Raw genomic sequence first — 1,042,956 nt, forward strand, 5'->3', positions numbered from 1 at the left:
TTAGGGATCGGGCGTTGCCGTGGGCTGCAGTATGGGTTGCAGATGCAGCTCAGATCTGGCGATGCAGTGGCTGTGGTATAGGGCAGCAGCTACAGCTCTGATTCAGCCCCTGGCCTGGGAACATCCATATGCTTCCGGTGCGCCCTTAAAAAAGCAATCCATCCATCAATCAACAAAATTATCCAAATCAGGAAATGATATGATTATAATATTGTTTAACATACAGTCCATATTCAGATTATGCCAATTGTCACAGTAATGTTCTTAATCCATAATCCAATCCAGGATCTCCCAAGGGTTTAGTTGTCTTGTCACTTTAGTCTCTTTTAATGCAGCACAAATCCTGAGTCTTTGTCTTTCATGACGTTAATACTTTTTAAGATTCTAGGGTAGATATTTAGATTTGTCCACCTTGAATACAAGTGAACGCTTTTTTTTTTTTCCTTTTTTCTAATCCCCTCCCCCTACTCCCACACTCGCATCACGTGCAAGCTCCCCGGTCAGGGATCAAACCCAAGTCACAGCTGTAATTAGAGCCACAGCAGTGACTCTGCCGGATTCTTAATCTGCTGAGCCAGAGGCAACTCCAGGTTATGCATTGTTTGGTAGGAAAACCACATTATGTTACGTCCTTTTCAAGATACCATGTCAGTAGGTATATTATGTCCTTTTCTCCCATAATCTGTGATGTTAATTTTGATCATTTGATCATGGTGGTGTCTACCAAATTTCTCTATTGTAAACACCTTTTTTTATTTTGTAATTGATAGGAAATTCATGGGGATTATTCTGAGACTATGTAAATATTATATTCCACACCACACCATTACTTTCCATTGTTAGCGTCTTTTGATGATTCTTGCCTAAATCAATTTCTAAAATGAGATATAATTCACATATTATAAAATTCACTTTTTAAAAAAAATTTTGTCTTTTTAGGGCCGCACCTGTGGCATATGTAGGTCCCCAGGCTAGGGGTCGAACTGGAGCTGTTACTGCCAGCCTAGATCACAGCAATGCCAGATCTGAGCCTTGGCTGCGACCTACACCACAGCTCATGGCAACACTGGATCCTTAACCCACTAAGCGAGGCCAGGGATCAAACCTGTGTCCTCATGGATACTAGTCGTCTCCACTGAGCATGATGGAAACTTCTAAAATTCACTATTTTAAAGTGTATAATTCAGTGGTTTTTAGTATCCACAGCGTTGTACACCCATCACTAGGATCTAATTCCAGAACATTTTCATCACCCCAGCACAAAACCCTGGACCCTTTCCTCTGCTCTTTCCAGCCGCTGGAAAACACTAATCCACTTTCTGTCTTTATTGACTGGACTACAGAAACATTTCATATCAATAGATTCCTACAATATGTGGTTCTTCGTGTCTGGCTTGTTCTCTCTTTTTTTTAAATGGCCGCACATGAAGTTCCCAGGCTAGGGGTCAAATTGGAGTTGTAGCTGCCAGTCTACACGACAGCTACAACAACGTGGGATCCCAGCCTTCTCTGCAACCTACACCACAGCTCACAACGATGCTGCATCCTTAACCCACTGAGCGAGGCCAGGGATCGGCGCTGCATCCTCACGAATGCTAGTTGGGTTCATTACTGCTGAGACACCAGGCACTCCTGCGTCTGGCTTCTTTAACATGTTTTCAAGTTTCATTCATGCGGTAGTTTTAATCAATCCCTCATTCTCTTTTGCCTAAATCAATTACTATTATGCTTCTTGAGAAATGATGACTCTCTACCTTGTCCAGTCTACACTTACTAGTTAACATTTGTCTCTCCTTTGTCAGAAAAGCACTTTAAGAAAATTGCACGGTTCCCTAGCCCTCAAGCCGTTCCCAATCTTAGATCTCTCCTTTCCACTTGAACAAGCAGCACCTTCCGTCTCCGCCTGTCACCCGTAGGCTCCGCCCCCTCCTCCAGGTGCCCCGCCCCTGCCGCTCCAGAGGAGGAAGTGACGCACCGGAAGTGTCCCTGTTCCCCCTTGCAGTGGGGGAAGGACTCAAACCCCAAAGATGGCGGCGGCGTCGGAGGAGCGGATGGCTGAGGAAGGAGGCGGCGGCCACGGCGACGGCGGCTCCTCTTCGGCTATCGGCTGCACCCAGCGACTGCCCCCACCGCCCCCGCCCCAGCTCCCGCAACCGGGATCCCAGGTGCCCCCAGCCCCGGCGCTGGCTCCGGACCAGCTGCCTCAAAACAACACGCTGGTGGCGCTGCCCATCGTAGCCATCGAGAACATCCTCAGCTTCATGTCCTACGACGAAATTAGCCAGCTCCGCCTGGTGAGGCCCCCGCGGGACCCCAGCCGCCCTCTCCGCCGGGCCGAGGTCTGGGGAGGGCTCCAGAGGAAAGAGCGTTCCCGGGGAGGGAGCCCCCAGCGAGCTGCGGCGGGCGCCAGGGTCCCGAGCGTGCCCCTCCTGCCTGCCCCCCAGTCTCTCGGGCCAGTTCGCGAGGCCCGCCCGGATTGCGCCCTGGCTTCGGGCCGGGGGCGACTGCCGGCGTGATCTTGGCCGTGGAGGGCTCGGTGCCCCCCACCCGGAAGCGGGGCCGCGGGCGGGGAGGTAGCGAGAGCTGGGCTTCCCACCTCCGCCAGGCCTGAGCGGGGACACCGGAGGGGGTCTCGCCACCTGCCTTTTGTGTGTCACCTTCCAGCCTCGGGCAGGCGCTGGGAGCCAGAACTCCGAAGTAGGCCAGGTTATCCCAGCCAGGTTTGGCTTGTCTGCGAGAATAACGCATTGTTCCCCCAACCACCCAAGTTGCCTTGTTGCAGAAAATAAAGTCGGTCAGTCCTCCCAAAAGCCGGGAGCGGTTTGGAGGAATTAGAACGCGTCTCCGCAGCCTCAGACCCAGCGCCCTAGTTGACCAATAAAGTAGAGCCTTGAGCAGTTACTATTCCGGCTTTGCCTCGCCCCTGACACTTCGCAGCCAGGGTGAAGCAACTTGCTCCCTGAGACGGCTGTCTTTTTTTCTTGCAGTTCTTTTTCTAACGAGTGCTTCACTCCCACTCGCCAGCTTTAGGAGAGGTTTTAGACCTTAAAATCACAGAGTTCGGTCTATGATTTATGAAAATAATGAATTTGCCTTTGGGATTTTGCTTCACTCCAGAGGTTTGACTGAAGGTTTGATGAATATCTCAGTTCAGTCAGATGTTTTGCTTCCTTTCAGTGAATTTATCTTTAAGTGATAAGGAAATTGAAGGAGGTGGACATTTTGAAATGATTTGCAAACCGATGCCGTGTGGAAGCTAAATCTGTGGTTGAGGTTGTTTTTAGGAGGACAAAGACATATTTCTGAATGTGCTGTGTATAGCATTTTCTTAATAATCAATATGCCATATTTTAGGATTACTCCTTCAGTTTAAAATTGATTATAATTGTATTTTTGAGATAAAAGTGTACTTATTTTTTAAAGAAAGCTTAGACATATTGATTCAAGCCGGCGGGCAATTTTTTTTTCTTGTCAACACAGCCAGTTTGCAGGATGGAAAAATGATTGTAATTTCCAAACCATGTCATCCTAGGATTTCTTGTAGAATCTTAATATTCCTTCAAATTCATGTAAAGGATGATAGGTTTGATCAAAATTTGTGGTGTATATTCATGGTGTCTGGAAATTGGGCATAATTTGATTGAATCGAGGCTTTCAGCCAAACAATGGCTTTGTAAAGCTTGGAATGTTCACAGTGTTGAAAACTGTGGGGTTTTCGTTCATATGTTAGTCATTTTACTTTTTTAAAAAGTAAATACATTTTTAAAGGGGGTAAACCAGCCTATCCTAGGGGACAGAGTTAAAACACATCCTGCAATTTGTTAGTAAACAGCATCTCCTTCAAGTGAAATAATCAGTTGCATTCTTAATTTTAAACACTTACCTATTTTAGCATTTTAAAAATACACATTTGTTGTTTCAAACAAAGATTTTTTTCACAAGTCCCTTATCACCCCTCCATTCCCACCCCCCCCACAGAGATTCAGCTGCCATTTTTACATCTTAAAGATGTTTTTTCCCCCCTGCTTTAGTAATGGGGAGCTATTTATTCCTTTTTTTAACTTAAAATTAATAGATGAATCTTAAATGGATACTCGGGAGAAGGGGGGAATTTGGAACTGTCTTTTGTTTTTAAATTCATTGGTTTGAGATACAGTTCAAGTACCATGAAAGATTCTTGCCACTAGATGTCAGCATTAATTTAATTATGATCTTTTAATGAATTTGGCAGTCTAGAGATGGTGCCTGGTAGGTATTTTACATGCCTTTTCTAATTTAAGTGGCCATCTAATTTATACCTAAAGAATGTATTTGTTTCGTTTGCCAAAAAAATCAGTAGCAGTGTGTATGCTGCTATCCAGCATATACATCATGTAGTTTCTTTTTATTGTTAATAAGTCTTTTTGAGGGGAGTTAAGGTTGGATGTACTTGGAAGAGAGTGATATTAATAAGGAACAGACTTGGTTTCCATAAAGCCACATGTCAGCAATTTGGTGGTTGATGAGCTAGGTTTTGTATTTTCAGGTGTTTCTTTTTTCTTCCTTCCCAGTTTACTTGCCTCATTAGGACTTCAATCTGTTGTTAGCACCTAAATTAGAGGGTAGCTGCACAATCTGTTGTACTTCTCTATATTTTCTTTAAAAGATTTGCTCTAAGTTGAAATTGCTAAAATAATGTTTTCTCATTATTTGTGCACTGTAGTTGATGATAGTCTTTGCTTCCTCTTGCCATGAATAATTGAAATTTGACTCTCTGGGCTAGCCGTTTCCAAGGGACTGTCCAAATGCCTTATTAAATTGGATTTTGTATTATTTTTTCTGCCATTGCTCCAAAAATGTACCCAGAATCTGGAAATCTTGGTTATCCAAAAATAGTTCTTTAAATATTTAACTTTTCCAATGTATTTTAAATTATTTGAACACAACTTTTGGAATGACAAAACATGTACTTTGAGTTGTTTTTCCCGTAAATCACACACGTTTGTGCTGATGCAGCACTAGGCTGTCACCTAGGCCCCCTTGACAGGTATGAGAGTTTTTTAGACAAGTGGCAAAGGTCAAGAATCGAGGTTCTGGGAGTTCCTTTCGTGGCACAGTGGTTAACAAATCTGACTAGGATCCATGAGGATGCGGGTTTGATCCCTGGCCTTGCTCAGTGGGTTGAGGATCCGGTGTTGCCATGAGCCGTGGCATAGGTCACAGATGTGGCTCGGATCCTGCACTGCTGTGGCTGTGGTGTAGGCCAGCGGCTACAGCTTCGATTCCACCCCTAGGCCTGGGAACTTCCATATGCTGCAGGTGTGGCCCTTAAAACAAACAAACAAACAAAAAAAAGTGAGGTCCTTCCCTCATTAGGGAGCAGTTCAAATCAAAGTTAACTTTGAACATATAACTGACTTATGAACACAGTATTCTCACTTGCTGAAAAAATAAGTACGGAAGGCTTTTTAAGAGATGTTTTAGATCTTATCAAACTTTTTTTTTTTTGGCTTTTTGTCTTTTCTCTTTTTAGGGCCTCACCGGAGGCATGTGTAGGTTCCTAGGCTAGGGGTCGAATCAGAGCTATAGCCACCTGCCTATGCCAAAGCCACAGCAATGCAGAATCTGAGTCACATCTGTGACCTATACCACAGTGGGTTCCTCAACCCACTGAGCGAGGCCAGGGATCGAACCCACAACCTCATGGTTCCTAGTGGGATTAGTTTCCGATGTGCCACAACGGGAACTCCATAATCAAATCTTTTTCTTTTTGGTTCTAGTGATGCTCCTATAAATTTAATGGAATCCTATTCATGGTTCAGGACATAAGTTTAACTAAAAGTTAAATCCAGAAGTCGTTATTATCTGGAATGAAATTCTCTAATTGGTAACAAAGTACATAAATATGTGCTTTTTGTTGCAAGATATTTCCCTAGTGCCCTCTAGCTAGTTAAATCTATAGTTAAATCAATTTATAGTTCCTTTCACAACTTTTCTTCAGATGTGTTTGAAAACTTGAGTTAAAGAGAGCATTGAGGAGTTCCTGTTGAGGCACAGCAGAAATGAATCCCACTAGGAACCACGAGGTTGCAGGTTCAGTCCCTGGCCTCGCTCAGTGGGTTACGGATCCGGTGTTGCCCTCAGCTGTGGAGTAGGTTGCAGACATGGCTCGGGTCTGATGTTGCTGTGGCTGTGGCGTTGGCTGGCAGCTGCAGCTCCGATTAGACCCCTAGCCTGGGAGCCTCCATAAAGAGGGTTGATTGGCAGAAAATGTAGGGAAAATGGAAAAGAATTGCTTTTAAGTAGGCAAGCTGTCTTCTTCATATCTCCTTCTCTCTACTAATAGTTCTCAAATATGTTGTCTCAAGACACCTTTACACTCATAAAAGTTGTTGAGGATCCTAAGAGTTTACCTTTGAAAATTCTAGAAAACACAAGCATACACAATGCCTAATTCCATTTGCCGCTATCACGTCATATTGTCTCTAGAAAACTCTGCTGTATCTTATGAGAGAATAGGCAAGAAAATGGCATATAACATCTTGGTTTTATAAAAAGTTTGGCTTCTCAAACTCTTGAAAGGGTCTTGGGAATCCCAGGTGTTCCTAGACCCACACTTTGAGAACCTCTGCTCTATATTAGAGAAAAATACATTCTCTACATTGCTGGGTTTCCTTTTCCCCTGTTTTGTCATCATCAGATTATTGGTTTTATTAAGAGGTACGTAAATATAGGTAAGAAAGTATAGCGTTTTGGGAACACTTCGCTCTTCCTGTAGATTCTCAAAGTAAAGGTGTTCAATCAGTAATCTGTCCACAGTGTCATCATTGAGACAGCATACACGCCTTCCTGAGCACATTTACAAAGCACCAGGATAACACGTGCATAGTAGGAAATACAGGGATGTTGAGGTTTGTCAAGAGAGGCTTCCTCAAGGTAATGAATTTTCATTTAGTAGTAAAGGTGGAAGAACATTCCCAGCAGGAAAAAAAAAATGGCATAAATTTTAATTATCCTAATTGTTTTGCTTGGGCTAATATTAAAATAAATTTATTTTTTCTTTCCAAGTTAATATTTAGGGGGATACTCAGAATTTTAAATTTGTTGTAATGTTACCAACAATTGAGATTAACTTTCTGTCTCTCTCTGTATATGGTGTTATATCTTAAATAATCCATACCAGGTAGATAGATTTTTTTTTTTTTTTAAAGAAAAGTCAAGTATTATAAACGAGGTTTCAAGGTGTGTGTGTGTGTGTTTATGGCCACCTACAGCATCTGGAAGTTCCTGGGCCAGGGATTGAATCTAAGCTGCAGCTGTGGCAATGCCAGATTGTTTTAACCCACTGAACAGGGCTGGGGATCAAACCTGAGTCTCCACAGTGGAGGCTCTGAGTCACTGGAGTCCGATTCTTAACCCAGTGCACCACAGCAGGAATTCCTGAATCCATATTTTCAATAGATAAAGGAAATTAAGAGGAATTCACTGAAAAAGCAAATAGGACTGACTCATTCATTGTTTTTTTGGGCTTTTTTTTTTTTGCTTTTTAGGGCCGCCCTTGTGGCATATGGAGGTTCCCAGGCTAGGGGTTGAATCGGAGCTACAGCTGGTGGCCTACACCACAGCCACAGCAACATCAGATCTGAGCTGTGTCTGACCTACACCACAGCTCAGGGCAACCCCGGATCCTCTTAACCCACTGAGTGAGGCCAGGGATCGAACCTGCATGCTCATAGATGCGAATCAGATTTGTTTCCACTGAGCCATGATTGGAATTCCAATTGTTCATTTTTTAAATGATTGTATCCCTTGTCATTAACTTTTTGCCACATTTGTTGTATCTCTTTTACTTGTATGCTCCTTCACCATTTGAAGGTTAGGTGCAAATGTGATGACGTTTACTCCTAAATATTCTCCTGTGTAATCACAACAGCATCAATTCCAAGGGATTTAATATTATATTTCTCAGTTATCCCCCAAATATTTTTTATAGCTTGGACGGAATATGGAGGCAGTTAACGGTCTTACATCTAATAAAGCATTAGTCTCTTTAATCTAGTACATTCCTCCCACTTTTTCACTGTTTTCATTCTTTCATGACTTTTTGAAGAATCCAGCCCAGATGGCTTGTCAGATGTTCTACAATGCAGATTTGTCTGATTGAAAGCATTATAGAAAGATCTTGGTCTAGCTCCATCTTTCTAAACTTTAGCAGTATGGCAAGAACCCCAACTAATGTTCTTAAAATCCTATGTTGCTTTAGGAAGCCCTACTTTCTGGACTAGAGCCAATAGTTTCTATATCAGTGAAGTATTATTTGAGACTAATCAATTGAGAATAATTAGGATAATCATCTCCATCTGTATAGCTGCAAATCACTAATTAAAAAGAGATTTTTTAATTGAAGTATAGTTGATTTACAATGTGTTAATTTCTGCTGCTCAGCAAAGTGATTCAGATATATATATCTATATAGATATATATAAAAATATGTACACACACACACACCCTCCCTACCTTCTTGGGGGTTGGGCAGAAAAGATGGATTGGGAAGACTGGATTCTTTTTTTTTTTTTTTTTTTTGCCGTTTATTGGGCCGCTCTCGAGGCATATGGAGGTTCCCAGGCTAGGGGTTGAATCAGAGCTGTAGCCACCGGCCTACGCCAGAGCCACAGCAACGAGGGATCCGAGCCTCGTCTGCAACCTACACCACAGCTCACGGCAACGCCGGATCGTCAACCCACTGAGCAAGGCCAGGGATCGAACTCGCCACCTCATGGTTCCTAGTCGGATTCGTTAACCACCGAGCCACGAAGGGAACTCCAAGACTGGATTCTTAATTTTACTTTGGCCCCTGAATAGCTGGATGACCTTGGACAAGTCGTATATGTTCTTAAGGCCTCTGATTTCTCACTGGAAAACAAAAGGATGGCTTCTGATGTCTGAATCCCTTTCAGCTCAAGGATCTAACAAGCAGCCTAGTCTTTGACAGTAGCTTCCTAATTGTAGAAAAACTGCAATTCATTTGAGAACTAGTGAGCACATAAAAAATAGCCATTACAATATTCCCCGGATTCTAAGGTATAAACAGTTTCGTATTTTAGCTTTATTTTCCCCAGGGACATACCTGCAGTATATGAAAGTTCCTGGCCTAGGGGTCAAATCGGAGCTGCAGATGCCAGCCTACACCACAGCCACAGCAAGGCAGGATCTGAGCTGCATCTGCAACCTACTCCACAGCTCATGGCCATGCCAGATCCTTAACGCACTGAGTGAGACCAGGAATCAAACCTGTATCCTCATGGATACTACTTGGGTTCCTAACCTGCTGAGCCACGCTAGGAGCTCCTATTTTGCAGTTTTGAAATGAGAATATGCATCTTTTTCAAATTGCATACATATTTTTGTGGCAGTACTTTTTTTTCCTCAGGAGAGCTTTTAAATTGGTAACATATCTTAAAGTCTCTATAGCGTCATAAAATCGAAGAAGCCCGACATACGGTATTCCAAGGCATCTAAGGCAGATAACTGATAAAGAAATGCTACCAATTATATTGTAGTATATCATATTGTAAGACCATTCTATGTGAAATGTTCAAAGATGAAAAATGTGTCTCACAATCAACTAAGATTTGACATTAAAGATTAAACAAGAAAATTGTGGATTTCACAGATTTATGCCATATGTGTCTTGCATTGTTAAGAAGAGCCATAGTGGCAAAACGAATCAAAAAAGATTTCTAAACATGAAGAAAAATTTTTTATTACCGACCACTTAAGTTAGAAAATGATAAAAGGAATGAACATGGCATTTTAAAGCTTTAAATAATTAAGAAAGGAAAAACCCAAATCTATTTGACTTACTAGAATAGTAAATAACAGGGGCCAAGCTAAATGTCTACATTGTAGATTGATTTATTCCATTAGTTCCCTTGTGTGTGCACTCCGTGTTTCTTGGCTAGATCCTCAGCATGTGGAAATTCCCTAGCCAGGGATTGAACCTGAACCACCAAAGTGACAGTGCTGCATCCTTAACCTGCGGTGCCACAGGAGAACCCCCCCCCCTTTTGTTTTCATAGTGTATATTTTTCCTAATCTCGAAATACACTGACCGGGGAGGGGAGTTCCCTTCGTGGCTCAGTGGTTACCGAACCGGATTAGAATCCATGAGGATGTGGGTTTGATCCCTGGCCTCTAGCTCAATGGGTTAAGGATCCGGCATTGCCATGAGCTGTGGTATAGGTCGCAGACGAGGCTTGGATCCCGCCTTGCTATGGTTGCGGTGTAGGCTGGACCTCTAGCCTGGGAACTTCCATATGTCTCAGGTGCAGCCCTAAAAAGCAAAAAAAAATAAAAATAAAAAAAGTAAAGAAATACACTGATCATTTTTAACATAGTCATCATCTTTGTATGTTAGATTCAGAATTTATTGTACTGCCTTGGGTAAATTGCCAAATTGCTAGGATTTTTGTTTTGTTTTAGCGGCCGGGGGAATGCACTGTCTTCCCTTTGGCCTGGGGAAATAATTAAAATATCCCCAAATTTAGAGCTATACTTTAAATGAGAGAATTTTATTTTGCAATTTAACATGTTATCAGCAGTTTAATTAAACTGTTCACCTTGGGGAAAATTAGTGTATTTCTGTTTTTCAGAGGTCACTTTGCTTCTTTCTGAATCCTAAACAAGAGGTATATGCTCTCTTGTGTCTTTGTTTTTATGCTATGAGTCAGTCAGTGCTTATTGAACATTTATGAAAGGAAGAATACCACATTAAAAACTTTCTTTTCTTACAATATCGACTGATGCTTAAAATCTTTTTGGCTACTGTGGTGCTATTCTAGTTTGTGACCTCCTATTTTCTGATTTGTTTTTAAATTTAAATGTAGTTGATTTATAATACTGTATATGTACAGTGTTGTATTGTAGTTTCAGATGTCCTTTTCTGATTTTTTTACCAGCTTTTAATAATTAAAGTCAGTTGAGGCTCTTATTTACAAGGCTTTATTTTCTTGCCTTTTACTTCTTCATTTGAGGTTCATCTGTAGTGAATTCAACTGTCTGCACTGAAATTTCCAGAACCATATCTTTAGTCCTACATTTCGGTTGCTTACAGAAGATGACCAGTCAACTGTCCCAGTACTCAGTCTTTCTCCAAATGGGTGATCTTTTTCTTTTTAAACTTATTTCTCGTTACTATCTGATTTCCCTCAAAACATGGAAGATTTTATACTTCTCAGCTTTACCTACACATCTGATCTGTCTTCAGAAGTGGTTTGCTTGCTAATGGTTTATTCATTCCAAACTTTGTCCTTTGTGCCATCAGCTCTAACTTAGCAGTCCTTATCCTCTCTCCCTTTAAAGCCTAGTTCAAATCTTGTATCATATGACATCTTCCTTGTTTGACCTTATCTGGTTATTTATTCATATCCTCATCACCTAGTCAGTTGTGTACTCATACTGGTCAGTACTCATATTCAGTTGTGTTTCTAGATTATTAAAAGATACCTAGGGAGTTCCTGCTGTGGCTCAGTGGGTTAAGAACTGAGCTGTAGTATCCATGAAGAGGCGGGTTCGATCCCTGGTCTCTCTCAGTGGGTTAAGGATCTGGCATTGCTGCAAGCTGTAGTGTAGGTCACAGATGTGGCTCAGATCTGATGTTACTGTGGCTGTGGTGTAGGCCTGCAGCTGCAACTCCGATTGGACCTCTAGTCTGGGAACTTCTGTATGCCGCAGATTTGGCCCTAAAAAGAAAAAGAAAAAAAGATACCTAATTTCTAGTATTTTGCTAGATTCAGTGCAGCAAAATTCTAAAATAATAAAACAATTTTCGATGGTATCTAGGAAATTTTATTTTGTAAATAAACATTTTTTCAGTTTTAATTTTTTTAATAATTGATTTATAGCACAGTTTAAGGTGTTCAGAATCATGATTTGACCTCCTCAAGTTTAGGACATGATTACCACAGTGAGTTTAGTTGTATAATTCAACTCAGAAGTTACCAAAGAGATTGTAGAGTCCACAAAGACAAGAAATATTTTTCTACACAATTGTGTTAGAGGGTGTCTCACATCAAGTAGTAACAACAATAAAACTCCCGATTTTTTATTCCCCAGAGGCACCACTTTCAACTCGTTGGGTCGTTTTTTTTTGTTTTGTCTTGTCTGTCTTTTCTAGGACCATACCCATGGCACATGGAGGTTCCCAGGCTAAGGGTGGAATCTGAGCTGTAGCTGCTGGCCTACACCACAGCCACAGCAACCCGGGATCCAAGCCGCATCTGTGACCTACACCACAGCCCATGGCAACGCTGGATCCTTAACCCATTGAGCAAGGCCAGGGATTGAACCGCAACCTCATGGTTCCCAGTTGGATTCGTTAATCATCGAGCCATGACAGGAACTCCGGCTTGTTCTTTTTCTACTCGATAATGTCTGTTCACTTTCCACTGTGAAAAATGAAAGTGTAGCCTGCTTTATTCCTCCTCCTTGTCACACACACAGTCACGAGCTTTTTTCCTTCCTCCATAACATGATAAAAGAATCTTTTTTCCTCACATAAAATTCAGTATCAGTGTTGTTGATGGCAGTGTGATTATGCAGAATTAGGACATGGGTGCTCAAAGTGTGATCCAGAGATCCCAGAGGGGATCCCAAGCTCCTTTCAGGGAGTCTGTAAGATCTAAAGTATGTTCATTACCGTACCAAGATGTTATTTGCATTTTTCACTCTCATTCTTTCACAAGTATACAATGAGTTTTCCAGTAGTTCTGTGACATGTAGTGATGTCATCATACTGATTGCTAATGAAATAGATGTTTGTATATCGTGTCTTCTGGAATTTCCTAAGGTAAAAATACCTCAGTAGATTAATGCAGAAGAAGCAGATATGAAAATTTACCTGTGTTCTATTAAACCATACACCCAAAGAGATTCGTAAAAATGTAATTCATTAAATACTTTTAGAAACAGTCATGTTAATACATATTGGGTTTATTATTGTTATTTTTTCAGTAGACACTGAGCAAATGTTGATAACTTATTTAGTTAAAAATAGATTCTACCATATTTTAAGATATAATTTGTTAGAATTACTCTTCGAGTCAGTTTTCATTTACTTTGAAATTGAAATGTTTTCCCTTCTTTTCGTTTGGCATACTATGATTTAGGAAGTAGCTAGTGTTTAATATTAGAGCATCAAAACCTTCATTAGTATCAACCCAGTTTCCCGGAATTTTTGTTTCTGTAATTTTAGGAGAAAGCAAACTTGTATCAAGAGTTTCGTCAGGAGTTCCCATCGCGGCGCAGTGGTTAACGAATCCGACTAGGAACCATGAGGTTGCGGGTTCGGTCCCTGCCCTTGCTCAGTGGGTTAACGATCTGGCGTTGCCGTGAGCTGTGGTGTAGGTTGCAGACGCGGCTCGGATCCCATGTTGCTGTGGCTCTGGCGTAGGCCGGTGGCTACAGCTCCGATTCGATCCCTAGCCTGGGAACCTCCATATGCCGCAGGAGCGGCCCAAGAAATAGCAAAAAAAAAAAAAAAAAAAAAAGAGTTTCATCAGTATTTCATTTCAGCAAGTATTTGTGAAGTGTTTGTGTTTGCATATATGAGAGAGAGAAAGAAGCATAAGACCACAGCCCCTGCCTAGTTGACTTAGCCTTGATAGAGATTTATCTCAGTAATATCCCCATGTTGTATTTTCAGTATCCACACTTACACAGTAAGAATTAACGTTCAGGTTGGTGATATTGAGTCACTGCAAAATTCTCAGAGAACAAAGAACAAACATTTTGTGTAGGAGATTTCATTACAATAAGAAAGATGGGGCCATCTCAGAATTATAGGAGTATATAAAGCAAAGTTTTCCAATTACTACTAAGTTAAACAAAATTTACTTAACATAGTTTTTATATAGCACTTTATAGTTTAGCAAGTGATTTAGCCTGTGTTATTTCATTTCCCCCTAATGATATCCCTTTATATAAGATCCTGTGCATGTTTTACAGATGTCTGATTCAGGCTTTCAAATGGAAGCTGACTTGCTCAAGGATGTGTAAAGGTTGGACTCAAATTGAGGTGTTCTGACTTCTGATCCTGTGCTTTCACTGTTTAAAGACACCTTGTTTTTGGAGTTCCCGTCGTGGCACAGCAGAAACAAATCAGACTAGGAACCATGAGGTTGCAGATTCGATCCCTGGCCTCGCTCAGTGGGTTAAGGATCTGGTGTTGAGTGTGAGCTGTGGTGTAGGTCACAGATGTGGCTCAGATCTGGCGTTGCTGTGGCTGTGGTGTAGGCTGGCAGCTGTAGCTCCGATTAGACCCCTAGCCTGGGAACCTCCATATGCCACGGGTACACCCCAAAAAAGACCAAAAAAAAAAAAAAAAGACACCTTATTTTTAAAGCATTCAAAGTAGGGATTCTCCTATACATTTTGGAGGTCATGACTGTATCTAGTATAGGCCTTGGCCATCATAAACTGTCATAGTTAACTCAAATTACTAGAAAGTAATTTAAAATTCTCACTCTGGCCATAGATCTTATAAACTTTGCGAGGGGTTAGACTCAAGTTTGAATATGTATTTTTGGCTAAAGAAGAATTTTCTTGTTTCAAACCATTAAAAACTCAAATATGTTGTTTTACTGATCTTCAGGACTAGTCTCTGACCATAATAGTGGGGATGCACTAAGAACATTCAACAAATAGCTACAGTAAAAGAGTAAGGTATTTCTTGCCTACACATAGTTCTAATTTGTAAATACAGTATTGCAAATTACAGTGAGGGCTTCACCCACATATACTGACTCAAAGATTCAGATAGCAAACTGGGGAACAATTCTAGCACAGAGAACTTTCAGCCATCAGTTATGAGTCTTAAGTTAATTTTTATCCGTTTGGTTTTTACTTTTTAAAAATTCTTTCTCCTCTCTTCCCATAGGTTTGTAAAAGAATGGACTTGGTCTGCCAGAGAATGTTGAATCAGGGATTTCTAAAAGTGGAGAGGTACCATAATCTATGTCAGAAACAAGTTAAAGCACAACTCCCTAGGTATGTTACCATTAGCAGTGATGGTCATTTACAGGTGGAATTGTGATTACAGTTGGGGATTTGGATCTTGAGATTTTGGGTTTTTTTAATCTCAGTAAGGATTTACATGTTAAATAGTTTCTAAGTTTTTGTAGCAAAGGGTACACAGATCACAATAAATGATTTTACTCTTAGTCTGTTCACTGTCACCATATCTGTTCAACATTGTAGTTCAAGCCAGGGGATTTAGGCAAGAAAATTAAGGAAAAGGCATTCAGATTGAAAAGGAAGAAGTAAAAACTCTCTTCACAGATGACGTGATCTTGTGTGTGCATGATATTATGTATGATAAGCTGATTAATTACTAATGCTAATTAAATGAGTTTGGCAGGGATATCAGATTCAAGATCACTATACAAAAATCAATTGTTTAATTCTATGTGCTAGCAATAAACAGTTCAAAAATGAAGTTTGGGCAATTCCATTTACAATAGCATTGAAAAGAATAAAATACTTAGTGAAATATATAACAAAAGTATGATACTTAGTACATTAAAAACATTGTTGAAAGAAACTAAAGATGACTTAAATAAATGGAATGGCATTCTATGTTATGGATTAGAAGGTTTCATATTAAAATGGCAACACTCCCCAAATTGATAGATACATTCAGTGCAACCCCATCAAAATCCTCTGTCTTTTTGCAAAAATTGACAAGCCAGTCCTGTAATTCTTATGGAAATGCAGAAGACTCACAATAATCAAAATAGTCTTGAGAAGTTCCTATTGCGGCTCATTGGAAATGAATCCGAGTAGTAACCACGAGGTTGCAGGTTTGATCCTTGGCCTTGCTCAGTGGGTTAAGGATCTGGAGTTGCTGCGAGCTGTGATGTAGGCTGCAGACACAGTTCTGATCTTGTGTTGCTGTGGCTGTGGTGCAGCCCGGCAGCTGTAGCTCCAATTTGACCCCTAGCCTGGGAACCTCCATATGCCAGGGGTGCAGCACTGAAAAAAGCAAAAAAAAAAAAAAAGTCTTGAAAAAATTGGAAGACTACCACTTCCCAATTTCAAAACTTACTGCAAAGCTACAGTAAGAAAACTGTGGTAGTGGCATAAAACTAGACATATAGCTCAATGGAATAGAATTGAAAGTCTAGAAAATGAACCCTTACATTTTTAGTACATTGATTTTCAAGAAGAATGCCAAGACAATTCAATGGGAAAGAAAACTGTTTTCAACAAGTGATGCTGGGACAAAAGAATGACGTTGGACACCTTTCTTAAACCATATACAAAAATTAACTCACAATGAATCATACACTTAAGTGTAAATGTCAGTGCTGTACTGTAAAACCCTGAGAAGAAAACTTAGTTATAAACTTTCATGAATTTGGGAGTTCCTGCTGTGATGCAGTAGATTAAGAATCCAGCTGAAGTAGCTCAGGTTGCTATGAAGGTGAGAGTTCAATCCCCAGCCTGGTGCAGGGGGTTAAAGGATCTGGTGTTGCCACAGCTGTGGCATAGGTTGCAGCTGCAGCTTGGATTCATTTCCTGGCCCAGGAACTTCCATATGCCACAGTGCAGCCATAAACATAAAAACCAAAAAAAAAATCTTCATGAGGAGTTCTTGTCATGGCTCAGTGGAAACAAATCTGACTAGTATCCATGAGGACAGAGGTTCGACCCTGGCCTCGCTCAGTGGGTTAAGGATCTGGTGTTGCCGTGAGCTGTGGTGTAGGTTGCAGACATGACTCGGATCTGGTGTTGCTGTGGCATAGGCCAGCGGCTACAGCTCCAGTTTGACCCCTAGCCTCGAACCTCTCTATGCCATGGGTGTAGCCCTAAAAAGACCAAAAAAAAAAACTTCATGAACTTGGATCAGGCAGTGTTTTTTTTTTATTAGATAAACCACCAGAATCACAAATAGCAAAAGAAAAAAGTAGACAAGCCAGAATTCAAAGTTTAAAATTTCTGGGCCTCAAAGGACACTATCCAGAAAAATGAAGATAACCTGCAGAATGGGAGAAAACATTTGCAGCTCATATATCTGTTAAGGGACTTATGTCCAGATTGTATTAGGAACTCTTACAACTCAACAGTAAAAAGATGAGTAACTCCAATTTGAAGGTGGGCAAAAGATTTGGTAGAAATTTCTCCTAAGAAGATATACTAAGGAGTTCCTGTTGGGGATCAGCAGGTTAGGAGCCATGAGGATGTGGGTTTGATCCCTGGCCTCACTCCTTGGGTTAAGGATCCTGTGTTGCCATGGCTGTGTTGTAGGCCAGCAGCTGCAGCTCTTGTTCCGCCCCCTAGCCTGGGAACTTGCATATGCTGCAGGTGCAGCACTAAAAAATAAAAATAAAAAAAACAAGAAGATATACTAAAAAGACAACAAGCACATTTAGTCATCAGGATATTGCAAAGGAAAATAGTATAAATACTATGGGATACCACTTCACATTCGCTAGGATGGAGGACTAGCATGTTTTGAAAGGCAAGTATAGGGAAGCCTGTGGACAAATTGGAACTTTCGTATACGACTAGTGGGATTATAAAATGGTATAGCCACTTTAGAAAACAGTTTCTCTAAAAGGTAAACACAGAGTGAGCAAATGACCCAGCAGTTTCACTCCTAGGTATATACCCAGGAGAAATGGAAGTATGTCTTCACAAAAACTTGTTTACAAATACTCACAGTGGCATTAATCATCATAGCCCAGAAGTAAAAACAACCCAAAAGTCTCTATCAGCAGATGAATGGATAATCAAAATCCTGGTATGTCCATGTGATAGAATATTATTTACTAATGAAAAGGAATGGAGAACTCCTAAGACGTTGCAACATGGATGAACCTTGAGGACTATGCCAAGGGAAAGAAGATAGGCACAAAATACCACATGCTGTTTTGATTCCAGTTATCTAAAGTGTCCAGAATAGGTAAATCCACAGAAACAGAGTAAATTAGGTGTTGCCAGGGACTGGGTAATGGGAGTGATTTATGATGGTTACAGGCTTTCTTTTGGTGGTAATGAAAATGTTCTGAAATTTCATAGTGAGGGTGGGTACACAACTGTGAATATACTAAAACCTACTAAGTTGTATACTTTAAAAGTGAATTTTATTATACATCAGTTACATCTCAATAAAACTTTCTAAAAGTTGAACTGATTTTATAGGCCAAATTTGTGGTCTCTTGTTTTTACGTCCATGTGTAATTCTTTCATTTATGTAACTTCTCTGATTCTAATACATTAGGTTTGAGACAGCCAAAGAATAAAGCAAAAATTTTTTTTGGATATTTTATCAATGAGTACTAGTCCTTGGCAAGGATTTCTAAACATAGTGATTCACTTATAATTACAGTTAAATTATGACCCAATTGTAGATTTCTAAATTAACATGTGAATGTGAGACTTGCATTAAGGAATTTTGATTGCTTAATGGTTGCTTCCTTTTTTTTTTTTTTTTTTTTGGTAGGAGAGAGTCCGAAAGGAGAAACCATTCATTAGCCCGTCATGCAGATATCCTTGCTGCTGTTGAAACAAGGCTCTCACTGTTAAATATGACTTTCATGAAGTATGTGGATTCCAATCTCTGTTGCTTCATCCCAGGAAAGGTAAAGTGGGATTGCTTACCTAGAACAGCGGCATGGCACTGTGTACACTTCAAATTATTATATAGTTACAAGGTGATTTTTTTAGATGACAGAACTGTTCCTATTTTTTTTTGAATGAATTTCTGTGGATGGATTTGTTTAGCTTCTGTGCAGTCACTTATATAAATACATATCATTTATTAGACCTGGATAAGATTTGGCATAAGACTCAGAATCTAAAGTTTCTAACTGGTCACCTTTTATTTATTTTTTTTTGTCTGTCTTGTCTTTTTTTAGGGCCGCACCCACGGCATATGGAGGTTCCTCAGCTAGGGCTCCAATCACAGCTGTAGCCACCGGCCTACGCCAGAGCCACAGCAACTCAGGATCTGAGCCACCTTTGCGACCTACACCATAGCTTGCGGCAACGCCAGATCCTTAACCCACTGAGCAAGGCCAGGGATCGAACCTGCAACCTCATGGTTCCTAGTCAGATTGGTTTCTGCTGCACCAAGACGGGAACTCGTAACTGGTCACCTTTTAGAGTACACTGCAAACGTGTCAGTAGCTAATATGAGGAAAGTGAGGTACACCAATGAATATATTTGATCTTATATTCAAAATTCTAACTAATGAAATGTACAGTAGCAGCCCTACTGTTCTTTAGGAAAGCTCTTTAAGGGTTCATACTAAAGAAATTTTGAGCTTTTATTCTTTGTTAAGGTGCCAGAGATACAGCAATGAACAAGATAGGTATTGTCCCTGCCTTTAAGATTGTTTTAATTTTGGGGAGGTGGACTAGGAGAGGTAGGCTGGTTTTGTTTTGTTTGAGAAATGTTTGGTGAAGACAACTTACATCCAGATTTGACAAGAATAAATCATTACCATATAGCACTGTACTCGAAGCTAAGCAGTAGTGTTGTTTAACACAGAAGTATACTGTGGTGTTTTTGTCATTATAAGTTAGTAACAACCCCAGCATTCAATATGCTTCTCATATCTTCACTGGCATCTTCTTGAACTGAGTATAAATTCAGAATGAAATAATGTTTATATCTTTTTATGTGGGAGGATTGGAAGTAGATGGAATTGAAGGTCATTTTGCTACTTAGTTGATAATGGAAGAAGGTTCCCTTATCATGGCTGAAATTAATTAGTGCCTAGTAAAATTTGTTCTCTTTTTGTTATTTTCATAGATAATTAATATTGGCAATATTTTACATGTACTTTCTCCATTTTTAATTTTCTGTGATGTTTATTGGGAGCGAGGGGTGTCCTGTTTCTTATTTTAAGATATTCGTTGGTGTGCCTCACTTTCCTCATATTAGCTATTGACGCTTTTGCAGTGTACTCTGAAAGGTGACCAGTTAGAAACTTTAGGTTCTGAGTCTTATGCCAGATCCCATCCAGGTCTGATTCATAGGTAATTACTCTTCCGTGTTCCTTGTTTACGGAACTAGATAGAATAGGTTGTCTCCTATAGCCTCGTAGTTTTCATTGCATATCTCATAATGCTAAGATTATGAATACTGAAGGAACATGTCAGTGTGTCCTGACCTCAAAGACAGTTCAGTCAGTTGTTACAAGAGTTGTTTAGTTTGTAGCAAAGTCTGTGTGACCTGCAAAGCCAAAGATATTTTACTGTCCGCCCTTTGCAGAAGTTGCCCATCTTTTATTCCAGTTTGTTCAGAATCACGTAATTGGCATGATGGTATTTACTGTCCAAAGAGAGATGAGGTTAAATCCAGTTAAGTCCTGCTTTTTGGGGGGAACCACTATTGATGTTTCTCTTTAAATTCTGTTACCAAGTGAGGTGGTAGCAGTGCAGCCTGTCTTCATTTTCCAGCTGAAGGGCACCCCGGGGCATCTGCATTGCTCTGCTCCTTAACCGAGGCCTTTCCCTCGTTTGCACTGGGAGTCTGCCATCCTTCACAACAGCCTAGCCTCATTTCTCTCCCATAAATGTGAACTTTGCTGGAAAAACAACCCCTAAAAAACAAATACTTTTTGTTTTTATTATCACGCTGGCTTATTTGGTTTCTTAAAAGTGCCATCTTTTTAGTTTATATTTTGCCTAAAACAACACTGTATATGCAGATTATTACATTTTATCTTTGTGTAACTGGTCCTTTTTCGCTTACTTAGACTAAATCTAAACTGCTAGCTTAACACTGTTTGCGGTATTTGAGTCATTTTATGACATCCATTTTCACCTTCTCATGCTTAAAAGTGAGGACATTCTATAAGATTATTTTCTTTCTTTCTTAACTTGGAGGGTATTGTTGTTTTCCCCAGGATCATGCTTCTGGGTTATACTTTTATAGTTTGTAAGAAAACTCATTTTTGTGGTTTTATATGTAATAAATCCACATATCCATTTTGAGGGTTCCCTGGTGGCTCAGCGGGTTAAGGATCTAGTGTCACTGCTGTGGCACACGTTCAATCTCTGGCCCAGGAACTTCCGCATTCAGTTCCAAAAAAAAAAATGAATGTATCCTTTTTGTTAAAATTCAGATCTCCAGTAGGCATTTCATTTTATAAATTACTTTTCATAAGTTACTTAAGTGAATATGGGTAATACCAACATTAGTTTACATTAGATCGCCTGTTATGTACCAGAAGTTTGGATGTGCAGACTAACATTTGGGGAAATTTTTTCTTTTACTTATTCTCTGAAACAGCAGTCAGGTTTATTCAGAAAATTGAGTGGTAGGTTAAATATAGATGGCTATCTGCTTCACTCTTTCTCCTGTCATATTGTAAGTCAGCTAATTCTTAAAAGAAAAAAAAAAAGATACAGACCTGAGAATGACATCAGGAGAGGAGATAGTAGCAACAAAATTTTGGAAGCTGGAAAGTAGATGAACAAGTGGTAACCAACTTAGCAGAACTGAGAAAGTTAATTTCTAAGCTCGCAGCAGCGAGGGAAGCTGGGAGGCGGTCCAATGTGCACAGCTGACCCTGGAAAACTCTAGGCACCTCTGACAGTGGGTCGGAAACAGGAAGGTTGCTTGAGAATCTTAAGAATGATTTAAACCCACAGATACCTCTCTCAACTCCAAACAAGCTAGATCATTGTCCTGCTCAGTGAAAACCTAAGGCTTAGTTTTTGGAGGGGTTTAAAATGGGTCTCTTGATGGGGAGACCATAGTAATAACAAGGGCATTAAAAGACAGTCTGTATAGGGAGTTCCATTGTGGCTCAGTGGGTTATGAAGCCGACTGGTATCCATGAGGATACGGGTTCAATCCCTGGCCTTGCTCAGGTGGGTTAAGAATCCGGCGTTCCCGTGAACTGTGGTATAGGTCGTTGCTGTGAACTGTGGTGTAGATCGCAGACACAGCTCGGATCTGGCGTTGCTGTGGCTGTGGGGTAGGTCAGCAGCTGCAACTCCGATTTGACCCCTAGCCTGGGAACCTCCATATGCCGCGGGTGCGGCCCTAAAAAGCAAATAAAAAAAACAAATCAGTCTAAAGGATTTAGACTGGTTGGTATTTTGCCATTATGATCTGTGGCAGAGATAAGCAAACTTTTTCTGTGAAGAGCCAGTAGTCACTGTAAACCAGCTATAATGGAAAAAAATTAAAATCATTAAAAAAAAAACCTAGTAAATATTTTTGGCTTTGTGGGCCGCATGGTCTCTGTCATAAATACTCACCTCTGAGAAGCAGCCATGGGTCTACAGCACATGGTAAATGAATGGGCGTACTTGTGTTCTAATAAAAATCTTCTTTACAGAAATAGGCACAGGTCAGTTAGGGCCATGGTTGCAGATTCTCACCGCTAATATTGATAGTCCATTCATCTTCTCTCAGAACTAACTATAGATTCTTGGCTTAGTCCCATATATATTTCTCAAATCTTCTGACACAGAGGTCAAAACTTTTTATGGTAAGCTCTTGGTCAGGATCTATAGCTCACACATACTGAAAGACACATGTAAACAGAGGCCAACTAACTATTCTGGGAGATAGAATAATGAAAAGAGACATGAATAATTTCTTCTCTTCATTGTACTGACAGCCCCAGTAACCTTTTGTGCTTGTTGAAACATAGTGGTGGGAGTTCCCCTTGTGGCTCAGCGAGTTAAGAACCTGACTAGTATCCACGAGGATGCGGGTTCGATCCCTGGCCTCGCTTAAATAGGTTAAGGAGCGGGTGTTGCCACAAGCTGCAGGGAAGGTCACAGTTGCGGCTTGAGACCCACGTCACTGTGGCTGTGGTGCAGGCTGGTAACTGCAGCTCCAGTTCAACCCCTATCCCCCAGGAACTTCTATAAGCTGCAGGTGTGGCCCTAAAAAGTAAAAGGATAAATAAAAATAAAAATCAGATAAATGCTATGCTTTCTTAATGTGTGCCTCTAAAGCCATTTCAGCCACTGATGACTGAGTGCCAGAAGTGTGGATTTTATTAATGCTGTATGTCCTTTATTCTTCACCTTGTTCTTTGAAGCATAGTTGACTTACAATGTTGGGAAATATATATTTTTAAATATTTTTAATTTTTTTGAAAACGTGGGTGATTCCACCTGGCTAAAAGAATCTCTATATAATAAGATTTGAAAACATTGTTTTATAAATGGAAGATTTGAAGGAATGGAAGAGATGGCTTGCTTTCAAACTATGTTTAGAAGGCTAGATATAGTAAAGATGAAAATATTTCACAAATTGGTTTATAGATGTAATTGGATATTAGTAATCCTTGTGGGACATTTCGATATAAAATTAATTCCAAAGAATAAGGGTTATAGAAGGGGGTTCACTGCATAATAATTTTTTTTTTTTGGTCTTTTTGCCTTTTTCTAGGGCCGCTCCCGAGGCATATGGAAGTTCCCAGGCTAGGGGTCCAATCGGAGCTGTAGCCATCAGCCTATCCCACAGCCACAGCAAAGCGGGATCCTTAACCCACTGAGCGAGGCCAGGGATCGAACCCACAACTCATGGTTCCTAGTCGGATTCGTTAAACCACTGCGCCACGACGGGAACTCCATGGAGAAATTAAAATGAGAAAAAGCAAGTAGGAGTTCCCGTCGTGGCGCAGTGGTTAACGAATCCGACTAGGAACCATGGGGTTGCGGGTTCGATCCCTGGCCTTGCTCAGTGGGTTGATAATCCGGCATTGCCGTGAGCTGTGGTGTAGGTTGCAGACTCGGCTCGGATTGCAGACGTGGCTACATCTCTGATTCAACCCCTAGCCTGGGAACCTCCATGTGCCTCGGGTGCGGCCCAAAGAAATAGCAAAAAGACCAAAAAAAAAAAAAAGGATTTCCTACTATGCTGTAATGAGATCCACGGAATCTTGGGAGTGTTAGGACGTAGGTTCAATCCCTGGCCCAGGAACTCCATATGCCAAGGGGCAGCCAAAAATAAAAATAAATAAAGGTAAATTAAAAAAAAAATAGACTAAATGCATGGTACATAATAGGACCACATCCGTGTTGGTTTCCTGTGCTGTCACCTGTCTGTGCACGTCACCTAGCCACTCACCTCCCTCCTCCTCCCTCTCCTGCTGAAGCTTCTCTTCCCCGCTGAGATCCCACTTAACTCTCGTTGCCAAGTCCTTCATTAGGCCTGCTCAGTCCTCAAACAGAGCTTGTCGATCTTTCTCATGAAGCATTGTGTTTGTATGTTGATTTGACTCAGTTTGAGCTATCCTTTGCTCCCTATGGGTCTTTCATTGAGTCATGTTGCCTTGGATAAGATGTATGTCTTCTTCATGTTTGAATCATTGTAGCAGTCATTTCTAGTCCAGCTCAAACATAATGTAAATATTCTTCTATTGACCAGATTGATGTACATAAACATTATAGGTCCATTAATAAAGCTGTGAATAAATAAACTCTTTCAAGTATTACATATTTTTAAAAATCTCTCCCAATAAAAATTTTAACTGTGACATTTATGTTCAAAACAAAATTTGGCCTCTAAAAATCACGTTTTGTCTTTTGTCTTTTTAGGGCCACACCCGCGGCATATGGAGGTTCCCAGGCTAGGGGTCTAATCAGACCTGTTGCTGCCAGGCTACACCACAGCCACAGTAATGCCAGATCCGAGCCGAGTCTGTGACCCACACCACAGCTCACGGCAACGCTGGATCCTCAACCCACTGAGCGAGACAAGGCCAGGGATCAAACCCACAACCTCATGATTCCTAGTTGGTTTCCGCTGTGCCACGATGGGAACTCCTAAGTCATGTTTTTGTATTTCATTTAACCCCGTGGCTTGCCCCTAAACCGTTTTATTTAGATATGCCAGGGTTAAGCAATTTATAATATTTGACTATATCACTCATTTAACAAACATTTATTGGAGTTCCCAGTGTAGCTCAGTGGAAATGAACCTGACTAGTATCCATGAGGATGCGGGTTTGATCCCTGGGCTCGCTCAGTGGGTTAAGGATCAGGCACTGCCATGAGCTATGGTGTAGGTTACAGACCCCGCATTGCTGTGGCTGTGGCTTAGGCTGGCAGCTGCAGCTCCGATTCGACCCCTAGCCTGGGAACTTGCTTATGCTGCTTGTGTAGCCCTTAAAAAAAACAAACAAAAAGCCCCACATTTATTGAGTATCTGCCGTGTGCCAGGCACTGCTAGGCTGTGAAACTACACATGTTCTCTTCTTTCTTCGCGCTTACTAGATTATGGGAAGATAGAAATGAACAGAAAGATGTACTTAAAACTTGTGTGTTCTGAAGGGAAAATTGTGTTCATCTCCTTTGACAATGCTGTTAATAACGATGTAAACTGAAAATGGTTCAGGAGTTCCCATCGTGGCGCAGTGGTTAACGAATCCGACTAGGAACCATGAGGTTTCGGGTTCGATCCCTGGCCTTGCTCAGTGGGTTAACGATCCGGTGTTGCCGTGAGCTGTGGTGTAGGTTGCAGACGCGGCTCGGATCCCGCGTTGCTGTGGCTCCGGCGTAGGCTGGCAGCTACAGCTCCGATTAGACCCCTAGCCTGGGAAACTCCATCTGCCTTGGGAGCGGCCCAAGAAATGGCAAAAAGCCAAAAAAAAAAAAAAAAAGAAAATGGTTCAGAAAAGACTGCTTACTCTGAGGAGGGGTTCCTGAGACCTCAGGGATGAGCTAGAAATTTGGGGTTGGGGAGATAATGCAGGGAGAACATCCCAGAAAAAGGATCATAATATGTAAAAAAGGAGGGGGCTTGATTTAAAAATTCAAAGAGCTGATGGTTACTTTGTAACTATGATGCCATCTACCAGCCTCGAGGCCGATGCAAAGTAATACTAGAGTATTACGGTGCTTTTCTTATGTATGACACATGGGAAAACGTCAGTACTACTGTGGATCAGTTAATATCCTAACCTTGGCACTGAGAATCTAGTCACGACGAAGAATCTTTTAAAAAGATGCTGTATTACCACTTTAGCTTATATTTTTAATTTTTATTAACCATTTTATAATTAGGTAACTTTTTTCACAGCTTCAAGCATCTAATAGCTTCCATAAACTTTGACTGTTTGGTGATGCGGATTGCGTATTTCGAACCCTTGAACTCCTGACCAAGCCAGGCTGCCTCTGACCTTGAAGCCATTGCTGTTGTTATTCCTGCTTAACTGCGTTTCTCCCCAGATCCTCCGGTCACTGACTCCTCCTCACCCTTCCATTTTGCCTTAAATATGTCAAAGAAGCCTTTCCTGATTACCTCTTCCCCCATAGGAGTTATCAATTTACCTCTTTTTTTCCACTTGGCACTATTTTGAATTATTATTTGTTTGCTTCAGCTTCGTGAGAATAAGAATCTTGTCACCTGTGTTCACTGTTTTTATCCCGGTGCTTTGAAAAGTGACACATCTGTAGTATGAATTCAGTAAATGCTTATGGGTGAGGCTGTGGTCACAGAATTAAATTATAAGCCCAAGAGAAAGTTGTTTCACTTTTTTTTTGAATGTGTATATTTCCTTACATGTTCAGTAAGTTATTATTGAACAAAATACCATTTTCTTCTGGAAGGAGTTTATAATCTAGTAGTGATGCCAAAAATACACATGTCACTTAGCCCCTGGTGCCTCAGGATTCGGCCTTTGACTCTTGCTCTCTGTCTTCTCCCTTAGCAGGGCCAGTCCCTCATGCCACTGGCTCCTGAGGCCTCTCCATCATCTGCAGTTTCTCTCCTGCTCTCCTAACCTGTATCTCCAGATAGGCCTGCCTGGCTCGTGTCACCTGCATGTCCCATGTTACTCAAAACTAAAAAATGTCTTCTTTTAGTGCATGTGCCTGTAATACACCACCTCAGCCCAAGGCAATTAGTAGTCATCTCTCCAGGCCACTAACGTGGCCTCTGTGAAGTCCTCTTTGATTCACAATAGACATATTCTGACGGTTTCATTTTGCTGATATGTGTTAGGCACACATGGAGCTAGACTGACGTGGATGAGCTCATTGACCCAAGAGTCTAGAAAGTGTCAAGGACTGTAATTTGCCCTGGTGCTCCTCTGCAAGATTACATGTTTCTCTCCATGTATGTATGCCTTGGGTTTCCCCATTGCAATTATTATTAAAATGAAAAAGGATCATTTGCTGCCCTTTGGTGATAGCAGGAAAGCAGGATCTGAGGAGACCGGGAGAAACGGCTTCAAGGATAAGCAGATAATGGCAGCGTGGAAGAGAAGGGAGTCAGGCCGAGTCCGTGGGGCTTTGGGAAACAGATTCAGGCTAGGGTGAAGTAGGCTTGGAGGGTTAGTGGAACATGGGTTTGGGCAGTGCCCCACCTCAGCTCCTGCTTGCCTGCAACCAAGATTGAACCTCTCAGTTTAGTCTTCTAGTTTCTTCAGCAATTTGTATGTCCCTCTTGTATCACTTCTTTACAGGTATCTTTCCCTGATTACACTGTGATTTCCTTCAGAGCAGGAGCTATATATTATTTATTTATTTTTTGGTCTTTTTGCTATTTCTTGGTCTTGGGCCGCTCCCGCGGCATATGGAGATTCCCAGGCTAGGGGTCCAATCGGAGCTGTAGCCACCGGCCTACACCAGAGCCACAGCAACGCAGGATCCGAGCCGCGTCTGCAACCTACACCACAGCTCACGGCAACGCTGGATCGTTAACCCACTGAGCAAGGGCAGGGATCCAACCCGCAACCTCATGGTTCCTAGTCGGATTCGTTAACCACTGCGCCACGACGGGAACTCCTATATATTATTTATTTATTTATTTTTTCTATTTTTGTCTTTTTGCCATTTCTTGGGCCGCTCCAGCGGCATATGGAGGTTCCCAGGCTAGGGGTCGAATTGGAGCTGTAGCCACTGGCCTACGCCAGAGCCACAGCAATGCGGGATCCGAGCCGCGTCTGCAACCTACACCACAGCTCACGGCAACACCGGATCGTTAACCCACTGAGCAAGGACAGGGATCGAACCCGCAACCTCATGGTTCCTAGTCAGATTCGTTAACCACTGCGCCACGACAGGAACTCCAGGAGCTATATTTTAATCATCCTGATTCCTTAGCCCCAGTATAGTACAGAAAAGATGCTTAATAAATGTACATATGAAACGTGTAAAGTATTATAACAGTCCCAGCGCCATGGGTTCCAGGTGGAAACGTGACCCGTGCTCAGTATATCAGGGACATCACCTTGTAGGCTTTCGCAGTCACCTCCCTCCCTGCTTAGCTGTTTTCTTTAAAAAAAAAAAAAAAAAAAAATTGAAAGTGTTAACGAGAGCTCATTATTTTAGGTGATTGATGAGATTTATCGTGTGTTGAGATATGTCAATTCTACCAGAGCCCCTCAGCGAGCTCATGAAGTGCTTCAAGAGTTAAGGGATATTTCCTCCATGGCAATGGAGTACTTTGATGAAAAGATTGTTCCAATTCTGAAGAGGAAATTACCAGGATCAGATGTGTCTGGAAGACTCATGGGCTCTCCTCCAGGTACCTCTTGTGTGTGATATGTTCAGTTTGTAATTATGTTCATACACAGATTTGTAACTTGCCCCCCCCTTAACTGTATACCTTGAACTTTGCTGGGTCTGTAACTATCTATCTGCAGCCTCATTTTTAATGACAGATTGGATTACAGACCATAGCTTAAGTCACTGATCCGCTGCTGTTAAGCTCATTTGTCTCCAGGTTTTCTGTATTTGAACTACACTCTGCAGAACAGTCTTGTGGCTGCGTGTTTGTACACATCCCCAACTGTTAGCTTAGAAAAAAACTATTAAAGCAGAGTTGCTGGATGAAAGCCTATATATATGTCTATGTTTTTGGTGTTTCTGACTAGTGTTCATTATCCTAAAACAGCATTGAAAAAATTCTCATTGAAATAACCAATGAATTATTTCAGCCCCTGCAGCATCTGGCTGCTACAGATGCATAAGGCTGTTTTGAACACTGTTGAATCCTAGATTTGTGCCCTTATCTACTGAAAGAATTGTTCAACATCTTCAACCCCTGTAAACATTTTAAATCAGGAAGCACATTTGTAATGAAACATTTTGTTTTGTTCAGATTAGTTAGCTCCTGGAGTACTTAGTGGGGCTACTGAATGGCTCTCCATAATTTAATAAGAAAGCCTACAGCATGTCTTTTATTGAGTACCTGTTATGCACACAGCATAATACAGAGACTAAAACGAAGTGCAGCTCATGGTGTCTGCTCGCAAGAATCTTATTTCGTAAAGTAGGACATATCCAGCCTCAGATGGTTGGAGGCAAGAGGAGTAGTTTAAAGCAATGTCCACTTAAGTGCCGCATGAGTGGCAGAGACAGAATCTTGAGGATTGTTGTTAGCTGGTCTGATTGAGACCTCACAAGAGGTAAAAACTGATCTGAGCCTTGTTGGATAAAGATAGGCAGAGAGGGAAACAAGAATGCATCAGTCAAGGACAATATTCTGATTATTTAAATGTGCGAGGGGAAAATTAGGTGCCTTTTAGGGTATGGATGGATTCATCTGGTCCTAAAAAGCTTCAGGAGATGAGGCTTTTTTAAAAGTAGGTTATTAGTTTCAAATAGTGATTTTTATGCCCATGTTACATTCTGCTATTCCTAAAACAGAGTATCTCCAAAGCCTTTCTACACAATGTCAGAAATTCTTCATGATCATTGTGTATGATGTAACTCACTTTTTGATGGTGTCTCTGTTGTCGGGCTAATGTCGAAGCCTTGCATATAATTAACCACAGGGAGGACTTAAGAACGTGCTAGGCCTGTGCTTCTATCTCAGATGTTCATGTTTGTGTGCAATAAGGAAGAAAATAATTCTACTCTGATTTTACCACTGCACTTTACTAGGTACTCAGAATGGTTTGTAATATTTTAAACACAAGTTTTATGCCACTAAATGCCTTTCCCCATGTGCTGGCAATCCACATATTGCCACATGGACATGAGACTCAGAATGCAAATTCATTTATAGTTACAGTGTCTGTTAGTCCATTAGACCAAGTAGATGGCAAAGAAGAAATCGTCAGAAGTAATATTAATAGGGATATTCCATTTTTGAATAAGATTAATTAATGAAGTGTTCCTGGTGATGAGACAGTTGAAGTGACTGACTGTGTTGTAAACTCTGTTCCCGCAGTTCCAGGACCTTCTGCAGCCCTGACAACAATGCAGCTCTTCTCCAAGCAAAACCCTTCAAGACAGGAGGTTACCAAGCTCCAGCAGCAGGTTAAGACAAACGGTGCTGGGGTGACTGTTCTCAGGCGTGAAATTTCTGAGCTTCGCACCAAAGTGCAAGAACAACAGAAACAGCTTCAAGACCAGGACCAGAAACTGCTAGAGCAGACCCAGATCATAGGTGAGCAGAACGCACGGTTGGCAGAGCTGGAACGCAAACTACGAGAAGTAATGGAAAGTGCGGTGGGAAGCTCCTCAGGGTCTGGGCAGAATGAAGAGTCTCCTCGGAAACGAAAAAAGGCCGCTGAAGCCATAGACTCTCTTAGGAAATCGAAACGCCTCCGGAATAGGAAGTAAACCTCGCTCCAGAGGAAGCCCCGGCTTTGTGGCTTGAGCAGTTCCGCATATCAGGATGCCGTGAGCAGCACGGTGTCCCTTCGGCTTCTAGGCTTTCAGAACACACCTTAAACTTGAACTCTCGCGGTTGGGACAGTCTTCTCCCGCTTCTCCTGGTTGGACTGATGCACAGAACCTTTTTACTTTGCAATAGATTTGTACTAACCACACCTGTTCTATCATGTTTCAAGACGTTAACTTTTTTCTGTGCAGATGTTTAAAGTAAGTTTATTTGTCTCTGCATATATGCACATTACATAAGGATCTTAAACCAGTCTTGACAGACTAGAAGTTAAGTTTAATACAGAAAATGTCCTGTTCACTTGAAAGAAAAGACCTACTTTTTAAATGGACAGTATCTTGGTTTTTTTGTTTTTTTTTTTTTAAAGTTGACTTTTTGTTATAAGTGACCTTTGTCTGGAATGTCTGAAAAGTAGTAAATGCTTTTTGGTATTGAAGTAATGGGTAACTAAAATGGACTCCATAGTATTGACTGTAGAAGGGGCCTCTACAGTATTGACTATATTTTTATAAACTACTGGCAAGGGACTTATCCAGTTGTTAGATCCATGTTTTCAGTTCTCTTGGGGGGCCATGTCCTACGTTTGCATGGACGGCTGCATGCACTGCCTAGTCAGCTCGCTTGAAAAGCTCTTGCACTGGTATCGTCTTGAACCTCCCTCCTGCTCCACTCTCTAGAGCAGCGTCTTAGTTTAAGGCTTAACATCTTGCACCACGACAGCTTTGCCTCGGGGGCGGGGGGGCGGTATGTGTTAGTCCATTTGTCCTCCACTTTTACGGGAATGTGAGAGTCCTCAAGCCCATCGCGTTATCTGCCCTCTGTAGGGTTCAGGGGCACTGGCTGAGGCAGAACCCCAAATTCTTTCCATTGGCGTCAGACCTCTTGGTACCAAGTTCTGTTCCTTGCTCACCACTGTGCGTGCTCATTGATCTAACAGTCATGCCCTGTGGTGCGAGGAAGGAACCCAACTTGTGGGATGCAGTTTTGCCATTGAAAGAAAGTCTGCTGAAGAAAATCGTACTATGAAAAAGCATTTTGATCATTTCATTTCTGGGTGGGGGGAGGTGACCTGAGGGAAGCTTTTTAATATGACGTTCAAGCTTTCCTCATCCCGCAACTCTAAACAAAAGCTTTAATTTCGTTTGCACTCCTGTTGTGAGCTTGTAACTGGAAAAGCATGTCTTGCACTGTTCAACCTTCTACGTGGTCACTTTAACAACCTCCAAATTGTGTCCAGTGATTCTTTTCCCCAGTTGTGTATTTTTGAAACATTCAGCTATTACTGTCCTAGTTTTATTTTAATGTACTAAATTAGGTAGTCACGATTTGACCGTTAAGTTCTTTGAAGCAACTGTTGCCTTGGGCTTCAGTAATTTAAGATCAACTTAGGTGTCATCTAGAGTACTGTCGCTTTCCAGGTGGCAGTGTGCCGCCTGTATAAAACCTAAGGCTTTGGTAAGTACCTGAGTTGAATAAAAGCACAAGGTCACTGCCCTTTTTTTATCCGTCCACCATGACATGGTTATGCATCCTTTAGGTTAAGCTCTCCAAATGAAACATTTTCTTACCCATTTTTAATATTGTCCTGACTTTATATTGTCCTTAGAGTTCGATCAGTTCTTTGTCTTAACTCTGAAATCTGAAGCACCATTTACAATGTAGTATGTTTTCAATGAAAAGCCGTAAAATAACATCCAAGTGTTTCGTGGTTTGTTGGGAAGGTAACTCTAAAATAAACAGTTTCCAAAACATTTGTCAGCCAAGGTCATCCATAAAAGTCCCTGTCTGGAACTCATTGTCTCCGCAGGTCTCGCTCGTGTAATCCTAGGATTTAGCCATATTGTCACAACTCTGGAGGAGGCCTCCTGGATTGCTCTTGGTGTTGAATAGTCTGCTTTCCTGGTAATAGGAAATCTTTTTTAAGGAACAGAATACTTGTCTACAGGTTTACAAAATATGAACCTTATGCATCAAGGGGATTTTTTTTTTTAACAGTTATTAATGAATTATTTTACGTTTCCTGGGTTTCTTTTTAAACTACACCTTGATACCCCAAGTGTCTCTATTGTCTTCCATTAGTTAACAGGAGTATTTGGCTTCCCTAAGAAGCATCCACACTGTATTAGAAGCTGGGTTTTCCGTTTGAAAATCCAAATTTCTGCCGTATACACTTGTAACCACCTGCCCATAAGGTTGATGAGGTGCACTTGTAAATGCATGAATGTGGCGTAGCAGTAGGAGATTACAGCACTACAGTTGCATTTTAAGTCTCAGATCTTACCTGGACTAGCTCAAACATGTTAAGCTATGATTGCCTTGGCCAATTTGATGGCTATTATACTTGCATTTGTATAGTATAATAGTATGTAAGTTTCAACAAATCACGAAATGTTTCCATCAGCCGAAAGTGACATATGTTTCAGGAACATTGTAAATTCGCTTTCCCAAGAGAGAATTTAAACGCTCCGCTCCGTGTCAATATTATGTTGTCTAGAGCAACATTTCATCAAGTATTCCTGTCGTCTTCCTTGGCTGTCTTTCAGAGGAGACGTCTCTAATGTAGTGAGTCATTCCCGCTCACACAGTGACGCTGGTCCAACACTGCAGACAGATCCCGTGTGGCAGGAACGATGTACAGAACGCAGGGGACGGCCTCCCCTCGCCCCCGCCACCCGGACCGGACTTGGTGGGCACATGCTCGGAGAGAATGGATTAGTTTAGAAGGCGAGGATGCAGACCCCTGTTGTCCTCCGAGCTCCTCTCTGAGGTAAAGAGCTTGGAGACAATGGGGCAGACCCAGATGTAATGCGAGTAATCATTCTGTTTAAAAAACTTGGGGTGCCATCCGGTCTAAAGCCACTGGTTTTGGAAGCAACATTTTTTTTTTTTTTTTGTAAATCGTGTTTTTGGAGTACTGAACTTCATAGGGGCTTGCCTTAATCTCTATTTAGTAGTTTCAAGACGTATGCGCTATTATTCTACTTGTTAAAATGTTAAAATAGTCTATGTAGCCCCTAAAGTGGGTAAAACAGAGTATAATTAATGCCTAATAAATAAGCTAAAAGGTGTCACTGCAGCTGGATTTTTGAGAGAAAATGGACATATGAACATAGGCTATGTGTAATAAAAATAATGGCACCTTAAGATTGCACTATTTTATGCATTATTTTATATGCCATTTCATAGCCTGCACTTTAATCTCCAAAGAAACGATGTGTGATGTCCCAGTTGTTCCTTATTATTAATAAACTTTTTCCTGAGACAGGGCACTTAATTCTATTTTACTATGCCGAATTAGTTTCTTGGAGGTGGATTCCTTTTTTGAGTTCTCTATTTCCTTAGCCATAATATTTTCTAGGATCTAGGAACTCCCTATCTTGTCTGTTTCCAACAGTATGTAATTTTAATTTAATGTAATATAAAATCTCATATGTGGTGATCAGCACATTCTTCTCTCCTGCTCAAGCAATGAGTACGCATTTGTTAATACTTAGCAAAACCCTCTAAAAATGATCGTATGCTGTAAGATCGAAGGCCAGGAAGAAAGGCATTCTGAAAGGAAGTGCCGTGTATGATACCGCCTCTTAGAAATGGCTATTTCTAAGGTAAAATCCAACCGGAGATGCCATTCAGTTACTTGATTTGGGATCTGAATTCCTTTAAAGTGAATTTTCAAGAAATGCTCAATCTGCAAAATGAAACTAGCAATTAATTGACTACTGCCATGATTTTTAATAGCAATACATTGATCTTTGCGATACATACGATATAGACTTAAGTAACGTTGGCCTTTTCCAGTTTCCTAAGACTCTTGTTAAATTTCTGAAATTCAAACATTAAATTGAATTTTTTTCCTGTTGTGTCTGAAGAGAACCATGGAATTCTAGAAGCATTTCGGTCATCTGTTAGGTCCATTGCCAAAGTATACCAGTTCATATCAAAGCTATACCAAAAGTTTAGATGTGTTTTAAATTCCTTTCTGTGGTACCATGTCTGTTTACTTATGGTCATGAGCAACAATCAATTACTAGCTTACGTTCTGGAATTTTAATTGTTAAAACCGAATTCAATTACTGGAAAGTGAAAAACACCTCCCGGTCACACAACAGGGTACGTAAATAAATGTGTTGTTACCAGTGTTACTTGTTTTCTTTGTATTTCATGCGCAAAAGATTATAGAGTTTCTAACAAATGCCATATTAATAGCTACCGCCTCTTCAAGCGCTGTATTGTGTGTTTTACATGTTAGTTTAGTCCTCACCATTGCTTACTAAAACAGGTTTTACTCTGTCTAGGGAAGTTAACCTCCGACAAAGCAACATGCAATGTTACACAAGTAAGCGCCTAAGTGGGACTTCAGCCCAGACCTACCTGCCTCCAAAGCTTATGTAATTTTTTTTTTTTTTAATCTTTTTTAAAAGGCTTCACCCACAACATATGGAAGTTCCTGGGCTAGGGGTCGAATTGGAGCTGCAGCTGCCAGCCTACACCACGGCCACAAGCAACACAGGATCTGAGCCACATCTTTGGCCTACGCTACAGCTTGAAGCAGCGCCAGATCCTTAATCCACTGAGCGGGGCCAGGGCTCAAACCCACATCCTCATGAATGCTGGTCAGGTTCTTAACCCACTGAGCTACAACCGACTCTCAAAGCTTACGTGACTCTGCTGTGCTCTGCTACATGTAAAAACACCTAGGAGCTCAGAGTCTACGTTAGTTCTTTAAACTCAATAAACACAGGTAAACATTCCACACATTGATGAGAAGCAGTCAATGCCCAAACCACTGATGTTAAGGCTATAAACACATAGAACTTAAAACCCTGACAAGCCTTGCCTTGAAGGAGACAACTTGTGTCCCAAGTTTTTTGGCAATGGATTTACACTAGGCTTAGGGGTAAAAGGAAACATTTTTAGGGCTTCTAGAACCTGCCATCTTAAATAGGCCGTTCAGGAGTTCCTGCTGTGGCACAGTTCGAGGCCAGGGATCGAACCTGCATCCCCATGGATACTAGTCGGGTTTGTTAACCGCTGAGCCATGACAGGAACTTCAGAGAATTTTGTTTTCAGTAATTCTCTATCACAGTTATATCTTTATGAAAGAGATGAAATTCTGAATATCTAGTTTTGGAGCCGGAAGACGTATTGAAAAGAGAAATAGTATTCTTACCCAGCAGGGTGAAAGAATTGGTGGTCACAGAGTTCCTGTTGTGGCTCAGTGGTGAATGAGGTGAATGAACGCAGCTAGTACCCATGAGGAGGCAGGTTCGATCCCTGGCCTCGCTCAGTGGGTTAAGGATCCAGTGCTGCTGTGAGCTGTGACGTAGGTCCCAGACATGGCTCGGATCTGGCATTGCTGTGGCTCTGGTGTAAGGCCAGTGGCTACAGCTCTGATTCGACCCCTAGCCTGGGAACCTCCATATGCTGAGGGTGCAGCCCTAAAAAGACAACAACAACAACAACAAAAATTAGGAAGAATACTCTTCTTTGATGCATGCTTAACCCGCTTTGGTTACGACCTTAGATATGTGAGAGAGATCACAGATGAGTTTGTGCCTAAGGACGAAGGTGACAGTAGCGGTATCAGTTGCCCCAGCACCGTCACCGCATTCTAGTCATGGAGCTATCAGAAACCCCGAAAAATACAGGCAGCTGCTGTACCTACCGCCCAGTCTGCAGAGGGTGGAACAGGGTGGAGAGCTTAATTTCTATGTCCACCAGGTGGCTCTGTTGCCACATCAAAAACTCCTATTGTTGGGCAACCAAGAATATTTAGCAATACTGCTGCTTTAAAAACAAAATGATTATTTATGACCTTCTCCACATTAATTCCTGAAACAGTTCTTACGGGCTCATTACCAATGATTCTGTCATCCAGAAAACGTGTTTCAACTTGTTTGTATACATTCCTCTGGTTTTGGTGAGACCTGAAAGCAAAATTATAGGAAATTATGAGAAAAAGACAAGTGGTGGACATTCGAGCAAGAAGTACAAATGATGTCTGGAAAGGAAATCTAAATCGGGGATGAACTTCCCCAAATGCTATACATTTTGTTCAAAGAGATACAGTCAACCAAAGAGCTTTGAGCTTTCATGTTTTCGTTCTTTTTTTCTTTGCATGGAACAGAAGTCGGTTTCTACTTGAGAATCTGAGGCAATGGTGCGAATACAAATCCTGGGTCCGGGAAGGCAAAACTGAAGGTGTGTCTTTCTGTCTCAAGACCAAGAGAAAACCTGTTTTCTCAAGGTGAAGCCGAAGCCGGGAAGGGGGACCTACACTGCTGCTGCTTCCTTTGAAAGCTTGAAGCAAGCTTACAAGAAAGCGCCTTAGCTCCAGATAACCCGTGTTTCTACAAGTCACGGTGCTGCCCTAGCTGCAGCCCTTGTCTTCCTCGAAAGAGGATGAAAGAGGAACGCATGTTGAGGGGTTAGCAGTGCTCAGCACGCAGTAAGCAAGCGATAAATAACAGTGGTGAGATGCAGGGAGCCAGATCGCGACTAAGAAAAGAGATTCGGGGTACAGAATAGATGCGGCTTTGGCTGCATGTATTTCCTTTAGTCTTGGTTTAGCCATTTCCCCCCCCCCCCACCTGCAGCATGCGGAAGCCCCCAGGCCAGGGATGGAACTCACGCCACAGCAGTGACAATGCTGGATCCTTAACACTAGGCCAACAGGGCCCTCCAACTTTAAGCATATTTAAGTGCCTTTTTTTTTTTTTTTTTTTTTTTTTTAGCACAGGAGACAATTTGCTATTACAGGTGTGCCTCCTGGAGGAATTTCTTTTCAATATTTTTTCAAAATTATTTTCATTATTTTCTCAAAATTACTTTTAGTATTTCATAGGAATTTTTGTACCATCCCACGCTGCTTTGTTGAGAAACAGGTGTTGAAGCCTTGGGCAGAGATGTGATGAGGAAGGACCTTGGGCTGCATGTGGTAGGAAAGAGACAGGAGCCTCTTCAGAACTCCCTGCAACCTTGAGACCCACCTGAGAGTAAGAGTCAAGCATATCCGGTGTGGAGCCAGAAGCAACGGGCTCCTACTCTCAGCTCCAGCAGTAATGAGCTTGGGTACTTCATACCTCCGAGGCTCCGTTTCAGCATCTGTAAAATATTCCTACCTCCCAGAGTTGGTGCAAACATCCAAAGGGCCCTGGGAGATGCTGGAGAAGAAGAACCAGGGATCTGTCTCCCACCCGGACAGCAGTTGCTCCGGCAGCATCTCTCTGACGTCAGTGCTTTGGAACTTTGTGGTCTCGATGATTTACGCTTTTCAAGGAAAGACCTGTGGTTAATTTGGGTCAGCTTCAAGTCTGAGGCGTTCCCTTTGTGGCTCAGCGGTTAACGAACCCAACTAGGATCCATGAGGATGTGGGTTCGATCCCTGGCCTCCCTCATGGGTTAAGGATCTGGCGTTGCTGTGGGCTCTGGTGTAAGCCGGCGGCTACAGCTCCTATTCGATCCCTAGCCTTGGAACCTCCAGGTGCTGCAGGTGTGGCCCTAAAAAGCAAAAAGGAAAAAAAAAAAAGATTATTATTCATTGACTAAAACTCTGCTAAGACTTGTTTTTGAAATTGGCTTCTGGAAAATTTTCTGACACAAACGGTCCATAATTTACACAAGCACTGCTTTAGGTAGCCACCCATGAATCCATAAGCATTTCTTGAAATAAGCAGGTTTGGGGACTATTTTTTTCTTCCTTTAAACCGGTTGGCAATTTTTACACACAGCTACAAATATGCATGTGTTCAAATTTAGGTTATAAATAAATACTGGTCTGCATTACTTTTACTCCAAATTTATTTTGTCTTTTTAGTGCCACACCTGTGCCATATGGAGGTTCCCAGCCTACACCACAGCCACAACAATGCAGGATCTGAGCCGAGTCTGCAACCTACTCCACAGCTCACGGCAACGCCAGACCTTTAACCCACTGAGTGAGGCCAGGGATCGAACCCGAGTCCTCATGGTTCCTAGTCAGATTCGTTTCCCCTGCGCCAAGACGGGAACTCCCAAATTTACTTTTGATCAAGAAATTATAAGCATTTTCATTGGAATTTCCCTCTTTATTGAAAGCAGAACTGCAGTAGTTTATCACTCTTTCTTTACATGAAGAATCAGTTGGAAAATATAAAAATGAAAAGCAAGCCTGTTAGCAAGCTTTACTAGCAAGAAGCAATCCAAAAGAGAATATTTTTCTCAATCAGTAAAGGTTTTAAACTTTAATAAGCTTTCATTGCTACAATGAAAAATTAGAAGTTAAAAGATAATAAACCCCCCAAAAAATCACCTATTGAGAAAAATTCAACAATTTTGAATACACAATGCACAATGTGAATTTCTTCAAGTGTGAAAGCCAAAATAAGGTATAGCTTAACAAGCTGTATTAGGAATATATAGATGAGAACGTCCAAGGATGGATACGCACTTGCAAACATCATAGCTATATAACATTATCTATTATACATTTAAAACTAAATTAAAAATAACACTCTACAGTCATAACAACATCTACTGGAAATTTGGGTTAATTACACTTTGAGAGGGTGAATTTAAAATTCACCGAACTTCACCAGTAGTAAACTCACCCACATAGAATGGTTTAGGAGTTAATACCTTATATTTCTTCTTTAATTTCTCTGTAGAAAACAACTACTTCTAAAAAAAAAAGGCTTAATTACCTCTAGACCATTCATCCCATGCACCAACACTCTCTCTCTCACAAACATAAACAAGACTTCCAGCTTTTAGAAAACTTTAGGATCCTGAAATGGATCATCACATACATTTAGGAGGAAAGTTCTTCATGCAAAAAGAAAATAACATGTAAAATTTTAAAAATTTTAGTTTTTAAACAATAGAAAAACTTTTTGTCTTTTTAGGGCCGAACCCATGGCATATGGAAGTTTCCAGCTAGGGGTCTAATTGGAGCTGCAGCTGTCGGCTTACACCACAGCCACAGCCACACGGGATCCGGGCCCTGTCTGCAACCTACGCCACAGTTCATGGCAACACCGGATCCTTAACCCACTGAGCAAAGCCAGAGATTGAATCTGCATCCTCATGGATGCTGGTCAGATTCGTTTCCGCTGAGCAACGACAAGGAACTCCAACAATAGAAAAACATCTGGAATCATCTTTCATGTCTAACTTCATAGAACTAATTCTTGTGCAAATACTAATTGGTTATAAACATCTTAGTGGAAATAAATAACATCTTATGCTGGTTGAGTATAATAGCAGTATAATTTTCCAAGTAAATAAACTGCTTGTACTAAAATTCTGCTAAATAAAATAGAGAAGTTGTATTGCTATGGCTGTGGTGTAGGCCGGTAGCTGTAGCTCTGATTCAACCCCTAGCCTGGGAACCTCCATATGCCTCGGGTGTGCCCCTGAAAAACAACAACAAAAAAATTCCAATTAATTTCACTACATTCTTTAATATGTCAGTTTGTTTTTTAGATCTATTCTAACCGGAACTCAGACAATTTCTGACTAATTAGGTCTACTCTTTATTCCAACAAACTCTTGAAGTAGTTAAACAGTCTTTAAGTAGCAGTTTCAAGCTACTGCTGATTTACCTCAGGCGTTAAGGCCTCTCCAGGCCCCCGTACCTGGACAGGCTTTGGGACCCAGTCAGATTTCCAGCAGGCCCCGGAATCCCACCGGTTCAGTATTGGGAACAGGGGCCCAAAGCTCCAGAAAATAACTAGTCATATTTCCACACTGAATCATGCTCAGGTCTGTGCTAAGTGACTAGACAACAAATTTCTATTACGAGTAACACTTTGCTCTTCCCAGGTCAAATTATAACCCCACTTGTGTTATAAGGTTAAGGGGTGAAGGGGTTGTTGGATTCCTCTAACTTTCGCAGAGCGGCTCACTCACCTACCTGGATAGTCTGATATTTCTATGGCATTTAGGGGGTTATTTTACCCTCTTCTCACTTCCAAGTGAGTTGGCAGAAGCTTTTACTTTATTTTTTTTTAAGGCCGCACCTGGGGCATATGGAAATTCCTGGGCCAGGGGTTGAATCGGAGCTGCAGCTGCAGCCTACGCCACAGCCACACGGGGTCCTTAACACACTGCGTGGGGCTGGGGCTAGAACTTGCATCCTCAGAGACAACCTCGGGGCCTTAAAACTGAGCCCCAGTGGGAACTCCACTTGGCAGAACCTTAAAATTTCCAACAGTTATTTTAGATAAATGCCTCCATTTACCTATATGACAGGAATAACAAGCTAACCTTTTCCCTTTAGGAATAGGATTATATTCAAACGAATACAATAACTTAAGGTAACAGACATGGATAACGGTGTTGGAATCATTTTATGACATGAAATTGTCCTCTGCATGGAGCTATTACATAAAAGAATAGAAAAAGTTTATTACATGTATCTTTTGGACTTTAATACAAAGGCATTTGAAAAGTTGCACAAGGAAAGCCAACAGCTCTCTATGTAAGGGGCACCACCAGTTTTTGTATTTTTTCACTGTCCGCACTGCGGCGTTTGCTGCTCCTAGTAAGGAAGGCCTAGCGTGTCCATCACCATCTGCAGAGCTCTCAGAGGAGTCAGGATTTCTTCCACATTATCGTTTCTCAAAACCCAGTCTGGCTTGAGTCTGTGAGAAGAATAAACCCTTGTATTAGTCAGGTCCTTCTCCTAAAAGGCTCACCTCCGCCACACTGGCTTAACGAGATGCGGCCCCGCACGCGGTCGCCGTTTAGGGCTTTCAGACCATCTCGCGCCATCCTCCCGAAGGGTGGTCCCGGCTCCTTGGACGCTTAGGCTGTTCGGCTAGCAAACCCCAGGGGGTTTTGTCTGTAACCTTGGTTCTTGGTCTTCTCTCAACTCCTGTCCCATCTCAGGAGCGAGTCCTACCCCCCACCATCCGCCAGTTCTTGCCCCCTTCCTTTGGGTTCACCCATCCTCCCCTTGTCACTGGATCACATCACAGACTCTGTCACCCTCACAAAGTGCAGCAGTGCTGCTGGCGGCTCAGCCCGAGACCCCAGCTCCAGCCGCCATGTGGAATGTGGCCGCGTCCTGTGCCTTAAACATCCACTGCTCACAGCCTCCGTCCCCCGAGCCGCCCGTGTCACTGGATCCCAGAACACGCCTGCCCCCAGCAGGAGGCCTCCCTTCCTTCCTGTCGGACTTGGGTCCACCAGTAGAACCTCCTTTGCAAATGCCGTTAACGCTATTGAATTCAACAGAAAGTTCTATGTGGAGTCCACATAGAATCCAAACGTCTGCCTTCTCCATGGCTGGACAGCTGCACGTTGCCAACGGAAAATGACAGAACCAGGCTGGCTGATTATATGCCAGTGATTGAAATTGCTTCCTCTCTCTTTCCCCAAGAATGACCATTTTAATTCCTTCCTTCTCTCTCTCTCTCTCTTTTTTTTTTTTTGCTTTTTAGGGCCACACCCACAGCATATGGAGGTTCCCGGCTAGGGGTTGAACTGGAGCTACAGCTGCCAGCCTACACCACAGCCATAGCAACGCTGGATCCTTAATCCACTGAGCGGGGCCAGGGATCGAACCCACATCTTCATGGATATTATTGGGTTGGTTACCACTGAGCCACAACAGGAACTTCTCTTCTTTTCTGATGCCCCCCACCCACCTCCCAGGTCTGCGTCTGAGTTGGGGTTTACAATCTCCTACTTCACCAATTCAGTAACATCCCTGGGGGGCGCGCAGACATCCTTCTCAGGTGAAGCCCTACCACTGGAGGCATTTCCATCCTCCGGTCCTTCCCTGTGAAAATGCCAAGTAGCTATTCACGAGGGTGGCCGCACAGATTGGGCATATCTGTACCAGGAACAGCGTTCTGAGGAGAAAGAACACAGTTCTCAGGAGGGCTCGGCCACGGAAGAACCTCAGAGGCATGACGAGGTCCCAGAGAGCTGTGCACTGTATGACTCCATGTACGGGACAACACAGAGAGGGCACAACTGATGGTGTGGAAACCTCAACAGTAGTTCCCAGAATCTAGGGGTGAACGGGAGAGAATCAACTGCAGGGGTACGAGGGAACTCAGCTGTGACAGAAATATTTTATCTCAGTGGCCGAGGTTTCACAGCTGTATACACTTGTCAAAACTCACTGAACTGCAAATCCACATAAACGGTGCATTCATGCTGTTGGGAATTTCACCTTCTACAAATCTGACCACATCAAAAGGAAAAAAAAAAAATCTACTCATTCATTTCTTAATAGTTTAGACAGCATAATTAATGTTAAAATATACTGTCCTTAAATAAAAATGTAGAAATCATTCCCACTAATAAATTTCAAGCAAATAGACTATGATTTTACATTATACTGTGAAAACACGCATGCATGAATCCAATTTACAACTCTTACACAGTTTACAGTTACGAGGAATTAGAAAGCTAACTGCCCTATAACCCAGACCAAGAGAGAGAGCTGTCCACGCGTGGGATTTACACCCAGGGGGAATCGCCGGAGGAGGGAGGGAGGGACTCGAAGGATGCCCTAGTTTAACCTCTCGATCGGTTCTTCTGCCCAGAACCACAGACCTGATTTTCTAAGGCTGGTCGGGGTCTTCCTCCGATTCCCACCATAGGCACCTCGTTTTTCTCCATGACCAGCACCCCCCACCCCCTGTCCTGTCCTCTCAATTCTCCCTGCTCCCAGCTTCATCCCAGAGAGGACCTCCAGCTCCCCGGTATTGGCGGGCCCCTGGCTATGCCCTAGGCCAGCGGCAGCACAGTCTCTGTTACTTTGGCTGCTCATCGACACTCATCCTCCTGTGCGACACGTGAACAGCTCCAGGCTGCACAGTCACCTAGTCCACGCCTGCAGCAGGGCCCCAGCTCCGTGCCACCTCCACTCTCTGCCAAGGACAGCGGTATCTGTTCACTTACCCAGCTGAGCTAACAACCCCCACCCCTTAAAAAAAACCAAAAACAACTTCTAAAGTGACATGTTTTCAGCCAGTTAAGCCATCGCTACCCTCACAGGTCTGCTGTAAGCTGATGGCCCCCAAAGATATAGCCACACCCTGATCCCCAAAACCTTGACTCTCATCTTATTTGGAAAAGGATCTTTGCAGATGAACTTAAGAATCCCAAGCTAAGATCCTCCTGTATTACCTGGACTGAGCTTCAATCCAACAGGTGTCCTTAGGTGAGACCTAGTTAGGTGTGGGTGTGGGTGTGTGTGTTTGTGTGTGTGTGTGTGTGTGTGTAGAGAAGCCCTGAAAAGATGGAGGCAGAGGATGGAGACACAGCAGTGAGCCAAGCACACTTAGCTGCCAGACCCTGGACGACCCTGGAAGGGTCTGCCCGGAGCCTCGGACCGAGGGAGGCTCTGCTGTCACCTTGATCTCCAGCTCCCCATTTCAGGAGCTGTGAGAGAGTCTGTGCTCCTTGTTCCAGCAGCTCTGGGAAACTGAGACAAGGCCTCAAAGACCTCCTCTAGAAGGAGAGACTTCAGGCTTCAGGAGACCATGGGGGGAGCTGGAAGCTGCTGTTTGGGCAGCGTGACCTCCACGCGGGGAAAAGGTGATGTGGCAGAGCCTATAAACAGCTGCCACCAACCTTAGCGTGTCACTGCTTCATGCCAGGGACTTCCCGAATAACCACGAATACTCGGAGCGGCGGGTTCATCACCTCCTTCACTCCCAAGTTCATCTCCTCGGGATGTGCTCATGAGTCTCTTCTTGCTCCTGTGCTGTTTCTCCAACTGTCAAGCACAGGTTCCTGCTTATAGCAGGTTCTTAATAAACATTTGCTCAGTGGAGGAAGGAAGGAAGGAAGGAACGGTGATGGAAAACCATAGGGCACATTGTCTGCTCACCTTGAGACCATTCTGGTTCTTACAGGTGTTTCTGGAATACAGGCCAAGCTCAGAGAAGAATTCTTTCTTTGTTTACAAAGTATTCTTTCAGTATTCACTTTATGTTTATGAGCCGTAAGTTTGTAGAGATTATATATACGGTCAACAGCTTTCGACCGACTTCGAACATCCTAAAAAAGAAAGTATGCATTATTAAATTAATAAGCATTAAATTTTGTAGCTTTTTCTTTCTTTTCTTTTTTCTTTCTTTTTTTTTTTTGTCTTTTTAGGGCTGCACCCGAGGCATATATGGAGGTTCCCAAGCTAGGGGTCAAACCAGAGCTGTAGCTGCCGGCCTACACCACAGCCACAGCAATGTCCGATCTGAGCTGTGTCTGTGACCTACACCATAGCTCATGGCAACACCAGATCCTGAACCCACTGAGTGAGGTCAGGGATCAAACCTGCGTCCTGATGGATACTAGTCGGGTTTGTTAACTGCTGAGCTATGACAGGCACTCCAAATTTTGTAGCCCTTCTATGCTAGCAAAATCAATTGCAAAAATTATGAGCTGTCTTTTTTTTTTTTTTTTTTTTTTTTTGGCTTTTTAGGGCTGCACCTGCATATGGTGGAAATTCCCAGGCTTGGGGTGGAATTGGAGCTGCAGCTGCTGACCTGTGTCACAGCTACAGCAACATGAGATCCGAGCCATGTCTGTGACCTACATACACCGCAGCTCACAGCAATGCCAGATCCTTAATCCACAAAGTGAGGCCAGGGATTGAACCTGCATCCTTGTGGACATTAGTCGGGTTCGTAACCCACTGAGCCACAAAGGGAACTCCGAATTATGAACTTTTAACAATAAAAAGCCAAGCTCTTCGAGTTCAGCTTCATTTTGAATGAATTCTGAAGAATGATAAAGAAGGCAGATATTCAAAAATTGTACTTGTATCTCCTGATTAAAATGGCAAATATCGGAGTTCCCGTCGTGGCGCAGTGGTTAACGAATCCGACTAGGAACCATGAGGTTGTGGGTTCGGTCCCTGGCCTTGCTCAGTGGGTTAACGATCCGGCGTTGCCGTGAGCTGTGGTGTAGGTTGCAGACACGGCTCGGATCCTGCGTTTCTGTGGCTCTGGCGTAGGCCGGCGGCTACAGCTCCGATTCAACCCCTAGCCTGGGAACCTCCATATGCCGCGGAAGCGGCCCAAGAAATAGCAACAACAACAACAACAACAACAATAACAACAACAACAACAAAAGACAAAAAAAAAAAAAAATAAATAAAATAAAATAAAATAAAATGGCAAATATCAAAGTCACTATATTCCACATAGTTCCCAAGTCCTGTGACTTTATGTCCTCAGTCTCCAGTCACCCCCGTAGCCCTCACTGACGCAATCCTCTGTCAGGCATGGACCTCGCCCAGACAGCTCCGGTCTACCCTCGCTGCCTTCCTTAGCGGTCCCCATAACCACACGCTCCCAAATCCACCCCTCCATCACTGGCCGAAGGGAGGGTCGTACCACAACCAGACACCACCCTTGCTTCCGTCCTTCAGCGCCTTCCCTCTGTCCTCAGGATCAAGGCCCCTCCCGGCCTGTGGTCACCCCCACGATGACTGTAACACCTGGAGAGGGTAACTCAGAGGCCTCAGCAGAGAAACGCGCGAAACGTCTTCACGTTCCAGCGGGAGGGGGAGGAGTTGTGAGCTTCTGGATCTCGACCTTGCTGGGCAGCTTCCCTCAAGTGCACGGGAAATGGGACTGACGGGGCTGCCATAAAGTCTACTTCTGCAGCCCAGCTCCTCTGATATATAAGAAACATCTCATGGAGTTCCCATCTTGGCTCAGTGGTTTATGAACTTGACTAGCATCCATGAGGACGTGGGTTCAATCCCTGGCCTCACTCAGTGGGTTAAGGATCCAGTATTGCTGTGAGCTGTGGTGTAGGTCGCAGATGTGGCTCAGGTCCTTTGTTGCTGTGGCTGTGGTGTAGGCGGCAGTTACAGTCCGATTCAACTCCTAGCCTGGAAACTTCCACATGTGGCAGGTGCAGCCCTAAAACACACACACACACACACATACACACAAAGAAACAACTCATATCAGCACACAAAGCAGCTGTGACTGCACATAAAACCCTACTGAAGTTGTGATCATCACTGAAGGAAAAGTAGAAACATCTTAGACTTAAGAACGTGTAAAAATCACCTCAAAGAGAGGAAATGGATGAATACTCACAGAAGCTCGGTTTGTCGCCTTCAGTAGAACAGCTAACAAACAACACGTTTTTGTGAAAATGCTTCTGGTCTTGTCTGCAACTTTATCACCGGGCTTTTCCTGGTACATGTGCAGAAGCTCCAGCAGCGTGTCTACGGAATTTTCTACATCATAAACTGCCGGAGTCGTTTTCTCATACTGGATGAGAAGAGAGCAGAATTATTAGTTATAACAAACACACATACTCTTAGACACAGCCTAGCCATGAAGAAAGCTTAGAGCCAAACTTTGGACCACCAGCAGTGTGTGCAAAGGGCTTTAGAAGTTGGTGACTTTCTGAGGCCACTGCCATTTCTGGATCCATCTTATATGCACACGTGCATTGACTGCTTTTCCTCCCAAACTAAAGTTGCAGAAAAAATGAACCAAATCTAAAAACCTCTGCAAATGCACCCCTTGATGTACATAAAAACAAGCTTGCAGATAAGGCCGTTTTTGTGAGAACCTCTCAGAAAAAAAGATAACATATCTGTGATAGTGAATCACAGGGTAAGACAGAGATAAAGACAAGGTTTATGCTTGTAACCCTATTCCATGCTTCTTGAGAGGAAGGTGAGCTTGCTTTGACATAAAATAAATTTGATGACTATTAGTCTAGAGTATAGTTTTCATGTCTCAGTTATCTGACTGCATCATTAGATTCATACTGAAATGTGTGCGGTAACAGGTAAGCTGATGGCACTAAGATAAAAACGACAAGGCAATGTGAACACAGCACTTATTCAGCATGTCTGTGCATCATGACTCATTTAATCCTCACACAATTATAAGGAAGGTACAATGACCACCTCCTGTTTTACGTTACAGAAAAGGAAGCACAGAGAGGCTTAGTAACTGACAGCGAGCTGCAGAGCTGGGACTCGAACCCAGCGTTTTGCCAGATGGGATTAGAAGGGGTTCCGCTTTTCTGATATAATGCCACCGTGCACCGACCCTCGGCTCTGGACCGAGATGGACGTGGACCCACATCTGGCTCCACCACCTGCCACCCTCTGGCCCTCAGGCAAGGATCTCACCTTCTGCAAGGACAACTACTCTCTCTACAAAGTGGGAACAGTAACAGGAATCCCCTTTGAGAATTAGTGTGAGGACGGAATTGAATGATGCAGGAAAAGCACCAGCATGGTAGTTAACAAGTCCTCAATAAAGGTTAGCCACCACTGTTGTTAGTACCATAAAACCAAAGAAATGATGGAAAATCAGTGTTTCTATGTACTCTTATGTTAGCAGAGTTAGCCCCTGCCCCACAGAGCCTCTTGCACATAGTAAATGAATTTCAACTCAGAGATCTGAGTTCTAGGGCTGAGCAGCACAGACCTAACTTGCCGGGTGAGATTTCTAGGCCCGGGAAGACTGCATTATTCAGATGGAAACTACCTTGGCGACATTCAGCAAGACCTGCACAGCATATCCGATGACCTCCATGCAGGGGACACTCCGGTTACAGCTTCGGATCAAGACAAATATTTTAGCAATGGCTCCACTCTGGGCCATGTTCTCACAGCAAAGTGAGGAGAGTCTAGTGACTACCTCTGAAAGGGGGGAAGAAAAGAGATGCAGTCACAGAGACAAAATGACTGGCCATTACAACAACAGTCTTTTCTACTCAAAGGTAAAAATGCATTTCGAGCCTTGTGTTGTTACTGTTAAAACAACGCACCCAGGTGCTTCAGAGCCTCCAGGATAGCGGAGAGGTACTTGTACGTCAGGAGACCTCGGAGAGCAAGTGTGGTTCTTTGGTAGAGTTTGTTTTCTTCCCGAATCTCCCTATTTGCGCAGTGGAGTCTCTGCCGAATAGCTTTAATTTTGGCACAATCATTTCTCTTCCTCCAAGAATAGCCTCTCCATAATGCCTTAAAGAGACAAAATAGTAATTTTATTGATTGATTGACTGATTGATTGTCTTTTTAGGGCCACACATGTGGCATGTGGAGGTTCCCAGGCGAGAGGTCTAATCAGAGCCACAGCAACGCAGGATTCGAACCGTGTCTACGACCTCCACCACAGCTCACAGCAATGCTGGATCCTTAACCCACTGAGCAAGGCCAGGGATCGAACCCACAACCTCACGGTTCCTAGTCAGATTCGTTTCCACTGCACCATGATAGGAACTCCCAAAATAGTAATTTTAAGATTTCAATCCCTGACGTGAATTTTACAGTTCCACAAAGGAGATATTTTCGGTAAATTTATGTGATCAGAGACTTCGCAAATAAAACTTCAATTGAGGTTCTGATAAATCGCAAAATCAATTGTTCTAGAAATACATACAGTATTTCTATGTATAAGCTGAAGCATCATTCATTGGCCAAAGATGCCTAAATATTCAAAATGCTAAAATGCCTTTGCAACTCTCAATCGTCAACTTCCTCCAAGGAGTTTTGAAAATCAAGGTCTTAATGAAATGATGATAGCCTAGTGTTTGTGAATTACTCTATTGGCCAATTCCAGCTTTTAAAAATGCACATAACTGTTTTTAAAATGTTAGCTATCATACAGATGAATAGCCAACCAAAACCTTGAATTAAAACATTTTCAGTTACCTGGATTTTAGTGATTCTGTTATTAAGCTTTTCCTGCTTTTTACGGAGAAGAAAATGGCGTACAGCTCTCTGTATCACTGAGGCTGCCCTGTTCTGCTGGCTTATCCGTTCTTGAGCTTCATGCTGAATTGTTATCACACGGTGATATTTCTGAAGAAGCCGCTTTTGCTGTAACCTTGCCCGAAACCATCTCTATGTAAACATATGAAGATTTTTTTTTTTTTACTTCAGGGTTTTTCAAATAAATACACAAATATATGCACAAGTGAAATCAATAGAACATTGAACTGTCTTTCAACAGGCCCCTCCTCCCCTAGCATTCTTGTCACACTGCTTGGTGCAGCTCCTTCCAGGCCACAGGGGGCCTGAGGAGTGAGTGTTATATACGAAACTCAACCCCACACAACGTGGTCATATATGAACTTAACCCCACATCACGTATTTGTTCCCTCTTACGGCCATGTGCTGGCTTCTCCTCTCAGTATCCTTAACTTTGGATGAACTTCAGGCCCCCAGTCCTAGGCCCTCTCCTTTTTTTTTTTTTTTTGTCTTTTTGCCTTTTCCAGGGCCACTCCCGCGGCATATGGAGGTTCCCAGGCCAGGGGTTGAATGGGAGCTGTAGCCACCGGCCTATGCCAGAGCCACAGCAACACGAATCCGAGCTGCGTCTGCAACCTACACCACAGCCACGTCAACGCCGGATCCTTAACCCACTGAACGAGGCCAGGGATTGAACCTGCAACCTCATGGTTCCTAGTCAGGTTTGTTAACCACTGCACCGTGACGAGAAGTCCAGGCCAGGTCCTCTTCCTTTTATCCATCTTATCTTCTGAAGCAATGCCCTAATGCCTGCACATGGAGGCCATCAACGTTGAGTCCGTACCACTCTCCACGCTCCTGCAAATGGCTGAGAGTGGGCGCTTCAGCCTCGTGCCCAGGCTGTGCGCCTCTGGCTCAGGACCCGATCCTCCCGCTGTCCCCCAGTCAGCGGGCAGTGCGTCTGCTGAGTTACCGAGGCCAGAGTGTGGCTGGCTTCCTTGTTTGCTCCTTGTAAGGCCGATGCCGTCCTCCGCTCTCACGGACCCTGACCATCCCGCTGTCCCCACCCCTTTAACCTGGGCTTGGCTGTCCCCCGACTGACAACCTGCAGCCTCCTGGCCGGCCTCCCGTTCAACTTCCACATTCCTGCCCGAGTAATTTTTTTAAAAATAAAATATGATTCTGATTCCAGCCTTCTACTTCAATTCCTCCAGAACGTCTTTCAGGCCAGAGCGTAAGGACTAAACTTTTTTCTGCCTTAGAATGCTGTTTACATCTCCCGCCACCGAACGCCAGCCTGCTGGCATCTCACACTCTTTACGGCAGACCTGTGCTCCCTCGGTTTTGAAGGCTATGTCACCCCCTACAACTGGACTGTTCCTTCGATATGTTTTATTTGACTAGTCATCCCTCGGCTTAAGCTTAATGTCTCAACTTAAATGCCCCTTGGCCAGGGAGGCCTTCTCCGATCAAGGTGACTGGCTTCGCTTTCCCGTCTCTGTGTTCCCAGCAAACATACCTTTCTCATTCGGTATCATGACGAGGACATGGGCATCTACTGATGTACAGGGAAGTCACTCTGGCTAATACATGACTGCACGTGAACTTGAGGTTACCTAGAACAGCCTGTCGTGCAGCCTATTAAACATACGTTGTGTGTCTGCTTTTACCATTAGAGAAAAGAATGCATTTAAAAATCAAAATGGATTAACTGTGGTTCGGACATCCAAAACAGAGCTGGTGGCCCCTGTGGATGTGATTTCAGACACATCGTTGCATCACCGAGGACCTGAATTTTCTGAATTGTATCAGAATCAAGGATGCCACCAGCTTTCTCAAAACAGCATCTGCTAACAGCTGCCAGCTGCAACTTATGGTCTCAAGGTCCCCCCTTGTAACTATGCACCATTTCCGACGCCAGCCAATCCTTGCTTAGCAAGTACCCTTACTTCTTGCCTGCTCCCATCCTAATTCTTAATGAACACTTGTGGGTTTCACCTTTCTTTCTTTCTTTTTTTTTTTTTGTCTTTTTGCCATTTCTTGGGCCACTCCCGCGGCATATGGAGGTTCCCAGGCTAGGGGTCTAATCGGAGCTGTAGCTGCCAGCCCATGCCAGAGCCACAGCAACGCAGAATCCGAGCTGCATCTGTGACCTACACCACAGCTCACGGCAACGCCGGATCGTTAACCCACTGAGCAAGGGCAGGGACCGAACCGGAAACCTCATGGTTCCTAGTCGGATTCGTTAACCACTGCACCACGACGGGAACTCCCCCATTTCTACTTCTATTCTCAGCTGCTTACTGGTTATTTCCATCAACAACTGTAATTGCCCTTCTCTGTTAAGTTCTTTGAGGACAGCGCTCCTGCTATCTTACTGTCTGTTCTGATCACCCCTGATCAGATCTGACCATGGTCAGCACTTGACGTTTGTTGAGTGAAAACACTATTTCTAAGCTTAACAGCAACCCCACAAGACACCACCAGGTCCTAGGTAGTGGGTTCAAAGCCCAGGCTGTTACAGGTAGAGCAGAAACAGTTGAGATACCCAGATTCAATTCCTGATCTGCCTCTCTCTTAACCTTTCTCAGACTTCAAAGGTGATGTCTCTGCCTGCCTTACACACTGAGAGGGTACAATGTACAAAATTATATAACGGGGCTGAACACCCCGAGGCAAGTTTCTATGTCTCTCTAGCCTAACAAGCTCTTATGAACAGAGGAGCAGAAGGACGTGATCCCATCTGGCCTCAGTTATGCCAAATAATCACTTTACCTTAGGTTTTTAAAGTCATCGTTTTAACCAAAAGAGAACTTCCGTTACTCAGCCCACATTTTCAAAATTCGCCTGTGAGTGCTATAAAACACCTACGAAAATGCATCAGGCTTAGGGCGACTGCAGCCCAACAATCCCCATTCTGTGCCGTCTTGGGTGAATTATCATGGGCACCCTAAGCCCAATCTCAAAAATATTCCATTTTGGAAGATAAATGACATGGTCACGTGAACAAAGTATTGTCCTTTACGACCCGCTTAAGCTCATTTTATAAACTCTTAAGAAATACTGGTCAAAGAAAGAACGAAAACTTTATATTTAAATGTATAATAAATACCTGGATTTTTATGGTGCTAGCTTTCATTTTCTGAAACTTCCGTTTCTGGATCAATCCTTTCATTCTTGCTTGAATGAAGATAACACTGCTCCTTATTTGTAAATAAACTTCTCTTTGATGTTTTGCAGACAGAAAGGCTCTTTGGTGATTTTGTGAGACCACTGCTGCTTCTCTACACAGTAAAAACTGTTTCCTGGTTTGCCGCGTCCTGAAATACCGCTGTAAAGTGATAGCTGCCCTTTTCTGCTGAGCAAATCTTCTTCGACACACAGCCATCCGAAGGAAGGCCTGAATTCTCACGGCAGCACACTTCTGTTTTTCCAATTTTCTTGTGACCATTTTACGAAAAGCTTTTTGGATGGTGACGGCAGCCTTTCTTTGAGAATGAAACTCTGCTTCCTGCAATGGACCAGCTTCATAGGGAGTTTCAGTTCTGTAACAGCAGGATGCAGGTTGGGTACCAGAGGCGACCATCGTTGCTTCAGGCATGCTTTTAAATTTCTGTCTAACATTCATGCCTATAAAAGTAGCCTGAATAGTTTGTATAGATTTCTGGGTGGCTAGAATTTTCTTTCTTTCCATTTTCACTCTGATGTATGACCTGTAGTAGTTCTGTATAACAACAACAGCGGCTTTCTTTGCTTGGTAATCGACCCTGGCCCTGTGCATTCGGTAGAATGACTGAATCAGCGTGGCAGCCGCGTGCAGGCGGTGGATATCCTTTCTCACCCTAAACCCTCTATAATAGGACTGTATACAAATGACTGCCTGGGTGCGCACCGCGGCGAGCGCTCGGTACCTTCTTTGAACAAAAACTACCTTTGCTCTAAAGTGGAGATAGTGCTTCCTTATTTTAAAGGCTTTAAAATGCTTCTGAACAGTAGTGGCAGCCAGATGCTGCTGTTCCTGAATCTGTCTCCTTTCCGCCAGATCCTGAAAATCCGCTTGGACACAGGTTGCTGCTTTCTTGAGTGCCTTGTGTGCAAGAGCTTTCTTTTTCCTTGCCCTATATCTTTCTTGTATTACTTTTGTAGCCCACTGAAGCTTTCGGTAGAAACGATACTGCCTGTACATTCTGTATGTGCTTTGTATTATTATGGCAGCTCTGAGCTTCGCCCTGAAAAGCTGCCTTGCTTTCATTCCCTTGTGTGCAGCCTGAATGACCACTGCTGAGTGCCTTAGTCTGACATAATGTTCTCTTTGCAGTTTTGCAGCTCTGCGTGCCCGGTAACGTTGCTGAATGAGAACTGAGGCGTGCTTCCAGGTCTGAAAGGTCACCTGTGTTCTGTGCATCCTGTAAGTGGCCTGGATGAGGGTGGCAGCCCTCTGCATCTCCTGCATCTTCTTCCTCACCATCCACCCCCTGTACCAGGACTGGATCTTGATGGCTGCCTTCTGTAACCGTCGGAATTGCTGTAAGTGATGCTTTGCACAAACATTTGCACGGTATTTTCTTTGAATCCACACAGCAGTTCTCCTGAGAGACAGGAATCTTCTTCTCATCATCAGTGTCCTGAATCTCCTCTGAATGAGGGCTGCGGCTGCGTGCCTGACTTTTAATTGTCTTCTTGCTCTCATCCCCCTAAAAGCAGCCTGAAGGCGGATGACGGAATGTCTCAGCCTGGTGTACCTCTGCAATTGTACGTTCCTTTCCCTCACTGCCCGGTACTTTTGCTGCACCATCTTTGTCGCCTTCTTCAATGTGTTAAAATGAGTTTGCTGTCTGTATCTCCGGTAGTGGGCCTGGATGAGCGTTGCTGCGGTCTGCATCTTCCTGAGGCTCTGTCTAACGCACGCGCCTCTAAAACTGGCCTGGAGGATGCTAACAGCTTTCAAGGTTGTCAGGTACCTGGCGCGCTGAGTCTTACCCTGATGATATGCTCTGTACCTTCTCTGAATCACGATGGCTGCTGTTCTCATTTGATGATATCTCCGCCTCGCCTGCTGCATTTTGAAGATGGCTTTAATAAGACTGGCCGCCCTGTGCATGAGCCGAACCTGTCTTCTTACCTTAACACCTCTGTAAACAGCTTGGACTGTCACTGCCGCCTTTTTCAGAGTAAGATATTCCTTACGCTGGCAGTTTGCAATCTTAGTATCTCGGTACCACCTCTGAATTAGGACCGCAGACGCTCTATAGGTTGCGTACTGCTTTTGGGTTTGGTGAGCTCTATACCTGGACTGGATAGTGGTGGCTGCCTTGTGCTGCTCCTTGATGTCCCTCCTCACTCTCAGACCTCGGTAGGCTGACTGGAGGGTTACTACAGCCGCTCTGATTTTCAAGTACAAACGGTGCTGTTTTCTTGCAGTGCTATAGGCCCTGTAATACATCTGAATCAGACAGGCCGCTCTTTTCATGCTTTCCCACCTTCTGCGTTGCACGTACGCTCGGTAGCAAGACTGGATGATGACAGCACACGCGTGCTGCTTCTGCATTTGCCGCCTGGCCACTCGCCCCCTCCACGTGGACTGGAGCGTCGCCGCTGCCCGGCGAAGCGCAGTGTACTCGGCACGCTGCCTCCGGCCGGCAGCCCAAGCTCTCAGATGTTGCTGGATGGTGCATGCTGCTTTTTTGAACAGCCTGAATTCTTTCTGGGCCTTGGCCATTCTAAAAGTAGACTGGATCTTCACCGCAGCTTGCTGTTCCCTGCGGACCTGCTTCCGAACTTTCCAGCCACGATAGGCAGACTGGAGAGAAATTGCAGCAGCCCTAGTCTTTAAAAACTGTGCTCTTGTGTCAGAAACAGTCTTGTGTGTCCTGTACCATCTCTGAATCTTGAGAGTAGACTGCAGCACACAGTGATATTTCATCCTCCTACTATAGCCTCTAAAAGCGGCCTGGATTGTGAGAGCGGCTGCAGACTGTTGTTTGATTAGCTGGCGGACCTTATAACCTCTGTAAGCTGCCTGTAAGCAGGTTGCTGCTCTTTTGACTTGCAAGAAGTTCTTCCTCTGATTGACCCGTGCCTTGTAGGCACGATAGTAGTTCTGAATGACGACAGCGGCTTTATACATTCGCAGGTAGTCCAGCCGCACCTTCCTCATCCTAAAATAAGACTGGAGCGAAACGGCAGCTCTTCTCTCCAACCGTATCTGCTTTCGAACCAGGTACCCTCTGACCGAAGCTTGCAGTGTGATGCAGGATGCCCGCCTGCGCTCTTCTCTCTGCAGTGCAGCTGCTCTTAAATGTAAATATCGTTTACGTGTTTGTTTCATCCGAACTAATGACTGTAACTTTATTGCAGCATGTTTTAGCCTCCGAAATTTTTTTCTGAAGATATAAGCCCGGTAATAGGCTTGGATCTTTATAACAGCTGTGAGGATGTGAAGAAATGTTCTCCTAGCCTGCATCCCTCTATATGCGGACTGCAGAACGATGACAGCAGAACGTGTTTTCTGGTAAGACGCAAGCACTTTCCTGGCTGAAATGTAGGCTCGAAGATGACTCTGAATTATGAGTGTGGCTTTCTTCATCTTCTTATATTTCTGTAATTGTTGATGTTTTCTGACGTGTGCCTGCAACGTGATAATGTTTTTCTTGAGGTTTAGAAACCGCAGTCTGTCCTGTCTCATTCTCCAGTACGATTGGAAGACACAGGCGGCTCGGATCTGTCTGTGCAAATTACGAGCCTTCATTCTCCGGAAGGCGGCCTGTAGTCTGATGGCTGCAGCCCGTTTCTGCAAATAGCTGGTCCGCTCTGCCTTCCCCTTCAGGCGTGCTTTGTGGTATCTCTGGAGCGTCAGGATGGCCTTCTTTCTCCTTTCACGTAACTTCTGGGCTTGAAAGCAGCGGAATCTTGTCTGAATGATGACAATGCAGGATCTAATATGACGGTACTTCCGTGATTCTCTGTGCCTCCTGTACCAGGACTGGATGACAACAGCAGCTTTCTCTTCTTTAGCACGTTTCCTGCCGTGCCATTCTCGAAACGCTCTCTGCAGCGTGACTGCAGCTTTTATTTGCAATTGCATTTTACGCTGCTTCCATCTTCTGAACAGAGACTGGATGGCAAGGGCTGAGGATCTCAGCATTTGATATCTCTGTTGATCCTGTTTTCTTCTTAGGCAAGCACGCCAGTGCCTCTGAATGGTTACTGTTGCCCGTAGGTACCGTGTGTAAGAAGCAACAGCAAGGACCATTCTTATCCTAGATTGCAGGATGACTGAATAATATTTCAACCTCAGAAAGTGTTTTCTCGTGGAGTATCTTCTCCAATATCTCTGGAAAAGAAAGGACACAAAGTAAAATAGATATGATTTTCCATACTTAATACATTTTTAAAGTATTACTTTTTCTAACATTTTGCTTAAAAATAAACACATTAAATATAAAAGCAGTATGTTTCTTTTCTTTATAGTCTCTACGCTGATACAGCTGTGTAGCCAAATGGGAAATCTTGCTCTCAATCCTGATGATATTCATATGGCATCTGTATTCCAGAGACATAAGAAATACAGGTTTATGTTAAAGTAACACAATCTATGAGAAGAGTCAAAATAGAGTGATAGTCTGCTATCTACTGATTCTAAGTAATTTCCAAGTAAGATTTCTGGATCTTATATTTTCCCCTTTCTATCAAGGGTGCCGAGCTATCTTATAATGATTGGAAAATTGTTTATATGAGGGTCCTTGTACTATCACATTACAGGCCTGATAATATAAACACAGAATTTTGAGAAATATGTGAGCCAGATCATTTTCTTTGCCTTTTTTTTGCGGGGGGGCAATACTTGTGACATATGGAAATTCCCAGGCTAGGGGTCCAATATGAGCTGCAGCTGCCAGTCTATGCCAGAGCCACAGCAATTCGGGATCCTAGCTGTGTCTGCGACATACGCCACAGCTCATAGCAACGCTAGATCCTTAACCCACTGAGTGAGGCCAGGGATTGAACCCACCTCATCATGGATCCTAGTCAGGTTCGATAACTGCTGAGCCACGAAGGCAACTCCCCAGATCATTTTCTTTTTTTTTATTTGGCTGCACTGGCAGCATATGGAAGTTCCTAGGCCTGGGATTGAATCTGAGACACAGCTGCGACCCATACCACAGTTGTGGCAAAGCTGGGTCCTTATTAACCCTCTGTGCTGGGCAGGGGGATTGAACTTGAGCATCAGCAGCAGCTTGAGCTGCGACAGAGAGAGCACCAGATCCTTAACTGCTGTGCCACAGCGGGGACTCCCAGATCACTTTCTGAATCATTATTTTCATTAAGAAATTTTCCAAAATTTAGGCTTTGAAAAAGGAATTGGCATTGAAGCTCTAGCCATCGAAGGCTAATCAGAACTAGTGGCCTAAATCCAACCAGGTTTTACTTGCCAAAACTAAAATATCAACATGCATATAGGATTTCAACAAACAACAACAAAGAATGTCACAACGATGTTAAAAATATACAGGACATGATGAAAAATTACTGGGTACAAGAAATATGAGGAAAATTTCGACCTGCATAGGAAAAGACAATCAACAGATGCCAGTGGCAAAATGACACAGACACGGATGTTACCCCGCAGAGACTTTAGAGCAGCTCATGTAAAATGCTCCAACGAGTTGGAACCAATGGGAGGGTTAAAAGTCTTGGGGGAAAAAAAATCAATGCTACAGCTAAGAACCAAATGGGAATATTAGAACCGAAAAACGTAATAACCAAAATAAAACCTCACTGGAATGGCTCAGGAGCAGAATGGAGATGAGAGAGAGAAGAATCAATGAACTTGAAGCTCAATATAAATTATCTAGATTGAACAAGGAAGAGAAAATGACCGGGGGGAAAAAACAATCAGTGTCTCAACAAACTAGGAATAGAGGGGAATTCCCTCAGGAGGAAGAACAGGAAACCAACCTACAGCTAACATCAAACCTGACGGTGGGAAACTAGGTGGATTCCCTCTAAGATCAGGAATAAAGCAAGGATACACCCTCTCACTAATCCTCTTCAACATCTACTGGAAGTCCTGGCTAATCCAATAAGAAAAGGATAGAAAACCTACGCTGATGGAGAAGAAAGACAGAAGACTTTTTTGGGGAGGTTCACAGATGACATGATCATTTATATGGAAAATTCAAAGAAATGATCAAAAACTCCTCAAATAAGCAACTGGAGCAAATTTGTAGAATATGACGCCCTTGAAATTAGTAGCAATTAAAAAAAAAAAAGAAATACTTAAAAATATATCTAAAAAAATCGGCACAAGGTCTGTAGGATCTACCAAACTCTGATGAGAGCCATCAGAGAAGATCTCAACAAGAGATACAGTCATGGATAAGGTGGCTCGATTTGGGTAAGATGTGAGTTCTTCCCACCTGGACCCACAGGTTCAATATGATCTCAATCAAAATCTCCTCTAGTTACTTTGTGGACACCAGCAAACTGATTCTGAAGTATACGTGGTGAGGTGAAAGACCCAGAACAGCAAGGATGACACTGAGGAAAAATAAAGTTGGACTAATATTATGCAACTTTAAAACTTATTAGAAAGCCACAGTAATTGGGACAGTGTGGTACCGGAAAAAAAACAGAAAAAACATTCAAAGAATAGAATAGGGAGCCCATGCAACACAGCCAATTGACCTTTGGTAAAGAAACAATACAACTTCAGGGATAAAAGATGGTTGTTTCAACAACTGGTACTGGAAGAAGTGGGCATTCATATGAAAGAAAAAAATGAATTTAAACACTGACAAACTTTCACAAAAAGTTACCTCGAATGGATCACAGATCTAAATGAGAAATGTAAAACCATCAAACTTCTAGGAGATAATATTAGAATGTCTAAGTAACTTAGGGTTTGGCAATGGCTTTTTAGATATAATGCCAAAAGCATAATCCATGGAAGAAAAAAACTGATGTCAAACTTTATTAAAATTTTAAAGATTCTGCCTTGTGAAAGATAATGTTAACAGAAAAAAAAAATATGCCACAAACTTATAGAGGAAATATTTGCAAAATATAGATCTGATAAAGCATTTGTATCCAGTTATACAAAGAACCCTTAAAACTCAACAATAAGAAATTTTGAAAAACAGGCAATAAAATTTTTTAAATGGGCAAAATAACTGAACACTTCACCAGATTAAACGAGTGTATGAAAAGATGCTTATCATATGGCACCAAGGAATTGCAAAATTGAAACACCAATACACATCTATTAGAATCTGAAGCACTGATGCCAAATACTGGTTAGGAAGGGGAGCAACGGGAACTCAGTCACTTCTGGTGGCAGTGCAAATGTACAGCCACTTTGGAAGACAGTCTGGCAGTTTCTCACAAACCCAACATAGGTTTATCATATGATCAAGCAATCCTATTCCTAGGTACCTCCCCAGAGAAGGTGAAGTTCCCGGGCTAGGGGTCAAATTGGAGCTGCAGCTGCCGGTCTACACCACAGTCACAGCAACACCAGGTCCAAGCTGCGTCTGCAACCTACACCACAGTGCATGGCAATGCCAGATCCTTAACCCACTGAGCGAGGCCAGGGATCAAACCTGAATCATCCTCATGGATACTAGGTGGGTTTATTGCCACCGAGCCACGATGGGAATTCCCACAAAAGAAGATATTCAATGTGGAAAGGGGGTTCAATGTCATTCATTATCAAGAAAATGCAGATCAAATCTATTCTAAGATATCACTACACCAGGACCAGGATGGCTAAAATTAAAGAGATAATTTCCAAACAGCTGGGGGTGCTGTAACTGCCTTGCAGAACTCCTTGGCACTATCTACTAAAACTGAAACACATATATCCTAAGATGAACAACTCATAGGCATATACTGAGCACTGTGAAGGTATTTCACAGCAAAAGGCAATTCATAAGAGCTTTAGTCCCAACAGCTCAAAAGCAGAAAGCCAGATGTCCATCAACAGCAGGACAGTAACTAAGTTAAGTTGCAGGATATGATAAAATGAAAGTTAACTCACAGTAACACTCAACACCACTGATAAAAACCCACAAATTCTATGTTGAAGAAAATAATTTACACTGTCTGCCAAGGAAGATATACAGATGGCCAACAAGCATATGAAAAAATGCTCAACATCCCTGATTATTAGAGAAATGCAAATCAAAACTACCATGGGATACCACCTCACACCAGTCAGAATGGCCATCATTCGTAAGTCCACAAATAACAAGAGCTGGAGGGGGTGTGGAGAAAAGGGAACCCTCCTGCACTGTTGGTGGGAATGTAAGCTGGTACAGCCACTATGCAGACAGTATGGAGGTGCCTTAGAAAACTATACACAGAACTACCATATGACCCAGCAATCCCACTCTTGGGCATATATCAGGACAAAACTTTCCTTAAAAAAAAGACAAATGCACCCACCTGTTCATTGCAGCACTATTTACACTAGCCAAGACATGGGATCAACCCCAATGTCCACTGGCAGATGACTGGATTAGGACGATGTGGTATATATACACAATGGAATACCACTCAGCCAGAAAAAAGAACAAAAATAATGCCATTTGCAGCAATATGGATGGAACTAGAAACTCTCATACTGAGTGAAGAAAGTCAAAAAGAGAAAGACAAATACCATATGATATCACTTCTATATATCTGGAATCTAATATACAGTGCAGATGAACCTTTCCACAGAAAAGAAACTCATGGACTTGGACAATAGACTTGGGGTTGCCAAGGGGGAGGGGGAGGGAGTGGGATGGACTGGGAGCTTGGGGTTAATAGATGCAAACTACTGCCTTTGGAACGAATAAGCAATGAGATCCTACTGTGTAGTACTGGGAACTATGTCTAGTCACTTATGAGGGAGCTTGATAATGGGAGAAGAAAAGAATGTATACATGCTGGATAGTAGGAAAAAAAGTATTGAAAAAAAGGAATAAACATAAGAATATGCAATATCCAAAAATAAGTTGAAAAAATTAAAAAAATAAATTAAAAAATAACTTACGCTATCTGGACCCATCTATGTAAAATTCAAATAACAGGCAAAATGATATTGTATTGGTTTAAGGAAGATGTATAGAAAAAAGGCATGCTTAGTATTTATTAGGATAGTGGTTACCTTGGGTTGGGCTCGGGGAATTGATTGATTGAGAAATGGCTTCTGAGAGGCTGGCAATATTCTATTTCTTAACCTAGGTTGTGGTTACATAGGTATTTAATTTAGGGAAAAACCATTAGGCTCTATGTTTGTGTTTTGTGCAAATTCCTCTTTTTTCCATGTTTCAACACACTTCTCTTATTCTCTTCTCAGTTATTAATAAAAGAACATTTTCTCAAAGAATATATATACTTGGAAAGTGAACAAAAGCTCCCATACTGTCTATGGGAATGCAAAAAGATCATTCATTTTAGACTATGAAACTATATGTTCATATAAAGAATTTTCTGAACATTTTCACAGTAAGTGTACCTGTGTATTCATGCACAAATGAATGCGTACACAGTCAAATGCAGGTACGTCCAAAGAGTTATTATTTTCTGGAGAAAGAAGTCTAGAAAACACAAACTAATTCAGTGTGAAAGAAAGTGGCCATTGCCTGGGGGCCTAGGGAGATGCCAGAATGTCTACACGCAAGGGTGAATGTTATGATAGTGATCCTGTGGGCTCATGCAGATTAAAGCTTGCTGAGGAGTTCCCGTCGTGGCATAGTGGTTAACGAATCCGACTAGGAACCATGAGGTTGCGGGTTCGGTCCCTGCCCTTGCTCAGTGGGTTAATGATCCGGCGTTGCCGTGAGCTGTGGTGTAGGTTGCAGACGCGGCTCGGATCCCGCGTTGCTGTGGCTCTGGCGTAGGCCGGTGGCTACAGCTCTGATTCAACCCCTAGCCTGGGAACCTCCATATGCCGCGGGAGCGGCCCAAAGAAATAGCAAAAAAAAAAAAAAAAAAGCTTGCTGAGCCATACATCTTAGATAGGTTTACTTCCGGGCATACCAACTATACAGCTCAATTAGGTTTTAATAGAGGTTGGCATCACATAAAAATCTGAATCCCCTTTTCAGCAGAACTCTGGCAACCCAACACTAACTCCATAACCTCTCTCTGTCTCATGGGAGGGATTCTATCGCAGTAGCAATGAAGACTGGTGAGCAGTGAAAGGTGTTTCGACTCGTGTGATCCAAGAACTCGGCCTAGGTCATAAAAATCACGTGCTGGGGAGTTCCCGTTGTGGCGCAGTGGTTAACGAATCCGACTAGGAACCATGAGGTTGTGGGTTCGGTCCCTGCCCTTGCTCAGTGGGTTAAGGATCCGGCGTTGCCGTGAGCTGTGGTGTAGGTCACAGACGCGGCTTGGATACCATGTTGCTGTGGCTCTGGTGTAGGCCGGTGGCCACAGCGCCGATTAGACCCCTAGCCTGGGAACCTCCATATGCCGCGGGAGTGGCCCTAGAAAAGGCAAAAAAAAAAAAAAAAAAAAAAAATCACGTGCTGGGACTGTATTATTTCACTCTCTGAGGTGACAGATGTGCAAATTTCTATGGGTATAATATTTCACATTAAGGCAAAGTGCAAAAAAAATAATTTATTAAATTAAGAATCTCTCATTTTCAGTGGTAGGAGCCAGAAACAAAAGCTCCAAATTTATAAAATAGATGAAAGTGTCAATGGTATGAACACAGGGTAAATTTAAATGGCATACTTCTCTGATGTTATTAAAATAGAATCTAACACCAAAAACTAACATACAGATGTAAGGAGTAGGTCCATTATGTAAAGCAGCTAGGTTAAATTGTTTTTTTACTAAATAGAAAAATAACATAGGCATTCTGTAAACTGACGATAAGAAATATTCCCTGTGTGTGCCAACTGGGTGGGCTGGAGAGGAAGATGTGCACACTTACCCCCCACGAGAAGCTTCTGGGACTGACGGCAGAGATGACAACGAGAGCATGGCTGGGTTGAAGGGCACACAGGCTAGAGGGGAACGGTAACCCTGCGTGACTCATGGGGTGGAAGACTGAGAACCTCTAAGTGAGCAAAGACAGCAAGGCAGACAGAATCAGACTCCTCGCTCCTTTGGAGCAGAGGAGGCATTCAATTTGTTTGACCCTCATGCTGAACACAGAGCTTTACATGTAGTTGGGAGGCACCGAATATTTGTTAAAGTTATGTACCAGATAAACTACAGACGCTTAAAATAATATGATAATTTAAAACTTTGTATATTACATTCTTAAAATGACATTAAAACCTTTTTAAATTCAAAAATTCAGACCACCATACCTGAATAACAGATGCTGATTGATTTTGAACTTTTTCTAGTTTTTCTTTTTTTAACATTAATAATTTTCTCTGTGCTAGGATTCTTCGCCAGTTTTTCTGAATGACCACTGCTGCGTTAACCTCCTTTTTTAATCGTCGTTTAGTTAGAAAAGTGATTACAGCTGACTGAATGATTCTTGCAGCTTTGTCTCTCTTCTGGAAAAAAAAAAATGATTTAAACACTTAATCACTTGAGACCCTAAACTATTATATGTAAGAAAATCATCTGTTAAATATAAATCAAGTTGACCCTGGAAGTAAAACACCCCCCAGACTTATTGTAAGCTATGCTCATCTTTGGATTGTAGCTACTTCCGGGCATGCTGAAATAGCAGATAGGTAGACCTGCAGATATATTTATATAATGAAACAAAGATTCCTAGGAAATACTGTCCTAGGATAATGATCATAGACATGTTTGATTTCTCACAGGTGCTCTGTAATCAATATACAGGCAAATTAAATGTGGTGTGTGTCTCATCATGGTCCTGGGAATTCAGGCTTCATTTGTGAGAAAGGGATGGATTCATAGGACGAAAAAAGAGACCATAAAATAAAAAAATCCTTTCGAGTATAATGTAGCATTGCCTTGCTACAACTTGAAAAAAAGGAATTTGCAAAGAGGGAGAGGCAAATACCCTCCTTTACCACAGAATAGATGGTGGCTTTAAGCCACAGAGGCTCAAGGGCACAGAACACCCTGTGTGATGTGGTGCCAGGGCTGCTTCTAATAATGAACTACTCTGAATAATAACATATTAAACACTAGGTGTGAGGCACCATGCTAAACACCTCATGAATGACTCATTTAACTCAGATGAACAGGTACTGCTCCCACGGCCACGAGGGGACCAAGGCAGAGAGGTCAAGCGGACAGTCAGTCCACCGGGAGGACGGCTGGGGTTGGACAGGTGGTCTGGCTTCGGAGTGCGTGCTCTTCGTCACTCTGCTATACTCCTCAGGGCTACACTCAACCTTCAGCTCATCTGAACTGGAGATGACGACGCAAATGATCCCTCTAGTGGGAAGGAATGACTGACAGCAGGTCTGACAGTCCTTTGTGTTGCTCCAAGGGTGGGCTCTACAGGGCTTAGCTGTATATCCTAATTATTACTTGATATCACCAGTGTTGGTACCTGTGGATGGAAACTGCACAGTATGAGAACACATCTATGGAGGGGATCAAACTGCTATTCCAACAGGAAGAAGGGACTGATGGGTTGAAACAGATACTAAGGAAGGGGGGGGGGCATATATTGGATCACTCCTCTGAGTGAGAAAGACTAAAATTAGGCTGAGGAGTTATGTCTAGCAAGTTGATTATGCCATCAAACATCATTGTCAGTGCCCCTGTGAAGCCTATGGCCTTTAAGGCTGTGAATATCCAAGTTAAACACACTCTCTGACACATATCACAAAGCTACAATAATCAAACAGTGTGGTACCAGCATAAAGACAGATATATGGATCAATGGAACAGGATAGACAGCCTAGAAATAACCCCCCCTGCATTACTGGGTAAATGCCCTTTTGCAAGGGTGCCAAGACCACTCAATGGGTAAAGGATGGTCTCTTCAACAAATGGTGTTGTGGAAACTGGTGTTTGTATACCCACTTACCAAAGAGTCATGTTGGACCCTTATCTTACAGAATGTACATGTATTAACTCAGAATAGATTAAAGTCCTAAACATTCAATTCAAAAGTAAAAAATTCTTAGTAAAAACATAGGGTAAAATTTCATTAACACTGGATTTAGCAATGACTTATTAGCTATGACACCAAAAGCGCAAGCACAAAAGCAAAAAAGACAAATGGGATTACACCAAACTTAGAAAATCTCGTTCATCAAAGGATATGATCAACTGAATGAAAAGGAAGCCTGTATATTTGAAAAAAAAATGCAAATAATATATCTAATAAGGAAATTATATCTAGAATATATAAAAACTCCTACAACTCAACAACAAAAAATCAAATTACCCTATTAAAATATGGGCAAATGAATAGACATTTCTCCAAAGATGACAGATGGCCAACCAGCATATGAAAAGATGCTCAACAACACATCATCAGAGAGATGTAAACCTGAATCACAGCGAGATATTGCTAAACTATTAGAAACGAACAAAAAGAAAATAAGCGTCGGGAGTTTCTGTAGTGGCTCAGTGGTTAACAAACCCAACTAGCATCTGTGAGGACGCGGGTTTGATCCTTGGCCTCACTCCGTGGGTTAAGGATCCAGCATTGCTGGGAACTGTGGTACAGGTCACAGACACGGCTTGGATCTGGTGTTGCTGTGGCTCTGGCATAGGTTGGTGGCTACAGCTCTGATTTGAGCCCTAGCCTGGGAACTTCCATATGCTGCAGGTGTGGCCCTAAGAAGACCAAAAAAAAAGAAAGAAAGAAACAAAGGAGTCCCATCGTGGCGCAGTGGTTAACAAATCCGACTAAGAACCGTGAGGTTGCAGGTTCGGTCCCTGCCCTTGCTCAGTGGGTTAACGATCTGGCGTTGCCAGGAGCTGTGGTGTAGGTTGCAGACTCGGCTCAGATCCTGTGTTGCTGTGGCTCTGGCGTAGGCCAGTGGCTACAGCTCCGACTGGACCCCTAGCCTGGGAACCTCCATATGCCACGGGAATGGCCCAAGAAATAGCAAAAAGACATTAAAAAAAAAGAAAAGTAAAGAAAGAAACAAACTGTTGGCAGGTAAGGTATAGTGGAGAAGCTGAAATCTTTGTGCTCTGTTGGTGGGATTATAAAACACAACCCACAGTTACTGCTATGGAAGACAGTATGATGATTCCTAAAAAAATTAAAAATAGCATTTACCATATGATCCAGCAACATCACTTCTAGGTAGATACCCAAAAGAACTGAAAACTGGGTTTGTACACCCCAGTTCACAGCAGTATTATCACAAAAGCCGAGAGATGGAGCCAAAAAGCCCAATGAAGGATAAACGGATAAACAAAATGTGGTATAAACACACTGTGGAATAGCTAACTCTGCAGCCTTAAAAAATGAAGGAAATCCTGCTACAGGCTACCACCTGGGTGAACCTCGAAGGCACATGCTAAGTGAAAGAAGCCAAGCACACAAGGGCAAATACTGTCTGATTCCACTTATATTAGGTATCTAAAGGGGTCAGAGTCATAGAGCGTAGAAAGGTGGTCACCAGGCCCATGGGGAGGAGGAAATGAAAAGTTCCTGTTTAACAAGTACAGATGTTCAGTTCTCCAAGCTGAAAATTTCTGGAGGTCTGTTTCCTAGCAACGTAAATACACTTAACACTACCAAGTGGGACTGTCTGGTAACTTAAGAACTTCAAATAACCTAAACCAAACACTGTGAATAACTTAAAAAACAGTTAAGATGGCACATTGTATGATATGTAATTCTTTACCACAATTTAAAAAAAATTTCAAGGGGAAAAAAAAAAAGACTACACTTAAGAGCTTAAAAAAAAAAAATAAATAACATGATGCAGTTCCAAAGTAGTATTTGAATAGAAAGCTCTAAGGACCAGGGTGGTTTTGGATACAATCGGTTGACGTAAAATGAAATGTAAGTTTGTAGATCTCCTCAATCTCGAGCAAATCAGCATGGAACAACTGTTTGTGATGTTAGAGAAGCTACAGGAGCAAAGTAAATACATCCAAAGAGCAAAATATATTACAAAAACTAGCAACTATTTGAAAACTTAGATAAACCAATGGCAAAAGTTCCCAGGTCCACGGTCACAACGTCTTAAGTCAGATTGTGTGTTGTCGTTTATAATCCTACACTGTAGCTGAGCCAACCTGTTACCAGCTCATTTTTATTTTGCTTTGGATATGGGCCACACTCGAGGATTTACTTTGCTCTGGAGCTGGGGCCGAATCATTCAGGAAGAACTAAGGGTACAATGTGTCAAGGACCCTTGGAGAAGCCTGCTTCATTCATCAGGGAATTTGAGCCATTAGTCAATGCTTTTCCATCACCTTAACTTTTTTTTTTTTTTTTCCAGTTTCTTTTCTTTCTTTTTTTTTTTCAGGCCACACCTGCAACATATGGAAGTTCCTAGGCTAGGGGCTGAATTGGAGCTGCAGCCTATGCCACAGCCATGGCAACACAGGATCCTAGCTGCATCCGTGACCTACACCACATCTAGCAGCAATGCTGGATCCTTAAGTCACTGAGCAAGGCAGGGCCGAACCCAAATCTTCATGGACAATATGTTGGATTCCTAACCTGCTAAGCCGCAATGGGGACTCCTGCTTCTCTATCACTTTAAGAGGTTGAACCATTTTATTCTCAATGGATAGTTTATATTAATTACAACAATAGCAAAGAAAATATAAAACCTGGAAAACAGCTACCTCACGGTAATGCTTACATGCTTCCTAGCTTATAATATTCCTATAAGAATATGAAGTGAGAGTTCCGATCATGGCTCAGCAGTTAACGAACCCAACTAGTATCCATGAGGACATGAGTTCGATCCCTGGCCTTGCTAAGTGGGTTAAGGATCTGGCATTTCCATGAGCTGTGGTATAGGTTGCAGATGTGACTTGGATCTGACGTTGCTGTGGCTGTGGTGTAGGCCAGCGGCTACAGATCCGATTGGATCCCAGCCTGGGAACCTCCGTAGGCTGCATGTGTGGCCCTAAAAAAAAAAAAAAGAATATGATGTGAACCTGTGTAATGTTCCAAATGGAAAGGAAATGGTACATATGGATCTTAGTATAATTGCCTAAGAAAAGGAGCGTGGACACCTGGAGAAAGGAGGGAAGCAGTGGTCTTCAAAAAAAGGAAATCTCCAATACTTGGACCAAAGAAATACATCAAGAAAAGGGATCTTGTGAGGAAAAAGCTAAGAATTTTCTATAATTGATAAGTAATTAATACAAGACTACACTGAGGAGAAAAGCAGATTTCATTACCAAAAAAATATAATTCATACTTAAAAAAAAATCTTAAATCTCTCATTTAATGCCACATAAAAAGAATTAATGAAATAATTTTTTTTTCTTTTTTCGGGCCACACCCACAGCACATGGAAGTTTGAAGACTAGGGGTGGAATTGGAGCCACGGCTCCGGCAACATCAGATCCAAGGCGCATCTGTGACCTACGCCGCAGCTTGTGGCAAGGCTGGGGATCCTTAACCTACCACGTAAGGCCAGGGATTGAACCCACATCCTCGCAGAGACAACATTGGGTCCTTAATCCACTGAGGCACAATGGGAACCCTCAAGTTAATATAATAATTTAAGGACCAGCCATGAAGGTGTTTTTCCTGAAAAAGTTCTTAAAACAATTCTAGAAGCTTCCAGAAGTACCAAGTTATCCTCCAAGGAAATGTGGGCAAGGAGGCAAATCTTGGGAAGATGATGGGAAAAGAAGGCACAGAGAATGCACGGTAGCAGAGGGGACGGCTCGTGAGTGTAAGCCACTGCCTAGTTCCAAAAGTCACTATCAAGACTGAGTGGGGCCAGAGCAAATTATTTGTTAGTATCATCGCCAGGTCAGCCTCGGTGTGAGAGAACACAGGGTGCTTTTAAGAGCTGCCAATGTTTAGCTCCTGTACAGCTACTGAGAACTTTATCACAAATGTGCCATGATTCAAACTGAGGAGCCATCTTGGGTGAAAAGCATTTCTGAACTATTTGATCAGGCTGCTGCTTTTATTTTGATTATTCTAAATAAATACACCATTATTAGTGGGAAGAGTAGGGAGGTAAGAGGGTTCAAATAGTTTGTTCAATTTGATCCAGGAGACCACTTCTCAGATTTTCTTATTTTCTTTCTTATTTTCTTTCCTTCCTTCCTTCTCTTCCTTTCTTTCTTCCTTCCTTCCTTTCCTTTCCTTTTCCTCTCTCTCTCTTTCTTTCTTGCCACAACCATGGCATATGGAAGTTCCCAGGCTAGGGGTCCAATCGGAGTTATAGCTGTTGGCCTACATCACAGCCACAGCAACGCCAGATCTGAGACATGTCTGCGACCTCCACCACAGTTCATGGCAACGCCAGATCCTTGACCCACTGAGCGAGGCCAGGGACCGAACCTGCATCCTCATGGATCCTAGCTGAGATTGTAACTGCTGAGCCATGGCAGGAACTCCCTCAGACTATTAAAAATGACATTTTTCTCAGAACTCAAGAAAATACCTATTCTATGTTAAGGCAAATATGCACACTATTGAGGTCACAAAGGGAAACAGTAAATCACCTCTTTCTCCCTGTGCCCAGGCCCTAAGTATTTTGAGAAATGAAATGATGGAAACCAAAGTACCATTTTAGACTAACAAAGGAGAACCTGGAAGGCAGTTTCAGGGCAGACAAAATGAGCTGGCTAATTGGACTGCAGAATCAGACAGGTGACACCAGGCCCAAGCAGTGCCGCTAGAGGTCAAGCCTCCCAGAGTCCAGCATGAAGGGAAGAGCTAAGGCAGACACCCCCAGTTTACTTTTCACAAATTAAAAACGTGGATAAGTTATTCCACTTCCCCTGGACCAGACAAAGTGAAAGGGTGGACAGAGGCTGGAACAAACATCGAAAGAAGGAAACATCAGGAGTGAGGGAGAGATATTCATCCCCAACTCAAAACACACACGATTCTGAAAACCCTCTCCTTAATTTCCTACATTGGTGAGAGGTAAAAACGAGATCCAGAATCAATCAGTCGACATAAATTACAATTTATGTTATGGTGTTTTCATTTTGGAGGAATACCTGGTGGTGTTTGAGATCTTTTTTTAGCTTATATTTTCTCCAAGTTGTTTGTATGAGTCGAGCAGCTCTGGTTTCTTTACGAAGATCCAAAAGCCTTGCACAAAGAAACGACAAGTAGGTAATAACCACCTAAGAGACACCATAAAAGGTGAAAACAGAAGTTCTCATGAGTCAGAGAATATACAAATTCCCACCATCTGAGCCTGATTATTAATAGCTGCTACTGGTCAAGGACCTTTCACTTGCCTTTTCGTCAGGAATGGTATTTGACATATCTGAGTGATGAATCATAGCAGGGATTCCACCAAGGTCTCTAACTGCCGATCTAACCAGCTGAAAATTTTTCTTTTCATTTTCTAGGAGTTCTTTGTATAGTTCTGAAGTATTTTCTGAAATGCAAGTAAAAGAGAGGGATCAGGTGAGAAATCTTTGGCCAGAAATCAGACGGGCTGATGAGAAAATTGGAAAAGTTAATCCACCAAAAGGGACTCACCAGAATCAAATGCTTTAAGAGACAAATCCAGAGAGCTCTCCTCAGATTCAGAGGAGGAGTTTAACACCACGGAGCCGGTCTGCGTACACTCCACGGTCTGTGTAGTACGCTGACATATCGCGTCCAGGGGCACGTAGCAAGGGTGATAGTGGTGGATCAGGTAACATAATACACGGCCGTCTGAGAAAGACACTGTAAAATTCTCCACCTGGTTGGAAATAGCAGAAAAAGAATGAACTGGAATTCCTGTCCTGGCTCAGTGCAGACGAATCTGACTAGCTTCCATGAGGACAAAGTTTGGATCCCTGGCCTCGCTCAGTGGATTAAGGATCCGGTGTTGCCGTGAACTGTGGTGTAGGTCACAGATGTGGCTCGGATCAAGCATTGCTTGGGCTATGGTGTAGGATGGCAGCTGCAGCTCTGATTTGACCCCTAGCCTGGGGACCGCCATGTGTCGTGGGCACGGCCCTAAAAATACGAAAAAAAAAAAAAAAAAAAAAAAGAAAAAGGAAAATGAATGAACTGTATTGAGATGGGAATATAGATGCCCATGGTTTTGTTGTCCGTGTTTCGTTTGAATAGCTAAGACTATCACAGTGGTTTCCAGTAGCACCTCATAAAATTTCATATTCATAGCCAACTTCTCACCTATTAAAACATTAGCTACTCCAAAAACAGAACATGATTATCTCATTGTTCTGGGCTGGAAAGTGTTCTTCGAAAATTCATGTCCTTCCCAGTGTCTCAGAATATGATCTCATCTGTTTATGGGGTCACTGCAAATTTAAGTAGTTAAGATAACCCTGGAGCTCTTAATCCTTATGAGAAAAGGAGACAGAGAGACAGGCACCTGGGGAGAAAGCCGTGTGAAGACAGAGGCAGTGACTGCAGTAATGGGTCTGCAGAGCCAGGAAAGCTGGGGGGCGGCAGCAGCGCCAGCCGTCAGGAAAAAGGCACAGAGGCGGTCTTCTCTAGAGCCTGCACAGCTCTCCAGTATCGAATTATACCACAGAATTTGTCCATATATTTGACAGTTTTTCTACTAATGATGCTCAACACACGGCAGGGGAGGACATTTAGTAACATGTGCATCGTATCAGTGTGTCACATCATTTTTCCTGTTTCATATTCCTTAGTGGGTATTTTATTCTTTATTCGTGCCTGTCAGGACAATTTATTTTCATGCATCTGCACTTAAGTGTACATTTCATACAGAAATACACTATCAATCCAACAAATGATTATAAAAGACACAGCTTAGACACCACTTAAAGAACCCAGTGGGACGAGGTTCTCCAAAGTCCCCTTCTGCACGGTGGGTTTACTTGTATTCACCCTTAAATTAAGGGCATGAGCCTTTGGCACCCCAGTTCAATGCAAACATCTCCCATTAAGACTTCCAACTCGGGCTTTTTTTTTTTTTTTTTCCTTTAGTGATACATAAAATAATCAAGCATTTACCATTGGTGACAGATTAGATGAAACTAAGTATGTGACAGTACCCTCACTCATTAGAGGAAAAGTTTGCTTACATAAATCAACTAAATTATTTAAGAAATTAAAGAAAATATTTTATGCATTAAGTTTCATTGACTTTAACGGGAATTAATTTAAAGAAACTGGGCTTGTGTAATAACCCACCTGGGAAAAGAATGTGAAAAAGAAAGGATCTATGTACCTGTGAGACTGATGTACTCTCTGTACACCTGAAACTAACACAACTTTCTCAGTCAACTATACGCCAATAAATAAAAAGAGAAGAAGAAACTGGGCTAAAACAAAGAGCTTACTTTTTTATTGTAGAAGCCGCAGACAGCATTTACCCAATCCATCAGTAGCTTTATGCTTTCACTATACTGTTCGAAGTGACCACTATGCCGCTTATCCTTTTTCTTACTGATAACAGCATCAGAACGGCACGACAGTGCAAACATTGTTTTCTTCAAACTCTGCGTGCGCTTTAAAAAGTCAATTTCTTCCTTTAACTGATCTAAATTAAGGGAAATCTCCACCTGAAATACAAAAAGAGGGTAGGTATGTTTAATTTTTCATATACTATTTTTGACCCACAGAAGCTGAAGTCTTCTACCAACATTATTATTTTTTTTATTATTTATTTGTTTATTTTTGTCTTTTTGCTATTTCTTGGGCTGCTCCTGCGGCATATGGAGGTTCCCAGGCTAGGGGTCCAATCGGAGCTGTAGCCACCGGCCTACGCCAGAGCCACAGCAACGCATGATCCGGGGCGCGTCTGCAACCTACACCACAGCTCACGGCAATGCCGGATCGTCAACCCACTGAGCAAGGGCAGGGATCGAACCCGCAACCTCATGGTTCCTAGTCGGATTTGTTAACCGCTGCGCCACGACGGGAACTCCCCAACATTATTTTTTTAAAGGCAAACACAATCTACACGTTAAGTGATGGGATGTGTACTGATTAAGTGCATGGATCTGCGGCTCTTTGCCTCCATGCCAAGCCTAGGTTCTAATCTCACCCCTGCTTCCGATCAGCGATGTGACCTTAATTCCAGTCTCCTCTCCTTTTAGTGGTGTTGTGAAGATTGATTGGAATATATATAAAGCAAAGATCATAGTTCTTGGGACAGAATAAAGCCTGGTTAGTAACAGTTACTATTGTTAGTCTTTATTGATGCAAAGTGCTTTTTACAATCAATATTGAGGGAGTTCCCACGGTGGCACAGCAGTAACAAACCCGTATCCATGAGGATGTGGGTTCAATGCCTGGACTTGCTCAGTGGGTTAAGGATCTGGCACTGCTGTGAGCTGTGGCATAGGTCGCAGAGGAGGCTCGAATCCAGCACTGCTGTGGCTGTGGCATAGGTTGGCAGCTACAGCTCTGATTTGCCCCCTAGCCTGGGAACTTTTATATGCCACAGGTGTGACCTTAAAAAGACAAAATAAAAAAAATATTAAAATTGATAAAAAGTACAAAATGTACAGAATGCACAATACCTGAAAAGTCAATGCTATCTTCCAAAGCAGTGCCAGGGTTTTTTCTCTGTGCCTATCTACGATATCCTTAGATAGGATTGTATTTCCTGCAAATGGAAAGACAGTCCATTAGCACAGTATACATACATGTCAATTTTCAGTGAGAAGAAAAGTTTTATTGTTACTCAATTTTTACCAAGTTCATCATTCAGCTGAACACCTCGTGATTTAAGAATTTCAAAAACAATATCAACATTGTGCATCTTTTGAAGACGACTTATTGCAGGAATCCTGAGTTTCTTTGAGAGATTCCAGTTTCGTGTGAGAAGTTCCATGGTTCGCCTAACAATAAAGGAATTTTCAGATGAAAAAAAAAACACGCACAATAAAAACATACATGAAAAATTAACTTCGTAAATAAAAACTCACGGAAAATGAACTTTATTTAAAAGCAGTTATCACCCACATCAATCCTTCCAATTTAAAAGGTTTTATTTAGGTTAGAAAACCCCAAAACATGATCTCAAAACTTTGTTGTTCTGTAGTTAGTGAATGGAGTTATTTCTCATTTTAAGCCTGGGGAGTAAGGTCTCTGAACAGAATGTAAGAACAAAAAATAAGGTGTACATACTCAAACACACACATGAACAACAGAGTTCTATAGGGAAAGGAAAACAGACATTTATTGAGGGACTACTGTAGTCTACACATCAAGCATGTGCTTTCTTTTCTCATTTTAGATCTGATGGCAAATCCCACAATCGGGGTATTATCCCATTTCTGGCAGATGAAAAAACCAAAGCTCAGGAAGTTCCCTTGTGGTGTGAGAGGTTAAAGATCTGGCATTGTGTGACTGTGGTGTGGGTTTGATCCCTGGCCATGCCGCAGGCACTACCAAAACAAAACAGCAGGAGTTCTCATTGTGGCTCAGCGGAAACGAATCCGACTAGGAACCGTGAGGTTGCGGGTTCAATCCTTGGCCTCGCTCAGTGGGTTAAGGATCTGGCATTGCTGTGAGCTGTGGTGTAGGTTGCAGACTTGGCTTGGATCTGGTGTTGCTGTGGCTGTGGTGTAGGCCGGTGGCTACAGCTCTGATCAGACCCCTAGCCCAGAAACTTCCATATGCCAAGAGTGTGGCCCTAAAAGGACAAAAAGACAAAAAAAAAAAAAAAAAAAAAAAAAAAAAAAGACATTTTTACCAGTTTAAATTCAAACCCTTAGTATTGCCTAAGTCACCAGTGTTTTGTCTACTAGACAATAATTGCTGCTTCCACAGAAAAAGCAAGTCCCAACTAATTACTGTATATAGCTAAAATTTGACAGAACTGTTTACAGGCCATAATTTCTCAAGGTTAGAAAGTAACCAATGATCCTCCTAGGCCAACCATGTAATCAATACCTGGAGCATTCCTAAACACTGGTCTGACCCTCACCTAGAGGGTCACTGGATTCGCCGTCCCCAAGTATTCTCAAATGACCTCAGGCATTCTCAAATGACCTCAAAGACTTATGATCATTGTGCTGACACTGAAGAAAACAGAAACTTGATAGGCAAGATCATGTCTCTTAACTGGTTCCTGACCCAGGACAAAGCATCAACACCCAACACCCAACGGGAAGGCCTTATTATAACTCCTACAAAAGCACAAAAATGTCTTTCAGAGAAAGACAAATATCATATGATATCACTTATATGTGGAACCTAAAATATGGCACAGATGAACCTATCTATAAAACAGAAGCAGACTCACAGACATGGAGAAGAGACTTGTGGTTGCCAGTGGGGAGGGATGGAGTGGGAGGTTGGGGTTAGCGGATGTAAGCTGTTAGACACAGAGGAGGTAAACAGCAAGGTCCAACCGTACAGCACAGGGAACTGTATTTAACGACCTATGATATACCAAAATGGAAAAGAAAACGAAAAAAAGAATGTATATGTACGTATAACTGAATCCCTTTGCTGTATAGCAGAAATTAACACAACCTTGTATATCAACAATTTTTCAATTTATTTCATTTTTATTTATTTTTTTGGTCTTTCTTGCCATTTGTTGGGCCGCTCCTGCGGCATATGGAGGTTCCCAGGCTAGGGGTCCAATCGGAGCTGTAGCTGCCAGCCTACACCGGAGCCACAGCAACACGGGATCCAAGCTGCATCTGCAACCTACACCACAGCTCACGGCAATGCCAGATCATGAACCCACTGAGCAAGGGCAGGGATCGAACCTGCAACCTCATGGTTCCGAGTCGGATTCATTAACCACTGCGCCACGACGGGAACTCCCAATTTTTCCATTAAAAAAAAAGTGGAAACAAACAAAAAATCAAACAAAGATGTCTTTCATCATGAAAAATTCCATTGAACATAAAGCCAATAACTGCTCCTCTTGGACTGTGAAAAAGGTCTAAAAATGTGAATTTCTATTGGCCAGAAAACAGATGTGATGGCTTGGATTTATGAAGTGAACAAATTAAATACAAAAATAGTATGAAAAACATTTTCAGCAAAGGCTCTAGCCTATGTGGGAATTACTCAAGTGAGAGGGAGCTCTAAGGACTGTTACACCTTGATGTGAGAATATAGGGTCAGAAAAGAAAAAAGGGTCCATGGAAATTTAATTTAGAAGGGAACCAGGGCATGTATGCTGCCTTTGAAGAGCTGGGAATTCACAGAGATCTGGGGATCCCTTCCTCTCAAAGCTCGAACGTAATATAAACTAGAGAGTGCCCTAGAAACAAGACAAAGGCCTCCCAGACCCGTGTCTTCAAGAAGCCCTACGCAGTCCAGAGCAAAGGCCGTGCCTTCCAAAGCCGGCTCCGCTAACTGACGGGAGTCAAGCCAAAGCCAAGGCTGAGGACTCCCATTGGTTAGCGAGTTAACACCACGTGATCAGATGCCGCCCCCTATCCACCCGTCCAACTCAGGCAAGCCACTCTATGTCTCCGTCTTGCTCTTCCTCACAGAGAAAGCAGGGTTAACATGGGCTCAGTGATGGACGCAGCACTCTGACATGAAATGTTGCTTAAACGTTTGACAATTTAATGAGTTCCATGCTTTCCCCAACTCCTACTCTGGGGCATCAGTGGTTTCTACTCTCAGAGCCTGACACCTGCCAATAGGGAGGAAAAATGTGCATAGGAGACACATTTAGGCACATTTCAGGGCTTAAAATTAACACCATTTCCCCATACTTATCCCGACATTTTAAAAGATTTATTCCATTACATAAAGGAGCAAGAATGATTGTGCATGTACTGAAAAAAGTGTTTTCCAGAAAATTTTATTTATTGTTTGCTTTTTAGGGCCTCACCTGCAGCATATGGAAGTTCCCAGGCCAGGGGCCAAATAGGAGCTGCAGCTATAGGCCTACACCACAGCCACAGCAGCATGGGATCCGAGCCCCATCTGTGACCTACACCTCCGCTGCGGCAGTGCCAGATTCTTAACCTACTGAGTGAGGTTGGGGATTGAACCTGCATCCTCATGGATACCATTCGGATTCTTAACCTGCTAAGCCACAACAGGAACCCCTAGAAAATTTTAGTCTGTGCCATTGAGCAAAAATGACTCCATTTCTTATACTCACACAAGACGTACTCCGCACTGCAAGTCTATAGCAAGATTTGTAACAGCAAAGTCAAATTCATCAAAAGGTGTCTGAACGTGGTTCACAGGTAACCCCAGGAAGCTCAGGTGGCGAGAAAGGTCACCTTCACCACCTAGGAAGTCTCGTGAAAAAGCCAGAAGAATTTCCTTACTAGCCTAGGAGAAACAAGTGGCAGGTAATATATTGCATATTGTCATTTTTATTTACAATAAAAACAAATTCTTCAAATCATTCTGTGCATATAGAAATGAAGTAAAATTAAGAGCAGTACAAAAAGATGGTCAGTTTCCTTTCATACAGTAACAATGCAAACCTCATGAATTTCCAACTTAAGATTTTATAAGAAGATGCTCATACTTAATAATATACTCTAAAGATTAACATTAATTTGATAACATACTAACTCAGGAAAGACGTTTTCCCCAAAATTAATTCCTCAGATACACAGTTTCATTCATTTTCAAGTCAGAGTGAGCACAGGATGATGTGCTGGTGAAAAGTCAACCAGGGAGGCAGGGTTAGAGTTAACAGGACACAGTAGGTAGGGATTCCTATTCTATTCCAAAGTGCTGCCCTTTGGAAACCTCACTTTTTCTAAGGAGAAAAGAATTCAATAAAAGCAAGCAAAAGTCTTATGTGCAAACTATAAAGCTTAAAATATAAAATGGAAACAGTACCTTGAATTTAGCATCTTTACAGAAGAGACAAGGATCATGGTCAATAAGTCTGGAGATTTTAGCATAATCAAGGAAACAAACCAACAGTAATAGCTTTTTCAATGTAAACTTTGACAAAGATTCTTCGTGTCCTGAAATAAAGTACCAAAAAAAGCAAAGCAAGTTAATCTGTGCAAGACAAAAATTTAATTTGGTTTTGAAATATTTTTCTCTCTCTCTTTTTTTTTTTTCTTTTTGGGGCCATATTCGTGGCATATGGAAGTTTCCAGGCTAGGGGTTGAAGTGGAGCTACAGATGCCAGGCTACAACCACAGCAACACGGGATCCCAGTCACTTGTCTGTGACCTACACTGCAGCTCAGGGCAACACCTGTCCCCCGACCCACTGAGCAAGGCCAGGGATGGAACCCACACCAAATATTTTTTCATTCTGCTGTGGTTTTAGTCTACACATTCCTACTAAGGGACCTTGAGATATATCTTATATTTTAAAGTCAAATTATTTTGTAATTCTTTATTCCAGAATATAAAACTCCTTATATTTATCTCCCTCTCTTTTTAATCGGAACCGTAGCCGCTGGCCTACACCACAGCCATAGCAACGCGGGATCCCAGCCGGGTCTGCGACCTACACCATAGCTCACAGCAACGCCGGATCCTTAACCCACTGAGCAAGACCAGGGATTGAACCCGCAACCTCATGGTTCCTAGTCGGATTCGTTAACCACTGAGCCACAACGGGAACTCCCAAGTACAAGGATATATTATACAACACAGGGAACAGAGCCAATATTTTGTAATAAGTACAAATGGAATTAACCTTTAAAAATTGTGAATCATTAAGTTGTATGCCTGAAACTTATATAATATTGTAAATCAACTATAATTTAATTAAAAAAACAAAAGTGACAAGTTTTCTTAAACCTTAAAGTTTTCTAGTAACACGGTACTAGAAAAAAAAAAAACCATTAATAAGCATAAGGAACCCACTGCCCGCCTGTTTTAGTGCTTTGTATGTACGAATTCATTTAATACTCAGGATGGCTCTGGGGGCAGGTATTTCCATTTCATGGAGGAAACAGAGGCACAGAAACATCAAGTGATTTAGTCTGTTTCACACAACAAATATTTAATGAGCTCCAACTATAAGCAGGCACCACCCTAGGTGCTATGTTTACAGTAGCAAACTAAAACATGCTCTCCATAGGGCTTGCAGCCTCCTGGGGAGGGCTGGGCGGGCAGCGGTGACAGGTGTACGTAACTGTAGTGCTACAGCGAGGGGGGACCTGCTGGGGGTACAGGCAGGGAGGTAGTGGAGAAGCCTATTTACACGGCTGTCTCTGGAAGGTAAAGCTTCAGCAGAGACAGGGACAATGACGAGAAGCCATTCACGCAGGGTGGGGAGAATGCAGGGTGGAGAGGCAGGACCACGTACCGTCTCTGTACAGATGTGGCACAGTTGGGTGCCTGTACTCGGCTGCGATATCAGGATTCCACAGTAAGCGATTCAGAATAAACACTGCCAGCCCTGTGACATCACTGTTGTCTTCCAAAGGAATGAGTTCTCCATATACTGTCTAAATAGAAATGCAGGTGCAAGTCAGGACCCTGTCGTCTCTGAGGAGCACAGGGACGCGCCACGACGTTCTAAGGAACTGGCCGTGCTCCACTTCCTAGACAACATGGGAGGGACAGGGATGCTTGCCAAACGACTTCTTTGGAATGAACACGTATGTTTGGTGCAATTTTTAGTGCGTGTAGTATACTTCACAACAGAAGAAGACAAAAGCTCAGGAGGAAGATAAGTTCTTAAAAATCATATGACAAGCAATAGAGTCACATCTTAACTTTTTTTCCTTTAAGTTAAAGAATGATCAAATGGAGATCTGTTGTTCAAATTTAATTATAACTGTCCCACTAAGTATATTATGAAGGTACAAAAGACATCTAAATAATTCTAAACTCACAAGTGGAAAACCACTTGTAAATTGTCTAGGATAATAACTTGGGATGTTCAGATCTGCATATAATCAAAGATTAAAATTTGTCATTAACATCAATACGATTTTAATGATTTTTCAAGCAATGAGAAAAAACTAAAAACATATCAAATTATATTTTGTAACCTTACACTGACAAAACTAGACAAAAGCATGGGATGGCACTACTATCTGCCAAAAGAGAGAAATTTTGTCTTTATTTGCTTATTTTTTTTGGCCTTTGATGCTTTTTTAAGATCCTCAAACGTGATGCCTACCAGCAGAACCCTAAGGGGTGGTCGAAGGTAGAATATTTGCTCACAATTATTCACCACTCCCTTCCCTTTAAAAGGTCCCTTTCCCATCAAATAGCATCTTTACTGTGTTTCTTGTGAGAGAATAAGTATTTCTGTCTCATTTGTGTTTAGACAAAGAATGCACTGAGGCCAGAAACATGCTTGGTAGAGGCTCACATCTCAAGCAGAAGTTTTAAAAGGCATTGCGTGTTTCTACCTAACTCTCCAGTTTTTACCTCTACCACAAAAAATCTAGGCCCCAAAAGCGAGGTTCTGCTTGAGTGGAGGTCGTGCCATTATTTGACATGTTGCACAGTCAGCTGACATGTAATTTTCTGACTCATCTCTCACTGAAAGAAATAAGAAATTGAATTGAATTTCAATTCAGTAGAAATAAGAATTAAAATAAGAAGTCTTAGCGAGGACATCATCAAGCTGGGTGACCACAGTAGGCTTATCATTTGTTCTCTCAAAGGCCTCAATTTCTTGATAAACACCAAGATTATTGTAAGATTCCTTTCAGCCCCAAAGAGTTTTCTATTCCAAAACCTAAATTCAAGTAAGAATAAGATATCTCATGTGACAAAGTTTAAAAAGTCTAGGAAGTTCCCATAGTTCAGGCGCATCTGAAATGAACCTGACCAGGAACCATGAGGTTGCAGGTTTGATCCCTGGCCTAGCTCAGTGGGTTAAGGATCCAGCATTGCTATGAGCTATGGTGTAGACTGCAGACTTGGATCTGACGTTGCTGTGGCTGTGGCAGCTGTAGCTCTGATTCAACGCCTAGCCTGGGAACCCTCCATGTGCTGCCAGTGTGGCTCTAAAAAGCAAAAAACAAATAAATAAAAAATAAAAAGTCTAAAGGAAATATAAGAGTACACCAGTAATAGACTACAAATGGAAACACTGAGGATTTTTAATAAGAGCATATTTTTTTAACAGTCAATTAGTGACTGTCTAATTCAGTTGGTTTTAGCATTTCAAATAGTATTGGAATGAGCCATATGAGAAACTCAAATTCTGATGATTTGTTTTGCTTTTTAGGGCTGCACCTGTGGCATATGGCAGTTCCCATGCCAGGGGTCAAATTAGAGTTGCAGCTGCTGGCATACACCACAGTCACAGCAACTCAGATCCAAGCTGCATCTGCGACCTACATCGCAGCTCACAGCAATACCAGATCCCTGACCCACTGAGCAAGGCCAGGGATCAAACCCACATCCTCATGGACACTAGTTCAATAGGTTTCCTCTGTGCCTAACTCCCCTGATGATGTTTTTAAGAATATGTTCCATCAAATGGTCCCGGTGGCACCAGACTGGTAGAGCATTCAAATCCTGTCAAGTCACTGGCATTCAGGTAACATCGCATCTAAGCTTTGTTTTCATCAGTGAAGTAGAAATACTGATACATATAGCTCACTGGGTTTTAAAGACATATAAATTTGGAGTTCCCATCATGGCTCAGTGGTTAGCAAATCCAACTAGCATCCATGAGGATGTGGGTTTGATCCCTGGCCTTGTTCAGTGGGTTAAGGATCTGGCGTTGCCATAAGCTGAGGTGTAGGTTGCAGACACGGCTCGGATCCTGCGTTGCTGTGGCTGTGGTGTAGGCCAGCGGCTACAGCTCCAATTCGACCCCTAGCCTGGGAACCTCCCCATGCCGCAGGTATGGCCCTAAAAAGACAAAAATAAATAAATAAAAATAAAGACATATAAATTAGAAAATGTGGTCATTAGCAAATGCTCAGAAAAGAGCTTATTATACTTGTTATTATATCTAGTACCATATTATAAGTATTTAAGAAACTAATAGGAAAAATGCAATACAACAAAATGGCAATAAAATATAATGACATGGTCTAGAAACCTGATGAGCATTTGTTACAGGACCTTAAATTTCATACTTGAAGATCAGTGAAGCTACCTAAATGCCTTTATAAGTGAAACCATATTTTATTAAAGAGTCTATTAAACATATAAAATAAAAAATTATCTTTTTTCAAAAACGGAAAGGTATACTGACCTCTAGGCCGATTCGTAGCCACAAAGGATTATATGACAAGAGCCAGTTCAGGATTTTCTGCCGTTCTCCTGAAATGTATGTGAAAAGCAAGCAAGGTCAGACTGCTAATCAAATACAGACAGTAAAGAAAATTCCACAGACAGAAATCAGTGGCCAAACAGGAAAATCACTTCCATGAACTATATAAACATACGTCCACTCTTTAGTATATATATGCAATACATTTAAGTCTCCGAGCATTTAGGTCACAGAGCCAAGCCATGTATATACCTGATTCTGAAATACAAAATTTCTAGAGTGGTTTTAAAGAGTTAATCTCAAGATTTCTATAATCTGCTTACCCACATCTTTCCAGAGGTGTCTGTCTTTCCGAACAATTAACCGCCTGGCCTCGATTTCGATTTCAAGCTTTTTCATGGCTTTAACCATTTTCTCAGAAGTAAACAGACGACACGCAGCACGACGTAATCTGTTCAGCCTGCACTGGGCCGTGTAAGCCCTGAGGGACACCTCATCCTTGGTAGGAGCTCTCGGCACACTTATTTTATGTTGATTCTCTACTCCCAAAAGAAGAGTGGTAGCATTTACTGGGTAAATACAAAAGAAAGAATGTTTCTGGTTAAACAATACTTGTATAAATTTTAAAATCCAGCAATAAGGGCAGCTGAAGGCAGCCCAAACGGAATCCATCCCCCATTTCTTCAAAGCCTGCTTTTCTCTTTCCTATCTCTGAACCTCTGGCCATTCTGTCATAGCAACCTTACCTGCAAAATGTGTCCCAAGACTCACCACTTCTCACACGCTTGCTGTTGGGGGATTGGAACACGATCTAGCCCAGAACAATGAGAGAGCTTCCTAAATGCTTTCTCTGCTTCTGCCCTCTTTATAAAATAAAAAGACAACCCCTAAAGAATGTTACTTGTAGAGCTCCCGTCATGGCTCAGTGGTTAATGAACCTGACTAGGATCCACGAGGATGTCGGCCTTGATCATGGGTTAAGGATCCAGCGTTGCCGTGAGCTGTGGTGTAGGTCGCAGATGCAGCTCGGATCCTATGTTGCCGTGGCTGTGGTGTAGGCTGGCAGCTGAAGCTCTGATTCATCCCCTAGGCTGGGAACTTCTATATGCTGCAAGTGCAGCCCTAAAAAGACAAAATACAAAAGAATGTGACTTATTAAAATCGAATTTTGAAATACAATTTGAATTTTTATAAAACACTTTTTCTTTAAAGAGAACTAAAAAATTAGGGGAGTTCCTGGCGTGGTTCAGTGGTTAATAAATCCAACTAGTATCCTTGAGGACGTGGGTTTGATCCCTGGCCTTTGCTCAGTGGGTTAAGGAGCTGGAGTTGCCGTGAACTGTGGTGTAGGTCACAAACATGTCTCAGATCTTGCTGTCACTCTGATTCGACCCCTAGCCTGGAAACCTCCATATGTTGCGGGTGCGGCCCTAAAAAGACCAAAAAAAAAAAAAAAAAAAAAAAAGAAAAGGAAAAAAATTACACTTTGGGGGGAAAAAAAAGAAAATTGACCACAGAGATCATCTAATCAAAGGGCCTTTTAATGTAAAATTCCTATACCTGCTTCTCTAACAGGTGCAACCCAGTGTCTGCTGGAACACTGCAATGACCCAGAGAGCCTCCTCTTAGGGTTAGAGTGTGAGGTGCTTTGGCAGGTTAAACACTTAGATGAGTTTTTTCTTGAGTTGAACTGATTCCTGTAACTTCTATGAGCAGGCAGCCCTGGTGAAGCTTCCTTCTCTCAGGAGAAAACCCTTCAAACATTTGAAGGAATCATGTTTCCATTTTGTTTTGGTTTGTTTTTGTCTTTTTAGGGCCACACCTGCGGCATATGGAGGTTCCCAGGCTGGGGGTCGAATTAGAGCTGTAGCCGCTGGCCTACACCACAGCCACGGCAATCCAGGATCTGAGCCGTGTTTGCAACTTCATGACCTCATGGCAATGCCCGATCCTTAACCCTCTGATCGAGGCCAGGGATGGAACCCGCGTCCTTGTGGGTGCTCGCCAGGTTCATTTCCGCTGCACTACCATGGGAACTCCTCCATCTTCTACACTTGAGTTTTCTCTTTTCCAGAACAAACACTGCGATGTTTCAAAAATTACCCACTATCAGCTGGTTTTCAGACTCCTCATAATTAAATATTTGGCTATGAACATCTTAAACTAAGGTACAGTGGAGATAATAGGACTCAAATGACCAGGCCACACAAACTGTTAAACAGATTCACCAGGACATTTGCAGACAAGACTGCACTGGGTTTTTTCTTTCTTTTTTTTTTTTGGCTGCACCTATAGCATGTGGAAGTTCCTGGGCCAGGTATCGAACCTGCGCCACAGCAGCAACCCAAACTGCGGCAGTGACGATGCCAGATCCTTAAGCTGCTGTGCCACAAGAGAACTCCTGAACTGGATTTCTTATCAGCCGTGTTTCACAGTTAACTCAGATTGAATCTGTATTAAAATAAAACCATATCACCCAAAAGGCTAGAATCGCCTTAGCTAATGAGTGAGAAAGGAAACCAAAAAGAAAAAAATAAAGCTTGGTAGTTTCAGCACAAAATTCCCTAAAAATTCTCACCCACACAATCTTGAGCATTCATGTCAATGAATTCATGGACCATGGCATTAACTACAATACAATAAATAGATATGGATAACTACAGAATGCTAAAACGAGAGTATTACTTAATTTAAACATTAACTTAATGTTTACCTTCAGAAATATTTGTTTTTACAGTGAAGTCATCAGGAGTTAATATAAAATTTAGCCACCAAGTGAAGCCCTGTTCCTGCTTTTCCTTCCAGCGTTCATCATAAAACATATTTTTTGCAGCGAATGGCATCGGGTGTCTAGGAATACCTAAGAATACAATTGGGTTATGCATGAGAAATTTTCCTTTAAATTGTAAGCTATAGCAAAAGATCATTTTTACCAGCAAAACCAATTTTATTTTATTATTTTTTTTAAATCTTGGCAGTGCCCGCAGCATGTAGAAGTTCCCCAGCCAGGACTGAACTGTGACAACGCCAGACCCTTAACTGCTAGGCCACCAGGGAACTCCAAAATCACTTTAAATCGGGGAACAGTATTTGCTTTCCCACCACTTGCTGGAAATGGTTGAGAGCATTTTGGGTATAAAATGTACTCAAAGTGAAAAGAGAAAAAGGAAAGCAGTACCTCCTTGTTATTTAAAAATATCAATTAACGAGTCAATTTTATTAAAGTCTGAGAAAATATCCTGATTGTTATTTAACACACTTAACTCTTCAAGGCTTTTATTCAAATAACTTACTTCCATTTAAAATGTAATTAATGCTCGTTCCATGTTAGTTTCACATAAAGATATTAAACACTTGCCTGTTTTTAGGGGTTTTATGAAAGTCAAAGTAGACTGTGCCACAGGAACAATGGCTTTGGTCCTTCTGTTTGTTTTAGAACTAGGAGTCCTGTAGCCGAATGCATCTAAAACATGAGAGAGCAGAGTAATAGCATTAAAAGATGAAATAAATTCCGTGAATGAACTGTCACCACGTTAAAATTTGGGTTCTCCGCAATCACATCTGGTTAGCAAATGCTGAATAACCACTACGTACCAGGCACTATGCTATGAACCCTGGCAATAAACCTTATGTATGAAAGTTACTGACCAGAAACTACAATTCACTTGGTGCCTGCAGAAGCTATGCTTCACACCCAACCAGTTCACTGTGTGTGTGTGTGGAAGCTATGCTCACATGCAGCCAGCTCGCTGTGTGTGTGTGTGTGTGTGTGTGTGTGTGTGTAGAAGCTATGCTCACATGCAGCCAGCTCGCTGTGTGTGTGTGTGTGTGTGTGTGTAGAAGCTATGCTCACATGCAGCCAGTTCATTGTGTGTGTGCAGAAGCTATGCTCACATGCCGCCAGTTCACTGTGTGTGTAGAAGCTACGCTCACACCCAGCCAGTTCACCGTGTATGTGTATACACCAGACTCCATGCTCTGTGCTGAGAAGACAGAATGAAAAGACGTGGTCCCAGCCCTGGGAAGTTCTTGGTTTAGGAGCAAGTTTGGGAATAATCCAAATAGCTACATAAGGAGAGGGACACATAAGGAGCTTTGGGACAAGGGGAGGGAGGGCTAGGTCACCTAAAGGGCAGGACAGCCCCCTGGCGGGAGAGCACCAGCGCTGACCCTGCAGTGGAAGTTCCACACCAGGGACATGGCCTGTGACTGACCTGCAAACTGCCTGGACCCAAGAACATAGATAAGCAAAACAAGACAAAAAAAGAGGTTGGGCGAGGAAGAAAAGCTTTCAATTCCACTAAAATATAACAATGACAGTTCATAGTTGGGTACTTCGGTGACACCTCATGCAATCATCACCAGACATCTATGAGACGTGCCCTATTCCCACCCATGTTTTATGGAATCAGGATACTGGAGCTTAGAGCAAGGTCACCCACGCTGGGAAGCGGTGGAGCTGGACGGCACAGCGTCCGAGCCTGCACCATGAATCAGTGTGAAGTACCTGGCGGGCAGGTGAAGGACTTATGTCTAGAGAGTGACATCATATCTATTCCAGAAGATAATAATACGGAGAGTGGAATGAAAAGTCAGACTAGAGACAGAAAATGAGAAGGCAGCTATCCCAGGGGCCAAAGTGAGCTCTCTCGTGAGAGTTAAATGAACACAGCAGCAGTGGAGACAAACTGGGGAAGAATTATATTCAGAGCTGAGCTCACAAGCCTTTATAATAAATGTCTAGACAAGTGACGGAGAGTCAGAACCCAGAAGGGTCTCCATGCCTCACCCAGGTGACCAGGCAGAAGGAGGGTGGCCCCTGGAGAGGAAAGCACATAAAGTCACAGCAGCGATAACCTGTCAGGATGCAGTTCACTCCCTCCCAGGCAGGCTTCACACCAGCTTGTGCTGCTACAAGATACGAGCTAATAAAGGCAGCGGCCAGCGACTGAAGGCCTAGGGCAAAATCCAGCCCACAGATCTCTGTGTACAGCCTGCAAGCTAAGAAGAGTTTTCACATTTATAAATACTAGTTGAGAAAAAGTCAAAACAATTCTATTTCATGACCCATGAAAATGATATGAAATTCAGATTTCACTGTCCATAAAGTTTTATTGGCACACAGCCACCCTTGTTCATTTGCACATCGTCTGTGACTGTTTTCCCTTCCACAAAGGCACAGGTCAGTGGTTGTAACAGAGACCGTTTGTCCTGTAAAACATAATTAGTATCTGGACCTTAGAGAAAAGGTTAGCTTAACTTTGATTTAGAAGAATTGTAATTTAGAAGAATTGCAAATCTATGCAAATTATCAAAATAAGGAACATGTTCAAATTGTTACATAATATTAGGTTATAAAGTTCCTTGCATTTTAACCTATTTCCTCATTCTGAAGCCTTGGTAAGCTAGCCTCTCTCCCTGGAAGCGTTTTATGCTGTGGGAACCTTCCTTGGAATCCTCCCACTGCTTCGTGCCATTCACAGAAAGCCATGTAAAGTGCCTCCGCTTTTGCGCTTTCGCGATTTCCTTGCACAGCTCAGAGGACTGGGAGCAACTTGAAGACAAGAATTCTGTCTTTCCTCCTTGGAGCCACAAGGCCTAGAACAATGCATGACACAAAGAGGCACCTTATCAATGCTGAATAATGCATCCTAGAAAACTGATTTTTTTCTCTGCTGTCCTAGGTTTCTCAGAACAGAAAGAGGGCCAGGGGTACTCTGAGTTACCATGCTCATTAGTCAGATACCCCATGTGTGCAATTTTTTTTTGTTTGTTTTTGTTTTTTAGGGCTGCACCCATGTTATATGGAGGTTCTCAGGCTAGGGGTCGAATCGGAGCTACAGCTGCCGGCCTACAACACAGCCACAGCAACCTGGGATCTGAGCCACATCTGTGACCTACACCACAGCTCATGGCAATGCTGGATCCTTTACCCATTGAGTGAGGCTAGGGATTGAACCTGCAACCTCGTTTCCTAGTCGGATTTGTTTCCACTGTGCCATGATAGGAACTCCTGCAATTCTCTTTAAACCTTGCAGAGAGGTTCAGCTAGGTGGCCACCTCAAACCAACCACAGGTTCAAGTACCAACACATCAGTGGTTTACTTGCTCAGTCATTCATTCACTATGTGACTCGTTCATCATTTATGGTACACTTTGAAGGAGATCAAAATAGCTATGTTCCTTAGCTATTCAGAAAGATCTGAATTAGTGAGCAAACAACAGATATGAAAGTCAATAAAAGAATACATGGTCACTGAGGTTGTGGGTTCGATCCCTGGCCTCGCTCCGTGGGTTAAGGATCAGCATTGCTGTGAGCTGTGTGTAGGTCGCAGATGCAGCTTGGATCGGTGTTGCTGTGGCTGTGGTGTAGGTCAGCAGCAACAGCTCTGATTAGACCCCTAGCCTGGGAGCCTCCATATAACATGAGTGCAGCTCTAAAAAGACCCAAAAAAAAATACATGGTCAGGAACAAGGAAGATATCCACTCTCACCACTTATTCAACATGTATTGGAAATCTTAGAGCAATGAGGCAAGAAGAAAGCAAGACAAGCCCTTTAATGCAGTGTTTTTTAAAAATCAAAATTAATGCAGAAAAACCACAATGAGCAAACACCAAGTTTCAATGAGAACAAGATCAGTGATTTCCGAATTCAACCCCACACTGCATTTGCCCTGTCTTCCACTGAGCAACTCGGTAGATGAAAAGGACAAGTTAATTCAAGCTTATCAGCAGCCGTTTACTAAACCAGACGAAATAGCAAACAGGCCTTTTATAGGTACACTTTCATTAAAGATTTTATTAACAGGGCTCACCGGTTTTCCTTTTCAGGTTTACTCTCTCTCTGCTGCTAATGCGTTTGGAGGTGGATGTCATCACTGTTCTTGTGATTTTAACAGCTGATGCTTTAGGCTCCACAGGAGAAAAATGGATCCTTTTGAGTTCTTGTATTTCTGTATCTTCTGTAACTGTGACACGCACCTTTTCATCCTCTGTGTTTCCCTCACTCTTTCTTTTACGAGAAACTAAAGTCGTCTTTGAGGGAGGAGTTATTACATTTGTATAATTCTTAGTTTTACTTAATGTTGGGTCTCCAGATAGAATGTAAGAATGAAAATCCTCTTTCTGATTATCTTCTTCTTTTTCGCACTCACCAACTTCACTGTTGAGACATCTTTTTGCCTTTGGTTTGTTAGTCTCTGTTTGGTTTTCTCTGGCACAAGTCGGCTTTCTTTTAATAACAGTGGCGGAAAGTATTGGGCGTCTCTTAATTGGTTTATGGTGGCTGTGGCCAGAAATATCCTGAGCTGCAGAAAATTTAGGCTGGTTCTGTTTTTTAAAAGTGTAGCAATTTGACTTCATTTCTACAGCTCTGGATTCTTCAAAAATAGCTTCTGGAGATTTTGAAAGCTGACATTCAGGAATACAAGGAAAAACTTCATTTTTTCTCCCATCTTGAGGTGACTGTGAGGCCTGAGAATTTACATTTGCTAATGGTGACAATTTACATGTTTGCTGAGATATACATATATATGCCACACTACCTCTTACAAACTGACCTGGGGATAGAACTGGATTAAATGACTCTGATTCTAGATCCTGATTTAGTCCATAACTGTCCTTTATGAAAGAATCTGGACTTAAAATTGTCTGGTAAATTTCATGCACACTTTTGGATTCTAATTGCATAGGCCTTGAATTACCTTCCACAAATATATCTGGTGAAGGACACGCCGCTAATTCTGGCTCATCGTTAGCTGAGCGGCTGTTATTCACAAAGGAATCTGGACTTAGAAAATGTCCTTGGCTTTGTGTAATGTTCAGAGTTGAAGAATAGTTTGGGGTAAGAATAAGTTTACTATTTTCTTCAATTTGGCCGTTAACATTATTTGTGGAGTCAAAGGAAGTTTCAGTTAGGATCTTCTCGTTAAAATTAAAATCCTTTGAAAGGAGGGCACCTTCCACTTTCAGCAGCTCCCCATTTTCAGATACAGGAAGGGATGTGTAGGCCGTGGACCGACGGGCAGAGAGTGGCAGGCAGGTGTCCCCGTGGCACTCTGGGAAAGTGGGACTGATAGGTGATATGGGTATTGTATTTTCTTCAAGGATTAAAGAATGGTTGTCTTTTGGGGAACAGCTTTCATTCACAGCCAAATTTTCACAGGCTTGTAGCGGGCTCCTGACTCTCTCGGCCTTTGGGGAAACACTAAATGTTTTATTAATATTTGGAATATTCGAAACCTTCTTGTTATTACTTGAAGAGGCTGATGCTTTCTTCTTATTAATGGTATCCCAAAGACTCCGCTGCCAAAATAAGAAAACGTACAGATCACTTCGATACCTATAGGATATGACCTTTAAGTAAGCAATACCGTGTAGGTGACTCACTGACAGACTGTTACCGAAATATTTGTACACATTATTATTTCCTTAGAGTAAATTACAGAATGATTAAAATGTATTACCTTTTTCTTTTTCTGCTCTTCTGCGTTTCCTAGTAATATAGCTTGATGCTTCAGAACATCATTTACGAGAAATGTCACAGTCTCTCTTACTCGGCCTCCTTTTAACGGTGTCCAGGTGATCGAAATCACAACTTTTTCTTTAGGCTATAATCAAAAGAACATATTTTAAATGACTATAACAGCAGTAATGTATAATAACCAAAACAAATCAAACGCAATGTAACATAGTAGAGGATTAACCATTGTTAATCATGCCAACACTCTAACAACATTCGACAAGCCAAATACATGTTTCTACCTATCTCATTTCATTACAAAGAAAAAAGCGACGAGAAATAAGAAGGTTCACGACAAAATAAAATTGTAATAAACTCCCAATTGTACATGAGCAATGGAAGAGAGAGTCTCCAAATTATTTTATTTTAGTTCAGTGGTTTTTATGAATTTAATCACACATTTCTATTTCTTTAGAATATGTACAGAACTTCTATTTCAAATATAATGACCATGCATTAGAAAGACTTTTTCAAAAAGAGATGAAAGATGATCAATTAAAGTCCTTCTTCCCCACAAACTCCTCAAAAGTCCACATCGTCACTGTTGGTATTTGTTAAACACCCGCTATGTTCCAGGCAGAGTTAGAGGTGTCTGATGTGATCCATTGAATCCTAACATCCTAGGAAGTAGAGTCATTTTACAGATGAAATAATCAGGGTCCAGAAAGCTTTTGGTATTTTGCCAAAGTCACACCATTGGTAATTAGAACACAGGCGGTCTGAGTCCAGGAGTTTAACATCTAATCGCACAGGCTGGCAGGAATTTGCCAAATGCAAAAACCTAACATGACCAAATGAACTCTGTGTCTGTTGTTTTCAGGGGGAAAAAAGGACAAGTTTTGCTTTATTTACTTATTTATATAAACTAAACCACAAGTTTTATTGCAGGAGTTGTATTAAGTAATGCTAGAAGGGAGGCGGGATGGTAGACCAACTAGCAACATCAGGACCAAGGGTCACACAGAACTGGTGTCGGCCTCAGAGAGGTTAGACCTTTAGAGCTTTCTGCCTGGACAGGAAAAGCAAGTCTCCTGTCATCTTCACAGAACCTGGGCTTCTTAGAACTCATACGTCTAGAGATTAGTTTTGTTACATGGGCACCTGTTTTTTATTTTATTTTTATTTTTTTATTTATTTTTTATTTTTTTGTCTTTTTTTTTGCTATTTCTTGGGCCGCTCCCGCGGCACATGGAGGTTCCCAGGCTAGGGGTCTAATCGGAGCTGTAGTCTCCGGCCTACACCAGAGCCACAGCAACGCGGGATCCGAGCCGCGTCTGCAGCCTACACCACAGCTCACGGCAACGCCGGATCGTTAACCCACTGAGCAAGCGCAGGGACCGAACCCGCAACCTCATGGTTCCTAGTCGGATTCGTTAACCACTGCGCCACGACGGGAACTCCGGGCACCTGTTTTTAGTACTAAGCTTGCCTGCTACATAAAAGAAGGTCTTCCTCTGAGATCTCTCTCTCTTTTTTTTTGGCTGTGCCTGTAGCATGTGGAAGCTTCCAGACCAGGGATTGAACCCCTGCCACAGCAGAGACCCAAGTGGCCACAGTGACAATGCTGGATCCTCAACCCGCTACGCCACAAGAGAACTTTCAGACTGTCTTTTATTCCCAAACTTTTGCATGGCCACTGGGCCAGGATAAGCCTACTCTAGTTTCACGATACTAAATAAATATTTTTGGATCTATCTTGTTAAATTATGCTAAATCAGTTAAGTGACCCAGTACACAAAACACAACAAGAATAAGATCACAGGAAACACTTTGGTGAAGGCTAGCTGCCCCTTCTCCCTACTTGAGTCAGGCTTTGCAGAATTCCTGAGCATCTTGAACAACTCAGTGATAGAAGAGTCCAACACTCATTTGTGAAGCTTTGAAGGCCTGAGTGGGTGGATGAACTGGAAAAATCTCAGACTCAGAGACCACAAACACCACCTCCAACCCACCTTTGTTGTTATCCTTTGTCAGATCAGATTCTCACAACTCTAATAAAAGGAAGGGTGACCACAATCGCATATTAAGGTTGGGAAATAGTCCCAATTTAAACTTTAAATGGGCTGCTTTGTCTCATTTCACCAAATTTCAGCTCATCGCTTTGCTGAAATAATGTTTAACAGCACATCTATTGTGTGCTAGATTATTCTGGTTCCAGGCTAGGATGTTTCTGGTTCTTTGATGTGTGTTCCATACATATAAAATCATTAGGTCAGTGAGTGTTCTTTCTTTCTTTTCATATACAGGCATACCCCCTTTTATTGTTCCTTGCTTCATTTTACTTTGTAGATACTGCATTTTTTTTTTCTTTACAAATTGAAGGCTTGTGACAACCCCAGGTTGAGTAAGTTTATGGGTGCCATTTTCCCAACAGCATTGGCTCATTTGTGGATCTCTGTGTCACATTTTGGTAATTCTTTCAGTACTGCAAAATTTTCATTATAATAGGTGTCTGGTGCTCTGTGATCTCTGATGTTAGTATTAGAACCATTCTGGAGCTCCAGAAACTGAGCCCATATAAGATGGCAAACTTCACTGAGAAATGCTGTGTGTTCTGCCTGCCTCACTGTCTTCTGGCTGGTCCCCTGTCTCTCTCCCTCTCCTCTGGCCTCCCTGTTCCCTGAGACACAACAGCACTGAAGTAGGTCAGTCAATCACCCTTCAAGGGCCTCAAAGTGAAAGGAAGCATTGCACATTTCTCACTTCAAATCAAAAGCTAGAAATGATGGGGGTCCTGTTTTGGCTCAACAGGTTAAGAACCTGACTAGGGAGGGGGGATCGAGATGGCGGAGGAGTAAGACGTGGCGCTCAACGTCTCCCACAAACACATCAAAAAAAACCCCTCTACATGTAGAACGATTCACACAGAACTTCTACAGAATGCTGGCAGAAGACCTTAAACCTCCAAAGGGGGCAAGAAACCGCCACATAACTGGGTAGAACAAAAGAGAGGGAAAAAGGAAGCAGGATGGGACCAGTACTCCTGAGAGGGTGCTGTGAAAGGGGAAAGAACACCCACCCTGGGAAGCTACCTAACTGACGGGGAGATCAGCCGAGACGAGGGACCTCAAAGCCCCAGAGAAAAGTGCAGCAGCTCGACTGAGGAGGGCAAAGCAGGGTGAGAGCCCCACACACTATCGGTACCACCTCCCAGGACACCACAGCCTGAGATGCGCAGAAGGGGGCTGGGCACTGAGACTCAGGCTTCAGAGAATAAGAAAAATAGAAGCAAAAAGAAGCAGCTCAGGAACGATTCCCAGTTAAAAGAACAGGAGAATTCCCCTGAAGGAGCAAACAATGAAATAGACCTCTGGAGTCTAACAGACACTGAGTTCCAAAAGGAGATAGTGAAAATACTGAAAGAATTGAGAACGAATATGAAGGAATTAAGAGTAGATATAAACAGTAATGCAGATTACTTTAGAAAGGAACTAGGAAATATAAGGAGGAGCCAAGAAAAATCAGAAAATTCCTAATTCCAAAACCAGACAAAGATACCACCAAAAAGGAAAACTAGAGGCCAATATCTTTGATGAATATAGACGCAAAAATTCTCAACAAAATTCTAGCCACCCGAATCCAACAACATATCAAAAAGATCATACACCACGACCAGGTGGGATTCATCCCAGGTTCACAAAGATGGGTCAACGTATGCAAATCAATCGTCATACACCACATTAACAAAAGTCAAAAACCACACGATCATATCAACAGATGCAGAAAAAGCATTTGACAAAGTCCAACATCCCCTCATGATAAAAACTCTTACCAAAGTGGATACAGAGGGAACATAACTTAACATAATAAGAGCCATTTACGACAGACCTACAGCAAATATAATACTCAACGGAGAAAAGCTGAAAGCCTTCCCACTAAAACCCTAAACAAGACAAAGAAACCAACTCTCACCACAACCTAGTACTGGAAGTCCTAGCCACAGCTATCAGACAAACAAAAGAAATAAAAAGGCATCCAAATAGGAAGAGAAGAGGTAAAACTGTCACTGTATGCAGATGACATGATACTGTATGCAGATGATATGATACTATATGTAGAAAACCCTAAGGACTCAACCCAAAAAATACTTGAATTGATCAACAAATTCAGCAAAGTAGCAAGATATAAGATTAACATTCAGAAATCAGTCGCATTTCTGTATACTAACAATGAAATATTAGAAAAGGAATACAAAAATACCTTTTAAAATTGCACTCCCAAAAAAATCAAATATCAGGGAATACACCTGATAAGGAGATAAAAGACTTGTATGCCGAGAACTATAAAACATTAATCAAGAAAATTAAAGAGGATTCAAATAAATGGAAAGATATTCCATGCTCCTGGGTTGGAAAAATTAATATTGTAAAAATGGCCATACTACCCAAAGCAACCTACAGATTCAATGCAATCCCTCTCCAGTTACCCAGGACACTTTTCTCAGAACTAGAACAAACAATCCAAAAATTTATAAGGAACCATAAAAGACCCAGAATTGCCAAAGCAATTCTGAGGAACAAAAACCAAGCAGGAGGCATAACTCTCCCAGACTTCAGGCACTACTACAAAGCCACAGTAATCAGGACAGTGTGATACTACTACCAAAACAGACATAGAGACCAGTGGAAGAGAAGAGAGAATGCAGAAATAAACCCAGACACCTACAGTCAATTAATCTTTGACAAAGGAGGCAAGAATATAAAATGGGAAAAAGACAGTCTTTTCAGCAAGTATTGCTAGGAAACCTAGACAGCTGCATGCAAATCAATGAAACTAGAACACACCCTCACACCAAGCATGAAAATAAACTCAAAATGGCTGAAAGACTTAAACGTATGACAAGACACCATCAAACTCCTGGAAGAGAACATAGGCAAAACATTCTCTGACATCACCCTTACAAATGTTTTCTTAGGTCAGTCTCCCAAAGCAACAGAAATACAAGCAAAAATAAACCAATGGGACCTAATCAAACTAACAAGCTTTTGCACAGCAAAGAAAACCAAAAAGAAAACAAAAAGACAACTTATAGAATGGGAGAAAATCATTTCAAATGATGCAACAGACAAGGGCTTAATCTCTAAAATATGCAAACAACTTATACAACTCAACGCCAAAAGAACCAACAACCCAATTGAAAAATGGGCAAAAGACCTGAATAGACATTTCTCCAGGGAAGACATACAGATGGCCAGCAAACACATGAAAAAATGCTCAACATCGCTGATTATTAGAGAAATGCAAATCAAAACTACCATGGGATACCACCTCACACCAGTCGGAATGGCCATCATTCATAAGTCCACAGATAACAAATGCTGGAGGGGGTGTGGAGAAAAGGGAACCCTCCTGCACTGTTGGTGGGAATGTAAACTGGTACAGCCACTATGGAGAACAGTGTGGAGATACCTTAGAAAATTATACATAGAACTACCATATGATCCAGCAATCCCACTCCCGTGCATACATCCAGACAAAACTTTCCTTAAAAAAGACACATGCACCCACCTGTTCATTGCAGCACTATTCACAATAGCCAAGACATGGAAAAAACCCAAATGTCCATTGACAGATGAATGGATTAAGAAGATGTGGTATATATACACAATAGAATACTACTCAGCCATAAAAAAGAACAAAAATAATGCCATTTGCAGCAACATGAATGGAACTAGAGACTCTCATACTGAGTGAAGTAAGTCAGAAAGAGAAAGACAAATACCATATGATATCACCTATATCTGGAATCTAATATAAGGCACAAATGAATCTTTCCACAGAAAAGAAAATCATGGACTTCGAGAATAGACTTGTGGTTGCCTGGGAGAGGGGGAAAGAGTGGGGTGGACTGGAAATCTGGGGTTAATAGATGCAAACTATTGCCTTTGGAATAGATAAGCAATGAGATCCTGCTGTATAGCTGGGAACTATATCTAATGACTTGTGATGGAGCATGATGGAGGATAATGTGAGAAAAAGAATGTGTGTGTGTGTGTGTGCGCGCGCGTGCGTGCGCAAGAGAGAAACTGGGTCACTTTGCTCTATGGTAGAAAATTGACAGAACACTGTAAACCAACTATAATAGAAAAAACAAAAATCATTATTAGAATAAAATATTCATAGGGAAAAAATAGAATTTATAATGGGACTATTTTATTTTCCCTTTACAACAAAATCACAACCTGTTTAAGGGCCAAAAAAATAAAATAAAATAAAAATAAAGAGAGAGCACGTTCATGATTCACGAGAAGAGGCCAAAATATCAACATTAAAGGGTTTGGAAGATGTTGATTCCAATCCTTAGGGATAACTTTGAGCAGTTTAAGATTTGTGATGAAAGTAACTGCAGATGTGGTATAAATAACAAGAGAAGTAGAATGTAATAGGGAAGAACAAGTCTGACTCTATATTGGATCTGTTTCTTTTACTTTAACCTTTGTATTCTATTGCTTTTGCTACAAGTTAAGAATGCTGCCTATAGCCTGAAACATACAGGATAGCCCATTCTCAAGGCTCTCATATAAAAAGTTGCAAAACAGGGAGTTCCCATCGTGGCGCAGTGGTTAACGAATCCAACTAGGAACCATGAGGTTGCGGGTTCGATCCCTGCCCTTGCTCAGTGGGTTGACGATCTGGCATTGCCGTGAGCTGTGGTGTAGGTTGCAGATGCGGCTCGAATCCTGCGTTGCTGTGGCTGTGGTGTAGGCTGGTGGCTACAGCTCCCATTAGACCCCTAGTCTGGAAACCTCTATATGCCGTGGGAGCGGCCCAAGAAATAGCAAAAAGACAAAAATAAAATAAAAAGTTGCAAAACAGAGAATAACATTCCTCTTGCTGGAAGTTTAGAGGAACACTGTGACTTGACCTACCTGGACAGCTGCAAAAACAAAGGATTCTGACACCAAGAAGTCTGCAACAACCAACCACATCCCAACCTCACCCCCTTCCCTTTAAATATAAATTCTAAATATGAATTCTAACTCGAGCAAGATGGTTCTTTGGGACCCTAGTCCACTTCTTGGTCACTAGCTTTCTGAATAAAGTCACTATTCCTTGCCCCAACAATTCTCTCTCCATTTATTGGCTTATTGGGAGACAAGCAGCATGACTTGGACTTGTAACAGATTTAGAATTGGAGCCTAAAGATGTGAATGAATTGCTGCGATTTCACGATAAACTCCAGTGAATAAGGAATTGCTTCCTGTGCATAAACAAAGAGAGTGGTTTTCTGAGATGGAATTTATTCCTAGTGTAGATGCTATGAAGATTATTGATTATTATAAACCTTTATTTATAAAGCAGGGCAGGTTTGAGAGGATTGACTCTAATTCTGAAAGAAGATCTGTGGGTGGGTAAAATGCCATCAAAGGGCATTGCATGCCACAGAGAAACTGCTCATGAAAGGAAGAGTCAATAAATGCAGCCAACTTCACCATTGTCTTATTTTAAGAAATTGCCACAGCCACCCCAGTCTTCAGCAACCACCACCCAGAACAGTCAGTAACCATCAACATCCAGGCAAGAGCACCCCCCCCCCAAAAAAAAAGATTACGGCTTGCTGAAAGCACAGATGATGGTTAGAATTTTTCGGCAATAAAGTCTTTTTAACTTAAGGTATGTGTGTTTTTTTTAGACATGATGCTACTATACACATAATAGATTACAGTGTCGTGTAAACATGACTTTTATTTATTTATTTATTTATTTATTTTGTCATTTCTTGGGCCGCTCCTGTGGCATATGGAGGTTCCCAGGCTAGGGGTCTAATTGGAGCTGTAGCTGCCAGCCTACTCCAGAGCCAGAGCAACGCAGGATCCGAGCGACCTACAGCACAGCTCACGGCAACGCCGGATGGTTAACCCACTGAGCAAGGGCAGGGATCGAACCCGCAACCTCATGGTTCCTAGTCGGATTCATTAACCACTGTGCCAAGGCAGGAACTCTCTAAACATGACTTTTAAATGCACTGGGAGGCGTTCCCTTCGTGGCTCAGTGATTAAAAATCTGAGTAACCTCCAGGAGGTCAAAGGTTTGATCCCTGCCCTTGCTCAGTGGGTTAACCATCCGGCGTTGCCGTGAGCTGTGCTGTAGGTCGTAGATGTGGCTCAGATTTTGCGTTGCTGTGGCTGTGGTGTAGGCTACCAGCTACAGCTCCGATTCGACCCCTAGCCTGGGAACCTCCATATACTGCAGGAGTTGCCCTAAAAAGCAGTAACTAAATAAGTAAATGCACTGGGAAATCAAAAAATTCATTTACTTTACTGTGATTTTCACTCTATTGCAGTGGTCTGGAAACAAAGCTACTGTATCTCTGAGGTCTGCCTGTATAGCTTACTTAATGGGCATATCTATCTTCTTGCTCGTTGAGATTCAAATGAATTACCTGTCTAGGATAAATTTAAGAGTGTGAAGTCTTACTACTTACTTCTCAATTTACATATAGAAAATTTTAAGGTGGGGGGGTGTTCCTTCTACAGAGTTACCGTTGTATCACCAATAGTCACTGAATGCCTAATCGCATATGCAGCACTTAACACAGAGTGGGCGCACATTAAACATCCAAGTGACAAATGAGTCAGTGAATGAAAAACTAGGCGTGGTCTCTGGCCTCATGGGCACGATATTCTTCCCAATAAAAGAAATGAGAACGTTTAAGTAAAAAGATAAATATAAAAACACAAGTTCCAAGATTTGATATCAATGAAAAAAAAAAAAAAGAGTTTGAGATTCAATGGTCTCTTAACTGAGTGATGAGAGATTGTAGTACTTAAGGGAAGAGAAAGTTTAAGAATGAGCTGAACAGACAGAGCTAAGGGAGGAGTGTCTGGGCAGAAGATGCCCGCCTGCACACAGCCCTGAAACGGAAGTTGCCTAGTGCTATCCCAGAAACAGATGCCGGACCACCGCTGTTTAGAATTAGCGAGAGCGCAAATGACCTGCGATGGAGGAGGGAGAGAGAAGTAGAGACTATTGTATATACATCATCTCTTTAGCAGATTTAAACCTAGAAACGACTTAACTGTGGCTGCACATGTTTATGTTGTTGTTTGTTTGCCTGTTTTAAGGCATAGCAAAATGCAGTTCTGGTCTTTTCATCCTTAATTGAAAGCGTCATCCCCTAACCCAGGAGGAGAGCACATTGGGAAAAGATGCTCAGAGTGTTCACCCTCTCTTCCTTCTCGATGCTGCCTCCTCCTCCAACCACCTTCCCACCAGGAAGCCCTTCCTTCCTCTGTAACAACCACAGGCTGAGGCAGTGAGGGCATCAGTTCTGAGAGATGCCCAAAGGGGTTTATAACACACCTGCTTAGATGGCAGGGCTAACTTCAACTTCCATGAAGACAAATACTCTCAGGTGTAAAAACTCAGATAAAACACAAAGCATTTTGCTTCTTACCCTTTGGAAATTGGTTTCCCTACGCATTCCCTCCCTTGCTCTTAACCTCTATCAACTCAAACAGAAATGAGAGGAAAGATGTTATATGCTGTCATTTTTTAGTCATGACATTCTTGGAGATGCACCACTGTTAACTGTTTGAACAGAAGCATGGCCATGTGTCTGAGATAAGAGTGATACTATTTTATCTAGATTCTAAGAGACACTAGGAAGTCAAGGTAACAGGTAAAAATGTGTATTGCACATCTCCTTTTGGAGAAAAATTTTAAAAGCTGAATAAGATAAACTCTCATACTTCCATTTAGTTCTAAGATTCTGTGGTCTCTGTTTATAGAAAGGTGACTCACTCTTTCATTAGTGACAAATCAGAAAATGATCATTGTAGCCAGGGCGACGGAAGCTGTATTATTATTAGATCTGGGGCGCCACCTTGTGGTCATAAGTGCAATGAACGCACCGTTCCAGAAACATGGCAGTGAAGAAGTAGGAGGTGAGTGAGGTTTGGGGCTGCCTCGCAAGTCAGTTCTCAAAGTCTTTCACTCAGATCAAAATAGCATCCAAATCGGGGAGTTCCTGTCATGGCTCAGCATAAACGAATCAGACTAGTATCCCTGAGGTTGTGGATTTGATCCCTTGGCTTGCTCAGTGGGTTAAGGATCCAGCATTGCCCTGAGCTGCAGCATAGGTTGTAGCTGCAGCTGGCATCCTGTGTTGCTGTGGTGTAGACCAGCAGCTGCAGCTCTGATTCAGCCCCTAGCCTGGGAACCTCCATATGTGGCAGGTGCAGCCCTAAAGACGAAAAAAAAAAAAAAAATCAAAATCACTTATTTTCTTAAAGTGAAAGCACCCTCATGTTATGCCTGGCTACAGAGATCATTTGAGGTGTTTGTAAAAAGTAAAAACGCCCAGGAGTTCCCTTGGTGGTGCAGCAGGTTAACGATCCTGTGTTGTTACTGCAGCAGCTCAGGTTGCTTGGTGTCATGTGTTCCAGCCCTGGCCTGGAACTTCCGCATGCCATGGGTGTGGCCAAAAAAAAAAAAAAGAAACCTAAAAGATCATTTTAAAAATTTTCCTTGAGGGAGTTCCCATTGTGGCTTGGCAGAAATAAACCAAACTAAGTATCCATGAGGATGTGGGTTTGATCCCTGGCCTTGCTCAGTGGGTTAAGGATCCTGAGTTACCATGAGCTGTGGTGTAGGTCACAGACATGGCTCGGATCTGATGTGGCTGTGGTGCAGGCTGGCAGCTGCAGCTCTGATTTTACCCCTAGCCTGGAACTTCCATATGCAGCACCTGCAGCCCTAAGGAAATTTTTTTCCCTTGGATAGACCCCAATAAGTGTGTGTGTGTGTGTGTGTGTGTGTGTGTCCTCAAAGACAGTCTCCTGGCCTTCATTCCTTTTAAGGTCTAGATATTTGTATTGCAGACTTTTTTTTTGGGGGGGTAGGCTTATTTTTATACTAATTGTGAGTCTCTCTCATTCTTTGACAAGTGTAACGCTTTAGCTCATGGTTCTTGAGATGTCCTCTGCATGCATAAAACCTTGTTTAAAGTTCAGTTTCTGTATTTCCCCCCAGAAATTAGTACCTCTGGAGTGGTGAGAAGACATCTTCCTTATTTAACGAGAAGTCCAGACAAATTTGATGCAAGTGGTTTCAAGCATCTCAGACAAATTCTGCTTATTGCAACCTGCTAATTCACCTGAGGGTGTGGGTTGTGTTTCAGATAAGGGCTATTCTAATATTTATTTATTTATTTATTTATTTACTACAGTGGGCTTCAAAATGTGGTTCCTGTGAGATTGAGGTAGATGGGCCCCTGGGCTGAGAAGAGCTGGGACTTGTCAGGCTGAGTAAACTGGGCCTTGCTTCTCTTTGACACGTCAAGGAGAAAGTTAATTGCAGGAGCTAAGCTCTGCTCGAGTAGAAAGATGCCCACGTCAATCACTCCTGGGGTCAAGGAGCCCTTCCCAATTACACATGTGCAGAAAGACTCCCAGGGGTCAAAAGGAGAGGGCCCTAATAAGTCCTGATACCATCCCAGCATCCTTTGCTCTAGAACCATCTTTGCCAAAAGATGCTCACGCCTATTGGGGAGGGCCCTGGGTCCGGTCAGGTACGAGAAATAAAACAAGGTAAATGGCCAAAGGAAAACAAAGACCTGGAAGAACTATATAAGTGAGTTAAATCCCCTCTCTGGTACTCTCCTCACTTGGGGACGCCCGTACTTGCACTCCTCTTTAGGGTGTGTATTACTTCTTTGCTTCTGACTTAAATAAACTACTTTTCTGCGTGCGCTCCCACACATTGAACTGTGACTCTGACAATAAACTTTATACCTGGTTTTAAAGTCTTGGCCTCCTTTGCCTCCTTGAATGTTGAAAACATTCTTGCTTTCAACAGGAGGCAACAATCAGGGCAATTCTACTTTTAGCCTCTAGCTAATCGAGCGGCTAGGATTCCTGGTTTTCATGCAGGCTGCCAACGTTTAATTCCTGAGCAGAAAATTGAGCTCTCTCTCGGAGCCATCACTCACTGCTGTTTCCCTGAGATCACCTGGACTAGTAGCATGAGCATCACCTGGGAACTTCTTAGAAATGCAAATTATAGCCCCAGCCTAGATCCCTGGAATCATAAGTACTGGGGGTGGGGTGTTTTAATGAGTCCTCCAGGTGATTTTGATGCACTCTTAAGTTTGAGAACTGCTGGTCTCCTCAAAACATTGCATCCTCCTTGATGGCGCTCCTCCTTGTTCTTAGAATTTTCCCCTCATCCTCCTAACAAATGTCTTTAGGGAAGAATCATGCCTCATGCCTATAAATCAATATGAGGGACAGGCCCTGGGGTTTAAAATGATAAAAACTGGGTGGGAACCCCAGCTCTGTCAACTGCAGGAATAAAACCATCCGTAAATGTTTTATGCCCTCATTAAAAATTAGGAAGAGGACATTTATCCACGATACAGAGTAAGATCCTTGCTTGAAGATTCCTCTCAGTTGCGCACCATGCACAGGTGTAGCTGACACTACTTCCAACTTAGAGATGAGAAAACAGAGACACAGAAGACTCAGAAGAGTGAACTTAGCAGCCTAGGCCTGATCCATTCGACACAAACCCTTTGACCAAAACCCTTTGACCATGTCACCTTATCAGCAAATGTGGATGATGACTCCAGGAGTTCTTGTAAGGATTAAATAAGGAAACAGAGTTTAAAAGAACTTGTAAAAAGGTAAACATTATGTGTGTATGTATTATCTTAGTGGTTTGGTGGTTGAGTGGCGTCTGCACATTCAAACCTGAAGCCGAGGGAAATCAATAGTTAACAAAAGAAGTTTTTAAAAACTAAGATCAGTAAACTTTTACTTTATAAACATGGAAGTAGTTCTAAAAAAGCCAAAACCCAAAGAATTTCAGTCCCACAAACAAAAAATAACAAGCAAATGTATTATGTAGATAGAACAAAGTTTATATCTTTCCATGAAAAGAAAAGGGAACATTTACAAACAAGTGAGGCTGAACCAGTGCTTATGGACCAAGTCAATGGACCTCTCACTGCCTTGGGAAGCAGTTGTTTAGATAAAGAGTGAGATCCCCTCAGCTGATTTGTTGTTTCTTTTCACACTTTCAGAGGTTCTAATCAATGGAAAGACCACAGCAGTCAAAAGAAGAATATAAATTCTCTGGATTTGGGTGACAGGAATGGGAGCATTACTCTGGCCGATGCAATGTAGAAAAGCTACCCAGGAAGGTCTCAACAAAACATTTGTAAAATTAAATTTGAAACATCATTAGAACCATACTACAGCAAATGGGGGAAAAATATTAAAACGCTCAAGTGTGCACTCTTGTTGAAAACAACCCTGAGGAAGTGTTTTGGTTTTGTTGCTATAGACATTTAGCCAAAACAAATCTCACTCCCTCACCAGAATAAGTAGTTACCCTGACTCTATATGCAGTCGGTTTCCCTGTGGAAACTAAAATGCGTTTTTTAAGATGACCGAAGAGTTCCCCTCGGGGCTCAGCGGTAAGGAACCCACTAGTATCCATGAGGATGCGGGTTGGATCCCTGGCCCGCTAAGTGTGTTAAGGATCCAGCATTGCGGTGAGCTGTGGTCTAGGTCGCAGACACAGCTGGGATCCTGAGTTGCTAAGTCTGTGGCTAGGCCGGCAGCTGCAGCTCCAATTCCACCCCAGCCTGGGAACCTCCATGTGCTGCACCTGCGGCCCTAAAAAAAAAATGCGAGTGACTGACGGAAAGCAATTACAAAAAAACCCTGCTCTAACCAACGTACTCTTGGCAATCTTAAATATAGAGGGATAGATGCGTGGATGGATAGCCCTTAAGTTTTCTCAAGGCCCGAGTCTATGAAAAGCCCTTCTACGAAACACAGGACCACCCAAGTGCTTCTCAGGACGCGCGGTCACCGCCAGGGTGACAGCCCACCGCAGCCGCCTCCGCCCTGGAGAAAAGGTGTTCGTTCGCCCAACGTCAGAGGAAAGGAACTGGCTTTATTTTCCAGGTCTCAGGTCCCCTCCGTGAGTTCCGATCCCGTCTCCCCCCACCCCCGTAGCCCACCCTACCTGCAACACGAAGGCGCTGGGCCAGATGCTGAAGCCTTGCTCGGCGGCCGGGACGCGGGACAGCCTCACGTCGGCGGTCTCCTCGTTGGGGTTGTCCAGGGCCAGGGGCAGTGTGCGCGATGCTCCCAGGCGCACGTCCCCGAAGCAGAGGAAGGGCGACCTGCAGAAGTGGCTGAGGGACAGGACCGGCGGGGATGCTGCCTCCTCCTCGGCCCGGGGACCCGGAGGCCCGGCAGGCGGCCTCCTCTCTGGAGGACTCCGCTCCCAGCAGCCGCGCCCCCGACGCCGGGTCGCCATGGCGGCCTCGGGGCTTCTCCGGGCGGCCCTGCAGGAACTCTCACTCCGTCTCCTGGAGCGGATACACCCCTTTCTCGTTCTGTGTCCTCGACTGGTGAAGAAAACAGCCCCACACACTCACAACTCTAGAGAAAAAACAACTCGGTCTTCTCTTCGTTTAAACTTCCCTCCTCCACCAATGGGCGCGCCAGGAACCGCCCACCTCCGCGAGGGACCAATCAGCGAGCAGAAACTCCGGCCAATGAGAAGACGGCGCCTTATTTAAACGTGTTGGGTTGTTGGCAGCGCGTCGCTCTCCTGCGTAGGCGACCGGGGTGATGGGGTCTCGGCTGCCCACTGAGAACCGGGGCTTTGACTAGAAATTTGCCCTTTGGTTTCGTGAGCGGCATTGTTGAAGGGAAGAGATCCCAGAGCCTCTACAGTAAATGCCGCAGTCGTTGCGGTTGCCGGGACAACCTTGGGTAAAACCGTTAAGCAGGCAAATTGGGTTGAAGTCATTCCTTTTCTACAATGTTCCCGCCCAGGTCACATTCCTGAGCTTTTCTTCCGCGGCTTTTGGGCTCAAATGGGAGAAAATAAGGAAAACGAAATGGTTATTCGTGTGAAGGGGCTGATTTCAGTGACACAGCAGCGGCTCAGTAAGTTTACCTGCTGGTTGTGACGTCGGGGTCCTGGGAGCTCAAATAGGTCAACAAATGAAGCCTGAGATTCTCAACAGTCCAGACGTGATGGTTTTGACCGGCTTCGCCCTTGACACTTCTTGGTTTTAATTCTGATTATAGTATCTGATATAACGATGATAGCTTAGTGCAGCTATTACTCTTTGATGTGGATTGTTTCAGGCTCCGTGCTTCTCTATCTCGGCCTTTCCTTCAGCCCTGGAAGGAAGGCACCTTAGCTGTGTCTCACCGATGAGCAAGCCGACTGGGAGGTGGCAGAGCAGGGAGAGGCACCCAGGCGGTTTGGCCAGACCTTCACCCTACTACCTCTCAGGACAGCAGGAAACTTCAGGAAAAAATGTGTGCATGTGGTACGGATACATGAAGTATCTCAAGGGAAATCTCCCCAAGTGGAAAAACAAAATGAGGGAGGTGGAATATGAAATTATATTCACTGACACCCAATTTGACCTGAGGTTAAACCCTGTGAGCTTAACAACATTGACACAGAAGTCTTAAATATATAGAGGTGTTTTTGAATTCTGTAGGGCTAATACAGGATTAATGTACTAGAACACTACTACCCTACATGTTTTTTGCACAAATGTTAATATGAATTACAGTAGTTGTCAAATAATGTGTATTTATTGTTTTCATACTGTAAATATTCATCAAATTAACTTTGCAAACATAAGCCTTCTTAAGTTCAAGTCATTGAAGTGTTTCAATTCTTTTTAACATGTTAATAATCCATTTTTTTTATGTACACCCTCCCCTCATAATTTGTCTTCATAAAACAATGTTTTTGACTCAAAAATTTAAAAAAAATCCAGAATGAGACTGTACTGGATTTTTTTTTTTTTTTTGCTTTATAGGGCTGTACCCGCGGCATATGGAGGTTCCCAGGCTAGGGGTCCAGTCGGAGCTGTAGCTGCTTGCCTATGCCAGAGCCACAGCAACATAGGATCCGAGCAGCGTCTGAGACCTACACCACAGCTCACAGCAACGCCGGATCCTCAACCCCCTGAGTGAGGCCAGGGATCAAACCTGAAACCTCATGGTTCCTAGTTGGATTTGTTTCCACTGAGCCACAATGGGATCTCCAGTACTGGATATTTTTTATTTGCCCTCCACTTCCAATCCCCACTTTTTTCAGCCTGCTTTTTGCTGTGGGATGCTGGTCTGTGTTCTGTATTTGCTATGTTTATAGGTTTCTTCAATTACTTCCTTAGTGACCCTGACTGATGCAATAGTGGCCCTAGGAAATTGCTTCTTAGGATAGAATGCTGAGTTGAATTGTTTGTGTTCAAGGAGCACAGGGATAAACTCTTGCTAGCAAGAAACATATTATGATAATCAAAGGCATGTGGGCGCATCATGAGTCCTGAAATCACCAGCAGTGGCAGCACCAGATGAAATGTACATGAAGGATAGTTTATTCAGAGGTGGCTGTGGCATATAGTTGCTATGCAAACAGTTTATGAATGATTATAGAGTTTACAGAGTACCGGGTTTCACCTGATGGCTATAGAGAGCATATATAAGAAAGAAAATGAACCACACCCAAGGCATATGGAATTTCCCAGGCTAGGGGTCCAATTGGAGCTGCAGCTGCTGGCCTACGCAGCCACAGCCACAGCAATGCCAGGTCTGAGCCCCATCATCAACCTACGCCACAGCTTGTGGCAATGCCAGATCCTTAGCCCACTGAGGGAGGCCAGGAATCAAACCTGCATCCTCCTGGACACTATTTCAGGTTCTTAACCCGCTAAGCCACAGTGGGAGCCCCTTGGCATCTGTTCTTACCTTTGATGACCTTATGTTGCCTCCTTCACTAGATTGGGTGCTTCTTGAGGGTGGGAAGCAAGCTCTCTGCAGTTCCTGGTAATGAATGGCCTGATCTCAATAAATGCTTGTCATACCAATTTTGATTTTAAGTGAATTAAGTTAGAGGTCTTCTGTTTTTTTTTTTTTCCTCATCCCCTTTGACAATTTCTGCCTTTTATTTATTTTTAAAAATTTTGAAGTATGATTGATTTACAATGTTGTGATGATTTCTGCTGTATAGCAAAATGGTTCAGTTATACATATACACATATCCATTCTTTTTCAGATTCTTTTCCCATATAGATTAGCACAGAATATTGAGTAGAGTTCCCTGTGCCATACAGCAAGTCCCTGTGGTTGGTACATGAAAGTCATGTGGAGAAATTTTTTAAAAACTCTGATGTCTGGGTCTTACCCTCAGTGGCTCTAACTTAATTGACCCAATGTGCATATAGAACATCAGGGTTTTAAAGCCTCCTGCTTGGTTCTAATGTGCCAGCAAGACCTAGAACCACTGCCTGAGGCCAAAATCAAGAATGCTCTAAAGGAAACACTGTGAGACTGTTTTTTATTTCACCACAATACACTGTGACAAAAAGAAGCATTTTCTTGCATTTTGATGTTTATGATGCCTCCTATATGTTAACAGAAGAGATTTGTATAGGAGTCAGAATGTGCTGCTGTGAATTTTTCCTGTCACGTTGATTCTATGGAATCTATTCTGCAAACAGAAAAGTATGTTCTCTACTCTCCATAAAATTTAAATCAATTCAGAACACATTTCTGAGGCTTCTAAAGAAGCCATTAACCAGCACTGCTCAGCCTTCCTTGGCTGCACATTGGAAGCAGCTGGGGAGTTTTACAAATCTCAGTGCCTGAGCTGCACCCTATTCCCATTAAATGAGAGTCTCTGGGGATGAGACCCAGAAATTGGTACTTTGTGAAGCTCTCTGGGTGATTCCAATGTGCAGCCAAGGTTGAAGAACCATTGCTGTGAATTAATACAGTCGCTTTTGGAACTGTATCTAATCTTTGTAAACGTGTATGTTAATTCTTTTTGTTTGCATGAATTGACCTTTACATGAATTGGATGAAAAAATACCACTAATTTTACCCTCATGCTTAAAAAAAAAAAAACCCTTAGCTGTCACAAATGTGGGCATAGCATTTTACTGTTGACAAAGTGCTTTCACGTCCACCAGCTCATTTGTTTTTTATAAAACAAAGCAAAACAAAACAAAACAACAACAACAACAAAAAAGAAAATGAAAACGGCACAGCTAAGAACATACTTTGAGAACGCTTGTGAGGAGGAAGTTCTGAAGAACCTCTCACTTCCAGTGGTCTCAGGACACGTAAGGCCAAAGCCAAGGGTCTGCTGGTGAATGTGACAGCACTGATTAAATGTTCAGTCCTGTTGGCCCTCTTAACTAATAGGGGGAGTGGGATCCTGGGAAGGAGTATGACATTTGTGCAAAATTTAAAAGGCTGAGAACCTGTAATCTCCCTTTTCCCACAAACCTCTCTTCCTTACAGAGGCAGCCTCCTCCACCCCTCTCACTTTATTGATGCCATTTGCTAACTAAATCTGATGAGCAAGAAATAGCTGTCAAGAACTGTGATGGTCTGAGATTTTACCCCACTAAAATTTTATTGGAACACAGCAACACCATTCATTTACAAATTATTGATGACGGCTTTCACATTGCAGTGGCAGAGCTGAATAGTTCCAACAGAAATCATGGCCTGCAAAGCCTGAAACATTTAGTATCTGCCCCTTTCCAAAGAAGTTTGCTGACCAGGGTTCTAATCCACAGAACTAAAAAACCTGGATGTGACAAGCAGCATTCCATTGTCAAGTTGGAGTGGTGTCCACCAGCCCAGGGCTGAGCAGCCCCAAGTTCACAAGCTGCATAGAAGACTTGGGTCCTATATCATCTCCTCCTCTGCTGCCTCTCTCCCCATCTGTACCTGGGGAACTTTGGGCCATTTCATATGGAGGAAAAGACCTGGTTTCTGGATGTGGACGGGACACTACACCATGGCCTCCTCTCGAGTAGGAGGGAATCCTGTTAGGGAGCAAACTGGATGGTGCATCAAGTCTACTGCTAAAGGAAGATATGTCTAACTCTGGTGGCTCAAGGGCAATAGCTAACAGGTTGGCCAGCTGGTCAAAGTTTTGGAAAAAACAGAAACTTGGTGACGTGTAGTTCTGGCAGGGAGAGGTATGTAAAAGGGCCCCTCTAGACAGGAACAGAAGAAATTGGTGTCCCAAATAAATGCCATCAGAGAGCATCCAAGACAAAGAAAGAGCTCAGGAATCAGGCAAACAAGACCACCTGTCCAGTGGGACATGAGCCTCTTTCCTCAGGGACCCCGTTCTTTCTTGGTGAACCCTTGTGCACAGTGGCCACGGCGGCAGGGAAGGGGGTGATGGACGAGCTTGAACACAGCCTCCCCCTTGCCAAGGCTGATCTGACAGCACTACTGAGGGCCTGATCCATTAACAGAGGCCAAGGCAGGACCCCCAGTGTGACTCTACTCTCCAGGAGGACCAACCAGCTACCTGTGACATGTGGGTTACATTCAACCCTTTCTATCTTGGAAGAGGTGCTACCTTTCTTTCTAGAACAGACATATTTTATGAGTATAGATTGCTATACCTGCCCCCCATCCATGACTTCCAGAGTGTTTTCTCAAGAGCAGTGAATCTGATGGTTTTCAAAATATGTCTTAAAAAGTCTACATGCCTCCCTCCAAAAGGAGAAGCCTCATTTGTGTCCCTTGATTGGTGTGGACTTATGGCCTCATAATGGCAGAGGGGATGCACTATCACTTCCTAGTTTAGGTGATAAAAAGACTGCAACTTAAATCCTAAGTGTGCTCTTTCTCTTTTTTTCTTCTTAAGGCTGTACCTGTGGCATATGGAAGTTCCCAGGCTAGGGAATGAATCAGAGCTGTACTTTCAGGCCTAGGCCCCAGCCACGGCGACATTGGATCCAAGCTGCATCTGCAACCTACATCACAGCCTGCAGCAAGGTCGGATCCTTCACCCACTTGATCAAGGCCAGGGACTGAACCCTTTTGGACACCATGTTGGGTACTTAACCCGCTGAGCCACACTGGGAACTCCCTGGGTGTGTTCTTACTATCTCTTTCTCCCCCACCCCACTTGGGGGCTCTCACCGGAAAGCCCTGTTACAGACCAAGTGGAGAGGAACTAGAGCCCAGAAGTGAACTCGGCGATGAAGGCTGTTCCAGTACGGCCTCAAGAGACTGCAGCAATCCCTGAAGTTTGTTCCAGGAGAGGTCCTGAGCCAGAGCCACTCAGCTCAGCCACTTGTCTCCTGATCCCCAGAACCTGTGAGGTAATAAATGTCTCTAGTCTTAAGCCACTACATTTGGTTTAATTTGTTACACAGCAGCAGAATTAAGTATCCTACACAACGCTGCCTCCAACGGGACTTCTTTTGCAGAAATGGGCTCCTGTCCATGGAATCCTGGTCTTAACAGCTGCCTATGGAGGCTCAGTTGTGCTGTTAGATGCAGACAGCTGGCGAGGTCAGGCCCTGTCCTGTAACACAGCCTGTCCTTAGACCAGCAGTGGTCACTCCCATGCCCAGGGCACACAGTTCTGGGAAGGAGGGTGGAGGTCAGAGCGACCCCTTCTCACACTGAATAGTCCGTGCACCGAACCTTGCTATACTTCACACTTCTTGCCAAAAAAGAGCATGTGGACTCTGTTTCAAGCATCACAGTCACCATTAATATCTGAGTTCCTGTCATGGCTCCGCAGAAACGAATCTCACTAGCATCCATGAGGACACAGGTTCGATCCCTGGCCTCGCTCAGTGAGTTAAGGATCCGGTGTTGCCATGAGCTATGGTGTAGGTTGCAGACAGGGCTCAGATCCTGAGTTGTTGTGGCTGTGGTGTAGGCTGTGGCTACAGCACAGATTAGGCCCCTAGCCTGGGAACCTCCATAGGAGATGAGGGTGGCCCTAAAAAGGCAAAAAAAAAATTTGAATTTACATTAATTAGTCACTTAAAAACCATTCAATAGCTTAATGATTTATATATTTAATATATAAAGTATTTCAAAATGATATCTTGCTTAGGAAAAACATATAAAATTTTAATTAAATGTGCCCAAGACACTGGTTTTCTGTGTCCATGATCTTTTCATCATTCAGTTTTTCAGGGGGCAGGGGAGGACTGCATGTCATGCTGTGAAAACAGGTTCATTAACAACTAGATATGCTTTATTAGGACCAAAGAACTTTATATTTATTTTAAATATCAAAACAACACAAGGAACTAATTCAATATACAACACATTTCCTAGTCTTCACAGAGAACTGAATTTTTCCATAAAGACGTTGGTACTGAGAAAACACGAGACAGTCAAAAGATCTATAAAACTCACAAGATACTTTACACACAGTTGACAAAATAATGAGTCTTGATAGTTTAGATTTTTCTTTGTAATTGTTTTTGAAAGAGTCCTTAATGATTAAAAACAAAAACTTAAGATTGGAGACTGAAAACTAAGTTCAAAGGCATTTCCATTTTAATGTACAGCATAAATCCCGTAACCAGAACGTTTCCTACAGAACACGGAGCAGCCAAACGCCCACCTCTGCTCACTTTCTGGCAGCTGCACTCATCAACTGTGATACAGCTGTAATTTCTTATCCACAGATAAGAAAAGTCTTGATTGTTGAGGAATAAAAATTTTGTCTTTACACCACAGTTCACTGTCCAACTGTGTGTAACGCAAGCAGGAATACCAAGCAAAGAGGTGAAATACCGAGACGCCTACATGCTCTCCATTCAAGAAATGTTTAGAATCTCCCAAAGCAATACAAGCACCAAAATTACTTCTTGAACCTAAGAATTTGGAAAAAAGCAGAACAAAGGAAGTATACTCATCTTTGATGACCTCTATTTTCTGGATGTAATTCTTATTTTCTCTTTATATAAACGGCTGCAGAGGCTAAATTTAAATTGTTTGGGATTTTGCAATAGTCCTAGACTCAGGATCAGGGCACAGCAAGTTGGAAGATGAAGAGTAAATGCAGCGCAGGTGCTCTCCCTACCAGACCTTCCGCTCATCCTCCAAGAGACCCAGTGCTGTTCCTTCTACCTCATTAAAGCCACTTCCAGAAAGGAAGAGCAGAAAGCATGCAACGATTCCAGGACAAAAGTACCTTGAAGCAGAAAGAAGCTGAGAAGAAATGAGGGAACAATACTCTCCCAAACCCACTAGAGACGTTACCAGGAGAGGAACGTGCAAAAGCAAGGGGAGGATCTAAAGGGAACTGTCTGTGGTTCCTAGAAATTATAAGAAAACTATTCTCACATTATCCATCACTTGATCTAATAGTAAGTAACATTTACTATAACACTTTTCAACGTTTTAGAAATGCTACTTGTTCTTCATTAAAAAATACATTTGAGTCATTTCAGATTTGGCACTGAATCTCAGAATAATCCAAATACGACTATAAAAGCCCTAATTCTTCCTGGGTTCCATCAACTCAAGTTGTCTCAAGTTGCTTGGGTTGTTTGCTGCTCCTAACGAGAGACTCATCTCACACCATCACCTCTGGTTCACTTTTAGGCAAACTGCAAAAAGAAGCTGTTCAGTGTAGAGCTGGGTGGTTGGGTAACTGATTATTAACAAGAAAAGGTGGAGAGGACAGGAGAAGGAGACAGAGAGGCAGACACACTCTTTTTATTTTACTTGTCAGATGCCTCTGAAGAGCATCTGGAGACAGGCCCAGGAGTGGCTTCACAGTAACCAGAAAGGCCACAATAGTAGAGATTAAAAAAAAAAAAAAAAAAAAAATTCACACTAGTAGTTGGTGCCAGTTTTCCTACAAAAACATAAAGCAACCTAAAAGAAGTGTTGCCTGACCAGCAGGCAACACAAACATAAGACAAATACATACCAACAACAAAGCAACCACAATTATTTATTAACCAGCACAATCTAGCCAGCAGAGTCAACTCCAAGCAACTACTGTGCATTGAAAAGACACGAAGCCTTCAACCCAGAGAAGATGGGCACATACAAAAGGACACTGTCACTGTCAAGGCTGATGCTCCACGTCTGACCTTCCACCAATGAGACAGCAGAGTGATCTGCTTGGAAGAGAATGCAAACTTACATACAGACGAGTTAATGGTGTTCTCAATTTGTTTGTAATTATAGAGTGAAAAAGCGAGGAATGACACTGAAATACGTATTAGCCCTTAACTTACAGCTTACAGTTACTCTGCAAAGATGTTTTGACACTTTTAAGTTGATGGAAAATTATTAGTGTACCTACTTCATGACCTACCATCACTTTAAAGGAGTCACTTAATAAAGCACCAGTTTAAAACCCTATTTTTGCTACTCTTCTCCCAGCAATGAATGACTAAATTACCTAAAGGTATTCAAAGATCACTGCCTTTACAGTTGTTGGTGAAATCCTGCTGGCATGAAGAACAAACTCTAATCCTAAGTGGTATTTTAGGCTGCAAAAAATAGGTGGGGTTTCTCATAAAAAAATCTTCAACTTGTCTTAAAAAAAATTCTAAGGCAAAATTATTTTAATAGTGTAGTGTAAAAAATAAGCTTATTATTTAGCATTTAATAGTGTCCACTTAAAAGATAACATTCAATTAATTAAACTGAGGAAAACTGAGTAACTGGTTTGTCAGTATGACTATTCCCAGAGTATTTTCTTCTGTTCTTATTTTTATACATATAAACACAAACACTTAATACTTAACCTTAGTATCCAAACTAACAATTTTTTTTTTAAAAAACCCATAATCCTAGGACTTCAAATGTGCTTCTTTGGACAAATATTTATTCAAACAACAAAGAATTTAAATTCTTTTAAACTATTTTAATACCTACTAAAAATCTTTGGTGCATTTAAGTAAAAACTGATTAGGTTAACAAATTTCTACATTTGATAAATTATTCAATGTACATATTAAGTGCTAACTGCTATCAGCTACAAAATTAATTTAAAACAATAAATTATGCTCACAAAATAAACTTAGTTGCAAGATTCAAAAATTTAAGTATAGTTATAGAATTAATGGATTTTAGAGTTAATGGAACATTTGTCCAAAATACTCCAAATCAAATATGACAAAAAGTTAACTGAAAAAAGCAGGCCTCATTTCATACATTTTTGTGCCAACTTCAAAAACATATACATTCAGTTTGCCCAAATCCATGAGGTTTTCGCAATTGTAAAATTTCTTATATTCTAATTTGGAGATTAGAGGCAGTGGATTTGTCTGTTTGTTCACTCACTGAGACTATTTCTTCATAAAAATTATACTACCTACCTCCCAGACTATTTAAGATTACGTGAGAAAATGCAGTGCCCAGCACATGGTAAGCATTCATTAATGCTTAATCCATTTTTCCCCCCTATTAGTAGCTCTGCCACTTACTAATGATGTGGGCTTAACCTTGGATTCTTTTATCTCTAACATGGGAATACGGCATGTCCTTTCAGAGCTGGTTATGAGGTTTAAATGAGATAACTGGGAAAGCATTTTATAAAACAGTAAACTACTATTCAAGTTTAAGTTCTCTACGGTAAAAACTAAATATAATCATGTTTCACTTTATAAAAGAGATGTATATCAGAAAAGTTCTATACTGTAAACCAACTCCTACAATCAAATCATCTATTTAAAGCATTAGGAGATTATTATTAAAAGAACCCTAAAGTCAATACCTTCAAAAAGCAAAGTATTCTTCTGAATGTGAAAATGCAACACTTTCTTTTTCTGCTACCAAATATATAATATACCACACACATACACATATATACCATTTGCCTTTTTATAAGTCCAAACTTCTACATTGGTTTATATGCAAGGCAGGGTACATTTTTAGATATGATTTCTTTTCATCATACTAAGTTTTTTAGTTACAAGTCTTGTAGGTCTTTATGATAAAAATCATAAAGATATACATTTTTAAAGTCAATTTGAAAGACTAATAGTACCTCATATAGTCAAGTTCTATCATGTAAGTACCCCAGACATAACATTTCCACACACAAGTAAGAATGCTTTAAAAAGAATTAATACATTAATTATATCCACTAGTCCTAGGATAATTACAACCAAACTTAGATAAATGAGGCAAAATTCAGGTTGGTTTTATTATTTATATGAGCTCCTTTGGTTAACTGCCCTAATTCTCAACAATTTTTTTCTTTTGTTTCACTTCCACCAGAGTGGTGAATATTCCTGTAAAGTACCTTCATTTCTTAAGTGCTTCAGCAAACAAGTTTCCACATTATTAAGTGGTTAAATTTTATCCACTAAAACTTCATTATTTTATTTGTGATTTTTTTTTTTTTTTTTCACAAGGGCTGGGCCAGACTTTACACACAAAAAAGTGCTTAAAGCAATTAGGAGTGTAAACAAAACTGAAATAGAAAACTCTTAAAACTGCTATTTTCCAGTAGTTTACATACAAATGACATGCTAGTAATAAATCAACCCTGCCTATTCTCTAATCCTTCAAGCAGCTCTACTAGGAAACATTCTCCTAGTTTTAAGTTTCAATTGACTTGAAGATATGGAAAGTGCACATCTTTAAAGGTATTTTACAATTGTGACTGACTTTTTTCTCATTTAATTTTAATCAGTGAGGTTTTGCTCTAACTGCTATTTCCCTTCACCAAGTCCTCAACTTTTGTCTCATACAAAAATAAAGATCAAGGATAATTACAGACTTGAGGCTTATGAATAAAGCAAAAATAAAGGACTAGATTACATATTAATGTAAATCTGTATACAAGTAGTGGTTCCCTTTAATTAAAGTAAACATTAAGTTTAATTAGACATGAATTTTCTAATTTGGCACTTTTTCTAACAATGATATATGAAATCTCCCTCCAGGTTCTGATTCCCAGAGTTTCAGTTAGCCAAGGGAAATGAGACCAAAAGTAGCGTGTTAATTTTCATTTAGTTATAACTGCCCCTTCCATAGTAAAATGAAGATATATGCTGGGACATATTGTTGATGTTTCTGAAATAAATGGCAGAATACAAAAGGTGAACTTACCTTGAAAGATTATCTAGTTAAAACCATCATATCTTGCTTTGAACACGTTTTCAACATGTACAATTAATGCCTAGACCTATATTTGCATTTCCTATTCATCATAATTGAAGCCTAGGCAAAAACCAGACATCTGGATCATTATCTCAATTCTACATTTCACTTCTAATCTTTCGTTGGTTAGCTTTCTTGGCTTTGAGTTTGTCAAAAAAACCAAAGGAGTGTAAGCCGAAATTATAAGCAAATTAAAACAGAACACAGAACTATTCAAATCTTTCTCATAAATGCCATTTCCTAAATTTATGGAAATTTAAAATTTTTAAAAATCTGGAAAAAAAAATAACAATGCATCGTAGAATAAAGAACAGTTGCGATTATCAGTATACTCTTATATTCTTTCTTAAAGGCTACATGGTCCTTAACATTTGTTTGGAAAACAGGGAAGGGAAAAAAGAGGAATGAGACCAAAGATGAATAAAAATTTCCACTGACGATTTAAAAACAAATACCCTCATAAGGTCAACAGCTAATAGTTTTGGGAAGTTAGCGAACTCATTAAAAATTAGCACTAAATAATCTTTAAAAATCACAAAAATGTCCATTTCAAATAGTATACCTCAAAATGCATCCAAATATTCATGTTCGGTAAACAGAGATACGTATTTTTCTTGATTTGACATGGTTCTGAGGACTTGAGAAACCAGAGAAAATGAAAAAATAGCAGCCCCACTGATTCGAAAGCCGCCAGCTCTAGGCTACACTTGCTGCGTAGCCCTCGACACGGTCTGTGGAATGTTTCGATTTACTCATGAGTGATGCTCGCTGTTAGAAATATTTTGTACAGCAGGGGCGTTATCCAGGCCCAATAACGTTCCGAGATAAGACTGTTCTCTAGGATCCAGCATTTGTTCGGGGCGCACTGGATGAACTATGTTTGCGGGCTGCGGAGTAAGAGTGTATTTCTCCAGAAACGCCAAGTCGGCTGCTCGCGGGTAATCGGCGGAGGGTGGCTGCGGCGACAAGATCTCGTGGGCAGGGGGCGGGAGGGTGGTGGTGTGGCGCACCAGGTCGCTCTGCGAGTCGGGCCTCTGCACGGGCACCAGGGTCACGGGGACACAAACCTCCGCCGACACGTTCTGGAACATGGTCTTGGCTTCCGACTGGTAAGCTTTGGGCGGGTCCATGTACTGCTTTGTTTCGGTTTGAAAAATTTTATCATCGGATGAGTACTCCACCGGCAAGGATACGAGTTTTTCCTCGGAAGCGCTGAGAGGATCGTCAGGAGACTTTATGCCATGCACGTGGTCGATGTGGTACTTCAGCTTGTCTTTCCGCTTAAACGTGGCATTGCAGTGTGGACAGTTGAAAGGCCGCGCGTCGGAATGAATCACCAGGTGTTTTGTTAAAGTTTTCTTGATTCGGAAAGATTGGTTGCAAATCTGACACTTGTATGGTTTTTCACCTGTATGACCACAAATGAAAGTTAGTGTAAAACGTACCCACTTGGTAAGACAGTGATTTTAATTAGGTAGAAAGTTTGCTATGTGCGTACTTACAAGAACTTAATAAAAGCAGCAATATTATATGCATCATAAAGGGGAGACAGTACAGTAACTGGTAAAGAGAACAGGCTTAAACATCAAAAAGATCTGGGTTTGAAATCTAATTATACCACTGAGTAGCCCAAACCTCCAGCAAGCTCCCCAATGTCATCTTTTTTTTTTTTTTTTTTTTGGTCTTTTTAGGGCACACCTGTGGCATATGGGGTAGGGGTCAAATTGGAGCTGCAGCTGATGGCCTACGCCACAGCAAAGCCAGATCCTTAACCCACTCAGCAGCGCCAGGGATCAAACCCACATCCTCATGGATACTAGTCAGGTTCGTTACTGCTGAGCCACAACGGGAACTCCTAAGCACAGTTTCCTGGCCTGTAACATGGAAAAACAACAGTACCTACACCTCATGGAGTTGGTGAAAGGACTGAATGAGAAAATGAAGTAATAGTTCACTGTATGTGTCAAGTCCTTGATAAACCTAGGCTATTATTAATTATTATTGCTTGCTGTTATTCCCATCACCCCTAAAAGTGTTGTAAAACCAGAGCATTTGATTTCCTCCCAACCAAGAAGAATAAAAACTAAAATAGCAACTCTGATTAGCCTGGTTCCTTGGATCAGAATAAGAAGTAGTAATACCGATGGTCAGTAAGGCTGAGGTCGAAACAAGGAGAGTTGAGCAGGATCACGAATCAGGAGGCAGGGCACCACGTCAAGCTTCTTGGGTCTAGATCCCCTTTCCAGTAAGATCATTCCTACCTGGGCACCTCCTGTAGCAACATTCTGGAGCCACCACTGCCCCAACAAAATCACACAGGAGACCACAGTAGCTATCACAATGCCAGTGTATTAATTTACCAAACCAAACCAAACCGAACACCCAAAAAAGAAGAATAAGGAAGCCGGACCAGTGTTCAATTCTTCCTGAGTCAGGTTCTCCCACTGTAGTTTTTTTGCTTTTTTCATATGAAACATTATGAATTCTTAGAGTAGCCAGGGTGGTTGACAGGATAAGTACACCTTCCAATCCCTGGAAGCTGTGAATTTGCTGCCTCACACGGGAATAGGACCTTGCAGATGTGATTAAGGTCAAGGATCCCCAAGTGGGGAGATTAACGAGGCCCAATCTAATCACATGAGTCCCTGAAAGTGGCGACGGCTGGAGATGAAAGGGCTGGAGAGCTGTGACAAGGGAACTCAACTCCGCTTTGCTGGTTTTGAAAACTGAAGGAGGGGGGCCGGGACCCAAGGGTTGTGGCAGCTGCTATAAGCTGGGAAAACTGGAACCTGGGTCCTGGTCCTGCAACTCGAAAGAATCTATTCTATCAATGACCCAAGTGAGCAGGAGACAGATCCTGCCTAGAGCCTCCAGAAAGAAATGCAGCTCCTCTAGGTTTCAGCCTGGGTCACACTTATCACCTACAGAGCGGACACATGACAAACTTGTACTGTTTAAGCCCCCAGGTTTGTGGTCATTTGTTACAGCAGCAATAGAAAGTAATTAACCCAGACATACTGTTTCAGTAGATACAAAGGCATATTTTAACAAATGAAAATATTTTATATTAGTTGTCACATGAGTTTCTTGATATCAGTATCTTCTTCACCTTTCCATGTAAAATACCACCAATTCTCCTAAAAACTTAAGAGATAAGTTGGAACACTAATATCAAATAATTAGTTATTTCTTAAATATTCTTGTTTAATTATTATTTTGTGGCCTACTGGAACTTTCAAATCCCTAGGGACAGAAAATGAATACAGATGGGGATGTTGGGTTCCTGGTACTATTAAATTTCTACTTTCTTCTGGATTAATATCATTACTGATGTTGCTGGAGAAGAAGCAGGACATGAAGTCACAGATTAGGTACAGGGCTAATGTTCCTGAAGGATAGTATTTTGCAACTCTGTCTAAAACGCACTGCATGCAACATCCGATTTTACGTACAATACTTACAATCAGGGATAGTATGAAACAAAAATCATAAAGGAATGTTTTGAAAAAAATTACACTTTCAAAATGCAAGAACTACAAAGTGCTTTCTATTGGCATCAAAACTTGTCACGCAAGGAGCATTTCACAATTTTTTTCAAAAATGAAAACACTACAGCATTACTTACACCACCAAGAAGCACAGGATTTATTTTCAGAGAGGAAAGTATTGGTTTTAAGTGTTCTTTGGTATAGTTCTAGACAAGATGGTTTCTTAAGTATCTTAGTTAAAAAGCTTTTAGAAATGCAGAGATAACATTTGAACTTCAAGTCAGTCAATCAGCTCCAGTGTCTCATAAACACTTTTTAGGAAACTGGGACCCAGAGAGAAATATTTCTTTGAGAAGTTTCTATTATCATTTTAAACAACTGTCAATTTCAATTAAAAAAAAATCAAACTAGGTGTGTCAAAAGACAAAATCCACAAAGAAATGTTGACATTATTAAATTAAAAGGCAAGTGCAAAGTGCTGAAATATACACAAGTAGAAAGAGTCAATACATGCTGTGCACCTCAAAGGAGGAGTACAGGGTAAGAAATACACTTTCTACCGTGAGCCTTTCAATAGTAAAGTTACCTAGTTGACAGCTGGGTACATCTCAAGATCACAAATCAGAGACATACAGAAACAAATGGCAAGATCTATTTGTTGAGAGTAGAAGGAGAATAAACAACATGCAAAGAGACAAACTATTTCTCAGCTGAAATCATAGTAACCTATGAGCCTTTAGAATTAAAAACTGTCTTTTCTACTGGATCGGTTATGCTTACTTAGATATTTATTGAAAATGTAACTGGTGGACTTTCATTTCAGACTTGATAGTTTATTTTTTGGGTGTTTTTGTTTGTTTGTTTGTTTTCTTTGTCCACAGCCATGGTATGTGGGGGTTCCTGGGCCAGGGACTGAACTCAAGCCACATCAGTGACAATGCCAAATCCTTAACCAGTACGCCACCAGGGAACTTCCAGATTTGAAAGTTTAGACCAGATGAAGCTTCTTGCTGGTGAAGAGGGGGAAGATAAAAGGTTAAAAACAAACAAAAAACAAACCCAAACCCTATTCTTTGGAGGCTCTCAGGTACACTGAGGCAGCGGGAACTCGGGAAGGCCTCTCTGCTGCACTCTCAGATTTAGTGTCTGGGGAGCAGTAAGGCCCAGGGACAGCCTAAGGCTTGAGAACTGACATCTCACTGAAAAGGAAAGATACAAGTTGGTGTTTGGGACTACCAAGGATCGGAGGGTCAAGAGGCCGGAAAGGAAGGAACAACAACAGAGACAAGAACCACAGTATCTGTATTTGCCAACTCCTAAGAGGAACATCTGAGACAGCTAGAAACCAGGTGCAGGGAGGCCAGAGGTTGAACAGATATTTCAGCAACCCCAAAGGCATCAGAAAGACCGCTGAGAGGTCAAGTCTCACCAAAGTGGAGGGACTCTAGCACAAGCGTGAGAGTTTAGCTGAGACCCTATAATGATGAACTAGGAGAAAGGTAGATGAGAAAAAGACCAGAAACAGATCAGTAGCATCTCATAGTCTATCTGCTTGTCAGTAGAAAATATATCTGTGAAAGAACACATTTCAAGAGCCTCTACAATTTTTCATTCACAAAATATGAAGTTCAATGCACACTACCAAGCGTGTCAAGAAACAGGACCAAATGACCAAATGCCAAGGGGTGGGGGGGAAGATGCACTCAAACGTAAAGAGATATTATATAAGACTGGAACATTAAATGAATATGATTAATATGTTCAAGAAAATTTTAAAAAAGAATCTCACCAGTAAATAGGAATACAGAGGGAAAAAGTAAATTCTAGATAGCAGAAAAAAAAAAAGATTAATAAAATAGGAAAACAGATCAATAGAAACATCAGATGGAAGCACTAAGAAATAGGATTGAAAATATAGAAAAAAGGGAGCTCCCATCGTGGCTCAATGGTTAACGAATCTGACTAGGAACCATGAGGTTGCAGGTTCGATCCTTGGCCTCGCTCAGTGGGTTAAGGATCTGGTGTCGGTGTGAGCTGTGGTTGCAGATGCGGCTCAGATCCCATGCTGCTGTGGCTATGGTGCAGGCCGGTGGCTACAGCTCCGTTTGGACCCCTAGTTTGGGAACCTCCATGTGCCACCGGTAGGGCCCTAGAAAACACAAAAAATACTATCCAAAAGAGAGCCGATACATCCTTAGCCCAGTAAAAAGAGGAGCATTTTACAAGGATAAAAAAGACCCTTCAGGGAGTTCCCATTGTGGTTCAGTGGGGTAAGGACCCAGAACTGCTGTGACCTTGTGATGCGGCTCGGATCTGGCATGGCTATGGCTGTGGTGTAGGCCGGCGAAGACAGGGTAAGACAGAAAATTTAACCCAAAGAAAATGGAAAGAATGAGAAAAGTAGGAAAAAAAAAATACAATAAATATAAAAGGAAATCAATAAAACCTAGTTGTTCTTCAAAAAGATTAATAAAATTGATCAATTCTCAGAAAGAAAAGGCAAATTACCAATAACAGGAATGAAAAAAAGGTATCACTAAAGATCCTATAGTCACTAAAAAGATAATACTCTGAATTTTGCCAATAGATTTAATATTTTAGATTAAGTAAAATTCTTTAAAAATGAAACGAGGACTTCCCATCGTGACTCAGTGGAAACAAATCTGATTAGTATTCATGAGGATGCAGGTTCAATCCCTGGCTTCACTCAGTGGGTTAAGGATCCAGTGTTGCCGTGAGCTGCGGTGTAGGCTGCAGACACAGCTCGGATCTGGTGCTGCTGTGGCTGTGACAGAGGCATGCGGTTACAGCTCCAATTTGCCCCCTAGCCTGGGAACCTCCATATGCCCTGGGTGTGGCCCTAAAAAGACCAAAAAAAAAAAAAAAAAAAAAAAAAAAGAATCAAAGATCTGACAGCTGTTACTATTAAAGAATCTTTAATTGAAACCATTCTCCAAAGAAAGCAATAAATTCAGCAGAATTTTGTAGTGAATTCTTCCAAACAGTAATGAGGAAACAGTGCCAATATTATATAAATTTCTCCAGCTAACTGTAGAAGATGTATTATTTCCCAAATTACTTTTTTGATGCCAGCATAGTCATGATAGCAAAACTTGCCAGGGACATAACAAGGAAAAAAAGGCCATATGTCTCATGAACATAGAGCAAAAAACTCCCCCAAACAAAAATAAAATAAAACAAATTAATGTATTTTATCACGATAATAAAGAAAAAATTTTATGATGACTTCAATAAAAGAAGGGGAGAAAATCTGATAAAATTCAATGCCTATTCATAACAAATGCTCTAAATAAACTAGGAACCAATGGTAATTTCCTTCTCAAAATGAAAGAAAAAATAGCTTATAATTTTGTACAAAAATATCAAATGTCTAGGTATAAATTTAATAAAAGATGTGTGAGATATCTGCACTCAATACTACAAATCAATCTTTGAGAAAAAAATTAAGAAGACTTAAAGGAAGGATATACTGTGTTCACAGATTAGATGATTCACTATTATAACGATAATCAATAAAGGAAAATTTGACTAAAGATTCAATGACATTCTAGTAAAATTCCCGAAAGGTATTTGTATTTGGAAATTTAATAAGCTGCTTATAAATTCATATAAAAACATAGAAGAAAAAGAATAAGACAGACACTGAAAAAAACAAAGTCGGAAGATTTATACTGTAAGATCTCAAAAGCCACAGTGTCTTAAATAGCAATAGCAACGGTGCAAGAATATACAAATAGTCCAATGTGGAGTTCCCACTGGGGCTCAGTGGAAACGAATCCAAATAGTATCCATGAGGATGCAGGTGCCATCTCTGGCCTTGCTCAGTGGGTCAGGGATCTGGTGTTGCCATGAGCTGTGGTGTAGGTTGCAGACGTGGCGTGGATCCTGTATTGCTGTGGCTGTGGCGTAGGCCAGTAGTTGTAGCTCTGATTTGACTCCTAGCCTGGGAACTTCCATATGCCGTAGGTACAGCAAAAAAAGCTCCCCCAAACCCCCAGATAGTCTGATGCAACAGAAGAGAGTTCAGAACAAACCATACATATACGATCACTTAAAATGAATATGCCTGTGAAATGCAGTGAGGGAAGGACTGTCCTTCTAATAAACAGTGCTAGGATCACATGTTAAAAAAAAAAAACACAAAAACTCAGAACTTTACTATTATTACCTAATAGTAAAAATAAATTAGAGAAGGTTCATAATTTAAATATGTAAGTTAAAATAAATTTCCACATGGTACAAGAAAAACATACTAATGACCTTGGGATAGGCAAAAGCATCAGTACAGACAATGCACTAAGGGTATCGGCCCTAGAGAAAAAGAATCTTGGCGAGCACAGTTCTTGCAGCCCAGGGAGGTGCACTTAGAGCAGGGAAGCTGGTGCAGCACCCGGCCATCTCCTCAGCAAACGGTCCCAGGTCCCAGACGATTTCGACCTCATTTTATTCCATACCTACATTTAGCAATCCTCCTTTTAATGAGTAAATTTAGCAGTTCTCCTTCCTTGATAAGAGAAAAGGACACCTTGGCCAGTACACATCAGTATCTTCTTTTCTAGAAGGTGAAGAGTAAGCTACTGAGTTGAGTTTCTGGACCTGTAAATCTCAGGAACTGACTTGGGAACATGGTGCCCAGTTCTTGAAACAGCCGCTCTGTGAAGTCCGACCCGGGTAGCCTCCTGATTATTTTAGATCAGAAGGTGACAAACTACAGCCTGGAAGCCAAATACAGCCTCTTAGAGGCAGCTTTGGTAAATACTGTTTTCTTGGAATGCGGTCATGTTTATTCACTTACACCCCGTCTATGGCTGCTTTCATGTTACAACAGCACAGGTGAGTGCCTGGCAGGGAGGTTGCCTGGCCCACAAAGCCTTCAATGTTTACTCTCCAGTCCTTCACTGAAAAAGTGGGCTGAGCCCTGCTTTAAGGATTTCTTCCTCTCATTTCATAAGTGCCAGAAACTCTGTCTTTATTCTGGAACAGAGCTCATTTCCTCACTTCTCCGAGGACAGAAGGACTTGCCCCCCTGGCCCAACTACCTGAGAGACATGCAGAAGAGGGAATGGCACACAGTCACTAGCTATCAACTAACTGCTATAAATCATGTTTTCAAAAAACCGAATGCAGTCAGAAAGCCAGACTTTATTAGCTTTCTCCTCTATATGGTTCCTGAAGTTTTACAATTCTTAAATCTTCAGTGGTCTCGAACTAACTTTTGGCAAGTTCACCATCTCTTTTCAATCCTAAGTTAATAACAGTTATTACTTACAACTGTAGGCCTGCAGCTGTAGCTCCGATTGGATTGTGCGGAATAGCATTAATACAGGTTCCACATTTTACACTCCGATATATGCTCCCCCCCCCAAATTATGACTTTTTCACTTGGAGGGGGTGTCATTTTATGTTTAACAGCAATAATGTATCAATCATAAATCCTTTACTGCAATTCTTTGCTACTGAAATTGCCCCAATCCAGTTACTTCCCATCTGATAGGTATGAAATCAATTACTTTTCTCTTTCAGAACAGCAGCTTGACAAAATCCAAACTAAATATAAACAAAACAGCCATAAATACATAACTGGTTTTCTTTCTTTCTTTCTTAAAAAGAAGGAATGAAAGCTTTATATGAGAAGTCAAAGAACTATGATAATGTACAGGAAAAAAACCCCAACAATTTATGTTTTAAAATATGGTAGTATTGTCAAGGGGAGGAAAAAAAAGTACTGAAAGAGAAGAAAATAAATGTCTTCCAGAGACTCACACAGCTATAGAGGAAGCATGAGCAAGGAGAAAAGGGGAAAAAGAGAACTAAAAGTTAAATCAATTCCCTATGAAAAATTGTTTTCCCAAATTCTACGAAATGATATTCAAAAGTATCGAAGCTATAGGAGTCCTGTCATGGCTCAATGGTTAGTGAACCTGACTGGCATCCACGGGGACTCGGGTTCGATCCTCAGTGAGCTGAGGATCCAGCATTGCCATGAGCTGCGGCATAGGTTGCAGACATGGCTCGGATCCCGTGTTGCTGTGGCTGTGGTGTAGGCCTGCAGCTGTAGCTCCGACTGGATCACTAGCCTGGGAACCTCCATATGCTGCAGGTGTGGCCCTAAAAAGACAAAGACAAAAAAAAAAAAAAAAAGTATTAAAGCTTTTATGGTAGAGGACCAGAATATTGGCCGTTCATGACATCAACTTTAAATAACTAAAAATCTTACTGAGGAAAAAAAGAACAACAAAGTATAAAGGTCCATATATCACACAATAATTACACAAAAATGTATATAAGCCACCTATTAGGTTTTACCTGAATGCGTCCGAAAATGCATTTCCAGACTTGATTTGCCTTTAAAAATTTTCTTACAAACATCACATTGATGAAAGGTTGCTTTATATCTAAGAAAATAAAAAGGTTTGAGTTTTTAAATATAACTGTAATAAATAACAATGAAAATGTTACAACTTCATATATAATTCTCACATGATTAAAGCACAGAATTCCAAAGGAACACGGAACTACTTTTTTAAGTATCAACCTTATCTCTGGCTCTTCCTCCCCCAGTTATATTCAACAAATAAATCTATAAAAGGATGTCCTTTGATGTTCAAAATTAAACCACTTAATTTTAAATGGCTAATTTTAAATTTTAAACCACTTTAAATTCTTGAACTTTTGAATTGTTATTTCTTGCTGTAAAAGATACCAAAGGCAAAATTACAGAGACGGAACAAAATCAATGATGTGGGTAAAAGGAAGCAGACTGCAAAGGTGCCTGGTGGAAGTTTGAGGGGTGATAGATTTATTCTATGTCTCAGCTTGTGGTAATGACTTGCATGCATTCGTCAAAATCTGCAGAACCATACACTAAAAACAGTGAATTTCTCTGTATGTAAATTGAACCTTAATTAAATTAAAAAAAAAAAAAACAACAGATGCAAAGGTGCAGTGAAAAGAAACTGCAGTAGTCACAGTAGTTACATTCATCAAAAGGTGACACTGTTTTCCTGGGTACACATTATAAAATAAATACTATAAACTTAGAATTTACACCTAAATAAAAAAGAATTAGACACCGGTCCTGTATTTTTATTGCAGATTAACAGATATAAAAAGCTATAAGTCAGAAAACTGACAGAACACTGTAAACCAGCTATAATGGAAGAAAAAAAAAATCATTATATAATATTAAAAAAAAAACCTATAAATTACTCAAAAGTTAAGTAGCGCCTAAGACAACATGTTTGTGAGTTAATCCTAAACTCAAAATTTAGGTGTAAGGATTAAGATATTTGCAAAATAATTAGCATTTCAGTGGTAGTTACGAGAAAAGCTGTAGCATCTCACCTTGGAAGAAGCACATACATTGAGAAACAAATCAAACACAGGCTCCCGGGAAGTTCTCTAAGACAGCTGGGCCCTTAACATATCTGAGGTCTGGAATGTTTAGCATGTTGTTATTAAATAGCAACGGGATGCCTAAGATTTCAAACGCCATCCTCACTTTCTGATTCAACCAGCTCAACATTTACAAAGTAGCTACAGAGACACCCTGTCTCCCAGAAACTTCTAACTGATGAAAGGGACATTTAAAAAGATAACATGGATTCAGTGAATTGGGAGTGGCAATGAACTCAGCAAGTGTCTCATCCCATTCATATCCACGGTAAATATAAACAGAGATACAAACAGGGTCTCCACAGGCTCACGGAGAAAGAAGCAGTGGTTCTCATCCAGGGGCATTCTGACCCCACGGGACATTTGGCAATGCCTGGAGATGGTTTCGGTGTTCACGACTCAGGGTAGGTGGGTGCTACTGGCCCCGGTCACCTAGCGGGTACAGAGAGGCCAGGGAGACTGATAAACATCCCACATGCACAGAACACTGTACCCCGAGACAAGGAATGATCAGTACTGCAGCCAAGAAATCTCAGTCTGTACTATGAACAGTTCTGTTCTGAACACGGATGCACTCGAAACATTTAACCTGACTCAGGGGATGTAGGAGGAAGATAAACTGCAAGGACCTGCGCTGGGTCAGGTTCAAGGTGTTCAGCTCCCTGTTCTCACACAGACATCCAAGAGCAGAGGGTTCAGCACAGGAGGGGTACCCGTCCAAATGAAGCAGAGATGCCCAGGATGAAAGGATTTGAGATATGTCTACTGGGTGCAGCAATAAGAACGCATTCTGACGCAGGTGGAGAGGGAGGGTGAGGTCAGAGGTCACAGCCCAACAGCTGCAGCAGTGACGGAAAGTGAAGCAGAGGCTACGGAAGTAGAGCCATCGCTGAAAATGTTGGGAAGAAGAGACACTGGAAGGAACTGGGGGGAGGAAGGGTGCTCGTCCTCGTCACTTCCCACATTCTCTCGTTGAACAAGCCGCTTTTATACATACACTCATCTCCAGATCTTTATACACAGCCAAACGCCACTCCCGAGACGCAGACTCCCATCTACTGGATTTTAGTTTCAATGTGCATTGACCGCCTCAAAGGCAGCACACACCCAACAATTCCTCGACACCTCTGTTAGTCTCTAACTCGGGGAAGACTAACTCAGTCTCTAACTGCATAAATGAGTGAAGCCACATTTCCAAATGACAGATGCATGCTGTTGCGATATACGCACAGGCTAAAAATCCACTTCAGAGCATAAGATACTGACCATAAAAGAGGATGAAAATTTCATCAACTGTGTTTGCGACTCCACCTTGCACCCACCCTTAAGAAGGACCACTTGTGGTAGCCAAGAGTAACATCCACGATTTCCTAAGGTTACTGTGTGGCTCTTCTCCTTTGACCAACGATGCCCCTGAGTGAGCCAAGTGCTCCTCATTTACTTCTGGGTGACACGTGACGGCACATATGACAATCCAGTCATCTTCTATTAAGCCATTCATGAGATTTACAAAGATATAAAATGAAACCACTCTTTGAACATTTGTTTTGCTTTGTAAAGTTGTTATTTTTCACAAAACTGCTATTTACATAGCATACGGCTATGTTATTATTTTAGGTGAATTAATAAGTACTTGCTTTTTCTCATTTTAATTTCTAATATGATTCCATCACTTATTTAAACAATATCGTTATTTTTATATCATAATTTATACAAATAAAAGCCCCTGACGTACTGAATAATTTTGAAGAGTATAAAGCAGCTAAGAAAAAGGTTATAGAATCTCTGGGGCAGGAGAGTCTGCAGTTCTAGTTTCCACCCACTCATACAATATGTTGACGTTCTTATTTCCTTTTTCGAGAGTGTCACGTATATCTTTATATCCCAGCACTTAGCAGTATTCCTAGCATCTATGGAATACAAGAGTTCAATGACTACAATGAATACATTGATTTAATGAGTGCAACACTGAACAAAAATCAATGAAGGCAACAACAAACCAATACACGACAATGGAAAAAGGACTACAACTCAATACTCCCTACTCTTCTTCAAACTGGTCTGCCATTCACTACATTACATATACTATGTACATTTGGTTGATCAAGCTCAGCATTACACTAAGTTTTCTGGCGCCTTAGACCACATTTACTACTTACCATTTGCTCCAAATAACTAGTCCATGAACATGAATTCCTTGAACATTTTACACGCAACAACTAATCTCAGTTAAACCTGGATATCTAAATTGTAAGAAAAATTTGATTTCCAGGAGTTCCCGTTATGGTGCAGTGGAAACGAGTCTGACTAGGAACCATGAGGTTGCGGGTTCGACCCCTGGCCTCGCTCAGTGGGTTAAGGATCTGGCATTGCCATGAGCTGTGGTGTAGGTCACAGACTCAACTTGGATCCTATGTTGCTGTGGCTGTGGTGTAGGCCAGCAGCTACAGCTCCGATTAGACCCTTAGCCTGGGGACCTCCATATGCCATGGATGTGGCCCTAAGAAAAGCAAAAAAAAAAGATTTTCAAAGTCAGCATAGGCTTCTTTCAAATAAAATACCATTTTAAAAGCTTACTGTGATTAAAAAAGAGATTTAGATTTTGACTACAAATATTTCCCCCAAATTGCTGTCATACTAAGTACAATGTATAGGCAGTATATTTACTTATATTTAGCTCTGCAAGAACCATGCAACCAAACATACATGAAATCCCCAAAGGATGCTAAGATTTTACATTAATCAGACACTTTGACGTCTACCACCTAGCCTCTGAATCAACTGAAAATGAGTATGACAAGTATGTTTTGTTCAATTCCTTGAGGTCTGCAGAGAAGCTATAGAAGCTATAGGGAAAGAGCTGGGTAACCCACCCCAATTAAACGAAATAAAGGATGAGATGAGTAATAACTTCGCTCCGACCCAAACTGAGTGGAGGCAACGTGGACGAGACGCTCTGCTCTCTCACTTACTTTTGCCACACCTTCTCCCCAAGGTGCACGCTCTTGTAATGAACAGTGAGGTGGTCCCTACGGCCAAAGCACTTGCCACATTCTTCACACTGATGGGCCTTCTCACCTGAAAGACCCAAATACCTGGATTACAATGTGCATTTCAGGGTTTGGGTTTTTTTGTTTTTAAATTTTAAATTTTTTTATTTTTTGTCTTTTTGCCGTTTCTTGGGCCGCTCCCGAGGCATATGGAGGTTCCCAGGCTAGGGGTTGAATCGGAGCTGTAGCCACCGGCCTACGCCAAAGCCACAGCAACGTGGGATCTGAGCCGTGTCTGCAATCTACACCACAGCTCATGGCAACGCCGGATCCTTAACCCACTGAGCAAGGGCAGGGACCGAACCCGCAACCTCATGGTTCCTAGTCGGATTCGTTAACCACTGAGCCACGACGGGAACTCCTTTTTGGTTTTTTTTAACCCCTAAAAACAAATTATCCAACAGTAAAATACGATGGTAGAAAGTAAAGCCACCCTTTACCTGGCCCTTATATTCCTACTCAAATACGTGTCTTCAATGAATCTGTACTTATTTCCATGGATGTGAATCCTCTTCCCCACTTGGAGAAGCAGTCAGCAGCCTTCTGCTGTAGACTTTAAATCCTGACTTTGAGTGTAACAGAGTAAGAGAAGTGAAAGGACTTCAAATCTTGGGATTGTTTTTAGGAATATGTAAGTCTGGATACCAAACACTTCGAATGAACACTCAATCAGGATGAGGCTGTCGTACTGTTTACAAAAAGGACCTGAACATTTTCAGATCTTTGTACTTTACTTTTAAAAGATTTTTCAACGGTGGGGATTTCTTATATTTGCAATGAGCCAAAATACAAAGGAAAATTCTAGACGAGTGCGGTTTGTCATCTCTCTTCTTCTATTTCCATTACAAAGGCCTGGCCTTTAAAAACCACTGTCTCAACTTAAGACTTGTGTGTGATTAGACCATGTGACCTCTAGAATTAGGAATTTAGAACTCTCCTCCTGAAAATGGAAATGCATAATTCCAGCAAAAAAAGTCATCAGACATCTCTTTAGCATCTCTTAAAAGTGGTAATAACATCCGCAACCTGCCTCATCGGGATCATTTTAAGTAAATGTTATATCTGTTGCATACTTTAAATTACATTTATAATAATAATAATAATCACCTGTTCTACTGTGCTCACAGAGATGGCTCTTTCCCATTATTGTGCTCATTAGCTGGCTCTCTTAGCACTTCCTGAACATCAATCTGAGAGGAAAATATGAAAGAAATCCCCCAAGTACAAAAATTATAAATACAGTAGAAAGATCTGAAATTGATCAGGATTATTAAGGTACTCGTCCAAAGACAGGATTTCAAAAATTTACTACTACATAAATTTTAACGCTCCAATGATAATAATTCTCTCCAAACATCTAAGTTTTGCTGAGTTCTTTCAAATCCAATCAAAATGAGAAATATTATCTTGGCTTCTCCCTTCAGAAAAGTGCCCACAGCAATTACTGCACACATCCACATAACATGCAAAATGCAGATTTTGAGAATTTGATGAAAACAAACTTCAAAAAACATTCTGTAGTCATGAAGGGTAACCATTTTGGTTAAAATTACAGTGACCAAAAAAACACGTCATAAAATTATGTCCCTTTCAGACATAATCTTTTTAAAAAAGGTTTTCAGAATGGGCATTACGAAGGGGTGATCAAATATACCAAATTGTTTAAATTATAGCCAGCACAAATATGATGTGGTATATCCTTTTCAGGTGCTTCTGAAAAGGATTTTGGAAACATCATTACAAAACATGCCTCACCTGAATGTATTTTCTTGTGCTTTGTAAGGTGATCGTGGCGAATGAACGTTTTCCCGCATTCGTCACACTCATATCTTTTATCGTCATGATGTACTCGTAAGTGAAGTCTATAAAGAAAAAATGTGAAGACCATTGACACTAAGGACACAGAAGGACAAACCTGATGAACTCTAAATGACGAAAGCTGGGCTGTTTAACTCAACCATGCTCATTATTATTAATTAATTCTTTGCTCCATTTCTGACTTTCAGGGTCTGTCTCACTTTCATCACATGACTCCAGGGTTCCCACTCACCTCTTTGAAAAGCACTTCGACGTCCACTGCTTCTAAATGACATTCCTTCTTGACATTTAAGATCCTAAATCTCTTTCCTGGAACCTACCAAATGTCCAGAGTCATCGTCTGATGTCGCAGGGGGGGAGCAAAAGGAGGAGTGGACTGGATGGAATTAGAACTGGACCAACGGGGTGGGTGCACAAGTGACTTAAACATGGGGTGACAGCTAAGTACTGAGGAGTCGTCCTACTCTGGACAACTGACACCACTCATCCACTGACAGTCGAGAATTTCAATTTTATACATCATCGACAGACAACCACATTTCACTATTTTTTTTTTCACACTAACCAAACAAAATGTGGCTCATTTTATTTTATTTTATTTTTATTTATTTATTTATTTTTTGTCTTTTTTGTCTTTTGGTCTTTTGTTGTTGTTATTGTTGTTGTTGTTGCTATTTCTTGGGCCGCTCCCGCGGCATATGGAGGTTCCCAGGCTAGGGGTTGAATCGGAGCTGTAGCCACCGGCCTACGCCAGAGGCACAGCAACGCAGGATCCGAGCCGCGTCTGCAACCTACACCACAGCTCACGGCAACGCCGGATCGTTAACCCACTGAGCAAGGGCAGGGACCGAACCCGCAACCTCATGGTTCCTAGTCGGATTCGTTAACCACTGCGCCACGACGGGAACTCCGTGGCTCATTTTAGAGTCACCCAAAGACAGATTTTAAAAGGTTACTGTAAAAGACGGAGATTAAAATTCATTTCACTTGAACTGTTTTTATCCCCACAATCCTCCATTTACATGGCTCCTAGTGAAACAAACAGCCTTCCCAGTCAAGCGATCAAAACAGATATTATTAACTCTGCTATGACTACAACCAGTAAAGGGACTGGACTATATCTGAAGGGGAAACATTCTGTTTAAACTTAAAAAGAGGTAAATAATAAGTGAAACTATGAAAGTTAAATTCCTAAGAATGTTAATAAAAATTAAAATTGTACACAAATCTCAAAGTAGTCACCTTTTATTTAAAAAAATCGTTTCATAAATTGCAACTGTGGTCAGCAGTCAGTTACAAAAATAGTTGCATAAGTTATAATTAACACACAGAAGACATTCTAAGATTGAAAACAGCAGAGTTTTCAATTTTGTCATATTCCCAATTACTAAAATATTCTCTGATATTAGGAGTAAAAAAAGACAATGACTTTAGAACATAAGAGTTTTAATGAATTTTGATTCAAAGAAAAGTAATAAATACCTAAATGACAATGACTTAATACAGGAAAGTAGTCAGCAAACTTGATGACGAGGAAATATTTTAAAAACATTTTAAACCACAGAGTGAAGACAAATATGAAAAGGTATAATACAGGAGCAAAAGTCGATACAGTGATGTTTCTGCACAACTGTGCTTATCGTAAGTGCTAAGACATGTTTTAATTCATCAAACAACTGATGCAATGACAAGAAAATAGAGTTAAAATGGAGTATAACTTTATCTCAATATGGGGGAAAAAATGACTTGACCTACCTGTATGAGCTTCCATGACGAAAACTTTGCCCACAAATACTACAAAGATGAGGCTTTTCTCCACTGTGGATTCTCAAATGTTCTTTCAAAGTAGTTCTGTATTTAAAAAATATATATTCAGCTACAGATTTTTTATTTTTCTGATTTCCAGAAAGCTTACTAGAAGAAGGGTGTTCCAGTTAACAGATACTTCTGACCATATTTTTGCTACAATAATTTTGCTCTTTATTAGATTAGCTGCACCAGCATACAAACATGTTTAATATGTCTCTTTCCCTAAAAAAGCAAACAATTTCACTTTGGCTTCTTTGCCACTGGTTTGTTCAAAGATTGAACATACAGCTTAAGTGAACTTCCAAGAAAATCAAATGATAGATGCTCAAATGTCACTATTAAATGAGGTAAAAGTGATGTAAATTTTAGTGAAGGGTATTTAAAAATATGTAAGAGATCCAGTTTATCAGCACCATTCCTTTCAAATATGTGCTCAAAACTCATTCAAAGAATGATTTAAGGCAAAAACAAAAACAAAAACCAAAAACACTTTACAGGTGCTTGAGATTTCCAGATATCAATGTGAAAAAAGGAAACCATATGAAAGCTCTAACAGTTACTAGTCCTAAATTCTCCAGCCCTACTGACCTGGAGGGGCTCCTGCTGCATTTCCTACAGTCTAACATTCAGAGATTTCCCATGTATGTAACTGCTGAGTAAGGATGGACAAAGTTATTTTGGGGGGCTTCTAACCATCACTACCACCTGTTTTGGGTTGGGGTTTTTTTTGGCTGAACTCCCGGCACGTGGAAGTCCTCAGGCCAGGGACTGAACCTGCACCACACATACCAGTGACAACACTGGATCCTTAACCTGCGGAGCCACCAGGAAGCTCTAGTACCACCTGGTTTTTGTTTCACTCTCACCTTCTGTGGTGCATAAAGCCTGAATCTGAAATGAAGGTAGATCTCTGCCAGTAGGGGGTGCTCTTCCACAGGCCCACCGATGAGATCAGTGGGTCTGCAGGTACACCCAGCTTTGTGAAAATACCCCTGAAACTACCCCTTGACCCCGCCCTACCTAGTAAGTAATTAAAAGTAAAAGGATAAAAAGTTTGTTTTGTTTTTGAGTTTGTTTGCTGTTTGTTTTTACAGAAAGATAGTAAGAGGGGGAAAAGGAATTTATAATACATAAAATAAACTTTATAATCTACCAATCTAAGTTTTTATATAAATGGAGCCTAATGATTTTCCTGCCACTGTACCCATTTGTTTTTTCAGGAAAGTGGCATTTTTTATTTTTTTTTTAAATTATGGAACTTCCACATACTGAAGAGCACAAATATACACATACTGTTTAAAGAATAGTGTTATTTAAAAAGATAAGCAGGGTAAGACCACAGCCACTGTCGTCCCTTAGAACACCTCCACATGCTCCTCCCTGGTCTCATCCTCTCCACGTCCCTCTCTCAGAAATACCTGTTTATGGAGTTCCCATCGTGGCTCAGTGGTGAATGAACCTGACTAGGATCCACGAGGATACGGGTTCCATCCCTGGCCTTGCTCAGTGGGTTAAGGATCCCGCATTGCTGTGGCTGTGGTGTAGGCTGGCAGCTGCAGCTCCGATTCAACCCCCAGCCTGGGAACCTCCATATGCCGCGGGTATGGCCCTAAAATGGAAAAAAAAAAAAAAAAAAAAAAAAAAAGAAATACCCGTTTAGGAAAGTATTCCCTTCCTCTGCTTTATACATACATAGTACACATGACTAAACAATATACCATTATGTTTTTGAAACACTGAGTAGCAAGCACAACCCTGACAACACCACTGCCACTGGATAAAGTGCCCACAAAGTAATACAAACAGGGTCTTGGCATCAGGCTGGCTGCAGCTTCCCTGAGCGTTAGCACCAGCCTTCCCAGCATGTCAGCGGGCAAGGTCATGACCAAATACTGCAAAGCACAGGGTTCATCACAACCAGAGCATTTGACTGGCTGGAGGGACCTGGTCCTGGAAATCTGGCGGAGACACAGTCAAAGTGAGTACGCTGCTGCACACGTTCGGCTTTTAGGCGTACCGCAACCTAACTTCTAATTCTCACGGATGGGTCAAAAATGAACCGTTCTATGAAGTGAAGTGAATGCTGTCAGTTAAATCAAGCGGCCGGGCATAAAAATGACAGCAGGAAGCTCTTTAGTGCGCAGCAGCAGAGATGAGAATCTGGGTCAGGAGCGGGTCACGGGAGTTGCTAGTCCATGGGCATGAAGTCTTGTTATGCAAGATGAGCAAGCTGGGGAGATCCGCTGTAGCGCACGGTGCCTGCAGGTACCAACCCCGAGCTGCGCACACAGACTTCTGCTAGGAGGGCAGCGATCCCCATTCACTCTCCTCGCCTGAGTTCCCTCCGGCTCCTTCCCGTATCGGAATTCCTACTCCCTGCAGCCCTGGTCTTCCTCATGCTGGGGAAGCACACCTTTTAGCTGCTTCATCAGAAAGATGACAGTGAAGGCTAATTTTACGACATCATGAAAAATATCTTTGTTGTCCTCAGAACTAACAATGTGACTAAGAACAGAATTCAAGCTAGGAATTTATCTTCTTTCAGCTTTGGAAGGTACAATCGCAACATTGAACTTCTAGTGTTGCTGTTCAGAGAGAAGTCCAAATAACTAATTCATAATTCAGTGTATTTGACTTTTTCTCTAAGAAAAAAACAGAAGAACAGAGAAGCTCCCCTTTGCCTGCAGTTCTGAAACAGAAGAGTGGTGTACTTCCGGGCAGGTTTATTTTCATCCAGTGTTCTAGGCATCTGATGGGGCATTTCTGTCTGGCAACTCTCGTCTTTCAGTTCTGGGATACCATCTTGAATTCAATTTTTTTTTTAATTTAAATTTTTTAAAATTTAAGTATAGTTGATCAACAATGTTGTGTCCATCTTGAATTATTTCAGTAATTTTTTTTTCCTTCCATTTTCTGTTCTTTCCTTCAGCCCTCTTGCCTGGTTCTCTAGTTTCTAACCTTTATTTCACAATTCTGTATCTTTTTGCTCTACTTTCTGGGAGAACCCCTCAACTCTGTCCTGCAGTCTGTAAGGTCTCTACTTTGTGTATCATGCTTTGAACTTCTGGGGGCTCCAATTTGCTAAGTCAGTGACTCTTTTGTCTAACATGTTTTTCCTGTTTAATGGATTTTATATCTTCAACTGAGGATATTAATAATAATTGCTTAAATCTTTTTTTTTTTTCAAGTTTTCTTCTTCCTGTATAATCCATTTCCTTCCAGCTTTTGTTTGTTTTGTTCGTGTGTGTGTGTGTGTGTGTCGGAACCAAACTTCCATGTTAAAGGTTCTCCCTCTGGGTCTTGTGAGTCTTCCCTACAGGCTCATGATTAAGGATTATGTGAGATGCGAAAAAGAGATGGGTCAAAGAGCAGGGTGGGCCTTGAGGCCTCGGAGTTTCACGGTAGGTGATCTGGGTGTATTATTCACCAGGGAATGTATGTGTCCTTTGGTTGCTTCTGATTTCAGGGAATTCTTTTCTAAGGCGCTGCCTGGAGGGTAAAATCTAAAAGCTGAGATGTCAGCAGGGACAAGGCCTGAGCTCACTGCTCTCTGCACTCAAGCGTACAAGGACCGGAATACTCCATCCACACACCTGCCTGTGGAGAGGGCTAGTGTCCAGCAGCAGTGGCCTGTGTGGTGATGCAAGAGAACCCGACGATCTAACTTAACTCCTACAGCAGTCTTGACTCTAGCACTCCTCACTGCGCCTGGCCTTCACCCACGCACACTCCAGAGGTATGTGAGCCTGCCAGATCCTGGTGGACGCTGGGATGCAAACTCAGTTTGCAGTTTCTCCACGGCCACTGTGGGACTTGTCTTCCTTAGACCTGCCAAGTCAGGTACTGCTGATACACCTGCTTTCCAGCTTCTAAACTGGTGCTGCTCTTGTCATTTTTCTCTTCTCCTGCCTTTGCAGCTTATGTCTTTTAAATAAATAACCTTTAATGTACATTTAGGGGGGTTTCACAAAGAGATGAAATGATACCTATGTTAAATTCACCATCTAAATCTGCAAATCCTGACTTCATATCACCTTCTATAACATTTTATTTTTTATCCTTAGATGTCAAATTAAAGCATAATTCAAGTATCTTGTGTCTTGTGTTACCCTAATCCTTATAAAATACATTGATTAATTATTTCTACGTAACAGTACCAGGATTTTTCTGGGTGTTTAGATAATTCCTCACCTTTCTCGTACTGATTTTCCACAGATAAAGCAAGTCCATTTTCTCTTTCCACCATGGGTACACTCTATATGGCGTTTCAAATTTCCAGTGTCATTAAACTGGCGACCACATATATCACATGGAAAAGGACCTAGAAAGGAAAAAAATAACGTGCATCTAAAGTTTAAGAAGAGATACTAAATTAACATTTGTGTGTTATAAATTCATACATACCACCACTAGTGAATATATCATAACATGATCAACTATAGTTTTCGCTTCCCTTCTAGATTGGCTATTCCCAGCAGACAAGTTATAATCATCTCTAGATACCTAGAGCTGAACATGGCATCTAATATAATTTATTATATTAGATAATATATGCTACATACCACATTTCTGGGGAAAGGAGGTAATGAGAAACTTTCAAAGAATGAACAGAGAACTGAAGGGACTTCATGGTTTGGAAATGTACTGTTCCTCCTTATAACCAAAAAATTTTTTTTTTTTTTGTCTTTTGTTGTTGTTGTTATTGTTGTTGTTGTTGTTGCTATTTCTTGGGCCGCTCCTGTGGCATTACTGTTGTTGTTGTTGTTGTTGCTATTTCTTGGGCCGCTCCCGCGGCATATGGAGGTTCCCAGGCTAGGGGTCGAATGGGAGCTGTAGCCACCGGCCTACACCACAGCCACAGCAACGCGGGATCCGAGCCGCGTCTGCAACCTACACCACAGCTCACGGCAACGCCGGATCGTCAACCCACTGAGCAAGGGCAGGGACCAAACCTGCAACCTCATGGTTCCTAGTCGGATTCGTTAACCACTGCGCCACGACGGGAACTCCCCCCAAAAATTTTAATGATATTGTTTAGATCAAAAACACTGTGGCACAATTCTGTTCAGTCTTACGAAATTAAACACACCTTTTTCACAGTAATACTGACATTAGCTGGATTCAAAATTTTACCAAATAACAACCGAAGAGAAGACAAGAGTTTTACTGAAGGGCAGACTGAAACGATGACAAAAGATGTATGAAAAAGAAGTACAGTTGGCTCACTGTGCAGCCCCCATCTGTGGATTCAACCAACTGCAGATAGAAAATATTTGAAAGAAATTCTGGAAAGTTCCAAAAAGCAAAGCTTGAATTTGCCATGTATTAACAACCATTTACATAGCATTTACAATTATTTAAATAGCATTTACACTGTGTCAGGTATCATAAGTAATCTAGAGATGATTTACGGTCTCCGGGAGGATGTGCATAGACTCTATGCAAATCCGACACCGTTTTGTACCAGGAACTTAAGCACCTTGGACTAAGGTAGCTGGGAGGTCCTGGAACCAACCTGCACGGATAGGAAGGGACACCTGTATTCCTTATTGCACAATACAGCCTTGACTATAGCTGAAGGCAGCTGTTCTGTCACCCCTTCCCGAACAAAACACTTCAAGGTCCTTCAAAAGTTTTTCAGATGACACGACTGGAAGGCCCCATGCTGGAATAATTACCCACCTCTAGAAGGAGGTTAACATCCATCTTGAATGTGGTATCCATAAATGAATGCACTATTCCAGATCAATTAAAAATCAGCGAGGTGATTACCTTCCTAATTCTGAACAACACATTTTTATGAATATACTTTAAAACGAGAGCTGTGTTTGTCAGTCATATGACACTGCTGGTTCAGACCATGTCTGAAAAGCCTCTGCTATCTATTAAAGCCACCCTGAGAGTGAGAAGTTTGGATTCTGTACCATTTTACGGCGCCACAATCCCAACGACGAAAAGACTGTTTCCAGGAGCACAGCTTTGCATTTACTTATATTTTAACTTAACTTTTTTTTTTTTTTTTTATAGCATAGAGGGTTTTTTTTTTTTTTGCATTTTTATTTTCTGCTAATCAACTACCCTAGCTTAATGTTGTCTAGCATACTCATAAAGAAGGTATTTTTCTCTAAGTTGTCAATTAAAACACTGAATAGGACGGAGAAAAGGCTACTTGGGATGACAATAATTCATCCTTGAGATGATCAAAGATGAATAATTCATCCTTGAGATTAGGTCATGAATGTGCCTAACTGTGCTACCATCTAGAACACAGGTCTCCACCTTGGCCAGAAGCATGAGGAGAAAATTCATCAAATGCACTACTGAATTCCAAATACACAAGGTTTCTTGCGCGCTCTGAAAAAAAAGAGTTTTTTTCCCACAACAAAAACACCTATCCCAGGCACTCACAAACCTATCCCACAATCGACGGCAAATGAATGCAGTTTGACCATGAACACATCTGCCCCCCGGCCCAAACCTCACAAAAACCCTGGATGTACTCATTTCTAAGAACAGCAGCAAATCCACGCCTTCCTAAGTTATGTGGCTTCCTCCCAGTGAGTCCACAGCAGCCGCCTCCTCCGGCCCGATGTGAAGCATCGATGGTTGCTAGGATGCTCCTGGAAAGAGAAATCTGCTTACCCAGATGGAACTTTTCCTGATGCTTTAATCGTGCAAATCGTGATTTGAAATGCTCTTCACAATAGGTACACTTAAAAGGTTTATCTTGAGAATGCAGAATCATGTGTTCCTCCAAGTGCGGTCTTCGAGTGAAAGATTTCTTACAAATCTTAAGAGAAAAATGCACATAAAATGTAAGGGGACTTGAATTTAAAATAAAAAGCCAAAGGTCATGATGAGAAGCAAACACAGAAATTCAAGTAGTCAAATGTCTTCCAAAAGAAAAAAACTTACTAAAAGTATAATCGACTAATGGTGCAGAAAAAAATGCCTTGCGGTAATTATAGTAAGACATGATTTTATTAAATTGGTTACTAAAGGCAGCTGAATTTCAATGCCTTGCATTTATAACAGGCTAAATCCTAAGATTACATAGTACTCTTACTATCTTAATCCTAGTCAACATTTCTAAATACATTTAATTTATATTTTAAATCAATTATATGTCATGAATAAAAGCTTTTACCATGCTTGCCACATATCTGATTAGGAAAAGGAGTAAGAAACCTCAGAAAAAATACTTAAAAGTGTATCTCTTGAAGCTGTCAGGAAGACTATAGACACGACTTTAAAAAGAAATTTGGCAGGTGTCAGATTCAGAAAGAGACAGGAAGGGGTGCTCTAACAACGACACAGGAAGTACCACACACCACATATAACAACGCGGCAGAGTGTGTGTCATACACCAGGCATAATAACAACACAGAAAGTACCATACACCAAATATAACAATACAGCAGAGCGTGTATTATACACCAGGCATAAGGCTAAGTAATTTGTGCATTATTTTACTCAATTCCCACAATAATCCTCGGCAGATATCATTATTATCATTTTATAGCTGGATAATAAAACTTAATAAGGAGAAGAAACCATCTTACACAGATCCAAATAATTAATAACTAACTTTGATTCCTAGAAGCTGAAATCAGAGAAAGGGTAAGAACGTTTCTGTGTATATAAATTGAAGCCCAGGTGTAAGGAAGACCAGAAGATAGCTGGTGACTCCTTTAAACAATGTTTACCTAAATAATGAAACAGTTCTTTGGGTTGTTGCAGAATAAAAGTACCTACAAATTCTTTGCATCTCCTACCACTGGAAATGGAGACTTGTTCCACTCGCCTTCAGTCTTCCCTGTTGCAACAGCTTGTTTGACCAACAGAATTTGTTGGAAGTGATGCACTGAAACTTCCCAGGTTAGGCCGTAAAAAGCCAGAAAGCATTCCCTTGGCTTCTGGGAACACACACTCACTCTGGGAGCCTAGCTGCCATGCTAGAAGTTCAAGGAGCCCCAAGAAGAGGCCACCAGCCAACTGTCCTTGCCAAGCTCCTAGCTGTCCACCAACACCAAGTGTCCAGCCATGTGAGGGAGCCACTTCAGAAGCAGCCCCAACCCGGACCAGATCAGAGAGTCCATCATCCATCAGCTGAAAACAACTGAGTGACTTCAGGGGACACTGAAGAATTACCTAGTAAAACCCTGCCACACATTCATGTTACTGACCCACAAAGTGATGAGTTACAATGAAATGGTTATTTAAGGCCACTAAGCTTTGAAGCGGTTTTATAGGTGGCAACAGAGAGCCGGAGATGGAGGGAAAATTCTAACATTTTATATTCAGTGCAAGAGTAATGTCACTATTTATATAGAGAACTATAAAAAGGTGGTATAGTGATTACCATAAAAATAAAAACTAGGATTTCTATTTTTGAGGTCCATCATCTAAAAACAGCAGGCTTAATTTACAGAAATATTAGGATAACTTTGTATGAAAGAGAGATTCTAAAAATGATATAAACTAGGTTTTACTTTAAAATCTAATTACTTTCCCAAAAGGTCACACTACATTTCATTTGATTTTCAACTACAAATTAAAATCTCTTACATCACATTTCCAACTTTCACTCTTAGTCTTCTTAATGGAAATAAATTCTTGTGCATTTTCTGGATGAAATCTATAAGAAAAAAAATAAGATTATTGGGAATAGATTATATCAGTTAAGTCGATACTCTGGCTGATAATGTTAAGAGTAAATACAAGAATCAGGCACTGATTCCTTTCTTAAAGAGACAGACATTCCTTTCTTAAAGAGACAGGCACTATCATTTTAATATATGAATGGGTGTGCCTAAACTTATACAGAAATAGTCAAAGTGTAGTCATATTTTAAATACATTCAAGAACCTATCTATTCACAGATAATCTTCAAGGCAAACTCATTTGATTTACGTTGGTCTATATTTCAGTAAATTTAATTTCTCAAAGTTAAATATGGATTACCATACTAAATATCCATTCTCTCACAAGGTTTTATACACCACAGACAAAGCTGAGCATAAGGAATACGTTTCCTAGAGTTCTAAAACCGTTTGTGTTGAAAACATACTTGTAAAATCCAAGACAGAAAACCCAGGATAACAAAAATGCTCTATCTGAAACTTCTACAGTATAGACTACAGTCTTTGTTTCAACATCAAAACACTTAATTTCAATACCATGAGTAAAAAAACGTCAGCTAACACTGGCTGTTCTTTTCGTAAGAAATCTGTAGTCTAGGAAATGTTAAGCAGTGAAAGAACTGGAGACAAGCCCTCCAGAGGTGTTTCCGGCTTGCTGCGTATTTAAACGAGAAGGCACAATAAAGTATATTACGGAAGCAAGATAATACTTGCCTCTTAACATGCTTGGCTAAAGTCTTCTTGCTTGCATGAAGTTTATTACAATAAGGGCACTTGTGCTCCTTCTTATGAAATTCTGTTTCATTACTGTGCTTCTTTCTGTGAACAGTTAGGTTAGACTTTGTCGAATAGCGCTGGTGACAAATATCACACTCAAAGGGCTTCTCACCTGTGTGGACACGCGTGTGGCTCTCATATTTCCCTACAAAAAGAAATTTAAAGTTAAATTCAGTACATTTACTACACAGTGTCTGAAAGTTGACAGAGGAGTAAAATTTCACGATTAACAGTATATTTAAGAGACACACCCACACCCAAACCCAACCTAGAAAGACTCAATTTATATCTTGGACAACCCTCAAAGCCTTATTGCTTTGAGGTTAGTGCTCAAAGGATGCCTTTTCTCAAAATCTTGGGTCATTCCAAAAAACCAATTATTCATGTTTACACATTTTAAAAACCGAAAGTCTGGGGAAATTTTCTTAAAATTCTGTTAGCGAATTCTCCGAACTTAAAACTTTAAAATGTATTTTTTTTTCTTTTATGTAAAAAGGACCTTCAGCAAAAGATCTACTCATCATTTGAAATTTAGAATTTTCATATTTTACTTTTACTACGTATGGCTATGAATTGAACAGTATTTTCATATTTGACAGACCTTTTTTTTTTTTTTTTTTTTTTTTTCTTTTTAGGGCCACACCTGTGACATATGGAAGTTTCCAGGCTAGGGGCTGAATTGGAGCTACAGCTGCCAGCCTACCCCACAGCCACAGCAACGCCAGATCTGAGCTGCATCTGGGACCTATGTCGCGGCTTGTGGCAACGCCAGATCCTTAAACCCACTGAGCAAGGCCAGGGATAGAACCCGACATCCTCACAGAGGCTATGTCGGGTTCTTAACCTGCTAAGCCACAACAGGAACCCCGACAGACCTTTTAAAAATACTGCAAAAGGTAAATATAATATGTTATGTATCCTACATATTTTCTTCTCTCTTCCCACAGAAGGTAATCTGGAAAGGGTACTACAAATCTAGAATACTCAACAAAATTTAGACTTCACTGCTGCCTTCACTGTAGAAGACCTCTCCAACCTAGAAGACATTAGGACACGAGGACTGTCCTCGTGTATGCTTGATACTAAGCTACTAAAGCCAGCATACATGGGCAACATCAAGGAAAGGAAGAAAAGGACAAAATGAACAGGCATCATGTATAGACACCCAGAGGCACACAAACGCCAGATCTGTATGTTCTGAATGCATCTCTAAATTCTGTTATAGGTTTCCCCAATAGAAAGAATCAAGAAATTTTTTTTAGGGCCACACCCACGGCATATATATGTATGTATATATATATATACATATATTCATGTACATATATGAGTACACAAAGGAATACCACTCATTCATAAAAAAGAATAAAACAATGCCATTTGCAGCAACATGGATGGCCCTAGAGATTATCATACTAGGTCAATTATGTCAGACAGAGAAAGACAAATATGACACCACTTATATGTGGAATCTGAAAAAGACAAACTTATTTACAAAACAAAAACAGGCTTACAGAGAGAAAACAAACTTATAGTTACCAAAGGGGAGGGGAGGATAAATCAGGATTATGGATTAGTAGATACACACTACCAGATATAAAACAGATAAACAACAGAGATTTAATGTGTAGACCACGGAACTATATTCAACATCTTCTAATAACTTATAATAGAAAAGAATCTGAAAAAATATAACTGAATAACTTTGCAGTACACCTGAAACTAATAAAAAGTCATAGATCAACTGCAGTTCAATAAAAAAGTAAAAATTAAAAACAAAAGAAATTTTAACACACCCTGTCCAAAGAGCAAAGTTACAGTAAAACATGAAATAAGAGGATACATTTTGGCTTAATTTTGATTTATATTCCTTCTTAGATGAAAATTTCTACATTACAGAGGCAGAAAGCATCACAGATAGAGGCAGGCCAGGTGGATTCAGGCACCTGGATAAGAATTCTGACTCCGTAAATTGCAGGCTATGTGACCTTAGGCAAGTAACCTTTCTAAGTCTCAAATCTTTCTCATATAAAAAAATAACAATGGAATAACAAAATATATTAAAGTAAAAATGGAATACTAGTATTTACCTCAGAGGAATGTTGTAATAAATGAATACACATAAAACACAACTGTGTCTAACCTATTATAAGGTATCAATCGATGTTGGCTGATTATTGTTACTTTGTCATCAATGTGATCAAAGTTGTGAATGTGCACATCTGGTAGCTTAAAATAGAAATTTCAATTAAGGGTACTTTGAGGGGGAGTTTCCATCATGGCTCAGCAGTTAACAAACTCGACTAGTATCCATGAGGATTCAGGTTTGATCCATGGCCTCACTCAGTGGGTTAAGGATCTGGTGTTGCCATGAGCTATGGTGTAAGTAGCAGACATGGCTTGGAGCCGGCGCTGCTATGGCTGTGGTGTAGGCTGACAGCTGCAGCTCTGACTGGACCCCTAGCCTGGGAACCTCCAGATGCCGCAGGCGTGGCCCTAAAAAGGAAAAAAAATAAAATAAAATACTTTCAAGGAAAGGCAAATAAAATTAAGAAAAAATTCTATTAATATGAACAGCAATTTTCAATGAAAGGCTTGGCTTTGTCCTGAAAAAAACAAATGTATACATTTTTCTTCTGGCCAAAGCTAACATGAAGGTACAGCATTTCAGCCATACACTAAAAAAGAAAAAAAAAAAAAAAAAAAAGATAAAATCCTATATATATCATGGAGGTTAGAAAAAGCCCCCAACCCAAAATATTCACAGGCCACTGAGGGAAAAAGATAATCATATGGAGTTCCCATTATGGCTCAGTGGTTAACAAATCCGACTAGGAACCATGAGGTTGCGGGTTCGATTCCTGGCCTTGCTCAGTGGGTTAAGGATCCGGTGTTGTCATGAGCTGTGGTGTAGGTTGCAGATGCCGCTCGGATCCCGCGTTGCTGTGGCTACAGCTCTGCTTCGACCCCTCGCCTGGGAACCTCCATATGCCGAGGGAGCGGCCCAAGAAATGGCAAAAAGACCAAAAAAAAAAAAAAAAAGTAATTATCTACTTAAAATAAATTTATTACATTTATCTATATATGATTAAATTTAATAAACACATAGTACATCATCTAAAAATTAACTGCAATGCACTTACATAAGAATAATGAGGAAAGGGAACCCAAGGTATTTTTTTCTTTTTTGCTATTTTAGGGCTACACCACAGCCACACCAATGCCAGATCCGAGCTTCATCTGTGACCTACACCACAGCTCATGGCAACACAGGATCCTTAACCCACTGAGCAAGGCCAGGGATCGAAGCCACATCCTCGTGGATCCCAGTCGGGGGGAACCCAAGGTATATTTTTTTAAGGTGGGGGAGGATGACAAACATACGCAAAGAAAAACCCAAAGTATGATAAAAACCCACTAGGTATCTAGGTCAGCCTACATGATGATCTAGGCATCTTTTACATGCATTGATGTCAACAAGTTCAGTTAGCGTTTGGGTACCTAGCAAATTCGCTGTGTGATCTTCATCAAGTTGTACTTTAAACTCTGTCTCCCTGAATTATTAACACTTCATGGGGCTGAGAAGTAAATGAGTTCATATACACACAACACTTACAACACCCCAGCACACAGTAAGCAGTAGGAAGTAGCAGTCATTATTATCGCCACTGTTAGGAGTGCTCTCGCCGGAAGGACACACAGACACATCTCAAATACGAGTCCCCGCTGTGGTGCAATGGGATCGGTGGCGTCTCGGGAGTGTTGGGACACAGCTTTGATCCCCGGCTCCAGCACAGTGGGTTAAGGATCCCGCATGGCCCCAACGGCAGCTTGGATCTGATCCTTGGCTGGGGAACACCACAGGCCGCAGGGCAGCCAAAAAAAGAAAAAGGGAAAAACAAAAAAACCAAACCTCATAGATGTATCTCAAATATAAATATGCACACACTTGGTTTATTAATATGTTAGATCAAACTAGGGTCTCAGCTCTCTGAAAACACTGCAAAACTTGGCTTTGTCCCCTGGCTAAAAAGGCCGAGTACCCCCTCAGTTCTCTGTCTGCCACTGCAGGGGCGTGACTGCAATTTATCCATGTGCAGACACGCCCTGGCACAACCACTTCCTGCTGTGGTCAAGCGACCAGAGCTGGCTAACACGGGACTTTCCTGGGGGAGAGGTGTTCTTGCAGGTCCCACGGTGAAAGCTGTGATGACTTTTCACAGACATCACAGATGAGCAGGATCTCCAAAAACAAGGGCTGAGCGACGTCATGGCTTAGATCAATGTTTTACAAACTACAAGTCATTCGTGTTCATAAAATCAATTCTTTGCGTTGTGATTATTAGGAAGACAGAGCAGGAAATATCAGAGTCCATTCACACCAGATGCGTGCAATTATTTTGCTTCAATGTATGTATGAACACACATTTATAAGTATGTATGTTTCATAATAATACATGTATTTTTGACCTTAAACTATCCTAAAAAAAAGTTGGAAAAGCACTGATTGGTGTTACTTTTTACAGAGTATAACCAGACCATCACTGTTTTAATTTCTTTGCGGAAATGTTTTCTGAGTTGATTTTAATCTTTCTTTGTTATTATAACATGGCATGCTTGTACTGGATTCCTTAACATGTGTTACACATCCACCGGATGTGAGAAAAGATACAGAATCCAAACATTACCAATTTGTACACACAGCCCACAACTGTAATTTGGCAAAGATAGGGGTCATTGCATGGAATTAAAAAAAATTTTTTTTCCTTGCTTGTGAAAGTTTTCATATTTCACAATTTTTCATAAACTTCCTTTTTAAATTATGTAAATGATTCATACTTGTGGTTTTACGAAAAAATAAATCAAGAGTATACGGTCATAGTCCTAAATGACTTGCCAGTCATTTCTGGAACAGGACCACTCTTACCTGGGGATTAACCTTCCATGATTAACACAGAGACTCAGGGCTGAAAGCTAACTTACCAACCCCTTAATGCTCAGGTCTCCTGATTTTTATACTCAAGTGAACAAGAAGAGCAACTCAATAAAAATCTTAAATTATAAAAAAAATTTTCACCAAACCTTTTATTTTCTATCAAGATGCCTTTGCTGGAAAATTGCTAAATTAACAATTAGTAGAATTTTCCCTTTATTTAGAGTCCAGAAGTTTTTGCTTGTTTGGAAATAAGTATTAACATGTAGCTGACTATTAAAGCCATCAAATGGCAGCTAAATTAAAAATCAAAACCACTTTTAACTATTAAACTTCCATTTTTCTACAGACCACTGAACTTAGCAAGATTTAACCCCAAGCGTCTGGAAACCCAAATCGAACTAGCCAAAATTCAAAAAAATCATCTGAAATACAGTGCACAAAGTCCAAAGAGACAAGTGAAAATACATAAATTTAAATAATTCATTGACACTTAGAATCTCTAAAGTAAAAAAAAAAAAAAAATTCTTATTTTATTAATTCAAATTTTATGCACAGAGGCACTGTTGAGCCAGTTATCTGCATAGATTTGAATTTCTGAACACCACGGCAGAGACACAACTTCTCAGGGAAAGTCAGGTAAACCTCTAAAGAAATCCCATGCTTAAATCAACTGGTAGGGAAGGGAGGAGTGTTCTCAGCATTAACATAGTCAACACATATTTCTTTCTTTTTTTTTTATGGGGCAGTGTTAATTCAATAATCATGTATATTGTGCAATTCAAATATTCACTTGAAAGACAGCAAAGCATTAATCAGAAAAACACAGTATTCCCTCTGAGAATACTAATCTATGCTCAACCATTCTTGGTCACCAACAGGAAACACAAAATTTCATCCACAACATTTTTCTGACTGAATCCTGGTATAAGTTGTGTTCCAAATCAGGAGACCCAAAATTTTCCCAGGATAAAACTTGACCACGTGGCTCATTCCATATGGGTCATGGGAAATGATTATCAGATTTCATATGGACGTTTTACAAAGAGAAACATCGCCACATTAGCTCATTACTTATCTCATATGCTAAATCTTAAAACTATATCTTGTATTGAAGCATTTGGCACACGCTAAGATATACTTAACTAAAACATCTCACTGGAAAGTAGAGAATTATGCCACTGTTGTAACTCTTCCCTATTCAGAACCGAGTGGAATCTGTCAGGATGGTCTAGGGAGTCAGATCTTTGAAAAAAGCTACAAAACATTTTCTAGCTCTAGAAGAGATGAATCCGAGGAAAGATTTTAGTTCCCAGCAGAAATGACAAAAAAGATAAAATTATCCAAATTTTGTCTCTCACCCCATCTGTCATCTTCTCCCTATTTTTGCCTTTTCACCCACTAGGTTTCTGGTATTAAGGGTTGGAAAGGTCAGAGGACTCTGGTTTGCATGCAAATAGGCTGCGAGGAGGAAAGCTGGCAGCCTAAGGAAAAATGTAACTGGATCAAGAGTCTCACTCTGAGCAACCATTAAATACACCAAAAAAGATAAAAGATCCAAAGCAATGGAATCAAATGAATAAACTACATATTGTGGAGCTAATGGTTCCTGCAGAAGGTCTCAGGCTTATGATTTATCTCTCATATATCCACTCTAGGACAGCACGTGCAAAGCTTCTTACACGTCCAAAGTCAGAGGTCAACCCTTCATCTTAGTTCAACTAAACAAGAGCTTACTGAAAATGTATTATCTGAAATGATCTGGACTATTACAAAGGATACTAACCAAAAGTAAGACAGGGAGTTCCTGTTGTGGCACAGCAGAAACGAACCCAACTAGGAACTATGAGGTTGTGCGTTTGATCCCTGGCCTCACTCAGTGGGTTAAGGATCTGGTGTTGCCATGAGCTGTGGTGTAGGTCGCAGACACGGCTTGGATCTGGCATTGCTGTGGCTGTGGTGTAGGCTGGCGGCTACAGGTCCAATTAGACCCCTAGCCTGGGAACCTCCATGTGCTGCAGGTGCGGCCCTAAAAAGACAAAAAAAAAAAAAAAAAAAGTAAGATAGACACAAAACCTTCAAGCACACAATCTAATAAGATAAATGAGTTAACAATCAAAAGTCTGGGTGGACATTTAAAAAGCCGTAAAAAGGAGTGTGGGTGATATGAGGGTTATCAGAAAGCAGCCGTTGAATGGTTTTACTTGAAGAAGAAACAGGACTTCGGAGAGGCGATGAAGGAGGACGTTCAAGAAACACAGGTCTTCCTCCATCTGCACAGTCCTTTGCTTCCACCCATGGCTGGTCCACTGCAGTCTACGTTCAGTGCAACTCTGAGCTACCCTCGGCCCACACCCCGTTCCCAAGGCTGCTCATCTGCCCAGCCCAAGCCTGCAACAGCCCTCTGGTCCTTTCCAACTTCCTTCTCTGCACTGAAGCCAGCATCTAAACCCCTACAGCTGGCTGTCATTTCCTTTGTCAAAGTTTTTCTCGTGTTTCTATTGGTGACTGGATCAAGTCTAAAGTCCTCTGTGCTGCACAGAAACCACTCAGAACTTGACCTCTGCTTATCTGCCAGTCCTCATCTCTTGTCACGTCTATTAGGCCTCCCTGCTCACCTTGAAATCACCCTGCCCTTAGCAGTTTCCAGAACACAACTACCTCAGTGTCTCTGCACGCGTAGGTCCTTTTGCCTTGTAAATTCCGCCCTATTTAGGTCTGAGCTCGGATGCTACCTGCCTCAGGAACTCCTTCCTGGTTGCTCTAATCCTCTGTCCTTATCCTGATAAGACTATCTTTATTGTAACATAATTGTGTTTTAGCAGATACTCATTAATTTCTAAGAGTCCTGAGGACAGAGAATATATCACATTTGTTGACTGTTTGGCATAGCAGGGAGAGTCAAAAACTGTATTATTAATGACTTAGAAGAGCAGCTAGCATTCCCTGCACACCGTCTAAATTTCATCGATATTTTAAGTGATTCACAAGGATTGCCATTTAATCCTCATAATAACCTCGGTGAGAAGGTTCTATTAGACTCATCTTACTCTATCTGTGAGGAAACAAAAGTACACACAGGTTAAGGAATTCATGAAAGACCTGATGCAAAAAGGCAGGCAGTCAAGACTTCATTACAGCTCAGACTTTTAAACTAGTTTGTTAAGATCACAATCTCAGTCCCTTACTGGCTCGCCCTCTCCCTCTCCGCTGGGGAAAAATCAGTAGCCTCAACAAAGTTAAGCTGGATAAGGGGGTATAACAGCAAAATACATTCAGAAAGGAGGCTGGAAATAAGCCTACAGTGTGATCTATTGATGCCCACAGTTATCTGAGCTGATTTTGCTTATAAAAGCTGCAAAACACCTTCCTTTTAATACATTAGGATCTTAATCTTGAGCAGTAGTTCCCCAAATCATGTGCAAAGAACTCTACTTTCCTGGGACATGAAAGGGAGAACCCCAAAAATGTCTTGTGGTAAAATTATCTGAGGAAACGCCAGATTAAGTAACATTAGCGGGTTTCTTTACTAGAGAATTTGACAGTGTTAATACAGATTTTGGGCAGTTTTCTCCATCTTACCTGAACACAGGACCCCTTGCTCACAATGCATCTCACAGGCCTAGTGCTGAATAGGACACTGTGACATCGACATGCTGGGCCTACAATGCCATCTGCGAACTGACCTCTGCTCACACATCTCCAGTCAAATTAGGTCAAATTTAGGCATAATACAGGAAGCATGTGCTAAGAATACAAAGTCTGAAAAGCGGAATCAATTGGAAAGATGAAGTGTTCCCATGCATCTCAACCCTAAAATGTTGTTCTTTTCCCTATAACCCTCACAGGGCATGTGCTGAGCTCTACAGGAGCATTTACCCAGCCTGACTTTAACGAGCTGCCTGCATAAGCACGTCCTTCCAATTGACTGATTAACTCAAAAAGGTATTTTATTTGTTGGTACAGAATCTCAAACACAGTTAAGACAGTAAGAAATAATTAACTTGGATTGTTCAAAGTATTCTGACTTAGAGAAAAATATTTGAAGGCATAATGAAACACAAAAAGAGGTTACACTGCTATGCCACAGTCTGTACGGTCCATTTCTTTTTTTTTTTTCTTTTTAGGGCTGCATCCGTGGCATTTGGAGGTTCCCAGGCTAGGGGTTGAACCGGAGCTGTAGCCGAAGGCCTATGCAACAGCCACAGAAATGTGGGATTCAAGCAGCGTCTGGGACCTACACCACAGCTCACAGCAATGCCGGATCCTTAACCCATTGAGAGAGGGCAGGGATCGAACCTGCATCCTCATGGATACTAGTCAGATTAGTTTCCGCTGAGCCATGACGGGAACTCCTAGTTTTACCCCTAACTATGTATTATACTAATCTGAACTGTCCCAAATCTAAACAGTACTGGACACTGGAAAAGTATCTCTATCTATGGCTCACATATTACAATGCTCAAGCGGAAGCAGTATACCAATTATCAAATTATATCTAATATAACCTAATTCAGTTTTCCATAATGACTCAAAAATGGCATTTACCTATGAAATTAAATTAACATATAAATCAAAGCTCTACGTAAGTCATTACTGATACTCTGGAATTTTTCATACTAAGTACATGAACTAATGATCTGTCACCCACTACCAGGCCAGGAGGAAGACAAAATAAAGGGGAATAAAAACACTTAGTTCCTGAGTCACAAATATAAAATAGCAGGATAAAATACATATCAAAAATCAAATACCCTGCCCGTTTAAGTTTTCTTTTTAAAAGTTACTTTTGAAGTTTCGTTTTTTATTATCACCTTTAAAATATCCACGAAAAGTCAGTTATTAGAGAGAGGAAACAAGCTTTTTCTTACCTATGCGGTCAAATGTCTTATCACATTTGGGGCACTGCAAAATTTTTTTGTTACTGTTCTGAATGACTACAGGGGTTAACCCCTCATGAATGCTCCCTACAGAATCACCAGCTTCAGGCTCCTCTTCGGCATCATTCTGATCTTTTTCACTCTGTTCTTCAATGTCAGAGTATTCATCTGACATCTCCTCTTCTAGCTCATCTTCTTCAGCATTATATTCACTTCCAGGATCCTCAGAATCATTTCTATCTGACTTTTCCTTATCAAAATGGTCTTGATTCAAATTGTCGGACCCATCACCACTTTCCTGTTCATCATCACTGGTGTCGTCAAACTTAACAGGGCACTTCCGATTCCGTTTTGGTCTTCTTGCAGAAAAACCTCTTTCCAGCATTTTTAACCCATGTTTTTTCCCTAATAAAAGGGACCTATGGGTTTTCGCCAAATGATTCTCTAAAGACTTCTTGTAACAAAAATGTCTACTACAGAATTTACACTGATGATTATTTGATAGTCTTCCAGTTAATTCACTGAGTGTTTCTTCCGGTGATGACTTTTCAGTTAGCTCAGACTGAAAAGTGGCAACATTTTCATTATTCAGCAGCTTAACTGCATCTATAATATCCAGAAATTTTGCAGCCTCTAAAACAAGAGGGATTTCATATTTGTACACAAAAAATTCTGATGTGTAAAGAAATTCAAGCAAATGCTGAAAAACTGAGTGTGTTACATGATCCAGGGTGACAACATCAGCGCTTGGATTTTTGCTCAAACACGCATGAAAATAACTACTGCCAACAGCAACAACAACTTTATGGGCACTAAATTCTTTTCCTTCTACTATGATAAGCAAGTCGCAGAAAGACGGCTGCTTCTGCCTATCGTCATTTAAATACTTCAGCAAATTCTTATTGTACTGCAAAGAACTCAAAAGTGTTCTCTGATCCGGAGAGGGAGGAAGTTCCTGATAACAGCGAAGAGTGTCAGGAGCTGGTCTTTCTGTGGAATGAGTACAGGTTATTTGCTCACACTCCGCTGCCACATTTCCATCTGAAGAATCTTTATGATAGCCTAGATGGATCTTCTCAAGATGTGAAGTAACCTTTCTCCTTTTCTTCATTGCAGTACAGCAATTTCAGAACAAGAAACTTCATAAGTGTCTTGAGGGATTTACAAAGGAAAACTAGATTGTCTTAGATAACGGCTTCTGGAGGGGCGTGCCCGAGGGGTGCATGGTCTGCGAAAAGAGTAAGAACCACGTAAAATAACTCCATGGCCAAGCGATCCTACATCATTTGCGGCACTGTCAACAAATCCGTCCTGATAACTCGACGATGATAAAGTCACCGTTGCCACTTCATTCGTGGCTAAGATTTTAGGGCGGAGAACAAGGAGGGCCGAATAGAAAAGACAGCCAACAAAAGAATAATTTTAAAGGCAGCAGAACACACCTTGAAGGCCCGATTCGCGAACACGGCTAGGGGGAAAGAGAGCAAAGGGGGAGGCTCCCCGAGACCGCCGAGGGCGCAGGTGGAGCGGGCAACCTTCGCGATGCAGAGGCGCCGGGACGGTGACAATAAGGCCGTCGCGGCGGCGGAATCCACATCCCCCAGAAACACGCTTCCCCCGGGCAGCAAGGCGTACCTCCTCCCGGACGGCGTGCGTCCAAAGGCCGGAGGCGCCTGGTGGGACGGCCCCGGGAGGGACGCGGAGAGAGCCGGGTCACCCAGGGGGACGGCCGCCGGAGCAGAGCCTCCGCAGGCCCCTCTGGGCGGAGACCGCGCCGGCCGCGGGTGACCTGCCGCCCTGCCCACCCGCTCCCCGAGCGGACACGCCGCTCATCCATTACCGGGAACCGAGGGCTCCCCGCTGGATCCCGGCCGCCGAGCTCCACTCCGGGCGCGCTCGCCCCGGCGCCGACCCACTTCCGGGTTCAGCCCCCCGCCCCGCCCGCCCTTCCCCTCCCAGCCCCGCCGCCGCCGCAGCAGCCACCGAACACGTCAACCGCGCGCGCAGCCTCGCGGCCGCCAGGACAACACCGAACGGCCCTGCGCCGGCCAATGCGCATGTGCGCGCGCCCCTCCTCGCGCATGCTCTGTGGGTCCCCGGCCCCCCCGTGCCCCGGGGCGACCCCGGCAGCGCTGGGAGGCTATTAGTCCGGGTTTTCGCGGTGGTCGGGGTGGTGCGGGAAGTGGTGTGGGGGCTGGGGTCGGGGGGACTGGGGCGGGGTTTGGTAAGAAGCGGCAGAAGCACCCCCAACCCTTAGCGGAGCGCGTCCTCACCGCGTTGGCCTTTGGCGAGCGGGCAGCCCTCCGCAGCAGATGGAGCCCGGCCCCGCAGACTCTGCTTGGCGTCCGAAGAACCCAGCTCGACGTCCCTTTTCCGCTTTAAACAGCCAACGCAATTGCTCCAGAAATGATTTAACGTCTTACTGTCCACAGAAAACATTGAAAAATGTACACATAAGTATGAAGGTGTCAGGAGAGAAAGTCAAAACAAACAAAAAACCCCACCCGGATAAGTTTTGGAGCCAGTTCCCAAGATTGTGCGTTTCTGACACAGCCCCAGGTGATGGTGATCTTGCTTTTCTGCGCACTACATATTCAGCAGCGAGGTGCCAGTCGTGTGGTTTTACAGACACGAGGAAAATAAGACAGAGGCTGAAACCTAATAGGGTGGGTGACCAGACTGGTGGACCCATTCCCGGTTCCCCTGTGGATAGACCTGTTAGAAAAAAGTGTTTCTGGAGTTCCCTACATGGCTCAGCGGAAAGGAATCTGACTAGCATCCATGAGAACGCGGGTTCCATCCTCGTGGCCTTGCTCAGTGGGTTCAGGATCTGACGTTGCTGTGGGCTGTGGTGTAGGTCGCAGCTGCAGCTCGCCTGGGAACCTCTATGTGCAGCAGGTGTGGCCCTAAAAAGACAAAACTGACACTTGTTGAAGAAGGTAAGACAAGCTTTATTCAGGGGTTTCTCCTACAGTGGGGTTTTGTATTAGGGGAGAGAGATTGGGTTTAATTCCAGACAAAGGAAAGTGGGGATTTATCACCCAGGGGCAGGGACTCAGGGGGTGGCTGGTGATGTTCGGTGGATGGAAAATGGCTAACAGAAAACAAAGAGTTGTAAGAGGGGGATTCTGGCTAAATTTACCTAACAGGGTTCCTGCTGAAGGCAGGTGGGAGTGATCAGACATCACCTGGGGCGGGGCGGGGTGGGGGTGGGAGGGGATGAGGAGCCAGATGTCAGCTATGGTGGAGGGGAAGTCTGGCTAAACTGACTTATCAGGATTCTTGCTAAAGTTGAGGAATGCAGAGACAAACACAGAAGCGCAAAAGTCAGAGCCTAATTGAGAAGGAAATTTGGAGGCATCTGATTCAAGTTTGGTCGAGGAGGAGTTCCCCTGTGGTCAACTGGGGTTAAGGATCCTGTGTTGTCAGGGAAGTGGCTTGGGTCGCTGCTGTGGTGCTTATTCAGTCCCTGGTCCTGGAACTTCCATATTCCATGGATGGCAATAAATAAGTAAGTAAATAAATAAATAAGTTTGGTGGAGCAAAGAATCCTTTAGACTTCATCCAATCCGTTGAACATCTTAAGAGCAAAGACGGAGCTTTCCCAAGGAAGCAATTCTCCCCAAGAATTCAGCATGAAAACTCTGCCTGAGATTCCAGCCTGCTGCCCTGCAGTATTTGGACTCAGGATTGGGACATAACTCTTATCAGAGTTTCCAGCCTGCTGGCCTACTCTATGGATTTCAGACTTAGCAAACCCCAGAATCAATCATGTGAGCCCGTACCTTAAAATATCTATCCTCTGTCTGTCTTACTGGTTCTGTCTCTCTGGGGAACCCAGAGTGATGCATCAGCAATGAACAAAAGGAAAATAAAATTCAAAAAGTAATGCCTTTATGTTTTCCTCAAATCATGTGGCAACAATATCCATGTCCCTAAGATATCAAAAGTTTTTGTCAGAGGAAGCAGCAGTGGGGTGGAGGCCCACGAGGAAAGAGGAGAGGCTGAAAGCCAGGGCAGAAAGGAAATCTGCATGCTTCGAAATCTCTTTCCTGTGTCTTCCTTTTGCCTATCTGTCATGGTCTTAATTCAGCATTCTTTAAGAGGCTCTTTCACAAGTTGATTTCTGAAAATGAAAATGTTTTTCTTCATTTGGTCATTGACTATCCATTGAGCAAGTACTCTGTACGAGGCATGTAATGGTTTAAATAAACTTAATCATAAAACACATTATTTGACAGCATCGGAAATATCCAATACCCAGGAATGAATCTAATGAATTCTATTCAAGATGTCCATAAACGATACTCTACAACATGGCTAACAAACTTTTTTTATCTTAAGGGGCAGATATGAAATATTTTAGGTTTGTGAGCTACAGGTAGTATTTGTCCCATTTTATTCTTCATTTTCTTGACAACCCTTTAAAACATAAAAATTATTCTTATCTCATGGACCATACAAAAACAAATCATGTGCTGAATTTGGTCTGTGATCCGTTGTTTTCTGAGCCCTTCCCCTAAAACACAGCTCAAATTAAAGAAGACCTGAATAATTGAAGAAATATGTTGTATTCGTAGATTTGGATGAATCAATGTGGTGAAGCTGTCACTTGTCCTCATATTTACCTATAACAAAGATGTCAATACAGTTGACTTAATCAATATTAAAAATTTTTGTTTTTTGAAAGCAAATTTAGAAAATCAAAGACACACCACAGATTAGAAGATATTTGAAAAACTTTCACCCCCCCAAAATAAAAAGAACTCTTAAAACTGAGAAGGAAAAAATATATAAAATGAGCAAAATATTTGAACAAATGCTTTGTGAAAGAAGTATATGAAAGATTTTCTTATTTTTAAATTGCACCTTAAAGGAAATGCTAATTAAAACCACAGTGACAGGAGTTCCCATCCTAACTCAGTGGTAACCAACCCAACTAGGATACACCAGGATGTGGATTTGATCCCTGACCTTGCTCAGTGGATTAGGGATCCAGCATTGCTGTGAGCTGTGGTGTAGGTCACAGAGGCGGCTCAGATCCCACGTTGCTGTGGCTGTGGTGTAGGCTGGCACCTGTAGCTCAGTTCAGCCCCTAGCCTGGGACCTTCCATATGCGGCAGGTGAGGCCCTCAAAAGCCAAAAAAAACAAAAAAAAAAAAACAAAAAAACACACAAAAAACAAAAAACCCAAAAAAACTTCAAAAAACACAAAGTTGTAAATCAACTATAATAAAAAATTAAAAAAACTATAGTTTTTTAGAATAACTAAACTTATAGATACAACATCAAGTGTTGATGAAGATGTTGATCAACTGGAAGTCACATACACTTATTGAAACGTGAAATGGAATAAGCACTTTAAGAAGATAGTTGAGCAATTTCAGAAAATTACACATATCATACAAGCTACCCATTCCATCTCCATCCAAGAGAAACCAAAGCGTTATATCCATAGGAAGTCTTTTATACAAAAACCTGTAGTGGCTTTACTTGTAAGAGCCCCAAATTGGGATCAGTCCAAATGTCAAACAACAGATCAATAAATAAATGAATATATAGACTACTATTACTTGACAATAAGAAGACAAACTAAAGCCAAAGGCAGCAACATAGATGAGCCTCAACTATGCTGAATAAAAACCAAAATGAATATATTCTACATGATTCCATTTACCAAAAACCTAGAAACTGCAAATTAAATGACACTTTGTTGCTTAGTGACAGTGGGTGGCATCAGAATTTGTGATAGTTTAAAAAAGGGCACCATAAAATTTTAATTCTTTTGACTGTAGAGTATACATATAATCACAACTTATTTAAGTTATGTACTTTAAATGCCTGCAGAGTATTGCATAACCAGAAATTTTAAAGTCATTTAAAAAATGTCGCACAGACACATGAACAAACAGGAGCATACAGTGAAACAAGAGAAAAAATAGGAAGGCCAGAGATTCCAAATTTACAAGTTAACTTATTATATAAAAAGGTAAAATTGCAAGTGTGTGTTAAAAAAAAAAACCCACAAAAAACTGTCCAATAAGAATAAAGATGTGGGCAACCGAAATACCAGTAAGTTGTATATAAACTCAGTAACAAGATAAAATTCGAATGCATCAAAAATTTCAGTGTAAAAATTGAAACCATAAAAGAACTGCAACAAAACACAAACTTCTAAACAGTAAATGGTGAAGAGCTCTCTCACCACAAATCAGAATTCAGAAGCAATTAAGGGGAAAAAATTGTTAAATCAACCTATAAACTTTAAAAGTTTTGGCGTGGAGGAATTCCAGTATCATCAATGGTGTGTTAAGTAGCTGAAACCAATTCTCCTCCTATGAACAGCTAGGACAGAATGTTTTTTAACAAAAGCTTCTGTTTTGAATGCATGGCATAGCTACCAAGGTTGTGTGTGAGGAATTGTGAGGCCCTGATCTGCAAGAAAAAGAGGCTTGAAGAGCAGATCTTGGCGTTGGAGGGGAGCCTCTCCCTAGATGCAGTTACTGATGAGAAAGAAGCAATTGAGAGGGTGAAAAGATGAGCAGATCCTTAACAGACTCATGAGGCTGGGAGATAAACATTGAATATAAAGGACCCCAAAAAAGGAAGGGCCCTAATAAACACCCCATGTTTTTAGCTGGGACTCTGAAAGGCCTAACCAATGAGTAAGAATGTACCAGAAATAGACCACCCATCACAGCACTGAAGCCCTTAACATTTTTATTCCTTATTTGAGAAAGACAATCAGGAATTATTTTTTTCCCTTAACCTCCCTGCCTGCCAGAAGTAAAGCCAAATCCCGTCATGATTAAAATGACATCATCTAGACCCTTTTTTTTTTTAATCATCTAGACTCTTCCTAATTTTTAATATACAGTATCCAGCATTGAATCAAACACACACACACAAAGGATATTTCAAAAAATGTAAGAGACAAAACAAACAGACAAAATAGATCCACAGATCCAGAAAATGAAGTAATTGGATTAATATAGCAATAACAAACTATGAGTAGTATGTTCAAGGAATTGATAGAGAATATTGAAAATTTCTACAAAGAAATGGAAATCAAATAGAAATTCTAGAACAGGAAGACACACTAGATGAAATTAAGAATGGATGTGCTTAACCTAAGATTAGAAGGAGCTGAGGAGGAGTTCCTGTCATGGTACGGTGGAAACAAATCCAACTAGGAACCATGAGGTTGAAGGTTTGATCCCTGGCCCCGCTCAGTGGGTTAAGGATCTGGCATTGCCGTGAGCTGTGGTGTAGGTTGCAGATGCAGCTCAGATCTGGTGTTGCTGTGGCTCTGGTGTAGGCTGGCAGCTGTAGCTCCAATTAGACCCCTAGCCTGGGAACCTCCATGTGCTGTGGATGGGGCCCTAAAAAGACCAAAAAAAAAAAAAAAAAAAAAAAACTGAAGAGAAACTATTGAACTAAAAGATAAATCAGAAGAAATATCCAAAATAAAACAAACCAAGAATGGGCAGTACAGAAAAGAGGAAAATAAATATGTAGAACACATGGCAAGACCAAAAAAATACTTTTTTTTGTTTTGTTTTTTGTTTTTGTCTTTTTTAGGGCCACACCCATGGCATATGGAAGTTCCCAGGCTAGGGGCCAAATCAGAGCTGTAGCTGCTGGCCTACGCCACAGCCACAGCAACTTGGGATCTGAGTCATGTCTGTGACCTACACCACAGCTCACAGCAACACCAGATCCTTAACCCACTGAGTGAGACCAGGGATTGAACCCATGTCTTCGTGGATACTAGCCAGGTTTGTTACACAGAGCTATGATGGGAACTCTCAAACATAAATCTTAATAGAACCATTGCAAAGGAAAGGAAAATGAGAATGAGGAAGAGGCAATATTTTAAAAGATAATAGCTGAGAATTCCCCATTGATGAAAGACATCAAGCTGGAGATTCAAGAAACATTAGGCACCCCAAGCAGGTAAGTTCAAAGAAAAGTAAAATTGGGCATATTATAGTAAAACTGCTGAAAATCAGAGATAAGGAAAAAAATTTTATATCATCCATAGGAAAAAAGAGTATTAGAATTAGAGGAGCAAAATTAGACCACGAGCTGGCTCTCCAAGGAAAGGCTTGGAAGCCAAAAGATGTCCTCATGATAAGTTAATGATGCTCAAAGATGATAACTTCTGAGCTAGAATTATGTATCCAGTGAACAAATCCCTCAAATAAGCAAAATAAAAACTAGTTGAAATAAGCCAATCTTGAGAGCATTCATTAGCTGTAGACTCAGAGTTCCAGAAATACCAAATGGAGTTTTTTAGGCAAAGAAAAACATGATTACAAGATGGAAATAATGTAATGAAGGGAGGAATAAAGCATAACATGAGGGAGTTCCCATCGTGGTGCAGCGGAAACAAATCCAACTAGTATCCATGGGGATGCATGTTCAATCCCTGGCCTCGATCAGTGGGTTAAGGATCCTGGGTTGCTGTGAGCTGTGGTGCAGATCGCAGACGCGGCTCGGATCCCCTGTTTCTGTGGCTGTGGCATAGCCCGGCAGCTATAGCTCTGATTCAACCCATAGCCTGGAAACTTCCATACGCTGCAGGTGTGACCCTGAAAAGCAAAAAAAAAAAAAAAAAAAGAATAGTAAATGTAAATAGATGTCAACTGTGGAAGTAATAATAAGAAATAACTGTAGAGTTGACAAAAACAGTAACATTAAAAGGCAAGAATGAATTAAGAGTTTTTAGGTTGCAGATGCGGCTCAGATCTGGCGTTGCTGTGGCTCTGGCATAGGCCGGCAGCTACAGCTCCGATTGGACCCCTAGCCTGGGAACCTCCATATGTTGCAGGTGCAGCCCTAAAAAGACAAAAAAAGACCAAAAAAAATTAATTTCTTAACTTTAAATTGTCCAAATTATTCAATTATAGAGACAGTGATTGAGAGACTGGATGAAAAAAAGACAAAAACCTACTACAGACTTGTTTAACATGAAAATTTGATTATTAAAAGACAAAACATAAAGGAAAGTTAAAAGTTACTATTTGGAAAATGATACACTATGCAAATATTAACCAAAAGTAGATTTATATACCTACATTAACATCAAAGTAGACTTTAACATAAAGTGAGTTATTTGAGATAGGACATTTCATAATAATACAGTTTGCAATTCATGAGGAAGATGTAACAATTCTAAATATGTATACCTGTACTAAATTATATATTTTATACATTTATTTCTATTCATATGTATGTATATATTACGTAGTATTTTATTTACTTATATAAAAAGATAAGCTTACAACTGTATAATACTTTATATGCTAATTATATACATAACATTATATATACATATTTATGCAAAGTAGATAACTTGAAAACCCCAAATGTTTGGAAGTTCATTAATACATGGGTGGCCTGGGTAGCCCATCGGTAAATAGCCCAAAGAGAAAAGAAAATAATCACAACAAAATTTAGAAAATATTTTGAACTAAGCAATAATAAAAATGTATTGAAACAAAAAAAATACAGCTAAAACCATGTTTAGAGGGCAATTTTAACTTTAAATGCTCACACTAAAACTTAATTCAAACTGAAAATCCTTGATCTATGCATCATTTTAAAAAATTACAACCCCCCAGAAAATTCCAAAGAGATTAGAAGGCTGGAAACAGCAAAGAACAGTTATCAATGAAATGGTAATAACCACTTAATAAAGAGGTTCAACAGTCTTGAAAGGTTTTTTTGTTAAAAAAATATATATATTTACACACACATAGACAAGATTGATGAATCCTGTAGAAACTTTTATCTTCTTATGCACCACTTATTAAGTTATTATCTATTGACTTCATGTTCACCACCCTTCAAAATTCGGCATTGTGACACTGGGGCTGGAACTCAGCTTTGCAGGCTGGCTCCCTGTTAGTTTCTACAGAGAACAATAGAGAGTTTTAAGAAAAGCAGAGTTCCGGTCATGGCTCAAGGGAAACAAATCTGACCAGTATTTGTGAGGCTGCAGTTTCGATCCCTGGTCTGGCATAGTGGGTTAATGATCCAGCGTTTCCATGAGTTATGATGTAGGTAGCAGATGCCGCTTGGATCTGGCATTCCTGTGGCTTATGGTGTAGGCTGGCGGCTGCAGCTCTTATTCACCCTCTAGCCTGGGAACTTCTATATGTCTTGGGTATGGCCCTAAAAAGACAAAAAAAAAAAAGTGAGACAAGCCTGGTTGGAAGGTGACATTCAAACTCTCCAAAGGTACCGGAAAGAAAGGACACTATCACGAGAGTGAAGACAACCCCAGAATGGGACAACATATTTGTATATGATACATTCGATACGGATCTGTATCCAGAATATGTTTAAAAATCTTACAAATTAAAAGTAACACACAATAACTCAGTTTTTGAAATGGACATTGGATTTGAATAGACCTTTCTCCCAAGAAGATATATAAAGGCCAATAAACATGCAAAGATGCTCATCATCATAGTCTATATGGAAATGCAAATCAAAACCACAATTACATACCTACCACCTCACGCCAACTAGGATAGTCATAATTTTAAAAACGGGTAACAACAAACATTGGCAAGGCTGCGGAGAAGTTGGAACCTTCTTGCACTGCTGGTAGGAACATAAAATAGGGCACCTGCTTTGGAAAACACTTTGTCAGTTTCTCAAGAAGTTAAACGTAGCGTTACCATATGACTCAGCCGTTCCACTCCTAGGTGTACACCAAAGAGAACTGAAAACATATGTTCAGAGAAAAACTTGTACACGAATAATTATGGCAGCATTATTCCTAAGAGACAGCCAAAGATTCTTTAGCTGATGAATCAAGAAAATCTGGTATATGCACGCAATGTAATGTTATTCTGCCATACAAGGGAATAACGTACTGATGCGTGCTACAACATAAACCTTGAAAAATTACGCTGAGTGAAAGATGTGAAACATAAATGACCACATATTGTATGATTCCATTCATAGGAAATGACTAGGGAAATGTACAAAATCAGACAGTAGTTTAGTAGTTGCAAGGAGCTAGGGAAAAGGGGAATGGGGAATGACTGCTGGTGGGGACAGATATCCTTTTGGGGAAAGGAAACTGTTTGAAAATTAGATTGTGGTCATAGTCGTACAACTTTGTGAACATACTAAAAACTGTATGCTTTAAAAGGGTAAACTCTGATATATTAATTATATCTCACTTAAAATGATATATTCATTTTTGTAATTGTAAAAGCATAGGAAAATGCTCATCTAGTAATTTTTAAGTGTGAGAGAGTACTTTTTGTTCATATGGTATGGTCACATGTATAAAAAAATTTATACTGAGTAAAGGTTGGAACACATCACACCGAAATAGTAACATCAATTCTCTGTAGGTTGTGGGGTGATGTAAGATTTTCTTTCTTTCTTTATTTTTTTTGGTCTTTTTAGGGCTGCACCCACAGCATATCGAAGTTCCCAGGCTAGGGGTTGAATAAGAGTTGTAGCTGCCGGCCTATACTACAGCCACAGCCACAGCATCGCCATATCTGAGCCACATCTGCAAACTACACCACAGATAATGGCAGCACTGGATGCTTAACCCACTGAGCGAGGTCAGGATCAAACTTGTGTCCTCAGATTCATTTCCTCTGAGCCGTGACAGGAACTCCAGATTTTCTTTAAGTTTTAAAAAACATTTCAACTCTTGTATTATAAACATGTATTTTTATAATGAGGGAAAGTAATTTTTAAAAAATGTACCATAAAGCAAACATGTCAGGAGTTACTGTTGTGGCTCAGTGGAAATGAATCTGACTAGGATCCATGAGGACATGTGTTTGATTACTGGCCTCGCTCAATGGGTTAAGGATCTGGTGTTTCCATGAGCTGTGGTGTAGGTCATTAACGCGGCTTGGATCCTCCGTTGCTGTGGCTGTGGCATAGGCCGGCAGCTATAGCTCCAGTTTGACCCCTAGCCCAGATGGTATAATAGTACTTACAGGCCCTTACATACTTTAGACTTAGACTCCAGAGTCAGAGAGTCAGAGTGCATTACATATGCTGGGCAAGGAATAAGAAACCTTGTCACCTGATGAAAACACAATGACTAGGAAAATAAAAACTTAATGTAGTCTTAGGGACTTCTCTGCTACCTAGGGAAAAATTATTCAACTTTGTTGAAGTATAATTGATAATTAAATTGTAAGATATTTAGGGAGTTCCCATCGTGGTGCAGTGGAAATGAATCCGACTAGGAACCATGAGGTTGCAGGATCGATCCCTGGCCTTGCTCAGTGGGTTAAGGATCCACTGTTGCTGTGAGCTGTGGTGTAGGTCACAGATGCACCTTGGATCTAGTATTGCTGTGGCTGTGGTGTAGGCCGGCAGCTGCAGCTCCAGTTGGACCCCCAGCCTGGAAACCCCATATGCTGCAGGGGTTTAAGACAAAAAAAAGACAAAAAGAAAAATTGTAAGATATTTAAAGTGTACAGTGTGATGATTTCATGTACAAATACACTGTAAGTTAACACATCATCAAGTCAACACATCCATCACCACACACACACACACACACACACACATACACACACACACACACACACACATTTTTAGTGAGAACGTTTAGGTTCTACCCTTTTAGTAAATTTCAATTATACAATACATTATTATCAACTATAATCATCATGTTATAAATTAGATCCTCAGACCTTATTGGTCTGATTTCTGAAAGTTTGTGCCCTTTTATCAATCCCTTCCTATTTTCCCTACCTCCTGGTCCCTGGCAACCACTTATCTACTCTCTGTTCTCTATGTTTCTATGAATTGGACTTTTTTTTTTTTTTTTTGATTCTACATATAAGTGGTAAAATGTAGTATTCATATTTGTCTTTGTATTTCTGTGGCTTATTTCAGTTAACTCATGCCCTCCAGGTTGCAAAGGGCATAATTTCCTTTTATTTTTTTTAAGGCTGAGTAATATGTATATATATGTCGTCGTCTTTATCCATTCATGCATCTACAGACACAGGTTGTTTCCTAAGTGCAGTAATACTGTGGTAAACACAGGAGTTTTTATATATCTTCTTGAGATAATGGTTTCATTTCCTTTGGACATATTTCTAGAAGTGAGATTGTTGGATCATATGATTGTTCTATTTTTAATTTTTTGGAGAATCTCTGTATTGTTTTTGACAGTGGCTGTACAAGTTTGCATTTCTGCTAACAGTGCATAAGGACTTCCTTTCCCCCGTATCCTCGGCAACATTTGTTATCTTACCTTTTTGGTAATAAACATCCTAATAAGTGATTTTCATTTGCATTTCCCTGAGGATTAGTGCTGTTGAGCCCTTTTTGATGTACTTGTCCATTTGTATGTGTTCTTTGAAAAAAAAATGTCTATATAGGTCCTTTGCCCACTTTTTAATTGGGTTAGTTGTTCTTGAGTTGTATGAGTTCCTTGGATATTTTGGGGTATGTAGTTTGCAGATATTTTCTCCTCTTCTGAAAGTTGTCTTTTCAGTTTGCAAATGGCTTCCTTTGTTGTGGATAAGCTTTTTATTTGATGTAGTTCCACTTGTTCATTTTTGCTTTTGTTGTCAAATCCAAAAAAATCATTGCTTATACTAGTGTCAGGGAGCTTACCACCTATTTTCTTCTGGAAGTTTTATGGTTTCAAGTCTTACATTTAAGTCTTTAATCTATTTTGAGTTGATTTTTGTGTATGGTGTAAGAGAGGGGTCCAGTTTCATTCTTTGGAATGTCCCACACGTTTATTGAAGTGATTATTCTCCCCCCATTGTATATCTTATTCATTTGTCAAAATTAGTTGACCATATATGCAGAGAATTATTTCTGGGCTCTTGATTCTGTTCCATTAATCAGTGTGTCTGTTTTCATGCCAATACCATACTGTTTGGATTACTGTAGCTTTGTAGTATATCTTGAAATCACAAAGTGTGATGCCTCCAGCTTTATTCTCTCTAAAAATTGCTTTGGCTATTTGAGGTCTCCTCTAAGTGGAAAAGAAGCAAAAATCCTTAGAGAAGGGAAAATACTAACAGGAAAGGCAAATATATAGTAAGCATTGAAGATCACTTAAATAAGTAGATTAAAAAAATTATGAAAGCAACTATAACTATGATAAATAGTAAAGGGCTAAGCATGAAGGTATAAAATATGACATCAAAAACACAAAATGTGGAGGAGAAGAATGAAAAATAGAGATCTTTTAGAACATTCCCTCATGCCATGTACAAATAAAACTCAAAATTAAAACCTAAATATAAAACATGAAACCAGAGTTCCCATCATGGAGCAGTGGTTAACGAATCCAACTAGGAACCATGAGGTTGCGGGTTTGGTCCCTGCCCTTGCTCAGTGGGTTAACGATCCAGCGTTGCCGTGAGCTGCGGCTCGGATCTGGTGTTGCTGTGGCTCCCTAGCCTGGCAACCTCCATATGCTGCAGGAGCGGCCCAAGAAATAGCAAAAAATAAATAAATAAATTAAAAAAAAGTGAAACCTTAAAACTCCTAGAGGAAAACATAGGGGAAACATCCCTTGATATAAATCACAGCAATATTTTCTTGTATCAGTTTCCTAAGGCAAAAGAAATAAAAGCAAAAATAAACAAATGGAACCTAATTAAACTTAAAGGCTTTTGTACAACACAGGAAACCATAAACAAGGCAAAAAAAGACAGCCTATGGAACAGGAGAAAATATTTGTAAATGATACAACTGACAGAAGTTAATTTCCAAAATGTACAAACAGCTCAAAGAATTCAATATTAGGAAACAAACAATGCAATCAAGAAATGGGCAGAAGACTTGAGTAGACGTGTTTCCAAAGAAGACGTACACATGGTTCCCAGGCACATGAAAAAATGTTCAACATCACTAATTATTAGAGAAACTCAAATCAAAACCAGAATAAGGTGTCACTTCACACCTGTAAGAATGGCTGTCATCAAAAAGTATACAAATAACAAATGTTGGAGAGGATGTGGAGGAAATGCAATCCTCTTAAACCGTTGGTGTGACTGTAAATTGATGGAGCTAATATACAAAACAGATGGAGATACCTTAAAAAACTAAAAATAAAATTACCATATAATCCAGCAGTACCACTCTTGTGTAAATATCCAGAAAAGATGAAAATACTAATTGGAAACATATTTGAAAAAAAAAAAAAAAAAAGGAGTTTCCTTCGTGGCGCAGTGGAAATGAATCTGACTAGAAACCATGAGATTGTGGGTTGAATCCTTGGCCTTGCTCAGTGGATTAAGGATCCAGTGTTGTCATGAGTGTGGTGTACATCACAGATGCGGCTGGGATCCTGTGTTGCCATGGCTGTGGTGTAGGCCGGCAGCCATATCTCTGATTTGACCCCTTGCCTGGGAACCTCCATATGCCACGGAGTCGGCCCTAAAAAACAACAAAAAAAGATATATGCACCCCAGTGTTTATATTAGCACAATTTACAATTGCTGAGACAAGGAAGCAACAACTCCAATTCCATCAACAGATGATTGGATTAGGAAGAGGTGGTATACTCAGCAAAATGGAATATTATTCAGCCATAAAGAGGATGAAATACTGCCATATGCAGCAATGTAGATGGAATTAGAGAATATTATACTTAGTGAAATAGATACAAATACTATATGATACCACTTATATGGGGAACCTAAAAACGAGTACAATGAATGTATACACAAAACAGAAGTTGACTCACAGATACAGAAAACAAACCTGTGTTGACCAAAGAGGGGAGGGACAGATCAGAGGTATGGGATTAAGAGATGTACATACTACAGGTAAAATACATAAGCAACAAGAATGTACTGTATAACATAGATTTCTACCCATTATTTTCTAATAACCTATAATGGAATATAATCTGCAACAATAGTGAATCACTATGCTGTATACCTGAAACTAACACAATGTTGTAAATCAACTATACATTCAATTAGAAAAAATGAAAAGTTGAGGGAGTGGGAGTTACATTTTTATGTTTTTTTTTTAGGACCGCTCCTGCAGCATAGGGAGGTTCCCAGGCTAGGGGTCCAATCGGAGCTGCAGCTGCCGGCCTACACCACAGCCAAAGCAATGCCAAATCTGAGTCACATCTGTGACCTGCACCCCAGCTCAGGGCAACGCCAGATCCTTAACCCACTGAGCAAGGCCAGGGATGGAACCTGCATCCTCATGGATACTAGTAAGTTTCTTTTCTTTTCTTTTTTTTTTTTTTTTTTAATTTTCCCACTGTACAGCAAGGGGGTCAGGTTATCCTTACATGTATACATTGCAATTACAGTTTTTCCCCCACCCTTTCTTCTGTTGCAACATGAGTATCTAGACATAGTTCTCAAGTAAGTTTCGTTTCTGTTGCACCACGACAGGAACTCCTACATTTTTAAGGAGATGAAAAATAGTAAGAACTAAGTAACATAGAAATATTTATAAATGAGTAACAAGTGGAGTACATAAAGAACTTTGAAGAAGTAGAAATGATCAAAACACTGAATTAGGATGAGGAAGGTATTCAAGGGAGGTGAGATCAAATCTGCCTTGACAACTCAATGCCTAGGCTGGTTCCAGAAGGATTTCTGAGATGAGACAAGATCAAAGGAGCCAAGGGGAGATGGAGGGTGTCAGACTTAGGCTGTGGGTTGTATGAGCTTTAGGTAACAAAGATAAGCTTGTGTTTGCTTTCTTTCTTTCCTTTTTTTTTTTTTTTTTTTCCGAGAAAGATTTAAGCTGATTTGTCAAGGACAGCAGATGTTTGTTTAGCAAAGTGGTAACATGGAGGGAAAATTTTATTTCTTAGCAGAACTCTCTGCGAGGAAGAGATTTATAAATTCTCTAAAGAGTATGTGGGGATAGAAGGCAGTCACAGTTGCATTATCGGGCTTTTGTTTTGCCTGGTGTGTCAGGTGAGGCTTGAGGAGAATTGGGAAATTAGAAAGGATTTTATTTTATTTTGTCTTTTTGTCTTTTTCCAGGGCCACACCTGCGGCATATGGAGGTTCCCAGGCTAGGGGTCCAATCGGAGCTGTAGCTGCCAGCCTACACCAGAGCCACAGCAACACCAAATCCAAGCCACATCTGCAACCTACACCACAGCTCACGGCAATGCTGGATCCTTAACCTCGTGAGTGAGGCCAGGGATCAAACCGGCAACCTCATTGGTCCTAGTCAGATTCGTTAACCACTGAGCCATGACGGGAACTCCTGGAAGGGATTTTTTAGAAGCCACATTGCAGCAAAGAGGGGAAAGCAAAGGAGAGAGGAATTTCCAGGAGAGATGACAATAAAGAAAAGGACCTCAGTTTTAGGTGATCCCTGTGCCTGATTTTGAGAGTATGCTCTTAATACATGAGAAACTGGAGATAGAGCAATGGGTCAGTAACCACAGGACTGACATAGAATACTATAGGATGCGTTCAGTTTCGGAGTCAAACTCATCTTTGTTCAAAACATCCCTTGGACATCCTGCTGGTGTCTACTTTTATGTTTTTCAGACTAGAGTGAAAAACGTAAAGGTGTACTCAGCCTTTCAGTTCTTTCTGAGAAATAGTCATTTTACCTGTAGTAATTCACATATTTCACAATGAAAAAAATCACATATATTTGGAGGAAGAATGAAATATTTGCCTGATTATATGGGATAATACATCTAAAGTATTTCTACATTAAATACTGAGTAGAGGATATACTTTTAGAAAATATTCAATATATGCAGGTGCATGTCCAATTTTATCTTTTACTTTTCTGGTTTTTTTTTAATGCTTTAAAGCTTTTTCACTTTCCCAGCATTTCATATCCAACTCACACAATAGACTCTGAAACACAGAGTAAATAGATAGTGGTAGATACATTAGTGCAAGTCACACAACATAATTCCATTAAAAGTTTTAGGTAAAAGCACATTTGAATATATTAAACCTGCAGTGCAGAAACAGACTAAATTTTTATGGATAAACATTTTTTATCCCACTGGAGGGTGCAATTCATCAGTGTATCAAGATTTCCACAATTCCTTTAATGATTATACTTTATAAATAATATCAGGGAGTTTATTATTTCTAGATACTAATGTAGAATGATGAGCAGATTTTATGAAACTGAAAAATGAAATTTAACTAATAGGAATCTGGATTTTATTCTACAATATACTTGGGATTTCATTAGGATCAAGTGATTTTTAAGCTAAGTGTATTTTCTCTTTTGGATACTGTGTATGACTTTCTTGGTTATTAATGCTGCAAAAAAATGTATGCTAACAATTCATAATAAAGAGAAATACAGTCCTGCTTATATTATTATGTTTCTACAGTTGTTTTCTTTAGCAGTCTGTATTTACTTGAAAGTTCTTTATGAAATGTAGATCACTAGACTACACACAATAATAATGTATGATCTAAAATAAAATGTAAATTTAATAAGCATAAAACTAATACATTTCATCACATTTTTTGTATATACCTTTATATAGTATGAAGGCTATTAGCTAATGTGTGCCTTGGATATAACACTAGTAAAATATAAGTTATAAAAACAGCTAATATTTATTGAACACCAGCTGGGTCTCAGCAGAGTTCTGAACTGATTAACTTTCCATTTTTAACTCACTTAATCCTTAAAACAACCCTCACCAAATAGGTACCATTTTCTTCATTTCACAGATGAGGAATCTGAGCTGTCATGCAACCTGCCCAAGTTCATACAGTCAGGACTACAGCACAGCCCAGATTTAATCACTGTTGAATAGCTGCGTTAAGCTTGTTGGTGCCAGACACTGCTACTCAAATAGTAATGTCTTGATTTTTATTTTAGACACTCAAAGACTGGCACTTTCTGTCGTGGTTCATGTCTTAAAAGATCTCCATCAAATATTGGGTCTGGGCATGGCCAGAACTGATACGGCTCCTGTTAATTGTGACTTAGATAAACGGTGGCACAGAATCTGAGTTCAGCCCTTCTCTCCTTCCTCCCCATACCAGAACACCAAGATTGCCACTCAGAGGGAGAGACTGCATTGTCCCATCTCCTGGGGTCTCAGAAATGCACAGCTCCATAACGAAATGGGCAGTGAAAGGTTATATTTAAGTGTTGGGTAGGGCTTTCAGGGAGTCTGTGACCTGTGACACTTACTCCTACCTACTCTTTCCTACTGCCTGGAGTGCTAGCATGAAGAGCAGCTGGAGTTTAAGCAGCCGTTTTGGACCTTGAGGCAAGAGGCCACGATGGCAGAGCAAGAGTGGGAAGGAACGTCTATCTCCTGTAAGCCTTTATTTTTTTTCCATTATAGGCAGCTGTCTTTAATCATATTAACAGTTATAGTGAGTTCTCTGGTGTTCTAGTGGTGAGGATTTGGTGCTTTCACCACTGCAGCCCCAGTCCAATCCTTGGTCTGGGAACTGAGATCCCACATCAAGAAGCTGCACATTGTGGCAAAAAAAAAAAAAAAAAAAAAAAAATTGAGAGAACAAACTTGTGGTTGCCAAGAGGGAAAGGGTTGGGAAAGGGATGGAGTGGGAGGCTGGCATTAGCAGATGTAAGCTATTATACATGAGTGGATAATCAACATGATGCTACTCAGGAGTTCCTGTTGTGGCTCAGTGGGAATGAACCCAACTAGTATCCATGAGAACGCAGGTTCGATCCCTGGCCTTGCTCAGTGGGTTAAGGATCTGGCATTGCTGTGAGCTGTGGTGTAGGTCGCAGATGTACCTCAGATCTGGCATTGCTGTGGCTGTGGCATAGGCTGGTGGCTATAGCTCTGATTTTACCCCTAGCCTGGGAACCTCCATATTCTGCGGGTGCAGCCCTGAAAAGCAAAAAAAATAAAGTAAAAGATTTTGCCACATGTAATAGTGACAATAGCAATATGACATGGTTATTAATAAAACTATCTTACAGAGCATTCATGGTGTATCTGGCAAGTACTTATATGGTCACTTATATGTGATTTATACGGTTAAGTCATTTAAGTCATTTGGTTCCCTCACATTCTAAGATTAAACGACTTGCTTAAGGTCAGTCCGCTAATATGGAGACATCAGATCTTGAGCCCATGCTTTTTGACCTTGCAGTAGTAGTATTATACTGTATTCATATATTCAGAGAATTGTTATAATTATTTTATTAAATTAGCTGAATGAAAGATATAGAGAACTATTTAGAAAGCTTTGCTAAATATAGCTTTTTGATCTATGCTTCTCAGACCTGCTTTCTTGGGATTGAGATGTAAATTTATACAAATGACTGTTTTGAATATTTAATGAACAAAGATTTAGTAATTTCTGTGCTCCCTACCTCTATACTCGCCTTCTCCCTCCCCTCTCCCCACTGGTAGCCACTAGTTTGTTCTCTGTATCTGTGAGTCTGCTGCATTTTGGTTATACTTACCATTTTGTTGTATTTTTTAGATTCCACGTATAAGGGATATCATACATTATTTGTCTTTCCCTGGCTTAGCATAATACCTTCCAAGCCCATCTACGTTGCTGGAAATGGCAAAATTTCATTCTTTTTTATGGCTGAGGAGGATTGTATTGTATATAACTACTGAGCCATCTTTATCCATTCTTCTGTTGATGGACACCTAGGTTGCTTCTATATCTTGGCAATTATGAATAATACTGCTATGAATATTGGGGTGTATGTATCTTTTCAAATTAGTGTTAGAGTAATTTAATCTTGAATAATTTAAGACTTTTAATTTTTTTCACAAGCTAGATAACTTCCAAAGAAAACACTCATAGTAATTATCCAAACTCTTTATGCTTTTTTTTCTATGTTTCTATGACCTCATCATATATATACGTATTAAGATAGATGTGACATCTCAGGTTTAGATTCAGTCATAGGAAAGAATCATTGTGTGGCAAATGAACTCAATCTGATAAGGTGTTGGTTATATCTAGTTCTCTTCACTTATGATTGGTCTTATAGGTAAAAAAAATTATTCATGTCTTCCAAGAGTCTGAAAAAGAAAATGATATATAGAGCTGGAAATATCTTTAAAATCAATGAAATGTTCCTTGTGTTTTGCAGAGAAAAAGTCCAGATTGATTAAAAAAAAAAACTTGACCAAAATAATTTACCCCAGCAAAAGTTGCAGTGAAATATAGAGAGTGTGTACCCTAGTGTCAGGAGATGTGGGTCAGATCTTTGTTCTGTAACTGATTGATCGAGAAAACTTGGAGTGTTACTTAACCTTTGGGAGGAAGAAGTTTTTAACTAGTAAAATCAGCGAATGGTAATATAAAATTGTCATGAGGATCAAATGATAAGATATATGACAGTGTTTTGCAGACTATTAAGTGTTACATAAATGATAAATGCTGGCTGCCATTAATTAGATTTTGTTTTCCGTTGGAGAGAGGTGATACTGTAAAATGTATACATCATCAACAATTTAGAACTGGTTCCCATACCAAGACAAAGGCAGGAGATTTTTTTTTTTCTATCAGAAACAAGTTTATTGTTTTGCTAAGACTACATTTCCCTTTAATGCTTAAAATTTTAACATCTTCTTGAGATGTGTCAAATATACATACACCTGATTTCAGAGATGATTGGAAAAAAATATAAACTGTCAGTAACTTTTTAATATTGAGTATGTGTTGAAATGATAATATCTTAGATATGTTGGATTAACTGTTACTAAAATTAATCTAACTTTTTTTTTTTTTTTTGGGTCTTTTTGCCGTTTCCTTGGGCCGCTCGCGCAGCATGTGGAGGTTCCCAGGCTAGGGGTTGAATCGGAGCTGTAGCCGCCAGCCTACGCCAGAGCCACAGCAACGCGGGATCCGAGCCACGTCTGCAACCTACACCACAGCTCATGGCAACGCTGGATCCTTAACCCACTCAGCAAGGCCAGGGATTGAACCCACAACCTCATGGTTCCTAGTCGGATTCGTTAACCACTGCGCCAGGACGAGAAGTCCTATCTTTGACTTATTTCAGTTAGTTTGATCATCTCTAGGTCCATCCATGTTGCTGCAAATGGCATTATTTCATTCTTTTTCTGGTTGAGTAATATTCCATTGTATATATGTACAATGTCTTCTTTATCCATTCGTCTGTTGATGGATATTTAGGTTGCTTTCATGTCTTAGATATTGTAAATAGTGCTACGATGAACATTGGGGTGCACGTATCTTTTCGAATTATAGTTTTCTCCTGGTATATGCCCAGGAGTGGATCATATGGTAGTTCCATGTTTAGTTTTTAAGAAACCTCCATACTGTTTTACACAGTGGTTGTACCAACAGTGTTTGTCCCACCAACAGTGTAGGAGGGTTTCCTCTTCTCCACACTCTCTCCAGCATTTATTTGTAGACTTTTTGATGATGGCCATTCTGACTAGTGTGATGTGATATCGCATTGTAGTTTCAACTTGCATTTCTCTAATGATTAGTGATGTTGAGCATCTTTTCATGTGTTTTTTTGCCATCTATATTTGGAGAAATGCTGATTTATATCTTTCGACCCTTTTTTTGACTGGGTTTTTTGTTTTTTTGACATAAAGCTATATAAAATGTTTGTATATTTTGGAGGTTAATCCTTTGCTTCATTTGCAAAATTTTTCTCCCACTCTGAGGGTTGTCTTTCTTTCTTTTTTTTTTATAGTTTCTTTGCTGTACCAAAGTTTTAAGTTTAATTGGGTCCCAATTATTTATTTTTGTTTTTATTTTCATAATTCTGCAGGTGGATCCAAAAAGATACTGCTATTATTTATGTCAGAGTGTTCTGCCTGTATTTTCTTCTAAAAATTTTATAGTGTGCAGCCTTACATTTAGGTTGTTAATCCATTTTGAGTTTATTTTTGTACATGGTGTAAGAGAATGTTCTAATTTCATTCTTTTACATGTAGCTGTCCAGTTTTCCCAGCACCACTTATTTAAGAGGCTATCTTTTCTCCATTGTATATTCTTACTTCCTTTTTTTATAGATTAATTGACCATAGGTGTGTGAGTTTGTTTCTGGGCTTTTCATCCTGTTTCACTGATCTGTATTTCTGTTTTTGTGTTAGTACCATACTGTTTTGATGACTGTAGCTTAGTAGTATGGTCTGAAGTCTGGGAGCATGATTCCTCCAGCTTTGTTTTTCTTTCTCAAGATTGCTTTGGCTATTTGGGGTCTTTTGCATTTCCATGCAACTTTAAATTTTTTCGTTCTACTTCTGTGAAAAATGCGTTTGTAGTTTTACAGGGATTACACTGAATCTCTAGATTGCCTTTTGTGGTGTAGTCATTTTGACAATGTTGGTTCTTCCAATTCAAGACCATGCTATATCTTTGCATCTGTTTGTATCATAGTCTATTTCCTTCATTAGTGTCTGATAGTTCTCAGAATATGGGTCTTTTGCCTCTTTAGGTAGGTTTAGTCCTAGGTATTTTATTCTCTTTGGTGAAATGGTAAATGGAATTGCTTCCTTAATTTCTGTTTCTAATCTTTTGCTCTTAATAAATAGAAATGTGAGATATTTCTGTGTATTAATTTTGTATCCTGCAGCTCTACTGAATTCATTGATGAGCTCTAGTAGTTTTCTGGTAGTATCTTTAGGATTTTCCATATATAGAATCATGTCTGCAAACATTGACAGTTTCACTTCCTCTTTTCCAATTTGGATTCCTTTTATTTATTTTTCTTCTCTGATTGCCATGGCTAGGACTTCCAAAATTATGTTGAATAAAAGTGGTGAGAATAGACATCCTTGTATTGTTTCTGATCTTAGAGGAAAGTTCTTCACCATTGAGAATAATGTTAGCTGTGGGTTTCCCATATGTGGCCTTTATTATATTGAGGTAGGCTCCCTCTATGCCTACTCTCTGGAGAGTTTTTTTTTTTTTATTATCAAAAATGGTATTGAATTTTGTTAAAAGCTTTTTATGCATCTATTGAGATGATCATATGGTTTTTATTCTTCAGCTTGTTAACATGGTGCATCATATTGATTGATTTGTGGCTGCTAAAAAATCCTACATCCCTGGGAAAAATCCCACTTGGTCATGATATATGATCCTTTTAATATACTGTTGCATTTAGTTTGCTTGTATTTTCTTGAGGATTTTTGAGTCTGTGTTCATTGATGATATTGGTCTGTAATTTTCTTTTTTCATGGTGTCTTTGTCTGGTTTTGGCATCAGTGATGGTGGCCTCATAGAATGAGCTTGGGAATGTTCCTTCCTCTGCAGCTTTTTGGAATAGTTTTAGAATAGGTGTTAACTCTTCTCTAAATGTTTGATATGGAGTTCCCATTTTGGTGCAGTAGAAATGAATCCAACTAGGAACCATGAGGTTGCGGCTTTGATCCCTGGCCTCATTCAGTGGGTTAAGGATCTGGTGTTGCTGTGAGCTGTGGTGTAGGTCACAGATGCAGCTCAGATCTGGCGTTGCTGTGACTGTAGAGTAGGCTGGCAGCTGTTGCTCCGGGAACCTCCATATGCCACTGATGCGGCCCTAAAAAGACAAAAAGACAAAAAAATAAAATAAAAATAAATGTTTGATAGAATTTGCCTGTGAAGCCATCTGGTCCTGGACTTTTGTTTGTTGGAAGTTTTTATTTTTTTATTTTATTTATTTATTTTTTAATTTATTATTTATTTATTTATTTTTATTTTTTGTCTTTGTGCTATTTCTTGGGCCGCTCCCGCGGCATATGGAAGTTCCCAGGCTAGGGGTTGAATCGGAGCTGTAGCCACCGGCCTACGCCAGAACCACAGCAACGTGGGATCTGAGCCGCGTCTGCAACCTACACCACAGCTCACTGCAATGCCGGATCGTTAACCCACTGAGTAAGGACAGGGACCGAACCCGCAACCTCATGGTTCCTAGTCGGATTCGTTAACCACTGCGCCACGACGGGAACTCCTGTTGGAAGTTTTTAAACCACAGTTTCATTTTCAGAACTTGTGATTGGTCATATCTTCTATCTCTTCCTGGTTCAGTCTGAGAAGATTGTTCCTTTCTAAGAATTTGTCCATTTCTTCTAGGTTGTCCATTTTATTGGCATATAGTTGTTTGTAATAGTCTCTAGTTATTCTTTCTACTTCTGTAGTGTCAGTTATAATTTCTCCAAGGTAGGAGATATAGCTTCTTAATAAGATAGTTTTATAAAAAGTTCCGGATGTTATCTCAAGTACTGAGTATTAGATTACAATTCCTAGTTTATCACTTTAAAACCATACATTTATAATCTCATAAAATGACCTTTAGTTTTTAGTCTGTTAAAAAAATGGAAAAGGATTTTGCTATAAATATTCTTCCCAGATATTTTAAAATAAAATTAAAGTTTTTAGTTCAGAGATTTTAATCTATACATCCAGTCTTATTATTCACATTGTTTAGTGGCTTCCAGGACATGAAAGGCGACAATAACACTTCTACACTAGCAGATGAATGACTAAAATGTCAGTCCATTTAAGGAGATATATCAACATTCCTTCAGCTATTTGTCCCTGAAATGTATTTCTTGGATATAAAATGATACAAATATGATATTGAATATTTTTGTGAGTGGACTACAAAATGTGGATTTGCTAGGCCATCCTGTGACAACAGGATCCTAAGGTCTAGAGCAAATAGACTAAATTGTCTGTATTACCTATAAATATGTGTTCATGGGAAGGGGCAGACACAGCCCACATCTGAGGAGTGGACATCCTTCACTGCAATGCTGAGAAGCTCTGAGGTCCTGTCAGTGCAGTTCTCCCAGCCAGCCTCATGGCAAAGGGAAGATGGACTCTTCCCTTTGCCAAAGACAAAAAAAATAAATAAATAAAATAAAAAAAAAATATCTATCTATCTATCTATCTATATATATATATATATACACACGGAACAAAGGTCTTTGATCCGTGTTTGCTTGTGCGGCTTTTCTAGGTCTGCAGAGTCTCCTCCCGGCTTTGGGCCATGTTTAAGGGAGCTGCTCAGAGAAGGTCAGGGAGAGAGGAGAAGAGCTGCCTGGAGGCTCTCTGTTACTTCCTTTCAGGGGCAAGACTGGGAACGGGCTGGATCTGTAGTAAGAGGTGAAGTCGGAGATGATGGCAGACACGGAAACTGAGACCTAGCCTGGGAACCTCCATATGCCGTGAGTATGGCCCTGGAAAAGACAAAAAAAAAAAAGAAAAAAAAAAGACAACAACAAAAAAAATGTACACATGGAACAAAGGTAGGAAAGAGGAGTTGTCTCTGACTCCACTCTTGCTCTTTTCTTATTCCTCAGCAGCTAACTTGTCTCTGATGGTGAGCCTGTGTCACCTAAAATCTAGGATTTAAGTAAATTAGAAAGAGCAATAAGAAACCAATTTCAGGAGTTCCCATCATGGCCCAGTGGAAATGAACCTGACTGGCATCCATGAGGACAAAGGTTCGATCCCTGGCCTTGCTCAGTGGGTTAAGGATCCGGCATTGCCCTGAGCTGTGGTGTAGGTCACAGACACAGCTTGGATCCTGCGTTGCTGTGGCTGTGGTGTAGGCCGGCAGCTGTAGCTCTGATTCCACCCTTAGACTGCGAACCTGCATATGTGGGTGCGGCCCTAAAAAGACACACACACAAAAGACCCCATGAATCTCCTTGCCTTCTAGATTAAAAAAAAGCAAACAAAAGAAACTAACCTCAGGTACAGCAACACCTAAAACTAGATGAATTTGATAAGAAAATAATTTTCAGTAAAAATTGAAAGATTAGGATGAGGAGGAGACCGGATGGGGTATTTCACGTGGGAATGAGAACATCGTACACTTAGTAAGAAGGTGTGTTAAAACACCGACAGTGTCCTCAAGGACTGCTTCAGGGGAACTTGCATATTTCTTTGGCGTATTTAACAAGATTTACACATAGAAACATAAAATAGAAAATGCAAATTTTGCTTTGTGTACTCAATTTGAGGACTCACTTGAATGATGGCACAGATGGGTAGGCTTTAACAGAAATCAAAGCCTTAAAAATTAAAATGAAGATAAATGCCCTTGAGGGCTTTATGTGGAGGAAAACAAAACACATTGCCTAATGCAGGTAGGACAGGACTGTCTTCTCTCCATCTCGTTTCTGATGCTTTTCACAATTGACATTTAAAATCTGCAGTCTTGGAGTTCTCTTCATGGCTCAGCGGTTAATGAACCCGACTAAGATTCATGATGATGCAGGTTCGATCCCTGGCCTTGTTCAGTGGATCAAAGATCTGGCATTGCTGTGAGTTCTGGTGTAGGTTGCAGACATGGCTCAGATCTGGCATGGCTGTGGCTGTGGTATAGGCTGGCAGCTGTAGCTCTGATTCAGTCCTTCGCCTGGGAACTTCCTATGCCACAGGTGCGGCCCTAAAAAGCCAAAAAAAAAAAAAAAAAAAAAAAAAAAAGAATCTGTAGGGTATCTGCCTGCAGCAAACTTGTTTTATGCAGTTTTCTACTTGCCTGTTGCCAGGGGAGTAGGCATGGTGCTGGAAGCAAAGTCGATAAATACAATATGGAAACACTCTTTGAAGACACAGGATTTGACACCCAGGCAAGGGCCCCGGGAAACAATGCAGATCTGCTGAAAAATTGGCATTGGTACCATGGAGAAAATGAGGAGCTATGGCAGGCAAGGGAGAAGTGCCAGAATCGACACCCCAGGTGGTGAAAGATGGGCATGCTGGGGTGGACACGCCATGTGCGAGTGGGAAGCTCACCAGATGTCTGGGCCCCATGGGGAACCTAGGGAGTTCATGGTTTACAGTGAGGAATGAGTTGGTGAGAGACGCACCAACATGGAAAGACTCCCAGTAGTAGGTGACCTCCACAGGCCAGCTCCTAAGAGATGCTATTTGAGGTAGGCACAGTAATGCCCCCACCAAAGAGGTTTAGGACCTGGTTCCCAGAACCTGTGCCTGTGTAGCCTTCATGGCAAAAGGGACTTTACAGATTTAATTAGGGATTTTTTTTTTCCTCTTTCTTTTTTTTTTGCTTTTTAGGGCTGCAGGTGGGGCATATAGAAGTTCTCAGGCTAGGGGTCAAATCAGAGTTGCAGCTGCCAGTCTACACCACAGCCATAGCAATGTGGGGTCCGAGCTGCGTCTGTGACCTATACCACAGCGCACGGCAATGCCAGATCCTTAACCCACTGAGCGAGGCCAGGGGTCAAACCTGCGGCCTCATGGATATTAGTCTGGTTTGTTTATTGCTGAGCCACAATGGGAACTCCCTGATTAAGGATTTTGATAGGAGATTATCATGTATTATCCGAATGGGCCTACTGTAATCACAGGGGTCCCTTATAGGAGAGAGGCCCCTGGTGAGAGTCAGAGAAAGGGACGTGACTTCGGAATCAGAGGCTGGAATGAAGTGGTCATGAGCCAAGGTGTAGGCAGCAGGTACAATCTGGAAAAAGCAAGTATATGGATTATCTCCCAGAGCCTCCAGAAGGAATGCAGCTAAGTGAACACTTTAATTTTAGCCCAGTGAGATTCATGTTGGATTTGGACCTCCAGATCTGCAAGAGAATAGATTAGTATAGTTTTAGGCCACTGTTTTTGGTAATATACTGTAACAGCAATAGGAAAATACTTCTTCATTTTTATAGAACTGGACTAACTAATGGTAATGGCACCCTAAAACAATGAAGATCAAATGGCCGTGCTTAACAGTTAGAAGTCAGGTGGGTGCCATTGTGGTAAAGAGGAGTAGGGTTTGAGTGGCAGACAGGAGAGCTGACCCGTAAAGAGGCTGTGGCTCGAGAACATGGTGCCCCAAAGAAGCAAGACATATGGGCAGCCCACAGGGGTACTACTCAGTCTGTATGACGAGAAGAAATCAAGGATGGGTGACCAGGAGGCTGAAGCCAGTTGCCTCAGCAAACCTCATGATTCCTTTTCTATTTTTTGGATTTGGACCATTTTTCAAATCCACTGACCAACGGCAAGGACTCTTGAACAGTGTGTACGGTAAAAATTTATTTAACACTACCACAGTAGAATCTATGGCCAATTCTTTGGGTAACCATACTCTGGGGAAAGATGAATCCCCAGACATTTTAAGGACTGCTTAAATCAGAATCTGAGCGGACTTTGTTACTCAGAGACCCGAAATCTTATCACAGCCCTCCTCTATTAGACTGAAGGCATCTGAGGCCAAGTCATAGAATCTCGACCCAGATCCGGCTCATAAGAGGTACACTGGTTCCACAGATATACCATTGTTTATTTCCCTCCCTTGAAAGTGTAATTGAAGTGGACACACTGGAGAGTTGAGGCAACCTTTCTTTGGCCTAAGGATGGGTGTGTGAGGAAGGCTAAGTGGAAGTTTTTGAAACTGCTTGCCCTCGTGGCCAAGGCAGTAGTAGATCAGAGCCATGATTCTGTGTCAGGAGAAGTGGCAGAAGGATGCAGAGATGGTGGTTCTCCCTGTATTTCTATTTGATTCATCACTTTGGTTTCTGCAAAAGGAGATGGTCCCTGGAAAATTACAGTAGATATACAAATTCTGTCAAGCAGTAGCCCTAATTACAGCTGTTATGCCATTAAAAATACTTGCTCTAGAGCCAATTAAAAAAAAAAAAAAACAGATGTATCAGGCAAATGTAGGTTTTCCATCCTAAATAGAAAAGTGGGGATCAGAAACGCTTCATATTCATTTAGAATGGATGGAAGTAGGCATTTACAATCTTGACCTAGGCCTTCATTAGCTCTTTCATCATCTGTCATAATGTAATCCCAAGAGACCTGAACTGTTCGAACACCCTGGTTCATTATACTGAGGACACCATGCTAATCATATGGGATGAGCAAGAAATGCCAAGTGACAAGGAAGCATTGCTAAGATACATTTCCTAGAGAGGGAAGGAGGTTAATGCTATGAGATTTCAGGCACCTGCTACATCAGTAATATTTTTAGCGGTCCAGTCATCTGAGGAATGTTGGGCTTTCCTCTCCACAGTAAAGGACAAATTCTTGCATTTTTTGACTTCCCGCATGAAGAATGAAGCCCAGTGCTTGGGAGGCCTCCTTGGGTTCTGTAGGCAGACTCTTCTACACTTGGAAATCCTATTCCAATGCCAATATTCAGTGACATAAAAGCTGATTGTTTTGAGGGGGGCCCAGGACTGAAAGGGGTTCTGAAGCAAGCCCAGCAGTTGATACAACCACAGCTTGGGCCATAGAACTCACCAGGCCATATACTTTTAGATGTATCTGTGAAATACACAATGAGAACGGATGCAATGTGGAGTCTATGGTCAAAGTCCAGATTTAGAATCTCAATGTAAACCTTTTGCAGTTGTAAAGTAAGACGATCCACAGCAGAGAATTATACAGCTTTTGGAAAGAAAATCTGGCTGGGCTGCTAGGCCCAGGTAGAGATGGAATACCTGGCCATGAATCGTGAGATAGATAGCCTTGTGGCTAGGGCTGCTGACCACGCCAAAGATTTCATCAAACACACCAGGTCATAAGGTCAGGGGCCCCCAGCAACAACCCATTGTGAAAAGGAGATGTTACATGGTGGATTAGGCATAAGCTGGACCAGAGGGCACGGAGACTCAACAGCCCCGTAGCATCTATGTTCCACTCTTGTGGGACTTGGATCCACTTCTTTGTACGCATTCCAGGAACAGTTCCTCCAGGATTCTAGAAGCTTCTTTTCCTGGGAGAATCTTTAAGAACGTATTGCACTAACCACAGCACCCTCCGCTGCAGTAATCACAGGGATATACCTGGCCTCCTGATCTTTCTTCTCTACTGTGAATTCTAGATGACCCTCGCCCTCAGCTGTTCTAGGTGGATTAATGGTGGTATGACCTAGACTCCAGTCTGTGAGGGGTCTGAGCCCCTGGCTCACCAGGCCGTTCTTAGGGCCGAGCTGTTACACTTGCTCATTTGCCATCAGGATGGGTCAAGGATGTATCAAGGGCTGCCTAGTTGGGAGCCAAACATATTCCTCCTATTGGTGACTGTTTGTAGCTGTTTACTCACTCAATACCTGCCTCAACGTTTGAGCCAAGTTCATGGTCTTCTCTGGGAAGCTACTGAATGCATAAAATAGGGGTGCATGGGCCTGGCCGTTTCTGCCCAATGTGAGATTCCTTTGGAGACTAGTTTACAAAAGGCGCTGTAGCCTCCTGCTCCTTCTCTCTTGTATCACGTCCTCTGGAGGAAGCCAGCTGCCATGTGATGAGGAACACAGGGGTCCCTGGAGAGCCCCATGTGACAAGGAACAGAGGCCTTCTGCCAGCAGCCAGGTGAGTGAGTGGCCTTGGAAAGGGATCCTTTAGCCCCCAGATTGCAACATGATTGCAGCTTCTTGAGGGACCCTGACCTAGAACAAGCTGCTTCAGGATCCCTGAGCATAAGTCAATACGGATAAATATTGTTTTTAAGCTGCCAAGTGTTGGAGGACTTTGTCATGCAGCAGTGGACAACCAGTCTACTCATAAATGACTGTCTGAAAGTATCCACTCTTGAAGAACCACGACACAGACAAAATGACTCATGCAGTTGTCATCAGTCAGCCGCTGTCATCAGCTACTCGAGAGCTAGTAAAATAGTTGTAAGAATGGAGAAGCCAGAGTTCCTGTTGTGGCTCAGCTCAGTAACTAGTCAGTAATGAACCCGACTAGTATCCATGAGGACGTGGGTTCGATCCCTGGCCTAGCTCAGTGGGTTAGGGATCTGGTGTTGCTGTGAGCTGCCATGTGGGTCCCAGACATAGCTTGGACCTGGCGTTCCTACTGCTGTGGCGTAGCCCAGCAGCTGCAGCTCTGATTTGACCCCCTAGCCTGGGAACTTCCATATGCCACAGATGCGGCCCTAAAAATAAAAAAATAAAATAAAAAAAATTTAAAAAAAGGAGAAGCCATTGGGACAGGGATGGAAGCTAGTCATGGTCCCAACAACTTGGGCATCCATTCACCAAGGCTTATCTGACTGGTTCCGGAGCTCCTGGAAATCTGAACTGACAGCAGTGGAGAATAACACTGAAAAATTCTATGAGGAATCTAACTAGCCATTGGTGGCTACACAGCTGCACTGGATCCTTTCTTCTGTGGGAGAGGAGTGGGCATGTGCCCTTGGAACCCACAGATCATATCCATTATACCATGTCCCATCCCACAGAGCTGCCACTACCCTGGCAGAGTGATGGGACAGTCTTTCAAAAGCACAGCTAGGAAGTCAGCTCATAAACCATTCAGGAGTGAAGCATCCTCCTCCAGCATGCGGTGTGTATTCCAAAGCCATGAGAATATGAGGTGCTGGTCCCCACTGGGGACCAAGGGCTGGAAGCAGGGGTGCCTAGCCTGCCCTCCCTTCAGGGACCCAGTTGGGGAACTTGTGCTTTCTGTCCCTGCAACTCAGACACACTGAGGTGTGTTTTGAGGACCTCGTTTCAGAGGGGGATTAATTTCATTTGGGTCCCATCAACTCTGAGCTACAGTCACCAGCCAGGTACTTGGGATTCCTCATCCTATGGTGCAGGCCTGCAGGGAGAGACGTCAGCATCCTGACGGGGATAATCAGACCTGATCACCAAGCAAAGGTAGGACATCAGGGGCTTGAGCTACGTGGGTGCTTTGTGGCTTCTCGCCTGCTGCTCTTGGAATCCTGTGATCACCGTGTGATGACTCTAGTGTGGACCTGTGTTGACAGACATGTGGCCCAGTTACCATGTTGCCCCAGCAGGTAAGTTGCCAAACACCGGTCAGGTGAGGGAGACTCTTAGATCACCACCCACCAGCCAAACCACCAGCCAAGTACCAGGGGAGCATGAGCAAGCCAGGAGAGACAGCCCAGTGGTTGAGACACAGACTCACAATCTAAGTAAATGCCCATTATTCTACATTCCTAAGTTTTAGAGCAGTTTGTTGTAGAGCAAGAGTATAGATACAAGAAGTAACTTGTAAGGAGGAGGGTTTTGGAAGCCAGGATATTGTGCCGTTCCATCCTCTCAAATGCTGTATGATCTGAAGATCATTCCAAGAAAAACAGACATTTATTAATGACTAGAATTTCTGAATAAAACCCTTTTCACATCCACCCTACTGGTGACTTGACTGGGGCCACAAATGAACCTTGGGGATGTTCTTTTCTATTTTACGTTAGTCTTAGCCTGAAGCCATCCCTCTGTGGGCACCCCCCCCCCCCCGCCCCGGTTCTAGCTCTGGCTCAGCTTAGAATTCTCAACCTTATCACATAATTGTGTTTTTATGAGCTCTAGTACAAGCACATTACAGACATAAATAAGGCTGTGTGATTATAACCTTCTCTATTATGGAGTGAACTAGAGAAGTAGCCGTGTACCCACTGTGTAGGTATGATCTGTATGGCTTTTATTTTGTTATATTGCCTTGTGGCACTGGTTAGAACTTTCAGCACTGTGTTAAGTAAGGGAAGTGAGAGCGAGCATCCTTGACTTGTTCCTGATCTTGGGGTGCAAGCATTCCACCTTTCATAATTAAGGGCAGTGTTAGCTGTGGGGGTTTTGTAGAGGCTCTTTATCAAGTCAGAGAAGATTCCCTACATCCCTATTTTTCTAAGCATTTCTGTCACGCATGAGAGTTAAATTTTGTCAGAGGCTTTTTCTGCATCTAATGATATGCTCATATGATTTTTTTTCTTTAAGCTATTTAATATGGTGGCTTACACCGATTTTCAAATATCGAACCAGCATTGCGTATGTGGAATCCCATTTGGTTGTGGTGTGTAATTCCTTATATATATATATATATATATATATATATATATATATATATATATATTTATTTTTTTTTTTTTTATTCAGTTTGCCAGTATTTCATGAGGCTTTTTGCATCTGTGTTTGTGAGATGTATTGGCCTGTAGTTTTTCTTTCTTCGAATGTCTCTACCTGTTTGAGGTATTAGTGTAATGTTGGCCTCACAGAAGGAGTTAGGAAGGAGTCTCTTATTTTCGGGCAGAGATTGTAGAGAGTTGGTATCATTTTTTCTTTGAATGTTTGGTAGGATTGACCAGTAAAACAATCTCAGCATATGCTTTTATTTTTCGGAGGTTATTATTTGAAGTTTTTTTTTTTTTCTTTTTATGGCCGCACCTGTGGCATATGGAAGTTCCTAAGCTAGGGGTCGAGTTGGAGCTGCAGCTGCCGGCCTGTGCCATAGCCACAGCAACACCAGACCCGAGCTGCATCTGGGACCTATGCCACAGCTGCGGCAATGCTGGATCTGTAACCCACTGACCAGGGCCAGGGATGGAACCTGCATCCTCACGGACAGTATGTTGGGTTCTTAACCCACTGAGCCACAACAGGAACTCCATTATTTGAAGATTATTGACTCAATTTCTTTAATAGACATACGCCTATTCAGGTTATTATTCCTTGTGTGGATTTTGTAATTTCTTTCTCTAAATGAAATGGTCGATTTTATCTGTTATCAAATTGGTTGGCACAGAGTTGTTCATAGTACTTCTTTTTATTGTCCATCTGATCAGTAGTGACATGTATTTGCTAGGTTGCCTCTATTCTGGTCCTTTGGCTGAAGACAGCAGACTTTTGCTGGACCTTTGTCTGTCTGCATCCTTTAGCGTTCCTCATTTCTTTCTCTGAGTTTCTAGCTTCTTCAGATCCAATTCTGGGATATACACCCCCCCACACACACCAAAATAAAACACCGAAATACCAAACATCTTATCATATCATATCTTGAGCCCTGAGTCCTTCTACCTTTCAGAGTCTCCTTATGTTTGCTTTGTATGTATGAGGTACTGGGGTTTTAGCTGTAATTGTTAGGGGGTAACTGCAAAAGAACTAAAATGTGGCAAAAGCCACTGGGCCTTGAAACAAAAATAACCTCATGAAACACAAAGCTTCAAGACAAAAATAGCTGGAGACCCTGTTAAATTGTAACAATATAAATTGTATTTTCCCTGTTTCTTGCTCCATCAGGAACCTGTGCTAAAAATAGAATGTGCTAAAAATAGAAACTAACCTTTTTCCTACATGACTAGCTGTTTCTCTAAACTGTGGGGACCTGGAGTTCTTTCTGCTCAGTTCCCCCCCCCCCCCACACACACCACTCAGTTGGTGGATAAACCTGCTTGAGATCTCATTGCTTCAGTCTCTACCTCCTTCTTCCCAACAGTACTGTTCTAACAGTAATTAGCAGAAGGAAACAGGATAAAACATGACTCTTCCCCCTTCCTTGAAAGGGTCCCACGAATATTTTTAGATTGCTAAGTGATTGAAAAAAGAGCAAAAGAAGAATAAAATTCATGACACCTGAGAACCATATTAAATTCAAAATTCATCCTTTATAAATAAATGCTGATTATCCATGGCTGCTTTCATGCTACAGGGGCTGAAAGTGAGTAGTTGCATCTGAGTCTCTATGGTTCAAAACCCCAAAATAGTTACTGTCTGATCCTTTATAAAAATTTACTGACCCCTGGATCACGTGACAGAATGAATTACTAGAATTTTATTAACAGAGCTGAGTAGAGTCCTTCCTCAATTAAAACTAAAAGAAGGAAGGATGTGTAAATTCACATAGACCCTACTCATGTTTAAGCCCTGGTGAGTCACAGGTTGGGTCAAAATGCTGGTTAGGAAAGATGATGCTGCAGTAAATTTTCCTGTACTCCTAGCCCTAGTATCTGTATTTTTTACATCCTTATTGTTTTACAATACTTGATTCTGTCAATTCTGAGAAGTATTTTTCCCTACATTTTAACATCCCTGATATGACTTAATCAATACAATACCTTGCCATAATTTTAACTGGCAGCATTTTTTTCTTCTTAGAGATACATAAAATAGGAGTTCCCGTCGTGGCGCAGTGGTTAACGAATCCGACCAGGAACCATGAGGTTGCGGGTTCGGTCCCTGCCCTTGCTCAGTGGGTTAAGGATCCGGCGTTGCCGTGAGCTGTGGTGTAGGTTGCAGACGCGGCTCGGATCCCACGGTGCTGTGGCTCTGGCGTAGGCCGGTGGCTACAGCTCCGATTCAACCCCTAGCCTGGGAACCTCCATATGCCTTGGGAGCGGCCCAAGAAATAGCAACAACAACAACAACAACAACAACAAAGACAAAAAAAAAGACAAAAAAAAAATAAATAAAATAATGATACACCTTACACTTGATGGTGTCTTAGATTTAATGAAATATGTAATTGCTCTGGGGCAGTCACAAATACATCCAAATACATCAGGAATGTATACATTTCTTAGTTTAAGCCATAAGTTACTCAGGTTATATTGAGTAACTCTTCCCTAAGAGCTGACCTCAAAGTCCCTCTGTTTATTTTTTGTTATTTTATTATTTTTTTTGAAGTCACTCTTTTTAAAAAATTCTTCTTAGTGCAAAACCTTTTCCACTTACTATTTTTCTAATTAAATGTTTTTCTAGCAAAGTCTAGTACAAATACTTTTAAATATTTTTTTTCTGCTGTCAAAATGGTCCCCTCAAAACTTAAATGTTTCCCCAAAATTTTCTCATTATGATTATACATAATTGTTGTGTATTTGTAACTTCTTGCATGCTGGAATTGTATAACCAAGGTTGTCAGTGTCATAATGTTGACCAATTCCAACCTTAAGAGTCATGAGCAGCAGGCACTAAACTAACTTTGAAAGGCATGTTGCAAGAAAAAAAAAACAAAAAACCTAAAAACCAATGGTATACTTCCCACTTATTTAACCTTTCAAGGGCACTTAGCAGTTAGAAAAAGAAGATAAGTACAGACAGATTTCATGATTAGAAGGTTCATTAGTAAGAAGGTACAGAATACTAATCACAAGACTTTCATTTGCACTGACAAGGTCTGACCTAGCTAGCATTCATCAGTGACAGTGGAATTGCTCCCTGGTGGTAGCAACCACAGGCAAGGCAGAGAAAACACGTTCTCCATGGAGGAATTCATCAAATGTAAGCAGAGCTGTAGCACACACCATTGCTTTCAGGAGCTCCCCAGAGGGTAGCCAGCATCCTCTCCGAATCAGTTTGTTTGGTCTATAAAATGCAAATGCTCAGGGGAAGTTTGCATGTTAAAGAAAAACAGCTTAAACTTTGGAACTCTTGGAAAAACAATCATCACACGAATCTGCACCTTAAATAATCTAATTGATGATGAGTAGGTGATTTGGTCAATATTAATCCTCTAAGTACAGGAGAATATGCTGCTGTTAACGATGTAGTAGTTAGAGATGTCATAAACTCTTATAAATACCACTGTTTTTAAATGTTATGGATAGACATACCAGCAAAGCACATAGCAGAGGATGTTATGTGAGCTTACACGGCAGATTGCCTGGTTCAATTGCATGCTAAGTAAGGAGTCATGTCCAGAGATAGGAGGTTCCAAGCTTGTCCATTCAGAACACTAGCTCAGCTAGTGGTCATGCCATGAGGCACTGGGCTAGACCCCAGTGGAGAGAATTCTGACATGATATACTTAAAGTGCAGGGCTCCAGGCCGCAGACTGTGTGTTCAAAAAAGGGACTCAGGCCCGGAGAGTGAAAGGGAGACAGATCTGTAAGCTCAGGCAGAAGCTCAAATGTGCTGGGAAAGTGTGGTAGAAATTCAGGTGAAAGAACAAGCTTGATAACCATGTGAGAAAACATTCTAAGGGCAACAAAACTAATTCTGGTTCCCAATTTGTACTGCTTTGGCAAGAATGTCTGCAGCTCTAGGTGGCTGAGTCAGACTTTGAAGTTCCTTAGTGACTGTTGCTGAGCCAGCCAGATCAAAGCAACGGACCAACAGGTAAAAGAGTCTTTGTTTCTCCCAAATGGGCATACATGCCAGTAATCTAGATGCATTCGACATGGGTGCCATCTTATAATTACTAATGCTCATTTCCAACCAGGATCTGAACCATGACGGGTATTGACTCTTGGTAAATATTTTCCTTGGCCAGATCCACATCTAAGCGCTTAGAGTACTTAGATAGTAACAGGTAACCTTAACAAAGAATTTACTAGCATAATACTTAATGCCTCATAGCATAGAAGAGAATTTAGGAGAATGGATTTGAGTAGAGTGGAACCATGGTGCTACAGAGGCACACAGTGAGAATCACATATATATACCTTTTTTTTTGCCTTTTCTAGGGCCGCTACTGCGGCACATGGAGGTTCCCAGTCTAGGGGTCCAGTTGGAGCTACAGCTGCTGGCCTACACCACAGCCACAGCAACGCAGGGATCTGAGCTGTGTCTGCGACCTACACCACAGCTCACGGCAATGCCGGATCCTTAACTCACTGGGCGAGGCCAGGGATCGAACCCTCAACCTCATGGTTCCTAGTCGGATTCATTCACCACTGAGCCACGATGGGAACTCCCAGAATCATAATTTTATTAGGATAATACCACTTGAATGAATTCGAATCATTTCCCCATTCTGTCACAGAGGGAGAGAGAACCAGAGTGGTTATGACACCAGAAAACTAATAGTTCTCAGTTGTCGTCTTATTTAACATGTCTGTAGTAGATAACCTAGTTAATCACTTTGTTCTTGGAAATAATTATCAGCTTTCCTAGAAACCGTCTTCTCCAGATGTTCTTCTCACTGTGTGCTTCTTCTTGGCCTTAGTCTTTCAGATCCCCCAGTATAGGTGAGTCTGGGGGGTTAGCCCATGTGACTCCTTTAGAAAGAAAATATGCCCCGAAGTTCTCATTGTGGCTTGGTGGTAACAAGCCAGACAAGTATCCATGAGGATGCAGTTTTGATCCCTGGTCCTTGCTCAGTGAGTTAAGGATCTGGCATTGCCGTGAGCTGTGGTGTAGGTCGCAGACACAGCACGGATTTGATGTTGCTGTGTCTGTGGTGTAGGCTGGCAGCTGCAGCTCTGATTTGATGCCTAGCCTGAGAACTTCCATATGCTGCAGGTTTGGTCCTAAAAAGCAAACAAACAAAAGAATCTACCCTTTGCCCTGTGTTGTCATCTCACCCACTAGCTTCAGATACCACTGTTATGTGGATTATATATCTAACCCAGACTTCTCTCATGAGCTCCCAGACTCATATATACACTAATTTATTTGATATAGCCACTTGTAGACTATGTCAAAATAGTTGACATAGCTAATAGAGTCTCAAAATTTAATATGTCTAAATCTATGTTCTTGTTTCTTCCTCCTAGTCAAATTCTTATTTTTTTGTATTTTTCCCACCTCATTTTTAACCTTCTGTTGCACAAGTCCACCAACAATGAGTTACGGTTATTCATTCTTTTCTCTCATACCACAAACATTTTATTCAACCAAAAATCATATCCCATTGCTTTCAAAATACACTCAGAATCTGAACGGATTTTGCCGCCGTCAGTATCACCCTGGTGACCGCTGCTATTCTTACCTGGAACCAACTTTCTAATTGGTCTCTTGACTTCCATCTCGCCTTGCCACAGCCTGTTGTCCACAGGCTGCCATGGTAAACCTTTAAAAATACAGTCCGATCCTATTGCTCCTTTTTTCAAAACCCTGAAATGACTCTACATTTCCCTCAGCATCAAAAGCAAAGAGTCGCAATGACTTTAGGGACCTTCCACAAGCCAGCCCCCCGCCTTGCTGATGTCTTGAGGCTTCTCTGTGCTGAGTCTCTCAGGCAGCCTCCCTGCTTCTCCTCAAACCCGTCAAGGATGCTCTCACCCCAGATTCCCTTGAAGATATCCCTACCTGGACATCTCTTCCCAGAGGGTGAGGGTTAGGGATGGGGCAACTTTGCAAAATAGCCCACGTGGCTAACTCCTCCACCTCCTCTGGGTTTCTGCTCAGACCTAACCTTATCAGGAGGCCCCCCCCTGACTACCCTGTAAAAAATAGCAGTCCTCCATCTCCCTAGCACATCCTGGTTAATTTTTTTCCATAGGACTTACTACCTGAAATAGATTTATTACCTATTGATTAACTCAAAGACAGGTAACAACACTTGAACTTCACGTCCGCTGAAAAAATTTTTTTTTCTTTTTAAAATTGCCCTCATTTCTACCCTTTCTCACTTCTTTTTTGTTTTGTTTTGTTTTTGTTTTTTAGGGCCACACCTGAAGCATATGGAAGTTCCCAGGCTAGGTGTCGAACTGGAGCTGTAGCTGCCAGCCTACACTACAGCCACAGCAATGCTGGATCTAAGCCCATCTGTGACCTATACCACAGCTCATGGCAATGCGGGATCCTTAACCCACTGAGCAAGGCCAGGGACTGAACCTGAATCCTCATGGATACTAGTTGGATTGTTTCCACTGTGCCACAGCGAGAACTCCAGCCCATTTCATTAATTAATGTTTCAGTATCTTATTTTTTTGGGGAATGATGATCTAGGTATTTAAGCAAAACTCTAAAGTTTCAGGTTACCAAAAATGTGGAGAAACTTTTTTAAGTTGATATTTCTAAAACATAATTATTCCTAAAGCATTCACCTAAAAACTCTGATCTCATTTATACTTAATGCACTTATAAAAATTTTCTCCTATCAAGTCACTTTTCTTTTCTTTTCTTTTTTTTTTTGGTCTTTTTGCTATTTCTTGGGCCGCTCCCGCGGCATATGGAGATTCCCAGGCTAGGGGTCCAATCGGAGCTGTAGCCACCAGCCTATGCCAGAGCCACAGCAACGCGGGATCTGAGCCGCATCATCAACCTACACCACAGCTCACGGCAACGCCGGATCGTTAACCCACTGAGCAAGGGCAGGGACCGAACCGGAAACCTCATGGTTCCTAGTCAGATTCATTAACCACTGCGCCACGACGGGAACTCCTCAAGTCACTTTTCTTAATGACAAATTTTGTAACAGAAATAGTAGAATCTTATTTGGGACTTTCCTTTGTGGTGCAGCGGAAACAAACCCGACTAGGAACCATAACGTTGTGAGTTCGATCCCTGGCCTCACTCAGTGGGTTAAGGATCTGGTGTTGCTGTGGCTGTGGTGTAGGCTGGCAGTTGTAGCTCTGATTAGACCCCTAGCCTGGGAACCTCCATATGCTCTGCGTGCAGCCCTAAGAAGACAAAAAACAAAAAAACGAAAAAACACTTATTTTACTTTTAGTATATGTAGGTGCAATAAAAGTATTATACTTAATGTTGATGACTCTAAAGATATTAATTAAACCAAAAAACTTAAACTAACTTTAATACCAAATATTAATTTAATACTGAATGTTTCCCAGATCACATGGACCTGAAGTTTATTTGGGTTAGTTTCTTTTATATTTCTGAGAATTTTATATAAGCACTTAATTTTACTTTATACCAATTAAATGGAGCTCATTTACAAATTAATTTCGGCAATACTATCCAAGGTTAGACACATATTTATAATGTGCACACCGAAAGATAGACAGACATAGAGATCTCATAGCTTTATTTTATTTTATTTTATTTTTGTCTTTTTAGGGCTGAACCCAAGGCATATGAAGGTTCCCAGGCTAGGGGTCGAATTGGAGCTGTAGCTGCTGGCCTACACCACAGCCACAGCGAAGCAGGATCCAAGTGGTGTCTGCAACCTATAGCACAGCTCACAGCAATGCCAGATCCTTAACCCACCAAGGGAAGCCAGGGATTGAACCCGTGTCCTCATGGATCCTAGTCAGGGTCGTTAACCATTGCGCCACGATGTGAATTCCTCATAGCTTGATTTTAAGGCGTAGTCATGATCAGATATTATAAAGTTGACTAATTTATAAATACCAGTTGGGATAAGTTTACTCACTTGAATTTCAAAAGGCTTCTTTTCTCCTCCCCTACCCCACCCCCACTCCTCAGTCTCAGGAACTGCAGGTGATCTAGATAAGATAAGGGTTCCTGAAAGCCCTGTTAGAACACTTACATCTCAAGGCACAGGGAAAGAAAAGCAAGTTATCCTAGAAGGACTTTTGTTTCCTTCAGTTCAGAATTTTGAAAAGATGTTCTATCAAGCTGGCTTTCTCTATGTACACAGAGGTCAGTTTTGGAATGTCGTAAGAGCCTCATCTTGGCCACATTAGTGCAGCATTTTCTTAGTTCCCAGTTAGGTAGTTACTTGCAAGTAGAAGGTTCATACATAAACCTGGCTGGGGTACCAGTTGGAGGCTGGCTCTCTGATATCCCTTGTTTCTCTGTTTGGGAAACTTTATTTCCCATTTTAAAGTTGGTTTATTAGGATAAAATTACGAAGAAATTCTCTTCGTTAACTCCTCTAGGTGTCACCCTAGAGTCACTGCCACTCTTAGGTGTCTTGGTTTTTCCCTTCTGCAGTCAATAAAACTGTTATGGGTGCTATGACGGGTCTACATGGGAAAAGAATCTGAAAAAGAAAATGGATGTGTGTATATGTGTAGCCGAATCACTTTGTCGTGCAGCAGAAATTATCACAACATTGTAAATCAACTGTACTTCAATAAACCTTTAAAAAATGGGGGAAAAAACGGCTATGGGTGTTTGGAGCACTGAGTGGACAACTCTTATATTGTTCATCCCCAGATGAGCAAGATTTTAATTAATGACTGGGTTTCCCTGTGGGACTGCTGCATGGTATGAGGAGTAGCATTCACTACTCCTATAAATTTCTCAATTGCCTGAGAAAGCTGCAGCTGGTTGGGAAAATCTGTGTCTCTTTTCTTTGGAGCTGAGAACTCTCATAAGGTATCTTCAATTTTATCCCAACAGTTAGATTAAGGTCGCCGAATTGAGGAAAAATGTCAGGTCAGCCTTCTACCTAATCTCCTTTGTGACTTTCAGCTGAGCAAAATCCTCCCAGTCTCTCTAAACTGGGGAATATGGGTGCCTCTTCTTAAATCTATGTTCAAGGATAACCAACTCCTCATAGCCAGGAGCTTAACGACCTCTGAATAAACTCAGACTCCTTAACCAACATGGGAGATCCAAGACCAGGGGAGACAGCCAGATCCATCTGGATTCCCTGACGAGGTGGACAGGCATAGAGCCCCTTACTGGTGCCGGATCCTCATAGGATTCAGGTGAAGGAGAGAAGTCTGCTTTGGGTCCCTTCATGGTTGCCAAAACTTGTGTGTATCGGGGGTGGAGGGTGGGGAACCAATGCACATTTTATGAGCTGTGAGTCACGTTTATCCAGTATCTTATGAGGACTCTAGCTGGTGAAACAGCCTCTCAGACAACACTGAAGAACTGCTCCAAAGAGGTAGCGGGAGAGGCCAGTATATATATGATTTTGGCAGAGGGGTTATGTGCAATTAAGCATACATCTTGATAGAAGTTTCCTGCTAGTCCTGAGGAACAACTATCTTAGTTAACGATTTTAGTGCTTTTCTTAATATAGGAAGAAGCAAGAATCTAGGTTCATAAATTTTTTTTTCCTCCTGAAATATTTCTAACCATCTAAAAGGCCTGTTCTGCCTGTTTTCCCAGAGGACAGAGTGCCTTATCCCTGATCTTCACCATGAATTCTTTCTAGGCTGTTCTGTAGGTCCGCAAATATAGTGGCTAATGACTCAGTCCTTGTTGATGGTGAGAGACATTCCTTAATTTGCGTTATCTATCATCTGTTTATCATGTTCCTACTTATCATCTAACTATAAACTCATATAACTATATAGTTATATATTCTTCACATTCTACCCAAAATTTTGAGATTTCATCTTCATCCACTGTTTTGCTTGTTACTGAGTGTCTGAATTAATCACACTTTTTATTGTCCGTATTTCTAATGTTTTGACTTCTTTTTCTAACCTTGGAGAGACTGAGAAACTGCCCCTCTCAGGACTAGCTAATTCCTAGAGACGGTTAAAATCCCCTTTAGGAATGTCTTTCATATACGCAAACTAACCAATCTAGAGCCTTTAAAAAGAAAAAATGAAAGAAAGCCAGATAATTTTTCTACCAATTATCTATCTGTCATTTATATATCTTAGTGTATAATGGTGTGAAACAATCTTCACAAAAGATAATGATGGCTATTTCTGGGGAGGAATGTGAGATTGATAGTCATTAAAGATTCCTTAGAGTTTTTACAAGGATACATTTATAACTTACTTATTAAAAATAAGTACCATCATAACATGAATTAAGAACAATAGACTAAGAACTGAGTTTGAATCTAAGCTCTGTCACTTACTATGTTTGACCTGGATCTCTCAATGTCTCTTCTGCCACTTGTCAAATGGGGATAACTTTGTATACTTTGTGGAGATTCTGTGAGAAATACATGAGATGGTGTGCAGGCAAGAGTCTGCAGTCCAGAGTGGGTAATCAGCTGAAGAGAACCATCACTCTCTGCAGTCCATTGGATCAATTTAAAACATCAAGTAAGTGAGCCATAGACTATTATTTCTCACTAGACTCTATCTGATCACTAGTTCCACAAGGGCGATGACTCTGCCTTATACATATATGATTTACTGATATTAACTCTGGTATCTGGTATATAATAAGTACTCAGTGAATGTTCTTATATTGATGTGATATCTATTGTTTCCACCAAGAAGTACTGCTATCCTGAGTTCTGGAGGTGTATTTCCCACACATCCTCATCTGGGTTTTGAATAGTCACCCCCAATTTACTATATTTTAAAATTGTACCTATTATTCATATCAACACACTGTCGTCTCCCCCTGTATTTTTTGTTTTACGACGTCTAATTCGTTGATGAGAAGTCTTCAGTGATTTTTTTTTTCCGCCACACTTGTGGAAGTACCCAGGCCAGGGATTGAACCCGAACTACAGCAGGGACCCAAGATGCTACAGTGACAACACCAGGTCCTTAACCTGCTATGCCACAGGAGAACTCCTTCAGTACTTTTGATTGTAATTCCACTGTGGACGTTTTAACTTTAAAGACAAATATTTTTAAGATTTTATTTTGCTTACTTTGTCTTATTTCACTTATATCCGATGCATTTTAAATATGATTTTTTTAGGGACTAAGTGGGCTTTTTTAAATATAAGAAGTCATATTTTTGCTCATATTTGAAAAAGATATACCGTTAGTTCTTAAGAATTACATCTTCCCCATTTTCTTCTTTCTTCTGGAATAGAGCTTTCTGTGCCTTTTCATCGTTCATTCTTTTGAACTATCTCCTTATCTCACTCTGTTCTATTCTGGATGATTCTTTAGAACCACCATCTCCTATTTAGCTGAGTATAGTAATGTCTACCATTTAAGCTATCAATTGAATTAAACAAAATCTCAGTGACTTTTTAATTTTTAGAATTTATATTTGGTTCATTTTCTAATAAGCCTAATTGTTTTTTATGTCTTCTTGTTTTATGAAATACATGCATTCTTTTATTTCTTAAAAAAATTTAAACAGACATTTTATCATCTCTTCTGATAGCTCCATTTTCTCTGAGTCTTTTGAATGTGAATGTTCCCAATTGTCATGTCTGCTGGCTCTCAGGGCAGCAGGTTTCTAGTTTAACCTATAGTTTTCGACTGTGAGCTCATCTTCAGAAGAGGCTGTCTTCCACAGACAGGAACCCTGTGCGAACCATGAGTTATAGCATTTCCACACAATGGTTCCTCTTAGCCTCAGGGTGCCATTGATTTTCCTATCTCCAAACCAGGACTTCTTTCTTTCTTTTTTATTTTTAATAATATTTTTGGCTTAGAATTTTGCACCCCATGTTCAACGCAAGTTGACACCTACAGCTGGTATAGGGTCACCCTCGGGGCAGGCTGGGTTCCTGTTTCTCATGGAGAGCTCTCCATGCACAGTTCAAGAGCGAGTGTCCTGCTCCCAATCTGTATTCCAAAGCCAAGGGGAGGAATTGGAACGGGGGCTCCTACAGGAAGCCAAAACACAAGATATTTCTGTCCCAATGGGGTATCCCCTTTCTTTTCGAACTTACCTGTGTATTTTGACAAAAGTTATATTGCATCCAAATGCATATATTTCAATGTGTTTGACCTGGAGGAGAGTACTTGCTGCTTCTTGTTTGGAGCCCTCGTCTGTATTCTTCATTTCTGTGAGTGCATTTCTATTCGCCCCAGTGCCCAAGCTGGAAAAATTAGAGCTCTCCTGTGACCTCTATGTCAGTCCTTTAGCTCTAACTAGTTTACTTTTATTCTATTTTTATTTGCTGTTCCCACTATCTGATTGAGTTTGGCCCCATCAGCTCTCCTGTGAACTATCCTTTCCACTGATTTCCATGCTTCTCATCTGCCCCCTTCCAACCATTGCTACATGACCACTGAAGTTATCTTCCTAAATGTGAATCTAATTATGCTAATCCACTGTTTAAAACCTATTGAGTTCCTGCTGTGGCTCTGTGGGTTAAGAATCCAACTAGTATCCACGAGGATGCAGGTTTGATCCCTGGCCTCGCCCAGTGGGTTAAGGATCTGGCGTTGCCGCAAGCTGTGGCATAGGTTGCAGACGAGGCTCGGATTTGGCGTTGCTGTGGCTGCAGCGTAGGCCAGCAGGTGCAGCTCCAATTTGACCCCTAGCCTGGGAACTTCTGTATGCTGCAGGTGTGGCTATAAAAAGAAAAAAATAAGATCAAGTAAGACCTGTTGCTTCCTTTCTTCATGTTAGAAGTTAGACTTCCTTGATTTTGTGGTTTACTGCGTTTCACATGCTGGCATTGCCCTGTTCATACTCATCTTTCTGCAATTTCTGAATATTTTTAACTCCTTGATCTGCCTGATCACTGTATGCTTTTATTCCTATACACATACCCTTTCCTGAAAAGCCCTTAAGCACTGCTTCCCCTCTGTTTATTTGCTGTATTCACACTTGAAAATTCAGCTTAACTGGTACTTCTTTTTCTTCCTTTCTTTCTTTCTTTTTTTTTTTTTTGCCTTTTTAGGGCCACACCTGCAGCATATGGAGGTTCCCAGACTAGGGGTCCAATCGGAGCTGTAGCTGCTGGTCTACACCACAGCCACAGCAACACTGGATCCGAGCCGCATCTGCTACCTACACCACAGCTCACAGCAATGGTGGATCCTTAACCCACTGAGCAGGGCCAGGGATTCAACCTGCGTCCTCACGGATGCCCAGTCAGATTCATTTTCTGCTGAGCCACGACGGGAACTCCAACTAATACTACTTTTGTAAAGATTTCTTGGCAAGCCCCCAGTCTGACACATAGTAGACATTCAATCTTTTGTTTAATAGCTATATCCAGTTATTTCCCTGTATTCCAGCTCAACATATACAATTTCTTCAACCATTCTTGGTGTAATATGTTTTCACAACCACTTATTATCTTTGATACTTTCATCTTTTGAGAAACCCTGATCTTCGTCGTCTCTCTGATTGTGACGCTCATGACAGAACTTTACAGAAGGTTTTCTAACACCATCGGATTCTCGGCCTGGAGCTCTTCATTTCCTCTCCAGTCTCAAGTGGTCTTGTGCCTTGTCGCTTGCTTAGCCTTGAGGCCCATGAGGTCCATGGTGGAGCCTTTTTAAAAGACTGTTTTTTAAGAGCAGTTTTAGGTTTATAACAAGATCAAGACTAAGTTGCTGTGGCTGTGGTGTAGGCTGGCAGCTACAGCTCCCGAATTGGACTCCTAGCCTGGGAACATCCCTATGCTGTAGGTGCAGACCTAAGAAGACAAAAAAGCTGAAAAAAAATTTTTTTCTTAATTAAAAAAAGGCTACTCTTTACACTAAGAATGCAATTTACCTTTCAGATTTTGTGTAAAACTTGAGAGTTCTCTCAGATGTTTATGTATTTTGAAGTCCATATTTCTTGCTTGTGTATCTACATCAACAATTTAATATTTTCTACTAATGTTATACTCTGATCCACTCCCAGAGGATTTGACTTACTATTGTGGGCCTTATCCATTTTTAACTATTTCTTACAGAGTTCATGATAGTTAACTATTTTTGAAGGTTTTTTCCCCCTATAATGCAAATAATTTCATTGGGGCACTTTAACAAATAGCTCACAATAACTTCAGATTATAGAGGTTATGAATACTCTCTTTGAATCCTTATATTCTATCAGCTGGAGAATGGGAATGCAGAGCCATTATACTGTCTGCCCAGCGTCATCTAGCAAGTTAGTGGCAGAATGAGGACTAGAATCTCCCCACGGATGTCCAGAACATTATTCCTTCTGTAAACTCTGTGGTTCCATTTCCATCTTTATTCTACGAGTCCCTTTAACATTGGTAGAAAATATTAATTATTATTATTATTTTTTTTACTTTTCTGTCTTCTTAGGTCCACATCTGCAGCACAGGGAGGTTCCCAGGCTAGGAGTCAAATGGGAACTGTAGCTGCCAGCCTACACCACAGCCACAGCAACTTGGGATCCGAGCCGTGTCTGTGACCTACACCACAGTTCATGGCAATGCCGGATCCTTAACCCACTGAGTGAGGCCAGGGATTGAACCTGTGTCCTCATAGATGCTAGTCAGATTCGTTTTCTCCTGAGCCACGATGGGAACTCCACTAGTAGCATCTTAACAATTGGATCAAGGCCATGTACTAGCACTAACCTCAGAGTATAAGGCATCTGATTTTCACTCACAGACATTTCCCTAAAGTGTTCAAGGATAGTACAGTCATAAGAACTTAAGCTATTTAATCTGAAGAGAGATATTGCAGTATTTAGCCCATGAAAACAAGCAAACATATTTGCATTCCACAATTACAGTAAAGCAAAAATTCAAGAACTCCCAGAGGATATAAATATCATGAACCAGGATTAAAAATGGGCTCTAGGAGTTCCCGTTGTGGCGCAGTGGTTAACGAATCCGACTAGGAACCATGAGGTGGCGGGTTCCATCCCTGCCCTTGTTCAGTGGGTTAACGATCCGGTGTTGCCATGAGCTGTGGTGTAGGTTGCAGACGCGGCTCGGATCCCGTGTTGCTGTGGCTCTGGCGTAGGCTGGCAGCTACAGCTCCGATTCGACCCCTAGCCTGGGAACCTCCATATGCCGTGGGAGCGGCCCAAGAAATAGCAAAAAGACAAAAAAAAAAAAGGGCTCTAGGTTTATGGGAGAAAAACTGCTCCTAGGTAATCTCCAGAACTCTGTCCATTTTATCAACAACCATAATCTGACTGGGTTGTGAAGGTATGTTTATGAAGCGTTGACCTGTCTGTGAAGTGTGCTCTGAAGTGAAATATACAGAAATATAGGGCATTCCTTTAATAGTTGCCAGATCATAATAATCACGTGCCAAGATGATCATCAGAAATCACTCTTTTTTCAATTTATTATTTTTTAATTGCTATTTCCTCAGTACAGTTTTTTTCTACTGTACAGCATGGTGACCCAGTTACACATACATGTATACATTTTTTTCTCACATTATCATGCTCATCATTAGTGACTAGACATAGTTCCTAGGACACAGCAGGACCTCATTGCTAATCCACTCCCAAGGCAATAGTTTGCATCTATTAACCCCAAGCTCCCAATCCACTCCACTCCCCCTCTCCCCCTCGGCAACCACAAGTCTGTTCTCCAAGCTCATGATTTTCTTTTCTGTGTGGAGAGGTTCATTTGTGCCATGTTAGACTCCAGATATAAGTGATATCATATGGTATTTGTCTTTTAAGGGTGATTCAGGACGCACCTGAAGCAGGTCCCTTTAGGAGGCATTGTTAAGGGAAGGAAGGTGGTTTGCAAGGTCTGGGGGTGGGTGAATCCAGTCCAGTATGAAAAAAATCTGCACCAGGTTTGAAAAGCCACCCCACCGTCCTGTGTAAGTAAGATGCTAAGAGACACAACTGCTTTGGGCATCGTCGGAGTCCCTGTTGTTCTCCATGAGGAGCTACCGGAGAAGAAAGGGCAGAGATGGCCCCGGGGGTCTCGGAGGCACACGCCGCTTTCTGAGCAGGCAGGCTGGGGAGCCCGACGGGACCAGACCACCAGCAGCAGGTCGGAGCATGTACGCTGTGAGACCATGGCTCTGAGGACAGCTCTTCACCTTCTCACCGTCTGCCTCAGTCTCTCACTGCTCATCTCCATAAAAAGTAAGCCTTTCCCCTTTATTGAACTTTGGGCAATTTTTCCTGACTTTTAAATACTTCATGGGAATAGTTTGTAGTGTTGTTACATGTTCTGCAAAATACAAGGCTTTTTAAAAAGGTGAAACGAATTTGGCATGAGCAGGTGTCCTGGTAAACAAATCAGTGGGACCAGTCAGTGTGAACACTTGGCTGATCCTGGAAGCACTTAGATATATAAGTGTTTTTTTCCAACCTTTTGAGAGGTGAGCAGGAGATTGAAATGGTCGTAGAGAAGAAAGTATTTTGTTCTGTTTATACTTTTATGGAATAAATAGATTTGGCACTTTACCCTTCATATCCTTTAAAAGGAAGTTAATCATCAGCTATATTGTACTTTATTCCCGACACGATGTATTTATCTTCACCTTTAAAGAACTTTGTGTTCCAACATTTGCTCTCATCATCAAGGGGATAGAGTCTCACTCTCCCCCAAATGAGAATGGCAAAGCACCTCTTTGGCCAGAGAGAAATGGGTTTCCTTTCTATCACATGTCCTTCTGTTTTAAAAGTGGAGCTATTTTGTGATTCCACAGACTTCCCCGAATAAAAACAAGTATAATACTTCTGGGGTAACCTTGTCGGTCTGGAAAATCAGGGGCCAAATGGCCTCAGCTGTGTGTTTATGAAGGTCAGTAGCTATAGAATACGTTTAAAATGAGGACAGGCAGAGTGTGTGCTTTTCAAAGGGACCCTGTGATTTGTGTCTGTCGAATCTGAATATCAATAAGGCAAAGCACGGAGCAGCTGCTGTTGGACAGGACGCCTTGGCATCAGCACACGGTGCTGGGTAATCTGGGTCGCCTTCTGTGGCTGCACCAGCAAGATTGTGACTTGTATGGTTACAGCTGAGCGTCAATCAGAGGTTGGCTGAAAACAAGAGTAGACGCTATCGCTAAGGCAGCTGAAGGCAAGCTGAGAAAAACCAAGCCAAACTTTAAACAAATGAGCAGTGAAATCACAGCCCATGCACACACACTCAGGATTTTTTTTTTTTTTTCCTCAGGGGCATATTTATTGAAAAGAGTTGTTATTTAAATAGTTGCTCATCCTCCTTGGAACTTAAGTGGGCCCCTTGCAATAGAAAGAGAGACACAGAAGCGTTAGGTTTAGATGTTGGGGGCGGTGGGGTGGGTGGCAGGGGAGGGGGGGAGGCAAGAGAAATGACAAGACAAAAAGCAAGATGAGTGGTTTACAGTGCATTTTATGGTAAAGAACTTTGTGATTCCAGCTCAGGGTATATTATAATTCTTCCTAGCGTTTGCTGCAGTTAGGTTTTTAAGGTGATGAGTATGTAACCTCTAAAATATCACCTCTTTTTTTTAAAGGTCATTAAACTGTGAAACTGTAATTCCATACAAATCCTTTGTTTTCTTTCTTTGAGGGGGTGATTTTATTGATAGACTCTAAATAGATACTTTGTAATTATTTAATATATTCTCTAGCACAATATTTTTATCAGTTAAAAAATAAATTTGCAAGTTCCCGTCGTGGCTCAGTGGTTAATGAACCCAACTAGTGTCCATGAGGACGCGGGTTCGATCCCAGGCCTCACTCAGTGGGTTAAGGATCTGGCGTTGCCGTGAGCTGTGGTGTATGTCGCAGACATGGCTGGGATCCAGCACTGCTGTGGCTGGGTATAGACCAGGGGCTACAGCTCTGATTCGACCCCTGCCTGGGAACCTCCATGAGTTCAGCCCAAAAAAAAGACGAATAAATAAATAAATTCGAAGCCTCATTTTGTTTACTTTTTAAGCAGGCCATCTTTTATCTGTGTTCATATATTTGCAAGGTATGATGATACTGCCTTCTTTGTCAAAACACTTAGACTTTTTTTTTTTTTTTTTTTTTTGTCTTTTTAGGGCCAAACCCAAGGCATATGGAGGTTCCCAGGTTAGGGGTCGAATCAGAGTTGTAGCCGCTGGCCTACACCACAGCCACAGAAACGCCAGATCCGAGCCGCATCTGCAATCTGCACCACAGCTCACGGCAGTGCCGGATCCTTAACCTACTGAGCAAGGCCAGGGATTGAACCCGTGTCCTCATGGATACTAGTCAGGTTCATTAACCACTGAGCCATGATGGGAATTCTGACTTTTTTTTAACCTGACTTGAAAACTTTCACAACCTCGGTCTTCTTTCCACCTTTTCCTCTTAGTACTCACAACATAAATCCTATATTCCAGCCAAATGGATAAAATAATAGCTAATAGTAAAATTGGCTAACAATGTTAAGCATTTTGTATATGCTGCATTTCATTTAATCCTTATAACTCCCCCATAAGATAGATAGGATTATAATCACCCATATTTTCTAGAATCGGTCGCTATGCTGGGTATCTCAGCCTTTGGTACATTACAAAGAGCCAGAATGTTGGTTTAAGATGCAGCCTCTCAGACCCAGGCCCAGATATGTGGTATGTCTGGGTGGATCCTGTGGGGATGTAGTTTAACAAGCTCTTTATTTCACATTCAGGTGATCCCAAGTTCTGCATCACCCAATAAATCTTTCTTACCTTTTTTTTTTTTTTTTTTTTGGTCTTTTTGCATTTTCTGGAGCCACTCCCTCAGCATATGGAGGCTCCCAGTCTAGGGGTCGAATCAGAGCTGTAGCCACCGGCCTACGCCAGAGGCACAGCAACGCAGGATCCGAGCTGCATCTGCCACCTACACCACAGCTCACAGCATTGCCGGATCCTTAACTCATTGGGCAAGGCCAGGGATCGAACCGGCAACCTCATGGTTCTTAGTCGGATTTGTTAACCACTGCACCACGACGGGAACTCCCACAATAAATCTTTCTTAAGAACTTTCTTGAGGATGTACTGAGGCTAGGAATCATCAGAGTTGTAATATATAAATACCTTTCTCTCTTCGAAGGGATCATTTAGGAGAAAAAGTAAGCAGTATGAGCTTTTACACATGATATTTCCATTTAACATACATGACCACCCTATCAGGTAGAATTTATTCTATCTTCTGGCACGGAGAGGTTATTTACTTGCCTGAGGCCACACTGCAGAGAATGGAGGGCCTGGCTCTGGATTCTCTGCCCTTAGCCCACGTGTACTGATTTTTGAAGGGATAAAGGGGAGGAGCTTAGCCTACTGCTCAAAACTTAATAAAAGTACACAGAAAAGTTTGTTGTTGTTGTTTTTGTCTTTTTAGGGCTGCACTGAGGCATATGGAGGTTCCCAGACTAGGGGTCGAATCAGAGATGTAGCCTCTGACCTACACCAGAGCCACAGTAACGCCAGATCCGAGCCGCATCTGTGACCTACACCACAGCTCACATCAATGCCAGATCCTTAATCCACTGAGGAAAGGCCAGGGATCAAACCCGTGTCCTCATAGATGCTAGTCAGATTCGTTTCTGCTAAGCCGCAACAGGAACTCCCAGAAAATTTTAGTTATTTGGATCAGAGGCATTTAATGAATCAGTGATCTTTCCTCTTGAACTTTGGAATACATTCTTTTAAAATTAAGAGGAAGGAGTCACCTCTGGCACCAAACTATATTTTTTCATGAAAGTGGTGCCTTGCCCCCCAGGGGCACACTGTTTATGTGAACTGTCCAGTGTCCTACAATTCTGTTTCCTTCTGGATGAGAACCTGGGACGTGAGGAATCTTGGAGAAGAGCTCAGGAAGGGACAGTCACTTCTTCCTGAGCAGAGAGACATTCCCCTTGACATGGAGTCCCAGTGAATTTGCAATTACTCTCTCCCAGTTGTTTTCACATCTGTTCCATGGTTTTACAAAACTGGTTCTAATACGTGGAATAAGTTGAATTTTAATAATTAAAGAACTGTTACTTTCTACTTGTAATGTATTGAGAGAATTTTATTGAAGTGAGTTCTTCCCATGGTCCATAGGGTCTGTGGGGCTGTTTTAAATACTGAGAGCACCGTGTAGTAACCGTGATGCATGAGTCTATGGTGAAAGGCTTTAGAGATACGACCACATTAGAGCTCCATGCATTTGAAAAGTCATTTAGGAGTTCCCATCATCGCTCAGTGGAAATGAACCTGACTAGTATCCATGAGGATGCAGGTTCGATCCCTGGCTTCACTCAGTGGGTTAAGGATCCGGCATTGCCTTGAGCTGCGGTGTGGGTTGAAGACTTGGCTTGGATCTCACGTTGCTGTGGCTGTGGTGTAGGCTGGTGGCTACAGCTCTGATTCAACCCCTAGCCTGGGAACCTACATGTGCCGAGGGTACGGCCCTCAAAAGACCGAAAAAAAAGAAAAGTCATTTATAGATACATTGCACAAATCTTTTATGCATCTGGAGGTAAACTAAATATTGTCGATGTAAATTCCATTTCTAGTTTAACTTCAAATTAATTGTTTTAGGAGTTTTTCTGTGGCACAGTGGGTTAAAGATCAAACACTGTCACAGCAGCAACTCTGGCCACTTCTGTGGCACAGGTTTGACCCCTGAACCCAGAACCTCCACATGCTGCGGGCATGGCCAAAAAAAAAAAAAAAAAAAAATTTATTTTAACCCATGATCCAAGCGTGGTCATAGTATGTAAGTGGAATGTAGTTTGACAAAGCTATTATTAAAGTTCCTTGAATAACTTCAGGAAGACTTTGGAATACCGTCCCATCTTCTAGAACCCACTAGCCGTTATTAAGCAGCTGGACTTGAATAGAGTTATTTGAAAGAATGTTTTCTTTCAATCTATAAAGAACAAATAGAATCCAAAAAGATAAAAAATGGTTGGATGTATTCCGTCTTAATGCCATTACAAGATATAATTGAGTTTGCTCAATAATAGGTCAGAGAAGATTAATGTCATTCATTAGGGAGTAATCATCTACTCGTTTTTAAAATTCTACGGTGTAGAAACATACAAAACTTTGAGGGAGTTCCCATCATGGTGCACTGGAAACGAATCCGGCTAGGAACTATGAGGTTGCCGGTTCGATCCCAGGCCTCACTCGGTGGGTTAGGGATCCGGAGCTGCCATGAGCTGTGCTGTAAGTCGCAGACACCGATGGGATCCCGAGTTGCTGTGGCTATGGTGTAGGCTGGCAGCAACAGCTCCTATTCGACCCCTAGCCTGGGAATCTCCTCAAGTGTGGCCCTAAAAAGACAAAAAGAAAAAAAAACATGTAAAATTTTGATATTCACTGAGCCAGTTAACATCTTTGCACCAGTGTGTTGTGAAGTGCCTCTCTAATTATCAGATGAGAAAGACATCTCTGCTTTTTCATAAATAATTATCTCATCAGCTTACAGTAACAGTGGCTGTTTCATGATTAGTCACTGTTCCCTGAATCTTACAGCAGAATTATTTTTAGCTTGTATTTTTTGATGCTTGTATTTTTTTGATGAATCAAACATTTCAGGAGAAGTTATTCTTTTTTTAATCTTCGGTAATTTTCTAAAATTACCATTAATGGTATTAGAGTATCAAAATTTGAAATTCGAGTGGACATGAACAGTTAGAGCTTTTAATTCTTTTAAATTTTACTGCTGATTTATTGGAAATCTCTGAAACTTTCTCCTTTTAGAAAATAAAAATGAGAGTATCACTCTTCCCATTTACACCACCTCCGTTCACATTAGATTAAGCTTTGCTGTATGTACTTGCATTACAGTTCACATTGCTTTTCTATAATACGTGCCAACACTTGAAAATACTATTTTTATGTTTATTTATGTGCATTTTACCTATGCAGTTGTTAAGACATGGTTGTAGGAACCATGGGTATTTTGTTAACTGATGTATCCTACGTGAGTGGGTAGCTGCTGCCTAGCTCAGGATAGTCACTCAACGAATAGCTGCTAAATAAGTGATGAGATTTTTTTTCATCTTTTTGTCTTTTCAGGGCTTCACCTGTGGCATATGGAGGTTCACCTAGGGGTCAAATTGGAGCTGTAGCTGCCGACCTGTGCCACAGCCACAGCAATGCCAGATTCGAGCTTCATCTGTGACCTACACCACAGCTCAGGGCAGTGCCGGCTCCTTAACCCACTGAGTGAAGCCAGGGATGGAACCCCCGTGCTCATGGATGCTAGTCGGGTTCATTAACCACTGAGCCACAGCGGGAATTCCCAGTGATGGGATTTTTATAGCATGTGCTATAAGAATTGAATATCTTCCTGCTTCATGCTATTTTGGCATTATTTTTAACTCTTACATTATTATAATAGACTTTATTATTTTAGAATAATTTTAGGTTTGCAGAAAAACTGAGAGGAGAGTACAGGAGGGTCTCATATCACACCCTCAATTTCCTTTATTCTTTTTTAAAAATTTTATTGGCGTATAGTTGATTTACAACGTTGTGTTAATTTCTAATGTTCAGCAAAGAGATTCACTTATACATACACACAAATCCAGTCCCATATAGATCATCACAGATAATGAGTAGATTTCCCTGTGCAGGTCCCCATTGGCCATCCAGTCCATGTGTAATAGTGTGCGGATGCCAGTACCACACTCCCAATCCATCCCAATCCATCCCTTCTTCCCACCCTTTATCTTTGGCAACCATAAGTTTTTTTTTCAAAGTCTGTGAATCTGTTTCTGTTTTGTAAGTAGGTTCTTTTTTTAAAATAATTTTTTTAGACTCCACGTATAAGTGATATATGATTTTTGTCTTTCTCTGACTTATTTCACTTAGTATGATAATCTCTAGGCCCCTCCATATTGCTGAGCATATTATTTCTTTTTTATGGCTGAGTAATATTCCATTGTATGTATGTACCACATCTTCTTTATCCATTCCTCAGTCAGTGGGCATTTAGGTTGCTTTCATGTCTTGTCTACCGTAAACAGCACTCCAGTGATCATCGGGGTGCATGTATTTTTTTGGATTATGGTTTTCTCTGGATAGATGCCCAGGAATGGGATAGCTGGATCATATGGTAGTTTTATTTTTAGTTTTTTGAGGAGCCTCCGTACTGTTTTCCGTAGTGGTTATACCAGTTTACATTCCCACCAACAGTGTCATAGGATTCCCTTTTCTCTACACCCTCTCCAGCATTTATTGATTGTGGATTTTTGGTGATGGCCATTCTGACTGATGTGGGGTGACACCTCATTGTAACTTCAGTTTGCATTTCTCTAATAATTAGTGATAATGGGCATCTCTGCATGGCCCCTATTTGTAACATCTTCTATCATTATGGTAGATTTGTCATGATTAGTGAACCGATACTGATACATTATTAGCTGAAGTCAATAGTTTATTCAGATTTCCTGATGTTCAAATTTTTACCTGATATTCTTTTCCTATTCTGGGATCCCATGGGATACCATATCACATGTGGTTGTTAAATATACTTAGGTTCCATTTGGCTGTGGCAGTTCCTCCGGTCTTGTTTTTGATGACCTTGACAATTTTGAGGAGTACTGTTTAGATAATTTATGGACTCTCCCAACACTGGACTTCATTGAATGTTTTTCTCCTGGTAAAACTGGAGTTATGGGCTATTGGGAGGAAGACCACAAAGGTAAACTGTACAGTCAGCATGATTCGTGACTTCTGGTGTTGACCTTAATCACCGGGGACATGGTGTTTGTCAGGCTTCTCCGCTGAAGACTTACTTCTTTTTCCCCTTTCTGGACTCTCCTCTTAGAAAGGAAGTCACTATGTGCAGCCCCCAACCAAGGAGGGCAGAATTGTGCTCCCCTCCAGCAGAGCAGAGCATCTTCATAAATTACTTGAGATTCAGAGTTCCTGTCATGGCTCAGGAGTAAGAAACCCAGCTCGTATCTGTGAGGATGTGGGTTCAATCCCTGACCTCACTCAGTGGGTTAAGGATAAAAAAAAAAATATATATGTATAGTATTAAGGATAAATATATATAGATGTATATGTATTTATATATGTATTTATAACTTGAGATTCTTCTCATGGGGCGTTTGGCTTTTCTCCTCCATTTATTAATTTATTCAAGGATTTATGTCACTGCAGAGTCATGGATATTTATTTTGTACTTTGAGTTATGATCTAATACTACTTTGCTATTTCGTTACTCAAGTTGTTCCAGCTTTGGCCACTGGGACTCCTTTCACCTGGTTCCTGTCCTCTTTTAACATCCTCTCTGTTGATGTGAGGTGCTTTACTTCCTGATTTTCTGGCTCCACAAGGTGTTCCAGACGTGTCTTTTGTATTTCCTGCCCCAGTCCTACCATGGGCCATTGCTCCCAGGGAGCCTTGTCCTTTTTGCTCGAGGATGACAATAGAAACCAATATCTGAATGTAAGGTGTTCTTGGTGCCACTCGATGTCATTTCCTTTAGGCCACCTCGTTGACAGAGTCCAGAAATGTGTGTGTTTGTACACATTTCCATGCATATATCTGTATGTACATTGGTACACACATTAAGCTGAACGTGAGCTTATGTCGATGCCTCTAACTTCATTACCACGTGGATGATTCTAGCTCCCTCCCCTTGCTTGTCTCTAAATTCCCAATCTAACAGTGGGAAACCTGTGATCTGCCATCCATTTACTTAATTCACTTATATCTGGTATCTAATATGCAGCCCAAATGAACCTTTCCACAGAAAAGAAAATCACGGACTTGGAGAATAGACTTGTGGTTGCCCAGGGGGAGGGGGAGGGAGTGGGAGGGATTGGGAGCTTGGGGTCAGCAGATGCAAACTATTGCTCATGGAATGGATTTACAGTGAGAACCTGCTGTGTAACACTGAGAACCATGTCTAGATACTTACAACGTAGCATGGCAATGGGAGAAAAAATTATGTATACATGTATGTGTAACTGGGTCCCCATGCTGTATTGTACAGTGGGAAAAAATTCAGTACATTAAAGAGTATATGAAGTATATACCAGTGTCAGATTCTTAACCCATAATCCTATAGAAATAGCTTTATCAATTTGTGCATTTCCTTTCATCTTTTACCACTCTGCATGTTTCCAGTGCTTACTTAGGTTGGCACCTTTTCCCACCCCTACTGTGTGATTGTTTTATACATTTGTGTGTTACAATCAACATTCTTTCCTGGGATCCTTTGACCTCCTAAGTGATCGTGAAAAATCTGCATACATTAAAGTTCACTCTTTGTGCTCTCAAGTTCTATAGGTTTTGACAAATGCTCTATTACAGTATTATACAGAAGAGTATTACCATCCTAACTTTATCCTATGATTTACCTTTTTCATCTTCCTTTCCTGTTCTCAACCCCTGGGTAATATTTTGCTGTCTCTATGTTTTGTCTTTTGCAAGATGTCATGTAATTGGAGTCATAGAATATGTAGCCTTTTCAGACTCGCATCTTTCAAGTAGCAGTATTCATTTAAGTGTTCTTCATGATGTTTTGTGACTTGATAACTCATTTCTTTTTTTTTAGTCACTGAATAATATTCTGTTGTATAGCTGTATCATAGTTTGTTTATTCATTCACCTGTTGACAGTCATCTCAGATGCTTCCAGTTTGGGGCTACGGTATTAGTTTCCTCAGGCAGCTGAAACCAAGTACCATAAACTGGGTGGCTTAAGCAACAGAAATTTATTCTTTCATAGTCCTGGAGGCTGGAAGTCTGAAATAAAGATGTCAGCAGGGCCATGCTCCTTGGGAGGCTCTTGATAGAATCCTTAGTTGCCTCTGTCTAGCATCGAGTGATGGTCTTGAAGCCCTAGGATTCCTGGGCTTGCAGCTACGTCTCTTCAAGCTCTGCCAGTCTAATTACATGGAGTTCTCCCTTGTCTGTCTGTATGTCTTCTCTTCTTTTTATAAGGATATCCGTTGTATTGGATTCGGGCTCATCCTAATGACCACGTCTCAACTTGATTACATCTACAAAGACTCTTGTTTATTTTATAAATAAAGTAAATAGGGACCAGGTACCAGGGTTTAGGACTTCCACATATCCTTGGGAGACGCAATTCAACCCATAATATCTATTATGGATAAAACTTATTTATAATGAAACTACCTGATGAATGCCATTTTATTGGGCAAAAAATTAACTTTTATGCACACTGAATTATAAAATGATTTTTTTTAACTCAGTAAGTGCTCTGTACAATAAGCCTATGTTTTTCTCTTCTCTTTCCTCCTTCTTTACATGTTAAACCTTCCTCTTTGAATCGAGTGCTCAGAAACCTCCTCCTACGTGGATTTGCCTTATGACATTAAATTAGTCTGATGACTATAGAGGGTGACACCGGAATCGGATATAAATGTGTTCTCATATTTTCTTGGGACAAGTAGCTTAGGTCTCTTTTCCAAATGAATGTTCAGTACTTGACTTTTCTTTCAAAAATTATGTTCATTAGTTGGGACACCAAAAGATTACTATGTCTTTCACTATCAATTCAAAACAGGATTAGAGGGCATTTTCTGGTGGTCTAAGGGTTAGGATTCTTCCCACTGCAGCCCAGGTTCAATCCCTGGTCTGGGAACTGAGATCCCATATCAAGCCGCTGCATGCTGAGGCAAAAAATAAATACGTAAAGATTGTGACTTTGTTGTACACATATTATTTATTAATATAATGCCATTATTTATTTTCCCCTTGTGTTTTTGCCCTAACAGTGAAATTTGGGGAAGGAAGGTACTCAGTTATCTAGTAATAGAGCCTACTTGTTGATATGGTTAATATCCTTTATCAACTTTCTAGAGTTTCCTTTCCAATTTAGTAAAAAGCAGTGATTCCTCCAAAGTTTTACAGCACTGTGCTTAAGTAGGTTTTCACACATCCCCTAGCTTTCTCTTTGCTCTCAGAAAAGTTGTATTACAAGGAAAACTCAAGCCAGGGTGTTTATAATAGTGTGGGACCAAAAAATAAGTAGACATGGCGGTAGGAATGAGCCGAAAATGTTTTGGCTGGAGTAGGAAGATAACTAGTTCTGGAGGGAAATCAAGGTATGATTAGTTGTCCATAGCCTCAAGATAGGATAATTAGTAAATACTTAAAAGTGTACTGTTTATTCAGTCATTTCTTCATTGACTTCTTTATTCAACCAGTATTTACTGAGTCTATGTTTTTTCGAATAACAAGGAGATCACAGTTCTTACTCTTGTGAAGTTTATATTTTAATAGAGTGAGACAAAAACCATGTAAATAAGCACCACATGTTATTGTAAACTGGCAATAAATGCTCAGAGGAACGCAAAGGATGAGAGACAGCAGGTGAGTCGTGAGGCGATCTGGGTGGATGCCATTTCGGCAATGAAAGTAGCAGAGTAGCAGCAGCTGGTCCTGAGGCAGGCGTGTTGAGCTCTTGCAGGGGATCTCACATTGCTGGAGTGGATTAACCAAAAAAAAAAAAAAAAAACAAACAAACAAAAACAAACAAACAAACAAAAAAAAACAAAAGAAAAAACAAAGTAGGAAAGGCTTCAGGAGTTTTGTCATCCATATCTCCAGTCAGACAAAATAGCAATTATTAAGCCAATTAAGACACCAAAGATCAAGATAGCTTGTGGGATATACTTACAACACAGCTACAAGCTGATACAACTGAGACTCAATCCCAGGCCGGTCAGGTGCCAACCTCATACCAGCTCACAAAAACCAAAAGGTAAGCATTCAGGAATTTTGCAAGCCGGTTATTAAACTGCTGGTGGTTTCAGCGAGCAATGGTGGAAGTAATTGCATCACAGAGACTGGCAAACACTACAAATCAGGGTTTTGTTTTGTTTTGTGTTGCTTTTTAAAATTAGTCGTAGATAACTGAGTATCCCTTTCACCTTCAAAACTTTTCCAAATTAAAGATGTTTACAGTTTTGGGAGCTCCTGTCATGGCTCAGTGGAAATGAATCTGACTAGGAACCATGATGTTTTGGGTTCGATTTCTGGCCTAACTCAGGGGATTAAGGATCCAGCGTTACTGTGAGCTGTGGTGTAGGTCACAGATTCGGCTTGGGTCCCGTGATTTCTGTGGCTGTGGTTAGACTGGCGGCTACAGCTCCAGTTTGATCCCTAGCCTGGGAACCTCCATATGCTGCGGGTACAGCCCTAGAAATACAAAAAAAAAAAAAAAAAAAAAAAAAGTTTATGGTTTCAACTTTTATCCCACTTCTGTGACTAATATCTGCAGAAGCAAGACTTGCTCCTGTGTGACCTAGATTAACCTTTCTGTGGTCTTTTTGGTTCTTTTCATAATTGTCCTGATGATTCCCAAATGAATGATTCTTTTCTCTGAATCCAAAATTCTTTGATCCTTAAACTAAGTCCACTTTAGGCAAGTGAGTGAGAGGAGAGTTGCTAATGAGGCTGGGTTTATAGTTCAATCTCAGCACGGTTCCAGGAGAGACCACGGGTATGCAAGTACTGCTTAGTCTGATGGGTTTGTCACATATTTGCAGTTTTGAACACAAGGAGAGAGAATGAAAATAGCTCTTAGCAAATCAAGCATCACTAGGGGAAAAATCAGCTGTGAGTTCGCAGCAATAACCTTTTCCCACAGGGAATTCATCACTCTGCGTTCATATCTATCTATAATGTTAGTGATCCTTCCTTTTAATGTAGTTGAAGAAGATATGCTTATACTCAGCACCAGTTTTTGAATAATAGAGTCAGGACATTCAGATGTGGACTGTGACTAGTCATTAAGTTAATTGCACATCCATAAATGCATCATTTAAGCGCTAACGTCTCACTTGTAATGGGGGGCTAGATTATGTAACTACTAAACTCCTCTGAGCACTACATGTTATGATCCCATGATTATTCTGAGTAATGGAATCAGAGGTTGGATAAGCAGAGTGTTTTTAGTATTCTCACCCTCTATGAGGCAGCTTTCATTAGGTTATATTGCAACAAATAAACTCAACATCTTAGCACTTTACAACAACAAAAGGTTTATATTTTGCTCCCAGCACCTACTGGGTGCAGGTTGACAGCAGCTCTACTTCATGTATCTTCATCTGGAGACACAGCTGAAGAGGTGATCCCTTTTTTATTTTACTTTATTTTTTTTTGAGGTGATCTCTTTTTAGAAACGGTGATTTGGGGGCAGGGAGAGGAGCAGTGGTAGAACCATGTCAGGGCTTCGATGCGTATGTGATCTGCGTCACTCTGGCTTGTATTTAATGGCTCAAAGCAGGTCCTGTGGCTGATCCTGATGTCATCGGACCAGAGATATGTTAAGGCAGAAAGTATTGGAAACAAAGAACATGGTCTGTGTCGCTTCACTTCCCCCTTGTTTCCAGCGTCCCCCTAGGGCACTTTCTAAACGAACTTATTTAAATAACCATCAAGGATGACTGTTAAAAATTTCCTGACATTAACAAATGTTCAGCAAATACTTATTAAGCAGTTAATACGAGCAAGCCATTGCCTATAGAAAAGACTCTTGCTCTCCAAGCACATCGACACTCTGGTGGGTGGACAGCTTTAAAACATTGTCAGAGGTCTGTGCGTGTATCTGGGCCTTCTCTTCCGATGCAGACGGAGACACTTTAGTCCAAAAAAATCAAACTAGTTTTGTGATGTGAAGAAATGTTTTCTGAAAAGAAATATAATCACGTTTTCTTTAAAATCATGAACCCATAATAAAATTATGCATCAAAGTTCAGTTCAACTCAAAATTTAGGGACTAGCATATCCAGTTTGTATTTTAAATCCCTCTTTCTCTCCATTCTTATTTTATTTACCCTTAAAAACTTGCAAGGAAAAATTCGGTTTCTCCCTCTACTCACACCCTGGTCACCAAATGTGTGGGAATGTGGCCCTCACCAAGCAATTCTCTGGGTCTCTCTGCATGCCAGCTGGATGGCCTACATTTCCATTCAGCTCTGACACTGCCTGTCCGGGGTCAGTGCAGACCGCCCAGAGTAAGGGCTCAGTTCCCCCGCATCTCTCCCACTTCAGACACTAACTGCAAGCCCTGTGCCTCTGACAAGCTGGCTGTAACTTGGAAGTTCCCATAACCACTTCCTTGGATTGGATCATTGGCTGGAGTGGCGCACAGAACTTAGAAAAAACACTTTACATACAGGATTACCTGTTTATTGTAAAAAGATACAACTCAGGAATAGCCAGATGGAATGATGCACAGGGCCAGGTATGGAGGGGAGGGACTCAGGAGCTTTCGTGCCCTCTCCAGGCATACTTCCTCCCAGCACCTCCATGGGTTCAATGCCCAGAAGCTCTCCAACCTCTATAGTTAGAGAGCTTTTTTTTTTTTTTAATTAATATTTTTTTTTTTATTTTCCCACTGTACAGCAAGGGGGTCAGGTTATCCTTACATGTATACATTACGATTACATTTTTTCCCCCCAGAGTTTTTTTTAAATGGACATTTCCTTTTGTAGGCATGATTGAGCAAACCATTTACCACTGATGACTACCTCAACTTTCAGTTCCCCCCTTCCTCCCCAGTCATGTCGTTGGTTACCCTGGCAACCAGGCCCCATCCTGTGTTTATCTGGGGCTTTCCAAAAATCTTCTAATGAACCTAAACACAAGTGTGCTTGAAGGGGCTGTTATGAATAGCAAGATACTCCTTTCACATTTATTACTCTGGAACCATTTCGAGAGGAAAGGACAGAAAACCACATGTATAAAAAATGATGCTCTGAAGTCCTGAAGAACTTACAAGAGTTTGAGGAGCTATGTGCCAGGAACCATGGATGAAAACTCAAAAAATATTTCTTAGGATATCACAATGTCACACACCTCTACCAGAGGTTGGGTAAGGAAAGAGGAGAAATAAAATGGAAGGCTTTACATTTTAGGTATCAATGCCGCCAAACTGTATGAAACACACTATTATAAGAAGCTGTTATTAAAACAGCCATATGAAAATTTTTAAGTTAATTTGAGCAAAAGTAGATTGGAATCAGGCAACACCAAAGGGGAAGTGGACAGGGGCTGGGGAAAGACTTTCATAGAGAAGAAGCAAAAGCAAAGCAAGGTGATTATTCCACTGGCTATAGCTTAAAGTCTTGCCTTCATTTGGGAGAGCCCCTAGTTGGCTATTGGTGATTGATTGTCATCAGGTTTTGCTTTCTTCCCCTTGAGGTGTGATAGGCTCAGGTTTCTGGTAGGCTGATGTAGGCTGCTAAGGCTTTGAAGTCACCCTCAGGCTCATGGCTTAAATGTTTAGTTAATTTAACACTATTTAATACTTTATGGCCTGAAAGCTTTAAGAAAAACTGCTCCAATCTGCCCCATTATATTACTGACTATATTTCCACATTTTCTCCTAAGCCAATCATAAAAAATTAGAATAAATTTCTCTATTTTTAAACTTGAATAATTATAGGAGTAAGTAGAAATTTTCATCACCTACCTAACCTCATTATGTCTGGTTTCTTTGGCCTGCTCGCTTCCTTTATGCAGTCCTCCATGGAGCTCTGAAACCAGGCAACATATGTGCCATTCAATTTTCTCTGCTCAGCTGCTATAGCTACCTGACTAGCTGTTGCAACTGCTTGCAGTTCTGAGTAGTCCTGGAGCTAAGGCAAGTTGGCACGAAATGGTGTTTCTCCAGGCTTAGAGGAGAAAGAAGAGAAGCAAATGTGTCTATACTGAGGGACTCAATGTCAAAAGCAGGAGCAACCCACTAGGCCTCTACCCATTTATGCTCATCTTCCTCATTTTGGATGTAATAAATCTCCAAAACTATTATTTTTCAATTAGAGAAGTCTATGATTTGAGCTCTCCCTGGCTGTCAGATATCACGACAATCCATTATGCCTTTTCTCTATCAGGCATTATGCTGAGTGGTTTACATTGTTTCTCTCATTTTTTTTTTTTTTTTTTTTGTCTTTTTTTGCTAATTCTTGGGCCGCTCCCGCGGCATATGGAGGTTCCCAGGCTAGGGGTCTAAGCGGAGCTGTAGCCACCAGCCTATGCCAGAGCCACAGCAACGCAGGATCCGAGCCGCGTCTGCAACCTACACCACAGCTCACGGCAATGCCGGATCGTTAACCCACTGAGCAAGGGCAGGGACCGAACCTACAACCTCATGGTTCCTAGTCGGATTCGTTAACCACTGCACCACGACGGGAACTCCCTGTTTCTCTCATTTAATGCAAAGCCCGGGATGAAGATACTATTACCTATTCTCATTTTGCATAGAAACGTAAGGCTTAGAGACAAAAAGTAAAGCCATTTCCTCAGTGGTTGATTCAGAGACCTAAACTTATTTTGCCTTGTGTACTTTCCACACAGCCGAATTGCACAGTCAGGATTTTGGAATACCGACTGTGCTCTTCATGAGACTTCTAAACTTTGGCACATAGGACAATTTAAAACTTTTGGTCCCCTGAATTAGATAGCCTTCTACAGATGCAGCATGAGATCCTGCCTCCAGATTTTGGGCTTCATGAAGGAAAACATTAATGCAAATATCATGGGCAATCATAGATCAGAAAACATAATCCAGGGAGAGAGACACGGTGGGAAGACCATCGCTCCAGCCTGTGAAGAGGTTCCTGCTGTGAGTAATGGTCTATTGCTCAAACTGTAAGAAATAAGGGTATTAAGTAAAGATTATGCATCATGAGTCCTTCCCAAGCATGTGTAGTACAAGTATAATTTCAAATATCAACACACTGTGTATTCTCAACAGGAATGTGTTGTTGCAAGAAGATGATGACTTTCAAAGATCTGTGAACTGTGGGAATAAACTGGCTTTTTAGAAAAAGTCTAAATGGCATGCTGACCATGTATGCTACGAGGCACGTTTCTCTAAGGCTTTTTTTTCTCCAGTAGGTAATCACGAACACTGAAACTGCTTAGAGTGAAGATTGTCATAAAGGTATATCTCATTATTCCTTAGGGTCTGTTGTTGTCCCTACTGTCAACATAACTGCTTCTTTTTATGTATTATTATTATTATTATTTTGCTTTTTAGGGTCACACGCATAGCATATGGAGGTTCCCAGGCTAGGGGTCGAATCGGAGCTACAGCTGCCGTCCTACACCACAGCCATAGCAACACAGGATCCGGGCCATGTCTGTGACCTACACCACAGCTCAGGGCAATGCCGGATCCTTAACCCACTGAGCGAGGCCAGGGATGGAACCCTCAACCTCATCGTTACTAGTCTGATTCATTTCCGCTGAGCCATGATGGGGATTCCAATAACTGCTTCTTTTTAGATGAAGGGTTATTTATTTTTTTTAATGTCCTTCTCCTAGGATATATTTCACTGTTAATTGGTCAAATCTAGTGAAATCATATTGATGAAGGCAACATTTTCTTGTGGATCAGGTGGGAGTCTCAAATGTTGGGTGCTAGATATAGGGTCCAAACCCTTTGCTCCTCAGGAAGAAACCAGGAGTTGAAAGTTTCCTCCTGATTGTGGGGTGCTGTGCTGGGGGCGCGAGTAAGGTTTATGGTGAAAGCGTGTCTCAGCCTTTTCTGTCTTTTTTAATGTGGGTATTTTCTCACTCAGCTACTTTTTGGATTTCTTTCAGAGGGCATTCCTCCTTGTGTAGCTAGCTGTACACTTGTTGTGTCTGTAGGAGGAGGAAGTTCAGGAGCCTCCTATGTCATCATCGTGGACCAGAACTTTTATTTGTCAAATTGAGCATAGAGACACAAAATTTTTGTGCACTATATTTATATATTCTATGTATGTATTTTTCACATATCAAATTTTTTTTTTTTTTTAATTTTATTTTCCCACTGTACAGCAAGGGGGTCAGGTTATCCTTACATGTATACATTACAATTACAGTTTTTCCCCCACCATTTCTTCTGTTGCAACATGAGTATCTAGACATAGTTCTCAATGCTATTCAGCGGGATCTCCTTGTAAATCTATTCTACGTTGTGACTGATAAGCCCAAGCTCCCGATCCCTCCCACTCCCTCCCCCTCCCATCAGGCAACCACAAGTCTCTTCTCCAAGTCCATGATTGATTTTCTTTTCTGAGGAGATGTTCATTTGTGCTGGATATTAGATTCCAGTTATAAGTGATGTCATATGGTATTTGTCTTTGTCTTTCTGGCTCATTTCACTCAGGATGAGATTCTCTAGTTCCATCCATGTTGCTGCAAATGGCATGATGTCATCCTTTTTTATGGCTGAGTAGTATTCCATCGTGTATATATACCACATCTTCCGAATCCAATCCTCTGTCGATGGACATTTGGATTGTTTCCATGTCCTGGCTATTGTGAATAGTGCTGCAATGAACATGCGGGTGCATGTGTCTCTTTTAAGTAGAGCTTTGTCCGGATAGATGCCCAAGAGTGGGATTGCAGGGTCATATGGAAGTTCTATGTATAGATTTCTACGGTATCTCCAAACTGTTCTCCATAGTGGCTGTACCAGTTTACATTCCCACCAACAGTGCAGGAGGGTTCCCTCTTCTCCACAGCCCCTCCAGCACTTGTTATTTGTGGATTTATTAATGATGGCCATTCTGACTGGTGTGAGGTGGTATCTCATGGTAGTTTTGATTTGCATTTCTCTTATAATCAGCGATGTTGAGCATTTTTTCATGTGTTTGTTGGCCATCTGTATATCTTCCTTGGAGAAATGTCTATTCAGGTCTTTTGCCCATTTTTCCATTGATTGATTGGTTTTTTTGCTGTTGAGTTGTATAAGTTGCTTGTATATTCTAGAGATTAAGCCCTTGTCAGTTGCATCATTTGAAACTATTTTCTCCCATTCTGTAAGTTGTCTTTTTGTTTTCTTTTGGGTTTCCTTTGCTGTGCAAAAGCTTTTCAGTTTGATGAGGTCCCATGGGTTTATTTTTGCTCTAATTTCTATTGCTTTGGGAGACTGACCTGAGAAAATATTCATGATGTTGATGTCAGAGAGTGTTTTGCCTATGTTTTCTTCTAGGAGTTTGATGGTGTCCTGTCGTATATTTAAGTCTTTCAGCCATTTGGAGTTTATTTTTGTGCATGGTGTGAGGGTGTGTTCTAGTTTCATTGCTTTGCATACATATCAAATTTATATAATAAATACTAAATGTTGCATTTGGTTTTATCTTAAATACTGTAAAATATTCGTTTAAAAAGTAAAAGAATCAATATTGTATGAAAAAGACCTTGTCTGTAGCTCTGATTCAACCCCTAGCCTGGGAACCTCCATATGCCGTGGGTGTGGCCCTAAAAAGACAAAAAAAAAAAAAAAAAAAAGAAAAAAAGGCCTTGAAACAGAGTTCTAATTTGACTCTGAAGCATGCAGCCGTTTTAAGAAATTGCTCATTAATATCGATACCTCTTCTTTTATAAACTATAGGGGCTATTTGTCAACTGTGTCTAAACAGAAAATTATTTAGAGAAGAAAATATTGTTTTTCAGCTTAATATTGAATATCAAACAGAAGGATAGTAAATTAACAGCATTTCTTTAAATGAGCCATGTCTTCCTTGGTCTATATTTAGACTACTAAATTTTTCATATTTTTAAATGTGTTAAATTCACTTTCAATGAAATACACAGATATTAAATATATCATTAGATAATTTTTTTTACAAATATATACCTTCAGGAGTTCCTGTTGTGGCTCAGTGAGTTAAGAATCTGACATAGTGTCCAGGAGGATGTGGGTTTGATCCAGGGCCTCGCTTAATGTAGGATCTGGCGTTGCCATGAGCTGTGGTGTAGGTTGCAGATAAGGCTCTGATCCAGCATTGCTGTGGCTATGGTGTAGGCCTGCAGCTGCAGCTCTGATTTGGCCCCTCACCTGGGAACTTTCATTTGCTGCAGATGCTGCCATAAAAAGAGAAAAAACAAAACAAAGCAAAAAGAACCCAAATATATACCTTCATATAAGCATTACCACAGTAAAGATCATAAATCTTCCATCATTCCCACATGCCTCCCAGTCAGTTCCTACATCCCATGAGATAATCATTGTTTAATTAGTTTGGTCTGCTTGTAAATTTTTAGGACAAATAACATTGCAGGGCAAACGTTAAATCATGTGTTCAATATATTATGAAAAAAACCTTTCATTTCACAAATTCTCTAAGAAAAGGTCTCCAGACCCCGGGTGTCCATGAAAATTGAAAACTGCTACTTTTTAATAAGAGTGTGTATCCCTGTTTATCACTGTCAACTTAGAGTCAATATTGTTCCACTTCACATAAAATGTGATAACCTTACAACAGCAAAATTCTCTTTACCTTCCCTGTCTTTCGTGCTGACTTTGACATACATTTTACATTTATGTATGAATAAACCCCACAATGCAATGATTCATTTTGGTTTAACCCATAGTTTTTCCTTCAAGAAATTAAAAAAAAGTATACGAAGCCTTTTGTATTTATTGAAATGCGATTCATTCCTTTCTGGAGATACGAGTTTCTTCTGATATCATGTCCCTTCATCCTGAAAAAGCAGGTGTGCTTGTGACTTTCAGCTTTTGTTTATCTGAATGTGGTTTTATTTCACTTCAAAGTGTTAAAGGATGTTTTCACTATTATGAAAGTCTAGCTTGACAGTTCTTTATCTTTAAGCATTTCCAAGATGCTATTTCCATTGTGTACTGACCTCCATATTTTTCTAGAGAAATTAGTCATCCATCCCTTTATCAGTATCCACTATGTTTCTGGTTCTTCTCCTATCCTCAGTCCTTAGACATCTTGTATATTTTCATGTTACTTTTGTTCTAAGTACTTTTATTATAATGTGCGTAGGTATGACTTTTGTTGTATTAATCTTGATGAGGGTTTGCTAAGATTCTTGGATTTCTAAGTTGCTGTTTTCTACCAAATTTTGGTTATTCTTAATTCAAATAAAATTTTCCCTGTTCTTTTTTTCCTCTACCTCTGGGATTCCAATTACACTCTGAGAGCCTGTTTGGAATCATTCTGCTGCTCACTGCGATTCTGTTCTTTTTTTTTTTTTTTTTTTTTTTTTTGTCTTTTTGCCATTTCTTGGGCCGCTCCCACGGCACATGGAGGTTCCCAGGCTAGGGGTCGAATCGGAGCCGTAGCCACCGGCCTACGCCAGAGCCACAGCAACTCGGGATTTGAGCTGCGTCTGCAACCTACACCACAGCTCATGGCAATACTGGATCCTTAACCCACTGAGTGAGGCCAGAGCTCGAACCTGCAACCTCATGGTTCCTAGTCGGATTCATTAACCACTGAGCCACGATGGGAACTCCTGTCTACTACTTTCTACATCATCTCAGTATCTATTTCTGGTGACTGTTTTCTTTCTTGATTATAGGTCACACTTTTCTACCTCTCACATGTCTACTGTTGTTGTTATATGCTGGGTACTCAAATGATAATTCTAGAGGTTCCTGATTACGTGAACTTCTTTCAAAGGAGTTGGAATTTCGTTCTGGTTGACCATTAAAGTTTTTTCCTTATAAATCTTGGTTTTATTTTTTGTTCAAGTGGTTCTATTTTGGTTTTGAACTTGGCATTGTCCTTCAATGATGTGGTACTTACCCGGAAACAAGGCCTTTCCAGTTTCTCTGTGCTGAGATGTTCGACAAAGTCTCTCCAACTGTCTCTTTTTTGATATTTTAGTTTATTTCGGTCTCTGAGCAGATGATCTTTGGTAAGCTTCCCAACAACCCATGATGAATAATGAGTCTTTTAGGCCATCATGTGAATATATGTCTCTTTGTCCTCTGGTGCTCTGACCTGCAAACTGTAATTGCTCCTGCAGCCTGTGACTTTGATCTTATTCTCCTGAGCTTGGACATATTGCTGCTTCTCTGATTGTACTCCTCTCAGCATTAAAGTCATTCCAAGTATAAAGCCCATATCATAGGTGTCTTTATTTCATCTCTAACACAAATCATAGTTCTGTACTGTGGTCAGTACCTGAAAATAGTGACCTCAAATTTCCTACTTTTTTTTAGTTGTTTACACTAGGAGGACAAGTGTACCCAGACTATACCAGCTACTGTGTCTTAGGCAGACATGGATATAGGGAAAAGGCAGCTGTCCTTTAAAATTATTAGACTCTTGGAGTTCCCATCATGGCTCAGCAGTTAACAAACCTGACTGGCATCCATGAGGATGCAAGTTCAATCCCTGGCCTCGCTCATTGGGTTAAGGATCCAGCATTGCTGTGGCTGTGGCGTAGGCTGGTGGCTACAGCTCCGATTGGACCCCTTGCCTGGGAACCTTCATATGCCGTGAGTGAAGCCCTAAAAAAATAGAGAGAGAGAAAGACAAAAATAAAATAAAATTATTAGATGCTTGGTTGGAGCTTAATAATGAGGAAAAAAGCCATTGATTTAAAGATGTGTTCAGGTGTAAGAAGAATGCAGTTCAAAACTGGATAAGAAAGATACATGTACTGTTTATCTCCACAGCAAGTATGATCTTTCCAGTTGGTTGGAGTAATCACATAAAAGCATCCGGTACCTAATTGACTCAATCAAAACAACCAAACTAGTCACACACACACAAGGTGGTATTATGTATTCGCTGTGTGTCTATGTCATGCACTATTTGACACATGCACACTGTTGATTATTATATTGTAACCACTTTGGAAAAATCCTGGAGTTGACTGTAAATGCCATGTCAACACAGTTCTGCGAAGACATAGTTTCAGAGAATTTCCTTCTTCGGCTCTGTGCCTGATCAAGGCTGAAATAAACAGATGGGAAGCAAAAAGTGCTGAGGGTAACAAAACTCCACATGTGTAGAGAAAAATATCATAAACAACATTTATTTTTTCTATTCATATAGACTCTCTAAAGGAGTTATACTTCATGAGTATAAATACCCAAACAAAGACAATCAGCTGAAGCAGAGAAATGTCCTTATGTTTGCATGGACTTTTCATTTTTTTTTCTTTTTTTTTTTTTTTGCTTTTCGAGGGCTGCACCCATGGCATATGGAGGTTCCCAGGCTAGGGGTCAAAACGGAGCTACAGCTGCTGGCCTACACCACAGCTGCAGCAACACAGGGTCTGAGCTGCGTCTGCGACTCACACCACAGCTCACAGCAACGCTGGATCCTTAACCCACTGAGTGAGGCCAGGGATTGAATCTGTGTCCTCATGGATACCAGTTGGGTTTGCTACTCTTGCATGGACTTTTCTAAAGAACGTATTTAATTAGGATTGGGGTTCGATCCCTGGCCTTGTTCAGTGGGTTTGGGATCCAGCATTGCAGTGAGCTGTGGTGTAGGTCACAGACGTGGCTCCGATCCTGTGTTGCTGTGGCTGTGGGGTAGGCTGGCAGCTGTAGGTCCTATTGGACCCCTAGCCTGGGAACTTCCATATACCCACGGTGTGGCCCTAAAAAGCAAAATAAAAAAAATGTTTAGAAAATAACAGCTGTTCTTTTTACCATACATTCTAAAAGGATGATCCTAGAGGTGGGGTTAACAGCCATGACCTGAGTTGAAGAGCAGTGTTATGTGTATCCTGACCTCATGTATTTGGGCAAAAATCTTTTCTACATGGACATCAGTGCTACAGGTTTTGGTCTAAGAAACAACCGTCAGAGTTCCTGTCATGGCTCAGTGGTTAACAAACCCAACTAGCATCTATGAAGTTGCAGGTTCCATCCCCACCTTGCTCAGTGGGTTAAGGATCTGGCGTTGCCGTGAGCTGTGGTGTAGGTTGCAGACGTGGTGTAGGTGCAGGCGTTCCTGTGGCTGTGGTGTAAGGTGGCAACTGTAGCTCCGATTCGACCTCTAGCCTGCGAACCTCCATATGCCTTGAGTGAGGCCCTAAAAAGACAAAAGACACAAAAGAAGAACCAAGAAAGTAGCAACCGTCAGTATTGCCTGAATGTCACAAGGGCGACAGAGGTTCTAAACATTATTGCCATTATGGCCCTTCCGTCATCTTCTTGACACAGGAGTTTTGTTCCCAAATGTATGATTTCAAGTTATTTAAAGTCCCCTTTGTGCATGTGCCTGTTAGAATTTTAAAACTAAAACCCATAAAATCCAACTAACAAATCTACTATTTATTAACAGACAACGCAGTTCAATATGAAAAAATAAAATAAGAGGTATGATAAAGAAAGCAAAGAAATAATTCTGGTTGGCTGAACTTACGAAGGCCATTTTTACACAAAAGAATGACAAAATTTAATATCACATGGGAATTTAAAAAATGATGGCGTTTCTGTTGTGGCGCAGTGGTTAACGAGTCCGACTAGGAACCATGAGCTTGCGGGTTCAATCCCTGGCCTTGCTCAGTGGGTTAGGGATCTGGCGTTGCTGTGAGCTATGGTGTAGGCTGAAGATGCGGCTCGGATCCTGTGTTGCTGTGGCTGTGGTGTAGGCTGGCAGCTACAGCTCCGACTGGATGATTGGACCGCTATCCTGGGAACCTCCATGTGCCTCGGGAGTGGCTCAAGAAAAGGCAAAAAGACAAACAAATAAATAAAAATAAAAATGATGGCAATATTGTGGGAAAGGAGACGAATTAGATTATGGTTATCAAACCTTGACTTTGTAAACTTGACACCAAATAAGAATTTAGTAATATCCTGTAAGAAACTATTACAAGAAAATTATCTTTTATATTCAATTTGATTTTAACTAGGTGAGACAATACCAGGCAAAGGAATATATTCTATTGGAAAATTCTCTAAAATGTCTAATGGTGGCTTTAAAATTTTGAGAATAGCCATATTTTATATCTTACTTTGTATTACTCACTTTGAGTCTGAATAGAGGGGAATGAAGAGATTTAAATTTAAAAGCTAGTTTGGTTGTCTCCTTGTATTTCTTTTCTCTACAAAGTAGAACTGAAACACCTTGGATCTCTGAATTGCTTGTAATGTGCTCTTTATTTCTCTCTCTCTCCTTTTCTTTCCCACTAAGTTTATTTATTCTTTTTTTCTCCTTTGTTTCCAGCAACATAGGACCATTTAAAAGGAAAACTATCTTGGAGAGGGGTGGGGGTGATGGCAAACGGATGAAAAACTAGCTTCTGGTTGTTGGGTGGTTACTATAGCAATAATCATGATGGGAGATTTTCTGCTGCGAGTAGTTTCTATAACAACATGATAGGGTGCTTTAGAAATAGACCTGAGGTAAATAGATTCTTTAAGGGTCTCTTAACCCCTTTTATACCACGGGATTAGCATCCTCTTGGAGGATAAATATTAGCTTACTTGATGGAAACCTTTAAAATATTGCTTTTATTTTGTAAAGATTAAACATTTAATTGTTCTGTGGAGACCTGGCTTTAGCTGAGAGATCTTAGGAGCCTTCATTTCAGAAAATAATTGATAGCATCCTTATTCTGCTTTTGCATCATGAAATCAAAGTAGTCTCTAAAGCTGCTTCTTTTAGTGTGTTGCCCCCACATGTGGGAAGCAGTAAATACTCTCCACTGTAGCATCTGTCAGTTCTCTTGTAAGTCATGGGAAGGCTGGGCTTTAGTGCAACCTCGTACACACTGTGATACACCTGTTGGCCTCACTGACAGGTCGTGAGCTGTTTGCTCTGACTAGTGGAGCTGAATTCCCATCCTTTGTTCTGTCCTTCAGTGTGCTTCAAATTAGGCATGGTTTCTACTGGACTTAAAATTTTCTAGGTGTTGTAAAAGGAAGTTGATTGACATAGTTGTGAATTTATTGTTTTAGCCTGGTCAAAAATGACCTGGAAGAAAATGAAGTCTCCCATTTCATGCCTATGGGCCATTCAGACACTCTTCTAAGGGAGAGATCTGTGGGCATGCGTACTGGGTAGACGATAGGGAATAGGTGGTGGTGGGCTACAGATAGTTTTTGAAGAGAAAAAAATTACAGAAAGCTTAAATTTAGTCACACAGTCAGTTACATTTCGAAAGACCGGGATTAGGCTTTTTTGGTTCAGTTCAATTGTGAATTACCAATTGTCCATGCTAGATACAGGAGGTATATACAATGACAAATAATACATGGGATTTATTTTAAAAATTTATTATCATATCAAGTAAAAATACTTTCTATTATTAAGCAAAAGATTAATTTACTTAAGTCTGTTGATTCAAATTTAATGAATAATTTCCTTGAATTCCTCTTTCTTCCTTCCCCACTTACCACTCCCTCCACAATATTTAAGTGCAAATACAAAGCCAGGCTTTCCTAAAAGGGATGCTCACCAGCATATCTGAGCCAGGGTGATTCCCCCAAGGTACCATGTCTTTGGTCTGCACATGAAGCTCACTTCTGTGCATTCTCTACAATGACCAATCCTTACACTTTTGTTGTTTTTTACTCAGTTAATCTGCCAATTCCAAATCTGACATCTTCTCTTTCAGCTCTCAGAAGCTCTCAGCAACCACACGTCTCCCTCCCAGTTTGGGAGTGGTGCTGCCGCGTCCCCATCTCCCTGGGGTTTTGTGCTCAGTAAGGAAGGCTCAGAATTCATCGCGTGTGCGCTGACCATAGGCTTCGGGGGTAGAATGTGCCAAACGGGTGCCTAGGGCGATGGAGACTGTTCTCCATGTGTGTCCCGGGGCTGTGCAGAGGGGCTGCAGCGTGTCTGTGTGCACCAGGGCCTGCTCAGGGCAGCGGGGGCCGGAGCATACGGGCAGGGGGCCATTCAGACTCCCCAGACTCTTCCCCAGACCAAAGGCACAGCAGCATTGTACTTGTTACACTCAGGGCCATGGGGCTTTCAGCTGAATAAAAAGAGAATGAAATGTATTCACGATGGTTTCCAAGTTCTCTAGTAACCACAGTAACGGGGTTTTTCCCCCGAATCTGGCTCACAGCTTAGATGGGTCAGAGGGAAGCAAAGCATCCTCTCTCTGTTCAAGGGTAGTGAGCAGAAGAAATCTCCCTGGTGGAAAAGCAGTTAATCAGCAAAGCCAACAATCAGCACATATGTTTTGCACAACTCAGGAGGTCGAGTTCCAAGTGTGATTGGCACTGGATGCACAGAGCCCATACGCAGACGTACTGAAGACGCGGATGTCATAGTTCCTGAACTAAAAGAGTTGGTTTGCTAATTGTTAAAGACAAGCCTCCATACGTGAAACAGAGAACAATTTAGGAGATATATAGATAAGTGTGATGCTGTCTTAACAATGGTAAGTTCTGTGCCTGCGCAGGCCAGGAGATCAATAAGAAAGCAAAGATCTGGGGAGTTCCCCTCATGGTACAGCAGAAACGACTCTGACCATGGAACCATAGGAACCATGATGTTTCGGGTTTGATCCCTGGCATCGCGCAGTGGGTTAAGGATCCAGCGTTGCCGTGAGCTGTGGTGTAGGTTGCAGACAGACGCGGCTCGGATCCCCCATTGCTGTGGCTCTGGCGTAGGCTGGTGGCTACAGCTCTGATTCAACCCCTAGCCTGGGAACCTCCATATGCTGTGGGTGTGGCCCTAAAAAGAAAAGACAGAAGACAAAAAAAAAAAAAAAAAAAGAAAAAAAAAGAAAACAAAGATCTGGAAAATGTAGGCTTCTAAGGAAGTGCTCCATTTAAATATACATCATGATTAATGAACTCTTAGAAAGTACTTTGAACATCTTTATTCATGCCCACTACTAAAATCGTGTTATAGAAGATAATTTAAATGTTAGAGGATTAATATCTTACTCATAGTTATAACCACATGTTGTTTTTCTAGACCTTGTTCCCTGTATAAAACTATGAGAAAATTGTCTGAGGTTTGCACTGTTCAAAATAGTAGCCGCTGGTGACATGTGGCTTTGAGCACCTCAGTGTGGCTTTGCTAGGGCTGAGATGTGTTCGAAGTGTAAAATGCACGTAGGATTTCAAGGTCTTAGTTTGAAAAAGGATGTAAAGATCTCATTAATTTTCCCCTTTGGTAACCATAAGTTTGTTTTCTGTCTGTGAGACTATTTCTATTTTGTAAATCAGTTCATTTGTATTATTTTTTTTTAAGATTCCACTTATAAGTAATATCATATGATATTTTTCTTTGGCTTACTTCACTTAGTATGATAACCTCTAGTTTCATCCATGTTGCTCCAAATGTGATTATTCCATTCTTTTTTAGTGGTTGAGTAATATTCCATTGTGTGTATATGCTACATCTTTATCCATTCATCTGTTGATGGATATATAGGTTGCTTCCATGTCTTGGCTATTGTGAATGTGCTGCAGTGAACATTGGAGTTCCTGTATCTTCTCAAATTATGGTTTTCTCCAGACATATGCCCAGGAATGGAATTGCTGGATCATACGGTAGCCCTATTTTTGTTTTTAAAGGAACCTCCATGCTGTTTTCCATAGTAGTTTTACCAACTTACATTCTCACTAACATTGTAGGAGGGTTCCCTTTTCCCCACACCCTCTCCAGCATCTACTATCTGTAAACTTTTTGGTGGTAGCCATTCTGACTTGTATGAAGTGATACCTCATAGTAGTTTTGATTTGAATTTGTCTAATAATTAGTGATGTTGAACATCTTTTCATGTGCCTGTTGGCCAGCTCTATGTCTTCTTTGGTGAAATGTCTATTTAGATCTTCTGCCCATTTTTCAATTGGATTGCCTGGTTTTTTTATGTTGAGTTGTATGAGTTTTTTGTATGTTTTGGAGATTAATTACTGGTCCATCGTATCATTTACAAATATTTTCTCCCACTCAGTCGGTTGTCTTCTTGTTTTGTTTATGGCTTTCTTTGCTGTGCAAGAGCTTTTAAGATTAATTAGATCTCAATTTTCTTTATTTTTTCTTCAGCCTTAATTGTGTATATTATAATTACTTAAAAACCTGGTAAATATCTAATGGAAAATATTAACGCTTTCAGGTGCCTTTTTAGAACAAATTATTCTGCATAATGGTTTTGTTATTAATATTGAAATTATGTCTTTTGATCATTGATCAGTTTAAAAAATGGTGGCTTTATGTAGAGGGGAAAAAACTTTTATTTTTCTCTTCGCTTCGAACATTTTTAGCTTTACGGTGGAAATTTCAATTTGCTAGAGGCAAAGGACCTAGTAAAATGTAAGTATTCCATTAAATAAAAGGGGTCATTTAAAAGCCTGTCCTTATTAAAGTGTACATGGATTATAATAAGGTCAGAGTGTCCAGGCCTGATTAGCTTTAAATGAATTTAATGTCAAAGGAACATAATTAGACCTTCATTAAAATTTTCAGTGATTGACAGTTCATAAAAATGACCTTCACAATTTGCATTATTTAGTCATGTTCTAAGGATGACAAAGGACAGGGCCCCTTCTCTGCAGTGAGTGTACCATTGCAGCCAGAGGCCGGATGTACTTGGGCCATCACCCTAACCCCTTCTAGACCTGCGTGCAGGTGTGTCGTCTGTGCAGATGAAGACCCAGAGGCTTCTATACACACAGAGAAGCTTTGAGAGCAAAGAAGAAAGCTTTGGAGAAGCAGGCCCTTGATTTCACCTGTGATGATGCTAATGATGGGAAATTGTACATAAAAGCACCTAACCCGATGGCAGCCACATGCAGGGGGGCTGAAATATCTTCGTGGAAGAGTTTCTCGGTGAGTCCGTGGACTCTGTATAGAAGAGATGAGATGCAGGTGACACCAGTAAGCATTGGCACAATCTTCTCAATTGGAACGGGAAGGTCTTGTTTCAGAATTTGCATGTGAGGGAGTTTCTGTCGTGGCTCAGTGGAAACAAATCTGACCAGCATCCATGAGGATGCAGGTTCAATCCCTGGCCTCGCTCAGTGGATTAAGGATCTGGCGTGGCCATGAGCTGTGGTGTAGGTCACAGATTTGGCTCAGAACCCGAGTGGCTGTGGCTGTGGTGTAGACTGGCAGCTGTAGTTCTGATTGGACCCCTAGTCTGGGAACCTACATGTGCCTCGGATGTGGCTGTAAAAAGAGAAAAGACAAAAAAAAAAAAAAAATTTGCATGTGAGTTAACTGTGCTTGACACACAGTAGGCAGTGCTAGTCTGCCTGTATCACCAAAGAGTCTCAAGAAAGTGATGACAGTAAACCTGTACTTCCCAGAACTCAAAATCTAATAACTCTTTCCAGTATCATGCAGTCTTATCTTCCTTGGATTGATTCATTTATTAAATGTGCATTTACCAATCACGGTTACTTATGTCAAGGTACTTTGCATTGTCAGTAGAAGGGGACCGAGACATGTATGCTTTGAACTCTACATTGAAGGACAGACAGATCACACTGACCACATAATTACTCCATTCCAGATTTCCGTAAGGAACTTTAGGCATGTTGTTCTTTTTATCCCTCACAATGATTTTGATAACAACAATAATACGAATTGGCTGACAAGGCTCTCTCTGCGACAAACACCGCCAGACCTTGTATTTACATTAGCCAGTTTCATCTCCACAGTAAACCTATGGCGTAGGCATCATTTTTACATAAATGAGAGCTAAGGCACAGAGGTGTTAAGTCCCTAAATAAAACCTGTGGGGTCAGTAAGTGGCAGAACCAGGATTTAAACACAGGCCCCAGGAGTTCCTGTCGTGGCTCAATGGTTAACAAACCTGATTAGTATCCATGAGGATGCCGGTTCAGTCCCTGCCCTTGCTCAGTGGGTTAAGGATTGGGTGTTGTCATGAGCTGTGGTGTAGGTCCCTCGTTGCTGTGGCTGTGGTGTAGGCCCGCAGCTGTAGCTCTGATTCGACCCCCAGCCTGGGAACCTCCATATGGCATGGGCGCGGCCCTAAAAAGCAAAAAAACAAAACAAAACAACCCAACAACAACCCCCCCCCAAACAAACAAACAAAAAAACAATCAGGTTCCAAAGTCTGAGCTCTGAAGCATTGTGCATATGGCTATATATTAACTCTTAGAAACGAGGAAGCGGGAGTTCCCGTTGTGGTGCAGCAAAAACGAATCCAACTAGGAACCATGAGGTTTCGGGTTCGATCTTGGCCTCGCTCAGTGGGTTAAGGATCTGGCATTGCAGTGAGCTGTGGTGTAGGTCACAGACGTGGCTCAAATCTGGCGTGGCTGTGGCTGTAGCTGTGGTGTAGGCTGGCAGCAACAGCTCCTATTGGATCCCTAGTCTGGGAACCTCCGTATGCTGCAGGTTCGGCCCTAAAAAACAAAAACAAAAACAAAAGCAAAAACAAAAAAACAAAAAAACAAAAAAAAAAAAAAGGGGGAAATGAGGAAACAGGCTCTGTGACCCTGATTTTGCTAAAACCACAGATATGGGAAATAGCAGAACTAAAATTTAAACCTCTGTCTTACCACAAAATAGTTGTTGCTGTTACACTGAATTGGCCTCAGTCTAGAATTTAAACCACGACCTAACGAGAGTGGAAGCCTGGTTTCGAGGCCTCAGAAATGCAGAGGAAAGGAATGTTCTTAAAGAGCCCCTCACCTTTTTTAACTGCTCCGTGTGGACCCATCAGACTGTGCATCAAAGGAAGTGAATCACCCAGGGTTTTGCTCTGCTTGATTTTATCAAAAGAGGTGCGAGTAAGAACTTCACAGCAAGGCCTAAATGAGCATTCAGGTTTTCTTGCTCACTCATCCATTATTCAACAAATGTCTATTGATTACCTTCCTTGTGCAAATCATTTTGGCCGCTTCCCAGATAAAGATGTGCCCCTCCTGCTACCTCCCTCCTCCGCCACAGGTCCCAGCCCTGGAATTAAATTTCACTCTGCAGGAGTTCCATCATGGCTCAGGGGAAGCGAATCTGACTAGTCTGCGTGAGGACACAGGTTCGATCCCTGGCCTTACTCAGTGGGTTAAGGATCTGGTGTTGCTGTGAGCTGTGGTGTAGGTCACAGACGTGGCTTGGATCTGGCAGATCTGGCCTTGTTGTGGCTGTGGTGTAGGCCAATGGCTACAGCTCTGATTCGACCCCTAGCCTGGGAACTTCCATATGCCTCAGGTGCGGCCCTAGAAACACACAAAAAAATTCACTGTAGAAAGCCAGGCTCAAGAAGATTAAACCAGTCATGTTCCTCTTAGAAACCGAAAGTCTTCAATCTGAAAATGTCTACTCTATCTCCAGTAGCATTGTTTATAACTTTTGGTTCATTCTAAAAGCAAGCTGTCATGGACAACTTGAAAACTGAACCTCCCAAATATTTGCAATTTGTAATTCAAACTATGATTGAACTTGTTCAGTGGTTCACCAAAATGTCAAGGGCATCTGATTTACCAAGTTTCTGAATGGAAGAGAGAATAAATTCTTGAATAAAAATTTTTTTTCTTTGATAGTAAAGTCATCTTAAATCGACAGCTTTTCCAATTTACAGTGGCTTTTAAGATATGGTTTAATGAAATATAGAAACGTATATTCTGGAGTTCCCATTGTGATGCAGCAGAAATGAATCTGACTAGTAACCATGAGGTTGTGGGTTCGATCCCTGGACCCACTCAGTGGGTTAAGGATCTGGTGTTGCCATGAGCTGTGGTGTAGGTTGCAGATGCAGCTCAGATCTGGTGTGGCTGTGGCTGTGGTATAGGCCAGTAGCTACAGCTCTGACTTGACCCCTAGCCTGGGAACCTCCATATGCTGAGGGCACAGCCCTAAAGAGCAAAAAAATAAAAATAAAAAAATAAAACTATATCTAAAAATGTCAAGGATATAAATAAGATGTCTAAAGACAGTATGCTTGGTCGTTGCCTTTTTTTTTTTTTTTTTTTGCTTTATACTGCACTCTCGGTTTATGGAGGTTCAAAGGCTAGGGATCGAATCGGGGCTCCAGCTGCCGGCCTACATCACAGCCACAGCAACTCGGGATCCTTAACCCACTGAGCGAGGCCAGGGATCAAACCTGCATCCTCATGGATCCTAGTCAGATTCATTTCCGCTGAGCCGTGACGTCAACTCTGGTTGTTGCTTTAATAAAAGTAAAAGTACAAATAAAAGCAACTCATTATCAATTATTTGCTTAGTGTTCTATAGTCAAAGATCTTTTTTTTATGAGGGAATATCAGAAACCATTCAGCAGATGTTGCAGGGAGTGTGAAATTTGATGTTCACAGTTCCTCTGTTCATTTCCCATTTTTATTCAGGTGAGATTAGATTATATGTATATTAAAAATACAATTAAAAATGTTAAACCTGTGCCTTAGATGTTAAAAAAAATTACTTTATCCCTCAGCCAGCATATCCTCTCTCGCATCCCAGGCAACAGCTTTTCCAAGTCCCTGGCCATGTCTGAGTGGTTTGAAGAAAAAACACAGTAAAATATTCCAAAGAGCTCCACTTGCTTTATTTGTAGTAGTGATAGCATAGGTGAGTGTTAGAGCTGCTTAAATGGGAGGTGTGTTTAAAACTGCTAAATTAACCCAGCTATGAGCAATAGTCCCGCCCACCTCCTTGCCTTTCCTTCTGCTAACAGATCTGATTCTTAGAGTTAATATCAATAAAAATGAGGACTAGAAAGTGACATAGGGGAGGGGGAGTTCCCGTCGTGGCGCAGTGGTTAGCAAATCCGACTAGGAACCATGAGGTTGCGGGTTCGGTCCCTGCCCTTGCTCAGTGGGTTAACGATCCGGCGTTGCCGTGAGGTGTGGTGTAGGTTGCAGATGCGGCTCGGATCACGCGTTGCTGTGGCTCTGGCGTAGGCCGGTGGCTACAGCTCCGATTCGACCCCTAGCCTGGGAACCTCTATATGCCTCGGGAGCGGCCCAAGAAATAGCAAAAAAAGACAAAAAAAGAGAGAAAGTGACATAGGGGAGAATTAGGTTAGTAAATCCTAAGAGAAGATAAGAGCCGGGATAAGAGGGCATTTAAACAAACAAACAAACAAACAAGGGGTAGTAGTTACCCCTGCAAAAATACATACATGTGTACCTATATTTATAGCAAAGTCTATGCAGCAAGGGACATCTTTCTTTAAGGTAAGGCTGGTGGTTTTGACTCTACTAACATCCACAGAATATTCACTGCGTATTTGCTGGGCATAAATAGGCGCCGGGGACAAAGATGCCACAGGTCCTCTGAACAGTGAAACCCTTCTTACAGGTCTCACGGCAGAGAATATTTCTCTGAGCCCAGAATTTAAATGGTGCTCAAAATATATAGTGAGATGGTAAAGGTGTTCTCGTGGGAAACAAACCTCAGAGAGCAGATTTTTTTCTAAGTCTAAACCCCATTTACCTCGGTTTAATCCTGAGCAAGTTCAGGTACTGTATGGCAAAAGTGTCTTTGGCATGTTGAGTTAGTCCACTGATAGGCTCTCTATGTAAATAAATACTTGAGTTTGTGTTTTGTTTCCTAAAATAAAATTCCTGCAGTAAAAATGTGTTATTAGATAATATTTTTGTTATTATTGTTATTATTATTTTGGTCTGTACCTGAAACATATGGAGATTCCTGGGCTAGGAGTAGCATCTGAGCCACAGTTGTGACCTAACCCCAGCTGGGCCACTCTGGATCCTTAACCCACTGCACTACATAGGGAACTCTTGTTTTTATTGCTATTGCTATATTTTTATATTAATCCAGTAACTTTTCTGCTGGGAACCTCAGACTCTCTTGAAGCATTTTATAACAGTAAGAAGTAACATTTATTGAGCATTTACCATATGTCTGCCAAGCATTTAAATCTAGTGACTTAATTGTCACAAAACCCCTAAGAAGTGGATTCTACTTTCTCTCCCTTGCAGCTGAGGAAGCCAGGGCTGTGCGTGGCAGAGCCAGGCTTGATAGGGAGTGTGTTCACTTCACAGACTTTTCTCCTCATCAAACACACACTTGCTCTGGCAAATCTTCCATGGTTGGCCAGTCCAAACATTGCCAAAACTAATGGTAATAAAGAAAGGTTGATAAAATCCTCAGATTCTCCACTGTTGATTTTTAAGTCAGAGAATTACCTGTCTGTTTCATATATAAATGCATTAAAACCATCAGGGACAAAGGAATAAATACTATTTATACTCATCTCGGAGATATTAAAATGCTTTTCCCCAAAATCATCTTGTAGTGTTTAATTTCTTTGATTAAATATATTCTATCTTATTCTACCTTGTAACTAAGTTAATTACCAATATGGCTGTTTTTCAAGTAAATCAAATTATTAGAAAATACACACACGTATACACATACATAAATGATACTCATGACTGGGTGCTCATCTTATTTAAAACTGGTCAAGTTAGGAGTTCCCGTCGTGGCGCAGTGGTTAAGGAATCCGACTAGGAACCATGAGGTTGTGGGTTGGGTCCCTGCCCTTGCTCAGAGGGTTAATGATCCGGCGTTGCGTGAGCTGTGGTGTAGGTTGCAGACACGGCTCGGATCCTGCGTTGCTGTGGCTCTGGTGTAGGCCGGTGGCTACAGCTCCGATTCGACCCCTAGCCTGGGAACCTCCATATGCCGCGGGAGCGGCCCAAGAAATAGCAAAAAGACAAAAAAAAAAAAAACCCCCAAAAAACTGGTCAAGTTTACTTCTCAGCAAATACGTATATTTATATATAGTGTATATAATTTCAATATAAATATTGGTTACATAATGCATATTTGTATATGCGTGTGCTATATAATATATATTGCGTGTATAATGTATATAATTTTCTTATATAATGTATATAATACTGTATATAATGTATACAATACATATAAGGTATCTATAGTGTATAGTTATATTAAAATATTTGCATGTATTTTTAGCACTAGCAATGCCAAAATAGCAAATACAAAAAGAATTCCTTACAGCAACTCCATAAAATAGTTTTATTTTCTCCTGAACATAGATTTTTCAAATTGCTCCCTGCGGATGTCTCCAGAAAGGGTGGGGAGCTGAAGGACTGGGCTACAAGCTGTCCTCCCCTTCTTCAGCCTGAGCTGGTCCACATTTCAATTCTGCTGTTTTGGGATTACTCATGACATTTACCTTGGAGGAGTTTTGCTGCCCTTAAGGAAAAAAAAGAAAAAGAAAAAAAAATCCAAAACCCACCATTCTAGAACTTCTTATAATATCCAGTAGATGGCAGACTTTACTGCAAGAAAACAGCTTGGCAGCCTCTGTAAATTGGCCCGAATATATCGATTATATTTCCCACCCAGTAGAATTTTTACCCTGTATCTAAGGCGCCTGTGAAAGCTGGAAACAAAATTCTCTTTTGTCATTTCCCTGAGAACCCTATTCCAATTATAGTTTTAAATAGTCCTGTAAGGTTTATGTGTGTGTCCATTTAAGTCTTGTTCTAAAGGTATTATTGTTATGAGAATAAATTTATTGTTCACCGAGTGTACACAGTGGACGTGATATAATGTCATAATACATATACGACAGATTGTTTTCAATTTAGATGCACAAAACTGGAATAATCATAACCCTTCCTGACACTCCTGTCATTGATTCTATGTTTTTATTTCCTTAGTTGGCTGTTTAATTAGTTGTTTTTCAATAGGAATTTCTTTATATGTTTTTAAAGTATGATTTTCTTTCCGACAGACAACTGTCTTTGCTTGTTTAGTACAGTGGGCAGAAACAGTGGTTAATATAATAATGGTTTATTAAAATTGTTGCAAATTTATTGAAAAATTCTCATTCAACATTGTAGATGCTATTATTGTATTACAAAAGATATAGAATATTTTCTTTTAAAACTTCAGTTCTTTCTTAGCACTTTGTTTCTCAAAAATATCCAGGGAACCAAGTTCATTCTTTGTTTCGAGTATTTGGAACAGGCACCATTACATAAATATCACTGCTAACTATACCTTTAGCACCCGAGGAAAGAAAACAATGTGATAAAATATGATCCAACAGAGTGCTGAAATAAACACAATTATTTAAAAAAAAAAATAATGCCTAGGTCACAGGCTGCCTTTCCAGGAGCGCCTGTTAGCGTCTCACCTACGGCCACGCCCACAAATCCCGGCAGCCAATGGTGCCCATGACAACACCACGCCCAGAGAAAACCCAGGAAAAGGATGAACTTGCTAGATCATCTAGTCCATAATTCAGAGTGCACATGTCAGCCAAGGGGTGGGTGTGTGTGTCTTGTGATTATATTATCAATCTACCTGTTTTGCATTGAAAAATATTTTTATCCCATTTATTCAATAATACTTTAAAAGGCATGGAAGGTTATAAGGGAAACACTGATATAGCTCTTAGCACCCCCATTCCAGATTCCGGTTCCCTGCAAGCACTCCCCAGAAGCAACTGCTAGAAACTCTTCTAGCTATTTCTTATAGTTTTTATTTTTAAATGTCTTAATAATAGGCTAGGCTTTTTCTTTTTTTCTTGCAGTTTTAGCTATTGGTGTAATCTCTTGGAATGCTACTATGATGAAAGTGGATTGAAATTTCCTGCAGTTTTTTTTTTTTTTTTTTTTTTTTTTTTTTTTTTTTTTTTTTTTTTTTAGGGCTGCACCTGCGGCATGTAGCATATGGATTCGACCCTGGGCTAGGGATCAAACTGAATCTGCAGCTGCTGGCCTACATCACAGCCATAGTAATGCCAGGTCTGAGCCTCATCTGCAACCTACACTGCAGCTCATGGCAGCACCGGATCCTTTACCCCACTGAGCAAGGCCAGGGATTGAACCTGCATCCTCATGGATACCAGTTGGGTTTATAACCCACTGAATCACAACAGGAACACCCCCCTTTTTTTCAGTCCTGCAGTTCTTAATCACACACACACACACATCCCTCCAGCTATACTTGATATCATTGTTATTACCATTATTATTATTATGAAGAATTATCTTTGGTTCCATACGATATTGTGATTTCATTTCCTTCCTTGTATAGTGTTCAATTTCTCTAGAATTAATACTGGTAAGAAGTTTTCTTCAATGGTTCTATTTAATTTCCTATCACCTTTCTTATGTGGTTTTCTGTGTATTTTTTTCCTGAACATCTTGGAACCTCACCTTTTCTGCTCCCAGGACTAGTTAATCTCTACACTGGCAACACATCTGCTGTCCAGGGAGTGATTTTCAGCACCTTTTTTGCTTTCCTTTGTTAAATCCATTGTACCCTAGATTCCTTGCCGTTCTCTTTCTTGGTTTACACCCTTCCATGGTCCGTATATCTTCAAAAAAATCCTCCTAAACAGTGAAAATCTGAAGCCCCGAAAACATTTTTCTTCTGCCCTCGAATGTGATGGATAGCTTAGCTGGGCATAGAATTTCATTTTGGAAGTTATTTCAGGATTTTCAAGGCTTCATTCTAGTGTCCTCTAGTTTCCAGCATTTCTGTTGATGAATCAGACACTATTCTTTGGGAATGAGCTGTTTCCTGTCCCACCTCAGGCAAATGATGTGCTTTGATGAGGATTTTTTTAATTCATTTTCTAGGGCAGTTTGTAGAAACTTTAAATCTATGAACTATTTGTTTTTTTCGTTATAAGAACGTTCCTTATGTTCTGTCATTACTTTTGGTTCCTTCTCTCTCGTGTCCTTGCCCCCCACCTCCTCCCCATTTTCTTTGGTGTCTCATGGTTTTGAAATTCCTCCTTGACTGATCCTCTAGTCTCTCTTTTTTCTACCTCTTATTTCCAATCCCTCAGTAAGTCTTGTATATGTGAGGTAGGGGCAGGGGATTTTTCTCAGTATTAACTTTCAATCACTCAAGTAAATTTTAAAATTTCTGCTACTTGCAGTTTTAATTTCACAGAGCTCTTGTTTTCTACAAGTTTATTGTCATAACCCTTACACTTGTTTCATTGCAGCTCTATCCTTCCCTGACTCTTTAAAAATAATAATAATTCTCAAAACGTTACAAGTTTTGGTCCTCTCCTTACACTCTTTGCCTCTTCCAAGTTTCTTTCTTTTTTCTTTTTTTCTTTTTTTTTTTTTTTGCTTTTTAGGGCTGCACCCACTGTGGAGGTTCCCAGGCTAGGGGTCTTATCAGAGCTACAGTTGCCGGCCTACACCACAGCAACGCCAGATCTGAGCCTCATCTGGGACCTACACTGCAGCTCATGGCAACGCTGGATCCTTAACCCACTGATCGAGGCCACATATCGAACCCACAACCTCATGGTTCCTACTGTGGCATGGGAATCCGACGAGTATCCATGAGGATGCAGATTTGATCCCTGGCCTCACTCAGCAGGTCAGGGATCCACATTGCCATGAGGTGTAGTGTAGGTTACAGATGAGGGTCGGATTTTGTGTGGTTGTGGCTGTGGCTGTGGTGTAGGCTGGCAGCTATACCTCCAATTCAACTCCTAGCCTGGGACCTTCCATATGCTGTGGGTGTGTGGCCCTAAAAAACAAACAAACAAACAAAAGAATCCACATGCAAAAGACAGTGTTGTGTGAATTGATACGACTGAGTTGCCAAATCATAAACCTTGCAAATATACATGATAAAGAAAATAACAGTGCTATGGAATTCCCTGGTGGCACAGTGGGTTAAGGATCTGGCATTGTCACTACAGGTTTGATCCCTGGCCCAGGAACTTCCTCATGCTGTGGGGTGTGGCCAAAAAGGGAAAAAAAGAGAAAATAACAGTGCTATGATCCCAATGTATATATATATTCAGGGAAATTTCACGCACATGCCTATATCCAATGAATTTGGAAAAGAGGCATAGAATTCTTGCTTTCCTGCAGGGTATTATTCCAATTAGAATTTCAAAAATGTATCCTTAGAAAAGAGAAGCTTTCGGATAATTAAAAGTCCATAACTTTACAACATCTGCTTCCCTGTGGTGAAGCTTAATCTGCTGTCTGTAAAATGCACATAATCTTGTGTAGCTGTGAGGGTGAGAAATAATATATGTGAAACACCTGACATGCTTGGTACAGAGGGCAGACCTTCAACAAAGAGTTGGTGTTTTATTGTATTGTTATATTTTCATTTTTCTGTGCTTTTCTTTGTGGAGCATAAATGGGGATTGTGGTAAAGCAGTCATAAACCAAGGTGTAGCATTCATTTAAATATTAGTTTCAGTTAGACCGTATATTGAGACAATTTTGTATCTCATCTCAGTATACCGTGAACTTCTCCATGAGAAAAATGGGAATTTTACAATCTTGTATACGTGTACAACTTAACAATTCACCCCATTGCTCCAAGGCATTTATACCTGAGAAAGTAAAATGCAAGAGAAGCAAAGAATCTCAAACCAGCCATTTTTGTTTCTTCTTAGAAACTATTTTAAAAAGGTGACAGGAGTTCCTGTCGTGGCTCAGCAGAAACAAATCTGACTAGGACCTATGAGGACGCAGGTTTGTTCCCTGGCCTCGTTCAGTGGGTTAAGAATCCAGTGTTGCCATGAGCTGTGGGGTAGCTTGCAGACATGGCTCAGATCTGGTGTTGCTGTGGCTGTGGTGTAGGTTGGTCGCTACAGCTGCTATTTGACCCCTAGCCTGGGGACCTCCACATGCCATGGGTGTGGCCCTAAAAAGACAAAAATAAAAAATAAAAGAGGTGACAAATCATCATTAATCACAAAACATTATTAGACATCATTTGCAAATTCACCATTAGAATGCAGCCGACTTTGTGTTTCATTAAGGAGTTTGAGATGCATGAAGAGTAGAAAGACATTGTTTAATTTTATTGTCCATTTATTTGTAAGCTTCATCCTGATTTTTTTTATTGCCTTGTAGATTCCTTTTGCAATAGAAATGACACCAAGTGCCGATCAAATTCTTGCCCAAACAATTCTACGTGCAAGAATTTTTCAAAAGACAACAGTTGCCATTGTTCAGACACAGCCATTAATTTGGACAAAGACTGTGACGATGAGAAAGACCCTTGCTTCTCCAGTCCCTGTCCAGGAAATGCCACTTGTGTGAGCACCCCAGGAGAGAGGAGATTTCTGTGCACATGTCCTCCTGGCTATAGTGGGGCCACCTGTGACACAGTCGTCAGTTTCTGTGGCACGAACTCCTGCCAGCATGGAGGCATTTGTGGTCAGGACCCTGTGCACCCTGTGTGCATCTGCCCTGCCGGGTATGCTGGAAGATTCTGTGAGCTGGACCACGATGAGTGTGGGTCCAGCCCCTGCCGCAATGGCGCCATGTGCCAGGATGGCATCAACGGCTACTCATGCTTCTGTGTCCCGGGCTATCAAGGCAGGCACTGCGACTTGGAAGTGGATGAGTGTGTGTCAGATCCCTGCAAGAACGAGGCCACATGCCTCAACGAGATAGGAAGATACACCTGCCTTTGTCCCCACAATTACTCCGGTAAGTGTGATTCCATTTGAGTCCCAGATGATGTAATTAGCATCCTCTTTAATGTGACAGAAGCAGAAGTGACCTGTTCTCTCCTATCCAATTGCTTATGAAAATAGTCTTGACAAGAACTCATCAATAGATGGAAACCTTCCTAAACTACCAAAAACCTACTGAGCTTAAGCATTTGTTTACTGTCACTGTGGTTGCATCTATTCTATTCTATTCTGTTCTGTTCTATTCTATTCTATTCTATTCTATTCTATTCTATTCTATTCTATTCTATTCTATTCTATTCTATCCTATTTCTATTCTATTCTATTCTATTCTATTCTATTCTATTCTATTCTATTCTATTCTAATTCTAATTCTATACTTTGCTATTTAGGGCTGCACCTGCAACATATGGAAGTTCCCAGGCTAGGGGTCAAATTGGAGCTACAGCTGCCGGCCTACACCACAGCTCACAGCAATGCTGGATCCTTAGCCCTCTGAGCAAGGCCAGGGATTGAACCTCATGAATACTAGTTGGGTTTGTAACTAGTCGAGTGACAACAGGAATCCCTCACTGTTGTCATTTTCAATGGAGTCCTACATCATGTAAAGCATAGATTCAGTCTAGAATTGGACTCTTTGGGACCTAGCCTTCGGTCAGGGCAGTCTAAGTTCCCCCATCAGAGCAGCATCCCTTCATCCCTGCTAACGTGGACCCTCTCCTGCCACCGCAGCCCCACGGGAGGCAGGTCATAAGAAGGACACACGTAGGTGGGTTTCTAGTGCTGATGGGTGATGAACAGACTAAGGATAGCAAGGCTGCTGGAGCAGGGTGGATGTGAGTGATAAAGAAGCCACTGGAAATCCTGTGAAATCAGATTGTTATGATCATTATACAACTACATATGTGATAAATTCATTTGAGTAATAAAAAAAAATGGAAAAAAAAAAGAAGCCACTGGTTGAATCTCTTGGAAGTGGCCAATAATAGTCCCTCATGTCTAGTCACAAATATTCTGTTGATGTTGACTTAATTACACAGGAACGAGTAGCTCGTTTGTTACAAGGCTACATGCTGTTCATTATCCTCAGTCTCCAGCCCCCCCCCACCCCCCACTCTCCTGAGTCAGCTGCCCCCTTAGCTTAGCTCTTCAGGAAGACCACCTTTCCATTACTGTGGACCTTCCACCTTGTGGGTGGGGACTTTGTTTTCTCATATTCCTCCTTCCAGCTTCTGTTCACCACAGTCCCTGGCTTCCTAACCCCTAGCTCTGTGCCATGACTCTCACGTCAATGCCTCTTTCCCTTAGCCTTGCCATTTTGCAGCCTCTGAGGGTATTTGGCTTTCACCTTGCCTTCTCTCACCCTTTCTCATTTCTTCCTTTTTTTTTTTTTCCTCATCTTTTGTCTTTTTAGGGCTGCATCCAATGGCATATGGAGGTTCCCAGGGTAGGGGTCTAATTGAAGCTACAGCTGCCAGCCTATGCCACAGCCACAGTGACACCAGATCCGAGCCACGTCTGTGACCTACACCACAGCTCATGGCAATGCCGGATCCTTAACCCACTGAGCGAGGCCAGGGATCGAACCTGCAACCTCATGGTTGCTGGTCGGATTTGCTTCTGCTGCGCCACGACCGGGAACTCCCCTTTCTCACTTCGTAGTCTGGTCATTCCTTTTCCAAGTATGCTAGCAATATAATTCTTTAAAAATACTCCCCTTCGCAATTTGTACCAGAGCCCTCCAGGATCCTTTTGCTAATGTTATACGTTCTGGAAATAACTCTTTTGCCAAGGAGGCATGATCCTAGTGGCTCTGACATAAAAATTGCTCCCTCTCTCTTGACGTTCATCTACAACTAATCTTCAGAATCTGCTGTTTTGGCATCCGGGAGGTCTCCCAACTTGAGCTCATCCACTCTGTCACCAGTGCCTTGTCTCTGGCCATCATAGCTCTGGTGGGAAGCACTGTATGGCCTCCCAACTCTTTCCAGCCTCTGCCTTCTCCAAGTGGTTCTGATCTTTCCAAACACACCTGGCGGTGCCATTCCCTTCTGAAGGGCCTCGAGAGCTCCCCACTACATGGAGAACAGTTTTAACCTCTCACTAGAAGCCCTCCCTGATCTGTCCCTTAAGGGTTGGTCTTATCTCCGCCACCACTCCATCGAAGCCTCTCCTGCAGTCATCGTCACCCTTCCCTCCAGCAGCTTCCCTCCCTCCGGAAGGCCCTTCCTTGATTCGCAATGTCCACTCTGTGAAGTTCTCTGCTTTCAGTCCTTAGTTCAGATGCCACCCAGCTGAAGAAGTAGTTCTGACTTACTAGTAGCTGAAATAATCCTTTTAAACAATTGTGGTCATTATGATTATTTATTACTTCCGTAGTAGTTTGCACCTCTGTTAAAGAACTTTCTGGGAGTTCCCACTGTGGCTCAGTGGGTTAAGAACCTGGCATAGTGTCCGTAAGGATGACATCACGTCCTGGCCTCACTCAGTGCGTTCAGGATCCAGCATTACCATGAGCTGTGGTGTAGGTTGCGGAATCGGCTTGGATCAGATCCAGTGTTGCCAATGGCTGTGGCGTCAGCCAGCAGCTACAGCTCAGATTCGACTTCTAGCCTGGAAACTTCTATATGCTGCAGGTGTGGTCCTCCAAAGAAGAAAAGAAGAAGAGGAGGAAGAGTACCAGCACAGTGTGGCTTAATAAACTCTTACTGAATTGTTCTAATTTTTCTAAATTCTTCCCTATGTGTGTGGGCACCTTTCCTAGGAATGAAACGGGTATAAATCGATAGTAAAATAGATTTCACTTTCTCTATTACTTTATGCATAATTTATGATTGTGGAATGCCTGTGTCAAGCGGAAAATTATTTTACTGAATGCCTTTTAATGACCAATACCATGCTAAAAGTTATGGGGCATAATAAAGGAGCTTGTAACGCAGTACTGCTATGCGGAAAAACCCCTTGTTGCTCTGCCAGACGATTGTGTATTCTATTAATGCAGTTACAGCAGTTGCATTTCAGTTTGAAATGTTTTTTTTTTTTTTTTTTTTTTTTTGTCTTTTGTCTCTTTTGTTGTTGTTGTTGTTGTTGTTGCTATTTCTTGGGCCGCTCCCGCGGCATATGGAGGTTCCCAGGCTAGGGGTCCAATCGGAGCTGTAGCCACCGGCCTACGCCAGAGCCACAGCAACGCGGGATCCGAGCCGCGTCTGCAACCTACGCCACAGCTCACGGCAACGCCGGATCGTTAACCCACTGAGCAAGGGCAGGGACCGAACCCGCAACCTCATGGTTCCTAGTCGGATTCGTTAACCACTGCGCCACGACGGGAACTCCCAGTCTTATTAATTTTGGAATAAAAGTTAGAAGTAAATTTTTGTGGTGCTAGCTGGGGGATGCTCTTGTTTAAAATGGTCCCACTTAAAAGCCATTATGTTTGTTTGTTTATTTGTTTATTTATTTATTTTTGTCTTTTTAGGGCCGAGCCCATAGCACATGGAAGCTCCCAGGCGAGGGGTCGGATCAGAGCTGTAGTCGCCGGCCTACCCCACAGCCACAGCAACACCAGATCTGAGCTGTGTCTGTGACCTACACCACAGCTCACGGCAGTGCCAGATCCTTAACCCACTGAGCGAGGCCAGGGATGGAACCCACATCCTCATGGATCCCAGTTGGGTTTGTTAACCACTGAGCCACAAAGGGAACTCAAAAAACAAACAAACAAAAAAACCCCGCTATTGTTTATTAAGATAATATCTTCTATTTTCTGCTACTAGTACAATATTGTGAGTGGTGACTAAAAGGGAAAGATGTGAGGCCAAATGCTTCAGTCATTTCAACTACAGTGTTCAGACATAGTCTTAGAATTGCGAAAACACAGCCTGAAAACTTAGGTTTTACAGTGTCTGCTTTTGCTTTTACATCTTAGTTTCATTGCCTTGTAATGAATCCTCTAAGTGGCAAAATATAGGCATAAAAATGTCAAGGCTATACCCTAAGTGTGAAGTGTAATAAAACCCCATCACAAGGCCTTTCTCCGTACAATCAGTTAAATTATGCTGAGGCTCCATCATAACCCTGCTGGGCCTGATAAGAGTCACTATCTTTTCTCACTGTAACCTGTGAGGTCCAGAGGGAAGGCACTTCCCCTGCCCAGACTCTGATGTAAGAGTGTCGTTCCCTGTTTGAATAGGTTGTTATTTCGTTTTCCAAGAAATCAACTACATTTTGCTCTCAGCTTTTCGGGTGACATCTGGGCTGCTTGCCGGCAAACAGAATTTAAATGAAAGAAGGCGGGAAGAACCAGAATGAGCTGGTTAGGCTTGTTCAGATGGAGCGGTGTGGTTTGGGTGTGATCCCCAGTCCGGTCCCCTCCACGAGCGAAAGAGCCCACGTCTGGGATCTCATCAGTGGTTCTCAGCCCGGAGACACATTAGCAGTTCCCTAGGGCTCTCGTCTGCCCTCAGACAGCCACAGCCAACCAAGGATTCCCAGGCACAGCCAGGCGAGGGGCCAGAAATTAAGTTTATGTGAACTTAGTTTGCTTTCTTGTGTTGTGCCATCCTTTAGATCCACAGGAGGCTCGTTTTTTTAATTTTGTTTTGTTTTGTTTTTCTGGGCTGTTCCATGGTTACCAGTGTTCATGGCAGCTCAGGCCAATTAATGAGAAACTGAAAGACGGTCTAGAGAATTGGGGCAAAAGCCAGAGTTGAGAAGCAAAGGAAAAGACACAGTCAGCACGGATGCACGGAGGCCCAGGCTCGCCTGGCCCTGCTGATGCGTCCTGGAAACTGTATCACAGCCACCCAGCGGATGTCAGTGATCACAAAGCACCTGGCTTAGAGGAGAAGCCTGCCTTCCTCTGAGCAGCAAGCCAGAAAACAAAATAAATTTTAAAAGGGAGATAGGAGAGGAAGGAGGGGTGGCACTCAGAGAGGGTTCCCCCGTGGAATCCTCCCTGCTGTGTCTCCCTTCTACCATCTGGTTCATGGGCTACAGCAACAGGCCCAGAGCATCTCAAGATGCTGGTGGAGGAGTTCCCGTCATGGCTCGGCGGTTATTGAACCGGACTAGTCTCCATGAGGATGTGGGTTCGATCCCTGGCCTTGCTCAGTAGGTTGAAGGTCCGGTGTTGCCATGAGCTGTGGTGTAGGCCGCAGACACAGTTCAGATCCCGCATTGTTGTGGCTATGGTGTAGGCCAGCAGCTGTAGCTCTGATATGACCCCTAGCCTGGGAACTTCCATGTGCCAAGGGTGTGGCCCTAAAAAGAAAAAAAAAAAAAAAAAAAGAATGCTGGTGGAATCTGCCCTGGCTAAGCCCTAACTCCCATTTCAGCTGAAAACAACCGCAGCAAACTTATTTTTATTGAAAAGACTATTAGCTCTGAGCATGGGACTGCTTTTAGGTCAAGCATTTGCAATGGATCTTTCTGTAATTGAGGTCTTCCTTAAAATTAGCCTGATTGACTAATGAACATTTTTCATGTTTAAATGCCTGCAATGTGAGAAAAATAGAGTGATAGGAGGCAGGAGAAAGGCCAGCAGGATGTATAATGAAGCAAAACAGTATAGGAAAGTATCTTATTTCTTCTGTCAAATAGATCTTTGATAAAAAATGATCTTTTGGGAAATAAGAAAAAAACACTATTAAATTTACCTAGCAATTGTAAGATGCATCTCTATTTCAGAAACAAAAACAAAGACAAAATTCACTTTGTATTTAAGAACATGTCTATGGAGACAAGTTAGAAAGGCATTGCCGGAGCAGGTGTTAGACCTTAGGGCCCTGGCTGGAAGGGGGCCTCTAGGCATATATTGTAGGTAAGGGAAGAGTAGGTGTAGGGACACTAAGACCAAGACTCTCTGACATTTGGCAAAGCCAGAGTCATTCCACGCTTATTTTACCCACGAAAAACGTGAAATCTCTAATATGAAATTGAGAAAGCATTCAAAGCTCAACTGCCATTTCCGGCTTAATAAACTCAAAACCTCTGTGGTGGTTCTCAAACTTTTAGCATGTGGCAGACTCACCTGGAGAGCTTATTAAAGTATAGTTTCTGATTTAGTAGATCTGAGATGGGGTCAAAAACATGCGTTTATAATAGGTTTCCATGGGGTACTGATGCTGCTGGTTTGGGACCGTTTTCCATATATATATGGTACTTTTTACTAGAAGTGGTTCCAGATAAATGATATGGGGGAAAAGATAAATATTTGTTGAATTCATTTAGTCATTAATTTAGTGAACAAGAACACACATACCACATGTGTATATATATTGATTCCCTGGAGTGTGTTAGGCATTATTTTATTTCTGTAAATATAAGAAAAAAAGTAACGAAAAATTCCCCTGGAGTTCCTGTCATGGCTCAGTGGTAACATAACCCGACTAGTATCCATGAGGATGCAGGTTCGATCCCTGACCTCACTCAGTGGGTTACGGATCCAGCGTTGCCATGAGCTGTGTGGTGTAGTCGCAGATGCGGCTCGGATCCCTTGTTGCTGTGGATGTGGCTGTGGCGCAGGCTGGCAGCTATAGCTCTGACTGGACCCCTAGCCTGGGAACTTCCATACGCCATGAGTACGGCCCCAGAAAGAAAACAAAATTCTCCTTACATTCAAGAGGGATGAGATAGACATGTATAAAATAAGTAATAGGTAGGTAAGATATCTAGGATAGATAGTGATGAATTCAGTGGGAAAAAAATAAAAGAATTAGAGGAGTTCCCTTGTGGCGCAGTGGGCTACCAGGGCATAGGTTCAGTCCCTGGCACGGGAACTTCCACATGCCACAGGCATGGCCAAAGAGACAGGGAAAGAGAGAGAGAGAGGGAATTAGGGATGGACCTTTAGGTAGAATTGTTACCAAACACAAGTCTGTATGCCCTGGCAAGGCCAAACAATACTGAAATGTGAGAGTTTGGAGCAGAGAAAGATTTATTGCAGGTCTATGCAAGGAGATGGGTGGCCCGAGCCCTGAAAAGCCTGAACTCCCTGAAGGCTTTCAGCAAAGCCCTTTTAAAGGCAAGGTGAGGGAGGGGCATGGTTAGTTGTTGCAAATTTCTGGGTGTGGGATCCTTTGTTCTCGCAGCTGTCCACATAGGTCAGGTCACAGTCAAGTCATGAAATCATTCTCTGTTCAGGTCAGCTCATGGCCCAGCCCTCCTATGTATGTCAAGGTGTAGGCAGCATCCTATTACAAAAGATGCAGAGCATGACTAAGCCCAGAGTAAAGTTAAAATAAAAGGAACGGATCCACTACGGAGTCAGATTTGTTCTATTACAAATTACAGAATGACCACTGAAGGGGACACGAGACTGAAGTTCTCGGTAGGTGAGAAATGTCTTATGGAATAGCACCCCTGGCAGAGGAATAGCAGATGCAAAGGCCCTGAGGCAAAGAGTCCCTGGGATATTCCAGAGGCTGAATTGAGGTCGTTATGACCACAGGGGAGTGAACAAGGAGGAGACATATAGGATCAGACCCCTGGGGCTTGTAGGCCATCATAAGGACTTTGGCTTTTCCTCCAAGTCAGATGGGAAGTTCTTGAAAAGTTGGGGCTTTTGTTGTTGTTAAAGTGTAGTTGATTTACAGTGTTTCATTAGGTCCATGTGTACTCTTTTTCAGATTCTGTCCCCTTACAGGTAATTATAAGATATTGAATACAGTTCCCTGTGCCCTGCAGTAGGTCCTTGTTGTTTATGCATTTTATATATAGTCGGTGTATATGTTAATCCAAACTGATGGGATGGTGTGGAGCAGAAGACTGAAATGATTTGACCTGCGTTTTAACAGAATCACTCTGCTCGTGAAGGCTGAGGATAGGGTAGAAAAGGAGAGGTTAGGATAGAAGGAGGGTGCTTAAAGGAGATTCATTCAATAATTCAAGTAAAAGGATGGTTATTTGAGAGGAGCGCATGAAGGAGAAGCATCACATTGTCACATCAACACCTTTTTCTCCCTTCAAATTCAGGATAGAAATGAACACTGAAGGATCCTGGCTCATGCGAAAGAAAGGAGAGGGAGCAGCCCTGGCCTGCTCTCTCCTGCCCTCTGCTGGGAAGCCCAGGTTATTCCGCACAGGTCTCTCCAGAATATTCCTGGCAACAGTGTGGCCTCCCTGAGTCTTGTAGACGGACCATGCTCTCATGCAGGGCCTTTCACGTCCGTACCTGAAACTTACCAGCTCCTCTGCATCACAGGATGGTTTCTCATTTAAAATGTTCCTCTTGGACCGGCCTTTTGGATAGTTTTTCCTTTTCTCTGAGCTGGATCTCCAGTAGTCCTCACCCATTTTATTTCCCCATCTATTTTTTTTTTTTTTTTTATGTCTTTTTAGGTCCTCACCTGCGGCCTATGGAGGTTCCCAGGCTAGGGGTCGAATCAGAGCTGTAGTCGTCTGCCCACGCCAGAACCACAGCAACGCCGGATCCGAGCCACATCTGCGACCTACACCACAGCTCACGGCAACGCGGGATCCTTAACCCACTGAGCAAGGCCAGGGATTGAACCTGAAACCTCACGGTTCCTAGTCGGATTCGTTTCCGACGCGCCAGGACGGGAACTCCTCCCCATCCAGTTTTAGTTTGGTTTTAGATGAGAGGGTTCAGTGTCTATGCCATCTTTGTCTCGGGGGAGGCCTGCAGCTCTCTGGGTTCATGGATTCTCTCGTCCCCACGCCCACGTAGGGTGAGCAGTGCTCGGCCTCCGAGAAGAGTCAGGAAGTGTGTCAGCTCATTCTAACTCAGAGAAACTCCTTAAAGTCCCAGCAGGTTTTTTGTTTTACTTTGTTTTTCTTTTTAGGGCCACAGGGCAGCATAGGGAAGTTCCCAGGCTAGGGGTCAAATCTGAGCTATAGCCACAGCCACAACAACACGGGATCTTAACCGTGTCAGCGACCTACACCACAGCTCTTGCCAACACTGGATCCTTAATCTACTGAGCGAGGTCAGGATCAAACCCGCATCCTCATGGATCCTGGTCGGGTTGTTACTGCTGAGCCACAACGGGACCTCCTCGCAGCAGGTGTTACATTTCTATTTCTACAGGCCCGCAGCCTGCGTGCCCGGTGCCCACTGCCCGTTGCCCCATTCCAGATGGAGTTCCGCACAGGGGAGAAGCGGACTCAACCTTCCACGTTTATCTTAACTCTGTAGTTTCCAAGGAAACGGTACAGCAAGAAGACAGACACTGAGTTCCCAATTCTGCATCAGCCCAGGTGGTCTGCTGAACCTCCACACAGCTAAGCATATCAGCATCATGCTGGGCATAGTGCTGCCGTCTCATAACCATCCAGGGAACACGGTGAAGAGTGAACGACTCATGAAGAATGAGTCCTCACATGTCCTGCTTCTGAGAGGGAGCTGACACTGCCCTTCTGCAGGCATTTATCAAAGGCATAATTTGAATTTTAGTCAATGTAGAGGTTCAACCTGGCTTGCTTGATGGTCTGTCTTTTCTAAATGTATTATTATTATTATTACTATTTTGCTTTTTAGGGCCTCACCCATAGCATATGGAGGTTCCCAGGCCAGGGGTCCAATAGGAGCTACAGCTGCAGGTCTACACCACAGACATAGCAACACAAGATCCAAGCTGCATCTGTGACCTATACCATAGCTCATGGCAAAGCCGGATCCTTAACCCACTGAGCAAGGCCAGGGATGGAACGGGTGACTTCATGGTTACTAGTCGGATTTGTTTCCGCTGCCCCACAATAGGAACACCTCTGAGTGTATTTTTGATCAACTAAATCAGTTTGAATCAAATAGCTAATTTAATGTGAATCAAATGAAAATAATGTGGAAAAAACGGAAGTACCATATATTATAAAATATAAGCTTATTTCATGAGAAATAATATCATTATTATTACTGTTATTATTGAGAGCTTTTTAGTGAAAGTATATTCCTGATTACAAAATTGACATAAAACTTTTGATGAATTTTTGGGTGTTGTCATATAAAGGCAATTAAATACTTGTTCAGGCCTTTGCTCAAGGCTAGAGCCATCTGAAATAGTTTCGTGAAGAAATTCGGCTTCTGCCTTTTGACAAATGTTTGCTGAGTGAGCGCACAAAATAACAAATGCTATTTGCTCAGCTGATATTTGATATTTATCACATCCTTGCAAGGCACTGGACACTGTGCCTGCGCTTGGGGACCCAGAGATGATGAAGACAGCATTTATCCCTGACAAAAAAACTCACAGCTTATTCAGGGAGGAGGCATGTAAACAAAAATTACAGTCTCTCTCTGAACAGAGGGATGAAGAAGCAGCAAGAAAGATGCTGCTCAGAGTCAGGAAGCGCTCCAGAGAAAAAGCAGTCCAGGAAGCAGAGTGAAAATGCACCACTTCCAGGGTGTAGAGCTGCAACTGCATTCATTATTCTTTTTGAAAGAATAGCAATGAGCGGAACTGCAAGGGGGAAAGGCTGCTGATATGTTTAAGAAAGGGATGAAGTCTCTCCCCTCTCGTGGTGTTTGCTCTGAGGATCGGCTGGTGGTTAACTCGTTGTGTTCTATCCTAAACCCCCTTCTCTCCGACTCCTCCCCCTTCTCTCCCTCCTCCCAGCCGTCAGCTGGGTGTGCAGGTCTGAGTGAGCAGGGGATTTGATCACACATATCAGCAACATGTAATATTGTGAGTGTAATGGAAAGAAACAGGAGACAGGGGTTCCAGAGCCAGCTTTGATGTTCTCTGGCGGTTGGGTACCGATAAGGGACAATAGTTCTGAGTCTCTGTTTCCTCAATCGAATGTATAAACATAATAATATCCCCTAACCTCAGGGTCATGGTGAGAATGAAATGATTTAATGTAAGTTTTTTCACAAGCTATTGGTCTATGCGTATGTTGGTTGTCACTATTTTTTTTTTTTTTTTTGTCTTTTTGCTATTTCTTGGGCCGCTCCCGCGGCATATGGAGATTCCCAGGCTAGGGGTCTAATCGGTGCTGTAGCCACTGGCCTACACCACAGCCACAGCAACGCGGGATCCGAGCCGCATCTGCAACCTACACCACAGCTCACGGCAACGCCGGATCCTTAACCCACTGAGCAAGGGCAGGGATCGAACCCGCAACCTCATGGTTCCTAGTCGGATTCGTTAACCACTGCGCCACGATGGGAACTCCGGTTGTCACTATTTTAATATCTTCAATATTGCTGCTAATAATACCAATGCTGTTTACATGTTTACCAATATTTTATACTGGTATCATTTTCTAATACTTGAATGGCTTTCTTTTTGAATATATTAGAACCATACTCAGGAATGGATTTACTGAGGTCATGCTCTGTACCCTGTTTATGAGCTTAAACTGGAATATTATGATATCTAGGCAAGAATTTAATTTCTGAAACTGCCATGTCATAAAATAAGTGATTTAAGAATTTATTAATGTTGTAACATTTCAAATACTCAGGAATAACAATTATCCTAATGAAGAGAGATGAAAGAAAGGTATTTGTTATGATTAAAAGATTATAATTACAGAAGTATGAAATGTATAATATTGATATATTTAAAATATAAACTGTGATCATTGCAATTTTCCTATAGTTTTACCAAGAAACATACAAAATTAAGTGATATAAACCATTCACAAAAGTGGTGTGTTTTTCAAACACAGCATCCTGGAGACCCTGAAATAGGTTATTCCAAGTTAAACTTGGTATATATTTTCTTTTTTTCTTTTTCGAGCCACTCCCGCGGCATATGGAAGTTCCCAGGGGTCAAATTGGAACTGCATCTGCCCGTCTACACCATAGCCACAGCAACACAGGATCCAAGTCACATCTGCGACCTACGCCACAGCTCACAGCAACACCGGATTCCCTAACCCACTGAGCGAGGCCAGGGGTGAAACCCACATCCTCATGGATCCCAGCTGGATTTGTTTCCGCTGCGCCACAACAGGAATTCCCATAAACTTGGTATATATTTTCTTATTTTCACACATTAAAAAATATATGTACACACATTAAAATATAGGCAGTAGATTGAGGAAGTCTTGTCTGTTGACTTAGAGAAATAATATTTTAAAATCAAATAATATCTTTGGACCTGTCATGGCATTTAAGATGGGAAGAAAGTGGGAGAAAATATGGCCCTAGAAGAGGAACTAAGGATGAGTTGGTTAGAGTCGGGGGAGGCAGCAGGCAGGAGAAGGAAGCTGTTTCCCCAGCAGGCAGGCACTCCAGGAAAGATCCTGCAGCACAGGGAAGAAGAAGGCACGCCCCAGCCCCACTGCCCATCCCGAATATAACTTTGACTCTCCCTGAAAGCAACTCAGAGACACCAGAAAGAATTAGACAGCTATAACAGCAAAGTAATGAAATTAGTTAAATAAGTAAAATAGTGTGTATTGTATAAGAATATCTCTTGTGGTTAAGGGTAGCCAGTGGCCTGGAAGAGTTCAAGGTCATGAAGACACAGGCATCTGCCTAATTCCAAGCCCTGACCTACTCAGAGGAGTACCTTGAAGGCTCATGCAAGAAGCTGGGTGGTCCATGCCCCCCAAACCCCTTGAAGGGTTTCAGCAAAGCAAAGCATTTAATTAATTAATTAATTAATTAATTTTTATTTTTTGCTTTTTAGGGCTGCACCCGCAGCATAAGGGGGGTTCCCAGGCTTGGGGTCTAATGGGAGCTACAGCTGCTGGTCTACACCACAGCCACAGCAACACCAGATCTGAGCTGCGTCTGTGACCTACACCACAGCTCAGGGCAGGCCAGGGAATCGAACCTGCAACCTCATGGTTCCTAGTCGGATTGGTTTCCGTTGTGCCACAACAGGATCTCCTACAGCATTTTTAAAGGCGAGGTAATAGAGGGTGTGGCTGGTTGTTGCAAACTTCTTGGTGCCAGAATCCAGGTAGGTCAGGTCACAATGTTCCTGTAACCCTCCAACAAGACAAATGTTATTCTCTGTTCTGCAAGTGTTTATCTCTATATGAATGGAAAAGTGTTACACCCTTAAAGGTCAGAGCCTTCAGAATGGACTCTCTTGTATGTTTCAAGCCATAGGCAACATTCTTAACTCAAAGCAAAAGCAACAGAACACAAAGGTTAGGGTAAAAGAAACAGATCCAGTATGGAGGCAGACTTGTTCTTTCCTCTCACAAGGATAGGTATGTCCCTGCTTACTTGGAGGGCTCAGGCAGGGGCAGCATGGTTCTGGGTAGCCAAGGATCTGGACAGGACACGTTAGGGAGAGGCCGGGCCACCAGATCAGACCCTTGGGGGACTGAGGCATCTGCGATTCCAAACCATTACCCACCCCAAAAGCCTCATTCCCCCTGAAGACACATCTAGCCAGAGCTCTCCCTTGCTAAGGTGGGCGGGTCTGGCTAGGCTAGTGCCTTCTGTATTTGGAGACGTCTGGGGGCCATAGTGTCTGGAGGAGCCCCAGGTCCCTATGAGGCAGCAAGTCCACCTGGGGACTGACCATCACCCATTTGTAGCTGTTGTCCCCAGTTTGCAGTTGTCCCTCAAAGCGATTTCAGGGGGAAGGTGGGGAGTGTTCCCTCTACCCTGTGGGGATCCGCAGGCCTGGGGGGGCCCCCCTGCCTGCCTCAGGTCGGCTGCAGTGTGCATTGCACATGGTGAGCAGTGTGGTCCAGGGAGTCTGGGGTCTGGAACCAGTCCTGAATCTTCAGAGGGATGGTCACTAGAACAGGCTCTTGTGGGGAACGACAGGCCCTATTCCCAGCAGTGCCCAGTCCCCCTGGAGCCACACCTGGAGGGGACTCTCCACCTTGCCTTGGCCAGCGGGGTGGGCTGCCTGGGGAGGGTCCCTCCCATGGGGACACTGGGAGCCCTGGCCCCTGGGTGGGGAGAGGGTGGGACCATGGAGCAGAGTCTGGTAGGAATAACAAAGTGTTACTAATACATAACAATAATAATAAATAATGTGTTATAAATAGCATTTAGAATAATAAATGAAAGTACTTAATTTCATATTTCACAGGATTAAATTCATCATTGATGATTACATTGATTTCATATACACTAAGAAAAATTCTGCAACTAAAATATACCAGGTTCAAGACACAGTTGATTATAAAGTCCATGATAGTTTCTAACAACAACAAAAAAAAATGTGGAGTTCCCGTGGTGGCGCAGTGGTTAACGAATCCGACTAGGAACCATGAGGTTGCGGGTTCGATCCCTGGCCTTGCTCAGTGGGTTGATGATCCGGCATTGCCGTGAGCTGTGGTGCAGGTTGCAGACTCGGCTTGGATCCCGCGTTGCTGTGGCTGTGGTGTAGGCTGGTGGCTACGCTCCGATTAGACCCCTAGCCTGGGAATCTCCATATACCACGGGAGCGGCCCAAGAAATAGCAAAAAGACAAAAGAAAAAAAAAAAAAGTGAGGGGGGAATGGAACAGTCTTGGAATTGAGGAAACTTAGTTGTCCTTCAGAGGTGAGTCCTAGGCTTGTAAATTCTGGCTTCAATGAATGCTTTTAAAAAGGTGTTCTCTTACTTCTTGGTATCCTTAGAAAAAGTGTGTCTAAATGCACAAACCAGAACTCTTATTGGGTAAAAATCCAAAGATGTTTCCACCAAAAATAAAAATCCCAAGCTTTAATCTGTTATAGCATCTTGCTAATCATTATTATACTTGCTGGTTACTATTAATCGGAGCAGCAAGTCTCACAGCCTCTTTGCATTGCTCTAGGATGTTCAGAGATGACAGCTATCATGTGCAGAAGGCACCGTGAATCTCTAGCTGTAAGGGCGACCTGTGCTACTGTCCCTCTCTGCACTGATCCTGGGTCCAGATTTGCTCTGATAACTGCTGGAACTGTTACATCATACGTCATTCCTTAGAGAACTCAGAAATAGCACATAGCATTCTTATTCAAAGGGAAATGGTTGTGCAGAGGCCTGTGAAATGTCTTGGGTGGACTCTGAAATGTAGGATGATAACCCAAAGCTAGAGTAGAATTATTTCCCACGCGTGGGCTCTGCAGATAATGAGAGAGGTGTTCAGAGTGGTGGCCCATCGGTGCCACACGGCATGTGTCCTGCACTCTCTTGCCACTGTGCTAAGTGATAACAGCATCAGTGAGAGACCTGATCCTGGCTGATTACCTGCCATGTACTTTATCTGGTGGCACAGGACGTTAACCTTTTTTTTTGGTCTTTTTTTTTTGCCTTTTCTAGTGCCACTTCCCGAGGCATATGGAGGTTCCCAGGCTAGGGGTCGAATCGGAGCTGTAGCCAGCGGCCTACACCAGAGCCACAGCAACGCAGGATCTGAGCCTTGTCTGCAGCCTATACCACAGCTCACAGCGACGCTGGATCCTTAACCCACTGAGCAAGGCCAGGGGTTGAACCCGAAACCTCTTGGTTCCTAGTCAGATTCGTTAACCACTGCGCCACAACGGGGACTCCCAGGACGTTAACCTTGACCACTCATTGCTGACAGATGCATGTTGAAGTGCAAAATCTCTAACTGCTGATCAGAACAGTGTGGGGTGCAATCGTTCGTAAACAATGTTTTGTTTCAGACATTGGCCAAAGCCATGACACTGACTTTATGGCTTTTGACTTGGAGGGGGCCCAGGCTTGTGGAAGGCTTGAGAAGCTCCATCCTGGCAGGCCAGATGGCTTCCAGGAGAGACGGTGGGTTAGTCCACAGCGGGGACTTGACGCTTCATTCTCAGTTTATTGACTGTAGCCTGTGTCCCAGAATATGTGCTAAATGCTTCCGATCTCGGCATTAAAGGGCAAAGACTTTGATCTCAACAAGCTAGCGATTTCGTAAATAAAGTTGACAAATCACGAATTGCTGTAAAATATAATATATACTTTTATACCACAGTGGCATGGCACTTAAGGCAGGTATAAGTGGTTCCGTACCGTTTCCAGGATCATGCGATACTGGAGCTCAGCCTTGGAGAACTACCTGGAATCAGCTAGGGGGAGTCAGGAGTGAGGAGTGGGCTTTGCAATCAGGGAGAGCAGCTATGTGCAGCTTGGGTGGGGGGGGGGGCAGCATGGTCCTGGGGAGAGAGGATCTGGTCAGGACACGTTAGGGAGAGGCCAAACCACCAGATCAGGCCCCTGAGAGACGAAGCTGAAAGACCATCCTTGTAGGTGGCACTGACATTGTCCACATTTTCTAGAAGTTTCTATAGCGTACCGATTAACTGCTCTTTCCTGAAGACAAGGGGAAACTGTTGTAAAGATGCACAGAGACAGTGGTAAAATCAGATTTGTATTTTATCCACACCACTCGCAGAAAAGTAGAGAGTGATTTGAGGAGAGAAGCCAGTGGCCATCAGACCAGATGAGAGACGGTGAGGGTCTGAATAAGTTTGCAGCGATAGCCATGGTACCTTAGATCCATTTCTAAGGGAGAGGTGACAGGATTTGATGACTAATTAGGATGTGGGAAATAAATCTGGCTTGGTGACCTGGATGATAACCCCATTCACTGGCAGGGGTGGGCGTGGGGATCAGAGAGGGTGGATGGAGGAGAGAGTTTTCCTTTGGGATCGTAGATTAATGCCTGAGAGATGGGTGGAGGAGACATCCTGTAGCTCTCTGGACTCAGAGGGGCTTGCCTAGGTGTTCCTGTGCCGCTCAGTGGGTTACAAACCCAGCTAGTGTCCATGAGGACCCCAGTTCAGTCCCTGGCCTCGATCTGTGGGTTAGGGATCCGACGTGGCCATGAGCTGTGGTGTAGGTTGCACACATGGCTTGGATCCCGCATTGCTGGGGATGTGGCATAGATCGTGGGCTGTAGCTCCGATTCGACCCCTAGTCTGGGAACTTCCATATGCTGCAGGTGCAGCCCTAAAAAGCAAAAAGAAGAAGGGCTCGCCTGGCATTACAGATGCTCCTGTGAGCTTCTGTGAAAGTGTCCGGGGTAAAAACTGCTTCCTGGTTTCCATGAGGCTATGGTCACCTGCTTCTCCATCTATGATCTCTTCTCCAACACAAACAAAAAAGCTTAATTTTTCTCCAGTGTACCTTGAATTCCTTGCTCTTTGCTAGAACTTGGCATTTTTTGGATGGAACCACTTTGCACACAGCCCTTCTGCAAGGGGTCCTCTGCCCTTGACGGATGAGGTCCAGGAGGGAGCTGGGCTTTCTCACTAAGCCCACTGCTCCTGAAAGACCACCGTTTGGTTCATGACTCACTTCCCACGCACACCACTCTCTTCCCTGCCGTGTAAGTCGTTAATTGACATAATCCTGGCTCAACCACTTTCTAACGTTTTTGATCTGGTTCAAATTTCTTAATTTCTCTGGGCTTTAATCCCACCCTTAAGAAAATGGGCATCATGGAGTTCCCGTCGTGGCGCAGCAGAAATGAATCTGGCCAGCATCCATGAGGTTGCAGGTTCGATCCCTGGCCTCCCTCAGTGGGTTAACTGTGAGCTGTGGTGTAGGTCTCAGACTCATCTTGGATCCTGCGTTGCTTTGGCTGTGGCATAGGCCGGCAGCTGTAGCTCCTATTCGACCCCTAGCCTGGGGAACCTCCATATGCTGTGGGTGCGGCCCTAAAAAGCAAAAAAAAAAAAAAAAAAGAAAAAAGAAAAGGGAGGGGGGCCATCGTAATAGTGCCTCGTGAATAATTTTTGACAGTTAAAGTCAAATCATGTACTTAAAATGTGTAGCATAGTACTTGCTGTGAAATAAGCTCTCAATGAATATCAGTTATTATCATTAATAACAGGCAATGATCTTTGCCTTCAAAGCAGTTGTGGGAGGTAAGCAAGTAACAAATAAATAAAATAAAATGATGTAAAGGCTGTGAAAACACAAGAGGTTGGAATCAGTAAGGAAATCAGGGAAGACTTCACTGAGGATGGTTTGTTTTCACCGAAGTCTTAAAGGATGATTCGCCAGGTGGAAGGTGGGAAAGAATTCTGTAGAGAGAAAGAGAGAGAGAAGGAGAGAGAGGGAGAGACAGAGAAGGAGAGAGACAGAGTGAGAGAGGGAGAGACAGAGAGAGGGAGAGAAGGAGAGAGAGACAGAGAAAGAGACAGAGACAGAGAGACAGAGACAGAGGGAGAGCTCAGTGTGTCCCAACTTACGGGAAGGGGGAGGCATGTGGTGGGTTTGAGAAAAAGCAGATGGTTTGATAGAATTGTCACATGGAGGGATGATAGAATTGCCTGGGAAATGAACTTAGAAATATTTCAAAGGTTTTTAGATGCCAAATAAGAAATATCTGATTTATCCAAAACCCACTAGGAGCTGTTGCAGAATTTTAGAATTTCCAAACTTTTAGGATTTCTTGTGATGTCTTCTTATTTTCAGTGCCTTCCATCTCTCCTCCGTTCTAGCCCTATGGTGACACAGGTTCGAGTTAGATCTGACATCTTTCCAAACTGCTTTACCATCAAACTTGTCACCACCACCCGAGCTTCTCATTTCCTTGCTTCTGTTGATATCTTACTTGGTCTTTAGCAGAATCTCCGTCTCCTGGCCTCTCCACACTCAGACTGTGTATCCCTCCTGCCCTGTCTTGAAGTCGCCCTAATACTCCTGGGTTGACGGGGAACTGTTTTGCTGACGTGCCTCTGTTATCTCCACACTTCCTTCTCCTTGACCTGCAATTAATATTTTGCAGCTTTCCAGTCCTGAAAAGCCCCATTCCCCACTTTCTTTTCTCCTGATTTAAAGGCCATGGATCCACCTCAGATATTGATTATCTAATTGTAGTTACACATTTACAGTTGTTGAGCAGGCATTTGTATGTCAGTTGTAGATTTTTAAGTCATATTTTACTATAGCGGCTGCTCCAAAACTTTCTGGTTTCTAACTCCTATACTCTCAGCACCACATCTGTATTTAACTGAGATCGAAGCTGTTCCCAATTCCCTTGCCGAGGTGTCTTTGCTTCCAATTACTTTTCAAAAAACTTTAAATTCTACCTACTCTGAGACACTGAGGAAGGAAAACAGGAAAGAAGAAATGACTGTAGATGATACCTACCATTCACTGACCATTAACTATACCAGCCAGCAGTGGACAGCAGAGCCTGGTCCTGGGTGGCCTGTCTATACAAAACAGGTTCTTTCTGCACTTCTGCGTGAATGGCAGAGGCCGGGGGGGAAAGAAGGAACGTAAAAGTAGCAGGTGCAATTTTTTACAACTCTGTAACAACATTTATTTACTTTTTTTTTGGTCTTTTTACTATTTCTTTGGGAGGTTCCCAGGCTAGGGGTCGAATCGGAGCTGTAACCACCGGCCTACACCAGAGCCACAGCAACGCGGGATCCGAGCCGTGTCTGCAACCTACACCACAGCTCATGGCAACGCCGGATCGTTAACCCACTGAGCAAGGCCAGGGACCGAACCCGCAACCTCATGGTTCCTAGTCGGATTCGTTAACCACTAAGCCACGACGGGAACTCCTGTAACAACATTTTAGAAGAGTAATGGTGTCACTTGTAGGAGAGAGCAGCTGGCTCTCTGACTGTCAGGAATGAATGCTTTGACATTTAGTCACCTATGTTTATGTAGAGATGCCCCTGTGGACATTAGCACAGAATTACTGAGTCTTAATGAGTCACCAAAGCTAATTAAGTCAGAGATTTGTTTGTTTGTTTTTTGGTTTTGTTTTTTCCCTGCCCTGTACATTTTTTGGGTGCAGAGTTCCCCTTATTTATGTGTGTGTGTTTTTTTCCCTGACACTTTCTATTTACTTTTGCTTCACACAGAATTATAAACCAGTTCCAACAGATTCCTGGATTGATTTTTGTGAAGGAATTTTGCAGTTATGAATTTCCCATCTCTTAGACAGTCGGCTGCTTCTCAGTCACTGCATTCAATTTCGGTTGCTACGTAGCGTTGTAATGACATGGCACCAGACTTAGTGACCCTAGTCATGAAATGTTTCCAGATAGACTGGACCACACTGTTTAAGCATATTGTCAAAGGTCAGTTAATTGTCTCTATTTAATGGCTGTATGCCTGTAACAGGAAACATGCAAATGAAAACTGAAAATCATAGTTAGTTTTCCAGATGTTTTATCTATGAAACCAGGCATCTGGAAATAGGAAAACATCTGGATGACTGACTCCTCTTATCACTGTTCACGCAGCTATTTTGGCATCACGCAGACACAGACCAAATCGCTTTTCTCCCTTATCAGTAATAATGAAAAACCGCAGTAAGAATCACATTGTCGGAGTTCCCGCTGAGGTGCAGGGGGTTGATGATCCAACGTTGTCTCTGTGGCAGCACAGGTTCCATCCTTGGCCCAGTGCAGCAGCTGTGGCAAAGGTTGGAGTTTCGGCTCGGATTCCATCCCTGGCCCAGGAACTTCCATTTGCTGCCAGTGTGGCTGGAAAAAAAAAAAAAGAATCATGTTATTAATATTAAGAGTAACACAAACAAATCAGATTAACTCCAAAGTAAATAGTTGTTTGAACTGAAATTGTATTTAAGCTATGAAACACGCTCTCATACATGTATCAGGATCTCTAAAGTGTTTGAATGACGTTGTTATAAATGGAGCTGCGGTATCTAAAATAATGGCTTTTCTTGTATTTCTTAAGCATGAGGAAGTAATCTGGGTATGAAACAGATGAATCGATGAATTTTGCAGAGTGATGAAATAAAATTTAGAGATGCATTAGTAAGTTTTAAACCACTGATTTGATTTTATATGTCATTAGTGTTCAGCAAATAGAGATGACTAAAATGCCAAAGGATATAACACCAAGGCATCGTGGAAAGGTGGATTGGGAGTTCCCGTCATAGGTCAGCGGTTAATGAACTCAATTAATATCCATGAGGACGCAGGTTCGATCCCTGGCCTTGCTCAGTGGATTAAGGATCTGGCGTTGCTGTGAGCTGTGGTGTAGGTTGCCGATGAAGCTCGGATCTGCGTTGCTGTGGTGTAGGCCAGAGGCTACAGCTCCGATTCGACCCCTAGCCTGGGAACCTCCACATGCCACAGGTATGGCCCTAAAAAGACAAAAAAACAAAAAACAAAAAACTAAAAGGTGGATTGACTAGAGCAGACAGGAATGGCAGAACTGTCATGTACTAGCTGGGGGACATGGGCGCGTAGGGGTACCTTAAATAGGTTGGAATGGAATAAAAGAACGTGTGTGAAATCACCCCCCCACACACATATGGTGGGCATTTATGGAGTGCCAGGTGCCCTCTGCTCAGGGAGCATCACGGAAATGCCCACAGATGGATCACTTCACCCATGAGCAGAGCGCTCTGCTTAGTCCTGACGGATCAAGGTCATTTTAATATGGAATACAAACACGTACATAGTTTTAGTTGCTCCATATGTTTTTAAAATAATTACATAAAACATTTAAAAAAGAAGGTGTCATTTTTGTCTTTCATACATTCTTGAAAAGTAAAAAGAGGTCTCTGTTATTGGCTTGTCTTATGTGGCTTACATAAAGATACCAAAGCCCTGCTGAAAAGCTGCTTCAGAGACGGAACAAGAACACCAGTCTCCCCCAGACAGTGCAATGTTCTGTGCCTTGACCTTCCTGATACCAAGTATAACGGATATGGAAAATCTCATTCGCAGACTGTGTGAGAAGTAGCCAGGCCTCAAAGGGCAAAGACCTTTTCCTACCACCGACACTATTCCACGACTTTCCATCTTTACTCATATATGATGGATGTTCTTTTTCTTCTCAAAAACCAGTCAAATTTGACAGCTGGCAGCCCTTTTCACTTCAGTGTTTGTAGCATCTAGTCACAGTTGTAAATGCAGGCGGATTAGACTATCTTAGTGGGTTTTCCATCAGGAGAAGGGGCGCAAAAGCATTCAAACTACTAAAAACCTCTGAGTTATTTGAGAAGTCCTCAATATTATTTTAATGCATAACTTATTATCCTGGGTTATAGGCATAGGAATAAAGATGGACAAACATAGATAGTTCCCCTTTGGTGTCTTAAAACCTGTATGCAAATTTATTGTGTCTCAAATAGTATTTTGACAGATTCATTAGGGTAGTTCGCTAACTTAATATGACCACTTTTTTAACTCCTAAACTTAATTTGCTTAGTGAATAATCTTCATCTACTATTTTGAGGAGGTGTGGAATAGAGATTTTTTTTTAAAATGTAATGTTTCCTTAAAATGAAGTAGCTTCTGGAGTTCCCGTTGTGGCGCAGCAGAAACTTGTATCAGTGAGGATGCACGTTCGATGCCTGGCCCTGCTCAGTGGGTTAAGGCTCCAGTGCTATGATCTGTGGTGTAGGTTGCAGATGTGGCTCGGATCCCACATTACTATGGCTGTGGTGTAGGCCAGCAGCTGCGGCTCCAATTCAACCCTTAGCCTGGGAACTTCCATATACCTCAGGTTCAGTCCTTCAAACAAACAAACAAACAAACAAACAAACAGAAGTATCTTCTAATAAAACCACTAATTGCACTGAGTTTAAGCCACAAACTGATTTTCTATTAAGAGTATTTTACAACACTATAGAAAATTAAAATTCTGACGCGTCTTTGCCAAAGAAACAGTTAAGGAAACAATTGTATGTCATATATGTACAATAAACGTTGTGTAGAAAGAACAAGTTTTTTTTTTGTTTTTTGTTTTTTTTTCCTCTAGGAAACACTTCGTATATACCCAATGCTATCATAAGGGCTTTAGACATTGTAATTGTAATAATTACCCATAGGTTCATTTCAGCCATGGCCCCCATTTTTCTGGTGAGGCAACAGAACAGAGACAGGTTAAGGATGGTTAAGGCACTTCTTCAAGGTCACACAGCTATGGAGGCTGGGCCAAGATCGCAACCTGGGCCGTGTGGCTTTGGAGTCACTTACTTACCTACTGCTCTATATGGTGCCTAATGAAACTAGGTATTTAAAAATAATTTAAAGACATCGGCCTGCCCCTTTCAGGCTTCCAACAAAAGTACAGTAAACAATACCTTGGTTCTAAAAATGATTTGTTTGCAGGGACTGAAAAGCCACAAGCTGTTGTAGGCAATAGTTCTTTGTAGGTAACAGCTGTTCTGCTTTGTGCAGCTTCCCACACACGGGCCAGAAAGTTAGTGCCAATTACAATTAAGGAGGCAAATTATTTTGGGCAGCATCACATTTGACAAGAGCTTTGGTACATAAAGCATTGGCAGAGAGCGCACATATTAACACTTTGCTAAAACTTTTCTTTTTTCCTGTGCTGACTTTCTTTCAAAAAGGCGTGAACTGTGAATTGGAAGTTGAGGAATGCTGGTCCCAGCCCTGCCTAAATGGTGCGACTTGTCGGGATGCCGCGGGGTCTTATGCCTGTGACTGTGCCCCCGGATTCCTAGGCGACCGCTGTGAACTTGACACTGATGAGTGTGCCAGTGGGCCGTGTCTCCATGGAGGGCTGTGCATGGATGGAGCCAACAGGTGTGTTTTCTCCTACAAGAGACCTCACCGTGCTGAATCTGGAGATCTTGCATCCCTGGCTTAACACTGTCGTGTTGCTTTATACTCTAAATGAGGAAAAGTTACACCATTCAGGTTTTACCAGAAAATACATCCTTCAGGAGTTCCGGTCGTGGCTCAGCAGAAATGAACCCAACTAGCATCCATGAGGACGCAGGTTCGATCCCTGGCCTCACTCAGTGGGTTAAGGATTTGGCATTGCCATGAACTGTGGTGTAGGTCGCAGATGTGGCTTGGATCCCGCATTGCTGTGGCTGTGGTGTAGGCCAGCAGCTATAGCTCCGATTCGACTCATAGCCTGGGAACCTCCATATGCCACGAGTACAGCTATAAAAAGACAAAAAAAAAAAAAAAAAAATCCTTCAGAGGTCATCTGTCTCAAGAGGGAACATTTTCCAAGTCACTCATAAAAAATATAGAGCTCCTTCTGTTTTGCTAAGTGCCAGCTTTCCAAATCCATGAAACAGAGGGAATCTCTTTTCCCTATGTCTGATACAAAAACAGAGAAATTATTCTAAATGTGAATATAAGATTGTATATATAATAACAAGCATATAAGTCAAGTGATGAAAAATAAATCCTTTAGGAATTTTATCTAAACAATGTTGGACAGGGCAGTGATATTAAACTAATTGCATCTTGAATTTCTAGGTGTTTGGGGAATTGGGTGTATACTTTTGAGATAGCAGAATGGTGAGAAGTAGCCATGTAATTCTGCTTTTCAGTAAAAACAAAACAAAAAAGGAGTTCCCATCGTGGCACAGCGGAAACGAATCTGACTATCATCCATGAGGTTGCGGGTTCAATCTCTGGCTTCGTTCAGTGGGTTAAGGATCTGGCGTTGCTGTGAGCTGTGGTGTAGGTTGCAGACTCCAGCTTGGATCCTGCGTGGCTGTGGCTGTGGCATAGGCTGGCGGCTACAGCTCCGATTGGACCCCTAGCCTGGGAACCTCCATATGCTGTGGATGCAGCCCTCAAAAAGACAAAAAACAAGCAGACAAAAACAAACCAAAAAAAACCCCATAATAAATTACACTTTAATATGATGCATATAATAAATTGGAGTGATAGTAGTTGAATTCATATAAATATTTTTAAAAGAACTCTCTAATGCTTACCTAAACCACGAGTATTGCGTTATCAAACACATAACAACTTTTAGCAGCATTAGTACTTAGCAGTGTCCTGATGGATGCTTTAGCAGCGCAATGGAAAGCAAGGTGGGAGTTAAAGCTCCCCCTTCACGACAAGGAGTTTAAAGTTCAGGTAAGAAAGGTGACCTCCACAAGTTCACCCAGTTAATTCTTTACAAAAGGAGGACTGCAGTCCAGTTTTCCTCTATTTAATAAATACCGTATAATTTATCCCCAATCTAAATGTCACAGTGAATCAGACTCAAAAGGGAAGCAGCAAAAGGCACATGTGCTTCAAATATACCCAGGAAAATAATGTAATTTTTAAATAGAGCAATGCAGGGGAATGTTCCCTTTTTTTTTTTTTGAACATTTCTTTTGTAAATGATAATGCATCACATTTAATCATATTTCAGACCTTGCCTCTGACTGTCACTTACACCCAGATTGTTCTCCCGAGGCATGAATTTTCATTCCTGGAGACAGGTCACGGGGCCACATGTAGGCAGACAGACCCGAATGGCGGTTTCCACATAGGTGCTACAGAGGAGAAGCGGAGGCTCTCCTGGCCATGCCTTACTATTTCCAGATAGCATCTGGACAGAAATTACAAGGTTTTATTTTATTTTATTTTATTTTTATTTTTATTTTTTTTTTGTGTGTGTGTGTGTATTTTTAGGACCGCAGGTGCAGCATATGGAAGTTCCCAGTCTAGGGGTCAGATCGGAGTTACAGCTGCCAGCCTATGCCAGAGCCACAGCAATGCAGGATCTGAGCTGCATCTGCGACCTGTAGCGCAGCTCGTGGCAATGCCGGATCCTGAACCCACTGAGTGAGGCCAGGGATCAAACCGTAGTCCTCATGGATCCTAGTCACATTTGTTTCCACTGAGCCACAACAGGAACTCCTTACAAGGCAGTTTTGATGCCTCTGGAAACACAAACAGAACAAGGCTGAAACCTCTCCAGCTTTCCTCTCTCCACCTGACACATGCCACGAATGATTTTTCTGTTGTATCCATCTCCCTCTTATTACCTACATTTATTTTGAGAAGATCATCACAAGGTCAGCAGGTGCAACTGGACCTTATTTTCCCACCACCAAAAAGTCACACATCTGCTTCAGGGTATGTGGGTAAATCCGAAACTATACCTCATGAAGGGTTCTCGCAGACAAAGACAGACGCACATGGAGACTCTGATTCCGTGAATTCAGGTCCCCTCACCAGCCTTGAGTACAGGGCTCTTGTCTCTCATGTCTTGCACATCATAGACTTTTTTGGTAGGTATTTTTACTTAAAGAAATGGAACAGTGAACCGAAGATTTCTAGCTAGAGAAGGTACGTATACAAATTTTAGTCCCATATATTTGCTAATATTTCCGTTTCCTTAGTGAAATGTTAAATGTCTGTGTTGGTGGTAAACAGACACACAGCCGTGGTGAATAGGACTGTTACTCTTTATGAAATTGTTAGGTATCCTTCCCTCCAGACACTCACGTCATCTAAGCTGAGTGTGTCCGCCCATGTTTTTGCAATACGAGATCTTTAAGATTTATTTATTTATTTATTTGTCTTTTTGCCTTTTCTAGGGCCGCTTCCTGCGGCATATGGAGGTTCCCAGGCCAGGGGTCTCATCGGAGCTGTAGCCACCAGCCTACGCCAGAGCCACAGCAACGCGGGATCCGAGCCGCATCTGCAACTTACACCACAGCTCACGGCACTGCCAGATCCTTAACTCACTGAGCGAGGCCAGGGACCGAACCCGCAACCTCATGGTTCCTAGTCGGATTCGTTAACCACTGAGCCACGACGGGAACTCCGAGGGGAGGCCATTTATTTTATTTATTTATTTTTTTTGTCTTTTGTCTTTTTTTTTGTTGTTGTTGTTATTGTTGCTATTTCTTGGGCCGCTCCCGCGGCATATGGAGGTTCCCAGGCTAGGGGTTGAATCGGAGCTGTAGCCACCGGCCTACGCCAGAGCCACAGCAACTCGGGATCCGAGCCGCGTCTGCAACCTACACCACAGCTCACGGCAACGCCGGATCGTTAACCCACTGAGCAAGGGCAGGGACCGAACCCGCAACCTCATGGTTCCTAGTCGGATTCATTAACCACTGCGCCACGACGGGAACTCCCGCCATAAAATTTAAAATATGATAATGTGGACACACACGATGCTTTCAGACTTACTTGCAGAGAGAATTCCTCAAGGTTTCTGCTAAGTATTAAAACCATGACATGGGTGTGGGGTTGATGGACAGGTGAAGAGGCAGGAAGAGGATGTCTGATCTCCCTGTGACTGAGAGCTGATGTGAAAATTTCATTTTACTCTCCAGCTACAGCTGTAACTGCACTGGGAGTGGGTTCACAGGGACACGTTGTGAGACCCTGATGCTTCCGTGTTGGTCAAAACCCTGTCACAATAATGCCACATGTGAGGATGGTACTGACAATTACACCTGTCACTGCTGGCCTGGTAAGTGACAAAATATCTTCCGTCATTTCTTTTTCGCTTAGAAATAGGAACAGATCGCTCCTAGCGAATAGAAACTGAACATTCTTGTGGCTCAAGCGTTCAAACCAACTCTTTCTTCTGGTTTTCATTGCTTAACGATATTCTTCAGTGCTCAAACATATCTACTGCTACACTCTGCCTGGTCTCAGGTCGTTTACCAAACTGCCCAATGATCAGAATCTTCTAGAAGAAACAGGGGGCGGGGGGGGGCGGAAATCAAGGGAAGGTTCCATTTTGGCATGGTCTTGGTGGAGAAAAATTCCTTAGAACATCCTCTGAGATGTTTTCTTTGCCACCTAGAATATATTAAACCCCACGAAGCACCATTATTATCCTAAGTGCTCGTGTTGTAATTCATGGGGCCAGTCAACACGATCCTGAGGCTTCCCATAGGGGGTGTAGAATGATATTCCAGAAATGGGAGTATGCTCCTAGCCCTTTATAATGTAAAAGGAAATACGAGTTAAACGGATAGAAACCATAACTAAAATTTACACTTAAAAGGGGATTAGGCTCGAGTGTAGCGATGATCCCAGAATCAGTAGGAAACTGTATGTAACACTTGAATCAACAGGCCACCCAAAAATATTGGTGTTAATTCTGGCACGCAACCTGCTTATTGCCACCTAGTTCTCACTGGGATTTTATTTCTAGAAACAAAAGAGCATTTCATCTCTCTTCTTTCTTGATTCACTGGAAAAAAAACTGATTGAACTGGTGATTGTTTAAAATCTAGTTGTTGGAGTTCCCGTTGTGGCTCAGCGGTAATGAACCCGACGAGCATCCATGAGGATGCAAGTTTGATCCCTGGCCTCGCTCAGTGGGTTAAGGATCCGGCATGGTGGTGAGCTGTGGTGTAGGTCGCAGACGCAGCTCAGATCCTGTGCTTCTGTGGCTGTGGTGTAGGGCGGCAGCTGTAGCTCTGATTCGACCCCTAGTCTGGGAACTTCCATATGCTGCAGGTGCGGCCCTAAAAAAAAAGAAGAAGAAAAGGAGGAGGAAGAATATCCACCTTCATAGTTTTGTGGAGATAAACCAGCAATAGAAGAAACTCCCAGCTCAGCCTAGACCATAGTGAGCACTCAATAAATTCAACTAGATACCCAAATTAGGAGACTGACCATTCTAGACCCTGTGGCGAGCATGTAGTAGAAGCTCATTAGTTATTTAAGGATAGAGGAGAGGAAGGAAAGGAAGAAAAGGCAGCAGGCACACGTGGAAGAGAGCTTGTCTGTGGAACTTCGAGTGATTCTTCAGGTGCCGGACCACACAGGGCTGTCGGCAGAGGGAAGCGGCTCAGGGGAAGATGAGCCCAAAGCTGGATCACAGCACCGTTTTTCTGCCCTGCAGACCGTGGGGCGAAGCAGTGACATAACCTGACCTGTTCATTTAAAACTCGTGTGGAAGATGATTGGGAGAAATAAGGCTAAAGGCAGAGGATCCAGTGAAAGAGTTCTGCAGTCATGTAACAGGAGGTAAACCAGTTGGCCAGAACAAGCACAACAGTGGTTAGGGTGGAGACGAGGGGATGGGAGGCCATGAGAGCCCCCAAGGAGGTGAAAGTGCTGTGCAGATTGAGAGAGGGCCCTGGATTTAGGACAGCTCTGCTTCGGAGTTGCTTTCGTCCCTGGATCGATGGCGATGTTGCCTAGAGAGAAAACTCAGAAAGTCTCTGTGCCCAATTCTCAAGATGTCTGTAAAGAGAAGGTTTAACACTATAAGCTACTTGGTGTCTAAGAAAAGGAGACTGTCCCTTTGGAGCATGAGACCACTGCCACTGGGCCACACAACGGCAAGACCCTGCGGCTGTCGTTGCCCAGAGTCCTCCTTTCAAGAGCAATTAATTATAGGCAGTGCCAGTTATCTTAAATGCTTCTCTTAGAAATTTCCTTGTTACCCAGAAAAGATTGATTTTTTTTTTTTAAAAAACTACCCACAATTTAAGCACCCTGGGGTCTTGATTCAGCATCATATTGTTTCTTTGCACAGAGTTTTATAGAAAAACTTGTTAAAACTATTGAATGTAGCCTTGACTGAAGAAATCTATTTATATACGTGGGTAAAGAGAAGAGCAAACAAAATCCCCACAGGGCCCCAGTGGCGGGGACGGGACTGGTAACACCATAAATCAGAGACATCCTAATGTTCAGGGTAGGAATGAGATAATGCATGGGCCAGAAAGCAGAAAGGATTGATGAAGGTTGTAATTTGTTTCCTGACCTGGCCTCTGTATGAGTCTGGAAACTTAGAATGAGAAGAAAACTGAAAAGAGTCAGAACTTTCCAAAGTTGACTGTAGCACAACTAATACCTATTTATAAAAATCTGTTGTGAAAACCATTATTTAGGGAATATTTGTAGATCCTTAAGTATGAAATAAAAGGTCTTTGAAAGCAGACACTCAGTTGGAGGGTTCTTGCGGGGAGAGGGAGGACCCCTGCAAGGATTGTGGACCCTTGATCTGACATGTGCTTCTAGTTTCCTTTTTCAGCTCTAAGTCTCTTCTTCAGATGGTTGAGAGAGACTCCTGGGGTCAAATGTGACAAAAGTATTATTACTGCCCAGTCATAAGAATGTATGTTGTGGTTATTTTGACATAGGACCTCATTCGGCTTTTGATTAAAATTACAAAATGAGTGATGACATCATATTCACATTATATACCTATTAAGAGTTAGTCATTTCTCCAGTTTATTTCCCAAGTGGGATTATAAGCTAAGTTATTGATTCGGGAATTCCCGTCATGGCACAGCAGAAACGAATCCGACTATGAACCGTGAGGTTGCAGGTTCGATCCCTGGCCTCGCTCAGCGGGTCAAGGATCTGGTGTTGCCGTGAGCTGTGGTGTAGGTCGCAGACGCGGCTTGGATCCCACATTGTTGTGGCTCTGGTGTAGGCTGGCAGCTACAGTTCCGATTCGACCCCTAGCCTGGGAACCTCCCTATGCCTTGGGTGCGGCCCTAAAAAGACAAGAGACAAAAAAATAATAATAATAAAAAAATAAATTATTGATTAGAACTATTTGAATCTCATTCAGGCCTTGATTGAAGGTCTGCCACTCAGGCGTTGCTCCGTCCTGGATTGGAGAATGAAAAATCACAGGCTTGCTTGTGGGGAGCTTACCATCTGCTGCTGGAGACACTATATAAATAAAGGAAAGCTATAGAAATAAATTGTAAAAGACAACTCTCAGAATAAGCACATTATAAAGATCATTACAAGACAAGGAAAGAAAAGAACTGGGTGTATGAGAGAAAACCAAAGGATCTTATTTAGATCTGTCCACGAGGAAAAGATATTCTGAGAAAGTAATAAAAGATCAAGTCTGAAAACAGCTTTATTCAGGCACAGTCTTGGAAGAGGGTTTTCTAGAAGAGGGAACAGCATGATAAAGGCCCTGGGGCAGAAAACACTCTAGGGCTAGGAATGCAGAGATGGGACTGGGGCCCGATAATAAAGGGCAGTTAGGTTAAGGATTTTAAATTCCATTGTGTGAAAAGTGAAGCCATCAAACAGTTTTCAAGGAAAGAAATATCACGATTGGATTCATGACTGTTACAATTTGGGATTGTAAATGTTATTTTACAAATGTACCTCTCAGCCGTTAAGGGACATTACAGAGATCCCTAGTTGAAGGTGAAGTCGCTTGTGTTATAAGTCAAATTGTGTTCCTTTAAGAACTTGGGACACCTCTCTCACCATCTCACCAAACAGTTGGTATTATCCTGGTCACACCCATCGGTATTATATTAGCATCTTACTAAATTGACATTTTTGGACTAGCACTCTACAGAGAATATGAATACTTGAAATCAATAAGAAAAATAATCTAATGTTAAAAGATATGATTAAGGAGAGCCCGTTGTGGTACAGCGGAAACGAATCGGACTGGGAACTATGAGGTTGCAGGTTTGATCCCTGGCCTCGCTCAGTAGGTTAAAGATCCAGCATTGCCGTGAGCTGTACTGTAGGTCGCAGATGTGGCTTGGATCCTGCATTGCTGTGCTTGTGGTGGAGGCCTGCAGCTGGAGCTCCGATTCAACCCCTAGCCTGGGAACCTCCATATGCTGCAGATGTGGCCCTAAAAAAAAAAAGAAAGAAAGAAAAAGATATGATTAAAAAATCCCCCAAAACTGTTAAATTCAATAGTACCGGGGGGGGGGGGGAATGTAAACCAAAACAAGATGATATGATTTTCTATCTACTCCACTGCTAAAACACATTGGTGGGAGCAAATGTTGGCAAGGGTGTGGAGCCACACACACTCTCATCCAGTGCCCGCAAGTATATAAATGGCACAGCTTCTCTAGAGGGGCTTACCAGCATCTATTAATTAAAAAATGTCCATAACCTGGAGTTCCCATCGTGGTTCAGTGGAAACGAATCTGACTAGTATCCATGAGGACAAAGGTTCGATCCCTGGCCTTGCTCAGTGGGTTAGGGATCAGGCATTGCCATGAGCTGTGGTGTAGGTCAGCAGCTACAGCTCCAATTTGATCCCTAGCCTGGGACCCTCTATATGCCTCGGGTGTGGCCCTAAAAAAGGCAAAAAAAATATTCATAATATAACCCAGAAATTACACTCCTCGGCAGAGATCCTAGTGTTAGACATTTGCACAAGCACACGTATAGAATGATATTCACTATGATAATGTTTGTAATAGCAAAAACGTGTGTAAACCCACTAAGGGGATGGAATGGTTAATTCATGGACATCCGTGTTATGGAATACATGGCAACAGTTGAAAATAATGAGTTAGATCTATGTTACTAACATGGATAGGTTGTGCCAGGGAGTGAAAAAGGGAGGTTGCAGAAGGACACACGCAGTTCAATTCCAGTTGTGTTATCGCACACACAATTAATATAGACATGTATAGTTTTAACAGGTGCTCATGGACCTAAAACCAAAGAAATAGTTCTGATAGAGACTTGCTTTTATATTTGACATTTAAATGTTTTCTAAAGTAATAAATCATTCATGTTATCTTGTTTTTATTCTTGTCCTTAATAAAATGACCCAGCTAAAGCCATTCAAATACAAAACAGTTTTTATTGTCTCACTGAGTGTTAGGAAGTAATCATTTATCTTTACTTTGAGTTTTAAGAGAAGAATTTAGGATTGGCTCTAAGTGGGTACTGCTGACTCTACAGCTACTTTTTGGAAAAATATATCATTTTTTTTTTTTTTCGTGCTTAGCATTCAAACAATTGGAATATTTGAGGAATTGGAGGCTTATGTCCAGGGTAAGTCCAGGTTATCCTGAAGTTCCTTTTTATTTCAAGCCTTATTCGTCCAAGGTATTGGTCGATATTAAAGGAGGGACCTCATTGCTACTGTTGCTCCTATTCATGGAACCCTCTCTTGCCAGATCCCCCGTTGCAGCCCCTGGAGCGAGACCCAGCATCTGGTTAATTGGTGCCAGCCTTGGGGGCCAGGCTCCCTCAGGCACAGACTCTGTAGTTGAGGAGCTTGGACTCAGCAGCTTCTCTGAACGTTTATGCTGCAGGATACACGGGCGCCCAGTGTGAGAGCCACGTGGACACATGCAGCAGTAACCCCTGCCCGCCTGACGGGGAGTGCGTGGAGCTGTCCTCGGAACAAGGACACCTGGTCCAGCCGCTCTCTCCATCCAGCCGCCCCGAAGCCTCAGGTTACATCTGTATCTGTCCTCCGGGACGCACAGGTGAGACCCAGGGCAGGGGAGGTGCCTTGACTTGGATCGTTTCATGCTGGACTTTAGATGGCAGATCATGCATTCAACCACATGGGGTATTAAGCGGGAAGACCTGTGCCCTCCTAATTCTTGCTGAGGGGCAGACAGTCCCCCTTGTGGGCCTGAAAAATAGCTCCTTTCACGTATCGACATTCCTCAAATCATGAGAAAAATGTTAAAAATAGGGATAGAAGAAATGGATGCAATGGGACTTATTTGTAGACATTATACTGGGAATTAGAAGCTGACTCAAATTCCTCACCTTATAAACAGAAAATGTTGGGATTTTTATGTTATTAAATTTTAGAATAATGTTCGATTTTATGCTATTCAAATTTGCTAAAAGAGTTAATGTACTTATATATATTTACCCTGAGAACTGTTAGCTAGTTTCAAGTAATCATCCTCGGCTATTCTAGAGCTAACGTTGTTCCACATATCAAATTTATTTTTTAAAATTTTTATTTATTTTATTTATTTTTTTAATTTTTAAAATGATTTTTATTTTTTCCATTACAGTTGGTTTACAGTGTTCTGTCAATTTTCTACTGTACAGCAAACTGACCCAGTCATTCATATATATAAATATATATATATGCATATCATACATATTCTTTTTCTTACATTATCCTCCATCATGTTCCATCACAAGTGATGAGATGTAGTTCCCTGCTCTCTACAGCAGGATCTCATTGCTTATCAGCTCCAAATGCAATGGTTTGCCTCTACTAACCCCAAGTCAAATTTACATGACTATCTTTTTCTATAACATTCTTACTCTAAAACCCAGAGGAAATTTGCAGTATGTTTCCCAATGAACCATTGTGTCTGTGTCTGCTCGCATTTCTGAAAAAATTTCAGAAGGTTGAAGACAGTCCTGTGTTTGGTAATGAGTAGCAACTTACCTACACTTGCCTGAATGCCACTGAGAAAACTAATTGCAATCTAGATTTCTGTCTTATTTCTTTCTCAATAGATTCCGTGATACCTAAGGAAAAGATTTCAGTTGTTATTGGGGATTTCTGAGAAAAGTAAATAAGGAGAAAGAAGAAAAAAGGGGGGGTTCTCTTTATGCCTCGTATTCCCTTTTGTTTAATGTCCCAGTTTTCAGGTGTAATGACCTTTGATTCATGACAGTATTTGCTGTAAGGCCGCTGTAGAAATTTCCTTATTCATTGTTCCCTCTGCCAAAACACAGGAGAACAGCCTCTCCACTGTTGATGGGAGGATAAGTATTATTTTTCTTGACTCGCTTCTAAATTGCATGCTTTTTCCCTTAACAAAAGGCATGCAAATAAATTTTTAAAAAGCATGAAATAAATCTTGTAATGCATCACATTTCCCAACAATATAAGAGGTTAGAAATCCTATTGGTAAAAGTAGATTCTAGAAGCATATGGATTTTTCTGGAATATATTTATGAATTGACCCCCCCTCTGGGATTATTTAAATTTTCTGTTTCTTTTTCTTACATTTCCTTGTTTTCCTTATTTCTTTCTGAATTGTTTGATCTTGGTAAAGCGAATGTATTTTTGTCAGCTACTTTAAATCCTTCTTGAAACAAGGTAAGGGAGTTATAAAATTTTTTTTCTTGGGTTTAGGGTTATCAAGAGGAGATTCTATCAAAGTCAGAGGCCATTGCTAATGTTGCCTCATCAGATAAAAGAACATGGTTGACCAGTGAATCTGTAGATCCAAATAGAAGAGGCAGTGTCATGTTCCAGGGAAGTGTGTTGGCCTTGATTTTTGAAGAGGTGCCAAGAATGACTATAGGAACTAAGAAGTCCTGGCTGCCCCAAGGCTCTATGGCTTAAAAAAATTGCTTATTTTCCACTTGTGTGAATCCCAAAAATGGGTTCTCATAATCCGTTGTCCTTCAAATGGTGATTCAGGGTCACCATTTTTTTTTTTCCATCTTCAAAATGTTGGAAGTTTCCAAGTTTACCATGTTCTTTTGCAGCAAGCCACTGGAGGAAGAAAGAAAACGGAGTGCACTACATCTAGAAAGTTTTTATGGCCCTGAAAGTGTTGACTAGGTCTTCTACTCACATACCATTGGTCAAATTTAGTTTTACAACCACATTTAACTGCGACAGAGACTGAGAAATCCAGTTTGGGGGTGTACCTAAAATAAAAAGGTAACAGATTTCATGAACAGGTACCCCCTTTGTCTTCTCTTTCTTTTGACATTTTCTTTGGCAAAGCAGAAGTTTTTAATTTTAGTGACATTTATCAATTATTATTTCCATGTTTCATGCCTTCAGTGTTCTATCTGAAAAGTCAACTTAAGGTTATCTAGGTTTTTCTCCCTTATTATCCTCTAGGTGTTTTGTAGTTTTGCATTTTATGCTTATGTCTGTGATCCCTTTTGAGTTAATTTTTGGGAAGGGGGTAAGGTCTGTGTCTAGATTCATTTTCTGTTTCTGACTGTTCAGTTGTTCCACCATGATTTATTGAAAAGATTGTCTTTGTTCCATTGAATTGCCTCTGCTCCTTTGTCAGTGACCAGTTGACTATATTTACATGGGTCTATTTCTGGGCCCTCTATTCGTTTGATTTATTTATTCATCTGTTCTTTTGCCTATAGCACAGTGTCTTGATTACTGTCTTGAAATCTTTAAGTGGCATAGTGTAAATTCTCCAACCATGTTCTTCTCTTTCAATATTGTGTTGGCAATTCTGGGCCTTTTGCCTCTCCATAGAAACTTTAGAATCAGTTTGTTGACATCTATGTAATAACTTTCTAGGGTTTTGGTTGGGATTTCATTGAATTTACACACAACGTTGAGAAAAATTGACATCTTAACACTATTATCTACCTATCCATGAACACGGGATATCTCTATTTAGTTCTTTAATATCTTTTATCAGACTTTTGTATTTTTCCTCATATGGGTCTTACACTGACTTTGTTAGATTTATACCTAAATGTTTCATTTTTGGGTGCTAATGTAAATGGTATTGTGGTGTTAATTTCAAATTCTGCTCATTCATTGTTGTTATGTAGGAAAGCAATTGACTTTTGCACACTAACTTTGTACCCTGCAATCTGATATAATTGTTTTTTAGTTCCAGGAGACTCTTTGTCAGTTTTTTCAGGTTTTCTACATAGATGATTGGGCTGCTGCCTCTTTAAAAATTAATATTTGCACAGTGTGCCTTTTTCCATCCTTATATTTTCAACCTATTTGTCATTAAATTCAAAGGGAGTTTCTTGTAAATGGTGTATTAAAAAGCATGTTATTGAGTCATAATTTTTTTAAATTTCTCTGCCAGTCTCTGCATTTTAATTGATGTATGTAGACCTTTGAAATGTTAGGGTTGAACTCTGTCATTTTATTGTTTACTGTTTGATTTCTTTGTTTCTCTCTTCTTGCCTTCCTGTGGGTTGCTTGACCATTTATTTAGGATTTCAACTTGATTTATTTATAGTATTTCTAGATGGACTGTGTAGTTTTCAGAGCAGTTGTTCTGAGTATTATAATATATACACATGACTCATCACAGCCTATTGGGATTCACATTTTGCCATTTTTGCCCACTTCCATTTACCCTTTTATGTTTCCCCCCTTTCGAACATCACTGTCTTGAGAATCAGGTGGTAATATCATTCTTATTTCAATCATCCTATGTGATTTAGAAAACTCATGATGTGAAGGATGTTCTCTTGTAGTTCCTGCCCTCTCCATTGTTCTTTCGTTCTTTCTTTTGCCTCAAGAATCTCATGCTACCATTCTCTTTCTGTTTAAAGAACTCCCTTTAGCCTTTCCTTACAAGTGGGTGTGCTAGTGACAATCCTTTTAGTTTTTACTTATCTGAGAAAGTCTTTACTGCCCATCTATTCCTGAAGGATCATCTGTTGAATATAGAATTCATGGTTTACAATGCTTTTCTTTCAGCATTTGAAAAATTCTACCCCACTTCCTTCTGCACTCTGATTTCAAATGAGAAATCTGCTGCCATTGAAATGGATGATCGCCTGTGGGCAGTGCATCCTTTCTCTGGCTGCTTGCAGAGAAAAAAATGTGGTAGTGATAACACCTTCAACTTTGTCTTTAGTTGGCAGAATTTTATTTATGACATATCTTGGTGTCAATTTATTTTGGATTTTTCCTATTTGGAATTCACTCAGCTTTTTGAATCTGTGGATTTATGTCTTTTGCCAAATTCAGGATGTCTTTAGCAAATTTTTCTTCAAATGCTCTTTCAGCCTTACTCTCTTTTCTGCTTCTGCAACTCCAGTAGCATAAGTTTGGGGTCTTTTGCTGTTTTTCCACCTGAGGTTCTGTTCATTTTTTTCCTCTCCTTTGTTTAGAATGGGTAAATTCTATTGATCTGTCCTCAAATTAACTAATGTTATCCTCTTTCATCTCCTCTCTACTATTGAGCCCATCCAGGGAATTGATTATTTCTCTTATTTTATTTTCTAGTTTTGTACTTTCCATTAAAAAATTTCTTTTCCATTATAGCTGCTTTACAGTGTTCTGTCAAATTTCTACCATACGGCAAACTGACCCAGTCACACATTCATAAATACATTCTTTTTTCTCACATTATCATGCTCCATCATAAGTGACTAGATATAGTTCCCAGTGCTATGCAGTGGGGTCTCATTGCTTATCCATTCCAAAGGCAATAGTTTGCATCTGTTAACCCCAAATTCCCTATCCATTCCACTCCTTCTCCCTTATAATTTCCATTTTCGTAGCATGTAATTCTTCGTTGATATTTTCTAATTTTCCTTTTATCTCAAGAGAATTTGTAATTGCTTATGAAGTCATTTTATGAGGGTTACTTTAAATCCGTGTTGGATAATTCCAATATCTGATTCAGCTCAGATTGAGTTGATGACCAACTCAAGTTGTGGTTTTCCTTATTCTTGGTACGATGGGTGATTTTCAGCTGGGACATTTTGGATGTTACATTAGGATGCTTTTAGTCTTATTGGAATTTTTGAAATTTTAGCAGGCAATCACCTTTTTAGTTTTGGCTAACAGGTCTTGGCTTACCTTTGTGAGCTCTGCAGGCCCGTGATCAGTTAGATTTCAGAGCTGTGGCTGTGTTAATTTGGTCTCCTTGGTTTATCTGGCACCCCTGTGGCTCCCACTGGTCTCTGCTCACGATATAAATAACACAGTTTACTTTTCGCAAGCAATGCATATTTGTGGTTTTATTACTTACTGGATTAAAATAAGATTTCCATCATGCTGAAAAATGTAATTGAGTATAATGCGTGTAATGACAGTGCTCCATTCAAAGAAACCATTAGAGTTGCTAAACTTTTCCGTTTTTAAAATTATAATTAAGGATATGTTTATTACTCTTCACTACCTATATTTAGTGTAGAGTAAATTTGCATAGGTAATGTAACCATTTAGCTTCTTTTAATGTAAAAAGTGAAACATACCAGAATAGGGATGAACTGAGAGTCCCAGAAGACAATACTCAGGGACAGAGAAATAAAGAGAGCTTAAAGCCATGGAAAATGAGAAATGGTGGAAACATGGGTTCAGGGAGGCAGAGAATCCCAAGGAGAGAGGCCAGGTCCCTCTGAAGGGGGGTTTGCTTTTAGCCGGGGTTTCTTCTGGAACTTTCAGTAAGTAAAGCAAGTTGAGCCCAGAGAAACCAAAAGTCTCATTCAGTGAGATAATTGAGAAAAATCCAAAGATCCATCTAGGAATTTTAATGATTAGGCTTGAAACTTGGAAACTCATGGGTCTAGATGTAATAATGGTTAGTCTTCTCTAATTATCTCCAAGTCATTAAAAAATATTCTTTGGCAAAATCTTCTCACACACTGCCATGGCCATTTCGTGCCTGTAGCTGCAAAGCTCAACTTGAAATGAGAATGGGGTGCATTATTAACACTCAGTTTAACATCTCTGCATTTATTTAAACCCATGTATTCTCAAAATTTTAATGGTAAACTGAATAAATCTATAGTTGAAGAAGGCCTGTAGTTAAATAACACTGTTTAGTCCAGTCTAGAACTGTAAATTATCCTTTTTTGTATGACCGTCCTTGACCTCTACTTGAAGGCATGTTGGCTCCTTCTTTCTGTCATGTTGGCTCCTTCTTTCTGTCATGTTTTAACGTTTCACTTTAGGGCACTGGACTCAGTTCCAGGGGTATAATGTCGAAAATATATGGTCTCTTCCCAAAGGAAAGTGAAAGAGTGGGAGAAAAAAAGATACACAGAAACACAGGACAGTGTGATAACCTCCTCGGTGAAGCCATCAAAAGGTACAGCCAGAGAAGTTGGGAGAGAAGACCTCTTTATGCTGTAGAATTTAGTGGAAATTTTAAGAATCCAAATGACTTGGTAAGTTAGCATTTTTTAAAATACACATGAGCATGTTACTTCCAGAAATTAAGAAAGGATCTCTTGACCTGTGTGCTTACCCTTGAAGCAGCCTGTTCTGACCCACCCAGCTAAGTTGGAAACAATCCAGTCGTGTTTTTAATGTGAACACTTTGTTTCTGTTTATCAAAAGGCGATAATACCTTTAACAAGTTTGCCAACTGCTCAGAAGCCAAGTCCAATTTTCAGCTCTAAGTTCCACTCACCAGCTCCAATTAGCATTTGCGCCAACGGAGAGCAGCACCGTTGCTGGTCTCTGGAACGCATCGTTGCTGCCTCTGAGGCTGGGATTTTATTCGGCTTCACCCATCTGCTCCATGCCGGGGAAGAACTGAGCAGTGCAGCAGGGGATCCTGTGAAGTCCTGGCTTCAAACCTCAGGCAGAAATCGTGGGGTTCTCAACAATAAACACCCCGATGAGAGCCACCTGGCAACGGGACTGCACATGGGGTCCCTTGTTCTCAGGCTCATCTGCCTCAAGCACAGTGTTGCTAAAAATGAAGTGCTCACTTTTTCTTAAAAGTTAAATCCTGTCATTCTACCTAAATGCAACGAAAATAGCCACACAGGGCCGAACATGTAATGTTGGAAGCTTCGTGCCTTTGTGAAGCAGCGAAGCAAGCATATGGGACAGTCAGCCCCTCCCACCTGCAGGGAAATTGTCCTTAGAATGTGTTCCTTTGCCGACTGTGTTTGAGGCTCACTGTTCTCAAAGAAGCGCTTTTACCCTGACTTACAATTTCTAAGTAACCTGAACAGATATTAAATACACATCTAAAGCTGTAACGCTAAAAGAGCAGACTTCACTTATTTACTTAATAAAATGTTTATTCATGTTTGCAATAGGTTCATCCAGTTCCCTTCCCTTTGCCTTTCCTGTTGCCTGTAGATATCAATGTCAACAAAGCTCTTCCACGTGCTTTGAGCACATTTCTGCTTTTCCCGCTTTCGGTTTTGCTCTCTTAGCTACAGCAACTAGGAAAGGTGTGCCAGCTCCTTAGATGCAGGCTGATGTTGAAAATCATGTTCATTAAGTGCCTGCTCCCTACTAGCCGCAAAGATGTTAATGGCCGTGTTTGGATCTAAGATGAAATGCAGACTAGATCAGTGACGGATGTGTCTGTGAGACCCTCGGGACAGAGACAGGTAACAGCGGCTTCACTGGCTGTGGCTGCTTTATTAGGTTAGCGCTATTGTGTTGACGTCACATCAACTAAACCAGGGAAAAGCTGTCACATGAAGAATCAGCAGACAGCTGTCAATCTGCCAACGCAAGTATTCTGGCCAGTGTGTACTAGGAAAAGGAAACAGTTTTCTAAGACCAAAGAGTAACACCATTGTAAATTCTTCCCCAGGAAATTCACAATTAAATTCGCAACAATCCACAAGGTCACACCACTGTCTTGGTGACTTGGAGGACCTGAATGGTACATGTTCCTACCAGGATGCTATTTTTTTTGTGTAAGACATGTGGGCTGCCACCATCTGAAAGACCTGTAAGGGAAGTAACATTGTCTAATAATAGCCAGGTGTGTGTTAGAGCAAGAATTTGAAGCAACGTTCAGAGAAGAGGTTGAAGATGCTGGGAACTGTGCTCATGGGAGACCACGCTGCAAGCCTTTGGGTGGCCTGGTCAGCTGCAGGTTTTTTTGCTTGTAATGATGGCCATCTGGACCATCATTTCTTGCTGCTCAAAATCCCCCAAAGTTTCTTGAAGCATGTTAATCATTAGAAAGAACAGCATTAGGAGTTCCCGTTATGGCTCAGTGGTAACAAACCTGACTTGTGTCCATGAGGACATGGGTTCGATCCCTGGCCTCGCTCAGTGGGTTAGGGATCCGGTGTTGCTGTGAGCATCGGTGTAGATTACAGATGCAGCTCGGATCCCGCATTGCTGTGGCTGTGATGGAGGCCTGCAGCTGCAGCTCTGATTTGTCCCATCGCCTGGGAACTTCCATGTGCAGCAGGTGCAGCCCTAAAAAGATAAAAATAAGAAGAAAGGAAGAACAACATGAGTGACCTCCACCTCGCTGAATCAAAGACCATAGCTCTTTTACCAAAATCCACTGCTGTAGCTATTTATTCAGTCTTTCTCCTGCACCCCACCCCTCCATAACCACCTCCACCTATACATTTGTCTGAAGTTCACCTCAGCCTTGAGTAGCTCAGGTGCCAAGCCTTGGGAAAGCAGCCAAAATCTTAGATCAACCAAATCTCTTTCTAGGGAATTGGGTTTCTTTTTCCCTTGAAAGCTTTTGTTATTTCTGCTCTTGTTATAAACCAGCTCCCTTCCACCCCCTCTTCCCCTTCCTCGTCAGCACTTAAGCAATGATTCTTGCAAAGACTAAAATCTTAGTTGAGTATAACTTCTTCTAAAGTCCATCAGGGATACTCTCACCATGACTTACGAGTTGGTTACCTCGTTACCCACAGACTCCCAGCATCCAAAGTCTCTTCATCCAGTCTCTGATGCCAAAATGCTCTGTATGTTGCCTAATTTGACTGATTTCCCATCCTTTTGTGCTGAAGATCTCAAAATTTATTATGAACTCAATTACCACAATCTTTAACCTCTTTTTCAAACCTTTCTTCCCCTGCATGCTTTACCTACACTCTAGCTATTTCCCAGGGTACTATTTCTTCTGCAACCCTCTCAGATGGTGGCCCAGTCTTAGAGGATCCTAATTTCTGTGGATGGAGCACCCCATTGAGTAAGTGGTTATAGTCAAAACTAGTTGAGTGGAGAAGAAAGTTTTTTTTTCTTCTGAAGGAATAACTGCCACATTTTCATGTACAACCAAAATGCTGCTGAGACCAAGTCAGCTGTGATCTCAAATATGTCATTCCCATTTGACCAACAAGGCCTGATGGTTGGTGTTGAAGTCCAGGTTGGCCCCTCCAAAACTGGTCTGTCGTGTCCTAGAGTCACAGCTGATCCGATATTCAGCTGCCTTTGTGTGTCTGTTTTTCGAAGGGTGTGATTGGCTTAGGCAGGTGTATTACAAGGAGGAACAGCCTCTGTGACATTGCCAGCATCCAAAGTTCTGGTACTCCTTTCTCATCCTCAGATCCTCTGTTATTTCTGCTGCAGTAGCCAGGAGAACAGGATATACATGGCAAATCCTGAATGGGAGAAACCCCCCGAACACTTCTGGACTGGGGAAGGGCAGGCACAGGACCCATTATTTCCACTCTACAGGCAGATGTGGAAGCCACAACTGGGCATTGATTCAGCCGAGAGGCCCCACTGATAAGGTCTCGTTATCCTTTTCCACCGCCAGCCCCATCCAAGCTCCTGCATTGGATTTGGATCCCATTTTTATTTCAGGAACAGAGACTAAGGACTGTAACCCATGGTAAGTTAGGAGTTGAAACAACAGCCACTGAAAAAAAAAAACACACACTCCCCCCACCTCCCACAGGGAGTGCAAGAATGCTGGGTCAGGGGAGGTTGCCTTGAGGAAGAGAGCAGAGGGTTGTAGGAAAGCTGCTCACCGGCCTTGATCCTCACTCCCCGGTTGGACCAAGTGCCAGAGCTGCTTCCTTCCCATGGGTCTCCTGATGTCTGGTGAGGACCTGGGTCCGGAGACCCCTTCATGTCTGCCCTTTGCCTGCCCTGTGCTCTGCCCTGTCAGAGGGTGCTCAGCAGGCAGGAGCAGCTCCATCTCTGGGTAAGGTAGTGACCTGAGGGCCTGTGTCAGTGGGAATGTCTGTCCTGTAAGCAGCTGAGGTCATGGCACAGGAAGAGGGAGGTTCCGAGGGTCACGGAGGGAGACAGCAAGTCCACACCAGTCAGCGTGGTTTTGCTTCTTTTGTTTTCAGTTTCATGTGACTGCCTGTGACTCAAGGAAACAAACCTATAACATTTCCGTCTGTGAGAAGTTCTGCTCTGCCTATGGAGGCAGGCCCTCGTTGTTGACGGAATCTATCTCAGCTTCCGGGTCTCCTTGACTCAGCAGCACACCTGCATGGCCTCTCTCTGGAGCTGTGGGGCTGCTGCCCTGTTGACAGGGCAACATCCCTTTCTCCTCCGCCCAGAGGAGAGCCAGCCACCACCAGGGCACTGTTTGGGGCTGCTGTTTCAATGCTGCCTCCTGTTGCTCAATCTCAGGTAGGATGGAGCAGGTCCTCTGCTTCCTTGTCCCACCCATCACCTGTGGGAGAGTCTAGAGAGTCTTCCTCTGTCCCTGAACCCATCCTGAAGAACCTGTGACTTTTTTCTTCCAGAAATCTGTGTCTCTGTCAGTATCTCATCTTTGCTGCCGTAACTGTTGGGTCTGAGATTTAATTTTGTTCTACTTAGCGCTAATGCGTTGGCCCATTGTTTCATCAATTCTGGCAGAGAATTCTTGGGTCAGAGACAAAGACAAAGGACTTTTATTGAAGTAGCATTGATTTACAATGTTGTGTTAATTTCTGCTGCCAAGCAAAGTGATTCATTTATATATATGTAATTAATTTATATATATGTGATTCAATTATACATATGTGATTCACACTATATTTAAAATACTCGTTTTAAAATATTTTCCTTTATGGTTTACCATGGGGTATTGAATATAGTTCTCTTTGCTTTACCATAGGACCTTGTTGTTTATCCATTCTATATATACTGACTTACATCTGCTAACCCCAGCCTGTCACTCACAGCAGAGCAGGCAGCTTGAGCATAGTATTTACATGGATCTCCCCTGCAGGCAAGTCTTACAGGGATGGTGTGAGATGAGCTGAAATGAGTGTGGTGCACGCCTTGGATTTGCATCACCCACGGAGCAATCACCTGGGGACACCACTGCTTTTATAGCAAGCAGCAAGCCTGTCTGATTTTTGTCCTAAAGGGAGATATAACCTCATCCCTCAGAGTTGCTTGCTGCTAAATCATCCCTAAATATTGGCCCAGGTAAAGAATGGTTAAGATCTTGCTTCTTAGAACAGCTATGAAGAATTTGCAGGGATGCTGTGCGCCCAGGGCAGACTGACTCTCTAACACTTACCTACTTACCTGTTACTCATTGCTTCCCAACTCCAACACCTGTTCAGGGTTGGCAACCACCCCTCCATTACAACCTTCCCACTCCTGGCCCACTAGCTCCTTGTGCATTGGATCCTGCTCCTTCTCAATGACTCAGGGACTTGCCTTTGGGTATTATTTCTTCTAAGTCTCTCATCATTGACTTGCACTCTATTCTACAGCATTCTCCTCAACTAGGCTACTCTCCATCTGGAAAAAAAATAGTCTGTAGGTGTCACCCTACTTCTGTATGCCATCCTACTCCAAAGAGATGTCTGGAATGAATCTAGTTCCTCACTTCCTGCTGACCCTCTCCAAGCAGGCTGTTCCTGCTGCTTGAGAGAGAGCTTCCTTGTCTACCGTCTTCATGTTGAACTTCCTCATCCACCATCTTCATGTTGAACTTCCTTGCCCACTGTCTTCATGTTGAACTTCCTTGTCCACTGTCTTCATGTTGCCAGTTCAGAGCTTCATTTTCAGTCCTCATCTGATTTGACCTCTTGGTGCCATGTTATAGCTGCTCACTCCCATATTTCGGGTACAATTTCTCTTCCTAACATCTGCCTCCTTTTCTTCCTACTCACTGCCATTCTGCTGCTGGCTTGTCCACTGTTTTCTAAGCTCTGAGATTCAACCCCTGGGCATCTCTTGCCCATTCATAGTCATGCTCTAGGAAATTTCCTAGCGACTTTAAGTTTTACATAGATGTCATCAGCATTGTGTCTCTAGCTCCAGCCTCTCTCCAGAACTTCCCTTAACTTTTCCACCCTGAGAACTAAAATGATTTTCAGCAGTAACATCCCCAATGAAACCCTTTATTTTCTCTCTCCGTGAATGCTGGAAGTAAAAAGGCAAACTAAAGCAAACCAATAAGCAGCAACACAACCAGCAACCACAAGAATGGTTCATAACAAAAATACTCTTCCTTCCCCATCTCAATACTATTCACAACATAGTCCTCCAGTTTAGCCAAAAGTTGAAAAGTCATATTTGATCTCTCTCTTTCTTTAACCTCAGGTCCAGTTCATCTGCAAGCTTTATAGGTTTCTCCTTCGAGATGTGTCCCACACATGGCCGAGTCTTATCATCTCTACCATTTCTCCTCCTGACCCCACCACTGTCATGTCTCACCTTGACCACTGGGACTGCCATCTAGCTTTTTGGGGTGCTTTATTCTTGACTCCCTACATCAATTCTCCCTAAAGCTGTTGGAGTAACTTTTAGTGTGTATCTGATCATAGAAGTCTTCTACTCAAGCATTCCAATGGCTCTCATCACATCCACGATCCTTGACACGTTCTACCAGTCCTTAGACCACCTGGCCATGGTCTTCCTCTCCAGACTTCACTCTCTTCAGGCTAGGCTGGGTTCTAGATGTTGTTTGATTCGCCAAACTCATTCCTGCCTTGAAGACTCTGTATTTTCTTTTCCTTTTACTTGAAAGATTCCATATTTTTGCATAGCGCCCTCTTTTTCACTGCCATTTTTTCAAATGCCCCCTTTCCAAAGAGGTCTTTCTGGACCTCCCTAAATAAGATGCCCCCTCTCTCTACCCCAGCATATACATACACATACTCTATTTCCTTACCTTAACTAATTTCTTCATATTGTTTGTTACTACCTTATCTTACATGTGTACACACAATATATACATGCACACGCGCGCACACACACACAGGGTCATTTTTTGGTCCCCACCTCCCAGCCCTGCCTAAAATTGTCTACTCTGAAAGAGACTTTGATTACTTGTTGATTACTGTAGTCCTGGGAGTTAGCACAGGGCTTATCCATAATAGGAGGCCAATAAATATTTGTTGGATATAAAAATGCTGGAATTACTCAACTGCAGCTTCAGTCAAATCTCAGGACTCAGTGGCAAGTATTGATCATCAATCCCCATGTCAGGTAAAGTTTTGCCCTTAACAGCTAAAAACATTAGTGAATCTTGGGAGGATTCTTTCATTCTCCTATGCCAAATATATTAGTCAAAGTTCAGTATTCTTATCCCAATTATAGTCTAGGCCAATTTTGATTAATTACACTTTCCATAGCAGTTGACATATCATAATTTGAAAAATGTGTTCTCTTTATTTCCAATTGATCTGAAATTTTCAGGAGACTCTAACATCTTTAAGTTTCTCAGTTCCAACTTTCTTGGCAATAATTTAAAAATTTACAAAGAAAACTCAAATGCATGGTAAGACCTTGTGTTTTTGTGAGAAAACCTTCCTTTAAAAATAAAATTCTTTTGGAGTTTCCATCATGGCTCAGTGGTTAATGAACCCAACTAGTACTCACGAGGATGTGGGTTCAATCCCTGGCCTTGCTTGGTGAGCTAAGGATCTGGCATTGCCATGAGCTGTGGTACAGGTCAAAGACACAGCTTGGATCCTGAGTTGCTGTGGCTGTGGTGTAGGACAGCAGCTGTAGCTCTGGCTGACCCCTAAGCTGGGGACCTCCATATGCCAAAGGTGTGGCCCTAAAAAAATAAATAAAATAAAATTCTTTAAAATTTGGTCAAATCTTTTTTTATGATTTTATGATTTTTTTTTAATGAATGGTGCAAAATCTGTAGGCATTATTATTTGGGCCATTATTACAATTATTTGTGCAATAAAGCACTTTACCCTTAAGGCAAGCTCTGTTCCTGCTGTTACCCTTTGGCGTTATTTCTGGGTATTTTTAGTTCATTGGTTTGTGACAAAGGTGGCTCTACCAGCGTGATGTTTTAGTAGTGATGTCCCTCGCTGAGTGGCTCTTCAGGCAGGGCCACATTTTGTTGACCTATAACAATGTTTTGTGGTTGCTTTTTTCCAGTTCGACTTCCCTGGTTTATCCCCCAAAGTGTGTGTGTTGGGAGGGTGGGGGGAGGAGGTAAGATAAGGTTGTGTGAGGAAGGGCCCTTTTTGACACGTGAAACTTTCAGTAGTTTCCAGGTATCATAGACTCATGCAGATGTTAGCCATTGTTTAAAATTTTTTTTTTTTTTTGGTCTTTTGTCTTTGTTGTTGTTGTTGTTGCTATTTCTTGGGCCGCTCCCGCGCATATGGAGGTTCCCAGGCTAGGGGTCTAACGGAGCTGTAGCTGCCAGCCTACGCCAGAGCCACAGCAACGCGGGATCCGAGCCGCATCTGCAACCTACACCACAGCTCACGGCAACGCCGGATCGTTAACCCACTGAGCAAGGGCAGGGACCGAACCCGCAACCTCATGGTTCCTAGTCGGATTCGTTAACCACTGCGCCACGACGGGAACTCCTGTTTAAAAATTTTTAAACCCATCCAAGCAAAATTTCCGGTGTGCCACAAAAGAGTCAATTTTTGTTTAAATTGGATTCATACTTTATATCAAGATCTTTTTATAATTTGAATTTTTCTAGGTAGTTTCATAGCCTTTTTAAGTATGCCATATTTTTATTGAAATGTAGTTGATGTACAAAATTTTTTTTCCAGTGTTCCTTGCCCACTCTGCTTTTTATTTATTTATTTATTTTTTATTTTCCCACTGTACAGCAAGGGGATCAAGTTATCCTTACATGTATACATTACATTTTTTTCCCCCACCCTTTCTTCTGTTGCAACATGAGTATCTAGACAAAGTTCTCAATGCTATTCAGCAGGATCTCCTTGTAAATCTAGTCTAAGTTGTGTCTGATAAGCCCAAGCTCCCGATCCCTCCCACTCCCTCCCCCTCCCATCAGGCAGGCACAAGTCTCTTCTCCAAGTCCATGATTTTCTTTTCTGAGGAGATGTTCATTTGTGCTGGATATTAGATTCCAGTTATAAGCGATATCATATGGTATTTGTCTTTGTCTTTCTGGCTGATTTCACTCAGTATGAGATTCTCTAGTTCCATCCATGTTGCTGCAAATGGCATTATGTCATTCTTTTTTATGGCTGAGTAGTATTCCATTGTGTATATTATACCACATCTTCCGAATCCAATCATCTGCTGATGGACATTTGGGTTGTTTCCATGTCCTGGCTATTGTGAATAGTGCTGCAATGAACATGCAGGTGCATGTGTCTCTTTTAAGTAGAGTTTTGTCCGGATATATGCCCAAGAGTGGGATTGCGGGGTCATATGGAAGTTCTATGTATAGATTTCTAAGGTCTCTCCAAACTGTTCTCCATAGTGGCTGTACCAGTTTACATTCCCACCAACAGTGCAGGAGGGTTCCCTTTTCTCCACAGCCCCTCCAGCACTTGTTATTTGTGGATTTATTGATGATGGCCATTCTGACTGGTGTGAGGTGGTATCTCATGGTAGTTTTGATTTGCATTTCTCTTATAATCAGCGATGCCAAGCATTTTTTCATGTGTTTGTTGGCCATCTGTATATCTTCTTTGGAGAAATGTCTATTCAGGTCTTTTGCCCATTTTTCCATTGATTGATTGGCTTTTTTGCTGTTGGGTTGTATAAGTTGTTTATATATTTTAGAGATTAAGCCCTTGTCGGTTGCATTGTTTGGCACTATTTTCTCCCATTCTGAAAGTTGTCTTTTTGTTTTCTTTTAGGTTTCCTTTGCTGTGCAAAAGCTTTTCAGTTTGATGAGGTCCCATGGGTTTATTTTTGCTCTAATTTCTATTGCTTTGGGAGACTGACCTGAGGAAAATATTCATGATGTTGATGTCAGAGAGTGTTTTGCCTATGTTTTCTTCTAGGAGTTTGATGGTGTCCTGTCGTATATTTAAGTCTTTCAGCCATTTGGAGTTTATTTTTGTGCATGGTGTGAGGGTGTGTTCTAATTTCATTGCTTTGCATGCAGCTGTCCAGGTTTCCCAACAATGCTTGCTGAATAGACTTTCTTTTTCCCATTTTATGTTCTTGCCTCCCTTGTCAAAGCTTAATTGACCATAGGTGTCAGAGTTTATTTCCTGGTTCTCTATTCTGTTCCATTGGTCTGTCTGTCTGCTTTGATACCAGTACCACGCTGTTTTGATAACTGTGGCTTTGTAGTATTTCTTGAAGTCTGGGAGAGTGATGCCTCCTGCTTGGTTTTTGTTTCTCAGGATTGCTTTGGTGATTCTGGGTCTTTTGTGGTTCCATATAAATGTTTGGATTGTTTGTTCTAGTTCTGCGAAAAATGTCATGGGTACTTTGATAGGGATTGCATTGAATCTGTAGATTGCTTTGGGTAGTATGGCCATTTTTACAATATTGATTTTTCCAATCCAGGAATGTGGAATATTTTTCCATTTCTTTACATCTTCGTTGATTTCTTTGATTAAAGTTTTATAGTTCTCGGCATATAGGTCCTTTACCTCCTTGGTCAGGTGTATTCCGAGGTATTTGATTTTGTGAGGTGCAATTTTAAAAGGTATCGTATTTTTGTATTCCTTTTCTAATATTTCATTGCTGGTATACAGAAATGCGACTGACTTCTGAATGTTAATCTTATATCCTGCTACTTTGCTGAATTTATTAATCAGTTCAAGTAGTTTTTGGGTTGAGTCCTTAGGGTTTTCTATGTATAGTATCATGTTGTCTGCATACAGTGACCGTTTTATCTCTTCTCTTCCTATATGGATGCCTTTTATTTCTTTTGTTTGTCTAATTGCTGTGGCTAGGACTTCCAAAACTATGTTGAAGAGCAGTGGTGAGAGTGGGCATCCCTGTCTTGTTCCAGATTTGAGTGAGAAGGCTTTCAGTTTTTCCCCATTGAGTATTATATTTTCTGTGGGTTTATCATAAATGGCTTTGATTATATTCAGGAATGTTCCCTCTTGGCGAGGGTCTTGATCATGAATGGATGTTGGACTTTGTCAAATGCTTTTTCTGTGTCTATTGAGATGATCATATGATATTTGACTTTTCTTTTGTTAATGTGGTGTATGATGTTGATTGATTTGTGTATGTTGAACCATCCTTGTGAACCTGGGATGAACCCTACCTGGTCATGGTGTATAATTTTTTTGATATGTTGTTGGATTCGGTTGGGTAAGATTTTGTTGAGAATTTTTGCATCTATATGCATCAATGATATTGGGCGATAGTTTTCTTTTATGGTGGTATCTCTGTCTGGTTTTGGAATGAGGGTGATGGTGGCATCATAGAATGTCTTTGGGAGTATTCCTTCTTCTTCAACCTTTTGAAAGAGTTTAAGGAGGATGGGCACCAATTCCTCTTTATATGTTTGATAGAATTCGCCTGTGAAGCCATCTGGTCCTGGACTTTTATTTGTAGGGAGTGTTTTTATGATGATGTACAAAATTACATTTGTTTCAGGTGTACCAATGATTTAACATTTGCATACATTATGAAATGGTCCCCACCATAAGTCTAGTAACCTCTGTCCCCATACAAAGCTATTATAATATTATTGACCATATTCCTTGTGACATATATTGTAGCCTGATGGCTTATTTATTTTATTACATAACTGGTGGTTTGTACCTCTTAATCTCCTTCACTTATTTTGTCCAGCCCTCTTACCCCCTCCCTTGTTCTCTGTATCTGTGAATTTGTTTTCCTGCTTTTTTTTTGGCCATGCCCACGTTACGTGGAAGTTCCTGGGCCAGGGGTCGAACCTGCACCACAGGAGCGAACCAAGCCATAGCAGTGACAAGACTGGATCCTTAACCTCTAGGCCACCAGGAAGCTCCTGTTTTCCTTTTGTTTTATTTGATTTTTTTAGATTCCACTTATAAGTGGATCATGCAGTATTTGTCTTTCTCTGGTGACTTATTTCACTTAGCATAATACCCTCTAGATCCACTCATGTTGTTACAAATGACAGGACTTCACTTTTATGGCTAACATATGTATATTACAAATATTCTTTGTCCATTCATCTGTCAGTGGACACAGAGGTCGCTTCCCTATCTTGGCTATTGTAAATAATACACAATGAACTTTGGAATCTGTATATCTTTTTGAACTAGTGTTTTGGGTGTTGGTTTTTGCTTTTTGGTTTTGTTTGTTTGTTTTTGCTAAATACCCAGGAGTGGAGTTGCTGGGTCATATGGTTGTTCTGTTTTTAATTTTTTCAGCAACCTCCATACTATTTTCCATAGCAGTTGCACCAACTTAACATTCCCACCACAGCATACAAGGGTACCCTTTTCTCCACATCCTCACCAGCACTGTTACTTGTTATCATTTTGATAACAGCCATTCTGATAGGTGTGATAGCTCATTTTGATTTGGATTTGCATTTCCCTGATGATTAATGATGTTGAGCATCTTTTCATGTGCCTGTTGCCCATCTCTATCTCTTTAGAAAAATGTCTATTTGGGTCACCTGCTCATTTTTAAATTGGGATCTTTGTTTTTTTGTTGTAGAGTTGTATGAGTTTTTTTTGTATATTTTGGATGTTAACTGCTCATTGTATATATTATTTGCATATATTTTCTCTCATTCAGTAGATTGCTTTTTTGTTCTGTTGGTGGTTTTCTTTGCTGTGAAAAAGCGTTGTAGTTTGATGTAGTCTCATTTACTTATTTTTGCTTTTGTTGCCTTTGCCTGAGGAGACACATCCAAAAAAAAAATTGCTAAGACTGATGTCAAAGAGCTTACTTGCCTATGTTTTCCTCTTGGAGTTTTATAGTATCTGGTCTTACATTTAGATCTTTAATCCATTTTGAGTTCATTTTTTAAAATGGTGTTAGAGAATGTTCTTATTTCATTCTTTTATGCATAACAGTCCAGTTTTCCCAGCACCACTTATTGAAGACAGTCTTTTCTCCATTGTATATTCTTGCCACCATATACAAGGTTAATTGACCATAAGTGTGTGTTTCTATTTCTAGGCATTCTGTTGTTCCACTGATTTGTGTGTCTTTTTTGGTGCCAGTACCATCTGTTTTAATGACTGTAGCTTTGTAGTATAGTTTAAAATCAGGGGGTTTGAAGCCTCCAGCTCTGTCCTTCTCTTTCAAGAGTGTTTATAGCTATTATATATCTATATAGATTAGCCTGGTTTACTCCATATTTCTTCATTCTCAGTCTCTCTCTCTACCTCTCTCTTTATTATAATGGTTCTAATAAAGTCATTAAAATTTATAGATTCCCTAATACAAAATTCTGTCAACTCTTCCTGATGGAAGAGGAACTAGACTTACATTTAATGTCTCTGAGATGAAGCTATGTAAGTTTCAAGCTCATTTTCAACTCTCATGGTAGTCTGATCACGATAAGGAAGATATGAATGAAACATTGTGTAAGTGTCACAGATACTCCACTGATAAAGCCATGTAGCATATATATATATATACACACATATAAAATTGCTTTCTTAATAGGTTTTCTTTAAAAGCCTCCCTCCTAAAATTGTACTTTAACTTCTTCTTAAAAACCATATTGATCCAGATAGGGTGGTTCCTCTCCTTTTTTTTTTTTTTTTTTTTTTTTTGATTTTGTTTCTTGTAAAGATTTTGTCAAAGTCTGACATATATGCAGAAAAGTACACACATTTATAGCAACATAGATGTGTTATAAAAGGAAGATGCTCATGTATCAAAAATCCAGATCAAGAAAATAATTAGGGGTTCCCGTCATGGCTCAGGGTTAACAAACCTGACCAGCATTCATGAGGACGTGGGTTCGATCCCTGGCCTTGCTCAGTGGGTTAAGGATCTGGCGCTGCTGTGAACTGTGGTCTAGGTTGCAGACGTGGCTTGGATCTGGTGTTGCTATGGCTATGGTGTAGGCTGATGACTATAGCTCGGATTAGACCCCTAGCCTGGGAACCTCAATATGTTTTGGGTGTGGCTCTGAAAAGACCTAAAGGAAAAGAAAAGAATTAAACAGATGCTACTTTTTTTTTAGGGCCACACCTGTGGCATATGGAGGTTCCCAGGCTAGCAGTTGAATGGGAGCTATAGCTGCCAGCCTACATCACAGCCATGGCAATGCCAGATCTCAGCTCACAACAACGCCAGATCCTTAACCTACTGAGCAAGGCCAGGGATCAAACCTGCATGCTCATGGACCCTAGTCAGATTCATTAAGCATTGAGCCATGAAGTGAACTCAGATGCTACTTTCTTTTGAAGGAGGCAACTAGAACTAGCAAAGGTAGTAGCAAAGGCAAAATTCAGCTAAATCAAAGGAATGACTTTCAAGCAATTAAAGTTGTCTTACAGTGGTGCCGGAATCCTCATGAAGAGATTTCTACGGAGTTGGAACTGTTCATAGATAGGAGAGATGAGATCCTATGTTGAGTGGTTGGTTGAACTAGATGACTTCTTTGATTCTTTCCAACCCTAAAACTGCGTGTAAAAACAAACCGAAGATCAGTGTCCTAGAGGTAGCACAAGGCAATTATAAATGTGCACAATGAAACTTTATTTTCTCATCATCAATGAAGATGATATTTAGAAGATCCTTTAAAATGATTTTTCAATTTCAGGAAGCACATTAAGAATAGTAAGATGGCTTTTTGTTTTCCATATTTATAGAATATTTTATTATGAGTTAAGAATACTATCAGTGACATTTTGGCAAAAGGTTAGAATAAGTTTCAAAAGATGGAAAATTTATAATCCCGTTCTTTGGGTCGATTTTGGCAAACAGTGAGATTTTCACATCATTTCCTATTAAAACTAACATAATTTTATTTTAACCTAAAGATGTTGCCTAGATATTGACTATAAAACTTTTTAGTACCTATGCACCCAATATTCACCAATAGAATTAAGATTTCATTTTTGTGCACCTTTTCACATTCTGTGGAACTTTGAATAGTCTTCCATATGTGACCATTTCATTTTGTGATTTAAATGTTCTCATATATTACTTCATTTCAATGATTTAATAAATAGAAAAAGAAAAGCCCAATAAAGATAAAAACTCTAATTTTCCACTTACCACCTGGGTTCTGCATAGCCTAAGGTGATTAAATTGAAGGCAGCATTCCTTTTGAGCCACCTAGTAAGCAAATATTCTGTAATATCATCAAAAGTTTTGGCAAAGGAGAATCCTTTTTTTTTTTTTTTTTTTTTCCTGGACGGAAGGTTAAACAAAGGCCAGGGCCTCACATTTATCTATTTCTTTGAGTGAGTTTTAACACCACTGACCTGGCCAAACTCCAGTACCATTCATTATATCTTGCCTGTCTCAATCGCCCTTGAAATTTTAATAAGGCCCTATATTTCTTCTCTTAACCCACTCTCATACTGTTGCTTGGAGCTGCCATCCAGCTGTGGTCTCTCACTCAAGAAGCTAGATTTATCTAGCTGTTAAGGGTATCCCTGTATCTCTTATCCCCCCAAACCCCCCCACAGGAGCAGGAAGAAGCTTGGAGAATTTGTTCCAGTGAAAAGATTTGAACAGCTTAGAGAAATAGGTAAGAAGATCCAAGTAAGCTAATCCAATTTCTCATAGTACATTCATTAGGAAAAATGACAGAAGCAAGCATCCAGCTGAGCACTTAACTTCAACCACAGTTAGATTCTGCCAAGTCCCATAAGTAAAATGCTACAAGAAATTAGGACACCGGGAAACTTTGTGCCAAGATACCTTCCAGATCATCTGAAGCCTTTTTTTGCCTTTGAATTCTCGCAGTTGGCTCTTGGGTGCTTTGATCCAGCCAGGCTGAACCCATCGCCATGCCAAGTGACACAAAGCAGCCCAGCAGGACTGAGGGCCCAGGAGCCAGTGCAGCATGTCTGGCGCATCTCTCTCTCCTTGTTGAGCTGTCCTCGTTGGCGAGAATTTTCAGCAGGCAAATCATTGCCTCTCAAAGCGAGAGAAACAGGCAGAGATTCCTCAGCACCTCCCTGTTTCCAGTGAAGGATAAGATTTCTTTTCAGGACCCCGGTAGCTCATCTGACCGCCATTCCCATTTGAATTCTTACACTTAGCTCCTGAGAGATCATTAATTCCTATCAGCTTTCTGACACCTCATTTAAGCAAAACCTCACCAGTCGTCATTCAGCTTCTAGTAAATGGGTCCCTCATCTGGTTTTACTCTCATCCCTCCTCCGACTTTAATATTTTAGCCTGTTCAGGCAGTGGACATTGGAGTAATGAGAATTTTCAGTGATTTTAGGAAATATATTATAATAGAGACAAAAAAAGAGGAGACTAGATTATGACTATACTGGGGTCACTCGGATGGCATAATCCCCATTTACTACATATTTCATAGCAAATTTAGATCACAACAAGCTGAGAAAACAAGCAGACATTGCATTCTTTCAGACGCACAGGATAAGTCACTGTTTTCTCCAGGGCCTTACAGTGATGTCTTACAAAGGTTTCCTACGCTGAGAATTAGGACATCAATTTAATTCGTATTATGTGTAACTAAAAGGGCTTCCTTGATAAACACGCTTGTCTGTCCTTCGTGATAAATTTTCTAGCGGTAATGTATAAAGTTGATTTGGTCAAGCTATGAATCTGTGGAAAATGTTTGAAAACACAGAGGTTATGCTTGCAGCCTTCAATGTGTCGGATGACAGCATACCTCTTTGCAGTAGCAATAATGAGCATTGTTCCTGTCTCAGATTAATGTATAAACCTTCCACAGCCAGTTAGCTTGCATGAAAAAGTTGGGAAATTTACATGCTGATTGGCAAAGTCAAGTACGTACCAGCCGGTGAGATAGCTGAACTCCTTAAAGTGTTTTGCGCCCTTTAATGTGAGGGAGCCAAATAATTTATGGGCTTTAGGGAGTAAACGCTTCCCCATGGATGGGTTTGAGGCTTTCCAAATGGCCTCTCTTCCTCGAGGCTGTAAGAGCGTTGGCTCAGTAGGTGATTTTTAAATACATATGGTGTGCCTGGTACTGTGCTAGGCTGTCCTTTATTGAGCCAAGTGAAGTGAAACCATGGTGGTGGTTGGAGGTGTGTGTGGGACTTCAAGCCTTCTCCAAGGAAATAAAACCCAAAAACCCTCCAGCAGAGATAAGAATTGCCAGACCCTTATCATCCCACTGGTCTCACTGTAATTGTTACAATGTTCCTAAGGATCTCTCCACCCCAGCAACTTTGTCTACTCCTTCCTGCCCTCCACTAGGAAAGGTATGTAACCCACTCCTTAGCCCTCCCCAGAGGGGGCAGCATATGCCCCCAACCAACCAGCAAGTGTATCCAAAGACCCCATTCTTCCCCAGCCAACCAGCAGGTGTTATCTGAAGACCCCATCCTTCCCCAACCAACCAGCAGGTCAACATGTGTATGGCAAGACCACCCCTTTGTCTTTGGGCTATAAAAACAGACACGACCTTGACCCAGAGTTAGCTCTCCCTGATTATCAGGATGTCAGCCAACTGTGTTAACAGTGTCTCTTGCCTTGATAAACTTGTCTTTTCTGCATCTTGGTTAAAATCCGGAAATCCTTTTTCCACCCATGTGCAGAAACCACAACACTGGACCATGAGATCAGACTTCCTTGGTGGAAAGGCAAATTATTCTGTGTCTGTCTAGTTCTTCATTTATGAAATGCAGATAATAATAGTGCTCTCATTTACATAGTGCTTGTAAGGAATAAATGAGTTAATATGTGCAAAATGCCTGGAACAGTTCCTGGTGCAGAAAAAGCCCAATTTAAGTATTTTCTGTCACCATGTGTCCCCTGGAGATGAAGGGTAGTGCGGCTTAGTACCTGCTTCCAAATACCTTGCACGGTGGTGGATGCAGACTTGACCACCAGTCAAGTATGCGCTAAGTGAGTGATGAATTAAATGAATGAATGCAGTGGAAGTGTCTCACTTCTTTTAATGACATTTAAATGTATTAATTAATTTAATAATTTACTTATTGGCATAAGAAAGCAAATCTCAGAAATGATGCCACAGTGATCATTCTAAGATGGTAAGGCAATTTCCAGAGGACCCTCCGTGTATAAAGCAGCCTGTTTGAAGTGTCACATGAACCTGTTTACCCATTATATCCAGCAGAGGCTGCAAAATGAAAAATATGCCCAAACCAAAAGTATCATCAAATAAAAGAATCACACATACATGTCTGGATGTACAATAACAAACCATTATGACCATGCCCTGAACAAACAGATACTAAGCCACTGCTGCATGTTCTGAAAACAGGAAACAGACAGTGATCTCTGCCTTTGCTCAGCTTATATTCTAGGGCAGGAGGAAGAAAACAAAGGTACATACATAAGAACTCATCTTCAGAGCACATATGTGACTTTTATTAAAATTCCCTGTCTTATATTTAGGTCTTTAATCCATTTTCAATTTATTTTTGTGTAGGGTGTTAGGAAGTGTTCTTATTTCAGTCTTTTACGTGTATCTGCCCAGTTTTCCCAACACCACTTATTGAAGAGACTAATTTTCTCCATTTTCTTGCCTCCTTTGTCATAGATTAGTTGACCGTAGGTGTGTGGGTTTAATTCTGGGCTTTCTACCCTGTTTCACTGATCTATATTTCTGTCTTTGTGCCCGTACCATGTGGCATGGTGTAGCTTTGCAGTATAGTCTGAAGTCAGGCAACCTGATTCCTCCAGCTCCATTTTTCTTTCTCAGGATGGCTTTGGCTATTCTGGGTCTTTTGTGCTTTCAAACAAACTTTAAGATATTTTGTTCTAGTTCTGTGAAAAATGTCCTTGGTAATTTAATAGGGATTGCACTGACCCTGTAGATTGCCTTGGGTAGTGTAGTCATTTTGATAATATTAATTCTTCCAATCCAAGAGCATGGTATGTCTTTCCATCTGTTTGTGTCAAATGAGACAGGCTGGGGGGTGGGGGGATGTGCTGGGGGTTTGGGTTGGAAATGCTATAAAATTGGGTTGTGATGGCTGGTTGTACAACTATAAATGTAATAAAATTCATTGAGTAATTTAAAAAAATTCTCTGACTTCTCAGGATGCTGTCTTACTCCAAATCAGCCTTTCTACAGGGCTTAGATTTAAGTTCTTCTATATTTGAGGTAGAACATTGGTGTCTGCCCTGAAAAACCTCCTAGGCTAAGCTTATGTGTCCACTATTTTTGGTGCAGAATTCTAGAGCTCCATTCCAGAATTATTTAAAGACTTGAATAAGCCCAAAGTTTTATTTTAAGAACTGCCCCCACTACTACCATGTTCTTCTTCCACTCTTGGTTGCTTCTTCTCCCAACCCCCCACCTCAACCTACATACACCCTTGGTTTGTGCAATAAATGAATCTTTTCGTCAACACATAAGTTGTCTGCATTACTATGGAATTTCCATGTAAACCCAAACTAAAATTGTTGATACTTGGGAAAGCTAAAGTAAGGATAATACTAACAGGTTTTAGTATTATTTCCTTGAGGTTTTCTAGGTGTCATTTCTATATTGGCAGATAACCACAAAGAGATGCATCGGAACCTGATACCCTCTCTATTTACCTGCCTCTTGCAAACACCTTTACATGACTATGATGCCCAGAGTTGGTCCTGAGGGTCAAATTAAGGATCTGATACATAGAGAAATTCTTTCCTTTTTCAATAGAACTTAAGTTCCTTTAACATTTGTTAAATGTTGAATGTCTTTGTCAAAAATCCCTCATACAAGATCCCATTTTTAAAATTTATTTTTTATTTTTTTTGCTTTTTACAGTGGCATATGGAAGTTCCCAGGCTAGGGGTCAAATCGAAGCTGCAGCTGCTGGCCTGTGCCACAGCTACAGCAACGAGGGATCCTTAACCCACTGAGCAAAGCCAGGGATCGAACCCGTGTCTTCATGGATACTAGTCAGGTTCGTTAACTGCTGAGCCATGAAGGGGACTCCTACAAGAGCCCTTTTCAGAAATTTTAGAGTTCAAAGTTGAAAGGAATCTCTTTGGACTGTGATATGCTGCCTCTTTCTGTTGACAACGTGACCTCAGCAAAGTCAAGATATTTCTCTTTTTGTCTCAGCTGCTATGCAGCTTAGAGTTCATTTTTTTTCTTGTATCAGAACTCCTCTGTGTCACTATCATTATCATCGCTCAAATTTCACAAGTGAGGAAATTAAGGCATAGACAGATGCAGTAACCAATTTTCCAGGGTCACCCAGATAGAAGATGGCATAGTTGGGACCTGGACCCAGACCGCTAGGCTCCAAACTCTACCAGGTGGCCCATGTTGTTGCCTGAAAAGAAAAATCCAGGGCCCTGGGCACCCCCTCCCCGCTTGACAACCTGGCATCAACAGCTGGAACTGAAAACAGCCCTGGCTCGTCAGATGGTCACCTGGTGTTTGTGGGCACCTCACGTTATAACCCCTGCCTTAATCCCAAGTTTAGAACCTATCATCTTGAGATGGGAGTTGCATCGTAAATGTGTTTTCCACATCCTGTAGGTGTAGTCTATGCTTGAAGTTAATTAGCATTCATGAGTCCTCCGGGCCTGATAGCTTCCTGTGAGGTCCTCAGCCCTGACAATAAAATGAGCAAAGGAGCACAGCAATACCTTTCACTGTGGAGCTCTCGGCAGCACAGAAACGCAGTTATACCTAAATGATTCCCCAAAGCATTTCACACTTAATTGTTTAGCATTTACTGCTAATAAGGACAGGAATGACCCCATTTGCATATTCATATTTGCCCCATGTGCAGTAGTCATGCCTTCCAGAGATTTGGGTACCACCTGTTCTCTGTCAGTTATCTTTCTTCCCAGTAAAGATTCTTGGATAGAAAAAAAGTAAAAGTAAAACTAATCTCCTTCATTAAAGGTGGAGAAATTCTTAATAAAATGGGACTTGCTCTGTGCTTCAGAGGATCCGCAGAAACCTTTGAAGGATTTTCTGTCTGAGAAGTTTCCAGGGAGGGAGTGATGAGATTTCGTCTGTCAGCTAAGCTTATTAATTCAGGTAACTTGTTTCTGAAAAAGGGAATTTTCTCCTGAACTCGTTGCTATTGCAGGCCCTTTTTGCACCTCCATATCGCAAATTCTAGCCTCTGAGACAAACCCCTGTTGGTAATTAGTTGTGCAGTTGTGCTTTATCAGTTATTGCAGTTGTGTTAACGCATTTCCAACTTGTAATTTAAATAAAAAAGCAGTGGAGGATTGCTTTTCCCAAAACAATATCTTTCTAAAAAATGTAAATAGATAAATGAGGCATTTTTGCCAACTGCTCTTTGATCATCTACCAGAAAAGTATATGTCCGTCATGAAAGACGTAAAGTTATGAAGTAGGAAATGAGTTTTCAGATTTCTCTTCTTTCTTTCTTGAGTCTTTTTTCTTAAATCACCCTGACTCTTTAGGGTACCCCTTTCAATATTTATAATAGTAATAATAATATATCATGGTATATGTTCTCTACATAACATTAGTGTTCAAAGACTATAACAATATATTGACATTAATGTAAATATATTCATTATTTATTATTTATAATAGTCTGTACTGTTATAAACACACCATTGTTATTAGTATTATAAATATACCATTGTTATTATTAACATTACTATTACTCTTGTAGGTTTTTTTTTTTTGCTTTTTTTAGGGCCTCACCCAGGGTTCCCAGGCTAGGGGTCGAATCAGAGCTACAGCCACCAGCCTACACCACAGCCACAGCAAAACAGGATCCAAGCCACGTCTGCGACCTACACCACAGCTCACGGCAACGCTGGATCCTTAATTCACCGAGCAAGGCCAGGGATCGAACTCATATCCTTACGGTTCCTAGTCTGATTCGTTTCTGCAGCGTCCCCATGGGACCTCCTTACTCTTGTTGTTTTTAGGCGACCTTGAATTCTCCCGGAGTGGGAGAAGGTGGTCAAAGAGTACAAACTTTCTGACCTACATATGTTCTGGGGATCTCATGTACAGCGTGGTGACTAGTTAACAATTCTATTTTAAAAAATTTTAAAGTTGCTCAGAGAAAGTAGGTCTCCTTAAAAGTTCTTGCCACACACAAACAAACGCAAACGTATGAGGCGCTGAAGCTGTGAACTAGCCCTCCTGCGGTGATCATTCCCTAACACATCCCTATATCGGATCATCACAGTGTTATTTGCCTTCAACGTACACCAGCTTATGTACCGTTTCCATCTCAACAAAGCTGGGAAAAGGAAGAAGCGAGGCTAATTAAAATATTTAAATCCCCTTTCGTTCTCATAACAAAGGACAACCTAAGAGTCTCTCCTTGATGCCTTGGTGATCCAATGTCCTTAAATAAAGACTCTTCCTATTAAAATCATCATTTTCTAGCCGGAGGCCTTTGAGAATATTCTGTAATGAGACTTAACAACAAGGTGTTACAAACAGAGTTACTTATTCATCGTAGATTCCTATATTTTGAAACAAAAAGCTGAAGTCCTCGGAATTGTCAAAATACTCTTCCCAAGAAACTATTTCCCCAGGCAAAGGCGGAAGGCGAAAGCAGTTTCCTAGCAGACAGCAGAAGGAATTACTTGCCAATTATAATTAGAAGAAGCAAGAGCATTCACCTAGAGACCAGAAACACAATTCCTTTTACGGTGTATTAGAAACATCTCCCTCTCTCTCAATAGGGGTATTCATCAAACAGCTAACGTTCTGAAACTCCCTGAAGAGGTTGTTGGCGTGAAAACAAATTTGTTTTTAGTGCAGTATCCACAGGAAAGGAAACCTTATAAAATCATTTGCCTTGTTGGCCTGTCCACCTGCTATAATAACTATTGATCCCACAGGCTAGTTTCCCCCAACTTTGATAGAGGGGCAACAGGTCTACAGCCGGACAGGGCCTCATAAATTTCTTGTGATTTCTTCTGATCCCTTCAGAGGAGTTGTTTAAAGCTATCATTTCCAGGGGTATAGAAAAGCAAACTCAGTTTCTGCTGTGAAGTTGTCACCGTAACGGAAGATGATGACATGGGAAGAAGTTCAAATGGAAAAGAATGTTTGTAGTTGCCTTGTTGTTTCCTGTTAACAAGCAAAGTGAGCACCATATATAACTCCGCAGACCAGCAGGCGTCTTTGCTTCTGATACTTGTGTCCCGAAACTTGATAATTAATTCCACTCTTGGGTTTTGCACCTCCAAGCTGCCGACTTCTTTGTTTATTGCAGTTGAACTTGACCACTTCCCAAAGGCGTATTGCAGGACAGAGAGGTTTTCCAAGAGGTGCTGGCGAGTCAGATCGTGGGTGCAACGAACAAGAACAAACAGGAATTAAGACACATGCCAGGGTGAGTTCCCATAGTGGTGCAGCGGAAGCGAATCCGACTAGGAACCATGAGGTACCACATTGTGGCATCCGGAGGGTGGCCTGTTCCGGGGGGTGGGAGGGGGGAACCAGCCGCCACCACCCTCTTGCCAGATGCATCTGTTCCATTTTGCTGATCCTGAGTTGTGTCCTTTATAATAAATGAAAACACAGCATGCCAAAATTTATGGGATCAACAAAAAGAGTCCTAAGAAGGTAATTTATAGCGATAAATGCCTAATTAAAAAAGGAGAAAGATCTCAAGTGAACAACCTAACGTTACCTGCAAGAAACTAGGAAAAGAAGAACAAACCAAGCCCAAAGTTAGCAGAAGAGGAGTTCCCCTTGTGGCGCAGCAGAAACGAAACCAACTAGGAACCATGAGTTTGTGGGTTCAACCCCTGGCCTCACTCAGTGGGTTAAGGATCCGACATGGCTGTAAGCTGTGGTGTAGGTTGCAGATGCGGCTGGGATCCTGCATTGCTGTGGCTCTGGCGTAGGCCAGCCCATGTAGCTCTGATTAGACCCCTAGCATGGGAACCACTGTATGCCGCGGGTGCGGCCCTAAAAAGACAAAGGACGAAAGAAAAAAAAAAAAAAAAAAGGCACAGGCCAGGAAGGTAGGGGTAGACCTTCCAGTCACAGGGACCAAGGTCACAAGCCAGGTTCAAGTCTTGGATAGAGTCAGTCTCCGAGAGGGTCCCGGTCTGAGTGTGATGGGGAATCTGCTTATAAAGTTTGAAGCTGAAACTTGGGGGTCCCCCTGCAGAGGCACATTTTATTCCAAGGAACATATTCAATAATCTATGAGAGGTTGGCGATGAAGCCAGGGAGGGCTTTCAAGCCTGGTACAGGCTATAGCATCCTGTGGTGCTAAATCCCAGGGAGAAAGGAACTCAGGAGTCCTGGTAGTAACTGAACCCGAGGGCCACCTTCTACTCTTATGCCACACCTGCAGTTCTAATTATTTTCCTCTCTGATGACAGGATACAAAAGCCAAAATTAGTTACATACAGTTATACACACACACACATTTTATGTGTATGTAATTGTAATTATATATACATATATACATATGTATACTTTATGTATATATAATTATAATTATATATGTACATAGATCATTAATATATACATACATGATCTATGTACATATATAATTATAATTATAAATACATAAGTTGTATTTTTAGTGTATACACGCAAACACATCATTTTCCACCTGCAAGTGAGGAAAACAACTAACTACTCTACAACTTACTCTAACTAAGACCGCAGAGATTGTGTAGCTGGTTAAATGGATCATAATCACAGATGGTTAGGGACTGGTGCTATGATGAAAGGACACATACTTTGCTTTCACCGCCCCACATTGCACCGCTTTCTACTTCAACACACTCTGAGCAGTAAAGAAACAGGTGGCATTAAAAATATACAGAATTATGTGTTTAAGCACAATGTAAAAATGAGACCAACTTGGGAGCTGGCCAGATTGGAAAAAGTATATATTAATTTTTGGGGGGACAATCATCCATCCAAAGGGAAAGAAATCCATTTCACACTGATACCCGGCATGTTAGCGTCCCTTCGTCAGGTCTCATAATTATTTCTCCTGGTGCAATTACTGGATACCCACCTCCCAAACTGTGCTGCCATGTTGCTGAAGGCCAAGAACGGACCCGAAGAACGAAAAGGACAAAGAGTAAGGGGATGAACTCTTTTCATCAAACTACTGTTTCATAAAGCGTGGAACGTGAGCAGCGGAGCCCTAAAGGCTGACTTAAATGAATCAATATGACTACAGAGAGATGGTAATAAAATATAACTTGAGAAAATAACTTGGATCAAATATCAGATGTGCAACTGGACAAAATTTCGACAGATTTGCAGTGGACCAGGGAGGTTGCCCTCGCGAGGAAATGAAGTCCTGTTGGAAAGGAGAAAGCTCAACTGCAGAGCTGCGAATTTCATTTTCTGGGGCTGCCACCTAGGTAGCCAAGTAGGGAGTCAGGTTACAAATGCAGGTCGCCTTTCAGTGTGGTGCCAGGTGAAATACCCAGGGAGAGCGTCCTTACTGCGTGCCCGTGCTCGGGGAATGTAAGAATGCATAGACTCTGCAGTAGTGTCCAAACATATACTGATAATTAGGCTGAGTATCTCTATTACAATGTTAAGTGTAGTCAGGACTGTAAATCAAATCAAATCAAATCAGCTTTTTTTTTTCCCCCACTGAGTTAAAGCTACAGATTTAAAAATAGATTAAAGTTAAAGAGCACGTGCAAAAGAGGCACAGGAATGAACCCAAGACAAAAAAGAGAACTTCCCAGTGTGTTCTCTTCCTACTGTTTCTTAAAGCTAGGTGTGCTGCTGCTAAATTAATAGCTTCAGGATCCCAACCTCTATGATGTGCTAGTGAGAGAATCCACAGGTAAAGGCCCAGCAACCGCTTAGTAGCGGAAGGGGCGCTGCCTTGGCTCAGTGGCTAATATTTGCAATTAAATAGCTGGGCTGTTTTCAGTTTTCCTTTGCAAATTTAGATGACTACACCAGGTACCCTGAGCACTATTAATTGCTTAAAAAGTGGTCATTTTTCCAAAGGATAAAAATTCATTATTTAAGAGGTGAAACCAGTGGGGAAAAATACTAGTATTTTACTAAATAAAAGGTCTAAGGACTTAAAGGATGTAAGTAATCAAACTTTTGCCAAAAAAAAAAAAAAAAAAAAATTACCCAAACGGTTGAAACTGTTACTGCAGATCACATTGCAGCCAATGGAATTTAAGATGTTTGGGTTATGACATATTATTACATTCATAGCCCTTTATAAACTCTACTTCCATTAGTAAGAATGGAATTTTTATGAAGACTAAGTCACTTTGGTCTGTTCTTTTACTTTATTTTTTTCCAAAATGCTTACGTCTATAAAAGGCATTGAAATGAGCATTAGGAAAACAGAATAAAGAGAGGTGAATATATAGTAATAAAAAGTGCTTCTGTTAAATTTTTTTTTCATCCAAAACTACAATGACGGTCTCAAGACCAATTTTTAAGTCTCGCTGTATATAATTAGTGTATCGGCATCCTTTTTTAAAAATTCCCACAAAATTTATGAAGTTTTGGGTGGTATTGTATATATCTAGAATCTCTATGTATTATAGACATTATAAAAGTACTTATTTTTGTGCCAATTAATTGTCATAAGTATATGTTAATTTATATAATTATAAATTGTAATTTAGTTCAAAAGTCCTCATGACCTTTTTCCTTTTTTTTTTTTTTTTTGTCTTTTTAGGGCCACACCCAGGGCATACGGAGGTTCCCAGGCTAGGGGTCCAGTCAGAGCTATAGCCACCAGCCTACACCACAGCCTTAGCAATGCCGGATCCTTAAGTGAGGCCAGGGAATGAACCTGCGTTCTCATGAATCTTGGTCGGATTCGTTTCTGCTGAGCCACTACAGGAACTCCCAAAAGTCCTGATGATCTTAATCTTCAGCTTGCTTTTTGCTATTTCCTTTCAAGGAATCTTCTTTTTATTTTTCATTTTTTATTTTTTAATTTTTTTAAAAAAATCTTTTTGCCTTTTCTAGGGCCGCTCCTGCGGCATATGGAGGTTCCCAGGCTAGGGGTCCAATCGGAGCTGTAGCCACCGGCCTACACCACAGCCACAGCAACGTGGGATCCGAGCCACGTCTGCAATCTACACCACAGTTCATGGCAACGCCAGATCCTCAACCCACTGAGCAAGGCCAGGGATCAAACCTGCACCCTCATGGTTCCTAGTCGGATTCGTTAACCACTGCGCCACGATGGGAACTCCTCAAGGAATTGTCTTGATTTCAGTTTCATTAAAGTCACTTTTGCCGCAGGGATACCACTTCTGGTCAATGACAGGATAGCTGGTTAGTCTCTATTTCTCCAAATGGGTGACAGCATTTTAATTCAGTCGGTTGTCCAAACCATTTGCGCACATCCCATTTTATGCCAGAAGGGCGCATCTGTTAGGTTGTGCTCAAAAGAGCAGGGGTGTCTCCACGTCACATCCTTGGTTCGCTCCAAAGGCCACTAGAGAAGTAAGGAACTCCGACTTGCGAGGCAGTCAAGGAGCACGGTTTCCAGCATTCGGTTTCCATGCCAACCCCGGGGTGTAGTTATTATGATCAGCCTTGTAGAGAGAAGGATGGTGGGGCCTCCGAGCTCAAATAACTTGCTTGAAGTTACGGTTTCCACATAAAGCTGGAATCTGAACAGACCTGCTAACGGGTGTCTCCAGAGAAGGCACAGTAGAGACACTATTTAAAAGAAATTACCATCCCAACTCCAGCAATGAAAATGCTCCCATACACGTGGTACGCTCCAATGTTGTTCAAAGTGATAATTGAATGAAATTAACTTTCTCGAAGGGTTTCTTCTGACCCTCAAGTAATGAATGTTATATGGAAACGATTTGAAACTCTGAAATGGAGTTTTCTGTCAACGGAGACAGGAAACAAATGATCCATAAGCCAGAAATATTTTCCCATTTTAGGTGCACACCTTCGAGTTGTTTTCAAGGTTGCATAATATTCACTAAAGGACTGTAAAAATTAATGCAGATGGTTACCTTGAAAAAAAGCCCCAAGCTGGCCCCTCAGAGAGAGATACTGTATAAAAACATTAAGGCTTTGGTTCAACATCCCCCCTTTTCTCATCGTTGGAGAATCTCCAGACCTTCTCTCCACCCCCCATGCAGCATCTTCTTTCTGCTGGCATCAGTCTTCCAGGCTCTACCCACCTTCACTCTCACACACACACACACACACACACACACACACACACGCAGTTTGTGTGCACTTTCTGTTCTTTGCCAAATAATGAGCTTGAGTAACGCAGGCTGTTGCCAATGATCCTCAGACAAGGTTACAGGACCCTGGGTACCTGACTCTTCCCAGCTGGGAGGAGGGAAACAGCATGGATGTTCACTGCCTTCAGGTTCTAGTGCAAGGACCTTAAGGTTTCGACATGTAGTCAACAACCCAAGGAAGCTAGGCATATAAGGAAAATCCAGGAAAAAATCGAAAGAGCAACGTGGAGCTCCCATCATGGCTCAGCAGTAATGAACCCGACTAGTATCCGTGAGGATGTGGGTTCAATCCCTGGCTCGCCCAGTGGGTTAAGGATCTGGTATTGCCGTGAGCTGTGGTGTAGGTCACAGATGCGACTCAGGTCTGGCGTTGCTGTGGCTGTGGTATGGATTGGCAGCTACAAACTCTGATTCCACCCCTAGCCTGGCAATTTCCATGGGCTGTGGGTGTGGCTCTAAAAAGACAAAAAAAAAAAAAAAAAAAAAAAAAGCCATCATTTCAAACAAGTAGAGAGGAGTAGGGTCTGAAGCTCAGAGTGAGAGGCTGAGGGACTGTGTGCAGGTGATGGGTGTATAAATACATGCACTGGAGATCTGGGTCCTGACCAGCTGCCTCCCCACCCCGTGAGCCTCTAGGCAGAATTTCTCAGTGTCCAGTCAGTTCAGCACCATCGGGGGAGTGCGCACGTCTTGATACATCCACAGAGCTCTGTATATTGAGGGCATAAAGGTGAAGAATTTAACCAGATCACAGAGGTTCTGTGGCTAAAGAGGCTGGTGGATCCTGAGATACCCGTGTGTGTTCTTGGCTCCTCCTTCGTGTCTGTCCCAGCCCTTGCTAGAATTTGCTTAGAGACTATTAAGAGATTAGTATCATCCTATACCTGGAATAATTAAATAAATGGTTACTATCCCTGGAGAGACAATGGACTGCCCTTTGTCAGTCTCTTAATTTGTTAAAAATGGACGGTGTAATTAAACAGCGCTACGTATGAAGGAGCACATGAATAAGAGCGGGACTTGTCTGCTCTGCTCATAAAGCCTGTGTTCTAATGAAAAGGATAAACTCCCGTACGCACAACACGGAGCATCAGTGAAGGTAAACGTGTTGAGCTCCAGGAGCAGAGCTCGGGGCTCAGAGGAGGGAAGGTTCCTTCTCCTGGGGTTTCCGGGTGGGAGCTTGGAAGAAGGAAAATAGTAACAACCTGCGTCGGGCACTAGATCGCTGACCGGCGTTGGACAACCTGCTGTCCCCTCTCACTGCCACAAGGGCTACAGGTGCCTCTGGAGTTTCCTCTCCTGAAGTCTCATGTGCGTGGTTTCTCTCTCCCTCCTGTCTCCCATGCTGCAGAGGGGCCACCACAAATCCCCATCGAGCTTCCAGCCCTTCCAGCTGCTTCCCCTTCTCCTCCCCCACCACCCCACCTTTTGCTACAGTTCTGGTCTCTGATGACATCCCAGCAGAGACCCGGCCCCACACTCAGGAAAGCTTTACATTTAGACGTTTAAAGTTGCCACCAAGTTAGACACGTCTCCGCTGTTGACTCGAATGTTAGAAAGAACGTCAGTTCTACCCTAACGCTAAGACCAACACAAATAAAATACAAGATCATAACTCTTCCTGGATTCATTGAAATGACTTAGAGGACAACCAAGAAGATTGAATTTGAAGAAGATTGAATTCCAGGGGGTCACAAGGATTGGCTGGGTAAGGCAGAGCGAGGCAGCACGAGCCACCAGGCATCAAGCAAAAGGAGGAAGAAGGAGTCCCGTTTGTTACCCTGCAAAGGCCAGGGGAGGGCTCCTGCGACAACATAGAAGGAAGGACTCTGGGACCTGGTGGCAACTGGCCCTCCCTCGCACTCCCTCTTCCACAGACCTTTGATGGGAACTCCCCAGAAAGACTGGGTTCAGGCTGCAGGAAGTCGTCAGTGTCCCCAGCAGGAAAGGAGCAGAGCCCCAGCCCCTGCTCAGACCCCTCTCTCTCAAGGGGCAACAGTCTTAAGCTGCTGGGGAAGGGACAGCACACCTGTCCTTGCAGGGCACGGGGAAGACCCCCTGCTGGGCGGGGGCAGTAGAGGAAAACCTCCTTATCTCGTGGGAGGTGCAGGAAGTCACCTGTGTCGAGTGCCCTATACCGATATCGTCGGTCTCCCACCACTGGAAGAGACATCTGACACGCTCTCCTGCACAAGATCAGCGCCGGACGCGAGGCAGAACTGGGCTGCCTCAGGAGGGGCAGGAGTCCTAAAAAGCCCCAACCCCAAGAGCTAAGCCTCAACCCCCACCTAAGACTGAAACGCCCTCCGTTTTGTTGTGTTTTGTTGTTTCCTTTTTATGGCCACACCTGCAGCATATGGAAGTTCCTGGGCTAGGGGTTGAATTGGAGCTGCAGCTGCCAGCCTATGCCACAAACACAGCAACACCCGATCCGAGCTGGGCAAGGCCAGGGATCCAACCCACATCCTCACAGAGACTATATCAGGTCCTTAGCCTGCTGAGCCACAACAGGAACTCCTAAAGCTACCTCTGGACAAGAGAAAACACTCCTTTCCACCAAGATGTGTGCCCAAGATGGAAGCCAATTTTTTTTTTATAACCTAACCTCAGAAATATATGGCGGGGTTGGCAAACTATGGCCCACTGGCCAAATTCATACCACTGCCTGTTTCTGTAAATAAATATTTCTGGGAAAAATTTCACTTATTTATTGTCTGCAGCTGCTTTTACATGACAATGCAGAGTTGAGTGGTTGTAACAGAGGCCGTACAGATAACAGAGACTAAATATTTACTGTCAGGTCCTTTACAGAAAAAGTTTGTCCATCCCTACTTTATACTTTTAATTGCTTATATTAGGAGAGTTTAAAAGATCTCAAATAATTGACCTAAACTTGTACTATAACATGCCAGAAAAAGAAGCAAATTAAACCCAAAGCAAGCAGAAAGATGTAATCAAGATAATAAATGCTACAGCACAAATCACTTGGGAGGCAATTCACTTCCAAACCCATTCCTTTTGTGGTCAGCAGGACTCAATTCCTTGAGGGTGGCTGGACTAAGAACCTACTAACAATGGCCTTTTGATCAAAGTTGTCCATGGAGAGAGTCGTCTGGAAAGACGGAAGTCACAGTCTCTTTAGCATAATCATAGAAGTGACATCCCATCACTCTTGCCATATTGTTTAGCAAGTTACCAGCTCGGACTCAAGTGGAGGGGATTACAGAGAGATTGGATACTGGGAGATGGGGATCATGGGAGCCATGTCAGAAATCTGCCTGCCGCGTGTGAGGATCAAATCAATAACAACAAAAGGTTTAGCAAAACATCCAGTACATACTAACTACTCAGATTTCTATCCCATGGGTGAGTGAACGAATGAATGAATCAGTGGTTCTGCAGTTAGCTGGAGTTACCACTAGATGGTGCTGAATCCTTCATAGCGTCTGTTATTAAAGTGGGTCAGAGATTTTGAACACAAGAGCCACCAGCAGAAACCAGAAGTGCAAGAACCTGTAAAAATGAAATAAACAAAGATATATCTTAAAAACAGAACCATTAAGCACCTTACAAAACTCTTGAATCTCTAGTTCTCTTACAAAACCTATCCTGCATTTTTCTTCCAGAGTAAACCATTTGCCATGCAAACAAAATAAAACTCCATTCAGCCTCACTTTGATGTACAAGATTTCTCACTCAGATACTCATCCAGCCCTGATATAAGTCTTCTTCTTCTTCTTCTTCTTCTTCTTTTTTTTTAAATTTGGCTCCGAGACTCTTGGACACTTTGTATTTGATTTTTGAAATAGACTATTATATTTTCTAAATCAAAGCAAAATAAGATATGCTCATTGTAGAAAATTTGGAAAATACAGAAATAAGTGAAGAAAACTGAAAATAATCCAAATCCCACACCCAGAAATATTTTGGTGTATTTCTTCTGCGTTTCCCTGTTTTCTCTCTCCTCTCGAGTATTTTTTAAAAACATAATTTGAGTAGACTCTGTAGCTTTGCTGATGAATCTCTGAGATGGTAAATCAGAGATGCTGCAGTTTATATGAAACAGCATTGATGAAGGAAACAAAGTAACTTTTAGGATTCAATGAGCAGAGATTCAAGTGAGAACACTATCATTTACCAGCTATGTGAACTTAACCTTTCTGAGGCTCAGTTTCCTAATATGTAAATATGTCTATCTTTTGGAGATATTAAAAGGATAAAACGAGCTAATATTCAGGGTCTGGTATAGTGACTCAATTTTAAATTAAATTTTGCATAAAATTATTACATTTTGCTTGCAAATAACTCTTCTTTCCTATAGCTACAATTTTTATCTAATCTCTTCTTAAAATGACCAAATCTCCTGACAAATTTCCAAGAGTGTATTAAGGTGTAGTTATGTGTTAAGATGAACTCATATGTAATTCTTTAGAATTCTTTAGAATTAAGTCAAATTGAGTGTTAACTCACCTTGGGTTCCTGGTTTTACCTGTCTGTCACCATTATGTAACATTTGGTAAAAGACAGAGGTACTTATCATGTTGACCGTGCATGCTTCCATCTCACTATTCTAGCAGAGTGTAATTTTCTTAGGGTTAGAGTTTTTTGGATTGATTTTATCACCTGCTAAAAGAATCATGTTTTTGTTATTATACGTATCGATGAAAGCCATTGACAAATTTTCTAGTATTAAATCACATCTATCTCTATTTCTGGAATGATCGTAATTTTGAGTTGCTTCCTTTAAGCATTTTTTAAAAGATTTCCTCATTCTTACTTTTTGTTATTTTTATTTTTCACTGTGATAACATACACACAACAAAAATGTATCTTAGTCATTTTTAAGTGTACACCTCTGTGGTGTTATGTGCATTCGCATTATCGTGTAGCCAATCTCCAGAACTCTTTTTATCTTGCAAACTGAAACTCTCCACCCATTAAACAAAACCTAGCACCTCACTCCCCAGGCCCTGGCAACCTGCATTGTACTCTCTACGCATTGGACTAATCTGGGCACCTCATATAATTGGAATCATTCGGTGTTGTCTTGTGACTGGCGTATTTCATTAGCATAATGCTCTCGAGCTTCAAACATCATGAGTATTTGTCAGAATTTCTTCCCATGTAAAGACTAAATAGTATTCTGTTGTGTGGATCGATTACATTTTGTCTGTCCAGTTGTCCTTCTGTCTATCCATTTTGGCTGCCGCATCTTAGCTACTGTAAATAATGTTCCTGTGAGTGTGGATGTACAGCTGTTTCTTTGAAAGTCTGCTGACAATTCTTTTGGGTATTTACCCAAAATGCTGTTGTTGGATTATAATATATACATATATTTGTTTATTTTTTGAGGAACCACCATGCTGTTTTCCATAGTGGCTGCACCATAGCTCTTGAATGTTTCACTTCGACTGTATATTATGCTTTTTCCTTCCTTAATCTCTGCCTTTATATTATTTATCATTTCTGAATTTCTATTATTTTCTACTTCCAAAATTTAAAATTTCAACCACATATTACTACATTTTTGTGGCCTTGCTTATGAAAACAGCTGTAACCATTTTAAGTGTTTTCACATCTTTTACAATTTACTACTTACATTTTTTATTGTGGTAAGACTATCTGACATAAGATTTACTTTCTTCTTTTGATGTTTAGGGCCGAACCTGCAGCATATGGAAGTTCCTGAGCTCGGGGATGAATTGGAGCTATAGCTGCCAGCCTACACCACAGCCACAGCAATGAGGGATCCCAGCAGAGTCTGGGACCTACACCACAGCTCGCAGCAACACCAGATCCCTAACCCACTGAGCGAGGCCAGGGATCAAACCCGCATCCTCATGGCTCCTAGTCGGGTTTGTTAACTGCTGAGCCACTAAGGGAACTCCAAGATCTGCTTTCTTAATTTTTTAAAAAATTTGCTACAGCATTGAGGATAAGATTCACCCTGTTAGTAAATTTAGGTATAAAACATACTGTTATTGACAGTAGGCACTATACTGTACAGGAGAATTCTAGAACTTACTCATTTTGCATACCTGAAACTCTGCACTAATAATTCTCCATGTCCCCTCGCTCCTGCCCCTGGCAACCGCCGTTCTCCATTCTCTGCTTCTTTGAGCCCAGCTATTTTAGCTTCGGCATGTGAGCTCATGAAGTATTGGTCTCTCTGCTTCTGGCTTAGTTCCCTTGAATAATGGCCTCCACATTCATCCACGCTGTCATAAGTACAGGACTTCCTTCTTTTTTAAGGCTGTGTATCACTTGTAACGCCTTCTCTTTCATTCTGATTTTATCTGAGGCTTCTTTTCCCCTTGGTTAGTCTGGCTAGGAGTTTGTCGATTTTGTTGTCTTTTCAAAAAACTGACCCACGTTTCATCAATTTTTCCACTGCTTTTATTCTCTATTTCACTTATTTCTGCTGTAATCTTTCTTCTGCTAACTTTTGTTCTTTTGTTCTTTTTTTTTTTTTTTTTTTTTTTTTTTGTCTTTTTAGAGCCACACTCACGGCATATGGAGGTTCCCAGGCTAGGAATTAGAGCTGTAGCTGCTTTCTTACACCACAGCCACAGCAACGGGGGATCTGAGCCTCATCTTCGACCTACACCACAGTTACTGGCAACGCTGGATCTTTAACCCACTGTGTGAGGGCAGGAATCGAACCCACAACCTCATGGTTCCTAGTCTGATTTGTTTCTGCTGCACCACAACGGGAATGCCTCTTCTGCTAACTTTGGGCTTGGTTTGTTCTTCTTTTCCTAGTTTCTTGCAGGTAATGTTAGGTTGTTTATTTGAGATCCTTCTTCTTTTTTAATTAGGCATTTATCACTATAAATTACCTTCTTAGGACTCTTTTTGCTCATCCCATAAATTTTGGGATGTTGTGTTTTCATTTATTATAAAGGACACAACTCAGGATCAGCAAAACGGAGGAGATGCATCTGGCAAGAGGGTGGTGGTGGCTCGGGCCCCACCCCTCACCCCCGATCAGGCCACCTGCCACCCTTCCAATGCCAAGATGTGGTCACCAGCCTGGAAGTTCTCTGACTTCTAGAGTTCGGGAATCCTTATGGAGGCTTATCACACAGGTATCATCCCAGAGGATCATACCTGAAAGTTCCAGGCTTCTGATCTCTTCTTGGCCTGTCCAGTGCCCATCCCTCAACCTGAAGCGACCCACAAGCCCACCAGAAGTTGCCTCGTTAGAACAAAAGCCCTGTTATCACCCAGGAAACATCAGGGGATTCAGGAGCCCACATGTAGGCTGCTCCTAGCACCTCCATCACTCAGGAAGTTATGGGACTCTTAGGAGCTCCATGTGGGAACCAGTGGTCAAAACCAAATATATATATTTCTTCTTACGTTGCACAGAGACGGCGGGTTTTCCTGCATATTATGACAAACACAGTACAGTCTCCTAACATCTCCTGCATGTTCCCCTATAAACCAAGATTTGGGCCTCTGTCCTAGGTGTTCCCATTTTTTTAATCTTTTAAATGATTTTTATTATTTCCATTATAGTTGGTTTACGGTCAGTTTTCTACTGTACAGCCAAGGGACCCAGTCTCACATACATATATACATTCTTTTTCTCACATTATCCTCCGTCATGCTCCATCACAAGTGACTAGATAGAGTTTCCAGTGTCCATTTTTATTTTTTATATTACTCAATAACTTTATCACATCTATACTTGTATAATAATCATCACAATCCAGTTTCATAGGATTTCCATCCTGCAACCCAAGCACATCCCCCCACCCCCCAAACTGTCTCCTCCGGAGACCATAAGTTTTTCAAAGTCTGTGAGTCAGCATCTGTTCTGCAAAAACATTCAGTCTAAACACAAACTCCCATAACTGTCACGATACTTATGATATGAAATTTAAAGAGTCCTTGCTATGAATGCTCTCTCCAGAAAAAAATGCAATGACAAGTCCCTGAATATTTCATATATCTTCAAAAGGTTGGTAGACCCAGATGTCCACCCATGGATGCTTTAGACATCTGTGAATGCCAGGTCCAGAGCCCTGAAGCTGAGAGTTAGCCTCCAATGCCTTAGACTCTTGTTTTGCACATGAGAAAGACTGAATGCGTGTTTGCATTAATACTGGAAACATGCCAGCCCTGCATAGACTTCATCAGACCTACACACGTTATGCTGTGCCATCGTGCAGTTGTGTTTGCAGGATACTGTTGTGCTGTATTGTGGGCTAGAAAATAAAGAGCGAGGCAGTCCCGCTGACAAACCTGACTTACCAAAAGGAGCGGGAGGAAAGCAATCACAAAGATTCAACAACACAGAGTGATACAATGTCATGTATTCTGGATTCAGTGTAGCCTATTCGGGATTCCCTAAAGACAAGCCTCAGGATGGTGGAGGGTAGACCTGACTGTGACCAAGAGGTTCCTGGGAAGGCGCCCCTTAGAGCTGAGCACCAGCTAGGCTGAGTCCTGGAAGAAAGTTAGGATTTTGTATAAGTGGAGACAGGGAGGATGCTTTGAATGTGCTTCAATCCTTGCCCTTCTAAAAATGTTTCAATACAGACCTTTTATGTAGTAGGCAGTGGAAAGAAATGCTAGGGGGTGGGAGGGGGTGTCCAAAAAAGCCAGATTGTAGAGGGTCTTGAATGTCAGGGCATCCCAGGTCGGTCATGTCCTCAGCCGTGGATATTACTTCCTGTCTATGCAGAAAAAATATTAATAAATGTGTGAGAGAACGATCTTTGCTCCCCAAGAAAGGAAAGGCACTTAGCAGAGGGAGAGCCGGCCTTCCGAGGACACGTCCAACCCAGGACAAAGCAGGTTTTCCTAATGCTCCATAACCCGAGTATTTAATCATTCGATTCTGACAAGAGGGGGGAAAAGGACGAGGCTAGAGCAGAGCCGTGTCTGATGATTTACTGATCAAAGCCAATTAAGATAGTTCTGGTTGAACTGGATTGAGTTCCTCTGAAATGACTTTTCAAAGTAAAGACAACAGGCGTGAGTGTGTGCCATGCTATATTTTCTGCTTGTTAGTCCATGAAATAACGAAAAATCAGTTCCCCATCGCCACCGAGCTTCAAAGTGTGACTTTTGAAGTGCAAAATCAAGTGAATCATAGACCCGAAATGCAAAGCTTTTTTGCAGCTATTTTGTCGGTCGTTTGAAGATCTCAGAATCCTTTTCACACAATAGACTGAGTCAAATCTTCCTCTGGGCTCAGTATTTTTATCTGAGCCACTGTTTGGTTCTGAACAAATGTCAGGACTAGAGAGTGTGTGTCTGTGTCTCTTGAATCAAAATGTTAAAATAGTGTAATAATAAAATAGATCAAAGGAGCAAGTGCTGAAAAAAAAAAAAAAAAAACCAAAAACAACAACAATGCCCACCAGTCCCATGCGCCATGCTGTACACATACACAACTTCATAAACGCCTGTAATCAAACCACCAGCGGTAGGAACACACTTTTTTGGTGTCATTAAGGTTGGGAGTGGCCCACATATAAAGCTTTAGACAAAACACATTCCTATAATTCTTGTGGGAAAATATGTTTTCTTTTACCCATTTTGCATTAAAACATTCTGAAGCATATGACCCATTTTCTTGCATTTCTGGGTAGAAAGGCTTGGCCTGCCCTTAACGTATTTTAGTGATGACTTATGTTATTGATTTATCTTATGTCCTCCTATGCAATGAGCCTTAAGGTAGGTATTGATTTTGCTCCTATTTTCAAGCCCTCCCAGGTGCTCTACTCTCCTATATTATCTTATGCCAGCTCATTGTCATATTTTCCTTGGAGGCAGCTGGTTTGGAAGAAAGGGGAAAGGCTTGCCCTGCGAGTTGGGCAGTTGGCGCCCCTGTCACACCTTGGCTCAGTTCCGTTATCCGTGAAATGAAGATGGCGACACCCTGTATCGTTATTGAAATAATTCAGTGGCCACAGAGCTGAGACCTTTGACCCAGTGCCTGGTATAGATCTTGGACTCAACACGAGTCAGTTCCATCTACTCACGTTCGCTGTCTGGCTCTCAACTGTCATTTCTTATTGCTGAAAATATGCATGGTAGAGCCCCCTTTTCTTTCCCTTGATCCTTGGTAATCTAACTTATGTTAATTCTGTCTAAAATAGTAGGGCCTGAGGCAATAGTTAATGAATTTTGCAGTCTCTGTTTTTAAATATGGAAGCTTTTTTTTTTTTTTGCCTTTTCACCTTTTCTAAGGGTGCTCCCACGGGATATGGAGGTTCCCAGGCTTGGGGTCTAATCAGAGCTATAGCCGCCAGCCTACACCACAGCCACAGCAATGCCAGATCTGAGCACATCTTCGACTCACACCACAGCTCATGGCAACGCCAGATCCTCAACCCACTGAGCAAGGCCAGGGATCGAACCCGCAACCTCATGGTTCCTAGTCAGATTCGCCAACCACTGTGCCAGGACAGGAACTCCAAACATGGAAGCTTTTATATTAAGTGATCACTTACAGGGACCTCTAGAAAAGTGAAATTTAGGGAGTTCCTGTTGTGACACAGCGGAAACACGTCTGACTCGTCTCCATGAGGATGCGGGTTTGATCTCTGACCTCAGTCAGCGGGTTAAAGATCCTGCATTGCTGTGGCTGTCGTGTAGGCTGGCAGCTGTAGCTCCAATTCAACCCCTAGCCTAGGAACCTCCATGTACCACAGGTGTGGCTCCCCAACCCCCCCCCCAAAAAAAGAAAGAAAGAAAAGTGAAATTTAGCTGTAATTGTTACTGAAAGTGCAGTCTGGTTGCTCACTGCCTGAAAGCCAAGCCTTGAGAGGCAAGGTTGGTGGAAAGGAAAGTTTGTTTTTTTCTGGATGCTGGCAACCAGGGGAAAAGGAGACCCGTGTCCAAAGGCCGGGTCCCCCTCCCCAGCAATAATCAGGCAAGAGATTTTAAAGGGGCATTTTGGGGGGTGTACAGGCAGGGGTGGGGTACATGTTAAAGGGGCGTTTCGGGGGGTGTACAGGCGGAGGAGGGTACATGCAGAAACAGCCATCGGCTCTGACAGTCATCTTGAACCTGGTCATGCCTTGGTCCGACCAGTGTCATCTTGATGATGTCTGCTTAGTCTTCAGATCCAGGGTCGGTTTGTTTGCATTTTCTGTTTTTTGTGTTTTTTTTCCATTTTTAGGGCCGCTCCTGCGGCATGTGGAGGTTCCCAGGCTAGGGATCCAGTCGGAGCTGTAGCCGCCAGCCTATGCCAGAGCCACAGCAACACAGGATCCGAGCCACATCTGCAACCCACACCACAGCACATGGTAACGCCGGATCCTTAACCCACTGAGCAAAGCCAGGGATCGAACCCGCAACCTCATGGTTCCTAGTCAGATTCGTTACCCACTGAGCCACGACGGGAACTCCTGTTTGCATTTTCTTGAGGCCAGTTCTCGGAATTGTGGCAGCTCATGTCATGGCTACAGCCTGCTCATCATGGAGTTCGTTCAAAGGGAAATTGGGAAAAATATGCCTGAAAGTAAACCGTAAACTGTCATGCAGTCTATAATGATAATCATAATTATCATTAATAACCAACAGGTTATTAAGTTTCTTATCAGTTGAAACTCCTGTTTTCAACTGATAAACTATGTCTCCTCCCGTTTTGTGGCTGATTAATCTCAAATGAAGAGAGTTAACTCTTCTCAGCTCATGGGAAACTCTTGCCTGGTTCACATGGAATCTTGGTTTCCCTGTTTTATTTCTAGTCTAGTCTAGGCTAGTTTATTCTGTTCCTTCTCCTAGCCTCTCCGTTCATTTTTTTCTTCCCTCCTCATGGAAATCTTAGGAATATATTGGAGATATAGACTTTAGTTTGCATGTATTCATGTAAATTAATGTTCTGTAAACATGCACGTATTTTGCTAAAGCTCTCATTTTCTCCCTTGTTTTCATGGGGTGCCATGTCATTTAGCTCCATCTGAGACTCTGGGTTTACTTCTGTTTCTAACTGCAGTGCACGTTTCCAGGATATACAGCCCACAGTTGTTTTTTTTTTTAACCCATATCCTCATGCTCTATCCAGTTTTTATGCACTCTCCCCAGGCTTGCTTAGTTTTTAATAAAATTTAAGGACAAGATGTACAATTTTTTTTTTCTCTGATAAAGTTCCTTTTACAGTGCATTACTCATGCCTCTAAATATCTTTCTTTCTTTCTTTTTGTCTTATTAGGGCCGCACCCACGGCATATGGAAGTTCCAGGCTAAGGGTCTAATCGGAGCTAAAGCTGCCGGCCTGCACCACAGCCACTTGGGATCCAAGCCACTCTGCGACCTACACCACAGCTCAGGGCAATGCCGGATCCTTAACCCACTGAGCGAGGCCAGGGATCGAACCCGCAACCTCGTGGTTCCTAGTCGGATTCATTTCCGCTGTGCCACGACGGGAACTCCCTAAAGATCTCTCTTGATCCTGATAACTGTAGCATCTTCACTTAGGCTGTTTTGGACACCGAGAAAACACACACCTGATAATGAGTTATACATTTAGGAAAATCTGTTATTTTAAGGAAAATTTAGGATTCACATTCTCAGTATCTTGCCATGCATTTTGAACCTATCCCCCGTGGCTGTAGCATGTTGAATGCAGTTCAGCTATGCAGCTGTACAAGACAGCATCAGAGTAAAGGCGCATGTCTTTTCATACAAGTAAGGAAAGCCTCTCCTACAGTCCTCCCGGTGGAGGGTCCCCTGGTCCTGTTGCCCAGGTCTGGGTCACACGCCCATGACCCAGCTGTAAAGGAGGGTGTGAACGAATATATGTGTCATTTTCGTCTTTTGGTGGAGGCGTGCTCCATCCATCATTTCTGCTTTGGAGACGCTTTACCTGTAACAAGTTCATGTGGCCTGCAGATTTGGTAAGCGTGCCCTCTGTATTTTATCCGAGTCATTTATACTCAAGTTCACTCATTCATCTCTCCCTCTCTCTCTCTCACACACACACATACACAGAAATTATGCAAACTATTTGGAAAGCCTACTGTGTCCAAGCATATATAGTTCTCGTTTGTGCAAAAATAGGCTTTATTATGTCCACTTTATAAACTTCACCTTTTAAAAAAAGCTCCTTGCCCAGGTTCTTGTAGCCTAGTTAAATGTCAAAGCTGGCATGTGAAAACCAATTTTCAAGGCTCCTGTTCCTCATTTATTCGACTTCATTATTCTGGCTCCCTGACGATTGCTAGACACTCCTCTCTGAGCTGATCCATTGATCAGAATGCATGCTGTTTCTCCTCTGCACCCCAACCCTCACCTCTGGCCCCCATGCACGGACGTGGCCTGCAGTCTCCAAGGCCCCTGTCTGCCCAGCTTTCCCTGCCACCGTGAACTTGGCTAACCACATGCCCCATGAAGCAGGACCAAGGCTTGTTTTACTCACTGTCATGTCCTAGCACCTGTGAAAAGGATGAATGCATAATGAGTGAACGATACACATTCATCCAGCACAGTTAAAAGGATGAGCAAATAATAAATGAGGGAAGAGGGAGTTCCCGTTGTGGCTGAGTGGGTTAAGAACCTGACTAGTATCCATGAAGATGTGGGTTTGATCCCTGGCCTTGCCCATGGGTTAAGGATCCAGCGTTGCCATGAGCTGTGGTGTAGGTCTCAATCCCGAGGCTCGGATCCTGCATGGCTGTGGCTGTGGTGTAGGCCAGCAGCTGGAGCTCTGATTGGACCCCTGGCCTGGGAACTTCCATATGTAGCAGGTGTGGCTGGCCCTAAAAAGCAACACATAAAGAAACAAACGAAGACGTGCACTACTGCAGGGTCTCCTGCTTTGCATTTTTTCTGCCTGCCTGTCACCTGGTTTCCATCACAACTGCCACAACAGTTCCATGGCAGATTTTTAAGCTCACGTGCTGGTCCCTGAAAAGGTACCGACTGCCTTGTGACACAGTGCCCCCCCCAGGTGACATTTTCATCTTTTCCAGGGCTTCCAAGAGACATGGCCTCAACCTACAAAAATCCGTCTCCTGGTAAGAATTCCAGGCAGTTCTGTGGGACTCTCAGCCTGTATTACACGGGTGAGACCTTTGTAGATCTTCAGGCCTACCCCTCAGAAAATGTCTTTAAAAATGTCAAGCACCAGAGTTCTCCTCGTGGCTCAGCGGAAACGAACCTGACTAGTATCCATGAGAACGCAGGTTCGATCCCTGGCCTCGCTCAGTGGGTCAGGGATCCAGCGTTGCCGTGAGCTGTGGTGTAGGTCACAGACATGGCTTGGATCTGGCATTGCTGTGGCCATGGTGTAGTCTGGGGGTTGTAGCTCTGATTCGACCCCTAGCCTGGGAACCTCCATATGCCACATGCTCAGCCCTTAAAAAAAAAAAAAAAAAAAAAGTCAAGCACCAATTATTCTAAGTATGTCCCAAACACATCACCTATTCAAATTGTCCTGTTGTACAAAACCAAATATGCCAGTTAATTGAAGATGACTGGAACACAGTCATTTTTTTCATAAAGAGTGGAAGTTAAGCCTGAGAGCCTCACACACATGACCCCTGCCATAGTCTGTTAAGTCTAAGGAAAACCCCGGCTATTTTCTTAATTTCTCTTCTCCAATTCCAGGTGTAGATATGCAATAGACTTGAGGTGCCCTCAATTTCTTCCCTGCTATTCAAAAGCAAAACAGAAAAAAAAAAAAAGTTAAAACAAAACCAAAAACAGCATTTCCATTGTTGTGAAGGAAACATAACATTGAGCTCTAATTTCCCATACTAGAAATAACCAAAAATGCCCATCTGTCTGTAGAGTGCCCTTAATTCATTTTTCTGTGATAAAGGTGTCAGCATTCATATTAGCATTTACTGTTGTGACTTAAAAACAGAGGCACCGTGTGCTAAGTAGGGACGGAGAGGGTGACAGGTCTGTCCTGTAAGCAGCCCAAGTAGATCTTACACTAAGCCCCGCTGATCCAGCGTCTGGAGGATGCACGCAGACCAAGCCCTCGCGCTCTCTGCCTGAAGGAAGAAGGGGACCCACTTTTGGAAATGGTAGCAAATCATCAGAAACTGGTCCTGCCAACCTAGCAGGTGTTTGGATGGATATCTCTTTTTCTACACAAAAATGTTCGGAGCCAGGACACAAGGCTTTCCCATTTTGATGGCCATGCTCATAGGTAACTCACTCTTTTCTTATTATTTATATAAGCTAATAGGTACTGTTGTTGGAGTTTTTAAGATGTTCATTTAGCAACTGTTGTTAATGCTGTATTAAATATTACTAGCCACTGAAAATTACAACTTTAGAGTAAGAGACAGTTACTCAGAGGAATGAGTAAAGAAAATACTTATGCACTGAGCCCTCGGTCTTTATATTTTATTTTTTCTCGGATTTCCATTTATTTTTTTTTAACCTTTTATTTTTTTTTCTACTGTACAGCATGGTGACCCAGTTACACATACATGTATCCATGCTTTTTTCTCACATTATCATGCTCCATCATCAGTGACTAAACATAGTTTCCAGTGCTACACAGCAGGATCTCATTGCTAATCCAAGGATTGCTATCTATTAAGATAAAAGAGTATATCTACATCAATTAAAACAAAAATGAAACTTACTTGTGCATAAGTTTTTGTAGAAATAATTTTCTATTAGGTAATTCATTAGCTATGACTTTCAATAAAGTGGGAATATAGCAAAGGTCATTTTAAAAGCCCGTGATATTTATATTAAACATAAGTCTATGTCCTTTGTATCCATTAATATGGCTTATTCTGATGTAAATACGGTATATACCAGGTAATAGGAATTTTCCCTATCATGATTCTTTTTGGGTCATAATCTTATCATAGAATCAGATACTCAAATAGAAGAATTTTAGAAAAATAAAAGGAAGTGACCGTTTTAAAGTAAGTGAAAATGACTTCACAGAAACAAAATAACTACCTCGGACTATAAATACAGGGACATAAATAACCAATTCATTGTGAACGAAAATACCCAATTAAGAAGACTGAATGACACAGGTAATCCCACAAATATTGCCTAATCCTTTGATCTTGATTGACAGCCGATCTTGCTCTTTGCCGAGCCAGTCAAATAGCCAATAAAAGAAGTTTCCCTCTTTCTTCTCACTTTAGTTTCCTGGGTTCATCAAATACATATGTCTGGCCTTATTGTACATGGGAGATGTCAATAGAATGGATTTTAAACAAGGTAAAAGCATAGGTTTTCTGGGCATCGTCCAACTTTTAATATCTAATTCTAGTATCTGGGCGTTGTTCGACTTTTACTATCTAATTCTGCTTATTTTCTTCAGACCAGTGCCCTAAACACAGGCTTTTTCTCCTTTTTTCCCCATGATGGTAAAATTTAAAACTAGTGTATCTGCTTGTATTTAAAAGAAATAGACACTCAAGGGATTGGTAGTTATTTTGTGAAAGAGGAAGTGTATCCTTAATTTCAGGAATTACAAGGAAAAATACAGTTTGCAACAGTAAAAAAGCCTCGCTCTCTGTGCTTGTTTGCTGACCAAGGATAGATGGAAGGGTACTGTAAATTATAAAGACATCAATGTCCAGTTGCAGGCCCTCGTGATCTCAGATGTGGACAATTTGAACCACTGTCTGGCATCTTTCTGTCTCTGGTTTCTTCCCACTTCTCCCTGTTGCAGGAACTGGTCTTTGTGAGAAATGATACTGGTCTTCCATATGACAGCTGCCAGTTTCAAAAAATAAATAAGCAAACAAACACATAAATAAAAATGAAACAAATCAATTAAAACTCCCTAAATCCCAGACCTTCTCCAATCTGGCTCAACTTCAACTTTCCAGCTTGATTTTCCTACATAAACCCTCCATTCCAACTAAATCACCAAATTCTTTTTCCACTGTAACTGTCCTATGGTTTTCCACTGAAGAGTTTTTGTTTCTTCACTTATTTCAGCAGATCTCTTTGTCAGTCTGATCCATACTTGAAAACCGATGTTAAATCCCATCTCCAGGAGTTCCCATTGTAGCTCAGCAGGTTAAGAACCTGGCTAGTATCCATGAGGATGCAAGTTCGATCCCTGGCCTTGCTCAGTGGGTTAAGGATCTGGTGTTGCCACAAGCTGCAGTGTAGTTCGGATTCTGCATTGCCATGGCTGTGGCATGGGCCTCAACTGCTGCTCTGACTTGACCCCTAGCCTGGGAACTTCCATATGCTGCAGTTGTGGCCAAGAGAGAAAGAAAGAAGGAAGGAAGGAAGGAAGGAAGGAAGGAAAGAAAGAAAGAAAGAAAGAAAGAAAGAAAGAAAGAAAGAAAGAAAGAAAGAAAGAAAGAAAGAAAGAAAGAAAGAAAGAAAGAAATCCTGTCTCTACAAAATCTTCCCAGCCTGAGAGCTCTGTCTCTCCAGCCATTGCACATTTAGTTCACTTGGAATCCATTATATACTGGTTAGTGAGAGTGCTTCAGTGCTGTCTTGATTTACACTAGCATTTAATGTTTCACAAACTTGTCTTACTTTACCTTAAACTCACTGAGGGCAAGGACTAGTTTTTACTCCATGTTGCAGTATTTTATACATGGTAGATAATGTAATCAGTATTGTCACCAAACCCAGGTTTGGCTCCTCGCTGCTCAGAAGTCAGTGATCCAGAGCCAAGTGTCAATAGAAAGGAATGGGGCCGGAGTTCCCGTCATGGCTCAGTGGTTAACGAATCCGACTAGGAACCATGAGGTTGCGGGTTTGGTCCCTAGTCTTGCTCAGTGGGTTAAGGATCCGGCGTTGGCCGTGAGCTGTGGTGTCGGTTGCAGACGTGGCTTGGATCCTGTGTTGCTGTGGCTGTGGTGTACGCCAGCAGCTGGAGCTCCGATTTGACCCCTAGCCTGGGAACCTCCATATGCCGAGGGAGCAGCCCCAGAAAAAAAGGCAAAAAGACAAAAGAAAAAAAAAAAAAAAAAAAAGAAAGGAACAGGGCTTTAATCAGAAAAGCAGATGATTCGTGGAGAAGGTGGACTTATGTCCCAAGACCAGCTCCAAAGATTCTGCTCATCTGAGGCAGTTTTTAAGGGGAAAAGGGGGAAGAATCCCAGTGACTTGTGGAGGCAGGAGATTGGATTCTGGGTCTTTCTCCATGGCCTGCAGACTGGACTCTCTCTTCTGATCTTATCTCGCCTGTGTGATCTGCCTGCAGGACCGCTGAGGGGGCCCTTGGGGGTAGGGGGCTGGTCCTTCTTTAATGACTTAATTCTTCATCTTTTTGTCTAGGAAAACAACCACAGGTTAGTCAAGCCATGGTATGCCCTCCTGGTGTGTGTAAGGCAGGGGTTAGTTTCAATTGCCTCGTGATCTCATTCCTATAATTTGGTTCTTGTAAGGTTAGAGGAGAACAGAAATGGGCAAACAAGAAAGGGGCAAAGAGCCGATTTCAATATTTGTTTATAGATTTAATTTAAAATTGTGAGTTTTCATAGCTAAAGATTTATGACCATCTGTCGTTCAATGCTTTATCTTAAAACTTAGTTAAATCGGAGTTCCCGTCGTGGCGCAGTGGTTAACGAATCCGACTAAGAACCATGAGGTTGTGGGTTCGGTCCCTGGCCTTGCTCAGTGGGTTAAGGATCCGGCGTTGCCGTGAGCTGTGGTGTAGGTTGCAGACGTGGCTCGGATCCTGTGTTGCTGTGGCTCTGGTGTAGGCCGGAGGCTACAGCTCTGATTCCACCCCTAGCCTGGGAACCTCCATATGCCGTGGGAGCGGCCCAAGAAATAGCAAAAAGACAAAAAAAAAAAAAACAAAAAACAAAAAAAAAACTTAGCTAAATCTTCACAAACGTCCCACAGTTTTGATCCTCGCATATTATCCGTACATTCATTGAGAACCTGCCATATACAATGCATTTTCTGTACTTCCATAAATCTGCATTTTGTTACTCCATTAAGTTGCAAGCATATTGAGGCCCGGCGTGTCTCCTGCTCTGCCTCTCTCATAGTCCTCTGTGAGGGTAGGCACAGAGGAGGTATTTTGTACATTTAAAAAGACAGTAGGGAGTTCCCATCATGGCTCAGCAGAAACAAATCTGACTACCATCCATGAGTTCGCATGTTTGATCCCTGGCCTTGCTCAGTGGGTTAAGGATCTAGCGTTGCCGTGAGCTGTGACGTAGGTCACAGACTTGGCTCGGATCCTGCATTGCTGTGGCTGTGAGGTAGGCTGGCGGCTACAGCTCCAATTCAGCCTCTAGCCTGGGAACCTCCATGTGCCCTGGGTGCGGCCCTTACAAAAATAATAAAAAAATAAAAGGTAGATTGATGTTTCACCTAAGAGGTCAAAATATGGTTGCTGTCTGTAATCAAAGTGAATTGGGAGTTCCCGTCGTGGCGCAGTGGTTAACGAATCCGACTAGGAACCATGAGGTTGCGGGTTCGGTCCCTGCGCTTGCTTGGTGGGTTGACGATCTGGCGTTGCCGTGAGCTGTGGTGTAGGTTGCAGACGCGGCTCGGATCCCGCGTTGCTGTGGCTCTGGCGTAGGCCGGTGGCTACAGCTCCGATTCAACCCCTAGCCTGGGAACCTCCATATGCCGCGGGAGCGGCCCAAGAAATAGCAACAACAACAACAACACAACAACAAAAAAGACAAAAGACAAAAAAAAAAAAAAAAGTGAATTGTAACAATCAACACAGATGACAGACTTTACACTTTTGAAATGTTGACTCATTTCAAGGGAACCTGAACATCCTTGAGAGGCAACTGGAAGGAGTGAGTCTGAACAGATTTCTTTGGAGACACTCGCTGCTGTGCCGGGTTATAGGGCTGGAAGCTGCATCCCACTCCCAGGAGGCAGAGGGCCTTTGAGGAGAACTCTGGTCTCACCTAAACGTGGGGGCTGGGGGGACTCAGCGAGATTCTGCCCTACCCGAGGCATCTAAAGATGCAGGGGAGTGACTCCCCACCTGTGGCAGGAAAGGGAGAGAGAAGGAGATTCCTGCTGGTTTGGGCTGGGGGGTAACTGCTGGCCCCCAGCTGCAGGGCAGAGACACTTGGACCCCGGGGTTCTCGGGGAACTCACTGGAGAACTATCAGTCAGGGGTCTATGCAAAACGGGTCCTGGCCCCTCTCAGAAGGTGCGGGAACTCCAACAGACAGAGTTGGGGGAAGTCAAGGAAACCTCAGTAAACCAACCTCGAAGGGGCTGGGAGAGGGGCAACGGGAGAGCAGGCCGGCCTCCGCCTCGCAGGAGCAGCGGCCCAGAGGCTCCAGGACCCCCAGAGTCACTATAGAGCATGAAACCATCTTACTCCAGTACCATCGGGGAGACTTGCTGGACCTTTCTGACACTCAGGTGGAAGCAGGGAGTGGAGGGAAAAAGAAGGAGGAAAACAGGTGCTTTTCCAGGAGAGCCTAAAGTCGACCCAGCAGACAGGAAAGAAGATTCGATTCTCAGTTGCTCCGAAACAGAATGCTTACGACTGATGGTTCTACTTAGCTTTTTTTGTTTGTTGTTTTTTTTTGTCTTTTTAGGGCTGCACCTGCTGCATATGAAGGTTCCCAGGCTAGGAGTTGAATCAGAGCTGCAGCTGCTGGCCTACACCACAGCCCAGCAACACAGGATCTGAGCCACGTCTGCGACCTACACCACAGCTCATGGCAACACTGGATCCTTAACTCACTGAACAAGGTCAGGGATCAAACCTGCATCCTCAAGGATACTATTTGGGTTCGTTTCCCTGAGCCACAACGGGAACTCCTATTGCAGATTTTTTAAAAAACAATCTGTTTCTCGAGGCTGAAGAAAAGCCTCCAGGTCTGCTGGAGATTTTATCCAGAGATCTGATCCCCCATTAAATATGTTTGAAGGCACAATGGATGGGAAAAAGTGTTTTGCTTTAATTATAACTCATGGACTGTTCAATATTCCTCCTAATTAAATGCTTATGGATTAATTTTTTTGTGTTCTCAAAATCCCGTGAAAATCAAATTTAAGTAAAATATCCTCTAGTACAAAAGTTTCAACTTCTCATAAGTTAAATTAAACTTGCATTAGAACCCTCCTTTCGAATATGGCCTGTAATTTCTGCGTCAGTGCTCTGTTCCCTAGAAGGATGATTATATAACAAGGAAATCAGTTTGATTTAGTTGTATTTTTTCTACTCATTAAGCTTTTTGTAACTCATATCTGCTCAGCAAACTGTGCAGGTACAATAGGAGATGCTAAGATTATAATATGTTCCCTCTTTTCACAGTGCTTGAAATATTTTTGGATTCACAAAGATTGGATGGAAGTAGAACTAAAATACCGTAGGATTCCATCAAGGGTCTACTTGTATGGCAGACAAATGGCAGTGGGCAAAGAGCAACAGGGGGTAAATTTATCCGGAAAAACACACAAAAAAGAGAACTTTGGGCTTTGTATTCAATCAGGTTAAATGCAATACAAAAATTTTAATCACCTTTCACATCATCATTAATCAATTCATTCAGAAATTAATTACCAAGTGCCCAAGAGGATCCAGGCATTGTGCTGTGGTTTACACATACCTTGGTGAGTAAACCAGTTTCTCTTCTCTCATAAGGACCACGATCTAATGTGATTCCAGCTGATATGCTGTCCAAGTAAATCTCTCATTATGTAAAGTTACCCAATTTGTGGATCACTCCATGTGCCCACACTCTGTAAATAGTCTCTCTCAACAATGGCCGTGCCACTTGATTTTGTCATTAGAGGGTAATTCCTCTGGTTATTAATTTTTAATTACAGCCAGCACTTACTGAGAAGTTATTTGTGTATCAGGCAATGTTACGAGCATCTTATGTCTTAACTCCCTTAATCTTTAAAAAGCCCTGTGACGCAAGCACTATTATTAACCTCATTTTGTAGATCAGGAAACCCGGACATAAAGAGTAAACCTAACCTGCTCATCGCCGAGCTGGGATTTGGCTCCAACACTATCCACAGGAGCCTTTGCTTAAAAAGCACACATTTAGGCAGAGGAATAAATGGGGAAATATGACAGACATGTTACTAATCTTGAGCAAGAATGCACCAAATTTTCAATTAAAAAACAAAGGGTCGATTGAATTTTAAAAACATAGGAAGCCAGATTGTAGAAGTGCTTTGGAGTCTAGACGTCCGTCTTTCTAAGCCTCAGTTATTGATGGTGAAGGAGAGCTGAGACTGTCTGCCTTGTAAACCTCCAAAGACCGGCAGTACTCATCCAGGAACGTGGATGACCATGTCGGCAAAACTAGAAGCGCTCTACGTATGTCCGTTTTTGTTAATACACTTTGTTCATTGGAACTTCATTAAAAAGCAGTAACCATCACTTAAAAAGTGCCATATTTCTTTTTGTTACTTCGATTAAATGAATTCTAACAGTTCTTTAATTACCTATCTTTTTTTTGACTTAAGATAAGGAAAAAGAGTAAAAGAAAGTGAAGAAACTAGAAGCCAGAATTTGTTGGATAGATTTTCCCGTTTATATTGGAATTGGGGTGATAAGGTGATGGGACCTTCCATTCTCCTCTGAAGCCTTCAGAGTTGTCTGGACTATCTGTGTGTCTAGGGATTACGGGCACGTGCAAAACATGAGGAAGGCAGGTCGCTGCTTCCGAGTAGAATTGAGTGAAATTAACAGTCCAGGACAGAATAAGCCGTATCTTCAAATTAAATCCCTAAGTACATAATTGGTATCTAGCATTGCCACCAAGAGCGACCTTTTTCTCTCTTTCTTTGTTAATTTTTCTGATATTCAGTGTCCCACATACGTCTGACAATGACAGTTTGAGTCAACCAGTCTGTCTGGTCAGTAAGGGATTTCTGGGGGAAGAGTTCCAGGTGTGCCTGAGCGCGGAGTTACAGAATCCACATTCGCTTCCCCAGTTACTGTCTGCGTTTCACTCCATTCCAGCCCTAAACCGGAGCTAGCTCTGCACGTGCACAGATTCTCCGCGTAAGAGGTGGACGAGACCTCCCTTTTCGACCTGAGTGTATGTAATTTCCGCCTGTTCTTTGTCATTGGGCAGGAATCCACTGTGAAGAAGACCTGGACGAGTGCTCTTCGAGTCCCTGCAAAAACGGCGGTACTTGTGAGAACCTGACTGGGAACTACACCTGCCGTTGCCTGTTTGATAGCCATTCTGGGGCATTTTTTGGGGGAAGGGACTGTTCTGATGCTCTCCTGGGCTGCACCGATCACCCGTGCCTAAGTAGCGGGCTGTGCATCCCTCACCTCCGAAATGGCCAGCATGGATTCAGCTGCCTGTGTCCACCTGGCTACACGGGGTCCCTGTGTGAAACTGTCACCACACTTTCTTTTGAGGGCAATGGCTTCGTGTGTGTCCCAAGTGGCTCAGTGGCAGCCAAGGACTCAGGTTGTGACGTAGCCCTCAGGTTTCAGACAGTCCAGCCAACGGCGCTTCTGCTTTTCCGAGGGGACGGGGACACATTTCTAGCACTGGAGTTGCTCAGTGGCTACGTCCACGTATCGGTTCAAGTCGGTCATCAGCCTAAGGTGGTCCTGTTCATTGCCCAGAACGCCAGCGACGGGGAGTGGCATTCGGTGGAGGTGACCTTTGCAGAGGCTGTCACCGTTGCCCTACGTGACGACTCTTGCACGGGGTCTTGCATCAGTAAAGCCCCTTCTCCATTTGGAAGTGACAGGTCAGCGTGTGCATTACAGAACTCCTTTTTGGGGGGTTTACCGGAGGGAACAATTCGCAGCCTTCCAGTCGATACCCTTCCATCCACACCCTCGCTCGTAGGCTGCCTGCAAGACATTGAGATCGGCTCGAATCCCATCACCCCAGAGAGCATCTCATCCGGCTGGTCATTAAATGTCAAGGCAGGCTGCGTGAGAAAGGACTGGTGTGAAAGCCACCCTTGTCACCACAGAGGACGCTGCCTCAACTTGTGGCTTGGTTACCAGTGTGCTTGCTACAGGCCCTACCAAGGTCGGAACTGCCGCAGAGGTGAGAGGGGCTGGGTGCCCGGGAGGGCTGGGCCTTGGAGCAGAGCCGGCAGGAAACAGCCACCTGCTCCTGCTGGTAATGAACCATGGTAACCCTCAGGACCCGGCTGCTGGCTGCCTGCTGACAGGGAAAGTGAGGAGACTGCGATAAGCATTAATTAAATTTGAGCGGGTTCCTAGGACACCAGGGTTTTGCTCATACAGAGAAGTGAAAAATAAGCCCCTAACTCCCATCCAAATGGGTTTTCACCTTGGTGTTTATTGAATTCCAATTTTACCATGTGTTGTGTTGTAGAAATTCACTGTAAATCTTATTTGAAAGGGAAGTCATCTTTTGTAAAAAGAGGGCTGTTAAACATGAAATGAGTCAAAGCCAAGTCTGGGCCCAATGACTTAGGTCCAGGATATATATATATATTTTGCTTTTTAGGGCTGCTCCTGTGGCATATGGAGGTTCCTAGCCTCTAGTTGCCGGCCTACACCTCAGCCACAGAAATAGGAGATCCAAGCCACGTCTGCAACCTACACCACAGCTCATGACAACCCAGATCCTTAACGCACTGAGCAAGGCCAGGGATCGAACCCACAACCTCATGGTTCCTAGTCGGATTCATTTCTGCTGCACCACCACGATGGGAACTCCAAGATTCTTAGTATATGTTTGCTACCTTGCCCTCCTTCCCACGCAATTCACACTTGCTCCAAAATCATGCTTAAGTTTAGCACTTTTATAAACCACTAATTTTATTCAGAGCTGAATTTTCCAGAGCTGCATTGGAGAAACAGGTATCCGACATATGTGTCAGAAGACAAAAAAAGAAAGAAAAAAATAAAAGAAAATGTGGAAATGAACAACATTGAAACCTGGTAGATGCCGTGAACGCAATGATTTAATTTCTCTAGCCAATCAGCTGGAAATGTATTTCAAATTCCTTCCTCCCGCCATCATTTCAAAGATTGCTGTTGATAGTGATCAGCACATACCTGTTTCTTTTTATTATCATTCTCTTGCTTGAAAATGTCGGGAAGGCAACTGCCACAGAATGCTTTGAAGTACAGCTGTAATTTACCCCAAGATTTGAGAGTAACTTGAAGTAGGACGACATCTGGTAAATCGTCTCCTCTGCTTTATAGGAAGTCAAATTGAAACCAGTCTCAGTCTATACCCTGCTCCCTGGATGAAGGGGTAAGAATTATTAGAAACCATTCACGGGTCTCCCCCTGACCACAATATTCATTACCAATCATGGGCCTGCCTGACAATGAGGTATGGCATCTCCCAGCTCTATGTAATATTTTAAATGGGATGACAAGTCGTTTTGTGATTTTTTTTTTTTTAAAGGGAGAACAGGGGAAATTATGCAGAGGCAATGCGCACTTTTTGAAGAAAAATTTAATTGACCCAAGGCAATATTTTTCCTACATAGACAAAATAACAAACAGATGCTGACTCATTTTGACTGGCTTCCAAATGCAGTGACCCATGAGGTTAGTACTGACCGCCGTGATGCTCGCTGTCCCAGTACATAGATTCAGGAGAGACCAATCCAGAGGGTTCTGGTTTCCTTTAGTTTATTTTTTCCAACCTGGGAAATCACAAAGTCTTGAAACCCCACTCCTCAATGGGTGACCTGGCCCCACTCTTCGTTTAGTTTCTTTGTCCCCCCCCAGCTGTCCCCCCTCACCGCCCCCCCCCATTTGAAATAGTTTAATCCTCATGAAAATGCTTGGCTTCAAAAGATATCTTTTTAGGGAGTAAGTCCTATAAAATCTCTTTCTGAACATTCTTGGTATACATTTAAGGAAAATTATATTCCTCAAATCACATCTTAGTCATGAAATTATTCTGTATTCGCTGTTACCTTTGAGGAGTGCTTGCCAGGGAGGTTATTCCCATTGCAAAAGATGCTACCAGGCTGTAAGGCCAACCTGGAGTCTGCCTGTCCTTGTACTTGGACACTCAGGAGGGAGGAGATGAGCTGGAAAGTACACACAAACTTCACCCCATTCGTGATCGGTGGTTCCCAGACATGGTCCCGCTGGACTGGATGGAGGGTTTAGCGGGCTGATAAGCATGGAAGACAGAGGGGGTTCCTGTATTTTAAAGTTGACCTTTTTAAAATAATCAATTGTCTTGGAGTTCCCATTTGGCTCAGCAGGTTAAAAATCCATCTAGCATCCACGAGGATGCAAGTTCGATCCCTGGCCTTGCTCAGTGAGTTAAAGGATCTGACGTTGCTGCCAGCTGCAGTGTAGGTTGCAGATGCAGTTTGGATCTCGCGTTGCTTTGGCTGTGGTGTAGGCCGGCAGCTACAGCTCCCATTCAACCCCTGGTCTGGGAACTTCCATGTGCTGCACATGTGGCCCTAAAAAGGAAAAAAATAAAAAATCAAGGGTCTCAATAAGATGAGTTGGGGAAAGAGTTTCTCAAAGCTTCGTTCCCAGAACTGTCTGAAAAGTTATCGCAGCTTATCCCGTTGCCTTGGCTGTGTGCAAGAACATGGCGTTTCCCCGATGTTGTCAGGATAAATCTATCAGCCACTTTGTCCCTTCTAGAGAATATTTGCTTAACAGAAGCAGTTGGTAGGTTTTTTCTTCAGCCATGCCTCTAAACTTTGAGACTCTTATCCTTAGAATTAGTTTCTTCCATGTAGAAAGGGCTTTACTCCATGACTGATTTTTTTATACTGTTGTGCATGCTGAATGTAGTGGCCCAGACCTCTGCTTACATACCTTCGGGAGTGGGGAACTCACTCCCACCCTGTCTAACGGCTGTTTCTTTGTACCGAAGTAACATAGGGTGACCTATAGCTTGCATCATTGGCAGCAGGGTATCTTTTGGCGTCATTTTCACTCTTACATGTCCTCTCCTTGAGAACACAGAGAGTTGAAGAAACGTGTCTTGTATTATCCAAGCCATCACTGCCATCATGCTAAATACTCCCAGTTGCTTGTCATGATTTCATATGACTTCGTTTTCAGACACTCCATCAGCCGCTTGCTGGCTTTGGAATACATTTGTTTATCTGCACTCCCAGTGCAGACTGACATAGCACCGTAACCTTCTCCTTCTGGAGCATGTTCTTCTCTTTTGCAGCCTAATATTGCCTTGACCTTCAGGCAGCCACATTCTATAGCTCAGTTTGGGTTGTTCTCACTCATGGTGTCACAGATTTCTGCTTCTTCCATCCTCAACCAATGAGGTCCATTTAGACCCAAGTGGCTTTTATCTGCTCTCAATAAATTTCTCTGTGTTGTGTTCCACCCATCCCTACAACCCGAGGTTATTTTCATCCGCATCTGCCAGCCCTCTTCATGACACATCGCAACACACCTGAGAATCGGTCTTTCTGTGTCCATCAGCAAGTCGTCCAACGGTGTCAGGTGTTTCTAAAATCGTGGAGTTAAGTCACGTGCTCTGACCTCTTGCTTGTGATTTCTGAAGAGGAACAGGACTGCTGGAGAGTCAGGCATCCGAGCAAAAGGAACAGCTCTGTGTTCTGTCTGTCTTTTAATCTGGAGCCACAAAGCGATGCTGTAGACATGGCAGGATGGCTGGCAGAGACCCACCCCTGAGGCCGGGTGATTCTGTGTGTATTCCCAAACCTCAGAGCCACGTCTTCTTATTAAGCGTTTTATCTCGTGAAAGTGCTGCTGTGCATTCAGAGATGTTAGCCTCTTCAAACGGATTGTTATATCTAACAGGACGCTTTGAAAGCTACCTGTAGTTGCCTGGAGCAGGTGGTCTCCAAATGCAGATTCTAAATGTAACGTTCCTGTAGGAAATCAAGGCAAATTCTGAAAAGGTAGCCTTTTCTGCGGGAGGCCTTCACGCACAGATGGCTGCTTAAGCAATTTCACTGTAGTTCAGCTAAACTGCGTCGTGTCTTACCTCTCCTCCAACCTCAGTGCAACCATATAACAACATTTAAATGTGCCGAAATAGGCTTTTGTCTCTGGTTAGCCTTGGGATGTAAGGACTTGAAGAAAGCAGTATCTTTGAGACGATGCTCTCCTCAAGTTCATCTGTGATTCCTGGATGGAGAAATTTGGGGGTCGCATTTCAGGCGCCAGCTTCCCTGACCTCTCGGCAGCGGTAGCCACAGTCGACCATCCCTTCTTCCTGAAAACAGTCCTTCGCTCGGCTGATGAGGCATCCTTCTCTCTCGGTTCTCTTTCTTTCTTCTTCTCTTCTCGTCTTTTTTTCCCCCTCCAGATCTCTGGTTGCCTAAGGGCTGAGTTCTTGGACCTCTCCTCTCCTCTTTTTAGAGTCACTTTCGTGGTGATCTCCTCCGTGTCTGTGACCTTAAATGCCACATTTACACCAAGTCCGAAATTACGATGGCCAGCCCAGAGTGTCTCCCCCTGAACCTCTGCATCTAACTGTTGACTAGACCCTTCCACTTGGATTTCTAATAGCGCATCTCAGATTTAATACGGAATCCCACTCCCCCCACCCCAAATCAGTTCCTCCTGTTTCCCTCCCCATCTCTGCAAATGGAAACTCAGGGCTTCGAGGTGCTCGCACCAAAAGCCTTGGAGATGAACTTACCCCAGGAAATCCTGTTGGTTCTATTAGAACATTTCCAAAATCTGACGGCTTCTTCTCATCTTCACCATGACCAAGGATCCAAGCCACCGTCATTTCTCTCTTGAATTTCCGCTGTTAAATCTCTACTTTCTTTGGGGATTTTGCTCACAGATTACCTTCTCCCAGAGTTCTTTCCTGACAACTCTACTTAAAATGACTAGAGCTCCGCTGCCACCGCCTGCTCTCCCTAGTCCCTTTCGCTGCCTGACTTATTTTACACCGAAGGACCTACCACCACCTGGCATACTGTGTAATCTGCATCTTTGCCCCTGTCCGGTCTGTGCTCCACCAACTGAAGTATAAGCTTTAGACGTACAGGCACGTTTGTTCCTCTTATGTCATCTGTGCTTTGGAAGGTCAGCGTTCATGTTTATACATCTCAAGAGTTTTCCTGTCCATAGTATTGACATGTCAATGCATTAGAAACTTGTTTGACCACAGGAAATGTTGGGTGAGTTCAAAACAGCTTAGTGCTAGTTCTCTGCCCCCCAGGCCTCCCCTCCTCCCACCCAGGACCACAGGAAGACGAGTCATCGTCTTCCTTGGTTCGGCTGCCTTGCCTTTAAGATTATTAGGGGTGTTGGAGTTCCCGTTGTGGCGCAGCAGAAACGAATCCGACCAGGAATCATGAGGTTGCAGGTTCGATCCCTGGCCTCGTTCAGTGGGTTAAGGATCCGGTGGTGCTGTGAGCTGTGGTGTAGGTCGCAGACTCGGCTTGGATCTGGCATTGCTGTGGCTGTGGTGTAGGTCGGCAACTGCAGTTCCGATTAGACCCCTAGCCTGGGAACCTCCATGTACTGAGGGTACAGCCCTAAAAAAAGACAAAAAGACAAAAAAAAAATTATTAGGGGTCCTTCCAAAAGAGGATCTGAGTTCTTGATTTCTAAATCTAATTCTTGATTTCTGTCCTTTACAAGGAAAAGGCAGGTTTAATGCCGTTTGCTTGAGCATGCCCCCAAACAGCACCGCTGATGACTGTGTAGTCTGTATATACATGTAGCAGGAGGAGCTTTTGCCCCCAAATTTCTCCAAACCAAGCTGGAGTACAGCATTGTTTGCTACTTCACCTTTAGGCCTCACCTTTTTAAGGCAGTAAAGAAGAGGTTCAAAAGTTTATCTGCGCACAGATCTTTTTTCTCTTTTGTGATCAGTGGATCTCAGCTATAAAGTATAAAGCAAAATCTAGTCATTTTCAGAATGAACTCAGACGTTCAGAACACCAGCCCAAATTGTCATTCTATTGAATAAGCCTGTCTTGAGCCTTTATAAATACGAATGTAGGGAGTTCCCCCTGTGGCTCAGTGGGATACAAACCTGACTAGCATCCATGAGGTTGCGGGTTCGATCCCTGGCCTCGCTCATCGGGTTGAGGATCTGGCATTGCCCTGAGCTGTGGTGTAGGTTGCAGACATGGCCCGGATCTGGCACTGCTGTGGCTGTGGTATAGGCTGGCAGCTGTAGCTCCGATTTGACCCCTAGCCTGAGAACTTCTGTATGCTGAAAGCACAGCCCTAAAAAGCAAATAAATACATAAAAATTAAAATATGAATGTATTTGTGTGCACATATATATGCATTACCGTATATGTCTGCTTCATCTTTTGCTGCTGCTTGTGTGTGAGTCTTAAGATGTTCCCTCTTTGTTTTTTCTCCTCTATTTTGATATTAAAGAGTACGTGGCGGGCAGATTTGGCCAAGATGACGCCCCGGGATATGCCGCTTTTCATCTTGACAAGAGTTACGGAGAGGCCTTCTCCCTGTCCCTGTTTGTGCGAACGCGTCGTCCAACAGGCTTGCTTGTAGCTTTGGAAAACAGCACTTTCCAGTACGTCCGTGTTTGGCTAGAGCGTGGCCGGCTGGCAATGCTGACTCCAGGTTCTCCCAAATTGGTCGTGAACTTTGTTCTCAGTGATGGCAATGCCCACTTGATAACTTTGAAAATCAAGCCAAAGAAAATTGAACTGCAGCAGTCGTCACAAAACCTGGGATTTATTTCTGCTCCCACGTGGAAACTCCAAAGAGGGGATGGCATCTACGTGGGTGGACTGCCCGACCGACAAGAGACTGAGGCCAGTGGCGGGTTCTTCAAAGGCTGTATTCAGGATATAAGGTTAAACGACGAACACCTGGAATTCTTCCCCAATTCGACGAGCAGGGCAGCCCACAGTGCAGTTCTCGTCAACGTGAGCCAGGGCTGCCCCGGAGATAACATGTGCGAGGTGGGGTTTCTTCACATCAACTACATCCATACCGCGGGCTGAGGTTTATGATTGGTTATAGCTACCCTCCTATGTGAAGATGTTACGGACCCACCAGCCATAGAGCTGCACCTCACCAATATTCTCCCAGCGAGGCTGGGGGATGTATGTTGAGCCATGAAAACATGGCCTTGACCTTGTTGCCATCATGATCTGTTTGACCAACCCAAGATAACCATATGCTTCTGTCCCCACAAGGACCAAAGTATTTAAGAATTATCCTATTTTAATTCCCAGATTCGTCATGGCATGTCAGAGGTTCAATCGAATTAACTCATTTTGAAAGATACTGTAGCAAAAAAAAAAAAAAAAAAAAAAAAAAAAAAGATAGGGAGTTCCTTTCATGGTGCAGCGAAAACAAATCTGACTAGGAACCATGAGGTTGCAGGTTTGATCCCTGGCCTCACTCAGTGGGTTAAAGATCCCACGTTGCTGTGGCTGTGGTGTAGGCCGATGGCTACAGCTCCGATTAGACCCCTAGCCTGGGAACCTCCATATGCCATGTGTGTGGCCCTAAAAAGCAAAGAAAAAAAAAAAAGATACCATTAATTTTATCTTAAACACCCAACTACCATTGTTTTGAACATCTATTTAGTCAATAAGATAAAAAAGAAATCTGAGTGGTATCTTCCTTCTGGGATTTGGATTTGAAATTTTCTGAAATATCATTACTCAGAGCCCGTGCTTTATATATTTTATGTGCTCTTTTAAAAGCCACTTCATTATGGGAATGTGTCGGCTCTGCATGACCTTTTCTTTAAAGGAAATAGAAGGAAGCACATTTATACCTTTTGAACATTTTTTTGTGTGTGTCTTTTTAGGGCCGAACCTGCGGCATATGGAGGTCCCCAGGCTAGGGGTCAAATCAGAGCTACAGCTGCTGGCCTACGCCACAGCCACAGCGATACTAGATCCGAGCCTGTCTTCGACCTACACCGCTGCTCACGGCAACGCCAGATCCTTAACCCACTGATCGAGGCCAGGAATCGAACCCACAACCTCATGGTTCCTAGTCAGATTCGTTTCCACTGTGCCACAATGGGAACTCCCCTTTTGAACATTTATTGAGCTCTGACTTTTGCCACGCAAGGGGCTTGCTTCTAAATACACAAAAATGAGCTGTGGCTGTGGCTCCAATTTCTACCTTCAGCTGGGAACTTCCATATGCCACAGGTGCAGCCCTGAAAGGAAAAAAAAAGTCAAAAAAATAAATATACAAAAATGAATCATTGTGGCATTACTGGAGGGGCACCTCCCACGTGCCAGGCACTATTTACGTGGATCAGTCCATTTCATTCTGTGGACGGACACTGAATAAAGAGGCGTTGTGCTTCTCTCCATTTATGTGATGAATAGATGGGAAAACTGACATTTCGAAAGGTTAGGCCATTAGCTTAGAGCACGTTTTCATAGTGGAATGGGCATAGATGTGGACTGAGCTCTCAGAAATTCCTCTATGACTGCCTGCGTTTGGAATACTTTGTGAGACATGGTGTGAAAACTCAAATTATAATGGTATACTTTGGATTCAGAGGCAGAGCAACTTGGGGGCAGCGGTGTCACTCTGTGGGGACACCCAGAGCATCCAAGCAGCTGCTCCTCCTTGACTTTTGATGGCATCTTGAACAATGAGAGGGACCTCAGTTTCCTCATTGGTGAAAACAGGGTAATAGTCTCTAACTTTCCAAACGATTGTTAGTGTCACGAGGGTGCCTGGTAGTTTGTAAGTTACGAGGGATATTATTACGCCTTTTAAAATCTTCCTTGTGTTTCAAGAGAGCCATTTTATATTTTTTTCTTTATTTCCCATTTCCTATCTCGAAGGTAGCAGTACGTTTATTCTGTTTATTAACTTATGGATATTGAGAGTCCAGTGTGTCAATACATAGGAAATGAGCATCAACAGATCTGGGTCTTTCCTTCTCTCTTGTCCGTAGTTGGTTGCCAGTGCTCCTGATGCCTCTGACTTGTTTTCTGCTCAGGCCACCCCCTGTCACAACGGAGGTGTCTGCTACTCGCTCTGGGACGACTTCTTCTGCTCCTGCCCTGCGCACACAGCTGGGAAAGCCTGTGACGAGGTTCGCTGGTGTGAGCTCAGCCCGTGCCCTCCCTCCGCCCAGTGCCAGGAGGTGCCTCGAGGATTTGAATGTAGGTGGCCGTCACCTTTTCATCCATGCATTGCAAATGCCCCATGAGTCAACCCATAAAAGGAGTAGAGAGACAAATCCAGCTTTCCAGAGAAAGCTGTGGTGGCTTCCCCCAGCGTGAGTGATCATATAACCAAGCGAACACGAGGATAGTAAACCTGAGCGGCCTCATGCCTCCTCCAGCCCCGGGGATCCTGGGTGGGAAGTGGGGGTTCATAACAACACCAACCCTGGACCCTTGATCACTGAAGGCCCGTTTCTAGGGTAAGAATTATCCGGGTGGTATTTGGCTTTTCTTTCCTGGTTGTTGGCCATGCAGAGTAAGAGTGCCTGTGCAAACACATTGCCGCTGCTTAACGAGGAGCCCTCCAGCAATAATCCGTGTCTCACATCTGTGGCTTCCTCTGTAAATAAGGATAAAACATCCACTTGGTAGGGAGATAAATCCCTGTGTGTGTGGATGATCACATGGCCTCGTGTGTAGAGAGCCACCCGCACTGGGCACTTGATTGAGGTTTGCAGCGAGTATTTCCATCCATCTGAATGGTTTTCCTGCTCATCTTCAGCCGTCCTGGACACACCTTCCCAAGAGTTAGAAATCTGAATACTGCCGGCAGAATTCTAACATATCTACAAACCAGACGCATTGCCAGTTAGTCTGTCTTTCTCCTGCTTCAGATGATGCACAGTTCACTCTATAGCCGGCCATCTATATTTGCACTCAATTCTTTTTTTTTTTTTTTTTTGTATTTTTGCCTTTTCTAGGGCTGCTCCCTTGGCATATGGAGGTTCCAGGCTAGGGATCTAGTCAGAGCTGTAGCCGCCAGCCTACACCACAGCCACAGCAACGCGGGATCCGAGCGGTGTCTGCGACCTACACCACAGCTCACGGCAATGCTGGATCCTTAACCCACTGAGCAAGGCCAGGGATTGAACCCGCAACCTCATGGTTCCTAGTGGGATTCGTTAACCACTGCGCCACAACAGGAACTCCTGCACTCAATTCTAATCTCTATCTCAATTCTAATTTAGAAGCTGTTGCTTCTAAAATTTTTCTTCATTCACCATCATCATCGATTTTTCCATCAGCGCATAAACATACTGTCAAATTTCTCATTACCAGCTCTTTGCCGTGGCACCTCTAACCCCACCAGCTACCACCATCCACGTACCTGCTTCCTTCCTTCCTTCTTCTTTTTTTTTTTTTTTTTTGTCTTTTTAGGGCCACACCCACGGCATGTGGAGATTCCCAGGCTAGGGGTCAACTCAGAGCTGTAGCCGCTGGCCTACACCACAACCACAGCAATGCCAGACCCGAGCCACGTCTGTGACCTACACCACAGCTCACGGCAACACCGGATCCTTAGCCCACTGAGTGAGGCCAGGGATCGAACCTGCATTCTCATGGGCGCTAGTTGGATTCATTTCCACTGAGCCATGACAGGAACTCCTGTGCTCCCTTTCTCGGTGAAAGAAACCCTCTATGAGTTGCCCTCGATATGCATTGGTGTCTCACTCTCTTCTTTCCTTCACCCCATCAGTCAGGCCCCCACAGCCCATGACAACCTCTACCCAGACTCTCTCAACCCAGTGGCGTTCATACTTCATTCCATTTTCTACCCAGATGCCCTCTTTCTCAGCTTTACTCTTCTTCATGGCTCTTATCATCCTTAGATGTTTTGTTTACTTGTTCATCATCTTTCGCTCAGTTGAATGTAAGTTTCAAAAGGGAAGAAAATTTTCTATTTGGTTTCTCATGCAACGCTTAGTGCTTAGAACAGTACCAAACATATAGAAGGTTGTCAATAAATATTTGTAACATGAATTCATTTTTTTCTTCAATTTAACTCAATATTTTACTTAACTGCTTTAGACGTTAAGTACAGTATCTGCATACAATTAAAAAATACATGTGGGAAAACAGCACACAAAAATAATGATCTGGAGTTCCCGTTGTGGCTCAGTGGTTAACGAATCCGACTAGGAACCATGAGGTTGTGGGTTTGATCCCTGGCCTTGCTCAGTGGGTTAAGGATCCGGCGTTGCCATGAGCTGTGGTGTAGGTTGCAGACACCGCTCGGATCCCGCGTTGCTGTGGCTGTGGTGTAGGCTGGCAGCTACAGCTCCGATTGGACCCCTAGCCTGGGAACCTCCATATGCCGTGGGAGTGGCCCAAGAAATGGCAAAAAGACAAAAAAAAAAAAAAAAAAAGATCTGGATCTAAATGGTAGACTGACCTCAGACCATTATCAACAGCATCGTATTTAGACTGAGACCCAAAGTGAGAATATGTTTACTTTTATGTTTCTGTATTTTAAAATCATATATCAAAATGGTATGTGAAATGCATTGCCTTGTGTGTATATTTGGGGAAGTTTTCTAAAAGAATACATATACTCTTATGTTTCATAAGAAATAATATATCACACACATGTACAAATCATGAAGAACAAGATCAGGTTTCTCATACGGCATAGGATTTTTATTGTTTTCTCCCATTATGGTTGGTTTACAGTGTTCTGTCAGTTTCTACTGCACAGCAAAGTGACCCAGTCACATGCATATATATATACATTCTTTCTCTCACATTATTCTCCATCATGTTCCATCCCAAGTGACTAGATAGAGTTGCCTGTGCTACACAGCAGGGTCTCATTGCTTATCTGTTCCAAAGGCAATAGTTGGCATCTATTAACCCCAGATTCCCAGTCCATCCCACTCCCCCCCCCCCCGCCTTGGCAACCACAGGTCTGTTCTCCAAGTCCATGAGTTTCTTTTCTGTGGAAAGGTTCATTTGTGCCATATATTAGATTCTAGACTTAAGTGATATCACATGGTATTTGTCTTTCTCTTTCTGACTTATACTGTTCTCCATAGTGGTTGTGCCAATTTTTATTCCCACCAACCGTGTAGGAGGGTTCCCTTTTCTCCACACCCTCTCCAGAACTTGTTATTTGTTGACTTGTTAATGATGGCCATTCTGACCAGTGTGCGGTGGTACCTCATAGTAGTTTTGATTTGCATTTCTCTAATAATTAGTGATGTTGAGCATTTTTTCATGTGCTTGTTGGCCATCTGTATATATTTGGAGAAATGTCTACTCAGGTATTTTGCCCATTTTTCAATTGGGTGGTTGGTTCTCTTGTCACTGAGTTGTATAAGTTGTTTTTATATTTTAGAGATTAAGCCCTTGTCAGTTGCATTGTTTGAAACTATTTTCTCCCATTTCATAGGTTGTCTTTTTGTTTTTCTGGCACAGAATTTTAAATGCCACCTTTTCCCATTGTTCTGCCTCTGAATTGTGTAAAGTCGTTTACTAGTTTTTAACTTTATTGTGAGTCTTCTGATAGAAATACTAAAGTTGTTAGTCCTAGTTATATTTTACAAGGGGTTTAAATCATTTTGAGCATTTCCACAAGGAAAAAGAGTAGGGTTTCTGGAAACAGCGGCAGACCAGAACCACACCCCAGGCGCACAGCTCTCAGTCTCCTGGAAAAGGGTTTGGATGCCCCAGTGTCAGAAAGGCTGCTGTGTTGCCGCTATAGAAAGAGGAGAAGGTTTGCCTCTGACCTTTCACAACGTTTCAGTAACATTCCTTTAAGTACGACTTCTCTTAATGAAGGAGGAACATGTAAATCAAAGGAGGGTGAACTTGTCCTGACAGCTACGAGCCCTAGAATTCACTCCTGCTACTTTGTGTAATTTCAACTTCATGTGATCTCATGACCCTATTGTATTTTTTTTTTTTAAAGAAAGATATATTGAGAAGGTAGTTCTGATAGAATAACATACTGGAGCCTACAGCTCATGCCTTTAGAACTTCATTCACTTCTATCCCTGCATCCTATCTGAAAACAGAGACTTATGCATCACAGGCCAGCTTAGATACAGGTGTGTTTATTATGATAAAGTTCCCTGAGGAAAAGGCAAAGCATAAGTGTTGATATGTATACTGTGATTTTACTTAGATCACGAGAAGTGATTTCCATGAGCTCAAGCCATGTCAGTAAAATGAATTTAAACAGATGATGGACCGTGTTCTTCCTTCAGGAGTTGGAGGCTAACGAGATCTGTCATGCTAACATTTACATTAAAAATGTGGAATGAGGCACTTCTTACCCTTTTCTTCCCTATTCCCAATCCCAAACTTGCTGGGAAAAAACAAAAACACCGCAGTCAAAAGCAATAAAATCAAAGGAAATTTTAATCCAGTCAAACGATCCACTGGAATGACACACTTGATTTTATTCCTGCTATGGTTTCTGGTCATTATCTCACTTTTCAGAATTAAAGACTGAATTATTTTTATAGATTATTCATTCAGTAATATTTCCTGAGCACCTCATGTACCCCCCACAGAGTTCCAGGCCTAGGGACTTAGTGATAACCTACACAGAGAAGGCCCGCGATTGCATAGAAGCTAATGCAATCACGTTCTAGGAGGAAAGACAGACAAGGAACAAGCAGGAAAATTCACATTTTAATCTCAAGTAGTTACAAGAATGGCATCAGGAAAATAGAGCCAAGTAATTGAAAAGAGAGTGGATTTGAGGGGAGGCACTTTCATTTGGATAGTCCGGAGAAGCTGCTCAGAGGAGGTGACATTTGAGCTTTTTTTTTTTTTTTTTTGTCTTTTTGCCATTTCTTGGGCCGCTCCCACGGCATATGGAGGTTCCCAGGCTAAGGGCCAAATCGGAGCTGTAGCCACCGGCCTACGCCAGAGTCACAGCAACGCAGGATCCAAGCCGCGTCTGCAACCTACACCACAGCTCACGGCAATACCGGATCCTTAACCCACTGAGCAAGGGCAGGGACCGAACCCACAACCTCATGGTTCTTAGTCGGATTCGTTAACCACTCCTCCACAGCGGGAACTCCTTGAGCACGTATTATGTCGAGAAAGAGCCCAATATCTTCCTAATTCAACTAATAGCGAGAGTAAAAGACCTGGGTTGGGAACAAGCTTGGTGTCTTCCCAAAGCAGCCCAAGGTTTTTGTGGCTGTAGCCCGCGAAGGAGGAAGAGTGGCCGGAAATGACGTTGGCGCTGGTCAGGGGTCAGGTCACATTAACGGTGTCTGCCAAGTTTAGGATTTAGGAGCCCTTCCTGGGTGTGATGGTGGCCAGGGAGGTCTTTAGCTCAGTTGTGGTTGGTACCTCGCTCTGCGGAGCAACAGAAGCTGGGACGTAGAGAAGTAATTGGAATAGTCTACACATGAAGCATTAGTGGTTGGGTGTGATGCCCCACATGGGAGTAAAGACAGTGTTTTAAGGTCAATTTCTACTGAAGGCTGGAAGAAAATGAAAACAGAGAATCGACCCCTGGCCTGGGTAACACAGAGGTCATGTGACCTTGACAGCAGTGGCTTCTGCGATGCGAGGGGAACAAAAGGCTGAGCGGAATGTATGAAAAAGAAAATGAGAGATGAGAAAGGGGAGGCAAGGTAAATAAATATAAACTCTTTGGAGAAGTTTTGCTGGAAAAGGAAACAGAAATAAGAAAGCTCCCGGATGGCAGGAGGTCAGGGTAGCACTCTGGGATCTTGGGTGTGTTTTTATTTTTCAAGATTGGAGCAATTACAGCATGCTTGTGTGCTGATGGGATTCCACAAAAAGGCGGGGAGATGATGGTGCAGAACAGAAAGAGGTTGTGTGTAGAAACATTACCTAAAAAGGGTGAAAGTGAATGGGATCTGAAGCGTGACGGGGAGCGCTGTTTTCCACTTGCAGGGAAAACCCAGTTCCCCACCGCCTGTGTGTTTCCCCGCCACTGTGACACTAGGACCACACTCATGACACTTCCAACACCTGATGTTTGGGGGTCCCCCCCCGCAAGCAGTTCTGCAAGACCAGCTGGCTGTCCTATAGTGTATTTCAATTTAACTCAGTTCTGACACTGTCTACCAGGAGAGAGTGTCACATCTCACAGGTTAAGGGCTCAGTCCCTCTAGATGACCCCTGCCCACTTCAGATGCTAATGCAAGTTCAGGTTCTCACCTGTGCTTCTCACCCATTGGCTATATACCTCAGGTTCCCACACCCCCCCAATCTGGGTTCAGTTAATTTGCTAGAGCAGCTCACAGGACTTGGGGAGATACGTACCTCATTTACCAGTGTGTTACAGGACACGATAAAGGATCCAGATGAACAGCCAATGAAAAGCTACACAGAGTGAGGTCTCAGAGGATCCGAGGAGTTGGGGTGCATGCCCTTCCAGTGCACATGTGTTGAACAGCTTGGAAGCTCTCTGAACCCCACACTTTGGGGGATTCTGTGCAGGCTTCCTTCTGGAGGCATGACCGATTATCAACTCCATTTTCCAACCTCTTCCCTCCCTGGATGATGGGGCTGGGGCTTTGAATTCCAAGTTTGGATCCTGGCTTGGTCTTCCCGATGACCAGCCCCAAACCAGGACCCATCCAGGAGCCCACCTGGGGTGGTGTGGTTAGAACAGAAGATTCTCCCAGGGCTCTTATCCCTCAGGGACTGACTGGGGTTTTAGGGGCCCTAGGTGAGGAACCAGGGACAGAGAACAATAGATATTTTTTCTCTTACTGTACAGATGGGAATAAAGACAATGCATCCATTATAGCAGAATGGGAAGCAGAACGGATCCAGATTTGTTAGGTTTACGTACGAAGTGGAAGCCTGAAGCAGTTCGTCTCTTGGTTTCTCATGAAAGCATCAAAGGAGATCATAAGCTGAGATAGGGTTAGATTTTTTAAGAGATAAAGGAAGCTGTGAATTCACGATCTCAGAGAATTGGAAAAACACTGTAATAGAAAAATGCAGTAAGTTTGCCCCAAAGTGCTGGGGTCACATTGCAACACGTGGACATAGAGTAGAGCAGTTGACATGGTTGTGTAATTTTTCCCAGCCGCAGGATGCCACTTGGAGTTAGGCACAGATTGGCACCTTGGCGCATAACTGGAGTTTGCCAGGTAGAAAATCAGTCATTCGCTACTTTAAAAAATGTTTTCATTTAAAAATTTTTATTTTTTATGTAAAATAAAGACTTGGCATTCTGGCTTAATGAACTATTAGCCACATGACCATGAGAAAATTGCTTAACGTACATAAGCCGCAATCTATGCTTCTATAAAATAGAGATGATACTCCTTACACACCTGTATTCAAGAATTTTGTTAGAAATAACATAAAAGCAGCTAACAGAGTACCTAGCCTGTATCAGACACTCGCTCTATGATGGTAGTAACGTAATGATCACTTACGTTAACAAAGGCGATTTAAGCAAACTTTGTGGATTTAATAAAGCTGCTGATTGGTGTTCCCGTCTCTCTTTAGGTATTGCAAACGCTGTTTTTACTGGGCAAAGCAGTGAAATAGTATTCAGGAGTAACGGGAATATTACCAGAGACCTCACCAACATCACATTCGCTTTCCGAACCAGGGATGCAAACATGACCATACTGCAAGCAGAGAAGGAGCCCGAGTTCCTTCATGTTAGCATTCGAGAGTCCAGGTTATTATTTCAACTGCAAAGTGGCAACGGTGTTCACATGCTGAGTCTGGCAAGTTTGCAGCCAGTGAATGACGGCTTGTGGCACCACGTGACCCTCTCCATGACAGACCCACGGGCCCAGGCTTCCAGGTGGCAAATGGAAGTGGACCACCCAGCACCTCTTGTGACCAGTGCAGTGGCCGCCGGGAGTCTCGACTTCCTGAAGGATGATATAGACATTCACGTGGGTGGCCAAGCTACTGACAACACACAGGGCCTGCGAGGGTGTCTAAGTACAATAGACATCAGTGGCATTCATCTCTCTTACTTTGAAAATGTTCCTGGTTTCATGAATAAACCTCAGGAGGAGCAGTTTCTCAAAATCTCTAAAAATCCAGTGGTTACTGGCTGTTTGCCGTTCAACGCCTGCAACTCCAACCCCTGCTCGCATGGAGGACGCTGTGAAGACATGTATCGTTCTTATCACTGCACCTGTCCTGGGGGATGGTCAGGGACACACTGTGAACTTGACGTTGACGAATGCCTTTCAAACCCCTGTTTCCACGGCAACTGCTCCGACAGTGTTGCAGCCTATCACTGCACATGTGAGCCTGGATACACCGGTGTGCACTGTGAAGCGGTTACAGACAATTGCCAGAATCACCAGTGTGCAAATGGGGCCACCTGCATCAGTGACGACAAGGGCTATTCTTGCCACTGTCCTGGGAATGTCACGGGAACATTGTGCAGGTGAGCATGAAGTCTACCCAAAGTTTGTTGTTTGGAGCTGTGTTCTAAGTCTTCAGACTGGAACTATCTCTCGGCAGGTATACACACACACACAGGCTGCGCTGAGCGGGGGTGGGGCGGGGGGGTGACGTTGGTTGTGCCCATCACGGTTTGGTCCTGTGAGGACAGGATTTCACCTGCTGGCATGTTCTATAAAGAGGATGGGTAGGGCTTGGACCAGACTTGAAGCAAAATGTTTTCTTCGTCATCTCTGTTGGAATATGTCTCATGAACTCCAGCCCCAGAGTCTGACAGCCTGAAGGCCTCAGGAAGCAAATGCATTTACAGTAAATGCCAGAGCAGAATTTTAGTACTATTGGAGCAAGCATGACTCCTACTTCTAAACTTATATCCTGGGTCATTTCAGGCAGGTAAACTTACACAATTCTGAAAAGACGACATTAAAGTGTAATTTCAGAAAGGTGAAATCTTCACTCTCAGAATGAACATGTTTTGAGAATTTTGTCACTAAAATCAGGGAACCAGCAGGATAAAAATCAAGATGTCAAAGGGTAATCTAATTATATACATAGTGTGTGTATATATATGTGTGTATATATATATATATATATATATACACACATCTGTAAATAGAAATAAGGAAATGAATTTACTAACACATGCAAAACTATTTCATGGCCTATAAGCTAACAAAATTAGTATTTGCAACCGTCTTTTCTACAGTGTGCCAAGTATTGATTGTACCACTGCAAATTCATTTGCATTTCAGTGAACAAGATCCATTTGTATTGCGATACTTTCCTACAACTTACAGAGTTATAAAATAGTGTGGTAAGGAAAATCTAAGCATACACCTTAGAAGGTCAGAGAATCCTGAAGGTCTTTTATGTAACACCCAGCATTCCATCGAGAGACTACCCAGTGATTTCTGCTGCCCATTTCAAAGTATTTCACAGTCTTTTCTGAAACCATAAAGCTTAGTTCTGATAATCACCCCCATTTCATGTTAGAAAACAGAAATAGCAATGACTATTTTCCTGCTAAGTCTCATTGCTTTAATATTTCCACGTAAGCGGAATTCATTATTGTTCTTATAACTTAGACTTGTTTTAAGTTCACTGACCAATCGAGTTGTTGTGGGGACATGAGAAGATTATTTCTTTTCTTTTCTTTTTTTTTGCCTTTTTGTCATTTCTTGGGCTGCTCCCGCGGCATATGGAGGTTCCCAGGCTAGGGATTGAATCGGAGCTATAGCCGCCGGTCTACACCAGAGCCACAGCAATGCGAGATCCGAGCCACGTCTTCGACCTACACCACAGCTCATGGCAGCACCAGATCCTTAACCCACTGAGCAAGGCCAGGGATCGAACCCGCAACCTCATGGTTCTTAGTTGGATTCGTTAACCACTGCGCCATGATGGGAACTCTGAGAAGGTTATTTCTAACAAGTAATACATACCTCGACTTTAACACGAATGCCTGAACTGGGCTGGCAGCCTGCAGACATTATACTAATTCAGAGGTGGTACCTTCAGTGGGTGAATCTCCTCGCAGAAACAGCATGTAGCTTTACCTATAAGAAGATGTGTTTGTCTCCATAACATTTATTGTTGTTCAGAGCCTAAGAAGGCCAGACTCAGGGCTAGAATGTTGAGTGTTGACATTCCAATAAAATGTCAATTCTCATAAGTTAATCAACTCATTTGGCAACAGATAAATTGAATATCGAAAAGCAAAAGTCATCCAGGATCAAAACGAACAGTACTGGGAGTTCCTTTCGTGGCTCAGAGGTTAATGAACCCGACTAGCATCCATGAGGATGTAGGTTCGATCTCTGGCCTCGCTCAGTGTGTTAAGGATCCAGTGTAGTGTGGGTCACAGATGCAGCTCGGATCCTGCACTGTTGTGGCTGTGATGTAGGCTGGCAGCTGTAGCTCTGATTTGACCCCTAGCTTGGGAACCTCCATATACTGAGGGTGGGGCCCTAAAAAGCAAACAAACAAACAAACAAACAAACAAACCGAAAAACAAAACAAAAACAAAAACAAAAAAAACACAGTACTACCATGATGACTTAGGACAACTAAAATAAACAAATCTGCCCCAGTAATCAATGCTCCATATTTTTTTTTCTGCCTAATTCATCAAAGTCAAGTTCTCCAAGATTAAAAGTTCTCAAAAGTACTTTCAAAAGTGCTTTCTAATGTGATTCAAAAATTGTTTATTAAACGCAAGATGTAGACACAGCTTCGGATTTGCATTGCTAATTGACCTCTTTCAAAGCCGGTTGACATTTTTGGCTCTTTTGAAAAGTCCTTATGATATTTTCTCTTTAAAGTCGAATTGATTAGTCCTTATGAGCAGAGACACACTTCACAACATATAGACCAGTTGCTCCATACTAGTTGCAGTGCACACAGCAGGACAAAATTAAATTCATCTTCTATTTCTTGAATATTAACAATGTATCTGGTTCTGCACACAACATGCAGAGTGTGCTGGAGGACCTGAACAACATCTTAAAATCTTTTTTTATGTGCATGTCTTTTGTTTTTTTAGGGACGCACACGCGGCATATGGAGGTTCCCAGGCTAGGGGTTGAATCAGAGCTGCAGCTGCCGGCCTACGTCACAGCCCCAGCCACACAGGATCGGAGCTGCATCTGTGACCTACACCACAGCTCACGACAACACTGGATCCTTCACCCACTGAGCGAGGCCAGGGACCGAACCTGCGTCTTCATGAATACGAGTCAGGTCTGTTAACCACTGAACCACGACGGGATCTCCACCTCTTTAATAAATCTTTTTAACCAGTGTCTTCACACCACTGGTGTGGATCTTGCAGTAACATTCTGCTTAGCTTCTAACAGCGTGTTCTGCCTTTCATAAGGATTCCTTAATATAGACACCTCTGTTGATATACCCAAGAGCCTCACCTGGAAGTCACGTGTGGTCACAGCCACGTGTTGTCTATGAACCCCTCCCTTCCCCCCCTGCCCGGACAGCATTTGGCTCTCATTCTGCTCAGCTCTGAATGATTACATGGGGGCAGCAGGTGTTGGCAGGGCAACCGGAGTTGAGCAGTGAGAAGCCACAGAGAAATCACACGAGCGCTTGGGTAGCCTAGTGCTGTCCTTTCTTTCCTGGCCTGCGTAGAGAGGCAGCTTTTCTACAGCCTGTGGCAGTTTAGTGGCCAAGCAGAGGCAAATCTAGCTGCAGCCCATCTCCCTCCGGCGCCCCATGTAGTGTCACCCCGTGGCCTCGCTCCCATCTCACAAACGAAACCCGGGTCGAGGTGGAGGATGGATAGTCAGGAGGGATTCCTGGGTCCACAGCACAGTCCAGGCTCGGTGGCCCCGCCCACCTGAGCATCTCATCCGCTTGACGCTGTTTGGACTCTTATCCCTGAACTTTTCGAAAGCGTTTTCTCGAATGCGGTGAGCAAGGTGATCCGCCCGTGACTTCCTTTCTCTCCCTAGACGCGCCAGCTCACCCTCAGCCGTCTGCGGGAAAGAGAAAAATTTCACGTGTTACAACGGTGGCAACTGTACGGAGTCCCAGGGTGAATTGCAGTGTACGTGCCGGCCAGGTTTTACTGGCGAATGGTGAGTCACCTCAGAACTGTATGGAAGTGAACTCGGGGCTGAAACACCGGGAGGTTACACAAACTTCATTTCTCTTCTACTTTTTCACGTCGGTTCCCATAGGAAAATCTATGCTGAGATATAGGGCCGGCCAGAGTCAAACAATAAAGAGGAAGAAAAATTACTTTAGGTCAAAGGAAGGAACACTTTATTTGCCAAGACTTTAACTGGGGAAATTTGTCTTTGAAAAATGTAACATGTGCGGTTTCCCTTTCTTAGAAGTCCTTCTGGGTTCCTGTTTCTTTCCCACTAGCTCTCATACATGATGCAAATACGGTTGCTGTCAAAGTAAGATAAAATACACCTTAAAGATCGACCCATTCACCCCATCCTGCAGGCTCTGTTGGGGCCCTCAGAGCCCTTGCTTCATCTCCAGACTGGAAGGAGGGCAGCTTGTTCTGCCCCCCCTGCAGGCCCGCCCCCACGTGGAAACCTGGCAAGTCCTGTTGACCTTGGCCTTAGCAGCTAATAAGAACTTGCTAACCTCAAAAACAACATGGAGTTCCCGTCGCGGCTCAGTGGTTAACGAATCCGACTAGGAACCATGAGGTTGTGGGTTCGATCCCTGGCCTTGCTCAGTGGGTTAAGGACAGGGCGTTGCCGTGAGCTGTGGTGTAGGTTGCAGATGTGGCTCGGATCTCCCGTTGCTGTGGCTCTGGTGTAGGCCAGCGGCTACAGGTCCGATTTGACCCCTAGCCTGGGAACCTCCATATGTCGCGGGTGCGGCCCTAGAAAAGGCAAAAAGACAAAACAACAACAACAGCAACAAAACAGATTTCCCCGTAGAATTACCTAGAACCCGGAAAGTATACACACCTTACCCAGACAAGTCTGCCATTCTCAGAGCAACCCTTCAATTCGTCTGCACCCAAGTGCCGGGACTGTTGATACGGGGTTGATCATGGTTTCAGTCTGTGACTTGCTGCAAATGCAGGCAAATTTGGATACACATTTGACTGCCCGAGGTGAGGTCAAGGGCGCAAAGGTGCATCTTCTACGGTTTTTATCAGATTTGCAAAGGGATCAATGTCCCCAGAATGGGGACAGACCAGGGCTCTGCAGGACAGAGGTACCACAGAAGCAGACGACAAAGAGTTAACTGTGGAGCACTCTGCCAGGCAACCTACAAATATGATCTCTAATCGTTATTATTTCCATTTTGCATTGGTGTCAACTGAAGCCAAGAGCATAAGTGACAGGCCAGGCAAGCTGCCTTCAAAGCCCTTGCTCGCCTGTTGGGCGTGCGGGCGTTAAGTGTATGACTCCGCCCTTACCCGCAGCAGCGAAAGGAAAAGGGAGAGCTCCTTCTCCACCTCCTCTCCTGTCCTCGGTGAGATACAGAAATCTCTGATCACACGTCCTCCATGGACCAAAGTAGATCAGCTCCAACCCATCAGACAAGGAGACATGCAGAGAACCAATCTTTCCCAAAAGAGTAGTTAATAAAAGCATGGGTATATTTTTGCTCCGCAACAATTACAGTCTGAATCTATCTGGGTTTCCTCTTTTTCATCTGGTTCTTGGGGCACTGCACAGATATAGCGCTTTTGCCATTTTTACCCATCAGCAGGCAATCTTAGGCTCCACTTGCCTCTCCCCTTCCAGCACTCGATGACAAGTCCAGTCCTCGCCTTCGCAGCCCACTTGCAGGCAGTCGGAGTGTGTGTGTGAACTGTCACGTCCCACTTTCATTGCATCCGATTTTTTTTTTTTTTCCATGCACCGTGTTTTACCTAGAGGCCATTCAGTGGGCCTGCAATTCTGTATATATCTCCAAAATATTCCAAAGATTTTCCTGTTCTAAAATTTGAACAGCCCTGTCACTGTATATTTAAGCGCTGCCTACCTGCCGCCTCCATGTCACGGGTTAATGCTTCATGTCACCTTCATGTTTCATGGCCAGAGCGTAGAGCTCACCCCAAGCCTTGGATCGTTTTTGTCCTCTCTTCACACATGGTTCCTATTTATGACAAACGCGTCTCTTTCCCCCCGACGTTTATTTGTTTATAAATAGACATGTCTGGCCTTTACATTCACATCATTGATTGGCAGTGGGGTGAGAAAAGGAGGCTTCAGGTTTCCTTCCTCTCCCAGGAGTCTTTTCCTCTGGAGAAACACGTGTTCCATGGAGTCTGAAATAGCGAACACGTGTTCCATGGAGTCTGTGCTTTCAAAGACCTTCTCTGTCATGGATGCCCTCACTGGAGACTAATGGATGGATGGATTTCTTTCTTTCTTTCTTTCTTTCTTTCTTTCTTTCTTTCTTTCTTTCTTTCTTTCTTTCTTTCTTTCTTTCTTTCTTATTGTCTTTTTGTCTTTTCTAGGGCCACTTCCCACGGCATATGGAGGTTCCCAGGCTAGGGGTCCAATCGGAGCTGTAGCCGCCGGCCTACACCACAGCCACAGCCACAGCAACACCAGATCCGAGCTGAGTCTGCGACCTACACCATAGCTCACGGCAACGCCCTGTCCTTAACCCACTGAGCAAGGCCAGGGATCGAACCCGCAACCTCATGGTGCCTAGTCAGATTCGTTTCTGCTGTGCCACGACGGGAACTCCAGAGGTGAATGGATTTATTTTGCTGTATTTTTCTACCTATTCAGTAACTTCTCCCGAGAGCTCCAGTGATGTTTATCGTGATTGTGTGCGTGCTGTGCAATGTTGAGTTCAGAAGAGAAATAGCTAAGAATTAGAGGGAGGATTGTGAGAGGAAAACTACAAGTACTCGGCAGTGTCCCAAGGCCAAGGGCAGGGGATGTGACGTCTCTAAGGTCCAAAGCTATCGAAAAGCTGTCCCCTAGCCAACCGCCCTCTCTGCTGTCTGGTGAGACCTCCAGCTACACTGTCCTCCCGGCAGGTTGTGCGTGATGGATGGTGGGAACACTGTGGCCCACCCAGGACAGGGATGCTGGGCAGCTTCCCCGGGATTGTCAGTTCTGCTCTGATCTAATCAGGGAGTCTCCTTCCAGCCCAGCAGCCTGAGCCAAAAAAGGAAACCAGAAGGTCTCAGCTATGCGTGGCATCCAGCGGGATAAGGAGCTGTTTTCTGGGAAGGACTCATTTTTTTTTCCTGTGGGCCTTGGGCTGGCCCCGCCCCACCCACCACTTCATCCCTAGGGCTGAGTCCATGACCCCGGCATGCAAGTTACCTCTTAGGATGTGGATGGCAATCAACTGTTTCCATTAAGCTTCAACCTTGCAGGCTGCTCTGGAGAGTCTTGAAGAGTCTGGAGTGTCTTGAAGCGAAGATTTTATATGAGTTTCCCCAAGTGAGAGAGAAGCCTTGTTACTGCCCTATCCCAGGGCCCAGCAGAGGGGTGGCCAATGGAAAATACTAAATAATAGCCACAAAACTCCCGAATGAAGAGTTAAATAGTGACTATACAGAAAATAGACACGTTGTTGATGGAAATTTAGGTGAAAAATGATAGCATCCTGGGGAGAGGAAATTTTTGGTTTGCCTTAGAATTGATATCAACTACTTTGGAAAACTTGGCTTTGGAAAATCGTTCTACCTGAATATGTAAAAATTACACTTAGCCGTGAAACAGATTTATGAGCAAGTGCCATCTTCTCATTATCTAGTTTTGCTTTTTGTTAAAAATGGGATTCTCAAAGAAAATAATCCAAGATCTCTCAGAATAAACCAAATATCTCTATTTCTGATGGGCTTTTCCCCTTCGCCCAAAAGCGCTGATGCATCAGAACCAGCTGGTGTAGAGGTCCGCTCTGCAGACGCTAGGTTGCAAAAACACAGCGCAGTCTCCTGCTTCCTGTGAACCCCAATAAACTGACCTTTTATAAGGTGGCAGCAACACCAAGGCTCTTGAGGGAGAGGCTGACTTATGCACGGTCCCATTTTCTCTTGGTTTCTTCAATGCTTGCACGGGTTTTCTTATTCTAATGAACTGCACGTGTGCGTGTGTGTATAAATACTTTCATTAATAGCGGAATTTGCAAAAGGAGCCTCGAGGGCTGTCTCCTGTGTCATTGTGCACACAGAGGGCCTGGGGGGCAGTCACCTAAACCATGCTGTGCTCGGTGGAGAAGGCAAATCTTCCTTTCCCCATTCATTTCACAGCCAACTTACTTATTTTTTATTTTTTTATGTTTCAATGTTTTATAGATCTTTAATTTTTTATTTTTTTATTTATTTTTTGTCTTTTTGCCATTTCTTGGGCCACTCCCATGGCATATGGAGGTTCCCAGGCTAGGGGTCAAATCAGAGCTGTAGTCGTTGACCTATGCCAGAGCCACAGCAACGTCTGCGACCTACACCACAGCTCACAGCAACGCCGGATCGTTAACCCACTGAGCAAGGGCAGGGACTGAACCCTCAACCGCATGGTTCCTAGTCGGATTCGTTAACCACTGCGCCACGACAGGAACTCCCAGATCTTTAATTTTTTAAATCGCAGCCCATTCATTGAACCAGGTCCAGGTTTCTGCTGTTTCTGTCTCTTTTCAAGGTGCGAGAGGGACGTGGACGAGTGCGCCTCCAACCCGTGCCTGCACGGTGGTCAGTGCCACGACCTGCCCAACAAGTTCCAGTGCGTCTGCGATGTGGCCTTCGCGGGCGCGCGCTGTGAGCTGGATGTAAGCGGCCTCTCCTTTTACGTGTCTCTCTTGCTCTGGCAGAATCTCTTCCAGCTTCTCTCTTACCTCATCCTGCGCATGAATGATGAGCCCGTGGTGGAGTGGGGGGAACAGGACGATGACTGATGTGCATTCAGACATCCCCAAACTCGAAAGCCATTGACTTTTGGGAAAGGCCTTGAAATAAAAAACCATCTGGAAAGTTAAAATAAATTCCAGGACTGCTTTAAGCACATCGCAAGCCATTTATGAGCAGAGCCAGTATTGACCTACTCTGGCTGTAAATGTGAAAATTATCGTCCTTCATATAAGCAGAAGCATCTCATGGCTGAGTGTATTTAGTACAAAGGTGCTGTCATTCTTAGCGCTAATGTGTTTGAATGTCCCCTGCAGTAGGACATAAGCTCCTCCTTCACTCCAATCTTCTGTGTATGTTATCATGTAAGTTGCTGTCATGCACCCTCGTCCTAAGTCGTTTAGGCTCTTTCATTCCCATCTGTTAGTCACGACATAGGAATTTGAAAATCACAGATTAATCTTTTTCTATCCAGTGATGCTTTTATGCAAATGAAGTGTCACTAGTTCTCTGGAAAGTTAAAAAATCTCTCTAAGAGAAAGTAAGGAATTCCATAAGTCCCTCAAAATGTAGAAAGAAAATGTTCTGATATAATTGGTGTCAATACTCAAGTTATATCTCAGCAGTGTAATTTACAGTCCCAGAAAACCTTCTCTCTGAAAAAACAACAGATAAAAAAACCTTTCTCCATTTCTTTTTCCTGCAACACTTCCTGTACAAATAGAATCAATTTTTGTTAATTGCTTATAAATTTATGAGCTTATTGACATTTCTATCAAGTGGACATTTCTGTTGACATTTCTATCAATTGCTTTTCAAGGATATTAATTAAATTAATTAATTAATCTATTTATTTGCTTTTTAGGGCCATACCCATGGCATATGGAGGTTCCCAGGCTAGGGGTCTAATCAGAGCTGCAGCTATCAGCCTATGCCACAGCCAAAGCAATGCAAGGATCCGAGTGCATCTGCAACCTACCCCACAGCTCAGGGCAAGGCCGGATCCTTAACCCACTGAGCGAGAGTAGGGATCCAACCTGCATCCTCATGGTTCCCAGTCGGATTCATTTCCACTGCGCCAAGTTGGGAACTCCTTCAATGAATATTTAAAAAAAAAAATACTATTGTATATAATGCACAAAAAACATAAATTATAAAACCTGAATTTCTTGGAGGCATATTTTACTAAAATTTGCTAGTAAGTTTATCCTCTTCAACTATCTTTCTGAAAAAAAGCATACTGCCAGTTATAATCAAAATATACCTGGCATTATGATTTTTTAAAATAAATAAATACCTGAAATGATGGATCTACAAATAATTAATAAGACATGCAAAGATTAATATGTTCTTGCCTAACTTCAGTAGAGTATATATAACATAATAATTAGAAAATAACTTTGCTAATATTTGTATTGCTTCAACTGGCACGTTATCATTTACGCTAAATATCTTCATGTGGAGATATTTTCTAAAGGAGACATTATTTGTGTTCACTTAAAGGGAAAATAATCTGATCCTAGGAATTCGTTTAGAAAGCAACTAGTAACAAAAGCCTGCCAGCTATCATTTTGTAAACGTGTTTATGTCTTTGGGAGCTGCCCTGGTTTGAAAATGTGAGGGTCATTTATCTGTTGGGTGGTATCTAATATTCATTTATACTCATTTAGTTCCAGCTGTTTTAAGAGAGTTGTTTTTCTTTGGAAATGCCCAAGGTATTTAAATATTCCACACAAATCAAAGGGACCAAGCAGTATACTATAAAAGCAACAGAAATCTAGTCCATTTTCTTTTTCAAAGGCAATAGAGGATTTTTGTGTGGCAAATGTATATCCTGGCAATCATTCCAAACTGGGAGAAACTGATGTTAAAGTTTTTTTTTTTTTTGTCTCTTGAGGGCTGCACCTGTGGCATATGGAGGTTCCCAGGCTAGGCGTCTTATTGGAGCTATAGCCGCTGGCCTGCACCAGAGCCACAGCAACTCGGGATCCGAGCCGCATCTGCGACCTACACCACAGCTCATGGCAACGCCAGATTCTTAACCCACTGAGCGAGGCCAGGGATCAAACCTGCATCCCTATGGATGCTAGTCGGGCTTGTTAGCCACTGAGCTGCGACGGGAGCCCCCAAAGTTTATATGCTTTAGATTCACCACTTCCCATGCATCCAGACCGCGATTGCCACACGGCTGTCTCAGATGATCTGTTCCTAAATTAGATCTTGTGACAAGAGCCTTGGGGAAAATTTTTCTCATCCGCATTTGCACTCTCAAATTATCTGAAGTAAGTATAGTATCTATTATAGCCAAAGACCCCAGGTACAGTTTTCACACTTACTCCCTTAGGGATTGATCCGTAATTATATACTTACGCGTCATTCCAAATGTAATATCTTTCCTTCCACATGTAAGAATCACTCAGGTCTCTTTCTGTACCATTTCGATGCCTCTGTTGTCACTATAATTGTCGGTTGCTTTTCTGTTTTCCAAATGTCTCATTCTAAGATATCTGACTCAAAAACGCTGTCCCTTTTCTTTGTCTTCTTTCTGTATTTTCCATTGCATTGTGTGTGACTGAGGTTTCATTTGCACAGGAAAATAAAACCTTTGTCTTTGTACCTCTGCTTCTCATCCTCTGGTAAATGTCTCCTTGACTGTGTCTTACAAAGTGAGATGTCCACAAGCCAGGCAATTGCTTCTGTGCTTGCGGGCACACACGCACATGCACGCGCGCACACACGCACACACACACACACACACACACACTCACAACCACTTAGTGAACACAGAGGCACCTGTGCTGTTCGCCCTGCACCACGGTCTTTTCCTCCATGTGTGTTTCTGCAAGTAATCACCTGTGGGCGTCAGGTTCAAAGTTCCATGTACTTTCCCCATGTGGCGAGTTTTCCTCTAGCTGGAATTCTAGAAGGGATGGCATCCGGAGTTGTTGTTACTATTCATTTACCATCCTCACCACACCAGCCATAGTTTATCTAGTTCTAAGGAGGGGCCATCTCACCTGGGGGGCAGAAATTCACACAGACCCCTGTAGCCCAAATGTCTGAAACAACCTGTGTCCGTTGAATTTAAAAAATTTTACCTCCCTTATTTTTAAGGTTTAACATTTGAACTAAACAAGGCTGTCTCTATTTTTGGCCATGCCTCCTCTTCGTGTGTGTATGCGCGCGCGCGCGCGCGTGCGTGTGTGTTTACATGGACAGTGTTTTTTATCATTCTCCTTTTTGAAGAATATGGAGGTCGAGAAAACAGGTAGGTTTGGAGAAATTAGTGTTTGACAGCGTGAAAAGACAAATTCAGTTAATACTATCAAGAACCTTCTCTGCGCCAGGGACTGTGATAAGTTGTTTTTAATAAGCCTTTTAAAAATACATATTTTTTTCCATATAAAGGCCACTCATATCTCTCACCTTCCAAATTCTTCACTAAATTGTGTTTAAAGATCTCTTTGCCATATCTGAGTTTTAGGATAGAAGTTATTCAGCTTTAATTTTGCAAGATGTGAATGGAACCTCTCCTTGAAATGTTGATACATAAAATTTGAGTTTAGTGATTTCGGAAGAAAAATCACTGAAGAAACTACCAGCATTATTCTCAGCTACCAAAATTATTAGCAGGCATGTCCTGTCATTTCTCTACTTTACTTTCTTGACTTAGTCAACAACACCTGATGAATACCTACTGTGTGCCAGGCCCTGGACTAGGTACTGAGTCTACAGCTATAGGTTAGACACAACACTTGCCAACAAGTTGAGGGTCTCAAAGAGGATACAGGTAAACACACAGAGAAGGAGGGCTCCCGGATCACTGTTAGAATGGGTCGAGGTGCCAGCTGTACAAGTGCACGGAGGAGGGGCATTCTGTCCAGTCTTAAAGGGAGAAGGTCAAAGAAAGTCCCAAGGCATAAGCTGAGATTTGAAGGTGACCAGGCGTTAGGCTGTGACAAGAGGGCTGGGGCAGAAGGGGTTGCAGCAGAAGGGGCTGCAGGGCTGTGCAGTGTGGCCTGTGTGAAGTGGATGGGAGCAGAGTTAAGCCTGAGGCTAAAGACTTGGCAGAAGTGAGTCCTGGTGAGCTATTCCAGAGACCTTGGCTTTTTTCCTAAGAGCAATGGGGTGTCTTTGATGGGGTTCCAACAGAGGAGTGACACAATCACACTCATACTTCAGAATGTCACTTGGGCTTTTGTGGACAGAATGGACCCAGAAAGACACATTTAGGAAGCTGCAATACAGGCACCCCCTTCTGTAGAAAAAGGGAATGTAGAGAAAGGGCTTCATCGAACAAAGTTTGAGGCAGTAAGATCTCGTGATTGTTTGGGAGAAACGCCAGATCTGAGGACATGAAAGGTTAAATATGGTGACTGTTGATTTTTAAATGTTTCTTGATGGAATGAATGGATACATGTAAGGTCAGTGGAATATCCAAGTACAGTTATTAATTAGTGTAAATATTTCAGTCTGAAGGTCAAGAGACAGAGCAAGTTGGGAGGATAAATTTTGGAGTGTTAATAGGTGTATCAAACCTTTGCATTTCATTCTCTGTGTCTGTATTATATTTCATAGTTTTGTATTTGTCCATTTGTTTTTTTAAGTAATTTTCCAGATTTATTGAGATATAGTTGACATACATAACATCCTATAAGTTGAAGCTGTACACTATGTTGATATGATGCACTTGTATTTTGCAAAATGATTATCACCAGAGCATTAGCTAACACCTCCATCACGTTACATATCGCCGTTTCTTTTTTGTGGTGAGAACATTTAAGATCCCCTCTCTTAGTAACTTCCAATGACACAGTATTGTTAACTGTGTCACCACGCTGTACATTAGCTCCCTGGAACTTACTCATCCTATGACCGAAAGTTGTACCCTTGGGCCAACATCCTTCCACTCTCCCCACCCCCACCCCTCAGCTCCTGGCAGCCACCATTCTCCTGTTTCTTTAAGTTCAGTATTTTTAGGTACCGTATGTAAGTATCTTCTTTCTCTGACTTGTTTCAATTAGCACATTACCCTCCATGTCCATCCGTGTTGTTGCAAATAGTGGGATTTCCTTCATTCGCGTGACTGAATAATAGTCCGTTGTATATAGTTGACCCTTGAATGCAGGTTTGAACTGCTAGGCTGCATGTCTACTGGGATTTTTTTCAATAGTAAAGACAGAGCACTACACAGTCCAAGGTTGGTGAATCCGGGATGCAGAGCCATGGATGTGGAGAAGCCACAAATGTGGAGAAACTGCACATATGGGGGGCCAACAATAAGTTATACTCAGAGTTTTTGACTTTGAGGAGGGTCGGCACCCCTGCCCATCCCCCCGCATTGTTCAAGGGTCAATTGTATGTGTGTGTATATATATATATATATATATGTACTTACCTCTGCAAAATCCTGTTTTAATCTCCTTCGAAAAAATGCCCAGGAGTGGAATTGCTGGATAATACCATAGTTCTGTTTTTCATTTTTGGAGGGAACACTATACCGTTGTCCACAGTGACTGTGCTAGTTTCCATTCTCACCAACAGTGCATGAGGGTCCCCTTTTGCCCACATCCTCGCCAGCACTTGTTATTTTTTTTGTCTTTTTGGTGACAGTCATTCTGTGAGGCGATATCTCATTGAGGTTTTGATTTACATTTCTTGAATGATGAGTGATGTCGAGCATCTTGTCATATGTCTTTTAACCATTTGTATGTCTTCTTTGGAAAAATATCTATTCAGATCTTCAGCCCATTTTTTAAATGGATTGTTTGGTTTTTCTTCTATTGAATTGTATGAGTTCTTTGTATATTTTAGATATTAACCCCTTATTGGGTACATGATTTGTAATATTTTCTCCTCTTCTGTAGATTCCCTTTTCATTTTGTTGATGGTTTTCTTTGTTGTGCAGAATCTTTTTAGTTTGATCAAGTCCCATTTACTTATTTTTGTTGAATTTGCTTGGTGTCAAATAATAAAAAAATTGCCAACACCAATTTCTGGGAGCCTACCCCCTATATTTCCTTCTAGAAGTTTTAGTTTTAGGAGTTTTATGATTTCAAGTTACACATTCAATTCAAATTCAATCCATTTTGAGTTTTATTTTTGTAGATGGTAGTCCAGTTTCATTCTTTTGCATGTAGCTATCCTGTTTTCCCACCACCATTTATTGAAGAGGTAATTTTTTCTCCATTGTATATTCTTGCCTCCATTGTCATAAATTAATTGATGATACATGTGCAGGTTTTTTCTGATCTATTTTGTTCTGTTGGTCTATGTGTCCATTTTTATGGCAATACCATGCTGTTTGGACTACTATATCTCTGTAATATAGTTTGAAATTGAGAAATGTGATACCTCTAGCTTTGCTCCTCATTCTCAAGACTGCTTTGGCTAGTAGAGTCTTTCATGGTTAGCTACAAATTTTAGTATTGTTTTTTCTATTTCTGTGAAATGCCGAAATGTTGGTCTAATAGAAGCTAAGTTGTCATTACCAGAAGTGGTAACTATATTTTTAAGTAGGTAATCTTAGACTATATTAACATTAGCATTTGGTACAAGAACAAGGGATGTTGTTTTCCTTTTGACTTCTGCACTGATTGAGTCACTTCAGAAGAGCAAGGTTTACTTGTGAGCACCACATTCAAAGGAAAAGACTGATGATTTCCAGACCCAGAGAAAGGCATTTTAGAAACAGTATAAAGATAGGGGATGTTTTCTTTAGAAAGAGAAGACTTAAGGAAAGTATGAAACCGGCTTAAGATGTTTGAATGGTTATTATGAAATGAAAAAGTAGATTGTTCTATATTAATAGAGTGGAAATAAGACAGGAAAAGAATTTATAGGATAAATATTTCAAATCAGCATAAGGGAGAACAGTTTAATATTAGAACTATTCAACAATGGAATGCATTGACTTACACCAAAGTGAACTCCTATCCCTGGAAGCATTTAAATGGATCTAAGTGACACTGTGTCATAAATGTTGCAGAAAATATTTGTCACTAATTCAGAGAGATGCATGGATCTGATCACTCTTTAGCATCTGTGATTAGCTGATTAAGCACAATTAATGCACTTTGTACATATGACATTTCTCAAGATCCTCAGCTATATTACTCATGGTAGCAGGGTTGTAGGCAGGGTTTAGAAATGACATTTGAATTTTACAGTTGAAGAAAATGTGGTATAGAGGGCTGAATAACTGACCAGAATCACCTGATACTTTGAAAAAGGTGAGGATTGCAAAGGATATCTTAGGGCTTTTTTAGATCATTAACACTTTAGACCTTGTTATAGTGAAGAACTTTTTGAGAAGAGAAATTTCCCTAAGACTGTATTTTTATATACAATAATCTATTATGTTGCTTCCTTTGAAACTGAAAGCCTAATACCATCAATTCTGCCCCATTTAACATCTGAAAGGCATCTTTATCATCCAGAGCAATAATGGACTGGGCCTGGATGCTTGTCCTGTTCTTTCACATGCTTTTCAGTGCAAACCTTGAGGTCTCCATGGCTCTACAATCAATCAGTTCCAGGTAAGATCTGCAAAAGAATCAAGGCAATAACCAGTAGGAAAAAAATAGAGCATTTAGGAAAGCTTATTTCTTTTTTTAAAATCCTATGGTAGGAGTTCCTGTCGTGGTTCAGTGGTTAATAAATCCGACTAGGAACCATGAGGTTGCGGGTTTGATCCCTGGCCCTGCTCAGTGGGTTAAGGATCTGGCGTTGCCGTGAGCTGTGGTGTAGGTCACAGATGTGGCTTGGATCCCGATTGCTGTGGCTATGGTGTAGGCCAGGGGCTACAGCTCTGATTAGACCCCTAGGCTGGGAATCTCCATGTGCCATGGTAGCAGCCCTAGAAAAGGCAAAAAGACAAAAAAAATAATAATAAATAAAATAAAATCTTATGGTAAAATAATGATGTTAGGAAAATATTTTATTATATATTTGTAGGTTGTCCTCTGTAAGAGTATTAAGTAAATTCTCTTTCAATGATTACACTGAAGTACATGACACCAAAATATTGGGACTTAACCATGTGAAATTGTGTATATTTGACATTTTGGGTCTACAGAAATGGCAATTTCATATGGTTTAACTCATCACATAAGAATGTCTTATATGTGCCAGGATGCTTCTCATAAATTTTGAATTATTAGTGTGGAACAGAGAACCAAAGCATTAAAAAGTTCCTATAAGTCACCTAGTCTAACTTTGAATAAAAGATGAAGAATCTAAGGCTCAGGGAGGGTATGCCTTAATTTAATGTCTACTCGTGTTCTTTCCTCATTTTTAACCAGCCTTTTAGTTTTTTTACTACCTAGTTGTAGAAGTTCCTTGTGTATTCTGAATATTGATCCCTTATTAGATACAGGGATTGCTTTTGGTATTGTGAAATCATTGCCAAATCCAATGTCAAGGATTTTCTCCCTTATGTTTTATTCTAGGAGTTTTCCAGTTTCAGGTGTTATGTTTAGGTTTTTAATCTACTTTAAGTTCAGTTTTTATGTATGGTGTTAGATAGAGTCCAGTATCACTTTTTTGCTTGTGGATTTCTGGATTTCCAAGCACTGTTTGTTGAAGAGACCATCCTTTCCACATTGTGCATCCTTGGTACCTTTGTCTAAGATCAGTTGGCTGTATATGAAAGGTGGAATTCCCATTGTGGCTTAGCAGTAACAAACCTGACTAGTATCCATGAGGACATGGGTTTGATCCTTGGTCCCACCTAGTGGATTAAGTATCTGGCATTGCCATGAGCTGTGGTGTAGGTCACAGATGTGGCTCATATCCAGAGTTGCTGTGGCTGTGGCATAGTCTGGCAGCTGCAGTTCCGATTCAACCCCTAGCATGGGAACTTCCATGTGTGTGCTGCAGGAGCAGCCCAAAAAGAAAGAAAGAAAGAAAAAAAAAAACCGAAAATGAAAGGGTATATTTCTGGGTTGCCCAAAAGAAGGAAAAAAAAACAAAACCGAAAATGAAATGGTATATTTCTGGGTTGTCCATTGGTCTATAGGGTATATTTCTGGGTTATTCCATTGGTCTATAGGTCCATCCTTATTCTAGCATCATACTGTTTTGATTACTGTAGCTTTGTAATATATTTTGAAATCAGAAATTGTGAGGCCTCCAGGTTTATTCTCCCCCACCAACCAGGTTTGTTCTTTTTTCTCAGAATTTTTCTAGCTATTTAAGGTGCCTTGAAATTCTGTTTGAATTTTAGCATTTTAAAGATTTTCTGAAAAATGCCATTGGGAATTTAATAGGAATTATATTGAATCTGTAGATAGCATTAAATAACATGAACATTTTAACAATATTCCTACAATTAATTAACACAGGACATCTTCTCATTAATTTGTATTCTCTTTATTTTATCAACATTTTATAGTTTTCAGTATCCAAGTCTTTCACCTCCCTAGTTAAGTTTATTCCTAAGTGTATTATTCTTTTTGAGGCTATCATATGTAGGATTGTTTTCATAATTTCCTTTTCTGATTGTTCACTGTTGGTATATAGAAATTCAACTAATTTTTGTGTGTTGATTTGTATCCTCTGACTTTGCTGCATTCATTTATTAATTTTGCAAGTTTTTTTGTGGAATTTTTACAGCTTTGTGCATATAAGATGTCATTTACAAATGGACAGATTTTACTTATTTCTAATTTGGATGTTTTTACCTTTTCTTGCCTCTTTTCTCTGGCTAAGACTTCCATTACTATGCTGAATAGAAGTGGCAGGATTTTAGAGGAAAAGCTTTCAGATTTTCACCATTGAGTAAGATGTTGCCTATGGGCTTTTCATTTGTGACCTTTATTGTGTTGAAGTATTTTTGTTCTATTCCTAGTTTTTTGAGTGTTTTTATCATACAATGGTACTAAGTTTTGTCAAATGATTTTTCTGCTTCAATTGAGATGACCATGTGATTTTTTTCCCCTTTATTCTGTTAATGTGATGTATCACATTGATTAATTTCCATATGTCAAACCATCCTTGCATCCCTGGGATAACTCTAACTGGTCATGTTAGAGTTTATAGGCCTTTGACTTTGATTTACTAGTATTTTGTTGAGGTTTTACATCTGTGTTTATCAAGGATACTGGCTATAGTTTTCTTTCCTTGTAGTTTCTCTGCCTGACTTTGGTATTAGGGTGATATTGATATTAGAAAATGACTTTGAATATGTTCCCTCTTCTCAATTTTTTGAAAAAGTTTGAGGAGTAATGGAGGTAATTCTTTTTTTCTTTAATGTTTGGTAGACTTTACCAGTGACATCATCTGGTCTTGGGCTTTTTCTTGTTGGGAGGTTAAAAGTTACTACATTTTCTACCACCAAAATGATTATTGTGAAAAGATGGAAAAGAGAAGGAATGCATGACCCCATGGAAATTGAGAATAAATGGTATGTGCACAGCACTGCTTTCAGTTTAAGAGAGGCTCTTATGTTAGTAACTGTCCCCACCCCCACATAATCACTCTGAGAGGTATCATTACCTTTATTTAAAGATAAATAAATAGGGATTTTAAAAGGTTACCTTAATTGCTCAAGGCCAACTCTATAGGAAGCATCATAGATTTGAGAAGTGAGGTTCACCCAAGTCTTCCAGTTCCAAATCTCATGCTAAAGAAAGGTTTGAGATTACCAGTTAGAAAAGGGATGTTGGGTTAATTAGCAGGAGTTCCTCTATTATTGTCCTAACTGGTAAAAAGAAGAAGAAGAAGGAGAAGAAGGAGAAGGAGAAGAAGTTAGTTATCAAAAAGAATGGTTTGGAAAACCCAACAGGAACTTCTTTCCAATTTAGTCTTAAAACTTTGGTGCCTGTGGTGGTTTACGACATCTCTTGAAGGTACAGGTAGAGATGAGATAGAGAAAGAGAATTAGAGTAATATAGAAGACAGAGGATTAGAGGAGTCAGCAGGTGTGTCTAATAACAAAATTACTCTTTATTCTGGCCAAAGGAAGAGTTTGAACATACATGTAAATGAACAGAGGGCCTGACTGAGGGATCCTATTCAGAAGGTCTCCGAATTTCAGGATGGGAACCATTCATTGAGACATACTGAGTCTAGCAGGTGATAGGGAATTCTCCTTCACACTAATAAACAAAATTCATTAAAGTGAGAGAGCAAAGCAGAGAAGAAAACTAAGCTCGGCAGAGACTTGGAATGACAGGTGTGAATGACGGAGTCATGCATGCCTTCTGGGAGAGTTAGGGTTGTGCTTGATCCTGGAGGCTGATGTCAAGGATGACACCAGCTGGTCCCCATCCTTGGGCTCCTGCTGACCGGCCAACTCATGGCCATCTTCCTCTGAACGGCAGTCTCTCTCATTCTCAATTTGACTTTCAGGAAGGAGGTACTAGAATGACATCCTCTTCAAATCACAATCTAAAAAGCCCTGTCGCTTTTCACTGAGTTTCCACTAATTAGCACTCAGGAAGGAGGAAATACAGCGCTGACATAGGAAAAGGTTCTTAAATGTTATTTCGATGTGTTTCAATCACTGAAATCAGGTCTGATTCAGTTCACTAGTCTGTTTTCCTTTCATCTTTTCACACATTAGTAAGATTCCTGCTTCACCAAGTATAATTAATGCTTTTCATTTCTTAACGTGAGGTCATCGCCACTGGCTATGCAAAAATCATGGAACGTAGAGTTTCAACTTCAGGACGCATTTCTTTATGAGTCCAAAATAGAAAGGAAACAGGCGAGAGAGAGAGAGAGAGAGAGAGAGAGAGAGAGAGAGTGTGTGTGTGTGTGTGTGTGTGTGTGTGTATTCAGAGAGTGGGGGCACCTAGACTGCAGGTAAGAGTGAGTTAATTGGTTGGTGTTAAACCATAGACAGTTTCGGGAAATAAACAGGTTGAAGTTTGCTACTGAGTTGACTAGCTAACCAAACCAAAAGCTTTTTCATTACCTGTCACATTGACCTCATCATTAAAAAAACAAAACAAAACAACCCAGAAATCTCCCTAAAGTGATCACTGTCTTGCTACCATATTGGACTTGGTGGAAACTGATTTTTAAAATGATTTATTTATCCAGTCATCCACCATTGTTGAGGGTCTGCTGTAAACAAGGATTTGAACCAGCCGTAGTGAGAAACTAAAATACACCCAAAGGTTAGATTAAAGGAACTGGGTGTCTTCCATGTATAACTCCACCCGCATGGTTCTCCAGTTTTGTAAAGCGTGGAGATCCTGGAAGTGAATCTGTAATGGCATATGTTGGTTATGACAAGGACGACCAGACTATTGATTGTCTAAGTGGAATACTTTGAAAGGAAGTAGCGTTAATAGTTATGCTGGGACAGCAGCCTAAACTGACAGTGTTCTAGGCAAACCAAGATGTATCGTAGTTTCTCCCCTCTGGAGAATGCATTATCTTCTACCTCACGCACTCCATTCCTGTCATATTGTAGCTGAAGTCTGTCGCAGATAATTTCACTGTAGCTAAAGTCTGTCACAGATCATGTGATGATCTATCATATGTTACAAACCAGGTAACTCACCAAATGACTCAAAGTGAATAATGAAGTTGATTGCTTCTTGTTAGTTATCATTTTCTTGCGTTATTTCTTTTGCTTTTTACTCAAGAAGAACTTTTGGTATTGGTTCCATCTATTAAAAGCAGAGTTGCTATCAATGCACCTGAAGACTGCCTAGCATGAAACTGAATATCAGGCTGTTATCTAGTTGAACATAACGTGAGTTTAATTTCTCCTAATTTTTCTTTTTAAAAATGGAGGGTGTACATTCTTATATAATATGGATTTTCTTCTTGATTGACTTATATTGTCTTCAGGAAAGGAGGCTGCCGCTCATTGAATCCATTACTGATCTTTGTGTGTGCACACGCACATGTTTGTGTGTGTCTGTGTGTGTGAGAGAGAGAGCAAATGTAGAAAACTGGGCACACTCTAGGGAATTTAATATTTCAACAAATTTAAATATCAAGATGGCTAACTTGAAGTTGGCAGTTATGTTAGGTATTATTTCTACTTGAAATTTTATTAACTCATATATTTATGGGTAGTATGCATATTATTTTCCTAAACTCCATAAAAGGGAAAAAATTCTTTCTTTCTAAAAGGTCATAAAGACCATAGCTATCATTTTCTTCCCACATTGAAACTATTGAATCAGAGATTAACTCCATGCATACTATAGAAACCTATTAGAGACTAATTTTATAGAGAAAGAAGGCAACATGAAATATAACTCGTCCAAAACCAAACAGATTATTTGCAGTGAAATATATTTGACTATTTGGAAAACATATTCATGATTTTTTTCATTGTCTATCTGACTTTTAAGTCTGCATAAAACTCTGAATGATACTGCTTCCACCTTCTTCCTCTAACATTTTTTGATAACCCTATGCCTATAGCAAGACTATATCATAAAAGAAAATTGAGGCATCAGTATGTTTGTTATTCAAAGAGGCAAATTACCTATTAATGCATGAAAAAATGATCAGAATCACTCTAGTCAATACCTAAAACTCAGGAAAGCATCTATTTTAAATCTAATGTATTCCTTTGCATTTTTCAAAAGCCAGCATCATGTTGTATATAGTAGAAAATAACATTCGCTAACTTTCTTTTATAATGAATGAAATGGTTTTGAGATGGGCTCAGGCGGTGTCTAACTTGGAGAACTCTGTGTGTGTGTGTGTGTGTGTGTGTGTGTGTGTGTGTGTATTCAGCCTGTCCTATAGTTATTGAGATTAAGTTGAAAACAATAGCACATTAAGTTGGCCCATTTTCCCTACCCAATTGCAGAATGAAAAAGGCAAGACTTGGTCATTAGGAACCCCTTTGGTGATCATGAAGATAAGTGACCCGCCCTCTCCATCAGGGAAACATTATTTCCATCCAAGCACCAAAAACACAGAAACCCTATTATTTATGTTGAAGTGAAATTTGATATAAATTGGCCCTGTCATGAACCATTTCCCAAAGGAAGGTTAGATTCATAGAGACGTGGGCTCTCACCTAAAACATAATCACGGGGACACCCAAGGATACTCTCAAAGCAGCCCCCTGGATCTATTTAATTTGACTTCCTCTTTGCTTTTAGGAAAGCATTAGATTATATCAGAATGGACAGGGCCCCTCAAAATCTTAGCGATTAGGGAGAGGAGGGTACATTCTCTTCTCTTCAAAGATAAGTATGTTGAATTGCTAAAATCTGTGTCCATTTAATTCACCTCCCCTAGAGCCAGGCTGAGCTGACCACTCTTGCAATTTTGAAAAAAGACAGCTTAAAGAATGTATTGCTCTTTGTTCTTTGAGCTTCAAATTCTCATTTCGTCTGTCTTTGCCTGGTCGAGTATATGAGTTCTCAAAACCTGGCAGTGAAGACTTCCCTTCCCCACCCCACACCCACCCCCACCCCATCAGCACCAGGAGTGACTACAGGCTCCTACACCATCCCAAACCCACCTCCGTTGCAACACTTAATGATAATACTTGTGGAGTGCTTACTCTGAGCCAGCCTCTATGCTAAGCTCATCACACATTATCTTAATGATTTTTCACAAATTTCCAAGACTTAGGTAATACTCTTTTCCCATTTTACCAATGACAACACGAAGTCAGAGTGAGTTAAGCATCTTTCCCAAGCAGATCCAAGTCAGAAGTTGCAGCACCGAGCATTCAGACTCTGGGCTGTGTACACACCTCTTACCCAGTAGCAGTACCGCTGACGCCTCTGTTTGTCTGCCATGTCCTCCGTGTGTCCTCTGTCCTGTGAACTACAGGAAGGTTGTGTACCTTTGTAACCTCAGTGCCTGGAGTGATGCTGACAGAGCAGGTGCTTCGGTACCTACTGCAGGGATAAAGGGAGAGATGAATGAAGGATGTGTAGTATGTGGTTTGCACAGAGGAGGACTTGATGATGTTTCCACGTATGGGGAAGGCAGGAAAAGTCTTGCACAGAAGGTAATTGACCTGAGTTTTAAAGAACGAGCAGGAATATTCTTAGCAAAACTAAAAGCACATGTTTTTTTTTTTTTTTTAATTTTGATTGTTTGTTTATGACCAAAGGCCTAATTAAATTAGTTTTCACAGAAGCAGTTAAGTCACTGCCTGAAGTTATAAAGTTGTGTGCCTGTTAGGAAAGAGAAATCAGAATCCCAAGTTCTCCCGTGTGTATAAGGGCCACACGGTGTTTATCATTGCCCATTGCCTACATGATTATGGGTTCTTTGTGTAAGTGTGTCTTGATATTTGCAAAGGTTTGAGAAAGAAAAGCCCGGGTAACAACCTTCAGAGCTACGGACTTCCTTCAGGGTCACAGAATGAGGCTTAAAATCTGAGAGCAGGAAGGGGACTTATGGCAGGGACCCCCAAAGATGATAAACATAAGACAGATTGTTGACGAGCCCTAAGCAATGAGAGAGGAAAAGATGCCAGAGAAATTTAGGGGGTGCCGAAAGACAAGGAGGATCCAGGAAAGAGCTAGAAGAGTTCCCAAGGAGAAAGAACCTACCGTAGCCGTGTGCACTTGGGGACACGGATGCAATGCCAGGATTTGTCCCAAGGGCTCCATTAGCAAGACCAAAGCTTGTCATTTTTCACAACACTGGTTGTCAGAAAAGCCTTACAAAAAAATTTCCAGGAGTTCCCATTGTGGTGCAGTAGGTTAAGAATCTGACCGCAGCAGCTCAGGTCACTGTGGAGGCACAGGTTCAATCACTGGCCCAGAGGTGCAGTGGGTTTAAGGATCCAGTGCTGCCGCAGCTGCAGCTCAGACTCAAGCCCTGGTCTGGGAACTTCAATATGCTGCAGGTTTGGCCATTAAAATATATATGTATTTCCAGAGTTCCTGTCATGGCTCAGTGGTTAAAAGACCTGACTAGTATCTGTGAGGACTCGGGTTTGATTCCTGGCCTCACTCAGTGGGTTAAGGATCCAGTGTTGCCATGAGCTGTCATGCAGGTCACAAATCTGGCTCAGATCGGGCAGTGCTGTGCCTGTGGTGTAGGCCAGTGGCTGCAGCTCTGATTCAGCCCCTAGCCTGGGAAGCTCCATGAGGCCCCAGGACAGCCCTGGAAAAAAAAAAAAAAAAAAAAAAAAAAAGGAGAGAGAGAGAAAAAAAAATTCCAAACTCGTTCTCCCGTTTCCAAAGTGCAGCTGAGCCTGAGAGGCTTGCTGTGCACTCCCTCCTCCGTGGCCAATCCACCCTCCCTCTGAGCCACCTTCTCTGCGAGAACTGCCCCCATGCGGTGAGCTGACACCTGGGGCTTTAGCAGAAAATCCAAAAATCTGTCCTTTCACCGGCCCCAGGATGACCCAGGGGACCGCTGACTCGGTGCTGTCACCTGCCTCCTGCGAGGCAGAGTGGGGACACTTTCCCACGGTGACCGTCACATCTGCACCTGCATTTCTACAGCGTGTCTGACGACGGGAAGGATGGGTGGATGGGGAGGCAGGGCATGGAATCAGGGAAATATAAAATAGGATCCCTACTCTAAGAATGTCAAGAAAATGACCATCTAGTTTTAGAGGAGAAAAAGAAAACAAACAAACTACAAGACATACTGACAGCAGCCTCTAATTTCTGTTATGTGTAAAAGCACAGTTACGAATTCACAGATGTTTGGTGACTCTGAGCTATTCCAAGAGGGGGAGTTTTCATGGAGATTTTGGGAATTACACTAGGCCATAAAATACAAGACAGATTATGTGGAGGACAGAAAACGGGAGCGCGTTCAAGAGAGAAGAAAGGTCACCGGCAAAGATGTGACAGTGGGAACAAGGTCTGGAGGACGCCAAGTGCGGAGAGAGGCCAGGCCCGACGAGGACAGACCAAGGATGCTGGGAAGCTGTGGGATCTCAAAACAGGGTAACTTCAGGATAGGGCAGGATTGTGGGTTAAATTTCCCAGCTTCTGTTGGAATCCAGCCAGGGAAGGAAGAGTCATTTCACAAGAACATGATTTAGGCCTGTGCCATGCCGTCCCCTAAATTATTCCCAATAAGTTCTGATTATATGGGGGCTGCCACTTGCGTTGACAAGAAGGGTTACATTACACCCAAATGGCAGCATCTTTCTTTAATGATCGTTTTATTTTATTTTATTTTATTTTATTTTGTCTTTTTAGGATCACACTCATGGCATATGGAGGTTCCCAGGGTAGAAGTCCAGTTGGAGCTGTAGCCACTGGTCTGCACCACAGCCACAGCTATGAGGGATCCGAGCCACATCTGTGACCTACACCACGACACACAGCAATGCCAGCTCCTTAACCCACTGAGCGAGGCCAGGGATCGAACCTGTGTCCTCATGGATACTAGTTGGATTCGTTTCCACTGTGCCATGGTGGGAACTCCTTTATGATGGTTTTATTGCTGAATGAAAACACTTCAATGATATTCTCCGACTTTTTCTTTTCTATTGGAATCCAAACCAATACAAACTGTTTCTTGTTCCCAAAATTCTCTCTCTCTCTCTTTTTTTAAATAATACTATTCAGGCAGGAAGTGTTGTTGAATAGATTTGATGGGGTAGGAGGTTGGTTTTTCACCAGCTTATTAAAGGCAGATATTCTTTAACCCAATTTTTTATTTCTGCTAATTAAGTTTTCTCTAGGCAGAGTTGTGATACTAAGGTTTGCTTTAAGCCATCTTTTTTAAAAAAAAAAAAAAACTTCATTTGAGTCTTTCTAAAGTTCATATTCATTAATTGAGGATTTTCAGGCCTGTGATGCTCTCCTCTTTTTTCTCAAAGGACCAAAGACATGTTTTGGTCTGAGGAGGTTCAAGGATAATCAGATTAAGTCTCCATTCCCTAAAAATTGAGCAAATTCTCTGGATTGGCACCGTGAAAAAAGATTCTTTGAGGCAATAGACTAATGCTGTTATCATTCATCCTCTTAAAGTGCATAAAATCAAGAAATACACTTACTTTTAAAAATGCCCCCACAGGAGTTCCCATCTTGGTGCATCAGAAATGAATCTGGCTAGGAACCATAAGGTTGCAGGTTTGATCAGTGGAAATGAATCTGACTAGTATCCATGAGGACGCAGGTTCGATTCCTGGCCTCACTCAGTGGGTTAAGGATCCAGCATTGCCCTGAGCTGTGGTGTAGGTCAAAGAGCGGCTTCGATCCAGAGTTGCTCTGGCTGTGGTGTAGGCTGGCAGCTGTAGCTCCGATTTGACCCCTAGCAGGGAACCTCCATATGCCACGGGTGCGGCCCTAAAAAAAAAAAAAAAAAAAAGCTCCAATTGTGCAAATCATTATTAAATGTACCCTATATCAAGCAGGAGGTGGTCTGAGTATTGCTGTGGTTAGTGCAGTCTCTCTCTGAAGCTAAAGAAGCCAGAAGTTTCTGAAAGTAGACCATCAGCTGCCCTAGGAGAGTCACCAGCTCAGGACACGGGAAACCCCACTGGCTCAGGCACCAGGTGATCGGAGCTCTCGTGGTGTCTCTTCCACCAAGAGCTGGGCCTTCTCTGATGTTGAGCTATGCTGATGACCAGAAGCATCCAGTGGACAGTAACTCATTTAATCCTAACAGCAGTAGCAACGTTATTGCCACTTTACAGATGGCAAAAACTAAGCCATAAGCAAGTGATACTGATTTTTCTCCAAAAGGTCACCTTGGGTTTCCATTTCCTCATTTTTTAAAATGCAAGACTTTGAGATTGCGTTTAAGCAGATTGCCCTACCCTACAATTTGAGAATTGTTACCATTTTTTAATTGTAAACTGGGTGTTTGAAATACATACCATTATATGTAGTTTACAGGAATGCAAGCCTTTCGTGAGACAAACTATACCCAGGGAAATCGTGGATTTTTTGGAAGAACATTTCCAGGGAGAAAATGAAAAATATAGATGGGCAAGAGATTGTAAAAATCTGCTCTGTGGCCCTAATGAATCTGGTAGCTATTTATTTCTACCATTAAGTCCTGTGAATGCTAAAGACATTCACAGCTGGCAGTATGTAAATTATCCTAATTTGCAGCTTCTCGAGGTTAAAGGGCATGTGTGTTTGTGCTGGGATAACTCCACTGCCACTTAGTTACCGATATAAATGCTCTCAAATTAGAGAAACCAATATAAGCATCTCAATGTAATATTTATTTGCAGAAGCCTAAGTAATGACTTTGTGTTTCCCACTCACCTTGTGGGGTGAGCTGAAGAGGTACAGGCTCTGGGTAATTGGGTATAATTTGTCTTCAGCCTGCACACAGAATTGGTGGACTCCCTCCAGGGTGGGGGGACAGGCCGTTGCTCTGCTGGGGACAGGCAGGGAACATGCGCCTTTGTAAAGGGGTGTTCTAGGATGGAAAGAGCCTGGCGGGCAGGGGTGGCATTGTGAGAGTCACAAAGGTGACGTGCATTTACAGAAGGGCAAAGCATTCAGGTGACTACTTGTTGAAGGAAAATATTCCAGAGGGACGTGGAGGCTGTGTCCTGCATATCAACTCGCTCCACGCCGTTAGCTAATGCGGACTGTGACAAGGACACTGTCTTTGGTCCAAGTCCCTTTTAAGGATTTGGCTGCTGATCTGGTCATTCCAGTGCTCGCAGACTGCAATTGCGATGATGGGGTCCTGCTGAGTCCTCTGAGTTCAATGTGAGGTCCAGGTGGGCCCCGATGTACACGTCTGCTGGGCTTTCCCCTCTACCTGGTACTTGGTGTCACCCGGATGGGTCAGGCGCTGTCTCCCCCCTGTCACGCTGGCTTCTGCATTGGTTTCACAATGCTACCGAGTTTGCCAACTCAGCCAAAAAGAATTCGAGCACCAACACTACGTTGCCAACGCTGAAGCTGAACAAAGAGAAAAAGATGGCATATTTTGTGTGAATACAGCTTTCCAGACTTAGAAAATTATGGATCTTGCAGTCAGACGTTAAGACAGAAGTAGAGTGTGGAATGAACTGTAGGACTCCACGGCTGAAAATATGCCCATGAGAATATTCGCTACACAAATTCAAAGTATGTCCTTATAAATAAAAGTACAGGAGTTCCCATTGTGGTGCAGTGGAAATGAATCTGATTAGGAACCATGAGGTTGGGAGTTTGATCCCTGGCCTCAATCCGTGGGTTAAGGATCTGGCATTGCCATGAGCTGTGGCATAGGTTGGGGACACGGCTCAGATCCTACATTGCTGTGGCTGTGGTGTAGGCTGGCAGCTGTATCTCTGATTGGACCCGTAGCCTAGGAATCTCCATGTGCCGAGGGTGCAGCCCCAAAAAGCAAAAAAACAAAACAAAACAAAAAAACCCAAACCAAAAAAACTATGTAGATTGTACAGCATTTTGTACACAGGTAATGCTGTCTTCCTTGATTTTCTACATGGTAGCATAGGAAAACCTTTTTTGGTTTTTTTTGCTTTTTAGGGCTGTACCCACGGCATGTAGAGGTTCCCAGTCTAGGGGTCCAATTGGAGCTACAGCTGCCGGCCTACACCACAGCCACAGCAATGTAGGATCTGAGCCGTGTCTGTGACCTACACCACAGCTCACGGCAATGCCAGATCCTTAACCCACGGATCGAGGCCAGGGATCGAACCCGCAACCTCATGGCTCCGAGTCAGATTCATTTGCGCTGTGCCACGATGGGAATTCCAGGACAACCTTTGTGTATCAGACTTTTCGTAGATAGAAATGGGCTATTGCAATGAGACAGCTTTTAATGCCTTCTAGGGACTTCTGTATCACTGTCCTCATCAACTGGCCATCACTGAATGTGAGAACTGTAAATGACACTTGGGTACTTTATATAGTGTGAAAGATGCACGCATGTTTTCCCATAAATAATGTTGAGGCCATTTAAAAAAAAAAAATCTCCAAGAAAATAGGAGCTCCTCTATAATGGTTTTGAAACTTAGTGTCTCAAAAGGAGTATTGAAAACAACTCCGTTGTTCTCCCGAGTTCTTGGAACCTTAAATCCTCTGGCGATGGATGAGGTGTGAAAGGCCTCCTTGGTTTACCCCTGGGGGGTCCCCAGCATCCGAAAAACATGATGAACTTCTTCGTTCAGGCAGAGGCAAAGGAACCCACGTGTTTGGGGAGCCAGGGATAAATGCTGTGGCTTCCAAAAGGATTAGCTCTTTTGACTCAGAAATTAGCAAACGGATGTACAATTTTTAATTATACATTTCAAACTTTCCATCAAAGTCAAATTGTGCTGATGTTAGTCAAACCTAATCTGGGCATGGATTCAAGAACCTGCTGATGGGGTAAAAAATACATGGAAACTTGTTAACAAGAAGTACAATTATCTACATCTCAGCAAATCATGCCAGCGTGTCATGTAATCTGCTGAGCTCAGGCAGCCCAGAGCCAATGAAGATCTTTCTTCTCTTCAGCGTTCGTATTTACAGTTGGAAGGAATACATGGCTGCAATCTAAGTGCTGCACCTAAAAAAGGGAGTTGTTGGCTTGATACTTTGTTTCCTGACACTGTGAAGCGCAGAGACAGTTACCTTCTTAATCATCGCCTGATCACATCCTGTTAAAACCGGAGGGTAGCACAGGGCTGTTGCATTCAAGCAACAACCCCGGGGGGTTTTTTTCTGCATTGTTTCCTTGTTGTGTGTCTTGATGGGCATGTTGGGGTGCGAAAAGCATAGGACCAAAAGTTGCAAATTATGTGTCCCTGTCTTTGTTCTCCTGCTGAATTTTTCGGCATCGAGGCAGGCACCGCTTCTAGAGAGGGCTTATCCCCGAGACAGCAACTGTGTGCCAGGCACCTTCCCAGAACTCACAAACAAAACCCTTCCACCCGTCAGCCTACTTTGTTGGAGCTTATTCTGACAGGCAAAGTCCTAAAAAAATTAAACAAACACCGATAAGCAGGGAAGCCTGACTGATTATATAAGTACAGTCCATAGCGAGAGACCTGAACAATAAAATAAGCATTATTACTCATCTCGCAGTGTGCAAATATGTCAAATAAGAGTAACTTAGCTGAAATTCAGGGCAGATTTGGGGTTACATCTGTATAACACTCTCCCTAGGTTGCATCTGTGCATAACTGAACAAACACTGACAACTTAGATACCAGATCTGCTGTTTAGCAGTGGTGTGTTACTTGGGACAAATTGCTTAAAAACATCTTTTAAATAAGGGCGGTGATCTCTGCATCATTAGACTGTTGTGACGATTAAAACGAGGTGGTGTGTCAGATGCTGTGGTGTATTAACGCCTTGGGTTGTAATTATGTTTCCTTTTTCCCTGTATACCACCTTTTAGTTCCCGAGTATTTTAATGAGTAATCTCATTGTAGAAAAAGGACCAGATTTCAAAAAGATGAATTGCCTGGGCCGCATGCACAAGTAACCAAAGACCTAGCTGCCCTCTCGGTAGTAGAAATAACAGATTTATTCCAGATTCCTGAGAAGGAGAAAAGAGCCCTAGAAATGGTAGCAAAGACATGTTAATAAAAGAGAACCGTGAAACTGTTGGCTGGAGGGCCAACCTCTAAGAACCTCTAAGAAGAAAGATGCTGCGTCATGTGGAGGTGCCTTCGCTCTGGGTCTGCCAGACAAAGAGGAGTGGTGGACGGAGGTGGGCCCTGTTGTGCTCTTGTTCTCTTCTGGGCGTTGGAGCCACGCCTTGTGTAGTGAAATCCTAGCAGATGGCTTCCTTTTACACCCAGCGCTGCCTGTGGAATATAAATGCTTCGCCTCACATCACTGGCCGTGCTGAGGCCCTGTGTTTAATCTGTGCTCTGTGAGCAGAGTGACCCTGAAAAGAACACGAGTGCTGAGCACGTTTGGAAAATTGGCAGCCATCCGCGTAAACAGAATTGGGGAGGATTTGGCAAGGCTGGTGACTCATCGTGGCTTTCTTCCTGAGGCTCTTAACACAGCCGTACCCCTGAGGACAAGTAATCTAAATGATGATGGGACAGAAAAGTTATAGACCCAAGGGAAATATTTTTTAAAGGGGGAAGAGGAGTGTTATCCTGGCGTCTGGGAAAAAGAAGCAACAAAACCAAAGAGGCTGGGTTTACGGTTGGAATTCTCAGTTCTCAGTCTCTTTGGGAGTTTCGAAAACAAAATTTCCATGTGTTTCCGATTATTTAAGTTAGGAAGGGGACTATTCTTTGGGCAATGACTCCAAAATTCAGGGAGGAAAAGAATGTAAGTCATTAAAGTTTCAATATGACCCAGAATATGAGAAAATGTAGCAATCAGCAGAGATTATCCAGAGGAAAACCTTACATTTTGGAATATTAATAGCAAGTTACAGAACTAAAATATAGGCGTTCCTGTCATAGCAGAGCGGAAACGAATCTGACTAGTATCTATGAGGACAAGGGTTCGATCCCTCACAGGCAAAGTCCTAAAAAAATTAAACACCGATACGCCTCACTTAGTGGGTTAAGGATCCAGCATTGCCATGAGCTGTGGTGTAGGCTTGAATCCCGAGTCGCTGTGGCTGTGGTGGAGGCCGGAGGCTGTAGCTCTGATTCGATGCCTAGCCTGGGAACTTACATATGCCATAGGTGTGGCCCTAAAAAAAAAAAAAAAAGAATTAAAATATAATTAAACGTATTTCCTGGGTTATCTCATTTCTTCTTGGAAAGGTCTCTGCGCTGGGTAGGAAACAGAGTATCTGATCTTCATTTTATTAAAATATGCGCTAAAAATTAGTCGGTGGCAAAAAGAGAAGCCATGTCTTCATGTGGTTTGTCCTTTGAGCCTTTGTAGAGAATCAGCAGGAACTTCTCAGGCAAGGATCTCCTGAACTATTATCTTAAAAGGTGAACATGAGCCGTGTGTTGGGGCACTTAGAGATCCGAAAGTACAACCGTGACCGCTGTATTGTCTGATCTAATGGATAATAGGCTGTTCAATTCTATGCTACCTTAATACATAGAGATAAGGCAATTGTAGCTGAACTGTTTTTTTTTTTTCTTTTGTCTTTCTGCCATTTCTTGGGCTGCTCCCACAGCATATGGAGGTTCCCAGGCTAGGGGTCCAATCAGAGCTGTAGCCACCAGCCTACGCCATAGCCACAGCCACAGCCACACAGGATCCAAGCCGTGTCTGCAACCTACACCACAGCTCACGGCAACATTGGATCCTTAACCCATGGAGTGAGGCCAGGGATCGAACCCACAACCTCATGGTTCCTAGTAGGATTCGTTAACCACTGAGCCATGACAGGAACTCCTGAACTATGTTTTTAAACTGCTAGTTAAATGCTGGTAGACTTTATTTCTGTCCCTCCAAGAAGGAATGATGTCTATTTCTCAACTGCCATGTAAACATAGCCTTTCTTCACTTGCATTTGGGGACACTGAGGTGGACTATGAGCAAAGCCAATAGTCATATTGACATTAAGGGGTTTGTTTTCATTCTATAGATGTTTTACCAAATGGCTTGTTTGGGATTCGAAAGCCTGACTTCTGAACGAACTCTGGAGTTTTCAAACTAAATATTATTTTGATAAATCGTCCCAATATAAAGGTTTCTGCCTTTGCGGGTTGTAAGATAACCTGGTGTTTTAAGTGGCGACAAGCTCATGGACATTAGTAATTTTGGGATCTGACCAACCTCTTCAAGGAGGGTTCCTTGTTGTTCAGAGGAACCGAGTCTCAAATGATTTTGAAGAGGGGAGGCTGTGCCATGAAAAGATTCTCACTGCATCTTCATCTTCCATGAGGCCAACTTGGAACATCTGATTATGTGACGTCAACCAACAGTGACAATGGACCCAGCTACTTCCGAGATTATTTAAGCGAAGGTTCAGGGTAGAGACATTCATCCGTGAAACGCTGGAAGCAAGAGTGTTTTTCTTTCTCTGTTTGCTTTTTAAAATCAGAATAGAGTAAATGGCACAATAGATTATATAAATAAGGACCTCAATGACAAGCTGTCAAAGTTAAGGAAGTACATTTCACCTGGGTGACTTGACGCCACACTTTATCACCTGCGCGAGGGGAAGCCACTTTGAGTCTGGTCGATAAAATACAACCCCTGGAGCCGGGCCTGGGGTGAAACTGACATGGTGTGGTGGAGCCCGATGAGCTGGCATTCAGCTCTACTGGGGGCACAGCAGGAGCTGGCACTGCTGCCGTTGGGGAGGTGGATGTTTAAGCTCGCTTCGATTAATAAACACAGAGGCAGGTAGGTCACAAGGGACGATGCTGTTGGCCTTTGTGCTCTCCTAACCTAAGGCAGGTCTGAGGTAGAAGTGAAGCTCATTATTCAAAAGCTGGATTTACTGCCGTCTCACAACTGTTGAAAATTAAACTACATGTGCTGCAAGTTAGGGGTTACTGGGGTATCTCATTATACAGGCCTTTTTTTTTTTCTTTCATTTTTTCCTCCTTCTTCTGAGGCTGGAATCTTTGCTGAATTACTGAGGGATATATTTGAATGTAGACTTGGACCAAATAATTTTCTGATAAGTTGGCCATAAATCCTCAGTAAAATAAGCTTGGTGTTCTCAGCATATCTGTTAGCTTTTTGATCATTTTTATGGCTTTCCTTTTGCTGGTCAAATTATCCTTATATGCCCCCAAAGCCCCCCAGACATGGATTAAGTCGACACAAACCAATAGACCTTCATTACTCTGGCAACTGGTTCTGATTTGGGGCCTATAAATACAATGACACAGACTAGATTACCTTTGCCAAAAGGCCATGCGATAAGCCACAAGGATGTCAAGGATTTGGCATTCTTTTTCGTGCCTAATGTGAGAATGAATTAATAGCAGCTTTTCACTAGCTGAGCAAAGGTGGTGAGAAGGAAGAAGTCCTTTTAGGTCAAGAAGGATGATGCCAGGAGATGGTGAGCACGCCCCTGAATACCCACTGGGCCCCTGGCATGCCACGCGGCTCCGGCAGGAGGGTTAGGGCCAGATATATGAGGAAACTGCCCAAGACGTGATCCATGAATGTCCTAGTGTCCAGTGGGGGAGACAAAACCATCAATGAGAATGAGATTTACTGGGCAATAAAAGTAGAGAAGAGAGAGAAGTCGGACCTGGGTAGCAGAGGAACAAACAGAGAGAGAAAGAGAAAGCGAGGCCTGCGGATAGGGGGTCCAGAGGAATTCTCTTCACCGTAACCCTCATGTTTAAAAATATTACTTTTCCAACATTTGGGGGGAGGGGAGCGATGAAAACTAAAGAAAATCAGAAAAAAAAAATAGTGCAATGAACACATATGTACTCTTCCTCTAGTTCATGGGTTTTTTTTGATATTTTCTCCCTTTCTCACCTCTGGATACACACATTTTTCTGCTTTATCTTTAGAAAGTAGGTTACAGAGATGACACTTGACCCCTAAATATTTCAGCAAGTATGTCCTAAGAAAAAGGACTTCCTTCTACAACCATGATACTAGCGTGGCATTCAAGAGGTTGTTCATTTCATATACGATCTGTATTGTCCCAATAGGATTTTTTTTTTTTTTTTGATCCAGGTTACAGTCAATTGCCTTTAGGTGTAAACTGTCATGTCCTTTTAGTATCATTTAATCTCAGAAGTCCCTCTGCCTTTTTAACTCATTTGCTGAAGAGTCTCTTGCTTTTGAAATGACATATAAAATCAATTGACATACTCTTAAAATCTACAGACTATGGTGATGACGGGGTAGAAATTCTCAGGAGGTTTTGGCTCTGCTTCACGGAGGTGAGGAGAGAGAGCTTCCTGGCATGGAATCTAGTTGGGTGGATATTCGCCCGGCAGTGGGGCTGCTGCTCCTCCTCCACGTGTGACTCTGCAGAAGCAAATCCCCTCACAACCCCCGAGGCCTCGTTGTGCTTCTCACCCTCTTGACTTGGGTCATGCCGTTTCCTCGCCTTCAACACCTTTCCTTGGCTCATGCTCCTAGCATCTTCTTTGAGAAAACTGGAGGCTGTCAGGAAGTCCACCTTCTCTCCTCCTGCCTCCTCTCACCTCCACCGGAACACCCCTCTCAGAAACTGTGGTCATCTGAGTAGCAGCCCCAACCCAGGCATCTTCACTCCAAGGTCAAGTCTTTAGAGATGATTGTTGGGTTGGCCCAGGAAGGAAGTTAGCAAAGCAAAAGAGATTTATGAAGGCATCTGAGGGGCAGGGGCTGAATTCGAGATGGTGCCAGCCCTGGCTCTGAGGAGGTGCTGGGCTTGTAAAGCACCCGTGGCGGGAATCTGCAGCTGGATGGAGTTCATGGCAGGAACTTGTGGCAGGAACAACGAAGAAGGAGGGGAAGGTCAAGAAAGGGTAGGGGGTCAAGTCCCAGGACAGGGCAATGAATCCTTGTAGGAGGTTAATCTATGCAGGCAGTTTTTTCCACAGGCCATTGTTTCTTGCTGCCCAAGTTGAGCCTCTGCCTTCTGGGAGAGGGTGTCCACAGCAGGTCTCCAGGATGAAGAGCCACATTTGGGCGGTGGGGGTGGGGGTCTGTCTCCATCCTCCTGGGAACCTATCAACGATGACCGTGCCTTTGGGTTCTGGAGGGGCAGGACCTGGCGAGCCACCCGAGACATTGAAGGCCTTCAGTAAAAATGAATTGCATGAGAGGATGAATGCACGAGCAAGTGAGTGAATGTCACTGCCAATAAACTGCTCGGGCTGTGGAGCGCTCTTCCCACTGGAAAGAACTGAAGTGACCTGCTAAACAGAGCACTAAGCATCACGGGCCGCTGAGTCCGTAACGATAGATGGACCCCTCTGTGCAAAGCACTTTGTCCTGTTGGAAAGTTCCCATGCTCATCTGTACAGCCCTGAGGAGAGGGCTGGAGGTGGCCCAACCTGAGATGAACAGAGCAGATGGGTCAGGGCTCTTCTACAGGCTGCTGAGCCCTGGGTATCAGGTATCGTATCGCTGAATGCGACGCTGCGGTAGAGCCACACAGGCCCCTGGAGGTCTGCAGAGGGCAGCTGCAGCCTGCTCCTGCTCTGAAAAAAGGGCAAGTCCAAAGAAAGATGTGTTTCAACCTGGAAAAGTGGCATGGGTGGGAGCGGATGGTTCCTGTTCCAGATGGGCCTTAATGACACCTGCTTTGCTGGAGGGCTGGGCATAGCTGATAATGACCTTGGCACAGAAATGGGGACAAATTCAAAAAGAGCTTTGACTTCAAACTTAGCAGCGTAGGCATTCCTGATGTGGCTCAGCGGTAACAAAACCAACCAGTATCCATGAGGATGTGGGTTCAATCCCTGGCCTCCACCAGTGGCTTAAGGATCCGGCATTGCTGTGAGCTGTGGTGTAGGTCGCAGATGCAACTTGGATCCTGAGTTGCAGAGGCTGTGGTATAGACCGGCAGCTGCAGCTCTGATTCAACCCCTAATCTGGGAACTTCCACATGTCACAGGTGCGGCCCTAAAAAGCAAAACATAAGTAAATAAAAAATAGCAGCTTAGACTTGCTATGGTTAGGGGCTGATATGGTTAGCATCCCTGGGCTTCCCAGCCAGGCAAGCCACCTCCTTTTCTTCTGTAGGGCTGGATGGACAGAGTCAATTCTGGGGCAAGAAAACAGCCAGAGGACAGTTTAACGACCCATGCGATAGAGTGTCCTAACCAGGGTTGCGACGGGATGAAGCTGCACCCTGATGGAGTTTCCGCTGTGGCGGGGGAGGCCAGGGACTGCATGGGTGTCACAGGCTCTACATGCTGGAGAGATGAAGCTGATTGCAGTGGCAGCAGGCGATGGGGGAGGCTCCCCTGAGAAGGTGTCAGGAAGGATCATCTTGGGCCGTTGGAGAAATGGAATGTTCACGTCTACAGCACCTGGCAACCCCCGAGCCAGGGTCGGCAGGAATGGCAGCATTGTCTCTAAACAATCAATTTACAAAAATGTAATGAAATCCGAGTTTGGGCTGCTGGGATTTGGTTCTCATAGGAGGCAAAGAGAGAGAGAATTTTTATTCATAAGGCTTCGGAAAACAGTTACATCCCTTCCACCACCTGCTCGAGGAGAGTGAAATATGGAAGCAGCGTCTCGACTTCTAGCTGCATCTGTGCTTCTGCTTAAGATCTGGGGACCTCAGTAGGAAAGAGCTTGGGAGCCATCAGAGCAAGAGTTCCAGACCCAACATTGGAGGCGTGGGCGGAGCCTCACTGCCAAGTCGTAGCATGCACTGTGTTCACACACGGAGGACATGCTCAAGGATTACCTGCTGAATGCAGAAATAACTGTGTCTCTGTAGGACCAATGTCCCAGCGCCCCTCAAATCCCAGAGTAATTACGCTCTTTCCCTAAAAGCCCATACGTGTCACACTGGGGTTGGTGGTTGGCCGTGGTCGTGGCCCCTGAAAGAGGCTGATGGCTTCAAGCAGGGCGGGAGCTCCAAACATGCAGCCTTATGCTGGACCCGGTTCCTTTTCTCATGCTTCCTCTGTGTGGCCACACCGGATTTCCACAGTAGCTGCCACAGCTGCTTGGACAAGGCCTCACATTAGAAGATGCCCAGAGCCCTTCTGGTGCCTTGAACCACCTTGTGTAGCCTGGCTGTTCCATCTCCAGGCTGTCAAGACAGCCCCTAATCAGTAGAGTCGTAAGGAGTCGTAATTATGTGGGGAGAACTGATCAAAAGACTTTCTACAGATTCCTCCAGGGTCTGCGTGTTTTCTGGGAGAAGCAGAGCAGTGGATGGAAAGACGGGGCTCTGAGGAGAAAATGCTGCTGGGCTTGCGGTTCAGACACACTTGGGTCCCCTGGTCCCTGCTGCTGTCACCTGCCCTGAGGGGACCTGCCCAAACCTGAGCCCTTTACTCGGTGACAGGAGCATCCCTGGCCAGGGTGCTGCCCAAGGGCCCTCTTTCAGCTTCCCAGCTTCTCCCCTTTTAACTGCAAAGTGGACAGTGAATTTATGGTTGAAAACTGGCTGTTGCAGCAATATTCACTTTAAAAACAGAGTTTTGGCCCGTATTCAGTATTACTATGGAAACGGCTGTTTCTAGCAATTCACTGATAAGATACAGTTCAAGGACCCAGGTCTGTGTGGGAGGTTTTTTTTACCATCTACCAAACTGAAGACTTACTTGTTAGCATCGTAATTCACAAGCACTGTCCTCACTCGCTCTCTCCTTTTTTTTTTTTTTTTTTAATTTGAAGGGTGGGAGTTGAAGAGATGTCCTCATTTTGCTTTTGCTATACAGGCGGAAGGTAAATATTCTAACTGGCTTTGTAAGAACACCTCTTTAGAGTATTTTTTCCATTAATCACTAATGCCCCTAAGAGTAGAGGACACGACGATCCTACTTAGCTATTCCTGTAACACTGCGGTGCACGCGCACACACACATGCACACACACACACACACACACACACACATGTTTCAGAAAATCACTTATTGAAACTGGGATTTAGCCTATAATCAACTGGAACATCCAAACACGTTAACTTTCCATCGTAAGGTGTCTCCACACATCCAGACATTTTCACACAATTGACCTGTAAACTAAACGCGAAGCACAATTTAAAGGAAATCACTCCGCCCTAGTGTTTTTCAAGAGCCAATTTCTACCTCCCAACTTTGCTGCTGTTTTCAACCCCAAACATACTTCCACTGATTTTACAAAATCCAAGGGAAAAATTTTTTTTAAAAACATGCACCAAAAATGGTAACTACGGGCTTGGTCCTAGAACTTCCTCATCTGAAGTCAAAGCTTTACGGCTTCACTGCTTTTCACCTGGAAATAGGAAGTCACGTTTCCTGAGAAGTCCTATTGTTTGTGGGCTCCTTCTGATGTGTTGGTCATTTTCACATTCTTCCGACTCAACCCTAAATATTATGACAGGCAGGACCTGGTGCTGAGAACAGACATGGTCTCACTTCTTCTTCCCAGACAAGCCAGCACGTTTTGTGTTTTCAAAATCAGATGAACAAAATCAGCAGTCAGCTAGTGAGACAGCGGTGGGCCCAGTGGCCAGATGGCTCGGGCCCCTGTTGGCTCTGGCCGGGTGTCAGGTGGCAGGAGGCTCCGGCCTGCCCCTTGGCCCCCAGGCTGGGCTCTGAGTGCCAACACATCCCGGGAGCGGGAGGCATCCGGTGGGAGTTCTGACGCCCCAGCGGGACTTGGAAAGTCAGTGGTGGGAGGAGGATCAATAAACGTGGCCACGGGGACTGGGTCCCTTTCTGATCCTGCCCCTGCCCCTCCCCTCAGAGAAGGATGCTCCGAGGATGCTTTCAGAGCAAATGCATCCTGCCTGCTCTACAGGGGGGCAAACAAGCAGAGACACCAGTGGCAGAACTGGATTCAAACCCATTTCTGGCTGTTTAGCAGGCGCATTCTGTTTCCCTCGGAAGAAGCACTGTGGAATTCCTCTTCCGGAGTTTAACTAATCCGTGTTCCAGTCTCAGGTGACAGTTTCCTCTCAGAAAGTCCCCCTGTCTCGGGTCATATATAGGTCATGGCCAGTCGATGTTTCAGAATGAATCTTCTATGGAAAAAAAAAAAAATGAAGCACCTATTATTTTCTGCTGCAGCTAAAGCAATGCTTACTTCACCATCATCACCGTTTAATCAAGTAGAGGATGTTCATTTAAACAAGATGCAAACATAGAAATACAGAGATTGCAGCATGAGCCTTGAGAAAATAACTTTGCATAGAATTTTTAATTAATATGGGGTATACCTTTTCAGAAAAAGGTTGTTCAAAAAAAAAAAAAAAAAAAAAAAAGGTTGTGCAAGGTTAGAGGCCCCACCCATCCACACAGGCCTGGCCTTAAACTCACGCTGGTTTTTGGGAAGGTCCACACTTGGCAGTCAGTTCATGCGTCGTGGCAGATTCAATATCAAAAGACCCGTTCCAGGGCTGTGTATTTTAAGCACGGTTGAAGAAGAGCAGAGCGAGAAAGGCCTTTCAACCACAGTTATTCAAAAGCAGAGGGCCCCTCCAGGGGCGATTTCAAAACCCCGACTCCCTCTGCTCCCCTCCAGGGCTCAGGGACGTGCTCTATTTGATAAAAGCTGTATCTGAAGCTCGGAATGGCAATATTAGGTTTGTAGGTTGGCTCCTCGGTGATAGCGCCAGGCGTCGAGGGAGTTCTAGTTCATTCTTCAGAAGTAAATAGAATCAGGGCGGTGATAAATTGCATCTTCCTGGCTGCTCGTCTTCTCCTGGGTGGAGACTTAGCTAGGCTCTTCTCTGTGTCCTTTGCATCCTCTGTGTGTCTTACGTCCACCGTTGCAGGTCGAAGCTGGGATCCAGTGTTGCGGGTAATGAGCCTGAGTGTCTGGAGGGGCAGGGCGGTGGATCAAGCCCAGAGCCTGCAGGGACAGGCTGAGCCTCCCTGGCTTAGCACACTTCCGGCGGTGGGGGCTGCTCTCAGGCCTCAAGCTGGCCCTTCTGTTCTCACCACATTCCGAGAGCAAAGGAGCCTGCACAGACAAGAGCCTTGGTTCCTCGCAGGTCCCAAGATATGTGAAGCAGATCAGCTCTCTGGTTCCGCCAGAACTGGGGTTCCAGTGAGAACTCGGCACCTACACCCATGACGCACACCCCACCTCCAGCTGCCCATAGCAGACGAGACGGTCTAGGATGTACTGGCTTCCCCATGCGATTGTTCTCAGGCTGAATGAGAAGAGCCTAGGAACGTTCATAAAACAGAGGCAAACCGAGTGTTTCTTCTCTTCTCTGTGTGGGTGTGGACCCTGCCCCCTCGCCCACCCAGCAGAACAGCCGTTCACTCCCGAAGACAGTGTACTGGGCAGATGAAGAAGCATTTAGCATCTAGGCAAAGAGTGTCACACTCTCTAAAGCCCTTGTGAGTCCCAGACTTGAGCTTTCAAGGCCAAGGTCTACGACTGTCTTCATCTTTCCCAGGCCACAGGTGTCCTTACAGATAAAGGATGTCATTGCCACACAGTATGGCTGGAGAACCTGACCTCTAGGTGTGCGAAACCATTTTTTCCCAAATGACTGAATTCTATGAAACTCCATAGGCTTTTCTCCAATCACTGTACAACTTATAATCCAGAATCTTTTGCAGTAATGTGTAAGCGGAGAATGGAGTGTTGTTTTTTTCTTCCTTCCTTCCTTCCTTTCTTCCTTCTTTCCCTCCCTCCCTTTCCTTCCTTCCTTCCTTTCCTTCCTTCCTTCTTTTTTTGGCCACACCCATGGCATGCAGAAGTTTCCAGGCCAGAGATGGAACCCATGGTACAGCAGCAACCCGAGCCACTACAATGATAGCACTGCATCCTTAACCTGCTGTGCCAAAAGATAACTCATTTCTTCCTTTTGAAAACATTTTAAAATGATTTTTATATTTTCCATTATAGTTGGTTTACAGTGTTCTGTCAATGTTCTACTGTACAGCAAAGTGACCCAGTCACTCACACACACACACACACACACACACACACGCACACGCACGCACACGCACGCATTCTACTTATTTCTCTCTAATAGCCCCACAGCCCTGCATGTTGCCCAGGTACCGGACACTAGCTTCTCCCAACCCGAACTCATCCTCTTCCTGTGCAGACCCGGGTCTGCTCCTGAGCGTCTCACCCCAGTCGGTGGGACCCCCGTCACACAGCCACCTCCCGTGGTGCCTATCCTCATGCCCTCTGCTCCTGCCCAGCCACACACAATCCGACATGGAGGGACTCCGGCTCTGCAGTCTCTCTCAGCCTTTTCCCTTCAAGTCTCACTCCGCTGGTAAATTTAGACCCAGGTCATTTCCTCAGGACTGATACAACCAAATCCTGTTTCCTCGGCCTCCAGCCCCACTTCACTCTCACTCACCCTCCACCCTCCACCACGTTCATAAAACACAGACAAAAAGACAAATAAATAAATAAATAAAAAATAGAAAGGAGTTCCCCTCGTGGCTCAGGGGATAACGAATCTGACTGGGAACCATGAGGTGGCGGGTTCGATCCCTGGCTTTGCTCGGTGGGTTAAGGATTCGGTATTGCCGTGAGTTGTGGTGTAGGTCGCAGATGCAGCTCAGATCCTGCGTTGCTGTGGCTGTGGTGTAGGCTGGCGACTACAGCTCTAATTAGATCCCTAGCCTGGGAACCTCCATATGCTGCGAGTGCAGCCCTAGACAAGACAAAAAGACAATAATAATAATAATAATAATAATAAAACACAGACCTGCTCATATCATGCTTTTGTACAAACACCTTCACTGGCTCCTGCTGACCACAGGACCAAGTCTGAATTTTAATGTGGCTTTCAAATTTCTCTTTCTTTCTCTCTTTCTTTTGTCTTTTTAGTGCTTCACCCATGGCATATGGACGTGCCCAGGCTAGGGGTCAAATCGGAGCTGTACCCACCAGCCTACGCCATGGCCACAGCAAGGCCAGATCCAAGCAGCATGTGCGACCTTTACCACAGCCCACAGCAACGCCGGATCCTTATCCCACTGAGCAAGGCCAGGGATCGAACCTGCATCCTCATGGTTCCTAGTCAGATTCGTTTCCGCTGAGCCACAATGGGAACTCCCGCTTTCAAATTTCTTATCAAGATTCATCTGCTTGATCACTATCTCACTGACTTTTAAAGTCCTTTCCCTATTTAAATACACACATCTGTGGACTATATACCTTTGGTCACTCTGAATGTCTTACTGTTTCCCCAAACTCTAATGACTCTTCTACAGTCTTGTCCTTTTTATTTCACGTTGTTTCATCCAAATAGAATTTCCTGCTTCATATATTTCAATGTCCATTTATCCTTCAAAGAATAATCTCATGCCTCATTCTTTTTTATTTTATTTTTATATTTTGGTCTTTGGGGGGCTGCACCTGTAGCACATGGAGGTTCCCAGGCTAGGGGTCTAATCGAAGCTGTAGCTGCCGTCCTACACCACAGCCACAGCAATGCGGGATCCGAACCCTGTGTGTGACCTACACCACAGCTCACAGCAACACCAGATCCTTAACCCTCTGAGCAAGGCCAGGGAGGGAACCCGAGTCCTCCTGGATCCTAGTCGGGTTCGTTAACGGCTGAGCCACAGCAGGAACTCCTCATGCCTCATACTAAAATTACTCTATCTGCCCCTATGTGGTTCATTTACGACACAATCATAACATGAGTCTATCATAGATTGTGATTATTTGTGTATGCATGTGTGTCTTCCATTTTCCCACCCCCACCATCTAAACTCCAAATTTCAAACCTTGGTTTATCTTTGTGTTTTAATTTCCCAGCTCAGTTAAATGTTTATAGTGGATGGCCAATTAGTATGGTTGAATGAATGAAGAAACTGAGGAGCCAGAACAAGGCTTGTGGGGAGTACACCTAAGACAATCTTCTGGAGAGATGTGGAATTACAGGATTGTGTTAATTACATGGTTTAAACCAAAGCATGGTGAACAACAACAGCAGCAAAACACTAGGGAGAATGAAGTTATTTCAAATTCCCTAGGATGTTAAATCCAGATTCCATTTATAGGAGTACCTTAGTTATGTAACAAGGACTGGGTCCTGGAGAACGAAAGCTAAACGAGAAGGGAAAGTAATTTACTCCTGCTTTTACTCACCCTGACAGAAATATTTCTTTGAAAACCTGTTAAAAATTCAAATAGCGGAGTTCCCATGGTGGCACAGTGGAAACGAATCTGACTAGGAACCATGAGGTTGTGGGTTCGATCCCTGGTCTCCCTCAGTGGGTTAAGGATCTGGCGTTGATGTGAGCTGTGGTGTAGGTACAGATGTGGCTCAGATCTGGTGTTGCTGTGGCTGTGGTGTAGGACAGCAGCTGTAGCTCTGATCAGACCCCTAGCCTGGGAACCTCCATATGCCACAGGTGTGGCCCTAAAAACCAAAAAAAAAAAAAAAAAAAAAAGAGAGAGAGAGAGAGAATTCAAATAGCAACTCCTTCCTCGTCTTCAATATTTTTGTGCAACCAAATCAGCCTCAGGCTACCTATTGTGAAAAAGTGCTTGGTAAGCCCATGGGACTTGACCTTAAACCAACTGCCGTGTTCAAGGCTCCTTCCACCTGGCTTTCTCCACCTGCGGTTTTCCGTTGCTAGAGGTTTGGTTCACCGGGGAGCTCATGTGCCTTTACAGCCATTCAACTGTCACATCGACTCCAAATCAAGGTGATCATGGGAAAACCAGCACATGGCCGCCCATCCTGTGTCTTGCAATCTTTCCCATGAGACCCAACTAATTTGATTTCCTTCTGTTCCCAAGGAAAGCTGTAAAACAACCATTCTTTCAGGGCAGAATCAGAACCTAAAGCCAGGGAGCTAAGAGATGATGAATGACACGTTTCAATAGGTGCAGAACTCCTTTACGCTGTACATGTGGGTTCGACTTTTGACCCTGACATCACGCGAAAGCTCTCAGTCACTGGGGATTAGACTCAGAGCAAACACAGTAGATGTTTCCTGCCTCACTGTCTGCCCCCAGTTACATAGTCTTGGTCACACAATCTGGGACCAGGAACACTTGGCTTTCCTTGCACACCTGGATCTTTCTGCAGCACTAGGTGGTGCCCGCGCTTTGCTTGGTCCCTGTGCTGCCTGTTCTCCGTGGCTCTGTGACTTACATGGCATTTATTTCCATCCTTGCAGCTGGCAGAAGACTTGCTCTCGGAGGTGTTCGCCGCCATCGGTGCAGTGACCTTAGCCCTGTTGTTGATCCTCTTTCTGGCAGTGGTTGCTTCCGTTGTCACCGCCAACAAAAGGGCAACTCAGGGATCCTACAGCCCGAGCCGCCAGGAAAAGGATGGTTCTCGGGTGGAGATGTGGAGCGCGATGGCTCCCCCGGCAATGGAGAGGCTCATTTAGAACCATCCAGTCTCTCGAGGAACCGTGAACAGGATGGCTGTACGTGCATGTTTCTCTGACATACCTGGAGACATCAGTTTACAGGTGGAAAGGATGCTGAACCGAGGGAAGGATCCCTTTGACCACCATGGAGACAGAGACGTTGGCAGTGGTTCAACTTGATGCCACTGTTTTATCTTATTTTATTTTATTTTTGTCTTTTTGCCTTTTCTTGGGCCGATCCCGTGGCACATGGAGGTTCCCAGGCTAGGGGTCGAATCGGAGCTGTAGCTGCCAGCCTACACCAGAGCCACAGCAACTCGGGATCTGAGCCGTGTCTGCGACCTACACCACAGCTCATGGCAATGCCGGATTGTTAGCCCACTGAGCAAGGGCAGGGATTGAACCTCCAACCTCATGGTTCCTAGTTGGATTCGTTAACTACTGCGCCATGACGGGAACTGCTGATGCTATTGTTTTATTGTAGTCTGTTATCCAACCACAGAACAATGTTTTCTTGTGCCAGTAATTTCAGCCTCATAAATAGCACAAATACCTTCCAGAGGACACTGTCTTCTGGGAGACGCTCCAGTGCCTGTCTTTACAGTCTTTATTCTTTGCAACTTGGGGACATGTTTTTAGTTTGTCCATTAACTGCCAATTGCATTTTTTTTTTTTTAACAACAGAAACTATGGAGAAAAAGAAGTACCTGTCTTACTCTTGCCATCATGGGGCAAGAGGCTTTCATTTGTACCTCTGAGGGGTTGTGCCCCTTTGTCTTTGAGTCACAGATTTGAGAATGTCACAGGAATGACCTGTGTTTAAAAAGCGACTCAATGTCCACAAATAAAAATTGAAATGTGGTTTATTCTTCATCCTGGGGTTTTGTGGTTTGTTTTGCATTTTACAATCCTGCTTTTGTGTGTAGCATTACATGTGGCAAAAGTAACTTCTAGGAGCATTGGAAGATCCTTTTAACTAAATCTTCTCAAACATTCCATTTAAGGTCATTGCTCTTCATAAGGTTTGCTTACAGTCAACACACTTCCCTAGACAGAAAAGAAGATAAAAGGAAACCTCAGATTCTCAAATCTAAAAGGCCCGCTGCTTTCCTTCCAACTGCTTTTTGGTGAGTGGGTGTCAAACAGTGACTTTGTCTAAAGTTAAGAACCCCAGCGTAGGGCAAATGCACTTTAAGGAATATGTGTGTAAGACTCTCTCTGTGGCCAGGAGGGGAACTATTGAGTCTTCTATTTGTTTTTGTTGTTGTTGTTGCTTTTTAGGGCCGCACTCACGGCATATGGATGTTCCTGGGCTAGGGGTTGAATCCAAGCTACAGCTGCAAGCCCACACCACAGCCACAGCAATGCTGGGCCCAAGCCTAATCTGTGACCGATACCACAGTTCATGGCAACATCGGATCCTTAACCCACTGAGCGAGGCCAGGGATCGAACCTGCGTCCTCGTGGATACTAGTTGGGTTCATTACCACGGAGCCACAATGGGAACTCCTTATGTATGTGTGTGTGTATATATATATTTTATCCAAAGATGTGGTTAGAATTTTATATGTTTTTGAAATGCATGTAACATGCTACTAAAGTAGCTTATAAGCAAAAATTTTAAATATATGCACATACATTTTTGATACATGCTCCAAAAGTTAATGATGTGAACTTTTTTTTTTTTTTTTTTTTTTGCCTTTTCTAGAGCCACACTTGCAGCATATGGAGACTCCCAGGCTAGGGGTCTAATCGGAGCTGTAGCCGCTGGCCTACACCACAGCCACAGCAATGCGGGATCCAAGCTGCGTCTGCAACCTGCACCACAGCTCATGGCAATGCCAGATCCTTAACCCACTGAGCGAGGCCAGGGATCAAACCTGCAACCTCATGGCTCCTAGTCGGATTTGTTAACCACTGCGTCATGATGGGAACTCCTGACGTGAACTTTTATATCGGTTCTAGAGCAATCCGTCCTCCTCAAGTACCCGAGGACATCATCCTGGAAATCACCTCTCTCCCCTCCACACCACCAGCCTCCCCACTGTACTGGGTCATTTGCCACAGCACCAAATGTCCTGCCTCTTTCCTATGGTATAAAATGACCCTCCAAATTACCCCTTCTCTCCCTCCCTCCATTTACCATCGTGCTCCTCTGGAACCTTTTCAGCAAAATCTCCATAAGGGGGTTTTCTATATTCTCTGTCTCCCTTTCCTCTCCTGCTGTTCTCTCTTGAAATCCAACTGATGCGGCTTTTCTCGCACCACTCCATGAAATAGTTCGTGTCAGGGTCACCAGTGGCCACATGGCCAAACACAATGGCTTGTCCTGGGGCTTCGGCAGCCTTTGAAACAACTGTATCCTTCTCCCGAAACACTGGCCACCCAATGGGATGCCCTTCCATCCTGATGTCCCTCTTACCCCCACCATCCAGCCCTTCTCAGTCTCTTTGCTGGTTTCCCCTCATCTTCCCTGATGGCCACTTTATTTTTCTCCATACCGCTCATCACTACCTGACAAGTCCCATATATTTTTTGCTCTCTGATTCTCTGAACTAGAATTGAAGTTACATGAGAGCAAGAACTTTTTTTTTTTTTCCTTTCCCTGCAAAAGCCCTCCCCTAGAGCAGACCTCACATAGGTTAAAAACACAATCAGTATTTTCTGCATAAGCGAACAAATAATGAACGAATGTTGCTTGTTGTGTGCACCTGCCACCAGGAGCAAAATCCACACGTGCCCAAGATTTGTGTGAGTTGTCATAGATGTTCTCCTAAGCTGTCACAGCTCAGTAGCCTAGGAGTGTCCTCATCTTCGGCTTTCCCTCAGCTTCTGATATTGCTTTAAGCATTTGCCCAGGAAGACGGCTGTCTCCAGGTGTCTGCAGGCGGAGGCTGTCATAAGACATTTTCTTCACTTTTATGTCCTTCTAGAGTTACGACTTCTAAATAGGGGCTTATATGAAAAGGGCAAAAAAAGCTCCTGCATAAAGGACAAAACTAAGTAGCTGACTTAAAAAAACTACAAACTAGGAGTTCCTGTTGTGGTTTGCCGGAAAGGAAACTGACTAGTATCCATGAGGATGTAGGTTCGATCCCTGACCTTGCTCTGTGGGTTAAGGATCTGGCATTGCCATGAGCTGGGGTGTTGGTTGCAGACACAGTTCAGATCTGGCATAGCTATGAGCTGTGGTGTAGGCTGGCAGCTGCAACTCTGATTGGACCCCTAGCCTGGGAACCTCCATATGCTGTGGGTGCAGCCCCAAAAGACAAAAAAAAAAAATCACAGAGAAGTTGGTTCCATTGAAATCAACAATGGTAAGAAGAAAAAGGTAACTGTCAATGGTAATATTTTAAAGTTAGAAAAGCTGTCTAGTCAATCTAGCTATTCGCCCTCTTCCAGTACCTAGTTTATAACAGAATCCACATTCAGGTATATATATGAATGAATGTATGCAGGTATGAATAAATGAATGATTCCACAGGGACATGCCCCACATAGGGGGTTACTTACAGACTGACCAGCAAGTCGATTCTGCATCTTTGAATGAGCTACCTAAACCATGTCTTATGTGGAATGCTTCCAAATTAGCCCGATGGCATGTTTGTACTGAATTATCTTTAAGACAAAGCTCAGCTTAAGTAGAAACGTCTCTAGCATCTGCATCACCATTGGGGTGCTTGCACATCGTGTATCCTGGCACTTTGTGTTTGCTTGGTGTCCAAGGTGGAGGAAACAGTTCAAGCCTGTTTGCATCGTGATGCTGCCACCCCTCCCTCCTGAAGTGGGTCTCTGCCTTCCCCTGAGTCAGGGCTGGCCTTGTGACGTTCTTTGACCAACAGCATGTCGTGGAAACGATGCTAGGTGCGAGAGGCTTGCGGTGGTTTCCTTCCTTCCCCTGGATGACAGCCCTGAGCCTTCCATGCCGTGAGGTCTGGCATGAAGGTACCACGTGGGGAGCAGCCCAGCTCTGCCAGGCTCCCAGCCACCTTGCCTGCTGGAGGCAGCCAAGTGGTGACCCCTGAAAGACTAGCAGAGGCTCGACCCAATTTAGCCACAGAATCACAGAGAAATAGTCAATCATAGTTTGAAGCCACCAAGGTTTTTTTTTTGTTGTTTGTTTTGTTTTGTTTTGTTTTGTTTTTCCCCAGCAAGCAAGCAAAGTCTTTATTACAGGAAAACAAACAGCTCCCAGGACAGCTGGGAGGGGGAAGAAGAGGCCCCCCCATTGTCCTATACGGGTTTTTTTAATCCCTTAAAGATAGGGAAGGGGTACCAGAAAGATGTGGCTTTCTCCCACTGGCCTTGCCCAGTTACCTGTATCATTCCTTGTCCAACAGGGATCTTAGGGGTGGAAATGCCCCATAAACCTCATGGTTTCTTTGCCCTTTTCTTCCCGTAAACTGAGTCACAGGGGATTAGAGATTAATGTCCATTTGGCTGTAGGTACACTCCCTATAGTAAACAAGGCCTGTGGGGATGTTACCCTCTGGAGCCCTTAAGCCACAAATGTTCTTCAATGGCCACATCAAAGAACACATCGAAGCCCATGCTCCTACACTGACTCCCGGAGTTATTATTCTGCCTCAGTCCCCCTGTCTAGAGTTGGAGACTCTAAATGCGGGAAAAGGGACAACGACCACTCTGACTCCTTCCTGCTGACAAGGGGTGTCATCAGGGGAAAGCAGTTAGGTCTCCACTCGTGGGACAGAAGAGTGGAAGCCACTAAGGTTCAGGTGGATTTGTGCACAGCTGTGGATGCCTGGGACACACCTGTCCATACCGTCAGGGCAAACCAAAGCCCGAGGGGAGATGCTGGACTCCTCTGACTCTGACTCCTCTGCTTCCAAAATTCCGGCTGGGCAGCCTTCGTCCGCAGAGTAACAATAACTGGCCTGATAGTAATGACAGCAGACAGGTGTATGCAGACTTCTCTCCCTGGGAAATAAGTGAAGATCAATTCAATCCAACCACGATCCCGCAGGCTGGGGGCCCTCCTCCAGGCACCACTGTCTGCAGGCTCAGGGCTGGGGAGCCAAGGGGACACAGCCGCCCAGCCTCCCCCTTCTCCCCCCGCCCCGGGCACACCCCTGCCGGCAGCCAATGGAAGAGGCACGTCTGGTGCGTCTGGTGCGTGTGTACAAGAAAGGACAGGAAGGCTCCCGTAGGCGCGGTGAGCACAGAGAGAAGCAGGCGATGACAAAGAACTGTTATTGAAATCAGCTTTCAAAGCTGCCCCATTTCCCGCCGTTCCGTTACCCCCATTCAAGAGGCCTCCATCTGAGATAGAGGGAGGTGTGGTCCCAGAGTCGGGCCCTGGGTAGCACGATTATTATCATCACAACCCGTCTTAGCTGCAGCCTGTGAAGAGCAATTGTCCTAGTACCTAGAAGTAAGACTGGAAGTCCTCCTTGCAATGAGCGTTTCCATTATTACGATGCAAGTGGACCCTTTGGAGAGCTCTTGCTAAGGGCCAGGACTCCTTAGAGCTGCACACTGTGTATCGTGGCTCATTTAAACTTTAGGACAGCTCTTTGAAAGAGGGACTCTTGTCCTCACTTTAAGAGCCTTCAGAGACAAAGAAACATAGACTTAAGCTTTTTCTCTGTCCCATCCAGGTGACGTGAACCTAGCCTGAAAAATGGGACTCGTACCTTGAACTCACAGGCATAGTATAATAATCATTCGTGTAAAACACGTCCTGCAGATAGCCCACTGTGCATAGCATCTCCTGCAGTTATTCACATAAGGTGGAGCGTCAGGGGGACAAGCAGAGGTGACAGTTCCTCCTACGTCCTACTTCATCTGCCAAACCAACACCTTCCCATCCATCTTATAATGTAGTTGTAAAATAAACAGATTTTTGCAAAGAAGGATGACTTTTTATGTCATTCCCGTGTCTCACAATTGGCCCCTGTGATGGCAGTCACTTCATCTGTAAGATGGGCACCACGTGTAAGAGCACCTGTGTGTTCTCAAAATTGCCAGAAAATAACTCAAAGGTCCCAGGTCTCTCAGTCCCCCAAACAACTAATGATAAGAATGAGGGAAAAAATTTTTTTGCTTTACAGAGACAACTTAAAAAATAAAAATAAAAAAATAAAAACCCAGCTCAGCCTTTTAGGATTACTCCTTAAACCTCTTTTGTTACAGGATCACCATCATCTACCATCACCAGCAGCAAGAAAGACTGACCCATGTGTCTTGGCTTAAATCATCCTTTTGATGATGATTAGCCAATTTCACCTGGTTTTGTGCTCAGCACGGGTAGGATTCAAATCATGAAACGTTCCTTAATTCTGGAGTGAATATGACCTCTCACATTTCAACTGGCTTCCAGCAAAAGTGCAGCTTTTACTGCTGTGCATTATTGCATTGACTAGTGATGACAAAAAATGCATGTTTCCAATTTAAGCCCATTCTTCCATGATTTGGTACCCAGGCTTTGTTTTATGTGGTTCCAGAAACCTGGGGACAACATCCATCAAATATATATGGCAGTACCTGCCTGAGGACAGCTGCTTTAAGAACGAGCCATGGGGTCTTTTAATATGTTGGGTGACAACCTCTCCATGAAGGCAGCTCCCCAATCTACCTCTTCCAGCTCTAAAGAGCACCTGTTGAAGGTGTTCGTGGTTTGCAGCTTGAGGCTCCAGCATTGAAGTTTTTTCAGGCTAAAATAAAGCAAACACCAAATGGAAACGAGTATAAATGTTGTAAAAAGTCCCCAAAGCATAAGTACTCCCTAGGGCTGTTGCAGTAGCTCCTTATATCTGGATTTGGAGATGTCGTAGGTTAACTTATTCAGTGACATGTTCAACATCCAAAAGCCTTTTACCACCTGGGGCAGTTATCCACAGATACCTTCTAGGTGAGCTTCCCCATAACCGAGATCATTCAGAAACCTGATTTTGCCAGGCTAGTCCTGTTTCCAGAAAGAAAAAAGAAGAAAGAAAGAAAGAAAGAAAGAAAGAAAGAAAGAAAGAAAGAAAGAAAGAAAGAAAGGAAGGAAGGAAGGAAGGAAGAAAATTGCTCTCTATTTGAAGGATTTGGGGATGTTTAATTTTGCAAAAAGGTAAATAACTAAAGAATAATAACCAAAGGGAGGTTTAATTTGAAAATACTTTATTGTCTGGAAAAATTCCATTAAGCATAACTCTTAAGGTTTCTTTTATGAGGTTCCCATAATTATTAGGTCCCTGAGGTCCAGAATATGGATATCCCACATGAATCCAAGATCAAGTTTCCCTAAAAGTCTTTGTTACTCTTCAAAGGTGTTGGTATTTAATTCTCCGATAGAAGAAAAGCCAAAGGTTCTCTTGACTGGGTGATCTGAATAGTAGTACATAGATTTCAGTTCAACATCCCCGCCCTGCCACATACTAATTTAGCTCGGATATTGAATCTGCGGTAATAGTACTTAAGTGTCCCACTTTAAACAGGAGCAAGTAATCAATTTCATAATTATGAAGCATCTGAAGCATCCAGTGACCAAAATCACTGACTGGGAGAGGTACCAATGATGTCAGCTTATTTAGCCTTTGGTAGAATGTTATGTCTTTGGTAGACTGGGAGGCCTTGCCATGGGGGGAAAAAAAGAATAAAGAAAACATTGTTTTCAATTAGAAAGTAAAATATGATATTCAGATATTGTCATCTGTTTTAGTAGAAGCCACTTTAAATCACTTGAAATGAGAAACAAATTAACTCCAGTACCTCCCTCTTGAAGAAACCAGCCAAACACATCCATGAGATAAAATGACATTTAGTTAGGTTTAATGGAGTTTCAGTAACTCACACGGATATTGTTTTGACCTACGGAATGCATTTCAGTAGATCTAACATCTGCCCACAAGGGTTACCAGTTCAGAGATGAGGCAGTTTTAAAACACTCAGAAGGGCTATAAAAATAAACACACTGTTGCCATGCACAGTTAGTCATCAAACCTGAATAATAAATATTCTCAATTTGTTTTCAAGAGGATGATCGGGTCTCTTTTCAGAGGCTATGTCTTTCTGTGTTCTTTGATCCAGAAATTAAAAGTAGGAATGATGAAACGAGGTGAAAAATATTTCAAGGTGGTAGATCAAGTCTTAGTTCAGAATTCAAAGTGGAGCCCAATAGTGTTTAAGATGAAATTTCATCAAAAATAATCACCTTGCCTGAAAGCCGGTGCTGACAAGAGACCAAAAAGCCTTCACATTATTTAATCCATTACATAGACAAAGTAAAAAACAGATTATTGAGATGCTGTGGTATTTTTTCATCACTGTTACAAGCTAGAGTCACAAAATTCAGCCCTAAAATTCAGTTTATTTTCTCCTAAAACTAGAGCAATTTCTCTTTGCTGCTATTAGATGCCAGTCAGGGGTGCGGAGGAATTAGTGAATCTCTGTCCTCAGCTGTGGGGTAAAATTTATAATCTAGCCAGTATCACTTTGCTCCAGAAACAGTTCTCTTTGTTTTTTAAAAAAATGAGTATTTGTGATCATTGACTATTTGAAGCAATAATTGAAGAAATGGAGCATGAATATGATATGAATATGAACTTTCTGACCAATGGTATTTAATCCAACCAGAATGTAACTTCTGTTTCCCATAAGATTTCTGAGTGTAACCCTCTTTTCCAGGGGTCCTAATCCGATCTCACTGATGTCTTTAGGAGAGGAGGTCAGGATATACAAAGAGGTACCAGGGATGCCAGCACACTGAGAAAAGACGCTGGAAAGAGGCTGCAGGAGGGCCCACCTCTGCAAGCCAAGGTCAGCTTCAGAGGAAACTACCCCTGCAGGCACCTTGATCATGAACTTCCAGCCCCCAGAACTGAGTTTAAGCCCCTGGTCTATAATAAATTTGTTTTGGAAGCCCTTAGAACAGTGATGTGGGGGAGTTCCCTCTGTGGCTCAGCTGTTAATGAACCCGACTAGGATCCATGAGGATTTGGGTTGATCCCTGGGCTCACTCAGTGGGTTAAGTATCTGGCATTGCCATGAGCTATGGTGTAGGTCACAGATGTGGCTCCAAGGTGGTGTTGCCGTAGCTGTGGTGTAGGCTGGTGGCTACAGCTCCAGTTCAACCCCTAGCCTTGGAACCTCCCTATGCTGCAGGTATGGCCCTGAAAAGCAAAAACAAACAAACAAACAAAACAATGAGCGATATGGTCATCAAGCTAGAGAGGAGAAAATTAGCCTTGAAAAGGAAAAATGAGGCAAAGAAAAGTAAGTGGAAGGAAAAATTAAAGAGGATTATTTTATCTTGGAAATTGTTTGGTGATATGCCTATTCAACTCCTTCATACTATTGGTCTCTATTGGTCTTTCCAAAATGATGAGAGAGCAGAAATGGACAACAAAGGCTCCTCTCAACTGGTAAGTTCTTCTAACAGGTGTCTCTTACTTTCACAGTACAGGGAGTCAAGAGAGAGTGAGTGAAAGTGTAGTGTTTCTTGGGCTACTTTTTATCACCTTGCGTCTGGGCTGTAGGTGGACATCGAGCATGCACCTGCTGCCTTCTTGCCCAGTGATCATGATCAGACATCACTGAATTCCTGGAGAGAGACAAAAAATTTTCAGTCTACAGTAGAGAAACTACATTAAATATGCCAGTATCCTTTAAAATGATCATTGCATCAAAAGTTAACTACTCCCTACACTTTAAAACTGCACTGTCCAGTGTAGTACTCACTTGCCAGATGCCACTAAATTTAAAACTTAAAAAAAAAGTTTTTTTTAAGCCCACACATGTGGCATATGGAAGTTCCAAGGCTGAGGGCTGAATCGGAGCTACAGCTGCTGGCCTATTCCACAGCCACAGCAACACCAGAGCCTTAACCCACTGAGGGAGGCCAGGGATTGAATCCGCATCCTCACAGACACTAGGTTGGGGTCCTTAACCTGTTGAGCCAGGATGGGAACTCTTAAATTTAAATTTAATTTAATTGCAATTTCAGTGCCTCAGTCACACTAGCTGTATTTCAAGTGCTCAATAGCCACAGGTGGCCAGTGAGTGGCTACTGTACCCAACAGCAGTGATTTAGAATATTCCCATCATGGCGAGAAGCCCTACTAGCATTGTTTTAGGATGTAAAATGTGGCCAACTGGATAGCTATAGCAGCCCTCTCTATTTATTTATTTATTTGTCTTTTTTGTCTTTTCAAGGCCACACCTGCAGCATATGGAGGTTCCCAGGTCCAATCAGAGCTGTAGCCCCTGGCCTACACCACAGCCACAGCAACGCAGGATCCGAGCCTCATCTGCGACCTACACCATAGCTCATGGCAACACCAGATCCTTAACCCACTGAGCAAGGCCAGGGATCGAAACTGCAACCTTGTGGTTCCTAGTCAGTTTCGTTTCCGTTGTGCCATGATGGGAACTCCTATCTCCATTTAAGTTACTCAGATCCCTATGTGACATGCACCTTTCTTGCAGTGTTTCCTCTGTTTCAGGAAACACATGATTTCCCTGTGCTTGGGTGTAAAACAGAACACAAGCTTTAATCTGTACAAAAAAATGATGTGTCAGCAACTTCTGAATAAAAGCAAATGTGGTTGGGCAGTGGGGTGCTCCTGTACCTGCCCCCCAGGAAGGTGGGCTCTAGACATGGAATCAACCCAAATGTCCACTAATACATGATTGGATTAGGAAGATGGGGTATATATACACAATGGAATACTACTCAGCCATAAAAAAGAACAAAATAATGCCATTTTCAGCAACATGGATGGAACTAGAGACTCTCATCCTGAATGAAGTCAGAAAAAGACAAATACCATATGATATCACATATATCTAGAATCTAATATATGGCCCAAAGGAATCTTTTCACAGAAAAGAAAATCATGGACTTGGAGAATAGACATGTGACTGCCAAGGGGGAAGGGGAGGGAATGGGAGGGACTGGGAGCTTGGGGTAAATAGATGCAGAATGTTGCCTTCGGGATGGATTAGCAATGGAATCCTGCTGTGTAGTACTGGGAACTCGGTCTAGTCACTTATGATGGATCACGTAATGTGAGAAAAAAGAATGTATGCGTGTATGTGTAACTGGGTCACCATGCTGTACAGTAGAAAAAAATATATGTATAAATAAATGATAAAAAACGAACAAACACCTTTCTGTTGGTTGCCTGCAGACTGATCACTTGCAGACACCTGCTGTCCACATGGGGGCATCAGAGGGGCTCTGGAGGGGGTGATTCAGATGGTTTCAGCTAGAGGTCCAGTGCTTCTGGAGAAACAGAGGATGCCGTGCACCATCCTGCAGCACCTGCCTCCTGGCCGGCCCAGCATCCTGCCCCCACCAGAGCATCCAAGCAAAGCCCACATTCCTCACCACATTTCTCATGTCCATCCCGCACCGGAAGTGTTTTCCCTGACCCAGACTGGTGATCCGCTTCTGCCCTAAAGCATGAGAAAGAGGCCATTAATTCTGCAGTGAACTGGGTTTTGAAAGGATCACTTCTGCATGAAAAACAGAAACCAAACTGCCTGTAACTCATGTGTTTCTATGTCCCTCCCATTAAGGGGAACAGGGGAGGGTTTATGCTACTTTTATTTTAAAAAGAAAGACATAATGACCCCTAATTAGGAATACTGCTGGAGGCTGTGTAGAGAGGATGGGATTTGATTGGAAATTAAGATGTTGAAGTGGAAAGTATCTCAGTGTCTTGCTCAGGGCGCACTGATCTCTTTCTCTTTTAACTACAAAATGTATAAAAGGTGTAAGGGGTTCCCAGAACCTTTTCATTGTTCTGTGTTACAGCTCAGAGAATGGCCCTATGGAGCGTTAACCCCCTTCACCCCAAGAAAAGTGTGACCCTTCACGTCTGAAGGAGGGGGAAGGGGAAGAGGCAGGAAGACAGGGCTTGGTTTCCAGTACTTGGCATGAACCACCCCAAAGCCGGCGAGGGGGGCTGCCACCCCAATGTCTGTTTCCCTGTGCAGCCGGCCCTGGAGATCAGACACCTACGGCTGTTGCAAGAAGGGAGAGCTCCCATCCTACAGGTGCAGGTCACAGGGCGCTGATGTCAACACGCTCTCAGAATCTATAGAGAGGCTGGGGCTGGCCTGGCATTTGGGGGGAGGGGGAGGTAGATGGGGGCCTGTGGTCTTTGGCGAAGCTCTATGTAAGGAGCCACCGCAGGCTCCACCATCACCCCTGTGGAAATAGTGTGACCGAAGGGGAGAACTTTGGCCTGAATGCTGCAGGCATTGGGCTGCCACGCTGCCTGCTTTAATCAGCTGGAAATTATTTAGTCTCCCTGACTTTCCTCCAGTTCTTTCTGTAAAGCAGGGGTAGGAAAATCTATCCCATCACATCTCCCCGAGGAAAAATAAAATAGGTAAAACCCTCCAGCACATGGTAGGTTTCCAATCAGTGGGGGCTCTGATGGTAGTTACGACTCTATGGGTGCCATAGATTCTCAGTGTCACCTGCACCGAAAAAATACATTTCTGTCATACCTCCTTTACTTAGGGCCCTATGCTCAGCTTTCAGAAGTGACAACTGTCCTAGGAGAAAATTTGATACTTTTTTGTCCAAAGTATCAAATGTTTAGATTTTCCTGAAACAGATGAGCCTGTTTACAAAACAGAAATAGACTCACAGACATAGAAAACAAATTTATGGTTAAGGGAGGGGAAGGGGGAGGGGGAGGGATAAATTAGACGTTTTGAGTTAACAGATACACACCTACTGTATATAAAATAAATAACCAACAAGGACTGTATAGCACAGGGAACTACACTCAATATCTTGTAATGACCTATAATGGAAAAGAATCTGAAAAAGAATGTGTGGGAGTTCCCGTCGTGGCTCAGTGGTTAACGGAGCCTACTAGCATCCAGGAGGCTGCCAGCTCCATCCTGGACTTGCTCAGTGGGTTAAGGATCCTGCGTCGCTGGAGCTGTGGTGCAGGCCCGCAGCAACAGCACTGATTCAACCCCTGGCCTGGGAACTTACATGTGCCATGAGTGTGGCCCTAAAAAAAAAAAAAAAAGAATGTGTGTGTGTGTGTGTGTGTGATTGCCTGAAATTAAGGCAACATTGTAAAACAACCATCCTTCAATTTTTTTAAAATTAAAAAAATAAAAACATGAAAAATGTAACAAAATATTTCGATTTTTCTCCCTCAGGGCCCTCCCCTTCTGCACACTCCTAGAAAATGTTTGCCGTCTCCATAGCAGCGCTTCCACTTGGGCTTTTGTGCTAGGATGTTGTCACTAAGGGCCTCCACGTGCTGAAGAAGCAGGAGAAAGGGCTTTCTGGAGAAAGACAAGCGTCATGGCCCGAGTTGGGAGAATTTTGCCCCCGGAAGGCAAGGAGCGCTGCAGACGCACAAGAAAGAGATGCAAAAGGAAAGCCGGGGTTTTAAGAAATGTTGCAGTGAATTTAGAAATGTGAGGGGAAAACCTTCCTACTCTGAACTTCCTGCTCTGTTTGCCGGTGTGTGTCTTTGATCGCATCACTCCATCAGTATTAAATCTTACATCATTTCTACAACGGGGTTTACACCTGGGAGCAGCCTGCCTGACTGCTCTGCGCAGGCGCAACTGAGGAGGGTGGAGCCTCTGGATTCACCCGCTTCCGCCGCTTCAGGTGGATGGAGGCTTCGTGGTCTGTTGCGCCCTGTCTCTCCTGACCTCATCGGCAGCAACTTCCCACCAGGAGAAAGGTACGAAGGGGTCTTTCCATGCTCTGGGTACCTCCTGGCGACTCTCAAAGCAAGCCGTGGGCCAGCTGTGCGTGGCGTGGGGGAGACTGGAAGCCGGGCCCCTTTTAAATGGGGACATTTTATTAGAGACAGGAACAGACGAGGGAGCTGAAAGCTCCCAGCTGCTGGTCCCTCGCTGTAGGCTGCACCCAGGAGCCTCCTTAGGTTTGCAAATATCCTTCCTCTCCGTCCAGCATGTGTTTCCATCAGTGCACAGGACAGAGATGCTCAGAGAGTGTGACGTACACTCGTCCCTCGGTTTAGAGAGTCCCGCCGCCTCTCCTGTCACTCAGAACTCCAGGAAACCGTGAACTCGCTTTGAAATGCTCAGGTGGGGACCTTGAAGACCTTAGGGGAGACTTAAATGCCGAAACATTGGTGGTACCTCTCCCACATGTCTTAAAAATAAAAACAATTTTTTTTTTTGTCTTTGTCCTTTTAGGGCTGCACCTGTGGCATATGGAGGCTCCCAAGTTAGGGGTACGTACAATCAGAGCTGTAGCTGCCGGCGTACACCGCAGCCACAGCCACGCCAGATCCGAGCCGCTTCTGCGACCTACACCACAGCTCACGGCAACATCGACCCTTAACCCACTAAGCGAAGCTAGGGATTGAACCCACAACCTCATGGTTCCTAGTTGGATTCATTTCTGCTGCGCCACGACGGGAACTCCTAAAACCACTTCTTAATTCATAAATGAAGACGAAGATAATCCAGTATTTTTTTAAGGTTTAACTTCTTTGAGGCTTCTAATTGAAATATCAAATATTATCCTTCAAAAATAGTTTTTGAGTCTACTTTGTTGGCACCCTAAGTCTGGGTTTTTCTGGCTGCTGGCTAATTTTTTGTGTTGACATGAGGATGGAGAAAATAGATTAAGGACAAAGCCACCTTGTTGAAACAAGGGAGCTTGGCTAGGCCTCCAAAATGCCAGCATGTGACGACCAGGTGAAGGTCATTGTAATTTCTAAACTAAAGCAGATAATCTAGCCTATTTGTTACTTTTGTAGCACAAAAAAACTTTTTTTTTTTTTTTGACTTTTCTAGGGCTGCTCCCAGGGCATATGGAGGTTCCCAGGCTAGGGGTCCAATTGGAGCCAAAGCCACTGGCCCACGCCACAGCCACAGCAACTCCAGATCCTTAACCCACTGAGCAAGGCCAGGGATTGAACCCGCAACCTCGTGGTTCCTAGTTGGATTCGTTAACCACTGTGCCATGACGGGAACTCCAAAAGAACTTTTCTTGATGACAAAGTTTTCCCTGATGAGCTTGTTTGAGGTATCCACTATGAGGTACCATAAAACTATTTCAAAGCTATTTGTATTTTTCAATTTTCTTGTATTGCCAGCGTCTAGAAAACTAGTAAATAATCCTTAGTATAGTAAGAATGGTGTTACTGGGACAATAGTGACAATATCACACATACCTAACACTTGGATCCACTTTGCAATTGACAAGGAATATCATTTCCCAAATAGCTTCTCATTTGAACCGCATTTCGGTTGTGTGATGTAACAGGAGAGTTATTAAAAGTCCTATAAGTAAGTTAATGAGCCAACCTCCTTCGCATTTTAACAGGGACTTTCTGAAGATGGAATTTGTTGACACCCAAGATCAAAGCATTGTTCTAGTTTATAATCATGATTTTATTTTTCTGCAGGGAGTAAGGGAGAAGCCCCATCAGCACGATAAAGAACACGCTATAAAAGGTACCAATACCTCTTTTCATAGAATCCTCATTCTTTAAAGCCTAGGGTAAACGCTACCTCCTCTGGGAAGCCCGCCTGGCTGCCCAGAAAGAGCATTCTTTGTTTTTCCCTCGCTGCCAGAGGTACTTGATCAAAGCTTCCATGTGGGTTTCCTCCACGGATCGTGAGTTCTTCTGGGTTTCCTCTGTCATCTTGTACATGAGCAGCACGTAATCCAGTACTTCGAGCACAAAATAGATGCTCAGGAAACAGTACTGACTGATCCATGAGGCATATGAGTGAATGAATGGATACATGCTTCATAATTGGGACCACTTCTGTGGGTTGAAGATGGCTCACCAGGTTGAAATTTTTTAATTTAGCAAGGGTTTATAAGCTGCAGGATCAGGAGGGGCTCTAGAGTTTTAACTCGGAACTCCTCTTGGCTCAAGTGTAGATTGATGATAGCCCCCTTCAAGGGGCATCTTTTGAAACGCTTCAAAACGTGAGTAGAAGTCTTAAGAGATATCAGAATGTTAGATGTGTGTACCCGTCTCCAGGAGGGCCCCTTGCAAGTCTGTCCTTCTTATAAACTAAGAAATTTTAAGAAATGGAATCACTCTGGTTACCCTTTGCAAGAATTTGCAAAAATTCTCAAAGGCAGCAGCTTGTAGGCAAGGCTCCTGGCAACAGTCTACTGATTTCTTAAGTATTCACTTCTGAAAAAGAGCAGGCGAACGTGGAAAGCGCAGCGGTTATCATTAGTGCTGATAAGCTGCTTGTCAGCACTCTGGCTCCACGTTATGCAGAGAAGCTGCAGGCTCTTCTCACTGATGAGCAGGAGAGCTGGTAAAAGGCTTCAATGGGGATATTTGAGACAGGTCTGCTGTGGCTTCAAGCACGTAATCAGCAGAGTTCTTTATGGAAACCCAGTTGAAGCTCATCCTTCACACCTCGGTACATTAATAACATTAATTTCACTCAGCCTTTATAATCAGAGAGTCCCACCTACAGACACTCATTTGAAGATGTCTGAGGGCCCACACAAGTAGGGAGGTAATAATACTTCTCCTAAAGAAAACGGCTCCATGGAAAAGGTGGAGATTAGGAAGAGTAATAATTACACCTGAAATGTTAATAACCGGGTATCTTTTTCTGAACTCTTACAGGTATCTACATTTAAAAAGATAAAATTATTTAAAAATTAGAATAAGAGCAGTTTCAGCAGAAAATGAGCAATTTTCTTTGTTGATGTTACCGACTAGTTTCCTTAGTGATTCTTCTATGTGAGCCTGGAAAACTGAAGGAGACTATTATTATACAAAGCCTTCTGGCACAAATGGCATCACATATCTCATGTGATAGGGGATTTCTTGAAAACAAAGAAGAAAAATGAAGGATTCAGTGTTTGGGGTTTTCAGTGCAAATTCATTGCTGTGCTTGCCAATAATATCCTGCAGCTGGATGCTTTCTATACCGGGAGGGGAGAAGCTAGAAATTCAAACAGCTTCATGTTAAGTTCTTAAGTTCAAGTTAGGGGATAATAGAATATAACTTTTAAAGAATTATAACATGTCTCTCCTCACAAAGATCACGTAAGAAATATTCACAAGAGATTGGAGAGTGTAAGTAGAAAAAGTCCTATGTCTTTAAAATTATTATGAGATATATTGGTGAAAATGAGAAAATCAAGCATTGTAGGTTTTTAAAATTCAATGCAAAGCAAACAAAAGATGTCGTCCCATTAACAAAGCAATGACTCAGCTACTCAGAACCCCAATCTGTAATATTCGCACCATCTATCTGTAGCTTCCTCTTGGCCCAGATGAAGGTTGGGTTTACTTAATGTCTATTTCTAATGTGGATTCAAGGCTCTCCCATCTTCAAAGAAATTCCTGGAGGGCTGTCGGGTTATGACAACTCTTCCCTTGGACTCTCTGCCAAGGCCAAGCTAATCTTGACTCAATCCTTCGTTTCCATCTTCTTCATCCATAAGATGAATCTTCAGTCTGGAAGGGGTGGAGGAAACAGAGAGGGAATTTACATGCATTCCCATCTCCAATTCCATGCACATTATATTCCAAGCTACTTAAGTATCTTTAAGTGCTTCATGGTGTTTATTTCTGTAAATAACTTATTTTCTTAATTTCTGTAAATATTCTATAAATATTTCTATAAATATTATTGTTTATTTCTGTAAATAACTTAGTGTAATCTTGAACAAAATAGTCATCAGAAGGCTAGAGAAATACAAACACTATTTGGATTTTTTAATAATCTTTTTATTAAAATTTTTTTTTCCTTTTACATCCACACCTGCAGCATATGGAAGTTCCCAGGCTGGAAGTCGAATTGGAGCTGCAGCTGCATCACAGCCATGGCAGTATCGGATCCTTAACCCACCGAGCGAGGCCAGGGATGGAACCCACCTCCTGACACACACTGTGTCGGCTCCTCACCCCACTGAGCCATACTGGGAACTCCTCAAAATCTTTTTATTATTGAGAATTTCAAACATTTGAAAATAGAATAATGTAGTAAAATCTCTTAAACTTATTATGCAGTTTCGGCCATTACCGACTCTTGTACTGTACCCCATTGCCTATAACATATCTACTTTCTCCCAGCCTGCAAGCTTGTGAAGTAAATCCCAAACATTTAATTTTCTCTCTCCATTTCAGTCTATGTCTCTAAAAGAACTCACTTATTAATATAATGAAAATATCAGTAGTCCAGCTAAAAATTGAGTAATACTTTTTAAAATATTATCAAATATCCAGTAAGCATGTGAACTTCCCATTGTCCCAAAAATGGTATAAATCGATTTATTTTATAGTTTACTTTCAGCAGAACCCAAATAAATCCATATGTGATAGCTTTTCTTTTTTTTACATGAGTGTGTGTGTGTATATATATATATATATAATGTATGTATTTTTCAGATTATTCTCCCTTATAGGTTATTACAAAATATTTAGTATATAGTTCGCTGTGCTATAGTGAGTCCTTGTCATTTATCTACTTTATGTATAGCAGTGTGTATGTTAATCCCAAACTCCTAATTTTCCCTCCCCTGCCCCCTTGCTTTTCCCCATCGGTTTGTTTTCTGTGTCTGTGGGTTGATTTCTGTTTTGTAAATAAGTTCATTTGTATCTTTTTAAAAAAATTCTACATATAAGTGATATATTTCTTTGTCTCTCTTACTTAGTATGATAATCTCTAGGTCCATCCATGTTGCTGCAAATGGGGTTTCTTTTTCATGGCTGAGTAATATTCTAATATGTATATATACACGCACTGCTTCTTCCTTATCCATTACTCTGTTGATGGACATTTAGTCCATCATTAGCACCATTGCGTCCATGTCTTGACTATTATAAGTAGTGCTGCAATGAATATAGGGGTGCATGTATCTTTTTCAAATTATGGTTTTCTTTGGATACATGCCCAGGAGTGGGACTGCAGGATCATGTAGGAATTCTATTTTTAGTTTTTGGAGGAACCCCCATACTGTTCTCTGTAGTGACTGTACCAATTTACATTCCCACCAGCAGTTAAATATCTTTTGATTGTTTTCTGTCTCTACTTCTCTCTCCCTCTTTTGGTTTGTGCTTTTGCTGTGTCATTAGAGAAATACAGGTTGATTTTATGTACTTGGACAGCTTCCCCTCTTCCACCTTTCCTGAGCACTGGTAGTTGGATCTAGATTTTTCTAAAATCAGAATTGGATTAGATATTTTTCCAAGACACTGTCATGGGTGGTGGGGTGTTCTCTTGGAAAGCAAAAAAAAAGTGTCTTATTTTCTTTCTTGTGATGTTAGCAGACATTGATGCTCAATGCTTAGGTCGAGTAGTTCATTAGGAAGAATGTCCTAGCTCTATTCTGCCCTCTTCCCTAGTGGCCGGGATACTATAATAATAAAGTGAAACTTCCTCTGATCTACTCTTAGGTTATCCAGTGGTAGGTTAGCATGGGAAAAGCAGGATAAATGTTTGATTCTTTCTCTTTATGAAACCATTTCCAAAATAATGAGTTCAGTTCCTAGCATATGCTGATAACGATCAGTTAGGTCATTTTTGATATCTTAAATTTGTGGAAGTAAACTTTAATGTAGTTCAGTCCATTGCACCTGTGGTTTTCATTCAAATTAAATCATTTTAGGAGTTTCCGTCGTGGTGCAGTGGAAACGAATCCGACTAGGAACCATGAGGTTGCGGGTTCAACCTGGCCTCGCTCAGTGGGTTAAGGATCCGGCGTTACTGTGAGCTGTGGTGTAGGTCGCAGACGCAGCTCGGATCCTGAATTGCTGTGGCTGTGGTGTAGGCGGTTGGCTTCAGCTCCAATTGGACTCCTAGCCTGGGAACCTCCATATACCGTGGGTGTGGCCCGGAAAGAAGAAAAGAAAGAGAAAGAAAGAAATGTAAATCATTTTAGCCCATGGGAGCCTCTTTAATTTGGCTCTTGAGATCTTTTGAAACTACTTGAATAGTTTTTGATAAATTCATGGCTGTCTTGTCTTATAGGGCATATCAGGCATCTTGTATGTTGCCTGCCCCAGGCCTGGACACTGTTTTGCTAAGGATCCTCAGGTTCCTTTCAGGAGGAAAGGGTCCATTCCATGAAGAATGCAGTTTGAATTGGGGGTACTAGTTGCACAGCTCACATCTAGGTTGGTCGTTGTTGCCTCTTCAGAGCTAGATATTAGTGTTTGTGTTTTAGAGAGAAATAGTTCATGCCCTATGTCAAATTTTCTGTTAATATTCAGGTTTTATATTTGTATTTTCCTTCTATGCTATCCGTCTCAGTTTTGAGGACATAGTAGTCTGTCAATGTCTGTCTAGCCATTTTTGTTCTCTGAAGCTCATTTCCTGCAAGATTCTTCAGGGAAGGTTTAAGAGTATCCATCGTGAACTTGTATGTTGTTAACCATTTGCGGGTAACTGGATATAAAATCCTGTCTCACATTTTGTTCTTTGGGCATTGTAAAAATGTTACTCCACTATCTTGTGTCATTGCTGCCCTTCAAGAATATTGATTGCTGTTGTGAAGTCTAATTGCAACATGAATTTCTTTTTTGCTTGGGCTTCTTATATTTAAGGTCTAGTGATTTTGTTAAATATTTTTGGTGTATTACTTTATATTACTGCGAAAGTAAAATGCCACAGACTTAACAGGTTAAAACAACACAAATTTATCATCTTACAGTTCTCTAGGTCAGATATCCAAAATGGGTCTCTCATTGGGCTAAAACCAAGGTGTCAGCGCAGATGCATTCCCCTCTGGAGCCTCTAAGGGGCAGTTCCTTGTTCCTTCCAGCTTCTAGAGGCCACCCACATTCCTTGGGTGATGGACCCCTTCTTTCTTCTTCAAAGCCAGCACCATCGTATCTCCCTCGACCCTTCTTCAGAAGTCACATCTCCTTCCCACCACAGCCAGGAAAAGTACTCCTCCTTTAAGGATTTTGTGTGATTAGATTGGGCTCATTCAGATAACACAGAATAATCTCAGCTCAAGGTCCTTAATCTTAATCACACCTGTGTGCAAAGTCCCTTTATCACCCAAGGTAACACACTCACAGTTCTGGAGATTAGGGTGCAGACGTCTTTGGGGGGCCGTTTACCACACATGATATTGTCTCTTCTGGGTCAGTTTCCCAGGAACATGATAGATCATTTCAACATGGAGTTTCAAATATTAACCTTATGTTTGAAACATTTTCCTGAATTGCAGTTTTTTTGTTGTCATTATCGTTCTATTCCATTGCATTGCTTTGCTTTTCCAGGGACTTCTGTTACATATGTTGGAGCTTCTTTATCAATTTCATTCCAGGGACTTCTGTAACATATGTTGGAGCTTCTAATTTATCAATTTCATTCTAATCCTTTTTATTTCCTTTCATTTGTCTTTTATTTCATTTTGTCCTTTTCACCTGTTTCTCTTAAGTTATTATCTATCGTGTTTATTTATTTTTGTCTTTTGTCTTTTTAGGGCTGCATCTGCGGCATATGGAGGTTCCCAGGCTAGGGGTCCAATCGGAGCTGAAGCCAGTGGCCTACACCACAGCCACAGCAACACGGGATCCGAGCCACGTCTGTGACCTACACCATAGCTCACAGCAACGCTGGATCCTTAACCCACTGAGCAAGGCCAGGGATTGCACCCGAAACCTCATGGTTCCTAGTTGGATTCATTTCCACTGCGCCACGACAGGAACTCCTGTATTATGTTTATTTACTCTTGTGTTTCTTTTGGTTTAATCTTTCTAATTTTTTTTCTTTTAATTGTCTTCTGGGTTCTATCACTTTATAATAGACCTTTTTTCCCCCCTCTTTTCTTTCTTTCTTTCTTTTTATTTATTTTTTATTACTCAAATGAATTTATCACATCTGTAGTTGTATAATGATCATAACAATCTGATTTCACAGGATCATGGACCTTTTAAGAGCAGATTTATTTTTTATCGGAGTATAGTTGGCTTATAATGCTGTATTAGTTTCAGGTGTACAGCAAGGTGAATCAGTTAAGCATATACATCCATTCTTTTTTCCCATCTAGGTTATTACAGACTATTGAATAGATTTCCCTGTACCATATGGTAGGTCTTTGTTAATTATCTCTTTTATATATAGTAGTGTTTATATGTTATTCCCATCCTCTAATTCATCCCTCTGCCCTTCATGGTTTCCTCTATGATAACCATGTTTGATTTTTGAAATCTGTGAGTTTGTTTCTGTTTTATAAACAAGTTATTTTGCATCATTTTATTAGATTCCACATATAAGTGATATCATATATTTGTCTTTCTCTTAGTATGATAATCTCTAGGCCCATCCATATTGCTGCAAATGACATTATTTTGTTCTTTGCATGGCTGAATAATATGCGGTCATATATATGTATCACCTTTTCTTTATCCATTCCTCTATTGATGGGCATTTCGGTTGCTTCAATGTCTTGGCTGTTGTAAATAGTGCTGCAGTGAACGTTGGGGTGCATGTATCTTTTCAAAGTATGGTTGTCTCTGGATACATGGCCAGGAATGAGTTAGTGGATCATAGGGTAGCTCTATTTTTTAGTTTTTTAAGGAATATCCATCCTGTTCTCTATAGTGGTTGCACCAATTTGCATTCCCACCAACAGTGTAGGAGGGTTCCCTTTTCTCCACCCCCTCTCTAGCTTTTATTGTGTGTAGACTTTTTGATGAAGGCCATTCTGAGTGGTGTGAGATGATACCTTATTGGAGTTTTGATTTTCATTTCTTTATTAATCAGTGATGTTGAGCATCTTTGCATGTGCTCTTTGGCCATCTGTCATCATTGGAAAAATGCCTATTTAGATCTTCTGCCCATTTTTAATTGGGTTGTCTTTTTTATATAAAGATGCAGGAGATGTTTTATAGACTTAAGAACAGTTTTAGATTAATAGAAAAACAGAGCAGATAGCACAGAGTTCCCATATGCACCCCTCCTCCAAGCAGCTCTTACAATTAATTAGTGTTGATATATTATGCCTAAGTCATGTCCATAATTTACATTAAGGGTCAGTCTTTGTGTCATACAAGCCTTTGGGTTTTAATGCATGCACAATGTCATGTATCCTCCATTACAAAACCCTACAGAATAGTTTCTCTGCCCTAAAAATTCCCGATCAGTGGGCGTCTCACCTATTTATCCCTCGTTTCCTCCCCTAACCCCCTGGAAACCATTCATCTTTTACTTTGTCTATAGTATTGCTTTTTCCCGAATGGTCATATATTTGGAATTAAAGACTGTTTAGTCTTCTCAGGTGACTTTGTTCATGTTGTAATATGCATTTAAAGTTCCTCAATGTGTTTTCATGACTTCATAGCTCATTTCTTCTTCTTGAGTAATATTCCATTGTACTACAGTTTGTATGTCCAGTCACTCACTAAAGGATGACTTGATTGCTTCCAGTTTCTGACAGTTGTCAATAAAGCTGCTATAAACATGCACGTATAGCTTTTTGTGTGGACATAAGATTTCAGCTCCACGAGGTAAATGTCTAGGAGTACAACTGCTAGATAGTAAACCTGTGTCTGGCTTCCTAAGCAGCTGTCAAATGGTCTTCCAAAGTGACAGTGGTGCATTGTGCATTTGCATCAGCAAAGATGACAATGTCTGTTGCTCTGCATCAGGGCCAATGTCAGGTTTTGGAACTTAGCCATCCCAACAGGTGTGTAGTAATACTTCATTGTTGTTTAGTTTGAAATCAGTACATGTTGCTGAGCATCTTTTCTTGCACATATTTGCCATCTACACATCTTTGTTGAGATGTCTGCTGAGTCTTTTTCCCATTTTTCAATTGGATTGTTCCTTTGTTTTTTATTATTGAATTTTAAGAGTTTGTTGTATATTCTGGGTGTAAATTCTTTATATGTATGCTTTGCCGTTATTTCTACCCATTATGTGGCTTGTCTTTTCACTCTCTTAAGAGTGTCTTTAAATAGAACAAAAGTTTTTAGTTTTAATAAAGTATAAATTTCTAATCTTTTCAAGGAGAATGCTTTTGATGTTTTATGTAAAAACTGCCAAATCCAAGGTCATCTAAATTTTCTTCTGTGTTATTTTCTAGAAGTTTTATAGTTTTGTGCTTTGCATTTAGGTCTGTGATATATTTACTTAATTCTTGTGAAAAGTAAAATTTCTGTGTCTAGATTCAACTTTTTTTTTTTTTTTTTTTTTTGACATGGACGTAGAGTTGTTGTAGCATCATTAGTTGAAAAGACTATCCTTTCTCAACTGAATGACCTTTGCTTCTTGGTTAAAGATCAGTTAACTCTACTTGGTGTGAGTTTATTTCTGGGCTCTCTGTTCTGTTCTGTTGATTTTATTGTCTAGTCTTTAGTGAATACTATGCTGTCTTGGTTAATTGAACTTTTTATAGAAAGTCTTAAAGTTAATTCTCCAATTTTTTTCAGCATTATTTTGGCTCTTCACAAAATTTTGCCTTTTCTTTAAAAATCAGCTTGTCCTGTCCATGAAATTGAGATTATGATTGGTATTGCATTAGATCTAGTTGGGAAGATTTGACATCTTAAACAATATTGAGTTTTTGTGCCAATGAATATGGAATATCTGTCCATATGTTTCCATTCAATTTCTTTATTTTATTAGAGTTTTGTAGTTTTCCTCACATAACTCCTGTATAGTCTTACTAAATTTATACCCAAGAAGTTATTTTATTTTGATGCTAATGTAACTAATTTTAATTTCTTTTTGTTGTTTCTTTTGTGAAAATTTATTTCTTTTTATTTTTAAATGATTTTTATTTTTTCCATTATACTTGGTTTACAGTGTTCTGTGTGTTTTCTACTATAGAGCAAAGTGACCTAGTCACACATACAAATATACATTCTTTTTCGTGTATTATCCTCCATCATGCTCCATCACAAGTGACTAGATAGAGTTCCCAGTGCTATACAGCAGGATCTCATTGCTTATCCATTCCAAAGGCAATAGTTTGCATCTATTAACCCCAAATTCCCAATTCATCCCACTCCCTTCTCCTCCCCCTTCGCAACCACAAGTCAGTTCTCCAAGTAAATGATTTTCTTTTCTGTGGAAGGGTTCATTTGTGCTGTATATTGGATTCCAGATATGTGATATCATACGGTGTTTGTCTTTCTCTTTCTGACTTACTTCACTTAGCATGAGAGTCTCTGGTTCCATTCATGTGGCTGCAAATAACATTATTTTGTTCTTTTTTCTGGTTTAGTATTCCATTGTGTATATACACACCATGTCTTCTTAATCCAATCATTTATCATATCAATGGACATTTAGGTTGTTTTCATGTCTTGGCTATTGTGAATAGTGCTGCAATGAACATACTTTTTCAAGGAAATTTTGTTCAGATGTATGCCCAAGAGTGGGATTGTTGGTTCATATGGTAGTTCTGTATCAAGTCTTCTGAGGTATCTCTATACAGTTTTCCATAGTGGTTGTACCAATTTACATTCCCACCAACAGTGTAGGAGGGTTCCCTTTTTTCCACACCCTCTCCAGAATTTGTTATTTGTTGATTTGTTAATGATGGCCATTTTGACTGGTGTGAGGTGGTACTTCATAATAGTTCTGATTTGCATTTCTCTTATAATTAGTGATGTTGAACATTTTTTTTCATGTGCTTGTTGGCCATCTGTATATCTTCTTTGGAGAAATGTATATCAGGTCTTTTTCCCATATTTCAATTAGGTTGTTGGGTTTTTTGCTGTTGCGTTGTATAAGTTGTTTGTATATTTTAGAGATTAAGCCCTTGTAAGTTGCATCGTTTGAAACTATTTTCTCCCATTCTGTAGGTTGTTTTTTTTTTTTTTTTAATGGTTTCCTTTGCTATGCAAAACTTGTCAGTTTGATTAGGTCCCATTGGTTTATTTTTGCTTTTATTTCTGTTGCTTTGGGAGACTTATCTAAGACAGCATTTGTAAGGTTGATGTTAGAGAATGTTTTGTCTATATTCTCTTCTAGGAGTTTGGTGTCCTGTTTTATGTTTAAGTCTTTAAGCCATTTTGAGTTTATTTTTGTGCATGGTGTGAGGGTGTGTTCCAGTTTCATCAGTTTACATGTGGCTGTCCAGTTTGCCCAGCAATACTTGCAGAAAAGACTGTCTTTTCCCCATTTTGTATTCTTGCCTCTTTTGTTGAAGATTAATTGACCATAGGTGTCTGGGTTTACTTCTGGGTTCTCTATTCTGTTCCACTGGTCTGTATGTCTGTTTTGGTACCAGTACCACACTGTCTCGATGACTGTGGCTTTGTAACATTGCCTGAAGTCTGGGAGAGTTATGCCTCCTGCTTGGTTTTTGTTCCTCAGGATTGCTTTGGCAATTCTGGGTCTTTTGTGGTTCCATATAAATTTTTGGATTGTTTGTTCTAGTTCTGTGAAAAATGTCGTGGGTAATTTGATAGGGATTGCATTGAATCTGTAGATTGCTTTGGGTAGTATGGCCATTTTTATGACATTAATTTTTCCAATGCAGGAGCATGGAATATCTTTCCATTTCCTTGAATCCTCTTTAATTTCCTTGATTAATGTTTTATAGTTCTCAGCATATAAGTCTTTCACCTCCTTGATCAGATTTATTCCTAGGTATTTAATTTTTTGGGGTGTGATTTTAAAAGGTATTATAGTTTTATATTCCTTTTCTAATATTTTGTTGTTAGTATACAGATATACAATGGATTCCTGAATGCTAATCTTGTATCCTGCTGCTTTGATCAGTTCAAGTAGTTTTTGTATGGATTCCTTAGTGTTTTCTGAATATAGTATCATATCATGCGCATACAGTGACAATTTTACCTCTTCTCTTCCAATGTGGATACTTTTTATTTCTTTCGTTTGACTGATTGCTGAGCTAGGACTTCCAGTACTGTGTTGAATAACAATGGTGAAAGTGGGCATCCTTGTCTTGTTCCAGATTTTAGTGGGAGTGCTTTCAGCTTTTCTCCATTGAGTATTATATTTGCTGTGGGTTTGTCATAAGTGGCTTTTATTATATTAAGGTACGTTCCCTTTATACCCACTTTGGTAAGAGTTTTTATTATGTAAGAAAGTTGGACTTTGTCAAATGCTTTTTATGCATCTATTGAGATGATCATGTGGTTTTTGACTTTTATTAATGTGTATGACATTTGATTGATTTGCATATGTTGAACCATCTTTGTGACCCTGGGATGAATCCCACCTGTCGTGGTGTATGATCTTTTTTTATATGTTGTTGGATTCTGTTGGCTAAAATTTTGTTGAGAATTTTTGTGTCTGTATTCATCAAAGATATTGGCCTAGAGTTTTCTGGTGATATCTTTGTGTGGTTTTGGTATTAGGGTGATGGTGGCTTCATAGAATGTCTTTGGGAGTATTCCTTCTTCAACCTTTTTGAAAAGTTTAAGAAGGATGGGCATAAGTTCCTCTTTGTATGTTTGGTAGAATTCGCCTGTGAAGCCATCTGGTCCTGGACTTTTGTTCATAGGGAGTATTTTTTATTACATATTCAATTTCATTTCTAGTGATGGGTTTCTTCAGTTGATCTATTTCTTTTTGATTCAGTTTTGGCAGGCTGTATCTCTAGAAAGTTGTCCTTTTCTAGGTTGTCAAATTCATTGGCACATAACTGTTGATTTCAATTTCATATTCCAGTTGCTCATTGCTAGTATGCAAGAAAGAAATTGAAATTCCTGGTGGCCTAGTGGTGGAGGACTCCGTGTTGTCAATCCTGTGGCTCTGGTTACTGCTGTGGCTTGGGTTCGATCCCCGGCCCAGGAACTTGTGCATGCCATGGGCATGGCCAAAACAAGAAAGAAATGGACTTTTGCGTATTAACCATATGTCCTGCAACTTTTACATAGTTGCTTATTCTAGCAGATTTGGTTGTTTTCCTACTCTGGATTTTTCTTCGTGGGACACTCGTGTCATCTGAAGAGCAGCTTTATGTCTTCCTTTCTAATGTGTATACCGTGTGTTTTTTCAAAGTGGTGTTGTATTAGCTAGGACTTCTCATACAATGTTGAGTAGGAATAGTGAGACGAGGCATCCTTGTCTTGTTCTCATGTTTAGGGGAAAGCCATCTAATTTCTCATCACTAAGTATGCTGTTACCTACAGGTTGTTTGCAGATATTCTTGATCAAATTGAGGAAGTTCTCCTCTGTTCCTATCTGATTGAAAGTTTTTGTGATGAATGGGTATCTAATTTTATCAAAGGGTTTTTTTCTGTATCAACCTGTTTATGATTTTTCTTCTTTAGCCTGTGGATTGGCCATGCTGTATAAATTCTTTTATGGATTATTTGACTTGATGCATTAATATTTTGTTAAGGATTTTCACATCTACATTCATGAGACGTTGGCCTTTTGCCCCCTTTCTTGTGATGTCTCTCTCTCTCTTTTTTTTTTTTTTTTAGGGCTTTACCTACGGCATATGTATGCTCAGGCTAGGGTTCAAATCGGAGCTGTAGCTTCCGGCCTACACCACAGCCAAAGCAACATCGGATCCGACCTACACCACAGCTCGTGGCAACGCCAGATCCTTAACCCACAGAGCGAGGCCAGGAATCAAACCTGCATCCTCATGGATCCTAGTCAGATCATTTCCACTGAGCCATGATGAAAACTTCCCTTTCCTGTGATGTCTTAATCTGGTTTGGGGGTTTTGGTAATGCTGGCCTCAAAAAATGAGTTAGAAAGTAATCCCTCTGTTACTATCTTCTAGAAGAGATTGTAGAGAATTGATTTAATTTCTTCTTTCAACGTTGAGTAGAATCACCAGTAAAATCACTGGGCCTGGCTCCTTCTTTGTGAAAGGTTATTAATTGCAGATTTTCTTTCATAGCTGTAGGCATATTCAGATCATCTCTCCTGCACGAATTTGAGAACATTGTGTCTACCAAGGATAGGTCCATTTCATCCAAGTTGTTCAATTTGCGATCACACAATTGTTCCTAATAGTCATTTAATATTATATGTCCATGGGACCAATAGTGATCTTTTCTCTTTCATTTACGATTTTATTAAAGTCTTTTTTCTTAGTGCATAAATGTTATTGCTCTTTTCAAAGTATCAGCATTTGGTTTAGCTGATTTTCTCCATAGATTTTCTGTCTTCAATTTTACTGATTTTTTGCTCTAAATGTATTCTTTTCTGATGCTTGCTTAGCTTTGTATTACTCTTCTTGCTTTATTTACTGAAGATGGAAATTTATGTTATTAATCTTAGATTTATCTTATGTGATATATGCATTCAATGCCATAAATTTGTCTATAAGCACTGATTCCACTACATATCACAATTTTAGATAAGTTTTATTTTCATTTAGTTAATTTTTTTTTAATTTTTGAAACTTCTTTTCCCATCCATGTGTTAGATAGAAGTGTATTGTTTAATCTCTAAATATCTGGGGATTTTACAACTCTGTTTCTGTTATTTTCTAGTTTAATTCCATTGTGGTCTGAAGGCATCCCTTGCATTATTTCTATTCTTTTTAACGTCTTAAGATGTGTTTTATGTCCCAGAATGTGGCCTCTCTTGGTGAAGGTTTTATGTCCTCTTGAGAATAATGTATATTCCATCGTTGTTGGATCCAATCGATTGATAACATGGTTAAGATCAGCTATATCCTTAATGATTTTTTGCTTACTGGATTTAGTGCAATTGAAAGAAGGCTATTGAAGGCTCCAGCTACGTTTAGTAAGTTTATCGATTTCTCTTTGCATTTCTGTCAGTTTTCATCTCATGTATTTTCGTGCTGTGTTGTTAGGTAGATGCACATTGAGTATTATATTTTTACTCTTGGAGGACTGACTCCTTAAACATTATGTAATGCCTTTATTTATCCCTGCTGCTTTTTCTTGTTGTGAAGTCTGCTTTATCTGAAGTTAATATAGCTATTCCAGCTTTGATTAGTGTTAGTATGAGAAATCTTTCACCATCCCTTTACTTTTAAGCTATCCTTGGCTTTCTATTTGAATTACGTTTCTTTTAGACAATATACACTCTTTAAAAAAATCCACTCTGAAAGTCTCTGTATTTTCATTGTTATATTTGGGCCATGCACATTTAAGTTTATTGGTATAGTTGGGTTGATACCTACCATAATTATAATGATTTTATATTTATTGCTGTTGTCCTTTTTTATTTATCTTTCTCTTCTTATCTGCTTCTCTGGTGTTATTTGAACAGTTACTATAATTCCATTTTCTCTATTCTCTTATCATGGCAATTATACTTCTTTTTAAAATTGTGTCAGTGCTGCCCTAGAGGTTGCAATATACATTCACAAATAGTCTAAGTTCACATTCAGAAAACACTAGTGTTTCACAAAATATAAAGTAGGTACACTATAACTGGATATTCACACCTATCCTCTCTCAGTCCCTGGAATATTGCTGTCATTACTTATCCACACAATGTAATCACTCAAGACATTGTTCCTCTATCGTGAATAAATTGTTATCTGTTAGATCAATTAAGAATGAAAAAATAAAAAGATTTTCCCTTTATTTATTCCCTCTCTAAGGTTCTTCCTTTCTTTTTGGAGGTAGGAAAGTTCTTACCTATATCCATTTCTTTCTCTCTGAAGAAACTTTTTTTTTTTATCATTTCTTGCAAGGAAAGCCTACTGATGACAAATAGTCTCAATTTTTATTTCTCTGAGAATTCTATATTTCTGCTTCACTTTCTAAGAATGCTTTTGCTGGACACAGAATTTCAACTTAGTATTATTTCTCTTTCAGTGATTTAAATATTTCACTCTACTCTCTTGTTTGCCTAGTTTCTGATGAGAAGTCTGATGTATTTATTCTCTTTTTTTCCCTTCTATTATATATACATTAAATATATATATACACATATGTGCGGGTATACATATATATATATAAAATATAATCCTAGTCCACTTAATGCTCCCATAACAGAATATCACAGGCTAGGTGGCTTTTACAACAGGAAACAATTTTCTCACAGTTCTGGAAGCTAGAAGTCCAAGATCAAGGTACTGGCAGGTTTGCTTTCTCCTGACCCCTCTCTCTTTGGCTTGCAGATGGCATCTTCTCACTGTGTCCTCTTGTTGCCTTTTCTCTTTGCATGGGCATCCTGGTGTTTCTCTTCTTATAAGGGCACTAGTCATATTGAATTAAATCCTACCCATATAGCTTCATTTACCTTTAATTACCTACCTAAAGGCCCTCACTCCAAATACAGCCACATTGGGTGTTAGAACCTCGCACGTAAATGTTGGAGGGGACACGATTCCATCCATAACAACAGGTAAGATGTTTAATCCTCTGACTGCTTTCAGGATTTTCTCTTTGTCTTTGGATTTCTGCTTTTGGAATATCATCAACCTAGGTTGAGACATTTTGCTTTTTCATCCTATTTGGTGTTGTCAGAGTTTCCCAGATCTGTGGTTTTGGGTCTGTCATTCATTTTCGGAAAGTGTTGGTCACTATGACCTTAAATATTTCTGTTTTTTCTTTCCTTCCTCCTCCCATCCATCCATCCTTCCTTCCTGTTTCTTCTCTCTCTCCTCTCCATGTAATATTACGATTACTTGCATGTTATAGCTTCTGTAATTAAGAATTCTTGGATATTATATTCCATTTTCTAAAAATTCAGTTTTTCCTTTTGCATTTTACATTAGTTAATTTCAGCAGCCATATCTTCAAATTCAGTGATCCTGTCCACAAATAAGTCCAGTCTCTGAGGAGTCCAGCAAAGACATTCTTCATTTGTTACGGTGTTTTTGATTTGTGGCACTTCCTTTTGTTTCTTGTAACGTTTCCATCTCTCTGCTCACATGACCCATCTGTTCTTGCATGTTGTCTGGTTTTTTCTGTCAGAGCCCTTAGTATATTAATCACGGTTCTTTTTTTTTTTTTTTTTTGTCTTTTTGCCATTTCCTGGGCTGCTCCCGCGACATAGGGAGGTTCCCAGGCTAGGGGTCTAATCGGAGATGCAGCTGCCAGCCTACACCAGAGATGGTTCTTTTATTTGGGGCCACACCCATGGCATATGGAAGTTCCCAGGCTAGGGGTCGAATTGGAGCTACAGCTGCCGGCCTATGCCATGGCCACTTGGGATCTGAGCTGTATTTGTGAACTACACTAGAGTTCATGGCAGCTCCCGATCCCCGACCTACTGAGTGAGGCCAGGGATCAAACCCGCATCCTCATGGATATGAGTCGGGTTCATTACTGCTGAGCCACAACGGGAACTCCATCATGGTTATTTTAAATTCCATGTCTGATAATACCGAAATCTATATCAAAATCTAAGTCTGGTTCTGATGCTTGCTTTGTTTCAGACTGAGTGTTATGTGCCTTTTAGTGTGCCTTGTATTTTTTGTTGTTCTTGAAAGCTGGAAACAATATGTCGTGTAATAGAAACTGAGGAAATTAGGCTTGTAGTGAGGTTTTATGTTAATCTGGCCAGGAGCTGAGCCGTTTACTCTTTGCTGTAACTGTAGAGGCCAGAGGAGTCAGTATTTTCTGGTTTTCTCATTTCGTTGTCTCCTCTGATGTCTGGATTTTCCTGACAATTTCTTGAAGAGTCTGTGTCCTGCAGCTCTTTCTGTTACTGAACACAAGTTTGTGTGCCCGACACATAGTGAGGCCAAAAATTCTAAAACATCAAAGTTTGGAGCAGGGAAAGGTTTATTGCAAGGTGTGCAAGGAGGCAGGTGGCTCATGCCTTAAAACCCGAACTCCTTGGGAGTTCCCTTTGTGGCTCAGCAGTTAACAACCCTGACTAAGATCCAGGAGGATGCAGGTTTGATCCCTGGGCTCGCTCAGTGGGTTAAGGATCCAGTGTTGCTGTGAGCTGTGGTGTAGGTTGCAGACGCAGCTCAGAGCCCACATTGTTGTGTCTGTGGTGTAGGCTGGTGGCTACAGCTCCAATCCAATTCGACCCCCAGCCTGGGAACTTTCATATGCCACAGGTGCGGCCCTAAAAAGCAAAAAAAAAAAAAAAAAAAAAAAAAACCTCTTGGAAAGCTTTCAGCAAAGCCATTTTATAGGAGAGGTGACAGAGGGGTGTGGTTAGTTGTTGCAAACTTGATGGTGTCATTCTTTGGTCTTACGGCCTCTTCAGGTAGGCCAGGTCACAATGTGCTTATAACTCTCCATCAAAACAAATGTTATTTTCTGTTGTGCACTTTTTTTTTCCCCCCGAAGGTGTAATATATAAGAAAAGGGAGGTGAGTTGTTAAATTCTGTCTCCATACCTCTTTGTGGCTTTTAACTCTTAGCAAATCCCTTAAGCAAAGCGACGTCATTACCCCTCATCTTACTTGTTCAGTGTTGGTCCCAAGCAATGACTTTTGCCCTCTGAGGAGAGTCAGAGGGAGGCTGGGGGGCAGGCTGGTCACCCTGCCCAGGAGCATGTGGCCAGCACCCGGTCTGAGTCCTCCTGCCAGTGTCCAGGCCCAGCTGAGAAGGCAGATCCCAGCTCGCAGTGCCTGCTGGACTGGTCACAGAACCTGCCAGCTATCACTGAGGGAGTAAACTGCCAGGGATCCAGCGCCCTCAAGCTCTGAGGCCAAGCAGTGGCCACCGGGTACGGAGGACTGTGACCGAGGGAGACTGCCACTGTCATTAGATGGTGGAGATGGGTCGTGGCCCAGCCTGCTGGCCTTGGCAAGGGCTCTGGAGGACGCAGCCCTTGATAGACCAGGGGGATGGTGACAGAACCCCGTCCCCAGCCCTACCCCCTGAATGTGGCTGTCCACCTTGGAGGCCTGCTGGAGACATGGGTACAGCCTGGCCCTAGATTTACGTCGCCTCCTGGAATGTGGAGGCTCAGGCTGGGGACTGAGAAGCCCTGGCCTGCAGAAAGCAACTGCCTCGTAGAGTAGAGGCACCACCTACAGAGATTAACTGCCCTCTGTCATGGGACTCGGCCTCTTTCTCTCCCCTGAATTGTGGAACCTTCCCCCTCCTTCTTTATTGTTCCTGCCACACGTTCCCGCCATAAACTCCCACCACAGGTTCCCGCCAGGGATCCTTTATAAGCCTGTCATCTGCTCACAGTTGGGGCTGATGCCATCTTGAGCTCAGCCCATCCATTTCAGGTGCCTTAATAAATCTCTCTTGCTTGACAGGCTTGGCCTCCTGTGTTCCTCCCTTGCAAACCTAACAGCCCTCAGCCTCTCTCTGGGCCACCCCGGCCCTTGAGCTCCCCTCCTGATCCAAGGCCACAGGGCCTGGAGGGCACCTGGGGAGAGGGCGAGATCCACTCACCCATCATGATAGGGATGGAGTAGGCACAGGTGGTTGTAGAAGTCCCAACAGGGGATGATAGAGAAAGAGGGAAACCTGGGGGATGCTGGGGGACCACTGTGAGTTCAGGAAAGCCATCAGAACAAGGCAGGCCTGCCTTACTAGTGGAGGTGCGAGAATTGCCTCAGGGCGTCGGGTGGGGGAATGGGAGGAGGCCTGCATTCAGATTCAGACCCAGGGCAGGAGTTTGAGGACTGCCCTTCTGCTGATTTGAATACACACTTTACTGGATACCAAAGAGGAGCTGCTACTCCCAGAAAGGAAGAAGCGGGCCTTTCCAACCCCCATGCCCCTTGGATGATAAAACTGTGGCCCACTGGCTCCTCAGGCAGAGCCTCCTTCCCTGCTGGCTTTCATCTCTCCCAAGCATCTTATCCTAACAAATCTATTTCTTGCCTATCACTTTGTCTCTCACTGAATTCCTTCTGTGCAGAGACATGAAGAACCTGAACCTCCGTGAGTCCAGACACAGGGGGAAGGATTCTAATCTCAAACTGTGGGTTCAAGTCCCAATCTTTGTTCTGGCTGCGTTCGGGCCGTTAGTGCTGTCACTCCCAATCACAGTCTGCTGCAAGGAGCCCTGCTGGCCCAGCAGGACCTCTAAAGGTCTTGCACCCAAAGTCACGTGTACTAACCTCCTGTGTTAATCCTGTGCTGACGGCCACGCCCCAGGCCATGCGTCGACCTGCCTGTCCCACCAGCCCCCGTTGCATTTCCTTTGTAACTCACTGCCATGATCCAGGAGCCCTATCAAAGTGGTGGGAAGGAGAATTGTGACATTAAATCTTAAGACTGTTTTTATTATAGTTGGTTTACAATGTTCTGTCAATTTCTGCTGTACAGCAAAGTGACCCGGTCATACATTCTTTTTCTCACCTTATCCTCCATCATGTTCCATCACAAATGACTGGATATAGTTCCCAGTGCTATGCAGCTCATCCATTCCAAATGCAATAGTTTGCATCTACTAACCCCAAATCATCCCACTCCCTCCATCCCTACCCCCTTGCAAACACAAGTCTATCCTCCACGTCCATATCGGTTTCTGTTTTGTGGATAGATCATTGGTGCCCTATGTTATATTCCAGCTATAAGTGATATCATATGGTGTCATTCTCTTTCTGACCTACTTCACTTAGTACGAGAGTCTCTAGTTCCATCCATGTTGTTGCAAATGGCATTATTTTGTTCTTTTTTATGGCTGAGTAGTATTCCATTGTGTGTATGCACCACATCTCCTTAATCTATTCATCTATTGATGGTCATTTAGGTTGTTTCCACGTCTTGGCTATTGTGAATAGTGCTGCAATGAACATATGGGTGCATGTGTCTTTTTCAATGAAACTGTTGTCCAGATAAATGCCCAAGAGTGGGATTGCTGGGTCATATGGGAGTTCTATATTTAGTTTTCTGAGATACCTCCATAGTGTTTTCCACAGTGGTTGTACCAATCTACATTCCCACCAACAGTGAAGGAGGGTTCCCCTTTTCTCCACACCCTCTCCAGCCTTTGTTACATGTTGACTTGTTAATGATGGCCATGCTGACTGGTGTCAGGTGGTACCTCGTTGTTTTGATTTGCATTTCTCTAATAATCAGGGATGTTGAGCATTTTTTTCATGTGCCTGCTGGCCGTCTGTCCACCTTCTTTGGAGAAATCTCTATTCAGGTCTTTTGCCCATTTTTCAATGGGGTTGTTGGGTTTTTTTGTTGTTAAGTTGTGTGAGTTGTTTGTATATTTTGGAGATTAAAAACTTTGTCAGTTGAATCATTGCAAAGATTTTCTCCCATTCTGTGGGTTGTCTTTTTGTTTTTTTAATGGTTTCCTTTGCTGGGCAGAAGCTTTTGAGTTTAATTAGGTCCCAACCTTATGATCAAATCTCAGTTATTTAGTGGGTCTGACCTTCAGAAGTGCTTCTTAGCCTTCTTCTTTTTTTTTTTTTTTCTGGTCTCCCCTGATTTGAGATAGGAAGGCTGGAGGAGACTGCCACTGGCCATTTGCCCCTCCACCATGGAGATAAGCCTTTGGTGATCAAGTTTTCCTTGGAGGCAGGACTTTGTTATGGAGGAAGTTCAGGGTATGCTTAAAAATGGCTACTTCTCCCTTCTCCTGCCAGAAACAAGAGAGGCTTTTTAGGGTCACATCCACGGCATATGGAAGTTCCCAGGCAAGGGGTCAAATTGGAGCTGTAGCTGCTAGTCTACACCACAGCCACAGCAATGCAGGATCATCCAAGCCATGTCTTTAACCTACATGCCGGATCCTTAACCCACTGAGTGAGGCTGGGGATTGAACCTGAGTCCTCATGGATGCCAGTCAGATTTGCTTCTGCTGCACCATGACAAGAACTCCCTGGAGAGGCTTTTTCTCTAATTGTGACCATGAGAACCTCTTCGGGTTTTTGGGCTTAACACTCATTCTAGTGTGGGAGTCCCCTAACACTGGCCCCAGAAGATTTCATCTCTCATGCTAGCCTGCATTTGCCCTCTACCAAGTCATCAAAATTACCCCTGAACTCTTCCTGCCAGTTGCTGGCTCCAGAGGTCTCTGCTTGAGGGATGCTGATCTTTACCTGTTCCCCTGTCTCTTCACATTTTGACTAGTCAGCCAGCCCTGTGATCTCAGTTTTCTGATGAACCTGAGAAAAGTCACTGATTTTTAATTTGCTCAGTAACTTTGTTTTTGCGAGGGAGTGATGACTTCTGAGGTCTTTGTGTGTTGGAGCTGAAACCGGAAGTCCTCTCTTAAATTCTGACTCATGTTTTTATTTTCATGTTTTCTGTAATCTTCTTAATTTCCTTGAGCTGCTTTTGAAATGTGAGGTTACAGTGTTGAATCTATTCTGCTAATATGCCTTTTTGGTATTTTTCTTTTCTTGTTTCTTACTCTTTCAGCTCTAGTGAAATCACGATTCAACCACAGTTATTTTCTGTTGTCGATTCTTGCTTTCTCAACTTTTCAAAGGGAGAGAGTGGGTCAGGATAGGCATCTTCACGTTATGACCTTCAAGTTCTGTGTTCTGTTATTTTCATGAAGTTTCTTCTAGGATTTTATTTTCCTTTGACCTGTGGACTAAATTGTGCCCCCCCCCACCCAAATTTATCTGTTGAAGCCCTGACACCCCATATAACTGGATTTAAAGGTAAGAGTCTATAAGAAGGTAATAATGGTTAAGTGAGGTCATAATTGGGGCCTTAGGCCATTAGGACTGGGGTTTTCACACCAAGTGAGTGAGACACCAGGGACCCCTCTCTCTTCATGTGCACATGATGGAAAGGCCATATGAGGACCCAGAAAACAGGCAGCTGTCTATAAGCCAGAAAGAGAATTCTCATCAGGGTCAGATTTGCCAGCATCTTGACCATGGATTTCTAGCCTCTGGAAAATTATTCCTCTTGTTAAGCTACCAATCTCTGGTGTTTTGTTATGGCAGCCCCAGTTGTCTTATACACCCCTTTAGCCACGTCCTATTCAATTTACGTTCTGTTCCTCTGTAGTGTAGGACTTTGTCTTGGAGGGGAGATTTGGAGAGTTAGTTTGGGGGACATAATAGGGTCTGTGACGTCTTCATTTCTGGACACCTTAATCACAAAACCCCTCACATTTTTGGCTGCTACGAAAATTGGCCTATCCGTCATTTCCAGGGAGCAGCTTTGGCTATTTGGGGTTCTCTGATTTTCAGATTTTTCAGATACGCCATTGCTTCCCTCTTCTTTTTTTATGTGCAGATACTATAAGAATCCTGCCTTACTCCTACCTCTAGTCTAGTGCATTTGTTTTGGTGGTTAACTTGGAAACATTAGAAAGTGATACTGCTGCTCCTACTTTCCCAGAATTCTCTGTTTTTGAAAAGGACACTAGAAATCAGCTATTACTGGACTTGATATTAATATACATTAATATTTTAGAATTGAACATTAAATGCATTATTTCCCAGCACTCAGCAAAAGAAATAGATGAATAGTGCCAAGAGTTTTCATACTAAATTTAAAGCTGTTTATCAAATTGTTATAATACCTTGTTCAAATTGTTCTTGTTTTTTTCAGTAATGTTTCAAAAGAAAATATTACTTCACAATGATAGTAAGGTGTTCTAGTCCAATTTTTTTTTTTTTTTGTCTTTTGTCTTTTTAGGGCCTCACCCATGGCATATGGAGGTTCCCAGGCTAGGGGTCGAATTGGAGCTATAGCCTCTGGCCTACACCACAGCCACAGCAACTCCAGATCCGAGCTGCTTCTGTGACCTACACCACAGCTCACAGCAACACCAGATCCTTAACCCACTGAGCAAGGCTAGGGATTGAACCTGCGTCCTCATGGATGCTAGTCCGATTCGTTTCCACTGAGCTACGACAGGAACTCCCTAGTCCAGATTCTTTAAATTGTAAGGGACAGAAATTTAACTTAATAGACCTCTTGGCTCAGGAAACCAAGTTGGTTTTCCTTATAGTCAACTAGGTCCCTGTAAGGATCTTCCGGAAGGGAACGTGAGTCTCCTGCAGAATCTCCCTCTTTCCTACATCTGCCTTTGCTTAACTTTGTCCTCACTTCATATAAATTTTCCTGATATAATAGTAACAACAACCAAAAAACTGCTAGCCGTCCTCAATTTACATCTTTCTAGGTAAATACTCAAAAAAGAAAAAGTCCTTTTTTTCCAACTCCAAATAAAACAATCCTGGAGAGGCATTCTCTTGGCCTAGATTGTGTCACCTGCTGATGCTGAAACAACCGCTGGACTGAGAAATTCAATGCATTGATTAGACCTGAAACAGTAATGGTCCAGCTTTGTGTTTGTGGAGGGGAAGGTACTGCAGCTCTATTTAGCACCACAGTCATAGAGCAAGAGGAGCAGCAGATCTTGGACAGAAACAATTTCCTGATGGAACTGGGCATGACTGAGGTTTTAGCCAAGAACTAAACATGATGAGTTGAGATTAACATAGTAATTGTACACAAAAAATGCTGGTTAGGATTCTTGACCTGCTGGAGGTGAAGCTCTAGTGGTAAAGGAAATGATGTAGCACTTAACAAGCCTGATTCCAAAACTTCACCAAGTGCAATGGAATTAATAAGGGTATTTGAATCATTTGCAGAAGGCACAGGCCTTGAGGGGCAAAGCTAGTGTGCCTGTAGGTAGTTGTCTTTATTTTTACGTTCATCAGTAGGAATTGATATTTATTGTGTTTTGGTTTTGACCACACCCATGGATTGGGAAAGCTCCTAGGCCAGGGATCAAACCCGAGCCACAGCAGTGGCAATGCTGAGTCCTTAACCACAAGACCACAAGGGAACTCCAGAATTGATATTTATTTATTGAAGTATGAATACAGTGATAACAGACACATCTTAAAAATAGAAGTTGCTAAGTTTTGACAAACATAATTCAAATTTCAATCTAAATATACAGTGTTTTCATGGCCCTTCTGCTTCTATATATTCAATTCCAATATGGAGAGGCAGCTAGTCTTAGAATTTCCATTGCTCTAGATTATTTTTGCTTGTTTCTGAACTGCACACGGATGGAACTATACGGAAGCACTCTTGTGTGTTGGATTCTTTCTCTCAACATGTTTCTGAGATCTATGCATATTATTTCCGTGTATTGGTCATTCCCTCATTTTTATTGCCGAGAAGGATATTCTTAAGACTTGTGTTTCTCTGTTTTCCTGTGGTTGGATACAGAAGTTGTTTCCCTTTGTTGGCTTGGAAGAATAATACTTCTTGGACAAGTCTTACTGGGGACATATGTTTTTATTTCTCCAGGAGTAAGATTACTAGGGCACATGCATATTTATAAGAATCTATCCAACAGTTTTCCAAAGCAATTGCACTCCCATCAGCAATGTATGAAAAAATCCAGTGGCTTCATATCCTCACCAACATTTTGTAGTGTCAGTTTCCTTCAATTTAGCCATTCTAGTGGGTGTGAAGTATCTCATTTGGTTTTAATTTGTATTTACTTGATAACTACCACTATACAATACCTTAATGAGTACTTACTAGCCATTTTCTGTCTTTTAAAATAAACGTCTAAGTGCTTTATTTGCTCATGAGTTGTTTATTTTAGATGGAGGTTCTATATTAGATATTTGTAATATCCACATGCTTTTGGCTGGCAGTGAATTCTTTGTTTTCTCGATCTCAGAATGTCCTCGTTTTCAAAGGGTATTAATGCTGGATGTAGGTTGATATACTTTCATTGACATTATAAAGGTGATGGTTCATGGTCCTTTAGCTTGCCTTTTTTTTTTTTTTTTTTTTTTTTTTTTTTTTTTTTTTTTTTTTTGTCTTTCTGCCATTTTTTGGGCTGCTCCTGAGGCATGCGGAGGTTCCCAGTCTAGGGGTCAAATCGGAGCTGTAGCCGCAGGCCTACACCACAGCCACAGCAACACAGGGTCCGAGTCACATCTGCAGCCTGCACCACAGCTTATGGCAACACTGGATCCTTAACCCACTGAGCAGGGCCAGGGATCGAACCCGCAACCCCATGGTTCCTAGTCGGATTCATTAACCCCTGAGCCATGACGGGAACTCCTAGCTTGCATTTTTATGATGAGAAGTTAGCTATCATTTTTATCATTGCTCACTTGGAAGAGAAGTGTTTTTTCCTCTACATCCTTTTTTCAGAAACTTGATCACGAGGGGCCTGAATGAGGCTTTCTTTACATTATGCATTACTGAGGTTTATTACACTTCTAGAATTTCTCAGTGTCAACTGAATGTGGAAGATGCATGGCTGACCTATCTTCAAGTCCTCTTTTCCTTCCCGACTCAGCCTCTCCTCTCCTTCTGGAACTACAATTACAAAAGCATTAGGTGGCATGATATCTCACATGTCACTGAACCTCCGTCAGTTTTCTTCAATCTCTTTTTTTTCTTCTCTGCTTCTGTTTGGACAATTTCTGTCGTTCAGGGGGTCCTCTTCTAATACCTATGTTTTCTCTTGATGACGAGTCACCATTTCCTGCTCTATGTCTCGTATTTTTGAAATTATACAGTGTATAAAATGATAGTGGATATGGATGTATAGTTTTCTCATTCCACCTGTTTCCTAAGGAAATGCAAACCTCTGTCTCTGTCTAGTGATCAGGTCAGGTTCTACAAGAGCAAGCATTCTGGGGACTGGGTCTGAGCTTCCTGGGGACTGAGCTCCGTGATCGGCCATGCTAAATTCCTATAGGCTATCTCTGCCTTGTCATTATCTGGGCTGAGATGCAAGGGGGTATCAATTTTTTTCTTCCTTTTGCTCATCCCTGGATTCAAGTCCCCACAACCCAAGAAGTGTAAGAATGTGGGGCTCTGTTGCTATTTCCCTCTACTTCTGACCTGCCTCCCCCCCCCCCGTTGCTTTTTTCATGGAACAATTCAGGGGGCTCAGGTAGCACAAGAGCCTCATTGGGCCACATGATTTGTGATAACACTTTGCCCGCTTCCAGATCCCCGCAAGCCCCACCAGCCCACGCTGTTGTCTGAGGCTCAGCCTGTTTCTTCTCATTCCTACAAAGTCTCTTTGTTTATGGGAGACTTACCCCACGCCATCCACATGTTCTCAGACCCGAGATCCCAGCTTTAGAAGGAGCTGGGGCTCCCTCCTTGCTGTGAAGGGCTCGTTTCTGTCTGGATTCTGTTTAACAAGGATTCTTTGTATCCTCTCCCTTGCAGTCCTCATAAAAGAGCATTTGCTCTGTTGCCCAGGTTTTTCTCATGACAGTTATGGAGTCCTAAGTATTTCATATGCTACATCCTACCTGGAAGCAGACGTTTGAGAAACAGTATAGAGATTTTTAAAGGTCAGATTCAGCTTGAAATATAGCCCAAATCACCAAAATACAATTTTCTATGTAAAATCCACCCATTTTCCTTATTAAAAGACTTAATAGAAAATTTACAAACAGAAAAATTATAGTAACTTGAAACAATCTATAATCTCATCTTGATGGGTAAATTATCCTTAATACTGTAGTAGGTTTATCTATAACAAAAACACACTCAGATACCTAGAACTACATGTTTATAAAAATTGGGATAATATTACGCTTGCAATTTTGTTAACATTATCTGTTAAAATTTAGTTTAATTTGTTTTATTTTTTAATTTTAAAGTTTTATTGAAGTATAGTTGATTTACAATGTTGTGATAATTTCTGCTGTGCAACAAAGTAATTCAGTTATGCATGTACACACATCCGTTCTCTTTCAGATTTTTTTCTCACATGTGTTACCAGAGAATATTGGGTAGAGTCCTCTGTGCTATACAGCAGGTCCGTGTTGGCCAATCATTCCATATATTTCAGCTCATATGCTGATCCCAAATACCCGGTCCATCCTTCTGTCACCCGTCCCCTTTGGTAACCATAAGTTTGTTTTCAAAGTCTGTAAGTCTTTCTTTTCTGTAAATAGGTTCATTTGTATCCTTTTTTAAGATTCCACATATAAGTAATATCATATGATGGTTATCTTTCACTGACTAACCTCACTTACTATGATAATATCTAGGTACATCCATATTGCTGCAAATGGCATAATTTAATCTTTTTTATGACTGAGTAATATTCCATCATATATCTGTACTGCATTGTCTTTATCCACTCCTCTGTTCATGGACATTTAGGTTGTTTCCATGTCTTGGCTATTGTAAATAAAGCTGCAGTGAACATAGGGGTCATGTATCTTTTTGAATTACGGTTTTCTCTGGAGATGCCCAGGAGTGGGATTACTGGATCATGTGATAGATCTATATTTAGTTTTCTGCAGAGCCTCCATGGTGGTTGTACCCATTTACATACCCACCAACAGTGTAAGAGGGATCTCTTTTCTCCATGCCCTCTCCAGCATTTATTGTTTGTAGACTTTTTGATGATGACCATTCTGGCTGGTATAAGGTGGTACCTCATAGTAGTTTTGATTTGCTTTTCTGTAATAATTAGTGATGTTGAGCATCTTTTCATGTGTTTTTTGGACATCTGTATGTCTTCTTTGGGGAATTGTCTATTTAGATCTTCTGACAATTTTTTGATTGGGTTGCTTGGCTTTTGTGATACTGAGCTGTAAGAGTTATTTGTATATTTTGGAGATTAATCCCTTGTCAGTCACATCCTTTGCAAATAGATTCTCCTATTCTGTGGGTTGTCTTTTAATTTTGTTTATTGTTTCCTCTGCTGTGCAAAAACTTGAGTTTAATTAGGTCCCATTTGTTTATTTTTATTTTTATTGTCATTACTGTAGGAGGTAGGTCTGAGAATATTGCTGTGGTTTATGTCAGAGAGTGTTTGGCCTATGTTTTTCTATAAGAGTTTTATGCTATCTGGTATATATTTAGGTCTTTAGCCCATTTTGAGTTTATTTTTGAGTATGGTGTTAGAGTGTTCTAATTTCATTTTTTGCACATAGCTGTCCAGTTTTCCCAGCACTGTTTATTGAAGAGACTTGTCTTTCTCCATTGTATATTCTTGCCTCCTTTGTCAGAGATTAGTTGACCATAGGTGCAAGGGTATTGTTTGTTTGTTTGTTTGTCTTTTTGCCTTTTCTAGGGCTGCTCCCATGGCATTTGGAGGTTCCCAGGCTAGGGGTCTCATCAGAGCTATGCCAGAGTCACAGCAACGTGGGGTCCAAGCCGCCTCTGCAACCTACACCAAAGCTCACAGCAATGCCAGATCCTTAACCCACTGAGCAAGGGCAGGGACCGAACCCGCAACCTCATGGTTCCTAATTGGATTCGTTAACCACTGTGCCATGATGGGAACTCTGGTGCAAGGGTTTATTTTGGGCTTTCTTTCCTGTTCCATTGATGTATCTCTGTGTTTTTGTGCTGCTACCATATTATTTGATGATTGTAGCTTTGTAGTATAATCTGAAGCCAGGGGGCCTGATTCCTCTGGCTCTATTTTTCTTTCTCAGGATGGCTTTGGCTATTCAGGGTCTTATGTTTTTCCATACAAACTTTTAATTTTTTTTGTTCTAGTTCTGTGAAAAATGCCATTGGTAATTTGATAGGGATTGCATGGAATCTGTAGATTGCCTTGGGGTAGTATAATCATTTTGACAACATTGAGTATTCCAGTTTAAGAGGATGGTATATCTTTCCATCTGTTTGTGTCATCTTTGATTTTCTTCCTCAGAATCTTAGTTTTCAGAGTACAGGTGTTTTGTTTCTTTAGGTAGGTTTAGTTTATTCTTTTTGATGCAATGGTAAATGGGACTCTTTCCCTAATTTCTCTTTCTGATCTATCATTGTTAGTATATAGAAGTGCAATAGATTTCTGGGTATTAATTTTGTATCCTGCAGCTTTACCAAATTCATTAATGAGCTCTAACAGTTTCCTGGTAGCATCTTTAGAACTTTATACATATAGTATCGTGTCATCTTCAAAGAGTCATAAATTTTACTTCTTTTCCAATTTGGATTCCTTTTATTTCTTTTTCTTCTCTGATTACCATGGCTAGGACTTCTAAAATTAAGTTGAATAAAAGTGGCAAGACTGGACATCCTTGTCTTGTTCTTGATCTTAGCAGGAATTCTTTAAGCTTTTGGCCATTGAGAATGATATAAGCTGTGGTTTCGTCATATATAGCCTTTATTGTGTTGAGGTAGGTTCCCTCTGTGTCCACTTTCTGGTGGGTTTTAATCAGAGATGGGTGTTGGATTTTGTTGAAAGCTTTTTTTGCATCTATTGAGGTGATTATATGGTTTTTATTGTTCACTTTGTTAATGTGGTGTATCACACCGATGGATTTGGAGATACTGAAAAATCCTTGAATCCCTGGGATAAATCCCTCTTGATCATCACGTATGATCCTTTTAATGTATTGCTGGATTCAATTTGCTAGTATTTGTTGAGAATTTTTGCATCTACCTTCATCAGTGATATTGGCCTGTAATTTTCTTTGTGTGTGTGTGTGTGTGTGTGTGTGGTATCTGTCTGGTTTTGGTATTAGGTTGATGGTGGCTTTATAGAATGAGTTTGAGAGTGTTCCTTCCTCTGCAATTTTTTGTAGGAGTTTCAGAAGAGTAGGTGTTAACTCTTCTCTAAATGTTTGCTAGAATTTGCATGTGAATCCATCTGGTCCTGGACTTTTGTTTGTTGGAAGTTTTAAAATCACAGTTTCAATTTCAGTACTTGTGGTTGGTTCATTTATCTTTTCTTCCTGGTTTAGTCTTGGAAGATTGTATCTTTCTAAGAATTTGGGGTTTTTTTTGTTTTGTTTGTTTGTTTGTTTTTAGTTTTTAAGGCCACACCCATGGCACATGGAGGTTCCCAGGCTAGGGGTCCAATCGGAGCTACAGCTGCCAGCCTACGCCACAGCCACAGCAACGCAGGATCAGAGCCACGTCTGCGACCTACACCACAGCTCACGGCAATGCAAGATCCTCAACCCACTGAGCAAGACTGGGAATCAAACCCACAACCTCATGGTTCCTAGTCGGATTCGTTTCCACTGCGCCACGACGGGAACTCCCTTTCTAAGAATTTGTTCGTTTCTTCTAGGTTGTCCATTTTATTGGCATATGGTTGCAGGCGGTGGTCTCTTATCATCCTTTGTGTTTCTTTGATTTCCATTGTAACTTTTCCTTTTTCATTTCTAATTTTATTGATTTGAGCTCTTTTTATTTGAGTCTGGCTAAGGCTTTATCAATTTTCTTGATCTTTTCAATGAACCAGTTTAGTGCATTGATATTTTCTATTGTTTTCTTTGTTTCTATTTCATTTATTTCAGTTCTGATCATTATGATTTCTACTACTAACTTTGGGTTTTGTTTATTCTTCTTTCATTGTTTAGTTGTAAGTTTGGGTTGTTTATTTTCTTTTCCCCCTTTGTCATTGACTTCTAGTCTTACAGTGTTGTGGTTGGAAAAGGTGTTTTATATGATATAAATTTTCTTAAATTTATTGAGGCTTGATTCGTGGTCCAGAATGTGATCTATCCTAGAGAACAGATCCATGTGTGCTTGTGAAGAATGCATATTCTCCTGCTTTTGGATGGAATATTCTATAAGTTATCTATTAAGTCCGTCTGGTCTAATGCATCATTTAAGGCCTTTGCTTCCTTGTTAATTTTCTGTCTGGATGATCTGTCCATTGCTGTAAGTGAGGTGTTAAAGTTCCCCATTATCATTGTGTCATTGTCAATTTGTCCTTTTATGGCTGTTAGCAATTGCTTTATACACTGAGGTGCTCTTCAATATAACATTTTACAGTTGTTATATCCTCTTCTTGAATTGATCTTTTGGTCATTATGTAATGTCCTTTTTTGTCTCTTGTAACCATCTTTATATTAAAGTCTATCTTGTCTGATATGAGTATTGCTAATTCTGGATTTCTTTCACTTTCCATTTACATGGAATATCTTTTTCCATCCTCTCACTTTCAGTTTGTATGTATCCTGAGAACTGAAATGGTTCTCTCTCTTGTAGACAGCATATATATGGGTCTAGTTTTTGTACCCATTCAGCCATCCATTCAGTCTATGTCTTCTGGTTGGAGCATTTAGCCCACGTGCACTTAAGATAATTATTGATATGTATGTTATTACTACCATTTTGTTAATTGCTTTGGATTCATTTTTGTTGGTCTTTTTTCTTTTGTTCTCTTATAGTTTGATGACTATCTTTAGTGTTGTATTTGGATTGCGTTTTTCTTATTTGCATGTGTGTCTATTGTAGCATTTTGGTTTGCAGTTACCAAGAACTTTTGATATAGGAGTCAATATATATATATATATATACAAGATTTGTTTTAAGTTGTTGGTCTCTTAATTGCAAGTGCATCTCCAGTGTCCTGCGTTTGTACCCTCCTCTTTTCACAATTGCTGGTATTGGTATCATGTTTGTGTATGGATGATTTCCTATTTTACTATGTATTTGCCTTTTCCAGGAATCCTTCTCATTTGTAATTTTCTAGTTTCTAGTTGTGGCTTTTATTTTTCCATCTAGATGAGTTCCTTTAGTATTTGTTTTAAAGCTGGTTTAATGATGCTGAATTTTCTCAGCTTTTGCTTGTCTGTAAAGCTTCTGATTTATCCTTCAGATTTGAATGAGAGCCTTGATGGGTGGAGTATCCTTGGTTGGAGGGTTTTTCCTTTCATCACTTTAAGTGTATCATGTCACTCCCTTCTGGCTGCAGAATTTGTGCTGAAAAAATCAGCTGATAACCTTACTGCAGTTCCCTTGTATGTTATTTCTTGTTTTTCCCCAGTTGCTTTCAATATTTTCTCTTCATTTTTAATTTCGGTCAGTTTGATTAACATGTATATTGGGGTGTTCCTCCTTGGGCTGATTCTATATGGTATTCGTTGTACTTCTGGATTTGAGAGAGTGATTCCTTTCCCATGTCAGGGAAAATTTTGGCTATTAGCTCTTCAAATATTTTCTCTGCCCCCTTTCTCTCTCTCTCCTCCTTTTGGCACTCCTTTAATACAAATGTTGGTGCATTTAATGCTGTCCCAGAGTTCTCTTAAACTGTCCTCATAAACATTTCTTTATTTCTTTTCTGTGTTGGTGATTTCCACCAGTCTGTTTTCCACCTCACTTATTCATTCTTCTGCTCCTTGTAGTCTGCTATCGGTTCCTTCTAGTGAATGTTTTATTTTGGTTATTATATTTTTTGCATCTGTGTTTGTTTAATCTTTAAATATTCTGTGTTTGCTTAATCTTTAAATATGCTATTTCTTTGTTCAGTGTTTCTTGTAATTTACTGATTTTTGCCTCCAGGTTTTTTTCCCAAGATCTTGGATAATCTTTACTATCATTAGTCTAAAGTCTGTTTCATGGAGGTTGCTAATCTCCAGTTCACTTAGCTGTTTTTCTGGGATTTTTGTCTTGTTCCTTCATCTGGCTCATATTTCTCTGGCTTTTCATTTTTGTATAGCTTTTGGTGCAGTCTCCTTTTTGCAGGCTACAGGGTTATAGCCTCTCTTGCTACTGGTATATACCACCCCCCATGTGGGTGAAGTTGATATAGGGGCTTATTGAAGACTTCCTGTTGGGAGGAGCTGGTGCTTTCCCGTGGGTAGGTGGAGCTGAGTTTTGTCCCTCTGGTGGGTGGGGCTTTGTCTCTAGGTGTGATTGGAGGCAGCTATGTGCCTACGAGGACTTTAGGCAGCACATTTTCTAGTGGGTGGGGCCATGTTCCCATCCTGTTTGTTGTTCAGCCTGTGGCTTCTCAGCCTTCATGGGTGGGGCTAGATTTTTCCAAAATGGAAGGCTCCATGGGAGCTCACACCAGTGATTATTCCTGGGATATCCACCTCTAAGGTCCTACCCTGACAGTGAGCCACAGTGAACACCTGCTTTTCCAGGAGACCCCCTGCCCCATGACCTGCAGGTAGGTCTGACCCAGATTCCCAGGGAGTCCCTGCTTTGCCAAAGGACCTGGTGCACATGAAACCCTGAATGTGCCCTCCAAGACTAGTCTCTCTTTCCCACAGTCCTATGGAGCTCCTATGCATAAGCCCCACTGGCTTTCAAAGCCAAATACTCCAGGGGCTCCTCCTCCTAATGCCAGACCCCTGTCTGGGGAACCTGATGTGGGACTGGAACTCTGACTCTTGTGGGAGAGCCTCTGAGATACAGTATTTTCTTGTCTTCAGGTTGCCCACCTGGCAGGTATGGGATTACTTATATTGTGAAAGTACTCCTCCAGCCATCTTGATGTTACTCCTTGTCTTTGGGTGTAGGTATCTTTTGTGGTAGTTTCCAGTTTATTTTATTGATGGTAATTCAGTGGTTAGTTGTAATTTTTGTGTTTATTCCACTATGTCTTGTCTCTAGATTCTGATTAATTCTGCAGGATGATTTCAGTGCAGTTTTGGGAGAAACCTCTACAAACCATGAGGCACAAACTGCCAGGACCACCAGGTCCAATGTAATTTGTTTTAATTTAATGTTTTGGAGTATAATTATGTTAAGTACTAAGAATGGAAACAAGTGTAAGACCCAGCTCCTAATCTCCAGGATTTTTCTCTCTGCAGGGAGAGATAGATAGGGATACAACAAAGTATGTGACAGTATTTGATATGCCATTTTGCAGAAGAAATCGGCCCTAAATGGAGTCTGGTATTTATACTCTGGAAGGTGACTGGAGGAAAGTGACAGTGAGAGGTGATTTATAGTTGTGTGTGTTGCAGTTAAGGTCCTGGGAGTATTTGGTCTCTGTGTCCCCATAGCACTTTGCTTCTACTGCTTATACAACATAACACACATTGTGGTGTAGTTAATTACACTTTCATCAGCCACTTCCAGTGTATTATAATCTTGTTTTTCATTGCTGAGCACCTACTATATGCTGAACATAGTAGTAAGTACTTCACAAAAATGATTGTATTTAATTCCTACAGCAAACTTAGGTGGTAAATATCATAAATAAAATCAGTCATGGAATGGATTTTTCTCTATTATACAAATATAAGATAAACGTATTAAACTACTACTACTGAGATAGGCAAAAGTCATCTGAAAGATGTAGGGGGTTATGTGGGCCTCATAATTAACACACTTGAAGAGGTAGAATTTCAGGCAGAAGAAGGCTTGATCCTTTGTAGAGGTATAGGAAAAGAGATAGTACAGAAATGAGGAAGTCTTAAATTTTCTGTTCCCAATGGATCAGGCTGTCATCAAGGTAGACGTAATATAAATTGGCATTAGCCTTCACTTATTTCTGCTCCCATGTACAAAATCACCTTTATGGTATGATGAATGCATCTGGATTCTTTTAATGATTTGATGCCTATAAATATCCAATTCTTTTTACCTCTCTTATTTTGATTCCATACCCAATACATAGTTTTCCTCCCCATACAAGGAAAAAGCACTAGTCATATAGGTATTTTTGTCCTGCTTCACAGTAATTTTTCCTGAGAAATCAAGAAAGTGGTTTCTGATTAGGTTCTGGCTCTCTTTGCAGCCTGACTGCAGGAGCGCTTGTGCCGAGCAGATGGCCAGCACATATTTCTGGCCTTTGTGACAGTGGTGTTTCACTGTAAATCTGTAAGTTAGTATTCTGGATGTCTGAGCCCATCGTGTATGTGCCTCTTTCCTCAAGAATCAGGCTTTCAGGGTTTGATCACCCCTTGATATGATAGGAATTAGTCCCTGGGTCTTCCAGGCAGAGAGTTAGAACACTGCTGGTTACCTTTAGATCATATTTGCTAAAGAAAAACTAGAGAATGTGAATAATCAAAGAGAAGACAAAACAAAACACCAGAGAGAGCATTCAAATAGGTGGATATAAGGCCAGAGGAGTACTAGGCCAGGGGGCAGCAAAATTTTTCTGTAAAGGATTAGATAGTCAATATTCTAGTATTGCCAGACTACAGTAAGATCTCTAAACCACTAAATTCTTTGGTAATGATATGAAAACTGCTGTAGATAATATGTCAGTGAAAGAGCATGGCTATGTTCTCTTAACACTTTAAATAGGTTACCGGCCATATTTAGCTCATGGGCTATAGTTTGCTGAACCATTATCTAGACTATTACATCCTGGAGCAAGGATCATGAAAAATTGAATCTTGAACCTTATGTCCGTAAATTCTAAATACACAGTGTACCAGAAGGAATCCAGGGTTTAAGAATGTGGGAGATCCCACTGTGGCTCCCTGGTAATGAACCCAACTAGTATCCATGAGGATGTGGGTTTGATCCTTGGCCTAGCTCAGTGGGTTAATCATCTGGCATTGCTGTGAGCTGAAGTGTAGGTCAGCAGCTGTAGCTCTGTTTCAACCCCCAGCCTGGGGACCTCCGTATACTGCAGGTGCACATGTGCAACTGCACATCTACTCACTCTACTCATCCTCTTACCTAACACCTGCCCTGAGTACATTCTCTGAAAGTGTCCTGAAGATACTTCACAAAGTCATTGAGAGAGGTACCAGTGAAGGGCACTGGCATTTTTTAAAGGCTCCACAATGGCTTCCTTTGTAAAGGGAGAAACTTCTTTTGGGATGGACTCTTTTACTTCCATGGGGGTCATGAGGTCATGGTAGCACTTGATAGCCAGCAACATGATGGCACATTGACCATAAAGGAAAGCAGGGATGAAATGGTAATCAAGTTTTTGACCTTAAGTGGTCTTTCACATTGGTTAATTATGGTTTCCCCATGGACTTGTGACCCATCCTATGGATGTCACTAAACCGTTCCCCAGAGTCCCTAGTGTTGTTCAATGGGCTCAAGTAAAAATTGTTCTTTGTAGGTGGGGTGAAGTTTATGTATGTAATTATTAACAAATATATTCCTCAAAAAAGCTTGGTATAAAAACTGTCATTTGCCACATGTCTAGCTAGCCTATAGAATAGACCAATGGTCAATCCTTGAGTTGGACTATTCTCTAAGGAAACAAAGCAGCCAACTGGTGACTTGTGAGGTTTACAAAGTAGTCTGGAAAATGTAATTTATAGAATTCCAACCCCAGCATTACAAAGTCAAGTATGTAAGGTAAGCTTGATGCTAAGACCCAATAGGTAGATAACCAGCAAAACCTACTTTTTGGCCATTCAGCAACCCTATGCATTCTCTAACCTTTATGTAAACCTCTGTGTAGCTCAATTTTCAAACACAGGAGTTAGAGAATATAAGGAAGAACCATCCAAGCTGAAGAATACAATAACTGAAATAAAAATATATGAGAAGGAATTAATAGTAGATTAGATGACACAGATGAATAAATCAGTGAACTGGAAGATAGTAGTGGAAATCATTCAAGCTAAAGAGAAAAAAGAATTTTAAAAAATCAAACAGTTTGAGAGACCTCTGCAACAGCATCAAGTATACTAATATTTGCATCAGGGGTCTCAGAAGAAGAATGGGGAGAGTTAGGGGCAAAGAACATATTTGAAGACATAATAGCTGGAAACTTTCCTAACCTGGGCAAGGAAACAGATATCTGTTTAAGGAGCACAGAAATTTCCAAACAAAGATGCATTTGGTCCACACCAAGACACATTGTATTTAAAATTGCAAAAAATTGACATAGAGAATATTAAATGCAGCAAGGAAAAATTAACTCCCAAAAGACTTATCAGCTGACTTTATAGCGGAAACTCCGTAGGCCAGAAAGACGTGGCACAATATATTTAAAATGATGAAAACATCTACAACTAATAATACTCTACCCAGCAGGCTATAATTCAGACTTGAAGGACAGATCAAATACTTTACAGGCAAGCAAAAGCTAAGAGTTCAACACAAAATAGCTTTACTAGAAATGTAAAAGGGATTTCTGTGAGCAGCAAAGAAAATGTCACAACTAGAAATATAAAATTAGGAAAGGGCAAATATACAGTAGAGGTAGTAGTTGAACCACTTATAAAGCTAGTAGGAAAGTTAAAAGACAAAAGTAGTAACCATCTATATCCACAATAAGTATCTAATGGATTCAAACAAAATAGATGAAAAATATATCAAAATATTAAACATGATTGGGGGATTAAGAATGCAGGGTTGTAAACTTAAGGGATCAGCAAGTTAAAATAATCACATATATATGTAGATTGCTATATATAAACCTCATGGTAACCATAAATCAAAAATTTTAATAGCTATCCACACACAAAGAGAGTGAAATCCAATAATTACAGTAAAAAAAAATAGCCATCAAATCTCAAGGGACGAGTGCAAAAGTAGAAAAAAGGAATAAAAATTTTACAAAAACAACCCCAAATCAATTTTTAAAATGTCAGTACATAGACACCTATCAATAATTACTTTAAATGTCAGTGGACCAAATGCTCCACTCAAAAGACTCAGAGTGGCCAAATGGATACAAAAGCAAAACCAATATTACGCTACCTATGAAAGACTCCCTTCAGATCTAAAGACATACACAGACTAAAGGTGAGGGAAGGGGGAAAATATACCTTGCAAATGGAAATGAAAAGAAAGCCAAGGTAGCAATATTTATATCAGACAAAATAGACTTTAAATCAAATATTTTCACAAGACAAAGAATGTTACATAGTGATAAAAGAATACAACAAGAAGATATAAAAATTGTAAGTACATATGAATCCAGCATAGGAGCACCTCAGCTTATAAAGCAAATATGAAGGGAGTAATTGAACATAGCACAATATTAATAGGAGACTTTAATGCCAGACTTACATCAATGGACTGAACATCTAGACAGAAAATCAGTCAGGAAATACTGGTGTGAAAAGATACATCAAATCAGATGTCCTTAAGATATACATACAGGACATTCCAACAAAAAGAGCAGGACATAATACACATTCCTTTCTAGTACATATGGTATATTTTCCAGGATAGATCATACACTAGGCCACAAAACAAGTCTCAGTATATTTAAGAAAATTGAAATCATATGAAGCTTTTTTCCCAACCACATTGCTCTGAAACTAGGAATCAACTACATGAAAAACACTGCAAAAATCAAAATCACATGGAAGCTAAACAGTGTCGTACAAAAACCCCAATGGTTCACTGAAGAATTCAAAGAGGAACTTTAAAAAGTTTTTAAATACCTGTAGGCAAATGAAAAATTAAAACACAATCCAAAATCTATGGGATAGAAACAAAAGCAGTTCTAAGAAGAAAGTTTATAGCTATATAAGCTTACTTAGGAAACTAGAAAAATCTCAAAATAATCTAGCCTTATATCTAAGGCAACTAGGAAAAAAATCCCAAAATTAGTAGAATGAAATAGTAAATGTTAGCTGGAAATAAGTGAACTAGAGACTTGAAAACAATAGAAAAGACCAATGAAACTAAGAGCTGGTTCTTTGAAAAGACAAACAAAATTGATAAATCTTTAGCTAAATTCTTCAAGAAATAGAGAGGACCTCACCCCCTTAATAATTTCAGAAATGAAAAGAGTGAAGTTACAATGGACAGTATAGAAATAAAAGGGATCATAAGAGATTGTACAATTATTGGCCAATAAAATGGACAATCTAGGAGAAATGGACAAATTTCTAGAAATGTACAACCTTCCAAGAATGAAGCAGGAAGGAACAGAAGTGTGAATAAACCAAGTACCAGTGATAAAATTGAGCAATTAAAAAAAACTAACAAAAGTCTGGGAACAGAAGGCTGCTTCTCAAACTATTCCAAAAAAGTTGCAGAGGAAGGAAAGTTTCTAAACTTATTCTAAAGGCTAGCATCACCATTATACTAAAAACAAAGACATACAAAATAGAAAATTATAGGCCAGTATCACTGGTGAACATAGATGCAAAAGTCCTCAACAAAATATTAGCAAGCCAAATCCAACAATACATTAAAAAGATCATATACCATGATCATGTGGGATTTCTTCCAGAGATGCAAGGATGGTTCAATATCTGAAAAATAAATGTAACACACTACATTGACAAATAGAAGAATAAAAGTCATATGCTCATCTCAATAGATGCAGAAAATGCTCTTGACAAAATTCAACATCTATGTATGATTTTAAAAATCCACAAAATTGGTATAGGGGAACATAACATACTAAAGAGTATATTAAATGACCATAATACAGCCCATAACTAACATCCTGCTCAGTATGAAAAGCTGAAAGCTTTTCTTCTAGAATCAGGAATAAGACAAGGATGCTCACTCTCATCACATTTATTCAACATAAACTCAGAAGTCCTAGCCACAGCAATAACACAAGATAAATGAAAGCCATCCAAATTGGAAGAAGTAAAACTGTGACTCTTTGCAGATGACATGATACTATATACATAAAACCCTAAAGAGTCCCCCCAAAACTATTAAGAACTAATAAATAGTAAAGTAGCAAGATACAAAATTACTATTTCAGAAATCTATCTAATAAGGAGCTAACATGCAAATAAACAACTCATACAACTCAGCAACAACAACAAAATGCCATTACACGATTATCACATGAAAAGAATGTGGCCAAATAATGTAGATAAGGTATAATAAAGATGTTTCAGGAAGTTAATTCATGAAAACATTAGGGTTAGGATTTCGTGATGTGTATGGCATGTTGCATCTTTTAAATTTGTTTTTCATCCTAAAGGAGTGTTCGCTTTTTAAATGAACAATACAAGTTGTATGCTTTCAAAGGAGTGAGTCAGAGGAGGGTAGCCTGAAATTTCAGTGTGGAAATCAAAGTAATTCATGTACATGAAAAGTTGTTCATTGTTTCCATTTGATTCCTAGCAGAGCAACTAGAAGGAATAGACACAAATTCAGTGTGTGTTTGAAAGACTAGGTTGAGGGAAGAGAGTAAACAAGTGAAGAGTCATAAAACAATGTTGGAACTGTGGCAATAGAAATTGTGTCAGGATACCTAGAATTGTTGCCTTATTTAACTCAGCGTATCCAGCAAAACTCCTTGCTTAGCCACTCTGTCTTCTTGAATTTTATCTTGTGAAAATAATGACAATTGATTCTTAGATCTTTAAATATGTTTATCATATAGTCAATTTCAAGTTGCTTTCATTTTGTCCTTCTCAAGGAGCAAAACGTCTTCATGTGATTTACTTTTTTTTTTTTTTGTCTTTTTTAGGGCTGAACCTGCAGTATATGGAAGTTCCCAGGCTAGGGGTCGAATCAGAGCTACAGCTGCCAGCCTACACCACAGCCATAGCAATGTGGGATCCAAGCCGAGTCTGCAACCTACACCACAGCTCACGGCAACGCCAGATCCTTAACCCACTAAGTGAGGCCAGGGATCGAACCCGCAACCTCATGGTTCCCAGTCGGATTTGTTAACCACTGCGCCACAATGGGAACTCCTGATTTACTTTTCTAAATCATCGTCAGTGCTTTCAACGACGGTCCTGTGTGCTTTGGCTTTCAAAGTGCATCTGCGAAATGGCTTTGCTTTACCGTGTAGGGCTCTCAGAGCTGCCCCTGTGTGGACTATGTTTTATGACAATTTCTTAGTTTGAGGGTTCTGTGCTGTGTGCAGCGTATACAGAATTTAGGTCCGTGGTAACATACCACAAAACCATATGAAGCAAATACTGAGATTTGATTTCTCATACAAACTTTTTTGGTTGTTTCTGACTTTATTTTCCTATTCAGATCCCACACAGACAGAAGAGTCCATTGGCAGTTCTCTGGGTCAGAGGGTAAAATTTTTCTGTTCCCAACTTATTAGATCCGGTATTTCTTTTAGAGTCCTGATACAGAAGTCTTAATTTCTCATGCACACCTCTTGTGAACCACAAGCTTCATCTATTGAATCCATAAGCGTATTAACCAGCTAGATTTTAGCTCATATGAACTATGCCCATATCTACTACCTACTACTTCATTAGCTTTAATGCACTGATTTGGCTTCATGATTCTTTTTCTTAACCTCAAGGCATTCCTTTCTGAGGTCCCAGTAAACATTTTCAATATTCTTAGTATGTTTTATTTAACACTCCTGTGAGCTGCTGAAGATGGCTAACACCTGGCCATCTGCCCCAGTGCAAGTCACGAGACTCATTCATTCTCACAAACAGAAACCATGATTTATTGGTGATTTTAGGAGTATGGTTGCAATGGAGTGGAAGAAAAAAAATTCAGTAAGCAGAACTGTTAACAGTTGTTATCAGCCTTCCTAAAAGTTTGCTGTAAATGGATTTTTTTTCTTTTTATGTCTGCATCTGAGGCATATCATGTGTATGGTCACCATGTCTTAAATACAATTATTATCGATGGGAAAGAATTGCTTACATTTATGTAGCAGAAAGTTTTTTAAAAGGACAAATTGCCAGCATCTACCAGTTGTCATTTGCCTAGAAATTCAAATGGTTTTCTAATGGTTTGTCAGTGAGCATGTACCCCGGGCAGGAAGCCTATAATATAAAACAACAGTTCTTCTTAGCATCTATTTCACAAATTGGGATTTTTGCCTAATGGGTTGTATCCAATTTGGACATTTATCAAATCTCAGAAAACTCAGCTCTTAATTAAAATTATTCTTTTAGTTTGTAATTTGGGGGAAATGGGGTGAAATATTAAATGGATACCATCAGTGTAATTTTTTTTTTGGCTGCACTTGTAGAATGCAGAAGTTCCCAGGCCAGGGACTGAACCTGTGCCATAGCTGCAGCCATGCTGGATCCTTAACCCTCTGAGCCATGAGGGAACTTCCACCATCAGTGTACTTTGATACTCCAAATCGAGTCCTCATATTAGAAATTGGAGTTATAAAAAGTAATTTGTAAAATTGAAATACATTGCTTTAATGGTTAAATGGTATTACTACAAAACACCATCAATATAAAACAATTTCCATTTTAAAAGTAGGCCTGATTTTAAAGTAACAAAACTGGAGTTCCCATCATGGCGCCGTGGAAACGAATCAGACTTAGCATCCAAAAGGACCTGGGTTCGATCCCTGGCCTCGCTCAGTGGGTTAAGGATCCGGCGTTGCCGTGAGCTGTGGTGTAGGTTGCAGATGCAGCTCGGATCCCCCACTTGCTGTGGCTGTGGTGTAGGCCAGTGGCTACAGCTCCACTTCACCCCCTAGCCTGAGAACCTCCATATGCCACAGGTGCGGCCCTAAAAAGACAGAAAGAAAAATAAGTAAATAGAAAAATAACTGAAAAGTAAGGATTCTGACTTGAATGTTGGCTCCTGGACATGAGCAAAATTTTCAGAGCGATAGATAAACATCTATGGGGATTCTGAAAAGGATGTCAAGTGCCCTTGAAAGCTTTATATGTCAATACCCTTGGGTCCACAATAAAAAAACTGCATCATGCCTTTCCTTTCCCTCCACATCGCTAAGGCCCTGGGTCTTCCCTTAGTTACCATGCGCGATGGGTGCGGCCCCCCATCTGCCCCCATCTGCTCACCAACACATGTAAAAAAACTAAGAGGAAGGAAGGGGTGAAAAGAGAGAAACGATACCGCAGAGAACACCTGTATACATGACCAAGATTAGTGGAGAGTGAATTAACTGAGTTGGGGGGCATGGGGGCGCCGGGGGCGGGGGGGGGGGGCAAAACAGAAGAGAATCCAAGCGTTAATACCGTCTCCCAAGAAGAACTGCAGAGCAGGCAGTTCTGCACTCAAAATTAAAACCTTGCCTAGTGCCTTTTGTTTGATACTTAATGGAGAGAATGTGGCTTAGGCGTGCTATTTAATGGTTACCCTGCGGTTCTGCCTGAAGGCAGGGAGCTGAAGCCACTGTCAGGTTCCTGTCCCACCCTGGCCACTTGTTGCTGAGTTGCTAAGGGTGTCACTGATGTCTTTTGTCCCTCAATTGCTCAGGTCTACACAGGACTAATTACAGCACCGTCTGCGGAACCTCTAGGAGCACGGTCCAGGCTTGTTTATTCCTTGTTTTTGAAGCGGTAGAGCTGAGTCTAATGGAAAGCTAGGTTTGGGAGCTGCTGGATCAGATAAAATCTAAGATTTTAATAGGTTTATACTCCACAAACACCCCTCAGTTCAAATGAAGTGGGATACTTAGGCATGTTTTCTGTGCCTCAAATTGGTCCTCTTTTGGGGCCCTCAGGGGGTTGGTTCCAGGACAAACCCCCACCCTGATACCTAAATCCAAGGATGCTCAAGTCCCTCATATAAAATGACGGATGTAGTACTGGAGTTCCTGATGCGGTGCAGTCGGTTAAGGACCCGGTGTTGTCTCTTCAGGGACTCAAGTTGCTGCTGAGGTCCAAGTTTGATATCTGGCCCGACACCGTGGGTTAAAGCATCTGGCATTGCTGTAGCAGGGGTGTAGGTCCCAGCTGCAGCTCGGATTTGATCCCTGGCCCAGGAACTTTCATGAGCCATGGGTGTGGCAAAAAAAAAATAAATATGTGGTTGTATTTCCACATGACCTGCATATATTCTCCCATGTATTTTAAACAACCTCTAGATTTCTTGTAATACCTAATGCAATGTAAGTGCTATATAAATCATTGTAAAATATAGTGTAAATGTTATATAAGTAATTGCTAGCAGGGAGTAAATTCAAGTTTTGTTTTTTTGGAAGTGTCTGGAATTAAGGTTTTTTTTTTTTTTCCATCTGGGTTGGTTGGATCTGCGGTTATAGCCACATGGATACAGAGGGCTGACTGCATATGGCAGCTGCAATGCACCCAAAAAGTTTCTCAATATTACTAATTCATCCTAAGGGTAGACACGTCTACTTTAAATAGAAGCGAAGCTTCAGGGAAATGAGGTAAGAGGACTAAGCCAATGGCAGAACTTGGGGAAGGCTTTAATTGACCTGGAAACTTCCCCAGACACTAACTTTTATGCTGTTAATACTACATTTACCATAAATGTGTAAATTTTTGTGTGTCCTATAATTGATTGTTACTTCCAGGAGAGAAGATGTCAGACTCACTACAAAATAAGACTCTAAAAAGGGTGTATTGTCTTTCAATTTCATTTTTTTACACAGGGAAAGTCCACCTGGGCTTCTGTGTCTGCACGTGGAAAATGAAGCCGCGACGTCTTTCTCAGACACAGACACCGAGAGGCACCGAGCAGCCCCCCTGGGAAGGCGGCAGGCAGCGTCCAGAAGGGGTAGACGTGAGTTACCCTTAGGCTTCCAAGGACAGTACCTCTTCTCTTATGGTCAGACCTTGGCTTCCTCTATGGAAACAAGTTCAGCACAAGAGTCTCAGAAATTCTGCACCCACAGGCAACTGTGTGCTTATTTGGAAGTGATGCCTGCTCTGGGTGCAGCCTTTGGAGGCCTGGCAGGAACTTGGCCTCCCGAGGCGTATGGGAGCCGCTTCCGCACTTGACTTGGGGTCTGGCCGGCCCGGCTCCTGCAGGAAGGTCAGTGAACAGCTGTGTGGCTTGGCTGGTCCTGCTCTGCGGGCCTGTCCTTAGCAACACTCTGCCTGCCTCTTCTGTGGTTTCAAATTCTAATGAGCTTAGCTGACCAGACACCAAAGAATGGATGCTCCTCCAGCCTCAGTGCACACCACGCAGTTACCCGGCTCCGAGATGGAGACGCAGGGTCCCTGGGACGGTTCCCTTGGGGCACTGACAGGGAGAACGGACCGCAAAAGAAGAGTCACCACCAGGCCGTTTCGATTATGACCAATTTTATTTTAAACCTGCATTTCGGGCACTTTATGGTAATGCGTCGTCCATCCAATAGTTACTTTTGCATATATTTTTTTAAATTCCCCAAACAGTACTTTTCTACACAGTGTCCTCCCGATAGTAGTCAACGTGTGAGATGATTTTTCCTGTAGCCTCAAGGATGCACGACAGCAAAGCACATCTCAGTGCTGGGCAGGTGCGTACGGATGTCTGTCACCCCGTCTAGCAAAAAGCTCAAGGTTTTCAGTCCTTTCAAACAGTTATGCATTTAAAGCCAGAGAAATAAGCTTTGGAAAAGTTCAATTTTTAACCCCTATGTACCTTTTGCGTAAAAAAAAAAAAACTTTATGTGTTTTAAGCTACAGGCTTCATGCAGTTCATGCCTGTTGGCTGTTGTAGGCATTGCTGTATGTACTGAATCATGACAGATTCAAGAGATATCATTTTTGGTGTATGATGATTAAATAGTCCCCATGGAAACTGGACTGTTGGAGGGACACACCCGGAGCATTTAGGAGGCACAGAGCCCTGACCTCGTCCCATGCTGCACGTCGCGTCATCAGCCAGAGTGGGTCTGTCATGTCCTCGACAAGGCTCTTCTGAGACACGAAGTGACACAGAGACGAAGAGACTCAGAGGCTGAGCGTGTGGAAGAGGTAATCATTTGTGACTTGGCAATCTTTTAGGATAAAAGATTGTGTATTTTAAATCACTAAGTACGGTTTGAAAGAACAGAGCTTTCTGGACGGCAGGCATCGGGGAGAGCAGCCGTCCAGGAGTACCGTGCTTTGTTTTTTTTTTTTTTTGGTATGTTTGTGTCTTGCACCTAGAGCTACAGATTTTCCACAGTGCTTTTCTGCCTCATTCAAGTACAATAAAAAGTAGAAATCTATAGAAGCTCTAAGGTTAAACAAACTGTACACTATACAAAAATTAACTTAATTTACAGACAGAGTATTGGCAATGCCCTTTATAAATCTGAAGATTCATCACAGAGGATATTACAATCGACGTATGTGTTGTCATCACCATACAAATGCCATCTAGATTTACGTGGTACAGAACCAAGGAGCTGTTAAACGTACGCATGAAGAGTCAGCATTTTGCACTATCTACATTTCTTCTAAAGTAACAGTATTATCAATACTAGAGCTAAGGTTCAGGATTTTCTTATTGCATATTTATTGTTGCTGAGGCAGTTAGTTATGATACAATAATGCAATAGTCATAATTATTTTAAATAAACAAAAACATTTCTCTTGCCAACAGTATAAAGAATTTTTTCTAAAATCACATAGAACATTGCTACATATTGTTTTACACAAATACTGAAAAATATGACCTTAAGGCACCTGCTAGAGCAGCAGATGTGCAGATTTATATGAACTAAATTATGCAAGAAAAATATTGCACAAATCCTATCATTTTCAAAATAAAATGTTTCTTCCTAAATGCACCTAATTTCCTATCTTGACCAAATCAAACTGTGAACTGATTTGCTCAGAACAACTCTGCCTCTTAAACTTTAAGAAACAGAATACAGATTCTCCGGGCTTGACACAGGAAAGACGTCAATACTGAGAGTTGGTAAAAACCAGTTCCTACGTGAAGAAGTGCTTTGGAGGCATTGGGTTTGGTATTCATTTTACATTCTTAAATTTATATTCTGATCGACCAATACCTACCCAGAATCAGGATCGTTTATGCTAAAAACAAAATGGAATTCACATTAGAAAATTTATTTGTGAAAAGAAATCTTTTCCTGAAAATCCAGATTTTCTAGAAAAGACGGAAGATCTACTCATGATGAGACTCGTCACAGCTTTGTCCTTTTGCTCCGCAGTCTACTTCTTCACCTTATTTCAGAAAACTTCTTTCCTAGCATTCCTGGGTCCTTTTTATTAGGATATGAACACAGAATCCTAAGCACAGCACGGGCACTTACAGTTTTAGTTTAAGTGTGTGTGGGGGTGTTTCTAGAGAATGCTGTTTCCAAGACGAAGATGGTGCAACGAGACCGCCTCAGCAGGCATCCGCGTGCTGGGTTACCGCGGAAGGGAGAGAGGTGGCCCTAGCAGTTCCCGGGAGCATCGTTCCCGCTCGGAGCCTTGCTGCCTGCAAGAGGGGACCTGGGTGATGACAAAAGCCAGAGGAACAAGAACACGCAGCTCTAAGAGTCTCTGCATCTGTCCTGTAGAGGCAGGTCATCTCGGCTAGCAGCATTCCCGTACTTCGTACCATCGAGAGAAGAGGCGGTTAGTGAAATTAGAGGCGGTACAATGGTTCTGCACTTAGAGCATGTTTTAGATCAAGCAGCTTTTAAAAGATCTTTTCTGGTGATCAAATTGGGACTGAATAACTTCAAAGCAGAATACGTTATTATTAGCAGAGATGGGCGGTTCCTTTGCCTTGTAATTAGTTCTTCGGAACGGGAACTAGGTCAATTCGTTTATTCTCCCACATCCGCAGTTACTGGATCTTGCATGTAACTGGCACAAAGAGTCAATAAATGTTTCCTAAGTGAATGACTGATTTTTTAATCAGGAAAATAATCATGTTATATTTTGGTGCTTTTCTAAAATATGCTCAAGTAGGTAACCATGCAAATATATCACTTAACAATAAATACTCTCACTTAGCAAAACAGTAGCTCCTAATTCACATTTCTGTCCCCTGAAATGCCATGGATGCAGTAATGAGGGCAAGAGGCTAAAAGCTGGGGTGGGATAAAGCCTGGATACCAGAGCCGGAGGTCTGATGTGTTTATACAATTCTGTTTGTAGAACAGGGGTTGCTGCTTTAGGGGGAGGAGAAGAATTCAAACCACAGAGGCATTTACAAATACCTGGTTCGGTTAAAATAGCAAATATGAACATAGTAGGGAAATAAGGTAATACTTTTATTTCAGAACTCATCTTAATTTCACTTCATTTCCCTGTAGCCAACCTAACACTGGGAGTCTAGTTTAAGAGCAGACTTTGAATACTCAAAATACAAATGGTCTGAAATGGGAATACTTGCTACTAGTCTTTTGGATTCTCTTCAAGAATAACATGGAGAGTTTTTGCTTTTGTTTGGAGCGTGGGATGTAAGAGCTGATTTTGTAAGTTAAGGCACAAATCCGATTTAAGATCCGATTTAAGTGACACAAATGTCACTTGTCAGGGGATACATCCCTCACCACACACAGTAGTGCAGTCAGACATCTGGTGAAGTGACTGAAAGACAGAAAAAGAACTCCTGTTTCTGAGACCATGAAGCTTAGTGAGCAAATGGACTAAAACCCCCATTTTGCCTCTGTTACACTCACAACGGGCCCATTTTCCAGACTCTGGATTCTCAAGGGCAAAGTACCAACAATCACGTTAAAGGGTGGCTTTACATTCTTTTCAAAAATTAGGAATATTTGTCCAGCAGGTTAACAACCAGAATGACAGTTTTTCCTTCTCACGTGGGATGCCTTTCTAACATACTTCAACAAAATTACATGGAATTTCCTAATGAGTATATCAAGGCAAAATTTCAAAGACCCTTGAGTCTCAGCTTTGGCGTTAAAAAAAAATTTTTTTCCTTAATATGTACGGAGTCCATCCTTATAAAGAAAACAAGATTTGTCTTCATAAACAAAAAATGGGTTAATTGCCCAAATAAAACACATCCATTTAGATTTTGGAATGTACTTTTAAAAACTTGGTCATTTTCTTTAACTTACAAGACTGATCTAAGTAGCTATTTTTAAGCAATGATTTTAACATATCCCCTTCCAGGATTTTCTTTAACTGAAAATTAAATTCTGATTTCAGCAAATATTTGAGAGCAGAGTCTTGATGGGGGTTCTGGAATGCTTTCTCACCTAGCTTTCCTAAAACAAGAACTTAAAAATTGTGATTGGGGATTACAGAGTCTATGTATTGAACATACTAACAACAAATTAACCCAAACATCACTGTTTTTTTTTTTTTTTCCCTGATCATCCCTGACAATCTAGCCAATCGTGAGGCCACCAAATGCCCAATTGCTCCTCAGGTGACACTCAAAGTGGGACAGTGAATGGGAGAGAGAAGAGACAATCTCTGGGTGGCTGTGCGCAGGGACTTCCTTCCAAAGGCCACAGGGGACCGGGAGCGACCCCCACATGCTGCATCAGCCAGTGACCAAGGTCACACTAACATTCGCAGAGCGTGGGGACAGGAGACGGCACTTTTCCTCGGGCTCCCCTCCCCCTGCCATGATCCCATGCAGTCAGGAGAACATCAGGCAGACACCTCCACGGCCTCTGAGCAGCTGTCGGGGCAGCAGAGACGAAAGTCTGAGAACCGGTCACGGCAGAGGCTACCGTCACCCCCGGCGGGATCCCAGGACGGGGACAGGGCCTCAGGGAAAAACGGAGGAAAATGCACGCGGCTCGGTCCTGAGCAGAAGGAGCAACAGCGGGGCCGAGGGCAGGCGGGGAGGGCTCTGGGCTTTGTCCACACAGCCTGCAAAGCGGAAACGCCCCAAAGAGAAAGCCAGCGACTGCGACAAGTAAAGATGAGGCGCTGCCACGCGTTCTGATGGTGGAGAATTAATTACTGCTGTGGAAAGAGCGAGAGGGGAACGCTTTTAATCGGGAGAGTTCACGTTGCATTTGGTTTTCTGGGGGTGACTCCTGTTAGGAAAGGCATTCGGAGAGACGGAGAAATTTAAAGTGTCATCTGTAAACAGCAGTCGTCGAGTTCACATTGTAATTTCAGCACTGCACTCCTCTCACTGAGCACAGGTCAGTGTGTACCTATGTATACTTTCTGCAAAACAAGGCTGCAGTGTCCACCAGAGCGCTTTTCAACTTGGAAAAAATGAATTTTGTCCTTGATTCAATGACTAGAAAAAGGCATTATTGCTCCGTAGAACACTTGTAACTCATCTTTCAAAACTGACATGTAATTCCATAAATTACCTAAGAATACTTATTAGAGGCTTAAGATTAAGGCAGTTAGTGGGTCAGCAGTTTCGGGGGAGTTCTGATGGGTTCTGCCATCCTGGCCGGTTCGGTTCGTGCTCAACCAGATGACTGGCAGCTACCGGTGATGTGCAAGGGTGTATACGCAGCCTTAGGTGAAATAAAATCAGTGGCATTAAGCACCAGTTACTGGGAAAATCAGATGTTCAACATACACTTTCAACACACATACAAACTAGTGCCTGATTTAAGAGCACAGTAGGAGAATTAGCTTTACTTTTAAAAATCAATGATCTAGGTACCACGAGTTGGGGGCGGGGGGGACAAATAACAGGTGGCCGGAAGAGTCGTCCTTCCTGCGAATGGCCGTTTAGGTTACGTGCGACCCCAGAGGGTCTCCACAGACGGCTGGATGCAAGCCACTGACTCCCGGTTGTTGATTTAAGCTTGGTTTCCCCGTGCTTTTCCTTCTGTCACGTCTGAGTCCTGGTGGAAGGCGGATGTTATGTGACACAAGGACACTACTTCCTGCAGCAGCCCAGAACCTTCTGAAGGCTCCTGGGCTTCTCTGCCCTCTTTCTCCCAAGGAACAAAAGTGGAGGGACGCCGCCCGAGGCTGGGCACCGGCAGGTCGTCCGAGGTCTGGCTTAGTATTTCCTTCCGCGCCGTCTGGGCCGCCTCGGGCGGGGCCAGCTGCACGTCCAGGCCTGCGGGAGGGACTGGCCGGTCCGGATCCGCGGGCCCGCTCCCATCACCGAGAGGCTTCTCGTTGTTCTCCTCCGTCAGGCTGAACAGAGACTCCCTCAAGGCGCCGGAGGACGCCCGCTTCCTGGGAGAGGGGGGCAGGTGCCGGCCGTGGACGGCGCTGTCATCCTGCCCCAGGTGCCACTCGGCCTGGTCGCCAGAAGCACCGCAGAGCAGGGCCAGGTTGTTCTCACTGGGCGCGCTGGGTTTATTCTGCAAAAGAAACGACGCGTTTAGAAAAAACTCAATCAAGTTAGAGCAACTTCAGCAGGACTTTCTCCATGTTGAAATGGAGAGGCTGGGGCTGGACGGCCCTCCCGAGGAGATGTGGCAGCAGCAGCCTGAACCCTCTGCCCCAACGGTACTGCAAGGCGGATGCCGGGTCCCACGTCCCTGCACGTGTGACCCGGAAAAGTCAAGCTAGACTGCAAGTACCGGTGAGGGTGTGGAGAAAGAGCGCTCACGCCCTGCTGGTGGGGTGTGACCTGGGGCAGCCGCTGCAGAGACGGGTGCAGAGGTGCTCCCATTGCCACCCGCTCCGGGTACGGAGCACAGAGAGAAAACAGCCTCCTGATGGGGTCGCTCGCCCCGCTCACCACGGGGACGCTGCGCGGAGGGCTCAGTGCCACTGATGACGGAGGGTAAGGAAATGAGGACACACAAACGTGCGTTGTGCGGCTTCTGAAGAGGAGGAAGCCTTGCCATGTGCCACAAGGCGGAGGGGTTGTACGCGCCACGGAGGGCGTTACGCTGGGTGAAATGAGCCAGATGCAGACGCACAGCTGCAGCGTGATCTCCCTTCCGGGCGGGGTCTGAAGCCGACTCGCGCCTAACAGGTGGGGGACCGACCACCGGAAGGGTGCCGAATTTGCTCTGCAAGCAGAGAAAGTTCTGGAACTCTGATGCACAGCACGGTGAGCAGACGCAGCAACACTGAGTCATGTGCATGAGGTCTGCCAAGAGGGGAGCTCTTGGGGGCTCTCACTTCCAAGAAAGAAGAAAAGGTAACCGTGGGAGGGGGTCACAAGCTGCGTTGTGACCTCTGACAACGTGTGTGAAAACATCCAGTTGTACACCTTAAATACATACAACTGTTGTCATTATACTGCAAAAAAGCTGGGAAAAGATTTGCAGAAAACCCACTGAAAAACACAGAAACTATGATATAGTCAATGCCAAGTTCTGGAATTATTATAATCAAAATAGAGTTGAAAATATTTCACTCTCATGTTTTTAAAGCATCTGGTTCAATTTGTTTAAAGTTTTGTTCATTTGTGAAGCAATACAATGAAACAGTATTTGAATTAATACATTAATTTTTTTTTTGAAGATCCGGAAAATACAAAAAAGAAAAGTGGGAACAATTCACATTTAGAAGTTCTCTAGAAAAGACAACTGTAAAATGAGGTTGTGGGAAGATATTACCGCTTGACGAGAGATTTCAGTTCCTGACAATAACCATCAGAACCGGCTCAGTACAAGGCAAGATGCTGGAATTCTGCTACCAGAAATAACTAATGATGAAGGTTTAGCCTCGTTTAGTAGCTGAGACACGTACGGATTAGAGGTCAAACGCTCCTACCACGAGGCCATGCCGCTGGGCAGCCACCGCGAGGGTAAGAAAGGTGAAGTCGGCTCACCGTGGGCTTGTAGTCGATGTCGTCCATCGATCTGAAGAAATCCAGGCTCTTGGCCGCGGCCAGCTTCCCCGGGTCCGAGCTGTGCGTGCTCAGCGTGTCTAGGATCTCTCCTAGCAAGTCCATCTCACCTGAGGAGGCAGTCTTCCCTCTCGTGTCCAGAGAGTCGTCGCTTCCATAAAAATAAGCAGAAGCTTCTTCCCCGTCTTCGGAAGACAACCTGAGGAGGAAGAGGGCCCACCAGTGGCTACCTGACCGCGTGTGCCACCACCTACCAGCAACCGCCCTCCAGCGGCTGTCAGCCCACGAGAGCCTTTAAACCCAGAGAGGCATTTCTGTACAAGGGCTGGTTCGTGGCCAAAGTCCTTAGAGTGATGCACCTACCATTCGGGTGCTGGAAATCCTGAGGATGTGAGTTAAGAAGGACACGCGGAGGTTTATGGTACCTTATCAGTCTGGCAGCACAGGCAGGGCTTGTCACACAGTCTGATTCTGTGCAATATGGCACATTAGCCTTAGAAATATCAGACTGGGAGAGTTCCCATCATGGCTCAGCGAAACAGATGAATCTGACTAGCATCCATGAGGACACAGGTTCAACTCCTAGCCCTGCTCAGTGGGTTAAGGATCTGGTGTTGCTGTGAGCTATGGTCTAGGTTGCAGACACGGCTTGGATCTGGTATTGATGTGGCTGTGGTGTAGGCCGGCAGCTGCAGCTCCTATTCAACCCCTAGCCTGGGAACCTCCGTATGCCACGGGTGCAGCCCTAAAAAGACCCCCCCCCCCCAAAAAAAAAAAAAAAGAATCATACTGAACACCTGGGAAGTTTGCTATGGTCCAAGGTCCCTTTCAGTATTTCCTTTTATCTGTTCAATTATTTTACAGAATGCATATTCCTTTACATATACAAAGATATACTTAATGCAGAAAAAAGAATGTCAATTTTGTCATCCCCAAGTATCTTAAATGTGTTTAAAAAGTTCAACGTATACCGTTATTTCCCTTATGTTAAAATTAATGCTTAACACTTTGCATTAATTTTTCCTCTTCTGATAGCGCCGTCGACTTAGGTCCCACCCCACACGTCTGATCTGTTTCAATGGACTGTCACCGCCGTTCCCCACATTTAACCCGCCCCTTTCAGTAGCAGGGGAGGAGTCTAACTTAGGGGGCTTCCGGTTTCCCTTTAACACTATCCCTTCTGCAGGCATCACTGCTTTTCAAGAACAAGATAAGTCAGGGGTGTCTTGCTTTCCTATCAGGACTTCACGGCCCTGTGAGACTCTCGGCAGGCACCGGATGTTGTGCTGGAGGACGCTGCCACGGAGCAGGTCTCATCTCCGAGATGCCTCCTGCGACCTAAAGACTCTGGCATTGAGCCACACCGCTTGACACAACACCCAGACTGCGACTCACTTGCTTGCTCTTTCCATGTCATCGTCGTCGTCATCACCCAGACCTCCATCCAGGCTCTTAAGAGGCCTTCTGACGTGTGGCTGGAGAGGAATCGACACCGTAGCATTAGTAGTTAATACATGTCTCTTTCATACATTAAAAAACAAAAAAACTTTGATTTGGTAAGGAATACTTTTAAAAGAAATATGCATCCGGGGCTTTTGAATATGACCCAACATGACAGGCGAGGCAGGAAGAAGGGGAGGATGTGATCAGGCGACATGTGTCACAATGCTTATTCCCACTTGAACCAATGAACAAAAACCAAGTCACGGGGATGAAAATGTACAGTTATCCACAATCTCCCAGGTTCTTGGTCCCTGATTTAGGAATATTTGACCTAAAATCAATCACTTCACTGTGCACCTCTCCCCCAGGTTTAATAATGATCAATATTTGCAACCTTTTCTTTTTTAAAAAAATGTTATGGTCGCACCTGAGGCATATGGAAGTTCTCAGATCAGGTACCGAATCTGAACCACAGCTGTAACCTATGCCTCAGTAATGCCAGATCCTTTAACCCACTGCGCTAGACCAGGGATTGAACCTGCGTCTCCACAGCTACCTGGGCTGCTGCAGTTGGGCTCTTAACCCACTGTGCCACAGCGGGAACTCTGCAGCCTTGTTTCTTTTATCCCCCACCCACACACTCCCTCACACCAAGTATTTTAAGACAGTGCTTCTCAATTAATACCCATCTAAGCTGCGTGGAGGTTAGTAAAAATGCAGGTCCTGCTCTCACGGAAGTTCAGAGTTTCTGCCTCTCTCACAAGCTCTCAGGTGAGGTTAGGGCTGCTGAATCTGGACGTCACAGACTGAATATTAAGGTTCTGAATCAAATCCTAGACAGCCCATCATGTCCCTTGTAACTACTTCATTGCGTGTCTTTAACAGCTAAAGATACGTTGTAGCGCAACCAAGACAGCGTGACCACACACAACACATTAATAACTACTCTTTAGTGTCTCATATTCCCTATTTCCCAGAATGTTTTACTCGGCTTGGACCAGAACTGTAACGAGGTTGGCACGTAAGTGGCCGGGAGGTCGCGTCTCAGAGGATGATGACCGCTGGCACCGTCCCCTGCTTTCACGCCGGTTGTGTCCTTTCAACAGGTGGTTCACCCTCGTTTCCTGAAGACTGGCAGTTACATCCAGAAGCTTGGTGAGCTTCAGCGTCTGGGTTTCTCCTCTGTTTTTGGCAAGAATGTCCCTGAGGTGTTGATCCGTGTTTCTTATCACATGAAGACACACACACGCGGTGTTTGGACGGCTCTGTGGTTCTCAGGTGGATTAATGGCCTCAGGCATGGGTGGCTGGTCCACCCATCATAAATTTTATCAGCTTTTCACTTGATGGTTTTAGCATCCTGTAATAACCACTGGCTACATCCATTATTCCAACAGGAGCTTCAAAATTATGCTCTTCAGAAGCATCTCCTTTGTATTTATTGGTTGGCATTCTATAAAGAACTGTCTTATTAACTATTTAGCTATCCCAGAGTTCCTGTCGTGGTGGCTCAGGGGTTAAGGAATCTGACTAGGAACCATGAGGTTGCGGGTTCGATCCCTGGCCTTGCTCAGTGCATTAAGCATCCGCCGTGGCCGTGAGCGTGGTGTAGGTTGCAGACGTGGCTTGGATCCTGCGTTGCTGTGGCTCTGGCCTAGGCTTGGCAACTACAGCTCTGGCTCTGATTAGACCCCTAGCCTGGGAACCTCCATATGCCGTGGGTGTGGCCATAGAAAAGGCAAAAAGACAAATAAAAAAACAAAAACTATTTAGCTATCCTGAAATGCAGTGTGTATGGGAAAAACAGGATAGCTCCTTGATTCTTTCCTTTTATTTAACCATTTTTAGAGCAATGAGCTCATGTCCTAACAGTCTCTAGAGGTAAGCCATGCGGGTTCCTAAAAAGTTATCATCGTTTGCATAGATTTGATGTGGCTCAACCCATGACAGTTACTACTCTTCCCAAGCTTCACTCTATCCCATCTTTGAAGTATACCATGATCGTGTCTTTGAAATAGTTCTTATTATCTTTTCAGGTGTATCCTGAAATACCTGCAGGCGAAATGACATGCTCTTGGATATTTACTTCAAATTAATCCAGTGGTGGGGAGTGACCATGGTAAGGCTGGCACGGAAATAAGACTGACCACAAGCTGACAATTGTTGAAGCTGTCCTCAAAGGTGCCTGGGAATTCTGAGAAGCGTCTCTTTACTTCTGCATGTTTGAATCACATCAACTGTTTATCCCACAAGAAAATAAAATAATTTTTAGTTTTTGTTACCTGTTCCCAAAAAAGCAGACCGAGATGCAGAGTAGAAAGACCTTGCATTTGCCTCGGCCACAAATGCATCTCATCTCACAAACACATAAAACTACAATGACACATGTGATGAGCCATCTGAGGACGACCTGAGGACCAGCAGAACGGCTCTTCTTCATCTAAGGAGACAGAGAACACACCCGTGGAGACAGGTGGGAGGGGCAGGGACAGGCTCACAAGGACCCATAAGCAAGAGGTCCTCCCCCAGGAGTGGGGGGATGGAGCCCCCACATGGGGGTGGTGGGGACCAGCACGGGGAGATAAGCCCCCTATCTGGTGCGGCTCACATCCAGGAGAGCTGGGGAGCTGTGGGGAACCAAGATTCCGCTTGTAAAGGGCTCACACACACACACACACACACACACACACTGAGTCCCAGGGCAGGTGCCGTGGTTGGAAAAGCACCTGGGTGGTACGTGAAGATTTACTAACTTCAGGGTGAGGGTCGAGGCGGCAGGGTCTGTTAGAACCTTCTTCAGGGGCCAGAGTGCCGGTGGGCACTGTTTTTTTATTATTATTCTCTTCCCAGCTGGCCCAGTGCTAGTGGTGCCCTTTCTGACACTCTCTCCATCTATCTCCCTGGCACCCGGAGGCCTGCCCATCCCAGTCCAGAAAGAAACAGAATATCAAACAAGATGAGCCCAAAGAGACCCAAACAAGACAAAGCAAAATTAAAATGTCAAAAGGTAAAGAGAGTATTTTAAAATCAGGAAAAAATACTATTTATATACAAGGAAACCTTCATACAGACCATCGGCACAGCAGAAAATGTGCAGGACGGAAGGAACAAGTATGATATCGTCAAAGTAACTGAAAGGAAAAAAACTTTAAAACCACGAATACTTTACCTGCTAAGGTTATCATTTAGAGTTAAAGTAGAAATAAAGTTTCCCAGACAAAAAGAAGCTAAAGAAGTTCATCACCATTGAACAGCCACACAAGAAATGTTAAAGGAACTTCCTTAAGTGGAAAAGGCCACAACTCGAAATAAGGAAATATATGACAAAAATCTCACTAGTAAAAGCAAACATAGTTAAACACAGTGAGTGGATCAGGCACTGACAAAACAGGAATGATGTTAAAAGAGGTAGTAAAATCAGCTGTTTCCTACAATAAGTAGGTAAGAGATACCCAAACATAGATATAAAATGTGCCAAAAATGTGTGTGCACGTGTGTGTGTGGGAGGGGGTAAAAATACAGCGTTTTAAGAATGTCTTTGAAGTTAAGTAACCAACAACTTAGACTGCTGTATACACAGGTTGTTACACCTGAAACTCAGAGGAACCACAAACCAAAAACCTATAATAGATAACACAAAAAATAAGAAGGGAAAAAAACCCAAACTTAACACTAAAGAAAACCATCAAGCCACAAGAGGAGAGACTAAGAGGAAGAAGGAACAATGAAGAACTACAAAAGCAACCACAAACCAATGAACAAAATGGCAAGTGCATACCTATCAATAATCACTTTAAACAGCCTAAATACTCCAATCAAAAGATACAGAATGGCTGAACTGATGCAAAAGCAAAACCCATACAATACGCAGCCTACTAGGGATTCACTCAAATGTGAAAACACACACAGACTCAAAGTGAGGGAATGCAAAGAGTTTCCACACAAATGGAAACAAAATCTGGGGTAACAACACTCATATCAGACAAAATAGACTCTGAAAGACTGCAGCAAAAGAAAGCACCCTGCATAATGATAAAGGGGTCAATCCAGGAAGGTGATCCAACGTTTGTAAATATATATGCACCCTACAAAGGAGCACCTAAACATATAGAACAATTATTAACAGATATAAAGGGAGAAACTGACAGTAATACAATAATGGTAGGAGACTTTAATACCTCACTTACAGCAATGGGTGTATCATCCAGACAGAAAATAAGGAAACACTGGCCTTAAACAACACATTACACCAGGTGGATACACATTTAAGAGCACATGGAACATAGAACATTCTCGGGAACAGATCACATATTAGGCCACAAAAAAAATTTCAATAAATTTAAGAGGACTGAAATCATATCAAGCATCTTTTTGACCACAACAGTATGAAACTAGAAATCAAGTATGACAAAAACTGGAAAAAACAAAATTCATCAAGACTAAACAATATGCTATTGAATAACCAATGGGTTAATGAGAAAAGAGAAAAAAGTTCCTTGAAACAAATGAAAGTGAAAAAACAACATTCCGAAATCAATGGGATGCAGAAAAAGCAGTTGTAAGAGGGAAGTTTGTAGCAACATAAACTTACCTCAAGGGAAAAAAAATCTCCTATGAACAATCTACACCTAAAGAAACTAGAAAAAGAATACATAAAGCCCTAAGTTAGTAGAAGGAAGGAAAGAGTAAAGATCAGAGCAGGAAAAACAAAACAAAAAACAAACAGAGGCTATACAAACAACAGAAAAGATCAATGAAAAAAGAGCTGGTTCTTTGAAAAGGTAAACGAAATCGATAAGCCTTTGGCCAAACTCATCAAGAAAGAGAGAGGGCCCAAATAAAATTAGAAATGAAAGCGAAACTACAACCAATATAAAGAATCATAAGAGACTCTTATGAACTCTTATATGCCAACAAAGTGGACAACCTAGAAGAAATAAACTCCTAGATACATACAATCTTCCAAGACTAAATGAAGAGGAGCAGAAAATCTACACAGTGAGGAGACTGTCAGGAAAACTGGAAGGTACTGAAATGGGCCCAACGTCACTGGTGTCCTGTCAAGGAATGTGGGCTGTCTGCTGCTGTGGGCTTGTGAGGTGCTCTGAGGTCTGCACATCACAGACACTTTGTAGCCCTGCAGAGACAGAAGGAAGACTGCTAGTGACGCAAGTGCTTCTTGTCCACAGAGATGCAGCTTGTACCACGCGGACTAGTGATGGTTTTGGTGTCTGTAAGCACACACGTTTCAGTTGTCTCAGATGTCGAGGTGTCTGTTCTTTGGATGATCCTTTGCATCAGTCTCTTACATCTTCTTGGTTTACTCTTTAGCTAATGAGCCAAATAAGACAGAGTTCTACCCTTTTATGAAAGATTATTCTTTAAAATAGGCAGTTGGTGTTTTCCTAAATAAATGAATACTTCCATACATAGTAGGGCTATTGGGTACTTGGGTAAATTTAAAGACTGATAAAATAGATAATGTAGAGAAGACAGCATGCTGCTAACGGGCTGTCGGAGGCATGATCAGCATCCACAGGCACAGCGGAGCGTTAGATTCATTCATTCGACAAAGATTAAGCAACTGTCTTTATGTACCAGGCGCTGGGCTACATGCTGGTCTGATGACGACCAAGAACAAGGCTCCCTGACCTCATGGAGATTATAGTCTAGTAAATGAAACATGAGTTAAACTGAATAATCATAAAACTCCAACTGCCGTAACTCTGACTGCCACCAGGAATGTGACCTAGCCCGGGGCGGGGTGGGGGGGTGGTGGGGGTTAAGGGAAGGCTTTCCCTGAAAGATGTTTGAGGAAAAGCTCTGAAAGTTAGCAGGTATTAAGCAGATGACACAAAGAGGAAACGAATGTGCAAAGGTCCTGTGGTGGGACGATCAGGGCAAACACATGGACTCAAAGATGCCAAGGGCACCCTGTGGGTTAGAGCCTGTGTTACAGGGTTATAGAAGGCCCATTAATCCTGCAGTTACCCTTTGGATCACTAGATGGCAGATATACACTAAGAAGGCGCAGGCTGGGTACAGTCACATTTCTGAAGGGTTATGGAAAGTGGGGGCCATCGGAGGTCCAGCAGGAAAAAGTGAGCAGTGAGAAGTAGACGGGGAGACGGAGGCAGGGACAGACCCCGACTGGCGGGTCCCGATGATGGAGAATAACACAAAGCCATCCACTGGTTTTATTTTGTTCCTTCAACAAATATTTGAAGACCTACTGAAAGCTGCGCTGTGTGGTCCTTGAAAATAAGGTAGCAGCCACATCTCATTTTAAAAAAATTCTTTGTATCTCTTCGTGCCACAAACACCCATTAAGCACCTACTATACGTGTGCTACTGTCTTCCGTGCTGTGGGGCATAAAAAAGAAAAGAAAAAGATGTTCTCTCAGGAGTTTCAAAAGACACGGTGAAAATGCCAAAATACTGAATATAGTGAAGCAGTTACACATAAACATAGTCTTTGTATGGATATAACTGCACTCAGGTTTTTGATCACAGATGAAAACTTATATGTGACCATTAATACTGATCATGATTCATGTCAAGGGGTAACATTCCTAAGAAGTAGGTTGCAGACTGATAATATTAACAGCATGGAATTGTAACTGCATCCTATAAATAATGGTAAACTCTGGGACCAGTAAGGAGGTTTGGAAGTTTCTGAATGGTACAGGCTTGGTGCAGCTCTAACTTTAGCCATGGTCATTCATTCACGGTGACCCAGAGGCTGTGCAAACCAGCAAATAACTACTAGCATTTGCACCTCTCTTGGGAGCCAGTGTTACACAAAAAAGGGTACATTTTGTGGATACAATAAGATATCATAAGAAAACAAAATAAGCAGCATTTTCTATCCCTCTAATGCAAAGAATTAAAAATGAGATGGGTAATTACCTGGACGTCACACACCTTGAGCTGGACTCCCACCAGGTTCGACACACACGTAAATGTGAAATAAAAATTTTCCTTCATGGAAATGTAAAATGTCGAATGCACATCTAGTATGTGTGAAAAAGAGATTATTCTGGAAGTAACAAGTACTTGCATAGCAAGGAATGCTTACTGAGAATGTGAAAAATACTATACTAAGGCAGAAAAAGGCTATTGATGTAGGATGAAATCTGTTAGAGACATTTCCTACAAGAGCAGCTCAATCTACGGCGAGACGCTGAGTGAGGCAGACAGAAGGGTCGGAGAAGACCAGCGGAAAGAGCGGACCCACAAGGAGAGCGACAGAGGCAGGCGGCCCAGGCCACAGCACCGTCAAACGTCGTGTGTGACGAGGCGTCAAGAAATGAGTTTGTATGACCTACAACAAGCGAGGTGAGCGTCTTCTTCCTTTTCACCAGCTCGGTTTCCCAAAAGCACATCAGAGCAGAGAACCGTGAGGCTGGTCCCTGGTGCTCCAGGAACCTGTGAACCTTGCAGTTACCACTTCTGTCACTAGAGGGCAGACAAATACTGAGGCAAAATGCTGGGTAAGGTGACATTCATGGGGGTGAAGGGGCCAGGCAGGGAAAAAGAAAGGATATAGAAAGACGAATGGGGAAATACACTTTTTTCGACTTCATAAAATTGAGGTGCTTGTACTGGATCAAGTTTTTGAAAGCAGGTACGCTGTGCTGCTGTCCCCATTTCAGAGCTGAAGTAACTGAGGTCCAGAGTGTAACCTTGCTTATCCAAAGTATAGAGCAACCCCCTGAGCGTATGCATTTTGCAGCCTAAGCCAAAAAATACCTGCATGAAATAACATGAGGACACATTGTAAAGAAAGCTACCACACAGAATTATAATGTCAATACCTTAAAAATACCTGGTGGTTTACAATTTGAAAAGAGGTTCAGAAACGTGGGTTGTAATTTGTATAGATGTTAACGGAAGCACAGAGTGAAAGTGACTTCCCCATGACTGCCTTGCTTCAATGTGTTAGAACGTTTGATACAGCACACTTTAAAGAACGGCTTTACCACAAATGTGGGTGAGCCTTTTCTCGGTTTTATATATTAGGGAACCGAAAGCTTGATGAAGTCAGGTCTCTCGGGCAAGGTTAGATCATGTCAGAGCTCAGCCTCCAACCCGGGTGCTCTGGCTCCCTGATCCCAACTCTTCTCCCCACAATCACACCAGACAGTCAGCCCTCAGAGACGCAGAGGAAATACAGGTCTGAGAATTCACCCGAGACTTGCTCAAAAGGGCAAATTTGAACCTCGTGTTAAAAACAGGTGGTAGTTACAGAATGATCACGGGTGTTGACGTCCAGGTGGGTGAAATGGCAGGCAGGTTAACACACTTTTCTGGAGCTATTTCTGTCAGGGCAAGAGCTTAACATGATGCAAGTTTGGTGAGGTCTGACGAATTCAGGCGATGGAGGCTAAGGAAACAAGACTGAACAGAAGCATCAGAATTCTGTTTCTGAGCAGGTGAGTGCTGTGTGAGATGAGTTCAGGCAGGAAGACTCTGAAGTGGTCCAGACACATCCAAGACCCTTAACCAGCGCTCCCGGTCCACAGCCCCCTCGCCTTCTCTGCCAGCTTTGTTCACTATTCGCTGTCACTCAGCTATCACCTGACACGTACTCTTATGAAAGTGTTTTTTGAACACATTCCTGTCTTAGCAAGTCCTTGACAACAAGAATCCTATCTTTTTAATTACTTTGCTTCTAATTCCGCTCCCATTTTGAATGCAAGACGCAGCAAAAGAATGTCGACTCCCATTCTAACAAAGAGAAAAAAAAGCGGGATGGTCTTAAAAAAAATCCATAAATTTTCTTGAACCTATCAGAATGCTGAGTTGTAACGCAACCAAGTAAAAGGAACTCCACAGAGTTATAAGCCCTTCCAAGGGGAGATAAGAAGCATGAGCTATTTTCATCCTTTCATCTATTTTTTATCCGCGTGCGCACACGCACGTGGCAGGTGGCACATCAACCGGGAAGAAGACGTGCTAGAATGCCATAGTCTTAAAGACCAAGTGTGGACTCGTGCATTGGTTTGGGGGAGCTGGGAGTCTCAAGGACAAGTGGTGTTTGCACTCACAAGCTCTTTACCACACGTAAAATCCTATAATTTCATTTGCCAAGTAAGGCAACTCTAGCAGCCGGCGCGGCAGAGGAGGACTGGGGACCAGAGACGGGAAGCACCCCCTCGGGTGCACGCCTGCAGGAGGGAGAGCCTGCTGCCCACACAAGCACCAAGCCCCAGGGATTGTCACAGCCAGAGCCCTGTGCTGCTGGCAGATCACGGGGGAGGTGCAGAAGCACAACCTCTGTACCCCAGGGACAGGAGGGCACATGGAAACCAGGCAGGAGTCTTCCATCACCAGGGAGGGGCGGGCAGCCTGCAAACAGCCCAAGACCAAGCCCAGATGAGAGGAAGTTTACCTGCAACGGGAAGGAGAGGAGGGGTGCTGGGAAAGCCCCATGCCTGAGCACGGGGGTGCACACGGCCTAAGACAGGAGCTGGACCAGGGCACAGGGAACCCCGGAGGCTTAGGACCAGGTAAGGAGATACAGAAGTTAACTGCTAAGGGAGGGGGTGTAAGCTCTGAGCGACCTACCACGTGGCTGGTGCTGGGGGCGGGGGGACAGGGACTGCTGACAGATGAGGGTGAGGGAGGAACACTCGACAAACCTTCCAGCACTTCCTCAGGAAGCGTGCCACACACAAGGGGACAGCAGCCCTGCAGGCAGCCATGTCCACAGCCAAATCCCCACCCCTTCAACTTGTGATGGATTCAGCCCCTTGTACTAACAGCATCCTGCTATCTCTATTTAACTTATTCTCTGCTGCTCTTTCACATGGGGTTCATCCCTCAAGAACTACCAGATGTGAAAAGTAAGAACAAAGTAAAAAGAAGGACAATATGCGTCAACAGATGGGATGTGTGTCGAGTAGAATGACAGAAAAATTTTAAAAAATGATATAAAAATATTCTTTTGATGGGCTCATGAGCAGATCAATTATCTAAACTGGCATTTCTGTGCTCTAACAATGATTAACTGAAGAAGAAATAAAGACAGTCTCATTTACAGTTGCATCAAAACAACAAAATACGTAGCAATGAATTTGAGGAAGTGAATGATTTATAAGCAAACATTTCAAGACACTGATGAGAGAAACTGAAGAAGATACAAATAAATGGAAAGATATTCTGTGTTCATGGACACAAAGTGTTAACACTGTTAAAATGTCCATATGACCCAAAGCCATCTATACATTCAATGCAATTACTATTGAAATTCTACTGCTATTTTTCATAGAAATAGGAAAAGTAATCCTAATACATGCACAGATCTACAAAAAATCCCAAATAACCAAATCAATCTTGAGAAAGAACAAAGCTGAACCAATGAAGTGGAATGGGCTGCTTTCAAACTATATTACAAAGTTATAGTAATCAAAACAGTATATAGCATTGTATGAAAACAGATACAAGGATCAATGGAACAGAATCACAAGCCCAGAAATAAACCCAAATAAATAAACTTATTGTTAAGTAATATTTGACAAGGGAGTCAATAATATTCAATGCCAGGAGGACAGTCTATTCAATAACTGGTGTTGGGAAAACTGGATAGTCACATGAAAAATAATTAAATTGCATGAATCTAATCTTACATCACTCAGAAAAAGCTAACTTAAAATGGGTTAAGGACTTAAATGTAAGACCTGAAACCATAAAACTCCTAGAATAGAAAACACGGGGAGAGACTCCCTGTCATTAGGCTTGATACCGATTTTGTGGTTATGACAAGCACAAGCTACAAAAGTAAAAAAATCAACAAGTGTGACTACATCAAACTACAGCTCCGATTCAACCCCTAGCCTGGGAACCTCCACATGCCATGGGTGCAGCCCTAAAAAAAAAGAAAGTGGGAGTTCCCATCATAGCTCAGTGGTTAATGAACCCAACTAGCATCCATGAGGACGTGGGTTCCATCCCTGGCCTCATTCAGTGGGTTAAGGATCTGGCGTTGCTGTGGCTGTGGTGTAGGCCAGAGGCTGCAGCTCTGATTTGACCCCTAGCCTGGAAACTTCCATATGCCACCGGTGTGGCCCTAAAAGACATAAAAAGAGGAAGGAAAAAGGAGAAGTGAAAAGGAAGAGTATACAGAGAGGTCAATGAAAGAGAAGTCATTCGGAATTTGTAAATGATAGTCATTTACAAATGCTAAAAGGAAGTAAGTGACCTTGAAAGCAGGCCTAGCACACAGCCATGTTCAGAGGAGGTCCATGGCCTTGACAGCTGCAGAAAGACAGGTAGTTTTTATTGGACTGAATCTGGTATACTCTCCACTATGGTGCTGCCATTTGGTCCACACTGCACTACTAATTGTATTCTTGGAAGCTTATTTTAATGAATATTAAATTGAGAACTATTCTAGAATTAGACTAAAGAAATCTTTGTATTGGATTTTAGAGATGTAATATTTGAAATCAGAACTGACCCTTTTATGAACGTCCTTGTACGGAGGTTAGGAAGTTTCCTTTAGTGGTTCTGACTTCCTTTAGGAAGTTTAGTTTGGCAAAATGAGGTATCAAAATCATTCGGAAATGCAGTACTTCAAAATGCGTTTCTCCACGGTGGATCAGAGACCGTGTAAACACCCCTCCAAGGGCAACACGGTACCAGCCATTCTCAAGGACTCTCCCTCATTGCCGTGGTCAAGGAGAGGAGGTCCCGTCGTTCCCCGTTTCACGTGCGACATGGCTGTGAACTGTTAATGCTTTCCTGAAGCCGCCGTTTAAGGACTGTTCAAATGCCAAGTCATCGTGTTAACCAGAAATATTTAAAATACCAGAAATATTTAATATTTATTGTTTCATTTTCTCTTCTTCGATATTTGAAAATGCAACTTTTTTAACAGAGCGCTTGCAGTAACTTTTCAACTCTGAAAGATTATGAAGTATAAATACAAGAAATTGCATAAGACTATTAAGACATTATTCTCAAAGCTAAATAAATAAATAATTCCCTTGATAAATGGCAAACTGTTTGCAATTTTACCTTTGCTGACAGGATTTCAATATTTCAACATTTTAAAAGGTTTCTTAATACACAAGTCTACTGTATTTTCAATAAAACCTAGAGTTTGATTCCTTTCATCAGCTGATGTGAAGATAACTATTCTAACTGGAGTCAGTGATGAAAAAGTCAACATTGATTAACAGAACCATATCATTGCCTATCATTTTAATAAACTGTGTTTCTAAAAACTACACAGCTATGGATTAAAATGCGTAATTTATAAAATAACTAGAGCTGGATTTTATTTTTCAGATTACCACATCAATGTATCATTAGCATAAATGTGTACGAGTGGACAGAGTCTCCAGATGGTTTCAGGACTGAACGTAGCAAGAATCGTCACAGAAACTGCAACTGTATTTTGGTCTCAAAAGCGTTGTTTTACTAATGTCACAGACACTGATGAAGGCAAAGAGGCAAGAGCATCCTGCAAATAACCAGGATGAGACTCGAATGTTAGAAAAACTATAAGAACTTCCAGAGAAGGCTGCATATACAAAACAGTCCTATTTTGTAACTTCAGATATTTATGCTATTATGCTAACACTTTATGTTCCATATCAGGAACCATAACCATGCGTAAGAGACTTAAACCCAGGTCAAATTATAATAAGATTCTTGTAGTTACACATCTATTGACATTCCTGGCAATTTCTCTCTCGGGAGAACCAGCAGCGGCAGTAACCCCTACAAAGACAAGACTGGCTTTTCCTTTCATCAACGCTACCACTGATCTCTGACCAACCTTAAAGGCAGGTCTTATACACAGAACAGGAAGAAAACCATCCTTTCCGTATCCCAGGACACCTGGGAGGAAATAAGAATCTGTCTATAAAACTTGGGTCCTTCTGGAATACCTGCTGTTAATGTCCCCAAAAGCTCCTAAAATAATTAAAGATGTAACAAGAAAAACTCTCACAAAGTTCAACAGAAAGATAGTAGTGCTGCGACTGATTACTGATGTAAAGTCTAGAATGGTAGTAGTATATTTACTAAGTGAAAATTTAAGTATCTGTTTTTGTTTCAAGACTTGGTGATAAATGACAGAGCCCTTTGTGGCAATAAATATGAAGGGAAAAATGATAACATTCAAGAGGTACATTTCAGCCTAAAAACCTCTCAGAAAATAGAGGGAGCATGTTTACACATGTCTGTTGAATACACTAGGTTTTGTGTGGCAGAGCTGAACATTTTAAAATTGAAGTCCTGGGAGTTCCCGTCGTGGCTCAGTGGTTAACGAATCTGTCTAGGAACCATGGGATTGCGGGTTCAATTCCTGGCCTTGCTCAGTGGGTTAACGATCCGGCGTTGCCGTGAACTGTGGTGTAGGTTGTAGACACGGCTCGGATCCCGCGTTGCTGTGGCTGTGGCGTAGCCTGCGGCTACAGCTCCGATTCGACCCCTAGCCTGGAAACCTCCATATGCCGAGGGAGCGGCCCAAGAAATGGCAAAAAGACAAAAATGAATAAATAAATAAAAATAAAATTGAAGTCCTGGCCAGCTGCTCAAAGAAGGAGTTGGTTTTGAATTATGTCTTTGAAGGAATAATGTTCCTGGGAAATTCCATGACGATGTAAATGTCTCATATGTGCATTGTGTTTCTAAAAGAGAAAGGCACATTTTCTAATGATAGATTTTGTCTGGTGCAAACATCTTTCAAGGAAAGGAAATATTCCATCCTGCTCACTAGAGGGCACCCTTGCAATCCATAACTGGGGTTTGGGGGAGGCGGGTGGTGGGCCACAGATTTATGATCAAATTTGACATGTTGGAAATACTATTTCAACAGAAAACAACAGGGGAAAATAACTTTAAGACAGCAAGATGGTACCCCTATTTTCAAACTGGACTTAAATGATCAATTTTATAAATTAGTGACATGAGTATAAAGTAGACTAAATACACGTTATGTGACAAAGTGACCTTTTGGACAAAGGTTGCTAAACCCTGTTTTCGTTAGGCAGTATTTTTGTCTGCAACTTTTATGAGAAACACATTTACCTAAATTACTTTAAAAAACATTTCATCATTTGAAATTCATATTTTAATACTTCACTAATACTTTCTGATCTCTTTATTTCAACGTTTTAGCTTAACTGTAATAACAGGATTCTCAATAGTAAGCCAAAGTAAACAGGGATAAAATAAAGTACGTGGGGTTTTTTGTTTTGTTTTGTTTTTTGGCTTACCACAATTTGGTTAAACTCTGATTATTTTGTAAGATTTATGTTAAGTGTTTTTTCCAATTTTCTGGACCTCCTCCTTCACATGCACATTCCTCCCCCTTCTCTGAGGTCACAGTTATTTTTCTCATTGTGATTTACGGTCATTTTTTTCTCGGTCAGAAGTGTAAAGCAATGACTGTGCATTTCTTTCCTGACGACCACTACAGCAATATTCAACGGACTGTATTTTCAAAAGATCCCAACATGTGTGTCACTTTCTGAAATCTGTTGTGTCACCTGAACAAGAAACACTATCCTTAATTACATGCATTTTATTCCCAGGTTCTACTTAATTTGAATGAAAAAACAGTATGTCACAAACATAATACTCTAAACCACCTTACTGGGTGTGAATATCCCTTTACTATACTTAGGAACTAAATAATTTAGAGAATCTAGGTTTTTATAAATTTCACAGGAACAATTTCATTGTAAGTATTTTATTTTTGTTATTGATCACACCTGCAGCATGTGGAAGTTCCCCGGCCAGGGATCGAACCCATGTCGCAGTTTCAGCCGTGCCACAGCAGCAACAACACTAGATCCTTAACCCTCTGCACCATAAAGGAACTTCCGGAAGTATTTAAAATATGTGATTTGCTATCAGAAAAAACATAAACTACCTGATTGCTCACATTTAAAAGATGCTTAATACTGGTATTCCATTCAAATGTGGCTTTGAAATGTCTTACTTGCAAGTCTCTACCTGTCAGAAAGGCATGTAGAATTTCTAAGCACACACTTTAAAGATGAAATTACATTGCTCATCAGTTATAAAATGAGCTCACTGCTGTTGTGCTGTATTCCAAATCAGTATGATTTATAAACCAATAAATACATAAGGACTCAAAAAGAATAGTTTCATTTGAAGTGCACATATCACCTCACATAATGGGTAAAAAACGGAAAAATCACATAGACCATTTTTTATGATACAAACATCTTCATTTCTGAACTCAAAAGGACAATTGGTCTACATGTGAATGCATATGAAAAATAGGATAAATGGCCACTAGTTTCATACTACTTGGTCTTATTAGGAGAAACTGAGGACTGCACATATTTCTATTTGTAAACATCGTATTTGGTTTGTTAAAGTCTTGACCACATTCCAAGTGTGAGTATTTATCAACAGTTGCACACTTTATTTTATGGTACAAATGCAAAAATAACTCCATTCATATTTTCTCATGCAGCTTTTACATAATTAATTGGATAGTTTGAAAATAAAGCTGAGTGGATTGCTCCTTGTCTCAGACATGAAATAGTTAAGAGTGATACGTGTGCCAGGGTTTTAATGGGGCTTAACAACAAAAAGCTTCAATCCTCCACTTTCACTAGGTTTGGCTGCAGTGGTTTTGCTTGCTTAGGGCCATCCATCTGTTAATGCTGACTTGTATGTAACACAGCTCTGCTCCCGCTCAGCGTTCACTAGTGTGTGTGTGTGTGTGTGTGTGTGTGTGTGAGAGACAGAGAGAGAGATGGAGACATGCAGACAACACATACATATTACAATTCCTTAGAGTACATTAAGAATGGCTAATATTACCAAACATGGAGCAGTATCTTAGGTTCATATTAATTTTGCTCGTTAACTTCTCATTCTTAGAAAATTCCAATACATTTTTACATGTAAATATTGTAAAACAATGTTAGATGACACACAGTCTAGAGATTGTTCACTAAGTCTATGGTGTTTTGTTCTCGATTGATGAAAGAAAGTAAGTATGCAGTCAAGATTAAACCAGTTCTGCACACCGTGACCAGTGGCGGTGTTCTCCCTGGACCCCAGCGGCCCTGTTTTCAGGGAAATGAGAGGACAAGCCTTTCCCTGGAGTCCTGTTAGGCCGGGGCCGCTGCTGCAACTGTCATCTTTACACAAAAGGGAAAGGGTTGGGTTTTACAAATGTGAAGCCTAATTGGGAGCTCTTCATGGCTGTACCCTTGACATTTATTTAAGCCTCATCAACAAAACGGGAAATAACCATACTAATTAGCCGACCAACACACACAAGTACGGTTTGTTGGGAGCAGATAGAGATTCACAATCTATTTCAAAAATAAGCTAAGTAATGGAACATAAGTGTAAAACAGTATTTTCATGTCTGTTCTTTTCTATAGTACATCAGATTACAAAAGTTTATTTTTTTACTTTAAAATACATTCTTGGAATTTAAATGACCAAAGTATATTTTTCTCTTTTGAAAAATGGATGAAAATAAAGTGTTTCATTTACACAAGTCTAGCTGGAAAAACTGGAAATGTCAAGTTCTTTATACAGCGAGACTGACTTCTCAAATGGACAAGCTAACAGGCCAGGAATGGGATGAGTCGAGTCCATGATCTTTATTTAGATAAATATTTGTATGACAATAAAATGGCATATTTAAGTCTTATAAAATTATAAGTGGTTTCTTGGTTTAAAAAAAATCTGTATTATTTCTTTCCAAATCATAAACTGGGATTAAAGGTATCTCTGCTTAGAATGAAGACAATTTTAGGGTCCCCAGTGCTTCACCAACTGCAGGATTATTAGTGACCAGAAATAACTGAGGCAAAGTAGAAGAGAGTCAGATGCTGCCGCTGCTATAAAAGACCTAAAGCTCAAGGTAAGTGTGTTTCAGCAGAGCTGGCAATTACTGCCTACTGTGTGGCAGACGTGCTACATACATTGTCTATAATGCCTACTGTGTGGCAGACGTACTACATAGTCTATAATGCCTCCTGTGTGGCAGATGCATTATATACATTGTCTATAACGCCTACAGCCTCCTAGGAAATGACATCTATTGTTACTACCACTTCACAGATGTGGAAATTCAGGAATATAAAAATGTAGTTGTGTTTGCTCCATACTCTGTGCTTGTACCTTCTCCAATGTCAAGTCTTTCTGGCTGTAAACTCCATACCTTTGCCTCCAACAGCCCTCTTGTGGGTTTTTTTTTTTTTTTAATTAATTTTGTCTTTTTGCCTTTTTGAGGGCCATTCCCGAGGCAAAGGGAGGCTCCCAGGCTAGGGGTCGAATCGGAGCTGTAGCTGCCGGCCTACACCACAGCTCACGGCAACGCCAGATCCTTAACCCATTGAGCAAGGCCAGGGATCGAACCCACAACCTCATGGTTCCTAGTCAGATTCGTTAACCACTGAGCCACAAAGGGAACTCCTTGTGGTTTTTTTGTTCATTTGCTTTTTAGGGCTGTACTCACGGCATATGGAGGCTCCCAGGCTAGGGGTCGAATCAGAGCTGCAGCTACCAGCCTACACCACAGCTACAGCAACACCAGATCTGAGCTGCATCTGCCACCTACACCACAGCTTGCTGCAATGCTGAATCCTTAACCTACTGAGTGAGGCCAAGGATCAAACCCGCATCCTCATGGACACTATGCTGGGTTCTTAGCCTGCTGAGCCACAAGGGGAACTCATCTAACGGCCCTCTTCTACGAGCACTCTGCTTGATGCAGAGGCAGGAAGTGGTGGCGAATACGGGCCGACATTCCAGAAATCAGTCTGTTTTCTCTGCAGTCCTTACTCTGCTATTTATTATCTGCAGAACTTTGGGGACTTTTTAAAAAAATTTCATTGAAGTAGAGTTCGCTTAAATGTCATGTTTCTGCTATACAGCAATGTGATTTAGTTATACGCACTCATATTCTTTTACACTATGGTTTATTATAAGATACTGAATATATTCTCTGTACTATACCATAGGCCCTGTTGTTTATTCATTTTATTTATTTATTTTTATTTATTTGTTGTTGTTGTTGTTGTTGTTGTTGTTGCTATTTCTTGGGCCGCTCCCACGGCATATGGAGGTTCCCAGGCTAGGGGTCGAATCGGAGCTGTAGCCACCGGCCTACGCCAGAGACACAGCAACGTGGGATCCGAGCCGCGTCTGCAACCTACACCACAGCTCACGGCAACGCCGGATCGTTAACCCACTGAGCAAGGGCAGGGACCGAACCCGCAACCTCATGGTTCCTAGTCGGATTCGTTAACCACTGCGCCACGACGGGAACTCCCTATTCATTTTATTTAAAACAGTTTGCATCTGTTAATCCCAAACTCTCAATCACTCTCCCATACCCCCTCCTTCTTGGCAACCACAGGTCTGGTCTCAGTCTGTGAGTCCGTTTCTGTTTTATAAATTAAGTTCATCTGTGCCATATTTTAGATTCCACACGTAAGTGATATCTTAGGGTGTTTGTCTTTCTGACTTACTTCACTTAGTGTGATGATCTCTAGGTCCATCCATGTTGTGCAAATGGCATTCTTTCTTTTTTATGGCCAAGTAGTATTCCACTGTATATATGTACCATATCTCTCTTATCCATTCATCTGTAGATGGCCATTTAGGTTGCTTCCATGTATTGGCTATTGTATATAAGGCTGTATGAACAGAGGGGTGCATGTATCTTTTGAATTATAGTTTTGTCTGGATATATGTCCAGGAGTATGGTTACTGGATCATGTGGCAGTTCTATTTTTAATTTCTTAAGAACCTCCATTCTATTTTCCATAGTGGTTGTACCAATTTATATTCCTACCAATGGTGCAGGAAGGTTCTTTTTTCCACACTCTCTTCAGCATTTATTGTTTGTGGACTTTTAAATGATGGCCATTCTGACAGGTGAGAGGTGGTACCTCATTGCAGTTTTGACCTGCATTTCTCTAATAGTGACATCTCCTCATGTTGGGCACATTTCTTAATCCCTTTGCTCCTCTGTTTCTACATCTGAAAAATGGGGGTAATAGGTCCCACTCTGCTTGGGTTGTTGGGAGTTTTCAGTTAATCACGTAGGACACACAAACATACACAGCTTGTTAATCAAGGAACTGTCTCTTTTCCTCATGTTCTCCCAGGTTTCTCTAGGGCACTTTAATATTATTTCAACTCCATAACAATTGAGAAGTAAGAACATACAAATTATTTGGATCACCAGATCCCATAGGTCCCTAGAGAATCTTGCTTTCAGGTAACTGAATTTACCAATAGCAAGTCTACTAAGAGAATCTGGTTATGCAAACCATCAGTTATAAGACAGGACCCAGGACATGTTCCTTCTGAGAGGCCAGACTGACGTGAGTGAGAGAAGGAAGGAAAGAGCGTATTCCGAGTTTATTTCTGCTTGTAGCCTTTTTCAATTTTTTAAGCAGCTCTCAACTCTCACGTGAAAGCTAAGCCAACGGCGAGAAAGCTGAGGGGTCTCCCAGAGGTTCTGACCTGCCTGAGTGTTTTATATTACAGAGACCTCAGGGGAGAGACCAAACAAAGAAAACCGACTCCCGTTTCCTAAAACAGGGTCCGCGTCTCACCAGGTACATCCTCCCTTCTCCCCCCTGCTGTGAGCTCTGGCCCTGACGTCATCTGTGCACCCAGCCCTGCTTCCTGGGTGGTGTGCACCTCCAAACAGCTTTTTAATCTTTGAGCATCGTGAATCCAAGGGAGCTGTGTTTGTTCTCTTCACTGTGGCTGCTAAGCAAGGGCAGGGCCTTAGCATCTTACTGCACTTCCTTCCTCTCTGCTTTGAAGCTCATCTAAGTAAATGAATTTTAATTCTTTGATTCTTTGTAAGATATAAATTTATTTTTGGAAATAGTCAGAATATAAATAAATAGATAAAAATTAGTGTCTCTGACATATTTCTTGACATCTGCATTCTTTCTTTAACCACATCTAACTAGTCCCAGGATTGCATCTATATTTAATTGAAAATCTTAATGTGCTCAGACCCCAATATGATCACACTTGGAGAGAGAGGAGTAGAACTTATGGATTTTGGAATCATCATAAAACAATATGCACATGGATGGCTCTAGCATCAGCTGTCTCCTCCACCATGTACTGGATGAGATTTTGATTACATCAATGTAACTGGATTATCTCCAAAAAGTGAACCAAGGAACTTCTGCAATGTGAGACCACAAAAAAGGCAGTAGACGATCTATGCCTGATCCTTCTTGATTTCTTTGCCCAAATGCAAATACTGTATTCTAAGCTGACTTTGCTGAGCTCCTTTTTTGGGTAAGTGGTTCATCTCTCCTGGGAGAACAGAAGACCTCTGCGGTCAGCTGACTTTCAACTTGCCATGCTTCGGATTTGCGGAACAAAGATCTAGCCTTTGACTACACAAAAACGTAGATTTTTCTTTTTTCTCTTCTTTTGCAAAGATGATTTTTTAAAGGCAAAGAGCATTATACAATGAGAAACAGTAGAAGTCTCTGAGATGTTGTCACAGTCCTTAAAGCCCCTTCTCTGAGATGTGCTGTCCCTGTTCCCACTTAGTAGCCTCCCAGCATCGTGGGCACACGGTCCGCTTCCTGCTTCCTTGGCCAGGGACAGAACCTAGGATTAACGCCCAACTCGGGGGCCGATGACGTTCTTCCATGAGCAACTGGCTTTGGGAGTCGTGGTCCACTTCCAGGAGCTGTTTGAACTGAGGGGCTGCAAGCCCAGTGACGGGGCGCAGAGAAGTGGAGAAAGCCAGTCTGCAGGATGTATGGAGAGAACAGAGCAGGTGGGAGCGACAGAGAGAAGATCGAGGGCGGTGGTGTGGGGTGGGGGATGCTCTCCGTTTTTTAGCTCCAGTCCTACCAGAGGCCTCATACACCCCTGCACTTGCAGGTCCCAAGGAACATCTGTATCCTTGTAATAAACACCCTGCTGTTGCCTTATCTCACTTGAGTGTGTTTGCTAACATTATGAAACTAAATAATTCAAATCAGGGATTAGAGGACAGCTTCAGTTTGAATGCACCATGATCTGCTTTCACAAAGAAGCTGCTGACCACAAGTAAGCTCTCATTTCAGAGCCCTGTAACTGTCGGCTCAAAGAAGTAAAATTAGTGTTGTAAGAAAGCATGTATTCTGGCAGCTTTGGGGGAAAAAAGTTAAGGGTGAAAAGCAGCAAGGGAAAAAACTGGCAAAGGGCCCCAAGTGTACTTCTTTGGACTAGTGTGTATGTGAGTCTAAAACTAAGCAATCAAATGTCAGTTATAGAAAAACTATTCACAAAAGCAAAAGATTAAATTATAACAAATACTGGGTTACACATGGTTGGAAATATAAACTAAAAAAAACCCCCAAAACAACGAGCTCTTAAAATACATATACCCAGATGTATACACCTATTTATGTAATGGGGCACCTGCACACACAGAAACATATATACTTGGTCTGCATATTGCCCGAACCTCAGGTATTTATCACTGGAAAAGTAAAGACTGTTATTCAGACACTGTCAATATCTGACAATAAATCTAAATATGCTGGTTTAACAAATTCCTATATACCAAGTAGGAAAATCATACTGTAACTCTTAAAGGAGTAAGCCCAGCTCCTATTAATTCTCAGCAAAGGCATCATGTCATGTCTACCTGAAAACTATAAAATGCTAACGAATGAATGCAGATAACTGAACTCATGATACTGTAGTAAACAGCCAGGATACGTATGCAGTAAATGTAACCTATTCTTCTGTAAGGTTTTCTATCTCTAATATAATTCTCTCTCCCTCAGAAACTGGGTCTCTGGGAATTCAAAGAAAACAAACAGAAATCAGTAATATATTTTATAATTAAGTTATCATAAAAATATTATGCCACTTAAAGAAAGATTTAAAAATTTAAAAATGAGAGACTAAACATAATTTTAACTTAAAATGGACATTTAGGACAGGGATTTCTCAAATTTAAGGGTTTTCTTTTGATCTTAAAGCATCCTACAGGTAAGAAAGATCCCAGTTCTTTTTTACATAAAAATCTACTTAACATAATAAATATAACCTAAGTGCTCCAATATTAAGTCAGTAAACATTTTGGAAAAAAATTTAAGATGTCAAAGCTTGAGAACAGACAAACAGGAAATGCGCATCCTAGCGATGATGAGAGAAAAATTAAGACACTGATGGCAAATCCATCATTAAATTGACAAGTTAATAAGTGTTTTCTGGGTCACGGCAGTAGCCAGAAAAGGTGCCAACACCTGTGGAGTAATTATTTCATTGAACATACAACCAGCATGCACTACCAATGTGAAAATGTAAGCCTAACAAATGGATAAATCACAGAGAAGGCACTGTGTATGTTATAAAAGTAGCCCCCTGCAGCAGAGATTTTTTAATGTTTTTCCAAAATACCTAGAATAGTAACCTGGTACGTAACAGCTATTGAATGACTGAACAAATGGGTTTTCTTTTCAAAGGCCAAGGTTTTAGCACAGCTCTCCCGCCCTCTCCTCATTCCTAAAGACACATGAAGTACCACAGGGCCAACTGCTCCTGAGTGTTCACCTCCAGGAAAGCTGAGCACAGGAGGCAGGGTGGCATCCTGCTCTGCCGCTAACCAGCTAGGAGACCTGAGGCTGGTCACGTGACCATGCTGCCTGCCAACTTCCTCATCTGTAACTTGGTGACTGCAATAAAGGGAGCTTTGCAGCTGCTCCCGGTGCTATGATTTTGCAACTGTAATCTACTCAAGAATTCCTTTTAAAAGCTAGTGTTCTTTTTTTTTAAGATTGCTTAAAATATGGTTTAATGTATACAAATTATGCTGCCTTAAGACCTACAGAAACATACTTATGATGCAAAATCAGACACACAATATAGCTATGATTATGGACATTTTCCTACTTTAGGACAATCGTTTAAGTCGCATTAGATATAAGCAGAAGCTTTAAATGTTTATAGCAAATAAAATATCTAATTTTAGAAATTTTAGAAATTTTACAGAAAGACAGACAAGCATTACTTTCTATTCTAATGTCTATCGATCGCTTTATGGTCAAACCCCCATGTATGAGTTCCACCTTATTTTTGCAGTAAAGGAAATCATTGTGAAGCTGTCCGCACTCCAGGACAATCACGTCTCCCTCACTGGGCCATGAGCCCTACAAGAACGTCACCTGGTACCTGGAACACTGGGCCCCCAGTCCCCCTGCACCTGCCCAGACACCACCCATGTATCTCCTGGACCCTCATCACAGAGTTTCTTATCATATGATCAAAAGTTAATGAGTCCAACATTGTTCCCAAAGAATCCACTGGAATTACGTAACTTCCGAATCTGGGAGAGCGGAGGGGAAGTAAGCTTACCTGCGTGAGCTTACGCCTTGTTAGGTTTCCTCCCTTCTCACTGTGTAACGTGTACACTGGCATATATTGGACAGAACCAGAACAAGCCCCATAATCGTCCTCATTTTCCTGCACACGAGGAGACAGACAAGCAGTCACTTTAAAATACTCATTGTATGAGCAAGGATTTTTCACTGATAGAGTATCTCATACAGATGCAAATAACAAAGTAACACTTGAGGTATACATTAAAAAAAAAAAAAAAAAAAAAAACCTCCTTAGGAAGAAAATGCATTTTTCTACATTATGAATGAATAATTTCCAAAACAATCTCGGAGTCTTCTGAATAGTCTGAATAAAATGTACACGAAGATCATTTACTCTCCACTACTATAAGAAAAGTTTTAAATAGTATCTTTTCTCTCTGGAGGTAGAAATTCAAAACAACTAACAAAAATCTGCAAAAACCTAACATGTGATCAAGTCAAACAGACATGTACATACACATAGTCACATAGATGCAATATCCACAGATTCAAATACGCATCCTCAAATACGATCTTTTGCAAATTAAGAACATGCTTCAATTTAAAGTAGCTCCTATCGGAAAGATTCTATAAAACCAAACGATGGCATTCCTGCCTTATTTTTGCATCAATAATCATCTTTAAAAAAAAATTCTCAGCTCGAAGCAAGAATTTCAATTGTGATATCAAGCCAATCAACTTTATGAAAACATACATCCTGTTAAAGCATCTTTGAAGATCTCCGTAGCGCTGTGATAAAATATGCAGACAAGAAAGGGACTGTTCAGTGGGTGCATAGAGGATGGCAGAGAGTTGCCAGAGGGCTTGTTATGAAAAATACATCCTTGAACAAAGGGCTAAGCATATTTCAAAAGTCATTAAAAACACAAATCTCGTGTGATTTGTAAAGGAGAAGCTTCAAACTAACGCGAGAATGAAAAGCGGCTCCGGGACGTACCTTGTGTCTCAGCTTACTCTTCACCTCCTTTATGCCCTGCTTGGCGTGATTCTTCGCCTACAAAACGAGAACACCAGCGTCTGGATCAGTGTGGTTCTACTCCACTGGAAAAGCACACGCGATCTCATGTCATGAAAACTGCTAGCTGCTCGTATTAGCGAAGGAACAAACTGCAAACTAAAACTCCCGTCTTAGGGCTACATACCCCCAGCAGGACGCTACTCAGCGAGGTGCGGAAAGCGAGCTGCTTAGTTTCTGTTTGCACGGGAATTGCACAAAGGCCAGGGGTGTTCAGCCTAGTCTGCCTCCTAAACTAAAACGCAAGCGTCACCCAGGTTACTCTGCCCGGTCATGATGCGGATCTGTGACTAAATGCGGGGTAGGGAGGGGAGAGAGCACATCACAGCAGCAGGGTATCTGGGCAAAGGTTTGGACTTGAAGAACGTCAGGTCACGTTACAAAGAGCTCTTATGCCAATGTTGCCGTGAGCTGTGGTGTAGGCTGCAGCCGCACCTCAGATCCCAAGTTGCTGTGGCTGTGGTGTAGGCCAGCAGCTACAGCTCCGATTCGACCCCTAGCCTGGGAACCTCCACATGCTACAGCAGGTGCGGCCCTAAAAAGAAAAAAAATAAATAAAGGGCTTTTACAGGCAGATGCAAGCCTTCATTAGCAGAGCTATCTTAATGGTGTGCCTATTTCATATACAGGTTTCCTGGAAAAAAAATGAGAAGTCATTTGACAATTTAAAGGCTACACTCATGTTCCACAGGGAGTCCGGGTCCAGCGCTGGGGTCTGTGAGGTCCCGCTGTGGCTCCTGGGGGCTATGACTTAAATGAAGACCGGTGGGGACTTTCAGAAACGTGCAGTCTTTGCTCCACCAGAAATTCCCACTCACAGGAGAAGAGAAAAGAAATTCATACCTGCTTTGTGATTCCTCAGCTTTGACTGCGTGCTGGGCACAAAGCACGCTTTATCTCACAGAATCACCCCAACTCTATGAGGTCAGTACTATTATTATTACATTTTCCAAGTAAGGACGGATTCTCGGAGGCTATCAAGTCCACCTGGATCATCCATCCAGACCTAAGGCCAACTTCTGCCCGTCTCACGGGAGAAGGAGAAACGACAGTTTTGAACCTAAGGCTCAGGAAAGAAAAGGCACGTGGGTCCCTTTCTACACAGGGAGACGCAGGCCGTGCAGACTAAGCCAAGCTGCTTCTGGGACATCTTCCAAGGGTCACTGTGGGAAGGGCCGTACTTCCTTCCTGCTAATCTCTGTCACACGCAGCAGGGTATTTGAAATACAGGTCGTGCTCAAGAAATGTTTGGAACTGGACAATCATTTCATAAATGAGGCCAAACCAAGACATGAGACACAGTAAAAGATAACCTAAAAAGCCAAGTAACACTCAATTACCTTTCCGTGGTTCTTTAGAATCAATACATTCTACACGGGCATTAGTTTAGTGGTAAAGCCACTGAACCGATCTGAAGGTCCTAGGTTAGTCTCCATATCCACGTTAGGTAAAAAGGCATAGCTACAGACACACGAGAAAAGTTCCTGTTCCCATCGCTTCACATCTGTACCTATCGCTACTCACATGTAGACTGTATTCTAGTTTCCCTGAATATCCCCTTTTCTTTCCAAGCCGCACAGGGTTCACACCACTCATCTTTGTGGATGCTCCTCAATGCAGAGCCGGGTGGTGTCAGTCACCGCCCGGGATCCCTGGGTTGATTCACTTTCAGGCCTGCCACCTGCTCCTCTGCTGACCTCTCTGAGACCATCCAGAAGGCGGGCTACGGGCGCTCCACCCTTTTCAGTTCACCAAGTGGTAACACCAACAAACAAGCATTCTCGGCAGAAAAGCACCCAGCAAATGGCCTTGGCTAATCACTGAAAATGCAAAGACCTAACAAGAAAGTTGACTCAGAAAAACCTTTTGGTCCAATCAAATACGTATCCACTTTGCTGTTGGTTTTAGATTTCTAAGAAAGTGTGTATGTCAGCTCGAGTTTCCTTTACGGCCCCTTGTAAGCGTGGAAAAACATGAGCACAGAAAAAATGTTCTAAGCCTAGAACAAAATCATGAGTCCCCTCGACAAATACGAATCCAGGGCTTCCGTGGGACACCGAAAGCACGCAGCAGAGTGAGCAGCACGACTACAGAAGCGGGGCCAGTGCGGCTCCACCACCAGAACCCGCACTGAGCCTAGTTCACCACCATCATCTGCTGAACGAACAGACTGTTAAAAACGTGGTTCCCAGGTTTTTTAAATGTACTGTCTATAGAAAGTCAAGGTCAGTACATTCTGTTACATTCATACAAGAGAAACAGCAAGTTTTGTTCGCAGCCATTGGCGGTCAAAGGAGGAAATGCAGAGTTCATACTTCAGAGGGCGAGCAGGCTCGAGAGATGAAGGGGGCACAACTCTGAAGGTCACACATCGACTAACTGACATGTCCCAAACCTCCCGATTCATGGACGACGTGATCACCAGGCACATGATGAAAGTGATGAGTATATTCTAAATAGTCTGCCTGGAATTAATTTAGGGAACAACCCTCCAAAGAGCAGACTTTTACATCTGGAAGTATTTTATTGTTCTGCAGAGCAGGGTTCAAGATAAAATACTCTACTGATGATAAGGACAAAAATTTCAATAACAAATGAGGTTTTGGACATGTCTGCTTGATCTCTGTGATCTTATGGAAGAAATGTGTGAAATGAAGGAGAACACATATTTGGCAAAACAATACAACTTCTCAGAGCTTGAAGGAAAACTTTGTTTGTTCAGGAATCAAAATGAAGGGTACATGGAGCACCTACTGTGGTGCGACAGGGTCTGCAGTGTCTTGGGAGCACTGGGAGTGGGTTTGATCCCTAGCCCTGCACAGTGGGTTAAGGAGCTGGTGTTGCAGCAGCTGTGGCTTAGTTCACGGCTGTGGCTCGGATCTGATCCCTGGCCTGGGAGCTCCATATGCTACAAGGCGGCCAAAAAAAAAGGGGGGGGGTGCTTGAGCATGATACCTTTTTCAGAATCTTATCTCTGGGAAACAAGACTCTCCATTAGTCTGACTTGTCACACGGCAGCTGTGTGCTGTTTGACTGTGAAAAATTAAAATCTCTTCAGAAACGGTGTCCAGAGCAAACCACCAGCATTTAGAAGGTGATCTACCCGAGAGGCATCCTAGCGAGGCAGCAAACAGAGGGCGGAGGCTGGTGTCCCCAAGTCAAAACCGTCACCTCTTCTCACTTTCACTTTACAATAAGGCTTCAAACAATTCAGAGATTTGGTTCTGAACTTTTCTGAATCCACTCGGTAGATTAGCCTCGCTACTACAGAACAGAATCCTTGAAACAGATTTTTTTAAACAGAAATGGTGACTACATATATATATATCGAAATTGTAAGAAGTCCTAAAGTTATCAAAACATACTATTCTATTAATCACATCAATTCACTTACTGAGAAAGCATTTGAAGAGAAATTTTTATAAAATTAAAACTAATGCCTAGAATACTTTTAGAAATATAGACTACATATGACCTACTGGGTTTTTTAAAGCTTTACTGAACACGAACCCAGCAGCTCCTCCGAGGCTCCTCTTGGAGACAAAGATGCAGAGACACACAAGCTGGACCAGGGCTCCGTCCTCAGGCCCCGTGGAAGCACAGGAGAGGGATTTAAACTTTGTGTGGGGCTGGGAAATTTTTGATGGGAACTAACATCTAAACTCAGTCTGTAGCATGAATTCAGTGGGGGACAGAAGCCAAGGAAAGGATGTCCCAGGCAGCAGGAACGGTGAAGAACAGGGTAAAAGAAGACACCGTCCCACATTCACCAAGGAGCAGGAGCTCAATGTTGGGGGAATTTGGGGAAGTTAGGGGATGCAGGAAGGGCTGGATTCTCAAGGCTCTTATCAGAGTAAAGGGATTTTATCTTTTAATTATTTATTTATTGTGGTTGCTATTAGGGATGTTATTATTTCACTCTAGGCCATGGAGTATTACTGAAGAAGTAATTTTGGAGAGTCAAGGAATCTTCGAGGGAAGACAACTTGCCATATACATTGGTTTTTTTTTTTTTTTGGTCTTTTTGGTCTTTTTGTTTTTTTAGGGCCCCACCTGTGGCCTACACCACAGCCACAGCAATGCAGGACTGGAGCTGCGTCTGTCACCTACACCACAGCTCACGGCAACGCAGCATCCGTAACCCACTGAGCGAAGCCATGGATCAAACCCACATCCTCATGGATGCTAGTCGGGTTTGCAAACCGCTGAGCCATGTCGGGAACTCTCACAACTTGCCATATTTAAATTTTTTTTTTTTCTACTTAAGCTTCAAGTACACAAAGAGACTTTAAAATACGTTGTTAAATGAAAGAAATCTTTAAAAAGGGCACTTTGTCATGGACGGTTTCAGTCTGAGTGCACAATTTTGCTGATAGCTTTGAAATAAAGAACCGTTTTCAGACGATGTAGAGGAAATATTTTGTCTATATAATGACGTAATTTTAATAATTGAATTTGCTTTTCTACATGGCTTTAGAAGCCCATTAAAGGAAAATAGAAAATATTCTAGACTTTCGTGTCTATCATCTTGGAAAATGTGGCAAAGTTTTTCTCAGCAGAATTTTTAAACAGCAAAAGAGAACTTACAAATTTGTATGCCGTTCGTACAGCCGGAGTTGCTTTGGTCATTGCAGTGTTGAACAGCGCGCCTCCTTTCTGCAAAGGAGAAACAGAAACGTATTTCTAAAAGTTTTTGTCTGACTGTCCTGAAAACGAAGCATTATTTTGCCGTACAGGAGAAACTGACAGAACACGGTAAATAAACTACAATGGAAAAAAATAAAATCATAAAAAATAGTATAGAAAATGTTTTACTTGCAGCTTAAAGACATACAAAAATTATTTCATGTTTAGTGTTTTCAAGCTTTTCTATAAGCTATAGTCATTTCACCCAAAATGTAAATAGTCTACTCTGTCCTTTTAACTGATGTGATACACCATTTGAAAATCTTTTCATCTTTGTAGGTTAGGCTGACTTGGGAAATATGACCAAAATGTAGTTAAATCTTAAAAAAGAAATACAGGAGTTCCCGTCGTGGCGCAGTGGTTAACGAATCCGACTAGGAACCATGAGGTTGCGGGTTCGATCCCTGCACTTGCTCAGTGGGTTAACGATCCGGCGTTGCCGTGAGCTGTGGTGTAGGTTGCAGACGCGGCTTGGATCCCACGTTGCTGTGGCTCTGGCGTAGGCCGGTGGCTACAGCTCCGATTCAGCCCCTAGCCTGGGAACCTCCATATGCCGCGGGAGCGGCCCAAGAAATAGCAACAACAACAACAAAAAAGACAAAAAGACAAAAAAAAAAAAAAAAAGAAAAGAAATACAGTCAACTGTTTATCAGCTATTTTAGTGTTGGGCAGCAAAGCCTCAATCTGTGAAAGTTTTACATTTTAAAAAAAACAGCATATTACCAGCAATGATAAAACTTTCATCAAATCCTGTCACTCTACCTAACTCCTTCTTCAGAAGTATATTATGAGGTGACAGTAAAATCTTGCTTTTCAAATCAAGCCATTTATCTTGAAAATAGAAAGACAAAAGTTTTCCATTAAAAAATTTCACTTCTCCTTATGAACAGCAACAAACTATAAGCGTAACATAAAAATACTTAAAATGTGAGACTATATAGAAATATTTCAAATATTGCCAAGAGATAGCATAAATATAAATAGTATACTTGAGCTGAATATTTTTCCATATACATTAGAGTGAAAGAAAAAAACACTGTGAAGGCTTATTATTACCTTGACTGTATGCACCCATTGCTGATATGACCTTGAGTTCCCTGGAATACATAAAAATATGATGTCAGGAATATTTGATCAGAAATAAATCATAGGCGTTCCCATCATGCAGCAGAAATGAATCTGACTAGGAACCATGAGGTTTTGGTAAGATCCCTGGCCTTGTTCAGTGGGTTAAGGATCTGGCGTTGCTGTGAGCTGTGGTGTAGGCCCACAGCTACAGTTCTGATTAGACCCCTAGCCTGGGAACTTCTGTATGTCACAGGTACGGCCCTAAAAAGACAAAAGAAAAAAAAAGAAAGAAATCCATAGGCCAGAATTTATCAAGAATTAGTATTTCTGGGATTTTAGAAGCCAAATTTTGTCTGCAGTGTTGTAAAGGGAGCAATTCATTGTAAGAAGTAATAAACGCTCTAACTCTTAGAAAGATAGTAACTAGCTTTTTTTTTTTTTTCTTTTTATGGCCATACCTGGAAGTTCCCAGCTAGAGGGTGAATCAGAGCTGAAGCTGAGACCTAAACCACAGCAACGCTGGATCTTAGCCACACTGTGACCTACACTGCAGCTTGTGGCTACACGGATCTTTACCCCACTGAACTAGGCCAGGGATCGAACCTGCATCCTCATGGATACTAGTCAGGTTCTTAACCCACTGAGCCACAACAGGAACTCTGTAACTAACATTTTTAAGGACAGATTCTTGGGAGTTCCCACTTTGGCTTAGTGAGTTAAGAATCCGACATAGTCTCCATGAGGATTCGGGTTTCATCCCTGGCTTTGCTCAGTGGGTTAAGTGTTGCTGCAAGATGCAACACAGGTTGCAGATGCAGCTTGGCTCCTGCATTGCTGTGGCTGTGGCACAGGCCTCCACTGAAGCTCTGATTCAACCTTTAGCCCCAGAATTTCCATATGCCGCAGGTGCGGCCATAAAAAGAAGAAAACCCATACATGCAGGTAATATGGTAAAATATTCTTTCATTTTAATACTATTTTCAGGGGGAAAATATGACCTCTCTTTTGAAATCCAAAATTCCTATGGCTTTTAAACTGAGTTTTCAATATTTATGTCTATGTTGTTTTATAAAAGTTTGGCTCTTTTATACAACTAGGCTCATTTAAAAACAATATTTCAAGTGCATAAAGGAAAGGAAAAAACTGGAAGGAAATTCAGAAATGCAAAGAATCTCAAGGACAAAAAAGATTCCCCCATGGTAGTTAAATGTTAGTATTAACTGATAGCCAATTTTATTTTAATTCAATTAACCTGTAGGAATGTTCTGAAAATGTTCTCTAGTTGTAAATTCAAATTTAAAAGATACTACCCAAGGGAGTTCCCATTGTGGCTCAGTGGTTAACGAACCCAACTAGCATCCATGGGGACACAGGTTTGATCCCTGGCCTTGCTCAGTGGGTTAACGATCCGGCATTGCCATGAGCTGTGGTGTAGGTTGCAGATGTGGCTCGGATCCCCAGTTGCTGTGGCTGTGGTGTAGGCCGGCAGCTACAGCTCTGATTGGACCCCTAGCCTGGTAACTTCCATGTTCCTTGGGTGTGGCCCTAAAAAGACAAAAAAAAAAAAAAAAAAAGAAAGAAAAAGAAAAAAAGGATACTACCCAAGGAAACGTGGTTTATCTCATCATGATTGTTAGAAAGCGCAAATGCTGGCAGGAGTTCTAGTAAAACCAGTCACCATACATTTGGCTCCAAATACGGTAATTAATGTATTTAGTCAATAAGGTATAAGAAGGCAAGAAAAAAGCCACATAACTAATCTAATGTCTTATATCAACTGACTGTAGTTAGATTTCATCTACCTGCTTGGTTGTTTAAATGCTTTAATATTCCCACAAGAAGAAATAGAGTTCCAACAGCTACTCAGAGACGATCCAGGACAACAAGTCCCTAAAACGGATCTCGTGTGTGCTTGTGGCCTTTTAACAAAGTCTTCACCCTGCTGTCATGACACAGAACCAGACTGATCCTCAGCCCGAGAATTTCTTTCCAGCTATTTCCTCTGCATCCCTAACCAACATCAGGAAGAAAATGTCCAGCTCTGGATTCACTCCTGGACTTAAAATCTTTGGCTAATTGTGAAGAAATATCAAGAAACAACCCGTATTCTGAAAACATCTCTTACTACTCAGCACTGCACTGTACCTTTTCCCAAAGAAGAAATACGGGGAAAATAATACTTCTTCTAATCTTGTGAAGTGACCTAAAATAGCCTGTGTAAAAATAATTTACATTATTTAAAGGGCATGAGTTTCAGATGGTATTTGGCCGACCAAAATTTTATTTCTCTTGTAAAATGATGAAAAAATTCAAGTTATTCTACCAAATCCCGTCTCAAGGAGAGTTTATGAATAAAACAATAAACAGCATGTCTTTATCCAGATTGTTCACATACTTTTAAATTTTCTATTAGAAGGGACTAAGTGGAAATCACATATTTAAAACTTGGGTTATTAATCATCATATTCTGGAAAGTGTTTATTTCCCAAAATGAATTTAAGAAAGTGAAAGGAGTAATACCTGAAACACTTGTCACTCCAGAAAACATATTTTTTTAAACTTCTGAACCACAAAGAAAGTAACTACGGTAAAATAAACTTCAGAGCAGCTATAGAAAGATCGGTGTCTTAGCAAAAGCTCCTTACAGGCTGCAAAATGTCCTTACCTACGTTGCATTACTTCTTTTTAAGTTTTATTGCAGTAGAGTTAATTTACAAGGCTGTGATAATTTCTGCTATACAACAAAGGGACCTAGCCATACATATATTTATCCAGAGAAAACCAAAATTTGAAAAGATACACGCACCCCAATGTTCACTGTAGCACTACTGACAACAGCCAAGACACGGAAGCAACTAAATGTCCATCCATAGAGGAATGGATAGAGAAGATGTGGTACATATATACAATGGAATATTAAACGCCCGTAAAAAAGAATGAAATAACACCATTTGCAGCAACATGGATGGAACTGGGAACGATTATGACTAGTGAAGTTAGACAGTGGAAAGTAAACATCATATGATATCACCTATATGTGGAATCTAAAAAAAAGGATACAAATGAACTTATTTTCAGAACAGACTCCAAGACTTTGAAAAACTTATGGCTACCAAAGGGGACAGGTGAGGGGGAGCGTAGGAGGGACGGCCAGGGGGTATGGTCTACGGAACAACTGGCTAGCGGGGACCTGGCCCATAGCACAGGGACTCTACCCAGTATTCTGCAATAATCTACGTTACGTGACTTGCGCTGTGTCTTTCTGCTCTGAAACAGGGAAAGCAGGTCGTGTGGGCAGGAGAGCTGATGAGAGGGAAGTGGGCGCTGGAGTCCGGCGATTCTGTGGCTCAGGCCCACCCTGTCCTCAGGAACCAGGTCATTTGGGACCAGGTCCTTCACCTGGCTGCTGCAGCGTTTAGTAGGATGCCTAGCACATGACAGCAGCCCATCAGGGTTACTTGTTCTCGTGGCTGGCCTCCCAAATGAGGAAACTGAGGTTCGGAGGTGACTCTCTGCCCAAATTCACAACTACAGCAATTGAGAAAGAATAAGAATCCCAGCATTTTAATTCTTGGTTCATTAGTCCTTCAACTCCAAAGATTTCTAAATACAACACGTTAAAGCTGAAGTTACATAGAGATGGAGATTCCCTCTGAACCACTTCAAAGCGGTTGCTTAGAAAGGAAAGGGGGCCGCTCAGAGCTGACACCCCTAGGAGACACTGCTGATATAAGAATCACCAATAATAATGTGGAATTAGAGCGGGAGAGTGGCAAACAGAAGCCCCTGAACAAAGAGTTTCAGATAATAGGAAAACAATGGTACAATGTAGGTAAATTCCTGTTAAAAACATTTTTTTAAAGGCTGTCTCTTTAAACTCTAGTGCTTTTAAGACGGAAGGCTCTTACTTCCACAAAATTTATGAGATGAGCACATTATTCTCTGATAGTACGTTTTCTTAAAAGGCTGTTTTTCTTCTCAAAAATAAATGTAACGCCAAACAAAACAAAACAACAAAACAAAAAAACCCTCAGTCTTTCTTTTAAAGTAAGTGGATTATGGAAATAATAAGCATCATTGAGGAAATCTTTAACTTTGTTCTTGTTAACCAAACAAGTGGTTTTCTCACGTTCAAGGACAAAATATCTGTTTCTCACTTATGCAAAAACTTTCTCTTCAAATGTATTGTTTACATTCCAGTAATCTGCAGTTACTTATCAAAAAATGTAAATTGGTCCAAACTGCTCAGTGAGGCCAGAAAAATGCCACTAAAACAAATGACTACCTACCACCCCTTCCAATTTCTTGGGTAAAAAAATGAAATGGAATTAATAAATACAAAACTGATCAGGTTATGCTGGCAAACTAATGAAGGAACCAATGCTATTCATGGAGAGTAACCACATACTTTTATATAAAATCAATCTGAAAAACGTTTCTCCTTTTTTAAAGTTAACAAGGATTTTTAATAACTAGTTTTATTTTTTTTTTTTTGTCTTTTAATTTTTTTTATTTCCAGGCTAGGGGTCTAATAGGAGCTGTATCTGCCAGCCTATGCCAGAGCCACAGCAACTCGGGATCTGAGCCGAGTCTGCAACCGACACCACAGCTCACGGCAACACTGGATCCTTAACCTACTGAGCGAGGCCAGGGATTGCACCTGCATCCTCATGGATAACTAGTTGGGTTCGTTAATCACTGAGCCACAATGGGAACTGCTGGTTTTATTTTAAATGAAAATAATAATACAGGTATAAACCACTAGGTATAAAATAAATGAAACACAAGGATGTAACATACAGCCTAGGGAATACAGCCAATAACTTTAAATGGAGTAGAATCTATAAAAATATCAAACCACTATGCTATATCCCTGAAACTAATATAATACTGTAAATCAATTTTTCAAAAATTACAGGGAAAAAAATCTTAACTACTTAATATTCCTTAGCGGCTTTTCCATAGACCAATATTTATTTGCATTTTCTAACTGTATCCTTGGTCCTACTGACATCCTTTTGGGGCCTTTGGCCACTATGACACTCTCCCCTTTGCACCCTTCCCGATATTCCTACCTTCCCTTTAGGTTAAGGCTGAATGTTGGACAAGGGCCCCATGAAGGGAGTCGGAAGCAAGGTGGATCTCTACGATGGTTCTGACCACGGGGGCTCAGGGGAAAATCTGGGTGCACTCCCAGCTGTTAACCACGGTTCCAGACTCAGCGCGAGTCCAGATGTTCTATGGCTGTCCGGCACTGTCGTTTGGTCAGAGCCACAAGAATTATAAAGCCCCGTCACACTCATATTCACTTTATCCTCACCAGGCATGTCAGCAACAAACAGTGCATAAACCGCCACTGCGGTGACACAGAAAGGAGAGAAATTAAATGCGTGTCTAAGATTTCCTAGTTACTGTTGCTTAAAGGGATGTAATTTTCCTTCGGCTTCAGAGAATGCTGATTTCTCCTCCAGTGGTCTTTCCGAGGGTTTCAGGCAGAAAACGTCTTCAAAGGATATTAAAAAGAGACAGGAATTTTGCTTCCATCCAATCCGTGCAGAGAAGGCTTGAGGATGGCGCTTGTTTGCTGACGGTCTTGTAATTAAGAAGACCTCCTACCCTAGGGAGGCGCTGTGTCTGAGTTCCTATGGCAGGAGCTCTGAAGCCAGGCGGTCACATGTTCACTGCCACTACCGCTGGGTGACCTTGAGCAAATCACTGAGGGGAGCACCCTCGTAAAAACAAGGCCACTCGGAGCTCCCATTGTGGCTCAGTGGTTAGTGAACCGAATTAGGAACCATGAGGATGCAGGTCTGATCCCTGGCCTCACTCAGTGGGTTAAGGATCCGGTGTTGCCGTGAGGTTGCAGAGGCGGCTTGGAACCTGTGTTGGTTGCTGTGGTTGTGGTGTAGGCTGGTGGCTACAGCTCCGATTCCACCCCTAGCCTGGGAACGTCCACATGCCTCGGGTGCGGCCCTAAGAAGACAAAAAAAAAAAAAAATTTAAGGCCACTCAAAGCCCCTCACGGGCACTGGGAGGGTTGAGTGAGATAATAGTAGCTCTTACAAAATCTACCACATATTAACGTTCAGTAAGTAGGAGCACTTATCAAATGTTTACTGTAACTACGACAGAAGTTATAGCAGTTTCTTCTCCGAAGAGCAGGTTGGTTTCACGGACCTATCCTTTCTCACAAACGTCGTCTGGATGACAATGTCTGGACCTGGCTTCTGGGAACCATTTTTGGAACTGTACATGCAGATATCTCATTAGCAAGAACACACACTGCTACTTTTTATTAGACTATTCATTTTTTTCATTTCAAATCCTGATGATTCTGTTTTTTTTTCTTAGAAGAATCTGTAGGTATCGCTAAGAGAGTAACCTAAAATATACTAATTTAAAAAAATGACACGTGACAGCCAGGCACAACTTTCTGATGTACTTTCTTGCTGGAGCTACGGAAGGGAACACCTGTTGGATGATGATGCTTTCCTTATGGATCAGTACTGGCCCCCCCACATTACAGAAAGAGTTGGAAACCTTTTTCATTTTAAGAAAGAAAACGAAGTGGTTGGATAAAGGTGCACTGAGAAGGCAGTGGTCTCTAAGCCAGAGGCTAATTGCTGCTAAGTATTCGTCTATTCTTTTTTAAACAGTAAGATCTTCCCCTGAAAAATCCGGTCACCCAACAGAAAAGCCACCTACACTCTACTCTATTTCAGAGGTTTGTGGACCAGTGGTTACGACTACAGAATGTGACAGTACAAACGGATCCTAGTGCCACCCCATTACTGTCACACCATGTCATCCTCAATTCCATCTAAGACACCAACCCCACGGGTCATGAAGATAATGAGACAGCAGTTATGTAAATACGGAATAGGTGCCTCAAGCACTTTGTCCAGGAGTTGACAACATTTTGCACATCTGAGTTGAAAAAAGGCTTACTGTAACACCAAAGTTCCATTGAAGCCAAAGTTTTCCCCATGAGCTGAGAACAGCAGGAGCTGAATGGTTTCACATTCAGCTTATGTGCTGAATCAAGGAAACCGAGTTTTTCCCAAAACTGAACGCTTTCAATGAAATGCTACACTTACATCAGAGGAAGGCCCTCAGCTGCTCAGTTCATCTGTCTCCCTTTTAATGAACAAATTATCTCAATGGTTTTCACATTTTTGTGATACAAAAATAAATCTTATTTAAGAATAAAATTAAATTCGGGGAAATGTGTAGGGGAATGCTTAGTATTCTCTTTTGGCCTTTCTCAATTCTAGCAACTATTTATTTACACACAGAGCAAAGACTTTTTCCCCCCCCAAATTAAACCTGCAGGTAAGTGGAAAGGATTACTCTTACATGAGGTGAAATGAACATACCAGGGATTTTTATTTGTTTAGTTCACCTCAAATCTAGAATAGCACCTAGTACGAGGGAAACAATCAGCAAATACTGGCTGAAAGAATGAAGAAGAGTATTTCAAGGTCTCAAGCAAAATTCTCTGCAGGAGCCAGGGCTATATATCATGCACAAAGTATCAGTCTGTAAGTCATTAGCTGCTAAGATACTGTAGCATTGTTTGAATTATTTACATTGCAAACAACGCAGCTGCTTAATTATGCTATAGCAATTCTATGAAATAAAAATGGGATATCACTTGATTGTCACACAAAAATAATATGCCTCTTTCCACTGTTTTTAGTGTGTGCTTATCATAGTGACCAGTGTATGCTCGGGGGAACGGTAAAGTGAAGTCTTTTCCTAATGCTGCAGTGGTCTGCAAAGCAAAAAAATAAGGTATACTTCTATAATGATACTCTTACTTAAAAATGTAGAAGCAGCTGTGGTGTTCAAATCTTTCTTTTTGGATTACGTTACAATCTACTAACATCGACCATAATCTCAGTTTATTCATTCTTAACGGTAGCCATCACTGGAGTTTTCTAGCTGAGAAAACCAGTCAGGAGGAAAGGCTTTAAGATACAGACTGATTTTGTATTACTGATCTGGTAATATTCAGAGATTATCCAAGCAAACCACTACCAACTCATGAGATCATCTTAACGCCTAGAATAACATCAGTCCAAGTATATCAACATCACAGTTCCTACAAGATGAAAAGAAGGTGATCAAGACATTAGAGGTTTGGGAGAAAATAGGTCTTTATAGATTATATCAGACATAAATACAAAAATCAAGGTAACTGCTGTTCAAAAAATGGATAATCATACTGGAACTGGTTCTTACCTCCACAAAAGCCACCTGAAGTGATCTCTTCTTCAAAGATGTCCGAGAAGCCCCTTCCTGCATTTAGTTTTGCCAGTCGACCATCAATGAACTGAAATTAAAAAGTGTCAAATATGTTAATTTTCATTGACCTCTTACATTTTTACTTATGCCAAAAATATTAACAGAAATATAATATTAATGTTAAATATTAACAAAATATAATATTAACAAAAATATAGTATTAATATTAACCCATACCAATTACATACATATATGTGTATATACATGACCCGGAAATTCTCAAACCATGGAAACAGCAGGTGCTCCATAAACAGCAGCTAATTAGTTAAATGACAAATGTACAGCCCGGACTGACTTCCTTATTAGCAGGAAATAAAACAGCGTGGTGGTGAGGGTCACGGGCTCTTGACAGGCTGCTGGAAGCACCACCTCCGCTGAGGGTCTGCAGGAGGCGTGTGTCAGGCGCCCCTGGGCCCCTGAAGCTGTGTCCCCCCCTACACACACACCCCAGGCCTCAGTTTTCTCAGTATCTGCCTCCTGGCATTGCTACAAACTTAAATGAAAAGAACACAGGCTTATCAGCACAGTGTCTGACACACTGTCCAAGAGATGTTAGTAACATTTTTGAGATTAATATTAACTTCATCCAGTAAAACACTCGTCCTCGAAGCTAGTACGTCCTAATGCATAACAGAGCACCAGATAATTCTAACCATGTAACAATAAAATAAGTAACGACCTTCCCAATTCCCGGCATATGTATGGACTGAATGATCAGAATCATGGTTATGAACGTGAGTGTAGTTGTAGTTCAGGTGAACACACAGTGACCTGACTGGCATGAGGTTCTTTTAAACAATACTTTGCAACAATCCTCAAAGAGACCCGGGTGGGAAAGAGATGGTGTCAAAAGCGCCTGGAGAGCCTCCTCAGAGCAGACCACGTGGAGAGCATCCTCCGTCGTCTGTTTCGTCCCACCTCCACCTGTTCCTACACACCCAGCACATCAGGATCTTGGGGTTTGAAAAATACCCTCTGGCAACTACTGTGCTGGCCTCCTCTGATGCCATGTCTGCACGCGTATGTGTGACTGGCACTCGGTGAGTTTTATAGTGTTAACCTCTGGCATCTGACACTAGTATCTCGGATGATGAGAAATCTGGTTTTAAGGTTCCTCCGCTCATCGTGACAGTGAAATGTCTAAGGTCCCCTGCATAAGAAAGAGGCAAAGGAGATTGTAAAAAAGACTTAGATGAGGTCGGAAGGGCGGACTTGAAGATTTGGGGATTAACATAAACTGTTCATTTTCACCTGGAATTAATTAATCCTGGCCACTGTCTTCTCTCCCTGGAAACTTAAAGTTTGGTTACACTACAATAAGCTTGACTTCAAGAAAATTCTCACAGTCTGCCCTAGTTTTAGGTTTAAACGGTGAATGGACAAAACCAGCTGAGGGGAGCTGAGAGGCCGGTGCTGTCCCACGGGCAGCAGCCTGGGATAATGAACAGCAGGAAGGCACATCCATTACAAGAGGCTGAGACAGAAATCTCTTCCAGACAAAAATTAAGAAGGAATGGTGAATGAATTAACAGACGCCTGTTCAAAGTGTGGTTTAATTACACTACTGCAAGTGGATAGTTTTGACCAAAAATACAGTAAAATGGGTTTAAAGAGACATAGCCGAAAAAGATACAGTCATGGCTTTTTTATTACGGTATGTGTTGCTCTCAGCCAAATGAGAACTCTCTGAGGACGAGGACTATGGACCAGCCGGCAGGGAGGAGGTTCTGACAATACACGTGAAAGCGAACATGGAGTTTTCTGAAAGTCAAGATCATGCCGCTTATGAGCATCACAGCCTTGGACAACTTGCCTTCCCTGAGATTCTGTTTCCCCTTCTGTACAATGGATGGAAATAAATAAAAGGGGTAAATACCGTATGGGGTTTTGTGAGAGGCAATTAAAACAGTGTGAAGGACTCCTACGGAGGGCATGGAATACATGTTAAGGAATCAAGTCCACTTTCCCCACAACCACCCTCTCCATCTCTGTCACCTCCTGGGCTTCCCGAGTGAGGGTCACAGCCCCTCACCTACACAGCTTCAATACCTGGCAGGATGCCTAACACACCTGGAAGCGAATGTTTGCTGAGAGACCAAGTACACTGAAGTGATGCTGAAAGACACAGACTTCACTTGGCTTTAAAGCTCAATAACTATAGCGTGTGGAGTGATTCATTTCATTCTGTCTTGAGATACAAGATAGTCTCTTACAACAGTGGGTATCTTTGCTCCGTACAGTAAGTGGTTAATTTGAAAATAAAGCAGTTTAAAATGTTTGCAAAATGTGACTTGCACACATTTTCCCCACAGAATTATAAATCAAACTGAAAGTGGTCTAATTTGACGGATTTTGAAAAAATAAAGTGAAGCAAAATGACAACCTTAAAGTAACACATTACTGACAAATGGAACGAATGAAGACATCCTTTTAAAGGACTTAATTTGCCTTAAAAGATTAAGACTACAAGACTTTTTAAAAGGTTTTCATTTTTGTGTTTGCTGGAAATAATCCATCCATTTCAGTTTGAGTGGAACAGTTCAAGTCTAGAAAGAGATAAATCCCAAAACTATTTACTGATTATGCGTTTCTGAGCATGAATAACTTCTCTGTGATGCTAAACGAGTGATCTGAGCCAATAGAGATGAATCACTTGGTAAAAGGCCACGAGTTATCACTGACTTTGCAAACAATCCTGTCTGTGACTGACACTTATCATCGTAGGTACTTAATGAAAATGTTTGTTCTTAAAAGATTGATTCTGTGCACCCCCCCCACACACACACACTACATATACACATGTAACAACACAGACACCCAGGAATAGCTGAGAGGTGGTACTAATGGAGAGGAATGTGGAAGGTAACAGTTCTCTAAACTCCTTTTTCCATTTCTGATTCAGTAACAGCTCCCCCTCACCGCCCCAAGGAGGACTGGTTCGTGGTCACACCACTCTAACAGCTGGAGTGCTGGGGAGTAAGTGAAAAAGATTAAGTTCATTTTTAGCTACGGTTGCATAGAAATAATGGTGAACTAAACAGTATTACCTGCTAGAAAAAGCAATGAGTAGTTATGTGCTGTAACCTGTCGCTTCCCACATCACTGAGTAAACATGTATCTTTGGGTAATTGGAAGACAAGTTTTGGAAGATTTAGCTTGGCATGGCAAGTAATGACACGGGACACTGAAAATAACAATGAAAGTATTACAGATGTAAGATAAAACTGGGCTGCAAGTAGACTTTTGGAGGAATTTATGAGGATGCTTTAAGATGATGCTTTTTACATAAAACTTTATGTTTCGGTTTTTATTCCAAAAATAAAAATTAAAACCTGGAATTAAACCTGCTAATCACACCAAAATGTAAATAACATACCGGGAAATCTCAAAAACATGCACAGACATAATTCCATAGTATAGATTCCATAATTTAACCTAAGCAGGTAAAATGTATGTAGTAAGAATAAATAGACTTCTCCAGAACAGTAATATTATCCCCACTAAGTCATCAACAACTGCAAAAACTAGATTTTGTTAATCCTCATGACATGATTTAAAAGCAGTGTAACAGGTTACAAGAGAAATGTAATTAAGCAGCAAAACTGCTTCCTGATGACTCTTTAATTCTGATGGTGCTAAGGTTTTCCAAAGCATTTTTATCTTCAAATAATCATCTTAATGGGAAATAGAATCAATCTAAAGAAATCGTCTGCTGTTGTAAATACACTTCGGTAAGCAATAGTCTTAAATGGAAATGAACATTTGACCCTTCAATTTTTAAAAGGCAATTAAATATAAACTGCATGTTTTAAAATGCAATAAAATATACAGAACAGACTTGATGGCTAGCTTTTTTTTTTTTTTTTTGGTCTTTTTGCCTTTTCTAGGGCTGCTCCTGTGGCATATGGAAGTTCCCAGGCTAGGGGTCTAATAGGAGCTACAGCTGCCGGCCTACTCCACAGCCACCTCAACTCGGGATCCGAACTGCATCTGCGACCTACACCACAGCTCATAGTAACGCCAGATCCTTAACCCACTGAGCAAGGCCAGGGATCAAATCCGCAACCTCATGGTTCCTAGTCAGATTCGTTAACCACTGAGCCACGACGGGAACTCCAGTGGCTAGCTTCTTTACAAAGAAATATAAAATATATGTTCAGATCAGATGCACAGGTTAAACTCAAGTAGATGGCCAGTAAAGCAGAGGGAATGTATATTTCCTCTGAGAGATAAGCAGTGTGTTTTTCATAATTCTTTAATTTTCTACTGGCCAGCACATTTCTGGCACGTCATCTAAAAATTCAAAACAGGGAGTTCCCATCATGGCTCCAGAAGTAACAAACTCAACTGGTATACATGAGGATGTGGGTTCGATCCCTGGCCTCACTCAGCAGATTAAGGATCTGGTGTTGCTGTGGCTGTGGGGTAAGCCAGCAGCTGTAGCTCCAATTCAACCCCTAGCCTGGGAACTTCCATATGCTGCCGGTGCAGCCCTACAAACCAAAAACAAAAAACAAACAAAAAAACAAAAGAAGTTATGGTATTAATCTTTGTTCTAATGACTTCAGTGGTCTAGACATACGTTCTATAAATACTTAACTGCAAGCAATCCATCAAACCTCTGAGGATGACAAGAATTAAATTTTAAGATTCTTATATCATTTTAAAAGAAATATTTGATTTTTTTTTTTAAAGCTCATGAAAAGACTGTTCCGGAGAGAGGGAGCCCAGGGAGCACATCTCTACCAAGTGGGGGAAACGGGAGAGGGATGCTGTTTTTGGTGCCAACAAACAGTCTTGTTACCGAAGCAAAGCAGTAAACAAATCCACACAAACCCCTTCTCAGCCTGAAGGAAAAGTGACCATGTCTCAAAAATTTACCTCATATTAGACGCCCTTCTTAGGCACAAAGATACCTAAGAAAGTCTTGAGAGCTAGAGAAAAAGACATTTTTTAATAAATCAAAAATCTTTAGAAATTTAAAGACAATTTTAAATACAGTAAAAAAAAATCCCTTTTTAAATTCTATTAATTTCATAGGGCTCTTTAATATCGCCTCTCTATATAACGCTTTGGGCTAAAAAAATAGGTAGTCTAATTTAAATATTTTTCGCTTATAAAGGCTCAGGAAACCTTGACAGGTTAGTGAAAACTAGTACTAAAGTGTTAGAATAAATTAAATCAACAGATACTTGCAGATATTTGCTAAATGCCAGGCATTCAGTTAGGAGCTATAAATAAACACAAACTGCTATAACAAGAGGGAAAAAGGTAGGTCAGCTTAAAGCTTAAACCAAGAGAATAAAGTAGGTGAAGGAACAGGAATAAATTGTTATTTGTAGTCCACTTCGAGGGCTGGTTAACTGTATGGCTACATACATACTAGACTAGACTATCACAGTATAATCACAGGAAAACACTTGGAAGGGTATAACAAGCCCACTTGGTGCAATTCATTATTACAACTAACAACTTAAAGGGACAACAACAATCCTTCCAGGATATATGAGCAGGCATTAAGTAACTGCAGCAGAGTTAAGTCTTTGAATTTCATGACCGCCAGACAAGAAATTCATTCATGATAATGCGAGAAAAAAGAATGTATACATGTATGTGGAACTGGGTCACCATGCTGTACAGTAGGAAAAAAAAATGTATTGGGGAAATAAAAAAAAAATTGAATGTTTTCGATACATCAGGCCCTTTTCAAGATGCCTGAAAACGGAAATGAACAAAACGGATAACAATTTAAGTCTTCATAGTGTTTAAACATCTAGCTTGGGGGTGGGGGGCAACAGAGAGCATGAAATCAGACATGTCATAGATTATGAAATATGTTAGAAGCGGAGGCGTGCTGGAAACTAAACCAGAATCACTTGGATGCGGGGGGGGGGGGGGGGGGAAGGGGCGTGCGGGGCAAGGGAGTTTCCCTTGTCAGTAGTGTGGTCAAGGGTAGAGACTGTGACGAAGACAACATCTGAGCTGAGATCGAGAGGCAGGAGGAGGGAGCCCGAGGTGGAGGGGAGCAGAGGACCCCGGAAAAGCAAACGGGGGGCACGAACGGTACGCAGAGCAGGTGCCCGCGACCAGCAGGCCCGATGAAGCGCCAAGCAGCACTGGGGCTGAGCTCGGGCTCACCATCTGCGATCTCTGCGCCAGGCCAGCGCTGCGCGCCGCCGCCGCCTCCTCTGGTCCACGCGCTCTCCACCGACTTCACGTCTTCTCTGACCTTGACCTACCCACCCCCGCCCCATCCTCTCTCAGCGGATGACCTGCTCCTCATCTCCCTGTGAAAAAACCTGAAGTGCCTAAAAGAGCAGTTCCATGAGCTGGGGGTGCGCGCCCACCCCCTCCGCTCCTCTGTCTCTCTTCCTGCTGTGCTGGGAGCACCTGCGAGCCCTGCGGACACCAGCCCGTCAGCGGCTTCCCCCTCCTCAACCCAAACAGCCTGGTCTTTCTCCAGCGCGTCTGCCCCCCTGCCTGACCCCGTTTCTTCTCTAGCTCTGCCCCTTTCTGTGCTCCCCTTTCCTGGAAAGCTCTAGAGCCATCAGCACTTAGTCTCCGTCCTCCCTACTCCCCAGTGGAGCTCCTCCTGGTTAACACAGCCAGCGGTCAACTCCAAGCCCTGACTGGAATCAACCTGTCACAGGCACGACAGCTGGTGTCCTCGACAGCATCCTTCTCTACCCCGCCCCAAAGCAGCTCACAGCCCTGCATGCTCTCCTGCCCTGCAGGGAGCTCGCTCCCTGTCTGCCTCCCTGCTGCTGCACCCTGCTCTCTCTTCCAGGTCCCTGGACCCCATGACCTTCCTGTTTGTACTTGCTCCTCTGGTACCCTCACCTGGCCTCAGTCTAACAGCTTTAACCACTGTCTACAAACTGATGGCTCCCAACGGACATCTCGTGTCCACTTTTCACCTCTGTCCCTCCCTTTATCCATTTGCCTAATCGATACCTTTCTAACAGACATCTCAAACTTCACAGGCCCCAAACTGAACTCTTGTGCTTCCCACCAAAGTTCTCCTGCCTACAATCTCCCCCATTTCAGCAGAATGAGGTTGATTTGACATCCTGCCGGTTTCTCAGATGAGGAATCATGGGTCATCCTGGTTCCTCTCGCGCTTACACTTCATACTAAAGCCTTTCAGGACACCCCTTGACTTTATCTTCACATCGATCCGCAGTCTGGCCAGTGCCCGGGTCTTCCCCAGACCAGTTCGGCGCCGTCATCGCTCCACCCCGAACTACAGCCCAGCCCGCTACACCTTCTCCTGCTTCCACCTTCGACCACCTACAGGAAGTTGGCTCAAACGCCACACTGGCCACGAAACCTACCTGACGATGCTACTGTGATTCGCGGTCCCACCCTGACCCGGCAGTCTGTTCCATACACTTTTCCAGAGTGCTTACCCCCTTGGGAGGGTCTACGTAATTTATAACTGACTGCCGGTCTCCCTCCAACGAAAAATAACAAAATTCACGTCAGACATTCTTTTCTGCTTTGCTCCCCAGGACGTCCCAGTGCCCAGGACACCTCCAAACATGTAGCAGACCCTCCGGTGATACTGCGGTGTGTGAGCATAAAGAAGAATACTTAGATGAGTGTTCCTAACATTTTAGTGTACATATTTTATAGTATTTCATTATAATGTACATTTCGGGGGAGGCTGTTTTTTTGTTTTGTTTTTTGCTTTTTAAGGCTGCACTTGTGGCATAGGGAAGTTCCCAGGCTAGGAGTTGAATTCGATCCACAGCTGTTGGCCTACACCACAGCCACAGCAACACCAGATCCGAGCTGGGTCTGCGACCTATGCTGCAGCTCACAGCAATGTCAGATCCTTAACCCACTAAGTGAGGCCAGGGATCAAACCCACATCCTCACGGATATCAGTTGGGTTCGTTTGCTGAGCCACAACAGGAACTCTCACATTTCTGGGTTTTAATCCAGGCCGCCTAAATCAAAAATCTCGATGGTGAGACTCAAGAATATGCATCCTTAATAGACTTTCTAGATAAATCTGATGCAAACAGTTAGAAAAATGCCATTGAGAGAAACTGACAGAACACTGTAAATCAACTACAATAAAATTTTTTTAAAATGCTGTTTAGGATACTACTTGAAATCAGTTAACAAAGGATGTTGAAAAAATGTATTCCTCGTCTGAGTAAGTTCTCCGTGGACATTCCTGCCTTCCACCAGTAAGTATCCATATCTTCCCAGTGTCACACTTTGTTTTTATTCTTTTCATGTGCTTAATACAATGACCTTCTCCCATCCATTCATATATCAAATATTTCCTAATACTCCCAAAGCTGTTGAATTTTTAGTACTAGCAACTTGTGTGTTGATCTTAGCTATAGCTGACATCCCATAAATAACTATCATGCATCTTTCAACAAAGATTAATAGGAAAATGTGGAAATGTATAAGGATTTATTATTTACGTTAAAAGCTCTCTAAAATCCCTAGCTATCATAAAAGGAAAACATTTGCCTTTTGACCCACTCTTTTTATCCAACACTTTATTAAGTCCGAGAAAATGGGTCGCAGTGCAAAATATGGAGTGCTGAGGCTCTCACAGAATTTTCACTTTTACACACTCAACCATTAGGTGACTCCAGGTTTAAACCGATAGGCACCACTCAATGTAAAATGCAGAAACACTTGACTCCTACAGTTTCTGGATTTTCCCAAATGAGCTCCATTATATTCAGTTCTACAAGTTCTTTGTCTACCCAAATCATAAAAACGTTTTCCCGGAGTTCCCACTGTGGAGCAGCGGAAACGAATCCAACTAGGAACCATGAGGTTGTGGGTTCGATCCTGGCCTCGCTCAGTGGGTTAAGGATCTGGCATTGCCCTAAGCTGTGGTGTAGGTCGCAGATGCAGCTTGGATCTGGTGGTGCTGTGGCTGTGGTTAATGGCCAGCTGCTACAGCTCTGATTAGACCCCTAGCCTGGGAACCTCCATATGCCACGGGTGCAGCCCTAGAAAAGACAAAACAAACGAACGAACAAAAAAACCACCTATTCCTTATCATGGAAGCCACTCAAAAGCTTTTATTTGATTTCTTTAACAATATTAAGTGTGTATTATATTGTATGCTAGATATGAGGATGCAAAACCACTTTAAAAATGATCCTTGTCTTTACAGAGCCTACACCTCAAAAAAGAGCCAAACAAACCAACAAATACTATATGGTGCAAACCCAAAATGCTAAAAGGCAAGGACTTTTCCACTAATTCCTGGAGGCACAATAAATCTCAGTGGCTTCTTGGATTCAAATCCTAATTCCGCCACATACTGTCCTGTGGACACTCTCAGCAAGTTGTTAAACCTCCCCGTGGTCTGGACTTATCACCTGCAAAGCGGCGGTAATAACGTATGTGATGATACAGTTATCGTGAAGGTTAAACTAGATTTGATAAAGCACTCAAACAGTACCCAGCATAAGGTCAGTATTCAATAAACGTTATTTTATTAATAATTACCATCATTTACTCTCTCGCTATTTGATAAGTCCCAATACAATTCAAGTTAGAAACATAAAGACGTGAAACTATTTTCGGAGACCAAAGCGCAAACCATCCAGGGTGGCTACAGTAAGGGTATTTGGAGAAGTATGAGAGAACGGATTAGAGACATAAAACCAGAAGATGAAGAGCTTTGTGTGCTGGGCTGGGGTCTGAACTTCAACTTAAACATAAGGAGAAAGATACAAGGTTTGCTTTTTAGAAAGAGCACTGCCAAAGTTAAACGGAGCATGGCTTGAAAGCGGGGAGGAGCTAAATGAAAGAACAGAAAGCCGCTACCCAACACAAGTCACCGACACTGAAATTGGAGAGAAGAGACTGAATATTCAGAAAGGAGAATCAACAGCACATAGCACCAACGAGAAACCGGGTGGTGAAGGCTTGAGAAATGAGAGCTCCTAACTTCTGGTGGAGGCAACAGGCTGAACTCGCTCCCAATGAGGGAGTGCAGCGGGGCCTCCACTCTGTGCACAGATGAAAAGAAACAAGGGTACTGCAGCACCCTCGGTCAACATGCCAATAAAGCAGCACCCAGCCAAGACGGTCTTCTTTGTCCCCATGGCTGGGAAGACAAAGGAGACACTGCAGCACAAAGGACAGCTGTGGTGACACAACTGGGACTCCGTGAAAAGACACTCCCTCCCTGATAAAGTCAGAACACGGACAAGCAGAACTGTCTTGGGAAAAACACGGGCCTACTGTAATATATTTGAGCTCTTAACGGTACCCCAGGCTGCCAGCTCCCAGAAGGCTGTGTTCACAGGGATCCCTCAGGGTCGTGGCTCCAGATGAGGCTCTCGGACCCCCACACTGAGTCCAGCCCCAGAAAATGTATGGTGAAATGAGCAGAACACCTTTAGTGCCAGGGGCCTTAATAACAAACAATAATAAGAAAAACAATTTCCTTTATCGTGTTAGTGGAATACGAGATAAAAGTTGGAGACCTAAAAATAATGGCTTAAATCTTTGCAAAGCTGCAGCTAAAAGATGGTGGCGTCAGGGCTGTGGATATAAGACGCGGTCTCTGGGATTCCTTCCAAGTCCATTATCTAAAGAGGAATTTACCCAAATGGAAGTTACTATCACCCGTCCAGGCTGTGTTTATTTCACGACGTCATGGAGTGTTCGAGCCGAAAGGTATCTCCAGCTCAGTGACCTCTGAGTCTAACTCACGTTACAGATGCAGACCCTGAGGCCACAGAGGAGAGGAACTCAGCTGTCAGTGAAACACAGCCTCGTACTGGTGAATCCAGAGACAGCAAAGAATGTATTTTATACAATAAAGAATTTAAATAATAACTTAAGGAGTTCCCGTCGTGGTGCAGTGGTTAACGAATCCGACTACGAATCATGAGGTTGCGGGTTCGGTCCCTGCCCTTGCTCAGTGGGTTAACGATCCGGCGTTGCCGTGAGCTGTGGTGTAGGTTGCAGATGCAGCTCGGATCCCGTGTTGCTGGGCTCTGGCGTAGGCCGGTGGCTATGGCTGATTCGACCCCTAGCCTGGGAACCTCCATATGCCGCAGGGGCGGCCCAAGAAATAGCAAAAAGACAAAAAATAAAAAATAAAAAATAATAATAATAATAACTTAAGTACTTAAATAGCTTAAACAACAACAAAGCCGACAACCAGAATGTCCCCTGTGTGCTGCTCTCTCGCCACAGAAAAGATCAGAATCCCTTCGGCTTACCCTTTCCTTTCTGTCTTTAGCTTTATCACATAAATGCTTCCCTAAATAGTACGTAGTTGAGTATTATATAAGAGGACTCATCATATCCATTCTTCAGGGACGTGTTCCTTCCACTTAATTCATTCACATCCAGTGTTGCTATAGCCCATTCATCTCCCTGCTGTGTAGCTGCTCTACGGTATGAACGGAACAATTTAATCATTTTAATACCAATAAACATCTGAGATTACTACCAGTATTTTGCTGTGAGGAGTAATTTTAGGAAATGACTTTTTGTGCACAATTTGGAGTGAAACTGCTGGGTCATAAGAAATTTGCATGGTTAAGTCGCAGCGCCAAAGTGGTTTCTTCATAAGCTGTGCAAAGAGGCATCCCCAGCAAAAGCTGATACCTGGCTCTCTGCTCCATGGAGCCTCCACCCAAACCTGAGATCTTTGGAGGTTTTTACACTGGACCAATCCGGTGAGTGAGATGTGGAACTTCACTGTGTTTATTTTATTTGATGTTCTCTGATTACAGATGAGGTTGAGCCTCTTGTGTATCTTTATCAGCCATGCAGGTTTCTGCATTTGCATGTGCTTATTCATGTCTTCTACACAATTATATTGGATGTGGTTTTTTTTAATTGACATGTAGAAGTCAGGTTTTCTTCTTAATATTCTAAATTCTTTTTTCTTTCTTTCTTTTTTCTTTTTTTTTTTTTTTTTTTTTTTGGCTTTTTAGGGCCACACCTGCAGCACATGGAGGTTCCCAGGCTAGGGGTCAAACTGGAGCCGTAGCCACTGGCCTCCACCACAGCCATAGCAACGCCAGATCCTAGCTGCATCTGTGACCTACAACTCAGCTCACGGCTGGATCCTTAACCCACTGAGCAAGGTCAGGGATCAAACCTGCACCCTTATGGATACTAGCAGATTTGTTTCCACTGAGCCACGATGGCAAGTCCAATATTCTGGATTCTAAACTTTTGGGTTCTTGGGTATTGCAAGTATGGAGTCTTCTGATGGCCAAAAGTTCCTAATTTCAATGAAGTCAAATTTATTCAGGTATTTCTTTGTGTCTTAAGAAACTTGTCTTTTACATTCAAAGTGATAAAAATGTCAGTTTGGTGTCTTTCTACTTTTGGGGTTAAATTATATATGCAAGTAGTTCCAATGCTAAGAGGCAGAAGCTTTCTCAGAGCAAAGCTTTAGTTTTAATATTAAGTATGATGCTTACTGAAAATATCTTTAACCATGCCTTTTTTGGCTTTTATCATGAATACATTTTTGCATCTTTTGAGATGATCTAATGATTGTTCTCCTGTTATCAATTAATGCAGTGAATTACTACAGTTGTAGATTTTCTAATGTGCAACTACCATTTATGTCTGAAGTAAAAGCTGCCGGCTTATGAGGCAGTATCCTTTTCACACCTTGGTAGAACTGGCTCCAAATATTTTAAGTTTTTGCACCTGTGGTCATGAATGAGCCTGGCTTTTAATGTTTTCTTCTCATGCCATCTTGGGTTTCCGAATCAAGATTAACCTAGCCTTAGAAAATAAACTGAAGAGTGCCTTCCTTTTGCCTTAATCAAAACAGGAATTTTTTTTTTGGAATTCTAATCAAAACCATTTGATTCTTGAATGTGTGGGAGAACTTCCATGTCTTCTATAGTAAATACTGGCTAAATTCGATCCACATGTTCAGCATTTATTTTGCTCTTCCTTCCTTCTTGCATCTCAGACCTTCCATCTTGGATCTGAGAAAAGCTTCTTTCTCCTGAGGTACACCTTTTTTTTTTTTTGCTTTTTAGGGCCACACTCTCAGCATATGGAGATTCCCAGGCTAGGGGTCAAATCAGAGCTGCCACCAGTCTACACCACAGCCACAGCAATGCCAGATCTGAGCCACGTCTGTGACCTACGCCACAGTTTAGGGCAACACTGGATCCTTAACCTACTGAGTGAGGCCAGGGATGGAACCTGCATCCTCATGGATCCTAGTGGGATTCGTTTCCCCTGTGCCACGATGGGAACTCCCTAAAGTAATTTCCTAGAGTACTTCCTTAAGGATTTCTTCTCCTGTTGGTGTAGGAGTCAGAGAAGCAGAACCAGTAGGAGATCTGATGGACAGACAGACAGACACATGTACATGAGATGTATTACAAGAAAACTGGTTGACGTGATTACGAGGGCTGGCGAAGCAGGTCGGGGGCTCAGGAGACAGGGAGGCAGGAAGGAAAGTGTGTGTGTGTGTGTGGGGGGTGAACCATCCACAGGTGGAGCTTCTAGTTCTGGAAAATCTGTCTCAAGAGCCTTCTAACTGATTCAGACAGGCCTGCCAGATGATCTAGGATAGTCTTCCTTGTTTAAAGTCCAATGATTAGGGATTTAAACTACACATGTAAAAATGCCTTCACAGCAACACCTAGTTTAGTGTCCCATTATATAACTTGGGACCACAGCCGAGCCAAGGGGACACATCATGAAAGCTGACACAAAGGGCAAACTCCGTTTTTGCAGGGAAATGTTTTCAGGGCGCTTTACAATCAAAATGTATTTCAGGTGGCAGAGGATTCTAGGTGTTTTTTTCTCAACACACCAAAGATACGGCAGCACCTCCTGGATTCCACCACGGCTGATGGGAAGTCATCGGTCAGTATGTCGCTCTTTCAACGTAAGGTCTTGTTTCCTTTTTAACATGTCCGTCTCTATTCAATGTGTTAGAGCTGAATACACTGGGTGGATGTAGATGTCTTTTCATTTACTCGGTCTGGCGATGCGGGACTTAAATCTGTAAAGCGGTGCCTTCACTGGTTCTGCCCAGTCCTTTCAACCAGCATCTCCCCCTTTTCCTGTCTACTCCCTTCCGAACTGACTATGTGCATTTCAGACATGTCCACTCTACCCTTCAAATCTATCAGCCTCTTAGGTTTTCTACATCTTCATCGCTCTGTACTATATTCCAGATAATTTTTTTTTCCAGATATATCTTCCAGCTCAGGAAGTCTCTCTTTAGTTAGATCTGATCGGCTATTAAACAAGCCGATTTCCTTTCATTTAAATTACATGCTTCCTTACCAGAAGTTTCTTGGCTACATTCTTAAAATTGGCTTCACATTCTTTAAGGTTTTTATGGCCTGAGCATTTTTATATCTTGTAACTGAACATCTTAAACACGGCTATTTTATATTCCACGTCTGATAAATCCAGTATCTGCAGCCTCTGCCAGTCAGTTTCTATCTGCTGTTTCTGCTAGTTCTGGTGTGTGATCTGTTTCTCAGGATGTGTACTGACTTTTAACAGTGGATGTTTCTTGGGGGTGTTAGCTGGGAGGATCCTTCGATGCCTGGACGAAGGTGGACTCTCAGGAGGGTGTGCACTTGCTTCCGCTGGGGCCTGAGGGCCCTGACAGCGAATGATCACTTCACACTTGGCCTGGGTTTGGTCAGACCAAATCAGAAACTGGTCGCTCAGGCTTCAGCTTCCTGGGCACGCGGGTGTGTGGGAACTGCTCGGCAGCATCTCCCCTCCCCTCCCCTCCACTCGGCAGCAGAGCTTCAGATGCAGGATCCCCAGGAAAGGGCTGGAGGGAGGGAGCACCTTCATTTCTTGTTCACCTTTACACGAAGTCTCCTCAGATTTATGGAGTTGTCTCCTCCTCACCTCTCATCTTGGGCTCTGTCTCCTGCACCCCCTCACCACAGGACGTTTTTCAAATCCTGCATTTTAAATTGTTTCAGTACCTAAGTGAGCTCTGGGTCCTTCTCGGCTGCATTATCAGAAGTAACAGCTGGCTTTCACTCTTACCTCACAATTACACGCTTCTCTCTGGGGCTTGTGGTCCCTCAATTCCAATGCACGTGAGCTGTCAAATAGAGAGAAGTCCTGGGTAGTTCTGGACCCACGATGGATCACAAATTCCTAGTCAGGAATATTAATCATTTGTACCTAATAAATATTTTTATAGATTCTTCCAGAAAGATCTATAGTGTCTTGGAGAATTTACCTATGTTGATCATTTTTTTTTACCAACTGATTCTTACTTCTGTTTTTGGTTTTCCTTCTTTTCCTCAAGCTTCAGTGAAGGGTAACTGATACACCAAAACCTGCACATAATTAGTGCAGACAACTTGGGGAGTTTGGACACACGGATATGTTTCTGTTACCATCACCGCAGTCACAATCCAGGTAATGAGCATATCCATCACCTCCAAAAAGTTCCCGGTGTCCTTTAGTGGTTTTGTTTGTGGGAAGGACGCCAGCGTGAGATCCACCCTTGACACATTTTTCTCCAGGGCCCGACACTCCTGTCGGCATGGGCACCGCACAGCAACATTCTCCTCTTCAGAAGTCTGTGAAACCCAGTCCTGGACTCTTTCAAGTCCTTTCAGGGACATCTTCAAGGACCACTGTCATAAAGTTTATAAAAGAGTATCAAGTTCTGGAGTTCCCGTCATGGTGCAGTGGAAACGAATCCGACTAGGAACCATGAGGTTGAGGGTTCGATCCCTCGCCTCGCTCAGTGGGTTAAGGATCCAGTGTTGCCATGAGCTGTGGTGTAGGTCAAAGACAAGGCTCAGATCCCGTGTTGCTGTGGCTCTGGCATAGGCCGGCAGCTACAGGTCCAATTAGACCCCTAGCCTGGGAACCTCCATATGCCGCAGGTGCAGCCCTAAAAAGACAAACAAACAAAAAAAAAAAGAGTATCAAGTTCAAGGACATGGTCAACTGGTGTGCATCAAACTATCCAAAGTGTCCACATGAACGTTCTAACTAGATCGACCATTTTCATATTTTACATTGAGCCTTTGTGACCAAATTGTATTTCTAAAAAATCCTGCATAGATATGTATTTTGTTAGTGTAACTGCTCTAAGGAGAGGCAGACACGGAAACTTGCTGGGCTTTTCCAAGGCGCCTGCACTGTCATGCTCAGAGCGCACATGTACTAACTCACACAGACTTTAGCACAACCTGTGGGGCAGGTGATGCTGCTGCAATTTTACAGAAACAGACACTTACAAAAGATAAACTAGTGAGTGATAAAGCCAAGGTTTAACCCAACTGCACCTTACTCCTAAAATACATATTCCTTTCTAGTTAAATTTTAAAAAAAAATTTACTATGTGTAAACTACCAAACCATAAGACTAGCCGCAGAGTCTTGTGGTGAGAGGGAGGTAATGAGTTATTCCGCCCACCCATTCACTCCTGACCCTCATATAATGTGACCTTCATGACTCTGTTGTGACAATGAGAAGTAGAACTCTTGACAGACAAAAATACAAAGAGGGTGTTAAAAAGCAGACGGGACGCCTAGCCTGGGGCGATGCTGTGCTCGGCACTTCAGCACTTACAGACGTCACTTGATCCTTGTTCCGACCCCCAGAAGTCATTTGGTCTACACCGGGGCCTCTAGGGACAGAGAGCTCCAGAGGTAGCCCACTCCATCCTTGGAGATCACAAGACACCTTTGATTGTGAAGCCCGCCAATCCTGGTTCTGTCTGCTCTATAAAGCTGTGCGCTAGACAAACTCAACCTTTCTTGAAGGTCACCTTCACATACTGGAAGACAGCATTTTTTCAGCTCAGATCATTTTTTAAAACCTCCTCAGCATCTAGAGCTAAACAGTACTGGATGTGTCATCATGCTGATTTCTATACTTACCTAACTTGAAGGTCTTTGTGAGTTATTTGGTCTCTTTCCTCTTAATAGCCAGAGGAATTTCTATTAGCTTGTTGGCTTCTCAAGGGCATACTGCGTTTTTATTCATGTTTGCATCCTGGCCCAGAGCACAGTTTAGGAGACTGTGGAGGTTGGCATTAAATGTTGAATTAGCATAGCTAACTCTACACTTAAAATTGTCATGTGGAATAAGAAAAGTAAGTGTTAAGACCTTAATTTAAATTATATAAACAGAAGCTAAGCCAGGCCTAAATTAAGAGGCTTGCCATGGGATAAAAGAAACAGTGCATCGAAACTTCCTGAATTCTGATCTTAAGCTGCTGTCATTTGAAATAAGTATATTTTCTGAGCCAGAAATCAAGATACACAGTATGACTACTGATTTTTTCTGAATTTTGATTTTTGTGATTATGAAAAGTCTTACAAAGCTCAAAAAGCTACGTATAGGAATTGTCTTTATAAAATGGATGACACAGGGACAGTCCTATCAGAAACTCAGTTTGTTTACGTATCAATCTACCCCTCTGAGATAATGCCTTCTAAGATGTCTTGCAGTCACGGTGCTTTTTCTGCGGTGCACGGATTCTCTTTCTCTGTGAGGAAGTAACTTTTGATGAGCTGAGCTGAGCAACCTTTGATGAGGAATTTTTCCACAGCAAAGTTAGGACGTAATTTTGCAATGATGAAATGTTTTACACATTGCTGTCATACTTCTATAATCTTCTGCTACAGAACAAATTGTGGAGGTCGCTTCTTACCTGCTTAAAAAGCTGGAGGTTAACTGCAGTTTCCAAGAACTGTTTCATCAGACTTGAACGGTGCTTTGTAAAACTCTCCTCACAGAAAGTGATGGGCTCACCCTGGAAGGAAACAAAGAACAGAAAGTCAGAGTGAACCAGCCCATCCAAAGAGGCACGGGAGGGCCACGAAGGACTGTAAGACCCAGAATCGACCTCAGGGGCTTCGAGGGCAGAGCGGGTCAGAAAGACCTTTACTCGTCAGAGCTGGAATCCAGAATCCAGGCTGGCAGGAATCGTCCTCTACTGATAAGTGTCCATGGGAGCTTACTAACCAAGGACCCCTGGGGCTCTTAAAAGTGCTCATTTTCACTCTCTCAGAGTAAGAATAAATCCTCTTAAAATAAAGATTTAGCATCATCAGGTTGAAGTATGAGCATGAAAAACAGTACATATATCTGGAAAAGTCCAACAATTATATTTCATCCGGATTAGAAAACTTTCTTACTGTAACAACTGCTGTGTGGTTTTTGCCACTGATAGGATGATCATTAATTCCTTCTGAAATCAATTAAAAGGTCTTAGAATCACATTCCCTTCGTGCCTGCAACGACAACCCTGACTGGATTCTTCCTAGGGTGAGTCCCACACAGCACGTGCCTCCATGCATCCTGTTGCTAAGTGTCTTGTGGTAGCTGAGGCTCCTGCTTCCAATGACATGGACTTTAATTCCAAACACGGAGTCCACGTGTCCCGCGTTCCCCCACGCATGACCTCGGAAAACGGCCGCCGCCTGACGGATCTCTGCCCCTGCTGCTTCCCTCAATAGGCTGATGATTCTCTTGCTCAGTCGACACAGAGGACGAGAGGTGACCCATGAGAGCAGAGAGGAGCGCCCAGGATTCAGTCCTTATACTAAATCACGCAGCAATCCACATCGCGGTAAAAAAGAAAAAAGTGAGCTTGCCCACCTTCCTACAAAACTTTGAGGAAATATTCATCATGATTTAATTTTAAGGACGAATTCAATGCCTCCCATTACAGGTATCCGTAAGTGAGATTCAACTGTTAACCACAGAACGGCACAGTTCTGTACACCAGCCATCAGTCGCACAGAGCTCCTGAAATGTAAATTTCTGAAAATTCAAACTGAAAATTTGGTTTCTCAGCTGCACCGGCCACATGTGAAATGCTCAGCGGCCACAAGTGGCTAGTGGCTAACATATCAGACAGCACAGATAGCACAAAAAGTCTTCTTGGACAGCACCGTTAGAGAAGGAAGAAAATAAACTCAAATTAAGTGTCAGAGAAGACAATTCAATAATCTATTAATTGATGCCAACTGCTACCACCAGCCATTGGCCAGTGATCTGAAAATAAAACCATCATCATACATTTTTATGTTGGTTGCTGCCATTGTTAAGTACTAGAGGATGATTTTTAAGTACAAATTTTAAAAACTGGATTAATATACATAAATATACTTTGGATTATCAAAAATACATCATATTTGCCACTATCATTGAACTTACACTCTAATGGGAAAAAAAAACCCACAACAAATACACCATCCTGCTGTTTTTGTATTGCTAGTATCAGCAACGTGTCTAGTTATTCTGGGAGCCCAATAAAAGTTCTATAAGTGAATAAAATAACTAGTGAGTGCATTAAGGCCTTGCTCCGTATGACATACTATCTTACCAAAAACAAATATAAATGTTAAGAATAAACAAAATTATTGCCTCTAATGGCAGCTCCAATTATGTCACTGCTATTACAAAGAAACCAGGACTACTGATAATTTTTTTCTGTATTTCTTTTTTTTTTTTTGTCTTTTGTCATTTTAGGGCCGCACCTGCGGCATATGGAGGTTCCCAGGCTAGGGGTCTAATTACAGAGCTGTAGCTGCCAGCCCATGCCAGAGCCACAGCAATGCAAGATCTGAGCCACATCTGTGACCTACACCACAGCTCACGGCAATGCCAGATCCTTAATCCACTGAGCGAGGCCAGGGATCGAACCCACAACTTCATGGTTCCTAGTTGGATTCACTTCTGCTATGCCATGATGGGAACTCCTTTTTTTTTTTTTTTTTTTTTAATTATAGTTGATTTACAATGTTCTGTCAATTTCTGTTGTACAGCAAAGTAACCCAGTTCGTGGAAAAAAGTGTGTGTGTGAAATATGAAATATATTTATATAAAAGTATATATACATATATATATATACACCTTTTTTTTACATTATCCTTCATCATATTCCAGCACAAGTGTTAAGATATAGTTCCTTGGACTATATAGCAGAATCTCATTGCTTATCCATTCCAATTTTTGTTTTTATTTGATAGATTTTCCCCCCAAATGTATAAAAAAAATATATATATACACACACACACATATATATATTTTTTGTCTTTTCATCTTTTCTAGGGCCGCACTCGTGGCATATGGAGGTTCCCAGGCTAGAGGTCTAATGGGAGCTGCAGACGCTGGCCTAGCCACAGCCACAGCCACAGCCACAGCAATGCAGGATCCAAGCCGCGTCTTCAACCTACACCACAGCTCACGGCAACGCCGGATCCTTAACCCACTGAGCAAGGCCAGGGATTGAACCTGCAACCTCATGTTTCCTAGTCTGATTTGTTTACCACTGCGCCACAATGGGAACTCCTATAAAAGATATTTTATTACTGTCTATAATATGTCTAAAAGTTGTCATTAACGTTGCAGAATGCTCTTCAATTCAAATACAAAGTTCTATCTTGAACTGAAATACTCTTGAATTCAAACATAAAGTTCCATCTCCACCCGAAAAGTTTTGACTTCCTGTGTTACAAGCAAGGGTTTCTTTTGGTTGGAGGGAGGGGAGCAAGGCGAGGGCTGAGAGCAAAGTCTACCTATGCTCTCTCACAAGTCAGCTGTAATGTACTCATTAGCCAACATGAACGACCCTGAAAGCACTCTGTTCTCATTAATCTTCCAGCAACTGCGTGCAATCCTTCGAGAGAAGGAGTAAGAGAAAGTTCAGATTTGCTGTCCACCCATTTCTGATAACACGAATCCCGGTAAGAGCTTCCAACTGAACCGTCACCTGATTACACAGTTTATTCCTTAAGAATCTTAATGATAACGAGGAACACAAAGCCCTGACACACCCCAGCATTTTCTGTCAGGGAAAAGAAAAATAAGTCTTGATTAACAATGCTCTCAAGTTTTATGTATCAATACACAAAGGTCTCAATTACTGTCACCCTTAGGGTATATCCTAGAAACATGTTGTAAATGACTCCCCAGTATGAGATCTTTTAAATCCAAGTCGAGTGACTTGACAAGAAGGAACTCTGCTTACGATCTTCTGATTTATTTGCCATCTAATAAAAAATCAGGATTAGGTTTGAGTGGTTTCTCAGAAACTTTCTCATTCCAAGTAAGGTGACCATACACCCAATGCTACCTAGGAAATGCCCAGCTTATGCCTAGTATGAAAGATTTCAGCTGGGACCAACTGGCAGCTTTGCAGAGATAATATGAACCAGTTTGGAAAACTAATGGAAACTTTATGAAAAGCTGGTAAATGTGGTAGACAGTCTTGAGAGAGGCCAGTCATGGACAGACAGTGGGTTAGTGTGTCTGGAGTGGGTATCAATTAGAGGAAGCATCAAAGTGAGATACTCAACAGCCAGCTGAAGCCTAGTGGCTGAAGGGCATGAAATGCAGGCAGTCCCCAAGGAAGATACAAGGTAGGCTGGGCTGGACTGCAAAAAGCCCGTGCCATGATCTGAGACAGGCATATCCTTCAAGAAGAAGTGTGTACTCAGTGAAGCGACAGCATTCTATCTGGGCCTTAGAAAAGGAGGGTTAGTGGGCAAAAGAAAACAATGGAAATAGGAGGATCGATTAACAGGGCAAAGTCACTCAGGCAGGAAAAGATGGCTTAGGCAGCGGAAAAGAAGAAAACGGCCGTGACTCCCATCATAACACGTAGAGGGCACTCCTGGCTCTGACGCAGAGTAGCTGATGCCTTCACAGTCCTGAGGACGGGCAGGCACTTCACACACATCAGCTCACATAACCCTCACGCTTCCCGTCCTCCTATGTCACATGTGAGGAACGTCAAAAAATCCATGTCACCGGCTCAGGTCTGCACGGCGCAGAAGCGTCAGAGGCAGGATTCAGATTCCGGCTGCGCGCTCACGTCCAAGGATCTAAGACTACATGCAATACATTATTTACTCTATGTCATGTAATCTGAAAAAGCACAATAAGCTGTGAGCATTATTCCATTTTACAGATGAAGAAGCTGAAGCTCAGAGAGTTGAAGCGGATTTACCCAGGTTGTAAAAGTGTGAAGTTCGTGTGGTTAAACTACGTTGCCAAACATTGCACAGCAAAATTCACAGGACTTGTTTATCAACTGATAGACAGCAGTGGTTCTCAAAGCATGGTCCAGGGACTCAGATTGTTTCACAGGGTCTTCAGCATCAAATTTATTTTCTTAATAGTGCTAGGATGGTATTTGCCCTTTTCAATTTCATTTTCTCATGAGATCCAGGAGAGCTTACCAGAGGCTTCACAATTTGCGATACTGTGACAGACGAAAAGAATCAAATATGAGAATCCAGGCAACTTCTTTTAAGCCAGACAGTAAAGAGAGCTGGAAAAATGTAAAATGGTGCCATTCTTCTGACCAAATTGTTTAGAAATAGTTATTTTTCATAAAAATATGCCTTAATGTTGATCGTTAGATTTGTTTTTATTTTTCCATTAAAAATTTTTTTTCTCTTTTATTAGTTTGTATCGTTCTTAAATACATTAATAAATATTAAAAATATTTTATGGTAAGTAGTGACAGATACACCCGACATAAACAAAACATTCTCTGGTGTCTTTGATAATTTTTAAGGGTGTAAAGATATCTGGACACATGAAGTTTAAGAACTACTGATGCAAACGAAAAGACAAGCAGGGGTCAAAGGTGACTTCCAGATTTCTAGCTTGAGGATCAAAAGATGGTATTATTTATTAAAGGCTAGAAATACAGAACAAAAGCCAGGCTTAAGAGGAACCTGAGAAAATCAACCCTGGTTGAAATCAATCTCAGGTTAGGTTCTAAGCCAAGCCTGACACAGGGATTCTTGCTCAGGTCATTTGTTGGTGGAGATTCTCAGGAAACAGGTACTAAGGGAAACAGAGAAGCAAGGTTGGGGTTCCAGCTGCAGATCAGCTTCAGCCTGAACCACAGAAAAGCACTAACTGTGCGGCAGAGTCCATCCCCTTGAGGCAAGAAGGCCAGTGTGTTTTACCCGATGTCGGTCAGTGTTCTCGGGGGGGAAGGCGGGGGTAGGATGAGGGGCCTGAAGAGGCACTCCCCCTTCAGCCAAGGGCAGTTTTCCTCTGGAAAGAGCAGCAGCCGGCAGGACAGCCCGGTCTAGAGCACCAAGAGCAGCCACTCTGGCACAGCAAAGGGCAGCGGGGTGTCTGAAGGGCACATGGAGATGGCTAACACCACCCAGAAATCCAAGTTTGGAAAATGTGTTGTTTAATATGCGTTTGGGAATCATCTGCAGAGAGCGAAATACTTAAAGTTAAGCTGATCACATCGCTTAGGGAAAAAGATTGATGCAACTGAGAAATACTCATTTATAATCTCCTTTTAAAAATTATATTGTTCACTGCCAGAAAAAAATAAGTAAATAAATGCATATATACATTGTTCAGGGGAGACACAGAATAACCAGGTAGAAACATGAAAAGGTGAAAAAGGAAAACTCTCGGTGGGAAAATTCTGACATGACGGTAAAGCAACTGACTTCTCTTGCTCAGGGAACCGTGATGAGGCAACAGAAAGGAACCAAAGCCCAAATCGCTGCACTGGAATGTCACACGGAGGGAGGAGCAGGGAAGGAAGGGCGTGAGAAGACTGATGTGTCCTGGCGTGGGGGTGACATTCTCATTTCAGAGAAGGGAGAGCCAGAGAGGAACCGCAGCCCGGCGCACGTGACATTTGCCTACGTCAGTCAACACAGACGGTCTAGGAAGACTCAACAACCCACAGGCACCCTCCGAGGGGGCTCGCCTTGGTAGTGCGCTATTACTAATAGGAGAAATGCCACAACGCACCTGGATTTATCTTGGAAAACATATTAAGCAGAGCAGGACCATGACTGCCCACAGAACAACGTCGTTCTCGGTCACCTGTATGCTAAGAACGGGGAAGAAAAAACGTGCTCTTTAGCTGGGGTGCTAGGAACTGCCCGTCACTCGTCACTCGTAGCGGATGGCATTTAAATAACTCAGCCCTGCCCTCTGTGGCAGAAATCTGGCCCACATGGAACAGAGGATGTACCTCACAGGTTCCTGGATTACTTTCAACAGAAAAAAGTAAATTCTCCATCCTCCGTGTATCTACAGGCTTTTGTAGCTTTCTTTTATTTTCTGCCTTGTGTTAACAGTTACTTTATATATTTTCTCTGTGAGGTCTCGAGGTCTGGGACTAAACCCTTGTAAACCTTTGCATTCCCTACAGCAGCCAATCCAGACCGTGCATTTTGTGTGTTCAATAAATATCCACTGGTGACTATGTGAATTATCTGTATAGGATAATTAAGGCATCGGTAAGGTATGGATGAAATGGGGCTGGTTTTCCTACTCTACTGTTAGGTCCAGCTTCAGAGAAATTATCATTATTGAATTAATATAACATTTTTGTTTAGTTTGTTTTTAAGAATAGATATGTTTCAAATTCTATATTGTCCTCTAGAGTAGGAAACCTTGCAAGAACAAGAAAATGCTTAAAACACAGACTAGATGGTTACGCTTTAAGAATGTATATGACTTAGCAAAAATTTGTATTGAAAAAAATTAGGGCGTAATAATATCAGGACGAATGATACTGTATGAAGTTTGTATTGAAAAAAATTAAGGCGTAATAATATCAGGAGGAATGATATTGTACAAAATGTGAAATAAAGTGTCAGCGTAATCCTCAGTTCCTTAATGCACTTAGACTTCATAAGTAATGCCACTATTATATAAGGGGTATAAACAAACTAAGCAAAAATGTCCACATAGCGATGGTGTATTTACATTTTTAAATCTCTGATTTTTTTTATTAGAGTACAGCTCATTTACAATGTTGTGCCAATTTCTGCGGGACAGCAAAGTGATTCAGTCATACATATATATAGATTCTCTTTTTATATTAGTTTCCATCATGGTCTATTCTAGGAGATTAGATAGAGTTCCCTAGGCTATACAGCAGGACCTCACTGCTTATCCATTCTAAACGCAATAGTTTGCCACTGCTAACCCCAAACTCCCCATCCATCCCTCCTCCCCTCCCCCTTGGCAACCACAAGTCTGTTCTCTATGTCTATGAGTCTGTTTCTGTTTTGTAAATAGGTTCATTTGTGCTCTATTTTAGATTTAAATCTCTGAATGATTCTGCTACCAGTTCTCTCAAGGGCATATTAAAATATAGTTAGGTTCTCACGGAAGACAGCAATAAAAGATTTTTCAGGTATATAACATTTTTCTTCCAAGTGTCCCAATGCTGTTGTTATGAAAGGAACTGCAAATCTACTCTCAGAGCTGCTTAACCATGAAAACAATGCTTTCTTCTACTGCTGAAAATCATTCATGAAAAAGTCTCATATTCAAATAATAAATTTTAATCATTATTAAAAGCAAAAATCTTCTCTCATATACATGTATAATTATGAGTTTATCCTAAGTTACTGGATCTGTCTTGAAAATATATGCTATCAATGTTCCATTTGCCTATGATTCAGCAAAACTGATAGGAAAAGAAATTGATTTTTCTAGACACAGCTGTTTCTAGCACTTTGCTTAAACTTGAACACTTTAGGAGTTCCCGTCGTGGCGCAGTGGTTAACGAATCCGACTAAGAACCATGAGGTTGCATGTTCAATCCCTGGCCTTGCTCAGTGGGTTAATGATCCGGCGTTGCCATGAGCTGTGGTGTAGGTTGCAGATGCCGCTCAGATCCTGCGTTGCTGTGGCTCTGGTGTAGGCCAGCGGCTACAGCTCTGATTCGACCCCTAGCCTGGGAACCTCCATATGCCATGGGAGCAGCCCAAGAAATGGCAAAAAGACCAAAAAAAAAAAAAAAAAAAGCTTGAACACTTTAAAAGATAAGTAGATTTATGTATTAATTTTATACATACTATGAAAAAATATTTTTCTCCCCCATAGCTTAAGGAAAAACATTCTCTCTTCTCAATGAAATCTACTGCCAGTGATGTAAAGATGGAACCCTAACTATCCCCAGTTCTACCTGTCCCATACTCGTTGCGCAGAAATTTTACATTTTTGCTAAAAAATTAAGGAAAACTCCCTCTCTGCTAATTAAAAAAAAGAAAAAAGAAAAAAAGCAGAAAGAGTGCTGTAAAAGCAACCCTATTCTATGAAAAAAACCAAATATTTCTTTTGTAGAATCCCCTCTTTTTAAATTTTTTGTCTTTTTAGGGCCGCACCCACAGCATATGGAGATTCCCAGGCTAGGGGTCCAATGTGAGCTGGAGCCGATGGCCTACACCACAGCCACAGCAACTCAGGATCCGAGCTTCATCTGCAGCCTATACCATGGCTCGGGGCAAACGCCGGATCTTTAACCCACTGATCGAGGCCAGGGACTGAACCTGCATCCTCATGGATACTAGTCAGATTCATTTCCACTGAGCCACAATGGGAACTCCTAGAAACCATCCTAAAGTCAAAAGGTATTCAAGCCTGGGCAACGAACAACTGCTAACCATAAAACTGTGAGGGGTGAGTAAATAAACTTTTCAACTTGGCTTTTGAAGTTTCTAACAACTCAGCAGTTACAAATTTGTCAAATGGGAAGCTTTAAGGCAAAAATTTGGTGAATGGCCGCTTAAAGCATGGATGTCAATTCTGTACTTAAATTATTTGAACTTAATCACAAAGTATGACTCACTGATAATGACTTAATGGAATATAATTTTTAAAATGTCTAAAGGACAACAAATGTTTAAAGGCCCAGATTACTAATCTTTATTTTAAAAAAGAATTTCGTTTTTGTCCATGGGCAAGGCTCCTGGAAGCCCAGAAAAGCTTGTGTTTGAAAAAAATCACATTATCTTAAACAGTCAAAGGAACAGATTTAGGTATCACTTCTATGCTCTTAAGGTAATAAAAGTATATGCTTTTGAATATGCTAAGCAATATTTTAACTCATGCAAACATTTCTTTAGCATTAGCTGTTGTTGCCAAAAAAAATTCTGACTTTCCTTTTTAACAGCTTGTAACACAAATGGTACACACAGGCACAACTGATGGCCTCTGTTAGATATTTAGTACATCATTTTTAAGTATTCTCATGTTTATGACAATGTTTTTATTTTGGGGGAATCAAAGGAGGGTACTTTATTTTAGTTCTATTAAGGGAATTTTCCTTACCAAATGTAATTACTACTTATAAAATGTCAGTTTTAATGATCTCACCTAATATAAAGAGCATTAACTATATGCCAGGCACTATTCTACTAACTTACATATAGGAACTCATTTTATCCTCCAGACAACTGAACAATCCAGGAAGTATTATTACCTTTGTGTGTGTGTGTGTGTGTATGCGCGCGCGTGTGCGCGCGCGCGCACGCTTTTAACACATAAGCAAACTAAAGCACTAAGAGGTTCATTTGCCTGAAGTCATACAACCAGTAAGTCACAGAATGAAGATTCAAACTCTAGTTTTAGAGTCTGTGCCTTTATCACTTTTCTTCAATTTACTTAGTACATTAAAAAAGAAAAAAAGGAGGAGTTCCCTTTGTGGCGCAGCGTAAATGAATCTGACTAGGAACCATGAGGTTGCGGGTTCGATCCCTGGCTTCGATCAGGGGGTTAAGGATCTGGTGCTGCCATGAGCTGTGGTGTAGGTCACAGATGCAGCTCGGATCTGGTGTTGCTGTGGCTCCAGCTCCGATTAGACCCCTAGCCTGGGAACCTCCATATGCTGTGGGTATGGCCCTATAAAGGAAGAAAAAAAGAGAAAAAAAAAGAAGGAAAAAACGATAGTACCAAAGGACAACCATGATATTGACAGAGACAGCCTAGACAGCCAAAATTCACACCAAAAGGGGGGGGGGGGTGGACCTACAGTACTAGTACATGAGTTTGATCTTCCACTTTTGAATTCGTAAAAAGTAGCTAACTTGCTGATGGCTAAAATTCCCAAGCAGGAAAATAGCCATTATTTTATTTGAGACATTTTCCAAAAGCTTTAAGAACTTTTATCATTTTCTCTGTAACTGAGAGCAGTTATAATTTATTTGCCAATCATGCCAGTGTGACATTCAGAGACTGTAGATTAGGCAGTACGAGAAAAGTAACATACTAAGAGCTATCACTCTGACACTTTGAGTGCCTAATTTATAAAATAAGTTACTCTTTCGTGGTATTTAGGATGTGCATTGAAAATGAATTTTCAGATCGTCCTGAGGGCTTTCCCTCACAAGCCACATCCAACTGGTTCCCCGGTGCCACCGCAGGGGGCTCGGAGGGAAGAGGAAGAAGCAGCTCGAGCAGGGGCAGTCAGTCGAGGTAGGCAAAACCATGCATGGAAATATACGGCATGAAGAACAACTTATATGCACTCTGCGAGACGCCTATCCCATCTGCTGCCTTTGAGAAAATTCCTAAGATTCTGTGCCGTTTGCTCAGTCTTTACATAAATGTGTACTGAGTGTCTTCCATGGCTCTTCATTTAGAAGAACTGCGAGGTTCCAGGAGAATGAGGTATGACAACGGCAGCCGAATGGAACAGGGACACCCCAGCCCAGAGCAAGAATAGGACTGTGGAAAGAACACATGCAGATGCCGGCTCCCTCGTCACTACCTGGGTGACTTAGTGAAGTTCTTTAAACTCTATGAGCATCATTTCTCTCATCTTTAAAATGAAAAGGGTAGTATTTTAAAGGCTTGTAAAGATTACATGGGAAAGTTTATTTAAAGGGGCCATCACTGCCTGGTATCTGGTGGGTGCTGAACAGTCAGTTATGGTTTTAATAGCAATTAGTAGTAAGTTCTTAATATCAGCAGAAATAACAATAGAAGAACGATAATAAATAATCTATTAAAAAGGGAAAAGAAGTGTGTTAAAGAAAGTAAATATAATCAATTCACAGAAAGAAAGGGTTAGGATGAACTACAGCTTCAAGGATCAGGAAGGAACTAGATGGCCATTAAAAGCTAGAAAGATAAAAGCACTGCCAGGAAGAAAGAACATTATAAATAAGGGTTTGGAAGCCTGAGAAGCTTGGGACATTTGAAGCCTCAGGCAGAATTCTCTGAATTGAGGTCAAAGTTTAGGAAAAAAGTAAAGCATGACACAGACTACCTGCCCATCATGAGGGCCTTGAACGCCAGGTCAAGAGAAGGCCCTGGGACACGGGTCCACACAGAACTAATCAACAGGTGCAATTCTGTCAAATGTGAAGGAAATGGTGGTTCATTGTTTATGCATGTGAATGATCATGAAATTTGGAAAAGTACTACCTAGTTAAAGGATTCATACCCATTTAAAGCTATTTGGTAATATTTCCCTTTCTGACTGTCCTCCAGTAGCTGGAGGACACTACTGAAATATATTTATGATGAAAAGAGACAAAACCATGAAATAACTGCAACTTTGAAACTTGGCTTTTTAAAAACATCAATCAGAAAATCAAAGATATATATGTGTCTGTTATATAAATGTCCAAAAAGAATGCAATAAAAAATGTACTTTCGATAATTTAGAATACAAGGTTATTTGTAAAGACAATACCTAAAACAAGAAATATGTTATACACAATAAATAAATAATTTCCTTAAAAACTATTTATTTTGAAAATATATGCAAAAAATGTCGAAACACATTTGGTATACTTTAAAAATCAAGCTTTTGTTCAAGGGCTGAGTCAAAAGAAATGTGAAGGCATAGAGAATGAAAATACTATACCCCAACTTCTGGAAAGAACCAGAAGTTAAAAAAGGAAGGATAAAACATCAAACATAAAAAGGAAAAATGCAGATAAATAAATACATTCATAAAACGTGACCAATACACAGGAAAGATATTCTCTGACAAAATTAAATAAGTTCCCACAGATACTAAGAATCTAGAGTTCAAAATGTTTAAAAGAAAGCCAAAGTCACTGAAATCCTCCATCCCTATCTGCTCAATTAAGCTCAAAGAGAGAGAAAATTAAGCTACAGAAATTATAGTAACCAATGTTAAAGATGGGATATTTTTATAATTTTAATGGCACCTAACAACACTGACAATTTAAATCATTTAAGAAAATCTCTTCAATCCACCTTCCTCAAATCTGAAATCTTTCACAGATTTAATAAGAAAATTGGAAAGACAAATGTAGCTTATAGAGATTAACAAGTATTTAACTGTGGCAAAATTCAAGCAAAGTGATCCTTTTAATTTTCCCCCTTTATTATAAACCTGAAACCAATCTCTCTTTCAAGAAATCTGATAACTAAAACCAATCACTACTTCTGTCTTTCAAATTCATTTTTATGTTTCAATTGATATCCAATAATTTTAATGCTCTACTATAGTATGGATGACTGGTTTCCCGTCTTTTAAAGAATGAGACCCTAGAACTGTCAATAATTTTTGAAGACTGCCTTGTGTGAGACACATATATTATGTATAGTACTATGAATTCTACATAATGCTTTTAAAATATACAGATATTTCAAAAAGAAGCATGCAAATTAGACACCTGTACTTGACTAGAGACAGTAGCTGATCTGCCTATAAATTTACAGGTTTCTCCTAATAACTCAGCAGCTCCTCAAAGATGTAAGAGCCATGGGTGGGAACTACGAACTTGGAAGTCAGTTCAGAAGGCATGTGACCCAGTCACACCCGTTTAGTGCCGCATGGTTTATGGTGGGATTTACACACCAAACCTGAAAGTAGACAGAAAAGGACTAAGAATTCTCATTTTACAAATAACAAGATGGAAGTTGACAGAGACTAAAGAGATGGGTCAAGTTTACACAGCTTAGCAAGGGTGAAATGCCCATCAGGAAATAGGTCTCCTTACTTGTTACTAACGCAGTGTTTTTAATCCATTGCAACTTATTCATCTAGTGATGAAAGGGCAGTGTTATTATTTTCATAAAAGCAGACTAATGTACTTGACCAATAGTTCAGAGACAGAGAAACAAATATATTTTGATTTATACCTTTATGGACCATCTAACAACTTAGCTACAATTCTACACAATAATAATTTGGTGGGGGTAATGAAACAAGAAAGAAATGGCAAAATGAGCCAGGATATGCTAAATAGATAAACCTACTGAGAAAAGTGTTACGAATTAGGAAGACAATAAATTCCCAATTATTGCAAAATTTTCAAGTTCTATTAAACTGTCACCTTATACTTGTCACTTCTGAACTCTAATAAACCAAAGTGCCTAGTTAATTTTTTAGTGATCCTAACAAGATCAGGTAGTTGCTCTAAAATGCATTAATGCAATTCATTAACTAGTTCAGAGGTAAGTATTCCAATTCTAGAACAATAAATAAGGTGATATGCAAAAGAATGTGGAAAATCTTAACTATGGGTTACTAAAAGAACTAAAACCAAAAAGTCAAGAAATTGGAGGTAGAACATAATGTTTTAAAGCATGTTATTTTGGATTTTAAAAAGCCTTTGGGATGCTTTTTAGGGTGGGATATTAAAATGTTTCTCTTTCTGCCCCATTCCAAAGAACCGCACAAAAGCAAATTAAAATAGCGATGAAATGAAAAGCTTACGGGTTTGTATCTCAGTGCATCTCTGTAGGATCCAAACAAAGCAGCCTGCGCCCTAAGGAAGGCCCTAGCCACTCCATCACCCGTAGCTGTAGACTGCTTCTTCAGTTTATTTTTCAGGGCCGAGACCTGCGTGGCAGAGAGGAACAGTTAAATTAACACCTCAGAAATTGGTACAGCGAGGTACGAGCCCAATCAGCAGGCAAACCGCAGTGTCTTCAGGTCAGCCCGAACCTCCTCCTCCTCCCCAGTAGCTTATCTTTTTAACTGCAGAGAGCACCTGCTGGTCTGTTAATTGAAAGGAAAGCAGGGGCACAGAGTGATGTGCTAATGCAAATTGGTTTATGCTCTCTTTTTCTCCCAAGGCCTCTTGACATAAATAAGCTGTAATTATTTTACAGTAAACTGCTTGGGAGCCACTTTTCTGCAGGTTTTTAGCCATTACAACATGTGTCTACTTGTTTGGAGACTTAGCCGGGTGGGTATCGTTCATTTCTGCTATGTCAGGTTATTTGTTGCAAGTCCTCCAGGATCACGTCCTATTTAATTGTATGTGGGGAAGCCTCGTTTGTACCTGTGATTTTCCAGTCATTGCTGAATAGTTTTCACCACTATTAGATGGAGAGAGGGGAGCAAAGTCAGGGTTTCTGAGAACCTTCCACGAGTGGAGGACTGTGTCATGTGCAGCACACACTGTCCTATCCAGTCTTTGCAGACTTTTATGAAAGGTATCATGTCACCATTCATGAAGGAAGAAATAGGGGCGCAAGCCTGTGAACCACCTGGCCCTCACTACACAGCTACGAACTGTCAAAACTGAGATTTCAGAGTTGCCGTCATGGCGCAGCAGAAATGAATCTGACTAGGAACCTTGAGGTTCGATCCCTGGCCTCGCTCAATGGGTTAAGGATCCGGCGTTGCCATGAGCTGTGGTCGCAGACGCGGCTCGGATCTGGCATTGCTGTGGCTGTGGTGTAGGCCGGCAGCTGCAGTTCTGATTAGATCCCTAGCCTGGGAACCTCTATATGCCTCGAGTGTGGCCCTAAAAAGACAAAAAGACCAAACAACAACAGCAACAACCTGAGATTTCAACCCAGTTCTGTCCAGTTTTTTTCCACCACCACCTGCAGGATTCAAGTTCAGTGTTACTGCCTTCTGAACCAGTAATCATATTAATCATGTCCTCAAATCAAAGAAACACCACTAGGAATTTGGGCAATTTTTAAAGGCATCTAAATTTGTTAAAAATGTTCACGCATTTCCATCCTTTTCAGTTCCTGTGTCTTTTAGAGAAACACGAATTATTTACGAACAGCCCTTCCTTAGATGAGGATTTTCTAAATGTGATCGCACTCCTAATGTGCCCTCTTCTTTTTTAAAGTGGAGGGGGCGGGATGTGTTCCTATGCATCCAATTCACGTGACCGATTCCTCTCACACAGAATAAAAAACGACACTCTGAACACTTAAAAAATACTATTGATGCTCACACACTTTCTATCAGCATTTTACATGGAAACATGAGGTCATGGAGATACTCATCCTGTTTTCTAAAAAAAAAAAAAAAAAAAAACCTGATGGGACAAATTCTGGTCCGATTGCCGATTGCTCCCTTCTCAGAGCATGTTCCTCATCCTTAGGACACGACCAGATAACAAAACCATGCCATTTCTTCTTCACACATACATGCAAGAAGGAATGTTGCTATTTCTTTATACAAGAGGTCCTGACTACTCTTGTGGATGGTGATTGTAAGTGAATTGTCAACCTAATTAACAACTAAACTTTGAATAATGCTAATGAGAAATGAACACAGCATCAGAGGGAGGACCAGCTCTACAGGTGATAAACCTTCACAGTGGTGACATTTTCCAATGTAAAGCCACAGTTACTGTGATCTGATCAAAGAAAAAGACCCCCATTGGGTCCAATTATAACCATAGTTTTGAAAAAATTATCAAGTTATGATGTTCATAATCTATGCAGAAAGGCCTTTGCAGTATAGGTCTTTCCCCACAGCTGTGATCTTTTCAATTTATATCCAGGCTCCACAGATTCAGATAAAAGTTTGGAGCCTAATTCATTTAGCCCACAAAGTGCATAAACCAGGATTCATTTAAGAGGAAGTTTTTATTATTAAAATCTAACCTCAATAAATGCACGTTTTTAGATAACCCACATATTCAAAAATAAATACAGCTGAAGGATGCAAAAACAAAACACCTGACTTAATGTTCTTGATTCTGAAGTTTGTAACAATGTTATTTTTTTAAGTTTAAAATGCCTTAAAAAAAAGCAGTGTGAATGAAAATCATTACTGTTATTTCATTATTGCCGCCCCCTGCCCCCAAAGACTTATGATGAAAAGAATAAGATGCTAGTCTTTCAAAGTATTATAAAAAAGCAAATGATTGGCTTATTTTTCATTTTACTTTAGGAAACAAAAAACACAAAACCATGCCATTTCATGTCATGCCTTAGAATCTTTGCAGAAGAGAATTCCTCAAAATGTAGTTTTCTGTAACACCTGAAGCTGCCGATTCGTTTGTCCACAAATCAAGAATCCTTGGGACCGTCATGCCGCATGTGGTCCCAGAGGCTGGAGGCAAGTCACACCACCCCTCAGCCTTTATGCCCCCGAGGCCTTGATTGCGTCACTGCTGTGTAAGCTGCCCAGGATACCTACCCCTGTGCCACAAGCCCTTCCTGACCACATCATACTTATGGAGCCTTTGCTTTCAAAATCAGTCAGTGGTAGTTCCTGAGCTTCCTCAAGAGCTCTACAGAAAATGGGAAAGAAGAAGAAAATGCCTGCTCTACAACTGTCCAAGGCAGGAGCCATCAGACACACGAGCACTGGAAACGTGACTAGTCCCAACTGAGAACTGCTGCAGTGGAAGAAATGAGGTGAATTTCGAAGACTTCACACCATTAAAAAAGTAAAATACCTCATTAATAATTTTTACTGGTGACACGGTGAAATAATGATATTTGGAATATACAGGGTTATGTAAAGTATATCATTAAAATTAATTTCACCTATTTCTTTTTACTTTACATAGTTCCTATTACATTGCTAATTGCATTAAGTGGCGCATAGCACATTTCCACCGGACAGTGTGCTATCACTCCCATGAGCACACCAGCTCATTTCATGCAGAGCTGTGAGATTCAAAAACTGCCTCGCAAGAAACATGGTTACATTTCTTTCCTTTGCCTATTTCATTATTCCATTATTTCAACCTTTACAAACTACATAAAAAGAGTTTTTCCTTGACCTACTCTGGGTGGGCTTCGACGACCAGTAGATCTAAGGTGGTTTCTGGGTTTCAGAGACCCGAAGGGCAGCTGAGTTAAGTGTTCTGTAGGCACCAATGAGTGCTCAAGAATAGCCTGTAAAAATGAAATGGTTTTTTAGCCGTCATTTTCAGTTACAAGGCTCTTACCCTCATATAAAATGACTGTGGGAACCTTGCTATTTTCCTGTCTTTTAGATCACAGGAGTAAATTATCACCAGCTACCACTGCCCTTTGCAGTGCTAATCAGCTTTTAGCAGTTTTTATCTATAACAATGGTGATGCCGCTTCTGTACTTTTAAAATACTTGGTCTGGGAAAAAAACCTTTTCTGCTCTGATTTCCAAACATCTCCTTTTAGCCACAAAATAAATGTACATCGTTCCGTGAGATCCTAAGGTTTATACTCACATACAACTGACTTCAGAAAAGCATTCGGAACCTTGGGCACATGGCTCGGATCACTTCACAATCGTATTATGTGATTTTGAAAAAGTATCCACTGTTTTCTCTTTTTATTCTCAAGAAAGTAAGCTTCAATCTCCCATGGCTGGAGATGACCTCAAAACTGACATTTTATTTTATTATGGCATTTTTCAGTCATAAAATTACATACATTACTCTGAAGTCCAATGAGGTATCCTACTGGACCCCCAAAAAATTAAACAGTGCAAAAAAGCTCCAGAATAAATGTGATCTCACTGCTCTTATCTAATGTTCAAATTCCTTTCATACAACAAGAATCCAGGCTTCTAAGCTGCCGTCCACGGGAGGAATTACAACCTGGGCCCGAGCACATGAATGATGGTACAGGAATTCTCCACTTTTACCCTCTTAGCACCGGATGACTACGAACAAAAGGAGGGAATTAATTGCGTGAGTAAACCCAGCAAACAGGTATAAATTAAAAGCGTGCAAGCCACGTGCACAGAGTCTGAGTAATGAAGCAATTATGCAACCAGTGGTTAGGCAGGGAGAGTGCATAAGGGAGTTGAGTTTTTCAGAGAAGGGACAGATAGTTCTCTTAACTTGACTTTTAAATGCATCTTCTCAGGAAAAATAAAGTAACCGCTACAACCCGTACATTTTAACTTTACTTTTTAGCACCACAGAGAGAGACATCAGGATAAAGAGCAGAAGGTAAAAATTAATGTTCAGAAATAACATCTGGATAACCTGCACGACCTGTAGGTTCCTATGATGTTTTTAAGTAGCCCTTTTATGCAACTAAACTGCACTCTAGAAACTACACGCATTTAGAAAAGTTAGTTATCCGCTTTGGGAAAAAGGTACAAAGGTACAATCTTTCCTTCTTCCATGAAACATGTCATGGTAATCATATGAATGAGAGACAGTAAATCCCTGTATGTCTTTCCTTCTAATATTCAGTTTTTTAAGCAACAGAATTAACCCTCCCTCTTAACATAATTTTCTAACAAGCTTCTGTTTAAAGATTAAATAGTAACCTTTAACATTTATGAAATGAAAAACATATGATACCCTCACAGAGGGACCATGACACTGCTTCTTTGACTGCTTCAATTGCCCATCAAAACCTGATCCAGTGTCGTCTACGGCTATTTTCCTTTCCGAGGGATCCTACCACGAAGACAACCGAAATTGCTCTCACTCCGCCTTGAGCCCAATGCCATATGCCCATTTTTCTAATACCAACGTCACTTCCATCCATCCAGGTGCTGGAAAAAGAACCTTGTAGGTCCTCTCGACACCTCGCCTTTCTCATCACCAATAAGCTAGACACTCCTGAGCCCCATCGGTTCAACCTCCGACGGAAATTTCAAATCCATCTACTTTCCTCCAAACCCCTGCCACTCTCAGGGTCAAGCAACTGTCATCTCTCACCCAGACCACTGCAAACAGCCTCCTAACTTGGTCTTCCTGCTTCGTTTCTGCTTCATTATACCCAGGACCCTTCAGGACCCAGAACCCAACATGGTATTTTAGAAGTCATGGGGGACCACACTTGTATTCCTCTGCTAAAAATCTCCAGTGAGTTTCCAATCAAGTCCAAGGGTCCTCAGAGAACGACAGCTCTTTTATGATCTCTCACCCAGCTCTACCACCTAGCTTTGCATAAGTCTCTCTTTCCAGCTCTACAAGACTTCTTTCCATGTCCTAAATTTGCCAACAGCAGAACCTTTGTATATGCTATTCCTTCTCCTGCTTTGCATGGCTTACTCATTCTTGTCATGCAGTCCAGTTCTGCAGACAGATGTTCTGACATGGTGAGCCTGGCTGGACCACAAAAGGCAGATCTGAGTTTGGAGACGGGATCAGATGGCATCGTAGCTCACTCATGAGAGGCACCTGTCAGTCTACAAGCTGCTCCTTCTCTTTGGTCATAGAAATGCTAAGTTTTGACTGGTGATTGGTTAACTGGGCTGGGTTAACCTAGCTGTTTCCCAGCATCACTTCTGACTAGGTATGGCCATGTGGTTGGGTTCAGACTGGTGAGCCCCAGGACCTCAGCGTTTAGGTCTCTGCTCACTCTGCTCCCAGCACAACAAAGGCGTACAGTAGGTGCTCCGTCAATATTTGCTGAGTGAATGAATGGACAAATTAACAAGCTGTCCAAGGCACACTCCTACACTAATTTCTCTAGTTAACTGGATCAGATTATCTGTGATGGCGTCCAGGAACACAATTAATTTAGAAGGTCACCCAATCATATCAGCAAGATTTGGGAGCCACCACCGTGACAGAGCTCAAAACATCATGCACACACAAAGTCTCTCAAATATGGAAAAGGCAAGAACTTGAAAAAACAAGAAACAAACTTTTAAATAATTTTAAAGCCCAAACTAGGTCTTCACATTAAAACACACACACACACACACACAGGCAGTAAGAAGAGAGAGAAGCACATTATTAAGATGATATAGGGAAAAAAGACATTAGGAGAAAGGTTAGGTAATTTAGATGGAAATGAAAAGCAATGAGGAAGTCAAGGAAATTCATGAGCACTTAAAATCACTAAAAGTAACAAACTATAAATCAATGTTAAAATGGTCAACGTGCAGAGACAGGAAGGGAGGAGCTGAAGGGCTGGTCCTGCTGTGGGAGGCAGATTCTCTCCAGCAGCCGCAAATAACAAAGCTCTTTTCAAATGTGAAGCCCAATTCATTAGGATTTTGAGGTTTTGGTTTTTGTTTTCTTTCGCTTTCGCCTTTGAAGTTTATATTTTAAAAAATACATACCAAGAAAATAGTAGGGAAAACAGCAGATTCTGTTCACAGTTTGCAGACAAAAAAACCTTTGTAAACAATCCCATCCCTGAAAGTAACTAGTGAGAAGGGTGGTCCCCTGACACCCAAAGGTGCGCAGGAGCAGGGTGGCTGCCATCGCAGCACCTCCTCCTCCTCAGAGGCAGGAGACCTGAGGCTGCTTCCAGGTTCCTTTCTTCCATCACCATGAAAGGCCACCGAAAATACCCTCAGACAGTGTGCTAGGAAGGGTCTCTTAATAGGGACTCGCAAAGCAACCTCTGTTACAGAGGAGAAAAGAAATGTGACGGTCTTTCTCTCCAGGAGTACAGACTGCCTGCCCGCTCTGCCCGCAGCTCTGTGGCGGGCAATGCTCCCCGGGTGCCCCCAGTGAAGAGCTGGAGGTGAGAGGGCTGGACATTTCCTCAGGGGCAAGCTGAAAGCAGGGTTTGTCTCCTGGACTCTACTGTACTAAACAGCAACAACAAATGTTCTTGAAATTACTCTAGAACCCGAGTGCAATGGTGTTATCTGTCCAACCCGGACACTCAAGAAATTTGCTGGGGACTTCATTTACTGCTAAACATGACAAGGATCCCAGCAGAGCTGCGGCAAACCTGGAACTCATATAATATTCTCTGGGGCCTTTTATTTCCTTTATAACATATATTATGACAATTTAACGCATTAAACCTTCATGTTAGATTAGAGGAAATATCCAATAAATTAATCATATTTATCAACTTCTTTGCATGGTTAAATTTGTTTATATACTTCAATTTTTTAAGCTGATTTTTAAAATTCTCTGAAAAAGCCAAATTTTCCTCGAAACTTATTTCCAAATGAATTAAATCACTTGAGTGTAGATATCTAAAGATTTTAGTTAGAGTCAGAGTCTGGGTTTGTTTTTGATTTTTTTTTTTTTCTTTAGTTCTTTGGGCTTATAATGATTTCTAGTTAACTAGAGCAATTTACGTCTTTCCTTCTCATAACACAGTAGACCATTAACTTAGTCCTCTGTGGGATGCTTGAAAACTTCGCTGTAAGATGCACAGTATTTTAGATGACTCTATTTTATAATAAAATCTTCTCAATGTTTTAGTGATTATGCTTTATACTAAATGCAGCTATCCTACACATGCCGTGGGATACCGTGAATGAGATGAAAACTCTTCAGCATACAGACTGTATTTTCTACACACCCTCATAATAGAAAATAGAACATCATTTTCCAATACTATTGCATATAACGTGAAAATGAGTTTTTGAAACAGTGCTGACAATCCTAGTTTAAATCAAATGCATATACTGATATTTCTTTCACAAGATCAGAATGGAGCGTAAGCTTTTATAGCAAATCTCAAGAGTTCCTCCCTCCACTTAGTCATCTTTATATGAGAGGGACCACGGTCTAGTGTTTGGGGCCTAAGTCTGAGGATCAACGTGTAGGAACAAAATCGCAACATTCCATTAACAGTATACGATCTGTGCCTTCGTCCTCTTATCTAAATTAGGGGTAAGCATATTGACCTGTCTCAAGAGTATATTATTTTTTTACAATCTAATGAGTTAAAAATATTCAAAGACGCTTAAGCAATACAGGTCAGAATTCACTTTCCTAGTGATGAACGCCTGTTACTTTTTCAGATGTCAATTCTGACCTGCTTTCTTCTATAAGAAATAGTTTATAATTGTTTTAACTTAAGAGTCACATGAAGACAGATTTCCTAAATCTCACTGTAATTCTAATGAGCTTAATTTCCCAACAAGTGCAACCTTCTATTTATTTTTGAAATGGTAACGATTCTCCAAATTACTGTTTAAAATGTTAATAATGATAAAAATTAAAATGAGTACTAATACCTTAAAAATACAACATTTTAAATTATGTAATTGAAATTAAATTCATGTATCTATATTTAGAATGGAGGGGTCACTTTTTCTTAAATTAAAATGAACTCATTTGATTGTATTTAATCCAACTTGCTCTTTTTTTCCCCACACTTAAAAATATACCACAAAAATACCAGATGCAATTGATACTATTACACAGCCCTACACATTTACTTCTTTATTTCAAATCACACAAACTACATATGTTTGAAGGTACCTACATTTGGCAGAGCCACTAAAAAATAAAATTACATTGTATTCATAACAAGAACTACACTACTATATTTTAATGGATCGACTGCTTTTAAAAGTTATTCCATGTAATAATCAATATCGTTAAAATCACTCCCAATAAAATTTGTTTTTTTTTTCTTTTAATGATCCAAATCTATACTGAAATGATGAAATCGAAAAACAAGTGTTCTTGTCAGAAGACAGGAAGAGAGTTTTTTCCCCTCCCTTAAGGAAAACAAAGGATTCCTGAAAGCTTTGGCCTGATTTATTTTTCCAATTTTAAATACCTTAAGAGTAGCGGAACTGCTACTGGCATGGTAGTATTTCTAACAGTCAATAAATCTAAAATATTATGTGTGAATATTGGAATGAAGCCATTAAGAAGATTACAGCATGCAACACAGCAGAGGGTCCACAGGAAAAAAGAACTAGTAATTCAGGACAACTGTGACCACTGACCTTTGAACAGCCAGGACCACTGGTCAAGCTGACACCATAATAAAGTGCACATGCATTGAAAGTCATCTAGCCTGTAAGTATAATTTAAATGTTTCGGTGAACAGTTTTAAAAGGCCCCCATTTAAATATCAGTTAATTTATATAAATTATCAAATAATACCAATAGTAGTATTTTTCAGGCTCCAGGTATATTTTATTAATTCAAATCACAAAAACTCAGTATGATCATTTGTGATTTTAATGTCTCATTTAAAACACAATTCTAGCAAGTATGATGAGCTACTATTCCCTACTATAAGAGACAGCTTTCGGAACGCTGATGAGAAACTCAAATTTATTTTAAACAATCACCTGAAATATTTTTATAAAATGACTCTAGCTTGAAAACACCTCATACTTTCAGTAAATAGTCCCAGCTCCACCTAGAATTGTTTCAATTTTTTACAATTTTCAAATTTGCCTATAAGTCTGTGGTCCTTAATTTCAAGCACACATATAGCTATAGCTAAAACCACCTTGCAGTATTAATTTTTATAAATTTTTTTTTTACTCTTTTGGTTATATTCAATTAACTGTTGCTTATAACTGAACAATGAGATGGTCCCAGCTGTTATTTTACATATTTAGGCTTTTACATTTTGTGAATAGTGTTTAACTTCTCCATATATTTAAATAAATACTTTAATATTAAGCTGAATCTACTAGAAAGTACTAGTTTCCAACTAAAAAGGAATCATCCATCAAAAAAATTGCTATTAAAGATTATGTTTTCTTAAAGACATAATCAGCTATCACTGAAGCAGACCAAAAAAATTTTAATATGACACCAAAAAAGCTGATTTATTTTTTCTTTCTTTTCTTCTTCCCCATTTAAAAAAAAATTAACAATCCCTTCTTCTTAGGGCACTAATAGTAAGAACTACATGCACACGAGGAAAACATTCTTAAAAGTTGGGGCTTTATTTTCTTACTTCTCTATCATGAAGAAAAATACCTTGATGGATTTCTAAATGAACAACTCTAATCCTTTCTAGCAGCTTCTGCAAAATTTTTATAATGAGGCAATCTAATTATAATGAGCTAAAAAGATAATATAATTCTTCACTGGCCTGGGTTTAGATTTGTTCATACATAGCACAAATTTTACTACAGTAAGATAAAGTGGTTCAATTTAATTTGTTTCAAGATCAGCAAGTATTTTAGGTTATTTATGGGCATAAATAACCCGATTTTGACTTTAAAATCACATTTTTCCTATCTCTATCCATAAGAACAATCAAGACTAGAGTATTGCTATATTTTTTGAGTTTGAGATTTTTTAAAATCTTTTTTCAAACTCCCTAGTAATGATTTCAAAGTACTTTCAATATTACAGAAAAAAATATATTTGAAGGTTTTTTTATTCCCAAATTTTAATATCCTTGAAAAAACAATGGTTTTTTTTAAAGGGGTTCATTTTAACTTAGAACTATGTCACAATATTTAAAAATACCCATTAGAATATGTCCAGTACAAGCTGCATTTCATCACTGCTCTAAGGAATACGAAGACAAAAAAATGTACTTTGGAGACTGTTTAACACAAAATACAGAATATATCCTATTAGAAGCTGCAGACACACACACACACACACACACACACACACACACACACACACACACGCACGCACAAACCTCTGCAAGATCAAAGACCAGAAGAGAGCTGGCACTTAATTTATCAGCCTTTACAGACAAAAGACAGTTTTCGTCATTTCAAAAGGATCAGATGTCTTTTATGACAAACTGGGTTTGCAGTTTAATTTACAAATAGAATTCTAAGTAAGCAGTCTTTGCTCTGCCAGAGCAAATGACAAACAGTGTAGGTTTTCATTGTTGCGGCCCTCAGCAGGATAGAAAAGATTAAAATAAAACTGAAATAATTTAGAGAAAACAAATAAATGTTTCAGAAAGTTGAGGGAGATCAAAGCCAGAATTTTCTGACCCCAACTGTACAAGCATTTCTTATTATATTGACCAGTGCCATCAGATCATTAATTAAAAGGAAAAGCGCTGGCAGGTGGCAGGGAAGCAAAAGCCGATAATTGGCCCCCTTCTTCTTCTTGCCTTCAAAAACTCTCTCATTCTTTGCAAGACATGCCACTAGGCAGACAGAAATGCCTACTTTGTAATAAAATGATTAAGATGAGATGAAGAGACCTACGTTTAAAGAAACTCTGCCTAATGAATGCATCGAGCTTTTTAATTACGATCCTACTCTTACAATAAGGAATATGATATGTTCCATTCAACATTGCCTCAACTGCCAAAAGGTAAAAATATTAAATATAGAATCTACACTGATTGCTCTCATACCACATGCACATAGTCAACCCTTTTATTTTGGACAGAAAAAGTGGGAAGACAACTCGAGGTAATTCAAGGGTCCAGGAGAAAACAAACATATGTATGTTCACCACAAAATATCCTCCAGACTTACCACATCACTCGGGAGGCTGTTCAAGTCATTAAACGGTGATTCTAAAGTGTTTGTGTCAACATTTAACAGGACCACATCCTCCAATGATTTATTTTTCACTCTCTGTTTAAAAAACACAATCATAAATAAACACCTTAGTACTTTTTCCTTCCAAAACTATAATGAGCTATGTAGAGAAAATTATCTTAATGCATTAGCCTTAGGAAAAGAAAAAAGGAAAATTCTGTATCATAAAAGAATATAAACAATTTCGCCTTAAGAAAAAGTCTGTCTACAACCATACAGAAAGATAGGGTGAAAATGCTTAAAATAGAATGTTTACTCATCTAAACATATTGATGTATTTTAGAGATATCATAATTACATATATAATATAATTTGACTACCAAAGAGATATTACAACAAAGACTCACAAAATAGGCAAGCTATATTAAACTGTAAAAACTTATATCCTTTAAATCTTACCAACTGGATTTCAATCCAATGATACAGGAACTTATGGCCAGTTCTACAGCTATTTTTAGCACAAATCATACTGGGGTTAACATAAACCAATAAATACAATTACTAAGTAGTGAACTAACTTTAAATTAATATTTTCGCTCTATTTCCATATTAGGCATAAGTTAATGATGACAAGTGAAAGTTGAATAAGAAAAAAAAGACAGAGTGAGCAATAATATAGCATGTATTGTCAGTAATATTTATCCCATGAATGTAATATAAAGGGTCAGATTTAATAAGCTATCAGATTAACTACTTCATTTGTCGTATTTGTTTGAAAGTTTAGTCAATGGTCAAATTATCTCAATAAATGCATAAATGATAGTAAATTCAAATTTATTAAATTTTTACCCTTAAAGGAAATAGGTATAGTTTACTTTTCTTATTTAAATTAACACATCTACTTGAATCATATAATTCTGTTCATCTTATTTCAGTGATAGCAAATAGCATTATTCCCTAATGCAAATAAGAAAGATGTGTATTAATGAAATACATCTATCAACTCAGGATCCATAAGTGCATAGGTCAGCAAGCAATCGGTCAATTAATTTCAGTGCAGCAGTTTTAAAAGTGACAGTCTGGAAAAGCCACTTTTCAGATTATTTAAATACCTTAAATTTTAAGTTAGCCAAGCAAATTTTTTAAGTTAGCCAAGACTGAAATTTCTGTGATCCATTTAGAATTTCAAATATCTGCATATTAGGCAGAATGTTAAATCTGCTAAGAAAATGGTAGTCTAGAGTAGCAATTTTTTATGTGTTAACAAAGCCATAATATCTATATGGAATATGGTTCTCAGGGGGACACATGATTCTAAAACTCTATTTTGTAGAAGATATTATAATTATTCTAAAGTAAGATTCGGAAGATGGCCATTTCTAAGAAATTAATAGAGAATCATTTTTAATAGTGACACTATTGCCAAATTATTTATAAGTAAACTCACTTCCTTTTCATGTGTACACATAAATGTGAAAAAGGTTCACATACACAAATACATTATCTATAATTTAACTATACCATAACTATAGAAATAACCTATTTTACAAGCAAAATTTTTAAATTAATGACATTTGTATGGAAAAAGTGTATCATAATTTTGATTTCCATCTTCCATTTTAAGTTGCCCTTTTAACCAAAAATGAAAAAATAATCCAGAAATCTGATGTATATTTTAGGGGATGAAATGGGTGGATTCATTTACATAACCTAGAGTAATGGTTGTGTGACCCCAAAATGTAATAATACTAACACTAAACTCTGAAGAAAGGAAATTAGTATTAGCATGAAATGTATACTTGTTTCAAAGATTCTTTTAGTTTTAAAAAGTCTGATGATAGCTGAATATTAAAATTTGCTAAAGGCAACACCAATAAGAACAGGAAATGTATTCATTTCAATAAATCAATACACTGAGCCTCCCTAAAAGGAGCACAATTCTACATAAGCAAAAAGGGAAAAAATAGCATGTAGTTTCTGTCTTTTAAAAAAATTTGTATTAGTGTATTTTATATGTCTTCCCTCCAATCAGGCTGCAGCTATTTTTTTTTTTTCTAAATAGGAGTGGAAAAGCCACATGGCATATAAAGCAGTACCACTTTCTCTGTCCCAGGTTTTTGCATCTCTTAAGATTCATAAACTTGCTTGGATGGTAAAAGAGTAAGAAAATGTGAAAAGAGAATTTGCCTTTTTCTTCAAAAGAAAGAAAATTATATTAGGACAGAGACTGCAAGTCTTTTGAGACCAACAGCAGGCACCAAGCCAGCAAGTCTTCTCTCGTCCTCCACACGCCACCCTCCTTCTAGGTGATGCCAGCACGCGGTACATACATCCTGCACGTGACCTGAGGATGTGACACGCTGGCAGCAACCTCGGGATACTGTGCCACTGGTCAGCATTTCACCCAGAACCCTCTGCTATTAAAATAGGGTAGCCTCACGGCTGCAGGCTCTGCTGTTTTACCCCAGTCACTTACAGGCCTTCGTCTGCTTAGAGTTCATCCCTAAGCCTGGTTTTCAGCGAGAACAAAATGCCCTTATCCTTCATTTCAGAAGGAAATGTGTATGTTAGAGAGAGATTTCTAGCTAGCCATCTTTTACTGATAACATAAAAATCATTTTCAAAAAAAATTTCAGGAGACATTAATTTCATATCTTTGAACAATTATATCTAGAAGTCTTTGAAAAACTGTACAATGTGTTGAAACTGTCTTGTCTGAGAGAGACTAATATTCTGATTCCTCCCCCCAAAATTAGTTGTATTTGCACCAAAAAATGTGAAAAATTATTCAATTGTCTCATATATAAAATATGTATGAGATATATTTATATTTTAATGATATCATTTATATAAAATTAAAACATACAAAAGATCAAAATTTTAGCGAAAAAACAGCCTAACGATGATGTAATAAGAATGGAATTAGAGGATGTGTATCACCTGGTAACAGATTAGGGAGAAAGTTGCTAAATGGTACCTAACTTGTTTAAAGACGTTCCTGAAGTTCCTATTATAGTTTCTCATTCACTATTAAACCACATAATCCAAATAAAGCTGACTATTAAGACAGTGTGATAAGTCCTGAGTATAAAACGTACAGAGATTTCAGCCAATCCAATCATGGCATTACACATTCTCATTTAATGATAAGAGTCAATTTAGACTTAGAAAGATCTGCTTCTCCAAGATAATACCCTAGGGTGTAAGTAATTCTTAAAAGTGCTCCTTTAAAAAAGTACTGATTTTCTCAGGTGTCCAAGACACATGCAATGAATTTAATTGCATATTTATTTATTTTTATTTTATTTTGGAGGGGTGAACCTGCAGCATATGGAAGTTCCTGGGCCAGCGATCAAATCTGAGCTGCAGCTGCAACTAATACCACAGCTGTGGGGACTCCAGATCCTTAACCCACTGCGCCTGGGCTGGGGATGGAACCTGTGCCTCAGCAGAGACAACACCAGATCCTTAACCTGCTGCACCACAGCAAGGACCCCTTAACTGAATATTTAAAGTGTGAATCACTTTCTATGAAATTTTGGAAAAGCTGAATCATTTGTTTTTAAAGTTGATATACAAGGAGATCCTACTGAGTAGCATTGAGAACTATGTCTTGATACTTATATTGCAACAGAACAAAGGGTGGGGGAAAAAATGTATACATGTAAGAGGAACTTGGTCCCCATGCTGTATAGTGGAAAAAAATTAAATAATAAAACAAAACAAAACAAAGTTGATATAGAATCATTATGCAAAAAATAATAACATCAACGGTACATCAACCACTGTAAATATTTTTCATCTGTATTAAGTGCTGGGAGTTTTTATTTTATTTTTGTTTTTGTCTTTTTAGGGCCACACCCGTGGCTCATGGAAGTTCCCAGGCTAAGGGTCTAATCAGAGCTACAGCTGCTGGCCTATACCACAGCCACAGCAACGCAGGATCCTTAACCCACTGAGCAAGGCCAGGGATCGAACCTGCAACCTTTTGGTTCCTAGTTGGATTCGTTTCTGCTGAGCCACGACAGGAACTCCTTTATTTTATTTTATTTTTTTGTCTTTTTTGTCTTTTTAGGGCTGCACCTGCAGCATAAGGTGCTGGGAGTTCTTAAACTTGAGGCCCTATCAATGCTGCTGAAAGAGATATATATTGTAAAAACTATGTATTCTATTAGCTGCATTAAATAAGGATAGATGTGCACTAATATCAAAATCAAATTCAATGACTTTTTTGAAACCATACCAACCAACCACAGTTAGATTTTGCAAAATATCACACTACTGATGAATAAAATTCCTGTCATAGATTCCACACTCTAGTAACAGATTAAATACCTATTTATTTATGTTTTATTTTATACAATTTGTCCTTTCACTGCAACTACCTTGGTCTGTAAGAACAAGTTTTCTAAAAATTAACAAAATATAGTTATAATGTTATTCAACCCAAACTTCAATTAAAACAATTAAACCTACTAAAAATTCATTAAAATGTATTCTTTAGTAACGGTTAAAGGACAACTCTCTCCACATATAATACTCAAGAGTTTTAAAATAATCACCAGGATCTTCCTTGATCAGCAAAGTGAGGACTGATCCAGGAACAACAACTAATCAAGAAATCTGATCTAACTCATTTAGGTTGCTTATTAAAGAGTGACTTAAAGTACCAGACACACAACCAGCAAGAAAAGAAATTTATCTGAACAAAACTGAAATCAGCTGGCATAATGATGCCATGAAATGACCCAAGTCTTGTATTTACTTTTGGGGAAGCTAATCTTATAAGAAATCCTCTCTGGAAACCCCTCTTGTTTCAAGTTCTAGGCATTTAAAGTTCAAGGTTTTTCACTACAGTGATAACAAGTGACAAAAGTCATTTGGGAATGAGGTGATGACAGTGCAGAAAAAAATACATTTTAAGCCCCAAGAGGACTGACAATGAAAATTTTTTAAAAAAGCTATATAGTCTAACCTAGAAGTTCATGATTAGTATACTAAAACAGATTTTGGGAAAAAACAAAAACAAAAACAAAAAAACACTGATACAATGGATTAGAGTGAAGTTTGCAAAATAAACTTTTTCCCCTTTATGACTCGAAATTACATAAATTCTCACTTTCAAAATATAGAAATATTTCTTCTGAAAAAGAAACAGATAAAAGACCTCAAGTGCCATAAAGAAAGTGATTTCAACAAAGACTAAAGCTTTCAGTATTTAAAACTTACCGTATGGACCCTAAAAAGCAAAAAATAAGTAAATAAATAAAAATGGAGTTCCCATCGTGGCTCAGTGGTTAATGAATCTGACTAGGAACCATGAGGTTGCGGGTTCAATCCCTGGCCTTGCTCAGTGGGTTAAGGATCTGGCACTGCCGTGAGCTGTGGTGTGGGTCATAGATGAGGCTCGGATCCTGAGTTGCTGTGGCTATGGCATAGGGTGGCGGCTGTAGCTTCAATTCGACCCCTAGCCTGGGAACCTCCATATGCCATGGGTGCAGCCTAAGAAGTAATAAATAAATAAATTAATTAATTAAATAAAAATAAAAATAAAAACGCTGCAAGACTCACTTAAAAAAAAAAACAAAATACTTACCATACGACTGACCAAATAAACCGACTTTCATCAGTTTCTGGCCACTGGAGATGGTCATTCTGCATACTAATTAAAATCATTTCAATACTACCTTTTTTGAAAATGATCATATAAGTACACTCTAAATATGAAACTAGTTGCTGTTTTGTACTATTCAACCTCCAGTCTTTCAAAACACTACTGTTGTTAACGACTACTGCTGATAAATTTATGTTAACTTACTCTCATGTTTGAAAGATACTCACGTCTATGAGGCTGGAGTGTATTCCGATCAGGTACGGCATGGGGGCACTAAATCAAAAACACATATGTATAGATTCATACAGTTCATTAAAGCAAACAACAACATGGCAATTCAGAAGGCTCTAAAAATTAAATGCATTAAATGTGTAGTCCTAACGTAGCACAATGTAAGTGCTTAAGATTATTCAACACAGAAAAGTCAAATTTAATCTCAGAGGCCATTAGGACATTCAAATCAAAATTGCTTTAAATAAAAATCAAAACATCACTTGTAATCACATCAAGAGTTATAATGTTTAAAAAACCTTTTTTATTTAAGAAGACTATGAGGGACTGGGCCATGGTGTGAGCTGAATCTTTTCCATATACTTCCTATCGAACATAGCGTCAATAATCACCAAGTTTATTCACATTTTTTTGCATAAATTTTTATTCGACTACATTCTTACATGACTTTCTTAATATAGAATCATTGTTTCACACCTACCATGTCAGCAAAATCTTGGAGTCAGTCCCCACAGATTTACTGAGCCCTACAGAGCTCCACGCACTGTGCAAAGGTAAACAATCTCCTTCCCTACTGCTACTGCTCTACTTCTGTGCTAACTTTCCACTCATGGACTTTGTCTTTCATTTAAATGTTATCCATTCACATTTATAACAATTTCAATCGTAATAACAGCATAATTAAAATTAAAATAACTGTTAAAGCAGTCAAGTAAGTTTAAGAATGATATTGCATTCATTAATTCCACACAGCATCTGGAGCACACCCAGGTGCCAGGACCTAGGCTAGGGGTTAAGGTACAATGATAAACAATATAGACAGAATATATTCCCTCGTGAAGCTCATGCTGTAGCAGAGAATACAGACATTGAATAATTTTCATAATATATAAAATCAGACTTACTAGTAATTTCAAAACTATTTCTCACGAAATGCAGGGAGGAAACTATTCAACTTGACATTTCAAAATTAATATATTATTTAACAAGAAAACATGTAAATTAACAGATGTCTGCAAATGCGATGGGAGATATGCAAATAAATAGCTATTTAAAAAATAAAACATTTCTGGCATTTCTTTTATATACATCTTTGTGTTATATTTCATGCAAACCTTTTATGTTAATGAAAACAGATAATCTTCTTTTTCAAAGGATTTGCATAATTTTCCAAACATCCCTGTCATCATCAGAAACAGAGCTGCCCAAACTCCTGCATGTCCACTGTGCTACTGAGAACCAGTAACAGAGAAAACAGGCACCCTGATAGATCCAACTTTCAAAGTAACCTCAAACAGTTCCTAATTTAATTAAGGATGGCTAGCCCCTAAGTTCTATATCCAGAATTCACAAAAAATAAGAATGGTCAACGTTTATTTTATTCCTCAAGAGCCTATTCATAGTGTACATCACAGTGTACTAGATGCTGATTCCCAGGCGTCTTTGTCATCTGCACCTCTGCTCCTTCCTATTCTTTTTATTATTTTTACGCAGTAGACCATTTGGAATTGATCTGATATTCTGGATACTTCATTTGACTGAAGGGTGAGAACCACTTAGGCCTTATATCCTTAAGACCTAACAGATTTTCTGCCTTCAAAAGGAAACAGAAAGAATTCATGTGCACTGTTCCACTTCTGGTTAAATGAAAGAGGCTAGTAACTTCTCTAGCTCAAGTTCTCACATCTCTGAAATTCCTTCTGGTACCCCATAGAAGATGTACAATACATGCCAGGAACTATTCTGGGCTCCCATGACAGGGTTCAGGCAACTTTCACAAAACAGGGTAGGCAACTCCCAAGGTCTTAAATAATGTCAAGCCTTCTCCACACCCAGAAGAGTACAGACTGATTAAAGTTACTGTGCCATTTTCCAATTCGGCCCAGGTTAGGTGATCCTACCCGTGAGACTGATAATATAGAAAGTCCAAATCTCAAAGCACATTTTAATGTTAAAATATTTAAGTCTTCTAGGAGTTCCCTTGTGGTCTAGTGGTTAGGACCCAGCACTTTCACCTCTGTGGCCCTGGTTCAATCCCTGGTCTGGGAACTGATATCCCACATCAAACCACTGCATACCCGAGCCAGAAAAAAAAAAAAAAGCCTTTTAAAAATAATAATATCATGGCCAGTCTACATATATTGTGGGAACACTGAATGTATCAGAGTTCAAAAAAAAAAAAAAAAAAAATCACAGCCAAAGGCAATAAACCAAAGGAAGTCCTAGGAAATACATCTAAGATGCCACTTTTAAAACTTCATGACAAGTTCATGGTTTGGGATGCAAACTGTCATATTTGGAACAAATGGGCAATGGGTCCTATTGTACAGCACAGGGAACTGAGTGTGCCTGGGTCACTCTGTTGTACAACCGAGAGTGAGGCAACACTGTAAACCAACCACACTTTAATTTAAAAAAAAATACTTCATGGAAGCTAGTGATCTCTTGAAACATAAATAAATTTCTAGAAATTGTTAAACTAGAATAGAAATCCAGTAAAGAATTCCTATGCAGAACTTAATAATAAAGTAACCCAAAACTTGTTCTAGGGGATCACTGGGTCTCTCTACGTGTTCTTATCTCACCAACTTTAAAAAAAAAATCCAAAATATGCACATGTTAGACTGCAAACATTGTTAGTATAGAGCATATGTTCCTAAAATAATTGATATTTTTCAGAATATGGATTTAACTGAAGAATTGCTTCTTTCTCATGACAACTGGATTGGGTACACCCCTAATCTTAAATGAACCAAACCTCATGAAAATTAATCTTGCTACCTTCACTGAAATCTCTGCGTCAGATTAGGGCGTTAGGTCAGGAAGTTACTTTATCATCCATGTGCAAAAGTGTCCTATATCTTTCTGTCAGTGAAGTTATTTTGCAGAGAGGATACAGAGGGCTCTATTATGACTACTTCTTCTTCAGTAACATTTAGTCTATATTGAAAAATAATTAATATATAAGTGCTTTTCTTCCTTTTAGGTTTTCCTATGGAGGCCACCCATGGGGTAGACTGCAACAGCAGTCTTTTAACTTCAAGTCATCTAAACAACAGAGTTTTCCATTTATTTAAAAAAAAAAGACAAAAAAAAAAAACCCTACTCTTAGAAGCTATCAACCATTCCTGAAAAAATGAATGATTATACTCTTACTGGCGCTGGAATCACACTCGCTCCAAGGCGGTGAAGGTCTCGGAAGGGTTAGAGGGTCTGGCCACAGCGCTGATTTGCTCCACTAAGGTTCTCTCTCTTCCTGCTATTGTTTCTGTTTTGGGTGTTATTTTGTAGTAACAATACCTTACATGAGACCTACCCTCTTAGCAGATTTTTAGGTCTATAATACAATATCTATGAAGTATGGGCACAATGCTATACAGATCTCTAAAACGTAATCATCCTGAATAACTGCAACTTTCTGCCTGTTAAACAGAAACTCTCCACACTCCCCTTATACCGGAAGACTAAAGGAAAATTACAGATTGTGTCACTTCCTCCCAGGAGCCCTCCCTAAGCTACCAGACAGGTGGGTGCTTCTTCCCAGGGGTTCTGCTCGCTGCTCGTTCATGCGTTCTCCAGTACGACCCTGCTGGCGCTTTTTGGGGGTACTCTGTGCTCCTCCTGAGGGTGTGCGCACCTGTGCACCAACGCAGCATGTCTGCCTAACTGGGGAGCCGAGAGGGCAGAAACCAAGTCCTCCTCGTTACATCACATACTCATGGCTCGGCAAACACACACAGACACTGAATGTCTGAAGTACAAATGGACGGATAAATGAAGGAAGGAGCCGACAAACCATCAAGGCTTCGGCGGGAGACCAAGGTGCTCTGTTCACCCCGTGGGCACGAGATGGTCCCGCGGCTCTCCAAGCAGGTGCCGCAGCAGAGACACTTCTGGGAGCTCAACTGCCCCAGGATGGCAAACCCAGCCACCCTCGAGAGCTGGCAAATACACAGCTACCCTGTCACATCTTCCTGGGGCTATTTTTGGAGGGGACTATAAAAATTGCTTTATTCAAAAACCATGAGATTGAAGGTAGAATCTCTACCATTTTTCTCCCTATGATTCTAGGATCATTTGCAAAGATACAAAGGGAAGAAAACCATTTTCCCTAGTTTAGTCCATGGAATTCTCTGACAATGGAAAAGAGCTGGAGTCTTAGACAGCTATTTCCTTAAAAAAAAAAGTGTATATTATACTGCCCACTTCCTGTGTTAGGAGCGAGCCTATCATTGAGATCTAAAGGTTCGGGAATTTTCAGATAACTCCTTGTTATCTGAAACGCCTCATCTCTGCTCTACTTTCTGGACCAGGGAAGTGTCTGGCACGGAGGCTGTTAGAACTTGTCCTAAAAGGGCTATTTCAGAAGTTGGAAACAAGTTAAGACCAAAATACGAAACAAGCTTTCTTTATTACAGTGGGAGCAGCAGAAAAGGGCTTGATGGCAGGGTTAGAAAGGGCCAGGAAGACATCTCTGGAAAGAGTTAGCAACAGTTTCTAAAGAATAATGTTTTACAAAGTCTTAAATGTGTAATCATTACAGAGAACTGAACTTAAAGGAATGTCACTAAGATCTCAGAACATTTTTACACAAAAATTAAAATGCCACTAACATTATATATGATAAACTAGACCTCTAAACCTCGTAATCAGAAGTGTTAGTTCTGGAGCCAGTACTTTGAGAGAGATTTTAATAATTCATATATCAACATGTTTTCAAGTTCTTTTGTTACAACTGTTTAAAAGAGAAACTCTATGTCATGCCAAGCATCAAGTTTTGCCACCTTCGGGAGGAAGGACACTGTCCCTCATAAAACCACCTTTTAACACATGCTACTAGTCTTTGAGTCAGGGCTCAGAGATTTTATTCATATACATGGATAAATATGTGAACTCCAAGCCTAGCTACTCTACAAACATTGCTTTTTTCTATCATAAAACCTGGATGTAAAGGAGCCTGGCAGAGCCAGCTTACCAGCAGTAGTCCAGCAGGTGTGGGGGAAGCACGGGGATGTAAATGTGCTGCCAGTACATGGGGTAGAGCAGGGCGACAGATCCATGGACACAGGCAGTCAACTAAAATCCATCAAAGGACAACACCAGTCAGTGGCCGCTGACCCTCCGAACAAAATGACATGCTCAAGTTATCGAAGACGGATGATAAGCATAAAACAATTTATGTAACAGCCTAAGTCACGTTATCTGGACTAATTCTGCCTGTAAAAAGTCTTCCGTTTTAGAATCCCCTTTGAAAAATACAGAAACCGCAAAGCGGCTTCTTGGGCATCTTATGCAGACAACTACCTGAAAACACAGTGTTTGGGGTCCAAACTGAGAACATAAATAAAAGTAAACCTGAAAAATGAGGCAGGCATCTTAGAAGGCATCGAAGGAAATTACAGTTTGTGCATCACTCAGATTAATGCGCCCCGATTAACCATGGAAGGAGGAGAGGCTGAAAGCTCCTGGGGGATATCATTAGGGCAAATTGCCAAAGAATGAAACACGAGCCAGTCAGGAGAGTCTGGAAGCTGCGGTAGTGCCAGGGGACTTAGAGGTTCGACAGTTGGAGCCTCAGGAACGTGTGAACCGCGGGCTACGGTATCAGGAGACTTTGCTCACTGACGCAGAGAATGTCACTATTGACCAGCGAGCTGCCCAAGCTTGACAGCTGTACTACAGGAAGCCAAGGACATCATAATTTCATATTTAAACTGTTCATTTCAGATTAACATTGTGTTTCCTAGCTTTTTATCACAACAGCTGCAGACACACGGATGCTATTTTTGCCATTCTAATTGTTTCGTTTTGGCAAGAGGTTAATTAAATATTTTTTAATGCTTAACAAAGGGATACCACTCTTTTTTTTCTCCCTCCTACTGACCCTCATCAGAATTCTTTCCCTGAGACTTTGTTTACATTTTAAATTATATTTCTGTAAGTTCAAATCATTGTTTAGTGTTTAAAGCAATAATTAAATCAGCACTCTTCATTTTAATGTTTCACTACAGTCTGTATTTTCAAGACATTGAATAAATAAAAGTCATTGTATTCAGCTTGAAGATCAGAGTTTAAAAATAAAACCATCTAAAAATGAACCCTTAAATTTCTATGAACCATAATCTCTATTTTATTATACAAAAAAATTCAAATTTATATTTAATCAAATTAATTCAAAAGGATAAATGTAAACAAAGCCGTCAATCTTAATAGCAACATTTGTCTATATTTAAGGGTAAAATTGTTCCACTACATTCTTAAAAAATCAATTAAAATAACCTAATCTGAACCAAGAACAAACATTTTGATTAAAAGTATATTCACCTTTGTCATTTGTGTATTTTTCCAGTTAGATTTTTAACAAATTTTATATTGCAAAAAATGTCTTTGTTCCATCTAGAATACTATCACTAGAGGGTTTTAGTTCTTTGCACTTACAAGTTTTAATAGTTTATCTACAGTATTCCTTCAATAAATACTGTTTTTCAAATTCCTTAATTAGAGCATGCAATATGCCACTAGGAGGCATTCAAATACTTCTATTTAACAATAAACCAGGAATTTATTTATCTTATATAGCTGAACTAGAGGGAAATGAAAATGGAGTTGATGTGAGTTGTCTCAATTCTTAGGAGTGCTTTCATGTACTCCCTGGTTGGAAACGGAGCAACTATAAATGCTTCAGTGTAACCTGATGGGCTAAAAGCACTTATGTAGCTGTGAAAGGCAGTTAATTTACACAATTTCTCCACCTGCAGACAGATGACTTTTTAAAATAGCTCATTTAAAACTGTTTTAGGAAGGAAAGTATTTTTTTATTACTGAGAAAATAATGAACAGTGTAACAGGAGGGAAGATGCATTCTCAAAATGAGGGATAATAATAATGGCAGCTTATTTTACTGGGCACACCCGACGTCCAAAGCACCCTATTAAATGCTTCAGATACGTCCCCTATGCCCTTAACAGTCATCTCGAGGTTATGGATTTCTAGCTCATCAGACACAATTATCATCTGATGAATCTGACCTGTTTCTTAGAGGATGATTTCTGCAATGAGAAGCAAAGTCACAAACTTTCTGCAAAGGCCAACATCCGAAGGAGGGGCATCTCGTCTAACCAAGATCTACCAAGAAAGAAGGAAGCTCTGCAGGATCTGGCAACTTGTTAGGTACAGGGGATGGGTGACAGGGAGAGATAAACACACTACCCCCACCCCACCACAGTTGCCGGCCTAAGCAGCTAGAGTGAATTATTTAAAGTAATAAAAGTGTCAGGGTTAGGTAGAACTCTAAGGAATTTCTCTTGAGAATATTGATTCTGTGAACTATGAGATGTGTAAGTAGAGATTTGCAAAGAAGGCAGAAACATACCAAAGGCGATCCCTCAGACCCACCTACGTGCATATAATAAATATGTGGTTTTAGAAACAGAAAATACTATCACAGCATAGACTTTGGAGAGAAGACAGTAAAGCTGTACGTAAAAAAAAAAAAAAAAAAAGAAAAAGAAAACAATTAGGAAAAAATACATTTACTAGTATGTATTTCGTAAGGTGCGTAAGGTGACAACACCAAAGTCCACTGCATTCAAAGTTAGGGCGCTGCCACTTAGAGGCTGTGTGACTCTGGAAGTCTGCAAATAGAACCACATCTTGGTCTCCTAACCTTTAAAATAAGAAATGTGGAGTTCCTGTCGTGGCGCAGTGGTTAACGAATCCGACTAGGAATCATGAGGTTGCGGGTTCGGTCCCTGCCCTTGCTCAGTGGGTTAACGATCCGGCGTTGCCGTGAGCTGTGGTGTAGGTTGCAGACGCGGCTCGGATCCCGTGTTGCTGTGGCTCTGGCGTAGGCCGGTGGCTACAGCTCCGATTGGACCCCTAGCCTGGGAACCTCCATATGCCGTGGGAGTGGCCCAAGAAATAGCAACAACAACAACAACAACAACAAAAAAGACAAAAAGACAAAAATAAATAAATAAATAAAATAAAATAAAAATAAAATAAGAAATGTATGCTAGATGATCTGTAAACATTGTCTCTGAGAGAGCTAACATTCGTTACCCTTAGATCAGACCAATTCTATCATTTTACCTTTTCAGTAAGTTATTTTTTTTCCATACGGGTGGTTGACAGAACATCTTAACAGGACTGTAATTCAGCTCCACCTTCAAAATAGATCTAACGATAATCTCTAAAAGCCGTAAAGGGCTGTACACTTGGAAGGATGGACCGTACTTGCTTAATTCAACACACTTTTGGAGTACCTGCAATGTGCCATCAAAAATCTCTGCCAAGCAACACGGATACAGAACAGAACAGACCAAGTCCCTTTTCATGAAGTTCCACGTCAGTGAGGAGAGCAAACAATAAACAGTAAAATACACATTAAGTCGGTGAGAGGTAAACTCTACGGAGAAAACGAAAGCCACGTAAGAGGAGAGAGATGATAGAGCGGCTATTTTAGGCAGGAGGACTAGGGACAAACTCTGATGTGGCCACATCTGCGCGGAGACCAGACTGAAATGAGGGGGCCAACCACTGGGGACTTGGGACAAGAGCGTTCCAGGCAGATGAGGCAGCACGTTCAGAAGCCCTGAGCTTGGGAACGTGTTTGGCGCCCTCACAGAACAGTAGGGAGGCCGCAGATTAGACCAGAGTAAATGGGAGAACAGCCAGAGGTGTGGTCAGAGAGGCAAGCAGGGTGGGAGCTGGAGAGCCTCCTGGGACATGGCTGAGACCCAGATTTCATTCTGGGGGAGTTCTGGCCACACCTCTGAAGGGAGTGCTGGCTGGCACAACAAGCTATTATTCACCTGGAACCGGTCCAGAACTATACAAATTACGCAAAATCAATGACATAGTTTAGGAGAAGTTTGGTTTGCAGAATAAAGCACCATAAGGAGGATAAAAGTGGTACACTGGGTTAAGCATCTGGCATTGTCACTGCAGCAGCTCGGGTCGCTGCTGTGGTGTGGGTTGGATCCCTGGTCCGGGAACTTCCATGTTGCTGGGGGGGTGGGGGGGGAAGATGACCTACCATAGGCAAATGAGATCAAAAAGAGTCTATAAAAATACTGAATCACTATGTTGTACACTTGAAACTAGCTTAATATTATAAATCAAATACACTTCAATGAAAATAAGAAACGAGATCAATTTATTAAGCCAAGTAAGAAGAATCTTCTTATTTTCAGGTTATTATGACAGTGAATCTTGACGTTTAAAGGGAAATGACGATCATTTTCCTTTGGATTCGAATTAACAGGATTCTCTGGTCCGTGATGGGGCTCCTCTAACCCCCTGCAGCTGCACCTCTGACGTCACGATTGTTCTTCATGAGAGCAGAGGACGGGGGAGAAGGGGACTCGGTGCTTGGGTTAGAACACATCCCTGGCATTACATCCTTGACACGGAAGGAATAACACACTCCTCTCATTGAACACGGAGGAAATACAGCAAACGAAGAAACATAATGTACCGAATGAAAGTTTAAGAAAAAAAGCCCTATCATCTTTGTTAAATGGCACAGGAATATTTCAGTGCACATACAATTTCATAAAACATACTCAATATATTGAACTGATACAGTCCCAGAGTACTGATGAATGCAAAATAAAATCACTGGGATATTTATTTTCCATACAACGGTAAAATAAGTCCATTGGAAACCAGGTGAACGAGAGAAGTACTGAGGCCTGTGAAATCAGACAGTGAAGCCTGACCACAAAGGTGGAGTACAGAGAACTCGGGTGTGGAATAAATGTACCTGGGACTTCTGGTCCCGGCCACAGGCCTGATGGAGTCCTCTCACGGACGAGGGTGTCAATAGCTAACGTTTATATGATACTAACTCTATGCCAGGCACAATTCTCGGCACTTGGTATCCTCGGATTTAATCCTACTATGAAATAGGTACTGTTATCATTACTCCTGTTTTACACATCAGAACACTGAAGCAAAGTTAAACCCAACTGCCTAAGATCTCACCACTAGCGAGCGGCAAAGCCTGGATACTGACCCCAGCAGGCTCCACAGCACAATGACCACTGTGTTCATCTTGTGGTATACAGAAAGATTCAAAACTCCCATCACTACAGGGCTTTGAATAATATATACCAGCTGAAAATATGTTATCCCAATTACACAGTGGGACTATGAGTCTTGGAACTGACAAGAAAAATTCAGTTTATGATAGAGATGCAATTTACAAAACGTGTCTCAGGCATCAGTCTGCAACTTCAGCAGAAAAACAACACAACAGAGATAACTGATAAAAAATTCTACAAGGCTGGAGTTTCCGTCGTGGCTCAGTGGTTAATGAATCTGACTAGGACCATGAGGTTGCGGGTTTGAACCCTGGCCTCGCTCAGTGGGTTAAGAATCCGGTATTGCTGTGAGCTGTGGTGTAGGTTGCAGATGCGGATCAGATCCCGAGTTGCTGTGGCTATGGCGGAGGCTGGCAGCTACAGCTCTGATTAGATCTCTAGCCTGGGAACCTCCATAGGCCATGGTTCGGCCCTAGAAAAAAAGACAAAAAGAAAAAAAATCTGCAAGTCATTATCTCAATTTGCATCTGCAAATATATTTAGATAGAAGCCAAACCAAAGCTCTTTCCCTTTGTGATAGGAAATCTCACACCTTATTCTTAGGTATAGATTTATTAAAGGAAATCAGCCTCCTAGTGAAACTAAGCAATGTTTTAAGCAATTAAGTAGACGTATTTTGAGGGGGGAAAAAAAGAAAAACTACATTATCAGATTTCCAAGGAGAAGACAAAAAAAAAAATGAGCCATCCAGTGTGATGACCACAGTGGAAAACAGCAGGATTCTAATTCACACGCTTTACAAGGAGAAATCTGTCCTGACAGCGCCACGCCCATCCTAGTCTCTGTACCTCTTGGCCAGACTGTGCCTCATTTTCAGGGAGAAGCCCCACTGCCATCAACTACATAAGAGTTCCATACGAATGGGGGAGATTTCTGTCCCTAAGACTATATTTATGCACAAAATCCAGGAAATATTGATTAGAGACTTCATTTGATTTCTAACTGAATCAATATTTAGTTCAGAAATTTAATCACTATAAATAGCTACAGGTATACAAAAAAAAAAAAAAAAAAACCAAAAACTGCTGCAGATGGGAATGTCAAAAATTCCTCATGGAGAGAGAAAAATTTTTCAGTGGAAAGCATAAAGAAACCATCCGTGTAAACACCTTAGTTTATATTCACATTTAAAAGTATAGGCCGACATGTTGCAACAGAAGAAAGGCTGGGGGAAAAATGTAATTGTAATGTATACATGTAAGGATAACCTGACCCCCTTGCTGTACAGTGGTAAAATAAAAAAAAATAAATAAAAAATAAATAAATAAATAAATAAATAAATAAATAAAGTATAGGCCGAAAAAGGCAGCAGCAGGGTATCTCAAAGAGCAAAGTTATCCCAACCATAAAACATTCTCACTATAGCAAAATTCTAACACTCGAAATAAGTGACAGCTGTAAAGAAATGTTTAGAGAAATAGTAATTTCCTAGTACACTTTTCTTTTGCAATTTTTTTTACATTGCAATATTATTTTTTATTTCATTCTATTTCTTCATCCTCTTAGGATGGTAAATTCTGCTACTTTATTATTAAAAATTCACCCTGAGCTCTCTGCATCACACCCAAATCTGCTGGAAAGTTCCACTCAGCCTATAGTTGGTCACTGGTTTCTTAGCTTTTCCTGGCCAAACAATTCTGATTTTTTTCTCGCTTGCTTGCTGCTTTCATGTACTCGGTCATTCATTTGATAGATGAGGAAAATCAGGCAAAGCTAAACCTACTGCCCAAGATCACACACCAGTAAGTGGGACACCAAGCATGTTGTCAGGGGTCACTACCAGTGCTGGGGCAGAACAGTGAACACAGACGAAAAGTCTCTGCCCAAGGAGCCCACACTCAGCCTCTATGGGTGACCGTGACTGTCACGCCAGCCTGGCCTTGGCTCTGAACTTCTGTGGCTGTCAGGTTGCACACAAATGCCAGGGCCTCCAAACACACGTCCTTCCCTATAGACGCTTCCCATCGCTGAACTTCCTGCTTCCTAGTTCACACTCCAGCTTCTCTCCACACCGACATCTACACCCTGGGTTCTAGAGGACTCTAAGTTAGGATAAGCATGTGAATTATATTAAAACTAAACTGAAAGAATTAGGCAATTATTTGAGAAGAAACAGTACTCTGAAAGAATCATCGCATTTAACAGGAAGAACCTTAGAGATTGTTCTTGCTCAATTCTTTTACTTTTTATGCAATAAACTTCAGAATAAAAGAAAAAAAAGTGGCTTAAATGAAGTCATCTAGTTTTCCAGGTTAGTCAGGACTAAAACATAAATCTCTAATTGTATTTAATTAATTAATTAATTTGTCTTTTCTAGGGCTGCACCCGTGGCATATGGAGGGTCCCAGGCTAGGGGTCCAATCAGCTGCCGGCCTACACCACAGCCACAGCAACACGGGATCTGAGCCGCGTCTGGGACCTACCCCCCAGCTCACGGCCCAGCAGGTATCATATCCTAATAAGCAAAACCTGGTGCGTATCTGTCCTTTGGGGTTTCATTCTAAACTCCTCCCTCTACTCCACCTCCTCTCAGGCAGACTCTTCATCCAACAGACATGCCCTTATCACCCATGTTTCTAAAGGCCAGCATCATCTACCTTCCACGGCCACTGTCCAGTTCAGGAGGCAGCCTTCTCACTGTAATAGCCACAACGGCCTTTTAAGTAGAGGCTTATCTGCATTTCCCTACTCCATTTTTTCTTTAAGCACCCCAAATATAATGCGTCATCTTCCCCAAACAAAACTGGTCATATCACGTCCCGCATCCGCCTGCCCTTCATCTGCTGGATAAAATGCAAACCCCTGAACTTGGCAAACAGGATTCTTCACAATCTGGCCACTGCTTATCTCTCCACCTAGATTTTGTAGCAGGACTTTCTCTCTCTCCCTCCCTCTCCCTTCCTAGTCCTTTCAAGAACCGGGTGTGATTTGGGGTCAACTCCCTAACCCACCACCCTCCCTCCTCCGTTTCCCACATCAGAGTTCTGGTCACATGGACTGGCCCTGACTGACACTACATACTTTCTTGTTTTATTTATATTTATGATTCTAGAGAATCAGAAATAACTTTGAAATGCCCAGTATCTTGAAAATAATTTTTATCAATACACAAATGAATAAATACCCTTATATTCTATGTTTGGCAAACTCTACCAATGTCAGGTATCTCCTTCAAGATAAAGGCCCCGTTTTTCTACTCAAGTCGTTAACTTTTTTTTTTTTTTTTTTACTCTTTCCATAACACTATGTTATCACTTAGTACATTACAATGAATTATCGGATGCATGGAAGCTGTGCCCTCAATTTACTGCCTCTCAGCCCCAAATTCATGGTTTGCTTCCTATCTGCGAAAATCGATCTGGGCCCCAGGGATACTCTTTCTTCTACCAGGTGGAGGACAAATGGAGCTCTGTCAGTGGAGGCCACTGGACCCGCCTTGCAGGAGGCAGGGATTCTGGCTTCCTGGTTCCGTGTGCTCTGAGGCAGGGCCTGTGCATCTCCAGGGCCTGACCCCTGCAGGAGACAGCGGGCAGTGGTACCCGGCAGTAATACCCGGCGGCTCCTCCAGGCGGCCATGGCTATCAGCTAAGCTACCTGGGGGCAGGTTGATTACGCTCAAGCTCTTCCATCAAGGAGGAGGCTTGACTGGGTCCAGCCTCACTGAAATAAATATTCTAGATAAGAACTATCTTCTCTGCCCAAACTCCTTCTGCCGGGACCCCCATCAGCAGACTCATTCAACAACACATCTGTCAGCATGCATTTCGTAAAGCACTGAATCTCACCAAGGTAGTCATTGAAGAGCAAAGTAAAGCAACAGGCTCAAGTCCTTGAACTTGACCATTCTCACCTATTCTCAGAACCTGGAAGCAGGGGCTTCACTGGAAGGTGGAAGGGCTTTTACCGAAGGTTTGGCTGTGGTGCCAGCTGGGAAACAGTAGCCTTAAAGGGTGGGATTCTGCTTCACATGGTGCAGGGAGTCAGAAACAGTTTTATGGCGCTGCTTCTCCCACGGCCAGAACACAGGGGACCAGGGGCCCAGGGGTGGAGGTGGGGGGGCTGACCCTCTCACGGTTACACTTCGGTTACACTTAAGGGTGAAATGTCTACACTCGTAAGCAGGACGGCTCCATCTTCTCGGGCAGACAGACGGCTCTGTCGGGCTGCTGGACAGGAGTGACATGAGTGGAGAAGATACATGGACGCTGAGCAGCCGCAGGGTGGACTGAACCTGTTACCAATTTACTGCCTCTCAGCTCCAACTTCACCCCACTCTGCCTGACCTGTGGAAATAAATCTATACCCTTTAGACATTTTTTTCCTTTTAACAGCTGCCATGGTGTTAAGCTCTGTCCGGAGAGGACAATGAAGAGACGCTTCAGGAAGTAAGGGTCTGGCTTCCCAGCTCCAGTGACTCCCTCGGCGGCAGGACTGGCCACCCAGGGCCCGTCCTGCAGCACAGTGGCTGCCTCTGCAGGTGCCAGGGGCCAGGGTCCCTGGCCCCCACACGCAGGGATGGCTCTGGCCCCGCGGCCTCACAGCCTCTCCAGGATTGGCTCCTGCACAGAAGGCCCTTCCTGCACCTGGCGGTGAGGGCACCACGGTCGGTTGGCAACCCCACATGGCACCACCCTCTCGGCTGGCTTTTCAGGGAGCCTTCCAGCAGTGTGCCCAGCACTCATGTCTCTGTGAACTGCTTTCCGGCTCCCCTAACGGGGCCTCCCAGGAGGTGTGAAGGGATGGCGTCTCTCCATGGGCAGCTTTCCAGCAAATCCTGCCAGTGCAGCCCCACGGCAGCTTCCCAGGCACCGGGAGCCATGACTGCACCCTCTCCGCAGGGCCCTGGGTGGCACAGCCCCAAGGCTGGCGGCTGCTTCATGGTGGCTACACCTACACTCCTGACAGTTCCCCTCACTGCCTAGTAGCCCATCCCTGGCATGCCAATCCCAAGTTACAGTTTTGCATTCTTTATATTAAGCTTTTACTGTTCAAATGACTGTTGTTTTTCTCTCCTGATGGGACTCGGACTGATACAAAGGCTGTGACCTCATTATCTCTCCTGTACGTACCACACCGTGTGGAAGGACTCAGCTGGTCCATAAGTGAAGAAAGAGTCAATGAATGAGCCAAAAAATAAGAGCCACTTTTCGCGGGAAGAAAGCAGTATGTTTTCTACTTAAGCCTTTATGAAGGCCAAAAGATGCCAAACCGAGTTCCTATACAGACTGAACATGGGAACTGAGTTAAGATAGGAACAGACACTCAGGAAGCTGGAAGAGTTTTAAGATGCATTGAAAACTGTCTCCAAGGAATTACAATTTTGGCAGAGATTTTTTTTTTTTTTAATTACAATTCTGGAGTAGAAAACAGCTGAACACAAATCTTTTTTTTTTTTTTTAAAGACAAAGGTTTACATGGAAACTATTCTCTAACTTTTAACTTCAGAATTTATAAAGAAACCTGTCATTATTATTATCATTATCATTTAAAGAGACAAGTGTCAAAGGGACAAAGAGACACATTTTCACTTGTTAAAGAGATGCTGTCTACCCTGGCATTTTCGGTATCAGATGATCACTCCATATTTCATTCCATAATTAGTGAAAAATTTGTTTGAAAAACGTTTCCCTCTGACGTCCAACATGTAAAAGATTAAATATGCTGTACACACACACTCACATACAAACCCATGGTTCTAAACTTTATGTGTTGGTTTCTATGAAAAACAGAGCTCTTATCACCCCAAGAGCTGGAAGATACAAGCACTTCCCGTTTCCTTGTCTGAGAAGCTTTCTGCATACACTTCTTCCAACAAAGTGTCATGACCTCAACAGTCCGATTCCACAGCCAGTCACATTCACTTAGCAGGAGATGAAAATGCACTGTTCAGAAGAGCAGCATCCATGTCAAACAATACACTTGGAAGTAGACTTATTATGTGCAGCTTCAGCTGACATAATTGGTTGCTATGGGCTTTGGGAAGAATTAAAACTTTAGAAACTATTCCTAGAATATCTCTTCCTGAGAGGTCCGGATAATCATGTTTAACTGTACCACGCTGCTGCAGCTTTAAAAACATAAGGGAAAAGAGTACACCTCAATAACCTTAACAACGGAGCAGACCCGGGCGATCTTTGTTCTCTCGCCGACTGTTCAGATCTTAATCTCCCGAAAGATCCTCTGAGCTGCAGGCTTCAGATTAAATGCAGATACAGGTGGCACCATGAAGAGACGAGTCAGGAATACGTAAAATCCAGATGGAGAGGTGAACATTCTCTGGATTTCCCTTCAATCTAACTAAACCTCTGAAATCTACATTTTAATAGCTGACGTTCCCAGGGATCACGAGATTTCTTTTTGCAAATGCCCCTGATGAAATTACTGAGAGGAGGAGAGAAAAGCATATGCTTAAAGGCCTGGGGGCGACGATAACCAAGGAAGAAACTTCCGTTTATTACCACAATTCCAGCACTCAGAGCATACTGCTTGCTCTCAATACTCCAGGACGGACACGGACCACCCGATCCAATCTCTGTAACTAATGTGCTTACAGCCTCTGAGAGTGTGATATTTTACCAACGAAACACTGGCCAAAACAGGAGCTAACACTGAAGACATCTGCTCTAAAGGGAAGCCTCTCTTGTACCTGCTTCTGCAGGCCACAAAGATACACTCTAGTTAACACATCACTGACAGGATGACGAGAGAGCTCCTGTCAGACACCCGCCAGCCAGGTGCTGGAGACAAAACGCCTGGCCCCAGGTGACTAGTTAGAGCAGGTGTCGGGAGGTACAATCACAGAGGCAGAGGACAAGGCTGCATGCCTGACTGATTTAGAGCCGACAACACAACTTTAAACAGCTATCTTTCCCTACCTCTGGTCACAAAACAGCAATAAGTCAACTGATACGCCCTTGTAATATCATGATTTATTCCTCTGCCTTGAATACATGAGATGCTGGAGTGACATTCTGCTGGCCCATCCGAGCTCGCCGGGGCCTTATACATCCAGGGCCTGCCTACAGCACGTACAGAATCCACGTTCCTGTTCAGGACTAACAGGAACCCTTGCGGGCGAGCTTGAGAGGGATACGCCAGTGGAATAATCACAAATCTGGTTACGGCCCAATTCATTCAACTCAAAACATAAAAATATAATAGTGGGTCTGAACAAATTACATGGTAGGTGAAGGAGGAAGGATCCATTACAGTTTTTAAAACGTAACAATACTCTTGATACTTTTGCTAACATATCTCACAACTAGTTTTCTTACTTTAAGATTTATTGCTATAAAGATAATGACAAATTATAATTTTAACTACAAGTAGTACCTAGAGGAAGGAATCCTCAAGAAAGCTGATTACCTACCAGTGTATCACCAGTAAAACCTCCAGCAAGCTATAACGCTGGCATATGTGATACTAGTAAAATTAAGACTATCAAAGAGTAAATCCATAGTTCCTAAAATTGTAATAAAGTTATGAATGTGAAGATAAATTATACGTGTTCCCCCAATAATTAAAATTTTGGCCATTGATTTTAAAAATGACAAATACATAAAACCCAATTTCTTACATTAATTTTAAGTACATTCCAGTCTTTATGGCACATAAAATACCATAAGAATGGAAAAAAGCTTCACTGATAGTAGTCTGAACCTCCATGCATTCACTGACATCTTAACAATTCCTTCCTTGGTCATTTCAGAGATTTCACCAAACTCTTTCTTAAAAATCATTTATTTCTAATTGATGTTATGGTACTAGTCTTTGACCTTAAATGTTTCTATGCTTGGAATTTATAGCATATGTATGTGAAGTGTGCAAGATAAATGCAAGTAAAGCAGCCTCCCCCATGGAAGAAGGGTAAGGAGATCACAAAAGCAAAGCTGAATTATGTTGCCTTTATCAGTCCGACCGCCCCGGAGAATGAACCAAAACAAGGCTGTTAACTGAGAGGTGACATCACCACCAAGTTTGCAGGTACCCTCATAAACAACTGGTATGAAGCCAACCTCAAATATAAGAAGCAACTCCCTGAATAATGCTAATAAGCCTCTATTAAAATAATTTATCTTTTCATTCAAAGTTAAAGGGTAGGCATGTTAACTTTTAAACTGCAGATCTAGTCTATATAAAATTATAGCTAATAATCATTTAACCTTTTGTGTATAAAATTCTAAGCATATATACATTAATATACATGTGTATTAATACATGTGTACACATACATGTGTATGGGTGCACATATATGTGTATGGGTATTTACACATTTGTGTATATAGATTGAAGTATAACTGACCTAAAACAGTACATTAGTTTCCGGTGTACAATACAGAGATTCAGGATTTTTATACATTATGACATATCAGCACTATTAAGTCTAATAACCATGTGTCACCATAGAAAGTTACTGCAATATTATTGACTATATTCCCTAGTTATGCATTACGCTCCTGTGACTTACTTAGGTTATGACTGGGACTCTGGACCTCTTAACCCCCCTTCATCAATTTCACCCACCCTCCCACCCCTCGCCTCTGGCAACCACCTGTTTGTATCTGTGAGTCTCCTTTGCTGTGTTTGTTTTGTTTCTTAGACTCTACATATAAGTGAGATCATGTGGTACTTTCTCGGTCTGACTTACTTCACTTAGCACAATACCCTCCAGGTCCATCCATGTTGTTACAAATGGAAAGACATTATTCCTTTTTACGCTGAGTATATCCCACTGTTATTCCTTTTTATGGCTGAGTATATCCCACTGTACCCAGGCCACAGCTTCTTCATTCATTCATCTATTAATGGGCACTCGGGTTGTTTCCACATCTTGGCTGTTGTGAATAATGCTGCAGTGAACAATGGGGCACATATATCTTTCTGAAAGAGTGTTTTTCTTCTCTTCAGATAAGTGCCCAGGAGTGGAACAGATGGACTGTGTGGTAGTTCTATTGCTAATTTTTTGAGGAACCTCCACATTGTTTTCCATCAGATTTACTTCTGATGTTTTCCTACACAGACCAGTTTATACAGTCACTCACACAGCTCACTCCCACACTTTGTTCAGACCTCATCAGAAGCCTTCTCTGACCGCCTCACACAAAACTGAGACCCGCCTGCCTCTTTATTCCACACACACTCACTTTCTCCCTGACCCCTAGGTCCTCAGCACTGTAGGACATAAAAGCTATTTATTTGCTCCTTTCTTCATGTGACTCATCAGCTGGACATGCCCATGCCTGGACTTTGCTTTGCTCACTGCTGAATCCTTGGAGCCTAGAAAGTGCCAAGCACATAGCAGGTGTGTAATAAGTATGGTACATGAATTAACCTTGATAGGAGTTTAGTTCATAGGTCTCTAAGACAGTCTGTACAACTGTTTTAATCTTCAGGACAATATCCATATAGAAACACTCTTTATAATCTTGAAAAAAATCATGCTGAAAAAAGTGGTAACTAGAAAGAGAAGAGGGTGCATAAATACGGATGGTTTTACCTCAATGGTAAGTTAAAAACAGCCAAAAAGCAAATATATGAAAAGTACCAAGTAATTCAGATTTAATGTCTTAATATCACTTTAAGACAAAGAAACTAATGAGCAGCTCTACTGACTGGCACTTATGCTCTGCTGGAACTGCATCATTTCTCTACACTTGCTCCTTCAAATGCATACAATGTGGTTTTCAATAAGTAAAATAATATATTTTCAATGGGGGGGCAGGAAAAGTGGGTATATCAGCATTACATTTCAAAGTCTCAATATTACATTTTTCTCCATTAGAGAGTAACACCATAACCCACAATTAGAATTAAGAGACAGAGTTTGACATTACCTGTCTCCAATTAGCTATTTGGCCTTGGTGTGGACATTTAACCTTTCTTTGAAAATACCCTTCTAGGATCCAGCGTTGCTGTGAGCTGTGGTGTAGGTCACAGACATTCAGATCTGGTGTTGCTGTGGCTGTGGTGTAGGCTGGTGCCTACAGCTCCGATTAGACCCCCTGGCCTGGGAAACTCCATATGCCGCAGGTGTAGCCCTAAAAAAAAAAAAAGGAAAGAAAGTACCTTTCTCATTGCCAAATCCTAAATCGATATACTGGAGAAATCCTGATGCTTTTTCGACTCTGAAATACCAAAACTTTATATATAGAATGAGGTTTGTATTTCTACTATCAGAGAATAAAACATAAAAATACTATCTTAATCCATTAGCCAAGCTTGTGAGGAAGTTAATCCATGAAATATTAAATGACATTTTTAAATAAATATCTCATACATTACTCAAAACTGTATTTATATTTACATTGAAATGTTTAAGTCAAAAACATTAACATTTTAATGCTTAAGGTAGAAACATCATTAGGAAATCCAGGAAGGTATTTTTTGAATATCTTTCTATAACCCAAGAAAACTCCTTCTATTCTGCCTGCCTTTACCACAGTAATGAAAACCTCCCAAAAGAACACTTTAGTGAGTGACATAAAACCTGTGATTAGAAAAATGCTATTTTGACTTTTAAGTTATTATCAGCCTGAAGAGCTCCTCCAAATCAGAACTACTATAGAATCTACTCCCAAACCAGTACTTGGCAACAAAGATGAATCTACCTATTACCAGGTTAGGATAGCAGCTATTATCACGGGGCCCCTTGATTTCTTTCAAGTAGCTCCAATGGAAAAAGCCACAAGTGAATAATAAAGATCTCATAATAGCTCTTAAGAATTCTTTATATGGGAGAAGGCACTAAAATGAACTCTGGAGAGTTAAAAAGAAAAAAAAAAAAAAAAACAACTCTCATCTTCTGATAAGAAAAAATAATTAACCTGACTTAATGCACCCGCGAAGGCCTTCTATAAATCAGACTTTTGTCCTTCAAGAGCTAGATTAAAACCATATATCAAAAAAGCGTGTAGATATTGTCTTACGAGCACACCCAGAACATTTTTAAACCTGCAGAGGTTCATGGGTCTTTTTGTGACATGCTCAATACGTCCTACTTGGGGGTGGCGGGGGTGGGGGCGGGGGTGGGGGCGGGGGCGGGGGGGAGGGGGGTACGCACGGTGCTCAGTTTGCCGGAGGTGATGAGGATGCGCCTCTCGTGCAGCATGCTGGCGTACAGCTGCAGCATGTTGCTCACGTCCACGGCCACAAAGTACTCCGTGAGGTTTCTCTGTGTGAGCGAAAAGAACGGTGTCAGCTCCAGCTCATGGCGACGAGGAGGGGAAAAGGTTTTATACATCTACCACACGTCCTCAAGTTCAAAGGGGTGATGATTAAGAACGGTATTCATTAACATAATTACACTTCATGCTATTCTGCGGCCGCGCAAAGCGAAGAAGCACGGAACGCTCTATTATTTCCTGAACCACAGTCCTCCTCTCGGAAACGTTCTCAGAGGATCACACGTCTCCCACCCTCTCTCCACGCGCACCTGGAAAAGAAGCCAGTTTCCTGGGCCCCGACCTAGACCTGCTGGATTGTCATCTTCAGATGACAGCCTCAGGGGCTGTCTTCTAAGAAAGTACTGCAAGTAGTTCTTACACATACTGAACTTTGAGAACTGCTGCTCCAGACAACACATTTGAGTGTTTCTGCATTTGTCCATCACTCAGCAGGCAACAGCACTGCCTGATCCTACACACTGTGTATAAGGCAAGCATAGGATGAGACGGACTTACAAAGCAGATCTTTGGTTCTTTATTTAGGAAGATCTCTTGTTTATATACGTGTGAGGTCTGCTTTATACCACTATGACCGAATAAAATGGGTGTTAGTTTAATCTGATTCCTTGATTTGACCCACTTTAAATGGTTTTCCCACATGAGAACCAAATTAGGGTAGGCTACTGAACTTCCACTTTTAGATGCTCGCCTTCTGACTGATTTTAAATGTTCTGCACTCAAACATAAAGCCCGTCAGAAGGCAACAAAGTGATGGAGAGACTGGGTGAGTGATGACAACAGACTGGAACCCTAGTACCAGATGACCTATGACCTAGAGGGCTCAGACTTCTAGCTGAGAGAGAAAACACAAAATCCACTTGTTCCACTTCCGTAAGGTGGAACCCTTACCAGATGGAACTTGTAACACCAGTGAGTGATGCTCAATTTGGTGGGGAGAGATTCATTTCCTGTTTTCTCTGCTTGAAGCCCACCCCACCCCCCACTTCAACTCGTCAGAACACAAAGTCACGTCTGTGGCATTCAACATTAATAGCTTTCCCACAATCTCAAAGATAACTTCTGGATGTGAAATTGCGTCTCAACACACAACGCTGCCTTATGCGCAGGCCCTTGCTTTTTTTTCTTTTTTTTTTTTTCTCTTCCCTAAACAGGATTTTTTAGAAATCAAATATCTTCATGAAGACGTAGAAATATATATTCTCAGTGGCAGTTTTCCCTTAAGATGGTTCTTTAAAACTTTAAAAGTCATAGCCATTAAAAAACAAAACAAAACAAAACGGTAGTTTGTTAAATCAAGCTCTTAGCTGTTTGTGAGTAAATTTAAGAACAGTAAATAGCAGGAGAGTGGACAGGAATGATTCTCACTTCTATTAGCAACCCCGGAGTGTTGGACGGAGCTGCCCAAGTCAAGGCACGGTGAGTCAGCCTCCAGGAAAACCTAACAGGGCACCTGGCCCCCGCAGATGCCCACGGGACTGGAGGGCCTGTGAAGGGGGCCTCGGGTTTCCATGGTCCACTATCAAATGCCACTGACAGGTGGATATTAAGAAATTTATGCCCTCATAACCCATGTGCTTTCAGAAAACCAAACACTCAGAAAATATTCTGGAAGAACAAGAAAGTTCTGAGGAAAATAATACATATTCCTGAAGTTGATGTTTCTTTTCCTTCTGAATGATTTTTACTGATTTATTTTATCTTTCCAAAACGAAGCTGAAAAAAAATATGAAAGGGACTATTTTATATTTCCTTCCCAAACAGCATCCAGAAGTATATCTGTCAATTCTATTTATCCCTGTAAACTTTGCTACAGATAGTAGCAGTAACTACTAAGCACTGAAAGTATTTCTAGTAAGGACTCTAAAGAAAATGCAAAATATGGCAATTTTATAATTCCGTGTATCCCTCGAGCCTTATGTACTACTTAAATTAAAAATCAGAAGATCAAGTCCAGAACATCTAAGACTTGAACGGATATCTATGTGGGTACATGTACATATATGTACACATCCGTTCACACATGTGTGTATATATACATGCATGGAATCTAAAATACTATAGGCATTTCACTAAAGTCACCAGCTGTGTGAAAATACTTCCCATGGCCAATACCAACGGAAGTCACCTCCTGAAACACCTCTTCTACCTCATCCAGAGCTCAGCACCTAACTGACCACATACTACCCCACTCAACCATACCAAAGGCTAGAAAGAGTTCTTCTAATATAATTTTCCTTATGTACAACCGGGTATTAAGAAGGAAGTAAAGCAGCAGATACACAGAGAAGAAAAAGAGATAATACCATTATTCTTTATTTTTTCACTATTTCACACAAACACAGTTTGTGGTAGGTATAATGTAATCTATTTCTCTACGAAGAAATCATTAAACAGTGAGACCAAAGCAAGTAAAATTTACAACATGAGTAGAATAAAAAAAGAAAACTTACACTCTCGGGTATTGTTGGGAGTCCAGTTACATCAGGGGCAATGAAGTAGGAATGCTAATGAACAGAAACAAGTCACATTGAGAAAAAGAGAATTACAATTTGGTAGCATTTCATATCATTTGAGATTAAAATTTTTTTAATAAAACAACTAAATAAATACCAAGGACCGACACTCAGGATTTGTTGAATTTAAGAGATTCTTAAAAGAGAGAGCAGGTTTATATGATATTTAACAGAAACTTCTTCATACAAAAAGTCAAGTGCTGGTTAAAAATATTTCATTTTAAAATTAAAATAAGAATCCTGGAAAAAGTTTATTAAAACAAAAGAAGTATGTTACTGACAGACACAAGATTGATTGATTGATTGACAGATGATTTTAACAGTTAGTTTAGGAAGCCTAGAACAAAAAGGTTTGTCTGCCCAAGAATATATCAAAATCTATTAAGATTGTTGAATTTCTCTGGTAAGTCATCACAAACTTCTCTTGTACATATCAGCCACTATGTTATTTAGAAAGCAGAAATAAAAATAATCTTTAAATATTTGAAGCTTCTTAAAAGTTAAGTAATATCCCAAAATATGATCTTTATACACCCACTAAACAAATATTAGTTTAGCTTTCATGATACTGAAAGCAATACAACAGTTCGTAGACAAATTTGTACAAAAAGCATAAGGTGCCTACCTTCATGTTTCACGTTTCCAAATTTTATCGCCCAGAATCAGAGTTCAACTCCATTCCCAAAATCATGTCATTTTCTGTTCACATTAAGCTCCGAAATCATTTTAGTATCTTACCTAAGGACCTATTTAAAGAGTGTGTGTGGCGGGAGGAATCCTATAGCCAATACTGAGTCCAACTGAACTAGTCGGAAGAAGGCTAGTTAACACAGTGGGACTGTATAATTTTCCAAGGGAGAAGAACAATCTGAGAAAAACCACAGGGTCTCCTGAGACCCTGTGACAAAACATGGGACAGACCTTAAGCTGACATCACCGCTACCGGCAATGAGGACACGCATGGATTTGTCTCTATTAGCTACGTTTATGTGGACAGATTTTTAATCGTGCTGTTATTTCACAGAGCTATGCTTTAAAAAGAGAGTATAAACAGAAAATAGTAACCTGAATGATTTCCTTAGAAGAAGCCAATATGCCATTTCCCAAAGGACTAGAATGAATCTTAGAGCTGTAGTGAAAGAAGTAATTAATTTCCCAATTTCACAGTGATTTTTAGAAGCCAATGTCCTTTTAACTCACCCGTGCTAGGGAGGGCTGATCTTTCAGAACTTGCTCACTGGCAATAAATATCTCTTGGTTCTTACAATACATGAGAGAAAAAATGAATATTTTACTTTCATGGGAGAAGTTTACACAACAATTTGCTGTGTATCTGAGACAAACCCAAGGAGTCACGTTACCCACTGAAAGTATTTGAAGAACATTAATTAAAAATGTTTTAACTGCTGATTTGCTAATTTTATGACAGTAAAATCTTGAAGTACTTTCTTCCTGACTGAGAGTAGAGAATTCTGTGGATATTTAATGATTTTGAAATACCGTTTCAAAATAAGCATTTACATTAGATATTGACATTTCATAAAATCTCTGTGATATTCTAAAGGTTATAATGTCAAGTCATAAAAAACTCATGTGCTAAAACATTCATGAGATGTGAAACTGAGAAAATCACAGTAGTTTCTCAAGACTTGTCATATTTTTCTAATGGAAATTCTGCAAACAGACAAACAAAAATTTCTTTTCTACTTGTGAAGGAACAAAAACTCCTATGACCATCAGTTCTAATCTGGCATCACAGAACTAAAACCATACTAGTGGTTGAAGACATGGGTTTTCACCCCAGTTTGCCACTCAGTAATAGCACAGTGCTGGCTTTATAATCTGCTGTTGAAGTCACATGAAATTACTAAGTGGACAGTATATAACGGTTTATCAACCAGCTGAATTTACCAAGACCTAAGATACTATATTAAGAATAAGTGATCAAGGGAGTTCCCGTTGTGGCACAGTGGAAACAAATCCAATTAGTATCCAGGAGGATATGGGCTCAATCCCTGGCCTCGCTCAGTGGGTTAAGGATCCGGCGTTGCCGTGACCTGTGCTGTAGGTTGCAGACACCGCTTGGATCCCACGTGGCTGTGGCTGTGGTGTGGGCTGGCAGTTGTAGCTCTGATCTGACCCCTAGCCTGGGAACTTCCATATGCCACAGGTGCGGCCCTAAAAAGCAAAAAAAAAAAAAAAAAAAAAAAAAAAAAAAGTAAGTGAACAAGATTTGAAACCTACCATAGACTAAAGATTCAAAAACTTACACATAAGGCTTAAATTATAAAAACAACTATCATACAAAGAAACATAACACGGTTACTCAATTCCTTTACAAGATTATTTCAGATACAATAAAAATTTCTATATCAAACAAAACTTCCATTTACCAACAACTAGCATTCAAACAAATTTTCATGGTATTTGTAACCATATCATTTCACATAACTCCCCAAACACTTTTCTCAAAAACTGACTCAATTTCTCAAATGGAGAAAGAAAAGGGAATATCAAAAGAGATTAAATTTTTGCCTCAAATCACATACTTAGTGGCTATGATTTAAAGAAAAATCATCTAGTTTTCAGGTTATTAAGAGGTCTAGACATCTTAGATTTACAGTTCTTATTAATAAAGGTAAAGGATTTCAATATCCAGTATTTCTGAAGTGTATTTTGTAAGATATTTACACTCTGGAACAAGCATGATGTCAACCTTAGCGAATACATTTTTATTTCTCAGGAACCCTCTATAATAGCTGCCTCTAGTATCGTGGCACCTGCAGTGTATTTCCCTAACCCTTTAACGAAGTGTTAGAATCAATTTATAAGTACAACCCTTTCAAAGCAAAACACTTATTTTCAGAAAACCCAGAGCTTCTCTTCCTTTCTGGGCATTTTCCCTTCCTTTCTGCTTCATTCCGGCCAGAAACCTGGAATCTTGTGGCTTCGGGGACTATGAGGTCGAGTGTCTCCTTAACTGTTCTCTCTGCGTCTGCTCCCTGCTTCCGTACAGACGACCTGGGCAACAGCTTGCGCCCTCTGCTCTGTCCTCTACATTCTGTCCTTCAAATAGCTCAGTTATTCCCATGTCTACATCTGCACAGGACTCCCACCTCTGGGTTAAAACTCCAGATGAGCCTGGCTTTCCCGCCCCGGATCCCTAGATGGCTACTGCACACTGTCGCTCCGACACTGAGCAACAAGAGAGGATGCAGACAGACAAGGTGCCGAGGCCATGAGAACACTGTGTGCCGTTCTGACAAGAACTTTTGATGGAGGTGCAGAGAGTCAGTTCTAGACCAGGGCAGTCTATGAAGAGGCCTGGGTAAAGCAGGAAGGTGTACAACTGAGAAGGCACAATGCTCACTCGAGAAGATGAGCAGAACGACGTGACCAGGGCACAGAATCCATTCAGATGGGGAAAAAGCAAGACAGAAGTTGGACTGAGGGTAAAGAGAGACTGGTCCTGAAAGGCCAGAAGTCCGGACAAATTCTACAGAAAATGGGGAACCCTTAAAGGTTTTCATCAGGGAACTTTCTGATGAACGCTTAAGAAAGTTTCATCTGACAGCCTTTGATGTAAAGGACTGGAAGGGGAGGTTCTAGATCTTCATCTAGATTTAGATCCTCATCTGAACTGAAGTGCAGAGCACCTGCAAGGGGGGCTGACCCTAGAATAGAAAGAACCAAGGCCGATAGAATGCCACAATCACAAAGTTTACAGGGGTTTTAAATAAGAAGAAAGTTATTACCAAAGAATGTAAGGCGAACAAATGTCCTTATCCTGCAAAAAGCAAAAGACCTGTTGATGCCAATACAAGTATTTCAACTGCTTTTTCTTCAGTTTCTCTTGCATCCTTTTTTTTTTTTTTTTAAGGGCTGCACTTGTGGCATATGGAAGTTACTGGGCTATGGGTCGAATCAGTGCTACAGCTGCAGGCCTACACAACAGCAACACTGGATCCGAGCCACATGCAACCTATAGCACTGATCACGGCAAGGGCAGATTTTTAACCCACTGAGAGAGGCCAGGGATCGAACCTGCATCTTTGTGGATACAAGTCAGGTTCTTAACCCGCTGAGCCATGGTGGGAACTCCTCTCTTGCATCATTACATATTTTTCTTCCTTAATTAGGGTAGTTTATAATTGTTTTGGAAGAAACAAAGTCAACATATGTAAATTTTAACATTCTACTTGGTAGGCTAAATTAATGAAGAAAACTCATGAAAATACGCATATTTTGTAACTATTAGTTTTGAGCACTTACAGAACCTCCCAAAAATACGAGTATGATTTTACTTATAGATGGAACAGTTCATTAAAAGTTTCAATAGCAAATAATCTACCCCACCATGGGCTATGATAAACTTACTGCTTTGATAAACTTCCATCACATTTCCAGAGTTTGGTGATTTTACTAAAAGATGTATTGAAATATGGGGAAAAGAGGAGATTTTTCACCAAGAATTTTTATCATAGAGTTGGCTATATTCTCTATTTTCAATACTTACTATGTGCTGTTTTCATTGTATGAGAGGCATTTGGAATTTCATGTATGAGAGAGGTGGCTGTGTATTTCCTGATTCTAAATAGATTTCGCCTGCAAATCAATATTCCTCATAATCAAAATATTCTCACAGATTTGGTTACTTTTAGTGTGTAACAAAAATAAAAATCTGTGGTTTAGGAGTTCCCGTCGTGGTGCAGTGGTTAACGAATCAGACTGGAACCATGAGTTTGCGGGTTCAATCCCTGGCCTTGCTCAGTGGGTTAAGGATCCAGCGTTGCCCTGAGCTGTGGTGTAGGTTGAAGACGCAGCTTGGATCCCGAGTTGCTGTGACTCTGGCGTAGGCTGGCAGCTACAGCTCCGACTGGACCCCTGACCTGGGAACCTCCATATGCCGAGGGAGCAGCCCAAGAAATAGCAAAAAGACAAAAAAAAAAAAAAAAAATCAAATCTGTGATTTAACAACTACCAAAACACACATCTGACATCAAGTTATGACAGTTAAAGTGAATCAGAAAGCCTCAATATCCCACACACTAATGTTAGTACTGGCTCCAAAGCCTTCCTGGGAACACAGGTGAAGTCGCAGTTTCTCGAAGATGCAGGTGTTCCTAAACAGGGACCTGCCATGACTCAAAATATCAGTGACTGAATACTTACCACGCTCAGATTGACAGGGCTGTTTGCCTTTGGTACTGGGTGGTTATAGAGTGACTTAAGAGTTTCATTCAAATCATCGTCCTAGAGTTAAAAACAAGGGGGGATACATTTTATAAATGTAACATGAACTAAGTAAATACAACTAAAATGACTTGACAAAATCATTCAGTGTGCCTACTCATTTTAGATATGTTTCATATACAGGCATACCTTGGAGATACTGCAGGTTCAGTTCCAGACTACCGCAATTAAGCAAATAGACCAATAACATGAATTATGAATTATTTCATTTCCCATTTGCATATAAAAGTGATGTTTATACTACATTGTAGTGTACTAAATATGCAATACCATTATGTCTGAAAAAAAAATGCCATATCTTAACTAAAAACACTTTATTGCTAAAAAATGGTGACCTACACTGAGCCTTCAATGAGTCACAATCTTTTCTCTGGTGGAGGATCTTGTCTTGACACTGATAGCTCCTGACTAGTCAGGATGGTGACTGCTGAAGGCCGGGGTGGCTGTGGCAATTTCTTAAAGTCGGACAATGAAGTCTGCTGCACATGAAATGCTGTTTGATAGCATTTCACCCACAGTAGAACTTCTTCTACAATTGGAGTCAATCCTCTCAAATCCTGGTGCTGCTTTATCAAGGAAGCTTATGTAATACTCTAAATCCTTTGATGTCATTTCAACAATCTTGACAGCATCTTTGCCAGGAGTAGATTCCATCTCAAAAAGCCACTTTCTTGACTCATCACAGGAAGCAACACCTCCCTTGGGAAGTCTTATCCTGAGATGCAGCCATTCAGTCCCATCTTCAGGATCCACTTCTAATTCTAGTCTTCTTTCCACCTCTGCCACACTGGGTAGTTGCTTACTCCAATCAAGTCGTGAATCCCCCCAACTCAAAGTCATCCATGAGGAGTAGGACCAATTTCTTCAAGCTCCTACATATACTGATATTTTGACCTTTCCACATGAGTCACAAGTGTTCTTCATGGCATCTAGAAAGGTGAAACCTTTCCAGAGAGTTTTCAACTTACTTTGCCCAAATCCATGAGAGGAATCACTTATCTATGGCAGCTACAGTCTTTGAAAATGTGTTTCTTAAATAATAAGACTTAATAATAAAAAATAAATAAATAGAAACGAAGTAAAAATTTAAATACATTTTGAAAATGATAATTTTAAAAAGTCAAAATGCCTCCTGAATCCATGGGCTGCAGAATGAATGCTGCGTCAGCGGGCACGATAACCATAATCCTGCTGTCCATCTCCATCAGAGCCACTGGGCGACCAGGCACACTGTTCTGCTTTCTTATAATTCATGTGTTCACTGAAGCAACACATTTAATTTGCTTCAAGAATTTTTCCTTTGTGTTCACAACTTGGCTAGGCAACACTTACATTTTCCATTTTAATTTTAAAACCACAAACCTAAGTTTTAAAGAACAGGTTAGGAATTCCCGTCATGGCTCAGTGGTAACAAGCCTGACTAGTAAGTATGAGGATGTGGGTTCCATCCCTGGCCTCGCTCAGTGGGATAAGGATCCAGCGTTGCCATGAGCTGTGGTGTAGGTTGCAGACGCAGCTGGGATCTGGTGTTGCTGTGGCTGTGGTGTAGGCGGGCTGGCGGCTACAGCCCCGATTTGACCCTTAGCCTGGGAACTTCCATGTGCCATGGGTGTGGCCCTAAACAGACAAATTATATAAATATAAATATATACATAACAGGTAGAATTGAAGATTATTGTGCTAAGATGCAACTCTGAGGTTATTTGGTTATTCTCTATATTTCTAAGTAGCTCCTGGTCACTACTTGGCCCATGATAAATGGGATTAAATAACTATATCAGCTAACATCATTCTCAGTGGTGAAAAGCTGAAAGAATTTCTGCTAAGATCAGGAACAAGACAAGGATGGCCACTTTCCCCACTTATACTCATCATAGTTTTAGAAGTCCTACACACAGCAATCAGAGGAGAAAAAGAAATAAAGGACAGAACACTGTAAATCAACTATAATGGAAAAAATAAAAATCAAACTCAAAAAAAAAAAAAAGAAAGAAAAGGAATCCAGATTGGAAAAGAAGAAGTAAAACTGTCATTGTTTGCAGATGACATGACACTATACATAGAAAATCCTTAAAATGCTATCACAAAACTACTAGAGCTCATCAATGAATTTGGTAAAATTCCAAATTAATATATGGAAGTCTCTCACCTTTCCATGCACTAACAATGAGTGGAAATTTTAAAAAACATCCCATTTGACATTGCATCAAAAAGAATAAAACATCTAGGAATACACCTACCTAAAGAGACAGAAGACCTGGGAGTGCCCGTCATGGCTCAGTGCTAATCAACCCAACTAGTATCCATAAGGATGCAGGTTTGATCCCTGGCCTCGCTCAGGGGATCAAGGATCCAGCACTGCTGTGAGCTGTGTGTAGATTACAGATGCAGTTCGGATCCTGCATTTCCATGGCTGTGGTGTAGGCCAGCAGCTGCGGCTCCAATTTGACCCCTAGCCTAGAAACTTCTATATACTGTGGGTGTGGCCCTAAAAAGCAAATAAACAAACAAATAAATAAGTAAGAAACAGAAGACCTGTGTTCTGAAAACTATAAGACTCTGATAAAAGAAATCAAAGATGAGACAAACAGATGGAAAGATACATACCATGTGTTTGGATCAGAAGACCCAATCTTCTCAAAATGACTATACTACCCCAGGCAAACCACAGATTCAACAAAATCTCTATCAAATTACAAATGGCATTTTTCACAGAACTAGCACAAGAAAAAATTTAAATTTGTATGGAAACACAAAAGACCTCAATAGTCAATGCAATCCTGAGAAAGACAAATGGTGCTGGAAGAATCAGGCTCCCTGTCTTCAAACTACACTATAAGCTACAGTTATCAAAGCAGTTTGGTACTGGCACAAAAACAGAAATATAGATCAGTGGTACAGGATAGAAACTGCAGAAATAAATCCACACACCTATGGTCAACTAATCTACAACCAAGGAGGCAAGAATATGCAATGGAGAAAATACAGTGTCTTCAATAAGTGGTGCTGGGAAAACTGGATAGCTACATGTAAAAGAATGAAATTAGGACACTCCCTAATATCATACACACAAAAAAACTTAAAATGGATTAAAGAACTAAATATAAGACCAGACACTATAAAACTTAGAGGAAAACATAGGCAGAACACTCTGACATAAACTACAGCAATATCTTCTCAGATTCACCTCTTAGAGTAATAAAAACAAAAATGAAAATAACAGAAACCATTAAAAAATGAAAAGACAATGAACAGAATGGAGGAAAATATTTGCCAATGAAGCAACTCACAAGGCATTAATCTCCAAAATATACGAACACCTCCTGCAGCTCAAAATCAAATTAAAAAACCCAATCAAAAAATGGGTAAAAGATCTAAATAGACATTTTCCCAAAGAAGACACACAAATGGCCAAAAAGCACATAAAAAGATGCTCAACATCACTAATTATTAGAGAAATGCAAATCAAATCAACAATGAGGTATCTCCTCACAACAGTTAGAATGGCCGTCATCAAAAAATCTACAAACAATAAATGCTGGAGAGGGTGCGGAGAAAAGGGATCCCTTCTATTCTGCTGGTGGGATGTAAATTGCTTACAACCACTAGAGAGGACAGTATAGAATTTTCTTAAGAAACTAAATATGGAAGTCCATACGATCTAGCAATTCCATTCCTCGGCATAAATCCACAGAACTCCATAATTTGAAAAGATACATGCACCCCAATGTTCACTGCATCATTATTTACAACAGCCAAGACATGGAAGCAACCCAAATGTGCATCGATAGAGGAATGGATAAAGAAGATGTGGTATATGTGTACACACACACACACACACACACACACACACAATGGAATATTATTCAGCCATAAAAGAGAATGAAATAATGCCATTTGCAGCAACATGGATGGACCCAGAGATTATCATACTGAATGAAGAAAATCAGACACAGAAACACAAGTATCATACGCTATCACTTATATATGGAATCTAATAAAAATGATACAAAAAACCCTTATTTACAAAACAGAAACACACTCAGAAATTTCAAGTTCAATCTTATGGTTACCACACCAGAAACAGTGGAGGGGGGAATTGGGAGGATGGGAATAACGTATACACACTATCATATAAAATAGATGACTAACAAGAACCTACTGTATAGCACAGGGAAATCTTTTAGTTTGTAATAACCTATATGGGAAACAAGAATGGATATACACAAACATATATATAAAAAACTGATTCACTTTGCTGTATATCTGAAACTAATAACAACATTTTAAGGCAACGATACTCCAATAAAAAAATTTTTAAAAAGAAAGACTGAGGCTATAACTAAAAACAAAGACAACACAAATGCCAAAGGAGCAAACAAAATACTGTATCTCGAGAGTGAGAGAGTAAGGATTTAAACAGACAACCAGAGATAAGAAAATACACCCTATATTTGAAATTTAGAAAGCAACAATAGGCAATCACTAAAGTGTTTTTAAAACTTTTTATCTGAATTAAGTTGCATCAAATAGCACAGCTAATATCTTAGTTAATTAGTTCTTGTTTAAAATATCAAAGAATGATTAAGGGGAAGATTTACAAATTATTATCCCAGGGAAGTTCATTGGTTCAAAGCAAAACTTCAGTTTGTTTTATTTTTAAAGAAAATGGATAAAGATAAATGTAAGTGCTAAAACTATAAAGTTCTTAGATGAAAAAGCTTCAAGACACTGGATCTGAAATTATTATTATTATTTTTGTCTTTTTGTCTTTTCTAGGGCCGTACCCAAGGCATATGGAGGTTCCTAGGCTAGGGGTCTAATCAGAGCTGTAGCCACCAACCTACACCACAGCCACGGCAATGCCAGATCAGAGGGGTGTCTGCGACCTATACCACACTCGCAGCAATGCCAGATCCTTAACCCTCTGAGCAAAGCCTGGATTGAACCCACAATCTCATGGTTCCTAGCTGGATTCGTTAACCACTGAGCCACGACGGGAACTCCAAAATTATTTCTTGATATGACACCAAAAGTACAAAACAAAAGAAAAAAAAAAAAAAAAACAGGTACACTGGACTTCATTAAAGTGAAAACTTTTGTGCATCAAAGGACGCTATCCCATGGAATGAGAGAAAATATTTGTAAATGATTAATACCTGAATAAATAACTCATACTCAATAACAAGAAAAAGCAATTAAAAGACGGCAAAGGATTTGAATAAATATTTCTCCAAAGAAAATAAACAATGACTAGTAAAAATATGAAAAGACTCTACATCACGAACCTTCTGGGAAATGCACATTAAAAGCACAGTCATATACCACTTTCCACCCATTAAAATGTCAATTACTAAAATAAAACAAAAACAAAAAATAACAAGGGTTGGGGAGGATGTGGGGAAACTGGAACTGTGTGCACTGCTGGTGGGAGTGCAAACGGATACAACCACCGTGGAACATGCTGTGGCAGTTCTTCAAAAAATTAAACATAGAAGTACTGTATTATTATTCAGCAATTCTACTTCTGGCTATACACTCGAAAGAACTGAATGCACAACTCAGAAAGGCATTTGTAGATACATGCTCAGAGCAGCACTGTTCACAACAGCAACCCAAGTGTTCATCTAAGTATGAATGAATAAACACAATGTGGTAAGTGAGTGACTCAGTAGTATTCAGGCTTAAAAGGAAGGCAATTCTGACACATGGATGAACCTTGAGAACATGCTAAGTGAAATAAACCAGTCCCAGAAAGACATACATTGTATCATTCTCCTTACATGAAGTGGGAGTGCAATTCATATAGACAAAAAGTAGCACAATGGTTGCCCCAGGGACCTGGGGGTGGGGTGAGGGGTGCCCCAGGGATGAGGGGTTGCTGTTTAATGAACAGAGAGTTTCAATTTGGGAAATAGAAAGGTTCTAAAGATGCAGCTGATGAGTGCAGAACAATGTGAATGTACTTAATGATACAGAACTGTACACTTAAAGACAGTTAAAATGTTAAATTTCATTTTACATATATTGAAAAACATATAAAACATTTTTTAGATGGAGAAAAACAACAATTAAAAAAATGGGGAAAAACACAGCTTACCAGGTCCTTTGCCAAGTAATCTGCCAGAGTATTTAGAAGCTTGTAATACACTTCAAACCATGGCAGGTAACTGAAAAGAAAAAAAAAAAAAAATTACAAAATGCAGTATCATTTAGAATCAAGAAATAAGATGGCAAAATGTAAATTAAATTTGTTATTTCAAACAGATGGATCCTGGAGGGCAAAAAAGAACTATAGCTACGTTCTCTTTACTGTTACAATAACATTTTACATATAATCTATTAAGACTTTCCATAAAATAATTAGAACCCAAAGTTCTATTATAAAGGTTATTCACTACGCACTTCTATTTTATAACAGTAGTGCCTAAAATTACTCAATCCTATATACATGGCGTAAGTGTACCACAAGCACTCCTAGAACAAAAATTAACCACTGTAATAAGATATGATATAAAATAAAAACAACTTTAAAAAGCTTTGAAAACAAAGATATAAGCATTTCTTTTTAAATATTACTGACTTAAGTTTATAAAAACAGAATGATGTGCTTATTAATTAAACGATTCTTGAGAAATTGATGTTTAAGCAGATGGTAAATTTCAAAATAAATATCAATACAAGTAAGAAAGCCTATTTTTAAAATTTTAAATATTATAAATAGCATTTAAATATCAAAACATAATGTAAAATTAATTTTGATTCATTTTGCTAGACACAAATACAATTCTTTATGAAAGCAAAATTTTAAATTCAAAAATCAATTCTACAAAATAAAATCTGTACTCCTTATCAACAAATTAAGGTACATATATATTTAAAATCTATCCAGAGTTTTTAATTGTATATTAAAATGTCCATTTTTCATATATAAGAAAAGTAAATCACATATCACACTAGTAGCTCATAATCAATGAACAAACACTCTTTTTTTTTTTTTTTTTTTTGGTCTTTTTGTCTTTTCTAGAGCCACACCTGCAGCATATGGAGATTTCCAGGCTAGGGGTCTAATCAGAGCTATAGCTGCCGGCCTACACCACAGCCACAGCAACACCAGATCCGAGCTGTGTCTGTGACCTACACCACAGCTCATGGCAACGCCAGATCCTTAACCCACTGGGCAAGACCAGGGATCAAACCTGCAACCTCATGGTTCCTAGTCGGATTCATTAACCACTGAGCCATGACGAGAACTCCCTAAATACTCATTTTTTTTCTTCCAAGAATTACTACATCAGAATACTTTTAAGAGAAAAAGGGTAATAGTTTACTAAAAAACTATATACTAACAAGAGTACAGATACATAAAAGATTTAAAAAAATTTTTAAAAATGAATATAGCATTTTTTCAAATATTGTCTGATTTATTAGTGACATGAATGATGCTTTCGAGTCAGGAGTAATCTAAAGTCATAATAGAAGAGATAGGTAAACCACAGTATCTTTACTCAGCAATATAAGAGTTCTTTAAAATGATCATTACAAATAGCAAGCAGTGGCATAAAAGGTGTCTATGCTATTTAAAAATATCCACCAGCTTCTCATTAAGTCTAGCATATGGAATATATGCGCTTATCATTGTGCCCTTTGGAAGTGCCACTAAAATGACCACAAATGAATAAAAAGGGTATAAATTAATGGGGACAAGAGAAACGGGAAAAAAAAACAACAGAAAGCAATACAAGTGGATGCTTTGTGAAGGTGGTGAGCAAACAAAGAACAACTGACTTTGCAGAAGAGAGAAAAATCAAAACCTGAGTGTCAACGGAAGGAAAATGACCATTAGCCAACAGACTGGCGCCCACAGGAGCCTCAAACACCAATTTCAGACTCTCTCAAAGGAGAAAATACCTCGAAGGCCTTATTTTCTTGTAGTGAAACTCACTGCTGCACACACAATGGTTCTAATTCAGCTTAGTGCCTCAAACATAAATATAAATTAGCAGTCCAACCCAGCAGGTATTTGAGAAAATACAGACATTGATACAAACATAAAAGGAACTCCAAGTAAGCATTAGATGAGAGTTACAAAAATTATCATTAACATCTGAATAAAAAACAGGATGCTAGTAACAAAATGAAATCTAAAAAGAAAGAAGTGAAAAAATAATTATAGACAAGAAAGAGTTCTTAGAAATATAAAAGCTGAAAAAAAAAACATTAAAATCAATAGGAAGGTTAGAAACTAAGTCAAGAATATTTCCTCAGGGGGTTCTCGTTCTCTTGTGGCATAGTGGGTTAAGGATCCAGGGTTGTCACGGCAGCAGCTTTGGCTGCTGCTGTGGCATGGGTTTGATTCCTGGCCCTGGAATCTCCATACGCCTACGGGCGCAGTAGGAAAAAAAAAAAAAAAAGATCTCCTAGGAACCAGAACAAAGAGACAAACTGATAGATATTGAGAGTAAATATCAAAATATCAGGATCTCAATTTCGACTATAATGTAATTGAGTAAATAGCCTTTCTATTTTTTTAAAAAAGAGAAAAAAAGAAAAAAAAATTAATATTAATAGAAAATCCTGAATCTTTAGACATGATTCACCACATGGAAAGTGCTACTGGGTTAAATGTAAAATAAATGACCCAAACCAGAGAATCACACTGAAGTTCCAGAATGGGGGAGAGAGAAACACCCAAGAACTTCCAGAGACCCAGCAGGAGGCATACAAAGGCATCACATGCAAAAGGTCCCTGAACCGCTCTCTCAACGGCAATTCTGAGAAGACAGAAGATAACACCTCCAAAAGGAAGAGGTGAAATCCTTTGCAACCTAGGATTCTTTGTCCAGAAAAACTATTTTATCAAGTGTGGGGACAGACTAATAGCATTTCCAAAAATTTACCTTCTCCATAATGTTTCTGGGAAGCAACAAAGTGGAGGAGTGAAGCAGAATAGGAGGAAGACAGGGGGTAGAGAAGACAAGAAAATTAATCCTGGGCAAGAACCAGTGGGCCTAAGAGTAGTAAATAATAAATTTCATTGAGTTATATAGTGTATATAGAAAATTCAGTGCAGTAATTTGCATGATATTGAGTTGATAATTTCAAAACAGTGTTGGTAATATTTGATGGGGTTTTTGTGTTTTTTTGTTTGTTTGCTTGGTTTGTAAGTGAAAGTACAGTAGAAAGTAGAAGAGCCATCTAAAAGCACCAGGGGTAAGAGTTCAGTAATTTAAATATGAAAATTGAGATTACCAATACTACCTGATCATTTTCAGATTAACCCAGTCACGCTCTTGGGAGGTCACAGAAGCTGGGACATTTTCTGCTGCAGGTAAGCAACAGCATGGAGAGCCGAGGATGCAATCTGGCTACCTGGGGACGGCGTCTATCGTCTATCGACAGGCATGCTCTGTTCAGGCCATACCCCACTGCTGCTGTTTAAATGAATAAACGGCCAACTTTTAAGTCAGCTAATTCATCTCAACATCTAGACTTCTTGCTTCTCTTAAAAATCAAAGGGATTGACAATACCAGTCACACTTTTTTTTTTTTTTTTTTTTTTTTTTTTTTGCTTTGCAACAAATACCCAGAGCCATGTAAAAGCTTCTGTCTTTGGATGTGGCGTGTGCTATCTGTTAGACTACCGAGCTCACCCCAAATTCCTCTTGTCAGTCACCTAATCTGCTTAGCTCATTTGAGCCCCCTACCTGTTCCCTACAGGTAACTGAATTCGCAACCCCTGAAATGGAGCAACTATAAAACAGAAGTCCTGTTCACTTTTTTAATATGACAAGAAACTGGCTCAGGGTTCACAGAGTAGTCAACAAGTCAAGTATTCTAACAAGATTCTATTGCAAACTTTAAAGACAAGACGTGTGGCCAAAAAAAAAAAACCCAAAAAAAAACAAACGCATATAATAAATATTATAAATGATGTAAGCTTACCTTTGCTCAGGTCAGAAATATTATTCTCATGTTTTTATTTTTATAATTTTATAAATAATTTGCAACCAATGTTATGCTCAAAGCAATTAATTTTTAACTAATGTTCAAGCTCCTAAACGGATTATTATTAACTAAAATAGTTTTCATTACATTTTAGTCCCAAAGAAATTCAAAATGTTTTCTTACCACCAACTACAAAAATCCCAGAAAGTTTTTAAAAATGTATTCAACATATAATGGCTGAATAAGATATTTTACTTGGATTTTATAAAGCGGAAAACATCACTCTTTAACAAGGCATGCCTGTCACCCTCATAGTCTTGGCAACACATATCAACGTACAACAAATACACTGAGACCAAGTATTTTAAAACAAAAGGCAGGAGAGTCGTCAAAGGTTAGTTATAAGATTATTTCCTTAATTTTCCGTAAAGACACAAGGCAAAGGACAGATGCGTATGTAAAGTCATGAGTCCACTTAGCAGCAGCAAGACTTCCCCCACACTTATGCTTCCACTATAGAGCTGATAAAACTTTTACATCCAAAAGCCAAAGGTTAAATAAAGGAAAGGAAATGTTTTTTGTCAAAGAGTCAGGAACCACTAACAGTCTAAGTGACCAGCAGGACCCTAACTTCGAGTCATCAAATAAAACTAAGGAAACTGCCTTTCCGTAGAAAAACGTCTAATGTCTAGAGGCTGTTTTTCTGTCTGGAAAATTGACACAAAATGTGTAAAATTGAAACATTCTGCTTCTAAGGGATTTGCCTCAAGGAAGAGTGTGAGAGCCTCAAGTTTGGTATGAGTTATGGGGCGGGGGTGGGGAGCACTACAAAGGCCCCGAGCCCCGATCTGTCTTCCTGGTGAGGGTATTTCATTTTGAACCCGTGGCGACAATTTTATAGCTGTAAAATTATGCTAATCAAATTAGGTAAAAAGGTATTTCTTACATTTCTGCTAACATGTGAAAGCAATTCTAAATACAAGGGCAGGATTTAAATTAGTAATACCTCAGGATATTTTTGAAACCTTGATAAAGTATGATAGACACGTCAAAGAAGCAGCTAAAGCATACAATGGCTAAGAATTCAAAATTAAGTATCAACTTGTATATTAACCTTGAATTTTAATATTTCTTCTAAAAAGTGAGTGAAACAAATAGAAATTAAATATACTCACTTTCAAATCTTGTAATGGCATAAATCCAGGAGAAAAAGATAACACGGTATTTATAGCATTGTGTGCCAATTTTCTAGATTAGAACTCTACGGTAAATCTAAATTACTTTCAAGCCTTATGATAGCATCAACTATAACGCTTTACTCAGAGTTGATACAATAGGATGAAAAGTAGCTTTAGAGCATTACATGCAAATTTTCTAGCTCAGAACTCTAAGGCACAGGGTAGTTTTTATAAATAAATGTGTATAAATCACTTAGCAAAATGCTTGGCTTATAGTAAACAAACATTAAATGATCTTGCTCTTAATTTATTGTTATTATTACTATTATCACTGTCATCGCTAACCTAGAGGTCTCTGCTATTCCAGAAATCCAATGAGCACAGTGTTTTTTTTGCTTTCCTAATGAAAATTTACCACCAATTTGTATTTATTTTACTTTGTATTAAAAAAAATCTTAAAAATTCTTAAATTATTCCATTTTCATCATGACTACTCTTTAAAGACTTAAAGTATTGTTCTGTTTGATATTAACAAAAACTCAAGAGATATTTATTTTTCTTTTAAAATTTAGATTACTAAAATACAAATTCAAACATTAGACAGTAAAGTAAATGGTGAGTTTTTTATGAAGACGTATTTGATAAAATAGGAAAAAAGTTACAGTGTTTAACAGGATATCATAAAAACAACAGGAGAAATTATTAATATCTAAGACTTAAAATCATCTGATACTGAAAATGACCCTGAATAATCAATCTGGTATTCTCACAACTGAATACCTAAAAATGTAGTATGTTTCAATATAAATGCACTAATTTTACACAAAAGATAATTTTAAGAACAAAACACTAAATTTTTTCATATTTGAAAGTTGTAATATACTCCAGGTAAAGCTATAAGCAAATCATTTTAAAAAGTATAATCAGAAAGGAAATCATCCTTGTGCTAAATCTCAACTTTTAAGGAAAAAAGTGAAATCATCGATTGTCTGATTAAGCATGTACAAAAATTTTCAGCACTTAACAGGAGATAGCATGAAAGCCATAAAAGCTTTCTCAACTTATAAACTGCTTCCTTATCTATTCATCCATTTCACAAACTATGAATAAAGACTACAATTAATTATTTAGTTTGCTAACCAATAGAAAGATTTATGAACGTGTCTTAACAAGTCATGCAAATAAGACTAGAATGAAATATCGAAATTTAAGTAATGGTTATTATGTCACAAATATGAGTGCCTATATTTTCTTTTTTAAACTTCTCTGGATCTTCCAATTCTTCCGTAGTAAAGTATATTACTTTTGTTACCATAAAAACATGACATATATTTCTGTGTCTTGCTTATCCAAGTACTCTGTCATTTTTCTCAATAAATTTTAGCCCTGTTAATGTTTAATTTTAAGAAGCCTTAGAATTTCGGACTCAGAATTAAGGCTGAATTCTAAGAGAACCAGGACATTTGCAAAAAAGTGAGTGCAAACACTGCTCTAAAGCTTTGGCCAGCCACCAATGAACACTGCGAAGACCAGCCTTGGTGGCCCTCTCTCACAGAAACTCTGGAAGCAGTGCAATCTGGAATTCAAAAAAAAAAAAAAAAAAACTTTAAATGAAGAGACCTGACTGCCCCAAACCAATCCCATGAATAGCTAGCTGATTAGATAATTCTGCCTTCCTTTCCCACATTCTTCCAAAAATTATCACGTAATCTCTAAGTCTTGGTTTTACATGAAATAAAACAAACTTTCTTCTACTACATCTTAAGGATACAATGAAATTAAGTAGCATTTCTCCTGCTATCTCACAAAGCATGGCCACCATCCTGAACATGCTGTTGAACGTTTTGTGCTGAAATTACAGAAAAACACTAATATCTGGCTTTAAAGTACTGTTGGGTAAGTTGCCTCACAAGTAATATTTTTTTTTCTTTCCCAAAGATCCTTCTTTTACACAGAGATTCAAAATTTCAGGGGTGTAGAATGAAATATCCGTGCCCTTCCCTTTCTTAATTCTGTACTCAGCAGGGCTCAACTGACTGCCTCTGGAGCGCCCTGACTAAAATACACTGGTAGGGTCACCTCCTGTCCTGATGTTTTACCTGACAAAAGATGGTACGGGTAAATTCCCACTGATTTTTAATATGCTGTGTATGGTTCTGACGTCTCAGAATATTAGAGCAGGGAAAAACGGATTAAAATCACTTCTGCTCATTGCAAAAAGCAGATGAATGCTGAAGGGTATAAAGGTCAAAAAATTAAAGATCTATCTTCCTAGATTTTTTCTAAGTATATACAATTATGTATTCATATATAAATCTTTGTTATCAACTACTTCTTAAATATATACACAATTACATACATATAACCTGTTCTTTACAAACATAAGAACATACTATAAATGTTACCTTGAAATTTTTCATCATTTTTACAATAGATCATAAACCTTTCTCCGAATCTGCATCTGTGTGCATAATTTTTCCTAACAGATAAATAATATTCTACTGTCCTAGTCGTTAATTCATTAGTTTATGTATTCCACAAATATCTGTTAAGAGATCACTACATGCCAGGCACTACTGTAGGCACTGGGAATACAACACATCCATGAAGAAAGAAAAGAGACAAGAAAAGATCAGGAAGGTCCCACCAAGTACCTAATCAATTCCTACTGAGAGACACCTACGTCCCATGCTCTGCTATTACCAACCTGGTTATAAACAACTTTGCTCACACTTAACTGCTCACCACGGGGAATATGCCTGAGTTCTAAGTTCTTAGAACTGAGTCAAGGACTTCAAGATTTTAAAATCTGATAGATATTTTTAAATTCCCCTTCAAAAAGTCATGTCATTTTAGAGTTCCCACTGTGGTGCAATGGGTTAAGGATCCAGTGTTGCTATGGCTGTGGTGTAGGTTGCAGCTGTGTCTCAAGCGTGATCCCCTGTTCAGGGAACTTCCATATGCCATAGTGCGATGAAAAAAAAGGAAAAAAAATTGTATCTTTTTTTTTAAATCATATCATTTTACAGTCCTACAAGCAGCACATGAAATTTCTATTTCCCCCATGCTTATTTTAATTTTTCACTTCTGCCCACCTTACCATGCTCATTTCTTTTGCCTTTAATAAGGCTGAGCATCATTCATAGGTATATATGCTATTCACAATGTCCTCTGTGAACATATTATTCAGATGCTTTCTTTTTTTCTACTGGGTTGTTCTTCTCTCTCTTTTTCATCTGGAGGTGCTTATTACATACTGTGGTGATAATCTGCTACAGTGGCTGTAAATATATTCCTATCAGTTTGTTGCTGGTATTTCAAATTTCGTTATTGTGTTTGTCACCAAAGAAAAGTTGCCATCATTATGTAGTCAAAGACGCCAACGTTTGCGGGGTTCAGGAGTCAACGTGAGGTGTTCGAAGGCTCGCACAGCTAAGCAGTTTTTAAAACTCAACATTTTCCTCTAGTACATTTAGAGCTTCATCCTTCATTCCAACACCACTAAAGTTCAACTCCAAAGCAATGAAGACTTGGTGTAGTCCACGGATAAACTAGGACCCAAACATCATCATTCCTCTCACTACAGCAGTCACGGAGATTTGCCAAAACTATATGCACAAGTGTACACTGATTACACCTCAAAATAGGTATTAACCTACCCATACCAACCTTGTGAATAAGCGGCTCCTATTTCATTAAATTTTAATTCTCCGTTCTCTAATTTATTGGATAGTCTCTAAATTGGCTATTTTCAAAGAACACCTTACTTATGATCACACTGCCTTCCAGGATAACAACTAAGAAACGCCATTAACATCTATGATGGCAGGCTTTTTTTAATTTTCTAAGAAAAAATAAGCTGTAGGATAGAATTTTTCTCAAATTAAGAGTCTCCTCCATGACTTTTTCATAAAGCACTGATACCTACTATTTCTTATCTATCATAAAGCACCATCAACTAACAAAAATACAAAGAATATTTATTTTTAAAATATATATATATGTGTGTGTGTGTATATATATATATATATATATATATATATATATATATATATAATGACCAGTAATGCTTATTGTGAAAGGTTTTCTCTATTGGCAAAGATGACTTTACTTCTGTATTTTTATTACATGAGTATAGTAGAATCATTTTTTCTGCAACTAAAACTATTCTTAACTCAGATTCGTAGAACACCCAAGTAGTCTTCCACACATACAAGTTTGAGAACCACACAAAAATAACTTCATTATTGCAACTGCTTTAGAATCTGCTTCCTATAAATTAATGGCAACGGGTTTGGAGATATGAACACTACACTAATCTTTTAATCACTTAGCAAATAGTTATAGTTCATAATTTTGTTAAATATTTGAAGTCATGATGGCTTCTCCTAATTTCAACAGAAATTTCTAAGGCCGTTTATTCTACAGGCACATCTACAGGAACTATTGTGAAATGTAATAACTATTCGCTAACTGATAATAGCTTCAATGTATTCAAAGCACATGAAGAGATCAAAACAATGAGAAAGGTTTAGACTTTTTAATTATGAGCATCAGGAACTCACTTTGGAGGCAGTGAGGTAAGCTATAAAATACAGACAAAAATATTACAGAAAATGACGTCTATAACTTACTCGCAAATGGGCTGGCAAAAAGAATGTAATAAGAGAAAGAGACACACCGAGAATTTGTTGTGCGTGTACACTGAGAGAGTGGAGGAGAGGAGGGAGAAACAAAATCATGTTAACAACTGCGACTTTAGGGCATGCGCAGACATTATTCTTGAAACTCTTCTGCAAATTTGATTTCCTTTAACGAAAAGATTTAAAAATTCATGGAGGAAAATTAGCTCATACAGCTCCAGTCTTTCTGTTAAGAGAAACTTGTCTTGGGCAGCCCTTGAATGAAACACAATAAAAGAAGATGACCCACCCACTTTCCATACTATTCCTCCCACTCCCACTGTCCAAACAAGTGGCTTCAAATGAGAAGAACCAGCCTACAGCTTGAAGCAAAACCCGCTTCTGAGTAACACAGAAGTTTAAAATGCAATGGTTCCAAAAAAGTTGTGCTTAAAGAAAGAAAAAAAAAAAAAAAAGGCACACCTATGTTCTGTTACTTACAAATATTCTCAGGAAATTTACAGCTTAACCCTCAGGGAATGCTAGCAAATGAACAGAGCAGACATCAATTTTACATCCGCGTTTTCTTGTAATACTTTAACACTTTCAAACGCATCCACGGCATTTGGAGGTTCCCAGGCTGCAGGTCAAGTTGGAGCTATAGCGACCGGCCTACACCACAGCCACAGCAACACCAGCTATGAGCTGAGTTTGAGGCCTACACCGCAGCTCATGGCAACTCTGGATCCTTAACCCACTAAGCAAGGCCAGGGATTGAACCCATGTTCTCATGGATACTAGTCAGGCTCGTTACCACTGAGCCACAAACCGGGAACACCCTACCTTAATTATTAAAATTAACGTTCTCTTTTCCTATAAACATTTCTAGAGAATCTAGCTTGACCAATATTTGCATTATCATCACAGTATAGAGTCCTGTTCTCACAGACCACATCGACATCTCTGAGTCATCAGGACATATAAAGGGCAGCTAACTTTCAGGACCCTTCCTTCTCAGCACCACAACTCAAACCCAAGGTCCACACGCAGACGTGCTCTCAGCTGTCTGCTGAGTCAGGGCTGACCAGTCAGGGATGGTGGCAGCGGGACGGACTTGTGACACAGACACTGCTGCTCAGCTCTAGCTCATGATGCTGGGAGAGGGAGGCCAGCTCTAGCAAAGGCAACGAGAAGTAAGAACTTAATGCAAAGTTTCACCGAAATTTATAAGGTCAGAAACATCTCAAATTTTTAAAAATACCATTTGGTCTAATAAAACACCTCTCAACACTTCTGTCCAGAATCGCCAGTTTGCAACCTTTGCCTTAAGCCAAAAATTCACTTTCAAAAACGCCAGTTCTGCGACAGTGATAGGAAAGAGCACATATTAATATAATCGAATTTTTTGCATCCTATTTATGTGAAACATACATTATTTGAACTCGTATCTTAATTCTTCAAAAGTAAACCCACACAAATGAATCCTTAAAAGAGTCAATTCTTTGAAGAAAAATTCTACTGTACTGGTAAATCTTTAAACCTAGCTGATGCTACATAGAGAAAGTGAATAAAATTATTTTTCAGCTTAGTTGGATTTAGAGAAAATAAGTTAAAGAATATATAAGCATATTTTTAAGCATCTCAAGCATAACAAAGTACAAAAGAAAGACAGCTAGTTCACTGTGCATCTGACTTTATTTTTTACTGCAAATACTCACCTAAGGATGCATAAGCAAATTTTGCCTCCTGATGCGAGTCGGCAGAATCCAAACCTCTGTTTACTTTCGATGTCTGTCAGTACAAAGGCAAAGTGCTGTCCAACTTGATTCTGAGACACCCTGAAATACAGTAATTTATGACATTTTTAGCCTTGTGTGAGAATTGTCTAAAGAAAAGTCAAAGCAAGAACACATTTGTACATGGCATTGTTTTTGCCCTTCTGATCAGGTGGTTCTCAAAGCTAGAATGATGTTTTAAAACTAAAATGAGGGTGGAACATGTAAACTAAGTCATGAATCAAGAACCAAATTAAATCATAATGCCTGGTAAACTGAGCAATCCAGCATGTGCTAAGCCCTTACAAGGGAATCACATGCTTAAAAGTACTTATCAAATATTCCATAAATTCTGAAAATACAACTAAACGGAACAGTGAGAGTGACAGTCTGCTGTCCTGCATCCTCTCTTCTCCTGGTGGCTCTAAGGCAGCTTAGACTGCAAAGCGTGTTGCTTCAGAATCTACTGGCAGCCACCACCTTTTCTGTTACGTTGCTTTTTCTGCTGACATCTTCACCCAATAAAGTACCATACAAATTACTACTGGCATTTTTTTTTTTTAGCATTGTCTCCTAGAGCTACCTATATAAACTTCCAGGTACAAAATAAGAACCCCATTTCTATAGAAGAGCTTTCTACAAAGAATTTTAGCCAATGTTCAATGAAGTACCACACGACCATCATATGTATCACACTGCCATGTAAGGTGCAATATTGTTGCCGAAACAGTGGCAGCGGAAAGAGACAAGCGGCACTCGGAGATGTGGAACAGCCAGGTTTATTCAGTGCCAGTGCCGGCTCAGAGGATCTGCCTCCAGAGTCTGAGCACCAGGTCTTTGTTCTGGGTGTAGCTTTCATATAATACAGCCCGCCCTCCAGCTTCCCCCAGCAGACAGTGTTCCTGCCTAAGAAGCTGAGTAAACAAGATTACAGAAAAGAAACGGATAAGCAATGCTTGGAGCACGGCTAGCAGAGCTGCTAGCAAGGACATAAGGCAGGTAGTCGCTACAAGACGACAAGAAGGGTGGCTTGGGGGGAGCAGAGCCGCTGCCAGGCATGTAGCTGCCTCTTCAGTAGCGGGGGTGTGGGGGTTGTTTCGGTAGTTAAAACTCTTACTTCGGGGTCAGAGTCTTTATTACTATTTAAAACATACAGGAGCTCCCGCTGGGACACAACAGGATCAGCAGAGTCTTGGGAGCACTGAGACGTGGGTTCCTCTGGCACAGTGGATTAAGGATTCAGTGTTGCTGCAGCTGTGGCTTGGGTTGCTACTGCAGCTCAGATCTGATCCCTGACCCAGGAGCTCCATACACCACAGGGTGGCCAAAAATGAAAAGAAAGAAATAATAAAATAAAATAAAACAAATACATATCCTGTTACTGGCCATAATCTTGCCATTAGACAACAATAACTGGGCATCTGCGGCCTCATCCCAAAATAAAACTTCCACGACACCTAAATTTTGGCATTGAAATAGCCAAAGGAATTATGTAAAAAGAAATGCTATTTACTCCTGCTGCACCACTACTACAAACCATTTTCTGTTGTCAGGAAATACTGCATTTTAAATGCTAAACATTTAACAAAGACACTTATGGGGACAATTTATTAAATATTTTCACAAACTTCAAGAACAGCCTCTAGTGTCTGATACGCCCTCTAAACCCCAATGTTCACAATTTATTCCCATAGCATCTCTTCCTTTATTTTGCCTTTGTTATTAATTTGGAATCTGCAACTTTATCAGACACAACTGATTCCCCAGGAAAGAGGTAAAACAAAGGGTATCACTCAGCAGCAACACTTATTAGCATCAATTAGCCCATCATCCAAAAGGCTTTGTCTTTAACACTGTAAAATTGTAGACTTTTTCTCATCTTTACTTGTAGAAAAATAGTTTTCTAAAATAAATTTTCTTTGAAAATCCCCTCACAGCATCCTCTTAAAAAAACTGCTAACAGGGTGTGAAAAATCACATGAAAAACAATAAATGATCTGTTTTTATGTTCAAAGGGCTATATATTCTGTGACAGTCCAACTACACACAGGTAATGCTCTATTCATTCAGTATTTGTTCAGGAAAAAAAACAAACATAATGAGATTTTTCAAAACTGCTAGGTAAGAGGGTTTCCTGCAGCCTTCCGTAATATTGCACTATTTCTATAAAGCTATTCTTGGGAGACAACCAGCCATGAGTTTTACAATCTCACACAGATGGTCTTTTCAATCAGGGTGAAGTGAGAGAGAAACGAAGATATATACATCTAATTTTAAAAGACACAATTCTAAGGCTCTGATAAAAGACATATTACCATGTTGGGTTTTTTTTTTTTTCCTCCTGTTAGTGCTTTCAATCTGTACCTGAAGGACAAAAGGAAGAAATGGACCCTTAAGGCTAATCCTAACTGGCCAAAGTGGAGAAAACAGAAGATATAATGATTTAAAAGCCTTCTTCATTTCAAGCATTATTTTTTAAAGATTTTTATTTAATTTTGAACCTCTAGTCTATTTGGTTAGAAGCAGTGGGGAAAGTACATTTCGTTTTATAAAGAAAACACACATAACAATTTTAAAGTGCTCACTATGATGGGCTAAGTTTATTTTAAAGGATGGACATACTGTACCTTTCCACGTCAAAGGGGAAACAGAACTTTGGCACAGTCTGGAGTACTTCCTACAAATGCAAATTTAAAAAAAAAAAAAAGAGTTAAGAATACTTTTAAAGATGCAGTTAGACATTTTTTAGGAGGGGGGGGAAAAGTTTGTTTTTTTTTTTTTCCTTAAGAAAAATAGCACAGGATCCTAGACTAAAATAATTGATTATTAAAAAGGAATTAAGTGTGTGCTTTGGCAGATTGCACTGACAATGCCACGGAAGCCCCAGGAGGGAAAGGCCTGGCCTGAAGGGTATTAACACTCCTCACTTCCCCGCTGGGATTCCCTTCAACAAGGCCATATGGATTTTACAAGGAGCCCCGCACCATATGGGCAAGCTGCTTCTGCTGCTACTTGTACCACAGACTAGCCACAGGGACTTCTGACAGATCCTGGCTCAAAAATATAAATGTTGTTTCAATTAAAATGCAGGCAGAGAAAAGGGAATGAAGTTGGCAGCAGAATGAATGACTGAGAGGTATAACAACGCTACGTGTCCCACAGTAAAATGATTCAAAAAAAAGAAAGAAAGAAAGAAAGAAAGAAAGAAAAAGGATGTTCTACAGCTAAAGAAACACATTTATGTGTTGAACTCGGTAAATACAACAGTGGTAGCACCAAGTTTTATCCCAAATAACACTCTTGAAGAAATGCGTATCTAAAAACAAGGTTTTAAGTGTAAAGCAACGTGGCCTGTATTCTCTGCACTTTTATCTTAGAATTGCCTAATATGAAAATCGACGTTTTAATTAAGCATAGAAAATAATCTTACTGACCTTGAAACCTGCAGTGATTTTATAGTAATTATAAAATAATTTTTAAAGCTTTTAGAAATCATAATCATTAACATGCATCACAAAATGCAAGTGATCCATCAGCCATTTGGCAAAAAAAAAAAAAGAAAAGAAAAGATTTTGTTATAAATGAAAAACAACTTGGAATTAACTCTTATTATAAAGGTAAACTTCAGAATTGAGGATAATGCTATCATACAAGTTCAAAGCCAGGTGATGTTACAAAACAAAACAGATTTATGAGGATCCTGCACATTAAAAAGAAAAAAGAGCAAATTATCTTGATGCAGTAGTCACCCCCTGCCAAAAAAAAAATATAAGTAAGTTAGTAAGCTACTACCTCTTTACCAATAAAACAGTAAAACTTACATTCAGGGAAATTATCAATTTTGAATATTTAAACCCTAAACAGAAACATGGTATTGAGTGTTTTAAAAGCAGAACTTCTCGTGTTCTTTGAAAAGGTAGACTGAAATAAGATATCAATGAAAAACAAAACATTGTAAAATTCCAATGTCAACAGCTAAGAAAGCTTCAAGAGCCTCAAGTCCCTGAAGCTGAAAGAAAAGCATCATATAAAAAAGCGATCTTCTATCTTTAGGGCAGGGTACCCCAGCCTGCTCATGAACATGTATCTTTATAGGTGTGAGCCCAAAACCCTATGTTTGGAAAAAACTGACAATGTTTTATTAAATGTAACTGAAAGAGCTGCTAAACCTGAAATAACTGAAATTGCCTGCACTGAAAACAGTTCACTACAAAGAAGAACAGTTCATCTGATCATTGCTAATTCTTAGCTGGTGCCGCAGAATGTGAACCATTTCCCATGTTTACAACACACATGAAATACTATTTAGAGACTCCCCTGCAAAGCTGTTCCCACCATTTCTCCAACAATAAAGATACATATTCAAAACCATTGTCTGCTTCCAAGTATAGCCAAACTGGTAATACATTTCCCATCAGTTTTAAGTCTCAAATGAAGAATGCTTCCCAGTGAGTTGCTCCCTCGTTCACACCCTCCCCTCCCTCCTTCCACAAGCAACACACTTGTGCACAACAGCCTCGGCCCGCTCCCCAACTGGCAGCAGCATCCCTCAGGGGACACGTCTTTAAACCTCCGCACTCTTTAAAATTCAACCAGCCAGCAGGTCTATAGACTAGTGTATAAACAGTATAGACAAAAAAATCCTCTCTCAGCTTATGTCAGTGACAAAGCAGCTCAGCAGTTGACTGTTTCTCCCCTGACAGTATAAGCTGGGTTTACACAGATCAATAGCTGCAAGTCCTACCTAGCTCCCAGGGCTCGGTTTTCTTCCTTAATTACAGGTGCTATTCATACTGAGGTTAAAAAAGAAGATAGAGAGAGGAGGAGGGTCGAAGGGAGGAATAAGATACATGCAAGTAGCTTTTTTGATCCTTTAAACAATGATGTTAATTGAAAATCATACTTTTAAATTTATTAGAGGTGTTCATAAAGTCTGGTATTTCCACCACCCAGTGTTCTTAATCAGACACGCACACACTTCTCGACTGGCATCCTTAGATTATGTGAAAGGTTTAAGACAATACTCTTCAAAAGTTATGTTTCTCCAGTTTTTACAGGCTTTTGTTTTTATGAAATACCCAACTAATTTCCTCAGGCAAGAAAAATTATTTGGGTTCTCAAAATCCTCTTAATTCTCTAAAATATTTTATTTTCATTCAAAAAGAACACACTGACTTAACATGTCATATGTTAAAAACAAGTAACAAAAAGAAAGAGATAGACTATAAAATTATGAAGCGCAAAACCCAAGGGGCAATAACACATATCTCTGCATATGCCCTAAAAACAACACATTTAAATAGAAAATATATAAATGACCAAAACGAGGACTGATGAAAATGTATATACATTGTGGGGTTTTTTATTCCTACATCCCAAATCTGTACGAATGAACATTATGATCAAATTGATTCTGGAAGAGAGAAAAGAGTACAACTGCTAGTGTTAAAAGGTTTCCTTGAGCAGGATAAATTGATTAAACAAGAGAGGAAAGGAGCACTGAAAAATCTACTTTTTTAAAAAAGCTGAAATGTGTCAAGGTGGGCTCTTGATAAAAGTTCAGCCACTACAAAGGCCTCAGAATGCGTCTGAGGAAAATCTGAGAGGAAAGGGTACACCTCTGCTACTATCAGTCCCTGGGTCCCTCTCCCTCCTCTCCCTCCTCCCCTCCCCCCCCTCCTCCTCCTTGGCGGCCCCTCCCCCACCCTGCACTGAAACCCTCCTGTTCCCTGAGGTCCAAATATTATTCTCCTCCACATCCAATAAAGAAGAATCAGTCCCCGTGTCCTCCTCCCACCCTCTCTTCCTCCTCCCCCTCCCTCCTCCCTTCTCCTCCTCCTCCTCCTCGACCGCCCCTCCCCCACTCTGCACGGAACCCCTCCTGTTCCCTGAGGTCCCCTACATGCCTCTTCTCCACACTCAGCTAAGGTACACATGCCTAGGCAGCCTCATCGGCACCCATGCATTCAACTACAGCTACCAAATATCTCTGTCTCATAGTCTAGATATTTCTGTGAACTGAAGGACTGTACTTCTAACTACTTTCTAGTATCAATTTCTGAAGGTTCTTCAGACACCTCAAATTCAGGATGAATAAAGCTGAAGTCACCCTCTTGGTTTTCTACCCCCTATCAGCTAGAACGGCAGCACAATTGCCCAGTTACCCAAACCTCGCACAAGGTAGCTACCTAGACCTCTCCCCGTCCCCACCCCCATATACGATCAATCATTCATCACGTTCTTAATTCAATTTCACAACTATTTTGCTCCAAGGTTCTCAGTGGGAAGGCAGGAGGAATTGGAAGGAAGATAAGAAGGCCCAAGAATCAAGACATAGCTGATTGCCTACGCTAGCTGTCCTGGTTCAGAGCATCTCTAAATAAGGAACAAGACTAACTGAGTCAGCTAAGGGTGCTTGCTGTATGCAAGCAGTGGTCATTCTTGCACTGCAAGAAGTGATGAGCTAACTTATGCGGGGACAGACTCGACATCCTCCTCAAGGCCCAGGAGTCTCTCATCCTCCCACTCTGCTGTCCTGAGGTGGTGGCTTTGTCCTTGGCCACCTCTACTCGTGGTCACAAAAGAGCTGCCCAAGCTCAGCGCACATGAAGACACTGCAATATCCCATGAAAAGCTTCCTGTGAGGCTCCTCTTAGGAGTGAGGAAAACTTCTTGGAGTAGCTGAGACCAGTGTGGGACTGCTGTGGGTTTTTACTTTTATATACTATTTCAGTTAGAAATGAAGTTCTCTTTCTTCCTTCCTTAAATTAGAGGAAGCACTGTAAATCTGTGAGTTCTGGCACTGAACTGTTTAGACTGTTAGCTCTGATCAAGTTACTTTTCACTATTAAAAATTAAGAATTAATTTTTATTGTTGGAATATTTAAATAACTGCCATGAAGTTACTTACATTTACAAATATATTTCTGCTATAAAAAGAACTGCACTGTTGAAATGCCAATTCCAAGGACTGTTGTCCTGGGTATATCAGTCTTAGGTAATGAGACCTCTGAGTCAACATCAGCTTAATCTAAAGCCAATGAAATCATTGTACAACTATAAATGTAATAAATACATTGAGTAATAAAAAAAAATTTTTTTTTAAAAAAGCCAATGCAAAAGCCTGGACACAAAACAGGGGAGACTGACATAACCAAAAATACATATACTTACAATTTAATAGGTGGTGTACTTGGCAAATAAACAGGAATAATAATTTCCTTCATTAATTTAAGATAAAGAGAATTTTTTGTGTGTGCATCTTTTTAGAGTCACACCCATGGCACATGGAGGCTTCCAGGCTAGGGTTCAGTTTGGAGCTAAAGCTGCTGGCCTACACCACAGCCACAGCAATGCCAGATCCTCAACCCACTAAGACAAGGAATCGAACCTGCATCCTCATGGATACTAGCCGGGTTCGTTAATCACTGAGCCACAACAGGAACTCTAAGAGAAGAATTTTAAAGGCATGAAAGTATGTATGTATATATATGGGTTTCCAAAGTTTTTATCATCAAAAAATTACTACAAACTACCTTCAAATTTTTGAAGAAAAAAAAAACTTTTTATCCCTAGGTTAACACTAACTTTTAATCAATGATATGAATAACCATTATCCCACTCCATCTAAGAAAAAGCCACCTAGGAGCGCTCCCATTTGCTCCTCTAATAACCACATAACCTCCCACTATATATTTACTCTTTGCCTCACTCGTCTCTATTTTAACTAATAACATTTTCTATCAAAGGAAATACCCATATAATAAAATAGAGCATTGTCTGTAATATTTATTTGCATTGTAGATACCACGGTACCTAAAAATGATTTTCAAACAGTCATTTAAATCAAGATAAATGGAATTAAGATAACTAGAAAAATGCTTCAATTTTTAGCCAGTCCACTGATCCCTACCATGACTCCAACCTAGATGCAAGATGCTGTGAAGAGTAAAGGAAATGGGATTACTAATTTTCAGGATGAAGAGGAGACCCTAGAAAACAGGCACATGCACCGGTGCAGGCGGCAAATCCCAGTGGTCAGTGCAGAAGGCTCTGGAGTTCAGGGTTAACACTCAGACATGGCTGTGCCACCTACCAGCTATGTGCTCCAGTTCCCTTCTCTAGAAAATGCGTGAAAAAACAGCATCTATCTTGTAGGATTAAGTAAGGATTTATTTGAGGATTTCTATGAGGCTTAAGTTAAAAATCCATGTAAAATGATTAGACAATGTCAGGCACATAAACCCCCTTAACAACTGTTAACTCTTACTAATTACTGATTTGTTTTAAGAACCCTTGAGTGTCATATGAATTCAAACTAAGATATTTATTTAACAACTATTTACTGAATCACTACGATAGTTGAAGGTCCTGTGTCCAGTGACCTATGCTAAAATGTTAACAGCCTGAGATAAAAAAATGATGAAAAATATCATACTGAATAATTTATCTGCCTCCCTGGAAGATGTTTAACTAATTAATATGGGTGCACATGGGTATAGATACAGATTTGAATATATTCAACTACTTCTGCTTAATCAAACACCAAAGAAGTGAACTCTGCTATTGCTGCAAAATCACACACTGTGCACATGTGATGATTTCAGTATGTACAGGAGCTCACTCTGGGCTATCAGACTGGCCACTTCTTTGTATTAAAAATATCTTCCAAGAGTTTTGCCAAGAGACATTTTTCATTTAAGGGAGGGTTTGTAAATGAAATTCCTTTTTCACATACATATTTATCAATTCACTTAATAAAGAGTGATTACCACGTCTACAGGAGGCTCTGGCCAGCGTGAGGAATGGAAGTATTTCCTGCGTCCTTGCACCACTTCAAAGGGGCCTTTCCTTCCACTGTCCTGGGTAAGGCACTGGCAGAGGTGCCTTAGGAAACACGTCCTCTTTCCACCACTGCCCTCTATTACTGGACTGTGTTTCCTCTTTCCTTTAATTCTGAGTCACTCTGTCTTTGTTCTTTGTTAACATTTATTTTATATTCTCCCCCAGTCTTGCATACTGCCAGGCTCTTGATACGCTTTGCTTCTCTTATTCTTCAGACCTCGATCATGTGCAATCTTTCTGTCATGACATTCATGCGAATGGTCTGATTCACAGGGTAAGTCATACAGTAAATTTTGTATTTTTGTGTAATGGATGAGAAACAAGGATATGACATGTTCCAGAGAAGTAAATTACAATTACCCTCCCCCTTTTTTTTTATTCTGCCTTGAACCTAATTCACAATTATGTTTGAACTGCTTAATTTCCCCTAGATAGTGAATCCTGGGATAAACCAGATAGGAATCCAGTTTGTCTCATACTTTGGGAAACAACAGAACCTTCCGTTTTAGGGACCCTACACTTTAGGGTGTTTGAAAAATGTATCTTTAGGAGTTCCCGACATGGCGCAGCGGAAACGAATTTGACTAGGAACCATGAGGTTTTGGGTTCGAACCCTGGCCTCGCTCAGTGGGTTAAGGATCCAGCGTTGCCGCGAGCTGTGGCACAGGTCGCAGATGTGGCTCAGATCTGGTGTTGCTGTATCTGTGGTGTAGGCCAGCAGTTGTAGCTCTGATTAGACCCCCTAGCCTGGGAACCTCCATATGCGGCAGATGCAGCCCTAAAAAGAGAAAAAAAAAGAAAAAGAAAAATGTATCTTTAGGTGGCCATTACTCTGAGGGCAACAGTACACTTAATAACAATTTCTCTAGGCCCTGAAGGCCCTGGGGTCTAAGATCACCTAGAAGTGAGAACCATGGTATCTTTTAAAAGACTGGAAAAATCATAACCGATTGTCAAATTACTGATGTGGAGGCTTCACCTTGAAGAATTAAATTATAATTACACAATTATAAAATTCAACCTGTTCTATGAAGACTATTTAAACAGGCATGAGTTCTAATCAGAATTAACTCATATTTACAAACTCGACATGAACTTATTTATACAAATAAGATGTTTACATATATTCATTCAGCAAATATTTAATGTGTGAATAGCCATCACAGCCTATCACAATGTAATGTAATACGAGCACTGGTGGGAAAATGAAATACAGCAGGGAGCCTAGAAAAACAGCAGGGAGCCTAAAAAACCATGTCAACCAAATTGAGGAGGGTAGCACAGTCCGATTCTGGAGAAGCGCAGTCCAAGTCCCAGGGGAGAAGGCTTTCCAAAGAGAGGAGGAGGAGTGGGTCAGGCTACAGAATGAGGAAAGGGAGGCAGAGGGGAGGTCAGGGTGGCCTTCCCAGGACAGGAAAGAATATTATAAGGTCCAGAAAGCTCCGGAGATGAGAAAGAACATGCACCAAGTTTGAGGAGGTGAGGAGAGAATGTGGCTTGAGAAAGCAGCAGGAGACTGATCCTAGCAGAAGGCCTTTCGGCCAATTAGGAAGCTGAAGACGTGGCGCAGAGAGTAGGGAAACCATGCCTGCCAGTGCCCAGAGCACTGGACACCTCTCTTCTCAGCGCAACTGCCAACGGCCACGCCTTTTACTCTCAAAAGTGTCCAAGTTCTAATTTACTGTAACAGAAATCAGAATGAGGCATCCTGGGGCTGTGGAGCGGGTTGGCAGGCATGGGAGACAGCCAGGAAGCATCACGAGGGAACTTCCTGGAGTGACAGAAACGGTCAATATCTTGAAAGGAATGTGTGTTACACAGACGTAAGCATCTGTCAAAACTCTCCTCACTCTACACTTGAGATCGGCATGGCCACGTACACAGATCAGCAGTGAAAAAATCAAGAAGTAACTCAGTTTGGACCATAAATCATGGTCACCCTTCCCAAGAGAAAGAGGGACGCTCTGAGGGTTTAAAGCAAAGGAGGGACACGACTGGGTCTGAATTTAGATCACTCTGGCTCTAGTGTGTAGGATGGGCTTTAAAAGGACGAGACTGAAGGCTGGAAAATCGGGTAGAATAATCGAGATGAGTGCTTGTAGCCTAAAGTTAGACAGCTGCAGGAAGAATTCAGAGAAGGCACGAAATTAAGATATAAACAGGAGTAAAAGAGAGGTGGCAGGGGAGGCAGGTGGATAAAATGCCTGGTGCTCTGGGAAGAGAATCTGGCCTAGATGAAGACCAAGAAAGGGAACAGCACTGATTAAAAGATATGGAAAGAATAAAAGACGTGACCCTTTTACTGTCCATTTTATGGACAATATTCTTCTTCTTCTTCTTCTTTTTTTTTTTTTTTTTTTTTTTTTTTTTTTGCCTTTCTCTCTTTTTAGGGCCACACCCATGGCATATGGAGGTTCCCAGACTAGGGGTCCAATGGGAGCTATAGCTGCCGGCCTACACCACAGCCCCAGCAACATGGGATCTGCGATACATCTGTGACCTACACCACAGCTCAAGGCAACGCCGGATCCTTAACCCACTGAGCAAGGCCGGGGATCAAACCTGCGTCCTCATGGATGCCAGTCAGGTTCATTAACTGCTAAGCCACGATGGGAATGCCAATTCTTCATATTTTATAGTCCCTTCAACAAGCAACTTTATTATAATATTCCCAAATTATGAAATCATTTCATTTTCCTACTGATTTATATCAAGTTGCAGGTTATAGAGCATTCAATCGCTTCTGGTATTATAATTACAATATATCATTAAGTCGGTCACCAGAGATCAACAAAGTCAGCAGTGAACCAGAAAGTCCTAGTTAGCTGTTAGACAGACAAGTCAATCAGAACTAACAGGTCTCCAAAATCTTTGCGGGCTTGTTCAACCTTGGAGTTCTCCTAATGCCTAACCAGTGCCTGGCACACCACGCATGCTCTGAACAAACTCTGTGGTGTTCATGTGAAATGACACTGTTTTAGCACCATCAGAATCAGTCTGCCTTGGTAGACAGGGCAGGGAAATGTGACTGAAGAGTCTGTATGCCTTCTTCCCAATTGTTTTCCTAAATAAAGATATGATAAAAGGACTGCTTACTCTGTGCCAGGTTCTGACCTAAGCACTTTATATATATTATCTTTTAACCCTTACAACAACCCGTGGTTTATTCCCTTTCATGTGTGGCAGGGCGGAGGTGGGGGGGGGGGGTTAGTAGCAGGGGGAAGAGGTCAAAGAGACTAAGTAACTTGCCCAAAGTCATACAGCTAGCAAATGTCAGGGGCAGGATTTGAACTGACAGGCTGAAGCTTCCAACCATTATTCCCCAAGCTACACTTTTTTTTCCACTCTGTTTTCATGTAGGTTCCAAAACAGAGTCAGCAGATGCCTAAATCTGAAGTTTGTTTGGTCTCTATCTGGTGGACATTGTCCATGTACACTTCAGAACCAAAGTTCAACTTGGCGTATGAAAAAAATAAAGGGGGCCGAGACAAGAAGAAATCATGGGGGAGGGATGGGATGATACACAGGCACCAATGTGAGTCTCACCTGCCCTGGGCTGTTCTGTTCCCTTGAAATTAAGTCCTGGGGCAAAAAAGCAATGCTGCCTGTGCCCCTGCTTGTTCATCACCACTGAAAATATTACATTTACACTAAAAACATGTATCTAAGGTATTTCAAACAACAGACTTACGAATAAGGACTTAAGAAGATTCTTTCTCACAGAGGAGCAAAATACCAAGTAACTAAACCCGAAGCATATTATTTAAAATCTGAAACAAAATCATCTGTCACATATCAGAACAAGGATCATACCAGAACAAGGAAATAATACTTGAGTCACACAGGCACGATGGGGTTAAACAAGGTTACTAACAACAGAGGGACTAAGGGTGGAGAGAGTACTTAATTATCTCAGGGTCAAGGGTAGGAATCTGCAGATTAGGCCAAAGCTGCCTTATACGTGGTCAGATGAATACATGGAAAACTGTGGCTCAGATGGTAAACACCCCGGATCAGTCATACCTTCAGCAATTCTATTCATGAAGTTTGTGAGACGTTTTTATCCCCTTCAATTTAATGCAGGAACTAAGTACTTAGTAATTAAAATAAAACCTTCTTCAAATATAGCTGGCAAGCAAGACTCAAGAACTGTTGATTTTTTTTTTTTTTAGGTTATCTCAAATTATACAAGATTTTTCTTTTTAAAAAATGTACATGCTCATAATTTTAAATATGTGAAAATCACAACTACATCAAATTACAATGAAATCTAGGGTCTTTTTTTAAATGATTTGTTTCTTGAAATTCTGAATAGAAATATTCTGCAAACTTATTCTGCCCCACCCATTAGAGAATATCCACCTCTTGGGATAAAAATTTAGTTCACACTCGCTGCTGATGTAATCTTTGGCCTCTTGCTGAGATTATAAGAAAAGGTGCCAACTTGGTCTTAGTTCTTGTAATGCAGAACTCTTTCGATGAGAAATTCAACCGGGAACACTGGTTCTTTTCACACAGAGAAAGCCACCAAACAAGCCTCACCAAATAGCAATGAGTTTTGATCATTTCTAGTCTGGTCCACTTTGGCGTAAATGCCCTTAAAGAAAAAACACAATTTCCTGCGTCTCTTGTCAAGGATTTTACTCAATAAACCAGAAGCCACATATACTATATACGCACCACACTACGTACAACATGAACAGAAGGGAAGCTGGGTGAGGGGCACATGGGAACTCTCTGCACTATCCTCACGATGTCTCTGTGAATCGGAAATGATTCTAACATAAAAAGCTTATTTTAAAAAAAGAAAAAATATATATATACAGAGAGTTACTTGATAAACCTTTTTTTTAATCTCATACCTTCTATTTATTCTTTACAATACATGGCTGCACTGGAATATATGGAAAAATAAGAGTGATTATAAAAATGGAGTGGCTTATTTGCAAGAGCAGACTAAGGTAAATGCTGTAGATGCGGTCCAGCCTCTGCTCATGTAACAGCAGAGATGAGACAGGTCTTCTCTCACAGCGTGTGCACACTCGGCATGTGTGTCACTGCTGCTGCGGTGGCTTCTCAGCTCGGGGCCACCAGTGATCACTAACTTCTCCACTCAAGAGTCCGTGTCGTGCCTGGCTTCTGCAATGTGTAACACTCCGTTCATCTAATGCATGAGGGTCGTGGGGCTGAAGGACGGCAGGGATCAGCCCCCGACTGAGGGAGCCGAGGGGTCTGGTCTGCTCACAAGGCCCCTGCCTGGACATGAAGCGCCTTGACTTCATCCAGCTCCCCTCCTGCCTCTTCCGGCTGCTCCACGGAGCCTTCTCCACTGGTGTCCCCAGTCCTCAGCTCTCCACGGGGAATCTGGTTCTCCTGGCTACAGACCATGGACAAAAGCCTGGCTTCTCCAGCCAGAAGGGGTGGGTCAGAACCCAGTTCTGCTACTTAGCAGCTGTGCGAAGCCACATCCCACACTTTGCTAAACTCCAGTCCAAGGCTTCCTCCTACTTAGACGACATCCTACTTAGACGACATCCCTCAAAACTGAAAATACCATCCTCCCCCAATAGCTCCTCCCACACGCCCTATTTGCATGTTTTTAAGCGAACTCGTTCCCAATCTAACTTTTCCCCAACTTTGGAATTAGGCAACAACCCTTCTCTCACTGTACACAAGCACATCAGAAACTAGTTACAACCACATGGACCCTGTGTCTGCGTTGGCAAAAATGACCACTAGACTGCATTGTTGTCCTCTGATCAAACAGGCTAAGGATAAAGAGGCATGTTATTTACCACTTCGTGCTAGCTTACCAAGACCAGCTGCAATTTTTGGTCTAGAAAAATACAAAGGAGTAAACACGTTAACTATGTATCTGAATAGCTGAATTATAAAAGTAACGAAAAATAATTCATATTTTAAATACAATATTCACCCTCAAATTGAGTTAAAATACTTCTTATATAACAACCAGGAAGTTAATTTTTGAAGTTAGGTCTATTTAAAGACCAAACATTAATCAAATGTCACAGTACTACTTGAAAGATTTCTATGAAATATACCTAACATTACGTCTTTTAAGATTTTAAGAAGTCTAACATATGCAAAGGCTATTAAAATGCACATAATTTATCTCACTCAAAATGAAAATATATCTAATAAATAACACCATTCATCTGGCCTCTTTTAGCTCTTCCTTAACACACACATGCCTGCCTTTTCTCCAAAACACAGCAGCTGGGAATGAAAGGAAAGATTTCAAATGATCATTTTCACATCATATTCCATCATCTTTTCTTCAGCTTTTCCTAGCTCTTCTTTGAGCCCCATTCTTTTACAAGGGGTCTCTTTTTAGATCAATCCATATTTCCATAATCCACACTGCTGTTTCCTCCTCTTCTCCCCAGGGTGGACTAACCCCCACACCCAGAACTATGGCTGATGACTGTCATTAAGCCTTAGAACAATAACAAGATAACAAAAGAACGGGTGGGGATGAGGCTAGCTGGTACCATATGTTGATCAAGTTCAACATTTTCAGCTAACAGAGGACATTTTTTAAACTTCAAAATTTTAATAGTGAATTGCCATCATAGCTACTTTTTCTCCCCAATTCTACTTCAGGCTTAAAATTTAAACACTTGTAAACAATCTGGCACTATTACTTTAAAAGATCTTACCTATTAATAATGTACTAAGATGGAAGAGAAAATGGAAATAACTAAATAAAAAGGTAAGGCGGCCATTTATGGTTTCACATTTCCTATAACCCACAAGTCTCCCTCAGCTTATACCTATTCCTAAAAAAGAAATTTCTCTGAAAGTATTTTCAAAGCAATATACAATTAAGAATCAAGATTACTTCAAAGTAACATATTCCATGTAAATTAATACTGACATTACATCAATTTGAAAGATTTTAATTTCTCCACCAAGTAACATCAGAAAATATGCTACTTTTGTTTCCAGCCTTTATTTCATAACTAATTTTAACTTCTGTTTAAGATAACAATAAAGAAAAATGTGAAACGTAACATTTTGAACTAGAACAGAGACTTTCATGTCCCATATTAAATGTAACTTTTTTCTTCCTGATTTCTAAAGAGCTGCTTCTGATTCATTAGCCCATAATGTTACATTACCTTGAAAAAAATTATTTCTTAACTCTAATGTTTCTCTCCAAGATTCAGAACCCTTCATAGATTAAATTCCAAACTGACTTCTGTCAAATGTTCCCTGCTCAATAAAAAGTAAGTTCTTGTGAAACGACATTTATCTTTTTCAATCTGCATCATCTATTATTATTTAATTTCTGTAAGTGGCTGAGTAATACCAGACCTTCTAGGATTGGCCTAAATTATTTGTGTAGTTAGAATATAACATTTTCACTGCCACAAAAATAAATATAAAATCCCTCATTTCTAAGAGCTCATTAACTTAAAACTTGTTCGCCCTTCAGGAGAAAAATAAGGTCATTTTTTTCAGGAGCTTTCAAATTTTATCATCTAAAATGTATGCAAAAATATTCTTTTCAATAGGAGTTTGCCAGATTACATAGCTCTATTTTTCCAATAAATACCTCAGCTCTAAAGAAAAATTTCTAAAACATCACTATGTTTTTCCAAATTAGTTCCTCTGTTTGCAATAAAAATTTAAAATTTTAACAGCAGAAAATATACGACAAGCATGAAGATAAAATAAGAACTTGATCACATTTTGCCTTGTGTATTCTAGCAGTGCATTTGCAAAAGAAAGGAATCTTGCCTATGAAGAAAGAAAGATATAATTATAATGATGATCTTGGATTTAATTTTAAGCCCTTTCCCACATGCTTGCCACTTGTTTTACTACGATTCTTCCTTGACACAAGAAGGTACAAAAAAGATAATACTATGTGTATCTACAAAGCAAACTATTAAGAAATAATTGATATTTTAGGATTATCAAGATAGACCACTGGTAAAATGTTTGGAATATGAAACAAAGTATACAATCATGATATGATTATAATTCTCTTAAATCAGCTATCATTTCTCTTTAGAAGATTTGATTTCATTAAAAACTAAGAAATCAGTATATCTCAGAAATATATGTTCATATATAATGTATATAATACTAATGGTAGTGAAATAAAAAACGTCACACATGAAAAAATGGTTCAAGACAATTCATTCTTTTCAAGTGGAAAAACAATTGTTGGCATAGAATGTCATGGAATTTTTTTTCCTGTGTCTGATATAATCTACTGGTACTTTAAAACGACAGAATCAAATCCAAACAAGCAAAACAAAACAAAACAAAATCCAATTTTTAAAAATATCTAAAATTTATCTGGAAAGTATTCTGTTTAATAGATTATTTCCAAATAATTTAGATTTTTATGACTGATGCAAGAAGCAAAAATGAGAAAATGTCCAGCTATCAATCTACCTCAATTTCAAATCAGCAAAGATTACATTTATTCTGACCAAATCCTTTTAAAATTATTTAAAAAAATACTTTTTTGAAATGATGGATGTGTAAAAAAAATTTAAAGAACAGGCATTCTTCCTAAGCCATGCAACCAATCACTAGATATTATTAAACATGAAAAGACAATTGTATACAGTGATGAATATATTTGCTTTGGAATTAGTTACCTAACTAGTTACCTACAATTATAAAGAGCTATGAAGATACAGCTGAAGGGTAAGATTTAAAATGTTCTTTAATTACTGTATAATACATAGTTTCTTACTACTATTCAGTCAGAATTGTCAATTCAAACTGTTCCCAATTTGAATTCTACCAAGTTTTCTTAGTTTCTAACAAGATTTGCCTAATTAATGGAGTTTTTATTATTTTTGTAATTAAAAATAATTATGGAATATGTGCACACTCCTCAAAACATTTCCAATGGCATTTTTTATCATCTAGCATGGGAGCACATACTAGTGGGTCAGTATAAATTAACTTTTAATTTTTTTAACCTTCAATAGAAATCTGAAAGAGGGAGAAGGAACCCACCAGTCAGGAACTTGTCATGAACGAACAGTCATGGACCTTCTAAATCTTCACATTGCCTGACCCCCTCTGCTGAGCTACATCTTTTTGCTCAGAGTTTGATGAACCTCTATGGTATCAGTCATAACACCAGTTTGAAATCTTGCTAAGTTTAATATTCCACACCCTCTTACATCTCTTCTGCTCAGTAGATTATCTTGTTTCTATTCTTCCAAGGAGGTTAAAATAATCTACAATGAGTTTACTCAACTTCCTCTGACCTACATTCACTCACTTCATCATTCAAAAAACATTTATTCAGACCTTACCATGCAGCAGCCACTAGGCTAGATAAGGTAATTGAAAAAAAAAAAAAAAAAAAGATTTTGCCCCTCTTCATTCAAGAAGCATGCATGTAGAGTAGGGGAGATAGAGACATTCAACACAGAAGGAGGAGGTGAAGAAGAAGGAAAAAATATAACTATAAAACACAGAGGTAAACCCAAGAGGCTATAGAAGTATAGAGAGGTTGCCTTGGAAGTGAGGAGAACCTTCAAAGAAGGATTAATTTTCAAGCTAAGGTCAAGGAATAAATAGAACTGGACCACAAAAAGTGTTGTTGTTTTTTTTTTAATTTTTGTAAAGAAAAAGGAGGAGAAGGAAAAATAATTGGAACAGGCAGTAAAAACAGAAATGCCACACAAAAAAAGGGAATGAAAGAATGAAACCTAGGATAAAAGCAGGGCAGTGCAGAAAGAGAACTTGACAGGCCTCTCATTTGCTGAATGTCCACCCAGGTTTGATGGCATGAAGCATTTAACAGGCAGAATTCAAACTTCAACCTAGTAAAATTCTACTGCCTCTGAGCTATCACTCTACTTCAATTTCAAATCACAAAATAATTTCATCACTCTGCCTTTTTTTTTTTTTTTTTTTTTTTTTGCCTTTTCGCCTTTTCTAGGGCTGCTCCCACGGCATATGGAGGTTCCCAGGCTAGGGGTCGAATCAGAGCTGTAGCCCCGGCCTACGCGAGAGCCACAGCAACATGGGATCCGAGCCACGTCTGCAACCTACACCACAGCTCATGGCAACGCCAGATCCTTAATCCACTGAGCGAACCTGCAACCTCATGGTTCCTAGTCTGATTCTGAGCCACAACGGGAACTCTCGCTCTGCCTTTCTAACACAACAGGGCACCATAGTTACCCTAAGTATAAATGACAGTATCCTCCTCCACTCTTATCCTAAAAGAGGACCAACCTTAAGGACACACTCAGTAGCACAGAGACTACTCCACACCCTCCTCCCAACCACCAGCATCACCCCAGGAACCTCAGAATGCGAGCAAAACACGCAACCAATGTCACAACTGTCCTCCTCCTAAATGCCCTTCCGACACCAGCTCAGAGGCCTGTATACTGCTTTCTTTGCAGTGGTACCCTCTACGTTCTTCTCTGATAACTCTCGATCCCAGAAATGACCAATGAGGAGTCACACCTTTCAAGTACGCCAGTTCAACCATCACTGCTCTGCGTCCCAACGGACAGCAATGCTTGGGGAAGCAAGAGACAATAAAGGAGGCAGGACCGGTTTAGAATCTCAGGATAAACCTTCCTCTCTCAATTACCCTTTCTCTCAAGTCACTACTCTAGGGTAAGAAGGACAATCAAGATGATTTAGGAAACAAAGGTACTTTCAACTACCCTGAAACCGAGTCTTCCCAGAATACCTTCTTTCATCAACAAGCCCGACACCGGTTTGCCTTCTTTCTGCTGATCTTAGGGAGGGAGGTGTATCTCACCCCTGCATCCACCCAACCCGCCCACCTGCGCTTGTGCAGCAACCTCACCGCAACCACCGTTACATCCCTTACATAGGTGCTACAGCACGTCCAAAATTAACTGTCTCTCCTCCACTGGACTGTGAGGTCCTGCTGAGCTGGCAACGTGTTGTATTTATCTTTATGTACCTAGCATTAGAAAAAACAATGCATAGAGTGGATTCAGGTGGTATCTGCCATCTTGCATCTCTGCTAAGTCTTGATACAGAAAGTGGTTCTAGCTTTTGTCTTCAATCTCTTGTTTTAAAGCGGCTTCTTGCTACTCTATTTAAACGTAACCGTCCCTCCTCAAGCCTTTCAATCCTAGAGACTGCCAAAAGTACACTACATACTGGCACCACCAGGAAAATTAGTCTACGCTTGCTATGTACGTCCTCTTGCTCGCTAATGGCTTAGCTCTTAGCTGGTTTAAATGTGATGTTTCCCTTCCCAGAACTTCCACCCTGCACATTGCTAGTAACTTTCATGGCACGTTTTACACCTGGCCTTCTCTTGCAAGTACGTGTAAAAGCAAATACTATAAAAACAATAAGCAACCTGCATGCCCCATTCACACTGGAGAGAACTGAACTTCAGAGAGTAAAAACGACTTCCTTAAAGTCACACATTCAAGTCAGAAGCAGAGACAGAATATTAGTTCACTTCTGAGTTCCAGACCAAGCTTCCTACCCCTAAGACGACTCCTGGAAGGCCAGGACCACAGGTCTTTCTGTTTACAGCCTTATGTTGCCAGGCCAGTAAAGAAAGTATTCAATGAATAGTTTTAAGGCAGCTTTAGGTACATGCTAATTGCCTAGGTTAAGTTCACTTGCTCAGTATCTGGCAAAATATAAAAAGGCCTTTGTAAAATACAGCATTGCTTGTAACAATATATTATTTTGGCTTCTTGCATACCTATATTATCTGTTCACTATGTAAAGTACACCTAAAAATATCGCCAAAACCTTTGGTGTCCGTGAGTCTGTATGTCTATAAATCAGAAAGGCCTTTGCTCTTACTGAGTTAGTGTGAAATGGTTCTCTATCTTTGGAGAGTATCAATGAACTGGATTCTAAAACCTCATAAATTAAAACCCCTCCACACAAATGTTTACAGAAGCTTTATTCATAACCGCCAAAGCTTAGAAATAATTGAGATGCCCTTCAGTAAGTAAATGGATAAACTGTGGTACTTACAGGCAATGGAGTTTTGTTTTGTTTTGTTTTGTTTTGTTTTGTTTAGCTACAAAAAGAAATAAGCTACCAAGCCATAAAAAAGCATGGAGGAACCTTAAATGCATATCACTAAGTGACAGAAGCCAGTCAGAAAAGGCTACACAGCGTATGATTCAAACTATACGAGATTCTGGAAAAGGCAAAACTATGGAAACAATAAAAAGATGAGTGGTTGCCAGCACTGGGGAGGGCAGGAAGGAGTAAATACCAGGCAGAGCACAAAGCGTTTTAGGGCAGAGAAAAGAACAGCAGGATAGGATAATGACAGAGAGGTCATTATACATGTGTCTAAACCCACAGACTCTACAACAGCAGCTCAACAGAGTGAACCCTACGGTACACTCCTTGGTAAAGAGAACACCATTTGGTAAATGATGCTGAAAACACAGGCGGCTATGCAAATATGGGGCAGGGAGTACATGGAAAATCACTGTATCTTCCTCTCAATTTTGTTGTGAACTTGAAATGACTCCAAAAAATAAAGTCCTTTACAAATTTTTTTTTGTCTTTTTAGGGCCGCACCCACGGCATTTGGAGGTTCCCAGGCTAGGGGTCGAATCGGAGCTGTACACGCCGGTCTAGGCCACAGCCACAGCCACGCAGGATCCGAGCCATGTGGGTAACCTACACCCCAACTCAATGCAACACCAGATCCTCACTGAGCGAGGCCAGAGATCGAACCTGCAACCTCACGGTTCCTAGTCGGATTTGTTTCCGCTGCACCACGAAGGGAACTCGCAAAAATTTTTTAATAAATTAAAGGAGCTCTGCTCTGATTGGCTTTTGGAGAGAAATGTGTATGCACTGACTGACTGTTCCTAAGAGGTCTATAAAGCAAGGTGCAGCTCACCAGGTGCTGGGTTATCCACCCCCACTCCGAGTGCTTTTCTTTTCCTTCTTCTTCTGTGAAACAGAAGTCAGACATTTAGGTCTAAAGTTATAATTAGCAGGAGTGGTTAAGACGACACTAGGAAAAATAGTGTCCGATAAATACAAGTGTGTATACGTTTTTATTTTCAAAGAATAGGTTTAACCTAAAACAGTGATTCTCGGGCTTTTTTTCTTTTTTACCTCTATATTCTTAGGACTCACTGAAGATGGTGAAGGGCTAGTTTTAATGTGTGCTATTTATGTGATGTTAGGTGTTTATGTAATAACTATGGGAATGTAGTATATTAGAAATGAAAACACCGCATGTTAACACAAAGCACATAAATATGATGGTGATGATGATGAAATGAGTCTGACCTTGCAGATCTCTGAGCTACGTCTTTAAGTGTCAGTCTGTACTTGAATATGAGAGAGCGCAATGAAGGGAACTTAAAATGTTTGGTAATACCTGGCTGAAAAGAAGCCATGAAAACTGCTAAAATTCACTCAAGGTGGGAGTTGCCATCATGGCTCAGTGGTAAAGAACCCAAACAGGATCCATGAGGTTGTGGGTTTGATCCCTGGCCTCACTCAGTGGGTGAAGGATCTGGGGTTGCTGTGAGTTGTAGTGTAGGTCACAGATGCGACTCAGATCCTGTGTTGCTGTGGCTGTGGTGTAGGCTGGTGGCTATAGCTCCAATTTAACCCCTAGCCTGGGAACCTCCATATGGCTCGGGTGCAGCCCTAAAAAGACAAAAAAAAAAAAAAAAATTCATTCAATTTTGATGGGCTTGCTTCCTTGGATTACTAGGTAATAATGCCTTTGCCTACAACATGAAAAGTTATTCTTGCTTCCGTGTGCCCCTGAGAGGGCCAAAATTCTGTGGCTTAACAGAGTAATTCTCTGTACTTGATACCTACTTTACTATGTCTTCTATCATTTAAGGGGCAGGATGCAAAAGTTCCCCACTTATGAAAGAACTATCCAATTGTGTTGCTATCTATATTCACTTTTGACTGTTTTACTGCCACGCTGATTAAACAGACAATCAAGTGTTGCTTCTTAGGCATCTGTGGATCCCATCTTGATCAAACATCCAAATCTTCTAACAACTTTTTAAATTGTGCCTTTCCAAATTCAGATTCTGAATATAGGGGGGAATAAATCCAAAATTTACAGGATATGTTTTCTAACTAAAACTGTCTTGGAGATTTCCTAGAGGTCCCCTGAAAAGACAGGGATGCGTGCTCTTACCTTACACGATGAGATGCTGGTTTGTTCGCAACGTTATTAGCATAAGAGTTGTTTTGATGTGATTATTATACAAAAAGCTGGCAAACCAGAAGAGTCACTAAGCCTGCCCTAAATTCAGATGTGTGAACGTTGTGACCATGCACATTTCAGAAATCACACGTCAGGTGGGAAGACTCTAGAGGCATGCCAACGCCCTGCTCTTCAGGAAAGCGAGGGTCAAACGCTTCGGAAATAATTCCGTTGAGTTCGTCTATGCTTATCAGACCCCTGGCAGGGCTTTGCCTGATGATGATATTAGGGAACCGTAATATAATATTGCCAGTTATCATTTCAATTATTATTTAAAATCTTCACTTGGCCACGACCTTACTTCTTTAAATTCCTCCTGTCTTCTAAGTTAGTGGTTATGCCCAGTCCCCTGGTTATGCACCTCAGACTTAAATGAACCCTTGAAGTTTTACAAAAACACATTCACGTAGGCCCTAGGCCAGATGCACTAAATCTCTTTACTTGAAATTCTGGGTATATTCCTGCTATATTATGCCTCAGGCTTACTGTATACCTCAAGATCTTTCCTCTAGAAAGATGCTCACCCATTTTCATGATCACACATAATTTAAAATGGCTCCTTTGAAAACAGGTTTATTCCTTGCTCTAAGATACATTTTTCTCTACATGGCTTTATTATCTTCATTTTCATACAATGGAAACAAGCAAATTTCCTTTCCTTTTATTTTTATTATGACCCCTCACTAGACATTTCACACTTGAAAATAACCATTAACAACTTAACCATGGCCATTAAGTCTCTGTCATCTACAGACAGTTTACATTTTTTCTAATACCCTGAAGACTCTGCTATAAGCAACAAGCCAGAGTTTGTTCTCAACAGAGAAGGCCAGTCTCAGAGCCTTGTACAAAGGGGTTGTAACAGGTATTTCAAACTATGGAGACTTCAAAGAACAAACTCCTGGGTACACGTCTTTGAACTGACACAGCTCAGACAACTTTCAGGCCACTCCAGTGGACTGAGTCAGGATTTCCAAGACTCGTTTTTGTCAAGAAGCAGAAAGTTTCAAGACACTGTTAACCCAAGGCCCAGCAGAACAATAATTAGCTGCATTTTACTGGATAAACTAAAGAGAGAAATTTTGTTTGAAACAATGTTGACGCTGTTTTAATGTTCCATTTTCTGGACATATCAGGAAGCTCTTTCCCTTCTTCCTAAGCTCTCTATAACCCATAACAACTTGGTAAACTCTGCTTCTGTAGACTGAAATACAATTTTACAATTTCACTGATCCCCCCCCCCGAGTTCTCTTTACTATTCATAGCAATATTGTTACTTGCATAATAAGTTTAACTAAAAAATCAGCGTTTACTTTACCAGGATATGACTGGAAAACCTGATTACATAACCAAGGCTTTACTTAAAAGTGTCTTATTTGAGAAAGATGCTTGTTTAATCAGCCATGCCCAGGTATTTTGAAGGAATAAAGGTTAGCTATACCTATGGAGCCCACAAAGCCCTCCCTCCCAGGAAACCTGGCTTGATGTCTGGCCCACAGTATAAAAGAAGGTCCTTTCCTCGCAGCCTAGACACCTTAGCAAATTTTGTTAAATTCGAAGAAGCATTTACTAATGTTATGGGTAATACTCAAAACCTGGTAAAGATCCTTTCTTGGACTTGGTTTCCTAGCTTTGGGATATCAAAAAACAGGGGCTTTTAAGTGTCCAATCTGAAATGCCTTCTAACGACTTACAGAAAGACCTTGAATTTGGAGACACAGTAATAATTCTACATGCTGGCTCCGGATGTGCAAATTCATGGAGGCTGACAGGCTAAATCAATCCTCTTGTTCTGCCCAGGTCAATAAATCAGGCCAAACCTAACAGGACTTGCCTTATTTTGGTATCTAGAATAACCTTTCTTCGATATTACTATGCTTGCAAGAGGAAGAGGAAAACTACAGGGAAATTTTTAAAAATCTGAAATGGACCAAAAGGTTACAGGTTGTCTTCGGTGAAAAACCGGCCATGGTCTGACACGCTTTTCAGGGCTCTGCGCCTTTCACCGTCTTTACGCGGTTCCACCGGTCTGTCAGTTGTAGATAAACGATGACAATGCACATGACATCGGTCCACAGACATGTCCAACGGAGGGACAGCCGAGGGCCTGCTCCCTCCGCCCCTCGTCAAGTAGCCACTTGCGCATCTCTCTGTGAGTTCAGTATAGCGTCCCTGGTGTAGCTGTGTAACTGTGACACCCTGAGCTCTCCTCTGAACAGGTTACAACATTTCACTGATAAACTCGTCTGTTAATGAGTTTAAAAAAAAAAAAAACACTTCAACATAATACAATCTTCTATTAGACATATGATGGCATCTTTTAAAACTCATTCTTTAAGGCTCGTCTCAGAGACCCCTGCTCTAACAGGGTAAACAGAAAGTAGGCAGAGGACAGGGCTAATGAGGGCCTTGACAGGCGAAGCCTAAGTGCTGAGGCCCTCCTCACAGGGACGTCCAGGCCAGACCTGTGACCCACAGGCTTCCTGGAGGATGTGACCTCTGAGCCAAGGCCAGAAAGACAGGCCGGGGTGGGGTGGGGGGAAGCAAGCAGGAGACCCGCATTTGCGACAGGAAGAATCACATGGTCAAAGAGTGAATGTAGTGACAGTAGGTAAGGGAAACTAAGGTTTGCTTTGAGATACAGGTCAGTTTTTTAATAGACAAAGAGCAAGGGAGACAGACATATGAGGCTGAAGATGTAAACGAAGGTCTAGAAACAAGGGACCTGGTCATGGGAAGAAGGCGGGCCCTCACCTTGAAGGTGTCACCGGGGAGTGTGTAGTTTACAAAGGCTTTAGTACTATAGGCTCTGGCGTCACACTGTCTGGCGTGGAATAATGGCTCCTATACTTAACTAGTTGTGTGACTTCTGCCACATCAGTTAAGTGCTCTGCAGCTCTGCTTCTTCATCTGTAAAATGGGAATTAGAGTAGTCTCTTAGGCCCATATGACCATCATAAGGATTAACTGGGCTAATACGGTGAAGTGCTTAGAAAAGTGCCCAGCACACTGCCAGGGACCAATGACAGTAGTGATGTTAACAGCAATATTTATTTTTCAGAGAGATCATTTGATTGTCTTACAGCTCATTCTTTGGAGAATACATTAAATAGGGATTTTTTTAAAAAGAGGTGACGAGTTGGAGTTCCCGTTGTGTGCAGTGGGAAACAAATCCAACTAAGAACCATGAGGTTGTAGGTTTGATCCCTGGCCTTGCTCAGTGGGTTAAGGATCTGGCATTGCTGTGAGCTGTGGTGTAGGTCGAAGATTCGGCTTGGATCCTGTGTTTCTGTGGCTGTGGTGTAGGCAGCAGCTGTAGCTCCGATTCAACCCCTAGCCTGGGAACCTCCATATGCATGGGTGAAGCCCTTAAAAGCGCGCACACACACACACACACACACACACACACACACACACACAGGTAAAGAGTTAGGAGTACATGAATTAAGAAAAGGACCTTAGAAATAAAGACTAACGGACAGATTTACAAGACATAAAACAGGCCCAATACAAAAATGACCATGAAACACAGAAAGAGTAATGCTTCAATATATCACAGTTGATAAAAGACCTAAGCTGTCATAAAGGAAGCACATCAGAGAAATGGAAGAGGGTATCTGAGACATAAAAAAGGCCCAGAAGCAACGAAAGGCCTGCCATTTGTGCAATAAAAGGAAAACACTGCAAGACTAAAGGGTTAAAGGTAAATAAGACCTGGGGCCAGCTCTTCAAAATCCTATTTTTCCTATTTAAAGACTAAGCAAATGGACTGAATGATTTCTATGTGTTGGCCATGACTAAAAGATTGTAGGTCCACAGTCTTAAGACTTCCGATGGGGCCACCCTGAAAATATCTCTCATGCTATTGTAGGGAGCAGTATTTGCCACCTAAAAATGTGTCTCTTTGGCAGGAGGATTTATTTAGGTTGAATACTTTTAAGAAAGCATGACTCAGGAAGTTTCTTTCTTGTTCCCTCCTCCGTAACTGCCTAAAAGAATTTAGGGAGAGGGCCTGTTCCCAGAATAGAGCTGTCACCAGAAATACCCGCCAAGAATATGGGCCAGGTGTGGTGGGCGAAACTAGACCCCACTCTTTGCCCCCTCGTCTCTGCAGGCCCAACAAACACGCATTTGCTAGACATTTGCTTTTCCATCTCCATGAATTGCTCTTCTTCCCCTGAGGTCCCAAACCACTACCCCCCAACACCCTCCTCTGTCTTCTGCAGAAGATGGATGTAAGGTGAAGGCTTCAGCCAGGCTGGAAAGTTGCTAGGTTTGTGGGATCTCTTTCATATACACATGTTAATAAACTTCTGTTTGATTTTCACCTGTTAATCTGTTTCATGTCAATTTAATTCTTCGACCAGCAAGAAGAACTCAGGCGGGTGGAGGAAAATTTCTTCCTCCTCAACACTGCAAAATTACAAATCTTCCTCAAGATCTACATGGCAGTGAAGTTTTCAAACTTGTAAACAATATTTTACATAAAGTAGTTTTATCTAGTCCTCATCATAAATTAATACACATTCAGGGTCATGTAATAATAAAACTACCAGCTGAACTATAAAAACCATAAAAACAATATTTTACATAAAGCGGTTTTATCTAGCCCTCATAAATTAACAAACATCCATGGTCTTACAACAACAAAACTACCAGCTCACACTTTTGGCGTGTGCTTTCTATGTGGCAAGTGCTATACTTTATAGACTTGAGATCATTTCATTCTCATCTTGACGTTGTCAGAGTAGTAAAATCTGCCCTAATTTGCAAATGAAGAATTAAGAGAGATTAAGACTCTCGTTGAGTCTTAGTGGGTTAAGGATCTGAAGCTGTCACTGCTAGAGCTCAGGTCACTGCTGGCTTCCATCCCTAGCCCAGGAACTTCCGCATGCTGCAGGCGGAACCAAAGGGGAGGGAAAACAAGTCCCTTGCTGAAAGCCACACTTCACAAAATCTGTAAATACAGAGCTATGACTCAAATATAAATCTGATTCCAGCATTTATAAGATTTTACTCCCAACCACTCTTTAAAAATATATTTCGCTCACAAAGACTGACTCTTCTCACTCAAGGAATAAAGTCTTAAGAGGCCAAAAGTATATGCAAGCAGCAAAGCTACAGAAAAGTGAACCATGAAAATGACAAGCAGAAAGTAGGAAGAAAAAGTCAAGCACTGTGCAAAACAGCCTCAAGCTGTTAGGCATAAATGTGAACAACAGGAATAGAAGAGCAATGGATAGCTTGGCTTGACAGCAAAAAAGAAACAAAATTACTCATTTTATACAGGAGGGGTGACCCTCTCACAAACGTGATATGGGTATTGCAATTATCACTGGCATGCACGGGAAGACGGGTCCTGCGTTAATCTTCTCAGCCACAGCCCCCAATGTATTTGCAAACCATAAATCTGACATCAACTAAATCTGCCTGAAAATCCTCATATTCATTCACATCTATGCATTTCCTAAGGTTGCAAACACTCTCCCGTCTTCTTAGATCCCCAAAGTCCCCTCTCTCACCAGCGTGGAAGGTCATTCAAGATTTCTTTAACTGCCAAAAAGAAACTCATCCTTTCTTCATCACTCTTCACCCCATGTTCCCCAAAACACCTCTGCACGCAGTCTCCCTTTCCCTCTTTACACTGGTAAAAATAACGAATAGAAAGCCCAAGTACACAGACTCAGGTGACCAGAAGGGGGCGCTCTCAGGCTCTCAGAAGAGCAGAGCCCAACAGGAAGAAGACTTCTGTCCCCAAAAGGACTCGGCCAGTTACAAGCCACAGCTCTTGTGTCCACAGCCCTCCCAACCTCCCTGCCTCCACTATGAAAGTGCCCTCCTCCTCTGCCACGTGGGACTGGCACTGGCTCCCTCATGGCTACAGACCCCAAACCACAATTCTCTGCTGATCCTGAATAAACCCAGCTACGCTGGAGAGATATCTGGCAGTCTATTTATTTCAGATCAACACACGCATCCTCTTATTCATCCCTAATGCAACCAACCCTTTCAGATCTTTCTCTCTCCTCAGCCAGATTACTATAAAGCCAACTAATATCCTTGCCTCCAGTTTCTCCCACGACCAACCCATACTGACATCTTTTCTGAATTAATATTCCTAATATACCTATCTTGTTAGATCACACTCCACTTAAGTTCATTTGAAGGACCAACTCTTTATAGCAAGGCCTTCAATTGCTGCCGAGACGTAGCTCCGTTTACACTTACACTGTCATCTACACACCTAGACAAAATTCTCTGCTGTACAAAAAAGCAAATAAACAAAGAAAAAAATCAGAATTCTTAAAATGTGATTTGAGTAGTCCCACTGCTTCTTCTATTGCCAAAAGAAGGAAAATACATGCAAAGAAGCATGGCCTAGGAGTTCCCGTTGTGGCTCAGTGGTTAACAAATCCGACTAGGAACCATGAGGTTGTGGGTTGGATCCCTGGCCTCGCTCAGTGGGTTAAGGATCTGGCGTTGCCATGAGCTGTGGTGTAGATTGCAGACGTGGCTCGGATCCCGCATTGCTGTGGCTGTGGTGTAGGCTGGTAGCTACAGCTCTGATTCAACCCCTAGCCTGGGAACCTCCATATGCCGCAGAAGCGGCCCAAGAAATGGCAGAAAGACAAAAAAAAAAAAAAAAAAGGAAAGAAAAAAAACATGTCCTAAACCAATGCCATATCCAGACAAAACTGTAATTCAAAAAGATACATGCCACCCCTTTGTTCACTGCAGCACTATTCACAAAAGCCAAGATGTGGAAACCACCTAAATGTCCATCAACAGATGAATGGGTTAAGATGTGGCACATATATACAATGGAATACTACTCAGCCATAAAAAAGAACAAAATAATGCCAGCTGCAGCAACATGAATGGAACTAGAGATTCTCATATTAAATGAAGTCAGTCAGAAAGAGAAAGACAAATACCATATGATATCACTTATATGCAGAATCTAGAATATGGCACAAAGGAACGTATCTACAAAACAGAAACAAACTCAGATGAGTTCTCCTTGTGGTCCAGCATGTTATGAACCCAACTAGTATCCATGAGGATTCGGGTTTGATCCTTGACATGGCTCAGTGGGTTAAGGATCTGGTGTTGCTGTGAGCTGTGGTGTGGGTCACAGACGTGGCTCTGATTCTGCATTGCTGTGGCGTAAGTCTGCAGCTGCAGCTCTGATTGGACCCCTAGCCTGGGAACTTCCATATGCCGTAGCAGGTGTGGCCTTAAAAAGAAGAAAAAAAAGAAGAAAAAAAATGCCTATGATGAACTAACAGTTCCATATGGTAGAAGCAAAGGAGTAAAAGGATTGATACTATTTCTCTGGGTAAACAACACACTGCCTTTAAATTATAAAGATACTGGGGGGAAAATTTATAGTAAACTATTTTTAAAGAGCTAAAACAAGTGAGTGGGGTTTGGGTCAGCATTCCCAGCGGACAGAATAACAGAGCTTACTTGCTAATGGTACATGCTTTTGAGTGAAGACAAACTTGCCTCTTCTAAGCAATGCTGGTGTCAGGCATGTTTCTTAAGCCTCAGTTTCAGGGATACTGTCTCCCAGCAGGACTGTGAGGACTTGAAGATAAAATCAATTATGCACATGAGCCCCTAGCATAGTGCTTAGTACATGGCAAGAGCTAAATAAGGAGCTTTTTAAGAGTTATTATTACTGAAGCAGTCTCAGATCCAGTGAAAAGGTTGTCTGGGAAGAAGTAAACAATTAGGACTGGAAAGCAGTAAAAGAGGAGGATGAGAAATATACGGAGAGTAATTGTATTATCTGCAGTATTCAGAATATTCACCAAGAAGCATATGGCAAAACCATTTTTCAAGACCCTTGGCTAGATGCCCATATGAAGTTTGGTTTCTTTAGATACAAAGTGAAACAGTTAGACAAAATGGTATCTAAAGCTCCTTTCAGTTCTAATTTCAAAAAGTCTATAAGAACTGCTATGACCTGGACTCCTGGGGGCTATGAACACTCATTACCATGACATGGTTAAATGCTTTTTTGGGTTTTACTAAGGATGTGAGGGCTCATTCATGTTCCACTGACCTCACAAATGTGGGAAACAAAGCAACGACGAAAACATTCCTATCACCAGTTTGTCAGTCACAAGAGGAACAGAGGAGTCAGCCTCACTGAAAAATTTTCTGTAGCTGAACTCAACAAGCACACTTCCACCCTCACATGAACCCAGAGTTAGGAGCCTTCAGGTGCCCTAGGAAGTAACAAGGGCCGTTTAAGAGGCAGAAATTACCAAAAAAAAAAAAAAAAAGAGAGAGAGAGAGAGAGAGAAAGAAAAAAGAATCTGGGCAGAAGGTGAGACCAGAGAGAACTGGTAAGACCAAGAGAGGAACAGTATTTCCAAAGGGTAAAATGAGTCAGCAAGACTCTAACGTAACTTCGCATTCCTGGGGAACAAACTCAGTTAAATAAGCCTCATATGGGCAAATCATGTCTTCACTGCAGGGACTTAGTTTATATACTTAAGAGGTTTATAAATCTATTCTTTCTCCAAAGGGCTAAAACAAAATTAAGAGTACATGCTCTCTTTTTATGTGAAAAAACAAAGACTGCACTAAATCTAACTAATATTTAACATGATCATTTAACTCACTTTTTCCATGATATTTCCTAATATTATATAAGGATTTTCACGTGTAGAAAATTATTCTTCCACATCAAAATCACGCATCTGTACATTTCTGAATGAACTGCTTTGAATGAATACTTTTATCCACTTTCATTTTGTAAATTATGAGGATCATAGCTGTGAACTTAACTTATGGTTAAGCTTGTAGCATTATAATAATTTTACCAATGACAAGATTGTTTTACCCCATTCCTTTACAGACAAAAAAAAGACCCAGATTTCCAGAAAAAGTACTTATTCATACAAAAATTTAAATTTATATGGTTAACCATATAATTCACTTCAAAATGATAAATCCATAATATAAACTATAAATATTTTCTATTTACATATATCTTGTCAAAATAATTCATAATTTTGGCCACATTAATTACTTAAGTAACTAGAGATGACTATAATTTAAAATAGAAACAAAGTAGGAGTTCCCATCGTGGCACAGAGGAAACGAATCTGACTAGGAACCATGAGGTTGTGGGTTCAATCCCTGGCCTTGCTCGGTGGGTCAAGGATCTGGCGTTGCCGTGAGCTGTGGTGTAGGTCAAAGATGCGGCTCGGATCTGGCATTGCTGCGGACTGTGGTGTAGGCCAGAGGCTATAGCTCCGATTAGACCCCTAGCCTGGGAACCTCCATATGCCGCGCGGGTGCAGCCCTAAAAAGACAAATAAATATATAAGTAAATAAATAAATAAATAAATAAAATATAAACAAAGTAAATTCATTCCAAAGTTTCTCATTTGCTTTTAAGAAAATAAAGCTATAGATAAGATTTAAAAATAAGAAAATATTGTCAATTCAACTTCTATATGTTAATGATTGCAATATTACTGTAACAAAGATAGAACTGATCTCTTATTTACAGCAGTTATTATTTATTATTTACTTTCTTACAGAGCTAACAGAAGCGTATTCAACAAAGTATGGCATCATCAAATTTTTCTGAAAACATGTTGGAACTATAAACATTCAGCTGCTATTAGTTTCAAGATAAGAGCTTCTTCATCATCATCTAACGTTAAGAGATTTTCCAGGTATTCTGCACACAGGACTTTTTATTCTCAGGGCTGATCAAAAGAAAACACTTAATAGGAATTCATATGCAGTAGTAACAGTAGTAATAATCATAATACTCCAATTTTAAACATTTTTTAGAAATGATGTGGTTCCAACCTGGTCTGCAAAGTCCTCTGGGAACTTCCACAATACCACCGGATCTGTAAATAATTGATACAGGACATTAAACAGAGAAAAGGACACATTTACAGCAGCATGTTAAATTACTCTTAAAATGGTCAGAGGTACTTTCCAAAGTAAATTTTTATTTTTTCTTTAAATATTTACAATTGGTGAGGTTCGAAGTTGAGATTTTGATCTTTTAAGGGTTCTAAGGACCTTTGGAACAGGAATAATAAAATGAGTAACTTAATCGGATTGTTAAAAATCCTCATTTCTCTTCGCAACACACTTTTATTTATATACCTTAGTTTTAAGACGCTGAAATATAAATTTTCAGATTTAACTCCACTTAATATACTGGTTTTGATTTGAAAAGAAAAATAAAAATTTGCTGAATATGTAATCAAATACATTACGACCCTCAGAAACTAGACCAAAGCACTTCACCTTAAATTTCCATTTAAATGCTAAATAGCCATGTTCAAGGAGGACATGCAGATGGCCAACAGGTACATGAAAAGATGATTAACAGTGTTAATCATCAGACAAATGCAAATTAAAACAACAATGAGATATATCACCGCACACCTGTCAGAATGGCTATCATCAAAAAGAACAGAACCAACGTTGGTAAGGATGTGGAGAAAAAGGAACCCTCGTATACTGGTGGCAGGAATGTAAACTGGTACAACTACTAGGAAAAACAGTATGGAGGTTTCTCAAAAAACGAAAAAACAGAATGACCATAGGACCCGGCAATTCCACTCTTGATTATATATATCCAAAAACACTAATTCAAAGAAATACACACCACACAACGTTCATAGCAATATTATTTACAACCGCCAAGATATGGAAGTTACCTAAGTGTCCATCAACAGACAATGGATAAAGAAGATATGGTGCATGTGTACGTACACACACACACACACACACACACACTGGAATACTGCTCGGCCACAAAAAAGAATGAAATTTTGCCATTTGCAAAAACATGGGTGGACTTGGAGGACATTATGCTAAGTGAAATAATTCAGACAAAGAAAGGCAAATACTGTATGACATGATTTATATGTATAATCTAAAAAATAAAACAAACTAGTGACTATAAGAAAAAAAGCAACAGACTCACGGATAAAGAGAACAAAGTAGTGGGTACCAGTGGAGAGAAGGAAGAGGGGGGAGAGAAGACAGCGGTAGGGAATCAAGTACAAACAATTACGTATAAAATAGATAAGCCACGAATATATTGTACAACACAGGAAATACAGCCAGTATTTTGTAGTAACTATACATGGAATATAACTTTTAAAAATTGTGAATTTTGTTGTACAACTGTAACTTACATTTATTGTATATCAACTATATTTTGATTTTAGATATTAAAACATAAAATAAATTAAATGCTCAACAAAAATTTATAAACACTCTAATAATGTCTGTTTTATACCAAAGTTCACTTCTGAAATCCCACATTGGCAAATCTATAAATCAGTTTTTAAAATAATAGTAAGTGATAGGCATAAAGCATCAAGTTCATTTAAAATACAATTTTGCTATTTCCAGGGCATTTAAGACAAATTTTTCTTATATATTATATCCGGTTATTCACAAATAAAAATTTTGTTTTATAAATATTTTTGTTTTACAAATTTTGTTTTATAAATAAGGCCACCGGTTTTTAATTTTTGTTATTTCTTCACAATATTTCTCTTCTACTTAACATAAGAAAAAGAAGTCCTTTTAATCAGCACTAATAAATATTTTGGTTGCATACTTACTTTTTAATTCTGTCAAAAATATATTTCTGAATATTGCTTCTGAATGTGCTTTAAAAGGACAGTGTATGATGGATAATATTACTTCCGAAAAAGCCTTTTAAATTCCAATATTAGTAACGAGCACCACCTATATGACAGGATTTGAATTCCACAAAAGGTAAAAGGCCTTGTTGAATCAAAGATATCACTTTACATACACGGTCAGTGAAAATAGTCAGCACAATTCCATTATTTCCACTACTCCGTATTGCTTTAAAAAAAAAAAAAAAAAAAAAAACCACAGTCCAAGGATTTATAATTTCAACTTTTTAAGTCCCAAACTCAATAATTACTTGGCAACATTTTTAGCATGAGGCAGTTCCTCTTGCTGTATTACTTATTAAGCTCAGAAGATTTTTCCCAAATATTTTAACTTAAAAAAAATATGCTTTCTACAATTAATCTCTTTACTTACTAAGGAATAAAAATTTCTACATAAATTAGTATCATTCAAATCATCTTATATAAGAATAATTCATTAAAAATTTATGGAGCTAATATTAAATGATTATGCCTTCATGTAAAACAAAATGTACACATTTCTAAAATGAATGTGACATGCATTATATATCACCTTAAAATACTGAGACATTAATGTCCTGTAGAAGATTATGTTGGAAAACAGATATGTGTGTACCTGTGTGTACATATGTGTGTGTGTTTATGTAGCAGTTCTACCAAAATGGTAGTTATTAACATCTGAATCTCATAATCTCATGGAGTATTAAGCAAGTTATTACCTTGATAAATTAATACAATAACTAACACCCCTATAAACAAGTCATCATGCAGAAACACAGAATAGTCCCTTATAAATAATGGAGTTAGAAAGATTCAGTGTGAGTATTTTAAATATCCCTTTTAAAAACCACCTCAATTTTATAGTTACCATTTGAAGAACGGTGATGGATTTCGTACACTTACGTGTTAAAACCAGGACATTTTTCCTGTGCTGCCCTAACAGTCCACCCCCTTGTTTGGGGCATTTACCTAGTTATGTGTTACTACCTCACTTTTCTTCGTCCCTTACTAATGGATTTTCTCCTGTATGGTTTGTCCTGTCACAGAGGATGAGTAAGTGAATACATGAAAAGAGCACCTATCGGTTAAATCACACAGTGGAAAGCATCCTGCTTCTTTTCATTACACGAGTCTTACACTGCGGCACTCAAAAATTCATTATAATCATGTGCATCCATACTTCGAAATGGGTTAACTTAGTTACTGTCTGTGTTATGTTGGGTTTGCACCATGTCTGACCCAGGCTTGCAGCAACTTTTCACAAGTACTGCAAAGGAACAAACAAAAGGGCTCTGAAAAAAATAATGAATAATCCAATTTCCAAATCTATGCACAAAGACTGAATTTTCTGTTCCCTGAGGATTACTTTCCAGATAGGAGAGCTGGTCTGCCGAAGCTGGGTCGGTGTTATGCTGATTTTATGGGTGTAAAGGATGGGACTGCTGGCAGGAATCACGGCTGCCCGGGATGCTGGGGACACACTGTGCTCCTCCTTGTAGCTCAAAGGAGACACGACATCTTCATTTAAAAAGTACCTGTGTCACCAGCAATCTAGAAACCAAATAACCACAAAAGGAAGACTACAAACCTACTTTTTACAAAAATATAATCTCTTATTTTAATGAGAATGATACAGTGTAGTAAGAAAAATACACAAATGTTTATTAAATCAGTAAATTTGGAAGGAGACTATTTAATGTATGATTTGTGCATCACCATCACAATTATTCCAAATTCTTGATTGAAGCTTTTTTTTAACGCAAAATGAGATAAATTCAGAAATATTTTATTTTCCTTTGCAATCACATTTTCTGGACTACAACTAAAAACAAAAATTAAAATAACTTAAAATACTACTATGATTCAACTACATTGTTTTAAAGGCAGGAAAAGTTTTTAATTTGCATAAATGAATAATGTTTACTCAAGTCTGTGGATGAATATCCTTAAAATTATACATTTGTAAAATCAGTTCAGAAACTGTATGCCTTCAAAAAAGTAGATTATATTAGCATTTTGCTTGATTATAGCTTTCAGGGCTTATTCACCTAGGTTGTAGAATAAGAATTTTATGAATGAGGAGATTAAAGCCCAAGTAATTAGCATTATGTCTTGATTACAAGGCAGAGACTGAGACTTGCTTAGTTAAGATCTAAGGAGCAGCTATTTTAAATTATTTCTGTAATCAATTCACGTATCTGTCCTATTTAGGTTCAATTTATTTCATTCAAAAATCTATGCAGTGCTAAAGAAATAAGACAAGTCCCTGCCCTCCAAATGCTACAGTATACATGGAGAGAAACGTCAAAGAGCTATCTAGTTTTTGTGCAAATAAGGTATCCTACAGGAAAGCTTGCACTCAACTTGAAAATTCACTGGCTCCATAATTTCAAAAAATGTCCCTAAAGAAAGAACAGTGATGTCTCTCAAATATAAATGAACCAGAATCATTAAAGAAAACCTTCCACCTACGGAGATACAATGGTGAACTAGACACAACTGGTCTCTACAGTGCAGAGAAAAGGAGGGCATCTAAACCTAGAGCACAATAAAGTGTAATGTGTGTTATACTAAGAGGACAAGAGAGGAGTTCCCGTCATGGCTCAGTGGTTAACGAATCCGACTAGGGGCCATGAGGTTTCGGGTTTGATCCCTGGCCTCGTTCAGTGGGTTAGAGATCTGGCGTTGCTGTGAGCTGTGGTGTAGGTCGCAGACGCGGCTGTGTCTGGTGTTGCTGTGGCTGTGGTGTAAGCCAGCGGCTACAGCCCCAATTGGACCCCTAGCCTGGGAACTTCCATGGGCTACGGGAGCGGCCCTGGAAAAGGCAAAAAGACAAAAAATAATAATAAAAGGACAGGAGAGTACAGGACAGACAGCATAAGGAACATTTAATCTAGTTTAGAAAGTCACTAAACCACTTAGGAATGAAAGGAGATGCATACTAAGAGTTGAGTTAGATAAGCAAAGGATGATGCGGGCTAAAAATGGGCAGAGGAGAACACTCCAGAATGGAGAAGACAGCATTAAGTCTCAGAGGTTAAAGCAAGCAGAATACATTTTGGAAACTGAAAGGAAAAAAAAGTAATATATCTAGAATGTACAGTGAGAGAAAGAGAACATTAAGGGAGGAAGCTGGAGAGGCAGGGGCCAGACTGCTGGGTGAAAAAGGTACCCACGGTATATCATAGGGCGCCTCTAAACCAAGGCAGAAGGCATGACTAGCAATGGGTGAAGGATACGGTTAGAGTGTGTGTTGTTATGAAAGTCAAGGGAAAAAAGTGTATCAAAAAAATTCTCAAACAAATGAGACAAAACGTTAAGGGACGACTAAAACATGGCAACTAGATGTAAAGCATAAAGCCGCACAGGGACACCGAGCTCCAAGGGAAGGATGGACCTCGGAGGCAGATTAAGAGGTTAGAGGGTGAGCAGAGAGGCAGCGTACCAAGAAAGGCTGTGCACGGAGAGAAGAGTCAAGGTGGGAGGAGAGGAGCCACAGAGGTCTGTCCGTTTTTGTTTATTTTATACTGGTGCAGACTTGGAGGTGTTTAAGTTAAGAGTGAGCCCGAGGAGAACCAGAAAAAGAGAGACAAACATGCCTGAGAGGCAGAAAGAGAGTCCTGGTCAAGACAGTGAGATGAGCCTTGGACAGAAGCTGGACAAATATTTTTCACTGTTACAGGAAAGAGAAAAGGGGAGAGGTGATATGAATCCAAGGAGATGTGAAGAGTCTGGGGGGCAAAAGAAGAGTTTTGCGCTAAAATTACTAATTAGTTTGTGTGTAGCCGCAGCAAAGCTCTCTGCTAAGAGGGAAGCTGTTGGAGGCTTCAGGAGGCAGAGTGCGACCACTGATCCAGGCACTGGTGAGAACTCGATTTGGTGTGTGTCCAAACCTAGTGTCTAATGGCAACCGTCTGGTAGCTCCCCATTATCATGAAATGGCCAAGGTGCAGGAGATAACTGGTAGATTCAGACAGGGTTGAGGTTTCTGTCAGTCATGTGTGATGGAAAGAGAGCTTCAACAGAGGAGTGGTTACAGATGTGAATTGCTGATCTAAAGCTAACAAAAAGGGAAGTGGGTTTTTTTTTTTTTTTCCTGTAAAATCCATTAGTACTAAATGTAATACCAAATCATGCTAATGCATTTTAAAACGGGGTATTTTCAGTAGAAAAACATACTGTATATGTCTGAAGACTGCAGGACTGAAAAATAAAATACACAAATGAAACATTTGTGACTATGAAATTGGACGGCTGAAGGGCTAGTCTTACATCAACAACACTTTCTGTCTCTGATCAGAGGTAGGTTCTGAAAAATATAAAATCATTTCCCTCCTCCCCTCTTTGTCTTCTACTCCCCTCTCACCTTCTCTCTGGGAGTATCTGAAAGAACAGTCTTATCTGTTTACCCAAAAGTTTAAAATGCCATTTCCTACTTATATCATTATGTGAAAAAGAAAAGCATGGATTAGATTAACTACAGTTAAAATTACGGTTTTACCAGCTTTACTGAAATATAACTGACATACAACACTACATAAGGTCAAGGTGTCTAACAAGATGATTTGATAAACATATGTACTATGAAAATTTACCATAAGGTTAATTAATACATCCTTTACTTCACATAATTACTAATGTGTTTTCGTTATTGTTGTTTGGTGGGAACATAAGCTCTACTCTCACAGCAACATTCAAATATACACTATAGTACTTGTCATACACACACACACACATATACATTCACCATGCTGTACACTAGATCCCTGGAATTTACTCATCTAATAACCCTAAACCAGTACCCTTGCACCAAGAGCTCTCCATTTCCCGCCACTCCTGACAACCACGATGTCGCTCTGTTCATCTCTGAGTTCAATGTTTTTAAATTCGTGTGGGTGAAATCATACAGTTCTTGTCTTTCCTCTAACTTATTTCACAGAGTCTAATGGCCTCAAGGTCCATTTGCATTGCTGCGAACGACCAGGCTGCCTTCCTTTTCTCTAGGGCTGAGTAACGTTCCATGGTAGATATGATACTGTTTTCTCTGACCACTCATCTACTGACGGATGCTGAGGTTGTTTCCGTATCTTGACTATGGAAAAGTGTGCAATGAACAGGGGGGAGAGCTCTTCAAGATAGTGAATTCTTCTTCGTTAGATATATACCCAGAAGTGGGATTGCTGGATCATATGGAAGTGCTATTTTTAATGTGTTGAGGGATCTCCATAGTATTTTCCACAGTGGCTGCACCAATTTACTTCCCCACCAAACGATGAACCAGGGTTCGCTTTCCTCCACTTCACTGCCAACATCTGTTCTCTATTGTCCTTAAAACAGCCATCTTAATAGAGGTGAGATATCTCACGGTTTTGATTTGCATTCCCATGATAATTAGTAATGCTGAGAGCCTCTTCACCTGGCTGTTGGCCAGTGTTATCTTTCCTTTGGAAAAATGTTGAAGTCCTCTGCCCATTTTTTAAACTGGATTACTGTATGAGTTCCCTGTATCTTGGATAGTGACCCTTTATCAGATATATGGTTTGCAAATATTTTCTTCCTTACCACAATCTGCCTTTTCATTTTCCTGTTTCTTTTGCTGTGCAGAGCTTTACAGTTTGATAAAGCCCTACTAGTTTTCTGCTCTTGTTGCTTGCGCTTTTGACATCATATGCAAAAAAAAAAAATCATTGCCAATGCTGATGTCAAGAATTACCACTTAAGTTTTCTTCTAAGACTTTTACTGTTTCAAATTTTATGTTAAAGTTATTAATCCCTTTCAAGATAATTTCTGCGACTAGTGTAAGATAAAGGTCCAATTTCATTCATTTGCCTGTGGATATCCACTTTTCCCAACAGTATTTATTGAAGAAATTATCCTTTCCCTTACTCAGTCATATCTGTGTAGGTTTACTTTTGAGCTCTGGATCCTATTCCACTGGTCTACATGTCTGTTTTTACATCAGTGTCACACAGTTTTGATTATTATAATTTGTAGTAAAGTCTGAAATCTAGAAGTGGGATGCCTCCAACTTTGTTCTTTCTCATTATTGTGTCTGACTATCTGGGATCTTTTTGTGGCTCTATATGAATTTTAGAGTTGCTTTTCTATCTCTGTGAAAAAAGCTATTGGGATTTTGGTAAGTATTATATTGAATCTACAGATGATTTGGAGTAGTATGGACATTTTAACAATATTAATTATTCCAATCCATGATGGTAGGCTATCTTCCCATTTATTTGTGTCTTCTTCAATTTCTTTCATCAGTGGTCTTACAGTTTTCACTGTACAGACCTTTCATTTCCCCGGTTAAATTTATTCCTAGGTATTTTATTGTTTTTGATGCTATTATAAATGAGACTATTTTTCAGATAGTAGTCTGTATAAATGCAACTTAATTTTTTGTGTATTGATTTTGTATCCTGAAACTTCACTGAATTTGTTTATTACAACAGTTTTTTGCTGAGCTATTTAGGATTTTCTATATATAAAATCATGTCATCAGCAAACAATTTTTCTTCTTTCTTTCCTCTACAGATGACTTCTTTTCCTTGCCTAACTGCTCTGGGTAGGACTTCCAGCACTACACTGAATAAGAGCGGGCTCCCTTGTCTTGTTCCTGATCTTAGAGGGAAAGCTTTCAGCCTTCCACTGTTAGGCATGATGCTAGCTGTGACCTTTATTATACTGAGGTATGTTCCATCTATATCCAATTTGTAGAGAGTTTGAATCACAAAAGGGTATTAAATTTTAACAAATTATTTTTCTCATCTATTGAGATGATCATAAAATCTTTACCTTTCATGCTATTAATATGATGTATCACTTTTACTAATTTGTATATGTTGAACAATCCATGCATCCATAAATAAATCTCACTTGATCACAGTGTATGATTGTTTTAAGGTGCTGTTGAATTGTTTGCTGGTATTCTGTTGAGAATTTCTGCACCTATATTCATCAGAAGTATTGGCTTATAAGTTTCTTTCATTATCCTCGTCTGGCAATATTACCTTTAGTGATACCTTTAGCATCAAGGTTAAGATTGGTCTTATAAAATGAGTTTGGTAGCAATTCATCCTCCTCAATATTTAAAGCCTATAATAAAAACTTGCACCAATTTATCCTTTAAAATGCTTGGTAGAATTCACCCATGAAGCCATCTGGTCTTAGATTTTCTTTGCTGGGAGGTTTTTGATTACTGATTCAACCTCCTTACTTACTGTTCAGACTTTTAATTTCTTTATGATTCAGACATGATAGGCTATATGTTTGAATGGTTAAATGTATACATTTCTTCTTCTAGGTCGTCCAATTTGTAGGCATATAGTTATTCGTAATAGTCTCATGATCCTTTGTATTTCTGTAATAGCAATTTTAATGTCTCCTTTTTCATTTATAATTTATGCGTCCTTTTTCTTTCTTGATAAGACTAAGACTTGTCAGTTTTATCTTTCCAAAAAAAAAGATTTGTATGTTTTCTTTTCTATTATTTTTCTATTGTCTATTTCACATATTTCTGCTCTAATCTTTGTCATCTCCTTCCTTCTGCTAACTTTGGGCTTAGTTTGTTCTTTGGGCCACTCCCATGATATATGGAGGTTCCCAGGCTAGGGGTTGAATCGGAGTTGTAGCCACCGGCCTATGCCAGAGACACAGCAACACGCGATCCGAGCCGCGTCTGCAACCTACAACACAGCTCTCAGCAATGCCGGATCGTTAACCCACTGAGCAAGGGCAGGGACCAAACCCGCAACCTCATGGTTCCTAGTCGGATTCGTTAACCACTGCGCCACGACGGGAACTCCTGTTTTTTCTTAATGTAGGTATTTATTGCCATAAACCTACCTCTTAGCACTGCTTTTGCATCATGCCATCAGTTTTGGTATATTTCAATTCTTGTTTCAATATTTTTTTAATTTTCCTTTTGATTTAACCACTGTCTCACTGGTTGTTCAGGAGTGTGCTGTTTAATTTCCAGACGTTTGTGAATTTTCCTCTTGTTAATGATTTATAGTTTCACACCATTGTGGTTGGAAAAGGTATTTGGCATAATTTCAATCTTTTAAAATTTACTGAGACTTATTTTGTGACCTAACATATGGTCAATCCTGGGGAATGTTCTATGTGTGCCTGAGAAGAATGAAGAATGTATATTCTGCTGCTGTTGGATGGAATGTTCTGTGTGTGTGTATATATGTATGTATGTGTGTGAGTGTGTGTGTGTGTGTGTGTGTGTGTGTGTGTATGTCTGTTAGATCCATTTAAAGTATGGTTCCAGTCCAATGTTCCTTTATTGATTTTCTACCTGGATTATTTATCCATTATTGAAAGCAGGGTATCTAATAAGTACTCTATTATCGTATTGTTTATTACTTCCTTCAGCTCTATTGGTAATTGATTATTTAGGTGTTCTGATATAGGAAGTATATATACTTACACCTATTAGAATCTCTTGATGAACCGACCCCTTTATTATTATATAATGATCATGTCTTGTTACAGACTTTGGTCTATTTTGCTATCTATAAAAATATAGCTATCTATAAAAATAAATAGAGCTATTCTGCACTCTTTTGGTTTCCATTTGCATGAAATATCTTTTTCCATTAGTTCACTCTAGGCCTATGTCTTTGAGTGGACAGGAGTATCTTGTAGGCAGTTAGCTGGATCTTATTTTCTTAGCTATTAAGTCACTATATGCTTTTTCATTGGTGAATTTAGTCTATTTACATTTCAGGTAATTATTTATAGGTAAGGACATAGTACTGCCATCTTGCTCATTGCTTTCTGTTTTGTAGCTCCTTTCTTCCTTTCTTGCTGTCTTCCTTTGTGAATTCATGATTTTCCACAGTGGTACACACTGATTCCCTTATCTTTTTTTTTTTTTTTTTTTTTTTGATTCCCTTATCTTTATCTTGTGTGTATCTACTACAGATTTTTGTTTTGTGGTTACCCTGAGGCTTACTTGAAAAAGCTTAGAGCCATAGAAGTTATTTTACCCTCATCACAACTTAACTTTGATCACATACAAAAACTCTATCCTTTTTATTTGCCCTCATACATACTTTATTTTTGATGTCACACTTTACATCTTTTTATATTGTGCATCTATTAAATTATTGCTGCTGTAGCTATTTTTAATAATTTTGTTCTTCAATCTTTATACTAGAGTTAAGTGGTTAAAACACTACATGTTATAGTATGAGAGCATTCTGATTTTGACTATATATTTGCCTTTGCCAGGGTGTTATTTCTATTCCATTTTCATAGTTAGCATCCTTTCATTTCAGGTTGAAGAAGTCCTTTCAATATTTCTTGTAAGGCAGGTACAGTGTGATAAACTACTCAGCTCTTACTTGTTTGGGAAAGTCTTTATCTCACTTTTATTTCTGAAGGACAACTTTGCTGGGTATAGTACAGTTGACCCTTGAACAAAATAGGTCTGAACTGTGCAAATCCACTTATATGCAGATGTTTTTCAATAAATACATCTACAGTACTACACAATCTGCAGAACTGCAGATAAGGAGAGCCAACTATTAGGTTAAACACAGATTTTCTATTGCATAGTGAGAGAAGGGGAGGTCAGTGCCCCAACTCTTGCGTGTATCTTGAAGATGATCATCTTGGATTTATATTTTCGGGTGACCTATTAACTTCATGAACTGAATGTCTAAATCTCTCCTCAGGTTAGGAAAGTTCTTAGCCATTATTTCTTTAGATGTGTTTCCTGCCCCTTTCTCCCTCTCTTCTTCTGGGACTCTGATGACACATGACTAGTTGCCTTAATGATGTCTCATAAGACACATAGGCTTTCATCATTTTTTTCATTTTTTTTTCTTTTTGCTCCTCTGAATGGTTAATTTCAAATGATCTGTCTCAAGCTCACAGATTCCTCTGTTTAGCCTAGTCTGCTGTTGTAGCTCTCTATTGAATTCTTGTTCAGTCATTGTATTCTTCAGTTCCAAAATTTTGATTTTTTTTTGTTTTGTCTGTTATACTTCTCATTTTGTTCTTTTACTGTTTTCCTGATATATTTAAATTGTTTTTCTGTGTTCTCTTCTAGCTCTCTAAGCATTGTTCAATTATTTTGAATTCTTTGTCAGGCAATTCTTGGAATTCCATTTCTTTGTGGCTAGTTTCTGGCGGCTTACTGTACTCCTTGGTGGCATCAGCTTTCCCTAACTCTTTGTGATCCCTGTATCCTGCACAGGTTCAAATGTTATAGACTAACTTCCACAAGGAAAGACTTTCACCTGCAGGTAGAGGCATGCTGGAGTATTCTGTGACTCAGTGTCAACTGATGCAGGGCAGGTGTGTAGGATGTGGTGGCTCTTGCTCGGGTTATTTGGGTCAACAGTACCTACAGTCACATGGTCTTTGGCAACTATTGCACAGGATCCACTGAGGCTGCAAGGGCTGTGAGGGTCCTCAACACACCTCCAGGTCCACTGGCTGGGGGCCAGGACAAGCAGCAATAGTAGCTAGTGTCAGTGGTATGTTCTCGTCTGCTGGGCTATGTCATGAGCACATGGCAGAAAGGGATGGTAATAAAGGTCCAACCAGGGGCATGCAGGAACAGAGCTGGAAGGGCTAGCTGCAGGTTAGCATAGTGATAGAGGCCAGTGACAGAATACAGGACCTGATTCAGGCCTACAGTAGCCACAAGGGCCCTGACTGTCAGCATAACCTTCATGACTGCATAGTCTTCCTTCAGGTGTGCACACAGCAGCAGAGGCCAGTGACACGCATCAGACCTGTGGCATGGAAGTGCACAGCTAGAGGAGCCAGCCCTGAGGGCTCACACTGCAGTTGAGGTCAGCTATGGTCTAGGCCAGTGTCTTGCACTTATGCAGCTCTTAGGATAGCTGCCAGTGCAGTTCCCAGGCTCCAGTAGGGGTGGCTGGGAGAGGAGTTGGCAACATGGGAGGGACCCAGGTGGCTGGTGTCAGCAAACAAAAATAACTGTGGAGTGAAAGCTAGTAAAATCTGCAGGGGGGCCAAACCAGCTGGCATCACCTACAGAGCAGGTTGCAGAGAACCACAGTTGCTCCTGCCATGTGGCAGCTGTTGGTAACCAACTTTTCTTTGTTCCTAACTGTCTATATGTCTCAGCTTTGCTGGTCTCAGGTTGGGTGAAACTCAAGTGGGAACTTCACGTGGTGTCCCAAAAGACTGGGGAATCTAGTCACTCAAACCCACTATTCTTTCCCTACAAGGGGAACTCCTCCTAGTTGCAGAGTTCCTGCTTGGTACTAAGCACTGCTGGCCCAGGGGTGGGGGGATATAGGCAAAACCAAGCTGTTCTTCCTTCCCCCAGCTGTGGTTGTTCTCAAGGTTTTTTGTTCCACCCTGTTGCTGAAGTTTCTTAAGTGGGCTCCAGAGCGTTTTTTGTTTGTAAATAGCTGCCTAATTGTTTCTCTTTGGTGGGGGGAGGGGATGGAGACTGAGGTCTAGTGCATTACCATCTTGGGGCCATCACACCCCTAAAATTGTAATTTTCACTACATCTGTCAAAATAGCTTGCAAAGTCATTATTATAATTTAATACCCAGCCTGATCACAAAATAAAAGTATTTCAGAAAGCAACTCACTCCCTCATTTAGGGCCACAGATGACTTTGGGGAGGCCTGAGATCCAGAAACCAATATCCTGCCATTTTTCCTTGGCATGCATCCCAGAAAAACATAGATTTTTATAGCATTGGTTGAAAGGTATCACTCATGCCAACAAGATATTAATAAAAATCTCTACCAATCCACCAAAAAAAAAAAAAAAAACCCAAAGAAACCCAATAGTATCATAGACTGCATAACACTACAAACTTTAAGGCTACTAACAACAGTAAAAGTAAAAACAAATTCATTGTTGAAAAATGTTAAATTCAGGCTACATCTAATTTTAAGAAACCATACAGAGTCAGGTGTTCGTATAAATTTAAAGTTAACATGTAGTCGTTAATTTAAAATTTTTGCATCTCCTTAAAAGCCCAGCTCAGTGTTCCCAAACTTCAGTGTGCAACAAAAATGCCTGGAGAGCTTGTTAAAACACAGATCCCTGGGTCCCACCTGCAGAACTTCTGAGTCAAGAGGTCAAAGGTGGGTCTGAGAAATGCATCTCTAACAAGTTCCCAAGTGATGCTGATACTTTTCATCTGAAGTACACACTGGAGAACTAATAGCACAGACCATGTATCTCTCACACTGATGAGCAATATGAACCACATGTTAAAGAATTTAATAGCTGTTGGCTGAAAATATTCTTTATAATGTGCCCATGCGTAATTCAGAATTCACTCTATTACATACATATTTTATTTGTCAGCAGGTATATTTTCAGAGGCCTAGGAAGAAACATCAGCCATGACAGTGATAGTGGGAAGTAATTTTAGCAAGAAAAATGTTACCAAAGCATTTTTTAAATATTTCAATGCTAATAGTTACTATTAAAACTGTAATGCTATTTCTATACAACAATGCAAATAATTTCATTTCAAAATTAAGTGTTTTACGACATTAGAACTATGATTTAAGGACAGTGGTGGGGAACTCTGGCTACAGAGACATAAAGATAAAATTCCATTATTTCTTCTATTTCTATATGCCATACACACACATTGATAGTTCATATCGAAATAAGATATGTCTTTTACACCTTACCATCTAAGATGTCTGAGAAAACATCATTTTCCTGTGCTTCCATACAATGCTTTCTTCCATAGAATTTAAGCAGTTATGCCAATCTGAACAACAAAAGGGATAAATGCTAATAACTGTGAAATAGTAAAAACTAATTCAGGGTGGCTGTTTTCTTTTGAAATTTTCCAAAGTGGGGGGTCATTATGTATAGACAGAGTCATAGAGTTTTCTGAATGGGAGAAGACTTTAGAGCTTCTTTTTAACTGCTCATTCTTAGGAAGTTGTATTTCAAGCCTGCAGCCAGTACCCACTGAAGCCAAGTATTCGTACTGCTAATATACATTCTTTCTAAAATACACTGCTGCATATAAAAGGACACTACAAATAAGCCCAACTTGCTCTACTTTGTTAATCTTTAATTCTACTGTTCATTGAGTGGACAGTAGCTTGAGGCATATGCACAAATTCAGAAATTTTCCTTATTATCTACAGGAGAATATTTTCAGCAAACCAAATATGTAAACATTTTTGTAAAATAGTGGCCTAACCTGGCCAGACTTCCTCTGAATATTTGGAAAGTTGTATGTGAAGAAACCTAAAATAGGATATTAATTACTAATAGATATAAATCAGTATCTTGTCATTCTATAATGAAAATAATTAACTTACTCATTTGAGTTTGATGTACATACATAAAAACCTTAAGGAAATGAAAATGTTTCAAGAGGTCTTATTTTGTAATCAGTTACAAAAATGACAGAGTTCATGCTTCTCCTTATTGCTTTATACATAATGCACATATTTAAAATTAAAAACACACAATTTTGGAAATTTGTCAGTTCAACCTCTTAAAAATGTACAGAAGCAGTGATGTAGAAATATCTAATGTAATTACCCCATTGCAATTTTCTTCACTCTGAAGAATCATCTGGATAATTAAACAACTACTGCTATAAAATTATTTTGGTGCTTTTGAAATTTAAACCATGGAAGTAGTTTAATAATAATTCTAGCCTTTATAAATGTTTCTCGCCACAATGATCTAAAATTAGCATGACAACTCAAAACAATGAAGCTCTTTTTGCTCATATTAAGCAAATTCTAGCTAAGGTAATAAAAATGGAACTTCAAAGAATCTTACGAAAACCTAATCCATAGCAGGTTAGACATATCATTTTGCTACTTCCATTCCTTTTAAACAAGACCTATTATAATAAAATGAAAACCCTCATCAATCACCTGATAGAGTAATTCCAAACTTAACCAAACAGGGCTAATGGGTGAGAATTGAATTGAAAACACCTTGACAAAGAAAGCAATTTCTTTTCTTCGCACTCCTCTGAAGCTGTAGGTGATCATGGTAATCGAACCATCAACAGTGAGGGGCCATCTGTCCCAAGGGCCCTTCATGAGAGTTTTTTTTTCCCCAAATCAACAGCAAAAAAAGGAAAGACATGCTGTACCACAGATGTTCAATCCTGATTAATCTATGACAAGGAACTTAACAACTGAGAATCAATGTTTTGACTTTTTCAGATACCAATCATTAAAAGCCACACAAAACTTTTTATTAGAACGTAGGGGGAAGAAGTTAATAGGTTGCTTATACAAAGATGATCTTTCATACTACATCTGAAATACCTTTTGGTCATCAGAGATGTTCATCATATCCTAAAACAATAGCTTTTATTATAATTCCCTTAAAGAGAACAGCAAGCAAGAGTCACAATTTAAGTTAGCTTTCAGTCTAGCATTTGAGACAGTGGCTTTTTATATATTCTTTCTACAAGTATTAAATTAAATAAGATTAAACACAAGACAACATATTTACCTTCATGGTACTCATATTTAACCCTTTGAACTAAATCAGATTTTCAAGAAACGGCATTAACATGAAACCCCTGAAATGTAAAATTAATTGAACCTCATAAAGCACTTTCATTTTATTTATAACAGTGAAAACAATTTTTATATTATGTCAAAAAATAATTTCAAGTACACGTGCAAACTGGGTTAAAGTTATTTTGTTGTTGTTTGATATATAGTCTGAAATACAGTAGATTCCTGGCACTCTTGGATATAACATAGTTTCAAACATTTGGAATAAGCCAAAGTTAATAAATAGAACACACCACTGAAATGACTCTAAGTTAAATAAAATGAAAATCTGTGATAGCTTTATTAAGGATAACTACTAAAAACATTTCTTAAAAATTTTTAATGAAAAATACAACTACAAAGAAAATAATAAAGAACCAAATTAAACCACGCATCTCTGCTTCTTCAAAACAGTTTCAAATCAGAATCAAATTAAATTTAAAAGAAATGTAATTTAAGGTTCAAATACATAAATTCACTGAGACTGACTGTAAATGCAATAACTCCTTATCTTATTTATCTCTGTATCATCAGAGACTAAGAATAGATTCTGAGAGACCAGAAAGATGACATTCTCAGGCATGTACGGAGGCAAGCATGCTCGCCCTCTGGAGGGTAAAACACTCACCCCAAGTCTTGTCAAAGATAGGTTTGCAATTCACATTACTATAGAAAATCTATAAGCCATTGGAAACAAACAAGAGAATTACAACTCCTCCCCTTCAAAGGCTTGTGATATTAAAATCTTCCGAAAGAGCATATAAAAAAGGATTTTTTAAGTGATTAGAGAATAAAGACTTAAAAGATGAGCAAACAATGAGATTCTTTCTTTGTAAAAAAGAAAAAAAGCGAATTTTGAAAACCAGACTTTAAGAAATAAAAAAATATAGAATCTATGAAATTAAAAGCACAGTATATGAAATAAACAGCAGAGCATATAAAACTGAAAAGGGAAATAGTGAAATGAATCACACACAAAAGATATTAAACAGAATAAGGCACCGAGAGACTGCCCCCAAAATTAGAAATATAAAGGAGATTAAGAAAAATGGAGACTAGAATGATAAGTCTATTTCAAGTTCAAAATGATTAAACCTAGATATTGGGATGTACCAAGCAAGAGAAGAAAGGAGATAATATTAAAAGAAATAATGACTGAATTTTCAAAAAGCAAAAGCAATGAAAGACATAAACCTTCAGAATTAGAAATCACAACAAAATCATAATCACACTGACAGCAGACTCCCCAAAGTCAGCAATGGAATCCATAAACAGTGGAATAACATATCTGAAACTTTTGAAAACGCATGTTTGTCCTTTGAGAATGGTATAAACAGGAAAGTAGCTAAAATACATATTTTCAGAAAGACAAAACTGAGATAGTTACCAAATACCAAATACAGACACTTGCTAAAAAAACTTCTAAAGATTGTAGCATCATAGGAAAAAAAGTTAATTCTCCAAAAGAAAGTATGAAATACAAGGAATTATACATACACACACATATTTACTGAATAACCATAACTAACAAAGTCCTGAAAATAATGTACAAACGTATTAGTACAGAAATGGGCATAATATTATTATTCCAGGAAACATTATATGACCTTAGGCATTGAAAAAAATATTTTTTCATATAAAAAACCTCTGAAACATAGTGTTAAATAAAAAGGAGGTAAGTTGAGATCAGAGAGGTTAGGAGGAGCAAGCAGAATAGCAGGACCTTGAAGTTATAAAAAGGAACTTGGCTTGCACTCTAGGAAAGAGACCCCCACCAGAGTTTGAGCAGAGAAGTGACACGCTCTGAAATATTTTAACAGGACCACCTGGCTGCTGCGGTGAGTATAAACTGAAAGACAACAAAATAAATGAAGCCAGTTATAAGACTACTGCAACAATTCAGGTAACATATAAAATGAACCTCCTGGGAAAAGAACTTACATCTTATATACAACTAGGGCTGGGATTCGGACAATTTGTGGTAAAATAGAAGGGAAGAGGGCAAATAAAATAAAACAACATGATCCACCCTCCCGAGACAGAATGCAGTAGGGCCTAATAGTCAAAGAGAAATTCTCCCAATAGATATCAGTAGATATTTTATAAATCTGAACCTGACCCAGTGGTCTTGGTGGCATGCGAGTACTCTGGGAAGGGAAAAACAGTGTTTGTAAAAACTCCATCCGGAGTTCTATTCTGCAGAACACCTTTAACGTAGATAATGAGGAGCCAGCTCCTTACTGACATCACAAAACCATGACCCAGGCTATAACTGACACTGAAAACGCAACAAGCTGTGACTGGCAACATCATCGTGAATGCCAGTCTAAACACTAGGGGCAGCAGCAGTGAAACCAGCACCCCAGGGAGAGCAAGGCCACTGCTGTCAGCATCGGCCAGTGTCAACAGCATCGGCCTCGCTGGAGACCCAAAAGTCTGGAGAAATGACTGCAGCAGTGATATGCAAATGACTCCATGAGCTATCAGGAGCAAAGGCATGACGAAGAGCCAGTGAGGTACACTAGCGATTCCACAACCCCTGCGAGATACCACTGACGGATCCGTGGAGCGGAAACCAATCAGACTAGTATCTATAAGGACGCAGGTTCAATCCCTAGCCTCACTCAAAGGGTTAAGGATCCAGCATTGCCGTGAGCTGTGGTGTAGGTCACAGACATGGCTCGGATCTGGTGTTGCTGTGCCTGTGGTGTAAGCCAGCAGCTGTAGCTCTGATTCGACCCTTAGCCTGGGAACCTCCATGTGCCACAAGTGCGGTTCTAAAAAGACAAAAAAAAAGGGGGGGATGAACATTTCAAAATGGGACAGAGGCCTGACGGATACTCAGATAGGGATTATCAAGCAGTCAACATCTGAGTCTAAATATCAATGTGATGCCATCTGTACCCTCAAGCTATAAGAGCTTCAAAGCACTATGAGGAAACACCTTTGAAAGGGCCACAGGAAAAATTAAGAAATTCGTTAATGAAAAGCATAATGATAAGCAAATTGTGCATAACTTAGATATTAATTTCAGTTCTCAGTGATAAACTTTTTGGTGTTTCTTGAAATACTACCAAAGAGCAAATGAAAGAAGTAGAGATGTGAAGAGGCATTTCATTCTGTTTCTAAATGAATCATGTTGTTTTATTTCTAGTCTTCCCTGCTGGCAGCCAGAGTTCCCTTGAACTCAGAAGGTTAGTTACACCGTTAACCTTTGAGGCCAATATTAAGACTGGAAAACCTAATACTGATAAGGGCAATAAGAAACATTTTGTGGAAAGGGCAGAAAGCTATTAGTTTGAACTTGCTTACAAATAATTAAGCTCCGGAGTAATTTTCACCCATTTTCCTTAAAAATATGTAATGATCAGGTTATACAGATATATTAGAAAGACTGTGCCATGTTCTTCAAGTAAAAAAACAGTGATCTAGTTTGGGGGGCCAATTGGGCTGGATTCTAAGTAGGCTTCAGAAGCAAACACAAATTCCCAATAACTTGTCAAATGAGATTACATGTGTGTAGAGGATGGGGTTATTTATTACCGATGAAAACAATCACTTATTGTAGATCATGGGCTAGAGGGCTCTCAAAAGGCCTTGTCTTCTCTCCAAATGTCAGGCTTCTTTTTGAACCTCTAAACACATATACCTATTTATATTCTGCCCCCACACAGGGACTGCTCCAAATCTCCCAGCTTCCCTCCTACAGTATCCAATAAACCTAATGGTTGAAGATTCTTCCCAATGTCCAACTAAATCTCTCAAAGAGAATGTAAGTCTTTTTTTTCTGTTGCTGAAAAACTGGGAGTGGGGTTGGATCATCCGCACATATAATTAAAAAAAACCAAACTATAAAACTGTTACTGAAACTCTATTTACCATTCATCACAAAGTATCTCTAATATAAAAATGTAGTGGTTCTCAACTCTTTCTTCTCTTTAGAATTACTGAAAGAACATCAACCGGAAAAAAAAAAAAAAAGGTGACACTTCCCCAGCGAGCTGCCCCACCCCATCCCACCCCCGCCCCATTAGAGATCAAACTAGATGTCCTCAAGTTTTTTAAAGTCCCCAGGTTATTTTAATGTACAGCTTGGGCTGAGAATCACTGCCTCCATCTTTGCATAAAGAATTTTTTTCCTCAAGCCTTTTAAAAAGGCTCAGCCTTTTTTCAAGTTTCAAACACTGTTTCAAACCCTGGACTCAGAAGTAGAATAAAGGATGCCATATATAAAACATACGTGCTTCACAGAGTTGCTCGTAAGCATCGATAAAGCAAAGTTCTGTATCTCGCACCCAATTTTTCCAATGATTTCATCACATCACTACCTTACACTAGTATCTAAAACTGAGTCCTAGCCTTCACTATTAATAGAACCCAGGCACCAAAGCCTTTTCAAAATCTCAGAATCAGCCATAATGTGTCTTCTCAATCTTCTATATCTAATCAACTTCCTAATCACATCAGACCTTGCTTTAAAATGTAGCTCTGGTCCATTCCTCCTCTTCTGCTTTCATCCAATTCTAAATCTTTATCTTTATCTTCCTGCCACGAGGCTCGTCTCAACCCTCTGCCATTAAATTCATCTTCTGGAAAAAAAAAGTGTTTTTATTATGCTTCCCTTCGCAGAAAAACGTTCAGTGGTTCCCCACTGCTTACACTTAAAAAAACCCAGCTCTTCAAAGTATGCAGGCATTTTGTCTTCAAAAAAAAAAAAAAAAAAAAAAATACTCAATCTGAACACAATAAAGAACTCCATGTTGGAGTTCCTGTGGTGGCACAGTGGTTAACAAATCTGACTAGAAACCATAATGTTGCCGGTTCGATTCCTGGCCTTGCTCAGTGGGTTGACGATCCAGTGTTGCCGTGAGCTGTGGTGTAGGACGCAGATGTGGCTCGGATCCTGCGCTGCTGTGGCTCTGGTGTAGGCCAGCGGCTATAGCTGCGATTCAACCCCTAGCCTGGGAACCTCCATATGCCGTGGGAGCGGCCCAAGAAATGGCAAAAAGACAAAAAATAAAAAAAAAAGAACTCCATGTATCAGTGCAGCAAAATCCTGCAGTTTGTATCCAACCATGTCCTACCTACCTAAGTGTATTCCCAACCACAGTCCAGTACAAGTTTTCTAGTCATTCCAGGCCTCCTGCCCTTCATAAAAATAGAATCTGTTCCCAACCCCAAGCAGTTACTCATGCTCCAACATACTCCATACCCTTTTCTTGAAATCCCTTGTTCCCTTTTCTCCATCTTTGCAAATTCTATGTGTTACTCTGGACCAGGGATCTGAGCCTTGCCCAAAACACTGCAACCACACCAACTATCCCACCTCCAGGCAACACGTATCATCGGATCCACTTCTTCTGAAATAGACTACTTTACACTGCGGCACAACTTTTTATCAGTGTCTCCTCATTTAAATACAGTTTCTGAAGGCAGAAATCATTCTCAGGGTATATATTCTTGATGTATACTGCCTAAAAGCCTTTTTCAGCTTTTTATTTAGTTCTTCATTCTCTCCATTCCTGAACATTTATAATGCACATACAATTCTTCTCCATCATATCAAGTTCTTCAGAGTAAATTGCATGAATTTAATTTGCTGATTTTGAGAAGTAGCCAGCCTACTCTAACACAAGTCTGATTAATCCTGACTGAAAAGTCATATAATGAGTCAAGTATCTGCGCTGAACAATGTTTAAATGTGGTTTATAAAGTTTTTAAAAAAATAATAAAATGTTCTTTACAATGCAAGAAAAAAAGTCAGGGTATAGTTATGTATTCACTACCCAGATATATTCCCTCTTTACCTACAGAAAAGGAACGATGCTCTCTCCAGGGTAAATCCCTCCAGGGGACACACGGGGGGGGGGGGGGGGATGCGGGGCACAGGGAGAAGGGGAATGTGGGACAGAGGGCAGAGTCCCCAGCCCCTCCCCCGGAAGGCCATGTGGCACGTGGGCCGGGTGCTAACAGGTCCTCTTGACTTTTCAAGAGAAGTCAGAATTTTCAAGAGAGGAAAAAAAAAAATTACCTAACTTTTCAATTGGGAAAAATAATTGAACACTTCATAACTACTATCTGAACCAAATAATGCGTTTCGGGGCCATTATTTTTTTGACCTCTTTATTATTATGGTACGAGGATTTAAAGCAGAAAAGGAAAAAATTCTATCAGGGTGATCACATGTTCAAAGTAAACCACTACTCAGATTTTTTCATCTGTTCTGGTTATTTTTAGAATCAAGGTGGTTCTTACTTAAGCCAAGTGCATTTAGGGCCACACTCAGCACAGAAGAACCCTCCCGACTTGGATGATTCTAAGGTAACAGTGTAAAATAAAATGGAAATGGACTGTATTAACAAACCAGCTGGTCTTGAACTTAAGAACCACACTTTTTAAAAAAGACAAGTCAGATACACTTTGTTTAATCATATTTGGTCCATATACACATTATAAAAATGGAATGTTCTTGAGGGGTCTGGATTTTAGAGGCACCCTATCTAAAGAAAATATAATCTCAAAATAGAAGAGAGTTTACCACTCTAAAGAGCAGTGTACTAAAGCTTATAAACACTGACATCCTAATCATATGACGACTCCATGATTCAACGTAAAGGACAACTGAAACCTCTAAGAACATTAGCTACCGGGCAGTTTCGAAGCAGAGCAGATGTTACTTTATTCTGGTAACTGCCTGAGAATGTTCACATCACAACTTGGAGGAAATAACTGATACAACCAAACAGCCAAAGAATCAAAACAGATGATCAGAGGAATCAGAAAGAGAATTATTTCATCTGGAATAACAAAATAACACATTTAGGAAAATAATTAACTGAGAAACTATAACAGGAAGAAAAGACAAAATGGAAGAAAAAATGAATCTGAAATCCACAAGACACAGATCAAAAGTATCTTTATTTGTGCATTTCAGTACTGGGTTCTGCCCGTTTCAGTACCAGGTTCTGCCCGTTTTCCTCTTAAAAGGGGAGCAAGCGGCTGCTGTTTAGGTTGTTCTACAAGAAGTACTATGGAAGTAAAACAATTTTTTTAAAAAAGTTGGAGGGCTGTCGTTTGAAGGCTAAAACTTCAGGCGATACATATATTATACCTTCTGTGAACTTTTAAAGAAACCGGCACGGAGGCCTAGAAGCTAACTTCTGAAACCAGACTTCAGGTAGACACGCCACGTGCTGTCACCCTCCGCTACACGGGCTCCTTCTCAACGTACTTCACGCTGAGTGCCTGGGTTTCCCCCTGGGCAAAGCAGTGAAGGGCTGCTGTCAGGGAGAGTGGCGACGACGTACACACGTGCATGCACGCACAGCCTACGAAAGTACCCAACACACAGCAAGCCTCCAGTGCGCCTTAGACATCACTGCCACTCACTACCATAAGGCGAGAGGGGAAAACACTGAGCTACAGATGTGGCCATGCTGAACGCAGGTAATCAGCAGCTGAATTAATAGGTTACTCTTGGCTATTTCTTCCTGTCATGCAGATCCACCTCCCCTCACCTAGGACTTTCCCAAGCCTGGTTACTTGTTTTATAACCCCATCTGTCCAAACTTTGGTCTTAAGGGATAATGCCTATGGAAGGTTCATATTTATGGTCTTCAACTATCTGGAAACTCAGAGCACGGCACCCACCTTGTCCATCTGGAATGTCTCACCTCCTTCCCCTGCCCTTGGCTCACCTCCATCTCCACTTCCACCCCCTCTGCTCCCTTTCCTTGCCACCTCTGTGGAGCGAGCACACTCTCTCACCTCCTCACTTTCAAACCCTCCCTCCTTCCTCATTTTCCATCAGGGCGAAATGAAACTGGGTAACTGCGGGAAGAAGTGTCTATTGTTACCAAAGGAAATCCGAACCACAAAGGAACATTAACTTAGTGAAAAGATGACCCATGACAGCCTGGACTTTAGAGTATGTCCCACATAACACAATATAAGCAGCTATTTACCCACATGTATACATAGTTATTTTCAGGAAAAAGCTACATGCACCAGTACAGCCAAGGGCACAAGCCCTTAATTATGATCCAGGAATAATACCTGACTGAGAGGAGAAGGGGAGACAAACAGTCCATCCTGGTCGATCCAAGAGGACAAGTGACCCAATGATTAACTGACAGCCTAATTACCATCAGTTCTAATTGGATTATAACTAAATCCCCAGCATTGATAATATTGGGAGACATACACTCAGATTTTTTACACTAGAACAGCAACTAGCTCCTGCCTGGAGCTGTATAATAACACTTGTGACAGGCTTGGACCTAGGAACTTTTGCTGCAGTGCTTGCACCTGGACAAACATCTCCTCCAACAATACAAAAAATACAAAATACAAAAAACTATAAGGGACTAAAAATAACTGAGTGCATGCACAGGTGGGGCAAATTACGGACAGGATACAGAAAGACCAAAAACCCAACTGTCATTTTTGAGGAGTGGGGAGCAAAAGCAGGGTACTGCACGTGCCCCTGCCAAGAGCATCACCAAAGGGGGTGGGCAGACCACCTAAACCACCCCTCTGACCAGACCCCCAGACCCTCACCTACTGCCACCCATCCAAGGCACGAGCTTGCCGCCCCCTCCCCCAATCAGAGAGTGAACAAGAGAAACACTCCTGCTGCAGAAGGAGCTCCAATAAAGCCAGAATTTCTCATCTGGCCTCTTACCAATTTCTATTGATTAAGGAGGCCAAGAACCCTGGCCAGGAACACACTGACCACCCAAAGACCTGGTATCAACACAACAGGTACCAAAACGCCACAGATCAAATGGAAGGCAGTCTTAATATATTCAGAGATGTGCCCCCTTCTGCTTCTCTCTGTCTGCAAAGATACATGGTCATATCGAGTAAAGAAAAATCTCAAGAAAAAAGGATGAATACGCGCTTATCCTCACACAGCAAGAAAATCAACATTCAGAACTCAGCAGATGTTTATGGAGCATCTTAATTAGGGAGAAAGAGCAAAAGAAAAATAGTGCAATGCTACTGTTTACTGCATTTATGCTGCAGTCTGCAAGAGTCAGCCTTCAAATTCAAATAAAGACATTAAACACCTACGTCGAAGAATAAAAAGTCGAAAGACACTTTGGGAGATCGGCACCATTTATGAGGACTCAATCCTTATGACTCTGACAGTCATCCGCGCGACCCGTTTTCATACCCACAGCACAAAGGCCTCGGTGAAAAGACGACCCATGACAGCCTGGCTTTAGGTATGTCCCAGAGAACACAATCTCTGCTCTTATTCTTCTACAGTACCCCTTCCCAACACTTTTTCGCCCTTACTGGCTTTTTATTTTACGGTCAGAGGTTAAACTGCTCACCCTTGACCTTCCAGGAAAGTCTTTTTCCCTCTCTCATAAAAGGTCCTTCACAGTGGGCAGCAGTCGGATTAGCCCCTCTCCTGGAGAACAAAGGCCATGCCTTTGTCTCGGGGGTTCGGGCCCGGAGCCCCTACATCAGAGGAAGCTGCTCCCACTCAACACGCACAATGACAATATTGTGAGGCCTCACCAAGGCCTGGCCACTGCCTCTCGACTCCCATCCAACCGGCTCGCCCAGGAGAAAATCCTGTCAAGCACTCAGCTGAAAATTCACTAAGGTATCCTGTTGAGAACCTGATGAAGATGTTATTGGACCATACGGTAAAACTTTCCATTGTTTAACATAAAGATAAGAGAAGAACTTTTAGAACCCAATGCTTTAACAATCGTGGTCCCCAATTCACCCACGGGTCAGTAAGTGCATTTTACTGACACACAACCCCTTCCTCCAGGCGCGCTCTTAAAATAATACACGGGCTTATTGATGACATTCTAATCTCGCGCACCTAAAAATCTGCCTAACCAAAGGATACATTCGAAAAATACAATAGATTTTTTTTTTTTGCAATTTTTACATGAGCTATTTCTTGGCAAAAATTTTACTACTGGATTTACCACTGAAGGAACGGGTCAAACTGCAGAAGTCAAAAGAAAACTTATCTTTTCACGTGTCATAATATTTACAAGTTTTTAAATGTTGCACATAGAAATAGTAAACCACAAAGCATGTATTTGATTAAAATTTAGAAATGGGAAGTATAATGGCACATGAGCCAAACCACACTTATAAAAACTATTTGTAAATTTTTTTAAACCTGTGAATATTAAACACATCTCACAAATTTATATTTGGTCATATCATGGCAATAAAAGAATTCTCTCAAGCATGCTAAGTTATGGGTGAGTTCATGAATATTTACAATGGCTATGGGGAGAATCACAGCTTTTTAAATATACATAACCTTGTAATTCACATCCATGGCAGCAACCACTATTGAAAATTATTAAGTAAAAACTCTATTATATACGATTACAACCACATTAAGTATAAGCTCGCACTGAAGTCTGAAAGAGAATGCACGAAAATGAATATTTTATGTTACGGGGTATTAAAAAAAATCTTTTCACTTTTTTCAAAAAATGTCCATAACATACAATATTTATAAGTTAAAAAAACAGAAGAGACTACAAAATAATCAGAATAGTTCAAAGGACTACAAAATGGATAATGATTAATGAGAGATAGCCAAGTAACCACTATGTAAAATATTCAAAATTAAGGAATAAGTCATTTCTGTTACCTAGCCCACACAGCAATATAAACTGATTTCCCAAATTTTAGGAGAAATAAAATGTGGGTCTTCTTAAACCTATGATGCTGATTAGCCTGACAACTTCAAGAGGTCATGACCAACAAGCTTAACAAAAGGAATACATTTACTCTTGGGAGGGGAGGAGAGGGGAAACAATGCTTATACATAACAGATGTCTGGCTTGGAGAAGTCTGTCCTTACTCTTTTAAAAGTCACATAAACTCTAAGCTTGGCAAAGGAAAACACTTAAATTGAAGACTCAATGACAGGCAGAAAATGTTAAATGTTTCATTCTGACTTCTGTAGAAAAAAACAATGCACAACAATTTAACAACATTTAAAATGGCAACATTTGATAAAATAAAAATAAAAACCCAAGACTGGAGTTCCCGTCGTGGCACAGCGGAAATGAATCTGACTAGGAACCATGAGGTTGTGGGTTCGATCCCTGGCCTTGCTCAGTGGGTTAAGGATCCGGCATTGCCGTGAGCTGTGCTGGGGGCCGCAGACACGGCTCAGATCTGGTATTGCTGTGGCTATGGTGTAGGCAGGTGGCTACAGCTCCAACTGGACCCCTAGCTTGGGAACCTCCATGTGCCATGAGTGTGGCCCTAAAAAACACACACACAGAAAAAAAAAAAACCCAAAATCTCAAGATTGAATGAGTCTGTCTTCCATTAAAATTATTTTTATTTACAAAATATGCCACAGTAAAATGAAGACAATTGACCGTGACTCTTAAAAAGCAACATTATGTGTATTCAAGACACAAGGGAAACACCTAAAAATGTTAACAATGGTAACTTCTGGAATATGGCATTATGAATGATTCATATTTCCTGATATGTATGCACACTTTTTATTTTCTAAATTTTTATCAATAAATATTTACACGTACTCATACATATACAATAGATAAATTTATATATCAGGATTTGACTATTATCAAAATTAATATAAAAGTCTTTTTGTTTTGTTTTTCACTTTTTTGGGGGCCACACCTTCAGCACATGGAAGTTCCCTGGCTAGGTCTACAACAGAGCCACAGCAACTCTGGGATCCAAGCCACGTACCAGAGCCACAGCAACTCTGGGATCCAAGCCATGTACCAGAGCCACAGCAACTCTGGGATCTAAGCCACATCTGCAACCGACACCACAGCTCACAGCAACACCAGCAACCTTAACCCACTGAGCAAGGACAGGGATTGAACCTACATCCGCACGGATACTAGTCAGGTTCGTTTCAGGTGAGCCACAAAGGGAACTCCCTAAAAGTTACTTCATAGAGTATCTTAACTTTGAAAATAATACTTTAAAACAAAACATTCTCATTCAAAAGTATTTTTATATATCATAGTCACTTCTTCCAGCACATCAAAATGAAAATCTTAAATAAGAATTTCACTCAATATTCCAAAATTTTTAAAAACTTAATTTTGACCAAGTATTGGATTAAGGATATTAACATTCCAGCTTTTCAAAATTAAAGAAAGCATAATGTTAGAAATAATTCCTTATGTGCATAAATAAAGCACAAGAGGGAGAAGGGAAAGATGGGGAAAGGAAGTATCGGAGGCGACAAAAAAGAATTTGGTGGCATGACGGTGTGGCCAACTAGCTATGTATCAGAGCTACTATCTGGCACATCTTTAAACCTTGTTCATAGTTGTAAATGTTTTTCCACGATAAACGGCCAGCTGAGCTAGTGTCCATGTAATTAGCACAAAGAGTGACAGCATTCCCACTACTCTTGCCAAGCTATTTCTTTAACCTGCTGGTGTGCATGGCAGCTTACGTTTGTCGATTTGAAGTGTCTGCACCAGAGGTGAGGGATGAAGGACAACAGAATGGACAGAAAACAAGTGCAGACCCATGCGGTTTATTCCCCACGAGCTCCTTGGACGGAGGTGAAATCGTAAGAGAGGCCAGTTCAATGTGGGGACAGATGGCCAACTGCCAGTTCACCTCCTCAGCTCCCTTTCTCCTCCTGCCTCAGCGCCTGACCATGAGGCTGGAGACTACATGTTCCAACCTCCCTTGCAGGCAAGTGCCACCGAGGACGAAGTTTTTACCATGGAAAGCGATGGCTCAAATTTCCCCCTGCCTTGCCACAGACGAAATGTCCTGCCTGACCTACTTCTCTTGCTCATCCTGGGGCCTGGACACAGTCATCACCCCGTTCTGATTCTGCAGATAAGACCAACAGTCTAGGAGACAAAGAACAAGAGGTAACAAATGTGAATCGCTGGATAACTTCACAGAACAGACTTCTCCAGCCAGACCGCTTGCTTCTGAACGTCTATGTTTACTTATGACTCTACATTTTGAGGTCTCTAAAAAAAAAAAAAAAAAAAAAAATTAGAATGGCCTTTACTCTTTAAAAGAGAGCACTAAAAAACTGGACAGTGTTTGAAAGAGGAAAAACTGACATAGAGGACAGCTTCAGGGATTATGCCAGAACTCATGGGAGAAAAAAAAAAGAGCCAGGGGAAGAAAAAAAAAAAAAAAAAAGAGAGAGAGAGAGACAGAGTTTAATCTGGTATCTCGCACAAATCTGATTCAAAAACTCCTGTCTCTAGTACCTAGTACTTAGAACAAAGTAGGCCATCAATTGATGTTTGTTGAATGGTTGAATGAATGAACAAACAAAATGGTCTCAATAAGAAAAGGGACAGATCTTTTAATAGGAAAGAAGATAGGCAAAATAGGTACAAATGGCTCTTTTTCGAATAGCATAAAATTCCATATTGATTCACAATGGACAAGTCCCTTCTTTATACCAAAGCAGACATACTAAACAAGGAAAATTCTCCTTTTATTCTGTACTTTCTCAAAGTTCAAAACTCAAGGTGTAGAGTCTTCAATTGTTTCTACAGGTCTAGGTCCTGATTTGTTCCTCCTTGATTACGGTATTAAGTACGTCGGTCCAAAGGCCGGAGGGCGTGAAGCTCCCTTCCACTGTGTCCTCTGCGTCATCCACCTGCTTCAGGGGCCCTGGACTGCTGGAGAAGGCCGCTCAGCGCTGCGAGAAGAGTTTTATAAAATACCCTGGCTTCTGGCAGGAAGATTAAACTGAAACTTAAAAATCCAGGCTGAGCATTATCTCCATCCGTTACATTAAAATTTCATTACTCGGAGGCTATTTCTCATGGGTTCATGAGCACATTTCCTTTTCTGGGAGTGTGATCTGGAGTTTCGCTTAACAGTTCATGCTCCCTTTTGTGTGAGCTATATTAACATTCCATTTACAGCGAATATTTAGACGTTTATTAATTTTAAGAGCTACTATTAAAAATATAACTGTAAAACAACCCTCTCTCTAGAGTTCAGCAGCTACAGATTCAAAGTTTTATTGTCACTGAAGAGTAAAGACACTGAGTTCAAAGAAAACAAAGATACTGTCTGATCTGATCCACTCATTCTGAGACCTGAGGCAATCAAAGGGGTTTCCCAATTCTTATACTTTAAATTGAAGGGATACAGTCTGGGTGTCACAGAGCTGAGGTCTGTACCGCTCCTCTCTAGCTTCCACACTCTTCTGGTCTTGTACACGTCTCCCATCTGACTGCTTCCCTTGTTTTCATTGTATCACTCAGTCTGAAAACAGCTTCCTCTTTTTTGTTAACTGCTGAGCACACACCCAAGCCTCTATTTCTCTGAATGTCTGTTGGAGACTTATTTCATAAATGAGATTTCTCAATACTAGCATTCATGCAAGACATCAAAAATCTGTTGAAAATCACTGGACTGCCTAATTACGCATTCAAAGGCCTATAATTCCCCTTAGTCTTTCTTGTTCCGTGGTACTGTCGCCCACTCTCAGCCCACCTCGCCCATCCCCAACCACATCCCAGGTGTCCCAACCACGCAAGCAGGTCTTGTGGGAGACACTGCCTGCTCCTGCAATCAGGGGTCAGCGGCACACCCATATACCTGCACCCTGACCACAGTGGGGGGCGGTGGGGGTTCCGACTCAGCCCTCTGCGGGGCCCACGCAGCTGGATCTGTGCACCACCACAGCCCTAGTCCTTACACAATGACTCTCAGATCCATAACAGCCATTTTCAAAAATGCAGGCTCCACTTCTGTCTCCCTCCTCCCATAAAAATAATCTAAAATGTACCCCCAGGAACCTGATTTATCAATCAATCAACCAATCAAAAGCTCCAAAACATATACTGACAAACAATGAACAGCAGGTCTTCTTAAAAAGCAGTGGCCATGCATCTAGCAACATTCCACCTGGAGGCGTGACAAACCTGCAGAGGCCCCTCGGAAGAAGGAGATGCTTGCGTTCATCTGGTTAGACCTGTGTGCCTCTACTGCTTCCAAGTATTACACAAAATTCCACTTAATCATTACAGCGAGCATACAGAGATTATCCTTCTTAGTTTTAAGGCCTTTCCTTAGCTAGACAAGACAGATATTCGCAGGGATAATAAGAACCTAATTTACTAAAGGTTGCAAGGCCTCTAGATTCCAATTAGGTTTAAACTGGTACATTTCAAAACAAGTATTTAGAATTCAGCTTTTAAAAAATAGAATGGCTGGGAAGTTCCCGTCGTGGCGCAGTGGTTAACGAATCCGACTGGGAACCGTAAGGTTGCCGGTTTGATCCCTGACTTTGCTCGGTGGGTTAAGGATCCGGAGTTGCCGTGAGCTGCGGTGTATAGGTCGCAGACGCAGCTTGGATCTGGCGTTGCTGTGGCTCTGGTGTAGGGCAGTGGCTACAGCTCCGATTAGACCCGTAGCCTGGGAACCTCCACCTGCCGAAGATGCAGCCCTGAAAAGACAAAAAGCCAAAAAATAAATAAACAAACAAGCAAATAAATAAATACAAGGCTTGGCTTCTTTCCTTCATTCACACGTCCCCCTTTAGTCTGAACAAAACTGTATTTTCCAATCAATTAGCCTGTAATGAAATAAATAAGGCATGACTTACTTCTAGTGGCAAAATTCCCAGGATAATGCCTAGAGAGCACAGGAAAGGAAAGAGACGACGTGACGGTGACCCTTACCTGGAGAGTATCTAAGCCAGCTCGCTCTCTTCCAGCAGCTCCCATCACTCCCCTAGTTTCCTGTGACATATCTTCTCTATCTGCATTCCCGTGTACACTAATATCTCGGATGCCTGCTTATCTCATTCCTCTTTTCCTCTGAGCCAGCCTGGACAAGCAGGCATGCGTGCTCACTGTTTAGGACAAAGAGGAGACCTAACGTAATGACAACTGGAGAAGGAGCTTCGATGACAAATTGTTTTGAAACGGTGCTGAGTTTTGAATTTCAGGTGTTATTTTTCTCATGTGGAATTATAAACCTTTTCCTTTTCAAACCAAAAATAACAACCTTAAATCCACAAAGGGAGTGACATCCCAGGATACAACAGTTCCCTGGGAGCTGTAGCCTATGCCCCAGGTGGGGTCCAGGAAGCCACATCCATACTTGGTAAAATGACCCCAGGCCAGAGCCGAATGAGCCAAACACAGACCAGAATATGGGCCCAGTTCTCTTGCAGAGAAGAATCTGGATTGTGAAGTGAGAAATAGACAAAGTGGGAGGTGCTGATGCAGAATCACTTTGGGGGCAGAAAGATGACAGGAGATCCTCAGAACTACGGAGAAACTCTATTTCCAGAGATTACTTACCCCATAAATCTAGTTACCACCTCTTTTGCTCCAACCAAAGGTACGGAGTGCTAAAGCAGCACTTCCACAATCGATACAAAGGACACGTGCTTCCAAAGCCAAGAGAAAGGAACAAGGATGGACTCGCCCTCCCTCCTTAACGAAGATTTCAGACCTCAGTCGGCACAGAACAGTCATCTGGGACAGAGAAAACAAACAGGACAGGCCTCGCACCTGCCCCGGACCTGCTGTCCGGAGGGTTTTCAGCATGCAGCACGAGGAGGGAGAACTCAGGCGGCAGCCAGGGTCTTCCTGAGATGAGGAGATGGGTCTGGGAAGCTGGGGGGCCCAGGCAGCCAGCATGCACAGAGAAGTGCATGGAGAAGAGAGAGCTGCATGAGACGGTGCCCGGAGGTCAGCGGAGGCCTCCCCACGGCCCATGCCCTGTCCCGCCCAGGCCTTCTTCAGTGGAGGGTGAGAGTGGATGCGTACAAGGAAGCCACCCGAGCCCAGGGAGAGGACAACCTGAACAGAGCAGAAGGGCCAGGAAGAGCTGATGTTCACACCACCCAGAGCGGACAAGCCCCGTCATCAACACAGCCTCAGAGGGCAGTACTGCTTCACCGGCAGAGCAAATGCAGCCCTGGACTGAAGGCCTCACCTCGCAAAGCTCAAAGCAAGCCTCAAACCACCAAGCTGTTTTCAAATAACTTACCCATGCCCCCAAACAAAAATCCAAATGCATGCAGAACATTTAAGAGGAAAGACCATATTCTGGGCCATAAGGCCAGTCTTCACAGATTTAAAAGGATTCCAGTTCTACAATATGTAGTCTCTGGAATTACATTATCAAAATACAACAGAAAGAGGGTTGTAAAATCCCCAAATAATGGGACCATAAGTAGTACACTTCTAAACAACCCATGGTTCAAAGAAGGAATCAAAAGACAAACTGGCTATACATCGAACTAAATGAAAATGAACACTGACAAACGGCACTTATCCAAAACTAACAACTCCTCTCTGTGAGAGACACTGTTAAATTAAGAGAATGAAAAGACAGGACACAGACCGGGAGAAAAATTTTACAGATTCGACAAAGAAACTGTAGCCTGTGTAAACTTAGTAAACTTGGTAACTTAAAAAACAAAACAAAACAAAACAAAAAACACTCCACTGGGGGGAAAAAAAAACCTATAAGGAAAAGGTATGAACTGACTTTTCACCGAAAAAGATACTCAGATGGAAGATAAGCACATGAATTCATTCTAATAGAACACTCCAAAATACTTCCACATACAGTCCGTTTAAAATACTGCATGCCTGGTAGTTGAAGCTAACATTTGACCCTGATACATTACAGCTGACCCTTGATCAACATGGGTTTAAACTATGCAGACCTACTTATGCATGGGTTTTTTTCAACAGTAAATAACATAGTTGTACATGATTTGCAGTTGTTGGATCAAGGATGCTGACACAGAGATACAGAGGAACCGTGTATGTGGAGGATCCACTATACATCATATATGGGTTTTCCACTGCATGGGGGTCACCACCCTAACCCTGTGTTGTTCAAGGGTCAACAACAGTCTGTTCATAAGAGCTGCAAAAAGTACTAAAGGCTGGCAAAGTTTAAGTCAAAAAATAAAAAATATCCTTCATTCATCAAAAAAAAAAAAAAAAAAAAAAATTCCACCAGGTACAATACTGTCAATCAACTATACTTTAATAAAAACATAAAATTAAGAAAACAAAATACTCCCACCAATTTCTAAGAAATCAGATCTTTACTTGTAAATGAGAATGTATAATGTGCTAAGATACTATTCATAATTTCACTCAATTACCCTAAGGAGTTCTGTACTATAAAATTTCATTTTATATCAGAAACTCAAGGAAGAATATGATATACGTGTATGTGTATGTATGTATGAATACCCACACACCCCAATAAGGCATTTATCATGTAAATAGCATCTCAAATTTAATACCAACTTCATGACTGAAAGAGCATCTTTTAACTGTCATATGTATGTGGAAATACAAGGCGCCTTCACCAGAATCCATAACACCTTTTCCCAAAGGCCCCTGATTTGCATTCGTGTGGTTCCAAGGAAGTTAACTAAACTCCCAACGCCTAGAATGGAGTCCACACCAAAAGAAGACAACAGAGTCTACAAATGCCTCTACCGATGTCTAGGAATCAGACCCTTACTTCTACATTAGAATGTTTAACATGCTCAGACACTGTTAAAAGTTTCATTCAGTTACTTCAAGGGAATTTTCTGCCATCAAAATTCATTTTATAGCAGCAAAGAAAATCACTACAGCTGAGAACTAATGTTTGATTCAGGGCTGGGCACATAACTTCATCGTGAGTGTCAGAGAAAAGAGCATGCAATTTTCATGCCACTGGTCAAAGTGGGTCTTATTGAGAATAAGGGAAAAGCTGAAGAAGGTAAAAGAATCAATCATGCAGATATCCTGGAGAAGAGCATTAGCAGCAGAATAAACAAAAAGGCTTCAAAGGAGCATGTGTTCCTGGTATAACAAGGAGGCCAGTCTGGCTACAGTTGAAGGAGCAAGAGAAAAGAATGATAGGCTAAAAATATTAAAAGAGGGAATTTGAAGCAGATTATATAGGGCCACGGAAGGTCCCTAGAAGGTTTTACTTTTTATTTGAATGATTTGAAAAGGCAGAAGAATGGAAAAAAGAGTGCTATGAGCAGAACACCCTTGAACGGGAAAACTGATTCTTGGTGAGTTGAGGCTGAAGGATTGCGGCTGTGAATGAACTTACAGATCCACTGTGCCAAGCCATATGTGGTGAGAACTACCAAAGATTAGATAAAATCCTCATCTTTGGTGAGCTGATCACCTAGCTGAAGAACTAAAACACAAATACACTTAAAACAGCAGAATGTTTAAACTGCAAGAAGCTTTAGGATCGTTAGCTAGAGCTTCTCTTTAACCACAGCAATTTGAGCCAAGAAAGAAATGACTGATGCAAGGTTATGTAACACGTTTACTGGTTAAACCGAACTAGAGATGAGTTTGACGAAGTCCAGTACAGCGTGGAATGAAGGATAAGCTGAAGAAAAGACTGTATTTACAAACCACTTTTGCAAAACATAAATACTTGTCACAGTCACTTGCTGTTATGATTTCCAAAGAAACCAGCTGCTCGGCCTGCCCTATAGAGCTCCCTCTAATTCTGAGGGAAGGAGGGGAAAAGCAAAACTGACACCTAAGTTGATAAGTAAATCCAATGGATCAAAAGATAAAGAGCCTTCTGTGTTTTGATAAGACCAGCATTCAAAGCTTTTCATAGAAAGACACTATTTTCTTCTTAACAAAGAGACTCTGTTTCCTGGAATTTCTAAAGGCTACAAAGAAAGAGCGTAAGGCAAGAAAGTCACTACTCTACGTGCTGATAGAGCTGGCCTCTCTCAAATCAAGTACCAACACCAGGGGCTGGCAGAAAATTAACATCTCATGCCAGAAAAACTCCTCCCAATGGAGTAGTGACACTTCTGAAATGCCCTGAGATAGAGTAACCAATATAGTCCAAGCACGTATTCCAAAGAGTCACCATTCCAACTGAATCCAACTAAGGATAATTTATCCAAATACGTAAATAAGATGACAGCAATGATGTCATTATTTTACGCACTAATACTGTAAACAAACATTAGAGCAATTTTAAACTATTAACATGATTTTGGAGTTCCCACTGTGGCGCAGGAGAAACGAATCCGACTAGGAACCATGAGGTTGCAGGTTCCATCCTCAGTGGGTGAAGGATCTGGCGTTGCCGTGAGCTGTGGTGTAGGTCGAAGACACAGCTCAGATCTGGCGTGGCTGTGGCTGTGGTGTAGGCTGGGAGCTGTAGCTCCAATTAGACCCGTAGTCTGGGAACTTCCATGTGCCGTGGGGGCGGGCATGAAAAGCAAAAAAAAAAAATTTATATTAAAAAAATAATCTATTAACATGACTTCCACTAGATTCTAATGTTTTGCTAATAATCTACAATAGAATAAGCCTAGTAGGAGAATGTGTCAATAAACAATTCTTAAGTTTTTATATGACAGTTTGAACATAATTATCAAGTTGACAAATTAAATATTTATAGACTGAATTAAAACAAAAGGTTACTTTTCATGCCTTTAACAAAGCGTTTAATATTAACAAAAACTTTTAAGATTAGTTTCAAATATTTAGCAATTACACGAAGTTTATGACATTAGTGCCCATATAAATCCCACCAGATTAAGAACTTAAATTTTCAGCTCCATGATCCTATAGAGAAATCAGAGTGGATAAAATAGATACAAATGGCACACACTCAAAAAATCAATCCATAACCCCAACTTGGTGACCCCCCCCGCCACATATGGTATGTAGAAAGACCACTAAACTTCAGGTGGAGACCAAGAGTCCCAGACCTTCCATCCTGTGGCTCTGGAACCTCACGTGTGAATACGCCTCACTGAGCCTCAATTTCCTCATCAGCAAAACAGGGAACCACCTACCACAGACAGCTAGTGAGAAATTCAAGAGCAACCTAAGATAAGGTGTGCAAAATCCCTTTCTGACCTGTAAATTACTATGCAAATTTAAATTACATAGAGGGAGATCAAGTATAATACAATGGCATGATTTCGAGGCTCAGTAAAAAGAAATCCAAACACAGGAGACTAATTTCTACTAATTTCTGCAGGGATTTCTTTTTCTCTCAAAAAATTCAGCAACTGTTCATAACAAGTTTTATGTTATCAACTTTAGGCATATGTTTACATAGGGGTAAATAGCTATAAACCAGCCTGTCACATAACATCCTCATTCTCAACATTATCACAATATCAAGGGACAGCAGTTCTGTACTCCTGTAAAAACTCTGTGCTTCAGTCTCATTCCCACTGTGTGTTTTGTGGAGCATGACACATTTATTGAGCATCTACTTATATAACAGTCTGAAGAACAAAAGAAAAGATCCTGGCTTTAATAGTCTGAGAGTCTGGATGCCATAACGCTATAAATGCATAAATCAATTAAAGTGACAGGACATTTCCACTTTTGGCTGTGAGGCAGTCATAGGTAAAAACTAGCCAACCCACCCTAAACAATGTAAAATAAAATGCTTTCAGATGTCGGGCAAGGATTATGGCCTCTGAGAAAAAGAAAACACGAGCACTACCAGCTCCCTGGCTTTCTGTCTGGAGGCATTTTCAAAACTGCAGCACACGGGAGTTTCCGTTATGGCTCAGTGGTTAACGAATCCGACTGGGAACCATGAGGCTGCGGGTTCGATCCCTGGCCTCGTTCAGGGGGTTAAGGATCCAGCGTTGCCATGAGCTGTAGTGTAGGTCACAGACAAGGCTCGGATCCCGCATTGCTGTGGCTCTGGTGTAGGCCGGCGGCTACAGCTCTGATTAGACCCCTAGCCTGGAAACCTCCATATGCCACGGGAGCAGCCCTAGAAAAGGCAAAAAGACAAAAAACAAAACAAAAAAAAAAAAACTGCAGCACACAAGCCAAGAAGAGCAGCCCTGCTGAGCAGAGGAGGGCAAAGCTGGTCGGTGCAGCAAACCTGAGGGGAGAGGAGACCAAAGTCAAGCAGCTCCTGAAATATGCACCAGGGTCATAGACACTAGGCTGCAGGAGTGCAGGGGGACCGTCTATAAACCTGGCAGTGAGCTGGTGAGCAGGGATTCTGCAGGTCACACACGCCACTGGGAGACACAGCACACAGATGAAGTCGCACTGCACACCAGGACATCCCACGGAGGCTACCCCAGAAAGGTCACGCAGTTGGAAAGCGATGGCTTGGGGATCTCTTCTTCCTTCATGTCCCAAGAGCAGAGGCACTGGCTAGGTTGTGTTCCAGACTATTTTTTCCAGGATGTCTGATTAATAGCGCAAATAATCACTAAAGCAGTTTTAAACTATTAACATGATACTAATGGGATTAAAGCAAACAGCCTGGGAAGACAGAGACTGTCTCCAACCAGAGCAAAGGGCACATTAACTTAGAGCCTTGGAAGACGGAGACTCCCTCCAGGAGCAAAGGGCAGGTACGACTACTGCACATGATACATTATTTGGGTCCCCCAAGCATGGGGTTCCTCCCCTATAATGCAACCAGCCGCATTTGCAGGCATCCATCTAGGCCCATCCATACCATCCCGTGTACCTCAGGGGCAAGGGAAACTGACGCAGTCGGGATGGTGCTCATGCTGCGTGAGGTGCCATAAGCAATGAAGTCCTTTGTTTCTGAGCCAGGAAATGCACGTCATCTGACAGCATCCATGAAATGGGTAAAATAGGACCCTGCACAGCTAGGAAAATATTCTAGACCCACCCAAAGATTAAAAAGAAGAAATCTTGAATGATTCAAGCTGAATCAGCCAAAAACTGACTGCCCACAAAAACAAAACTTACATTTACCTTTAAAAAAAGGAATAAATTTTCAGCTGTCAATAATATGACACCCACAATATTCAGTATACAATTTAAAGTTATCAGACATGCACAGATACAATAAAATATAGCCCATAAGCAGGTGGGATGGGGATAGCATGTGGAAACAAACCCCAAAATGAGCCAGGTATTAGAATTAGCAGATAGATTAAGAGAGATATACAGAAGGCAGGCAACCCCTAAAAGATGTCTATTTGTCCAAATCCCTAGACTCTGTCAGTATGTTAGGCAACATGGCTAAAGGGAATTAAGGTTGCTAATCAGCTGACCTTAAAACAGGAAGAGTACACCGGATTACACAGGTGGCCCTTAACACGAAAGAGGGAAGCATAAGGGTCTGTCTGTGTCAGAGAGATGCAATGTGATAAAGACTCACTGGCCACTGCCAGCTTTGAAGATGAAAGGGGGCCATGAGCCAAGGAAGACCGGCAGCCTCTAGAAGCTTAAAAAGGCAAGAAAACACATTATCTCCTAGAGCTTCCAGAAAGAAACACAACCCTGCTGATACCTTGATTTTAGCTCAGTGAGACTGATTTCAGATTTGTGATGTGATAAAAAAAATCTGTGATGCTTCAAAAGCCACTGTGACTGTGATAATTTAATACTGCGGCAATAAGGAACTAATACAAGTTACATAAAATATGTCTAAGAATTTAAAGGAAAAGACAGAATGAGTGAACAGAGAAATAATCTAAGTATAAAAATAGAAGAATCAAATGTGGAAAATCTAGAACTGAAAAATATACCACTTGAAACAAAAAATTCACCCTATGGGCTTAACAGCAAGTATACTACAGAATAAAAGATTAAAGAACCTGAATACAGGATAATTGAAATCATACAAAATGAAGCACAGAGACAAAAAAATACTAAGAAATACAAAACAGAGTTTCTGTGATCAGCGAAACATCTAACATACATAAATTGTAGTCCCAAGAGAAGAGTACAGAGGAGAAAAACAGTTTGAAAAAAATAATGGTCAGTAACTTTCTGAATCTGAACACACACACACATAAACAGAGTTCAACAAAGCAGAATAAATCCAAAGAAAACGCCATCTAGGCACATGATAATCAAATTTCTGAAAACCAATATAAAAAGAGAAAACCTTCAAAGCAGCCAGAGGGAGAAAAAGATACATTATCATTTAGACGACTAATGATTAAAATTTTCTGCTGAGATCTTATCAAAAATTACGCAAGCCATAAAACAATGGAACAGTATCTTTAAAATGTGGGGGAGAAAACTGTCAAACTAGAATACTATTTCCTAAAAAATTATCCTTCAAAATAATGTATACATTTTTGTACAAATAAAAGCTGAGAGAACTTCTCACCAGCAGAGCTGACCTACAATAAATACTAAAAGATGTTTTTCAAGTTAAAAGAAAATGATACTAGATAGAAATTCAAATATACATAAAGACTATCAGAGATGATAAATATGTAACTAAATACCAAAGACTATTTTTTATATTTTCTAATTTCTTTAAAAAGTAAATGATTTAATTTAAACAAACAATAATTTAATATTGATTTAATTTAAACAAACAATAATTTATTGTGGGGATTATGTAGAAGTAAAATGTATGACAGCAAAGGCACATAGGAAGGGAGGAAGTAAATGCAATTTAGTTTATAATTTTAATGTATGGTAGACTGGGATTATTTACTAATGTATAATGCAGTCCTCAGAGCTACTAAAAACAAAGCCAACAGAAAAGTATAAAATACTTTTTAAAATCCACTGACACAGAAGAAGGTAGGAAGAAAAAAAACAAAATTATTTTAAAAACCTGATAGTGCAGGAGTTCCCTTTGTGGTTCAGCAGTTAATGAACCCAACTAGGATCCATGAGGATGTGGGTGGGTTCCATCCCTGGCCTCTATCAGTGGGTTAAGGATCTAGTGTTGCCATGAGCTGTGGTACAGGTTGCAAATGTGGCTCGGGTCCCATGTTGCTGTGGCTGTGGCTGTGGCTGGCACCTGTGGCTCTGATTAGACCCCTAGCCTGAGAACCTACATATGCCGAGGGTGCAGCCCTAAAAAGCAAAACAAAACAAAAAACCTGATAGTGCAACTAGAAAACAAATAATAAGCTGAGAGATTTAAACCCAATACCAATAATTACACTGAATGTAAACGTACTAAATGCTATTATTAAAGAGGGCAACTGTCAGACTAAATAAAAAAGGAAAACTCAAATACAGAGATTTTTAAATACAGATGAAGAAATAAACATTGATAGTTCAGAAAAATGAATGGAAAAAAGAATTTCATGCAAACACTTATCAAGAGAAAGGCAGAGCCATTCTATTCCTCAAAGTGAATAGAATTCCTAAGGACAAAAAGCATTAGCAGAGACTAAGAAAGAAATTCCATATGTTAAAAGGCTTAGTTTACAAAGAAGACATAATCAAAAATATGTATGTATCTCTTAACAGAGTTTCAAAATACATGAAGCAAAAACCGACCAAACTAAAAAGGCAAAATCAACAAATCCATAATTACGGTTGCGGATGTTATCACTCCTCTCCCAGTAACTGAAAGAAATAGACCCAAAAATCAGTAAAGATATAAACAATGTGAAAAACAATACCAATCAGCTTTACCTAATTGGCATTTATACAATAATACATCCAACAAAAACATACACTCTATTTAAGCACATAGTGAATATTCATCAAGACAGACCACATCATGGGCCACAAAGCAGACCTTACATTTTTGGGTACTGACATCATACAGAGTATGTCCTCTGACCTACATTAAAATAAGTGAAAAGTCAGTGGGGTCTGCACTCACTCGGGAGCTGGCGGTGGTGCTCTGCTCACCAGCATTTGGGCTTGGACAGGCAGCAGGACTCGGGGGAGAGGAGGGTGGTAGCACCCACTGGTACCGCGAAGGGTGGGTATGACCCCAGAGCACTGGTGGGACAGCAAGGAACCCCTGCCCACCTTCCACGTCAGCACTGCAGTTACTCTAGTCACCTGACCTCTTGTGAGGGTGAACAACTCACCAGAGACTGTGACCGTCCTTTTACGGGTGTCTCATGGGGCCGTACCACAAACCTGTGAGGATGACAGGATTTTTCTCATTTTATAAAGGAGTCCAGGCTGTTTCAGAATTCAGCCTGGAAGTCAAAACTTCTGACTCCCAAGTCCAAGGGCCAAAGGCTACACCACAATGGCCCTGAGGCGTTTGAGACACACAAGACTGGACAGATATGGACAAGGTTTTTCAGTGTGAAGTCCAAGATGGGGCTTGGGTTTCCATTAAAAATCATTCACTCTGTGATACAAAGAGCAACTGCGATATAAGGGAGAACTGAATCAATTTACAGTGTAGCTCGGGGGGAAAAACAATGATTATTAAATGTGCTAAAATGTTTTAAGGCAGTAACAATGATGAGTCAGAAAGAAGCCCGAATATCTAGAAATGAAGAACCACATTTCTAAATAACCCATGGATCAAGAAAGAAACGAGAGGGGAAATAAAAAAATATTTTCAACTATACAATATTGAAAATATAACATCAAATTTGTGAGGCACAACTGAAACAATGCTTAAAGGTAAATTTATACATTTATGATTATATCAGGGAGAAAGGTTTAAAAATCAATGCTCTAACTTTCCACCTTAAGAAGCTAGAAAACACCTGTGACATAAAATATGTATATCAACTATACTTCAATGTTTTAAAAAAAGCAAAGCATCAAACCATTTTAAAAAAAATGCTGCAGCAGCAACTAGAAGTTGAATCCAAATTATTTAGAGAGAAGAAAATAATAAAGGGCAGAAATCAATAAAACAGAAAAAGAACAAATAATAGAGAAGTGAACAAAATCTCAAACTGGTCTCTGAATATATCAATAAAACTAGTAAACACCCAAAGCTGGGAAGATCAAGAAAAACAAGGGAGAATATTCAAGTCACCAATGTTGGATGAAAACAGGGGCTTATCACTATAGATCTTAAAAATTAAAGAGATAATGAGAAGCACTATGAACAGCTTCATGAAAATATATTTTACAATTAGATGAAATAGGAAAATTCTTTAAAGGATGCAAATTACCAAAACTAACACAAGAAGAACCAAAAAAAAAAAAAAAAAAAAAAACGCGAATAGCCATTTGTGTGATACAGAAATTGAAATCGGAGTTCCCGTCGTGGCTCAGTGGTTAACGAATCCGACTAGGAACCATGAGGTTGAGGGTTCGATCCCTGGCCTTGCTCAGTGGGTTGAGGATCTGGAGTTGCCAAGAGCTGTGGTATAGGTTGCAGACATGGCTCAGATCCCGCGTTGCTGTGGCTCCGGCGTAGGCTGGCAGCTACAGCTCCAATTGGACCCCTAGCCTGGGAACCTCCATATGCCATGGGAGCGGCCCAAGAAATGGCAAAAAGACAAAAAATAAAAATTAAAAAAAAAAAATTGAAATCATAATTAAAATCCTTCCCACATAAAAAACTCTAGGCCCAAATGACTTCACTGGTGAATTTTTATCTAACATTTAAGGAAGTAGTATCAGTGTAATTCAATTAACTTTCTTTTCTCTGTATACTAATAATTTAACCATAATTGAACTCCCACTGTGGCACAGCAGGTTAAGGATCCAGCATTGTCTCTGCAGCAGCTCAGGTCGCAGCTATGGCTCAGGTTCAGTCCCAGGAACTTCCATGTACCACAGGTGTGGCCAAAAAGAAAAGAATATAACTGTAATAAAGATGACCTATATCAGAAATATATTCAAAACATTAGCTCCTAATTTCTTCCTTGGGCTCAGTAGCTCCCCAGGAAAATCCAAAAAACAGAGAAACCATAAAAAAAAGACTAGTTTGACTAGAAGAAAATTTTAAACTTCTGAATAAAGAAGATCATAAACAAAAGTGTCATATTAGGGAAATATTAATATTTCATAAATAACTGGTTGATATAGATAAAATGAAAACCTTTATCGAGTGTGCAAAAGACAGAAAATGCACTAAAGAAACACTAATGCCAACGTGAAATAATAGCCAACTTTTCTAACCAATCAAAAGTAAGTTAAAAAGAGGCAAAATGCTTTCAAAAATTTAAAAGAGGAGAGATATCTCTGGAAAAAGCAAAACTGTGGAAACAGTCAAAAGATCAGGGGTTGTGAGAGTTTGCGGGGAAGAAGAGGCAGAGCACAAAGGATTTTCAGGGCAGTGAAAGTACTCTGGAATGATATTGCAACGGTGGAGACGTGTCATTACACATATAACATTACACGTTATCTGACCCCAAGGAATGTGCACCACCAAGAGGGAACCCTCAAGGAAACTATGGGCTTTGGGTGATTGTGAGATGTCAGTGTAAGTTCATCCCTTGTAACAAACAAACCACTCTGGTGGAGGAGGTTGAAGGGGGCTGAGGGGCAATATGGGACTTTCTACTTTCCACCCAAGTCTGCCATGAACCTATAAACACTCTCTAAAATGGTCTATTAAAAAAAAAAAAAAAACATATTGGAGTTAAAAGACTTAAGTTGGAAAAAAAAAAGTGTAACATTTAAAAAAAAACTGGAAACATTTTAGTGATGTTTTAATTTGCACATTTTAAAAACGATATTCTGAATATGCTGAGTCACATAAATTACATTACTATTGTAAAAAAAAAAAAAAGAGTAGTACCTAGTATTGTTAAGAACTCTTGTACTCTCTTGCACTGGTGATATGAACATAGATATCTTTCTGTATGAAGATATGCCAATACATATCAGAAGTCCAACGATGATACTTCTAAGAACTATTTATTCAAAGCAGACAATAACAGAAGCACAATGAGACGTGTGCACAGTAGGCCCACACGATGGAATGCCAGGCAGCTATTAAATCCGATGAAGCAGACTGCCATTTGCAGACGCAGGAAGACAATCATGACAAACTGTCAATTAAGTGGCCAAGGTCAGATTACAGGAGACTATGGACAGAGGAGCCAGTTTATAAAAAAGTACGTAAGATTCGTGCACATATACTCACTGTACTTTAGAAAGAGATGTAACGGGTTGTTCAACAAAATATTCATCATGATATTATTCTCTGGCCAATGAGATTTAGTGATTTTTAGTCTCTTCATATTATTTTCTTCTTTTACTTGAATTTTTTTGCAGGAGGTCTGGATCTCTTTTCCCAAAACACATGAGCATTCACAGTCACAGACGTATGCAGACAACACAGACAGTTTTTGGCTACCCTGATTTAACTTCCAGTTTATCCTAGCAAAGACAAAGCTTCATTCCAACTAAAGAAATCATTCACTCGATTCTGTGATTGGGACAAGTTCCTCAATTTACTCCACTCTTCTGATAGAAGACAGAGGTATATCAGAGAGAGTGGGTTTCAGAGGCAGTCTTGGTTCAAAGTCCATCAGTTGTCTTGGTGAGCCTGGCTACTTCCATGCTATGACAAGACTGATAAAACGACCAGGTAAGTAATTCCTGTGGAAAATACTTTCCATAATCATTATCATGACTCTTAGTAGTTGTTGTATATTGCAAAACAGAAAAAACACACAATGGTTCAGGACACTGAAACAATGAAAAGAGAAAAAAAATCAGAATTTTTTAAATGGGAAGAAAATTAGTAAGGGGAAATAATGTGAATATATACAGATAGACACTGAGAAAAGAAAACGAGCTTAGAGTAACAAAAATTTTCATTTTAAGAAATTGACATGGAGTTCCCATCGTGGCTCAGTGGTTAACGAATCCGACTAGGAACCATGAGGTTGCAGGTTCAATCCCTGGCCTTGCTCAGTGGGTTAAGGATCCGGCGTTGGCCGTGAGCTGTGGTGTCGGTTGCAGACGTGGCTTGGATCCCTCATTGCTGTGGCTCTGGAGTAGGCCGGCGGCTACAGCTCGGATTAGACCCCTAGCCTGGGAACCTCCATATGCCGTGGGAGCAGCCCTAGAAATGACAAAAAGACAAAAAAAAAAAAAAATGACAGTTGATTAGACTGCCTCAAGACAAAATAAATAAGTTATAATTTGGTCAAACAGAGAATAAAAATTTGATAATTATATAGCACATGTTAAAACCAAAAGTATTTACAGGAGTCCTCTTGTGGCACAGAGGGTTAAGGATCCAGAATTATCAGCCCACTATGTACCAGGTCACCGCTTGGGCACAGGTTCAATCCCTGGCCCAGGAACTTCCATATGTCACAGGTGCAGCAAAAAAGAAAAATAACTAAAGTATTTGAAATATGAGTTCCCTACAAAAGTATCTTTTATACTTTTAGTGAATAAGATGAATGTGATACCTGGCTCTGGCCATCATTACAGCTACTCTATAAAATATGATAGGCATTATAGTCATTCACTAGTATTCATTCACTTAAAGGCCTACTAAGCACAGAGCACTATTTTAGGTAGATGGAATTCAAAGCTACATGTGATATTATTACTTGCTTTTCAAAAACATACAATTTCCTTACAAGGAAGAGACTGGAGGACCAACACAAAGTTACATTCAGGTTTGATAACTGAGGTACACATGGCAAAGGGTAAAAGAAGGGAATTATCACCCAGGAATAAGAGACATGCTGATACATATCTGGACGAAACTATAATTCAAAAAGATAGATGCACCCATATGTTCACTGCGGCACTATTAACAGCCAAGAAGGAAACAACCTCAATGTCTATCAACAGATGAATGGCTTAAGAAGATGTGATACATACAGACAATGGAACACTACTCAGCCATAAAAAAAAAAAAAATAATGCCATTTGCAACAACATGGATGGACCTAGAGAATATCACGCTAAGTCAGACAGAGAAAAACAAAAACCATTATCATTTATAAGTGGAATCTAAAAACTGATATAAATGAACCTATCTATACAGAAAAGAAACAGACTCTCAGAGTACACACCTGTGATTGCCAAAGTGGAGAGGGGAGGGAGTGGGATGGATGGGGAGTTTGGGGTTAGTAGTACATGTAGAATAGATAAGCAATGAGATCCTACTGTACAATACAGGGAACGATATCCAATCTCCTGGGACAGACCATGATGGAAGATAATATAAAAAAAAGACTATATATATTATATACGTGACTGAGTCATTTTGCTATACAGCAGAAATTGGCACAACATTCTAAGTCAACTCTAATAAAAAAGAAAAACAAGAGACGTCACACCTATATCTGAGTTGTGTCAGCAGCAACTTGATGCTAAAACACACGCCACGGGAATGGAGCAGAGCTCTCCCTGCTTCTGGCAACGCCTGGGCCGGGGAACTAGAATTATTTAGCTATCAGATATTACATCACTGGAAATAAAATATTAAGCACTAAATAAGTTGTCATTCAGCACACCACCTGGCCAATGCTGGATGCCTGCTGAAATGCTGCCAAACTGACAGAAAAGGAAGCCATCAGAAAATAATGGCTGTCTCTATCTGCTTAACACTGAGTTCACCCAGGCATTAATTAAAAAAGGATAAAAAGGTCAAAAGGGTAAGTTTTTAACAGCCTGGAGAGCTTCGCAAACCTTGTACAAATAAAAAATTAAAATAAATTTTTTTTAAAAAAACAGGAAAACCAAAGACCAGTTGTGATCCACTACTTTCCACTGATTGATTCAGAACAGCTCTTCCTCAGAGCTTCCTTATTAATAAAAGAATCTTCAGATGAGAAGTGGTCACATTCAGAGCATATATTAACAGAGGCACTTCCATAAATCGAAAGAAGAATGAAAATCTTATCATATCTAGTTATGAGTATTGGCTTCTCAAGCATTCAATCTTTTACTGAGAGTAGCAGCTACAGATGGGGCTTGGAAAGAGTCCAAATCTAACAAACTTAATGAACCCTATGTATGTTCTCTCTCTCTCACTCGATTATAAATTCTTGATGACTGGGACCAGTATCATCTCTGCATTCCTTTCAGCATCAGGAATGAAGTTTTATACACTCAGATGGATAAATGATAGACAGACAGACAAGCACAGAAGCAACAGCTGTGTGCCACAGAGATTGAAAGTTTAACAGACTACTCTGATTGTTTGGGAAACTAGCTGGTTCTGGACATGTGAAGGTGGCCGGAAGGGAGAAAGAAGAAGTGACACCTATAGCACAGCCTCTGCGGCCCAGAGGGAGGAAGGGGCACCGGGAGGCCGGACGGAAGAGCTGGGGCAAGAGCAGTCAGTCAATGAAGGAAGGCAGACGAAAAGCAAAATAAGGAGAGACATTAAGAGCAAACAGAACTCTATCCAGAAACCTAAACAGAATCAGTAGGCAGGAGAAAAGACATGCTTTTTTGTCTTATCTTACTTGAGGGATTCAATAATGGCTCTCTGAATGAAAATAATACATTGTATTCATAAGGACAGAAGAGAACTGGCATTAGCATAAAGTTAAACACTGGAATTCCCACTGTGGTGCAGCAGGTTAAGGATCCAGTTATCTCTGTGGCAGCTGGGGTTCTATCTCCAGCCAAGGGCAGTGGGGAAAGGATCTGGTGCTGCTACAGCTCAGATCCCTGGCCGAGGAACTTCCATATGCCACAAGCACACTAGGCAGCCATCAGCCAGAGCTCTGTGGGCTAAAGCAGAAGAATCTGCAAACTAAACTAAATAAAGCAAAGCAATAACAGTTTGCAAGGAATGTATCCGTATATGCACCCAAGGGAACATTTATATAAATACGCCGGCAGATGCACTGAGATTTTTCTGAAAGGATGTAAGAGAAACGGCCCATGTTGCATTCTCTAGGAAGGGGTGCTAAGGTTCCCTGGATCTGAGATGCGCAGAGACTTACTTTTTTTTTTTTTTTGTATTTCTCTATGTATAATGGCAATAATTTTTTAAATTATTTATGTTAATTTTATATTTTAAAAGACTGTTACCAAAAAACTTTTTTAAGTGATGCCAAGAGAGAAAACATAAACTTTAGAGAATTACCATTAAAACAAATATGTACCCTGATGACAGGTTTACGTGAACTCAGAGGTGACTGGTACAATCGTACAGGCAGACTTCAGGGGACCCCTGAACAACACAGGACCACTTACATGGTTTGGTTTTTGTTTTTTTTTTTTTTTCCAATTAATATATAGCTGGCCCTCCAACCATATCCATGGATGTGGAATCCGCAGGCAGGGAGGGTCAACCACAGGACTGGATGTGAGCATCCTCAGATCCTGGGTCCTGGAACCCATCCCCCAAGGATGCTGAGGGAGATTACATATAGAAATGTCAGGTAATGGCACGCGAGACAGAAAGGAAACGCACCTTACGATCACCTGAGATTTGACTGACGAGGGATGTGGAGCAATAAAATCAAGTCTAAACGGGTCGTCTGAGCCCAGCTCATGAAGGACACAAAGCTTGTTCTGGAGGTCAGCGTCTCTCAAACATAAGAATTTGCAGGCCCCAGGTGGAGAAAAACTGCAGTTAACAATAGAGCCTGACAGCTCCTTGGCTGGACAAGACTGCCGCACCCACTGGTCATGGGCTCAGAACAGCAGCCTCACTCCAGCAAGGGTGGGTTCCCTTAGGCTCCAGGGAGCACTACAAATGCACGATAAAACAAAAACCTCCTTTCTTCAATGGTATCAGACTTATTTGTCAATAAAAGTGCCAGGAATTCTCCTAAACACAGAGTTAACATGATGGAGGAGAACATTTTAATTAGTCAATTGTCGTGGACAGAATTAATGTATTCACCCACTACTTGGTATCCTTAGTCTGCAGGGCCAGAGGCTATTAATTCCTAGGTGTTTTCCCAGCAATTAGAATATGCCACTGTAGACATTTAGATTAGCTTCATTATTTAGGAAAAAAATCGTTATGAATATCCAGAATTTCAGTAAATTTGGGTCACCAATACTGAATTTTATTCAGTATCCTTTTTATTTAAAAAAATTACAATAAATAAATACAAAAGTTGCTTATCAGAACCCATAATTAGATTTATTATCAAAAGAATATTCATTCTAGGCTTTTGCCTGAAACACCAAGAAATACATACATTCCCTCCCTCATTAATCCTTACATTACACAGTCACTGTTAAATCTTGCAATTCACCCTCCTAGTTTGAGTCACACACTACATACAAATCAAACAAAAGTATCTAATTCTTATTATTTCTTGTGACTTATGAAAAGCATGAACTTATTCTGTGCTTAAACGACAATAAAACCACTGTTTAAAAGCACATGCATATATTTATTTTATTACTGTACTGATCACTGCAGCTCTGTGGTGCAAGGTTGTTACTGTTTCCACTTTAGAAACAAAGAAACTGAGGCTCAGAGGTTTTAGGGTCATACTACAAAGTTAGAACTCCAACCAAGTTCTTCTTAATCCAACCTAACTTTAGTCCTGCCCTCCCATCCAGCATAAAACAGCAGCAAATAAAGGAGCAGACTACTCTCCTCTTACCAAATAAACCATGAAGAGAACATTCCCCCCACTCCCACCCCGTATCCCTTTCATGGTTAAGAAGAGTGAAAAGGAGCTTCTGTCTTGGCGCAGTGGAAATGAATCCAACTAGGAACTATGAGGTTTTGGGTTCAATCCCTGGCCTCACTCAGTGGGCTAAGGATCTTGTGTTGCCTTGAGCTGTGGTGTAGGTCACAAACATGGCTCAGATCTGGTGTAGGCCAGCAGCAACAGCTCTGATTCAACCCCTAGCCTGGGAACTTACATATGCCGCTAGCGTGGCCCTAAAAAGACAAAAGACAAAAAAAAAGAGTGAGGATATAATGATCCCCCCAACTCCAGCCAGTTACCTCCTCACCACTGATAAAGTCTGTCTGGCCTGATGACTATATAAATGCTGTCACTTTCTATGTGTCATGACATGAAAAAGGTTGAGAAATACTGCTACTGAGAACTCAGGAATATACAGAGTCATCTTAAATTAAATTGGTTTAAAAAATATATATACTTCATAAACTTTATAAAATTACCTGTAAAAAACAGATATCAATGACAAAACAGAACTCTGCTATAAGACTAATTGCTGGACTTAAATCTCTAACACAATGGTTCTCAAAATAAATCCATTACCATTCAAATAAAGACAAAATTTCATATTCATCACCCACTTTTTTTTTTTACAAGCCACTTGTAAGTACATAATCCAGATTCTGTCAAAACCTAAACAATTTTTTAATTTCCCCATACATTATTTTTTTTCTACTGTACAGCATGGTGACACATACATGTATACATTCTTTTTTCTCACATTATCAGGCTCCATCATTAGTGACTAGACATAGTTCCCAGTGCTACACAGCAGGATCTCATTGCTCATCTGTTCCAAAGGCAAGAGTCTGCATCTATTTACCCCAAGCTCCCAATCCATCCCACTCCCTCCCCCTCCCCCTTGGCAACCACAAGTGTCCAGATACTATATGGAACCTCAAAAATTTCTTAAGTAATTAAAAAGTTACTGGAGTAGCTTTTAATCATCATTTATCCCATCGGGGGCTATTTGCTGTAATTCTTAACCATTCCCACTTTGCAATATTTAGTATCAGAAGTTCCCTTCGTGGCTCAGTGGTTAATGAACCTGACCAGGATCCATGAGGATGTGGGTCTGATTCCTGGCCTATGGGTTAAGGATCCGGCATTGCAGTGAGCTGTGCTGTAGGTCACAGAGGCAGCTCGGATAACACGTGACTGTGGCTGCAGCTGTGGTGTAGGCCGGCAGCTACAGCTCCAATTCAGCCCCTAGCCTGGGAACTTCCATATGCTGAGGGTGGGGCCCCAAAAAGAAAAAAAAGAAAAATTCAGTAGCAGTTTTCACAGAACTCATAACCAACCGCACCACACCTCCCACTTGACAATGTGTCCACTGAGATGTGGGCCCTTAGTTTATTCCCAGTCTCATAACCCTCCGGCTTGTCAACATTAACTCTCGGAAGCTTGAAAATGTGCCCGTATACAGAATGCCCACTTCCCTGCTGAAGTTAGTGCCTGTGGAAAAGCGGGAAGAAAGCAGTGTAAAGAACAGCCGTACTGTAACTTCTTGCTTACTCCCTCCTGATGCCACCGAGCCTCTCGATGAGCGCTGTCAGATTCACGACTGCACATGTGTATTCTCCACCAACCGGCCTGCTCAAAGTGAAACTAACCCCTCAGCTAATGTATTTTGATACATTAGCATCTTCCATCCTCCTTGTGTGTGACCCTTCCACAATACAACATGGGTCCTGGGAGGTGACCACAGACCTTCCTTTCACGTTCCCCTCTTCCACAACGATCACGCCCAACACGACAGGAGGGAGGTTCAGCGCCGACACCTAACGTCCACTGAGGTGAGCACGCCTCTTTCAGATACTTCACAGCCATGGTATAGAAACCAAACAGGAGTTCCCATCATGGCGCAGTGGTTAACGAATCAACTAGGAACCATGGGGTTGCGGGTTCCATCCCTGGCCTTGCTCAGTGGGTTGAGGATCCAGAGTTGCCGTGAGCTGTGGTGTAAGTCGCAGACTTGGCTTGGATCCCGTGTTGCTGTGGCTCTGGTGTAGGCCAGTGGCTGCAGCTCCGATTCAACCCCTAGCCTGGGAACCTCCATATGCCGCGGGAGCAGCCCCAGAAAAGGCAAAAAGACAAATAAAAATAAAAATAAAAAATAGAAACCAAATGAAAATGTGTATCTACACAGTGACTTACAGTAGTTTACAAAGCATTTTAACGCCATTTTGTATTTCACCCTTGCAACAATTCTTGAGATATGGAGCGTAAACTTTTTTAACTGCGAAAAGTGAAATTATAGAAGTCAAGCAACTTTACCAAGTCACCAAACTAATAAGTAGCAAAGCCAAGACCAAAAGCCATGTGATGTCTGTGAGATAAGATGTTCTGTTTTATTGATAAGAGGATTCCAGATTTTAGGTTTTTAGAAAATCATGTCATCAAGCCCATTTACCCCTGTTCACCTCAAAATAGATTTACCCACCGATTCAAAGATTAAGCATCAGTCCTATTTAAGAGTGTGCTTGCTCTGAAAGTTCCCGCGACAGTCACCTTTCATAATATTCAGCCTCCTCTCATTCATGCACTATTGTTAGGAATGTAAATTGGTACAGCCACTATGGAAAACAGTATGGAGATGCCTCAAAAAGTTAAAAATAGAATATATGATCTAGCAATTCCACTCCTGGGTATTTATCTGAAGAAAACAAAAACACTAATTAAAAAACATATACGCACCCCTATGTTCACTGCAGCATTGTTTACAACAGCCAAGATGTGGAAGCAACCCAAGTGCCCATCAACTGATGAGTGTGTGTGTGTGTGTGTGTGTGTGTAAACTGTGGCATATTTGCTTAGCTATAAAAAAAAGAATAAAATCTGGTCATTTGTGACAACATGAATCAACCTAGAAGGTATTAGTGAAGTAAGTGAGACAGAGAAAGACAAGTACTATATGATTCCACTTACACATGGAATTTAAAGAACAAAACAAATGAACAAACCTATACCAGAAAAAGAATTACAGATACAGAGAACAAAAGGGTAGTTGGCGCCATGGTAAAAACAGGTGATTAAGGGAGGGGGGATTAAGAGTAAAAACTTCCAGAGTTGGAATTCCCGTCATGGCTCAGGGGAAACCCGACCAGTATCCATGAGGGTGCGGGTTTGATCCTTGGCTTCGCTCAGTGGGTTGAGGAGCCGGTGTTGCCATGAGCTGTGGTGCAGGTCGCAGACACGGCTCAGATCTGGTGGTTGCTGTGGCTGTGGTGTAGGCTGGCAGCTGCAGCTCTGATTCAACCCCTAGCCTGGGAACTTCCATATGCTGCAGGTGTGGCCCTAAAAAGCAAAAAATTAAAAAATTAAAATTAAAAAATAAATGAATGAGTCGTGGGTATGAAACGTACAGTGTGGGGAACACTGCCCAAAATTATGTAATATCTTTACATGATGACATATCACAATTAGACTTATCATGTGTGGCCATGAAAAGAAAAAAATAGGACAAAGAAAAGAAAGAAAAAGGATAAAACTTTTTTCAAACAAAGGGAAGTATTTCACTAAATGATTCTTCTTTTCCTTTTTACGGCCGTGCTTTCAGCATATGAAGTTCCCAGGCTAGGGGTCCAATCAGAGCCGCAGCTGCAGGCCTATGACACAGCCACAACACCACGAGATCTGAGCCACATCTGCGACGTACACCACAGCTGACGGCAACTCTGAATCCTTAAACCATGAACAAGGCCAGGGATGGAACCTGCATCCTCACAGACACTATGTCAGGTTCTTAACCTGCTGAGCCACCAAAGAAACTCCTCACTAAGCAATTTTTTTTAAGCAATAAAAGGAATAAAAACTTTTTAAAAACTGAATAAAAGAAACTAATATAAAATAAGAAAAAAAGTACGATTAAAAGTATAATCACAAACTAAAGAATTAAAGCTAAAAGTTCAAAGGAATATAAAAATATTAAATGTCTAATAAATGAAAGAATAAACACCAAATATACCAAAAAGTAAAAGTGAAACAAGGCAAATACAAATTCCAGAATTTCACACCTCCCTGCAGATGGCAGGAGGTCCTGCAAACAGCTAGGGCCTCACTGGGCCACGATACTGCTCACAGATTCCAGAAGGAGAAACAGGGCCTCTGGCCTTTCCTTCAGCTGCAGAAGATTCAAGACTCTGGTCCCTCTGGGTCATAAGCATGTGTGTGGGAGGAAGACATCTCTCAGAGACCACTGAGCTCCAGCTTAGTCATCTCCTCCAGCATAGAAACCAAGCAAAAGCACCTACCACTGCCTCTCCTCAACCTTCGATTTTAAATGAAGAATTATAACTCAGAAGAACTGGCAAGTCCCCTAATCACAACGCATACATGCTGTTTGTGTTTTGACCAAATTAAATTCAGCCATATCTAAGAAAGGTAAATTCCAGTCACGTCTGAAGTTATATTTTAAAGTAAGTATAAAAATTACATAGGTTAAATCTATCATAAATGAAAGAACAGACACCAAATATACCAAAAAGTAACACAAATCGTACACTTTCAAAGAATTACAATACCATAAAAACATAAGCTGTAAACCATGGTAAATATAACTTGAACTGGGATGACTGAGAAGGCAATTCTGAAGCACTCAGGGACCTCACTGTCAAAACTTTGGCCACCATTCTGAATAAACCACAGGTAAGAAAGTAGTAGCATGTGACACTACTTAAGGTTGGAGGCAAAAAAATTGATATGAGGGCATCTCCACTCTTCTTTCCACATCCATCTACAAACAAAACGGTCGTTGCCAATCTGGATGGTATCTGAAGGAAATGAGTCAAACATTACCAAGAGAGTCTATAAATTCCCAAATTGAGTAAGCTTCAAGTAAATGTATTTTATAATGGCTGCATAGAGAACTCTGGTCATCTACATCAGCCCAAAGACCAAATGTAGAATACCACCACATACAGAGTATTTTAATTCATTTGTATCTTCAACTCTTAAGCTAAAAAATGAAATAAATGTTTACAAATTAAAATTCTACCTTTCTGCCATTTGCAGCAACATGGATGGAACTAGAGACTCTCATCCTGAGTGAAGTCAGAAAGAGAAAGACAAATACCATATGATATCACTTAAATCTGGAATCTAATACATGGCACAAATGAACCTTTCCACAGGAAAGAATATCATGGACTTGGAGAAGAGACTCGTGGTGGCCAAGGGGGAGGGGGAGGGAGTGGATGGACTGGGAGTCTGGGGTTAATGGATGCCAACTATTGCCTTGGGAGTGGATAAGCAAGGAGATCCTGCTGTGTAGCACTGGGAACTATGTCTAGTCACTTGTGATGGAGCACGATGGAGGATAACGTGAGAAAAAGAATGTGTATATGTATGTGTGACTGGGTCACCTTGCTATACAGCAGAAAACTGACAGAACACTGTAAACCAACTATAATGGAGAAAAATAAAAATCATTTAAAAAAAGAAAAAAAAGGACAGGCTTCAAAGACAGTGCAATGAATGAATGCACGGAAACTGAGAAATCATCAGGTTCTACTGTCAAATACTTAAGAAACTGCCTGTTGTTTAATGGCATGAAATGTTGAAAAAGGTAACTTCAAGTTAAAAAAAAATAAAATTCTAGCTTTCAACTAGTATTCCATTTTAATATTTCTACGATTTAAGGTAAACACTGTTGTAAAGAAACACAACACGAACCATTAAAAACTTGGAAACTAGTACTTTTGTTCATAACCATTCTTAGCTTATTCTGATTCTGTGACATGTCTAAACCTGTACACAGTAAACACCAGCAACACATAATCTTGATGAAAGTATGCTGCCCCTTATGGCTAATGATTATTCTACAGATCCTCTGTGCCAAAATCACACATTTCCAAGCAAAACTACAACTCCAAAACTTAGCTCTCAGGTCCTCTGCGGTAATAAGAACAAAATAAAAAGACATAACACATTATTTTCCAAAGAATAAGTTAACTTCATGAATTGCTTACAATTATTAAGTAGAAGATACCATTTTAATTTATAGAAAAGACTAACAATAACTAAGACCTTGAAAAAAATTCCCCAAATATTACACAACTTCTTCTTCCAAACATCACATCCAAAATACACTGCAATGTCAGAAAGAAAAAAAAAAAAAAAAGCCACTTAAGACTCCTTCCTGAACCACTTCCATGTATTTTTAATGCAAAGAGCTTGAGGATATATGATGTTCAGGCCATTAACACACTTCTGAACTTACTCGTCTTTCATTTCAATGTTTTCTTCACAAATTCAGAAGTTGTTTCAAATAGTCTTTTATCAAAATTAACCAGAAGTCTAAATTTTACAACTACTCAGGTGACAAAATTTTAAAGGACTGCTTCATTTTAATTAATGATAAAACTGAACACTAAACCTGTCTTTATGCTGGTGCATTTCTGCCACCAAACCAAAATTATTTTTGAAATGACTAATTTCTGGATGCTTACACATGTGCAGAAGACCATCAGATGTACTAAACTGATAGTTCTATGCTTTATTTTCAGATTCAAATGATAAATAAGAAGGAAGTGAAAGAGGAAAAGGCTCTATCTGATCGTTACCAGTTCTGTCCACGTTACAGAGTTTGTGGTTTATCAACAGTTCTACCAAAAAAAAAAAAAAATTCAAATAAAGCACTTATTGCTTGCGATGATAAAAATCTATAGCCGTTCAAAGTTCTTTACATTAAAGTTTTTTTTTAAAGATTTAAGAAATCTAAAATAGTTACTAGAAATAAGGACAAGCTTTTACTAATTTCTCCTTAATAACAGAGTATAACTTAAGCAACTATTGAACATCATCCAAAGGATTAAAACCTTCTGAAAAATCCATAAGAGACCCAAATAGATGCTAGAACCCAAAAACCTAAAATCCAGTGTCCACATAAGCCAGGCAATGAAGACCACGCTCAAGACAGACTGCCACAAGGCAAATATCAAAAACGGTATATTACTCAGCAGCTTCTTTTTACATCTTTTATTTCTGTAGCTTCACTTTCACAAATTACACATCTTTGATAAAGTTGATACCTTTTTAAAGAAGAAAATAATTTAATAGTAATGCCTCTCAATACACGTCACAGTTTTCTTTGCCGTAAAAGCCATCTCAGGACCTTAAAAAAAGTGCCTCAACAATTGAACAATATCCACTGAACAGATATTTTGGGTCAGATGCTGTTTTAGCCTCTTGAGTAAACACAACTAACCCAACCATCCCCAGCCGGTGCAGCTGACACTTGCAGCAGAGACCATGCTTCTCAGTCAGCTTCCTTAGTTACCAATATTTAGACCAAAGGCAGAATATTCTTTACTCTTATTCACATGAGATTTTGAATACGAAGTCAAACAACTAACTGTAGAAAGAGATGGCCAGCTGGTACCCAACTGAGAGCCGACCAGATGTGGCTGTCTCCCCCTCCACCGCCTCCAGACACCCCGACCTCCCCACGTTCCCTGTGGCCCGCAGGGCTGAGTGAGCCGCCCTCCTCACACTCAGGCACACACTGTGAAACCTCGACCACAGCCCTCAGGACATGACACGATTACAACCACCGACTTGAAGCTGACACTCCCTCTCTCAGGAGGTCGTCTTCTTAACTGCTTTGCATCTGAGTCTGACACCTTAACTGGCGCTCTCGGAGGAAACACTCACAGTGAATGAAAGAAGGCTGAACACGTCCTATGATGTCTATACTCTTCTTCCCATTTTCGGCTGTTCATCTTCATCTGCTCATTTTTAATATAATACCACAAGAACTCTGGTCAAGCCTAGAATTGGGGATTTTCTAAAAGGATGGCTTTCTGAAATTGTGGCCAAAAAATACATATGATGCTATTCGAAAAAGAGGATTATGTTAAAGTGAGCACAGCAAGATGGTTGTAGAATCAGAACCACAGACCCAAACTGCAGTCCCACCTCACGGAGCTGTGGCTTGAGCAAATTATTTAATCTGAGTTCCCATTTCCTCGCCTTTTTTTTTTTTTTTTTTTTTTTTTTTGTCTTTTCTAGGGCCGCACCCATGGCACATGGAGATTCCCAGGCTAGGGGTCTCATCAGAGATGTAGCCACCAGTCTATGCCAGAGCCATAGCAACACAGGATCCTATACCAAGCTCAAGGCAACGCCAGATCCTTAACCCACTGAGCGAGGCCAGGGATCGAACCCACAACCTCATGGTTCCTAGTCGGCGTCATTAACCACTGAGCCATGACGGGAACTCCCATTTCCTCACCCTTATGAAAGGGTAACAGTTGTTACTTCACGCGGTTGTAGTGAAAATAAACAGGATTTGTAGGCTCTTAGCACATTTACTGACATATCATAAAAATCAGAGACATAGTTTTTATTTCTATTTCTATAATACATCTACCTGGAAGCCTAATCAGAGAAAATAAACTGGTAAATAAGGCTCTCTAACCATGACAGCTTTATTTCATTAACTGAGAACTTATAAACAAGAGAAGTCTTCATGAAACTCACTGAACAAATAAATACTCTAAATAGACTTAGAGATAAAAGTTGTTAATCACGAATTACCAATAATATCATTATAGATGAGGGGTTGATAAAACCTAACTAGAAATTGACAGAGGTCCATTGGATCCTTTGTTCAGAGAGATCTCTCCACGCTAGCAAGTTGCCTATCTTTTTAATTAATTCAAGGGTACAGGCTTTCTTTAAAATTCAGGTGCTCCCTTGAGGGCTGTCTATCAGTTGTTCACACCTCACTGGGAACCACTTTAATCAGATAAACATGCTACGTAACACCACCTACGTAAAGAGGTTCTGACCCGAAGAGGGTGAGCAGAGGGTGCCTGGGGTGGGGCAGCCTGCACGGCACTGGCTGTGAGGGTCACTGTGCTGTCACCGGGCAGCAGGGGACAAGGCACCTGCACAGCGTGAGCAGAGGGGCCCCAGGAGTCCCAAGACGTGCCCAAGGAGGGCAGACTTGTGTTGCAGGGCCGGGGGCAGTGGGGTGCACGGGTGTTTGGGGTTGGTAGATGCAAACTGTTACATTTGGAATGGGTGGGCCATGGGGCCCTACTGTACAGCACAGGGACCTGTGTGTGACTGGGTATGACAGAAGCTTAAGAAACACTGTTTAGCAACTATACTTTAATTTAAAAAAAGAAGAAGAGGCATCTTCCCTCCGCATGGGTCGCCCCAGGTGCTCTGTAAGGAAACTTCCCGTTCTAAGCCTCTGCTGTTCCTCTTCTGCACAATGTGCCTTAAGACCCCGAGTGGTACTAACTTCCTAAATGCCTTTAGAAAATCAGTTCTGAAGGATCTTTGGCAAGTACCCCCACCAGGCCCAAGGGCTGACCTTCCACAGAAACACGAAACAATACACTCTTTTCCACAGATAAAATTAAATCACCACCTGGAATAAACTAAAATCCTTCATGTATGTAAACTAAGAATCTAAATATGGGAGTTCTCTTGTGGGGCCACAGGTTAAGGATCCAGCATTGTCAGTACAGTGGAGCAGGTCACTGCTGTGGCCCAGGTTTGGACCCTGGCCTGGGAATTTCGACACACCATGGGCATGGCAAAAAAAAAAAAAAAGAATGTAACTATGCCCAAATAAATACGGCAGGAATACCATTCAACCTAACAACGTAAGAAGACCACAGTATCTCAAGTGTTTCTCAACACTATCTTGAATGCTTTTTAGCTTGAATAAAAAAAACTCTTTTACTGTCCATAATATTCTTTTGGCATAAGCCTGAGAGCTTTAAAGTGGGAAAGGTTTCTGAATGTTAAATATTAAAAGCTATTTCCCCAGAAGAGGAATTCTTTTGGAAGTGACTGAGAACATACTTCACACTTAATCCTTTCGATTTTCATTGTTACCTAAAATAATTCCATAGCCTCTCGCTTAAAGCATCCCAAAAATGTCTACTGCTACTACTGTATATGCACTGTAAAATGTGCATTTTAAAAGGTAAATTACTGTCCTCTAACTCACAAATCAAAAATAAAATTCTGGAGGAAAAGAAGGAGGGATATTATTTGCTCACAATCTCAATACTCTCTCCAAATGAGAGAACAGTTATCAAAAGTTTATCAGAAATATATGACTTAAAAATCAAGAAAACAAGAAAGTTCCAAAAAAGAACCTGAACAAAATAGTGGCCAAACAACAGTCCAAGAAGACAGCACTGCAAGAGCACACGTTCGCATGGGACAGTGGGGATTGCTCAGAGTAAAAACCAAGAGGTCACCTTGGATTAAAGCAGCAAAATTAAAGAACAAATGAAAAAATACAAGCACCTAATGAAACAAATCGGAATCAAACTATCAAAATATAAACTCTGCAGCATCCCTATCAACGTAATAATCAACAAATACTGGAGTTCCTGCCGTGGCTCAGCAATTAATGAACCCAACTAGTATCCATGAGGACGCAGGTTTGATCCCTGGCCTTGCTCGGTGGGTTAAGGATCCAGTGTTGCTGTGAGCTGTGGTGTAGGTCACAGACATTGCTCAGATCTGGTATTGCTGTGGTGTGGGCCAGCAGCTGTAGCTCTGATTGGACCCCTAGCCTGGGAACCTCCATATGCTGTGGGTATGGCCCTAAAAAGCAAAAAAAAAAAAAAAAAAAAAAAAAACCACAAATACTGAGCACTGAAATGTGACTGCTTTTTACCCTTTGGTGTCGCAGGAAGGAGGCAAGGCTGAGAGCCAAACAGAAAAGGACAGCTGCTCCTATTTTCTATCTAGAACAAAAACTGCATATCTCAAAGATATGCTTCTAAAGAACCACACTGGAAAGCAAGGATTAGAAAGTAAGTTTTGCTCTCTTCCATAATGTATGCTTTCTTCCATAACCTTTCACTCAAAGATTTCTCTTAATTTATTCTAGCGCATCTGGGTTGAGAGGGACTCAGAAAGAGTTTCCTAATGAACACAAAGCTCAAGCAAAACCACGGCAAGCACATTTCACTCACAGATTTTTTTCCATTTCGGGCAATATGTAAAGTCTCCTAAACCACTTTATTGTATGCATGATTCATCAAAGTTCTACTTTCTAAACGTTAGGGTTTTCCTGAGTTTCTGGCACATGTGGATGGGTGTAAATAAAAGGCAGCCCCAACAGCACATGTCCCAGGGAATCCTGTGACGTGAGGAGACAGCAGAGCAGGTGTGGTCCTCAATAGGGGAAGCCTGAGCACAGCTCTCGGTACCTTCGGTCATGGACTACTAGCCTCCCCGCCACTGTCACACCAGCACACACGGAGGATCACTTCTACAAGGGCAGCGTTCCGTGAATTAATCTGATCAACAACTCATTTGACCAATGGCCAGGCACTATGCTGGGTCCAGTTTCTGTTATTCATTCTGTAAATATTCACTAAACATGCCAGCTACTGCAATAAGCTTTTCCTTAGCACATACACAATTAATAAGTCATGCCCTGGTTTTTGAAGAGCTTACCTGAAGCAGGGTAAGTAGACACTCACACATTTGTAGTCTATCTATTACTATGTTAGACACATCTACACATCTATCTTTGTATGATTACTCTATCAGACACTTTTGCACATCTACATATTACTATACTGGACCTATCTATACATCCATGTATTACTTTATCAGGCGTATCCGTAAGAACACAGTAAGTGCTAAAATACAGGCAGAAGCAAAGTGCTGCGGGTTCATGCAAACAGTATCCCCACAGACGAAAACTTCCAAAATGCAAAAGTGGGCTTAGAAATAAATTTTTGTGCAGGACATAGGGGATACAAAGGATTCTCTGGCCTAAGGTTCCAATTTAAGAAAAAAGAGGCCATTCAAATGTCCACATGAGCTAAAGACTAGAAAGATGGATAATCTGATACTGGGTTACATGGCTGATAAAAATGGAAAATCAGCAGCAAAGAGGGATTTGTTCCTAAAAGAAGTTATTATAGCTGAAGAGAAAGAGATAAAGAAAACAAGATTTGCTAAGACAGGGAATTCCCGTCATGGCTCAGCAGTAACAAATCCATAAGGACACAGGTTCAATCCCTGGCCTCACTTGGTGGGTTAAGGATCGGGTGTTGCCGTGAGCTGTGCTGCAGGTCAAAGACACGGCTCAGGTCCTGCATTGCTGTGGCTGTGATATAGGCCAGCAGCTGCAGCTCAATTCGACCCCTAGCCTGGGAACCTCCAAATGCCACGAGTGCAGCCCTTAAAAAAAAAAAAAAAAAAAAAAAAATTTGCTAAAAGATGTGTTGAAAACTACAGTAAGTAAAATAGATCAAGATTCACTAAATATGAAGATGTAAATCCTAAAAAAGAGTAGTGCCAGCGTCTATGCCACAAGCAAAAAGCCCAGTAATTACTCCTGTGGAATTATACTTCATTTCAAAGGGGAAAAAAAAGAATCACCTGTACCACATACAGTTTATACACTAATATTTCCTCAGGAGAAATGAAGCAGACTATGCTGAGTTCATGTGAAGTTACTACACAATGAGAGGCAGCAGAGGCAAGAGATTTTAAGATATGTGTGTGTATACACACACACATGTACACACATATGCACACACATATAGAGTATATTAAAAAGCAACAGATTAAAATACAGACTCTGGAGCCAGACCATTTGGGGCAAATTTTGTCATTTCTCTGCTTTGGTTTCTTCGTTTCCTATCTCAGGACTTCTGTGAGGGTTAGGATGTGCACAACACAGAGAGCTCAGAGTACCAGCTGTGGTGCTGCTGCTTTGTGGGGTGAGCTGTCAACAATGCCGAAGGGAACGAGGGGGCACCAAGGCCACTCACTGCCTGGGAGGAAAACCCTGCGAGGGAGCATCTCCCATCTTTCAGCATCTCCCATCTTCCCCTGAAGTCCTGGGGAATTATGGTTACAAAAAGTCCTGTTATTAGAGCTGAGGGGAGGCCCTCACTGCTGGCTGGGAGGCAACAAAGACAGTAGTCAGGAGAGTGACAGCCATCGGCTTGGGATCTACCAGGAGGGCCCTGAGATCTAAATGCTGGCACCTCACTGTCCCCCGGCAGGAGCAACCACTGCCAGGGATGGTCTCCTGCCAGAGAAACACCCAGGAGGAGACGCCCCAGCCAGGCTCCCGGGCGCCACCAGAACCCATTCCACTGACACAAAGGGGACAGGGTGGGAAACGCTGTCACCCCTCTTGGCATTAACTTTGTGCACCCTTCGTATAAATGCTCTGAAACGTGTCTTTTTTCAAAAAATCAATGTAATGCTTTTGAAACAAGTGGAAACAGCAACGAATGAGATGAAGATCACCACTTCTCCAGAGCCGGCAATGTCAAGTCATAGTTCAACAACGCCACTTCAAATCACTAACCAGAACTCAGTCAAGAACAATTTGTCTCTGAAGATGCTTCTGACCAAAAAAAAAAAAAAAAAAAAAATTTGGCTTTTTAAGGCCGCATCTGCGGCATAAGGAAGTTCCCAGGGGTCGAATTGGAGCTACAGCTGCCGGCCTACATCACAGCCACAGCAACACCAGATCCGAGCTGCGTCTGTGACCTACACCACAGCTCACGGCAACACCAGACCCTTAACCCACTGCGCAAGGCCAGGGATCGAATCCACATCCCTCATGGATGCTAGTCGGGTTCACTACCTCTGAGCCATAGCAAGAACTCCTTTATGATCAAAATAATCTGAGATAGATTTTTTAAAAAGTTAAAACTTCTCTATTAAAAAGTAAACACGAAACATGCTACGTATCTTAATGGAACGTTACCAGTAGCATAAACCAAGATTAGCCTAAGCATCATATTTTCTACGGCATTCAACAGGTGGTCGTCAAGAGAGACACCAATATTCTGAGACATGCAGACTGTTTTCACTGATTTCCCAACTTTTTTGTTTGTTTGTTTGATTTCCCAACTTCTATTCCCTGCTAGTTGTTTAGCAAATCAGTCCCAATAATCTTGCCACTCACCACTCCACGGCTGCCCCACCACCACTTTAGGAAAGGCCAGGCCCAGGCCGACACAGGCCACTGGGACCCAATGTCCTGGGGGTTTTTGAGAATGAGACTTGGCGGCTCTAAAGAGAGCACCATGAAAAGCCAGTGTCTGTCATCGCCGAGATTATGAACGAGAAAGCAGAGTTCCAGCTCGTCTGACAGCCCCTCTCCAACCCCAAGGAATCTAAGACGCCATCACTGGGGGTGGCAGAGTCGAGGGGCAGACAGAACCCAGATCTTGGATGACCGACTTCTACAGACGTCCTCTTACGATCGAGTTTCTTCGTTAAGTTGGCTTTATATTTGTATTCTAAAACATCCTGATGTACACATTTTGTTTTATAGGTCCATTACTATATAAGAACATCATCCATGTTCATTTAAATGAGAGCCAAAAAAAAAAAAAATGTATCCTACTTGAAACAAATGGAGGCACAAGAGACTCAATAATAGGTTTTATGGACAGTTAAATAAGAGCATTCTAATAACCTGCTTTAATCATTTCTGGGCACGTTCCCCTTTATATTTTATCAGTAAAGTAGAAAACAAATAAACATTTAGAAACATCAAACTCAGTTTGACAGAAAATTTTATTATAGTAGCATTACTTTTTAGAGCACAGAAAGTATAACTTGTTAGACCCTAAAATATTAGTCGTATTCTATGTCACAGTCAAAAAAACCCAAAAAACAAAAAACAGTTGTTAATGCTTTTTACACAGTTGGATTTAGCTTTTCAAAAAAATCGTTACTTTGCTGCCAGTGAGCCATGTCACTGGAATACACGGACAGAATGGATTGACTGCAACCTGCAGAGAGGCATGCCTTTATTTTAACCACTTATAGTATTTCCAACTCACCACTCTGGATAAACTGCTAAAGTACCAATGAAGATGATTCTGATGAGGAGAGATTTAGACAATAATAGCAGCAAAAGCAAGAAGGTAGTAAAAGAAGGGCAGAAGATACCAACTGAAATGACTAGTTCCTGGAAAACGGAAAAAGGCAAAGGGAGGAAGTCAGGAGTCTGCGTGGAAAGGCAGAATCCATCCGACACGTGCACAGATCGGGGTCACCTAAAGAAGACCTGTCCTTTTGTCAAGATAACGTTAGCCTGCATTTAAAATGACAGAGGAGTTCCCGTCGTGGCGCAGGGGAAACAATCTGACTGGGAGCCAAGGAGGTTGCAGGTTCGATCCCAGGCCTTGCTCAGTGGGTTAAGGATCCGGCGTTGCTGTGAGCTGTGGTGTAGGCCGGCAGCTGTAGCTCTGATTGGACTCCTAGCCTGGGAACCTCCATATGCCACGGGTGCGGTCCTAAAAAGCAAAAAAAAATTAAAAATAAAAAATTTTAAAAATAAAAAAATAAAATGATAGAGAAACCACATTTCCCAAAGGAAGGCAGCCTGTTTTATAGACACTCCAGGTCAGTACGACTCCACACCCCTTAGCCAATGCTCTGGTGGGCACTGTGAAGATTCAGTCATATCACAAACACGCTATAGGATAGATTTAAATCGGAGCTGAAAAAAAAACAGTAATGTATCGATTTGAATCATCAAAGAGAACTTATTTGGGCCTGGAAAGACTATAAAGAGACCAACTCTAGTACATATAAGACAACAAAAGATAACCTTTTTAATGGGAAAAAGCTTACCCACAACCTAGGATCAGTTCTTGGTTGGTGAAAAACCTGACCACAGCTGCAGTTCCGACAGGCCAGAAGTAGAGCAGGCAGGGCTGGTGGAGCCAAGACCGTGTATGACTTCCCACCTAAAATTAGCCATGCCCGGTTCACCACAGCAGGGTTGGGCTCCTCTATTTTAAGGTGTGCAGCTCCAAATTGCTTCGGAGCATATAATTGCTGGGCAATGTCTGGAGGTAAGAGTGTCGAGAGACTGTCCACCAAGCCTTCAGAATGGGCACCTGGTCTCGACACATCCCCACACTTAATCATCATGCTGTCTGGGATCTAAGTACAAGACAGTGAGGTCATTCACTGGGGACATCTATCCAGGAAAGGAAGTCACGCCAGGCCACCATGAGAAGGAAAAAAGCGAGAGGCCGCCGCCCTTACTCCTTTCAGCCACCCCTCCCTCCCCTGCTCACGCAGGCGCACACATGGATGACACAAGTAGGGGGAACACTAACAGAGCTCATGACCCTCAAGTGCTCTCGTCTTTTCAGGAAATTATCTAGAACTCAACAGCTGACACCCTCCTGAGTAATGTCACCTGACTGTTTACCGCCCTCTGTAAGTGCCAGGCTCCCCGGGTAAACCCAACAGAGGGGCCTTCCCAGCCTGCGGTCTGCATCTGGGAAACCGTCGGGGGGGGAAGTGGGGAGGCTCCCATGGGTATGAGAGAGACACTTTTCACTAGATGTAAGAAAATGAGAAGGCGTGCCCTTCCACCAAAATGAACAATAACTTTACCAACGAGCAGCAGAGTTGTAAGGCACGTGGCCTTAACATACATCTGAAATGTGTAGGTAACATTCCGGATTCCTACCATCTCAGGGCAAAGACACAGCACCTGTTTTTCTAGCAGAACATGAGGCAGCAGACATGAAATACACACTTCATACCCGTAGTGTCCCAAGGCCATCAGGCTCGGGAAGCCAACAACGCGAGCACTTGTTTTGAATTAGCAAAACACACGTACCTTCATTTTCAGAGGTGTGACATTTCACTTTCAATACCAAGTCAAACGTTCTTTCTGGATTTTCCCTAAAAGAAAAAGAACTTTGTTATACTTACTTCCTCCCACAAATAAATCAGCATCTCTAGTAAAGTTTTTATTTTCTAAACGCTAAAAACTAACTTATTCTTGTCTCCCTATATTCCATGGAACTATATGACCACAGAGTGGAAGAAATAAAAAATTTGTTTTTCCTAGTTCAGCAACTTAAGGACACTGAGGCTTAGGAGTTTGGGGACTTGGGGCAAAACATTTAACCTCTGAGCCTATTTTCTCACCTATAAGGCACCTTGTTTACATCACAAAATAACAGTGAGGACTACAAATCAAATAATAAACATGGAAGTACTTTATAAAGTATTAGCTGCTAGATAAATATAAAGCTTACCCAGAGTTCCCATGTGGCTCAGCGGTAACATACCCGACTAGAATCCATGAGGATGTGGGTCTGACCCCTGGCCCCACTCAATGGGTTAAGGATCCAGTGTTGCCGTGAGCTGCGGTGTAAGTCGAAGACGAGGCTCAGATCCCGCTTTGCTGCGGCTATGGTGTAGGCCAGCAGCTGCCCCTCGGATTCAACCCTGGCCTGGGAACTTCCATATGCCACAGATGCGGCCCTAAAAAGCAAAAAAAAAAAAAAAAAAAAAAAAAAAATTCCCTTTGTCTCATCGAATCAAAATTGAAAATTGAAAAGCCAGCACGTTCCTAAGTATCTCTACCCTTCCCTGCCAGCAGAGCTAAACTGCAAGTTCTCCAGTTTTCTTCAAAGGACTTGCAAGTTAGGTGTAAACCTGGTGAATACCTGGTTCCACCCGCCATGTTCTAGAGCAAGCATTTATAATGCTCCTTAAATGCGATACTTTGCATATGCTTTTCTTGAGATTTAGTTACAGCACATGTTTAAAGGCCCAAACTCTACACAGCTTCCAAGATCAATCAAAAAGAGCTTTATTTTATGTCAATTACCTTTGCGGAAATAGGACATCTGCCTCAATATTAGATTTTCCCTCTAGGAACAGTAAGGATGCTTTGCTTCACTCAGAAATTAGTATCCTGGAGTTCCCATTGTGGCTCAGTGGATTAAGAACCTGACTAGCATCTACGAGGATGAAGGTTTGATCCCTGGCCTTGTTCAGTGGGTTAAGGATCTGGCGTTGCCGCCAGCTGCAATGTAGGTGGTACATGTGGCTTGGATCCTGCTTTGCTGTGGCTGTGGTGTAGGCCTACAGCTGTAGCTCTGATTTGACCCCTAGCCTGGGAACTTCCATATGCCACAGGTGCGGCCCTAAAAAGACCAAAAAAAAAAAAAAAAAAAAAAAAAGAATGAAATCAGCATCTTTACTAACTTATACATTCAATGTATTCTTTGGCGTAATTTCAAAAAGTGAATTGAAGTCTATTGAGACTTTTAAACAACATGGGTTTGTTTAAAAAAAAATAGTTGTATTAATCTCTTTCTGCCAAAGCTAGAAGATCAAGCCAAGTCTGATACCATAATGTCCACGTGACCAAAGAGTTAATATATTTCAGTTTTCCCTGCTAAGGAGCTCTTAGTGACTCCTGCATTGGCTGTTTTTAATATTTACTTCCTTCAAGAAACTAGTGCCAATTTGGGCTTCTAAATAAATACTTGTTTAAAAAAATTATTACAAGAATCTAGAAAAGTAGGAAGTGACAAGCGATACAGATAAATTTGCAAATATACATTTCCTCAGCCCTCTCGCTGTTAACTTGCTTCAATGGGAATAACGTGGCCTCAGCGACCTCCCCCCTCCTAATCCAGTTAATGCCCAAAGGAATACTTTTTAAGTCACAAGCCTCGCCCACCCACCCCAGATGTCAAACACTGCCGGAAGTCATTCTAAACCACATTATTTTCCAATTTCCCTAATATTCTCTAGACTTTCATCTCTCAGGTGTAAAAATTAAACATTGATTCCATTGTCCTGGAAGCTTTTAAAGGCCTTTCACACTCATAAAAGACACACGCTCTTCGTGATTTTAAACTGGGGGGGGGGGGCGGGGGGCAGGGGGTGAAGTGGGGGGATGAAAGGGAAGAAGGAATTCTTTGCAAACTAAGTTTCTGGAGGAAAATAAAAAACTCATGCCTCTGAGATGCCCCAAACAAAGTCACGACCCGTATCCCCACAGCTTTTGGTGTCATTAAGGTGCTGCAGCCAAGGCTCCCCGTTGGACGCTCGGGCCGGCACAGAAAACCCTCCCTGGAGACCATTTTGCCGGCGCCTGGGCGACCACACGCCAAGGCACCTCAACTGCAACGGAGGGACGGGAAGCAAAGCCCCGGGCCGCGGGTCCCCACGCTCAGGGACGCGGGGGCCTGAAGCAGCTCCCGCCGCTGCCGCCGCTCCCCGGCCCCGGCCCCGCAGCGGCCGCGCCGGCGCCCAGGCCTCCGCCCCCGGGGCCCCGCGACCCCGCCACCCGCAGGCTTCGCGGCCTAGGCCGCCCGCCGCGCCGAGAAGGGCCGCCGCCCCGCGCCCGCCCGCCCGCCCGCTCTCACCGGGTCCTGCAGTCCATGGTTACATGTCGCGGGGCCGCCCGCCGCCAGCCCCGGCTGCGCCCCGCCCACGCCGGCCGCCGCGGGAACGGAGCGCACGGCAGCGGCGGCCCGGGTGGTGCCGGCTGCGCCGCCGCCCCGCCCCCACCTTCTGTGACAGCGGCCGCCGCCCCCGCCCCCACCCCCGCCCGCGCCGGCCTCGCAGCTCCTGCACCTTCCGCGATCCCGGAAGTGCGGGCGGAGCCGCCGCGGGCCGCCTCACCTGGGCCGGGGGCGGAGGCGGGGGGCGGGAGGCCTGCCGGGTGCCCGCAGGCAGCTTTGCCACCCGTGTCCTGAGCGCCCGGCCCACCGGCCGGCTTCCTTGCCGGGACCAGTCCCCGCTCCGGGACGTCTGGGCGGCAGCCCCCGGAAAGCACAGTAACTGACCTGGTACCTGGGCTGGCGGTGCTTTCCACCCCGTGTGCGCTCCTAGGTGGCGTTCGCCAGAACCTTCGCCGGCCTGGGGCACCTCATTGCTTTCACATGCAAAACCCGAGCTCCAGGTGCCGCGCCTGCTCCTGCCTCCCTGCAGCCGGGCCTGGTTCCGCTCCGAAATCCAGAGCCTCCCCCTCCTGATTCCGGACGTAGAGACGCGTGCACCTGCTAAGTAGCCCTGCCAAGTAGCCCTGCCAAGTAGCAAAGTAGCAGTGCTCCCCTTGCCTGCGCATAGGGGACGCAGACCTCCTGGTACCCGGCCTACACCTTCCTGCCCCGTGGCCAAGGATTCACCTGGGGCCTCAGGCGCGAAGGGTCAGGGCTCGTGGAATGGCACCCAGGGAGCTCAGAGCGGGCACGACTGGGGCCTGAGGGCAGAGGAGCTGATCAAAAAAGCTGACACGTACAGAGCCCTGCAGTACAAGGGAACAGCTTACATGCGCCGTCCCACTACTTGCCGTAACTCGACATGTTACTGTCATCAGCATTTTGTAGATGAAGAAACAGGCCAAGCCAACCCGGTGGGTGATGGCTAAGCTGGATTTCAGACCAAATCCATCTTATACTGCCTCTCTGTTGAGCTGCATCTAGGATTTATTGAGGAACGAGGAAGAAAAAGTCTTAGGATGGACATTCAAAAGGTCGTCCAGGGCTGAGCTGCTGCGCAGGGACCTTCCAGGAGCAGGCTTCCCCCACACACGCTGACACCCTTGACCCAAGGCCTCAGTGTTTTTTATCCAAGTAGGGGTTGCTTCAACTTTATTCATGCAAAAGGTAAGAGGATGAGAGGAAACCAAGTGTGGTATGAATAGAGTGTGAGTCATGAGACACAGAAGTCAAACAGCGAGTCTTGGGAATTAAATAAAGAATTTAGAATCAAGAACTTAAACTCAATTATACCCATCATCATAAATATTCTTGCCAAAAATGGCACTACTTGGTCCAAAGAAGATATATTGGCTAGCCACAGACCTAACAGTCAAAAATGAGGATAAGACATCATGGAGAAACAAGAAAATACATATTTTAGCACAATGTGTCATAGCTTGACTTGGGTGAGACTCTTGAACTTCAGTTTCTCGGTTCCTACATTTGTAAAATGGGAATTATTACTTGTATATCACATGGACGATGTGATGTTCAATTTGAAAAATGATACTAACTATGGGATCTTTTGAAAAGTCATTCTGTGGATTTCAGTTTCACAATGAGGCAAAATGCACCACATCATTTTTTTCCCGAATAAAACTCTTTTCTGCCTAAGAAGTTACCACAGTCTAAAGCCTTGGAAACACAAAAGTCTGTAAACTAAGAAGCCACTTCTGCTCCAAGTGTCACTGAATTTCTCAGACTTCTCCTTTCATTATCATTAATTCTTCTCCAAAGAAAGGAGCCCTACCTGAGATGCCTGCATCAGGAGTTTTTAATTTAATTTGTGGTGAGGTAGTATTAATACAATTGTTTCTGCCGACCATCTGTTGGGATTTAAAAGACAGTCATACCTCTGCATGATGTCGTTTTTAAAATTTAAGTACATATTGGAGTTCCCATCGTGGCGCAGCGGTTAATGAATCCGACTAGGAACCATGAGGTTTCGGGTTCGGTCCCTGCCCTTGCTCAGTGGGTTAACGATCCGCGTTGCCGTGAGCTGTGGTGTAGCTCGCAGACACAGCTCAGATCCCATGTTTCTGTGGCTGTGGTGTAGGCCGGCAGCTGTAGCTCTGATTCGACCCCTAGCCTGGGAACCTCCATATGCCGCGGGTGTGGCCCAAAGAAATAGCAAAAAAAAAGACAAAAAATAAAATAAAATAAAATTTAAGTATATGAAGGGGAAATACTATGTATGCACCCAGAAAACAAATCTTTTTAAACCACCTTACAGTCTGGCCATAATAAAGAGGTTTATTTATCTATTCTGATACTACTGAGGTAAAAGAATAGAAATACAGATAGATACAATTGGCATGATTTGGTTAAAATGACTGAAAAAGGAGACTTATGTATACAGTTTTCTTATGAGATGTGTTTTTTGTTGTTGTTGTTTTGGCTTGGAGTTTTTTTGTCCATGGCATGTGGAAATTTCTGAGCCAGGGACCAAATCTGCTTCCCAGCAGTAACCAGAGCTGCTGCAGTGGCAATGCCAGATCCTTAACCTGCTGCACCACAAGAGAACTCCTTTCTCCTGAGATGTTCATTGAAACCAGTGGTTTAATGTTAGCAGGACTCAGTGAACATCTGACATGATGGGCAGAGAGCAAGCCTTGAAAGTGGTATTAGATCTTCCCAAGATTATATTTCAACAATAATATTTCCTACTTGACAACTGATGTTTGTCAAGACTACAAACATCAATTTTGAGGATGTTTTTTCAGGACTACAGTAGTCCAGGGGCATGGTCTGTGTGTTGTCAAAGAATATAGTCTGTACACTAATAATCTTTTTCCATGTTTTGAGCTTATTTTCATTTTTTTGGCATGTGCTTGTAAAACATATATGTCCTGCGAGAATATATATATATCCTGCAGCTCTTGGGTAAGGTGTTCTAAAACTATGTCCTTGATCAAATATTACAACGATGTTGTCGACATCTTGTATTACTGGATTTGCATCCACTGAACACAGTTCACCTACTGGGAGAGATGAGTTAAAATCTCCTCATGTGGGAGTTCCCATCGTGGCTCAGCAGTGAACAAATCTGACTAGCATTCATAAGGACGCAGGTTCGATCCCTGGCCTCGCTCAGCGGGTTAAGGATCCAACGTTGCCATGAGCCGTGGTGTAGGCTGCAAATGTGGCTCAGATCCTGTGTTACTGTGGCAGTGGCATGGGGGTCAAATTAGCCTGGGAACCTCCATATGCCAGGGGGTGCAGCCCTAAAAAGCAAAATAAATAAATAAATAGAATAAAATTACACACACACACAAATCTCCTAATGTGATGGCAGGTTTGTCTATCTCAATTCCAGGTTCTTTCAATTTTTGCTCTATAGTTTGGGTCTGTGTTGTAATAAGCAAACCAGTTTGTAACTGTTACGTCTGCCTGGTAAACATATCATCCTGTTGTGACTTTCTTAAACTCTAGCAATGCTTTTGCCTTAGTATCGAAACAGCTTTCTTCTGATTACTATTTGCCTAGTATTAGTATATCTCTCTCTTCGTGCTATCACATTGAAACTTTCTAAATCATTATGTGTAGATTTCTCCAACAGGTGTTACTTCTGACTTTGCATCTAGTCTGATAATCACTGACCCTGAAGATGAAGCACTTACACCCCCTCGCCTATATTATAATTACTGGCATATTTGAACTTACTTCTGCCAGCTAATGTTGTACGTCCCATCTGTTTTCTCCAGATTTATGGGGTTTTTTCTTTCACTTTTGCCTTCTTCAGGATAGACTGACTTTGTTTACACTTTCACTTCCCCCCCATTCGAGTTTGGAAGTTAGGTACTCTGTTCCTGTTCATTTAATGGTTGTCCAGAAATCTTAGCAGGCACATTTATCTGATAAAATCCAGAGTTATCAATACATCAACCTTCTCCCAAACAACACAAGGATTTTTGAAATACCCTCCAAAACTATAATACATGGTTGATGTTGTCTTATACTATTGATGCTTGTTGAAATTTGCCTAGCAGTTTACTACGTATTTTGCTCTCCTTTCTTATTTTCTTCATAGATCTCCGCAGTTTGATGGCCCTCCTTCTGCCTAAAATACGTGCCATAAATGCAGACCAACTCTCTCACTTTTTGTTTGGGTGGGGAATGTAGTATTTCACCTTCATTCAAAAAGATTTTCACTGGGAGTTCCTGTCGTGGTGCAGCAGAAACAAATCCAACTAGGAACCATGACGTTGTGGGTTCGATCCCTGGCCTCGCTCAGTGGGTTAAGGATCCGGCGTTGCCGTGAGCTGTGGTGTGGGTCACAGACTCAGCTCGGATCTGACGTTGCTGTGGCTGTGGTGTAGGCCAACAGCTGTAGCTCCAATTCGACCCTTAGCCTGGGAACCTCCATATGCCACACGTGCGGCCCTAAGAAGACAAAAGACCAAAAAAAAAAGAAAGAAAGAAAAAGAAAATTCATTGATAATGAATTCTAAATTAACATTTCTTTCGGTACATTTTTAATATTACTACACTCTCTTCTAACATCTCTAGCTGCAATTTGAATTTTGAAAGTAATCTTGTCTGTCTTCTCTTTGCTGTTGAGTTTTTGTTTTTTGTTTTTTGTTTTTTGCTTGTCTCTAGTCTTCTAGATCCACTATGAAGCACTGAGATGAAGTTCTTTTTTAATCCATCCTTCTTGGTTTCTTTGGGTTCTTGACTAGCCTAGTGATTTTCGTCCGGTCTGGGAAGTTCCGAACCCCCACCTTTCTGCTCTTTCCTTCTGGGACTCTGCTTAGACGCGTCTTCTCCTTCTGCCTTCCATATCTCTTAACATCTCTTCCTTGGTTTCTTTTTCTTACTCATTCTAGGCCAGAAGCTGGATAATTTCACAAATGCTTCCTTTTCATCCATGCCTTCTCTGGCTTTGTCTCATCTTCTCTTAAAGTCAAACATTTAGTTTTTAATGTATACTATTTTTACTTCTAAAGTTTGGTGATTTTGAAATCTGCTGTCTCAACTCATGTTTGAAGCCTCTCCTTTTTTTATTTGATTTTTTTTTTGCCACACCCATGGCATGCAAAAGTTCCCAGGCCAGGCATCTAGCCCCAGCCACAGCTGTGACAACACCAGATCCTTAATAGCTAGGCCACCAGGGAACTACCTTAATTTCTTAAAATATACTTAACATACATATTTTAAGTTCTGTTTCCAACAATTTCAATGTCTAAAGCATTTGTGGGTCTGATTTTTTTTTTTTTTTTCCCTGCTGGCTCTTACTTATGGTCTCTTCTTTTCTCCCATGTTTGGTGATCGCTTTTTTTTTTCTTTTTGTCTTTTTAGGGCCGTACCCACAGCATATGGAGGTTCCCAGGCTAGGGGTCAAATCAGAGCTGCAGCTGCCAGCCTACACCACAGCTCACGGCAAAGCCGGATACTTAACCTACTGAACGAGGTCAGGGATCAAACCTCCATCCTCACAGATGCTATGTTGGGTCCTTAACCTGCTAAGCTGCAACAGGAACTCCAGTTTCAATAAAAGGTTTGACCATACAACATGATTGACTAGTTTTGACCCTAATCTAAAAAATGGACTAGTAGCAACTTTCTATTCACCTGATAATGTCTACCCTTCCACGAGTTAGAGCCAAATATCCCTGACTTATACATGCTTACGGATTAATGGTGTGGGAAATCCAAGTTCAGGGCCTTGAGTGAGACTGCTAACTGGCTTCACAGTGTAGTAGGATACCCACGAAGGTAACACCTGGCCTCCAGTCTCCACGCACTCACACAGTGTGTCCATGTGGAACTATGCCTTAGACGGAGATGAAGAGACACTGACACAAAGAGGATCTGGCCCCACAGCCCCTCCCCCTTTGGAGGGTGGACAGAGAAACAATATTGTCAACTCTGCAATGGTGTGTTTTTAACTACGACCTTTAAGGCCACTGCCTGTTTCCTACAACTTTTTTTTTTTTTTTTTTTTTTTTTTTTTGTCTTTTTGCCATTTCTTGGGCCACTCTCGCGGCATATGGAGGTTCCCAGGCTAGGGGTCAATCGGAGCTGTAGCCACCGGCCTACACCACAGCCACAGCAACGCCAGATCGTTAACCCACTGAGCAAGGCCAGGGATCGAACCCGCAACCTCAGGGTTCCTAGTCAGATTCGCTAACCACTGCGCCACAACAGGAACTCTTGTTTCATACAACTTGGCTAGACTTGTTCGGGTCATGAGCTTCACCAATGCATATCAAGGTTCTGCGTTCCAAACAATGAACTTAGAAATGAGCTTTCAGACACAACACTCGCATAGGTTCCAGTCAGCATGGATCTAAGCCGAGCATTCCCTACAGTCTGACTCTGCACTGCCTCTTCTTACTATCCCCTGGTGAAATGTGTTATTAGTACCACTTATGATGGAAGAAAAATCCTTATACAAAGCAGTTAACACGTCTAATGTCTTGAAATCTTTAGTAAACCATCTTGAAACTATTTTAATAAGACCTGCCCCCCCCCTTTTTTTTGTCTTTTTGCTATTTCTTGGGCCGCTCCTGTGGCATATGGAGGTTCCCAGGCTAGGGGTCCAATCGGAGCTGTAGCCACTGCCCTACGCCAGAGCCACAGCAACTCGGGATCCGAGCCGCGTCTGCAACCTACACCACAGCTCACGGCAACACTGGATCCTTAACCCACTGAGCAAGGCCAGGGATCAAGAACTGCCCTTTATTCCTTCTTCTTTTTTGGCTGCTCCTGCGGCATGGGGGAGGTCCAGGGCCAAGGATGGAACCCGCACCTCAGCAGCAAGCCAAGCCACTGCAGTGGCAATGCTGGATCCTTAACCTGCTGAGCCACCAGGGAACTCCAGGACCCAGCTTTGAATGCCAGCCAAGACAGGGCTGTTAAAAAGAGCATTCCCTACGTATATTATTCTTCTTATACTTGACAGCAACAGCATGCATTTGAATCTACAGGTAAAATTCTCCTTCAAAAGTAACATTGGAAATACTTTTAAAATGGAGAGAAGGTAGATGAGAAGATGTGGGAGCGCATCACGCCCCACAGCCTATAAAGTCAGCCTTCTATTAATAGAATAATTAATTCTAGTTCTGTTCATTTGGAGGCCAACTTCACGGCAGACGCTGTCTTCCCGTACAGAGACAAAGGGCTCAGATTGTTGTTAATATCTTTGTTACCAAATGTGATCATATCCAAATATTTCTAAGATCCAGATGGGACATGACACTTGTTTCTTTTGCTGTGAAACTTTTAGTGAAGAAGACAGTAAACGTCTCAAAAACAATCCAGCAAAGAGACTCTCTTTCCCCCGTTTCAGGTGATATGCTGCAAAATGGTAAAATCAGATCCTCTTACCTCTGACCACCTTCTGCCAGTTCACTGTGACCTTTGTTCCCCACTCTGCCAGACAGTAGAAAACTGAAATCCATCCTTGGAGATAAGAGAAAAGAAGATTGGAAGCCAGGGATCAGCAGCTGACTGCAGTCAGAGAAGACCAAGCGACTCCAAGACTCTTTCAGAAGCTGCACTTGGGTTGCAAGAAACAGAGCAGAGTTTGTGTAACCCTGTGGCCCTGCGTGGGAAAGGCTCTCTGACCCCACCCACCAGATACTCCCATCAATAAAAGCATCTTCATTGTGTGGCAGCCCTGCTCACACCCACTTAATACTCTCCAGAGCTTGAGTAATCACATCCAAGGAGCAAGGGCATTAGAACTGACTGGAGGGAAGCATAAGAGCATCTATTGTAATTTATACATTGTAGTTTATACAATGAAATTGAAATCGGTAAATTGTCTAAGTGGCCCAAATCCTGACATAAACAGAGAAACAAACCTCTGCATGGCAAGTGCTGCTTTCCTAAACACAGGAAAATAACTGGGCCAACATGATATGCATTTATATCTGATCAATTCCAGGAAGATAAAGAAAAGTGCTATTTACCAGCAAATGGAACTCAAATACCAGGCCAAAAGGTATCATTGCACAGCAGAAGGTCCTTGCAATGATAAACAGAGGTTCAAAAAACTCCGAAGGGGTTGACCACCTGCCACTTTCTTTACTGGTGCAAGATGCAAAAACAAGGACCAAGAGGTCTCCTAGGCCTTAAAAGCATGGACCTCATCTTATCTCTCTGCTGCTGTTTCTGAGGTCACAGAGGACAGAGGCAAGTATCTGGCCAGACAACCTCGGCTGGTAACCCTCCCCGGCACGGCAGCTCCAGCCAGCTGGCCGAGGCCTTCTGGGTTCCACGGACATGTGCTTGCTTTGAAAGAGGACTCAGCCTTCCCTGCCTTCCTTTGTTCAATGTGCTCGATTTCAGCAGCCGGCTCCATCCTCAGGAGGGCCCGTCGGTGTGGCTGAGTTGGCAGGACAGGAGGACAGGACCATGACTCAGGTGGATCGACTGCTCTGTCTGCCTGCTGCACAGCCACCTCCTGGGCCTCCCATCACCTCCCTCTGGGTTGGGCTGTGGGTCCGGAACCAGGATGTTCATGTGACATCATCCAGCGTTCTCACCAGGGCTGCCTGAGCCAACTCCCAAGTAGGGGCTAGTAATTCCTACTCCAGGGGGACATAAGGCCATTGATCCCCACACGACCCATGTGTTTCCCTCTCTGATTTTTAACACAAGTGTGTTTCTCTTCCCCTTTAAATAAGCAGTGTGAGTTCTTTTTTATTTTTATTTTTTGTCTTTTGTCTTTTTTCTAGGGCTGCACCCATGGCATATGGAGGTTCCCAGGCTAGGGGTCAAATCAGAACTACAGCTGCCGCCCTACACCACAGCCACAGCCATGCCAGATCCGAGTCTGCGACCTACACCACAGCTCACGGCAACGCCGGATCCTTAACCCACTGAGCAAGGCCAGGGATCGAACCTGCAACCTCATGGCTCTTAGTTAGATTCGTTTCACGGCACCAAAACCGGAACTCTAGCAGGTGTGAATTCTTAAGTGATGCATGCAGGCGTTCATGAGGAGAGGTCTCGCACAACTAGAAGGAAGGTTTTAAATCAAGCGGCTTCCACATTGTAAATCGACTATAATAGAAAAAATGAACATCTTAAAATAGATAAATCAATCAGGCGATCCAGTGGCTTCTGATTGGGTTAAAAACAACTCCCTCCCCCCCAAGCCAGCTGGCAAAACGACTTCCAATTTGTGAAAGAAAGAAAAAAAAAAGGTCTTAACATTGGAGTCACTACATTATTTCATGCACAGAGACCTCGGGTACATACCAGAAAGACAAGCCTTTCCGCATTTGCATGTATTGTTTTTATGGTTGTTGTGATTTTGCCAAGTGCTTTATGATCATGTTTTATTAGGCTGGGTCTCTCAACAGTCCTGTGAGGGATAGATTAGTAGGTAAAACAGGTACCGTACATGATGAGGCAGGAAGCAAACTCTCCAGGGACATTTTATTCCAAGAAAACCTGGGTGGAGGAATGCACCTTCCACTGTTTGCCGGAGGCACCAGGAAATAGAAGGCAGCCTGCAGAATACTACTGAGCCATTTTTAAAAGCCATTTTCTTTATAAAGCACACATATTTCTCCTCCCTCCCCCTCCTCTCTCCCTCTCTCGCTCCCTCTTCCCCTCACTCCCCAAAACTGAGCAAGGCTCCAGTGGGTCTCCATTTCAATTCAAAAGTATTATCATTATTCACAGACAGCTTTACGCACCCAAATTACAAGCAGGATTCAATATTTCTGCAGTCACGCCCTTCTTTAAAAGCCCTTTGTACACATTGTAGGATGAGCAAAATCATTTATATCAAAAAATTGAAAGAGTTTTTTATGTTTGTTATGTAGGACTAAAAGCCACTGAAAGACTTATTACTCCCCCATTTTATAGGTTATGGAGGTTTAAGTTGAAACTTTTTTTTGGTCTTTATTTATGTATTTATTTTAGGGCTGCACCTGAGGCATATGGAAGTTCCCAGGCTAGGGGTCCATTTGGAGCTACAGCTGCTGGCCTACACCACAGCTCACAGCAACAAGGGATCTGAGCTGAGTCTGCAACCTACACCACAGCTCATGGCAACACTGGATCCTTAACCCTCTGAGCGAGGCCAGGGATCGAACCTAGTCAGATTCATCTCTGCTGAGCCAAGATGGGAACTCCCCGAAACTTTCTTAATGTGATTCGTTCATAGACAAAATGTCTTTAGGGAAAATCTTGGTCTAGAAACTGGGTTTCCTGGTTCTCAAAGATGAAAACGCCAAACAAGTATAATTCTCTATGAACAGTCACACCAATTCAAAATAGATCTTCTGTTTTGATTTTTGTTTTCTTTTTAGGGCCACACCTGTGTCATACAGAAGTTGCCAGGCTATGGGCTGAATCAGAGCTGCAGCTGCCAGCCTTTGCCACAGCCACAGCCACGCCGGATCCTTAACCCACTGAGTGAGGCCAGGGATTGAATCCATGTCCTCATGGACACTGGCCAGGTTCTTAACCTGCAGAGCCACAGCAGGAACTCCTGATTCGTGTTATTTTATAGTATATTTCTGTTGTATGAGTCTCCATTCAACACAAAGCTTTTTAACCTATTATATTAAAATTACATCCTGGGGGAAGATGATGCAGTTGGAATTTTTTATGTGAGGTGGGGGCCTAGAGGAGAAAAGAAGGCCAATGGGGATAGCCAAGCCCTCTCTGCAGTCAGGCTGCCTATTATAGGAAGTAGATGCAGGAGGAGCTGCCTGGGTAGATTTGGATTGGCAGTTATCTTGCAATGGGCTTCCTCACACCCCCCCCCAGACTAACGTTCAAATCTCCTAGGGGGTATCCACCTCCTTCCTACTTCTCCGGCTGCGGGCTGTGCGCTTTCCTGACACGCAGCTGCCCTGGTCCTGTGCAGGTCTTGCCCTCTTCCTCTGAATGAGCAAAGTCTTTGAAGATGCCATCCTTCTGTCTTCAGCTATTTTGCACTTTCCCTGCACCCCACCATCTCTCTGAGAGGGACTCTCTGTGTCTTGGAGTATGTGATGATGCATAGTCCCTAGCTGGTTATAAAAGCCAGCAGCAGGAGTTCCCATCCTGGCTCAGCGGTTAACGAATCTGGCTACTGTCCATGAGGACACAGGTTCGATTCCTGGCCTCGCTCAGTGGGTTAAGGATCCTGTGTTGCCGTGAGCTGTGGTGTAGGTCACAGATGCAGCTCAGATCCTGCGTTGCTGTGGCTGTGGTGTAGGCCAGCAGCTATAGCTCCGATTTGACCCCTAGCCTGGGAACCTCCATATGCCACGGAAGAGGGGAAACAAACACTTACAAATAAATTAAAAAAAAAAAAAAAGCTAGGAACATTCTTTGGTGACATTCAGGTTATTTGCTCAAGTTAATACCACTTTTATCACCAGAGACCGTGGAGCTCCTGCGCTCATGGAGCTTATGGTCTAGTTAATAGAGATCAACAATGAGGAGTTCCCATTGTGGCTCAGCAGAAATGACTCTAACTAGCATCCATGAGGACGCAGGTTCGATCCTGGCCTTGCTCAGTGGGTTAAGGATCAGGCGTGGCCATGAGTTGTGGTGTAGGTCCCAGACACAGGCTCAGATCTGGCGTTGCTGTGGCTGTGGTGTAGGCCAGCGGCTGCAGCTTCGATTCAACCCTTAGCCTGGGAACCTCTATATGCCACGGGTGTGCCCATAAAAAGAAAAATAAATAAACATGTAAGCACATAAATAATAAAATTTCGGATAGTAATGAGTGGCTAAGAAGAATGGAATGGTGAGGTCGTGATGTGTGGAGGGCTAGGTTGCCTTGCACAGGCCAGGCCAGGCCCTGTTAAGGTCAAGACATCTGAACTTCAGACCGAGGTTATGGGAAGACCCGGGCCTGAGGCATCCTGGCCAAGAGCATGGGTAATGCAGAGTCCCAGAGGCTAGGACAAGCCTGGCATGTTAAGGGAACCAGGGTGGCTGGTGAGAGTGGTAGGAGATAAAGTCAGAGAGGTGGGCAGGGGCCAGATGGCAAGGGGTCTTTGCAAGTCACGGTCAAGACCATGTATTTTATCTGGTTTGCAGTGAAGCTACCAAAGGAGAATAAGCATAGGAGCAGAGTAAGGGGTTAAGGAAGCCTGATCAGACATGCTGGTCTCCGGATTCCAGCTGCAGTGAGGATGGTAATTGTCAGCTTTCAAAGGCATGTCACCAGGAGCTTTTTGGCCATTTGGTAAGGGGCAGAAGGAATGTGGTGGCAGAGGGTGAGCAAGGAACCCCAAATCCTGCTTCGAGCATTAAAAGGCTGAATGCCTGCAAGACACCCAAGCGAAGAGGTTGCCTAGGCGGTTGTTGTTCAGGAGACTCAGTCTGCACTTCCAACCTGTGAACTTGAGCTGCAACCAGCCCAATAGCCAGGTACTGCAGGCAGAAAATGAAGAGTTTGGGGGTGTTCTTTCAGCCCATTTATAAAGAGACGGGCCTGGCATGTCAGAGCCCAGGGACGGGTTAAACTTTTCAGACTCGGGTTCCCAGCTTTGTCATCACCTCTGGGCTTTCTTTAATGATTCACTGCTCCCAGAAGTGAATTTTTCACTCTGTGAAAGTGAAAAATACGGTCCTATTAATTTCGTAATAAGAGACCAAAAGCTCAAAACACATAGCAAGAAAGGCAGCCTAAATTCAACCCAGAGAGGAAGCGAGCTATACCCTGACACCAGCACAAAGGTGTCAGGGCCTCCTGGCTGCACATATTCTGGGACATTGATTCGGGGGCTGGCGGGAAGCACCTGGCAGCTTCACGGGGCCAGGACAGGATCTGTGGCATCACAGGATCTCTAGGATCATTGCACGATCTCTAGAAGCAGCCTGTAGGATCACCCCCGACGTATCCTGAAAGCAGGCCTCAGTGCTGTGAGCCTAAGCGCAGGGCTCCCCTCCCTGGAACAGAAGCTCCTGGTTACAGACAAGTCAGCTTTGCTGACTCCCTGCACCCGTGGCGTCCAGCCAGCCTCGAGCTCGAGCAAATTCCTGTCTTAGGACTGAAACTTCTCGGGCTGAGCGTCTCCATTTAGTCCGTTTGGCAAGCACAGAAGAACCAAGGTCAGGCAGTAAGTTTATAAACACAGCGTTCGAAGCCACCAAACAGTAGGGCCTGCAGAGAGGAGGCTTGACGTCACCCATGAAAGAGGGCAGCGGTATTTCAGTGGCAGCCTCACCCTGGCTCTGGCCCCACCTCTGGGTGAAGGAATGCAAAGCATAAAAACACAATAATGAGGAAATGTCGGAGAGCCTCTAATGACAAATGTATGCCCGTGGGTTACCAAGCCACACCATGCGACAACCCACAAGCTCAGTTTCAGCCCCCGCTGAAATGGACTTAAATAAGTTGTGAGTCCATGAAAATTGTGCCAAAGACCTGACTTAAGGTGCCTTGGATTGACTTTTCCATGACCCTGTATTACTCTCACATTTTTCTACCAGGCCCTGGCCTAAAGACCAGGGCACAGGTCAATTTGCTTCATTATCATCATGTTAAAATCTCAGGCTATACGACACAATTTATATGGATGAATGTGGGTTCAGCCTCCCCCCCCCCGAAGCCTCTAAGAAGATGGTCAGGATAGAAATAGGTGGAAATCCTTCCTCTTTGGAATATGACACATCCTCAAGGATAGAGATTTCTTTTTCTTCTTCTAGTCCCACCCCATCAAGCCCCATAACACTCTGCAAAATCGTTAAGGACCCAGCCAATGCCAGCAAATTAGACATATCCATTTCATTCTGTTTTTAAGTAGGAGGGTGCGAAAGGAGCATCATTAAAAGACAATAACAGGGATCTGCTGTCCAGCGCAGGGAACTCTACCCCATATTCTGTGATGATCTATGTGGGAGAAGAATCCGAAGAAGAATGGATGTGTGCGTATGTATTACTGAAGCGCTTTGTTGTACAGCGGACATGATTGCAAGCTTGTAAATCAACTATACTTCAACAAAAACTAAAAAATGAACAAAAGAGAAAGAATCTACTGTAAAAAAATTTACACTCACTAAATTCACTTGTAGGCAACTTATCCCTCAGTGTGCACACAGAGGCAACAAAAAACCCAGGGAAACAAAACCACACACACCCCTAATCACCCTTACTGTTTTAGTCCCAGCGGCCAAGAGCTCAAGGTATTTACAACTATCCTGTTTCAACATTCTGTATCCCCTTTGGAAGTTCAGGTACAGTCATAGCTGTACTGTCACCAGAGTTACAGAGCAAGAGGGGATCCCAGTTCCACGACGAGGGAAAGGGGAGGAGCCACCAGTAGGGTGGGCGTCCCGGAGAATTGGTGTCTTGAGAAAGCTGGAGAGGGAGTTCCCGTCATGGCTCGGTGGTTAATGAACCCGATTAGCATCCATGAGGACGTGAGTTCAATCCCTGGCCTCGTTCAGTGGGTTAAGGATCCGGCCTTGCCATGAGCTGTGGTGTAGGTGGCAGACACGGCTCGGATCTGGCGTTGCTGGTGGCTGTGGTGTACACGAGCCGCTGTAGCTCCAATTAGACCCCCTAGCCTGGGAACCTCCATATGCTGCAGGTTTGGCTCTAAGAAGACAACAAAAGGAAGGAAGGAGGGAAGGAAGGAAGAGAGGGAGGGAGGGAGGGAAGGAAGGAAAGAAAGAAGGAAAGAAGCAAAGAAGGAAAGCAAGCAAGCAATCAAGCAAGCTGGAGAAGATACTGCAAGGAGGGAGTCACAGGGGAGAAATACCCTCAGTTCACCCTCCTTCCTTCCTTGCATCTCCTGTTGCAGCTTTGCTTGGGTCAGAGCCAACAAAAAGCACAAGAGCTGTGTTGATGTAACCTGTCCAAGCCAGTGTCCCTGGGCACAGAGTGAGGGAGGGGTGGAGAGGTGCTCAGGATATTCAGCCCGCTGTCCACTTTGGAGTTTTATACACACTCAGCTACCTCTTACCCTTTTGAAGTAGGCACGCTCACTAGACATCCTGGATTCTAAACTGAAGTTACTAAAGTAGGAGCAACACATTTGCTTAACTTCATCTTTTTTCATCCAGCACAAAGGTAGGCATCAAGGGGGAAAAAATCTTCCTGCTGGTTCACTTACTCATATGGTTTCTTCAAGCCCTCAGACTGGTTACTCTAAGACATGCCCTTTCTACTTCTGTATCCTCACATCCTGTACACTTCATGTGAATCGCCCAGAGGACGTCAAATGTCACACTCTCCTCCAATCGGTCCTATATTTTTCTCACTGCTGGGCCTCCTTGGGGAGCAATAGTTAAAAATTAATAAGCAAGACCCTCAATTAAATAGTCTGGAAGCCAGAAGGGGAGGCTCTCGTGTCCTCTGCAGTTAGCAAAGTCCAAAAGGAAAAAGAATGACTTGTTTCCTGGAAGGACTCAGCCAATGAAAAGCCACGGACTCTTTGTTTACACAGCCCTGCTAACTTCCTCGTCCCCTTTATAAAAGAGTTCTACTCTTCATTTTTGCTAGGGACTTGCACGTGGCTTGCTATGGTTGCCAATTTCAATTTTCTGCCGATTCCAAATAGAACCCATGTTTGTTGGAGAAATAACTGGCTAACACTGAATCATACTGGTCACTAACTCCCAGAGTCCACATCTATTCAATGGAAATGATGCTGTCTCTTTCCTCTCCCTCAAATTGTCCTTTAAACACAGAATAATGAAACGTACATCTCCAGGAGTTCCTCTCGTGGCACAGTGGAAACGAATCCAACTAGGAACCATGAGGTTGTAGGTTCAATCCCTGGCCTTGCTCAGTGGGTTAAGGATTTGACGTTGCCATGAACTGTGGTGTAGGTTGCAAACGTGGCTCCGATCTGGCGTTGCTGTGGCTGTGGTGTAAGCCAGTGGCAACAGCTTCAATTAGACCCCAGCCTGGGAACCTTTATATGCCGTGAGTGCAGCTCTAAAAAGACAAAAGACAAAAAAAAAAAAAAAAAAAAAAAAAAAAAACCATATATCTCAACCTCTTTTCCAAACCCCAGAGCAATGATTGCAAAGAGGAAAAATGGCGCATGTGTGCACACACACACACACACCTAGGAAAAATATATGTAGTATATCAAAAAAGAAATCTTGAAAATGGACAAGGGAACTGACTTAGCAGTCCAGGGAGAGCTGATATATAAGCATCTAAGCCAAAAGATGCAAATCAATTCCCAGGACAGATTCATCGAAAAAGACAAAGGAAGGAGAGGCGAAGTTACCTCTGAAAACAGGGTGAGGCTGAAAAAAAAAGAGGGCTGTTTGAAAGTCTTGAAAAAAAGGGCATTTTAACCCTGATCTCCCCCACCCTATGCAAGAAAGCAAATATGCCTTTCCCAAAGAGAGGATAAATTTACTCTCTGGAGCAAGTGACCTCCAGGGGGCTCAGGCAGAACTGATGTGCTGGGAAGGAGGGGTGGGGGAGGAGAGCCTCCAGCTTCGAAGGAGGGTTACAAAAAGCTGACATGCTGACTGCTGCAAATCTCCAGCTTCCTTTTCCCAAAATGCTAGCAGCAGGGGATAGAACCTCCAAGCAGAAAAGAGAAGTCTCATCTCTAGGAAAGTCGAGTAGCCCAAAGGAAAAGAACTACAGATACTGACTCTTCTGAGCCTCACGAATTGGCGTGACGGTAATATCTACAAGAGACAAGCTCCATCTGAGCATGTAGGGCTTCTATCAGCTTTTTGGTGTCTCACTCCTTAATAATAACAATAAACTGGGGAGCAAAGGATCACCAGCTTTGCAGGAAGTCTCTAACATAAAAGGCAGAGACAATATAAATAAAAGAAATGAACAAAGAGAAAACCATGGAAAAAAACTTTTTAAAGACATAATTATGATACTCAGATAACTCGAGTCTCTGAAATAAAAAAGTACTTTTTTTTTTAAAAAAAGGAACATTCAGAAAATAAGAGCTCTTGAAAGTAAACAAGAGCAAAAATAAAGAAAAAAAGGAATCAGCAAAAGGATTGGAAGAAAAAGTTGAAAAATATCCCTAAGTAGCATAAAAAGTCAGAAAGAGAAAGAGAAAAATGGACAAGAAAACTCAACTATCAAGGCAGGAAATCCAACATCTGAAAGCGAAAACAAAGAAATAAAGAGAAGATAATATCAAAGCAATGAAGAGAACATTTTCTAGAACTAAAGGACACGAGGTTTAAAATAGAAAGAGGCCACTCCCAGTTCACTGAGTAGAAGTAGACTCATTTCACTTGATCATGAGGATTCCAAACACCAGGGTTAACGTTAAGATTTTTAAAGTGTTCACATGTTATCAAAAACAAACAAAAACCCAAATCTCATAGAAAAGGACGAGATCCTCCATCCATGAAGCTGGGAGACAATGGAAAAATGCCTTCAAAACTCATGTAAATGATTCCTACTCTAAAATTGCAAACTCCATCAAACTCTCAGCAAAGTATGAGGAGAGAATAAAGACATTTTTCAGGAGTTTCCTCATGACTTAGCAGGTTAAGGATCTGGTTGTCACTGCTGTGGCTCTGGTTACTGCTGTGGCACAGGTTCAATCTCTGGCCCAGAAACTTCTGCATGCCGAGAGTGTGGCCTACATAAAAAGCTATTTTCAGAGATGCAAGGTCTTAAAATTTACCTCTCATACATTCTTTTTCAGAAAGCTACTGGAGAATGTGCTCCCACTGAAATAGAGGAGTAACCAAGAAAGCGGAAGACATGGGATCCAGAGACAAAGGAACACACTCAAGGGGGAAAGAAAAGGCAGTTCCTATCAGGTGACAGCAGTCAGCAGGCCTGGAGAAGACGGAGATGAGAACAGAGGCCTCCAGGAGCAGCGTCTCTAAGAATATCAGGCTGCCTGGACGGCTCATATGTGTGACCCTGTTCAGGGGAGGATTCACTTAAAGATCATTAGTACAAAAACCAAGGGAATTAAAAATAGCATATAGGAGTTCCTGTGGTGGCGCAGTGGTTAATGAATCCGACTAAGAACCATGAGGTTGTGGGTTCAGTCCCTGCCCTTGCTCAGTGGGTTAACGATCCGGCCTTGCTGTGAGCTGTGGTGTAGGTTGCAGACACAGCTCGGATCCAGCGTTGCTGTGGCTCTGGCGTAGGCTGGTGGCTACAGCTCTGATTCGACCCCTAGCCTGGGAAACTCCATATGCCACGTGAGCAGCCCAAGAAATAGCAAAAAGACAAAAAAAAAAAAAAAAGCATATATCTGGACAAAACATCCCTTAAAAAAGACACATGCACCTGCATGTTCATTGCAGCACTATTCACAATAGCCAAGACATGGAACCAACCTAAATGTCCATCGACATATAAATGGATTAGGAAGATGTGGTATATATACACAATGAAATACTACTCAGCCATAAAAAAGAACAAAATAATGCCATTTGCAGCAACATGGATGGAACTAGAGTCTCTCATCCTGAGTGAAGTAAGTCTGAAAGAGAAAGACAAATACCATATGATATCACTTATATCTGGAATCTAATATACAGCACAAATGAATCTTTCCACAGAAAAGAAAATCATGGACTTGGAGAACAGGCTTGTGGTTGCCAAGGTGGAGGGGGAGGGAGTGGGATGAATGGGGAGCTTGGGGTTACTAGATGCAGACTATTGCCTTTAGAATGGATAAGCAGTGAGATCCTGCTGTGTAGCACTGGGAACTATGTCTAGTCACTTATGATGGAGCATGATAATGGGAGAAAAAAATGTATACATGTATGTGTAACTGGGTCACCATGCTGTACAGAAGAAAAAAAATAAAAGGTAAAAACTCAAAAAAAAAAAAAAAACCAAAAAAACCAAAAACAAACAGCAGGCAACCATTTCCATCAGGAGAAAGAGAAAGTTCATAAAACAAAAGAGAGTCGTGGTAAACCATGTGACTTAGCTGTGAATACTACAGTGATCTTGTCATTTGACTGCATGTTGATTTCTCTAAAAACAGTAAGATACCTACCGGGACAGGTGGAAGGAGGGGACAGAAGATGGAGGAGGTTTCCATGCAAGACAGACAGGTCCTCACCTACTGTGGTGGGAGGTGGACAGGCGGAGCCACACGCTGAGTTCCGAGATGGAGATGAGACACCAGACTGGCATGAGGGGTGTTCTTCTGAATGGAGGGGGCAGGAGAAGTTGGGTGCCAGGGGAGTCCCAAAGAAGAGCCTCAGCTGTCCCTTCAGGACACGCCGATGCTGGACAGCTCTTCAAAGTTGGCAGGGAATGCTGCCCCCTGGGAAGAGGCCATGACCTGGGCAGAGAGGCAGTTCCTGAAGGTAGCTGAGAACGGAGGGCTGTCAGCCAGCAGCACCCGCAGCAGGTGGGGCACTTAGCCCTCGTTCCTAAAGGGACAGCATCCCGGTGTCCACAGTCAACAATATCAGAAATAGAGCCAGAAACTTCAGACTACGTGTAGATTTTGAAACTGGGTAAATAGACAAGACAAACTAGGAGCGCTTAAGGGGACGGGAACGAGGAGTGGGAGGAATGGAGCAGGTATAGCTGCATGGCATTATAAGGCTAGAAGGACCAAAGGGTTGAGACTAAAAGCTTTTCCGGTCAAGGCTTTGACGTGTGTGTGTGTCTAAGGAAGTAACCTTCCAGATGTACATCACTTTATAAAAAGCATGGTCCTTTTTTTTTTTTTTTTTGTCTTTTTGCCATTTCATGGGCTGCTTCCCTCAGCATATGAAGGTTCTTGGGAGCCAGAGGGTGTAGGTTCGTGTTGATGGAATCCACAAAAGCACCCCTCCCAGAGTTGGGGGCAGGGTGAAGGGCAGGGATGGGCGGTGCGAAGGGGCAAAGGGTAGGCATCCAGCACACCCAGCCCAACTTGGGATTATGAAAACCGGACAGAGTTAGTAGCTTCCATGGCCAGTGATGCATGCAAGCTTTGTTTTGTTTCATTTTTTGTTTGTTTTTAGGGCCTCACCCATGGCATATGGAGGTTCCCAGGCTAGGGGTGGAACCAGAGCTGTAGCTGCCAACCTACACCACAGCCACAGCAACACCAGATCTGAGCCGCGTCTGTAACTTATACCACAACTCATGGCAATGCCAGATCCTTAAGCCACTGAGTGAGGCCAGGGATTGAACCTGCGTCCTCATGGATACTAGTCAGATTTGTTTTCCACTGAGCCAGAACGGGAACTCCCATGCAAGTCTTTTTTTTTTTAGGACAGCACCCACAGCATATGGAGGTTCCCAGGCTAGGGGTCGAATCAGAGCTATAGCTGCTGGCCTACACCACAGCCACAGCAACACCAGATCCAAGCCGCGTCTGCAACCTATACCACAGCTCACAGCAATGCCAGATCCTTAACCCACTGAGCAAGGCCAGGGACTGAACCCGAAACCTCATGGTTCCTAGTTGGATTCGTTAAACACGGAGCCACGACAGGAACTCCCTGGTCATGTGTTTTAAAGCAAACAACCCCCCAAAAGGGACAAAAACTTGGACAGGAACTTCATCGAAAGAAGATATCCAAATGGAGAGTCAGCACATGAAAAAGGGCATGACATTATTTAGTCACAAGAAAAAATAAATTAACACTGAAGAGGTTTCAAGATACACCCACCAGGAGGCTAAAATTATGAAAAGGTGAAAATACCAAGTGTTGGAAAGGATGTGAAACATCTGAACTCTCATATGTTTTTATTTTTTGTCTTTTGTCTTTTTAGGGCCACAGCCACAGCATATGGGGGTTCCCAGACTAGGTGCTGAGTCGGAGCTACAGATGCCAGTCTACACCACAGCCACAGCAATGTGGGATCCAAGCCATGTCTGTGACCTACACCATAGCTCGGCAACACCAGATCCTTAACCTGCCAAGCGAGGCCAAGGATCGAACCCACGTTCTCATGGATGCTAGTTAGTTTCGCTAACCACTGAGCCATGACAGGCACTTGGGTAGTCTGTACCTCTTAATCCTCTTCACCTATTTTGGCCCTTGCCCCACTGCTCTCCCCTCTGGTAACCACTAATGCCTCTTTGTATTTGTGACTCAGTTTCTGTTACATTTGTTTCATTTGCTTTGCTATTTTAGAGTCCATGTATAAGTGACAATATAATGCATTTGCCTGTTTCTTTTCTTTTTTAGGGCTGCACCCGAGGCATATAGAGGTTCCCAGGCTAGACGTCCAATTGGAGCTGTAGCTGTTGGCTCACACCAGAGCCACAGCAATGCAGGATCCAAGCCATATCTGCAACCTACATCACAGCTCAGGGCAACACCGGATCTTTAACCCACTGAGGCCAGGGATCGAACTTGCATGCTCATGAATGCTAGTCAGATTCATTTCCAAGGAGCCACAATGGAAACTCCACATTTGCCTTCTTCTGTCTGACTTATTTCACTTAGCATAATACCCTCGAGGTCCATGGCAATACCACATTCTTTCTTATGGCTGAGTAATAGTCGTGCGTGCGTGTGTGCGTGTGCGTGTGTGTGTGTGTGTGTGTGTGTGTGTGTGTACCAAGTCTTTATCCATTCATCTGCTGATGGGCCTTTAGGTATCTTCCGTATTTTGACCACTGTTAAAAAAAAAACAAAGCTGCAATGGGGTACATATATCTTTCCGAATTAGTGATTTTGTTTTCTTCGGATAAACAACCAGGAGTAGAACTGATGGATTGTATGGTAATTCTACTTTTAATTTTGGGGGGAAGCTCCATACTATTTTTCATAGTGGCTGCACAAACTTACAATCCTATGAACAATAAACAAGGGTTCCCATTTCTCTACCTCCTCACCAACACTTATCATTTCTTGTCTTCTTTTTTTCTTTTTAAGGCCACACCTGTGGCATATGGAAGTTCCTAGGCTAGAGGGTGAACTGGAGCTGCAGCTGCCAACCTCCACAGCCACGGCAATGCCAGTTCCGAGCCACATCTGCGACCTGTGCTGCAGCTTGCAGCCATGCTGGATCCTTAGCCCAGCAAGAGAGGCCAGGGATCGAACTGACGTTCTCATGGATACTAGTATGGTTCTTAGTGTCTGCAAGGATGCAGGTTAGATCTCTGGACTCGCTCAGTGGGTTAAGGATCTGGAGTTGCCGAAAGCTGTGGCATAGGTCACAGATGCAATTCAAATCCTATGGCTGTGGCTATGGGGTAGACCTGCCACTTACAGCTCCCATTAACCCCTGCAACTTCCATATGCCACAGGTGCGGCCCTTAAAATAAAAAATAATAATAATTAATTAATTTAAAATAATGTTTAAAGAATAAAGATGATGGACTAAAGTATGACTTTAAAGTATTAATACTGTATCAATATTGGTTCATTAATTGTGACAAATGTGCCATCCTAAGTCAAGATGTTACCGGTGGGGAAATTAAGTGTGGACTACCTGGGGACTCTATGGACAATCTTTGTAACTTTTCTCTGAATCCAAAACTTACTACCATAAACATTCAAAAACCACACTGAATGTGGGATGGCTGGTCACTCCATGCATGCAGGCTACCTATAGGTTGAAACCATGTCTCACCCAAATTTTCCTCTTGAGTCTCTCTGGGTGCATCTTTGCCAGGGAGAAGGGCTAACCAAGCATGGTTTGAAGGGAACTAAATTTGCAGGCTGAACAATAACAACAGAAAAGTTCAAAAACAATTAGAACTTAGGGTAATTTTAAGGGAATGTGGCCTACAAGGTCCCATCCGTGTTATAAATGAAGGATGTTCTCCGGTTTTATGGCTGAATAATACCCCGTGGTATACAGACCACAACTTCTTTCTCCGTCCACCCATTAGTGGACACTTGGGTTGTTTCCATGTTGTGTCTGTTGTAAATAAGCTGCTACGGACATGGGGGTTTATGTATCTTTTTGAGTTTTAGTGTTTTCTTTACCTCTGAATATATTCCCAGAAGTGGAACTGCTGCATCAGATGGTAGCACTATTTTTAGGTTTTTGAGGCTACTGTTTTCCATAGTGGCTGCAACAATTTCTATGTCCACCAACAGTGCATAAGGGTTCCCTTTTCTCCACATCTAACATTTGTTATCTCTTTATAGTCTTTGTTTTGACCCAATTTTCCAACCTGTAAGTTTTTTTGAATCTTTCTATCCTATTGTTATCCCTTCCAGCTTTTGCTTTGAACCTTCGATTTATCAGAATTTACATATTCATGGGTGTTCCTGTCGTGGCGCCGTGGAAACGAATCTGACTAGCATCCACAAGGATGCAGGTTCGATCCCTGGCCTGGCTCAGTGGGTTAAGGATCCAGCATTGCCGTGAGCTGTGCTGTTGGTTGCAGACACAGCTTGGATCTGGCGTTGCTGTGGCTGTGATATAGGCCAGCGGCTACAGCTCTGATTCCACTCCTAGACTGGGAACCTCCATATGTTGTGGATGCAGCCCTAAAAAGACCAAAAAAAAAAAAAAAAAAAAAGAATTAATATTTTCATTCAAAAACAAAGATATAACTTTCTGAAACATTTTTTCATTGAAATTTCTTTTTTTTTTTTTTTTTTTTTTGTCATTTCTTTGGGCCGCTCCTGCGGCATATGGAGCTTCCCAGGCTAGGGGTCCAATCGGAGCTGTAGCCACTGCCCTACGCTAGAGCCACAGCAACGCAGGATCTGAGCTGAGTCTGCAACCTACACCACAGCTCTCGGCAATGCCGGATCCTTAACCCACTGAGCAAGGCCAGGGATCGAACCTGCAACCTCATGGTTCCTAGTCGGATTTGTTAACCACTGCGCCACGACAGGAACTCCCTGAAATTTCTACAAAAGCATTCAGCCACTCTAGGTGAATGGAAAAATTCCTTTTAAAATTTCTTTCAACTTCTTTCTTCTTCCCTCTCTTTCTAGATGGGCTTCTGTTTTTCTCCCATCCCCCTGCCCCGTCATTCACCAGTTCCCCTGTTCACCCCTGAACCCCAGGGTGGACTCCAGCTTAAGTGAGTCAGACAGTGGTATTTGTGACTTTACTTCTGACACAGCATTTCCCTGGGGAAGTAACCTCTGTTATATTGCGATGCTTTCTTGATCTTAAAAATGACCACAGGAACACAAGGTATCTTAAATAGCTCAATGCAGAACAGGACCTTTGCATACAAAGAGGGAGGGTTCCTCAGGTGAGAGAGCCATCATGACGCTTCCTAAAGGCCTCTGGGGTCTATAATATTCCATTTTTCGTCTGGCGCGGAGCAGAGGAGTCCTTGTGTGTGATAAATGGGGTCAGAACAAGGCTCCATGCCACTTCCAGGACAGATGCCTTCTCCCCCCCACACACCCCGGCCCGCGCCCCGCATCAAAATGTGGTGAATTGAACAGAACTGAATTAAATTCATTTCAATTAAATCCCTTACCCAATGGCACTTGAATCATTGCTTCATGAAGAGCATGGTTTCAAATTCGGCTAACACTTTTTTTTTTTTTTTTATGGTTCTGGTTTCCTATTTTTTTCTTTTTCGGCCTCGTCTGCAATATATGGAAGTTCCCAGCCAGCATCTTTGACCTACGCCACCACTGCAGTGGCAACGCCAGAGCCTTAACCCACTGCTCTGGGCCAGGGATGCAACTGGCAAGGCCACAGAGACAAGCCAGGTCTTTAACCCACTGTGCCACAGCAGGAACTCCCTCAGCTGTCACCCACTGACCTCTTAGGTGGCAGCCCGTTTCATCACTGGTGACCCACACAAGCAAAACTTCGAACCACTATGAGGAGGTGTCGCTCTATGCTCTATTTCCCTTTCTAAGAAGCTGACCAAACTATAAGCAAGTAATTGTTAATGCAATATTTTGTTTAAGTCTATTTGTCTCCAAGGGCTATAGGATCCATGAAGGCAGAATTTATGTGGACAGTGTTCATTTTTGTAATCTCAGGGTCCAACACAGGGCCTAGCACAACAGCAGACACTGCAAATACAGCATGAATAAGCAAGTTAAACCAAAATAAAATAAAACAAAACAAAACAAAATAAAACAAAATAAAACAAAACAACACTGAGGCTCAGAGGTTCAGGTTGCCCAAGACCAAACCGCTCAATGGCAGAGATGCGACTAGCCCTCAGGTCTTTAACTCCAAAAGGAGTTTCCATTCTTACCTTATTTCCATAATAATCCCACTGGCTTTTTAGGGGTCAAGGGAGAGAATACAAGAAAACATGGGGGCAAAAACTGAAATCCTTACATTGCAAAGATGTGACATGAGTCTTTTATTTTGTCTGATTGTCCAAACTCCAGGTCCCAATGAAATTATTTCTCGACTTTTAACGAGGAACCCTAATTTCTGCAGAAGGAAGGTCCTAGGACTTACACAATTCTTACTATGGAATAAGCTGGAATCAGTCACGTTCCCTACTGTACACTGCCCGTAGGAATAAGCCAGCAAAATGCCAAAAGTAGTTCACTTATCACTTGCCTCTCTTTACGCTGTAGGGTCTTGATTATAGGAGGTTCTAGGTTGGGCTAACTTGCTATAACAATTCTACACTTGGAAATGGAAGTGTTTAAACTGTAAACATTAGTAAATTCTAAGTTCATTGGGTTTTTCATTTTTTATTTATTTTTTTATTTTATTTTTATTTGCTTTTTAGGGCCACACCAATTAGGGTCCAATCAGAGCTACAGGTGCCGGCCTACACCACAGCCACAGCAAAGCGGCATCTGAGGCTCGTCTGTGACCTACACCACAGCTCACGGCATCACTGGATCCTTAACCCACTGAGCAAGGCCAGGGATCGAACCCGCAACCTCATGGTTCCTAGTCGGATTCATTTCCACTGCACCACAACAGGAACTCCCTGTTTTTCATTTGTAAAACATTCCATAGAAATACATTTACAACCTCCTTTCTTTGAAAGGAAAATCTTCAGCGTGAGAGGAAAAAGTTTACAGTTGCAATAATAAATAGTACACGATCGAGTCGGATATTGTTTTATAGCCTCGACGCTTTCAAAGTCATTCAGGAATAAGCATGATTAAAACGTTCCTGCAATTGTGAGTCAGGGATAAAACCCGAGCGTAAAGCATTACTGCAGAGGAATTTGGAGGAAAAAGAAAATCCTGCTACTTTAGGCCGGGGTGGAGATGCTGACGTAGTCTCATTCACAGTAATAACTGCCAAAAACCAGGGTCATTTTCCAAGAAATTTATGTTTCGTGGACTTTCTGCTCCAGCTGGTGTGTGGATTTCGCGGCGCTCGGTTCCCAACCTCGGTTCCAGCTCACCAAGGATCCCAGCCTGCAGGGATGACGACAAAGGCTGGTGGCGCAGGGCCCTGGGCGGTGGGGGACGGGGGCGGGGGGTGAGAGCCATCTCACCTCTGAAAAGTCCAGTGATGACCCGCATTTTTTAGGGCGATAGAGTCCTGTCGACATGCTGATTGACTGCAGAGCCTCCCTGCTTCTGGTTTTTTTCCACTGGAGAGAAGACAGGCTGTTTGTGCCGTAACCTCTCTCATTCTGCCCACGCTCGTGGCTCCTTTCCAATACGCCAAATCCCTGTCTTCATGAGGTTTAAGCAAAATGCCTCCCCACGCTCTTCAAATTCAGCCGCCTCTTGGAAATCTCACGCTGGCTTTTTCAATTGCCTGGGCATTATTCGGAAGATCTTTGGCGATTTCGCTGAAACCAGCCGATTCGAGGTGAAAGCTTGGCTGCATGTTCTATACCAGTGGCCAGCTTTGGAAGCTGAGCTGTAAAATTCCCATTCATCTCAGTGGTGGTTTCATGGATGTGCGCCCTCGTGGTCCCTAACTAACCACTTCATGAATTACGATGTTAGCCTTCGGACATGTCTCGGGCCCTTAGACGCACGGTCTGGCGCTGCTTCTATTGGCTTCAGACGTTGCAGCTGGCCTTCAGGAGCTGAGCCTTATGCAGTCAAATGTTAGCCAAGCTCACCTCCTCCTACTCCCGCAAAACAGCATCCCTCCGCTCAGGACCCCCCCGTCCTCCCACTCAGCCAGTTACCCTCCTCTCCGGCTTCTCCTCGCACAGGCTCTACAGCTTCCTCCAGGCCCCCTGGGTCCCCTCGACCAAGCCCCAGGCCGCCGTTCAGATTGCCCTCTTCCTTCCCCTCCGATCACTGACCCCGTAAGTTCCAGCCACCAACCATGTAATGATGGTGGCCGCAGAGAGACCTGTTCTGTCTGCCTTTTTTCAGCATCTTCATCTATGACATAAGAACAAGAAGAGCTTGGGAGTTCCTGTCATGGCCCAGTGGTTGGTGTATCTGACTGGGAACCATGAGGTTGTGGGTTCGATCCCTGGCCTTGCTCAGTGGGTTAAGGCTCTGACGTTGCTGTGAGCTGTGGTATGGGTCACAGATGCGGCTCGGATCCCGAGTTGCTGTGGCTGTGGCGTAGGCCGGTGGCTACAGCTCCAATTGGACCCCTAGCCTGGGAACCTCCCTATGCCATGGGAGCGGCCCAAGAAATGGCAAAAAAAAAAAAAAAAAAAAAAAAAAAAAGAGCTTGTTATGAGGATGGTAGGTGTTACATAAGCAAAATGATTTAATTTAGGTCAGTTCTTTTCTCTTTTACCCTGTTCCTGTTTGGAGGTGGCTCAGCTCTGATAATACTTTTAGAGACATTTCTTTTGCAACCTACTAGAAGCTGCTCTATATGGGGGCGTATGGGACCTGAGGGGGAAAGATAATAAACTAGAATATAAATTGGTCTGCTTCCTGAAAACAGATGAATGGTTTGTGCTCAGGGCCTGTGGACACTTGGCCCTAAGCTCTTATTGGGAGGGAGCTCCCTAATGTTGACTGTTAATCCTAGTGTGGGAGCAGGACGGGTGAGTCAGCGCCCTGGAGCCACACTGCCTGCTCGAGTGGACTCCGGCTCTGCCCCCCAGTAGTCGTGTGTCCTCGGGGGATGGGCAGTGTCTCTGTGCTTCAGTTTCCTCTTCTGAGAAATGAGGGTAATACTGGCAAACGGGGAGTTCCCGTCGTGGCTCCGTGGTTAACGAATCTGAGTAGGAACCATGAAGTGGCAGGTTCGATCCCTGGCCCTGATCAGCGGGTTAAGGATCCGGCGTTGCTGTGAGCTGTGGTGTAGGTCGCAGACGCGGCTCGGATACCGAGTTGCTGTGGCTGTGGTGTAGGCCGGCAGCTAAAGCTCCGATTCGACCCCTAGCCTGGGAACCTCCATATGCCGCAGGCACGGCCCTGAAAAGACAAAAGACAAAAAAAAAAAAAAAGGCAAACGATCCCCTCTTTAGAGAGGTGTGTTGTATTAAATGAATACACATGCACACACACACACACACACACACACACACACACGCACGCACGCGCACACCCTCGTATAAAAGCCATATAAATGTTTGCAGCTATCATCATTATGCCACTGTCATTATTCCTACTACCACTATTAGAGCCAGAGAAAAAGAAGCAGCTGTTGTTATCACAATAGGCTTTGGAACACACTGGAAAGAGAACAGAGTTTGGATCCAGAGAGACCTGGATCCTGGAGGCCCTACTGCTTTTAACGTAAGGTCTCCCGTCTGTTTTCAAATGTCTAAGATGAAGCTAATCCTCATACATTTTTGTGAGGGTCACATGAGATAAAACAAACTGCAAAGCACTTAGCACAGGGACGCGGTACAAAGAAGGTCCTTGAAAATGGAGCTGAGGAGTTCCCCTTGTGGCTCGGTGGTTACCAAATCCGACTAGGAACCATGAGGTTACAGGTTTGATCCCTGGCCTCGCTCAGTGGGTTAAGGATCCAGCATTGCCATGAGCTGTGGTGTAGGTCACAGACGTGGCTCGAATCCCGAGTTGCTGTGGCTGTGGTGTAGGACGGTAGCTACAGTGCTACAGTTCTGATTCAACCCCTGGCCTGGAAACTTCCATATGCCACAGGAGCGGCCCTAGAAAAGACGAAAAGACCAAAAAAAAAAAAAAAGAGCTGATTACTATTATTTGTTTACTTAATCTATTATAAAATGGACCATTATTTTCTCTACCATCAAGACAGAAGGAACTTACAGAATAAAGGGCCATCAAGACAAGATATTGGATTTTCAGATAAACCAAAATCTGTAAAAAAAAAAAAAAATGGGTCTTATATAGAGTAAAAAAACCCTGGTTTTGCTAAGTGAGGGAGCAGGAGAAGCTCCTCCGTAGTCTGGGAGGTGGAGACAGTGTGAAGGGGTTGGCTCGTCTGGGGTTTCAGGCTCCGATTTGGGTTTCAAGCCTGGGTGTGGGAGAAGACGTCGCTTTAATCCCCACGAGCACTACAGAAAGCCACTGGGAACTCACGGCTTTGTGCAGTTTCCTCTTCCCCAAATATCTGGTGCCGACGAGAGAAGGTCCCTCGCCGCCCGGTTCTACAAGGATTGAGTCACCAGCCACTGCAGCTGCTGAGCTTCGACACACCCGACAGGAGTCCAGGGTGGAGATCGAGAGCGAGGCTCTCTGTACTCTGGGCAAACTGGCAGAACAGGCCTTTTGGAGAGTAGGTACTTCCAGGAGAAACTCTGGATGAACCGGGATTCCTGCATCTTCCCCTACCTAGAGAAGCACTAAAACCTTTAACTAAGAAACCTGTCTCTTGGGACCAGCAGCAACCTCCTCCTGAGATGTGTGCTCGCTTACACGTAGCCCCTTTGCCAAAACCACAGGTGTACGGACGTTCGGGTGGCTGACCTCCCTGAACAGCTTCTCAGAGCCGTCCCAGAGCCGGGTCCCTGGGCTGTCGTCCTCAGTAAGATACACTCAACCCACGCCTTTTTTGCTGCGTGTTTTTCTTCAGTGGACACCGGCTGTAAGAGTTTCGACAAAATGCAACTAAATTAAACTAAACTGTCCATGAAATATTTTTACTAGGGTCTTTTCTCAGGCTCCTCCACTTTAAAAACCGCCCCCATGCAGAAGTGACATCGTTTTCTTGGTCTTCATTGTGTGTCCTTTTTAACTACAGCTGCACAAGATTTTCTGAGGGACCATGAGAAAGACTCCTCTTGGTCTTTTTCTGGTCCTAAGACCCTAGAGAATTAATTGAGTTTTTCTGGGATGTTGCCAGATGTGCGATAGATCTACAAGGAAAACAATGCACACTTTTTCTCTCTGTTTGGAAAGACGAAAACTCAGCAATTACTGCCCTGACAAGTTACACATGAAACCCATCCTGTCTCCTCCCCCCCCCAGACCCCTCCTGATTAGCTTCCCTTTGAAGGTTGAGATGAGCTGGAGTATTCTTCCTAATTCAGGTCCAGGAGATGTGGGGGTGTCACAATTTACACACAGAACGAAAAACTTTGCAACGCCAGATTCTAAATCATTGCCGTCACTGAGTTTAGTCTGGGCCACTGGCCTCAGACACATATTTCTCTCTGTCTTAAGGGATGTGGGGGCAGCTTCTTCCAAAGTCGTAGGACACAACCATTTCCTTTTGGCTCCTGCACATTCTTCATTCAATATGAATCGAAAGAGCTTTTTAAAAACTGTGCCATTTTACTGCCAACTGACACTGCCATGTCCGTTCCTTCGCCCTTTTTTAATCACGTGGCATTTCTGCTCTTGCCACTGCAGGAAAGGGCTTAATCTTGTCAGAGATTAAGAAACGGATCTCAGAACAGGAGCGCCCCTTCTATCTTTGCATTCTGTTTTTCTTTTTCCTTTCTTTCTTTTTTTAAAGAAAAATTTTTATTATAGTTGACTTACAATGTTCTGTCAATTTCTGCTGTCCAGCAAAGTGACCCAGGCATACATCCACTTACGTTCTTTTTCTCACATCATCCTCCGTCATGTTCCATCACAGAGATTAGATAGAGTTCCCAGGGCTACAGAGCAGGATCTCATTGCTTATCCATTCCAAATGCAATAGTTTGCATCTACAAACCCCAGATTCCCAGTCCATCCCATTCCCTCCCTCTCTCTCTTACCTTTTTTTTTTTTTTTTCTTTGTGGCCACCTTGAAGCATGCAGAAGTTCCCAGGCCAGAAACTGAACTCACACTGCAATGGTAACCAGAGCCACAGCAGTGATCCTTAACCACAAGGCCACCAGGGAACTCCACACGGACTTTTTTTTTTTTTTTTTTTTTTTTTTTGTCTTTTTGCCATTTCTTGGGCCGCTCTCGCGGCATATGGAGGTTCCCAGGCTAGGGGTCCAATCGGAGCTGTAGCCACCAGCCTACGCCAGAGCCACAGCAACACGGGATCCGAGCGGCATCTGCGACCTACACCACAGCTCATAGCAACGCCGGATCGTTAACCCATTGAGCAAGGGCAGGGATTGAACCCACAACCTCATGGTTCCTAGTCGGATTCATTAACCGCTGCGCCACGATGGGAACTCCAACACGGACTTTCTATTTACAGATGCAACACACGAGTTTCCCTGGCTAACGGATATGGCTGATGCACCTAGCAGAGTGCCAGCGAACCGGCGACATCCTGGAAGACATTGTCCCCCTCATGCACAGACACAATTTCAGTGCTGTTTTGAAATAGGATGAGAAAGACCTTGCGTCAGCTGAGAAAAAGGGACTCCTTCCCTTAAGTGAATACAGGGGGCAAGTTTTTAGAAGTCATGAAACTACCACCGGAAACTGAAACAAAAAGTTTCTCAAAAAACCTAATTGGACCAAAATGGATTAAGACAGAACACAATCAACGGACCAAAACAACCCTACAAAGGTCTCCTGCCTGGTTCTCACTGGTTGATCCTTGGGAGCAAGGGCAATCTTCGTGGTATCGAAACCTCTTGCTGTTTTAGAACAATGCTTGGCAACATGTAGGTTCTCAACAAATGTTTGTTTAATTGAGTAGAATGAATAATCAAGCTCCCAGGCTTTGCTACAAAGACTCAAGGCAAAGAAATACACTCGCATAGAAGCAGGATCAGTCTGTTGTAGAGCAAAGAAAAGATATAGATATGCAAGTAGGAAATTTTCAGCTAACATCTCATCATCCAAAGGCAACCAACCACTCAACATGCTGGCAAACACAGGCGTTTACACCTTACCCTGAATTCAGGGTTCGGAATTCCAAACTCAGTGGCGTTGTCTACAAGCCATACCATATACGATGATCAGTAATCCCAACGAAAATAGGATGGATTTACATCGTAGAACAGTTTAACTCATAGAGGAAGGATCCTTTTCTAAGCTGAAGTCATAAAGAGGGTTGCAACTGGGTTCCCCCAAGGAAAAGCAGACCCTGGATGCAGTCAGGTATGCAGAAGCTCTAACAGGGTGTCACACTTCAGAAAAAGAGAAAACAGGGCTGAGCCGGGGACTATGAGACCACAATGGAAAGGTGACAGTGTCCACCAGCCTGACGGGGACTCCAGGGCAAAGAGTGCCCACGCAAGACGTCCCTCACTGGGTAGAAATGGCCCGAATCACCACTTTGCTCAGCCACTGACCTCCCCAAGACCAGAGCCAACTGGGGCCAAAATCTAAGGTGGATCCAGACAAAGCTGACAGCTGGAGGCTGGCAACGGTCCACACTGCCTGTCACCCACCAGTGACCCTTCCTTCAGAATGGGTCCGGGTGGTACCTCTTCTTTGGTCCACAAAGATATCCTTGTACGTTTCCTTTCAAAAGGAAACTGCTTCATGTTTTGAGATCATGAATCCATAAGGAATTTATTTTGGGGCGTAGTGTGAATTCAGCCTCTTAAGCTGGGCCATCGTTCACTGAAGCATCACTTCTCAAGGAAATTTTTTTTTGGGGGGGGTACAAAGCATATGGAAAGTTCCCAGGCTAGGGGCTGCATCGGAGCTGCAGCTGCCGGCCTATGACACAGCCACAGCCGCGCCAGATCCCCAACCCACTGAGCGAGGCCAGGGATCAAGCACTCATTTTCATGGATGCTAGTCGGGTTCTTAAACCACTGAGCCACAAGGGGAACTCCCCAAGGAATTTTAACGTGACTATTCACCATGACTTTGGATGTGTTCCTGGAGAACAGGTTTTGAACACTGAAAGAAGATTCCGCATTCTTTGGGCTGTGCACCATGGAAGACACAGGACATTTTTAAGATTAATTTCCCCCTTCACTTTCTTAAGTCCAGACCATCAACTGAACACTAAATTAAGTCCTGATTTGTGGTGGGGGCCAATTTCTGTGATGCTCAACTCCCACCGTGACTGATTTCAGGCTACCAGGGTGGTGCCACTCAGCGCAGAGCTGGAGGAGATAAGCAGTATCACACTGTTACACAGTATTTCCTCCGTGCAGATAAAAAGACGTAAATAACCTCAAGAGCATAGATAATGGGAGCATGTACAAAAAGAGCATAGTAAATTACAGTAAAATGATTCATAGGTGATGAACTTTGGATATTTGTTTAAAATCCAGTCCAGAAAATTTTTGAACATTTAACAATAGGCTCTCCGAAGCCAGCCCAAGCCAGCTCCAGTATATCAGGACAAATCAGAAATTTCCCTCTTCGGTAGCAATCCTGGAGAAACTTGAGCACATCTGCACAAGGCCTCCAGTACAAGAGTGCCTCCTGCGGTGCTGTTTATAACACAGGAAAGTGAAAATGCAGTGTCTGTCCATAGTCAGAAAAACTGATAAACTGGGGCTCATGCAATACTAAATTGTGATTAAAAATAAAATGAATGGGAGTTCTCATTGTGGCTCAGTGGTTAACGAATCCGACTAGGAACCATGAGGTTGCAGGTTTGATCCCTGGCCTTGCTCAGTGGGTTAAGGCTCCAGCATTGCCGTGAGCTGTAGTGTAGGTTGCAGATGCAGCTCGGATCCCGAGTTGCTGTGGCTCTGGCATAGGCTGGTGGCTACGGCTCCGATTGGACCCCTAGCCTGGGAATCTCCATATGCCGAGGGAGCGGCCCTAGTAAAGGCAAAAAGACAACAAAATAAAAAAATAAAATAAAAAATAAATAAATAAAATGAATGATGCAGTTCCTCTGTGGCTCAGCAGGTTAAGGACCCGGTGTAGTCACTGCTGCTGCTCCGGTCACAGCTGTGGCATGGATTTGATCCCTGGCCTAGAAACTTCCACATGACATGGGCAGAGCCAAAAAGAAAAATAAATAAAATAGAATGAATTAGATCCTCATATTTCAACATAGATCTGTCCCCTAAGAAGCTGCAAATACATTTATGTAGTGTGATACTAATTGTGTAAAAGTTTAAAACACACAAACACATTTTAAACTTTGTTTATAAAAATATACATATATTGGAGTTCCCGTGGTGGCTCGGCAGAAACAAATCTGACTAGCATCCATGAGGATGCAGGTTCAATTCCTGGCCTCACTCAGTGGATTAAGGATCTGGCATTGCTGTGAGCTGTGGTGTAGGTGGCAGATGTGGCTCAGATCCTGAGTTGCTGTGGCTGTGGTGTAGGCCGGTAGCTTCGGCTCCAATTCAATCCCTAGCCTGGGAACCTCCACATGCCTCGGATGTGGCCCTAAAAAACAAATATATATGTATATATACACACACACATTATATATATAGTTATACATATAATTAATTATATGCACTATATATTAAAATATATATTATATATTATATATATATATATATATATATATAATTAAGGTGTAAAAACCCATGTGAAATTGAAACAAACAAAACTCAGGATAGCAGTTACCTCTGGGGAAGAAAGAAGAAGACAGACAGAACTTCAATTGTATCTATAACATTTTATTTCTTTAAAGAGAAGAGGATACTGAGCATTAATCATAAAAGAAAGAAAAGCCAATGACATCCGGTGCCCCTGAGAGAAGCACACAAGATACCTGTGAAATATTCTTGCTAAAAAAGAGAATGTTATCTCCTTAAGCTTCTAGACCCAGCTCCCAATTTATGGAAAAACAGGGACAAAGGAAAACATTACATGGGGCTACTGGGATGCAATCAGTAAAATGTGGAGTGTGGGTCGCCTTCAAGAAATAAATTGCAAGAAAGTAAACAGACACGAGTCTGAGAAATCTACAGAGTAAAGGACAGTTAAGAGATCTATCTATTGACTGCAATGTAAGAACAGTACCTTGGTTCTGATTCAGACCGTTAAAAATTATGGAAGAATATAGGAAAATATGAGTACTGAATGAATACTTGTGGCTATCAAAGAATTACTATTAGTTATTCAGGCAAGAAAAATGATACCATGGATATATCCAAATAACTTTTATCATGTAGATACTGATTTTAAAAATGCATGGATGATATAGACTGGATAAGCAATGAGGTCCTACGTACAGCACAGGGAACCATATCCAATCTCTTGGGATAGACCATGATGAAAGATAAGAAAAAGAATGTATATATTGTCTCCAAACAATCTGGGGCAGCGAGGGGAGGTGGGTAGAGCTACAGGTGAAACAGGATGGTTGTTTCCTCTTTTATGTGTTGGAAATTTTCTATAAAAAAAATTTTTTTTGGAAGAGGAGGAAGGGAAAAAAAAATCTGTTAACAAGGTGGTTTCACATCTATTATACCTAACGGGCTGTCATTTTGTTTTCTTGTATATTTTGCTGAGTTTGAAATACTTTTTTTTTTTTTTTTTTTTTTTTTTTTTTGTCTTTTTGCCTTTTCTAGGTTCCCAGGCTAGGGGTGGAATGGGAGCTGTAGCCAATGGCCTATGCCACAGCCACAGCAATGTGGGATCCAAGCCGAATCTGCGACCTACACCACAGCTCACCGCAACGCCGGATCCTTAACCTACTGAGCGAGGCCAGGGATCGAACCCACAACCTCATGGTTCCCAGTTGGATTCCGTTAACTACTGAGCCACAATGGGAACTCCTGAAATATCATTTTTTAAAAGATTCAAATCTGTACCCATACTTCCAAAGTCCCACAAACATAAAATGTACTCTCACTATATTTTAAAGGCCACCCTCCAGCTTCAATAGAAGGAGACTGGTAAGTTATCCGCAGTGAGACTGGGGCTTCTCACAGTCCGCTGCTCAGATGTGCAGACACTGCGGATCGACCTCCTCCCAGATTCCCACCCTACCCCCTCAGATAGGGGACACCACGGTCCGGTGCCATGAGCCAGAAATGAACTCTTCACGTCCACTTAAACCAACAAGCCTGAGCTCAGCCGCTGCACACTGAGAGGAGCTGGGCTGTCACTACCAGGTAAATTTTCTTTCCAGCTATTTACACTTTGCTCCCCGATAAATGTTACAAGATGAAGTCATCGAAGGCAGCGTTTGATTCCTAGAGCATAGCATGCCTTGTTTTTGTGCAGGCAAAGAGGGTATTTCTTGCTCTGTCATGTTTGCAGTGTTATCAGCCCACTTAAGTGTTGCCAAAGTTTCAACCTCTTGAGAGTGATTTAAACTTTCCCCAGACAAACTGCACTCCCTGACGCCCACATGTGCTCACGCACGCACGCGCACACACACACTCATGCCCATCAGGGCACCTTAAAGACTGTGAGATACACTCCTTGTGGCCACGTACAAAGGGCATGGCAAAAGTTGGGCATCTTCAAAATTAAATTAATTTATTTATTTTTTTTTTTTTTTGCTATTTCTTGGGCCGCCCCTGCGGCATATGGAGGTTCCCAGGCTAGGGGTCGAATCGGAGCTGTAGGCACCGGCCTACACCAGAGCCACAGCAATGCAGGATCCGAGCCGCGTCTGCAACCTACACCACAGCTCACGGCAACGCCGGATCCTTAACCCACTGAGCAAGGGCAGGGACTGAACCCGCAACCTCATGGTTCCTAGTCGGATTCGTTAACCACTGCGCCACGACGGGAACTCCCAAAATTAAATTAATTTAAAAGAAAACAATATTGGTCAGAGGCAGAGAACAGTTTTCATAGTCTTCCAAAGACATTACGCTTGATCTTTTCTTTTTTTTTTTTTTTTTTTCTTTTTCTTTTTATGGCTGTACCTGCGGCATATCAAAGTTCCCAGGTTAGGGGATGAATCAGTGCTGTAGCTGCCGGCCTACACCACAGCCACAGCAACGCCGGATCCCAGCCTCATCTGTAACCTACACCATGACTCACAGCAGTGCCAGATCCTGAACCCACTGCCGTCACGGATCGAACCCCTGCCGTCACGGATACTTGTCAGATTCGTGACCGCTGAGCCATGACGGGAACTCCTCAGTTTCCCTTCTTTAAAGTAAGGGCAGGAGTTCCCATCGTGGCTCAGTGGTTAATGAATCCAACTAGGAACCATGAGGTTGAGGGTTCGGTCCCTGGCCTTGCTCAGTGGGTTAAGGATCCGGCATTGCCGTGAGCTGTAGTGTAGGTTGCAGACACAGCTCGGATCCCACGTTGCTGTGACTGTGGTGCAGGCCGGCAGCTACAGCTCCGATTGGACCCCTAGCCTGGAAACCTCCATATGCCATGGGTGCGGCCCTAGAAAAGGCAAAAAGACAAAAAAATAAAAATTAAAAAAAATAACATAAGGGCAGTAGTTCCGTGGTGGCCTAGTGGTTAAGGATTCAGTGTTGTCTCTGCTGTGGCTCAGATTCGATCCCTGGCCCAGGAACTTTCATGTTTTGGGCAGGGCCAAAGAAATTAAAATTTAAATTAAAAAAAAATAAAATAAAGGTAATAATAGCACCTAATGCATAGGTGTGCTGCTTAATAAGTACTTAGGGAAACATATGTAAAGCACCTAAAACAATGCTTAGCATAGAGTGAGGCTACAGAAGCTACTAGCACTTAAGCTAATAAACTACATTAGCTGTTGTCACTTAATCCTCCAACCAATTAGCAGCACCTTACAGATGAAGTTAAATGACTTGTTCAAGGCTGGAGAGTTTATAGCAGCAGAACAAGGGCTTCATCCCCAGTTCTGTCCGCAGGCTGTCTTTCCTGTATTAAGAGATACCAAGGTCCTATGTTCATAAGAAAGTCTCATTTACAACAGGACGTGAAATTTAACCTAAAGCCTATGTGACTTTGGGATATTTAAGAATGAGGAAACTGAAAATGATATCACTATCCGATTCTTGTGTTGAGAGATTCCAGAGATTGAGAGAGTTTTGGAAGCGAGTTGAATTGGAGCATCACCGATGATTCGTATTTTGATGTACTGGTTCAGGACAGGTAATCTACTTCATGTTGTGCTGGCATAATTAGTTAAGCGGTGGGATCTCATACACTAACAATAAATATTAATAGGATTAAATATGAAACACGAGTCATAATCATGTCTTTCAACTCATCATGAGGAGGAAGATGTGAAAGAAGAAGCCCTATTTGAAATCAAATGAGAAAACATTTCAAAGCCATCTATCAACCTGATCACAAAAATGCAGTTTTACATCTGGGGACTGCCTTGTGACTTCCAAAAAGATGTGCTGAAGTCCCAACCCTGGGTCCCCGTGAAGGCGATCTTGCTTGGAAATGGGATTTTTGTAGAAGTTATCAACTTGAGAGCAGGTTGGGCTCAATCTGAGTGGACCCTGATCTAATATGACTACAGTCCTTCCAGGAAGAGAAAAGATTCAGATGCAGAGGAAAACTCCCTGCGACGACAGAGGCAGAAATTGCACTGATGCATCTACAGGCCAAGCGGGGCCATGGTTTTCAGGCAAAAGCTAGGAGGAAGGCATGGACAGGTTCAGAAGAAGCCCACCCAGTGGACATCTAAATTTTGGACTTCTAACCTCCAGAACGGTGAGAAAATAAGCCATCTAGTTGTGGTACTGGGTTAGGGACACCCTGGGAAACCAATACTCGTTTGTAGGTTAATTCAATGACCACATCAATAAATGACCAATGATTTAACAGACACATTTCTTGCTGATGATACGGATACACGTTATTTTTAGCTAGTCTCCCCTGAAGTGAGTCAAAACAGTGTTAAACACACAGATGCACACACACATAAAAACCATACTCGAAGACCAAAGAAATGCAAGTATGATTTGGCATTTAATGTATTACACACGCACCACTTGTCAACGGAGTGAAATACTGTGCTGAGAAGAATCACAGGCAGAACACTTTAAAAAAAAACACCCTGCTGACACAAAATATGACACTTACTTGAGGATATCTTTTTCCTCCCCAGTTTTATGGAGGTATAGTCGACCCTTAAGTGGCACCACAATGGTTTGACTTCCATATCTTGTAAAATGATCACCACTGTAAGTTAAGTTAGCATCCATCATCTTACATAGATTCAATAAAGGGAAAAAGCAAAAAAAAGAGAAAGCAATGTTTTTCCTTCTGACGGGAACACTTAGGATGTATTTTTTTTTTTTTTTGGTCTTTTTGCCTTTTCTAGGGCCGCTCCCACAGCATATGGAGGTTCCCAGGCTAGGGGTCCAGTTGGAGCTGCAGCCACTGGCCTACGCCAGAGCCATAGCAACTCGGGATCCAAGCCGCATCTGCAACCTACACCACAGCTCACGGCAACGCCGGATCCTCAACCCACTGAGCAAGGCCAGGGATCAAACCCGCAACCTCATGGTACCTAGTCGGATTCGTTAACCACTGAGCCACGAAGGGAACTCCTCTTAGGATGTACTCTTAACAACGTCCCTGGGTGTCAGACAGCAGCACTGACTGCAGCCCTCATGCATCTCCAGCGCTTGTTCACCGCAGAGCTGGACGTCTGCACCTTCTGCCCACGTTCCTCCAGTTCTGCCCCCCCACCCCATCCCACCTCTGGCAACCACAAATCTGACCTTTTTTTCTGTTTGAATTTTTTTTCTTTTTTTAGATTTCACATACAAGTGAGATCATACAGCAGTTGTCTTCATCTGTCTGATTTATTTCACTTAGCATAGCCCTCAAGGTCCGTCCGTACTGTCGAAAATGGAGGCGATTCCTCCCTTTTTATGGAATATTCATGTGTGTGTGTATGTGTGTGTGTACGTACATACTACATATCAATGGATACTTAGAGTGCTTCCACATACAGGCTATTTTAAATAATGCTGCAATGGCAGAAACGAATCCAACTAGTATCTATGGGGTTGCAGGTTCGATCCCTGGCCTTGCTCGGTGGGTTGGGGATCCGGCATTGCCGTGAGCTGTGGTGTAGGTCACAGACGCGGCTTGGATCCCGCGTTGCTGTGGCTGTGGTGTAGGCTGGTAGCTGTAGCTCCGATTTGACCCCTAGCCTGGGAACTTCCACATGCAATGGGTGCGGCCCTAAAAAAAAGCAAAAAATAAAAATAAACAAATAAATTAATTAATTAATTAAATAATGCTGCAATGAATGTGGAGTACTGATATCCTTTTTAGACAGTGATTTTATTTTCTTCGGAAAAATACCCAGAGCTGGGACAGCTAGATCATTATTATTTTACATTATTCTGCAGAATCTCCATAGTGTTTTCCATAGTGGCTGCATCAATTTCCTATCCCATCAAGTGGGCACAAGGGTTTCCTTTTCTCCACATCCTGTCACCACTTGTTACCTTTTTGATAAAAGTCACTCTAACAAGGGTGAGGTGATATCTCGTGATTTTTACAGGTCAATTCTTTAGCTACCTATCAATGAGCCAGGGATAGAATACAACAAAGATTTTCAATAAAGAAATAGGAAACATAATAACAAGAGAGGAAAAAACTGTAAACGAGTGTCCCAGGGATTCCAACCCAACTGTAATTCTGGAGATGCTGGGCTCATGAATTCTAGAGGACAGCAGAACAGAAACCTGAAAGCTACACAACCTCTATTTCAGTAAGCATTATAACCTCATAGAGAAGCAGGGGTCCATCTCCTATGCTTTTTAATACATCATCAATGTATTGAGCATATTCTGTTAAAAAAGTAATATGAAGAAAACACTATGCTGTTTCAGAAAGATTCTGAAATGAGTGAAAAAACTAAAAATACGTACACTCTCTTTTATTAAAGGAAACTAAGCAATGTTAAGATCAGAAGTATATGATTAATTCTGAAAAAAATTCTCAGAGCATTTGCATGTATTTAATCTCTTACATTTTATAGGATTTGATCAGATTTACCCAGCAAATGTTTAAAACTATGTGTCTGTGTATACACACACACACACACACAAATATATATATATATAAAGAGTAACCTTAGCAACACTGATTTTACAAACCACTGGTACTTCCTGTGTCTGTTGGGCCCTCCAGGAAGCAGATGCTGACATGACGGTAGGAGAGCCAGCAGTCTATTGGCTCTCAATGAAAAATAAAAAGAGGGGGCTGCAGAACTGGGCAGGGAAAGCCTTTGGACTGTGATGCTGATCCGATACCTGTGAAAGGAACTTTGGCAGAAAGAACCTCACAAAGAGAGGAAGGTCCACCCAAATCTTGGCCCACCCAGTGGGGCGCCTGGGGACATGGCCTTGTCAGAGGAGCCCCAGGCTGGCGGAAATGGTGAGGCCTTACCCCCAGTCAGTGCTCAGCTGCTGACTGGAGACCGTCCGGGAAGAGCATGGCCTCAGCCCAGCTGCAGAGGCGCATCCTGAAGGCGATGCGAGGAGGCTGACCCCTCCTTTTATCTGAAGGGCCTTTTTTCTCAAAGGCAGACTGAGCCTGACTGCTACACATAGTAACACCGACGGCTCTGCTGCCACACGGCTGGAGTCTTGATCCCATCCCTCTCCCGTTCCGGCACTCCCTTTCCAGACTCATCCTAAGATTCCCACTCCTGGAATTTCCTAGAGGCCGAGGGGGTTAAGGATCTAACAATGTCACTGCTATGGCTCAGGTCACTGCTGTGGCACGGGTTTGACCCCTGTCCCAGGAACTTTTTTTTGTTGTTTGTTTTTTTGCCTTTTCTAGGGCCGCTCCCGTGGCATATGGAGGTTCCCGGGCTAGGGATCAAATCAGAGCTGTAGCCACCAGCCTACACCAGAGCCACAGCAACATGGGATCCGAGCTGAGTCTGCAACCTACACCACAGCTCATGGCAACACCGGATCCTTAACCCACTGAGCAAGGCCAGGGACCGAACCTGCGACCTCATAGTTCCTAGTCGGGTTCGTTAACCGCTGTGCCACGACGGGAACTCCCTGCCATTGCTCTGTGGGTAACGATGTGGTCCAAGATCCTAACATGTAGCAACAATTTTATATGCAGCCTGTTAGCAAGGTAGGGAGAAAAGGCACTATTTCCTACATCACCTCCTTTCTTCAATTTCACATTGACTTAATTGCATCATCACCAAAATAATCACATTTTCAAATAAACTAAATTAACGTTCTTCTTTTTAAAGAACAGCTTCTGATGTTTTTTTTTTTTTTCTTTTTAGGGCTGCACCCACAGCATATGGAAGTTCTCGGGCTAGGGGTCGAATCGGAGCTACAGCAGCTCACCTAGGCACAGCAACACCAGATCCTTAACCCAGTGAGTGAGGCCAGGGATCGAACCTGCATCCTCATGGATACTAGTCCGGTTCTTACCCCGCTGAGCCACCACCTCAGGAACCCCTAGGCACTTCTGAGTTTGAACTAACAACTACGGCTACATAGTTTTACTTCTATGCTCGTGAGTGGGTCCTATTCTGCTCTGTCCACTCCTCAAACCATATCAGGGAAGAAATTCTCCTTTCAGCCTGGACACAGCAGTAGCTTGGCCGCAGGGTAAACTCTTTCATGATGCCTGAATCATAGCTTCCATATCCTACGACTGATTAACAGCCTGCCTTCTGGAGTTTCCTATTGGCACAATGGGTTCGGCATTGTCATTGCTGCAGCACGGGCTTGATCCCTTGCCGGGGAACTTCTGCATGCTGCAAGTGCAGTAAAAAAAAAAAAAAAAGAAAAGAAAAGAAAAAAAAAAAAAACCCACAAACGATTAAAAAAAAAATCCTGCCTTTCAAAATCAAGTTGTATTTAAGTCTTCTATAGATTTACCCACTTTCTCCTGGCTTTTCAAACTACAACTAGGGGAAAGCATCCTTTTCTCCCCTCTTTTCATCCCGAAAATAATCACTTACTTAGAACTCACTGCTTCCTGGCCACGTGCCAAGGCAGGGCTGGCAAATGCAGAGCCTGGGTAGGTCTCCCAGTGGGGACACAAGGACAAGGGTGAACGGGGCTCCACAGACCCACCTAAAGGCTGCAGCTCTTGCTCAACTGCCATTCGTTCGGGGTTCTCTGGTAGACATGGAGGCCATTATGGCCAATCTTCCCACTTACCAGGAGAAAACAAAAATATAGACTTTTTTTTTTCAATGTGGCAATTGTAGCCAGCTCCAAAATGTTCACACTCTTAGTGAGTCCTACAGGAAGACACTAAGGTGCTGTGCAGAACTGCAGTTATTTGCAATAGTGGAAGTGGGGGACGGGGGAGACGCAAAGGATCCTCACTGAAGGACAGAGTTGACACACTGGGGACATCCACAAAATGGGGGGAAAATATACAAATATACCTAGCAGAGCTTTTTTAAAATTTTTTGCCACTCCGTCGGCCCGTGGAAGTTCCCCGGCCAGGCACTGTCTCAGCAGCGAACAGAGCCAGTGCAATAACCACTCGGGCGCCTTAACCTCCTGTAGCACAAGAGGACTCCTGCCTAGCAAATCACTTAAAATTGTCTTTCTTTCCTTTTCATTGTCTTTTACGGTCTTACTTTTTTTCTTTTCTTCTTTTCTCCCTTCTATCAGTCCACCCTTCTCTAGGGTGGAAGAAGGAGCTAATTTTCGCCCATTAAAGCACCTGTAATAATGGACAAAAAAAAAGAGTCGGCCTCCAAGCTGACTTCATTCTTCTGATGTCCTTTGAGTGAAGCTGTTTAGTTATACACATGTGGACAAGAAGACCTCTGCCTTGGGAAAGTGTAACTGCATCTTTGGTTTGATTTGGCAAAGCTGCACCTCCTCTTGGAATGTTAAAAAAAAAAAAAAAAAAAAAATTGGAGTTCCCGCCATGGTGCAGCGGAAACGAATCCGACTAGGAACGATGAGGTTGCAGGTTTTATCCCCAACCTCGCTCAGTGGGTTAAGGATCTGGCGTTGCAGTGAGCTGTGGTGTAGGTCACAGACGCAGCTTGGCTCCTGCATTGCTGTGGCTGTGGCTGTGGCTGTGACTGTGGCCAGCAGTGATAGCTCTGATTGGACCCCTAGCCTGGGACCCTCCATATGCCTCGGGTGTGGCCCTAAAAAGACAATAAATAAATAAAATTTAATATTCAGTTTCTCATCACAGCAACCACTTTTTTTTTTTTTTTTTTTTTTTTGTCTTTTTGCCATTTCTTGGGCCACTCCCGCGGCATATGGAGGTTCCCAGGCTAGGGGTCCAATTGGAGCTGTAGCTGCCAGCCTACGCCAGAGCCACGGCAATGCCGGATCCTTAACCCACTGAGCAAGGGCAGGGATCGAACCCGCAACCTCATGGTTCCTAGTCGGATTTGTTAACCACTGCGCCACGATGGGAACTCCAGTAACCACATTTCAAGTGCTTTAAAGCCCCATCTCCATAATCACAGAACATTCTCTTGAACAACACTGGTCCAAAGTAGGGTTCGCAGAAAAGCTTTGAGAGTCTTTGGTCTCTGCGGCAACCACTCAAATGTGCTGTTGTACAAGCAGCAGTAGACAAGTGACAGAATGGAAATGGCTGTGATCCAATAAAATGTTATCTATAAACATAGGCAGCAAATCAGATTTGTCCTGTGGACCATAGTTTACTGAGCTCTTGTCTAGAAAAGAAGAAACAGCTAACTCTGGCGTAAGGTGACGACGTGGAATACAGAATAAAATAACTACCTCTCTGTGGAAATTCAGACAGTCTCTACGGACACATGACTTTTAATAGTGAATGATTTTGTTTTAGGTCGCAGACTTTTGGGTGATTCGTTCTGCAGCAAGAGTACGATGGATACACTTCACCAGGTCACATCGCTAACTTTTGCAAATACCTCTCTAAGCACCACCATGGAGTATGTTCAACCTGATGTTTCTATCTTCTGTTGCTCAAATCCACATCCTCTACGGAGCCTTTGGCAACTTCTCCATGCAAACCTGTGTCTCTCCTCTAAGGGCCATCAACTTTTTGATGTCTCTACTGCTATACGTTGAATTCTAAGCATTAATTATTTGCTTCTCTAAGTAGATAAGGAACAGGGTTCAGGAACAGAGTTTATGGCTTTTTCATCCTTGAATCACCAGCATTAACACAGGGGCATAGCTAGTAAGCGTTTACTAAATACTTGTTAAATTAGTGCAGCCATGATGAATATTATTGACAGGACTCTCCATTATGGACAAAGCCTACAGCTTTGGCGTATTTTTTTTTCTTTTTTTGTCTTTTTGCCGTTTCTTGGGCCGCTTCTGTGGCATATGAAGGTTCCCAGGCTAGGGGTCCAATCAGAGCTGTAGCCGCCGGCCTACACCAGAGCCACAGCAACGTGGGATTGAGCCGTGTCTGCGACCTACACCACAGCTCATGGCGATGCCAGATCCTTAACCCACCGAGTAAGGCCAGGAATCAAACCGGCAACCTCATGGTTCTTAATCGGATTTGTTAACCACTGTGCCTCAACGGGAACTCCTGGCATTTTTATAAAAGCTGTATGTTCGAATGTTTGCTTAGTCATGACTTGTATCTTTGCAATAGCTCAATCTTTTTTTTTTTTTTTTTTAATTTTTTTGTCTTTTTTTTGCTATTTCTTGGGCCGCTCCCGTGGCATATGGAGGTTCCCAGGCTAGGGGTCCAATCAGAGCCGTAGCCGCTGGCCTACGCCAGAGCCACAGCAACATGGGATCCAAGCCACATCTGCAACCTACACCACAGCTCACGGCAACGCCAGATCGTTAACCCACTGAGCAAGGGCAGGGGCTGAACCCGCAACCTCATGGTTCCTAGTCAGATTCGTTAACCACTGGGCCACAACGGGAACTCCCAATAGCTCAATCTTAAATGTGCCCAAGGACTCACTGAAGCTATGAGTTTCTATGCATAGTGTTGGATTCATCTAAATTTTCAGCCCATGCGCTTTTGTTTACAAATTTCACAATCTCAAGACAGATCATCAGAGTTAGTCTCTTTGTTCACATATACTTTTAAAAAAAATTAGAGACACTCATTTTATAAGTGACATGATTTACATTTTGACATTAGCCGAAAGACAATTGTGTTTTCACCTAACGCTGCTGTGAATACATTTTTAAATGAATATAAATCACATATTAAATTTGCATTTTTATGGCCAGGGGTTGTAACTGAAAACAAGGGAATTGGAAACAGAGAAAATGAAAGATTGTTTATTATTTAATAATCCAACTCTCTACTTAGAAGTCCTTTTAATAGAAAATGGTAGAATAAATCAGATTAAATCAAAAAAGATTCCCAGATTAAAGTGTATTTCCATTTTTTAAAAAAAGCACAGGTAAATGACTACCATTCATCCTTCACAGGAGGAAATCCATTCTGTTGTAAGGAACAGCATTATGTTAAAGATCTAGATAGACATCAACCGGACTTTTTGTTACTGAACACATAACTACAGCATTTCTGCCCTAAAACTACAGCATTTCTTCAAATTGATAGTTTATTACCTGTTTGATATAACTTCAACTTTTAATTATATGCTAAAAAGTAAATCAAAAAATAAAAGCAAAAAAGATAATTTATATTGTGAGATTGCATTTTTTATACACATTGAGTTATTTCAAGATAGACAGGAAAAACAGCCATTCATAGCAGTCTTTCAGAGTCACACAGGAATATGAACCAGATGACATAAAAGTTCCCTAGACTACATTTATTGTCTATATGTTATATTCAATTATTATTACTTTTTTTTCTTTTTAGGGCCGCACCAATGGCATATGGAAGTTTCCAGGCTAGGGGTCGAAGCAGAGCTTCGGCTGCCAGGCTACACCACAGCCACAGCAATGCCAGATCCAAGCCCCATCTGTGAGCTACGCTGCAGCTCAGGGAAATGCTGAATTCTTAACCCACTGAGAGAGGCCAGGGATGGAACCCACATCCTCACAGACTCTATGTCGGATTCTTAACCCATTGAGCCACAACAGGAACTCCTAAATTCAATTATTATTAATTTGTATTAAATGTAGTTTACTCTGAAAACTTTTTTTGTTGTTGTTGTTGTCTTTTTAGGGCCACACCCGTGGCATATGGAGGTTCCCAGGCTAGGGGTCGAATTGGAGCTGTAGTCACTGGCCTACACCAGAGCCACAGCAATGCCAGACCTGAGCTGCATCTGCGACCTCCACCATAGCTCTCGGCAATGCTGGATCCTTAACCCACTGAGCGGGGCCAGGGATCGAACACGCAACTTCATGGTTCCTCATCGGATTTGTGAACCACTGAGCCATGATGGGAACTCCTACTCTGAAAACTTTTAAATTAATGGATATGTCCATTGGAGGGGAAAAAAGTCAAGAAATAAAAACAAGTATCCAATTGCCTAAAATTTCTATTGCTGTTAAATATTTTATATAATACATAAAAAATTGTTTTCATTAATCTGAGGCTTGATATAGCAACTGCTATAGATGTGTCCTTTTCCTGGAACAAACTGATACCATGGGCACATGTACACAGCTACTAAGGCAGTAGATAGTTTTTCTCGGCCCACAGCAGGGGACTATAACAGTTTATTTTCACCTGGCCAGAGAGCAGGACGCCTTTACTGTCTGCCCCAGAGTAGGGACCACCCATGGGTCCTGGGCCCCTAGTGAGTCCGCAGAGATATTTACTGTCTGATCACAGTGCAGGAGTCCATGCTGGTCCCCCGCGTTGATGGCAACATGCTGATAGGGCTTAGAAAGCATGGAGTGGCAGCTGTCTATGATGCCTTGATAAAATACTTGTGTGCCAACGGGTAGGATATCAGCCCCACTAAAACACCGAGACTGGCCATTTTGTTGCAGGAAAATGGATGGTCACGTCCCAGGTCTTGGGTGAGTCCCTGCGACAGGATGCCAAGTGCGGGTCCTTGGCTTCATGCAGGAAAGACTTGGAGAGCGAGCCGTCGTAGCAAAGTGAGAGCAGATTTATTCAGGGAGACACGCTCCATGCACTGAGCATGGGCTGGCTCAGAAGGTAAGAGGGCTCAAAGTATGGGCTGGTTAGTTTTGATGGGCAGGGTAATTTCATAGGCTAATAAGTAGGAAGGATTATGCCAAGTATTTGGGGGAATTCGTGGGCATTTCCAGGAACTGGGCCACTGCCCAATTTCTGGCCTTCTGTGGTCCACCTTGGAACTGTCCTGGGACCTGTGGGTGTGTCATTTAGATGACAGTGAGCACATACTGAGGCTCACGATCTCCTGGAAGTTGAATCTTCTGCCCTCTTGGGCCTAGTAGGTTTTAACCAGTTTTGGTTATGTCCTCAATGGCTATGTCTTTCTTTCTTTTTTTTTTTTTTTTGTCTTTTGTCTTTTTGTTGTTGTTGCTATTTCTTGGGCCGCTCCCGCGGCATATGTAGGTTCCCAGGCTAGGGATTGAATCGGAGCTGTAGTCACTGGCCTACGCCAGAGCCACAGCAACGCGGGATCCGAGCCACATCTGCAACCTACACCACAGCTCACGGCAACGCTGGATCGTTAACCCACTGAGCAAGGGCAGGGACCGAACCCGCAACCTCATGGTTCCTAGTCGGATTCGTTAACCACTGCGCCACGACGGGAACTCCCGACTATGTCTTTCTTAGAAAGCTTATGCCCTGCACCTTCCCTCCTATCTCATTCCCAGGAAATTTCTGGGAATCCAGTGGAACTAAGCATGTCTATCTGTCCTCTCCAAAGAGAAGCAGTTCCTATACCTTTTCACTGTCTGCCTCAAAGAAAGAGACACAGTGCTTGGTAAATATCTTTCAATTTTTGGAAGCAACATACACCACACTTAAGCGTACTGCTCCCATCCATTCATTGGATTTGCCGAAAGGATGAATACCTTTTTTTTTCTTTTTTACAGCTGCATCTGCAGCATGTGGAAGTTCCTGGGTCAGGGGTAGAAACAGACCACAGCTTCCAGCCTACACCACAGCCACAGCAATGCCAGATCTGAGCAGCATCTGCAACCTACGCCAAAGCTTGCAGCCATGCTGGATCCTTAACCCACTGAGCGAGGCCAGGGGTCGAACTCACATCCACACAGAGACAGTGTCAGGTCCTTAACCCACCGAGTCATGTTAGGAACTCCAGGATGAAAACTTTTAATGAGCCCCAGAACAAATGAAAACAAAAAATATAACACAAGGATCTTTACAATGCAGAAGTTTTAATTGTACTCAAGCGTCTATGACCAGTTACAATGTTTTTGCCCGACACTGGGGCAAAAATTTCTAAAGCTGGATTCCAAAACCTTAGAGTAAAACCACATATTTTTAGCAATAACAATCATACTTTGAAAAATAGCTCTTGACTTAATTTGTTCCTGACAGAGAATGGAAGTCTGTTTTGGAACATTAGGTAACAAGACAAGGCCACGGCCATTGCAAACTGGGCGTTATCTACCTCTAGGAAGCCACGGATTAGGCATCCCATTTTTCAAGTAGAAACAAGATATGAGGGTCCAGACAGAGCGGCCTCTGAAAGCACAAGTAAATTGCATTAGCATCTGACTGTCATTTTCAATTTACCTTTGTCTTTTGCTCTCCTGCCCCTCCCTCAATTTCTATTTTTGTCTCAGGGGGAATTTTTTTTTTTTTTGGTCTTTTTAGGGTGGCATTTGCAGCATATGGAGGTTCCCAGGCTAGGGGTCGAGTCAGAGCTGTAGCTGCCAGCCTACACCGCAGCCATAGCCACGCCAGACCCTTAACTCACTGAGCAAGGCCAGGGATCAAACCTGCATCCTCATGGATACTAGTCAGATTCATTTCTGGTGAGCCACAAGGGGAACTCTGAATCTTTTTGGTAATTATTAACTGACTGGGAGAGGAAAAGTTCAGGCCTTACCTGCAGCAGGTACTGCTATATGATGTGCTGTACAAAAACTGACGGCTAAAACTTTACAGTCCAGCCAGGGTTGACTCTTTAAAGTGAATTGGTAAGGGGAGTGGAGACAAATCCTTTTAATGGTTTATCTTGTGGTTCACTTGCCCAGAAAGCCTTCAGCAAGCATCTACGCTTTTCTTTCATTGAGGAATCACTGTCCTTTCCAGGACTGTCCTGAAGGGCAGAGCCTGGTCCTAGCATCTGAGGCAGTGGCGAAAGCTGGGAACTTAGTTGGAGCCTCCATGGCTTGGACAAGAAGTTGCAGGTGACAAGTATCTCCTATTCCTGTGGGTTCTGATTTTTAAGGAACATTCAGATGCGCAGAAGTAACGCGTCCTCTAGGTACACAAAATGATGACACCGCCTTGGAAGTCAAGACTACCGCCTGGGAATTTCAGATCATTCGTGCCTTTAAACAAACCGATCGAGAGTAGGTTTCTGCCCGAGATCAGCAGAAGGACCTGTCCGTCTGTGGCTGAGTACTGAGCTTCACGCAGAGGGAGGAAGGTGCACAAAACCAAGAAAGTGCCCCCAGGAATACCCTCTGGAGCTCTAGAGGGTGGGGAATACGTCCTAATCAATCAGAGTCTAAATACCCTGAGTCAACAGGGCACTGGGTAAAGCCCTCAGAAGGGTGTTATCTCAGCAATGGAATCAGACAAGCCCCAGATGGAAGACGCCTCTGGAACTGCTCCAACAGCACTTAAAAAGAAGCCTCAAAAGAGTCTAACTAATTCCACTAACCTGGCAGCATTCTAGGACAAAATTCAACACTCTTTAAAGAAATGCAACAAAATACAACATTGCCTACATAAAATTTACAATATTTGGCATACATAGGCATGCCCATCATGGCTCAGCAGGTGAAGAACCCGACAAGTATGCATGAGGATGCAGGTTCAATCCCCGTCCTTGCCTAGTGGGTTAAGGATCCAGGGTTGCCATGAACTGTGGTGTAGGTCACAGACACAGCTTGGATCCCAAGTTGCTGTGGCTCTGGTGTAGGCTGGCAGCTGCAGCTCTAATTGGACCCTTAGCCTGGGAACTTCCATGTGCCACAGGTATGACCCTGAAAAGAAAAAAATAAAAATTTAAAAAATAAAAAAATAAAAATTTGCACACATAGGAAGAAGCAGGAAAGTGTATTCCCCAAGAGAAAATTTACCAAAAGAAATAGACCCCCAAATGACAGAGAAAATCCTAAGAATGAATATATATACACACACATATATATAAATACATACCATTAAATATAAAAAAACCCCAAACAATCTGATCAAAACATGGGCAGAGGACCTGAACAGACATTTTCCAAAGCAGGAATACACATGGCCAACAGGCATGTGAAAAGATGCTCACTATTACTAATCATCAGGGAAATGCAGATTCAGAGCCAATGAGATATCACCTCACACCTGTCAGCATGGCTTTCACAAAAAGATCACAAAGAGAAATTCCCGCCATGGCACAGTGGGTTAAGAATCTAACTGCAGCAGCTTGCATCTCTGCAGAGCTACGGGTTTGATCCCTGGCCCACTGCAGTGGGTTAAAGGATCCAGCGTTGCTGCAGCTGCAGCTCAGATTCAATCCCTGGCCTGGGAACTTGCATATGTTGCAGGTGTGGCCATAAAAAGAAAAAAAAAAGACAATAAATACCAAATAACAGTCAAGGATGTGGAGAAACAAGAATTCTCGTGCACTGCTGGTGGGAATGAAAATTGCTGTGGCCACTACGGAAAACATCAGGCGGTTCCTTAAAAAATTAAAAATAGAACTGTCGGGGCGGGAGGACAAGATGGCGGAGGAGTAGGGGGACACGCTCGCCCTCTCCCACAAACACAACAAAAAAAGCACATCTACAGAAGAAATGACTCGCACAGAACAACAACCAATCGCTGGCAGAGGAACCTAAACTCCAATAACGGCAAGAAGTTCGTGACATTATTGGGCAGAACGGGAGAAAAGAGGAGAGTGAGAGAAGGTGAATCCGAGCGGGACGGGCGCTCCCGAAAGGGAACTGCGGAGGAGAAAGGGATCCCGCACCCTGGAAAGTCTCCTACCGGGGGAAAGATCAAACGAACCGGAGGAATCTCCAGATGCAGAGAAGAGTGTAGCAGTAAGTCGGAGTACGGAAAAACGATCAAGAACCCAACGGACCATCTGAACTACGGGCACAGTCACCAAAAATTGAGACGCCTGGGTGGGGGCTGGGCACCGAATCCTCGGCTCCAGAGGTTAGTCCCCGGGAAAGGGCCGGGGGACGCCTGGGTGGGGGCTGGGCACCAAGACCTCAGCTCTGAAGGTTGGTCCCCGAGAGGGGGCCGGGGGACGCCTGGGTTGGGGCTGGGCACCGAGACCTCGCCTCCGAAGGTTAGTCCCCAAGAAAGGGCCGGGGGGCGCCGCCTGGGTGGGGGCTGGGCACCGAGACCTCGGCTCCAGAGATTAGTCCCCGGGCTAGGGGGGCGGGGAAGAGCGGAAACTGCTTGGGAGGTCTCTAAACCATTTGACGGGGCAGAGACTGCCTGGGAGACTAGAAAACAAAGCTGTCGCAGAGGAAGGGAGCAATACTCTAGGGGCGGGGAAGTGGAAAGCCGCCTCAGAGGGAACCTGGGAGAAGAGCCTGGTCTGCGCCCGTGCTGGGGAGGGGAGAGAAGAAGGGGTGGGTCCCCATAGAATACCCCCCACGCCACAGCAAGCTTACAGGCCCGCTAGCTAGCAGAAAGCTGTGCTTCCCAGTGCATTCCCTCCCCCCACCCCCGCCACCCCCTACGCTCTCGCCAAACCTGGGGCTGCCTGCCATCCAGGAGGGCTGGCCTCAACAATTGCCTGAAGCCTACCACCGCAGGGGCTCTCCCTGCACAGGCCTGCTTGCCCTTTGGAGGGGCTACACTTCCACAGAGCAGCACCAAACACCACCAGCCCCCTAGAAAAGGCCTGCAGCCCAGAAAAGCTAGAACAAGCCTAGCCAGGCCGTGAATAGATCGACCTAATTCTCCGACGGTTTTTCTGAGACGGGCTCCCCCGGGGAGGAGCCTCTTGAGTCTCCAAGGGCCTTGCTACACGCCCAAGACCCCAGGGGGTGCTAAGACCTAGGGGACCAGCTGCATAGGACTGCCAGCTCCAGGCAGGACCCCCTGCAGCCCAGAAAAGCTGCAACAAGCCTGGCCGAATCGGGAAAAGATCTCAGACGGTCTTTCTGAGTCGGGCTGTCCTGGGGAGGAGCCTCTTGAGTCTCCAAGGGCCCTGCTACCCGCCCAAGACCCCAAGGGGTGCTGAGACCTAGTGGACCAGCTGCATAGGACTGCCAGCTCCAGGCAGGACCCCCTGCAGCCCAGAAAAGCTGCAACAAGCCTGGCGGAATCGGGAAAAGATCTCAGACGGTCTTTCTGAATCGGGCTGCCCTGGGGAGGAGCCTCTTGAGCCTCCAAGGGCCCTGCTACCCGCCCAAGACCCCAGGGGGTGCTGAGACCTAGTGGACCAGCTGCATAGGACTGCCAGCTCCAGGCAGGACCCCCTGCAGCCCAGAAAAGCTGCAACAAGCCTGGCCGAATCGGGAAAAGATCTCAAACGGTCTTTCTGAATCGGGCTGCCCTGGGGAGGAGCCTCTTGAGTCTCCAAGGGCCCTGCTACCCACCCAAGACCCCAAGGGGTGCTGAGACCTAGTGGACCAGCTGCATAGGACTGCCAGCTCCAGGCAGGACCCCCTGCAGCCCAGAAAAGCTGCAACAAGCCTGGCGGAATCGGGAAAAGATCTCAGACGGTCTTTCTGAGTCGGGCTGTCCTGGGGAGGAGCCTCTTGAGCCTCCAAGGGCCCTGCTACCCGCCCAAGACCCCAGGGGGTGCTGAGACCTAGTGGACCAGCTGCATAGGACTGCCAGCTCCAGGCAGGACCCCCTGCAGCCCAGAAAAGCTGCAACAAGCCTGGCCGAATCAGGAAAAGATCTCAAACGGTCTTTCTGAATCGGGCTGCCCTGGGGAGGAGCCTCTTGAGTCTCCAAGGGCCCTGCTACCCGCCCAAGACCCCAAGGGGTGCTGAGACCTAGTGGACCAGCTGCATAGGACTGCCAGCTCCAGGCAGGACCCCCTGCAGCCCAGAAAAGCTGCAACAAGCCTGGCCGAATTGGGAAAAGATCTCAGACGGTCTTTCTGAATCGGGCTGTTCTGGGGAGGAGCCTCTTGAGTCTCCAAAGGCCCTGCTACTCGCCCAAGACCCCAAGGGGTGCTGAGACCTAGTGGACCAGCTGCATAGGACTGCCAGCTCCAGGCAGGACCCCCTGCAGCCCAGAAAAGCTGCAACAAGCCTGGCGGAATCGGGAAAAGATCTCAGACGGTCTTTCTGAATCGGGCTGCCCTGGGGAGGAACCTCTTGAGTCTCCAAGGGCCCTGCTACCCGCCCAAGACCCCAGGGGGTGCTGAGAACCAAGTGAAATCTGCTACCATCGTGGGGTGGACCTCCCAGTCCTGTCTGCCCTCAGGAAGTCCTCCTTTGCTTCAAAGAAACACTGTTAGTCCCATCAACACTCCAGAAAAGCCACACTGCCTCAAAAAAAGATTGACCAACAACGACAGCCCTCAGGAAATATTCCACGGCAGTGACAAGGCAAACACTACCCGATAACGGAGAGTACAACTCCCTCAGGAGAAAGAAGACAACAAGCAAGATGAAGAAGCTGAGAAACCACCCCCAGTCAAACCAACAGGAGAACTCACCTAAAACAGTCAACAATGAAACTGATCTCTGCAGTCTGACAGACCTGGAGTTCAAAAGAGAAATAGTGAAAATACTGAAGGAATTAAGAGAAGATATGAACAGCAATGCAGATACCCTCAGAAAGGAGCTAGAAAATATAAGGAGGAGCCAAGAAAAACTAGAACATTCATTTGCAGAGATGCAAACTGAACTAGGGGCAGTAAAAACCAGAATGAATAATGCAGAAGAACGAATCAGTGATATGGAAGATAGAATAATGGAAATCACTCAATCTGGTCAACAGACAGAAAACCGAATCAAAAAACTGGAAAGCAATATAAGAGACCTATGGGATAATATAAAACGAGCCAATCTACGCATAATAGGAATTCCAGAAGGAGTAGAAAAAGATAAGGGAATGGAAAATATATTTGAAGAAATTATCGCTGGAAACTTCCCAAATCTAAAGGATACTGGATTCAAGATACAAGAAGCACAGAGGGCCCCAAACAAACTGAACCCAAACAGACCCACACCAAGACACATCATAATAAAAATGGCAAAAGTTAGTGATAAAGAGAGGATCCTAAAGGCAGCAAGAGAAAAACAGAATGTTACCTACAAGGGAACCCCCATAAGAATATCAGCTGATTTCTCTACAGAAACACTACAGGCCAGGAGGGAATGGCAAGAGATATTTAAAGTGCTCAAAGGAAAAAATATGCAACCTAGAATACTTTATCCAGCAAGAATATCATTTAAAATAGAAGGGGAAATAAAAATTTTTCCCAACAAACAAAAACTTAAAGAATACAGCAACACAAAACCCAGGTTAAAGGAAATATTGAAAGGGCTTCTCTAAACCAAAAGAAAGGAAGGAAAGGGAAGAAAAAAGAAAAAAAAAAAAAAAAAAGAAGAAGAAGAAGAGGAAGAACTAGGACAGAGGAAGATACAATCAGAGAGCAGTCATTCAAATAAGCCAGCATACAGATTTAATCATGAACATGCTTCAAACAAAATAAAATTAAAAAGAAAAAAATAAAAGAGTCATCAAAACCATAAAATGTGGGCAAGGGATGTTAGGAGGTAAATAATCCTTTTTGTTTGTATGTATGTCTCTCTTCTTAATTTTAATATAATAATGAAGTGTTTGAACTTACAGGACCATCAGGCTAAAACACACAATTATGGGAAGGGGTTAGCATACTTAAAAAACAGGGCAACCACAAGCCAAAACCAAATATTGCATTTGCAAAAAATGAAAAAAAAAACACTCAAGCAGATAATAACAGGAGACCATCCAACCAAAAAAAAAAAAAAAAAAAAAAAAAAAAAAAAAAAAAAAGAAAGGAAGAATGGAGAACCATAGAATCAACTGGAACACGAGGATCAAATGGCAATAAATAATCATCTATCAATTATCACCTTAAATGTCAATGGACTGAATGCCCCAATCAAAAGACACAGAATGGCTGAGTGGATAAAACGGCAAAAACCTTCAATATGCTGCCTACAAGAAACTCACCTTAGGACAAAAGATACATATAGATTGAAAGTGAAAGGCTGGGGAAAAGTATTTCATGCCAATAGACATGACAGAAAAGCAGGAGTTGCAACGCTCATATCAGACAAAATAGACTTTAAAACAAAAGACATAAAGAAAGACAAAGAAGGACACTATTTAATGATTAAGGGATCCATCCAAGGAGAGGATGTTACTATCATCAACATATATGCCCCAAACATAGGAGCACCCAGATACATACAACAAATATTAACAGACATAAAGGGAGATATTGATGAGAATACAATCATAGTAGGAGACCTAAATACCCCCCTCACATCAATGGACAGATCCTCTAGACAGAAAACCAATAAAGCAACAGAGATCCTAAAGGAAACAATAGAAAAGTTAGACTTAATTGATATCTTCAGGACACTACATCCAAAAAAATCAGAATACACATTCTTCTCAAATGCTCATGGAACATTCTCAAGAATTGACCACATATTGGGACATAAAGCGAATCTCAATAAATTTAGGAGCATAGAAATTATCTCAAGTATCTTCTCTGACCACAATGCCATGAAATTAGAAATCAACCATGGGAAAAGGAAAGAGAAAAAACCTACTCCATGGAGACTAAACAACATGCTACTAAAAAACCAATGGGTCAATGAGGAAATCAAGAAGGAAATTAAAAACTATCTTGAAACAAATGATAATGAAGACACAACCTCTCAAAATCTATGGGATGCTGCGAAAGCAGTGCTCAGAGGGAAATTTATAGCAATACAGGCCTTTCTCAAAAAAGAAGAAAGATCCCAAATTGACAACTTAACCCTCCACCTAAATGAATTAGAAAAAGAAGAACAAAGAAGTCCTAAAGTCAGCAGAAGGAAGGAAATTGTAAAGATCAAAGAAGAAATCAATAAAATAGAGACTCAAAAAACAATAGAGAAAATTAATAAAACCAAGAGCTGGTTCTTTGAAAAGGTGAACAAAATTGATAAACCCCTGGCCAGACTCACTAAAAAGAGGAGAGAAAGAACCCAAATCACCAAAATTATAAATGAAAAAGGAGAAATCACAACGGATACAGCAGAAATACAAAAAACCATAAGAGAATACTATGAACAACTATATGGCAATAAGTTTGACAATCTGGAAGAAATGGACAATTTTCTAGAATCTTACAGCCTGCCAAAACTGAATCAAGCAGAAACAGACCAACTGAACAGACCAATCACCAGAAATGAAATTGAAGAGGTCATAAAATCACTCCCTACAAATAAAAGCCCAGGACCAGATGGCTTCACAGGTGAATTCTATCAAACATATAAAGAGGAATTGGTGCCCATCCTCCTTAAACTCTTTCAAAAGGTTGAAGAAGAAGGAATACTCCCAAAGACATTCTATGAGGCCACCATCACCCTCATTCCAAAACCAGGCAGAGATACCACCAAAAAAGAAAACTATCGCCCAATATCATTGATGAATATAGATGCAAAAATTCTCAACAAAATCTTAGCCAACCGAATCCAACAACATATCAAAAAAATTATACACCATGACCAGGTTGGGTTCATCCCAGGTTCTCAAGGATGGTTCAACATACGCAAATCAATCAACATCATACACCACATTAACAAAAAAAAGGTCAAAAATCATATGATCATCTCAATAGATGCAGAAAAAGCATTTGACAAAGTTCAACATCCATTCATGATCAAGACCCTCGCCAAAGTGGGTATAGAGGGAACATTCCTGAATATAATCAAAGCCATTTATGATAAACCCACAGCAAATATAATCCTCAATGGGGAAAAACTGAAAGCCTTCTCACTCAAATCTGGAACAAGACAGGGATGCCCACTCTCACCACTGCTCTTCAACATCGTTTTGGAAGTCTTAGCCACAGCAATTAGACAAACAAAAGAAATCAAAGGCATCCATATAGGAAGAGAAGAGATCAAACTGTCACTGTATGCAGATGACATGATTCTATACCTAGAAAACCCTAAGGACTCAACCCCAAAACTCCTTGAACTGATTAATAAATTCAGCAAAGTGGCAGGATATAAGATTAACATTCAGAAGTCAGTTGCATTTCTGTATACCAGCAATGAAGCATTAGAAAAGGAATACAAAAATACGATACCTTTTAAAATTGTACCTCACAAAATCAAATACCTCGGAATACACCTAACCAAAGAGGTAAAGGACCTATATGCCGAGAACTATAAAACCTTAATCAAAGAAATCAAAGAAGATGTAAAAAAATGGAAAGATATTCCATGTTCCTGGATTGGAAAAATCAATATTGTGAAAATGGCCATCCTACCCAAAGCAATCTACAGATTCAATGCAATCCCTATCAAATTACCCATGACATTTTTCACAGAACTAGAACAAACAATCCAAACATTTATATGGAACCACAAAAGACCGAGAATCGCCAAAGCAATCCTGAGAAACAAAAACCAAGCAGGAGGCATCACTCTCCCAGACTTCAAGAAATACTACAAAGCCACAGTCATCAAAACAGTGTGGTACTGGTATCAAAACAGACAGACAGACCAATGGAACAGAATAGAGAATCTGGAAATTAACCCTGACACCTATGGTCAATTAATCTTTGACAAGGGAGGCAAGAACATCAAATGGGAAAAGGAAAGTCTATTCAGCAAGTATTGCTGGGAAACCTGGACAGCTGTATGCAAAGCAATGAAACTAGAACACACCCTCACACCATGCACAAAAATAAACTCCAAATGGCTGAAAGACTTAAATATACGACAGGACACCATCAAACTCCTAGAAGAAAACATAGGCAAAACACTCTCTGACATCAACATCATGAATATTTTCTCAGGTCAGTCTCCCAAAGCAATAGAAATTAGAGCAAAAATAAACCCATGGGACCTCATCAAACTGAAAAGCTTTTGCACAGCAAAGGAAACCCAAAAGAAAACAAAAAGACAACTTACAGAATGGGAGAAAATAGTTTCAAATGATGCAACTGACAAGGGCTTAATCTCTAGAATATACAAGCAACTTATACAACTCAACAGCAAAAAAACCAATCAATCAATGGAAAAATGGGCAAAAGACCTGAATAGACATTTCTCCAAGGAAGATATACAGATGGCCAACAAACACATGAAAAAATGCTCAACATCGCTGATTATAAGAGAAATGCAAATCAAAACTACCATGAGATACCACCTCACACCAGTCAGAATGGCCATCATTAATAAATCCACAAATAACAAGTGCTGGAGGGGCTGTGGAGAAAAGGGAACCCTCCTGCACTGTTGGTGGGAATGTAAACTGGTACAGCCACTATGGAGAACAGTTTGGAGATACCTTAGAAATCTATACATAGAACTTCCATATGACCCTGCAATCCCACTCTTGGGCATCTATCCGGACAAAGCTCTACTTAAAAGAGACACATGCACCCGCATGTTCATTGCAGCACTATTCACAATAGCCAGGACATGGAAACAATCCAAATGTCCATCGACAGAGGATTGGATTCGGAAGATGTGGTATATATACACGATGGAATACTACTCAGCCATAAAAAAGGATGACATCATGCCATTTGCAGCAACATGGATGGAACTAGAGAATCTCATACTGAGTGAAATGAGCCAGAAAGACAAAGACAAATACCATATGACATCACTTATAACTGGAATCTAATATCCAGCACAAATGAACATCTCCTCAGAAAAGAAAATCAATCATGGACTTGGAGAAGAGACTTGTGGTTGCCTGATGGGAGGGGGAGGGAGTGGGAGGGATCGGGAGCTTGGGCTTATCAGACACAACTTAGAATAGATTTACAAGGAGATCCCGCTGAATAGCATTGATAACTATGTCTAGATACTCATGTTGCAACAGAAGAAATGGTGGGGGAAAAACTGTAATTGTAATGTATACATGTAAGGATAACCTGACCCCCTTGCTGTACAGTGGGAAAATAAAATTAAAAAAAAAAAAAAAAATACAAAAAAAAAAAAAAAAAAAAAAAAAAAAAAAAATAGAACTGTCATACAATACAATTGTGGCTTGTATCCAAAGAAAGCAAAAACACGAATTTAAAAAGGTATACGCACTCTGACGTTCAGAGCAGCACCCTAATTTAAATAGCCAAGATATGGAAGCAACCTAAGCGTCCCTTGATAGATGAATGGATAAAGAAGATGCAGTAACCATACACAATGGAATATTACTCAGCCATTAAAAAAATCTTGCCATTTTTGACAACGCGGATGGATCCAGAAGGCATTATACTAAGTGAAATAAATCCGAGAACAACAAATACCGTACGATCTCACTTATGTTGTGGAATCTAAAAACCAAAACAAACAGGTGAAACAAAACAAAAACAGACTCATAGATTCAGAAAGCACACAGGTGGTTGTCAGAGGGGAGGAGAGTAGAGGGTTGGGCAAAGTAAGGGAAGGAGAAGAGGGTAAACTTCCAGTTACAAAATAAATAAGTCACAAGGATGTAGGTACAGGTCAACAATACTGTAATAACTTCGTATGGGGACAGATGGTTCCTAGACTTGCAGATCACTTAATAATTTATGTAAATGTTGATTTACTATGTTGTACACTTGAAACTAGTATAATATTGTACATCAACAATATATTCAATTAAAAAAGCTCTTATAAATATCCTCCATATGTCCAAGAGGATAGAGAAAAACATCACCTTAGTGAGAAGAAACTATGAAGATGAAAGAAGGCTAAAACTGAAGTTCTAGGCAGAAAAAGTACAATATCTGAAATGAAAAATATGCCACATGGAATTAACAGCAGATTAGATATGGCAGAAGGAACGATTACTCAACTTAAAATCAAATCAACAGAAACATCCAAAATGAAACACAGAAATGCAAAAATTGTATTGTCGATGGGGGGTTGGTACGGTTATTCTGATGTTTCTATTGTATATTGTGGATAAAACAAATAGGTGTGTGATATTCCAGTTACATCATCTATGACGACCTTGAGAACTGGGGCTTTCAGCAGGGCAAAGGATACAGAGACATAAAACACAAGCGAGACAGATATAAGACCACTCTGATTTTAAATTTACTTAGTTATTTTTTTGTCTTTTTAGGGCCACACTTGAGGCATATGGAGGTTCCCAGGCTAGGGGTCAAATCAGAGTTACAGCTGCTGGCCCACACCTCAGCCACAGCAACACCAGAGCCTTAACCCACTGACAAGACCAGGGATTAAATCTGCGTCCCCATGGATGCTAGACAGATTCGTTTCTGCTGAGCCATGACGGGAACTCCTGAACTTAAGGTGTAAATAGGGGAATCCTCACTGTGGCTCAGTGGGTTATGAATCCTGGCCTCCCTCCGTGGGTTAAGGGTCTGGTGTTGCCGTGAGCTGTGGTGTAGGCCACAGATGAGGCTTCGATCCCGTACTGCTGTGGCTGTGACATAGGCTGGCAGCTGCAGCTCAGATTCAACCCCTAGCCCAGTAACATCCAAAGGCTGTAGGTGCAGCCCTAAAAAGCATGCATGCATGCATGCATGCATAAATAAATTAATAAAATGTAAATAGGAACTCTGACATAATGATACGTTTTATTGGAAAAAAAAATAATCTCTGCTCTGTCCACTGGAAATAAGGCTTAGGAATGATGACAACCTCAATAGAGCTAAGAACCCACCGAAAGCTACTTCCAAGTCTAGTGCAGAAAATGTGCAAGGTGAGTGAGCAACCCTTTGTCATCCTAAAGAGCAAAGAAACCGTGGAAGACTAAGGTCATGGACGTGGACTCAGGCCGTTGAGGACACTAGCCAGGTAGAGCATCAGTAAGAATAATAACGGCAATGTCTCGAGACACAGCAAATATGTTTAATGCCAAGTGTTTGCAGTGATGCTAAACAAACGCACCCAAAAACCTAACTGGCCACTCTTGGGTGACACTAGGGGGTGAATTCGTTATTGTGAAAACAGCTAAGTAAAAGGATAAACTCAAACATTTATCCTGCGTTCTCTGTACAAATTCTAACACTGGGTGACTAAAATGATAGAACAGTAGAATTTTGTATGTAGAGAAATATCCCAGCAAATAAAGAAAGAAGAAATGCTACAATTAGAATACCACTGTTTTGCAACATCTAAGAAATTAATGAAGCTAGATATTAAGCATTAACAGCTGCTATCTTCACAAAGGGTGACGGTCGAACATTTTGTGCCTCCAGATAGATCATCGCAGTCCCCAGAAGGTGTCTTGGAAAGAAAAAAAATCTAATCTAAGTCTGATCAAGTCTCTAGGTCCAGTTTCTAGCTTCCAAGGGGGTACAAACAACCCAGTTTCTTCAGCAGACAAATTTCAAAGGGGAAAAATATATTGAGAACCTATAGATTAAAAACTATAATAAAAAATATATATGCCATTTGAGACAATGAGAAATTCTGACACTAAACCTGTATTTGTTCATATTAAGAAAATATCCCTCTTCTTTTAGATGTGATAATAGCATTGTGGTTATATTTGGAAGAATTCATACCTTTGACTTAGCTAAAATATTTATGGTATTTGTCGTTTGTTACAAAATAATATGTTTGAAAGAGTAAATGAGCTGCAGATGAAATTCCAGTTGCCATGGATACACGAGCGTTGACGCTGGGTAATGGGTACGTGGGGATTCATTACGCTTTTTCTGTATACTTTCGTATTTGTTTCATATGTTCTGTAATAAAGACTTTAAGGTAATTAAAAAAAAAGACAAAACTAGAACTCTGGAAAGAAAATTAATGTAAGACGCTAGCAATTCTAACAAAGAGGTCAGCCAGGGCTCAAATCTTTCAGAAGGAAAGACAGAAATTTGTTCAACTGCATAGTTCACATATTTCATTAAAACCTTTAAATAAATACCATTTTAGGAAGAGAAATTTCAAGAAACTTATCTGCACAAATATTTAATAATAGCTACTTGCCACTATAGGAGAAAAATCTTGGCTTTGTCCCTCTAACTGATTTATATATTTTATTCTTTTTTTTTTTTTTTTGCCCTTGTTGACATAACATTGGAGTCAAAAGATTTGATTTTGCTTTTAGGGCACTTGGAATTATTGCTTACCATAAGAAGACATGCTACTGGTCTTTCTAGTAAATAGATGTATCTCAAAGGCATGTTGTTTTTGTATTCTCTCTGAACAGCATGATCTTAGGAAATTCCATTTCACTGGAGATGGCAGAGCTCCGCGAACAGGGGATGGGGAGGACTCTATTCTGCTTAAAAACAATTTTTGCAATAAATACCTAGTGCCTGAAATAGGAAAGAAAAGCATGATAAGGTGCTTTTTTATACACTAGACTTGTAAGACGAAAATGCCCATTTCCACACAAATTCCTTGTTTTGTGAGGGGAAGTAGAGGATGGAAAGGGAAGAAGAAAAGGGTGGGGGAGGGAGTTCCCACTGTGGTCCGGCAAGTGAAGGATCTGGCACTGTCTCTGTGGCAGCTCAGGTCACTGCTGAGGCATGGGTTCCACCTCTGGCCCAGCAAAGTGGGTTAAGGATCTGGTGTGGCTGTGGCTGCGGTGGAGGTCACAGCTGCAGCTCAGATTCTATCCTGGGCCCAGGAACTTCCACATGCTGCAGGCGTGGCCAAGAGAGGGGGAAAAAAAGGTACTACATTGAACTGCTGCCCTGTTAATAAGCAACGAGACTGCATCCATTTTTTGACCACCATGATCAACGCCAAAGTAAATATTCTTTTTTTCCTTTGGCTGCACCTGCAGCACGGAACAGTTTCTGGGCCAGGGATCGAACCTGCATCATAGCAGAGACCCACGCCGCTGCAGTGATAACGCTGGATCCTTAACCTGCTATGCCACAAGAGAACTCCCAAAATAAAGATTCTTTAGCATAGCCTTTACAACTGTGCATATTTCTACAGAAAAACTATTCCAAAATGGAGCTGGTATGTTAAAGAAAGTATGTATTTTAACTTACAATAGGCATTACTAGATTTCTTTTCAAAATGTCTGCAATTTATACTCCCACCAACAATGTATTACTGTGTCCGTTTTCTCATTTATGTCTTACTCACAATGAATGTTATGACCCTTTTTAATTTTTGTCGTCAAATGAGAAAGATTCAAGCTATCAAAAGAGCGGATCCTTAGCATTTTCCCTGAATTGAATTCACAGACCATCTGTTTCGGTCTCTGACATTTGCAGTGAGTTTGCCCCATGAAGTCAGCATGGACACCGGACTTAAGCAGTGGTGTTCTCTGCCCTACTTTGTGGTCACAGGCTGCCTACGGGAGACTGTACCATCGGAATTGTACCACCAGGAAAAAAGCAGGATATCCAGGTTAATACCACCATTGTCATACATGAAAGATGCCTTGATATTCACTGGAAACAAAATGATAGAACAGAAAACCTCAGGAGCTGAAGAGACTCTCCATTGCTTAAATCGTATCTATAAAACCCCTACCATGGTCTCATTGCACCTCTGCTTAATTTCCTCCAGTGATGGGAAGCCTACAAAAGCAAAGAGTCTCTTCCACAATAACAAAGCTAACTTTTATTGAACGTGTATCCTGTACTGGATACAATGGAAAGTAGCCGGCAGGAAGCATCTCATTTAATCCTTACAAAAACCCTCTGAGGGAGGCATTACTATCATACCTATTTCACAGAACAAATCAAGGCACAGATCACAGGGGCGGCAATGGCTGTAGTTGATCTGAAGTCCCTGGGAAGCCATTCTCAATCTCTGCATCTTACTGCCTCCTAGAGGCAGGTTTATAAAACTCCGAATGCCAACCCTTTTTTCTTTGCAGACCTAAACATTTCTTGCTGTAGTTTCGCTTCACTGCTCCTAGTTGTACTCCTCATATTTCCATAAATTCTCCCAAAATCTTTCACATTTGAAAATACTACAAATATTTGAAAGCAGCTATATGGGTCTCTGTTAGTCTTAAATGCTAGAAACCAGAGTGTGTTTAATGGAAGCCTGAGAAAGATCAGCTCAGAGGACTCAACCAAAGGCAAAAGTGAGAAAATGGTAGTGTCCGTATCTCCAACTTATTAAATACCCCAGGTCAAGCCAATTGTGAGTCTTTATAGGAAACAGAGCTAAAATTTTCCCGAGGAGGGACTAAGTATCCAGGGTTAAAACACAAAACATCAATGGGACAGGTTAACATAATACCATTGTGTTTTTGAAAACTCAGTCAAATCCATCAGTGAAATGCATGCTTCCAAAAAGACTCCCATAGACTACCCCACATACCTTAGGATTAAGGGGTTTTTTTTTTCAGTATTCTTAAATTTATTGAGACTTGTTTTGTGGCCTAGCACATGATCTACCTGGAGAATGTTCCATGTGCACCTCAGAACAATGTGTATTCTGCTGCTTTTGGATGGAATGTCCCATATATATTTAGGATTAAATATTTTACGAATACAATAATTAAGAGTGTGGCACAAGAGACAAGTTTAATAATATTCCAGTTACAGGAATTCAAAGAAAATGGCAAAGAATAATAAAATTAGCATTCATTAAAAATCACAAAAATTTCCATGTTTATTACAAGACAATAGATTCAGTGCAAATTCAAATAGAAAACAAAATCAGACGGCAGAATGAAAGCAAAATATGCCCATGATAAGTACCTGGTATGCCAATCAAAGTTTGAGCAAGGATATACTAATGTAAAGTCTTTCTAACCCCACTCCTTTCACTTATTAAAAACACCCATAATAAAGGTTGTATTTTTCATTTACAATCTCTTGTATCAGAGGATTATTTTTTCTTAATTTGCCTCTATTTTTTGCACTTTCAGAAAGGGGAATAAAGTTGGTTTATCTCTTGAAATCCAGACCATATTAACATTATAGCTCTTTTATTCTGCTAAATTATTTGCACATGTGAGGTTGAGGGCTCATGGACTTTTATTCCTGATAATTCCCCCACACTTTCTCATTGCTCATTTCTCAGTGACTGTATCATCACTTCTTTAAAATCCAGATACCAACCTATGTATTACTATCTTGGATTGAAATAATTTTGAACCCAACACTAAACAATAAAAACTGGTAAAGAAGAAATAGCTTCATTAGGTGACTAAGAATTTTTTTGTATATTTCATTTTTTAATTTGCAAATTGTGATTTTATATAACATTTATATAAAACGTGGTTCTAGATTTTTTAAAGTAGTGGTCTGTTAAGATAATTGTTAAGTCTAACTGAATATCCCCATTATTGGTTTGCTCTGAACTAGGTTATCAATTACTAATTAAACAAATTGAATAAATGGAAGATTCAGCCTGTTCCTAACACTTTGGATATCTTTAAATATTCAGTTTCCTAAACTTAAGCAAGACGGATGGATTATTTTAAAATATGGACTTTGGGAGTTCCCGTTGTGGCACAGTGGTTAACGAATCCGACTAGGAACCATGAGATTGCAGGTTCAGTGGGTTGCTCAGTGGTTAATGCTTGCTCAGTGGGTTAATGATCCGGCGTTGCTGTGAGCTGTGGTGTAGGTCGCAGACGAGGCTCGTGTCTGGTGTTGCTGTGGCTGTGGTGTAGGTTGCAGACGTGGCTCAGATCCCACGTTGCTGTGGCTCTGGCATAGGCCGGTGGCTACAGCTCCAATTGGACCCCTAGCCTGGGAACTTCCATGTGCTATGGGAGTGGCCCAAGAAAATGGCAAAAAAAAAAAAAAAAAAGACAAAAAAAAATATATGGACTTTGGAGTTCCCATTGTGATGCAGTGGAAAGGAATCTGACTAGGAACCATGAGGTTGTGGGTTCGATCCCTGGCCGCACTAAGTGGGTTCAGGATCCAGCATTTTCATGAGCTGTGGTATAGGTCAAAGACGGAGCTTGGATCCTGCATTGCTGTGGCTGTGGTGTAGGCCAGCGGCTACAGCTCCCATTGGACCCCTAGCCTGGGAACCTCCATATGCCTCAGGTGCAGCCCCTAAAAAAGACAAAAAAATATATATATATTTGTTTTAGGAGTATAAAATAATGATTTATGTATATATTGCAACATGATTACTATAATGAGCCAACGTCCATCATCACAAATTGTTTCACATTTTCTTCGTGTAATTAGAACCTTTATGATCCACTCTCTTAGCAACTCTCAAATATACAACACAGTAATATTACCTATAGTTGCCATGCTGCACATTACATTCCTAAGACTAATTTACCTTATAAGTGTTAAATTTGTACCCTCTGACTACTATTATCCATTTTACCAAACTCCTACCCCCGTTTTCTGGTAACCACCGGTATGTTCTCTATAAATTCAGTTTGTCTGTTTGTTTGTTTTTCAGATTCCACATATAAGTAAGGTAATAATAGTATTTATCCTTCTCTATCTGACATATTTTACTTAGCATAATGCTTTCAAGGCCCATCTGTGTTGTTGCAAATGGCAGGATTCCCTTCTTTTTTATGACTGAATAATATTCCTGTGTGTGTAAGTGTGTGTGTGTGTGTAACACATTTTCTTTATCCATTCAATCCACCAGTGGGCATTTAGGTTGTTTTCATGTCTTGATTATTCTTTTCTTTTTTTTTTGGTCTGTGCCCACAGCATGCAGAAGCTTTCAGGCCAGGGAATGAACCTGTGCCAGATCTATAACCAGAGCCACAGTAGTGACAAGCTGATACTTAACCCACTGAGCCCTGAGGGACTTCTTGGCTATTCTAAATGATGGCGTAATGAACATGAGGGAGCCGATATCTTTTCACAATAGTGATGTCTTTTTCTTTGGATAAATATTCAGACATGGAATGGCTTGATCATATTTTGCCCTACATTTCTGTGAGTTTCCCAGCTTTCTTTCTGTTACCGATTTCTAACTTCATCCCATTCTAGGTGAAGCAGATACTCTGTGTGATCTCTTTTAAAATGTCATAAGAGTTAAGTTTGTGGCTTAACATATGGTCTAGTCTGAGAAAATGTCTCATGTGAGAAGAATGCATATTCTGCTGTTGCCGAGTGTTAAGTATATGTTTGTTAGATCTAGTAGTTTATTGTGTTACTTAATTGCACTGTTTCCTTACTTATTTTCTGTCTGATGTTCTTTTTTTTTTTTTTTTTTTTTTTGTCTTTTTGCCTTTTCTAGGGCTGCTCTCACGGCATATGGAGGTTCCCAGGCTAGGGGTTGAATCGAAGCTATAGCCGCCGGCCTACACCAGAGCCACAGCAACGTGGGATCCGAGCCGCGTCTGCCACCTACACCACAGCTCATGGCAACGCCGGGTCCTTAACCCACTGAGCAAGGGCAGGGATTGAACCCGAAACCTCATGGTTCCTAGTCGGATTCGTTAACCACTGCGCCATGACGGGAACTCCCTCTGTCTAATGTTCTATCCATTGTTGGGAGTGGAGTGTTACTTACTCCACCTTTATTTTCTCACTGATTTTCTGTCTAGTTGTTCCATCCATTACGAGGATGGATTATTAAGTCTCCAACTACTATTGTCGTTCTATTTCTCCCTTCAATTCTGGCAATTTTTACTTTGTATACTTTGATGGTCTTTTATTAGGGGCATAAATGTTTATAATTGTTATGCCTTATATCAAATATTAACATGTAATTAATATATTATTAATATATAATGTCCTTCATTGTTTCCTATAAACTATTTGAATTACAGTCTATTTTGTCTGATACTGGTTATACCCAACCCTGTTTTCCTTTGGTAACTATATGCATGGAATACCCTTTTCTATCTTTTTTACTTTCAACCTATTTCTGTCTTTGGATGTACAGTGAATTTCCTGTGGACGATATATAGTTGGATTTTTTAATCCATTCTGCTAACTTCTGTCTTGATTGTAGGTTAATTTATTTACATTGAAGGTAATTACTCTTAAGGAGAGAACTCGTCATTTTGCTATTTAGTTTCTATATGTCTTATAGCTCTTTTGTCTCTCATTTCCTACCTTATGATCTTATTTTGTGTTTAATTGACTTTTTGGTGGTGAAGTGTTTGAGTTCTTTATCATCTATTTTTGTGTATATTCTTTAGATTCGTGTGTGTGTTGCTACTGAAAAGATAAAATTTAACATCCTAAAGTTATAACACTCTAATGTGAATGTATACTAACAACTTCAATAATGCCGAAAACAATCTGCTTCTTAACAGTTTGGTCCTCACCTCTTCCCACTGTTGATGTCACTAATTACATCTTTATATACTGTGTGTCAAAAAATATAAGCTAATAATTTTTATTTATTTATTTATCTTTTGTTGGCCGCACCTATGGCATATGGAAGTTCCCAGGCCAGGAATCAAATCTGAGCCACCTCAGCGATGCCAGGTCATTAACCCACTGCACCATAGTGGGAATTCATAAACTAATAGTTTTTAATGCATTTGTCTCTAAAATTATGCTGACAGCTAAAGGAAGAGTTACAAACCAAAGTTATAACAATAATTGATTTTAGACTAAGGCTTTTAAAAATGTACTGATCTCTTAAACCATGTAGAAAATAAAAAATGGAATTAAACACCATAGTTAAATTAATACTAGCTCTTGTGATGCAGCATGATAATGTGAGAAAAAAAGAATGTATACATGTATGTGTGACTGGGTCACCTTGCTGTGCAGTAGAAAATTGACAGAACACTGTAAGTCAGCTGTAATGGAAAAAACAAAAATGATTATTAAAAAAATACTACCTCTTAACAATTACAAGAGCTACAGTATAGCTCTTATATAGTCACCTTTACTGAGACCTTTGTTTCTTCATACAAATTACTGTCTAGCATCCTTTCATTTCAACTGCAAGACTTCCTTTAGCATTTCTTACAAGGCAAGTCTACTGGTAATGCACACCTTCAGCTTTTGTTTATCTGGAAATGATATCGTTTCTCCTTTACTTTTGAGGGACAGTTTTTTACAGATATAGGATTTATGCGTGACAGGCTTTTTTTTCTCTTTTAATACTTTGAATACATCGACTTATGGCTTCCTGTCCTCCAAAGTTTCTGGTGAGAAACCCATGGACAATCACTGAAGATCCTTTGTATGTCACAAATGGTTTCTTTCTTCTTTCAAGATTCTTTCTTAGTCTTTATCTTTCAATAATTGTATTATAATGTGTCTTGGTGGGGGGGTCTCTTTGAGTTTGATCTACTTGGAATTCATTAGGCTTCTTAAATATTTATATTCATGTCTTTCATCACATTGGAAATTTTCTGCCATTATTTCCTTAAAAATTCTCTCTTCTCTTCCTAGGACTCCCACAGTGCATGCACTGGTCTGTCTGATGGTATCCCACACATCCTTTAGGATCTGTTCATTTTTCTTCAATCTTTTTTCCTTTCTGTTCCTCACACTTGATAATTTCCATAGTCCTATCTTCAAGTTTGAATATTCTTTCTTCTATCCATGTAAATCTGCATTTGAATCCCTTTAGTCAAATTTTCATTTCAGTTATTCAGCTTTTTAGCTCCAGAATTTCTTTTGGTTTATTTTTAGGTTTTCTATGTCTTTCTTGATATTTCCATTTTGATCCTACGTCACTCACTTGACCTTCTCGGCATTTTCCTTTAGTTATTTAGTTATCTTTAAGGCAGTTTTTAAAAGTCTTTGTCTAGTTGGAGTTCCCATCATGGCACAGTGGTTAATGAACCCGACTAGGAACCACGAGGTTGTGGGTTCGATCCATGGCCTTGCTCAGTGGGTTGAGGACAGGGCATTGCCGTGAGCTGTGGTGTGGGTCACAGACACGCCTCAGATCCCGCATTGCTGTGGCTCTGGCGGAGGCTGGAGGCTACAGCTCTGATTTGACCCCTAGCCTGGGAACCTTCATAGGCTGTGATTTTTTAAATTCAAAAGTTGAAAACTGGAATTTAAATACAATAACTCTAGAAATCAGATTTTCTTCCTTCCCCAAGATTTAATGGTTTTGTTTTTGTGTTTCTTGTTATCAACTGTCTCTGTGCTGAGGATCAGCCTGAGTTGAAAACTTAAGGTCTTTCCAAGTCTGTTCTGAGCCTGTACCTTCCCTTGGGCATACGCAAGTACTTTCTAATTTCCCCTACATGTGTAGTGGCCTTCGAATGACCTAGTCTTCAATGTCATACTCCCAAAAGGAGAAAAGGAAAAATGAAGTGGGCTTAGGAAAAAGGCACCACTCCTCTTAACCCCTGGAAATCACTTCACAACAGAGGGCAGAGGTGCAAAAATAAAGGCCACTGCCTCTTCACCTGCCTTTCTGTGATCAGAGGCAGCAACTGGAGATAAGAGTGGATTCCCAATGTTTGGAAGACAGGGTCCTTTTGGCCTACCTTGGCCCCAGCAAACGACTCCCAAAACACATGCACAAATGCCTGCCACAGTGCTGAGTGGCAGGAGATGGGTAGCTGCTGCTGTGCCAAGAGCTGAAATTGACCAAAATTATCATGACATACTCTTTAAGACTTCTCCTGGAAGCTGCAAGCCTTCCATAGACTGAGGAGTTCCAAAACAGTCGTATTAGACAGATTCTGCTGGTACAACTGTTGTCTGGATTGAGAGAGAGATTTCTAGTGCTCCCTTCTCTGTCGTCTTCCCAGAATCCTCCTACTCTGACCATTTAAAAATTGAATTGGTTTTACTCTTCATCATTTTAAAATGTAAAAAAGACCATATCGGTCCCTATTTAAAATCACTCAATGCCTTCCCATCTCAGTATTAAAATCCAGTCCTCTTATCTAGATTTACAAAACCCAAGAGAACCTCCATCCTGCCTGCCTGGATCTTTTATCACAACTACTACTACTCTCGACATCATTCACTACTTTTGTTTTTGTCTTCCTCAAAGTTCCTACATTCACATTTGCCTTAAGCATTAAAGTTAGCTATTTTCCCTCTGGTACTCTCATAAATTGAGAGGGGGGAGGTGAAGACTGGTACAACCACTCTGAAACACTCTAAGGATCACTTAAACTCTGAACTGAAACTCTAAAATCATTTTCCTCCCACCTTCTTAGAGATCCTCCTTGATCATTTCATTTCAAATAGCTACCCACTCACTCCATCTTGTGACCTCTTCAAAATTTTCTACAAACACATTATTATCTGATTTTTGGTAGTTATTTTGTTTGTTATTCTTGTGTTTCCTCCTTACCATAGAGTGAGTCGCATTTTAGCAGGAACTTTTTAAACCTTGTTGGATCTCCAGATCTATAAAAAATCCCTAGCATATTATAGGCCTATAATAAGCATATATTAAATGACTGTTTTTTGTTTTTGTTTTTTCTTGCACATCTTTTTAAAGTTTAGTTGATTTACAATGTTGTGACATTTATTAAATGAGTAAGAGGATTCTACAATGTTGTATGTTTTATAACTTACTTCTTCAGATGGATGCTTATTTTTTACCAGATTTTCCCTATGAGAAAAGGTAACTGGCAAGAGAATGGGGAGGGGTCGAGAGTCCAGCTAAAGCAGCAAGGTATGTATTTTCTGCATTAATAATCAATTCAACAAGTATTGATGAAAAACCTACATATAAAAGCGAAGAAGACTGCTTTCAAAATATTACATTCTACTGGAGATTACTTAATGACAATAATTAAACAAATATATGAAAACATTCAAGTAGTAATAATTGCTCTGAAGAAAACAAAATTATAGAAAGTGTGGTGGGGGAGAGCCCATTTAGAGAGAAGAGTTAGTAGAGACCAAAATTATGGAATTGAGCCTGTGAAGATCTAGGCTAATAGCATTTAAAGCTAGAGAACAGTAAAGACAGACTCCTGAAGCTTAGCCTGTTTGAGGAAGAGCAAGAGGACCAACCCGTATGGCCTGACGGATGTAAGGGAGAGAAAGAGGGTAGGAGAGCTTGGCCAGGTCCACATCCTCCGATCACGTACATAGAAATGAAGAAATGGAGCCTTCCTTTTTCTGGATCATTTTAGGGTTTCAATGTATAGTAATAAGACGCCTTTCTTAGAATAGCAACAACAAAATCACTCTATCTACAAGGAAAAATCATAAGCTCTTGAGACTGGAAGGCACAGAGGGGAACAAGCCCAAGACTCTCATTCTAAAAGATTCTCAATTAGTCACATATTTGGGGTAGAAGAATCCCATTTTTCTGAAACAACCCAATTAAGTGGTTTCTATCATATTATAACACAGCCTCTTTTTTTTTTTTTTTTTTTTTTTTTTGCCATTTCTTGGGCCGCTCTCGCAGCATATGGAGGTTCCCAGGCTAGGGGTCAAATCGGAGCCATAGCCACTGGCCTACGCCAAAGCCACAGCAACTCGGGATCTGAGCTGGTCTGCAACCTACACCACAGCTCACAGCAATGCCGGATCCTTAACCCACTGAGCAAGGCCAGGGATCGAACCCGCAACCTCATGGTTCCTAGTTGAATTCGTCAACCACTGAGCCATGACGGGAACTCCAACACAGCCTCTCTTTTAATTGCCCACCAGAGAGGCTGGAAAGAGGTCTGAGATACATTTGGTCTAGAGTGACATCAGGTGAATCATCTACTCTCTTTAAAATTCAGCTTGTGATCTGCCTCTGTGCTATGGGATAATAACATAAAACTTAAGATATTTTGTGAGCATATAAGTCTATTAGCTCAGGTTGCCTCTAGAAGCAGCTGCCAAGACAGGATTAGACATGAAAGAGAATTACTGGGGGAACAGCAGGTGCTGGTTTGACCCAAGTGGAAGTTGAGAGAGAAGGAAGGAGGCATGGATGGGAAGAATGTCAGATGGTAGCTCAGTTCCCAGAGAAGCTCAGCCAGGCAGACAAGCTGTCCCTGAACCAAAGCTACCTGTTGGAGGCATTCCCTGTCTTCCTGGAATGGGCCTGCTCAGTCATCAGCTAGAAGATGCTCGTGGGGAAGGTGGCATCAGTGCAAACACAGGAAAAGACCCTGTGGTACGGCATCTTGGGCCATCAATCAATGCTGCTCCTTGCAGCAGGATCCAAAGAGCACATTTCTACGACTGTAACAATCCACACCCTTATGCCTCACAGACCTACGGCTCCCAGAAATTCAGAGAACAGCCAGCTGTGCCATGGTTCCCAGTACCTTCTCTTTCTGACAAATTGCAGCCCTCATTACTGTAGTTAGTTGGTCTCTGGGCCACAGCTGGCAGCGCCCAGCCCTCGGACCGTCCACTCGCCATTCCAGGGGGTCCTTTGGTTACGACCCTCCATGAAGCGAGTCCCTCAGCTGGATGCTACATTGGATGGGAGCCCGTGCCTATGGATCAGGCACTTTGTAAGCCTCTGGAATATGTAGCTGGCAGAGGCTCTGAGGGCAGGAAGGCAAGCTCACACCTAGAATAGGTATCTACCCCTTAGAAATCTATACATAGAACTTCCATATGACCCTGCAATCCCACTCTTGGGCATCTATCTGGACAAAATTCTACTTAAAAGAGATACGTGCACCCGCATGTTCATTGCAGCACTATTCACAATAGCCAGGACATGGAAACAACCCAAATGTCCATCGACAGATGATTGGATTCGGAAGATGTGGTATACATACACAATGGAATACTACTCAGCCATAAAAAAGAATGACATAATGCCATTTACAGCAACATGGATGGAGCTAGAGAATCTCATACTGAGTGAAATGAGCCAGAAAGACAAAGACAAATACCATATGATATCACTTATAACTGGAATCTAATATCTAGCACAAATGAACATCGCCTTAGAAAAGAAAATCATGGACTTGGAGAAGAGACTTGTGGCTGCCTGATGGGAGGGGGAGGGAGTGGGAGGGATCGGGAGCTTGGGCTTATCAGACACAACTTAGAATAGATTTACAAGGAGATCCTGCTGAATAGCATTGAGAACTTTGTCTAGATACTCATGTTGCAACAGAAGAAAGGCTGGGGGAAAATGTAATTGTAATGTATACATGTAAGGATAACCTGACCCCCTTGCTGTACAGTGGGAAAATAAAAAAAATTAAAAAAAAAAAAGAATAGGTATCTACCTCTGTGAGGATAAACCACAGATGCTTCCACCATGGAAAGGGCCCAGTGTGGTTGACTTGCCAAGTGGCTGGTTGGTCTCATGGACAGTGCCACGTCAGGACCTCCGTTGGTCTCTGTTGCTCACAGGTTGGATGTTCAGAGGCATAAGCAGCTAGATGTCTTCTAAGTGGGGTATAACATGTTGGGCCTACAGGTTCTCTCTCCGTCAACAGGGTCACTTCATGGGTGCCCATCTTAGCAATTCCATCGTTGGAGTTCAGAATCCTAAAGGCCTGTGCTGCGATTCTCTCCCTGGGGCTTGTCGTTAGCACCACGTGTGTTTTTTTCCCACTACTGACACCTCTAATACCATTAAGGTTCACTGGGTTATATGGCCCAAGGAATAGGACTGCTTGCACTGCAGCCTAGACCTGCTATGGACATCTTTCATGCCCTGGGCCCCACTCAGAACTATCAGACTCCCATGTCATCTAACACATCCCCTGTACAGATGTTCTTAGATGTGGAGTGTACTGCCTCTAGAACCCAGTGATTTTGCTTCCTGCTCTGTGGTAGGAGATGAAAGATGTGACAGTTTGTATTTTACTTAGGAGGGGCTGTCCCAGAATTTCCTGACTGCTGGACTCCTAAAGACACTGCTAAAGGGGTAGGTCCCTGAATCTGCACAAGATTTGGGTTTCAGCTCTTGGAGAGTATGGGTCCTACCAAGGCCTCCAGAATGCTAGCCACTTCTTGCTCATCCCATCCAACCAGCATGATATAATCATGGATTATAATGGATTATGAGGGATCATAATGATTCCTATGGATGTTCAGGCAGTTCAGACCTCTGGACTACATCACAGTGGAGGGTGGAAGAGTAAATAGAACCTTGACATGAAATTGCAAATGAATACTGTTGTTCACCCCATGTGAACTCAAACCGATTCAGGTCTTCTTTTCCTGGGGTCAGGAAAATTTTCTATAAAGAACATGATAGCAAATATTTCAGGTTTGCAGGCTATATGGTCTCTGTTGCAACTACTCAACTCTGCTGTTGCGGTGTAAAAACATACAATAATACAGTTATGGGTGTGTGTGTAGCTGTATTCCAATAAAACTTTATTTACAAAACAGACAGTGGACTAGATTTGACCCACAGGCTATAGATTTTTTTTTATTCCTGCTCTTTTCTATCTAGAACAAAAAGGAGTGTATGCACCACTTCAGTTGACACATATTACTTACCTGAGACCTGATTAATCTGTTCTAGCCTTGGTACCACATCTGATTAGCAGCACAACTGAGGCTTGTTAAGTCCACAGTAGTCCACAGCCATTCACCAATTCCCAGAGGGGACAGACTGATCATACACTATGATATGGAAAGATGTGAATCCTTTAGGTCTTTAATGGTGGCACTAACCGCCACCATGACCCCTGGGATTCAGTAATATTTGTGATTAACTATTTTGGTGGAGAGGTATTTGATGCAGAGGTTTCTGCTTGGCTTTCATCACTATAATAGCTCTTACCCCCATAGGCTTAGAGCCCTATGCTAGGATTACTGCAACTGCCAAGTATATGAATACTGGTAATACATTCAGAGCTTGGAGAAATGACCATTGAATGGATCTTCAGACCCACTGTCTCCACAGTGGACAAGACCCACTGTGAGCCAGACTTAGCCAGGACTCCATTTGTCAATGGGCTCTTGTAATTCTTCACTTTGAGAGAAACACGATTGTCTTTGTACAGGTCCTCCAAGAAGCAAGAATCAAGCTGATCGTAAACATGTGAGGAGTTGATTGGCCAAGAGACACATAAAAAGATGCTTGACAACACCAATACTCAGGGGAAATGCAAACCAATGAGATATTATCTTACACCTGTTAGAATGGCCATCATCAAAAAGACAAGAAATAGCAAGTGTTGGTGAGGATTTGGAGAAAAGGTGACTCATACACCGTGGGTGGGAATGTAATTTGGTGCAGCTGCTATGGAAAACAGTTTGAAGGGTCCTCAAAAAATTGAAAATAGAACTACCACATGATCCTGTAATTCCATTCCTAGGTATTTACATAAAGAAAAGGAAAACACTAATGGGAAAAGATATAGGTACCCCAATGTTCACTGCAGCACTGTTCACAATAGCCAAAATACAGAAGCAACTGAAGTGTTGACAGGTGAAGTGCTGAAGATGTGAGACGTACACACAACAATTACAAAAAATGAAATCTTGCTATTTTTGACAACATGGATGGATCCAGAGGGCACTATGCTAAGTGAAATAAGACAGAAGGAGAAAGACAAATACTTATGATCTAACTTATATGTGGAATCTAAAAACAAAACAAAGAAAACAAAATGAAAACAGACTCAAAGATATGAGAGAAAAAGGGTAAACACCAGAAGGCCATGGGTGGAGGGGGGGCTGGACAAAAAGATATAAACCTCCAGGTATATAATAAATAAGCCACAGGTACATAATAAACAGCATAAGGAATATGATTAATAATACTGTAATAACTTTGGGGACAAATGGTTACTAGATGTATTATGGTGATCACTTCATAATGTAGCCAAGTGTCAAATCATTATGACACCTGACACTAACATAATATTGAATGTCAACTATATTTCGGAGTTCCTGTCCTGGCTCAGTGGTTAATGAACCCGACTACTATCCATGAAGATGCAGGTTCAATCCCTGGCCTCACTCAGTGGTTTAAGGATCCAGCATGGCCATGAGCTATGGTATAGGTCACAGATGCGGCTCAAATCCTGCATTGCTGTGGCTGTGGTGTAGGCTGGCAGCTACGGCTCCGATTGGACCCCTAGCCTGGGAACCTCCATGTGCCACGGGTGTGGCCCTAGAAAGACAATAGACAAAAAACAAAACAAACAAACAAAAAAACCCTATATTCCAACTAAAAAAATATATGTGAAAGAGAAATCAATTATTATTATAAACCACTGGGGGAGCGGAACTTCTGAAAACTTAACATCCAGAATACAAAGAATTCCTAAAGCAAATAACAACAACAACAAAAAAACCAATTTAAAAATGGGTAGACAGAATTCTCTGGTGGCACAGCGGATTAAGGCTCTGGCACTGTCACTACAGCGGCTTGGGTCATTGCTATGGTACAGGGTCGATCCCTGGCCCAGGAACTTCCATATGCCTCAGGTGCAGCAAAACAAAGCCAAACAAAAAAACAAGGGTTGGTAAGGATGTGGAAAAATTAGAACCTTTGTGAGCTGCTGGTGGGAACATAAGAATGTGTGGCCATTGCGGTAATTCCTCAAAAAATTTAAAACTGAATTACCATATGATCCAGCAATTTTACTCTTCTCAAAAAGATATCTGTACACCTATGTTTATAGAAGCATTATTCCCAAGAGACAAAAATAGCCCAAGTATCCATCAACAGATGAATAGGTAAGCAAAACAGGGCACATTACATACATGGAGTATTATTCTGCCTTAAAACGGAGTGAAATGGTGACATATGCTGCAATACAGTTGAATCTTAGACATTACTGGTTAAATGAAATGATGCAATCACAAAGGGATAAATACTGTATGATTCCACTTTGGTGAGATATCTAGAGTAGTCAAATTCATAGAGACAAAAAGCAGAATGGTGACTGCCAGGGGCTGAGGAGATCGGGCAATGGGTGGAGGTTGGGAAGATGAAAAAGTTCTGAGACCATCAGATGATACTGATGCTCTCACAGCGTGAATGTTCTTAATGCCTTTTTAACAACTGTACCCTTTTATATATTTTTATTTTTGTTTTGAATGCTACACCGGTGGCATACAGAGGTTCCCAGGCTAAGGGTCAAATCAGAGCCACAGCCGCCGGCCTACGCCACAGCCTCAGCGACACTGGATCAGAGCCACGTCTGCGACCTACACCACAGCTTGTGGTAACGCCGGATCCTTAACCACTGAACGAGGCCAGGGTTATGTGGCCTGTATCCTCATGGATGCTAGTCAGGTTCGGAACCCACTGAGCCACCAGCAGGTAGTCCAAGAACTGTACCCTTTTATTTATTTATTTATTTATTTTGTCTTTTTATCTTTTTAGAGCCACATCGAAGCATATGGAGGTTCCCAGGCTAGCGGTCTCATTGGAGCTGTAGCCACCGGTCTATGCCAGAGCCACAGTAACATGGGATCCGAGCCGTGTCAGTGACCTACACCACAACTCACCGCAATGCTGGGTCCTTAAGCCAGTGAGCGAGGCCAGGGATCGAACCCTCGTCCTCATGGATGCTAGTTGGGTTTGTTAACCACTGAGCCATGGTGGGAACTCCAAGAACTGTACCCTTTTAAATAGGTTAAAACGGTGAATTTTAAGTACATGTAGTTTGCCACAATTTAAAAATTAATTTAAAATGATACATTCTACGTTATGCATACTTTAAATTAAATACACATTTTAAAAATACAAGAAATGTATTTAGGGAGAAAACTACAAAAAGAAATGGGAGAGGGAACCAGGAAAGGCTGGGAGAACAGTCAGGTCCCAACATAGATATGACCCCAAGTGAAGCAGAGAGAGCAGGGAAGCTGGCTGGAAGTGTGAGCACTGCAGTTCTACGCAAAGTTGGAAAGGCTGCCTGGGGATTCTCAACCCAAAAGCTGCCTCTCAGAGGAGTGCTGCATCCCCAGCAGTGGTCCTGCCTTTGCTGCATCCCAGCAATGGTCCTGCCTTCATAGGCTGGAAGAAGCCTGAGAAAGCATAGCCTCTGCCTGAAGGTGCTGATAGATCTGGACCTTGGCAGTTGGCACTTTCAGGCAGGTGCTCTCTCCAGTCATGGCTACTAGTGATGCTTCAGATCTAAGTATTCAAGTCAGCTCAGCCCCTGCATCCAAGAGGCCCTCGAAATTAGGTACCCACCTGTGCCCAAGGCTCTCTCACTCAGGCAAATAGCCCCACGGGGGAAGAATCAACAGCATCATCATAGTGTACACTTCCTAGGAACCTGGCAACCACTTCCATGAATGAGTTCCATATCCCCAAACTGGTTCAGGTCCAGGAAGACATTGGGCATTTTCTGGGGATGACCATCCTGAGGCTTGTGCTCTTGCATGCTGGCCATTTTTTGTTGTTTGTACACGTTATGTAGCAGTTTGGGGCTGCCTGCCCTTAACTATCACTACAACTTTCTGGGGTCCAAACCCTCTGGGCTGCCCCTGCAACCTAGCCAGACCTCCCGGGAATTGGGACCTCTCTCCCGGCTCCCGGTGCTTCAGCATCAGCACCTGACATCTCTGTTTCTTCTAAGCTCATCTCCCTGGATCGCAGCAGCGCAGTTCCTGGACCGCCTCCCCTCCTGGCCCAGAGAGGAGCTCACCATTGATGGTAGTGGTGCCCACTGACCAGTGTGTTCTAACGCTCTCTGGTTCATCCCACAGAACACATTCTCCTCTCGGGTTTTCTAGCTTCACAAAATACAAAATCCATTCCTGCACATTTGTCACCGGCAGAGCCCATGAACAATTCCCAGGAAATTAACACAGAACCAGGGTAATAAGTAAAGGCTAACCTTCCTTCTCCTCCGTGCTGAGCCCAGTTGTACTTGCTCACAGGGGGCCACATGCAGAGGCCTCAAGACCGGAGTTCCTGGCGGGACACCTCCGCTCCGGTGTGTGTGCGCAGGACACTCCCTCCAAAGTGGCGGCAGTGGCCCACGTGCAGAGACACTGCGCCTGCGCCTGCGCTGTGACCTGGCGCTGGATCGAAAGCCCCGCCCCGCCGAGCCCCGGCCGAGCCCCGCCCCCTCTTCAGGACGACTCCCTGCAGAGCAGCTGCAGGGACATCTGCCAGTAGTGTGCGCTCTAGAGCTCAGCTCACTCTGCCCAGCGTCGGCTCCACTCTCTGATCCAAGCCTAATGCTTTCCTTTGCTTCTGAACCCACCAGAGGTCATTCTGTTGGCTGGAGCGACACCAGGCAGAAGGGCCCTTGCTAGGACCCACTTGCGAAGGTTGGTAACACATTGACTCCCCTTAGCTTCTTTATTCCTTCTTCCTTCTCCCAGGCCATCTGTCCGCTCTCCACTATTTGTTGTTGTTGTTGTTGTCTTTTTGCCTTTTCTAGGGCCGCTCCCACGGCGTATGGAGGTTCCCAGGCTAGGGGTCTAATCGGAACTCTAGCCGCTGACGTACGCCAGAGCCACAGCTACGCCAGATCCGAGCCGCGTCTGCAACCTACACCACAGCTCACGGCAAGGCCAGATCCTTAACCCACTGATCAAGGCCAGGGACTGAACCCGCAACCTCATGGTTCCTAGTCAGATTCGTTAACCACTGCGCCAGGACGGGAACTCCAAAGAAGCCTGAATGTTTTTTAAATGAACATGGACTTGGGAGATCTTCCATGAAAAGCTCACGCCTTTTCCAAAGGTGTCTTTGCTGTTTTCTTTTGGAGAAACTGACTCAACTCTGACTTCTGCCTGCGATCCTAGTCGGATTTGTTAACCACTGAGCCACGATAGGAACTCACTTATTTATTTATTTATTTATTTATTTATTTTCAGGGCTTTAAAAGCCATCCTCACAGTGTGTTTCCTACATCCTGCAATGGGGTATTAAATTCCAAGAAGGATACTTCAAGTCAAAGATTCTTACTGATCCGGCCTTATTTCGGGCCATGAAGATCCAATCCTCACTGGGCTCCTCCTGGCTGTCTAGTTAAGTTCTTCCCCTCCTGGTCAAGAGTCTCCTTCCTCACCTATCAGGATGTCCTAGGCTGGGTTATGATGAATTTACCTGCAACCAGGAAAGGAGAGAGGGGCAGCTCCTGGGGGATGGGCACCGTTGCGGTATGGGGAAGAGGCTCCTAAGGCAGCTTCCAACTCTTCCTAGAGAGGGATAGCCACCTCTGCAAGCCCCGAGGTTTCAGGGAGCTCTGCAGAGCACGTGGCATCCACGCAAATACCCCCACCCGGATGTTTTCAAGCTCCCAGGTTTTCCAAACCCGCGACGGACCTCAGGGCACCTGACGCGCCTGGGCAGAGCATCCGAATGCAATCCATTTCCTGCAACCCTGTGTTCAGCCGCGGTGTAGGTGTACGCTAAGGACCTCTTTGCAAGCTATCTCACAGTCCTGGTTCTCACGCCCAGCCTTTAACCCATTGTTAACAGCTCTCTGGCTCTGTTCTCACTTTCCTTTTGCAGGACATCAGTTTGTCCTAGCTTTACTGCCTGTAAGAATTTCCCCCCATAACTTTCAAATACTTGCATTTTTACACCTGCAAGGGCATTCCCCTCCCATGCTGTCTTCTCAGGTTACAACTGGTGAAATTTTATCAGGCCACCACATTGCAGTAAGGACTCTCCGTGTCCACACCTCACTCCTCGCCTTGTTCTCCTTGGTGATTTGAACAGCACGTTTTTTATGGCCCCTACTTAAGTAAGCGGAGAGAGTTCCTGTATATGCTATGTGTAGAAAGAAATGGTAGCTAAAATAATTACCATGACTCTTAAGTTCTCCAAAATATCTCAATTCTCTGATCTATCAAACAGAATTGAATGTCTACCATATATAATTTATAAGTTTTTGGAAACGAAAATATAAAGGTGTCCTTAAAATTTTTGAAGAAGTTCCCATCGTGGCTCAGCGGAAATAAATCTGACTAGTACCCATGAGGATGCAGGTTCGATTCCTGGCCTGGATCAGTGGGTTAAGGATCCGGCATTGTGGTGAGCTGTGGTGTAGGCCAGCAGATAAAGCTCTGATTCAACCCCTAGCTTGGGAACCTCCATATGCCCTGGGTGCCGCCCTAAAATGACAAAAAAATAAAATAAAATAAAATAAAGATAAAAAACAGCACTAGTGAATTTTCTGCTTTTCTCTAGGAGAACAAGATTGTTATATAAGGAGATAGATACTAAGCACAGTACCTTAAGCAACTGAGTTTAAATAAATCTTTAAATATCAGTTGAAGTCAAGGAGTTAAGTAAGTACATACCAAATATTCTGGAGAAATACAGTTAAAATGTATCTTACTGAAGCCTCCAAATTAAAAAATATAAAACTAATGAGATTACTAAAAAGAGTATCTGATAAAGTTTAAAATCAATGACAATAAACTGGTAAGATCCTTTACTTATGCAAGTGCAGATGAATGTAGCAAAAATGAGCTTTAACAGTGTGTTATTTAATATATAGTGATCTGAAGGCATGTCATAAGGCAGTGCTTTTCAAATTATTCCACCAAAGTATCCCTGCTTAAAAGGAAAAGAAATTCAAATATCCAAAGAGGGATTGGTTGGGGAAAAAAACTTTCATTGACTGTATGTCATGGTCAAATGCTGTGAGCCAGCAGCGTGTATGTGTTTAGTCAGAACAATAGAATGCCCAGCAATGAGATTCTCATCTAATTTCTTTGACAATTTGTCCTGTCATAAAGGCAATAGAAGAAAATATAATAAAAAAACAACATAGTGAATTCACACAATTCCATCCACCTTGAGAGAGCTCAGTGAAAGCCTTCAGACTTACTTCCATGCATGTATGTTCATGTGTATATGTATATGTTATTTCATTTTAAAATGGGGTCAGACTATATATACTTTTAAAAATCTGCTATAATTTCAGCACTCCATTAATTGTTAGACAATTAGGGCATTTCGTCTTATTCTCCATTGTTATTTACTTAGGGTCTGCCCCTCCTTTTCATAATAAAATCAACGAGCCGGAATTAAACGGGCCAAAATTAAACCTGAATAGTTTTAAAGCATAAGTATCTTTTAAAATAAAAACAAGCTTGACTTTAAAAATGTTCAAGAAGACTGTTGTAAAATCCTGCTGTGTTGCATCTTACTGTTTTTTGAATACCAGGGATTGTGGAATGCTGATTTTCAACGAAACATTCTCACGCCATGAATGCTCCTGGTTTTCTTTTTAGCCTTTTTTCTTTACAGTCTTTGAAAAGGATGTGTTCATAGCTCAATAACATATGTTGATGTTCGTAGGTTTTTGAGCTTTATTTAAATGGGTTCACATGGACAGATTCCACTTCTTCTCCTCCCTGTTGCTTGTCTAGCTGCAGTGCATTTGTTTTCACTGCTGTGCAGTATCCCATATCACTTTTTTTTTTTTTTTCTCATCAACAGATACTTGCGTAGTGTCCAAGTTTTTGCTCTTACAAAACTATACTGTTGGGAACATTCTTCTACAAGTCTGCAGACAAATACATCAAATACTCTGCCAAAAGTGAGCTGCTGGTTGTTAAGCACATCTCCAACGTTATTAGCATGCCAACGGGTTTTCCAAAACACTTGTGCCAACTTACACTTCCACCTGCAGAGCAGAACTATTTCCTTTATTGCAGTTCAGAGACAATACTCCATATGATGAGACTTATCATTTTTAAATAATTTTTGACAATATCTGATTGTGATATCACTTTGGATTGTCCTGAGGAATTTAGGTTGAGCATCTTTTCATACTTTTTTAAGCCATTTATGTTTCCTCTTCTTGAAATAACTATTCATATCTTTTGATATTTTAATGTGTTCTGTTGTTTTTATTGCTGTGTACATGTTTATTATATTTTCTCAACAATAGTCTTTTGTCAGTGGTATATATCACAGATATTTTCTTCCAGTTTTGGACTCGGCTTTTCACTTTTTATTGGTCGATCTTCAAGAACAGATGTTTCATTTTAATGTGGCTAAATTTATTCATCATTTTCTTTATGTTTTGTGTGTTTTATATATTGTATACTCAGAAGCCATCAAATAATCTCATATATTGTCTTAGAAAATGTGAAATTTTGCTTTTTACTTTAAGTATTTTATTCATCAGAAATTTGATTTTTGCCTATAGGGAGAGATAGAAATACTATACTATTACACTTAGTAATACTGAATACTATTTTATTTTTCCTGTATATGTACTTATCTGTGTATTGACTATGTATTGAATAGTCCATATATTTCCTATTCCTTTTCTGTGCCAAGAGATGTTTGTCTTGTACCAAGTTTCCATATATGTATAAAGCTATCATGAGCTGTCAATTCTATTCCAATGACTATTAGGCTAGCCCTTCTTCAAACACTGTGTTTTTGTTTTTTTGTTTTTGTTTTTGTTTTTTTTGTCTTTTTGTCTATTCAGGACCACACACATGGCATATGGAAGTTCCCAGGCCAGGGGTTGAATCAGAACTGTAGTCATTGGCCTACATCACAGCTCACAGCAACGCCAGATCCTTAACCCACTGAGCCAGACTAGGGATCGAACCGCGTTGTCATGGATGCTAGTCAGGTTCCCTAATGGCTGAGCCATGCCAGGAACTGCTCCAAACACTGTCTTAATTGCATTAATTTTACAATCTGCCTGCATAGCTGATAGGACAGCCCCACCCACGTCTTCTTGCAAAATTTTCTGTGGTAATCTGTTCATTTCTTTTCCATATAAAATAATTGCATTTAATATGATTCCTTGAGTTCCCGCTGTGGCGCGTGGGATCGGTCGCATTTCTGGAGCGCTGGGACCCAGGTTTGATCCCCAGACTGGCACAGTGGGTCAAGGATCCAGCGTTGCCGCAGCTGCGGCTCAGATCTGATCCCTGTCCCATGAACTCCATATACTCTGGGGTGGCCAAAAAAGAAAAAAATTTTAAAAATAAAATGATTCCTTTTTTCTCAATGATTTCATTCTAAGATCTGCTTTTCATGTTCAGTGAAAACCCCTGTTGGTTTGTGTGATGGGAAATGCTCTGAAGTATAGGGATCAATTTAGGAATTGATATTGCCATCATATGGCATCTTTATTTATAATATTTCTTCAGTAGTTTGTTGTCATTTTTATCTCTTTCCACGAAGTTATACAATTTACCCCAGTATGATCTGGCACAGTTCTTGTTATATTTGTCCCTTTATATTTATACTTTTAATTTTGATGCATTATAAATCTATCTCCTAAAAGTATATCTTCTAATTATCTGTAACTTACACATAAACCCCATAAAGTTGATTTTTAACACCGATTTTGATTTAGTAACCTGATGAAATTCTCTCATTAGTTCTTTTTTTTTTTTTTTTTTTTGTCTTTTGTTGTTGTTGTTGTTGTTGTTGTTGTTGTTGTTGCTATTTCTTGGGCCGCTCCCCGCGGCATATGGAGGTTCCCAGGCTAGGGGTTGAATCGGAGCTGTAGCCACCGGCCTACACCAGAGCCACAGCAACGCGGGATCTGAGCCGCGTCTGCAACCTACACCACAGCTCACAGCAACGCCGGATCGTTAACCCACTGAGCAAGGGCAGGGACCGCAACCTCATGGTTCCTAGTCAGATTCGTTAACCACTGCACCACGACGGGAACTCCTCTCTCATTAGTTCTCATAGTGAGCTAAACATTTTGTGTTATTTTCCATGACAATTTTACAATATTTTATTTTTGTATTTCTAAAGTTTACAATTTTTATTTTTCCTTTTTTGTCTTAATGCTAAGGGCTCTCAGTACATTATTGAATAGAAGTGGTAATAGCAGATATCTTTTTCTTATTTCATGTTTTAAAGGGATTCTTCTAAAGTTGAGCCATTTAGGATGATGTTGGCTATAGATTTCTACAGCCACACATGAACAGTTTTAGGAAGTTATATTCGAAGCCTAAGTGCATGCTACTTTAGACATGTTAAAGTTTCCCAGTGGGACTTCCAGTTGTGGTGCAGTGGAAACAAATCTGACTAGGAACCATGAGGTTGAGGGTTCGATCCCTGGCCTTGCTCAGTGGGTTAAGGATCCGGCGTTGCCATGAGCTGTGGTGTAGGTCGCAGACCAGCTCGGATCCCACGTTGCTGCAGCTGGGCTCTGGCGCAGGCCAGTGGCTACAGCTCTGATTAGACCCCTAGCCTGGGAACCTCCATATGCCACGGGTGTGGCCCTAAAAAGACAGAAGACAAAAAAGTAAATAAATAAATAAAAATAAAGTTTCCCAGTGAACTAAACTTTTTATCATTATGTCATAACTCTTTGCATTCTTTTTGTGGGGGTTAAAGTTTATTTTGTTTGATATTAATATAACTACAGTAGCTTTTTCTTCATTAGAATTTGTCCAGTATGTCTTTTAAAATCTTTCTCCTTCACCCTTTTTGCATTAATGTTTTAGGTATATTTCTTTTAAGCAGAGTATAGATTTAAAAAATCATTATAATAATTTGTTGTTGTTGTTGTTATTGTTGTTGTTGTTGTTGCTATTTCTTGGGCCGCTCCCGCGGCATGTGGAGGTTCCCAGGCTAGGGGTCGAATCGGAGCTGTAGCCACCGGCCTACGCCAGAGCCACAGCAACGCGGGATCCGAGCCGCGTCTGCAACCTACACCACAGCTCACGGCAACGCTGGATCGTTGACCCACTGAGCAAGGGCAGGGACCGAACCCGCAACCTCATGGTTCCTAGTCGGATCCGTTAACCACTGCGCCATGACGGGAACTCCCATTATAATAATTTTTAACTTTTAGCTGAGAAGTTAGTTGGCTTTCATTTGATGATTACTGACAATTGTGTTTTTTCTTTCCATGGCATATGGAAATTCCCCAGGCCAGGAATCGAACCCAATCAAACTATTGCAGTGACAACAATGGATCCTTAGCCAACACTGCCCCACAAGGGAACTCCCACTTGTTTATTTTTATAATTTTATTTTTTTGGATTTCATTTTTTTTTTCTACTTCTTTCTCTTACTACCATATTTTGGATTGATTTTTTTTTTCCTTCACGGCATTTTTTTTTTCTATTTTCAAAATTATATGCTCTAGTGTATTCTCTTTGTGATTATTTTTGGAATTTAGTAAGCACTTTAACTAGATCAAGGTTGTTCTATAGCTTTTTCCTCCTGAACAATACAAGATTTTTGAGCTCTTCAGTTCTGCTGGTTTCTCTTCTGGCTTACATCCTACCATTGACCACTGTGTTAGCTTTATTTGCTAGTGGGTTTTTTTTGTTGTTTTTTGTCTTTTTGTCTTTTTAGGCGCGCGTCTTCGGCCTATGGAGGTTCCCAGGCTAGGGGTCTAATCGGAGCTGTAGCTGCTGGTCTATGCCACAGTCACAGCAACTCGGGACCCAAGCCACATCTGTGACCTACACCATAGCTCACGTCAACGCCGGATCCTTAACCCACTGAGCGAGGCCAGAGATCAAACCCGAAACCTCATGGTTCCTAGTCAGATTCATCAACCACTGAGCCACGACGGGAACTCATAATAGTGTTTTTAAATTCCATTAATTAGACATTAGTATCATAATTTCAAATAATCGATCTTTGTTTAGCTTTACTCACAGATTTACAAGTTTCACTGCTTTTCTTCTTTCCTCCCACCTCCGTTCTTCTTTCTGCAGTAAGTTATTACAGAGTTCCTTTCCTATGTTTCTATTGATGATAAATAGTTTAGGGTTTTCTTCTTTCTGCAGTAAGTTATCACAGAGTTGCTTTCCTATGTTTCTATCAATGCTAAAGAGTTTAGGTTGCTGTCTGAAAAAAAAAATTTATTTCGCACTGATTCTCAAAGGGTAGTTTGCGTTGATGTGCAATTCTAGGTTGATAGGTGTTTCATCACAACATTTTGAAACAATTCCGCTCTGGCCTTCTGGTTTCCAAGGTTGCTGATTTCAAGTCAGCTGTGGGTCTAGTGTTCACTCCTGAGTGGATAGTCTGCCTTTCCTCTCTGGCCATTTTCAAGATCTCTTTGTTTTAATGTTCTGTGCATTCACCATGAGGTTCATTAGTGCCTTTTTATTGATCCCGTTTGGGATTCCTTGTACTTTCTGAATCTTAGAATCTTGTTTCTTATCAGTTATGGGGAAGAAAAATCTAATCTTTATGTCATTTCTATCATCTACTTCTGGAATCCCAGTTAGACATATGACAGACCTTCTGAGTCTATCTTCCTTCTGTTTCCTGTGTCTCTTTGCCCCCAGTTCAAGTCTCTTGACTTTTGATCTTTCTGCACTGTAATTTGGGTAATATAATATACATATATATTTACATATATACTCATTCTAGGTAACTAATTCTCTCTCTCTCCTCTCTCTCTTTTGTTTTTTTTTTTTTTTTTTTTTTTTTTTCACTTTTTAGGGCCACACCCTCAGCATATGGAGGTTCCCAGGCTAGGGGTCCAATCAGAGTTACAGCCGCTGACCTACACCACAGCCACAGCAACATAAGATCCAAGCCACATCTTCAACCTACATGACACCTCACAGCAACGCCGGACCCTTAACCCAATGAGCGAGGCCAGGGATCGAACCTGCATCCTCATGGATGCTAGTCAGATTCGTTTCCGCTGTGCCACTATGGGAACTCCCTAGTGAACTAATTCTCACTTCAGTGTTGCTTAATGTGCTCACTCACTGTGTGGGCTAAAGGGCCACTCATTGAGTTTTTAATGTTAGCTCTTCTGTTTTTCACTTGTGAATGAAAATGAATTACTTGTTTAACAGGATAACCAGAGGTGGAGTCTTTATGTCACCAGTTTCAAGATACAATACAAAATGAATTTATATGTCTCCTTTAGTTGTCATTCCAATCTGTTTCACTTTGAAACTTCTTGTGTTGCTTCTGTCTCGTTTTTTTTTTGGTCTTGGCTGCACCTGTGACATATAAAAGTTCCCAGACCAAGTGACCAACCAGATCCTTAACCCGCTGCACCACCAGGGAACTCTAAATATTAGGTACTTTTTTTTTTTGGCTGTTTGACGTGGGATCTCAGTTCCCAGAACAGAGATCAAACCCGGGCCACAGTAGTGAAAGCGTGGAGTCCTAACCACTGGACCACCAGGGACTTCCCTCGTGTTTTCAATTCTAATTTTTATTTCTTTAAACATATTAGCCCTTATTTTGACTTCTCTAACCAATAATTCCATTGCTGGAAGTTCGGATTGTCGCATGTTACTGTTTGTTGTTTGTATTTGCTGGTGTCCACGGTGCCTTGGCCTTGCTGTGCTTTGTAACTTTGGGTTGCAAAATCATGGCCAGCAGGGCTTTTTCTGTAGGAATCTTATGGGGTCAGGATTTAAGTTTTAGCTCTCTAGAGAGTATGTATTTCTCTCTTCCTGCTTCTGTCAAGCAAATAAGTGTCTTACTAACATAGGACAAATTCTCATTCTTATTCTGACTTGAGTTTTACTGGACTAAGTAGGTATAATGCCTGAATGGTGCCTCACCCCCAACCCCACAATATTCTTCTGGTTAAAGTCCTAACCCCTCAATGTGACTGTAGTTGTAAGAGGGCCTTCAAAGAAGCATTAGGGTTAAATGAGGTCATGCATATGGAATCTTAAAAAAGGATACAAATGAGTTTACTTGCAGAACAGAAACAGACTCAAGGACTTTGCTTTTTTTTTTTTTTTTTTTTTTTTTTTTTTTTTGCTTTTGCTTTTTAGGGCTGCACCCACAGCATATGGAAGTTCCCAGGACAGGGGCTGAATCGGAGCTGCAGCCACTGACCTACACCACAGCTCAAAGCAATGCTGGATCCTTAACCCACTGAGCGAGGTCAGGGATCAAACCTGTGTCCTCATGGATGCTGGTCAGATTTGTTAACCGCTGAGTCACAATGGGACCTACCAGACTCAGGGACTTTGAAAACAAACTTATGGTTACCAAGGGGACAGGTGGCAGGGAGGGATGGACTGGGGGTTTGGGATTGGCATATGCACCCTGAGGTATGTGGAATGGCTGGCCAGTGGGGCCCTGCTGTATAGCACAGGGATCTCTACCCAATATTCTGTGATAATCTATGTAGGAAAATAAAATGAAAGAGAATGGATGTGTATGTATGTGTAACTGAATCACTTTGTTGTACAGGAGAAATTATTGAAACTTTGTAAACTGTACTATACTTCAACAAAACTTTAAAAAATGGAAAAAAAAAAGTAAATGAAGTCATAAAGGTGGTGCCCTAATCCAATAGGACTTTTTTTTTTTTTTCCCCCGTTCTTTTTAGGTCTGTACCTGCGGCATATGGAGGTTCCCAGGCTAGCAGTGGAACGGGAGCTGCAGCTGCCAGTCTACACCACTGCCACAGCCACGCGGGATCCAAGCCGCATCTGCGACCGCCACCTCAGCTCACAGCAATGCCAGATCCTTAACCCACTGAGCGAGGCCCTGGATCAAACCCACATCCTCATGGACATTGTGTCCGGCTCTTTACCTGCTGAGCCACAGCGGGAGCTCCAGGACTGGTGTTTCTGTAAGAAGAGGAAGAGGCGCCAGGGTCGAATGCACACAGAGGGGAAACCTTGTGAAAACCGGCAGGGAGAAGACAGTCGTGGGCAAGCCGCGCAGAGACGGTGCAGGGGGAACGAAACGCAAACACACCTGGATTTGGATTTCCAGCCTTCACGCTGCGAGAAAACAAGTTTCTGTCGGTTAAGCGATTCCCTCTGTGGCATTTTGCTACGGCTGCCCTAGCAGACCAACGTAGTGGGCGACAAAACAGTAGCCACTAACCTGTGGGCAGACGTCTCTCTACAAAGTTTGTGGAGAGATTGGCAGGTGCCCCGCCTTCCCTCACTCCCGGCGGGCAGTCCGCCCATAGGCCCCGCGCATGCGCAAAGGGCAGGGCTGCGACGAAGGGGGTGTCCCCCGCCCTCACTAAGGGCACGGCTCTTTGAGCATCTCAACTCTGTGACAGGATACTGGCTCAAACCACTCATCGGGCACAGGCCAGTGACTCACCAGCCACTAAAACTCAAGTACCAGGAGTTCCCGTTGTGGCTCAGCAGTAAGGAACCTAACTGGTAACCATGAGGATTTGGATTTGTTCCCTGGCCTCGCTCAGCAGGTTAAGGATTCAGCATTGAGGTGAGCTGTGGTGTAGGTTGCAGGCGAGGCTCAGATCCTGTGTTGCTGTAGCTGTGCTGTAGCCTGGCAGCTGCAGCTCTGATTGGACCCCTAGCCTGGGAACGTCCATATGCCACACACGTGGCCCTAAAAAGCAAAAAATCAATCAAACAAACAAAAAACCTCGGATACTGAGACTGACACAGTCTCCAGAACAACAGCAGAGCCAGAGACAAATTACCGCACTGGTGTTTAGCTCACTTTTCAGATTCTGGTACCTAGCTGTTTCCTACTTTTTCAGGCTTAACTGTGTATTTACAAATACGGTTGTTTTATTTTTCCATTTAGGTTTTTTTGGCAAGGGATATTTTTAAGGCTATCGATTGTGCCATATGCCTGGAAACTGAGGTCCCCTCAGTCTTGTTAGAAGAGTAAGAAAATATTTCCCAGAAGCTTTCCTGTAGAATTTCCCTCACGTCTCATTGGCTGGGAGCTTTTGTAAATCAATCAAGGCAGGAAGAATGGGATTTCCAAGATTGACGTAGACTGGTCAGAATTTATCTCAGGCCCCACAGGGGAGTAATGGACAATGAGACGAATTTGGGGGATAGGGGAATAACTGTTATGGAGGCAAAATAGCCTGCCTGCAACCTGGATAATTTAGGGGAGATTGGTAAATTAGTCTGACGAGTACAGGATGTTTGACCTGGAGAATAATAGGACACAAGACTAGAACGGTATTTTAGGGGTCAAAGTGTAGGAGTATGAAAAAATGCCCAGCTCATGAGTTCATATTTTATTCTACTTGTAAAATTGTGGCATTGAGGATTTTTGAACCACAATATGGCAATTAAAACGGTATGTTGGTACTGTTATGTTGACAACAGTGTTAAGAATGAATTAAAGGAGGAAGAGACTAGAGACAGTAATGAAAATTTAGGAGTCTTTTGCAGCAACTTAGGGATGTAAAGGGAGACAAGTTTGAGAGAAGAAATAATGACATTTGGAGACTCAGGACATCAGATAAATGGGAGGGGAGGCAAAGCTTTAGTTTACTTAAATAAATATATTTAACAGTGTGGAAAAGACTTAAGAGTCAGATTATTGAGTTCCAGAGACTACCTGGGTGGTCCAGTCATTAGGACTCTGCACTTTCACTGCTGTGGCCTGGGTTCAATCCCAGGTCTGGGAGTTGAGGTCCCACGTGAAGCCACTACACATTATGACAAAAAAAAAAAAAAAAAAAAGATTGGAGGGTTCCAGTTCCAACTTTGCCATTTCCTAGGTGCTAACTTTATTTCTTGATTTATTTGTCTTTTATCTTTTTAGGGCTGCACTTGTGGCATATGCAGATTCCCAGGCTAAGGGCTGAATCGGAACTACAGCTGCTGGCCTACACCACAGCCACAGCAACTCGGGATCTGAGCCACATCTGCCACCTACACCACAGCTCACAGCAATGCCGGATCCTTAACCCACTGAGCGAGGCCAGGGATCAAATCCGCGTCCTCATGGATGCTACTTAGATTCGTTTCCACTGCTCCACAATGGAAACTCCCTATGTTTCTATATTATTCGAGTTTGTTAACCACTGAGCCACGAAGGTATCTTTAGACAAATCACTTAGAACATTTAGTCCTCAGTTCCACCGTTTGTAAAAAAAAAAAGGATTTAATTATATATTTTCTATCTTAAAGTGTGAGATTTAAATGAAGATATTTCTGAATATATACTGAAGATTATGTAAGACTGTAAATGTTAGGGCATCTCTCGCATATAGAAGGTTTTAGGTTGGGGATTACAATAGAAACTGGTAGGTATGACCCTATTCTTGGAGGTTATGGCTCAGTATAGGGATAAAGGATGCATAATTATTTGTTTCAAGAAGGTAGAAATCGGAGTTCCCTGGTGGCTCAGTGGGTTAAGGATCTGGCATTGTCACTGCTGTGGCTCAGGTCACTGTGTCTTCGGTCACTGTTGTGGCACGGGTTCGATCCCTGGCCTGGGAACGTACACAGGCCACAGGTGCAGCCAGGAAAAAAAAAAAAAAGGTCTGAAGAGAGAAGGGGTGTAGGGGTAGGTCAGAGCTGGCAAGGACAGAGTCAGGTGCATTTTCACCCACGTTTGGCCATATGGCCAGTGGATGAGTCGCTTGCAGGCAGAGGTGGTTCGGTCTTTTGGTGAATTTAGAGCTTAATGTTAGAAAATGGTGCTGCAAAAGGAGACTGAATCCCTGACTCACTACGTGAAGGAGAGCTGGCTGACCAGAAACCTCCCCAGTGGGTTTTGTCTGAGTGAAAAACAAACTTTCACTGTAGAAATTCATTCCCATTTTGGTGTTGCCCATTATGGCCGTCCACTTCCTTTGACAAACGTGAAGTTAAGAGTGTGTTTCGGGAGCTCCCTTCGTGGCTCAGTGGTTAATGAACCCGACTAGGATCCATGAGGATGTGGGTTTGATCCCTGGCCTCGCTCTGTGGGTTAAGGATCCTGCGTTGCCATGAACTGTGGTCTAGGTCACAGATGTGGCTCCGATCCTGCATTACTGTCGCAGTTGCCTAGGCGGGTGGCTGCAGCTCTCATTCCACCCCTAGCCTGGGAACCTCCATATGCCGCAGAAGAAGAAAAAAGGCAGTGATTCAGATACAAGTTACCCAATACCTACTGACTTAAGCGAACAACTGTTTTCTCTGTCATGACTGTGGGCAGGAAATTGGGCAGGTGCAGCTGAGCTGTTCTTTTTCCAGTCTCCCCAGAAAGGCCACATCCACCTGATATATTGACTGGGGCTGGACTTGAGTGGCCTTAGTCACACGTCTGGCAATGGGTGCCACGGCTCAGTTTTCCTCCTCAGGGCCTCTGCCAAAGTCTAGCAAGTGCTTATTTATTTACAGCGTGGTCTCATGATTCCAACCATGTCTAAAAGAGGGGAGTGCACTTGCTTTGCTTTTCTTTCTAAGTTCTATTGGAGTACAGTTGGTTTGCAACGTGTGATCATTTTTCCTGTACAACAAAGTGATTCAGTTTTATGTGTACGCACATCCTTTTTTTTTTTTTCAGATTCGTTTCCCATACAGGTTATTACAAAATATTGGATAGAGTTCTCCGTACTATGCAGCAGGTCCCCATTGACTGTTCATTCCATATACAATAGTGGCTTTTTTTGGTTTTTTTTTTAAGGGCTGCACCCGCAGCACATGGAGGTTCCCAGGATAGGGGTTGAATAGGAGCTGTAGCTGCCGGCCTACACTACAGCCACAGCAACACTAGATCTGAGCCACGTTTATGACCTACACTGCAGCTTTTGGCAACGCCGGATCCTTAACCCGCTGAGTGAGGCCAGGGATCAAACCTGTGTCCTCATGGATGCCAGTCAGATTCATCTCCGCTGAGCCACAATGCGAAAAGTAGTGGCTTTTCAAACAGTGGTTTGTGGAACATTTGCTCATCACAGTAGCCAAAGCAAGTAGCATAACCAAGTTCCGATTTAAGTGGGGAAGATAAACCCCATCTCTTGATGGAAGGAGAGCAAAAATCCCAATGGGAAGGGGCTATGAGTATGTGATGGAGGATTATTTTATAAACAAGCCATCGTGAAGAACAAGAGATCACATTTTATGTATATATGAAAAGACTGGGGAGTTCCCATCGTGGCTCAGTGGTTAATGAATCTGACTAGCATTCATGAGGACGCAGGTTTGATCCCTGGCCTTGCTCAGTGGGTTAAGGATCCAGTGTTACCATGAGCTGTGGTGTAGGTCGCAGACTCGGCTCAGATCTGATTTTGCTGTGGCTGTGATGTCGGCTGGCAGCTGTAGCTCTGATTCAACCCTTAGCCTGGGAACCTCCACAGACCTCGGGTTTGGCCCTAAAAAGTGAAAAAAAAAAAAAAAAAAAAAAAGCACCGAAGGAGGAAACAACATATGAGATGGTATTTGAATGATGCTATCAGGCTTAAAACGACCATAATTCACTCTCTGACAGTTTGGGGGATGAGAAGCCAGAATCCAGCAGGGCTGCTGTCCCTTTGGAGGCTCCAGGGGAGTATCTGGTTCTTGCTTCATTCAGCTTCCTGGGCTTATGGCCACATCACTCCAATCTCTGACTGTGCTGTCATATCACCACGTCCTCTGTATGTCAGCTATCAGGACACTTGTCACTGGACTTAGCACTCCTGTCAGCACAAGTTCTTGTGCCCAACGCACAGTGAGGCCAAACAAACTGAACTGTTGGAATTTGGAGCAGAGAAAAGTTTGCTGCAGGCTGTGCAAAGAGATGTGTGGCTCATAACCCCGAGAGCCCAAACGCCCCAAACCAAAGGGGCAAAGCATCCTTAAAAGCCAGGTGAGAGTGGGGGGTGGCAGGGTGAGTGACCAGCTCATGTGCAGTTCTCTGATTAGCTAATGATGAGGTCACAGGGTTTTGCATTGTCCATCCTTAATTTCCAGAAGGCAAGTAGTTAACATTTTTCCTTTTTGGGGGGGTGGGTGGATTTTCTCACTTGTAAAAGAACTAAGGAAACGTGCATCAGTTACTGCCATCTCAGGGCTTCAGAGAGCAGCTAAAGCAGAGGACGAGGGGGGAGGGCCAGCCAGGGAAGGCTCCACAGGGTCCCACTCAGTTGCACCCGCACCTCAGGGACTCCAGGGTGATCTTTTTGTCTCAAAATCCTTAGTTTCATTACATCCAAAAAGACCCTTTTTCCAAAAAAAAGGTGACATTTACAGGCTCCCAAGATCAGAACCCTGACATCTATTGGGGGGAAGGGAACCATTCGCTCACGGCAGTCCTAAATACCAGTTAAGAGCCAGAGATTGTGAAACTGGATTTTAGAAAATACCCAACTGTAGGATGCCTAAAAGAAAGCTATTTTATGTATGAAGACACAAATACACCAAAAGGATAGGAAAAGTTATAGCATGACAACAGGAATCCAAAGAAAGGTGGAGTGATTATATTAATACAAAACAAAGCAGATTTCAGAACAAAGAAAAATATCAGAAGGAAAGAGGGACATTATTAATGATCACGGGGTCAAGGCATCATGGGGACACAACAATCCTGTAAATTCATGCAACCACTAACAGATCTTCAAAGCAAAGGAAGGAAGGAAAAAGCTGAACAAATCACAACAGACAAATTCAAAATCATTTTCAGGGTTCCCACCATAGCTCAGCGGTTAACAAACCCGACTAGTATCCATGAGAACTTGGGTTCGATCCCTGGCCCTGCTCAGTGGGTTAAGGATCCGGCATTGCCGTGAGCTGTGGTGTAGGTCGCAGATGCGGCTCAGATCCTGAGTTGCCGTGGCTGTGGTGTAGGCCAGCAGCTGTAACTCCGATTGAATCCCTAGTCTGGGAACCTCTGTATGCTGCAGGTGCAGCCGTAAAAAGACCCAAAATAAATAAATAAATAAATAAATAAAGATGATTTTTGACCATGGTATCCGAAATGTGCCATCAAGAAATATTATCACATCGGGCAATTGGTGGTAATGACATGGTACAGAATTATACAAATATGACCGTCTACACAGGAAGCGTGGAGTTTAGCTGTACATGGAAGATTCACACTCCACGGGATGCCACAGATGCGTTGGTGTTACACCTGTGGGGACCCAAAGGCTTGTGGGTGTGCTGATCACTAGGGCACAGCCCCCTGCCCACCGCTGGGAAGGTATTCACAGCAGACTGGTTAGACACATCAATGTCATAGATATTTGACCTGAAACTTCACTGCAGTCATGGAAGAATGGACAGGCTTTCCTCCCGCAGGCAGCAGCAGGAGGGCGGAGAACAAAGCTCCATTTGTATGTTGTATTTTTGGCCTTCACCAGGATCTCTTTGCCACCGTGTTGGTGCATAGGAAATACAACAAAACAGTGGCTGCCCATATAATTTTAAAAGCACTGTACGGACTCACAGACTTTGGAAAACTTACGGTTTCCAAAGGAGACAGGCTGCGGGTACTGGGATGGGCGGGGGGTTTGGGATGGAAATGTGATAAAATTGGGTTGTGATGATTGTTGTACGGCTGTAAACGTAACAAAATTCATTGAGTTAATTAAAATAAAATAAAAGAACAGTACTAATCCATTTCTTGTAATTCCAAATGGAATTACATTCTTGTTAGCTTGTTAGCCATGTTCCTTCTGGGAAATCCATTGCTAACACTGAATACACATAAGAGTAGGTTTCATTTCCAATACTTGCATAACAAAAGGGCTAGAAGTAATTAGTCTGGATATTTTCTGTGACAGTGATTGTGTGCGTGTAGTTTATAATTGGAATGATTGTTCAGGGTTAACAAGGCTGCACTTCACTGTCAACAGAAACTGACTTCATTCGAAACACAACCCACACACGGCACCTACCATTAATTCAATGACTGTTTGGGGGAAACTTACTAAGTAGATTGCCAAATAAAATCAAGGTTACCTTGTAATCTTAGTATATTGTGTCTGAGAATAGACTGAGCTCAAGTGATGTGTTGATAAGACCCGATCCTGATTCTTCACTATAAAACATTAGGAGGAGTGCATTTGTATCATTTCTTTCTGGCGCCACTCAGTCGTGGGGTTTTGCGGCCCTGATTCATTCACCCATTTGTTTCCACAAGCATTTCTTTTTTTTAACATTTCTTCTGTACTTGTGCTGCTAGGGGTAAAAGATAATTAAGATAGTCCTTTACCCTTAAAGACCTCACGAGCTGCCAATTAAAAAGCCCTCACAAACACAACACTGTACAATAAGAAAGTGCCAGAGTTCCTGTTGTGGCTCAGTGGTTAACAAATCCGACTAGGAACCATGAGGATGTGGGTTCGATCCCTGCCCTTGCTCAGTGGGTTAAGGATCCAGCGTTGCCGCGAGCTGTGGTGTAGGTCCCAGACAAGGCTCGGATCCCGAGTTGCTGTGGCTATGGCGTAGGTCGGCGGCTATATTTCTGATTTGACCCCTAGCCTGGGAACCTCCATATGCCACGGGAGCAGCCCTCAAAAGGCAAAAAGACCAAAAAAAAAAAAAAAAGCAAGTGCCTGTGCAGAGGCATGGTTGGATATTATGGGAGCACGGAGGTTGTGTGCCCTCCCCACTTGCAGAGGAAACCATAGGAAGGTGAGCAGTGTGGGAGGGCTTCACAGAGGAGGGGATGTTTAAGGCAGTATAGCTTCACTACCCCAAGGGGATGAGGGATAGTTTTGTCAGAATGGATGTGACACACAAAGTAGGAACAATCCGTCTCCTGCACTTAGCAGAGGGCCCTGATACAGAATAAGTCCTCATTACTTGTTATTTACATCAATGAGCCATTCTGTTCTAGCTGTAGCCATGGGGGAAGAAATGGTGACAAAGCGACTAGAACAACCATAGGAGCAAAAGAGGGCCGGTTTGAGACGTGGAGAAGTAAAACGGGTAGGACCTGGTGATTACCTGGGTGGGGAGATGTGGAGAGAGTTACATCCCTTTCTGAAAAACATTCCGAGTTAGCTGTGCCTTTGTTCTTTTCACAATTTTTAAAATTTTATCTGTTTATTTTGCTTTTTAGGGCCATGGCTGCAGGATATGGAAGTTTCCAGGCTAGGGGTTGAATCGGAGCTACAGCTGCCGGCCTACACCGCAGCCACACCAGATCCGAGCTGAGTCTGTGGCCTATACCACAGCTCAGGGGAACGCAAGATTTCTGACCCACTGAGCAAAGCCAGGAATTGAACCCGAGTCCTCTTGGATACTAGTCAGATTCGATTCCATTGCGCCATGAGGAGAACTCCAGCTGGGCCTTTAAAGGAGGAAATAAACAGGGAAGTAGGATTTCGAGGGGAATGGTGAGGAAGCCCTTTCTGAGTTTGGGGTGTTTCTGAGTTTATCTGTACAGAGGGTGGATGAGGAGCAGGTGCGGCCCTGACTCAGAGATCTGGGAGTTGGGAGTGTAGAGGTGACATTAAAAACATAGATAAAATCTGGTGAGGGTGGCATGTGCGGAGAGAAGGGCTGAGGACTGCTGAAGGGGAGTGGATGGGCTGCTGCAGAAGCAGGTGGAATTCTGCTCCACTAAGTTCTGCGTGAGTGCCCTGAATTTAACCTAGTCCTGCCCACCTCACCTTGGCAGTGGGGGCAGAAGCTGGTCTACTGCTCAGTGGAGGATTGCCAGGGTGGAGGAGGCCCTCAGATGGCTAGATTGCTTCATGTCAGGTGGCCCATCTTCAGCTCCTCTAGGAGCGCACACAGCATGGGAAGGCAGGAGTGGACGCAGGAGCCATCCCGGCGGGCAGCGCTGGTGTGTGCGTCCCTTGTGAAGGCAGAGGGATCCACTGGGCTCGCAAACACAAATGGTTGTAATTCCCCAAGGAATTTTCTAGGACCAGCTCTGTGAAACAAAGTGTGCTATCGGATGTCCCATTAAATGAAACAAAGATTCCCTATAGGCGACCTTAGGGGCGTGTAACATTTGCTCTCAATCATCAGAATTGAGAGTGAAATGCATTCTGCGTGGAGCAAGACCTGTCATAATACACCATCCGGCCACTGGAAAACAGCAAATGCCTAAATCAGGGTCCAAAAACAACTGCACCAGAGGGCAGTATCGTGATGTCTGTGGGTGGCTCTATAGTTGCAGCACCCATTCACCCACCAACAGTACAACGCATTCATAATTCATTACAAGGTAACACTTAAGATCAATCACAGGCAGCTCTGGGGGCCTCAGATCAGACAGTTTGATAATGTGCACATCTGTCTTGTCAGTAAAATGGACGGAAGTTACTTAATAAATACAATTTAACAAGACATCATTTAGTCTCTTTATCACCTAGTTGTTTTTTTTTTTTTTTTCTTTGTCTTTTGTCTTTTTAGGACTGCACCTGCGGCATATGTCGGTTCCCAGGGGTCAAATCCAAGCTACAGATACTGGCCTATGCTACAACCACAGCAACGCGGGATCCAAGCCGTGTCTGTAACCTACACCACAGCTCACAGCAATGCTGGATCCTTAACCCCACTGATCGAGGCCAGGAATCAAACCTGCATCCTCACGGATGCTAGTCAGATTCGTTTCTGCTGAGCCACGATGGGAACTCCTATCACCTAGTTTTTAAAGTATTTATTTGCAATAACTAATATAAAGTAAATATTTCCAAATTTGCATTATTACATAGAGTATTAGTTTTAGACTTTCATATGGAATTTCTGTCCACTAGTTAAGACATATTTGAGAATGAAGAACCAGACTAATTGACTCATTCAAAAAGTCTTTATTTGCTAAGTGTCATAGTACTATGTACAAAAGTCCAAGGTGGGCTGTGGGGATACAAAGATGAAAACGGCATATTCCCTACCATCTTGCTTATGATCTATTGGGAAAACAATGACAAAAAAAAAATTTGACTACATATAGGAGTTCCCTGGTGGCTCAGCAGGTTAAGGACCCGGTGTTGCCACTGCAGGGGCTGGGGTCACTGCTGTGGTGCCAGTTCAATCCCTGGCCCAGGAACTTCTGCATGCCAAGGGCACGGCCAAAAAAAACCTACATATGAAAAGCTAAAATGGGGTAAGTAATTGTGGGACATCAAAGGAAGGATGTCTAGAAGGGAACCAGAGGAACAATGAAAAGTGTTTTAAATGACTGACAATCAAATACTAAATGCTAAAAGGACTGGATGGGCTGGAGGAATGTACTTTGCCTTTGGTGTCACATGGCAGTGGACTTTTGTTAATCGTACTTCCAGCACTAACACAGGCCATGTGCAGGCAGGGGTCTGGGGCGACGCACCCAGGCAGTTTCAGAGATGGGCCCTGAGTGCCTGCAGCGCAACCTCCACTCACAAAGATAGGGTCAGGAAGTGACACAGGATGAAGAGATGGCTGTTAGGGCTTCTGGGGACAAAAAGGCTTCTTCTCGTCCAGGAGTTTCATAACAAGACTCTCTCTCAGTGGCACAAGGATGAGAAGCCTAGGAGCTGTTTGTAGCCATCTTTCACCCACGAGAGTCTGCAAAGGGCATCAACATTGGAAGCAGAGAGATGAGAAGCGGAGCCTGAGCCCTGGTCCTGACATTGAGCCTGGATCAAGTCGTGCTTTCTGGTGATGGGAGCCCATCCCTTTTATTGAAACCAGACTAAGCTGTGTGATCTACACCATGCAACCTAGAGAGGCCTAACGCAACTATTTAAAAATGAACATAGGGAGTTCCCGTCGTGACGCAGTGGTTAACGAATCCGACTAGGAACCATGAGGTTGCGGGTTCGGTCCCTGCCCTTGCTCAGTGGGTTAATGATCCGGCGTTGCCGTGAGCTGTGGTGAAGGTTGCAGACGCGGCTCGGATCCCGCGTTGCTGTGGCTCTGGCGTAGGCCGGTGGCTACAGCTCCGATTCAACCCCTAGCCTGGGAACCTCCACATGCCGCGGGAGCAGCCCAAGAAATAGCAACAACAACAACAACAAAAGACAAAAAGACAAAAAAAAAAAAAAAAAAGGAAAAAAAGAAGTAAGTACTCCTAAAAAAAAAAAAAAAAGAACATAAATGAAACCTAGGGAAGCATGCTTCTCTAAACTCCTTTCCTCCTCTTCCAAGTAACAAGCGTGTGCAGTATCAATGCTAACATCGCAAACGAAGGAGTATCAAACACATGCAATATCGTGTTGTCATGTAGAGATACGGCACAATACTCTTTCTAAAGCAGATCTGGGTATACATGCTTTATAAATAAAGTGGGAACTTGATTTACTATTCTTCTTCTTTTTTTAGTAGCCAACTCTGGACATTCCCTAGCCAGGAACTGAATCTGAGTGGTAGCAGTGACCTATGATCCTTTAACCGACTGCGTGCCAGGCCAGGGATTGAACCCATGCCTCTGCAGTGACTGAGCTACTGCCATCAGAATCTTTTTTTTTTTTTGTCTTTTCTAGGGCCACACCTGTGGCATATGGAGGTTCCCAGGCTAGGGGTCTAATGGAGCTGTAGCCACTGGCCTACACCATAGCCACAGAAACGTGGGACCCTTAACCCACTGAGCGAGGCCAGGGATCAAACCCGCAACCTCATGGTTTCTAGTCGGATTCATTAACCACAACGGGAACTCCTGCAGTCAGAATCTTAACCCACAGCGCCACGGCAGAACGCCTTGATTTACCATTCTAAGACAGAACGCTGTGCCCCCACCTTTATAGCGTTCTGCCTACTAGGAGCAGAGGGTCTGAGAAGAAATGAACACACACTAGAATGAGGTAAGGGTCAGGCCTCAAGGAAGCTCTTTAAAACAAGAGATGCAATGAATGACAGTTACTTGATGTGAAGTGACTCAGACTCCCAGAGTGAAAATCAAATGAAAGCTGAAGGGGCAGATAATCTGTGCAGTGTCTAAATGATACTCAAATTAAGTCATCCAATCTGTTGGGAAGTTATTTGTACTAAAATACTTTATCAACTCTTTGTTATACAGGTTTCCAGCTCTGATGATATTTAAAGATCTGCCTAAAAATGCACACACAGATAACGTGAATAGTACAAAACAGCTTTCTGAGCCCAAATGCCCAAAGGCCTTAACTGACAGATGATTTTTTTTTTTTTTTTTTTTTTGTCTTTTCTAGGGCCACTCCCATGGCATGTGGAAGTTCCCAGGCTAGGGGTCTAATCAGAACTGGAGCTACCAGCCTACACCAGAGCCACAGTAACGCGGGATCCGAGCCGTGTCTGCGACCTACACCACAGCTCATGGCAACACCGGATCCTTAACCCACTGAGCAAGGCCAGGGATTGAACCAGCCACCTTATGGTTCCTAGTCAGATTCGTTAACCACTGCGCCACGACGGGAACTCCTGATAGATGATTTTTAAACCTGGAAATGGAGAGGATCAAAAAGGTTCTGGTTAATTCAGTGAGCTGCCTCACCGAGTAATCTGAAATCTATTTTATATTTTCTTACATCCTTTTTTCCAATGACTGTTTTTAAATTGTAAAATAAGTTGCAAAAATGCTACAGAGCGTTCTCTTCACCCAATATCCCCCACTGGTTACACCTTATATGTTTACAACACAATGTCAGCGCCGGGAATGGGACACTGGAACAAAATGGTACCATTCTATGTCTAATCACACATGCGGACTTCTGACCAGATCAGAACACAGAACTGTTCTATTACCACGAAGACCTCCCTTCTGCCCACCCCTTCATATCCACACCCCTCATCTGCCAAAGCAGGAGTTTCACAAAACAACACTTACTCTTCCTAGGTGATTCGTTCCTATTTGAACTTGGTCTAGTCTATTTCATTTCTGTAAAATTCAGTCTCCACTCTTTGAACTAATGTCATAAACCATTAATAAGTCCTCATCCTCAACTTAAAAAATAGGGAAATCAGTCAGAACTTCCAGGCTTATTTCTTCTGTTGAAGAATTTGGGAGTTCCTGTCATGGCTCAGCGGGTTAAAAACCTGGCGTAGGGTCTGTGAGGATGTGAGTTCAATCCCTGGCCTTGCTCAGTGGGTTAAGGATCCCATGTTGCCACAAGCTGTGGCATAGGTCACAGAGGCAGCTTGCATCCTGTGTTGCTGTGGCTGTGGCACAGGCCTCAGCTGCAGCTCTGATTTGACCCCTAGCCCTGGAACTTCCACATGCTGTGGGTGCGGCCTTTTTAAAAAAAAAAAAAAAAAAAAAAAAAGGCTTGGTAAAATAGCACAAAAAACACATGACTAATTTATGGTGAATTCCTTTTTCTAATCATAGCAGCTCTTTCCATAGCGTTACCGAGGGTTCCTCCTCAGCCTTCCAGGTTTAAAGCTCTTTTCTCAGATCACTAAGCAGTCTCCAGAGTGCCATAACTAATTTATTATCCAACACAAAGGAAATAAATAGATTTGCAAAACAGTATTCCATATTAACTCACTATGAGATTTACAAATGACCAATAGGATCATTCAGTCAGTACCTACTAAGAGAATCCAAATACGGTTGCAGGGTTGCATGGTAAACACAGACGCCAAAAACAGGGTGGCGATGGTTTAGAGCGTTCTTTCTCAGGTACTACTCAACCACCTACCATCTTCAGGGATCAGTTCCTGCCCCCCACTTCTTCAAAAAGTGAAGGACACTTACAAAAGGGCAACTCTTCAAGTCTGAAACACAGGCTGGGGTGCGAGGTGGGAGTGTGTTAATTTAATTCTAACGCCTGAAATTACCCCCTGGGTTTGTGCTAATTTTCTCAAATTCAATTTTGTAGGGGTAGCTGGATAATTTTCTTTCATCTTTCGGACAGGAAGTATACTTTTACTGTGTATTCTGCAAATACTTAGCAACATGAAACCATGGGCTTTTCTTCCTCAGGGTTCACTTTTGGTCCTCTTTCTAGGCTGGGCCCTAGAACCAAGCCACGCGGCACCTGTAAACACAGCCTTTGCCGGATAAGCCCAAGCTGGTTATAAACAAACCTGGGGTATTTTGATCACTTTCTGGCATCTTAACAGTTGTGGCGACCATGCTCAAAGATCCCAAGACTAGTTTGACAGGTGCATCACGTGGGGGCCTCCTCGGGGGCCTAAAGTCCACCTGATCTCCAAGGAAGGGCCAATGGGGCTGCGGAAGCCCAGCTGCGCGCGCCGTTCCCGACCGCCCGGTAGAGCTGACCAGGCCTGAGGCCCGAGGTCGGGCTGGTCCGGGATCAGGGTCGGAGGGCCAAAGTCCAGGACCAGAGAGCGGGGTCTGGCATAGGAGGGTGAGGTCGGGGTCCGGACAGCCGAGGTCGGGGCTGGGGGTCGGGATCCAGGACTGGAGGGCGGGCCCAGGGTCAAGGGTTGGAGGGCAGGGTCTAGGGTGAGGGATCCGGGGTACGGGGCTGGGACCAGGCCAGGCCCCGCGGGAGCAGCCAGCACCGCCCCGAGGCCCCAGCGCCGGCGCCCCGCCCCCGATAGGCGGCGGCCATGGCGGCCTGGAGGGTCCGGGTGTCCGCGGGCGCCGCGCTCAGAGGGCAGCAGCCTGCCGCCCCGCCGCCAAAACCACCCCCGGTCGGAGCGGAGTTCCGACAGCCCCTCAGATTCACCTTCTGCTCCGCTTCGAAGGGAGACCGCGGCGTCTCCGGGCCCGACTCGCCAGAGGGAGGGGCGACGGGTCGGGCAAGCGAAGAGTTAACGGAGGCAGAGCGGAGGATCGCGGAGCTGCACGCTGCAGCCTGCGCGGTGAGGCCCCGTCCCTCCCTTCCGGGGTGGCCCCGCCCGGACTGCAGACGGGGTGGGGTGGGTTGGGGGACTTGCGCCTGCGCGGTGAGGCCTCCCCCGCGCTATGCCCTCCCCTCCCTTCCCCGGGAGCTCCGCCTCCCTCCGGCAGCTCCGCCTCTCCCCGGCAGCCCCGCCCAGACGGCCGCCGAGACATGCCCCCCGGGGGCTGGTGCGCCTGTGAGTCCTCGCGGAGAGGTTGCTGCCGGCCGGTGCGGTCCTGCGTCTGGCGTCTGATGATGCGTGTGCTTCCATCTCAGAACTTTTCGCTTGAAAACTGGCCACGGTTTTCCTATTCCGGGCAAGGAGTTAACATGTATCTGTCCGGAGTATGAGCGCAACTCCTTTCTGATCAGCGTCCGTGCTAAAACTCCGGTCACAGTTTTGGGCCCATCATTACTCTGTGTGTGTGTGTGTGTGTGTGTGTGTGTGTGTGTGACAGGAAAAATATGTTGTGTGTTTATCTGCAGTATCATGTAGGCACTGCCATCCAATGATTTTAATAAGGAAAATTGATTAACTTATTTTTAATTCATTTTCACTTTTTGCTGCCATCCGTTCGTGCTCTCCACCCTAACGGAGCACAGTTGCAAAGGAGACTATATTCAGGCGTGTACATTCTTTCCAGACAATCTTGAGCTATGTTTTCCCCTATTTTGGGGGTTTGACAATTGCATATTAGCACCAATATCAAAATTTATCATCTCCCTTCACCCTAACCTTAGACTACATAAGGTTAAGGGGAGCATATTTATACTTGTATCATCTTGAAAGAGCAAATGAGTTCCATGATAAAGATACAAAAAAAAAATACAAAGTATTTTTTTAATACACTGTCTGTGACCAGTGCTTGATAGGACTAAAGTTATCTGGTCTGGCTTGGGCCAAGGGAGCAGAGAAGAAAACCCTGGATGTTGCCTAAAGTTGACTTTTATTTTTTTTTAACTAACAGTAGGCCCTTAGATCTGCTGCCTGACTCACTGGGTGTTGAAACTTCTGCACAAAGACTCTTTAGGAAATGATTGGCCACTTTTGATCTTGTTTATACTCTTTAAAATAACGTATAATTTGTTCCCACACTTCACCATATAAATGTAAAAAGAAACAAAAAGTTTCATTCTCTATAGAACAAATACCACTGGTATGGAAAGACCTGTTCAGTCAAAGGAAAAGAAACTTTTTCTCAGTCAAGGAATCCACACTTGTTTCATCAGTGTCAATCACAGGTTAAATGACTGTCCGGGAAACCATAAATAAACCCAATAACAAGCTTGTCTTTATTTTCAACGATCAGAGCCACCTCCCAGTGGTCCTTCTTCCACACCGGCAGGCAGGTATCTCCCTGTGCTGATCTGCATCACTGAACATCTTGTGCCCCAGTCAGACCGGCAGCCTTCTTGCCCATCTTTGTCTGTTGCCACTACTGCCTGGACAATTAAGGACAATTAAGTTTGTGAGGGCCACCAAGGAGCTCCAAGTGTCCCCACTGATGTGGGAAGCAGGAGAGCCACCCAGGAGCACTCTGTTAGGTTCTCAGGGTCCAGGTAATTGCCCCCAGAAGATCCCCAGCTGTCAAAGTGGAAAGACACCCCCTACCAGTCCCCAGTGTTCTTTCCTTACTCTTCTAAGCCTCCCAACAAGGGCTTTGTAAATAAAGAAGTGAGGTCTCGACAATCAGTCATTCTAAAGCAGTGTTTAGTGCCCCTGGTTTCATGTAATCTGCTTCTGTGGTCCCGAAGGCTTTGGGAGGCCTCTTAGCCTGGCCTTGGGACTTGACTGCAGGATTCCAGCTGTCCTGCGCTTCCTTTGCCGGTGCGCCTGAGAGGAGGCCTAGACTTGACCTCTAGTTGTCCTTGTGCTCTACACTTTGCTTAAAACCTGAACCAATAAAAAACCAACCAACCAACCAAAAAAAAAAAAAAAAAGAAAAAAAGAAAAAAAAAACCTGAAACAGAACAAACTATTCAGCCATTAGGGAAGACGCTTTGAAGAAGTAGTTTGTGGCACCCAGAAAGATCTATGTGAAAAGACATTTAAGTGTCCTGTGTATTCTAATGGAAGAGTTCTATACAAGAATGGTGCAGAGTTGCTGTGTGGTCAAAGGGTAACATAAACAAGCCCAGGACAAAGTTCCCCTTCAAAATCTCAAGGCTAAATAATATCACACCCCTGGCCTAAGTCCATAGATGAGGTTGCATTATTTACTTTATCTTCATGCTACATTCTTGGGGTGCCTTTTTAAAATTATGTTTGAATGCAGGTATAATATGCTTCCTTGACATCTACATCTGTTTGTTTCCTTTTTTTTTCCTTTTTTTTTGCTTTTTAGGGCCACACCCAAGGCATATGGAGGTTCCCAGGCTAGGGGTCTAATCACAGCTACAGCTGCCGGCCTGCGCCACAGCCGCAGAAACGTGGGATCCGAGCTGTGTCTGCGAGCTACACCACAGCTCATGGCAACGCCGGATCCTTGGCCCACTGAGCGAGGCCAGGGATTGAACCAGCCACCTTGTGGTTACTAGTTGGATTTGTTTCTGCTGCGCCACAATGGGAACTCCGCTTCCTTGACATCTGAAGTGCCGTAGTAAAAGTTGCTTTTGAGCAAACTCCTGAAAGCGGTGAGTGTTAATATGTTAAAACAATACTTCTACTTTGCTTAAAAACAGCACTAACAACACTCCGAAAAAAGGAAAATAGCACAAAATGTGCAGTGGAGTAACACATCATGAAGGGAAGGAAAGGTGTCCAACAATAGCGACGGTAAAACTTGTCTGTAAGGACTGTTGGTTTTGATTAGCACCTTTTCTGTACGTTTAAATCATTATCCACATATTTTAAGTACTGAAATTGCAACTGCAGCTTCTGAGTGAAAGTTCATTTTCAGCCTCTTAAGCTTTTAAAGTCCTCTAAATCACCTGTTATTAAACTTGTTACCTAGAAACTGAATGAAAAATACCTGAGCAGTGGCTCCGTCATTATTGGGTATAGAGGAGTTCTTGTTTTTCCATCAACTTCTCATTTTTCTCAAACTGTATATTTTCTCCTTATGTCACATGAAGTTGGACTGGGTATAATGTTGGAACGCATTCAGTCTTTAATTGCAAGTGCCACTAAAATTGCTGGGAAGAAGTCTAATATTGTTTAAAGAAAATGTTGCAGTATTTTATGAGTAGGAGTTGTGGTGAGGAGATATGATGAATATTGAGACGAATGAATTGTTTGATTTCCTTACTCTTCAGGCCGGCCAGCTGAACTACGTGGACCCAGCTACCGGCTACGTGGTGCTCACACAGCTGGCCCACGTGCAGCGAGGCCACTGCTGCGGTTCTGCCTGCAGACACGTGAGTCCCAGTTGTGCAGCACAGCGGCAGTTTTCAGTGCTCCTGTGACTTCATAAATACCTGTTATTTGAAAAACAAGTCAAATAAAAGTGCTCAATAGACCTGGAGTGCACTTTTCACGAGCTACTCTAGTCAAGGACAAGGAAGTCCTTAGGATCAACATAGGACCTTTAAAGTTAATGGGATTTCGTAACATTTCACTGGGAGCATCAGTTCCTTGCAACGCTGTGATTTGAAATTCATGGGCGTTCTTTACGACAAGGCAACTTTTCCCAAGGTTCCAAATAAGTTGTGTTCACAACACAGGTACAAAGAGGCCAGGAAAAGAAATCTGGAGTAGGAGTTCCCCCTGTGGCACAGCCAGTTGAGGACCTAGATTCAATCCCTGGCCTGGGAATTTCCATCTTGCTGGATTGAACCAATTAAAAAAAAAAAAAAAAGGGAAAGAAAGAAAGAAAACGAAAAAGAAGTCTGGAATATTGCAAACTAGATCCCAGGAAGCATTTATTTTTCATTTTTAGCTGAATAAATAGAAACTTGCTCGTTATTGACAGTGGGTTTGTTTTTTTTTTTTTTTTAATGGTAATGATTTTCTTCCTTCCTTCCTTCCCTCTCCCCTCCTCCTCCTCCTCCTCCTCCTTCTCTTCCCCCTGGTTCACTCCCATCTCCTGCTTTCTGTGGCTATTTTCTACCCTGTCTTTAAAATAACCATGAACTGTGCTACCCCAAGCTTAGTGCTATACATTTCCTAAAATGTCTATTTCAGGGACCATATAGCTCTTGGGTCATGGATTAAATGGACTATGTAATCCTTCCCAATTTTGAGCAAAAAAAAAAAAAAAATGGTGGAAATGGGTTCTTCACATATAACTTTTTAAAAGCATCCTAGTAAGGTAAATCGTTAAATAGTTAAGATTATAAACAGATAACTCTGTGTATAGACCAGTTTGACTGGGGAGCCAGAAGGTGTTATTTCCTTTAACCGACCCACTTTATAATCAAGGAATAGACACCGAAGGCTTGTATTAACAACAGCTACTGTTTAAAAATTAAGCCTTCCCTTTTATGTATGTGCCTACCTGGGCCATTAGCTGTTTCTAATCAAAGGCACAAGAGCTTTGCTTGAATTGAGGACTGGAGGATTTTTTTTTTTTTAAGTGAGTTTTTGACAGTAAAATTCTTAAGGTGGGAAGGATGCATTTAGGAAGTGAGTCTTGGACCCTAATTAGGACCATTTGCCAGAGGTTGCCATCATTCTCCTCTTAGTCTGCAGGCGGCAGATCAAATCATCTGTACAACGTTATTAGCCTTTTCTTTTTTTTGCCATGAGACGTGTACTTTCTCCAGATGATTCTTAAATAATTCCAATAATCATTTGTTTTATTTCTTTTGCAGTGTCCGTATGGCCAAGTCAGTGTTAAAGATCCATCCAAAAAGAAGCAATTCAATTCGTATTTTTATGTTTGACCACAGTTTCATCTCTGTTCTCCCTCTAATTGAGTCTTATTTAAAAAAAATAAAACCGTAATCCAGAATTGCTTTCTGTGCTGTTCGTTCTTGAGCCCTGGTTTAATCTTAAGTACCAATATGAAAAGAACATCGATAAAATGAAAAAGCTAGTCAAATGTTTGTGTGTTTCTAAAGTGGCACATCGATAGTTATTTCCCTTTCTTTTTGCTTCATTATCAGGCATATGTTGAAGAAAGAAAATAATGACTGTTCCATTAAATAAATAGCAGCTATCGGGTCACCTTAGTAGCTCTTGTTTTTTTGTTTTTTTTTTTTAATAGCCTCAGTTCTCCTACTGTTTTCTCATCAGTATTAGCAACCAAGGGAGGTTGCTGGCAGATAGAAGAGTTTGAATACACTCTTCATTTAATTATATCTTGAGCTATAAGGAGATTGATATAATGCTCTACTGAGCAGCATATGAGTGCCCAAGAAGTGCCATTCCGAGGCAAGAAATGCTCTCATCTTCCATCTGTTCCCCTCATAAAAACTTTAAATCATTCCGCCTTGGGGGTCAGGCTGCTTAAGATGCCTCGATTAAACCATTCTTTCTTCTCTCCCCCACGCTTTACGCCTCCATCTCTGAAGGCGCTTTGCAGGCAAATCTATCCTAGGAATTTTTTTTTTTTTTCCCAGCTTTACACCCAATCCATGCACTGCTGCAGAGACCCTGGGCTTCATTCTCCAATCCTGGTTCTGGGGCTCACAGGGACCATCCTCCCCACACCTTGTCGCTTCCCTGTGAGAACAGCAGCCCCCCCCCCCCCCGCTCCCCCAGGAAGCCTTCTCCTTGCCCTGGGAAGCTGGTCTGTGAAATGAGAAGCTGGTGTTACCCAGAGTTGACCTCAGCTTCCCGCCGCAGAATCCGAAAATTTCTCCAAAGTCTCAGGGATCTGCCTTAGCTTTTGCCTGTGGCCCTCCAATGAAGGTTTTTTTTTTTTTTTTTTTTTTTTTTTTTTTTTTTTTTTCCCATAAAGGTTTCTAAAAATCTTAAGCATCACAAAATTTCTGGTGCCTTCTCCCATATTCAATTCAAAACAAAAGCCCTTCTAAACTGTAGAAGTGACAAGGAGCCCATAAAGTTTCACATATGCCACGTGACTTCTGTTGTTCATTTCACATCAAATATTAAGTTCTTTGCCCCAACTGCTAGCAGTCTTGGTGCCCCAGCTGTACTGATGCTCTAACTGTGTTGCCCTGAGCAACAGGGCCCCCGGGCCCTGTGAGGTATCACGGAACTCCTTGGATGCAAAGAGCAGAGTCCAGAGACCCCTGTCGCCCTCCCCAGGAGCCAGCTGGAGAAAGGGATCAGCATTGTGACGGAGGAGGCAGCCAGTCTTTCCAGAAAGGTTTCTGGACTCCAGGGAGCCAATTTCCTTTCCATTCGTAGGCCAAGGAGCAGCCGGCCAGCTCCATGTTTCTTGAAGATTACCAAAGCCATTCTCTGGGTGGGTCCCAGAGGGAAAAGAGAAGGATATGGAGTCTCAAAAGACATCCTGCTGGATAAAGAAGAGCAAGAGGAAGACAAGTTCACTTTGAATCTCCCCACCTGCTTGTAAGGCAGTGTTCTGGGAAATCTCGGCCATGGACATCAAGTCACCGACGCCTCCCTCCTAGAGGCGGCTCTTGCCTCGTCCCTGGGCTCTTCCCGCAGTGGGGCACCGCCCCAAGACGGGAGGGCTGGGGTGCCCGTCCTCGGAGGACCCTTGTGTGGGACTTCCGTGACTCCTCCAGCAGAATTTCCAGCCTTCCCGGCAACCACAGCCCGGGACCTACTGCTGGGGCGGGGCCGGGGCGGGGCGGGAAGATCCGACTCTTTCGCGTTTACGGAGCCTGGGAGCCGAGGTCTGCAGTTCTCCGCCGCGGTTCTGGGGAGATGCTTGTGAACCACACGTCAGGGGTGGCAGCGGCGGGTGCTCCCACATTAAACACAATATGGCCACATAAATGGGCCTCGCCGCAAGAACTTCAAGCTATATTGTATTCGCACATTGTAAAGTAAAAAGTCAGGTTTCTTATTGGGTGTGTGTGTACAAACACATGTGGATGCCGAGAAATAGAGACTTCCAGTTTAAATAAACTCTGGAGCTACTTACTCCACCCTTAAGGTTTCTGGAGATTCCTGTCGCCTGCCGCAAGGCAGACATCCATCAAGGGAGATTGATTTCTTGATGGTTTCTAATGCGGAGAGTCCAGGAAGGTGCCTGTCTCGTGAGGCGGGGTGGAGGGTGGGGAGAGATGCCTGCCCGCGGGATTCTTCGCCTTGCCCTGGGCGGTCCTTTTGGCAGGTGGATTACATGCACACTCCCCTCTCTTCAAAAGCCACACCGACCTCATCGATTTGGTCCAGCAAAGAAGGGGAGGACTCCGCTCCCCACCCCCCCCGCCACAGTGGAACTTGGGGCTCCCACCCCGGTGTGCTTGGAACAGAATGGGGGACTCTGGAGAAGAGGGGAAGCTCCCTGGGCGCGGCGCGGGTCTTTGTTCCCCGCGGTGTGCGGTGTTCTAAGGCCACCGCAGCAGAACCTGTCCCACGCGCCTTGATCCACCGCCAGACACCAGAGGGGTCTCCAGACAAGGCTGGGGAAGGGCGCTCACGTCCCGAGAGAACCGCCATCAGCATGTCGCCGTCCCATGAACACCTTGAGGCTTCAGGGTACCCGCCTTCCTTTTCCTGTTCTCTACATTCACGCAAAGGCTTGAATCGTGGACGGGACATTTGCCCACCGTAGAGGATTTAAACTTGGGGGCTTTTTTCGCTGCCCCGCACTAATTAAAACTATCCTGCCCCCAGGTCAGTTGTGTAAGATCGCGCGTGCGCGTGTTTGTATGTGTGTGTGTGAGAGAGAGAGGCGGGTGGTATTGGCACCCTCTTGCGAGCCTCTGGAGAGCCTGATTTCTGAGAAAATTCGTGGAAGAACTCGCAACTATCTCTTGCTGGGGGTGGGTTGTTCCTGAAGCGCGCTGCCCACCCAGGCCTGGAGCCCTGCGCTGGCTCATCCTCACCCCCAGAAACGATTTCCAGGTTGGGCTCGAGACACAAAACCTCCAGCCTCGCGCTCCCCTCCTCTTCCGGAGACAGTGGGTGTCAAGGAGTATAAACTTGAAATCATGGGAATCTGGAGAGATTGGGAGACTCCTGGCGACCGCATTTTCCCATCGAAATTTGTATTCTAAATTGTGAGCTTCGTGTGTGCTTCAGTGCGCGTGCTCCTCTGTGTGTGTGTGTATGTGTGTGTGTGTGTATGTTGCTTGCATGTGTGCGTGTGTGTAGAATGAATTTTTTTAAAAATCAAATACCTGAAAGGGTTGGTGACCCAAAAGAGGCTAAAACCAGCTGCTTTGGACAGGGATGAGTGGGAATGCCTGAACATTTTCGGGTGGGTGTCGCAGCCCATTCGATGGCCTCCCTGGCGGGCAGAGGAACAACCTGGGAGACTTGCCCTCTCCCTGGCTGGGAGCAAGAACCTGGATAGGAGGGTTCTTGAGGACAGAAAGAGCTAAAGAGGATGGGATGGGAAAAGGGAGAGCTGGAGGTGAGGGATATTTAGCAGGCAAACTAGTAGGACTAGTTGGCTGGTGGGACTGGCTGCTGAAGCCAAGGGTCCGGGTAGAAAGAGGGGCTCTACCCTGGGTGCTCCGAGCTACATTTCAGTATTTGGGAGGGAAAAGAGACAGCCAGAGGGCTTTGATTCGCGGGTCCTGCTGGATCCCTTGCCAGCCCTGACAGTATGGCACAGCTTGCGGGGCGGGCAAAGAGGCAGGTCCACCCCTGCACAGCCCCAAGTGCCCCCATCCCGGACAGTGGTCTCCAGCCACTCGCGGGCGCTCCAGAACCCCTAGACTCCTGCGGGCTCGGCGGATGCCTCTCGGAAGGGCCGCTGCGGGGGGCGGGAGGGGGGCAGGTAGGGAGGGCAGTAGCATCACGCAGACCCGCGTCCCGAAGCGGCCAATCTTGAGGCTCACACCCCTTCCCTATCCGCGCAGGGGTCTCCCAGGAGTCCCCTTCCCCCATCTCTGACTGCGAGAGGCGCACTGGGTGGGGGAGTGGGTAAATAATTGGCCAGAGGCCAGGCTTCTCGGTTCTCGCTCAGCTTCCCAGCGATCTGAAGGCGCCCAGGGTTGCTGGGGCGACGCAGCCCCTCGGGAAGCTGAGACCAGGTAACCTGGCCTGCACCGGATCCCGGGTATAGGAGTCTGTGTCCCTGCCAAAGCTCGTCTCCTAGCGTTTGAGTTGTTTTTTTTCTAGGATGGATCACAATCCCCGCCTCCGAGCCGGAGCCGGGCTGCAGAGTTACCTGGGGCCCGCGCGGTGACCCGGCGAACTCCGCCCTCCAGCGCAGGACGCAACCCAAAGTGCCGGGTTGCTGGCGCCTAGCCGGAGAGTGAGGATAGGGAAGGGAGAACAGGGAGGGGATGATGTGGCGGGTGAGCAATCAATGGCTTAGCCCAGCTCCCCGCAGGAGCTACCGCCTGTTCACCGTCTATGCAGGCACCAGCTGGCAGCAGCATCTTTGAGGTACCAGCACTGGGAAGGCCAAGGCTGGTCGGGGGCCGGGAGCCCAGGGCGCGCCGCGGGACTCCAGCCCTCCCACTGAGCCCAAGGCTCAAGATGCTCTCGGCTTTATGAGGTTCCCTTACGGCCGAGTCCTCCATTAACACCTCCCCTGATTACTGAGAGGCTGGAAGGGCTGAACGCAGCTTCCAGAGCTCCTCTCCCGGCGCTGGTCCGCTTCTGTGCCCTCTGCCCACCCCTTCCTCCTCCCCCTCCCGATCTGGAAGCATAAACAGAAAATAGGAGTCAGGTGGAGGGAGCTGTGTGTTAGAGGTGGGGGATTCGGGTCAATTCCGACAGAGAGAGAGAGAGAAAGAGAGAAAGAGAGAGAGAGAAAAGAGATTCATCCACCGGTTTATTTGTTTATTTGAGGACCACTTGTCCAGATCTGGGACTGGCTCACACCTCTGGCCGCCGCCCCCGCCCCCATCTCTTGCTGAGGACCGGGTTCCTGGGGGAAACGTCTGGACCTCAAGGTAAGATCCCAGTGGGGTTGTCTGGTCGAAGCAGTCTTCCATCCTCTGTGTGCGCCCGACTGCCAGGCGCCCGGCAGGGTTTCTGGCACCTACTGGAGGCTGCCCCGCTTCCCTCAAGGCTGTTCTGTATCCGAGGCGGGAGGAGCGGTGGGGACGCGTCCCCCAGGCGGTGGGAGGCGCTCGGGGCCCCGGGCTGCACCTCTGAGCTGATGCGCTGATTTCTCTGCGGTGCAGCCACCACCACGGACGTGATCAGCTCCTGCTCTCAGAATGCTGAACGGCACCACTTTGGAGGCAGGTGAGTTTCAAGCCAGGCTCCCTCTTTTCCCCTTTTTCTTAGGCCGGTGTATATATATATTGTGTGTGTGTGTGTTTGTGTGTGCACACGCGTGTTCACGCCTTCCCTGGGTGGGAGGAAGAGGGGTTTGTATTCATCTTAGAAATTAAACCGCCGCTTTGTAGGCTCTAAAATACATGGTCTCCTTCCGAGTCTCCTGCTGGATTCCTGCAACCCACGTTTCCTTCCTCTTGCCTTTCTCTCTTGAAGGTCTGAGTTTCTCAGGGTGAAGGCACTGGGGCTGGAGGTCATGGTGCCTCTGCGCCACGAGTTGTCTGGGATGCGCTCTGGGTCCTTCGCCGAGCTGCTGGGAGCGTCTCCCCCTGGAAAGGATGGGGTGGGGGACCAGGAAGACGCTGTGTCTCACCCATGTGGGTCTTAACTGGAAACTGGCTTCATCCCCATTTTGTTGTTGTTGTTGTTGTTGTTGTTGTTGAATCCGGAACCCGTGCAGCCATTTCTGCGGGTGATCTCCGCGGACGCGGGGCGGGACGTTTCCCTTTATTCCTGTTCGGGCTGCGGGCTGGCCGCGCGCAAATCTCAGGTAAAAAGGGCTTCAGATTTCAGAAGCGCGTTCTTCGAGGCAGGGCGGCCGTCCCTTGGAGAAGAACCCAGGGCGCTGCAGGAAGCGGTTTGAAGGGAGCACGCAGCGGGCGGGAGGCTTCGCGGGGCTCGTGGGCACAGCTCGCACCCAAGGGCAGGGTCCCGTGTGCCCTGCAAACCAGCTCCCACCAAATGTGCGCAGCGTGGCCGGTGGCGGATCTCCCTCTCCCAGCATTAGAGCTCCCGCGCCCGGACGCCGCTCAGCCTACTCCCTTCTGGGGTCTGGAGGGAGGCTCTCCTATTAGGGCCGAATCAGAGATGCGCCCTTTCGGCGACGCCAGTCTGGACCCGCCACCCTCCGTGTTGGGCAAACGTTCACACACAGTTTCCCACACAATTTCCCTGCGCCCACGGATGGAGAAATTTCGGAGCGCCTCGGGTCGGTCCTCTCCCTCCCGCTCCAGGCAGACCCCGAGGCATCCAGGGCTGGGTGCGGGGTTCCAGTCCCAGGAGGGCCCTGACTCCTCCAGGCCCAGGGGTGCTTAAGACAGTACCGAAAGCCGGGTACTGCTTCAAGAGCTGCACCTCCAGACCAAGGAGGCTCCTCAACCAGTTTAATAGGATCGGGAGGAAAGGTGACCTCTGCCCTTTTAAGGGAAACCCAAACCCCAGTACAGGATCTTGGCTTCCAAAAGTCAGATCTAAAGAGATCTTGGGTCGCTTATCCTCTCAGCCCAGCATCCTCTCGACCCTAAAGGGTCCGCTGCCCCCTTGGTAAAGCTGTGCATCCCCTTTAATCCCCTTTCCTCCCCTCTGGGGATTCGGAGCCCTGGACAAGGCTGCCACCCTCATGGAGACTCAGGGACCCTCTATCCCAGCTCCTTGGCCCCCAGGGTCCAGCCTCTCCCTTCCCTCAAAGTGGCTGCAGTAACTGGCTGCGTAGCTGGCAGAGCATAAAGAAGAGTGGCTGAAGTGCTCAGTTGTGAGGGAGGGCAGCCCCTGACCAGGGTTCTGCCCGCTGCTCCAAATAGTGCTTTAAACTCTGGTGCCACAGGCGGTGAGATCCGTGCACCTGTCCCATTGAGAGATGGAATGGCTGAGCCCGGGAACCAAAGGAACGAAAGAAGGCAGAGCCACAAAGTGTCTCCTTAAAGCGTCCTCAGAGGGTGATAGGTGGGGAGGGGCACTCTTAGGGAATCTTCTCCAAGTAGCAAGTCAACAAGAATAGGACATTCCGTCCCAGGTCATATACCCAGTTCTTAGGGGATACCCCCACCACCTTGGGCTCCCTTTTTCAGGAACTGTGAGAAGAGGCTGGGCTGGACCAGCCAGAATGTTTGATTTCTGCCTAACTGACGAGGACCTCCCAAACTCCAGCAGCCCCCTGCCCCACTCCCAGCTGTCTGCAAATTTCCTTCACTGGCTAAGAAGGAAGAATCCTAGCAGTTGACTTCTTTATGGACAGTAGCAAATCCCACCCGCTACAGGAACTTATAACCAGACTTTTATAAGAAAAAGCAGGGATAGCTCAGCTCCAACCGGAAGCTGATTGCAGGAGGTTCTCTGCCCTGCCTGTTCCTGGTTCACAACGAACAAATCTGTGTGCAGCAAATGAATGAAGGAAGGAAGGATTGGAGTGCTCAGGGGATTTCTCTGCCTGGCTTCCCTGGAGACTCTTCACAAATTTCCGGCTTTTCCTGGAGGTGTTTTTTAAACTCTCACTTAATCAAGTCTCCAAAGTTTCCTCCCGTGCAAAGAGGCAGTGGTCTTCTTGGGTTCTTTGTTCTTTTTTGCTTGAGCAGAACCAAATTCAACAACAGCCAAACCCCGATTCCAAACCTCCACCTGAGAGGCGGGGAGGTAGCCCAGAAAGTAGACAAAGCAGCCCCCTGCATTGAGGTCCCATTTTTACATTTTCCTCGGAGCATCCTTGGGTAAATTGACTGATGTTCTTCTCAAGATCCCTCCTCTTTCCTCTCCTCCTCCTTGTCCCCGTCGGGTCACCCTCTCTTGGGAAGGCCGTCTGCCCCTTTGTGAGAGGACCTGCCGTCTCTGAAAGAACTGCTGCCCCAGCCCCTGCGTCTGTGCACGTGGGTTTGAAAAGCTCATTGATTTCCATCCAAAGGGGCTAATTACATTACTTACAGTAAATAGCAGCCCTGCTGTCCAGTAGGGCTGCCAAAGTGAGGGGGGAGGTCTCCAGCTTAGTTCACTTGATTGGCTTCATTTTTGTGTGAAATTGTGTTTTATGAGCTGTATTCTGGCACCCGGAGGACCGGAACAGCATCCAGTCTGCAAGGAACATTATTTTTGACCCTGAGAAAATGGGGGTGGGGGGGAGCAAGGGAGTCTTGGATTTCATGGCAGAGGTGATTCCAGCAAAGAGGTGATGCTTTGGGACAGGAAGTCAGGCTCGGCACCATTCTTTTCTTCCTTTCTTTTTACTCCCTCTCTCATTTCCTTCCTCCCTTCCTCCCCCCTTATCCCCTTATGTTTTCCCCTTCCCTCCTTCCTTCCTCCCTCCTTCTATGCCTCCCTCCTGGTCTCCCTCCATATTTCTAGATTTGGCCACCCTTCCAAGTTGGGCTCCTCCTGGAGGGAAGTCTGCCATCAGGGGACTTCTCGAGGTGTCCCGGACGTGTCCCTGGGAAAACCCGACGACGGGGTGCGGTGGGACACAGGCAGGCCAGGGGGAGGACCGCGCACAGCGCAGCCGCGGGCTTCCTCCTCTCTCCTGCTTAGAGCTGGGTCGGCTCCTGCCACCGCTCCCCGCTTCGAGCCCCTAGGGGGCTTCTGGCGGTTTGAATGAATCGACAATATCAGAGTATTGTGGACACTTTTTAATAGGGCCGAGGAGGGGCCGCCGCTCCCGGGAACAGAGACAGAACAATCCCGCCTCTTGTGAGGCGCAGGGCTGCCATTCTGCTTGTCAGCTCTCACCTTCCCCTCCTCCACGTCCTCCTTAATGCGCGGTGCGTCCAGATTTACAAGTCCCCGGTCCTGCCTGGGCATTGGGCGCGGGGCGGTGGGGGGGGGCGTGCGCCCAGTCCCGGGGTGGCGGCTTGAGCTCGAGGGCGTCCCGAGTTGCTGCCCACGTTGGCAAATTTTCTACGGGACCCTGGGATCACCTCCGGTTTCCCTTCAAACCTGAACTGGGTAAGAAAATACATCCCCCCATGGTCACTGTTCAATTGCATACCCAGGTCGCCAAGCCCACGCCTTGTTACCCATGCTAATTTTTCAAAGCAAATCTGTGTGTTAAAAGTAAACTCTAGAAACATGGGCTTTTCTAGGTCCTGCTCCCTTTGGGGGTTGCCTCAGCCCTAGTGGCTTTGGGAAGCCTTGGGCGATGAAGCGACTGCCTTTAAGAAGTGTGTCGAGGAAGCGGGGTGGGAAGAAGAGGAGTATCTGTCCAAGAGTTACTTATTTGGGGTCCCCTAAGTAAGCTGGAGGCCACAAGATCCACAAGGAGGAAACCTAAAGTTTGGAACTGCCGTTCTGCCTGACTTAAGCCAGGATCTGATCTTGAACTTGGACCAAACAGGCCGACTCTGCCTCCTGAGCCAGGGCCTGGACAATAAGGGCTCCTTTTCCCCTTGAAAACGTGATTGCTGGGAACTCCTGGAAGCCTGTGTGTGTGTGTGTGTGTGTGTGTGTGTGTGTGTGTGTGTGTGTGGTGGGGGAAGTAAATGCCCCCCTCCTCCTGCCTCCCCCCTCCCCCCCCCAATGTTTGTCCCCGCTTGCCCATCACCAGGGGGTTGAGAGGAGTATGACAGGTCTTTGTTGTCTGAATAAAAATCCGTGGCAGCTCCGGGGAGAGAACTCCTCCTACTAAATTATCAAAAATGGGCTGGCTTTAGTCTCTTAACAAATTGGACACAGCTCCGGCAGGAGCAGTCCCCAACCCAACCTACAGGCACTGGGAACTTGCAAGCAGCCAGGGACCGCTGAAAATAACACTTCTTTTTCTTTCTTTGTGTTCAAAACTATTTTCTTTCTTCACCAGATTTTGTTGTCCTCCCCCCTCTGCAGTTGTTTCCCATTAGTAACTCGATCTCTCAGCGCAGTAAGAGTCGCCTTCTTCGCCTCCTTTCCCCTCCGCTCGTGTTTGTTTGTTTTCTGCACATCTCCTTCAGGAAGCCGCTGGGGCTTTCTCCCTTCTTCTTTTCTCTTTTCCGAGCAGACCCGTTTCCACTCCGTCTGCCTCTTTCTTCTTCCCTCTTCGCCCTCTGTCCCCGAGCGTCTGTCTCCGCAACTCCCCCCCATCGCGCAGCCTCTGCGGTCCCTTCTCCTTCCCTCGGATGTGCTGAGAACCCCGGGCGTGTGTATATGGAAATAGTGGGGTGCCGAGCAGAAGACAACTCGTGTCCTTTCCGCCCCCCAGCCATGCTCTTCCACGGGATCTCCGGAGGCCACATCCAAGGCATCATGGAGGAGATGGAGCGCAGATCCAAGACCGAGGCCCGCCTGGCCAAAGGCGCCCAACTCAACGGCCGCGATGCGGTAAGGAAGGGCCGGCGGCGGCGGTAGCCCAGCGCCCGTGAGCGAGCGGGGAAGCCGAGCCCTGCCTCCCCCGCGGGCCGAGTGAGGATGGCGGCTCGTAGGGGCGTCCGCTCCAGATGGCCGGGTGGGTTATCTCTGGTCCGCTTGTTGGTGGGGTAAGAAAGGGCCCCTTTCTGAAAGATGGGAATTGTCCACACTACTAAGACCCCGAGTTCCGCTGTCCTCTGCAGAAGCCGGTCCGGGGAAGGCAGGGAGAGCCGGGCGCGAGAGGATGGGACGTCCTTTTCTGCAGAGCTCAGACTCCCATGTCCGGCCCGCTGGACTCCCGGGCGCCTCCCCGCCAGGATCGGCCGCCGAGGGCGAGCTGGTGCGGGCAATGGGCTGCCGGCTCGCGGCCGCGCATCCGGGCCGAGCCGAAGGCCGGGGGCTCTATTCCCTGGGGCTGGTGACGGGACCTTTGGAGCGAAGTAGAACACGACTGGGCTGCCTCCTGTTCTCCGGACGTTCGGAACTCGGAACCTCCAAACCCCGCGATTTTCGGGGTCCCTGGCCGCCCGGCTCGGGCCCCTCTATTGAGACAGGACTGCGCTCAGCTCCCCGGCCGGGCGGGTGTCCTGTGCAGGGGAACCTAAGAGAAAATCCGGAGGAGCGGGACACCTAGCCCAAGCGCGAGAACGTGCTAACCCTTAAACGCAGGAATCGACTGCTTCTGTCGATTACATACAAAAGATAAAGTCAGGCAGGCTTAATAAAGAAACCCAATGATTTATCTATGTGCTTGCCTGTCCCACTTAACCAGCGTGGAGGGGAAAAGCTACAAAAGTCTCCGGAAATGATTTCAGCCAAACAGAACTGTGTGGATCCTAAGACATCACAGTGGAACTATAGTTCAGACTAAGCCGATAGACTGCCCAAGGCGGGCAGCCGTGTTTTGGGTCCGCCAAGTAGCCAAGTTAGATGGATGTTTTTATATTTGCAAAAGAAATTCAGTGCAGCGCTTTGGTCTAAGTAAAGGGCAAAACTTTACTTTTCCAGGCCCGGAGAGTTTCATGGGGGAAGTGCAGTCCATTTCTGCTGGTCCTGAGGGGTATGCCCAGTGGTTAATGTCTCCCCTCACCCCTTTTCTGGCTATCCTGTTTTTAAAACAAAAAGCAATATTCCAAACTCAAATTCACGATGAGGCTGCTCTTGTTAAAGTAAAGTGTCCCTGTTCTCGCGGGTCCTGGGGACTCAGGCGGGAAGGCTAATTTGGGCGTTAAACAGATTTTCAGAACAAAGATCTCCTGAGTATGTTGGTGCCAGGGAAGGGTGGACTGTGCAGAAGGGACCAGATAATAGACCCTCCCCAGAACGGAACTGGACACCCTTACTAGGAAAAGAACCAAAAGCCCTGAAAATCAGAGAAGAGCAAGATCTGCCACCTATACCCGGATCGAAACAATGCAGACCACATTATGAGCACAAGTATAAAAACCTCTCCCTTTTCATTTCAACACTGCTCACAGGAATTTAGAGAAATCTTGTTCAGATCGCCTTTCCATTCTCCAAAAACAATTTCCCTTGTTTAATTTCGTGCGCGTTAAAAGCCACAATTTTTAGCTTTTATTTATTCGAGTTCTGAAACATCCACCAAACTGGAGTCTGTGCCCTTTTGAAAAAGGCTCGAGTGGCAGAGTTGTCTTTAGGTTAAATCCCCGGAGGGCGCGAACGCCGGGTTCAGGCAGACGCCGCTGCAGAAAAGGTGCAGCGGGGGAAACGGCAGACGTTTTTCCGACGTTTGTCTTTGCGCAGAGGCCCGTGATCTTGCCGCGCTCGCGGACGCCGCGGGAGGGTTGGCGCTGCGCGGGGGACCCGCGTGGGACGGCCGGGCGCCATCCTGACCGCCCGCGCGCTTCTTTGCAGGGCATGCCCCCGCTGAGCCCAGAGAAGCCCGCTCTGTGCGCCGGCTGCGGGGGCAAGATCGCCGACAGGTACTACCTGCTGGCCGTGGACAAACAGTGGCACCTGAGGTGCCTGAAGTGCTGTGAATGTAAGCTGGCCCTCGAGTCCGAGCTCACCTGCTTCGCCAAGGACGGTAGCATTTACTGCAAGGAGGATTACTACAGGTATTCCATTCCTATCCCCGATGCCCCTGCACACCTGGTGGAGCCACCTGGCCGAGCCCCAGTGTCCCCTCCTTGTCCCCGGTCTTTTGTCCCCTATGGGTATGGTTACCAGTCCTCAGGACTGGGAAGTCCACGGCCTGCAAGCTCTGCCTCCCCAGAGGCGCGTGAGGATGGGCGGGAGGGGGACAGCCAGGACTATCTGGAGCACGGCCAGTGACTATCTCGCTCCGGTGACTCTTGGCAGCTCCGCTGAGGGAGTTGGGCAAAGCCCGGGAGGTAAATGAACCTATCCCTGTCCACCAAGACTGAAGCGGTTTTTTCCTCCGTTTACTACGAATTGGGCAAGGCCCTTGCCTTGGAACTGGTGGCCGGGGCAGGGCGAAGGTGGCGGGCAATCACATAAATGGCCGTGAAAAGGAATAATTGCTGTTGCCGACACCCAGGCCAGTCAGTTCTGAGATGCCTTTACTGCTGGTTGGAAGCAGCGCCAGACTCTCCAGACGCCAGAGAGTAAACTCGGCGGCACCTCATTGATCGATTCTTCCCAGTTCTGCTTCTGGATTGGGAACGGGGAGCTCCGTTGTTCAAGTGACCGGGCTCCCTTCTAGGCCTAAGCCAGAAAAGTGGTTAAAAAAAGAATTAGCTGTCTTCTGCAAAATTATCCTTCCCGCCCCCCCAAGGCTGTGTCTGTCTGAATGCGTTCCTACACACTCACGCTCCCATAAGTAAGAACGCTACCCTTCCTTTGTCTGTTTCGTAATCTAGGAAATGTTTTCATTCGGCGTCACAACTTAATATTCTTAACCTGGTGTTATGAGTTAGCCGGTGGAGGTTTTTGTTTTGGGTGTTGTTCTTGTTTCTGCTTTTTAAAATTTTCATGTTACAGAGAAGGCAACTGAAGAGTAGTTACCGGATTCTTCTGATTTAATGTAAGGGTTCTTTGTCGTGTTCATCAGAGTAGGTCAATAAGAAAAAAAAAATTATGTCCAAGTGGGCGCGGGTCCTCTGCTCCTAGACCCCTCTCAGGTCTCAGTCTCTGGCCACTGCTGACCAAGCCACAGGTGTTGCTGTGAGAGATGGCCTTGCCTTTGCCTCCACCAGCGCCCTGACGCCACTGTTTCCTTCCAGAAGGTTCTCTGTGCAGAGATGTGCCCGCTGCCACCTTGGCATCTCTGCCTCCGAGATGGTCATGCGCGCCCGAGACTCTGTCTACCACCTGAGCTGTTTCACCTGCTCCACCTGCAACAAGACCCTGACCACGGGCGACCATTTTGGCATGAAGGACAGCCTGGTGTACTGTCGCGCCCACTTCGAGACCCTTTTGCAAGGAGAGTATCCTCCGCAGCTGAGCTACACGGAGCTGGCGGCCAAGAGCGGCGGCTTGGCCCTGCCTTACTTCAATGGCACAGGAACGGTGCAGAAGGGGCGGCCCCGGAAGCGGAAGAGCCCCGCGCTGGGAGTGGACATCGTCAATTACAACTCAGGTGGGGCCCACCCCCTCCCCACCGCCCCAGCGTCCTGGCCTCCCTCTGCCCCAGGAGAATCCCGCCCAGCTCCTTCCCATCCAAGACCTGGTTGCAAGAGGCTGCTTTCCTTAGCAGCCTCCCTTTGGCTCAGAAAGAACGGATAGAGGGGAAAAGGGAGAGGAGAATGGGAGAGGGGGAGATGGGAGGAGGGGAGAGAAGAGGAGGAGGAGAGAAAAAGAGAGAGAGAGAGAGACCTTTATTTAGTTTGTGGCAAAAAAACACATTCATAACTGTGGGGCTGCAGTGACTTTCCCTGAACAGGCAGAGCCAAATCCTTGCTGCCCATTAGTTAATGAGCCCATTAGTTTCTGGCTCCCAGTTGGAGCAAAACAGCCCCAGGGCAATTCCTGTGTGGAAGCCAAATTATAGATCCTGGAGAAGGTTTTCCTAAATTCTGAGGAAAGAAAGAAAGAAAAGGAAAGGAAAGGAAAGGGAAGGAAAGGAAGAAAGAAAGAAAGAAAGAAAGAAAGAAAGAAAGAAAGAAAGAAAGAAAGAAAGAAATCTTCAGAGCCCAATCCCAGTCTGTCTAGAAGGGGCAGAAGCTGTGGTCAGCAGCCCAGAGTTAATCAGGGAAACAGTTGGCAAGAGTGTTGAAAAACCAAATCCCTGATCTTGGTGAAAAGCAGCTGGAGGGGTGGGAGGTACTCTCCACAGCTGAGTTGGCTTGCCCCTTCCGTGGGTCAGGGGACTCGTCCAGCTAGCTCATTCCTCCCATGAGATAAACCATCCAGACACCCAGACCTCCCAGAAGACTGAACAGATCTCCAGGTCAGGCCCCCTGAGGCGGCTTAGTGGGGTCCCAGGCTGCTCTTCTGTCCTGCACCAGCCTTCTCTCTTAATTAAAAACAAAATGCAGGCAACAGGCCGAGAGCAGCTCTCTTCCTTGCTTTGGGGAATCAATGTGTCTATCATTTATCAATCTATCTCACTCATCAATTTCCCAATGCTGGTAGCCCACCCTCCCCCAATTCCCCCCCTCCCCCGCCACCCCGTGAGGATGGTGACAGGCTCTGAGGACCACAGTCTGACTCCAAGCAGGATGGAAGTTCTTGTGAGTCCCAGCTGCTGGAAAAGAGGTTCCAGAAAGCCCCAGGCTAACTATTGGTTTAGCCACTCTGACTTCGTGTACCCTGGCACAGCACCTGCCGGCTAGAAGTCAAAGCAGGCAGGAGACTCAGATGAGGGGAGCCCTTTCTATCAGAAAGGACCTTGAGGATCTCATGGTGGCAACCCTGCCCTGTTACCATGAGCACCCAGATAACCAGCCAAAGGGTGAGAACATGGGCCTTGCCTGTGTTTCTCTTCCCCTGAGCCTGGGGTGTGCCAGAGCTGCTGTCACCCAGTGGTAAAGGAACACTGTTCCATCAGATAAGTGACATGTCCAAGGTCACACAGCCAGTGCCAGCAAGCCTGAATTCAGAGTCCTGCTGGGAGTCCACAGTTTTCAGGGGCGCCCCGCAGGCTGCACAGGCTCTGCCCAGCCCTCCCCTCTGCTCCCTCCTGAGTTCTCTGGCCGGTTTCACAGAAGAAGCGCAGCTGGTGTTGTCCCAAGGAGAGTGGGGACCCAGCGTGGCTGCACTTGTCCAAGGGGGTTCATGCCGGGGTCACCAGACGGAGGAGGAGGGCTGGCGGACTGGCTGCAGACCCTACCCGGATGATTCGTGTCACCACGGCGGGCTCACCCCCCGGTTTTGCCAACCTCCCGCCGGGGGTCTCGGCCTCGCCCTCGCCTCTGCTGAGCCGCAGCGGGGATTCTGGGTCGCGGCCACGATGCCCAGCGCGGTGCCCAGTGCGCTTACTCGGGCTCCTTTGATGCGTGTTCCCCGGGGCAGGCCGGGCAGGGCACTAATTGTTCTTTATTAATAGAAGATGACATTGGAATCTGCAGCCACTCACCAAGCTCCTAAAGCCCTAATTAGAGAGAGAGAGAGAGAGAGAGAGAGAGAGAGAGAGAGAGAGAGGAACTAACCAGTTGAGTCCTGTGGAGAGAGGGAAGCGCTCAGCCAGAGAAGGTCCAGAAGCTAGGAGAGATTTCTACCCAAAGGCGGCCAGCCTAGTTTTTCGCTTGTTTGTTTAACCTAATTAGCTAAATTTGATTTTTGCCTTGGATCTTATTTTATATTAGAAAGATCTGAAGAGCTTTAAGGAACTAAGGAGTACCAATTTATTTCTTAAAAAGAATGAACATCTCCTTCCACTTAGGTCTGTGGTTTGCAAACGAATGCTGCTACAAGGTTATTGAGAAAATTAATGCTCTTGTTCATTAAGGAGGGAAAAGTTGCTGAGGCCTCCCTGAGCTTCTTAAGGTCCACTCATCCTTTCTGGACTTTTCCCAGAGATACCATCAAATAGTGTAATAGTTCTTTAAGATCAGGGGAAAATAATCTAGAGAAATTGGGATAAAGGTGCCTGACCAGAAATCAATCTGCTGCTAAAACCAAACCAAACCAAACCAAAACAAAAACAAGTTTCTGAATTTAATGCCAACTTGTTGTTAGAAAACTAGCTGATGAAATGCTTCAGCGAATTAAAAACATATTAGAGGGCAGAAAATAAAACAGATCCACAGCATTAGCTCATTATTTCAGCTTTTGGAGCCATCTCTGCTTAACTATAAACTGGTCTCAGAAAAGAGTACCATTGATACAAAATAAATATGATTTATACGTTGATGTATTTTCAAAAACATGTAAACAAAATATGTCTATGAGTCAGACTTCCAGAGATGTGAAGCTTGCAAAGATCAGAAAGTGCTTGACATAAGGCAAGGGCCTTTGAAGGAGAATATCCCTAATTTAGTTTATATCTCTTTGTGTAGATATCAGGCAGATAGTTTAGAAAGAGACGTGGAAAGTTTATTTGGGATGCTGGATTGAAACAAAGCCCTACAGGGTGGGAAGAAGACTTGGTCTAGGACAGGCAGCTCTAGTGCAGATAATTTAGCATGGATTGAGAGGCTACATTTTTGCCATTTCTCAAAATATCCCTCCTTAGGGTCTTTCTTTGCTTCCAAATCTAAAAAACAAACAAACAAACAAAACAAACAAACAACCCCAAAAAACCGCCAAACCAAAAAAAAAAAAAAAAAAAAAAAAAAAACTCCTGGTAGTTGTTAAATTAGCCTGGCACTGACCCCTAGTGGCCTCTCCAGGATCAGCTCATCGAAGGTTACACACCTTCAGAATAGAAACTCACTTCAGGACAGGTGACCATTTCATGCGTGCCCAGGGTAAAGTATTTAGATCTTCTCATTAACTTTATAATGCCAGGTGAGGACTTATAGGCGTGGGGTTAAGACAGTTTTAAAAGAGTTTATCCTTTCATCTCATCATTTGGAGAACAAAATCCCTATACCTTTAGAAATAGTCCCTGGGGAAACACAATAGCTTGCAAGTTTATATGATGCATTTGTAGTTAAACTTAAGTAATTGAGGGTAATACAATGAGTTACTCTATGGACGACAAGGATTGCGCTTTTAAGTTACCAAATAATCTCACTGATTGTAAATATGTGTTTATTCATATCCATTTAATAAAGGGCTAACCATCCTTTTGCACACTCAATTATAGTCTGTGTGGACACAAAGCCCATAACTGTGCTGAATAGACTAAAATTCTCTGCTGAGTCTTTAATCAGCAATAATGGATGTAGAATGCATATGCAGAGAAGTAATCAAACCTCTCTACAATGATTTTTTTCATAAGTCTCATTTTGAAGACTAATAAGTATAGAGGTAGGTTAGGAATCATACTCATTTCTAAGAAATCATACCTTGAGGGGGATGGCATAAGGGGGTTACCTAAGTACCAAGTTAAGTCTTCTTCCTCAAGTGTAATATTCAATTTCATGTACCGTTCAAGACGAGTTACATATTGCTCACCTGTGATAGGATGGAAATCTTATTTGAAGAAGCCTCCAAGGACCAAGGTGTGCCTCTTTTGACTGTTTTGGTGTGGCTACATTTATAACCTGGTGGTGAAATATAGCTCAGTTTACTGGAGATAAGCATAGTTTTATAGGAGGTCCTATGAGGCGGTTTCATCCATTCGGGGCTACGAAAGCGCAATTCTGTAGAATATTTGAACTTGACATTCTCTCCACGGGGATGGAGTAGGATAAAATGTAAAGTGTATTCGCTCATCTCTGGGCCCATGTTCCCCTTTCTGGCGGGGTTCAGTGCGTCTATGTTCAGCAAGTGGATGTATAGGTCTAACCTGCGTTCCATTTGATTTGATTTTGCGTTAATAGTCACTCACGATTTTATGGATGAACAGAGATTCAAAATCTTGATCAAATGCTCGCTGAGCTCCTGGCTCTGGGCTTGACTTAGGGGACCCAGTGGTGACTATGAGAGTCTTTCTCTAAGGAACCCACCTACTCTTTTGCCAAAATGTGCCCTCCTTAAGGATTTGATGGAAATATGGACAAAGGAGACATTAGTTCATGACTCGTCTTGTTACAATAGGGAGAATTTCTTGTTGAGTGGATTTTGTGATGCAGCTGACCTCTTGTTGATGACTATAGAATTAGGGTTTTATGTATATATACTGATGTACTGAAAGTGTTTTTTAAGAAGTGATTCTAACCAGAGCATAGCAGGCAAATAATCTTTTATCAAGCAGAATGGAAGACCAGATGTCAAGAGATGTCGCACCTTCTTCAAGATTCAGGTTTCTTCCCCTTCCCTCCCAGGAACATGAGCAGAGCCATTTGGTTTTAGACATTCTATTCTAATGCACGAAAATGCACAATGATCCGTCTGAACGTACATCCGCTAAACATTGGAAGGAAGGTTTCGAGGAAAAATTGTCATGCCCTTTAAGGTGCAAAGTTGGCCGAATCGGTAAATATTTAGCAAAGTGTTCTCATTTTGTAATCATATTTCTTAGGCAGACCTACTAGGTTATTAGAAATGACCTTTGAGATATCTTTTGACTTGTGTTAGTATAATGACCTTTTATAATTTTTGAAGCCATAACCTTTATACAAAATGACTGCAGTCAAAGAAAAGTTGTAGGTATTTGTTTTGTGGGTTTTATCTTAAGGCACATGCTTTGGGTAAGCTGGTAGGGAGGGCATTCAGGTAAAAATTCAAAATACTGAGGGAGATAATGCAGAAACAATGTCTTTCAGTGTTATTCATTCACTTTGTTATCTGCACCCACTAAGGGGTTAGCTAAAATGAAGTGATAACATTTAATAAAGGACGGCTTTGTCTAACCTGAAAAAAAGGGGGGGGCTCTTTACAGCCTTGGGGAAGTGACTTTCAGGCTGGTTTTGAAGCCTGTGTTATTTTGCCCTCAGTGCTGAGGGGGCTGGGCCAGGGGAGTGAAAATGACATCTTCCACCTGCCCCACCAGCCAGGGGCAAAGTTCACACCCTCACACACATCCAGAGCAGAAGGGGCCAAGGTCAAACCCGGACATCAGTGTCTCTGACCTGTGAGCTCTGGGTTGCACTTTAGGCACAAATCCAGGAAAGAGAAGTTTGGCAAAGTTTTCTCTTTCCGAAAGATTTACTAAGATAACTCCAAGGGAAAACTCTTCCCACCCCGGTTAGCTCTATGTTAGCTGACCATAGCTAAAACCCCTCTAAAAAATACCCTTCTGGTTACGTAAGACCCCTGCCAGTTTTTATTTTGTAACTTCTCCCTCTTCTCCAGCCACTTTTAAACTTTTTTTTTTTTCTCTAATGGAAAAGATTCTAGGATTAGGAGAAAAGGCTATAGATTGGAACTTAGAGTCTTCCTTTATGGGGAAGGGCTGTCTCCAAAATTTTTGGTTTGAGAGAGCTGAAGTTCCTTGTTTGTACACCCTTCGTGACAAAGAGCAATATCCCCAGAGAGTACATCTCATTTCCCAGATACAGACAAAACGTGGTCTCTGAAAACAGAGTGTATTAGAAAAGGGGTTTTTCTCCTTTTCACTCTTGGAGAAGATTTCTTTCACTCCCACACTTACAGGTTTTCTAGCAACCATCGAGCCAAAGAGGGGATTTATCTAATGCTTCTCTACTCTGTAAACTTTGGTTGCGTCCACACTAACGGACTAGTTTGGCGGACTTTGGCAATTAACCTCTTTCTTTTGTCTGGATCGCGCTCCTAATTGGGGCGACAGCCTTTTCCACTGTTGCTGTTGGGTCATGACACGATCGCGCCACCTGCCATCTTTTCAGCTAATGCAGGACTTGCCACTGAGCCCTTGTTTGTCCACTGTGACTGCCACAGGTTGTAACGAGAATGAGGCCGACCACCTGGACCGGGATCAGCAGCCATACCCCCCCTCGCAGAAGACCAAGCGCATGCGCACTTCCTTCAAGCACCACCAGCTCCGGACCATGAAATCCTACTTCGCCATCAACCACAACCCGGACGCCAAGGACCTCAAGCAGCTTGCTCAGAAAACAGGCCTGACCAAAAGAGTTTTGCAGGTAAGAAACCTCCATCGTTGGCTGTGCCTTTCCCTTGCGGTAAAAAGAGTTCTCTTCCCTGTGTGGAGTGATAACAGGTATTTCCTGAACTGCTTCTATTCTATTAGTTTATCTTAGTTGCTTCCCTGGAGAGTGTACTGAGCCCTTGTAGGGGCTTGGGTGAGAGTACCCAAGGAGAGACCCAGAGCCTTTGAAAACGCAGCCGCATTCTCCCTACAGATGGAGAGACGGGTCCACCAAAGCCAGCTCAGCTGGCTTCACAGCTCTGCAATTGCGGGTGATGTTATCTGCAGGAGCTGTGGCTTTGGGGACGTTCGTTCACCCTAGGTTCAGTGCACAGACTGGGTGGTGGCGGGGACCTGCTGGTGTTGTCTCACACTCTCTGCAGCCTCACTACATGTAATGAGCTTCCAAGTTCAAGTCTCCCCATTTTGTCAGCTCCTGAAAAGCCACAAATATGGTTAGTGTCTCGACAACCAGCTGGAGCGAATAGTTTCCCATTTTAACAATCCATATTTACACAACTACATACTGAGAGTGAGATCTGCTGTCCAGTTGCTTTCCTAAACTCATCATGGAAAAAACATATAACTGATGACACGATAGGGGGTTGCTGTGGGTCCCCTGTGATCCTCGTACACTTCTCAGTGACAAATACCAGGCATTTTTAATGCCACCCAATTTCCGGTTGCTTGGAGTCTGTGGCCTGGAGGTTTTTCCTTGGCAGGGATTCCTTGCCCTGTGTCAGACTCAAGAGTAGCCTGAAATGTGTTTCAAGGATGTTCATTTCATGCGAGTGATTCTTACTTTGTGAACCATTCCACGAGCTTGCCCTTCCTCATTCTCAAGACAACAGTTGAGGAACCAGCCTGTCTTTCCCCAACTCTTTATCCCTGTGCCTTCTTTTTTTCCCCATAGTATCTCCACTTAAGCATCTGCTGCCCCAGGGGGCACTTGTTAATGAAGGGGGGGCACACCTGCTGTGGAGAGGATATTTCTAGTCGTCCCGGAATCACTCAGTTTTAAACGAAAGCCAAAAAAAAAAAAAGCCACTTTCTCCCAAGAAAAACAATTATATATATTAAAAAAATCCAAAAAAAGAAAAAAAAAAAAAAAAAGGAAAGAGAAAAGAAGTATAAAACTAAACATCGGTAAAGAAATCCATTGGGATTGGTTTGCAGGTTTGGTTCCAAAACGCACGAGCCAAATTCAGAAGGAACCTTTTGCGGCAGGAGAATGGGGGTGTTGATAAAGCTGATGGCACGTCGCTTCCGGCCCCGCCCTCAGCAGACAGCGGCGCTCTCAGTCCACTCGGCACTGCGACCACTTTAACAGACCTGACCAATCCCACTGTCACTGTAGTGACAGCCGTGACCTCTCACATGGACAGCCACGAATCCGGAAGCCCCTCACAAACTACCTTAACGAACCTTTTCTAACATTGTTTTTTTTTTTTAATGCTTCCTCTTCTTTTTATTATTATTCTAATTATTATTTTATTATCTCCAAGACTATTTTTTTTTTTTTCTAACCCGCAAGCTATTTGGGAAATAGAAACAACAGCTCGGTGTGTAGCTTCTGCAGCCACTTGGCAAATGAGTTTATTATAGTACTGTCTCCTTTACAAAGTGTATTTTTTTTTTTTTTTTGTCCACAAAGTGTATTTGAATTTTTCAGAAAAAATTAATTAGATCTTTCAGTCGGTAAGGGGAGTTTTGGAATCATTCTAATAAGTGCCTCTTAAAATTGTATGTTACTTATTTCCAGAATCTCAAAGAAAAAAAAAAAAAAGAGTGGTATTATGATGGGTAAATAATCATATTCCCAGTTAAATCATGAGGTTGTTAAAGAATCAGATATTTAATTAAAATTATTATTTTAATATTGCAATTGTATGTGTATTTACAGAATTTTGAAAAGTTCACATTGTTTTTTTAAATTTTAAAACCAAAAAAATATTTTGATGATTCCTTTTTCTTACAAATGAGGAATATGATTTAACAAAAACATTACAGCAAATCTAAATATTAAAGATTAATTAGGTGGAAAATGTATTTGAGGAATTTGACTTTTTTCTCTTAGGGATGTATATCCCAACAAAACTTTTTGTTATTAGTTATTTGCTTTTCAACATTTGAAAAAATACTTAAATCTCCTGCGTACCCAGCAAAATTCCAAACAGAATTTGAAATTCTATACTTTCAACCTTCTCAAGCTAAAAATGATAATTATAAAACCATTCTTTCTAAATTATTTTTTCCCAGGGAAAATGGAAATAAGCAAAATATGATTTTTTAAGAAGTGAAAAAAAATCAGTACTATTTAATCAATAGCTCTTAATTGGCTTCAGCTGTACCACCATATTGTCTCTGGCATTCTATCTGAATGATGTTTTAAAAAACCAACTTAGCAGACTAATACTAACAATAAGAATCCTTTGGTTTTGTTTTGTTTCATTTTACTTTGGCACAGCCTAATGTCTTTGTCAGAAAAAAAAAATACAAAAAACCCTTTTCTGACTTTAGAGATGTGAAGTTCTTCGTTTTAAAGTAGATTAAACTCAGAAGCCTCGTGGATGCTGATCTGAATATATTTCCTCGTTTACAGTAGCATTTTTTTTTCTTTTAATTTAAGCTAAAAATCTTAATGGTCTGGGCAGTGGTGAATGTTCATCTCTATGCTTCTGTTGTAGTTAAATACCAATTAGATTGTGGATTTCCTGAAAACAAAATAAAATAAAAAAGAAGTCAAGATCTATGTCTTGCTTTAGTGGATTGTGAAGAATAACTTTGCACATATTCTCCACTTTTCGGGCCCCTTAAATCTCCTCCGGCGGTCGAAGTGGCTATTTAATAGATTTTAAAGGTGTCCTTCTGGCTGTATAAATGTGTGGTTACATATTGACAGTTCACTGCCCACATTAAAGTGCATTATTGTAACTTTTGCTCAGGGTCTTTAGAAAATTAGCACAGAAAGTAGCTTATTTTTTAAAAAAAAAGATGATGGAAGATAAGTAAACACTGTAACAGAAGAAAGGTGTGATTGCCATTATATATTTAGCAAGTGTGGTTATCATCTTATATGGAGCTTAAATCTTGACTTTTCATATTTCTATTACATTTTGGGCATTTACCACTAACCAGACCAAACAACCTTGGTAAGGCTGAGATCTTATTAATACACTTTTACAGGTAAAATATTGATGCTTATAAATTTTGTTCTTTGACAGAACAATATATGGTACTATAGATCTACTTTATTAAGTAGACTAATTATAACTCAGTTCTCCTATGTGCCTTATGATATAACTCGGAAGTAAGTTTGTGAAAAATCAGGATATATGTGTTGTTTGTTAAATTAACTGTTTTAAGCCCTTTTGACACCTCACTAGTTTTGTACTGTTTTACCTCTTATTTCTGAAACTCTTTTTATGGTGTATCCTGTTAGAGGGGACAAACATGTCATAGAAAGCAGTTGTGCACTCTTTCCAATATAGTTGATAAATTCAATAATCTTATATATTGAGCTTCGTGTTTCTAGTACAGTAAGTGGTCTAGCAAAATTGTCCATGTTTCTTTGTTTATTGATAAATGCATTGTATAGAAACTATTTCCCCTAAATATTTATGGACCAAACAATTGTGATATATCCTATTAAATTTGTGTGAATAAACCATTTTGAATCTAAGGAGTTTTATTTCCCATCAGTTTTATTAAAGGTTTAACTGTACTAGGGTGTTTCCAATATCTATTTGGAAACGCTATTATAATGATAGTACAAACATTTTTAAATCTGCAAACATACAAATAGCTTTTAGATTCCCAAACTTCTGCTTCATTTTAAATTACCATTGCATATGCAATGGACTTCAACTTAGAATTACCTTTAAAGATATTTTCCTACAATAAACAAGTAATGCCCCACTGATTTGAATCAGCCCAATTTTCAGAATTAAAAAAAGACAATTAGCAGATAAAGTAATTTTGCATGAAAAGAAAGCTTAAATATGATTAAGTTTAATGTTAGGTCTATTGAGCACAAATGGATATTTGTAAGTCTAAATAGAAATTGCAGACCCCTAAAGGCCAAGTTGCTCTGTAGTTAATAAATTGTCACTATGATTTTTTTCAGGGAGAACAAATCTTGGGGCATTACAGCCAAACATCCCGACGTTTGAAAATTCCCTAAAGTATTAAAAGAAGGGGAAAAGTTTGATCGGAAATCCACTGCAGTGAAGACAAAGACAATATTAGGTTATGATAATCATACATTAAAAAATCTATTGAGCCAAAAAAAAAAAAAAAAGAAAGAGAGAGAGACAGAGAGAGAGAAAGAGAGAGAGAGAGAGAGAGAGAAAGAGACAGAGTTAAATGTCATTTACTGAATGTTAACAAAACTTCTGTTCTTTATGGTGTCTAACACAAATGGAGGATTAAAATTATGTGATTTTAAACAAAATCAGATAAACTTGTGTATAAACCAGAGCAACCAGGCAGTAATATGCCCATCCCATATTTGAAGAAAATTATTATCGAAAAAGAAAATCCCACACATTTGCCAAGCACAATAATTGTAAAATAAAGTCCAAAAACATTCATTTCACCTGCTTGCTAATGTGTATGAGTATTATCTGTTAATGGCATTTTTTTTCAAATGTAAATTCAAAGAAAAGCTATCACTCATTTAAGAATCTAGGGATCCAAGCCCAGTAATTTTAGTATTATTGTTTATTACTTCCTTTTAAAACAGAAATCTCTGCATGCACCTTTACATCTGTTGCTTCTAGTGTACATCTCTGTATGATGACTTATCTTTGCTGTTTCTTGTATGGTAAATAGCTTTCATTAATAAACATTTTGTTTGCTGGAAACATAGTTAACTTTATGTTAAACATACACTGTTGAAATTAATTTGGAACACTGTCTGCAGAGGCAGCACGGTACCTTTCCAACTTGTTATACTTAGGAAAAAAATCTGAATGATATAATGAGGTTAAATTCTGGTAATCTAGGATAAAAGTATTTACTTGGTTTTTAACTTTTCTTGACTTTTGATTGTCTGTGTTAAATTGACACATGGACTAACATTTTTTGAAAAACAAAGAAACCCCAAATTACAATAAAAAGAAACCTCAGTTAACTGTCATGTAAAATTTCAGCAGCTTTTTAGATGATTAGGGTAAAATTTATAAATGCTCTATATGTTTACATGTTGGCTATGCAATGAGCAAATTTATTGAAAGTATACAAATATATTCTGAACTATGATGAGATCTAATCTTTGCATAGTTCAAATTACATACGATATTACAAATACAAGAGCAAGTGGAAAGAAACACAAATATTTAGGAATGAGGTTTTTTAATTGTTAAAGGGAATATTTGAGGACAGAATTTTTTACCTATTCGTTTTTAGCTGTATATCCAAAGCATATGTTAAACGAATTAACATAGAACTTTCCAGAAATTTTTTCATTATGATGAAATTTTTATTATATACAAATGAACCCTATGTAAATGGTGATGTAACTTTTATGAAAGATAGACATTAAATATTTCACTTACGTGTACTCTCAGAATTTTGAATGTTTTCTTAAATCTTTTCACTTCCTGAATAGTAAAAAAAGGAAAAAAACATTTAAAACAGAGAGAGCAACTTACAAATAATAAAAAAAAAGCAATGCACCATGACAAATAGACTCTTTTGAGTGATGATGAAACATGTTGGTTTTGGCAGGAACTTGAATGTTTATGCCTCACTGAAACCTCATCCATGGCTATAGTAACTTAAATAGATTTTCCAATACCTTTCTAGACAGTTTATTCCAACCCTTGTCCTGCAGCTTTGCCTTCTTTCCTCGCTGCTGTCACCTATGGCAGTTTCGTTTAGCAATATTTTGGAACCTCGCCTGGTTTTACAGACCTTTACATTTTTGTCTGGTATGTGAAATGCGGGAAGAGCCCACAGAGGGGGAGAACACAACCGAAATGAGACTTCTGAAAAAAATAACACAGATTTGAAACAGGCACATTTTTGAAAGAGTGAAAGGAAGGAGCACTAACGAGGGGAGTGGGAAGAGGGAAACAGCACGTGCTGCCGAATCGGAAGGCTGGTGGTGTTTCCTGTGGTGGACTCGGAGCCAGTGAAAATGTACACTTAGGGTTTGACGCCAAAGAGAAGGACATGGACTTCTGAGTTGGGAGCAGGGCACTAGATTTTCATAGCTTCTACTTCCCAGGGGCCTACGGTAGTAGTCTAACTTCTTGCAAATTAATCTTGGGCAAAAAAACCCCCCCAAAACAAAAAACAAAACTCACTCAGCGCCAGCCTCTGGAGGCTTTGGTGAGTTGCCATCTTAAGGCTGACTTACAGTGTGGGTAGATTTTTTTTTTTTTGATACCTCGAATAAGGACAAAACTCCATAGTAAAGGACCAAAAGCAAACAAATTTTTTTTTTTTTTTGGCTATTTCTTTGGGCCGCTCCCACGGCATATGGAGGTTCCCAGGCTAGGGGTCTAATCGGAGCTGTAGCCGCCGGCCTACACCACAGCCACAGCAACACAGGATCCAAGCTGCGTCTGCAACCTACACCACAGCTCACGGCAAAGCCGGATCATTAACCCACTGAGCAAGGCCAGGGAATCGAACCCACAACCTCATGGTTCCTAGTCGGATTCGTTAACCACTGCGCCACGATGGGAACTCCAAAAAGCAAACACTTTTAAAGCCTTCGTGATTTTTCATCACCTCCCAAGTAGAGAGCTTCACGGAACAAAACCTTGTGGAATCCGCTGCATGTTATTGCACAATAACCTTCTTTTGGACTCACAAGCCTTTTATAAACCACATATAAATAGCATCTCATTTTCTGCAACAGTGTACCTGTACGGGTGTCATGGGGAAGAATATCAGAAGTGGAATATTCTGGGATGGAAATTTGGACTCATGGCATTCTAAGCTCTCCCAGAGGATCCTAGCGACAATAGATATTTTTATAAAGATAAATGTGGACAGCTAATTTTAAATGGAGGGCTGCAATTTAATTTTCAATTATGTTACCAGCAAAGCTAACTTTACTTGTGGCGAGTTTGCGTAGTCTTGAAGGGATTCAAAAACCTTGAACAATTTTATGGTCTCTAGACGCCAGAGTTAAATGTGGACCCTAGGATTTAGTCCAAATTGCAGAAATGGTATTGTATTTTCTTTGAAACCAGACAGCTGTGTAACTGTATAGATAACCTCTGGATTGGCCTTTTGAATCTGTTTTATGCATTTCATACTTGGGACACTCTGAACACTCTGAACACTCAAGTAAATAAAACCCCTCTGATATAAAGCTACAGTCCTTTGCCCTACAGTCAATGTTAAAAAAAGGAAGTTATTTTCTTTACAGTGCACTGTTGATTTTAAACTATTTTTTATAATACCTATTTGGCCCATATAATACGTTTTCAGAATAATATTACCATCTACCATATTTTCAAAATACATTATAACTCTAAGCTAACATATTATTTTGAATGCCCTCTGGAAAGATTTGCATTTCATTTTATCTGTTTCTATAGTGCAAAAAAAAAAAAAAGTTTGGAACTGTGCATGGTACGCAAGGCAAGGCCTATGAATATGATGTAAACGGCAATCTAATCACAACTAAATTTCTTTTTAACTCTGTTGCAAAAGAGGTATTTTTAATCTAACATCACTCCTCACTTCCAACATTCCTTTGTGAATATTAATATAGTAAACCCTACCTAATCACACATCACATCGAGTTTTTCTGCCCTCAGATTATTAATTTTTGCTTCTTTGCACTCCATTTATCTTGTGCTGAAATGATAAAAAGCAGGCGAGACTAAAGATCCAGGTCTTAGCCATATGTAGAAAGTACCCGATGGGCATCTCTGTGTATTTTTTCCTCACCTATTAGAATTGTTATAGGATCGGCTTTTTTTTTTTTCCCTTTGGAACGTCATGTTTACATCTTGCATGATCTTATAAATTAATCTGAAGAGTAACTGGATACCTTTTATGGTTATTTGAAAATAAAATTTGCTACAAATAAGATACTCCAGTCTCTGTTGCCTTCTATTATGCATGCATCTATTAATGTTTTTCTGTACTTTCCCACGGAACCAGAAAATATTAACCCCAAAGGGTGTTTAAATTGTTATTTATGATAAATATACAAAGATGAAGAAATCCAGCGGTGGGGTTGCTTTTCCTTAATCATTCTCTTTCTGATCCCTTTCCTTTTTGGAAGCAGCAGAAATTATGAAGGGCTATCTGCTTAACTTTGACATTCAAGGGTTTTGACAGCTTGCATCACGTAAAGTTCTATTTATTATTCAATAAACTTTAATTCTATAGAATAAATGCCCTTTATGAAATGTGATTTTTGAAAAGCACAAAGGTATTCCACCATCGCAAGCTGTTGAAGCTGTTTGAATTCTACAGACAATTAGAATGGTTTTTCAGAAGAAAAACATTGTGGAAATTATTTAAAATATAACGTTTGTAGCATTTTACTAGGTTGGCCTGGATGCCCTACAGGAATTTTAAAGAGTTTTAAAAACTTCCAAAATGTTATGATGTAAATAATTAAATGATGGTATTTTTGTGTAATACAAATTGAGACCGTTTAAATTTATAAATACAGTTACAGTCATTTTATTGCAAATTCGAATTCTCCTTTTGGGTATTTTACTGACAAGGAGATCTTTATATTTCCAAAAGTTCAAATAGAATTCATTATCCAGTTTCCCTCTTAAGCATCATGAGCCTGTATGTGTGTGTGTGTGGTGTATTTTCTTCCCTAACACCCATGAAAAGACATATTTTTAAGAAGTAAAGCTCATATCTTTTAAACCAATTTTTTAATTAAAAGCAAAACAAAAAGGCAAAACAATAGCAATTTTTCTTAAGCAGGAGATATTGTAACCGGCCGTTACAATATCTCCCACTTAAGATTTTTGTTAACCTAACATGAAGCTCCCCTCCCAAGAACTTCCCTGCTGATGCTCAACTCTTTCTGGCTTCTGCGCAGGTTACTGGCAGGTTACTGTCTTTGCTGAGCTTGGCCATAACTTTGCTTTTTAAGGGAATTATGTTGCTGGGTTGGACTTTTCTGTTCAACCAAGTTTGACTAAGGTTTACTTTTCAGCACAAGCAACCATCAACACAGCAAAAAAGGCAAATGGTGTTGAAATGCATTGCTCAACTCCATCTATTAAAAGAGATACACTAAATGGTTTTTACAATTCAAGGAAGATATTTCAGTTCAAATTGAGCAGTACTAGCCCATTAAGGTGGCTGGACCTCAGTGTGTTTGTTAGTGATGGTGAAGTATAAATTTATGCCTGGGGACATAGAAGTATACACAATGGTAGGCTGAATATGCATATTATGTAATTGCTGAGTTTGCAGGCTTATCAGTTGCCATGTGTGAAATTCCAATAGCCTGAATACCTAACTGCTAAGTGTTGGATTATGAACCATTTGGTAGCAACTCTGGTGTTTTCTATTTTTCCACAGTACTTCACACTGGAATGTATCACAAATAACACTAATCACCGTGGGACTTGTTTTTGTTTCTCCTTTGACGCAGATATGGATAAATTCATGGCACCCCTCTGTAGGTTCAAATCCTACCCACCCTCTGCCTTGTTTTCTTTTGCAGCTGCAACAGAAATCACTTTGGACAGATGTGTATTGTTTTTCGTTCGGAGACAACTGTGAGCCTCCTTCAGAAAGATATGGACTCTCAGTTTAGCCTCAGCAGATTTGCTTTCTTTTCTTTTCTTTTTTTTTTTTTTTTGGCCAGACCGAGGCATATGGAAATTCCCCAGCCAGGGATCAAATCTGCAGCTGCGACCTACACCACAGCTGCAGCAATGGGGGGGATCCTTAACCCGCCAAGCCCCAGTGGGAACTCCAACTATTTTCTTTTTAAAAGCTAATGCCAAGACCATGTCAGTGTAGCTGTATGGCCACTACAAATACCGCCTGTTTATTGTGCTGCTTTTTTTAGCCCCACAGACGTTCCATTTAGAAAGATGACAATGATCACAGAACACGGGTGGTTATTTCTTCTTTCTTCGTGGAATTTTCTATAACTGTTCACAGCTTCTTTTCAGCTCATCAGCTGCTCGCCCTTCTCCTTCTAAAATTCTCTTTCATTGCACGTCTATTCCTATCACATGACGGAAAATATTTTCCTTCAGGTTAGCAGTGATTTTTTCCCGAGCATTTTCTTTTGTGCCAGATTTTATACCCCTTCTTTACTTGTTTCGTTTTAAAATGATTCCGCTAGCTGGCATTAGCCAAGGGCAGTGCACCTGTTCTGCTGACTCATGGCCACCATCTCAACGTCCTGCCTGGGGACCTCTCTGCCAGGTTCTACGTGCCTCCCTGGAAAGTGCATTCTTAAAGTTTCATCTTTTTAGTGGTGACTCTGAATATGTTTCTTGGGCTATTTTACCCTGATTGCTCTGTCAGTGGAAGTGGGGCAGAAATGAAATTGAACACATTTTTTTTTTTTCTCATCAGCAAACTTTACTTCTGGGCTTTGTTATTTCCACGCTTCTCCCATCACCCACACTAAGTGGAATAGAATATTGCTCTCACTAATTTTAAATATTAATTAAATATTAATTTCATATTAAAACGAATGGAATACACAATAGAAGACAGTAAGTGTTGCTTGAATTGGAAAATCTTTTATGTCAAAGAAAATTTTGGTTTCCTGGTGCTTGTGCCCTGGGTCCCTGGACCATTTTGGTGGGGGAATTGGACAAGTTATGGAGTAGATGGTCCCCAAGATTCTTTCGGGTTCTAACCACATGAGACAAATGTGTGAAGAGGCAGAATCCTGGGCTTTGGGCAGACAGACCTGAGTACACATTCTGCCCCTTCCAGGAGGTTCTAGTTCAAGCTCTTTTTTGCTCACGTTCCTCAAACTGCAATCGCAGCTTTGTGGTTTTTTGTTTTTGTTTGTTTGTTTGTTTTTTCTTCCAGTCTCTCCCACTTAAAATCCTTCCAGTGTGTTACAAGAGTCATCTTTCTAAACATTCTCTTTCAGCGACGTTTTCTTTCTCAGACACTTTAATGAATTCCCATTGTAGATATTATTAAATAAAACCTGCTTTCTGAGACAGCCAAGTTTCTTGGTAATATGATTCTGTTTCTTTGGCTTATTTTTTTCCAACATTAACTCTTCACTCTCTGTAGCACAGGCCAGATTCTATAGTATTTTTTGCACACAGCATCTTCTCTAATTATAAAACATTTCCCATTACTTCTCTTTCTTCAATATTATATATACATTTATTTTTAAACATTTTATTAAAGTATAATTGATTTACAATGTTCCTTTAATTTTTGCTGTACAGAAAAATGACCCAGAGATATATATGAATGTATATACATTCTTTTTTCATACTATCTTCCATCATGTTCTAACCCAAGAGACTGGATATAGTTGCCTGTGCTGTACAGTAGGACCCCACTGCTTATCCATTCTAAATATAATAGTTTGCATCTACTAACCCCAAACTCCCAATCCATCCCCCTCCCTTCCTCCTCAGCCCTGACAACCACAAGTTTTCTCTCCATGATCTGTTTCTTTTTTGTAGCTAAGATCATTTGTGCCATATTTTAGATTCCATATATAAGTGATAGCATATGGTATTTGTCTTTCTCTTTCTGATTTATTTCACTCAGTATGAGACTCTCTAGTTGTATCCATGTTGCTTTGAATGACATTTTGTCCCTTTATATGGCTGAGTAGTATTCCATTGTGTATATGTACCACATCTTCTTTATCCGTTCCTCTGTCAATGGACATTTAGGTTGTTTCCATGTCTTGGCTATTGTGAATGGTGCTGTTGTGAACATAGCGGTGCATGTATTTTTTTGAATTATAGATTTGTCTGCCCAGGAGTGAGGTCGCTGGATCATATGATAGTTCTATATTTAGTTTTCTGAGGAACCGCCATACCCTTTTCTCTAGTGGTTGTGCCAGTTTACATTCCCACCAACAGTGAAGGAGGGTACCCTTTTCTCCATACCCTTTCCAGCATTTGTTATTTGTTAACTTGTTAATGATGGCCATTCTGATTGGTGTGAGGTGGTACCTCCTTGTTGTTTTGATTTGCATTTCTCTAATTATTTGTGATGTTGAGCATTTTTTCATGTGCCTACTGGCTAACCATATGCCTTCTTTGGAGAAATGTCTACTTATCTGTCTACATTTTGCAAATTCTTTTTTTCTTCCTTACTCATGGTGTATAAAATACTACTAAAATTTTTCCAAAGAAATAAAATTACCCACAAGCCCCAAATCATCATATAACATCTATATGTATTTTTCTGAGTTCTTCTCCAGTGTTGGTATTTTTTTACACAATTGTAACAATTTTGTTGAAGCTCATCCCGTGGTGCCTGGGACATGGTAAGCCCCCAATAAATGGCCATTTATTCGAACCTCAAAACTATTGTTTCTTTAAATTATTCTAATTCTATCTCCATGAAAATTGTCTTCATTAATGCCTGTGATAAGCAAAGTCTCCGCCCCTCCCATAAGTCTCACTATATTCCCATACCTTCGACCTGGCTATTTGTGTCTTGACATGAGTATCATTCCTTATCTTTCTCTCAAACATTATATTTTTCTTGAGAAAAAGGGTGGTGCCTCATACTTCGGTGACCTTCATACAGGTGCTGGGCAAAGAGTAATTGTTCAGTAAGCCTTTTTAAAAATGGAGTTGAGAAGCAGTACCTCACTCATCGATTAGTGGACAGGATTGGCTGAAGAAGATATTTTGACCTGAACTCTGGGGGAATGATAAGCATTCCTGGTGAGAACTACTACTGGTACTTAGGATTCTCCATGATGTTAGGCAGGGGAAAGCCTACAAGCAGTGGATCTAGCAGGACTTAGTCAAGTCTTGCTTTCCATCCCTGAGACCAACCAATGCTTCTGGAGTTAAACTCTCCAGCATGGAGAGCATAGAATGCCCATCATCTGTACACTCCTGATGTGGAGAGAATTCCAGAGGCTGGTCCTGGTGCCCTGTCGGGAAGCACAGGAGCTCCTTGTCCTAAATCTTTGGGTTAGGTCACTGCAGTAGTTCTTGCCATTTTGTTAAGAACACTAGTAGGTTTTGGAGGCTCGCTGGAAAGGAATTGAAAAACTCAAAGGAGCACCATGCTAGTCGCTGATGATGGCAGCACGAATGATAAATGCATTTAGCTGGCTCCCTGGTCTGACCCTCACTTTTGAGTCTTGGTTCAGTAAGATTGCGCCCTGGCTTAATCGGATTTTCTTACAGAGTCACAAGGGAAACATCACAATTAGATAAGCATGGATAACTTTTAGGTGCCAGATTCTATGTTAGGCTATGTTTTCTTCTCCTGCAGACCCCAAGTATATCTGATTCCACACACCTCTAGCCAAGGGCATTGCCTTATCCACATAGAACCTCAGGGTGAAAATAAGTTTGGCACATTGATCAAAGTTTGGCAGGACATTCTTTGGCGGTGTGCACAGGCAAGCTGGGAAGTTCACAGAGCCTCCCCAGGCAGCAGTGTCCTGGTGGAGACTCACTGTGTTGGAGAGGCCACAGCTCACAGATGTCTATATAGCCTATTATTTTCCATGGATAGGTCTTGATTTTGGCATTCTTCGCAGTGGAAAATAGGAATTAATTTCTTCCACCAAATCCATGCTCGTAGTCCTTAATAAGCATGAGCTTTTGGAGACTAGGTGACTGGCCATCTCTACATTAATAAAATAAATACAGCCTTTAGATAAATATCTATAGATGCTACTACAGCAAGGATCAGTAGCCACCCAATGGACATTGAAATGGGAGGCTCTGCAACAGTTCTTTTTTTTTCTTTTCTTTCGTTTTTTTCATTTTAATGGTTTTTATTTTTTCCATTATAGCTGGTTTACCGTGTTCTGACAATTTTCTACTGTACAGCAAGGTGACCCAGTCACACATAAGTTCTTTTTCTCACATTATCACGCTCTATCATAAGTGACCAGTTTCCTTCCTTCCTTCCTTCCTGTCTTTCAGTCAGGTGAACATTTCAAAGATAATCAGATTTGCAGATGTTTCAGGTCAGTTGCCCTCAAATTCTTCTTTTAAGCCCCAAACCCTTGTTCGTGGACTTTTTTCGCACAAGTGAATCCATGACACAGATGAGGATGAGACTGTTCTGGTGGAAAAAAGGAAGGTGTGTGGGAAGCTGTGAGTCCACTGAGCTGTGCTGTGGGGTCTGCGGGCTTCAGGTGCTCACTCTGGAGAGCACGATTTGGGCATCGGTTCTGAGGTCCCGTTAAAGATTTTCATGAGGAGTTCTCTTGTGGCACAGCAGGTTAAGGATCTGGCTTCACTGCAGAGACTTGGGCCACTGCTGTGGTGTGGGTTCGATCCCCGGCCAGGGACTTTCCATATGCTGTGGGTGTGGCTGAAAAAAAAAAAAAGGATTTTGATGAAAGTGTAGAGAGAGGCATAAGAGTGCACCTCTTGGGGCTGACCCTTAGAAGGAGGAGAAGGTAAAGTGGTGGATGAAGCTGGAAGGGGAGTGAAATCCTTCAACAGTGTTGGTTTCCTGATTCACAGCAAGAGAGGCTGCCCTAAATCGTTGTTTCTAAGACTCGCCTGACCCCAAGTTTCACCTGGTGGGTTTGCTGGAAGAAGGGGTCCTGCCCACCTCTCTTCAGGGAAGAGTTCTGAAAGCTGTTGTTTCACAATTGTGCCCTAGGTGATGGGGTCAGTTTGGGAAAACACCAGCTTCGAGCCTTTTCATGGTAACTTTCGGCACCACCCTTTTTAGGGATTCCTTGGTTCCTCTATTTCTTCCACAGGTCCCTCTGAGACAGAAACATTTTGTCAGATGGAAAGAGGGTAGCAACTCTGAAAAAGCAGGTATTTAAACCTGATGGAATAATGACAATTATGTAAAAATGTTCCTCTCCCAGGAAACTTGCCCAAGCAGCAGCGGGGATGCTTAGAAAGCAGCAAATATGAGGTTACACATTGGAAGATTGTGTTCAGAGTTCCGTAAGCTATGAAAGTGTTTCTCACTGTGCTTTGGGGTGAGATGTGTGCCGATTACAACACACATATGTCTGCATCTCCCCACGCTCGTCAGTCTAGGGGCACAGAGGCATCACCTAATTTCAGTCACCCCAGGTTCAGTGTTTACCTGCTTCGAGCTCCTGGATGTTAACTCCATTGTCTTCACAAGTGCCCAGGGGTTGTTTCAGATATGTCCATTTATCCACCTGTCAGGTACATATGGGAGGTGCCCTTGTGCTCCCCTTCTGCTCTGGTTTCCCTGGGGGTCTTCTGAACAAGGGCATCCTCATGAGAAGTGGACGTTTGTGCCCCAGGCACTGTGTCCTAAGGCTGCCAAGGAAGGGGGACGCCCCTCCCTGACCCACAGCTGCTCTTTGTCTCCTGGGGCAGGAGCAGGGCTATTGCCGCAGAGTCCTTCCTCACCCTCTGCTTGTGGTCCCTCCTGACCCCAGACTTGCTGTCAGCCCACAGGACAGTGGCAGGAGAGATACCCTTTCAGTTTCCCCCTGCATCGCCCCAGACAGCTGCATACAATCCTTCTTCCTTCTCCAGCCTCCAGACAATGAACTACTGCAAACTGACTCATCTGAGGTTTGTCCATTTGGCCAGACCTGATTCGACATATTTGAGTCTCCATGAGAGCTCAAGGTGGGAGAGCCTCTCTACGGAGATGTGTGGGTTGAGAAATGATGTGAAACCTCCATCCCAGAGAGTACCAATTAGTGCATTGATACCCCCTGAGGGAGGTGCCTGGGGCTTGTTCGAGGACTCTGTTCTTTTCAACATTTTTAATACTGAATTAGGACAGAACTGTCAAGCCGGTCACCCTTGCAGATGGCGCAACGCTGGAAGGGACAGAAAAACAGCGGAGGACAACACTGGAATGGAAAAGGCATCCAGGAGGTTGGGATACTGATCTGAACCTAAGAGAGAATGTTCAGGAGGAAGAAAGTGTAAAGCTCCATGTAGACCCTAAAACCCACCTGCACAAATTCAAGGCATATTAGGCGTCTTTACACGTATTTTATCATGGATTGTTTCATCATGCACAATCCTACCGGCACTCTCATACAGAAGATAGACTCTGTTGTGGTTGAGGTGGGGATGGAGGGATTGGGGACACCCCTGTTCCTCATCACCTCTCTATGGCCCCTGAGGAGGCTTTGCACCATGTGGTTGGAAAGTTCCTGGACTCTGCAGTGTGAAGAGCGTGAGTGAAGGGGACAGAGATAGGAGGACAGGAAAAATTGAGCAGCCATATAAAAATAACTCTATCCCTTTTAATTCAATCAGACTCACCTTGAGCCCAGTGTGATGGGGTCATTCCCGCAAACACGTGGTTTTATCTGAGGCTGGGTTAATGGACTCAGGGTAGTAAGACTAGATGCATGTCTCTCTTGGACCCACCATACTGGGACATGCTGTTTGCACACTGCTGTGATCATCTGGAAGAGATAATTTAGCATCTTGCTATTTTACATTCATCACTATTGGAAGCTTGGCCAGGGAGGTTGCATGTGGTTGCCCAGGCTGTGCACTGTGCAAGTCCAAGGACACTATTTTCAGAGACTATAATGATTATAAAAGGTTGTTCCTCTTAATACTTTCTCATTTTTCCTTTCATTTTCTTTCCATTCAGAACTGTAAGCTGGCTTCTTTTAAGGTCAGACATACACCAATGCATATGGCAGGAAAATGCTATGGATTTTTAAAAATAAATATTTTTTACTCTAGGATTTAAAGAATTACAGTAACTCCAGGGTGTGCTGTCTTCTCATTGGGGTGTGTGATGAGAGTAACTGAAGCAATAAAAATACTCTCCATACAGTTAAGTGTTCCACACTACAGTGGACTGTGAGCCTGACCCTCTCAAATTTGAGGGTGGCTTTAGGTTCATCATTTAACTTGACTCTGACCTCCTTCGACACTCAGTTTTCTCCTCTTAAAAACAGAGATAAGGATGGGGTGAGCTCAACGTTTTTTTCTCATATTCAATGCTTCACAACTGTAGTGCTATGATCATTCCTAGTCAGTGAAAACATGTCTTTTAGAGACAGAGATGATGATACCTAATACATTATATTATAACGGAATCCGTCTGTTCCGCAGCAGAGTGCTGCAAGTGCCATGGCGACATGCCAAAGCAATGGTTCTCAAAGTATGGTGCCAGGAACACTGGGGGGTTCCAAAGATGTCTTCTGGCTTCCGCAAGGTCAAAACTATCTGCATAATCATACTAAGGTGCTATTAGCCATTCTTGCATTCTCTCATGGGTGTACAGCGTGTGAGTTTCTGGTAACGTGTTCAGTTCCTATAGTGCAATGAACTTTTAAGAAATTACCATTGCCAAATTCTGATATAGAATCAAAGAAGACTACTTACAATGATCTGAAAAGCTATTTACAGAGTCCTCTCTTTTCCAATGACATATCCTAATGCAGCCACATCTTCTTCATCCAAAACGACACATGGTAACAGCTTGAGAACAGAAGCACATAAAGAGATTCAGTTTTAATTTCCAATACAATAAATATTGATAGACGCCTGCCTGCAAAAAACAAAGATATTGAGGGTCTTCTATAAATACCAAGTGTTAAGAGTAAAACTAAAAACGTTGAGAACAGGTGGTCCAAGAGATTATCAAAAGACGAAAATTTCTTCCTCAAGCAAGTTAATGCTGCTGTTACTCTCTGCAACCCCTTACTTTTTTGTCCTCATTTGTTTGCATGAAGGTCCATCAGGATTTGAAAAGTACTTGTCCTGTGATACTCTGAGTTCTTATATTTTGATTTATTTGAAACTGTGACATGATACCCTTTCGTGGATTTTTTTTTGGTCTGAGTTTTGTTTCAGTGAAGGGCATCCTTTAGGAAATCTAAGTGAAAACAGAAGAGTAAATGGTTGGATCTCGATGGCTAGGGAAGAGATGCGGAATCTAGGGTGGGGCAGGGGATTGGAAGAGTGAGGTGAGGATGGTAGGACGATACCAGAGGCCCAGAAAAGACTCCAGATTCCAGAAAAGAGGGTACACCCAGTGCCCTTTTTATATCCCTCAAACGACGACGACGACGACGACGGAGGAAGGGAAGATGCCATAGTCCCTAGGCTGAGGGACTCCGTAGGAAAGCAGAATAAAATTTTTCCCTGGTTGACTCTGCCTTGTGCTGATTTTTGTTTGTTTTTCTTTTTAGGGTTGCACCCAAGGCATATGGAGCTTCCTAGGCTAGGGGTCCAATCGGAGCTGTAGCCACTGGCCTACACCACAGCCACAGCAACTGGGGATCCAAGCCACGTTTGCAACCTACACCACAGCTCACGGCAACGCTGGATCCTTGACCCACTGAGCCAGACCAGGGATCAAACCCGTGTGCTCGTGGATCCTAGTCGGGATCATTATTGCTGAACAACCATGGGAACTCAGCCTTGTCCTGTTTTTAACCTAAGGAGGAGTCAGGCTCTGCCTGATCACTGCACAATCGGTACTGGTGGGGCCCAATGGTCACTCAAATGAGGACAGGGTGTGTGATGGCCGTTGCAGGGGCCAAACGTTGTATAGTGAAAGCTGAATGTGCCCACATCTCTGCGTCTACTCAGAAATGCCTTATGGGGTGGACAATTCATCTCTCTCTCAAAAATAAGCCTTTCTCTTGGGTATTCACAATGCAGGAATCAGAAAAAGGGAAAGGGTAGAAGAAGGGAATATATAAGGAACCTGTACTTTTGCCCTTCTCTCCTTCCTTCCTTCCCTCCTTTCCTTCTTTCTTTGCTTTTCACGGTTGCACCTGCAGCATATGGAGGTTCCCAGGCCAGCCTACACCATAGCCACAGCAATGCCGAATCCGAGCCACATCTGTGAACTACACTGAGGCTCTTGGCAACTCCGGATCCTTAACCCACTGAGCGAGGCCAGGGATCGAACCTGTGTCCTCATGGATGCTAGTCAGGATTGTAACCCACTGAGCCACAACAGGAACTCCCTGTTTTTGCACTTTCATGTAACTTCCTAATGAGTTTTCAGATAATCACTGATTTGTTGTTTCTCCTCCTTCCTTCTCCTACTTAAAACAAACAAACAAATGAAACCCCAAACAAAACCTTTTCCAGAGCCACATTCCCGTATTTCCCTCACTCAGAGTAAAGACACACATCACGTAGGTGAGGCTGACAGAGGCTGGGTTCAACCCCTAGAATGCAGGCAGCATGGGAAGGGACACAGTGGCTTTTACCCATGCCACGGGCGTAATGCAGGCCCTTTCATTCCCAATCAGGTCACCAGTAATGAGATCCTGGAATCTTTCCCCAGGGTCAGCCCCAGATGCTAAAGTCAAACTCACTGCAATTTTGGCTCGTCAGATGGAACATATGAAGAAGGGAGGTGACAGCTGAAGTCCTCATCTTTAGGGGGGCTGCCTTCAAGCAAGGTTAGAAGAAGGAGTGGAGGGTTACGATGATGTACAATCATTCAGGATATGATCTGGCTATGGTTACTTTCATACATGGAGGCTTTTTTTTTTCATTTATAATGATTTTTATTCTTTCCATTAGAGCTGGTTTACAGTGTTCTGCCAATCTTCTACTGTCCAGCAAGGTGACCCAGTCACACATACATATATACATTCTTTGTCTCCCATTATCATGCTCCATCATAAGTGACAAGATATAGTTCCCAGTGCTACACAGCAGGATCTCATGGCTTATCCATTCCAAAGGCAATAGTTTGCATCTATTAACCCCCGATTCCCAGTTCATCCCACTCCCTCTCCCTTCCCCTTGGTCATACATGAGTTGTAAGGGAACTAAGTTTAAAATATTTACAGAGTTAAAAAAAAAAAAAGGAGTTCTTCGTCGTGGCTCGGTGGTTAATGAACCTGACCAGTATCCATGAGGATGTGGGTTCGATCCCTGTCCTCTCTCAGTGGGTTAAGGATCCAGTGCTGCCATGAGCTGTGGTGTAGGTCACAGATGTGGCTTGGATCTCACATTGCTGTGGCTGTGGTGCAGACTGGCAGCTGCAGATCCGATTGGACCCCTAGCCTGGGAACCTCCATATGCTGCAGGAGCAGCCCTAAAAAGACAAAAAAAAAAATTATGGAATAGAATTCTTCCATCATTCATTCATTCACCCACTCATCTATACACTTTTGCTAATAATTTAAGTTCTGTCCACTTTTTCATCCTATTCGAGGGACAAAGAGCCAAACTTGGTTGAGCCTAACTATGTATTTTTTCCCGTGACTGCAGACAAGCGGCTCAGCTCTGTTGGAGACATTTGCAGAATAGGTCAGATGGAGGTTGTGATAAATTCCCAGTAGGAACCTCAATGTTTCTGGGCCATCCAAAGATTCCTGTGATCAAGTTCCTTCCTCATCCTGTGCAACAACTCTTCAGAGATGCTCCACTCTTGCCCAACTTCTGACATCATCTCCTCAATGACACCCGCCACCACATCCCACTCTTTATCAGCAGATGACCTGGTTCATGTCCCGGGGAACAGAATCAATTGGGATGGGAACAATAGCAAATCCTTCTAAAATGGACCAACCAAAAGCCACAACAGGACTCAACCTCTCTCCTCTCCTCTCCCGGTAAAGGAGGTTTCCCTTCCCTTGTATAAAATCTTTCCATCTCTGGGTCCATATTCTCTAGTGTTTCAGGAGCCACACACAGAATTCTTCCTTCTTCCCCCATTTGTCAATGTATCATTTTTTTTTTATTTTAGGAAATGGCACTATCATTTATTCATTACACAAGCCAAAAACTTTGGACTATTCCTTAACCCTTAGGGTTTTCTTCATTTGTTATTATTTTTATTTGTATACAATTTTTAAAGGTTACTTTCCACTTAACAGTTACGCAAAATATTAACTCTATTTCTCATGTTGTACAATACATCCTTGAGGCTATTTTACACCCAATAGTTTTTTTCTTTTTTGTGTGTGTGTGTGTCTTTTTGCCATTTCTTGGGCCACTTCTGCGGCATATGGAGGTTCCCAGGCTAGGGGTCGAATCCGAGCTGTAGCCGCCGGCCTTCACCACAGCCACAGCAACGCGGGATCCTTAACCCACTGAGCAAGGCCAGGGATCGAACCCGCAACCTCATGGTTCTTAGTTAGATTTGTTAACCACTGAGCCATGATGGGAACTCCACACCCAATGGTTTTTAGCCTCTCACTCCCCCATCACTATATTGCTTCCCAAGCTGGTGACCACTAGTTTGTTCTCCACATCTGTGAATCTGCTTCTTTTTTGTTATATTCACTCATTTGTTTTATTTTTTAGATTCCACATATAAGTGATATTACACAGTACTTGGCTTTCTCCATCTAGCTTATTTCATTTGGCATAATGCCCCCCAAGTCCATCCATGTTGCTGTAAATGGCAACATTTTGTTCTTTTTTATAGCTGATACCACATACCACATCCTCCTTATCATCTGTTGATTGACGCTTAGGTTAATTCTATACCTTGGCTATTATAAATAGTGCTGCTATGAACATTGGGAGTGCATGTATCTTTTTTGCTTTTTAGGGCCACACCTGCAGCATATGGAGTTTCCCAGGCTAGGGGTCCAATCAGAGCTGCAGCTGCTGGCCTACACCACAGCCACAGCAACATCAGGTCCGAGCTGCATCTATGACCTACACCACAGCCACAGCAACGCAGGATCTGAGCCGCGTCTGCGACCTACACCACAGCTCACGGCAACGCTGGATCCTTAACCCACTGAGCAAGGCCAGGGATTGAACCCACAACCTCATGGTTCCTAGTCAGATTGTTTCTGCTGCATCATGATGGGAACTCCCACATGTATCTTTTTGAATGAATGTTTTTCCATTTTTCAGACATATATCCAGAAGTAGGATTGCTGGGCCATAAGGTAGTTCTACTTTTAATTTTTTGAGGAACCCCTCCATGCTGTTCTCCATAGTGGCTGCCCCAATTTTCAACCCCACCAACAGTGCATGAAGGTTCCCTTTTCTCCACAGCCTTGCCACCGTTTTTTAAAAATGCTTAGCTTTCTTGATTTCTAATATCTAATCCATCATCACATTCTGTCAATTTCTACTCCAAAATCTTTTTCAAATCCACCTTCCCCTTTGCCCTCTCTATGGTCCAAGCTTGCCTAAGGTCCCTGCTTCAAGCTAAGGCAAGCGCTTTGAATGGACTCTGTCTGCTCCCTTCATTCACTTTCTGTGCTCACCATGTAAGTCCAGTCATGCCCTCCCCCCCCACGCTGCCCCAGCCCTCCTGCTATAAACCTTTCTTAAATTGCTCCCCATCATTTCAGAAAAGAGCCCAGAGTTGAATTTGGGAGGGAAGCCTCCCCTTTCATTGGGTGCCTCCTGCCCCATGTGCTCCTGCTCCGTAAGCCATGTTCTCCTCAGCACTGGCCATTGCACCTGCTGTCCCCTCAGCCTGGAATGGACTTCAGTCCCTCTGTCACATGCTCCTCCTTCCTTTTTGGCATCAATGACTCTTTCTCAGCCGCACACCTCAGACAAGATCAGTCCTCCACGATAATGCTTCATAGTGTCATGTGCCTTTCCTTGAGACAACTGGTGACAGCTGCTGTTTTATATTTATTTGTGAGGTTACTTAATGAACGTCTGTCTCCCTAACTTGCCAGAGACATTTCTACTCTTGCTCTCTATCCCTAGCATCATGCCTGGCATGTGGTAGGCGCTCTATAAATATTTTACTGAATGAATGTGGATTGAATACATAATAGTTCGTTCAGGCCACGGTTTTAGATGCTCCAGGGCACTAGTTCTTAGACGTTAGCATCCAAACATCCTGAAGCCTTGTGACAGCACAGTGTGCTGGACCAAAATTCTAGAATTTCCCATTCAGTAGGTCTTGGGCACCATGGAAGAGTCTCCATTTCTGACAAATCCTGAGGTTGTGCTGATGTTGCTGGCCCAGGGACCACAACTGGTGGACCACTGCTTTAGGGAATTAAATGCATGACCGTGACATGGTCAACTTGTCTTCAAGAAATTTACAATGTTGTTCAGGTGCCAATAGAAGATAAGAGAAATTCGATTCAAAAATACAGAACTTAAATTTGTGGCCGCCAGCCCTAGGAAAGACATGCCATGATCTATTGTCTACGGTCTATTATTGCTACCTGTCATTGATTGCAATTTTAGGGCCAAAAATTGCCAGTGGTGAAAAAGAACCATGTCTGATGGAAATGATTATAGAAATAGTTCACAGGATTGAAAGTGAGTGATCGAAAGCAGTTTAAGAAGGGTTGAGAGGTTGAGTTTTCAGGGTGGAGTAGGATGAAAAAAAAAACATATGAAAGAGGGATGGTTAGAGCAATATACAGAGAATAAGCTAATTTAGCTGGAATCCAGATTCATATGTGAGGAGAAAGTAAAATAGAACAGGAGGCGAAGGGAAGGGAGGAAGGCTTTGAGCAGTGAAGGAAGCTGAATGTAAAAGGTAGGCTGCTAATTCTTTTTTTTTGTGGGGGGGCAGATTATATCTACATTGGTTTCCAATTTCCTCTTTAATCCCTGCCTCTTTTATAGGGGGTGATAATTTCTAGGGTCCCAGGGAAAAACCAAAAGCTCCTCCTGTAAGGTGCCCAGGACCAGGGTTCCTGTCTCATTTGTGGTTGGGGGACCCACATCTGTGCCTGAGTACAGCAGATGCTAGTGGGTGGATTGAGGAAGTCAGAAAAGCCACTTGCACATCTTGGACCATTGATTATTACCAAGGAAGCGGATCATGAGTAGAACCTCAACACTCAATTACTGGCTTGTGTTTTTATTTTATTTATTTATTTTTTTGTGAATGAGCATGTTGTGACAGACTGGAGTATTAAATAAACCCATACTAGTCATATCAGGAAGGAAAAGCATAATTATATCCATTAAAGAGATAGTGTGTGTGAGAACCAGCAAGAGGATATCCTAGGAAATTTGAGATGAACAGATATACACTATAATAGGTAAAACAAACAGGGACCTGCTGTGCCACAAGCACAAAAAGGATCTCCTAGGAACTCAATCCCATATACACCACGATGAAAAAGAGAAGTTGGTTTATTCTGTTTTAAGCTTGAGGTAAGACGTTGCAATGGGGCCATGTCATAGACTGCATCTTTGTTCCCCTAAGGTCATATGTCAGAGCCTAAGCCTGTGTGGCAGTAATTGGAGACTGGGGTGTGTGGGGGGGTGTCTAAGGAAGTAGTTAAGGTTAAGTGAGGTTATAAGGGTGGTCCTGATGGGACAAGACTGGGGTGCTTATAAGAAGAGACAGCAGAACGCCCTCTCTCTCTCTCTTTCTCTCTCTCTCTCTCTCGTCTACACTGAGGACAGGCCATGTGAGGGTGAAGGGATGACGACAGCCACCTGCAAGAGGAGAGGGCTCTCACCTGAAATCGAGACAGCCAGAACCTAGATCATGGACCAGAACTGAGAAAATAAATGTTTATTCCTAAGGGCTGCACCTGCGACCAGGCTAGGGGTCAAATCAGAGCTGCAGCTGCCAGCCTATGCCACAGCCACAACGGCGCGGGATCTGAGCCAAGTCTGCAAACTACATCACAGCTCATGGCAATGTCACAGCCCAGACCACTAAGCAAGGCCAGGGGTGGAACCTGCATCCTCATGGATACTAGTCAGGTTTGTTTCTGTTGCGCCACAAGGGGAACTCTGAAAATCAATGTTTGCTGTATAAGCTACCCAGCTTATGGCATTTTGTCAAAGCAGCCTGAGCAGAGAAACACAGGCCCTACGTTATCAATGCTCCTTTTTCCTCTACTTGCTCCTAATTTCTATCCATCAGCAGTCCCATCAGCCCAAGGGTGAGCCAGTGAGAATGACTTTCATTTTGCTTTGAAGGCAACAGAGAGAGGGGGCCCCCTAAGACCTGGAGGGACGTGGTCTTACATAACTCTTTTATTTTTTTTTCTTTCATTTAAGAAGTTTTACTGAAGTCGAGTTGATTTACAAGGTTGTGTTCATTTCTGCTGTTCAACAAAGTGACTCAGTTACATATGTACACATGTCCGTTCTTTCTCTGATTCTTTTCCCACATAGACAACCACAGAATATTGGGTGGAGTCCTCTGTGCTTGACAGCAGGTCCCCATTGGCCAGTCATTCCATACACCTCCGTGTGCATGTGCCAATCCCAAACCCCAGTCTGTCCCAATCCCTCCCCCTCCCCCTTAGCCCCCATGGTCTGTTGTCTATGTCTGTGAGGCTGTTTCTATTTTGTAAATAGGTTCAACATAACTCTCAATCTACAACAAACATCCGTTAAGGGTCTTCCTTCAGTCAGGCACCCATCCAGATAAAACTGTAGGCAGGAGTTCCTATCGTGGCACGGTGGAAATGAATCTGACCAGGAGCCATGAGGTTGCGGGTTCGATCCCCGGCCTCTCTCAGTGGGTTAAGGGTCTGGCATTGCCGTGAGCTGTGGTGTAGGTTGCAGATGCGGCTCAGATCTGATGTGGCTGTGGCTGTGGTGTAGGCCAGCAGGTGTAGCTCTGGTTGAATCCCTAGCCTGGGAACCTCCATATGCCACAGGTTCGGCCCTAAAAAGCAATAAATAAATGAATAAATTAAATTAATTAATTAAAAAGCTGCAGGCAGACAGCACCCCTGCCTCCGTGAAGCTTGCATTCTGGTGATTTTCTTTTAGGACCAAAGAGGGCATCAACGCACCCCTAAGTCCATATAAAAGGCGTGTTGGATGGTGACAGTGCGTTGGAGAAGAATGCAGCAAAGAAGGAGAGTGGAGGAGGGCTGCGAGGAGTTGGAACCGCAAATGCAGAGCTTGGGAGGCTGAGCAAAGCCGTGGGGAGTGGGGGGTGGGCAGTGAGCCCCCTGTGAGCATTCCTGGCCCAGTGAGCAGAAAAGAGACCAGAGGGCGGGTTGGCAGCAGAGGCCTGACATCCTGTGTTTAGTGATCTCCTCCCATCACCTGGGCTGTTATGTTGACCCTGAAAAGCGCCAAGGGACGTGTCAGGAAACTATCCTGATCAGCCAGGTGAGAAACGATGGTGGCAGTGAGCAGGTGAGAGCCATGGGGCTGGCGAGAAGCATCGGGATGGGATGTATTTCCATAAATTGAAAGGACGGGTCAACAGATTGGATAGGCGATGTGAAAGAAAGGGGATGGAGAATTTTCCAAAAAATGTTCATCACGGCAGCTGGCAGGGTGGGGATCCCTCCGCGGCGAAGGGAGAGCTGTGGCAGGAGGGGCCGTGAGGGGCTTGGATTTAGACCTGCACGCCTTAGATACTGCAGTGGAGACGCTGAGTCTGCAGTGACAGTGGCATAACTGCCATTCCGTTCAGAGGGGAATCAAGGCCATCCTGTGTGTTTGCTGGTGGGTGGAAAGATCTTGCGGAGATGGGAAGTCTGGCAGGGGTGAGAGAGGGAGCCTTGCTGGGGTGATATTCTGCGGCTGGGGAGAGGGGTGGGCTTGGGCCCCCAAGGAACACGGGCCGTGACTTTGCAGTCATGAGAAAAAGGTGCCTTCCTAGCCCAGGTGTGGGGCTGGGTCACTGTGATGAGAATTCTCCACCCATCGCTTCAGTTTTCTCGGGGAAGCCAGGTGATCAGCGACGAGAGAAAAGAGAGGAGGTGTCAGAGGTTTGATGCATAAGAAGATATGAAACAGTGGGGCCGGGAAATGATGGAGAATGGCCTGCCAGCCGGAAGGGCCGCCTCCAAGGTCACGGTGGTGAATTTGAACAGAGACCAGCCTGTCTCGGCCACCGTCCGCCGAGCAGGTGCAGGCATGGATTAGGCCAGGAGCTGGCGTTTCGCCAACCAAGGAAGGCAAGGTGAGAGAGGGTTCTGGGAGGGAAGCCTGGCCAGCGGAGCCGTGACCATGTGGACAAGGAAAGCCGAGTTGTTACAGCACAAGGGTGATGACAGGTGGGGGCCAAGGGACCTTGAAAAGGCGGCAAAATCAACATATTGACGTTCCGTGGGCGGGTAAAGGCTTGTGAGAGGCCTGGTTGCAGAGGAAGCGAGCTGGTGTGAGGGGAGGTGGAGGCCGGGGGTGGGGGCTGAGATGCTCAAGATGGAGATTGAGTCCGGAACCTTCCAAATCCAATTTACAGAAAAGGCCTCTGACGGGTGGAAAATTCATTAATGAAGATGAGTTTTCAGTAACGTCTAGAAGTGCCTCGTAGCTGTGACTTCTCTCTGGGACTATTTCTGCAAACAGCGGGCAGGTGAAAAAAAATGAGCGTATTCTTGGAAGTTAGTAATGGTAAAACCGTATGCCAGGAAGCTGCCTGGGCAGGTCCTCGTTAAGATTACCTCGCACTTTCCCACCGATGCTAAACACCCAGATGAAGAAAGGCCACCATGGAGCTAAAGCCATCCTTTGCTCTAGAACTCTCCCCGGAAAAAGCATTTGTGAAACACTTTCATTGAATTTAAAGCCTATGCACTTTTTTTTTTTTCTTTTAGGGGAGCTGAAGAAGCGCAGGCCAGAATCATCTGCCTAACAGCCCTTACACAGCGGAAGGCAATTTCCAATTAGAGTTTGGTGCCTTTACAGAGCGTCTCCGGGCAGTAGGTTTCACCTGGTGGAGAGGGAGTGGGTGCTTTCTCCAGCAAAAAGCCCGCAGAAAATTTGTCACAGCACACTGACCTGGTGATGCCTCGCTTCTCTTTATTAAAAAAATTAAAAAGACTTTTAATTTATGGGTTAATTAAAAATTAAAAAGACTTTTAATTCATGGACATTTGCAACAAGAGCATGAAATCTCACTCGGAAACATCACGAGCCGTCATGTCTAAAGAAAGGGTAAGATGCAACATTTTAAAACTCTAGCGTTACTGTATTTTAAAAAAGAATTCCTATTGTGTCAAAGGTCAGAGATGTCTCTTTGCTAATTCTTTGTGTTGCGTTGAGCCATCCTTGGAATTTTCTGGTCCCCAGCTCAGGAAGCCAAGCCTCCATTCTGGGTTTGAGGGGTTTGCAGTAGGACAGCTCGTTAGGGGACCTGTTACTGAGGGAATGGGCTGGCTGACTCTTGAGGGGAGGTTTGTTCTGAGAAGAAACTCTATTATTATAAGGCCTTATTAGGGTTTTTGAGCCTTGGGCTTTCTGGCAGGTCAATGTGCTAAATCATTAAAAAATATGGAAAGTCCGATAGAAAGTCTTTCCTTTTTCTTTTTTGAACGGCTGGCAATAAGCGCCGCAGACACAGACTAACCAGAAATCAAAGTGCTGCTGGGATTGTGGTTGTAAGTCTGTTGGTTGTGTGTTTCTGGTTCTGATTAAACTTAAATCGATTTTAAAAGGAAAGACATGAAAGTCGAGGGGCCCCAGAAGCCCCCAGTGCAAGAGAGAAGTGAAAACAAAGATTGATTATTTCAAACTCGCCTCATTTGCTGAAGCAATAGACACCTACGGAAACATTTTCAAAGACTGCTAACCAAAAACAAAGAGAAGGAAGCCGTTGGAAGGAAGGGGTCAGTGATTTCAAGGTGGTAGGTTTCATCTAGTGGGAGGAAAGTGGTGGGAGGAATGATTTGGTATCTCAGGAAGGAAAGAAGAGCTGTGGTGGGCTCAGTTCCAGAGCTCACTCTGACCAGCTTCAGGGAAAATGGAACAGGAAGAGACAGTGGAATCTGAAGGACTAGAAGCGGAAGAGGAATGATGCCCAGCCCCACATCCCCGAATGGTCCTTCGCCTCGGCTTCTCTCTCTCTCTTCAGTGGGGTTTTGCCATGTGATGGACCCTACATGGCTGCACCATGGCTCCTGGGGGTCTTTGTGCTGGGGCCAAGGACCAGAGGGGTCCCCTGACTCACCTCTCTCCTAATCCCAAACTCTTGAGGGAGACTCTGATGGGACCCACTGGGGACAGAGCCATGCCACTGAGGCAGGGTCACAGGGTGCAAACCAGAAGGCTAATTTCTCCCTATTGGTAGGTGGGTGCCAGGGGTTCTCTGAGAAGGCTGTGGGCTGGAAATACCCCAGGAGTGATGAATTGAGAAGCCTTTCTATCATTCGAACGGCATCTAGGCAGATGTCTGGTTTGGAGGGTGGTTCAATTTCTGCACGACCTCATTCCTGTGGACATGTCGAGCCATCCCTCTCCTGAGACTCAAGAGGCCGGGGGAGGATCATTCCTCATAGTTAATTGCTAGTCCAGTCTGGCTCTTCTTTTCAGCGCATCACCGTGAACGTGTAGAGATCCTGCTAATAAACAAGGGTCTAGTTGCCCTCTGGACCCCCTGCCCCTCTCTTTAGTGCAAAGACTTGGAATCATGGGTGGTACTAAGGGGGAGTTCCTTTTTCTCTCCAAACTTATTAACACCCTTTTTTAGTAAACAAGTATTTAACTACGTTGCTTCTATTGCATTCTTAAGAATTTGAGGAAATGGTAGCACAAATGGTTCTTAATAAATTTGACCCCAGGTGCATTTAGGGGCACATGCTGTAAATGTGAAGAACAAAAAGACAACGTTCATTTGCAGGGAAGATTTCTGGATTTCCTACGTAGCCTAGAAACTCTTTGCTGAATGAGTAGCTGTGTGTTTCTGCATCTATTTGGACTAGTCTAGTGACAAACGTGTGAAACCATGGAGTCTGCCGCGAGTCAAATATTGCTCTCTAGGGGCTGGCATTCTTTACACATTCTCCTCCTTTCGGAGAGTAACGTGGGGAGGGGAGTGCCTTTCTCTTTCCTTAATAGAATATATGTTTTCCCTTGGTCGATTTTGGAAGTAAAATTTAGGGCTCTTTTTTCTCCCCCAAGTTTTGCATGCCTTTTGGCTCCTATATTGATCTTGCCAAGAAGCCTTTAAAAACCAAGTGGTCTGTATTTTGAGATGCCATCCTCAACCAAGAAGGAAACTGTGAAGTGCTCTGTGATGTAATGCTTCGATTTAAAACATTTGGAATGCATTTTAGTTTGAGTTTGGTGGTGTTGGTATGATGATATTCAAAAGAGAGAATGTTAGATTCCCTTTTCACTTCAACAGCTTGGAAGCATCTTCTCTGGGTGGGTGAGTTGTTAGCGTCTGAGGGAGGATCCGAGGGGGAAGAGACAGGGCAGCCTTTGCTTTATCGTATTAACCTAGTCTAATGAGATGTGTAGATTCATATACCAAGATTAATCTACCTGTATATTCCTTATTATTATTACTAATATTATTTTAGCTGCACTTGCAGCATATGGGAGTTCCCAGGCCAGGGATCAAGTCTGAGCCATAGCTGCAACCTATACTATGGCTACAGCAATGCCAGATCCTTAACCCACTGTGTTGGGCTTGGGATCAAACCTGTGCCTCAGCAGTGACCCAAATTGCTGCAGAGACAATGCTGGATCTTGAACCTGCTGCACCACCAGGGAACTCCTGTATAGGCATTATTAATATAATCTTTTTTTACTGTTGGCCTGTTAGCAATAGTGGGTTATATATATATATATATACACACTTTTTTGTCTTTTCTAGGGCCGCACCCACAGCATATGGAGGTGCCCAGGCTAGGGGTCCAATCGGAGCTGTAGCCGCCAGCCTGTGCCAGAGCCACAGCAATGTGGGATCCGAGCTGCATCTGCGACCTACACCACAGCTCACGGCAATGCCAGATCTTAATCCACTAAGTGAGGCCAGGGATCAAACCCGCGTCCTCATGGATGGTAGTCGGGTGCATTAACCACTGAGCCGCGACGGGAACTCCCAAGACCTCATAGTATTCATATTATTTTGAAATTCTTCTCATTCTATGTGTGAGAAAGAGAATGGCACCTCATGGTTGATCCTCCCGAAGATGGAAATCATTAAACTGACTCATTCACGCTATGCTCTCATGGCTGATATTGAAGATACAGCGTTGGAGTTGAGATGTCCTGGGGACAGGTGGGCTGGCCAGCTAGACAGGTTTGCACAGGGAAACTGTTAATTCCTTCCCCTGGAACATTTCCCTTGTTTATTTATTTTTATTGAAAAAGATCTATTGGCGTATAGTCGACTTACAATGTTTTGTTAGTTTCAGATACACAGCAAAGTGATTCAGCTGTATGTGTACATATATATCCATTCTTTTTCAGATTCTTTCCCCATATAGGTTATTACAGAATACTGAGTTCTCTATATTATACAGTAGGTCCTTGTCGTTGTCTATTTTATATATAATAGCGTGGATATGTTCATCTCAAACTCCCGATTTATCCCTCTTCTCACCCACATTTCCCCTTGGGTAACTACAAGTTTGTTGTTGACATCTGTCCCTCTGGTTCCGCTTTCTAAATAAGTTCACTTGTATCATTTTTTATAGATTCCACACGGAAGTGATATCATAGTGTATTTGTCTTTGTCTGGCTTACTTCATCTCTAGGTCCACTTTTCCCCTGTTTAAAAGCAAAGCATCTTGGTGTTCCCATCGTGGCTCAATGGAAACGAATCCAGCTAGTATCCATGACGATGCACTTTCGATCCCTGGCCTCCCTCAGTGGGTTAAGGATCTGGTGTTGCTGTGAGCTGTGGTGCAGGTCACAGATGAGCTTAGATCCTGCATTGCTGTGGCTGTGGTGGAGGCTGGCAGCTGCAGCTCTGATTTGATCCCTAGTCTGGGAACCTCCATATGCCTTGGGTGTGGCCCTAAAAAAAAAAGACAAAAAAAAAATTAAAATAAAGCATCCTGATTTTGGGGGGTGGGTGGGTTTTGCCTGACTTAATCAGGCTTTTCAAGCCTGGCTCATGTTAAGCAAATTAACAACAATAACACATCCGATTTTATTAAAAACAACCATTTATTATCTCCAGAGAATATGCACTTCCAGCATCCAGATATTTGTTCCTGCCATTTAGGGATTCCAGTTTTTGGAATTAAGTTACTGGGAAGGACATTGTAATAAGCAGAGTATTGCTGGGTGAGTGTGGAATCATAGTAAAGGGTGTGGGGTTGGCAGGGTATACTTCTGTTGTGACTCATCTATTCAGTGTGTCTTTACCTTTTTTCTTTTTTTAAATGTGCTTCCCCACCCCGCTTTTTCTGTAACTTTTTTTTTGTTGTTGTTGTTTTTTTGCCTTTTTCCAGGGCCATACTCATGGCATGTGGAGGTTCCCAGGCTAGGGGTCGAATAGGAGCTGTAGCTGCCGGCCTATGTCAGAGCCACAGCAATGCGGGATCCAAGCTGCGTCTGCAGCCTACACCACAGCTCACAACAGCGCCAGATCCTTAACCCATTGAGAGAGGCCAGGGAATCGAACCCGCAACCTCATGGATCCTAGTTGGGTTCATTAACCACTGAGCCAGGACGGGAACTCCTTGTGTAACATTTTTTAAAAATTTATTTTTATTTTTGTCCTTTTAGGGCCACATGTATGGCATATGGAAGTTCCCAGGCTAGAGGTCGAATTGGAACTGCAGCTGCTTGCCTACCCCACAGCCACAGCAATGCAGGATCTGAGCCACGTCTGTGACCTACACCCCAGCTCACGGCAATGCCGGATCCTTAACCCACTGAGCGAGCCCAGGGATTGAACTGCATCCTCATGGATGCTACTTGGGTTTGTTACCACTGAGCCACGCTCTTCTCTTTGCCTTTCTTTCTGATTCAGAGTTGGATAAGCACTTAAAAGTCTTGACTCTTGTGTTTCCATGTGTTCCCCATTCCATGCAGATGGCAGCCCTTCTGTTAACACCTTCTTTCTTTGAGCCACGGCTCTCGCATCCAGCCAGTCCTTTTTCCTGGAGTGAGATGCCCAGAAGATGGATTGGAATGGGGGTTCTCAGTGCCTCTCAACCAACCACTTTTAGGCCATCTTTCAAGGTGGGCTTCATTCAGAGATGACGGCTCTCATGGTAATAGTTACTGTCATTTTTTGAGCCTGTGATAAACCCCAGGCTGGTTAACTCTCTTCATTGGTAAGCTATGATTATAATGCCCATTTTAGCCATAAGGAAGTTGAAGCTCAAAGAGGTTCAAGGTCTTGCCTGGTGTTTCACAGCTTGATTCTGACCCAGTTGGGGTTCAAAACCAGTATTCTTCAACTCAAAGCCTATTCCTTCTCACACTGATTCTTTGCACTTTTACTTTCAGGGGATAACTAATGTGTTAAGTTTTTTTTCTTTTTCTTTTTAAGGCTGCATCCACAGCATATGGAAGTTCCTGGGCTAGGGGTCAAATCAGAGCTTCAGCTTCCTGAGCCACATCTTTGATGTGCGCCACGGCAACACTGGATCCTCAATGCATTGAGCGAGGCCAGGGATGGAGCCTGCATCCTCATAGACCCTATGTCGGGTTCTTAACCTGCTGAGCCACCACAGGAACTCCTAATATCTAAGTTTTGTAGGAACCTTGCTTTGCCTTTAAAGCTGGATTAGAGTGGAATACTCTATTATATTATATATGACTATAACATAATACTATGTTATAGTAGAATACTTGTATTTTGAACCAAAAACGCATAACGCAGTCTTTATTTTTTTTTTAGTTTTTTGCTTTTTAGGGCTCCACCCACAGCATATGGAGGTTCCCAGGCTAGAGGTCAAATTGAGCTACAGCTGCTGGCCTACACCACAGGCACAGCAACATCGGATCCGAGCTACATTTGGGACCTATACCACAGCTCATGGCAATGCCGGATTGTTAACCCACTGAGCGAGGCCAGGGGTCGAACCTGCAACCTCATGGTTCCTAGTTGGATTCGTTTCCACTGAGCCACAATGGGAACTCCTGTCATGATTGTCGTTACATCATAATCAATATGCCAGAGGTATTGCAAAGCCAGCATTTATTTAGCATTTAATATGTGCAGATATTGGTGAACATGCTTGACGTGCGTACTTTCGTTTATTTTCAGGCACAGATCTTTGACATTGTGGGTACTATTATCAATATTGTATAACTGGGGAGATTGAGTCAGAGAGAGGTTCAATAAACCCACAGAGGGACCCAAGCCATGACCAATGTCCAACCCCTTGCCCATGACACCGTCCTGCCTCTTTGGTTAACAGAAATGGTAGAACTCGAGGTCCAAAATCATATAGCCTGAACCACTTTTACATGTACGTTTCATTGACAAAATCTGCATCTCCTCTCTGCCAGGTGGCAGGTCAAGAATACCATGATAAATAAGTCCTTTCCTTGAACAATCGTATTGACATGTAAGTGACATAGCTATAACATGGAGCTGTAAGTGAGGAAGGCTGCCGGCCTCAGGGATGCCCACGGTGGAGGACATTAGTTCTGCCAGGGGGTGGGAGAGGGAAGGGGGAGGGCACGCATGTGGGACCTAAGAAGTGATGAGTCGGGAGAGTCTCTAAGGCCAAGCGGGAGGCTGGCAGGGGGAGGGGTGAGAAGGAAGGATCACATCAGGCAGCGGCAAGAGGCCTGGGGCAACACAACACAGGCTTGTTACAGAAGAATGAACGGGCGGGAAGCGGCTGGAGCAAAGCCAGAACAGGTGCTGGTGAATGATGGGAACATGAGTCCAGAACGTCAGACAGGGACCAGATTTGGAAGAGCGTCTTACGCATGGAGTTTGGATGTTGCAGGCAGTGGAGAGCTGGGGAGGGTTAAGGTCAGAGTCACGTGATTCGCTGACTCGTGGACAGTGGGCGATGAAGCGAAGGACATCAGGTGGCTTAGAAGAGCAGTTTCACAATAACACCAGCAGGAGTAAAGGATGTCTAGGGAGTGCCCGTCGTGGCTCAGTGGTTAACGAACCTGACTAGGATCCATGAGGATGCGGGTTCGATCCCTGGCCTCGCTTGGTGGGTTCAGGATCTGGGCCCCCAGGAGCTGTGGTGTAGGTCGCAGATGCAGCTTGGATCCTGTGTTGCTGTGGCTGTGGTTGTGGGTCGGCAGCTGTAGCTCTGATTCGACCTCCAGCCTGGGAACTTCTATATGTTGCAGGTGCAGCCCTAAAAAGCAAAACAAACAAACAAACAAGGTTGAATGTCTAATGGTGGAAAAGCAGTGATATGCATGGGGTTTGCTCAAAGGGAATCTGCAGGAATGCAAGGATGCACAGGTGGAGCCTGGGAGCCAAGGGTGACTGGGTATTCCAGCTCCAGTGGAATGAATGGTGGGTTTCCTCTTCCTCTTTTGAATGTAAAGTTTCTTTAAGGAAAAAGGACACAGAAATATGTAGAGGTATTTAGTTACAGGAGCTGATACAAGGTATAACTTCCCAGTCCCCAAGCTCCTCACAAGAACAAACTGCTTGAATGCTCCCACTGCTAAATGAGGGGTATTTATTTATATTGAAACTCCATTACTATGGGGTTTGATGCCCTCCAAGAACCCCCACCTTGGAGGTTTGGCAAAGCAATAGGCCTTCCACTGGGTACAAGAACCTGGAATTGGTAACAACCCCAGACTCCTTGAATATGGAGTTTGAGGATATAATTTCTATAACTAGCATTGTCCATTAAACTTCTTGCTAGAAAGTAATATAAAAATATTTTGCTGAGTGAGAGAAAACAGTAGAATAGTGGTTTTCTTGACCAATATCACCAATCTAAGATGAGCATTTTTTCTTGTTTGTTTGCTTTTTTTTTTTGGTTTTTAGGGCCATGCTCACAACATATGCAGATTCCCAGGCCGGGGTTGAATCAGAGCTACAGCTGCCAGCCTACACCACAGCCACAGCAACTCGAGATCTGAGCCACATCTGCTACCTATAGCACAGCTCACGGAAACACTGGATCTTAACCCACTGAGCGAGGCCAGGGATCGAGCCTGAATCCTCATGGATCCTAGGTGGGTTCATTAACCACTGAGCCACAATGGGACCTCAGTTTGTTTGCTTTTCGACATAGCACCTTTCAAGGGTCTCTTGAACATTCCCAGTTGTGAGTATAAGTTTTAGCTGATATGGTCTTAGTTTTTTTTCCCCCCCCGACATAATAATTCTTAATCAAAATACTTCTGGAAGATCATCATTAAATTAATCAGATTTTATTCAGTATCTATTATGTGCTGGTCACATGTAGAGATATTTGATGCCCAGCAGCCATTCAGTCTGGAGGTGAAACAGAGGCATTGTTGCATTTGAGAGTCTGATGGTTCTCTGGTCAGCCTTGATAGCGGAGGAATGACACTAATTCCTCGTGGCGCCTGGAGGAGACCCTCTGTGTTCTTGGACTGTACACCTGACGTCCCTCGTAACACCTGCCAACGACTTGACGATAACTCAGCTAACCTCATTTAGACTAATCATTTTCATACCAAGGGCTTTCTTTTCGATTTTACATGAGAATTTGCCTCCAGCAATTTATTTTTCACATAGTCATTAGGTTAATCCTGGTTCTTCAACCCAGGATCAACATATAACAAAAATTGGACTTTGGAAATCTAAAGGGAAAATTCTAGCAATGAGGGGAAAAAAGCCATTTCCTTTAGTCTTCTGTTTTCTAATTTTTGAATTGTTTCTAGATAGGCTGATTTAGGGTAAAAAAATTTTTTTTCAAACTTGTAACAGATTGTGCTAATTCAGAAGCCAAATAAGATAGCATTTAGTGAGTAAGACATCTTTAAAAAAATTTTTTTTTGTCTTGTCTTTTTAGGGCCACACCCGAGACATATGGAAGTTCCCAGGCTAGGGGTCACATTGGAGCTGTAGCCACTGGCCTATGCCACAGCCACAGAAACGCCAGATCCAAGTGGCATCTGCAACCTACACCACAACTCACAGCAACACTGGATCCTTAACCCACTGAGTGAGGCCAAGGATTGAACCTGCATCCTTATGGATACAAGTTGGGTTCATTAACCCCTGAGCCATGACAGGAACTCTAAGACATCTTGTTGAAAATATATCAGGGAGTTCCTGTTGTTGTGGCTCAGCAGGCTAAGGACCTGTTGGCTCGAGGTTATGGGTTTGATCCCTCACCTTGCTCAGTGGGTTAAAGATCTGGCATTGCGGCAAGCTACGGCAGAGGTTGTAGATATGGCTCGGATCCAGTGTTGCCATGGCTGTGGGGTAGGCTGGCAGCTGCAGCTCTGATTTGACCCCAGGAATTTCCATATGCTACAGGTGTGGCCATAAAAAGGAACAAAAGGAAAGGAAATACATCACAGTGCTTTCAAGGCATCTCAGGTACAGGATTTGAGAGTGGAAAAGCCTATGTTTGGATGATACAATTTAGAATCATTGTTTATCTATTAAAAGGGGTCCTTTCACATTCCTCAAATGGAGGAAAGCTAGAGCAGAGGCTTCTGGCTGGGCAGCTGCCACCCTCGGCCATGAAAGCAGGACCTCGGCAAGATCAGAGGCAAGCCAGAGAAAGTGGTGGAGCCAGCCTGCTGTCCTCTGCAGGAGCTGGGGAAACCTTGGTTTGATGACCAATCCTAACTACGAGTACACCCCATGTCTTGCAAAGGTGTGGGTATGTTTTTGGCCTCACATTATGTGTGTGTGGGATGGATCAAGGTCAGGAGCCAAACTCTTCTTATTCTGAGCTGCCGGGTAAATAGGGCAACAGGGATTTTTCTTGCACTCTTGGGCTGACAATCCATGAGGTTCTGAGATAAAAGCTAAAGGATGAGGCCATTTTTAAAGAGGTCTTATTGAGATTTAATTCACATGCCATATAATTCACCCACTCAAATGTCTACAGTCCAGTGAATTTTAATATATTCAGATATGTGCAATGATGACTATGTTTTGAAAACATTTTGGGAGTTCCCATTGTGGCGCAGCGGAAACGAATCTGACTAAGAACCATGACGTAGTGGGTTTGGTCCCTGGCCCCACTCAGTGGGTTAAGAATCCTGTGTTGCCATGAGTTGTATAGTTTGCAGATGTGGCTTGGATCTGGCATTGCTGTGGCTGTGGCTTAGGCCAGTGGCCACGTCTCTGATTAGACCCCTCGTGCCTGGGAACCTCCATATGCCAAGGGTGCAGCCCTAAAAAGACAAAAGACCAAAAAAGAAAGAAAAGAAAGAAAGAAAACATTTTGATCACCTCAAAAAGAAATCTGTACCTGGAGTTCCTGCTGTGGCTCAGAAAGTTAAGAACCCAACATAGTGTCCGTGAGGGTGTGAGTTTGATCCCTGGCTTCGCTCAGTGGGTTAAGGATCTGGTATTGCTGTAAGGTGTGGCATAGGTTGCGGATGTGCTTCAGATCTGGTGTTGCTGTGGCTGTGGTGTAGGCTGGCAGCTGCAGCTCTGATTCGACCCCTAACCACGGGCATGGCTATAAAAAGAAAACAAACAAACAAAGAAATCCATACCCTTCAGCTGTCAGCACTCTATCCCCCAACTCCTATCTCTCAAGCCCTCAGTGACCACTGATCTCTTTTCTGTCTCTGTAGATGTGTCTGTTCTGGACATTTCATTATAAATAGCATTATATAATATATAGTCTTCTCTCTTGGGTGTTTTTGACTTCTGATGTTCTCAAGGTTCATTTATCATCTACTGGTACTTTGGTCCTTTTTATGGCTGAATAATGTTATATCTTATGGATACTCCACATTTTGTCTAACAGTTGATGGACCTTTGGGTGGTTTCCACTTTTTTGCTGAATATGAGTAAGGCTACTCTAAAATTTGGGTTCAAGCTTTTGTAGAGACTTATGTTTTCTCTTGGGTATATATTTAGGGGTGGAATTGCTGGATCATATTATAACTCTGACTATTTGAAGAACTATCACACTGTTTTTTCAAAGCAGCTGTGCCATTTTTGCATTCCCACCAACTGTGTATGAACTAATTTTGTGATCTGACTTGTGATAATGGTTGTGATCTGACTTTTTGATTGTAGCCATTTTAGTGGGTTTGAAGTGGTATCGCCTTGTGGTTTTGACTTACATTTCCCTAATGACTAATGATATCAAGCACTGTTGGCGCTCCCGTCTTGGGGCAGTGGAAACAAATCCGACTAGGAACCATGAGGTTGTGGGTTCCATCCCTGGCCATGCTCAGTGGTTTAAGGATCCAGTGTTGCTGTGAGCTGTGGTGTAGGTCGCAGGTGTGGCTCAGATCTGGTATGGTGTGACTGTGGTGTAGACCAGCAGCTGCAGCTCCGATTAGACCCCTAGCCAGGGAACCTCCATATGCCACGGGTGCGGCCCTAAAAAGACAAAAGAAAAAAAAAAAGGCACTGTTTCATGTGCTTTTTGGCCTTTTGTGTGTCTTCTTTGGGGAAATGTCTTTGCCTGTTTTTAGGTTAGGTTATTTTTCTTTTTATTGTTGTTGTCATGATTTGTTAAATATGCTGCAAGATACAGGTCCCTTACTGGATCTATGATTTGTAAGTATTTTCTCCCATTTGTTGAATTGTCTTTCACTTTCTTGACAAAGTATAGACTGTGGTTTTTAAAATATTGTCATTTTTCTAGATTAAATGAAATCTCAGTTCCTTTGGATTAATTAGGAACATGTACCTCCATGTTTAATTTGTTCTATTTATACCTTCATAAGCTCCCATCTACATGAAAAAGAAACTGCCTCATCACAATAACATGGTTGTTCCTCCGAATGTTCCTTTTGATCCCAAACCAGCTTCCTGCATCTTTACCCTGATGCCTCAGCTCATGGCAAGAGGGTTACCCTTGGGGTCGGCAGACTTCTTGCGATACTTTTGGACAAGCAGAGTCTAGGATGCTGCATGCAGTTGTAGAATCCAATTCTCTTTTCTCTTTCCCATGAGATCACCAGGTATTGCTCCCTGCCTTGGTCCAAGGGAAGATATGGAAGGAAGCCGCTCCTGGACTGAGGGCTCTCTGAGTTCCCAGTGAGCACACTAACTTCTCACCCAGCGGGTCCTCTGGTTTCCATCACTGCCTTTGGCGTTCGTCCCAGCTTTCAGCAGCAGGGCTGGCTTTGGGGGCATGCAGTCTGTACAGTTATCCTGCACCTCATGCTGAAAAGAGCCTCCTTGTTTGTTTAAATCCTCTCCTGTTTGCTGTCTTGAAATTCTTCATAATTTTTAAGCAAGGGATCTGCATATTCATTTTGCCCTGGGCCCTGTGAATTATGTCATTGTCCCTGCTGAGGGAGAGGTCACCAGGTCCTGTAGATAGTTTCTAGTGACCCAAAGGCAGACACTGAGGGTTGCAGCCAGTTTGGCCTTCCTTGGGAGCACAGGCAGAACGAGAAGCGTTTTTGTTTTATTTTACTTTATTTCATTTAAAAATTTTTTTAATTGAAATATAGTTGATTCCTGATGTTGCGGTAGATTCAGGTGCATAGAAAAGAAATTCAAATCCATATATATGTCTATATAACTGAATATAGATTTTAATAAATTTATAGATTCTTTTCCATTGTAGGTTCATTACAAGATATTGAATTAAATTCCCTGTGCTATACAGTAGGTCCTTGGTTATCTATGTTGTATGTAGTAGTGTGTACATTTTAATCCCAAATTCCTAAATTATCCCTCCTCCCTTCCCCTTTGGTAACCATAAATGTGTTTTCAAAGTCTGTGCATCTGTTTCTGTTTCATAATGTAAGTTCATTTGTATCATTTTTTAAGATTCCACATATGAGATATCATATGATATTTGCCTTTCTTATATATATATATATTTTTTTAATTTTAATTTTTTGTCTTTTTAGGGCTGCACCCATGGCATATGGAAGTTCCCAGGCTAGGGGTAGAATCGGAGCTGTAGCCGCTGGCTCGCACCACAGCCACAGCAACGCAGGATCCAAGCTGTGTTTGTGACCTACACTACAGCTCACGGCAATGCCAGATCCTTGACCCACTACGTGAGGCCAGGGATAGAACCTGCATCCCCATGGATACTAGTCAGGTTTGTTACTGCTGAATGATGATGGAACTCCATATTTGCCTTTCTCTGTCTGATTTCCTTCACTTGTATGATAATCTCCAGGTCTATCCATGGTGCTGCAAATGGCATCATTGCCTTTTTCATAGCTAAGTAGTATTCCATTGTATGTATGTACCACTTCTGTATCCATTTATCTGTTGATGGACACTCAGGTTGCTTTCTTGTCTTGGCTATCATAAATAGTGCTACAATGAACACTGGGGTGCACATATATTTTTGAATTATAGTTTTCTCCAAATATATGCCCAGGATACTCTCTTTTTAGTTTTTTAATGAACCTCCCTACTGTTTTCCACAGTGCCTGCATCAATTTACATTCAGTGTGGGATGGGTCCTTTTTCCCCACCCCTTCTCCAGCAATTTATTGTTTGTAGGCTTTTTGATGATGGCCATTCTGGCTGGGGTAAGGTGATACTTCATAGTACTTTTGAATTGCTTTTCTCTAATAATTAGTGATGTTGAGCATCTTTTCATGTGTGTTTTAGCCACCTGCATGTCTGCTTTGGAGAAATGTCAGTTTAGATTTTCTGTCCATTTTTTGATCGGGTGGTTTGTTTTTTTGATATTGAGCTGTATAAGCTGTATATTTTGGAAATTCATCTCTTATCAATCATATGTGTTTTCTCCCATCCTATAGGTTGTCTTTTCATTTTGTTTGTGGTTTCTTTTCAGAAGCATTTCCTGGGTTCCCTGAGGAGACTCTTAGGCCAGTTTGACCACTGGCACTTTGGGTACCATGTCTGCCTCACCTGTCCATGCTCCTCGCAAATCCGTCTAAGGTGAATTTAGCAAGTTCTTGTTGAGGACCCATTACATTCTCGGTACTGTGGCTACAGTAAATATGAGAGACCAAAATCTCATTGAAAAGAATTAACTTATGGTTATGTGATAAAACTAGAACCTTATCTCCAACAGGTGTTTAAGGTACACTTATGTCCCATAGGTTTCTAAAAGGTGATGCACTACAGAAAAGTTATTATTATTGCTTTTTAGGGCCACTCCTATGGCACATGGAGGTTCCCAGGCTGCAGCTGCTGGGCTATGCCACAGCCACAGCAACACGGAATCTGAGTGCGTCCATGACCTACACCACAGTTCACAGCAATGCCGGATCCTTAACCCACTGAGCAAGACCAAGGATCTAACCCTCATCCTTATGGAGACAGTGTTGGGTTCTTAACCCACTGAGCCACAATGGGAACTCCAGGCCTTGTACTTTATACATCAGATGCTCTGATATAATGCTTAGTGGACTCTGAGGCACGTTTGTGGGACCTGTGCAGAGCTTTTCCAAAATATTCCTTTATCTGAAAGATAACATATGGGAGGAAAAAGTATGTATACATGTATGTGTGACTTGGTCCCCATGCTGTACAAAGTGGGAAAAATAAATAAATAAATAAAAATATATAAAAAATAAAGATAACATAAAGACTCTTATCCTGGACATTACTTGAATATCTGTTGAGCCCGGGCTGGACCTGACTGAAGGTTCAAGGTATCACTTTGCAATAAGTAAGCTGGAGTCAGAGAGGAAAAGGGACCTGCTCATGACCAACTGGGAAGTTACAATAAAGTGAACATTGGCTCCCAGAACAGCTTTCTTGCCTCTAGTCCTGTGTGGTGAGAAACACCGACCGTCTGGTAAATCGTGCACATGTTCACCATTTATATTAAAGAAGCACCTCTCACATTTCTCTGGAGAACACAGTTTGGGAAACGATGATTTGATCTGGAGACTAGTGTAAGCCCTCAATTGTTGAAAACCCTAAATACGTGGAATGAGGAACCCATGATAATTTATAAGAGGGCAGTGTTTGCGTGGTACAAAGTGACTGAGGAGCGTATCACCTAATAAGCATCTCGGAATTGGAAGGACCCTCACTTGGACTGTTGAGACCTCAGAGACAGGCAGGGAAGAGGAGGAAGACGCCAAAACCAGGAGGAATCAATGCCAAGGGAAATAACCCAGCTAGATCCCTACCGTAGTTTGCAGTCCCTTAGGAATTCGTCAAAGACACCAAAGGGGTGTTGGTCAAAAAGAACAGGTAAATTCCTCATGGTGCAGTCTCTGGAGGGATGTATGGAAACACAGTTTCCCAGTGGAGCTGGTGCTTGAAGTCAAGAGAGTGGCAACAGGGGGCACAGTCTTTAAGGCATTAGCCTGCTGTGGCCCCTTTGCCTGGCAAAGCAATAAAGCTATCTTTTTCTTAAAAAAAAAAAAAAAAGAGATAGAGTGGCAATGACATGGTTCCTAAGGTTCTATTTTGGAACATGACCCAAGGTGGCATCTGGGGCTGACCTCAGGACACCCCTGTCTCCTGTTACATCATTAGCTCACAAATCTCTCACTGGACCATCTGCCCAGCCCCTGCCCTGTGTCTGTCTCATGGGCTCATCCCAGTTTCTCTTCCTGCTTCTGCAGGGTCACACCTCCTGCCTCTTCCATGTCCATGTCTTCATCCTGCTCATGCCTGGTGGCTGGTGTGACAAGAAGATTAGCAAAAAAGTGCAGGAATGTGGATTCCACATTCCTATACCATGGATTCCATGCTTTTTCTGATTAGAGTGTGATACATGGGTGTTTGTTAACTAGGCAGTTTGCTGTTTGTCTCTTACCACGGAGGTAAGTTTGGTCCTCCTTCTGGCAGAGTGCAGTTGACTTTAGATCAGTGATTCTTAATGGGAATCTAATAAGATTAATTAAGTAATATTAGAATGCATTGAAACATAAATTAATTTTCCCCTATTGGGGAGTTAGATTTTTGATCTGGAGGAATTAAGTTTTGGAAGACTGGAAACCACTGTAACATCTGGATATTTTTCTCACAGCCCCTCACTCACAGATTTTGTTCTTGGGATGTTATTTCCCCAGTTGGGGACACATACTTTAGAGTATTTTGGGCTTTGACATGTAACATCTAAATTGGTGTCTTAACTAAGATATCAGGTCATGGAATGATTTTAGGGGTTGACTTTAGCATTTGAATTTGTCACGGAGCAGCCTTCAGAGTGACTGGCAGTTTCCACACTTCTGGCTGGTTTCTTCATGAGTGAATTTGGTTATTTATTCATTCAGTCAATATGCATCTATCTTTAATGAGCACCTACCATGTACTTCACTGTACAGGTGTTGGGGGTACAAAGAAGATACAGTAATACCGCCCACTGGGGAAGATGCACACCCAAGCTGGGACCTACAATAAAATATGGTTTTCCCAGTGTGGTGATAAAAGCTATTATGGGAACACTGAAAAGGAGCAGCTAAATAGCAGATGGAAGGGAGAGAGTTGTTCAGGAAGCCTTCCTGGGCATGCTGCCACCATGAACAACATCAGAAAGACCTTTGGACTAATGGTCCAGAATCAGACTGAACCAGCTCACCTCATCTGGCTCTACCCCTGCAATTAAAGAGGGGCAAAGAGACTAAAGCATGTTGGTCCTGGCATTTTTGCTTTTTTTTTTTTTTTTTTTTGCTGCTCCCCCTGCATGTGAAAGTTCCTGGGCCAGGGATCAAACTTGTGCCATATCAGTAACCCAGACTGCTCCAGTGACAATGCCAGAGCCTTGACCTGCTGTGCCACCAGGGAACTCCAGTCTTGGCATTTTTTTTCATGTTTCTAAAATCCTTACTTTTAATTTTCCTCTTTAAAACATCTCTGCTTTTTCATTTCTGCTGTTTTGCTTCTTAATTTATTTGTATTGTCCGCTTATCTGGGTTATAAGTACCTTATAAGGACTTAATAAGTACTCTTGTAAGACTATGTTAATTGATTTAGGGATTCTATAAACATATTTTAATAGCATTTTTTATTACTTAATTACATTTATAGTTGCACAGTGATCATCACAACCAAATATATAGCATTTCCATTCCAAACCCCCAGTGCAGCCCCCCAATTCCCAACCTGTCTCATTTGGAAGTCAAAGTTTTTCAAGGTCTGTGAGTCAGTATCTGTTCTGCAAAGAAGTTCATTGTGTCTTTTTTTTTAGATCCCACATGTAAGTGATAGCATTTGATGTTGTTGTCTCATTGACTGACTTCACTTAGCACGATAATTTCTAGATCCATCCATGTTGCTTGAAAATGCTGTTACTTCTTTCCTTTTAGTGGCTGAGTAATATTCCATTGTGTATATGTACCACATCTTTATCCACTCTTCTGTCAATGGACATTTAGGTTGTTTCCATGTCTTGGCTATTGGATATGTCATAGCTGTAATGAACATTAGAGTACATGGTTGGCATTTTTGACTTGAAGGTGAATCATGCATTATGGGTGTATATATAAACATATAGTGTAGGTAGAACATAGATACACAGTATATATATGTGCATTATATAGTCTCTCTACCCAACTCCTTGCCTGCCCGCCTGTCCTTGTCCTCACCCACATTGTTACCACACATGTTACCTATCTGATGTTTGTCTTTTCATATTTTGGTTATTACAAACAATGCTGCATTGCAGCACTATTTGCAATAGCCAAGACATGGAAACAACCTAAATGTCCATCGACAGAGGAGTGGATCAAGAAGAGGTGGTACATATACACAGTGGAATATTACTCAGCCATTAAAAAGAAAGAAATAACGGCAATTATAGCAGCATGAATGGACCTAGAAATTATCATGCTAAGTGGAGTCAGACAAGGAGACACCAACATCTTATGCTATCACTGACATGTAGAATCTGAAAAAAGGACACAATGAACTCCTTTACAGAATAGATACTGACTCACAGACCTTGAAAAACTTATAGTTTTCAAAGGAGACAGTGTAGGGGGTGGGGGAATGCACTGGGGGTGTGGGATGGAAATCCTATAAAATTGGATTGTGGTGATCATTGTATGACTATAAATGTAATAAATTCATTGAGTAATGAAAAAAAGAAAAAAATGCTGCAATCAGCTCTCTTGCACAGTCTTTTCCTTTAAAAAGTGTTACTTTGTGAAATAATTGATGCTTATTTTAGTTGCTTTGGAAAATAAAAGGATAATGAAGAAGATATCAAAGAAAGACAAAAAATCCATCCATATTCTACTTGCCAGAAATAGACACTTCCCACATTTTGATGACTATTTCAGATTTTTCCTATGCAAGTAACTTACTTGCAGGCACTCACACACACATATTTCTTTTATGACATTAGGATCACACCATGTGTGCTGCTTTATAACTTTTTTCCACTAAGTTGATATATTGTCAGTATTTTACCATATCACTAAAGAATCCTCTTTATTTATAAAATCGTAATTGAGTTTTTCCTCTGATTGTGGAAATAATACATACTCATTATGTGTGTATGTACATGTGTGTGTGTACAATGAAGGTACTATCTTTGTAATAGATTTGACATATGTCTTAACTGTAGATTAGATTTCAGATTTAAAATATGTGTTATATATGCTTATAAATAATAACAAGCAAGATCATATGATACATACAATTCAATAAATTGCGCTTTTCATTAGAGACTGTATATTGAGCCAGTCCATTTTTTAAAATTCTTTTTTTTGGTCTTTTTGTCTTTTTGGTCTTTTCAGGGCTGCACCCATGGCATATAGAGGTTCCCAGGCTCAGGATCCAATCGGAGCTACAGCTGCTGGTCTACGCCACAGCCACAGCAACACAGGATCCGAGTCACATCTGTGACCTACACTACAGCTCACAGTAATGTTGGATCCTTAACCACTGAGCGAGGCCAGGGATTGAACCTGCATACTCATGGATGCTAGTCAGGTTCGCTAACCACTGAGCAATGAGGGGAACCCCCATTTTTTAAACAGGATTCCTTTTTTTTTTTTTTTTGTCTTTTTGCTATTTCTTTGGGCCGCTCCTGCAGCATATGGAGGTTCCCAGGCTAGGGGTCGAATCGGAGCTGTAGCCACTGGCCTACGCCAGAGCCACAGCAACGCGCGATCCGAGCCGCGTCTGCAACCTACACCACAGCTCACGGCAACGCCGGATCATTAACCCACTGAGCAAGGGCAGGGACCGAACCTGCAACCTCATGGTTCCTAGTCGGATTCGTTAACCACTGCGCCACGACGGGAACTCCCCCCCCCCTTTTTTTTTTAACAAAAATTGAAGTAAAGTTAGTTCACAATGTTGTGTTAGTTTCAGATATACAGATTCTTTCCCCATATAGCTTATTACAGAATATTGAGTAGTGTTTCCTGTGCTATACAGTAGGTCCTTGTTGGTTATCTCTTTTATGTATAGTAGTGTTTCTTTTCTATGTCTGCGAGTCTGTTTCTGTTTCTTATATATGTTCACTTGTATCATTTTTTAGGATTCCACAAATAGGAGAACCAATATATTTGTCTTTGGCTGGTTTACTTAGTATGATAATTTCTAAGACCATCTATATTGCTGCAAATGGCATTATTTCATTCTTTTTTATGGCTGAGTAATACTCCATTGTGTATATTTACCATATCTTCTTTATCCATTCATCTATCGGTGGACATTTAGGTTGCTTCCATGTCTTGGCTGCAGTGAAATTGGGGGTGCATGTATCTTTTCAAATTTGAGTTTTCTCTGGATCTATGCGCAGGGGTGGGATTGCTAGATCATACGATCTTTTTAAAAGGAACTTCCATGCTGTTCTCTACAGTGCCTGCACCAATTTACATTCCCACCAACAATGAAGGAGGGTTCCCTTGTCTCCACACCCTCTCCAGCATTTATTATTTGTAGACTTTTTGATGATGGTCATTCTTATGGGTTTGAGGTGGTACCTTGAAGTGGTTTTGATTTGCATTCCTCTAATAATTAGTCTCGTTGAGCATCTTTTCATGTGGAACCAAGTCAGTTTTTTATAGAGCTATTTTTGCATGGCTGCCTGTGGTTGTCCATTATTCATCAATCAACCTCTCATCAATAGATTATCAATTTGTAATTAACTGTCAATGGATAGATATTTAAATTATTAGCAATTCTTTTTTCTTGCAAAGATTGCCACATGAGTACCTGATCAAATATCTTTGGACATGAATGACAGTTTCAGTTGGAGTAATCCCTAGAAATTTCTCACATAATTTCTAGAATGTTTGTTTTCTTATAATTTCTGTGACTTACCAAAAAAATAAACCAATCCCAATTTTTATTAAAGAATTTTCTTTAAGTCACCTAAACATATCATGTGTTAGACTGAATTTTAGACATCTGAAAGGACTGAGAGGTGGAGTTCCTTCTGTGGAACAATGGAATCCGTGATGTCTCTTCAGCACCAGGATACAGGTTCCATCCCTCACCGGGCACAATGGGTTACAGGATCTGGTGTTGTTGAAGCTGCCGTGTAGGTTGCAGCTGCGGCTTAGATCTGTCTCTGGCCTGGAATTCCATATGCCGTGGGGAAGCCAAAAAAGAAAAAAACCAAAGAAGGTTGAGGGTAGTGTATAAACATTTCATTCTCAACAGATTGTGGTAAGAAGTTTTAGCCCTTAGTCAAGTGTTGCCATGGTTTGTAATGAAGACTCACACTAAACTTTCCTTGAATGAGAAGCATTTGATCACCAGTGATTGCAAAATGCTTCTGGCCAAAACAAAGACAAGCCAGGTTTCACTATTCACAGGAAAAAAAAAATGGGGGTGGGGGGAAGCACTGTTGAAGTACCAGGGGCAAAATAGTTTGAGCGGATGCACCATATTGGCAAGTGATAGATTCTTGCTGACTGCCGCAGCTTGGGGCAGTTTTTCAGGCATATATGGAGAGATGGGGGCCAAGAAAGTGCAGTCCTGGGATAAATACTATTAGAAGGCTATTTATAAACCCCTCCTCCAGTTGGGGGGGGGAATCCCTAAATTGTCAAGGAAGACTTAACTGAAGTTTGTTATTTATAAATTCTGTCATTATTCCATGACTGCTTCACATTGTTCAAACAGGACAGCTTGACATCAAAGTATTGAACTAGAATCAGTCACTCTGTCTTCTTTAGAAAAAAGTGAGGCTTTTCCCCTCTCTTTCATAAGCTATTGCAGTCCCGGCGGGGGGGGGGGGTCACTTTCAGGGTTATAGGTGATAAATTCTAGCAAAAACGTTATTTAAAATATGTTGTTTTAGCATAATATGCTGTACCTTTCCTTATGTAAACAAAATGCTTTTTATGACATTAGTAATGTATATTTTGTTGGCTCACAAATGAAAGCCTTTAACAAGTAGTTAACTAAAAACACATTATATTTATTTGTCGAAGATTTATGTAGAATGTTATTGACAAGATCAATATCATAAATCTGCCTGTTTGAAGCATCCTTATTCGGGTTTAAGATAGGAATAATGAAAAGGGGCTGACAAACTGGCGACATTTTCAGAAAAATGTATTGATATGCCAGTACGTGCTAGCCAAAACTCCTTGATGAATAGTTTTCTTAATTATGATGACTGTGAAAAGAGAAATAGTGGTGAAAACACCTAGTCTCTCCTGGTTTAAAAAAATTAACTTTTTCCCCCCAGTAAAAGTAGAGACACTTTAGATTTTAGGACCCTCTTGGCTCCTAAAACCTAAGGGCTGCTTGAAAAATGGCCCTTTCAGCTTTTAGCAGCAGCCAGTTTAAATCCACAAGAGAGACGCCTAATGACTCTGCTTTAAATGGCAGTCTGCCATTTCGGAAAATTGAAGCTTTTTGAAAGAAGAAAAAAAAAAACCCAAACCAGTGGGCCATTTAATTCGCCCCTTTGGAAGGTTGTAAGTGAAGAACAGAATAAGTAGGGTGAGCAGAAAAGATGTCGAATTCCTACCTTAAAACTCTTCCAGCCTCCTGTCAAAGTGGAATCTATCGTCATAGCCTCAACAGTAGCCATTCAAATAAAATAATTTTAAAGGACTCAGCTGCTTACATTAAAGAAGAAAAATGGGAGTTCCTGCTGTGGTACAGTGGGTTAAGGATCTGGCATTGTGGCAGCTGTGGTATAGGTCAAGCTATGGCTTGGATTCAATCCCTGGCCCAGGAACTTCCCTATGTCGCAAGTGTTAAAAAAAAAAAAAAAAAAAAAAAAAAAAGAAGAAAAAAAAATGTATACCATCCTTCCATTTGTATCTGGACGAAAAAATGTGTTCATGGATGACGAACAAGTGGGCAACCTCAAGTGGTAGAATTTGTAAATTTGGGGGAAAATATTTAACACTGAATCCCTAATGTCTGCTACCTCGTTTTGCTGCATAGAAATCTGTTCCTCTGTATAGATATTTCTGTTTTAATTTAGTCATCAAAAATGACCCCTAAAAATGAGAGCACACTTGTGACCTGGCCAGTGCTCTTAAAGGAAAGAGTAAGGGTGTTGAGGAGCCTAGTCTAGGTCCAAGTCTGTGATTGTCCACATTGCATAGGAAAGTGTGATCAGATGGGGAAATAGGGACAATAGGCAAATTTGAATGGGGATTTGTATTTGTCTTTTTTTTTTTTGGTCCCTTTTAGGGCCACACCTGCAGCATATGGAGGGTCCCAGGCTAGGGGTCTAATCAGAGCTGTTGCTGCCAGTCCACACCACAGCCACAGCAACGGGGGATCTGAGCCAGTGTCTGTGACCTTAACCCACTGAACGTGGCCAGGGATCAAACCCGCAACCTCATGGTTCCTAGTCAGATTCGTTAACCACTGAGCCACGAAGGGAACTTTGGGATGTATATTTAAAATGTTCTTGTATAATCTATTTATTTAGTGTGATAATCATGTGGTTGTGAAGGTGAATGTCTTTGCTCTTGGGAGGCACATACTGGGGAATTGAAGGTGAATTATCATGTTTGCAACTTATTTTCAAATGGCTGAGGAAAAAACTGAAACATACATATATATGTGTGTGTGTGTATATATATATATATATATGAAATGCAAGAATTTGAGATAGAAATAAAGCAAAATACGGTTGAAAAGTGGTATAAATCTAGGTAAGAATGTGTGTGTGTTCATGACATTTGTGTAACATCTTTATGGGTTTGAGAACTTTGAAAATAAAATATTGGGGAAATGAAGCATTCAAGTCTAAAGGGACCTTAGTTAAAACAAAGTCATTCCTTTCCTTGTAAAGAGACATACAGATGGGCCTGGGTCACAGTGAGAGTGAAACTGACTCCTCTTCCCTTCCACACCTCACCTTGTCGGAGAGCCAACCTTTGATGTACAGTGTAAGAAATTACAACGTCCAGCAAAATTAGGATCCCTTAAAGGAGTTGCAAAGATATTATCTGTTCTAATTCTTCCACCAAAGGCAAATAATTGGAAAAACAGGTTTTGGTGAGTATATTTGACTCTCCCCTTCTGGCTCCCCTTAATTTCTCTGTCCAGTCCACTAGGGAGCTCTCAGGGTCAAAGTCATGTGCTGGGCACAAGGAGACACAGATGACCAAGACCAGGCTTGACCATCTGAAAATGAGAGTTTGGTTAATTCACATGGAGAGACATGTAAACACACCTTAATGCTTAACTAGTTGCACCAACTTCTATGAATTTTTTTTTAAAGAAATCCTACTTTCATGATTTTATAATAATAGGTATTTGGTGCATAAAGAACAGGTTACCAATGTCTACAACAGAAAAAGGTCATGGAAGCACAGCGTTCTTGTAAAATGGGCGGATTCTAGCCTCTGTTGTCTGCTGAGAGGGAACTGTGTCTTGGAGTTGATGATGCAGAGATGTTTATCTCACTTTGCAAAAATGTTTATTAAAGTCCCTTAGCTCTCCCTCATCAGGCATTGCCATCTGAAAACCAAGAGTAACTTCTTGGAGAAAGAACTTGTTTCCTGGAATATAGAAGCCAAGTGTGTCTCAAACTTGGTAGCACAGTGCCCTGCATGGACACATTGCTTTAAGGGGCTGAGGATAGTATTCAATGAAGGGGACAGAATTCAGAGATTGATACATCAGTGGCTGTAATATTTGTCACATCTTGGTCAGCTGGTTTATGGAACCAATATAGCTTTTTCTAAGTTGGTATTTAATTCAATGGTTCAAAACAATTATTAAGCACCAGGGAGATGTCAACACTGTATTAGATACTAGGAATGCAAAAATAAATAAAACAATGGACTGGGGGTTTGGGATTGGCGTATAAACACTGAGGTATATGGACCAATGGGGGACCTGCTGTCTGGCACAGAGAACTCTACCCAATATTCTTTGATCATCTGTGTGGGAAAAGAATCTGAAAGAGAATGGATGTATGTACATGTATAACTGAACCTTTGTTGTACAGCAGAAACTATTACCACCTTGTAAATCAACTGTACTTCAATAAAACTTAAAAAAATAAATAAAATGAATCCCTTAGCTTGGAAGATGAGGAGAAAGAGGAGGCAGATATGTAAACTAAGTGCAAAGGTCTCTATGTTCATTGCAGAACTAGCCACAATAACCAAGACATGGAAACAACCTATGTGTCCATCCACAGATGAATGGGTTAAGATGATGTGGTATATATACACAATGGAATACTACTCAGCCACAAAAAGAACAAAATGATGCCATTTGCAGCAACATGGATGGACCTAGAGATTATCATACTAGGTGAAGTAAGTCAGAAAGAGAAAGACAAATACCATATGATATCACTTATACATGGAAACTAAAATATGGCACAAATGAACCTGTCTACAAAACAGACTCATGGACAAGGAGAACAGACTTGTGGTTGCCAAGGGCGAGGCAGAAAGGAGTGGGATGGATGGGGAGTTTGGGGTTCGTAGCTGAAAACTACTGTATTTGGAATAGATAAGCAATGAGGTCCTACTGTATAGCACAGGGAATTATATCCAATCTCCTGGGACAGACCATGATGGAAGATAATGTAAGAAAGGGAATGTATACATATGTATGACTGGATCACTATGCTGTACAGTAGAAATTGCCACAACCCTAAATCAACTATAATTAAAAAAAATCATTAGTGAAAAAAATTTTTAGGAGTTCCCTTTGTGGCTCCATGAGTTAAGAACCCAACCTAGTTTCCTTGAGGATGCTGGTTTGATCCCTGGCCTCGCTCAGGGGTTAAGTACCTGGCGTTGCTGTGAGCTGTGGTGTAGGTTGCAGATGCAGCTTGGATCCATTGTTGCTGTAGCTGTGGTGTAGACTGGCAGCTGCAGCTCTGATTCGATACCCCTGGCCTGGGAACTTCCATGTGCCGCAGGTGCAGTCCTAAAAAATTTTTTTTAAAATGCAAAGGTGCTATTCATCCTGTAATAGAAATACATTAAGGACATTTCCTTAAAGTGAATCACAAAATCAGAATTTCAGGTACTCAAGGGAAGGAGAGCATATCATCAGAGGAACGAGCAGGGAGAAGTGTCTGTCGTATATCCAGCTGGGAGGTGGGATGTGGGACGTAGGGAGCTATGCAGATGAAGCAGAGGTGTAGGCAGAAGCTCAACCACGGAGGGCCTTGGAGAACAGGCTGCATCTGGACATTTGCTGATGGGAGAGACTGAGAATTTTAATATTTTAGGTATGGAGACACAGTGACCTTTTACTGCTCTGGCAAATACCACTGCAGATGGGGAAAGCGTATAAATGAGTGAGATGCTGAGAGCCTGGAGCCCAGAGGATGAAGGGATAGACCTCTTGCTGGGGATGGGGAGTTGAGAATGACCCCCTGGTTTGTGGCTTTGGTGTCTGAGAGTCCCTGAGCGTGGCATTCAGTGACAGCAGAGGCTCAGGATGCAAACAGGTTTGAGGCAAAATACTCATTTGCCATGTTAAGTTTAGGCACCATTGGGGCAGCCAGTAGATCGTTCGAAATACAGATCTTGAGGACTAGAGAGCAATTCCCCCTAAAGAGGAATGGATTCGCAGCCCATCAAATAGGACTGTTAAGAGTTGAAAGGATGCGGGTAGATAAGGTGACCCAGGGAGGGTACACAAAACCAGAGATGAAGACAGAAAGCCTGCCTTTATAGAGTGGGTGAAGGACCAAGGGTCATCCGAGGGGACGCCCAACCCCCTTCCTCGCATCACAAGTGAACGCAACTGAAAGTCTTTTAAGTTTTATTGAAGCATAGTTGATTTACAAGGCTGTGATCATTTCTGCTGTACAACAGAAGGGACCCAGTCATACATAGACACACACTCATTCTCTCTCTTGGATTCTTTTCCCCCATAGATGATCACAGAACACTGGGTAGAGTTCTCTGTCTATACAGCAGGTCCCCGTTGGCCGGTCCTTCCATAGACCTCAGAGTGCTGAGAATCTTGAAGTGGTAAGGCTGTGTAGGGTCCAGAGTGCATCCAGAATCAGACACCAGCAGAGGCTCCCCCATCTTACAGCTGCCTGGTACATTTCCATTCAGACACGGATGCAGCAGAAAGGACAGAAAAGCGGGAATTAGCAAGCCTGGGACCAAGTTCGAATTCTTCCATTTCTCGTATGACCCTGGACACGTCCTTTAACTTCCAAGAATCGGGTTTTCATCTCTACGATGGGGGTGGGGGTGGGGGAAGCATAGGAAGCCTGTTATCCCTGTGTCCCCGGGTTGTGGACGGTCGGCTAACATATTTGGTAATGATTTGTCAACTACAAAGTGCATTAGCATGGAAGACTTTTAATATCATCCTTGGAGCTTTGGACTACAGCTCACGGATATTCTCAGCCTGGACTGGAAATGGAACAACTCAGGGCAAATCGGGGCTAGAGTGGGTAGAAAGAGTTGCTTACTTTTCAGTCTTGTCTTTATGCGAGGGCATTTCTGAAGGACTGCAAAGCAGGCATGCTGTTTTATTTCCCTATTTGACTTTGAGGCAATGAATCTCTGTCTGACATTTGCCAGTCGGCTCCCTTATGAGGCTGGGCTCGCTGTCCCCATGTTGGCTGTGTGACTGGAGTGGTCGCAGCCAGGGCTCCATCCAAATTCCCTTACATCCGGTATCCTTGGACCTTAGCTGAGCACCTGCTCCCCCACTGCTCCCCTCCCAATTCTGGGTGTCTGGGGTTTTTACCACTCTTTCTGATGGACTGCCTTTGGGCCCCTGGAACTCTCATGCGTGCTTGCACGGAGTCTGAAGCTCCTGGAGTTTGTATTCCTCTTCTCACCTTGAATCCGCAGCCCGTGGCCAGAGACTAAAGCTGCCCAGCCCAGCTCCCTTGCCTTGAGCAAGGATACACCCAATCCCACACACAATTTGTGCTTCAGAGCTCCTCTGCAGGATCCAGGAAGGGTGGAACTTAGCTTGAAGTGCCCCCCTGCCTTTTTACTGTCCTTTCCTATCCAGCTTCCCCACCCCCTTCCTGATACTGGAGCACATCCCCACTAAACCCTGTACACGCACTTCCTTCCTCAGGGTGGGATCAGCTTCCGGGGCCCCTGAGACAGTGACATGAACTTGAACACCTGAGGATATTTCCACCCGATCCCTTCTTCTGCCAGACTGCCTTGGCATTAAGGTTCCATGTACATAAATAGTTGTGGTGTTATTTTCTATGATGTTTGCATAAAAGTTCTAAGGGTGATATAAAGAAGTCTGTGAATAAATTGATAGACCTCACCTAGACTTCTATGAAATAGCTCTCACAACTTTGAACATCTAACCCGAATCATTATCTTTACGCAGTGTTTTGGTTTCGATCTATGATGCGGATCCCATGTGTTAATGCTGCTATGTGCTGGGCACTGAGATCACTGCTTGGCATGTAGTACCTTTCATTTTTTATTTTATTAAAGTATAGTTAATTTATAATGTTGAGCCAATTTCTGCTGTATAGCAAAGTGAACCAGGCATACGTATAGATACATTCTTTTTCTCATATTATCTTCCATCATGTTCTATCCCAAGAAGTTGGATATAGTTCCCTGTGCTGTACAATAGGACCTCTTTGCTTATCCATTCTTTTTTTTTTATATTTCCCATCATGGTCTCTATTAAGAGACTGGACGCAGTTCCCTGTGAAATACTGTAGGACCTTATGGTCCATCCATTCTACGTGCAGTAGTTTGCATCTGCTAACCCCAAACTCCCCATCCATCCTACTCCCTTCCCCCCCCCTTGGCAACCCCAAGTCTGCTCTCTGTGTTTGTGAGTCTATTTCTGTTTAGTGGATAGGTTCGATGCAGTATCTTATTGAATCTCCTTAGCAACTCTACAAGGCTGGTCTTCTTATCCCCAACTGACAGATGAAGAGACTGAGGCTCTGGAGGTGAGGTAACTTGTCTCAGGTCACACCGTAGGTAGCTAAATGATGCCGAATTTGTACTTCTAAGCCCAAGTACTTGCCATCAAATTTTATTGCATCAAAACGGATAAAATAGCAAGAAACATTTCAACCCAGTTTCTTCCACATCAGTCACAGAGCAGTGTGTTCTTTTGCAGCATTCTTGATTTAAAGTGATTCAAAATCCCATGAAAACTTTTATACCCTATCAAGGTTTAGAAGTTTCTCATGGCTTATCTTTTTCCTTCCGAGTGGTTTCGTAGGGAGTACTGTCCATTAGTTAACAGGGTATCCCTTCATGAAAAGACTCCTGGATGGTGTGTCTAAGTGAAGAAACAATTCTTTGAAATGTGATCATTTTGGTGTTTTAGACCCTTAAAAATATCACATCAGCTCCCCATGGACCTTTGGCTAATGAGAGGACCAGAAGCCAAGAAAGGCCGTCCTTTGAGCCTCTAGATTCCAAGTAATTCCAGTTATTTGCACAATGGATTAAATAGTGCTTTTCTTCTGAGGGTGTTTTGAGAATTGTTGAACACACTGTTTTCATAATTTCGAATCAGTTTCCATAGTTCCTTGGCCCCAGGAAAGGCTGTAGATAGAATTCAGGCAGGCAGAGAAAGGGTCACCATACATGCTCTGGGAGTTGTTTGAAAATTCTCAAAGGACATGTGGTCAAGTCCACTTCTGTGCGATGACAGATGGACCATATATTTCTCTGAAAAGTTAGCCCTTTTTCGAAAAACGTTGTAGATGGTAAGTGAGAGCAGTGAAACCTGCAGAAGTTTATCAAGAGGAATGGTGTGTAAGCTTACAGAGTACATGGCAACTAAATAAAAGCAGCATTGCAGGAAATACTGAAAACGGATCCGTGCTCCAGTGGAGGAGAAGACTTAAGAAAAGGAAAGCCAAGTTCAGGGGCAGCCTGGCCCTGAAAGTCTGATTTAGCCTCTTGCCTGTGAGTTGAGTCCATAAATGAGAGAGACATGCAGCCCAACATGCTGAGAGGTAAAGAATTAAGAACAGCTGAGGTTCTGTGCGAGACGAAGTGGCCTTCCAAACCCTGCTCCTCTGGATGGGAAGGAGCTGCACACAAATGTTTTACCGTTTCCATAAAAGTTCCCGAGCCTGTGTTTGTTTCTGTTGTTTTTAATGTGCAGCCTGGATACTGTACCTGAGACGGCTTTCGTAGGCTGGTTTCTGATATGTGTGAATTGTAAATGGAGGCGGTCCTGAGAGCGGGGGTAGCAGGGCGGGGTGTTTGTGGGAACAGAGGCATGAGCTGCGAGTCATTTAGGAAAAAAAATGCACCCTGGCAAATCACAGAAAACAATAGGATGGCGAGGAGGAGATGCATGGACCTGCAGAAAAGACACGGCGACCAAAAAGCTGAGAAGGAGGTGGAAAGGAATTGGAGAGCTGAGCCCCGAATATGTCTTCCTACTTGGGAAGAAAAACTCCAATGTCAGGTGATACCTTTTCAGTTTGCAGTCCATCCTCATGTACTCAGCACACCTCTGGGTTTATAGATGGTCCCTGGTTTTGACTCCTTGCCTGGTCCTGAATGCTTAGCCTTCCATTCTCTAAATTTTACTTAAGATGCTTCAATTCCAGGTAGGTCTGGCTCAGGGAGCAGCCTATCCAAATTTATACGACAGAGTTGAAACGGTGTTTATTTAAATAGACACTCCATCTCCAGGAGACTTCTCTGGACACTAAAAAAAAAAAAAGGTTAAAAAAGAAAGAGCCCAAGGAGCTCTCCTCATTAAAACATCTCTTCCTGTGTGTGCCGAGAATGTCAAACGGCCACTGCATTCTCCTCCAGGGAGTTTATAATCAAGCCCAGGACCCAGTTAGATGAGAAAAAAAGGCTTTTTTTTTTTTTTTTGAGGGTCTTAACAAAGTCATATTCTTTCTTCCACCAATCCTTGCCCTCTGTAAAAAATAAAATAAAAATTTTAAACCTGTTTATAAAAAAAATGTTTCCACCTATTAGGCCATAATAAGGAACAGGAGTTTTATTTAGCAGGGAGGCAGAGTGAAGCCATATTTTCATTCTGTCCTGCACACAGCCATGAGCAACTCTAAAGGGCAGACTTTTTCCCTCGAATATTCAAGGGTTTTGCCAAATGCCTATGTTTCAGATGGTAGAAGAAGGCAGTGGATATGAGACGTGTCTTCCCTTCAGTCTGAAGTATAACAGACATACAGGTTTGAGGGTCAATATGGAAATATTTTTGCATAAAATTTAGGGATGCAAATTCAAATGCCTCCAGGGGCCAGACAGGCAATATAAAAGTGTGAATGTTAGCCTACGTAAGGCATCTGGTTTTGGTGGGACCTAGGGTGAAACTGAGGACTCTGAAATAAAAAAAAAAAAAAATCTTAACAAAGCACCAACCACAGAACAGCATCAGATTTGGCAAATATTGCCTGCAGCGGTCACTCTGCCACGTCTGGGCCAGATACAGGGAATACTTAAGTGATTATAAATGCACCAAGGGGAGTTCCCGTCGCGGCGCAGCAGAAATAAATCCGACTAGGAACCACGAGGTTGTGAGTTCGATCCCTGGCATCGCTCAGTGGGTTAAGGATCCAGTGTTGCTGTGAGCTGTGGTGTAGTTCGCAGACCCGGCTTGGATCTGGCATTGCTGTGGCTCTGGTGCAGGCCGGTGGCTACAGCTCTGATTCGACCCCGAGCCTGGGAACCTCCATATGCCGCGTGTACGGTTCTAAAAAGACCAAAAAAAAAAAAAAAAAAAAAAAAATGCACCGAGGAGAAAAAGGAGACGTCTTAAAAATAGAGCCAGCAGCATGGAAATTCACTTTCCCTTATCAGGGAAGGTTTTCTAGAAAAAAAAAAAGTCATGCTCTGTGGTCTAAAACAAGAATGCATTTTGCTGCCCTGAAGACCTGGGGGCTGCAGGAGAGACCCACAGGCTGAATGGCACGTTGTAGGGTTTCTCTTCCAAGCAACCCTCTTCCACCATCACGTGCTCTTAAGCCGGTTCTAACCATTTATTCTGAGTCTGGGAAGACCAGAGAAGAGAGGAGAAGGGATAATGGGGCTGAGACCAAAGAAAGAGACCTTTCTCTCCTTTCCAACCAGATATGGAGAGGGCTGGTTCTGGAGAACAGCCTCCGTTTTTAGACGCTTGCCCGCTGTGGGTACCGATATCAGCTGCGCGTTGCAGCAGAAGGAAAGCCAGTGCTCTGATGATGAATCACGTACATTTATTTCAGTGTCAGAGAAATATTTCCCGAGAACCTCTGTGAGTATGAGGATATCAGCCAGTTCAGGGGGAGGAAGGCTCCAGTAGTTCTCCCTCTGAAGGCATTTTATTCTCCTGTACGTTAATGGGCCACGTTAGACTGATTTTTGAAAGATGATACCTTGCTGAAGAAAAATTCCGGTTTCCTGGTGCAATTATCTTCTGGGTACTTATCTTGCCGGGAAAAGCTCTTTAACGAAAGCCCTTTAGCGGCTAGCTTCAAGGAGGGTTTTTAAACTGTGTTTAAAAAAAGCATTTTAAAGAAGAGATAAGAATGGTTCTGTTGAGGATTTCAAGTTTTCTTTAAGAGAATGTTAGGTGTGGGTAAACCCCTGAATACCAGAGGGCTGGAATAAATGAGCAGAGGTGTCTCCAAAACCAGAGCGTGAGTTTGCCAAGGAAGAACCGCAGTGTCTGAAGCACCTCAGGGCTGGAACACGTGGTCCAATTCTCCATCCAAGGCTTGAGTTTCTTCTGCAACATCTTTTTTTTTTGGTCTCTTTGCCTTTTCTAGGGCCGCTCTTTTTGCCTTTTCTAGACTCCTAGCCTAGTTCCCAGGCTAGGAGTCGAATCGGAGCCATAGCCACTGGCCTATGCCAGAGCCACAGCAACGCGGGATCCGAGCCGTATCTGCAACCTACACTGGATCCTTAACCTGCTGAGCAAGGCCAGGGATCGGACCCGCAACCTCATGGTTCCTAGTCAGATTCGTTAACCACTGTGCTGCGATGGGAACTCCTCTTCTGCGACATCTTGATTGGAATCTAGCCTCTGTCTGAGGTCTTCCAGGGTAGCCTTTGTTTAAAGTCTTCTGGTTTTGAGGAAATTTACTGCCTCTTCATGAAACTCATTCCATTTATCATGACATCCGAAATCATTCATAAAGTCTGCCTTTATGAAGGAAGTCTTCACAAAGTTATATATACGTGTGTGTTACCTTCAGTTACTATGGAACACACTAAATAAATCTGAATCTTCTTAGAAATAGATTTCATACATTTGAAGGTAGCAATTATCACACTGTAGATAGAATCATTAAATCTGGGAGTTTCTGTCGTGGCTCATTGAAAACGAATCTGATGCGCATCCGTGAGGACACAGGTTTGATCCCTGGCCTTGCTCGGTGGGTTAAGGATTCAGCGTTGCTGTGAGCTGTGGTGTAGGTTGCAGATGGGTCTCAGATCTGGTGTGGCTGTGGCTGTGGTGTAGGCTGGCAGCTATAGCTCCTGATTTGACCCTAGCCTGGGAACGTCCATATGCTGCGGGTACAGCCATAAAAAGACAAAAAAAAAAAAAAAAAAAAAAAAAAAAAGGGAATCATTAAATCCAGTTTTCTCTTTCTGTTTCATTTTTCTAGTTCACTTAGAACATTGCTAATGTAAAGCTGTGAGAATATTTCCTGTGGTCAGATGGCTGGTTTTTTTTTTTTTTTTTTTTTTTTTTCCCCAAACTCAGGGAGGGGGATGACGGACGTATATAGTATCAACCAAGACGTTTCCTGGAGTAGGAGTTTGAGGAAGAAGTAAAATTCGTAATCGATCTGATTCCTGGGCTTGGGAGCTTATGGTCCAAAGGAGGGCTTTACACTGCCCAGGACTGCTTCCTGAAAGAGCACTTGAGGCTGAATAGGGTGTCACCTCTCAGATGGGGTGAATCTGGGAGGACTTCACGAAGGAGGTGAGAGGCAGTCAGGAGCTGAGAGAAGGGTACACTATTCCTACAAACTCTGGATCACTGTCAAGAATAGACTTGTGGTTGCTCTGGGGGAGGGGGGGGAGAGGAAGGGAGTGGGAGGGATTGGAAGCATGGGGTTAACGGATGCAAACTATTGCTTTTGGAATGGATGAGCAATGAGATCCTGCTGTGTAGCACTGAGAACTGTGTCTAGATACTTACAACGCAGCACGACAGTGGGAGAAAAAATTATGTATACATGTATGTGTAACTGGGTCCCCATGCTGTACAGTGGGAAAAAAAAAAGTGTGTTGGGGGAAATAACAATAAAAAAATTAAAAAAAAGAGTTAATCTTAAAGTAGGTGGCTTTCTTACTACCTGCTTAAGGCAGAGACTGAGAAATATAACCAAAGCTAGGCCAAAACACGTTCTATTTGATTACAAACCTGTGTGTGTGTCTACAAGTTTTTGAGAATTTGTCAGGGGTTCCATCTGTAGTTGGTATTCCTATTCTGAGTGTACAGCAACATGGATTCTGATCTAAGAGTGAAATACATTTCCTCCAATTATTTGATAACTTTTCTCCATAGGTATTGCATTCATGTAGAGATTTTAACATAAATATTTTAGATTAACGGGGTATTCTCAAGGTATTTTTTTATGACAAAATTAAAGACATTTTTCACCCTTCATAAATCATTGGTCTTTGTTGAGCGTTTTCTTCAGCTTTCCATCAGTGGTTCCCCTTTGGACTGAAACTAAGCATGGAAAATTTCACCTTACCAGACAGGCCTTTTTGGAAACCATAAGCAGTGGTAAGGGAGTTTAAATTTATATTTAACTTCACATGCGTTTTACCACAAATGATATAATATAGGGTACTGAACAATCTTAGTTTGGTATAATTGAACTAGCTTGTGGGTTTGTTCAGTTTTTTATGAGCCACTTATAGATGTATTTGGGTATTTCAGTACACTCTGACCTCCATCTCCCAGGATTGAACATCCAACCCTCCCCCTGCTTTTTGGGTAAATAAATAAGAGGATTTCATACCAGCAAAAAAAAAAAAAAAAAAAAAAAAAAAAAAAAATTTCCATAGTGCAAAACAATAGGGTGATTATGTGAATTTATTTGGAACCCTCAAATAGAAAGAATGTGGACATGAAATGACATAGATCTCAAATACACTCTGCGTGGCTGTGATTTGAGATTGTGTTTAAAAAAGCAGTGGGGGGAGTTCCCACTGTGGCTTAGCGGTTAATGAACCTGACTAGGATCCATGAGGATGTGGGTTTCATCCCCGGCCTTGCTCAGTGGGTGAAGGATCCAGCCTTGCAGGGAGCTGTGATATAGGTTGCAAACATGGCTCGGATCCTGCACTGCTGTGACTGGGGTGGAGGCCGGCAACTATAGCTCCGATGGGACCCCCTAGTCTGGGAACCTCCATAGGTTGCAGGTGCGGCCCTAAAAAGCAAAAACAAACAAACAACCACCCCCCCCCCAAAAAAAACAGACAAAAGCAGTGGGGGACCATGGTGTGAGAGGAAGACTTCTTCCTTTTTATTTCCTCATTGAAGGTTTTAGAGTTTGAAAAAAATGGATGAAATAGGGATTGAAGAAGTTGGAAACCTTAGCTCAAAAGTCACCGACCTCCACTCAATACGAGGAGCAGGAATTAAACCCTGAGCCTGGCATCTTGATAACTGATTTCTTCATGCATTTAAGTTGTATGCATGCATTTATGTATTTATTTTTCCTTAAAAACAATTACAGTATAGTTGATTTCCAATGTGCTGCCACAGGTCTGCTGTACAGCAAAGTGACCCACTCATACCTATAATTGTGGGTATATATTTATTCGTCCAGCCCTTTGGGTCGTATAGGATAAAAACTAGTATCGCGGAGGAATTTAAATCGTTCAGAAGCGACGGGGAGAAAAAAGTGGCTGGCGGTAGAAAAAAAAAATTAAGAGGTAGTAAAGGGAACTTGGTGAAAGTCTAGAATACTTCTTATTAGATACAGGAGGCCGTGGGAAGTCATAACTTGGATGGGGACGGCCTTTTTGCTGTAGGTGTCCTGGAATTCTCTGGGAAGGTGCAGACAGAGGGAGGTCGTGGGAGTCATAAGCATTTGGAGCGAAATGGAAACAATGCTAGTGGAGCAATTGCCACTTATAACTGCTGGGAGGTGTGCCCTGAATCTGTCAGCAGGATTTCTGTCTGGGTTGAGCTGGATGAACAGCAGGGCAAGGAGATCAAACCGAACTTATTTTTACTCCGGGTCTTCATCGGCCGCCGGAGAAAGTGACGGTCTCACGTAGGTTATTTTTTATTATGACTTTTTGGCCTTCCTTCTGCTTCACTTAGTCCATGCGAGTCTTAAAATCGGGGTTTTCAGGCCTTATCTGGGATTAGCACCTTCTTAGGCTGATAGATTTTCCTGCACGGCGGCCCACAGTTATCGCGGCAGCGATGATAATTTGTTAATTGCAGAATTTTTGATCGCATCCCTTCTGAGGTCTCAATTGTTGGTTTAGAGTTTGGCTCTGCCTGTTGCGGAGCTTTGTGTGGCTGAGTCCTCCATGGCTCCCTTCCCCACTAAGAGAAGGTTCTCCTGGAAGAAACTTTTCTTTTCTTTTTTTTTTTTTTTTTTTTTTTTTGGCTTTTTGTCTTTGTAGGACCGCACCCGCTGCATATGGAGGTTCCCACGCTAGGGGCTGAATCAGAGCTGTAGCTGCCCGCCTACACCACAGCCACAGCAACGCCAGATCCAAGCTGAATCTGCGACCTACACCACAGCTCATGGCAACCCCAGATCCTTAACCCACTGAGTGAGGCTAGGGGTCGAACCTGTGTCCTCATGGATACTGGTCCGATTCATTTCTGCTACACCATGACAGGAACTCCTGGAAGAAACTTTAGAATGAAATGGAACGTAAAACTAACCCCCAAGGGGTCAGAAAGGCAGAGCCTATCCTGAATGACCTCTAAACAGTAACAGAGTTATTGAAATATGTCAAAAAAAAAGAGAGAGAAATAAAATCACAACTATAAGAACAAAAACATCCTGAGAAGGAGGACTTAGATTCTTTTTTCATGGTTTAGTGCAGGAACTTAATATACTAATTTGCAGTAAGAACCATCAAGAAAGAAATGATAGTGTGTGTTCCACATTTCCCAAAGTTACTTAAGATTAAAATAATTTTTGGCAGAGCTTCTAATGGAGACAATATTTAGCATCACATGCTTTGAGAACTGTTGTCCTCTGTCAATTGATTAAAGCTATTCACCTCCAGAAAAGAGCTTTGCTTTTTTTTTTTAATGGCCACACCTGCAGCATATGGAAATTCCTGGGTCAGGGATTGAATCCCAGCTGCAACTGTAGCAACGCTGGATCCTTTAATCCACTGCTCCCGGCTGGGGATTGAACCCTCGCCTCCACTGTAACTGGAGTCACTGCAGTTGGATTCTTAACCCACTGTGCTACAGCAGGAACTCTGAGCCTTGCTTTTATAAGAAAACTCATTAATAAGTCCACAAATAACAAGTGCTGGAGAGGGTGTGAAGAAAGGGAACCCTCCCACACTATTGGTGGGAATGTAAATTGGTACAACCATCATGGAAAATGGAATGGTACCTCAGAAAGCTAAATCTAGAACTGCCATATGACCCAGCAATCCCACTCTTGGGCATAGACCCAGACATAACTTTCCTTGAAAAAGACACATGCACTGGTATGTTCATTGCAGCACTATTCACAATAGCCAAGACATGGAATCAACCTAAATATCCATTGACAGATGATTGGATTAGGAAGATGTGGTGTATATATATATACAATGGAATACTACTCAGCCATAAAAAGAACAAAAGAGTGCCATTTGTAGCAACATGGATGGAACTAGAGACTCTCATTCTACGTGAAGTAAGTCAGAAAGAGAAAGGCAAATACCATACGATATCACTTATATCTGGAATCTAATATATGGCACAAATAAACCTTTCCACAGAAAAGAATATCATGGACTTGGAGAATAGATTTGTGGTTGCCAAGGGGGAGGGGGAAGGAGTGGGATGGACTGGAAATTTGGGGTTAATAGATGCAAACTATTGCCTTTGGAATAGATAAACAATGAGATCCTGATGTATAGCACTGGGAACTATGTCTAGTCACCTGTGATGGAACATGATGGAGGCTAATGTGAGAAAAAGAATGTGTATATGTACGTGTGACTGGGTCACTTTGCTGGACAGTAGAAAATTGACAGAACACTGTAAACCAACTCTAATAGAAAAAATAAAACTCATTTAAAAAAATTCAGTACAAACTTGTAGCTATAGAATGAATAAGTCTCAGGGATGTAACGCACAGCATGGTGACTGTAGTTAATAATACCGTTTTGCACATTTGAAAGTTGCTGAGAGTAGATCTTAAGTGTTGTCATCACTAGAAAAAAAAACTGTAACTCTGTATGGCAATGGATATTAATTAGACTTACTATGGTGAACATTTGGCAATGTATATATACAAATGCTTGATCATGATGTCATATACCTGAAGCTAAAATATTGTCATTATGCCTCAATGAAGACAATGAAAGAAAATTAAACAATGCAGGAAGCTGGTTATTGCACCCATGTGCTGGGTTTTCCAAGCCTGGTTAACTGCAAACAGGCAGGTCTTCATTTCCCCCCCTCTTAGGGCCTGAGGTGGGCCCAGCACTCCTGGGGACAGTCAAGGGACCCCAGCTCCAGAGGCGTTATTTCATGTCACCTTTGTGGCTCTCCTGGGGTTCTCTCCCCAACTCAGAGGTAGCATAATTAGCCTGATGACATTTCAGCAAAAGCCAAATTTGCAAAAGCCAATTCATCCAAAAATCAATTCACCCAAGGATTAATTTTCTAGTGCTCATTTCTTTCTTTCTTTCTTTTGGCTTTTGTCCTTTTAGTGCCACACCAGTGACATATGGAGGTTCCCAGGCTAGGGGTCCAATCAGAGCTGTAGTGGCTGGCCTATGCCAGAGCCACAGCAACGCCAGATCTGAGCCACGTCTGCGACCTCCACCACAGCTCAGGACAACACCGGATCCTTAACCCACTGAGTGAGGCCAGGGATCGAACCCACAAACTCATGGTTCCTAGTTGGATTTGTTTCTGCTGCGCCGTGACAGGAACTCCTAGTGCTCGTTTCTATACACTTGTAAGAAACAGATTCGTAAACTTTAGAGATGTTCACGCAAAATGAAATGCTTTAAGAATGTGATTTTTAGACTTTTTAAAGTTCTGGTTGATAGGCTTCCATAACTGTGGGTGAATATTTACCTGCTTCTGGCTCAGCCTCCTGCTGCTCTCTGTGTAGGACACATGTGCAGCAGGGACTCTGTGCTGAAACACTGCGTGGCCTGAGCTGCCATCTGGGGAACCAGGGCCTGAGGGGCAGAGTTGGGGAATCTGAGCATCTGAGAGAGGAGACTAAGGGTCAGAGAGATGGGGAGAAGAAGTTCAGAGAGAAGAGGGTGAGCATTTAGGGCAGGGATGAGGGTTTGGTGTCTCAGAATCTTATCTTCCTACATATTTCTTAGGCTCCGCCAAGCCATCCAATATGAAATTCAGGGCACTTGAGAAATACTTGATTTTAAAAATGTAGTAAACAGGTGAATTGGGAGATTCGATGAATAAGGTCATGCACGACTTTTTTAGTTGACTGGCTCTTGGAGACTTTACCTGGAGCCTGAGTCTCTCAAACTGTATGTAATATTATTGCCAAATGTCAGTGTTTTGTTTAAGATTATACACCCAATGCCTTCCACTGCATCCTATCCCACAAGGAAAAGCAATAACAATCTGAGAGAATAAAGGCAAGAATACGTACATGAAGACTTGAAATATTTAGAGCCGAACTGCCTCCGGGGGACACCTCATTTGGCCTCTCCTATGTGCAGACCTACTGTGGGCAGTTGAACACACTGGTTTGGTTTGTACTCATCGAATGTCTTAAGGCACCTGCAATCCAAAACAGAGATAAAATGTTGATACAGTTTTATTGCTATTTAAGGAGAGACAGTGTGGTGTTTGGCCATCTTTCAAATTATCTTTGGAACCAATGTGGTTTGCTCCTTCCTTCATCTTGCCCTTTTATTCTTCGTGGTCAGTAGAATTGTTTCTACTTTATTGATAAACAGCTGCTGTGACTCTTATTTAGCAGATGGTGTCTTTCCAAAGGAATCTGATTTTTATTTATTTATTTGTTTTTAAATTTTTATTTATTTATTTATTTATTTATTTATTTATTTATTTTTTGCCATTTCTTGGGCCGTTCCCGTGGCATATGGAGGTTCCCAGGCTAGGGGTCGAATGGAACTGTAGCTGTCGGCCTACACTACAGCCACAGCAATGCAGGATCTGAGCTGTGTCTGCAACCTCCACCACAGCTCTCGGCAATGCCGGATCCTTAACCCACTGAGCAAGGCCAGGGATCGAACCCACAACCTCATGGTTCCTAGTCAGATTCGTTAACCACTGAGCCACAACGGGAACTCCAGGATTCTGATTTTTAAAAACCACTGCTTTCAGCAAGTATCTCAATTCAGTTCAAATAGGATGCCCTTCCCCCATCTCTCCCACCATCTTGGTGACAATCTCAACTCTGAATATTTAAATCCAGACTCACTCAAGATTTTATACTTTAACTTACTTTCATCTCAGTGGTTTATACTAATTCATTTTTTAAAAAAAATATTTTATTTTCCCACTGCACAGCAAGGGGATCAAGTTATCCTTACATGTATACATTTTTCTCCCACCTTTTGTTCTGTTGCAACATGAGTATCTAGACATAGTTCTCAATGCTACTCAGCAGATCTCCTTGTAAATCTAAGTTGTGTCTGATAACCCCAAGCTTACTCATTCACTTTTATGATTTTGATGATTGTTATTGCTTCGTTTTCAATAAGGTAAAACCTTTCTATGAACCGAATGAGATGTTATGTATTGCCCAATAAACTGTTTTTTTTTTTTAACTAAACAGTAACCTGGAATGATTTATATAGGAACTCTTTTGGAAGCATTTTTTTTTTTTAATTTTACACTTAACTCTTTGTCTCTCTTTTATGGTGTTTTTACATTGTTTATGGTCTTTCTTTCTTTTTGGCCATCTCTTGGCATATGGAGTTTCTGGGCCAGGGAGCAAATCCAAGCCGCAGTTGCAATCACACAAGCAGCTTAACGCACTGTGGCCGGGATTGAACCTGTGTCCCAGTGCTCCAGAGATGCTGCTGATCCCATTGCGCCACAGTGGGAACTCTGCAAATAGTGTTTAAAAGCACTTTCAGTGGGATGTTTCATTCACAAAAATGAAGAGAATAATATAATGAACCCACATGTATCCATCCCTCTGCTTCAAAAGGCAACAATTTGAAGCCTGTCTTGATTCATTGATAGCCACCTGCCCCCACTAGATTATTTTGAAGCCAAACTTAGACATATCATTTCATCCCCGACTATTTCAGAATGTCTCTCTTAAGGATAAGAATTCTTTTACAAAATATAACCATAATACCGACTATAAAAGTTTAAAAATTTGTTAATATCAAATATCCCATTGTTTACTTTCCCCGATTATGGTTTGATTTTTTTTTTAAACAATGTGTTATAATTAGGATCCATATAAGTTTGAATAGGCTTGAAATTCCAGATTTAACTTCTGCTTGTTAGTCCATTCCTGTTGAAATACTACATGTTGCATAGTTAACGAGCTTATATTCTAAGTGTTTAGGGACACAGAAGATTATCTGGCTTGATAAGTATTTAAAAGTCTTTTGCTGTTATTGTTATTATGATATTGTATTGTACTAGTAATTTTTTTTTTTGGTCTTTTTAGGGCTGCACCTATGGCATATGGAAATTCCAAGGCTAGGGGTCGAATTGAATCTGTAGCTCTTGGCCTACACCCACAGCCACCGCAACCCCAGATTGGAGCTGTGTCTGTGACCTACACCACAGCTCATGGCAATGATGGATCCTTAACCCACTGAACAAGGCCAGGGATTGAACCTGCGTCCTCATGCTTACTAGTTGGGTTCATTACCGCTGAGCCACCATGGGAACTCCTGTACTGGTAATTGTTATAGTGGTTTTTACATATTTGGTGTAGTTTTGCTATTAGAATTAGGATTAATCTTTTGGGCTGTTCTGATGGTTCCCAAACCTTAATTTAGCATCAGTTTTAGTTATGTTTTTATTGTGCAGTGTAATTGAATACAGCAAAAGCACCCATGTAACAGCTGGAAACATATTTATCTACAAGGAGGACTATTTATATCAGCGATTCTGGGGCAAGCTTTTCAGATTTTAATTACACCCGAGGGAAACAGTGGTACTCAGCAATATATCAAACTTTTGATGCCTCTGGAGTTCATTACCATACAATAAACACATTATCTGTCACAGCTTATTGCTTAATTTTTGCTTTTCAAAGCTTCTTTATTGGCTGCATGACTTGGTTGTAACAGAAAACACAAAGGAGTCCACTATAATAGTAAATCTCGTCCTTTGTGTGGGTGGAGTGCTGAACAGTTATGTGTGGGGAACAGTTCTGTGTGGGGAACTGTTCATGGTTTTTTTTTTTTTTCAACTCAGAAGTTGCTTGTATTTTTAATCTACATTTTGCTCATGAAAAATAGGCTTGAAAAAAACTGTAGCCAAGTAGACGTCAGTACTTAACTCCTCTCCCACAAAAGTCCCCAAATTTTCTCTACCATGCAAGCAATAAAACATTATAGAAAAGTTAGAAAATACAAGTAAGCATCAAGAAATCATCATCAGAAATAACTGTTGACCTTCTGTTAAGTGGTTAGACTTTTTTCTAATGTAATATAACAAAATAGTATAAATCATGTATACTTTTATATTCATTTGATCACAATTCAAACTCTACAAACTATTATTAACATGCTTTTTCCACTTAACGATATATCATAAACATCTTTTCATGTTAACATACTGGGACTCAGTCATTCTTTATTGCTGCATAGTAGTCCACTTTAAGAGTGACATGAAAAAAAAGAGTGACATGAGTTATACATTTATACTGATTCTGATTTTTTGATCTTATAAAAATTGTACAAGAAACATTCTTGTGCATATGAGATACAGTCTTGCATATTCTTTTCCAGTTAAATTTTTGTGATTATTCCTAAAAGGAGAATTGGCATAAGTTGGCACTGTTAATAGTTTTTGACTCACAATGGGAAATTGACTTCCATCGAGTTATTCCTCAGTATTTCTCTAGACTTTCTTATTGATAAAGGGATTCTATTTCCCTTCATATTTACCAACCGTGGGTAGTATTATTTTTGATCTTTGTCAATATGATAATGAAAATTTCATCTTGTTTTACTGTGCATTTTTGTTTGTTTATTTGTTTTGTCTCTTTGCCTTTTCTTGAGCCACTCCTGCAGCATATGGAGGTTCCCAGGCTAGGGGTCTAATTGGAGCTGTAGCCACTGACCTACGCCAGAGCCACAGCAACACGGGAACAGAGCCGCGTCTGCGACCCACACCACAGCTCACGGCAACAATGGATCCTTAACCCATTGAGCAAGGCCAGGGATTGAACCTGCAACCTCATGGTTCCTAGTTGGATTTGTTAACTACTGCACCATGACGGGAACTCCAACTGTGCATTTGTTGAATTGATAGAAAATTTTTTGTACCTTTATTGGACATGTGTATTTTTTTCTACGGTGCATTGCTGCTTTGTATTTTTAGAGCCATTTTCTGCTAGAGCATTTATTATTTTCCTCCCTAATTTGAAAGTTTTTGCTACATTGAGGAGTTAATCTTTTAAATATAACATACTTTGTCAATGTTATCCTATTTCATATTTTAACTTTGTGGGTTATTGTAATATAGAAGTTATTAGCTCTAAGAGGAAAATTTTGCCAACTTTCCCTCAATATGATAGAGGCAGCAGTTGTGTGTGTGTGTGTGTATATACATGCCTGTTTCTGGGATTTCTGTTTTTTCCAACTGTAGTGCTTTAAATATATGTTTTATGGTCTGATAGGTAAAGCCCTCTCTGCCTACTGTTTCTTTGAACTTTCTGTTTTGTTTTAAAAAATGTTTTGACTACTTGGCAACTTTGCTTTTCCCAAATATTTATTTTTTTCAGGTAACATTGAGAACCTTTGCATTGATTGGAATTGGAACTGCAACTAAGTTAAGAGTTAAAATTCAGGAGAATCAGGATCTTTATTAAGCCCTCTAATGAGGCGACATGGAATATCTCTCCAGCAATTCAAGTTTGCATTTTTGAGTCCCTGCAGAGGCTGAGAGTTTTGTCTACATTAGTCGTTTTATTCCCTTACATATTTATCAAGCACTTACTCTGTTCCAGGTGCTGTCCTAGGTGCTGAGGATCCGGTGGTGAACTAGACAGGCAGGCTTCCTTCCTGGCGAGAGGAGACAGCAAGGAAACATATGAATAGGAGTTCCCACTGTGGCTCAGCGGGTTAAGAATCTGATTAGTATCCATGAGGATTGGGTTTGATCCCTGGCCTTGCTTCGTGGGTTAAAGGATACGGGGTTGCCATGAGCTGCGGTGTAGGTAGCAGACACCGCCTGGATCTGGCATTGCTGTGGCTGGGGAGTAGGCCAGCAGCTGCAGCTCTGAACTTCCATATGCCACAGGGGTGGCCCTGAAGAAAAAAAATGAACTTGAACAAACTGATAAAAAGCTCTGGAGTTCCTGTCATGGCTCAGAGGTTAACGAACCTGACTAGCATCCAAGAAGACACGGGTTCAATCCCTGGCCTCGCCCAGTGGGTTAAGAATCAGGCATTGCTGTGAGCTGTGGAGTAGGTCGAAGATGAGGCTCAGATCCCGTGTTGTTGTGGCTGTGGTGTAGGCCAGCAGCTATAGCTCCAATTGGACCCCTAACCTGGGAACCTCCATGTGCTGTTGGTGAGGCCCTAAAACAATGACCAAAAAAATTGATAAAGAACTCAGAATGGGAAGTAATAAGGTGGCCATGAAACAGGTTAGTGTGCTAGAGGGCAGTTGGGAGAGGGATCTGCTTTAGCAGGTGCTCTGGGGTCCTTTCTGAAGAGAGGACACTTGAGCAGGGATTTGAACTCTGATGAAGATCCCATTAACTGGGAGGATATTCCTGGAGAGGGGCAAACAAGTGTGAAACATGTTCGATTGTGCTTGTTGCTTTTGGGTGCATGGGAAGGGGTGATAGAAGAGATGAGCGAGGGGCACAGGCTGTAAGAACCTGAGGTTGAGGTGAGCAGGATCAGGTCAGGTCTGGGAAAAGGAGTTTGGCTTTACCTTATTGTGTCAGGAAGTTTCTGAAGAGCTTTAAGCAAACAACAGGTGTGGCCGGATACATGTTTTTAAAAGATGCTGTGGGCTGTGGTGTGGAAGGTGGACTTTCATGTGACAAGGGAGAATGCACAAATGCTTGTTAGGAGGCTGTTGCAAAGCAGGAGAAGCCAGCAGCAATAGGGAGCAAGAGTAGGTCACTTAGGTAAGCTGACTGCTTAACTCACTGAAGGAAACTCAAGATTGTGACTTCCCAGGAAATTGCCTTCAGAGTCATTTCTCCTGCCTTCAAGGGCAAGAGATAGGAGGAAAGGACCCAGGAGGCAGGGGTAAAGGAGTTTTGGTAAGATAACTGCAGAATCACTCAGTGATACCAGATGTTTATTTTGAGAGCATCTATTCTGTTTAAGGAGATCCTTAATTACTTTTTTAAAACCTTACTCTGAATTTTTCAACCTCATATCTATTCATGACGAGTATTATAGTCTATAATGGTTCAATTTGATGAAAATGGTAGTTAATATACCAAAATTCTCCAGACTGCATATGTTGGAGGAGAAAACAGCAACAACCCTGGAAAGCAATGGTACAAAGAGTGCAAGACTACCAGCCCACGGCAACTTTAGAGCCTGCAGGCACTCTGACTTCATCGGGGATTTTAATAAATCTGTGATGGATAGTGGTGCAATCTACAAAAAACCTCTTTCTCATTACGGTTTTAGGAAACCTAAATTTTCTATCATTAATTTCATTCTTCAGTAGTTTTCATTCATAACTTTGCATTTCTTAGTACTTTATAGTTCTTCCATTTATTTAGTTCAAATTTATTTCATCCTCTCTGTTATAAGCTTATACTTTATTATTTTTTATTCCGCAGGGAAGAGAAAACCCATGAAATGATGTGTCCATTAAATGTTACTCATTTGGAAAGTAGAAGACAGGTCATTCAAATCCTGGCCTCTCCTTCCACAACCAAATTAAGTTGCCATCAGTCTACCAGCTAAAGATATGGACATCTTTTATTTTCTATGAGAACATAGCTCCCTATTTATGGTTATTTGTTTGAAATTAGTTCTAATAAGCTGGTAATAAGCAAAATCCTGAAGGCTGGGACAGATTTACAGGGGTGAGGCTGGAGTAAGCAGGGATTCTGAGCGTGAGAGGCTGATGATATTTAGACACCAGGCATCCAACAGCTTCCTAGTCCCCTTGGGGTCCATTTGAGATTAACCTCTGCAGTACAAGACCCTCACCTGAGGACCTGCTTGGGCTCTGACCTAAATGGGAGGGGCAGGTAGGTACACCTTGGGTTGGGTTGAATTTTGGTCTCTGTCATTGAGATCTTTAAATACTGAGGTTTTTTCCCCCTAGGAATAAGACATACTTCTTTTAGAAATCCTTTGGTTATCTGATAGATTTAAAAAAATGTATCCTTGGTATAAATCTACCTTCATCCTAATAACATTACTGTTTGTCTGCCCTTGACATTTTTGTAAGAGAAATGTACCTAGGGAAAAAGATGGATGTAGGCTTTGACATAAGCTTGTTCCACAAGCCACTCCAGGAACTGAGGGGTTGAAAAGATTTCTTCTCAGACTAGCATCCTTTGGAAAAAATTTTTCCTGAGTTTCTCCTCAAATTCTAGTGAATTTTCCTCCATTTTGCTTGGCTTTATTCATGAGAGTCTGGTTCTGGAACAGAGCTCCTCGCCACATCCCTTTTTGGGGCTTTGTAATTTTGTAGGGGGTTAAGGGGTGGGGAGAGTCTGAGACACAAGCTTTTGCGACATTTTTGACCGATTTTTCCCACTCTTACGGATTTGTCCCAATGTAAACTTAGAGGTACACACTGCCTGCACTGGAGTCCTGTATCTTTGACGTATTTATGCTCTAACCCACGTTTCTTCTTCTCTTTCTCAATGGCATAATTTCCTTAGGGATAGAATTATGGTGGCTCCTTTGGGGGGTTTTGGATTTGATCAGAGTTGTTTATTTGAGAAGCGCCTTAGATCAAAAGGGTATATAATTTCAACCATCCAATGTGGTCTGCATTTTCTCAGTGGTAGGAGGTGTTCAAGAGAAATTTGTATTCCAAAATTGTGTCCTGAAGATATTCCTCAGCCAAAGCAAAAGAAAATTGTGAAAACCTTAAAACTATCTCTTTCCTAAATCCCCTTTAAATCACAACTTGGGACCTAATAACCTTTCTTGTACTATTATTGCATCATTCCTCTTCCCCCATCCTTTGCTTCTCTGCTTTGCTCTGCCCAATCTTTCCCTCTGACCAGTTTTTCATCCCTTCTCAACTGTTAACAATTCCAATACTAAATTACCTCCTAAAGTTAAATATGGCTCAGAACAGAGAACACCCCCAGTGTTGACTTTAAGTCTTGATTTTATCAGAGTTGAAAGTCACTGTGAAGACTTTCCAAAGTTTGTAAAGGATAATGAAGAGGAACCTATAAATCAGGGTTCACATATATATACCTGTTAATTCGTATGCTAGCAGAAACTTGTGTTTAAAATTGTGAGGAGAAGGCAGAATGGGAAACCACAAGGGTGACTTAAAAGACTCTGAACTGCAGAGGAAACTGGATGGGTTTAGAAGAGCTATAGATGGTGGCCAGGGGGTCTTAGAGGTGCTTCTCAAAGTCTGTTGTGTGAAAATAGATTAGACTCAAAACTAGTCCTACAAATAAAGAAAGGATGAGTCTGTGGACAACCTCAGGACAGGCTCTTACACACTTTCAGACAGAATTTAGGAGGAGACTGCACAGCACATATGACTCCAGCATTCTCCTCACTTTCTATAAATGGCATCAAGCCCAATGCAGAAGATTCAATAGTGAGCACAAATTCTAGTGGGAAATAACTCCCCTTGCCAGAAAGCCAGTGTCACCTGAGCATTCTGAAAGAGCTTTAGAATTCAGAATAAACTGATGAATTTATACATAAAACAACCATAGGTTCCCACCCCAGTCATTTAACCCTGCAGAAGAATGTCCCTCAATAGATACACTTAGAAACTATAAACAAAAGGAACTTGAGGGAAAAGAGTTACCTTACATCAACCAAAGAACTAAAGGAAACAATGAAGCAAGTGATAAAATAAAAAGGTGCTGGAGGAGGGGAAATCAAGCACCTAATCTCCCGTTTTTGTCCTTAAATTCACAAGGAGAAATTTGTCTAAATAGTAAGACAAAGCTGCAATTTTTTAAATTGATATAGGCAACTCTGAAGCTTTCTCAGTCTTAAATGCTATGCAGTTACATGGCCTCACCCTCGGAGTTAATAAACTATCCAGGGCATGGGTATCGCTAAGAATCCTCAGACATTTCCCCCATCCCTGCCATTAACTGTCACCTTTGTACCTTTACCTGAGGAATAGTCCTTCCTCCTCTGTGAAACCACACTCAGTGACTTGACAGTGAGGATTTACTGTGCAGATGTTATTGTCAGATTAAATGCTCTCCTGATGGCCCCTTCCCGGTAGCCCCTGAGGCTTCCCTGATCATAACATGATCATAGCTAATATGAACATTGATCTACCAGCCCCAAACTAGATCTCAGGGAGTATAGGGTTGGAGGGGGAGTGGACAAAGACAGGATTACTGGGGCTGAACACATTAAGGTTCAGATCGATTCCTCTAAACCCTACCCCAAATTGCACCATCCCTTCTTAAACTAGAAGCTAAAGAAAGACTAAAACAAATCATTGAATACATGATAGATAAAAGATTCATTATATGTTACACAGCTCTTGTAAACTGGATCTTCTACATCAAAAATCCCAATGGATAGAGTTTTTTTTAGAAACTCAAGAGATTAATAGAATAATTATTCCCCACTTCATTTTAGTGCTAAACCCAAACATTATTTTTTCTCTGATGCCTCTTGAAGTGGGTGTATTTTACAAATGTATTTGTGTAAATTTCTATGGAAATTTCTCTAGTGTTTCTTTAGAATATAAAGTTTAAATCAAAATATTCAAATTTTTTTCCTTCTCTTGGGAAAATCAACAATATACTTGGGTGTTTTGCCCCAAGAGTTTGTTGAAGCACCATCCTACTTTTTGCAATCTATAAATCAAGACTTCAAGAACATAAGTTGATTCTAATCTTATCCAAGTTGTGAATGACCTTTTTGCTGTGTTCTAAAGATAAAGCTCTAAGATTGAGTTCATGTAGCTACTTACTGTTTTAGCTCAGAAAGGATATGAGGTTTCCAAATGGAAGTTACCGTTTTTTTTTCAAAGTAAATTTTATTATCTAGAACATATTTTCTCCCTCCAAGGAGCTGAATTCCTTACTTCTGACAGACTTCCTTCACACAGATGGTTCACAAATTTCCAAGGCCAGTAACCAGGAGGCAGTTAAGTGAATTTCTGGGTCTCATTGGCTATTCCAGGTGGTGGTTTCACAGCTTTTCTGAAATTATTAGATAATATCATATGACTTAACTAATCTTTGCTCAGGGATCCTCTTCTATGGGATCTCAAACAAAAATAGGGCTTTTGTGACTTAAAATTCACCCTCTACAACATTCCAGTCTGGAAGTGACCTGAGTGCCATTAGACCTTCTGTCTAACTATATATGGGAGATAAAGATAAGCCTTTGGAATTCTTATTCAATTTCATAGTACTTATCAGAGATCATTGGTCACTCTTTTGATCCTGTGGCAAATGCCTGCTCACCATGTCTAAGCCATTACTGGGGCAGCTAAGCTAGTGGAGGCTCCTACCAACTTGATATTAGGCTGTCCTTTAAATATGAAGGCCCTTCCTGATGTACGCTCCTTGTTGTTCACTGAAAATGTGCAATGCTTACCAACAAGTAGGCTTACCTCCTATTACATCCTATTATTTCCTGCTCACATATTTCCATTCATCATGAAGATACTTTGAATTCTGATATTCTTCCATAATTTTAAGAAGGGGATATTCATGATCATCTAACCTCTGAATATGAATTATCTATATTAAAAATAGGGTTTTTGGAAATGCTTTTAGAAAACACAAATTTTATCTTCTTTATTATGGGTCATATCTTAGGACTGAAACAGGAAAAGTTCAGGCAGAATATGCTGCAACTGATCTTGTTTCTAGAATATGGCTTCTGGCCAGTGGAAAAATCTGCACAGTGATATACTACCCTTTGCTTTATAGTGGTCCCAAAAGGAAAGGGGAAAGAGAAAGGGGCAGAGAACATATTTGAAGATATAATAGCTTAAAACTTCCAAAATCTGGGAATGAAAACAGACATCCTGGACCAGAAAGCATAAAGTCCCAAACAGAATCAACCCAAAGAGAAACACCTCAAGACACCCTCTAATTAAAATGAAATAAATTAAAGATAAAGAGAGAGTATTGAAAGTGGCAAGAGAAAAGCAACAAGTTACATATGAGCAAACTCTCGTAAGGCTATCAGCTCTATCAGGTGACCTTTTAGCAGAAAGTCTGCAGGCCAGAAGAGAGTGGTGAAATACATTTAAACTAATGAGGGAAAAATCTACAACCAAGAATACTATATACACTATTTCATTCAGATTTGATGTAGAGATCACAAGTTTTACAGAGAAGCAAAAGCCAAAAGGGTTCACCTCAAAACTGGCTTTGCAAAATACATTAAAGGGACTTCTCTAAGCAAAAGAGAAAAGGCCACAACTAGAAACATGACTATCTCAAAAATAAAAAGCTCACAGGTAAAGGAAAATATATAGCAAAGGTAGTCATCAACCATGTACAAAACTAGTAGGAAGGTTGAGGGACAACAGTAGTACAGTTATTTACATCCATAATAAGTAACTAAGTGATACACAAAACAAAAAGATGTAAAATATGATGTCAAAAAGAATAATCATGGGAGCAAAAGAGCAAAAATCCAGGGTTGCTAAAATGAATTAGAAATTAAAAGATCAGTAACCTAAAATAACCACACAGACATATGCACGTATATGCTGTATATAAACCTCACAGTGACCACAAACCAAGAATCTATACCCATATGTATCCTGCCTATAAGAGACTCATTTCAGATCTAGACACACATGAACTGAAAGTGAGAGGGTGGAAAAATGTATTCCACACAAAAAGAAACAAAAAGAAAGCCAGGGTAGCAATACTTAGACAAATAGTTACTTGAAAACAAAGACTGTTACAAGAGACAAACAAAGACATTACGTAATGATCGAGGATTCAATTCATGAAGAAGATATTATAAATATATTTGCATCCAATATGAGAGCACTTAAATACATAAAGGAAATATTAATAGACATAAAGGGTAAAAGTTGACTGTAACACAGTAATAGTAGGGACTTCCACACCCCACTTATAATAATAGATGGATCATTGAAATAGAAAATCAATAAGGAACACTGACCTTAAATGACATGTTAGACCAAATAGAGTTCACAGATATATATAGAACATTCCATCCAAGAGCAGAAGAATAAATATTCTTTTCAAATTTATATGGAACATTCACAAGGATAGATCACATGCTAGGCCACAAAACAAGTCTCAGTATATTTGCTCAGAAAACTGAAATATCAAGCATTTTCTTCCAACCACAATATTATAAGACTACAAAAAGTAAACTTTAAGGAAAAAACCCTCAAAAAGTACAAACATGTGGAGGATAAACAATGTGATAACAAACAACCAATGGCTCACTGAAGAAATCAAAGAAAAAATTAAAAAGCACCTCAAGTAAAAAAAAAATGAAAGCACAATCATTCCAAATCTATGAGATTCAGCTGAAGCTGTTCTAAGAGGAAAATTTATAGTGATGCAGGCTTACCTTAGGGAATAAGAAAAATCTCAAATAAACAATCTAACCTTACACCTAAAGGAACTAGAAAAAGAACAAACAAAACGCAAAGTTAGTAGGAGAAAAGAAATCATAAAATCAGAGATAGAAACAAAAGAACAGTAGCAAAGATCAGTGAAACTTCAAGAGCTCATTCTTTGAAAAGGTAAACAATATTGATAAACCTTTAACTAGACTCACCAAGAAAAAAGAGAAAAGGCCCAAGTCAAATGAGTCAGTAATTAACAAAGAGGAGATACGACTTATACTATAGAAATAGAAAGGCTCATAAGAGGTTACTATAAAGAACTATATGCCAATAAAATAGACAACTTAGAAGAAATGGACAAATTCATTAAAATGTGCAATCTCCCAAGACTGAACCAGAAAGTAATAGAAAACATAAAAAGATGAATTGCCAGTGATGATATTGAATCAGTAATGTAGCAATTTCTAACAAACAAAAGTCCAGGACCAGATGGCTTCACAGGCAAATTGTAGCAAATGTTTACAGAAGAGTTAACACCTGTCCTCCTCAAACTATTTCAAAAAATTTAGATGAATTAACCCTTCAGAACTCATTCTATGAGGCCAGCATCATCTGATAACAAAAACCAAAGATATAACAAAAAAGATTAGATACCATTATCACTGATGAACACAGACAAACAAAATCCTCAACAAAATATTAGCAACTCAAATTCAACAATACATTAAATTGATCATATACCATTATTAAGTGGGATTTATCTTAGGGATGCAAAGATGGTTCAATAGCTAAAAAATCACATAACCAGATTGAAGAATAAAAATCATATGATCATCTCAATATATGCAGAAAAAGCTTTGGACAAAACCTAACATCCATTTATGATAAAAGCTCTCCATAAAGTGGGTATAGAGGGAACACACCTCAACATAGTGAATGCCATATATGATAAGCCCACAGCTAACATCATACTCACTGTGGAAAGCTGAAAGCACTTCCTCTGAGAAAAGGAACAAGACAAGGATGCCCACTCTTGCCACATTTTTTCCCAGCATAGTATTGGAAGTCATAGCCAGAGCAATCAGACAAAAAAAAAAAAAAAGTAAAAGGAATCCAAATTGGAAAGGAAATAGAACTATCATAGAAAATCCTAAAGATACCATCAAAAACCTATTAGAGGAGTTCCCGTCGTGGCACAGTGGTTAACGAATCCGACTAGGAACCATGAGGTTGCGGGTTCGGTCCCTGCCCTTGCTCAGTGGGTTAACGATCCGGCGTTGCCGTGAGCTGTGGTGTAGGTTGCAGACGCGGCTCAGATCCCGTGTTGCTGTGGCTCTGGCGTAGGCCAGTGGCTACAGCTCCGATTGGACCCCTAGCCTGGGAACCTCCATATGCTGCGGGAGCGGCCCAAAGAAATAGCAAAAAAAAAAAAAAAAAAAAAAAAAAAAAAAACTATTAGAACTCATCAATGAAATTGTTGAAATTATAGGATATAAAATTAATATACAGAAATCTATTGCATTTCTATATACTAACAATGGATTATCAGAAGGAGAAATTAAGGAAACAGTCCCAATTAGCATAGCATTGAAAATAACAAAATATCTAGGAATAGATCTAACTAAGGCGGTAATGATCTGTACTTGGAATATTATAAGACACTGCTGAAAGATGACACAGATAGAAAGATATACTGTGTTCATGTATTGGAAGAATTAATATTGCTAAAATGACCATATCATCCAAGGCAATATATAGATTCAATGCAATCTCTTCCAAAAAGCAATGGCATTTTTCAAAGGACTAGAATAAATTCTAAAATGTGTATAGAAACACAAAAGACCCTGAAGAGCCAAGGAAATCTTGAGAATGAAGAACAGAGCTCAAGTCTGGCTTCAGATTATACTTCAAAGCTAAAATCATCAATGCAGTATGGTCCTGGAACAAAAACAGACACATAGAACAATGAAACAGAATAGAGAGTCCAGAAATCAACACACACACACTTATAGTCAATTCCTCTATGACAAAGGAGACAAGAATGTGAAATGAGGAAAAAGATAATCCCTTTAATAATGATGCTGGAAAACTAGATAGCTACATGTAAAAGAATGGAATTAGAACATTTTCTCATATCATACACAAAATAAACTCATTCAATATTGGCATGTGGATTGTTTGGGGCTGAAGGCAAATAAGATTCAGGAAAAGCTTTTTTTTTCTAGCCTCTCCCTTAATTGCCTAAAAGAATTTAGATAAAGAGCCTGTACCAGGAAGAGAGCAAATACCAAGGATCATGGTTTACCTTAGAATGACTCATTTGCATGGCATGGCCAACATTTGTTTACCAAACATTGGCTCTTCTCATATTCCTATGAATTATCTTCCTCCCTTTGAACCCTGACCCCCATCCCCCTCTCCTTAGCTCAGGGTGGCATATAAGCCTCGATTGCTTGACTGTCCTAGGAGTCCCATATGTATAACACTAACCAGTGTTCTTTTTTTAGTCTTATGCCAGTTTAATTACTGGTTCTGGACCAGTCAAAGAACCTTCAAGGCAAGGAGGGAAGAGTTTTCCTCCCCACAGTCATGTGGCATTTTCCCTGTGTCTCTGACCAAATCTCCTGCTCTGTCAGAATACCAGTCATTGCTAAGTGACCACCCATATGCTGTAAAACTTCACCTTCACTTGATTTCACCTTCCTGGTCTTTGTTACCAAATAAGTTCATGTTCACAGGTTCTAGGTAGGCAAAAATTAGTTTGAGGGGGGCTATTCAACCCAGCACAGAGAACTACCCAGTCTCCCTTGGCTCTAGTCCCTGTAGGAATCAGTTGGTTCCCTGGGCCAATGAACTCCACCCTTAGGTGAATTTTCAGATGTAAAATACCATAATAGACTAAGTTACCTAACCCAAATTCCCTAATATATTGTACCTAGAAAAATATTGTATTTTTCCACTGGAAAAATACTCGGTATTGTCTCCACTGGAAAATACTCAGCAAACTTTTGTGGGAGCTGGCTTTTGTAACTGTGCTTTTATAGAAATAGAATTAAAAGGGGGCTGGAAAACAGATGGTGTTTATTTAGAGGATCTCTCACTTTTATAGATCTTACAAGTAAGATACACTCTTTGTTTTTGATTTACCTAATGATCTCCATGTTCCAAATTTCACTGCCCAGCACCACACAATTCTTGGTAAGTGATGCCAAAATATTACAACACTGTATGACAATCCAGTAGGTTTTGGCTGCCAAAAAGTTATTGGTGGCCTCCAGTGACTGGTTTGGGATTTGTAGCACTCCAGCTCATGAGAGACCACCCATAAGCTGGACAAGAACTTGTTATCTTGGTAAACTGGTGCCTCCTTTCAATGCAGCTCCTGACATCCATATAATTTCCTACTTTGGCCTGCACATTTCTCCTTTTGGAGAAAGACATCACTGGAAAACATAATTCAAGGAGAGAAACTAGGCCTTGATTTTGACCTTAAAGCTTAACGTCTCGAGGGGAATGCTGGGTCGCTTTCTTGTCTCCCCAGGCTTCTTCATTCCTGCTTTACAGAAGGCTCAGAAAGCAGGGAACATGCCTACATGCTGTGGTTAGGAGGAGAGCAGATGAGAAAGATAAGACCTACTCATCTGAGAGCTTCATAAAATTGGCAGATGGTGGATCAGAACAGCGCCACCATAGTAGAATATTGGCTTCACAAGGGTGGGCCTGATCTGCTTTAGGATAACATTGTACTCACACTCCTGCAGACTGCTATTATTAAAAAGGGATGGGAAACAATAAAGAAACTAGGTCATTTGGGTAGTAACCTAAATCTGGTTCCATGGGTGCTTCATATTGGGGATGGAATCTTTTTTCATGATTAAATCTTGGAACTCTTAAGTCTTGGCTGAGAAGTTGGACTCAAGCAGATCAGAATCTTTCTCTTAGTATTTGTCAGTATTGTGGCGATTAGATGTGTGTCCTCAACACTGCTCATAGTCCCCATCCTACGAGATGATCCAACCAATGATTATCCAGTAAACAGAGCAGGAAAGCCTGGCATTTATGGAGGTCGAAACAATCACTAGTGTTATGAGTTGAGTTGCATCACACTCCAAATGTGACTTTATTTGAAGACAGGGTCTTTACAGAGGTAAGCAAGTTTCCATGAAGTCATTTGGTTGGGCCCACATCCAGTATGACTGTTGTTCATATAAAAAGGGGAAGTTTGGACAGAGAGACAGATGCGCATAGTGGGAGACCACCATGTGAAGATAAAGGCAGAGATTGAAGCCATGCTTGACTAGCCAAGGAAGTCTCTGGTGAATCACAGATCAGATTCCTCACAGCCCTCAGAAGGAACCAACCCTGCCAAAATCTTGATCTTGGACTTCTAGCCTCCAGAGCTGTGAGGCAACAAGTTTCTGTTGTTTAACTCACCCAGTTCATGGTACTCTGTTAACTAGTCCTGGAAAATGACTGTGACTGGAAATCTGATAAGTGATTGTGACTCCTAAAATAACAGAGACCCAGATTGATCCCGCACTGAGAGTCACTGGTCTATCCTTCAGCTCAGGTTGAAGATACCAGGATCTTGTAATTGGAAATATTTATCTGTACAAATTAACTGTCTATATTAATGCCACTTCACCATTCCATTATAAATCATACTATTTCAGGAAACTCTTGCCTGGGAAAATGAAAGTTGAAAATGGTTTTCTTGTTTCTACCAAGAAGTTCTCCAAAAAGCTATCAACTTTTCAATGGAAAGTATCAACAAAGGAACAGTTTTCGCCCTATGAATTTTGAAACCAAGTCTTCAAAATCCTTGTCTTGCTAAACTACTCTCATCCTGCCACCAGTCCTAAGCTATTATATCATGACTCTTACCCAGTATTAATCAAGCCCTAACCCATATTAAAAGACCCACCTTAAGCCAGACCTCAAATTCTCAATGAAATCTTACCTCGTCCTACCTTTCTTGAGATATTCCAAATTTCTGTTGACCTGGCAGGGTTCTTTGTCAAGGCTGGCAATGAACTTAGCTCTGCCTTATCAACAAACTGCATTGCAATATTTGGGAACCAACACTGTAAAGAATGAGGCAGATTTTTAGACAGGTGGGACAAGAAGTGGTTCTTAGGGAGAGGAGGAATGGTCCCAAGGTAGCGTGATAAACAGTAAGTTTGAGCCATCCAGGTACCTTCACACAAAGAGAACCAAGGACCACAGAAAGACAAGGAAACTAAACGGTGGAGGTAGTTGGGGGTGGGAGTGGGAAGAGGGGGAAGTGATGACAAACATCAGTTATGTTGAAAATAAATATTTGACCTTGATTGCAGCACTATTTACTTATTGTCTTAGTTCAGCCTGCTATAACAAATTATCATAGATGGGTGGCTTAAACAACAAACATTTATTTCTCAGTTCAGGAGGCTGGAAGTCCAGGACTTGGGTGCCACCAGGGTCAAGTTTTGCTGAGAGCTCTGTTCTAGGTGACAGCCAATTTTGTGTATCCTTGTATTAGAAGAAGAAGGCTAGCTAGCTCTGTGGCCTCTTTTTAAGGGCACTGATCCCTTTCGTGAGAGATCCATCCTCATGACCTAATTACCTCCCAAAGACTCCATCTTTAAATATCATCACATGGAGGGTTATATTTCAATATATGAAATTTGGAGGGATACCAACATCTAGTCTGTAATACTTACCTTGCAATTTGAAAATCCATGGATTTTGCTCTGTATCTTCTATTTGAAGTATGGATGTTCCTGAATGAATAACACCAGAATCACCTGGGAGTCTGTTAGAAATTCAGCAACTCGGTCTGGAACTGTGATTATGAATCACAGTTCTGAATCAGAACCTGCATTTTGACAGGACTCCCACGGTAACTCATGTGCACATTAAAGTCGAAGAAGCACAGGAGTCCAAATAGAGTTTAGGACCCTAGCACAAATACTCAGACCCTCCTGATTTGTATTAGAATTTTGGGGGGAAGTCCCAGAAAATGGGGAGAAGTTTAGATCACCTTTGGAAATTAAAACAAGTAAATTAACATATTGTAGGTGGAATTTGTCATTGCTGTAAGGAGGCATACAGTAGAATAAAGCAAAATCAGTTATTCAGTCATCAATTTCTGTTTTTGCCATTTATCACCTGTAACCTTGAACTAGACTTAAATTTTGAGCCTCACTTTTATCTCAATACAGGAGAAATAACAACATTGTCTCAAGGAAGGTCTCATAAGAGTTAAATGCAAATCTAGGTGAGAAGTGCTTTGCGAGCTGTAAATTCTTACATGTAAATCCAATAGATCGTGTATTTGGCGAGTAATCTACCGAGAGATGGTTTACAGTTACGTTCCTGACAATAGTCTGTTTTAAAATGATCCATCTGTGGTATTGAGGTGAGACAATTATGGTATGACTTACATTTTCCAGATATTTTCTGAATAATAGCTGTTTCCTTCTGGAGGTATTCTTACAAAAATAAAACTGCAAGGGCTGATGTCCTTCTTTCCTCCCTCCCTCCCTCTTCCTTCCTTTCTCTCTTCTTTCCTTTCCTCTTTCCCTCTTTCTTTTTTTCTTTCCTTCTTTCCTTCCTTCCTCCTTCCTTCCTTCCTTCCTTCCTTCTTTCTTCTTTCTTTCTTTCTTTCTTTCTTTCTTTCTTCCTTCCTTCCTTCCTTCCTTCCTTCCTTTCTTTCTTTCTTTCTTTCTTTCTTTCTTTCTTTCTTTCTTTCTTTCTTTCTTTCTTTCTTTCTTTCTTTCTTTCCTTCCTTCCTCCTTCCTTCCTCCTTCATCCTTCCTTCCTTCTTCCCCTCCTCTTCCTCCTGTTCCTCCTCCTCTCTCTCTGTCTCCCTCTCCTTCCACTCAGCTGTTATTCACTGTCAGAACTTGTCTTCTCAGAGGGAAAGGGGGTGATTAAAGACAATGAGAACATTATTTTGGCTGGATGAAATTTCTATGGATAAACTAAGGCAGAATTCGGGCATAGAGAGTGATGGGGTGTGTATGCAGGGGAGGAAGGGCTATTTAGACAGGTGGTCAGGGAAGGTCTCTCTGAGAGTGATTTTCCACCAGAGACTTGAATGAAATGAGGGAGCCAGGTAAGGTCTGAATGCAGAGGACTTTAGATGGAGGCGCCGCAATTGTAACATGCTTCTCACTTAGGGTGTTTGAGGATGAGGTGGGAGGCGATTCTGGCGGGAGAGGAGGGAGCTTGGAGCACAGGTGAGGAGGTGAGGTTAGCGAGGGGGCAGAGGGCACAGCTCGGAGGGTCTCCTAGCAGCAGTTGGAAATTTGGAGTTCTTCTTAAGTGTGAAGTTGGGGCAGGGATTTCTGCTCTAAATAAGTATACTGCTTTTTGTGCATTTGTCAGATGTGAATTATTTCCTAAAGAGTCTAGCCAACTTTTGGTAAAAAAAAAAAAATTAAATGCTTGAACCTGAAACGCTGTGGCCTTGGCCCTAAACTTGACTGAACTGGTCCTGGTATTGCTCAGTGATGTAACCGTTCCTGAGTCAGCCAAGTAGTTTACCTCTTAGGTTTTGATTTTTTGATTTTTAAAAATTTTTATTAGAGGATAGTTGATTTACAGGGTTGCGTCAATTTCTGCTGTACAGCATACTGGCCCAGATACACACACACACACACACACACACACACACACACACACACACACACACACACATTCTTTCTGTCATACTATCTGTAATCATATTTTTATTTTTATTTTTATTTTTATTTTGTCTTTTTTTTTTGCTATTTCTTGGGCCGCTCCCGCGGCATATGGAGGTTCCCAGGCTAGGGGTCCAATTGGAGCTGTAGCCACCGGCCTACGCCAGAGCCACAGCAACGCGGGATCCGAGCCGCGTCTGCAACCTACACCACAGCTCACGGCAACGCCGGATCGTTAACCCACTGAGCAAGGGCAGGGACAAAACCTGCAACCTCATGGTTCCTAGTCGGATTCGTTAACCACCGCGCCACGATGGGAACTCCTAATCATATTTTTTAAAAAAATTCATCAGGATTCTTTTCACATTAACACACATGAGCCTATTGGAAATTTTGTCCTCAAGAAACTAAGCAAAGAAAAAAATGTATCAGCTTATAACTGGAGAGCCTGTGGGTAGCTGGGCTTCAGGTACGGCTTCATCTAGCTTAACAACCATCTCATGTTATCCCAACTCTGTTTCTGCTCTGTTCCCAGGCTGCATAACCTGGCTTTGTGGAAGCCAGAGTTTCACAGTTGCAGCAATTCTGAGTCCTAAATCCTCATTCCTTGTATTGCCTGCTGAACAATCGGGAGCATCTCCTCTGACAGATAGTGTGGGATATGGAGCAAGTAGGGGGAGAAGAGAGGAAATTTCTTTCTCAGATGTTCTATCCAGGGTTCCTTCAAGTCTCACTGGACTGCCTTCTATCCTGGGTCCACTCTGGAGTCAACCCTGTGGCCAGAGAGATGGAATTTTGTTATTGGTTTAAACCAATCAGAGCCAAGCCTAGAGCTAAGGATAGGGTCCATCCAACCAAACTGAATAGCATAGGCTGGGGAGAGGGGTGAATCTCTAAAGAAAAGTCTGAGCATCTTGGCAGAAAGGAAGGAGGAAATTTTAGACAATCTCCAGCCTCTTTGAGCTAAAATGATTTTTACTTTTTTAAATGAGGAGGAAAAAAAAAATCTAAAGAACAATAATATTTCATGACACATGGAAATGAACTAAAATTCAGATTTTGGTGTCCCCAGTAAGAGTGTTATTGGGACACAGTTATGCTCATTTTATTTATGCATTTTCTACAGCTGCTTTCATGTGACGTCAAGAATATTTGCAGTGAAGAGCGTGTGACATGTGAAGCTTAAGTAAACTTAGTCACTATCTGACTAGAGAAAAAGTTTACAGACTACATGCCAGACCATATAAATTAGATTAAGAAAAAAAAAAAAGTTGATGGCTAACATATCTAAAAATTTCAGGGTTGGCTATGTTTTCAGGGCTGACTGGAACTAGGGGCCTCACCAAGATTTTTCTCTTTCTCATTGTTATTCTCACTTTTCCTCTTGCATTCTCTTCCTCTTTTTCCATTCTCAGCTCTTCTTTTTTTCTGTGTTATATTTGTTGTCAGGAATGCTCTTCCCAAGCGGTAGCAAATATACCTCTAGACTTACATTGTTCCTACAGCTAGTGAACCCAGAAAGCCTATTATTTCCCCAGAGCTTTTCCAAAAGCCCAGAGGAAAATTCTTACTGCTTTTCTGTGGAACTACAGCTCCTGATGGAATGAACTGCTGGGCCTGGAGAATGAATGATTCTGATGAGCCAGAATCATGATTCTGATGGGCTCACCCTTGTACCTGAAGTCCTGAGGCCAGAGGATGCACATTCTCGCAAAGGGTAATGGGAAATTCCCCAAAGGGGAAGAGGCTGGAAGACAAAAAGCATAAGGTGTCTACTAATCTCCTCCCCTTTAAATTATTTAAAAGACTATTTTGTTTTTGTAGCTCTTAATCAAATCACTGGTTTTATTTCGATGACCTCTTGCTTTTAAAAGTCTTTTCTTTCAGGAGGTGTGTATGATGAACATGTGGGAGTGATGCTCATTTCAAATTTTGGGGACTTGTTGAGGAGCTATCCCGTGACAAGTAGCTGGCATTGGAAAGTAGATTTCTTTTCCCCAAAGCCGGTTCAAGGGAATCCATGTCTGTTTATCCAGTCGAAGCATGAAACAAAAGGGAATGTTTTCACAGCAAACAGCTTTTCAGAGAGAACAGTTGCTTGGGCAGTTTTTTGGAGCAATGGGATTTCGATGTGGTGGAAAATGCATGAGGCCCAAATACCTGATGAAACTTGTCAACACTTTTAATTCTACATCTGTTGTTGATCACACTGTGGGACTTGTTAATATGTTTATGATCAAATTGCCACAATGGAAAGCACCGAGTTAAATTGTCATGTCTAGTCAGGTTAGGGCACCAGGTCCTTCATGTATATTTGATGACAAACAAACCCACTAAAACACGGCTGGGTTGTTTCATTAATATAACTCATAGGAAGCCTTGTCTTTGGGTTTGTTATTCTTTGTGCCCCAGGCATAAGCAAGTGGAGGAATTCAGGACGCTGAAACCAAGGAAGTGGCATAGTAATTAGCTCCCCCATTAACAAAGCATCAGTTTTATGTGACGTGCTAGTTAGGCGCTCAGGGCTGTCATCCCTCAGCAGGTTAGCAAGGGACCCAAAAAGCTGGCTCTTTGATGCGGCATGTGCCAGAGTTCAAGTCCTTGCTAAGCACCTCTGGTTGTGAAAACTGAGAAAATACTGGGGGTTTGTACTATCCTATTGCAGTTAATGCTGCCTATCAACGCTAAAGTAAACTTTTATTAACAGTACATTTAGGAGTTCCTGTGGTGGCACAGTGGTTAACGAATCTGACTAGGAACCATGAGGTTGCAGGTTCGATCCCTGGCCTTGCTCAGTGGGTTTAAAGATCTGGCGTTGCCGTGAGCTGTGGTGTAGGTCACAGACGTGGCTCGGATCCCGCGTTGCTGTGGCTCTGGCATAGGCTGGTGGCTACATACAGCTCCGATTGGACCCCTAGCCTGGGAACCTCCATATGCCGCGGGAACAGCTCAAGAAAAGGCAAAAAGACAAAAAAAAAAAAAAAAAAAAAAAAAGAAACAGTGCATTTAAATACAATGTTTTTTCTTCCTCTGTGATCGGTCTGCCCTTCCCCCGCCACGTGCCTTGGCACGTGTCGTTAATGATGGAGAGTTACTGTCCCATGAAGCCCACAGGCTTATACACACCACACAGGAAGTCTGGTAGGTTGTCTCACTGAAAACGTTTCATGCTGTCATAAAATAACTAAACAAGATGCATTCGGTGTAATCACAGAAAGTAATTCCGAGTTGCACAGCCAGGCGCCCTTTGTACGCTTTCTATAACTGGACTCCCATAAACCTCAGAGCTCCAAGGGACGAGGTCTGATCCACCTTTGTATACCGAGTGCCTGGCACACTGTAAGTGCCACATAAATGACTATGTTTAGCTATACCTCTCCATTCACGTGTCAGCTCACATCTTACTGTTGGAGTTTTACAGGCACTTGAACTTCCACACTAAAAGCCATGGTCCTTGAAAGCTAAATCTATCAGAAATCTAACCGAGTGCCTTGTGTGTCTAGCATGCATGGAATACCCTTTTTGAAGTAAACAATATGACATTTATTGCACCTAAAATATTTTAATCACAGGAGGTACAAAGTGTGTAGGTGTTGCCGTATTCGGATTTCCTCTTAATAATGGCTTATTTTCTCATGAGAACTATTTTTTACTGTCTTCATTAATGATCTGGACAGAGTAGAGGGACGGAAGCAGATGGTACCCAGAGCTGGTCTTTTATTCACAAACATTTATGATAAAATGAAGGGCAGGATAAAGCTGTAAACTAGGAAGGCACGGACTCCCAAGTCAAAACACTCCCTCGTGGTTTGCAGCCTCTATGTGGGAATGATCTTTGTTTGCCCTGATGTTTACTGGCTGCAAGATCAAGTTGGGAATAACTCTCTCAAAACAGCGTCTAAGTAGAAAATGAATATCCTAAAGAGAAAAATACTACGAATGTATTTAGGCAAGAAAATAGTCAGTGAGAGGCAACAGGGGAAATGAAATGGATGGACCTCCATGAAAGCATCTGGATGGTGGATATTACGGCTCCAAACGGAAACACCAAAACCCAAGCAAAAGCGTCACACACTTTTATAGCAAAATGTGACACAGTAGGATCATGCCATTTGGGTTGGATAACAAAGAGTTTTGGTTTCTAGACTGTAAGCTCAGTGAGGTTGGGGCAGTGCCCATCTTTGCTCCTAGCGTTGCACCTGGGATCTGTTCCAACATCTGGCACACGATGGGTGCTTAGTAAATATCTGATGAATGAATAAACGATTTGGAGCGTCAAAAGCTGTAATCTCAAACTCTTGATATTACGTTATTAAGAACATGGAGACAGGGAATTCCCACTGTGGCACAGCAGGTTAAGGATCTGGTGTTGTCACCTGCAGGTTCAATCCTCAGCCCGTTGCAGTGGGTTAAGAATCCCGCGCAGGAGTTCCCGTCGTGGCTCAGCGGTTAACAAACCCAATTAGCATCCATGAGGATGCGGGTTCAATCCCTGGTCTCCCTCAGGGGGTTGGGGATCTGGCATTGTCATGAGCTGTGGTATAGGTTGCAGATGTGGCTCGGATCCTGAGTTGCTGTGGCTGTTGTGTAGGCTGGTGGCTACAGCTCTGATTGGACCACTAGCCTGGAAACAGTGTGGCCCTAAAAAGACAAAAAGACAAAAAAAAAAAAAAAAACAAAACAAAACACAAAAACAAAAACAAAAACCCCCCCCAAAAAAACCAAAACAAACAAACAAACAAAAAAAAACCAGCAACAATCCACCGTTGCTGCAACTACGGCTTTTACCTGATCCTTGGCCTGGGAATTTCCATATGCTGCCGATATGGGGGAAAAAAAAAGGAACATGGAGACAGTGTAGCTAAGCATTGGGAGGAAACTTGTTACTTTTTGTATTTTTGTCCTTTGCAGCATTTTTTCTCATTTGCACTCTTTTCCCTTCTCCTCCATCCTCTTATTCCTTTTTTACTGAAAAGGTATTTGCAAATGCTTGCAAAAGTGTCGCTTAAGGAGAGCGACTTTGCTCTTAAGATCGGTATACATTTCTGGCAGTAGGAACGTGTACTTGGAATAATTATTTTATTTTTTTTTTTAGATTAGTGTAACACCTTCCCGTTGGGGAATGTTGTTTTGGTTTGAGAATTTTCACATTTTCTGTAAATAGAAAAACGATTCTCCTTTGTGGCCAGGACTTGAAAACAGAATTATTCCCAAATAGGTCTCATTAAGACAACAAAATCAGTTGCTGTCCCAAGAGCTCCTCTCTCTGCACCGTCTTGCAGGAATCCCATCTGTTTTTGACTGTTACTGTAACAGTTACAGCAATCTTTAAAGTTAATGCCTAGCAACAAGGTAATTTAGCAGACATGTTAAAACAATACACTTTTATAAGAGTTTGCTTGTCAAACTTGATGGAGTTTGACTAAGAAAAACAGTCAAGGAAGATCTAGCCATGAAAACGAATGTTTACCTTTGCAACAACTGTCTGTAACAGAAGAGTAAAGAGCCAACATAAACAGATGATTTAAAACGGGGAACGCTGTCCTGAATGCTCGCTTCCCGTGAAATGGCCCTGCGCTTAAATTTATTGTCAGTGAAATCCCAAGATCAGGCTCACTTGTGCTCCTGGTACTGTGCTAGATTCAAAGACTAATGTCTTGAACTTCCTCCTCTTTCTCTGACCTCTTTCCATAAAGCATAAGGCTGACTAAGCACCAAGAGAGTCTATCACCATTTTTCAAGCTGCCAGAGTATTTAATATAAACAAACGTTGCAATTCTTTGCCTGTCTGTGGGCGAAAGCTTGCCAGGGGGTTTTATATTGGCTAGTGTTTGAAGGTAATCGTTATTTTCTGCCTTCCAAATCATCGTAGTGAGTGCTCTGAATTTCAGATTTGCAAATATACAGGGAACAAGGACGCTCTGCCAAGCAACGAGGAATATGACAAGCGGAAGAAGACGTGTCATTGAAATCATTTCTAAATGCACAAAAGGATTTAAGGCAGAATGTTCACTTCCCTCACTTGAAAATGGAAGAAATGATGCCCATGCTGCTTCTTTCCAAAAGATGTAAGGATCAAATGACCTAATTATGTGTTAATGTATGTGTCGAGAACCATACAAATGCTGGCCATTGTTAAAATATCTGTAATTAAGTAACACTGAATAGGAGTTCCCTTCGTGGCTTAGCGGTGAATGAGCCTGACTAGGATCCATGAGGATGTGGGTTCGATCTCTGGCCTCGCTCAGTGGGTTAAGGATCCGGCGATGCTGGGAGCTGCAGGGTAGGTTGCACATGCGGCTCAGATCCCATGTTGCTGTGGCTGTGGTGCCGGCCAGCGGCTGTAGCTCCGATTCCACCCCTAGCCTGGGAACCTCCACATGCCATGGGTGTGGCCCTAAGAAAACAAAAGCAAAACAAACAAACCTGAATAAATAATGCTAAATGTCTTTAAGAAGGTTTTTTAACTGGATTATTTTAACCCCTTGAGTCCAGAACCAAAGTTTAGGTGGTGCTGGGAATTTTGGCATTTGGGGGTATGATCAGAGGCTGGGTTTAGGTTGGAGGAAACAACCAGTTATTTGCTACTTCACAAAACAAATGGTCCAGAGTGACTGAAAGGTGGCCCAGGGTCTCTTCTCCGTGCTTCCTTGGATGCTCAGACAGGGTTACATGCAAAGGGAAACAGGGCTGATCTCTTCCTACCTGTTTATAAGGAGTGAGGAAGCCTTTCCCAGAGCCCCAGTGACTTCACATCCCGTCTCCTGACAAGAAGGATGCCATCACCCAGCCAGGCAGGTCCCATGAGAAGAGGACTCCACGACTGGCTTGGACAAAGCTGGCTCTGCCCCTGGATGTGGGTCCCGGCCCATGAAGGGAGTGGGGGTTCTGTGGCAAAGGACAGGGTACAAGCGAACACTGGGGCAGCTCATCAACAGAACCCACTACCCATGGGTCTGTGGTCTTAGACCCCTTCTTGTTCACTGTTCATTTTCTCATCGTTTTCTTTTTCTTTTTTTGGCTGCCCCGCAGCATAGGGTGTTTCTGGGCCAGAGATGAGATGTGAGCTGTTACACCACAGCTGTGGCAATATGGGATCCTTAACCCACACTGTCGGACCGGGGATCGAACCTGCGTCCCAGCGCTCTAGAGACACCATTGATCCCATTGCACCACAGTGGGAACACCTCATTGTTTTAATTAACTCATGCATTTATTATTTCTCCAGGAGTGACTCTTTCTAAAACCTTTCTAAAGCTCTTTCTAAAACTCTTTCAAAATTCATATTGCCAAGATTCTGCTAGATATCACAAACTTGATACAAATCGCATCATCTAAACCTTTAAGCCATCATCTAATCCATGACCTTGGTTAGTAAGGTCACCATTTTCACAGTGGGGACATTTGGAGCCATAGCCTTGAATTCTTTGACCCCCCTTCCACTGACGTGGTTGTCTGTTTATTCATTTATATTTTTATGAATGCCCCTGTGGCATATGGAAGTTCCCCAGGCCAGGGATCGAATCTGAGCCACAGCTGCAACCTATGCCTCAGCTGTAGCAGTGCTGGATCCTTAACCCACCATGCTGGGCTGGGGATCGAACCCACACCACTGCAGAGACAACTCTGGATCCTTAACTGACTGCACCACAGTGGGAGCTCCAAGGGATTTGGTTTATCCTACCCCTTGCACAGGGGCAGGCTGATGCCTGCTTTGACCAGTTGAGTACTGTGACAGTGATGCTGGCCATGTGACTTTTGAGGCTGGATCATGAAAACCCACGAGCCTCTTTCTTATTTACTGGGACACTTGCTGTTGGGAAACTGAAGCACTCTGTCAGTGGTGTGACTGCACACAGGCCACTGTGCAGAGGCCACAGAGAGAGTCTCTGAGGAGACAGACAGACAGACAGACAGACCCAGTGAGCTCTGGACAGGCGTGAGTCAGCCTAGCCTAGGTGCCAGACTTAACAGTGAGAAGCTTCCACATGATTCCAGCTCCCGGGCCCGCAGGTCAATCCCAGTCATTCATTCAGCTCTTCTCGGCTGAAGCCCCAGTCCTGGTAAGCAGGAATAAGCCTCCCCTCCTGGGATCTGTCGGAAGTCCTGGATTCTTTTTCTTTTCTTTTTTTTTTCTTTTGGTCTTTTTGCCTTTTCTAGGGCTGCTCCCATGGCATATGGAGGTTCCTAGGCTAGGGGTCCAATCAGAGCTGGAGCCACAGCCAGAGCCATAGCAACGCGGGATCCAAGCCGCGTCTGTGACCTACACCACAGCTCACAGCAACGCCGGATCCTTAAACCACTGAGCGAGGCCAGGGATCGAACCCACAACCTCATGGTTCCTAGTCGAATTCGTTAACCACTGAGCCATGACAGAAACTCTGGAAGTTCTGGATTCTTGAATAGGAATAGCTTGTCTTCCAAAGATGAATGCAACAAAGTCCTGTTCCAGATGCGCTTCCATCCTGGGTCCCCCCCCCTTGAACGTGGGCAGACTTTTGACTGCTGTGACCCACAGAGCACACAAGTGACGCTAGGTGGCTGCTGAGGCTGGGCTCTCCGGCGCCTGGCAGCTTCTACTGTGGTCTCTTGGCCTCTTGGTCCTCAGCTTCCAGATGCTCCCTTTCAGATTCCTCTTCTCCCAGCCCAGCTTTCATGCTGAGAGGAGCCTAAGCCACAGGTAGTGGCCACATGCAGGTGCTGGGGACAACCATCCCAGCTGAGTCCAGCCTTGGGGGCGAGGGATGGGGGAGATCTCTGGATAAATCACCCCACAGATGGCTCTGTGTCCAGCTGTCCAAGTCATTCCCAGACATTAGGCTTCCCAGCTGGGGCCCAGACATGATGGGACAGAGTCAAGCCGTCTCCACTGCTCCCTGTCTAAATTCCTTATCTGCATAATTCAGTAGTACACTAGAGTGACCGGGGGTTTGTAACACCAAGTTTGGGGTGGTTGGTGACCCAGCATTGGATATCCAGAATAGTGGCCTGGTTAGTTGGTTGTTGTCTTAAACCACTAAAGTGAGGATGCTTTGTGATGCAGTAAAAGATTACAGGACCCCCAGCTACTCAGGTTTGAAAATACCTTTCACGTCTTCCTTTGTTTCATTTCCATGTGCATCCAGATTTTTTTTTTTTTTTTTTTGGTCTTTTTTTAGGGCCGCACCCACCGCATATGGAAGTTCCCAGGCTGGGGGTCGAATTGGAGCTACAGCTGCCAGCCTACACCACAGCCATAGCAACATGGGATCTGAGCCGAGTCTGTGACCCACAGCACAGCTCACGGCAACGCCGGATCCTTAACCCACGGAGCGAGGCCAGGGATGGAACCCATGTCCTCATGGCTACTTGTTGGGTTCATTACCACTGAGCCACAGTGGGAACTCCCCAGAATTCTTATTCCATGACCTCTTCTTCTGCCGTGTCCCTTGAATTTATCCTCTTCTTTTTCTTCCCACTGCCACTGCTTTGTGCAGGCATTTCTGCCCTTTTCTAGGTCATTGTAATGATCCCTTAGCAGACCTCCCTGCTCCCCGCTTTTTTTCTCCTGCTGTTTCTCACTACCCTCTACCCAGACTCCCCCAGCGTGGCCCCAGGGTGGCCACAGTAAAGAGAGCTGAGGGGGTCACGCTGCGTTCCTGCCCAGACACTCGCTGTGACCCCTGTGGCACACAGAGCCAAGTCTAAATTCCTCACCTGGGATTCGGAAGTCACCACGAGCCTGTGTTCTGGCTGGGGACGGGGCGGGGACAGGGGATGGGGGGCGGGGGCGGGGGCGGGACGGGGGGACGGGGGATGGGGGTGGGGGGGGACGGCATCTCGTCCTGACCTGCTCCATCTTGATCTCACTCGAGAAGTGGGGCCCTTACTCCTCAGCATCCGCTCCTCAGCGTCCAGTTCAGACCCTGCCATCCTTCCATCTGGTCAGTAAGCCTTCCTGGATCTGCTGGGCAGAAATTGTCTCGTGTCCTTAGAGGACTTCAGTTTCCTGCCAATCAGATATTTGTCCCACCGGCCTCATTTTACAGTTATCTCTGTAACGATTCTGTCATCAGCATGGTGTGATCTCCTAAAGGCGGGACTTAGGTTTCATTCACCCTATACTTTCTGATCTGGGACAACGCATAGTCGTTACTCAATAAACATTTGCTAAACTATGATAAACAGAGAATAGATAAACAACCAGGTCCTACTGTACAGCACCGGGAACGATCGTCAATAGCCTGTGATAAACCATCATGGAAAAGAAGATGAAAAACAATGTATGTATATGTATAAATGAATCACTTTGCTGTGCAGCAGAGATTAACACAACATAGTGCATCAACTCTACTTCCAGAAAAAATACCTTTAAACATTTTTGCTAAAATGAATGGAATTTTGTTGTACTTGTTTTATCTGTGGTCAGGAGATTGCTTTATCATACATTGACTTTTTTTTTTTTTTTTTTTTTTAGGGCTGCAATTGTGGCATCTGGAAGTTCCCAGGCTAGGGGTCGAATTAGAGCTGCAGCTGCCGGCCTGCGCCACAGCAACACCAGATCTGAGCCAGATCCATGCCCTACAATGTAGCTTGCAGCAATGCTGGATCCTCAACCCACTGATCAAGGCCAGGGATCGAACCCACATCCTCATGGTTGCTAATTGGGGTCTTAACCTGCTGAGCCACAGCAGGAACTCCCCACTGACTCTTTAATGAACTCTCGTATTGGTTTCCCAGAGGTGGGATAACATATGCCTTTGAACTTGGTCACTTGAAACCTCAGACATTTATTCGCTCCCAGAAGTCTCAGACTGCAGTCCCTCAGGGGCTCAAGGGGAGAGTCTCCTCCACCTGCCAGTGGCCAGCATCCCCTGGGGCATCTTGGTTTGTGGCCTCATCCCTCCAATCTGCTTGTCTTCATAGTACCTCTCCTCTAAGTCTGTGTCGGACCTGTCTCTGTTTTACAAAGGCACTCCTTAAGATCTCTAACCTAATCACATCTTTTGCAATAGAAGCTAATATCCACACAGATTCTGGCAATGGCCATTTTCTGACCTACCACTCTCCTTACAGCCACTGAGATCTGCTCTTTGTTCATCTGTTTTCCTCCTCCTGTGGATTTTCTCCCTCTTTCTTTGAACTTCTCACTCCCTCTCTCTCTCTCTCTCTTTTTTCTTTTTATAAAGGTCGCACGTGTGGCATATGGAAGTTCCTGGGCTAGGCATCAAATCAGAGGCCTGCGCCACAGCCATGGCAATGCCAGATCTGAGCAGCGTCTGTGACCTACCCTGCAGCTTGTTGCAATGCTGGATCCTTAACCTACTGAGCGAGGCCAGGGATCGAACTTGAATTCTCACCGACACTATGTCGTGTTCTTAACCCACTGAGCCACAACAGGAACTCCTGGAATTCTTACTAAACAGTACATATTTTAGCTTCTTTTTCAAGGTTGCTTTTCACCTTAAATTTCCTACCATCTCTCTGTTTTTAAGTGTTAAGAACTGATAGCCATTGTGTGGTATATTTTAGCAGAAGTGAAATATGTATGTGTATCTCATTGGTGCTTTCCTGGCTTTTGGTTACAAGTGTAACAAATGAAATTTGTTTGTAATATATGCCTGCTAATTTAGCTTTTGGATTTCCAACCAAAAAACATAAATTTCTTAGAGAATGGTAGGCAGCCCAGTAGCTCTTTTTTTTTTAAATTAAAGTATAATTGATTTCTAGTGTTGTGCCAATTTCTGCTGAACAGCAAAGTGACCCAGTCATTCATACACACACACACACGCACACATTTTTTTCTCATATTATCTTCTATCATTTTATATCCCAAGAAACTGGATATAGTTCCCTGTGCTGTAAAGTAGGACTCCATTGCTTACCCTTTCTAAATGTAACAGTTTGTATCTACGAACCCCAAACTCTCAGTCCATACCCCTCCTTCCCACTTCCACTTGACAGCCACAAGTCTGCACTCCATGTCTGTGGGTCTGTTTCTGTTTTGCAGATAGATTCATTTGTGCCATATTTTAGATTCCACATATAAGTGACATCATATGGTATCTGTCTTTCTCTTTCTGACTTCACTTAGTATGAGAATCTCTAGTTGCAACCATGTTGCTGCAAATGGCATTATTTCATTATTTTTTTATGGCTGAGTCGTATTCCATTGTGTATAGGGACCATAACATTGTCTTAATCCATTCATCTGTTGATGGACATTTAGGTTGCTTCCATGTTTTGTCTCTTGTGAATGTTGCTGCTATGATTATAGGCGTGCTTGTATCCTTTTGAATTACAGATTTGTCTGAATATATGCTCGACTAGAATTTCTGGATCATGTGGCAACTCTAATTTTTCGTTTTTAAGGAACCTCCATATGTTCTCTATAGTGGTTGCACCAATATACATTCACACCACAGTGTAGGAGGGTTCTCTTTTCTCCGCATCTCCTCCAGGATTTATTATCTGTAGACTTTTTGATGGTGGCCATTCTGACCAGTGTGAGGTGATACCTCATTGCAGTTTTGATTTTCATTTCTCCAGTAATTAGTGATGATGAGCATCTTTTCATGTGCCTCCGAATGTCTTCATCAGAGAAATGTATTTTTAGATCTTTTCCCCATTTTTTGTTTAGGTTGTTTACATATTTATTTTTATCATTGAGTTGTATGAGCTGTTTGTCTATTTTGGAAATTAAGCTCTTGTTGGTTGCATCATTTGCAAATATTTTCTCGCCCTCTGTAGGTTGTCTCTTTGTTGGAAGCACGCTAAATCTTGTAACACACCCCATTATGGCCATATGCTCATATGCCCAACCCTTTCCTTCTTCCCCGTCCTTCTGAGCACCCCGCCCCACCGCTCTCACTATGTCCATAGACACTGTCACTAATGAGAAAAGCATTACTTTCAAATTGGGGTACCGACTAAGTTATTTGACTGAAAGACAGACAGTTCTCCCTGAGCGAAGAGCAGAACAATTACCCCGTAGATAATGAGTATGCTGCTGAATAAATCCTCTGACCACTGGGAGGTGAGACTCTACCACCTCTCTGAAAAGGTTTGGGGGCAAGCTATGTGGGCTTGAATTCAATGTGTTCTGGATGAAGCTGATGATAAAAGCTTCCCAGCATGTCAATATGACTAAGAATATTATTGGACTTCTCTTGAAAGCAGAGTATGTTTCCAACTGGATAGGTTTTTTTTTTTTTCCCCTGAAGGCTGGAAATAGGTTTGTTTTCTCTTCTTAGGGCCGAACCCACAGCATATGGAGGTTCCCAGGCTAGGAGTTGAATTGAAGCTGCAGCTGCCAGCCTACACCACAGCTCATGGTAATGCTGGATCCTTAACCCACTGAGCAAGGCCAGGGATTGAACCTGTGTCCTCATGGATGCTCATCATATTCGTTTCCGCTGAGCCACAATGGGGACTCCTGGAAATAGGTTTTAAAAAGCTAAATTTACTTCATTTCATCACAGGCACAGGCTATATTCTTTGTTATTGATAATATCTGTGGGAAAATAAATAAAACTGTCCTACAGATTATACTGTAGAGAAGATCTTTGACTATTTTATTAACTGTATAAGAAAAAGCCAGCCAAAGGGTTTCCACTAGAAATTTCGGTAGCACTGGGAAGTTGAGGGTACTAGAAAAGCCAGGCCTATTTAGACAGGCTGTGTGACATTGCTGAGGAGTGACCATTTAGGAAGTGCTCACCAACAAGTCAATCATGATTCACGGTCACGTGCAAGGCCTGAGCAAAAGCTGAATCTGCGTCCCCATGTCCAGCCCCTGGGATTTATCAGGAATCCCACTTGGGAGGAGGGGCGCCTCTTCCAGCATTTCATCAATGGGTTCTCATTGTGACCTCGGATGTTCAAGGCTTCAGGAGCTTTTCCACACAAAAAGGTCAAGGGCCTTGCTCCACCCAACCACCCAGAGGAAGGCTTGCATAAGCCCGCCTACAGATGGGACCTCAAATGTTATTCTTCACAGCCAGTTTGGTGTCCTTCCCGTCCTCTCTCTGTAATACACACCTGGGGCTGCACCGCATGCCTTTGCTTCTGCTGGTTTTCTCCTGCTTGGACAACCCTGCGGTCTTCCTTCCGCAGGCAGAAGCCTGCTGTTTTCATCAATCTCAGGCTCCCTTTCTACCTCGAAGATTTTCCTTACTGTGTCTTCCTTAGCCTTGTGGGTACAATTTACTACATGATGAAGCTCCCATTTCTCTGTTGTTGCTGCTGTTGGTCCTTCTCTCTGTTATCTGTCTCCCTCACAGCAGAGTCTCTGTGTCTATTATAATGCTATGTGCTTAGTGATTTAAAAAATCTTTTTCTTACAATTCCCATCGCGGCTTAGCAGAAACGAATCTGACTCGTAACCGTGAGGACACAGGTTCGACCCCTGGCCTTGCTCAGTGGGTTAAGGATCCGGCGTTGCCGTGAGCTGTGGTATAAGGTGCAGATATGACTCGGATTCTGCGTTGCTGTGGCTGTGGTATAGGCCAGTGGCTACAGCTCCAATTCAATCCCTGGCCTGGGAACCTCCATATGCCCTGGGTATGGCCCTAAAAAGACAAAAAAAAAAAAAAATCTTTTTCTTGCAAAATGAGTATCTTTTAAATCCACCAAGAGCCAGGAGGTGAACATGAAATGAGGAAAAACCAGTTATCACCCTGAGCTCAATAGAGCAGCTGAAGAGATTCTCACCTTTGTGGAAGTCGTGCCCTCTGCAGTCTCCCAACAGTATGGAAATGTGATGCAGATGGGGGTGGAAAAGAAGGCTAAAAAGCAGTTTCTCTGAAATATTCTTAGGAAGCATTAATTCAGTTCAGCCTCTCTCCCTCTCCCTCTGTCTAACTGAGCTTGTGGTGCCGGGTCAATGCCCCCTGTCTGAGGGTGGTTCTGTCCACCACGGCCATGAACTGCCATAGCTTTTTATCTAGAACAATATTCATATCTGCTCAGAAAAGGAATGTTCGCACCTGCACTGCCTGTTTGGCTAAGGGGGGGATAGACTTGGGTATAAAGGGGAGACGATGCAAAAGAAGAGAGGACATCAAGACCCACCTGTTTATCAAGGCAGAAGATCAAGGGAGAAAGTGCGTTGCCACGTTGTGATTCTCCAACTTGAGTTACAAAGAAGAATCACACATGGGTGTCGATGAAAAAAAACATCGCCCGCTGTATCAGTCAACAAAGGATGCTGCAGCCATTGGGCCCTGCAGGGGAACTCAGCAGGGAAACAGGCTGCCCACCATCCAGCCGTCCACTGCTGCAGCCCCCCAAGGGTGCACTGAGGAGACTCGGGATGAGAAGGTATAGGAGGCTGGCCCCAGGCAGCTGGGGTGCAAATCAAGGGAATGGGGTCAGTGAGCCCAGACCTCGCATCCTCCCATACATAGATGGGTGCTCCGAGTTCCCATCATGGCTCAGAGGAAATGAATTTGACCAGCATCCATAAGGACGAAGGTTCAATCCCTGGCCTTGCTCAATGGGTTAAGGATCCGGCATTGCCCTGAGCAGTGGTGTAGGTCGCAGACGTGGCTCGGATCTGGCATTGCTGTGGCTGTTGTGTAGGCTGGCAGCTACAACTCCTATTCAGTGCCTAGCCTGGGAACCTCCATATGCCACTTGTGCAGCCCTAAAAAGACAGTTAAAAAAGAAAGAAAGAAAAAAAAAAAGGAAAGCACTCAACTCCTTGAGATCTTTAAAAAAAGTTTTTTTTTTAGTGTTTAGTGCTAGTCCTTTATTATATTAAAAATTGAATGTAATTTTGAACAATCTATAGTAAAGCATGGCAGTTGACAATAAATGAAAAATATTAATTTCAGCTTATTGAAAATTAAAGAGAGAATACCTTGGGAAAACTTCATTCCCCCCCCCTTTTTTTTGTCTTTTTACCTTTTTTCTAGGGCTGCTTCCCGCGGCATATGGAGGTTCCCAGGCTAGGGGTCCAATCAGAGCTGTAGCCACCGGCCTACGCCAGAGCCACAGCAACGCGGGATCCAAGCCACGTCTGCAAACTACACCACAGCTCACGGCAACGCCGGATCGTTAACCTACTGAACAAGGGCAGGGATTGAACCTGCAACCTCATGGTTCCTAGTTGGATTCGTTAACCACTGCGCCACGATGGGAACTCCCTTTTTTTTTTTAAATATGCTTTTCTCATGATTCTTTCTTATAATTGATGTGGTGTGGCATACCCAAATGTGTGTGGCCTGTGTGCATATATTTACTTGTATGTTTAAGTGTCATGTACAAGAAATGTACCTTCATAAAAAGAACAGAGACATAGAGAATCAGTTCTGTACATGTGCGTATATGGAAATAATATGGAAATAACTTCTGTGTGATCTCAGATTAGTTTTCTGAACTTCGGAGGTTGATTTTATAAGAGAAATATCTACCATGATTTCCTCATAAGGTAAATTAGTTCCAAATAAAAAAAAGAGGGAAGAACCTTTTTTTTTTTTTTTTTTTATCTTTTTAGGGCTGTATCCTTGGCTGCCATAGCTTTTTATCTAGAACAATATTCATATCCACCCTCAGACAGGTACGGCCCTAAAAAGCAAAATAAAATGAAAATAAATAAATAAATAAATAAATGAGTCAGTTTACAAAACTTCATGGTATCAAAATCACTCTAGAAAATCCCAACAGTTCATTTTTGCTTGTTTGTTTTTAGCCTTTTAGTTCTGGAAAAATGCTTTGAAAAGCCAAAGGCTATAAAATTAAACACAGAGATGTTTCTTTTCTTTCAGACACTGATTATAGCTTTTCCCCTCAATTTCCCCATGCTTCTTTCTCTCTCTTCCCTTTCCCAGTTTCAATGATCTTTACAGAGCATGTACTTATATTTTGGTAAACTACCCCCCACCTTTTGTCTTTTTGTCTTTTTAGGGCCGCACCAGCGGCATATGGAGATTCCCAGGCTAGGGGTCGAATCGAAGCCATAGCTGCCGGCCTACACCACAGCCACAGCAACGCCAGATCTAAGCCGTGTCTGTGACCTACACCATAGCTCACGGCAAAGCCAGATCCTTAACCCACTGAGCAAGGCCAGGGATTGCACCCACAACCTCATGGCTCCTAGGCTGATTCGTTTCCACTGTGCCACAACGGGAACTCTTGTTTTTTGTTTGATTGTTTTTTTAATGAACAGTAATTTTTTGAAGTTCCCACTGCCTGGTCTTTGTTGAAAACACTCCCGTCTCTCGTGGCTTCTGCCTGCCCCTGCAGGGCAGTCTCTTCCAGCTCTATAAGGTGCTGCATCCTGGGCTTAAGCCCTCAGTTTTCTCTGCCAAATAAAGCACACTTCTAAACTTTTAGGTTGTGCATTTTCTTTTTCAGTTGACAGGAGCTTAGGAAGAGAGATTCCTGAGCCTAAACCCAGACTCATCATCCAAGAATATGTGAGGAGGGGTCAAGGCGAGGGAGGGGGGCCAGTAGAGAGGGAGGGCAGGAATCTACTTTTGACATTTTTAAGAGAAACCAGGAGCTTTTTATCCAGAGGGTCTGAAGACCACATTTTAAGAAGCAGCATGACTTTTGGAGACAGAGAAACCCAGGTCAGTCACTTTGGGGCAGCACAGACTTTATCACACGAAGCCTCAGGTTTCCATCAAAGGAAAGAAGTATCAACCTGTCTCACGGGGCTATTAGGATGTTGAAAGCTCGTTTCCTGCATGGTGCCTGGCACGGGGATGTCTTTGGAAATATTTACAGTTGTGATATTTTAGAAAAGGTAATTCACGGATCTGTCTGAAATAATCCCCCATTTGAAGCGAGGTGAACTGGCCGAGTCTCTTTTGCCTGGACCCACATGTACAGGAAAAAGTCCAAGCATCTCTTCTTTCATTCCTGCGTTTGTGCTGAGGCAAAAGCACCCCATGTTACAAAATTCCCTGGGGCAGGGGAGATAATCTGCTTATTGTAAGTGTCTCCATCCACTGTTTTTTTTTTTTTTCTTCTTATCCTTACTTTTTTGGGAAATAATAGAGCAGAAAATTCGTTTCAAACGTGACAGTAAAAAATGGGCAACGTCACACTGGTTCTGAACTGGGGTGTCTTTAATAATGCAGAACTAAGAATGTTCTGCAAGAGCCCAGAAGCCTTCTAAGAAAGCTGACCCCAAAGGGGGGGGGGAACTATCCCAAACTACTCTTTTTCTTCATAACCTATTAGGACCCAATTGTTACCTGACTTTATATAAGCCTTTAAATCTACAATAATGCCTCATGATGGGCTGGTGCTGTATAAAACCAAACCCTTGGAAGGCTGGTAATCTGAAAAAGACTGACATTCTGTAGAAAAGTAAGATTAACTTCAAATAGCCAGTTGTCCTGGTACATTTAATTCGACATTATTTACCCCAAATGCAATTCATAACACATTTCCACAGACATTGCTTTTATAAAACATAGCATCTTCCTATATAGTTTTTCAGCTTATGCAGTCCCTTGAATAACAAACTGCATTTTTTTTTCTTTTGTCTTTTTAGGGCCGCACCCGCAGCATATGGAGGTGCCCAGGCTAGGGGTCCAATCGGAGCTGTTGCTGCCGGCCTCCACCACTGCCACAGCAATGTGGGATCCGAGCCGTGTCTGCAACCTACACCACAGCTCAGGGCAACACCGGATCCTTAAACCACTGGGCGAGGCCAGGGATTGAACCTGCGTCCTCACAGATGCCAGTTGTGTTCATTACTGCTGAGCCATGATGGGAACTCCACAGATTGCATTTTAATTCTTCATCAGACAAAACAGTATTTTTTTTTTGTCTGTTTCTCTTGCTATATCCTTCCAGTTTCAAATATTTGTCATCTTTTTTCTGTCTTGAGCTTTCAGGCACTGGTCATCTTATGCTGAGGAACAGTAATCTTCCTAGGAAGGCACTGACACCCTTGGGTCATTTATTTAGTTGCCTGGACTATTTAAATTATGATTTAAACAAAAATGAAGTGATGGTATGTGATATATTTATTTTGCTGTCCAGCGCATTCTGACAAAATCTTTACTTGACAGATTATTTCTTAAAGGTCAAAAAACTAATTATGTTTATTTCATGAGTTAAAGTATAAATAGCAAAAAAAAAGATGAATCATTGGCATTCAACTGTGTATTTTCAGAACTTGCTTTCCTAGAAAAATAGTCAGTCTGCAAAACTGAATGGGAATGTAAATGCACACACTCAGAATATTAAAGTTGAAAAAGACCTTAAAGGTCACCTGAGCCCTATTTTTATAGGAAAAATGGTTTAAAAATTCTAGCGTGTCATTCTTGCCATTAATTTTGTTCAGCCTCCCTGTTTGCAGATATCTTGGTCAGCCTAGCTATTAATAGTAATTCCCTAACAAGAGAGTTATAAAAGTTTTTGGATATCCCAAGATTGCCAATTCCTTTGCATTGTTTCCTATTATTAATTGTCAGAGGTACTGTTTTCTCGGTTTAGTAACTGTACCTGATATTTAGATATTTTGACAGCAGATGTCATTCGCCTTCACCAGTATTTACATAGCTATTTAAATAAGTAAAATATAATGTAAGTAACAAATATCAAGATAACCAAGAGCTGACAAATGAAATGTAATTGAAAATGTTTTAAAAATAGCCCTTTTCTCATGGTAAAAGTAATAGTTATTCATCTGGGGAAAGCAGCATGATGCACAGAGAAGAAAATAAATTTCCAAGAATAATACCATCATCTTAAAAAATTAATAACTTTCAAGTTTGATGTATATATGTATATATGTAATTGATCTACAAATATATATGGTATATAGAAATATATTTATCTGTCCAGTAGTTTTGTGCAGTCATGCATATGTCAAAAATATGTTCAACCTTAAGAATTGATACACATGCATCTTGAATTATTATTATTTTTTTGTGTCTTTTTTCTTTTTAGGGCCACACCTGAGGCATATGGAGGTTCCCAGGCTAGGGGTCTAATAGGAGCTAGCTGCCGGCCACAGCCACAGCAACGCCAGATTCGAGCTGCATCTTCGGTCTACACCACAGCTCACGGCAACGCGGGATCATCAACCCACTGAGCAAGGCCAGGGATCGAACCCACAACCTCATGGCTCCTAGTCAGATTCGTTTCTGCTGTTCCATGACAGGGAATTCCACATTTTGAATTATTGATAGACACTTTTTTTTTTTTTGAGTTACAGTGGACTACAGTTTTGGTATATTTTTTTTTTTTTTTTTTTTTTTTTTTTTTTTTTTTTGTCTCTTTGCCATTTCTTGGGCCGCTCCTGCAGCATATGGAGGTTCCCAGGCTAGGGGTCGAATTGGAGCTACAGCTGCCAGCCTACACCACAGCCACAGCAACACGGGATCTGAGCCTCATCTTCGACCTACTCCACAGCTCACAGCAACGCCAGGTTCTTAACCCACTGAGCAAGGCCAGTGATCGAACCTGAACCTTGTGGTTACTAGTGGGATTTGTTTCTGCTGCACCACAATGGGAACTCCTGTTTTTTCTTTTTCTAATTCTTTTAGGTGGTGGGTTAGGTTATTTACTTGAGATTTTTCTTGTTTCTTTTTCTTTACCTTTTTTTTTTTTTTTTTTTTTTTTTTTTTGTCTTTTTGCCTTTTCTAGGGCTGCTCCCGCGGCATATGCAGGTTCCCAGGCTAGGGGTTGAATCAGAGCTGTAGCATGCATCTTGAATTATTATTATTTTTTTGTGTCTTTTTTCTTTTTAGGGCCACACCTGAGGCATATGGAGGTTCCCAGGCTAGGGCTCAGTCTACGCCAGAGCCACAGCAACACAGGATCCGAACCACATCTGCACCATACACCACAGCTCACGGCAATGCTGGATCCTTAACCCACTGAGCAAGGCCAGGGATCAAACCCGCAACCTCATAGTTCCTAGTCTGATTCATTAACCACTGAGCCACGACGGGAACTTGGATTTTTCTTGTTTCTTAAAGAAGGTTTGTATCACTCCGAATGTCCCTCTAAGAACTCCTTTTGTTGCGCCCCATAGATTTTGTGTGGTTGTGTTGGGTCTTCTGCTTCTTAGTGTGTTGACTTCCTCAGTATTATTTTTTATTCATATCAGAAGGAATGTACTGTTTATGACTTTTCTCCCTGTTTTCCCTTATTACATTTATCCAAATTCTAAAAGAATTAACCCACTACTGATCTAGCATAATCCAAACTGATCTCTTTAGTTGTGTATATAATGTAGCATGTGCAAGCAAGACAGACTAGAGTCGTAATTCTGTCTGTAGCTCTTCATTGTTTTTTTTTTTTTTTTTTTTTTAATTTTCCCACTGTACAGCAAGGGGGTCAGGTCATCCTTAGATGTATACATTGCAGTTACAGTTTTTTCTTCATTGTTATGTGGCCCTGTGTGAGCTGTTTACCTCTCCGAATGTCACTTCCTACATCTGTAAGATGTAGATAATAAGACTCCACAGGGTTGCCCCACAGTTGTATCTGTTATAGGTTATAAAATATATATATATACTCAGTACATCGTGTATCCCTGACTGTGTAACTCAGTGTTGTCGCTGTTCCAGTTACATTTCATGCCACGTTACTACGTGAATCATTCCAAAGTAGGAATTAAAAACAGTAGTAGTAATTTTTTAAAAAAGGTGTGATCAAGATTTTACACTGCTGTGAGAGAAATGGATAAAGAAGATATGGCACAGATATACAATGGAATATTACTCAGCCATAAAAATGAATGAAACAATGCCATTTGCAGCAACATGGATGGACCTAGAGATTATCATACTCTCCTATTTCACTCCCATATTCACCTAAAGGTTCTCTAAGTGAAGTTAGAGCATGAAAAGACCAACGATGTATGATATCACTTATATGTGGAATCTAAAAAAAAAAAAGGATATGAATGAACCTCTTTGAAGAACAGAAACAGACTCACAGACTTTGAAAACAAATTTATGGTTACCAAACGGGACAGGTGGAGGGGCGGGGATGGACTGGGGATTTGGAACAGGCATGTGCACGCTGAGGTCTATAGAATGATTGGCCAACGGGGACCTGCTGTATGGCACAGGGGAACTCTACTCAATAACCTGTGATCACCTATGTGGGAAAAGAACCTGAAAGAGGACAGATGCGTGTACCTGTGTAATTGAACCACTTTGTTGCACGGCAGAAATGATCACCACGTTGCATATCAACTGTACTTCAAACTTAAAAAAAAAACCATACAAAAATTAAAAAAAAAATTCTGCTGTGACGTTGTGAATTGCCAATGGAAATCTATTCTGCAGGTGAGTATAGGGGAGCTACCTCGGAGGAGGCAAGACAGATCAGACCCCGGGAGAGAGTCCCTGAGCCCTCAGCAGATCCAGAGTGTCAAAGCTGGGTGCGCAGTCGGTATCCGGCAGAACCAGACTGGAAGATTAAATCCCCGCATGACGGCAGAGGTTTCTCCAAAGTGGCATTCTGTGCACAGGGTAGAGAATATTATGGAAAGAGCCATCAAACATTATGAGGGCCTCCCCTGCAGCACATAAACAAAGTGAGGTGGAAAGCAAAACAGAGCGTCGTCTGCCTGATAATCCTCAGCTCCCCGGCGCGTCGGGAAAGGGCATTTTAGTTCAGATGTGGGAAGCGTTGCCAAAAAAGCTGAAGGCAGGCGGGCTGCGCCAAATTAGAACAGAGTAGAGAATTTGTCATACCTTTGCAATTCAGCCGGCAGCCCATGCAGCCCGACCACGGGCGGCCCAGATGTTGGCCATCTGACGCTTTATAGCTGTGGTCTGTTTTTTCTTTAAAGCCCCCTTTCCTCCCTGGGTTCCCAGACACTTGGCATTTCTCTTGAAGTGGAACCCAAGCTGAATAAATGAGAATTTGCCTTCTTCTCAATTTTCAGGACAGCATCTCTTGAAGAGGAATATTTTGAAACCTACAAAGTCCTTGATTAAATTTATATCACAGCAAGGAAATTTCGCCCAGTGATTGACAGGCTTGGGGTCAAATAGCCTAGAGCAGACTCTTGGATCAGTCACGAACAGGTAGTATGAGCTCAGGGAAGAGATTTAACCTGTCTACAGCTTAGTTTCTTCCACAGTAAAATGGAGATAATAATACTTATCACAGAGGATTAGATAATATATTTGAAACAGTAGCCATTATACCTGGTGCATAGGAAGTACTCAGTGAATATTAGTTGTTCTTGTTCTATTATGTTGTAGAGTCTAGTCTATTCCTGAGTTCCACAGACAAAAGCTTCTGAGACAAAGATAAAGGTAGAACAACTTTGTATCAATTTCTTGGAGACTTTGCCTTTCAATAAGTACTGACTTCCTTGAGTTCCCATTGTGGCTCATTGGATTAAGGACCTGACATTGTATCTATGAGGATGCAGGCTCCATCCCTGGCCTTGCTCCATAGGTGAAGGATCTGGCATTGCCGCAAGCTGCATCATAGTTTGGAGATGCAGCTCAGATGTAGCGTTGCTGTAGCTGCAGCTCCACTTGGACCTCTAGCCTGGGAACTTCCATGTGCAACAGGTGCAGCTATAAAAAGGAAAAAGTACTGACTTCGAAAAAGTGTGCACCTCTGCTTTTTAGATCTGAGGAACATCTGTTGCATCAGATGTAGCTCAGTGCTGGGACACCTGAGAATTCTCTGCTATCCCAGAGCAGGTGTGTCTACCCCCCATGTCAGGAGCCAGTTTTCTCCATCTGACCCAGGATGAACCTTGTCTATTCTCCACTGGAGGGCAACTTAGAGGAGTTCCCTGGAGGTTCAGCGAGTTAAGGATCTGGTGTCCCTGCTGTTGAAATGGAGTAGGACCCTGTGGTCCTTGCCCTCAGTGTCCTCCACCTGCTTTTGTCTGTAGAAAAGCTTTAGTCAAAGAATACGTTTAATCAGAGAGATAAGAAAGTATAGGAGCAAAGAAAAACAGTCAAATGGAACCAAACAATAATGGTTTAGTTATTAAGCAAAATCAAGGATGTTTAGTTCCTGCTCAAGGGCCATAGATAATATTTTGAGCCATGTCCCATGAGCTGTCTGTGGATAGTGAAACCCTCCACCAGGTGGAAGATGCTAACTCATGATGACCAGATTATAGCCATGACATAAGCTGCCCCAACACTGAGAACCGGCCTCAAGGAAATAGGAACAAATTGACCTTGGAACTGAAGATGAACTGTACTTAAGACAATCAAGTTGATGCTGGTCAGGCCACTGCATGACCAGCTTCAAGATAATGGTCAGAGCTGACCGCGATGCTTCTCCCATGTAGCCCCCTCCTTCTGCTCACCGATTGTCAGTGGTGAGGAGTCAGCCCTTTGGACAGAAGTCCACCTTCCCCCTGGCTGCTGGCATTGGAAATAAAGCGAGCGTTCCTTTCCACCAGTGCTGCCTCTTTATTGGCTTTTGAGTGGTGAGCAGCTGGACCCCACTTTTGGTAACACTGTGGCTCTGGTTGCTGCTGTGGTGTGGGTTCAATCCCTGGCCTGGGAACTTTCGCATGCTCTGGGTGCAGCCAAAAAAAAAAAAAAAAAATGAGGACAATTTGGAGAATGTAAGGAAGAACTTGAACTCTCCCTATTGATTCCAAGGGCAAGGTCAAGGCAAAAAGTTGTGCTATCAGAGTCATGGGTCAGAAGTAGTTTATGTAGGATGGGTCCTTTTACAATTTTGAATTTATTTTCATTTTTTAAAAAAGATGATGAGTGTAAACCACAAACTCAGCTACTGTTTAGAACAAGCTTCTCTCTTACCCAAGAAAATGGAGCTCCCCTTAGATGTACTGTATCCTTGTAATTGTTTGATTGGAAACTGGAGCGGAAACTGGAGGTGTTTTCAGTGCAGGAAGGCAGAACCTCCCACTTTGCCGATGTTCAATGTCAACACATTTTGATGGAGAGCATAAGCCCTGACGGCACACAAAGAAATGATCACATTGAGTGACACCTGTGGCAAAACGACAGCTGTGATTGTTTTAGGGGGTGGAAAAATAACGAATGCCTAATGTGCTCTGCTGAAAAACATTTGCAGTTAATCATAAAAAAATACAGTAGCATTGTTCCACAGATGTTTAAATTTGTGGGCAAAGAAAAACTGAGGTTCTTCCCAAATCTACCTGATCATCAGTTTTACCTAGGGATCTTCTAGAACATTCTGACTCCCTGGCACCGCTCCTGAAGGTGGTGATTCAGCTACTCTAGAGAGAAGGTGAGATGTCCCAAGTAGGGACCACTCTCCGGACTGTCTCATTAATAGGTCTTCTGACTTTCTCTGAGCTTCTCAATGAATGGTGACTTAAAGCATTTCTCTGGGAGTCTGGATTTGTGTGTGTCCTTGAATGCGTTCTGATTGAGGTCTCAGAGTCAGAACCTGGTTATATGATGGCTGTGGAAGACTTGCTTTTCTTCTCAACTGGTGTGAAATCATCAAAGATCCTCAAGTTCACTCAATAAGTTTTCACTGGGCACTTTCTCTGTGTCAGACCCTGTTCTATGGCTTGTGATAAGCAATAAAAACAGCCCGGTCCTCCCAGAGCTGACATTTTGGTAGTGGAAGACAGGACAAAATACATATAGGATGCACAGAAACAATGATGTGAAAAAAGCCCAGGGAGATGAGGAGTCCAGTGTGTGTGTAAGTGTGTGAGTGTGTGTGTGTGAGTGTGTGAGTGTGTGTGTGTGTGTGTGGACAATATGGATTTTAAATAGGATAGTTAGGGAAGGCTTCTCTGAGATTATATTTGAGCGGATAGCAAAGTTGATACCTGCTGGAAGGGAATTCTGGGCAGAGGAAATGGGACATGCAAAGGTCTAGAAATAAGCCCACTACTTTCCTGGGGCTCCGATAACAAGGGACCACACAATTGGCTTAAAACAACAGACATGTAATCTCACCATTCTGGAGGCTTTGATGTCCAAAAAAATCAGCATGAATGGGCTAATACCCAGGGATTAACAATGCTGTGTTCCCTCTGGAGGCTCCAGGGAAGAATCTGATTCTTGCCTCTTCCAGCTCTGGGTGCCTGCTGGCCTTCATTGGCTTATGGCTGCATCTTCAAATCTCCCTCTGCCTCCCTGTTCAATTGCCTTCTCCTGTTTGTGTGTCTGTCCAATCTCCCTCTGCCTCCCTCTTATAGGGATAATGTGATGATACATGAGTATATTGAAGGCTCACCCAGATGACCCGGGGTCATTTTCCCATCTTAAAAAGCCTTCATCACATGGGAAATGACTTTGCCATATATAAAATCACACCCACAGGTTCCAGGGTTTGGGATGTGAATACTTTCTTGGGGCCATTTTTCAGCCTATCACAACACGGATGTGCTTGCTGTATTTGAGGGACAGTAAGACGATCAATGGAGACAGAGCAGAATAAGCAAGAAGGAGAGGATGCAGGGATGGGACCCAAGAAGCAGTAGGTCCTCTAAGGTCCTATAGACCATTGTAAGAGCCCATCCTTTGGCTTCAGGTGAGACAGTTGGAACAGAGAAGTGATACAACTTATCTTTTAACAGGATCTTTGTGGCATCTGGGTTGAGAGTGATGTGGATGGTGAAGACAGAAGCAGGAAGGTCAGTGAGAAGATTTTTTTCTTTTTCCTCAAAATAATCCAGGCAGGAGATGATGGTGGCTTGGATTGAGTTAGTGAGAAAAATTGAATTGGGGTATATTTTGAAGGTGCACCCCATAGGATTTGCTGATGGATCACATGTGGGGGGTGAGTGAAAAGGGGAGTCCCAGATGACTGCCAGATTTTTGGTCTGAGAAACTTCAGGGATGGAATTGCCATTAACTGATACAGGAAAGGCTGAGGGAGGGCAGGCTAGGAGGAGACCAGGAGCTGGGTTCCAGACGTGTTAAATTGGAAAAGCCTACTACAGATCTAAGGGGAAGCCTAAGGGTGAAATGCAGCATAAAGCTCTATATTGGAGGCCATAGTTATTCTCTTTCTTCAGGCATCCCAGTTACTAAGTCTGCAAAATGTCACCTCAAGTGTACAAAGCAGCATAGATGGTCTTTTCGACACCACGAGAACTGTGTTAACACCTATGAAAGGTGATCCTGTGGTCATCAGAATGACTGACGATCACTTTTCTTCCCCCCCAAAGTTGAACAAAGGTTTTTCTTACTGTGCAGAGAAAAATCAAGACTGTCTAGACCAGGCAACTTCTGAATACGGTTATGATGCTGAAAAAAAACACTTCTGGCAAAGTCCCCTGAAAAGATAGGAATTTGGGAATCATTGGCATATTTTTGGGGTTAAAGAGTAGGAGACTGATGACATTCCCAAGCTGGTACACGGGGAGAGTGAAGAATGTGGTGCAGAAACTGAGCCCCGGGGCCTCCTGTGGCCAAGAGGTTGAGGAAGAACCAGCAAGTGAGACTGCAGGAGAGCTGTGTCCTCAGTGGGGAGCAAGAAAAGAAAGGGAACATTTGGAGAGGAGGGGACGATATTTGGGACTTTACTGGGGCCATTTTTCAGCCTATCACAACACGGATGTGCTTGCTGTATTTGAGGGACAGTAAGATGGTCAATGGAGATGGAGCAGAATAAGCAAGAAGGGGAGGATGCAGGGATGGGACCCAAGAAGCAGTAGGTCCTCTAAGGTCCTATAGACCATTGTAAGAGCCCATCCTTTGGCTTCAAGTGAGACAGTTGGAACAGAGAAGTGATACAACTTATCTTTTAACAGGATCTTTGTGGCATCTGGGTGGAGAGTGATTGGTGGGTGGTGAAGACAGAGGCAAAGTTGGAGGGCTTTGGGAGTTGGAAGGGGGTGGAAGATGGCAGCATGAGGTTGTATGTTGGGAGAGGAGGGGTGGCCCAGAACTTTGGTGGTACCTGGCATAAACCAGGGTGAAGAGGGTACCTTGACATCCCTTATTCCCAGAGTGGTCTTGGTTTGTGCAATATCAGGGCCAATAACATTTGTCTGGGAAGTTCCCATTGTGGCACAGAGGAACGAACCTGGCTGGTATCCATGAGGATGCAGGTTCAATCCCTGCCCCCACTCAGTGGTTTAAGGATCCGGCATTGCTGTGAGCTGTGGTGTAGGTCGCAGACACTGCTCAGATCTCGCATTGCTGAGGCTGCAGCATAGACCAGCAGCTGTAGCTCCAATTCGACCCGAGAACTTCCATGTGCCAAGGGTGTGGCCTTAAAAAAAAATGTCAGGAAAATGGGGTGTTTTATTGGACCTATTATTCTTTGCCCTAGGCTTTGGCAGGAAAGATTCCTCCTAGTCATCCATCAGAATTTTCTTGCATTTGCCTGGAGGTTATGCAAGACTTTTAGAGAGGAGTTAAGTTCAAGGGGATTATACAATCAAAATTTTAAAGATTTTTTAAAAGAAGAACAAGGGGTGATTTTTGAGTATGTGGATCACTTAATTTTTTTAGTTTGTTTCATTGAAATGAATCAAACCATCTGGTTTCACTGAAAGGTAAAGTACAATACAGTTTTAGTTCTGAATTGTACGCAGTTTTTGGAAATAAACTCTTAAGTGCACTACATGATTTTCCTCCAAAAACCAACTTCCTATTTATGATTTTATTCTATACTTAATATTAATTAACATAAAGAAATGCCTGACATTTTCCTTAACATAAAATCGAATAAAAAGGTAAGCTGGGAGGTCCATTACCTAAGAGCACCACACAGATAGGTTTTTCCTTTTTCAATCTTTTGTACTACAAATAAAGGAGAATGATTCACAACTGTAGGGAAAATTCTGAAAATAAAAGTAAATCAAGCGCTAAAAGCGTTATTTTTTTTTAGCACTTCTGTGGAAGCTGCTCTTACTCCCCCAGTCAGACTCACCTTCCCTTTGTCTCCCCTCATCATCACGCATCTTCTGCCTCTGGTCCTGCGTTCAGGACTGAGTGGCAGGGGAGTGGGGGGTGGCTCTGAGGTGCCAGGGTGGCTTGTGGGGAGCCCTTTGCCCTCAGCGCCTGGACGACAGGTCCTTAATTGGCTCAGCTCGAATAATGCAAGGTGAACCCTTCCTGAGCTGAGACTCATGTTACATTAGCCTTAGTGACCCCTTTTAATGCTCATGATGTTTTTTTCTCCCTATTTCAAAAGTGCTCAGGGTTTGTGCATAGAACTCAATTCCAACTCTACTCGTGAACTTTTTTACAGGACAATGGAAGACGTTTAAAAGCTCCGCTTGTTTTATTCTGTAATTTATTTGTAAGTTTATTTCTTCTCCTGAAATATATACAATATATTGTATTGTGTATATATATATGTAGAAATATATACAAATATTTCTACACACACACACACACACACACACAGTGTCCATCTCTAATTATATGAATTCTGTTCTTTTCTGTTCTTCTTTAGAACAGGTTATTTTCTGAGTACTTCAAGGCTCTTTCCAACTTAAAATAGTTGACATAATTAAGCAGGTGTTAAGAAAACATGAAAGATCTCTTCCCTCTGTTTCAAGGAGTGGTGCCTGCTGCCTTTCTAAACAGGAAGTATCTATGTTATGGTCACCAGTAAGAGTTTATCACTTCCTGACTTCACACAATTTATTACTGAATTATTTATTGTCAGTCTCCCCAGCGCCTGTAGCCTCCAAGACTGAGACTTCTCTCTTTTTATTACTGTATCTTGGGGACCTAGAATGGGTCCTGGCACATTTGTTGAATGAATAAATAAAAGTAAAAATTTAAAATGTCTATTATGGAAGATCTCATTTTCTCATCTGATAAATAAGGAAAATAGTGTCTTCCTTCTAAGATGGTTGTGCAAATTAGATGGAAAAAGACAGCCATACCCTCAACCTAATTCTTAGAAAAATATTCGTTCCCTTTTTTATCCTCTAGTGTGAGTCTCCAAGGAGATATTAACCTTGCAGACGACACTGTTGAAATTTGGGGGCAGTTTTTGTTATCAGAGGGCGAAGCCAGTGGAGTCTATTGGGCAATGCCAGGAAAGCAAGATGCCCTGCTTGGGGGAAAGCCACCCTCGAAAAACTGCTCCATGTCATATGTGACTTTTGATTGTCCCACTGGACATTCGTATAAGCCACAATTCTATTTATTATTACCAAAGTTTGAATGTAATTCCATTTTACATATAAAAGCAAATTATTTATGGTGAACACAGTGTTATTATGAATGCAATAACCATGAAAATCAGAGGAAGACTGGTCTTTTAAAAAATGACAATTTTCAACAGAGAGCTCAGTAGTTGGCATTGTGGCATTTTGCTGGCAAATGGTTAAAAACATTCTAAACATAAGAAAAGCTCTAAAATGGAAACCTAAAATCTCCCTTCTCCTACACCTACCCATAGCCACACTCCTAAAATTAACTCTTTGATTTAGAATTATTGTATAATTATTGTCATTTTATTTATTTTTCTTGCTTTTATGTATATATTTATTATAGTTGACTTACAATGTTCTGTCAATTGCCAGACCACAATTGGACAGGTTCATATATATATAGATTTAACATAAAATAAACTGAAATTAATACTGATATTTCTTGACAAATCAACCTCAGACAACACTTAATGTATTTAACGTGACATTCTTTTCCTCTCCCTGTCTTCTGTTTTGGTAGTTATTATTATTATTATTATTGTTGTCTTTTTATCTTTTTAGGGCCTCACCTGCGGCATATGGAGGTTCCCAGGCTAGGGGTATAATTGGAGCTGTTGCTGCCGGCCTACACCAGAGCCACAGCAACCCGGGATCTGAGCCGCGTCTGCAACCTACACCACAGCTTGCGGCAATGCTGGATCCTTAACCCACCAAGAGAGGCCAGGGATTGAACCCACAACCTCACGGTTCCTAGTCAGATTCCTTTCCACTATGCCACTAGGGGAACTCCTGTTTTGGTAGTTATTATTTTTACGTGAACAAGTTTATAATAGGTATTCTTTATTGTGTGTCTCTATGCTTCTTTTATGTAGGCTTATTTTAAAAATCATTTCAAGTGCCTTTTACATTAAGATGTAAATATTATACACTAGAGAAATAACAGGTGTAAACAGACACGTGAAAAAAAGGGGATGCAATTTTACACTGCCAGTCCTTTGATATTTAGGGTGGGTGACCCGATGTCACAGTACAATGGAATCCTTTATTTATTTGGCCTTTTGTTTTTTAAGCTCCACACCTGTAGCATATGGAGGTTCCCAGACTAGGGGTCAAATCAGAGCTGCAACTGCCAGCCTACACCACAGCCACAGCCACATCAGATTTGAGACACGTTTGTGACCTATACCACAGCTCACAGCATTGTGGGATCCTTTTTTTTTTTTTTTTTTTGTCTTTTTGCCATTTCTTGGGCCGCTCCCTTGGCACGTGGAGGTTCCCAGGCTAGGGGTCTAATCGGAGCTGTAGCCATTGGCCTATGCCAGAACCACAGCAATGCAGGATCTGAGCCGCGTCTGCAACCTACACCACAGCTCACAACCACGCCAGATCCCCAACCCACTGAGCAAGGCCAGGGATCGAACCTGAAACCTCATGGTTCCTAGTCAGATTTGTTAACCACTGTGCCACGACGGGAACTCCAACATTTTGGGATCCTTAACCCACCGAGTGAGGCCAGAGAGCCAACATCCTCATGGATAATCGTCAGGATCATTACCACTGAGCTGCAACGGGAGCTCCTGGAATTCTTTATTTCTACCAGCTTTTCTTGCTGCTCCTATTCCTTGGATCTCAGTCACCCTTCATGGGTATTCTAGGTATGTCTTCTTAGAGTATTTACTCACATACTTCCTGTGGGCGCATGGAAGGTACTTTTAGTTTGGTTTGCAACTCCTAAATTATCTTTATATATTTCTCTATATATTTCATCTCTTATAATTTATAGTTTCAAATAATATCCTCTCCAAAGGGGAAGAGGAAATTATTTCATAGGGTTCTACCACTCATTGCCGATAAAGAGAATTCTGATAACCCTTTTTTGGTAAGACACCATTTTTTTTCACTCTTAAGCTTCCTTGATGTTTCTATTTATTGCTGGAATTTAGACTATTGGCCAGCATTGGCATTTTTTTCATTTATCATGTGTATATGTGATAGGCTCTTTTAATCAAGATATATATCCATTGTTTTTAACTCAAAGAAATTTTCTGGAGTTGAAATGATAATGTCTGTTACTTAATTATTTCCTACCTTCTCTTGTCTCTAATTTTTGCTTCTGAAATTCTTATTCCTATGTATTTGAATCTTGGAATCTATGCTCTATATTTCTGAAAATTTCTTTGCTATTCTTTCTATAGTTTTCGGGAAAATTACTCATCTGTTTTGTGCTTTAGTTTTTCTCATCTGTAAAATGGGGATAATAACATCTTTTGGGGAGGGATCAACCCATTTTATTGAGGGGCTTTGGGGTAGGATTGAAGGGCTGTGAGAACAATGATATATGACATCCTTCCAGCCAGGATTGCCATAGCTTCACAGTTGCTGAGAGCATAACATCTTATTTGGTTGTTTGGTGATGTCCAGTACTTAAAGTGGTGCCTGGAGCATAGTAGAAGCTAAATATGTACAGTGTGGTATATATATCAGGCCTACAAATAAATCTATATTGTGGGAGATTTTCTTGATTTTATTTCTCAGTTGCTAGCTTGGGCTTGAGGGCTGTCCTTTCTATCATTCACAGTATTCATTGAATGTTTGTTTCAACAACCACCATTCTTAAATTCTCAAGTCTATTTCTCATTCTTTGATTGCTTTTTTTGTAGCACTTTCTTTTATTAAAATGATTTATGAGCCTTTTATTCTCTGTAGGTCACACACATGCACACTGATATATTTAATTTATATTTATTGTGATGCCTTATTTAGGTGACTATAATGTATTTTAATAGTAAGAGTAGTTGGAGTTCCCGTCATGGCTCAGTGGTTAGCGAATCCAACTAGGAACCATGAGGTTGCGGGTTCAATCCCTGGCCTTGCTCAGCGGGTTAAGGATCCAGCGTTGCTGTGAACTGTGGTGTGGGTTGCAGATGTGGCTCAGATCCTGCGTTGCTGTGGCTCTGGTGTAGGCCGGCAGCTGCAGCTCCGATTCGACCCCTAGCCTGGGAACCTCCATATGCTGCGGGAGCAGCACGAGAAATGGCAAAAAGACAAAAAAAAATAGTAAGAGTAGTTATAATACTTTCAAAACAAACTATAATGTTTTATTTTAAAATTTCCCACGTTTATTAATTTCTTTGCTTCCTGTTGCTTTTGAAAATACTCATTTCTTTTGAGTCTCATTTTCTTCTTCTCAAAGTATGTTGTTCAGAAATTCTTTCAGTGAGAATATTTTGCTAAATTTGGTACTTGAAAGCCTAAAATGTCTATTCAGTTTTTTCTCTTGAAACATAATTTAGCACTTTGGAGATATCAGTTCACTGTTTGGGGGCCTCTCCTTGCTGTCCATCTACTTTGAGAGATAATTTGTCCCACGCACTTAGTTGATTTTAAGATTTGCTTTGCCTTTGATGTTCTGTAATTTATGTACAATTGGTCAAGCTGTGAGTTCTCTTTTTAAAAAATTTCCTGTCGTCCTTGCTCTGATTAGAATTCATAGCTTCATCAATTTTCAAAAATCCTTAACCATGATCTCTTTGAACATTGCCTTTCCTCTTTTTTTTTTTTTAATTTTCCCCAAACTCTTCTTAGATATCACTGAATCTTCACATTTTATCTTCTATGCCTTACAGCCTCTCTACTATCCTCTGTCCCTTTATATCTCTGTGCTATATTTGGGTATTTTCCTCAGGTCTATCTTCCGTTTTACTAAGGATCTCTTCAACTGTATCAAGTATGCCATCCATTTAGTTTTAAGCTTCAATGGTTATATTTTTCATCTCTACCTGTTGCATTTAGCTTGTTTGTTTATTTATTTATTTATTTGTCTTTTTAGGGCCACACCCATGGCATATGGAGGTTCCCAGGCTAGGGGTCCAATCAGAGCTGTAGCCAATGGCCTATGCTAGAGCCACAGCAATGCAGGATCTGAGCCATGTCTGTGACCTACACCACATCTCATGGCAATGCCAGATCCTTCACCCACTAAGCACGGCCAGGGATCGAATCCACAATCTCATGGTTCCTAGTCGGGTTCACTAACCACTGCACCATGACAGGAACTCCCATTTTAGGATCTGAGTTCATATTTAGAGTATCTTATATCTTACAGTTTTTGCCTCCTTTTGTCATTTAAATTATTTTAAATATAATTATTTTATGTCTAAGAGTATTATCTTAAATTCTTGAGATGTGAATCCTTTTTTTTTGTTGTGTTTTCTCACTTGGTCATTCTCAATCATTTGTGCACATGTTTTGCAATTTTTGATCAGAAGCTCATCTTCAGTGGATTTTGATTTTCTTGTGACAGTTCTTGGGTCCTGTTTGTGGAAGGGTTGATACAGAATCAACCCTTTAATCTCACCATATGGATTAAATTCTGACTCCAAATTCCCGTATGACTTGAATATATTTTTTCCCTTGACCTTAAGTTCTGGCTGGGCAAAGATAATTTTCCTTGTTACACATATGAACTACTGAGCAGTATTTTTCTGATCTCTTACTGAGAAAATAGCCTTCTGAAATTCCTGTTTTTTAATGTGTCTGAGTTCCAATTACTGCATACTTGTGCACTAACAATGTCTTCTTCTAGTCCTGCATGAATGTTAGAGCTCAAATGCCTTGTTGTTAAAATCTATTTCTTGACGTGATAAATCCCTAGATCCACAACACTATTTTTATTTATTGTCCTGTTTTTTAGTTCCCATTTTTGTCTCTCTCTAATTTCTCTCTTTTCTTCCAAGTCCAACTTTGTTTTAATTTCTTTTGTTGGTGTTTTGTATCATTGTTATTTATTTTAGTTTCTTATTAGCCTATCTATTTTCCATAACAGAAATTTTAATCATTTGTACATTTTGAAGTTTATTTATTTTTTTCCTTAAATTATCTCTATTTCCTCTGATGGCATTTTTCTCCCCTTTCTGTGCTTTTTATTTCCCTTAAGTGTCTGGAAGTCTTGCTTTTTTTTTTCTTCTTCAATTTTTTGAGTAAAGATTTGGCAGATTACTGAAGGCATTTAGTGTGTGTTTCTTCTGAAGTTGCATAGTTCTATTTTCCTGCCATGTCACCCTCAAAAGTGGGAGGGCTAGTTCTAGATGCTATAAAATTTCCAGGCCTGTTAGAAGCTTCACCATCCCTTTATCAAGGAGAGCTTTCCCCTGGGGTGGACTGCTTTGGTGCTTCACCACTGGATGGAGCTGCCTTCTCTTTCTATAGTTTCTTAGTGACCATGTGATGGGCCAGTGTTACCATAGCACTGGTAACAGTTCAGCTTTGCTCTGCTTTGGCCTTGGTTCTGCTCAGCTTTTCTTATATGCATCTACAATGTAATAAATCTTTCCCCAGGTAGGAAAGTCCGTTTGAGTTGTATCCTTGAGGGCTAAACATGCTGTTTCCTATACTTTGTACAGGAGGAGGCTGGGAGGGAGGGAAAGTGATGCCAAAGGTATTATGTACTCAGTTGTCACCATAGTCCACTCTTTCTCCTTGTGGTCACTAACTTTGATCTAGCAATTCTTTTTTTAATATCATGAAAATATTTTAATACCTGCATTATATTCCATCATATGGAGACAACACAACCATTATCTTATTGTAGTACGTATTTTTCTATTATAATTAATTTTAATATAAACCTGATTTTGCACAAATGTCTGCCTAAATTTTTGATGTAGTATTTATAAAAATATGACTCCTGGCCTACATTCTGATTTCATTTGTGCTCTGATGGTCCTTTTAGGACCCTGAAATAAATTTAATCTTTCTAATTTCTAATTTTTCTCTCAAATTTGAAGTGGGGGTATGACCTAGCAACTCTTAAGGACCTTTTGGGGAAGGTCTATGCTCATGTCTGGTTTTGAGGAGAAAACTTTTTCCGACTTGTTTTTTCCACCAACCTGAAATTTTTTCCATTGCTAGCACCCCTTCTAGTTGTCCAGCCTTTCAGTGGTTTTGTGGTTTGGGTCCTTTAAAACACCCTTTGTGTCCTTCCAATGGGACATCCTTAAAGAACAGAGGTGTACCCGTGTGTTCAGTCTAGCATCTTAACTAGAAGGAAAGCTTACCAATAGTTTAGAGCCAAGTATTTCAATAAAATAAAGAAACGAATTCATTCCTGGATTCCTGGCCTGGGAATCTCCATATGCCATGGATGTGGCAAAAAAGAAAAAAAAAACAAATTTATTTTTTAAGTTTTATAATAATGTAAGTAGGGCATAGTAATACAAAGTGCACAAATATAAATGTACAGCTCCATGAATTTTTACTAAGTGAATACCTGTCTGTGTATTAGATCGAGAAATAGAACACTGCCAGGCTCCCCCAGCTACGGACCACTTAAATGTGGCCAATATGACTGAAGAGAAGAACTTTACATTTCATATGATTTTAATTATTTTTAAATAACGATCACATGTGGCTAGTGGCAACTGTAAACAAGTGTAGTAGCAATTGGACACTTCAGGGCTAGATGATTTGTTCATACAACAAATTTTGTCCTATCCTAAGTATAATGGGAAATAATTTTTGCAAAGACATATTAAGATTTGTTTTCAAAAAAGGTCACTGGCTGCAAGCTGAGCAGAGTCTCTCCTAGCTGCCTCATGGCCTTTTGCCGTTTGGTGGGGGTGTCTTTTTCGAGGGAGTATAAAGGGTCAATTTGGATGGTCTTCCTTAACTTTTTGGTTTTATCAAGACTAGGATTGGCCATGTTTGTAGGTTTTTCAAGGCCATTTACTCCCTTTGGCTACAGAACAACACTTGCATGGAGATTTCTATTTCCTATGGAGACCATTTTTTTAATACTTTTTTTTCCTTTGTGGCTACACCTATGGCACATGGAAGTTCCCGGGACAGGGATCAAACCCGCACCTCAGCCGTGACCCAAGCCACTGCAGAGACAATGCAGTGCCATAGCGGGAACTCCTGTTTTTTATGCTGAGTTGTTCTTACACTAATCCCTGCCACCAGAATAGATCTGAGTGTCTCTTTCAGAAGGTATAGTCGTTTCAGTTTTCTAGAATAAAAATTTGAGAACTGTAGAGAGGTACCCATGTTTTATATAAAGGAATATGTTGAGTAATCATACAGTGAGCACTTAAATTCCCTCTTAAGAAGAAAGCTGCAAATGTGTAGTTGTTGATACTTGCGGGCATTTTTCTTTCCTGTCTCATTTCCAAATGAAATGGTTAATCCTGTTAGCCAGACATTTCTTCACGCTTTTATCATCTGACCCAGTCTGTGTTCAGTAGTTAAACTACTCAATGCACACAAACTCCTTCTTTTGGCTCAGTAGATCAATGACTTATCAATGGCTTTCAGGTTCATTCACATGATTTATCTTCGTTCAGGGCAAATGGCTTGTACAGAGAGCATTTTGTCTTTTTCTAAGGTAATTGCCTGCTTTGGGTTTCCCTCTTTCTCTGCTGTCCCTCTGCCTTTTATCCTGGAGGCGTGATGAGTCCATCGATTAGGACATTTCCACAAAACAGAGGAGAAGGGCAGTGGGAATTTGCAGTAGGGAAGGTCGTAAAGGCAGGTCAATTCCAGACCATCATTCACTGAAAGGTTTCGTACACCACTGAAGGATTTTAGGCAGGGGTATGGCATCCATCCTATTAGAGGAGGTAGAGCCAAAAATCATGGCTCCCATCATATTACCCCCGGTTCAAAACTTTTCTCATGGCCTTCTGATTCAAAATCATATAAGTAATATTATATGGTATTTGTCTTTCTCTGTCTGACTTATTTCACTTAGTATGATGATTTCTAGTTGCATCCATGTTGCAGCAAATGACATTATTTCGTTCTTTTTATGGCTGAGTAATATTTCATTGTATATATGTACCACATCTTTATTCATTCTTCTGTTGGTAGACATTTAGGTTGCTTCCTTGCCTTGGCTATTATAAATAGTACTGCAGTGAACATTGGGGTGGATGTGTTATTTCGAATTATGTTTTTCTCTGGCCATATGCCCAGGAGTGGAATTGCTGGATGGTATGATAGTTCTATGTTTAGTTTTTCTCCTCTTCCTCCTTCTCTTCCTCCTCCTCCTTCCTCTCTCTTTTCCTCTTCCTTTCCCCCTTCTCCTTCCTCTTTCTTTTCCTCTTCCTTTCCTCCTTCTCCTTCTCCTCAGCTGCTCCTATGGCATATGGAAGTTCCTGGGCTAGGGGTCAAATCGGAGATACAGCTGCCAGCCTATGCCACAGCCACAGTAAGTAGGGATTGGAGCCACATCTGTGACCTACACTGCAACTTGTGGTGATGCCGGACACCTAACTCACTGAGTGAGGCCAGGGATCAAACCTACATCCTGACAGAGACTATGTTGGGTTCTTAACCCACTGAACCACAATGGGAGCGCCTGTATTTAGTTTTTTAAGGAATCTCCATATAGCCCAGGACAATCTACTCAATACTCTATAATAATCTGTATGGGAAAAGAATCTGGAAAAAAATGTGTATATGTATATGTATAACTGATTCACTTTGCTGTATACCTGAAACTAACACAACATTGCAAGTCAGCTACACTCCAATAACATTTTTTTTTAAAGCAGAGATGAAGCAAGATATAATTGTCTTCAGATTATTTGGTCAGTGAGGGCTCAAATAGCTGCCATGCACATTAAAATGCTTTCACAGGAGCAAATTATGAGCAAGACATCAAATGAACAAGTACCATTACAAGCTGGTGAAGCAGATTCCATAAGAACTAGACTATTTTGAGGAGCGGGCTTCATTAAGATGTACACTGAGAGTTGTACTTCAGCAAATACACGTGTAGATATTGGCTGATTACGTGTTGGAGGAAGATTTATGGGACTGGACAGAATTACACAGACACGAGAGTGGGCATGAGCATCACATTCGTGAGGAAAGTGAAAAACCTGACCCGGCCAGGTGGGATGGACCCAATCAAAATCTGGAGATGGATGGGCTCAGTAGAGGATGCGCTGGGAAGCCCTCAATTTGAGGGCAGGCTCTTGAACACAAACAACACCAAGGGGTGTTTTTAGAATATAATTGTATTTCAAAAGCTGGTGAGGTTCAAGCAAGACCTACAGGGAGACATTTTGGAGAAAAAGAAACAGTAGCCTCGATTTGTAGGCTCTAGTCTAAGAGATGCATGTTAAGTTGAAAGGATGAATATATTTATCAGAATGTAGATTTCTAAGGAAATGAGAGGCAGGAAGGAGGATTTTGATGGACGGGGCGTTGATGCAGGAAAGGCAGTGCTGTTGGCAAAGCCAATGCCTGAAATGAGCAGTATGGGGACTTGGTGAGGTGGGAATAGAAATGACACAGGCCCCAACCCAACCAAAGCTTTGACTAACATGTTCTACAATGTAAATCATGGCTCCTTTTTATTTTCTCGGCATGCTATGATCCCCCCTGCCTCAGTATCTATTTTAAAGTCTTTGCTAAAAACTTTGCTGAAGTTATAAAATAATAAAGTTCAAAGCAAACCACAAAACCAACAGTTTTACTGTATTTATGTACGTTCACACTTGGTGTTTACAATTCCACATGGACTCGTGAAAGACTTATCCTTCTATATAAAAGTCCACGATTAGGCTTGCATTATTTCTCTCTGCTGCTCATATAAAAAACATCCAAATCCATTAGAAAAACAAGCAAATTAATAATTGTTACTAAAACTCAAGGGAACTCCATGTCATGACAGAAAAACACAGCTTATATAAAGAAAACCCAAAAGGGTCCAAACACAGATGAGACATTTTTTGTAGTCTGTATAAAAATATAAATATACATTTAATTTTTTTATTTTTCTATTTTATTTTTAAAAATTTTATTGGAGTATAGTTAGCTTACAATGTTGTGTTAGTTTCAGGTGTGTAGCAAAGTGAATCAGTTATAATACACATATATCTACTCTTTTTCCCCATATAGGTTATTACAAACTATTGAGTAGATTTCCCTGTGCTCTGCAGTAGGTTCTTGGTAATTGTCTAATTTATACCATAAAGTATATGTGTTATACCTACCCTCCCAATTCTCCCCTCCTCCCAAAAGTTTCATCCGTGGAAAGCACAAGATTGGTTTTGAAATCTGTGAGTTTGTTTCTATTTTATAACTAAGTTCTTTGGTATCATTTTTATTAGATTCCACATATAAGTGATATCATATAATATTTGTCTTTCTCTGACTTACTTCCCTACCTATTTTTAAGGACTTTGACTCAAAATCTCGTGTTATCCTTTCTTTTCTCTGCTTCCCTCCCTCCCTCCTTCCTTCCTTCCTTCCTCCAAGATGAAAGAATTGATAGTTTTCATCAATGTGAACTGATTTATCTGTCCTTAGAAGACTGAAGAAGAAACTTTAAAATCATCTTCAAATTACTCCTAGGACAGAAGGGGAGCTGAACAGAATCCTTTGGAGGATAGCATACATCCATAAGTCTTGATAATTTGATGCTTTTTGTGTGTGTGATTTGTGTGCAAGTTGTGTTAATTATGCATCATGTTTAGAAAAATACTTTTTTGCTGAACAGTGTAAATGTCAGTCTCATTAGCTATCATTATTACCTGTCAGAAAGCAGAGGATTTCAATGAATGATAATTTCCCTTTATCGTTTGGGGATGCATACAAGTGTAAAAATTGTTTTCTTATTTTCAGTGCCATTAATCTTGCTTTTTTCTTTCAAAGTGTTTTCAAACCAACCTCTAACCTTGAAAAAGAAAAAAAAAAACTGGCCTGGTTATAAACCACCAGCTTGAACTATTTCAGATGGACAAAGGGACACAAGAGGGAGCAGCCTTATAGGTCTGCACTTTTAGGTATAGCTACATTCTCATAATGGTAACAGAGCAGAACAAAGCTCCTTATCCGCTGCTTTCCTGTTGGAAGACTGAAGTTTTGAAATTTCACTCTGTGGTTGGTTGAATCCACAGATGTGAAGTTTGCAGATAATGGAAGGCTGAGTGTATTCATTATTCTGTGCTATTCTAGGGAAGGGTCTTGAGCCTCCGCAGATTTTGGTGTCTGTGGGAGCTCCTGGAACCAATACCTAGCGGATACTGAGGGGCGACGTGGTTTGAAAGGTGAGAGTAGAGGGAATGCAAGCCCCAATTTCATGCTGATTATATAAGATGTCCAATTTTAGCTTGATTAATCCAATGCCTCCATCTTTGTGCTCCTGGCTGGATAGCCTCTATGAGGTCTTAATGTCAGTTGGCTTTTGATTAGACGTGCTGGTTAAAATAAACTGACAGCCAAAAATGATGGTGTGTAACTTCCTCCAGTGCTCTGGTGTTATCACCGAAGCAAGGGTACAAAAGATGTTCTGCTTTTCAAGTAATTTTCACATCCATTGTCTTTCTTTTGACTCCTACACTGCCAGGCTGTGAAATGATCAGAGACGCCTAGAGATTGTCTACTTAAACCCATATTTTATGATTCCACTGAGACCCAAAGAAGAAATGTGACCTGCCCAAGCTTGGAACACCAGTTATTAGCAGAAAGAGTGCATTTTGTACATTTGATACAGGACAGTTAATAAATATTTGCTAAATCATACTCTCACTCTTTTTAAAGTTTGGGTGAAACCCAAAGGCATCGAGAAGGTGGTGGTGGTGGTGACAAAAATGAGATTTCATAAGTTAATGGTAAAACCGGGGCTGGAAACTCGAATCATAGTTCATTTCTTTTTCTTTTCTTTTTGTCTTTTTAGGGACACACCGTGACATATGGAGGTTCCCAGGTAGGGGTCGAATTGGAGCTGCAGCGCCAGCCTTCGCCACAGCCATGTAGGATCTGAGCTGTGTCTGTGACCTACACCACAGCTCATGGCAACGCTGGATCCTTAACCCACTGAGCGAGGCCAGGGATCAAACCGGCGTTCTCATGGTTGTTAGGTTTGTTAACCACTGAGCCACGATGGGAACTCCCATTTTCTTTTTCTACTCCATCTCTTGACCTGCCATACAATTGAAAAAAAAAAATTTAGATTCAAAAGAATATTTTCAAGGTGAGAACTTCCAATGAGCTATTGAACAAGGACCTAGGGCAAAAGAGCAACAGAATATTGCATGAGTTCTCATTGAGGGAGGTGTCTCCCCCAGAAAAGAATAGACATTATTTAAGAACTGTTCTGTAAGAACATGGATTACCTCATTTAGGCACCATAATCCAACCATAATTGCAGGTGAAATCTGCCAAGTTCAGCTGTAGCTACTTAAAAAGGGAAGCTGTTTCTAGGACTTCATTAATATGACAAAGGGTTTTCATTAAGAATGACCGAAACCACATATAGAGTGGATAACACGCTCGCTAAACATTTAAATGTTGTGCTCCAAATTTCAAATAATATACAGAGAAGAACACCACAGCATTCTACAGTAAATTTTAGTCTTTTCATTTAGGTACCAGTAAAGCACTTAGCCTGACATAGTTAAGGAGATTGGTCCTCTCCCATTTTCAGACTTTCTCTGTATTTATAATTTCATTCCATATTCTTCACTGACTCTGCTCTCATATTGATCTGTAGTATGCTGGTCATTTTTCTGTAGAAGTTCTGATAAAGTGTCCATTGCTGGCTGTTCTTAGCCTCTGTCAGCAATTTTTCAGTTCAAACTCTAGTTACAAAAATGGTACCCAATGGTCATGGATGGGAGTGGCTGTGCTTTGTGTTTTATCCTAATGAGTGATTTCCCTTCTTTCGGTGTCAGCACCTTCACCCTCTTCCCTCTTGAGATTTCCTACCTCCAAGTAGCTTGGCTAGGGCTTGTCACTGTCCTACCTCGACCCTCACTTCCCAATCCTGGCCGTAGACTGGACCTATGTGTTGGGTCTGGGAAGCAAATCTCTCATCCCACTGACCAGTGCAGTGGTTCAGAGAAGGGTGCGTGAGCTGGAATGGAGCAAGGAAAGCTCTTCCTGGTCTTTTATGTAAAGTACAGAGAGGGCTGTCCTGCTTCCTTTGGGGATCATGGAACAAGAAAATATGAACGTGGACCTGCATGCACCCATTTCCCTAATCAGGCCACTGATTCTTAAGGTACCTTTGTACAGATTTGAATGAAGTACCCTTTCTCTTAGAAAAGCTGTTTCTGGTTAATATTTATTTCTCAATAGCAGGAGCTAGAACAAGTGTAATAGTATGTTCAAGTAAATTAAATGAAATTATTGAGTGTAAAATAAGAGAAAATTAGAATAATCACAATACTATGATGTAGAAAAATTTAAAGTTACACATTTTGCTCTTTTGGCAACAGAATTCTTTATGATGTTTACTTGCTCTAATATCTTGTTTTTCTTGAGATGTTGTCCACAGTAAGTAGTTTCTTTTAACATGTTTTAACTTTAAAAAGTGATCTCCAGAGTTCCTGTCGTGGCTCAGTGGTTAATGAATCCGACTAGGAACCATGAGGTTGTGGGTTCTATCCCTGGCCTTGCTCAGTGGGTTGGGATCCAGAATTGCCGTGAGCTGTGGTGTAGGTCACAGACACGGCTCGGATCTGGCGTTGCTGTGGCTCTGGTGTAGGCCAGCTGCTACAGCTGCGATGAGACTCCTCGCCTGGGGAACCTCCATATGCTGCAGGAGCGGCCCTAGAAAAGGCAAAAAGAAAAAATAAATAAATAAAAAGTGATCTCCACTGGTGTCTGATTTGAGAAAATACTTTTAGGTTCTCCTTTCAATGTCGTAGTCTGGACTGGGCCATTCATTGATTTCAAGGGGAGATGTTTACATAGTGGTAATAGTTAAAGCCAAGATTTTTTTGGTATCATAAATCTTTCTTTTAACGGTGATAGTTATATCTGATACAGAAAAGAATTGGTTTTGAGATTTAATTTTGAAATACAGATCCACTGGGTTAGAGAGTTTGCAGTCAAAATGGATCTTTTTACTCTTCTCCACTAGTGTTTATGTTAGAGAAGCTGATTATCAGTGTCAAGAGGCTGCAATCAACAACAATTTTTTATAAACATCATCGGTTAGTTTTTCTTCAGAAATGTATTAATCCCTGTATTACTTTCAAGAAAATTACATATATTGAATTTGATGCTTGCACGATTTTGCTCATGACATTAATTTTACCTCAAATATCATGCCCAATTAATTCTGAGCAATAAACTTAAAAAGGAAATACTTGACAGTGCAGCTTTGACTTGTTTTCCAGAACAGATATCCTCATTAATATCATCAATAGTTTCTAAGAATAGAGCATTCTACCTCCAAATTGGGGGGCGTGATAATGTCAACTCAACTATCCTGTAATATTGTCAATAAAAATTTCAAGTTGTGTTTATGCTTTAATGTTTCATTGAAGCTGAAAAATAGTCATCTAGATCTTGGATAATATGAAATGGGGTGGTATTAAAAAAGAATGTACCGGGGAGTTCCCGCCATGGCTCAGTGGTTAACGAATCTGACTAGGAACCATGAGGTTGTGGGTTTGATCCCTGGCCTTGCTCAGTGGGTTAGGGGTTTGGCATTGCTTGAGCTGTGGTGTAGGTTGCAGACGCGGCTCAGATCCCGCGTTGCTGTGGCTGTGGTGTAGGCTGGTGGCTACAGCTCTGATTAGACCCTTAGCCTGGGAACCTCCATATGCCACGGGTGTGGCCCTAGAAAAAAAAAAAAGACAAAAAGACCAAAAAAAAAAAAAAAACACAACTTACCTGGATTTTTCATTATCAAATTTACATAATACATATTCTACTTAACAAAGAATGCCTAAACATTCATTTTTGAGGACCTTTCTTTTATAATCTATTGAGTTTTCCACCTGTAGCTGTGACATTGTTTATATGCTTGGCTTCTTAAAATAGTTTTATCTAGATGAAGTTTTTAAAAAATAGTCTACTAAATATGTTTATAATTCTTTCAGATCCATGTCTTCTACTGGACTAAATATCTGTGTTTTGAAAATCTGTAAAAATCTAACAATAATTTTTAAAATTCCACATGGCTTACAGGAAGATTAGATCTATAATAATAGAGAAATAATTAACATTGCTTTATGTCACACAAAATAATTTTTTTTCTCTTTTGGGGGGCCACACCCACAGCATATGGAAGTTACCAGGCCAGGGACGGAATCTGAGCCATAGCTGCAACCTATGCCACAGGTGCAGCAAGGCCAGATCCTTTAACCCACTGCACAACAGCAGGAATTCCTCACACGAAATAATTTTTGTCATTGCATCTACTATAACATTAATCATTTGGTTTTTGTATTTCATTCCCTAAGAGGTATATTATTTAATGTTAATGTTTGTACCGCTGTAAATATTCTATGTTATTATCAGTCATTGCTATGTTTCTGCCAAATGAGAAGGAGTCCCATCATTAGGCTTATAAGCAACCCCCAGGGATTCTCTGAATACTGTGATTGTCTTGCCAAAAACTGCAATCAGGTATATGGTGAATTCCACAGTGTGCAGTTTCCCCCATGGTCCATATGCAACATGATTAATTATGTGTTGTTCAGATCTGACACCACTTTGGAAGCTTTAGCAGTGTTGGTGTAGACATGCATTTCCATTTCTTCATGTTTACTAAATCTGCAGCAAATGCTGCCCTCCATTGTACCCATTCTCATTGTTCAAATTATTATTTTTTTCTATTCTTCAAGAGGTTTTTAAAACATAAATGTCAGGCAGAATCTTTTGAGATGGAATAAAGTAACTAGGAGATAGGATTATTTGTAACCACTTGGATGGTTTTTTTGAGTAACACAGCTCCTAAACTAGCTACTTGTAATAGAGTGTCATTCTATAGTTTGCATTTCTTACTTAAAGTTAATAATTGGCAACAGAATTTTAGTATTATATGAGAGTCAAACTGTATGGCCTGTATGTGGTTAGCAGAAAATACATTTAGTTTCACAATGATTTTTGTTTTAAAAACTTATTTTGCTCATTCTTTTTTAAATCATAGGTTTTGATTGACATGGAAGCAGAAGTGAAATTCATATCCTCTGCTTTCTGTAGACAGCATGTGTCTATGCTACATTTTGTTTTAAGGAGAAATTATTAAGACTTTTCCTTTTATTGTAGATTTGCATCTAGTATTTTTCCATAATATATTGAATATTCCAAATATTTAAAATTTTACTTCTCTGATGTTTTCCATGATCTGTTTTTTGATCTTGAGAATTTTTAAAAAAGTACCTTTTTCTGATATCTGGAGATACATAATGTAATACATATTTTATTTCAAAATTTGTAATATTTTGAAATAATTACATATACACTATTAAATTTTAGCAGCAGTTAAATTTTGTCTTGGTGAATTTTCTGTAATAACAAATATCGACCGCTATAATTATTCAATTGTTATATAATAGTGACCAATTTATGTCCAAATAATACTTTCTGAGTTATTAGGGGTAAGTGACTCTTCTTTACTGTGTGATTTTGAGCATAAAGACTAATTTAAATGGATATTTAAATTAAGAACTCATAAATACTATTCTAGCGTTGTAAACAACAGATGAAAGATATAGGCTGCAGTTTGAAAGATCAGTTTATTCAACGCCCTCATATGCCAGCAAGAGATTTTTTTAAAAAAATTGAAACGTTTGTCGACTAATACATCAGTCTAAAAAACAAAAAAAAAAAACAGACTTTACTTAGAAGCACAGTTTATTTTATTTATTTTTTTCATTTTTTTAAAATTTTATTGAGGTATAGTTGATTTACACTGTTGTGATAATTTCTGCGGTACAACAAAGTGATTCAGTTTTATGTGTACACACATCCATTCTCTTTCAGATTCTTTTCCCATAGAGATCATCAGAGAATGTCCAGAAGAGTTCTCTGAGAAATACAGGTTATTTTAGATCAACGGGGTTTTTGATTACGAATTCCATTTTTGTAAGTCAAAGTAAAATGACATACATTTGCCATGTTGGAACAAGACACTTTACTGCCATCTGCCAAAGAATTGTCATGATAAATATAGAAATTGCCCATCTTTAGAGTCAATACAATTGTTACCATAGAAAGAGAGAGTCTGTGATGTAATTAATGTCCTCTTCGTTAAGGGCCCTTGTGCAGTGCAAAACCTGAACAACCATCCATGACAGCCTTGTCCCAATCAAGCCTATTAGCACCTGAGCTTTTCCAGCGTTCATGGCAGGTGAGCTACACATGATATCTGCCTTGTGACGTGATTTTGCAGGACTGAAAAAGATGGAATTCTTGGCAGTGTTAAGCCCTTGGCAGTGTTAAGCCCTGTCTAGGCAGTACGGTTTTAAACACAACGCCCATAACCTGGAAAGTTGTACTTTAATCATTTTAACCTGAAAATATTCAAAAAAAATTTTTTTAGTCTGTTTTGAGGGAAATTCTTTCCTTTCTTTTTTCCATTTGTGAACAAAATCAGAGGTGGTATGGAGTAGAAGAAAATCAGAGGTGACATGTGCTTCGCTTGGGTGTGTCCTAGAGTCCAGGGTCAACCACTGCAGATGACTACGAGGTGTCATTCATTTGTCTCCCTTGAGGTCAGGATGTGAGTGGGTGGGACCTGCAAGTGGAACCCTGCTGGGCGATGGTCCTACTTAGGAGGAAACAAATCCTCCTGTAAGGAGAGCTGCCCAGGTTGGTTTTCTGCCAATGTGGCAGTTTGTTGAATACAATTTGTTCAATATCTATTGCTCAAATGGGATGATAATGTAAAAAACACATGCATATATATATATATATATATAAATGTACATGTAGATAATATGTAGACACTTTGAGAAATATACAGCAAGGAGGTATTATTTACTACAGCTACAGCTCTGATTCAACCCCATAGAGCACACCAGGCAAGGAAAAGAAAGATCAGGTACCCAACCAGCGGTTCTTGTTCTCAGCTGCACATCGAACCCCCCTGGGATCCTCATGAAAGGTTGGGCTTCCAGGCCTTCCTCCAGAGAGATGGAGCCAACAGTTCTGGTGTTGTGCCTGGGAAACTGTAGATACATTTTTAAAGCTACAGACGTGGTAGTGCTATCTATCCAGGAGACTGGATTTTCCTTTTTCCAGTCTGATTCTTCCAGCCTTCCCTTGTTCTGTATCACAGACCAGTCTGCCTCTAAAAGCAGTCATTTTTTAAAATTGCCAAATAACTACCATGTGCATAGGTATCGTCTGCAGCATTATAGGAAATCGAAATACAGGTAAGATCCAGTTTGAGGGAGGTTAGAATCTGGTAGGGGAGGTAAAAGACAACCTGAAAATGGTGAGGCTATAAGCAAAAGCATCACCCTTCCCGTTCTGTCCACTTCCAAGAAATCTGAGGCGCTTCCCTAAGTCTTGGCTGTTTTGAGTCCACCTCCAATGTCATTGGCAGTGCTTCCCAGCTGGCCTTCAGGGCTAAAGGAGCAAGTGCATTCTGACTGCCATTGAAGGAAATTGAAAACAATCATTCTTTGTCCTATGGAAGAGGTAGGATAGGATTATCACAGCTGTGCTTTAGGATGTAAGAGTTCACTGAATCGAACTATGCGCCCTTTCCACAATTGTTGTGGATATACTGCCTGCGTTTATTTTAAAATATAGAAGTGCTACTTTTCTGAATTGATCTATAATTTATAAGGAACATCATTATAATTACAAAGGCGGCATTATTATTCTGCAGTCATCCTGTATGGATGGGAGCTTAATGCCTATGGTAATTCCTTCCCTCTTTCTCCACAAGTGATTTATCACTTGTCTGACCCAACTTCTCTGAACGTCATTGTTGTATCCTCTCCATACCCCTCACTTCACGGTGGAATGTTAAGAATAGGGTATGTTCTTCAGCTCTTCGTTTGCATGCTTCTGAGATGCCATGCTGTATCATTAATCACCATCACAAATATTCTCCTGTATATGCTTTATACACATATATTCTTTCAGGGTCACTGAACTAATAAAACAGCATATTCTAAGCACTGTGGTGCATCACAGCCTATGGTTACAAGGTAGCTAATAAGAGGCATAAGGTAAGCCCAGACTTTGCAAGATATTTTCAATCAGGTGAACATGTTGGGAATCTTTTCAAATAATGCACCTGCTCGTAGGATCAAAAGTAACCATTCTGCATCATGCTTAATAAATACTATTGTTTTCATAGCATTTAAATATTTACCAGATAGCTTTTAAAGTTGAAGAAAAGATGGAGCTCATCCTTGTGCCCCCTTTCTCCATGTAAGGAAACAGGTAGCCTATTACTTCTAAGTAGAAAATATCATCTGGCCTAAGGTCTATTGTTACTGCAAGTCAGTGTGCCCAATGCACAGTGAGGCCAAACACACCAAAATGTTGGAATTTGGAGCAGAGAAAGGTTTATCGCAGGGCCATGCAAGAGGCCGGGTAGCGCATGTCCCCCAAGTACCCCAAACTCCCTGACCCAAAATTGCAAAGCAGTTTTAAAGGTAAGGTGAGGGAGGGGCGTGTTTGGTTGTTGCAAACATCTTGGGGCAGAAATCCTTTGTCCTTGTAGCTGTCCACAGAGGGCAGGTCACAGGGTTCTTGCAAACCTCCAAAAAGGTTCATGTTATACTTCAGAGAGGAGCTAAAGCAGAGGATGCGGGGAAAGGGCCTGCCCCTCGAAGGCCCCATAGGGTCCTGCTCGGTTACATAATAACCCATCAGATGCTAACCCACTAAGAGAACCACCCTGAGAGATTTGTGCTGACCTGTCTTCCCTCCAGCTGCATTTCTCTGGGTCTGCAGAACAGATGAATTTCTCAAAAGGAAATGGATTATAAAGTAAGTGGATTTTCTTATATTTCTTTGGGATAGTTGTATTTAGGGAGAAACCCTAGAAACTTGGGCTCCTGAAACCCTTCCCCGCCCCCCGCCCCCCGCCCCATGAATGGTGATGGCTTGGAGAGTTTCTTTTCTTCTAGTTAAGAGGGAAGAGCTACACTGGGAGTTCCCGTCATGGTGCAGTGGTTATCAAATCTGACTAGGAACCATGAGGTTGCGGGTTCGATCCCTGCCCTTGCTCAGTGGGTTAAGGATCCGGCGTTGCCATGAGCTGTGGTGTAGGTTGCAGACGCGGCTTGGATCCTGTGTTGCTGTGGCTCTGGTGTAGGCTGGCGGCTATAGCTCCAATTCGACCCCTAGCCTGGGAACCTCCATATGCCGCGGGAGCGGCCCAAGAAATGGCAAAAAGACAAAAAAAGAAGAGGGAAGAGCTACATGTATAAGACTCTGGATACAAGCCAGGTCCCAAACTGCCAACGCTTCAACTGAGGATCAGAGTAAAGTAATCAGATCCAGCATCAGAAACACTGGGGTCAGGGTTTTAGGCTAGACCCAGGTGACAGAAAAATTGACATTAGAAACGTAGCTTATTTGAGTGAGGTTGGCTCATTCATTCATCCACTTATTCATTCATTCATTCAAACATCTGTGATCACCTGTTCCATGCACAGTCCTTCCCGTGTGGAACTTAAATTGAGGGGTGTGGGAGGTGGGGGTGGAGGAAGACAACATTCAACCACATAGTTTTTTACTTGATTAGAATTGTATCCAGAGTCCTAGGTGGTCCGTGCTGCTCTCTAAGGTGGGAACCTTAGGGCTAGGGAAGATGACTTCAAAGAAGAAAGACTGAAATGAGCTTAAAGGATAAAATAGGAATTATTAGGACAGAAAAATGAACAAAAGTATGAAGTCTGGGAGTTCCCTGGTGGCTCAGTGGGTTAAGGATCTGGCGGTGTCACTGCTGTGGTGAGGGTCTGATCCCTGGCCCAGGAAGAAAAAAGTGAGTTCTGAGTCCAGCTTCCAAGTTGAAATCAGTACATGTACAGCGGGAGTGGAGGGGGGGAATGTTAGGTTAACTCAGCACAGCCAGAAACCCAAAGCCTGGGAAATCAGGCAAAATCAAATCCCACGTGGGCCTTTTAGTAGCTGCATTATCGTGAACACATCAGTTTCTTTCACTGCTGTAAACAAAAGATGCATGGTAAAATAAACGATGGATAGTAACCTCTACCTGGCAATGGGGTTGGGAGAACTAATTTTAGAATTTGGTGATTTTGGATGGAATTTATGACTTCATCCATGAAACCTGCTACCAAAAATTCAGAGCTCCTTTGAGTTATGTTTTTGGAGTTTATTATTATTTCTTATGACATATGCCTCCCCTGTTAAAATTGTGATATTAATTTTTTGTGTAATTAGGATTCTCATGAATAATGTCCAATACAGCCCATAGCAGTTTTATAAAGAACTTGGTCTGGGTTTCCCGTTCTGGAAAATATTTACTTCTGGCATTTTCTGAAATACCTAAATAACAAAAACAAAAATAACGTATCTCGGGAAGAAATGAATTGACTTTGTCACTAGGGGGAGACGTAGCCAGGTTTTAAAACTTGCCCCCCCTTTCAGAGGAAAGAATTTTTTTTTCGTTGATATTATCAGGAGGTAAGAGAAATAATGATGGAGGAGGAAGAGGCAGTGAGAAAACTTGGCAGTCCCAACAGGAGGATTGGAGACTTTTTCCTTTTATTATTATTATTATTTTTTCTTCTGGGGCCATTAATTAACTAAGTGTTTTCTACGCGGTGGAGAATAAACCTTAGGGGATGTAGATGCTAAGACAGCCTAGAAGGAGCAAGTGAAGCCAAGACTTTGGGCGGGGGGGAGTAAAGGGAAATTGAGTCATTTCGCTGCAGCCTTCTAAGAGGATGTAGACATTAATTTAATAAATACCAAGATGTCTCACTGGAATTTTCAGTGATGATAGGTGGTCTATGTGAATGCATATTTGTATCCTTTTTTTTTCGATTACATATTTTGGGTCAATTACATTTCTCTAGTCATCTTGAATCGTAAGGACTCTGAAGAAGTGGGGCAGGGCTATATTGACAGTTCTGCAGAAGGAAAAAGTCAAGGAGTGCCAGGAGGGGAAATGCCTCTCACAGGTAATGTTCCTGGACAGCCAAATCGCAGAAGGATGTGCTGATTCAGGTGCAGAAATCCATCCAGTTAAAGAGACATCTGTAAAGATGAAAGATCCAGACGTAGAACTTAGGGAATGGTGAACCTATTAATCTTCTTAGTTCTCGTCAATCTTTCAGTGCATATAATTTTTTTATAGGGGATATTTGGAGTAGAACAGCAGACTCTAAGAAAATTAAGACTTAATATGAACATGAAATATAATTGGTTATGAGGCTGGCTTAAAAAATAATTTCAGGGAGTTTCCATCATGGCTCAGCAGTTAAGGAACCCGACTAACATCTGGGTGGATGGAGGTTCAATTCCTGTCCCCGCTCAGCGGGTTAAGGATCCGGTGTTGTGTGAGCTGTGGTGTAGCTTGCAGAGGCGGCTCGGATCCTGCGTTGCTGTGGCTGTGGCGCAGTCTGGTGGCTACAGCTCTGATTAGACCCCTAGCCTGGGAACCTCCATATGCTGTGGGTGTGGCCCTAGAAAGACCCCCCCCCCAAAATAATAATGATAATAATTTCAGGTATATATTGGCTCTTAAATGGTTTTAATTGTACAGGCTATAAATATAAAATTCTAAACCTCTTACCCAAGTGATTTTTTTTCATTTGTTAAAATAAAATTGAAGTATAGTTGACTTACAATGTAGTGATGATTTCTGCTGTACAGCACAGTGATTCAGTTGTACATATACACACATCCATTCTTTCTCAAATTCTTTTCCCATATAGATTATCACAGAATATTGGGTAGAGATCTTTGTGCTATACAGCAGGTCCTGGTTGACCCGTCATTCCACATACCTCAGGGTGCGTGTGCCAATCCAAGTGATAATTTGTATTTAACAACTTGGCATTTGCATTTTCTCTCATGTCCAGGAGTTCCATTAGTATAAAATTCAAAAGATTTGAATTATATTCTGTATAGTTGAATTTGGGGTCTCTAGAAAACTGATGGAAATATTTTAAGAGTATTTTTTTCTGATTATAAGAACAAATGTATGGTAAATAAATTTAAAATCATCTGTAATTTTTTTTTTTTGATCGCATTGAGGTATATGGTAGCTTCCAGGCTAGGGATCGAATCTGAGCCATAGCTGCGACCTACACTGCAGCCGCGGCAATGCCAGATCCTGCACCCACGGAACTGGGCTGGGGATCGAACCTATGCCTCAGCATGCACCTGAGCCATGGCAGAGGCAAAGCCAGATCCTTAACCCACAGTGCCATGGCAGGAACTCCAATATTATCTGTAATTTTTTCTTGAAGTGAAATGTTATGTTGGGTTTTTTATAGCTATTATTTTGTAACTTTTTTTTACATAGGTGAAATCATGCGGCATGTGCAATTTTATATTCTGATCGTTTCTTTTCCCCAGGGAACAGTGCCTGCCATTTCTATGCTCACTGCTGTCTACAGATGGAGCACATTAGTTTGCTCTACTTTTAAGCACGAAATCATTATGTATTATTATGTAGGCTATGTAGTTACTCAGCCTTTTCTCTTATCATTAAAATCTTTGTAAATATCATTTTAATGGTTACAAGATTAAATCATCCCCTGAACGTATCACAATTTTTTTTACAAAGTCCCTATTGCTAGAGATTGTTATTTCCAATAAATAATCCTGTAATGAAAGTCCCTGTTTGTAAAATTTTAGCAACTGGATTTGATCAGGATCTTTCACAGTGAAACCAAAAAACGATTTTTAATTATAGTTGAGATAAGATAATTGTGTGTGTGTGTGTGTATGTATGTATATTTTGGCCATACCCACAGCATTCGGAAGTTCCCAGGCCAGGAATAGAATTCAGGCCACAGCTGCGACCTACACTGCAGCAAGGTAGAATCCTTTTAACTCATTGTGCCAGGCGGGGGATCAAACCCGGGCCTCTATAGAGACCTGAGCCATTGCAGTTGGATTTTTAACCCACTGTGCCGCAGGGAGAATGCCAAATGGTTACATCTTACAATGAAAACTATAAACCGTTAATAGCAGAACGTAGAAGTGTAAGAGTTTCTGTGGCATGTGATAATTTCTTAGGATATTTTAAAAACCCTTTTAATTGCAGAAACTGAACCTAGGTTTGAGTTGTCTTCCCAAATCCTACCACCTCAGTGGTCATGAGTATCTTTATCTTAAAGAACATATAATGCAGACTCTTCATTGCTATCACTTAAGTGCTTACGTTGTCGTAAACACACTAAGTATTCTCACGTATGTGAGTTCTTAATCGGCAAAATAATAGAATGGATATATGTGTATGTGTAGCTGACTCATTTTGCTGTACACCAGAAACTAACACAATATCACAAGTCACCTCTACCCCAGAAAATAACCCTATCAGATATAGAGTATTTTATTATTAGGTAATAGCCTTTGACTTCAGCAGGTACATCCTGAGACCTACTCTGAATATTGACTTCCAGGACTGTTTTAGTGAATAAAATAGAGGAGTTCCCACTGTGGCTCAGTAGAAACAAATCTGACTAGTATCCATGAGGATGCAGGTTTGATCCCTGTCCCCGGTGAGCAGGTTAAGGATCCAGCGTTGCCGTGAGCTGTGGTGTAGGTCACAGACTCAGCTCAGATCCCGTGTTGCTGTGGCTGTGGTGTAGGTCAGCAGCTACAGCTCTGATTCAATCCCTAACCTGGGAACCTCCATATGCTGCAGGTGTGGCCCTAAAAAGACACACACACACACACATGCACGCACGCACGCACGCGCGCACACACACACACACAAATAGAAAAGGCCTGCTTTCATTAAATTTGGGGAGAGGCACAGAGCATGAAGCATCAAATATCCATGTGTCAAGTGTGATTGGCTCTGAAGAAAGAAGCAGGGTAAAGGGAATGAATATGAAAGGTGAGCTGGGACAGGGTGGGGAGGGGTGGGCACAGACCATTCAAAGTCCAGTGGTTGGAAGCCCCCTCTGATGAGGAGACAGCTGAGCAGTGGCCTCAATGAGGTGAGGCCTGAAAGCAGAGCAGTTGACAAAGAGTGGTCCAGGTGGAGGGGACCTTGCGTGTGTGGTCCTCGGCCCGGAGCCTGCAGGACACGGCGTGGTAGGATAGCAGGAAGCCGGTGTGTGGGGTTGAAGGCAGGGAGGCAGCAAACTAGAGAGAACGCCAGAGACACAGGAACGTGGAGTGTGGGTAGGGCATGATAACAACTTCAGATTCAGCCCTTCAGGAACTCCCTGAGATGAGCAGGTTGGGGTCTCTGGTGACACAGGCAGAGATGGGGTTTTGGGGTGTCAGATATTGATTAGGGATCAACATCACATTGATTGGGGTCAACATCTCTGGAGGAAGGAGAGGCAGGATTGGTTGAGGGAGGCCTTATAAGTGGCAAGGAGCTGAGGCCTTGTCCTGGTCAGTCACCCGATCTGTGGATGCCCAGGCAGGGGGTGGCCGTGGGGGGCCACTGTCTATAGCCGGACCCGAAGGAGCTGATGGCTCGTCTCCAGGCTGACCACATTAGGACATTAATATGCTATAGGACTAGGTGGAGAATTTTTTTTTTTTTTTTTGGTTTTTAGGGCTGCACTTCAGGCATATGGAAGTTCCCAGGTGAAGGGTAGAATTGGAGCTGCAGCTGCTGGTCTATGCCACAGCCACAGTAACGTGGGATCCCAGCCACATCTTTGACCTCACTGCAGGTCCTTAACCTGCTGAATGAGGCCAGGGATCAAACGCAAATCCTCATGGATACTAGTTGGGTTCTTAACCCACTGAGCCACAATGGGAATCCCAAAGATTTTTTTTTTTTAAGATCATAAATATTGAAGGTTCTTTGATAAAGGTGAGTGGCAAGTCTAATTGGTATAAAACCATAGTAAAATAAGAACTGATATTTCCTCATCATGATCAAAAATATCTCTCTCAAGCTAAAATGCAGGGCCACAATTTTCTTTTTCTTTTGTCTTTTCAGGGCCGCACCAGTGGCACATGGAGGGTTCCCAGGCTAGGGGTCCATTTGGAGCTGTTTCTGCCAGCTTATGCCAGAGCCAGAGCAATGCCAGATCCGAGCCACATCTGTGACCTACACCACGGCTCATGGCAATGTCGGATCCTTAACCCACTGAGGGAGGCCAGGGATCCAACCTGCCACCTCATGGTTCCTAGTCGGATTCGTTTCTGCTGTGCCAGGACGGGAACTCCAGGGCCACAATTTTCAATGAAATATTAGAAGCCATTGCTATTAAAATCAAGATACCCACCACCACTGGAATTATTGGGTGGTTTTCTGGAAATTTGATCCAATGCAGTTAGAACAGAGAAAGAATAAAAAATGTTAAATAAAGGAAAAATGAGACACTAGTATCATTACTTGCACATTATATGGTTTTTTTTTAACCCAGAAAACCCATGGCAAATGAGAATCATGAAAGAAATTAAGAAAATCTGGTGGGGAAGTTGCTTATAAATTAATAATAAAATTGAATAACTTTCCTGTATATCAGGGGTTGGCAAATTGTTTTTCTGTAAAGAGCCAGGCTACTAACTATGCTAGTCTTTTGGTCATACAGCCTGTGCTATAACTACCCACCTCATTGTTATAGCACAAAAACAGCCATAGTCATTGACTAAACACAGGCATGGCTGTGTTGCAATAAAACTTTATGTAAAAAAACAGGTAGTGGAGTTCCTGGTGGCTCAGTGGGTTAGGTATTTGTCACTGCTATGGTGTGAGTTTGATCCCTGGCCCAGAAACTTTTGTATGCTGTGATCGTGGCCCCAAACTAAAACTAAAACTAAAAAGCTGGAGTTCCCATCATGGCTTAGCAGGCTAAGGACCCAACATTGTCTCCCTGAGGATGTGGGTTTGATCCCTGGCGTCGCTCAGGGGCTTAAGGATCTGGTGTTACTGCAAACTGCAGCATAGGTTGTAGATGCAGCTCAGATCCAGTGTTCTGGCTGTGGTGTGAGCCGGCAGCTGCAGCTCCGATGCAACCTGTAGCCTGCGAACTTCCAGGTATGGCTGGAAAGAAAGAAAGAAAGGAAGGAAGGAAGGAAGGAATAAAGGAAGGAAGGAAGAAAGAAAAGAGAAAGGAAGGAAGGAAAGGAAAGGAAAGGAAGAAAGAAGAAAGAAAGAACAATAACAAAAAACCCCAACAAACAGGTAGCAACCCATTTGACCCATGCTGGTTGTTTGCTGGCCCCTGCTATATTCACAAAAAGATATGAATATGTTTTTCCCAGGCAAGATATAATTTATCAATTACAATAGAAGAAATTATAATAGAAATGATAATAGAAGAAATTATAACTACCCACCTCACTGTTTATAATAAATTATAATAGAAAAAGAAATCCCATTCCCAACAGCCAACAAAATGATTAAAACACTATACCCGTATTTAAAAAAATGTGCAAGACAAAGAGAAGAAATTTGCTGAGGGGCATTAAAGATATTTCAAGTGAAGAGAATAAAACTTTGCTTTGAAGAGAAATATTCTATTTTGCAAGAGGGTCAGATTCCCCTAAACTAATTACAGATTTAAGGGAGTGTCTGCTTTAAGTATTTATATGATTTTTAAAATACCTATCGTATTATTTATTATTATTTTTTATTTTTTGTCTTTTTAGCACCACACCCACAGCATATGGAGGTTCCCAGGCTAGGGGTCCAATTGGAGCTGTAGCTGCTGGCCTACACCACAGCCACAGCAATGCCGGATCCTTAACCCACTCAACCAGGCCAGGGGTTGAACCTGTGTTCTCATGGATACTAGTCAGGTTCCTTAACCACTGAGCCATGATGGAAACTCTTCTTATTTTTTCAAAAAATTCCTATAGATTTTTATGTCATATGCATATACAACCCTTTAGTCAGATTCCTATTGATAAAAGCTTTGGTGTTTGCTGTATATATTTTTTGCTATCACTAATAATTTCTGTAATAAATATCCCGTACACGCTGGAAAACTGTGAAAGTAAACCCACAGGCAAACTGGCTAGAAGTGGGGCTACTGGGTCCAACCATACATCCTTTTAAATGTTGATGATATTTTGACAACTTGCATGAGCGTGAACTTTACATCTTTCCTAGAACTGGGCAGCATCAGGTTTTTTTGTCATTTTAAAAAATTTCCGATATTTGAAAAATCATATCTCCTAGACTTGCAATTGATAACATTTAATATTAAGAGAGAAGGTGGACATTTTTTTTCCCCTTTGCTTATCGACCAGAGGTATTTTTTCCCAACTCACTTTCTTATACCCCATCTTAAATTTTTTAGATTGCACTCTGTCTTACTGGTTTCTATGAGCTCTTGACTAGGTATGGAAACTATCCCTGGGTCTGTGATTTTCCTCGCAAATCAGGTTTATCAGCATATATAAGAAGCAATAGACATACATATTTTATAGATTTCCCTTTATGAGTTTGATATTTTGTTTACCTTTTAGAAAGGCCAACCCTTTATATCACACAGAACTCTGCAAAAAATATCACTTCCTGAGAGGTTTTTCCTAACTGCCTACCTAAAATAGGTTTATTTCCCTCATTACGTCAATCAGGTAACCAAGAGTCAGCAAGGAAGTAACTGGTCCAAGATCGCACAGCTAGTAGGGAGCTAACCCTTGAGCTAGAGCTGAAGTTCAACATCATGAGACCTCAAAGCCAATGTTATTGTATTATCTTGTCCCATTCTGGCCATACCCACCCTCCATGATAAGGAATATAAAATTTTAGGATTGGAAGAGACTTTTTTAAAAATTTTTATTTTATTTATTTATTTTTTGTCTTTTTGCTATTTCTTGGGCCGCTCCAGCGGCATATGTAGGTTCCCAGGCTAGGGGTTGAATCAGAGCTATAGCCGCCAGCCTACACCAGAGCCACAGCAACGCGGGATCCGAGCCACGTCTGCAACCTACACCACAGCTCACGGCAATGCTGGATCGTTAACCCACTGAGCAAGGGCAGGGATCGAACCCGCAACCTCATGGTTCCTAGTCGGATTTGTTAACCATTGCGTCACGACGGGAACTCCGGAAGAGACTTTCTATGCAGTCTTAAAAGATGGATCTGGAAGGATATGTAGATTCTTGTTTGACAAACAGCTACTTCTCTTAAAGAAATTCCCAGAATTATTTTACTAGGATGCATAGGATTCCTGTTACTCTTTTTACATACATTCACACACTCTCAACCTCAGTACCCATCGTAGATGTTAAACATTATTATGTGTAATTATTATTATTATTTGCCTTAGGAAGGCTGTGATTCCTAGCTGGGTTTAATAGTGAATCTCCGTTAAGTATAGTATTTATTATTCTGAACATTATGCAGTAGCAGAACCATGGTTTTCAGTCATGAAGAGTTTCTCTGAAAGTCTTTTGGAATGAATGTTCAGATTTAGGAAAAACAACAGGCTGATTAATGGCATATTCCTGCAAAATGTCACGAAAACAAAACATACGCTCGCTGTCAGTAAATCAAAATTACTGGTTGTCCTTGGAAGGATGCATAGTCAGAAGAATAGGTAATATGGTAACCAATTTTTTATATTCGAGGTATTTAAGATGAATTATTAATCTTTACTGACTATAGAAATTTTATTGTTTGAGTTGAAAGGTTGAGGCTTCAAGGTTCTACTTAGCAGATCTAATTTGTAACTTAGTTAATTACTGATGTGGATGAGCAGGTTATAACACTCTATTATCTCTAATTTTGAATAAAATCATATTAGAATGTGGATTTGCTTAGTTAGGAAGTGGCAAATTATATTTATTGTTACTTATCACACCAGGTCTTTTTTTTTTCCTGCTGCTTTTTTTAAAAATGATTTTTATTTTTTCCATTATAGTTGGTTTACAGTCTTCTATCAATTTTCTACTGTATAGCAAAGGGACCCAGTCACACATACATATATACAGTCTTTTTCTCACCTTATCCTCCATCATGCTCCACCCTAAGTGGCTAGATAGAGTTCCCAGTTCCATACAGCAGGATCTCATTGCTTATCCATTCCAAAGGTAATAGTTTATATCTAATAACCCCAGACTTCCAGTCCATCCCACATCCACAGGCCAGTTCTAAATGACTTTCCTTCAAATTATCAGGACACAGTTTTTAGATTGACACATGTCATTTTGACAACACTCCTTTATTGTGTTATTATTTAATCCAACAAATAGCTGTGGAGCCCCTATTCAGCACAAAACACAGGACTGAATGTTGAGGCGGTGAATGGTGAAGAGGACATGGTTCTGACTCTTGCAGGAAGAGGGGGAGAGCAATAGCCCCAGTGGAAGCTTGTCACCCCGTCTTCTTGCTCCTGCACCCCTTTAAATTAATTTGTCTTTGCTCCTCCCTACCTGAGCACAGGACTCAGCATCTCTTTGCATTCTCCATACAGAAGCGACGTTCACAAACGTAATGTTCACAAACGTTCACAAACGTAACGAAAAATGTAGACTTGGCTGACGCGTCCCCCAGAAGGTGATACAGAGCAATGGTTCGGAACTGGGTTTAAATTCTGGCTGGGTGGCTTCCTAGCTCTGAGTTCCTGGGCAAGGAATTGAACTCCTTCGTCCCTAAGCATCCCCATCTATAAATGAGAGATCACAAGAGTACTTGTCACATGGGAGTGAACCAAGTATTAAATGAGCTCATATGCGTAGAGTACCTTTCTTAAGCACGAAGAAAGGTACTATTATATATACTTCTAGGGGTGGAAGAGGAACGGGTTTTCATTACATACCACGTAGGAAGAAAAAACCCTCTAAAATGCGAATGAGATCTCTCTGTGCTCCCTAGAAGCAGCCTCATTGCTATCTGGCACCAGCCATGGGCGTGGGTTGGGGATGACTCTGATTTTTTTTTTTTTTTCCTTTTTACAGCTGCACCTGCAGCAGGTGGATGTTCCCAGACCAGGGGTCGAATCAGAGCTGCAGCTGCTGGCCTAACCCACAGCCACAGCAATGCTGGATCCAAGCCACATCTGAGACCTACACCACAGCTCATGGCAATGCCAGATCCTTAACCCACGGAGCAAAGTCAGGGATCAAACCCACATCCTCATGGAGACAACATTGGGCCCTTAACTTGCTGAACCACAGCAGGAACTCCAGCTCCTCTGATTTAGTCTCATCTCTCAGGAGTAGATTAATACATTGGAAGGGACTGTGGATTATATAGAGGGAAATGTGACTGTAGAGCTGATTCAGGTCAAGGTCACATATAGAAATTTAGGAATCATTTGTATGGAAAAACAGAAGAAATTGCAATCATGATGGTGAAGAGCCAGGCTGAGCAGGAAGATGGAAGAGAAAAGCCTCAGGGAAATTGCTAAAGAATACCAAGCTGTTGACATTTTCAAACATAAAATATGTCCTTCCAATATAACATGCCAGACGGAGCTTACTCTAGTGAATCTCTCTGTTGAAGCCTCATTAAGATTATGGTGAAAGAAAATAAGATTTAAACATACAATGGAAGGGGAACATTGGTGCTGATGGTGCAAGTGTGATGAGGCTGAAAACCCACTTGGGTTTGTCATGGTCAACGTCAGGGGTCAGGCTTAGTGAGCGGTAAGTACAGACTCTGGCTCACAATGGTTTAAAGAGAATGGAAGATTTATTTATTTTTAATTTTTATTTTATGTTGCAGTATGGCTGATTTGCAATATTGTGTGAGTGTCAGGTGTGTAGCAAAGTGATTCAATATATATATTCAGATATATATATATATATATCCATTCTTTTTTAGGTTCTTTTCCCATATTTTATTACCAAACATTGTATAAATTTCCCTGTGCTACACAGTAGGTCCTTGTTGCTTATATTTTTTATATATAGCAGATATTTTATATTTTTATATTTTTTTAGTGCAGATATATTAATCCCAACTCCTAATGAATCCCCCACACACACCTTTCCCCTTCGGTAACCATACGTTTGTTTTTGAAATGTGTGAGTCTGTCTCTGGTTTGTAAGTAAGTTAATTTGTGCCATAGTTTAGATTCTACATATAAGTGGTATCATATGATATTTGCCTTTGTCTGACTTACTTCACTTAGTATGATAATCTCTAGGTCCATCCGTATTGCTGCAAATGACAGGATTTCATTCCTTTTTATGGTGGAATAATATTCCATTGTATATATGTATCATATCTTCTTTATCATTCCTCTGTCGATGGACATTTTTGTTGCTTCCATGTCTTGGCTGTTATAAGTAGTGCTGCAGTGAATATTGGGGTGAATGTATCTTTTTGAATTACGGTTTTCTCCAGATATATGCCCAGGAATGAGATTGCTGGATCTTATGGTAGTTCTATTTTTAGGTTTTTAAGGAACATCCATACTGTTCTCCATGGTGGCGGCACCAATTTTACATTCCCACCAACAGTGTAGGAGGGTTCAGAAGATATCTTATTTTATTTTACTATTTTATTTTATTATTTTATTTTATTTTATTTTATTTTACTTTACTTTATTTTATTTTTGTCTTTTAGGGCTGTACCTGTGGCATATGGAGGTTCTCAGGCTAGGGGTCCAATCGGAGCTGTAGCTGCTGGCCTATACCACAGCCACAGCAACACCAGATCCGAGCTGCATCTGTGACCTACACCACATCTCACAGCAACACCGGATTCCTAACCCACTGAGCAAGGCCAGGGATCAAACCTGTGTCCTCATGGATGCTAGTCAGATTCGTTTCCGTGAGCCATGACAGGAACTCCCCAGAAGATATCTTTAGATGAGAGAGATTTGAGTAGATTTGAAGGTAAGATTTATGACCCAAACATACATATGTGGGTACGTAGTGTTCCATCAAGGACCTGTTAGGGATTATAGTAAATTGGTTCAAAAGCAAAGGTGGAAGCTTTGGCTTGGACAGAGGAATAGTTCATCCTTCGAGACCAAAGGGAAAGGGGAGTATTAGGAAGGGAGAAGTTAATCGCCTTAGCAACACCTTCGTTGACAAAGTAACATCTTAGAAGAGTGAGTTGGTGGGCTTAACCAGAGAAAGAGTTTGAAAGAGTTGACCTGGTGAATTCCACAGGTGACAAACTGAGGGTTGGCCAAGAAGCCCTGTGCCCTTGCGTGGAATTACCTGTCATGGAGATAAAATCAGCTGGGTCATGGGGCTGGATCCGGAACTCTCAGCGGCTTAGAACGGGGAGCAGAAATAGAGAACTGGGTTAGTCCTGCCATTTAGTAGTAGTTCAGCGTGTTTAAGGTAGGAGGTAGCTTTGCTGTTTTCTCTTCTATCAGTAGCTTAGATTTACTGAGTAGCATGTTTACTAGCGGGTCAAATCAATCTGGCATGCAGCAGTGATAACATTATGTAGCTTCCTTTTTATTCATGTCATAATTTCTTTCCCACTCTGTAGAAATTCACTACATTCGTATTAATCTTACCCAAATTTACTCGTTTGAAGCCTTCAGAAAAAAAAATTACTCAAGAATTTTCTTCCATGGATATACTTGAAAAATTCATAAAACAAAGAAAATAAAATGTAGAGTATAGTTAAAGTGTGAATTACATCCACCGAACAATTCTAATGGGACTCATTGACTATTTCTGCTGTGATAATTTTGGATGCAAGCTCCTGGGGCCTGAATTTAGATCATAAGATATTCAAGGAACGAATGGATTATGATGTTGTTGTGTTTTCCTCTGTTTTCTGACGACAAAATTGACTTGAAATGTTTAGCTGTAGCCCTGTGACAGCCTGGTAGAGGCCAATGGAGGCAGCAGATTTGGTTGTAATCATACCGGAAAATTCTGGCGTGTTTCCTCTGTGTAGCCTGGAAGCATAACCTCAGAGACTCAGCCAGGGCTGCTGAAATGGGTTCAGGAGCTGGTTACAATTGTTTTCAGGTCCCTCCCAGCCTTTGCTTGAGGTTCCAGCCCAGACTGTTTGTCTTAAAATCCCCCAACCTGTTCAGCCAATGCACCAAGGAACTTACGTGCAGTTCAAATAAAGATGTAATCCCGTCGTTTCAAGATCACCTGCCAGCTTTTTGCTGTGTTCTTTCTTTTCTTATAAGCTCCATCAAGGGCTTTTTTAAAAGCACAGAATTAAAAAAAATAGTCAAATGGAATGTAAACTATTATACATGGGATAAACAACAAGAGCCTACTGTATAGCACAGAGAACTATATTCAATGTCCTGTATGTCTGTCTGTATATCTGTATATATATATATATATATATGTATATATATATACATATATATATATATGAATCACTTTGCTCTACAGCCAAAATCAACACAGCATTGTAAATTATCTGTACTTCAATAAAATTTTTAAAAGTCCAGCAGGTACTAGGTATAACTTCTGCTCCAAAGATCCCTACAAAACTTTAGGAAACCCAAGGGACCTAAATGTACCCATGTGGAAAATCACATTTCCTACGAATTCAAGCTCTTGTCAGTGTAACCAGGGTTATTGTGTCAGTGTAACCAGGGTTATTGCGTCACTGTACAATGCCTCCTTTTTCTATACTGTCTCCTTTCTGGTTGTAAGAACCTCTCTGGCATCTTTCCTAAGATAATCACTCACGTGGCTCAAGATTACACAAGGCATGCGATTGCACAAGAAGGTGTCAGTTCTTTGGCACGTGTGGTAGAATCATCCAAATAGCGGTCGCCTACATTTTAAAGGGGGTGTGAGAGGGTCTCTTTGGGTCCTCCGATGGGTCTGGGGAGGTAGGGGAGGTCCTGCTTCTTCATCTGCAGAGGAGGGCATATGCCTCAGAAGCACAGAAAAGCCTTGTGCTTCCTTGCCACATGGAAGCAGACCTGCACACATCATTGGCAGGTTGTACCTAGGATTCTAGACTTTAAGAACAGTGGCACGGGTCCATGAAAGATGAAATAAGAAGTTTTATGATATGAAAACCATGGGCTGAGTGAACAGCCTAGACGTGAAGCCTGTTTAACAGCTTTTCCACTTGAGTATGGGGACACATATTTGCAGTCTCCTAGCCCAGGTACTGATGGAAAGTGGTGACTCAATCACTGTTTGTTTAAATAAAAACTTAAATAAAAAATGGTGCATGTATTATTTGAGTAATTATATTTAGCACATTCCTAAATTTTGAGACTTAGGTCATAAGCCACTAGTTCAACCATCTGTCTGCCCCAGTTTCATGTTAGAGTCTTAAAGCTGCATGCCAGACCTGTTAGTAAAGATAATAAAATGCAAAAAATTTTTGAGCTGGAGGGGACTTACAATTTGACTCTAAATGTGAACATTGCTTGACTCATCAAGGTATTGTAAACATCTGTGAGCGATCTCAAAGGAGTTAAAAAAATATGTGTAAAGAAAAGGTTTAATAGCCTCCTAAGCCCTGAAAATGATTCTTGTTGGTGAAATTTGGCTTTGGACTTTAGGCAAATGCTCTCTCTTCTCTTTTCTTTCCGATTTACTGGCAGTTTTAATACTTCAGCCGAAAGCAGTCACACCGCATTGCTAACCACATTTCCAAACTGTTTACCTTTTGCTAGAACTTTCAATCTAGGCTTAAATTCAGTTATGCCAGGAAGTCGGACAGTCAAAAACATGAAAAGTGGCAAGGAAACGGATGTTCAAAGAAAGATAATGCAAAAGACGCCTGTGATGCATTTGGGCTAAGTCAAGCCATGCAAACACTCCCACTGGAAAGATTAAAAAAAATGTGTGTGTGTGTATATATATATGTATATATATGTGTATATGTGTATATATGTGTGTGTGTGTGTGTGTGTGTGTGTATCCGGTGCTTCAAAGCCATGAGTTCTCCTCAATCAGCCATCAAATCCCTGAGACGGTCTGAAGTTCTGGATTCTGCTGCCAAGGGCTGAGCTTTGTCTGCAAGGAGTGATTGACTCAAACTGAATCTGGACATTTTGCCTTCTGCGTTCTGTGGTCCTGGACCTGCCAAGGGGGAGCTAGGATTGTTCTGTGAAGATACAGCAACACTGACCTCGGAACCAGAATGAAGGCTTCCGGGATGGAGAGAGCCTTGGGGAACCTCTAAAGCCGACCCCTGGCCCCTCAGTTGAACAGATGCCCCACAGTTAGGGGACGGCTCTTCTACTAATTTTATGTTTTTGTCCATTTCTCCCAGGGAGTATTTGCTTTGTGTATTTCAAACAGAAGCCTATGGCATGGGTGTGTGAGCTGTAAATTGCATCTTTTCCAGGAAAACCACCAGTACAAGGGGAAGATTACAAAACAGGAGAAGTTAAATAACCAGCCCAGCATCAGAGAGCTATTAACAGATACAAAATTAGATGCATTTTTAGTTTCCTCACTATAGCCTGGAGACTTTCCATTCTTGTACCACGTCAGCGTGGGTGTTAAATGACCCACGTCCCTACTGAATGTCATTGATTGCCAAGTGCCATCACTCTGTAAACAATGGGAGCTGAATTTAGAGAATTTCTAAGTGCTCTTCGGCACTAAAAAGAAAAAAATGGGATTACATTTTTCAGAAGAGAGAAGGCAAATCTAACCTTGGTTTCCAGAGGATCGCATAAATGCTGGGCAAATGTAAAAACCTCTAACGAGGAGTTCCCATTGTGGTGCAGAGGAAGTGAATCCCACTAGTAACCATGAGGATGTGGGTTCGATCCCTGGCCTCACCCAGTGGGTTAAGGATCCAGCGTTGCCGAGAGCTGTGGTATAGGTCGCAGATGCGGCTCGGATCCTGTGTTGCTGATGCTGTGCCGTAGGCTAACGGCTATGGCTCTGATTGGACCCCTAGCCTGGGAACCTCCATATAACGCAGGTGCGGCCCTAAAAAAAAACCAAAAAAAAAAAAAAAAATTCAATTATAGAAGAGGCAACACAGAGCTTGGAGTTGAGAACCTGGTTCCAGCCCTGGCACTGCCATTTCTCTCAAGGCCAGAGCTGGAGTAGCCTGGGTGGGCTGAGTCACATGCAGTGACTTTGAAGAACCCATGAGGGAACACCCCCGATCAATGACGGTTTCTCATTGTCACCTGAAGTCTATGCCTTGTCCTAAGGTGTAGAGGACCAAATATGGTTTTGCTAAATTATCTTAGAAAACCAGGGTCTAGGGTAATCTGAGTCGGTTTCAAAGCAGGACTAAGCAGGTTCCTAAAACAATCTGGTTTTTGTCTCTGGACACGAGGTTTCAAGAGACTTTCTTTGATGAGTGTGTTTCATTTTATCCTATAAAATTCTTATGGAACCTCCCCATCCCACCCCACCTGGGGCAACCCCAAGCAGTGAAGCCTAATTAAAGGGAGAGGAAGAGGGCTAACACTTAGAGAATGACTAATTTTTTTTTTCGGGCATTAAAAAAATTTCTTATTTTCTTCTTTAAGCGTCACAAAAATTCTTGGAATTAAGAATCATGTTGTCTGTTGTACTGATGCAGAAATTAAAGCACTGAGAGGTAAAGAGACGTGTTAATGGTACAGACAGAGTTCAAATCATGTCTGTTTGACTAGCAAAATCAAGTCTCTTTTCACTGTATCATACTGCCCTGCCCTCTAGGACAAGGCATTGTGTAGCATATTAGGCACCTGAAATGAAAATTATTGTGAGATATTTCATATTCTTATTACTGCAGGCAAATAGGTTGCATTTTAGAAGACTAAAGGATAAAATGGTGTATTCACTAAGGAAAATCACAATGATAATTCTTTTTATCTTTCAGTTAGAATCTGTTTGGAAAGTACCCATTAAGGCAAGGGAAAGTAGTTTTGTTTGTATACTGAAAAGAAAAAAAGCAAAATATTTTAGGAGCCAATATTTAAGACCAAAAAAAAAAAAAAAATCCTTAACGAAAGTCTGAGAGAATACTTTACATTCAATATGAGTATTTTACCTTACAATCTCAAAATATAGCACATGAACATGTGTTTATGGTCGTCTTCAAATACGTAAATGCATAGTGTTAAAATTCTGGCTATTTTATGATTAGGAGATGTGACAAAAGGAAAGACTTCTATGAGATCACCAGGTCAGACACTAATGTATTAAACTGTGGTTTTAGGTCAGTATAGACAGAATTTTTGAAAAGAATTTAGGGCATAGGTATCTGTAAACTCTAATGCTGCACAAATGTTTGTTATTTGTGTTGCTATTATCTTAGATGAGGATGGAGGCTCATGGAGGGTGTGTATTCATTGAAAGCAGCTGTCCCGTGGAACGATTTGGAAAGTCACCAACCAGTCTATAGAGTAGAGAAAACTATATGTATTATGTAAATAGACAGTCTCTGTACTGATTTTTCCCCCTCTTTGCAGAATATCCAAAAGGAGTAAAACTAAATATGAAAATAATGCACTAAGACCTGACTTCTTATGCCAGTCTCTTTTTCCTGTCTCTTCTCTCACCAAACTCTCAGCTCCTTCTTCTCACCATGTCCGTCCTTTTCAAAGACAGACTGTGTCTGTTGGTAAATCTGGATCTCCTCTGCCCTGCTAAGGTTGGCCTTTTAATGCCCATGTCATCAGAGGTGATACGCAAAAGTCCACTCAGCAGAGAAAGGCAAATATCATCTGAAAGAATTTATAGGTGGAATCTAAAAACTGATACAAATGAACTTATTTACAAAACAGAAACAGACTCATGGACACAGAGAATAAATTTAAGGTTCCCAAAGGAGAAAGGCGGGGAGGGACCAATTAGGAGTTTGGGATTAACAGATATACACTATTACACGTAAAAGAGATAATTAACAAGGATCTACTGTTATAGCACAGGGAACTATACTCAATACCATGCAATAACCTATAATGGAAAAGAATCTGAAAAAGAATAGATATATCTATGTGAAACAGAATTTCTTTGCTGTATACCTGAAAAGAACACAAAGCTGAAGAATCAACTATATTTCAATTTTAAAAAAAATCCATCCATTAGATCCAAAGATTTAAGAACCCTAGGATGTTGGTCAGCCACATTGCATCTATAGCATCCATCTGCCAAACACCAGCTCCCCCTTTCTGTGACCTTGGACAAGTAACTGTGCCTCTCTGAGCCCTAGGGTTTTCATCTGTAAAATGGATGGTAAACCTTATCAGATAGGATACTTGTAATGATTAAAAGATAATGCCAGAAAAATACACAGTACTTGGCACAAAGTAACTTTTGCATAAATCTTATTTCTTCTTATCACTGTCCAGTTCATTATTTCCCAGCTGGTACAATAGATATAGTTATTTAACTAGTGATGAAATGCCTTGGGAAACCAGGGGTAGGTTTCCCTCTATATCCAAGAACCACTTGGGTCTGTGTAACTCCAGTGCTTAGATCATGAAGTACTATCTGGGGAATCACGCCCTTGGTGGTTCCAAGACCAAACTTCAGAGGGACAAAAAGCATAATGATGTCCTTTTTCAGCATAAACACCTGAAAGTGTACAGGGTGGTGGAAGATGTGAGCTCGAATCCTGCTTCTTCTACCTCATAGCTTTGAGTGAACTGTCCCTGGACAGGCCCTGAGGCCACTGAGCCTCAGTTTCCTTAGCTGTAACACAGCACTAATAAACTTACTTTGCAGGTTGTTACAAGGATTGAGTAGAACAATGTATATAAACAATGCATATAAATTGTTCAGCATATTTTTGGCTTGTGACATATCACTAATAAATGACAATTATATATTTTGGGCTGTTTTTGGCCCTTTGCTGAATAGATTTTCTCAACACTTTGATAAACATAGGATTAGTTATACAATGAAAGAGAATATTCTTACCTGAGGATCTAGATTCAGTTTTAAGTTCACATGACCCCTTCCCCTAAATCCAAATAACTTGAGATCCAGTGCAAAGGTTAGTGAAAAATTTTTTTTTTTGCTGCCATCTGTAGTAGATAACTTTGTGCCTTCTTGTACAGAGCATGTTAGAAAAATTAATTCTTGGTGTGATCCTAAAATTGCTAAGGCAGCTTTGAGAAAATCCTGTGCAGGAGCTCTCCAGGGCTGTTTAAGCATCATGGTGGCAGGGCCTGGGGAATGGAGCCACTGACTGATGTAAAGAGACTTATTCTATGCATAGACTCCTCATCCAGGAATCCCATAATTGTACCAAGCCGCTTAGATACTGTGTCACCTCAATAAACATCTTTAAGGGGAAAAAATATACTGAACACCTCTTGGCATGCCCACCAATATTCATTATTTTAAAATATGAAATACCTTTCTTTTCTGGTTTGCATCCATCTCACTTAAGTTTTGGTGGCATCGGCCAGCTCTCTGAGAGGTGTATTGATCTCAAAGATATTGATTATTGCGATCTAAGATGGGGGGGAGGAATCCAATGTTGACCTATAGAAATGTGTCGATGTCTCACGTTTTTGGCCAAACGTCATTGCCTCCTGGTTATGCAATCGGCTCCTTTTTCCAGTTCAATACAGCACAGTTTGGTTGAAAGACTGGAGGCGGGGACAAGGATCGGAGGTGGTCCTGGGGCCAGATGAGACAGAGCCTGTGTGTGTCGTGCAGGAAAGGGCTGGAGGGGCTTCCCTAACTTTGCCATCAACCTGCAGAGCCTCACGTAGTGGGCAGCCTTGTTCCTCCAGCATCAGGGATTAATCAGCGTGAACCCCTCTCTTGGGACCCAGTTGGAGTGGTGGTGTACAAGTGGGAGCTCTGATTTCCTGGATCAGCCTTGAGGTGTGTGAACCTTTCATTTATGGGGAGGAGAAAGTCGACAAAGAAAACGCCCAGTGAAACTTCCCCCCGGGACCTCGAGATTGGGGTCCCTGACCAGTCCGCTGAGCTGGTTGTCATCAGAACCAGCCCACAGGTGGCTAGGAAAAAATTTAAACTCTTGATAGGTTCCAAGATGAAAATCTTATATGTATATCCCTTAAAAGAGCCTATGAAATGGTGTCCTTATTTTGGCCTTATAATTAAGCACTAAGAGAAGGCTGCACAGTTTTACAAGGCAGTATTCTAGTCCCTAAGTGGGTAAGAGTCACAGATGCTTGCCAAAAATTGTGATTTATTCTGACAAGGACCCCCGCCACCCCTGCTCCCATCCTGTTTTTGAGGACAGAAGAAGGCTCTGAAAGAGTTAGAATAAAGATACTTAAACTCATGTGGGATTAAAAAAAAAAAAGGACACCAGGGGCTGTTGACTAGAGCACAGTTAAGCTGGAGTTGCCGACAGGGCAGGCGTTTTGATAGTTTTGAGGAGCATTCTGGGGTTAGAAAACCACGGTTTTTCTGACTGTTGTCACTGTGGTAAGTAGGGGCCACACGGAAGTCAAGCCACCCACTCATGGTCCCTGGAAAGCTGCGGGAGTCGTGCGAAGTTGCACTGCCTCACGTAAAGAAAATTGAAATGTGTTTTCATTTCCCCCCCATAACAATAATTTTTAAAGTACAGTTTAGTTTCCAGACAGTTTTAAGAGCTAAAAGGCCCAGGAGGTGGGGGTTTGGGGGAGTTGGGAACGGCCATAACATTCAAATGTGCAAAAAATTACCTTCATTTGGGGGGCTTGCAGGAATGGTATATTTGATAGCAATTTATTTTCCAATCAAGGGTTTATTTCTTGAAAGAGTCACATTCTGCCGAGTCCGGATACAACTAAATGCTACAGTGAGATGTTTGAAAAGCATTTGTTTCCAGAAAATACGGTCCCGAAGGCCCACATTTGAGTAAACGTAACTTTCGAAGACCTGCCCCGGGCAATTAAATCTATGTAACTGAACAAAGCCCAGGAGCAAGACTGCCTCCAGCTACATTCTTAGGAAAAAAAAAATTTCCCTGAAAACTTGCTTTCTCATATTCTGTTCTTGAAAATTATTCTTTAAATATTATTCTGCATTAAAGGCATGTGAGGTAAAATGATTCTTCAATGAGCCTAAATGTTCTAAAGGAAAACAGATCCATCCTTATTTGCACCTTTCTCCCCGGGAAGGAGGGAAAACTAATGTAAAAACGGAAAAGGCAGCGGGGTGAATCCATTCCTTGGACCTTCCGAAATTATGTGCATTTTCCCAATAGCGTTTTCATTGCCAAAAAGCACAATCCCAAGTCATCTACCTGTTTCCTGCTTGGAAGGAAAAATGCATAACTGAACTGTTTCCAAAAGCGAAATATTGGATTGAACCTTGGAAAGTGGCTTTCAGCAAAGGCCAGCACGTCTGAGGACCCAAGGAGATGTAGCAAGAATCTAAAAAGGTCGTTGTTTTATTTATGTCTTCCAAGTATTTCAGAAAATGATTGACAGCCCTGCACGCACCCCCGACGCCTCCCTAGAGCTCTCAGTTGTCTATTGCTGCATAACAAACACCCCCAAACATAGTGACCTAAGGCAGGGACAGTAATTTCTCACAGTTCTGTAGGTTAGCTGCTTTCACCTGGGCTCATTCATGCTTCTCTATTTGTTTTCCGTTCTCAGCTGGGACGGTTGGGACTCTTCTTCCAAGTAGTCTCATGTTCTGGAATTTTCTATGCTATGGCAGCCTGGTGGCTGGGGGCGGGGGGCGCACTGTGAGAAGCTCAAGAGGGAAATGATGAGGGCTTTCAAGATCAAGGCTCAGGGGGTTCCTGTTTTGGCTTAGAGGGTTAAGAACCTGACATAATTTCCTTAGGATATTGGGGTTCAATCCCTGGCTTCGCTCAGTGGGTTAGGATCCAGCATTGCTACAAGCTGTGGTGTAGGTGCAGATGTGGCTTGGATTCCGCATTGCTGTGGCTGTGGTGTAGGCCTGCAGCTGAAGTTCGGATTCCACCCCTCACCTGGCAACTTCCGAATGCCACAGGTGCAGCCCTGAAAAGAAAAAAAAAAGACGTAGGTTCAGGAATTTGGCGGCCTCCCTTCTGCCACATTTGGTGGGTCTTTGAAAGTCACAACTAGAGCCCAGATTCCAGGGGGTCTGAAATGGATTCCCCTCTGGATAAGGGAAGCAGCAAAGCCAAGTGGTGAGGGGGTGATTGCTGGGACAGAGGAGTTTGTGTTCCCTAATTCCGGCTGCTCTAACAGAGGACCACAGACTGGGTGGCTTATAATTAACAGACATTTATTTCTTACAGTTCTGGAGGCTGAGACGTTCAAGATCAAGGTCCTGGCAGGTTCAGTGTCGGATGGAGACCCACTTTCTAGGTGTCCATCTTTCGGCTGCACCTTCACATGGACAAAGGAACAAGGGCCTCTTCTCAGCCCCTATGATAAGGGCTCTGGCCTTAGGACTTGATCATCCCCCCAGGCTCCTTCTTCCTGCCATCACATTGGGCGTTACATTTCAACTATGAATCTGGGGGGCAGGGGGCGGGCAGACATTCAGTCTATAGCAGCCATCCACTGCAGGTGATTGGTAAGCCTTGGTGTCAGGTCAGGCACCATGAGTGGGCATGTTTTTTGACTAGATGGAGGCTAATGGACTTGGAAACAGATCCACAGATGTTTTCTCACTGGTGCTCAATGATTCTTTGATCTGAAGGATCTTCTTAGCCCAGAAAGTGGTTTGTACATTGCACAGCTAAATAGCTAAATAGATACTGAAGGCACTGAATTAAGAAAACACACGTGGAAAAAGAAAAGAAAAGAAAAGAGAAGAAAACACATCTGGGAGTTCCCTTTGTGGCTCAGTGGTTAACAAACCCGACTAGGAACCAGGCATTTGCAGGTTTGATCCCTGGCCTCACTCAGTGGGTTAAGAAAACAGAAAACACATATGGATAAAGCTTCTCTCCTTTCATTAAAAATGAATTTATCAGGAGTTCCCGTTATGGCGCAGTGGTTAACGAAAACGACTAGGAACCACGAGGTTGTGGGTTCAATCCCTGGCCTTGCTCAGTGGGTTAATAAGGACAAAGTGTTGCCATGAGCTGTGGTGAAGGTTACAGACGTGGCTCAGATCCTGTGTTGCTGTGGCTCTGGCGTAGGCTGGTGGCTACAGCTCCAACTGGACCCCTAGCCTGGGAACCTCTGTATGCCATGGGAGCGGCCCAAGAAATGGCAAAAAGACAAAAAAAAAAAAAAAAAGAATTTATCAGCAAGAATCTCTCCTGCTTTTCCTGAAGAGGCAGGGGGATGGACAGTTCTACACTCAGAGTCATACTCTAATCCCCTCCATCACATTTTTCTGTCAAATAACGATAAAAAAGGTAATTCAAATGCACCTGTATGCTTATAGCAGCAGTATTCACAATAGCCAAGACATGGAAACAACCTATCCATGGATGACTGTCCATCAAGAGATGAACGGATTAAGATGTGGTACAAATATACAATGGAATACTACTCACTCATAAAAAAGAACAGTAATGCCACCTGTAGCAACATGGATGCAACTAGAGGCTCTCATACTAAGTGAAGTAAGTCAGAAGGAGAAAGGCAAATACCATAGGATATCATTTATATGTGGAATCTATAATGAGGTACAAATGAACCTATCTACAGAACAGAAACAAACTCACAAGACATAGGGAACAGACTTGTGGTTACCAAGGAGGAAGGGAGTGGAATGGACTGGGAGTCTGGGATTAGAAGATGCAAACTATTACATGTAGAGTGGACAAGCAATGAGGTCCTACTGTATACATAGCACAGGGAACTATATCCAAATCTCTTGGGATAGAACATGATGGAAGATAATATGAGAAAAAGCATGTGTATATATGTGCGTAACTGGGTCACTTTGCTGTACAGCAGAAATTGTCACAACACTGTCAACACACCATACTTTAATAAAAATAAAAAAGAGTAATTGTGGTACATAATAGCAGCTGCTCCGTGTGTGCACGTGCATGCGCACACGTGCATGCAACGAGGGGCAGAGTTGCAGCGAGTACTTCTTGTTGCCTTGAAGGCTGCGGGGACCAGTACTTCTCAGCACACTCCAATTTGCAGAATATCTGGATTGATACGCGGGGAGTGATGGGGTGTTCCCTGGTGACCCTGGTCACATCACTTATCCCGTCTCTGGAACTACAAGAATAAGCCTAACAGCCTTCCCAGCTCTGCTCAGCTTCCTATGAGGACAAAATAACACGACTGTGAATTTGGGTGGTAATATTGTCTACCTCCCAGAGTCCAAAGCTGGAACTGGCATCAGGGGAACACCATTAGCTTTTCTCCAATGAACAAAATTGTTCATGGCATGAGCACTGTAATCGCCTCATCTTATAAAGGTACGTATATTTACTATTTTGTCCCGTGAAACCCCAAAGCAACGCACTTCCGAAAGGAGTGCCCGATGCAGTCGATTGATGCTCAGCGATTACGACCGTGATGCTCTCGTTGGAGAGGGTACAACCGGCCCCTGAAAGAAAAAAGCCACGTAAGATGGAATGAAAAAACACAGAGCTGACCATTATGCAGACACGTTGCCAATAGAGTCGAGTCCCCATAATCATTTTTATGAACTAAATGGTTCTATGTCATGGTAAATACAGTCTGTCCTACATTTTATTTCACCCAGAGGACTTCTCTTCTCTGCTATTATTTTCATAAATGTAGGAAGATGACCTGAAAAATACATATGTTCACTGGTGAATATGCCCTCAGAGAGAAGTTCAAGTTGGCCTTCGGAGCGATTCCAGAGCCTCCCCGTCATTTCCAGGGACCCCCGCTTTCATGTTCATAGCATGGCCTTGATTCTGCTTGCATCGACCCAGCTTGGAAACACAGTCCTTCCTGAACCTACATGAAAACAAAACAAAAAACACTTTTACCAATCACTTTATGTGTTTGTTTTTACGGCTAATCAGGTGTGTGGCAATGCGGGGTCCTTAACACTGAGCCACAACGGGAACTCCCCAATCACTTTAAAAGTTTAGAAGTTTCACTAAGCATTTGAAGATCACAAAAAAAGAATGCAGTCTTCTCTTAGTCTCCTGCCTGCACGCTTTCTTTTTCTTTTCCTTCATCCGCCTTCAAGAAACAAAGAAATACTACCGTCTTGGCAGTCAGTGGATCAGCACTGCCTTCCTGGAGGGCAGCAGAGGTCTCAGCATCCCAAGTGAATGTTTAAATCAATTTTCCCAGCAATGATTTCTCACGGAGGTGATCTCTGTTCTAGCCAATGAGGGAATAAAAATATCTTCATGCTTTCTCATAAAGCTACCCCAAATTTCCACTGGCTGAGATGTTTTTAGTCACTGCTCTTCCTAATGACATGAATATTGAAAGAAAATTAAATTGGGGATTAGGTTCTCTTAAAATGTGATATTATCATCCAGCAACTTGTCTGCAGGTCCAAACTGTCCGATTGTCTGTCCCACTTCTCCCCCAACTCTTCCTTCTCCAAATGTGCCCAAGTGCTTCCTCCCTAAATCACAGATAAGATGGAGGTCCAGGGGCATAAATTCTTAAACTAGCTGCCCCTCCATCTAAAAACACTTCTCTCCTGTACCTACCCTCCCCACCTGCACCCCCTCTGCTCTCATTTTGCCAACTGTTCTCTGGATCCTGCCAACTCCTTGGTTCCTCAGTGATTTATTTCATCCATTTCCCTTTCTTTCTGACATCATCGGCCTCTCTGCTTCTGCTACTTCTTCCCCCTAAATCTCTCGTCGGACCCCACTCACTAAGTCCTCTTTTTCCTTGTCTCTGCAGCCCGATGTCCTAGGATGGCCGTTCAGTTGCTGTGATGTTGGACTCGTGTTTTTCTTCTGGCATCCCTTCCCGATTCCTCTAGTGATCAATACCTGATTTATCTGGGAGGAACCGGGCTCTCCTGCCTCCTTGTGTGCTAAACCTTATGGAACCAATTCCAGTAACACGGGCAATACTGATGGATGCAGACAGGTCATGTGACCCCAGGCGGACCAATTCGAACCAATGAGATGCCACTTGGGGAATTTGGTTTGAGTTACTGAGAAAGTAGATGCCCCACCCCACCCCCAGGACTTGGGACCTGGAAGGACAACAGTTTGTCTGCCAACCAGGGGGAAGAGTCCATCTAGAAGGGAACAGACTCTGAAGGCTGGCCCCAAAACTGGAGAAACTGGATCCTGGTGACTCACTGGTGAAACTGGGTCCAGCAGTGACTGAGGCCAGATATACTCTTGGATATTTTAGTTACATGAGCCCATGAATAGCTTTTTGCATAAGTCATTTCAGTTGTATTACTTTCGTCATTTTCAAGCAAAAACAAACAAACAAACAAACAAACCAACCAAAAAACCCCCAAAAATGTCCTATGTGATGCTTCTCGCTGTTTGCCATTCCTTTATTCTCATTCACTTCTCTGTCCACGGGGGTTGGTTTTCCTGCCCCACCCCTCCCCTCAAAACTCTGCTCTAAGGTCACCTCTCTTTGTTGGGTGTTGGTCTACTTGTCTTCCCTGTAGAGTTTGAAAATATCAGCCGAACTCTCCTTTTTCGAAACCACACTCTTCTGTGAATGTCTTTACTTTTTATGGGTTTTCCTCCGGCCTCTCTGCATGTTTTTTCCTCCCTTTTTCTTCAGATCATAAATCCGATCACAACTGGTATCATCCTCTTCTTAGTCTCTAAGTCTGAATTCTTTTTTAAAAAATTTAATTATATTGGAGTAGAGTTGATTTATAATATTGTATTAGTTGCAGGTGTACAGCAAAGTGAATTCGTCATACATATAAATATCTCCATTCTTTTTTTCCCATGTGGGTTATTACTGACTGTGGAGGAGATTTCCCTGTGCTCTGCAGTAGGTTCTTGTTAATCATCTATTTTATTTTATTTTATTTTATTTTAACTTTATTTATTTTTGCCTTTTAGGGCCACACCCCCAGCATATGGAAGTTCCTGGGCTAGGGGTTGAATCGGAACTGCAGCTGCTGGCCTACACCACAGCCACAGCAACATGGGATCCAAGCTTCATGTGCAACCTACACCATAGCTCATGGTAATCCTGGATCCTTAACCCACTGAGTGAGGCCAGGGATCCAACCCGTGTCCTCATGGATACCAGTCGGATTCATTTCTGCTGTTCCACAATGGGAACTCCCTAATCATCTATTTTATAGATTACTGTGTATATGTTATTCTCACCCTCCTACCTCTTCCGTCCCTGCCAATGGCTTCACCTATGGTAACCATAAGATCAGTTTTGAAATCTAAGTTTGTTTCTGTTTTATAAATAAATTCCTTTGTATCATTTCTTATTGGATTCCACATATAAGTGAAATCATATATGTCTTTCTCTGTATGACTTACTTCACTTAGTGTGATACTCTAGGTCTGTCTATGCTGATATATGTGACATTATTTAATTCTTTTCATGGCCGAGTAATATTCCATTATATATATATATATGTACTTCATCTTTATCCATTCCTCTGTTGATGGACATTTACGTTGCTTCCATATCTTGACTGTTGTAAATAGTGCTGCAGTGAACATAGGGGTGCATGCATCTTTGCAAATTATGGTTTTCTCTGGATATATGCCTGGGAGTAGGATTGCTGGATATGTGGTAGTTCTATATTTAGGTTTTGAAGAACTTTTAGTTTTTGAAGGATGTTTAGTTTTTCCTGTGTGATTTTATCAGCTGGATAAAGGGTTTAACCATCATCTATCTTCTAGTACTTTCCAAGTTTCTGTCTCTAGCTCTGAGTCCTTTGAACCCTAGACTCTCATAGCCAGATGCTCTCAGACATCCTTACCTAAGGATCCAAAGCTACAAGCACCATCTTCCCTCCTAACCTGCTTTACCCTTTTCCTATATCTCCTACATTTTCCGATCTTCTTGCATGTATAACATCAGGCAACAACACTGCAAACAACCCACACCTGCCAGGGTTGTCCCCACCATCGGGCCATTTGACTTCAGCCTTTCTGTCCCCTGTCCATCACCAATCAGTTGCATGACCTTGGGAAGATGCCCTAGGCTTCGGTTTTCTCATAACTGAAACAGAGATATTCATAATATTTGTTAAGGAGACAAAGTGAGACATTCACATAAAGCTATTTCAGGACTTTTTGCCATGGCTCCACTGAAATGAACCTAACTAGTATACTTGAGGCCACAGGTTCAATCCCTGCCCCCCCCCTCAGTAGGTTGGGGATCCGGTGTTGCCATGATCTGTGGTTGCGGATGTGGTTCGGATCCCGCATTGCTGTGGCTGTGGTGTAGGCCAGCAGCTGCAGCTCTGATTTGACCCCTAGCCTGGGAACTTCCATATGCCACAGGTATGGCCCCAAGAAGAAGAAGAAGAAGAATAAAAGAAGCAGCACTTCAAACAGTATTTGGCTCACAAAACATCTTAAACATGCATAAGCTAAAATCCATGTTATCTATGGATGTCTAACATGCCACCCCATAACTTAGTGGCTTAAAACAAGCCATTTATGAAATTCTCTTGCTCATGAATCTGCAGAGAAGTTAGAGCTGGAAGAGGGCAGCTGTCCTGTGCAGGGTCAGCTGGGGTGGCTTGATGGGGGCTGGGGGTAGATGTCCAGGTAGGCTCCACTCAGGTGGTTGGCAAGCTGATACTGGCAGTGGCTGAGCTCAACTGGGGCTGGGGCTGGAGACCTGGGTTCTTCACGTGGGCCTCTCTGCCCATTAGCTTCCTCATCGTAGGAGGAATGGGCCTCCTCTAGACAGGAAGTGAATTCTAAGAACAAGCACCCCATGGACAGGAAGGAAGCTGTTAGGATCTTAAGATCTGGGTCCAGAAACTGGCCCTGTCACTGCCACCAAATTCTGTTGTTCGAGCAATCACAGGACCCAGGTTCAAGTAGAGGGGCCATAATGATTTTAGATGGGCAGGTTGTCAAAGAATGAAGGAGCCCAGTTTCAAGCCCACCACGATACTTCCCTCCACACCAGCACCCTGCCCCTTCCTAAACTCTGCCTCTGCTTGGCTTCAGCGTTTAGTTCCTTTCCTGAACTGTTGTCAGCACCTGTGAGCTTGACTCCTCTATTCAAACTTTTCTCCACTTCTTCCCCACAGTGCTATTACTAAGACTACATCCTTACTCACCTCTTTTAAACCCTTTGATGGCTCCCCATTATCCAAATAATGTCCATAGAGTTCCCATTGTAGCTCAGTGGTTAACGAACCCACCAGTATCCATGAGGACACGGGTTCGATCCCTGGCCTTGCTCAGTGGATTAAGGATCCAATGTTGCCACGAGCTGTGGTGTAGGTCACAGACACAGCTTGGATCCCACATTGCTGTGGCTGTGGTTGGTGTAGACCTGCAGGTATAGGTCCAATTCCATTCAGCCTGGGAACCACCATATGCTGCAGGTGCTGCCCTAAAAGACAACAAACAAAAAAATACTGTCCAAATGTTTTAGCAAAATGCCATGGTTCCCAACCTGTGTGCCCAGGTACCCTGGGAGATCACACCAAGCTCGCAGTGGTACAGGAGGATAACTAACAACAGCAAGACGAACACAGAGACATCCGTTAGATCCTGCACAAAACTGTAGCTCGAGGTCTTTACCCGTTTCAAGATGGAGCTACGTTCTTTTGAAGACGCCCTTTGCAAAGTTTGCTTCTGGGGATTGCTGGGATTTCAAAAGCAAAAGCAAAAACAGAACTATGTGAAAATCAGTGTGGAATAGGAAATGAAGAGGGTGGTATCCAAACTGATGTTACAGTTTGGGATGTTCTCAGTGAGGAGTAAACATGCACATCTCATAAATTACTATTACAGAATGATAGGAAAATTACTTTTTTGTTTTTGCTTTTTAGGGTTGTACCTGCAGCATATGGAGGTTCCCAGGCTAAGGGTCAAATCAGAGCTAAAGCTGCAGGCCTGCACCACAGCCACTGCTCAGTCACAGATCCGAGCCATGTCTGCGACCTACACCACAGCTTACCGCAATGCCGGATCCTTAACCCACTGAGTGAGGCCAGGGATTGAACCCGCCACCTTATGGTTACTAGTTGGATTCCTTTCCACTGTGCCACAAAGGGAACTCCTGAAAATTACTTTTTCTTTTAGCTTACGTGCATTTTTTTCCCAAGCAGCTATTAAGTCATTGGAACACAATTACTTAGGAAATTCTTTGGGCCTAATTACTTAATAAACAGAACTGTTAAGTATTTCCTTCATTCTAGGATTGCTATGAAAAATTCTGAGTCACTAAGAACACCAAGAACTGAGAAAGTTTGAGAACTTTACATGTAGCATTTTATGGGACAGAAATTTGAGAAAAGATATTTAAAAGCTGATGGCCATCCTTTTTTTGGGAAAACCTCTCCCCCCATCACCAGGATACCTGGTGAGGAGGAAAGATGCTGTTTTCTTGAGTTTGTGGGAATTGTATTACTCTGTCTTTGCCCCCAGTGTCCACCCACTGGCCCACTTTATTCTTCCAAACCCCCAGTCTCATAATGTTCAGTGCTGTCTGTTCAGGAGTGTAGGTTTGCCCTCCTCACCTCTTTACATGGAACGTTCTGGAACTTTCTCCGTGATTTGATAACTCTCACATATCCGGACTTTCTTCACAGTCTATTTCCTACTCTTTAACCCAAACCAGTTTCTTCCCTGATGCCTGGCTTATCCTAGCAGTCTTCTTCGAAGAAAGCCTTTTTATTCTTTGTGGTGAGGGATGTTCCCTTACGGATTCTCTCAGTGACTAACTTGCTTCGGAAAGCCAGCCCCCCCATCCTGACTTTCTGAACCCCTCCTGCTCCCGTAAGGCTCTCCCTGTCAGCTTAACCCCCTGCCCTCCCCCCACCTCCTCTCGGCCACCAAGAGCTTCTGTTCCTCGCCCCTCCCCTGTCCGTCGATGACTTGGCCCTCTGGCTCAACGTCCTTTCCTCCACCCTGTCTGGTCTCCATCCTGAGTGACCTCAGTGACCATGCGAATGAGTCAGTCCCCACCCAGACCTCTGATCCCTCAGTCTCCTCATCGCCAATTACCTGCTCCTGCTCCATGTCCACCAACCAGCATCACGGCCCCGCCCAGACTCCTCCAAGTGTGGTCCAGGGACTGGTGGCTCCAGGATGGTCCAGGAGTCATGACAATAGGATTCCAAGGCCAACTGTCTAGTTCTCCTGAATCACAGTTTTGGGGGAAAATCCTGGGAAACTGCATCGCTATCTTCCCAGGTGATTCTTAGGAAGTAACTTTTTTTTTTTTTTTTTTGAGTTTCAATTTATGTATTTATTTTTACCTTAGGAGATACCTTGGAGATCCACTGCGCTAAACGTGCGGCCCCACCATTTAATAACTCAGAGATCTCATTAGCTAACCCGAATCTCCCATCTTTCCAGGTGATTTTCTCAATTATTGCCACTACAACTGCTCTTTATATAGCGAGGCCTCGCCCTTTGCGTTCTTTCTCACCTGCTATCTCCTGATTTCACACCCGTCTCTCTCCAGCTTAGATTTGTATTAATCATAGTGGCAGCAAACTTTTCCTGAGCACTTACTGTATGGCAGACACTGTTCTGACTCCTTTATCACGTTGATTTGTTTGAGCCTGAGAGCTTGGTGAGGTCGTATCCATGTTCATCTTCATTTTTTTTTTTCTTGCCCAGATTTTCTGTTCTCTTGCCCAGATTTTCTGCCTTCTGAGCTTATATCAGGCAGCCCCTCCACCCAAGATCCGCCCTCCTGTGCTCGCATCCTGGCCCCTGAGCACAGCAGGAAGGACTGGGACCATCTGAGGTCAAGGCCACCTGCCCTAATATTTCTGGAGTCTGCACGTTTTCTCTGTGGGTTGGGCTATTTCATACCTCCCACTGCAGCATCTCCCTTCCTTCTAGCGAACACTTTGATTCCTGCTTTACTATCGAATGGAAACTCTCAGAGAAATACAAACAAAACTGCTCGCCCTCAAATCTACAAAAATGTCAATGTGCACACATGTGTTTCTTTCATTTATTCACATATTTAACAGACAGTTATTGGGCATTAGCATATGACAGGCTCTTTGCTGTATGGTTTCAAGGAAGATGTAGGTTCTTTTCCTCTTCTTATTTGACAATGGGAAAATTAACAGAGAGGTCAGGAAGCTTGCCTGGTTCCAGATCTAGTCAGTGGAGAAGCCAGCCAGACTCAGGGTCTGAGCTTCTTGCCAGCAGGTGGTACTGCTGCCCCCACAGTGACCACCCCCTCGCCAGGAGTCTGGCCAAGGGTGAGATCAGCCAAGGGCCTTAGTTCGATGACAGCAGCTACACTGTTACCCATTTGATATATTGGATTGTATCAAAGATTCATTTCTTTAAAAAAAAAAAATGAGGGAGTTCCTGTCATGGCACAGCAGAAACGAATCCAACTAGGAACCATGAGGTTTTGGGTTCGGTCCCCGGCCTCGCTCATTGGGTTAAGGATCCGGCATTGCCCTGAGCTCTGGTGTAAGTTGCAGATGTAGCTCGGATCTGGCGTTGCTGTTGCTGTGGCCAGCAGCTACAGCTCCAATTAGACCCCTTGCCTGGGAATCTCCATATGTCGCGAGTGTGGCCCTAAAAAGGACAAAAAGACCAAAAAAAAAAAAAAAAAACCAAACAAAAAACATCAACTAAAAAAAAACATCAACTAAAAAAAAAAAAAAAAATGATAGGAAGGTCCCCTGCGGTGCAGTAGGTTAAGGATCTTGCATTGCCATAGCAGTGGCATAGGTTGCGACTGCAGTGCAGGTTTGATCCCTAGCCCAAGAACCTCCACATGCTGTGGGTGTGGCCAAAAAATAAATAAAATTTTTTAATAGTAAAAAAAATTCTTTTTCTTAGTGAAGATTGAGGAAATACTCTACCTCATGCCTGTTGGTCCCTGTATGAAAAGCCACACATGATCTGCTTTTTCTGAAACTGGAGGTTAGGAACGGCTTGGTTCCTGCTGAAGAATCTCTTTGCTTTCTCCTCTGGATATTGGGAACCACAGCATTGATCACAGAAACTTTTGCTTTGTCATCCCAGAAGCTTAGGGCCAAATTCCAACTCAATAAGAACCTTGCTTCTTCTCTAGTTGTCTTCTTTCCTTCTGGGCCTTAACCACCTATTCCATTTTTAAGCACTGTTCATCCATATGTTTTAAATTTGGCATATGTTTTCGGGATGTTGCTTCAGATCCTTTTTGGAGCCAGATTTGATGCCATTAGGGAGAATGTATGAGAAACATTTTTAAAACTATAACTGTAAATGTCTAAACATAAGGAGATAAATGCAAGTGTTTTAGTCTTTACAACTGCCTTACAGCCCAGCTGTGCATTTCAGATGCAGTGAACTGAAGTCTAGGGGAACTCGACGGAGCCGTGTAATCCCATCTAGACTCTGGGCAACACTGGAAGGGAAGACCTCCATGCACTAAGGGTTCGTCACTCAGCACTTCAAGAAATATTGGGATTCCTCCTTGGTTTGGTTATGGTGAGAGCTTGCTACTTTTGCAGCTCATTTCATACTGAGATTCTGGATGAAGGCAGCGGAGTAGGAAGATCCCAAGCTCACCTCTAATGCACACACCAAAAGGATGCCTACACATAGAACAGCTATTTCTTTTTTTTTTTTCTTTTCTTTTCTTCTTTTCTTTTTGGCCATTTCTTGGGCTGCTCCTGTGGCCCATGGAGGTTCCCAGGCTAGGGGTCGAATCGGAGCTGTAGCCACCAGCCTATGCCAGAGCCACAGCCACGCAGGATCTGAGCCACGTCTGCAACCTACACCACAGCTCACCGCAACGCTGGATCCTTAACCTGCTGGGCAAGGCCAGGGATTGAACCCACAACCTCATGGTTCCTAGTCGGATTCGTTAACCACTGAGCCATGACGGGAACTCCTAGAACAGCTATTTCTGAGAACAATCTGAGGATACAAAGAAAAAGGCACATCAGGGAGGGGGGGAGAGGTAGAGATGCAGTAGTCAGACCCACCCCATTGCAGCGACCTACAAGTGATAGGGATGTCACAACTGTGGAGGTCCCTCCCGGCCCACCCCAGGAGCCTGGGAGACCTGCACTGGGAAGAGGAGCCCCCATAACATCTGGCTTTGAAAACCAGCAGGGATTGTGCCTGGGAGAGATGGAGGACTGTGGAAAACCAAGACTCTGCTCTCGAAAGGCTTGTGCGCAAACTCCCTCCCTTCAAGTCCCAGCTCAGAGGCAGCAGCTTAAAGAGCACCTGGGTCCTACAAGGAGATTCATTATCAGCCATAAGAAAGAATGAAATGATGTCATTTGCAGAAACATGGATGGACCTAGAGCTTATCATACCAAGTGAAGTAAGTCAGATAGTCAAAGACAAACATCATATGATATCGGAGTTCCTGTCATGGGTTGGTGGTCAATGAACCCGACAAGTATCCATGAGGATATAGGTTCGATCCCTGGCTTCGCTCAGGGGCTTAAGGATCTGGTGTTGCTGTGAGCTGTGATATAGGTAGCAGACATGGCTCAGGGCTCAGATCTGGTGTTGCTGTGGCTGTGGTGTAGGCTGGCGGCTACAGCTCCAATTCCACATCTAGCCTGGGAACCTCCATATGCCATGGGTGCAGCCCTAAAAAGACAAAAGCCAAAAAACAAAAAAGAAAAAAACCCATATGATATCATTTATATGTGGAATCTAAAAAAAGGATACAACTGAACTTATTTGTAGAACATAAATAGACTCATAGACTTTGAAAAACTTATGGTTACCAAAGGGAACAGGTTGGGGGGGGTTGGAGAGAGGGACTGGGGATTTGGAACTGGCATATGCACACTGTAGTATATGGAATGATGGCCAATGTGGAGCTGCTGTCTAGCACAGAGAACTCTAGCCAATATTCTGTGATCATCTATGTGGGAAAAGAACCTGAAAAAGAAGGGATGTGTATACATGCACGGCTGAATCACTTTTTGTACAGCAGAAATTATCACATTGTAAATCAACTGTAATTCAGTAAAAATTTTAAAAATGCAAACAAGGAGAAGGAGATGCATTGACTCATTTTAGGACGTGTGTCAGAGGGGCAGGGGTCTGGTGAAACTTCCGATGAGGATGGAAGCACGACTGGGAACCATTGTATTTTTACTCTCCTCCCTCCCAGCTGGCTGGTGGGTGGGTACCATTTATGTCACTCTTTATCAACCCAGCTAACCCTGCAATGAGGACCCACCCACCATGGCTGCTTCTCTAAAGTTGTCGCAAAGGAATCTCATGGTAACTGCAAACCAAAAATCTGTAACAGATCCACAAAAAACAAAGAGAAAGGAAAACAAAGATGATACTAAAATCATCACATCACAAGGGGAGAGATCAAGAGAAGAATGTTGCACTATGAAACAACCAGAAAACAATAAAATAGAAAGTGTAGACCTATCAAAGAATTACTTTCAATGTAAATGGACTAAATGCTCCAATCAAAAGATATTGGGTGCCTGAATAGATAAAAAAAACAAAACCCGTGCATAACCTGCCTGCAAGAGGCTCATTTCAGATCTGAAGGCACACAGACTGAAAGTGAGGGGTGGAGAAAGCTATTCCATGATGAAGAAATGAAAAGAAACCGGGGCAGTTCTGCTTATATCAGACAAAAAAGACCTTAAAACAAAGACTGCAACAAAAGACAAAAAGCGCATTACACAATGATAAAGGGATCAATCCAACAAGAGAATATAATATTTATAAATATACATGCACCCAACATAGGGGCACCTAAACACATAAAGCAAACATTAACAGAGATAAAGGGAGAGATTGACAATAATCCCATCAAAGTAGGGAGCTTTTAACTAAAACCTTCCCTAACCTGGTGAAGGAAAGAGAGTCCAAGTCCAGGATCTGCTCCTCAAACAAGCGAAACAAAAGCAAAAATAAACAGACTTGACTACTTCAAACTAAAAATCTTCTGCATAGAGAAGAAAATTATCAACAAAACTAAAAGTCTGTCTGCTGAACAAGAGAAGACATACAAATGATATATCTGATGAGGGGTTAATACTAAAAATATACAAAGAACTCACACAACTCTGTATCAAAAAACAAACAATTTGATTAACAATGGGCAGAAGATCCAAACAGATATTTTTTTCAAGATATGCAGATGGCCATGAAAAGATGTTCAACATCACTACTCATCAGGGAAATACAAATCAAAACCATAGCGAGGTATCACCTCACAGCTGTCAGAATGGCCATCATTAAAAAGATAGCAAAAAAAAAAAAAAAAAAAAGACTGGCATTCTCGTTGTGGCTCAGTGGTTAGCGAACCCAACTAGCATCCATGAGGTTGTGGGTTCGATCCCCAGCCTTGCTCAGTGGGTTAAGGATCGGGCATTGCCATGACCTGTGGTGTAGGTCACAGATGGGGTTTGGATCCCACATTGCTGTGCCTGTGGTGTAGGCCAGCAGCTGCACCTCCGATTAGACCCCTAGCCTGGGAACCTCCATATGATGCTGGTGCAGCCCTAAAAAAAATTAAAAATAAATTAAAAAAATAAAAAAAATAGCAAATAACAAGTGTTGGCGAGGATGTAGAAAAATGGGAACCCTTGTGCAATACTGGTGGGAATGTAAATTGGTGTAGCCAGTATGAAAGAGTATGGCGGGTCCTCAAAAAATAAAAAAAATAGAACTACCACATGATTCTGCTCTTCCACTTCTGGGTGTGTATGCCAGAGAAAGCAAAAACACGAAGTTGAAAAGATGCATTCACCCCGACGCTCATAGCAGCATTATTTACAGTAGCCAAGACATGGAACCAACCTAAGTGTCGATCGACAGATGAATGGATAGAGAAGCTGTGTTATATATACACATATATACACAATGGAATACTACTCAGCCGTAAAAAGAATGAAATCTCACCATTTGTGAGACCATGGTTGGATCTAGAAGGTATTATAAGTCACACAGAGAAATACAGATACCTTATGATTTCTCTTGTATGTGTAATTAAAAAAGTGAACGAATGAATGAACAAATGAATAAAATAGAAACGGTGTTGTAGATACAGAGAACAAATTCTGGTGGTCACCAGATGGGAGGAGGTGGGGACTTAGGTGACATGGTGAAAGGGATTAAGAGGTACAAACATCCAGCTATAAAATAAGTCGTGAGGATGGATGGTTCATCATAGGGAATATAGTCAATTCAATAATATTGTGACAGAAGTTCCCGTCGTGGCACAGTGGTTAACGAATCTGACTAGGAACCATGAGGTTGTGGGTTCGATCCCTGGCCTTGCTCAGTGGGTTAAGGATCCGGTGTTGCCATGAGCTGTGGTGTAGGTCGCAGACGCGGCTCAGATCCCGCGTTGCTGTGGCTGTGGTGTAGGCCAGTGGCTACAGCTCCGATTCGACCCCTAACCTGGGAACCTCCATATGCTGCAGGAGTGGCCCTAGAAAAGGCAAAAAGACAGAAAAGAAGAAATAATATTGTGGCAGTTTTCTATGGTGACAGATGGTACCTAGACTTACCATGGTGATCAGTTCATAATGTATATAAAAGTCAAACCACTATATTGTGCACCTGAAACTACTATATTATTGTATGTCGCTACAGTTTTTTTTAAAAATATCTTATTTACTGCTCTCATATGAAAAGAACTTTAGTCTGTGGATTTTCCTCCTAAATAATCAGCTTCATTTGATCTGTGTATGAGAAGTGTTTAGGAATAATATGCACATGTGTACACCTGACTATTCATAATTTTGAAAGGACCATGTACAAACTTATATGTCTACGGAAGCAAATGATGCAGCTACCTAAAAAATCCCCTCCCCCCAAAAAAGTGTACAATAATATTTCATAAAATAAAAAACGACTTTATTTTTTTCTGCTTTTTTACGGCTACACCCGTGGCATATGGAGGTTCCCAGGCTAGGGGTCTAATTGGAGCTGTTGCCGCTGACCTACGCCAGAGCCCAGTCGCAGCAACTCGGGATCCGAGCTGGTCTGCGACCTACACCACAGCTCATGGCAACACCGGATCCTTACCCCACTGAGCGAGGCCAGGGATCAAGCCTGCATCCTCATGGTTCCTGGTCAGATTTGGTTCTGCTGTGCCAGGATGGAAACTCCTAAAAAACAACTTTCAGTGAGCATTCAATCAACTATCAAGTATTTATTGAGGATCTACCATACGACAGGCCTGGTCCTAACCACTGGGGACTCAGTAATAAAAAGCACAGACAAGGTTTCTGTGACCTATAAACTGGACTAAGATTTTGCTCGACCCTGAATATGTTCCTATTTTAGAGGATACATCCCATTTGAAAATTAATTCATGTACACAGACTTAGATATTTAAAGAATATAAGGATTTCATGTTGTGTCTCAGTGGTAATGAACTTAACTAGTATCCATGAGGATGTAGGTTTGATCCCTGGCCTCACTCAGTGGGTTAAGGATCCTGAGATGCTGTGAGCTGCGTGTAGGTCACAGACGCAGCGGCTCAGATCTGGGGTCGCTGTGGCTGTGGCATAGGCCAGCAGGTGCAGCTCTGATTCCACCCCTAGCCCAGGAACTTCCACATACATGGTGTGTAGAGACCAAAAAAAGAAAAAGAAAACCGTAACAAGAAAATGCCATTACTAAATATTAGTATTATTAGATTATAACCCCTTTCAATGAAATATGAGCTGTCTGAACAATATTCACACTGAGTAGCTCACTGCCGTGATCCATGTAGATCTTGGAGAATCTTCTTTGGTTATCTTTATTTCCTCAGAGGTATCCTGGAGAGCATATTAAAACAAATCTGTTTTAAAGGGAAAGAAAAACTATTTGGATGGAAAACAGAAGGCTGTTTTGGGATAAAGGAATATGTGGTCTTATAAACTCTTGGGAGTTGAGGGATTGGGCAGGAATATTTGTACTATCACTGTAAACTAGCTGCAAAAAAGGGAAGGCATTATTCTAGAAAATATTTAGCTGTAAGATGAGAGGACATGTTTCCTTGTACGTAGGGTCAAGCATACAAGGATGCTTCAGCCGTCTTTATCTGAATCACAATATTTTCTCCTTAGAAGTTTTGCTACTCTGTATCATTTTTCTAATTTGATTTCATCGTCTATTTTCAGTTTTTAGAACATATTCCCCAACAAAATAAATAATTAAACTATAGATGAACTGTCAAAAGGGAACATTATTTTAATGTAACATTAACATTTTGGTAATTAACATGGAAGTTAATGCATTTAGCAGATGTAACAACATTAGACTTGTAAATTTTAATTAAAGTTAATGGCTCATGATAGCTGTAGGGAGCAGGCATCCTCTCTAGATACTGCAAACATGCCTAATGTGATTAGAAATACTAATTGTAGAAAAAAGGATAGTACCGGCAATGACTATGCTTCATTTCTTACAAGATCAGCTACTTGAAAATCCTTTCAAATGAGGAAATTGGCAAATAGAAGTTAATAAGAGAGGTGATAATAATATTTAAGGAACTGAATCCAAATGCACAAACTCTTCTCATGTATTTCCCTTTCTCTGCGAAATTACCTGAGATAACTCCGAGAAAATTAATGAAGATATTTATTATTTTAAACTAAGGGACTAATACGACATCTTCAGTTTTCACTGAAGTTTCTAATGGAAATTTGCCATCCAAAACCATATTCGGGTGGCTCAGTCTAGATTTTTTACAACAAGAGAGTCAGTTGCTTTGAGTGGCAAACAAGCAAACAAAATCCCTGCACGTTAAAATTTTGGGAAAAATGATGAAAATGATGTCTGGTGGGTAGCCACAGTTATTAACCAGCCAAAAGTATATGTAATATTCAGATTCAATGCCAATGATTGATACTTCATGTATAGATAATGTCTACCTATTAACCAACAGGGAACAAGGTTTGTTTAATATTTCCCAGTGTCTTCCTTTCCTCAAAGTCCTAATTAATTAAGGTATCTAATTCTAAACAATTCACTTGATGCTCTATTTCTTCATTTCTAAGACATGCCTTTTTCAATACTAGGTTCTAAGTCTGTCTTATTGAAACAGTACTTGGAAAAAGTAGAACTCAATAAATATTAGGTGAATGAATGAATAAATTTGATTAAAATAAATGCATAATGAGTATCTACATTTAGTACCAGCTATTAATTATATATTTTATCCATTATCTATTATATCGATTATATTACATATACAATGAACACTGCCTTCTTGTTTTGTCCCAAAAATGTGTCTTAAGACCCATAGTATCTTTTAGTGGGTAGTGGAGTGGAATCAAATGAAAAAAGTGTTTCCATCAAGTAAATATTCTTTTAAGAATAGGAGTTCCTGCTGTGGTGCCACGAAATCGGTGGCATCCCTGCAGCGCTAGGGCGCAGGTTCCATCCCCAGCCCCGCACAGTGGGTTAAAGGATCCTGCATGGCTGTAGCTGCAGCCTAAGTTGCAACTCTGACTCAGATCTGATCCCTGGCCCAGGAACTCCATATGCCACAGGGCAGACAAAAAAGAAAAGAAAAAAAAAAAAAAGAACAAACTGAACTCTCCCAAGAACTAACTAGGTCCTGTATTCAAGCAGCTCTGAGTGAAACCTGTTCATGCATCTTCAGTGAGAGAACAAAATACAGAAGACTCCGTGAAGATGAGCTGTAAATACCAGGACCTGCATGCTGGCGCTGCACCAAGGAATCAGCCTCCGAGGCCTCACTCCCCACTGTCAGATTCCCCGTGGGGCCAAGGATGGAACTGGTGGCGCAAAACCCTGGCTCATTCTTTGGTTCCAAGAGTGGTGTGGGCAGGATTACAGAAAGCACCGATTAAACAGAGACTGTTTCAGCTTCTTTTCACACTGGATTTTTGGCTTGGTTTCCAACCTAGATGTAGACAGGCTAATTTGCAGGGCTGGTGAAAAGTGGTAGCCCTGAGGTTTATTGTGTATTATAAACCTAATGGAATGTGGGGAATGAAAACTTGCTTTCCAACTGGTTTCTCCAGTAGTCTTTAAACTGCTTTTTAAAAATGACGAGAACTAGAAGCAGAACAGAATCTGCTGGCAAAGGACCATTCAGCGTCTCACATTTCCACACATAAAACATTGATTATGTAACATTTTTGTTATGAATTTTAAGTGGCTTTCAATAATAACAGTGACCCCTAGGTCAGGTATGTTCTGGGTAATTAGTAACTAGCTGGGTTAGGAGTCCGGCTCTCATAAAGTATTAAGATGATTTTATGTTTTTTATAATTTAGAAAGGTCAGTCAACCCATGCAATTAGGTCGTTCTTGTTTTTTTCTAACGGTAAATAGGAACTTAACACCTCACTTAATATCACTTGTCATTTTGTAAACCATGGAATCTTACTGTCATTGGGGACAGAATAGGATAATTTCAAAAAATTTAAATACTTAAAAACCCAGAGAAGGTAAATGATACATTTACTGGGGAGTGGGAATTTTAATTCAAAACATGACCTATTGACCAATCCAGAACAGACAGTGATTTTTTTCCAGCCACCAATGTTCAGGCCTCCCCCAACTGTACAGGAGCGCTAATAATATATCAGCCTGGCCAATCATTTTACACTGGATTTGCTGGTAAATATAAATGTGGATGCCCAGTCAGAGTTGAATTTCAAATAAAGATTTCTTTTTTAGTAGTGAGTATTGCATAGACATACGATGTGTTGTTCATCTGAAATTACAGTTTAAGTAGGTGTCCTGTATTTCTCCTGGCAAACTTACCTCTTGGTCCAAATTCTGTTTTTTTCCCCTCACTGGCCTCTGGTCCCCAAGGGCTAGCATTCAGGTGGGGCTGCTTGTGGCAGGTGCGTGAGTTGTCCTATGTGTGACCATCTCAACCCCTTCCGTCCTCCCACACCTGTCGGATCATGGTCCCTTCTTTCCTGGGTCTCTCCCAGGTCCACATGGACTTTGATGTCCTTTCTCCCCAGAGCTCCAGGTAGGAAGTGGGAATAAGCCTCTGTGCTCAGGACACGGAATCTGTCCAGTGTCTCTAACGAAACCCTTTTCAGCATTTCCAACTACAGGATGGAAGGCAGTTCAGAATTCCCGTCCCCAGAACACACTACCTCCAAAGCGCTTCCCCCCCTTCCTTTATCTTCAAGTTCCCACCCCCAGTTGAGGACTACTCCCCACCCCCTTTTCTGTGAGTCAACAGACTGCGCCCTCATCAAGATGTGCCTGCCTCCCAGGCTTAATGGCTTTGCTTTTGAGTTGGAATATCTGGCTTTCCTGGGTGATCTGACACAGATGTCAGACATCTATTTTTGAAATTGCAAAGCTGACAATTGAGTTTTTATCTTCACCTTTAATCTACCTTGAGGTCAAGATTGCCTGTGGTTGAATGGAGGGGGAAACAGCAAAGAAAACAAATTCCTTTCTTACTATTTCATGTTACTGTGTAGCTACTCTCAGAAGGTGACTTTGGGCTCAAGGGTTTGTCCCAAACTCCTTCCATATCTTCAGACTGAATGAGTGGTTATCTTTATCAACCTATGGGCTGTCCAGGTAGCTGAGTGACCCATGAGTGACCCATGAAAGTGCTCAGTCTTCTAGTTTTCCTGCCTTATTTATCAAGTGGAATCTATTGGGAAACAGGTGATTTCATATTTTATCAAGTAACTCTTTTGTATTATGCAGGATGAAATATCTCATGGCACACAACATCAGATACAATAATTCCAAGCCTAAAAAGAACCAATGCACTACAAGGCATGCAGTTGAAATGCAATGAATGCATACAGGCTCCTCCATCCCTTCTCATTATAAAGTGCATGATTCTGGAGTTCCCATCGTGGCACAGTGGAAATGAATCTGACTAGCATCCATGAGGATGTAGGCTTGATCCCTGGCCTTGCTCAGTGGGTTAAGGATCTGGCATTGCCGTGAGCTGTGGTGTAGGTCACAGATGAGGCTTGGATCCAGCGTTGCTGTGGCTGTGGTGTAGGCCAACAGTTATAGCTCTGATTCAACTCCTGGCCTGGGAACCGCCATATGCCATGGGCGTGGCCCTACAAAGACAATAAAATAAAATAAAATAAAAATAAATAAAGTGCATGATTCTGTGAGGTGATGGGATCACATTGTGTTGTGAATGGATCACAGAACTTCCAAGTTACAAGGATTCAGCTTGCATAGTCAATTTTTTTTCTTTCAGAACTACACAGCTGAATCTTTCAATGAAGGGATATGGTCAAAGGGTTTCAGAAAAAGTTCCCTTGTCTTATACAAAGGGGTAATTTTATGCTTCATATTCATCATGCTCATCACCTTGCATTTTCTTGTCAGCAGACTGTGCTAACTTCTAGATCTGTACATCTAAATAGAAGGTATTACTTTTTCTAAGATTGACTGTATCTTCACTGGGGGTCCTCATGCGCAGGTCTATTTCCCTCTTTCTTAGTTCATAAAAATCTCATCTAACAGTTTAAAGGTCAGGACAGGAACAAAGGAGCCTATGGTGAAAATACGTACCCATTGCTGATAAAGATGGAAAAATATATAATTTTACAAGAAATCAAAGAAGTATGAACTAAAACAGTGAGGTGACCCTTTCATGTTTTCCCTTCTGAATTGGCAAATATTAAAATAACTAGGCATTCCCGTCATGGCTCCGTGGTTAATGAATCAGACTAGGAACCATGAGGCTGTGGGTTTGATCCCTGGCCTCGCTCAGTGGGTTAAGGATCTGGCATTGCTGTGAGCTGTGGTGTAGGTCAGAGATGTGGCTCAGATCCTGTGTTGCTGTGGTTGTGGTGTAGGCTGGCAGCTGCAGCTCCGATTTGACCACTAGCCTGGGAACTTCCATATGCCCCCACTGTGGCCCTTAAAAAAGAGTATCTCAATCCACCTGGATCCATTTTTGCTTTCCATTCCCACTGTGGATGCTCTAATCAGGTCATCCTGCTTAGAATCACCTTCCCTTGCTGATTACTTATATCGACTCCTGGACACCTTCAATATGTTTTTTCCCTAATTAGTCAAAGCCATCTTGTAAAATTATGAAATTTAGCTCTCCCAATGTATTAGCTTATGTGATCTGAATTTTATTCCAAATGAGGAGGAAAGCCAATGAAGAGATCTGGGGCTGCTGAGGTCATGCAATGACTCACCCTTTTCAAGGTTTCTTTGACTGCTGTGTGTAAATTGCGTTTGGGGAGCCCTTGTGGCATCAGAGAGACTAGTGAGGGGTTCAGATGGGACATGATGGAGGTTAGGGCTGAGATAAAAACACGGTTGAGAGGTGGGCAAATTTTTGAGACGTCTTGTAGGTTTAATTGGCAAGAATTTCTTTTTTTTTCTTAATTATTTTTATTACTCAAATAAATTTATCACATCTGTAGCTGTATAATGATCATCACAATCCAGTTTCACAGGATTTCCATCCCACAGCCCAGGCACATCCCCCCACCCCTCAAAATGTCTCCTCCGGAGACCATAAGTTTTTCAATGTCTGTGAGTCAGCATCTGTTCTGCAAAGAAGTTCAGTCTGTCCTTTTTCTTCAGTGAGCCATTGGTTGTTTAGTAGCATGTTGTTTAGTCTCCACGTGTTTGCATTTTTTGCAGTTTCTTTCTTGTTGTTGATGTCCAGTTGTATAGCGTCATGGTCGGAAAAGATGCTTGATATGATTTCAATTTTCTTAAAGTTACCGAAGTTGGATTTGTAGCCCAGGATATGATCAATCTTAGAGAATGTTCCATATGCACTTGAGAAGAATGTGTATTCTGTTGCTTTTGGATGGAATGCCCTATAAATATCTATTAAGTCCGTCTGGTTTAGTGCATCATTCAGGGCCTGTGTTTCCTTATTGATTTTCTGTCTGGTTGATCTGTCTATTGCTGTAAATGGGGTGTTAAAGTCCCCCACTATGATTGTGTTATTGTCAATTTGTCCTTTTAAGGTTGTTAGCAGTTGCCTTATATATTGTGGTGAACCTATGTTGGGTGCATAGATATTTAAAATTGTTATATCTTCTTCTTGGATAGATCCTTTGATCATTATGTAATGTCCATCTTTGTCCCTTAAAATATTCTTCATTTTAAAGTCTGTTTTGTCTGATATGGGTATTGCTACTCCAGCTTTCTTTTGATCCCCGTTTGCATGAAATATTTTCTTCCATCCTCTCACTTTCCATTTGTATGTGTCCCTAGAAGTGAAGTGGGTCTCTTGAAGACAGCATATATATGAGTCTTGTCTTTGTATCCATTCAGCCAGTCTGTGTCTTTTGGTTGGGGCGTTTAGTCCATTAACATTTAAGGTAATTATTGCTATGTATGTTCTTATTGCCATTTTTTAAATTACTTTGGATTTGTTTTTGCTGCTCTTCTCCCTTTCCTTCTTCTCTTGTTCTTTTCTGCCTAGAGAAGTTCCTTTAGTATTTGTTGTAAGGCTGGTTTAGTGTTGCTGAATTCTCTCAGCTTTTGCTTATCTGTGAAGGTTTTGATTTCTCCTTCAAATCTGAACGAGAGCCTTGCTGGGTAAAGTAATCTTGGTTGGAGGTTTTTTCCTTTCATCACGTTAAGTATATCATGCCACTCCCTTCTGGCCTGTAGAGTTTCTGCTGAAAAATCTGTGGATAACCTTATTGGGGTTCCCTTGTATGTTACTTGTTTCTTTTCCCTAGCTGCTTTCAAGATTTTCTCTTTCTTTCATTTTGGTCAGTTTGATTAATGTGTGTCTCAGTGTATTCCTCCTTGGGTTTATTTTATATGGTACTCATTGTGCTTCCTGGATTTGAGCAAGTGATTCCTTCCCCATGTTAGGGAAATTTTCGGCTATTATCTCTTGGAATATGTTTTCTGTCCCCTTCTCTCTCTCTTCTCCTTCTGACACCCCTATAATACAGATGTTGGTGCATTTAACATTGTCACAGAGTTCTCTGAGACTCTCTTCATTTCTTTTCAGTCTTTTTTCTTTCTGCTCTGCATCTCTAATTTCCACTAATCTGTCCTCCACCTCACTTATTTATTCTTCTGCCTCCTATATTCTGCTGTTAGCTGCTTCTAGTGAATTTTTTATTTATTATTGTATTTTGCATCTCTTCTTGTTTAAGTTTTATATCTTATATCTCTTTGCTCAGTTTTTCCTGTAAGTTATCCATCTTTGCCTCCAGTTTATTTCCAGTGTCTTGCATGATCTTCCACATCAACAGTCTAAAGTCTTTTTGCTGGAGGCTGAGAATCTCCTCCTCGCTTAGCTGATTTTCTGGGGTTTTTCCTTTCTCCCTCATCTGAGTTATAGTTCTCTGTCTTTTTATTTTTATAGGTTTTTGGTATGGTGACCTTTTTACAGATAATAGAGTTGTAGCCTCTCTTACTTCTGGTGTCTGCCCCCCTTGTGGCTGAAGTCAGTATGGGGGCTTGCTGTAGGCTTCTTGATGGGAGGGGCTGATGCCTGTCCACTGGTAGGTGGAGCGGAGTCTAATCCCTCTGGTGGGTGGGGCTTAGTCTCTGGATGGGATTAGAGGTAGCTGTGTGCCTGAAGGGTCTTTAGGTAGCCTGTTTACTGAGGGGTGGGGCTGTGATCCCACATGGTTTGTTGTTTGCCCTGGGGCTTCTCAGCACTGACTGACAGGTGGGGCCAGATTTTCCCAAAATGGCCACCTCTAGAGAAAGGCACGCTGCTGAATATTCCCAAGAGCTTTGCTTCCAATGTCCATCCCTCACAACAAGCCACAATTACCCCTGTTTTCCCAGGATGTCCTCCAAGAACTGCAGTCAGGTTTGATTCAGATTCCCATGGAGAATTTGCTTTGCCCTAGGACCCAGTGCATGTGAAAGTCCATGTGTGCCTTTTAAGAATGGGGTCTCTGTTTCCCCCAGTCCCGCAGAGCTCCTGTGCACAAGCCCCCCTGGCCTTCAACGCCAGATGTTCCAGGGGCTCTTTCTCCCAGTGCCAGATCCCCACACATGGGAGTCAGATGTGGGGCTCAGAACTCTCACTCCTATAGGTGAGTCTCTGTGAACCAGTTAGTTTTCAGCCTGTGGGGCTTCCCACCCAGGAGGTATGGGATTGTGTATATAATGAAATTGCCCCCTCCTGCCTCTTGTTGTGTCCTCCTCTTTTTCTTCTGGAGTAGGATATCTTTTTTAAGGTTTCCGGTCCATTTGGGTGAAGAATGCTCAGTCTTAAGTTGTGAATTTTGTTGTTTTTAGAAGAGAAGTTGAGCTCCAGTCCTTCTATTCCACCGTCTTAATTGACAAGAATTTCTGATTGACCGGATATGAGAGGTAAGGGAGAGAGAGTAACTGAGAATTATGGGAGATGGGGAAGGGAGTTAGTTTAAGGAAGCCGTGAGAAATTTCATTCGAGGTATATTATTTGTGTCAGATCTCTCATACACTCCACTAGAGATTCAAGTAGTCACTTGTACACATAAATCTAGAGCACAGTGAAGGAGTTTGGACTAAGTAAGTACAAATTTGGAATTCATCATATACATGGCCCTAAAAATGGAAGATGGGGAATATAGTTAGAGAAATGGACCCAGAAGGAGTCTGAGGGACTGCTCCACCTAGAGATTGAAAAATGAAGAAGGCAGCCAAGGAGACCAAGATGGACTGTCAGCCATAAGAGAAAACCAGGAGAATGAGGTATCACAGAAGCCAGAACTGACAGTGCTTGGAGAAAAAGGAAGCACTGCTAAAAGGTTAACAAGTCAACTGAGAACAGAAAGGACCCATGGACTTGGCAACACAGAGGGCAAGGATAGTTTTGGTTTGAGGTGTTATTATTATTTGTCAATCATAAGTGAATCTCCTGCTTAAATCCTTCCCATGGCTTCTCTTTTGTCTTGCAATGCAGTTCAAAACTCTCCCTATGGCTTGTAAATCCCTCCACCTTCCAGCCAGTGCCCTGTCTCTTGAGCTGTCTGCAGTCACACTGGACTTTCCTGAGTTGCAGTCTTGGACACAATCTCTCTCTCCTCTCAAGGTCTTCACATGGGTTTGAACCAACTAATTTCTAAATTGTGCCATAGATGAGAAGCAGCATTACATGATGGTTAAGAATGAAGTTTCAGGAGCCAGCCTGCTCTGATCTGAATTCCGGCTCTGGCTTTTCTATTTGTATGATCTTAGGAAGTTCCTTTTCTTGATTTAAGTTTCCTTAGTTGTTTTTGTCTCTTCAGTAAAGTAAGGACAATGAGAACACATATGTTGTAGAATTATTGCTAGAGGAAAAAAAAAGTCACACTCAGAAGAATGAGAATTATAGGGCATCAGACTATAGATGCTAAAGAGAAAATTGAATAACACTCTTGAAAATCTCAAAAAATTATTTATTATCTATATTCCAGTATCCAGAAAAAAAAATCAACCAATTAGAAGGGCAGAATAAAAATATCTTTTCAGACATGTAAGGATTTAGAAAATTATCTCCCATGTGGCCTTTCTTAGGAAATCATTTGAGTATGTATTCCTAAGAATAAGGGAATTGAACAAAAAGTGGGGAAGAAGACACAGAATGCAAGAATTAGTGGCCATTGGGAGTTCCTGTCATGGTGCAGCGGAAACGAATCTGACTAGGAACATGAGGTTGTGGGTTCGATCCCTGGCTGTGATCTGTGGGTTAAGAATCCGGCGTTACCATGAGCTGAGGTGTATGTAGGTCGCAGACGTGCTTCTGATCTGGCGTTGCTGTGGCTCTGGCGTAGGCTGGCGGCTACAGCTCTGATTAGACCCCTACCCCTAGCTCTAAAGCAGCCTTCAGTGACAAGTAATCCTGACTGGAACTAGAGGATGGAGAACCTTAGAAGTTCCTAGGAAAAATGACAGCATCCAGAGAGTTGATGATATTCCTAGATTTAAGGCGGATGAATGACCTAAAGAATGAAATAAATGCTGACAGTACAAGAAGCAAACAAAGGCAATAAGACACTCCATGATAAATAAAAAAGGTACACCAGATAGTTACGCTGCATTAACTCAATTGGAAATAAATGACTGACGTGGTTAAACGATGAAGTTTAAGTTTCATTGACTTATAACTTCTAGAATTAACTTATAGACATAAAATTTAGTTATAAACTACCCAAATGTAAAGCTTACCAAGCTTGATTCTCCTCAAGTTCAAGTTTATTTATTTATTTATTTATGTATTTATGTATTTATTATTTATTTATTTTATTTTTTTGTCTTTTTGCTATTTTTGGGGCCACTCCCGTGGCATATGGAGGTTCCCAGGCTAGGGGTCGAATCGGAGCTGTAGCCACCGGCCTACGCCAGAGCCACAGCAACGCGGGATCCGAGCCGCGTCTGCAACCTACACCACAGCTCACGGCAACGCCGGATCGTTAACCCACTGAGCAAGGGCAGGGACCGAACCCGCAACCTCATGGTTCCTAGTCGGATTCGTTAACCACTGCGCCATGACGGGAGCTCCTATTTATTTATTTTTTCTCATCTTTTTTTGTTAGGGCAACACCCACAGCATATAGAGGTTCCCAGGCTAGGGGACCAACTGGAGCTGTAGCTGCTGGCCTACACCACAGCCACAGCAACACCAGATCAGAACCGCATCTGCGACCTACATACACCACAGCTCATGGCAATGCTCATGGTTCCTAGTCGGACTCATTTCCACTGCGCCAATAACGGGAACTCCAAGTTTAAGTTTAGATTACAATGGTGGGTTCGGTGAGTAGAGGGTGGCACCATCAGCAGATGGAAAGGACGCGGGTATCAGCATCCTCCTATTACAAAATGAGGAGTGAAGAAAACATCATCTCTAGTTGCCAGCGTTCGTCAAGGCTGTCCCATGCAGGCAATGGAAGGTGACGCTGACTTTACTAAGCAAAAAAAATATGACTGCAATTATATTGGGAAGCTAACAATAAGAGTCTAGCTTTAAGAGAACTGAAAAAAAAAGAAACCCATAAAACAGGCTCAGGGCTCGTTCTAAAAGTAACACGCAACAGCATGTTGCAAAGCAGCTCTGATGATAAAACCCTTGATGCTCCTACTGAACACTGGAAGAAACTACCTCTGTCCCCAACTACATTTCTGTCCCAGAACTCAGTGAACCCTGGGACATTTCTCTCTCTGTTTCTTGATCTCTCTCTCTCTCACACACACGCACACGCGCGCACACACACGCACGCACGCGCTCACACACCAGACGGAGCTCAGAAGAACCTGTTCCTTTTCCCTCTTGTGGTTCACCAGCAACCCGGACTTGGAATAAGAGCATCTGATTGGCTGAAACCAGGTCACGTGATTCTGACACAAGGGAGACGGCCCTTGGATTTTAACTCAGTGTGGAGAGGAAGGAATCGCAACATTGGTTTTCCCCCAATATGGTACTTTAAATGTTGCTGGAGGCGATGACAGATGTCTACTACACGATGAAACAGCACATAAAAGTATAACTAGGTTAACGCATGAGAATCATTTAAAGAGAGACTAAAATTATCGCATTATCATGAATTCATATTTTTTTTTCCCTGACAGCCTGAATCCAATTTATTAGGGAATGCTGTTGGCTCTCCTTTCAAGATATGCGCTGAAAACGACTCCTTCCTAATGCCTTGCCTGCTCCCCTCTCCATCCCAGCCCGCGCAGTCTCTGCCCTAAATTACTAAAATAGCTTCTCAGCTGGTTTCCCTGCTCCATTCTTTGTCCCTTTACAGGATATTCAAATTCCTGCAGCCAGGAGATTTCCTTTTAAGATGGAAGGAAGGTCCTGTTGTGTCTCTGCCCAAAGCTGTGCAGAGACTTTGAAGATGACTCAAAGTAATGTCCCAGGCCCTTGAGGGTGGGCTGCTCTCCCGCACCCGGCTGTGACCGCGTTGTCTCCTACTCCTGCCATCACTCACCGGTTTTTTGTCCTCCATCCAACAGGAGCCACCAGCCTTGGCTCTGAGCCCTGGCTGGCACCTCTGCCTGCAGCTCCCTTCCCCCAGGGTCTATGCAACCAACTCTGTCCCACCTTCGAGACCAGCCTGCCCTCAGAACTCCCAGTCTCACCCTGTCTGCTTTTTCCTATAGCTGTGACCTTCCAACATACTCTGTATAACTTAATTACGGTGCTTATTTTCTGTCTCAAGAAAGGCAGTTATTTTGTCTCTCTTATTAGCTGATGTATTCAGGCACTTAAAAAAGCTCCCTGGGAAAGGAAAAGAATTAGCAATTGTGGCGTGAAGGAATGGCTGGATGAATATGTCACTGGCATACAACTCTGTAGGAAGGAGTTGGGAGGGGGCGGTTAATGGACCTAAATTCTTGTTTGTCAGTGCAGAAAGTTGATTGATAGATGCTGAAACTGATCAAGAAATATCAGCATGTATTGTTTAGAATTATGGTAGTCACTACCTGAAGAGCTAAAAGTAGAAACATTTAAAAATTGGTTGTGTCTGCAGAACAGGATGGGGGGAAGAAAGAAGTGGGGCAGAGCTCTTTTTTAAATTTTATTTTATTTTATTTTTACAGCCATGCCTGCAGCATATGGAAGTTCCGGGCTAGGGGTCAAGTTGGAGCTGCAGCTGCCAGCCTATGCCACAGCCACAGCAGCATCAGATCTGAGCCACATCTGCAAGCCTATGCTGCAGCTCATGGCAATACTCCTTAAACCACTGAGTATGGTCAGGGATCGAACCTGCATCCTCATGGATACTATGTCAATTTCTTAACCTGCTGAGTCACATTGGGAATGCTTGTGTCTCTTTATTTTAAAATAAAATATTTTAAAATAAAACTTAAGAATTCTTTGATTTTTAAAAAATCATGTGCATGTAACACTTTGACAAAAACTTAGGTGTTTTAGTATCGTCAAGTAAAAGGAAAATATAATGGTGCATTAAAATGTTTAAAGATGTATGAAAAATTCATTGTATTTTCCTTTTTAGCAGAAGATGGAGTTTACAATGAGAAGTTGCTATGGGCTGAAAGCTTGTGTGCCCTCAACACTCACATGCTGAAGCCTCACCCCCAGTGGGACGGTGTTTAGAGGCGGGGTCTTTGGGAGGTAGTGAGTTTGGAGGGGTTCCTGGGACAATGGCCATGATGAGCTTGGTACCCTTCTAACAGGATGAAGACCCCAGCATCTCTCTTTCTAGTTGATGGGAGGATACAAACACAAAGTTGTCTGTCTGCCACCTGGAAGAGGGGTCTCACCAGAACCTGACCAGGCTGGCACCCTGATCTGACTCTAAGCCTCCAGAACTGTGAGTAGAAATTTCTGTGATTTATAAGGTACCCAGCCTATGGTACTTTGTTATAGCACCCAGAACTGCCAAACACAGAAGTAACAATCCTAGCTAAGAAAAATAATGAAGTAACTTTTTTTTTTTCTTTTTAGGGTACCTGCAGCATATGCAAGTTCCTAGGCTAGGGGTCAAATTGGAGCTACAGCTTCCAGCCTACACCACAGCCAAAGCCTCAGAGGTCTAAGCCTCATCTGCGACTTACACCACAGCTCATGGCAACGCCGGATCCTTAACCCACTGAGCCAGGCCAGAGATTGAACCTGCATCTTCATGGATACTATTTGGGTTCGTAACCTGTTGAGCCACAATAGGAACTCCTTAACTTCAATATCCTTTTGGTCAAAATACCTTCCTCAAATTTTTATTTTTATTATGACAGGTTTCAAGCAAAGAATGAACATGCAGGTGCCCACCTCTTAGCTGTGTCACATTTTAACATTGCACTTATTTTTATGTTCTATTCTTTGATTTGCCCAATGTGCTTCCCAAATATAGGTACAGGTGATTCATGAGCTCAGAGATTTGCTTACCTTTGAAATTCCCATCGTGGTGCAGCAGAAACGAATCTGACTAGGAACCACGAGGTTGCGGGTTCAATCCCTTTGAAATATTGACAGGCTGCTCTTGCAGGTTCTTCATAGTGAAGGTCAGCACAGATGCTGCTCTAAAGGGAGTGTTATAATTTACTAGTGGAATAATGCTGCTGAATTTGGCGAGGCAAAATAATGGTTCAGAATTGCATGTCTAGATATTTTTATTAGTAGGACATATTGGTCAAATCCTAAAGGTTTTGTTTTGTTTTTTTTTTCTTTTTCCTTAGCAACTCAGGAAAATGCATGGGGGAGTTCTCAGTGTGGCTCAGTGGGATAAGGACCTGATGCTGTCTCTGTGAGGATGCGGGTTTGATCCCTGGCTTTGCTCAGTGGGTTAAGGATCTGGTGTTGCCACAAGCTGAAGCATAGTCAAAGATGCAGCTTAGATCCGGCATGGCTGTGGCTGTGGCTGTGGTGTAGGCCTGCAGCTGCAGCTCTGATTCAACCCCCAGCCCAGGAACTTCCACAGGCTGCAGGTGCAGCTGTAGGAAAAACAAAAAAACAAACAAACAAAAAAAACCAAAAAAAAATCCTGCTGTGCTGCCTAGTCACTTATGGTGGAGCAGAATAATGTGCGAAAATAGAATGTGTACATGTATGTGTAACTGGGTCACCATGCTGTATAGTCGGAAAAAAAATATATTGGGGAAATAACTATTAAAAAAAAAATAAAAAATAACACACACACAAACAAACAAACCCCATGGGATTTATCAGACATTCCTGTAAATGGGAAAGCAAGATCTGAAATTGAGTCTACCAAGATGTGCATAACTGAAACAGTTTATGATTCTAGAAATCTAATTGTTGATTGTCGAGTTCGTCCTTTAAACAATAATAGCAGTTAATTTCCATTGTTTCCATTGAACTTTGCCCCCATCTCCTATTGTTGGGTAGGATGCCTTTTTGATAAGAAATGTGGAAGCATGCCATTCCCGGTATGCAATACTGCTTTGAGTGGCTCTTTTAATGACTTTGTGAGGCAGGTCTTTTCCCTGCTTATACTCTGACACTCAGGGAAGACAGTGGACGTAGGCTGACTGACTTGGGGACAAGGACGCCACATCACTCTCCAGTCTGTCCTGCTTGCCAAATTAATGAGCAGTGTTACCACCTGCCTCGGGGGAGTGTGTGATCAGTCTTTCCACTTCTGATAATGCTGTCATGAGCATGCATGGCTGGGAGAGAGGTTTTGGAGAAAGACACCTAGTTTTAAGTTTAAAAAGAGAAAATAGCAGAGCTTCTTTTAATAAGAGCAAAAGTATTGCTGGCTCTCTTAAATCATTCGGACCTAGTGCAATTCTCGAAACTATTAAAAGGCAGACCTCCCCACGTTAACTCTTTCTACTTGTTTGCAGGTTTTCCTAATGAATGATTCAGAGGGACAGCCTAGGTTTTAAGCCACCTGTCAAATACAGAATTTACACAGAGAAAGTAGTTACTAAGCATAGTATCCTCTGATGAATTCTCAGGAGAAAAAAATACTAATATAAAATCCGTGGGAGTTAAAATATTTGACTCACGACTTTACTACACTCACCAAACATTTGGTTAGAGATATGAGAAAGTGTTTACCTTCTTCTTGTGGAAACCTTAGTGCTAAATAATGATCTTAATGTGACTTTAACATTTTGAAGGACTTCCTTTGTTTTTGCCGATTTTAAAATACAAACTGCACTATTTTAATTCTCGTGTTTGAGATAAAGACTCCACAGATAAGGAGCTCTAAAAATGCGTTTTCTTTTGGATGGAACCTGTGCCACAGCAATGACAGCACCAGATCCTTAACCTGCTGAGCCACAAGGGAACTCCTAAAAATGCTTTTCTTCCACCAGAGTATCTTGTTTTCATGGGGGAAAACCACCCAAACCAATCAGACTATGTGAACTAGGGCATGTTGTGCAAATATAAATCCAGAGAAAGTTATGAAATTAAAAAAAGAGCTATCGGAGTTCACTATAAAATTTAACTAGGCATAGGTAAAAAGGCCAGCTTAGGCTCAGATTTAATGACTACCCTTCAATGCAAATTGGCCATATCTCAAAAAACACTGCACTTGTTAAATGATTTGAGAAAAGCCCATACCACTGCAACTTCCAGAACACTATTGTTTCACAGAGTTTTTACAAAAGGCACTTAGAATAATTATTATGGTCCTGCGAAATTCTATTCCGCATTCTTCTCAGTGAAGAAGGAGATGTTTTTGTAATAACTCTTAAATAACCATGCTTCATTTTGGTTCCTTAAGAAAGAAAACCAAATCTCTCCTATTTTTTTAAGGCTTCCACAACAGACTAAAAAATGATTCAATAATATTGGATGATCTCAAATAGACCCCCCCCCTCCTCCCCCCGACATTCTAAGATGCCACATAAGCTTGCTAGGGCTGCTGAAATAAAATACTACAGACAGGATGAATTAAGTGACAGAAATGCATTTCCAGTTCTGGAGGCTGGAAGTCTAAGACCAAGACGTCGGCAGGATAGGTTTCTTCTGAGGCCTCTCTCTTGGACTGTAGATGGCTGGCTTCTTGCAGTCTCTTCACATGTTCTTTTCTCTCTGTGCCCCCCCCCCCCCCCGCTGTCTCCCTTTGTGTGTCTATGTTTCCTCTTCCATAAATCAGATTGGATTAAGGCTCACCCTCACAGCCTTATTTTAAAAATGCCTTCTTTTTAGGGCTGCACCTGCTGCATATTGGAAGTTCCCAGGCTAGGGGTCGAATAGGACTACGGCTGCCGGTCTGCACCACAGCCACAGCAACGAAGGATCCAAGTTGCATCTGCAACCTATACCACAGCTTGTAACAATGTTGGATCCGTAACCCACTGAGTGAGACCAGGGATCAAACTTGCATCCTCATGGATACTAGTCGGGTTCTTAACCCACTGAGCCACGTAGGATTGCCTCTTTAAAGGGCCCATCTCTAACTACACTTACATGTTTCTCTTCCTCTTCCTCCTCTTCTTCTCCATCTGCCCCACCCCCTCTTTCCTCTCCTCCTCTTCCTCTTCCTTCTCTTTTTTTCCCCTCTCCCTTCTCCTCCTTTTGCCATCTTCTTGATAATTCAGTAAGTCAAAGTCTAATTAGGGAAGAGTGGAGAACAGAGGACAGAATGTTTAAATTTTATTTTTTTCATGTTCTTCTTCTAAGTCCAGATCTGCTTCATTGAAAGAAATCATAAAAAATTTGGGACTCGGGCAGAACTTCCAGCAAGGAACTTGGCCCTGTTTGAGGGTCTGAATGGCTTCAGTGCCCCCTTGGCATGCCTTGGCAGTAGTGTTGTATTTCCAGTGATGAGGTAAACTATATAATAATTCTTCAGATCATCACTTTAGAATTTTCTGGTATTAAATGCCCATCACTTTTCTCCAGTCCTTGTAGTCTCCTTGTTTAAAAATACTAGTATTGTTTGGTTTAAAAAAAAAAAAAGAGGAGTTCCCACTGTGGCTCAGAAGTAACAAACCCGTCTAGTCTCCATGAGGATGTGGGTTTGATCCCTGGCCTCACTCAGTGGATTAAGGATCTGGTGTTGACGTGGCTGTGGTGTAGGTCGAAGATGTGGCTCAGATCCCGTGTTGCTGTGGCTGTGGTGTAGGTCAGCAACTGCACCTCTGATTTGACCCCTTTCAAATCAGCTCTGATTTGAAAGAGCATTTCATATTTTTATTTCATTCTTCAGTAGTCGTGCTTACTTACTAATAAGATGCATGTCTGTTGGACACTGCACAGCTTCTTAAAACTCAGAATCTGACGGGACAACTCCACATTCGGTTTGGTTCTACTTGATTCTTCCCATGATACTTGCTTTTTTTTTTTGGCTTTTCATATGCTACAGGTGCAGCCCTAAAAAGCAAAAAAAACCTCAAACAACAACAACGAAAAACTAGTAGCACTTTCCCAAGACTGTTTATCCCATGGGATGAGATGAATTCTGAAGTGAAAATTCTCCTTCCTGGCTTCCTAGCCCATCCAGTGCGGTCTGTCTGAAAGATGACGGCAGGCACTCGTGTTAGTGAAGAGTGAGCTGCCTTCCGTTCCTCTGCACAGAAGTCATCTTGCTTCTGTCTAAAGCAACTGCTAATTGTCTAGTACATCATGCAGGAAGTTTTCTTGAATTATTGATAAATCTGCATAACTGGGGGAAGTAGACAATGGTAGCATGCTAGAATTAATAGTTGGTCTCCTTTCTTCAGGGATGTGGTATTTTTACAGATGTTGCACAGAAAGAAGCTCTTAGAAGGAAAGGGTTCATTTGGTGAGACATGTATTTGTGCAGGGAGACATAACGGCTCCTTTAAAGGGAAGTCGTGAACCATTCATCACTGTATGCCTTTGGGTACTTTGTACTTTATAGTGAGTTTTTGGGACATTTTGGCTGAATAAATAGCTGAATTTACCTGGAAACGAAGCAAATTCAAGCATTTTAAAATCCAGATGGACAAGAACAGTAATTCTCAGCTCTGATGCTACAATTCATGCCATGCTGCAATTGGAGATAAGCAGAGATTTCCAAACTTTCACAGTTCTTGGTGCTCTTAAGTGTGTCCACTTTTTTTTTTTTTTTGTCTTTTTAGGGCTGCACTTGCAGCATATGGAGGTTTCCAGGTAGGGATCCAATCGGAGCTGTAGCTGCTTGCCTACACCACAGCCACAGCAATGCCGGATCCTTAACCCACTGAGTGAGGCCAGGGATCAAACCTGTGTCCTCATGGATACTAGTCGGTTTCGTTTCTGATGATCCATGATGGGAACTCCTGTATCTGTATTTCTTTCCAAGCCCCCTCAAAACCCAAAGGTCTCTCAAACCCCAAAACCCAACAAAAATCAGACACTATCTACCAATTCATTTCCAGAAGTAATTAAATCTTCATGGTTTAGTATTTATGTCCTAACAACCTAGAACCCATTTGAGAAAGATTATACATATCATTTGAAAGAGCATTTCATATTTTTATTTCATTCTTCAGTAGTCGTGCTTACTTACTAATAAAATACATGTCTGTTGGACACTGCACAGCTTCTTAAAACTCAGAATCTGACGGGACAACTCCACATTCGGTTTGGTTCTACATTGATTCTTCCCATGATACTTGCTTTTTTTTTGGCTTTTTAGGGCCACACCTGCGGTGTATGGAGGTTCCCCAGCTAGGGTCCTAATCGGAGCTGTAGCCGCTGGCCACAGCCACAGCCACAGCCACAGCAGCATCAGATCCAAACGGTGCATCTGTGACCAACACCAGAGCCACAGCAACGCTGGATGCTTAACCCACTCAGCGAGGCCAGGGATCGAACCCACAACCTCATGGATTCGTTTCCACTGCGGCACTACGGGAACGCCTGATACTTGCTTTTTAATCTCAGCAATCTCTCTAAACTCAGCTTCACAAAGATAGAATGTCATCAAAAAGAATGGCTCTCAATTTAATATTCAAGCAGTGAACTACCTCTAGGTAGTAGTTCGTAAGGTGTCCGACAAAGGTGGGGTGTTACTGTGCTTCGGGGGAATGAGTAAAATATCCCTAATTATTTCCATGTGAGTTCACTGTAGTGAACACAGTTTGAGCACATAAAGCGTTATCAATGAGTCAGGAGATGGAAGGTACCAAACTAAGAGTGCACTTGTAGTTGTTTTTATAATAATACCACTCATGGGTAAACTTTCTGATACTTTGTTTCTGTAGCTGGAGGGAAGCAGGTGCATGGAAGAGCAAGGGATGCGGGGAATTTACGAGACTAGCTCATTTAATCTGTGTCTCTCCCTGACCATGACTGTTACTGAGGTATCGTTGATGCAATGGGTGGTAATGATTTAGGCAATGTTTTTGATTTTAGGCAAAATTTATTTCAGTATTTACATACATCGCTTCCCACCCCAACCCCCATGATCATGTTCACTCAGGTGGACAGTATCCCCAGAAGGAAAAAATAGGCTGGTTTACGCAGTGGATTGGAACTTTTCTGTGAATTAGAGTAACTGGGGAGCTGATTAAAAGGCAGATTCTGCTAATATATGGCACAAATGAACCTTTCCACAGAAAAGAAAAATCATGGACATGGATAGCAGACTTGTGGTTGCCAAGAGGGAAGGGGAGGGAGGGGGAGGGACTGGGAATTAGGGGTTAATAGATGCAAACTTTGGAATGGATAAGCAATGAGATCCTACTGTGTAGCACTGGAAACTATGTCTGGTCACTTGTGATGGAGCATGATAATGTGAGAAAAGGGTCACCTCGCTATGCAGTGGAAAATCGACAGAACACTGTAAATCAGCAATAATGGAAAAAATAAAAATCGTTATAAAAAATGCAGATTCCGGAGCTACCATTGTGGCTCAGTGGACACAAATCTGACTAGTAACCATGAGGATGCAGGTTTGATCCCTGACCTCGCTCAGTGGGTTAAGAATCTGGCTTTGCCTTAAGCTGTGGTGTAGGTTGCAGATGAGGCTTGGAACTGGTGCTGCTGTGGCTGTGGTGTAGGTCAGTGGCTACAGCTCCGATTCAACCCCTAGCCTGGGAACCTCCGCATGCCGTGGGCATGGTCTTAAAAAGACAAAAAAAAAAAAAAAAAAAAAAAAAAAGAAGTGCAGATTCCTTTTTTTAGATTCCAGATAGACGTGATAGTGTATGATGTTTGTATCTCAGTGATTGACTGACTTCACTTAGCATGGTAATTTCCAGGCCCATCCATGTTGCTGCAAATGCCATTATTTCATTCCTTTTTATGGCTGAGTAATCTATGAAAAAGGATACAATGAACTTATTTGCAGAATAGAAACAGACTCAGGGACTTTGAAACACTTAAAATTATCAAAGGAGACAGGTTGGGGGTGCGGAGATGGGCTGGGGGTTTAGGATGAAAAAGCTCTCAAATCAGGTTGTGATGAAGGTTGTACAACTATAAATATAATAAAATTCATCGAATTAAAAAAACGAAGATTCCTGGAGTTCCCGCTGTGGCATAGCGGCTTAAAAATCTGACTGCAGCAGCTTGGGTCACTGTGGAGGCCTGGGTTCAATCCCTGGCCCCGCACAGTGGGTCAAAGGATCCAGCATTGTGGCTGCTGTCCAGTAGTTCGAAGCTGTGGCTCAGATTCAGTCCCTGGCCCGAGAACATTCATATGCTGTGGGTGTGACCATCAAAAAAAATTTTTTTTTAAATGCAGATTCCTAGAATCCTTAGGCCCACGCTCTGAGGTTCTGCAGTCCTGGGGAAGCAGAGTGATGGTTCTAAAAAGATCTGCAGGTGATTCTAATGCTGACCTCCTTTTGAGAAATGCTGGCCAAGGGTACGGCTTGCATGGCACAAAAAAGCAAATCATGAGGCAAATGAGTCTTTTATCTGTATCTTATTGCTGTGACATTTGTGGATGCACTGTGTACCCCGCAAAGGCACACAGACAACCTGCCAATCCCTAGAGATGGTACTACTGATCCGATACCTTTTCCGCAGGCACTGAGCACGATGGAGAGTTTAGGAGGGTTCAAGATCATGGCATTGTGAGTTCTTATTAGACCTTCTTCTTCTTTATAGCTCCCGAGTACTTAACTTTATTTTCCTTAACCCTTCAGAGTACTTAATATGAAGCTTTAGCCACAGTAGGAACTCAAGCATCAGCAATTACTTAACCTAGGCTGACATTAAGATCACTTGGAGCCTGGTGGTGGCTCAGTGGTTAACGAATCCTACTAAGAACCATGAGGTTGCAGGTTTGATCCCTGGCCTTGCTCGGTGGGTTAAGGATCCGGCATTGCCATGAACTGTGGTGTGGGTTGCAGACGCAGCTCAGATCCCGCATTGCTGTGTTTCTGGTGTAGGCGGGTGGCTATAGCTTCGATTAGACCCCTAGCCTGGGAACCTCCATATCCTATGGCAGCGGCCCTCGAAAAGGCAAAAAGACAAAAAAAAAAAAAAAAAAAAAAAAGATCACTTGGAGCCCTTTCCCCAGCTGCCCCTAAGGTGCTCCGTCCTTCCAAGGAAGCTAAAGCTGCATTGGGATGAGGCCCTCACTTCATCCGGAGACAAACATAGCGCCCAGCAGCGTCCTCCTAGCCTTCATCCTTGCCATAGCCTCCTTCTGGGAGCTGCCTGCATCTCCTCTGCCCTCCTCCTGCATGTTGAAGTGACAGTGACAGAGGATAAGCTCAACGTGCCCTCATTAAAGCAGCAGGCGTGGATGTTGAGCCTTTCTGGCCAGGCTTGTTTGCAAAGGCTCTGGCCAGTGTCCACATTGGGAGCTTCATCTGCAGTGTGGGGCTAGTGGACCTGCCCGAGCAGCAGGTGCTGTACCAGCAGGAGGTCCTGCCCCAGCTGAGAAGAAGAAAGTAGAAGCAAAGAAAGAAGAATCTGAGGAGTTTGATGATGATAAGGGCTTTGGTCTTTTTGACTAAACTTCTATAACATGGTCAATAATAAAAAGCTGAACTCTTAAAAAAAAAACCAAAAAACCCCAGGAATTCCCACCACAGCTCACTCAGCAGAAACAAATCTGACTAGCATCCCTGGGGACGCAGGTTCCATCCCTGGCCTCGCTCAGTGGGTTAAGGATCTGGCGTTACCATGAGCTTTGGCATAGGTTGCAGATTCGGCTCAGATCTGGCATTGTTGTGGCTGTGTCGTTGGCCTGCGGCTACAGCTCTGATTTGACCCCTTAGCCTGGGAACCTCTGTATGACTTGGGTGTGGCCCTAAAATGATGAAAAAAAAAAAAAGGAAAAAGAAAAAAATGACTTGGAAATCTTTTTAAAAATATCCACTATCAAGGACTCTTCTCAAACCAATTGAATGAGAATATCTGCCACTGGAGCTTGGTATTGGCAGGCTTGAGAGCCACTGAGCTGCACGTTTCCCTGGGTCTCTATGGTTACCAGTGTATGTATTTCAAATCCACCTGATTGGGTTTATGAGTGTGTGTGTGTGTTTATGGGGCTTTGCCTAAGACAATAAAATGGCAAATACATAAAGCACTACTTTCTTTTTCCTGAATGCTTAAGGCATTTTGTTCCAAGGTAGCTATTTATTTATGCATTGTTTTTTACGGCCACACTGGTGGCATATGGTGGTTTCCAGGCTAAGAATGGGATCAGAGCTGCTGTTCCGGAGGCCTCCACCACAGCCACAGCAACTTGGGATCCGAGCCTCATCTGTGACCTATGCTGCAGCTTAGGCAATGCTGGATCCTTAATCCACTGAGCTAGGCCAGGCTCCAATGTAGCATCGTCATGGAAACTACGTTGGGTTCTTAACCTGCTGAGCCACAGTGGGACCCATGACTTAGTTTACGGCCCCCCAAATGTCCTTCCTGAAATGGCTTACCTTGAATATATTGTTTAAAATGAAGTAGTTACCATTGAATTTAAAAATCGAAAAACTAAGATTAGAACTCATCGTTTTAATAACTCTGATAAGTGGATGGGATGAGTTTAATGATAAAACATGATAACTTGAGGAATAAAAAGAAACGTTAAATTAAAAACTCAGTGAAGGATCACTACACAACCATGCAAGTGGCCAAAGATAAAAAGACTGAAAATATCAGGAGTTCCCATCGTGGCGCAGTGGTTAACGAATCCGACTAGGAACCATGAGGTTTCTAGTTCGATCCCTGGCCTCACTCAGTGGGTTAAGGATCCGGCGTTGCCGTGAGCTGTGGTGTAGGTCGCAGACTCGGCTTGGATCCCGTGTTGCTGTGGCTCTGGCGTAGGCCGGTGGCTACAGCTCCGATTCGACCCCTAGCCTGGGAACCTCCATATGCCTTGGGAGCAGCCCTAGAAATAGCAAAAAGATAAAAAAAAAAAAAAAGACTGAAAATATCAAATGCTGGTTTGGATGTGGAGCAATTGGAATTCCTACCCATTGCTGTTGGGAGACACAAGAGAAAAATCTAGAACAGGTAACACTAATCTAGGGTGACAGAGATCATCCGAAGTGAGGGGGATTTACTGCAAAGGGACAGGAAATAACCTTCTGGGGTGATGAAAGGTATACTTTGGTTACACAGTGTGTATATTGGTCAAAAATAATCTAATTGGAGTTCCCGTCGTGGTGCAGTGGTTTACGAATCCGACTAGGAACCATGAGGTTGAGGGTTCGATCCTTGGCTTTGCTCATGGGTTAATGATCTGGTGTTGCCGTGAGCTGTGGTGTAGGTTGCAGACGCGGCTTGGATCCCACGTTGCTGTGGCTCTGGCGTAGGCCGGTGGCTACAGCTCCAATTAGACCCCTAGCCTGGGAACCTCCATATGCCGCAGGAGCGGCCCAAGAAATGGCAAAAAGACAAAAAAAAAAAAAAAAAAAGTAATAATCTAATTAATATGTGCACATTTCAATGTCTATTCTCATACTCAAAAAAGGAAATAGTACATACATCAATTCATTACTATTTCACAAAGTTAAAAGTCATACTCCATGATTTTAAAACTGGAGAAGAAGTTCCCACGTGGCTCAGCAGTAACGAGACTGACTGGGATCCATGAGGACACAGGTTCAATCCCTGGCCTTGCTCAGTGGATTAAGGATCCGGCATTGCTGTGAGATGTGGTATAGGTCGAACATGAGGCTTGGATCTGGCGTTGCTGTGGCTGTGGTGTAAGCCAGCAGCTGTAGCTCCCATTCGACCCCTAGCCTGGGAAAGCCCATATGCCATGGGTGAGACCCTACAAAGCAAAAAAGGGAAAAACCCAATATGTGTGTTTTCTCTTTTAGTGTAATAATAATATGAATTGGGCTTTCCCTCTTTCAATACTCTGAAGAGCTATTTGTGTGAAGTACCATTAGGTCTGTTGCAGTGATGAGGAGGCTAAGATTGGGATGACCTTGAATTGGCTACAAGGATTGAGACGTGGGATCTCTGACTCCCTTCTTACGGTGTTTAGCAGTGAAGGCAGATGATACACGGAACCTTCAGGGAAGAACCTGAACATGCTGGAATCATTCAGGCACCTTTCCGCTTGGGTCTGCTGACCCGGCCAGATGTCCAGTATCTCTGTAGGGTTGTAGGTTTCTCTACGGCTTCTGGGTTTCAGGAGGACTAAACACAGTCTGGAACTCCCCAGGTCCTGTTACCAAAGGCTTAAGTCTTGGAGGTGATTCCAACTCATAGGAATGCACAATTGCTCCTGCAGAAGGATCAGCTCTCCATTCATCCTGAAACTACCTGTTGCCATCAGCACTGACATGGAGGCTCTGAAAGCAGAGATGTGCCGTGAAGACAGAAGGGGCAGGTGGCACAGTCTCCTGCCTGCAGCTCCTCTTTCACTTTCCTCTCTTTTGGGGAAGGAGATTTTCATGACCCAGGTGTCAGTCTTCCCCGGGATGGATTTATGGTGTGATGCAACACTGGTTAGCACTCTTTAGATTACAGAGATAGGAACTTTATTCTGAAAACCAGTGCATGGCCTTGTGCAATGGAGAAATCCACTGGGATTTGACTTCAGGCGTGGCTGACTCAAGGGTCAGGAACTTGTCTTCCTCTGCTTCTCTGCTCTGCTTTCCTGCCTATTGACTTCAGGTTCAGGCAGGCTCCCCACTTCCTAGGGCTGGGAAGGCACTTGGAAGCTCTGGGATTCTAGTCTTAGGGTTTGGGCAGAAGTCCTGGGATCCACATTTATTGAGCAAGTTGGAGTCACAGGTATTTGGTACTCTCACCTGTTCTGGGCATTTGCTATTCTTTCTCAATTCCCTATTGGAAACATGGAGGTGATAATTAGCCTCAGTATCCCTATTATGTCTCACCTAGAAGAGTCTGCTTGGCAACTCCTTCCCTCCCTTCCTTCCTTCCTTCGTTTTCCTTCCTGCAATTAACCTACAAAGCCACTTGGTGGTGATGCTTTATTCATAATGGCCAATTACCAGGCACGCTTTCCAAGGTCTGGTTAAAATTATTTATCCATTATTTTCAGCTTTCTAAAACTCCTAAAACAATGGAAATAGCAAGCATTGAGTTGTAAAGTAATTCTGAACAGAACTTGTCAAGGAACCAGTAGAAAGATGTGATTTGGTGCCTTCTTCACTAATCCTTGCATACAGTTTGCTTTTAATTTGCATTTTAGACTCAGAGCTTGATGAAAGTATTTCATGTTTTTGAAAACAGATTCACCGTTCTGCACCTTTGTATCATAGTTCATTGACTCTAAGACACCACTGAAGATGAGATGCATTCCAACCTCATAGATGTTAAATGTTTATAAAAGTGTCTGAAAGCAATGAAATGCTGTATTTGCAATTTCAGAAGCGTCTTAATTCACGAGGGGCCCTCAGGAAATATATCTGGGGAAGAAACGAAGGATGGCATAAGAAAGAAAGAAAATGACATACCCTTACTAAAGGATGGGCATAACTCTGAGGCTTCCTTGGTGGGAGACTTTCCCAATTTTCCTCTTCACGGATGGAAATGTTCTGTATTTATCAATAGCAATTTGATGCTTCTGAGTAATAAAAATGTCGCCAGATGGAGTTCCCATCGTGGCACCGTGGAAATGAATCTGACTAGGAACCATGAGGCCTCACTCAGTGGGTTGAGGATATGGCGTTGCATGAGCTGTGGTGTAGGTCGAAGATGTGGCTTGGATCCTGTGTTGCTGTGGCTGTGGTGTAGGCCAGCAGCTACAGGTCTGATTGGACCCCTAGCCTGGAAACCTCCATATGCCTCAGGTGCGGCCCTCAAAAGACAACCCCCCCCCCCAAAAAAAACCCCTAACTAATCATTGACATGACCTGGTTAATTTTCACGTTTTGTTTTCAGTCACCTCTACTTACATTCTGATATTCCTATAAACTTCTTATTTTAAAATAGTAAAACTTACCTATTGAGATTGTAGTCATAGGATATAGACCTGATGGAAATATTAATTTCACATAATTTAGAACATGAAGAAAGAATATATTATTTACTGTCTTCAGAACAAGGTGATCATCTTTACCTTTCAGTTTGATCAAGGAAAAGACAAATAAAAAACAAAACAATTTTTACAATTGCATACTTTAGGGAGAGTTCCCGGTTGTGTCTTAGGGGGTTAAGAATCCAGCTAGTATCCATGAAGATGCGGGTTTGCGCCCTGGCCTCGCTCATTGGGTTAAGGGTCTGGGGTTGCCCGTGAGCTGTGGTGCAGATGTGCCTCGGATCTGGTGTTGCCGTGGCTGTGGCATATGTAGGCCAGCAGCTGCAGCTTCAATTTGACCTCTAGCCCAGGAGCTTCCATAAGCTACAGGGGTGGCCCTAAAAGAAAAAAAAAAGTTGCATACTTTAGTAGCCCAAACTATACGTTATGTGTGTGTATATTTATATATTCTTAAATAATATTTAAAAGTTACTTACGCCTAAGTAACTTTAAAAGTAGTTTGTATTTTAAAAATAAATACTAAAAATTATATAAAAGTAGTAGCTATTTGATAAATAATTGAAAAGTTCTATAGATTAAATAAACCTATTCATTGAATAGCAGTAAATAATTCTGATGGGTAAATGTAACAAATCGGTCCAATTATGATTGTGTGTAGTTTCCATGGGTGACAGTCTGCTGCTTGTTTTCTCCCACTTTTTCAAAGAATGAATTGTGTCATAAGCCTATAGACAAATATTGGCTAGCCTCTCCGAGGACTTGAATGGCTTATGAATATAAAGTCTCTTGCCCTCAGTTTTAAAGACCAGAATGTCCCCAAGTTTTTAAGCACATTTCTGATTTTTACCCCAAATTCTCAAGCTTTGGAAATGAAGATTTTATTCTGGGAAAGGATATGCCAGGTACCCCTTACTCTATATAATGCTAACATCTGCATGGAAGAGCTGATATGACGGAGTGGTTAAGGAAATAAATGTCTCCATTATTTGAATTTTACCCGACAGTGAATTCAATGGCAGGATTATGGAGGATGTTGAGACTGTTTATGATTAACTAGGCTTGTTGTCATAAAGACAAGGAGAGCCTGCTTTTGGTCTATCTTTGAGTTTGATGTGGCATGATTCCCAACTGGTTTTCCTCACATCCTGCATTTCCAAACAGAGTGAACATTAACTGGGCAATTGAACTGCTGAAGACATCATGACTGAGGTATTTTTAAAATGCATTTCTGTCCTTAACTAGGTCAGCTGCAAACAAAAGATCAAAGCAAGGTATGTTTTAAGCAATAAAGGCTTAAGGCGGAACAAAGAGGGATAGGACAGATGGAAACAGTGCTGGGTTCAACTCTTCATTTGCTAGGGATGGATTTTGCTAGGGATGGGCTTTGCTAGGGATGGGCTTTGCTAGGGATGGGCTTTGCTAGGGATGGATTTTGCTAGGGATGGGCTTTGCTAGGGATGGACTTTCGGATCTTTAGTCTAAGGGCAGCCTCTCAGTTGAACAGGGTGAAATCCTAGCAGTAAGAAGAAAGACCTTAGTTTTTACTTTCTTTCCTCTGTAGGAAAAAGGCAATTGCTTTGACTGCTCTGACATGTGTGAATGTGGTACATCCGAGGACAGAAATGCGGAGCGCCAAAGAGGGAGAGGGTGACCGAAATTGGACAGGACTCTTCAAGCCCTTCCCATTCCTCTTTGGGAAACCGCAGGGTATTTGCAGCATGCTTCTTTCAGGAGTGATCACACGCACACAAACTATTCCAGAGAAACTTGCACGCCTTACAGTTATTTTTAGGATTGGATTGTTCGATGACCAGGGCTGCCAGTTAGCAGAGATCAATGAAATTACCACCCGACGTGGAGTAAAGGGTGTCCTGGGAAATGGCCTCAGTTTGGCTCCGCATCAAGGACAGGGTGTACGAGTGTGAAAAGGGAAATCATTCCTGAGCATATTTCCTTCATTGCTTTGACTCATTGCCCACTGCATATTGACCCTTTGGCTTTTGTCCTTAGGGTCAAAAAGCAGAGACTCAGCTGAATTCTGCTGACCAGATGAAATCATGATATAAACGTAAACTGCGAGTTTTTCTCTTTCTTGTTTTGCAACCAGTATAAAATAGTAGAGTTCCCTGCATTAAAATATCTGAATATATATTGTATTGACATGTTTTAAAAGTACTGTAAAAATAGCCAGGACAAAGCCTCTGCCATATGCTGCTATTTTTAACCACGAACTGTAGTCTCGAACTACAGAACTAGATGACGGGGACATCGCAGAGCTGTCTTTCTGTGATTTTGAATTCTAGGGATTGGATGGGAGGATAATATTAAGGCTGCTTTTATTGTTTGAAAGGAAAGTTCATCTACATGAACCATTACGAATTACCAGCAAGGGGCCAAGAGAGTGAAAAGGTCACTTTCGAATATTTTTCGTGAGGACCTGCACAGCATGAGAGAGATTTATTTTCTGCATTGTACAGTGACCACAGCCAGGCTAGAGGAAAGTAAGCTCCCTGCACTTGTCTGCAGTCTGCACTTTGACCGGCTCCTCTTGGCCCAGGTTAGTCCAGACATTTCAACAGCTTGACTAAGCCTCATCGCCATTCAGCTGTCAAATTTGGTGGCTGCCAGTATCACTAGTAGCTTTTCAAGTACACCTGTTGCCAGTGCTATGTATGAGTCAAGAAGACTGGACCCTTCTGGTCTATCCCACTGGCTAGGATCTCTTTCACAGGACATTTTTTTTTTTTTTTGATTTTTTTTTAGGGCTGCACCTGTGGCATAGGAAAGTTCCCGGGCTGGGGGTCAAATCGCAGCTGCAGCTGCTGGCCTACCCCACAGGCACAGCAACGCCAGATTTGAGCTCCATCTGTGACCTACACCATAGCTCATGGCAATGCTCAAATCCTTAACCCACTGAGTGAGGCCAGGGATCGAACCCACATCCTCATGGATACTCTTTGGATTCATTACTGCTGAGCCACAATGGGAATGCCTGAGAATTCCTTTTAATAGGACTTCATTATCCTTCATCAGGAAAACATTTTTTTCTTTCTAGCAAGCTTCTCTCCTGACAGAGAAGTTGCACTGACACTGAACTGGGTCTGGGACATCTGGCCTGGATTAATCTACAGTCCAAAAGTGGTTTTGAGTATGAGCACCACCTCTAATTTGTATTTTTAATTGTGTGGGGCCAGCAGAGCTATATGAATAACAAAACATGCTGACTTTTGTAAACTGCAAGTGTCATCGTCAAATACCACTTGCAGCGAAGTTAATCTGATAGTTAATGGTATGTATTGCATGGTAATTAGGTATAAACACCAAGTAGCATGTACAAAAACTATAATTAGTGCATTTCAAGGAGCAAGCCAGCATTTTTGGAGCAAGCTTGGTGGGGAGATGAATAAACAGAAAAGCAGTTAAAGCTGGATTCTTCTCTGACGACCCCTGGACCAGAGGACGCTTTTTGGCCAGAGCACTTGACCCAGGTCAGGAGCCCAGGGCAGGTGGACAACTTTCCCCATCAGCATGGAGGCAAAGAGGAAAAGCCCTAGAGAGACACAATGTTGTAAATCAACTATACTTCAATGAAAAAAATGTCCTAAGAGAAAGTGCATTGGATTTGGACAGCCTTCGCGACTTCTGCAATGCTGTGTATGATTTAGCTATAGCTTTGTAATCTTTTTGTCTTTTTGTCTTTTCTAGGGACGCACCTGCAGCATATGGAGGTTGCTAGGCTAGAGGTCGAATGGCAGCTGCAGCTGCCAGCCTAGGCCACAGCCACGGCAATGCCAGATCTGAGCTATCTTCGAACTATATCACAGCTCATGGAAACTCCTGATCCTTAACCCACTGAGCAAGGCCAGGTATTGAACCTGTGTCCTCATGGCTGCTAGTCAGATTTGTTTCCACTGAACCATGATAGGAACTCCTGTAATCTTTTAATGTGAAGAAATGGGACACACAGGGATGATTTCAATACGCTGGACATCATATAGCCACTGATAGGGTACTCTGAGGGCTTCCTGCGTGCCTTTTTTTTTTTTTTGCTTTTTGCTTTTTAGGTTCACACCCTTGGCATATACAAGTTCCCAGGTTAGAGGTCGAATTGGAGCTGCAGTGGCTGGCCTACACCACAGCCACAGCCACAGCCACAGCAATGCAGGATCCCTAACCCAGTGATGAGGCCAGGGATTCAACCCACATCCTTATGGATACTAGTCGGATTTGTTTCCACAATGGGCACTCCCAGAGTGCATTTTGATCCATTTCCCTATCCGTCAGTGTTCATAAGGGATATATGTTTTCCTTCTACCAACGAAATATCTGGTCTGTTTAGAAATCTGTAGTTTATTGAAATAGCACTGTTTTATTGATTGGATCTATATGCATTTCTAAAAGGTGGTACAAAAGTTGGTTAAAAAATTTAACCGGGATGAAATGTCTTTATCCTGGGAATATCTGGTTATTTTTCCTGCCAGGTGTGCCTGTGTAGGACTCAAGTGACATGGTTCTTATTTGACTGCTTTTGATTTGGTGTGACCTGACAGAGCGACCTGGTTCAAATGACAACTTCATTGGTTTCATCCTTGTCTACTTTCTTACCCCATATTCAATCTATTGGCTGTATCTTAGAAATCTATCTGGCACCTGACCGTTCTTACCACCTCTGCTGTTAGCACCACGGTCGAAATCATCAATATCTTTTACTTGGCTGTTACAATGGTCTTTTAACTGTTTTAGTAGTTCCTACCTTGTGGTCTGTTCTCCACAGCGGAGTTATTCTCCACAAAACCAAGTCGGATTTGGTCACCTCGCCCATGGCTCTCCCTTCATACCCTGCTTTATTTTTGAGTGAATCATCATTTGACATAATATGCCTTCATTGGCTTGTTATCATTATTATTTTCTACAATATGAGGTTCATGAGAGCAGGGACTTTGTATCTTGGTACCTGTTTTATCTTTGTTCCTTAGAACAGTGCCTAGCAAATTTATGAATACTTTATTAGTCACTGAAATCAACAGCTGCTATTGACATCTTGAATTATCGTCTTTCGAAGATAAACCTTTGAAATCTTAATTCCATAGCTTGAATAGTTTAAGCATTTGAGCTATAATCTACTCATTCTTGGCTCCCATCCCTTGGACAGGAGAGCCAAACTAGTGAACTGAACCTAGGACTAACAGCAACTACTCAATAAGCACTTACTTAAGGATGTTGTCCTTAAGCATTTTGCTTTATCTAATTTGATGCTAGCATAGTCTGAGAGACAGGTATTATTACTGTTCTCCTTTTACAGCTAAAGGGACTGAGGCTTGGGAGAGATGAATGTAAAAATAACCCCTAAACTGAGATTAGAATCAAGGTGTGGTTGACTCCATACTACCTCCTAGCCCTGTCCTCTGGTAGCGCGTCTCCGGATATTAAAAGAGTGAAGCATTCCTTTTGCAGGGCGGTGTACTAGAGTTCTGGGATATAATTCCTGCCCCCCCCCCCCAAGAATCCTATGACCAAACCAGGTAGCTCTCCTTTCAGAAAGGCCCTAAAAGCTACTCCTCTAGGCTGCGTCTCTTACTTTAACGCAAGTTTTTCTTAGCACGGACGTAGTTTCACCGCCTAGGAAAAGACGGAATCAAAACGCTGTGATCCAGGAGAAAGCGAGGTTGCCAATTCCGCTCATTGCTTGCAGAAGGGGGCATTTAAACATAGTTTTCAAAAAAGCAACA

At 42.0% G+C, this 1,042,956-nt stretch overlaps 7 protein-coding genes and 4 long non-coding RNA genes across 58 annotated transcripts; 7 read left to right on the forward strand and 4 right to left on the reverse strand.

Moving 5' to 3' along the window:
* The first annotated feature begins 1,998 nt into the window (after window positions 1–1,998).
* Window positions 1,999–34,734, forward strand: FBXO28 (F-box protein 28). Of its 3 annotated transcripts, XM_003130584.7 has the most exons (5): window positions 1,999–2,294; window positions 14,915–15,024; window positions 18,482–18,620; window positions 28,294–28,489; window positions 30,140–34,734. In XM_003130584.7, exons 1-5 carry the CDS (start codon window positions 2,028–2,030, stop codon window positions 30,532–30,534), a joined length of 1,107 nt encoding a protein of 368 aa, XP_003130632.3. In that variant the 5' UTR covers window positions 1,999–2,027; the 3' UTR covers window positions 30,535–34,734. The 3 variants fall into 3 exon arrangements, with proteins under 3 accessions (XP_003130632.3, XP_084835483.1, XP_084835482.1); XM_084979357.1 differs by lacking the exons at window positions 28,294–28,489; window positions 30,140–34,734 and adding an exon at window positions 26,039–26,195; XM_084979356.1 differs by lacking the exons at window positions 28,294–28,489; window positions 30,140–34,734 and adding an exon at window positions 19,946–21,392 and having other exon boundaries at window positions 18,482–18,662.
* Window positions 34,735–38,640: 3,906 nt separating this feature from the next.
* ASPM (assembly factor for spindle microtubules) lies at window positions 38,641–105,360 on the reverse strand. 2 transcript variants are annotated; one of them, XM_084979315.1, is made up of 25 exons: window positions 104,887–105,360; window positions 90,854–90,997; window positions 89,204–90,692; window positions 87,244–87,387; window positions 85,745–85,849; window positions 85,100–85,246; window positions 82,710–82,955; window positions 82,369–82,436; window positions 79,504–79,645; window positions 78,070–78,200; window positions 77,372–77,547; window positions 73,981–74,126; window positions 73,806–73,891; window positions 72,621–72,842; window positions 70,831–71,038; window positions 70,584–70,726; window positions 70,338–70,466; window positions 63,587–63,781; window positions 52,384–56,604; window positions 49,233–49,424; window positions 48,350–48,542; window positions 48,067–48,221; window positions 46,651–46,827; window positions 44,427–44,596; window positions 38,641–41,217 (listed from the first exon to the last, which is right to left on the reverse strand). In XM_084979315.1, the coding sequence occupies exons 1-25, from the start codon at window positions 105,181–105,183 to the stop codon at window positions 41,115–41,117; spliced, it is 9,429 nt and encodes a 3,142-aa protein (XP_084835441.1). In that variant the 5' UTR covers window positions 105,184–105,360; the 3' UTR covers window positions 38,641–41,114. The 2 variants fall into 2 exon arrangements, with proteins under 2 accessions (XP_084835441.1, XP_020920137.2); XM_021064478.2 differs by lacking the exon at window positions 87,244–87,387.
* Window positions 105,361–111,929: 6,569 nt separating this feature from the next.
* Window positions 111,930–155,558, reverse strand: ZBTB41 (zinc finger and BTB domain containing 41). Of its 8 annotated transcripts, none has more exons than XM_084979337.1 (11): window positions 155,467–155,558; window positions 153,618–154,854; window positions 143,929–143,961; window positions 142,966–143,035; window positions 141,040–141,187; window positions 138,589–138,718; window positions 134,344–134,439; window positions 132,526–132,632; window positions 130,693–130,798; window positions 126,632–126,720; window positions 111,930–118,224 (listed from the first exon to the last, which is right to left on the reverse strand). In XM_084979337.1, exons 5-11 carry the CDS (start codon window positions 141,140–141,142, stop codon window positions 117,569–117,571), a joined length of 1,287 nt encoding a protein of 428 aa, XP_084835463.1. In that variant the 5' UTR covers window positions 141,143–141,187; window positions 142,966–143,035; window positions 143,929–143,961; window positions 153,618–154,854; window positions 155,467–155,558; the 3' UTR covers window positions 111,930–117,568. The 8 variants fall into 8 exon arrangements, 7 of the variants coding, with proteins under 7 accessions (XP_084835463.1, XP_020920139.1, XP_084835464.1 ...); XM_021064480.2 differs by having other exon boundaries at window positions 143,754–143,961; XM_084979338.1 differs by having other exon boundaries at window positions 155,262–155,558.
* Window positions 155,559–155,714: 156 nt separating this feature from the next.
* CRB1 (crumbs cell polarity complex component 1) lies at window positions 155,715–398,270 on the forward strand. 7 transcript variants are annotated; one of them, XM_084979316.1, is made up of 12 exons: window positions 155,715–156,565; window positions 243,755–244,336; window positions 267,477–267,672; window positions 271,182–271,321; window positions 276,870–277,046; window positions 334,282–335,226; window positions 341,487–342,034; window positions 344,056–344,221; window positions 351,524–352,430; window positions 355,912–356,037; window positions 360,547–360,673; window positions 397,200–398,270. In XM_084979316.1, exons 1-12 carry the CDS (start codon window positions 156,514–156,516, stop codon window positions 397,413–397,415), a joined length of 4,182 nt encoding a protein of 1,393 aa, XP_084835442.1. In that variant the 5' UTR covers window positions 155,715–156,513; the 3' UTR covers window positions 397,416–398,270. The 7 variants fall into 7 exon arrangements, 4 of the variants coding, with proteins under 4 accessions (XP_084835442.1, XP_084835443.1, XP_020920141.2 ...); XR_014817495.1 differs by lacking the exon at window positions 155,715–156,565 and adding an exon at window positions 203,174–203,459 and having other exon boundaries at window positions 355,912–356,583; window positions 360,433–360,673; XR_014817493.1 differs by lacking the exons at window positions 155,715–156,565; window positions 397,200–398,270 and adding exons at window positions 203,231–203,459; window positions 362,683–363,365 and having other exon boundaries at window positions 360,547–361,652.
* Window positions 398,271–410,990: 12,720 nt separating this feature from the next.
* On the forward strand, window positions 410,991–460,122 carry LOC102165783 (uncharacterized). The gene is made up of 3 exons (XR_014817537.1): window positions 410,991–411,073; window positions 412,775–412,823; window positions 456,915–460,122. It is a non-coding gene; the product is annotated as an uncharacterized LOC102165783 (long non-coding RNA).
* Window positions 457,553–783,609, reverse strand: DENND1B (DENN domain containing 1B). 23 transcript variants are annotated; one of them, XM_084979373.1, is made up of 25 exons: window positions 783,490–783,609; window positions 731,946–731,996; window positions 727,316–727,365; window positions 710,406–710,480; window positions 700,403–700,467; window positions 633,169–633,212; window positions 602,882–602,931; window positions 600,198–600,317; window positions 588,832–588,901; window positions 582,651–582,731; window positions 577,416–577,469; window positions 574,842–574,952; window positions 558,652–558,752; window positions 553,673–553,718; window positions 547,826–547,927; window positions 536,249–536,374; window positions 522,461–522,562; window positions 504,751–504,841; window positions 496,495–496,535; window positions 495,340–495,408; window positions 490,675–490,731; window positions 489,712–489,819; window positions 466,307–466,386; window positions 464,894–465,110; window positions 457,553–463,466 (listed from the first exon to the last, which is right to left on the reverse strand). In XM_084979373.1, the coding sequence occupies exons 4-25, from the start codon at window positions 710,477–710,479 to the stop codon at window positions 462,951–462,953; spliced, it is 2,325 nt and encodes a 774-aa protein (XP_084835499.1). In that variant the 5' UTR covers window position 710,480; window positions 727,316–727,365; window positions 731,946–731,996; window positions 783,490–783,609; the 3' UTR covers window positions 457,553–462,950. The 23 variants fall into 23 exon arrangements, with proteins under 23 accessions (XP_084835499.1, XP_084835494.1, XP_084835497.1 ...); XM_084979368.1 differs by lacking the exons at window positions 727,316–727,365; window positions 731,946–731,996 and adding an exon at window positions 578,679–578,738; XM_084979371.1 differs by lacking the exons at window positions 727,316–727,365; window positions 731,946–731,996 and adding an exon at window positions 712,287–712,392.
* Window positions 494,615–499,702, forward strand: LOC146398863 (uncharacterized). The gene is made up of 2 exons (XR_014817538.1): window positions 494,615–495,778; window positions 496,077–499,702. It is a non-coding gene; the product is annotated as an uncharacterized LOC146398863 (long non-coding RNA).
* On the reverse strand, window positions 529,632–531,417 carry LOC146398864 (uncharacterized). The gene is made up of 2 exons (XR_014817539.1): window positions 531,153–531,417; window positions 529,632–530,498 (listed from the first exon to the last, which is right to left on the reverse strand). It is a non-coding gene; the product is annotated as an uncharacterized LOC146398864 (long non-coding RNA).
* Window positions 748,081–757,540, forward strand: LOC146398865 (uncharacterized). The gene is made up of 2 exons (XR_014818250.1): window positions 748,081–748,201; window positions 753,820–757,540. It is a non-coding gene; the product is annotated as an uncharacterized LOC146398865 (long non-coding RNA).
* A 25,010-nt stretch (window positions 783,610–808,619) lies between the features above and the next one.
* C10H1orf53 (chromosome 10 C1orf53 homolog) lies at window positions 808,620–813,800 on the forward strand. Its single transcript, XM_003130590.7, has 3 exons — window positions 808,620–808,888; window positions 812,164–812,265; window positions 813,661–813,800. The coding sequence occupies exons 1-3, from the start codon at window positions 808,634–808,636 to the stop codon at window positions 813,730–813,732; spliced, it is 429 nt and encodes a 142-aa protein (XP_003130638.3). The 5' UTR covers window positions 808,620–808,633; the 3' UTR covers window positions 813,733–813,800.
* A 2,298-nt stretch (window positions 813,801–816,098) lies between these two features.
* Window positions 816,099–839,823, forward strand: LHX9 (LIM homeobox 9). 10 transcript variants are annotated; one of them, XM_084980701.1, is made up of 8 exons: window positions 816,099–816,568; window positions 818,702–818,805; window positions 819,040–819,103; window positions 824,070–824,188; window positions 826,091–826,293; window positions 827,422–827,777; window positions 834,047–834,249; window positions 835,431–837,924. In XM_084980701.1, the coding sequence occupies exons 3-8, from the start codon at window positions 819,076–819,078 to the stop codon at window positions 835,686–835,688; spliced, it is 1,167 nt and encodes a 388-aa protein (XP_084836827.1). In that variant the 5' UTR covers window positions 816,099–816,568; window positions 818,702–818,805; window positions 819,040–819,075; the 3' UTR covers window positions 835,689–837,924. The 10 variants fall into 10 exon arrangements, with proteins under 10 accessions (XP_084836827.1, XP_084836831.1, XP_084836828.1 ...); XM_084980705.1 differs by lacking the exon at window positions 835,431–837,924 and adding an exon at window positions 838,381–839,823 and having other exon boundaries at window positions 816,118–816,568; XM_084980702.1 differs by lacking the exon at window positions 816,099–816,568 and adding an exon at window positions 817,873–817,935.
* The last annotated feature ends 203,133 nt before the right edge of the window (window positions 839,824–1,042,956 follow it).

Source organism: Sus scrofa, chromosome 10 (genome assembly GCF_054392235.1).
Source record: "Sus scrofa isolate SSC_HxYL_T2T_F1_AM1 chromosome 10, Sscrofa_HxYL_maternal_Yorkshire_Landrace_v2.0, whole genome shotgun sequence".
Taxonomy (NCBI): domain Eukaryota; kingdom Metazoa; phylum Chordata; class Mammalia; order Artiodactyla; family Suidae; genus Sus; species Sus scrofa.

Coding starts and splice junctions, on each gene's coding strand:
- FBXO28 (XM_003130584.7), top strand. CDS start 2,028: ATGGCGGCGGCGTCGGAGGAGCGGATGGCTGAGGAAGGAGGCGGCGGC. Junction 2,295..14,914: donor AAATTAGCCAGCTCCGCCTG/GTGAGGCCCCCG, acceptor CTCTTCCCATAG/GTTTGTAAAAGAATGGACTT. Junction 18,621..28,293: donor GTTGCTTCATCCCAGGAAAG/GTAAAGTGGGAT, acceptor TCATTATTTTAG/GTGATTGATGAGATTTATCG.
- ASPM (XM_084979315.1), bottom strand. CDS start 105,183: ATGGCGACCCGGCGTCGGGGGCGCGGCTGCTGGGAGCGGAGTCCTCCA. Junction 63,782..70,337: donor AAGATCTCAAACACCACCAG/GTATTCCTCCAA, acceptor TTTTTTTTCCAG/AAGAGAGACAAAGCTGCAAG. Junction 46,828..48,066: donor TCTTGCTGAATGTCGCCAAG/GTAGTTTCCATC, acceptor CTTCTCATCCAG/TATGAGAAAACGACTCCGGC.
- ZBTB41 (XM_021064480.2), bottom strand. CDS start 154,737: ATGAAGAAAAGGAGAAAGGTTACTTCACATCTTGAGAAGATCCATCTA. Junction 141,188..142,965: donor GTGAAAGTTGGAAATGTGAT/GTAAGAGATTTT, acceptor TTTTCTCTTAAG/ATTTGTAAGAAATCTTTCAC. Junction 138,719..141,039: donor TCAGGAAAAGTTCCATCTGG/GTAAGCAGATTT, acceptor TTTCCTTTCTAG/GTCCTTTTCCATGTGATATA.
- CRB1 (XM_021064482.2), top strand. CDS start 203,390: ATGGCTCTGAGGACAGCTCTTCACCTTCTCACCGTCTGCCTCAGTCTC. Junction 267,673..271,181: donor TGCATGGATGGAGCCAACAG/GTGTGTTTTCTC, acceptor TTTACTCTCCAG/CTACAGCTGTAACTGCACTG. Junction 360,674..397,199: donor GCGCGCGCTGTGAGCTGGAT/GTAAGCGGCCTC, acceptor CCATCCTTGCAG/CTGGCAGAAGACTTGCTCTC.
- DENND1B (XM_084979368.1), bottom strand. CDS start 783,542: ATGTGGCCCCCTGTGAGCAAGTACAACTGGGCTCAGCACGGAGGAGAA. Junction 490,732..495,339: donor TACGAACGGCATACAAATTT/GTAAGTTCTCTT, acceptor CTCGTTTTGTAG/GCGAAGAATCACGCCAAGCA. Junction 489,820..490,674: donor AGAGTAAGCTGAGACACAAG/GTACGTCCCGGA, acceptor CCTCGTGTGCAG/GAAAATGAGGACGATTATGG.
- C10H1orf53 (XM_003130590.7), top strand. CDS start 808,634: ATGGCGGCCTGGAGGGTCCGGGTGTCCGCGGGCGCCGCGCTCAGAGGG. Junction 808,889..812,163: donor TGCACGCTGCAGCCTGCGCG/GTGAGGCCCCGT, acceptor CTTACTCTTCAG/GCCGGCCAGCTGAACTACGT. Junction 812,266..813,660: donor GCGGTTCTGCCTGCAGACAC/GTGAGTCCCAGT, acceptor TTTCTTTTGCAG/TGTCCGTATGGCCAAGTCAG.
- LHX9 (XM_005667985.4), top strand. CDS start 824,015: ATGGAAATAGTGGGGTGCCGAGCAGAAGACAACTCGTGTCCTTTCCGC. Junction 824,189..826,090: donor AACTCAACGGCCGCGATGCG/GTAAGGAAGGGC, acceptor GCTTCTTTGCAG/GGCATGCCCCCGCTGAGCCC. Junction 826,294..827,421: donor TGCAAGGAGGATTACTACAG/GTATTCCATTCC, acceptor GTTTCCTTCCAG/AAGGTTCTCTGTGCAGAGAT.